Source organism: Pelobates fuscus, chromosome 4, assembly GCF_036172605.1.
Source record: "Pelobates fuscus isolate aPelFus1 chromosome 4, aPelFus1.pri, whole genome shotgun sequence".
In the NCBI taxonomy this organism is placed as follows: Eukaryota; Metazoa; Chordata; class Amphibia; order Anura; family Pelobatidae; genus Pelobates; species Pelobates fuscus.
In genome coordinates, this window is record NC_086320.1 from 38,597,521 (window position 1) to 39,702,910 (window position 1,105,390).

The 1,105,390-nt window shown below is 41.2% G+C and overlaps 6 protein-coding genes across 7 annotated transcripts; 3 read left to right on the forward strand and 3 right to left on the reverse strand.

Moving 5' to 3' along the window:
- Positions 1-2,026: 2,026 nt before the first annotated feature.
- Positions 2,027-21,973, forward strand: HAS2 (hyaluronan synthase 2). Its single transcript, XM_063450266.1, has 4 exons — positions 2,027-2,322; positions 13,378-14,004; positions 19,247-19,348; positions 20,412-21,973. Exons 2-4 carry the CDS (start codon positions 13,378-13,380, stop codon positions 21,339-21,341), a joined length of 1,659 nt encoding a protein of 552 aa, XP_063306336.1. The 5' UTR covers positions 2,027-2,322; the 3' UTR covers positions 21,342-21,973.
- Positions 21,974-461,229: 439,256 nt separating this feature from the next.
- SNTB1 (syntrophin beta 1) lies at positions 461,230-662,339 on the forward strand. The gene is made up of 7 exons (XM_063451102.1): positions 461,230-461,991; positions 532,013-532,229; positions 560,050-560,257; positions 630,574-630,713; positions 652,918-653,114; positions 656,297-656,487; positions 659,389-662,339. The coding sequence occupies exons 1-7, from the start codon at positions 461,466-461,468 to the stop codon at positions 659,479-659,481; spliced, it is 1,572 nt and encodes a 523-aa protein (XP_063307172.1). The 5' UTR covers positions 461,230-461,465; the 3' UTR covers positions 659,482-662,339.
- Positions 662,340-668,282: 5,943 nt separating this feature from the next.
- On the reverse strand, positions 668,283-697,489 carry MTBP (MDM2 binding protein). Its single transcript, XM_063450267.1, has 22 exons — positions 697,307-697,489; positions 695,928-695,999; positions 695,654-695,727; positions 695,409-695,563; positions 694,869-694,927; positions 692,902-693,040; positions 691,626-691,740; positions 690,948-691,079; positions 690,695-690,789; positions 689,532-689,604; positions 688,708-688,825; positions 688,215-688,382; positions 687,668-687,778; positions 687,412-687,570; positions 686,724-686,817; positions 684,992-685,144; positions 681,813-681,908; positions 679,621-679,887; positions 676,538-676,769; positions 673,135-673,248; positions 672,411-672,476; positions 668,283-668,348 (listed from the first exon to the last, which is right to left on the reverse strand). Exons 1-22 carry the CDS (start codon positions 697,380-697,382, stop codon positions 668,310-668,312), a joined length of 2,607 nt encoding a protein of 868 aa, XP_063306337.1. The 5' UTR covers positions 697,383-697,489; the 3' UTR covers positions 668,283-668,309.
- Positions 697,490-697,896: 407 nt separating this feature from the next.
- Positions 697,897-795,879, forward strand: MRPL13 (mitochondrial ribosomal protein L13). The gene is made up of 7 exons (XM_063451105.1): positions 697,897-697,994; positions 703,117-703,240; positions 720,101-720,194; positions 726,172-726,232; positions 737,947-738,033; positions 747,095-747,216; positions 795,708-795,879. Exons 1-7 carry the CDS (start codon positions 697,968-697,970, stop codon positions 795,730-795,732), a joined length of 540 nt encoding a protein of 179 aa, XP_063307175.1. The 5' UTR covers positions 697,897-697,967; the 3' UTR covers positions 795,733-795,879.
- Positions 795,880-807,864: 11,985 nt separating this feature from the next.
- COL14A1 (collagen type XIV alpha 1 chain) lies at positions 807,865-943,859 on the reverse strand. 2 transcript variants are annotated; one of them, XM_063451103.1, is made up of 48 exons: positions 943,695-943,859; positions 930,919-931,034; positions 922,818-922,934; positions 919,086-919,229; positions 916,205-916,291; positions 904,050-904,205; positions 899,055-899,174; positions 894,614-894,778; positions 893,814-893,975; positions 890,511-890,662; positions 889,833-889,962; positions 889,117-889,262; positions 888,182-888,311; positions 887,637-887,776; positions 884,918-885,044; positions 884,460-884,599; positions 880,982-881,114; positions 879,908-879,952; positions 879,045-879,187; positions 878,637-878,766; positions 877,882-878,004; positions 874,625-874,774; positions 872,837-872,953; positions 870,437-870,583; positions 870,024-870,098; positions 868,918-869,057; positions 867,716-867,839; positions 866,920-867,063; positions 866,284-866,448; positions 863,289-863,327; positions 855,869-856,007; positions 853,693-853,835; positions 852,828-852,937; positions 851,501-851,659; positions 847,470-847,547; positions 843,439-843,525; positions 842,770-842,823; positions 841,814-841,909; positions 839,474-839,527; positions 836,934-836,987; positions 823,878-823,931; positions 822,497-822,568; positions 817,381-817,416; positions 815,598-815,664; positions 814,097-814,285; positions 811,890-811,967; positions 811,267-811,422; positions 807,865-809,263 (listed from the first exon to the last, which is right to left on the reverse strand). In XM_063451103.1, the coding sequence occupies exons 2-48, from the start codon at positions 931,004-931,006 to the stop codon at positions 808,977-808,979; spliced, it is 5,592 nt and encodes a 1,863-aa protein (XP_063307173.1). In that variant the 5' UTR covers positions 931,007-931,034; positions 943,695-943,859; the 3' UTR covers positions 807,865-808,976. The 2 variants fall into 2 exon arrangements, with proteins under 2 accessions (XP_063307173.1, XP_063307174.1); XM_063451104.1 differs by lacking the exons at positions 916,205-916,291; positions 919,086-919,229; positions 922,818-922,934.
- A 37,566-nt stretch (positions 943,860-981,425) lies between these two features.
- DEPTOR (DEP domain containing MTOR interacting protein) lies at positions 981,426-1,057,773 on the reverse strand. Its single transcript, XM_063451107.1, has 10 exons — positions 1,057,387-1,057,773; positions 1,056,307-1,056,394; positions 1,028,765-1,028,943; positions 1,027,916-1,028,039; positions 1,022,629-1,022,807; positions 1,005,494-1,005,673; positions 1,004,817-1,004,954; positions 1,000,046-1,000,116; positions 998,566-998,670; positions 981,426-982,887 (listed from the first exon to the last, which is right to left on the reverse strand). Exons 2-10 carry the CDS (start codon positions 1,056,390-1,056,392, stop codon positions 982,759-982,761), a joined length of 1,191 nt encoding a protein of 396 aa, XP_063307177.1. The 5' UTR covers positions 1,056,393-1,056,394; positions 1,057,387-1,057,773; the 3' UTR covers positions 981,426-982,758.
- Between the last annotated feature and the right edge of the window lie 47,617 nt (positions 1,057,774-1,105,390).

A 1,105,390-nucleotide genomic window follows, 5' to 3' on the forward strand; every position in this document is an offset into this window, starting at 1 on the left:
TGTTTCTCACGGTTTTTAAACGCTGAGAGGTAAGGAAGGAAAAGACCATTTTAGGTGCATATTTATTTAGCCTCTAAGAGAGCTGCTTTCTTGCAAAAGAACAGAGAATGTCATCTTATCCCGTCCCAAGTCTCTGTAAGAGACTTTGTGTGACATGGTGTTTATTTGTCTTTGAGAGGGAGCCGGCTTGTAACAGTTCTGAGTGCTTTAACCGTTGAGTGAAAGAAAAGGTGAATAGTACACTGCTTTAAGGGTTAATACCCAGGGACTCCTAGGGGGTTCAATGCAGCTCTGCAGTCAGTAGTACTTACACATAGATACATTGTAACTAAGGATATTTGTTGTTAAGAAGAAAAGAGGATAACAAGAAATTGTGGGCTTTCAATTTACAGAGCCATGTCTTCAGATCAGTGCACATAGCGGTTTATTTACTGAGCTCCAAATTGTAGTAAATTTAAATCCAGAATGGCAAACTGTGATCATGACTAAACTGGAGCATGTTTCCAATTGATGCCTATTCATTTTGCCATTTGGTTTGCAATTCACTACATGTTGGCATTTGGTACATAACAACCCTTCAGTAAGCAACAAGCACAGCTCTGTACAGTAGTATGTTTATAAAGTCAAAGCATGTTATGTATGTATGTATGTTCTGCGAGCTACAACAGCGCCACCTACTGGCTACATTGCTAGTTGCTGCTGCTCTTGGAAGATCCACATACGTGTACATCATTGTGAATGACATTTACACTGTGAAACAAAAACTACCCTCAGGAGAGGAGTTAAGTCTGACATTATAAACTTTGCCACTGTCCGGGGGGCTTTACTTTCTTGGAAATCTGGGGATGAAAAAAAAAGAGGGCTGCTCTCAATGCATCCCCTACCAACATCCCATACGAAATGAATCCCTCAAGAGGTATATAATAACAACTACGTGCATGAATGCCTTAACCCTTCCATGCCCAGGACATTTTAGCAATGAATGAGCTGTGCTCTACCCAGTACACTTTAACTCACATATAGGGATTTGCAAGCCACTGCTTCATTTAATAGAAGGGTTAATTAGTAACATTCTAAATAAAGATACATTATTTCTGTATTTAAAGACAAAGTTCCTAATTCATTTTTGACACACACAAATATATATATTATATAAACACATTTTTATTTAAATTAAATAGTGTGTGTGTTTGTGTGTGTGTGTGTGTTCAATTTATACATCTATATTTTTTTTATAATTTTGTTTATAATTTATATATATATATATATATATATATATATATATATATATATATATATATATATATATATTGTAAATGTAAACTGTGTGTGTGTGTGTGTGTGTGATATATACATAATTACACACACACACACACACACACACATATATTCTTAATTGTCCCAGATTGTCCCAAATCTGCCACTATGCACGTACAGGAAACGTATTGGTGACAAAATCCATTGAGATCCCAAGTGGTTGTAATTAGGTTAATTAACTTGAGTAGATTTTTATTTTAACTATTGATCCTAGCCCACTCAAAAAAAGTTTGAATGGGTAAGAGAGACTTTTCCTCCTCAGTAAAAAGGCAGTCAGTCCCCTCCCTCCCTCCTTCCTCCCCGCCCCTATTAAATAGCAGCCCATCTAGATGCTGTACAATTCACTGGTTTAAAGACCCCCTTAACTTGAAGGAAGAAGTAGTGCAACTCTAAGGGGATACGTCTGAGGAGGAAGAAAAGGGCAGAGAATTACTTGCTTGATGCTTTAGAGAGAAGGTTGTGTTACCTCTTGTCTCATTCTCCAAGCTGCTCACACTGATGTTGCACCGTTGGGCTGCTTACCACCTCTCTCTAAATGCACTGCCACTGTGACCAGATCTCTGCAAGCACTGGGCAATTCAAAAGAATAAGCTGACCTTGAATTTCTTTTATTTTTTTAATTCTATATATATATTTTTATATAAATATTTCTAGTCTAGATAGATTTTTTTTAATTTGAAGACACGTGGAATACTTCGATTTACCTATATGTGCCAATGTACATGTAGAGAATGTTGTTGTTGAATACAACACTAAGAAAAGTGAAACTTTTTTTTTCTTAAAAAAAGTGATTATTTCTTTTTAATCCTTTTTTTAAAAATTTTTTTATTTCACTGCCTTCATTTTTGCCTTTGTGTCCAAAAAACACACACACACCAAAAGAAAAAAAAGCAACTGATCCATTGATCTGATATTACCTCAGTATTGGAAACGTCAAAAAGAAGCAAGCATCCACATTCAGAGCATTGTACTCACCGCAGGACTCAAGGATCACTTACCCCCAAGGTAAAGTAAGACTCATTTTTTTATGTATGGCTTAGCTCTTTCACTTTTTATTACAGATTGCTGAACGTTAACAAAGTGTGTTCTATTTGTAACATTTGTGTAACATTTGTGTAACATTTGTGTGTGTGTGTCTGTGTGTGTGTGTGTGTGTTTGTGTGTGTGTGTGTGTCTGTGTATATATATATTTATGTATGCATGAGCTGGTTATATTTTATAAGTGGTCTTTGAATAATATTCTGATCATTTAATTAGAATTAGCTAGTTGTCTCTATATATATTTGGTGATTTCTGTCTAGAATGTTAGAATGTTGCACTAAGTATTATGTTGCTGTGTTTAATACTGTATTGATAGATTTTTACAAACTGATAATACTGTCACTTTATTGCTCGTATTAAGTTTGCAAATCACTAAGCCATTTCTACAGGATGATAAAATGTATGCCTTCATTGTAACCCACGGCTGGGGAGGCAAGAATGGGTGTACAAAGAGAGAGAGTGAGAGGGGGGTGTGGGGTGGGAGTAGCAGTTAGTAAGGAAGGAGTACGTGCCAGGGGTTTGTCTAAGTATGGGGGTGACAAGTACAACCTGGGCTGCAGTGACAAAAGCCATGTAATGTGTTACACACACCTCTATTCCATTCATAGAGCAATGAGTGAGGAACCAAGCATAGCCAGGGGCAAGCTTTTACACCTCCCCAGCTTTCTATTAGCATATGACAGAGGTGGATTATCTGAGATGTCCTATTTAATGCTCACATTTACTTTGTAGCATCATCCCCCATTCTCTTTCAGCAGGATTGCTGCAGACAGGCATAGACTGACTTCCTACATTTAAACATAGCCCCAGGGCACCAAAAAAAAAAGGTACAGTGCCTGATGCAGATCATTAATGCTGAAACGTGGCACTTAGGATGAAGTAATTAGGAGTAGAGCTAACCCTGTCCTGAATAGGGTGAGGTTTGTTGGCAGACCCTCAGGATTTAGATAGCCTTACAGTTTTTCAATAAACCACATGTATGATCCCTCCCTGTTTGGGAACAGACCCAGAATGATCATTGAATCAGTGGAGGAGAGATAACTTTATATGCTACATTACAATAGTCTGGTAATACAAAGTATCAGGCAAGCAGGGAATCTGTGTGATATTGAATGATACAATGTGAACAGAGCATGTCTGTGTGCCCAGCTGTCCAAAAATAAAGAGCTGATTTTTAGGGACTAAAGTTTGGATTTAGTTTTTTTAAGCAAAATCTGCTGTGTGCTGCTAGCTGTTTGTTCAGACTATGTGCAGAGAAGTGAGGAGTGTGCTGAACATTTTTAATCATAAAATTCAGCTTTTACACAGAGCCCAGTGTGTTAGCTCTTGGCTCTGATCCTGTACAGCATGCTTGCTAGCTAATGAAGTTGCCTCTTGTACTCCTTGCCCACGTGACGCGTGTGAGGGAATACCTCTGACGTCACACAGTCTAGACCTCCCTGTGAGGCAATAAGCCCCCATGGCTGTGATTGGCTCCTTGATGTAGGCTGGAGTTCCCTGCACACAGTGAGGGCTGGTCCAGCAGCCTGTGTGAGGATAGGGTAGAGAGGGGCATGCACCAATTCAGTGATGACAGCTTCTGACAGTGATTTGGTCCTTCACCCTGGGTGCCTGCAGAAGGGAAAGTGCTATCTCCAGCAGCTCTAGGAGAAACACGTTTTCCATTGAATCTTTCCAGTCTTTTTTTTCATGGGCTTTGAATTCTTCACTAACACCTTCCCCATTATCTACTGCAAGCACTAAATATAGAGCATCTGTGTTTATATCTTCTTTAACAGTCCTTCTTTAGAAATAGCAACTGGTAGAAAATTATTGTCAAGCAGAACTCAAGGGCATTAGTACAACAGCCAATAAAATAAAATTATATTATATATATATATATTTATTATTATTTATTTATATAATATTTTATTACTACTTAATATATATATTTATTATTATTTATTTATATATATATATATTTTATTTATTTATTTATATAATATTTTATTACTACCTAATATATATATATATATATATATATATATATATATTATTTATTTATTTATTTATATAATATTTTATTACTACCTAATATATATATATATATATATATATATATATATATATATATATACATATATATATATATATTAATATATTATATATATATATATATATATATATACATATATATACATATATATATATATATATATATATATATATATATATATATATATATATATAGAAAAGTAAATATTTATTTGTTGTTACTTTAAGAAAACTATATATTTAAATTTAAATGTTCTGGGCATGCCAGGGGAGGCTAGAGGTACAGAGCTACAGCACCGGTGTTGTTTTGTAGGACTGGCAAAGCATCATTAGAGTTTTAGAGTTGTAGTTATGCTAGGGATCTATCTGGAGATACCCCTTGTATATGTCAATCGCACTTAAGTTAGGGTCCCATTACGATGGAAACCGGCAACACAGATAGAAATATATCCTTTACTGGATAATGGAGCAATAAAGTGCCCCTTTCATTGCAGGCCTCTTTGAAGCTACTAGTTGCTGTTCTACAATTCTGATCTTTTTCTGCCTGCCCAATGATGGCAAGTCATTATGGAAGTTATACTGCTGCCCAATTATTTGGCAGTTTGAGATTTGTTCACAGAGTTAATACATTTAGCAGTGATTTCCACATGATCACAAGACAGACTTTAATGTGCCATTCGTCTGTTTCACACAATGTGCAGTAGAGGGCAAGACCTCCTCAAATTACGAAGATGACTGGATATAAGGCTAACACAATGTTCCGTCATGTCTGTGGTTGACTATAGGTTAATGATACTGAGAAACCCGAAGCTGGCCCTTCAACTTCTCATCCTTTAGGTGAAGGTTTATTAAGTTCTAGTGTCAAACTATGCACACAGGTTCAGCGATTATTAATATCCAAAACATACCTAGCTAAAGGATGAGTCAACAGCATTTGGCCCATATTGTGTCATCAAGCGTTAACTACAAATCAAGCTGGGTGGCTAGACCTGTTGGCAAACTTTATGCAATTTTATCTCCCAAATAAAACCAGACATTTTCCTAATCTTAAGAAATGTGAATTAATCACCTTTCCTTACACTTACCATTGACATCCAACAATAATCAGTGCAATAATCAGTGCCTGGTCTTTTATTCCAGGTCTACAACTTCTTTCAGTTATTTTATAAATCACATTTCATGTCAGTGTCAACTAAATATGTTTCTTCTCTCTTGTCCCACCAGAATCCGTATCTCGTATGTCACCTTACCTAAGCTAAACTTCGGAAGCTAAACTTCTAATGAACTAAACTAATCATGTCCCTTCATTTAACTTCCTGCCTTGTATGACAACTATTTCTTGCCTGAAATAATGTTAGAATCTCCCCAACTAGCCATCCATGACACTATGGAATCACTTTTGACTTTATCTCTGCTACATAGCTCTTTTGAGCCGGGTCCTCATCAACCTATTGTTCCTGTAACATTTTCTATTGTTAAATGTCCCCCTTTAAAATATTGTAAAGCGTTGTCGCTATATATAAATGATGATAATAATAATAAGTATTCATAAGTATTCCTCGCTGCCTGATTCTGTCTCATTCACCTTAAAAAAGTATTTCTTACATCTATTCTTCTATGAACTTTCTGTAAAACCTCTAGTTCATGACCTCATCATGTCCCATTACTCCATCATTCCATTCTTACTTATTTTACTGACACACAAGTGACTCAATTCCGGTCTCCGCAAACTGCTACCACCTGGCTCAAACTCAACTTCCCCCATCTTTAAAATTATGTTTTTATTGTACACACTCAGACTTACAAAGGCCTCAGTGACTCTGCTACCTTATTCTACGACTTCAACCAAATCAAACACTTCTCGTTTAATCTTAGCTTTCTTCTTGTGGGGTAAAGCTCACTGACCCGTTATTATATCCTCTTTATCTCTCATACATGACCTTCACATTTCCTCATGTCCTTTCGAGCTCTGGGACTCAAACCATATGACCATATTTTCATCTATGGTATTAGTTAACTTGGATACACTCTTATCTTGTTCATCCTGCCCCTGCCCTCTTAGATTGCAAGCTTCCAGACCAAGCCCTCAAAACATACAGTGTCATGTCTGTCAATAATAGTTTTTACTGTACCTTTCCATAAATGTGTCCATACTGTGGATGTATTTGACATTCTAAAATCAATGTGTTATGCGAGTGAATGAAACTTGTAATGACACAATATATTGAGAATAAGAATGAATGAATAAAAATAGTAGAATTACATAAAAACATGTTTTAAATCATGAGGAAGGAGAAAGGTGATAATCACAAAATTGTTTATTATAAAATGACATAGTTAGTCTTTTTAGTGCCCAAAGGTTCTACGCTACAGGATTTGATACATTTTTCTATTGTTTTCTTATTATCAACAAAATAGTTAAAACAATTTTGGAGGGCAGGGGTTTTCCAAGGGCTCTAAACTGCACGATTTAATACATTTACTATTGTATTCTTATGGCCACCATATTACCATGCTGTTACAGAAAAGATTGTGATTGTAAATTAGTCAACATTCCAAACCTGAGTCAGTAATCAAAGTAATATTTTGAGAACTGTCATCCCTCCACTGCTCAAAGGAATGTAATAGTGTTAGGAGTACAAAATTGTATTCCTGAACTTATAGTGTCCCCTTGCTCCCTTGCTTCCCCAGCTATGTAAATGGCTAAAAACCCTTTATACACTCACCTAATGTATCTGAGCACTGAATCAGGCTCCTCCTCTGTTGACATCAGCATGATCCAGGAAGATAATGTGCATGTGCGGTGAGTGCCGTTCTACCATTAGGCCTTCGCTATACAGGGCTTTTCAACACACTGGATGTCTTCACGTAAAGCATGATGGTTTCCAGCATTTTTTCTCAGAGTTGAATTCAGTAAAACAATAGCAAGTGCCTCTAGTGTCTGAATGGGAGACAGCAACTAAAGACAGTCTTAACCCGGCAATGTAAATATTGCAATTTCTCTAAAACTTCAATATTTTATATTTTCAATTAGATGAAGTGGTCTGAGTGCCTTTAGTGTCCCTTTAACCTAACCATCAAATGCAATGTAATCTTTACGAGACCTCATTGCCATTCCACACATTTCTTAGCACAAGTGATAGGTATAGAGCCAACTGTGACCAAACAGTGCCAAATTTGACTTCTGGTCCCGGTATCTGCTGTCTCAACATTTGTCCAAGTCCTTGCATGCCCCCTGTGACATTATAAGGATAAATATACACATAGTCACGTCTCCGTACTCAATACTATAAGACAGAAATACACACAGGAACCACAAATGCTCTTGCTTTCTGTCATAGGAACATTTAAGAGTGATAAATTGCTAATGTGCGATCCATGTAGAGGTGAAGACTGCCCCAATTTATTAAGCAACCTTAAAAAGAGGTTTGAAAGGTTCCTTCTCTTTATAGTGAGGACAGATTATTAATTTTTAACAGTTTTTTGTTTTTATTTTACATTTAATTTGACTTTCCCACTATCACTCCAGCAGTATGTAGTACAATATATGTTACAGATTTATGCAAATATGGCATCCTATCCCATTTATTCTGTCTTTGGTTTCCAAGATCCCCTATGGCAGAATATTCCGTCAAAAAAATCAGACATGATACACATTCCTTCCAATAAAGCATGCTCCATTGCCTAATCTGGTTAAATCTACATTCTCTATATTAATCCATTACTTCCTTTATGCAGATTTGCACACACTCCGCTATATTGACTTAATAGTCCATTGACAATGGAATATTTAGGCTCTGATAGGCAATTTGTTTATCATCTCCAACGCATTCGTTGTTTTCTGCTATGTTAATTTGGAGTGATCTTTTAAATTCTTGCTGTTTCCTCATAATTCCTGGTTTGTTGGGTGGTCATCAACTTTTGTCCATCTTTTATATATTAACATAGACCAACCATTATAAAATATGTAAAGATCTACTATTAGTCTGATGATGGTGGGCAGATTTATCCCATACAATGCTTCCCTCACCCTCTCCTCTCCCCCCAAAAAAGGATTGCATGCACTCCACAAATAGCAGATCTTTCAACCTTTTATTATTTTTCCTTTATTAAGGGCCAGCAGATTCTGCAGAGCTATACACCAGGAAGGGGTTACTGACAAACTGATGATGTGGAACACACAGTGCATAACATTCAAAGGGTTACTCTAACCGTTTGTACAAATTAATTTAATATAGTGTACAATGCCCTACTTGGCATTACACACTAGTCCCTTATAAACCCGCAAATAAAGTATCTGGAATGCATCACCAGGCTTACACTCTAGCAGGAAAAGAGGTTGTGTGAGCAGTAGGAAATGATGGCATAGGTCAGTGATGCCTAATCTTGACACCATAAATTGTTTCTGGACTACATTTCCCATGGTGCTCAGCTAGCTTTTAGAGTCCAGAAACAATTTATGGTGTCATGGTTAGCCATCACTGGGATAGGTGGTCTTATAGGACCATGTACCTATGGTTTTCTTTTAGCACCATTCATTTTAAAGCAGATCTCACATCTGAAGAAAAGAAAAAAAAAACTTCCATGGTATTGGTCGTTATTATTATTTATTTATTATTATTTAACGTTCAAGCGTTTTTTAAGATCTATGTAATAAAACACTTGCACTTTCATTTCCTGTCTCGTGTTCTAATGAAGACATAGCATTTCCCAGGATGCACCTGGCCTCCACAACCAGATATATTACTCATTGAGGAACTGCTTAACCCTCTGTAACATAACACATTAAACATATATAGCATTAAAATGAGAGGTCTGATCCAGGTTGGAGTGCAGTCCTTTGTATTTTTTTCTTTTAGTCCAGTGTAACAGCGATGTGTTGACCTCACCCTGTATAACAAATGGCACTAATATTTCTTACAAAATAGACAATGGCACACAAGCTAATTTATTTCCTGCAAGCTAGCAAGCAAGCATCACTAACCGAAGAACAAGCCAAAACTTCAGAAAAGCTCAATTAAACTAATGGCTTTTAATTTTTTTTACACATATTTCAACTTGCCTCTACGTGGCATTTCTTTAAAAAATCTTTTAAGTCATTAAAACAAGGTGCACTTCAAGGCAAAAATGCAATATTGGGAAAGCAGCCCAGCTGTCCAACAAGTTAAATATGAGCTGTCTCATTGGGAATAATTGTATGTTCTAATGCAGTGGTTCCCAACACAGTCCACAAGAACCCCCTAACAGTCCAGGATCTAGGGATTACCCATTTATGTCTAAGGTGTTAGAAGAAGAAATAAAACACTTTAGACACAACATGGGACAGCAGTATGTTTAATCTAAATTAATGGTATAAATAACTGTAAAAAAATACGCAACTAAAGTTGCCTATTTAAACAAAATTAAACGGTAATGCTTTTACCTGGGTGTTTATTGAAGGGATGTAAAGCTAATGATATAATTCTAGTACTAACAGACACTTTCAACATTATAGGACAAACAGAGTTTTTCTTGCACTATAGGGTTATTAGGTCCCCCCCCCCACCCTCATGGCCCTCCTCCCGCTGGGCTGAAGGAGTTAAAACCCCAGCCATTTCCCTTTCTCCAGTGCTGGGCTCCCTTAGCGCTGGTGACCTCTCCTCCTCCTGCCGACGTCAGCGCCGAATGCGCAGGCGCGGCAAGAGCCGCACGCGCATTCAAACCGCCCATAGGAAAGCATTACTCAATGCTTTCCTATGGACGTCCAGCGTCTTCTCACTGTGATTTTTACAGTGAGAATCGCAGAAGCGCCTCCATGGGCTGTCAGGGAGACAGCCACTAGAGGCTGGATTAACCCTCAGTGAAACATAGCAGTTTCTCAGAAACTGCTATGTTTACAGCAGGCAGGGTTAACCCTAGAGGGACCTAGCACCCAGACTACTTAATTGAGCTGAAGTGGTCTGGGTGCCTATAGTGGCCCTTTAAGATCTCATGAACTTTAAATGTATGTAGACATTTAAAATATCAGAAATGAATGTACACTTAGCGTTTCAGCATTACATTGTGACGTGGGACTATCCACATTTAGTAATCATGTACTGTTATGTTGTTTTTATTGGCATGTACACCCAGATACTATAGTAACTACCAAAAAAATATTCTGAATGATGCTTCGGTATGTTCTTACAGAAAAAGGTCTGGTCATACATCGCTTGCAATGACAACATTTTACGCCATTAAAAATCTTGGCTCAAAGAGACTCACGAAAGTATCACCTTTAGCTTTCTATTAGCTCATTTGTATGACACAAATGGAATATCTTGGCTCAGAATACATTAAAACACATTATAGTTACCAGGATATATACATAAAGTATTCGGTTTTTTTCCGACTAATTTACTTGAGATTTAGGCTCCAATCGCTTCGACATTTATGTTAATTTCTTAAGTAAATAATAAAATTCTCAGACCTTTAAATAAGTTATGTAACAAACGTTCAGGAATTTTATTCCAAAATAGGAATACTGTGAACATTTTTTCAACTCAGCTATTTTTCCAGCTTGGGTATTTTAGTCTAAAATTTGCAATTCCCCAGTCGATTCCTGTGAATTCATGGTTCACTGAATAAGCATGTCTACTGTATGTGCATTCACGTGACTACATCTCCACCCATTGGGTTCTTTTCTGGCACCCATTTTGGTAAATGTAATGCTTATTTACTCAATCAGCTGTTCACTTTGATTTTCAAACTGGATTTTAAACAAATGTGGTATGACTAGGGACTGTGTTTCGCAGTCACTCTCAACCAAATTGACCCTAATTGCTTTATATTAGTATCTGACACTCCACAAGCCTTTGATAAATTGCTCCAGAACTGCAATAAGTCTTTTACTGTTCTCTAAACAACAGATCTGCAGTAAGGTGCACATTAAACAGTACTTTGATATAATGCTGAATTTTTTTTTCTAAACAGTGTCACTTCTTAGAACAAGTCTATGTTGTTAGGTCTTGCAACAAATTTACGCTTTTCCAAACTCTCGGTTTATCCTGAAAGATGATTTTGTCAGATTCTATGAACGTACAGTCCTTTTTGTTAGGGGAAAAAATGTGCTATTTAAGGTATAATACATGCATACCTTTTGCCACAGTGAGCCCTTTAAAATTATTGATGTTTTCTTTCTAACTGTATATTATATGAAAGGCCCATAGACTTCCCTTGGCTATAAACACTCATTAAATTACATTGTATATTTTTAAATATCGTAAATAAACAGATATTGTAGGGTTTGGAAATAAAAAAATAGTTTGTTACCTGAAATTAAGATTAAGTTCAATTCAAACCATTCCACACTTTACTGCACATCTTAAAAAAAAATCACCCTGTAGGAAAATCGTTTTAACATCTGGTCTGTGCAGAGAGGTGTTTTCTCAAGCTAATTCCACTATCAAGATTTTAACATTTAAATAGAGCAACATAAGGAGGGTTTGGGCTGATTAACATTGTGCAGGAAAGGAAAGGGGGACTTCACAGAATAATGATGTAAGAGGGTGGTGTTCCAAAGTTAGCAGGAGCCAGCAGATGATGTTATGTCCTTAATCAGAACATGTTCGTGTTGGCTGATAAAATACAAAGTAAAAAAACGCTTATCATATTGTTCCCATGACCAAAATCCTTGAGTTTTATCAAAATGTACAATGATTCATGATATATACTGGCTGGTACCTATGAATCTGAAGGCCAGTGGAAATATTTACTAAAAGGTGACCTTTAGGCTTTCTTTCTTGATATTTTGAGATGGTGACATGTAAACCCCCTTTATAAACCACTGACATTGTTTAGATTTGATATATATATTCCCAAAAGCCGTATTGCCCTGCTGCAGTCTGTAATGAATGCTGCCACCACTGATTTTCCTATCTAGTCGGTCCAATCACACCTCACCCCTCTGTCAGTCCTTACATTGGCTTCCTGTATCCTATAGGAGTCAATTCAAAGTGCTAACCCATACATATAAAGCACTGAACAACTTTAGCCCCTCTTATATCTCTTCACAGATACATACGTATGCCCCTTCTCGGTCCCTCTGCTCTGCCCGTGACCTTCTCCTGTCTGCTGCTCGCACCCGTACGGCCAACTCACGCTTACAGGACTTCTCATGGGCGGCTTCCTTCCTATGGAATACCCTGCCTATTGCCATCACACTCTCCCCTAGTCTTCAATCGTTTAATAAGTGCCTTAAAATCCATCTCTGTAGGAAAGCTTATGGCCTCCCAGAGTAACCTCTACCTCACATACATGTCTCTTGCTCTCTCCTAAAGGGCAGCACTCTTCTCTCTCCTCCAGCTCTGCTTCACTCCCACCTTATTTGATTGCTATTTCCTGTCCTATTGTGTTTTATACCTCACCTCATATAGAATGTAAGCTCGTTTGAGCAGAGCCCTCTTCAACCTATGGTTCCATCTTTCAAAGACAGAGAGGAGTAAATCACAATGAGTTTACCTGGAGCTAAATGAGTACAAGATAAAACAACCCTCATTTTCAATAAATATTGCACACACACATAATGGCAAACATAGTGACTATGCAATGTGCTTTTAACACCGGGCATGTTAAATTTCTGAATTGCGTATTGAAAATAATTTCTTGTTCATTGCTTATATAAACCTGGACCTAACTCATAAATACATAAACTAATGAGCTGAACTAGACAAACAGGCCAATCGTGACCCGAGAATGGAATGGATCTTCTACCATTAACCCAGGACAGTGATGGGTAATCTTAACTTCCTCGATATTTGTGAATTACATTTCCTAAAGACTAAGTACCATGGCAAATATGATTCACATTTACCTTGTTATTATGATCAATACAGAATGTATTGGGAAAAAGGTTTCAAACTCATGGTCAACTCTGAAAATGAAAACGGTTCTTCAGCATGTTCTAGAACTATGTATGAACTTTAAAATGACTGATCATTAACAATCCCCTTTGTTTTCTTGTTGCAGATGCATTGTGAAAGGTTTATATGTATCCTGAGAATAATTGGGACAACACTCTTTGGAGTTTCACTCTTACTTGGAATAACAGCTGCTTATATAGTGGGTTACCAATTTATCCAAACAGATAATTATTACTTCTCATTTGGACTATATGGTGCAATTTTAGCACTTCACCTCATCATCCAAAGCCTCTTTGCATTTTTAGAACATAGAAAGATGAAGCGATCTCTTGAAACTCCAATTAAACTGAATAAATCAGTTGCCCTTTGTATTGCTGCATATCAGGAAGATCCAGACTACTTAAAAAAATGTTTACTTTCCGTGAAACGGTTGACCTATCCTGGGATGAAAGTTATCATGGTCATCGATGGGAATTCAGACGATGACATCTACATGATGGACTGTTTTCGTGAGATCATGGGCAGTGATAATTGTGCCACCTATGTATGGAAAAATAACTTCCACGAAAAAGGTCCGGGCGAGACAGAGGAATCTCACAAAGAAAGTACACAACACGTAACCCAAATGGTTCTGTCCAACAAGTATACATGCATCATGCAGAAATGGGGAGGAAAAAGGGAAGTCATGTATACAGCATTCAAGGCACTAGGAAGGAGTGTGGATTATGTACAGGTAGGTAATAAACCACTTTATGTTTGCCAAGGAAAACACTCTCCAAATAAAGAGACCTTTGTACGATCCGTGAAGTGGGTTTTAGAATATGCAAGTACCTTTTGAACACAGGGAACCATTCAGTCTATTAAAATCAGAGCTCGTTGCTTGAAAGCAGATTTCTCTCTTGTATAAGGCAACTGTACAGATTGTAAACTGAAAGGAGGTACATTACATCATTTCACAAAATCTGACAGTGTGCCACCTCCCGAGTGAGTGTTTTAAAAATCCATGTGGGTTTTTAATGGGAGGTGATAGGTACACATACAGTTAACTGTTTGTGCCACAGGGAGAGGTGCTCCCTGGCACTCAGTCAACACAAAACCTTTTAGTTAGAGTTTTATTTTAATTTGTACAAAGGATAATTTATGTAAAAAAAAAACTTGCATTGAAGTTGCCGTTTTTTTTTTGTTTTTTTTTTTTAAGTATATAAAACATGCATTTATAGCTGAAAGAATTCTTTCTAAGATTCATCTGGCATCCACGAGTCCTTTTAAGCTTGTACTCTGTGTAACACCTGAAGACTCTCAGTCTGTGTTAGTGTGAATTGAGGTAGAACTCGCTCTATTCCCAGAGGATCTAAGAGTTTGGGAATGTTTGTAGTCATGTGTAAGAAACAGTAGATCTGTTGCTACAGGGATAGACTGCTGGCATTTTCAAACTAGAGAAATGCATTTAATGTTCTACTATCAACTATAATATATATCACCTTCCAAACCCACATGACTGTCTCTAGACTTAACAAGTCAGGCGGGTCCGGTTTTTCCCTCTGGACCCCCCAGTTGGGAGGGTCGATTCATCCCAGCACACTGAGTACATCTGGTGAAAGTTGTTTCAACATTTGACGTTAAATATGTGAATTTTCTAATCCCAGAACAGTCTAGTGGCACCATTCCAGGAAAATTGGTTTCACATTTTAGAGCAAGTTTTATTTTTTATTATACTTTTTTTCTTTATTTTATGTTGGGTTTTTTTTTCTTTTCTCTAAGCACAGATTTGTTTGGAAATCATGGATACAACGTGAACCTTTTTTGTAACTGAAAATTCATGTGTTTTGAATTTTGAGTACACTTTTAATTACTAATTGCTATGCTGATAGAAAAAATATTTTTTTATTTTTTTGGCAATTTTATTTGCATGAAAATCCTTCAAAGAATATCCGTAGAGTTTATCATTATACAAAGTACTTGCCTTTGTATTTGCTACAGACAGCTTTTAATTCTTAAGTCTCACACATGTCAGAGAGACACTCACATTTTTATTATTAATAGTATTAAGAGACATTCGTTATTCTCATCTATTTTATATCATATTTCAGCAAGTGTTAAAGGACCACTATAGTGCCAGGAAAACAAACTAGTTTTCCTGGCTCTATAGGGTCTTTGGGTCCCCCCCACACTCAGGGTTCCCCTCCCGCCGGGCTGAGGGGGAGGAAGGGGTTAAATTCTTACCTTTCTCCACCGCCGGGCTCCTTCGGCGCTGGGGACTCTCCTCCCTCTTCCGATGTCATCCGCCGAATGCGCATGCGCATTCAATCAGTCCATAGGAAAGCATTTCTCAATGCTTTCCTATGGACGTCAGCATCTTCTCACTGTGAAAATCACAGTGAGAGGTGCGGAAGCGCCTCTAGCGGCTGTCACTGAGACAGCCACTAGAGGCTGGATTAACCCTATTGTAAACATAGCAGTTTCTCTGAAACTGCTATGTTTACAGTTGCAGGGTTAACACTAGATGGACCTGGCACCCAGACCACTTCATTGAGCTGAAGTGGTCTGGGTACCTATAGTGGTCCTTTAAGTGTATTTTAAAGGCGCAGTTTAAATACCAAGATCTCTTCACCTTAATGAAATTATTGTAGATTATGCCTCTGCAATTTTAAAAATGGAAATAGGGCCATTTCTGGAAAACAGCATTGTTTACATTATACAGGTTTAATGCCTACTCATGACTGCCATTTTGACCACTAGGTGGCCTGGGCTGAACTCTATAGAGAGCCACTGGAATGGAGGATCATGGCTATTGCCATATGTGCTATGGTTAATCAAACTGACCGGCCAGTATTCATCACTCTTGATGACTTCACAAAAGGAGGACTGGGTTATGGTCTAGAGACCGTGCCAATAAAATCTGTGAAAGTTGTTTGACAGGAACTGGGGAGACAGCACGTAATGATTGAAAAACAAACAAAATACCCAATATAAAGTACACCAGTGAGAAAATGGAAAAAAAGGTTTTACCCTTGAGCTTGCAGATTACAGGAAGATTCCTCAAATACTTCTTTAATGACAATACAAACAAAAGTAATCTGTAAAGAGTATGCAAAAAGGACTACAAATAGTGTAATACATCCTGACACCAAAAATAAGGCTTTGGGATATATTACACTTGCAGACTTAAAGAAGTTAAGAGCAGAAAGGATTTAATGTAGATCTTTCATTTCTTCATTTCTTCCCTTTACATCCAGGTATACATATATAGGAAAAAAGGGAGAGACAAAAACATAGTGCAGCGCTATTTTCAGTAAAATGACACTTTATTATATTGCACTCACAAAATAAAAGTTATTAAGGATCCCATCATAAGTCACTGTACTTCATCCACAAGGAAATCCAGGACCATCCACGAACAGGAAAATTCAGTTACGTGGAAGAACAAATAAAAACCAAACAAATGAAACAATCTTCAAATAAACACAAATTAAAAGTTAAAAAAATGTTAAAAATTACTAAGCACTAAGTTTTGTCTTTCCACCCTACACGTTTTGTCCGCCCTCGAACTTCGTCAGGGGTTTCCAGCGTCAGTATACTATGTTGTGAAGCTCTTCATATTTGTAATGCTAAATGTACCTGCCCCTCGATAGCCATACGCCAATCGGAGGCGGAATTGCCGGGGTCCATCTGTTGTTGATCGGCATCAAATTACTTCCGCTTAGCTAAGACAAAACCTAGTGCATACTAGTTTTTTAACTTTTATTTTATTTTGTGTTTATTTGAAGATTTTTGTGTTTGTTTGTTTTTTATTTGCCCTTTCCACGTAACTGATGGTCCTGGATTTCCTTGTGGATGAAGTACAGTGACTGATGATGGGCTCCTTGATAACATTTATTCTGTGAGTGCAATATAATAAAGTGTCATTTTACTGAAAATAATGCTGCACTATGTTTTTGTTTCTCCCTTTTTTCCTATATATGTATACCTGGATGTAAAGGGAAGAAATGAAGAAATGAAAGATCTACATTAAATCCTTTCTGCTTTTAACTTCTTTAAGCCTGTGAGTGCAATATATCCCAAAGCCTCATTTTTGGTGTCAGGACGTATTACACTATTTGTGTTCCTTTTTATATATTCTTTACAGATTATGTTTGTTTGTATTGTCATTTAAGAAGCACGTGAAGATTATTTGCAGCATGACCACTACAGTGAGCTACGGTTGCTCTAATGTTCAGAATGCCCTTTAAAGTTCAGTTTCTATAAATACCATATTTAGCAAACTTGAACTTAGCAGGTGTAACCCAAAAGGGGCTCGCCCATTTGTACTTTATATTCCTCCAACAAATCTGACTTGCACAGCTGATAGTAAGCTGATAATCCTTTTTTTCTCAACAATTTATCTTTTATTCACTAACCATAATTTAATACAAAGTGACACTCTAATTGGCAAAACACAGAAAGTAGCCAATCAGAATATAGTTTTAGTTTAAATGGTGCTGATTAGTCTTGTTATTGTTTTTTAACAAGCAGGTCTCATAACTTTTACATATACATGCTAATCTATCGCTATGTACTATTTTGTAGAAAAATACTTGCTCTTTGATTAAGGCATTACTGATATTTTAGACATCGAATCTTGCTTTCACAATAAAAGTGATCTTTTTCCTTTTTTTTTTATTGTAAAGTACACTTTATTCGGGTATTAGGAAGAATAGCAGGACTTAATTTGTGTCTTTGTTCAACATGATAAGAGACTGTTTTATCAGCGTTTTCCTGCCAAGAATATAACAGCTGCAAATATTGTTTTTGTTTGGCTTTCAAAATGCTATGAAATCACATGAAAAGATCTTGTTACAGTGTAATACAGATGAAATACAATGGTTTAATTGATGCAATAGAATTATAATTAAGCAGTTCATTAAGCATAAAGGAGCTTATACACCATTTCATGGACAAATTAGCTGTCAACGTGCCCCTTAATACGGGACATTTTGTATGGATGAAGATTCTCTGTCTTTCATTCTACAACGGCCTTCTAGTGCATGTCTAAATAAGGACCACCTTTTATAGAAGCTGTGTTCTAACTTGGGCAGCCAATCATTGTATATGTTCTAACTCGGTCAGCCAGTCATTGTGTATGTTCTAACTTGGGCAGCCAATCATTGTATATGTTCTAACTCAGGCAGCCAATCATTGTATATGTTCTAACTCAGGCAGCCAATCATTGTATATGTTCTAACTCAGGCAGCCAATCATTGTGTATGTTCTAACTTGGGCAGCCAATCATTGTGTATGTTCTAACTCGGTCAGCCAGTCATTGTGTATGTTCTAACTCAGGCAGCCAATCATTGTATATGTTCTAACTCGGTCAGCCAGTCATTGTGTATGTTCTAACTCAGACAGCCAATCATTCTGCACAGTCTGCCTCTCCCAGCAAACAATTGCCTACATTACACCCTGCCTTTGCCAACCAATCAATATGCACACATACACCTGGATGTCTATATCCAACTGTGAACAACCAATCATATTCATGCCTACAAATCTACTGTATAAATATTATATCACATTTGTGCTTGATTATGCAGCAAAGTATAGGATGATACTGCTTCTAATTTTAACTTATCTGTAGTCTGCTAAAAAAAAAGCAGCTTCTAAAATTATGGCAACAGTATTTCCTTTGAACGCATTCATATATTTTAGAACCTTTTAGCCTAGCATCAAAATAGCCTTTGAAGAGAAAGCATCCATAGAACATGTATAATTCACCTGTTTTGCTTTGATAAAAGTGAATTTTAGGTCAATCGCTAACATCTGATTAATTTCTATCCAATCTAGTAAAGAAATTATCTCTGTTAAAATATATGATTAGATTTGCATGTATACGATACAATGTCATATACGTGTTAATTAAGCATTATTCTTTGGAAAATTAGCATTTTGGACTATACATTATTGCTTGAGTAAAATGTTTTCAACCTTGGACTTTTTAGGTATGTGATTCTGACACAGTGCTTGATCCAGCATCATCAGTCGAGATGGTTAAGGTCTTAGAGGAGGACATAATGGTCGGAGGAGTGGGAGGAGATGTGCAGGTAACATTTTTTTTGCCATTCCAGTGAAACAAAATATACAGAGATTTCAAAACTTGTTTATTCAGAAAAAGCAGTATTAATACTTGATTGTATCACATATTTTTTTTAATATTGATATTTTGAAAACATTTAAAAAGCCTATCCAAAAATATTAAATCATTTAAAAAGTTTACAAAAATATAATAAAACTTTTAAGATACCTCCTGCTGATTCTGATCACACTTTCAAAAGTACACAATGTGCAAATATCAATGGATTCATTAATTCGTTAGACAGAGAGCTGCTCAAATTACACGTATTTTAAAAAAACAGAATTTGACTTGCACGGCTGTTTTCTAAAACATGACGTCCTATAGATGAACTCAAGTCTACCTTTTTTTAAAGCCGTCTGTTTATTTTTATGTGTTTTTTTGGGTTGGGAGAAACTCTCCATTATGAATATATTAGAAAGCCAAGAGTTCTTATAAAATGATATGTACGCCAGGAAGACCTTATCCCAACCCCCCAACTCTACAAACTGAGTTCCCAGCCAGGTCTTAGAGATGTTTCACAACCACGAATCATACTGTGCTGCATATAACATCTGAAGATCTCTGTTTCCTGTTCATTTTAACAAACTTAACCCCTTTGAAAATAATATCTCCTTGCCATCACTTTAATGACATAGAGCCTGCTAAAATTCTAATTTATGATTGCGGTCTAACAGGAAGCTTGAAGGGCAGGACAAGTAGCCTTTACGTAGAAATTAATGTTCAATATAACCTTAGGGTAGGAACATTTTTAACGTTGCCTTTTGATGTTTAATTTGCTTTACTATTGTTCCTTCTATGTAAAATAATGTGGTTTGTTGTAGTTTGGAATATTTGAAATGTAATTACATCCATGCATTCAATTTTGTATATTTTCTTCCTCTGATTTTTTGGATGTGAAATAATTAGATGCAGAAATGAGAAAAGAGAAAAATCACACAGGACAGCATATGTTTTTATTTAAGTATGACTTGTTTAATTTTGATATTTTATATTTCTGAGTAATAAATCTACTTTTCTTTACCCTCCACCAGATATTAAACAAATATGACTCATGGATCTCATTCCTCAGTAGTGTCAGATACTGGATGGCATTTAACATTGAGCGAGCTTGTCAGTCCTACTTTGGCTGTGTGCAATGCATCAGTGGACCACTGGGGATGTACAGAAATTCTCTACTGCACGAATTTATTGAAGATTGGTATAATCAAGAATTCATGGGTTCACAATGCAGCTTTGGTGATGACAGGCATCTTACAAACCGGGTTTTAAGTCTGGGCTATGCAACCAAATACACAGCAAGATCAAAATGCCTTACTGAAACACCTACCGAGTACTTGCGTTGGCTCAACCAACAAACGAGGTGGAGCAAATCCTATTTCCGTGAATGGCTCTATAATGCAATGTGGTTCCACAAGCACCACTTGTGGATGACGTACGAAGCTGTGATCACAGGATTTTTTCCCTTTTTCCTGATAGCAACAGTCATCCAACTTTTTTACCGTGGGAGAATATGGAACATTTTGCTCTTCTTGTTGACTGTTCAGTTTGTAGGCCTCATAAAGTCTTCCTTTGCCAGTGCCCTCCGAGGAAATATAGTCATGGTTTTCATGTCTTTATATTCAGTATTGTACATGTCAAGTTTACTACCAGCAAAGATGTTTGCGATAGCCACAATAAATAAAGCAGGTTGGGGGACATCGGGAAGAAAAACAGTAGTAGTGAATTTTATTGGGTTAATTCCCATCACCGTTTGGTTTACAATCCTTTTCGGTGGTGTCATTTACACCATATGGAGGGAAACAAAAAAGCCATTTGAAGATTCTGAACAGACAGTCCTCATCATTGGTGCAATACTTTACGCGTGCTACTGGGTGATGTTATTGACTTTATACGCTGCCCTGATCACTAAGTGTGGTAGACGGAAGAAAGAGCAGCAATACGACATGGTTCTCGATGTATGATGATAACTCTTTACATATTAAGTGTTCACACTAAATAATATATCAAAGCCTTAAGAGACTTTTTTTTTGTGGTTAGGATCTATAGTATTATTGACATGGATTTGTGTCACTAAGGGAAATGCAACACTGCTGCTGGGACTTGAACATACACAACTTGTGGACTCTTTTTCATGAATCCAAAGCCAAAATAGTTTAAAACTATTGCAAAAATGAACACAAATATAACCAATGGAAGGCTGTCCCTTAACAGAAGGGTGGCCATTTTGTTTATGCACTTTTTTATTGTGCATATGCCTGACAGTGTTATGTTCTATATACCTCACTGGTCATGCTTATGTCTGGTCATGGTAGGGAGAGTGAAAGGATTTTGAAAGGTATGTAAGCCTTAATCACACTTTTCTACTTTATTTTTCCCTGCCAAAGGTCCTAGTGAATAGGCCTAAAGGCTCGCAATAACTTACAACATAATTTATAAACTTTTTTTATGGATGGCCATTTGGCTGTCAAAAATAATGCCAATTGTGCTCTGGAAAAAAAAGCACATTGGTTATGCTGTATTTTTATATTATTGTATTAATTATGTTTTTTATTTGTATGCCTTAAATTTTTTTTTACATATTTTATATTTTACTTATCTGCTAAATTGTTTGGTTCTTTATTCTTTTAAAAAAAAAAAAAATGTTTTGTTTATTTTATTTTATTTTTTGGTTTTTTGTTTTTCAATAAATTTACTTGTCATTTTTAAACTGGCCAAAATGTGAAGCTTTATAATGATTCATATTGTTCACAAAGAAAAGAATAAAATAATTCTTTGTACATTTACGCCTGATGAAAAGTGATTCATTTGCAGAATGCCTCAATGTTTTTCAAGACAGCTTGATTGGCCTCAAGACTAAGGAGCTGTTTTAAAAGATGGATTTTACCTCTGGTTTTAAATACATTTTATAAATATGTCACCGATGCAGTATAAAATAATTGAAAAAAGGAAAATAAAAACTCTGAATGTTCCTCATTTGCAGAAAATCCCTAGCTTTTGTTGCATCAGCAGTGACATCTCAGGAAACCGTGAAACATCTAAGATATTTTTAACTATTGACTTATGATATTTTAATTCATAAAAAAATCCATTATCTTGAACAGTTAAAAAAAAAAAAAAAACAGATCTAAAAATTGGTTCTGAAGGTGCTTGGTGTAACACATAATCCAATGGAAATAAATGCTGATTGATGGCATATTTGCAAAGTATTTCCGGTTTATCAAACTGAAAGGGCTACCACTAGGGGATCAAATCCAGGTTTGTTAAACCCTAGTTTCCAGTTTCTTTCCCAATGATTGCATCCCTTTTGGGAACCTTTATTTAGATTTTGTATACAGGGTTCCATTTTCCAAGGCAGCAAGTTGTCTCTGCAGGTTATTTTCAGACCATGGCTGGATTTACACCCCAGAGCCCTGTAAGTGCAGAAATCTAACTCACCCACTTGAAAAAGGTCCAAAATCAAATGCATTGTTGAGGACACATGGAAATATGCAGAAAACCATTGTTAGAGGGCCACAGGAACTCAGCATTGTTTTGTGAGTGCCATGTGGCCTTCTGGCACACACCTACTGACTACTAACAGCCAACACAATTTTTACAAAATGCTTTAGTGTCAGACAATAAATCTGTGGACTTTAGCCTACATTTAGGTTCAGAACCTGGAGCAGGGTCCTACAGCAGCTGGAGGTATCGTGCAGAGTGCTACACTTGGTAGGTGCCTCTTGCTTGCTTTTTTTTTTTTTTTAAGGTGAGGGGTGCCAAATGCCAACATGGACAACAGACAGTAGGAGTCCCATGCACACCCTGCAGAATGCACTTAAGAGACATGTTTCTGACCTGTTCTCCAGAACCACTTGCCTCTGCAGTGCATACAAGAGATGAGGCCAGCCTGCAGACTGATGATAGCAGCAGCATGTAGCTTCATAAGGTAACCTTCCCCCTTCCCCCAGGTGTGTACCACCACTGTGAACATAGCCTGGTATAGGCAACCTTCGGCACTCCAGATGTTTTGGACTACACCTTCCATGATGCTTTGCCAGCATTATGGGTGTAAGAGCATTATGGGGGATGTAGTCCACAACATCTGGAGTTCCGAAGGTGCCTATCCATGACATAGACAGTCACTCCTTTCTGCAGTGGGCTTGTAGGCACATGCCTAGTGCACCTCTTTTCAAATCTGGCTCCGGTACAGATATTGTCACAGAAACGTGTTGAATTTATTTTTTGGAGAATTGGAGCTATTGTTCGGTCACACTCGCCCTTTGTAAGTAGCCTAGACACAACCCATTTGAATTATTTACTTTGCATATTTAATAATTATAACTGTTAGATTTCTTTCCTGTACAATCCCTGACACACTTTAATCTCACAGGATAAATTCAGACTAATGACACACTGAATATATTTGCAGTTATTTGATTACTTATAAGGATGTTAAAATACTGCATACTGAGCACTCAGGAACAGGATTACAAAAGTTGGAAAATGAGGAAAACATTTTTCAACTATTTCCTTTGGTATCTCACAAATAAATAAAACTTTTTCCAGACCTTTAACTTTCATACGCTAGCTTACACTACACCTGTCACATTGCCAAATACGGCGTCTTACAAATCTTTGCCAATTCTGGACATGACATAGATTTCCATTAACTGGCTTATGGAAATATATACAGGGGCACATTAAACATTATGAAGCATTATTGGAAACAGCAACCTCTTAAACGTATTATATACATTTAGATATATTAACTAAGTTACATGATTGCATAGAAAGAGACCGATAATGTTCCGATTTTCCAGGTACCCATGCTTGTTTATTCTATTGCTGAAACAAAATGTAGTTTTTGTCTGTTTATGTCTGTCTTGCCAGGTACATTTCTAAAATTTCAAGCGATGCCAAGTGGCAAAGACTGCATTACTGTTTTTTTGTGACTAAATTCAGATTTTGTCCTCAAAAATAAAGAATACAAGAAAAAGTTAAACATTGACTAGAATAAAATACTGAAGGGGAATACAATCAAACAGATACAAGTGTTCAAGCACCACAATATACTATAATACAAGAAAATGCTGCAAAATTATACACAAAAAAATATATATTTTTATATAAAGTATATTTTGTTCCAGTGGGAACAAAACCACTGACAACAGCTTCTACAGATCATTATTATTATTATTTATAAAATGCCAAACAAATCCGATAGTGCTGTACAATATGTGGACCACTAACAGACGCACAAGGAACACAGGGTGTGATGACAAAATCCCTATCAGTATCCATTTTTTATTAACTTGTGTATTTACCTATGGACATCTATCTGCACTTCAATTGAATTAGTAAAGACCCAAGGACATACTATTTCCTAAACCCAGCGTTTGTTGGTGATTTCTGAAGTGGTGAGCAAAAAACGAATTAACTAGTGAGCCTGACAATGCAAAATGTTTGACTTGAATACAGAAAATGATTAGATTTTTGCATGAAGAAAAAATTTGGTACCTCCAATTTCATTCATCCTAAATTAAATAATGTTGTGGGATGGGGGGAAATTTAATCATTAAATCAATCATTTCATTTGTCAAAATTTACTTAAATAATGTTGTTCATTAATGAAATGTAAAAAGTGTGGGGTTAAAGCTGAAGCATTGGGAAGCTCTTCCTACTTTTTTCCCTTGGTCTGTGGGAGAGTAACATATTTAAAAGGGGAGGGAGCCCTGCCCAAATATTCCTTTCCAATATGAGTAGCAAGAGAGCATTCGGCAGCAGCATTTAAACTTAAATGCCCCCTCCCAAAGCACTGGGATGGGGGTAGTGAGCAGCAGGTAACATTGTGCAGTCCTTTGCCTAATAACAAAAACCTCAGAGCTACCTCCATGTAATTAAAACAGCAGAAATATGAATTGCATGGACAAATTAACAAATCAACCCCAAAAATACAAGTCTATAAATATATGTTGTATGTATGGTGTTATTGCAGAGCGCGCCTAGTGCCTCCAGTCCCCTCACCACATGCCACAGAAGCTACTTAGCTGGCTGGGATGACTTGCCCCTGCTAGGCATACATTTGTAGCACCACCTCGACCCAGTCTGACTTCACTTTCCACTCTCGGGGGGTCCCACATCATCTGTCTCTTCCTGCTGTCCACAATACTCCCTGGCTACGTCCGCAGGAATGAAGACCCCCCACTGCCAGCATGGCATCAATCTGCACTGAGATTCCCATGAAGACATTCCGTTTCAGAATCCCCTACATTCCTGGTTGGTGGCCATCCCTGTATTTTATATATTATATCTATGGATGGATGGACGGACAAACAGACAGACAGAATTATATACAGATTTAATTGGAAATGGCTACAATTGGATGGATAGATAGATAAATTTATATAAATAAATACAAATTTAACTGGAAATAGCTACAATTGGTTGTTATTGCATTCATTTGGATCAGCAGCATCAACGAATGGACTTCATGGTTTAACTTGATGGAATTTAGTCCTTTTCAATCTAAACAACTATATTATTAAAGGAACACACAGTAATAATCATGGCTAAAGTTAGAATATAACTGCAGGATTTCCCCATGTTTTTCTGATACATTTTTACTGTACATTGAAATAGTTTTTGTTTAAAGCATGATGGGTATCTATTAACTGATCGAGGCAGCATCTTTGGCATGCGTGTGTGGTTAATAATTGATTTCTTCTAGATCATATGTATGCTCCATGCTGTAGATCATCACCTTTCATGTACTGCCTAACAGCACATAAAGTGATATGGATTCAGGAAAACATGTTGTATTTTGTACCTCTACTCCAGGGTTAGAATAATAATAGGCATTGTTCATTTTATACTCCTTTTGTCTGGGGATTTTGTTCCTTATTGTCCAAGAGTGCAGTAGATTTATCTTTGACCAATAGTATGTATTTTGTGTTGTAGACATAATAAATGACAAGACCCAAGGACATACTATTTCCTAAACCAAGCGTTTGTTGGTGATTTCTGAAGTGGTGAGCAAAAAACGAATTAACTAGTGAGCCTGACAATGCAAAATGTTTGACTTGAATACAGAAAATTATTAGATTTTTGCACGAAGAAAAAATTTGGTACCTCCAATTTCATTCATTCTAAATTAAATAATTGTGTGGGGGTGGGGGGAAACTGAATTTAATCATTAAATCAATCATTTAATTTGTCAAAATGTACTTGAATCATGTTGTTCATTAATGAAATGTAAAAAGTGTGAGGTTAAAACTGAAGCATTGAGAAGCTCTTCCTACCTTTTCCCCTCGGTCTGTGGGAGAGTAACATATTTAAAAGGGGAGGGAGCCCTGCCCAAATATTCCTTTCCAATATGAGTAGCAAGAGAGCATTCGGCAGCAGCATTTAAACTTAAATGCCCCCTCCCAAAGCACTGGGATGGGAGTAGTGAGCAGCAGGTAACATTGCACAGTCCTTTGCCTAATAACAAAAACCTCAGAGCTACCTCCATGTAATTAAAACAGCAGAAATATGAATTGCATGGACAAATTAACAAATCAACCCCAAAAACACAAGTCTATAAATATATGTTGTATGTATGGTGTTATTGCAGAGCGCGCCTAGTGCCTCCAGTCCCCTCACCACATGCCACAGAAGCTACTTAGCTGGCTGGGATGACTTGCCTGTCACAATTCTGGGAACCAAACACGCTAACAGGTCACAGAGAGGAAGGGTGCTATACCGGTCCTTAGAGTGGCCGGGCTAAGCACACTAAGAATGGTCAGGAGATAAGCCAAGTAAAGGGAGCCAGAAAACGGGAGAACGAGAAACAAGCCAAGGTCAAAGGAGAGGAGAAGACAGGATAATCGGAATAACGAGCAAAACAATCGGTAACCAGAGAGCAACACGAGAAAACTGCACTACAGGTATCACAAGTGCACAACAGGGCACTGAGAGACAGGAAAGGTAAGTATAAATACCCTAGGTTTAATTCTGATTGGATAACTTCCAATCAGAATTAACAATCACACGTGGGAGATATCTACGCCGTTACACATGCTGCCGCTGGGAGGCATGGAGGATGCGAGCGGCGAGCGGTTGTTTAATAATCTAAACAACTATATTATTAAAGGAACACACATCATGGCTAAAGTTAGAATATAACTGCAGGATTTTTCCATGTTTTTCTGATACATTTTTACTGTACATTGAAATAGTTTTTGTTTAAAGCATGATGGGTATCTATTAACTGATCGAGGCAGCATCTTTGGCATGCGTGTGTGGTTAATAATTGATTTCTTCTAGATCATATGTATGCTCCATGCTGTAGATCATCACCTTTCATGTACTGCCTAACAGCACATAAAGTGATATGGATTCAGGAAAACATGTTGTATTTTGTACCTCTACTCCAGGGTTAGAATAATAATAGGCATTGTTCATTTTATACTCCGTTTGTCTGGGGATTTTGTTCCTTATTGTCCAAGAGTGCAGTAGATTTATCTTTGACCAACAGTATGTATTTTGTGTTGTCGACATAATAAACGACAAGTTAATGAGATGCCTAATCTGGATCAAAATCCAGATTAGCTCAGGTTGTAAACATTTGTAGGTTAAAAAGATCTTAAATGCAAATCATAGAGAAATGTGTAAACAAGTCTTTTTCTAAATGTGTAAACGACTCTCCCACTAGCATGATCATTCTCCAAACCATGAATTGTTGGAAGTTTAAAAAAGGATTTAAAACAATTGGAGAAAAGAGCTGATCTGAAAGAAAAGCTCAGTTGGATTAAGTAGGTGTGTGTCGGGGACACACTTCTTAACTTCTGTTTGTACATTAATTGGAAAAGGTTTCCAATACTGGAATTTTGGTCTTAAATGTGAATTCCTTTGTCATTTCATGAGAATTCTCAGTTTGGTGAATACGTCTGGAATCGGATGCAACTTGTGTATGGCTGCATGCAGGACTGGAGCTACCATAAGGCAGCACAGGCAGCCGCCATAGGGCGCAATGGCCTGGGGGTTGCAGGATCCCTTCCTGCAGGTCACAGCATGTATAGTAGCTGAGCCATGGACCAGAGTATGCTTACATTTCCTTTCAGACCGGGTAGAGGAAACAGATACTCCACTACTGTGGTCCTGAGCTCAGCCACGATACAAGGAGTGAGATGTGCCAGCACATGGGGAGAAGGAGGTAAGACATATGGGGGAGATGATACCAATGCAGAGGCTTGTGGAATGAGACACAAGGGGCGGGTGAGATGTATGGGGGGGGAGGGAATGAGACGTATGGGGGGTTGGGGAAATGAGATACATGGGGTGGGAGGATACACATGATAGGGCTGTGGGGAGGAAATTAGACACATGGAGGGGCTGGGGAATGAGGCACATTGAATAGGGAGGAAATAAGATACATGGAGCGGGTGGGAGGAGGAAATGAGACATATAGAGAGGGTGGGGTAGAAATGAGACACATAGAGGGGTTAAGGAAGAAATGAGACACATAGAGGGACTGAAGGGGAGGAAATGAGACACATAAAATGGAGGGGTTATGAGACACATGGTGGAGCTGGGGGGAAACAAAGAGACATAGAGGGGCTGTGGGAGAAAGGGACCAGGTGATGGGGGAAGATACACAAAGAGGGGCTGTGAAGGAAAAAATTACACATAAAAAAGGGGCTGTGAAATGGAAGAGATACACAGAGTGGGTGGGGGTAGAGACACACAAAGGGACAAGGGAAGGGACAAAAGAGACAGACAGGGAAAGGGGCAAAAAAGACAGAGAGGGGCTTGGAAGGAGAGTCACCTAGAGGGGGTGGGGGAACACAAATAGACAAAGAGGGTCTGGGACAGAGTGAAAGAGACCTATATTGCCTGAGGGGAGACACCAAAAGATGCTAGGGGACGACGACAAAGAGAAACAGAGTTGATGTGGGGAGAAAGAGACAAGATACTGGGGAGGAGAGGCACACAGAGGGGCTGGGAAATAAAGAGACATAGAGGGAATGGAGAAGAGATAAACAAAAGGGGCTGAGGGGAGAAAGAGACATAGAGGGGATAGGAAAGTGGAGAAAGAGACAGAAAGGGTCTGGGGGAGGGAAAGAGACACACAGAGAGGTTAGGGAAGGGGAAAAAGAGACACATGAGGTAGAAAGAGGCACACATAGGTAAAAAATTGAGAATAAGATATGCTAAATGGGAGTGTAAGACAAAACAGATTGTAAGAAACACAAAAGGGGGTAAGAAATTTAAGAGGGGGATTAAGGGACACACCGGTGAAGATGCATTTTTGGCGGGGGAGTATGAAGGGGTTGCTGCAAAATGCATCTTCGCCTGTGCAGCCAAAAATCTTTGCACGGGCCCTGGCTGCACGTATCAAACAATATTTCATTATACTTTATGATGACTGTTCCTGGACACACATTACATATTCATGTTGACGTTCCCACATGAAATCTACAGCTGCAGAATATGTAATATAACGTAGCTTAATGATTGATGGCATGGTTCTCATTGATCCATTCATCAATCCATCCATTCTTCCATCTATCCATCAATCCATCCATCCAATGTAATACTCTTAACAATTAAACTTTAATTAAACTTTACTTTAAAAAGGATTACAAGGGAAATGGAAGTTATGAATGGTGACTGGGGGTGGCAGGACTTGTAGTTTGCAGGAATCCCTACAGCCCAAGTCTGATATACAGAGTAGTGACATCAAATATAAACACATCTATGATGTGGCTGCTAGCAGAATCCTGATTGCAGATTTTATAACCCATTTGTATCTTTGTTTTCCTAAGGCAAAATTGGCTTTTTAGTGAGGTTTTTGTTTGCCTTACTCTGAATCAACACAGAGGAGGTCTGGCAAAGCTTGGATTTGACTTTTCTTTATTCAAATTTTTTTCCAAAATCACCAATTATGTAATTATGTAGCTCTCCTGTTAAGTATGCATTGTTTATTGTAACTGTCACTAAAACAGTTCAGTACATGGAGGTTTTGATGTGCCCATCTCTAACGTGATATGATCACTTGGCCAAAGTTGAAGACACCATTCTTTTTTTTTTTTTTTTTTTTATAACAAACTACAGCAGCCTCTGATTTAATAAAAACAAAAGTCTATGTCTTACATAGCAATATGTAAAATGTCAGAGAGTGGTGTGTTATAGAATGTACCAATCGGTTTGAGTTAGACACTGTTTTGTTTTGTATATAAAATGTCCAGATCCACCGTATTTGTCTTGCTATATAGCATGTGTTATTTTTTTTTTTTCTGGTGAGGCTTTGGCCTGCAGTATGTAGCATTCATGTGTTGTAAAGAGCATGTATGCTGTTTTGCAATTAGCACACTTAGTAATTCATTTATTTATAGCAAAACATGATAGATCTGGCAGTCTGTTGCTACACGTACAGGGTTATTTACTAAAGTGAGAATTCAGAGTGAATTCTAAGTATATTTCAAGTTTAAGGCACATATCTGCTTTGGAGAAACAAAATTTGGTTATAACTGTTTTTTTTTTTTTTTGTGCAAATGATGCCATGAATACAGTCCGGAAACTCACAGAGCTGTGGCACCGGGAGCTGCGATGCTGTAAGTATCTGAACGCTAAATACAGGGAGACTAGCAAACCTTGTCCAGTGATAGAGAAACACCAGTGCTGCTTCGTTATGCTCAGCTGCAATTTACAGAGAGCATGAGAGGATGTGACATAAAATCATATCGTCCAGTGCTCTCAGGGAATATAGCATAAGAGTCTGCCGGAACTGCCGGCAGAGGATCAGCTGCACTCCCTCCCAGTGAGAAAAGCAGTCGGAGGGTGGCTGATGGAGAGCAGGAGAGAGCAGTAGGTGTGCAGTGAGACAGGCAGCAGACATTAGACAGTCTCTCAGCACACTAATTTCTCTGCTCCATCACTATGTGAAGCTCACACTTCACATCACAATGAAGCAACAAGTGCAGAGAGACGGCTGCAACAGCACTCACAGAACACAAGCACCACTAGTGTATGTGTGTGTGTGACAGCCTGTGTCAGTGTGTGTATGTGTCTGACGGTGGATTTTGGTGTCTGTGTAAGTATATGTATGTCGCTGACACCATGTATCTGTGTGCCTCAGAATGTGGGTATGTGTGTGGCACTGAATATCTGTGTGTGTTTGTATTTCTGGCAGTTGTATCAGTGAGTTTGTCTGGAATGCATTAAAGTGTTTATATGTGTACGTGTATCAGTGTGTTTCCAAAGAGGCTTCAATAAGGGCAATGTGGCAATGTGACAGAATATATTATAATTACATTATACATATATGTTTATTTACAGCACTGTTTCCTTTTCTGTAATGCCATTATTTGACAAATGATATTTTAAAAGCTTTTACAAAAAGGCATGCATACTGAAACAGAAATAAATGTAATCAATAACCTGAAATTATTGGATTCTAAGGGATTTTTTTATTTTTTGCAAACAACTTGGAAGTAAAGGGGTTAACGCATCTCTGTCAACTAGAAAAATCTTTAAGCATTCCATGGAGGTATAATCTTTATAAAATTATCACCAAGACGGTGCTGGAATTTCATTTAGATTCAAGTGCACTAAAAAGATATAAGACAAAGCAGGGACTAAATTGTCTCATGGTAAAGTCCCAAGTTGACAAAACGTGACAAAAAGGAGAGACACTGCTGTCAAGTTTTGACCTTTTCCAAAGCCATTGCTAGCAGCAGCTGTGGGAATAAGGCATTGTCCCATATCTATGGATGCTCCATCTGTCTCATGGGATCATCCTTAGACATTAAGTACGTACTTTTTCCCCTACGTATTGTGGATATTGAGCTACTGGTAGGCAGAGAGTATTAGCTGACATAATATCAGCAGTGCCCATGTCCAAGCCTCAGACTCAAATAAAGGTTCGGGGGTTATAACTGACTGATGTTAGGGTAAAATCGTTCATTAATGGTTTAACCCCTGAAGATTAGTTGGCAACAGGGACCTCCTGGCACCCTAACAATTTCATTCCATTGAAGTTGTTAGGGTGTTCAGAGTGTTTCATTAACATTAAGTAAACTATGAAATGAATAAAACGTTAAGTAAAATAAAGTAAAAAAGCTTAACAGTTTTCTGGCCTGCAGTGAGGGGGAAACTGCTCTGGCACCCAAGAGGTTAAAACCAACAGCCATCATATATGAATGTAGCTGTGTAAACATGTATCTCTATAGCATTACTTATAAACATATAAATGTTTATTTTCCACTCCTATTTCTAAAATGGTTAGTATCTTTAACGTACACCTGTCATGTTGTGCGATAAGACTTTCATATTAAAAAGCATGACAAGTTATTCAGCTATCAGCTACACAGAGTTTCTGACCATTTTAGGTTCACTGCTATGCTGTCACTGCACGTATGGAGCTTTATAACTGAGGTTTAAAACAGAAAAGGCAAATAGAAAAATAAACACTCTGAGACCCTCTCTAGAGGTTGATAAACATCCCTTTGTTTGTGTAGCAGCAACGTTCTGTATTGTGAGACACAACTTCCTCTCCTGTGCTTTGGGTGGTCCAGGTCTAACCAAATGGTGCTTTATAACACTGAATAATGTGTTCCAGCCATTAAAAAAAATCAAACCAGAGTTAATTTGCCCATTTGTTTACCTAAAAAGGGGAAATAATAATACTTCTATTCCTTTGAGTTGAAAGGGATCAAACGAAGCTAAGATAAAATACCTTGGATATGCTGATAAATAAAACCAGTTTAACCCCTTAAGGACACATGACATGTGTGACATGTCATGATTCCCTTTTATTCCAGAAGTTTGGTCCTTAAGGGGTTAAACTCATTCCGATTTTGTATACAGGTGGTCCTCGTTTTGCGACCTACCTGTTTTACAACGGCTCGCACCTACGACCAGCTCTCTTGCAGGGTGGTAAGTGCGAGCCGTCGTGGAAATTAGAGGGATTCCCTGATTTCCTGCGTTCATCTATGTTTGGGGACATTTCCCCGAACATAGACGAACGCAACTGAGCAGGGAATTCCTCTAATCTATGTTTGGGGAAATTTCCCCAAGCATAGATTAGAGGGATTCCCTGCTCTTGTGCGTTCATCTATGTTCGGGGAAATGTCCCTGAACACAGACATGCGCACCAGAGCAGGGAATCCCTTAACTCCTCACTTACTGACCAATTAGTTCTACGACCGGGTAGCAGGAACGGAACCAGGTCGGTAAGTGAGGAGTACCTGTATAGGCATTGTCTTAGACGTGTTTAATGTTTTATTAAATATTGCATCTCAGTATCTACTTTCATTGTATTTTTCCATTTCTTGTATTTGTGATATTGTGTATATACATTTATATATGAAATCTATTCACTATGAACATTGCAGTTTAATTCAGTTTAATTGCAGTTTAATTCTTTAAACAAATGACTATAGAAATCGTAGAAAAGCCTTTTTTCCAACAATAAAATTTCTAAATGCAGACACATGACATTATTCTGCAAGATGTTAAAGGGAAAGCAAGAAATACTATTCCAGTTTTTTTTACCATCTACAAAACATCTAGTGGTACATAGCTAAGGTAAGGTACTGTTATACGGTGAATGTCCCAGTACTGGGATTGTTATGCCCCAGAGTAGGCTTCCCCAAACTCCGGCCCTCCAGATGTTGCTGAACTACAACTCCCATGATTCTCAGCCTCTTTCATTCATAGAATCATGGGAGTTGTAGTTCAGCAACATCTGGAGGGCCGGGGTTTGGGGAAGCCTGCCTCAGAGTGTTGTTTGACAGCCTCACACTAGATTTTCCAACTTATATTTGGGTGGTTCTTGAATGCTAAGTCCAAGGCTCTCTCCCAGAGGTAGCCAACATTCAGGACTCCGGATGTTGTGGACTTTATCTCCCATGATGCTTTGCCATCATTATGGCTCAAGAGCTATATAGGAGATGTAGTCCACTTTGTATAGAGTGCCAAAGGTTACCTACCCCACAACTAATAATTTAGATCAGCTCTCAAATGACAATCCAGATTGAAATCATGGCTATTTACGAGGGTCTTGTGATTTTATTAAGTCACCACTCCCCAGTCCTGTATGATGAGTGACAAGAGTTACTTAAGACGGAAATTTATCTTAGAATGTTTCCACTTCATTTTCAGCAATGTTGCTTCATTAATATAATTAATTAATTTATTAATTAATTAATTACATTCAAACAATTGCCGCACATACTTAAAATCCACTAGACAGGCAGGAAAGACAAATATCCCTGCAGCTTGACTATTATAGCCACAGTTTTGGCCAGATTTAGGTCTTAGTTTAATATATCTTGGTAAGTTTTTCAAATGATTTAATATTTATTTTTGAAAACATTTTTTAAAAAGAGTATCCGAAAATATTACATAATTTGACCATTGATTAAATCAAAATATTAAAGACACCCAGACCACTTCAGCTAATTGAAGTGGTCTGGGTGCTGTGTCCCTTTTGCACTTAGTGCTGCAATGTTAACCCCTTAAGACCGCAGGGCGTTCTATGCCGTCCCCATTTTGGTGGATCTAAATGCCGCAGGGCGGCATAGAACGCCCTGCGATCTTATGTACTTACCCGGTCGCCGGCGAGCCCAGGGAGTCCCCCTCCATCCTCTTTGGTCCCACTGGCCCATGTGACGGCATAGCCGTCCAAGGCAATGCCAGCAGGGGGAGTTCCTGTAATGACAGGTACTCCCCCTGCTGTCTAAAAAAAAATAAAAAAAATGTTAAAACAGTGTAAAAATAACATTATATATACTTAGATCATATATATATTTGTTATATATATATGATCTAAGTATATATATACACATATACACACATACACATAAATATACATACACTGTCTACGTGTATTTTAATATTAATATATACATAATTATATGTATATATATTAATATCAAAATACATGTACAATGATATTGATTAAATATATATATAATTTTCATTATATATATATATTTATATATAATAATAAATAAATAAATAAATATATAAATATGTTAAAAAATAAAATTAAAAAATAATAAAAAATAAATAGATAAAAATATATATACATGCGTAATTTCGTTCTAACTGTATTTTAAAATTAATATATATATATATATATATATATATATTGATATCAAAATACATGAAGAACAAAATAATATATATATATCTATATACATAAGTATATACGTATACATTACTATATATATACCTATATATAAATAAAAATAATAAAAAATTATATGCATATATATATATACACATATATATATATATATATATATATATATATAATAATTCTACGTATATATTTATGTAATAATTTTACATAATTAGGTCATTTTATTAATTACAATTTGCAGGACCTGCCTGACAACCCAGGCCGAAAGTTCAGGGAATTTAATTTTCTAGCACTATATTTGACCCTGTAACTTTTCAAGACACCATAAAACCTGTACATGGGGGGTACTGTTTTACTCGGAAGACTTCGATGAACACAAATATTAGAGTTTCAAAACAGTAAAATATATTACGACGATATCGTCAGTGACAGTGATATTTTTTGCATTTTTCACACACAAATGGCACTTACACTGACGATATAATTGTTGTGATACATTTTACTGTTTTGAAACACTAATATTTGTGTTCAGCAAAGTCTCCTGAGTATAACAGTACCCCTCATGTACAGGTTTTATGGTGTTTTCAAAAGTTACAGAGTCAAATATAAGGCTTGCGTTTCAGTTTTTTGACATAAAAATTCGCCAGGTTGCCTTTGAGACCGTATGGTAGCCCAGGAATGAAAATTACCCCCATGATTGCATACCATTTGCAATAGTAGACAACCCAGGGTATTGCAAATAGGGTTTGTTCAGTTTTTTTGTAGACACTTAGTCACAAACACTGGCCAAAATATGCGTTCAAATTAGTTTTTTGCATTTTCAAATATTAACACTAACTTTGGCCAGTGTTTGTGACCAAGTGGCTACTAAAAAAGACCGGACATACTCAATTTGCAATACCTTGGGTTATCTACTTTTGCAAATGGTATGCAATCATGGGGGTAATTCTTATTCCTGGGCTACCATATGATGTCAAAGGCAACGTAACCAAACTGGCGAATTTCAATGTGAAAAAACTGAAATATGTAACACGCTATATTTGACCCTGTAACTTCCCAAAACACCATAAAACCTGTACATGGGGGGTACTGTTTTACACGTGAGACATTGCTGAATACAAATATGTGTATTTTATTGCAGTAAAAGCAAATAGTGTTTTGACATTTACAGTTAAAATGTCACATAGAACTAAACATATTTTTAAAAATTCTTGTTTTCTCCCATATTTTTATATTTTTTTTATATTAAATTATGTTCCATACCTAAATATTTGATGTTAATCGAAAGCCCTGTTTCCCCTGTATAAAATGATATATAATAAGTGTGGATGCACATAATATGAAAGAGGTGAATTACGGTTGGACAGACATATAGCGCAAATGCCAGGTTTTGTTTACGTTTTGTTTTGATCACAAATTGTACATTTGGCTGCGGTCTTAAGGGGTTAAACATTGTAGTTCCACAGAACTGCAATGTTTACATTGCAGCTCTAAGTCTGCCCTCAGTGTCTCTGTACCAGTGGGGGCAGAATGGGGGCACTTCTGGAATCTTAACTGATTTTTGGTCCGTTATCTGATGCTGGACGTCCTCACGGACCTTCAACGTCAGATTTTCCCCATAAGAAAGCATTGAATAATTTGAAGTCTCAAGACCTTGATTTAAAAAGTTTTCAAAATGATTCAATAACGTTGAAAAATCTTTCCAAATTATTTATCCACAAAAAATTCCTATGACTTTTATGGTGAATTATGATAAATCATTTAGCAAGCTTATTAAATGAAGGTCTTAATAAGCCAGCATTCAGAGTTTAGAGAATAACTTTGTTTGAATGTCAAAAATGTCACATTTTAATGAATAAGTCTGTGAATATTTCCAAATGTTATATATATATATATATATATATATATATATAGTATAGATCTGTATTGCCAAAGGTTTTTATTGCATGTTGTGGATAATTCATGCATCTGCAACACGTATGATATTCCGGCTTACTGCACAATACTCTATTTAGAACATTCTTTCACCTGGAGTGACCTTTTAAAAAAACATATACAGTGGAGAGTTAATCATTGTTAAAAAATACCTTTTCCTAGTAGGTAAATAAATTGTGTTACTTACACCCATTACATGCAAGAGTATTTGGTGTGTAATTTGCAACAGTTCTCAAAGTAGCCCAAATTGACCACCAACAGATCTGTAATGAGCAGACACTTAATTCTGTTCCAAAAGGGATATTATTATCATTATTATTATTATTATTATTATTATTATTATTGGGATTTATATAACGCCAACTAATTCAGCAGAGCTTTACAATATTATAAAAGGGAAATTTAACAATAAATTCAACAATTATATATTGTTACAGGAACAATAGGTTGATGAGGACCTCACTCGAAAAAGTTTACAGTCTAGAGGTCGGAAAAACGTGGATCCTGGTGATCATTTAACATCAATGTAAGAAAAACAGCTTGAGAGCGGTCATTTGTTTACTATTAAGACTAATTTAAGGGTTTATTGGCATCTTACACCTTACCATTTGGTTATTATATTAAGAGCTAGTGGAGGACTCTGAAAAGTAAAATGTTTTATCCAATTCATTTCATCTGAATTATACAATCTGTTCAAACAAACCAAGTTTTATTAATATGTTGACTCAGTACATCGGAATTGCATTAACAATTATTTGTTTAAGTATTCCTGCAATTTAAACTGTGGTGCAATTTTGCATTGCAAACATATATATAAGCAAATGCAATGCATTAGCAAATAACACATTAGCAAATAACTGGTGCTACCATGCACCAACTCGAACCCCAATTTTGGGCAACATGTGCAAGGGAACTAAGTAGTTGTCATGAAAAATTCAAAATATTAATATTATTACATCCATCATACCACTAGCATAAGTTACATTGTTACATCCATCATACCAGTAGAATAAGTTATATTGTTACATCCATCATACCAGTAGAATAAGTTATATTGTTACATCCATCATACCAGTAGAATAAGTTATATTGTTACATCCATCATACCAGTAGAATAAGTTATATTGTTACATCCATCATACCAGCAGTGGTGTATCCTGGTTTTGTGCTGCCCTAGGCAGGACAAAACTCAGGCGCCCCCCCCCCCCCCCCCCGGGCGCCACCCCCACCCAACCTTTACCCCGCCCCGCATTCTAAATACACACACACATTCACTGACAGATACGCATACACTAGCTAACAGAAACACACACTCGCTAACAGAAACACACACACACTAACAGACACACTCAGTAACAGACAAACACACTCACTAACAGACACACACTCACTCACTAGCAGACACAAACTAGCAGACACACACACTCACTAACATACACACACACACTCACAGGCAAACACACACACTAACAGACACTCACAGTAAGACACACACACTAACAGACACACAGTCAGACACACACACTCACTAACAGACACACACACTCACAGGCAAACACACTAACAGAAACACACTAACATACACACACACTAACAGACACACACACTCACACTAAATATGCTAGGTCTGGTTACACTATTTATAAAGTGCCTGGCTAGCACCTACCTATGTACCTACATTTACCACAACTTACCACTTACCACAGTTAAAGTTTAACTTATATCATATATTTACATTTGAAGATCCATACTTAAATTATATAATTATATATACTTTATATGCCCCCTATGCAGTTCATTTATTTAACCAATCAATCAGACATAATTTACAATCTGATTTATTTTTTATTTTTTATTATGTTTGTAATACAGAAAAACTCTGCACTGATACTGGCAGTGAAAATTCCAAATTAATTTCAAATTTAAGGTCAAGATAGCCGAACGAGAAAAAATCTCTAAGTCAGCTTTGCTTCCAGTTTGATTGTTTTGACCTTAAATGTGAAATTTACTTTGAATTCTTACTTTATTTGGAGAATAACCCTGCTAGTCTTTTTCTGAAATCTGATTCAGAACAAAACTAATTACACATGTCTAAAAGGGGCACTCCAGACCCCTAAAGCACTTTAGCTTGCCGAAGTGCTTTACGTGTAAAGAGTGTGCCATTTTTTTTTTCATTTTACAAAAAGTGCAGATTTTATAGAGAAATTACCACTTTCATAAATTAACCTTGTTACACCCTCTGGCTGTCAATTAGACAACAGATCCTGTTACTTCCTGGAGCTAAACTCAGAAAGCATTGCCATGTTTAGAGCACCTGCCTTGCAAAGACTTCTCATTGAGCTGCATTGGGAAGTTTGTGATTGGACGGCCACATAAAGTCTGGGCGGGGTTAGAAGGGGAGGGCTTGCAAAGGCTGCAGACAAGAGATCTGCAGCTTTTGCAAACTGTTTTTAGATATAACCCTAATGAGGAATGCATACATGTTTTCATTGTGGGTGTATCTACTTCATAGTGGCTTATTTTATAATTTATTTACTTTTTTTATTTGGGCAGTGGAGTGTTCCTTTAATAAATGAATCGCTATAAATTTGGACAAATTAACATGTCTATTAAGAGATGAGAAATTAACTCAGTAACTACAGTAGCTTGAAGAATGTCAAACTTAATACTCGTGTTTCTAATCTGTCAAACATTTTAGAAATGTATCATTCATAATTTAGAAGCACACCATTTATTCAGTCGTCTGCTAAGTGTTATCTGACAATTAATTGTTTCCCCCAATGTATGCCAAAGATTTCAATGCATTACTCAGTTGTCTGGTATTTAAAGGGTTAGGACATTCCGGTTTTACATAGTTGGAAATATAACGGACTTTGAGAAGTTTTGCAGTTTGGCTATTATGGTCTCAAATGTGCGATTCCTTTGTCAATTCTTTACAATGTATGGTTAATCCAGCCTCTAGTGGCTAATTCACTGACAACCACTAGAGGCGCTTCCGTGTTTTTCACTGTGAGTAATGCTTTCCTATGGGTGGATTGAATGCGTGTGGCTCTTGCCATGCACGCGCATTCGGAGCTGACGTCGGCAGAGGGAGGAGAGTTCCCCAGTACCGAGGGAGCCCTGCGCTGGAGAAAGGTAAGCCACATGTGTGGTCAGTCAAAAACGGGACTTCCATGGAAAACCCGTACCCCTGAACAGATCTGTTTTTTGGGGGGGGGATATGTTGGTCACCCAGATTGGGCAGAGTAAGTGATGAGAACCGCACTCAGTCCCAACGGCCAAGGGTGCTCCAGAGCAGGACCAGCAATCCCAGTACAATAACCCAAGAAGAAAAAACTCACAGGCACTCCAACTTCAAGCCGCAGGCAGATTTATTATGACAGAATGCAACGCAACGTTTCGACCGGAAAGGTCTTTTGAAAAAAACCTTTCCGGTCGAAACGTTGCGTTGCATTCTGTCATAATAAATCTGCCTGCGGCTTGAAGTTGGAGTGCCTGTGAGTTTTTTCTTCTTGGGTCACCCAGATTGGGGCTATCAGGGGTTGGGACTTTTGTGGGGTTTTTCATGTATTTTATATGTATTTTGGGGTGTTTTATAAACTGTTATATTTTCTGTGCCTGAGAGATAATTAAATTATACGTGTTTGCTCAGGTAATTATCTCTCAGCACAGAAGATCCTGGGAGGGATTTCCCTGTATTGTTACATTGGAAACCCCTTGAAGGTTTTTTTTGCATAAAAGGCCATGTGTTGCCTTTAATGAAACAGACTACTCCCAGCATTAAGCCTCGGCTCATGTGTGGGGGGAACAGCTATACTGCTATAATCACTGCAATACAGATATACTTTCTTGGAGGAGAGGTCTTCCCACTGGGAGCTGGATCCAGGTGTTGAAGTGTTGGTCCAGGGTGGGAAAGGATGGTGATACCCTAGCCAAGCTGCTGCGACTAAAGGGGGCTACAGTGCTTATGGTGTCCGGTGCGGTGCTTATGGTACTCAGCGACTACTAGAAAGCACGATTGGCGGAGGTACCCAGTCTGGTTGCCAGGCGGTCCGCCACAATACCACACAAAGGTTTAAATGGTAAAAAAAAATTTAAAAAAATAAACATACCATGAGGTGGAAAGACAACATTTGGTTCAGTTTTGTAGATTCTTAGATGAAAAGCTAGGTAAAGCCAATAGATATATAAAAAAAAGCTATCAGAACAATTAAAAACCTTCTGTGGACATGCTGGGTAATATGTATCAGGAAGAAACTTGAAGAAGAAATCACCTTCCATGAGTAGTCGTTTAATCATAACAGTTCTGTCCAACATACAATGTATGTATCACTGTATCAAGGAGTTAGAACATTCAATCTGTTACCAGGTGTCTGGGCAATATGTCAGCTCTATAAGGTTCTATGTCAAGCATTAATGAGCTGCCCAGTCACTGAAGGCAACTGAATTAGAAACATAGAAACATAGAATGTGACGGCAGATAAGAACCATTCGGCCCATCTAGTCTGCCCAGTTTTCTAAATACTTTCATTAGTCACTGGCCTTATCTTATAGTTAGGATAGCCTTATGCCTATCCCTATCCCACGCATGCTTAAACTCCTTTACTGTGTTAACCTCTACCACTTCAGATGGAAGGCTATTCCATGCATCCACTACCCTCTCAGTAAAGTAATTGAGGTTCCTGTTGCATACATTTGTGCTAAAGAAAATTCACTTAATTGGCGGACAGTTGTTATCTATACCCTTCTTCAAAATATAGACTGCTCCGCCCTCCAAACGGAATTGCTTCTCAGTATTAATTTAGTATAAATTCATACTGAGTATTTTGGAACTAATATGTGAAAAGCATTATTGATAAGGGCAATACATAATAAGTGTAGAATGCATAAATAATGCCCTTTTATTGAATAGGACATAGTTAATGCCATAATTGATTGAGACCTTCTGAGGTTTGAAGGCATGCATGTAAGCAAGCATCAGCAGCCTAAACTGTTAAAAAATCCCACCACTCAGAAGTCATTCCAAGTACAATGGGATGAATAGTCTGAAACAGCTGGTGTTATAGGTATTGCTTATTCTCACAATGCAGTTTGTTTTCAAATATCTGAACTACTGCATGCTAAAATATTTTGAGGAATTGTAAGTTCTTAGCTGCTATAATATTCTCCAAGACCATTGGAGAAAAGCCAACATGGCAGCTTATATCAAAGCTGAATCAACTCCTTGAAGTTTTTGCCAGACCCCTGCAAAATAAGGCTTTAATTTAAAGGCTAGCTCAAAGCTAATCGATTATAGGCACAGCATTTAGACAACGTCAGAACATATCATAATGGTTTTCATAGATCTCAGACTAGCGATTAACTCTCGTTATTATAGGAATATAAATATATTCTCCATAAATTTGGAGGCAACTATGATCCAGCTTGGTTGAAAGGAATAATGAGTCCAAAGATTGTCCCTGATAATCTGAGGAGGGGTTGAAGCTCCCAACCTTAAAAAGTAAAACTGGTAAAAGCTAATCTCTGTGTTTTCTCATATACACTTCTAGTGGGCTCTCACACGTTGATCAAGGTCCAATTGTACTTACATGCTTAACTGAGACATTAACATTGCTCACCTAATAATTAGATTTTGAAGCTGGCAGTATTTTTCTTTTATGGCATTTTTGCATGAAAAATAGATAATTGTATTGAATTGTAATCCTGTGGAAGCAACAGTTGTAATCCCATGGCAGCAAAAGTTGAAAATTGAGTGAAAATAAGGGTGAAAATTGCAAGAAGACCACATTTTAGGTTTACGATAATGATGGTCAAAAGGTAGATCCACAGATGTTCCCCAAGTGTCAAATAGGAGATGTAGCACAACGACATGTAGTGATCTATCTGTTTGCCAGCCCCGGGAAATACATTAGGAACTGTGCAATCATTATTTAGTACTGCTCAGAGTATAATTTGGAGTTCTCTGAGGGAATTTACTTTTGTGTCTGTCCTTCTCGTCTATCTTTTAAGACAGAGATATGGGTCTGTCCTTCGAGGGTGGTCTTAGAAGAGAATATTATACGTTGATTGACAATAACTACAATATTGTGTAAAGTACACGGACCTTATCAGTGTTCTCACATGTGCTTGTTAATAAAACAACAAGCTATCTATCATTCTATCAAATTCTAACATTCTGTTTCACTAGGTTTAGCAAAGAGAGTGGTGGAGTACCTTGTAACAAAATCGTTCTCTATCGTTCTTTATGTCAAATTAACCTGATTCACATTCATTTAGCAGAGAGATGGTTTGAAACCATCATGCAAGGCCGTACATAAGTTATTCTGGACAAAGTAGCTTTTTGTGTGAAACTGAAGCATATGTGAAATTATTTAATTTAGAAGTGGTCAAAGACAGATGTTCAACTGTTAAGGAAATACAATTGCTATAATTCATTGTAAATATTAAGAATCAAGAGAGCAGTGTTCTGATACAACTGAGGATCTACCTGTAACCACTTCTGATCTAAGCACGCCCAAGATCATTTAGATTCTATTAATTTTATATTACTAAGATACTACTAATCTAAATAAATACCAAAGTAAATAAATTGATAGATAGTAGCAAATTTCAACGACCTATTATACCTACTATATACACAACATTGGAAGAGGGATTATCTTTAACTGGTGAAACATTAGTGGCTTATCTCTCTGTCACTGCCGGGGGTATTTCACTAAGCTCAGAATGTTTTTTCTTCAAAACATGATAAAACAAGAAAAGGAAAAAAAATGTAAATCAGGTTAGTTTGGGGAGTTGGTTCTCAAGGATTTTTCCCTTTGAAATTTGCTAAATTACCTCTGTAATGATCTAAATGAGATCTAAATCGGATGGTCATTGGCAAGAGTGTCAGAGGGGCCAAAATAGCCCTGAGATGGAGACAAAAAAAAAAACACAAAAAAACTAAGAAAGTACTGAGGAGTGTAACATTAAGAAATCTTCCGATTATTCATGTAGAACAATAACAACAACAAAAAAACTAAAAAATAAATATTACATATTTTGAAATTATGTTTTTTATGTAATTATTTGAAAGTATAGAAGTTATAAAAAAAGTAGTTATAATCAGAGGTTATTTTGAAAAACATAAAATATACGTGAATGTTAATTCTGAGTAATTACTGTATGCGTAAATTACTTCCCACATAAAATATAATTGCACATTCTTAAACAAATGAACAGGAGTCTTAAACTGAGGGGGGGGGGGATGATCAAATCGAGCTAGTCTGTTGCATGTAAAAGGTGTGGATTGGTTCCCACGGGCATTCATGTTCCATAATAGATCTTCACAGCTGTTTGTTGTGCTATTTGCATATTGTAGAAGATGAGGAATCCAAGTTCAAGGTAGTTAGGGGTTGTTAGCTTTTTTTAGCTATTTCCGTGCCATAACGGTGGTGACCTTGGCCATATAAAAGTGTCGTAACTAACTTGAAGAAAATGACTAGTAGTTTTATTTCCCACCTGTTTTGTGAGGAATCCTGCTTATTTTAACAACAAAATTGGGTTTAAATAGACAGACAGACATCTGCAACACATGATGAAATCCCAAGATATGCAGCTCATTATAGGTGTATAACCAATTAAAAATCCTGAACAGTTGAATCGTCAATAATTTATTCTACTTTCTTAGAGAGTGGACCTACTGGAGTTGGAGATTGTCCTGCTGGAGTTGGGTTGCAAGCATTAGACAGCTTCATGTCTGTTTGTAGTAGTGCACACATTGACTACAGACCATACAGTCGTTTCATTTCCCATTATTGAACTTTTATCAAGAAGTCAAGGTAACTGGGCTGAAATGTCAATTGTATGCTGTTCACTTTGTCTGCTTAGAAGAGAGTCTTTTGTTTATTTTTAAGTCTTTTGGGAGCTCTCCTCATTGATTACACTATAGAGTTGGAGATTGGAACTAAAGAAAACCAGAGTTAAATCTGCGTTGGAAATGCTTCTTAATCAGCTACTTTGACCTCAATTTTATTTTGATTTTCATTTGCTACACTTGAGAAGTATGCAATGTGCTCATTACATTTAATGTGTATGTGAATTCTGAGTAGTATTATGAATGTATACACATATATCTATCTAAATGCTAGACTATCTATCTATCTATCTATCTATCTATCTATATACATATAGACATATATATAGATAGATAGATATATATATAGATATGTATTTATATTATTATTATTATTATATATTAATATAATACACGTTTTAATTTACCAATATATATATATAATTCCACAAATAACTCGGCACTCCACCTTCCAAATGCAACAATGTTGATACTTGCCTGGGTGCAAATTGTCACATTAAAAATATAGAAAAATATAGAAAAAAATGTATTTGTATATATTGCACTCTTTGAAATCATGCCAATGAAATACAATATTCGAGGAAGGGACACAGTCTTTGATGCACACACATTCACTGACAAAAACATTCATTGACACACTTGCCCATACAAACATATTCACTCCATGAACTATGCACACATTTGGTGGCACACACACACAAATTCATTCACAAATGACATACTCACTGACACATACACTCACACTCCCTGACATATGGCTACACAATTGCTGCTCTACTAAAAAAACATAATCACTGACACATATATACACAGTGAGACACACTCACTGACACACATAAACATTACACATTCCTATTTATACCAGCCTTGTATTTTCACCATTCTAGGCCACATTATTTCTTTTTAAATCAAATCGAAGGTCTATGGCTGCTTCCAAACCCCAGTCTCTCACAATTCCCCAATGTGCAAGTCAAGACCTGAGATCTATTTAACCCCTTAAGGACCAAACTTCTGGAATAAAAGGGAATCATGACGTGTCAGACATGTCATGTGTCCTTAAGGGGTTAAAGAAAGACAGCTCAATTGAAATCCTTTTTTTTTTCTGTGCCCAACGATTTCCATGAAAAATGTGACAAAGTTTCATTTTCTTTATTTTTTGCATAAAAGACACATTTTACTCTCAAAATGTACAATTTCCACCATGAAATACCTGTCTAAAGAACTCACATACATATTTTTGGGTCCTGAATAAGAACAGAATGATTTCAATTTTCACCTCCAAACCTGTGTCACATATGATATTTAAAGAAAAACGTTACAATGTGTCATATCTATATACTGTTATTATCAGAGAAAGAAAAGGCAAGGAACAAAATAACTATAGTGGAATTTCTAACACAGAGATAGATACATAGATAAATGCAGATAACCAACGCAATGCTTAGATGTATTCCAATAACAGAAAGATATTTAATTAATATTCTTTGAATCTCCCTTTGGGATCCTTGAGGTTTTCCTGCTTCTAATAACTTCATCACAATGTTTCCCACTAAGTTTTTTTCAGAGGATTTTCTCCATTACTATCGAACATCCAGAGGGTATTGTCCTAACCAGTTAACCCATTGTCTTACATTCCATACATAAGGACAGGGATAGGCAACCTTCGGCACTCCAGATGTTGTGGACTACATCCACCATAATGCTCTTACACCCATAATGCTGGCAAAGCATCATGGGAGGTGTAGTCCAAAACATCTGGAGTGCCGAAGGTTGCCTATGCCTGCGTTAGGACAAAAGAAGGATGAGTTGTTATATGTGTCTTATAAAAATCTGGTTCTTCTGTTGAATTTCTTCATTTTTTTTTTTTTTTTTGCTGGCAAACTTTGCAAGTTATTTATTTCTGCTATGTTTGCATTTATAACATGGAATAATTTAAGGGCAGTAACCAGCAGAGCAAATCAATAAATGAAACAGAATACAAAGAACATTTTCACAAGGACGGACCTTTTAGGGTCATACCTTTGGTTCTGTTGGGTGAGGTGCAGAAGGTATGTAGATATAAGAAAAAGACTTCCAGGAATAAAAAATACCCAAATCAGCAACAAAAATCATAAATATCTTGATTTCTTAATTTAAATTAATGTCTGGAACACAGCAGGGGGAGAGCACTGGCTAAATTATTCTAAAGCGAAGGCCCTTGGTATAGAAAGAACACTATAAAAATTACTATGAACATTTAAATGGGTATGATAGATTTATCTATATTTTCTGGCTGGAATGAAATCTAAGATAAATGGGGAAAAAAAATTAAAATAAATAAAAATAAAAATAAAACTGAAATGTTTCTTTTTGGATTGGTACTAATTTCAAAACAAGGATAAAAATGATTATTCTAAACACATGTACTGCGATATATTGGTAAACCGTTACTCAAGAAAAAGAGTTTGTAGTAGCTACCAAAAATACATTATGTACTTTTAAAATCCCATTTGGTAAACTGGTAACCATGGAATGTGATTAAAATTATGTTTAACCCCTTAAGGACACATGACATGTGTGACACGTCATGATTCCCTTTTATTCTAGAAGTTTGGTCCTTAAGGGGTTAAATTATATCATCCAATCAGAGGAAGGTTTGATTAGTCTGTGAGAACACTTGCACATGCAGTTCCAAATGACAAAAAACGTTGTAGAATTTCAGTAAACAACACCAATAGAAAGGTCGAACCATGTCTATTTATCAAATTGGGAAAAGCTGAAGTATAATATGTAATAAAGTAACAGCATACACACGCAATAGTGTGCAGTTCAGAATCATGCAAAGCTGTTTCTAGCAAAATATGTGGGGTTTAGTTGCAACATATGACTATACCATGTTAAGCCCACCTCTGAGTGGAAGCACCCGGGTTTTGGCAGGGCCTAATTTAAAGTTAACCTGGAGAATAAACATGTAGTCTGTGCAACCTCCTACTTAAACATCTTCAATCAGTTTTCGTCCCAGATTTTCTTTATACCAAACAATGTATTAATTGCCTAAATAGTATTTTATCCTGCCCTAATATGTATTCTTGGTAAAGAATGGAGAATAAATGAGAACAAATTCTGGAAGATACATTTATTAACACTGTTAGTGTTCTCTGGAATTCTCGGGATACTGCACAGGACCAGCCTGCAGAGTCTTAAAGGGATTCAGTAGTGTAAGGAATATAAAGTTGTATTCCTTACACTATTGTTCCAGCTGCCCCCCCCCTCCCCCCCACCCCTCGTGACCCCCTCTTAAAATATAAAGGGTTAAAAAAAAACCTTAGTTTACTCACTCATTCCAGCACCAATCTCCCTTGGGCTGGGTCGGCACTCTGCCTCCTGTGGCATTACCTGACCGGAAGGGATAATGCGCATGTGCATCGACTGACGCAAGTGCATTAGGCCGTTTCCATAGGAAAGCATTCAACACTTTCTAATGAGTATGTTATTGATGCTGGATGTTCTCACGCAGATAGTGAAGACTTCCAGCATCAGTTGGGTGACCAAAAGTCTGATTGACAGCCTCTAGAGGCAGTATTAGTCATGCAAGGTAATTATTGCAGTTTCTCTAAAACTGCTGTGATTTACATTGCAGGACTAAGGGGGACTGGGACACTGTATCACTTCAATGAGATGAAGTGGTCTGGGTGCCTATACTGTCCCTTTAATGAGGGTCAAATGGCTTTCCCTTAATGCCATTCAATTAGTATCAGCATATAAGGAATGGAAAGAGGTCCTGGTTTGCCTTTTCTTGGTTGCAAGAGTATTGGTGGTTGCCTTTTGCCTGTGGCATTAAAGGAACACTCTAGTCGTCAAAAGCAGTTCAGTGTGTCCTCTTTTTCATTTCACAAACATTTCCAAAGAAATTGGTGCTCATATGAATAATTCCTGTTAACACCCCTGGCTGTCAATCAGACAGCTGGTCCTGTTACTTCCTGGTTTGTTTAGGTCAGTGGAGCTAAACTCACGAGGAAGCAATTCTCCCAGAGCACCTGCCTTGCAAAGTGTTCTCATTGAGCTGCATTGGGAAGTCTGTGATTGGACAGACACAGAAAGCCTAGGATGGATTAAAAGAGGAGTGCTTGCAAAGGCAGTATACAAGAGATCTGCAAGCTGTTTTTACATATATATATATATATATATATATATATATATATATATATATATATATATATATATATATATATATATATATATTTATTTAGGCAGTGGAATGTCCCTTTAAGGTCCATCAAGCCTCACTGCCTTCCACTGCAAAAAAAAACAAAACATTATTATTACGTTTTTATTACTAGCAGATGTCTGCACTCAGATCTAGCAAAATGACAGTGTTTACGTGTCTTTTCATCTTTACAATGCTACAGTGCTACTCTTTATTGACTGCCATGTCTACAGTAGATTGGTGCTCATCCGTTTTAGATTTTGGTTTTTAGAAAAAAACTTTTTGTAGCTGTTTAGGACATATACGAGAAATATTAAGGACACGTTTGAAACCCTTTAAAAACACCTTTGGATCAGTCAGTGGTTAATTCAGTTCAGGACGAATTTAAGTTTATCACATCATTCATATTTTCAGGAATTATGAACACGTAGTAAATTTAATCTCTATTGGAGATTTTAACTTTTCCTAAATAATTTGGGGCACATAGTCCCTTACTGATTATGTGCAAATCACTGACACTAATTACTGAACCTCTGTAGATATTCTCTAGTGCTGAATTCATGGAAGGTATTTAACTGCCTAAAGACCTCTTAGTCTTAAAGTTTTAATGACTTTGATAATTACTTGGCAATTATGCGCTTTAGCAAGATGAGGCAAGTAGGTGACACATCCTGCATAGTACAAATACCACATCAGATAAAGACAGAATAAGTGTTCATAATTGTCTTTGTTTCAGTCTACCATGTTTATAAACCACCATGGCTACTGTATCCCTGTTGCGTTTTAAGGTCTGAAAGAAGCAGATCTCAAGTCTCAAGTATCGAAAGTATTGAACTAGCAGCTGTCTTCCAATTATGTCATCTTCTGTTGCTATTGTCTATGTCATGCAGCATATAAACAGACAGCCAGTTGGAAAAGTGATTATTGTCAGAGTGCAAGACACTTACTTGCTAAAGTTAGAGGGATTTGCAACATCAAGTGTGCATCACTTCCAAAATATTATGAACAACCAGTGCATCAGTTGACCAACCGCCTATTATAATGCATTTGAATTGGTCTTTATGAGAGACAAAATTCTCACATACTTGTATTATGAAAGACAGAACTCTCACTTAATTACATAATGGAATACAGAACTCTCCCTTCATTGCAATTTTATTTTATATCTTTTAAATCAGGGGTCAAGTCCTGAGGAATAAAGTGTGGGAACTCACCCAAGATATATATATATACAAAAAAATGCAATATTTCCCTGCACTCACGCTCAAAAAGAAACGTCACCGGGCGCATCACCAAGGCTCCAATAAATAGAAATCCACCAAGTAAGGTTGCTCTCCGGATTTAAAACACAAATTTATTGATACAGTTTAAAAATGACGACCAACGTTTCGGTCCCCGCTCGGGACCTTCTTCAGGGTCAAAAATACAACAGGACACTAAAACACTGTACATACAATGACAATATATACCCCAATATATACCCCAATAATCAAAAAGAAAACTCACCCAGGTGCTGCACTGTCCCTTCCCGCCGGCGCCAAGAATACTTCCGGGTATGCGCGTGCATCACCATACGTGCTCCGCCCCCAATTGTGTGTATTAACATGCAGGGCAGACGGGAGACCGGTCACTTAGGCAACCTTATATACAAATTCACCTCGCGTGAAAAAAGAGTTATGGGCTAAAGGCAGAATAAAGTGACAGGCATGCAAGAAACATTAGGAGGTTATGCATTCTAAATATAACCTATACAAGTCAAACATAAAAAAATGGTACTGTGGACAACTATATAGACTTAAAACTAAATTTTAGTGGTTCTGATCACCCAGACCAGGTACTAAAATATAGTACATATATATATCTAATAAAGTGCTTATTAGAACATAGAGGGTGCCAACTATCTTAAAGTGATAAGGTGCAAAATAATAATAACAATAAAGTATAAGATACTATTCATATAAAGTGCATATTCATATATAGACAATACACTTAGTGCAAGATGCTATAAAGTGATGACGTGAAAACCTGTAAAGTGCATGCTCATTCATAGACTATAGACATATTACACTTGTAATATGTATACATAGCATATACCCCTATTTCTATTCCACAAAAAAAAATATATTTACATACAAATTAAAAACATATAGATTAGCTGATAACCTCTATATAAAAGAATAAAATGTGACGTTCTCATTTAATCCCCTGGGAGACACTGTATTCAATTGATGTATCCAAAAAGCCTCCCTTTGGAGCAACATTCCTCCTCTATCACCCCTCTACGGGGGGGAGGAATGTGGTCTATACCCATGAACTTTAAAGCTGACAACGGATGTTTTTTATTAAGAAAATGTTGGGCAACAGGCTTATCTGACAATCCATCCCAGTACACTAGTCTGATACTCGAACGGTGGCCCCTAAGTCTTTCACACAATTGCGTCTCCGTTTTACCCACATAATGGAGTCCACACGGGCATGTCAACTTATAAACTACGTAGGGGGTTTTGCAGGTGATGGTATGTTTTATATCATATATTTTATTAGTGTGTGGATGATTGAACTTCTTTGCCGCAATCATATGTCCACATGTCACATACCCCATACATCGTACGCTCCTTCGTATATTATGTTTAACCGTCCCAGAGTAGCTCTCCACAGGGTCTGTGTGCACCAACATGTCTTTCAAATGTTTATTCCTCTTATAACAAATTAGAGGACTCTCCTTGAAGAGTTTTGCCCTGATACCGGTCGCGTCAGAAAAAGGGAGGAGCTGGAAACCACGAGGAAAAAAAGACCGCGAAAAACCCCTTATTTAAAGCAAGTTAATTTTGAATGGACTCACACTTTGAGAAAGGCTTCGGCTGAAACGCGTTAGTGTGTGGAGAGTGGAACTGCTGTATTTTATTTATTTATTGCTGCTGTTGTACCTTGGAATTAAACCTTTTGAAAAGAAACCTGCATCCTGGTTATTTGAAAGAAAGAAAAAATCGACAGTTAGCTTTTTGGATACCAGCCATCACTACTCCTTATCCATTCAAAGCTTTTAGTCTGAGTCAGCTTTTGAGTAACTCAGCAATATGTGAGTGTGTCTATTTATACACCATTTTAAATTTTATTTTGACGTTATTACCCTATGTATTTTTCCTGATTTTGTATTCACAGGATTTTACTGAATTGTAAGGGTAATATTTTATATTTTGTATTTCAGTCGTGTTTGTGTCAGAGTTGTTGCGAATCACTCTCTGAAACCGTGCCTTCGGAATCGACTTTTTCAAAGAATGGGGATGTGCACTACTAGCATGTAACAAGGTTTTTCGGTCTGTTGGCTTTGTAAATAAAGTGTATTGGACTCTATCCATCCCATAGGAAAGTTCCAGATCCAAATATTGGACACTATCCTTGCTGATGTTTGCTGTGAGTTTAATAGGTGACGTGAGGAGATTAAGCTCATTAACCATGGTGTCTGCCTGCGTGCCAGAGCCACGCCAGATGATCAAAAGATTATCTATATAGCGATAATACCCAATGATATGCTCTTGGTACGGAGTCAAAATATGGGCTGTTTCATAAATGTACATGTATGCATTCGCATACATAGGGGCCATCGCGGACCTCATAGATGTTCCGGCCACTTGTAAGAACCACTGATTTTCAAATCTAAAGAGGTTATTATGTAAAATAAGAGACAAAAGTTCCAAAACATACTCAACAGGTGGTCCCTGATAAATAGGGGATCCACAGAGCACTTGTCGCATTGCCTCAACACCTCCTGAATGAGGAATGACTGTATATACATTTTTAACGTCCATAGTAATGAATATTGGAGTTATATCATCAAACTTCAAAGATTTGATTCTCTGTAGAAGCGTCTGCGTGTCTTTAATACATGTATGTAATCGCTCCACAGGTCCCTTTAAAAATAAAGTCCAGCCACTGTGCTATAGGCTCCAGAATACCATTGATGGCAGAAACAATGAGTTCGACCCGGCGGTTTAGTTACACTTTTATGGATCTTCGGTATACTATAAATAATAGGAGTGCGTGGGGTATTGCTTATTTAAAAAGTTATTTTTAATTGGGTATTGCTTATTTAAAAATCAAGGCTGATATAGCCAGCTCTGAGGCCCATCTCTAATACATCCACAATCTTCCTTTAAATATCCAGAGTGGGATCACTTGGTAAAGGACAATATGTATTTCTGTCCTGAAGTTGCTGCTTGAGGTCCTCAGAATAGTCTACATAATTCCTAAGAACAATTCCTCCTCCTTTATCCGCCGAGCGGATAACAATTGTATGATCCTCAGCTAGAGTCTTAAGCACTAGTCATTCATTTTTAGTGATATTATGTGGCTTATCTTGTGTCTTAGAGAAAATATCCTGTGACATCTTTGAGGTAGTTGTTAAAAAAAGTCTGAATTGAAGGTTTATTCGTCTGTGGATCCAACGTGGATTTCACTCTAAATTTCTCTAATCCTGTGTAAATATGCTGGGTTTTCTCTTTGTGCATTGCATGGAAAAATTATTTTAGCCTCATGTTTCTTCCTAATTGAAATAGTTCTGTACTTGTAGCGTTACTTCCCCTTTCCAGGGGCCGGCCGGGGTCCTCTGTTCAAGCCGCGCGCGGTCCTGCTGCTGCACGAGCCGCGCGCAGCTCATCCGACGGCTGCAACAGGAAGGCGGGCAGTAACCACGAGAAGCGGTCACGTGTCCCGCCTGACTCTAAGAGCGCGCCGCGTCGCTCTTAAAGGGACAGTGGGAGCCTAAATTGGCAAAGGCCTCCCATTGGTCCCTGTCATGCCACACTCCCCATACACTTACCTTTTGGGGGCGTGGATGTTAATGTATTTATACTCACCTTTTTCCCTTAGTTCCTTGCCCTATCGTGGTTTCTGTTTCAGTTCCCTTTAGCGCTTGTTGTGTTCAGTTGTGTTCCTTCGTACTTGACCTTGGCTTTGTTTCTGACTACGTTTTCTCTTTATCCTTATCTGTTCTGTTTGCCGGCTCACTGTTTACCGTGTACCAGACCCTGGCTAGTCCTAGTTTACGCTGTCTCTTTGTGCCCTTGACCTCGGATCGCTTCTGACTCTGTACTCCTCTCATATACGTCGAGTCCGGCCATTCTAATGTCTGGTAGACGTATCTTCCCTCTGTGTTGTCTTCTGTTGAGTTGAATCCTGCGTGTTGGGGTATATTTATGTTACATTACGATAGGGCCATGGACCCCGCAGATTTAGCTCAGCAGATGGCTTCTCATGAGGCTAGATTTGTAAAGCAGGATCACCGTATGGATCAGATAGCCCAGGCTCTCCAGACGCTCTTATCTAGAACTATTCCAGCAACCACAACTAACCCTCCTACACCTCTTCTTCCTGAAGTATCTACTTTGCCTAATACTTTGGCCCATTTAACACCTCCTCCTAGGTATGGAGGGGACTCTAAGACATGCAGAGGTTTCATTAATCAAATAGAATTCCACTTTGAGATGTATCCATGTTCCTTTCCCACAGATAGGTCTAAAGTGGGGTTCTTTATGCACTAACTTACCGATAAAGCACTCGAGTGGGCTAATCCTATTTGGGAGGCTAATGGACCTATAGTGCATAATTTCAATAGTTTCCTTACAGCTTTTCGTAGAACTTTTGACACAACTAAGAGGTCAAAGAATGCCGTCAGATCATTAATGAGAATTAAACAGGGTTCTAGGTCTGTTGCAGACTATGCCATTCAGTTTCATACCCTTGCTTCACAGGTAGATTGGACCAACAATGGGTTAACTACTACATTCATTGAAGGTTTATCTGACACTATATTGGATGAGGTAGCAGCTAAGGAGCTTCCTATTGCATTGGAGAACCTTATTGACTACCTCATTGATATAGATAATAGGATTCGTGACATGCTCTATACTAAAAACAGGAATAGACATTTGGTTACACCTATTAACCCCAGAGTTGATAAACCTGAGAGCGTTAAAGTATCTGAGGAGGAACCCATGCAATTAGGGGGTTTTCACCTCTTCAGTAACCGGGGATTGGTGGGTGGGAGGGAGAGGGTACCTCCAGTGCCAGGAAAACGGATTGTTTTCCTGGCACTGGAGTTTCCCTTTAACTTCCATCAAGTCTGTCTTGACGTCCTTAATAGTTATAACTCCAATATTCATTACTATGGACGTTAAAAATGTATATACAGTCATTCCTCATTAAGGAGGTGTTAAGGCAATGCGACAAGTGCTGTGTGGATCCCTATTTATCAGGGACCACCTGTTGAGTATGTTTTGGAACTTTTGTCTCTTATTTTACATAAAAACCACTTTAGATTTGAAAATTAGTGGTTCTTACAAGTGGCCGGAACATCTATGGGGTCCGCGATGGCCCCTATGTATGCAAATGCATACATGTACATTTATGAAACAGATCATATTTTGACTCCGTACCAAGAGCATATCATTGGGTATTATCGCTATATAGATGATCTTTTGATCATCTGGCGTGGCTCTGGCACGCAGGCAGACACCATGGTTAATGAGCTTAATCTCCTCACGTCACCTATTAAATTCACAGCAAACATCAGCAAGGATAGTGTCCAATATTTGGATCTGGAACTTTCCTATGGGATGGATAGAGTCCAATACACTTTATTTACAAAGCCAACAGACCGAAAAACCTTGTTACATGCTAGTAGTGCACATCCCCATTCTTTGAAAAAGTCGATTCCGAAGGCACGGTTTCAGAGAGTGATTCGCAACAACTCTGACACAAACACGACTGAAATACAATTGAAAATTATGACTCAGAAGTTTTTGGAGAGGGGCTACAAATTACAGGTTTTGGAAGATGCACTGTTGAAAGCCAGAATAGCTCCCGTGTACCCAAAGATGGACTCTGTACAGAAAATAGTGTTCCCGATGACATTCCACAACTCGTCTAACCAGGTGGCTGCTATTGTAAAGGACAATTGGAAGATGATTGCTGCAGACGACACGTTGCCAAAAATCTTCAAGGAGAGTCTTCTAATTTGTTATAAGAGGAATACACATTTGAAAGACATGTTGGTGCACACAGACCCTGTGGAGAGCTACTCTGGGATGGTTAAACATAATATACGAAGGAGCGTACGATGTTTGGGGTATGTGACATGTGGACATATGATTGCGGCAAAGAAGTTCAATCATCCACACACTAATAAAATATATGATATAAAACATATCATCACCTGCAAAACCCCCTACGTAGTTTATAAGTTGACCTGCCCGTGTGGACTCCATTATGTGGGTAAAACGGAGACGCAATTGTGTGAAAGACTTAGGGGCCACCGTTCGAGTATCAGACTAGTGTACTGGGATGGATTGTCAGATAAGCCTGTTGCCCAACATTTTCTTAATAAAAAACATCCGTTGTCAGATTTAAAGTTCATGGGTATAGACCACATTCCTCCCCCCCGTAGAGGGGTGATAGAGGAGGAATGTTGCTCCAAAGGGAGGTTTTTTGGATACATCAATTGAATACAGTGTCTCCCAGGGGATTAAATGAGAACGTCACATATCATTCTTTTATATAGAGGTTATCAGCTAATCTATATGTTTTTAATTTGTATGTAAATATAATTTTTTTTGTGGAATAGAAATAGGGGTATATGTTATGTATACATTTAACCCCTTAAGTCCGGCGGACGTATATTTACGTCCTTTTAAAAGCGTCTCTAAACGCCGCAGGACGTAAATATACGCCCGCCATTTTTTTTTAACTTACCCGGTCGCCGGTGGTCCCACGCCGGCGATCGCGGTTGGGGGGACTCCCAGGGAGTCCCCCCGCAGCAGATCTGCCTCCTCCGGTCCCTCCCGGTCATGTGAGAGTGAGGTCCTTGCGAGGACCTCACAATCACATGGCCGGTATAGCTGGCTCAGGCATTGCCAGCAGGGGGACCAACTGTAATGACTGGCTGAAAATAAAATAAAATAAAGTTAAAAGTGTAAAAAAAAATATATATATATACTTAGATCATATATATATATATTATATATATATGATCTAAGTATATATATACACATATACACACATACACATACACCGTCTAGGTGTATTTTAATATTAATATATATATAATTATATATATATATTAATATCAAATTACACGTAGACTGATACTGATTAAATATATATATAATTATTGTTATATATATATATATTTATAAATAATATAAAAAAATAAATATGTAAATACGTAAAAAAATGTAATAAAAAAAATAATGAAAAATAAAATATTAAAAAATATATAGATGTGTTTTATTTCGTTCTAACTGTATTGTGATATTAATATATATATATTTATATCAAAATACACGTAGAACGAAATAATATATATATCTATATACATAAATATATACGTATATATCACTATATATATACCTATATATAAATAAAAATATTTTAAAAAAATATATATATATATATACGTATATATACACATATGTATACATATATTAATTCTAAACATATATTTATGTAATAATTTTACATAATTAGGTATCCTAATTAATTACAATTAGCGGGACCTGCCTGACAACCCATGCCGAAAGTATAAGGAATTTAATTTGCTAGCACCATATTTAACCCTATAACTTTTCAAGACACCATAAAACCTGTACATGGGGGGTACTGTTTTACTCGGGAGACTTCGCTGAACACAAATATTAGTGTTTCAAAACAGTAAAATGTATTACAACGATGATATCGCCAGTAAAACTGACGTTTTTTGCATTTTTCACGCACAAAAAGCACTTACACGGACGATATTACTGCTGCAATACTTTTTACTGTTTTGAAACACAAATATTTGTGTTCAGCGAAGTCTCCCGAGTACAACAGTACCCCTCATGTACAGGTTTTATGGTGTTTTCAAAAATTACAGCGTCAAATATAAGGCTTGTGTTTCATTTTTTTCACATTAAAAATCGCCAGATTGCTTACGTTGCCTTTATGACCCTATGGTAGCCCAAGAATGAAGATTACCCCTATGATGACATACTATTTGCAATAGTAGACAACCCAAGGTATTGCAAATGGGGTATGTCCAGTCTTTTTTAGTAGCCACTTAGTCACAAACACTGGCCAAAATTGGCGTTTTTTGCATTTTTCACACACAAACAAATACTAACGCAAACTTTGGCCAGTGTTTGTGACCAAATGGCTACTAAAAAAGACTGGACATACCCCATTTGCAATACCTTGGGTCGTCTACTATTGCAAATGGTATGCCATTATGGGTGTAAATTTATTTCCTGGGCTACTATACAGTCTCAAAGGCAACGTAACCAATCTGACAAATTTCAATTTCAAATGTAACACGCTATATTTGACCCTGTAACTTCCCAAAACACCATAAAACCTGTACATAGGGGGTACTGTTTTACACGTGAGACTTTGCTGAATACAAATATGTGTATTTTATTGCAGTTAAAGCAAACAGTATTATGACATTGACAGTTAAAATGTCATGTAGAACTAAAAAAATAAAACAAAATCTTATTTTCTCCCATGTTTTTCATATTAAATTATGTTTCATAGCTAAATATTTGATATTAAATGAAAGCCCTGTTTCCCCTGAATAAAATGATCTATAATAAGGGGGGGTGCATTTAATATGAAAGAGGTGAATTACGGTTTGACAGACATATAGCGCAAATGCCAGGTTTTGTTTACATTTTGTTTCGTTCACAACATGTACATTTGGCTGCGGTGTTAAGGGGTTAAGTGTAATATGTCTATAGTCTATGAATGAGCATGCACTTTACAGGTTTTCACGTCATCACTTTATAGCATCTTGCACTAAGTGTATTGTCTATATATGAATATGCACTTCATATGAATAGTATCTTATACTTTATTGTTATTATTATTTTGCACCTTATCACTTTAAGATAGTTGGCACCCTCTATGTTCTAATAAGCACTTTATTAGATATATATATGTACTATATTTTAGTACCTGGTCTGGGTGATCAGAACCACTAAAATTTAGTTTTAAGTCTATATAGTTGTCCACAGTACCATTTTTTTATGTTTGACTTGTATAGGTTATATTTAGAATGCATAACCTCCTAATGTTTCTTGCATGCCTGTCACTTTATTCTGCCTTTAGCCCATAACTCTTTTTTCACGCAAGATGAATTTGTATATAAGGTTGCCTAGGTGAAAGGCTCCCGTCTGCCCTGCATGTTAATACGCACAATTGGGGGCGGAGCACAAATGGTGATGCGCGCGCATACCCGGAAGTATTCTTGGCGCCGGCGGGAAGGGACAGTGCAGCACCTGGGTGAGTTTTCTTTTTGATTATTGGGGTATATATTGTCATTGTATGTACAGTGTTTTAGTGTCCTGTTGTATTTTTGACCCTGAAGAAGGTCCCGAGCGGGGGACCGGAACGTTGGTTGTCATTTTTATACTGTATCAATAAATTTTTGATTTAATTCCGGAGAGCAACCTTACTTGGTGGATTTCTATATACATATATATATATATATATATGCATTCACACACACACTGACAGGTGCACACACACATACTCAGACACACATACACAGATACACTCACAGACACACACACACACATACATACATTCACAGGCACACACACACACACTCACTCACAAAAACTCACACACAGACACTCACACACTCACAGACACACATACACACACACAGAAACACACACATACACTCAGACACTCACATACAGACACTCACACACTCACACACACAGACACACACACATACACTCACATACACACACACATACACTCACAGACACATACTCACAGACAAACACATGCACTCTCACACACACACAGACACACACACACATGCACTCACAAATGATTTTGTTTTAAATAAAAAAAATGTCCACCCAGCCTCCCTACCTGGAGAGCTGGCATGGACCTGTCCCTGTCTCCATATCAGACGTGGCGAGGGAGCTGTGTTCTCTCTGATCCCTCTCGCCGCGCGGGCTGTCTACTGATGCTGGGAAAGATAAGTCCTGCTCTCACTCCCATCACTACTGGTCAGCAGCAATGACTACAGTACACATCAGCCCCAATATATAGTAAAAACCAAAGAAAAACAAGTTACCTGCGCTCTCTCCTTAATCCCTATGTATTTTTAAACAAATGGAGGTTTTTAGTTACCTTCAATGGTCATGAGAGAGTAAGCCCACCTGCCAACGTCAAGGCAGGCCCCCCTAGGTGGTTCCTAACTCTAACCATTCACCTTGCTTCCTTGAGCTTCTGGCAAAGACATCTCTAATGAGACAGAAGGGGGTATTTTTTTATATATACACCCCTATACATTTATTAACCCTTAATAGGGAACACATGGGATGGGCGGCAGCATTGCAACAAAGCTGTGTGATACAAAAAGTGGATACAAAAGCAAAAAGTCCTGCGCTCACTCCCATCACTACTGGGCGGCAGCAATGACCACAGTGGTGGTCTAACTTAAATAGTAAAGTGTACTTTCATTCCCCCACCCATAGTCAGCAAGTGGGAGCTCTAATATTAATAATGCACTGGGGATATAATGTTGGGGTCTCTAATTAAATATACAAGGATGTTGAACATGCCACTGTCCATCCCTCTAGTATTGTCACTTATCCCCCCACCCTGGGAGGCAAGAGGTTTCCAAGCCACCCCATATAAACATACCTTATCTACCCACATCATCCTTATATCAGTGAAGGGGACCCAATAGACAAAATTCCTGTAGAAAAACTTCCCATCACAACTGTTCGATTATATAAAAAAAAAAAAATCACAAAAAAATCCATGTCAGTCCATTTAGGGGACAATGCAGACATTGATCGCATAGCGGAAAAAGCCCTGATAAGGGCTTTCCCGCACCTTGTAAGTTAATTTGGACCAAACAGCTTTTCTTGAGACTTGTGTGGGGAATAGCAGGAATTTGGGTAGGCTGGACATTACATCCCCATATTTATTACATTAATTAATAACAGCTCATGGGTGAGGGCTTTAATAATAATATTGCTATGAATTATGTCCCTCCAGTTTATTATAATGTTAGCTCCAAACCATGAAAGTCTACTACAGTAGATATCAAAAAACAATATTGTTAATTGAAACAAACTATAATGTTATGCACATAAAATGTTCCCATTTCAAATATCCAACCACGAGTGCAATCTGTAGTGAGGCTACATGTTACTTCAAACATATATTGTAACTTAATTTCACACGTTGCATAGAGAGAACCCAGCAAAATAAAATTTTAAATATGAAAATAAATAAAGAGAAGAAAAGGTTCTCTATTCCTAGAACAAGAGAAAGATTGTCAGAATGGCGTGAAAATCCCCAAACTGGACCATAATAAAGCTTTCTTTCCTGAAAAATATAAAGGGAATGTCCATAAACCCAGAAATGAATCACTCCCTGAAAAATTCCCATAACATTTTCATGATTAATTTCTTTTTTTACAGTGGCCCGAACCAAGGGAGTAGGTAAATGAATGCAAGTCCATACCGGTGGGGTTAATGTGCGTAAACTCAACTTATTATGAAAGCCCTAGATATACCTCTTCCTCCTGTCCTCTTAAATTAACCTCTTTATTTCTTAAGACCTCTGAAAGGCACTATACCCAAAAGGAGAAAGACAACAAAGTGAAGTGAACAAAAAAGAGTCAATTCTGACGAAGAGGACTGAACATCTGCTTGGATTTAATCCCCACCTTGGGGAATGAGACAGCTGTTACAGCAGGCTGTGAGATTGCAAGGAGGATATAGCTAAGCAGGACCAGCAGTGCAAGGTAATTAGCATTATTACTGCAGCAACTGCGAACTGAGCATTCTGAGCACTTTGCGGATCCTCCTTGGACATATTTGTTAGTCCTTTCTTTGTGTTTTAAGGATAGAACACGTTGAAGTGGGAAGAACATTGTTGCACCTCAGTTGCCTCTGTTTAATCCTGTGTTAATTATAAAATGTTTTAATGTTTCAGTAGCACTAAAGCGTGGCTTCTTACAGTTATTAGATATTCCACTTTTTCTTTCAACTGTAGCAATGTCGCACACTATGCAATGATACGAAGAATCAAAAGGAAGGCAGCTGTGAATCGGTATTACTGCCCACAGGGGTAGCAGCACTGTAGCTCCTGCATGCTTTGATATTCTTGGATGGGCCAATGGCAAAGATGAGCTATAAGCAGATCATCTCAGTGCTTCTCTGAATAAGGACAATGAAAAGTAAACAGAATCCTATATTAAAGTCTATGGTTCCAACCAGACATTTTACAAGAGGCTACTAAAATGACTGCTTGGAATCATGGTTGGAACCATATCTCCCACATAGGAGATCTCAAGTTAGTTTTAAGTCGCTTGTGGACTACACCAAAAGCCTATTGGTCCAGGTAATTGATGTAGTTTACAAGTGACTTAATATTAACTTTAGATCTCCTAAGTGGGAGATACCCAACGGACAAGTTGTTTAGTTTCAATCTATGACAATCTCTTACACTTTTTCAGATTTGAGTCACTAGTAAAATGCCTAGTTGGAACCATGGACCTTTTTAAAGGAATCTGTTTACTTTTCATTGTCTGTATTAATCCTTTTCCTGCTACATCATTTTTGTACATCTGTCCCCACAGACATTTTGCCTTTTCTAGTTGGACTTGTGTAGATGTCAGTATGAAATGGACCTGACGGTTGGCCTACTGTGAATGAACTGAGCGATCTGAATCATGAGAGAACACCCATAAATTAGAGCAGGGTCAAATCCACACATAGAATCATGCACGGGAGATAACTTTAAGTTAATAAGCATTTGGGAAGGGTCAATGAATATGGAACCTCTTGACATTAATTGGTTAAGAATGTCAGCTGATGCACTTAGACAGGCCTATCCGGCATGACGGAGCCCTGATTTCTCTATACCAGGACCTGGCACCCTCAACGCTTCAGAGGAGGAGGGACTGGCGGCCCATCACTGGGGCCCTGTGAGGAGCAGGCCTGAAATATGCCTGGGGCTTCCCATTTAAACTAATGATCTTCCGCGACGGCAGAACCCACATCTTGACACCGGAAGGTGACCCGAAGCGCCTTTTCCAGGGACTGGGAATACCACCACCCTCAGACCTACCAGACCTGGCAATGGGACCGGAGGAGCTTCCACACCTTCAGGCGGATTGGCGTGGTGCGGGAACCAGGAGCCAGCGATGATTCCCTGTGGTATCGTATACCTTTATGTCTCTCCGTCCCCTTTTTTTTCTCCTCTCCATGGCTGAAAGAAGATCCTGCGGTATGTTGGGTGAGGGGCACGGGCCTGGGTTTTTTTAGAGGTTATGTTACACCGGGGATTTTCCTCTAATATGTCTTTAACTATTTTTTTTATCATCCACTTTGAAGGCCTTCTGCAATTAAGCATTTGAATTGGGACCCTTTTGTGTTTGGGGATACGGGAGCAGTGTTTTTGGTTGGGTGGGGGTCCGGGATTGTGGGTTTTTAACGCTGGGCCTTCCTTTTGTGGGCTACCCCATTGTGACTTGTGCCCCCACATTCGATTGTCTCCTTTGCCTCTATTTTCTGGCTTTCGCCATGAGATGGTGGCCCACAGGTGGGCCCCCTGGAGGCCCTCATCTCCCCCAGCCAGACTGCCCTGATGTTTGGCAGCTTCTACCTACGGGAGTCAGGGCTCCTACACCCGGAGCTGGGCCCATGGCATTTGGGGTTTGCTTCAGATGGGGTATGTCTTGGGGGCCGACCTGCGGAGGGTGGGAGGCCCGGGACATCCTCCGCTTTTCACGGACAATGACATTTCGTTATAATATTTACACATGTTTTTTGTTAATACTTGGGGATCACAGGGCTAGTCACCCGTTTGCCTCTTCCATAAGGGTCCATCTTTGTTAAAACACAAGTAAAACAAAACGAAAAAATATGAATAAGTTGAAATTAATACCCCTCCCCCCACCAAAAAAAAAAAAAGGAAAAAAAAAATGATATTCCTGTATATTGCCCTGTCTTTTAGGGCTGTTAATTGGTATATGGGAGTGGAGTCAGCCTTCCATAAAGTGTGTTGTCATTTTCCCTATATATTTATACTATTTATTTATATATATATATATATATATATATATATATATATACATATATATATATATATATATATATATATATATATATATATGGGATTGTGTATTAAACAAGGCATGCCATTGGTGGAATGTATGGGCTTTAGTGAACAGAATCAAATTCCAGTGGTAGAATCTAGCACCCCACTGTCTTCACCAGTGACCACTGGTTATGACAATCAATTATCACCAAGTTGTAACTGTTAAAGAGGCTGTTGGTATGGTAACTAGCTGCTGTCTCACATAGGTGTAAAGATAAGTCATATTAAACTGTTAATAGCTCCTGACTGATTCCTCTTCTGCAACTGTCACTAGTCTAATACTATCCTTACCTTTTGTGTCATTTTACCCCACTCCCTCTAGCATGTAAGCTCATTGCGTAGGGCCCTCAACCCCTCTGTTCCTGTGTGTCCAACTTGTCTGGTTACATCTACATATCTGTTCGTCCACCCATTGTAAAGCACTGCGGAATTTGATGGCGCTATATAAATAACGTAATAATAATAATAATAATAATGTTAACAACTGCAAATTATCAATGCATCTGTGGCTATGCTAAGTCTATGGTGTGTGTGTGTGTGTGTGTGTGTGTTTTCCAGTTCACCTATTTTAGTCTAAAATTTAAAATTCACTTTGAATTCACATTGTATCCAGATAATTCTCACTTTAGTATGTAAGCATGTATGATAGCAAGCAAATCCTTTTTAGTGTAAAGTTTTTCAGGATCGGACTGTGATGTTTGCCAAACATTAGATGTTTAATCCGCTAGAATGACTGTCACTTTGCAGGTTTTGCTGTTATGTTTTTTGTCCCATTATTTCTCCCTTTTTTTTTTTACATTCACCTAACCTAATTCACCTAGCTAATTTATCCACAATTTCTCAGTCAAACAGATCCCACATAGAAGAAGACCAGGGGTCAAGTCCTCAAGTACCCCCTACCAAACCAGGATTTAGGGATTACCCTGTTGTGTCTAAAGTGTGTTTTTGTTTTTTTCCCCAAAACACCTTAGACACAATTGAGTAATCCTTAAATCCTGGACTGTTAGGGGGTACTTGAGGACTGGGTCGGAAACCACTGGGGTACACTGTAGGTCTCATGGACACAGGAGAACAAGATGGGAAGTATAATCATTAAATGGGCACTTCAGCCTTATTTAAATGCTTCATGTAAGAAGAGTGTGACCTTTCTTATTTTTTAATTTTACAATAAGTGCAGATTTCAATAGAAATTGGCACTTTTATAAATTAATCTTGTTACATCCCCTGGCTTTCACTCAGACAATCCTGTTACTTCCTGCCAGTAGAGCTAAACTCAATAGGCAACAATTGCTCAGAGCACTTGCCTTGCAACGACTTCTCATTGAGTTTCATTGGGAAGTCTGTGATTGGACAGCCATAGAAAGTCTGGGCAGGGTTTGAAGGGCTGGGCTTGCAAAAGCTGCAGACAAGAGAACTGCAGGTTTTATGAGATTCTCTAGATATACTTCTAATGAAAAATGCATAAATAAAGGCATGCATGTTTTCATTTGGGGATATATATATATATATATACTAAACAGTGATCTTTGTTGTATTTTAATTTTTTTTTTTTTTTTTTTTTTTAGCAGTGCCCCTTTAAGGTACAAGAGGCATAAGAATAGGAAAACTGAAAGAATTTTTTTTTTTTTTTTTTTGCTTTAAATGTCAAATTTACAAGGCATTTCTGGTGCGCCAGTTATGTATTATATATGCAAAAACATGCAAAACATGTTAAAAGCGTCATTATCTATTCCACTTCTCACTCTATTGACACAGTGTCCACTTTCACTAAAAGTAAATCAGAAAGTTGGTATTTCAATACAATAATAAGCATGACTCATAACTTCAATTTCGTTTTCCCTCATGTGTAAATAGACACACACAAGCTGCGCACAAACTAGACACAATTCCAAAGGATCTCAAATAGCCAAGATTCTGATGAGAACAGATTTACTGAGCTTGGGATTCATAAATCACTTAGATGTTCATGTGGCTTTAATTAAGCAATTTGAAACGTATGAAAAAAAATGTTCCCTATTGTTGCCCACATCCCAGCAAGATCTGCACAAAGTCGTTTTTTGCACCTTGACGGCCTGCTGAGGTGTTTTTAGTTTGCGAAGGAGTGGGTGTTTGCTTATCTGTTGGAAGACAGAGACTGCCTTGAATTCAAGTGGTCTAGATTCAGACCTGTGGCCATATGTTAAAGTATCGAAGTTAGTAGCAGTTCTTAGCTACATGCTTTTCTGCAGGTCAGAAACCCCAGCTGTGCAAGGACACATGTTATATTAACTAAGCCGTCTGATTACATAAACAGACTGCTAGTTCGTAGGGAAGTAAGTGGAAGCAAGGCTTGCTCATTGAGAGGCATGATAACACTATTTAATATACATGGGTTTATGATTACAGATAGCACGTTTATGATTGTTTATGGTATTGGCACTAATAGTGTAATATGTTACAAGTTTTTAACAGGTCACTAATAACATGAAGAGGAAAAAAACATCTTGCATATAAGCAACATTTAAAAGAAGAAAAACTACCACAACAAGAGGACATAGTCTTAAATTAGAGGGACAAAGGTTTAAAAATAATATCAGGAAGTATTACTTTACTGAGAGGGTAGTGGATTCAAGGAATAGTCTTCCAACTGAAGTGGTAGAGGTTAACACAGTGAGGGAGTTTACACATGCGTGGGATAGGCATAAGGCTAGCCTAGCTATAAGATAAGGTCAGGGACTAATTAAAAGTATTTCAAAATATTGGGCAGACTAGATGGGCTGAATGGTTCTTAGCTGCCGTCACATTCTATGTTTCTATGTTTCTATTTTAGAATGAATTTTATAGGAACATATGCAATATGTCAATTTGTTGTGCTATGGATGAAATATTAAGATGAAATAAAACTGATAATATTTATAGAATGCAGACGTTTTACAGGGATGAGAGATGGGCACGTTGTTTACTGTTGAGTTTTCCCTTGTGCTAAGGAGGCACATTTGATACAAATATTTTTAATATTAAATACATTACATTTTAAAAAAATTCAAATGGAAAATTAGAAAATGAGTGGGTCACTGAGATAATTTTCCAGTTGAAAAATTGGTCACAAATTTATTCAATGTATTAAAGGAACAATGAAGTGGTCTGGATGTCCCTCTTGTTTTAACCCTATAAGTGAAACCATGTGATTTTTACATTGCAGAGTTTAAATGTCTCTAGCAACTGTCACTCAGACAGATACTAGAGGCGCTTCCTCCAAAATAGGTTAAAAACCACTGGATTAGGTGCACATACATTTTTTTTCTATGTATTGGAGCAAACACCATTATCTTTCTTTAGAATGTCAAATCATCACAGAGGCTGTTATTCACAAATATGTGAGGTTCTGGTTCTGGTGTTATATAAACACTGTATATAATTCCAAGAAGTCGCTTAACCATTATGTAAATATAAAACAAAAACTAAAAGTTCTATAATTTTAACTATATTTTCACATGACATTTTATAGCACAGGAAAATAATAAATATGAGTATATGATGTCATTAGATTAGTGACATCCCACTGTTCATCACACAATGTACCAAGTGTCATGCTGTACTGAAAGATACATGAGTTATTCTCACCATCTGAAATCACTTACAATCAATTGCAGTCAATAAAGTATGAATATAAGATCATGCGTAGGACCAATTTAAATAATTGTATCCAATGTTTCAAATGCAAGATGCTTTGTTTTTTCTCTTTTTACATCAGCTTCCTGAAATATATATTTTCCATTTGCTTTCTCTCCCCCTCTTAACACATATCCTGATGTTACTGGCCAGTTGGGAACATGTTTAGAATTCTCAACGAGTAATTTACTATCAAGCAATCTAACTCCATGGAATGATCATAGACAGCCTTGAAATCTACAGGTTCTACTAGAGCTAAGGAGTTTGAACACAGAGAGTGAATTGTAGCAAACTTACACCCAATCTGCAAACTACTGGGCCAAACCATGTAAGTTGAAGCATTTCCGTAACCATGTCTGTATGCCAGGGACATTGACAAAACTTAGAAAACAACTGTTTTACATACTGAAAAAAAACTTAATATGAATAAGGGAAACAAACTGGAAGAGACGGTTGGGAAGCACAACAAAAGTCTGACAACTCCAAATGTGTAACGTAGCATGAGTGCATTATATCCAGATGTGTAATATTAATAATATTATCATTTATATAGCACCAGCATATTTCACATGGTTTTACAATAATAGCAGAGGATATTTAACAAGTAATTGACAGTCCTGCTCAAAGGAGCTTACAATCTATAAGGAAGGAGTAAAGAAACACAAAAGGAAGGGGAGGAGGGACTGATGCGTAAGTTTAAGGCCGTAAGGCCTGTATTTGTGGGAGGAGTTAAGCGTTCCATATAAACGCTACTCCCCCCCCCCTTCCTACCTGCCGTACGCACGCTGTTCACCCCACCCACCTCTCCCTCTTATACAATTCATTCAGGGGGGGCCCTCTTTTTCAGGCCTACCCTCTACGTCGGTTCCGGCACACCACACCGACTTAATTCCAATCACAAGGTATTTCACTATACGATATTAACCGACCACAAATTGTCTTTGTCAAAATAAGCTGGTAAAAGTGGTGTCAGAACTGAACACTAGAAGAAGAGACAGTGAGCTAAGCCAGTGTTTCCCAACCCAGTCCTCAAGGCACGCCTACCAGTCCAGGATTTAAGGATTACCCAGTTTTGTCTAAGGTGTTTTTAGAAGAAAAAAAAAAAAAACACCTTAGACACAACTGGGTCACCCCTAAATCCTGGACTGGTAGGTGTGCCTTGAGGACTGGGTTGGGAAACACTGCTCTAAGTAAACAATGAATATGTCATTTTTCTCACATTAAATATGTTGAATAAACATTACACGTTAAATTCACTAATGTATGAAGTCTCAGCACTGCAGCTTGGACCTGCACTTGGCCATTCTCTATTGCCGCTCTAAAACATTGGAAATGATTAATGTGAGGTCTCATCAGATACTGCATGCTTGCTAAGGGGGCACAAAAGATTTTGATGGGTCAATGATACATGGTAATTGTGCACGTTTGTTTGTGTAATTTAACTCACGCTGAGCTGTAAAAGCACACTTTAATTGCCTATTTCATTTTTCTACCACATTGATTTCTATAAGTGGAAAATGCAAAGAAACATAGGATCTCTGCTTATTACTAGACATTATAGTGGCCAGGCTTAACACAATGAGCCAAAACAAGGATAGCCAAGATCAAAGGTTACAGAGATTTTAGATGGATATTCCGTATAACTTCTTTTGACGGCCTGTTAATTTTTGCTTCTATAGGGACAATATGTGGCTTCTCTGTTATGTTGTGATTGTAGAGACCCAAACATGTATTTCGATGTATATTGTGTTTTTGTATTTTGATTTTTGATATTCTTGGCTGCATCTCTAATAACATTTAGTTACGGCAAGAAAGTGATGTCTCGTTTGCATAATGGAGGTTTATGGCTCTGATGACTAGGGCCAAAATGGCATTGGCTAAATATTTCTATAATTCTTTATCATTTCATTTTGATTTGTGTTTAATCTAGAGATCCCTGTTTAACTTGCAATGGGAACAACAGCAACATTGACATAACCATTAAGATAACAGTGAGCACCGGACTTAAGGGTCCAGATAAAAAAAAAAAAAGAAAGAAATATCAGTGCCGAGCAACTCAAAACATGTTAACATGAGCAAATAGTTAAAAACCTACTTTCTGAAATATACTTGATGTTTTCTACTGAGTTTTATTTAACTTTTTTTCTTATCTCCTGTGGGAATTTCTCTATAGGCGTAACTACAAAATAAATGCAGCAAATATTTTTTCAATTATTAATTCACAAGCTACAGTGTCCTAAAATGTTTTGCTAAATTAATAACATACTCGGAAAAAAATGAAAATATTTCCACCAATACATGGCCTGCATCCATGCCTCTGTGCCTATACCAGGACCTAATATAGGGCAGGTCTGTCAGCAGTAATCAACTATCGCAAGTTTCTGTGACCTGACTGAAGAATACAGAGACTTAGAAAGTCATGCTTGGCAAAACTATTCCCCCAGAGTCGGAATAACGGGACTCTTATGATGACATTGTCTTTCAATTCCACAATGTGAAGCTCCAAAATAAATCTGCTTCTCTTTACGCTGGGTTCTTGTAGACCATCAACGATGTGGCAGCTGTTGAAAGGTGGAGGAAGGATTTTAGGTGGATACAGCTGTTGAAGAGGAAATGAATGAAGGTGTAACTGTTGGGGCTAATGTGAGAAAATTCAAGAAGGGCAATGCAAGAAGGAAAATCATCCTAGTATAAACGATTAGCCGAAAATGTTTATTGTGATGGCTAACACTTTATTTTATCATCCGTTGCAAGCACTGCTATATACTTATAGCCTGTGTTGGCTGTATGAAGGATATCGGACACACGGCTACAGAGCATTATTGCCTCGAAATAAAAACGAGTATGTGTAAATAATAAATTGGCATTACAATATTGATTAATTATGTTTAATTGTAAATATGAATAAAAGCAAAAATGATTAATCTACAGTAGTTCCTCCCAGTAAAATGTCTACAATTGTAAAAGGCAAGTGAGACATAAAAACCTTGTGTCAGCAGGTGCAAACCAGTTGGTCAATCTAGCTTGTCCATTATGATATACCAGCATTATATTAATATATAATTATTTTTTTAATTCTATATTTAAGAGTATAGGAAGACAGTTGGTATTTATCGTTAGAGTATCATTTGCTCAATACAGAAAATATAGACATTTACAATTAGATTAGGTGTGTTTGAACTCTGTCTGCCAAACTTTAAAATTTACAAAAAATAAATACTTCTGTTGCCGTTGATATAACTATATATAAGAGAAGTTAAGAAAGTTAAGAAAGGAGAGAAAGGAAAAGGTGGTGGTGGGGGAGGGATTGGGAAGATTTCCCCTCCATGGGATCTACTACTCTTTATACACCAATTGTTAAGCCTTTAGGCAACGCTGTCCACTTCTTCCCATTGCTGACACACTTTTTGAAATCTTTTTGGAATATTTCGGACCTGTGCGGTGAGTTTCTTCATAAGATAAACCAACATTATATGTATATGATATCATTTACATTAATTAGTGGGGTAATAGCTGCTTGATCCAAGGAGACATCTGACTGCTACTTTGGGGTCAAGAAGGGATTTTTTCCTAGTTTGTTGCAAAATTGGAAGCGCTTCAGACTGAGTTTTTTTTGCCTTCTTTTGGATCAACAGCAAAAACATATGTGAGGAAGGCTGAACTTGATGGACTCAAGTCTCCTTTCAGCTATGTAACTATGTAACTATAAGCATTAATATATTCATTTTCTTTTCGTTTTTACTTCTTCCACTGGAAGACATTTCCAAGTATTTACTACCCTTCCTGTAAAGCAGGATGTCATGTTACCCCAAGTTCGCCATCTCCCAACTTCAGTCACTTATCTGGAAATTACAACGTTGAGACCCGTTACCTATTATTATTAGGTGATCACCTATTGACCTCTTTACGTGATGTTTTCCTTTACATGTATACTAAAGATTTTGCAAGTTACATCACTCTCCAGTTCTGGCATATATTGCATTAAACAAGGAGAAACAAACTTTGTTGTTGTTATCATTAGTATTTATATAGTACCCACATGTTATGCAGCTCTTTGCAATGATAGTAAGGGGATATTTAGAGGTTTAAGAAAGCCCTGATCAAACAAGCCTACAATCTAGCTATACAAACAATATGGGGTACAGATAAGAACCTAAAAATAGTTTACATGTAACAGTACTGTAAGGTTAGGTAATAAAATATCACACTCAAAAAATGTAGATGGTATATCAAGCTCCCATGTTGCCACCGCTGATATTATAGGTGGCAAAGGGACCCCATTTGTTCCATGTACCCTTAAGAGAGAATCAAGTCTCCCTAATATTTAGGCACTCCAGCAGCATGTAGCATATGCTTTAAAAAGTTTATTGATTTTGGCACAACAGTAATGCACAGCCATCTGTGTATAAAAGAGGTCCAACACGTTTCTTACTATCAAAGGACTTCCACAAGGACCGCAATATATTAAAAACTATTTATAAACATAAATACTTTATTTTTAATATGCAATACTTTTTTTTTTGTCAATCTTTATTTTTGCAGTGCGTGAGTAACATAAACAAGCTTGTATCGCCACAACAGCATATACAAGCTAAAACAGTAATACAGTATTATGGCATGCAAGAATGGCACAATTTTTTTGTTAGTAAATGCAGGTTAGGTACTTATGTCTTAAGTTATAGCCTGTACTAGTTAGGTAAAAACGAGGTGAAAATAAGACATATCGATTAACAATAAGGGAGTAATACTATGAAAAGCGTGTCTAAGAGCTAGCATACTCTTAGATTAAATTATTTCAGGCTAAACATACATAAAGGCTAAAGGCCGCATATTCTGCAGGGTTCGGCAAGACATATATGTAGGAGGCTTAAAAGTTGTAAACCACTAGGCTTTTGGGGCGCGTCTACATCAAGCTAGGCATGTTAAGAAAGAGACCATTGGACTGAAAAAAGAGAAAAATCATACTTTTCTAGTAAAACAAAAGCAGAATACACATTTATGGCATTGCTGGTAACATTCAGGAGGCATGTTTCTGCCTGTTTAGAGCTGCCTGTGAGTAAGTCTCGGTGTGCACGCTGTGGTACTGTCCAGGAGTGTGTTTATGTGTTCATCCTATGCCCACGATCAGGAAGATGCCAGCAGGTTGGTCTAGGGGCGCACACAATTTTGGCCACTCCGCTGGCCCCAGGCCTTCTCAAGGGCCCTCGTGCACTTTTCACCGCTCTGGTCACTTTCAGCACCGCAAGCGAGGTCCCGGGCGGTTGTGTGATGGAAAAGTCCCGTCCGGGCATGTGGGGTACGCAGCAGGGTGTTTCCCTTTCGGGCCCTCAGCCGAGGAAGGCAGATGCGAGCCTTGGATTTTATGGGCCGCCTTCTCCGCTTAACTGGTCTCCGTTTCCTGGGCGTCGTGTGCGGTCTTTTCTTTCCGCCAGCCATTCCAGGCGGTTTTTCTGGCGGTGAGTAATGCGGTCGAGTAGGGTATAGCGGCTCCCTCTGGGTCTGTGCCCCTTTGTTCTGCATTCTCTGCCAGAAGTGCAGTAGCTGCCATTTTGAGGCAGATTGCACCCCTCTATGTATTTGCTTTTAGACGATGTGCTTGTCAGGGATGAAGCTTGGCTGTGGTGATGGTGTCGGGATAACCCCCACCGGTAGGGGGGAGCAGGGACCCGTATAACGTCAGCTTGTTCCGGTCGGTGAGGCAGTAGGGAGATTGGCCGCTTCTCCCAGGCTCTCACCTCGAGGTAGGCCTCAGTGGCGGTGTGGGCTCAATCTGCTTGTCGGATGCCTGGAAACCCTTGTGCTGTAGCACAGTAGCTTGCAGGTAGGTATCATCGCAAATTTAGCTGTTTGTTTGCTTTCAAAATACTGTTTTTAGGCGTTAATTGTCAACTTTTGTACAGAGCCCACACTGCATGCAGCCTTTCAGTTTGGCAGCCAGGCCCGCCCCCAATATGTAATACTTTTAAGTTATTTTTTTTTTTTTTATTAAATAATGGAAATCATTACAATGATTAAGTAGAATCCAACATGAAGATACTCGTTTCTAGGATAGACGTAAATTATGTTCTTAGAACTATAAAATTAAATTTCGTTTTATTTACAATCATGCATCTTGTTATAAATGTATTGTTTGGTTTGTTTATAAAAAAAACTTTAAATACTTTTAAATAAAAAAAATATTTGAAAATAATTCAGAAAGGCATTTGATAAATCTGGAGGATAAGTTAATTCAGTATTAAAAATTCTGTGAAGTGACAGTTCTCCTCTGAAACTAAACTTTCAAATTTTTCTCTTTTTTTGTAAAAGTGTTTTGTTTTTTTCTCAAACATTGTTCAATCCTTTAACACTATCCCCCTGGAACACTGCAGATGGGAAGCAATAGTGACAGCTTATATTTCTCAAGCACATGAAAGCACTTCCGTTAAACCACCATAGAACTCGATGATTTGGCAACAGGCAGGGAACTTCATTCATGCTAATGTTCTCATTGCTGTTTGCAGTAAACTGAAAGTAATCAACGACTGTCCTATACAAATTATGTAACATTTATTGATTTAGGGGAATGTTTCATCAAAAAAAAGTTTAGTATTTTCCTCCCAGATTTTTTGACTTTTAGGGTATTTCCTTCTCTTTGAATGGGATTATTATTAACACAGCCTTTTAAAAGAAATTAGTGGTTTCTGAATAATTCATGATGTTTCCATTGTCGAATTAACAACTATTTGTCGGAAGGGAGAAGATTACTTCTTGTTGCTGGTTTAACTAATCCACGTTTAATCTTCCTGGTTCCATATTCAGAGAGCATGATAAAAGCTTTCGTAAAGAGGTTTCAAAAAACATTTAAGGTTAAAAAGAGAAGAAGTAGGGATTTTGGGATTTCCTCGTTGTAAACATTTGTGTCTTTAAATGGAACGATTCCCTTTGTCACTGTGTCAAACCAATCTCTCCGACAGATGAAGCAGAACAATTGCCAAAGGATTTTTGGTTTTATACTTGCTAAGCTCTTATTTGACGATAGTTTTGATTCATAAGGAATTGAAAGTCAAGGTTTAAACTAATGCTTTTTGGTGATTCAGAGACAAATTTTGTTCAGATGGCATCATAATCTGTACAGTTTTATTTTCTTGTGAATCGTTCATTCACATTTGTATAATATAATAATATATCCACTCAAGTTAACTTGAGTATTCCTTTCTCTAGGTCGGTAAAAGATAAATAATATTAAAGTACATATTTTGTTTTAAAGGAACACTATAGGCACCCAGACTACTTCAGCTCATTGAAGTGGTCTGGCTGCAGTGTCTCTTTTGCACTTAATATATTAGGCACTAAGTCTGCCCACAGTAGCTGTCTACCAGACAGCCACTAGAGGGCTTCCTTTATTGAAACAGACTTTTGGTCTGGTATCTGACGCTGGACGTCCTGCATCAGATTTTTCCCCATAGGAAAGCAAGGATTCGCGAGCCGTCAGAGGGAGGAGCTTCGACCCGGCACAGAGGGACATGGGCACATGGTCATGTAAGTAAATAAAGGGTTTTTAACTCTTTATTTACTGGGGAGGGTGGCGCGTGAGGGAGTGGGGAAGTAGGGGGAGCAATATTGCTAGGAATACTGCTTTGTATTCTTGGCACTATCGTATCTCTTTATTGCAAAAATTGCAAACAATTAATTGCCAAAATATTCCCTTGTTTGGAAGTGTAGATACAGTATTGCCTCACCCCAATAAATGCCATTAAAACATGTATTGGGGTAACAAATGCATCCCCATGACAGGCGCACAGTCGGATTTGCCGGCATATGCGCTAACCTTACCCAAACCCCCATTAAAACACGGACACAGGATATACTGTTGGAAATAATTAGTCCACAGCTTTATTAAATTATTAATAAAATAATTAAGGAATAACAAATGGGGTCATTGCCAACAAATCTTATTAAAGTTAACATCCCCCCATATACATGCAGCAGCAGCTCACTCCAGCCTCTCCTGTACCTCCATACTGCCTCCTGCCTCAATGCTGCTCTGTTCTTCTATGCTGCCTCCATGCTGCTGCCTTCTCCCTCCAGGGCAGGCAGGTTTCACAACTGACAGGTAAGCTTAGGTTCAGTTAAAATGGCCACTTCATATAATGGCTGGTTATAAATACTCCCCTTATGGCTCCGCCCTACCCAGCATGCTAGCTGTCACTAACTTCCTGTGGCTGCTATGCCTACCTCCTGGCTCTGTCAAGGCCTATTCCTCTTAGCTTGATGCTACATTATCCTTCCATGATACTATGTGCCCATGTGATCTCATGGAAAGTAAGTGTATATTTATTCATGGGTGTTAAGGTGTTTTTAATTATATGCCAAGATGTGCCATAACAGCCCTGCTTATCATTTAAAAGTAAATGAGTGTAAAAAATATATAAATCGGAAATGGCAGTTCCACTTTAAACTACAAAGTAAATGTGATTAAAACACTGTAATGTTATAAATAAACATTTGTTTTTATAACAGAGTATTCCTCTGTTCATATCATGTCATATTATGTGACCCCGTATTAAAGGAAAATAAGGAAGTTAAACTCATTCAACAAAGTGAAGGTTTGCCATTCTTGAAAGTCTTCACAATGAAGTTCCCCTAGTGACTGTCTGAAGTGGGAATAGTAAGGAAGTTAAGGCATGTATCTCTCTTCCAATTGTGCATTACAAGTGCAAATAATTCCTACATATATCTGTTTATCTATAAGTATGTCTACATATATGACTGTAAGAGTGTATCTGTGTGTGAGTGTATGTGATTGTGAGTCTCTATATACTATGTACCTGCGTTTTCATACATGAGTACCTATGATAATGTTTCTGTATGTACAGCTCTGATAGTATTACTGTTGTGTCTGCATGTGTGTGTCTGTGTGTGCTTGAGCATGTCTCTAATGTTTCTGCGTGAGTGCTAGGCGCACTTATGTTTGTGTGATCCTAAGTCTTTTTATATATTTGTTTTCTGATCTAATTTGTGCGCTTAACTTTTGTGAAGCATCTAAATATTATACTTGAGTTTACACCCATATTTTTTATGACATTTAACTGAGGTTATTTTTGAGTTGCATGCAAAATTAAAAATAAATATGTAGCATTACATCGTCCATGATTTGAAAACAGGACTGTTGTGTTTTTTCCTCTGTATGATATCTACTGACTTTGTTATTGCCAAGTAGGTGAGAAGAGATAAAGAGTAATAATGACCTATTTTCTCTTACCAGTCAGGTTTTTGAACACTCTCCACATATAAAGCACTTCAACTTGCTGAATTCCTTTACGTGTCTGGAGTCTGTCATATTTGTGACAGTTTACAAAAGTACTGATTCCAATAGAAATGAATTTTATAAAACTTTGCCAAAACGACTCCCAAGCTGTTAATCAGACAGCCAGAGTGTTTTTTTTTAAAACTTCCATTAGCTTCACAGAGCTAATGAACGCAGCAGGTGCGCTGGGCTAGTGTGCGCTGCCCTTCCCCCTTTTTATTGGAGAAGTATCAATTGCGTATGTGGGAATGCTTGCGACTACAGCAATATAGAGCTAACGTTTTCAATCGAGTGTTCCTTTAACCCCTTAGCCCCTTAAGGACCGGCCTGTTTTTGCGATGTTTGTACGTTAAGGACCAGAGCAGTTTTAACACTTTTGTGGTGTTTGTGTTTAGCTGAAATTTTCCGCTCTCTCATTTACGGTTCCCATACAAGTTATATATTGTTTTTTTCAGGACAAAAGGGGCTTTCTTTACATACCATTATTTGTATTATGTCATATATTGTATTTAAAAAAAATAATAAAATATGGTGAAAATTTTAAAAAAAAAACATGTTTTTGGACTTTTACTTGAAAAATCTTTTACTTATCTACAAAAGCTAATGAAAAAAACTGCTAAATAGATTCAAAATTTTGTCCCAAGTTTAAAAACACCCAGTGTTTACATGCTTTATTGCTTTTTTTTGCAAGTTATAGGCCTATAAATACAAGTAGGAAATTGCTGTTTCAATATATATATATTTTAAATGTATCAATAGTGACCTTGTAACACCGTTATCTGTCATAAATCCCCGAAACACACCTAACATGTACATATTTTTTTAAAGTAGACAACCCAGGGTATTCAAAATTGGGTATGTCCAGTTTTTTTTAGTAGCCACCTAGTCACAAACACTGGCCAAAGTTAGCATTTATATTTGTTTGTGTGTTAAAAATGCAAGAAACGCTAACTTTGGCCGGTGTTTGTGACTAAGTGGCTACTAAAAAAGGCTGAACATACCCCATTTGCAATACCTTGGGTTGTCTTCTTTTGCAAATGGTATGCCATCATGGGGCTAATTCTCATTCCTTGGCTACCATACGCTCTCAAAGGCAACCTAACCAATCCGACAAATTTCAATAAAAAAAAAAAAGTAAAATCAAGCCTTATATTTGACCCTGTAACTTTCACAAACACTATAAAACCTCTACATGTGGGGTACTGTTATACTCAGGAGACTTCGCTGAACACAAATATTAGTGTATCAGAACAGTAAAATGTATCACAGCAATAATATCCTCAGTGAAAGTGCTGTTTGTGTGTGAAAAATGCAAAAAACTTCAGTTTCACTGACAATATCATCGCTGTGATATGTTTTACTGTTTTGAAACACTAATATTTGTGTTCAGCGAAGTCTCCCGAGTAAAACAGTACCCCCATGTACAGGTTTTAGGGTGTCATAGAAAGTTACAGGGTTAAACACAGTGCTAGCAAATTAAATTATCTGGACTTTCGGCCTGGGTTGGCAGGCAGGTCCCTCAAATTGCAATCATTAAAATTACTTAATTAGGTAAAAATATTACATAAATACACATGTAGAATTTTAATATATATACATATTTATATATTTGACGTCTACGTGTATATTTATGAAATTATTTATGGAATTATGTATATGGACATATGTATATTTCGTATTGTTTTTATTTATTTATTTATACATAGATATATATCATTACATTCTAAGTGTATTTTGAGATATATATATATATATATATATATATATATATCTCTCAAAATACTGTTAGAATAAAATTGCATATATAAATATGTTTTTTATAATTATTAAAAATTATTTTTATTTTTTGTTATTTATTTTTATTAACATATTATTTGTATTTTATAATAATATATATATATACCATATATATAGCAATTATATATATTGTATATATTTGTGTGTAATTTAAATATAAGTGTATTTTTATATTAATATACGTATATATAAATGTAAAAATACACTTAATATGACATTATATATATGATACATTTACATATATTATATATAGATATAATACATGTATATATATCATATATATATATATACACATATTATTTTATTTTTTTTACACTGATTTTACACTGTTTTTTTTTTTACTTTATTTTTATGATTTTTCACTTGCAGGGAGACTGCCTGTCAGCACAGACAGTCCCCCTGCAGGCAGATACACAGACACCTATTGCGGTCATGTGATCGAGTGATCACATGGCCGTGGGGTCCTGATCTGCCGAGGGGGGACTGCCCGGGCAGACAGGCAACCCCCCTGGACCGGGTGGAGCACTGATCGCCGCCGTGGGACCGACGGCGATCAGGTAAGTAGCCCCAGACCGTTATGACGGTTCAGGACCGTCAGCGGTCCAAACGCACGTTTTACCGCTGACGGTCCTGAACCGTCAGCGGTCCTGAAGGGGTTAAGGACACATGACATGTGTGACACGTCATGATTCCCTTTTAAGCCAGAGGTTTGGTCCTTAAGGGGTTAAGGATCCAATTCCAACACCGTTTACCATATTCATTCTGTAACATTTGTGCAAATAGTCCTTTAACCCCTTAAGGACCAAACTTCTAGAATAAAAGGAAATCATGACATGCCACACATGTCATGTGTCCTGAAGGGGTTAAAGGGACACTATAGTCACCAGACCAACTACAGCTTAATGTAGTTGTTCTGGTGAGTATAATAGTTTCCTTCAGGCATTTTCATGTAAACACATTGCCCCTAGGGACACCTCCAAGTGGCCACTCCTTAGATGGCCACTGGAGGGGCTTCCTGGCTGAGACCTGCACAGTAAGCAGCCCTGCCGTTGAGCATTCCCACGCTCTGCATGGAGACGCTGAATTTTCCTCATAGAGATGCATTAATTCAATTCATCTCTATGAAGAGGTCCTGATTGTCCAAAACTGCATTTGGCCTGTCCCATGCCGATTTAAGCAAATCCAATGCTTTCCCTATGGATAAAAATCGTCCATTTCCATTATGTCACAAAGGGGGCAAAGCCAGCTTTGGCAGACCCGCACGGCGGTGGAAATAAGGTGAGTTTTATTAACTTTTAAGGGGGCTAAGAGGGAGCAAGCCACCTACATGGTGAGTTTAGCACTACAGTATAGGGTCAGGAATACATGTTTGTGTTCCTGACCCTATAGTAATCCTTTAATTGAAATAATGGGTGTATAATAGTTTTATGCTTTTTTTTGTTGTTGTTGTTCCACTGTTGTTTTCAGGAAGATTATTCATAAATTAAACATAAACATTTTTTGTCATATTAGTGATAGACGGGTAATGCTCAGGGAAAACACTGAGCTCGATGAATTGAACTGTTTCATTTGAGCAGGTGCAGGGGTGTTACAGCTATTGACGCATAATATAACTGTCCAAAGTCCCATAAAGTAGCATTTGGCAGCATGTGTCTAAGCAATGCGGGTCTTGCCAAAAATTGTCTAAAGCTCAGTTTGCATCAAAATTTTCCCATATTTCTTTCTGGCCACTTGTCAATGTTATTCGTATGTTATGAAGTTATTTTTCCAAGAACATACAAAATCTATTTCTGTAATTTTAATTGATGTGGGAGTGAGTAGAGATTTTCATTATGTTTTAACAGAGGTGTCTGATCTTTGACCTCTAGTCTTTGTACAAGTACAATGTTTGGGTCAAGTAGTCATTCCACAACTGTACCAAGCCACTGCATCCCCCCAATCCACTGTATCCCTACAATCTCGTTTATATAATGTGGCGACTAGAAAGATACAAATATTTGTCGCAAAAGATAAATATTTTGCCTGTTAAATCGCTCAGCTGAAAAGTACTTGTGTGTAATGGAGCTATCCGTACCTCTGCCAAAGGACCGCTTTCTAGCTGGAAAAGGGAAAAACCTCATCGCTTCTGCCCCAAGCAGTCCGTGGTTTGATTGGAGTCCTGGAACCTCTCCATCCTGGAGACAAATAGGGGACTAGCTCTATTCACTCCCAGGGACTGGGCGACACTCAGTCTTGGGAGCTCTAGTCCTTACAAGGACTTTCCCAGCTGAATCCTCCATGCTGGAACAAGCTGGAACCGTGATTAGCCCTTTCCCTGCCCAATAAACAGATGACACATAGTTATGGGAGTACAAGCTGGAATGTTTTAATCTGGCCAGATGGCCTGCTTTTATACAATTTCAGACACAGTTAAGCACGCCCCTGACACTCCCACACAAACAGCATAATCCCTCTCCTGGACCTGAGATTGTACTAGTTACAAGTTACAAACTCCTCCTCTGTGCCTGAGAGATAATTGAGTCAGGAACTGAACTAACTCAATTATCTCCAGGCACAGAAAAAACATACAATATTACAAAAAAAACCAAATACCTTTAAAACACATGAAAGAACAACCCCACAAACGTTACTTACCCTGATAGCCCCAATGACCAACATATTCAAAAATCACCCAGATCGGTTTAGAGGTTCGGGATTTTTATGGAAGTCATAATTTTGACAGACTGTGCACATGGTCCTATGCCCAAAACAGTTCCATGAAATCAGTGCTAATGGTCGATCAAGTTCGGTAGTCTTTAACAGGTTTCCCTGCAGTGCCCATAGTCTGTGGGCAGGAGGGTGGCAAGCAGGCTCCTCCAGGAGCTTGTGGAAAACTAAAGTGGTAAGGGGAGTTTGTCACAATAAAATTGGTTTCCAGTACCATTCAGGATAAAATTAAAAAACCCTCACAAATCCCACCCCTTGCTTTTCAATAAACACACTTCTCATTCCCTTCACTCTGAAAGTGGCTTTTTCCAGTCCTCTGCTCATTCCTGCACTGCCTCTTTCCTATCAGTCCTTTAAGAAGTCACCGAAAACACACCTGTTTAGGAAACCTTACCATCTTCCTGGGTGACGCTTTGCTCATAACAGTTGGCCTCCTCAGCTCCCACGCTTCCATAGCTTAGCTCAGTGTTTCCCAACCCAGTCCTCAAGGCACAAATACCAGTCCAGGATTTAGGGGTGACCCAGTTGTGTCTAAGGTGTTTTTTTTGTTTTTTTTTCTAAAAACACCTTAGACAAAACTGGGTAATCCTTAAATCCTGGACTGGTAGGTGTGCCTTGAGGACTGGGTTGGGAAACACTGACTTAAAGAATGTGGAGTGACGACGGACATCTTGGGGGAGGCCTGAGACCGGAAGTATTCCTTATATGGGAAAAGGGGAGGGATTGTTTTGTACACACCTGTAATAATTTTTTAATTGTTTGTCTTATAAAAATAAGAGCATTTTCAGTTGTAATTTGTATACTGCACCTGAGGAAGACCCTCTATACTGGGTCGAAACACGTTGTGCTTTTTATTGAGTTTTATTGTGTATCAATAAGTTTATTACATCTACACCTGGATACCTGGTTCCTGATCTTCCTGACTGAGGACTGCATACACGTTCTGGGGGACCTAGCTCAGATATATGTACATCTGATTGATGTACTCTGCCGGTATAGTTTAGAGCAAACTTACAAATGATCAAAAAATTGAGAATTTTTCCAAGCTTCTCAATTTAATATTTTATGTTTAAGCATACTACCCTATGTGGGTGTTCTATATTTACAGAACCTAGGGACGTTCTACAAAACCTGTGGAGCTATACTCAACTTGCGCAATCACCTTTTCCTCATTTCGTATATTCATTGTTTTAGCAAATGTATATATTTTATTAATAAAATAAAATAACAGTACAACAGCTTATATGACCTGTCCATCAATTACAGCATAGATGGCTTTACTGATAGCATAGGCATTTATGCAGAGGATAGATGAGAGCAGGAGAACCATTTTCCAGGCAAACTCTGTCTCTCCATGTGCCTCTTGGTAGATGACTATAAGAATGGAATGACAGATGCCAATTCATTCTAACATCAATGGACTGATAGTAAATACTGGGTTTAGGCTCTGCCCATGCTCCTCCCTTGCCGACGTCATCCGGCGGGGAACACCTAATTCGCATGCGCGGCCTCATCATAGGAAAGCATTATTCAATGCTTTCCTATGGGAAAAATATGACTCTGGAGGTCCGTGAGGACGTCCAGCAGCAGATAATGGACCAAAAGTCAGTTACGAATCCGGAAGCACCCCCAGTGGCTGTCTGGTAGACAGCCACAGAGGGCATACTTAAAACTGCAATGTAAACATTGCAAAAGGGATTAGCTGAAGTGGTCTGGGTACCTACAGTGTCCCTTTAATAACCATTGAAAACACAAAAATGTATTCCAAAGGAGGGGCAAGACCTAAATCCCCTCTGCTAACAATGGGGTTAAGGAAACACAACTCTTTTTTTTTCTCTCATTTAGGTCTCCATTTAATATTGCTGGATGAGCTTTCTAAATTGTTTAATATTTTTGGATAAACTTTTAAAGTATTGTTTACAAAATATTAAAATATCTAGAAAATATATATTTAAAAAATCTAAATTTTACAAAATGTAAAAAATAATCACAACATTAAATTATTTTTAAAGTTTATCCAAAATTATTAAAGCATTTTTAAAAGAGTATCCAACAATATTATTATATTATTATATCTGCAAAATGTATGATGTTGATATTGACATCGCAGCATAGAATATCATTAATATTTGTCAGGAGAATAAATAAAGACTACAATTTTTAAAGAGTGCAGTTCTATATTTTTCATGGGAGGGTTGCATTTTTTGTTTGTTTGTTTTAGTAGTAGGTTTGTTTGTGTTTGTACAGGGCCTCACAAGATAACTTGTAATGCTTAGTGGTATTAAAGGTTCCTTTGAAGTAGGAAACTTGCAAATCAAGACCAGCTGTTAGTTGACAGCAGGGTACAAATAAGTGGATATCAGGGCAGGAAAGCTGTTTCCTAAATATGATTACTTTCCAGGCAACTTAATCAGTCACAGAATACACTGGGCCATTGTGTGAGGAGGTAAATGTAAAAGTTAAGAGACTCAGTTTGAGATCTTTTTCTTGTCTGGATAAGCCTTTTTATTACTCAATAAATAAGTTGACTGGATTTGTAGACACACAGAGATGCAATAACAAGTTGCCTTATCAGTAACTGCTTGGGGAGATTGTTGGACTTTTTATTGCAAAATGAGTGAACTTCAGCTGTAACTTGTATAGGAATAAATACACTTTCTTTGCGCCTCACGAGAGGTGTGCACAAGGGTAACTCTATCTGTGCCCAGGCACCCCTTAATGCATGGCGAAGTTGATCTCCCTGTCCCCTGTTCAGGGCTCTATGTGCAACAGATTGACAGATTGTAGTTTCTGAAAGGAAAACATGGCTATTTTTGCTTACACCTTGTTATCACTAGTGTTAAACACATGGTTTGCCTGTTTTTTAAAAAAAATGTATTCTTACATAAAATATAGATTAAAGGGACACCATAGGCACCAAAATAACTTTAGCTGAATGAAGCTGTTTTGGTATATAGATCATGTTCCTGCAGTCTTACTGCTTAATTCTCTGCATTTAGGAGTTAAATCACTTTGGGGCCTAGCCACACCTCCCTGCATGTGACCTACACAGCCTTCCTAAACACTTCCTGCAAAGAGAAATATAATGTTGAGGCTTCCATTATTGCACATTCAGTTTAATTTAGATTTTTGTAACTCCTGCTCTGTTAATAGCCGTCTAGACCCGGCAGGAGCCTACTGTGTGTGATTACATTCAATTTACAGAGCAGGAAATATAAACTTCCAAAGCAAGTAAACATCTGTTTGAAAATGAAACCATTTTTTCAAACAGGCTGTATAAGTCACAACCAGGGGACATGTGGCTAGGGCTGAATAAACAGAAACAAAAGTGATTAAACTCCTATATTGCAGAGAATTGATAAATGAGACTGCATGGGCATGATCTATACACCAAAACAGCATCATTAAAATAATGTTGTTTTGGTGACTATAGTGTCCCTTTAATTGTTCCTGGTACACATCCTAATGTTATTGAACACACCCGTGACTCTCTTGGCTCAATGACATTGGGGAAGGCTGTAGTTCTACAGTAATCCATTTGTAGTGAGCAGTTGCTATGGACCTGATGAATGTGATACAATTCTTTCAGCCTCTTGGGACTCACTGAAATAACCTGGGGACCCAATGGGGTTTGAGCTAAGTATTATTCTCCCCTGAATCCTCAATAAAATAATGACATAGGATTGATGGTATGGACACATGAGCCAAAGTCTTTGTCCATGTACCCCTTTTATAATGTAATTTGCTTTATAATCCAAGTCTGTCTGAGATTAGCCTCTTATATCATGGGGATTACATACAATAGAAAATGTATTGGTTTGGTAATTGATTCTCTTTTTCTACTTCGTCTACAATTACTCTTCATAACATAAACCTCATTGTGAGTTTTCTGTACCCAGTGTGTAGTGCACATAGGAAGCCAGAGTACACTTCACAGCAAAGGTGTGATGCTAATCTGCCTCCTTATTGTACACGTATTGTGTGTTTACCATTTTTACTTATTAACCATTATGATATTGATGGGGTTTTTTTTTCACCAACTTTCTGTAGATAGATAGATAGATAGATAAATAGATTAAGAATACATGGAAGTTACACTCTTGTATACGTACATCCCAGTCATCCTTAGATAAAAGGAACCCTTTCCCAAACATATGCCTTAACTCCAGCTATAGCCCAAACTCTAAAAAGACATGTGATATACATATTTCTCACCAGTAAAAGCTTCACTTTTTTGGTATATAATTGGTCAACTAAAAGTAGGATTGGAGCTAGGGTTAGATCTAACATAAGGCATCTTTTAAGTTTGGGTAACACCCAGATATGTATCCTTATCATAGACACTATAAGCAATTCACTTATAGGAGGTCCTTAATTCAGTCCCTCTTACAATAATGGTATGCGGAAAGAGGAGCTGGAGTGACATAGTCCTGTCTCTGTCTCCTAGGTCCCTGTCCTGGTACATCTTTATAGACTATAAAGAGACAGGCTTAATTACTAGAGGCAACATATTTAAATACATGGCAAAAACATGTATTATTTTCAATAATATATATTATTATTATTTATAAAGCGCCAACAAATTCACAGCGCTGTACAATGGGTGGACTAACAGACTCGTATTTGTAACCATATATATATATTCACTCACAACAAAAACATATAAATACATAATGTAACAATATATATAGTTTAAAAACACCTATACTTTTTTAATTTTTAATTTTAAGTGCTTAATAAAAAAAAGAATACATAACAAAGATATTAAACTGCAGTGCAGTGGCCCAAATTTTCAGAAAAGAAGTTGTAGAATTCTAAACTCCCTTAGCCAGTAACGTTAAATCACATTCTAAGTAACTCTGAAAAGTGTTTGCAGATTAACTGGTTAATCCGCTCAGAAACTTGCTCATGCAAAAGGAGAATTCAGTCTCCCTTAGTAAAAATATCAGTGTTCACATAACGTCCCAATAAGGGTGGATATAATTGCACAAAGAATAAAATGGCTAACACGTAGCAAGATATTTTACAGAGGAAAGGCCGATTCTAGGAAAACCAAACATCCAGTCAAAGACGCAGAGATTTAATTCATCCGTACAGTGATGTAGGTGTGAGTCATCTGTTCAGGAATGGATCCAAAAAAATACATTTAATTGGGGTAACTGATCCAATGCAGACACAAATAAACTATAGGTATGACTTTTTTTCTTTTTCACGATCTGGTATTGCTTCGTTCTATACAGAGTACTTGTAGACATTAGGAAAATATCTCTTGCTTTATGGGAAAATATGACAGAGAAAAATAAAATAACAAAACTGCACATAATAAAATGTCCCATATGTAAAACACAGACAGAAAATATTATAAACTTCATCCAACCTTTACAGGTATGGCGTGAATTCTAAACACACAAGTTCCAAAGATGAATTCACTTATGTGAGCAGAGAAACTATTTTTATTTTTTGCTTCCCACTCCATCTTAGCATGTGTACTTAAATTTTTACCCATTAAGCATGGCAATCTGTACTTTGCAGCTAATGAACCCAAAGTAAATTTATCTGCAGACTAACACAATGTGAGATTACATCTATGGCACAGGAATAGTCTTCAAACTCTCAATAATGTTTCAGAGTTAGAAGTATATTTGTGTATTTTAAAGTTACCCTTTGGGCACCTTAACAACTTCATCAAAATGAAATAGTTCTGGTGGTTAAACCATTCATGAACATTCTAACCTCAACCTTCAATCTTCCCCACCAACATTCGCTTTCTGAAAATCTTCCAAATGAAAGTCTCGAACTGCCGCGGGCAGGGGCACCGCTGATTTTCTTAAAGTGGTCAGCAGAAAAAATTTACATATCTCAAGCCATTTTTTATGAATGGAGATCATCAAGTTCCCCTGCTCATGGCAGTCCAAGGCTTCTGTTTTAAAGATTTTAAGAAAACAGATTTTGGAGGGGCAAAGGAAAATGGCACCGTGAAGGAAACTTTGGGGTTAAACTATTTGTGAATGGTTTATACCCTAAAGGTAAAGAAGTGCCAGGAACTTCCTGACACCATAATAGCTTAATTTTTCGATTCATAATGCATAGTGGACAATAGTCAGATGACACATTTCTAAGACTATTGTGCAGATATTACGAGTGGTCTGCACATTACAAGCCTTGTTGTTACTTCACTAGATGTTGGATAGAAACTTTCTATTATATTTACCGGTACATGGAATAATTAACCAAATGCTGAAGTTTCAAGAGAAGGTTTAGCTTTCCAAAAACCGGCTATGCCTTTTGTCTGGATAACTAAAGGGTTTGTTTATGGTTTCGTAAATAACAGTTTTCGGTTTGGAAAATATACAAAAGAGGTTTTCTTTTACATTGTGGTCGACTTCAAAAAGACGCTGCTTATGGTTGTTCAGACTTGTATTTTCTATGGGAATCTTTATGTGAAAATCCGATATGACGTAGATATGTCTGATTAAAAATGAAGCAGTTAGTACCTACACTGATGCAGCATTATAAACATATTTAATACAAATAAAACAGATACAGGAACCATTTCTAGAGTTTATTATTACACAAAATGTCAGGATCTAGGAAGGCTCAATAAGTAATATCTACCCAACAAAGTCTGCAAAAGCCAATCAAGGCAAACACAAGTTGCCAATTTATGAAAAAAAAAAGACACACAAAGAAATATACAGACAACTCTAAAATAGGAAAAAGAGAAAAACTAAGTTCATAAAAAAACAAACAAACATGATTACTCTTCTAGACAAATAAAGATATATATTCCCACTAGATGAATTAAGGGAAGCACATAAACATATGCCATGGGAATAATGAAAAACATATATTCTAAAATATGGCAAATCAGTTAGCAGTTAACTATACTAAACATCAATGTACACTGTTAAACAAGTGATGGCACTTCATGTCTGTGAAGTGAAGGCTCATGGGTCATTGTTAGGGCAAGCCTCTTAGTTGTGACCTGTGCTAGAAGCTCAATCTGTTTCTAGCTAAAGGGTTACTCTAAGCCTTTGTATAAAACTGACTTATTTTATTTACAATGCCCTACTGAGCATTATTAACCAGGTTAAAACCTCCACATGCCAGTTTCCACACCCACGTTGACATCACCGATGGGCACTCATGGTCCTATCCAATGCTTCTTATGGAGAACCATTTGGTTGCATCATTCTACAAACTCAGAGTGAATGTATCCGCTCTGAGCCAGGTACGCCAAGGAGAGATTTGAAAAAAAACAAAAAAAATCAATGAAGGGAGATGGGTAGGGAGCGAGCGAGTGAGGGAGATACATTACGTCTGTTGCTGGCATGCTGCACAAGCTGACAACAGACGTAATTTTTGCACAGAATTTATATTAGAAAGCGCTGGAACAGAGTTCCAGTCAAGTGTGTTGGGATGCCTCTAACCTCCCAACATAATAGTGAAGATATCCCTTACCACCATGACCACTTCTAAAAGCGGATGTGTTCATGGTGGTTGGAGTAACTGTTTAAATGCATAGGAACTCAACAGTTAACTAGGAAAAGCTTGTGTGCAATAACAGATGATCTATGCAGAGCAAAATGAATAACATTTATAAGTCAGGGCCAGTGCATGTATTTTTCGGCTACACAGGCGAAGATGCATTTTGCTGCTCCCTCAAATACATGTTAACCTGTCTGTCATTTAACCCCTCTTTTAAATTTGTTACCCCCTTTTGTGTATTTTCCATTTTACACCCACTCTTATTTATCTTATCCCCTATGTTTCCCCATTATGTGTCTCACACCCCCCTTGTGGATCTCTTACAACCCCCTTGTGTGCCTTTTACTTTTCCCCTGTCCCCTTTGTGTGTCTCTTACTTTACCTCAGCCCCTGTGGTTGGTTCTTACTCCCCTCGAGCCCCTTTGTGTTTCTCTTACATCCCTGAGCCCCTTTGTGTGTCTCTTTTCATTGTCCAGCCCCTTTGTGTGTGATTTTGTGTGTCCTCCCACACCTTGTCTCTTCCTCTCCTTCCCAAGCACCTACTTGTAATGTATTATGTTTGTGAGCTTAGTGAGTGAATGCCATGGTATAAAGTGGTATGCTTTACAGGAACACCCCAGACACTAAAACAACGTCATCTAAATTAAGTTGTTATGGTGCCAGGAGGTCCATGGACACACTCTTACCTTCAGCAGTTAAACTGTTCTCAAATGGTTTGACTTCAAAGTTGCCTTAAGTGGTGATCACAGATCCCCCCACCGAGGCTCCTGACTTATGAAATTAACAAAACTGGCTTGCAAAGAGACGTGCCTTTTGCAAGCCAGATTTTTGAATGAGAGTCACTGATTAGCTGAGAGCATCAGTTCACCGCTCTCAGCCAATCAGCAGCACCCCTGCCTGGTGGCATTCCGCGCTTCCTGAATCTGATATTTCAGAATGCCAAGGAAGAAGTTGAGATCGCCGATGGAGGCAACTTTGGGGTTAAGCTGTTCGAAAACAGTTTAACCCCTGAAAGTAAGAATGCACCTGGGGGCCTCCTGGCACAATAACAACTTCATTTAGATGAAGTTGTTATGATTCCACAAGGGGACCAAAACTGTCCCTTTAAGTCTCATATTGCATGAAATCATGGAGATAAATAGGAGATAGAAGTCATGTATGTAGTTTAGCTCAAAGTCAAAAAGGAGTCAAAAAGGATTTACTACTCACACATGTTCAAATCCTCTGTATAAATATTCTGCTCTGTATAAATATTCAGAAAAGGAAGAAAAAATATCTGAACACGTCATTGGTAAAAGGCAGATAATCTCCTTATTTAGTAACAATAGAAAATCAGGAACAATGCTTGTTAGAGTGAAGACACTTGAAGAAACTAAAGGTCCATACAAGTGTTTTGCGTTTTCAGGAATATATTTTTAATATTATAAAGATGAAGAATTACAAAAGGTCATTCATAATTTAAGTAGCAAAGTTTAACTTCAACTTCAGATCTGTCTTTTATTTAGACATGTGCATGGCCGATAATTTTGTTTTGTTTAATTTGAATGAGTTAGTTTTCAAATTTCAGGTCTTAAAAACTTAAAAATTATCAAAATCTGAAAAATAAATTGGAAATGAAATTGAGATTCATCCCAAAGGATACTCATAAGAAGTGTAATTCAGCAGCTAGCTCCCTAGTTTGGCATTTAAAAAAAAATAATCCCACATAAGGATACCAAATTGGGGAGCTCTTGACTACCTCAAAGATCAACACTAATAAAAGGGCGATTTTATTTATTTTGATCTTTGAGCTGTTTAGTAGATAGCTCCCTAATTTGGTATCCTTATGTGGAGTTGCCATAAATAAGGGTACCAAATGGGGAACTTATCTAATAAGCAACTGAAAGAGCAAATTGAATAAAAAAGGATTTTCCTAATTTGCAAAAAAAAATCAAGTGAATGACTAAAGAAAACATGCCGAAAAGTCAAAATTAAGAAAAACCGCTTTAAAAAAAAAAAAAAAAAAAATCTGTTTCAGTTGCTTAGAAGATAAATTCCTATTCTGGTGTACTTAAGTATTGCAATCCCATGTAAAGATACCAAATGAGGGATCTATCTACTAAACAGCTTAATAGTTAAGTCCCTAGTTTGTTATTGTTATGAAAATGAATGTATCTGAAAAAAATAGTTTTAATTAGTTCCAATCTCTTGTCTTTGTGTGTTATTTACCTTGGCTTTGCTCTGGCTCTGTTAACCTCTGGTATCCTGACCCGGCTTGTATATTGACCTGTGTATTTCTGTCATCCTGACCCGGCTTGTATATTGACTTGTGTATTTCTATTATTTTGACCTGGCTTGTTTTTCGTGTATCCGTATTTTTATTCCTGACTTCGACTATTCCTGACTTTGATTCACTCTTGTAATATGTTAAACCCAGCCACTCTAAAGCCTGGTAATACAGCTTTTTGACCTTTGCCTTGTGGGTATACTTTTTTATGTGAGGGTAGCAGCAACCGTGACAATATTATTTTGTAATCTTGAATGTAGTGTCCGGGTTGATGGACAGGAAATCTGGGACTTCTCAGCCTTCATGAAGTATGTATTGGTCATAGGCTTTTAACACATAGGAGAAGTCCAAGTGGGGAAGGAAAAACAACTTGCAGGTAGGTTCATGAGCATAGTGCAAAGCGCTAAAACAATACAAAGGCCCTGAGCTGTCTGATGATGGGGATGTATTTACAGTCAGATGTCCAAATTGGATCAGTTCTGATTACTTATGAAGAACAGCTGAAAGTTCAGGTGGTGTTATTCAAGATTCCATCGAGATTTTGATAATAATTAGTTCTCTGTGAGAACTGGAGAGGAGTTTACACAACAAAGGCAATTAAAACAGCTGACAGAGTTATAATCCTTCAAGCACTACACTGATTCCTGCAAATTTTGTTACCGAATGTTTATAAGTCACAAGGGAGTATTCAATGAAATGTATTGATACCTAGTGTGAATACTGATGAAAAAGCCATGTGAGTTTAACACAACCAGACACAAATTCAATGCACAAACGCCAAATATTTAGCCAATATATGTTCAAAATATAAAGCAGAATGTAAGAGACTCAGGGAGACAGGATACAATTGCGTTTCCCTAGTGGGAGATCCTAGATAATTAGCCCATCAGGCTTTTTAACACTAAACAGGAGATCTGTGCACAATAAAAAAATAAGGCAAGAAGAGAGGTCACAGTTTTTATCCAACGTCTGGATTACCCTTTAGACACAAGGAGACTGTGCAAATAAAGTGTAATATGCACTAAAAAAAAAAAGCTTAATTAATTATGCTATGTAAATACCTGAGAACATCTCTGCATTAATGGAACACACGATCTCCCCATTCATCATCCGATGGAGAATGGATAGAGTTAAATGAAAGAAAATTTATGTTAATACCATGAATCAGGTGTAGTAACCCAAACGTTACATTTCTGCCCTTTGAGCGATGAAACAGTTTTGCCTAAGTTCATTGTATTGACTGTATGTTCTTTACTTCCACATATTCTGCTTGCTTTATGGGATTACATCACAGCACTATGCATGTCTCAGACATACTGCACACTGCATTGCCATCAGTGTGTTTCTTAGGTCTCTGACCTATTCAATACTGTCTTCTCGGTTTCAAGACTCAGACTGGCACAGGATGCTCTTCAGTCTAACTTAGCATTATGGGGTTGGTTTTTAATATTCTTTGCCTGTCATTATAGGTCTGTTCTGCTCTTTCTGAAAAGGCTGTTCTTGATGCTCAATAATGAACTCTACAGATTTCTGTGACTTGTGTTAATTTTCTTGCATTAGGTATACCATTGCAATGTCGTAAAAGGAACACTTATCATACAGTCAGTAGTCCATCTGGGCATGTAAACAGTACTGTTGGGTTTGCATTTAGAATATGTTTCCTTCATGGGGCTTATAAAATATGCTGGACTCTCCAGACTGACAACCCTAAACATGTCAACCTAAACGAGAAAATCATCTCTAGAGTTAAGTCCCTTTGAAGTCAAGGTTAATTCAATTCAGACCAACTTATGAACTACCAAAGCAGTTAGTAATTGCAGAATTGGCTTATTGCTGTATTCTTGAAATCAAGTTGCACAAAAAAATACAGTCTACTCTATTTGGTTTTCGTACCTAACTTTAGAATTGACAGTTGTGGCATTTATAATGTCTCAATGTGATTGCTTTCAAATAGGTAATTCAGCAGTAAAATCTGAATTGTCTAGCACAGTAGAAAAGCACAATCAAGAACGCTGTTGTACAATCAGTCCTATTAAGAACAAAGCAGGATAGACTCAAGGCATAGGTCAGTTCATGGACTTGCCTTTTGTAAGAGAACAGTCTTTATAATGTTTTCCACTTTATTTAGTTGAAAACATAGCAAGTTCAATAAAATGTGTGATAACAGTTTACTATGCCAAGGGTGAGCAAACAATGAAGAACTTAACAAAATAAAAATGAAGCATTTGAGAGCCAAGTGTGTGTATGTAGATGTTTATTTATAGCAAATGAGAAGCTGTAGACAATTGATTGGTATTTGCTTACTAACTCCATGTTAAGATATTCAGAACATCAACTTGAGTGTTAGCATGAGTGTTTACACAGTTTAAACATGGCACATTGACAACACCTAGCACAGAAAATGTTGGAGATTGCTCAATGTTGCTCTTTCTATCAGAGGGGCCCAGGGAGATAAAGTGATACAAGATCTCTTGACCAAGTGTGTCCATGCGAAAATGGAAAAATGTAAACAATGACTTACTAAACTAAAAACCATTAATTTGTATGGGGCACATCAATTAAAGATCTGTAAGATATTATTGGTCATGTATCGGTCAAATTGTTGACATCTGGAGTTGTGTTGGACCTATCTGGTCTGTGTGTGTCTCAGATGTGGATCTTCGAATCATCGGCATATCTGAAGAAGCCGATGATTTGGCAAAAAGCGTCACCTGACTACGAGGAGACATCAGGACGCAAACTCCGCTCCCGGAAGTATCTCAATCGAGGGTACAGCCAGCCCCAGAGTGTGTACCACACGAAGCATAGAGAAGCCGGCGGTCGTACTTATTCTTAGTCTGTTACCATAAGTGATCGGATGATATTTTACTTACAGCAGATTGTTTTAGTTTTAATATTTGAAATAAAGACGGTCTTTATCTATCTACATTGGCTACAGTGGAAGTCTATGTTTTGGGCCATTACAGCTAGAGCAGACTTTTCTGCTCTATGTTTGTGAGTTTATTTCCAATTTCTTTTGCAGTTTGGCTACTTTTATTTTACAATATTATACTATATGCTATTTTGTTTCCTTTTTATGTTCCCCATGTGGAGCTGTAATTTCATCTCATCGATGGTTTAGTGTAAGTTACTACTATTTAAATGCACTAAATCACTTTGAGTGTTTGCTGGTTTTAGATTGCACTTTTTAATACAATGGTTTTATTTTTGCACATATATGCTGATTGTCACACACATTTTGTCACTTTATGTGAGTGGGGCTGGATATTGCACTTTTGTTGTATTTGGAGTGTTTGGGGCTAAAACACAGTATAGGTGCTGCTTTCTTTCTTTTTCAATTTTAAAAAAATGAATTTTTGTTTATTGATTTATGTATTGATTTATTTTTAAGAACCGCCATTTTTTCACGTTTATGTTATTTTTACTGAATAAAATGTGTTTGAATAGTTTTTACAAATTGCATTCCTTATTAATTTCTAATGAAGTCACTGGCACATGACAGTATGAGTGTTATTGGCGGTATGCTCATCCAATCATTCAATCAGCTATTCAATATTCTAGCTAAAAAAATAATCATATTAGGCAAAGGCATAACATTTTTTATTTATTTATTTTAAATAATAATGTGTTTTATATATTTTACATGTAATACATTACATGTGTCTCAATTCACTGTGAAGAGGATGGTTTGAGTCCTGAAATCCCAGAGACTCAAATGGAAACACAAATGTTAAATTACAAAAGTTTTTTGCATCTTTGGGTCAGAAAGTCTCAAAAACTACAATTCCATGTCACCTACATCACCACAAGTTGTTTGGAAGGGTTTCAAGAAAAGAAAGCCTCTACCCATACAAAAATAAACTCAAGCGTCTTCAGTTTGCCAGACACTATTGGAACTTCAAATGGGATCGAGCTCTATGGTCAGATAACACCAACATAGAGCTTTTTGCCAATAAACATCAGAGGTGGGTTTGGCGTACACAGAGAGCTAGCCATATGGAAAAGTATCTCATGCCCATAGTTAAAAATGGTGGGGGGATTTTAATATATTCGGGCTGTTTTGCTGCCACAGGATCTGGGAATTTAGTTAGGATACATTGCATCATGAAATCTATCAAATATCAACAGATATTAAACGAACACCTGACTGCCTCTGACAGAAAGATTAAAATAGGTTGTGGTTGGTTCTTCCAGCAGTGCAATGATCCAAAATCAACACAAAAATGGTTTACTGAGCACAAAACCAAGGTCCTGCAATGTACATTCCAGTCCCCTGACTTGAACATCATAGAAACCATGTGGAGTTAACTGAAGAGGTGAGTCCACCAGCATCAACCTCGAATTTTGAAGGATCTGTAGAGATTCTGCATGGAGAAATGGTCTTAGATGCCTTGTCCTATATTCTGCAACCTCATCGTGCATTATAGGTGAAAGCTCACAGTTCTTATCTTGGCAAAGGGAGGTAACACAAAGTATTGCGTCTTTCAATAATTGTGTCACACATACACTTCATTTGTTAGATATCCATGAGAGCAGAGTATTATTGTGTATTTCTGAACAAAAGATCAAAAGGTTAAATAATAAAGATATTTTTTGTCCCAGCTTTGTTTCTCATATTTACCAAGGGTGCAAATATTACATGGAATTACCATGTTAAATATTGCATGATGGAGTTATTTTGTGATGGGTCCTAAAGGGAAGGACTCCAAGATAGAATAATTCCATCATGAGTTGTTAAGTGGCTATTATTGTAAGGAGATAGACTCCCAGTACTGTATTTGGAATTGCGGGTTGATGGTGTCTGGGGGCCTCAATTTTTACCTGTAGAAGGTTTTATATCTTTACTGCTTATTGTCAGTCTCCTACAAATAATTCACACAAATCTATTCAAAACTAGGTTGTCCATATATATGTTACCATTTGAGAGACACTAATAATAATAGTCTCATATGAAATTATAATTTTTTAATGGATCAAATTAGATACTAACATGAACACCAATTAACAATGTATCTGTTGAGGTGGAACTAAGAATTAGCAACATGTTTCAGTGTCTTTGATTTGGGTTCAAAGTCATGTTTTGCACACCGTTGGCACACTTGATTGATAGGGCTACTCTCTCGTGAATATTTGCCTGGGGCAAATCAACAGGATATCCGATGACCTGTGCTTGCTAGGGCAAAAAAAAAAAAGACGGTCATTAGTAGAGCATGTAAAAACGCTATTGAGTAAACTTTTTTTATTTTTTATTTTATGTTGTTTATTGTGTTTTTTTTCATTGATAATAAACATCTACATATGAACAAAACAAGTTATATATAAAGTTATACACATATATATATAAAATTGTAGTAGTAGTACGTCATATAAGCACTCATAAGAAACTGACAGTTTAATTTCTTTATTGCATTAAAATAGTATGGGTTGTGGTATATTAGAATATAACCACATCTATATTGGGCTTTTGTAACATTTAGTGAAATTGCAATCTTATATCCAATATTTGACATGTTAACAGCTACCAAGGAGCCGTTAACGATGTTGACTTGATTACAATCCCGCCATAAGAATACTAATACCATTATCAAATCTGTGAAAAGTGGCCCTATAACCTATGTTAAACACTCAAGAAAATCTCAAATACCTTGATGACTTGATGACTTGTACAAGCAATGGTAATAACAACTTTTCAATAATCAATTACATAAATTAAAGGACAAGTTAGTACTGTAATTAAAATATAGCTAGCAAAATTCAAAACATATTGAACATGTGCACAAAATGTGAATGTCTGTCTAGTGGTACCTTAAGGAAACACACATACCATGTAATGCCTTTATGGAACGAAATAAGAATAGATGACACAGTTCATCTTTTCGTGTAAGACACTTGGCTGTCAGTAACTTTTAACTTGTGAAGTAATAAAAAAACACACAAAGGCAGCAATGTTTACTTATTTTTTATAGCTACACATGCAGAAACGCTAATTATACAGAGATATAAATCTCTGTATAACATGACAGGGACCGGCACACATGACGTGTCATTTCTGTGTAAATCTAGGTGTGTCATTAGAATGTTGTGCTGGCAATAGGTGTAATCAGCTTCTACCTTTACAGGCAATGCTGATAGTGCAAGGTGAAGTTTCAATGTCTCTTCCATCCCTTGGTGCACTGTCATCCTATTTTAATATTCAAAACCACACCTTGTGCACCCCGACTCCCTCCCTCCCCTCCCCAATTCAGAGCTCCCACATGTGCTCTGAGCCTGAATGAGTCAAATCAAATTGGACCTTAAAAGTAACATGACATGACAACCGACGGTTGGGAAACTAGCACAGAAAACTTGCGTTGGATTCGAGGCAAGTTTTAACTTGTAAGTTTTAACCTATAAACAGTTTTTATCAATAAAAAGGAGTTGTGGGAATAGCTAGTAGTGCCCCAGTAGGTCATTATAAAGTATTAAAACCTCATTGGTAATAGTTATCCGTTAAACTTGCAATATCAGCCTATCAAGCTTGGCATTGTGAGATTAATGATGAACTCACAGTTTAGGCCCAGTTTAACTTGTCATTTTCTTTGACTGAAATCAAAGGTTTGGGAAATTTGAATTCTGTTCACTTTGATAACTGCTGTGGTATACCAGAAAGTCAGAAAATATTATTGTTCCGTCACTGATGCCATATTGTGATTTAGGGAAAAAATATACAAGCAAAGAAGGCGTTAGTAATGCACTAACATGGTAATGTTTGCAAGTATAAAAAAAGGGGGGCTGCACTTTTACAGTGAAATAGCCCCAAAACACAAAACTATCAAAACAAGATAAAAAAAAGTGCACTTTACCTTTAAAATACTGTACACTATATATATAAAGTGCAACACAGTGCAAATAACAGTGCACGATAAGGTCCTGAGGATTAGCATAACAAATAAATTAAGATAAGGTGCAAAAATTGCACGTGCGTGCACTAAGTGATAAATATAATAAGAACTTACTAGTAGTCTTTTAAAATTGGAGTATCAAGATATTTTCCCTGAGATATATTGAAACATAATACATGAAAACAAAAAGAGAGAATATATAATGTAATACTTTGGGTGATAGAGTGAATGAATGAAATAAACTCAAGGAGAGAGCAGTAAAAGTCTGCTCTAACTATTAAGGCTTGTGTCCTAAACTCCGGACTGTAATGTGGCAGATGACCAAGACGGCAACTGGATACAAAGAAATTCTCTCTTTATTTCCACACAAATAACAAAAGATCACATATTGTGATGTAGCTCTTACTCCCAGATGAAGTCCATATCCCTCGGCTTTACAGTCTTAAAAACTTGCAGCTTTTTATTATTTATTATAATTTCTTTTATTATTTGTATGTATTATTATATATATATATATATATATATATATATATATATATAATTTTATTCTAAGTGTATTTTGATATGACTATATATATATTCATATCAAAATACAGTTAGAATGAAATTACATATATGTATATCATTTTTTAGAATAAATGTTTAATTATGTTTTTATTTATCTATTTTTATTTACTTATTATTTCGTTTTTTTAGTAATATATATATATATATATATATTTGTGCTCGGAATTTAAATACGTAATGAATAGTAACTGTGAGCAAAGTTGGTTGTGGTGTGCCGAAAAACCAACGTACGAGTGGGCCTGTAAATAAAAGAGGGCCCACCAAGGAGAATGTAATTATAACAGGGTGTAGGTGGGTGGGAACAATCAGCTGAATGGCAGAGGTGAGTAGGGGCTGGGAGTTTAAGTAGGGGACTTACTCCTCCCACAAATTCAGGCCTCCACAAGTTCAGGCCTTTTAACTTGTGCTCGGAATTTAAATACGTAATGAATAGTAACTGTGAGCAAAGTTGGTTGTGGTGTGCCGAAAAACCAACGTACGAGTGGGCCTGTAAATAAAAGAGGGCAAAAGATAAATTTGAGAAATACACACTTTATTGCATTTTTTTACAAACCAAGTTCCTAAAAGCTTGGCGAAGCTCTTTCTCTGGCTGTGGAATATATGCCGTATATATGGAGGATTTCCACCGTCCCAGTCTCTTGATGATATGGACCGGTGTGTTAGTGCTAGAGGCTGCAGAGGCGGCTCCTATACGGAAGGAGTGCCCAGAGAATGTCGTCGGGTTGTGTCCGAGCTTAGCTAACAAAATTCTGATATGAACCATCAATTTAGCGGTGGTTAACGGGTGCCCTTGTAGTGTTAAGAGCGGAGAGTCCTGTGGGTGATCGTGCAGAGATGACTGTAGGTGATCTAATACTTTTACCGGACACCAGGCATTATCAGTAGGGAAGAGAGGAATTATAGTAGGATGTAGTGATTGGTTGGTTTTAGTTGTAGGGATCGAAAGTTGGTAGTGATCCTCTATCTTAGTGAGGTGTGATATTTTAAGACTTAGCTTTATATCTCCTTGGCAAATTACGGTGAACTCTCTAGGTCTGAGAAAACCGTAGAAAGCGAGATATATAGCAGATTTAATCACCGTATTAGTGCCGATGTCGAATGGGGCTGTGTCAAGGAGATTGCTAAGTGACCTGAAGATAGGCCCATCTATAGGTAATCTAATGGTAGAGAGTGGAGGTGAAACCTTAGTTATACCTTTCAAAACCTTTTTGATGGGATATGAAGAAAGGAAAGGCGTGTTGTTAGGGAAAAGGGTGAGGCTGTGGTGCTGGACCCCCGTGAGATAGAGTTTAATGGTGTTGTGGGATAGTTTTAGGTGTAGGTGGCAAAAGGAGGCAAAAGCCACCATGGTTTGAATAGAGAAGTCACCTTGTAGACCGAACTCTGCAGTGAATTTATTAAATATATTAAGTGCCCTATTGTAAGTGATAGCCGTGTTTGGTGATAATGCTTGGTGAGTGAGTGCTCTAGCGTGGTTCAAGAGTGTGCTTAATCCAGGATTAGCTTGTGGAACCGTGGTGTCCTGGATGGTTGTAGGTGAGCCGTTGGGAGTGCCTGAGAAAATGCCTGAAATTGAGAACGAGAAAGAGCGTCAGCTCTTGTGAATCCCCGGGATGTGAAAACAAACTAAGTGAAACTGGCCGGATGCTGCCAACCAGGTCAGCTTGCGAATCAGCCGCATGATGGTTAGGGAAGATGATCGCCCTTTGTTCACGATTTCGCAAGCTGCCGAGTTATCAGAGTAGCATTTGACTGCCTTGCCAGACCAGAGATGACCCCAGGTGTGTGCGGCCGCCACGATGGGATAGATTTCAAATAAAGCTGAGGTCTCTCTGAATCCTGGCAAGGCATCCGTCTCAGTGGGCCAATGGCCCCTGAACCAGTGGTTCCCGAAAATGGCTGCAAAACCGGTATTGGCTGCTGCGTCTGTGTGGATGATGGGTGAAGAGGTGGAGAGAGGGGGAATAAACATGGAGATTCCATTCCAGTCTTTCAAAAACTTCCCCCACATAGCTAAGTCAGCCTTGGCGTGGGGGTCCAAAGAAACTGTGCCAGAGTCCGGAACTCCGTGCATCAGGCAAAGAAGTCTGGATATGAAAGATCTTCCCTGCGGAATGATGCGCATGGCAAAGTTCAGGGATCCGAGAAGGGACTGAAGTTCCTTCCTAGTGCAAACATCATTCCGCAGGAACAAGTCTATTTCCCCTCTCAAACGTGCCAGTTTGTCGTGAGGGAGGCTAGCTTTGAGGTTAATCGAGTCCAGTTCTATCCCCAGAAAGGTCAATTTGGTTGTGGGGCCTATAGTTTTGGCTGGGGACAAAGGGACTCCAAGTGTGGCAAATAGTGCAGTAGTGCTTTTGATTGATGTGGGTGATGGTGACCCTGGCTCTATAAGTAAAAAGTCGTCGAGGTAGTGGATAACGGAGTGACACCTGGTGATGTTCAGGAGCAGCCAGCACAACGACTCTGCGAAAATGTCGAACAGTTTGGGGCTGCTACGAGAACCGAAAGTGAGTCGTGTAGAGAAGTAGTATAGATCACGCCATTTAATACCGTGTAAGTGCCAGAGTGAGGGGTGCATGGGTAGTAATTTAAAAGCGTTAGTAATGTCCGTTTTGCTAAGCCAGGGTCGGTTACCAGATGAAATTATGGAAAGTATGGCGTCGTCGATGGTTACGTATTGAAGTGAAAATTCGTCTGCTGGAATGAGTGCGTTTATGCTAGGAACAAAAGAGGAGTGCGGTGCCGATAAATAATAATTAAACGTTTTTTATTAGAATATTTGTGAGTAGCGATGCCAATGGGGTTAGTGCGCCAGGAGGAAAATGGTGAAGAGGTGAAGGGGCCTATCATAAACCCGTTGGTGATTTCTGAGGCAATGAGGGAGTCTGTGGAGACTGGGTCTAAACGTGCAGACTGTAGATTAGGGCATTCTAATGTACCTGGGGGAATGGCAACTATACCCGTGAGAAACCCTTTAGTGAACCCTGTGGTGAGATAATCTACCAGATGCCTGCTAGGGTGAGACCTTAGATAAAAAAACAGGTTGTCGATGTTTATGTCGGTTAGTCATTTGTTTGGTGACAACCTGGCTGGACACATGGTCTTAGTATGTGCCCTGAAACATATGGAGCAGATGTGCAATAATCTACAGGCGCTGAAACTGCAGGAGCCTGCGTTAAAGTTATTGCACACCTGCGCCTTCCCTAGAAAGGAGATGGGCCTACCTAGCTTATCCCGAAGACCACCTGATGACTTGCTGTAGGGGGTGAAAGTAGAGTGAGGTGTGAAAGAGTGAGAGGTGGGTGTGGAGGTGGTGGGATCTGCTTCGACTGGACATAAGTCCGCCATGTGGGATGTCGAGTTGCATATGGCACAAGCCGGGGGCCTGAGTCCAGCGAAGTGGCGACAGAACAATTCAGTGTCCATCTGACCCCAGTTCATTTTGATATTGAACTGTTTTAGATGGGTCGCCGCCTTCGCTGACACTGACTTGTGGTAGTCATAGAACGAAGAGCCCCCGTACTTGATGCCTAGATCCACCACCTTGTGCAGATAAAGGTCTAACTCCTCTCTCCTGTGGGGGTACACTGTGCAAATAACATCTCTATATATCCCGAAGGCTATCACAAACTGTGGGATTGACAATTTTTTATTAAGCCTGGGATCCCTCGTCTTGAGTACCACAGAAATGTTGCCATAGTTTAAGGCCTTGTTCTCAAGAACATCCTGGGAGGCTATGAGCAGAGACACCAGACACACGTCCTTCCCGTCTAAGATATCTTTCTTGATAGAGTCAGGGACGGAGTGTGCTGGTGACTCAAATGGTGTAATGGCTGTGCCTGGTGCTAGGGGGGGGGGGGGGTATGGGAGGGCATGTAGGTATGATGGGTACAGCCGTGATAGGAGCTGGGATTATCGTGATAGGGGCTGGGACTATCGTGATAGGAGCTGGGACTACCGCAGTAGTACCTGGGGAGGAGATGGCGCTCTCCACCTTGGATAGTCTGTTATTGAGGGCCTGAAGATTGGCCAAGATCTCTGCCAGGGTATCCTGGTTGGACGTGCTGTAGCTTGGTGGTAGTCCTTGAGAGCTAGTGCCTGGCCTAGGCTCGGGGGCTTGGTGGGTCAGTAGCCTATAAAGTTCAGCCTTTCTGGCTGTGGCCGGGAAGGGGATTCCCCTGAGCCTAAGTTCGGCCGTAATTTTGGGAATAGTCCATGCTCTCAAGGACGTGGGGGTTGAAAGGGTGAGAGAATCGCTTGGAGACTTGGGTCTGGTTGGCGTGAATGGTATATCTTCAGTCAGTTCTTCGGTTGGCATGGGTTCTTGGGACATTCTAAAAAGGAAATGATTATGCGAAGATACATTAGTGAGGGAGTACGGAAATTTGGGGTGTGTGGGGGGTGAGGTAAATGGAAGAACTGGACTGTAATGCTAGATGCCGAAGCGAAGAGTTTAACTGTTGAATGTTTTGGTAGGTGAGGCCCTGCTAATGCCAAGTGGCGGTGAGAGGCTCTACCTATGATTTGGCTTATGACGTGATTGCCACAGACGTGGTGGCGGGGTGTTGGCCTCTCGGTGACAGTAAAGAAAGATCAAAACGTGTGGCCGTGACGGGTGAGGCCCTGACTAGAGCCCTATAGTAGGGCATGCGAGGCTTCTAACTATGATTTGGGCGTGGGGCCGTACCTCCGTGTTGAGGTGGGGCGGGGATGGATGGCCTCGCAGGATAGGATTAGGACTAATAGGGTGAGCTTAAGGCGTAAGGCCTAGACCCTGTAGCCAGTTCGATTGTATACTAAGGGTATAATGCGTGGCCTGGAGTGGTGTGTGGATACCAACCTTAACTGGACGCAAATGGTTTCTGGAACCTTTTAGGCAGATTAAGTGTAGTGAGTCTTGTCGTCTAGTTGTCCTCGTTGAAGAATCCTGGGAATTTAAGAAAGATGTTGATGTATTTATACGTATCGTGGTGGCGTATGATTTGTTTTCTTTTTGATAGGGGCGGCATGCGTGATCCTGCGTAGAGGGATCTGGAATGTTTATGGAGTTTGATTGGGATGATTTTTGCTATTTTTAGAGAAGGCTGAATGAGGCCTAGGGTTGGAAAATGGACGTATTTGGGAAGGGCGTAAGTACCTGAAGGTATGGCTGAGTACCGGGTCAGGATTTGGTGTATGTTCCAGAGCCTGGAGGCCGTATGACCGTATGTCTGGATAGAAAAAATAAAGTAACGAGATTAACGTATCGTGGGCGTAAGCTTCTGAAAAAGCAGAAAGGAGATGATGAGACTACGTGAGGTCTTGTATGAAGATTTGTAAGTAGAAATTAGAGGACTATACCTTGGTAGGACGTACAGAAATTTCGTATGGACGTAGTAGGTTACCAGTGTAGACCGGTGGAAGCCTAGGTTAAATTCAGGAGCTTAAGGATTGACTGAACAAAATATACATAGTTAACAACAGGTGCGATGGTATGTAATGAATTTTGTATTTTTATTTTTATATATTTAAATGAATTTTACTTAGACCGTGAAGACGAAGAGTGATAAAATACCGTACCTGTTCCTGTAAAGAAAAAGGCCTTGAAACTATCAACTTTAGCTCAGAAAGTGAGAAACCGAAGTATTCTGTAATGTAGCCCCATGTAGCTAGAGCGCAGCTAAGCGGAAAAAGGCCTTGACAGGGGTTAGGAGGCGGGCTTAGGAGGAAGTAAGCAAGGGTTGGATTATGGGTAAGTAGGATTGGCTATTTAAATGAGCAGCCATTTTAGGTGAGTCATTCTAACTTTCTACCCGGTTGAGTTTGTCCCACCCACCCTCCCTTTGTTTGTTATGTGTTTATTTAACCCGTTTCTTTCACAGCGGCGGGACGGGGAGCCGAAGGAGAGGAAATAGGCTCCCCTGGATGAACGTGAGGTGGAATAACAGATTGTGGTCATCGGTGGTTGAGAGGTTTCGAGTCCTGGAGGTGACTCAGAACCTGGTGTGGCAGGGGTATCCGGGTATACCCCTGCCGTGGTTAATGGATGGTTGGCACTTTGGAATGTTGGTGTATGTTATAAATATGTTATAAATATGTATATGTGTTATTATATGGGGGTCATTGCCTTTTGTATGGTAGCCGAAGGAACAGGATGCGAGGGGGCGGAGTATGGGGGGCAATGACCCATGTTTAATATGTTAATTTATTATTGTTATTATTATTATTATTATAATTATTATTATTATTATAATTATTGGTTAATAAAGCTGTGGACAAATTTCCCCATAATACTTAGTGTCCGTGTGTTATTGGGTTAGGTTATGGGGGTGGTTTGTCCTGGATTCCGACTGCCCAAATGGCGTGATTATATGAGAAATGCTTTAGTACATGTGTTTAATGTTCCGGGTGTATTTACTGTTTAGACAAAGCATTTATTAGTATATGTGTCGTTTTACAGAAAATTTAGGAGATGTGTAGCGAGCCGTATATTTTATAATAGTAGTGGGAGTATTAAGGTTAGTAAAATGAATATTGTTGTCTAACATTGCTAGAAAATCGAAAAGGCTGGTATTTAAAATGAGTAAAATATATAACACTAAACAGACGAGTAGGTATTAAATAGTAACCTGATGTAGATTTAGTTAAAATAGACCTAAATGCATACAGTAGCCTATTTAAATAAGATCTAATCGCATATGTGTAGGAGCGTCGTGTTTGTACTTAACATAAATGACATAAGGTGGTCCTGGGTGACCGCATGTAAAGAGTAATTTTATTGTGTACATGGAATCCTAAGCTAAGTCGTAAATAACGTATGAATATGTAAACGATATGTAAACGATATGTAAACGATATGTAAACGATGAGAAAAAGTACCGGTGCGAGCGTTGATTAGTTTAAACGAGCATGTAATAGTGTGATTAAGTTTAAAGGGAGCCTACCCCCACGTTTTTAGGCCCGAACGGCGGGAAAATAGCGGAACGCTATTTCCTTCGCCTAACTCACGAGTACGTGCCGGTGTTGAGACCGGAAGCCGGGTACCTCGACCGGAAAACGGCTTGGAGGCTACGAACGGACGGAGGGCTTGTTCTGAACGTCTGTCTGCTGGAAACACGAGAAAAATTCTGGCGGGAACCGGAAGTGCTGGTTGCTATGGGGACCAAACAATCAGCTGAACGGCAGAGGTGAGTAGGGGCTGGGAGTTTAACCCCTTAAGGACAGAGCTTCAGAAGCTTGTCTTTCACTTAATGACAACGGCATTTTTTGCATTTTTTGCTATTTGCGTTCAACTGCAATTTGCATTTTACTAATTTATTGCACCGACACATATTATATACCGTTTTTTAAAGGACAGAAAGGGCTTTAATTTGATGTAACACATGTATATATAAATGCTTATTTATTATAAAAAAAATACAGAAATATGCAAAAAAATGAATTTTTGTGTGTTTTTTTTACAGTTTTTGCAATAATAATGTGTACATAATTAGTGCAGGTTAAGGAAAGTAATTAAAAATAAATTCATTTAGTTGTTCTGAATTACAGAATATATAATGTGTCTGGGGTTTTCAGTTTTTTTTGGTAGTTACAGGTCACAAAGCACAAGGAGTAAAATAAACTTTTTATGTGGAGCGATTTTAGAATTTGGTATGTTTGTCTTGTAAGCCTAATAGCCATCAAAGAAAACAAAATTGCCACACAAAAGTATATATTTATATAAAGTAGACACCACAGGCTATTTACCTAAGGTTGTTTTGACACTTTCTACGTAGCCATTTTACCGCCAACCTCTGCTAAATATTGGAGTAAAATTGTGTTTTTTGGGGGTTTTCGCACACAAACTTATAACAAAGAACTTCTCATGTGTATTTTGTAAATTTGGTGTGTGCTATTCCTGTACAAAGTTTTATTATGTGTTCAGTTACTTCTGCTGAGTACAACGGTACCCCCATTGTATGTCTTTGGCACTATTTCGTGAAGCTACAGTGCCATATAGGAGACCTGTCCTTTTCAGTATTCACAGTAGAATTTTGAGAGACGGATTTAATGAGCCTATGCTTCCATTTGGGGTATTATAGTAGTTTGACTGTTCAAAAAAACCCCACAAAGGCCTACCATTTGTAAAAGTAGACACTCCAGGGTATCTCGTAAGGTGCATATTGTGCCTTAACATGCCCCCATTTTTTTACCATTACATGCCAAAGTATGTGGTAAAAAATAATTTTGTGCATATTTTACATACGGATTGCATTTTTGCTGGGCATTTTGTATATTTCATGTGTGCCACTAAGTTCAAACCCCCCAAATTATGCTCAGCTAAGTCTTCTGAGTAAAAGGACACCCCCATTGTATGTCTATGGCACTATTTCGTGAAGCTACAGTGCCATACAGGAGACCTGTCCTTTTCAGTATTCACAGTAGAATTTTGAGAGACGGATTTAATGAGCCTATGCTTCCATTTGGGGTATTATAACAGTTTTACTGTTCAAAACACCCCACAAAGGCCTACCATTTGTAAAAGAAGACACTCCAGGGTATCTCGTAAGGTGCATATTGTGCCTTAACATGCCCCCATTTTTTTACCATTACATGCCAAAGTATGTGGTAAAAAATAATTTTGTGCATTTTTTACATATGGATTGCATTTTTGCTGGGCATTTTGTATATTTCATGTGTGCCACTAAGTTCAAACCCCCCAAATTATGCTCAGCTAAGTCTTCTGAGTAAAAGGACACCCCCATTGTATGTCTATGGCACTATTTTGTGAAGCTACAGTGCCATATAGGAGACCAAGCCATATCAGTTTTGACCGAACTTTGAATTTTGACGCCGGGCCTATGTGCAATTTTCAAGCATCTTTGCAGGTTTTAAATTCAAACTACCCCACAAAGGCCTACCATTTCTTAAAGTAGACACCCCAGGGTATTTCAAAAGGCATATTTTGAACCTTAGCGTGGGATCATTTTTCCGCTAGCTTGTACCAGGTGTAGTGGTAATAAGCGTTTTTTCTGCCTTTTTGACACACAAAGTGAGTTTGCACAGTATATTTTGCAAACCTTATGTGTACTACCACTGTATAATACTTCATATGTTGCTCAGCTATGTCTGCTGAGTACAAAAATACCCCCGTATGTACCTTTGCCAGGTATATGTGGACATCGGAGGGGCACATTTGGGACACAGCCATTCCATTTTTTTTCAAACTTTAAATTTTTACGCTGTGCCCATGTCCCATTTTAGAGTATTTTACCAGGCTATATAAACCAAATACCCCATAAAGCCATACCATTTCTTAAAGAAGACATCCCAGGGTATTTCAAAAGGCATATTTTGAACCTTAGCGTGGGATCATTTTTCCGCTAGCTTGTACCAGGTGTAGTGGTAATGAGCGTTATTAAATGTATTTTTTTACTTTTTAAAACTTTTTTTACTTTTTAAAACTATTTTTTAAACTTTTGTTTTGATTATTCATTTTTTTAAAGTTTCCTAAACTTTCGTAAAACTTTTTTTTACAGATTTAACATTTTTCTAAGCTTTTTTTTTAACGTTAACCCCTAACTAGCAGTAAGCAGCACTAACAGTAAATTCCCCATTTTCCCATAACTCCCACCCACCCCAGCTAGCAAAATATTTAATTATACAATATTTAAATTAGTTAATTAAATAAATTTAACCCCTGAGGGTTAAAAAATAAATAAAAGTTAATCGTCAAGGGTTAAAAAAAAATTAGAACAGTATAATACTGTGATCTGTATTTTGATCACTGTAGGCAGTGATCGACTGGCAGGGAAGGGGTTAATTTTTATTTGGACTGGGTAAAGGGTTTATTTTTTTAAATTTTTTACTTAAATGTTATTAAAACTTTTTTTTTTACTTAATTTTTTAACTTTTTAAAGCGTATTTTTAAACTTTTTTTAACGTTAACCCCTAGTTAGCGTAATACTAAATCCCCCAATTCCCCACTAACTTCCACCCTCCCCAGCTAGCTAAATTTATAATTTTAAAATATTTAAATTAATTAATAAAATAAATTGAACCCCTGAGGGTTAAAAAAAAAAAAGAATTAACCTTCAGGGGTTAAAAAAAAAATCAGATCTTAGTAAAATGTAATCCCTGCCAATTGATCACTGTAGTCAGTGATCAATTGGCAGGGAAGGGGTTAATTTTTTATTAAAATGGGTAAAGGGGGGGTAAAGGGGGGTGGGATTTTAATTTTACTATATTTTCTTTCCACCAGGGGGCAGGATCACTGAAGATCCGTCTCCCTGCACTTCACACAGAACCAGGAAGTGCAGGGAGGCGGAGGTGAGTATACACAGCACATGTGCCCGCTCTGGCATGCTGTCAGAGCGGGCACATGTACTCTGACAGCCCGATCCGGTGCTCCCGGTCTGCCTCTAATGCAGAGGCAGACCGGAGCACCATTAACCCCGCGATCGCCGCGATTGCGGCGATCTGGGGTTAATTTTAACGGGTGACGGACGAGGTCCGTCACTCGTCATTAACGCATTCCCCTGAGTGACGGACCTCGTCCGTCACTCGTCGTTAAGGGGTTAAGTAGGGGACTTACTCCTCCCACAAATTCAGGCCTCCACAAGTTCAGGCCTTTTAACATATATATATATTTGTGTTAGGTGCTTATGATAGTACAGTGTGAAATACCATAGATAAATGTAGGATAATAAAAGAGCAAGTCGGTTGTGGTGTGCCGGAACCGACGATGAGGTAGGCCTGAGAAAGAAGAGGGCCTACCCAGGAAAAGAAATAGAAAGGAAATAAATGTTAAAATGTGGTGTGGTGGGAGGGTCATTCAACTCTGACCTCGAATGGTAATGAGCAAGGTAAGGGGAGTGCCTTAAGTAGGCTAGAGGTAGCAAACCAGCCCCTCCCACAAATCCAGGCAAATTGCCTTAATACTTGTGTTAGGTGCTTATAAGAGTACGGTGTGAAATACCATAGATAAATGTAGGATAATAAAAGAGCAAGTCGGTTGTGGTGTGCCGGAACTGACGATGAGGTAGACCTGAGAAAGAAGAGGGCAAAATTGAAGTAAACAAATTTATTTACAGACAACCAATACATATACATTTTATCAACCAGACATGTTTTTGAAAGCATCCCTTAATTCTTGTACTGGGTTAGGTATGTACCGTGAGTAAGCGGATGACTTCCAGCGCCCCAGTCTTTTGATAACATGAGTTGGGATGTTTACACTGGAGGCTGTGGACGCGGCTCCTATACGAAAGGAGGGCCCTGAGTAGTTGGCTGTGTTGAGGCCCAGTTGTGTGAGCAAAGACCTGACATAGGTCATGAAGGTTGTAGTGGTGAGTACTGAACCTTGCAGCTGTAGTAATGGTTGTGAGGGTAGTAAGTGATGATGCTGTATGTAGGCATCAAGAACCCTGACTGGACACCATCTGTTGTGCGTGGGATAGTACGGGATGTTTACGGGTATGTGCTGACTGGTTTTGGAGTGAGGTAAAGTGAGGATGTAATGATCCATATGTTTTGTCAAGTGGGAATAGAGGAGGAAATGAGTAGTTTGGGTCGTGGAGGTTGTAGTGAATTCTCTCGGTCTTAGAAATCCATAGAAAGCTATGCATATTGCTGTTTTGATGATGGAGTTTGTATTGGTGTCAAACGGTTTTAAGTCAAGCAGGTTAGATAATGCTTTAAAGATATGGTTATCTATGGGTAGCCTCTGGGCTTTATGTGTGGGTTCTGATTTCTGAATACCTCTGAGTATGGTCTTAAAGGGAATCTCCAGTGCCAGGAAAACAATCAGTTTTCCTGGCATTGGAGGTTCCCTCTCCCTCCCACCCCCCAATGCCCGGTTACTGAAGGGGTGAAAACCCCTTCAGTCACTTACCTGAGGCAGCGGCGATGTCCCTCGCCGCTGTCTCCGCCTCCGCGACGCTCCTCCTATCCATTGCGTCGGCCGGTGGGCGAGTCTGATCTCGCCCACCGGCCGAGGGGACCTAATGCGCATGCGCAGCAATGCCGCGTATGCGCATTACGTCTCCCCATAGGAAAGCATTGAAAAATCATTTCAATGCTTTCCTATGGGGTTTTGAGCGACGCTGGAGGTCCTCACACAGCGTGAGGACGTCCAGCGACGCTCTAGCACAGGTTTCCTGTGCTAGAAACCAGGAAGTTCCCTCTAGTGGCTGTCTAATAGACAGCCACTAGAGGTGGAGTTAACCCTGCAAGGTAATTATTGCAGTTTATAAAAAACTGCAATAATTACACTTGCAGAGTTAAGGGTAGTGGGAGTTGGCACCCAGACCACTCCAATGAGCAGAAGTGGTCTGGGTGCCTAGAGTGTCCCTTTAATTTGGTGAGAGGCCATGAAACTGTTGTTATTTGGGTGTAAGATTAGCACGTGGTGTTGAATGCCAGTGAGATAGAGTTTGATGGTGTTATATGACATTTTAAGTTTAAGGTGGCAAAAGGAAGTAAACCCCCAAAAAGATGTCATAACAAATGGTTGCATGATGTTATGTTCCAGAAGGAATCTTTTGAATAGTGTGAAAGCTCTGTTGTATGTTTTGTGTGTATTGTTTGAAAGTGCCAATTGGGACAATGTCCTGCTATGCTGCATGATGGTTTCTAGTCCAGTAAGAGTTGTTGAAATGTTGGAGTGATGGTGGCTGTGGGCGCCGCTGACGGGAGTGCTTGATGAAACGCCTGAAATTTAAAGCGAGACAAATTGTCAGCAGCTGTGTTACATACACCTGGAACATGGAAACAACATAGGAAAAAATTATGACAAGCTGCCAACCAAGTGAGTTTCCTCAGAAATCTCATGATCGTAAGGGATTTGGAACGACCTTTGTAGATGATGTGACAGGTTGCCTGGTTATCTGAGTAGCAACGAACTGGCATGTTTGCCCAAAAATGACCCCATGCTACGGCAGCCGCCACGATGGGATAGATCTCAAAAAGAGCTGAGGTAGTGGAAAAACCTTCCAAATCCTGAACTGCTGAAGGCCACCTGCCCCAAAGCCATTCGTTCCCAAAAATTGCTGCAAAACCAGTGGTAGATGCCGCATCTGACCAAATGGTGGGAGATGAGTCAGTCAATTGAGGGAGGAACATACTTTTACCATTCCAAGTGGATACAAATCTCTTCCACATGTTTAGATCTGCCGTAGCTTGGGTATCTAAGGACAACCTGTGCGTGTCATGTAGGAAAAGCGGAAAAAGATGCAATAGTCGTGATATAAAGGAGCGGCCTTGAAGTATGATGCGGATAGCAAAACTTAGTGATCCCAGCAGGGACTGTAGCTCTTTGCGGTTGCAAGTACTGAGCTGAAGTTAGCTGTTTATGTAAGTAAGAATATTCTCTATCTTATCGTGTGGTAGGCTCGCTTGCATTGTGGCGGAGTCTAATTGGATACCCAGAAAAGTGATAACCGTGTCTGGCCCCTCTGTTTTCTTAGGGGAGATAGGTACACCTAGTTGCTCAAATAGCTTAGTGGTAGCTTTGAGACTAGTAGGAGGGGAAGTGTTCTCCCCGACCAGTAGGAAATCGTCCAGGTAATGTAATACCGTAGGGCATCTGGCTATGTTCAATAGTAACCAGCATAATGCTTCAGCAAATGTGTAAAAAATAGCTGGGCTACTTTTGGACCTAAATGTTAACCGGGAGAAAAAATAGTAGTTCCCGGACCACTTGATGCCATGCAGGTGCCACAGTGTGGGGTGGATTGGTAGTAATTTAAGGCGTTGGTAATGTTGGTCTTACTGAGCCAGGCTCCAACCCCTGCTTGTATGATAGCGGTAATGGCGTGATCTATGGTGGTGTATTGCAGGGAGAATTCCTCAGAGGGGATGAGGGAATTAAGACTGGGGTTGGCCGATGAGTAGGGTGCCGATAAGTCAATGATGAGTCTCTGTTTTTGGGAAGATTTCCCTGTGACAATACCAATGGGGTTAGTGCGCCATTCTGTGAATGGGGGAGTTTTGAAAGGCCCCAATACGAAGCCTTCAGCCACTTCTTGAGCTATGAGGGTGTCAACCGCTGTGGGGTTGTGTTGGGCGGATTGTAGATTAGGGCATTCCAGAGTTCCTACTGGTAAGTGTAGGATACCTGTATGGAAGCCTTCTGTTAAACCAGAGATAAGAAAGTCTATTAGGTGTCTAGATGGGTGCTGAGACATTAATTTAGTGAATACTGGCATATTAATGGACGTTAGGTAAGGCTTGGAATACATTTTATTTGGACACATGGTCTTTGCATGTGCCCTAAAACATTTTGAACAGACATGCAATAGTCTACATCCACTGTAATTACAAGACCCAACATTAAAATTATTACATATCTGGGACTTGCCCAGAAACTTGATTGGGCGTCCCAGTTTGTCTTGTGACAACTTCTCTGGAACCCCAGAGGAACTAGTTCCTTGCGTGGAGGCATGTTCGTCTGCCGTGTTGGGACAAAAGTTTGTAGTATGGGCTGTGGAGGAGCAGTATGCACAAGCCGGTGTTCTTAGACCTGCAAAGTGTCTGCAAAAAATGACAGTATCAATCCTTCCCCAGTTGGATCGTGTTCCGTACTGGGAGAAGGATCCAGACACTTTTGCAGAAAAAGACCTATGGTAGTTATAGAAGGCTGAACCACCATATTTGTTGCCCAGGTCTACCAGCTTGTGCATAGAGAGATCAAACTCCTCTCTTCTGTTGGGATAGACCGCACAGATAACATCCCTGTAAATACCAAAAGCTAGTACAAATTCAGGGATAGTCAGTTTCCTGTTTAGGCGGGCATCCCTAGACCTGACAACAACAGATACATCATCATAAGCATACGTTTTATTCTCAACAATATCCTGGGAGGCAATCAACAGGGAAGCCAGGTTGACGTCTTTACCTTCCAGGATATCACTTTTTATATGCTCAGGTATCATATGAGCCGGGCTAACTTCCAGGGTGATGGCTGGAGCAACTAATGGCAAGTCAGCTGGTACTCTAGCGGGTGGCCCTGCTAGAGTAAGGGCCGTGGTGACCGAAGTTTCTCCAGCCTGGAGTTGACCTTGCTCATGGACGCCATGAGTGAGGATAACATGGCATGTATATCTCCTGGGTTGGACTGGCTAGGTCCTTCCCCGGCATCCATGTTATTTGTAGATGTGCGTAGCAGTTTGAAAAGTTCTGCTTTCCTTGCTGTAGCGGGGTAGGGGATTTGTCGTCTCCTCAATTCCGTGGTTATACGTGGGATCGTCCAGGATCTGATCGATGCTGGACTGGCTAGCTCTCCTCCTTGTGTGGGAGTGACAGCTCTAGCCGGGGTGCTAGGCAGGGAGAAGTCCTCTACCCCTTCCTGAGACATACTATAAACAAAACAATTAATTAGTATAGGAAACCACCAAATTGTACTGGCAGGCTAGCGAAAACATTATACTTGTTTGGTGACAGATGAGGCCCTGCTAATTGGCAAGCGGCTTGAGAGGCTCTATCTATGCGTTGGCGCGAGGGGTTATTGAGGCCACTCGTCGTAGTGGCAGGAGTTTTAGGCCTCTCGGTGACTGTAAGACAGAAAACAGGGGAAGGGAGTGACAGGTGAGGCCCTCTCTATGCAACATGCGAGGCGGCTAGCTAACGTGTGGCCTGATGGGTGTTTGCCTCTGAAACGTTTGAGGCGGGGTGTTGGCCTCGCGGGACCATTAACTGATGGCGATTGCCAAGAAGGGGTAAATACCTATTGGGATGCCTGTGACCCTATTGCCAGCACTCTAACCTAGGGGGATGAAATGAAATGTATGGTAGAAATACCATATGAGCAGGTGTACGTACCTGTTAGTATGACAAATTAGAGGAAAAACCCGTGTGGAGCAAATATATATAAGCTTGACAGCCTGAAATGGGTAAAAGAAAGTAGTATGATGAGTGTGGATTGTTGGAAAGAAAACAGACTTATAGCCTATAGCAGCAATGTTTTAAGGTTTGCTTGCGTATGATTGCAAATAAAATTTTGATACTATGCAATAGATATGTGTTCTTCAGAAATGTTGGCATGGCTTTAATAAGATATCTGAGGGCGGCCGTGGCCTATGTTCCAACAACATATGTGTTATATAATAATGGTGTGTAAGGGGAACATAAAATGTAAGTTATATATATATGTATATTACTGTGCAGGAAACGTATGATTGGTTGGATCAGTACGTGTGATTCAACCCGAGTATGCATAAAAAGGAATTAAATCCTTATGTGTCATGGTTAACAACAAAGAAATGAGGCCTGTAACATAGGCTGATTTAATTGTAATGAAAAGGATAATTAAAAAAAAAAAAAAAAAACTCCAGTAAGCGTGGGAGTCCAGTGGTCTATACAGAAATGTTAGCTGGTTTCATACCCTTGATGTAATAAGTGATACCTTAAAAATAGCATGAAAATGGTCTGTCTATTTAACCAAGCAACTTTTTAACCAAATGTAAATACATGAAATGATAAAATGTAACTCACGAAAAAGATCTATGTGAATACATAGCAGAATAACCGAATCTTAGTATGAAGGGAAACAGAAGTTAGCATGAAAAGCTTAACCGTATGCATTTTAATGCGAACAGCAATCGTGCATAGAATATACTATGAATAAGTGCCGACCAGAAAACACAAACCAAAATGACAATCGTTTAAATGAAGCAAGGGAAAAACAGTTTGTACGAACTGATCGCTTCTCTAATACGCATAATTTAGCCGAACAATTTGTAAGAAATGAAGCCGCGAAAAAGGCTTTGAAATGCGACTGTGCAGAGAAAACCGTAAAGCGAGGACCCGTGCTGTACCGTGCGCTGTGGGAACCGATCCTGGCGTGACAGGTAGGTCTGACTTACGGTATAGAAGTCCCTGGGACGCGATCTACGACGAAGACCCGGGTAAGATGCTGGACGGACGGAAAAGGCCTGCAAGAGGATTCCTGGACACAGCTTCCTGCAGAAAAACTTGTAGGTAAGAAAACCAAGATGGCGTCTGAGAGAACCCGGAAGTGGATCCTCATTCAACACTGACCTCGAACGGTAAGGAGCAAGGTAAGGGGAGTGCCTTAAGTAGGCTAGAGGTAGCAAACCAGCCCCTCCCACAAATCCAGGCAAATTGCCTTAATACATATATAGATACAAAATATACAGTTATTATATGCATTATATATATATGTGTGTAATTTTATTCTAAGTGTATTTTTATATTAATATTTGTACATATTAATAAAAAAATACACTTAGTATGACATTTTATATTTGAAGGCTTGGCCTGTAGTTGTGGGAGGGGCTTTAATTCCCTTTAAAAGGGCTGCCAATCCACTCCCACCTTACCGTTGCTGGTCTGGCGAGTCACCCCACCCACCACTCCCTCTATTCATAAACACCCACTTTTATTACAGGCCTACTGCTTTGTCGGTTCCGGCACACCACAACCGGCTGGTTCCAACTCATTGATATTATGGTTATTATATGCTAGATTTCTGTATACGGTTATATTGTCCCGACTACAAATATATATAGATATATAAAAAAACAAATGTACCTTGCACTTAGGCTTCAGTTATGTGACCGGGTGCATCACCGAGGCTCCAATATCCAAAAAGTAGTGATGGTAGGCTGCACTCACGGATTCTTTAAAACTTAACTTTTATTTTTAGTATTAAGAGCAGATCAACGTTTCAGTCCCTCTTGTGGACTTTCATCAGGATCACCACAAGAGGGACTGAAACGTTGATCTGCTCTTAATACTAAAAATAAAAGTTACGTTTTAAAGAATCCGTGAGTGCAGCCTACCATCACTACTTTTTATATATATATATATATATATATATATAAATATATATATATATATATGTATATATATATATATATATATATATGATATATAGATATATATATTATATAGATATTTTGATTTATTAACTTTTTTTTACAGCAGCAGGGAGACTGCCTGAAACCCACACAGTCCCCCTGCAGGCAGATGCGCAGACACCTATTGCGGCCATGTGATCAGAGCGATCACATGGCCCGCGGGGGCCTAATTTGCCAAGGGGGGACTGTCTGGGCTGTAAGGCAGTCCCCCCAGAGTGGGAGCAACGCCGATTGCTGGCGGGGGAATGGCCAGAATCGGGTAAGTGAATAGGACGGCGGGAACGTTCTATACCGCCCGCTGGTGTTTAGAGCCACCTCTTCAAGAACGGCAATAGTCTTTAAGGAGTTAATATGTTGAAAGTTTATCCAAAAATATTAAATCATTTGGAAAGCTTATCTAACAATATTAAATCGTGGCCATATCGTGGTTTATCAAGACCATTCTGTGATGCAGTTTAACACAGACATTTTCTGCAGCAATCTATTACTTGTAGTAAGAAACACCAAATCTACTTGATATAATCACCTTTATATATCCTTCGCTGGTGTCCCGGAACTATAATCCAACACACAGAGCTATAGAGAGAAATCGTAGCCAAATACGAGCCAAGGTCAGGAATACAGAGAGGCAGAATAATAGAATAACTAGCCAAGTCAGAAAATTAGAATATTGGAAAGACGAATAAACTAACCAGGTAAAGGTTACATATATATACTCAAAATTAAGAACTAGCCAAGGTCAATACTAGAAATACAGACAGGAACAAGGAACACACCAAATGGGTACTGAGAACAGAAACCACCATAGAGCACAGTAAGTGTGGCCAAAGACTTAGAAACAGTGTTAGGTGTGATCACACCTGCAACCTCAGAACATGCGTGAATGGGGATACCAGAACAATGTGGGCAACGCCGAATTGGAAGTGAAGTGGTGCCCCCTCTGCACCTTTAAGACCATGCATTGCTCAAATTTGGGCTGTTTGCATGGCTTTCTCAATGGCAAGTGGCGCTACAGCAAAGAGGAATTTAGAGGCATACATTTTAGAGTGTGTGCTCAACATGAACTTCAAAAATTGTGGCATTCAGAATAATCTCCTCTACCCAAGAGCATAAGATTTTAGCATATGCTGTGACTCATACTCAAATTCTGAAAAGTACAATATACTTGTTGGTTTATGTTAAAAGAAAACTTTTGAAGAACACATTAGACTCATTCTTGGACTATGCATTGAAAATTGAAACCCTATAGTTGCTTTTACATGCAGTCAAGCATTTTACTAATTACTTACAAATCTCATGACTGTAACTAATAACTTCCTTTCTCAGCTGACCCACATTAGATGTGAACTGACAAATGCAGTGCAAAGGGTACAAGTTGGGCTGTTCACGTACACACACCCTGAGGCTTAGTCTTCTCACTCTTGGCATTCCATGCTCTGTTATATACATTTTCGGTTTGAAGGCTTACAATTCTTCTCTATCTTGACATTGCCATAAACCAGATTTATCTGATATGTAGCAACACTTTTCTTTTGCTGCTATCAATTGAGTTGTATTACTATTATCATATCAATAATTAAAAAAAAAGATCAGATGAGTAATGGCGCTAGAATATATTTCTGTGAACCGTTAAGTGCACATAAAGAATTGATCTGATATGCATAACAGTTGCACTTCCTAAAGTTTCATATAATATTTTTGTTTGACCCCTTTAACTAAAGCTGAATGTCTGCACTTCAATTGCATCTTGGTTGTTTCATTTCAGATCCATTGTGGTGGCGTATAGAGCCAAAATTATGAAAATTGTGTCCAACTATTTGCCGACCTAACTGTATATACTATATATATAGAACCACATATGATAATACAGATCATGTGTAAAGTTTTACCTCGAAAAAGTATATGAATGGGCTAACGGCTGCTGATATTGGTTTTCTTATATTGGTTGAAACTTTGGGATAAAATTGATTAATAAAGATGATTCTATGAAGAAGATGTGCTTTGGTTAATATGTATAAACACAAGCGAAAAACCTAGTTACCCGATAAACCTAGTTACCATAATTTTTACGAGAGACAGGCTCACTTAGCTCTGCTTGCAAACAAGTTCATATTAAAAGGATTTGATTTTGCAATGCTTGTAAGTACTTCCTCTGGCAACAAATTAACTGTCCCCAGAGCAAAGCGTTCTGGAATGAATTACAAACATTGCTAGCTGAGCCTCAAACTTGAATGACTTTCCAAGTGACCTTGCTGTTACCAAATCTTGGGCATGACAAAGCCCCATTGGTATCAGTGACATTACTGTCATATCAAAGAGGTTTACATGTGTGCATTTGTTGCTTCATTATTGCATGTTAATTTGATGTGGAAATTTAAATATACCACATTTGTATCAATCAATATTTGGCAGCACAAGATAGAGTTCGGAAAACCGAGAGAACAACAGTTGATCAGTAGTGTAACGGAACCTTCCGTTAATGGACGCTTCCTAGCTTGCGCTGAGGACCACAAGCACTGCACCGGACACCACAACCACCGCAGACTCCGCAACCACCGCAGCTTGACTGGAGTCTCGCCGTCTTCCTTCCACCCTTGATCAGCTTCTGTCCCCCAGGACTGTGTGGGAAAGACCTCTTCCTTCCACCCTGTATGAACCTCCAGCATCCAGGACCTTGTGGGGAAGACCTCTCCTCCAAGGAGAGCATAACAGGAACAGCTCTTAAAAGAGCTAAGTGATTCAAGCTCAGGGGAATATGCAGAGCATAGCAATCCCCAATGTGATTATAACAGCTCCCTCCAATAACGAGACAAGGCTACGTTTTGAGGAAACAAGAAGAACTTTCTAAAACTTTATTTTACTTGGGACTAGCCCATATGGTCATTACATTAACATTGATGTGAAAACTCAATAAAATTACAAACAGTCAAATCATAGCAGGCAACATACAGTGACTTATTATAACATAATTACATATTTATAAATGGGTGGGGAAGACCATAATAAACACAAAATGTCTCTCCTGCATGCAGAATTAGTGATATGCAAATCTACCCGAATATGCAAATTACCAGTCTTGCTATTCAGGTAGTGCATATTACTGTTGCTACCAACAGAGGGCACTACACAAGCTCCATAGCCAAATCCACCTAGTTGGTAGCAATCCTCAGCAGTACAGGAGAGCAGGCAATACATTTCACAGTACACACACATACACTATAAACAATTACATTACACACACCCTGCACCTATAATGGGTACAGGGTGACTAAAACATAAGAGAAATAAAGCAACCTACATAAATAGTCTGTCTGAAGGTATAATAGGGGCTTTAAAGCCAAATACATCAAAGAGTCATAGTCACAGGGGAAGGGGCTGGCAAGCAGGCCTCTCCAGGACCAAGTGGCGAAGGGCACTTCGTCACAAGTAGATAATGGTCTGGGACAGGGTTTAGGCAACCTTCGACACTCCAGATGTTGAGGACTACAACTTCCATAATGCTCTTGGAACCATAATGTTGGCAAAGCATCAGGGAAAATGTAGTCCTCAAAAAGGTTGCCTACCCCTGGTCTGGGAGAAGCTCCTACAATGGGAAAAGCATTTCTCATACAGGTTTTGACTTGTCTTCACAAAAGAGAGAGCAATCACTCTCACATTTAGGAGAACATTTTGTGCATTCTTTACACTTACATCACTGTAACACAGGATGGGATTGTTGTAAAAAAACATGTTGCATAAATGACTACATTTTTCAATTTATTTTAACTCCAGTTATTTAGTTATTTATTAGTTGTGCCCTATTAAGTTGAGTAACGAGTTACTGAATCATGACTAATATATTCAATATTATTCATATTAATGTACATCTTATAGGATCCATTATCTATAGCCTCAGGTTTTGCATTATCATAACCGATTCATTGGATAATGTTTAGATTTTATTTTCATTGTGATAACATGTTTTCATAGCATTTATTAGGAAAATGAAATGTTTGAAAAATGTGTTTATCTCTTTCTGTGGCTAAGTTCATAGGCTTCCATATTGTTTATATTAATGGAAAGACAAATGTTATTGTCAATGGGCATCAGTCTTAGCTATAATATAAACAAACAATTATTTTAATGAACTATATCAAATTACTTTTAGCCACAAAATATTGAGTAACAATGAACAAAACATGCTTTGGAGATTAAGCCAGAATTTTCTAGCGAACACAGGAGATTGCTACAGTACCATCAGAGATTTATTTATTTTTTATTTGAAATGGTATTTTGGAAAGTTTGGATAGCTTTGAACTTTTATCACTGAAATCAGAACCACATTTGCATGCTTTCTTAAGATTATATGAGAAAATAAATTTCAGGACGACAGACGTTCTTCGGTAATAATTCTGTATTAACTATGTAAGCAAAAACTAACATTAGATAAGATTAAAAAAAAGGCAATTGGGGATTGGGGATACAAGGCTCCACCTACCTAGGGATTGTTGCAGACCATGTACATCTCTTTGTGGCAATGGTGCTCCTTGATGGCAGTGGCCTCTTTCAGTAGGATAATGCACTTTGTCACACTGTAAAAATTGTTCAAGAATAGTTTGAGGAACATGACAAAGAGTTCAAGGTGTTGCCTTGACCTCCAACTTCCCAAAATCTCAATACAATTGATCATCTGTGGGATGTGCTGGAACAATAAATGTCATCTATGAAGGCCCCACCTTGCAAGGTCTTGTAGAGTCCATGCCTCAACCCATCAGAGCTGTTTTGGCAGCACAAGGTGGAACCAAACAAATATTGGGATGGTGGTTTTAATGTTATAGCTCATCAGTGTAGACCTAGTTTAAGCTTTATAACTAGGGCTTGCCTTTTGTTTATAACAAGGACTTGCTTAGTGCTTTTAATTTTACCACATGACAGGAGGCTTCATATTTTGCATTAACTCTCTTTACTAACTCACATAGCAGTAAAGAAAAGGTGAAAACATTAACCAATCAAAAGAAAGTAGGAGGTATAGTATTCACAGTAATGAGGCTCCTCCCCCTCTTTCTTTACTGCTCCATCAGCAGACAGGTCAGAGTTTTTGGCTCTTCCCTTTTTTCACTATTGTATATGTAATTTTTATATTATACTGTATTTTATCTTATATATGTAGTTTTATATTTGCTACTATTGTTGTTTTCTACCTTTATTTCATCTGCCCCCTTGGGGTTTCGCTCTTGGGGGAGTCTTTTCCCCCTCCCTGTTTTTCTTCACAGGGTCTCTCTTCTTTTCTTCACCTCTCGGTCCGCCGGCTTCTCCGCCGTCGGACCGACTGTCTCTCACTTCCCTGAGGGTAACGCTCACCCTCCAACCCCCCCTTTTCCTTCACACGGCTTCACAGCCGTTTTCACTGTAGCCGCACGGCGGGAAACCGTTTTCCCGCTCCTCCGGCGGCCATCTTGGATCTCGCGCCTCGCGAGATCCACGGCCGCCATCTTGGGAGCATTGCGGTCTTCTCATTCCGGCGCCCGTACACACAGTAACCGGACACAACCAGGCAGGGGTCCCCAGGTCAGTCAAATTATTTACCTGTGCTTGGGGTGTGGCCCCATAATCGAAAATACTTACTGCCTACTGGTGCTTTTGCACACTTTCAGGGTGAAGCCCTATATTTAATACCGCTGCTATCAGGTGGATTTCGTGCCACCTATATATATTTGAACATTTATACCTGGGTGTGGCCCAGAAGAAAATCCCAATATTCCCTGCTGGGGAAACTGGTACTTTTTACTACCAGAATTGTCATACTCACCCTGCTGGGGTTTTGCCTCTTTTACCTTTCACGGTTTATATATATATATACCTATACCTACCCTGCTGGGGTTAACTGGGTACTGCAGGTACCCCCCTCCTTTTTATCACTATCTGGGACAGACCCCTAGCCCAACTTTTTCTGTACCTCAAGCTATTATAGCGGCCCAACTCCCATTACCATGGATACACCTCAAAACCCTGCAGACTTCCAAACCATGATTGCGGAAGCCATCTCCGCCTCTATGGAGAAAGCATTATCCAGGGTTATGACGGCGACTGCCGATCAGACTAAAAAAGTCACAACAGCCCAAGCCCATGACTATGATTCTGAGGCTTCAGAATCCCATGCCCAGGCCGACTCTCGGCCCAGCAAACGCCACTGGAAGGGCAAGGAAAGGAATGATAACCTGGGCAAAGGCAAGGCACCTGCCAAACGCCACAGGCCAGCACCACCCACCCCCGCCCATTACTCCTCGGACGAGGGGGAAGAACAAACACGCTCCATGGCTGTGTTAGATGAGTGGCAGGCCGCAGATTCCGATCCAGATAACGACTGGGGTTCGGACACGGGATCCCATACGGGTCTCCTAAAAGGCACCTTTTTGGACGACATCCAACTGCCGGACGACCCCACACCGGGCCAAGAAGAAGGGGAAGCCATTCTGGACCCCACGGGGCAACGCCTATTCGATCCCCGCAACATACGGCACCCGCGTTCGGGGGACTGGACCCCCCCCGACCATCTTTCCAAATTTATGCACCGTTGGCTCCGCAAACCCCTGGACAAAACGGTGCGCAACCGACTACGTTCGGAATGCCCTCGCCCTTCCCTCCCCGACAACGTGGCCCAAACCCCCGAATTCGACCAGGTCATGAACACATTCATGTCTAGGGGTGGTCGCGACCCCAGGAGAGGAGTGGAGAAGGGCTTTCACGGAGTTCAAGACAAACTCCTAGACTCTATTGGCCCACTTTCCCGCATCATGTTTTTGGCGGACGATGCTTTTACAAGGGCTGACGAATTTGATGCCAGTATGGTTAAAGAGTGGGCACATGATATAAGAGAATGGGCACAGAGGTGCTTTTGTTTTGTTGGCAACACCAACGTAGCCCTCTCCTCTGAGAGGCGAAAAGCAGCGCTGCTCCGTATTGACGGAAAGCTGGTGGAATTGGGCACCAAGGAGTTGGGACCGCTTGCACAGGGCAAATTGTTTGGGGAAGCCTTCCTCAAAGAGCTTAATAAGCACGTAAACATTTTCACCTCGCTCAATAAGGCTCAAACTTCAATGAAGCGAGTATTCAGGGGCTACCCCAATCGGGGTGTTTTTGGACGGGCTGGCCGCTACAGGGGCCGAGCAGCCAGCCGTTTTTGGCCCTCTGGCCCCCGCTCACACAGACCCCAACCCTTCTACCCGGAAGTGGGTTTCAGGCAGCCCTTCTCCTACACCCGTGGAGCAGACAGAGGCAGAGGACCTCGTAGCCGTGGCAGAGCACGCTTCCCCACAGGTAAGCATCATTATGCCTCAATGTCCACTAACCCCGTATACTGCAGGTCGTATCGCTCTGTCTTTTCAGAACTGGACAGCCATCTCCACGGACGCATGGATCCTCCAGACGGTCCAAGGCTACATTATAGATTTTGTGGAAACCCCGTCCCAGACCGCCCCTCCGTACCCCATTCAGTGCTCCAAAGAAGATCGCCTTCTAATCGATGGCGAACTACGGGAACTCAGGGCCAAAGGAGCGATAGAACCCGCTCACGACCAAAACGGCTTCTTCAGCAACATTTTCCTAGTGAAAAAGAAATCTGGAGACTTACGGCCGGTCATAAACCTAAGGAAGCTCAATGCTTTCGTAACATACAGACATTTCAAGATGGAAGGCATCCATCTCCTAAGAGATCTGCTCCAAGAAGGGGACTGGTTCACAAGACTGGACCTCAAGGACGCCTACCTATCGGTACCCGTCCACACATCCTGCCGACAGTTCCTCAGATTCCGATGGCAAGGCCGCCCCTGGCAGTTTACATGCCTCCCCTTCGGCCTCAGCTCAGCACCGTGGTGCTTCACCAAACTCCTGAAGCCAGTAGTGTCTCGACTACGCACTCAAGGAATTCGGTGCATTATTTACCTGGACGACCTGCTACTGTTTTCCTCAGACAGGTACAGTCTAACGCAACACACACAATATACCACCCGACTCCTCACGTCCCTAGGTTTCGTGGTGAACTTTCAAAAATCGGAAGTATCCCCAGCCCAGAAGATACAATTCCTGGGCTTCGAGATAGATTCCAAGACCAGCACTCTACGGCTCCCAACCTCAAAGATCACAGCCATCAAGAAGGAAATACGCAGAGCCATTCGCAGCCACTCCATTCCACTCCGCAACCTGGCTCGGATCGTGGGCTTGCTATCCGCATCCATCCAGGCGATATTCCCGGGTCCACTCCACTACAGAGCGATGCAGCGCTTGAAGGCTTCCTTTCTCCGCCAGAACCCCTCGTACGACCAAACGGTTCCGGTGACGGAGGAAGTCAAAGAAGAATTGGGATGGTGGCTGGACAGCATGGAAGCGTGGAATGGCCGAGCCATCTTCGGAAACACGCCCGACATGGTCCTGGAATCAGACGCCAGCCTCTGGGGATGGGGCGCCACCTGCGAAGGCAGCTCGACGGGAGGCACTTGGACCTCCCAAGAACTCAAACTTCACATCAACTGCCTAGAACTTCTAGCGGGGTCGTTTGCAATTCGCAGCCTAGCGAGAAACCGGACCAACTGCTGCATCCTCCTCCGGATGGACAATGTGTCAGCGGTCCGTTACATCAACAGACTAGGAGGGGCCCGATCCAGACTCCTTTCAGAGATTACGAAAGAAATATTCGAGTTTTGCCTTCCCCGGAAAATCTCCCTCATGGCAGAATATCTCCCGGGCGAAACGAACCTGACAGCGGACTGGTTCTCTCGCCATTGGCGGGACAGCAGCGACTGGAGACTGGATCCTACAATCTTCCATCGCCTCTTGGTCAGGAGAGGCCCCCTCCACCTGGACCTCTTCGCATCTCGGAACAACAGACAGACGGACGAGTACTTCAGCTGGCTACCAGACCCGGAGAGCAAAGCAGTAGACGCCTTTCTCCAACCATGGCCACCCAGGGGCGCTTACGCCTTTCCCCCATTTGCCATGGTGGCAAGGACGATACAATACTTAAAGACGCAACGCGGGTCTCTGCTCCTCATCACTCCCCTATGGCCGAGCCAACCATGGTTCCCGGACCTTCTAGCTTCATCCTACAGGGACCCTCTCCTCATACCGTCCTACCGGACACTCCTCACAGACCCGAGAGGGAACCCCCATCCTCTCATTCTGGAAGACCGCCTCTCTCTAGTAGCCTGGACTCTTTCAGGGGTGCCTGGCAGACCGAGGACTTATCGCAGACAGCTAGAGACCTCTTATGGGATTCGTGGGCACCAGGAACCAGACGATGCTATCTCGCAGCATGGAATTCCTGGTCCACTTGGTGCAGTGAACGGAACTTTGATCCCTTTACGGCACCTGTAACGGCCATCTTGAATTTTCTCTCCCACCTATACTCCGCGGGCAGGTCTTACCGATCCCTCAACGTCGTGCGCTCCGCGATCTCAGCGGCTCACGTTCCGGTCCTGGGTTCACCCGTCGGGAAACACCCTCTGGTATGCCGCCTCCTCAGGGGCATCAGACTTCAAAGGCCCCCCAGACCCAAGTACACTCGGTTATGGGACGTGGAAGTCGTCCTACAGTTTCTGCGAGACTGGCCAGATAACGACAGACTCTCACTCCGACAACTGTCGGCCAAACTAACACTCCTACTTTGTCTGGTATCGTTCCGCAGAGTTTCGGACGTGCGGGCTTTCGACGTCGACGCCTTTTCGGTCTCCCCAGAGGGAGTTACCTTCCAAGTGTCTCGTCGTACTAAATCGGACTCATCGTCGGTTTTCTACCCCTTTTTTCCTACCGAACCGCTGCTTTGCGTGGTCTCTGCTCTGCGTCGTTATGTCCAGGTCACTTCCCTCCTTCGGGTTTCATCGTCGGGACAACTTTTGGTGTCTTATGTTAGACCTCACGTTCCCGTCTCTACTACCACCCTCGCCAGATGGGTTCGATGGATCCTGTCTCTAGCAGGTGTAGAAGACACCTTCGGTGCCCACTCAGTTCGCGGAGCGGCGGCCTCGTCGGCTTTCTCCGCGGGAGCATCACTGACAGACATCCTACGAGCCGCGGACTGGTCACGCGAAGCGACCTTTCGGACCTTCTATTTCCGCCCAAACTCGGGGGCAGCCACGTCTCTCCTTCATCAGCGTTAAAAATGCAAAATATGAAGCCTCCTGTCATGTGGTAAAATTGAAGATTATGCTAGCGTTAGTGTACTTATAATCTTAATTTTAGTAATGACAGGAGGCGAGTATTTTCCCACCCTCCGCACCCTCGAGGGATGAAATCTCATGTAAGTATACCTATACTCTATATTTCCCTTCATATTTTTCTACCTGGTATATATAAGACGTGTACTACCTGGTATATATAATACGTGTACCTTATTTAACTACAGCTTCGTTACTGTTGGTTGTCATAATTAGACTAGGTACATTTTCGTTAGAGTTTGTGCTGGGTTTATTACATTACTGCAAACAGTTGCCAGACCGGTTCCTAACCTCTTCCACACTCTCTTTCAGCATAACCTCAAGACATTACTGCTTACACTCAGGATGGACATGTTTGGACCTTCCTTCAGAAACCAGAACTTCGCAATTGGACAAGTCATCTGTTGGTGCATGTTTGGATCACCCTAGGACTTCGTATTTGAAAAGTCACCCGTTGGTGCATGTTGCAAGACTTTATCCGTTCTCCTTTTAAAACTTTTATTGTATTTGATGTCGCTCTCGAAAGAGGGGGAGGAGCCTCATTACTGTGAATACTATACCTCCTACTTTCTTTTGATTGGTTAATGTTTTCACCTTTTCTTTACTGCTATGTGAGTTAGTAAAGAGAGTTAATGCAAAATACTCGCCTCCTGTCATTACTAAAATTAAGATTATAAGTACACTAACGCTAGCATAATCTTCAATTTGTGCTCACTTACCAAAACAGATTGTTAAAAAAAAATACATCACATGGGGCGTGGTCTGCATCTAAACCAAGCGGACGTCTCCTCGCAGAGCTCCGCTCAACCCAGAGATATATATGATAAAAAAAAACATGGAAAACACAGCGATTTTACCTGAGACAAAGATCACCCCCAAACAGAGACTATGGGGAAGTAGAATAAGAGAAATCAGGGCCAAGCTATGCCCAGACAGCCTGAAATCAGGCTCTCTTTCAATATCCCACAGAGACCTAAGATGGCGCCTGAGGCCTGCTGTACACCGAGGCTTCTGAAGCCTCCATAGAGGAAGAGGACTCGCTACCCTCACCTCGATCGGATGCCAGATCCTCCACACCGGAATCCGAGGAAGACAAGGCACCTGCCACAAAAGGTGATATAAAGAGGCTCCTGGTAGAGCTAAGGCAGGTCTGGAGGGAAGACCTTCAGAAAGTCCAGATGGAGGTGGAGGAGGTACGCCAGATGGTCCAAGGCCTAGAAACACGTGAGGCCACCAGAGACGGGAAAATACGAGCCACTGACCATAACCTACTCGAGCTCACCTCACAGGTACAACTATTGAGATGCACAGTGACCACCATGGAAGCAAGACACAGGCGTAAAAACCTGCACCTCAGGGGTGTCCCTGAAACGATCGACAACGCACAACTCCTGCCCTATGTCCACAAACTCATAACAGCCATGGGCAATACAGGAGGCTCTGACAGACCATAGATCACTTTGGCGTTCCAAGTGAGGAAATCTGCAGCGGCACCCAGAGATATCATTATTATGACCCGGGACATCTCTGTAAGAGCCGCCATCATGACCCGATCTAGAGAATTGGGGACAATACCTCATGAGGGTCACAAGGTGGCTGTGTACCCGGACATGCCATTCTCCGCCCTCATAGAAAAAAGAAAACTGGCACCTATAGCCAGGAAACTCAAACGCTAATATACGGTATTGCTGGGGAATGGAAGGATCCCTCTCGACAGGGGAGAGAGCCATACACTAACGTTGGAAGATGACCCGGGCAACTTTCTGCAACTCGCAGGACTGTCAACCCTGCAGCAGCAGAGAGCCACACCACCTACTAAAACACCTGAGGAATCAGAGATCATTAACAAGCGGAGGCATGGCGTATCACCCGGAAACAAAGTCAAGAGACTTACACCGGCGCCTAGAAACACGGTACCTGGATCCTACAAGTGAAAAAAGGGACGCATCAAGCCATCAAACCTCATGAGGGTCACAAGGTGGCTGTGTACCCGGACATGCCATTCTCCGCCCTCATAGAAAAAAGAAAACTGGTACCTAGAGCCAAGAAACTCAGACGCTAATATACGGTATCACTGGGGAATGGAAGGATCCCTCTCGACAGGGGAGAGAGCCATACACTAACATCGGAAGATGACCCGGGCAACTGACCTGTCGGGGTAAAGAGGAGGGCAAGGAAAACTATGTACCCCATGACTTTCCTATACTCCCTGTTATGTTCCAGTAAAGAGACGCTTATACATACTCTGTTCCTGATATACACATAGCAACGCAACCTAGTGGGGGGGGGGTATTATTTGACACCTAATTGTACTGTATGTTCTGCAGGGAAAGTTATATTATATTATTATTTGCTGCTCACGGGTACAGATCAGTTACATACTGCAAGGCTTGCACCTAAAATGTAATGTACAGCATTTATTACTTTATAAATGCTTTGGCAAAAGTAGAACTAGTGACTGTGCAGCCTATGTTGCCCAATACTTTCATTGCATTTAACTAAGGCTATAACGCCAATTTTGCCTAGCACAGACACTAATACATGATTTAACCCCATAATGGTTTCTGTGCACAATAATTCGCACGCGCTCATGATCCATAGCTGATTACTGTTTGGTTGAGGGCGAGAAGTGGTCTATTGACAACAGGCTTCTGACATACGTCCCACTGGAGGGAACTCTTAACTTTCTTTGCTTGTGATGCTCTCGGTTCCAATGGTTTTAGACCACATGACAGTAACAAACAACATGTATAGTACCAATTAGGTCTCCAAAGGCTGAAGCTTAGGCGCAGCAATTAGACCACAAACCAGTTCAAACGTTGCAATGGAACAAATGTACTGCTGTTACTAATAATGAATTTGATTGTTTTGTTTACCCTTTTCAACATTAGGGGTATGTATATCCCTATGCAAATTTTCTTAATGCATTTACCAAAATAAAAATGTAATGCATTTATTGATGTAAAACTCTAAAACTTTAAATAACTGTTTTTTTTTTAAAAAGACATCACATATAAAAAAATATAAAAATGTCTAAATATTGATTATTTTTTTAAATATTGAAATATTTTCAAAATATGCAATAACTTTTATTTATTAAAGATTATATAACATATTAAATAATTTGAACATCTTATGCAAAAATATTAAATTGGGACCTTAGTGTTTATAACAATGACTGTTTTAGCATCTATTCAATATATATTTGGTTCAGACTACAGTTTATAACATGGACTTCTTTGGAATTTGGAATTTGGTCCAGTCTGTAGTCTGGACCAGTTTAGTATATATAACCAGGTTCAATCTACACTTTATAACAAGGATTGGTTTAATATGTGTTACTTGTTCTAGTCTACCGTCCATAACAAGGACTGATTTAGTATTCATAATTGGGTCCAGTCAACAGTCTTTAGCAAGGACTAGTTTAATATTTGCAACTGGTTCCATTTTACAGACTGTAACAAGATCTGATTGAGTAACTTCTTATAACCGGGTCCGATGTACTGCTTATAACAAGGACTGGTTGAGTTCTTACAACTGTTGCCAGGTTAGTATTCATAAAAAATAAAGTGTAATAGATGAATCATGACTTGTAAAATCTCTAATTTATACTTTGCAATAGGATACTTTGAAGTGTGATCATTAACAAGACATTTTATGTAATTTAAAATATATATAGAATATAGAATGCACACCATAACAATCTCAAATAAATATTAAAATTTTATTATGTACAAAAAAAGTGCCAGAATGAAAACGTCAGATACAATAAAATAATAGTAATAAATTTCCACAAAAATCCTTACAAGCCTCAGACAGAAACACGAGTCACCAAACCCCCCAACGTTTCGGCACCAACTGGCACCAACTGGTACCAGGTACCCTTGATAAAGGCAGCCAGTTGGTGCCGAAACGTTGGGGGGTTTGGTGACTCGTGTTTCTGTCTGAGGCTTGTAAGGATTGTTTTGGTAATTTATTACTATTATTTTATTGTATCTGCCTTTGCTTCTGTTACTTTGTTTATATTCATTTTTCTTATATGTTTTCATTCTGGTACTTTTTTTTTGTACATAATAAAATGTAAATATTTTTTTGAGATTGGTATGGTGTGCATTCTATATTCTATATACATTTGAATATTTAAAGCACTTGAGGGAGGGCTTATATGGTTTTATATGGTTTGCACCTGGCTGTTCTTATATTGTTTTGTCTCTCCATGTGCTGTTGTTTTGAGAATGTAATTTAAAATATACACAATACCAGGTGTTGAAAGTGATTGGTACCCCAAACACCCAATATTAATAGTGCAGCGCTTATTTTTAAATTCAAACTTACCGTTCAAATCTCAGTGTAGGTTAGACCATACATGAAAAAAGAAACATAAAACTATATAGAGTGAATCCTTAACACAATAAGTGAAATGTAGTAATGAAGATGAGTGGTATTGAACTCACATGTCAAAGAGCCTTTTGCATATAGGATCCAAAATTAGAAGCAGGTGTGTCTTAAGTTGACACACAGACCCTCTTGTTCTTATAAAGATGGTCATTGGATATATATAGCAGGGAGATAAAAAGTGAAAGAAAGACTTCCAAGTGCAGTGAGTTAGTAGCTTGTGGTGAACTATAACACACACTTAGTAGTGCTCACCTGGTGCAGAGCCTTCCAAAACTGGCTCTGAGTTTAGAACGTTTGTGTGTCCTTTCTGGGTGACACAACCCATTGATACCTGACATAGAAAGTCTGGATCCAAATACTTAGAGTGCACACAGTGCTCTTTATTTAATAAATCAAGTTAAACATGAATACTATTACAAATAAAAATCAATAGAAAGTATAAAAACAAATATCTGTGGATACTCCGACCGCCGAGACGCGTTTCTTCTATTCAGTAGGCTCTCAATCAGCTGTTGTTCCTGTGCCAGGTTCCGGCGTTATGACAGAGTTTCAAACTCCGCCTCCTTTACATGTCGTCCAATCCTGATGCTCGTTGTGTCCACTCCAACTCCCTAATCAGCTGACTCCTATCGCTGATTTTCGTTCACACACTTGTTTGTAAAATCATTTTATGTCATTTAAATAATGAAGAAAAAGTTCAGACTAGTAATAAAGCAGAGACGTTTCTTTGAAAAACAGATTGATAAATCTGGACACAATGTGTATACTTTGAGCTGAAATTGTTCAGGTCTGGGCAACGAGCCTTAAATATGAATGTTTTTAATAAGCCGTTTTATGTTGTCTGGGTGTCATCCTTCTTTTCCCACTTATGTTGTTCTTGAATAATATCCGTGGGAGGAGTAAGTTGTATGATCTTTCCGTTAAAGTGTCTGAAAGAGTAAACAACACATGTTCTATCTGTATATGATCACACATTTTAAAGAAACAATCCTATTAATTTTATATTCTAGGCTTCATTCTAATGAAAAACATATTGTGGTGCATTTTTGTTTTATGTTGTTGCCTTGTGTCTTTCCTCTTTATGGTTTTAAATGTTCTTCCATACACAGCAACACAAACGGGAAAAAAATCTCGTGCATTGTCAGCTTGAAGCAAGCCCTGCTAACTGGGCTGATTTTATAATCATGAACATGTAGGCAGCCATTTTGAAATCCAATTTGGTCACATGCATCATGTTTGACCAATGAGCAGACAGGATTCTCAAATTCTGACATTATGTGTCATGAGCCATAGTAAGCCAAAATATGTATTAGAAAATGTACATGTATAAATTAAAAAATAATACGCAAAGTGCCTACATTACATGGAAATTCATTATTTTCGAAATAATGATAATAAAAAACGTTGGACCTTGCACGGAGCTGTTTTTCAAAATTAAACTACAAACTTAACACCCTTCTATGCTTATCTAACCCTGATTAACCTTTTCAGAGCATTAAAACATATAATGTAACTTGGATACAGTCTACAGCTCAGCAGTCATTTAACAAATACCTATTGATCGTGTGGGCTACAATATCTGCTATCCATCTTTTCCCCTTTTCAGTGGGCATTGTACAAACAGACAGTTCCTCAATATGTCATTATAGTCCATTGCAATCTCAATGCTATGGAGATCTTACGAGACAGCAGTAATGAAACCACCAGATGATCCACCAGGGACTCAGATTGCCAGATCCACCAGGTTTTCCTGTGCATGCATCATTTCAGACCATGGAATTCATGTATACAAAAAAGGAGATGGAGCAGCGGTAGATGACTAAATACAGAGGCAGCACCCCTCAATAAGGGACATTCTCTCCAAAAACCCGATTACAATAGAATTCATATGCTTTTGGGTTTCTCAATGTTTAGTGCATTGATTTGCTTTCTGCGGTATTGGAATTCTGCAAACTTACTTTTCTTGTGCGGTCCATCAGTATGCACAAATGATGTCCAAGAAAGCTTGAAGGATCTGCAAAACTTATCTGGGCCACAAGCACTCACAGGGAAAGTTTCACAAATGTAATTGCTATTGAGATGACCCAAAATTATTAATTTAAAAGTTTCCACACAATGTTGATTGTCGGCACAATAACATCAAAAAGAAGAGTAAATAAAAAAATAAGCCTTTATGGGACTCAGCCCTGCTGCCATTGTGTTTATTGGTCTTGATTTAGTTCGTTGTTAATAGTTTTTTTTCTCATTTATTTTGTTTTTTTTAAGTTTAGTGTCTGCCTGAAAATGTCCCTCTTGTTATATTGCTGTCACCATATATTGCAGCTCACCAGAGACTAGATCTGAATCTCTTTCTCTTTTTTTTCTTTTTCTCGTTATTAGTACTATAAATTTTCATTTTTTAATAAAGCTTTTTATGATCTGCATATTTAGGCACTCATAACATTGCACTTCATTTACAGTAATATTTGTGTTCTGAAAAGGAAAAAAAAAACTTTTTTAATTACTCTGTGATGCTCATTTTCCCACTCTGAAGTGCGTAATAAAATACATATTACAAAATCAAGCTTATATATATGGGCACGATTAGGGGTACCCAGAGTAATTTCCTGAAAATATCATCACATCAAACTTCTGTTGGCTTTTGCAAGAAAAGTATTGCCCAGCAATATGAAGAATCAACATTTCTGTCCTGTAGCATATGAATGATACATACTACAGGGTGGCACTTTAAATGTCCTGTGCATCAGCAAGTGGCGATAAAAGCTTCTTTAAACATAGTGCATCTGGAAGACCTAGGTACATGTCATACATAACCCTCTGATACTAAACAAGCTATTTCCCCACTCAGGTCAAAGTCCACCAAAGCTCCTTTATGGCACAAGACGTTTCGATCTGTATCTCAGTATAATACACAGCTGATTCAGGGTGTGTCTATAACAGTGCAGCTGGTTACTTAAATACAAAAAAAAACCTTCTCTGCTGTATTATATTCAGAAAACGTAAGCCAAACAGCCCTTCATTTTCTCTGTATTCCAAAGACCCCTTAATTGTTTAGCAATTTACAATACATGTGTTTATTTCCTTTGCATCAGACCTGAGCATGCTTCAGGTATACATCAAAACACCAGCCAAATACTCTGACATACATACGGACATAGTAAACTGTTTCAATTAAAAATCTAATTGAAAGATTGAACAAAAATAGCTAAATTGATAAAATTCTCCTATTTCCCAGCTTAGTTTGAAATGCATTTTTGAATTTGATTTTCAATACTACTCCATTCTGTTTAGTGGGGGAAAAAAATCTGTATGAAGAGCATCTAACATTCTGGGAAAGAATAATAGGTGTGATTGTAAAAGTTGCATTGTTCTATAGAATGTTAAGGGTCACACTAAGGATCAAATAGAACCACACTCGTTGCGTAGGTCTCTCTGTATCAATTCATACATTGGCTTATAAATGCAACAATTTGCAAACATGGCTACAGATTTAAAACTGCCCTGCCAGCAGCGTGTACTATGTTGATTGCTGCCCAATATTTGTCCAATTTGTGTATGCAGCGCATGCATGCTGGTGGGTAAACACCAAGCTCAATGATCTAGAAAATGTACAAGCTGTGGCCCTCAGCATGTGCAATTTGCAGCTCAAATAACTGCATACATCCCAAGTGTCCCTATTTAGGTGAGACACTCGCTGTTTTCTATCCTTTTGTCACTCTTTTACATGAGCTCCATATTGTTGATGTATCTAAGTGTATAACATCATTCCACAGCAATAATACTGACAGTGAAGGTTTCCCCACCCCCATTCTTGGCAATGGGGGGGAGGGGGCATGACTGTTGTCACAGTGGTAAGCATGGTAACCTAAAAGTTACTCTGTATGGAACCTTACCAGGACTGAGGGATTCTGGGAGTTAAATGACAGATTATATGCTTTGTTTGTTGTTATGTTGCTTGTTTTGTTGTGTGTTGTTTAAGTTGTTCTAATTTTGTCACAGCAGTTTTGCCTAACCAGCAGACAAATTGGGAATGTGCACTACACACAAGCTCATTAGCTCACTAACCACAGCTCACCCACAATCAGACAAGCTCACTACAGAAAATTCATGACATACAGTTCACTACAGAAAGGTCATTGACACACACTAGCTCACTACAAACAGCTAACTACATGCAAACTCAATAATATACATACACAAGATCGCACGTGTTCATTACAGATGGTTCACTGACATACACTCAATCTCACTGCACAAAACTCACTGGAACACACATAAGCTCACTAAACACAAGCTCACTGACACAAACTTTCCTCCCTCAAGTGTTGTTACTCCTGTGTCTGTCTCCCTCCAAGTCCACAGTGCTACCATCAGCTCCACCACGCAGGCTCACTGCCTAGGTGTTCTTTTTGACTCCGACCTCTCCTTTAAGCCTCATGTTCAGTCTATCGCCAAATCCAGTCGTTTCCATGTCAAAAACATTGCACGCATCCAATGCTACTTAACGCCAGATGCGACTAAGGTGCTGGTCCATTCCACTGTCCTTTCTCACCTTGACTATTGGAATCCGTTTCTCAGTGGTCTTACGTGCTCCCAACTTGCGCTCTGACAGTCCATAATGAATGCGGGGGCAAGGCTCATTTTCCTGTCCGCCCGCACCTCCCACGCCTCATCCTTCTGTCAGTCCCTACATTGGCTTCCTGTAAGTTATAGGGGTTAAAATTCTGGTTCTTGCTTTCAAAACTCTACATAATGATGCTCCCACCTATCTATCCTCCCTAATACACAAGTATGTCCCGTCTAGGCCCTTACGATCTTCTAAAGACTTACGTCTATCTTCTGTCCATACTCCTACCTCTGATGCTCACCTTCAAGACTTCTCAAGGGCTGCACTGTTCCTGTGGAACTCACTTCACTCCTCCGTTAGATGCTCACCCAGTCTCCACTCCTTCAAAAAATTGTTAAAAACCCACTTCTGCATAAAAGCAAATCAATTAAACTGTTTATAGCTGATATGACTGATTCCTCTTCTGCAACTGTCACTAGTCTAATACTATCCTTACCTTTTTGTGTCACTTTACCCCACTCCCTCTAGCAAGTAAGCTCATTGAGCAGGGCTCTCAACCCCTCTGTTCCTGTGTGTTCAACTTGTCTGGTTACAACTACATGTCTGTTTGTCCACCCATTGTAAAGCACTGCAGAATTTGATGGCGCTAGATAAATAACATAATAATAACATAATAAAAAATCAAGCTCACTAAACACAAGCTCACTATGCACAAGCTCATTAAACACAAAAGCTTACTAAACACAAGCAAGCTCACTGACACACCAAAGCTCACTACACACAAACATACTACACGCAAGCTCCCTACACACAAGCTCAATGACATAAACTTACTAAAAACAAGCTCACTAACACACTCAATATACACAAGACCACTAAAACACACACAAGCTAACTGACACACACATACAAGCTCACTACACACAAGCTCACTCACACACAAACTCCCTCTACATAAACTCACGGGGACACACACACACACACAAGCTCATTACATGCACACAGAAGGTCATCAGCACACACACGCTCACTACATGCACACTAGCACACAAACCTTGTGTCACATCTTGTTCCTAGCTGCGGATCATTCTGGCTATGGCTTCTGGTATCTAGTACTCTTTTTATAATTCTTGTTTAGTTTTTCTTGTTTTTTTGGTTTTCTATTCTATATCTGGTTTTCTTTATGCTGGGTTTCTGGGTTCATTCCTGTATTCCATCCTTGGATTTTCTAGTCTCTTGGATTCATTTAAATGTTTGTTTTATTTTGCCACACCCGTTTGTTTTCCATCATTCCTTTTGTTTCAGTGTTCCTGCAGGCAGCTGCTCAAAGCTTCTGCCCTTTCTTGCAGGTAAGTACTATGTGTGTTTTCTTTGGTTGGTTTAGCTTGTATTAGGCAGAGTAGGACCTGCCAGAAATGGGGTACATTGGCATTGTTGGCAGGTTTATGCAATGTATGATCATATAATGTGACTAAATCCCCATGATTTTCATATATAGTACTTAGTTATATCTCCTCTTGTTTTGCCTATCTTATCTTGTCTTGTTTTAGTTTGTATTCCCAGTCCATGTACAGTCCTGTCCAGTCCTGCCCATGTTATGTCTATGTTTCCCTAATGTATTGTTTATATGTTCTGGGTTTAGCTTCCTATCCTTCTCTGGTTCTGGGTTCTCCTAGTTTTGTCTTGTTTTTATGTTTGGTGACTATCCTAGCGCTGTCTTGCTTCTGTACTGGATACATATCTGCTGCAGAGCCTCCCTATTCAGCTCTGGGAGGTCTGCTTAATTCTTGCTCCTAGTTCCTGGGATCCGCATAAGCTGATTCAGGGTTCTGGCTGTGGCTGCACAAACGCTGCTGCTCAACACCAGGGGTCATGCGGTTACCCTGCACCAGACCCTGTTAATCCACCTCCACACTGTGACTCCACGCAACGCCGCCCGGACAGTGTCTGGGTCCCGGGCACCGGACCGCCACCCTGACACCTTGCTATGAATGAAGAGCTGACCATTACCTCATGTGTCCAAGGCTGTTCTTGTCAGCATGGCTGGTGGAGCTGAGGTGTAGCTTAGATGCTGCTGACTTTGGCCCCTGCTGCTCTTGGGAGAAGCTGACAGGTGGCCTCTATTTTTATGTGTTAAGGTTTTGTATTTTTATTCACTGTTCACTGTTTACAGAAATATAATTATTTTCACTATATTGATTGAATTGTAGTCAAAATATAAAGAAAGAAATTTAGAAGTTCACTGCTACATGCTTTTTTTTCCACACATTTTATTTTTATGATAGTTTTTTTTGTAATAACCGCTAGTTAGTATATGACCCTTATATGTTTAAAATTAAAACAAAATATGCTTGTTTTCCTGTTTTCTCGCCACTTCTGAAGAAAGCCAAGGATTCTTTTTGTTTTCTTCCTCCACAAGGATTTGCTGAAGACAAACATTGTAATTACCCTACAACAAACAGTGTTTTATATTCCCAGATGGCTTAATGCATCATACAACAAAATCCTCAATAGATCAATGCAAATAACACAGTTTCCTTATAATTGGAATTAAAAATGCATCCTTAAGAATTCACTAATTAAATACGCATTAACTCATGCAACAATATGGGATTGAAACAATTGTAGTAATTCATGTTTTCATAAACAAAATTATTGTAGCATGAAGTGTGCAAACAAAGTCTTTTGAATGTACACTTACATTGCAAAATATTTTACAATACAAAACTTTTAGTATAACAAATTGACTTTGTAAATATATACTCTGCAATCCTGTACTTAAATTAGCACATCTAATATTATTTTAGTGAAAATGTATCATTGTTACAATGTCCACAATCTGCCTTCACTTTAGCAACCCCTTAGAGTTATTGTTGTATTGCTGAACTTAGAAGTTTCACCAATGTTGCAATTAATCAATGGTTTGTAGGTCAAATTTAAAATTGTTTCTGGAAGATCCACATCTATATTTATAATATCCCTCATTGGTGTGCAACCTAATGTGGGTGCTCGGTCTTCAAACAGGCAATTTTTTTGTCACCATTTCTGTACTTAATATGTCTGCAGGCTTAGGCTATGTCCCCCCAACTTCCAAATCCCCCATAAATATATATATATCCAAGTTGCCAACATTGTGTCTAGAACCTGCTTCTGCATAAAGGATGGGCTGGACCTGCCATTCCAGATGTGAGGTGCTACAAAGGGCAGATGAGAATAATAGGGCTAAGATCTAAGATCTTGTGAGACATCCAAAAGCCGACGGGCAAACCAGAAATGGTCAATCAAACAGACATTGTCGTAGTTGAGAGTAATGGGAAACTGCAGTGAATATGACACTGTCCACTGTAACTCCAACTAATCTCAAGTAGCACTGAGACTTGTATTCCAGTGCTACCTTCACAGTAAAGCCGTCCTCTTAATACACCATTATACATGGTTACTTATCCTTTCCCTCTCTATCGAAGGTCAAGTGCCTTTTAAATGTCTCCCGAAACCCTGAGATGGTAATTTTGTCCCCTAATTCAGACTTTGCCATAACGTATCTTTTATATTACATGATATATTTAGGTTAGTATTAGTGTAAGTGGTAAGATACTTAAGGAGGAATGTCAATGGAACCACACAAAGTGGCATAACTGCTGAGAAAGGCGTCGGGCCCACCAAAAAGAAGGGATATTAGCCTGGCATAAATGCATGCCAAGTTGGCTGCTAATGATGCTGGCCAATCCCAATAAAGGCTGAGCATGTGCAGAGCATTGTTACAGTGTCACAGTGCACTTAGTAGAGCGTAAGCACGCTTAATGATTATGGTCATGCTTTACTTTCTCAAGACGCTTCCCTGATTTCCACAAACGTGGGACACCAGGGAACAAACCCAGAAAGGTAGTACATCAAGCAGTTTCTAATCTGATTCACTTTCCATGATCTTTTATTTCTAAGTATCATTTTACATAGAAACATTAATTGTGTCGTCAACAAGTTTGCTTCCTCTTTCTTCAGAATTTTACTAAATTAATCCACTGTCTTGAAAAAGTGAGTCAGTATTCATTCAGGTGCTATTACTGCAATGCAAAGAACACTGTCCTCCCAAATATAATATCTATACATACACACTACATCCCTTACACACACAATTACAATTATTAATATAGTGCTGGCATATTCCACAGCATCGTTCAACAAAACATGTATGACATGCAGATAAAGTAAGAGGAAGAGGGCCCTGCCCAAGCAAGATTACAATCTACATACTGCATCAACTATACACACACACTGTATCCATAACAAACAGACACACTTCCCTATACACACTGCTTCCAGTATACAAACTACATCCCCTGCACGCACTGCATTACCTAAACACATACACTACATTCCCTAAACACACATTGCATCCCTTAAAAACACAAACTACATCCCGAACCATAGGTCTAAGTACCTGTAAAATGGGGGTGGAATGGAGGCGAGCTCTGTAGGTGGACTCAGGGTCGGTCCTGTGGGTGGACTCGGGGTGGGCAACAGGCCTCGACCTGTGTAAGGGGTCACAAAATGTCTGATGAAAGCCCTAAATAACATCAGAATTATACAAAATGTAAGCAGGTTAAATGGCTGACATAAAGCATTACACGGTTACACTATTCCTTGAATTTAAAGCTTCTGGTGTTAATATTTCTGTGTTCTAGAAAATCATTCAATGTTCCGTGCCGAGCCGTACGAATAAACAAGAGTTACTCATGCATGCCACCCTAGCAAACTTTGAGCTTCACATTGGGATCAATGAGTATGTCTAAGCCTAGCACAGATACAGATGTTCCTTTTACGGTATTTCATTTTAGCTTCCCATTGTTTGCAGTACAGTAAGTTCACTTTCCTGTGGAAAATGAACTGTTCTGAATGTCTTTTCTCTACTGAGAATCCCATCTCTCTTTATCCAGAGCAGATCCTTAAATCACTTTATCAAGGAATACAGTTATAGTTCTCTGAGATTCTCTGGGACTTGCTAATGTTATTCCATTGACATAGTCCACAAAATCAAGCAATATATTACCCAGTCCTCCTCTCTTTCACATAGTCCAGAGATCTGTATATAAAAGTTACTGCTTATTATTGGCTGACATCTGGCTTATGAAGAAGAGCTTTTTCTTTCTTCTCCAATTGACCTAAAATTGACATTAAATCGTGTTGAAAAATTGGCCAAGTTTACTTCCGAGGTGGTATTTGTCTTCTTCGTGAGTCTCTTCATGGCAATAAGCCTAACACAGCTGTTCAACGTAAAGATGTATAAATTAAGTGTGTAGGATAAAATACGATTTGAAAAATGGTAACATAAAATAACCCTTTTGATAATAAAAAGAAACAAGAAAAACAGACTACACAAGATGGTCGTTAATACAAGTATAAGACTTACAGAATATAACACTGTATATTGAACAGCTGTCTTTTACAATAAAATTATGGTCCTGGGATTGATTTTATTTTGATGGAAAATATCTAAAATGAGGACAATGTATAGCCATCAAACATGATTAGATTGACAGATTACCGATGAAGAAACTCGGTAACCAAGGCTAAGCAAACTGTATTAAGAAAAGAACATTAAATGTGTTAATGCTGAACTTTTTGGACACGAGGGAAAGTATTCAGCTGTTTTAAAAATGTCCCTCCCATTACATCATGCTACAGACAGTTTAGACAAGCAGTGAATGAGAATTTATGAATGAGAGGATTTAAAGGTTGGGAAGGCACAAGAGGAATGTACAATAAAGGGAAGAGAAAGGGGAATTTATTTTACAGTAGGGTTAGAGGACTCATTGAGGAATTACAGAGAACGAACAATTGAAGGACCTGCTGTGAGGGGAGGAAAGTCGGATCTGTCAAAGATTAATATAAATAATGTGGAGATATAAGCAGCAATTCATTATGACTAGGTATGAACTATTGGCATTCTAATAAAAAAACAAATAGGAAAAGAAACAAATATTGCTTAGTCACCAAGCCTTCCGTAAGAAAAGGGGAAGTAAAAAAATATAATCAAATATATAGAATAATATGCTCCTCAAAAAAATAAAAAAAATAAACTGGTGATAGTAGACATTGTGTTTGATGGTTAATATCTCATTGACAGATGAATATTTATCTGCAAATAAAAAAAAAAATGAATTTTGGAATATGTTGGTTCTATTAAACCCATTAGTTAAAAATTAACCAATTATTAGTTCATGTCACCCTCTGCATCAAGTCAATAAAAACCTTATACCAGCATGGGATTTCCAAGTTCTATTTAGTAGCTCAATACAACCTTGCGATTGTTAAATGAGTGGGGCATTCCATTTAAAGGTAAGATCTTTAAAGGCTACATTATTCATGTAATGTTTAATCATGGGATATTAAAGGGTTAAATAAAGATTTTTGAACCTGGATTGCAAATGAATGATTCTGAATCAGAAGGCAATAATTCAGGAGCTGTCTAAGAAATAAGTCAGACATGATCAATAAAGCTGGTGACGCAGTTCACAGAGGGTCAAAGCAGGCAACAGCTATTAAAGTTAGGGTCAGAGTCCAGAAATCAGGAATCCAAGTAGGCAACAAGTGACGCCACATTGTCCGCACGGAGTCAGCAGAACAACTGAGCACACATGGCTCGGAGACGTAGGTTTAAATAATCTGGACTAAAATAGTCTGGTTTTAAAAAGACTATAATGAAAATGGAAATGTTTTATCAATAGGAAATGTTACGAGTGTCAGTTCCTTCAGTGAAAGTGTCTTTTCTGTTTGATTTTATTTCACTTTACAGAAACAACTATTTTTAATGGTCCAACATTTTTTTCCCAAAAAATTCTGAATGTTTTTTGGACATTTTATTATTATTATTAATATTATTATTATTATTATTTTATTATTTATATAGTGCCAGAAAAATTCTGTAGCGCTGTACAATGGGAACATTTCATGAAAAGCAACATAGAAGGTGACATCTGTTTGTGTCGTTGTGTATATAAAGTACTTGTCTGTTTATCCTCCTTTTACTAAATCTCTTAAAAGAAATGACATACTGTATAATTTACCATTTCGGATAAAAATTAAGCAAAAAATAAATTGCAAATGTATATAATTTTAGGAATCCCTAAAATGCAACCTTTATAAAAAGAAAATGCTGTTTTGTCTAAAATGTTAAAATATATATTATTTTGTGTGTGTTTCTGGTTTTATGTTTTGTTTTTTTGGAAAGAACTCAGTAAAGAAGGAATTCAGTGACAAAAATTGGCACTTCATTAAACAGTTGGCCTGGGAAAAATGTTTCCAACCATTTCTTCTCAGCCTTATTTTAGATGAAGATTCATCTAAAACCTCTCCCCATGGGGAACTTAGAAGATACAAGTTGGACCATGTTCTGGTATAGACAGCCAAGTATTTCCCTCGTCTTGCAAGTGACATTGTCACCAGCATTGAGAAGTAAAATAGAGATGTACATTATTCATGGAATCCTCTTGAGTTCCTTCATTAAAAGTAGAAAACCTGTACTCAAATGAATTACATTCATCTGAAGGAACTGGGAAGCTGTCTGTAGCGGATGGCATTGGGCTGTCCTAAAAAGTACAGTTATGCTTATGTGTTCGGTTAAATTGTAACCTATGTATGTGAATTGTATGCAGCATTCGTCTGATTGTTCGGTAGAATCACTCCAGTTATTATGAGAGTGAAACTACCGAACAGTCAGACCACCCCAGTAGTAAGTGGGCCTCCAATTATCGTTTGCAACAATGTTGTGAACGGGTAATTGGCCCTTCATGTAGTGGGTTCTTTGTTCTCTGGGTGGCCGCCATTCGTGAGACGAACACGTGGGCGGTGGCCATTTTAAGCTCCCGAACAGCGGTGTTTTGCTGTCGAATGTCTGGAACTCAAAACGGACAATCGGCTAGGCAAACACCGCTGAGACCTCCACACTGCCGTAAATTCATATAGAAACTACCGAACGGCCCCCCGTTCGGTAAAAAGAAACACCCGCACAAGGGGATTAATGCGAACTCTCCCTAGTCTCCATATCATAAGTCTTTCGTGTAGTTTATTCCCTTTTTATGTGACCGACCACAGGGCCAAAACGCATGGAACCAATTTCGGCTGTTCCTTCCAACGCGGTCGGTCTTTTTATTACTTCCACAAATTTCCCGAACCCCTGGTCTGATCTGGGTGATTTTTGGATATGTCACTCACCCAGATCAGGGCTACCAGGGGATGTAATATTTAAAGGGGTACCCCTATGTTTAGGGGTACATCCAGAAACCCAGGGAATTTGTGTACTGTATAAGGGGATTATGAGTCAGGCTAAGGGGAGGAGATGTGTGGGCGGCTACTCAAGTATGATTGGATACTGTACTACTGATTGTAAATTCATCCCTTGCATGGGAGAATGCTTTATAAGGAAGTTGTGTGAATTAAAAGTCATTTCTGCTCCTGATGCTGTGTGTCATCCAGTCATTGGGATTGATGTTGGGATATTGTTGGATTATTTTGCCTGCTGGAATTATTGCCGTATGGGTTTATAATACTTGTTCCTGAGCCTTACTGGGATCTAAAGTGGAGATAACCTGTGTAATAGCTGCTCTCCGCTACACTGTCATTGAGTGAGAATTTTTGCTGGTTCCTGAGTTGGTTTTATCTAGGTTAATAAAGTATTCGGCAGATGTGGAGGACAGTGGTGAACATCTACATCCAAATAAATTGTAGATACTCTAAATCCAAAGAAATTAGAGACCTGCTTTAGAAAAATATTGAATAAAACAGATAATGTAAAATTTTAACAAAAATGTTTCCATATCTAAGGGGTAACAGTATGTGAGTTTTCTCGTGCAATTTGCATCAATCAGGTAAGTGTTTTAGTATGGGAGCGGCTGCAAAATAAATATTAATTTAAATATTTCATAGTGATAAGTTGTAATGAATCTGTTCAATCGAACTGAGTTCGTCTTCGACGTCCTTTGTTATCCAGATTTCCCCCTCCTTAATTAATCTCTATCTATAAAGATCTGCTCTTTATACCTTCATATTGCTAAGCACACTGGTCCCGATACAGACACACATGCAAGGTACAATGAACAAAATAAGTAAAAAGTGTGAAATTGCACTTAATCACTGTCATTGGTGATGTTGACCGCTTGAGAGGTTATAGAAATTTTGAAAGCTACCCACACCCCACGTTTGCAAATTGACATTTGCAGCATTTTATTTATACAAGTGAAAGTTGGTTCTTAATTTCCGTATAAATTGACAAGAGCAGAAAAGGCATGAATCCTTTGGTCCTATAATTTCTGAGAAATAGAAACAAGTAATTTTATATCACATTTTAGATTTTATGTAACAAAGAGGAAACATCAGTTTAATATAATTTTTATTGTTTATAATATTTATGTTAAACTTCCCGTTGTGATATTTAGCAGTTGTCATTACAATTCAGCTCTGTTATGGCACAGTCAAGGCACCCATTGCTTGGAGCTGGGGAAATAGAAAATGGCAGAGCTTGTAAAATTTATTGTGAAGGAGCCAAAATGGAGATGCTGAGTCCCAGGAGAGAACTAAATACAACAATTTGCATTCCCACAGTTAATGTTCTTAACGATGTCACAAATTGGTATTTTCTAAATATAGGGGAGACATACACATGATATTATAATATCCTGGGGAGTGACAGTTCCCCTTGAGCCCAATAATCTTGGCAAAAATCAAATTTTGAAAGAAGCAAAGGAATAGAATGAAAACATTGTTCTCAAGTGCTCTGCATGCCCTTTGTCTTGAGTAAGTCTTGCATTTTATAAAAGTAGTTTTATGATGTAATATTTATTAAATATATCTTCTTACTAATTTTTTCCACAAATTTACTGAACAGCGTCTATGTGTTATGAGTTCAATATTGCTGCTTACTTGTCGCTATCTTGTTTTGAAATAATTATTTTATGCCTGCCTGAGTTTTTGCACTGTTCCAAGAGAAACCCAAGTGTTCTAGAGTCCTGAGATGTTCCATTGAGCGTTGGTTGAAAGTGAAGAGAGGGTATGGTCTGCAAGTTATCACTATTTCTTTTACGCCCCAAATCGTGCTTTTCTGGTCTTATTTCTCAAACAATATCCATATGTCCTGTTATTTTATTAACTGATTGGAGTTTGAAATGTCTAGTTTCTAAATACTTAACGACACATAAGAATAACTTGCTAATTAGCGACCTCTAACTTTAAGACGTAAGAGACATGCACACTCATATTTTTTGTTTATGTGCACTGTTGAAAACTGTACATATTGTTTGTGTAAGATTCTTTGTCAGAGATTAATAGGATCTCTCTAATATTGACAATATTTTTTGCAGGGTTCAATAACCCATCAAAATAGCTTGGTCATGTACAGGCTCAAATATGACAGTTCTTGCTGGCAACATGGCGTGATTCCAATAGTTTAGGAAACATTCTGTCGATTGCACATTAAAATAATGAATAGCCACTTTCTGAACGATGAGCGACCGTCTAAATGACTAATGCATTTGATGTTTCCTTAGGTCACTAAGTGGTGGAAAAAAGATAGGTGGGCTTATTAGTAATCAGTCATTTTGGACGTTTTTTTTCTACCTAGTGATAATTTATTTTACTGGTGCAGAGTTTTTTTGTTTTCTTATTTAATTAATTAATATTTAGACTGGAATACTGATTGAAATAGAAACGTTGGCCTTAATTTAATTTGTGTAAATCAAAATCGAAAAATGATTCCATTATGTTTTAAACTTTTAAACTTTGCAAACGGTTTTGCTACAGAAGTCATTATTGAAGATTATGGGGATTTTTGTAGATGTCATTTGAAAAGCCTTTTCTAACATAATAGAATCATCCATAATTCAGATCCAAACAAATTAAATTGAGGTATGTGCATTTCAGAGAAACTGTGTGTTTCGGAGGGACTAAGAAGACTGTGTGCCCCAATATGGACACTGCATTTGCATTACCCTGTGTGGGACCATACTTATGTTTCTACTATGTCTAAGGATAATTTTTAGAAGTAAAGCTTTAATCTTTCGTCAAAAAAAAAAAAAAGATTAAGTATGTGTATATACCATGCATTTACCTGCTATCTTACTTAGGGTTGTGTTTTTGATCAATATTTTTACTGAATCGTCCATAGGCGTGCGCACGGGATATGTCTGTTGTGCCTGGGCACACCCTAATCCCCGCGGCACGCCTATAGATTGAGACCAGCAGGGGAGATCTCAGGATCTCCCCTGTCGGCTCATGCAGAGCCCACGCTATCTGAGCGCTAGCTCTGCTCTAAGCCTCCATGTGCCGGTGGGAAGATCAAAGATCTCCCTCACTGACCCACAGGCAGGGAGGAAGGCAGGAGAGGACTCGGGGACCTCTAGCCAACCACTCCGCCGGGTTCCTCTTGCGAAATCTGAGTGTTGCCGCAGCTAGAGTTCCCGCAGGCTAGAGTTCACTCTCTACTGGACCACCAGGGATGGCAGCAGCATGGTGCCCCCTCCCTACATTAGGTAAGAAGGGAGGGGGGATATTAACTAATCTGCCCCCACCTCCACCCCCACAATCACCCAAACATACAGCAGCCTCACACACACAGCACACAAATAGCACCCACACACATACACAGCACCCACACACATACAGCACCCTCACACACAGTACACTAACAGCACCCTCACAAACACACACACACACAGCACCCTCACACACACACACACACACAGCACCCTCACACACAGTACACTAACATCACCTTCACAAACACACACACAGCACCCTTACAGACACACAGCACCCTCACACAGCACCCTCACACACACACAGTACACTAACAGCACCCTCATAAACACACACACACACAGCACCCTCTCACACACACACACAGCACCCTCTCACACACACACACAGCACCCTCACACACTGTACACTAACAGCACCTTCACAAACACACACACACACACACACACAGCACACTTACAGACACACAGCACCCTCACACACCACACTAACAGCACCCTCACAAACACACACACTCAGCACCCTCACACACAGCACACAAACAGCACACTCACAGACAAACAGCACCCTCACAAACACACGCCACACACAAACAGCACACAAACAGCACCCTCACACACACATCACACAAACAGCACACTCACACAGCACACTAACAGGACCCTAACAAACACACAAACACCCTCACCAGGGCCGGATTAACATAGGGGCTGATGGAGCTGCAGCTCCAGGCCAAGGCCCATGGAATAGGCCCATCGGTTTAAAAAAAAAAAAAAAAACTTTTTTTTTTTTTTTACACACTACTCTTAGGGTTGCCAGGTATTTCTCATGTATTTCTTAGGGTTGCCAGGTATATCTCAGAAGTATTTCTCAGGTATTTGAGGCTGCCTAGCCGGTGCCGGTATTGCAGTAATACCGGCAATACAAATGTCTGTCTCAGTATAAACATAGATTATTCTGCAATACCAGCGCCGGCCAGTAGGGGTCGCTGTTTGTGTGGAGAGAGACAGTGATAAGAAGTTACGACATCTCCCTCCCTGCCTCTCTCTACTCACAGATCCGCGGGGGAGCAGCTCTGCACATTGAGTCCAGGCAGCAGCTCCGAGACATGGGGACGCTGAGACATTGGGACACTGGGGAACATGGGGACCCTGAGCATGGACATCCGCAGGAATTTTTCCGGGGGGGGGGGGGGGCATAATTGTAATGACATTCATGCTTGGCCCCCTTTTGACAGTGTCATGAAAGGGAAGGAGCATAGTCATTTTCACATAAAGCAAGGATGAATAGCGTTTTCACAACTATGGTGTCAGGAATATATGTTTGTATTCCTGACACTATAGTATTCCTTTCATCAAATTACAGGAACATTCTGGTCACCATAACAACTTTATCTAAATGAAAATGCTGTGATGCAAGGAGGCCCCTGGGTGCTCTTTCTTTGAAGGGGTGAAACCGCTCTCAAATGGTTTACCCCCAAAGGCTTCCTTCAGCTCCAGATCTCCAGGTCGCTCAGTGGTATTCGACTTCTGAAACAGAGTGTCAGGAAGTGCAGATTGACGTTGGGCATGGGTACCGCTGGTTGGCTAGAGTGGTCAGCTGGCACTCTAAGCCAATCGCTAGTTCCCGATTCATAAAAATGTTTTACGTTTTTATGAATGGGGAGCTACTGATTGGCTTAGAGTGCTAGCTGACCCATCTAGCCAATCAGCGGCACCCCTACCCAGCGGCCGTCTGTGTTTCCTGACACTCAGTAAATAAAAGTGAACACATTAACACTGATATTGTTTGTTTTTACCTGGGGAGATGAGAAGGTCCAAAGTTTCCCTGCCAGGCCCAGGTACCAACGCCTTATGATGTGGTGTCCAGAATGAAGTGCACCAATCTCATTATCTTCTCCTTCATTTGACACAGTCTTCTTTGTCTTCTGAGGCTCCTTCTGCTCCTTTACCTTTCTGCTACTTTCTGCTTATTTTGCGCCCTTCTGCTCCTTTCTCTTTCTGATCCCTTTATGCTTCTTGATGGCTCTTTCTGCTCCTTGATGGCCCTTCCTGCTTCTTGCAGACCATTCCTGCTTCTTACTGCCCTTCCTGCTTCTTTCTGCCCCTTCCAGCTTCTTGCAGCCCCTTGCTGATCCTTTCTGTTCCTTCTGATTCTTCCTGCCCCTTCCTGCTCCTTGCTGCCCCTTCCTGCTCCTTGCAAACCCTTCCTGCTCCTTGCAGACTCTTCCTGCTTTTTGCAGACCCTTCCTACTCCTTTCTGCCCCTTCTTTCTCCTTGCAGACCCTTACTACTCCTTGCTGACCCCTCCTGCCCCTTGCAGACCCTTTCTACTCCTTGCTGACCCCGCCTGCTCCTTGCTGCCTCTTCCTACTCCTTGCTGCCTCTTCCTACTACTTGCTTCCCCTTCCTGCTCCTTGCTGCCTCTTCCTGCTCCTTGCTGCCTCTTCCTACTCCTTGCTGCCTCTTCCTACTCCTTGCTGACCCCTCTTGCTCCTTGCAAACCAATCCTACTCCTTGGTGACCCCTCCTTCTCCTTGCAGACCATCCCTACCCCTTCCTGCTGCCCCTTTCTATTCCTTGCTGACCCCTCCTGCCTCTTGCAGACCCTTTCTACTCCTTGCTGACCCCTCCTGCTCCTTGCTGACCCCTCCTGCTCCTTGCTGCTCCTTCTACTTTACCCTACTGCTCCTTGAAAACCTTTCGACCCCTTCCTGCTTCTTGCTGCCCCTTTCTATTCCTTGCTGACCCCTCCTGCCCCTTTCAGAACCTTTCTGCTCCTTCTACTTTACCTTCCTCTATGCGGTCTCCCCCACCCCCCATCCCTCACTTACCAGCTCTGTAGGCTGCCTCTGTGCTGCTCCCCTGCGGTTTCAGTCATGAGAGAGAGGCAGGGATAAGCTGTGGCTTCCTGCCTTTCTCCATTCACAGCGCCACCTACTGGCCAGCGCTGGTATTGCACTGTATTCTCACACTAAAACGAAAAATAGCAGCACAAGCTGAAAAATCGGGGGGGGGGGGGGGAGGGGGCAAGTACCCCCCTTTACCCCCCATTCGGACGCCCATGACCCTGAGACACTAGGGACACAGTGGCCCCTAGTCTGTGTCCCCATGTCTCCCAGCCACTGTCCCTAGTGGCTCAGTGGCCCCATGTCTCCCAGTGTCCCCATGTCTCTAAGTGTCCCCTAGTGTCCTAGTGACATCAGGACACTGGGAGACATGAGTACACAGACTCTAAGGGACACTGGGAGACATGGGGATACAAACACTAGGGGACACTGGGCGACATGGGGACACTGAGAGGCATGGAGACACAGGGAGACATGGGGACACTGGGCGACTTTGAGACATAGGAGACATGGCAGTGTCCCCATGTCTCCCAGGCAGTGTCCCTAGTATCTCAGTATCCCCATGTGTCCCTGGTGTCTCTCAGTGTCTGTAGTGTGCCAGTGTCCCTAGTGTCTCAGTGTTCCCTAGACTCCCAAAGTCCCCTAGTCTCCCAATGTCTCTCTGTCCCCATGTCTCCTAGTGTCTCAGTGTCCCCTAGTATAAAAGAAAAAATCTCAGGCACTCACTGTGATAGATTTAGGCAGGTTTATTGGACACCGCAACGTTTCGACCTGTACCCAGGTCTTTATCAAGTCTCCAATGTCCCCTATGTATCAGTGTCCCTATGTATCAGTGTCTCTCATTGCCCCATGTCTCTCTGTGCCCATAGTGTCTCTGTGCCCATAGTGTCTCTGTGCCCGTAGTGTCTCTGTGCCTGTAGTGTCTCTGTGCCTGTAGTGTCTCTGTGCCCGTAGTGTCTGTGTCCCCTAGTATAAAAGAAAAAAATCTCAGGCACTCACTGTGATAGCTTTAAGCAGGTTTATTGGACACCGCAACATTTTGACCTGTACACAGGTTTTTATCAAGTCTCCAGTGTCCACTATATATCACAGTGTCTCAGTGCCCCATGTCACCCCGTGTCCCCTCGTGTCTGTCACCCAGTGTCCCCAAGAGTCTCAGATTTCCCAGGTCTCCCAGTGTTCCCTAGTATCTGTGTCCCCATGTCTCCCAGTGTCCCAATGTCTCTCAATATCCCCTAGTGACATGGGGACACTGGGAGACAGAGGGACACAGACATACCCCCTTTTTGTGTATGTTCGCCCTTTCGGCCGTTCTGGTTATGTGATTTGTGTCAGTAGCCCACACTTTTACCGCATCCATAGACTTCCTGCTTTACTGGACACTGCTGTTAGGGGGTATGGGTTTACTTGAAAGATGAAAGCATGAGATTAGCAAAGGGTATGTGTTTTCTCATAGTTGCATCCTATGAGTTTCCCTACAGCATCATCTCCATCAGATACATGACGCTTAGGAGGTAGGACTGTTTTAGTGTTTTTGGTCAATAAGATTTTGTAATTAGGCCCATCATAATTATCAGCACCAGGCCCACTGGGCTCTTAATCCGGCCCTGACCCTCACACACACACAGCACACTAACAGAACCTTCACACACAGCACACTAACAGCACCCTCACACACAAACAGCACCCTCACAAACAGCACACAAACAGCACCCTCACATACAAATAGCACCCTCACACACATCACACTAACAGCACCCTCACAAACACATGACACCCACACACAGCACACAAAGAGAACCCCCCCACACACAGCACCCTGACACACACACACACACATCACACAAACAGCACACTCACACATCACACTAACAGGACCCTAACAAACACACACACAAAAACCCTCACACACAGCACACTACCAGCACCCTCACACACAGCACACAAGCAGCACCCTCACACACAAACAGCACCCTCACACACAGCACACTAACAGCACCCTCACAAACACAAACACACACACACAAACAGCCTCACCCACATAGCACACTGCCAGCACCCTCACACACACACATCACACTAACAGAACCCTCACACACAGCCAGCACCCTTACACACACAGCACCCTCACACCACCCTCACACAGCACATTAACAGCACACACACACACACACATACAACAGTGTATGTATGTGTGTGTGTATGTATGTATATATATATATATATATATATATATATATATATATGTATATATATATATATATATATATATATATATACACATACATACATATACACGCAGCATGTGTTTAGTGCAATAGGCTGCCCACGCCTATGGAATCTTCATGGTTTAATTTGAAATAAGATGTAGAGATTGTCCCCAGTATTGTTTGTGGACACATTGGGAAATTGATGTGATCCACAATGGATCTTATACTCTACGTGAAAGTATTGCAAGTGCTGAAGCCAGAATGGCCCAATAATTAAGCTTTCCAGTGCATTTTGCCTGTATGGCTGTAAGGACTTCGGATCAGGGGGAATTTTGAGGAAACTTATTGATAATACCCCAGGAATGCCTTGTATAACCATTTTCATAAATTTGGACTTAATGATGTGACTTTATCGAGAATCATTGCTATGTAGAGAATAGTGCACTAAGAACTTAATATCGACAGATAATTAACAGTGGTCAGAAAATTAAATATAAAATCTATTCATTGGCATACCTGAAAAAAATCTATGGTCTGATACATACTAGAATAAGTGCATGAAAGGATTAATTGTTTGAGTAAGACCTCTTCTTATCTTAGAAATACAAACATGTATTTGTACAGTAAGAGTGTTTTCCTGCCTGCTTAGACTATTGGGCTCCCTCTGAAATATTTGCAAAGATTGCAGGACCACAACAGGAAGCGCCTCTAGTGCTGTCTGAGTGGCAGACACTAGAGATGATCACAGGAAGAAATGTAAACACTGCCTTTTCTCAGAAAATGATGTGTTTTCTTTGCAGAGTCTGTAGGGACACAGAATGAGAATAAAATGTTGAGAATAAAGTGTTGCGTGTCAAGTGTCGTGAGTAGGTTAAATTAAAGCTCTACGATTAGAAACTAAAACGTAAAGGCGTTACTGTATTTTACTACAATGTTGGTTCCTAAAGAAAAATGATGTATGGATTGTGATCTATGTAGAATTGAGTAATATATTCCAATGAATAAATGCAGGCTAAATATTCTGTTTATGATTCAGTTTGTAAGTCAGTATATGTCCTAAAAAAGACAGCAACTATTAATATTCCTGCAGCTTTCTGTTAACATGTGTATGGGTTCCGGTCTTGTTGTATATTCAAAAATCCTAAATGTGCTTCAAAATGAGTGTACCTTCTGAGTAAACTGTAGAAATCTATATACTGTACATTACAGTTAGTAAATTAGTGAGTTACTGCTTTGGGAAATGCAAGTTAAATAAATCAGGTATTCGTTTATTTATACTGTAATAGATTGAATAGCAGTTAGTTGTCTGACAGCTTCTGTGTCAGGCTCACAGTGAATACTGTGCCCACTTGCCCAGTGCCACCACTCATATCTGGTGTCACAATAGCTTAAGCTTGCATTTAAAAACACATTTGTTTTTTTACTGTAATAGATTGAATAGCAGTTAGTTGTCTGCCAGCTTCTGTGTCAGGCTCACAGTGGATATTGTGCCCACGTGCCCAGGGCCACCACTCATATCTGGTGTCACAATAGCTTAAGCTTGCATTTAAAAACATTTTTTTTCACTGTAATAGATTGAATAGCAGTTAGTTGTCTGCTAGCTTCTGTGTCAGGCTCACAGTGAATACTGTGCCCACTTGCCCAGTGCCACCACTCATATCTGGTGTCACAATAGCTTAAGCTTGCATTTAAAAACAATTTTTTTTTTCACTGTAATAGATTGAATAGCAGTTAGTTGTCTGCCAGCTTCTGTGTCAGGCTCACAGTGGATACTGTGCCCACTTGGCAAGTGCAACCACTCATATCTGGTGTCACAATAGCTTAAGCTTCCATTTAAAAACAAAAAAAAATGTTTCACTGTAATAGATTGAATAGCAGTTAGTTTTCTGCCAGCTTCTGTGTCAGGCTCACAGTGGATACTGTGCCCACTTGCCCAGTGCCACCACTCATACCTGGTGTCACAATAGCTTAAACTTGCATTTAAAAACAAAACAATTGTTTTCACTGTAATAGATTGAATAGCAGTTAGTTGTCTGCCAGCTTCTGTGTCAGGCTCACAGTGGATACTGTGCCCACTTGCCCAGTGTCACCACTCATATCTGGTGTCACAATAGCTTAAGCTTGCATTTAAAAACAATTTTTTTTTTCACTGTAATAGATTGAATAGCAGTTAGTTGTCTGCCAGCTACTGTGTCAGGCTCACAGTGGATACTGTGCCCACTTGCCCAGTGCCACCACTCATATCTGGTGTCACAATAGCTTAAGCTTGCATTTAAAAACAAAAACTTTTTTCACTGTAATAGATTGAATAGCAGTTAGTTGTCTGCCAGTTTCTGTGTCAGGCTCACAGTGGATACTGTGCCCACTTGCCCAGTTCCACCACTCATATATGGTGTCACAATAGCTTAAGCTTGCATTTAAAAACAAAACATTTTTTTCACTGTAATAGATTGAATAGCAGTTAGTTGTCTGCCAGCTTCTGTGTCAGGCTCACAGTGGATACTGTGCCCACTTGCCCAGTGTCACCACTCATATCTGGTGTCACAATAGCTTAAGCTTGCATTTAAAAACAAAACAAATTTCACTGTAATAGATTGAATAGCAGTTAGTTGTCTGCCAGCTTCTGTGTCAGGCTCACAGTGGATACTGTGCCCACTTGCCCAGTGCCACCACTCATATCTGGTGTCACAATAGCTTAAGCTTGCATTTAAAAACAAAACATTTTTTTCACTGTAATAGATTGAATAGCAGTTAGTTGTCTGCCAGCTTCTGTGTCCGGCTCACAGTGGATACTGTGCCCACTTGGCAAGTGCAACCACTCATATCTGGTGTCACAATAGCTTAAGCTTGCATTTAAAAACAAAACATTTTTTTTTACTGTAATAGATTGAATAGCAGTTAGTTGTCTGCCAGCTTCTGTGTCAGGCTCACAGTGGATACTGTGCCCACTTGCCCAGTGCCACCACTCATATCTGGTGTCACAATAGCTTAAGCTTGCATTTAAAAACATTTTTTTTTACTATAATAGATTGAATAGCAGTTAGTTGTCTGCAAGCGTCTGGGTGTCAGGCCTTCAGCGTGTACTCTGCCAACCTCTGCAAGTGCACTTTGCCACTCATATCTGGTGTCACAATAGCGTGCCTTTAAAAAGCAAAAAAGTTTTTCACTGTAAGCTAATAGCAGTCAGTGTACTTCAAGTGGGTGTCAGGCCTTCAGCGTGTACTCTGCCAACCTCTGCAAGTGCACTTTGCCACTCATATCTGGTGTCACTACAGCGTGCCTTTAAAAAGCAAAAAAGTTTTTCACTGTAAGCTAATAGCAGTCAGTGTCCTTCAAGCGGGTGTCAGGCCTTCAGCGTGCACTTTGCCACTCATATCTGGAGTCACAATAGCGTGCCTTTAAAAAGCAAAAAAGTTTTTCACTGTAAGCTAATAGCAGTCAGTGTCCTTCAAGGGGGTGTCAGGCCTTCAGCGTGTACTCTGCCAACCTCTGCAAGTGCACTTTGCCACTCATATCTGGTGTCACTATAGCGTGCATTTAAAAATAATTTTTTTTTTTCACTGTTATAGATTGAATAACAGTTAGTTGTCTTCAAGCGGGTGTCAGGCCTACAGCGTGTACTCTGCCAATCTCTGCCAGTGCACATTGCCACTCATATCTGGTCTCACAGTAGCTTGCACGCATAGTACCACTAATCCAAAAAAAAATGACAGGCAGAGGCAGGCCACCCCGCAGGGGCCATCGTGGTCATGGTGCTGTGATTCCCTTTGGCCCTAGAATAATGGCCAGTTTTCAGAGGCCACGTACCCTGAACTTGAAAAGTTCTGAGGACATAGTTGACTGGCTAACACAGGACACCCACTCTTCTACAGCTTCCGCTCGGAACCTTGACGCACCATCCTCCTCCAGCTTAGCTTCGGGCACCTCTCAAGATACCACTCACCCGAATGCCGCCACCACCAACACTAGCACAACAGCCAGGGCCGGATTAACATAGGGGCTGATGGAGCTGCAGCTCCAGGCCAAGGCCCATGGAATAGGCCCATTGGTTTAAAAAAAAAAAAAAAAAACTTTTTTTTTTTTTTTACACACTACTCTTAGGGTTGCCAGGTATTTCTCATGTATTTCTTAGGGTTGCCAGGTATATCTCAGAAGTATTTCTCAGGTATTTGAGGCTGCCTAGCCGGTGCCGGTATTGCAGTAATACCGGCAATACAAATGTCTGTCTCAGTATAAACATAGATTATTCTGCAAAACCAGCGCCGGCCAGTAGGGGTCGCTGTTTGTGTGGAGAGAGGCAGTGATAAGAAGTTACGACATCTCCCTCCCTGCCTCTCTCTACTCACAGATCCGCGGGGGAGCAGCTCTGCACATTGAGTCCAGGCAGCAGCTCCGAGACATGGGGACGCTGAGACATTGGGACACTGGGGAACATGGGGACCCTGAGCATGGACATCCGCAGGAATTTTTCCGGGGGGGGGGGGGGTATAATTGTAATGACATCCATGCTTGGCCCCCTTTTGACAGTGTCATGAAAGGGAAGGAGCATAGTCATTTTCACATAAAGCAAGGATGAATAGCGTTTTCACAACTATGGTGTCAGGAATATATGTTTGTATTCCTGACACTATAGTATTCCTTTCATCAAATTACAGGAACATTCTGGTCACCACAACAACTTTATCTAAATGAAAATGCTGTGATGCAAGGAGGCCCCTGGGTGCTCTTTCTTTGAAGGGGTGAAACCGCTCTCAAATGGTTTACCCCCAAAGGCTTCCTTCAGCTCCAGATCTCCAGGTCGCTCAGTGGTATTCGACTTCTGAAACAGAGTGTCAGGAAGTGCAGATTGACGTTGGGCATGGGTACCGCTGGTTGGCTAGAGTGGTCAGCTGGCACTCTAAGCCAATCGCTAGTTCCCGATTCATAAAAATGTTTTACGTTTTTATGAATGGGGAGCTACTGATTGGCTTAGAGTGCTAGCTGACCCATCTAGCCAATCAGCGGCACCCCTACCCAGCGGCCGTCTGTGTTTCCTGACACTCAGTAAATAAAAGTGAACACATTAACACTGATATTGTTTGTTTTTACCTGGGGAGATGAGAAGGTCCAAAGTTTCCCTGCCAGGCCCAGGTACCAACGCCTTATGATGTGGTGTCCAGAATGAAGTGCACCAATCTCATTATCTTCTCCTTCATTTGACACAGTCTTCTTTGTCTTCTGAGGCTCCTTCTGCTCCTTTACCTTTCTGCTACTTTCTGCTTATTTTGCGCCCTTCTGCTCCTTTCTCTTTCTGATCCCTTTATGCTTCTTGATGGCTCTTTCTGCTCCTTGATGGCCCTTCCTGCTTCTTGCAGACCATTCCTGCTTCTTACTGCCCTTCCTGCTTCTTTCTGCCCCTTCCAGCTTCTTGCAGCCCCTTGCTGATCCTTTCTGTTCCTTCTGATTCTTCCTGCCCCTTCCTGCTCCTTGCTGCCCCTTCCTGCTCCTTGCAAACCCTTCCTGCTCCTTGCAGACTCTTCCTGCTTTTTGCAGACCCTTCCTACTCCTTTCTGCCCCTTCTTTCTCCTTGCAGACCCTTACTACTCCTTGCTGACCCCTCCTGCCCCTTGCAGACCCTTTCTACTCCTTGCTGACCCCGCCTGCTCCTTGCTGCCTCTTCCTACTCCTTGCTGCCTCTTCCTACTACTTGCTTCCCCTTCCTGCTCCTTGCTGCCTCTTCCTGCTCCTTGCTGCCTCTTCCTACTCCTTGCTGCCTCTTCCTACTCCTTGCTGACCCCTCTTGCTCCTTGCAAACCAATCCTACTCCTTGGTGACCCCTCCTTCTCCTTGCAGACCATCCCTACCCCTTCCTGCTGCCCCTTTCTATTCCTTGCTGACCCCTCCTGCCTCTTGCAGACCCTTTCTACTCCTTGCTGACCCCTCCTGCTCCTTGCTGACCCCTCCTGCTCCTTGCTGCTCCTTCTACTTTACCCTCCTGCTCCTTGAAAACCTTTCGACCCCTTCCTGCTTCTTGCTGCCCCTTTCTATTCCTTGCTGACCCCTCCTGCCCCTTTCAGAACCTTTCTGCTCCTTCTACTTTACTTTCCTCCATGCGGTCTCCCCCACCCCCCATCCCTCACTTACCAGCTCTGTAGGCTGCCTCTGTGCTGCTCCCCTGCGGTTTCAGTCATGAGAGAGAGGCAGGGATAAGCTGTGGCTTCCTGCCTTTCTCCATTCACAGCGCCACCTACTGGCCAGCGCTGGTATTGCACTGTATTCTCACACTAAAACGAAAAATAGCAGCACAAGCTGAAAAATCGGGGGGGGGGGGGGGGGGAGGGGGCAAGTACCCCCCTTTACCCCCCCATTCGGACGCCCATGACCCTGAGACACTAGGGACACAGTGGCCCCTAGTCTGTGTCCCCATGTCTCCCAGCCACTGTCCCTAGTGGCTCAGTGGCCCCATGTCTCCCAGTGTCCCCATGTCTCTAAGTGTCCCCTAGTGTCCTAGTGACATCAGGACACTGGGAGACATGAGTACACAGACTCTAAGGGACACTGGGAGACATGGGGATACAAACACTAGGGGACACTGAGCAACATGGGGACACTGAGAGGCATGGAGACACAGGGAGACATGGGGACACTGGGCGACTTTGAGACATAGGAGACATGGCAGTGTCCCCATGTCTCCCAGGCAGTGTCCCTAGTATCTCAGTATCCCCATGTGTCCCTGGTGTCTCTCAGTGTCTGTAGTGTGCCAGTGTCCCTAGTGTCTCAGTGTTCCCTAGACTCCCAAAGTCCCCTAGTCTCCCAATGTCTCTCTGTCCCCATGTCTCCTAGTGTCTCAGTGTCCCCTAGTATAAAAGAAAAAATCTCAGGCACTCACTGTGATAGATTTAGGCAGGTTTATTGGACACCGCAACGTTTCGACCTGTACCCAGGTCTTTATCAAGTCTCCAATGTCCCCTATGTATCAGTGTCCCTATGTATCAGTGTCTCTCAGTGCCCCATGTCTCTCTGTGCCCATAGTGTCTCTGTGCCCATAGTGTCTCTGTGCCCGTAGTGTCTCTGTGCCTGTAGTGTCTCTGTGCCTGTAGTGTCTCTGTGCCCGTAGTGTCTGTGTCCCCTAGTATAAAAGAAAAAAATCTCAGGCACTCACTGTGATAGCTTTAAGCAGGTTTATTGGACACCGCAACATTTTGACCTGTACACAGGTTTTTATCAAGTCTCCAGTGTCCACTATATATCACAGTGTCTCAGTGCCCCATGTCACCCCGTGTCCCCTCGTGTCTGTCACCCAGTGTCCCCAAGAGTCTCAGATTTCCCAGGTCTCCCAGTGTTCCCTAGTATCTGTGTCCCCATGTCTCCCAGTGTCCCAATGTCTCTCAATATCCCCTAGTGACATGGGGACACTGGGAGACAGAGGGACACAGACATACCCCCTTTTTGTGTATGTTCGCCCTTTCGGCCGTTCTGGTTATGTGATTTGTGTCAGTAGCCCACACTTTTACCGCATCCATAGACTTCCTGCTTTACTGGACACTGCTGTTAGGGGGTATGGGTTTACTTGAAAGATGAAAGCATGAGATTAGCAAAGGGTATGTGTTTTCTCATAGTTGCATCCTATGAGTTTCCCTACAGCATCATCTCCATCAGATACATGACGCTTAGGAGGTAGGACTGTTTTAGTGTTTTTGGTCAATAAGATTTTGTAATTAGGCCCATCATAATTATCAGCACCAGGCCCACTGGGCTCTTAATCCGGCCCTGACAACAGCCGCTTCACTTAGTATGTCAGAGGAGTTATTTACACATCTGTTTGAAGAAATGAGTGATGCGCAACCATTATTGCCAGAGGATGTAGATAACAGGGATATGTCTCAGGCAGGCAGCATTACACACATGGACGTACGGTGTGATGATGATGATGTTGTACCCGCTGCTGCTTCCTTTGCTGAGTTGTCAGATACAAGTGAAGCGGTTGATGATGACGATGCATCCATGGATGTCACATGGGTGCCCGCTCGTCAAGAAGAAGAACAGGGCGAAAGTTCAGATGGGGAGACAGAGAGGAGGAGGAGGAGACGAGTTGGAAGCATGGGGAGGTCGTCGCAAGGAGCTAGTGGCACAGTCAGACAGCATGCATCGGCACCCGGGTCAGCCCAACAGCACGCCAATCAACGCATGCTGTGTCCACCACCAGAATGCCGTCATTGCAGAGCTCAGCAGTGTGGCATTTTTTTTTGTGTGTCTGCCTCTGACAACAGTGATGCCATTTGCAACCTGTGCCAAAAGAAACGGAGTCGTGGGAAGTCCAACACCCACCTAGGTACAACTGCTTTGCGTAGGCACATGATCGCTCATCACAAACGCCTATGGGATAAACACATGAGTACAAGCAGCACACAAACTCAAAGCCGCCATCCTCCTCCTGGTCCAGCATCTTCAGCCACGTCAACCCCTGCTGTCCTCCTTGCCCCCTCTCAACCATCCGCCACTCCGTCTCAAGTCTTGAGCAGTTCCCGCTCATCTGCCCACAGTCAGGTGTCTGTCAAGGACATGTTTGAGCGTAAGAAGCCAATGTCAGAAAGTCACCCCCTTGCCCAGCGTCTGACAGCTGGCTTGTCTGAACTATTAGCCTGCCAGCTTTTACCATACAAGCTGGTGGAGTCTGAGGCGTTAAAAAAATCTGTGGCTATTGGGATACCGCAGTGGAAGGTACCCGGACGAAATTTCTTTGCACAAAAGGCAATCCCCAACCTGTACTCGATTGTGCAAAAGGAAGTAATGGCATGTCTGGCACACAGTGTTGGGGCAAGGGTCCATCTGACCACTGATACCTGGTCTGCAAAGCATGGTCAGGGCAGGTATATCACCTACACTGCGCATTGGGTAAACCTGCTGACGGCTGCCAAGCATGGAATGCGTGGCTCTGCAGAGGAGTTGGTGACACCGCCACGACTTGCAGGCAGGCCTACTGCCACCTCCTCTACTCCTCCTACTCCATCCTCTTCCATAACCTCCTCGGCTGAGTCCTCTTCTGCTGCTGCGTCTTGCTCCACATCAACGGCACCCCCCCAGCTCCCCAGGTACTATTCCACATCCCGGATACGGCAGTGTCACGCCGTCTTGGGTTTGACTTGCTTGAAAGCAGAGAGTCACACCAGACAAGCACTCCTGTCCACCCTGAACGCACAGGTGGAAAAGTGGCTGACTCCGCAGCAACTGGATATCGGCAAAGTGGTTTGTGACAACGGAACAAATTTGTTGGCGGCATTGAAGTTGGGCAAGTTGACACATGTGCCGTGCTTACAGGACGTCCTGAAGCAGGCCAGGAAGGTGTGTGGCCATTTCAGGCGTTCCTACACGGCCATGGTGCACTTTGCAGATATCCAGCGGCGAAACAACATGCCAGTGACACGTTGGAATTCAACACTGCTAATGTTCGACCGCCTGCTCCAACAAGAAAAAGCCATTAATGAATATTTGCCACGTTACTGGACGCTAATGCGCAATGCCTGTAGGCTCATGCGTCCTTTTGAGGAGGTGACAAACCTAGTCAGTCGCACCGAAGGCACCATCAGCGACATCATACCATTTGTTTTCTACCTGGAGCGTGCCCTGCGAAGAGTGCTGGATCAGGCCGTAGATGAGCGTGAAGAGGAAGAGGAAGAGTTGTGGTCACCATCACCACCAGAAACAGCCTTATCAGCATCGCTTGCTGGACCTGCGGCAACGCTGGAAGAGGATTGTGAGGAAGAGGAGTCAGAGGAGGAATGTGGCTTTGAGGAGGAGGAGGAAGACCAACCACAACAGGCATCCCAGGGTGCTCGTTGTCACCTATCTGGTACCCGTGGTGTTGTACGTGGCTGGGGGGAAGAACATACCTTCATTGAGATCACTGAGGAGGAGGAACGGGAAATGAGTAGCTCGGCATCCAACCTTGTGCAAATGGGGTCTTTCATGCTGTCGTGCCTGTTGAGGGACCCTCGTATAAAATGGCTGAAGGAGAACGACCTGTACTGGGTGTCCACGCTACTAGACCCCCGGTATAAGCAGAAAGTGACGGAAATGTTACCGAATTACAACAAGTCGGAAAGGATGCAGCATTTGCAAAATAAATTAAAAAGTATGCTTTACACAGCGTATAAGGGTGATGTCACAGCACAACGGGAATCTAACAGGGGAAGAGGTGAAAGTCATCCTCCTCCTCCCACGAATACGCCGGCAAAGGAAAGGACGCTTTAAAGACGTGTTGTTGATGGAGGACATGCGGAGCTTTTTAAGTCCTACGCATCGCCACAGCCCTTCGGGATCCACCCTCAGAGAACGACTCGACCGACAGGTAGCAGACTACCTCGCCTTAACTGCAGATATCGACACTCTGAGGAGCGATGAACCCCTTGACTACTGTGTGTGCAGGCTTGACCTGTGGCCTGAGCTATCCCAATTTGCAATAGAACTTCTGGCCTGCCCCGCTTCAAGTGTCCTGTCAGAAAGGACCTTCAGTGCAGCAGGAGGTATTGTCACTGAGAAGAGAAGTCGCCTAGGTCAGAAAAGTCTAGATTACCTCACCTTTATTAAGATGAATGAGGGATGGATCCCGAAGGGACTGACACTGGGCAATACATTCGACTAAAAAAGGCCTGATGAGATGAGCTGCCTTGGGCTAAAAATGGTCCACACGCTGCTGTATTTTAGCTCTGAATGCCGGTTGACTTGCGTGACTTACCTGCCACCAACTAGGGTTCAAGCCGCAATGTTTTAGGGCACTTTCTGCCTGGGAAACAAACATAAATGTTTATGGCCGCTGCTACAGCAGCGGCTGCAACAATACCTGTGTACATGCCTAATTTTTCGGCCCTTTGGTGCTGCACTGTTGCTTCAAAAACCAAACCAAAAAAAAGGCACATAACAGGGATTAAACTGATAGGAACAGTACTACTTAACACACCACTCCTATCTGGTGGCACATTAGATTGCACGCGCAGTGCCCCAAATTTGAAGTAGGAGGACCGACCAAGCATCTTTTTCCATCTCCCGGTTCCTAAAATCGATGCCATATACACGTCCCCTGATAGGGCGCCAGCTCGTTATTCTCTTGGGCGCCAGCTCGTTATTCTCTTTTTCACTTCACTAGGGACACTTTACTGCACTATGGGCACTTAGACCCACTCTTTGTCTTGCACACTGTTATTCCTAGCCAGCATCTGTGATGGGAAATCAGGCAGTCATCTAAACGTTTAGATTGAGCTTTAGCTTAGAATACCCTTGAAGGTGTTTAAGGAGATTAGGGCTAGTTTAGAGGATTCTTCTTAGACCTCTCTGAGTCTTTATAGCCCTTCTACCTATCCAGCATTTCTGGAAACTAGCTAAGAGAAAGGGTGGCTGTGTGTCTGTGATACATTTAACTTTATATCACCTTATTGACACTTTGTCACTCTGGTCTCCATACTCTCTGCCTATACCCATCTATTTAGAGGGAATTTCCTTGCCCCTGCCAATATTATATAATAGGTAATAGTATTACCATTATTACACAATTAGGTCTCTGAGGACAGGTGTCAATCCATATCTGCCATTGACCCTATGTAGGGGGAACAGTCCCTATTCTTCTCTGTGTCAGTGTGTATCAGGGGCTCTGAGGACAGGTGTCAATCCATATCTGCCAAGTGACCCTATGTAGTGGGAACAGTCCCTATTCTGCTCTGTGTCAGTGTGTATCAGGGATCCTTAGGACAGGTGTCAATCCATATCTGCCAAGTGACCCTATGTAGGGGGAACAGTCCCTATTCTTCTCTGTGTCAGTGTGTATCAGGGGCTCTGAGGACAGGTGTCAATCCATATCTGCCAAGTGACCCTATGTAGGGGGAATAGTCTCTATTCTGCTCTGTGCAGTGTGTATCATGGTCTCTGAGGACAGGTGTCAATCCATATCTGCCAAGTGACCCTATGTAGGGGGAACATTCTCTATTCTGCTCTGTGTCAGTGTGTATCGTGGTCTCTGAGGACAGGTGTCAATCCATACCTGCCAAGTGACCCTATGTAGGGGGAACAGTCTCTATTCTGCTCTGTGTCAGTGTGTATCATGATCTCTGAGGACCGGTGTCAATCCATATCTGCCAAGTGACCCTATGTAGGGGGAACAGTCCCTATTCTGCTCTGTGTCAGTGTGTATCAGGGATCCTTAGGACAGGTGTCAATCCATATCTGCCAAGTGACCCTATGTAGGGGGAACAGTCTCTATTCTGCTCTGTGTCAGTGTGTATCATGGTCTCTGAGGACAGGTGTCAATCAATATCTGCCAAGTGACCCTAGGTAGGGGGAACAGTCTCTATTCTGCTCTGTGTCAGTGTGTATCATGATCTCTGAGGACAGGTGTCAATCCATATCTGCCAAGTGACCCTATGTAGGGTGAACAGTCTCTATTCTGCTCTGTGTCAGTGTGTATCAGGGGCTCTGAGGACAGGTGTCAATCCATATCTGCCAAGTGACCCTATGTAGGGGGAACAGTCTCTATTCTGCTCTGTGTCAGTGTTTATCATGGTCTCTGAGGACAGGTGTCAATCCATACCTGCCAAGTTACCCTATGTAGGGTGAACAGTCCCTATTCTGCTCTGTGTCAGTGTGTATCAGGGTCTCTAAGGACAGGTGTCAATCCATATGTCAAGGTGTCAATATGTCATATGTCATGTGTCAATCCATATCCATTGTGATTTAGGAATGTTAGGTGATTTATGCCCTTTATGGATTAAAACCAGACTCTGCATCAACTGTGTAATTTTCCATGGGAGTTTTGCCATGGATCCCCCTCCGGCATGCCACAGTCCAGGTGTTAGTCCCCTTGAAACAACTTTTCCATCACTTTTGTGGCCAGAAAGAGTCCCTGTGGGTTTTAAAATTCGCCTGCCCATTGAAGTCAATGGTGGTTCGCCCGGTTCGCCGGTTCGCCGAAAATTTTGTGTTCGCGACATCAATACATCACTGTCAGGATCGGGACAGGGATCCAACACGCAGAGTACAAACAGTAGCCAGATACGTATACCGGACCTTAGAATGGCCGGACTAACGTAAGTAGTACCGTAGGGAATGGTCAAAGACAAGCCGAGGTCGAGGGTAACAGAAGACAGGTAAGCGAGAGACAAGCCGAATCAAGGGAGACAGAGATAAGCAGAGTAGAGCAAACAAGCCGGGTCAAAACCAAAAGGAATAACTAGAAAACACGAGCACTGAGTGACTAGCAAGCTAGAACCACGACAGGGCAATGAGCTACTGAAAGCAGCACTGTTAAATGCCCTGTTCAGATAAGTAAACACGCCTCCGAGGCGTCCTGATTGGTCCTGAAGCAATAGAGTGACAGGACGTTCCGGGTTGGCGTCCTGACGTCGACTTCCGGACGTCAAGCTATAAAAGGGGGTCACTCCCTCGCGGCCGGCTTTGCATGACCGGATAGACCGCGAGGAAGGGGGAAATCAGACCGTCCGGATGGATGAACGGCCAAGTCTCTACCTCTTTCGGAGGTAGAGACCTCAGGTACCCTGACAGTACCCCCCCTCTCAGATACGCCCACCGGGCGGAAGGCACCAGGACGAGAAGGGAAGCGAGAGTGAAATGCCCTGCGGAGACTGGGAGCATGAACCTCCTCCTGAGGTACCCAACTCCTCTCCTCAGGACCATATCCTTTCCAATCGACCAGATATTGTACTCTCCCCCGGGAGATCCGAGAATCGACGATGGAATTGACTTCATACTCCTCCTGACCCTCCACCTGAACAGAACGAGGAGGGGCGATCGTGGAGGAGAATCTGTTACATACTAGTGGTTTTAGCAAGGAAACATGAAATGAGTTAGGAATGCGTAAGGCACTAGGCAAAGCTAGACGATACGCAACTGGGTTAATTTGAGTCAGTACCCTGTAAGGTCCAATATACCGAGGAGCGAACTTCATGGAAGGCACTTTTAACCGAATGTTTCTAGTGCTTAACCATACTCTATCGCCTGGAACAAACACCGGTGCTGCCCTTCTACGTTTGTCAGCGTGTTTCTTAACCAGCATAGAATTGTGCAGAAGAATTTGTCGAGTCTGGTCCCACAACTTCCTTAAATTGGCAACATGGACATCCACCGACGGTACCCCTTGGGAAGAGGGCTCCGCAGGAAGAATGGAAGGATGAAAGCCATAGTTCATGAAGAAGGGGCTAGAATGCGTAGAATCACAGACGAGATTGTTGTGTGCAAACTCCGCCCAAGGAATCAAACCGACCCAATCGTCCTGGTGTTCAGAAACGAAACAACGTAAATATTGTTCAATCTTTTGGTTGGTGCGTTCAGCAGCTCCATTGGACTGAGGATGGTAGGCAGAAGAGAAATTCAATTTGATGCCTAGTTGAGAGCAGAAGGATTTCCAGAAACGGGAAATAAATTGGGAACCTCTTTCAGATACAATTTGGGAAGGTATCCCATGTAAACGGAAAATCTCCCTGGCGAATATCTCCGCTAATTCGGGCGAAGATGGGAGTTTAGGTAAGGGAACGAAGTGAGCCATCTTAGTAAATCTGTCCACCACAGTGAGGATAACAGTCTGCTTTTTAGAGATAGGCAAATCAACAATGAAGTCCATGGCCAAACAGGACCATGGCTTTTCAGGAACCTCTAAAGGGTGCAGAAATCCGCATGGAAGCGAATGGGGTTGCTTGGTCTTGGTACAAACCTCACATGCCCCGATGAAATCTTTAATATCTTTACGTAACTCAGGCCACCAGAAATCTTTAGAGATCAGAGCATACGTCTTGCGAATGCCAGGATGTCCAGCCACCTTGCTGTTGTGGAAACAACGTAACACTTCTAGTTGGAGAGTGGAAGGAACGAAGTGTCGATCCCCAGGAGTCTGTTTGGGCGCAAGATGCTGAAATTTCATGATCTCAGCAAGCAACGGAGAGTGAATCCTGATATTCGTGTTAGCGATGATATTACCCTTAGGAACTATGGAGGAAAGAACTGGCTCAGTTGTAGTGAACGGTTCATATTGACTAGACAAAGCATCGGCTTTAGAGTTCTTAGAACCAGGTCTATAAGTAAGTACATAATTAAAGTGAGTAAGGAACAAGGACCAACGAGCCTGCCTGGCGGATAAGCGCTTAGCCTCCCCAATATAAGACAAGTTCTTATGATCTGTTAAAATAGTAACAGGGTGTAATGTCCCTTCTAGTAAATGTCTCCATTCCTTTAAAGCCTTAATGACCGCTAACAGTTCCCTGTCGCCGATGTCATATCTGCTTTCTGGCCCAGATAATTTCTTAGAGAAGAACCCACAAGGGTGTAACGGTTTGTCCACCCCTAACCTTTGAGACAGAACAGCCCCAACTCCCGTCTCAGAAGCATCGACCTCGAGTAAGAACGGCAGAGTTGTATCAGGGTGGACTAGAATGGGGGCAGAAGCAAACAGTTCTTTGAGAGTCTTGAAAGCAACAAGAGCCTCCGTAGACCAGGTCCTAGTATCAACCCCTTGTTTGGTCATATTGGTAATAGGCGCAATGATAGAAGAGTATCCCTTAATGAAGCGCCTATAGTAGTTGGAAAAACCAATAAACCTCTGAATAGCCTTGAGTCCTTTGGGTAAAGGCCAATCTAAAATAGATTGGAGTTTGTCAGGATCCATTTTAAAACCTTCCCCAGAAATCACGTAACCAAGGAAGTCTATCTGAGACTGGTCAAAGCTGCATTTCTCCAATTTACAGTATAGGCCATGTTGCAGAAGTTTGTGTAATACCCTTCTGACTTGTCTATGGTGAGTCTCAATCTCCCTAGAGTGTATCAGTATGTCGTCCAGGTAGACAATAACACAATCATGTTGAAACTCCCTAAGTACCTCATTAATCAAATCTTGAAATACTGCAGGAGCATTGCAAAGTCCAAACGGCATGACTGTGTATTCATTGTGGCCATACCGGGTATTGAACGCCGTCATCCACTCGTGTCCATGCTGGATTCTCACCAAATTATATGCCCCTCTGAGATCTAACTTGGTGAAGATCTTGGAGCCCTTAAGACGATCAAACAACTCGGTAATCAATGGGATAGGATAGGCATTTCGGATAGTTATTTTATTCAAACCTCGGTAATCAATACAAGGTCTCAGCGTGCCATCCTTTTTCTTAACAAAAAAGAACCCAGCCCTGGCAGGAGAAGAAGACCTCCTAATGAATCCTTTCTCTAAATTCTCACGAATATATTCCTCTAGAACAGAGTTCTCCTGAACAGATAAAGGATATACATTACCCCTCGGGGGCATAGTCCCAGGTAGAAGCTTAATTTTACAATCAAATGACCTGTGTGGAGGTAAAGAATCGGCATTCTTCTTGTCGAATACTGCCTTTAAGTCTTGGTACAGGAACGGTATCTGTCTCTCTGTGGACTGAGTAGGACTACCAGATGTGTTAATATTAGCCAATGGAGAAACCTTGCGTAAACACCTCTCCTGGCAGCTCTGGCCCCACGAGAGTATTTCCCCTAATTCCCAGTCGATAATAGGGTTATGTCTCTTCAACCATGGATACCCCAGAACTATGGGAACAGAAGGGGATGAATTGAGCATAAGAGATAAACTCTCCACATGTAGGATACCAACATTTAAGTTAATGGGTATGGTCTCCCGAAAGATAACAGGGTCCAGTAGTGGTCTACCATCTATGGCCTCAACGGCCAAGGGTGTCTCCCTTAACTGGGATGGGAAATTGTGTTTAGTGGCAAAAGCTTGATCGATAAAATTCTCAGCAGCTCCGGAATCTATCAACGCCATAGCCTTTACTACTTCCTTCTCCCACATTAAGGAAACTGGTAGCAGAAGCCTGTGATCTTTATAATTAGGAGTAGAGGACAAAATAGAAACACCCAAGGCCTGTCCTCTAGAGAAACTTAGGTGCGAGCGTTTCCCGGGCGGTTAGGACAGTTCGAGAGTAAATGACCTCTGGCTCCACAATACATACATAACCCCTCCCTTCTCCTGTGCTGTCTCTCCTCCTCAGAGAGGTGGGTATAGCCTATCTGCATAGGTTCAGGAAGCAGAGAGACCGTGGAGTCAGGGCTTGGAAATGCGGGGGCTAACCTAAAGGAAGATCTCCGGTTCCTCTCTCGAGTGTTCTGTCTCTCTCTTAAACGTTCATCTATACGGGAGATGAATGAAAATAAATCCTCTAACTCTTCAGGAAGTTCGATAGTAGCAACCTCGTCAAGGATTACATCAGATAACCCATTCAAAAATACATCCATATACGCCTGCTCATTCCACTTGACTTCTGACGCCAGAGACCTGAACTCTAGTGCATAATCCACAAGTGTTCGGTTCTCCTGTCTCAGGCGCAACAGTGATCTGGCTGCATTAACCTTTCTACCTGGAGGGTCAAACGTTCTTCTAAAAGCAGCTATAAATGAGTTAAAGTTATATACTAACGGGTTATCGTTCTCCCATAGTGGGTTGGCCCATCTCAGAGCCTTCTCAATGAGTAAGGTGATAATAAATCCTACCTTTGCCCTATCAGTAGGATAGGAGCGAGGTTGCAATTCAAAGTGGATACTAATTTGGTTTAAAAAACCACGACATTTCTCAGGAGCCCCACCATAACGTACTGGTGGGGTAATGCGAGAAGAAGCACCTACTGTGGCTACCTCTAGACCTGAACTTACAGGAGAGATGGGAGTAGTACGTATCTCCTCTGGTGGGTTATTGGCACGAGATAATAACGCCTGTAGCGCTAGTGCCATCTGATCCATTCTGTGATCCATGGCTTCAAACCTAGGATCATGAGAAGCAAGCTGACTGTTTGTACTTGCAGGATCCATTGGCCCTGTCGTAATGTCAGGATCGGGACAGGGATCCAACACGCAGAGTACAAACAGTAGCCAGATACGTATACCGGACCTTAGAATGGCCGGACTAACGTAAGTAGTACCGTAGAGAATGGTCAAAGACAAGCCGAGGTCGAGGGTAACAGAAGACAGGTAAGCGAGAGACAAGCCGAATCAAGGGAGACAGAGATAAGCAGAGTAGAGCAAACAAGCCGGGTCAAAACCAAAAGGAATAACTAGAAAACACGAGCACTGAGTGACTAGCAAGCTAGAACCACGACAGGGCAATGAGCTACTGAAAGCAGCACTGTTAAATGCCCTGTTCAGATAAGTAAACACGCCTCCGAGGCGTCCTGATTGGTCCTGAAGCAATAAAGTGACAGGTCGTTCCGGGTTGGCGTCCTGACGTCGACTTCCGGACGTCAAGCTATAAAAGGGGGTCACTCCCTCGCGGCCGGCTTTGCATGACCGGATAGACCGCGAGGAAGGGGGAAATCAGACCGTCCGGATGGATGAACGGCCAAGTCTCTACCTCTTTCGGAGGTAGAGACCTCAGGTACCCTGACAATCACTACTCACTCACTGACACACTCACTTTTTTTTTAATTTACCCCCCTAGCCTCCTTACCTTTGGGAATGCTGGGGGGGGGGGGGGGTTCTCTATCTCCCTGGGGTCTATTAGGGCTGCCGGTCGGGCTGCTGGGCTGGTTTGCTGGGCTGCTGGGCGGCTGGCGAGGGAGCACTTCCACTGAGCACTCTGCTCAGATCCCTCATGCGCCGCAGAGTCTGCGGCGCGCGACGGAGCTGAGCAGAGTGCTCAGAGGAAGTGCTCCCTCACCAGCCGCCCAGCAGCCCGCACGCCAGCACCGCCCGCCAGCCCAGCATGTCAGTTAGCCGCAAGGCTAACAATGCATTTGCCTTGGGCATTTGGGGGCGGCTTTTTTTGCCGCCCCCTGGAAAATGCCGCCCAAGGCAAATGCCTTGTTTGCCTCGCGGCTAAAACGTCCCTGATTAGGGGGTATGCATTTACTTGAAAGATGAAAGCATAAATTAGAGAGAGATTAGTATAGAGTATGTGTTTTTGTATAGCTGCATCCTTTCCCTCCAACACCATCTCCATCAGATACACGATGCTTGGCATACTAACTTGATGGTAAGAGATGGAAACGTGCCCTTTGTATGGTAATGCAAAGTAAAATATTTATAATATGACATTTCTAATCAGACACAAAACATACACTATCTGTACGAAAAGCAAGTGTAATAAATAACCTTTACAATGAGATTAAATTGACGTAAAAAGGGTTTGCTATGTGATTCTCAGTCGGTACACTGCCAGCTGATTCCCACAGATAGAGTATACACAGATCAGTCATAACATTAAAACCACAGACAGGTGAAGTGAATAACATGAATTGTATCAATACAATGGCACCTGCCCAAGGGGTGGGGTATATTGGGCAGCAAGCGAACAGTGAGTTCTTGAATTTAATGGTTTGAAGCTGGAAAACTGGGCAAGCGAAAAGATCTGAGTGACTATGACAAGAGCCAAATAGTTATGGTTAGATAACTGGGTCAGAGCATCTCCAAAATAACAAGTCTTCTAGGGTTTTCCCAGAATGCAGTGGTTTGTACCTACCAAATGTGGTGCAAGGAAGGACAACCGGTGAACCGGCGTCAGGGTCATGGATGCCCATGGCTCATTGATGCACGTGGGGAGCGAAGGCTAGACCGTCTGTTCCAATCACAGAGAAGAGCTACTGAAGCACAAATTACTATAAAACATAATGCTCGCCATGACGGAAAGGTGTCAGATCACATATTGCTCTGCATTGCAGTTTGCTACATATGGGGCAGCTTTGCAACAGACAGGTTAGCGTGCCCATGATGGCCCCAGTCCACCGCGATGGAAAGGCCTTTAATAAAGATATGACAAACAGAACTGGACCAAGGAGCAATGAAAGAAAGTTGCCCCTACATTCTTAAAATTGTAAAACCACAAGCTGGCATTGCATGTTGTATTATGTGACTGTACGAGACGTATTTGTATACCAGCTCTTGTAATGCTGCTTGCATCAAAATAAAGAATGTAAAAATAGGGAGCTATTTGAGCTTTTGTGATGTTTAAAGCCTGCTACCAATTCATGTGGTGTCAAGGTACAGTGAAGCAAGAAGATGTCTGAATTTGCCAAACAATAGACCCGTTTATGAATGCCAACCTGTCCCAGAACACCTTCCTTACAGTGAAGCTTCGATATATTACCTCATCCAAGGAGTAATCCTCTATGGACACTTTACAGAGATCATTATGTCATTCGCAAAAAAAAAAAAAATTAAAAAATGAAATTGAAAAAAGCGGGGGGAAATTTAACTCCTTCAGTTCTCAAGCTTCATTGTATTCATCTGAAAAAATAAAACGGTATGCGTCTATTCAGTCACAGGAGATTAAATTATCTTTAGGAATTTCTGTGGGGGCAGTAGTTCACAAAATTTAAATCTCTTTTTCTTTGTATAAATACCTATATTTTTTTCTTGCTCAGACCTCGATGTGGAAGGTAACTGTATAAATACAGCCAATTAGAATGGACAGTTAATGTAGGAAACAGAGAATGACATTATTTCTGTATCCATTCCATACAGGGGCACATTCCCACGCTTTCCTTCCCTATTTCACAAATCCCAAAACAAGGAATTTTGTCATTATACAAAGACCTTTAATCCTCAAATCTAGTCAATTTTCAGAATGGTTAAAACATGCCTTTGAGTGCTAAAACGCACTAAAATGACAAGCCAGGATATACTTCCTTTAAGAAGACGTAGCTTTGACTGTCTGCCCACCCTATATGCAATTTCAGCTTGTAGTTCCAGCCTTGGTAGAGGCTTGGTGGGGGAGGGGTGGTCATGTCCAAATTAATGGCATTTTTTAATCACAAAACTCACAGATCCCAGTGTGGATGTTGATAAGTGGAGACATCCAAAAGGTCAGGTGTGGCACCCAGTTTTTACTGCATGATATGAAATGCTATCAAACAGCAGTCCAAACCCCCCTTGCCGGCCATTCCAAACTAGTGCCCACAAGGGCAATTACCCCCTGCCTTCTGCCAGCCCTCCCATGTACTGGGATATCACTGTAAATCCTTGTTCATAAATTTAGCATGTTAGTGCAAAAATATAATTTTTATATTTCACAATAAGCGATTAGTATTACTCCAAATGTAGTCAGTTAGAACATCAAGACGTATTATCATTACTGTAGATTTGATTCATATGATTCTAATACTGCTTTTTATCAACTCGCAGAGCTGGGTTAATATAATATTGTTACCATGAAAGTCATATGCTCCGAAGATATTATAAAGAACCATTTGTGCTAACTTTAGTTCTTTTTTTGTATCAGGGGCGGATTCAGAACCTAATCTTGGGATCACAATCTTGGGCACTGGCAGTTCATTTGAAGAAACAATCCAGGCGCAATAACCACTACAGCTCTGTGTAGTGGTTTTGGGGCCAGGAGTGCCGTAGCGCTCTCCCAGAGTAAGCAGTCAAACCATTTAAAAAACTGTTTGATAACTTACCTGGGGTCTGCCGGGATAGAGGCAGTAGTGTGTATGTGTGAGGGGTGCAGTATGTGTATGGGTGGCTGTGTGTGTGCAGTATGTGTATGGAGTGTATGTATGGGGGAGCAATGTGTATATTGGGAGCAGTGTGTTTGTGTGTGAGGGGTGCAGTGTGTGTATGGAGGAGCAGTGTGTGAATTGGGAGCAGTTTTTTGTGTTTGAGTGGCACAGTGTGTGTATAAGGAGGGCAGTGTGTTTTGTGTAAAGGGTGCAGTGTGTGTATGGAGGGGCAGTGTGTGTATTGGGAGCAGTTTGTTTGTGTTTGAGTGGCACAGTGTGTGGATAAGGAGGGCAGTGTGTTTTTGTGTGAGGGGTGCAGTGTGTGTATGCGGGTCAGTGTCTATGAGGGGTGCAGTGTGTGTGTGTAAGGGGGCAGTGTGTGTATGGGGGTACATTGTGTGTATTGGGGGCTGTTTGTATTGGGGATGTGTGTATATGGGGGAAGTGTGTGTATGAGGGGGCAGTGTGTGTATTAGAGGCTATGTCTGTAAGGGGGGCAGTGTGTGTATTGGTGGTTGTCAGTGTATTGGGGGCTGTGTGTGTATTGGGGGCTGTGTGTGTAAGGATGGGCAGTGTGTGCATTGGGTGTGAGTGGGTAGGGGGCAGATTAAAGATAATGTATGTTTTGTAAGTTTTTTTTTTAATTATTAAATAAATATAGTTATAGTTACCTGATGCCTGGGAGGAGGGACAGTGATTCCATTTCCTGGGAGTTCTAGTGGTGAGAGTGAACTCTAGCCTGCAGTTTAGGCTAGAGTTCACTCTTGCGAGAACGGAGGGTTGCCATGGTAACCGTGGCAACACTCCGTGCTCGAGAGAGGAGAACCTGGTGGAGTTGCAAGTAATAGCTCCACCGAGCTCCCTCTCCCTCCCCTGCTGGCTGCCAGCAATGTGCCTGTCGGCCAGGGAGGGAGACCACTGATCTCCCCTCCGCTCCATGAAGGCAAACAGCAGGGCCGCCGCTTGGATAGCGCCAGCCCTGCATGGGCCGGCAGAGGAGACCCTCGGCCAGCACTATTTTCTCGGGCGGGGGGTCAAATGTCATGTTGCTCATAAAAACTATATTAAATTGAATTAAATTAAACATAATAAAAGTTTTTTTTTAATTTTTCTTTATGTGTAGCAAACAATTTAAGACTAATAGTTGTTTTTTTTTTTTTTTTTTACTTGTTTTTTTTTTATTTATGTATTTAAGTTCAAAGTTTATTTGAAGCCTGGGAACTTGCTATTTTCCAGTCTACCACATTTTCAAATTATTTAAAAATCAAGCCAATTTGCGGGAAACAAAACCCAAGTCTATTTAAAAATGTGTCTAATGTTCTGTTTCCATTCCTAGTGTTGGACAACCAAGCAAGGAAAATGGGTGTTATTCCCATTGAAGATCCAGTATTCAGGCTTAAATTGGCTTGTAGTGCTTTGAAACTTCAATGGTGGTCATGTTCAGGGAAAATTATGCCTGACATTTCTCAATGAGTCTCTGCTGTCATATCATTGTCTGATAATCATCATCACATTCAAACATCCATGGGTACAGCAGATTATTTACATGAATGATTCCAAAGCTACGTACAGCATTTGATTGCAGGATCCAGTTTTACTCGGTTATAGAGACGGAAGTTCCTCGATTGGCTGTCAGGAAGCAATGCTTTACATTGCAGGGTTAAAACCACAGGAGCATGCACTGAGATCCCTTCATTGAGAAGAAGTGGTCTGGGTGACTTTAGTGGTCCTTTAAGATCAATGTGTATATCCTTATATTTGTTCATTGGCACCAATGCCAGAGCTCATTAACCTGAAATGTAGGTACTGAATGCAACAAAGCCAAAGTAAAAAAATGATAAAAGGAACATTAGAATACAGTATTGACAAGTACCAAGGACTGAAAATCTAGAAAGGATGTGAAAGTGAAGGCGGTAGTAGTTCCAGTTGTGATAGGAAGACTAGGGTTGTGACCTCCCAAGTTGGGGGAGTAGCTTCAACAGATTCCAGGTGGGATATCGGATATCACTGTCTCGAAGAATGCAGTTCTAGGAACAGCTAAGATACTGCACAGAACCCTCAAACTCCCAGGCCTCTGGTACAGGACCAGAGAATGAGGAATAAATATACCACCCAGAAGGGGTGAGAAAATAAGTTTAATTGATAATTATTATTATTATTATTATTAATATTTTGAGTTGCATAAAAGACAATACATTGTATTGAATATGTATTGCAGATTATTGTTTCTGTTCAAGTTTATAACATTGACTGAAAGGATCATGCTGCATTCGTTTGAGTAAAGAAAGGTGCAGATTAGGAATAAACAAAGAAAAAAAGAGTAGATTACAACCCACAAAAGTGGGTAGCTTTGGGTGGACAGAAAGGGCCACTAAAGGCCACTCTCATGCCTAAAGAATGCCCTCAGCAGGCAGAGATTGCTTCTTATCCTCTTGCTAACCCTTTGATTAAGCAGGAAGATTAAAATGTCAGATTTTACACTGGACATCGTCCTTGGGACGTGATAGCTTATCTGCATCTCAGCTCTATCTGAATCTTACATCCTGATTCTATGCTATCTCTCTAATTAATTTATTTTTTTAAATCTATTTTATGCATTTTTTTTATTCAATAAAATAAGTCTAACTATCACTTTTTGTGTTTATTAACTAAATTCAAGTCATTGAGAACTAACTTTTGAAATTAAGTAGCCTAGATTGGTCAAATGGCCAAATATGCCCACTTTGAATTTTTTCAAAATCTACTATTTTGCTCTTAATAGTGCAAGTCAATGCACAAGTCACCACAACTCACTATTTAGTGATTCGTTCCCGTATACACTATTATTTGCATGACATTCAGAAGGAGGAGCACAAGATCTGGACATTACCAAAAAGCATTTTGCATCCACATTGGAAGCTTGTCCCTAGAGAGTATATGAAAGCTACAAAAGGAGATATCTGGTTTGTTTACTGGAGCGTTCACCTTTAACCTTTTTCCCTATTTCCTGACCTCTGCGGTGGTTATAAAGCAAACTACTGTAATTTAAAAAAGATACAAACTGAACAGCCATTCTGGACAAGGAAGCTGGGACAATGGTGGGTCATATTACGTTCTAAGCAGAAAAAGAAGAACATATATAGTTCAACGTGTTATCCAAACAGATACAGGCTGTGTTAACACAACATTTACACAGTATTTTATGCAATGATAATCAGTGTCATATTTTAAGGTGATTAATATTTAAACGCTCATTAACAGGTACATTATTAGGATTCCCTATAATAATAGGTTATTGTATAATACCTCCACAAAGAACCCCTAATCTGCCTCTGTGTATCTAGGCCTCCCAACAATCTTGATTTCAGCAGTGCAGGCAGGATTTTACATCTTGTCCCACCATTCCGACTTAAGGGATCTGTCCCCAAAAGCATAGTGTGAGGGCGTCATGAGACAGGCACAAGCTACACTCAGTAATTCTGGTGGTCCCGCCCCTCTTCTGGTTAGTTCTGCCTCCTTTGGGCAAAGCCAATGAAGTAATCGCATCACTGGTTCACCCTCTTTATCCTCCTCCTCCGCTTTTCGTGATACTGATTTTGGAAGTGTGATGTATATGTAATCAAATTATAAGGGGAACAACAGGTATTACATAACTACTTGTTTTGTCTTTTAAAATAAATTACCCTATAACTTTATTGTATTGTCTGTTCCAGGGTGAAAATATTAATGCATTCCTTCAAGCAAAATGATTTCTGTATAAATAAATCTTTAGTGTTATTCACTAACATGAGCATTTTTGATAGTTGCAAGTGAATTCAAAATGAAATTCTAATTTAAAGCTAAATAGGCCAAACTGAAAAAAAATCACCAGTTCAGCTATCTGAGCCTTAAATTTCGAAATTCACTTTTAATTCCTGTCAATTGACAGCTTAGTGAATATCCTTCTATATTATTTACTAATGTTTTTTGGTGAAAACTTGGGGAATACATTCAGAAAATAATAAAACTAAGTTTAAATAACAAAATAATTTTTGATATATGTATGTTACTTCTAGAATAACAATAGTCGATTATGCTACAAGCAGGGCCGGACTGGCCCACCGGGATACCGGGAAATTTCCCAGTGGGCCGCAGCAAGCTGGGGCCGGGCAGACAGCCCTAATAATCAGCATTATAAAGACATTTAAATATTTCCCCTGTGCCAGCCTGTCAGTCCAAGGGGAGTAAGGAGGGAGGAGCTGGGGGCTGGTGCGGCTGCCAGCGGCCAGAGGGAGACCTGTCAGTCTCCCTGCACAGTGAAAATCATTTTCGTCCGCATACCCCACCCCCACATGCAAGCTCCGCCTCCTGAAGCTCCACCCCTGTACACAAGCTCCGCCCCCACACACTTTGCTGACCTTGCTGGAAAGCTGCCCACCGGACCATCAGGAAATAGTTACAGAAAACTAAAGGTATTTATATTTACCTTTTCACAGCTTCCCCCACCCTTCCCCTACCCACCTCACAGCACCCCTACCCACCTCACAGACCCCTACCCACTTTAGAGCACTCTACCCACCTCACAGCCCCCCTACATACCTCACAGTTTCCCTACCCACCTTACAGCCCCCTACCCTCAATACAGAACCACTACCCACCTCACAGCCCCCCTACCCACCTCACAGCCCCCCTACCCACCTTACCCACTCAAAGCCCCTCTAACCACCTCACAGTCCCCTTAACCACCTCACAGCCCCCCTACCCACCATATAGAACCCCTACCCACTCACAGCACCCCTAACCACCAGATGTGATGTATGGGCGGTTGGGCTGTGTATGAGTGTGTGAGTGTATGAGTGTATGTATTGTGATGTATGGGCAGTTGGGCAATTGGCTGTTGTTGGCTGTGAATGATGCACTTCCTTTCTTTTGGTTCTTTACTTCCTGTTCCTGTTGGCAGTTGGTGGAATGTTCGAGGGAATTGAAATGGCGGCTGCAGAAACCCTGTGTAACAAGGCAGCAATATGAAGATCCTGTTATATATGTATTAATAAAGTGAGTACTTAGTTATACAGGAATTATTGACTGATTTGTACAAAACATCACACCTTACAGAACCCCTACCCACCTCACAGTCCCCCTATCCACCTTACAACCTTCTACCCACTCACAGCCCCCGTACTCACCACTACAGAACCCCTACCCACCATACAGAGTCCCTACCTACCTTACAGAACCCCTACCTACTCACAGTCCCCCTACCCACCATACAGAACCTCCTACCTACCTCACAGTCCCCGTACAGCCCCCCTACCCACTCTCAGCCCCCTACCAACCTCACAGTCCCCCTACAGCCTCCCTACCCACTCTCAGCCCCCCTACCCACCAAACAGCCCCCTTACCCACCACACAGTCCCCCTACTCACTTTAGAGAACCCCTACCCACCTTACAGAACCCCTACCCACCTCACAGTCCCCATACCCACCTAACAGGTATCAGATGCATACGCACACACAGATACACACTGACACACAGAAACACACACATACAAACACAGATACACACACCTTCACACACAGATACACACACACATACACACCTTGACACACAGTGTGTGTGTGTGTGTGTGTGTATCTGTATGTCAGGTACATACACACACACACACACAGATACACCCACTGGCACATACAAACACAGATACACACTCTTTGACACACAGATACATATGCACCAGTTTGTGTATCTGTGTGTCAAGGTGTGTGTAAGTGTCACTGTGTGTGTATATATGTGTGTCAGTGTCTGTGTGTGTCAGTGTATCTGTCAGTGTGTGTATGTGTATGCCACTATGTGCCAGTGTGTGTGTATCTTGACACACAGGCACACAGGCACATACTAAAAAACAATTTTGCTTTTTTGTTTGTTTTTTACGGGGGGTGGGTGGGAAGGGTTCCACGATGTTGATAAACTATGTCAAAGTGTTCCACTAAAAAAAATTATTTTGAATCCCTGATCTAAAGATTGAGTAATATATAAACACATAATATAAATGATGTGTTTATATATTACTCAATCATCTAAGGTGGCAACACATAGCCGTACGTATTACATGTGACAATACGTGGCGCAGTGACTTATGGGGCTTGCATATATTTTTTTCCAGGGCTGCTTTGTATCCCCAGTGCGGCCCTGGCTACAAGAGATTCACAGTTCCATAGACAGTAAAAACAGCTATAGACACACGGATGGAATAAAAGTTGGCATGTCATGGGACAAATCAATTTGAGGAATGAATGTTGGCATAACTGTCAGCCAATGTGCGGCAATGCCAGCCTACAGCACGTTAAAATGATCCGTTAATGCGTTCCGAAGAGAGAAAGGAGCACATTTATACCCCACAAAAGGACAGTTCTGTTACAGGGTAATAAAGGAGTATTGTTATGTCTTCTATTAAAAGCTACTTGTTTTAGGAAATCGGGATTTGTTTTATCTTGTTGATTTTGCAACATCAATTGCAATAACATCTCTGCAAAAAGGAGAATCATCAGTTTGTTTTGAGGAACACAGCAAGCCATTGTGTTTTTGGAAATTAGAGTGAGAAAGCTAAAAAATTATGGAAAACATGATCTTTAAAAGTATTCAAGTCTTAAATAAGTACAAACATTTAAAACATTGCCTCCTACGCCCGATGAAATATCAGCATTCCATAGACATTCAGTGTATGCAATCTTGGACCATGTGACTGCTCTAAACATTAACAGTAATGTCAGCTTATGTTTTATAGTCAGCTTTTTGGTCTAAAATTTGATACAGCTGTGGCTTTGTCAATTGATTTGTGTCCAGCCCCAAGTCTCACTTTAGTCACCCACCCCACCAACACCCTCCCAATCATTTTAACCCCGGGACCTTTTCCAATGTAGTGCCCGACCGGCCAGTTATTCTCTCATGGTGTCAACTTCTTTGTGTTCCTAAAATGGCGGCACTGGGATTTCAATGGAGCAGTGATGAACATGTGACAGAGCCGCTCTAACTTTGAATTCCTGGTAATTCACATATGACAGGGTTATTAATTAAATTCAGAATCAGACTGGATTACAATCCGAATGGCAAAATTGTGGCTAAATTTGCTAACAGGCTGGCTTTTATAGCTTATAACATTTGAATACTCTCCTTTTATGTGTTTTTGTTTGTTTGTGTTTTTTTAGTGATGATAAACATACTTTTACCAAATGGAAGAAAGGATCCTTCTGCTTTATCGCCAGTAAGAAAAGTATAATATTCTTTTAGGCAAGGATTTGATACATTGTCAAATCAAAACACTACTGTCTATTTCAGAGACATTTTTCAATACACCAGTTTCATTTTAGTAGTTCATACAAAATTATATTGTTACCTAATTAATAGTTACCATGCTGAAATATAATTCTGTGTCAGTGGATGTATGGATGTAAATTGAGACTATGCTCTTTACTGAAAACCTTACTAGTCAATTTATTGCAATCCCTCATGTTTATTTTTAATAATAATATCTTCACATTTTATATCATGTCCAATTAAAGGAGATGCACCACCTAGAGTTAAACTCCAGGAGTTATCTTAAGAATTTGGATTAATTAGTGCCTCCTGCTGTGTTCTGTCTTCTTAAATCTGTGCTTCACTGGTGTTTTTTGTGCGAGGATCATGTGATCGTACATAAGAGAAAGCATTTTTAAGCAGGCTTAAAATGTAAGAATATGTGAGATATCCAGTGGCAATCATTATTTGAATGAACTGTCAACAATTTAGACATGTGCATTACCACACTGATTCTAGTGACTGACATGTTTGCTCATGTGATGAATGATCGTACAGTGGTCAAGAAAAGGTAAAATTATTTAAATTCCTCCTTGGTTTCATCAATGTCATAAATATATATTTTTTGAGGAACCAAAGGATTACCCTGTTTTTCTAAATTAACCCTTCCCTCGTCTGTTAGAATGTTGAGTTTTATCACAATGGGTGGCAACTTCAATAATCTTGCCCTATGGGTCAGACATTTCCTGGTAGTCATCAACAAACTTGAGAATGTAAGAGGCCCTTGGTGAATTGAAATGCTTTTGCCAGGCACATGATTAAATTAGTAGAAAAACATGACCCGGAGGTCGTATTGTCATTGTATTGTGTGTTTGTTTGTTTTTGAAAACCAACATTAAATATCTAGACTCTCTGGGGCAGGCATTCATGTTCCAATGAGTTCAATCTGTGCTACATGGATGGAATAGACTTTTAACGTATATTTATTTATTCTCTTTTCTTCTATACCACAAAAATAAAAGCTGAGTTTAAATAGTTTAAAGTGTGTGGATTGTCGCAAATTCCAGTTTATTTTCTTTGCTTATGTATATATATATATTTTTAAATCCAAAGATAGATATTGTCAGTATTTATATAATTGGGATGGCTGGGTGGATGGATTAAATAGATAGATTTCGTATTCAGTTTTATTAGTATTTTGATTAGCATGTTAGTAGTGACATTATTGGAGAAGGGGATGAGATGGGGCAAATTTATAAGTGGAAGTTTTTAAGGGAAAATGGTTCTGAAGGAAGTGTGCTGAACATTAATTCCTAGTGCAAGCAGTCAGGTCTACGTCTGAACATATGTGAGTTCTACCACCTGTCTTGAAACCCCATTAAAGTAGTTGGTTAATTGGGCGTGCCAGTTTGTAGCTCTGATCACCACAAATAACAAGCTATATGCAGCACTAATTTTTCCTGTGCAATTATGAAGGATTATTGAGGAGGTAGAGTTATTACAACAGGATAAATATAAGATTGGCAAGAGCAGGGGCTGAAGATCGTTGGATAGTTGTATAAAGAGGGGTGCAGGTGACATTGAGATTATACATTTAACCCCTTAAGGACACATGCCATGTGTGACATGTCATGATTCCCTTTTATTCCAGAAGTTTGGTCCTTAAGGGGTTAAAGGTGGTGATCAGAAGTGAAAAAGTGTAGTTAGACAAGTCAAATACTGACCAAATATTAGAAAATACAATGTTGTGTTACTAATATTGTGGATAGGGTAAATAATCCACTCTGTATAAACTAATGAAGGACAGAAAATAGTGTAAATCGGAGCCTTTAGAGCTGTAGGTTTGTCTGTAGGGAAGTTAGAATCACAATGTGTGACTGCTGAGCAGAGGTAGACCTAGCAGATGGTCTCCGGAGCCCAATATATGAGGAATGACTAAGGAAAGATGGGGGGAGGTAGGCGTTCAATTGTTTTCTGCAACAAGTTGAGCAAAGGGCTCTAGCTAGGTCTGTAAGTGGAATGTTCACAGGACCAAGCAGTAGCAGGAAACATCCTGATCAGCAATGAGACAAGAACATAGGAAAATTGTGTAACATGGCAAGCTGAAGCCCTGGAGCCTGGAACTCATAAACCATATTCTTTTGAAACTCTGTCAAGGCTGGTAGGCACCAAAAAGAAAAAAGGAAATATAGGGAAAAAACTATGGGACAAGAATGACTCTACGTTCCTCAAAGCCTGCAAAACCTAGAATGAGTAGAAGGATATTACTGAATCCATAGAATGGAGAAAAAAAAACTATTAAGGGAGGGAGATGGACGCTGAAACCACTAGGCTTACTAATGGCAGAAGCTGTGTATGGGTAAGCCATAGCCACCACAATTAAGATGTAGGGTACTATTAATAAATAGATCATGAATAGATTCACTTTGAAGTCACAGCAAAAAAAGGCAAAAAAATATAGATAACACAGGCCTGAAAACCACGAACCCTGGACACAAACAATGTCATTTACTAAACGGAATTGTCATTAATTGATTGATGTATTGAAACTTTGGCCAAAATTTCCAAACTTAAAAGAATCTTTTAGAATCTTTCCAATATACAACCTTGGAGGTGTGATAGTTGCAGACACCTTACAAACACCCACCAGCAGGATATTTTAGTGTAATTTATATATTTCTTCCGTTCCTCTATTTTTTGTTATTCTTTTTTTTTTCCTCTTCTGTTCACTATAAATAATGCATTTTAAATAAATCATATACTTTTTTATAGAATAGGCTTGGAATTGAAGGGGTTACCAGCATTTTAACCATGCAATAATACTGGGTGCTATTGTTTGCTCTGAGTTTGAGGATGCTCTGCTGAAGTGGAAATATTTTCAGTACATTAAGAATGAATAAACGTCAGCAGACAGATTGTCCAGGCTTGCCCAGTTTAATGCTCCCACCTTGTCCTATTGCATTCTGTGTAGCATAAGAACCTCTTTGTTCCTTGTAAAAGTATGGCTTTCAAGCTGAAGAAAACTTCTGAGTCTGACGAAAAGGTCATGACGTTAAAACAATAATGGAAGAGATTGCAAACCATTAGTTTAAGAAGACAAATTATTTGAGATAGATATGTTAGCTCTCCATATGTTAGCATTCATTCTGCTTACTGAATATGTTTCCTTCCTATAATAAAAGACTTAAAATAAGCCACAGATTGATACAAATGTACGAGTCAATATTGAAAAAAAAAAATCCTTATGTAGAACTACTTGAAAAGTGGAATTAAAAATTATTTATATTACATGATCTTAATATTTAACCCCCATAGTGCGGGGGTAGGCAACTCTTGGAACTGCAGATGTTGAGGACTACATGGACCATAAGGCATTTAAAGCCATAATTATGGCAAAGCATCAGGTTAGATGTAGTCCATATCATGCCGTAAGGAACCACTGCAATACATTATGGTGGGTGATGTCATCAGGTGTAACTCTCTGTAATACTTGGTTTGACTGACATCACACAGTGTAGAGGCCACTAATCGCAGTGCAGTACAGGAAACTAACATCCCAGACGTGCATTCAGCAGTTCTTATATGCCCAAACTATTCTTAACCCTAAGACTGATTCTCACCCCAAAATATCATATGATATAAAATATACATAAGGGCAATGATTGTATTAAAGTAATATAAAGCCCTCTTGGCTCTCTGGAGTAAATCAAAAGATAATTATTAGTCTATATGTGTGTGGACTAAGGGGTGCACATGTAGAGTATATGGTGGGATGGAAACTAATGGGCAGAGGGTCACATTATGGAAACATTATGGGGATACAGGGCATACAGTGGAGGAAGTAGAAGATGATTATAGAGATAGCAGAAATTGCACAAAAAATAATGCATTGCTTGCGGTAGTTTATAATAAAAAGAGCTGGAGAAGACTACCAGCACTTACTTGGGTTCCTGCTTCTTCACCAAGGCTCCATATTGCCAAAGAACATATTGCTACTAGATTTATGTATTCAAAAGACAAATGCACAGATCAATTGAATAACAAAAAAAATGGAAAAATCAATTGATTAATTGACAAAATTGTTTCAATAAAAACATATAACAAACTATAAAATGGTATTATCACTTCCACATAAAAATAATCACTATTGTTAAAACATTTTGATAGTTTGAATAATCTAATGTAACAAAATTGTGCAAACAAAGAAAACAAAAAAACAAACGCCAGCCCGATTGTTCTAATCATCTAGCCATGTTCCTCGGGGATAGAAATATGAAAACCAAAGCTTGTCAATAAAATGATTCATTGGGATGGCTCAATGGTCAATCTTCATGGGAGTTCACTCTGGAGGACAATCCAGTTGATACAAAATCACACAAAGAGTCCCATGGGTGAAGCATTGACACATAATTGTTCCACGGTTTTAAAGATTCTGTTTGAAAACTGATATGTTTCATATATGTTGAAAATAAACAATTTTAAGTGCTGTCTTCCCTTGGGCATTAAGCATTGGAGTAAACACCTGATATATACACAGAAAGAAAAAGCGGACTTGACCTTGAAGGAAAGTAAGTAGGGTTCTGCGAGGTCAAAAAGTAAGGTTCCAAGGTAAGCTGCTCAGCCGAGCCAAGTCAACTTAAGCAAAAATATTTAAAGCTGCTCTCACAAATCTTTTATACCTCTCACACTGGCTAAAAAAAATCAGCATTTGTCAAAAAAAGTACCAATAGGGATGAGACTAGTCAACCTCAAAGCTTGTTTTCTTAAATGATTACTCCGGACCCATAAAGCACTTTAGCTTGCTGAATGTCACGGCGCCCGTCTGACGTGAATACCAGAGGCATGTCTCTATGCGCTCGGTATACTTACCGCAAGTGCTCCATCCTTCCTCCAGGAGAGTGCTCCATCCTTCCTCCAGGAGAGCACTCCTCCTTCTGAGGGGGAGGGCTTGCAAATGCTGCAGACAAGAGATCTACGTCTTTTGCAGCTGGTTCAGCTATACCCCCAGCAAAAATGCATAAGTCAATAGTGTGTTTCTGTAACTTATGACTGTGCATTTCATAGGCTATTTTAAGTCTAAAAACAGTGAGGCTTTGCCTTTAGCTAGCCATAAAGAAATCACCATTTACGGGCTGTTTCAAGGTAAAATCACTATAATTATCTAGTAGTTTGTTGGAGTTAACCATTTAGTTTCAACTCGGGTGTAGGAAGCATTGTGACTCTCCTTGGCATGTGAAGAGAGACATTTTTCACGTATTATTATTATTGTTATTATTATCATTATAAATTATGATACATGCCAGATAGATCAGAAATATACTCCTGCATTTATTAAAAACAGTGAGGCTATTGTGTGCTTTTATTCTCAGGCTTTCTGAGCTTGCCTCTCCGAAACGCAAATTACAGGCCACGCTCCTGTGTCGTCGGTATTGAAACCTTCAATAAATGTACACAAACCGACCCAACATTTGAAACAATGAAGCATACCAATTAGAGATGCAATATTGGAATATGACACATGTTTGGTTAGACAGATGTTTGTTTGGAGATGACATTTCTATGCTTAAAGGAGAGATTGTTTTAAAACAGCCCAGTAATCTATTTGTTAAGAGTCAGGAGCACCCCAGCTTTTGTTTAACTTCTATCACCTTCCACTACTGATCTGTTAATCCATGTTGACTCAGACTGTATTATACTTCAAATATGGAGTGAGATATTAAAAGTCTTTGTGAAATTTACTTTAAGTCTACTAGGAATTTCCTCCTTCACTATTATTTGAAAAATATATATGCACTAAAATCATTGGTATATTCCTCTGACCTTTGATTGCAATATGTCAACAAACCAGCGGCAGGGGGCCAATAAGTACAGTAAAAATTAAAATCAGCGCACTCCCTTGTCTACTAAACAGCTACTTTGGTGCTGACCTATTTTGTTAGTTTTATTAAAAACACCTAATCTAGGCAAAACATAGTTACATTATATGATCATACATTGCATAAGCCTGCCACAACGTCAATATACCCCATCTTTGGCAGGTCCTAATCTAACAGCCAACAAGCCAGAGGCATAAATAACAGTAGAATATCCACCTGCTGATACTGCTAAATGAGCTCCTTAGAATAGATAAAACAAACACTTATTGCATTAACCACAGAGAAGAAAATTACATTTTGACCGGCGTTCCGATTGACAGAGTTTCCAGCATAATTCTCAACGTGAAGGACTTTTGTTTTAAGTGCGGTACATTATAAAAACAGTTACTGTCATCCTTAAAAGAGAACTTAAACCGCAACACTCGTCATGATCCACTCGTCAAGTTTGAATGGGAATAGAATCTTTGTTAAATTACGTATTTGTAAAAAAATATCTGAAAAACCTATCCCTACCTTTATTATATTACAGGATTATTCTTCCATATACATACACCTTGGGTCAGACTGTGTATGAATTTGACAGTTAGTTGATCTGAGAGAAGGGAGTGAAGCAGGGAAGATCATAGAGACTACATGGATTTTTTTTTAACATATAATATATATGACTGAAGGATCCCAAAAGGGATGAGTTGTCCTCTTTTTTTCATAAACTTAATTTAACAAAGAGTCTATTTCCTTTTGAAACTTATGAAAAGTTCATTACACGCTAATTCCTCTCCTGTTACTATCATTAAAAAAAAAAAACCAATAAGCCCTTAGTGAATACTATTTTAGCAACCTACTGTTCTACCATTACCCCTCTTCCTCTGGCATGTAAGCTCATTGAGCAGGGCTCTCGATCGCTCTGTTATTGTGCGTCCAACTTGTCTGGTTACAATTGCTTGTTTGTTAGTCCACACATTGTAAAGCGCTGCGGAATTTGTTGGCACTTTATAAATAAATAATAATTGTATTAATAAATAGTGTTGAGGTGACAATTCTCCTTTAAGAAATTGTCTCTATTAATAAATTATCAACTGATCAAGGCCTACATTTTCTTAAAAACAAGATGGCCAAAACGTATATTCCTGTATAGCACATGGACTTTTGAAAAATGAACCTGATTGGTCAACCATTCATTGAAAAAGTTGTGTAAAATATTTATTTAAAAACCATTGATATAAAAGTTGGTGGACTAACCTTGCTGCAGACGAGGTAGTGTCTTGGTGCTCCTGGTATAGTAATGGTTTGAGTTATCGACTGAGGTCTGATCGTTGCTGCTCCTCATATGTTCTCTACTCGAAGCTCACTTCATGGAGCTAAGCCCAGCAATAAGAGTGAGTGATGCTCTCGGCCAATGAGCTAAGCCCAGCAATAAGAGTGAGTGATGCTCTCGGCCAATGAGCTAAGCCCAGCCAATGAGCTAAGCCCAGCATTTCAGAAAGGTGTGGGGTAGTGGCAGAAACACATGTAAGGAGTTAAACTGTTACTATTTGTTAGACTTCTTACATTGGTGGGAACCCAGGGTGCTGCTGGCACCATAACCACTACAATGCACTGTAGTAGTTACGGTGGTTTGTGTGTTTCTTTAATCCATAAAATAAGTTAGATGGCTTGAAGGTTGTTTAGTGCTGTTGTTTCAATGTTTGATTATTTTGCCTTCCCGAAACACATTTTCACATTTTTTTTCCCCATAAGATAAAACATGTAGAAAACTACAAGACAAATAGAATAAACTTGAAACACAGCCATACAGGAAATATCTGGGAAAATAATGCATGATAATCTAAAATCCGAAATTAGGAAATGCAAAACAGGAACTTATTGTTTTTCATATTTTAAAATTATATGTTACTATAGTGGACTAAGAAAAAGACTTACTTTCTTAACGAAGCATAAGAAAAACACAAGTCAAACATCTTTTGAGGAAGGACTTTGGAGGTTCTTGCGGTAAAACGAAAATATTGAGCAGATGTGAATGCAAGGAAAAAAATCAATTTATATCAAAATCATATGTGAATTTAATTGTATATATGTTTTGGGAATCAATTTTACATTCTTTAAAAAAAAAAAAATACTCTAAATCAGAGCCATGCACTTCAAATAAGAAAAATGTCTTCACTGTAATTTTACTGCTAAAGTGTATTTGTTCAGTGACCCAGATAAAAAAGTAAAAATAATTGAGATAACAATTTGGATAGCAAAGAATTATATGTTTTTAAAGAATTATACCCAATCTTGTTGTCATTAGAAGAATTTGCGATCAATCTTAATTTTAATTGAAATATGCTGATATTGTTAACAATGGGAAGGATAAATAAACCGTCTCATGATTCAGTTACTGCAACATCAACAATCACTAAGTGCAAACAGAAACGTAAAATGAGATAAATATACTGAGAGTGAGATAAAAGCGATACATATCTTGCGTAAAATGTAGCAATAGCTGCAATAGCTGCAATGCTTCGCGATAGCGGCGCTAAATTAATATGCAAGTCCATGCTTTATTGTACGTTTTACAGTCTCTTGCATATTTATATTATTTTTTATTATCAGTTTTATTTTGTTTAATAATTTCAATAGAATATTATTTATTTATACATATTTATATTTTTTTTATCAAGAAGAATGCCTTGACATTTCTCTTATTTATCAGCCGTTTGCAAATCAGCGTTAAGTATTGTTTACATTTGTAAACATATACAAAACGAATTGACATAGATTATGCGACAGTTCCCGATGCTACTCAAAGTTCTCCTTGATGTACTGGCTAAAAGTAACAGAGTTATTTACCAAAGTGACAATTCAACGTTAAGTCAAAGTGAATTTTAAATTTAAGGTAAAAATACGTGAACTTGATACATTCTCTAAGTCGGCTATATTTCCAGTATGTCTGCTGTGATTCTAAGTTGGACATTTGCTCTGAATTCACTATGAATTGTACAGCGTTACGGAATGTGCTGGCGCTATATAAATAATAAAATAATAATAAATAAGAATTATTCTGACTTTAGTGAAGAGTCCTGTAAAATAATTATAAAGCAGAGATTTCCAGATAAATTTATGAAAGTGTCACCAATATTTTTATGTCTAAAATTTGGAAAATTATTGACACAATTTAATAACATTGTCATTGTTTTCATGTGTAGTTTCTTCTACACTCTATTCTTTAATTCAGGTGGGGGATAGGGGTATCAAACATACTTTTTTGTGATAAAATGATTTATCAGTTTTTCCACCACACTTTCAAACAGAAATGTCTTCTGCTTGACTCTTCATTTTTTTCACATCATTCTGAATTTCTAATGAATTTGATCCGAATAATAATGAAATGTAACAATCACTTTTTTAGAACACTTTGATAAATACCCCCCATTTTTAAAAAGCAATAAGGGGAACTGGATGATACCCTGACGGTGTTCCAGAGAAGTTATTATGCACTAGTCTAAAAAAGGTAAAATACTGCTAGAAAGATAAAGGTACATTTATATTCCAGACATACACAATTTACATGTTTAACCATATCATATTGATATGTATTGTAATTATATTGGGAGACGAAGCAACATAACAAATACTGCATAGATTTTAGGTTACAGAGATATATTTGTGGCACAGACACATAAACAATATTTTTATGGTCAAAGATGATTAGTATTTATTATAGGATCCATTTTCTGTTCAAATAACTTTCACATTTAAAAAAAAACATGGAAAAATCAACTAGGGAAAAAGGTACGGAAGAAAAAAAAGGAAAAAATTTAAATACCGTATATACTCGAGTATAAGCCGACCGAATATAAGCCGAGGCCCCTAATTTTACCCCACAAAACTGGGAAAACTTATTGACTCGAGTATAAGACTAGGGTGAGAAATGCAGCAGCTACTGGTAAATCTCTAAATAAAATTAGATCCTAAAAAAATTATATTAATTGAATATTTATTTACAGTGAGTGTGTATGAGAATACAGTGTGTGTATGAGTGCAGTGTGTGTATGAGAATGCAGTGTGTGTATAAGTGCAGTGTGTGTATGAGTGCAGTGTGTGTGTATGAGTGCAGAGTGTGTGTATGAATGCAGTGTGTGTATGAATGCAGTGTGTGTGTATGAGTGCAGTGTGTGTGTATGAGTGCAGTGTGTGTGTGCACAGTGTGTGTGTGCGCAGTGTGTGTGAGTGCAGTGTGTGTGTGTGTGTGTGATGCAGAGTGTGATGCAGAGCCTTGGTGGGGGTGGGCATTTTTATTATTATTTTTTAATTATTATAATTGTAATATTTTTTCTGTTATATTAATTTTTTTATTATTATTCTTTTTAATATTATTTTATTATTATTTTTAATATTTTATTTTATTATTATTTTTTTCGTCCCCCCTCCCTGCTTGATACATGGCAGGGAGGGGGGCTCTCGCTCCCTGGTGGTCCAGTGGCATTGGCAGTTCAGTGGGAGGGGAGGGGGGCTGGCAGGAAGCACTTACCTCTCCTGCAGCTCCTGTCAGCTCCCTTCTCCTCCGCGCCGGTCCGTGCAGCTCCTCTGTCAGCTCCCAGTGTAAATCTCGCAAGAGCCGCACTATGACCCCGCGGCTCTCGCGAGACTTACACTGGGAGCTGACTGAGGTGCTGAACGGACCGGCGCGGAGGAGAAGGGAGCTGACAGGAGCTGCAAGAGAGGTAAGCGCTCGCTGCCAGCCCCCTGTCTGTATTATGGCAATGTAAATTGCCATAATACAGACAGTGACTTGAGTATAAGCCGAGTTGGGGTTTTTCAGTACAAAAAATGTGCTGAAAAACTCGGCTTATACTCGAGTATATACGGTATGTCTCTATCCACAACAACGTACATATTTATAAGAAAATAGGACATTTTAAACATACACGAACCATTGTCATTACATTTTTGAAAATATAGTACAATAACAATCCATACACTGCTAACAATTTGTATTCTAGAGGTTTACAGTGAAAAGAGTCTTGATTAAACTATTCATTGTATTTGAACATTCTGATCTTCAAAAATGTCACCATCCCCTCTCTGTGAGGCAACCACACTGTTAATTTTGGCGGCAAATTTCAATTTAGTTTTAGTCATAGTCTTTTGACTAAAAAGCCATTTTAGTTTTAGTCGTACTTTAGTCATCTGAATTTTTTTAGTTTTAGTCTAGTTTTAGTCGACTAAATCTAAAAATGTTAGTCGACCAAAATTTGATAAAAATTGTTAGTTGACAAAATTAACACTGAGCAACTAGCCCTCCCCTAAAGAACAATTTTAGGATTTAGAATTTCAGATAGTATATCAATATAAAGTTGCGAATAAATTATCAGGCTCTAGCTACGTAAAGATAAATACTGTAAATTAGCTACTTGTGCTGAAAATGTATTTTGAGATTGTTTTGATGTTTAACTGGGGATTAATTCATTTATCTCCTGACAGACACAGAACTCCAGGCATGTCTTGTGTCAAACGGAACTGTCACTTTTCGGAAAATTATATCATGAATAAAACATTGAAACTCACCTATAACTCGTTTGAACGTTTTTAACGCAATGCTCCATTTTATTTTAAACATGTAATAAATGTACATAAACTGACTTCACAATCCAGTGTAGTCATGGCACAGCCTGGGCATACATTACATAGGAAGAGAAGAAACAAGACGTTGTTTTTTGACAGGTGAAAAGGATAAACTTAGAACAAGATTGACAATGAGCTGAGATTTAAAAAAAAAAAAAACATATATTGGTTAAATACAGGGGATAATTAAAACATAATATTTAAAATAATGGCAAGTGACCATTCTTCACTGGCCACAAAGACATGTTATGTATCTGTGTTTTGTTTTTTAAGTGCCAGCAGAGATTAAATGAAAAAAGTAAGGCTAACAGAGTAAAAAGATTCTGAAAGTTGTGGTATTTGCTTAAGACTACCCAGAACAATTCCGCGGAGTGAGGGAAGTGTTTAGAAGAGAATGAAGAATCGAAGATAGCGATAATAAGTGATGAGATGGCTGAGGGGATCTCTGGTCAATTAGTTTTTTCCAAATGTACAATGGGATCATGGTAGGATTACAACATAGTAAAAAAAAAAAAAATTTGTATTTGTTGCTCAGGACAGCCGTGTATCTTCCCAAAGTTCTCCTTCCCGTTTTGTTTTGTTAGTCTCTACGACAGGCAGTTATGGCTTGCTTTCCAAAAGAAAATCCTGACTCAAAGAATTGACCTCTCTCCAGATCTAGTAATGTCCTTTAGTTCCAGCTCTCATTTTCTGTCATAATCAGTAATTTATCGGCATCAGTAATGGTTAATTACTCTATTTAATTCAGATCACATCATCGCTTCTTTGCTCCGTTAGTTTGGAGTTTACTCACAGTAACTTTGGAACCATCTCCTGGGATCTCAAACTGGTTCAATATTTACACAACTCACTCTACAAATGTCTGATTTTAGGTATTTTCCAGTTGATTTCTCTTTATTGGAATAAAGTTCGACTGAGAAACTGCAATGTTTTTACCCAGGGATAAGGGTGGATCCTTTATAAACAAGAACAAATGTCCAGTAAAGCTGATTTGTAGTCATAGTAAACAATATGTTTCTGTTATAATAATGGCACATTAGAGGCTCAAATTAACCCCCATTTACTGCGTGTCATAAAAGATAGAATAATTACATAAACAGACATTTGGGGCAATTAGTGTTCTTGTTAGAAAATAACCGATTTCCCTTCTTAATCTGATGTTTATATTCCTTAATAATGTTTGGCTGGACCTTACGTTCATTGTAAGCCAAATATGTTGTCATTGACATAAAATTCTGATTGCAATCATCACTTTTCTCAAGTAGGAAGTATAATTGAATAATTTGTGTGTAAAAAAAAAAAACAATTAGGTGAATGAATATTTTTTCACAATATGTGCCTGATTAGTTTAGCTATATTAGCGGAGGAATCCTTTTTGCTGGCTACGTCCACTTTCCCTATAGACTTGGATTTAATAACATTAGTGGGCCTGTAAATTCCATTAATACAGTACATGGAGAATTAGTGAACTATTTCAATTTTACCCATCACAATCTGAAAACGGGCATACTCAACACCTGAATCTCCATCCAAGATATCAGGAGATGCTGTAAATAATATGTTTTTTTTCCAGCCCTGTACACTACTACATAAACATGGTCCCATTCTTGCATAAGAGGAGGTCCAAGGAAACCCTACATTGTTGAAATAATCTCTCAAAGTGTGGGTAGTAGTCATATTAAGGAATTTTATGCCGAGGCTGCAACATTATCTACCCTCAGTGGCTCTTGGTATTTTTGTTTTATAGTACCATAAAATATAGTGTGAAAATCTTTTATACTTCCATTATCACCAACTACACTCCCTATCATCCTACTATTTCCTCAAAATTGTTCATCTGCAAACCTATATGGTCCTTCTTTCTGATCTGCTACTTCACCGGCTTTTACTATGACTTCCCTACAATCCGGACTTACATCCAGCCACTGGAGACTTCAACTGTTTAATATCACCATCTCGCACATTTCCTATCATCATTCTCCTCTATACTCAGCCTTTTAAGATGTTAACCCCTTTTGAACACCACATTTACTTACTATCTGGATGAGCATTGATACCAACAATTACAGAAATTTTCAGAGGATATTTTAAAGAAACACTATAGCAATAGAAATATAGAACAGTATTCATAATGCTATAGTATGCCCCTGTCCCTAAGTTTAGGTCCCCCATCCCTGTAAGCACAAAAAGGGTTAATAATCTTGTGCTGAGGTCCCTCCTTCAGCGACGTGATGCTGATGGAGAATCTAATGTTAATGCCCAAGTGCTGCACACGTATTAGAGTTTCCCCATTTAAAAGGATTAAATGAATGCTTTCCTAAGGGAAGTAGGGAAAATGCTGGACATCTTCATGCAAAGAGTTAAAAGTCTAGTAGACCGCCACTAGAGGCAGTCTTAACCCTGCAATGTAAACATTGCAGCTTCTTTAAAACCATGTGATTTTAGATGTTATCCTATCCTTTAACATGGTTTCCATTACCTTCCCCACTACTGAAGTAAGGCATACTGGCCTATAGTTGCCCGACTCCTCCCTACTACCTTTTTTTGTGAATTGGCACAATATTCACTCATTTCAAATTGTTACTCCCATTAACAATGATTGCGTAAATAAATCAGCTAACGGTTTTAATAGTACATCACTAAATTATTTTATTAACTTTGGGTGTATTCCATCAGGCCCCATCAACTTACTTGTCTTTTCTTTAACCCCTTAAGGACCATACTTCTGGAATAAAAGGGAATCATGACATGTCACACATGTCATGTGTCCTTAAGGGGTTAAACAACTGAAAAAGAACCTCTTCCTCTGTAAACTCACATGTAACAAATTACTAATTTGTCCTTTCTCCTAACTGAGGTCCCTTTCCTTCATTTTCATTTGTAAATACTGAGCAAAAAATATTCATTGAGGCAGTCAGCTAGACCTTTATCCTCTTCTACATACCTTCCTTCTTTTGTTTTTAATCTAACTAATCCTTGTTTTACTTTTCTTTTCTCATTTATGTATCTAAAATGTTTTATCCCCCTTCTTTTACTGACTGTGCTATTTTCTCTTCTGTGTGTGCTTTGGAAGCTACAAACTCTGACAGTGCACACCAGATACGAGAAGGCATGAAGTCAGTCCAAGCACTTTACGGGAGATAGCTGCAACAGTGGTGAATTCTTTGATTTAATGTCATAATAGGTGAACTTTGCACTTACATTTGTAGTTGAGATTAATTTTTCTGTGTAAGTGTTTTGGTTTCTTTTTGTATTGCTTTATACATTTTCCTGTGATCTTACAAATTTAGACTATGAACATTTTCTTTTTCTTTATTGAGTCATTAGAACAGGGGTCCTCAAACTGTGGCCCTCCAGTTGTTGCTGAACTACAACTCCCATGATTCTTTGAATTACATAGATATCCAGAGAATCATGGGAGTTGTAGTTCAGCAACATCTGGCGGACTGGAGTTTGAGGACCCCTGCATTAGAAGCTAATCATTTGTAACAGAATTTCCATTGGAACCTGAGAGTCCTTTCTTCCCAAACCTGTGCCTCCTTGGTGTTTGCTGATAGTGATACAAGACGATGGAAAGATACACATTTTTCAGGAGTGATAATAGGTGGGCATTTTCTATCTTCACATGTATACTAGAGGTTGTTTTTTAAGTTTTGTGAATTTTCTATTTTAAGAGACTGATGGTATGGTTGGCTGAGGGAACAGGAAATGTATCTCTCTCATGCTTTAGAATTCCATTCTGTACTACCTGACAAGTAAACTCAATTGGCATCTGAGTCGATAAGGATATGGTATCCTAAAGTGGAGTCCTCAGCACTGAAGGCCGAGGGGAAAGGGAGGATGATATTTCATTGCTTCCCCACTCAACACAGTATGTTGTCAACTGCAAAGGAAGTTCCCAAAAATATTTATACACACTGACTCCCCTTTGGATTGCAAGCTCGTTTGGGCAGGCCGTCTTCACCTACTATACCAGCAGGTCAATGATGTTTTGTTAGAATTAAATGTTTGTCTTGTTTGCCTGTGGTACAGCGCTGCAGGATATATGTTGGCACTATAATAATAATTGTAATTGTAAATATCTTGCTTTAAGTCAGAAATATGACTGATTGAAAAGATTTTATTTAGAGGAGTTATATTAAAGTACAATTGGATTCAAAAAATGCTTCTTTGCTTTCTTACTTGAGGCATAAATCGGGCCTGATGTTTTACTTATTTTTGGGCGTACGTTTAGATCAATCAATTCAGAAGTCAACAAAGACTTGCTTTGAGTGGACCCTAGAAGTGTAACTATATAACTAATTAGCTGAGGTTAAATATCTATTTTTCCCAGAGACACATGTAACTTTCGCTGAGACACTCAGACAAAACAAAGCTTTCCTTGTTACTTCGCTAACACGGTAATATTATGAGACGCTTAACCCGATCCTTTATTAAAATGTGTGGTGGGTTATCTAGGTCATCTTCAAGTGGATTCTGTTTCCCAACACATTAAATCCACAAATACGTTACATATTACATAGCAGAAAGGCTAAAAAAAAAATTGATGTTGAATTTTTTTCTCTATACTGTATTAAACACAGCTAAAGATTACCGGGCAAATCCAGGGGCGCTTTCTGACACTTTAAAAAGAGCTTATGGCACATTTTTTGTTGTTTTTTAATATCATCAAACTATTTAAATGCATGTCTTGGATCTGCCATTACTTTTCTTACCTAGTGAAATTTTGTGTGGATATTTCAATAACGCGCTTTATACATCCACGTAGAGCCAAGACTCAGGGGACACTCTGTTTTATTCTGCTTTTTAGGCCATTAAACCTATAATTTTTGCTGTAAATTTTATGTAAGATCGTATTTGATGTAATGTATGTAGATAAAATAGGGGGAGAAATGAGACAAAATAACTAAGAACAGATGTGTAAGTGGACTTTTTTCGTTTAAGCCAAATTAAAGGAAATTGAATTGAATATTTTTAATGTGCTTGCACCCTGACACTGAGAAGAGGATTAGCCAAAGACATTGTGCTGCCTGGATAAAGTCCTCAAAAACTCTGCCAATATTTGACCATAAATGATGCACTTGACATGCTGTAGCCAGCAGGAAGCCGATTTATGTTCCTTGATGCCTTCCCTATGAATGACTACAACACAGTGAATCCGGGGTTAAATGAACACTCCAAACCCCTAAAGTACTCCGACTTGCTAAAGTTATTTAAGGGTTAGCAGAGAGTTCCTACAGCTTTATTTTGTAAAAGTGCAGATTTCAAAATAAATTAGCTATATTATAACTCCCCTTTGTAACACCTCCAGGCTATCAAGTAGACAGCTGGGTGGGTTCCCTTTCTCACTCACATTGAGTACTCACTTAAGTCTGAATAAGTGCTTCTCAAAAGGAAGCACTTGGCTCAGTGTGTTACTGAGAAGCAGTGCCAGCATAACTCCGTTTAATGATTGTTGGCACTGTGAAAATATTCAGATGCTATTTTTTACATTCTTGTGGCATTTTTAGGAATGTCCTATCTAAATATGCCATCGTGTTTCTTACAAATAAAAATAAGCGGGATAAAACTATTTTAATGTATCAGTTTTTATGAGACATGCTATATCAGATAAAAACCAAACAGTATTTCTGTTTATATATTAATATTTTAGTTGTTTCTTATTATTAGTTTGATTAGCTGATTCTTATTATAAGAGAAGAGATAACATGTAACAACGTAAAACCACCCAGAGAATATTGGATTAAATTTTAGGTCATCTTTAACAGACAAAATAGTGATCTAACCCACAGCTTATTATAAATTCACTGTTTAGTTGTGATTCAACCTGATTTATTGATTTCATTTTTTTTATATTTTTTATCTAATAATATGATATTAACATGATGAGGGCAAAACTAATTATATTATACTAATAATATTAGAAAAAAAACTGTTCCTGGATGTTCATGTTTACCAATGCCAAAATCTTGTCTGGTAAAAAATAGACTTTTTTTTTTTTTGTAAATTTAAAATAACATTTTCAATTTCATTATAGATATGTGGTGAGAAGTGGATGAAGGGGTCAGTAAAGATAGGAATAGTACAGTGGTAAACTGTCAGGGCACACACATTATGCCCATATACAGACAATAGTTTTACATTATGATGTAATTTTCAAAAGAACTTTGAAATTAAGTTGTTATGGTGCAAGGAGATCCCTGGGGCTTCCTTACTTTTAGAGGTTAAACCGTTCACAAATGCTTTAACCCCTTAAGGACCAAACCTCTGGAATAAAAGGGAATCATGACATGTCACACATGTCATGTGTCCTTAACCCCTTAAGGACACATGACATGTCTGACATGTCATGATTCCCTTTTATTCCAGAAGTTTGGTCCTTAAGGGGTTAAAGGGTAAACCCCAAGTTGGCTCTCCAGTGCTGTTCCTCACTGTCCCCATCCACATCCACTTTTAAAATATCAGCAGGATGAAGTCACAGACTGTAGTTGGAAGGGGAGCTGCTGATTGGCTTAGGGCCTATCAGTAGTTCCTCATTCATAAAAAAACAGCTTGAGAAAGGTACATTCTTTCACAAAGAATTTCTGAAAGCAGATGTGAATAGGGACAAAAAAAAAACTGCGTATAATTGCAGATTTTGGGTTCTGAGGTTGTTATAGTGCCCCGAGTGTTCGATTATGAAGCTACATTTTATAACACACCATCAAATTTTTTTTACAATTGTAGATGTCATTATTCAGGGATGCACAGTGAACCTGGTCCAGTGGTACCACAATTTAGCATAAATCCCAATAAAAAGATTCAGCACATGTCAGTAGTATTTTAGCACTCCAAATTTATCGGTAACTTAACATTTGCAAATAGTCTTAATGGAACTTGAATATAAAAGTGGATTCTAAAGTAGCAAGTGTGTAGCTACGATTAGTTAAAGGTACACACACAATAATTTAAGTTTTTACCTATGCCAGGTTCCCTGGTTTGGTGAATGGGGTTGAGTTGGGTTACAAAATAAGCATGGATAGCGACAGTGATTATAGTAATAGAGCTTTAGAAAAAAAAAACAGTTCTTTAGCAGACACTGCTAAATTTTCATAAATCCTGAATTATTTGCAGAATAAGAAATTTTTGGTTACTGCAAAAAAAAAAAAAAAAAAAAGAATTACCTATGGTCCAACCCACAGCTTTTTGCTTCCATAGGAAAGTGAAAGACCTTTGGAATTTTTAGTTTCACAATTCCAGTGAATACAAACACTCAATCGTTGGCCCCTTAACGTGCAACTTTCTGATAGAAATTAAGCATAGCCCACACATAGTCAACCTGATATCTTATTCACTTTAAGAGAAAAGTTGACCAATTTTCAGGTTGTGATTACGACTTTGATTCTGAAATAGTTAAGTCTCCAATGCACATTTATTAGTAAATACGTTACAGCGCAGATATTTTTATAGTTGTTTTTTTTAGCAAAGCTTTTTGTATTATAGTTTTTTATATACTGCTTTTCTTAATTTATTCTATTTTATGAAGCCCTTTTTAGTATTTTAGTAAATATTCCCCTAATCGTTTATCTCTCTTTATTTTGTATTCTTAGATTTAAAGGATTTTCTTTTACTGGGAAAAGTGTTCACATATTAAAAATGCATATCGATTGATAATGTCTGAATATTACAATAGGTTTAATATTTAAAGGAACACTATAGTCACCTAAATAACTTTAGCTAAATAAAGCAGTTTTAGTGTATAGATCATTCCCCTGCAATTTCACTGCTCAATTCACTGTAATTTAGGAGTTAAATCACTTTGTTTCTGTTTATACAGCCCTAGCCACACCTCCCCTGGCTATGATTGACAGAGCCTGCATGAAAAAAAAACTGGTTTCACTTTCAAACAGATGTAATTTACCTTAAATAATTGTATCTCAATCTCTAAATTGAACTTTAATCACATACAGGAGGCTCTTGCAGGGTCTAGCAAGCTATTAACATAGCAGGGGATAAGAAAATCTTAATTAAACAGAACTTGCAATAAAGAAAGCCTAAATAGGGCTCTCTTTACAGGAAGTGTTTATGGAAGGCTGTGCAAGTCACATGCAGGGAGGTGTGACTAGGGTTCATAAACAAAGGGATTTAACTCCTAAATGGCAGAGGATTGAGCAGTGAGGCTGCAGGGGCATGTTCTATACACCAAAACTGCGTCATTAAGCTAAAGTTGTTCAGGTGACTATAGTGTCCCTTTAATGTTTAATAATGAATTAAAAGAACTTAAATGAACATCAAAGGAAATCGGTAACCCCTATGATGGTATATAAGTATGGCAAGAAGGAGGTGACAGCGAGCGTTTTGAGGAAGCCTGATTGCACAGGTGAAACGCATCATCCTTTACGTTATCATGCCAGCACATAACCATCACTCCTGACGTCACCGCACTGGTGCACCGGAAGTAAGTGAACCAGCCAGGAATCCAACTTAACAAGGCGGCAAAACGAAAGGTGTCTTGAGCTGCAGAACTTTGTACTGAAGGTTATGTTTGTGGGTCCCACCTACATTTCTGTAAGAATGTTTTTATGTACTTTTAATGGTTATTAATGCAACGGTGCTACACTATTAGTATTTCTATATCTTTCCATGTAGAGATTTATTCCCAATCCAGATAGTATAATTTTGAAGACAAGCCATATTGATTCTACTGTAAAAACCTCTGAGATAAGTGCATTCGATTTGTGTGTGTGATGTTTCACTAATGAAAAGACATGGGATATTTGTTTCACTGACAAAAGAGTGTTTAGGTAAACACTTATTGCATGTCTTTTGTGCAATATCACAAACTCACTATTTTAAGTATGTTATATATTGTCACGTATAGTCACGTTATTCTATTAAGTGCATGCTAACCTCCTTACTTTTGGATTGTAATTCGGTTTACCTGTGGTGTACAGTAGTGTGCACATTGTGGGGGTGCATAAAGGTGAATTAGAGGTCTTATTACTGTGATCAGTTATTTAAAATTTTGTTTGTTTAAAGTACTAACACTTGCCTACAAAGCTTTAAAAATCCACAGCTCCCACTAAATTTCTTCACTAATTTGTAGCTGTGTGCCTTCCTGGTCTCTCGGCTGATGATCTTCTCCTATGTGCTGCTCGTACCCCTACTGCTAACTCGCAGTTGAATGACTTCTTGAAGGCCACTCCATTGCTTTGGAACAACCTGCTTCCCCCTAGCAGACTCTCCCCTAGTCTTCAACCATTTAAAAACCATAGCTTTAAAAAAGATGAGGCCTCCAAGAGTAACTTTTATTTCTCAAACCTGTCTCTTGCTGTATCCTAAAGGGCCGAACTCTACTCTCACCTTCCAGTTCTGCTACGTTCTCACGTTGTCCCATGGTTGCTATTGCCCTCGATGCCATTCCTTTTGTGTTTTTATAGCCAACTCATCGAGAATGTAAGCTCTTTTGAGCAGGGTCCTCTTCAACCTATAGTTCTTGTAACATATCGTAACAGTCTAATTTATTGTTAAGTTTCCAACTTTATAAAATTGTAAAGCACAAATAAGCACAAAAAAAGCACAAATAAGGTGTTGCTATATAAATGCCAATAATCAGTAATAATAATGATGATAAAGTTATTAATGGAACAACAATGGAACAACATGCATTTCTTTCTTTAACAGAATATTGAAAAGCATATAATATGTGTGTGTAAAATACTGATCATTGTTTCACCTATGGCACAATATGCCATTACTTAATTAAACATTTCTACTGCTAAATAAATAATGCTACTGCACTGCTACTTCACATAGTTTGTCAACTCTATGACATAATGTCTGAAAAATCATTCACACAGCTTAGGGGATAAGTAATTGGAAAAATATGAAAATGGGATGGATGTGCACCATTATAACAGTCATCGTAACTAACACACCCAGATATCCAAAATAAACCAAGTGCGTACTTAATTGCTTGTTTTTTTCTCTGCAAGTGGACTGTGGAGAATAAATCAGCGTTCGTGAATTTCACCTTCACGTTCTTACAAAGTAATGACTCACTGGATTTTCTCCACATGACTCTTAACATTCGTGTAGAAATGCTGTGTTTATTATAGTGCATTTTCTTTAAACAGTGAGCAGTGATGAACCGGAAAACCCGTTTTTCAAAACGTACACATTTATAGCAGAGTTGAAAAAAATCTCAATTTCATTTGTAAATGTGGTATATTAATGTTTCCCAAACTCTTATATGCGAAGAGGCCAGCTGGGGTCATAGCTGTCTAATTGTTCTGTTTTATAAGAACCTAAGCCCTTCACTACTAAATTCTTTCCTTAAAAACAGAAACAAAACAGTTGTCATTTTTTTTGGGAAGAGCTAACAAACGTAGGACAAAAGCAATATTCGAGTGTTGTCCAGGAATACTTTAACAATGAAATGATGCCGATTTACTAAATTCTTAACATGCATCCATTCACTCATTAGCAATATGGGGGTGGGGAGTATAAAATATTGCCAATTATACGTTGTTCCTTATATTCCTGTTGCAAAAAATTCACGCAGTATACTCAGGACACTCCTTGTTGGCTAATAGAATGCAGCCAATGTACTTTGCATAGGAAACATGTCTGTAGAATATGGGGAGAAAGAGGAATCCATCTGCACCATACGCAGAGACAGACAGGAATCCCAGAGGATAATTTTGTTTCGCTGCCAGGTGATGACTAGCTCAGGATTGGAGGAGAAAGTAAGTGTAACTGAATAAGCTAAGTTTAGCAATCGTCTACAAGATGTTGGGTGGAAAAAGGGAACTTCACTACTTTGATTAAATTGATAACCTTGTGGGCGGATTAGTATAACTTTTGCTGTAAGTTATGTCCTATTTTGGAAAATCCTTTACTAGAGTGTGTTATCAAGAGATTATAAAATTGCTTAGCAACCATTATACACCAGGTGCTATAAGCAAGAAGATCATTCTATTGAAGAAAATTATGCATATTTCAACATTTTGGACACATTGATAAGAAAGACATGATGTAGCTTGATAGAATCCAGGACAAAATTAATCGCAGGAGTACATGTGTTCTGAATGTGTAAAAACTTGGCAAATGGTCTGTGTTCATTAGAAAAATGATACCTATGAAGGGATTTAATCACTTAACCAGTACAATCTTTTACGGGAACAATTAAATCATGAGCTGTACAGATGTGTTGGTGTCTATACGAGAAGTGACCGCGTCTCACCCAGTCACACCCTTAGTTACTTTCATCGTCTATCTCAATATGAGTTAACATTAAGGCATCTTGCAAACCCCCAGAATCATTTGCATTTGATATTAACCACTTGTTTAAATCCAACCTTAACTCTCTCCAAATGTAACATTATGACAGAGCACACCCTAACACACCTGCTTTGTTAGATGGTTTGATAAATGTCTTATTCTCTACAAGTGTTTTTGGTTTACTTCAGTCCAACGTATCATTGTTCGTTACTATATTTATCTCCTTTGCTGCATTGTTTTCAGAATTTCTCTACATTTTGCATTTTTGATCTTGGTATCTGAATTCATCTTTTTTTTTTTTTTTTACTGACACTTCCCCAAATTTTTATTATACTATAATATTAAATAAGTATATATAGAAATGATGCACTTATTTTCTATATATTTAAAAGATCACTATAGGGTCAGGAACACAAACATTTACTCCTGACCCTATAAGGTTAAAACGACCATCTAGCCACCCTCACCCCCCCCCCCTCTTGCCTCCCTAAAAATAGTAAAATCTTACTTTTATTCAAGCCTGAAGATGCTGGTTTTGTCCCTCTTTCCTTTAGACCTGCCCACTGCCTGCTGATATCAGCAGAAGTGGTAGCCTGATTTAATCACAGTGCTTCCCCATAGGATTGGCTGAGACTGACAAAGAGGCAGATCAGGGGCAGAGCCAGCACAATTCAAACACAGCCCTGGCCAATCAGCATCTCCTCATAGAGATGAATTGAAGTAATGCATCTCTATGAGGAAAGTTCAGTGTCTGCATGCAGAGGGAGAAGATACTGGATGTGTGGATGCATTTTAGGCAGCCATGACCCAGGAAGGATCTCTAACAGCCATCTGAGGAATGGCCAGTGAAGTTATCACTAGGCTGTATTGTAAACTGCATTTTCTCTGAAAAGACCGTTTTTACAGCAAAAAGCCTGAAGGGATTGATTCTACTCACCAGAACAAATTCAATAAGCTGTAGTTGTTCTGGTGACTATAGTGTCCCTTTAACAAATATGTGTTTGTGATATATGGAGAATATGCTGGATTTTATGCTGTTGTATTCAGGGCTGGCGCTATGAACTTCCAATGCCTCTCATAGTTAAACATGGCATTGTATCAGCTAACATGGCAGTGTGACAGCTAATAGAAGCTTGTTTAACCCTTCAAGGTAAGGCAGTGTTTTATCTTGGGGGGTTAAACCTACAGGACCACTGTGGAGCGAATGGGGAGGCAACATTTTTTTTGCCTAGGCCGGAAAAAATCTTTGCACCGGCCCTGGCTGTATTTAACTTCTCTTCTACATTACTGTGTTTACATCTGTACAGCGAATAAGTACTTTCAATATTTTATTCATCTGTGTCACTTCTAGAGAAGTGATTACTCCTCTTTTTGTAATGGCAGTGGAAAGATCCCAAAAAGTGGGCTATCTAGAAACTGTTTATGAGAAAGATTAAAGATAGTTAAAGGTGAAGGACATTCTAGGATTTAAACACTTGGTGACTTATGCAAGTGGTAGAGGTTCCGAGAGTAAGGGAAAAAAAGGAAAAACTTGGTGTAAACCTTAACATCACACCTATATGAACTTGGGGACATTCCATTCCAAAACTATGGGCATGAATATGAAGTTGAGGCCCCTGTGTTGCTGCAACAGCCACCGATCTTCTGGGACATTTTTCTACAATATTTTACATTGTACCTGTAAGAAAGCATGCAAATACAACCAAAAAGGCATTTGTAAGCACAGGCACTGATGCTGGATGAACAAGGTCTAGCTTACAATCAGCTTCCCAATTCATCCCAAATATGTTCAGTGGAGTTGAGGTCAGAGCTCTGTGTAGGCCACTTGAGTTTCACCACCCGAAACTTGTCCTACAATGTCTTCATGGACCTTTTTTTGTGCAGTGGGGCACAGTCATAATGGAACAGGAAAATGCATTCCCCAAAATCAAGGCCAAATCAGAGGCCAAATAGTCTGAATGTCAACTTTTGACTGGGCCATGAGCATCCTCCGATCTGGTGCAGAATTCCATAGAGCTGGGTGGGAAGTCCCAGTCACCTTCAATGACGGTGCTATCCGTTGGTACATGGAGCTTCATCAAGTCCTTGGTACAGTTCAATGTCTCACCGGCTCCTTGTCATCCCTTCAAATAGAACCCTGTTTTGTGGTCCTGGGACAGAGAGAGACCTTGCAGAAGTTTTACCAGACCACAGCAGCTTCGTGATCTGATTAGGAGTTCCAGGGCGTTTGTGGGTTGTTTCCTGGTCAGGCACGTCGTGGCTCTGCGAGTTCCTTCCCAGTCTCTGATGTCTCCTGGGGTGCTGGAATGGGCGCTGAGCTGGGAAGCATTGTCTAGAGGCTAATACGTGGGTGATTACAATCCTTTTAGGGAGTGTTGGTGGTTGGAAGCCATGTACATGTCCTAGGTTACCAGGTGGTCTGTAATAAATCTGATTTCTCTTCTACAGGGATAAATGGAGTCTTGATGTATAATTTTGCTACAAAATATAGTATTTAACAAGGGGACATTTCACTATATCTAGCATTTCATTGACCAACCATTACTCTTATTGTGTATCTAATTAAACTATTCATGAATTACTTAGTTCATCACCAACATACAATGGTGCTTTTCAAGGCAACATTCCAAGGGCTTTCTTTGAAAGCCCTTTAACCTGAAAAACTATTCTTTTTGTGCCGAATTCTTGGAAATGGCACTAAACCACTCTGTATATTTTAATAAATTTGTCTGAATTTGTTCGGAGATTTATTTATTTAGTTTCAGCCCCCTCATGTATATCCTCTTTGTAACAATAACTCTTTAGAAGGCATGCAATGCATTGTGCGGTTAGTAATTACTTTGCAGTAGCCATACATTCCATGTTCTGACCTATCCAGCGGGATCCCATCCATATGGATCTGGGTATAGCATGTAATGTTACCACCTTGAAGCAGACTTGTACGGTAATGTTTGAATTAACCATCTAGATGACATTTACCCTGAAAGGAGTAATATGTTGTATAGTGTGTAACATAAGCACCTTGTAGTGAAACTGCAATTTGAAGTTAACCCCCCAGGGGAACATTTTATATGAGAATAAGGATATTGTATGCAACCTAACCACCCCAAATATGCAAAACACTCAAATTCATATTACCCATGGGGATTCATTCATATATCCCTCAACATTTTACCACTTTGGATATATGTGACCTTTAAAAAACGTTCTCTGCAGAAATCACTTATTAACACAAAACAATAACCTTATATTTTTACTGCATTAGAGCAGTATGGAGTATTAGTAATGCTTTGGGGGGTTTATCCAACAAGAATTCCTATCTTTATTTATTTAGCTTGTGTTCATTACATATTTATTATTTGAATTGTGATAGTAAAATAATTTAAAGGCACCAAGAACACTGCATCTCAATGACGTAGTCTGGGTGCATTGGTCCTGTAGTTTTGACCTTGCAATGTAAAATATTGCTGTTTAGTAGATAGGGCAAGGCTTATTTTGCATGGTCAAATACACCTCTATTGGTGCCAGGAAGACAAATTACGTCTTCAAACTGTGTTCTCAGAGCTGATCTCCATTTGGTTGGAGGAGCACAGAGGTGACCGCACATGCACTTTTTGTACTCAACGCTCTTATAAGAAGATCTTTGTATTGGATGATAAAATGAAGAGTCTTTATGACATCGCAGGAGGCTGATCAAGTGGCTGTATGGACTGGATCGCGATTCTGGAAAAAAATGTCATACTCTTTCTTGCATTTTTTTATTTTGAGTTAGGGGGCTGCCCTGAAACCAAATGCAGAGGAAAGCACAGATTTGTATTCCTTATTCTACAGTGTTCCTTTATTTAATCATCACCATCACTTTATCTCCCTATGAGGCCCATAACTAAGATTGTTCAATATATGCGGACACGCTTATAGGGTTATTCCTCAACGAACGAATTGTCAGGAATTCAAACTGAATTTCAAATTTTAGGTCAAAATAAACCAATTGGAAAAAAAATCCTAAATTAATCTAGGTTTTCAAATTGGCTTAAAATTTTAAATTTAGTTTGAATTAAAGTGCATGGAAGAGCAAGATGTATGTGTCTATAATGGAACAGACCTCACAGTCATTCCACAGAGCTCTGGGTTAGGAGCTAATTTCCTTCTTCGTTTTACTGTTCAGCTTCGTAAGATCACAAGGAACTAATAGGAAGCACAGCTACATCTGTGTTGAATAGTCCTGTGAAACATTTAATCCCTGTCGTGGTATATCCTTTTCGGACATTGATATGATTGCTCAAATGCCCATCTCTATCTAATTATTTGCATACTTTGATTTTTATTAAAGCAATGAAACAAATCTTGGATACATATTTTGAGAAATCCGGATGTAAAGTTGTAGGAGAGGGTATATAACAGGGGATATAAACGTATTTCCATGAGGCAAGTACACATAATTAGGGATGTACTTATGGATGTATTTATAAAGGCAGATATAAATAGGGAATAATCAGCATTGAAACCAATAGAATATCTCCATAGATTTAAAGGGATCTGGTAGGCACTGAAACTGCTTCACCTCATTGAAGTGGTTATAGTGTATGGAGTACCCTAGCACCAAAGCTTCCATTCAGTGTTAAACCGTTTTTAAAGCTTTAATGCCATACAAGAGTCCACAGCAGCCCATCCACTCTGTGTTGCACGTGCCAATGAGGAAGCATTAGCCTGAGCAGCAATGGATGGCTGTGATTGGCTGAGAGTGTTAGCTGACCGTTTTCATCCTATCACCGTGGATGACGAGAAGGATCTCTGCCTTAGCCACCCCTCCAGCAGGGGGCAAACTGTGGGCGGCCATGGACCCTCATTCAGTGTTAAATTGCTCGAAAATAGTTTAACATTGAATGGACCGACAACGCCAGATGACTCCAGGCACTATAACCAATTCAATTAGGTTAGGTGTTTATAGTGCCCACAGTGTCCCTTTAATTATTGCCCTAGTGTAGGGCCTTGATGCATAACCTTTCATTTTTAAGCTTATTAATGAAATGATTACTGTAAGTAAAGCGCCAGCTATGCCTAAACAGAAAAACACACCTATTACTGCATACGGATTGTTACAGGAAAAGGATATAGAAATAGTGTAAAAGTGTACCTTTTTAGAATACTTTACTGAACCGCAGTGTTCCCCACCCACTTTTTATTTAAGGTAAATGTGCCCCTTTTTGTTCTCTTGATAATATTTGTTCAGGCATCTTTATGTGGACCATCCACACAGAACGGAGGACATTATACCAAACAGACAATGATTCCACTCTCCCACACAAGTATTTTATATAAATACGCTATTACACACAATCACACTCTTCTAGATGTCAAACAGTTTATTCAAAGGCTTAATAAGAGTGCTGACTATAGTGCTTATATTATCCCAGACTGTAGAAATATGGGGCAATAAAGTTATCAAACACAAATAAAATGTAATTATAATAATTAACTGTGTGTGGAAAAAAGTTGCAATACTTTTTCAGTTTATTTTTTTTATTATGTTCACTTCAACTATAAATAATCATCACATGTAGTATTCAGCATATATTCAGAATATTCCGTCTATATACATACATATATATGTAGACAATACTTGAACTGTTGGTGAACTGCCTTTTGTGGGAAAAAGAAAGAGTTTTATAGACATTAAAATAAACTGGAAAACTGGTTTCTAAGAGGATTTTAGGTTATTATTTTGATGATCTGTAAGTGCAGTTTATAAACTAAATGTGTTTGAGAAAATTCAATGTAGAATCAGACACAGAGTAAATGTCAGTACCTTACATAACTGCATCTTGCCGTTTGAAATAAAACTGTTTCTTTGTGTCCAGTGTAAATTCTGTCCAGCACCCGCTCCATGAATTCTGGGAATCTGACTGCTTTATGAAATGCGATCAAGAGGTCATTTATTAAGAGCCAAAGAGGAAGACACTTTCTAAGCCGATCCTGTTCACTCTTGCAATAACTTTAGCTTATCATAGAACAAATGCTCTTTAACTGCAAACTAATTTAGTACATTGGGTGTTTTGGTTCGCACTGTATTTGCTGTAATTACGGTACATTTATTTTAAAGTTAAAAAAAATGCAGAAAATGATTTAAATATATTTTAAAGCATTGTAAATGATCAGACTGCTTATGCTTATCGACAGTTTTTAACAACATTTTGTTAAAGAGAGGGTGATAGCATTATGGAATGCTGTCACAACATATCATAGAAAATATTGATGCCAACAAAACTTAAAATATCTTATAACTAAACCAAAACAGGATGTCAGTAATGATAATTACAAATTCAAATTACAGTTCAAATTCCTTAATGGGACACTATAGTCACTGAAACAACTTTAGCTTAATGAAGCAGTTCTGGTGTATAGATCATGCCTTTGAAGTCCTACTGCTCAATTCTCTGCCATTTAGGAGCTAAACTGCTTTTTTTATGCAGCCATGACACACCTCACTGCAAGTAACATGCAAGGCCTTCCTAAAAACTTCCTCTAAAGTGAGATCTAATGTTTAAACTTCCTTTGCTGTACAGTCTGTTTAATTTAGAATTCCTTGTTTCCTGCAATGTTAATAGCTTGCTAGACCTTACAGGAGCCTCCTGTCTGTTATTAAAGTAAAATTTACAGAGTAGGAGATAAAAACGTATAAAGCAAGTTAAGATCTGATTGAAAATGAAACCATTTTGTTTTCATGCAGACTATGTCATATATAGCCAGGGGAGGTGTGGCTAGGGTTGCATAAACAGAAACCAAACTGATTTAACTCCTATATGGCAGAGAATTGAGCAGTGAGATTTCAGAGACATGATCTATTCACAAAAAACACAAAAGTTGTTTTGGTGACTATAGTGTCCCTTTGAAAAAAAAAAGAGGTGAATACAACAAGAAGGAAAGGAAAAGAAAAAAGGAAGAGTAAAAAAAAAAGGGGGAATAAAAATCAAAGATATTCAGAGCCAGCAGGAAAACTACAAAGAAGACAAAACAAAGCAAAGCCGACAACAAAGGAACACGAGGGGAAATTAAAAGGTACCAGGGCTGGGAAGGAAAGGGAAGAAAAAAATTCATAGGAAAAAGAAGGTGGTTCATCAATAGAAGGGAGTGCACTGTCACAATAGGTACAACTTTAGATTCTCTTACAGCACAGGACACACGTGTAAGGGCTAGAGTAATCCTACCACTTGCACATATAACAAGACTTTAACTACCCTCTGCATATGTACAAAAACCAAGCGTTCACGCCATGGATAACATGCTTTCTTTGAACGACATGACCAAAGTGGTTTAGTTCCAATATGTGAGACACTGGAAGGTATGACGTTTTATATTGAGATTAGTGAACCCCCTGTATTTTGTCATGGGACATATGCAAGATTGTAGATGAAAGATACAAAAGAATCAGATAAGAATCATATAAAATAAGCAACAACTCACTAATGCTTATGATTTACTAGGTTAGCGGCTGTAAAGTGAAACAGAGATTAAATATTCTGGGTGAAAGTGTCCATTGCTCAAAAATTGCTCATAAAACAATAGTCTCTCTAGAACTGTGATCATCCTGTGTGAATCACATTGAAACTTGCAGGATCTTGACAGTGGGTGAAGCAGCATGTAACGTAAAGAGTATGCAAATCCAAGTGAAGAGAGAAGCAGATGAAGAAAAAAAAATTAAGGATATTATTACCTTACCAGCAATAATACTTTTGGGTCACATGTAACGAGTTCCTCCCAATTAGGGCTGGTTGATTGACAGTAGACTTTCATGCATCCCATCTTTAGGCAGACTCTGAAACCAATGGCATGATTGGGAAGATCATCAGACCAATTCTCTATTGCTCTGATCTGGAAGAGGTACCGTATATACTCGAATATAAGCCGAGTTTTTCAGCACATTTTTTGTGCTGAAAAACCGGAACTCGGCTTATACTCGAGTCAATAGTCTGTATTATGGCAACTTACATTGCCATAATACAGACTGGGGGAGAGGGGGCTGGCAGAGATCTTACTTACCCGTCCTGCAGCTCCTGTCAGCTCTCTCCTCCTCCGCGCCGTCCGTTCAGCACCTCGGTCAGCTCCCAGTGTAAATCTCGCGAGAGCCGCGGCTCTCGCGAGATTTACACTGTGAGCTGACAGAAGAACTGACCGGACGCCGCAGAGGAGGAGAGAGCTGACAGGAGCTGCAGGACGGGTAAGTAAGATCTCTGCCAGCCCCCTCTCCCCCCCACTGAACTGCCAATGCTGGACCACCAGGGAAGGAGCCCCCCTCCCTGCCATGTATCAAGCAGGGAGGGGGGACGAAAATAAAAATAATAATTAAATAAAAAATAATAATAAGAAATAATAATGAAAAAAAATATATTAAAATAATAAAAAATTATAATAAATAAAATAATAAAATTGCCCACCCCCCACCACTGCAACACACACACACACACACACACACTACACACACACACTGCACACACACACTGCACTCATACACATACACACACACTGCACACATACACACACACTGCACACATACACACACACTGCACTCATACACACACACTACATTCATACACACACACACTGCACACATACACTGCACTCATACACACACTGCATTCATACACACACTGCACTTATACACACACACACACACACACTGCACACATACACACGCTGCACTCATACACACGCTGCACTCATACACACGCTGCATTCATACACACACACTGCATTCATTATACACACACTGTAAATAAATATTCAATTAATATATTTTTTTTAGGATCTAATTTTATTTAGAAATTTACCAGTAGCTGCTGCATTTCCCACCCTAGTCTTATACTCGAGTCAATAAGTTTTCCCAGTTTTTTGGGGTAAAATTAGGGGCCTCGGCTTATATTCGGGTCGGCTTATACTCGAGTATATACGGTAATTGTACCAAACACAAAAAATGTAACGTGATATAATGACAAATAATCTTGAAGGGCTTAACTTAAACAGCTTCTGAAGCAGCATGAAGGAGACATGAAGGACAAATACACATTCGTTCTCCTCTCCTCTGCTGAATGAGAGGGCAATCACAGTCTCATGATAAGTTTACAAACCCTTGTGTCAATACATAGTGACTGTGAAAATATTATTTACAAATATACAAAAATAAGGACTAAGGGGGAGATAAAATATGATGATACAATCTAGATTAATTTTGTTCGTATTTTAGCTATATAAATCAGTCATGTTGATTTAGTTCATTGATTTCCTCCCCTTAGAGTGTAAGCTCATTTGAACAGAACCCTTAGTACTTTCTGTTCCTGTACATCCAATTTGTCTTGTTGCAACTTTTTTATCCACCTATTGCACAGCACTGTAAAATACCAGTATGTTGGCTGTTGATTCAAGTTTGGTGGAAACCGATGTAAAGTGGGATGTTTGACCGCAGTATTTACTGTGAACATTATTACAGAGCGGTATATTCCGGAACACAAATCATGACATGTAGCCTACTTCTAAGGCCTATAAGTGCACTAATAAACATAAACTATTTTAAGATAGCATTAATGTGATGAAGGCTCCCGTGCCACAGATTCCTAGAGAGGAGTGAAGGCTAGCTTCCTGCCCATGGATTCTTGTTGAATAAAGATATTTCACTCACTTTGCTATTAGCACAACTGACACAGGACTACCAGCCTATATTAATGTGCAACACTTCTTGTAATTAATTGTGCAACACTTCTTGGTGTCTGGCAGGTAACTCAATTATGGTGACTTAAACTAATTATGTCCCAGACACCAAAGTTCTGGGGAGGGACTTGCATTGTTCTAACTGATGACCTCCTGTAGGGAATGTGCCTATAAATACCTGTGTTATGTTTAATAAAGGTTGTTGCTGTTTTAATCCTCCACAAGTGTCATCTGGTGTTTGATGAAAGGGATGGGATCATAGTACTTTTAGAGAAGGGGTCACCCGAGCTATAAATATAGTAGACCCTGCTCCAGGGTGTAAAAGGCCCTCAGCAATCCCAGTCAATCTCTGACGGCTGGGTAAGCAGTGGTCCAGGGTCGCTGAAGGCAGCGAGGTACTCAGCCGTCACAAACATTAAAGGGAAATATGATCTAATGATCCTACTCTCACCCCTGAGCCTAGTCTTAGACATGTAGGGACCTAGAAAGTCACCCCAATAGGCAGGACAAGAATGGGGTGTATGAGGGTGGACAACAATGAACTATCTTCATCCAGGCATGTACCTGTATTGATATATTCGGTGCTTTGGAGAGAAGACTGTCCTCTCGCATGCTGCCCTGGCACAGGACCCAAACATCAACACATGCTGCCCCCATTTGACTAATGATCGCGTAACATTTTGACAGATTTAAAATAATCTAAGAATGCTTGAAGGATGCCAGACACCAACCGCCTCCTTCAGGGATTTGGCTATTAAATAGGTAATTTGTCTGTAAACGAGGCTGGAAATGAAGTGTCTCTAGTATGGAGGTCCATAGATAAAAATATAACCATATGTTTGTGTTTGAGCACTTGCAAAAATTGTGCTCATTTCATCTGCATGACTGTTAATAAATGCATGTGCTGGATGTCCCTCAATTCCCTATTTTGCTCTGTGACCATACCCCTTGAAGTACACACCTTGTGTGCTTCATTGGCATATTCCTGAGCAGCATATAAGATAGATGAGGGCATCTTCGAGGTGTTTCAGAAATAAGTAAATTAGTTAGCATGTTTATCTCTCAGGTTAAAACTTGAGTAGGACCTACCAATATTGGGATACTTTAATTCAGCAGTGGGTGCAACACAGTAAATAGCCATATGGTCTGAACAGTGTTTGCTTGATGTCAGTAATTTTACATAGCTTTGAAAGATTTGAAAGATTTGAAAGATTTGTTTTTTTGTGTGTATTTTTTTTTTCTGACATAAAGACAATAAACATCAGTAACAATGTTATAATAACATGCAAATCCAAGTAAAATTACATTATTATTATTATTTTTATGTTATTATTTATATAGCGCCGTCAAATTCTGCAGCGCTTTACAATGGGTGGACGAACGGACATTTACACCCTGTTCCAAATTATTATGCAAATGTTATTTTTCTCATTTACCTAAATAATTGATGTAAATAACAGTCAGCATAATTCTCATGTTATCAACTATTAAGAGTACTATTCAAATTTTATTGAACAAACCTCCTAATGATAACAGTGTGAACTTTGACTCCCATCAGCCTGAACCACCACTGGACCCCAGGGAAAGGTATGTGTGTCTGTATGTGAGTGTATGTCTGACTGTGTGTATGTCTGTTTGTATGTCTTGCTGTGTGTATGTCTGAGTGTGTGTGTGTGTGTATGTCTGTCTGTATGTCTGTATGTGAGAGTGTGTGTCTGTCTGTGTGTGTGTGTCTGTATGTGTGTGTATGTATGTCTGTATGTCTGTATGTAAGTGTATGTCTGTGTGTGTGTGTGTATGTCTGTCTGTATGTCTTGCTGGGTGTATGTCTGAGTGTGTGTGTATCTGTATGTGTGTGTATGTATGTCTGTGTGTCTGTATGTGAGTGTGTGTATGTATGTCTGTGTGTCTGTATGTGTGTGTATCTCTGTATATATGTGTATGTCTGTCTGCGTGTCTGTATGTAAGTGTGTGTATGTCTGTCTGTGTGTCTGTATGTGTGTCTGTATGTGTGTGTATGTATGTCTGTGTGTCTGTATGTGAGTGTGTGTATGTATGTCTGTGTGTCTGTATGTGTGTGTATCTCTGTATATATGTGTATGTCTGTCTGCGTGTCTGTATGTAAGTGTGTGTATGTCTGTCTGTGTGTCTATATGTGTGTGTATGTCTGTATGTGTGTCTGTATGTGTGTGCATGTCTGTCTGTGTGTCTGTATGTGAGTGTGTGTGTGTCTGTGTGTCTGTGTGTCTGTATGTGTGTGTGTGTGTGTGCTTGTATGTGTGTCTGTGTGTGTGTCTGTATGTATGTGTGTTTGTGTGTGTGTGTATGTCTGTCTGTCTGTGTGTATGTATGTGTGTGTATGTCTATCTGTCTGTGTGTGGTCTGTCTGTTTGTGTGTGTGTGTCTATCTGTTTGTCTGTATGTATGTGTGTGTGTGTGTGTGTGTCTGTATGTAAGTGTGTGTATGTCTGTCTGTGTGTCTACATGTTTGTGTATGTCTGTATGTATGTGTGTTTGTATGTGTGTGTGTCTGTCTGTGTGTCTGTATGTGTGTGTATCTCTGTCTGTGTGCCTGTATGTCAGTGTGTATATGGCTGTGTGTATGTATGTATGTCTGTATGTATGTGTGTGTGTGTCTGTATGTGTGTGTGTGTCTATGTGTGTCTGTGTGGCTGTATGTATGTGTGTGTATGTATGTCTGTGTGTGTATGTATGTATGTGTGTGTGTCTGTCTGTCTGTCTGTCTGTGTGTATGTCTGTATGTCTGTCTATATGTATGTATGTGTGTATGTCTGTGTGTCTGTATGTCTGTCTGTGTATGTCTGTCTGTGTATGTATGTATGTGTCTCTGTGTATGTATGTGTGTTTGTTTGTGTTTGTGTGTGTGTGTGTGTTTGTATGTGTGTGTGTGTGTGTTTGTATGTATGTGTGTGTTTGTATATATGTGTGTATGTGTGTGTGCCTCTATGTGTGTGTGTGTCTATATGTGTGTCTACATGTGTATCTGTTTGCAGGTGTGGGGGGAAGGGGTAACGTATCGGAGGAGGGTGGCGGGGGTGGGGGTTAAAGTACAGGGAGGGCAGGGCAATTTTCACACCGGGGCTCTGTGGTTTCTAGTTACGCCTCTGGCCTCAAGGTTCATCTAGTGCAAAAGTTCGGGAATCGGATACCAGTGGGTCGAAAGATTGCATCCCATTTCTTGTACCTTTGAAGCTGATAATTCCTTGCTGTGTGATAATAAATATATCCTCCTTCTCATTCCTTCCCCTTCAAAGTTGTACCAATGTCTGAATCTCATCTCGCAATAGTACTTAGCATTAGGTTGGCCGTGCCATTAAGGAGGAAAGCGGATAGACATTTGTTTTTTTCTGCAAGCAATGATACCTATATTCTGAATACTTAGCTACAAACCACAACAACTTATTTAAGATGGAAAGATGGGTGTAGCTTTCTGAATATGCGATTCTGGCTGCTTACATGTGGTTTAATGCTTAAACCCTATATATAGCAAGCAGTACTACTCACAGCGGCAAACAATCTCTTCTGTGCCTTTCACTTATAATATGCAACAGATTTAGCAAATACGGATCAGTTTAAAACATGATGTTCTTCTAATAAAATCTGTAATGCATTTAAAGCTTTTTAAGATAGGCGTGGTGGATGATGTATTTTTTTAAAGTGAAATAATTGCCTTTCTCACATTCTGCATGTCATACATCTTGTCCTCCCATTTTGTGATGACCTGATATATTTTGTATTAGAATTGCAGTTATTTTCATTACAATGCACAGGTGGACGCTGTTATATATCTAAGCACTTTGCTGATACTTATAATAGCGTAAAAGAATGTGAATCAAATCAGTGATGATTCCAAATATTCCCAGTAAAACGAAGTAATACCTCATATACCTGTCTCAATAGGTTTTCAGTCTACCAGTGATTCTCCAAAGTGGTTCATGGGGCAACTCAAAATAAATTTAAGTTACTGCTGTTGGACAGTGCTTGCTTGTGCCAGATCTTTCCAAACTTCCATGCCTGAGACAAGTTCTCTTGGTCCATTTTCAGGTTCAGAAAGTTTCCAGGATTTTAGTTCATTGCTTCATTGCTTGAGTTCAAGTCTATTGAGAACAAGACCATCTTCTAAAGTTATAGGATGTAAAAAGGAAAAAGTACTATATTAGTGTGAATAAGTTTACATGATCATTGTTGAATCTTAAAGGGTAACAATCATCAAATTTTATTTTCTCTTTTTTAAAAGTTTATTACATTTAATTATTCTTAATGAGATTTATTTAAATTATGTGCATTATTTTCCATGAGGCCGAACAGTCAGCAACCTTAGTGCGCCAGAGCAGGCACGGCACCAAAATGTGAATCCCCTGCCTCTGGCTGAGGACTGTAATTTGTCCAATACCTGTAGGCTACCTCACTCTCCCTGCTTAGGGGAAGCAGCCAGTACACAGCAGAATGGCAGTGGAGTAGGCCGGCCTCTTCTGATGATGTCAGGTAGAAGGCACAACTTCAACTGCTCTTCATCCAGACTCCAGCATGGCGACGGAGTCCAGGGCCACTCTAGAGGAATTTAGAGTGGAGGGCCTGATTTATCACCCTTCTCATCCAGCTCCAGCACAGACGGGGTCAGCCAACCACTGTATGAAAAGGTAAGCCTAAGGGAGGGGGATACATTTTTTTTTAGGTTTTTTAAAGCAGCCCCTGTTCTCTTTCACAGCCCCTGTCTAACCTCCACAGGCCCTGCCCCCCCCCCTCCACAGCTTCTGTCCTCCCACTACAACCACTGTCCTCCAACCACAGCCAGTGTCACTCCCTCTACAGATACTGTTCACCCCTCTACAGACTCTGCCCCCCCTCTACAGACCCTGTCCCCCCCTCTGAATAAATGGCTAATATTGCTATAGACAAGGAGAAAAAAGGGGTATAGGCTGTAACATACAGAGTTGCAGCTGGAAGCTGGGGAGGGGGGGAATAAATAGATAAGAAAACTGAATAAGATCCAGTGAGGTGCCTAAAGAGCACCCTTGCATTGGTAAACTTAAGTGACTTAACTTACTGGATTTTGTTAAGTTTACCAATACAAATACAAGGGCGTACTTTAGGCATCTCACTGGATCTTCTTCAGTTTTCTTATCTATTTATTTATTTTCTTATCCCCCCCCCCCCAAGCTTCGAGCTACAACTCGGTATGTTACAGTCTATACCCCTTGTTTCTCCTTTTTTTTTAGCAACATTTAGCCATTTATTTATATTTATTATTATTATTTTTAGACTTGGTTCTTTTTAGATGTATATATTAAAGGTTATGTTTTATTTCTATTACCTGTCGATGGGTTGCTTCTATTCTTGGAAGGCTTAGGTTGAGAGGCATTAAATATTATTTGCCTCCAACCTCAAATTTCTTTTTTGCTATTTCATACAAGTACAAAATTGGTTTGATGATCTGGTTAATCAGAAGATATACCCTCCAGTCAGGTTGTACAGATAGAGAATGTCTGATGGTAGGTCGTATCATGTAAGTATTTCAGGCCAGATGGTCTGCCCACATCTCTACAGGAAGAGGTGTGCTATGAGTTTTGTCCTGTGGGACACGTATACTAAAACACCCCTTAGGGCTATAAAAAAAAACATTGAGTCCTCATCGTGTCTTTTATTATATTTCACAATTAAAGGCACATTGTAAGAAAAATACTTGAACATTATTCCACCTACACACCAGTGGAGGCTAGTCCATAGGGGCACGTGAAGCAGCATCCCACCAGTTTTAACATTTATTACCAATAGTTTTGAAACATTAAGATTCTTTTTCTGGAGGTGAGGGTGGTAAGTAAAAAAAATAAAATGGGAAAAGTTAGTGTCTCTTTAGTTCTTTAGTGCATTGCAGTTCTGCAGGGTTCCTCCTCCCTAATTGGTAGCTGTTTGGAGAAGCTTACTTAAAAGCACCTTTACATGTCAAAAATTTGGCTGGTTTGAAATCTACCCTGTTTCTGCAAGTTTTGCACATGCCTAGTGTCCTTTAATAAGGAATTTCAGGAATTTCCATTGAGTTGCCATTGGGGCAGCAGAGTCAGCTGCTCATGCTCACTTCTTTATTAGGAGGCCATCATTGGCTCATAGCCCACAGGAGAGAGAAGTAAGAAGTCATCTGTGAAGTAGCAGAGAGAGCACAGCGGTAGCACCTTCTGGACCCTGCACACATAAGTGTGTGATATTATCTTTTTTATTTTTGAGACTTTGATATACTTTGATTTCTTGATACTTTGATATTTTGATACAAGGTTTAATTAAGTAAAAAAAAAAAACACCTAATAATAGACTTTGAGCGGCATATAGTAAAACATTATTTAAAAAAATAAATAATAAAATAGAAAAGTGCATAATAGCTATATAAATATTAATACAAATCTCAAAGACTACAAATTAATTAGTAAACACATATACTTAAAAACTTCTATTTTTTTTACATATTTTTATATTTTTACATTTAAAGGGACACTATAGTCACCTGAACAACTTTAGCTTAATGAAGCAGTTTTCGTGTATAGAACATGCCCCTGCAGCCTCACTGCTCAATCCTCTGCCATTTAGGAGTTAAATCCCTTTGTTTATGAACCCTAGTCACACCTCCCTGCATGTGACTTGCACAGCCTTCCATAAACACTTCCTGTAAAGAGAGCCCTATTTAGGCTTTCTTTATTGCAACTTCTGTTTAATTAAGATTTTCTTATCCCCTGCTATGTTAATAGCTTGCTAGACCCTGCAAGAGCCTCCTGTATGTGATTAAAGTTCAATTTAGAGATTGAGATACAATTATTTAAGGTAAATTACATCTGTTTGAAAGTGAAACCAGTTTTTTTTTCATGCAGGCTCTGTCAATCATTGCCAGGGGAGGTATGGCTAGGGCTGCATAAACAGAAACAAAGTGATTTAACTCCTAAATGACAGTGAATTGAGCAGTGATATTGCAGGGGAATGATCTATACACTAAAACTGTGTTATTTAGCTAAAGTAATTTAGGTGACTATAGTGTTCCTTTAAATTTACAGACCTTGCAGTGCTATCCACTGACCATGGGTGGAACAGTTGGGCTGACAGTGATCTGTCCACCCCCTTATTTAAAAGCTTCCTACCCGATGCCGACCGCATGGCATAGGGAAGATTAAGATTATTATTTTCTTTATCTTCATTGCAGGGGTAGCTGCCCAAATGTACCTTTTATTTTAATAACTACAAAAAAAATGCAATTGCAATAATAAATGAAGAACTATAATACCCATTTTATAAACTGATAACAGCACAAAGAAAGCATAACAACTAGACATGAGTATAAATACAATATAAAGACAAGTACAACAGTCTTGGTTACAGAAATGGTTATTCAATAAAAAAAAGCACAATATTAATGTTCAAGAGCCAAAGAATAAGACTAGAATATTATACGAAAAAATGAAAAAATAGGATAGAAAAGTAGAAGAGGTGGGGGGCAAGGTGATAATAAAATGGGGGACTATTAATTATGAAGTGGAAGAGAGCCAGGGGGTCCACGCATTATAAAAAGAGGCAGATGTAAAATTAATAATAGCTGTTAACATGTCCATTAGCATGTTATCTTTAATTATAATGGAAACCTTGGCCAATGAGGGAAGGGAAACCCGTAACCAACATTCAACAAGTGTCCCACGGACAGCCAGAGAAATACGCTTGCTTTTGCATGTTGTTAAAGAGTCAAAAGGTTTAGATGGTGAAAAAAAAGTCTAAGGATCCAAAGGAATTGGTTTATATAGAACCCATTCTCATAGACATTAAACGTTGGACCAAAAAGGGAAGACTCGAAGACATGACCACCTCATATGCATATAGTCATTCCTCTGACAGCACATTTTCCAACACAAGTCCTTTGGATTGTGGCCCAAGCAACAGAGAGAAATCAGAAAATAAAACATTTTAAATAACGTTGCTCTTGCAGAGTTATAGGATTTAGCCATATACTCACAGATTTCAGTCCAAACAATTTCCTCCCAGTCTAGAGCTGAGGTAATATTTTAAATGATGAAATTATCTTGGTTTGCACTTTAAGTATATACACGTATATATACATATGGATATGTTTTTAAGTATTTAAAGGAATAGCGCGCATTTTTTCTACGTGAGCTGTTTTTTGAGCTGTTTTCACTTGCATTAGTGCTGCTTATCTTTTGAAAACTTTGAATGATTTTAGAATAGTTTTTCATTTGTATAATTGAGTTTACAGCACCTTTTTTACTTGATTTTCTTGTATTTATTATTTTAAATGATACAGACACATTTTCAGGCTTATTGAATTCACAGCATTTTGAAACCTAATTTTATTGTCTATAGTAATATCCCATTATTTGCGCTCAGCTAGATCATATCATTTTGTTCCTATGTATATGTTCTAATTTTAAGCAGGCCATTTGTAATTCGCATAGTAATTCACATAACTTGTCCTCAAACTCAAATTATTTATTTATTTATAAAATATGTCCTGGGTCTACAAAACATTGCATTGTTACAATAGGATACAGTATTACAAAAATGCAATATACAAACTATATATATATATATACATACACACATATATAAATTTAATACATAACAGGTAATACATATATTCAACCATGCCAGGTGCAGTCTTTGCTGAGGTATATTGCCATAGATCTCTTAAAAGCTTTTAGATTGAATGAAGATTTGACTGTGTCCCTGAGGTTATTCCATAATTGAGGTGTTCTGTAGGAAAAGGAGGATCGAGCCACTTTGTTTTTGTATTGCGGTATGCTAAATATCATGCTAGTACTGGATCGGAGGTTATTATGTAAAACAATAATACATAACTGGATGCCAGGTTACATACATTGAGGGTAGTATGTTACAGCCCCAATTAACTATACTGATATTATTAGACTATAAAAGGGAACTTTGTATGGTAAACTTGAGTGATGTACAATATTAGTTCCATAAATTCCCTAAATGGTATTTCCAGAAATTATAATCAATACAGCTTTTGTAGTGATTATGGTGCAAGTACTCTAAAGGAGATAGCCCTACATTTCTTCAATTTCTTGTGAAACTGCTTCTCAAAGCCTCACTGGAGCCATTTTCCTCTTGGCAAAACCAAACCGTTCTTACTAGTACAAATATTGAATGCCCTAGAAAAAAAATGTGGCATTTCTTCATATTACACTCCAAGTTTAAAAATAAGCAGGCAACATTTGGAGGGACTGGACCCCTAGTGACCAAATACCATTATCCCTACAGTAAGTGGAAGTGGTTATGGTTCTTGGATTGTGTGTCCATTTAACCTTTAAGGACTGGAGGAAATTATATCTATCTGTCCGATGGGCAATAGAGATACATGAGAGAAACAAGTAAATATGAAGAATCGAGCAGTTTCATTACATCAGAATTGGAAGTGGGCATTTTTTTACACACAAATACAAACAATATCAATATTTTTGCTAGTAAACATCGCACAGGAACTGCTAGGATGGAATGCAAAACCCAAGAAAATGGTTTATGAAAAAAATTTATGAAAGGCAAACACGTATTATACTAATATTGCAAAACAGAGTTTGAAACTATCCAGCCAAATGATGTAACTGTTTGCTGAATCCTGTAAAGTCAAACTTGCCAATATTGTAAAAAATATTTCCGTAGACATTTTGACGCTAGGCAGTAAAATCTCTGCACGTCATTGAGAATCGATGTGCCATGGCATTGGATATCACTGACAGCAGATGTAAAACTGCACTTGCAAAGAAAGGCAGCATATTTTACAATATGCTTTTTGGAGGGATTCTCAGAATAGGAAGATTTTATAAATCAGGCACAGTTTTCTGTCATTTATCATATACACTCAGTGTTGCAGTGCGGCAGGGTGCACTCTCCTGCTGCTGATAGAGGCCGTCGTAATCAGGGAACACCATTACCATGAAGTACATGGTTTGCAACAATCTCTGCGTAGGTGGGACATGTCAACATAGCATCCACATGAATGAACCATGGTTTCACTGCCTTCGCCGGCATGCCTTCTTCCCACAGTGCATCTTGCTGCCATCTCTTTCCCAGGTAAGTGAGGCATACACACGGCCACCACCTGATCTAAAAGAAAACGTGATTCATCTGACCAGCCAACCTTCTTCCATTGCTCCATGGTCCATTTCTGATACTCACATCTCCACTGAAGGCTCTTTCGGCTGTGGACAGGGGTCATCTTACTGGTCTGCAGCTACTCAGCCCCATACACAGCAAACTGTGATGCACTGTGTGTTCTGACACCTTTCTATCATGAACAACATTAGGTTTTTCATCAATTTGAACACAATTACTTTAACTTCAAATCTTATTATAAACAATTGATATATATTTATTTGCAAACTTGTCTACTGTTTACTATCATGATATTCCCCCTTGCCATTATAAAATGTTCTAAGCAGGGTGTATCTCCAAATGATGATGACATGCTCGATTTATTGCTGTCATTATATATCTAGCACGTGCAAGACATGCTTGCTCGAGGAATAATCACAGGAACTACATTACATGTCACAGTCCTCTCCTTAGATCCAACATGGGCAGATGCTGGTAAACAGTGAGCCTCATTTCCACGACTGGAGTCAAATGTTGCATAGCTGAGTGTACTTTTAAAATGCTGACTAGTTTCACAAGTTTACCAAGGGAGTTCACCGACGAGGACACAAGGAGGGAAACAGCAGACAATGCTTCAATCAACATTCTCATTAACATCCACACACTGTTGTGCTTGCTGCATTTATGTTTTGTGTTCTGTACCTAGCCATATTTGTAGTGTAAGTACTACTTCCTCACCATATATGCATTGCTTTTAACATACCGTATATACTCGAGTATAAGACGAGTTTTTCGGAACATTTTTTGTGCCGTCTTATACTCGAGTCAATATCTGTATTATAGCAACTTACATTGTTGGGTCCTGTTGGGGGCTGGCAGCGAGCTGTTACTTACCTTTCCTGCAGCTCCTGTCAGCTCCCTTCTCCTGCGTTCCAGTCAGCTCCCCTGTCAGCTTCACTGTAAGTCTTGCGAGAGCCGCAGCATCTGAGCGTTGCCACGGGTTACCGTGGCAACGCTCAGTGCGGCACTCAGACCGCGAGACTTACAGTGGGAGCTGACAGGGGAGCTGACTAGAACGCAGGAGAAGGGAGCTGACAGGAGCTGCAGGAAAGGTAAGTTACAAGCCCGGCGGTCCTGTTGGGGGCTGGCAGCAAGCTGTTACTTACCTTTCCTGCAGCTCCTGTCAGCTCCCTTCTCCTGCGTTCCAGTCAGCTCCCCTGTCAGCTTCACTGTAAGTCTTGCGAGAGCCGCGGCGTCTGAGTGTTGCCACGGGTTACCGTGGCAACGCTCAGTGCGGCACTCAGACCGCGAGACTTACAGTGGGAGCTGACAGGGGAGCTGACTGGAACGCAGGAGAAGGGAGCTGACAGGAGCTGCAGGAAAGGTAAGTTACAGCTCGCTGTCAACCCCCCTCCTGCACAGCCCATCCACTGGACCACCAGGGAATGAGAGCCCCCCTCCCTGGCCATGTATCAAGCAGGGAGGGGGGACGAAAATAAATAAATAAAAATGTAAATAATATTAAAATAAAATACAAATATAAATAATGTAAAAAATATATATATTAAAATAATAATAATTATTAAAAAAAATAATAAAAATGCCCACCCCCACCAAGGCTCTGCATCACATACACAAACACACTTTGCATCACATACACATTCATACACACACTGCATACTGCATTCATACACACACACTGCATTCATACACACACACACTGCATTCATACACACACACACACTGCATTCATACACACACACACTGCATTCATACACACACACTGCATTCATACACACACACTGCATTCATACACACACACACTGCATTCATACACACACTGCATTCATACACACACACTGAATGCATACACACACACACACTGTATTATATACACACACTGTAAATAAATATTCAATTAATATAATTTTTGGGGGATCTAATTTTATTTAGAAATTTACCTGTAGCTGCTGCATTTCCCACCCTAGTCTTATATATGAGTCAATAAGTTTTCCCAGTTTTGGGGGGTAAAATGACGGGTCTCGACATATTCGGGTCGACTTATACTCGAGTATATACGGTACTTAATTTTTGTTTTCCTCTCCTCCCCTCCTGTACATGGCTCCAAATGTGACCGTGTTAATATTCCTTGTAACCCTCTTCACACTCCTGTCATGTTCCCACCACCACCCTCTTAAGCACCCTCCGTCACAAACTGAGAACCAAATTCTTATACATCATGGCCTGCTTTGTTGCTGTAATGTATCTGCTGAGTGCTGGTGGAGAGTGTTAAAATCAAGCCCTCCAATCCCCACCCCCACAAAAGTATAAAACCTTACAATTTCAATGCTACCAAACTAAGATTATGTCCAAATTCCTTTTACTTGCTTTTGCAAATGATGTGGGGTTTAACCCTGTCCCCCAACAGATTCCATTCCTAGCCTTCCAGCTAAAAAAGGCCTCTCCTTGGTGCACTGTAATATCCGCAGCTTACTACCAAAAATCGATGCACTGCAAGCATGGTGTTCACATTAAATGCCCAAAATCATTGTGCTCTCTGAATCGTGGCTAACAGCAAAAATACCCGACTCTGCCATTGCAATACATGGGTATTCATGCCACAGAAATAACAGTGCAAAAAGAGGAAGAGGCGTGATTTATGTTGACAATTCAAAAAGTTCACCCCCTTCAACTTAACTCTCCTGCCACCTTTGATTTCCTTTCTGGCACAATTAGGGATTATTATTTTGTTTAATGACCAAATAATCTAAATTTTATTAAAGCCAGGAGGCGAATATTTACTTTACTTTCTTTACTCAAACCTTCCAGCAGCAAATAAATGGTTAACAATGTAAAGTAAAATCAACCAATCGCAGTACAGATATCATATAATAACTGATGGTGAAGCTCCTCCCGCTTCGTCTTTCGATGATACAGCCACACACGAAGTCAACATTGTAAACGTGAACAATGTCCTCAACCATGTAAACAAGGAAATAATAGCTCAGCTGAAGCAGAAAGACCTCCAGAGGTACAATGTAGAATCTTCACACAGAAAGAAGATAAAATATCGTGAAAGAATGGTATCTAATAATCATGGCAATGACGTTAGACAAGTAAAATGTAAGCAAAAATAAGCACTATAAATGTCAGACACAATCTGCAGAGTGATATTAGAACCGCAGGAGTTAACACATCATCAGAATAAAATACATGAGAAAATAAATAAAAGTCCAACAAAAGATAAAGTGGAGTTGTCAACCACAGATAATAGGGTGGGACAAGCAGGGTGGGAAAATATTCACCTCCTGGCTTTAATGCAATTTAGATTATTCGGTCATTAAACACTAGAATAATCCCAAACTTTATGGCAAGACAGGAGGCTTCATATTTGCTTTTTTAATGCCCAGGAAGTAAAAAGGGCATGAGAACCAGGACGAAAGTAGAAGGAATGGAAGGTAGATTCTCTAGACCAGTCTGCAGAGGCCAAAATATCCGAAAGGGGCCTCCTGCGAGAAATGCAGAGGAAGCCACCGCACCGCGTACAGAGTGTGCACCAAATGAACTGTCAATACCGGAAAGACCAAGTAGCCATCTAATCCAACGAGCAATAGTAGGACTCAAGACCGGTCGGTGTTGACTGACATAGGAGATCATGAGGGGTCCCGAAGGGGGCCGAAGTGGGCTAGTCAGAGTTACATAGTGGTGTAAACAATGTGCCACACAAAGAGAGGACCTATCAGGGAAATACGGATAGAACACGGAGGATGACAGGGTCTTGGCCAGTGGTGAGAGAACCAGTCTGCCACAAGGTTGTCCGGACCCGGGAGGTATTCTGCTTGCAGGGAGATGTTCCTGGCCAGGCAAAACTGGTAGAGTTCCTTTGTCAGATCCGAAAGGAGTTTGGAACAGGAACCTCCCAATCAGTTAACTTAACGGACTGCGGAGACATTGTCCATCCTGAGAGTCCGAGAGCAATTGAACGTGTCCTTTGCAAAGCTGCCAACTGCAAAGGAGCAGGCAATTAGTTTAAGGCAGTTTATGTGCATAGCCTGTTCTGAGGGTGTCCAAAGCCCCCCGGTAGAGAGATTGCACCCCAAGCAGAGAGACTGGCATCCGATTCCAATATGAAGTCCGGTAGGGAGCCGAAAATTGCCTTCCCGCTCCATGCCTCCATGTTGTGGAGCCACCAATACAGTTCTAGGCAAACTTCTTGTGTCAAAGATATTAGTTGATTGTAGGAAGGAGATCTTTGTAGGTAAAAGGTCTTGAGGCATTGCATTGCTCTGTAATGCAACAGACCGGGGAAGATGGCTTGAATGGAGGCCGACAGTAAACCGATGACCCTTGCCAAATCGCATAGATGGATGTGAGGAGAAATCATCAATTTCCGAATGTCCTTCATGATAGACTTTATTTTGGAGGACAGGAGTTGGAGAATAGCTTGTACAGAGCCTATCTGAAACCCTCAAAACTGGACGGTATGTGAGGGAAGTAGGGAAGATTTTTCCAAGTTTATCACAAAACCGAGGTTCTGAAGGAGTGAGGTTGTCATTTCTGTGTGTTGTTGGAGAGTGAGAGGGTATTGAGCTATAATTAGAATATCGTCCAGATACACTATGGATCTGATGCCCTGAGAGCGGAGTTTCACCGGTTTCATCTGCTTTGTGAAACACCACGGGGCAGAGGAGAGTCCGAATAGGAGGCAGGTGAATTGCCAGAGTTCGTGATGCCAAATAAATTGCAAGTAGCACCAATGGGGAGGTGCAATAGGAACCGTGAGATAAGCATCCTTGTGGTCGAAGCGGGAGAACCAATCTCCCTCGCAGAAGAGGTCGCGTAATAGATGTTTCCCCTCCATTTTTAAATGACGATAATTTATTGAAAGATTTAGTGCTTTTAAATTGATGACTGGCCGAAATTCTCCAGTTTTTTTCTTGGCCAGGAAAATATTGCTCAGGAATGTGGGATGGCTGGTCAAAGGTTCGATAGCTCCTTTGTCTCTGAGTTTGCAGAGTTTGATTTGCAGAGTCGCATCGTCTGTCTGGGACATTGTCAGTGTCATGGGGGGGCATTCTTGAAAGGGTTCGGACACGAAGTCTATGAGAAAACCTGTGATCATCCAAGGATCATCCAAGGATCCTGAGTTAGTTATGACCACTGAGGGAAAAATGGTATAGACCATCGGTAGTCAACCTGGTCCCTACCGCCCACCAGTGGGCGTTTTGGGATTCCAGGTGGGCGGTAGCAGAATCCTCCCTCCATCCAGAGAGATGAATGCTCTGTTCGTGCAAGTGTTAAGCAGTAAGTGCAAGGTTGCAGAATGCTCACGCAGGGGAAGCGCGAACGTGTGTGCCTGAATGCTCATGTGCGCCCATTTCGCACGCACGTACGAATGCGTGCGCTCGTAAACAAGTGTAACACGCGGGTAGAGGAAGGGGAGGAGTTGGAGTAGGTAGGGGGATACACAATAGCAGGGAGTGGAGTACTTGGAAAATCGGAGAAAGAAGGAGCAGAGTACTTGGAAAATCAGAGAAAGAAGGAGCAGAGTACTTGTAAAAAAGGAGAAAGAAGGAGCAGAGTACTTGTACTTGTAAAAAAGGAGAAAGAAGGAAAATAAAAAATGTAAAAATGAAAAGGAGAGAATTGTTGTTGGCTAATAATAATAATAATAATAATAATAATAATAAGTGGGCTACCTAGTAGCTCAGCCTTCCTGCTGGGCATTGCTATAAGGAAGGTAAAGACAGAGAAAAAAGGAAAAAAGGGGGGGAATTGAGGAGGGAGAGGAGGGGAGCTGATGCAAGGATAAGAAATCATATTATGAGCAAACAGAGAAATCATCTGAATATCACCGAAAGAGGAGACATTCGTTTGTTCATTACGAAAATCGAACCAGATATAAAACATTAAGTCTCGCAGCGCTTTGCCCTTACCGGCTGAAGCACTGTCACCCTTCCAGAGTCTTTTGTAAAATCAGTAACATAAAAGAGTTTTAAAAAACACTAACGCGTTTCTTCTGAAAAGAGGCTTTATCAAAGTGTTCAAAAGTGTTTGATAAAGCCTCTTTGCAGGAGAAACGTGTTAGTGTTTTTTAAAGCTGTTTTATGTTACTGATTTTTTTGTCTCCAATAAAGATAGCCCATTCATGCTATTGGAGCCTCCAAGCCTATCCTTTTATTCTATTTTTTAAATGTTTTAAATAATATAATTCCTTTTAACTCTCTCCAACACCCCCACTGGAGGACTCGAAGAGTGATATCCTTGGTGGGGATCATACCACCTATGCCTACATATTGAACAATATCCTATTTGCTTTTCACTTGTGAGTATACCTCCATCTTTTATCATTGTATTTTGTATTATCCAGAGTGCACTATTTTGTGTTTCTGTCCTCTTTTTTATATATCACCAACTATTTGAATACAGGCCTACTGCCATTGGAAAGGAGATACACCCTAATACCACCAGAGACCCCCTTTTGGGGACATCCAAGGACTATCTACATATCCATAGGCGGGGATTGTACAGTCCAGGCGCACATATCTGGAGCTAAGTATAGGCTCCAGAAAATTGTAAGTGCAATTCCTTTCCCTTCATTTACCATCACTTAAGATCTCAACATACTACACTATATCCGTGTCTTTTTCCTTCCCTCCTCCATATCGCTCTGAGCATGGGAATTCCATCACAGGCGCTGCTCCCTGATCCTACTATTTACATCCATCGTACCACCAGAAAAGAAGAGACTCTGGATTTTGCGAAGTTTCAGCAGCCACATAGTATAATTACAAGTACTGATATTCCACCCACCCCTCTATTTATTTGTATTTCTAATGCTATAGTGTTCCTTAAATGTAATTTCATTTTGATTTATGGCAAAGACGGTGCTTTTAGATTTGAAGACAATTGAGTCAAATTAAGGTAAATGAAAGTAAAGACATCAATTAAAAATACTCCTCATATCCTATAAACTACTTTAACTAGTTTAAAAAAAGTCACTCATATTTCTAAAGCTTTGAAAGATTTGTCTCTTGCAAGTTAACAGTGAATTGTTTTGTTCCACCTATTGAATTGTTGAACACAAAAAGAGATGATTTGTCACATCTGTCTTATTTCAATATAATTGAAACCTCGAACGATCACTGGCATGATTTGAAAACATTAATGCTTTAACTGAAATGTCACAGATTGGCTGAGATTTGATTGCAATAATTTATTTTTCTTCAAAAAAAATTGTGTGCAATAAATTACCATTGTCTACATCATGACCAAATGTGCAAAAGAATGCAAAAGCGAAACGGGCACACAATGCGAGATTTGTATGTGTGGGTAGTTAAATGGGTCTGTGAGATTTTTGGCAAACCTTTCCCACACGTAGCCAATTCAACAGAACTATTTAATTGGAGTGAAATCTACATTTTTTTTCTCACAGCAGAGCAGGAATTAAGAGGTTTTACTTAATTACAATATAAACACTTGTTCTGTGAAATAGATTAAAACTTGCTAAATCCGATTAATCACAGTTTTTCTGCACAGTACATGATCCTGTTATCTTTATTTTAGTAATTAAAGTCCAGTATACTCTATTTATCCCAAAGTTGTAAAATGAGGACCAACATTAAACTGTACTTTTTACTACTGTACTACCCCAAAAATTAGTTTTGTGATGCAAAATGTTTTTTTTTTACTTTTTTATTTTGGGATTGGTTCTGGATAAATAGTTTAGATATGTCTGAAGTAAACTAAGAACTGTCTATAGTCCGGTGCTGAGAAAAAGATATGGAGGGTCCATCAAAAGCATTATACATGTGCACCAGTGAAATTTTCGTTTCGATTAACGATTTCGTACTAAATAAAAATAAAATTTGTCAATCCCGAATTTCGTACAGAAACCATTTGTTTCCAAACTAAATTTGTTAAAAAATATATTGTTTTTCATCTATAAGGACAAAAATAGCACTGCACATGCGCCAATTTTTTTTTAAAACAAGGCGGGAGTTGGCAGCGCTACCAGCTCCCTCCTTGTAATAAACCATTCCTACCCCACCCTGCATTAAAAACTATGGGGGTCACTATGACCCCCATATAAATAAAAGGGAGATTAATTCCTCCCGCATGTCGCCTAAACAAATTTAAAAGTACTAGTGACTGGGCAGCTATTGCTGCCCAGTCGCTAGTGCAATAAGGGGACACAGGTCCCCCTTTTCCCCCATGGTGGGGAACACAAATAACTAAAATGGGGGGACATAGTGTCCCCCGCACCTCTACCCGTCACCCATGTGTGGGGGCTACTAATATAAACGGGGAGACCTAGTGTTTCCCCCAGGTGCCCACCCATGACCGTCGGGTGGGGACCTTAATTAAATAAATAATGGAGGAGACCTAATGTCCCTCCCAGGTCTCCACCCATGACCGGCGGGTGGGGACCTTAATTAAATAAATAATGGTAGGACCTAATGTCCCCCCCAGGACCCCACCCATGAGCGGTGGATGGGGACCCTAAATAAATAAATAATGGTGGGGACCTAATGTCGCCCCAGGTCCCCACTCATGAGCAGCAGGTGAGGACCCTAAATACTTAAATAATGGGGGGACCTAATGTCCTCCGCCCAGGCCCCCACCCATAACCGGCGGGTGGGGACCACAAATAATAAAGTGACTAGGGGTCCCCAAGCCCCTAGTTACTCCGCCCCCAATAAAAATACCCTACCTACCTCCCTCACCCTAACAATAGTGAGAAGGGGGCAATAAACTAACTTATAAGGCCTTCCCACACCTAGCAATTAGGCTCAGTGCGCTCTGATTGGTTGGTTTAAGCCAACCAATCAGAGTGCTCTGACAGGTAAACGAAGAGACTGACAGGTAAGTTTCTACATTTACCTGTCACATCACTCTGATTGGTTGGATTAGAATCCAACCAATCGGAATGATCTGAGTCATTGAGTCATTTTGCACAGGCTGTGTAATTTCCCCATGCTGTGTAATTGTACTCATAACATTCTGATTTGTTGCTTTGCTTTTTGAAAGAGCGGTGGGTGGGGACCTGGGGGGACATTAGGTCCCCCCCATTATTTATTTAATTAAGGTCCCCACCCAACGGTCATGGGTGGTGGCTTGGGGTGGGACACATGGTCCCCTTGTTTATATTAATAGCCCCACCTGTGGGTCATGGGTGGGGGTGCAGGAGGGGCACTATGTCCCTCCCATTTTCGTTATTTGTGATCCCCACCATGGGGGAAAAGTGGGACCTGTGCCAGGTCGCCCCTTATTGCACTAGTGACTGGACAGCAATAACTGCCCAGTCACTAGTACTTTTACATTTGTTTAGGCAGGATTTAACCTCTGTTTTATCAATATGGGGGTCATAGTGACCCCCATACTGATTTATATTTAGTTTTAAATGACAGCGAGCAGCCACTGGGCCCCATAGATTTGAATGCGGGAGGGGGTAGAAATTAATATTATTAAAAGGAGGGAGCTGGTAGTGCTGCCTGTTCCCTCCTTGTTTTTTTTTTTTTGAAGGGGCGGGGGGTTTCTGCATGTGCATGCGCAGTGTTTCTTTTCTCCGTGCTGTGAGGGTTAATTACTCTGCCGCACGGAGTCTATTAAAGGAACAAAACGAAAAGGTAACGCATTTAGCATTTGCCCTTTCATTTAATTTATATTTCGGATGTGGTGCTTTTGTTTTTGTTTTTAGTAAACAAATACGAAAAAAAATGAATTTTCGGACAAATTAGTATTCGTACAAAAACGAATGCACATGTCTAAAAACCATCAAAACCATCGAGCTAGCCAATTCCAGGGTCAAAGCAAACATTGGAGGTGTCTGATGGGATAAATTAATGGATCCATAAAGTTACAGACACGCTTTAATATTATCCATATATACACACCTCACTGACCTCACATTTACTTCAAGGGGCACTCAAGGCACGAAAACAACATAATCATCTAAATGAAGTTGTTATGGTGCCAGGAGGCCTCCGGCTGCACTCTCACTCTCAAAGTTGCCTCCAGCTCCGATCTCAGCACCCCCTCAGGTGGCATCCGGCCTCAGAAATTTCGGTTTCAGGAAGCACAGAGTGCCATCGGACAGGGGCGCTGCTGGTTGACGTGTGGAGATGAAGTTGTTATGGTGCCTAAGGCTGCCTAAACTGTCCTTTTAACCAGCAACTAGCATTCTAATCAGGTTTAAAATTGAGTAAAACGGCAGATTAAATACAATATCACCTCAAATAGCTATTTCCTTATAAATTACTTATATTTAGATATTTCTTGTATTTTTTGACCTTGCAAAATGGTAATGTTTTTGTTATCACTGTATACTGTGGATTACTGAGTCTAATGAAGAACATATCACATTGATATAAGTGAGAATGTGTCATAACCTAGTTGAATGACTAGTCATGAAGTGTGATAAATGTGTATTATTTAGCAGGAAGTAAATAACAGGTGATACAATATGTTAGCTTGTAAATAAAAAAGAGGTTTGCAGTTTATATAACATACTTATCTCAGACAACATTAGGCCAGTCACATCCCTTTAGAGCAGCATTTCCCAATTGGTGTACCGCGGCAATTTGCACGTCGGGTGACCCAAGCATTTAGGGTTTCCACGATGTTGATACACTATGTCAAAGGGTTCCACAGGAAAAAATAATTGGGAACCCCTGCTTTAGAGTCCTTCCTCAAAGTAAGCTGAAAGTGGATAAGTACACACAAAAAATATCACCAACTTACAGATGTTCTGGGTTTTCCAAGTTATTGATTGAGTTTTGGTGTAGCTTATCTGTATTCCTGCATTGGATATGCTGCCACCTAGACCCCATTTAACACATGTCCACATTGCTCTCAGCTTAAACACCTTCTGATCATAGAATACTGTCCTATCCACTACTGCTTTAGTTTAAATTAATTACCCTTCATCCTGTAGAGTATAGGGTGAAGTAAAGAGGCCGCTCATTTGGCCCTTACCTGGTATACCTCCCTTCCACTCCATCACATATTGGGTAGATCAATGAGAGAGACGACTCATCGGTTCTCTCCCTATATTAATGAATCCTTACAGGAAACCACCTTTTATCTATTTATTTATCAGTCTTTTGGCTCTTTTAATGAGAATGAACTTGACGATTCACTCTAATTATTTGCTGGGATCTCATAGACCCCAGCATGTATTATTTTTTAAATGACTGAACATTTCAGAGCAACACATTGAAAGTCATCATGCAACAATCCAATTTATTTTATATAAATAATTAATAATAATTGAACCAGGGAACATACATTGAACTTTGATTGATTTTTAAGTATCTTGAGGGGAGGGGTAGATTTTATTACTATCCAAGTAAATGGTGCACATTTTATTGATGTATGATGCATAAAAGGTTGAGTTGGCGTAGGTGGGAATCAAACCTGAAACCATGAAAGAATTAGATTTTTTAACCACTGACCTATCTCTCCACACTCTGGTGGTATCTTCAGAATCTATAATAACATTTATTATAAGGATTCACAAATTTCTGTGCAGCTGATAAAAAAAAATAGGAATAATATAATGAATACATTTAAATATAATAAATCAATAATATTCTGAAATAACTAACCTGCAAAAATATTACTTCCAAGGCAGCTAATGTTGGACACAAATGTGATATTTTAGTCCGTCAGCAACTCAACGCTACTCACGGTTTTTCATTTCTGTATATATTATAGAAAGGTTTATTAACTAAAGTTCTGTAAAGTAAACAGTCGGAAAATACTTTAAATTAAATCTTTGCTTTACTTTATCTCGCTTTTATGTCTCGGACGTGGAACTTTCCTGTACGTGTTATGTGTGGTGAAGCATATGTTTTCACATGAAGAGCCTATGTGTAACTGGCAGATCATTATGTACGACCTTCAAGTCAAGTTAAGACTGCATTCTCACCAGCCCTGATATGTGCTGTAAAACCAGAGCAGGAGGCTTCCTTCTTAGCTGTCATAACAGATTTAGAAATAGGCAAAGTGCCACAATTGTCTTCCAATAAGTACGTGACACAATGGCTGTGACAAGCTACTTTCATGCAGAACGAGTCCTGATGACTGGGCCAGTGTAAGGACTTTGACAGATAATACGTAAAAAAAATTAGAGCTTTTCACAAGTACTTTGAGTTTCAATGCCTCAAACTTTCTTATCATTATTCACCCTGCTAATATGTTTATGATAAAGAAACCGCAAGCCAGCACTACTAAAATTAATAAATGGTGATCTCTTTATATGGCATTATACAATTATACAAAATGGTAGAATGTACTTTAAGATGGCTTCCTTCCTGACATATCTTATCTTATTTGCTGGGTTTTGACATCCTGTCCTGACTCTCTGAGTCATTCAAAGCATAGATGGGACAACTGCTTCATGGTGACAATATTTTATAAAGTACAACTTACTTTCTATAGCAAAAGTTACAACAAGACTTGAGATAGGACTAATTTAATGGCTACCGCTGTACCAAGAAGTTCAACTACCCTCACCATGGTTACATATTTTGAAGTGGTCCTTTCTATAGCTTTTGCTTGTGCCGAAGCTTGTAAACTTTAAGCTAAAACTTACCTTATATCCTTACATTAAACCTTCTTATCAAGGGTTTTTACTAAACATAGCAGCAGCTTTTTTGTAGATATCACATTCTCTTCTTTATTGACTGTTTGCCCCAGGATGTATGCCTACTTGATGCCAACGTTATGCCCCTCCACTATTGGTGATCCTTTGAAGGTGATCAAAGGAAACCATACAATAGGGACAGTCCCCGGACGCAGTGTAAGTGGTAAGTATTGCAGTTAGCACATTGGAATTAGTGTTACTGATACTGGGGTACTCTGAAGTAGTGGTGGAACACAATATGGCCATATGGTGGAACTGTATCCCTACATTTGTTTGCGGAGGTGAGGTGATTTTAAGTAGCCTTTAACATTTTAAATTGTATTTTCATGAGCACACTTTTTCTTAATTGGAATTATGCCAACTTACTAGCTGTGACCTATAATGCTACAGATATAATAACTCTTGAGCCACCCCCTCTGTAGTGGCAGCTTTAACAGAACCTAACTCACTAATTTGGAAGAGGATCCTCCTGAACTGTATGCTGAGTGTGTTTTAGGCTGAATCTGTTCATGGCCACAGCTGTATGATGCTTTATGTCCCTCCATTTTGACAGCTCTCTGTAGAGTGCAGAACTTTCGTGACAATACCTGTCCTTAGTCTTTAACCAACCCTTAATCTATAGCTGAAGTCACCAGGCCTTCAAACAACATGTAGAAACAGACCATACAAAATGTGCTACTATAGTCTCCTATAGGTTGTGAAATGAGATGGATTAGTTACAAACATGTCCTCCTAAACCGCCTGCCACATTAAGGTTAGACTGATTCTACCACAAACACTAGCAGATACTTGAAAATTGCACATGAATTAAAGCAAGGTGATAGTTTTAGTGGGGTTACCTAAAGCTGAATAAAAAACATATGCAGAGCTACTCACTAAAGTTGGAATTGTCGGACGTTCAGAGTGAATTCAAAGTGAATTTCCTATTTAATTCCCAAATAGCCAAACTGGAAGAATTCTCCAATTAAGCTATGGTTCCAGCTACCATAACCTTAAATTTAAATACATTTTGAATTCACTTTGTATCTCACTTCTTCTATCACACAGCATGCAAAGTTCTAAGTAGTATTCCTGTTAACATCACTGTATAAATATGGGTATAGCTATAAATACTGCACATACTCGACCTTCCCTCTAACGTATTGTAACATGTAATGTGCTACGTACACCAGCGAGTGCTATAAAATAATAGTTATACATATGCTTTATAATGAATGCATTCAGTGTATCCTACGGGTACTGTCATACAAAGTGTACAACGCTACAAACAGCAGATCCAATATAAAGGCATGGTAAGCAGTATCGATTTTGGTGGCAAATTTTATTTTAGTTTTAGTCATATTCTTTTGGCTAAAAATCCATTTTAGTTTTATTTTAGTCATCTGAATTGTTTTAATTTTAGTCTCGTTTTAGTTGACTAAATCTGCATTAGATTTTAGTCGACACAACTAAAATCTAACGGGTTTAGTTAAAGCCTCTGTCTGTTTTTTGCTCCGTCCCCAGGACCTCTGTATCTCTTCGTGTCCTCCAGGCCTCTCTAGGTGTCTCTCTCCCAAGCCCTGGTCTGTCTCTTTTGCCCCTTCCACAGCCCCTCTGTGCAGTGTTAATTTGGCAGCAATTTTCTATTTACCGTATATACTCAAGTATAAGCCGACCCGAATATAAGCCGAGGCCCCTAATTTTACCCCAAAAAACTGGGAAAACTTATTGACTCGAGTATAAGACTAGGGTGGAAAATGCAGCAGCTACTGGTAAATTTCTAAATAAAATTAGATCCTAAAAAAATTATATTCATTGAATATTTATTTACAGTGTGTGTATATAATGAATGCAGTGTGTGTGTATGAATGCAGTGTGTGTGTATGAATGCAGTGTGTCTATGAGTGCAGTGTGTGTATGAGTACAGTGTGTGTGTATGAGTGCAGTATGTGTGTTTATGAGTGCAGTGTGTGTATATGAGTGCAGTGTGTGTGTATGAGTGCAGTGTGTGTGTATGAGTGCAGTGTGTGTGTGTATGAATGCAGTGTGAGTGTGTGTGATGCAGTGTGTGTTTGTGTATGTGTTGCAGAGCCTTGGTGGGGGGTGGGCATTTTTATTATTATTATTATTTTTTAATTATTATTTTAATAATTTTGTTTTGTTATATTATTATTTTTAAAATATTATTATTTTATTTTTATTTATATATTTTTTGTCCCCCCTCCCTGCTTGATACATGGCAGGGAGGGGGGCTCTCACTCCCTGGTGGTTCAGTGGCATTGGCAGTTCAGTGGAGGTGGACTGACAGGAAACTCTTACTTACCTCTCCTGCAGCTCCTGTCAGCTCCCTTCTCCTCTGCGCCGGTCCGGTCAGCTCCCCTGTCAGCTCACAGTGTAAGTCTCGCGGCCGCGCTATGACCCCGCGGCTCTCGCGAGACTTACAGAGGAGCTGACAGAGGAGCTGACCGGACCGGCGCTGAGGAGAAGGGAGCTGACAGGAGCTGCAGGAGAGGTAAGTAAACACTTCCTGCCAGCCCCCCTCCAACACAGCCCCTTGTCTGTATTATGGCAATGTAAATGGACTCGAGTATAAGTCGAGTTGGGGTTTTTCAGCACAAAAATGCGCCGAAAAACTCGACTTATACTCGAGTATATACGGTAGTTTTAGTCATAGTCGTTTGACTAAAAAGCCATTTTAGTTTCTTCGTATTTTAGTCATCTGAATTGTTTTAGTTTTAGTCTAGTTTTAGCCGACTAAGTCTAAAAAAGTTTAGTCAACAAAAATTTGAATAAAATTGTTAGTCAACAAAATGAACATTGATGGAAAGTACCTGTACGTGCTATGTCACTATACATACATTGTAAAATTGATGTACTTGTTCTCTTTTGTTACCTGTACTCCTCTACGTACAATAAAGAAATACACATACACACATACATTGCGTTTATAAAGCCTCACCCAATTGTCAGAAATATGGAATTAACAAACAATGGAAAAGGAATCTGGCTCCACATGTTAAACAGCATAATAAGGATCATTACCATAACTGCACTAGAAATTCTACAAATTCTACAAATTCCCATTGGGGTACTTTGTACTTCGTGTATATTTTCCTTGTGCAGAGCCCTGCAGAGTGGGTCTGCTTGGATCTTGCACCTATTAATTTTTCTGTGTCGAGCTGGTGCAGTTTAGTGTGTATATACTTTGATTGCAAAATAATAGAATATTTGAAGGTATGAAAAAAATAAATATCTGCACATTTCTTAGTTTACATCTTATGAAGTTTATTAACTTTGTTTCCACAATGAAAGTTAAGTCATTGTCGTAAATGTAGTTGCTGTGTGTATATAATTTCTCCATATTAAAAGGAATGTATAGCATGATCTGGAATAATGGTCTGGCACAGATTGAAAGATACAGGGTGATTGTCAATGTGATGACTAACACGTGCATGTAGACAGACCCTGGCATGTTTCTTCTCCAACAATGATAAATATTTCATGGTTTATCACGTATGAGCTCCCATAATAATCTGCATTAACCATTTCAAATCCATGCATGGTGTGTGGCTCTTTGCTATATGATATTTTTTATATCTCCCATTCAAGGGAATACATTGTAAGGGACCAATCCCAATGTAGCAGAATGGGCTTTGCTACAGTTCCCTTTTTATACTAGAGGCTGTCCATAACCCTTTTGTTGCTTTATTTTATTGGGATTGCAACTGTTCGTTACTTGTAGAAACAAATAACAAGTTATTATTTTGTATCGTTCATCTGGTTGTTCGGTAATACCCCTCTGTTCAGCTATTTCTACTATATAGTTAGGCAAAAAAACTAAATACCGAACAACCAGGTCACTCATGCGAGGAGTGTGGCACCAATTAACCTCCCCAACCTGGTTCACACTCTCGGATTGCAAACACGAACAAACTGGGTGATCTCCTGGGTGGCCGCCATTCGTCATAAAAAAAACCTGGCAGCTGTCATCTTAGCATACGAATTACACCAGCGGTGTTTGGTCGTCGAGTGTCTGGAACCCAAATCGAACACTCAATGGCACGAACACCTTGCAGAGACTTCCATCTTTGTGTACGTTCGTGTGAACTCAAGGGAACAGAGCGGCATTCGGTAAAAAGAATCATACGAACGAGAGGAATTGCACAAACTAAGACACGAACCATAATTTTATGCACTTTCATGCATTTCAACTTCCCGAACACAGACCGGCCACACAACCTAAATCCCTTGAACTATTCTCGGCTTACACCTCGTGTACGGTCGGTAAAACTAAGACATCCATACAACTGTTGAACCCCTGAACCGATCTGGGTGATCTTTCAGAATGTTGCTCCCCCAGATCTGGGCTATCAGAGGATGTTGGAATTATGAGTGTATGACATGTTTTTGGGGTATTTCCAGAAAAGTATGGAAATTGTGATTTTTCTGTTTGGAGATAATTGAGTTGATACAGTAATTAACTCAATTATCTCCTGAGCAGAGGGGATGTATTGTGTGTAATGTATGGGAGTGACTTATTACTTGCCTCGGTCTTTATTGGTTGTTTTATATTTTTACCGGTGCCCCACAAGGTCTACCTGGGTGGTAACCTTTGGGGCAAAACATGCATAAAAGGCCAGCCTGGCCAATAAAAGTTCAGTTCTGACCACACAGTTGAGATAATCTAACCATTCAAATAGCAGAGTTTACAGATTTCTGTATTTTAAGGATTTGGAAATCATCTGTTTTGGTCAGAATATGTTGAGACAAAATTTCAACTGTCACCTCCTAATGAGAAGATCACCAGTTTGAAAATTAGCATAGAATTTTATATCCGTAAATCTAGACTGTGAAACTTTGAGACTGTAAAAAGTAGGCAGGGTTTTAACAAAGAGGTCCTTGATAAGAATCAAAAAAAGCCAAATTCATTAAATAACTGGTTTGCGAAATGCACAGAGAAGCATAGGAATAATGACAAAAAAACACTGTCATATCCTAGACAATTCTAAAACCCTCACATGAGCGACAAATGGGAATAGTGGGTGTAATTTTGAAGGTGAAGAATGCTATTGAATAAATCTCCTTTTATTGGACATTTTACAAGTGTTGCTATTACAAAACAAAGATGGTTTAGATATAACACAAAGTTTATATTTTGAGATATGCTATATAGGCAAGATAACTGCAGCTTGACTTTGCATATTTTAACCATCCTTTGTTTTATCCAACCACAACCCTAACATCCATCCACCCAGGAATCCATCCATTTTTATTATTGCAACTATACATATCAACATGGCGCCTGTACCCATAAGCAAATAATGATAATAAGTTATTTGGATTAGTCGTCCCCATGCCTGATCCTCAATGTATTACTATATTCCATGTTTGTAATCCTGTCAATACCAATAAAGAAATATTCTCTAAGAATACTAAAAAATAATAAACAAACACCACTTTATGTCTATCTAATTATAGCTTAATGTTTGGGTATGAAACTCTTTCAAAACCTCTTTTCTAGAAAGATCAATTTGACAGCCTCAGTAGAGCGTAACACATTTTTTTTCCTGGTTGCCTTTCCTGAACTTAGCCTACATGACAAGATATAGCAATTAACTTCATTATCACCTTTTAAATTAGTGAGTGAGTCCAAGACGTATCTTTTGTGAGGACAAAAGGCTGGGAAACAGACAGAGGGGAGATGTAAGTAAATCATCACAGTCCACCAAACACCCACAACTGGAGACCTCCAGGCTACAAAACACAATGTAACACCCTCTTATCTTACAATCAACACACTGGCCAATGAATCCATGTATTGCACAAATAAGAAGCCTGAAGCATTTGCCACACTTGTGAAGGGTCAAGCCTCTCTTTGTTGCCTAGAGAATATTTACACAAATTGTTTTATTGTATACGTAGGTTTCAAAGACTAATAAAAGTATCCAGCTGCTTGCAGTCTTTGGTCAATAGAGAAGGGAAGGGAATGGCTCTAGTGTCCTGGAAATCATTGAAGACACATGTAACAATATCAAAGGCAGTCCATGTGTGTAGGCATTTAATTTAATTATAATTATTATCATTATTATTATTATTATTATTATTATTATCATTTATATTGCTTCAATGTATTCCACAACGCTTTACAATTTTACAACAAAAGACATAGGGAAAGGTTCCTCAAAGTAAATTTATGTGGGTGACCTATGGGTAGGTTTATTAGTGTAACATCTATTAATTAAGCTCCTAGTTTTTTTACCATGAATTTGTATTGTTGTTATAAAAATGATTGTATTATTTTCATCTTCAAGAATTTATCTTTATTACACTCTTCTCTCATATTACATTTTTCTGTGCTTATTGTATTATCCCTATTAAATTAATATATCATAACGTATTACTAACTTTATAGTTCTTGTATTTTATATGAAACAAATTGTTGTATTTATTTGAAAAGTCCTAATATATTATTTATTAAAGTAAAAGCTCAAGAAAAAAGCTGAGAAGATAAGATTTGCAGAATTTGTAAGACATAAACAGATTCATGTGTGTAATTTCGTATTCACAGCGTACTCCTATGGAAGAATATACATCAAAACCATAAAACCTGGTATTTTTTCTTCAAATTGTTTAATTGTTCAAATTGCTTACTTTTTCAAGTCACCCCAAGCACTGGTGAGTTCACCTTCCATAGAGACATCAATACATCAATGCTAAAGGTCTGAACTACAGGAGGTGAATACTTATTCAGTTAAGTGGCACTCAGAACTTCACAACTGGCTTTGCCTGAATGATTGGCACACGATCCCAGTTGCTGTGTGAACTAATTGGACAATGTGACTGTCCTTCTCCTGTTCACTGGTGTAAATTTGCTCAATACGAACAAGAGATTTTCCTAAAGTGGTAAAAGGTGGCAATATTACCAAGATGTGCAATCAAAATGTGAAGGAAGTTCCGCAAAACTGATTTTCAACTTCTTTTTACATAGTTTTGGAAATTTTCACTAGTTCTGTAAAAAATGAAAATCAGAAAATCATGAGAATGTTTTTCATGGCGTTTAATATAAACCTATCATTTTCATGTTTTGCCCTTACTCTAAATATGTTAGCTAGTCTAGCAGGGGCCCCACTAAGTATAGATGAACATGCCAGTTTGGGTCACTATATATTGTGTACTATTCTTTGGTTATCAATGAGAAAGATCAGAATCGTACTTGCACTACCACCTGCTACTCCACCATAAGTGGAAACACCCTTTCAGATTTGAAACTGTGATTATAATTTGTGACCACCGATGGCTTCACAATGTGTGATAGTGTCAGTATACCAGAGCTCCATGATTTTCATCATGACATGCATCCCCAATTGTGCAGCGCTGCAAAATATGTTGGCGCATTATAAGTGCCAGTAATAATAATAACAATAATAATAATAATAACATGTAGTAGCTTTAAGTATAATATACAAGTCTACTTTTTCTTGCAGATTTGTGAATAAAGGAAGTATTATCATTTTCCCAATAACGGTACGGAAACTCTCTACCCCTTTTACTGATGTAAGTGCGCTAGGCCATATAACCCAGTTCCTGATTTGTGAAACCCAGGTATCAGGGCGGCATGTCAGCAATGGAATCATTTGGACCTGTTTTGATATGTGTGTTGCCATATAGTTTGATGTGTGTATTCAAATGTTACATGTTTAATGTTTTCCTCTAGTATTACAGACCAGTGGATCATTGGAGGAATAATTTGAGATTAGTGAAACTCTGATCCCAAATTGGGACCATTGGAAAATGTACCCTAGTGTAGGGATTGTTAACCATGTTATTTGTAGACTTTTCTTTATCCAAAGCCAAAAGGCTAGTTGTCCATGGTGTTGTACAGTGAGTACAGAACTCACACCATATAAATGAGGACAAATTAGCTAAAGTGACAGAGACAAGAACTCCAATGAGTTTACAATAGTGCTTGATCATTTTTCAGCCTTAAAAACTAATGATGGGTTTATTTCATCATAAAAAAACCTATCCTTTAAAGACTCCTATCAAAATGGCATGTCCTACTTCTGTAAAGGTACCACATCTGTATTCAGCCGCTAATGTCTTTAGGGACCAGACAGTGATAAAATATTATTGATCCTTAATGTGTTACAAAAACACAAACAGATGTGTTACTGTCATTATCTCCTTTGTTTTTGAAAATATTGACGATAACATGGCAACCACTAGAATTTAAATATCCATGCATTTTTAAGTCCCATTGATGATTAATTTCCTTAAAATGCTTTACAATGCTCAGAGGAGGCTGTAGTATTTAGTTGGAAATTATATAATGATATTGATTTTTTTATTTTTTTATGCTTTATTCTGTTTGTTGAACATTTGGCTGCCCACGAGTAACTAAAGAGTAAAATAACACCAACGGGTCACTTCCCAGTTCACCACAGATGTGTGCATGGTACAAATGGTTGAGTTGGAGGCTGAAAGTGTAAACAAATACAAACAAAATGTCCCTGTCAGTAATATAATAGTAAATGTTTATTTTAGCTGGCTGGACGCCTTGGTGTTACAAAATGTAAAAATAGGATTTAAAGCAAAAGTGCTAGCAGAATATAAGCACGGATCTGGAACCAGGTCGAAGTGCTTCTCAAAAGATTATTAGAGTCCTAAATAAGTCCTGAATAAAGATGAAACATTATAGGTGCAATATACCATGAATATAGTGTTTTGTCATATTTTGAGATTAAAAGGATAAAACTATAAGGCTTCATTGAGGTTACTGAAATTATGCAGATATAATGTTAGCAAAATGGAAAACAATTTGCTCAATACAAACAAGAGAATTTCCTGAAGTGGTAAAAGGTGGCAATATTACCATGATGTGCAATCAAAATGTGAAGGAGGTTCCGCAAAACTGATTTTCAACTTCTTTTTACATAGTTTTGGAAATTTTCACTAGTTCTGTAAAAAAAGAAAATCAGAAAATCATGAGAATTGTTTTCACGGCGTTCAATATAAACCTATAATTTTCATGTTTTGCTCTTACCCTAAACATGTTAGCTAGTCTAGCAGGGGCCCCACTGCGAAGTACAATAAGAATAGCTCACCTTGTAACTACTGAGATCCAAAAGGCTGCTGTGTCCTCATTCGTTCTGGGTGGTCTCATGGGGGTATCATTATTTCCTCTGTTGCAAGTGGGAAGTAGCAGGAGGGCTTTGACGGAGAGGTGGTGTTAATGTCCACGAGAAGTGAATTATTCATGATTTATTCCACTAATTAAAGTGATAGTGAACTTAGACTTGGCTTACCCTATAAAGAATATCTAACTATGTCTTCTTTGCAGGCACCATATTTATACATTTTCACAAAATGTATTACCTATAGCCTTGTTTAACTATATGACAAATAAATGCGTAATTACTTTTTTGATTTAGCATTTTATTTTATACATTTAATTAAAGACATTTCAGCTATATTTCTAAGGAATAAAGCAAAAAGAATAATTAAAATCAAAAAGTAACGCGGTATGTGTCAGAAGTATTATCTTGGCACTTAATGCCCCTTTATCTGTAAAAGGGTTTTTAAAAAGTAAGAGTAATAAGCTTAATCCAGGTACATCATAGTTTTCCTTAAAAATGTTGATATGCTAGAAGTAGGTTCAGATTTCTCTCGAACAGCTGCAAAATAAATGTTCTAAGATCTTTAAAGTTGCAGCAGTGATTAATAGGAACCAAATTCAACAGAGGCACAAGCACAGCTACAAAACTGTAAAAAAAATAAAAAATAAAAAAGAGGCCCTTTTTGTACCTCTTCAGCCTACAGAGAAAATAAATGCTTCCATTCATGGTTTTTCACCTTGCCCTATCAATACTATACATTCAATATGGCATGATGCCAGGTTCTTTGATCACCCACACTAGTTCAATTTAGTTTATCAACTGTGGAAGGCCCACACATAAACAAGTGAAAACAAAATTGTCTGATGTCCTTATGTGAAAATGGCGTGTTCATTTTGATTTTTCTTTCTTCTTTTTTTCCCACTTATTAAAAAGCAAATCTGAATTATGAGAAGGATTTTCCTATTGAAGTTATTTTTCTTTTGTGCTTTTTTTTTTACTTTTGCTTTGTGTGTGCATCTGTTTCCTTCGTGGGAGATACACGGGAAATATTTTAGGCACATCAGAAGGGTTCTGATTTTTTTTCTGCATAATCTGTTGCAACCAGAATATCATTTTTTTTTTTATTTTTTTTTTTTACTGAAATCCTGATTCAGAGGCAGACACACATGGAGTAAGTGAGTATAGGGAGAGTACAGTGGGGTAAATTATAATTCATCGTAAGTGATAGATCGATAACATTTCCTTCCAAAATTCCAAGACGGATTCCAAAGTAATCATAATGCAAATTTTGCAAATTCATTAATTCATTGTTAATCTGGCAATCGAAAGGATTGGAGAGCAACATTAGAAATATACAAAGGTTTGGGATAACCACAGAATTACATCCTTGTTGATAAATATCAAACGTTACCAAGATTGTTATTTACTCCAATGTTAGCTGTCCCTCAGAGCTGATCTATGCACTCTTGTTTCTTAAAGTTAAAAGGACCCTCCAAGCACAATAGAAACCTAGAGCTTTTGAATAGGATGTGTTTTACCGTTTGTACAGCAGAGCAGAATATATTGCCGCTATAAAAATAATAGTAATTGTAATGCGATTGTGGGGGAAGGAGGAGACCCATCATCCTCTCCCTGCACATCATTTTTTTCCATAATTGTTACAAATGTGCTACCATGTCGGCAAATGGTTTGCATGATGTAAGTTTTAGCTTAAAGAAACACTCAAACACCATAACCTCTATAGCATGATGCAGTGATTATGGTGCCAGAAGTGCTGTGATTCCCCAAATATAATTAGTCAAACCATTTTAGAGCAGTTTGACTTCTAACCTGGGGCACGTGAATCAATCACCCAAACCTTCACAGCAGCCAGGTGTTTGCAGCTTTGAACTAAGACTTAACTCATTGGCTGAGATCAATCAGCTGGCACTCTCAGTGAATGAGCTGACCAATGCCTAGGTCAAAAGAGGCTTAGCTCCTGGCTTATCTCCTGAAGGCTGAGAGAAGGTGGGAATATGCACCTGATTTCTTGTAAGAAGTCAAACTGTTCTAAAATGGTTTGACTACTTACAATGAGAAAGTACCAGGACACTCCTGGCACCATAGCTACTACAGTGTACTTAGAGTAGAGTGTTCTTTAATCTTCCATCAAAAAATAATGATATCAATTCTAATTTTATTGTTGTTAATATTATTATTTATAAAGCACCAACAAATCCCGCAGTACTGTACAATAGGTGGACTAACTGGCAATATTTGTAACAAGGTGAGTTGAACTCACATGAATAGAGGTTGTTGAGGACCATGCTCAAACGAGCTTACATTTGCTCAAAATATTAAGAATTGGGGGGAATTGGACCACGAGGTGAGCAGATGCATGTGCCAACAGCTCTGCACCGAATGAGACCAAAAACAGCGATTTACGAGAACCCACTGTTTTCAATTTTGTCAGAAAGCTATGGCTCATCAAAAAAAAAAAATCTGCTTTTTTGGAGTCATAGTTAGTGAAAGAAAAGGCAGCCATCCGATTTCAGCCAAGACGGGGCCGATACAGAATTGGAGCAAACACCAAGGCCTTCAACACCTGATCCTCCAATCACACAAGGGACATAGAAAAATATGTTGGAATTAGTCTCTCTCAACACATGGTACAATCCCTAACAAGAGAACTTTGCAAGAATATACAAAAAAGTGGAGCAAGAACCTCCACACTAGTAGATACAATGGCTGAATGTGCTGGGGCATATAACAACCTCGCAACTAAGGTGGAAGACCTGGTGGTTTAAATTGACAAATGTGAAGCAAAGCTGACTGACACAGAGGACAGATTACGGAAAACAACATCCACATCAGAGGAATATCAGAGTCAGTGGGACAACAAGATCTGTGTTCATACTCAAACAACTAATTCAAGATGTTAGCTCCTGACCTCCCTCAAGACATACTATTAATGGACCACACCCATAAAGTCACTAATCCCAAATTCCTTCCACAAGAAGTCCTAAGAGGCATCATGGTGCAAATGCACTATTACCATGCAAAAGTTAAACTTTTGAAAGCCAGCATAAATAGAAAGGACGTAACTGAGATATTCATGGGGATCCTGTGGTTCGCAGATATCTCGGCTTCCACCCTAAAGAAGCGAAAATCCTTTCATGCAGTGACCCTACAGATGGGGATACCCAGTCAAACTGCTTGTACCACGAAACAGAGGAACAACAGCATTCAATTTACTTGAAGAAGGAACTCGAGCCCTCTAAACCTGCGGCCTGGAACCACCGAAAGAACAAGACAAAATGCCGAGATCCCGGAGACCTTCTCAGGAATAGAAGCGTATACATCACTGAGAGACATTCTGCAACTATGTAGCAGCAAATAGGTTGCAGATCAAGGGATGGAGTCATGAGTACATTTCTATTTCTTATCTTAAGCTTTGGGGGACTGCAACCCAGTTTTACTTTGTTAAAGTTATCTACACAGACTATTCTCTTCCATTCCCATTTAGCTTATATGTTAATCATCTCCAAAACAGTTACCCATACACAGTGGCGTACACACAACCCATGGGGCCCCGGTGCGAAAACTGATCCGTGGGCCCCCCCCCTCCCGCGCTTACTCTGCGCGGGAGGGGGCCGCAACACATGGCGGCGGGCACCTGGTCGCAGGGCTGCGAACCGTGCGACCGCGGTATGTACGCCAGTGCATGCATAAACACATACACTTAAAGGACCACTACAGACACCCAGATCAAATCAGCTCAATGAAGTGGTCTGGGTGCCAGGTCTCTCTAGTTTTAACCCTGCAGCTGAAAACATAGCAGTTTCAGAGAAACTGCTATGTTTCACTGAGGGTTAATACAGCCTCTAGTGGCTGTCTCATTGACAGCCGCTAGAGGATTTTCTGTGATTCTCATTGTGAAAATCACAGTGAGAAGATGCTGAACGTCCATAGGAAAGCATTGAGTAATGCTTTCCTATGGGCGGTTTGAATGCGCGCGTGGCTCTTGCCACGCATGTGCATTCGGAGCTGAGAGGCGGATCGGGACGGAGAGATCCCCAGCGCCAAGGGAGCCCGGCGATGGAGAAAGGTAAGTGCTTTAGACACACACACACACACACACACACTCTCATGAACAGACGCACACATTTACTGACAGACACACACTCAGTGACAGACGCACACAAACATACTCAGTAACAGACACACACACTCACACACACACTCACTAACACACACACACACACTCACACACACACTCACTAACACACACACACACACACACTCACTAACACACACACACTCACTAACACACACACACACACACACTAACACACTCACTAACACTAACACACACTAACACTAACACACACTAACACACTCACTAACGCACTCACTAACGCACTCACTAACACACACACTAACACACACACTAACACACACACTAACACTCACACTAACTAACACTCACACTAACTAACACACTCACTAACACTAACACACTCACTAACACTAACACACTCACTAACACTAACACTCACTAACACAATCGCTCACACTAACACACTCACTAACACACTCACTAACACACTCACACTAACACAATCACTCACACTAACACACTCACTAACACTAACACACTCACTAACACACTCACTAACACAATCACTCACACTAACACACTCACTAACACACTAACACTAACACACTCACTAACACACTAACACACTCACTAACACTAACACACTAACACACTCACAAACACAATCACTCACACTAACACACTCACTAACACACTCACTAACACACTAACACTAACACACTCACTAACACACTAACACTAACACACTCACTAACACACTAACACTAACACACTCACTAACACTAACACACTAACACACTCACTAACACTAACACTAACACACTCACTAACACTAACACACTCACTAACACTAACACACTCACTAACACTAACACTCACTAACACAATCACTCACACTAACACACTCACTAACACACTCACTAACGCACTCACTAACACACTCACTAACACAATCACTCACACACTCACTAACACACTAACTAACACGATCACTAACACTAACACACTAACACACTCACTAACGCACTCACTAACACACTCACTAACACACTAACACACTCACTAACGCACTCACTAACACACTCACTAACACAATCACTCACACACTCACTAACACACTAACTAACACGATCACTAACACACTAACACACTCACTAACACTAACACAATCACTCACACTAACACACTCACTAACACACTAACACACTCACTAACACACTCACTAACACACTCACACTTTTTTTTGGTTTGTTTTAAATTTAATCCCCCCAGCCTCCTTACCTGTGGGAGAGCTGAGGGGATTCCCTGGGGTCCAGTGGTGTTGCTGGCCCTGCTGTCACCCGGCTGGCGGGAGCGCGAGGGAGCACTCTCCCCTGGGTGCTCCCTCTTCAGCTCCCTCGCGCGCCGCGTACTGATGCCGGAGCCAGAAGATGACGTCATCTTCCGGCTCCGGTTTCAGTGCGGTGCGCGAGGGAGCTGAAGATGGAGCACTCAGGGGACAGTGCTCCCTCGCGCTCCCGCCAGCGACCCCGGTATGTACGCCACTGCCCATACAGAGAGCAATAGTAAAAGACCTATAGTGCCACACAATACCCATGGAGATGTGAGATGGGTCCAAGCCATTTCCGGCTTTGCACCTCACTTCTATAGAAAATATTTTAAGATTTGTTCAAAGCAACCAATCTATTTCAAATGGACAATATTTTTTTTATCTTCTGCTTCTTGCAGCAGTAAAATAGATGTCAGGAAATCATTACAGTATTTAGGCACATTGAACTAGTCTTTATTAAGACATAACCGATTCATGACAAAATTTGCAATTGAGATTAATTAGAAATAACTTCCATGATTTGTATTCAGTGCAAAAGGAAATTAGATAGTTTATGTCAATTCTTCCTAGAATTATAATAGAATCTGGTCAATAAATGCACAATTCACTAACCAGTGATTTCATTTTAGCCAAATTTGGGCAGATTCAGCCGGATTTTCATATTCAAAGCCAAAATCTACTTGTATTAAAGACTAACTGATATGTGCAATGATAAATATGTTCAGGAGGGGGGCAAATTCTCAATTACATCCAAGGCATCGAAAAAAAAAGAAGATTTATGGGGAAAACAGAAGCGACTGATGGCTTGGGAAAAGCCCCTAAATGTAGATTTTATTCACCGTTCCAGTGAGAAGAGAGCAATACAGGGAACACAGAAGGAGCAGTAAAAAAATGTGTATATATATATTTATATATATATTATACATTTGATAAATATATACAATATGTACATTTATAAATATAGTTGTTATTTACTTCTCCTCCTGTTTTTAACTCTATTGGTTACTTTTTGGCACTTAAACTGTGAACCAAATGGCGAGAAAATGCTCCTACCAGGGTACTGCAATATATATATATATAATATTATGTATAAATTTTGCAGATATTGATTGTACAATTCTTACACCTTTTTGGTTTTTATTTTCTGTGCATATTGACCAGATTCCTTGAGTTGAGCACCCAATCCCTCCACTCACTGGGGCTCCATTGGGACTAAACACAAGAAAACACAAGTCTGAAGGAAGCTTCTGTAAGTTGATGAAGATGTCCTTTTGTACTTACCACATTTATCTTCCCAAGTGTCAAGAATATACACCCCAGCTTGCAAACAATGCGGTAAGTAGATGTATTACCGGATCGCAAAGTGGCCAGGCTTAACGTGTAAGGAAAGTATAGGACATAGAGTTATCAAACATAGGCCTAGTTCAGACTTGGATAAAGATGGATAAATGAGTAAAACAGAGCCAGGTGTTAGGGATACCAGAATACAGAATACATGTTTAACAAAGCCAAGTCAGATACCTGAAATACAAGGAAATAAGGAACGCACTATAGGTCTACTAACAGCCAAGACAGGGCAATTAAGAGATATCACAAGGACTGTTTATAGGCCAGTCTGGCATCTGATTGGCATGCATCACATGTGACGCCAAAACACACTCAACCCACATTGTGTGTGCATACAGTACTGGCAAGGGGTCGCAATTAACATAAAGGGGACCTTGGGAGGAGCGTTCTGCTTCATTGCAAACATTGGTACAACATCTAACATTGTTGAGTCTGGCGTGGTTCACGCTGGAATGGGAGAGAGTCCCCAAGAGCTTCAGTGAATGCCTGTAATAAGGATGAGGTATGAGAGATAGTATAGGAACCACTGATAATGAGCTACTTTAAGTAATGAATGTCTTAAACATGTTATGGCGTTTGGTGTGAATAAATCAGGGAGCCCTGGTATGGGACAAACTCACTAAAAATAGATTATTCAGGAACCAGGAGGTTGAGCTCATAGCCCCATGTCACCATCACCACTACATAGATAAATAGTACTTACAGTATCACCTTTTTCTACAGTCCATTGTTTCCTGAATAGGTCTTTTGGAAAACAATTCTAATTATGATGACGATGTAACACCAGTGTCAATATTTGTTTATGTTTATAATTTCTTATGCTGAGTATTAACAGCTCAAATTATCAAATTACAAACATTATTAGATTAGAGTATTGGATAAAATGCATAGCTACTGTGTAAATTAACCTAAAAATCTAATCTTTTGCAAAAAAAAAAAAGTCTTTTTTAAATGCTATACCTAATTTATGCTATTACACTGTTGAAATAACTAATTTATGCATTTACTAAATATATCTTCCAATATAGATGTTCCCTAATGATTGACTTCATTAGTACTGTACTGCCACCTAATGTGCATGGAGGGTATAGAATAATTTACTAAACTTCATGCAGTTTCAGCATTGTTGAGATCTGTTTATTATTATTATTATCATTAATATTATTATTGGTATTTATATAGCGCCAACTATTTCCACAGCGCTTTACAATATTATGAAAGGGGGGGAATTTACAATACATGAGACAATTACACAGTGACACAGGAAAAATTGGTAAATGAGGACCCTGCTTAAACAAGCTGACAGTCTAGATGAGGTGGGGTACAAATACACAACAGGGCAGCAAGGTGGCAGCCACCAAACAAGGTGGAAAAGTAGCAGAGCTAGAGGTGAGAGTGGAGTATGGCTCTTTTAGGAGAGCAAGAGACAGACTTGGGTATGTATAGATAAGTTACTCTGGGAGTCCGTAAGCATTTCTGAACAGATGTGTTTTGAGTGACTTCTTAAACAAATGAAGACTAGGAGAGAGTCTGATGGGGGTAGGCAGGCTGTTCCAAAAGTAGGGAGCTGCCCGCAAGAAGTCTTGTAAGCGTGAGTTAGCAGTAAGGGTGTGAGCAGCGGACAGGAGAAGGTCACCGGCAGAGCGGAGAGACCAAGAAGGGGCATATCTATGAATCAGTGAAGAAATGTAAGAGGGGCTAGAGTTGGTTAGAGCTTTATAGGTAAGGGTTGAATTGAAACCTATATGATACAGGAAGCCAGGATTGACAGTGGGGCGAGGTATGGGAGGAGCGATGGGTGAGAAAGATCAGCCTGGCGGCAGCATTTATTGACAATTTTAGCTGGGCAGTTCGGCTTTTGGGGAGACCAACTAGGAGAGAATTACAGTAATCCATGCGAGAGATTAAGAAAGCATGCACAAGTTAATTGGCAGCATCTTGCGTGAGAAAGAGGAAGATGCGGGCAATATTTTTAAGGTGGAATCGACAGTTTTTAGCAACATACTGGATATGTAGGGCAAAGTTGAGTCCAGGATCAAAGATAACACCAAGACAATGAGCTTGCAAGGATGGACTGATGAAAGCACCATCAACTTGCAGGAGGAGCAAATGAGGACGGTCAGCATTATGAGATGGAAAAATAAGAAGCTCAGTTTTAGAGAGATTGAGTTTCAGAAAGTGGGAGGACATCCAATCAGAAATAGAAGAAACGCAAGCAGCAACACATTGCAGGACCGCGGGGGAGAGATCAGGCTAGGAGAGATATATCTGGGTGTCGTCGGCATACAGATGGTAGCAGAATCCAAAGGAGTTAATGGGTTTGCAAAGAGAGGCAGTATAAAGAGAGAAAGGAGACACTGAATGAACATTGTGAGAGATAGGAGGAGAATCACGAGAGGACAGTGTCACAGAGGCCAAGGGATTGAAGAGTTTGGAGGAGGAGGACATGATCAACAGTGTCAAAGGCAGCAGAGAGGTCAAGAAGAATTAGTATGGAGTAGGGGCCTTTGGATTTAGCTGTGATTAGGTCATTTGTAACTTTAGTAAGAGCAGTCTCAGTAGAGTGGGCGAAAGCCAGATTGAAGAGGATCGAGGAGGGAGTTGGAATTTAGGAAGTGAGTCATATGAGTAAAGACAAGTCTTTTTAGAAGTTTTGAGGAAAAAGGAAGCAGGGATATGGGACGATAGTTTGAACAGGAAGACGGGTCTACGGATGTCTTTTTGAGGATGGGTACGACAGTAGTATGCTAAGGGGAGCAGGTACAACACCAGATGAAATAGAGCAGTTTAGGATGTGTGTTAAACATGGTACAAGACAAGGGGAGAGAGATCTGATAAGGTGGGAAGGTACTGGATCAAGAGGATAGGTGGTGGGACGACAGGAGAGGAGAAGCGAAGCCACCTCCTGTTCTGTAGCTGGGGAGAAGGGTAGGGAAGGGAAGGTCAATGTGTGGTTGCGAGAGGGAGGAGCAAAGGGAGGAGAATTCTTTCTTTAATTGTTTAATCTTGTCTGTAAAGTTGTAGAATCTTTACATTAAGAAGTGCAAAAGTACACTTCTACAGCGATAACTTACATTTAAAGTAGAAAGTAACACTATTTGCTTTTTATTTAATGTCAACGTATTTATAATCGCCCTCTAACTTTACTTAATTTTCTTTTCCTGTTTACATTTTTTTATTAATTTTGTGAAACACCAACATTATTACTGTCCCTCTAACTCTTACCTATGTGTACATTTTCAGTAATATTTTTTAAAGCTAAGCTGTTTTCATGCCATTTCTCTATTGTTAAATTTGAGTTATTTTTAAAACAAATCTTTATAAGAAAATGAGGTGGCACACGATAGGTCCCTAGCTATTAAATAAATCCTTCCTCCATGACGGTTTGTGAGCCAGCCTTAAACATTATGGCAATAAAAGTTTTGCAAAACATTAAAATTACCTTGTGGCAATACTTAAATTAAGATGTTTAAAATAAACAAATAAACTATTACTAAAATATAAAACTCCTCAATTCTCAAGTATTAACCCGTTTTTTTTTAACTCACAACAATTACCTGTTAAAAGCAGATACAGTAACTAGGATTTTGCTTATTAAATTATGAAATAAGATGCAACATGCACTATAAAAGTATGTTGGGGTGTGAGTAAGAGTGTTATGGCATCTGTTGCACATACACACTTTTATACAGTATGTGAATAGCTTTGTGACTGTAACATTTCTAACTCTTGGAGTTCGAAAGGCAACTGTCTGCCCTTTCAGTTTTATGGGCTGACATGAGAGAGTTACGATGTCTATTAACTTTGCAAACACTATTAGCAATTGCAAAACAACAGAAATCAATATTCTACATTCCCTGGGCACTCCGAGTGTGAAGAAATTACAAAGGGTCATTTAATTGTCATGGAGACTGGAGATATAGCATTCAGTGTAGTCAGCAATTTGTGGCTCCTGTCACACATTAAAAAGTATTATTAAAACAATTATTCCAGTTGCAGGGTACATGCAATGTGAGCTAGTGATAAAAAAAAAAAAAGTGATGTTGCATAGAATTATGGATGTTGTAGCTATGTAGTTACCAAGTGGATGAAGCAGTCTAGCAGTGGAAGTAAGGGCTAACTGTAGGGTAATAGCTTCTTGATCCAATGATAAATCTGAATGGCATTCTGGGGTGAAAAAAATGAATATTTTTCCTAGTTTGTTGCAAAATTGGAAGTGCTTCAAACTGGGTTTTTTTGCCTTCTTTTGGATCAACAGCACGGAAGGTTCAACTTGATAGACACGTGCCTCTTTTCAGTTTATGTAAGTTTGTAACTTCAGGTAAGCAATGATAGTAGAGGCTGAAAATACAAAATCACACCAGCTATCAAGTAACAGGACCTTTTATTTGAGCATTTATAGGTGAAAGATTTATCACGTCAAAAACAGATGCCATTATAGGGAAAGTGCTAAATAAGGACCCATCACCATCAAAACCATGAAAATGTTTCCCAAAATTTTGAATTGTGCCTCAGATTAGCACTTATTGTTCATTCATAAATCGCCCCCTTAAGAGAATCACCTATGGGCAGATAAAGTCCCAAAACTAACAAACCATATCTATACACAATTGTATTTCTTATATAAATCTAAGGGAACTGCAATACTTATCCATTGGATCCCCCTTTTTGTAAAATAATGCCTGACCTCTAAAATGGTGAAAAGGGTGTCTTCCTCCATCACTTTGAGGGATCATGAGGGAATATATGTTATGGCAAAGGATCAACAATACACCCTGGCCAACATGTACCTCCATAACAAAGACCAGAGACACTTCCTGCGCAAAGTCCCGCAGGCCCTAGCTTACTTTTTTGAGGGATGCTTTCTATTGGTTGAGGACTTTAACATAACCCTTGACCCAAAAGTGGACACTGCAGCACACTGAGATTGGCACTACCACCTGGTTGGATCATGCCCCAATCACATTAACACTGTCCTCGACCACACACGGGCCCAGGTTGCTCTTAAGAAAGCCATGCTCAGCGCAATACATAAACCGAAAACAGCACATAGACATACATCAGATCTAGGACATCTCATGACGCTCACCGGTTTGTGTAAGACCTTTCCAAACAATTGAATGTAGCCTACAACATGGCCTGATTCCACACAAACACGTTTTACCGCACTACGAGCAACAAATGTGTCTCCCTTTTGATCTGCAAGATCAATAAGAAAAGATTATCCACATATATCTCTTGACTTAGAGACAAACATGACAAACGACAAATCTCCCAGACAAAACAGCCAGGGTTGTGAGACAATACTACTCTGATTTCTATTACCTCTCAGCCTCATCCCCCCACACCACACAACAGACACTTGATACCCGTATACAGAGCTATTTATCCACTCACATACACAACTGACTTTCCCTTGCTAATTTATTGGAGGAACCTATTTCAGAGGAGGAATTGACCCTAGCATTCAAACACACTAAGACAGGGACAGGGCCAACATTCCATAAAACCACATCAATATAATACTAAGAGCCTTCTAGGAGGTTAAAATCTGCCTTTAAATAACTTTTATACAAGATGCTTAGGTCAATGACTCATGAACTGACTATCTCAAGAATCTTTAAATATCCCAAGTGCAGTTTTGGTTGTAGTTTCTCAGTACTGCTAAAGCATGCCCTCTGATAAATTAGCATTGTTAGAAGACTATAGCTGCAGGTTTCTTGTTAAAGAGTTGCTGAAAGGAATCCTTTTTCTGATATTGTTGCAGTTCCAATTAGTTACAATGTATCGCAGTGTCTCAGCAGCTGGAAGAGCCTCGGACGTCCTTGGCAATAATAAAGGTCTTGTACTTAGCACAAATTTCATAGACCGACTCCACACGCTGGACATGGTATCGACTTACACAACAGCATGTTTTTTGTTTTTTTTTAAACGTGTGACATTTAGAACTGAATAAAAATCCAAAACGACTTTTTAAGCAGTTGCATATTTATCATTTATTTTCACGTGTCTCCATAGTAACTTGGAAAAAAAAACACAACTTAAAAAATAATAAAGGAGCTCTCTTATTAAAAAGAAATATATACATATTTTAAGTCGAGTGGGACCCTCTTTAACAAAAATCCTTAAAAAACTTAATTCAAGGAAGACTCCAGCTGTATAAATAAATAAATGTATTTCTATCACTGTTGTTACGTTTACTGGATCCCCCTTTTTGTAAAATAATGCCTGACCTCTAAAATGGTGAAAAGCGTGTCTTTAACGCCTTAAGGACACATGACATGTGTGACATGTCATGATTCCCTTTTATTCCAGAAGTTTGGTCCTTAAGGGGTTAATGTATCTCTGCTCTGCCTCCAGGAGTACTGATTAGGAAAAGCTCCCTCCTAGCAGTCTGATTGATAACCAGGAGGGGGCATCTTAGGAGCTTTACAAAAGTATAACGTTAGAAAGTGGGAATACTATGTTAAAATAGACAGAAACACAAAAACAATTAGGAAACCCTAAGGACCGCAAAAACACAAATGAATAATAGCACTGCGGAATTTGTTGGCGCTTATATAATATATTATAATCCACTCTCCACTTAATTATTATTATTATTAAAATTAAAAATATTCCTGCATTCCAATAGTTGCATGTTTTATAATGTGTACGGTTTATCCTACAGTGACTGTCTTTAAAGGTACACTATAGCGTTATGAATACAAACCTGCATTCCTAACGCTATGCTGTCCCCGTCTCTAATTTAATAGGTCCCTACCCACCTCAGAGCATGAAAGGGTTAAAAACCCCATTTTACACTTACCTCTTCCGAGCGCCGAGACTTTGTTGACGCTGGCTAGGTCTACTCCTGCTGTGATGTCACGGCGATTAGGGAGCGTAATGCATGCGTTAGGCTTCCAAATAAGAAGGCATTGGATCATGCAGAATTTGAAGATGTAAGACGTCCTCATGCAAAGCATCAGGACATACAATGTAATTTCACAGAGTAAAGCTCTGCTAGGCTCCAGGAAGAGTCTCCAGGGGCTGTGTGGATTCCCTGAAATTGCAATGTTTTACATTTCATAGTAAGGCAACAGGGGCACTGCGCCCAGACCACATCGATGAGATGAAGTTGTCTGGTGCCTATAGTGTCCCTTTAATGCTCAGTTATCCCTCAGGCTCTCTCATTATCATCTTCTTGAATCTGGCTAAACATCTAGAAAAATATATAAACAGGATTATTCCCTAAACACTGAATGTGGTCCAACTGGACAAAATCAGGAGAAATTGCCCAAGATCTGACAACAATTGCAATTACAGTCGTAATTCGTTCGGCCCGAGCAAATCTGCAAGAATCGCCTGGATAAAATCAGTTCTTTACATTGAAATCCTATAAAAAGCCTAGGATTGGTATGATTCACAAAATACCAATAATATTAAAATTCAGAACCAAATTTAGCCAGTAGGATGCACATTGGCAAATTATCGTTCACTTTGAATTACTATTTGTCCAGTGGCATCACTAACAGACAACAGGCAAACAGTTAGAAAACCTTGCAAGCCAGCCACCACATTAGAAAAATAAATAAATAAATGAAAAAGCATGTGGGTGTCCATAAGACCCCCATATTATCATAAAGGAGGTTAAAACCAGATCTACAAAATATTTAAAACTATCGACCGGGCAGCCACTGCAGACCTTCTTTAACTTAGCTGTTTTCAGTTCATATATTTTGTTCTAAGGTTTGAATTTCACTTTGACAATTCACACTTTAATGAATAATGCAGTCAGTGAGTGGTTCCTATTCACATTTCGCAGTTTTGCTTGTTAATTCTTTTATCCGGAAGAGTCTCTGAAACGTCATCGAGATAATAACTACATGGATTTATACCAGATATAAATCCACGTGCGTTAAAAATCTATCTGATTAAGCATAGGTATTATGATAATGCTGTACACTTCTCTTTTTAACTGGCTTTCTTCAATTATGCTGTAACATAAATGTGTTGCATATGTCTGCTGTTTCAAATGGTGATTTATTGCTGATATGTTCAAACGGTTTCATTATCTTCTCAGGAAAAAAAAAAGGGGGGAAGGATAATTTGAAAGTCTGATATCTGGAACAGTATGTTGGAGTCCTCAGATCTCTGTTCCGAAAGAATACTGCTGAAGCAAAATTATATCCAGAATATTAACCCTTTACGAAGTAATCATTGTCAGATCCCTAAATAACAACAAGCACAGTATGTTATCCGTCACTGATGAGATCATTGTATAGCACGTATGTTGGCAAACATGCTGTCACTAGCCTTTTGCCATGTGCAAATATAAAATGTATTGTTGTATATTGCATACACTGGTGTGCAACATCTACATGTATACGTGCACACAGTATTTCATGGATACATTTTTACTTGCACATTTCTTTGGACTCGTTTTAGTGCAAAAGTGAATCTCACACACACTTCTAACTTGCTCAGTGCTCCTTGAATTTAATGACTGTGTGTATTCGTGATTTGTTTCCAATTAATGTGCATGTTCTAGGCCAGGCATGGGCAACCTTTGGCACTCCAGATGGTTTGGACTACACCTCCCATGATGATTTTCCAGCATTATGGGTGTAAGAGCATTATGGGGTATGTAGTCCACAACATCTGAGGTGCCGAAGGTTGCCTACCCCATGTTCTAGGCTGAAGCAGTCACCCAGATCATGGTGAATGATATTGAGGATGAACTTTATGTAAATTCTAATATAAACACTAGTGAAGGATCTCTGTATCCTTCAACTCTACTCTGAGCAAAATTCATGCATTTCTCATGCAAAAGGAATGGGCATTGTAAGCAAAATCCCCTACAAGTGTTCACAACAAAAATTCACAGATTTCTTTTCAAATTAGTTTTATTGATACATTTTTATAAAACATAACAATATCATTTTAAAACAAACAAGTAATGAACTTATTGCAATAAAGAAAAAGAAAATAGAAGAAGAAAAGTGGGGGAAGGGATCCATCTAGAGCCGGATTGAAAGCACATTTGGCCTGCTGCTGACATTACAGAATTAATTAGCTTCTGGGCTGCATTGCAACACAACCATGGCTGCCCAGGACTCTTCCAAAGGTTCTGCATGCACCTACCTCTGGAGGAGGCTGCAGGTAAAGCCAAGCTTTGCTAAGTGATGCTGTGACAGGCTCCTTGACAGATGTTTTCCTTAAGCCTTTTTAAACTACAGCCAAGGCCAGCATCCATATTAGCTGTCTGTCTGTCTACCTAACTAGTTACCTACCTGTCTGCCTGTCTGTCCATCTATTATATATCCGTTGTCTATAATTCATGGACACGTTATACACCGTGAACTGTGTTAACCTTCTTTTTACCGCACTTACTTCCCAATGCAATATATCTGTTCCATATATTAACATTTACATTTATTGGAAACCAATATGCTCCCTAGAGTGATTAGTTCAGTGCACATAAATGAGCCTTAACTAAAACCGCTAAGTGCTTTTATGGTCTTGGTGTCTCATACTCAAAGTGCTCACCCGCTGTCCTCCCTTTGATCTTGTGTTCTTACCTCCTGGAGTATAGATGTCTTTATGTCTTTATGCTATTTAGTTATCTTTAGTCTTCTTCATGGCATCTTATTTGAAAATATGAAATGTTAAGGGAAAATAAAAGTCAATGCAGCATTTTTTGACAAAACATGGTACCGGTGATATGTAGTGTAACTAAAATAAGAATAAGATAGACTATAAAAATAAACACACAAAAAAAAAATATAATAAAATAAATAAATAAAGCATCCCAACAGTCCTGCATAGTCCGAAAGAACCAATAAAATACCCAGGGAAAAAATGATATTTCAGACTACAAGAAATAAGCTGAAATAAAATTGTAAGCTAGGGACCAAAGTGAAAACATCTTCTTGTCTATAAATTTGCATAATCGGACAATCCTCTTTATATACCGTGCAAAGACTGATTACAAAATCACTATAAATTATCACTGGAACTCATCATGGAGACGGTATGTAGTTTTACTGTATAAAGTTGACTTATCACTGATCAGTTCCATCAAGAAGTGACTATATCATCTTCTATTTTCAGTTAGTGTGTCAAGGCCAGATTAACATAGGGCCTATTGGAGGGATAGCTCCAGACCCATGCTTTGGAATGAAGCTACAAGGTAAATTTTCATTTATATTTTGCCTCTATTCCATTCTCAACTAATTATATGTTGGAAGTGTCTGGCTGTTTTTTTATGAATCTGCCTAATTGTCGATAAATAGTACGCCGTGTGGATTGTGCACGGAGACTGTTCCCTTGTATGTGCAGTCGCAAAGCCTCAGATGTATTATTTAAATTACTACCTATTAATATTGGAATTGATATAGTGCCAACCTATTCTGCAATATTACAATATTATATAGGGGTAAATTTAGCAATAAATGAGTCAATTACATTATTTTACAGGAACAATAGGTTGACGAGGACCCTACTCAAACGTTATCCATGACAGCTAATCTGACAATTGAAATGTAAATTCAACTTCTCTCATTATGCCCATCGTATTCTTAGCTCCAGACTCATTGAACAAAAAATGCCGCGCTGCAGTTAGTAATTTCGTAATTTGATTTTGAATGTCTGGTCCCTAGTATTTTATCATTCAATAATGTTCTCTAACCTACCCCATTTTATTTATAAAATCTAAGGTAATGTTACATTGAATTTGTTATGAATTATTATTTAGTAGGTTTTTAAGCCCCATTCTAGCTGCATAATTAATATTTTCTGTTATTGTTTTGTTTTAAATTAGGGAAACTTTGATTAAATTTTTTAAATGCATGGCTGTAGATCCTCGTTAATCTAATTTATAAATATAGTTCAAATGTTGGAGTTTTCCAGGTTAGATACTTATTGATATATGGCACGTCGGATCATAATATGATTAAATAACTACCAACAAGTATATTAGATTTTAACACAACCCTTGAACAATTCATCACATATGTCAGCCTTGATGTCAAACCATCTTGAGGACATTATCTATTGCTTGTAACTTTGAACATTTGTTAAAGAGAATATTGACTTGTTTTTCCTGTTATTTTTGGCTTTCGATGTATCCTGCTCCTGTGATGACCCCCCAGTTCATCATAATAATATATTTAGTAATAAAAGCAAGCTAGCCCCCCATAGTTTGCTACACAGCTTTGTGATTGTAGGACTATTATATTAATCAGCAGGAAATGCTAAATAAAGTACATATAGCACATATCCCATGCCGTGAAGAATTTTTTTTACTCCCCCTTATAGGATTGTCAAGTTCCCCTAATGAATCTCATCTTACCAATCTACTGAATATCCATATTTTGTTTAGCTAGTTACTATCACTGTATCACTTTAATCACGAGAGTGTGAAAGATATTTTTTATCTCCCTGTACAAAGCATATTCGTTTTTGCTCATTATCAAATTTTCCTACAGGAAGTGAGATGTGCAAAAAAAAAAAATGTTTAAAAAATTCTTGCTTTTTCTTATATCATCTTTGAAAAGGTGCTCACTTTGACATTTTGACTTTGAGAAGTTTTACCCAGTTAAAATCACAGTGTGACTATTTTAAAAGTTTGCAATTTGGTTTTCAGTTCATTGCAATTCAATGTTTAGACAATAAAAAAAAGAAGAGGTGTGCTCTAATATTTAACTAGGTATTAATTGTAAATTATTTGTCAAAACACTATATATATGATATTTATACTCAGGCATTTGCAAAGAGGGCTTAACATATGTTTGAAATTACATATATCGTTAAGGTCAGATCATTTTGGTTTAACATATCTTGACAATAGGCAAAGGAACCAGGAGAAATAGGGATTATGTAAGCGTAATCATGTAATTAGGTATATCAAATGTACTTCAAGTAAAAAGCTACATTTCACAATATTTTTGACTGACATAAATATATATCTAATGAAAAATGCTAGCAAAAATGGTTTAATGTCTGGGCCAGTATACTTAAAGGGATACTATATTGCCAGGAATACAAAACTGTTTTCCTGGCACTATAGCTCCCTCTGACTGCCCTCTCCCTTGCTCCCTTTGGAGGTCAAGGCTGTCACTTCCGCCCAGCCGGCCGATGTGAAAGGGGCATGGTCAGGCGCCGCAATTCTTTAAGGTCACAACTCCTGTTCCACAATAGTACCTATCAGGAGGCCAGTCGCACCGACTGCACTAGTGGTAGTTCCACCACAGCAGAGTGCATTATCCTGTTGAAAGAGGCCACTGCCCTCATGGAACATCATTGCCATAAAGGGGTGTACATTATCTGCAAGAATTGCTAGGTAGGTGGTACGTGTCAAAGTGCCATCCACATGAATACCAGGACCCAGGGATGCCCTGCAGAACATTGCCCAGAGCATAACACTTCCTATGCCAACCTGTCTTCTTCCCATGCATCCTGCTGCACACGCACCCAGCCATCCATCTGATTTAAAAGAGAGCATGATGCACAAGACCAGGAAACCTTTCACCTTTGCTCTATGGTCCACTTCTGACATTCTAGTCCCCATTGAAGAAGCTTTTGGCATCATGGGTACTCTGACTGGTCTGCGGCTACTCAGCCCCACACGGCAATTTGCAATGTGTGTTCAGATACCTTCCTGCAATTCTCCCAGCAATATGTTTTTCCACAATTTGAGCTACAGTAGCTCTTGTGTGTGGTCAGACCAGACAAGTGCACCATATACATCAATGAGCTTTGGGTGACCATTACCCTAACGCTGGTTCACTGGTTGTCTTTCCTTGCACCATTTATGTAAGATACTAACCACTGCGGACTTGCCTTTTTGGAGATGCTCTGACCCAGTCATGCAGACATAACTATTTGGCCCTCATCAAAGTCCCCTAGATTCTTTCTCTTACCCATTTTTCCTGCTTCCAACACACAAAATTCAAGAACTGACTGTTCACATTCTGCCTAATATATCCCATCCCTTGACAGGTGCCATTGTAACAAAATAATCAAGTAGTATATCCACTTCACCTGTCAGTGGTATTAATTTTGTGACTGATCAGTGTATAAGTAACTGTGTGCAGGGAATAAGGATCAGGGAAACATCTGGGAGTGTCACTTCGACAAAGAAATATGAAATTACAACAGAATGAGGTATTAGAATTATTGACATGTTAAATTATTAGTAGATTCTCCACTATGGATGGTGGCTGGGTGGGGTGTTTACTGGCAATGACTATCTGGGATGGTAACAATCAATGAGCTTAATGTTACAAATCTATCATCTTGAAACATAGGATTGATGTCATTATGACGATACTGGACCACTGTCCACAATATCATCAGTTGTTTATTTATTCAACTGAACTAGAAAGTGGAAACACAGTGAATATTTTTATACATTTTTATATTTTTTTTTTAATAAACACCACGTTGTGGAGTGTTAAAATCACGCACATTGCAAAGTTTAGGACAAATTAGTCAAGGTAAATGTATGTTGATCATTTGTGACTACTGCACAATAATAATCAAATAAATGAATAGATACTAAGTAAACAAATGAATACATATGTTTGTTAACTGGACACTATTTATTGTTTACTGAATACCATTGAAGAAGCGTACTGTCCTGAGGACTGCAGAATATTGTAGAAATAAATCAAGATTGTTAATAAGACATCGACTTTCTTTTAGGCTATGAATGCCTTTCAAGTAAATGGCAGTGATGGCTGTAATGGAGACATAAACACATTATAGACCTAGATGCACCCATTGACTTCACAAAAGATTGAACAGTAATGAGTTATATTGGATTTTAAGATGTCACATGATCTGTCTGTGTCCGTAAGATCAAACTAACAGAGTAAAAGTATTGTCACAATACAGAGAACCATAAACCTGTTTGGAATTATTTATGGCACTCCGTGTCCCACTAATTGGTTTACAAACTCCATGTGAGTAATGGAAAACACAGAGGGGTCTGTTCAACCGATTGAGTGGCTACGATTTTGCAACCAACTTGCACAAGGGCAAAACACATCTTAGCAAGTCACTAATGGCAGGTTAGTGAGAGTAGGACGGAGGCAGAAAAAAAACCCAGCTGATTTGCTATCGTTTTCCAGTTTGCGAACTGCAACACAGTTGCTCAGTTGGGGATTTCAGATATCCTGATTTAAAAAAAAAAAAAAAGAGTTGTACAAAAGACCTGCTGGAATCACAAAGCTTTCAGTGATCGAAGAGATTCAACATAAAAAAAAAAGCTTAATTTTAAAAAGAGGTTTGCTAAAACAGCAGAAATTAACAAAGGTACCAGAAACCATATTAAACAAGGAACCTAGCAAATAGGCTACTTTATTCCCTTGGGGTGATGGGGAGAGAGCTCTTTCTGGTTCCTCTTAGATGGTGGGATTACTAAAAAAGATGGGGCACATGATCTCTTATCATGGAATCAGTAAGATGTCAATAAATAAAAAAAATAATTACTTTCTTTGCCAGGCCAAGATCAGCACTGAATCAAATAGGCAGATAAATTCGTTTTTAACGGGATCACCAGGTCAAGTCACGTCCAACCCCCTTCGTTATTTTTGAAATTCCCCACTCATAGGTTGGGGCTGTCGATGGACATTAAGATTCTCCCATAAGCTGTAGGCCTTATTCTTTTATTAGCCACCACCCGCCACCCAAGGGTGGGTGGAGCTAGGAGAAATTAGCAAGTTGCCCCCCCCCCCCCATTTTTTTTTTTTTTTTTTAATAGAGCCCACACCCACTGGCTGTTTGTAGGAGCACTGGGTTATAATGGATCACCCACCCCCTATTATTTAAGTTCTATTTGGACCCAAGAAAACCAGTGACATGTTCGCCCCCAGTAGTTTGCTTGAGACTTGGTAACTGGTTGATCACTTTTTAGTAGATATTGCCCCATCCACGGCACAGTAGACAAGAGGATAAGAGAGGTATTAAATCTCCCTTATACTATGAAACTCCGAATCATGAAACAGCAAATCCATTGCCCGTTTTGTGATACATCCACACGGCGGGATCACAGATTGCCCCAAACCCAAAAGAATAATGATTAATTTGAAGCCAAATGCACAAGGCTTGCAATTTTTTTAAGTGTTTCCCCTGTTGACATTGTCTAAAAAACATAGATACCCAAGTATGAGTAAAATGTCCCTCTACATTTTTCTTTAAATTGTAAGATATTTCCTTATTTCATGATTATTGTCTGTTTATTTATTTAATTTCATGGATCAGGCGAGAAAGCACGTCAGCTCTTTATGAGAAATATTAATTTTAAGCTCACTGTTATGGAAATGATGAAGGTCATTTTTACCTTAAACCAAATAAGTTGTTTTAGATTTTAATTTTTATTTATTTATTTTATATAAAATTGTCCCCATTCTTTGAAACATGCTCTGGCTCATTTATTTTTTTTCTTGTTCACTATTGTTGCATTGGAAAAAAAATCAATAAAAACTTTATTAACAAACTGTCCCGGTCCTTTATTATTATTATTTTATTATTATTGTTTTATTATTTATATAGCGCCATCAGATTCCGTAGCGCTGTACAATGGGTGGACTAACAGACGTGTAATTGTAACCGGACACACAGGAACAGAGAGGTGGAGGGCCCTGCTTGTTATGGTACTTTTTAGCAGTAAACCAAAATGTTTAAATGTCTATCTGTTCCTGTCCAAATTAAGAAAATTAAATTGCGTATATACGCTGAAGTAATTGAGTCTGACACACAGAGTTCAGGTTAAAATAACTTCGAGGAAATTTATTGGCAAGTGAGTCAAGAGCGGGCTCGCAGGCCCTTTTAAGAGGCATTTTACATCATCATTGAATATCAGATAATAACAAATAAACATCATTAATTGGATTAATTGTTAAGTGTCTGGATTAGTGTCCACCTATAAATGTAATTAATTGGCTCAGAAACTAAGTGGTTAGCTAGGTGTCCACCCACCAATAGGTGGTATTGTTCTGGACACGGGTGGGGACAGGGGGCTCAAGCGCCATCCTCCTTAGCATAAGGCTTACTCGGTGGAAAGGGGGGCTTGAGCGTCATTTTACACGGTCAGTGATGTCATGTCAGGTGCAAGGTCTCTTATGAATAGAACATTTCATTACTACTGTGTTCTCATGGCCTTCAATTTATACTATGTTGCGAGTTAGGGGAGATTCAGCAGTTCCTGAGTTAGTCATGTCTTTATAGAGAATACAGTCTTTGTCCATTGTGTTAGATGTGCTGGGAAATTCTGTCATGTAATGTAGTTTTAAAATGAAGAAGTCAGGTTATGAGGACAAAATGGAGGATTTGTCTCACAGTATGCAGTTAAAATGGAGTTAGTGCAATGATTCAATACAAGTTCAATAAAGATTTTTAATAATCCTCCATAAACTTATATTTTTTCAGTATATATTGCATTTGTTTATTTTTGAATGTGTCCCATTTGCTTTATTACTATTTCATTACTGCTATGTAAATGTAGATACTACTTAACTTAATGCTTCTTCTTTCTGATGTTCCAATAAGGATCTGGTCACATACTAGTTTGTTTCCATGCTTTCACACTTTTATTTTCTCATATTATCAGTCAAACTGTACATGAGAAGGGCAAATCAAAATTAACTATTTGGAACTGAAGTCCAAGATTTCATACAGTTCCAACATTTACAAAACATAACTTAAAAATGGGTTAAATTAGGTGAAAAAAATTCACCGCCTTCTGATGACCATTCTTCGGTCATAGAAGCACAAAAACGACATCCATATATACGATAATGTATTTTTATCAGGATATTCGTGATTTAAGAAACTAAATGAAATGATAAACTCTGCATTGTTACAAAGACTGTAACTCTTATATAAGAAGAGTTAATGCTTCCAGCTGTCACAAATAGTTAAACAAACCCTTAAAGAGGTAATGAAGAGAAAGCTGCAGGCCACAAATTTGATTCACATGGAATTTGAGAGGGCTGGGATTACTGTAACTTTGCTCCAATTCAGTAAGAGCACATGGCAGTAGGGATTGTTTTCATTCACTATTTTTTTCCTCTGGAAGAAAATTTTGAAATAAGAAATGAATGATTGCACTGGAAAGGAAAAAGTAACCGTTGGAAAGAACCCAAACAGAGATTTTAAACAGGTTCACCTTTTTTTCTCTGAAGTGTATCTGGTTCCTCAAAGTGGTTTTTGAAGCTCACATCTTACGTACCGGCCAAGCCACATACAATTTCCATACATCCCTGTGACCTCACAAACACTGGCAACTTTGATCCCTATTCATAGGGTCTAGACAACTGAATAATATGCTAATTTTAGACAAAATATGTCTTCTCTAGGATCTAAAATGTGTAACTCTCTTAAAAACGACTTTCCAATACAAATATATATGTATTTTGCAAAAAAACAAACGCATGCATTACCAATTAATGAACTCATTTTGGGCACATGATGACGACATTATGATAGAACCCTTTTTAACCCCTGCATAGTTGTTCTAACAGCTGCCAACAGATCTGTGTGTAAGAGCAACATCTGTCCACTGCCAATGCATTCCAAAAAATCATGCACATGGTTTCAATGCAATATTTATTACAGCACCAATGTAGGGCCCATTTAATATCACAAGTATTTATTGCTGGCTGTGATGCCTGGATTACAATAAGTGCAGAAGTGAGATGTTATCTGGATTCTTGCTGTAGTAAAGTAGAAAAGGTGAAATACACAGGGAGTGGATATGTGTGGCAGCGTAACCGCTACAAACCACCTGAGTGGGAACCCCTTATACCACTCTAAAGAAATAACAAAAATGACATACAATAGGTGGATCACACGTCTGATGTCTCTAAAAAAGACAAAATAATATAGTGCAATATTGCCAGTATAAACAATGTACAGATGTTACGGGTATCAAGTACTCACAAGCCTGGGGCCAAATAGTAACATATGGCTCTCATGGGTAACACAGAAGGAATCTTAATAGGATGCCCCCATCCTTCTTCCAGGTGCACTATATTATTTTGTCTTATTTGGAGACATCAGACATCAGACGTGTGCTGTATGTATTTCTTGCTGTAGTAACTTGGACTCAATAGACGTGAAACGAATTATGTTCTTAGTGTTGCTGCTGTAGTCCAGAACCAATATCTAGGCTTTAAGCATAAATAAATAGAATTGTTTCCTCAATTGACATGGGGCTTCTATTAATATGTTGTTATACTTAGTGTTAATGTAACATTAACTAACCTTTTACTATATCATGTGACATATTGTGATGCATTGCTTGCACATAAACATATAATAAATAGGAAATGCCATGTATAGATTTATGTTTAGAGATTATTCTGCCCAAGTGCTCAAGTTGGAGTTTAATTGAAGCTCCAGAAAAGTGTAAGTGTACATCTTGCTGATTACATCTCTCCATAGAATATATAAATATACTACACTATCAGCTCTTTTCTTCTTTTTATCTGTCTTCTATTTTTTGCATATTCATCTGAGAAATTACAAAGGCACCACACCAACTCCTCCCCCCTCCCCCCCCCGCTATATGTTCAGAGATACCTACAACTTATATACAGTTACATAATTTTAGATTTTTTTTTATATCTGCATTCTGCACAACATACAGTATATGATAAAAGTGTATTATATATAGTTACTTATTTACTTACTTTTATATTTAACAGTATCAGTGGGTAACACTAGTAACAAACCTTAACCAGGAAACATATGAAAATGTAATGTGTTTCCAGGCATGCAAAGACTGTAATAAGATAAAGCTTTACTTTACTGATGTTCCTGTATAATATCTATATGTAATGTCTTCAAACAGACCAGAACATTCAAGTGCATATGATGCCCAGGCATGCACATCTGTGATGTAAAAAGTAGGGGAAGGAATGTGGCTAACATTAAGATTAATGCTGAAATGTTGTAAATGATGCTTTGCGTCATTTAGAAGCAGAAACCAGTATCTTGGAAATACGATCTAACTGGTAAGATTACAAAATCTAAAAATATAGCCATCACTTAATACCCTATTATAACCTATTATTAGATTTCTATCAGTTTTACATAATAGTTTCATTCATTATTTTTCATGAAGGAACACACTGTGTCTAGGTTAGTGGTCCATGCATGCAACTGATATTATAGCTGGCATACTACCCCATGTGTAGCAGTAGTGTATGGGATGTATTTTACCTTTAACGGAGCTAAGAGGCATATGATTATTGACTGTATTTGATATCCGGCAAAAATCAAACATTTTTAAAACAAGTTTCTAATAGTTGCACTTTTGGTATCTGAACCATCTGTTGAAGATCTATAGATATAATAACAATTTTAATTTTTACATTGATTGCCAAGGACTTCATAAAAATTAGATTATTTTACCAGGAAAGATACAAAGAGAGATTTTATTGTGTTCTCAAAAGTTCTGAGATAAAGTGTTATTCAATCCCTAAACAATATATTGGCATAGTCTGTCAAATGACCTCAGGATTGGGTGTTATTGCCAATTCGGTGGTGCTTGTGTTACAGTTCTGATAGTTGAAAGTTATCTAACACTGAAATTAAATTATGAAATAACACATTCGTAATCTTGTCTATTTAATATTTAAAAGTTTTCTAGAGTTTTATTTTATTTATTTATATTTAAATATATATTTTTTAAATTTATGTATTTAAACAACAGGTGTATTACATTTATCTTCCATACAGCAGTAAATAAATGACACTAATTATTACCTGACAAGTTGTGAATTTTGTGGGACATATTTCTTATGGTATGGGCTGTACAAGGATAATACTACAAAATATATGTTTTACACTAAGAAACTTATGAATATATTGTATGATAATTCACTTTAGGGTTTGCAACCCCTCCCCCCCCCCTTAAACCTTCTCATTTGGGGGGCAGGCCCGGCAGTCAAGATGGCCGGATGTGCTTATTTATAGCTCCTGCACACACTGACCTAATTTTGCAGTTTTATGCTATAATTGAGCTGCATGTTACACTTGGTGAGCTATAGATTGATGTTTTATGGTGCAGACCAACTAGAAACTACCCGCCGTACTGATATACCAATGTTTTTCACAGTCCGACCATGAGGCCTATCTTGCTCGGCAGCCTGGCGTCTAGGGGAAGCGTCCGAAACCCTGATGCAGGACTCGCTGTGCACAGAGACTCTCCTGCTGCCCCGCTGCCCCCCCCCATCTGGACCGGTGGGGGTCATCCCAGTCCCTGCTGGGGAAAAACACCTTTGTACAGCCACGGAATCTCCTGCCAAGTAGCAGAATACCCGCGGTGAACCTTATATGGCTGACGCATCACAACCTCAACAGTTACAGGAGGGCTCCGATGTCTCCACCTGGAGAGAGCACTTTGAGGCTCAGTTTAATCTGCTCTGCAAGGAATTCTGGAGCCTCATCTCTCACAGACCCTGCCCAGAGGGGCCTCCGAGTTCCGGTGCATTTTCAAGCTCATGACCCTATCGGGTTGATCAGGAGGACCCTTAAAAATACAGTAGCGGCTCCATACAAGGCCTGAGCACGGGAGGGCGAAGAAAACCGGTAGAGCAGTCTCATCCTGGATCAATAGCACATTACCCAGATAGCTTTACAGGACTGTTGTGCAGAAAGTGTGGAGACGGGTCCCATATTGTGGCCTACTTGTGGCATAGGATAAGCTATGCGGCAATAAAAGTAGAGACTGTGCCTCACTCTAGACACCAGCTCATTTGTATGGTGCACCTCCTTTCTTTTTACAAGGTGAAAAGTACCCAGTGGCACTAAAGCTTTACCAATTTGTTGAAATTATCGATTTGCTTGTTTTATACTTGTCTGTTTGCATTAGCATGCTACTACTCATGGGCATAGTGCCCTTAAACTAATTCAGTTTATGCAACCAGTGCTTTTACTACACATTATAGCCTGTTAACCTTCAATGATCCAGCACTAGCACTGCATCTTTCTAGCTTGATAAATTAACATAAAATGTGCAGACTAAGCTCTATTGTTCTGTTTTCTCACTACATGTTTATAATAATTTATGTTGTTTAACAGTATGAAAGGCTGTCATGCACGATAAAAATAAAGAATAATAATAAAAAAAAATTCTCTGCACTCTACTATAAAAGGTCCATTTATGGTAAGTAGTACCAGTGCTGGACTGAGAAACAAAATAGTCTCTGGCATTTTTGATTCACAGCAGTCCACTGAGAAGGTAGTGGGGCCATCACCAATGACAAGCATGCTCCCTCTCAAAGTGAGCATGTTGGTTTAATGCTCTTTCAGGGCAGCACATGCGCAGAGTCCTGCTGAAGAGCTCTTGAATGAGAAAATGGCCCTGTTTGTTCTGCGCAGTGCAAGCAAATGAATTACCATGCTTGCGCTGTGTTTACGTGTGACTTGTCTCTGGTGTCTCCATAAGTGGGATACGAGAGGACAAAAGGGCCAAGAAAGTGTATTGTGCATGTGTTTGGAGCCTGCTTGTGGGTCTCTGTGTGTGTAGAGTGAGCTTGTAGTGGTGTGATGTTTTGTGTAAAAAGGTCCGTTTCAGTTGTGTTCTATACAAAAAATAGGTGGGACTTAAAAATATATATACCTCTCCCTGTTTAAATCTACAAGTTATGCGAAAAACAGAGAAGGAACAAAAAAAGTGCAGATAAATCTTATAAATTAGTAAATGTACAGATTCTTTGTATAGTACACTCACAAAGGTAGCGCCATAATGATACTTGGCTCTGGTCCTTAGCTAGATCCACCTCCTTATTTTATGTTGATACCAGATATACACTCCTTGGTGCAGAAGTAGGATAGATCCACACAGGTTTCCAAAAGAAAATAAAAAAAATAAAAATATATATATATATCTAGATAGATAGATTTATTCCAATATTTAAAACAAATGAGCAAACATAAAACAGTGAATTGAGAAATAAAAGTCCTTATGGATAGTCCAGTATACCAAAACGCGTTTCGCCTGATCTAGGCTTCCTCAGTTGGTGTGTAAATATCTCTCTGTGTCTGCTGCGTCTTATATACGACCCAAAATTGATTATCCTGTCTTTTTCCTCTGTATCCACTTCCGAAGAAGAAGATAATTTGTCTGGCTCTAATACAGGAGCCGCATCTTCTGGTGGGGTTTCTTTCTGGCTTTTTTTGGAACATTGTTATCGGAAGTTGCTGCCATTCTTTCTTCAGGGTTTCTAGGAGATTTTTTAGATGGCTGGAGCAGTGTACCGAAGCCATTGTTAAATTTTAATGCCCGAATCATGTGAGGATCCCATGACTCAACCATCGTTTGCACATTCCTTGCTGTCCTCAAGATCTCAGACAAACATTCCAATGTCAGGCCCTGTTCTTCCTCTGCATCTGTCTCCAATTCTGCTTCCTCATCCTCTTCGCCAGCAGACTTCGTCAACTTCTCCAGAGCATTCGTCAGAGGTTTAAAGTGGGCGATGTCATCAAAATCTCAGTAATGTTGTCAAAATCTTCGGCACCAAGTAATTTAGCCAGTCTGGGGGTTTGGGGTGTAAAATAGTGAGATATTTAGCTTTTTCTTCTGTTAGAATTCATTCCTCTAGACCTTTTTCAAAATAGTTTTGAATTTTTTCATTTGTTTCCTCAATATGATTTGATGACAGTTTCCTATATGTGCTCTCGTCTAGAAGAATCCTTTCAGCTTCCTTGATTAAATTTTCTTTTTTAAGAACAACAATACCTCCACCCTTATCAGCAGGTTTTATAAGTAGGGCATCATTATTTCTCATACCCTGTAATGTTTTCTTTTCTTATTAAGATAAATATCTCTGAAAAAAAAAGTTTTTCTATTTTATCAGCCTCTTTCATGACCATTGTTTCGAATGTTCTTATTTAATTCGAAATCATATTTTTTTGAATTTTTTTTTATTTTTCTTTTAAATTTGTTTGAGTGAATTTTATTGGATATTTTACTTTGATATCCTCCTTTTTGTTATAGAAAAATTTCTTTAGACATAGTCAGGGGCGGACTGAGAACCCTCAGGGCCCCCAGGCAAAATAAATCAAGGGCCCCCTTACAGGCCCCACCCATACTCCGCAGCAAGCGCCACCCATGTCCCGCCTCCATGCACCGCCTCCAGCCACACCCTACACAATCTTTAGACACAAGGAACTAAAGTGCAATAATCCCTTCGAGGCCCCAGTAGAGACTACAATTGAGGGCTAATGGGCCATGGAGGGGGGTCTTTCTAGCAGAGGCTATCTCAGTGTCCTATAGAGAGTGTGTTAGAAAGAATCCCCTCCAGGCTCTATTAGAGACTACAATGGAGTCTAATAGGCTTGGAAGGGGGTCTTTCTAACAGAGGCCATCTCAGTGTCCCTGCTGGAAACAGTCGCCTCCAGGCCCCAGTAGAAACTACAATTGAGGGCTAATGGGCCATGGAGGGGGGGAGCATTGTAGCAGAGGCTATCTCAGTGTCCTTTAGAGAGTGTGTTAGAAAGAATTTCCTCCAGGTACCATTAGAGACTACAATGGAGTCCCCTAATGGGGCCTGGAGGGGGGTCTCTCCAACACTCTGGTTCCTATTCACAATATAGCAACACAACATAGCTCGCTGATACCTAGGCCAAGTTAGCTCCTCTTACCTTAATTACTGTTGCTGGCTGGCAGTCTGTGGGCTTGCTGGAAGGCTGTGGGCTTACTGGCTGCGGCTGGCAGGCTGTGGGCTTGCTGGCAGGCTGTGGGCTTGCTGGCTACTGCCGGCAGGCTGTTGGCTTGCTGGCTGCGGCTGGCAGGCTGTTGGCTTGCTGGCTGTGGCTTGCTGGCTGCGGTTGGCAGGCTGTGGGCTTGCTGGCTGTAAGCCTAACTGGTGGCCTGTGGGCTGGCTGGCCAGCCTGTGGGCTGGCTGGCCGGCCTGTGGGCTGGCTGGCTGGCCGGCCTGTGGGCTGGCTGGCTTGCTGGCTACTGGGGCACTTGTAGATTATTTAAAGAAATAATCCATGCACAATAACCACTACTGCTCTGTGTAGTCGTTATGGTGCCAGGAGGGCCGGACCCCCCTTTCAGAGTAAGTAGTCAAACCGTTTAAGAACAGTTTGACAACTTACCTGGGGTCTGCTGGGATATGAGGCTGTAGTAGGGTATAGGAGCAGTGGTGCAATGTGTAAGGGGTGCAGTGTGTGTGAAAGGTTCAGTGTGTGTGAGGGGGTGTAGTGTGTGAATGTGTAGGGTGTGTGGGGCAATGTGTGTATGAGGGGGCTGTGTATGTGTGTGGCAATGTTAGTATGGGGGCTGTGTGTGTATGGGTTGGCAGTGTATGTGTGTGTGTGTGTGTGAGGCAATGTGTGTAAATGTGTATGGTGTGTGTGGGTGTATGGTGGGCAGTGTGTGAATGTGTATGGTGTGTGGGGGCAGTGTGTTTATGGGGCTAGAGTTCACTCTCACCACTGCGACCACCAGGAGCCGTAACGTTGCCGTGGTAACCGCGGCAACGATCTGTGCTCGCGTAAGAAGGACCAAGAGGAGCTGCAGGCTGAGCTCCCGGGTCCTCTCTTCCTCCCTCCCCTGCCGGCTGCCCGCACGGTGCCTGCGGACAGGGGAGGGGGCAATTGCCCTCCTCTTACTCCCCCCGCCCCCTCTTCTTACTCCCCCCTCACTCTCTTCTTACCCCCTTCTTACTCTCCCCCTCCCCCTCTTCTTACTCCCACCTCTTCTTACTCCTCCCTCTTCTTACTCCCCTCCCCCCTCTTCTTAACCCCATCCCCCTCTTCTTACCCCCCTCCCCCCTCTTCTTACCCCCTCCCCCCCTTCTTACCCCTTCCCCCCTCTTCTTACCCCCCTCCCCCTCTTCTTACTCCCACCTCTTCTTACTCCTCCCTCTTCTTACCCCCCTCCCCCTCTTCTTACTCCCCCTTCCTCTTTTTACTCCCCCTTCCCCCTCTTCTTACTCCCCCCTCCCTCTCTTCTTACCCCTACTTCCTCTCTCTTCTTACCCCCTCCCTCTCTTCTCCTAACCCCCCCTCTCTCTTCTTACCCCCCTCCCTCTCTCTTCCTACCCCCCTCCCTCTCTCTTCTTACCCCCCCTTCCTCTCTCTTCTTACCCCCCTCCCTTTCTCTTCTTACCCCCCTCCCTTTCTCTTCTTATCCCCCCTCCCTCTCTCTTCTTACCCCCCTCCCTCTTCTTACCCCCTCCCTCTCTCTTCTTACCCCCTCCCTCTTTCTTCTTACCCCCTCCCTCTTTCTTCTTACCCCCTCCCTCTTTCTTCTTACCCACCCCCTCCCTCTTTCTTCTTACCCCCCTCCCCTCCCTCTCTGTTCATTTCCCCCCTCCCTCTCTGTTCATTCCCCCCTCCCTCTCTGTTCATTCCCCCCTCTCTGTTCATTCCCCCCTCTCTGTTCATTTCCCCCCACTCCCTCCCTCTCTGTTCCTCCCCCCCCTCCCTCTCTGTTCATTTCCCCCCCACTCCCTCCCTCTCTGTTCATTTCCCCCCACACCCTCCCTCTCTGTTCTTACCCACCCCCTCCCCTGTAGCGTGGCTGAGCTGCTGTCCGGTCCGTGGTGCCCGGCCGGAGTGATAGGAAAGTGCACACTGAGTGTGCACCTTCCTGTCAATCCGGCCGGGTACAGGAAACAGAAACTCCTGTTCCGCGCGGAACAGGAGTTTCTGTTTCCTGTACCTGGCTGGACTGACAGGAAGGTGCACATTGAGCACTTTCCTATCACTCCGGCCGGCACCGCGGACCGGACAGCAGCTCGGCCACGCTACAGGGGAGGGGAGGTGAGAAGCTGCAGCCGCCTGAGCGCTCTTAAGAGAGCGCTCAGGCGGCTGCAGCATTTAAAGGGGTGGCCGGGCCCCCTGATGGCGGGCCCCCCTCCCGGCCGGGCCCTCAGACCCTGTCCGAAGTGCCCGACCGGTCAGTCCGCCCCTGGACATATTTGTCTTATAAAGCGATTAACATCTATATAAAAATTAAACTTATTAAAATCGGTGGTGGGAGACGGTTGTAGCACGCAAACCGAAGACTATTACTGAACTGGAGGCCATTGCTCAGGATTCCCCAGAAACTGGTACAGTTGAATTTGGGGAAACCACTCAAAGCATGCATTGTGTTGAGCTATTTCAATTGCCTTTGTTCGATTTGTTCATTGCAAACAGCTGAAAGTTTGTACATTTTGACAATAAAGCTTATTTTCAGTGGTGGTTGAATAATTTTGGTTACAACTGATATATAAGGCAAGGTACCATACAAAAAGTATTTTCTTTTCAAGTGCTATATAATTAATGATTTGAGTGATGCCTTTAGGTGCATTAGGTGCCATCCTGTCTCTGAAAAGCTAATGTGTATGTCATTCTCTCATTTGAGCTTGTAGGGTGGGGGTTTTGATATGTGGGTAGAGAGATGTCCAGTTTATCTTCCCCTGTGATGTGGCTGACAAACTGCAAGATGTTTGCTCTATATGTTAACTGATTATAATCACATCTGTCTACAAAGGGTAAGTGCTATTCCATCTGGAAGGCATGAAAGGGCCTAAACTCAAAGTTATGTCATTGAGTAAATGGAACTGTAAGGAGATGGTTTTTGAGCAAGACACCCAAACCTTGGAAGGAGAAAATCCACAATTTAGAGATTATTTTAGATTGAACCACACTGTAGACTACCATTGTTTATCACTCATTACTATATTTTTCTTCCTTACAGCTTTGAGAGCTTGAGATGAAAATAAGATTTAATAAATCGTATAAGTGAAATAAGTCAGATATCCAATTGTCCCATTTTATATAGTACCTACATCAGGGCTTAAAATTTGAAGTCCCATTCTACTAGCCAGGCCCTAAAAGTTAGTTAGTTGCCACTACAAGCTCCGTGGGTGGAGTTTTACATGCAAGGGTTAATGTTTCACTTGACAATGGCTAGTGGCGAGTGGAAATTGTGAGCCCTGCCGATATTGTGATGATAGCTACCCGTGTCAGTTTGTACCTGTCTCACAAAGTTCGATTGTTTTCATAGTATTTTTTATATGATGTGTGTTTCGGTTTCTTCTGCTATGAATGTTATATTTTACCTTAACTGACCTGTTACACTTACCATCAAATCAATATTTCATTGACGTTGCTTAGTAAAATTAATAACTTTATTTTTTCTTCTTCAGACAAACACTCTAAATTGTTGGAATCCAAATGATCCCTATGGAAATTAGAACTGATTACATTTCACTTGAAGCCTTCAAAATTTACTTCCTAGAATTGAAGTTTGCCATTTTCCACTCTTAATAATTATTGTTATGACAACCGATCTTTTATAATAATATGATAAATGGTGTTTAGTTAAGGATGACCAAGTATGCAATTCTAATTTTCTATTTAACATTTTTTAATATTAGACAAATATGGGAATGAGATTGGTTTCATGGTTCTACACAGAAAAGAAAAGTAAACCTTATTTATTAGAATATATTGCTCTATTTATTTTGTAGTGCGAGACAGACACCTAATAAATTGTACCTGTTACAATATAACAAAGAATCAAGTAAAAACTAAAAATCAGAATTCAAATTCTATTTAAACACTGTGATCTAGTTGTCCCATGTGTCTTGAGGATTAATATTCAGATCTGGAGATTGGCTCAATGGTAACAGGTTTTCCTAAAGGATTAGTGGATCCTCAATATATGAGAAGGGGATAAGGTCACTCTTCTATGTTAAACTATACTCAGCCTGCCTGGAACTGTCCCAGTTTTGCCGGGATAGTATTGCACTAAGGTATACTGTTCCATTAAAGAAGGCTACCAGAAGTCTCCCACATTTTGAAGTCTGCCCTTGTGTTCCACTCTAAAACTGACATGTAGTGGAGATTTCAGAACGCACAACAAGGCTTCCTGGAATGAAGCAATAGACAGGGTAGAAGGACACATTAAAAGTACTCAATGCATCATCTACTCTGAGTGGGCTAGCCAGAGAGGCCAGCCCACCCACTTTATAGGCATATCCATCCCTTTTATGGGCATTCCCATGCCTAATTGCTGTTCACTTTCTGCCCGCCAACCTCGTCCTGGGTCAAGATGACCAATAGTTCGTATCTATTTTGATCATTGAGAGGCTTATGTATTTGTGGAAAAAATATATTCTTTAATGCTTATGGTGGTGTCTCAGGGTGGTGAGCTAATTGCAAAAGTTGAAGGATCAAATGTTTAATCTCTATCCTTGTCTTGAGGTCAATTACGAGTCTAACTGAAGCAGAACATAATCTCTTTCAAAGACTATGCTAGCAGCTAGCCAAGTGTTTTTACTTTTACTTCTCTAATGTACAAAGTCTAAATTGTAAAAGAAAATATTTAAAATAAACTGATGGATAATTGAGAGTTTTATTCCTTCGAGATGTATGATGCACTCAAATACATTGCAGATTACTGTGAGCTTCATTGTTGTGGAGCTTTTGATACACTCATACACACAGAGCAGTATTAAGGCTGTTATGTGGTAGCAGAATCTTGTGTGTGTAAGGTAGTCAGAGTGTGGTTGTGTGTTGTGTGTGTAAATTCCTATATCCTGAGCTGTTGATATCCTTTGAGTTCTGGCCTGGGAGATACAGAGTTACTGTCCACCAAGGCAATGGCTCAAACTTCATGCTGGTAATAGGTTCAATTTTAAAATCTTTTCTCAAGCTGAAACAAAAGTTAATTAGAATATCAGTTTCATTCAGTTGAGATTACTTATCACACAATATATCCCATAGCACTCCTTTAAGCAAAGAAATATAGACAAGATCTTCAATAATATCTATGCCTCTTAATCTCACAGTCTATTACGATAACTAGTTAAATACTTTAATGTATTTAGTTAAATGATCGAGACATTTCACTTCTTCTTGAAGTGACTTTAAATAGCTGATATCAGTCCATAAAGCTTTTGAATTTTTTTTTTTTAACATTAGTTATTCCTGAACAACCACATTGCCCTCATATAACATTTATCTTTTTCCTGTTAAATCATTTAAACATATTCATTACACTTTTGCTTTATATCAAAACTATATATCATAGCTTAAATATCATTTTAATGGATTTTAGAATTTTTTAAGAAAATTATATCAACATTTTGTAAACCCTTCAGGCCACATGTGTATTAAGCTAAATTCAGTTGCATATTTATATACCTATGAAGTTGTTTAAAGTGGCTTTGTCATCAAAATATGACAGATCTGCTTTGCATAAAAAAAAGAAACATTTGATCTCTTTATTGCGCTAGCCAAATGGCTTAATTCCATGTGGTATTGCAACCGAGGCATTGTGTGTGCAGTATCATCCAACCATTCATTAGTAAAAGAACAGACTGGTACAATGTTCCAAAAATGTACTGGCATTTTGATTTTTAAACCAATTTTCAAGTTCATAATTTGCTTATTCAGTAAATTGGGAATAGTGGATAAGTGACAGAGGAACTGGTAATTTCTAGCAAAATTACCAAGCTTGAAAAATAAAAGTTTTTTTATGTATTTATTTTTTTACATCTATAGTAATTACCCCAAATGTGCAATGCTCGTGTCAGTTCTATGCAATACCCAGTTTAGTAAATGACTTAACAAAGAACATTTTAAAAACATTAATTGAGAGAAAATTTGGACATTATTTGACGGTTTAATAAATTCTCCAAAAATGTTTAAATTTACAGCAAAAATGTATCTTCACTTTTGTTTCTGTAAATATATATTTCCTGAATAATATAAAAGCAGCACAAATCAATGCGGATACATTCCATTTTATAGAATACATTCAAACTGTCCCAGATGTAGCAGAACTTTTCTAAATTTGGGTCCATGTCCCCTCCATCTCAGGGAAACATCTCTTACTGCAGGGTGAGCATACCATACAGACAGGGCCGGCCCAAGACATTGTGCTGCCTGGGTCCAAGGATGCCCCCTCCCCCCCCCAAAAAAAAACACTTATATATGCTTCTGCAATCGTAGTATATCTATGTAGGTGTGCTGGGGATGAAGTGTGTGTCTGTGTGTGTGCTGGGAGTGATGTGTGTTCCTGTGTGTGTACTGGGGATGTAGTATATGTCTGTGTGTTCTGTAGATGTAGAGTGTGTCTGTGTGTGCACTGCCAATACACTTACCTATACACTTTGTCTGTGTATATGCATGTGTGTCAGTGTTTGTATATGTGTGTCTGTATCTGTATGTGTGGCAGTATTTGTGTCTGTGTGTCTGTATATCTCCATGTGCATCAGTATGTCTGTGCAATTGTATGTTTGTCTGTATATCTGCATGTGTGTCAGTATATGTATAAAAAACTGACACACATGCAGATACTGACACATACAGATGTACAGATACACTGATACGCCTGCAGATACACAGGCATACAGACATACACACAGACACATACAGACACTGACACATATAGATGCACACACTGCCACACATGCAGATATACAGACATACAGACTACACACACAGATACACATTACACACATACATTATATACAAGCTACACACACTACACACATACAGACACAGACACACACACTACACACAGATACACACACTACTCATAAAAAAGATACACACACAACACACACAAACAGATACACACATTACACACATACAGATACACACACTGCACATTCACAGACCCACACTCTACACACACATATACACACATACAAACACACAGATACACACACACAATGCACACATACAAACAGATACACATACACAGATACACACACAAACACACACTACACACATACAAACACACTACATACAGATATACACAATACACACACACAGATACACATACTGCACAAATACAGATACACACACACTACACACAGATACACACACTACACACAGACACACATTACACACATACAAACACACAAATACACACACATTACACACATACAAACAGATACACACACAGAGACACAGCTACACGCATATACAAACACACATTGAAAAAATTAAGCCATCCAGCAGGTTCTGACCTTCTGCTGGCTGTGACTGGTGGGAGTTGGGGGCATGCTCTCCCGATCCGGCCCCATCCTCGCGTCTCCCTTCTTCTCCTCCCGTGCAGCTGTGTGAGTGAGCTGGGAGGAAGTGATACGCTGTCACTTCCTCGCAGCTCTCAGCGCAGAATAGGGGCCCAGTCGCACTGTTAAAGCGCCACAGCGCACAACTGGGTCCCTCATTGCATATGTCCATCGATGGACCCTCACACAGGTTCCCAACCCATAGATTATGACAGAGGCGGCATTTTGCCGCCCCTCTCACAGTGCCGCCTGAAGCCGTGGCTCCAGCACGGTCTATGGATGGGCCAAGCCTGCATACAGATGAACTTGTGTTGCTCAAAGCAAACTAATGTAACTGCTTAAGAACACTTCAACAGCATGCTATGTATAAGCCCACCTGAATCGGGCTGCAGGTCAGCTTTGCAAATCCCCTTTCTGACCTATTCACATGAATTGTAAATATGAAACTACGTAAACTTCTGAAGTACACAATTATACGAAAAATCATAGAATGATATTCACACCAGAGCCAACATAAAGAGGAAAATAGTATGATGTGTTTTAAAACATTTATTTTAAAAAACATTTTCAAGAAGAGTAACAAGAAAATGTAGGGTGTCACATTATGCACATCATACTCATAGTTGAAGAAATAATATGCAACGTATTGGTGTACTCAGTTCAGGACATTCCATATATTGCTAAACACAAAAGTGATTGTGCAGAATCTCTACGGAGAACACAAAGAACTCAAAACTTCACAGAGGTGTCAGCCCACATTAAAATAATGAGCGATACGATTATGGTAAAATGGGAGAAAAGGAGCGGAGCCTAATAATGAGTTTAGTTTTATGTAATGCCTATAGAATGTACGCTGAATGTGTATGTATATTATTAAAACAGCAACCGCTCCCAAATTAGGCACTAGTCAGTAAAGATGGTCAAGTAGTCACTGTCAGTAATATGCTAGATTAGACATGGATATTTTTGCTACACGGTTTATATTTTATTGCCCTCTTTTTCTTCTTATTGGCATTTGTCCCAGAGCAGCTTGATGGAAAAGAGGTAAAGTTTGAAACATTATAGCTAAACACTTTCATACTGTATCGCAGCATGAGGCTCATTGCTGTAGGGGTAATGTAGAAAGCCAAGAGATTTGTAAAACTGTATAACAGATAAACACATAACTCTTTATATACTTGATATACCTATCGGGCTGAGTAGAATGCCAGTACTTTGGGCCACAACACGAAATCCCTAAAGCTCCTGACCCTACTTTGACAAAGTCCACCAAAAATACTCATTCCACATTCCCATGAACGTTAATATATGCCTGTCTAATCTAGCATATCACTGACAGTGGCTTCTTGACCATCTTTACCGATTAGTGCCTAATTTAGGGGCGTTTGTTGTTTTTAACAATATATTACATATTTAGCATACATTCTATGGGCATTACATAATAGGATACGCCTAAAACCCTTGTTAGGATCCCCTCCTTTTCATGTATCATTATCTTATCAGTCTTTAATTTAATGTTGGTTGACACCTCTCTGAAGGTTCACGTTTGCTGTGTTCTCACTTTTTTTTTTAGTAATATGTGGAATGTCATTATCTAAGTATACCAATATGTTCTCTATCATTTCGTCAAGGATTTGTGTACGATAAAGAGACAGCTCCCTTTTTTCAGTTACTCTTTTTGAAGCAGTTTTTTTGAAATACGCATTTTGGAACATACGTTATTTTCCTCTATTTTTAATGGTTCTGCGGTGAATACCATCCTACACTTTTTTGTATAATTGTGTATCTAAAAGCAAAACAGTTAAACCCTATTTTCACACCGGAACTCATCTAAAACGGTTTGTACCATGCTGCGAAAATCACAATGAGAAGAAAAAAAAATCTGAATTTTGTACTTGCTGTAACAAAATATCTGCTGTTTATTATTTTGGCAGGACACATGCAATGGCTCATATTTACAAACAGATTGCTTTATGATATGCTCAGTGCTGAAATAACTTAGACAGAGAAACTATGGGTGGGAGGTGCAGGTGCGAGCCTTGAGAATTTGGGAGCTCCTCTTACTTCTTTGGGTCTATTAGTTGACATTTAGGAGACAGAAGCAAACATGTTTTCTTTATTTTTGTTTGCTTTATTAATCTATAAACTGTTATTCTGCTGCAGTATTAATACATCTGGATGCTGACAGATGGTGGATTCTTCTCAACCACTTTGGCAATTTTACATAATGTTTAATTGTTTAAAAAACAATAATATTTGCAGACGTGCAGCTGGGGTGTAGCCATTCATGCAAAAGGATAAAAAAAAAAAACAAAGAAAATATATATCTATCTAATCTATTATTCTAAAATGAAGGTTTTTTTTGTGTTGTCAATGGTATAACATTAGATACGGAATACTGCACCCTCATTAATTCTATGCTATCGATTTACTAACTGACTGAAGGAAGTTCCCATTGAAATTAGAAAACAGTGGTCACTTCTCATATGATCTGTGAATAAAATCAGTATTTAGTGGCTGCCCTCTAACCGTCAATCATCCTTTTATCCTTCAAATAACTTTTTGGGTTTTTTTTGTTGTTGCCATGGACAGAACTTACATAACAGCTCATTCATTGGGCATTTTATTTGCTTCATGATTCGACAGTATGCAGTTTTGGAGTTCAGTTTTTTGGGCAAGTTGCTGATTACTTAAAATTCACTGAATCATTTTTGGAGGAAACCGAATGCGCAAGTCTAGCTCATAGTAGCACCTTTGACCTGGAGGGAGAATGACATGGATGTAGTAGTGTTAAAAGGTGGAAAAACAAGCAGTTTAGTTTTAGAGAGAGTGAGTTTAAGGACTTGAGCTGTCTTTCAATAACAAATGGAAGTAAGTCAGCTTGTGACATGATTCAAGAGGTGATAAGAGTGATCTGAGGTAGACAGGTACATCTTCATGTCATCAGCTTTAAATTGATACTGGAAACAAAATTAACTGATTAGTTTACCAATGAAGGCAGCTTACATTGAGAAGGGCGCTGAGAACCAAACGAATATGGGCAAAAACAGAACCTTGGGGCATGCTGACAGAGACGAGTTGTGGAATAGAGGATGTGCTGGAAAATGGGACTCGGAAAGAAAGGTTGAAGGAGAACAATGAAGGAACATAGAACTTCTGATTGGAGTTAAGAAGAGTGAGAAGTAGACGATGGATGACAGTCTGAAAGCTAAACCGAACTAGGTAAGCAAAGATTTAAATTCAAGAATGGAATACACAGCAATCTCAAGAATCTTGGAGTAGGTTGGAAATGGGGTTGCAAGTTGGATGAATAGATTGAGATGAGTTTGGACTTTTTTCAATAACTTGAATAGAGTAAAAAGAAAACAGTTTAACAAAGAACAAATAAGTTTCAGTTAATCAGGCTAGTGATAGGAGTAATACAATAGGTTTAAGCTTTGTCCTGAATTATAACATTGTATTAGCACTAATTTCCTCTACTTACAAGTGTTGTCTTAAATTATATCACAAGAAAAGCCACTTGACACATGACCAAGTCAGAATTTAGTGAATAGGTATCGTTCTGTATCTCAATAAAGAAGTTTATTCATTGCATGAGAGCCAGGATATTTTATTTTGAATGAAAACAGCACTTCTTATTTTTTTCCTGTTAAATTTTATATTGTTGTAAGAAATTGCATGGATTTGACAAATAGGTTGGATTATTCAGCCCAATACATAGTCGTGTTTATTTAATTTTACTATCTTGATTATTGTGTTTAAACAGATCTACCACTATATTTTTAAAAAGCAATCTTAGAATGTTTTTTGAACTATAAATGGAAAAATAAATGTACTCTTTGTGACAAAATCAAAGTCCTACATTGCATGCAAACCACAAAGGATATTACTAATTATTTATAAAACAAAGAACTTATACTATACAACACACCCCTTTTACCATCATTGCAACCTCAAAAGAAAAATAAGTGGTTACTAAGTACCAGCTCTTATTCCAAATGGAAATGAATAATCACATCATGAAATTCCCAAAGCCATGGTAGACATTTCTCAGTGGTTTCTCCAAAACCCATGAAAGTTGACTTGTCATCATCATTCCTCTATTTATTCACATTATACAGTTCAGTATAGTTCAAGCTGGTGGTGGAAAAAAAAAATCAATACATCTATTTCAGGAGAATCTTTTTTTCTGGTGAAATCCTGATGACGTCAAGTGACAAAGTAGTTAGTTTATACTATCATAAGCTTTGTTATCCTAATTTACCCTTATATAAGGGCAGATTTTATAGATAATGTTGCTGTTTGGCTAAACAATACAATATGTTTTAGTTTGGAACCTAGGAGATAAAATCATGAACTTTGTTATAGTATTCACTGTCTAGAAAGGTGATTTTGTAATTGTCTTTACTGAAATTGAAAAAAATATATCTGTACTCTCAGAAACTGCTCATTTATGTTACCATTTTAATGTGACTCTTGGCTCCATTTTGTCGTTTTTCATGCTCCATCCTATGTTGGCTAGTAAATTGATCAACTGTTGTTGGTGGAAACTAAAGAAAACACTTGTTTTAAAGGTTGAAGTTGATGGTCTTGGGTCTTTCTTTCAACCTAGACTATTATGTAACTACAAGTCTGTTGTGGTGAAGGTGTCCAAAAGAACATCTTGTAACATTATCGTTCGATTTGTTCAGTGTTTTTGCTATTTGGTCATATAAGTAATACATTTTAAAGACTTATTGTTTTCCACCACAGTTTTCAGGTTCTCTTGTATTTCATTGTATCACTATAGCTATCACGGTTCTCACCGTGTTACACAGACAGGCAGATGTGGTCATCCTACAAGTGCCAAACAGGGGATTTGACACTGGGTCCTTCATGTGCTGGGCCTGCTATACTGCCTGTAAGCCACAGCAGATTCTGTTATTTTGAGTAATTCTATCCTTGTTACACCTGTCTATGTCTGCAGCACTGGGGACTGGACTACTTCTGAGGCTATTACCTGTGCTTCACCTGAGACAAATCGCTCATCAACTGGGTATTTAAGCACTGCCTCGCCCTAGGAACTTTGTCAGTTCTTTGATCATGGTGTATGTGTTCAGTTCCTGTTTTCTAGTCTCCTGAACTTGTATTCTATATTGACCCTGGCTTCTGACTTTGGCTACACTTCGTTTATCCTGACCTCTGGGATCCCTTGACTTTGGCTACACTTCAGTTATCCTGACCTCTGCCATCCTTTGACTTCGGCTATCCTTTGACTATCCTGCTGTTTGTGACCTTGTCGGTACTGCTTTGGAATACCTTTCCTGCACTGCCCCTGTGCACAGATTCACAGTCCAGGTGGCGTCTTACCTGGTCACCTTGGACTGCAAGGGTGAGCAAACATATCTGAGCTACAGACTCCCACCTCAGGTAAGACCCTAACAATATAATTTTACGTGTTTAATCCAGAGCACAATTAAGGTTCTTCTCGTTCTCTGCATATACCACCTTACTGCAGGTTTTAGTCATATGGTCAGTCCTTTTCTATGGAGTTGTTTAGAGCTCCAAAATCTTAATGGACTAAAGAGCTACCAGCTTTGTCACTCCCTCATATTCCCATATGTTATCTTACAATGACAAGTATTTATTTGTCTGACAGTATCCTGGAGACTTGCCTACCTGATTCCTCAATAGGATTGGGTAATTTGGGATGAGTAATTTTCTGTAGGATTCCAACTAGTTACATCTTATAGGAATTCTCTTTCATCGACCCCTGGATGGCAAGAGGTTACCCTGGTGTAACCTATTTTCATTCCTGTTTCCAAACCTCACAACAAAAAAATAACCACCCTTCTTCATGCCTTGTTTTGACTGTCAAATTACTAAACATGCATATTTTTCTGTGAAATCCCTCAGAGATCAGATTTAACTATGCTTTTGGACGAAGCAATGTAGCATAGAACACTTAGATAAGTTTACCCCATTGTGTCATCAACTTGTTGAATGGATTCAACTATTTGTACATCAGAGTGGCAGCGATGGGAGAGATGGATGTATAGGAAGACTTTACGCTTATGATTGCTACAATATGATCAATATTATAAGTGATTTTGGGGTGTTCCTATCACAGATTAGATTAGGTTTGCTTGAAGAAATAAACTGAGGGAAGGATCCCCTATAAATCATACAAATAAAGGTTATCCCACACACGTGTCCGCTTCGCTCCCTCTCTACGTAATGCAGCAGGATGTGGGTTTAGAAAATAACCCAAAAGGTTCTGGCAAAGCATCATGGAAACTGTAGTCCTTCCACATCTGGAGAGCTACTTGCTGCCTAACCTTGATGTGTTCGTTTGTACTTTGAAACATATTATCGCAGTGCATAAAAGAATAACTGATGTTGGCATTGCACAAATAAAACTTATATAAGCTTTATTGTAACATGAACTAATTCAGCAACAATGTAGTAATGATAAAAATTAAACCAGATAATGATTTTTTTTTTTATGTAACATTATAGTCTTGTATTTGTCATAAATTGCCTTTAGCTAGTACTTTATTATTTCTCATATACATGGGAGTGTTATTTTACCCCTAATATTCGCATACTTAGGTCGAAAGTCATTTTCTAAAGTGCTCATTAGGGAGAGGGGTGATAATTTTTAATCCCTGAGTAACCATTAACACCGTTAACACTAAATATATAAAACCCAAATGAACATATCATTTAAGCATCCAATCTATTAGCTTAAGTATAATACGTAATTCTAGATGTTGTATGTTTTTATACGAATATAAATTGTTGAAACACGGACTCATTCATATCCTCACTTCTACAAAATACACCCAAGCTTTGTACTCCTGGGAAGGGAGTGAGCTGATATTTTAAAACTGGAATGGTATAAGTCTGAAATAAGATTTGTTTGGGTTTTAGTTTACATGAAGAATATTGAAAATCGCTGTTGCGCTTTTAATTTATTTTTTAAGACATTGTTTAGAAATAATGAATCATTTATCTCTTTGGTGTTTTTCGGTAATAAATAACACCCGTAGTCTCAATTTAAGTTGTGCAATAACACTTGATAATTATTCTGACCTTTAAAATATAACTAAATATTTTATTGCAGTGAGTCTGTTGTCCATTACAATAATGTTTAGCAAGCTTTAAACAAAACAAGAAACACAGAGTTCATATTATTTAACATGGTATAAAAAAAGGATAGCAAAGCCAATTTCTTGGGTGTCTGCTTAAAAACTATCAATTAATCATTAGCTGAAGTGCAAGATGTCACTTAATGTAATACATTGACGAATGTTTCATTTTGATAAATTAGACTTTTCCGATTGTTGAACGCACGGTTATATTTTTGTTAAAAATGTGGTTAGATCAGACATAGTTGGCAAATCTAATGTCGTCAAAGCATTTTACCAAGTGAATGTCTCCCACCTGATTTTTAAACATGTTTCGAACTAATATTAATGCAGAAATTACAAAGAAAAACTTGTTGGTCTACCTGTTAGTAGTGATGTCCCAAACGGTTCGCTGGCGAATAGTTCCTGGCGAACATAGCGTGTTCGCCACGGACGGCGAACATATGCGATGTTCGGTCCGCCCCCTATTCGTCATCATTGAGTAAACTTTGACCCTGTACCTCACACTCAGCAGACACATTCCAGCCAATCAGCAGCAGACCCTCCCTCCCAGACCCTCCCACCTCCTAGAGAGCATACAATTTAGATGAATTCTGAAGCTGCATTCATTTTTTGTTTTTTTTGTGTTTGTGTTTGTGTTTGTGTTTATTATACATTATCCTCCATAGCCAGTAACCTGTGTTTATTATACATTATCCTCCCATAGCCAGTAACCTGTGTTTATTATACATTATCCTCCCATAGCCAGTAACCTGTGTTTATTATACATTATCCCCCCATAACCAGTAACCTGTGTTTATTATACATTATCCTCCCATAGCCAGTAACCTGTGTTTATTATACATTATCCTCCCATAGCCAGTAACCTGTGTTTATTATACATTATCCCCCAATAGCCAGTAACCTGTGTTTATTATACATTATCCTCCCTGTAGCCAGTAACTTGTGTATATTATACATTACCCCCCCATAGCTAGTAACCTGTGTTTATTATACATTATCCTCTCATAGCCAGTAACCTGTGTTTATTATACATTATCCCCCATAGCCAGTAACCTGTGTTTATTATACATTATCCTCCCCATAGCCAGTAACTTGTGTATTTTATACATTACCCCCTCCTATAGCCAGTAACCTGTGTTTATTATACATTATCCTCTCATAGCCAGTAACCTGTGTTTATTATACATTACCCCCCATAGCCAGTAACCTGTGTTTATTATACATTATCCACCCATAGTCAGTAACCTGTGTTTATTATTCATTATCCTCCCATAGCCAGTAACCTGTGCTTATTATACATTATCTCCCCCATAGCCAGTAACCTGTGTTTATTATACATTATCCTCCCATAGCCAGTAACCTGTGTTTATTATACATTATCTCCTGCATAGCCAGTAACCTGTGTTTATTATACATTATCCCCCCACAACCAGTAACCTGTGTTTATTATACATTATCCCCCCACAACCAGTAACCTGTGTTTATTATACATTATCCTCCCATAGCCAGTAACCTGTGTTTATTATACATTATCCCCCCCATAGCCAGTAACCTGTGTTTATTATACATTATCCTCCCATAGCCAGTAACTTGTGTTTATTATACATTATCCCCCCATAGCCAGTAACCTGTGTTTATTATACATTATCCCCCCATAGCCAGTAACCTGTGTTTATTATACATTATCCTCTCATAGCCAGTAACCTGTGTTTATTATACATTACCCCCCATAGCCAGTAACCTGTGTTTATTATACATTATCCACCCATAGTCAGTAACCTGTGTTTATTATACATTATCCTCCCATAGCCAGTAACCTGTGCTTATTATACATTATCTCCCCCATAGCCAGTAACCTGTGTTTATTATACATTATCCTCCCATAGCCAGTAACCTGTGTTTATTATACATTATCTCCTGCATAGCCAGTAACCTGTGTTTATTATACATTATCCCCCCACAACCAGTAACCTGTGTTTATTATACATTATCCCCCCACAACCAGTAACCTGTGTTTATTATACATTATCCTCCCATAGCCAGTAACCTGTGTTTATTATACATTATCCCCCCACAACCAGTAACCTGTGTTTATTATACATTATCCCCCCCATAACCAGTAACCTGTGTTTATTATACATTATCCTCCCCATAGCCAGTAACCTGTGTTTATTATACATTATCCCCCCCATAGCCAGTAACCTGTGTTTATTATACATTATCTCCCCCATAGCCAGTAACCTGTGTTTATTATACATTATCCCCCATAGTCATTTATCGTTGGACCTAGGCAGCATGATGTCTTAGGCCGGCCCAGAGAGTGAGTGAGTGAGTGAGTGAATAATATAATATATATGTTCAGAAACATATTAGTAATGTATGTAAATCGGGTTCATGCAAAGAGGGTGAAAAGGTATTAAAGGAAAACACACGTTTGCATCAAATTTACAAAGCCAAACTTTTAAAAGCTTTCCTCATTTCTTTCTCAGGATGAGGAATATCCATCTGCCCAATCTTTTAATAATATGCACTGGAGTGTCAGTGTTGAAGGAGACCGAAGCTGCCCCTATTCTAAATGAAAGACCCGAGACATGGATACAACCCAATCTTAGGAGTAGAAGATGAATTTAGCCGTAGTCAGAGGGATTCAGTGAGAGTAGTGGTGAAATGTGTGTGGCCAGTGGCGTACACACATTCCATGGGGCCCCGGTGCGAAACTGATCCATGGGCCCCCCCACCCCCCCTCCCCGCCGCCGCCCCGCCCGCCGCCCCGCCCGCCGCCGACCATTCACCCAACAGTACCGCTTTGTGCGAGACAGGCCGATTTTGGATGCTGTCCTGCCAAGCTCTACCTCTGCGCGATTTGGCAGGGGCAAGAGTTGGGAGGTATGTACATATGCATTATATGTCACTATAAGCATGCAGAATGAATAAATGATGCATACATACTCCACCAAAAACAACTTTATTAGGGACATTAACAGTTTGACCAACAATAGTCCAAATAAAGAATAAAGAAAGAAAAGTACATCTTCCAAAAACTTTCCTCATACTTCTTGAACTGAAGACGGACCTACAAAATAAGAAAAGGCAGACACATTTATACAGGAAGTTTAATTTTGGGGTGATAAACTAGTCTCTATGAAGCTTATTTTTATTCAACGATCAATTTAAAAGAGATTTTTATTTACCATCCTTTTTTCCTTTGCCTCTACCGTGACAATTATTGTACAATTGGACCAAGAATAAAAAACCTGCAGAAACAAGAAACAACAATAACTTACCACTTTATTCTAAATATTGCATATCACCGTATATATATTAAACAATTCCTATGTAGTTCAGCCACATAACAGAGGTAACTTACTCAAATCTTCCATAACGAGGAATCTTATTCATGAAACAGGATTGCAAGACAAACAATGGTAACTTCCAACTTGGTTAATTCAAACGTGATGCCTTCCAGCTCTGTAACGTTAAATTCTTCTTTAATTAAACTTTTCAATAAACAAGCACGACACAACGAGAAGACATATATGCAGAAAGTAACTAAAGAACAACCATGCATTAGCACTTTTTAGTAACAATACAGCAAGATAGAAAGAATAAACTGTTAAATCACTTTGTTAGTACAACAATTTAAAACCATGCAAGAAAAGTTAGTATAAACTCAAAACTGAGGGCCGAACGCAAGGGCCGAACGCAAGGGCCGAACACAAGGGCCGAACGCAAGGGCCGAACTGAGGGCCGAACGCAAGGGCCGAACGCAAGGCACAACTGAAAAACTTACCAATCCCATTAAAATGGACGCTGCCGTGCTTTCATTTCAGCAAAGTTGTCCACAATGTTTTCAATGTTAAGTTTTCTAGCTCTCTCATTTTCAATACTTAACAGAGCTAGGCCAGAAAGTCTCTGTTGTGACATTGTGCTTCTCAAGTCGTTTTTTATTAACTTTAATTTTGAAAAGGACCTTTCTGCACTTGCAACTGTAACTGGAATGGTGAGGAATAGTAGCAACGCTATGCACACATCTTGAAGATTGGATGACAATGCACAGTTTTCAACTAATAGAAGGTGAGAAAGGTCCTTTACATTGGAGCATCTCCGAATCTCTTCCTGAAATGTTGAACGGAAGCTCAGAAGCTGTTCTGGGAAAGAAGGTGACATGTCATCTGGGTAGCATTCCTGTAGCTGTGAAGCAGCTTTGAACAAATCACCATCAGTTTCAGAGGCAAGTACTGTAGGCTGAAGTATATTAAATCTCTGCATGACATTGCTCATTCCAGCAAATCGGTTAGACAGCTGGTTGGTCACAATGTCTAAACACCTATAAAACACAGCGGTTTTAAAGCATTGTTCAGGATCCTGCAACCTTTCATCAATTGAAAGTTCATCAAAGTGACGCTTTACTTTTCTTACTCTCTTGTTTTCGAACTGCGTCTGAATACCCCACTTTTCTGCCAGTTCTACCGCTGTTTGTTTTGCTGCATCAAAATTCTCCCTATATTTCGAGATGACTTGAGCTGCCTTTTGTATTAGATGCGCTGCACTGGATAAATCTATATTTTTTGACTGCAGCAATTTAGAGACCACGTTTATGGTGTCCAAAATCTTGCTTTGCAGGACAACGAGAAAAACAAATTGAAAAGATCCTATTTTTGTTCTAATGCGAGCAGCATCATCTCTTTCTTTGGGCTTGGGTGACATCAAGATTATTTTTGTTAAAGCTTGCATAATGTCTACAAAACGAAAGCGAAGAGCAAGCAGTGAATCATGGCGAGATGACCATCGAGTGGGGCAAAGTTTTTTCAATGTAAGTGTGGACTCTGTAGAGAATGATGAAAGAATGTTCCATCTGCGTATGCTTTCACCAAAAAAAATATACAATTCCTGCACCACTTCAAAAAACCTAGAAATTTCTGGTATGTTCCCAACTGCATCCTGAAGTACCAGGTTCAGATTGTGAGCTGCACAATGTACATACAAGGCATTTTTCTCTCTCTGTGCAATTCGAGCCTGCACACCAGAATACACCCCACTCATTGTCGCTGCACCATCATACCCCTGGCCACGACATTTTGATATATTGGGACCGTTGCTCTCTATGCAAGAGACAATGTCATGTTCAAGGCCTGCAGCACTCTGGTCCTCAATGGCATGAAACCCTAGAAAAACCTCTTTGATTGCAACACTAGTTGCTCTCTGGCTTTCATCTCTTTCCACAGAAACATATCTGAATATTTGACTCATTTGCTCAACTTTTGATATGTCCTGTGTGGTATCCATAATAATTGAAAAAAACGGTGTCTCTTTTATTTCCGACAAAATGATGTTCCGCACCTTATTTGAAAGTATTTGTATAATTTCATTTTGTATTCTAGGACGTAAGTATTTTACAGATTTTTGGGGTAACTGGAGGAGTTGCTTCAGAACAGGGTCATACTCCGCGAGCAGCTCTATAATGGAGAGAAAATTCCCATTGTTTACCTCGCCTACTTTTTCTCTATGACCACGGAAGGCAAGATTAGCCATTGACATTGTTAATGTAACATTGACAATTCTATGTAATACTTGTCTCCAATAGTTTTTTTCCTGTCTAATTCGCTTCTCATTTTCCTCATCAATTGTTTTGTTCTTCCTCCACTGTTCATACACTACACAGGCTTCTATATGAGTTTGGGAAGACTCATGAACCTGAATTCTTGCAGAAAGCCTTTGCCATTTCTGGATTCCTTTTGCCCATGCAGGTTCAAATCCTGCCTTTTTACGGTCCCCAAATAGCCAGCATGGTTCACAGTATGCTACATTCAGTTTAGGTGAGTAGCATAGCCACATAACAGGGATCTTAAGGCCTGTTTTTGTAATTCGTTCATAATAGCTTTCAGAAAAGCACCTTCTCTCCTGATCGCGTGGAAAAGGTCCTGGAGGTCGGCACGGGCCATGAGCTATTATAAATCTCTTAATATTTGAATCCATTATTGTGATAGGGTAATGTCCCCTATCAGTAACATGTTTCTCTCCCACAACACTACTTTCTATAGAAGCCTCTGTAGATTTTAACAATTCAAAATCATCACCTGATTTGGTGCTGTCTGATGACTGAACTATTTCTTTTGTTGGTAGACTAGTGCTACTACCTTCATCAGGGTTATCATCGCCCGCTATATCTAAAGAACTGGAGTAAGTGCACTCGCTGATTTCCACCTCTGTGACAGCACTTTCCACAGACATTTCACTTTCAGTGTTACTCTGTACAGGAGGAACACTAGCAGTTGTTGGAGTGGAAAAGTAGCTGCTTATTTTTGGAAGTTTCCCAGTTGTCAAATTCTCTTCCCTTTTGTGTTTACGTTTCTGAGCACCACTCTTATGTTGATAGGATGACATACTTAGAAAAACTAGTTTTCTGTAAATAAAGTAAAAAAAAAACTTAACCTAACATTACATGCTTATTATTCTTATAATTCCACCATAAACTGCAGCCCTGAATACGCGTCCCCAGCTCCTACATGTGTCTCTCCACCTCTTTGTAGCATGGCCGAGCAGACTGATGTACGCGGTTCAAAAGGAAATGCTTGTTGCTCTCAGTGAGCACTTCCTGTCAGACCACGGTCTACTTTGCCAATCTACATGCAGTGACTAGCAAGAAGGGAGGATTGTGCCGTGTGGTCCCCTACTGTCGATCACCCACCGACTGCTCATCCCCACCGGCCCTGAAGTTATGCAGGCCTACCGGGATTTCCCGTGCCAGTCTGGCCCTGTGCATCAGCAGGGGTCGACGGGGCAGCGACTGTGGTAGTTCCACCACTGTGTACATATAAATACACTAATACTGACACACATGAAGAGATGCATACAATGGCACTGTCTACTACAACTCTCATTATAAGTACCAATTTTGTCAGCTGAGTTACATACATACATAGCTATGGGCAGAGTGCAGCCTCAAAGACTTATTCATTAAACTCTAAATTTTAGTGCATTAAATGTCAATTGCAAATTGAAGATGGAATAAGCATGTGACTAGATACAAGTTGGAGATTTTTTCCTGAGCTGCTACTTAAGCCTAAATGTTGCAATTCTGATTTAATACGTTAACAGAGTTAGTGAGAACTGTCAGGAATTCAAAGTGAATTTCAAATTTAATGCCACAAAAGCTGAACTGGAACATTTCGCCAAGTTAGGTATGGGCTTTAATTAGAAATACATTTTGAATTCAACAATTCTCATGTTAGTGAATAATCCTGTTAAATACAGAGTTTAGTAATTAACTGTAAAGTAGTTGTAAATAACATAAGTAGCAACATAAAACAAATCACCAACAAATGTGGGCAGAAACTCCTACTATGCCCAGCCATACAACTGATATTCTATCAGAGACACAAGCAGTAAAAGTTTAAGTACTAGTGGTGATATGTTTCCACTCCTTTTTGTGATATATCCCATGCTATGATTCTCATTTGAGTGTTTACTGTAATTGAAATAGCTATGAACTAAGGACAGCCGGTGAATTTAATGGGACTCCAGTGGTGGATCCAGGGGGTGGCAACAGGGCAATTGTCCTCCCCCCCCGAAAGCCGATGCTCTCCCCCGCAGGGCCGGCCCTGCTGTGTGCCTTCACAGACCGGAGATCAGGGATCTCCCTCACCAGTCCACTGGCACATTGCTTGCGGCCGGCATGGGAGGGAGACCCAGCAGAGCTGTAGCTTGCAGCTCTGCCGGGTCTCCTCTCGCGAGCCCGGAGCGTTGCCGTGGTTACCATGGGATTCACCACGAGGACCACCAGGGCTTCACAATGGGCAAAGGTAAGATATAAATATATAAATAAATAAAAAAAAATTTTAAACACTTATTTGTTTTAATCAGCCCCATACTACACACACTGCCCCCACTGCACCCCCATACACACAATGCTCCCATTGTACCCCCATACACACACACTGGCCCCACACACAGTGTTCCCACTGCACCCCATATTTACACACTGCACTCCCATGCATACATTACACCCCTCACACAAGCACACACTGCCCTTCCTACACACAGTGCTCCCACTGCACCCCCATATACACACCTACCTACCTAAAGGCCCTCTCCCTATAGTACAGCCCCTATACTGGCAGACCCCAGGTAAATTGTCAAACTGTTCTTAAACGGTTTGACGATTTACTCTGGGAGGGCACCACGGGACTCCTGGCACTGTAACCACTACAGAGAGCTTAAAGATTAAAACAAATATGTGAGCACTCCAAGGATAATCATCACCAATCTCAGACTGCACTCCAGCAGCAATGAAAAACAGATTGTATCAAGTTATGAGGATGCAATATATCATATATTTCAAAGTTGGGATATCGTGTAGTGATACGTCTCATCAAATATTTCTAAAGCATAAATCGAATACCACAACCTGATATATTTAAAACTAGGTCAGTGAGAAAACTATACGTGGATAAATAGAATAATCTTTTTATTTTCTAAATATAAAAAGACTTAAAATCTTTGACCCATCGAAAGTGCAAGTCTACACAGCATCATATATTAATACAATACATAAATATCACAAACAGGGAATCAATATAAAAAACGCAAATCAGACATTTAAACAATAAAAAGTGACAAGATTAAACTTAATCAAAGTAAAAGGAAAAAAATCTATCGGTCAGTGTGGGGCACCTACACTGATAATGGCCTGAATCCTAAGATAAAAAAGAAAAGATAATCTGTTATCATAAAAGAAATAATCAAAGAAGAAGGTAATTCCTGGAGGGCAGGGAGCTCTGAAACCCACCAAACGAATAAGTACAACCTAAGGGTGCTGCACTGGGACTAACCCTAAGTCTGAAAAAAAACTCTGGGGGTAAACTAGAGCAACTTACCCTGTCCGCTGTACCTCACGTAAGGCTGGGGGAGCACGCCAATATGAAAATATGAGCTTCACTTCGGCAAACCGCTTCTGTGACCGGGAATCGCTACCGGGTAGTAGAGTTCACGCTGGAGATTCAGTGCTGAGTGTAAAGGAAATAGACAAGCAGTCTACGCATTTCGTCTTAACCAAAGACTTTCTCAAGACTAAAGTTCATTACTAAATAATGCTCCACTAAAAATAAAATATGAAAATAAAAATACACTTGGTTTAACCCCTTAAGGACCAATATTCTGGAATAAAAGGGAATCATGACATGTCACACATTTCATGTGTCCTTAAGGGGTTAAAAACAAGCAACATTTAGAAAGAGTCAACCTCACACATTCTCCACACACACTGCCCCCACTAAACTCCCATACCTGCACCCCATATATACCCTGCACTCCCATGCACACATTACACCCCTCACACAAACACAAACTGCCCTTCCTACACACAGTGCTCCCACTGTACCCCCATACACACACACTGTCTCACATACACAAACACTTACCTACCTAGAGGCCCTATCCCCATACTACAGCCCCTATCCTGTCAGAACCCAGGTCAATTGTCAAACTTAAACGGTTTGACGATTTACTCTGGGAGGGCACTCCTGGCACCATAACCAATACAGAGAGCTGCAGTTGTTATTGTGCCTGGATTTTTTTTATAATCTATGAGTGCCCCTCCCGAGACAAGGCTCTGGATCCGCCAGTGAGGGACACTGTATTCACCCACTTCCACCCATTAAAGTGGTCTGGGTGCCAACTCCCATCGCCCTTAAAAGGACTCTCCAGTGCCAGGAAAACAAACCGTTTTTCTGGCACTGCAGGTCCCCTCTCCCTCCCACTCCCCATCCCAAGGGCAGAAGTGGTATGGGGTGTCCCTTTAACCCTGAAAGTGTAATTATTGCAGTTTTTATAAACTGCAATAATTACCTTGCAGGGTTAAATCCTCCTCTACAACTAGAAGGACTTCCGGCAACTTAAACGACTTTTGGTCGCTTAAATGACGCTGGATGTCCTCACTCTATGTGTGAGGACCTCCAGCATCGCCAGAATCCCCATAGGAAAGCATTGAATAATGCTTTCCAATGGGGATGTCTAATGCGTGAGTGCAGCCATTGCGCATTAGGTCCCCCCCAGCGGGGAGGAGCATGGGCGGAGCTGAGCCAAAACCAAGGGACATCGGCGCTGGACCCAGGTAAGTGACTGGAGGGGTTATTAATTATTAACCCCTTCAGCGCTGCAGGAGGGGGCTTTGAAAAAAGGGAAATCTACAGTGCCAGGAAAACAAGTTTGTTTTCCTGGCACTATAGTTTCTCTTTAAGTACTACTGTGCTCAGAGCACCCATCTCTCCTTAAAGGAGATACATACATAATAATCCTTAGCAACATTAAACTGGCTTTATTTGTGTATGTGGAGGCTACTTGTGGTCTTAATGTGGGGGGGGGGGGTGAAGGGGCTGCACACAGGGCAGGGAGGGGGTGAAGGGGCTGCACACAGGGCAGGGAGGGGGTGAAGGGGCTGCACACAGGGCGGGGAGGGGGTAAAGGGGCTGCACACAGGGCGGGGGGGTGGTAAAGGGGCTGCACACAGGGCGGGGGGGGGTGAAGGGGCTGTACACAGGGCAGGGAGGGGCTGAAGGGGCTTCACACAGGGCAGGGAGGGGGTGAAGGGGCTGCACACAGGGCAGGGAGGGGATGAAGGGGCTTCACACAGGGCAGGGAGGGGGTGAAGGGGCTGCACACAGGGCAGGGAGGGGGTGAAGGGGCTGCACACAGGGCAGGGGGGTGAAGAGGCTGCACACAGGGCAGGGGGGTGAAGGGGCTGCACACAGGGCAGGGGGGGGGTGAAGGGGCTGCACACAGGGCAGGGAGGGGGTGAAGGGGCTGCACACAGGGCAGGGAGGGGGTGAAGGGGCTGCACACAGGGCAGGGAGGGGGTGAAGGGGCTGCACACAGGGCAGGGAGGGGGTGAAGGGGCTGCACACAGGGCAGGGAGGGGGTGAAGGGGCTGAACACAGGGCAGGGAGGGGGTGAAGGGGCTGAACACAGGGCAGGGAGGGGGTGAAGGGGCTGAACACAGGGCAGGGAGGGGGTGAAGGGGCTGAACACAGGGCAGGGAGGGGGTGAAGGGGCTGAACACAGGGCAGGGGGGGTGAAGGGGCTGAACACAGGGCAGGGAGGGAGTGAAGGGGCTGCACACAGGGCAGGGAGGGGGTGAAGGGGCTGCACACAGGGCAGGGAGGGGGTGAAGGGGCTGGACACAGGGCAGGGAGGGGGTGAAGGGGCTGCACACAGGGCAGGGAGGGGGTGAAGGGGCTGCACACAGGGCAGGGAGGGGGTGAAGGGGCTGCACACAGGGCAGGGAGGGGGTGAAGGGGCTGCACACAGGGCAGGGAGGGAGTGAAGGGGCTGCACACAGGGCAGGGAGGGGGTGAAGGGGCTGCACACAGGGCAGGGGGGGTGAAGGGGCTGCACACAGGGCAGGGAGGGGGTGAAGGGGCTGCACACAGGGCAGGGAGGGGGTGAAGGGGCTGAACACAGGGCAGGGAGGGGGTGAAGGGGCTGAACACAGGGCAGGGAGGGGGTGAAGGGGCTGAACACAGGGCGGGGGGTGAAGGGGCTGCACACAGGGCAGGGAGGGAGTGAAGGGGCTGCACACAGGGCAGGGAGGGGGTGAAGGGGCTGCACACAGGGCAGGGAGGGGGTGAAGGGGCTGCACACAGGGCAGGGAGGGGGTGAAGGGGCTGCACACAGGGAGGGCAGGATAAGGATTAATGACATGAGGTGAAGTTGAACTTACTTTGTTGCTGCCTTGCTGGATTGCTGCACACTTTTTGGACTCTGGGGGGTTTCCTGCCATCGACCACCACGATCAACTTCCTGCTGGGGGCTGGGGGCTGGGGCCCTCCTCCCCCAGGCAACACAGGGGCCCTCCTCCCCCAGGCAACACAGGGGCCCTCCTCCCCCAGGCAACACATGCTCCGCCCCTTTCCCGGCCCCGCCCCCAGAAACAATCAGGTAGGCGTGCCTTCAAAGGGGCCCGGCGGCCAATGTAACTGGAGAGAGACTACTACACATCACCCATTAGTACTGCAGGGGCCAGGCCAGGGGTCCACAGGCGGCCGGGCCCCCTGGAGTGCCGGGCCCGGTCGCAACTGCGACCCCTGCGACCCCTGTATGTACGCCACTGTGTGTGGCATGACTGAGTGTGGGTAAGTAAGAGTCAAGTATTTTAACTAGGCACTAGTTCTAGGTGGGATAAAGTGGTATAGCGGATGGATGAGTAGTTTGGTTCGTTTTAGAGGTTTGTAGAGAAAGTATATAGTGATCATGATTTTTAGCGTGATCCAATATTTTTAAGGTGGTCCCAGTGCCACCACTCATATCTGGTGTCACAATAGCTTGCATTTAAAAAAAACAAAACTTTTTTGACTGTAATATAATAGCAGTCAGTTTCCTTCACACGTGTGCGTTTCAGGGCCTGCCAGGGCACAGTGTCACACCAGTGCAACTCATATCTGGTGTAACAGTAGTGTACATTTAAAAAAAAAATACAGGGGGCTTGTTGTCACCTTTCGGGGACCCTTGGTGTTGTACGTGGCTGGGTGGAGGAAGAGACCTTCAATGACATCAGTGAGGACAAGGAACGGGACATGGCTAGTTTGGTATCCAACCTTGTGCAAATGGACTGTTTACGGTTGTTTGCGGTGCGTTAAACGGGGAGTTTGGTCTTTCACTGTGAAGCGGGCGTAACCCTTACACTACCTGATCGATACAACATCATACCTGATATTTTAAAGCATGTTATTACAAACAATTTAGGAATGTTAGGTGATTTATGCCCTTTATGGATTAAAACCAGACTCTGCATCAACTATGTAATTTTCCATGGGAGTTTTGCCATGGATCCCCCTCCGGCATGCCACAGTCCAGGTGTTAGCCCCCTTGAAACAACTTTTCCATCACTATTGTGGCCAGAAAGAGTCCCTGTGGGTTTTAAAATTCGCCTGCCTATTGAAGTCTATGGCGGTTCGCCGGGTTCGCCCGTTCGTGAACATTTGCGGAAGTTCGCGTTCGCCATTCATGAACGGAAAATTTTATGTTCACAACATCACTACCTGTTAGTGTTAAAGGAGGGCAGGCCCGGACTGGCCATCGGGCACACCGGGCAAATGCCCGCTGGGCCGCGGTGGCCATGGGCCGAGGCCGGCAGGGGAGGTCCCAGGTTCTCCCCTGCCGGTCTATGCAGGGCCGGCACTATCCGAGCACCGGCCCCGCTGTTTTCCAGGACGGGCCAGTGGGGAGATCAAACTTGAATAGACATTGTGGCTGGGGAGGGAGGGAGAGAGAGGACCCGGCGGAGCTCTATCTTGCAGCTCCGCCGGGTTCCTCTCGCGAGATCCGGAACGTTGCCATGGCAACGACCGGATGTCACGAGAGTGAACTCTAGCCCGCAGGCTAGAGTTCACTCACCCACTGGACCACCAGGGATGGATGGCAGAGTGCCAGTGCCCCCCTCCCAGGTTTAAGGTAAGAAGGGAGGGGGGGATATTATCACTGCTTAGTGTTTTTATTTGTTTATTTATACCCCCCAACACACAATCAATTCTAACATTCACACACAGCACTCTCACACCCATCACACACAGCACCCTCACACACAGCACCCTTACACACAGCACTCTCACACCCATCACACACAGCACCCTTACACATAGCACTCTCACACCCATCACACAGCACTCTCACACACAGCACACACAGCACCCTCACACCCATCACGCACACACACATCACACACACCCATCACACACACCCATCACACACACACCCATCACACACACCCATCACACACACACACCCATCACACACACACACATCACACACACCCATCACACACACACCCATCACACACACACCCATCACACACACCCATCACACACCGCACCCTTACACACAGCACCCTCGCACCCATCACACACAGCACCCTCGCACCCATCACACACAGCACCCTCGCACCCATCACACACAGCACCCTCACACCCATCACACACAGCACTCTCACACAGCACACACAGCACCCTCACACCCATCACACACACACCCATCACACACACACCCATCACACACACACCCATCACACACACACCCATCACACACACACCCATCACACACACACCCATCACACACACCCATCACACACCACACCCTTACACACAGCACCCTCGCACCCATCACACACAGCACCCTCGCACCCATCACACACACACCCATCACACACACACCCATCACACACACACCCATCACACACACACCCATCACACACACACCCATCACACACACACCCATCACACACACCCATCACACACCGCACCCTTACACACAGCACCCTCGCACCCATCACACACAGCACCCTCGCACCCATCACACACAGCACCCTCGCACCCATCACACACAGCACTCTCACACACATCACCCACAGCACTCTCACACACATCACCCACAGCACTCTCACACAATCCACAATTATATCCACAATTGGACTACAGGGTACACTTTTTATGGTCCCCAGATCAGGTTATCATAGCTACCTCTGAGCCCACTTTTGCTGTATATATTGTACATATTCAATAGCCCTTTCCTATTGCACATATTTTGAGCATTCCCTTTAATATAATTGCTGTCAGTGAATGAGCAATTGCTTACCCAGGTTTCCCTAGAAGAAGCCACGGTTGATTTGGATAGGTTAGCCCCTATTATTATTTTTTCACAATCTAAATGCCCACAGCGTTTGACTTAGGCACCTATCCATTTGTAGCGTTAGTTCATCTACTAACAATTGCTAGATGTCATTGTTTCTATCACACACAATAGATGACACGTTATTGTCTCCCTATAAGTTTTTAGGATCGGAATTCTAATAAAAGTTAATTTTTAATCACACTACAGAATTGTAAATTATAACACATATCCCATAGGGACCTTTTCTGTGACCCCTGGCAGTTGTTCTTTCCCTCCAGGGATCATTCGCTCTATAGTTTATCACACATTTGTGAGGGTTACCCCCTGTTGTGTTCCCTACACACACCCACTGGTTTCCTTAGGGGCACCAGTATACTCTTCAACTTGAGAGGGGGCATGTTTGTCATTAATGATGACAAATTACACCCTCTCTGCCCCGCCCCCTTCTTAGTGGGCCACTGTAATAAAAAAAGGCCCGGGCCGAACTCTTTTCCCAGTCCGGCCCTGAACATCAAATATTGTGTATGGGGGCTTCTAAGGTCTCTAGCTCTTAAACCATGGATGTCCAACCTTTTGGCTTCCCTGGGCCGCATTGAGCGCAGAGAAATTGCCTTGGGCCCCACATAAAATCTATAATGTAAATAATGTATAAAATAAAACTTCAAAAGCCCTTCTTAAATTTGTTTAGATGATAACTCCCTTATTTGTTATCCTATTGTGGGATTGTCATATTTAAGGATACCAACTTAGGGAGCTATCTACTAAACACATCCACATGTATACATATGCACACATAACTACACATAATCAGACCTATACACATACATACAGTCATAGACCCATATACACATACACGATCACAGACCCACACACATATATGATCACAGACCTATGCACCCAGTCACATACACACACACACACACACAATCATAGACCCACACATACAATCAGAGACCTATACACGCAACGCTAGCAGCTGCTGCTGGGCTGGGACCTCCTCTGTGCTCCTTCTGCACAGGTCCCTCGCGTGCCCAGCAGTTATGCCGATGCTAGGATGACGTCATATCCCGGCTCACTGCAGGGTGCACAAGGGAGATGTCCAGGAGGAGCACAGTATGTAAAGTGCTCCTTGCCTCCCTCACCTCTCAGCAGTGCCATCTTAACAACATTATGCAAAGCAGTGCACTTGGCCCCTGCCTACACAACCACTCACAAAAGTGAGGAATTTACAGGAATAAAATTTTTAAATTATCGAAAATTAAGCTTATATTTATTGGTCCCTCCAACAAATGCAATATCTTCATACAATACACACGCACAGGCTGCTGAGTACACGCACACACTCACACAGACTGCTGAATACACACAGACATACATCAGTGAGGGGTGCAGTGTGCATGATGTGTGTAAGGGGTGCTCTGTGTGTATATGAGAGGTGTAGTGTGTCTATGTGAGGGGTGCTGTGTGAAAGGGGTGTTGTGTGTGTATTTGAGGAGAGTGCATAGGGATAAGGTATTTTTTTATTTTTAATTCATTTTTAAAAAGCTTCATGTTCTCCCCTCCACCACCCCTACACCCTCCCTTCTTACCTTTGAAGGAGGGAGGGACTCTGCCAGCTCTGATGGTCCGGTGGTGAGTAGTGATGAGTAGGCCCTTCGTCAGTGAGAGGTAGGACCTAGGAGGCAGTTCTTACTGCGAGCATGCTGGTGAGAGTGTTGCCACAGCAACGCTCCAACACAGCATTCTGCTAGCGGGAGGAGTGAAGACAGCCTGCAGCCAGAGGAACTGCATACGGTCTTCACCTCTCCCGTGTGCAGAATGCTGTGTCGGAGCATTGCCGTGGCAACACTCTCACCAGCATGCTCGCAGGAGGAACTGCTCTCACTGACAAAGTTCCTTTGGGCTGCAAGTGAGCAGGGATAGCTCTCCGTGGGCCGGCAGCTGATCTCCCCTGTCGGGCCTTTATGCACATGGGAAACAGTTTATGGAAACTTGCCTGTTCAGCTCAGCTTTACTCCAGAAATCCGAAAGACTACATAAGGAATACCTGGAAGAAGGATTGGGACATCCTACTAAGAGTCCCTCTGCACCACCCATGAGAGCCATATGTTATTATTTGGCTCCAGGCTTGTGAGTACTCGATTCCCACAATATTTGTGTATTATATATACTGGCAATATTGTACTATAATATTTTGTCTTTTAGCTACATCAGAACATGTGATCCACCTATTGTATGTATTGTTTTTTTACATGGAGAAACAGTGCCCATGCAGAAAAACGGCCCTGAGAGCGGACAGCAACCAGGCCGAACTGCAAACAGCCCAGGCCGCGGATTGGACACCTCTGTCTTAGAAAATAGGACAAAGAGATGCTCGGTCCCCTGATTTCAATTTCATTAGTGCTATAGAATCCCCAATTTCCCTGCCCCCAATATGCCTAAGTCCTCATCACCAGTACTCATATTTGTCCAGGATTCTTCAATACAAAGCCAACTGCCAAACTCACTACTCCCACAACCTGCCAAGTCAACCCCTCCCCCTCTAAAATAAATACCCCTAACATCCTCCTCACTAAATAATCACTGGGTACAACACCAGATACCAACACAATCTGTATGCATTTTATAGCTTTTGGTCTAAACCAGGCTTCCGCAAACTCCAGCCCTCCAGATCCCATGATTCTATGAATTAAATAGGCTGAAATCATGGGAGTTGTAGTTCAGCAACATCTGAAGGGCCGGAGTTTGGGGAAGCCTGGTCTAAACAATAAGCTATTTTTTTTTATAGGTTTTTTTTTTTCCCCTACATTCTAAAGTATTACTTCTTACTAGTTTCTCTATGTACATGCAGCTCCCTCTCGGTCTCTCCTAAACTGTAGGGTCCAATAACACAGTTGTGCATGTCATTAGGAAGCACGGCAAAGTTTTCTGGGAGTTGAAGATCAATTTAAAGTTTTCATACATTACGAGCTGATAGCAGAATTACAAGTATGAGAAACCAGTGTTCTGATAAAAACTGGTACTATGCAAAGAGAGCTTATAATTCTGCCAATCAGAATCTCTCTCTTACTCTCTCTAATATAGTATTTATAGTAATTAGCCAGAAGGCCAAGGTTCTTAGAAAAATGCAGGTTAGGTAGTAAAGGTAATGGGTAATGGGAAGTTACCATCACTGTAAAAGGGACATTATAGGCACCCAGGTCACTACAGCTAAGTGAAGTGGTCTGGGTGCACTGTCCCTACTGCACCTAGTGTTGCCATGTAAAACATTGCAGGTCCAGAGAAACTCTAATGATTACATTGCAGCTCTAAGCCTGCCTCCAGTGGCTGTCTACCAGAAAGCCACTAGAGGCATTTCCTGAAAGTTAACAGACTTTAACGTACGCCCGACGTAACTGACACCGGACGTCCTCACGCTCTGCATGAGGTCATCCAGCATCTACTATTTCCCCATAGGAAAGCATAGGTTCAATGCTTTCCTATGTGGAGGCTTAAAATGCGCGCAGCACTCGCTGTACATGCACATTAGATGCACATTAGTGCCAGTTCGTCGAGGGACATCGGCGCTGAGATCAGGTAAGTAAACAAAATATTTAAACTCTTTTATTCACTGTGGTGGGGGAGGGGAAGGCAGGTTGACGTATAGTGCCAGGAATACAGCTTTGTATTCCTGACACTATAGTATCCCTTTAACCCCTTAAGGACCAAACTTCTGGAATAAAATGGAATCATGACGTGTCACACACGTCATGTGTCCTTAAGGGGTTAAAGCCAATTAGGAAATTATTCACCAAATTATTGATTGTGTGTATATGATCTGACTGTGTGTCATACTGTGATGGGATTCCAGCATGGTCAAAATTTAGTAGGCCGAAATCTCCACATGGCATATGCTAATTAGTATCTGGTTACAAACAGTTGGATGAGTCATCGGTATACTGAGCATGTGTGGAAGTGGATAGAAAATTCCTTTGTCTTCAACAAGCCATGTGGTCTGCCATATAAGGAGATCCTGAATATCCTGTGTGCTGATTGGTCTGAGAAATATAGGAGGGGTTATACTGTATGGGAGGGGATATGCTGTTAACAAAAGTCCTGTGCACAATGGATTGCTCTCTCAGATATTTTTGAAACAGGAGTTCATCTGAGACCCAATCGGTATGTAAATAAAGGCCTTTTACTTCCTGAAGACCTGTGTCCATATCTCTATGTGTGGCTTCTGCGGTTTGTTCCTGTTATTTCCCCTGTAACAATACTGTGTATATTATCTGACTGTGTGTCACTGTATGTATATATGTGTATATTATGACTGTGTATACATGTACATGACATAGTACATGACACCATCACAAATTTCAACAAAATATGGGACCCCTGGTTATATGAACTTCCCACACCTAGATCAAACACGCTGACAACACAAGTATGCTCAGGGCAGCCAACCCCACAACCACCACGGGGCACACCCAAATAAAGTCAACCCCGACAAGACCCCCCCCCTCAACCCCTCCCTCCCCCTCCCCTTTTTTTTTTATTTCCCTCTCTCTTATCTCCCAAGACACACCACCACGGAAAAGACATGCCAGTAAAACCAAACCACACACACCCCATAAGATCGACAATGATCATAAGCCCACACACTCCAAACCATAAACTCATGACGACGCTTACCACTCTCTACAGCATACCCACCACCCTCCCCTACTAACGAGACTGGATCTCCTGTCTCTCACTTCCGCACTCCTCGGACCAAGAATGACAATTCTCAAAAAAGGAAAAATAAAAATAAAATGATCCTCAAAGGGATAAAGGAGTGGAGAGGAGGACAAGATGGAAATACATCCAATAGGGCAACCTAATCCCCTCCCTTTCAAGTTCTGTACCCTTCCCCAACCCTTAGACCTAGAGCAGCAATAAACACTATGCACAGAGCTCTAACAAACAAGCAACCGACAGCTACTGTAACCACAGAAACCTCGCTACAAAACGGAGCCAAATGCAAGACTGTTATAAATCGCATGCACAAGCTATACGTACTCTGTAACACAAATTTTACTCCCTTGTTTTATTCTGTACCCTAACCCCAAAGTGAATGACAAATTTTCAAAAATAAAGAATTTGAAAAAAAAAAAAAATAGTCCCTTGTAAGTTTCAACATTTTCCCATTAATTCAGAAAAACATGTCAAAACTAGATATAACTTGCGGTGGTTTTAGTGGAATCGTGCATAATGAATACATTTAGTATTTTTTGACAATTGATTCACTTTAAATCATTAAACCATTTTCAGGAACCCCGTCATTGGTCTTATCGCCACATTAATACAATGAACACATTTACATGTAAGATATATTTATAGAATATTCTATTTTTATTACATTTAAAAACAATGGCGGCTGCCTCTAGCAGGAAAATGCTTGCATACTGTAATGCTCACCATTCACACACATCTATTTCTCAAAATGTAAGGATTTAAATTCAGTCCACCTGGTTTGTGGTTTATTTTCCTGTTTAGATGATTCAAATATATTTGAATGTCTAATTACAGGACACACACTAGTGGTGACACCCGGGGGATTTTTGGTTAACAAAATCATATGATGTTTGATGTACTCACATCCCAATTTTAAATCGTAACAATGTATCAGGTTAATTAGCATCTTCTGAAATAACAATGGAACAAACATTTCTCAGCAGAGAATTAATCTGTTTTAAAAATGTCCCACAAATGCTTATGATGCAGACTTTGGTCTCTCTGCATCTGTTGTGGTTAGTGTGTTCTGTTTAACCCCTTAAGGACCAAACTTCTGGGATAAAAGGGAATCGTGACATGTCACACATGGCATGTGTCCGTAAGGGGTTAAAGACGTTTATCAAATTCCTTAATTTAAAGTCTATTTTAATTGGAAAAGAAAGGTGACATTTTTAAATGTTAAATTGATTAAGTAGTTGTTTCTGGTACTGTGTATATTTGTGTTTGTTTGTTCTGCCCCCAAACTGTTATAGTTTTCATGCAACTTTTTGTAAAAAGAAATGTTCTTGATTGTAGGAGTAAATTGTATCTCTGACTTTTAGAGACCCAATGATGAATGGCTATCAGGGTCCAAATACCACTGTCCTCCTGCAGTGATCGGGATGCTGCCCACTCCTGCGGCACCTGGCTTTCTATCCAAAAGGCACTCATGCAAAATGGCTTTACCATATGCCATTTGGCAACTCTGCTACAGCGCACAGCAGATGACTTAGCCAGATTCAAGCCATGCATTATTAAAGCGGCACTGTCATGCCGAACTTACCTTTCCCCAATCGATTTCTCTTCTCTCCCTCTGTCAGGATCTGTTCCTCATTTCTTCCTGTCTGCTCTAGTTTTCTTTAAAACATAAAACAAAGTAGGGACTATTTTGTCTTATGTAGGTTTCCTTCGCTTGCCCAGCCAGCTATGACCAGCGGACGAGCAACAATGCCCCCCCCACTTTAATTTAGGGCCCCCACCTGCCGTTAATGGGTGGGGGTTGGTGGGGGGACCATAGGTCCCCCCCATTGTCTCACCCGCCACTCATGGGTGGGGCCTGGGGGGAGGACAATAGGTCCCCCCATGTTCATTTAGGGCCCTCACCCGTCACTCACGGGTGGTGGCCAAGGGGGACCCTATTACCCCTGTTTAGTTGCACAGCCCCCACTCGTGGGGTACGGGTGGGGACTCGGGGGGACACTATGTCCCCTTCGCTAGTTAATAGATGCCCCACTATTGGGCCATTTGTTAGAAGGGGGTGGAGGGGTTGTTGTTGTTTTTTCACAACAGTTAGGAGCCGCAGGTTGCTCAATGTTTAGTAGACATGCCCCTACTCGCAGCATAGCGAGTCGGGGCCTTCGGGAGATTTTAATCTCCCTTGTGCTATTATGGGGTTTATATTGACCCCTATAGAGTGAGGGAGGACATGGGAGGGCTTAGGAAGTGGCAGGGAGCACTGCTCCCTACCGCTGCGCACCACTAGCTCCCTCCTTGTTATAAACCAAACGAACGAAGAGGTCTTCGTTCATTCGTTTGAAATTTCTATTAATTGATTCATCTTTCTGATGAATGAATAGATGAAATTCCCGTTTGAATGCCCAAGTGTTTAACTGGGCATGCACAGGAATTTCACAGCGCTATCCAGTGTGGACAGATGATGTGTCCCACAGGCACTTCATCTACCCACACAAAGATGGCGGCGCCAAGCACCTAGGTCCGGGAACAAAATAAAGATGCAGAAATAGGTAACATCGGGGGCTTAGGGGCATTTGGGGGTGACTAGGGGGACAATTAGATGTAGTGGAGTTGGGGGGGGCGTAAAAAAAAATGGATTTGGCCATGACAGTGCCGCTTTAAAGACCATTAATTTTGGCCTACGTACTCTGCCTGTAATGGATTTTTGCCCTGTAGCAAGTTCCTACAGTTGTGATCTAGTTTATAAAAGGGAAGTTCAGGGAAAACATTGCACATGAAAGGACAAATAGAAACCTTATTTCATTTCTCCTCCTCTTTGTATGCTCCCTTTACTCTGACTGTCAGGTGCAGAGGATGGAGTTTATAACATTGATTGACAGGGAGCCAAGATGGAAGCGTCCATTTCCATGATAAAAAGGGGTGAATTTTTACAGTTAATTTAATTTTTACTCCTCACAAACACATTTGTTTAATATAGATATAAGTAAACATAATATTCCAAAACCTGGGAAGTAACAGTTCCCCTTTAAACCTGACCAGAATCTGTAATATCTGTTTCTCCATTTCACTTTCAGACCTATTTTTGGTGTGTTCAATAATTTCCATCTGGCAGTGACACAACTGAATTGGGTAACACTTTTCAAGCAAAATATTCATTAAAGAGAATAGCTTATTGTTTACAAAGGCACCAATAGCAACCAAGGTTTACACTCCATAACTTGGATTTGAAATGGTTTGATGTGTAGCCATCTTTCAAGTGATCCAGTCATCAAGTTCATGTCATCAGATAATTTATGAAAATGAGTCAAGTCATGAGTTCAGTGTGGAATGTAAACACTTTATGTCCTTAAATGAACAAGCAAGATGTTTATAAAAAATAATACATTAGAAATAAGCACAATTAATAATTTAAGGGCCACCATTCTTACAGTGTTGGAATGGAGACCATATATCCAAACCGTGGACCATTCTCTCCAACTGCGCTTCAAATCCTCACTAGACATGACCCCATGCTTTATGCAACAATCATTAATGAGGTGTCCATCATTTCCTTGGATTGATAGTGTTCCGATCTTGCCCCTTTTCCTTATCTTTCTGATCACATCAGTTCCTGTATCTAGGTTTTATGTTTTGGCCTTCTGGCACTGCAAGCCTAATTTTTTTTTGCACAACCTTACTTATTTGTAAATTAGCTTTTCTTTGCATATCTCATCTTGGACCTCCGAGCTGCCATTATGGCTCTTATATTCATACTTTGTTATTTGGTTATTCTTTTTTATGTATCTAAAATCAAAATATATTCTACAATGCTATATTATTAATCTTTATGCAATATTTGATTCCACTAATAAGTGTATTTGGAAGAAATATATAACTACTTAGATTATCTAGAAAATATCTAGATTCCCAACTAATTATGGCAAATAATTCACAATTTCTATTCAGTAAAGAGGAAGGTGAGAACAGACCTGCAAAGTTAAGATCACATTAGTGGGTTTCAAAAATATTCTCCATCTCCCGTGCAACCTTGTAGCTTAAATACTATAAACAACAATTTGCAACAAAAAAAAAGCTGATTAATGAATAGATTATAGGTTACACTTAATTAGACAACAGGTGTGCCCAAAACGTAGACTGATCTCCAGATTTTGTGAAATTACAAATCCCATGATTGCTTGCCAAACGTTAGAATGGCAAGGGTGGATATCTTCACTGGTTCTTCAGCAACAAACCGGGTTCCATGCCCCAAACTCTGAGAGATCTTTATATCCAACTAGATACAATTTTACAATCATGGGGACCAATATTAAATTTAAACAGAACTAGGTAAAATATCATAACCGTGTACATTTAAGTGTATTGCTTTTATAACATTGTTACGTTCCTGCAGAGAAGAACCTGCTCATCAGTTGACAATAGTTCACTTGTAATTCTCTGGACTCGCACATCCATCATTAGCCTGCAATATATTGAACTGAGCAAAATAATGTTTTATTGATGTTTACAGCATTAGCTTTATTTTCTGTGGTTTTGAAAGCTTATTCTTATGCACAATAGATTGTTCTTGGAAACAATCCTGTTCTTGGACCTCAAGATGTTTGAACTATTTCAATTCAATTGTAATTAATTTGTTCTAAACCAAAGGTTTTCTCAGATACAGAGCCATGTAAAAAAAAAAGTCTCATTCTAAGATTTGTGTTTGATCCAAGAAACCACTGGTAACAAAATGTAATAATTCCAGTTCTTTACTGTTTTTATGGGACTATTGAGTGGACGCTTTCCAAACATAAATATTACAATCAATAGAGTATTATAGGGGGCTTAAAGACACTAAAAAGGTTTGAAAGAAAATGTTAAAAATGCGTTCTATTTTTTAGCAAAACGCAATATTACAAAAACTTGGCTCCAACACCCCTTGTCACCCCTTGCCAATTCCAGGATCGGACACTGAATATATATATTATTGTTTCACCTTTTTTCGATTGTACATGAAATGTGCAGCTAGTGTTGTGTTTTGTACTGCCCTAGGCCAAAAATACCCTCCTATGGGCCCCTCCCGTATACGAGCCACTCACCTGGCAACATGATCATTCATATATGTAGACATACACAGCCACATACACAACGTCACAGATATACACGCAATATACACAGACAATCACACACATACACAGACAATAACAGACACATACCTCCTAAAATTTCAAATGGACAAACAGGGACACTTTAATTTTATGGGGTGTGAATTCGGGACGTGGCCAGGGGTGGGGCTGTTTGAGAACTTTTAGGTGACTTACTAATATCAATTTATGCAACTAAAATATAATTTAGAACAAGAATGATGGATCTCATCCACACTGACTGATTTAGAAACACATTTATTGTGGTTTAAAGACACATTACTTTGAGTATTACTGCTGTGGAGCTCTGTTTTTTTTCAATTCTTTATTTTTGTTGTGCATTGAGAACATCATAGATACGCATAGACATGTGATAGTGTAACTGTTATCAAATGGAGTTTACGATACATGTCGATATTACAGCTCTGCATGAGGACATCCAGCATCAGTCAATTGCCCATAGGAAAGCATTGCAACAATGTGTGCCTAATGTGGTTGCGGCGTTCGGCACACAAGCGCATTAGTGCCGAATGTCGAGTGACGACGGACGGGCCAGAGTGCCGACCCAGCACCAAGGGACATCAGTGCTGGAATTGGGTAAGTACAGTAAGGGTTTATAAACCCTTATATTGGTTGTGAGGGTGGGTGCACGAGGTAGCTATAGTTCTATGAATACAACTTTGTATTCCTCACACTATAGTATCTATTTAAGACATGAAAAAATAAATAACAATTAGACTTACTAGTTCGTGGGCTATAAAACAACACAAAAAGCAAGCATTATATGGCTTAATTCTGTGTGCCCTTTTCCATGATTTCACCAATTGTATTTCTAAAGCCAGGAAGATAAAAAAAACTATAATAATTAAAAACCGAAGATTAGTTATTGTTAATTACATACTCAGATTTTCACTTTGATGTTTATTTGTTGTTTTTTTGTGCAATAATTATATTTGCTCACCAGTAAATTGTTTTAATCCCTTAAGGACCAAACTTCTGGAATAAAAGGGAATCATGACATGTCACACATGTCATGTGTCCTTAAGGGGTTAAATATTTAGATTTTATTTTTTGACGATTTTCTGTACTTGCCAATACTGTTTCAGAGATATGAATCCTTTGTTGCCATGTGTCCAAAAATGTCCTGAACAATTAATTTTAATTACGTATCTTTAAAGTCGTGTATACTCAATGGACAACACGTGAGGAAAGAGAATTCGATTCCTTTGGAGATCACTGTAAGCTGATCAGCAGCAATTGTGATGTCTAAAACAGCTGCGAGGGATACTTTGTATGGAAAAAAAATATAAAAATCTTATTTACAAGTGCAGTAACACAAGGTTTTATTTATTATAATAACTGAAATCAAACAATATTTAATCCAGCTCCCGGGTGCCAGCATTGAAAACATGGTGTGCTGCATGCATACATCTCTTTAACCCTTTAAAGAACCGTAACCCTTTAAAGACATGCCATCAAAGCAACCTGATCATATTCCATATACTATACTCATTCAATGACAGCAGGGTGTCATGGAGCTGCAAAACCTATTAATATGGATATCTCATGCTGGCGTATTTTATATAATCATTGATTCTGATAACAGCCATAATGGGACTTGTCAATCAGGGTCCAATCCAGTCAATAGATCTCAGAAAGAGTAGGATCATTGACTAATCCCAGTGTTGATTAGACTTGAGCATTCAGTTTTGTCCAAATTGAGATTCCGATTTTGGGCAGATCGGCTACTCTATTTTGGTATCTCCGCAGTGTCATGTGAACGTACGACCAAGCAAACGACAAGGCAATTTCCAAATATGTTAGGATGCTTCAGGATAACGGTTCTGGCCATTGTGCCAAAAAAATAGATGGTTGATGGAAAAAAATTGGATGAGAGAAATCAGATCATGTAGGAACAAATCTGTTTACCATAGGGTGATCTTACGATTGACAAGGAAAAAAGCTACATAGACACATATCTTAAATCTGAGCTGTCTCTCCACCCAGAGAGAACCAAGCCACAGACTGGGCACCTCTGTGCAAAAGCCAGGTCCTGTGATATGGCTGCCATTGCTTTAAAGAGCAGTTCCACTTATTCTACGTGGGATAAACTTATTGCATAGCTCTCTGCTGACAGACGTTGGGACCCCCTTTTACCAAAGTGAGAGGACAACAGATTGTAGAACCTCATCCTGTAGAGGTAGTGGTTTTACTAGCTGTTCAAGTCAAGTAGAGAAAAGTACATTAACTGGTATTTACTGGTAATATGTGTCTGTTTGTTTTTGCACATTTTTAATGTATTATCTAAATAACGTTTTTTTTGTTTTTTGTTTTTAAAATAGGGGGGCTATATGCTATAAAAGCGTAATATTATATTTTGTAGTGAGATGGCAACAGATATACAAAAGCTATGCCAAGTTAACATTTACAGGTTTATTCCCGTTGCTTATTAGAATGTAATTTCTTCAACTTTCTTGTTAACTCACTGCAAATCACTGTTTAGCGAGTAAAACCCCTAGTGATGAAGTTTGACACAGAGTCCCAGGGTTCGTTAAATCCCCACCAAAGATTGCGCAGTGTGAAATCGTCAGGAAGCAGTGCTGTTGGTATAAACACTGAAGCTGGGAGAAAAATACACCGGGGTCATTGTCTTCAAAAAACGTAATAATGGTCCTTCGGGAGTCTTCTTTTGGCTTGAACTGAAAAATGTGTTATACTATCTCTTTCATGCTTATTAAACTTTGATTTTCTTCAAAAAAAATTCTCTAACAAACAGGGATCTACAAACAATGACCTGTTGCTAGGGCATAATCTATAAGATATGTTATTTTGTTAAGAATTTGAAATTGCTGTGTTCTATGGTTGTTGCACTAAATTTAAATGACAGGTTAGTGGGCGTTTTAAATATTTCCAGATTTGGAGGTTTTGCTTAGAGAAATACATTTTGACCCTAAAGCGCAAAAGCAAAGTACCATCAAAACTAAAAAAAAAAAAACAGAAGTTAACTATATTGATTTTTTTTTTTTTTTTTTTTTTTAGCACTTGTAGTATAACTGTGTTCATCAAGTTTAGAGTTGTTAGTTAATTCATAATGAAGTAAATATATTCACAAATAAAAACTATTTTAACTCGTTGACTGACATGATGAATTCCCAGGGCAGGCCATGACATTGCTGTCTTGTCCTATTACCTCATCTTCCTTTTTTTAAATGTGATTGGGAATAAATTGTAAACTATGCCGACAATTTGAAAAATGACATATTTAGCATAATATATTAAAATTTGCATATAGTGTGTAACTAGAAGTTTCCTACAGATTTTGCTATATGTTTTCTTAACCTTTGAGTTTTAGAGGTGTGTCACACACATTGCTTTGTAAGGATGATGTTCACATTTCTGGAACTCAATTAATTAAATGAAAATTATTATTATGATTATTACAGCAATTTTGACAATTCGCCAGTTCATGATACTAGGAGACAGTCTTGCAGAGATATGGGCAAAATCATAAAAAGTCATAATTCCCAGCACTGTGAGGTATGGATTTGGGATGTGAGTGGCCAGGCCCTGGGGAGCATTGCCAATGACACGACTTACTTCACTAATGACAGGCACAATGGATGGAAACCTATAAAAAGGTGAGTCCACCCACTGACAGGACATCCTAGTTATCCTTGTGGCCCCCTGGACAGCCCCCAATGTAGAAGACCATACAGAGAGAGCTGCTGTCTGAGTGCCAACACTCTATGAATGGTGACTGAGCTGCATGTGGCTTGTGCAGAGATGTTTTTTTCATTGACTGAGAGCAATGAACCTCTATACACGCTGTTTGAGGTTGCTCCAGACTTTGCAAGGCCTTAGTGCCACCCATGCCCCTGAAAGATTGGTCTTTATATTATTGGTCTAGATAGGTCCACTGCCTAGGAATTTGTTATAATAATAATAACAAAGCTGTCTAGCAACCAATGCTGTGAATTCCCCTGGACTCGAGTTACTTACCATTTTTCAAGATATGCCAGTGCCATCAAGTCTTTCTTCATGGCATCTCCATCTTTGTGTGTCATATTATGTCCATTGCCAGAAGCCTTTCCAGGGCTCTTTGCTGCTGTGTTCATTCCCGCCTTCCAGCGGGAACCAGAACAGAGAAAAGGTTACGTGACCCTGCAGGAAATGACTCGATGCTGGATGGAGTTGAGTAAGATTTTGACCGCCAATTACAAAGTTGACAAATGCTGTAATATTTTACTAAAGCTCCACCTTTTTTACATTTGTCAACCTGTAGGTTCTACATAAGGAAAAGTAGTCCTGACTTTTTCTTATGTATAACTTTTCATATAGTCATGATTTTGTCCGCCCGTACCGCTCACGCCTCACCATTCTGTCAGTCCCTATATTGGCTTCCTGTAAGATAGGGCTCAATTTAAAATTCTGGTTCTTGCTTTCAAATCTCTACATAATGCTCCTCCCACCTATCTATCCTCCCTAATGCACAAGTATGTCCCGTCTAGGCCCTTACGATCTGCTGAAGACTTATGTCTATCTTCTGTCTGTACTCCCACCTCTGATGCTCGCCTTCAAGACTTCTCGAAGGCTGCACCGTTCCTGTGGAACTCACTTCCCTCCTCCGTTAGATGCTCACCCAGTCTCCACTCATCATTAAAAACTCACTTCTTCATAAAAGCGTATCAATTAAACTGTTAATCGCTCCCGACTGATTCCTCTCTTGCAACTGTCATTGGTCTAATACTATCCTTACCTTTTGTGTCACTTTACCTCACTCCCTCTAGCATGTAAGCTCATTGAGCAGGGCCCTCAACCCCTCTGTTCCTGTGTGTCCAACTTGACTGGTTACAACTACATGTCTGTTAGTCCACCCATTGTAAAGCGCTGCGGAATTTGTTGGCACTATATAAATAATAACATAATAATAATAATTTAACAAAATGGGGATTCCCAGTGGGACAAAATGCACAATTTAACTCACAAAAAAGTATCAGAGACACTTTAAATAATTGGCATGGGTCTGTAGCAGGTGTACATGTCTAAGGATTGTAGAGGGGCTGTTGGGCTTCCTCCTGTGGCAAAGACTTATTACAAAGCCAAAATTATCTTGCCAGGCTGACCAATGGAAGTTGCTTAAAGTTGATTTGCATGGAGCTGCTCATACAGGATCTTTGCATCATGGCAAGTTCAAAACAGTGAAGTGGTCATAGTGCATGGATTAACACTGTAACACTTCTAAGTACTTTCAATATTTTCTCTATTAGCGACTCTACAGGACCTTTTATAAACAACAGTATATTAATGATGCAGTCTTGCAAGTCCTATCATTAATATCCACCAGTTCCTTTAGTTCATTGTTCCGGTATAATTTTACCTGTATCACGAGTGTGGGTTGTTTTTCTTGATAGCATTTGATGTTTTTGGCTTGTATTTCACTTGTGAGTCTTTGCTGCCTGGACTGATCATTGCATTTTTTCTGACGGAACCTTTTGGATTAAATTCCTTTTATTGTATAACTTGAATCCAATACCTGTCCACTGTTAAGGAGTAGTGGTTGGTAGTGTTACTGTAATTGGTACAAGCAATGCTTATTGAGCTTCAATACTCAAATCCCTTACACATATACACTGCCTGGCCAAAATAAAAAGTCGCCACCAAAAAAAAGAAAAGGTCACACACTCTAATATTTAGTTGGACCGCCTTTAGCTTTGATTACGGCATGCATTCGCTCTGGCATTGTTTCAATACGTTTCTGCAATGTCACAAGATTTATTTCCGTCTAGTGTTGCATTCATTTTTCACCAAGATCTTGTATTGATGATGGGAGAGTCGGACCACTGCGCAAAGCCTTCTCCAGCACATCCCAAAGATTCTCAATGGGGTTAAGGTCTGGACTCTGTGGTGGCCAATCCATGTGTGTAAATGATGTCTCATGCTCCCTGAACCACTCTTTCACAATTTGAGCCCGATGAATCCTGGCATTGTCACCTTGGAATATGACCATTCCATCAGCGAAGAAAAAATCCATTAATGAAATAACCTGGTCATTCAGTATATTCAGGTTGTCAGCTGACCTCATTCTTTGTGCATATAATGTTGCTGAACCTAGACCTGACCAACTGCAGCAACCCCAGATCATAGCACTGCTCCCACAGGCTTGTACAATAGGCACTAGGCATGATGGGTGCATCACTTCATCTGCCTCTCTTCTTACCCTGACGCGTCCATCACTGGTGGTTCCCCATTATCCTTCCAGTTTTTAATAATGTGTTGGACAGTTCTTAACCCAATTTTAGTAGTTTCTGCAATCTCCTTAGATGTTTTCTCTGCTTAATGCATGCCAATGATTTGGCCCTTCTCAAACATCTTTTCCACAACCACGGGACGTGTCTTTCGACATGGTTGTTTAAGAAATGAGAAGCTACTCGTTGCATCAGTTGGGGCTAAATAACTTGTTGCCAGCTGAAAGATAATCGCCCATGCAGTAACTATCCAATAGGAGGCTCTTACCTATTTGCTTAGTTTAATCCAGGTGGCAACTTTTTTTTTTTGGACAGGCAGTGTAGAATATCTGTGTAAATAAAATACTAGCTGTTATAATGTCCCCGTACCACTCATTTTTACGTGTGATGATGGTTCTAGCACATAGAAGCAGGGCTTGCACTGTATATACGCTATAATAGAATGATTTTTTTTAGCTGAAGCATACATGTTTTTTGTGTGTATATAATTTTCTTTTTCCTAATGATAATTTCATAAACATGTAAATAATACCATTAAATTATGTTTATCATTTAGTATAGTGATATATAGCTTTTTAATCAATTTGAAATGTATGTATGTTTTTCTTTGCTATAGTTCAGGAACATTAGAATGATAAGTATGAGGTCTGCACGCATAGTGGGTTGTTTCCGATTTCAATTATGTTTTTTAACTTTTGCTCTTACAGTTTTTTTTGTGAGGCCGTTAATACCAGTTGTCTTTTATGGCCCACACTTTTGGCCCACAATTCATTTATTGTGTTGACATGTTTATTGAATTTTCATGTGAACTCTGTTTGCTAATAACTTAATAAGCTCCAGCAGGCGTCTTATTTTCATCAATATTAAGACTACAGGGACAGCCTGACCTAGAAGTCAAAAGAGACTAAGTGGGTAATATGGGCGTAACCCAAATAAATCAGTCAAGAGAATAACTAAAACAGTTTTTCAAGAGTAGAACCCAAATGTTAAAAACACCTCGGGTATCAACTGTGAAAAGCACATGAGGTTACCCGCATAAAGAGTTAACAACTCAGTATAAATGGTAAAATTACAAGTACTTAAATCTTTATTAGGTAAATCGCGTTAGATGAATAACCGCACATAGAACGTGAACAAACAAATAGTGATAAGAAAAAAAGTGTTTAAAAAGGAGAAATCTATGAAGCCTGCCAGATCTGTCCCATGTATAACTAACTTAGGTCCATCCAGGTATGAGGCAAATGCTCCAGTAGCTATTTGAGAACCATTTTATAAATTGAGAATATTTGAGATAGATATAAACGTGCAGCCAGTGGAGAAATTCTGCGACAAAAGGAAACAAGTCAGTGTGTTCACAGGATAATCAGATATCCGGTATAAGGGTATAGCTTCAATGGGTATAAGAAAGGGAGACAGGTGTCAGTATCAAGACAAAAATGGGGCTGTTTGAAATAAATTCCAACCATATCTAGTGAATTCTATCATCCGATTAAAAGGAAAAATGAGGGTAGAGAGCAATAGTAGATACCCCACACCTACCTTACCAATCAGAGAAAACACTATTCAGGGTGTGAGAGGTGAGAGTAAAAAATATCCTTTAAGTGTTACTTAAGTGTAAAGAGAGTATCTGGGATAAGTATAGACAGTATAGAACCTAAGTTGGTGTTGTATTAGAGTAATTCCCCAACTAGGACCAAGACATGCCATTTCCCTATTAAGTTACCACAACACAATATTTAGAACTATCCTCACCACACTGAAGGGATATCTAGGTTCCCAGTCTCTAAGTCTAACACTATAAAGTGAGACAAAACAGCACTGACTCCCTATGCTTACCCTACAACGAGCTAGCTGCTTCAAGGCAGCTCCAAGATACAAAACAGCTGGCTACATAGAAGACCCTATGAAAACAAATAGCCTGACGGCAGCATCTTGCTCATTATTTTCATCAATAGTAATAACGTCTTTTATATATTGCTTGTCTATACTATTATAAACAAAGTTATATTTAAAAACTTTTTGTGTTTGTATGTATTTGGATGGATGGACTGATGGATATATGGACGTGTAGACAGGGGATGTAGCAGTATATTAATTATTCCATAACTTGAAATGAACACTATAGCATTAGGAATACGAATGTTTATTCCAAAAGCTATAGTGCTGACTGGGTCCCCAACGCAAAGATTAAAAAGATGAGGTCACTTACCTTTTGTCCCTCTCATTGCTGGTCTTGGCCAATCCAATGCTTTCCCATAGAAAAGCATTAAGAGGCTAGTGCGCATCCGCTTCGGAACACCACACTGCACCAATCAGATGGTTTCTATGAGACCATCTGATTTAAAGAGTGGAATTTTATTTCACTATTTCAGCAGACGTGCCTCTTGTGGCTGTGTCCCTGCAAAATGGCAACTTTTTTAGCTGCAGGGCTAAAACAGGGGAGTGGGGGGTGGCACCCACTCCACTTCATGGAGAAGAAGTGGTCTGTCTATAGGGTTCTTTTAACCATTAAAACACTGCGAATTATCATTATTTATTGATTGTACTCTTATGAATGATGTGTTAGTGTCATACAGTATAAGATCAAGATCTGAACGCATCATTAGGTGCATACAGATAGAGTGTGTGTGTGTGTTTTGTTTTTTTTGTTCTAGAAATATTTCATGTTTGCTAGAGATTTCTTTTTTGCGAGCAGACCACACACTTATGACATCTGATCAGAAACAAGGCCAGTGATGACAGATAATAATCACTTAGCTGGTCCTTTTCTTCTATGATTTCAAATCTCAGACAATATTTAATTATTGCTCTCCTGCTACATTTAGGATTGAGTTAAATATGTCAAAAATAATGTCCAGCAATGATCTGAAGAAAAAAAAAATCTGGCTATGTACTATATACAGAATGAAGGATCGTTGGAAACAGTGTTATAAATATTGGCCTGAAACCCAGTCAGGGAGTTAACTCTTTAAATGCCAAGGAGACTAGGAGATGTCCTATATCCTGACCTCATATTTAGGCTACACAGGAGGCTAGCGATTCCCTAGTATCTATACAGTACCCTTAAACATGTTACTACCCATCCCTACACACTAACCTTTTTTGTGAAAATCTGTTTATTAAGACATTTCCATAACTAAGTTTTAAATGTACATTTTGACTAGCAGGTCCCGCAGATAGAAAATAACAATTAATTCTAATAATAATTTATAATTATCACGAATAACTGTCCTTTCTGGGAAGAAGTAATGTTGAAATATGAACCTTAAAATCATAAAAGCAGCATTATCTAGACCAGCAATGTCAAACTTGCGGCGCTCGGGCCGCATGCAGCCCACAACTAATATTTATGCGGCCCGCAGGCAGTGATGCCTAGAGTCGGAATATGACGTCACTCCGGCTCCCGGCATCACTGCGGTGCGCAAGGGAGCTGAGCAGGGAGAGCATACACTTAGAGCTCAGTCACTGCCTGTCCATCCCCCTGCCTGCCTGCCCAGCAACCTCACTAGACCTCAGGTAAGAAACCCAGTCTGTGTATGACTCTGTGTGTGTGTGTGTGTGTGTGTGTGTATGGCTGTATGTGTGTGTGTGTGTGTGTGTATAGGTGTATGGCTGTGTATGTGTATGGCTGTCTGTGTGTATAGGTGCATGGCTGTCTGTGTGTATAGGTGTATGGCTGTGTATGGCTGTCAATGTGTATAGGTGTATGACTGTGTGTGTATGTCTGTCAGTGAGTCTGTGTGTGTGTGTGTCTGTCAGTGAGTGTGTCTCAGTAAATGTGTGTGTGTGTGTGTGTGTGTGTGTGTGCGGGATTCAAGGAGTAATGGGAGGATCTGCATTTTTAAGGTGTGGATGGGGTCATTGGGGGTATGCCACAGGCCGGACACCAGACACTGCTTGTTGGCTGTTTGTTTTTTAGAGATTAGTATATGGGGGACTGGGATTTAGTAGATGGGGGGGGGCTAGGATTTAGTAGATGGGGGGGGCTAGGATTTAGTAGATGGGGGGGCTAGGATTTAGTAGACGAGGGGGGGACTGGGATTTAGTAGACGAGGGGGGGACTGGGATTTAGTAGACGAGGGGGGACTGGGATTTAGTAGACGAGGGGGAGCTAGGATTTAGTAGACGAGGGGGGGACTAGGATTTAGAAGACGAGGGGGGTTAGGATTTAGTAGACGGGGGCTAGGATTTATTAGTCGAGGGGGGACTGGGAATTAGTAGATGAGGGGGGGCTGGGATTTAGTAGACGAGGGGGGGGGCTGGGATTTAGTAGACGAGGTGGGGCTGGGGTTTAGTAGAGGGACCTGTCAGCTGATATTGATTCACAACTGCTATCCATCCCTTTCCTCTCCTGTCCCTCACTGGCCATTTCCACATATAACACTACTCTCACTTCTGCCTTGAACGCTGCAGCCCCGCTCCAAACATGCACCTCGAGGAGGGCGTGCCCCCAACCGTGGCATACTAAATCAACACGCTACCTGTAAAGACGCTCCCGTTGTGCTGAAAGCTCTTGGAGGAAGTCTCGCACCCATGCAGACTATCTCCATTATAGATTCATATTGTGTTCATACAGCGCAGCCCTTGCCTTCGCCAAACAGTCATACTTTTCCTCTCTCTAGTTCATTGACTCTCTTCTTCCCTGCTGTGGCCACCCCCCAAACTAACCTTACAGCCAATAGCTGTTTAATCTTGCAGGTAAAGTAGCATGCAAAGCTAAGGAAAGAATGATCACCTTGCCGTTCTTTCTCATAGTTCATCATGCCCTTCCTACCCTTCAGACATTCTCCTCGGCTACTGAACAAAAGGTGGCTGGGCTTCTCCTTTCCTCTCGCCCCACCACTTGCCTGCTCGATTCTGTCCCATCTCGCCTTATCAGATCTCTCTCCCCCTGTCTTGTGCCTTCCTTAACACACATCTTCAACTGCTCTCTCTCTTCTGGCATTGTCCCTGCTGACCTTAAACATGCCACTGTAGTACCTATCCTGAAAAAAAAATCTCTTGACCCGTCGTCCCCCTCTAACTATCGTCCCATATCTCTGCTACCTTTTTCCTCAAAGCTTCTGGAAAGACTTGTCTTTACCCATATGTCTCACTTCATCAATTCCAACTCTGTCCTTGACCCTCTTCAATCTGGCTTCCACTCTCTCCATTTTACTGAGACTGCCTTATCAAAGTTACTAACGACCTAATCACAGCTAAATCCAAAGGCCACTACTCCATACTAATTCTTCTTGACTTCTCTGCTGCCTTTGACACCGTTGATCATGCTCTCCTTCTTCAAACTTTTCAATCACTCGGTCTCTGTGGCTCTATCCTCGCATGGTTTTCCTCTTATCTCTCCCAACGCTCATTCAGTGTCTGTAATGATACCTCATCCCCTCGTCCTGTCTTGGTTGGTCTGTCCTTGGTCCCCTTCTATTTTCTCTTTATACTGCCTCTCTAGGACTTATGTGGATACCACTAACTTGAAGGAAGAGCGAAAGAGGAGGATCAGTATTAGGAGTAGGGAAGACAATGAGCTCAGTTTTACAGAGATTGAATTTCAGAAAGCGGGAGGACATCCAGTCAAAGATGGAAGAAAGGCAAGCAGTGATTACCTCATTTGGATTCCACTACAACCTGTATGCTGATGACACTCAGATATCTCTCCTCCCCGGACCTCTCCCCTGCTGTCATGGAACGTGTCACTGCTTGCCTTTCTTCCATCTTACCTCATTTGGATTCCACTACCACCTGTATGCTGATGACACTCAGATATCTCTCCTCCCCGGACCTCTCCCCTGCTGTCATGGAACGTGTCACTGCTTGCCTTTCTTCCATCTTTGACTGGATGTCCTCCCGCTTTCTGAAATTCAATCTCTGTAAAACTGAGCTCATTGTCTTCCCTACTCCTAATACTGATCCTCCTCTTTCGCTCTTCCTTCAAGTTAGTGGTATCCACATAAGTCCTAGCTTGCAAGCGCGCTGTCTTGGCATCATACTTGATTCTGGCCTCACCTTTGAGCCTCACATCCAGTATGTTGCCAAATCCTGTAGATTCCATCTTAAAAACATAGCCCGCATCCGGACCTTTCTTACGCAAGATGCTACCAAGGAGCTTGTTCATGCTCTAGTAATTTCCTGCATGGATTATTGTAACCCTCTCCTAATTGGTGTTCTCTGTATTGCCCCGCTACAGTCTGTAATAAATGCTGCCGCCAGACTGATTTTCCGCTCTAGTCGGTCTTCTCACACCTCACCTATAAAGCACTGAACTATTCTAGCCTCTCTTATCTCTTCACCGATCCATAGGTATACCCCTTCTCGGTCTCTCCGCTCTGCCCGTGACCTTCTCCTGTCCGCTGTTATCACCCAGACGGCCAACTCACGCTTGCAGGACTTCTCCCCCGCCCTCATAATATTGTAATAATTTCATGAAAGTCACATAATATTGTAATAATTTCATGAAAGTCACATTAATTTTGTTTTAATTTTTTTTGGGGGGAGGGAGAGTTGAGCTTTAGAATTCTGTGCCTGCCGGCACCTGACATGTAAATTCGGTTCTTGCTGATAGTCGTATTTTGTAGCTTTGAAATAGCCGTTACTCACTAACATTATAAACAGCCACCTTAGTGAGTAATGGCTTGTCAGTAAAATGCACCACCAGCATTAGAAATAAGCCCTTACTCATGTCCCATTCTGGGATCTTTTTTCTTGTACAAAGTTATTTTTTCTGGATCTCTACTCTACAGATACATGGAATAATCTGCATTTGTACAACTCACCTGGCCTTCCAAATATCTCCACATTCAATTATAGTTATATAACATAAGTTGATATCACTTCTTCTTTACTGCTCATATATCTGTTCTAATACAGTTACACGGACAACCATTAAAACCCCTGCTGATACAAAATGGCAGCATTGTGTCATAATGGCATGCAACAATCTTGAAAGAACAGTGTTACATTATGTGTTACATTATGACTAAAAGATTCAGCAGTTATTAATATTGACAATAAGTTATGGTTAATGAAGCACATATTGTAATTATCCCCAATTCTATCTACTTCTTCCTGTACCAATTATACCGGTAAAAAACATGTTAGCAGGAAATAAAATAACCAGTCAGTCAGAAAGACGCATGCTGGGAAATATAATGCAAAAAGCAATAAACCAGCTCCAAACATCACAGTAATATTCAGAAAACCTCAACACAACAAACAATGACTTACATGTTGCTTTTTGTACTAAATTTAAAAAAGATGTTTATATTTTTAGAAAACGACAGAAAAGTACATTGAATTATATTTTGATATTGATATGAATTACAGTAAAAATCTAAATAATAATAGCATGAGAATATTGTAATAATTGTTGTGTCTAATGTACATGAGAATTAGCCCAAATCAACTGTGAGAAAATATTCTGAGCTGACCATTTCCCATCTGATATTAAACATCGGCCAGTAACTAGCCTAAGGGAGGAAGTATCACAAACAAAAATGGAGTGTTTCAAATCATACCCAGGTCTCAGTCCCCTCATCTCGCTGTCGTTACTCATAATAGGTACAACAGATATAAAACATCTGCTTGTTTTGTTTGTGTTCTACAAAAAAAATATGTATTTTTTTTTCCTTCAGTTTGAAACCTCAAATTGTTTACGACCAGGAGCTTCTATCTTTTTTTTTTTTTTACAAATGTAACAATGTAAGCTCAGAATCCAGAATAACCACCAAAATGTACATCTTTATTGCTGCAAAATGTGAAACATATTTATTTGTATTTAAAGTATGATGTGAATAGCATATGATATATATATATATATAAATGAAACCAACTCCTTGGTTTTGAACCCCTCCCTGTCACAGGTGCCTCATTCCAGGACCCTATTTAGCCTTGACTTGCAGAGAGTCCCAGTAAGGATGTATTTCCCAAGTAAGTGGATTAATCTCATAAGAGCAGGCATTAGGCTGCTAGAGTAAGACCTGCCAATAATGGGGTACATTGACATTGTGGCAGGCTTATGTAATATATGATCATATAATGTAACTAAACCCCCATTATTTGTTTGCCTAGGTTAGGTGTTTTTAAATAAAACTATTACAGTATCTAAGATTTGAAATCATTGTGTAGTGAATAAGCGAGTGTCCTGGATTGTGTATTTTGTATGTTGTGTTTGTGTGTGTGTATGTGTATATATATTCTTATTAGACAGGGCCTCACTTGTCACGGCCACTCGTATTGAAGCTCTTACTTGTCATAAAGAGGCCAACATTCCTGCCACTCCATTCGGTGGCCTCAGTCCCTCGGCCAAATTTATGTCTAGAGCCTCACTAAGCCACTTGGCAATTAGTAGGGCCTCACCTATGCATAGTTTAGCTCATTTCTTTGCCATTTGGTACTAGGCAAGACGCCAGTTGATGCAGGGTTACAATCTCATAGCACGGCTGTTAAATAACACGTTATTATTGGCTCATACAATGTCTTATAACTAGGTACAATGAGGATTTTAACCCCTGAGTTCCCTCAACAAACCCCTCAAACCTAGAAACAGGATACCGCTAGGCCAGTCCCTAGTGATCCTGGACCAATCCAATTTCTGTTGTCCAGACATAAGGAATATCATTCCTTGCCACAACTCAGGTGCAGAATTCATGATTACCAACCCTGAGATTTGCAGACAGCATGGCAGATTGCAAACCGTGAAATCTGACATTTGTTTACCCATTAATACAATTCACGTTAGACTGAATAAGTAAAATTCTCCTAATTTAATAGTTCCTAACCCTCCCACTGAGTACTTACTTGGTGCCTCTTACTTCCATCATCTCATATAACTTTGCCAGTTATAATCCAACACATGTTCCCCTTCTTACATCATTACACCAGCACATTTTCTTCCCTGTACATTAACAAGGACCTACCTGAAGGCAGAGGCATCAGTTTTGTTCCTTGTTATCACCTACCGAAGACCAGTTGTAGATAGATGTCCTAAGGAGTCTAGCCAGTAGTTTGAACCAGGGACCATAGACCGTACTCCTGTACATGCCCAAATTTGTTTTGAACTTGGTCTATATAAATGCGCTATCCAATACGTCCTAACGTCTTAAGGGACTAATGGACCTCTGTTACAAGACCTATTATGTTCCAGGGTTAGGCATACATCTTATGATTCATGATGGTATTTGCAGTTTTACTTGTGGATTACGCCACATCTGCTCCCTGTTTCTCTGCTACACCAAACCATGTGCTCTATCCTCTTTTTCACAGGCCACGACTACCAGAAGTTAACTACGACAACTGGCCTTGACCATTTCCCAGCAGTCTATTAATTCCCCTATTATATAGCAGATACAGCTGCCACATTTTAGGAAGCTGGTTCTGTGACTTATGGCCCAAGTTACATGGAACCTACCGACTTTTAGTATACTTTGGGCTCTTTGTAGTATGCCCCATATAATCACTGTTCAGCAGGGGTCTCTATGAAGGGAGTATCCATCAAATGCTACCCAGACAACACATCAAGTTGTAAAGTTCATCAGGGTCGGCTCTACCTAAACGGTTACTTTTGAAGTTCATTGGCTTGCAACACAGCAACTCTATCTTGTCCGCAAACTTATACAGGCTACCTTTCATAGCAGCTGTTGATTTGACTCAATACCAATTGCTGACATGATACCAAGCACACCATACGCTACCAAACAACCTATAATACCCCAAAACAATTAGAATTACACTACATTAAGTCATATTACGGCCTTGTTTGGTTGCTGGCACAACTGACACTCTGCCAATATCTAACGTTCAAATAACAGAGCTCTGCCCACTACCGATATGGTGCACTTTGGCCCATCATTTTGTCAACACGTACTCTATCATACCTTGGTGGTGTTCATATCCTTTTGCCACCTCATCCTTAAGTTAGCTCACAAACATCACAACGTATGTCATACCACCTGCAGAGATAATCCTATGTCAATCAGCAATGGTTCCAGGTCTACATACTAGACCGATTATCCAACACTCACAGGACTATACGTGCATACGCCTGTCTTAAGATTACACAAGAATACACTTACAACTTAAATTGCCTTAGAGCAATATGTGTTCTACTTGGATTTTGCCAAGGCATTTGATACGGTTCCTTACAAAAGGTTAGTCTTCAAACTAAAATAAATTGGTCTAGATGAATATTCTTGTTCATGAGTAGAACATTTCCTTAAGGATAGAGTACAACGAGTTGTCATTAATGGTACATTTTCAGGCTGGACAAAAGTGGTAAGTGGTGTCTCTCAGGGTTCTGTTTTGGGACCGCTTCTATTTAACATATTTATTAAAGATCTTGCAATAGGCATTGAAAGCCATGTTTCAGTGTTTGCAGATGACACAAAACGTTGTAAAGTAATAAAATGTGAGCAGGATATTGCTTTGCTGCAGAGGGATTTGGATAGATTGGGGGACTGGGCACTAAAATGGCAGATGAAATTTAATGTAGAGAAATGCAAAGTTATGCACTTCGGGGTCAAGAATGCACAAGCAACTTACACCCTAAATGGTAGTGAAAAGGATTTCGGAATTGTTCTAGACAACAAATTAGGCATGAATATGCAATGTCAATCTGCAGTTGCTAAGGTCAGTAAGGTTTTGTCATGTATAAATAGGGGCATACATTTTCAATGTGAAAATATAATTTTGCCTCTTTATAAATCACTGGTAAGAGCACACCTTGAATATGCTGTGCAATTTTGATCACCAGTTCTAAAGAAGGATATCATGGCACTAGAAAAAGTGCAGAGAAGAGCTACAAAATTGATAAAAAAAGAATGGAACATTTTAGTTACGAAGACAGATTAAAACATTTTAAACTCTTTAGTTTGGAAAAACGGCACCTCAGAGGGGATATGATAATAGAAAGGAGATTTCATCTAAGGCAAAGAAAAGTTTTTTTTACAGTAAGAGCAATAAGGATATGGAATTATCTGCCTGACGAGATGGTTTTATCAGAGTCCATACAGATGTTTAAACATCAATTGGATAAATACTTGCAAAAATATAGCATACAGGGATATAATTTCTAATTAGTGGGGTAATAGCTGCTTGATCCAAGGAGATATCTGGCTGCTGTTTTGGGGTCAAGAAGGATTTTTTCCTTGTTGCAAAATTGGAAATTTTTTGCCTTCTTTTGGTTCAACAGCAAAAACATATGTGAGGAAGGCTGGACTTGATGGACACAAGTCTCTTTTCAGCTATGTAACTATTACGTACGTCAAGACTTTTCCGTAACTCAGATACGACTCTTCAGCATTTTTCAAGTCATTCTTGTAGTATAGAACTACTTCCCAGCCTCTAGTAATACCCGCTACATATAATCAAATACTGGGACATAAGAATCCTCTATAAAAATCTCTCAATAGAGAGGGATTTGAGAAAGGTGTTTAAATTGTTGGTTATGTATTGTATACATGTATTAATGTGTTTATCCATTAAACCTTTTGCCCTCTTTATTTACAGGCCTACTCGAATGTCGGTCCCGGCACACCACAACCGACTTATACCACATCCTACTTATATCATCAATAATATTACTTGGCTTATGGTCCCCGATTACAAATAGAAGGCATAGCCTGTAATTGTGGGAGGGGTTACCCGGCTATAAAAACACAAACCACCACTCTCACTGGCCGTTAACGCCAGGTTCAGCCCACCCACCACTCCCACTTTTACGAGCCATTTATTTGGTGGGCTCTCTTTATGTACAGGCCTAACCGAACATTGGTCCTGGCACACCACAACCGACTTGATTATTCACTTAATGGTTTGTTATTGTGAGTTGAACAATACTTGAACAATTTAGGCCAATGTAGCAAAAAACAAAATCATCAAATTTGGAGAATTTTACATCTTTAGTTTAGTCTATTAACAAAATAGTCACATCATGCTTTCTCTTGAACAGATCCCATACACATTAACTAAAATGTTGAATTGTTTTGATATAGTTCTCGGTGTCTCAAGTCTGTCCCTAAATTTGTATTAAATATGCCCTGAATTGTTTATGGACTTACACTGTAAAATTCATACAGTATTTTATCATAGAAATAATGTAGATTAACACATGCTACCTTGTTATAAGACATGAATTTATGAGTGCTATAGAAATTATACTCGTTGCAGACATCTTATTTTTGTTTGGGTAAAAATTCCATGCTTCTAAATTACTAGAGTGGGACCTCAATACCAGCCAAGGCGGAACATGCCAATTGATAGGAGGTTCAAGGGCCAGATTGCAGTCAGGCAGAAAGCTCTTCTGTTCAGACAAATGATATACTTTTCTAAAAATCTGCCTCAGTAACTAATATGTTTGAGGATTGCCTGAGAAGACCAGCCATCAGAGTTAAAATGATTTATGTCTAAAAGCTCTGGCTGAAGAAATGCTCTTGGTGAGAACAACATGACTGAGTACATCGGACAGAAGTGGTATGATATATATATATATTTTGCTCCTATAGTTACACAACATGTGAACAATGTCCTCAAAATGTTTTACTTTTCTCTATTGTAGACTCCTATCAGAGCCTGACAGTACATCAGTACCGCTTATTGATAGCATTATAATTACTTGAATTTTTTTTTAATTATAGAGATTTGATGGATAACATAGCCACTACGTTTCCCATGATCATAGTATAGAGTCAGTACCGCTTATTGATAGCATTATAATTACTTGATTTTTTTTTTAATTATAGAGATTTGATGGATAACATAGCCACTACGTTTCCCATGATCATAGTATAGAGTCTCTATGAAAATATATATATCTTATACATTGGATTATATTTGTAACAGTTAATTGTAAAGTTATTATATAAAATATATTGTCACGTAGAACTGTTCTTATAGTGCTCAACTGTAGGTTACATTTACACTTGTCCTACAATAACTGTTTTTATACTTCGAAAGTATAATAGTAATTTGGAAGGCTAAAAAAATCGAGCACAAAGTGTCAAGAATTAGAGCATTTTTAATATGAAACGTGCTATACAAAGATATTATGTTTTATTTTCTACTTTGCATTCTATTTGTTAACCAACAAATGGTTAAGGAAAACATGGAACACTGTAAACATGCATTTATATAACAGATACAGAGTATAAGTAATGGTAAAATGTGAATTTTGAGAAAATAAAGTCATCAAGTCCTCATCAGCCTATTGTCAAAACTTGTAATCATTTGTCTCATCTGTTTTCGAAGTCCCTTCCTTTTAACACCATGAAGGTCTATGGAATAAGTTGGTGCTGTATACATGATAATATTAATAATAATCAGAAGAATAATCATGCAGTTCTGGAGACGTAATGAAAAATCATAAGACCAAAGGTTGAGTAATTGATAAATGTTTCTGGATGCTTGAAATTGCCTTTCCCCCAAAATATACTTCACTGTTACCTCTTGTATTATACCATATTACTAGGCATGGGTTAGTGTATTTGGTTTAGTATTAGCATTAGTGTTAGGGTAAGTGTTGGGTTTAGTGTTAGGGTCAGTACCCGTGTTGGTGCTAGGGTTAATGGTGGGGCATGTGTTAGGTTTAGCATTAGTGTCGATATTAGGGTTAGTGTTAGGGTAAGTATTATGGTAGGTATTAGGTTTAGTGTTATGATCAGTGTTATGGTAAGTATTAAGCTTAGGGTAAGTGTTAAGATAAATGTAAGGCTAGTGGAGAGGTTAAGACAAGGTGTTAGGGCTGCACCAACACATACTCGATGCTGTCTAAGATTAGAGGGAGTTAAACTCTTTGACAGCAGCTATTTCAACTACTACTGTTGATTCTGGTTAGAAAGGAGCTGTGTTAAAAAGTCAGTAGCTGCCATTTGGGAGTGTCATACATCAGAGACATAAGACCCCCGTGTATGTATATATATATAGTTTTATTAATTAGTATTATTAGTATTAGTATTGGTATATAGCACCAACTTATTTTTCACGCTCTACAATATTAGAAACATATAACAATAAATGAGACAATTTAAAGTGTTTCAGGAACAATAGGTAGATGAGGACCGTGCTCAAATTAGTTTGCAGTCTAGAGGAGGTGGGGTATAAAAACACAACAGGAAGGCCATCAACAGGGACAGCAAACAAACAAGGTGGGAAAGTATCAGAATTGGAGGTCAGAGTGGAGTGTGGCCTTTTAGGAGAGAGCAAGAGACAGATTTGTAAAATAGAAGTTACCCTGGGGGATTATAAGCTTTCTGAAGAGATGGGTTTTGAGGGACTTCTTAAATGATTGAAGACTAGGGGAGAGTCTGACTGGGGTAGGCAGGCTTGTTCCAAAGGAAAGTAAAGGAGCCACTTGCAAGAATTAGCAGTAAGGGTGTGAGCAGTGGACAGGAGGTGGTCACCATCAGAGCAGGGAAACCAAGAAGGTGCATACATACGAATCATTGAAGAAATATAACAGCGACTAGATTTGCTTAGAGCTTTATAGGTAAGGGTTAGTATTTTGAATTGACACCTCTAGAATACAGGGAAACCAAAATAAGGATTAACAGAGGGGGAGGAGTGAGAGGAGCAACAGGAGAGAAAGATCAGCCTGACGGCAGTATTTATTACAAAATGTAGCGGGGCAGTACGGCTTCTGGGGAGACCAACTAGGAGAGAATTACAGTAATCAATGCGAGAAAATACTGGAACATGAACATGTTATTCTTCAATCTCTTGTTTTTCTCTTAATAAACTCTTATTTTAGGATTTGCAGCAAAGGATCTAATGTACTAACCTTGAGCCAAAATATCTCATAATTACAGAGTGGTCTTCACAGAGAACATTCTCTTACGTTAAGTACCTGAGTTTATTTTACCCCCATTAATAATGCAGAGATGTAGACAAGAAAATAACAGAAATAGCAATTGCATCGGAAACTGTTCTTGCTTTGTAACTTTCAAAAACATAAGGTAAACGAAGGGTTGAATTACGAAAGGGTAAATAACTATCAGATGTGTAGGCCAGAATGACAGATGGAAGGAATATATCAACTATTTGTGAGGATCAGAAGAGCCCTCAGTGGCAATGAATTGCAGCTGTGACTGTACTAATAAGTGAAGATGCATTTGGCTCACAATGCCGATTAATATGAGCTATGTGCAACTTTTGGTTACTTTGTAAGTTTGATTATGGCTGGGAAAATGCTAATTAATCTGGCACATGTGAAATCGTGTGTATTGGGGCTTCACATGTGCTAGAACCTTATGTATTTTGCTTACATCTTGAGGTGATATTTAAGAAACATGTAGGATCTCTGATGATCTGTTGGGTAGAGTTTGTGTCACTACCTTGATAGGGCAGTTGGCACCTCCAGATTGTGACTCAAAAGGTCCTTTCTATCCACTGTGACTATAGAGGTCCTTCCTGTTTGTGAATGTCATCTCCTTTCTTCTTTGTTTGATCCAGGTGGCTGGGAATGGGGAAACATCTTTGACTTAATACCTGGATCAGTGAAAGTTTTAAACAAGTTTGGCAAAAGTGACCTAATTGATGATTGTTTTATATACGATCAGATAAAAAAAAATAAGACAAGAAACTAGAAGCGTAAATATTTTAATGATTTAATAACACTATCATCACAATCTTGCCCCTGTATACACTATGCCAAAAGTGGAGTTTAATGAACTGGTTTAATGAGCACAAAGGCATTTCTTATTTACAGTTTATCCACAAGGTTACCACCCATGTGGAACTTGTGGAGCACAGGACACAAAGTCACAACAGCCAATCAACACAATATTGTACAGTTAGACACTCCCAGCTAATGTACACAAACCCTCCCCTCTGCCTGTGATACAATTACCAAACACAATGGACTAACTCAATTACCACAGGCAGAAAATATCTAGTTTTACCTAAAGTCCAGAAACAGCCCAAAACAACAGCAAATCCCCATAAATCCCTTGATAGCCCTGATCTGGGTGAACAACATATCCAAAAATCACCCAGATCAGAGCAGGGGTTCAAAAGTTTTATGGAAGTCCCATTTGACCCACCGCAAGCATGGTTTTCATGCCCAAATTAGTTCCACAGATTTAGGCTGTGCGGCTGGTCTATCTTCTCCTCTCTCCTGGAGATAACTGACTTAAGTGGCTGTGGTAACTTAATTATCTCCAGGTACAGGACATATATCTATGTCCAAAAACTGTTACAAAAACCACATAAAAATACATAACTCTTATAATACAATGTTTAACCTATATGTCCAACATATCCCCAGATAGCTTGGATCTGAGCGTTCAATATGTCCAAACAGCACTCAGATTTCAAATACAGTTGGATCGCCATGTGGTTAAAGTTGTCTTTTTTTTACCGGCCTCAATGATGGCTTTCATGCCCAAAATAATTCCACAGATTTAGGCTGTGCAGCCGGTCTATGTCCAATGTTAAAAGTGGCCTCTAGTACAAGGAAGGGTGGGGTCAGATAATAGCAAAGGCTGATGAGAGTTTGAGGAGGGACAAAGCAGCCAGTTTCAACTGGTCTGGCAGTGTCTCTGGGACAACTCCCTGCTGGAGAACAATAGGACAGGAAAAAGGGGGAGGGGAAGAGGCACATTTTTCCATGGAAGTCACTTTTTAGCATGTCTTTTTGCAGGGCCCATTGTCACAGGGCAGGAGGCTGACAAGCAGGCCCCTCCAAAAACTCATGGCAAACTCCCTAAAAAAGGGGAGTTTGTCACAGCCTTGTTTGGATAAAACCAATGCTTGATACATTATTTATCTAACACGCAATTAATTTATAATGCAAATAAACAGATTATGTTCTTGGAAACTGTAAGGAAAGTTTCCAAATTTTAGAATACTTACCCAGATTCCTTCTCTAAATATACCCCAGGCTGTCTTTTTTGAGATTTGGAATAGAAAATAAAAATCAGAGAAAGTGTTAGAAATTATTATAGAAAGTTACATTCAGGTAAATGAGTCGTCTCACACACATGTTCTGTAAATTATATAAAGCTTAAAATTGTTGGACATATGTGCAATAGACTCCTGTATTTTTTTCTCCTGCAGTATTTCATAAAAAAAAGCCTTCTTATACAATCCCCAAAATATCTACAACAAATACATTAATAAAAGTAAGAACCCTACGAAAGCACACCAAAAGTCTAAGTGCTGGACTTTTAAGCTGTAGGGATAAGAAAACATTATTTCAAAATGTTTTCATCTGTGCAGTAAACATACTCCTTAATCCCCACAAAACTTTAGAAAATTAAAATTGTACTCCGTTCAATGTTATGGATGCAATCAAATACTTTTTGCATGCAAAATAGCATTTCGTTTTCTTGAGTTATTGTATCACTTGCATTGCAGGAGGCAAATTATGTATTTTTGTTAAATAATTGAGAAAACAGGGGGCTGACTGCACTCACTTAAATATGCATAAATAGGGTGTAATACAATTTAAAAAAAGCCAATTTTGTTAAATAATGGAAGGCCCAGGCCAAACTAAACGCATATTATTTAGCTGAACTAAATTCACATTTAAGGGAATGTACAGTGATTGCACCCTGAATAGATATTTAAATTGATATTTAGAGAATAAACCCCTACATCTTATGACCTTGAAGTTTTATCTGACCTTGTTTGTATTCACATTCCACCAGTTCCAATGCCTACATTTTACACTTAATCTTATAACATGACCATGACCGAGATATAGATTTTATGTTCATATGTGTGCATTTTTGCTGGACTGTAAAAATTATATTTTCTACCCTATAACTGATTAACTTTCTTCTGCCGAGATTCTTCCAGGAAATTCTTATTATTCATGGAACGAACACAGTTATGTAGCTAGAACTAACCTAGAAATTTACAGCCTGGCTGACAAGCTGCTGCAGGGCATGATAATTTAATTTGTGTATCCCATACAGTGCTATTAGGAGGCGAACATTTATACTCAAAGAGGAGCAATATATCTTTCCAATGAATTTCTCTTCAGCTGTGAATCAATTTCTCCACTTGGATGCCTTAAAAAACATATATGTCAACGCTGAAGTTGCAGGAACACAACACACCACGATGTTCACTCATTTTGCATCTAAAGGGTTAAAGTAGTGGTAATACTTCAGAAAACTTCTTTGATTTCAAATGAGTCAGAATGTATTTTGCGATTTTAAATTGAATTGTTCTGGAAGTGAAAGCTGGCCTCCTGCCCACAGACTATGGTCCAGGTCTGAGACCCCGTTCGAGAATTACCCTGCCCAGCCGCTCTTAGCAGCTTCACCTCAGTGTACCTGGTCCGTCACTTTCCCTTCTAACGATTTCAACCGAACGCTCTTTCCCTGGCAGCCGTTCGCATGAACAAACCCATGAACGGCCCGCAGCAGTACTTAGACGCGACCGCTATGGAACTATTTTCAGCTATGTGACTCTGCGGTTCCCGGGTAACTTGGTCCGGTGTTTTGAAAAACTTGCCGACCTGCCAGGAGAGCGCTTTTTGAAGGGAAGGTACCTGAGACTAAGAGGAACAAATGCTCCCTGAGAGACAGGTGGAGCCAGTGGCGTAGCGTGGGTTGTCAGCACCCGGGGCAAGGCAAGTAATTTTCACCCCCTAACCCGTGGATTTTAGCACTTGAGTCTCTTCCACTAGATTAGTTAAAGAAACCCTTACCCCCCAAGCACATGACTGTTCGAATGTGATCGCCGAGCAGGCTAATAAACTCATTCTGGCTCTGTGGAGAGAGATAGGACACAATGTAACCATCTGTGCGTTGTACTCTGTGAAGATGTTGTTTGGCAACTGGGTCATATTTGGCAAGTAACTTGAAAGTTTCTAAGAAATTTCCACAGTTACCATCTGTATTTAAATCTTCAGAGTGACCACGTAAGGGTAAGGTTTGCCTGGCTAGATACAGAATACAATCAAGTATTCTGACTAAGATTGCCTTCCATTTTTCAAATGACCTCTGTTGTGCAAGCTGGGCAGCAGCATCAATAGTCTACTGTTTATGCAGCCGCATTTCTAATTCTTTCCATATTGTAAATGCACTCAAGTGATATGAACTGCGCTCATGCTCTAGTAATCTAGGGCTTAACTTTCTCCATGCATTAAATCCACTTGACTTTCCAAATGAACTTTTCCCTTTAGTCTTCTGAAAAAGCATGCAAGGAAAGCAATATGCAGCATTGTTTACAGGAGAAAACACCAACCATGTCCTTAACATAGTCTCACCATTGTCCAAATGTATGTAGAACCAATCCTTGGAAAATGACCTGCCATTAATGTCTCTTGGAAACCATGCATCCTTATTCTGCAGTTCCTCTGTCCCTCGCCTGACAAGTTCAGTTTTCAAGGTTTCATCCATGGTTTCAGGCCAATAGCCAATATCAGTATAAACGTTTTGGTCAATATTTTCTGGCAGATTTGGCTGAGTATAAACATCCTATGAAACTGTCTCTGCTTCTAATGCAGGAACAGGAATGTCTACCGACACAGGATCAGGATTATGAGTCTCCTGTGGTGCTGCTGATGGTCCTGCTGTAATTTCAGCAGTACTCACCAAAAACCGGTGAAGGCTTCCAGCTAACTTAGCTTGTTGCTCTGTCTCTATCTTTCTCCTTTCCCTGCCTTGTGCACCAGATTCTTTTTGTATGGCATGATATAGGTGTAGTATTCTGCTAAAATTCTAAAAAAAAAAAAAAAAAAATCTCTTTCTTGCCTTGCTGCACTTTTAGCATCCCTTCATTGTATAACCATTTCTTTACTCTTAACATAATGTTTATTCACCTTCATGCCTATTGCCTCACTCTTTCAGCAAAAAATAAATTAAAAAAATTAAAGGTTGCTAGGCCTAGACCCACTGGCTTACATCAACTTATGTTGAGCTGGAGCAGCTACATATGGATCGAAATCTGTCTCGTCACTGTTGAACCAACCAAACTTCAATCCATCTGGTCAGCTCAACATGCCAGTCTTGACCTGCAGACCGGGAACATCCCAAAGAAACTTCAGTTTGGGAGATGCTCTGCTAGCACTACACAGCCAGTCCACTGAGCCCAGTACTACTCCAGTCAGTCCTGACTCAGGTCCTGACTGAGGTTTTCCTCCTGCAGCGTCTGTCACCACTGGCTCCCTCTCTCCTCTCTGGCCTGTGTCACCTGCCGCCGCTGCCAGCTTCTTCTTGCTGCTGCCTGGGCTGGTCTGGTGTGCTTCTCTCCCGCGCTCAGCGCTGCGCTGGGCGGCCGCTGCACTGTCCCTCCCCCAGATAGTCCCTCGCTCTCTCTTCGCACCCACCGCACCGCACGCCTGGCACCCCCCCTCCACAGTGGGCGGCGACCCGGCGGCTCGGATCGGATTCGCACAGCCAGCACTGCAGAGAGAGTGAGTGAGCCAGGCAGGGGCAGAGAGCTGCGAGTGCGAGCGCGCCCCCCCAGATATTGTGCCCGGTGCGGCCGGCCCCCCCTGCACCCCCCACGCTACGCCTCTGGGTGGAGCACCCTGTATTTCGGCTGCAGGAGCTCCCGAAAGTTGACTGGCCAAAGCACACAATAATAAGATACGTAAAATTACAGTGTGAAACCTGACAATAACATCATAAGTAACATGACACGTGTATAAAAGAAGGGGGGATACGAGAACGCACCTCCTCATTCAGTGAATTTATGTAATATTTAAATTAGTTTATTTATTTAATAATTTATATCCTGTTAATTGGACCATGAGTGTTTTTTTTTTCTGTTCTGTGAAAGATATTTATTCTACCCTTCAAGTGGTTAAAAAAAACGAAAAATAATATGAGAATTTTTAAGTAAATTCTTTTTTTTTTTCATGGAACAACCAAGGGCAAATAAAAGAGTTAAACACGGGACAATTGTTGAAATGTATAGGCTGATGCAGGGTTGGATAATGAAATTGTGAGATATACCAAAAGAGTAATAGCATATTTTTTCAAGAAACTATCTTCCAGTCCCACCATTGGCTTGCAACTGTGAATCATATTCAACACTAGTAAATGTTACTGTATTAACATAAACGTATATACACATACGTATTAACCCTATAGTTAGAGTAAAAATATGCAAGGATCATATCTATGACATAAACAGCCTAGACGTCTTAGAAGCTCACACTTTAGAGGTATCTGGCCAACAAAACAAAATTATCACCTTTACTGCGTCAAAATCCATGTTTCAGCACAAAGAGGTATACTATTTCTTTATGTACACATTTTTATAAAAAAAAAAAAAAAAGAGACACTAATAATTACAGTTTATGTATGTTTTTGTTTGTTTGTTTTGTTAATTGTCTCTGATCTGTGTCTAGCCATTGGACATTATTTAAATATATTTTAACGTTAAAGTTTGTGTTCTGATCTTATTTTTCATAATGACTGATACACTAAATTTTCCTACAGAAATATCCAGTTTATCCCATCAAAAAACAGTATTCTTTAACCCAACATAAAATTTGTCATGTTACGTGTTTTCTAAACCTTCTTTGTTCTGAAGGGGTTGAAGCTAACCTTGGCACCCCAAATATTTTTTAAACTCCCGTTCAGATGATGATTAGCCTGGCAAGAGGTGACAAGGTAGCCATTACTTCCTTATAGGATGAGCTGTTATAGATAAATAAACCCAAGATGTGTTCTCTACCAGAAGAACATTTGAAATAATTGACAGAACTGACGATAAGTACTCCTATTAACTGTAGATCCAGGGGCGTACCTAGAGCATATGGCACCCGGGGCGGGTCCTAGTTTTGGCACCCCCCCCCCCCCTGCACTTTAAAATGTACAAAACACCCACATTTTTTTAAATGTATGTAGCATTGACATTGAGCAGTGCTTGCATGTTTCAATGTAAGCATGCTTTTGTATGGAGTAAGTGTGAGTGAATGAATGGGTGTGTTTGTATGTAGTGTTGGCATTTTAATGCAGGCATGCTTTTGTGTGTAGTGTTGGCGAGATGCAGTGGTGTGGTTATATATAATGGTGATGTTTTAATACAGAGGTGTGTTTGTATGTAGTGTTTGCACTGGAATGCAGGGATGTGTTTGTGTGTAGTGTTGGCAAGATGCTGAGATGTGGGATTGCCATATTTAAGGACACCAAATAAGGGAGCTATCTGCTAAACAGCACCCTAATTTGGTATCTTTACATATGGAATCTCACATAAGGACACCAATTTAGGGAATTCTCTACTAAATAGCTAAAAGATCAAAATTTAAAAAGCCTTTTTCTTAATTTTAATCTTTAGGTTGTTTAGTAGATAACTCACTTATTTGTTATCCTTATGTGGGATTGACATATTTAAGGACACCAAATTAGGGAGCTATCTACTAAACATATACACAACCACAGATATACAAACGCATTTAGTTATTAAGAGGTCCAACCAACCTCCCTACCTTACTCTGGGAGTGACAAGCGGTTGCTGCTGGGCTGGGATCTCTGTGCTCTTCCTTCACAGCTCACTTGCACGACCAGTAGTGATGCCGATGCCAGGATGTTGTCATACCCCGGCTGCTGGCTTACTGCAGGGCGTACACAAACTCCTATATGGTCCATAAAAATGTTTAATCTCACTGCCTTCCAGTATATATCTGTCCTATCTGTCTGGGGGAATGTGACAACGTGGATGTATATGTAAGTGGGTGAGTATTACTATCAGGAGAAAGGTATATGGCAGGGTGGGACAGTGTGGTGGATACTATGACAGTGTGTGCCACTGCACACAGTGGATTGAAGGAGGTGACTGCAGGTGAGGTGGTGAGTATATGGTGTTTTATGTCACGGGTGGGAACAATGGGATTGGGTGTTATATGGAAGAGAGGATATTATGTCAAGGCAGGGCCAGGGTGTATGGCAGGGTGTGTATTATGATACGGTGGATTATATGACATGTTAAAGGGGTATATGCCAGGGTGGGAATTATGACCAGGTAGTGGGTTTATAGCAGGGAGGATATTATGACAAGGCAGGGGTGTATATGGTGGGGGTGTATATGGCAGAGAGGGCAGGGGTGTTGAATTTTTTTAAAAAAAAAAACTACTTGTCCAGGGACTAAAGTGTTTGCCCAATCTACTTGTCTGCCGTGACAATCTACTTGTCCTGATACAAATCTTTATTGATAGTAATTTAGGAGACAGACCTGGTGTAGGGGTGATAGGGATGTAGTATGGGTAAGACACATAGTGTGGGGGTGGGATGTAGTGTATGTAGTGTGTGTAGGGCATTGTAAGGCACATAGTGTGCTGTGGGATAGGGTTGGCAGAGTGAGGAGGGGACAGGTGGCAGAGCGTAGGAGGGAGGGGCTGACAGAGCGTGGGAGGGAGTGACAGGTAGCAGAGTGAGGGAAAGAGGGGTTGACTGGTGACTGAGGGAGGGGGTGACAGGGTGACTGAGGGAGGGGTTGACTGGTGACAGAGTGACTGAGGGGGGGTGACTGAGGGAGGGGGTGACTGGTGACTGGGGGGGTGACAGGGTGACTGAGGGAGGGGGTGACTGGTGACAGGGTGACTGGGGAGGGGGTGACTGGTGACAGAGTGACAGAGTGACTGAGGGGGTGACAGGGTGACTGAGGGGGTGACTGAGGGGGTGACAGGGTGACTGGTGACAGAGTGACTGAGGGGGGTGACAGGGTGACTGAGGGGGGGTGACAGGGTGACTGGGGGGGTGACTGGTGACAGGGTAACTGAGGGAGGGTGACAGCGTGACTGAGGGGGGTGACAGGGTGACTGAGGGGGGTGACTGGTGACAGGGTGACTGAGGGGGGTGACAGGGTGACTGAGGGGGGGTGACTGGTGACTGAGGGGGGTGACAGGGTGAGGGGGTGACAGGGTGACTGAGGGGGGTGACAGAGTGACTGAGGGAGGGGGTGACAGGGTGACTGAGGGGGGTGACTGAGGGGGGGTGACAGGGTGACTGAGGGAGGGGGTGACAGGGTGATTGAGGGGGGTGACAGGGTGAGGGGGTGACAGGGTGGGGGGGTGACAGGGTGAGGGGGGGTGACTGGTGACAGGGTGACTGAGGGGGGTGACAGGGTGAGGGGGGGTGACAGGGTGACTGAGGGGGATGACAGAGTGACTGATGGAGGGGGTGACAGGGTGACTGAGGGGGGTGACTGGTGACAGGGTGACTGGGGGGGGTGACTGGTGACAGGGTGAGGGAGGGGTGACAGGGTGACTGAGGGGGTGACAGAGTGACTGAGGGAGGGGGTGACAGGGTGACTGAGGGGGGTGACTGGTGACAGGGTGACTGAGGGGGGGTGACAGGGTGACTGAGGGAGGGGGTGAGAGGGTGACTGAGGGAGGGGGTGAGAGGGTGACTGAGGGAGGGGGTGAGAGGGTGACTGAGGGAGGGGGTGACAGGGTGATTGAGGGGGGTGACAGGGTGAGGGGGAGGAGACAGGGTGACTGAGGGAGGGGGTGACAGGGTGAGAGGGTGAGGGGGGTGACAGGGTGACTGAGTGGGGGGGTGACAGGGTGACTGAGGGAGGGGGTGAGAGGGTGACTGAGGGAGGGGGTGACAGGATGATTGAGGGGGGTGACAGGGTTACTGAGGGAGGGGGTGACAGGGTGAGAGGGTGGTGACAGGGTGACTGAGGGGAGGGTGACAGGGTGACTGAGGGGGGGTGACAGGGTGACTGAGTGGGGGGGGTGACAGGGTGACTGAGTGGGGGGTGACAGGGTGATTGAGGGGGGTGACAGGGTGATTGAGGGAGGGGGGGGTGACAGGGTGACTGAGGGGGGGGGGGGGTGAGGGTGAATTTACAATAATAATATTAACTTACCATGATTCAGGGGCTGTCTCTCTCCATCCCAGCCCAGGCAGTGCAGGAGGTGCAGGCAGAGTGGCCGCAGGGGAGAAATCTTGCAGAATGCACGCTCTGCGCCCCCTGCTGGCACACTCCATAACAGCATCCCTGGTGCTCAGTGATGACTCAGAACACAGGCTGGGAATCCCCTCCCTGTGCTCTGACTCACTCACTGAGCGCCGGAGCCGCGAGGGAGAGGACGACCAGCAGGAGGGACAGAGTGTGGCACCCCCCTACTGGATGGCACCCGGGGCGGACCGCCCCCCCCGCCCCCCCCTTAGTACGCCACTGTGTAGATCGTCCTACTAAAATAATCATTCAGCGTTCTTTTTTTAGGAGCACCTTATCATTACATCAAATTAAAACAAACGGTGAATTATGTGGCTGCTGCTCAATATATAAACTATACAGATATGTTGTTAAAGAGGTTTACTTGTTACCAGACATCAGAATGGGAAACACTCATAGCTTTGAACAGACATGGTGGTTCTAGGATTTTGGAAACAGCTGTCCTAGGAGCTTCATGCACTACAGTCTCTGTGGGTTATGTGTATTAAAAAGACCAATACAGTGATCAAAGAAAGAAAGTTATAGAAATCTACCCTTGAAATGATACGTTTCGGAATGTAATACGGGTACTATAATGTTTTGCAGGTGTGAGGAGCATTCACAGAAGCCTAGTTTGCCGTAGAATTCAATATGTGAAGCTTTTCCCTGGGAGAGGTATAAAGAACCATATTGAAATGTTTGAAATACTAACAATGGGAAACTGGATGTGCTTTCTAGGTTTTTGGAATAGCCATCCAAACACATTTAAAAAGTTCACTAAAGAGGCACATGGAGTACCTCAGACCATAATATGACCTCACCAATACAGCAGACTGACTGCTTAGCTTTTTTTTTAGGATTGCTTTAAAATACATATAAGTAGATTGACTTTATGATGGAATGATTTAAATATAATATTTTAAATAAATGGAAAAAGTTAACTAAAGTGTAGCTTTTTATTATAGGAAAACATTTCGTGCCAATTGAACAAGCAACATATTAATCTCAAATAAATGAATATAGCTAAAATGAAGAGTAAACACATTTAGAAAGAGACAAAATTCCAATTTTTCACAGCTTTGTTTAAACTAGCACCTGTGTTGGTTTATTTGCTATAAAGCAAATTCTAGATAATAAAACAATCTTTCTTTCTTTTATTATATATATTTAAAAAAGTGATACCATGTTATCCTAAAAAAAATGACATGATCCAGTTAGACCAATGCCAGCATTAGAGGCTCCTTTTTCTTTTTTTAAATTGCCAGTGATAATTGAAATAATTGTAATTAATGGTACTACACATGGCTACAAGCTATTAAAATAATAAGGAACAATGCAACTTATCCAGAAGTAGCCAAAACTATGATTGCAAGAGCAATCATCTGTCACAAAGATCAACGCTAACAATGGAAAAATACATACCATACAACACCACCATGTCAGTCTAGATAGATACTTTAAAATAGTCTCTTCTGGGAGGAGATAGAGTACACAAATCTGATAGAAGGGTCTATACTTACATTTATTGCGGAGTGTCTTACCATGAGATTGGGATAGAAGGGTGGTTGGTCATCTCCATTCTTGGCAGTGGAACTCTGATCACGAGAAAAAAAAGGAAATATCTTGTGTTAATTCATGAAATATATAATTCTATGCAAATAAAATATTGAATGTAAGTTCTATCTAAACAGTAGAATTAATGGCCTCTTTGTTACACTTTGTATTTAACAGGTATGTGCACCATGTTTTTTTCCCCATAAATGTCAGCTCGGGTTGCAACTTAAAATAATTGAAGAACGTGTATATAGTTTATTTCATAGGATAAACAGCTTTGAACATTATAGGGTATGCAGAGGACTTCAAAGAAAGGATAACATTTACACAGCAATAAGGATGCTTCCCAGTGTTAAAGGAATCCATTTCACACATTGATCGTTGAAAAGCCGCACGCGCTCGCCATGGATGGATCTATATTGCTGACTCAGTAATTTTTACCATTTTTATTAGTGGATTGAAGATAACGAAAAATTGCAAATACATAGGGGGTTTATTCACACAAAAATATGAATTGCAGTGAATTGATAACCAAGCTGCAAATCTTAGACTAAGATAGCTAAGTTTTGAGTATAGAAGTTTTGACAACCAGTTATTTTTGCCAAAATGGTCAATTTTTAAATTTCTTACAATTCACGGTTTAGCAAGTAAATAAACTCCGCTGATCACTTTCAGCCAATGAATTGAAATATGCCCAATTGCCCATAATTAACATAAATAACATAAATAACATTAGACAGCCTAGAACTATTGTTTTAGGCTGGCTACTGATGCCTTAAAAACACTAAGATCATCAATGGAAGCCACCACAACAGTGTTTGGGGTCTGGTATTCTCCACTTGTTCCTCCTCACTCAACACAATACTGTAAAATAATGGCTTCTACAAAGTCTCAAAAACAAATATTAAAAAAAGCAAAAACTAAAACAATGTCATGGCACAGCTAAACAAGTAAAAAGGGTGGAAAAAACGCAGTCACAGGCCTTTGTCCACCCTGTGTTGACATTTTTCACATACATACTTTAAAACAGTGTTTTTGAATTTCAGTTAATTCAAATTCAATATACAGACGAGAGACTGTTTTTCTAAAAATTTGGCATTTATGAAAAAAAAGTGACAGATAAACTTGAAGTTTTACGTAGACTTTACAAAGTCTCTTTATGCTCTTCATCCTTTTTCATGTCCATAAGATCCCCCCCACAATTCAAAATCGCTTTCTATTCTTCATTTTTGCCATCTTTTGGATCAATGGCAGCAACAATGATATGCAAAAAGTTCTATTTGATGACTAAAAGGTTTTTGGAGATATTTAGGCTTCTTACAGAGTGTTACACACCTTGTAAAGAACAGCTGTGATACTTAAAGGGAAACTCCAGTGCCAGGAAAACGTTCCGTGTTCCTGGCACTGGAGGGTCCCTCTCCCTCCCACCCCCCAATCCCCAGTTACTGAAGGGGTGAAAACCCCTTCAATGACTTACCTGAGGCAGCGGCAATGTCCCTTGCCGCTGTCTCCTCCTCTGCGCCGCTCCTCCTACTGGCTCCGTTGGCCGGCGGGCGAGACTGATCCCACCCACCGGCCGAGGAGACCTAATGCGCATGCGCGGCAATTCCGCGCATGCGCATTAGGTCTCCCCATAGGAAAGCATTGGAAACTATTTTCAATGCTTTCCTATGGGGATTTGAGCCATGCTGGAGCGTGAGGACGTCCAGCGACGCTCTAGCACAGGTTTCCTGTGCTATGGACCAGGAAGAGACCTCTAGTAGCTGTCTAGTAGACAGCCACTAGAGGTGGAGTTAACCCTGCAAGGTAATTATTGCAGGTTTTTTTTTTTTTTAAAACTGCAATAATTACACTTACAGGGTTAGGAGTAGTGGGAGTTGGCACCCAGACCACTCCAATGAGCAGAAGTGGTCTGGGTGCCTGGAGTGTCCCTTTAATGACCAAGGCACAATGAGATCAGAAGTCACAGGGTTGTATGAATGCACATGTTTGACAGCTTCATGGACTACAGGAGTACATCATACACAATTTAACCTGAAATATTCTCCACTGCACAGAGATGCATTGTACCACTCGACGGCACACAAGCAAACCACTGACAAGATGAGAAGACAGGACAACTGGAAATACGCAACACCCTATATATACTAATCGTGCAGAAACCTGTCCTACTGGCTGGACTGCTGACATCTGAGAAGTGGATGATAGTACAATGGATTGTGCAGAATTCCTCTCGTAGTATCAAACAATTCATGGAAAATGAGTAAACATTTCTGTTTCACAATGTATTAATGTTAACTTTTTTATTAATATATTCTATTCTTTGTATGTCCTATGTTATGTCTATTTTTAAACCTGACCACTCTTTCTACGCACATTAATAAATTAAAACTGAATGATCAGTGGGGCCAGGTCTTTGCCATCTGATGATCTAGGCATTTCTAACTGAGAGATTGTTCTTGCCAAATTCCATTAGTTGTATCCATCAGGGTGGTCTCTAATCTGTGTTTTTTATTTGTTTACTCTTAACTTTATTGAGTCTTAACAGTAAAGCCAAACACTTTGTTAAACACCTTGATTTTATATGTTTTTTCTGTATTTAATGTAAGAGTACATTTGTTTATGTTAAACACAGATTGTTTGTCATATGTCTCTCTTGCATGGAAATCATCATATGACAAAACTATAACTAAAATAAATAAACAATTTATAGTTTTTTTTAACATATATTCTACGTGGGAAAACTTGACTTATTTTTCTGAATCTGATTAGTTAGCGGTAGAAATGTAGGATCACATCTAGGGCTGGATTTACCCTCCTTGATAGCCTAAAACCAGCATCCTCAGTGCAACCCTCACCTGGTCTGAGGGTGGCTGCTTGTTGTGTTGCATGTGGGGCTGTAGTAGGGAAATAGGGGCTTTATTGGTGGGTAGTGGTTATAGGGGCTGTAGTGGGATGAGTAGAGCAATAGTGGGGGTTAGGAGATGGAGAGGACAGTGGCTATAGTGGGGGATAGTAGTGGGGAGGAAAGTGGTTATAGTGGGAGTATAGGCTCTATAGCAAAGAATTGGAGTGTAGCGGGACGTTAGGGAGTATTGTGGGGTGGGTAGTGGTTATAGTGGGGGAAACAGGGCTGTAGTGAGGGTATATGGGCTGTAATGGCAGGAAATGGTTATATTGGGGTTATAGGAGATGTAGTGGGTAAGTAGGGTCTGTTGTGTGGGATAGGAGCTGTAGTGGAGGAAAAGGGCTATAGTGGGAGGATAGAGACTATTGCGGGGTGGATAGTGGATATGATGGGGTGACAGGGGTTGTTGTGAGATGACAGGGGCTGTAGTGTGGTGACGAAGGCTATAGTAGGGGAAAAGTGTCTGTAGTGGAATAAGAGAGACTATTGTGAGGTGGATAGTGGATATAGACATGTGACTTGGATGTAGTGGGCTGACAAGAGCTATAGTGGGGTGATGGGGCTATAGTTGAGTGACGGACTGTAGTGGGGTGACCGGGGCTGTAGTAGAGTGACATAACTATACTGGAGTTATAGATGGGTGCCATAGGCTGTAGTGTGGTGGCAGGGACTGTATATAAGGGTATTTCTTCCTCCCGTAGGCTTACATTGGGTCAGAAAGGGGTGAATATGGTTCCCTGGAGGCCAACTGAGAGATGCAGCATGTCTGAACGTCTGCATCAACAGTGGTTAGAGACATGCCCGGTGCAGCTCCTTTTGGCCTGCGCCAGGACATGTATACTGTAAACTGCAGCAACGCTTCGATATAATACAGTCGAGGGAGAGCCTCCCTCTATTCGAGCGCCAGTGGCTAGCTGGAAGAATTTCCCTGTCTGCCTCAGCCACACAGTAGGAGAATGGGCTGGCCAGTGAGTGGTATCTTTGATCTCCCTCACCAGCCATGCAGCCCCTCTCCTTTCTGCCATATCTGGCCCCGATGACAACGCTGTTAGAAAACTACGATATCTGTTCAAATCCTTGTTAGTCTAACCAAAGGAGGGTTCATAACTTCCTAATAAGCATTCTGTCAATAACAACTTCATAATAAGCATTCTGTCAAAAAAACATGTATCAAGCCTTGCAGCCTGCACACCTTGTTGATATTTCTCACAAACATTTTCTTTATATGCTAGACAATTAAAAGACATATTGGGTGTGTGGATTGATGACAGGGGAGAAATGAGAATTGTATCTGACTTTTGCAATACTGACTCATTTATTCACGTAAAACTCTCTGGAAATCCCACCTGAACCCATGATTACCACTTCTCTGAGACACCACACTCTGTTACCAGTCTAATTAACATCAGTCTAATTAACATCACAACTTAAAACTCCTTTTGAGACTCTACTGCCCATAAAAAAATTCCATAGCAGATAGAAGAAAGGGCCATGCCTGGACCTTTCTTCTATCTGCTATTAAGTACTTGGTCCCCGGTACTGGGACTGGCCTGGTTACACCCAGCTACATAAGACTTGGGATAGAGAGCAGTACCACATTTCTACTACAACTACATAAAAAACCTATGTGACTCTGCTCCTTTTAACAAAATTCCTTGAGGCTCTCTTCACCAACAAAAGAAAAACCTATGAGTCTCGCTCACACAAAACTCAGATGTTAGACATAAAATGACAATGTTGGTTTTTAGGGAGGCAGTGTACATCTCCATGAAGGACAATATAACACTGTATTATCAGATTTAAGCCAGTACTACGTAATCCCCAGGGTTACCAAGACAACTTTTTAACTGGGAGGTTTTCATTCCTGCAATCAGAGAACCTTTCTGTTCTTCCACATGTTTCATTTTTAGATGACGTAGAATATCCTAGGTGTAGCTGCTCATTTACATAAGATGGGAAAAACCATGAACTGACTAAATACAGACAAAATAAATACTACAGCATGCTAAATGGGAAATATAATTACCATCTAGCAGGCAATATCTGTATATATGCTCGAATGTCACATCTGCCAAGTTTGTAAATTTATTATTTTCACCAAAAAGTGACACTATATCTGTTTTCTTCTTAATTCTGGTTATAGCCTGGTAAGCTTTTACTTGAGTCAAATACAATTTTTCAAACATTACAATTAATTTTCACTTGCAACAACTAATATAACAGGGCCAGACTTACTGACATCATGCAAATATCTTTAGATAGCAAAATGGAAGTGGTGTGGAAGTGCCTTAAACACTGGTTTTGGTTGTAGTAAGCCCTTCTGTGCTGGTCCACAACCCCCCAAAAAATGCAACCCCCCCCCCAAAAAAATGACAAGTTCTACCTCAGATCAGGTCAGATCCTAATTGACTGATATAACACCTCCTCATTCAGTGGCGGATCCAGAGCCTGATCTCGGGAGAGGCACTTTTAGATTATTTAAAGAAATAATCCTTGCACAATAACCACTACAGCTCTGTGTCCTATCTCACTCCCTCCCCTGCCAGCTGCTAGCATTGTGCCTGCGGACCGGGGAGGGAGGTCTCTGATCTCCCCTCCTGTCGGTGAAGGCAGATTGGAGGGCTGGCACTTAGACAGTGCCAGCCCTGCATTAGCCGGCAGGGCTAATGGGCCTCGAGGGGTGCAATTGCCCCCCCACCCTTGATCCGCCAATGCCCTCATTAGAGAGGAAGATATGTCAGGGATGATCAAATCAGAGAAGGACAGGGCGGCACGGAGGTGGGGGGTTCCATGCCACCATTTACTGTCTGGCTTCAGATGCCAATTTTGCCCAGAGGTTACACAAGCCAGCCACTTTGTCCTGGGTTGGCTAATGATGCTTCCGGAGATGAAGTTACTCTGCCAGCAGCAACAAAGCTAATGTCTGCATATGCAGCATTTCAAAGATAAATGCTGCACTTACAGACCTCAGACACCATAAGTGGTAATGGTGCTTGGAGTAACCTTTTAAGAAACTGGTTAAATGTACATGTATTCCTTTCCCCCATGGTTGTCTTTGACACATTTTTTTCTACTCCCTGCAAATGTTTCATCCTTTGCACCTTTAACTATCTATATTTAAAAAAAACAGCATGTGGGGGGTGGGGCCGGGCCGCCGAGTGGAGCGGTCGCAGGGAGATCTCTGCTACCTCAAGCGGGACCTTCCTGGTGGTGAGTGGAGTGGACAGCCGCCGCTCCACTATCCTGCCCAACGGAGCCCAATAGCTGCAACTGTGCGGACCCTCTGGGCCAGGGGGGTGATCCCGGTCCTCACCCCATAGCCACAGTGGGAGGCCATATCATAACAGGCCGCTGCATAGGCCCGAAGCCTAAATCCAAGATGGCAGAAGCCACGTGTGGACGAGCTGACTCACAGAGCCCGAAGTGGACCACCAATCCTTGCTGGCCAGACACACAAGGGAACCGGCAACGAGTGAGCATTGCGGGGCCCCAACTAGAAAACTACCTTCAGAGGCCGAAGGGAGACGCAAAGCAAATGGTAGCACAGCAAACACCGATACCGGCGCCATGCACCGAGCTACTTATCTACTGAAAGAGCCGAAAGGCCGGAGCCCGAGGCACAACGCTGCGTCCCCCTACAACACACCGAGCAACACCACCCACCCAGCAGTACCTAAAAAAACGATACCCCAAGACTATGGACAGCACGGAACTTGCACTGGCCAACAACAGCCAAGCGGAACACTCACGACCCAACCTCACGGAACATACCCGCAATGAGGCAGCACACCGGCCCTCCATTCAGGACTCCACCGTGTCCAACCAACGCCGCAAGGCCATACACACTGCCACAGCTGTCATGGTGTGGCTCAGAGACACTCAGAGATGCTAGCTATACTCTAATCATTACAGTGATCGGATCTCACTCATTGTGATGGTGTCACTGAATATTCTTATTGTTATTATTTTTATTATTATTTTCTTTAGCGCTTCTCATACCACCGACAATCTCTACCATACCCTCACGCAACAGACATGTCCGTGCACACACATGAAGACTGGTAGGTACCGCTTACTTCAAACGCTTCCACAAAGCTCTTCACAGACATAACACAGCAGACTACCCGACCATTCAATATTATACACACGCAGGGGCTCCTGCTTCTAAGGGCTTGGGGTGACCAACTTAAGCCAATGACTCAATCTACCTGATACCGACAACACGATCATATAACCGAAGCCTAATCGACTATCATTCCTGTCATTATATCAAAATGTGGACAGTATCACGCTCAACCAAGCTTGATGTAAATGTGCATGCCTTTTTAACACTGCTAATCCTTCACCTAACTTGGAGACACACTAGAATTATTACACTCTACGTTTTACCTTCTTAGATAGACATGTAATGTTATAAAGGATTGGTATATGACTAATCAGTCTAGATGTCACTGTAAGGAATGCCTGTCCCTCTTTGAATAATTAAAAGTTTACGCTACTCAGAACCTAAACAACTGCTAATTTGTTACTTTAACTAAAAATGTGCCTGACTCTCATTTACCACAACCTGTAATGCAAATGCTCAATATTGTACCCTGATGTCGCTGTTGTGGCGCACCAAAGCTTGTGATTACTCTTGTGCACAACAAAAATAAAGAATTGAAAAAAAAAAAAAAACAGCATGTGGAAACTGGTAATTTGGATGACAAAATTAAGCTTTAAAAAATCCATTGATTATTTATTAGTTGCAACTAATCCCTTACATTTACAAGTAAACTGAATATGCTAAGACATTATCAGATTATATGCAACACACTATAGATGGTAATAATTGCAATTGGAGAAAGGAATTAAAAAGTTGAAGAACAGACCTACAGAACCCTGATAGCGACCAGGAGGTAGCTGGCAGAGCTTCTTGAACGCAGACATGCAAGAACAATACAGCGATCACGCACTTTCTTCTATATGCACGCCAACAAGGGAGGCAAACTACTAGCGCAGATGCTGAGAGGCACACAGGGCAGGGCACAGGTACACGCTCTAAGAACCACGCACAACAGGACCACACAATTTCCGGAGGAAATCGCAGAGACGAATTCAAAAGGTTCTACACAAAACTATACAATATAAATGACGACGAAGGAGGTTTGCCACAAGCCACAAAACAGAGGGACACGGTAGAATACCTGGGGAACTTCCAACCGAAAGCCCTCACGCCGGAAGAAGCAGAGGAACTTGAAGCACCAATCACGGAAGGGGAAATCTGACTAGCACTAAAAGAAGCAAAAACAGGGAAAGCACCAGGACCAGACGGTTTCCCGGTGGAATATCTGAAGAAATTCGGACACGCCCTCGTACCACACCTCACCAGGGCCCTAAACAGCCTGAGGGAAGGCAATGCCTTTCACAGGGAGACCCTGGCCGCAACAATAGCGGTGATCCCGAAGCCGGGCAACAACACATAACAGGTCGGAAATTACCGCCCAATCTCACTCCTCAATGCAGACGTCAAGCTGTTTTCGAAGGTCCTGACGAAGAGACTACAGACGTATATGGCGAGACTAGTACATCCAGACCAGACGGGCTTCATACCTGGGCGCGAGGCCAGAGATAACACCCTACGGTTATTTGCCATACAACATTTAGCAAAAAAAATGGAGACAAAGCTACTACTGCTGTCGACAGACGCTGAAAAAGCCTTCGACAGAGTAGACTGGAACTTCATGACAGAGACACTACGTGCGACAGGTATTGGAAATGGCATGCTCACATGGATCACAGCGCCCTACAACCAACCGACTGCCAGAGTTAGAGTGAATGGGGCCCTCACCGACAGCTTCAACATCAAAAACGGCATGAGACAGGGCTGCCCACTGTCACCCCTGGTGTTCGCCCTCACCCTGGAACCGCTACTAGACCGCATCAGGAAAAATGAGAGGATAACGGGCCTCAGATATAGAACGCACGACCACAAAGTGGGCGTATATGCGGATGACATGCTATTCTTCCTCGAGAACCCACTAACCTCCACCACACAGCTAATGTCGGAATTCGAAACATACGGACGCTTGTCCGGACTCAAATTGAACATCACTAAATGCTAGATCTTAAACGTCACGGTTCCTGAGGAGGAATGCGCACAGATAAAAAGGCAATTCCCTTTCCACTGGTGTCCAGACCGAATGAAATATCTCGGGCTGTGAGTCACACGCGCAGCAAAGGACATTTACGCCCATAACCACATACACCTACTGAAGACCATCCTCGGGGACCTCAAAAGATGTCATTACCCCCACATATCTTGGCTGGGGAGAATTGCAGGGGTAAAGATGAATGTTTTACCCAGGCTACACTACATATTTCACACGGCTCCACAGGTGATACCGCAAACATACTTCACGACACTCAAAACGGCAATCACACAATACATATGGAGAGGGGAGAAGGCCCGCATTGGCTATGACAAACTCTGCCTACCAAGAAGCTGGGGGGGACTAGCCCTACCTGACATCAGACGATATCACCAGGCAACGGTACTGCAGAGACTCAAGGAACTCCACACGGACACGGCTAACAAAAGATGGGTAACACTCTGGAGGGACACCACTGATAAAAGACTGCATACACTGATTTGGCATAGTGAATCAGACGCACAGATATTATTGGGGGAGGAATCCCCTCTCATGCACACCCTGAGACACTGGAATACGTTGAGGAAAGGACAGCAGATCTCACCCAAACCCAGCCGCTGATACCGATCACATACAACCCTAACCTAAGCGACGGCTTGGCTGATGGATAACCAAGACGGATACATACCCATATACGCAACTGTAAGCAACACGGGAGTGAAACCGCTGCGAGAAATATCGGAGGAGAGGTCACACACGCTGATGCACCAATTCCATTACGCCCAACTGACTCCCTACTACCACAATCTACCACATAAAGCCAAAATACATAGGGACCTCACGTGGTTCGAGAACCTATGCATACAGACACCAGAGACGGAAGGGAGGGTCTCCAAGATATATCAAAGCATACTGACAGGACACCGAACAGAAAACACCTTATATAAAAGGCAATGGGAGGAATACCCAGTGGGAAAAGATCTTAATACTGCAACACAAAAGCTCCACTAGCTCCCACTACCAGGAAGTAAACTACAAGCTTCTCACGCACTGGTATCGCACACCCTCCCTGATTAACCGCTACACACCAACAATCCCGAACATCTGCTGGAGATGCGGAAACGGCCCCAGAACCTTGAAGCACATCTGGTGGGACTGTGATAAAATAAAACCGTACTGGGTGAACATTGAACAGGAAATTGGACACATCCTAGGAGACCCTACAGAGCTGACAATGGGGGCTGTCCTCATACATCACACAGAACGACCCATACCCTCTTACAAAAAGTCAATCCTGAGACACCTGCTAAATGCGGCTAAATCCCTAATCTCATTGGACTGGAGGAAAGAACATATACCTACAATAGAACGATGGAAGAATAAAGTATAAGACATAAGAATGGCGGAAGCCAAAATAGCAGGAACAATAGGTAGGGAAGATAAACACACAGAATTGTGGACGCCCTGGATATTGTATATCACTTAAGACATGACACAGAAAGAGTGCACCCAACTGAGAGTGTCGGGAACGAGCATAAGAGGGGACCCGGACACGTCACGGGAGGAGACTGACACCCTACCTCCCTCCTCCTTCCCCCCCCATCATCCTCTCCCCCCCCTCCCTCCCCTCAAGGGGAGAAGATATCCACACACACATAACATAAAGGTAAAGAAGAAATGGGAGCTATCACACTAAAAGCGGATATGAAACAAGACTAGAGCAGAGAGACACAAACTCCAAAGTGGGGAACACATGACTAACACAAAAACCACGGAGCACACAAATTAGCAACACACACAAGAAACACACACTGGGCAACCAAAGATAATGTAGCAAAAAATATAAAAATAAATAAATAATAAATAAATAAATAATATGAACAACTACAGACACGCAAAAAAGCTCTTACTAAACCACACAACAAAACACGAAATTAGGTCCACTCACACTAATGCTACCATAAACAGACGGACACCAGCAAACGAACACATGGCTTGATGGAAGACTGGGCCAAGGAGATGGAGATTACAAAAAGCGAAACAGGGAGGAAACCACCAGGGGACATTCCACCCCTTACGTGGTGAAGGGCCAAAGCGACACGAGAGCACGTACACAAAACCCTAAACTTCGTGGGGCAGCATAGCCACACTATGAACTGAATGGGAAACAACAATAAGGCAGGAGAAGGGGTTACAGGGGGGGGGGGCAGGGAAAAAAAACACAGAGGGACAGATTGACCACACCCATAATAACGAGAACTGGCACTCCAGATGAAACGCAGCAACATACTGAGTAGATGACATAGGCCACACGAAACAATGACTCAAGCACACCCAGACATCGGCATAACATTCTCATACACAGTAGACCTCAAGTAGGCTAAGGCCCATAACCAACAGGGAAAAAGTGCTAACTCGCACGTGACCCGCGAGCCTAAACACCACACCAAACAAAGGGTAACCGACTGAAAAGTCTCCCGCTCCGACGCCCACGATTAGGTTAATGCCTATGTAAATAGTAAGAATTGGTGAAGCTAAAAATGATATGTACAAAACTAAAAATGATAAGGGACCTGCGTGTCCGTCAGCATTGTGGGCCTGCGAGCCCGAGAGCATACCCGCACGTTCTGCTACCAATGCTAATGCATGGTGCTCATACTGTTATCAACCGTAATATGTCTTCTGAGACCTGCGAGTCCCACTATCACTTAACTTTGACAACACAAATAAAAAAAATATTTACAAAAAAATAAAAAGTTAAAGAATTCAAAGACAATCTTATTCACATTATATAATAGTGTATTAAAGCTCAACGCTGTACTAATTTAATAGATGAACACGTTCCCATATAAATCTGCTACATTCCTTATAATTAACATGGACACTGAGATGATATTTGACTACTTTTAAATGAGGAGAAATATTCAGAGAGCTAAAAAAAAATGCCCTGGAGAGAAGTCGACTAATACTGCTTTTACAGATTTTTAAGGATTTTCCTGCCAATGACTGTCTTGAAAAAATCCTTTGTTTGCCAGATCTTGAAAAAATTTAGGCTTTCCCACAGGGACATCTGAGACTGGCAGGAGCTATCCAATCCCACGGCAGATTAATTTGTTGTCTGTATTTCATTATTTTGGTAAGAGATCCTCCCAAGCTGAAAATGAGCTATAAATATAATTAGTCGGTCGTTCTACTTGCCTTACTCAATTGCTAATGGCCCTGTAGCCATTAGCTTTTAAAATTTGCAATAAGTAGAATTGGAATGTTATTCTATACTCTCCAACAATTAACATCTAGAAGTTTGTTTCAACTCAGTAAGTGACTGCACATTCATTGAATGGATTCCTACTGCTATCTCGGTGAGATGCCAACTCCGTAATGAATGTCTCAATGTTTCTTTTTCTTAGAAATGTTTTATGTCTTTCTCTAGGTGACATTTTGCCAGTTATTCTGAAGCCAGGGATAATAGTTGCCCAACAACCGCTCCAGAATTGACCTCAGTAATGGAACTCAACACAATTTTCGGTGCACGCAATATCCCAATCCTTTTCCTCAGTAGCTTCATTGGCTGATATTATGTATTTGGCATCTTGGTCAAAGGAAACTAAGTTTTAGTTTCGTCCTTCTTGTCATGCTGCTTTCTCGCTGTTGTACTGGCATTAAAATAGCGACCTATTTTGTCATGTGGTAAAATTGTAGATTATCCTAACTTGTATTGTGTAGAACACTACTTTGCAGTGGCGTACTAAGGGGGGACGGGTGGGGCGGTCCGCCCCGGGTGCCATCAGGCAGGGGGGTGCCACCAGGGCTGGCCAGGCTTGTAGTTCAGTGAGCTGTGTGGCTGCACCGGTTGCCATAGCAGCAGGGGCGCCGGGCAGTCGACACAGCTCACACGCAGGGGCTGGCAGCAGGAGCAGGAGATTTGCACAGAGATTTGGAGGCGGAGCCAGAACGGCCGTGGGGGCGGAGCCAAGCCGGCCGTGGGGGCGGAGCTACATGCAGCCTCATACTGCTGCACACAGAGGGGAAGCAGGAAGGAGTCCCTGCTTCCCCAACTACAGCACAGGAGAGACTGAATCCACTCCTCCTCCAGCCCAAGCTTACTGTAAGTGAGAGAGTGTGTGCTGTGTGTAACTGTGATTGTGACTGTCTTTGACTGTGTGTGTGTGTAACTGTGATTGTGACTGTCTTTGACTGTGTGTGTGTGTAACTGTGATTGTGACTGTCTTTGACTGTGTGTGTGCTGTGTGTAACTGTGATTGTGACTATCTTTGACTGTGTGTGTGCTGTGTGTAACTGTGATTGTGACTGTCTTTGACTGTGTGTGTGCTGTGTGTAACTGTGATTGTGACTGTCTTTGACTGTGTGTTCTGTGTGTAACTGTGATTGTGACTGTCTTTGACTGTGTGTGTGCTGTGTGTAACTGTGATTGTGACTGTCTTTGACTGTGTGTGTGCTGTGTGTAACTGTGATTGTGACTGTCTTTGACTGTGTGTGTGCTGTGTGTAACTGTGATTGTGACTATCTTTGCCTGTGTGTGTGCTGTGTGTAACTGTGATTGTGACTGTCTTTGACTGTGTGTGTGCTGTGTGTAACTGTGATTGTGACTGTATTTGACTGTGTGTGTGTGTAACTGTGATTGTGACTGTCTTTGACTGTGTGTGTGTGTAACTGTGATTGTGACTGTCTTTGACTGTGTGTGTGCTGTGTGTAACTGTGATGTGACTGTCTTTGACTGTGTGTGTGTTGTGTGTAACTGTGATTGTGACTGTCTTTGACTGTGTGTGTGTGCTGTGTGTAACTGATTGTGACTGTCTTTGACTGTGTGTGTGCTGTGTGTAACTGTGATTGTGACTGTCTTTGACTGTGTGTGTGCTGTGTGTAACTGTGATTGTGACTGTCTTTAACTGTGTGTGTGATTGTCTGCCTGTGTGTGTGTGACTGCCTGTGATTGTCTGCCTGCGATTGTCTGTGTGACTGTGTGTGTGTGAATGTCTGCCTGTGATTGTCTGTGTGACTGTGTGTGTGATTGTCTGCCTGTGATTGTCTGTGTGATTGTCTGCCTGTGATTGAGGGTTTGAGTGACTGTCTGTGACTGTGTGTGTGACTGTCTGCCTGTGATTATGTGTGTGTGTGGCTGTCTGCCTCTGATTGTGTGTGTGTGTGTGTGTGTGTGACTGCCTGTGTGTCTGCCTGTGATTGTCTGCGTGACTGTGTGTGTGTGTGACTGTCTGCCTGTGTGTGTCTGTGTGTGTGTGACTGTCTGCCTCTGTGTGTGTGTGTGTGTGACTGTCTGTGATTGTGTTGTGTGTATGTGTGACTGTCTGCCTGTGTGACTGTTTGCCTGTGACTCTGTGTGTGACTGTGTGTGTGTGTGTGTGTGTGACTGTCTGCCTGTGATTGTGGGTGTGTGTGTGAGTGACTGTCTGTGACTGTGTTGTGTGTATGTGTGACTGTCTGCCTGTGATTGTGTGTGTGACTGTCTGTGAATCTGTGTGTGTATGTGTGACTGTCTGCCTGTGTGATTGCCTGCGTGTTTGACTGTCTGCCTGTAACTGTGTGTGTGACTGTCTGCCTCTGATTGTGTGTGTGTGACTGCCTGTGTGTCTGCCTGTGATTGTCTGCGTGACTGTGTGTGTGACTGTCTGCCTGTGTGTGTCTGTGTGTGTGTGACTGTCTGCCTCTCTGTGTGTGTGTGTGTGTGTGACTGTCTGTGATTGTGTTGTGTGTATGTGTGACTGTCTGCCTGTGTGACTGTCTGCCTGTGACTCTGTGTGTGACTGTGTGTGTGTGTGTGTGTGTGTGACTGTCTGCCTGTGATTGTGGGTGTGTGTGAGAGTGACTGTCTGTGACTGTGTTGTGTGTATGTGTGACTGTCTGCCTGTGATTGTGTGTGTGACTGTCTGTGAATCTGTGTGTGTATGTGTGACTGTCTGCCTGTGTGATTGCCTGCGTGTTTGACTGTCTGCCTGTAACTGTGTGTGAGTGACTGTGTGTGGGGCTGTGTGCATCTGACTGTGTCTGACAGTATTCGCCCTGCAGTGAGCCGGCAGCCAGGATATAATGTCATCGCTGCCTCTGCATCATTACAGGGCGTGCGATGGACCTGTGCAGAAAGAGCACAGAGATCCCAGCAGCAACCACTGACCACCAGGGACTGAGGATCCACTCCAGCCCTTCTAGAGCAATGTAGGAAGGCTGGGTGGACCTCGTAATTATTAAATGTGTGTATGTATGTGATGTTTGTGTGTGTATGTGATTGTGTGTCTGTGATTGTATGTGTGTGGATCAGTAATTGTGTTTGTGTATATCTGTGATTATGTGTGTGATTGTGTGTATCTCTGCATATGTGTTTAGTAGATAGCTCCCTTATTTCCTGTCCTTAAATATTGCAATCCCACATAAGGATAACAAATAAGGGATTTATCTACTAAGCAACCTAAAATAAGAAAAGGGCGTTTTTATTTAATCCTTTAGCTGTTTAATAGATCATTCCCTGAATTGGTGCCCGTATGTGAGATTTCCATAGTTAAAGATATCAAATGAGGGTGCTGTTTAGAAGATAGCACCTTATTTGGTGTCCTTAAATATGGCAATCCCACATAAGGATAGCAAATAGAGGAGTTATCTGCTAAACAAAGATTGAAATTGAGAGGTGTCAGCCAGCCCACAACAAGAAATCTGGGTGGCTAATGTGAATTATATGCAAATGTGTAGTAGATGCCAGCATGCAGAACACAGCATGCTGGCATCAGACAGCCAATGGCAGCATATTACCCCATCCCCTAGTGAGAAGTTTTACTGCTCCCCCTCCTGTTTTGACTGTGGTATCCTATGTGTCCCCCCATATATATTGTTCCTAGAGTCGCCACGATGTCTGCATGTGTATCTGTGTGTGACTGTGTTTGTGTGTATATGTATCTGCATGTGTGTATGTCCGTGTATGTGTATATGTGCAGACATCTAAAAATCTCGCCAACACTACACACAAATACACTCATGCATTTCAACGTTAACACTATATACAAACCCCACCATTATATATAACCATACCACTGCATTCAAATACCACACAACACACAAATGCATGCTTGCATTCAAACGCCAACACTACATACAAACACACCGCTACATTCACTCACATATACTCTATACAAAAACATGCATACATTTAAACACACAAACACTGCTTAGTGCTAAATACATAAAAAAATGTTTTGGTTGTTTTTATATTTAAAGTTGGGGGGGCTGCTAAAAATAGGCCCTGCCCCGGGTGCCAAATGCTCTAGGTACGCCCCTGCTACTTTGTTACGTTTGTCTTTTGGTATTCAATTATGTGGATTTTAGTCTGCAGCTTGTTGTTGTAACTTGATGGATGGAATATTTGGACCAAATTTATTCTGTAAAGAATATGTTGTCTGTTCTTTTGCGTTCATTGTTATTTATTCTATTAGCTGTTATATGTTCTCAAAGAAAGAGGTTGTACTTTGTGTAGGCTGGCTTTATATAGCATTTCATCTTTGTTCTGATTGGTTCTTTTCAGGGGTCAAGTCCTGGGGGAAAAGTGTGAGAACTCACTCAAGATCCAACCCTCCCCCGCTCCCCACATCTCCCCCCCCCCCCCCACCCCCCCCCCCCCCCCCCAAAAAAAAATATACGCTCGTATTCATGCCATTATCAATAAACCATTTATTACATTTATTACTACCATGCCATCTGATGCCCCATTATGACACTTGCCCTTACCATCTCCCATACCCATTACCTGGTACAGTAACAGCCTGTAATGATCACACACAGCTGGGTTCATTCTGGTGATTATAATCTCTAACATATATACCCTGTACTGGGGAAATTACTACCATGGATTTCTTAAAATTTCTATACCCATTGAGATCACTTTAGAAACATTTACACAGGCTGCCTGCCCATCTCTGTCGCTGATAAAACTATTCCACCTCACTTGCCCTGGTTACTGTTAGATGGCCAACAAAGAGACAGCTTCTTGTTTTTTACCGTTTGGACAACCTCATCCATTACTGCCCCTACCCTACTACATTGATACCCCAATTGCCAACATTTCCAAGGGGTGCCCTGTTAAAACAGAGCATGCAGGGCACTCAACATTACTATAGCTATAATACATATAATAAGTGATACCTCTCACAGGGACATTTAGAAGCTAGTCACTTATGAATATACATCTCCAATGCTGATAACTCAGGACGGACTACATAGTACAGCATTGCTCCAAACAAGGGGCACTTAACCAACTGCTCATTGATACACTTCACTAGGTCCTTAATAATGACTTATAGTGATGGACTTCTCCGGCTACTAATTATTACTCTACAGTGGGACATTTAATATATATTTATTAATATCCTACAGATGGGCATTCATACTATACTTGCCCAGGTCCTCAGTAATACCCTATAGTGTGGTATCAGTCCAAATTCAAATTCTTTATTTATTAATATGCTACAATGAGGTTACTTGTTTAGTAGAAGCAAAATATTTGCCCTCTCTTATTATTAAAATGAAGATGATCTCTTCACTAAAGCTAAGATAATCTACAATCTTAAGTAGTTGTTATTAAGTCCATCTTTTGCTTTTTTTTTTTTTTTTTTTTTTTTGTTTCTACATGGTTCTAAGTTGCAAACAGCCAAAAAGTCTAGGATAGGAATTGGCAAAATTTGGGAGTCCAGATCTTTTGGACTACACCTCCCATGACTCTTTGCCAGCATTATGGCTGTAAGAACAATGTAGTCTACACCATCTGAAGTGCGAAGGTTGCCTACCACTGCTAGAGGATATACATCTAATCAGAGCCAGATTAAGAGCCCAGTGGGCCTGGTGCTGACAATTATGATGGGCCTAATTACAAAATCTTATTTAACCAAAAACACTAAAACAGTTCTACCTCCTAAGCGTCATGTATCTGATGGAGATGATGCTGGAGGGAAACTCATAGGATGCAGCTATGAGAAAACGCATACCCTATGCTAATCTCACAAGTAAACCCATACCTCCTAACAGCAGTGTCCAGGAAATAAGGAAGTCTATGGATGGGGTAAAAGGGTGGGCCACTTACACAAATCACATAACCAGAACTGCTGAAAGGGATGAACATACACAAAAAATGGGGCATTTCTGTGACCCCATGTCTCCAAGTGTCCCCATGTCTCTCCCAGTGTCCCCATTGCAACATTCTAGGCTTCGGCAAACTGTGGCGATGTCTCTGGTGTCTTTCAACTTCAAAGGGTGTAGGTTAGTGGCGTCTAACTTTTAGAACTCCAAATATTATAAAAAAGCGCCATGAAAATGGAACTGGCATTCAGTTTGAACCTTTTTTTTTTGTCGTTTTTTTTTTTTTTTTACATTTCTTCCAATGTAATCAATTTATTTAATAAAATCACAACATGTGACAAAAATACTTGCTTGACTTGAAAAATTTGCGAATTGGCAAAATAAAGGCCCATAAACATCATAACGAATGCCTGGCAATAGCACTTACAGATTAATACAATTATTATAATCATTTATATAGAACCAATCTACATTCACTGTTACCTTAAAATGTTACAAAGGAGGTAAAACGCCAAATAGGAGACAAACTCTAACAAAACTAGTTTACAATTTAAAACAAACAAAAAAGGGAAATTTCGTAAATTTGTGTAAAAGTATTTTATTTATCCTTGGCCAAAGTCGGCATGTAGCCATGTCATTCATAACTGTGTCATTCAATGTAAATAAGTGGCATATTGTGGGCATTTGAATTTTATTTGTGTTATTTATCACGCTTTAGAGAGAATTCTATACATTATATTTTAGATGCCTGTTTTGAATGTTTAGGTGATACAATTGTAAATCATGCTATCCTTTGGGTTCGAATGTAAAAGTGCATCTGTCTTGATTCTATTTTTTCGTGTAATAAATTTCTCTTTGCTCAAAATGCGTCCTGATTTAATGTTAGCGCAAAGTTAGTAAAGACTTGTCTAATTTATGGGTCCTCTGTTAGAGAGATTAGAATCAGTTTAAACAGTTTTTAGGAGTTAAGCCCCCTCTCCCTTTTCTCACAAGTCCCTACTGTGTCTTGACTGTTGGCTGGCCTCTGAGTTCAGCCATCAATTAAGTTGTACAGTTGTTATAGACAATTAACACTTTGGTACCAAGACGTAAAGTCTACCATTTCAATAAAGCCATCTGTTTAACAATAACTTTAAGAACATATTTATTTTGGAAATAAAAATCGGAATATAACCAGACTTTTATAATTTGATTCTGCTACAAAACACGATAGATCGATTTTAAAAATGACATAATTTTATTTAAAATATATTGTGATGCTATTAACAACTGATGCCAGGTAGTGAAATTGTTGTAAATATACCTGGATATTCTAGATATAGTGAACTTATAATGGGGTACTAAGTAAAAAAAACACAACTAGGTGGTACGGACTTTTATTGTAGAGACACAATTTACGGATCGGGATAATATCTGGCCAATGCTGTGCTTATACTTCAAATATGACTATATATTGAACAAAACCAATGACACAATAGTTTTCATTTATATCCTAAAATCAAAGGGTTTGTGAGACTTACATGATATACAGTCAAAAATACAGGATCCGGCATTTAAAGGGAAAGCTACACTGTACACCCAATACATCTTTTTAAACTATATCGATTGCTTTGATTAAAAAATAGAATAACTGGGGGCGTGGCCTGGACACGGAGCGAGCTGGACGCATCTGCCTAGAGCTCCGCTCCGTACACACCGCAGATAGCTTACAAAAGCTGAATTTCTACGACTAAATCGCCCCGCACCTTAATCCACATAAAGCACAGAAGATGGAGAGAACAAAAAACAAAAAACCCCCTAAAAAAGGCTCGGAACCGGGAGCCTCAGTGGCGGAATTCTTCACCATGCCACGAGGTAGTCTTGCAGGATCGCAAGATGGCGGCGGAGCAGGCACGGAGGCCGCGGGCTCACCCAGACCCCCTGCGACACCAACTACAGAGGCCGAGGGAGCACTGAGCACGAACGAAGCAGAAAAAATCCTGGCCACCCTGGCAGAGGTAAAAACTTACCTAGCAGGGGAAATTGAACGCTGCACACACGGCCTGAGGTCGGAAATTCAAGCCATCGGCGAGCGTACCACGAGGCTGGAAAACCGCTCGGAGACCATTACTGCAGCACACAACACGGCAGTCAACCAAGTCAACGCCCTAACCACCAGAATGGCGACAGCAGAACTAGCTATAGAAGATATGGCGAATAGATCACGCCGTAACAATCTTCGCCTCAGAGGCCTCCCAGAAAACTCCGGGGAAGGCTCAATGATAGACGTAGTGACAGCTATCCTCAAACCCCTGCTCCCTGAGCTGCCTGACCACCTTTGGCACATAGAAAGAGCCCACAGGGCACTTCGCACTCGAAGGTTAGAAGCTAATAACCCAAGAGACATAATCATTCGCTTCTTGCATTTTCAAACGAAAGAGGCATTGATCAGAAAAAGCAGAGATGGCCCTATCCGCCATCAAGGTTCGGACCTCACCTTATTCCACGATTTGGCACCAGCTACGCTACAACGGAGGCGTGAATGGAGGCCCATCACAGAAGCTCTGAGGACGGCAACCGTGAAATATGCCTGGGGGTACCCGTTCAAACTTCTGGCATTTCACCAAGGAAAAACCTCAGTACTACAGCCGGGCGATGATGTTACGACGTTCTTTGCAGGCCTGGGGGTACAAGCACCACCACAACTCCCACCCACGCTGACAGGCACCGGAGACCTTCCGCCGCTCCCTGGGGAATGGCAGACCGCCGGAGTGTAAGGTACTGGGGACACTAAGATCTTTACAGGCCCTTTTGGGCTGAGTAAGCCCGCTTATCCTCATGAGGAGCCGGTCCACCCCCGGGGAAAGAGGGACATGGACCTCGGGATCTTTGGGAGGGGGACGGGTATTTTATTTTCACTTTTTTTTTCTTCTCCGCATTTTTTACAATTTCCGCATTTCATACAGTTGAGTGGCCGGGACGAATACCCTGCATCCACGCACCCACCTACGAGTGCATTACTCACGGAAGGTCCAAGGGCTCTTGGAGATATTGGGGCGGGATAAGGGCAAGGGGGTCTACATGTCACATCCCCTACACAAATACTTTCATATAGCCCCGGGGACAAGGCCGCCAAGAACTACCATCCCTAAACATAGGTGTGGAAGTGCGGACACTTTAGACACATGGGCCACAGAGACGCTTTGCCTACAGCAGGGCCCATGTCCTTAGAACGGTTGAACCAGCTAAATGTTGTTTCCAGTTAATTATGCTTTATTTATTTTTCTTTTTTCTCTCTCCTCCCGACACAGTTTTTTCAGGTGTCATACATAAGCGTACCCGGGACAAATGTTCACGGTCAGGGGAAGGGTAAGACCCGGGACTCAGTGTCGGGCATAGACACACACTAGAAATGCTCTAGGCCGTGAATTTACTAAGCATTATGGGTCATGTACGGCCACAGTGAGCCGGACATTAACGATTTACAATATAGAAATGTCACACTAATGCTAACCGCTAGACCTGGGGAGGCGGGGACAGGACAGGGATCCAGCAGCTAGGCTTTAATAACCGCACAAACTGCCTAATCGTTACGCCTATGTTGAAGACCTACGGGTACGTAAAGGAATATAGGTACCTCAGAACGGTACACAGACCCCCCCCCCCTCCCCCCCCCTCCCCCCCCGTCCCCCCCTCCCCCCCCCCAAACAGCTCACTGATTAAAAGGGGAATTCTATACCTTAGAATAATACAGTCACCTAGAAACAACTGAATTCTCCCCCCTCCCCTCTTCCACCACCCGCCCCGCAGCGGATAGCTACCGCACTGGAAGCCTCTCAAGGCAAGTTCGGCATGATGTTTAGCAAATCGGGAATTGATCCTATACCAATCCACTGGAGAGTGAGCTTCTCTGAAACCTTAACTGTGTGCAAATTATGATTATACTTGTTAAACTGAACGCCCATTCAAGTGCAATTGCACCCTGTAACTTTAACACTACAAAGTTAAAAAGTTTATGTATATATATACTATAGTTTATTTTAAGTAGGGAAACATACACAAAAAGGTGTTACAGATCAGATACGGCAACAGAGGCCATGGTGCACCTAGGTACGACCGGGGAGGGTCAGAGCGAGGCTACTCGCTATGCACCGGGGTGATGGGAGTGGAACTGGGAACTACACGTGTAAAGCACACTATGTACTCAATCTCTAAACGTCATAATGGTGTTAAAGGTTCACTGCTCTTGGGTAGGGCAGGGTCTTTCTGGAATGTCACAAAGGGGACACGACTGTGACTGCTCACTGAGGTTTACTCAATAACAGGACCCTACGATTATCGACACCTGAGCAGACTACCGGGGTCCTACGGCTGACCGACAGGAACACAATATTTAGGTCATTAAACACCCACAAGGTCCCAACAGACAATCCCCTGACTACCCACCCGAAATATAGAAGGTATAGAACTCACCACTCAGAGACGAGACGGAGGTCTATGGATAGATCCAGGCTTGGTGGCACAAGACCTTGGCAGAGGCAACACCGTACCAGGAACAGAGGGGACCAGGGGTGAAGACGTAGGCGCTGTCCGTATCCACAACACACCCTCTTCCCCATCCCCCCCCCCCCCCCCACCCCTCCATTTGAATACACCCCAGATATCAGAGCCCTAGGACGACAAGGACAGGCCCTCAAAAACTACCAGGCAAGCAATGTCTCCAAACCCATCTACAGAAGATTTAAAGAGACGACACACACAGCTTAGTCACATAACTCCACAGCGGTGTGGCAGTCACATGGTACAGGAACCCCTATCTCATACTCCACACACAGGTGAGGACATGGGCCAGGGAACTGCACCCCACACCGGTCTGGCGATTTGTAAGACCAGACCTCACTTCGCTCTAACCCTACTTTTGCTTTCCACCCTCTACACTACTCCTTTCTTCACCCCCTTCTCTCTCTTCCCCCTCCCTGCGCCAGACCCTAAGTGCGACTGGGCGGCTACCCCAGTGACCCACCACAGAGTCCCCACACGAGGACCACATACAACGGACATAGCACACGCAAAAAACAGCCTTCCCTCCAAATCAAGGAATGACTTTCCAACTACAATCACTTAACGTAAAAGGGCTGAACGCCCCCAAAAAGAGACGACTAATGTTCCGGGAGATCAAACGGAAGGGATCGGATATCACGTTCCTACAGGAAACACACATACCCAAGCACACGACCTTCCAGCTTAGAGACCGCACACACCCCATTTCATATGAAGCTAGATCCCAGCGTAAAAACAACGGGGTAGCAATTTTAATACACAGCAAATGCCCACTTCAGGTAACATCATTTGACCCAGACCCAGATGGGAGATATATCATACTATCAGGAACACTACACTCACACGCCGTTCACTTGGTGAACGTCTATGCCCCAAACACGCCAGATATAGCCTTCTGGGACACCATATCCACCAAACTCCAGAAACTCCCACATGGTATGCTCATTGTTGGTGGGGACCTTAATGCTGTGCCGTGTCCGGCTGCGGACAGAAGCTCTAAACCGGGCCAACTGAGATCACAGTGCAGAGGGAGTCAGGATAAACTACTACACAAGTTCTCGCAAGATAATGGACTGATTGACGCGTGGCGAGCGCAACACCCTAGCACACGAGACTACACGTTTTACTCGGCCCCCCACGGGACCTATTCCAGGATCGACCTCTTCCTCGTCAACAACATTTGCATGGCGAGGGTGGTGGACACTGGAATAGGATCCATAACGTGGTCAGACCACGCAGACATTGCTATAACACTGGGTTCTCTATGCACAACAACGTCGTGGAATTGGAGACTTAGCCCACATTTGCTGAGGGACCCAGAATCACAGGCAGTAATCCGAAAAGACATACAAGAATACTTCGAAATGAACGACACTGAAGACGTGTCCCCAAGCACTGTCTGGGCAGCTCACAAGGCAGTGATCAGGGGCACATGCATAAAACTAGCCACAAGAAAGAAGAAACAGAAAACGCAGAGATTGACACAATTACTCGCTCTGTTGAGAAAACAAGAACAACAACACAAGACTACCCCAACCCAACAGATCCTAGAGCGCCTGGAAGACACCAGAAGATCAATAACGGAATTGCTTCTGGACGACGCAGCCAAAGCCATCACCTGGTCCAGAAGGACGTTTTACGAAAAATCAAACAAGATGGACACCCTGCTAGCAAGGACCCTACGCCCACGACAAAGTAGAACCCATATCACCACAATCAAACACAGGGATGGAACCATAAAGAACACTCCGACGGAAATAGCACAGATATTCACAGACTATTACAAGAGACTCTACAATCATACCACGAGAGACCCCACGGCGCAAGCAGCGGCGAGGGAGAACATGACAACGTTCCTGCAAGGCCTAGACATCCCACAGCTACCGACGACGGCAGCAGAGACACTGAACGGAACAATTACTGAGGATGAAATAGATAAAGCAATAACACAACTGAAAGGCAACAAAGCTCCAGGACCAGACGGATTCGACGGGGCCTATTACAAAACGTTTAGGGAAGAACTTACACCTCGCCTCGAAAGACTCTTCAATACTTTTATGGATGGAGGCAACCCAGAAAGTGAGATGTCATTGGCCAACATCATACTCCTTCCGAAACCAGGTAGGGACCCCCTATTACCAGAGAACTACAGACCCATCTCACTGATTAACCATGACATAAAAATTTTAGCGAAAGTCCTGGCAGACCGCCTTAACCCGCACTTGAAAGCAATGATACACCCGGACCAGGTGGGCTTTATACCAGAGCGACAACTGTTTGAGAATACCAGACGGAATATAGACCTCATATGGCACCAGCGAACCGTGGGCACTCCCACGGCAATCATAGCAATAGACGCCGAAAAGGCTTTCGACAGGGTCGAATGGCCTTATCTATTTCACCTCCTCGAACACCTGGGATTCCCGGAGAAATATGTGGCCACAATTAAAGCTATGTATAACCAAGTAAATGCACAAGTTAAAATTACGGGAGCGAGGTCCACACCTTTTAAACTGAGCAACGGGACCCGACAGGGATGCCCCCTATCGCCACTATTGTTTGTACTGACCCTAGAACCGCTCTTGCAAGCCCTACGCCAACACCAACGGATACACGGCGTAACAATAGGAGGACAGGAGTTCTTAGTGTCCGCCTATGCAGATGACGTCCTGTTAACGATTACAGAACCGAAAGACTCCATGGAGGCTCTGCAAGAAGTGTTAACACGTTTCGGTGAATTCTCCGGTTACAGGGCTAACCTAGAAAAGTCAAGTGCCCTAACAATGGGCATGTCCGCAGCGGACACGGCAGAGCTGGGGGACACATATAACATCCCAATAGCTACAGATCACATAAAATACTTGGGGATTCAACTTCCAAAGGACCCGGCCAAACTATACCGCCTAAACTACACCCCGATGCTACGTACCCTCATTCACGATATGGATAAGTGGCTAGATAAACCTATCTCTTGGATAGGGCGTATTCACGCAGTAAAGATGAATGTGCTACCCCGTATCCTATTCCTCTTTCAGGCACTCCCAGTTAAACTGTTAAAATCGGATTTAGCACCGTTGCAAAAGGCAGCCGGGGACTTCATATGGCAGAATAGGCGGCACAGGATATCCCGAAACATATTATATAGACACAAACAGAGAGGAGGGTTGGGACTCCCCCACTTTTACTTTTATTATGTAGCGGCGCAATTAGCGCAGGTAGCCATGTGGCACACACCACCGACGGTAAGGAGATGGGTAGACCTAGAGTCCCTTCTCACCGGCCCAGATCTCCCACAATATCATATGTGGGTACCCAGAGGAGACAGGCCTACACTGAGAACCGCTTGTCCAGCCATACATAACTCCTTGAGATTATGGGACGCGTCTGCGTCCAAATATAAACTGGCGACATCCCCTTCCCCACTTACTCCACTTCTACGAAACAGAGCCTTTCCCCCGGGAATGACAGCCAGGGAGTTCGCGAACCTGGAAAAGGTGGGAGTGCAGAGAATATGCCACATGTTTGATGGCAAAAACATTGTTACGTTCGAACAATTAAAGCAAGAAACACATCTCACCCCCAGGGACTTTTTTCGATACATACAAATCAAAGATTTTGTGCGTAGCCCCCACATACAGAGAGCAGGAACCGCCACACTAACATTCTATGAGAAAATGTGCTTAAAAGAATCCACAACATCAGGCCTCATCACGACACTGTACACACACGTTTGTGCAGAAACAGAGGAATGGGGTACATTAACATACACGGAGACATGGGAGAGGGAACTGGGAGAGGTCCTGGAGGGCGTAGAGTGGAGGGAAATATGGGAAGCAAACACCGCAGTGTCCATATGTGTTTCCCTCCAGGAACAATCCTATAAAACTATGTTTCGGTGGTATACCACCCCGGTGAAACTTTTTCATATGCACCAAACACCGACCGACGAATGCTGGAGAGGATGCGGCCTCAGAGGCACGTATCTCCACATGTGGTGGGAATGCCCTAGGGTACAAGAGTACTGGTCGAAAATATTTGACCTTCTTCAACAGATACTACACAGGGCACCCGAGCTTAACCCCTGGACATATTTATTGAATAGAGCACTGGATAACTGGACCAACAGAGAACAAAAATTAATACACAAAGTAACATTAGCAGCACATAGAACCATGGCACAGGCTTGGTTAAAGGTAGACATGCCCCCTATTCGGAAGGTAATCTCCAACCTGAAAGACGTACACTTAATGGACAAATTGACGGCCATAGTAAGAGGCTCCATGTCCAGGTTTGAAAAAATCTGGGAACCTTGGACTAGTAGCGAACTCTCCCGAGACATAGACTAGCAGGGGACGACGCTGGGAATCTGGACACCCCCACGCAACTCGGGAATGGCGCACTCCCCCCCCCCCCCCCCCCTCCCCCCCCCCCCCCTCTCTACCCAGATCTCCACTCTTATCACTCATCTTAGTTCTCACCTCTTTTCTCTTCTTTCTTCTCTTCTTCTTCACACTTTTTACATCAGGGGGGGCATTCGGCCCCCAATCCTAGAATACCACAGACAAAAAGACCTCTGGCTGGACCAGGACAGCTACACTGGGATTGGTGACCCAACCTCCTACTGAACTTTGGAATTACTTACTTAACAACAGCCTCGTTGGCATAGATAGTTTCTTTAGAGATATATTCTGCTAGTTCGTTACTTTAGTTGTATAAAATATAAAACGTGTAATGTCTTTGTTGCAATGCGGGCATGATAACAGCGGCCCACAGACATACCTGTAATGCACCAGGAACGATTTCGATATCTGTATCAGCTATACCATGTATAAGGTCCGCGAATGTTGCAATGAGACTTTCACACAAAAATAAAGTTTAAAAAAAAAAAAAAAAAAATAGAACAACTGGGGGGCGGAGCCAGCAGCCGCACTGACAAGACGTGTCTCTCAGGAGCTCCGTCCAAGCCGGGAGAAAAACGGGCTGTAAAAGCGGTTTATGCCCAATTTCCCCTTCCACATCAGCCCTACCGACCTCCTCAAACGATGGGGCGCAAAAGTAAAAAGTACCGGCCGGAAAAAACACCAAACACCGCCGATATCGGCGAACTCTTGTGGAGGCCGCAAGCGTCCCTGAGACCTGTCATGGCGCCGCTCTCCGACGCACCGTCCAGATCGTCCAGTGAAGAATCACTATCCAACCTGGACATGATGGCGGAGACGCGGAATACAAGTAAGCCCAAGGCACTAAGCAATCCGCCTGTCACGGAGGACCGGCTAAAAGCCCTCCTGGAAGACCTTCGCCGACATATTGCGGCAGACATTAACTCCTTCAAAGAGGAAATACATGGGGTGTCGGTGAGACTACAAGACACAGAAATCAGCACAGCGGCACATGATACCCGCATTACAAGCCTAGAAGGTGAGCTGACTAAGATCAGGAACGAATTAGCCCAAACCCAGCATCAAGTAGCAGCGATGGAGGATCGCAGGCGCTGGAATAATGTTAAAGTAAGGGGCCTGGCCGACAGTGTTACAACTGCAGAAATCCCCCATCTATTCAGAAGGCTAATATCCAGCCTATTCGCGCCAAAACAAGCTAAAGCCATGTTACTGGAGGGATGCTACAGATTACCGCAACCGCAAGTGAACTCCCAACAACACAGCAGGGATGTAATTGTGCGTTTTCAACATGGCCCAGACAAACAGGCCTTTCTATCAGCGGTCCGCAACACCACTCCTTACCAATTTGAGGGACACTCTTCATTGTTCTACTCGGACATATCCAGGGCCACGATGACGTGGCGAAGATCTCTGAGACCACTTACCACAGTGCTGATACAGCACAAAAGACCCTACAGATGGGGAGCACAACGGAGCCTCATGATACCTCACGAGACTGGGACTCTTAAAGTTGCCGACATATCCGATATGGGCTCCGTCCTACAACAACTGGGACTACCCCCTGCGGAGACAGGGTCGCATCCACCACCACCTAAGCCACAGCCACCAACATGGGACCCGGCTACTATCCGCCCCTTCATACCGGCTACCAGACGGAACGAAGAAGCCGCCAAGGAGAAGACTTGACTGTCATACACAGCCACGCACTGCATGCTGCAAAGTTTTTTTTTTGTTTTTTTTTTTTACCCAAGTTAATGTTCTATATATTGTACTGTCTGATTGTGCTGCACTGTTTCCCTGTTAATCTAATAATTAAGCATGCAGCAAGCGCACGCAGATAGCTGGAGACACGTCTCACCAAACCCCTACCCGCTGGCTCCGGGGTATATGTACCCCTCTCTGTTTACCCCCCCCACCCCTAACTTCGTCCTCAGCTCTTAGTATTAATTTTACAGGGGTGCTCTGCCTCCTATGCCTTAACTGCACACTCTGCTGTCACGCACTAACCGAACGCAGGAGGCCCATAGCATTCACTGCTCCGAGATAACTTTAAACTCGCTGATAATCCTCCCAGACGAGCAGTCGTTATAGTTATAGTCACAAGTTAGATAATTTAGCTAAGTTGAATGGCTACTTTTCAAATAGCGGTCTCAGGGAAACCCTATATACCTTCCGTGCCCAACGCGCCTACACTCCAGATATTAGGCAGGTTGGCTATATACTGCTACTGAGTAAGCTCCTGTAACCGCTCCACATAATACCCTAGAGACGCACAACCTTTGGTATACAAGCTGGTCCATGCGCTACTCTCAGCCCAGATTGAGCTAACCGGTTTTACTCTAATGCTAACTAATATATAACTATGTTTTATTGTTTATTTTTTCAAAGTTTCTTCACATCAATACAAAAAAGGTGCATGTAACGTATTTGCCATGTTAATGTTATATTATGTATGCTGAAACACTTGCATTCGCTGTCGTGGCAACGCAAGATGCCTGTACACAAAAAGCACAACAAAAATAAAGAATTACAAAAAAAAAAAAAATAGAATAACTTGGGATTAGTGTTGTCGCGAACCCGAAATTTTCGGTTCGCGAACGGCGAACGCGAACTTCCGCAAATGTTCGCGAACCGGCGAACCGCGCGAACCGCGCGAACCGCCATTGACTTCAATTGGCAGGCGAATTTTAAAACCAACAGGGACTCTTTCTGGCCACAAAAGTGATGGAAAAGTTGTTTCAAGGGGACTAACACCTGGACTGTGGCATGCCGGAGGGGGATCCATGGCAAAACTCCCATGGAAAATTGCACAGTTGATGCAGAGTCTGCTTTTAATCCATAAAGGGCAGAAATCACCTAACATTGACACCTGTCCTCAAAGCCCTGCCCTGATACACACTGACACAGAGCAGAATAGGGACTGTTACCCCTACATAGGGTCACTTGGCAGGTATGGATTGACACCTGTCCTCAAAGCCCATGATACACACTGGGGGGAGCTACTGTCCTCCCCAACCCCTGCGCGGTGGGTGGGGGCCATAAATCACAATGGGGGGACCTACTGTCCTCCCCCCCTCGGCCCCCACCCCTGCGCGGTGGGTGGGGGCCATAAATCACAATGGGGGGGCCTACTTTCCTCCCCCCCTGCCCCCATCCCTGCGCGGTGGGTGGGGGGCATAAATCACAATGGGACGGACCTACTGATAGGCGTGGAGTATTGTTCATATCAGTTTAATACCTTCCGCGTCTCCTATCAGTGGACGTGTATATGGCAGCCATTTTAGGAACCGCACACCTGGGACCCGAGCAAGGTCACCTCGTTCAAGCTGCTCTGGTTCCTTGATGAGCCAGCTGCCCGTGAGTTAACATGTCCCGTGGAGAAGCACTCTGTCCTGTAAAGCCTCACCACAAAAAAATTAAATAAATAACAGCACTCGGAGTGGTGAGTTTAGTAAATGTTCATATCAGTTTAATACCTTCCGCGTCTCCTATCAGTGGACGTGTATATGGCAGCCATTTTAGGAACCGCACACCTGGGACCCGAGCAAGGTCACCTCTTTCAACAGGCGACATGATTTGGCCCTGTAAAACTATCCTGGATATTCTCTACAATTTCTATGGATATGGCATTGATTTATGTAACAGGGAGATGGAAGAAGATGCTTGGTTGGTCCTCTTACTTGAAATTTGGGGCACTGCGCGGGCAAGCTAATGTGCCACCAGATAGGAGTGGTGAGTTTAGTATTGTTCATATCAGTTTAATACCTTCCGCGTCTCCTATCAGAGGACATGTATATGGCAGCCATTTTAGGAACCGCACACCTGGGACCCGAGCAAGGTCACCTCTTTCAACAGGCGACATGATTTGGCCCTGTAAAACTATCCTGGATATTCTCTACAATTTCTATGGATATGGCATTGATTTATGTAACAGGGAGATGGAAGAAGATGCTTGGTCGGTCCTCTTACTTGAAATTTGGGGCACTGCGCGGGCAAGCTAATGTGCCACCAGATAGGAGTGGTGAGTTTAGTATTGTTCATATCAGTTTAATACCTTCCGCGTCTCCTATCAGTGGACGTGTAAATGGCAGAGATTTTTAATTGTTGAATCACCTCCCCTTTTTAGGCCAAGGTGGGAAGATGCTTAGACCACTGGTATATTGGTGCCATCTTGGAGGATTTTTTTTTGGTTTGGTTTTTGAAGCCACAGTGCTGCACCAGTGGGCCTAAAAATTAGGCATGTACACATGCCTGAAAAATTTGGTATTGTAGCAGCGGCCAGAAAAATTGATGTTTGTTTCACAGGCAGAAAGTGCCCTAAAACATGGCGGCTTGAACCCTAGTTGGTGGCGGATAAGTCACGCAAGTCAAACGTCATTCAGAGCTAAAATACAGCAGCGTGTGGACCATTTTAAGCCCAAGGCAGCTCATCTCATCAGGCCTTTTTTAATCGAATGTATCGCCCAGTGTCAGTCCCTTCGGGATCCATCCCTCATTCATCTTAATAAAGGTGAGGTAATCTAGACTTTTTTGACCTAGGCGACTTCTCTTCTCAGTGACAATACCTCCTGCTGCACTGAAGGTCCTTTCTGACAGGACACTTGAAGCGGGGCAGGCCAGAAGTTCTATCGCAAATTGGGATAGCTCAGGCCACAGGTCAAGCCTGCACACCCAGTAGTCAAGGGGTTCATCGCTCCTCAGAGTGTCGATATCTGCAGTTAAGGCGAGGTAGTCTGCTACCTGTCGGTCGAGTCGCTCTCTGAGGGTGGATCCCGAAGGGCTGTGGCGATGCATAGGACTTAAAAAGGTCCGCATGTCCTCCATCAACAACACGTCTTTAAAGCGTCCTGTCCTTGCCGGCGTGGTCGTGGGAGGAGGAGGAGGAGGATGACTTCCACCTCTCCCCCTGTTAGATTCCCGTTGTGCTGTGACATCACCCTTATACGCTGTGTAAAGCATACTTTTTAATTTATTTTGCAAATGCTGCATCCTTTCCAACTTGTTGTAATTCGGTAACATTTCCGCCACTTTCTGCTTATACCGGGGGTCTAGTAGCGTGGACACCCAGTACAGGTCGTTCTCCTTCAGCCTTTTTATACGAGGGTCCCTCAACAGGCAGGACAGCATGAAAGACCCCATTTGCACAAGGTTGGATGCCGAGCTACTCATTTCCCGTTCCTAGTCCTCACTGATGTCATTGAAGGTAAGTTCTTCCCCCCAGCCACGTACAACACCACGGGTACCAGATAGGTGACAACGAGCACCCTGGGATGCCTGTTGTGTTTGGTCTTGCTCCTCCTCCTCCTCCTCAAAGCTACAATCCTCCTCTGACTCCTCTTCCTCACAATCCTCTTCCAGCGTTGCCGCAGGTCCAGCAAGCGATGCTGATAAGGCTGTTTCTGGTGGTGATGGTGACCACAACTCTTCCTCTTCCTCTTCACGCTCATCTACAGCCTGATCCAGCACTCTTTGCAGGGCACGCTCCAGGAAGAAAACAAATGGTATGATGTCGCTGATGGTGCCTTCGTTGCGACTGACTAGGTTTGTCACCTCCTCAAAAGGACGCATGAGCCTACAGGCATTGCGCATGAGCGTCCAGTAACGTGGCAAAAAAATTCCCAGCTCCCCAGAGGCTGTCCTAGCACCCCGGTCATACAAATATTCATTAACAGCTTTTTCTTGTTGTAGCAGGTGGTCGAACATTAGGAGTGTTGAATTCCAACGTGTAGGGCTGTCGCAAATCAAGCGCCTCACTGGCATGTTGTTTCGCCGCTGGATATCGGCAAAGTGAGCCATGGCCGTGTAGGAACGCCTGAAATGGCCACACACCTTCCTGGCCTGCTTCAGGACGTCCTGTAAGCCTGTGTACTTATGCACAAAGCGTTGTACGATCAGATTACACACATGTGCCATGCACGGCACATGTGTCAACTTGCCCAACTTCAATGCCGCTATCAAATTTTTTCCGTTGTCACACACCACTTTGCCGATATCCAGTTGCTGCGGAGTCAGCCACTTTTCCACCTGTGCGTTCAGGGCGGACAGGAGTGCTTGTCCGGTGTGACTCTCTGCTTTAAAGCAAGTCAAACCCAAGACGGCGTGACACTGCCGTATCCGGGATGTGGAATAGTACCTGGGAGCTGGGGGGGGTGCCGTTGATGTGGAGCAATACGCAGCAGCACAAGAGGACTCAGCCGAGGAGGTTATGGAAGAGGATGGAGTAGGAGGAGTAGAGGAGGTGGCAGCAGGACTGCCTGCAATTCGTGGCTGTGTCACCAACTCCTCTGCAATGCCATGCATTCCTTGCTTGTCAGCCGTCAGCAGGTTTACCCAATGCGCAGTGTAGGTGATATACCTGCCCTGACCATGCTTTGCAGACCAGGTATCAGTGGTCAGATGGACCCTTGCCCCAACACTGTGTGCCAGACATGCCATGACTTCCTTTTGCACAATCGAGTACAAGTTGGGGATTGCCTTTTGTGAAAAGAAATTCCGGCCGGGTACCTTCCACTGCGGTGTCCCAATAGCTACAAATTTTTTGAACGCCTCAGACTCAACCAGATTGTATGGTAAAAGCTGGCGGGCTAATAGTTCGGACAAGCCAGCTGTCAGACGCTGGGCAAGGGGGTGACTTGGTGACATTGGCTTCTTACGCTCAAACATGTCCTTGACAGACACATGACTGTGGGCAGATGAGCGGGAACTGCTCAAGGCGGGAGACGGAGTGGCGGATGGTTGAGAGGGGGCAAGAAGGACAGCAGTGGTTGACGTGGCTGAAGATGCTAGACCAGGAGGAGGATGGCGACTTAGAGTAGGCGTGCTGCTTGTACTCATGTGTTGATCCCATAGGCGTTTGTGATGTGAGATCATGTGCCTACGCAAAGCAGTTGTACCTAGGTGGGTGTTGGACCTCCCACGACTCAGTTTCCTTTGGCACAGGTTGCAAATGGCATCGCTGTTGTCCGAGGCAGACACACAAAAAAAATGCCACACTGCTGAGCTCTGCAATGACGGCATTCTGGTGGTGGACACAGCATGCGTTGATTGGCGTGCTGTCGGGCTGACCCCGGGTGCCAATGCATGCTGTCTGACTGTGCCACTAGCTCCTTGCGACGACCCCCCCCTGCTTCCAACTCGTCTCCTCCTCCTCTCTGTCTCCCCATCTTTCGCCCTGTTCTTCTTCTTGCCGAGCGGGCACCCACGTGACATCCATGGACGCATCGTCATCATCAACCGCTTCGCTTGTATCTGACAACTCAGAAAAGGAAGCAGCAGCGGGTACAACATCATCATCATCACACCGTACCTCCATGTGTTTAATGCTGCCTGCCTGAGACATATCCCTGTTATCTACATCCTCTAGCAATAATGGTTACGCATCACTCATTTCTTCAAACGGGTGTGTGAATAACTCTTCTGACATACCAAGTAAAGCGGCTGTGGTGCTAGTTTTAGTGGTGGCGGCAGGCGGGTGAGTGGTATCTTGAGAGGTGCCTGAAGCTAAGCTGGAGGAGGATGGTGCGTCAAGGTTCCGAGCGGAGGCTGTACAAGATTGGGTGTCCTGTGTTAGCCAGTCAACTATGTCCTCAGAACTTTTCAAGTTCAGGGTACGTGGCTTCTGAAAACTGGGCATTATTCTAGGGCAAAAGGGAATCACAGCACCACGACCACGACGGCCCCTGCGGGGTGGCCTGCCTCTGCCTGTCATTTTTTTTGGGATTAGTGGTACTATGCGTGCAAGCTACTGTGAGACCAGATATGATTGGCAATGTGAACTGTATGTTGCGGTCACCGGCCCGCCGAGCCTCACGGTCGTGCCCGACCGGCACGACCGCTCCGACTACACGAGCTTACCTGCTCGTCGGCGAGCCGGGAACCGCGCATGTAGTTCTTCCGGGCATCACGCCCGAATCCAATATGGCGCCGACCACGTGGTCGCGTCTATGGATAGCCCCGCCCCCGAGAATTATACTAACGTGTGCGTGACGTCACGACGTCAACGCACACGCACGTTCTGGGGTCAGAGGTCGCCCTCTGACCAATCATAGCTTAGAGAGGGGTATTTAAACCCCTAATTCACCCTAGTACTTTGCCATGTCGTGGTTTCAGTTTCCTGGTTTCCTGAAAGTGCTATTTTCGTGTTTCTGATTTCCTGGTATCCTGATCCTTGGCGTTTCCCTGGTTATTCTGATCTCTGGTTTCCCTGACTTGGCTTGTTTTATCGGTATTGAGTATTTTCTGGGTTCCTTGACCTCGGCTTTCCCTTTGACCATTCTCTGTCTCTAGCGTATTAGTCCGGCCATTCTAAGGTCCGGTTTACGCTCTGTCCTGTTATTTTTCCTTTTCTGACTTATGTATATGTTTACATAGTTTCTGCGTGCTGGACCACATTACTAGTCGTGACATTACGACATGGCCATGGATCCTGCAGAACTATGCAAACATATGATCGCCTGTGAAAATAGGGTGGAGGATATGGACCACAGGTTAGACCAATTTGCCCAGGCATTTCAGACCTTGCTCCAGAGGACTGCCTATTTAGAGGTCCCTCCTGTACCACCTGTGGTTCCGCCACCTGTAGTGGTTCCCGTACCACATAAACCACCATCCATAACCTTGTCACCGCCCCCTCGTTATGGAGGTGATTCTAAGGAATTTAGAGGTTTTTTAAACCAAATAGAATACCACTTTGAGGCCTCCCCAGGTTCATTCCCAACAGATAGATCTAAAATAGGCTATCTGATGAACCAATTAACTGGAAAAGCCTTGACTTGGGCTAACCCCTTATGGGAAAGTGGTGACGCAATAACCCGTGATTACAGTACCTTTCTTACGGCCTTTAAGGCTACATTTGAACCTAAAGGCAGGGAGAAGAACGCTGCCAAAGCCCTTATGAGAATCAAGCAAGGCAGTCGTTCTGTAGCCGATTATGCAATAGAGTTCAGGACATTAGCGTCTGAACTTGATTGGACCAATAGCGGTCTGGTGGCTGCTTTCTCTGAAGGTTTAGCTGAGAATATACAAGATGAGACTGCAGCTAGAGACCTTCCGGTTAATCTTAATGAGTTTATTGCCTACATGATAGACATTGATAACCGGCTCAGAGAGAGAGAGAAAAACAAACAACGTAACAGACGTTCTAATTTGTCCATAGCTCCTCGTTTCTCTAACCCAGTGGTGAGTAGCCAAACGCCTCTTCCAGAACCTGAACCCATGCAATTGGGTAGTGCTAAACTCACTGAGGCAGAGAGACAACACAGAAGTAACGAGGGGTTATGTATGTATTGTGGCAAGAAGGGACATCTAAGATCGTCATGCCCGGTTCGGCCGGAAAACTTGCACACCTAAGGCACGTACGGGGACCGACCTTAGGTGTGATGTATATGTCCCCTAAATTGACTACGAACCGTTTCCTTGTCAAAGTAACCTTATCTTTCGAGAACACTACTGTTCAGTGTGAGGCTATGATTGACTCTGGGGCAGCGGAGAATTTCCTAGACAAAGAATTCTCTGCAAAACATCTCCTGCCCTTAAGACATAAAGAGAAACCTATAGCAGTCGAGGCCATTGATGGAAGGCCTCTTACTCGGCCTTTCATCACACACGAAACTCTGCCAATCACTGTTTCAGTGGGTATTCTCCACTCTGAAGAAATGACCTTTCAAATCATATCTTCACCTACAGTTCCGATAATACTCGGTTTCCCTTGGCTCCTGAAACACAATCCACGTTTGGATTGGATTGAAGGAGAGATTGTGAGTTGGGGTGAGAGATGCAAAGGTGTTTGCTTTAAGCAAATCCCACAACCTATTGGCACCATTAATGTTCCTGTTACACCTCCCTTGACCACACAAATTCCACAGCAGTATATGGATTTGAAAGAGGTATTTAACAAGGTCCAGTCAGAAGGGTTACCACCTCATAGACCTTATGACTGTACTATAAACTTATTACCAGGGACTATGCCTCCCAAGGGAGGAGTCTATGCCTTGTCCCCCCAGGAAAATCTTTGTTTGGAGGAATATATTAAGGATGCTCTCAGAAAGGGTCATATCCGTAGGTCCTCCTCACCAGCCGGGGCTGGATTCTTCTTTGTCTCTAAAAAAGAAGGAGACCTACGCCCTTGTATTGATTATAGGGGTTTGAATAGGATTACCATAAAAAATGCCTACCCTATTCCCCTTATATCAGAGCTATTTGACAGATTGAAGGGAGCTCGAGTCTTTACCAAGCTCGATCTCCGAAGTGCATACAATCTAGTCAGGATTAAGGACGGTCACGAATGGAAGACCGCATTTAACACCAGAATGGGACATTACGAATACCTGGTTATGCCGTTTGGATTATGTAACGCTCCAGCGGTATTCCAGGATTTTATTAACGATGTCCTAAGAGAGTACCTTCACATGTTCGTTCTAGTGTATTTGGACGACATTCTCATCTATTCCCCAGACCTAGAGACACATCACGAACATGTGAGAATTGTACTGAAAACCCTGTTACAGAACGGCCTTTACTGTAAACTGGAGAAATGCCAGTTTGACCAAACGGAGATACAATTCCTTGGATACGTTATATCTCTGTCTGGTTTCCAGATGGATCCTCGCAAACTGGAGGCAGTCTTACAGTGGCCATTACCCAAGGGCCTTAAAGCTACTCAACGCTTTATAGGTTTTGCGAATTACTACCGCAAATTCATAAGGGGATTTTCCTCCGTGATTTCCCCTATAACCAATTTAACAAAAAAAGGAGCAAATTGTATATCTTGGCCCAAAGAAGCAAGAGAGGCATTTGAACGATTAAAATCTTTATTTTCCTCAGCACCTGTCCTGACCCATCCTGATCCATCCAAACCATTTATCCTAGAGGTGGATGCATCAGAGACAGGAGTTGGAGCCATTCTGTCTCAAAGAGAAAGTCCTGATACGCCTTTACATCCCTGTGGATTTTACTCTCGCAAACTCACACCTGCAGAGAGGAATTACGACATAGGGAATAGGGAACTTTTGGCCATTGTACTTGCCCTTAAGGAATGGAGGCATCTCTTGGAAGGTTCCAAAGAGCCACTTTTGATCTTTACTGATCATAAGAATTTGGCTTATATTGGGGACGCTAAGAGACTGTCCTCTCGTCAGGCTAGGTGGTCATTGTTCCTCTCCCGATTCAATTTCGTAATTACATACAGACCTGGTACTAAAAACACCAAGGCAGATGCACTTTCTCGGCAGTTTGAGACAGATGAAGTTCCGGAACAGGTGATATATCCTATTGTACCTCCTGAATGCCTCATTGCCACTACAGTTTCCGAAGTGTCTTCTCCACTCTTCTGTGCCATAATAGCAGATCAAACTCAGGCACCTGTGGGAAAACCTCCGGATAAACTGTATGTGTCACCTCAGTTTCGAAAGAAGGTACTAGATTTGTTCCATGACAGCCTCACAGCGGGCCATCCTGGAGTCCATAAAACTCTCTCTGCCATCTCCAGGAGATTTTGGTGGCCTGCTCTTAGAAACGATATCAAAGATTATGTTGGGGCATGTCAAATATGTGCCGTTTCTAAAGTTCCTCCTAGGTCACCTCCTGGACTGTTACAACCACTGCCCATACCTAGTGCTCCATGGACCCACTTGGCCATGGATTTCATTGTGGATCTACCCAGTTCAAACGGGTTTAATACAGTCCTTATGGTTATTGATAGATTCACGAAGATGGCACATTTCGTCCCACTTAAAAAATTACCATCTGCTCAAGATCTAGTTCAAATATTCTTGAGAGAGATCTTTCGGTTGCACGGTGTACCCAAAAGCATAGTATCTGACAGAGGTACCCAGTTTGTTTCTAGGTTTTGGCGTTCCTTTTGCAAACAATTGGGCGTCGAACTCTCCTTTTCGTCAGCATATCACCCTCAAACAAATGGAGCAGCAGAGAGGGCGAATCAGTCTTTAGAAGCCTATTTACGTTGCTTTATAAATGCCAATCAATCTAACTGGTACGAGCTCTTACCCATGGCTGAGTTCGCCAGAAACAACGCCCCTCATGAATCTTCTAATCACAGTCCATTCTTTGTTAATCAGGGTTATCACCCCACTGTTTTTCCTTCTGCATTCTCAGACACAGAAATCCCCGCTTTGAACACCCGTTTAGAATCGATTCATGATACCTGGGATTCCGTCCATTCAGCTCTGCAAAAAGCCTCATTACGAGCAAAGGTCCAAGCTGACAAGAAACGGGGCGCTAATCCTGTCTATCTTCCAGGTGACAGGGTGTGGCTCTCCACAAGACATATCAAGCTTAAGGTCCCGTCCATGAAATTTGCCCCTCGGTACATTGGTCCCTTTCGAGTTACCCAACGTATTAATCCAGTGACCTATACTTTGGCACTACCGGCTCATATGAGAATAGCGAATACTTTCCATGTGTCTCTGCTCAAGCCCCTTACTTGCAATCGCTACACCAGGGTATCCACTCCTCCTCCGCCCTTGGTAGTGGGTGATCAAGAAGAATACGAAGTCCGTTCTATCATGGACTCCAAATTATCCAGAGGTGTCTTGTCCTATCTCATTGACTGGAAGGGTTATGGTCCCGAGGAACGTTGTTGGGTTCCTGCTGACCGGGTCCATGCGCCCCGTCTTATCCGGTCATTTCACAACCGCTTTCCTCTTAAGCCGGGTCCTTCCCGCCCGGTGCGCGGTCTTCGAGTGGGGGGTACTGTTGCGGTCACCGGCCCGCCGAGCCTCACGGTCGTGCCCGACCGGCACGACCGCTCCGACTACACGAGCTTACCTGCTCGTCGGCGAGCCGGGAACCGCGCATGTAGTTCTTCCGGGCATCACGCCCAAATCCAATATGGCGCCGACCACGTGGTCGCGTCTATGGATAGCCCCGCCCCCGAGAATTATACTAACGTGTGCGTGACGTCACGACGTCAACGCACACGCACGTTCTGGGGTCAGAGGTCGCCCTCTGACCAATCATAGCTTAGAGAGGGGTATTTAAACCCCTAATTCACCCTAGTACTTTGCCATGTCGTGGTTTCAGTTTCCTGGTTTCCTGAAAGTGCTATTTTCGTGTTTCTGATTTCCTGGTATCCTGATCCTTGGCGTTTCCCTGGTTATTCTGATCTCTGGTTTCCCTGACTTGGCTTGTTTTATCGGTATTGAGTATTTTCTGGCTTCCTTGACCTCGGCTTTCCCTTTGACCATTCTCTGTCTCTAGCGAATTAGTCCGGCCATTCTAAGGTCTGGTTTACGCTCTGTCCTGTTATTTTTCCTTTTCTGACTTATGTATATGTTTACATAGTTTCTGCGTGCTGGACCACATTACTAGTCGTGACACTGTAACAGTTCTGCAGAGCACACACTGTAGGCCTGACACACCCGCTTGAAGACAAGTAACTGCTATTCAATCTATAACAGTGAAAAACAAATTTTCTTTGTAAAAGCACGCTATAGAGACACCAGATATGATTGGCAATGTGCACTTGAACAGTTCTGCAGAGCACACACTGTAGGCCTGACACACCCGCTTGAAGACAAGTAACTGCTATTCAATCTATAACAGTGAAAAAAAAAATTTGGTTTTAAAAGCACGCTATAGAGACACCAGATATGATTGGCAATGTGCACTGGAACAGTTCTGGAGAGCACACGCTGAAGGAAGGACTGACAGAGTCGCTTGAAGGACACTGACTGGCTGCTATTAGCTTACACTAGAAACCTTTTTTCTTTGTAAAAGCACGCTAAAGAGACACCAAATATGATTGGCAACTGTCAAAGCACGCTGGCACAGATCTGCTGCAGAGCACACGCTGAAGTAGGCCTGACACCCAGACGCTTGCAGACAACTAACTGCTCTTCTATTACAGTGAAAAAAAATTATTTCTTTTAAATCTAAAGCTTAAGCTATTGTAAAAACAGATATGAGTGGTGGCACTGGGCAAGAGGGCACAGTATCCACTGTGAACCTCACACAGAAGCTGGCAGGCAGGCAACTGCTCTTCTATTACAGTGGAAACAAAATTTTGGTTGTAAAAGCACGCTATAGAGACACCAGATATGAGTGGCAACTGTCAAAGTACGCTGGCAGGGTTGTGCAGGGCACACGCTGAAGGAAGGCCTGACAGAGCCGCTTGAAGGACACTGACTGGCTGCTATTAGCTTACACTAGAAACCTTTTTTCTTTGTAAAAGCACGCTATAGAGACACCAGATATGATTGGCAATGTGCACTGGAACAGTTCTGGATAGCACACACTGAAGGAAGGACTGACAGAGCCGCTTGAAGGACACTGACTGGCTGCTATTAGCTTACACTAGAAACCTTTTTTCTTTGTAAAAGCACGCTATAGAGACACCAGATATGATTGGCAATGTGCACTTGAACAGTTCTGCAGAGCACACACTGTAGGCCTGACACACCCGCTTGAAGACAAGTAACTGCTATTCAATCTATAACAGTGAAAAAAAAAATTGGTTTTAAAAGCACGCTATAGAGACACCAGATATGATTGGCAATGTGCACTGGAACAGTTCTGGAGAGCACACGCTGAAGGAAGGACTGACAGAGCCGCTTGAAGGACACTGACTGGCTGCTATTAGCTTACACTAGAAACCTTTTTTCTTTGTAAATGCACGCTATAGAGACACCAGATATGACTGGCAACTGTCAAAGCACGCTGGCACAGGTCTGCAGAGCACACGCTGAAGGAAGGACTGACAGAGCCGCTTGAAGGACACTATTAGCTTACACTAGAAACCTTTTTTCTTTGTAAAAGCACGCTATAGAGACACCAGATATGATTGGCAATGTGCACTTGAACAGTTCTGCAGAGCACACACTGTAGGCCTGACACACCCGCTTGAAGACAAGTAACTGCTATTCAATCTATAACAGTGAAAAAAATAATTTGGTTTTAAAAGCACGCTATAGAGACACCAGATATGATTGGCAATGTGCACTGGAACAGTTCTGGAGAGCACACGCTGAAGGAAGGACTGACAGAGCCGCTTGAAGGACACTGACTGGCTGCTATTAGCTTACACTAGAAACCTTTTTTCTTTGTAAAAGCACGCTAAAGAGACACCAAATATGATTGGCAACTGTCAAAGCACGCTGGCACAGGTCTGCTGCAGAGCACACGCTGAAGTAGGCCTGACACCCAGACGCTTGCAGACAACTAACTGCTCTTCTATTACAGTGAAAAAAAATTATTTCTTTTAAATCTAAAGCTTAAGCTATTGTAAAAACAGATATGAGTGGTGGCACTGGGCAAGAGGGCACAGTATCCACTGTGAACCTCACACAGAAGCTGGCAGGCAGGCAACTGCTCTTCTATTACAGTGGAAACAAAATTTTGGTTGTAAAAGCACGCTATAGAGACACCAGATATGAGTGGCAACTGTCAAAGTACGCTGGCAGGGTTGTGCAGGGCACACGCTGAAGGAAGGCCTGACAGAGCCGCTTGAAGGACACTGACTGGCTGCTATTAGCTTACACTAGAAACCTTTTTTCTTTGTAAAAGCACGCTATAGAGACACCAGATATGATTGGCAATGTGCACTGGAACAGTTCTGGATAGCACACGCTGAAGGAAGGACTGACAGAGCCGCTTGAAGGACACTGACTGGCTGCTATTAGCTTACACTAGAAACCTTTTTTCTTTGTAAAAGCACGCTATAGAGACACCAGATATGATTGGCAATGTGCACTTGAACAGTTCTGCAGAGCACACACTGTAGGCCTGACACACCCGCATGAAGACAAGTAACTGCTATTCAATCTATAACAGTGAAAAAAAAAATTTGGTTTTAAAAGCACGCTATAGAGACACCAGATATGATTGGCAATGTGCACTGGAACAGTTCTGGAGAGCACACGCTGAAGGAAGGACTGACAGAGCCGCTTGAAGGACACTGACTGGCTGCTATTAGCTTACACTAGAAACCTTTTTTCTTTGTAAATGCACGCTATAGAGACACCAGATATGACTGGCAACTGTCAAAGCACGCTGGCACAGGTCTGCAGAGCACACGCTGAAGGAAGGACTGACAGAGCCGCTTGAAGGACACTATTAGCTTACACTAGAAACCTTTTTTCTTTGTAAAAGCACGCTATAGAGACACCAGATATGAGTGGCAACTGTCAAAGTACGCTGGCAGGGTTGTGCAGGGCACACGCTGAAGGAAGGCCTGACAGAGCCGCTTGAAGGACACTGACTGGCTGCTATTAGCTTACACTAGAAACCTTTTTTCTTTGTAAAAGCACGCTATAGAGACACCAGATATGATTGGCAATGTGCACTGGAACAGTTCTGGAGAGCACACGCTGAAGGAAGGACTGACAGAGCCGCTTGAAGGACACTGACTGGCTGCTATTAGCTTACACTAGAAACCTTTTTTCTTTGTAAAAGCACGCTATAGAGACACCAGATATGATTGGCAATGTGCACTTGAACAGTTCTGCAGAGCACACACTGTAGGCCTGACACACCCGCTTGAAGACAAGTAACTGCTATTCAATCTATAACAGTGAAAAAAAAATTTTGGTTTTAAAAGCACGCTATAGAGACACCAGATATGATTGGCAATGTGCACTGGAACAGTTCTGGAGAGCACACGCTGAAGGAAGGACTGACAGAGTCGCTTGAAGGACACTGACTGGCTGCTATTAGCTTACACTAGAAACCTTTTTTCTTTGTAAATGCACGCTATAGAGACACCAGATATGACTGGCAACTGTCAAAGCACGCTGGCGCAGGTCTGCAGAGCACACGCTGAAGGAAGGACTGACAGAGCCGCTTGAAGGACACTGACTGGCTGCTATTAGCTTACACTAGAAACCTTTTTTCTTTGTAAAAGCACGCTATAGAGACACCAGATATGAGTGGCAACTGTCAAAGTACGCTGGCAGGGTTGTGCAGGGCACACGCTGAAGGAAGGCCTGACAGATCCGCTTGAAGGACACTGACTGGCTGCTATTAGCTTACACTGGAAACCTTTTTTCTTTGTAAAAGCACGCTAAAGAGACACCAGATATGATTGGCAACTGTCAAAGCACGCTGGCACAGGTCTGCAGAGCACACGCTGAAGTAGGCCTGACACCCAGACGCTTGCAGACAACTAACTGCTCTTCTATTACAGTGAAAAAAAATTATTTCTTTTAAATCTAAAGCTTAACCTATTGTAAAAACAGATATGAGTGGTGGCACTGACTGTGCAAATGGGCAAGGCATCCAACCTGACACAGAAGCTGGCAGGCCGGCAACTGCTCTTCTATTACAGTGAAAAAAAAATTATTTATTTTAAATGTAAAGCTTAACCTATTGTTAAAACAGATATGAGTGGTGGCACTGACTGTGCAAATGGGCAAGGCATCCAACCTGACACAGAAGCTGGCAGGCAAGCAACTGCTCTTCTATTACAGTGAAAAAAATTTTTTTATTTTAAATGTAAAGCTTAACCTATTGTTAAAACAGATATGAGTGGTGGCACTGACTGTGCAAATGGGCAAGGCATCCAACCTGACACAGAAGCTGGCAGGCAGGCAACTGCTCTTCTATTACAGTGAAAAAAAATTATTTATTTTAAATGTAAAGCTTAACCTATTGTTAAAACAGATATGAGTGGTGGCACTGACTGTGCAAATGGGCAAGGCATCCAACCTGACACAGAAGCTGGCAGGCAGGCAACTGCTCTTCTATTACAGTGAAAAAAAATTATTTATTTTAAATGTAAAGCTTAACCTATTGTTAAAACAGATATGAGTGGTGGCACTGACTGTGCAAATGGGCAAGGCATCCAACCTGACACAGAAGCTGGCAGGCAGGCAACTGCTCTTCTATTACAGTGAAAAAAAATTATTTATTTTAAATGTAAAGCTTAACCTATTGTTAAAACAGATATGAGTGGTGGCACTGACTGTGCAAATGGGCAAGGCATCCAACCTGACACAGAAGCTGGCAGGCAGGCAACTGCTCTTCTATTACAGTGAAAAAAAATTATTTCTTTTAAATGTAAAGCTTAACCTATTGTTAAAACAGATATGAGTGGTGGCACTGACTGTGCAAATGGGCAAGGCATCCAACCTGACACAGAAGCTGGCAGGCAGGCAACTGCTCTTCTATTACAGTGAAAAAAAATTATTTATTTTAAATGTAAAGCTTAACCTATTGTTAAAACAGATATGAGTGGTGGCACTGACTGTGCAAATGGGCAAGGCATCCAACCTGACACAGAAGCTGGCAGGCAGGCAACTGCTCTTCTATTACAGTGAAAAAAAATTATTTATTTTAAATGTAAAGCTTAACCTATTGTTAAAACAGATATGAGTGGTGGCACTGACTGTGCAAATGGGCAAGGCATCCAACCTGACACAGAAGCTGGCAGGCAGGCAACTGCTCTTCTATTACAGTGAAAAAAAATTATTTATTTTAAATGTAAAGCTTAACCTATTGTTAAAACAGATATGAGTGGTGGCACTGACTGTGCAAATGGGCAAGGCATCCAACCTGACACAGAAGCTGGCAGGCAGGCAACTGCTCTTCTATTACAGTGAAAAAAAAATATTTCTTTTAAATGTAAAGCTTAACCTATTGTTAAAACAGATATGAGTGGTGGCACTGGGCAAGTAGGCACAGTATCCAATGTGAACCTCACACAGAAGCTGGCAGGCAGGCACCTACAATTACATTACACAGAAAAAAAAAAAAAAAAAAAAAAAGCAGCCTGATGTTATAGCCCTAAAAAGGGCTTTTTGGGGTGCTGTCCTTACAGCAGAGATCAGATGAGTCCTTCAGGATTGTAGTGGACACTGAATGCCCTAGCCTAGCTATCAATTTCCCTATCTAATCAGCAGCAGCTAAACTTTCCCTCCTCTCACTAAGCATGCAGCTTCAGAATGAATCGAAAATGGATGCTGGGAGGGAGGTTGGAGGGTGTGGAAGGGAGGGAGTGCTGCTGATTGGCTGGAATGTGTCTGCTGACCGAGAGGCACAGGGTCAAAGTTTGCCCAATGATGACGAATAGGGGGCGGATCGAACTGCGCATGTGTCCGCCCGCCGCGGCGAACGCGAACACGCTAAGTTCGCCGGGAACTGTTCGCCGGCGGACAGTTCGGTACATCACTACTTGGGATGTATAGTTGTATAGCTAGCACAACGTAGAGTGTATAGGTTGCTGTTGAAACTTAAAAAGTTAAATTATGCATGTGAAAAGTTTTAGAGTACATAAATAATACCTCTTGTTGCATTATTTCACTCAATTGGGTAAATGACAATTGAAGTCAGTAAATAATTGTTATCATCCAGTTATTGAGTAGCAGTTATCAAACTGATCATAATTCAAACTACATGATCCATTTTACTGTCGGTAATGATGTCCCAAAGGTCAGGACCTAACTCGTGATTTAAAGTAACACTCTGGGCACCAACATAACTTAAAGGACATAACTTTTTTACAAAAAGAGCAGATTTCAGATAGAAATTGTCACTTTTCTGTCAATTAGATTTCTGGTCCTTTTTGCGTCCTGCTATTTTTAGCTCAGTGGAGCTAAACTCAATAGGCAGCAATTGCCCAGAGCACCTGCCTTGCAAAGGCTTCTCACTGAGCTGCATCAGGAAGTCTGTGATTGGACAGCCACAGAAAGTTTGGGCGGGATTAGAAGGGGAGGGCTTGCAAAGGCTGCAGACAAGATATCTGTAGGTTTTGCAAGCTATTTTTAAATATGAGCTCAATGAAAAAAGACCTAATTAAATGCATAAATGTTTTGATAAAGGAAAGATCTACAAGATAATGATTTGTTTAGCTATTTACTTTTTTGCATTTAACAAGATATGCTAACAAGATATTACAGGTATTGTGAACATGTGTAATTGTTATGTAATTGATTTTACTATGTAGTTATTGCAGTCTATTGTAGTTTCATTGTTATATTGTATTTACGGTGCTTATTTGTCCTTTAATTGGCATCAGTGACTAACGAGGATTCATTCGTTATTGATAGTCAGTAGGCAACAAATGAGCATGTCATCCAGGGGTGGTAATTGTAGTGGTTTGTTTTTTTCCAATACACAAACATATTATTTGGAGTATTGATTAGAATGAAAATGTCAAGTTCCTTTCAAGTCTTTTGAGATGATGAATTAGCTAGGTGTCCCTCTAATATGTTGACCCTATTAAAGCGTTGATAATTGCTTTTTTTTTTCAAATAAATGGTGGTCAAAGTGCTGTCAGAAGTATCAGAATAATGATAATGTAACTACTTCAGCATCACTAACGATGCATTGGGAGCCGTTAACATATTAATGTGCTGATAAATGTCAGATATGAGATTCTAATTGATTTAAGTTTCTGAAATGTTATCAAAGAAGCAGAAATATAAGTTTGTGGTGCACAGCTGTGGTTACAAAATAGACAGATATAAAGGTTCTGCACTCAGCCTGCTAAATTAGAGCCATGACATTTTACCTATATAAGGGTTTCTGCAGAGTGTAGAAATATGGAGGGCATTCGACCTTTTTAAATCCCTCTGCAGGGAAGCAGTAGAACAGAATGGAGTCCTGACAGAGACATTAAATTTAATGCTGGGCGAAGACTGTTTATTTGAGCAAACAAAAGTCTCCTAGACTTGCTATTTCCAACAGACTACATAGGTAGGGAAGAAGAGATGATAGGGAAAGGAAAATGGAAAAGGAAAAGAAACACGCACAGGGTGCATGAAAGAAAAAAAAAAGTATACTATGATCATTTAGGTTTACGCAATGGAACCAACTGTATAGTCTATTAATTTTGTCCTATGTATTAAAGAAGAATGCTCCATGTTACACATTTTCTATATTTACCGCTGGTGGGTATGCCTTAATATTCTCCATCACTAACTTCCAATATAATTAATTATATAAAGTATTTTCGAAGCTATAGACTCATTGTAAGTGCTACATATGTTTTTGCAAATACGTTTGCTGCGATCATTCTCTGTTTTCACATACCAGCAATTTATACACATTTGGGAAGAGGTTAGAATGTCAGGACTCATACAAAAAATGCAAGATTCTTTTCTCATACAGTTTCTTGTTTCTTAAATTTCCGGCTCCCAAAGTTAAATGGATTTTTGCCAAACTTAAAGTAAACTCTACACTTCTGTCTGGGATTTCGCCTCTTTTGGTTGAAATTATTATTTATTGAAATATCAACGTTTGTGCGAAATATGTTTATAGTAAGAGTATAAGGGAGCCCTAACACTTCATTTAGAAAATTCCCTCTGAAAAGTTAAAAAACGTGCCTATTAATTGAATCCAGTGACAAATTGGCTTCCTCATCTGGTCACCTTATTTTAATAACCAGACCAACTTTCACAAAGTATGGTGGGACAGAGACATCTAGTGGTCTTGTATGTTAAAGTCATGCAAGCAATTTCCAAATAATGTTTCGTAGGTGGTGTGATTGCTACATTAAGTTTAATGTTGGTTTAACCATCAGAGTATATTTGCCTTGAGCCACATTTAGCTGAGCAATGGCCAACCACATCAGAGAATGTGACGTTTTGTATTTATTGTAAAAATGCATTTGCTTAGATTTCAATTTGCCTTCTAGCGTGCTTTTCTATTTTTTTTTTAAATTTGTATTTTATTGGTTTTGTACACATGGTATACATTTCTCATTGTATGTGGTATAGTAAGAACAAGTAGTAATGCAGTATGGTTACAAGCACAGTCATATGCGATATTACAATCATGAGCCTTACACTCTCAGTTAAAGTAACAGTGTCATGGAAGCATATAATGGGCAACATCATTTACATTTATGTGCTGAGATTATCGCTTAATGGGGCTGTCTGGCTTTGGAATCTCGCAGCCCTGAGCTATGTGTATACGGGCGGTTATGCGAGTACGGCGCTGGTTGCAGTGCCGCTTGCCCTGATGTCGTGAGTTGCTGACAGTATTGTACTCTCTAAGACATTGAGCCTAGATAAAACATTTAAAACAATTATAACAGTTAAACTTGTGAAACATCAGAGGGTGAGAGCCGTCTAGTGTTGACTGCTCGAGGGGTCAAAAGAGTGGGCAGTATCCAGCCTCTGTGGACAGTGAGTTCCCTTAGGTGCTGCGTTCCGCACTGCTCTTGCCGTGTTTGGAGGCAGTCATACCAAGGCCTTTGAGGAGAGTCTCTGGGTCATCATTGGGGGTCAGAGTGAATGTCTCGGTGCCCTGAAGTACTACTAGTGAACCCGCTGTGTCCCATCTGTAGCGGACCGAGTGTTCTCTTAGTTTCTTAGCGACCGGCGCTAATTGTCTCCTTGCAGCAAGTACAGAGAAGGGGAGGTCACTGTATAAGGCCACCTCACAGCCCTCTATTTTGACTGTCCCCAGCGTTCTGGAGCTGGCCATAATGGCGGCTCTCGCTGTAATGTCTCTGGTTGTGGCTATGGTGTCTCTGGGGGCTCCTGCTGGTGCCGCTGGTGATTTGCGCACTCGGAAGGCAGTCACGATTATTGGGGTGTCTGTGTTGCACCTTGGGCCCATTGAGGAAACAAGTCTCCGGGCGAAGGGTAGCAGGTCTTCGTCGCTCACCGTTTCAGGAATGCCCCTCATACGAATATTGCGGCGGCGGTGTCTGGACTCCAGAGAGACCACCGTGTTGTGCAGGCGATGAACCTGGTCGGCGAGTTTGTCCAGCCGTTCCGTGTTGTCTTGGAGGCGGTTGTCCCTGCGTTTCTCTCTGGTCTCCACCTCCTGTACCCTTTGCTGGAGGATCCCAATTTCAGCCTGGGTCTCCTTTAGGTCAGCCTTCCAGACTTGTCTGAGGTCTGTTAGCAGCCTTTTGATGTCCCCCTTTGTGGATGGGGAATCATCATCATCCGAGTCGGACATGTGAGGGGTGTCCTCGGGTTGGGGTGATGTCTGCGAGTCCCTCTCATCCTGGGACTCCTCGGAGGTCTCCTGCGCCATGTGCGGTTCCGGCGCCATCTTAGCAGGCCGCGCTTGAGGAGGCCTCTGGAAGGCGATCCGAATGTCGGGTGCCGCGGGTCGCTCCACATGGGTTATCTTTTTATGTTTGCGCCCCATATTGTCGGCTGTCGGGTGGCGGGTAAGGTAGTAGAATCTTTCGCTGAATTTGCTATGTTTTTAGTCTCTTTATCCGTGGGGCCGAGACGGAGCTCCACAGATTTGCGACCGTTCAGCTCCGTTGTCGGCCACGCCCCCCCGCGTGCTTTTCTATTTTGAATTCAAAACTTTGCATTTAAAGAGACACTCAGTACAAAAAAAATACATACGTAATTCGAACTTTGGAAATCTCACTGGGAAACGAAAAAATAAACATAGGAAAAGTATATTCATAATAATGATAGTTTATAGTATAGTATAGTTTTTATTTTATAGTTTAGATTATAATTATAATGAAGGGCCTGGCTGTTGTGGGTGCTGGAAGTGACATCACTGTCCAACTTTATTTCCCCAAACAGCTACCAGGAGAAATAAACTAAGAATGTGATAAAAAAACTATATTCACTTAGTTCGGCTGCCCGGGTCCAGCAAAGATAATAAGGGGCTCTGTTGAGTAGCTGAAAGAGGGTAAGAAAGAAAACAAATTATTAGGGTTCCATTATAATATTATAATTTATATATGTTAGAACATTAGAATTTAAGAATTTAAAATGTCGGATACAAAGTGAAAAGAAAGAGTAAAAATTAAACAAATAAACAAATAAGGCCAGGTTCACAACAACAGTACAAAGAGAAGTTAAATAGAATAAAAATACACACAGAAGAGAGGATGGATCCAAAGTGAAAAGTAAGCAATGATACAAGTTCAATTTCTAGAGATGTTGTGAATTCAGTATGTACTATATTATGCTATGGTAGAGTTTATACTGGTCTGTGATCTGCCTGCTGTCCTCTGAATCAGAGGGTAATTTCACACAGAATTTATCATTGTGAACACAGCATATACTTGGAATGGTGATCTGCAATCAATCTTGGCCAACTTCCTTAGCGCTCGAACCAACTGCCGGGGCATAAGCAACTGGATGCAAGTTAAATCAATCCCCCACACTGACTTCTTACTTCTAATATCTCCTGTTATGCTAACTGCTGGCAATTTCAATTTGTTTTATTTATTTATTTTTACTTCTAGATAATGCGGGGGTAGAAGATGTGCATGAATGTTCCAACAGCACAACCTGCAAAGCAATGCATGGTATGTATGAGTGAATTAAGAATTCATATAGTAATGCATGAGTTAGTCACAGAGCTCCACAACATTGCTCCTCACAATAACGTGTGAGTTAATCACAGAGCTCCACAACATTGCTCCTCACAATAACGTATGAGTGAATCACAAACCCCCATGGCAATAAATCTCACAGTTATATACTGCATGTAGCATCATGCCCATGATGTGAGCTGGCTGAGGAGGGGAGCTCAGCTGCATTGAGTGGTATCGAAGGACTCATCTTGTTGGATAACCATCTTCCACTAGCTTCCAGTAGCCACATTGTTAGGATCATACATGCTAAGAGAACCTCAGCTTGGAAGCCTTCCAATCCAGTCCAGTTCTGCAACTGTAGATCAATCCAAATATATTCCAAATACCGGTCCAGGGATAGACAATACATACACAGAGAAATAATAAGGATTTGAGATAAAATAACCATTAGTAGAACTATTAACAATAATTAACATGAATTATGGAAAAAACATAACTACATATATATTTTTTTTTATTCTGTAACAATATCTACCCATACATTTTCTTATATGCAAATGTTCTTCATAAAGTATAGAAACAAAACAAAATCACAATAAAACAAAAACCAAAGAATACTCAATAAAGATCAAAGTGCATAATTAGAAGAGTTTGCATTAATGTACCACTGTTGATGTTCTCATTTTAAATATTCAATTAGAGAGCTACTCTCTCCGTGGCTGAAAATAGTGCAGTTTTTTCCAGAAACCCTTCACTCTAGGCTCCCACAATTTTTCACACCTGTATATCTAAGACAGTGTTCCTTATAGGAGTCTTAAATCTGTTCCACCCTAGCAAGCCAGGGTCCAGTTTTTCCATTGAATCCGTCAATAAAAGGTCTTGAGTTTGACAGATTGTATCAGCTACAAGGAGGTCTGACAGAAAAAGGATTTTAAAAAAATTAGATTACAAAAAGACTGTCTTTCAAATTTGGCAGCTAAAGCAAAACACAACTCCCTTAATCAGTTAACATTAGAAAGTGTCTTAAAACCGGTTTTCGATGAATTACGTTTTCTACATTCATTAATCTATGATTTTGCAACCCTGAGGCTATTCTCTAAGAGATTAAAGGAGTTCTAGAAATGATAAACCATAACACCTGTTTCTCGTGTTTTAAAGGAAAAATTACAACTGCTACATGTTGACAAATGATTGCTACAGAAATAATCTGGCGATAATATCACCCGAATGCAAAGTATTTTCCCTCATTTCGTTTTATAGCTGGTAAAGGGTTAACCGTTGAGGGTTCAGTTTTGTGTTTTAATCTTCCCGTATTGTAGAGCATTCCCTCGTCCTTTGGCCCTTGATTTATTATCCCAGAACATGACTCGTTCCCTGTGGACCCTACTGAAAGATTCTACTGTGAAACCCTTTATCTATAAATCAATCATGGACTTCAATAGGGGAAATAACTGCAGATATGCTTTTCATTAATACAGAAGGATAGTTAGGATGAAAAATTGAAAGCTCTTTGCCAACAGTGTGTCCAAGCTAATTAAACGAGATTGTTTAAACATCTACAACTGCAAACATATGTTGAAAATAATAAAATATTCAGTCTTTCCTCCAACCTTTTGGCCACTCCAGCAAGAGTATCAGTTACCAGCCTAAAATACAGTAAATCATGTCCTCTCGCTCTCTAAACGTGTGTGTCCAAGTAACAGTTGTTTCTAGAAGTGCCACAGTTTTAGCCTCAATTACAAGGTAAAAGTTTAGGCAATCTTTATTTGAAATAAAAAGTTTTCTTCTGTAGAATACACACGTGTCATTTGTGTGCAACTACGTATTGGGGGGTCTACATTTTACTATTGCTCAACTTAATGATACTTGTGTTGTAGAACCTCTGTAGAAATAGCAGAATGATCAGGTACTAAAATAAACCAGAAAGGTTAAAATCAAAATTCCAGCAGCAATCCAATTTACGGACTACTAAATGTAGAATTAAGTTACCTGGGTGTTGTGGTCCTGTGTGCAAGGTCGGTGCGTCCATAAGGCGGCTCAGGCGGCCGCCTTAGGGCGCCAAAGCAAGGGGGCACAAAAATGCGAATCCCCTGACTCTGGGGACTCAGATTTTTCATATTACCTCTCTTTCCCTTCTGCCTGCAGCCAGTAGAGTCGGATGGCCTCTCCTGATGATGTCAGGAAGATGGGGCGTGACTTCCACTGCTTTTTTCCCAGGACCGCTGGGGAGTCTGCGAGAAGAGGAGAGGAAGACACGCCCCCTCCTCCTGACATCATCAGGAGAGGCCAACTAAACTGGCTGCAGACTCCAGACCCCGGGGAGGTGGGGTATACACTTATGTTTTTTTTTTATCCCCCTAGTCAGCCCCTGTCCCCTCATCAGCCCCTGTCCCTTTCCTCAGCCCCTGTCCCTTTCCTCAGCCCCTGTCCCTTTCCTCAGCCCCTATCCCTCTTCCTCAGCCCCTGTCCCTCTTCCGCAGCCCCTGTCCCCCTACTACATCCCCTAACTTATCAATTGCAACCACTACAACCCACTACCAGTGCCATTCCCGAGATTAGGCTCTGGATACGCCCCTGCTCTGTATGCCTGTATCTGTATAACTATAAGTCTGTGTATGTATGCCTGTGTCTCTATGACAGTAAACAAAATATACACAAGGTGTATAGTTGTGTAGACGCTTCCAACTTAAAATAGACAATAAAAGTAAGTGTGACAGAAAGGTGTAATCCCTTAACACCTAAAGGTAAAGTGAAACAATTAAAATAATTCACACCCACTTAGAAAAATATACAGAGTAAAAAGGATATACCACCTATTGCAGATATAGATATGGTGGTTACATCTGTAAAACAAATGAGACATACATAGTGTTTTCCATATAGGTAAAAACAAACAATTATATCATATGAGGATTGAACTCACAAGGATGGAGCCTCTTAGGCTCTATGTACTTCGCTCTCGGGTGCCTATTCAGGCTTTCGATAATTTTCAGTTGAAGACCCAGACTCCACGAATTCAAGAGTAAATAAGGGTTTATTAATTGATGAAATATTATATTAAAATATTAATAATATAGGACAAAAATAGGCAGATATATGTATAAAATACAGCGTGGTATGGTACTGCAATAATGGCCAAAATTAAAAGCAGCAAAGCACCACAGCATATACACAAAATAACAATACCGCCAAATGAAAGTCCCAGTAAAAAGTCCAGTACTGGGTCTTCAACTGAAAATTATTGAAAGCCTGAATAGGCACCCGAGAGCAAAGTACATAGAGCCTAAGAGGCTCCATCCTTGTGAGTTCAATCCTCATATGATATAATTGTTTGTTTTTACCTATATGGAAAACACTATGTATGTATGTCATTTGTTTTACAGATGTAACCACCATATCTATATCTGCAATAGGTGGTATATCCTTTTTACTCTGTATATTTTTCTGAGTGGGTGTGAATTATTTTAATTGTTTCTCTATGACAGTGTCTGAATGCCTGTGTTTGTATGACATTGTACCTGTATTTGTTTGATTGTGTGCCTGCATATCTCTGTGACTGAGTCCAGCCCCCAGTGCTGCAGGCATAGCAAGGAATAATAGGGCTAGAACAGCTCAAAATGAACAGAACTGCAGTGGCTCAAAGGCAGATAGCCGGCCCAGGACAGCAAAGTACCCAGGTCAAAATCCCTGTCAGGCACCCATGGGGGCAGCCACGCCTGGCTGTCTGTATGGCATAGTGAGAAGCCTGACAACTGTATGGAGTGTGACTATGAGTTGTATGGATAGTGTGTGAATGTAAGCTGTATGGAGTGTGACTATGTTTTTTGGATAGTGTGTGAATGTAAGCTGTAGGATTTGTGTCTAAACTACATTTTGTGTGTATTGAGTCACAAGTTTGTCCAGTTCAGTCCGGGCCAGGAGAGATTTGCCAGGTAGAGAGGGCAGAAATATGACAGGAACAAACACTTCAGGAGCCAGGAAAGGCCCTATTATAGTGTGTGGACACAGAAAATGAGAAGATTTATTTGGCAGAAGGAAGGGATTAATTGATTAACGTGAATGTGCCAATGTAAACTTGGAAGGGAGATGGTTAGTTTGCAAAGATATGGGCAAAAGGGATTTGACAATAGAGAAGGTTCATAGGCAGGAAAAGGTCAAATCTAAATAGGGCAGAGAGAGTTAATTGGCAGGGAAATGTGGCTGTCTAAATTAGGGAAGGAGAGGGTGAGCTGGCATGGGAAATAGTGTTTTATGACTATAGATTTGGTTGTTTCACAGTAGCAAGTGGGGACAGTTTTGAAGAATTAGTTTAATTGTCTGGAACGGTAGGGGGCTCTAAAAACATCTTGCACCAGGACCCTTTGTTCATTAGTTTGGCCACTGGAAGTCTCTGTGGATGACAGGGGAGGGCTGGCATCTTTTGACCTAAGGGTCACGTACAAGTAAATTATGTACAAATCTCATAGATCTCTGTGTGGAAGATCCTACTCAGGTTGACATGCAATATGCAAGTTTGACAAATATAGGCTGCTGGAATTGGGAGTTGTGACATCAGATATCACTGAAACCTCCATCAATATGATCAATATGATCTGCACAGCATGATGGAGTAAAGACGTCTGCAACATGCATACTTATCACAGTATGGCAGCATGGTCAGCCCCAGATAAAGAAGTCTTCTGGGATATATCCAAGTTGATCAGACCAGTCCTGGAGACCATTGGCATTAGGAAACTCCAACATACAACGAGTCCTTATAATTTTGTTTTTTACAATTTTTTTTTAACATTTGTATCCACCCCCACCCCCTAATTGCAGATGAAATTATTTTCCAACAAACAAGTTTCACTTGAAATTGTCAAAATTGGCAAAGGAGCATACTTTACAAATAATGTGTATATACACGATTTGGAGCAGAATAGCAGAATTAACAATAGAGCAATTGTAGGTGGCTCTCTAGAATAAAGGGGAGGTCCAAAACTGTAAATGGCCTAAGGCCCCATGATGTATTAATTCTTCACTGTGGAGCCATCAAGAGACACATTTAGTCGGTTTCCATGATGGTTACTATATATTTAGTAGTTTGTAGCAGACTTTGAACAGTTTTGTTTGACAGTTTTGTTTCTACATGTCTTCAAAAGACCTTGTATCAAGGCATATATAGGCCATATCACCCACACACCCTCCCGAGTGGTCATGTAAAAGGATGTTTTTTACAACCATTGTGCTAGAGGTCATACAAGTTGATACTTTGCATTCATTTGCTAGGAGACAACATATTGAGTCCATCTGAAAAGCATCAAATTAAGTGAAGGCGTCTCCTGTACTCGTATACAGTAGTAAAGAACATCCGTTTTAGCTCATAGAACCCTGATTGTTTATTTTGTCTCCATGATGTGTTCCGTTTGCGTAATACACTGTTCACCATTTAAATCAGCTTTAAATTACTGATTCTGCTTCAGTTACTAGGAACAACAAAGCATACACAACTTAATGTTCCATTCTTTAAAGTGTGCAGGAGAGGAAACATTAAAAATCGAATGCAGGAAATGCATTTAATCACTAATGTCCCTTGCATGCTGCAACCACATGGGCTGGAAAGAGTCCAACAGTATATCATTCAATCAACGTTACTGTTGGTTTTGAAGTATCTCATATTGTTTAAAAAATAAGGATTCCACCGGATACATAAAGTTGAATGGACTTAAACCATAATGATTTCTAATTTATATTTCCAGTTCAATAAGGCAAGTAATTAGTTATTTTGAAACAGGAAAAAAATTATCGAATTTTAAAGAATGTTAAAAGTATATGATGTATCTATTTAAATTCTTCTGGAGAGAATAGTGTAGTAATCATTTAAAAATCACAAATTAATATTTCAAATAACATCATGTAAATTGTTACAATGCCAGGTGACTTTTTAAAGCACAGTGTGAATTGTGCGTGCAGCTGAATTTTATTTTTTTCTCATTTCTCTAATTTTGCACATGATATATATTTTTTTAATGTCCCACCCAAAAGAATACACCGATATACTGGTAATGGTAGCTCAGTTGATACATTTCCTGGCTAGAGAACTTGTTCAAAAACACAAACTCACAGGTTCAAATCTTGGCAGGATCATCTCAGCTCTTCATCCTTCTGAGGTAGATAAAATGAGTACCATCAATTGAGTAAGAATCTATCATTACTCAGCCCTTCATCCTTCCGAGGTAGATAAAATGAGTACCATCAATTGGGTAATAATCTGTTATTACTCAGCCCTTCATTCTTCCGAGGTCGATAAAATGAGTACCATCAATTGGGTAAGAATCTATTATTACTCAGCCCTTCATCCTTCCGAGGTAGATAAAATGAGTACCATCAATTGGGTAAGAATCTATCATTACTCAGCCCTTCATCTTTCCGAGGTAGATAAAATGAGTACCATCAATTGGGTAAGAATCTATCATTACTCAGCCCTTCATCCTTCCGAGGTAGATAAAATGAGTACCATCAATTGGGTAATAATCTGTTATTACTCAGCCCTTCATTCTTCCGAGGCCAATAAAATGAGTACCATCAATTGGGTAAGAATCTATTATTACTCAGCCCTTCATCCTTCCGAGGTAGATAAAATGAGTACCATCAATTGGGTAATAATCTGTTATTACTCAGCCCTTCATTCTTCCGAGGCCAATAAAATGAGTACCATCAATTGGGTAAGAATCTATTATTACTCAGCCCTTCATCCTTCCGAGGTAGATAAAATGGGTACCATCAATTGGGTAATAATCTGTTATTACTCAGCCCTTCATTCTTCCGAGGCCAATAAAAGGAGTACCATCAATTGGGTAAGATTCTATTATTACTCAGCCCTTCATCCTTCCGAGGTAGATAAAATGAGTACCATCAATTGGGTAATAATCTGTTATTACTCAGCCCTTCATCCTTCCGAGGTAGATAAAATGAGTACCATCAATTGGGTAAGAATCTATCATTACTCAGCCCTTCATCCTTCCGAGGTCGATAAAATGAGTACCATCAATTGGGTAAGAATCTATCATTACTCAGCCCTTCATACTTCCGAGGTCGATAAAATGGGTACCATCAATTGGGTAAAAATCTATCATTACTCAGCCCTTCATCCTTCCGAGGTCGATAAAATGAGTACCATCAATTGGGTAAGAATCTGTTATTATTCAGCTGCCAATTTGGTTAATCCTGAGAGTGTGAGATGAAAGGTGCTTTGAGTCTCACTTGGAGAAAGGTGCTATATGAATACTAGTTAATATTATATTTCTTGTTTTCACCCATGGTTTAGAAAGGGCTTGGGAGAAAAAAAATTACTCCCCCAAAAAAATATTCCACCTTGCAATCATTCTCCTGAGAAATATTCTGTTACAGACAAAATCTTATATATATAAATAATATGACGCATTTAGGTTATATTCATTTAGTTCTGGGAACAGGAGGAAGAAAGTGTAGCGCATTAGAGGCAGTGCAATAGGATATCCCCGTCAGATTAGTCAGACAGTATCAGTTACTATTAATTTCAAGCTTATGTCTAAGGATCAAAATAAAAAAATAATTCCTAGATTTCAGTGTTGGTGTAAATATCTACACTTAAGAATTATAAACGTTTTGACGATGAGTTAAATAAGTCCAGTTTGTTTGTGCCCCCTAGTGTAAAGACGTTACAGTTGCTCAGGCTGACATTCCAGGCTGTAATTCACAAACGTTTTTATAATTTGTTTTGTTATCATTATATAATATAATTTCAGTATAAGATTAAATGCAGCATTTTTTTTAATGCCTATGATTGCAGAACTGGAGTTACACTGCCCCCTACAGTCTACTACACTGCTACTGCTACAGGTTCCTTCCCTACTTTATCAGTAATTCCCAAACACCCCAAGCAAAATCGTGGCTCTTCTTTATATTGCACGTCATTGTTACAGAACTCACAAATAGCATTCTAATTAAAGTCATATAATTTATTTCGGAAAATATTCATTTTGTGATACTCTGCAAGAGGATGTGATAAAGACGATTTTGTTCTGCAGTTAGTGGGTGCTATACGTTTAAGGTGAAAAAAAAATTCTGTAGTGCACCTGGTAAACAAAAACAGGATTATTAACTAAAGTGAGGATTTTAAATGGATTCAGAGTGAATTTCAATTTTAATATGAAAATTTAATTCTCACTTAGTAGATAACCATGAAAGTTAGGTTTACGCTACCATTGAGAACCACCGTGGAAATAGGTAGGTGACAGTTTACTTTAAGTATTCTTTTTCCAATAAAGACTATGATTAAAATGGGGTGGAAATACAGTTGACTACTGGAATGCTGGATAATGTCATTGGCAGTCACTAGCATATACATCCCGTGCCATAATGTTTTGACATCTGAGTGGAACATAACATCAGACTACATTGTGTCTTTCCACCAATCAAGACCAACCAAGACCTTCGGTACAATCATAACAATGTCAAGCTCTTCATGGAGTAGTATAGGTAAAATTGTATCTATAAATCAATGGCAACAAGAGCTAGCAGGGACGGTAAAATGACCTTAAAATAAGAAAAATGATTTATTTTATATATATAAAAATGTTACTTCCTTTTTAAGTTCAGGGACAGGTTCACTAATTTGGATAAATGAAATCACTACCATGTATCATCATTCTTGTGATTTATTAAAAATGTATATTGTTAAAATGTGTAACTGGGCTGTAACATTTACACAGTATCCTGAAATATGGGACTGTACCACAAATATCCAGAACGAATCATTTGTTCGTTCGTTCAGCTCATCTATACATTCTTTCTTTTCTTCCTTTTTTTTCATAACAGAATGATTATTCAGTTATCTACGAGAAACATAATTTCTCCTAAAAAGTACTTTCACATATTTGCTGTAATTTTTTATGAAAGCTTCTTATGTGGCTTTAAGTGAAAAAAGAAACCTCAGCTGAGTATTTTGGGTGCAAAGGAAAGAGCAGAAAGTCTGAAGGCTAACATTATGTAATGAAAAGTAAAAAAAAAAAACTGTTCAAAAAATTTAATCTATGCAAATTGTAACTATGCTACAAAAGGTGGGAAATTGTGATTCTCCTGTTGGGAATGAAATATCACATGATTACACAAAAAAAAAAAAAAACATGATTGCATTCAGTTTGTAACAGAGCAACATGATCACGCCAAGACTAACATGTGGGAGAATCCGAGACAGTGCTGTAGAAAAATTCTCATTATACACTGGATGCAAGATTATCTTCCCCTGTTATTTTTGGCCAAGAGCATTCAGTCAAAATAAATCCTCCCTACATAGTTGATATTTACATTAGTATTGGAAAATTCTGTTTTTTGTTATAGTAGTTGTAGTCACATCACTTAGCAACATGTAAAGCTATGACAAGCCCCCGGCTTTCAGATATTCACTCATTTTACTTTTCAGTAGATAGGTTAATCAAGGTAAATTTTAAAAAAAGCCAGTTTAGGGTATATCCTCTCCTAAACTATACATAGAAAATTCAAACACTACTGTTGGCATGTGCAGAATACATATGTGCAAGATGTACAGTGAGGGGAAAAAGTATTTGATCCCCTGCTATTTTTGAACGTCTGCCCACTGACAAAGAAATGCTCAGTCTATAATTTTAATGGTAGGTGTATTTTAACAGTGAGAGACAGAATAACAAAATTTTTTTCCAGAAAAATGCATGTCAAAAAAGTAATAGATTGATTTGCATGCTGTGTGCCGGTGAGGGAGATCAAGGATCTCCCTCACCGGCCCACAGGCAGTTACAAGCGGCCGCCAGCTGGAGAGGGAGGCAGAAGAGGACTGGGGAAGCTCTAGCCAGCAGCTCCGCCGGGCTCCTCTCGCGAGGTCTGAGCGTTGCCGCGATTACCACGGCAGCGCTCATATCTCGCGAGAGTGAACTCTAGCCCTGTAGGCTAGAGTTTACTCTCACAACTGAGACCACAAGGGAAGGCAGCACGGCACCCTACTCTATGGCAACACGAGGAGGGAGGGGGGATATAAAGTTTTTGTTTTGTTTTTAAATACAAATATAATACATATTTATATAAACATATTTACACTAAGAGCACTCTCACACACACACACACAGCACCCTCACATACACACACACACAACACCCTCACACACACACAGCACCCACACAACACCCTCGCACCCACACAGCACCCTCACACACACACAGCACCCTCACACACACACAGCACCCTCACACACACATAGCACCCTCACACACACATAGCACCCTCAGACACACACTCTCACACATATACAGCACACACACACGCACGTATGTATAATATTGTCACGTCCTGCTCTGTTCTGTGGAGATGTCTGGCCTTGGCTTCTAGTATCCAGTACTCTTGTTACAATTCTTGTTTAGGTTTTCTTGGTTTTTGGTTTTCTATTCTATGTCTGGTTTTCTTTATGCTGGGATTTCTGGGTTCATTCCTGTAATCCATCCCTGGGATTCCCAGTCTCCAGGTTTCATTTAAATGTTTGTTTTATGTTGCCACACCCGTTTGTTTTCCATCATTCACTCTGTCTCAGTGTTCCTGCAGGCAGCTCCTCAAGGCTTCTGCCCTTTCTTGCAGGTAAGTGCTATATATGTCTTTTGGTTGTTTTAGCATACATTAGGCAGTGTAGGACCTGCTAGATTGGGGTACATTGGCGTTGTTGGCAGGCTTATGCAATGTATGATCATACTATATGGGACTGAGAATCCCAGGGATGGATTACAGGAATGAACCCAGAAATCCCAGCATAAAGAAAACCAGACATAGAATAGAAAACCAAAAACCAATAAAAACTAATCAAGAATTGTAACACGAGTACTGGATACTAGAAGCCAAGGCCAGACATCTCCACAGAACAGAGCAGGACGTGACAAATATATAAAATAAATAACAGACAAAGAAAATTAGAAACATAGAAAGTGACAGTAGATAAGAACACCCTCACACACACAGCACCCCTCTTACACACACACACACACACACTGCACTCCTCACACACATGCTGCACCCTTCACACATACACACAGGACACCCGACATACTGCGCCCTTCACACATATAATACGTCCAAACATATATATATATATATATATATATATATATACACACACACACACACATACTACAGCATCCCTTACACTGCACCACTACACGCATTACGCTCCAGATACACGCTAGATCCCTTACCCTATAAACACTCTGAATCCTCTATATATACACACACACACACACACACAATATCCTAGACCACCAGGGAAGGCAGCACGGCTCCATCCTCCATGGCAACACGAGGAGGGAGGGGGGAGGGATATAAAGTTTTTTTGTTTTTTCTAAATACAAATAAAATACATATTTACACTCACACTAAGAGCACTCACACACACACACACAGCACAATCACACACAGCACCCTCAGACACACACACAGCACCCTCACTCACCAACACATCACCCTCACACACACACACAGCACCCTCCCACACACACACACACACAGCACCCTCCCACCCACACACACACAGCACCCTCCCACCCACACACACACAGCACCCTCCCACCCACACACAGCACCCTCACACACACACACAGCACCCTCACACACACACACAGCACCCTCACACAACACCCTCAGACACAGACAACACACTCTCACACACACACACACACACATGTATAATATATATGTAAAATAAACCTTAGTAAGCGGGCTCTGTGCATTGAACGAACATGCTCACTTTGAGAGGGGGTGTGCTTGTCATTAGTGATGACAAAACATACCCTGTCTGGCCCCGCCGCCCTTCTCAGGTGGGCTGATGTGATTGAAAAATGCCCGGACCGAATTTTTTTCCCAGTCCGGCCCTGCTGGCAAGTATTGGCCCCTCTTCCTGTCCTCCTTCTCCCAGGCAAGTATCGACCCACCTACCTGTCCTTCTTCTCCCAGGTAGGTATCGACCCACCTACCTGTCCTCCTTCTCCCAAGCAGGTATCGACCCACCTACCTGTCCTCCTTCTTCCAGGCAGGAATCTATTTCTCTAACTGTCCTCCTTCTCCCAGGCAGGTAAAGACCTCTCTGCCTCCTCCTCCTTCTCACCAGGCAGGTATCGATCGCTCTCCCTGTGCTCCTTCTCCCATTTAAACACAAATATACAGAACATTGGAAAACAAGTAAATATAATGAATACATTAAATATAATGTAACTGATATAAAAATTATACAAAATATATAATACAAGTAACTCTTTTAAACACAATGAAAATAAATCTACCGTATATACTCGAGTATAAGCCGAGTTTTTCAGCACATTTTTTGTGCTGAAAAACCCCAACTCGGCTTATACTCGAGTCAGTGTCTGGGGGCTGGCAGTGAGCGCTTACCTCTCCTGCAGCTCCTGTCAGCTCCCTTCTCCTCCGCGCCGGTCCGTTCAGCACCTCGGTCTGCTCCCAGTGTAAGTCTTGCGAGAGCCGCGGGGTCATAGTGCGGCTCTCGCGAGACTTACACTGTGAGCTGACAGAGGAGCTGCATGGACCGGCGCGGAGGAGAAGGGAGCTGACAGGAGCTGCAGGAGAGGTAAGTGCTCTCTGACAGTCCCCCTCCTCCCCACTGAACTGCCATGTATCAAGCAGGGAGGGGGGACAAAGAAAAAGTATTAATAATAATAATAATAATAAAAATATAAATAATAAAATAATAATAATTAAAAAAAAATAACAAAAAAACTATTAAAATAAAATAATAAAAACATAATAAAAATGCCCACCCCCACCAAGGCTCTGCATTACACACTCAAACACTGCATTCATACACACTGCACTCATACACACACACTGCACTCATACACACACACTGCATCACGCACACACACACACACTGCACTCTTACACACACACTGCACTCTTACACACACACTGCACTCTTACACACACACTGCACTCTTACACAGTGGTGTATCTTGGTTTTGTGCTGCCCTAGGCAGTACAAAATTCAGACACCATCCACCCCTGAGCACGCCACCCCCACCCAACCCTTCCCCCCCTTCCCCGCCTTCTAAATACACACACATCCACTGACAGATACGCATACACTAGCTAACAGAAACACACACTCGCTAACAGTCACACACACAGTCAGACACACACTAACAGACACACACACACACACACTAACAGACACACACAGTCTGACACACAGTCAGACAAACACAGTCGGACACACAGTCAGACACACAGTCAGACACACACACACTAACAGACACACATAGTCGGACACACAGTCAGACACACACAGTCGGACACACAGTCAGACACACACAGTCGGACACACAGTCAGACACACAGTCAGACACACACACTAACAGACACACACAGTCAGACACAGTCAGACACACACACTAACAGACACACACAGTCAGACACAGTCGGACACACAGTCAGACACACACTAACAGACACACACACTAACAGACACACACACTAACAGACACACACACTAACAGACACACACACTAACAGACACACACTAACAGACACACACTAACAGACACACCCACTAACAGACATACACAGTCAGACACACACAAACAGACACACACACAGTCAGACACACACTAACAGACACACACACAGTCAGACACACACACTAACAGACACACACTAACACACACACAAAGTCAGACACACACACACACACTAACAGGCAGACAGACAGACAGACAGACAGACACAGTCAGACACACACACTAACAGACATACACAGTCACACACACACAGTCAGACACACACACACTAAAAGACACACACAGTCAGACACACACACTAACAATCACACACACACTCACTCACATTAATACTCCTTTTTTTTTTATTTAACCCCCCCAGCCTCCTTACCTTTGGGAATGCTGGGGGGCGGTTCTCCCATTCCCTGGTGGTCCAGTGGCTGCAGGGCGGGCGGCTGGCGAGGGAGCACTTTCCCCTGAGCTCTCTGCTCAGCTCCCTCGCGCGCCGCCTGCAGAGTGAGGCTGGGAGGCGGAGCCGGAATATGACGTCATATTCCGGCTCCCAGCCTCACTCTGCGGGCGGCGCGCGAGGGAGCTGAGCAGAGAGCTATGGGGGAAGTGCTCCCTCGCAAGCTGCCCGCCAGTGCCGGCCGCCCGCCCAGCAGCCCGACCGGCATGTTGTTTAGCTGCAAGGCTAACAAGGCATTTGCCCTGGGTGTTTGGGGGCGGCTTTTTTTGCCGCCCCCTGGAAAATGCCGCCCAAGGCAAATATGCCTTGTTTGCCTCGCAGCTAAAACATCCCTGCTCTTACATACACACTGCACTCATACACACTGCACTCATACACACTGCACTCATACACACAGCACTCATACACACTGCATTCTCATACACACACACTGCATTCTCATACACACACACTGCATTCTCATACACACACACTGCATTCTCATACACACATACTGTAAATAAATATTCAATTAATGTAATTTTTTTAGGATCTAATTTTATTTAGAAATTTACCAATAGCTGCTGCATTTCTCACCCTAGTCTTATACTCGAGTCAATAAGTTTTCCCAGTTTTTGCGGGTAAAATTAGGGCCCTCGGCTTATATTCGGGTCGGCTTATACTCGAGTATATACGGTATTTACATTTAACTGCTGGTTTGGTTGCACTAATTTAACCCCTTCACGACGGGTGACGGACGAGGTCCGTCATCCTGGGGATGCCCTTAACGACGGGTGACGGACCTCGTCCGTCACGCGGTAAAATTAACCCCAGATCGCCGCAATCGCGGCGATCGTGGGGTTAATGGTGCTCCGGTCTGCCTCTGCATTAGAGGCAGACCGGGAGCACCGGATCGGGCTGTCAGAGTACATGTGCCCGCTCTGACAGCATGCCAGAGCGGGCACATGTGCTCTCTATACTCACCTCCGCCTCCCTGCACTTCCGGGTTCAGTGTGAAGTGCAGGGAGACGGATCTTCAGTGATCCTGCCCCCTGCTGTTAAAAAAAAAAGTTAAATTAAAATCCCACCCCCCCTTTACCCATATTAATAAAAAATTAACCCCTTCCCTGCCAATTGATCACTGACTACAGTGATCAATTGGCAGGGATTACATTTTAATATGATCTGATTTTTTTTTTTAACCCCTGAGGTTTAATTCTTTTTTTTTTAACCCTCAGGGGTTAAATTTATTTTATTAATTCATTTAAATATTTTAAAATTATAAATTTAGCTAGCTGGGGAGGGTGGAAGTTAGTGGGGAATTGGGGGATTTAGTGTTAGGCTAACTAGGGGTTAACGTTAAAAAAAGTTTTAAAATAAGCTTTAAAAAGTTAAAAAATTAAGTAAAAAAAAGTTTTAATAACGTTTAAGTAAAAAATAAAAAAAAAATAAACCCTTTACCCAGTCCAAATAAAAATTAACCCCTTGCCTGCCAGTCTATCACTGCCTACAGTGATCAAAATACAGATCACAGTATTATACTGTGATCTAATTTTTTTTTAACCCCTGACGATTAACTTTTATTTATTTTTTAACCCTCAGGGGTTAAATTAATTTAATTAACTAATTTAAATATTGTATAATTAAATATTTTGCTAGCTGGGGTGGGTGGGAGTTATGGGAAAATGGGGAATTTACTGTTAGTGCTGCTTACTGCTAGTTAGGGGTTAACGGTAAAAGAAAAAGCTTAGAAAAATGTTAAATCTGTAAAAAAAAGTTTTACGAAAGTTTAGGAAACTTTAAAAAAATGAATAAGCAAAACAAAAGTTTAAAAAATAGTTTTAAAAAGTAAAAAAAGTTTTAAAAAGTAAAAAAATACATTTAATAACGCTCATTACCACTACACCTGGTACAAGCTAGCGGAAAAATGATCCCACGCTAAGGTTCAAAATATGCCTTTTGAAATACCCTGGGATGTCTTCTTTAAGAAATGGTATGGCTTTATGGGGTATTTGGATTATATAGCCTGGTAAAATACTCTAAAATGGGACATGGGCACAGCGTAAAAATTTAAAGTTTGAAAAAAATGGAATGGCTGTGTCCCAAATGTGCCCCTCCGATGTCCACATATACCTGGCAAAGGTACATACGGGGGTATTTTTGTACTCAGCCGACATAGCTGAGCAACATATAAAGTATTATAGAGTGGTGGTACACAAAATGTTTGCAAAATATACTGTGCAAACTCACTTTGTGTGTCAAAAAGGCAGAAAAAACGCTTATTACCACTACACCTGGTACAAGCTAGCGGAAAAATTATCCCACACTAATTTTCAAAATATGCCTTTTGAAATACCCTGGGATGTCTTCTTTAAGAAATGGTATGGCTTTATGGAGTATTTGGATTATATAGCCTGGTAAAATACTCTAAAATGGGACATGGGCACAGCGTAAAAATGTAAAGTTTGAAAAAAAATGGAATGGCTGTGTCCCAAATGTGCCCCTCCGATGTCCACATATACCTGGCAAAGGTACATACGGGGGTATTTTTGTACTCAGCCGACATAGCTGAGCAACATATAAAGTATTATAGAGTGGTGGTACACATAAGGTTTGCAAAATATACTGTGCAAACTCACTTTGTGTGTCAAAAAGGCAGAAAAAACGCTTATTACCACTACACCTGGTACAAGCTAGCGGAAAAATTATCCCACGCTAAGGTTCAAAATATGCCTTTTGAAATACCCTGGGGTGTCTACTTTAAGAAATGGTAGGCCTTTGTGGGGTAGTTTGAATTTAAAACTTACGAAGATGCTTGGAAATTGCACATAGGTCCAGCGTCAAAATTCAAAGTTCTGTAAAAACTGATATGGCTTGGTCTCCAATATGCCACTGTAGCTTCACAAAATAGTGCCAAAGACATTCATTGGGGATGTCTTTTTACTCAGAAGACTTAGCTGAGCATAATTTGAAGGTTTTGAACTTAGTGGCACATATGAAATATACAAAATGCCCAGCAAAAATGCAATCCGTATGTCAAAAAATGCACAAAATTATTTTTTACCACATACTTTGGCATATATTGGTGAATAAATGGGGGCATGCTAAGGCACAATATGCACCTTATGATATACCCTGGAGTGTCTACTTTTACAAATGGTAGGCCTTTGTGGTTTTTTTTTTGAACAGTCAAACTGTTATAATACCCCAAATGGAAGCATAGGCTCATTAAATCCGTCTCTCAAAATTCTACTGTGAATACTGAAAAGGACAGGTCTCCTGTATGGCACTGTAGCTTCACGAAATAGTGCCATAGACATACAATGGGGGTGTCCTTTTACTCAGAAGACTTAGCTGAGCATAATTTGGGGGGTTTGAACTTAGTGGCACATATGAAATATATAAAATGCCCAGCAAAAATGCAATCCGTATGTAAAAAATGCACACAATTATTTTTTACCACATACTTTGGCATGTAATGGTAAAAAAATGGGGGCATGTTAAGGCACAATATGCACCTTATGAGATACCCTGGAGTGTCTACTTTTACAAATGGTAGGCCTTTGTGGGGGTTTTTGAACAGTCAAACTGTTATAATACCCCAAATGGAAGCATAGGCTCATTATATCCGTCTCTCAAAATTCTACTGTGAATACTGAAAAGGACAGGTCTCCTATATGGCACTGTAGCTTCACGAAATAGTGCCAAAGACATACAATGGGGGTACCGTTGTACTCAGCAGAAGTAACTGAACACATAATAAAACTTTGTACAGGAATAGCACACAACAACTTTACAAAATACACATGAGAAGTTCTTTGTTATACATTTGTGTGCGAAAACCCCCCAAAAACACAATTTTACTCCAATATTTAGCAGAGGTTGGCGGTAAAATGGCTACGTAGAAAGTGTCAAAACAACCTTAGGTAAATAGCCTGTGATGTCTACTTTATATAAATATATACTTTTGTGTGGCAATTTTGTTTTATTTTATGGCTATTAGGCTTACAAGACAAACATACCAAATTCTAAAATCGCTCCATATTAAAATTTTATTTTACTCCTTGTGCTTTGTGACCTGTAACTACCAAAAAAAACTTAAAATCCCAGACACATTACATATTCTGTAAATCAGAACAAATAAATGAATTTATTTTTAATTACTTTCCTTAACCTGCACTAATTATGCACACATTATGATTGCAAAAACTGTAAAAAAAAACAATATTTTTCATTTTTTTTGCATTTTTCTGTATTTTTTTTATAATAAGTAAGCATTTATATATTTATATGTTATATCAAATTAAAGCCCTTTCTGTCCTTTAAAAAACAGTATATAATATGTGTCGGTGCAATAAATGAGAGAGATGCAAATTGCAGTTGAACGCAAACAGCAAGAAAATGCAAAAATTGCTTGTGTCATTAAGCGTAAGTCAAGCTTCTGAAGCTCTGTCCTTAAGGGGTTAAATACAAACATTATATATATTGACACATTTTCATTCAATCAACAGAGGGCACTGCAGAGTTATCAAACTAAATCCATAATTTTATTTTTAAACTTCTCACAAATACATTTGTTAAATATAAGGATGATGAGCAAAATTTTATTTTACTGCCAATCTTTTTTTTTTTTTTTAATGTAATTTCTTTTTATTTGGTTTTACAAATAAAGTATACATTTCTCATTTCAATCTTGGTATGCATAGAAAGGTTTAGCAGTGTACAATCAAGATGCTTAGATGTAATAATAATACAAAAGTCTTTCAATATAAAATAATGGTGTTGTGAGACAATTCCCAACAGTTGTGGAGTAAACAAAGAAACAGAACTGTTACAGACAAAACAATGTAGTTCCTATCGACGTGTATATATATATGTATGGGCTCATGAGGGGGGGGGTGGAATTGAGCTTTTCTTGAACAATTGATACCCATCTATAAGTCTGTTGTCACTACTAGCTGCTGTCTTAGATTAAATTAAATTAAGTTAAATTAGCTAGGATTTCTTAGAAAGGAGTTCCATGGGTCCCATATTGTGTAATAGGTGAGGTATTTGTCTAGTGCTGACAATCTCAATTCCTCCATTTTATTAATGTGTTCAATTTTTTGAAACCACTCCCGTCTTGAGGGTCTAACATCAGTTTTCCATAGCCCTGCTACCACAAGTTTGGCCGCGGTTAAAAGATAGAGTATTATTGAGTTTTTGAATTGTTTCAAGGAGATTGGGATGTGGAAGAAAAGGAGTGCTTCTGGGGTTAGTAGTATTGGGACTTTGCTTATTAGCTCTGTGATTCTCTGTACTTCTTTCCAGAATCCCTTGATTCTGCTGCAATCCCACCATAGATGGCGGTAGTTGCCCAGCGCCTCCATGCATCTCCAGCAAATCGTTGGAGCATTTGAATCATATTTGTTGATGTCAATTGGAGTGGTGTACCATTGAGATAGAAATTTATAGTTTATTTCTTGGATTGTTACGCTAGAGTGGGCTTTTATCATTTTCATAAAAATCGCTCTCCAAGTTTTGTCCTCCACTGGGGAGGGGAACCAGGAATTGTTTTTGATTGTGTACCAGGGGAGTGAACCATTTGTGTTATCTTGTAGTATTTTGTAGCATATGGAAATAGTTTTAGTTTTTGGCGGGCATGTGCATAGCTCCTCAAATCTAGTGGCCTCTCTGGGTTGCCAGTGTAGCAGGCCTTCTTTGGATAGAAAGTGAGTAATTTGGTGATATTGAAACGATTGTGATAGCGTAGGCTGATTTAAACCTATAATGTCAGTCAGTGGAATGAGTCCTTCTGTTGTGACTAGATCTTGTAGCATAACTTCTCTGTTTGCAGGTCTAAGTTGAAGTTTAGATAATAGGGTATTATTCCTGCCTGGGGGGAATCTGGGATTGTGGGATATTGGGAAGTAGGGTGAAGGTGTCGGGACAAAGTCTTTGTACGTGCGTATGGTTTTCCATACTTGGAGGGTAGTTGCGATGGTCGGTAGGTCTTTAGTTAAGTTCTCATTGTCTATGGGCAGGGACCAGGGGAGTGATCTTAATGGAATTTGTATTTGTGCTTGTTCAATGTGCACCCACGCCTTCCTAGATTTCCCCTCCCGTGACCACTCTAGGATTCGTCCCAGGTGAATTGCTTTGTGGTATCTTTGTATATTGGGGCATCCCAGCCCCCCCCCCTCTTTAGGTTTGGTCAATAAATTGAAGGCAATCCTCGGACGTTTATGGGCCCATATGAATTTGGTGAGCAGCGATTGTATATTCCTGAAGAAAATCCCCGGGATATGTATAGGGATGGTGTTCAGGAGGTATAGAATGCGTGGTAGGACATTCATTGAAATGATGTTAATCCTACCCATCCATCTGAAATGTGGTTTGTCCCATCTATTTAAGTCCCTTTGGATTGCTGCTAATAGGTCCGGGAAGTTTTCTTTATATAGGGTTTTATGTGTATTGGTAACTTTGATCCCTAGGTATGTAATGGAGTGGTTGGCCCATTGGAAGGGGTATCTTTGTTTTAATTTCTTTACTTGATCTGGAGGTGTAGTGATATTGAGGATTTCGCACTTGTCTGCGTTAATTTTGAAATTTGAGTGTGTACTGTATTCGTCTATGGTTTGAATTAATTTGGGTAGGCTGAGAATGGGGTGTTCTATGGTGAAGAGTAAGTCATCTGCAAATGCATATACTTTATATTCCGTTTGTTGGACTGTGATACCTTTAATGTCGGGGTGGTTTCTTACTGCTTGTAAAAGGGGTTCTAATGTTAGGATGAATAGTAGTGGGGATAACGGGCACCCCTGACGTGTGCCATTGCTTATCGTGAATGGTTTGGAAAGTTGGCCGTTTACTTTAAGTCTGGCTGTCGGGACGGAATAAATCGCCTTGATCCATTTTATCCATCTTTGCCCAAATCCCAGCATTTCTAGAGTATTGAACATGAAGGACCAATCGACTCTATCGAATGCTTTTTCAGCATCGATTGCTAGGAGCAGGGTTGGATTTTTGGTGTACTTCGTGTTATGTATTAAGTTTATAATTTTTGATGTATTGTCTTTTGCTTCTCTGGCTGGGACGAATCCTGTTTGGTCCGGGTGGATGAGGTTTTGTAGGAATGGTCTGAGTCTAGTTGCTAGCATTTTGGTGAAAATTTTTATATCTACGTTGATTAGGGATATTGGTCTATAGCTGGTGCATTTCTCAATGTCTTTCCCTGGTTTGGGTATGAGGGTTATTGTTGCCTCTAATGTCTGTTTTGGGATGTATTCTTTTTGTGGGATAGAGTTGATTGCCTCTAGTAGGTGTTGGGTTAGTTCTGTTTGGAATAATTTATAATATGAGGCTGAGAACCCATCGGGGCCTGGACTTTTATTATGTGGGGTCTGTTTTACAGCTGTGTTAATTTCGTCTATAGTGAATGGTTCTTCCAAGGACCTTGTAGCAGCTGCTGGGAGGATAGTGTCGAATTTGGTTTCTAGGTATGATTGAATTCCCTCTGTGTTGTTTTCCTTGTCTTTTAGGTTATATAGAGATGTATAGTAGGTATGAAAGGTGTCTGCTATTTCTTCCGTGGTGTGTGCGTAGGTCTCATCTGAGCGTTTGATTTTAGGTATGTATGTGAGCAGTTGTTTTTGTTTTAAGGCTTTTGCTAGAAATTTACCACTTCTGTCCCCGTGAGCGTAATGGAGCTGTTTTGTCCAGAGAATCGCTTTTTTCGCTTTATCTTGGAGGAGTGATTTTAAATCGGTTCTAAGGGCTAGGAGTTTGCAATAGGCCTTGTCTGTCATGTATAGTTTGTGTTCTTCCTCTAGTTTTGATATTTCTTTATGTAGGTCGTTGATTTTTTTGTTTTTCTCTCTTTTGAGTTGAGCGCCCCACTTGAACAGTTCCCCTCTAATTACTGCTTTGTGTGCTTCCCATTGTGTAAAAGCGGAGGTATCTGGGGTTTTATTTTCGTGGAAGTAATGTTTTATCGACTTTTCTATGGAGTCCTTCACTTTTGGTGTCTGTAACAAAAAGGGGTTTAATTTCCACGTTCCTTTGGGGCGTGGGAGTGAAGGGATAGATATTGTGAGATATATTGGTGAGTGGTCGGACCAGGTCATTGGGCCTATCGACGTGTCTGATATCAGACTTAAGTCTCTATGTTCTATGAGGAAAAAGTCTATTCTGGAGTATGATTTGTTCGGGATGGAGTAGTGGGTATAGTCTTTTGTCGTCGGGTGGAATACCCTCCAGCAGTCTGATAGTTGGTGGGTTTTGATGATGTGTTGCATTTGAAGTCTGGTGGCGTTAAGATGGGTACTATGTGTTGATGTGCTGTCTCTATTGGCATCGAGTGATATATTAAAGTCTCCTCCTATTATGAGGATGCCCTTAGTATTTTGCTTTATTTTTGCCATTATCTTCCTCATTGCCCCGCATTGATGTTTATTGGGTAGGTATATTGCCACAAGGGTTATAGGTTCCACCCCCACTGTGCCCTGTAGGATAATGAATCTACCTGATTCGTCCGTGATATGTGTTGAGTACGTGAATGGGACTTGTTTCCCAATTAATATTGCTACGCCTCGTGACTTACTCTGGTTGTAGTTATTGTAATACACATGGGGGAATTGATGATGCTTGAGTTTTGGGGCTTCTGCGCCTTTTAGGTGTGTTTCTTCCAAGAACACTATGTCTGCTTTGGTTTTTGCTACGTCTGTTAGGACCATCTTCCTCTTCTCTGGCGTGTTTAGCCCCCTAACATTAATGGAACATATTTTCAGTGAGCCCATTGTTGAGTGTTGTATTGGCGTTTTGTCTCTTCGATAGTTGGGATGACTGTATGGGAGTCTATTACTGTGTAAATGCGTTGGGTTTGGTCGATTGGTGGAGTAAATGTTCGGGAATGTTCGTGTGTGTGTAACACTGCTAGTATACAGGCAAACAAAATAAGTACATTAACGAATAAACAATATAACATCAACTATTTACAGGTATTTTTCAATGAGGTCGCGGGTATGAAGTACTACGAAGGGGAGTTCTGGAGGAACTTTGGACCCTTCGTGTGGTTATAGAGATCTACCTTTAGATGGGTTGTGGTAAAGTGAGAAGTTAGAATATAGGTAAACCTCTAAATAGGAGACGGTACTCTCTTCTGGGTTAGTCTAGCACTAGGTGCTAGCCCAGATGAATTTTAGAATTGTGGCTAGGTAGTGAAGTAAGTGTTGGTACCGCTCTTGGCCTTCAGGGCCGTGGGTTGTGTCCTAAGTGAACTGGAGCACTATATCACTGTGTACAGTGCTATTAATTCTTTGCCTCCGGTACTGAGTTAACTCTCCGGATGGCGGCCATTTTGACGCTTGTCGTCCTTAACTGGCTTTGAACAGGTGTAGTTTAGGCGGATGTTTTAGATAGGTATCAATGTGACAGGTACTAAAAATAATATGGTGTTTTGACCCTTCCGGTTGAAATTATATATCAAGTCATTTACTTAATAACAACATGTCAAATGCATACATTATAATCCATATACATATGGGTCAGCAGCTAATTATTTTATCATAGTGCAGTAACAAATGTATTCTTAATTGGCTGGTTGGTATAGTTATGATTTACAGTTACGTATCACATTACTTATCGGCATTATCTGAGTATAGTTACCCTTCCCTTAGTCGATGATTAGGTGGGTGGGCAAGTCCAATAATACTTTAGGCAATTATATGTCTCTTTTAACTTTAGGAGTTGTGTCCTTTTTGCTTCTAGGCCTTGTTTCAGTTTATTTTCCTAGGAGTCATTGGATTTTTCCTTGATCTTAGGAATGGTGAGGCTGGCGGGGTCTTCCATGAAGTTCTTCTCCGCGTGTCCAATACTTGTCCCGTCTGTCTTATGTTTTGCGGTTTGGTCTTTTCAGGTTCCGATATATCGTACCAGTCCGGTATCTCTATGTTAGGTATGTTTAGGCGTTGGGTGAAAGCTTCTACTTCTGCTGCTGAAGTTAGGGTGGCTTGAATTCCTTGGTGGGAGGCCGTGAGTGCAAAGGGGAATCCCCATCTATATTTTATATTAGCTTGTTGCAGAGCTAACGTTAATGGTCTCAGCGCTCGTCTGCCCCTTAGGGTTAGCCATGCCAGGTCAGGGAGAATCAGTATTTTCGCATTGTTAAACATTATGTCTGAAGATTCTCTGGCGTTTCTCATAATGTCCTCTTTTTCAGTGTAATAGTGAACTCTGCATATTATGTCCCTGGGGGAGTCTTGTGGTAAGCCTTTGGGTCTTAAGGCCCTGTGCGCTCTATCTAATAGAATTGGGGTATCTTCTGGCCTCTGTAGAATCTTGTTAAACAGAGATTGTAGTATATTATGTAGGTTTTCAGGGTTTTCCTGTGATTCTGGTAACCCTCTTATCCTAATATTGTTTCTTCTGCCTCTATTGTCGAGGTCTTCAGTGTTCCTCATAATGTATAGGGTTCTGGTGTCTCTGTTTTTTTGTTGATGTTCTAGGGTGAGGAGTCTGTCTAAAATTTGATCTCTGTCCTCTTCCAGGTCTCCCACCCTCGTGTTTACTTGCCTGATGTCTGCAGAGATGGCGGATACTTGATCTTGTACGGAGGATTCGAGCTTCGCTATCATGCTAGCCAGTTCCTCCCTGGAAGGTAGATGTGCGAGAGTTTCTCTAATGTTTGCTAGTCCATCTGCGATGCTGGTTGATGGGGAGATCCCTTCTCCTGTCTCGCTGGGGTCAGGCGTTTTGCGCGGGCAAGATGGCGTCGCCATGTTGTCCGTTAGGCCTTCTCCTAGTACTTTTACTGTATCTCGGAAATACTTATCGAGACCGTTCGAGTTTCTTGGCGTGCCCGATTCTTGGGTGTATAAGGGCTGAGTCTGTTTCCTTTTGTTGCCCATTAAATAGATAATATCAGTTTTTTATGCCAGTATTGTTGCCGCCGGCCGGGAGCTCACAGCACTTGCGACCGTTCACATCGGATGTCAGGACACGCCCCCTACTGCCAATCTTTGTCTACGGAGAATTCAGTTGCAGAATTTTATGCACCTAACGTAGCTAAGGAACAAGTACTTTTTGCAATTTTTTGCATACAATATGCATTTAAAACTATGAAAAACCATTTGGATGTCTTGCATGACGCTCTCTGGGGAATTTTCTTAAACGTTACTTGTCTGGAGTGGCCCTTTAGACTTTACTGGCCAAGCTTGTTGAGTTTTAAATACACCACAAATGCACTCTCACATCTCAATTGTAAGGAGCACTTACATCATCACCAATCTCATTCAGGGCTTGTTTTGAGGTCTGGTTGTACAATTTGAAGGCAGTGTTATTGCCGTAGTGCAAGGTGGAAAATGGCTACAGTAGCTAGGTAACAACACAGGGAGCACGTCCAAAATTTAACACAAAGAAAGATGCATGACTAACGCTGGTGTGTGGGAGATGTAGATGGATTTGAAATATTACTTTCAAAAACATTGATACTAAATGTATCTGAAATATAGGAATTAAAAGAAAGTATCTTATTTCAAACAAGCTGGGAGGTTGTAAAAAAACAGAAAAAGCCATAATTGGAGAATTAACAAAATCGTTTGTAAGTGTAACTAATTCTCATGTCTGCAAAAATGCAAGGACAAGGGAAATGAAGGAAGAAGAGAAACTAAACAGGAAGAATGCCAAATCAGATAATTCAGCTGTAAATACCCAAAGCAGGTGGTTTGTAACAAATGAGGAACACAAGCTTTGCTGCCATTATGATTCACTGAGCCAGTTCAGCTGCCACTACTCTCATATTAAATCCCAGGGTCCTCAGCATTATTCCTGATCACCCGAGCTTTGGAGCATGTTGAAAATACATTGTCTCCAGTAGACGTAGAACACGATCCCCAAGTGGAGTATTACTGGATAAGTGAGTATAACAAATAACATCCGCTGATACATTTTATCAACGTTGGAGGTCTTGCAGAAATAACGATTTTAGAAGTGTACAAATTCCACGTTCTTATATTTCTTAAGCCTAATTATATGTATTCCTTGCTGTGTTGAAATTATTGTCCAAAGACGCTGAGCTTCACCGACAAGACACGCAATGTGAGGGAGAAAAGTAGTCAACCTCACCTTTTTAACCCTTGCAGAGGTGGTTTGGTCTCCTAAACAGTAACCAGGACACTATAGCGTTAGGGATGTATTTGGAGGGTTGGAGGGTAACCAGGTGCAGTATAAAAAATACTGACATTTCAAAATAATGGGGGGGGGGGGGGAGAGTGTAAAAAAAAAAAAAAGTAAAATAAGAATTTCTATAGCTAATATGTGAAGTCAGAGCCAGTGCATATTTTCATTCTTACAAAAGCCTGCACAAGAGACTACCAAATATGAAAAAGGGTTCCAAGTTCCCATTTACATCTCCAGCATTCATGGTCAAATCCCACAGAGAAACTGGCTAGTTTGTCTGGTGGTTAGTAACAGTGAGAGAGTATCTTATTACAAGAATATTGGTATCTAGCACAGATGGAGGGATTGTGAATGAGGAGGAAATGTTCTCCCATTGCGCCATAGAAAAGGAGCGTTCCAAGTCTTTCTCCCAAGAGAAGGAGCGTTCCAAGTCTTTCTCCCAGCATTTTGTAATGTAAGATAGATGTGAATCGTTTGGGGGCGAGTCGAAGACTATGTACAGTTGTAATATTGCATGAACTGAAGGTATTGTCTGAGTGCATAAAAACTCAAAGAAGGTCAGTTGTCGTTTAGCAGTCTCGAGTTCTAGTACATGTGAATGGAATTGTGTTAGCTGGTGATATCTCAACCTGGTTAGTAGTCTAGGAGGTTGTGGTATGTTGAGGTCTATTAATGTAAGGAGTTCTAGAGTTTAGATTTGGTGAGAGCCAAGGGAGAACATACAGCGCTGTTTCAGAGAAGCTAGCTTTAAGTTGAGTCCAACGCTTGTTTGAAGGAGAGATTACCCATTCCATTATTCATTGGAGGTGGATTGCTTTGTGATATTTGGAGAGGTCCGGTAGCCACAATCCCTGTGTTGCTTGGGCAGTACTAGCATTTCATACATTTGTATCTTTCAGCAATGCCATATGTATTCAGAGAAGACATGTTGAGAATTTAACCCCTTTACTATCAAGTGATTTTTTGTTTAAAAAATATATATATATTAGCATAAGCTTTATTTATTTTTATTTTTTTTTAAACAGGGAGTATAGTTAGTACAACAACATATAATTGCTGTTCAGACAGATATATATATATATTTAAATAAAAGTATGGACATTTATGAATGAGGACTAGTACAAATAAGCAGAATATGGACAGAAGAAGAAAGATCTAAGTTTGACAAAGTCTGTTGTACCTATTTTGGAACCAAAATGAGTTTCAGACTTTAGATGTACCAACCAACAATTAACTCAATAGATTTCACTACCATTAACATAGGTGCCAACAGTCATACATTTGTCAGGACAGTCCCAGATTTTGGACTACTGCCACTGCAAAAAAAAATGGGCCCCAGGGACCTGTCCTGCACTTTGAAATCTACCGGCAGACCTGCCCCCAAGACAAGTTGACCAGTTCTGAAACGGTTTCTGATTTCCCTGGCCCAAGATGTCTAGGTGCAGGTCTATTTGACCAGATCAAAACAATTCTCCAAAGGGGGTGGGGGGCGTTGCCGACTGAGCACCAGGATGGGCGCATATGCTGGGAGCTCCAGATCCTGAGGCACAAAGCTTAACTTAAAGAACACAATTTCTTAAGGTGATGCCATCTAAACGGCCTGCAAGACAATCAAAAAGTGCCCTTTCACAGAAAACCCTTTCATAATCCAATAACTCTGGATAGATAAAGATTGTTAACAGACAACAAGCAACCTGCACACAACACAAAATTACCTGGAGACCCACCATCTTGTCTTCAGATTTTTTAATATATGTTTTGCACCAATACTTTTAGCATATGGATTATCACATTCATTTATCTGACACCCTCAGAGAAGTTACACTCTTTTGGAATTGCAGACGCCTCCCGTCCCTTGGCTGACCCACCGATTACATCTGCCTACTGAGGACTTCTACATTGACCATAATTGACACAATCTCATCTACAATTAGATACACCAGAACAGGTTTGGGGGATCTTTTCTAATGGAGTCGCTGGAGCACAAGGCTGCCCGGTGATCCGTGGGACCTGTGGCTCATTTGGGCAAGTTTCCAAGGGTCATCTTGACTCTCCGAGCACTTGCTCCTCTCTTCACCATGTTTATGTACTGCGGGTTGGGTTTGGGGAGGTGGTGTCTTGACTCGGGACTCTTTGCAGGTCCGAGGTGCCACCCGGTGTTCTTGAGGACCGGCGTCTCCCCAGAGCTGGAACCCAAGGATTCTCCTGATTACATACATATTTTTTTGTAAACTGCCACTAAACCAGGGTCTTATACATAGTTAATTTAAATAGTTAAGGAGAATGTTTCTGCCATGATCATGTGCACGTCAGGGATGAGACTGAAACTGGGGTTAATTTCAGGGTCTTTATTTGCTATTTTAAACATTCTAGTAAGAACAGGATATCCTATAATTGTAGTTATAGGAATGAAAGATAGTGAACAGAACAGAATGTCTGAAATTACAGGTACGTAATTAAGTAGCCTATGAAATAAAGGATTTACACAAGCCCAAAGGGGAAATAAGGTAAACCTATAAAAGAAGTTATAGGAAGGATAATTGAAGATAAACCTATAAGAGAGATTATAGGTCCAATATAGAGGGATAATAGGAAACCGGATTTAGGCAATATGCCCCAGAACAGGATATAAAGAAATAACTAAAGAGAACTAGATAGAAATATAATGAATACTTAAATAGGGTTGTAGTTGTTCACTCTCTTTGGATAAGAGGTTTTATTGTAATAGCAGGTCATTTTTGATAGATGCAAATATAGTTTGGAATTTAAGTAAATCCGATGTAGGAGTAAATAGATAGCCACAAAGTAAATTAAAGTCCAGTGTTGTTTTAAGCAAGTTGGATGTTCAACAGGTTGGTTTGCTGCAGGTTTGTAGATAAGGCTGGAATGAAGAGTTGTACAGTTAAGTTTGGAGCAGGTTGGTGAGTATTGCAGGTTATGAAGCAAATAAGGAAAATCCACAAGATATGAAGTCTTTCAGGCAATCATCAACTTCAATGTCAAGGCCAAGTGGCGAGTTGGGTGTTACTTTTTGTAGAAACCCAAAGTAGTCCAGGCAGGTGAGCATGATAAGGTGAGTGGTCAAACTAGAGGCAAGGGAGGCCACTAGTGGTAAAACAAAAACAATGTAGGAACAGGATAAACAGAACAAAAGTATTGCTTGTAAAGAAAGGTTTCTGACAGTTTGTGTGTCCTGTGTGGATTTTTATGGATCCCAGTAACAGAGTTGTCGTACCTGTTGGCTGGCTGCACAATCCCTCTAGCCCTGCAGCAAATCAAAAAGAGCTAGGCGTGAGAGCCGCAATTGTCTTTATAAAGACAAGAGCTATCACATTGCAGGATGAGATGTATGCCTGCCTGGAAGAAAAGCTGCAGAGGAATAGGCAGAGGGGACGATACCTGCCTGGAAGAAGGACTGCAGAGGAATAGGCAGAGGGGAAAATACCTGCCTGGAAGGAGAGCTTCAGCCTGGTCCGGTGGAAAAGCTCCAGAATGACTCCAGTCAAGCCTCGGTGACTTGGCTTGAAGGGCTCCAGAGTCCCGGCAAGCGACTAGGAAGCAAACTGAGCAGAGGTACTCTGTTGGAGTACAGGAGCTCCGTCAAACCTGGTAGAAATCAAAATGGTTTGGTCCATCTAGCTCCCTCTTTTACCTATGACAATGTCTCAAGTAAAGGTGATATCTATTAAAGCCAAGGGTTTGAATGTACCGGAGAGGCAATCACATGCCCTATGTGAATTTTACAAAGCAAAGGCATCAGTTGTCACGATTCCCGGGAACCCAACACGCTAACAGACACACACACACACACAGAAAAGGTGCCGTACCGGACCTTAGAGTGGCCGGGCTAAGCACACACAGAATAGTCAGGAGACAAGCCGAGTCAGGGGAACTAGAAGACAGGATAACGATAAACAAGCCGAGGTCAAAGGGTAGGAGAAAGTCACAAAGTCAGTATAACAAGCCAGAGAGTACGTAACCAGAAATCACAAGTTCAGAATCAATACTATACAGCAAAGACCACAACAGGGCAGGGAGGAACAGGAAAGGTAAGTATAAATACCCTATGTTTAATTCTGATTGGATAACTTCCAATCAGAATTAACAATCACACGTGGGAGATATCTAAGCCTCCCACTGTGATTGTGGTACTGTTGCTTTAACGCCGGGTCACTCACGTGACCCCGCGTTTGCATAAATTAACGGCCTTCCAGCGTGCAGCGTTATACATGCTGCCGCTGGGAGGCGTAAAGGATGCGAGCGGCGGAGAGGAGACGCCGCTCGCCGACAGGTAGGAGGAGGGGAGACCGCGGGCGGCGATGGACTGAGGGTGAGTGCTGCAAGTTGCGAGCAGCCTCCCCTCCTAGCTGCCCGCGGACCCCTGACATCAGTAGCCTTTGTACAAGAGACTCACTTTAAGTGCTGAATGCACCTGTCCTAAAAGATAGATGATTTCCAACTGAATGTTTAGCAATTAAACTTAAGCCAAAGCAAGGAGTATGGCAATTCTCTTCTTCAGCTTTATATCCTTCACATTATCTGACTCATTAGATGTGCAGGAAAGATACACAAAAGTGTGCAAGCTACTTGCTCTGTCCACTGGGAGATACCATATGTGGGGAGAGACCTGGGATGGAGCTGGACACTTGGAAAAATACATATTCTGATGTGGTGAGGAAGGCTTGGGGTCAGGCTGGTTCCCTGCAAGCTTTGGCCACTAGAGGGTGCCTACGGCCAGATCCCCTGAGCCCCTGCATCCCTTTCCAACAAGGCTCTGAAAGTGAGGTTCCCGGGTGCTCTTTCTAAAGTTTGACCACCTGGAGGCAACACATGGGGAAATTTGGGGATCGAGTCCTGAGTCCCTGCCACTCATCCTCACAAGATTGAGGTAAAGCTGGTCCCCTGGGTCCTTTCTCCAAAGTTTATCCATCATGGAGCAACACCTGGAGTGTAGACACCTAGACTGGTTCCCTTGAGCCCATGCCACCCTTCCTCGAAAGGCCTCTAGGTACTGTTTCCAGAGTTTGGTGACAGGATTAAGTCCCCCCACCCCATGAAAAAAGCATTGCTGTACTATGAAGAACAAACAACAACAAAAGAAATGTTCTCACTCACCACCTGCTGCCGTGCCTTAATGACATTGTCAGTGTTCCATCAACTTCAGTCTGCCCTTGTGATGTTACCGAGCAAGCCTGTTCCACAACCAGCACAGCTGAGGTCCCTGCCAGTCCAGCTAAGGCTTTGACAGAGCATGGAAGCAAGAGAACAGGGCTCAGTACCAGGTAGGGATACAACAATCCAATTGAAGATTTGCCCAAACTGGAAGTAAGGGGAAGGTAGGAGGGGGGGGGGGGCAGGGGGTGGTGGGGGGGGGGGGGAGTTAAGGCTATGGCCAGCATTGGCAAGGTAGGAAATAAGAAAAGGAATTTTCTCTTTATTGTGAGGAACTTTTTTTTTGTGTCAAATCACTGCTTTGGCCTAAGATGCGCAAAATATATACTTTTTATATTTATTTATTTTTAAAGCCCCTGTTGATTGTTGTTAATTCTTTTACTGCCCACTACTGTGGTGATAAGCTATAGATTATTGTGTAGTCAGGTAGTACATGAGAAGTCCTCTATTTCCCAATGTACAACGCTACAGTATTTGTTTTATAAATAATAAAATAATAATAATTTCCTTAGTCAGAGTTGCTCAAGCTCAGGTCAATTTGACAACTTTAAAAATTATTCAAGTTCCCAATATTTCCAGACAAAGTTGTCCAGGAGCAGGCAAATTGTTCAGGTTAAGCCCCATCCTTTATACAAAGGTTAAGGAATCATAGCTCAGTAAATGTTTACGTTTATAGAAGAACAATGAGAACTGGTCTCAGACAAAAAAATTGGTACCAGGACTCACAATGTTACCACTATAGATCTTCAGGTCCTATGTGTAGCAAAATGGAAAAAAATAAAACTTTATTAGATGGCAATGACGTATAGTAGTGCCACAAGAGATAAAAATGAACCACAGATAAACACTTAATTGTTATAGTGTTACACACAGTGAAAAACAAAAGTGATTAAAAAAGGAACCACTTGTTTTCAAGGATTAGGTATACTAATTATTGGAGGTGACTTTAACTATAGACCCCCACCTCGATAACACCACTGGTTCCTTACAAACTGACTTGGGAAATCAGTTGACGGACTGCTGGCACATACAAAACCCAACAACTAAGTATTTTACTTACTTTTCCCAGGTCAACCAATCTTACTCTAGAATAGACCAACACCTCCTACACAGCACATCGATCTATCCAATATTATGGTCTGATCACATGATGGTCTCACTAACCCTATCTCCAGATGCTCATAGCACACCTATTCACTTATGGAAATGAAATGAGTCAGTATTGACTCTACCTGAAGTACGCAACAAAATTGTTACCACACTTATAAATTATTTTCCTAAAAACAATATAAACACTAAATCTCCAATTGTTCTCTGGAATGCCCACAAAGGTGTAGTGAGGGGGGGATTTATCAGAATAGGAGTTACCTTTAAAAAGGAGAAAAAGATAGCAATCCAAGAGTTTCTTACCAAATTACAAAAACTAGAACTACAACATAAACATTACTTAACACCTGTCACACTCGCGGAACTGACGCAAGGAGGCACCTTAACTCTCTACTATGTACTAAAGTCAAATGACCCATAACTCTAGTGAAACATATACATTACCAACACGGTAACACATGTGTAAATATCAGGCTAGGACACTCAAACATCGTTATCAACATACTATTAATCGCTAAAATTAGGATGACTACAGGAGACACAGCTTACAAATTGTCAGATATAGCCCAGGAATTCCAAACATTCTATTCTCATCCCTATTATATGCCATCATCAAATACACGTGAGTGGAAAGGATAAAGCCCTTTAAACCAATATTTAATGAAGCAGATTATATTTGAATATATATTAAAAATATTTTTCAAGCTACCCTTGCTTAAGGGCAAGCATTTTCCCTGATTTAGCCACGGATGGGTTTGACCTGTGGGTGTGGGAGACCAGGCCAGGTGGTACACCTGAGTGGATGTCACCCATCCCAAGATGAAAGCTGGGATGGAGCTGGGCCCTTTGGAGTGAGTTACCATGTTATCCACCACAGGGCCACCTACAATGGAGGGAGACCCAAGCTGGGTCCTCTGAGTCCCTGCCACTCTTCTTTGAAAGGCTGTTATGAAGCTGGATACCTGTGTGCTGTTTGTAGAGTTTGGTCACCGGAGGGAGATGGCACCACCTGTGGGAGGGAAGGGAATACTTGGGGAATGAGCTTGCCTGCACTCCTGCACGCCTAATCAAGTGGGAATCTGTACAAGCACCCCCCAGGACTTCCAGGAGTCCATTGTCACACTTGTCTACTAATTAGCCAGGTGGTGCTCCCCGATCAACTCCTCTTGAGTTTTTTTGTAAAATGTTGTACTGTCGATACGATACTGTATATTGTGCCATTGTATTTTTACTAGTACCATTCATACCTATGAGCAGCGCTGCGACATGTGTTATCACTTTACACACATGCTTACCGGGTGGCCCTTAGTTGGCGGGCCGGTGCGGCTCTGTGCAGCCGCACCGCTGGGTACATGGGGGCTGCTCAAATCGCGGGGCCCACGGGCCAGCTGCTCTGGGGCCCCCCAGGAGCAACTGGGACCTGGGCAGCTGCCCCATTTGCCCCGCGCTAAAGACGGCCCTGATTGTCATGCAGTGCTTCATTCCAACATCAGTAGTAGCTTGACCTATTTATTTTGTTACTGTCATGCACACAATGCAAAGCATAATCTGAATTTTCATGTATAATATTAGATAATTTTTCTTTAAACACAATTTTGGATCAGTTCCGCTCATCTCTCACTTATTTATTGCTTTGTAACTTAAGTTGGTGCTATTGTCTTTTCAAGTGTAATTTACACTTATAAAATGGTACTAACATTAATTGAAGAAGCAGCAACGAGCCAGAGCATTACAAATTAAACTTGCATTAAGATAAATATTCACCAGTCACATTCTCCTCCTCGTGCAATGAATTATGGTGATTTTATAGAAATAATTAATGGGAAAGGATTTGAATTTCAGCCGAATGGATTTTTAAAAAAATGCAGAAAAAGCATCTTTTAAAATTAGAACCTGCCCAAATAAAACCTGTACTCCATCCTAATCGTGTTCTTATTTATCCTGAAATTTGTTCATTATTGACATGAAATTTCTAAAACTGTAATTTAAAAAGTAGCAGATAGAACTATTCTAAAATAAAAGTTTATATGGTGCATTCATCCTTTTATAGGGACAATAAAAAATCGATATTCGTTTCATATATACCGGTATATATATTTGTGGGTTTTTTTTATCTGTTGTGAGTTTAAGTGTTTGGTTTTTTTTGGGGGGGTATTATTCAGTACGTTTTTACGGAGTCCTGGGACTAATTCAAGGCATCAAATCACACTTTGTTTGTCATAGTTTTCTATGTTTTTGGTTTGTATGGAGAGGGAGAGAGAGGGAGAGAGAGGGAGAGAGAGAGAGAGAGTTTTAAGGACCCAGAGCGTGAATAGGAGATCTACTGTGTGTTTGTGTGCATAGAGGATTTAGAATGTATATAAGGAATTAGTGTGTGTAGATGATCCAGAGTTGTGTAAGGGATCTAGTTTGTGTCTGGAATGTAATGTATGTATGAGGGGTACTGTGTGTATGCGAGGGTGTTGTGTGTGTGTGAGGGGTGCTGTGTGTGAGGGTGTGGTTTGTGTGTGGGTGTGTGGGTGAGGGGGTGCTGTGTGTGAGGGGTGCTGTCTGTGTGTGAGGGGTGCTGTTTGTTAGGGTGCTCTGTGTGATGGTGCTGTGTACTGTGGGTACTGTGTGTGTGAGGGTGCTGCGTGTGGGGGAGATTCTGTGTTATGGTGCTGTGAGAGTGTGTGTGGGGGGGGACGGGAAGAGATTAGTGTGCCTTCTTTTTTTTTATTTTAATTAAAAAAGCACTGTATCTGCCCTCCCTTCTGTCCTGTAGCCTGGGTGGGGGGACCGTGCAGCCATCCCTAGTGGTCTTAGTGGTGAGAGTGAACGCTAGCCTGCAGGGCTAGAATTCACTCTTGCGAGATCGGAGTGTTTAAATGGTAACCATGGCCATGCTCCAACCTCGCAACCTCTCCCTCCATCCCTTCCCAGCCGGCTGCCACATGTCAATGATTGTGGGCTGGTGAAGCAGGACCGGTGCTCGGATAGTGCGGGTTCTGCATGGACCGACAGTGGAGATCTTTTGAGGTATTTAAAAGGTAAAGGTTTTTATAAAAGTATTGTATTTACCTCACACTTGCAATATTGTATTATTTGTTGTTTTTCCCTAAAAATAGTTTCCCATGCAACTTGGGGGTTTGATATGAGCTCCAAATAAGATTATCTATATGTGACTGTAAACCCAGAATACATGCTCGAGTAAAACTGTAAATCATACAAATCACAAACAGAAAGAGTAACTAGTCATTAGAAAAACTAAATTTAAGGCTCAGACCCAAATTGAAGAGTCCTTTTGAGAAAACTGAAGAAACTAGTGATTGTGTCCTTGTTGATGCAGTCCAAGTCAGGTAAAAGGCCGTATGTCGTCAACATCCCAACTTTCCATTAGTAACTCCATTAATGTTTGCTGGCACCTAAAATGGTGTTAGGGATATCTCAAGAAAGAGATATCTGTCATTATGGCATGACTTTCATAAATATCTCTCATAGGGTCTGCCATCTCGCTTTGACTTCAATGTCTTCTATATTCCACTGGTGGTATGCTTATATTTGTTTTAAGTATCCCAAGTCACTTTTGGTGCAGCAACCCAATTTCCACCATATCTACATGAACAGAAGTATAATGTTCTCCGTTAATGTCTCAATGGAGTTTCACCTTGTTGGCAGGAGTTAAAGAATCCTTGACTGCCTAGTGAGTACATGAATCTCTTTCCCGAGTGATATAACTTTCAGACCAGGTTCCATTTTGGAATACTCTGTCAGGTATTTTATTTCTTGAAATATCACCTTGCCACTACTTGGAACTCTTGGATTCCAAACTTGGTAAGTACTGAATTCTCATGGATTAAAGATCTTTGAGATCCGTATTTGTCTCTTAAACTGCACACATACATGCAGAATGCCCACTCAAATTGTTTGTGACCTCTGCCCTTCTTATCTGACATTGTTTATGGTTTTTAAGTTTTAGTCCTTTTGAAAAAGTGATTGAGCGTTTACGAGGGTTTTTTTAAATATATATTTTCATGAGTTACACCTTCTGAGCACATTTTACTCTGTAATAAGATTACAATGTAATGTGTGTCTTAACGAGGAAAAAAAAGTTTGTTAATATATATTTCTTACAAAATATGTCTATGGCATTTTCCCTCTGCCATCCTAAAGGCTACTTCATCAAGTAAATCTCGGCTACACTTATTTGTTCCTTTGTATCTTTTTAACTTCTACTAGCTAAACTATAAGAATCAAAGCTCAACGTTTCCAGATTGTATTGGACTACATAACCCATAATTCTCTAGCATTAATTGGAAAATGCATTCTTTCAACAGTTGGAGGAACACGTTTTATTACCCCCAAACTAAAGCAGTATTCTCCTACTCTGTCCTGGCAATGTCTTTACTGGAAAAATAGCTGAGATGAGTTACTTTTAAAATTTGGCTTTTCTGGCTATTTTGGTGAAACTCCATTTAAGTTTCTAATTGCCTTACACACTCCTGCTGTCTCTCTTCTTTTGCATATAAATGATGAGCAAGTTGTTGAGATTCTAGAATGTTAATTAAGAAAATGTGAGCTGTAACAGAGTTGATTTATTGAAGAAATGTCCTGTCATAAGTTATTGCTATATAGTTTTTTCCCCTTGCAGAGATGTTCTGAAATAAAGAAAATTATATCAATTAAATTATTCTATTCTCTATTACATTATATTAATATAATCCTAGATTCTACTGAAATTAATTAAACACAATTTTCATTAAAATACTGCAGGTTTTTTTTTTTATCTGGGAAGAGATTTAAGAGGAGAGATGTTAAACAGATAATACACTTTTTCAAGAAACAAAAAAGTAGAAAAAAAACAGATCTTATTTTATTTTGTTGACCATTATCACTAGATCAAGCCAATCTGTGTTGAATAAATGCATACAGTTCTATCATAAAACCCAATGCAAGAGTGTCCAAATATGTCCCTCCAGCTCATGTTCCACTAATATTCAGCTATAAAAACAATTCTGTGGATTGTAGTGGCCCGATATCTGGAGGCCGAATAAATGGACACTCCTGGCCGAGTTTGTTACTGGAAGAAAGAAGATTTTGTCTAAGGCAAAGGAAAGTTTTTTTTACTGTGAGAACAATAAGGATGTGGAATTCTCTGCCTGAAGAGGTGGTTTTATCAGAGTCCATACATATGTTCAAACAGCTACTAGATGCATACTTGAAAAAAACAGAATATTCAAGGATATAATCTTTCAATGTAGGGTAATAACTGCTTGATCCAAGGATAAATCTGACTGCCATTCTGGGGTCAAGATGGAATTTTTTCCCTAGCTTGTTGCAAAATTGTGCTTCAAACTGGATTTTTTTGCCTTCTTTTGGATCAACAGCAAAAAACAACATATGTGAGGAAGGCTGAACTTGATGGACGCAAGTCTCCAGTGCTACACAGATATAAGTATGGAACAGTCAGGATGAAGCTTCTACCAAATAGGCACACATGGTTCTGTCATAGTTGCAGCCTGATAGTCTGGCCTAGGTCCTGCAAAGCAAAAGGAGTGCTGTATGGGCGTAAGAGCATTATGGGGGATGTACTCCACAACATCTGGAGTGCCATAGGTTGCCTATCCCTGATCTAGACGGTGGTCACTTGTGTGATATCACCAAGTGTTGCTTATTTGGTCATGGCAGTGGCGGATCCAGAGCCTGATCTCGGGAGGGGCACTTGTAGATTATTTAAATAAATAATCCAGACACAATAACCACTACAGCTCAGTGTAGTGGTTATTGTGCCAATAATGCCAAGACCCCCTCCCAGAGTAAGTAGTCAAACTGTTTAAGAACTGTTTGACAACTTACCTGAGGTCCTCTGGGAAATGGGGCTGTAGTAGGGCAGAGGAGCAGTGGTATGTGTGAGTGGTGCAATGTGTGAGGGGTGCAGTGTGTGTGTGTGTGTGTGAGGGGGACAGTGTATTAGCAGTGTGTGTGTGAAGGTTGCAGTGTGTACGTGAGGGCGGCAGTATATGTCAGGGGTGCAGTGTGTGTGTGGGTCAGTATGTGTGTGTGTGACAGTTACAGTGTGTGTGTGTATTGCAGTGTATGTGTGGGGGCAATGTGTTTATGGGGGGCAGTGTGTGTATGTGGGGGCAATGTGTGTGTATGGGGGGCAATGTGTGTGTATGGGGGGCAATGTGTGTGTATGGGGGGCAGTGTATGTGTATATGGGGGCAATGTGTTTATGGGGGGCAGGGGCAATGTGTGTGTGTGTATGGGGGCAGGGGCAATGTGTGTATATGGGGGGCAGGGGCAATGTGTGTGTGTATGGGGGCAGGGGCAATGTGTGTGTATATGGGGGGAAGGGGCAATGTGTGTGTGTATGGGGGGCAGGGGCAATGTGTGTGTATGGGGGGGTAGGGGCAATGTGTGTGTGTATGGAGGGCAGGGGCAATGTGTGTGTGTATGGGGGGCAGGGGCAATGTGTGTGTGTATGGGGGGCAGGGGCAGTGTGTGTGTGTATGGGGGGCAGGGGCAATGTGTGTGTGTTTGGGGGCAGGGGCAATGTGTGTGTGTGTATGGGGGCAGGGGCAATGTGTGTGTATGGGGGGCAGGGGCAATGTGTGTGTGTGTGTGTGTATGGGGGGCAGGGGCAATGTGTGTGTTTGTGTGTGTATGGGGGGCAGGGGCAATGTGTGTGTGTATGGGGGGCAGGGGCAATGTGTGTGTGTATGGAGGGCAGGGGCAATGTGTGTGTGTATGGGGGGCAGGGGCAATGTGTGTGTGTATGGGGGGCAGGGGCAGTGTGTGTGTGTATGGGGGGCAGGGGCAATGTGTGTGTGTTTGGGGGCAGGGGCAATGTGTGTGTGTGTATGGGGGCAGGGGCAATGTGTGTGTATGGGGGGCAGGGGCAATGTGTGTGTGTGTGTGTGTATGGGGGGCAGGGGCAATGTGTGTGTTTGTGTGTGTATGGGGGGCAGGGGCAATGTGTGTGTATGATAAGGATGGGGGGGCTTTTTTTTTTTTTTTTAAAATGTGTGTTTTTTTTAATTTAATTAAAATAAATATATAATTTATGTCCCCCCTCCCTTCTTACCAATGAACCCCACTGGACCACCAGGGAACGTAATTTGTCCCCCCCCCCTCCCTTCTTTCCTTTACTGGGAGGAGGGGGGACATATTTCATTCCCTGGTGGTCCAGTGGGGTTCATTGGTGGTTCCAGTGGTAGGAGTGAACGCTAGCCCGCGCTCCAGGGCTAGAGTTCACTCTCGCGAGATTTGGAGCGTTGCCGCGGTTACCACGGCAACGCTCCAAATCTCGCGAGAGGAGGACCCGGTGGAGCTGCTGGTAACAGCTCCCGGGTCCTCTCTCCCTCCCCTGCCGGTCGGCTGTCAGTAATGTGCCTGCGGACCGGGGAGGGAGATCACTGATCTCTGATCTCCCTCCCTGGTCTGCAGGCACAATGCAGGGCTGGCACTTGGACAATGTCAGCCTTGCATTAGCCGGCAGGGGAGAATCTCGGGGGGGGGGGGGGCAATTGCCCCGTTGCCCCCCCCTGGATCCGCCACTGGGTCATGGACATATCTCAACCTTTATGCTGTTTTTTCACTAGTGATTTGCATTTTCAGTTCACTCAATGGGGTTATATTTTTTACCTTATCTAGGTGTGTCTCATAGTACAATCAATTTGTTGATAAATGCCCATTCATGATTATCCGAGAATTCTTCAAATCTTCCGAGGATAACCCAGCTACTTTTGACAAAGCGCCTCTTTCCAAAACTACTGTGTCTGGTGAAGGAACAGCTCTACAGATACCTGGCAGAGAGCCACTGTTGAAAAAAGGTTCTTTAAATAATACGGAAAGGAATTAAGACACAAATAACAATCTGGTATTAAATCCATTAATGTTGCACAGGCTAGAGTTTTCGTATAACATACGTCTGCGTATTTCTTTTATTAAATATGTGTTAAACTTTTCAATATTAAAAAATAAATAACAGAAATGTGCTTCATTGGAAAAAAAAATGATACAATTATGTTTTCTTTTCATTTGTATTTATTTCCAATATGTTCAATTTAAAAGGAATGTTATTCAGATGCCAACAATCTTTTTTTGTTGTCTTTTCCAAATGATGTCCTTTGATGTAACTTCCCGTGGAGATTTTCTTTTATTACAAAAATGAAGGCATGTATAAAATGCAATTACTTTCATTCACTAGCAAAACAAAGCTCCCATTTATTCAATGGCTTCCGAATGGATGGACATGCTAGAATACCTGCCCTGAATCCCAAAACAGGACATGAACTCTTTATTCCCGATCAAGTTCTTTGTAACGAGCTGCACTATAATTACACTTGTTCTTTTCTCCTCTCATGTCTATGATTCCCTTTTGGAAGAACTTTGCAACATAAGGATATGATCTCTGAAAAGCAACACAAATTCAGAAAAATCACAGCTTTCTGTGAATTGAGGATCCAAACAATTTAAATTCTCTATTTTCATTAAATGAGATTGAAAGCCTTGCACACTTACTTTTTTTGTTTTATTTGCAAGTTCTCCAGTGCAATCAAGAACTCTTGCTTTATATGAACTATTGAAAATGATCACAAATAACACCGATTTGCACATACTTTTAGTAGGACATATCTGAAAACGAGAGAAGTCTCAATGTATCTTTCCTGGTAAAATTTTTTTTATAAATAAATAAATACAGATTTCTGCACTTTTTTAATGCTAGTTACATTTATTGAGGAAGTATCGCGTTTATTCTGTTGTCGTGTGTGCCTGCTGTAGTTTATGGGATTCCTTACAGACTAAACATTTAAAGTACAAACATACCTCCAGTTGAGCATCGTGTAAAAAAGTCAAGACTGTAATATGCAATTGTTTATGCATAGGCTAAAAAAACAAACAAATTAAAAAACCTTTTAAACAATAGCTCCGCACCCTGATCTCTTATACTCCTTTGAAACAGGAAACATTGAAGCTCTAGCAGGAAGCTATAACAAAGTATTGCTATTACACGCAAGTGCAGCAATTTCCTAAACAAAATTAATAGAAAAAACACAGTTTGCTAAATCTCAATAACATAAGAACAATAGGTAAGAATTGCATGTACAGGTGAACATAATACCGTTACTTTAGGCAGCTCATTCACTTGGAAACATTGTCTGGAATTTATCAAGGAACTAAAATAATCTGGGTAAATGCAGCCAATAGGGAACATTCTATCTTCAGAGTCATTTTGTAGCTCAGCCTGATATTGGCAGTTCCCCAGCTTTCCTGACACTTTATTTGAATGACCCAGTGAATGACCCAGAATGAATAGTAACTGCGTGACCAAGTGAATGGAACCTGCTGGTATTTTCATTCATATACAGTAGTGGTTCTTATTTGTTATACATCCAGTTAGTTTCTTAGGTAACTATGCAGTAGTTAGTAATGTTTTGTTTTTTTAATATGGTTCTGTCACTTCTCAGTGTCTCATGAACATTCACAGGGTTAAAGACCTTAAAGGGACACTAGAGGCTCACAGACGACTTCACCTCAATGAAGTGGGTTGGGTGTAGTGCTCAGCTTATTTTAACAATGTGAAACATTGCCATTAGAAACAATAATGTTTTAATCGCAGGATTAACACACCTCTCTTCATGAAAGCCACTGGGCACTTCTACTGCAATAACCAAGTCAGACTAAGTTACTCAATTAAATGCTTCCCATAGAGAGCATTTGATTAGTGCATGCCGTGCATGCTCACAAGCCTTCCAATGCTTGGATTGGCTGAGATCATCAAGACTGATGATCTGAGCCAAGGAGGTGGTATATTTGGTAAGCAAAATTTACTTTTTTAACCACCATGTGAGGATCGGACATCTAAATAGATAGGGTAACATTATGGAGTTAGGAATACATGTTTGCCTCCAAGATCCTTGAGAGAGTTGTGTATGCAAGATTGACAGACTTCCTCGAATCCATCTCTGCTTGACCTGCTTCAGTCTGGATTCCGTGCTCGTCACTCTGTTGAATCAGCTGTGACCAAAGTATCCAACTGTCAGGGTACCTGTGGTCTCTACCTCCGAAAGAGGTAGAGACTTAGCTGTTCCTCCATCCAGACGGTCTGATGGCTCCCTTCCCCGCGGTCTATCCGGTCATGCTAGGCCGGCCGCGAGGGAGTGACTGCCTTTTACAGCATCTAGGCAGGAAGTAGTCATCAGGACACTCCCCCGGAACAACCTGTCAGTCAATGGCTGCAGGACCAATCAGGACGCCTTGGAGGCGTGGTTACTGCTCTGAACAGGGTATTTAACAGAGCTTCTTTCATTAGCTCATTGCCCTGTCGTGGTTCTAGCTTGTTCTAGTCACTCAGTGCTTGTGTATTCTATTTTCCCTTTTGGTTTTGACCCGGCTTGTTTACCTTACTCTGCTTATCTCTGTTACCCTTGATTCGGCTTGTCTCTCGCTTACCTGTCTTCTGTTACCCTCGACCTCGGCTTGTCTTTGACCATTCTATACTGTACTACTTACGTTAGTCCGGCCATTCTAAGGTCCGGTATACGTATCTGGCTACTGTTTGTACTCTGCGTGTTGGATCCCTGTCCCGATCCTGAAATTACGACAGGGCCAATGGATCCTGCAAGTACAAACAGTCAGCTGGCTGCTCCTGATCCTAGGTTTGAAGCCATGGATCACAGAATGGATCAGATGGCGCTTGCGCTACAGGCTCTATTAGCTTGTGCCAATAACCCACCAGAGGAGATACGTAATACCCCTGTTTCTCCTGTCTGTTCAGGTCTAGAGGTAACCACAGTGGGTGCTTCTTCTCGCATTACCCCCCCAGTACGCTATGGTGGGGCTCCTGAGAAGTGTTGTGGTTTTTTAAACCAAATTAGTATCCACTTTGAATTGCAACCTTGCTCTTATCCTACAGATAGGGCAAAAGTAGGATTTATTATCACCCTACTCATTGAGAAAGCTCTGAGATGGGCCAACCCACTATGGGAGAACGATAACCCATTAGTTTATAACTATAACGCATTTGTAGCTGCTTTTAGAAGAACATTTGACCCTCCAGGTAGAAAGGTTAATGCAGCCAGATTACTGTTGCGCCTGAGACAGGAGAACCGAACACTGGTGGATTATGCACTAGAGTTCAGGTCTCTGGCGGCAGAAATCAAGTGGAATGAGCAGGCGTATATGGATGTATTATTGAATGGCCTATCTGATGTAATCCTTGATGAGGTTGCTACCAGAGAACTCCCTGTGAATTTAGAGGATTTAATTTCGTTCATCTCTCGTATAGATGAACGTCTAAGAGAGAGACAGAACACTCGAGAGAGGAACCAGAGACCTTCTTTTAGGTTAGCTCCTGCTTTTCCAAGTCCTGACTCCACAATATCTTTGCTTACTGAACCTATGCAGATAGGGTATACCCGCCTCTCTGAGGAGGAAAGACAGCACAGGAGAAGAGAGGGTTTGTGTATGTATTGTGGAGCCAAGGGTCATTTACTCTCGAACTGTTCTAACCGCCCGGGAAACGCTCGCACCTAAGTCCCTCTAGAGGACAGGCCTTGGGTGTTTCTATTTTGTCCTCTACTCCTAATTATAAGGATCACAGGCTTCTGCTACCAGTTTCCTTAACTTGGGGGAAGGAAGTAGTAAGGGCTATGGCATTGATAGATTCCGGTGCTGCTGAGAATTTTATCGACCAAGCCTTTGCTAGTAAGAACAATTTTCCATCCCAGCTAAGGGAGACACCTTTGGCCGTTGAGGCCATAGATGGTAGACCACTACTAGACCCTGTTATCTTTCGTGAGACCGTACCCATTGATTTAAATGTTGGTATCCTACACGTGGAGAATTTATCTCTTCTGCTTATTTCGTCTCCTTCCGTTCCCATAGTTCTGGGGTACCCATGGTTGAAAAAACATAACCCTATTATCGATTGGGAGTTACGAGAGATACTCCCGTGGGGCCAGGGCTGCCAGGATCGGTGTTTGTGCAAGGTTTCTCCATTAGCTAATATTAACATACCGGAGAATCCTACTCAGTCCACAGAAAGACAAATACCAGACCTTTACCTAGACTTAAGGGCAGTGTTTGACAAGAAGAATGCCGATTCTTTGCCTCCACACAGGTCATTTGACTGTAAGATTAAGCTGCTACCCGGCACTATGCCTCCGAGGGGCCATGTATATCCTTTGTCTGTTCAGGAAAACTCGGTTCTAGAGGAGTATATTCGGGAGAATTTAGAAAAGGGATTCATCAGGAGGTCTTCTTCTCCGGCCGGGGCTGGGTTCTTTTTCATTAAGAAGAAGGATGGCACGCTGAGACCTTGTATCGATTACCGAGGCTTGAATAAAATAACTGTCAGAAATGCCTATCCTATCCCACTGATTACCGAGTTATTTGATCGTCTTAAGGGCTCCAAAATCTTCACCAAGTTAGATCTCAGAGGGGCTTACAATTTGGTGAGAATCCAGCAAGGTCACGAGTGGATGACGGCATTCAATACCCGGTATGGCCATTACGAATACACTGTTATGCCATTTGGACTATGCAATGCTCCTGCAGTATTTCAAGATTTGATTAATGAGGTACTTAGGGAGTTTCAGCATGATTGTGTTATTGTTTACCTGGACGACATACTAATACACTCTAAGGAGATTGAGACTCACCATAGACAGGTCAGAAAGGTATTACACAAGCTGCTGCAACATGGTCTATATTGCAAATTGGAAAAGTGCAGTTTTGATCAGTCTCAGGTAGACTTTCTTGGATACGTGATTTCTGGGGAGGGTTTTAAAATGGATCCTGTAAAACTCCAATCTATTTTAGACTGGCCCTTGCCCAAAGGACTCAAGGCTATCCAAAGGTTTATTGGTTTTTCCAACTACTATAGGCGCTTCATTAAAGGATACTCCTCTATCATTGCGCCTATTACCAATATGACCAAACAAGGGGCTGATACTAAGTTCTGGTCTAAGGAAGCTCTTGGTGCTTTCAAGACTCTCAAGGAACTTTTTGCCTCGGCTCCCATTCTAGTCCATCCTGATACGACTCTGCCTTTCTTGCTCGAGGTCGATGCCTCTGAGACAGCAGTTGGGGCTGTTCTGTCTCAAAGGTTAGGGGTGGATAAACCGTTACACCCTTGTGGTTTTTTCTCTAAGAAATTTTCTGGGCCTGAGAGCAGATATGACATCGGGGAAAGGGAACTGTTAGCAGTCATTAAAGCCTTAAAGGAGTGGAGACATTTGTTGGAGGGGACCCTACACCCTATTACGATTTTGACGGACCACAAAAACTTGTCCTATATTGGGGAGGCTAAGCGCTTATCCTCTAGACAAGCTCGTTGGTCCTTATTCCTGACTCACTTCAATTATGTACTGACTTACAGACCTGGTTCTAAAAACTCTAAAGCCGATGCATTATCTCGCCAATATGAACCTTCTACTGTACCTGAACCAGTTCTTTCTTCTATAGTTCCGAAATGCAATATCATTGCTAATACGAATCTCAGGATTCATTCTCCATTACTGGCCGAGATCATTAAGTTGCAACATCTAGCACCTAAACAGACTCCTGCGGGCCGTCATTTCGTTCCTCCTGCTCTTCAACTGGAACTTTTACAGTGTTTACATAATAGCAAGATGGCGGGACATCCTGGTATTCGCAAAACTTACGCGTTGATCTCTAAGGACTTCTGGTGGCCTGCTTTACGGAGGGATATTGAGGAGTTCATCGCTGCATGTGAAGTTTGTACTAAAACCAAACAACCCCATACGCTTCCATGTGGATTCCTGCACCCCTTGGAGGTTCCAGAAAAACCATGGTCCTGTTTGGCCATGGACTTTATTGTCGATCTACCTATCTCTAAAAGACAGACTGTTATCCTCACCGTGGTTGACAGGTTTACTAAGATGGCACACTTCATTCCCCTGCCTAAACTCCCGTCTTCTCCCGAATTGGCAGAGATATTCGCTAAGGAGATTTTTCGCCTACATGGGATACCCTCTCAAATTGTATCGGACAGAGGCTCCCAATTTGTTTCCCGCTTTTGGAGGTCCTTCTGCTCTCAACTTGGTATTAAATTAAACTTTTCTTCTGCCTATCATCCTCAGTCTAACGGAGCTGCTGAACGTACCAACCAGAAAATCGAACAATATTTACGATGCTTTGTTTCTGAACACCAGGATGATTGGGTCGGTTTGATTCCTTGGGCGGAGTTTGCACACAACAATCTCGTTTGCGATTCTACTCATTCAAGCCCCTTCTTCATGAATTATGGTTTTCATCCGTCTATTCTTCCTTCGGATTCCCCTTCCCAGGGGGTGCCGTCGGTTGATGTTCATGTTGCCAATTTGAGGAAGTTGTGGGATCAAACTCGACAAATCCTTGTGCACAACTCTATGTTGGTCAAGAAACACGCTGATAAACGTAGAAGGGCGGCTCCGGTCTTTGTTCCAGGTGATAGGGTATGGCTGAGCACGAGGAACATCCGTTTAAAAGTGCCCTCCATGAAGTTCGCTCCTCGTTATATTGGACCCTACAGGGTGCTGACCCGTATCAATCCAGTTGCGTATCGTTTAGCTCTTCCTAATACCTTACGCATCCCGAACTCGTTTCACGTATCATTGCTGAAACCACTCATATGTAACAGATTTTCCTCCACAATAGCCCCTCCTCGCCCCGTTCAGGTGGAGGGTCAGGAGGAGTATGAGGTTAACTCTATTATTGATTCTCGAATCTCCCGGGGGAGAGTACATTATCTGGTTGATTGGAAGGGATATGGTCCTGAGGAGAGGAGTTGGGTACCTCAGGAGGATGTTCATGCTCCCCGTCTCCGCAGGGCGTATCACTCTCGCTTCCCATCTCGTCCCGGTTCATTCCGCCCGGTGGGCGTATCTGAGAGGGGGGTACTGTCAGGGTACCTGTGGTCTCTACCTCCGAAAGAGGTAGAGACTTAGCTGTTCCTCCATCCAGACGGTCTGATGGCTCCCTTCCCCGCGGTCTATCCGGTCATGCTAGGCCGGCCGCGAGGGAGTGACTGCCTTTTACAGCATCTAGGCAGGAAGTAGTCATCAGGACACTCCCCCGGAACAACCTGTCAGTCAATGGCTGCAGGACCAATCAGGACGCCTTGGAGGCGTGGTTACTGCTCTGAACAGGGTATTTAACAGAGCTTCTTTCATTAGCTCATTGCCCTGTCGTGGTTCTAGCTTGTTCTAGTCACTCAGTGCTTGTGTATTCTATTTTCCCTTTTGGTTTTGACCCGGCTTGTTTACCTTACTCTGCTTATCTCTGTTACCCTTGATTCGGCTTGTCTCTCGCTTACCTGTCTTCTGTTACCCTCGACCTCGGCTTGTCTTTGACCATTCTATACTGTACTACTTACGTTAGTCCGGCCATTCTAAGGTCCGGTATACGTATCTGGCTACTGTTTGTACTCTGCGTGTTGGATCCCTGTCCCGATCCTGACACCAACGATTTAATCGCTGCGAAATCTCGCGGCCATTACTCTATCCTAATTCTCCTTGATCTTTCTGCTGTCTTTGACAGTTTCTTCTCATTCTCCGTAATCTCAGTCTATGAGATACTGCTCTCTCCTGGTGCTCATCCTACCTCTCCCAGCACTTTTTCAGTGTTTCTTTCTCTGGCTCTTCTCCCCAACCCCTTTCTGTTGGCGTTCCCCAAGGTTCTGTCCTTGGTCCCCTATTGTTCTCAGCCTCCCTTGGTAAACTCATCAGCTCATTTGGCTTCCATTATCATTTAAATGCACATGACACACAAATCTACCTGTCCTCTCCTGATCTCTCTCCGCCCATCTTGACTTGTGTCTCTGACTGCCTCTCCGCAATTTCCAACTGTATGGCTGCTCACTTCCTTAAACTCAACCTGTCCAAAACAGAACTTCTGGTCTTTCCTCCCTCAAGTGTTGTTACTTCTGTGTCTGTCTACCTCCAAGTCAACGGCAGCACCATCACCTCTACCTCGCAGGCTCGCTGCCTATGTGTTCTCTTTGACTCTGACCTCTCCTTCACCCCTCATGTCCAGTGGATTGCCAAATCCTGCCGCTTCCATCTCAAAAACATAGCTTGCATCCGCCTCCAACTTAACACCAGATGCAGCTATGGTGCTGGTCCATGTCGTTGGTCTTTCTCACTTTGACTACTGCAATCCCCTTCTCAGTGGTCTTACGTGTTCTTAGACTGCACCACTGCAATCTATAATGAATGCGGTGGCATGGCTAATTTTCCTGTCCGCCTGCACCTTCCACGCCTCCCCCCTCTGTCAGTCCCTACATTGGCTTTCAGTGAGATATAGGGCTGGTGCTTGGTTACAAGTCCCTACATAATGCTGCTCCAACCTATCAATCCTCCCTAATACACAAGTATGTCCCATTGAGGCCTCTGCGCTCTGTCGAAGACCTACGTCTATCCTCTGTCCGTACTCCCACATCTGATGCTCACCTCAAAGAATTTTCCAGGGCTGCGCCTTTTTTGTGGAACTCCCTTCCCTTCTCCGTTAGACTTTCATCCAGTCTCCACTCCTTCAAAAAATCTTTGAAAACACATTTCTTCCGGAAAGCATATAATTTAAATTGTTATCAATTGTCAAAAAAAAAGTTCTCAGTGAATACTTTTATAGCAACCTATTTCATTACCCCTACTTATACCCCACTCCCTCTAGCATGTAAGCTCATTGAGCAGGGCCCTCAACCCCTCTGTTCCTGTGCGTCCATTTGTCTGGTTACAATTACGTGTCTGTTAGTAATAATAATAATAATAATAATAATAAACAATCATTGATATGGCTGCAGAAAATGCATTTCACAAACTTTTGCCTTGTTTATATATTTTGTAACTTTACAGAAGATTCATTATATATCTACTACAAGTTTTGAGTTTGTTTTTGTTTTTCTATGAACTCAGAGTTGAGTTAATAGAATTCAAACTTTTTTCAGATGACCTGCGGGTAAAAAAAAAATTATCATCTCTGTAACCAAATAAAATCAATGCCCAGAGAAGGAGGAAATTCCAGTGGGTAAACGGGTACGCTATATAAATGTTGACTTAAATACATATTTATTTTTTATAAATCCTACTGGATCCCTCGTAGGCCATAAGAAAATAAAGTGGTCATATTTTTTTTTTTTTAATTACTTAATTTAATATTAATTCAAAAAGCTGTAAGAAAGGTCAAAGTGACAGTAAACTTTCTCAAAGTTTGCTACAAACTAAGTACTTTTATTTTCTTTTGTAATCATTTATTTACTTATCTCCACCTATGCTCGAGGATATACCAGTAAGGGCTTGTTTTAAAGCTTCTCGTTAAAAAGTACACACAGATTTCCAACATATGATCACAGGAATCCATATTTGTGTCCTGGAGAGTACGGTGTACAATTTAGTATGCAATGCTAGCATATTATTTAATGGAAACAAAACAATATATTCATGTTGGACAGGATAAAAATATTAAAATCATTTGCCAAATGATACTGTGTCATTTTGTTTATTTTTTTTATAAGAAACAGTATTAAATAATGTTTTTGAGTATGTGCCATTTCCCCCCAATTCCATAGTTCTCTCTCATTGTTCCGATGTATTCCCTATACATATTATCCCTTATGTACTCATATTATCCATATACATATAGTATATGTCAATACTTTACCATGACATTGTTAATACTACCCTCATATTGCAGCCACATTTCCTCTTTGGACACACAGAGCACAATGATACATGCACACACACACACACACACACACTAAAACATGCACACTGATACACACACAGACATAACGAAAGACAGACCCATACACACAGTCACACATACCCTGGTACATGCACACACACACGCACACACTAAAACATACACACAAATACACACACAGACAAACGAAAGACAGACCCATACACACAGTCACACATACCCTGGTACATGCACAGACAGACCTGGTTATCTCTCTTTAGCTTCTCCCAGACACCTTCCTACCCTGTGTATGTATCAGTGTGTAAGTAGTTATTTACAAAGAGTAGTTTTGGGGCAAAGTTCTAAACATTGAACAATCTCCATGGAAACCAATGCAATTGTTCTGATGACTTTCCACTTTTAGAACTTTGTTTCAGAATTGCTCTTTATATTTAACTGCCATTATGCTATCTTAAAGTGGCTATACTTAAAGGAACACTATAGTCAACTAAATTACTTTAGCTAAATAAAGCAGTTTTAGTGTATAGATCATTCCCCTGCAATTTCACTGCTCAATTCACTGTAGGAGTTAAATCACTTTGTTTCTGTTTATGCAGCCCTAGACACACCTCCCCTGGCTATGATTGACAGAGCCTGCATGAAAAAAAAAACTGGTTTCACTTTCAAACAGATGTAATTTACCTTAAATAATTGCATCTCAATCTCTAAATTGGACTTTAATCACATACAGGAGGCTCTTGCAGGGTCTAGCAAGCTATTAACATAGCAGGGGATAAGAAAATCTTAATTAAACAGAACTTGCAATAAAGAAAGCCTTAATAGGGCTCTCTTTACAGGAAGTGTTTATGGAAGGCTGTGCAAGTCACATGCAGGGAGGTGTGACTAGGGATCATAAACAAAGGGATTTAACTCATAAATGGCAGAGGATTGAGCGGTGAGGCTGCAGGGACATGTTCTATACACCAAAACTGCTTCATTAAGCTAAAGTTGTTCAGGTGACTATAGTGTCCCTTTAAATGGTGACTCCTCTATACTAAGGCTGTCTAAGGGTGGATTAATGACCAAGGATCCATACATATAACCCCAGTTCAGGGTCACAGAGCCCTGCACACTTCATGTAAAAGTCAAGAAACGGTCGCAGATGGGTTTAATTAAAAACATGTTCATATAGATCCAAAATCAGATCTTCTATTCCCAGCAAATACACGCAGCCAACTGAATGGCGCAACTCGATTAATAAACTGAATGTTTTATTTAAACAAAATAAACTGCAGCCGATTAACTTATGTATAAACACAGAAACCCATTCATCAGTAAACTGCAGAAGACTGGGGAACATTTTACTGAATCTTTTTAAATTGCTATATGTTGTTTACATGCTTTCTTGGCAGTCTACAAACACTCACCCTTTAAATTGTTTACGGACAGTTCTGGTGTCTGTAGCTCTGTCCTAGCACTAGATACATGATTTCTTTCTCCAGAGGTATAAAACCATGTTTTTATTGGTTTTCACGCTGTTAAATGTTGGTAATTTTCTTGTTACGAAGCCAAAGATTAATCAAGTAGTTACTTTAGTATGCATCTTATAAAAATGTGTAATTAATGTCAGTAATGAAAAAAGATACAGTTGTTTAGGGACGCGTTGAACAAGTCTGTCTGCTGATAAGATTTCTACAGAATACTTAACATGTCGGTAAGAACATTCCAGACACAGGGCCAGATGTATGAATATAGATAGATAGACAGACAGACAGATAAAAACAGAGAACCATGTATAACAGGCTACAGACGTATATGTAGAAAGGGCCAGGTTCACCATCGATAGACTTAATTATGGAAAATATTACCAAGTATGAAAAAGGTGGCTTTTAAAATATCCAATCTGATATCCACCTCCCTCCGTTTCTTTCTTTCATTGAATATAAGTAGCGAAATCAAAGATAGCATGGCTGGGTTTGTTAGTGCATATTCTGTGCTTGTTGTATTTTTTGTTGTTAGTATATGTACTGGTTAAAAAAAATAATACAATTTTTGTTCTCTGCCACATGTATAGCCATATATACTCAGGCACAGAGAGTGTAGGCATCTCGCAAGACTCAAGTGACTAATATCCCTAACAGGGGGAATTCTGTCCTTGTTTAAATGGATTCAACGAAGCTGAATGTCAATGGACTAGAGTGGTGGTATGGGTAATGTGCTCTTTAGCTGAATAACGTGTACAACAGTTGTTGAAGTGAGATACCACATCCTGGTTGAAACTAGTCCACCGCTATATTCGCCTTCAGGAATGCTGCTCTAAGTGTTTCCCATGTTGCATAAGTGAAGTTCTTCTTTTGTGTTGAGTTCTTCTTCTGTGTTGAGTTCAGATTAACCAAAGTGCAAGCTATTGAGTTTCTCTACACTTTGTCTGTTCTCAAAACTCTCATATTCTCTGTTTTTGTTGCAATGCATTTACTTGGGCTCTCCCTCATTTAAAAGGGTGATTTAAATTGTTAGCAAGTTTTAATTCACTCCCCCCCCCCCCCCCCCCATGACTCCTCTCCTGCAACTGTCAAAAAAACCAGTGGATACTTTTCTAGCAACCTATTTCATTACCCCTACTTATACCCTTTGTGTCACTATACCCCACTCCCTCTAGCATGTAAGCTCATTGAGCAGGGCTCTCAACACCTCTGTTCCTGTGCGTCCATTCTTCTGGTTACAATTAACCAGACAAATGGACTGTGCCTGGAGGGGTATCAGCTACACCTAAATAAGGCTGAAATAATTATAGAAACATAGAAACATAGAAACATAGAATGTGACGGCAGATAAGAACCATTCGGCCCATCTAGTCTGCCCAGTTTTCTAAATACTTTCATTAGTCCCTGGCCTTATCTTATAGTTAGGATAGCCTTATGCCTATCCCACGCATGCTTAAACTCCTTTACTGTGTTAACCTCTACCACTTCAGCTGGAAGGCTATTCCATGCATCCACTACCCTCTCAGTAAAGTAATACTTCCTGGTATTATTTTTAAACCTTTGTCCCTCTAATTTAAGACTATGTCCTCTTGTTGTGGTAGTTTTTCTTCTTTTAAATATAGTCTCCTCCTTTACTGTGTTGATTCCCTTTATGTATTTAAATGTTTCTATCATATCCCCCCTGTCTCGTCTTTCCTCCAAGCTATACAATTATCTGGGGTTATTGTATCTCTCATGCAGAGGGAACTTGCCGGCATTGCGATTCTGGACTGCCCTTACGGGTGGCATCAGTCTGATATGTAAATAGTATAGATTCTCTCTGTAATGGCACACGTGAGTAAAAACTCCTTCGAGACCTGAGTGGTCTGAAAACTGAAGGGCAATTTATTGATGTTCCTCTGTGCTTTCCCTCGCTCTCATATTCTCTATTTTTGAGTTTACATTCAATTAATTAGGTGGCATAAGTAAACCTCACAGTTTGACAAAGAGAGACTAGCATCCCAATTTTGTGTTTTTATGATGATATATAAAAATGTACATATGTATATATAATACACGTGAAGCAGCAGTGGGCCTGTCTGAGCTTTCCTTGATATAAGGGTAACTGCTCATTGTGAGGAGCACAGTACACAACGTTAGGGTACAAGGAGTATGTCCTAATCTTCATGACCATAGAGTACGGTGTCAGCACTTCCTGTATGATATTCTATTCCAGAAAGAATTTCAATCAATGTCTACATTCTAGAAGCCTTGAAATAACATCCACGATGTGACTATGTGGGTCTGTTCAGCTAAAATGGTCCAAATAGACAGTAATTCAAACTAGCAAATAAGACCCAGATGTTTTATTAAAACTGAGAGTAAAACTATTTTGTTGCTATTTGATACATTAATCTGCAGTTGCACTTGTTAGGTACTGATATTGACATTTCAGGCTTCTAAGCTGGGCTAGAATGTTTGGTGGTGCCTGAGGTGCCAGATCTAATAGAGCTCTATTAGCAGCACCAGAGTTCCTTACAAGGATAATTTATACATTTTAAGTTAAGCCCCAGCATAAGAGAGATCACATTATAATTAGTATTGCCATTTATATAGCGCCAACATATTCCATAACGCTTTACAATATTATAAGAGGGGGGTGATTTAACTATAAATAGGACATTTACAAGAAAACTTACAGAAACGATAGGTTGAAGAGGACCCTGCTCAAACTAGCTTACAGTCTATAGGAAGTGGGGTATAAAACACAATAAGACAATAGATAGCAACAAATAAGGTGGGAGTGATGTAGAGCTGGAGGAGAGAGTAGATTGCTTCCCTCAGGGCCGGCCTTAGGGGTGTGCGAGCTGTGCGGCCGCACAGGGCGCCATGGTGCAGGGGGCGCCCTGCGGCCGCATAGCTCACACGGCATGTCTGTTAGCCACAATGCTAACAAGACATTTGCCTTGGGCGGCATTTTCCAGGGGGCGGCAAAAAAAGCCGCCCCCAAATGCCCAAGGCAAATGTCTTGTTAGCCTTGCGGCTAACAGACATGCCTGGCTGCTGGGCGGTCGGGCGGCGCTGGCGGGCGGCTGGCGAGGGAGCACTTCCTCTGAGCTGTAGGCTCAGCTCCCTCGCGCGCTGCAGAGTGAGGCTGGGAGCCGGAATATGACGTCATATTCCGGCTCCCAGCCTCACTCTGCAGCGCGCGAGGGAGCTGAGCATACAGCTCAGAGGAAGTGCTCCCTCGCCAGCGCCGCCCGCCAGCGCCGCCCGACCGCCCAGCAGCCACTGGACCACCAGGAAGAGACCCCCCCCCCAGCATTCCCAAAGGTAAGGAGGCTGGGGGGGTCTAAATAAATGTTAAAAAATGTGTTAATGTGGGTGTGTGTGTGTGTGTATGTTAGTGTGTGTGTATGTTAGTGTGTGTGTATGTTAGTGTGTGTGTATGTTAGTGTGTGTGTATGTTAGTGTGTGTCTGTGTCTGTTAGTGTGTATGTTAGTGTGTCTGTGTCTGTTAGTGTGTGTCTGTTAGTGTGTGTGTGTGTATGTTAGTGTGTGTGTGTGTATGCTAGTGTGTGTATGCTAGTGTGTGTATGCTAGTGTGTGTATGTTAGTGTGTGTCTGTTAGTGTGTGTCTGTGTCTGTTAGTGTGTGTCTGTGTCTGTTAGTGTGTGTCTGTGTATGTTAGTGTGTGTCTGTGTATGTTAGTGTGTCTGTGTCTGTTAGTGTGTGTCTGTGAGTGTGTTTGTCTGTTAGTGAGTGTGTGTGTCTGACTGTGTGTGTGTGTGTGTGTGTGTGTGTGTGTGTGTGTGTCTGACTGTGTGTGTGTGTGTGAGACTGTCTGCGTGTGTGTGTGTGTGTGTGTGACAGGGTGTGTGGGAAGGGGTAAGGAGTGGGGGAGGGGGGACGGGAAGGGGGGGCGCTGTGAAGATTTTTTGCACAGGGCGCCCAAATGCCTAAGGCCGGCCCTGGCTTCCCTTTAGGAGAGAGCAAGAGACAGGTATGTGAGGTAAAGGTTACTCTGGGAGGCCATAAGCTTTCCTAAAGAGATCAGTTTTAATGCACTTCTTAAATGATTGAAGACTAGGGTGAGAGTTTGAGGGCAGTAGGCAGGCTATTCCATAGGCCGCGAGAAGTCCTACAATACGGGTGCAAGCAGTGGACAGGAGAGCGGAGAGACAGAGAAGGGGCATACCTATGGATCTGTGAGGAGATATGAGGGACTAGAATTGTTCAATGCTTTATACGTATGGGTTAGTACTTTGAATTGACTCCTGTAGGATACAGGAAGCCAATGTAAGGACTGACAGATGGGTGAGGTGTGAGAGGAGACTGGAGAGGAAAATTAGTCTGGCGGCAGCATTCATTAGAGACTGTAGCGGGGCAATGTGGCTTCTGGGAAGACCAATTAGGAGAGGGTTACAATAATCCATGCAGGAAATAACTAGAGCCTGGACTAGCTCCTTAGTAGCATCTTGCGTAAGAAAGGGGCGGATGCGGGCTATGTTTTTAAGATGGAATCTACAGGAATTGGCAACATACTGGATGTGAGGCTCAAAGGTGAGGTCAGAACCAAGTATGACACCAAGATGGGCTGATGTAAATAACACTAACTTGAAGGGAGAGTGAAAGAGGAGGATCAGTCATAGGAGGAGAAAAGACAAGGAGCTCAGTTTTAGAGAGATTGAGTTTCAGAAAGCGGGAGGACATCTAGTCAGACATGGAAGAAAGGCAAGTAGTGACACGTTGCAGGATGGCAGGGGAGGAGAGATATATCTGGGTGTCATTAGCGTGCAGATGGTAGTGGAATCCAAATAAGGAAATAGGTTTGCCAAGAGAGGCAGTATAAAGAGAAAATAGAAGGGCACTAAGGACAGAGCCTTGGATGACTCCAACCGAGACAGGACGAAGGGAAGAAGTATTATTAGAAAAAGAGACACTGAATAAGCGTTGGGAGCGATAAGAGGAAAACCACGAGAGGACAGAGTCACAGAGACCGAGTGATTGAAGAGTTTGAAGAAGGAGAGCATGATCAACAGTGTGAAAGGCAGCAGAGAGGTCAAGAAAAATTAGTATGGAGTAGTGGCCTTTGGATTTAGCTGCGCTTAGATTGTTAGTAACTTTGATGAGCGCAGTCTCAGTGGAGTGGAGGGGCGGAAGTCAGATTGAAGAAGGTCAAGGAGAGAGAAGTGGAGTTGAGGAAGTAAAACATATGGGTAAATACAAGTCTTTCCAGAAGCTTTGAGGAAAAGGGGAGCAGGGATATGGGAGGATAGCTAGAGGGGGAGGACGGGTCAAGAGATGTTTTTTTCAGGATGGATACTTTAGTGGCATGTTTAAGGTCAGTAGGGACAATGCCAGAAGAGAGATAGCAGTTGAAGATGTGTGTTAAGGAAGGCACAAGTCAAGTGGAGAGAGATCTGATAAGGTGAGATGGGACAGGATCAAGTGGACAAGTGGTGGGGAAAGAGGAAAGGAGAAGCGCAGCCACCTCAGCAGCTGGGGAGAAAGTCTGAAGGGTAGGAAAGGCATGGTGGTTGAGAATGAGAGAGGCAAGGTGGGGAGAATTATTTCCTTAGCTGTTCAGTCTTGTCGGTAAAGTAGCATGCAAAGCTATCGGCTGTAAGGCTAGTTTGGGGGGTGGCCACAGCAGGGCAAAGAAGAGAGTTAAAGGTATCAAAGAGACGACTAGGATTGCTGGAGCATGAACTAATGAGAGAGGAAAACTATGACTGTTTGGCGAGGGCAAGGGCTGTGCTGTATGAACACAATATGAATCTATAATGGAGAAAGTCTGACTGGTTGTGAGACGTCCTCCAGCAGCATTCATCACAACAGAAGCATTTTTGCAGGTAGCGGCTTGATTTAGTGTGCCATGGTAGGGTTTGTGTCCTCCTTGACGTGCTTGTTTGAAGCGGGGCTGCAGTGTTCAAGGCAGAGGTGAGGGTAGTGTTAAATGCGGAGATGGCCAGTGAGGGACAAAAAAGGGATGTATTGCAGTTGCGAATCAATATAAGCTGACAGCTACTGGAGGTCAATAGAATTAAAGTTCCTCCTGAGTTGAGGAGGGTTAGGCTGAGGTTGTTGGGTGAGGGAGTTTTCGAGAGCAAATGATAAGAGGTGGTAGTCAGAGGGAGGAAATGGAGTGTTGCAGATATTGTACACTGTACATGCATAAGAGAAAATGAGGTCCAGGGAGGAAATAATTGAAACAAGTTTAGAGTCTGCTGAGTTCTAGGGTGGGTTAATGGGAATATTGAAGTCCCCAAGAATTAAGGATGAAATATTAGAGAGGAACTAGGGTAGTCAGGTAGCAAAGTGGTTAAGGAAGAGGATTGGGGAACCTGTGTTCGGTTTGCAGGTGTTTTATCACAAGATATTTGGACATTAGTTTAAAAGAACAGTATGGGAGAAGATATTCAGCAGCCAGACATAAACCTAAACTGGCCCCGAATAACCAAAGAATTTCAAATAAAAGGCTCCATTATGTTGTATCAAGATCTAAATAGTTTGTTCTAGTAATGGAAGCTGAAGAGGCTGAAAATAGATTGAAATAAATTATCTTGTTTTTCTTTTATAATTCCAGAGATGGCTTTTGTGTGATGACAGGTATCAGAAAACACAATAAAGCGAAAATGGAGACACGCACTTAACAAGCCGAGACACAGCTGTAAGATTCCTGGTGGGCAGTTTAGATTCAGGATTAAGGGGGAAATTACCCCAAAGCCACTCGTAATGTACACTGGTGGACAACAACTAAACATCACCATTCTTTGCTTTGTGCAGCTCTTGGCAGACATAGACTGTTAGTAACAATGCATTTTTATTGGCTTTGGGGGAAAATGTTAGGGATACAATAATCTGGCTCTTTATATTGTAGTTAGAAAACTGGGTTGGCTAAGTGACTCCTCACACTATATATTTATGTTGCACTATGGGCACTTTTAGCAGGGGTACCCAAAATATCTAAAATCCAGGGGAAATGACTGACAGTCTATTTTGATGGTTTTTCATCTCCTGGGTATAAGCCTGGGCACACAGTCTCTGTGACTCTGTCCCACTCCCTCTCTTTATGACAACTGGCAGGTGCTGAGGCGGTATTTCTATACCAATGAATGAAAGGGAGCCGGGATGGAGGCACTCGATCACAGGATAATGGTAAATGCAACTGTAAGAATTTCTATATTTAATTTAATTTTTCAGATCTTACAAGAACATACTTGATCAATATAGGGCAGGGGTTCACAATTAATGTTTCCCATGGAACACTTTGACATAGTGTATCAACATCATGGAACCCTGTTTTTTGTATGTGTCGGTGTGTGTCTGTGTGTCGAGGTGTGTGTATCTTTTTTTGTATGTGCCAGTGTGTGTATCTGGGTGTCAATATGTGTGTTTGTGTGTGTGTGTGTATCTGACACACAGACACACGCACTGGCACATAGTGGCTCACAGATACACATACTGACACACAGATACACACACCTTGACACACAGGGTGTATGTGTGTGTGTGTGTGTGTGTGTGTGTGTGCATGTATGTATCTATCTGTGTGTCAAGGTGTGTGTAACTGTGTTTGTATGTGTCTGTGTATCAAGGTGTGTGTATCTGTGTTTGTATGTGCGAGTGTGTGTGTGAATCTGACACACAGATACACACACACACTGGCCCATAGTGGCACACAGATACACACACTGGCACAGATACACACATCTTGACCTAGTGTGTATCTGTGTGTGTGTATGTATCTGTGTGTCAAGGTGTGTGTATCTATGTGTCAAGGTGTGTGTGTCTGTATTTGTATGTGCCGGTGTGTATCAAGGTGTGTGTATCTGTGTTTGTATGTGCCAGTGCGTGTATCTCTGTGTCAGTGTGTATCTGTGTGTGTGCGTATGTATGTATCTGACACACAGATACACACACACACACACACACACACACTGGCACATAGTGGCACACAGATACACACTGACACACTGACACACCGACACACAGACACACACACACTCAGATACACACAGTGACATATACAGACATTTGCACCCACAGATACACACACTGGCACATACAAACACACTGATATACACTGGCACATACACAGAGTGACACATACACAAATCTTGACACAGATACACATTCAGACACACATACTCTTTGACAGACACACACACACTCTCACTGACACACACACATACTCTTTGACAGACACACACTCTCACTGACAGACACACATACAAACACATATACACTCTCACTGACAAGCACACATACATTCTCACTGACAAACACATAGACACTCACACACTCACTGACAAAACACACATACACTCTTTGACAGACACACAAAAACATACAAACTCCCTAACAGACACACATACAATTTATTATTTAAAAAAAAAATTTACTCCACCCAGTCTCCCTACCTTTGGGAGTGCTGGCATGAAGTCTCTATGTCCCTGTGGTCCAGTGGGACCACTGGACTGAGCGTGCGGTCCCTGGGATCCAGTGGGGCTGCTGAGTGGCTGGCATTCGGTCCGTGGGGTCCAGTGGGGCTGCTGAGCGCCTGGCGTGCGGGCGGCGAGGTTGCAGTGATCTCCTTGCTCAGCTCCATCGCGCGCCTCTTAGTGTTACCGGAGCCGAAGTGACGTCATATTCCGGCTCCGGCATCACTGCTGTGTGCACAAGGGAGCTGAGCAGGGTGATCACTGCCCACTGCTCCCTCGCTGCCCGCAGCCATTTTGTTTTCAGAAATTTTGGCGGAACCCCATTTGTGTTCTCGCGGAAACCCCAGGATTCCGTGGAACACGAACTGGGAAGCGCTGATATAGGGGATAAGTAAACATAATATAAAAAAAACCTTGGATATGATAGTTCACATAGCTGAATGGACAGGAAGGGAGATTCATGTGAACCAGTTTAATGTTGTGTGGAGGAAGCATGTGGTCTGCACGTTGGAAAGGTGCACCCCTAGAGAAGTCTTTAAGGTGAGCATCAGAGGTAGGAGTATGAACAGAGAATATACGTAGGTCTCCGGCAGGGCGTAGGGGCCTAGACGGTACATAGTTGGGTATTAATGAGGATAAGTAGGTGGAAGCAGCATTGTGTAAATATTTGTAGGCAAGTACCAGGATCATAAATTAAGCCCTATATCTTTCGGGAAACCAGTGTAGGGACTGACAAAGGGGGGAGGCGTGGGAGGTGCAGGCAAATAGGAAGATGAGCCTTGCCGCCGCATTCATTATAGACTGTAGCAGGGCAAGTTAGGAACACGTAAGACCACTGAGAAGCGCATTACAGTAGTCAAGGTGAGCGAGGACAGCGGCATGAACAAGCACATTAGCCGTATCAGGCATTAAATATGGGCAGATGTTTTTCAGATGGAAGCAGAAGGGTTTTGCGATTGATTGGACATGAAGGGTGAAGGAGAGATCAGAGTCAAAGAGAACACCTAGGCAGAAAGCCATAGAGGTAGAGCTGATGGTAGCACCATTGAACCAAAAATAATACACGTTGGTCTTTACCACCATGAATGGAATCTTGAAACTAAATATTTTTACTCAAACAGGGTTATTTACTAAAAAGTGAACTGTCATAAAATTCAATTTGAATCTCACATATTAGGCTGCTCTCGGAATCTGAATAATTCTGCAAATCAGCTATATTTTCACATCAACTATTTAGGACTGAATCTGAATTCACTCTCTGTGGGTCTTATTTACTAAAGCAGGAATTGCAAAGAATCGACAAGGAATTGTAAATCAAAGAAAAAAAGGTAACTTGCACACTATTCAAAATCCCTATGGATATTTAAATAAATGGAGGTTTTTAGTTCCACTCCAAATGGCCATTAGATGGAAGCCCACCTGCCACGTCAAGGCAAACCTTTTAGGTGGGTCCTACACTAACAATTCATTGTGAGTTTGGTGGCAGGGGGGCAGATAGATGAGATTTACTTACCTGAATCTGTCGGCTGCGGGTGCCGCCATCTTCCTCTTCAGCTCCTGGTGCTTCATTGTGCAAGAGTACAGCATTGAGGTCTATGGAGGATCCCGCAAGAGAGCAGGATCGCCCATAGAGCTAATTACCTGCAGCCGTCACTGAAGGCTGTCGGGATTGACTCTGTAGCTCCGCCCTGAGTCTAAGAAAGTCAGGTGGAGGAAAAATACAGAGACAAAGTATATTTGTCTCAACTTTGTCTCAGTATATCTCTTGACTGGGTTGCAATTTCAGTGAGGGGGGGGGAGGACAGTGCCGCTTTAACGCTAGTTTTACGTGAACTGTGCTGTATTTTGTAAACTATGTTTATAAGTCAGAGTAGCACCTTATAAAGTATCCATGCTTAGGTGACTAAAGTCTTAACATTATTAATTATTATTATTATTATTATGTAATGTCGAGATTTTCCAGCAGGTGGCGCTGTCCGCTCATCATCTGTCTGCTATTAGTTTCTGTTCTATTAGAACCCTGAGAAAATGTTGCAAGTCTCAGAACGAGTTGAATGTTAACCCTTGATGAACCCGGATCTGCCCAACTCCTGGGCACACGTTGGCTGCCCTCCACCCTGTGCCCTTCCAGCTGCACGGCTATGTTCGGCATTATTTGTTCTGCTTTGTTTGCTCAGCTCTTCTCGGGTTTCCCAGCTTTTTTTTTTTTTTTTGCTCCACCCCATGGGGATCAGGAGACACTCCAACTATTTGACTGTGTAAAGTCCTGTCCTCACTCACATGCTCACCGAAGAATGCTCCCAGCATGGCCGTAGCGGCGGCAACAGCAGCCCCGGGCAGCCGGTGGCACAGAAGTGGCTTGTTGGAAGTTCTGGTGAAGGAGCACTGGCACAGAGTGGTGGCCAACTTGGGAGATACCTCACTGGTCCTGAGCTCCGAGGACAGGGCTGGAGGGGACATCAGCTCCAATGGGATGACCAATGGCTCCTACAGGAACCCACAAAACTCTGACTCTGGTAGCCCCAAGGGGGTGAGGACTGCCTTTACCGACCTGCCTGAGCAAGTGCCAGAAGCCATTGCCAACAAGAAGAGGGAGGTCAAGGTGGTGAAGCAGGAGTTGGGGGGGCTGGGCATTAGCATCAAAGGGGGCAAGGAGAACAAGATGCCTATTCTCATCAGTAAGATCTTCAAGGGGCTTGCTGCTGACCAGACCCACTCCCTGTATGTGGGGGATGCCATCCTGGCTGTCAATGGAGTGGACCTCAGGGATGCCACCCATGATGAGGCTGTGCAGGCGCTCAAGAAGGCTGGCCGGGAGGTGATGCTGGAAGGTGAGTGAGTGAGTGAGTGAGGCAGACACCTACCTGCAGGGGGTGGACACTCATTCAGAGGGGCTGCTTGAAATCCATTGGAACTTTTCATGTTCATTCTGAATATTTTTCTTTCTGCATGTCTGATAATGACCTGGTCAATACATTACTTATTTGTATATAGAATATAATAAATTATATATGTGTATTTATTTATTTTTTACTAATGTGTGACTGTCTTTTTAAGAAGTCAGGCAGTAGAAGTACCCCCACCTAGCAGCAATCTGACCTCTTCCTCATACGTCAGTTTCAACAGTAAAAGTGAGGGGGGCTCAGCTGCTGCAGAACCTCTTCTCACAGGTTTGCTTCTTGAAGTAATGTATAATAAAAGTGATTGCACAAAACTTTATTTTATTTAGAACCTGTAGTGAGTGACTAGATCTATCCCTTGGGTTATAGTATGTTTGTATTACATTGGGGGACTTTGTGGAGTAGATTTTAAAGCCCCTCTAAACGCCAGATTGAGGAACAGCATTGCCCTTACACCCAGGAGGCACTGCATTAATTAAGTCAGAACTTTAATTTAGTTTGTGACATTCAGTAAACGGATCTCTAAATTGTGTTCTTGGATTAAAGTCTGCCTTGTAGCTTAGAGTAATAGTTCTTATCTCCCCAACACTCCCAAATCTCTATTTACTATCACTTTATTGTGCAGTGAAAAAACATGAGAACCAATTAGCTACATTTACCTTAAACAACAACAACAAAAATAATCTGTTTAAGAATTCAGATGGCATCTAATTAAAGGGAGGCTGAAATATCTGTTTTGATACAGACACGTGGGGTTTGTTCACTAAACGCAGAGTTGTAGTGAAACACATCTATGCCAAAATAGATGCTTTTAAAATACTCTCTAACTGGCTACAGACTCCGTTTGGGGATTTTAGCCTGAATCATGAAGTTTGCTTTTCAGTTTTATACAATCCGTGTTTTAATAAATAAACCCGACACGTTTATTCATTAAACTATTGCTTGACAGTATGTGTGTGTATATATATATATATATATATATATATATATATATGACAGAATATACTAGATAATGTCAGCGTTTAGGCCAGTATAGCAAATATGGAACCAGAGCAGAATTGAAGAATTCTTTTTTTCAGTTTAATTATTTTGACAAAAAATGTCCAATCCCCTTGTCCGTTTTCCCCATGTCCCAGTTTCATGAATACGCCTCTTACAGGGTTATTCACTGAAGTGAGAATTCAAATTTAAGGTCAAATTAGCCAAACAGGAAACATTTCTCCAAGTCTCTTATGTCTGCACTTTGGCTACTTTTTGGGCCTTAACCCCTTGAGGACACATGACATGTGTGACACGTCATGATCCCCTTTTATTCCAGAAGTTTGGTCCTTAAGGGGTTAAACTTCAAATTCACTTTGAATTCTTACTTTGGTGAGTAACCCTACTAGGGTTATCTGATGAAACGAAATCTCACGCCCGCTTCACAGTTTAAGGAAATCTGTTATTTATTTATTTTTAAACTTTTTTTTTTTCTTTTTATAGTTTCTCAGTATCCCCGATCATCATGTTTTGGCCTACTAAGCATTCCTTCAGTTACATATTGACCATTAATGTCCGTAATCGCTGAACTCGGGAGGCATCATTCTGGTATCTCAGCTGGTGGTATAAACACTGCCAGCCATTGGAATAACACATTTTGCTCAGAATAATGAATCAGTTATAATAGTTAATCATTTCCAGTAATGAAAACGTATCTAGTTAATTATTGTGGTAAGGATGTTTTTTTTTTTTGGTTTGTTTTTTAAATCATACCTGCCATTACCCAACCTGTTATGCATGAGATGCACAGAGTTAGCTCATTATGCAGTGTATCAATCCACTATGCCTAAACTACCGTACTTGATCTAGGCAGCTAAAGTTAATAACAACTCGCATTCCTTTGGATTGTTGGATAGTTGACTCACTTAACACCCGGTCCGGTTCCTCGTGCGGCAGCTCAGACAGGAATTCTGGGCACCTGTCGTTAACCATGGGCAACCAATGTCGGCTAAATCCCACTGTGCCAGGTTAACTCTTCCATGTGCTGAGATGCACCATCAGTGTCAGTTGGACGAAGGTGCTGAGATGGTCTTATGTCTTATTGCGCTAAATAGAAACGTTGAGAGCTGTGAATGTGGTGTTTACTCCTTTCCTGTCTATACAATTATCATTAATTGATATAGCCCCAACATAAGCTGCAGCACTGTATAGACGTCTAATGTCACCAGCCATATTTTATTTCCTTCTTTGATAATCTGTCAATGCTGTTCTAGAATTTATCAAATTTTTTTGCTGACTTCTGTTTGTTGCAAATAAAAAACCAACGATAAGCTGCCATAAAAACAGTGAATTTGTCATTTGTGCCATTCCTAAATCTTCCATGTGTGACAGATCATTGGCGCGTCACTTGAAAACAGCAAAATGGCAATGTAAATTTGACTACAGGAAGTAGAAAGGAGCAAAACTCTCATAGTAGACTTTTGTTAATAGCTGAATATTTGATATGAAACCAGCTAATTGAGCATTTCACAGTCAGACGGCAAATTCAGTAAAACTATCTATCATTGGATTTGCATCTTCTGTCACTGGGATAGACAAATGTTAATCCAAGTGAAGAAGGGGAGGACTCACCGCACGGCGGCAAAGTCTAAATTAGATCTAAATTAAAGGGAGGCTCTGCGCACGAAAACCACTACATCTTGAAGTAGAGTTTTTTTGTTGCACAGATGCCCCTTTTCTTGAAGCATTGCTGTAGTTTTGCAATTGCACTGCTAATGTATGAGAAGGATCTGATATGACCAGCGTGTACCTTTTCCAATAGACTGGAGTACAATATGATTAATATATGATAGAGTACAATACAAGGTAACAGATATATTGATTAAAACAAAACTGTAAAAAAAAAAAATGATGGATACACTGTTGCCCCTCTTGCCGCTTTGTGCTTTTTTTAATACACTGTTGCCTCATTAACTGTTTCTAAGGACATATTGGACAATATTGTGTTCTTAATACCAGAATGTGTCTTTTTAAATACCAATATTACTGTCATAAATACAACAATCCCACCTGTTACACCAGTGAATTGTGTAAAATGAATACTAATAAAAAAAAAAACCCTACTTATTGGTACACAGCCTCCCAGATTATAACCAGCCAAAAACAGATCTATGAAACTTTAGGGATCCTGATGGTGTACCTAAAAACAAGGATATGACATATATGTGCAATATACTTGTTATATCCATGTCATCCTTGTTTTTAGGTACACCAGCAGGCATCCCTAAAAAAAAGTCTGTGTTGTATTACTGTCATAAAACAAGAATACATTTGATAACTCTTTAAGGAAAAAAAGTTAGATATTGTTCATTTCTTTTATGGATAGGGTACATTGATGTGTTATGCCTAATATTTATTCCAAGTATGAAAGCCTGTTTTGACCGTTTCAACCTGTGACCTTGAGATGTGGATATATAGACCTCGATTTAATAACCTTTCCAAATAATTCAATACAGATTTTCCAACTGATTTATCTACAGACACTCCATTAAAGGACCACTATAGTGCCAGGAAAACATACTCGTTTTCCTGGCACTATAGTGCCCTGAGGGTGCCCCCACCCTCAGGGACCCCCTCCCGCCGGGCTGAATGGAGAGGAAGGGGTTAAACTTACCTCTTTCTCCAGCGCCGGGCAGGTAGCTCTCCTCCTCCTCTCCACCTCCTCTCCTCCTCTTCGGCTGAATGCGCATGCGCGGCAAAAGCCGCGCGCGCATTCAGCCAGTCTCATAGCAAAGCATTATCAATGCTTTCCTATGGACGCTGGCGTCTTCTCACTGTGATTTTCACAGTGAGAAGCGCGGAAGCCCTCTAGCGGCTGTCAATGAGACAGCCACTAGAGGCTGGATTAAAGGAACACTAAATTACTTTAGCTAAATAAAGCAGTTTTGGTGTATATATCACTCCCCTGCAATTTCACTGCTCAATTCACTGTCATTTAGGAGTTAAATCACTTTGTTTTTGTTTATGCAGCCCTAGCCACACCTTCCCTGGCTATGATTGACAGAGCCTGCATGGAAAAAAAAACTGGTTTCACTTTCAAACAGATTTACCTTAAATAATTGTATCTCAATCTTTAAATTGAACTTTAATCACATACAGGAGGCTCTTGCAGGGTCTAGCAAGCTATTAACATAGCAGGGGATAAGAAAATCTTAATTAAACAGAACTTGCAATAAAGAAAGCCTAAATAGTGCTCTCTTTACAGGAAGTGTTTATGGAAGGCTGTGCAAGTCACATGCAGGGAGGTGTGACTAGGGTTCATAAACAAAGGGATTTAACTCCTAAATGGCAGAGGATTGAGCAGTGAGGCTGCAGGGGCATGTTCTATACACCAAAACTGCTTAATTACGCTAAAGTTGTTCAGGTGACTATAGTGTCCCTTTAGCCCATTTATAAACATAGCAGTTTCTCTGAAACTGCTATTTTTATTAAAAAAAAGGGTTAATCCTAGCTGGACCTGGCACCCAGACCACTTCATTAAGCTGAAGTGGTCTGGGTGCCTATAGTGGTCCTTTAAAGTCTATAGGATTTTAGGTGCAAAATAGAAGAGATGGTGAGAGCACTTAATGAATATAAATAGAAATGTTACCAGTACTGTCATGGACATATACCTAAAATTTAACCCCTTAAGGACCAAACTTCTGGAATAAAAGGGAATCATGACATGTCATACATGTCATGTGTCCTTAAGGGGTTAAACATAAGAGAGATCATAGGGTAATATAGTTGGTACATATATTAAAAACCACAAGTTAACTGGTCAGACCCACATGGTTCTGAGTAAGTTGAAAAGCTGACTCAGACTATAGGCTTGAAGCAGAGATAAATCTCAGTAAAACTGGACTTCAGCAATGGCCAGGATACGTCCTGTTCGTCTTAAATACCGTTTATTCCAATAACCCAGGATGCAGGATCAAGGTAAAGACTTATTTATTAATTAAAACCAAAATAATAAATTGATAACAAATTGTAACAGTCCAAACAGCTGTGCCACTTGTGGTTTTTAATATAGGTACCAACTATATTACCCTATGGTTTCTCTTATGTTTTAATTTTAGGTATATGTCCATGACAGTACTGGTAACATTTCTATTTATATTCTTTGAGTGCTCTCACCATCTCTTCTATTTTGCACCTAGTTATACTGTTTTTTTGTGGTAGAGTAATTCACACAAGGTGATAGTAGCACCAACTTTTCACTCGTTCCAACAAATTATATATTTCACAGTTCTATAGGATTTTGTAAAGTTTTTCCAACAGTATTGAATCATTTTGATAGCTTGTTAAACTAAAGCCAAAGACGGCACAGTTGGTGCGTTAACCAAATGACATATCTTCCCGGTTATGGGCATTGTTGATTATGCCAATTGTAATCCATTGACATGTTTCATAGCTTGTCACCGTGAACATATTACAAGCAATATAAAGCACCTGTTTGGAGGAGGTAACAATGTACGCCACTTTTTCTTATCTGGGGTTATATCGATGCCGTATGCCAGTATCCGGTCTCACTGACTGCATTTAAAACCAGTGGCAGCCGCAGAGGGAGAGAGCTTTGTATCATTGAAACCTGACAGTCATGTTTAAAAATGGAAAAAAAATAGAGCATTTATTCTCTAAACGGTGTGTTAGAGTGAATGTTAAGCTACGTAGAGGGACAATTAGGGTTGAAACTTGTTGCATCAGAAACAGTTGTTAAATAAGCAGTTTTTCATTTTGTGGATTTTGGCCATTTGGTAGTTTTGCATTTCTAGTTTTAATAAACCACAATTCATTATTTAGCGTATTTAACTCTTGAAATAAAAAAAAAAAAGTAACGTAAGTTTACCCTAGGTTAACCTTCGAATACTTAAAGGAACATTATAGTGTTAGGAATACAAACATGTATTCCTGACACTATAGGTCTTAATGGCAGTTTAGGTGACCAGCCCACACTTCTAGCCATGATAAAAAAGGTGATTCTACTCATCTTTTTCCAGTGCCGCAAGGGTCTCTTTGGGGCTGGCTCCCCCTATTGGCTGAGATGATCAAACTTGATGATCTCAACCAATCCAATGTTTTCCCATAGGAAAAACGCCATTCTGTGCCCATCAGCATCTCCTCATAGAGATGCATTAAATCATTGCATCACTATGTGGAACATTCATTGTCTCCATATAGGGCATGGAGACGCTAAACGTTAGTGCTGTACATTGTGCAGCACTGACCCAGGAAGCACCTCTAGTGGCCGTCTGAGTGAATGCCTCTACAGGTGTCCCTAGGCAGTAATGTCAACACTGCCTTGTATCTGAAAAGGCAGTATTTACATCAACAAGCCTGCAGGAACAGGCAGTAGACACCAGAACAACTACATTAAGCAGTAGTTGTTCTGGTGACTATAGCGTCCCTTTAACCTACGAATCCTTAATCCTAACTAAAGTTTAAATGCAAAGTGTATTTCACATTTGAATGTCAAAATAGCCAAACTTGGCAAATTCTGTAAGTTGTCAATACTTTCAATTTGACTACTCAGGCCTTACATTTGAATTGTCAATTTAGTAAATATTCCCTGATAGTAATTGGAAACAAAAAAACTTCATTCACTGCATACATATTATTAAAATATATAACGTTGGGTTTTAAGAGTTACTTGATGCACTGTACATATAAAGACCCAAAATATACAGAATTTTAGTGTAGGAAGCAGCATTTAAAAAGTTCCAATGTTGGGGAATCTTAAAGTTCTGAGAATATTTTCGACATTGAGCATGTTTCAAGCTAAGGATAAACGAAATCGGTTTCTGACAGTGGCACTTGAATATTAATCGCGCATTTGATAAAAATATCCCACATGTTTTTTGTAAATAATTTCAAAGATTAGTTTATCGATATACTTTTTCTCTCAAAGAAAGCTGCACTCCGATTTAGTAGGGGGTGTAATTTGCGTTACTGCTGATGAAATGAGTTGCACTTTGAACTGCGTTTAAACATCTGTGAAACTTACTGTCATGCCCATCAGGCTGGCTTCCAATCGTAACTAAGCTCAGCCAGTGAAAATACAGTATTTTCTTAGCTTGAGCATGACTCGATCGAAATAGCAGGTGTAGTCCAGTGAATTATAGTTCCAAGTAGAGTGTTACTGTATGTAGCTTTATATAGGAACAAAAAATGCTATATAATAAATAGCGTAGAGTCCCATTCGAACACAAAAACAAAATGGCTGGGAAGTGGCCCCTCCTGTTTCTCCAGCCCAATGTGTAATAGAGAGTTTTTTATGTAATAAAGGACCCAGGAGATAGCTAGTATCATCAGCCTTTTTTAAAATAATAGGTAGCCCAATAAGAGGCAGGAAATACAAAGGTTCCTGCTCTTTATGGGATGGCTCACTTTTGGGTCTTAAAGGAACAATTTTAAATTTCCTCAACTGTTTGCCATAAAAATATTGGTTGCACTAGTAAACATGGAATAAGTATTACATTGAAATGAAAACTTAAGGACACTGTAGTTTACTGCCCTTCCCGCTTTTTAAAGAAATTGCATTAAAAATTAATACTTTTTTTTTAAATTCAAGGTATAGCAACAGGATTATAAACACGCTTGTGTGAGTTATCTAGAGTTTGATTACAGCATCAGCATTCCTAGTAGGTGAGGTTATCTAGATACTTGGTGAAATGTATTAATACAAGAGGTTGATTTCAGACTATTTTTGCTTTGTTTTGGAGCTGCTAGGTGAGATATTTCCGGTATGGCTGCCTTGTCTGTGTGTGTGGGATGTGCTTTCAGCCCCAGAGAGGTGAGAGCGGTCTGGGTACAGTGAGTTGACTAACTGGCAGTAAAACTAGATAGAGGTGTGTTTTAACGTAAGGTAGGGTAAAGTGGGCACTGCTAATGTTGTGTTATGTTTTGTCAGGTTAAAACAAAATTGTGAAACACCGTGCTTCTAAGGCATGAAATCATAATTCATAGTGTCTTACAATTGGGTATGGTCGGGCTTCGGGTAGTCTGTACCCTGACTTATCCCCATCTCAGTTCTCTGCCCTTCAACCGATGCCGTCCGTGGTGGCTTGGTAGCTGCTTCCCTCTGCTGGGCAGACCCACAGTGGCTCGTGCTCGTTGGGCTGTCAGTATGTCTTCCACCCCAGTCTCGGTGTGTGATTAGACTGTGGTCTCGGGTCCAATCTCTCCGCTGTTTGGCTGTGTTCTCGGTTAGCCCCTGGGACCTGCTGGTTTCTGCTCCCCCTTGGCTTGCTCCGGTGTATATAGCGGCGCCGGCGTCTCTTGTAGCTTGTGTGAGTTAGCGGTCTGGGCATGGGTCGGGACTTAGTGGCTTTAGGCTTGCCTGATGGCTCCCTTGCTACTGGATGCGCCCGCGAGTTTCTGCTTGGTGGCGGGAGGAGGCGTTTCTGGCAGCGCCATTTCTGTGCTTGTTTCTCCTCGTGGTGTGAGCCTTGATTTCGTGAGCGTGTAGGCAGCCATGGTGGTGAGTGTACCTCCAGGCCTGGGGTCAATGCTTGTCGGTCCTCTATTCTTCGCCAGAATGCCTCGAATATGGTGTTCAGCCTTGCCAGAATGTCTGGACTTTCTTTTGTGCCAGGCGGCCTAGTTGCTATCGGCACCAGTCTGCGGTAGATGGGCCCTGTCTGGATGTGCTGCTCCGTTGCTTGGGTGAGCTCTCTTGGGACCGGGATGACCCCCGCCAGTCCATAGGAGGGGAAGTGGGCTTTTTGTCTTGCTTACCGCCGTGACTGACTGCGGGGAAGCGGCCGCCTCCCCCGCGCCCGCCATGCTTGTAGGCCGCAGGTAACTTTCCGCCGTGTCGTGCCCAAAGTGCTGATTGTTTTGTGTCTGCATGCATCCCACAGTGGCACCTCACTATTGGTGGCACTTTTGTGTCGATTTGATGCCCTACAGGGCTGGTTTTGGCTTAATTTTCGCCTGCAGTTAGAGGAGCTATACAGTTTCGTGTCTGCTCGGCTCAGCGGTCAGGCCCCGCCCCCAATAATAAAAAATGTTAAAGTGATACATGCAACTTTACTTTTCTAAAAATGCCTTGCAGGGCAGGATGGGGGGCTGTCTTACACCCGTAGCACTGTTTACTAAGCGTTGGGGCCCTTTAAGCAATACTCTATATTTTGTGTCTTTATGATAAATAACTAGCAAATGCAAGCCACAATATTTACCCACAGGCTTAGAACATTCTTCCAGATTTTTGCAATGTGCACTCTCAGAGGTATAGTCACTAAATTCAAAATGTAAATGTATTGGTATCAGCATCGCAAAGCAAAAACTTAAAAGGCTAAGCTGTAACTTGTTTTTAAATGGTTTACCGATACCTACAAATATGGCAACTAGATATTTATGCCAACTGTACCTGCTGCTACCTTCTCCAACATCTCACTTATCATCCATTTGGGGGATGCCGCGCTCATTATTTGGGGATGGAGCAGGTGTACACCAAGCCACTAACATCCATTTCTTTGGCAGCCTTGTGACTGGCATAACATTATGGGGGTTGCATATCTCTAACTGCTGTTTATCTACATTTTGACCTCTCCGGTCTCAAACTAAAAAAGTGCCGCTGATTTTATAGCCTATGCACTAATAGCAGTAATTTTGTAAATTTTTTTGTCAGTTTTAGTTATTTACTTATAATATGAATTGTCATTATAAACAGGTCTTGGTGGATATGTGACATTTTTAGATCTGTAAATGTAATATAGATTATAATAAGAGACGGGTATTTGTGAATGTATGACGTTTAGGTCTGTAGATGAAACATAGCTTTTGTTCTTTATATAAACACAGCTAGTTACCACCGAGTCCCTCCTAACACCTTAATTACCTCCCAGGTGTAACACTGACTCAGGTGACAGATAAAAGCTCCAAACATATTTTTACAGCCCACACTGAAATAGCCGGCTGTACTATATACCAGTGTGTGTATCTATATATTTACAGACAAAGTGACATCAAGGGAAAGTCAAAAAAAGAAAGATGTGTTTCAAGCTAAAAAGTGAAGGTAATTAAATACTGTAGAGCTTTGACATCAGATTACTTGAAGTTTATTATAGCCCAGATTTTACAAAAGTGTGTGTGTATTTTTTTTTATTTTTATTTTTTTGCAAGGAAACCATGACTTCCAGAAGGGCTACTAGCCAGTACAGGAACATTCACTAGCCATATGTATTCATTTTCCTGTAAAGAAGGGTTATCATCAAGAATATGAGAAGTGAGAGCCAATAATGTGACCACAGAGGTCATCTTATCACTTTTGGGTGCTACCGGAGTGACTGGATGTCTCAGGTGGCCCCAGTAAGGTTATTCTTGGCCAGCCTTGCTTGTGAGGACTAGTAGCCATTTCTTCCTGCTTTCAGCGACACAGGCTATTTAAAGGCACTATAGACCAACAACATACAGTGCACATCTTTTGGTCACTAAATACATAACGGGTTAAGGCTACCATGAAAACCAATCTGGTAATACATAGCATGAATAAATATATTGAGTAGTAATGCAGAGTAAATTATATGGTGACTGATTGCTGTCTCTCAGAATATATAAAGTTGTATTATTACGATCAGCGACAAGGATATGTTTGCTTTTGGTATTAGCTGCATGTCTACTCTTGCTCGACGTGGTTAATACATTGAAAAGAATGGCACCTAAAGTTTTGGGTTTCTCCCACATGGGAAAATTTGGATTTCTGTCGGATCCCATCTAAACACAGTGCATTTTTATATTGTGTAATCGCTGCTACATCCTTAGCACTCTGGGAAATGTGTTAACCTTGCAATGAGCTGAACATATTAACACGTGGTGGGATGCTGTACTTATGGCAAAGACACGAGGCCTTGTGTGACAAAACCATTAAAAAATACAGTTCATATACCTGTAACTAACCTGCCCATTTTGCTCATTCGGCCATTTTGCTGTGCATTACGTGAGATAGTTTCGTAGTGATTATTGGGTGGATTTGGACATTGTACAAAGCCGTGGGTTAAAACAATTATTCTCTCGAAAGTGAAGGCTTTCTTTTTTCTAGGTTCCATGAGAGCAACCCTGGGTGTTATCCTGTAGAGGGGTGTGACACTTATCAGTTCATTGCACCTTCCTTCTCTCATGCTGAATTATTTAAATTGAGATATATTGATTAGATAAGAGAGATAGTCAGAACATAGTGTCAATAACAGTAAATTATACGATGAATACATATATAGATATTGCAATGTATTTAGAATGACACACGTCAAAATACTGGTCGCTCTACTGGTCTTGAACCTCTTATAATTTTTTAGGAATAAAAAAATTTAAAAAAACAATCAAACACTTAGTAGATAATACCGACTCAAAAAAATCATGCATTTAACCCCTTAAGGACCAAACTTCTGGAATAAAAGTAAATCATGATGAACATGTATTCCTGAAACTAAAGTCCTGAAGTGGCTGTTTAGGATATCAGCCCCGCTCTGATTGTGCTTTAAAAGGTGATTTTTACTCACCTTTTCTTCCAGCTTGCGCTGATCTTGCCGCGGATGGTCCCAACTGGCTCCTCCTTTATGGCTGAGATCATCCGGTAATCCAAGGCTTTCCCACTGGCGCACTGCGAAAATCAGCATCTCCTCATAGAGATGCATTTATTCAACACTGTGCAGCACTGGACCAAGAAGCACCTCTAGTGGCCGTCTGAGTGACTACCACTAAAGGTGTTGCTAGGCATTAATGTAAACACTGTCTTTTCTCTGAAGGGCGATAGCCGTAGTGGTTCTGGTGACTATAGTGTCCCTTTAATATTTCTTGCATATTTTGGAGGGTATGAAAGAGCTAGCTTACATTAGCTGCAGAACTAATTTCTGCAGTTACTGTTTTTTGCCCGACTATCCCATCTGTGCTGAACATTGTCCAGTCAGACACTTCTCATTGAGGAGCCCGGCAGACATATTGCGCATGTGCCCAACTTGGCAATTATAGACTTCTCAGTGAGCAGTCTGGTAAGCACCGAGATCGCCACATCCCCTCGCTTTCGCTTTGAACAATAGTTCAAACTTACCAAGCCAGGAAACCCTCCTGGCTGTATGGTTAATAGCTGGGAAGGTGTTTTAGAAAACTGCTAATTTCTCACGAAAATGACAATTTTATAAAATATGCTGCATGAGAGACAGTTAAACCTTAAAGCACTTCACGTATAGGAATATTAAAGTTTACCTTTAATAATGCACAAATCATGTAATAACATGTAATTCAAATGTTTCCGACTGTAAATTTGTTAAGGACCAAACTTCTGGAATAAAAGGGAATCATGACATGTCACACATGTCATGTGTCCTTAAGGGGTTAATACAAATTCTTTTATGTAAACTAGTTTCAGAGAAGCCAAATTTATCTTATTTTCATTCGCGTTCTCATTAATGATAATTCATACGCTGCTACATTCACTCGCACATGACAACGATGACCGTGTCCACATACATGAAGCAATATTGCAAGGGCAGGTGAACTTTGGCACTCCAGACACGTTGATGTCGACAGCATCTCCCATAATGCTCTTACAGCTGTAATGCTGGGAAAGCATGATGGGAGATGTAGTCGCAGGTTGTCTAACCATGACATATAGTATCACCTTAAACTGTCTGAAAATGATCTTTGTCTTGACAATTAAACTGTTTTCTGCATGACAGAGAAAATGTTTTTCTTTCACGAATGCTAAGGACATGGTGACCTACGTAATTAATTTTCATATTTGGTAAACTTTTAGCAGATCTTCAACATTTTATTTTACATAATAAACGTATTTATTTGATTTCATCTGATACAATAAGCGATTCCATTCTCCCAGACTTGGCAAATGATCTCGACCAAATGCTTTTAAGAGAAGATAATTGCTTGTCCACCTTGTCTTCCGACACACATCACTTAATGCTGATGGGAAGCACATGAAAAGTGCTACCCCAGCAAGTTGTACAATTCAAATGCCGAAAGAGGGGGAAGTCGGTTAATTAACCATGGTAGTTTCATTGGGATGATGAAGTGGTCTTGGTGGAGTGGTTTAGTAGACAGTACAATATTTACATTGCTTGGTTCAATACACCTCTAGTGGCTGTCATACGCTTTGTCCTCTTGATACAAGTAATACTCGCTCCTTGAATCAAATGATGCTGAGAACGGTATTAGATTGGAGGAGCCCAGACTTTGACCGTCTATGAGAAGCAATTGATTGGAGGAGATTGAGGGTGATGCTTGGATGCTGAAATCACTAAAAGAGGAGCCACAGGCCACAGTGGAGGAGTCCCAGTGCTGGAGCCGAGGTTAGTAAGTATAACGCAAATTGCACTGAGAAAAGTGGGATGGACAGTGCTGACAAAGATGTCACGAAACCTATATTCCCAAAATAACAATTGTTATTTTTAGGACTGTTGGTTCCCTTTAAATCATTGATATCAATCCATAAACTGTATTCAATTAATTAATGGGAGTAGATATCATGTGCTGGCCATCTGCATAAATCTGGTTTTTTTTTTGGTTTTTTTTAAATTCTTTATTTTTGTTTGTGCAAGATTTGAACAATTTGGCTTGCTACGCCACAACGGCTGTAGGGAGCCTTTCAATAGCAAAACATTACATGGCATGAGAATAAACTGTGCACATTTTTAAAGGTTAAAGGTAAAGAGATTTTCTTAGATCACACGTTAAACAGATTAACATTTCCATATGAATAAACTTATTCGTGTGTTGATGCTAGCAGGATCATTTCTCCAAAATATGAATGCCTAATTTTTTAGTTTTACAAGTCGTTTAACAAAAACATATTTTAAACAGGATATGTTATTAGGCTAAGCCTACTGAACACATTGAAAGCTTCACATTGTTATATTGATTATACACGTTGGAACGCCTCAGTGCTAGTATTAAGTCGCCAGACTAATGTTTGAGGCGCAGGCACTGGTTACAGATACCAGATTAGTGTAAGGGCGTTATGCCCCTGAGTTGTAACTTGATTCTAGACTTGTAAGTTGCAGGTATGTGTAATCGTGAATGTGTGTCAGATCGTGGGCTTGTATTAATGCCTATTCAAGTGAGGAGACACCTATTGACAGGTGCTCAATGAGTGGTGCAAGATTAGTAAAGAACCCCAACAGATAAATTATAACAAATTACACAGGCTTATTAGAGTAGAGTAAATGGCATCTTGTGGGCGCTGGAGTGTGTCAAAGCTTAATGTGTACCATGGGTTGGGTTGTTGCCGGGGATGGTGCATCACGTCAGTCCCGGGAAATAGCTCGAGTGAGCCTAAGATCAGAGTGTCCGCCTGGGGGTGCTTAGCCGACGCCTGTCAATGGCAGGTCGGTATCTCTGAGAGGCCTGGATCCATGCTGGTGTGTGAGCCTGTTTGATGGGTCGGCCCCTGCTGCTCTTGGTGTCATGATGGTGCTGGAGCTGCCACTAGGAGGTATCTCTGGTCTACGGGCGTGGAACCTGCCTTTTTCCGTCGCTGGTTCTCCTGATGCAGTTAGGCGGTGAGTATTGGGGATTCCCGTGTGATCCCGAGTGTCTGTAAGGGAGCTGTTGCGACTGGGCCCTCCGGCGTGGTATCTCACAGATGGAGCTGTGTGCATGGGGGAGGAGTGGTGCGGGGGTAGCCCCTGGATGAGTCCCTGTTGAGGGTTTAGGCGACTCACCCGTGGTCGGGTATAGGATTGCTGTAGCTTGTGTCGGGCTTCCCGCCTCCTTCTCCCTGCTGCCCAGGTCCCTCTCCGGGTCCATATCTGTGCTGCGGGTTTCTGTGTGGAGTCCCTTGGGGCTGATGCTGATGAGGCTTCTCCCGGGGTGCCCCCACGGTTAGTTATCTTGGCCCAGAAGTCAGCAAATAGCCGATCTAACCTGTCTGACAATGGGAGCAGGCAGGGCTCGGGTGCTTGGGCCCACGTGGCTTCCGCCATGTTGGGTGTCGATGGTCCTGCGGTGTTAAGAAATCTCAGTTGGTATCTCCGTCTTGGGTTGCATGCTTCGGTTGCCGGGATAACCCCCACCGGCAGGGGGGGGGGAGGTGGTGTTCCGGGGAGACCTCCAGCAAAGTGGGCTGCAGTCGGCTGGGGGATCGGCCGTCTCCCCCATGCCTCTTGAGTAGGCCGCGAGTAGGCCTCAGGTCTATCCCCTGGTTGCGGTCGCCAGGTTTGTTCAGAGTCGCGATTTGGCTTCTTCTCCATGATGTACCCCTTCTGCTGGGACAGGAGAGCTGGCACTGTGCAGGTAATTTCAGTTTTTGAATTGATTTGGGGCTGTTTGGCCCGGAGCTAGTCTGAAGTGCGACCGCTCTGTTCAGCTGTCAGGCTCCGCCCCCCTTGTTTTTGTTTTTTGTATCCATGCTGGAAATGTTATGTGACAAATATATATGAGAAATGATTCTAAATAATGCACATTTAGATGATAACCACTGATGTCCGGTTGCAAATGCGCCCAAACGTACATCTTTAGCGGAATGTTGTGACAAAATGTAACATTATAAGCATGCCAGAACGGCAACATGCAACACTAGTATGAGAGCACATTGTGGCTCCATCCTTTTCCTGCCTGTACCCGAATCTAAATCAAAAATATTCTGACACCTCCCCTTCTGCCTCCTTTAATAAGAGAATAACCGTGATCAGAGTCACTGAACTGTTTCTAGATAGGTGTGTAATGGCAGGGAGTGCCAGGACCTGGAGAGGACAATAACCTGTCAGTCATTCACCAGGAACCACGATCACTGTTATACAAGCCATAAAGATAAATATCACTGTATCGCATTATTGTGTTTCAAATTAGTCATCTGTTCTGTTAACATGATCCTTGGTTCGCTCTGTGTTTATTGGTTCCTCTATTCTTCATTCTTTACTATACCAGCTAGATTGAACCATCTGCAGGGTTTATTATTTAGTTAAGCCGTTGACCTGAGAGAGTGCCATTAGTGCTGCTAATGGGCACAGACATAAGTTTGACATCACTGCTAGTGATAGACAGTGAGCTGAGACTATGACATCACTGCTAGTGATAGGCAGTGAGCTGAGACCATGACATCACTGCTAGTGATAGGCAGTGAGCTGAGACTATGACATCACAGGTAGTGATGGTCAGTGAGCTGAGACTATGACATCACTGCTAGTGATAGGTTGTGAGCTGAGACTATGACATCACTGCTAGTAATAGGCAGTGAGCTGAGACTATGACATCACTGCTAGTGATAGGCAGTCAGCTGAGACTATGACATCACTGCTAGTGATAGGCAGTGAGCTGAGACTATGACATCACTGCTAGTGATAGGCAGTGAGCTGAGACTATGACATCACTGCTAGTGATAGGCAGTGAGCTGAGACTATGACATCACTGCTAGTGATAGGCAGTGAGCTGAGACTATGACATCACTGCTAGTGATAGGCAGTGAGCTGAGACTATGACATCACTGGTAGTGATGGTCAGTGAGCTGAGACTATGACATCATTGGTAGTGATGGTCAGTGAGCTGAGACTATGACATCACTGCTAGTGATAGGCAGTGAGCTGAGACTATGACATCACTGCTAGTGATGGTCAGTGAGCTGAGACTATGACATCACTGGTACAAAAAGCTGATTTATTTATAATTTTTGCAGAGTCCCTTTATTGTGTATTTATCTTACTCAGATAAAAATGTCTATAAAGGTTAGGGTACGAGTGTTTTGGAAGGGGGTTTAGTATTTTTTACTGGATCAAATGACTCCAATGGTACGTGAAGTAAAAGTAAAAATCTACTAAATTCTACAAAGTATCCCTCCATACAGCAAGGCATTCCCTTTCCGGTTTATTCAATTCACCAGAACATCTGGTAAAAGGGAATTTTCTGATTTTAGGCGAATATAGCAGAAATTTGGCTGTTTTTCCACTCCGGCTACTTTTGACCTACAATTTGCAGAAATCTGTCATTTCTGACTTAGTGATTAAATTCCACATTTCTTACCGCAGACAGCTGTAAGGTCTTGTCACAAACGAAGCAAGTGAGGTTTCAGACTTGCTTGAACACGAAAAGTTTTAACCAATGCTATCTTCCCAGACGAATGACTCCCGAACTACTGAATCGTTTTAGCTTACCGGCAAAAAAACAGCTGCCAACAAAGCAATCACAATTCTGGTTGTGAATTAACAACCATTAATAGTTTGGCGATTAAAAGGATATTCTAGTTCAGGGATAGGCAACCTTCGGCACTCCAGATGTTGTGGACTACATCCCCCATAGTGCTCTTATACCCATAATGCTGGCAAAGCATCATGGGAGGTGTAGTCCAAAACATCTGCAGTGCCAAAGGTTGCCTATGCCTGTTCTAGTTCCATACCCACTACAGAATCCCCATGGTTTGAAACAGAATGTAGGGACACCACCAGCAGCACAGTGCAGAATGCGCACTGTATCACTCACCTGTATCATTTTAATTCATTTATTTTAAGTAACGTTTAGACAGTGACATTTTGCCTGAATTTGCTTGCGGTTTTCATTCTCCCTCTGGTAAATACGTGACAACGTGGTAACAAAGCTTGCTTCTTGAAAAGGGCGAAATCCTACGTGTTAATTGGTTTTACAGAAAAAGAAAGTTCCTTAAAGCGTTATTGTCTTATTTAAAACCAGAATATGATCTTGCATATTTTTGTAGTTTTAAAAAAAACATTAAAGGTGTTATGAACTATATAACGGACCGTTCCTTGACAGCCTGACTAATGATGTAAATTGAAAAAGAAAATGTTTGTTTTAATAAAAATAATTGCATAACCCATATTAAACTTTTACATGTTGACTCTTAAAACTGTGGATTGTCAGAAAACCAAAATTAATTTAAAGGATTTTCAAATTTTTAGCCACAATAAAAATAATTATTCTACCCAGCTGCATTTTCGGTTTTGCTATTTTAGGGGGATGGGGGAGAGGGGAATGGAAATGTCACTTTTGTCCTCATCACTAATCCTGCAAGTTAGATATTGTGTTGTGCAAAAACCAATAGGGATCACTCAAATTTAAATATAAAATCAGTCCTAAAAAGGACAGTGACAGTCAGTGGTAGCTGGTGACGTTTCACTCCTTCACTATCAAGTACTTTTTGTTTGATAAATAGTAACATAAGTTATCTAAAATGAGTTTCCTAACTGGCACATAATCATATAATAAAATGACAATTCTGTGTACGTGTTGTTTTTTCAGATAAACTTATAAATTAAAATGATCTAGATCAGGCTTAAATCTTTAATTTATTTATTCTTTATGGATTTTTTTGGTGGGGATTAGAAGCTTATTACTAAACAAGCTCTGCTTATGACGACAGTGGCCTGTGTCATTTTTTGGTGCCAGCTCCCATGGCGACATTGAACACACACATTTTAGTTGGACAAAAGTTATGCTAAACTGTTCCATGTCTGGTGCCGATACAAGCGTCAAAATCATTTTTGACCCCCTGTTGGGATCCTGCGCCATGTATCGTATTCGTATTAGTTTTGTTTACTTTTGGTTTTGACTTTGGCTTTCCCTGACTATTCTGTCTGTATTTATGACCTTGGCTCTGTCTCTTATAAAATTGGCTTTCAGGCATCCTGACAATGGATAGGCTAGACTCGTCTTTTTCTGTTTTACAGGCATTCCCGTCATGATTATACCACCATAACATGGAAAATCATGGCATTGGTGTTCCCTGATGGCAGTGGTCTCTTTAAGCAGGATAATGCACCCTGCCACACCGGAAACATTTTCAGGAATGTGTTGAGGAGCATGACAAATAATTCAAGGTGCTGCCTTGGCCTCCAAAGTCCCCAGATCTCAATTCCATTGAGCAGCCATGGGATGTGCTGGGGCAACACATCTGGTCCTTGAAGGCCCCAACTCTTAAATTGCAAGACTTAAAGAATCTGCTACTAATGTCTTTGTGTCAGATAGCACAGGACACATTCAGAGATCTTGTGGAGTCCCTGCCTTGATGCATCAGAGCTGTTTTGGCAGCACAAGGGAAACCTACATGGTATTAGGCAGGTGGTTTTAATGTTGTTGTTGATTAGTGTACTATTTATATGATTTGACTCTCACTGATTGGACCACATAATCCCTGTGACCCCAAAGGGGTCTCCACCATTTTTGGGAAGGAAACTTCAAAACTCATCATGAGAGACGTACCATGTTTATATATATATTAACATACACTTATCATTAGTCCTTACCACATTACAAGAATTAATTTTAATTATTTATTGCAACAGTTGGGCACTGCCCCCACCTTAACGCTGTAGACCAGTCTGCACTTGTAAGCAAACATCCTGTATTTGTACAATAGGAAATAAAGGCTGTTTTAACTGCCTGTAATGTCATTTACGTGACACAGTGACCTGTAGTTCACTTTTAGTCTTATTATAGTTTAGATGTGATTTGTAGCAAATGATTTACAGATCTTTTCAGACTATCGGAATACCATGTAACCTTTCATCACATAACAATGATTGTAATGTCTTTAAAAAACTTTCACTGGTAGATAGCAGGGACTGGCAAGACATATGGGAGGCAGCGATCCAAATCCTCAATATGTGTCATTCACCAAGAACAATGTTACAAAACAATTATGAGGTGGTACACCACTCCCGTCAAGCTCCACCGCATGGGTAAAACTCCATCAGACGTTTGCTAGAGAGGTTGTGGGGAAAAGGGCACCTATTTGCACAAGGGGTGGACATGCCCAAAGGTCGCCCGATACTGGAGCGACAGCTCACCTCCTGACTGATGTACTGAAAAAAACTATATAAATAATAATAATTACAAAAATTAAAAAAAAAACACAAACCCTGATCATCATAGCTCGAATATATGTGGGTTCATCCCCTACCATCCATCGTTGTGGATATCTTAGTGGAAGCAGCCACTGGATTCAGGATGGCAGCCTGTTTGTGTCCTAGATACATAATTTTCAATTTAAACCATTAGGTCTCGTATAAATTTCCATTGATCTAATTTTCTACATCCAGTTCTCATGTGATTTAAAGGAACACTATGCATGGAGACGCTGAACGTCACTGTGCAGCACTGCCCCAGAAAGCACCTACAGTGGCCAACTGAGGAGATCTGTCTATCTTTTACTGACAAGCCTAACACAATTTTCTGTGTCCTTCAGCAGTGCAACTTTAAAATAATCCCATTTCTCTTGGACTTTATTTAAACTACTCCAGTCTGATAATGACTCCTTTACACATATTCTAATTTTAGAAAAGTTGGTTTTTATAAAGTCTAAAACTTTAGTTTTTGTGTTGTGTGACTCAGTCACTGTTATTATATCAAACCACAATGACTGATGATCACTGGATCCTCCCAGTAGGGCGTTTAGAATATGTGTGCTCCTGGCACAAGCAGCTATTTTGGTTTTCCAATTCACATCAGGAAGATTAAAGTCAACCATGATGATAACTTCCCCCTTCATTGTCATTTTAGCCGATTCGTCAACTAGTAGATTATCTAACACTTCTGTTTGTCCTGGGGGCCTATAAAATCACACCTACACGAGTTACTGTGTAATTACCAAGTTCTAACGTAACCCAAACAGACTCTATGTTCGCCTCACTAACTTTTATTAGGCTAGATTTTATGCTATCCTGCACATACAGGGCCACCAATCCCCCTTTCTTACCTTCCCTGTCTTTTCTATATAAAGAGTACCCTGGTATTGCTATGTCCCAGTAATTGTTCTCATTATACCATGTCTTAGTAACAGCGACTGAATCTACATTATCAGTTGCCATTATTGCCACAAGTTCATGGATCTTATTCCCTAAACTGCGAGCATTTGTAAACATGACTCTAAGCTTTTCATTTTTTTATCACACTTGCTACAGGCACCTTCTGTCCTTGTTTTGGGGGGCAATTGGATTGATGTTTTATCACCCTTTTGCACCCCCCTTCTAGTTTAAATACATCCTAGCAAATCCTCTTTATGTTCAGTGTTTCCATGCTGAGTGTGGAGGTACTGAATATTAGTGCTGCACAGTGTCCAGAACTGCCCCAGAAGCAGCTCCAGCAGCCATCTGAGGAGTGGCCATTGGTGGTACCCCTAGGCTGTAATGTAAACACTGCATTTTCTCTGAAAATACAGTGTCTACTGCAAAAAGCCTGAAGGTAATGATTATACTCAACAGAACAAATGCAATAAGCTGTAGTTGTTCTGGTGACTATAGTGTCCCTTTAAGTTTCCTGGAGTGCCAATGCGGGTATCCGTTTTGTTTGGCCTGTAGAATAGCCTTATTTTAACCGAAATAAGACTATAAATATCATTGGTGAGGATATTAATTAGAACCGGCACTCAACAGGTAATAATGTATTGCCAACTGTTTATTTTTCAAATCACTATTAACCTTCTCATGTCTCATCTCCAGTAGTGAAGAGTTTAACATGTTTTCTATTAATCATTTTAGATTTTGTTTCTTAGTATCTTTTATATTATATTATGTTATACCTTATTTATAGCAACAACAAAAAAAATGTTGCTACTCAATCATGTTGCAATTAGATGTCAATAGCATATCCTGAATAATGAATGTATAAAAAACCCATAGCTCTTGGAGTGCTGTAGCAAGTGACTAAAAGTTATATATTTGTACATGTTGTTCTGCCATCATGCCAAGTGGACCTGCAAGTGCTCATGGTGTTAAATTTCCATGTATACATATTTGGAAAAAGTATTTTTAACATGTATGTGCCAATTCAGAAAGCAATCTTTTTTTATGTGCTTTATGTCTTTACAGAGGCGGATTAAGAGCCTCATGGGTTTGTTCTGACAATTATAACGAGTCTACTTTTAGAGTATTCTAAATAAAAACAACAAAAAAAAAACACACCTTCCAAGTGTCCTGGGTCCCGTGGGAAAGTCACAATTCGGGACCAATGTATATCTGTATGGGTTTACCTCTCACAGTCAAATAATCATAATCCCGTACGTCCCAACTTTCATCCCCTTGAAATCAAAATGGGAAGGAGTCTGTTCCTATGCTCTCCTCACATCACAAGAGTGTCATAGGTTAATGATGGGGAAAGGGCCTGGAGTTCCTGCTTTACTAGCCTGAATATTAATCTGCCTATGTGTCTGTAAATTAACTTTTTTTAACTTCATTGTAAACATTCCTAAAAAAAACAAAAAAAAACATTCCTAAAAAAGAATTCAAAAACTGTCGGGCCTATTCAATAAATGTCGATTTGCGTTTGCAATTGGCTAAAATCTGTAGCATTTTGTTTTTAGTAATGACTGAAAGGTAACTGAATTAAATGGAATGGATCCTTGCTATTTTCCAATTTATCTCATTGCCGCATTTTGATTCCTTTGAAACTAGTTCAACTGAATTCCGACATGATTGCAGCCAAATCCGAACTGATTTTTTTTCTCCAACAATAAAGAAATATGCCACTAATGTAACAGTCCAGTTATGGGGTATTTGGTTTGGGGTATCCTTAGAGTTTTACGGGTGGATTGAGGTAGTAATGGTGTGAGTCAGGGTACCTAGAGGTTTATGTTTGTTTCCCCTTGTCTATATCTGAGAAATTGAACTGAATGAAACCATTTCAGTTGCAGTTTGTCTGTTTAAAGGACCACTCTAGGCACCCAGACCACTTCAGCTTAATGAAGTGGTCTGGGTGCCAGGTCCTTCTAGGGTTAACCCATTTTTTCATAAACATAGCAGTTTCAGAGAAACTGCTATGTTCATAGGCGTGCGCAGCCTATTGCATTAGGGTGTGCACCCTAAAGCACAAACACACGGCGCATGTGTATATATGTAATATATATTTATATATATATATATATTTATATATATATATATATATATATATACATACACTGCTGTGTATGTGTGTGCTGCTCGTGTGCTGTGTGAGGGTGGTTTGAGGGTGCTGGTAGTGTGCTATGTGGGTGAGGGTGTTTGTTTGTGTGTTTGTTAGGGTCCTGTTACTGTGCTGTGTGAGGGTGCTGTGTGTGTGAGGGTGCTGTTTGTGTGATGTGTGCGTGTGATGGTGCCGTTTGTGTGATGTGTGTGGGTGTCGTGTATTTGTGAGGGTGCTGTTTGTGTGTGTTTGTGAGGGTGCTGTGTGTGAGGGTGTTGTGTGTTTGTGAGGGTGCGGTTAGTGTACTGTGTGTGTTAGCGTACAGGCTGTATGTTTGGAGGGATTGTGGAGGTGGGGGCAGATTAGTAAATATCCCCCCTCCCTACCTTATATAGGGAGGGGGGATCCTTGCTGCCATGTGCCATCCCTGGTGGTCCAGTGGAGAGTGAACTCTAGCCTGCGGGGCTAGAGTTAACTCTCACGAGATCTGAGTGTTGCCGTGGCAATGCTCAGATCTCGTGAGAGGAACCTGGCGGAGCTGCTGTCTAGAGCTCCCCGGGTCCTCTACTGCCTCCCTCCATGTTGCTGTGGGCTGGTGAGGTAGATCTTTGATCTCCCCGCCAGCCCATGGAGGCTTAGAGCAGAGCCGGCACTCAGATAGCGCCGACTCTGCGTGAGCCGACAGGGGAGATCCGGAGATCTCCGGTGAAGTCCTGGGGAATAAAGTGTGGGAACTCTTTTCCCACCTCCCCCAAAAAATAATATACACGTGTGTGTGTATATGTGTATATGTATGTGTATATATATATATATGTATATATATATATATATATGTGTGTGTGTGTATATATATATATATATATATATGCGTGCACACACAGACTGACACATACACAGACACACATATATACGCGTGCACACACACACATTCACAGACACCCACACACCCATACACACACACATTCAGACACACACACTCTCAGACACACACTTACAGACACACATACATACATTCACAGACACACAGACACATACACACATTCACTCACAGACACAGACACACATTCACAGACATATACACACAGACACACACACACACACATACATTCACAGACACAATCACTCACACACATACACACAGACACACACACACAGACACAGACACACATATACATTCACAGACACACTCACTCACAGACACATACACACAGACACACACACACATACATACATTCACAGACACAATCACTCACAGACACATACATACAAATTATTATGTTTTAATTAAAAAAGTCCACCCAGCCTCCCTACCTGGAGTGCTGGCGTGGACTTGTCCCTGGGGTCCAGTGGGTCGGTCAAGCGCCGGTCTCCACTCAGCCGCGGTGAGAGAGCTGTGTGCTCTCTGCTCCCTCTCGCCGCGCGGGCTGTCTGTTGTAGCTGGGAGACGGAATATGACGTCATATTCCGGCTCCCAGCATCAGCAAACAGCGCGCGGCGAGAGGAAGCAAAGAGCACACAGCTCCCTCGCCGCGGCTGAGTGGAGACCGGTGTTCTATCAAAAAACCCTACACCGGCGCTTAACCGACCCCAATGACAGGGGGAACATAGGGTGAGGAAGGGGGAGCTGAGTGCCTGCAGGAACAGCGTTCCTGCTCAAATAAAAGTGCAGGAACGCTGTTCCTGCAGGACTCAATACATAGGCGTGCCACGGGGATTAGGGTGTGCCCAGGCACACCCGGCACACCCCGTGCGCACGCCTATGGCTATGTTTATGAATGGGTTAAGCCTTCCCCCTATGTCCTCTAGTGGCTGTCTCACTGACAGCCGCTAGAGGCGCTTGCGTGCTTCTCACTGTGATTTTCACAGTGAGAGCACGCAAGCGTCCATAGGAAAGCATTATGAATGCTTTCCTATGTGACCGGCTGAATGCGCGCGCAGCTCTTGCCGCGCGTGCGCATTCAGCCGACGGGGAGGAGAAGAGGAGGATCGGAGGAGGAGAGCAGGAGGAGATCTCTCCGCCCAGCGCTGGAAAAAGGTAAGATTTAACCCCTTTCCCCTTTCCAGAGCCGGGCGGGAGGGGGTCCCTGAGGGTGGGGGCACCCTCAGGGCACTCTAGTGCCAGGAAAACGGGTATGCTTTCCTGGCACTAGAGTGGTCCTTTAAGCATAGGTAATTGATCCATATTATATGGAGATTTGGCTGAATTCTACAGACAATATGACTGTAGATGAATACAAGTGCAAATTCATGTAAAATAACCGAATGAATTGTGAATATCCAAATGAGTTAAAAGTCGAATTGTGACAACCAAAATCCATTCGGCTGCGGTCTCGTTGCCATTTGGAGTTTAGTGAATAGACCTCTTGATGACCTCTTGACCTCATAATGGTTTGATGTTTATCCAGAAAGTCTTTTCTTTTTTTTTAGAACAGTTCACCTCCTACTCTTTCTTTATCACTCACACATTACTTTTCTCTAAAAATAAAAATAAATGTTCAGTTTGTCACACACCAGTTGCTACTTCAAGGACCTCCATGAAGGTTCTGTTGGACCACAGGCCACAATTTTAGAAACATTCCCTTAAATCCAAGCTTGGAAAACCACAGGCATGTTGGATCCATGTCTCTACTAGTTTACATACACGTTTATGATGTATTCTTCTCTGGTTCCTGAAACATTTTTGTACCCAGGTTCTGTATCCAGCAAATATATATTTTTTATCTCTTATTTAGTGATGCTTGCTCTTTTGAACCTGAATGCTTGTGAAGAGTTAAAGTACCTACTAGCAAAGTAAACAGACATTCTGAGTGATAAAACTTGTATTTACTAATAGGCTAAATTGAGAGGCAGATGTGGGAGGAAAGGAATATATGTGTATGTACATTAGGCAAGTTAGAACATTGTACATCGGCTTAGAAAGTCATCAGTCAGTTGAAGGAATGAGAAAGGAATGTCCTCTTTTGTGAAACGTACAGGAAATATGTGGAAACAGAAAATATATTTAATCCAAATTTGAACGTGCATTCATAGTTTGAGGATATTAGGAACATGTTAGAACTTATGAAATTTCACTATCTTCATTTATCTGCAATACGTAGAATTCGTTGAGCATTTGGCAACAGTTCCCCAACGTGAACTTGACATCCGTCAAATTGGTGGGTGAACAAAATCAGATTCATGGAGGTTCTAAAACTTAATCTATACATGGTGGTAGGTAAATCTTCAACACATGTAAAATGTGAAATCTACACTAACCCGAAATTTTCTTAAGCCTCTTCCAAAATGGAATCTATTCTATTCTCTTTCATCCACGCCTGGTCAATTGTTTAGTAAGTCATTTTGTGACAATACAAGTAGCTGCCTCAAGCGAAACCTTATGATCTTTGCACTTCACATGTAAAGCATTGTGCGATAGAGACACAGAGTTGTGCGATGTGCACACATGCATTTTACAGCACTTGTGTTGGAAACACGAACAAAAAAACATTTCCCCATGTACCACACTGAGACACAAGACCGGTCTTCCTTATTCCCAAATCCTATGTACAGGTGAGGTCATAATAAAGACCAAGCAGATTGATGTCCCTTATCGCGATTCAGCGACCATTGCTATGTGGATTAATAAAAAACAATTCCCATGTGTCACCAATTAATAAGTTAAGGAACCTACCCGGTAGCCTCCCCAATCTCATTCCCCATATGCACTTGGTGTGGGTTCATATATGAGCAAGGATATCTGCACAGCTCTCTGACTTATTGATATTAGTAAAGCGGGGGTCTCAAAAATCAATTCACTTGTTGGCCACTGGCCACGTTGTCAGTACGTCCATACACAGCAGCACACACATAATATTACTTTCCCCCCAGCACCTGTAGCGTGGCCATGCTGTCAGTGGAGGTTGCCTCCCTGCTGGTGTGCACCAGCAAGTCTTTTTATTGAAGTTCCGATATGCCAATGCCAAACAGCACAGGTGGGCACTGCTCCCCAAACTCCAGATTCCTGATCCACAGCAATAAATGGCATGATCATGGTGTGGGAATGCATGTTACTTGGACATGCCTCTCTATTTGAGGATGGGTGGCACCAAACCTCGTAAATATCACCCAAAGCTGTACTTCAAAACCCCCAAATTAAAATGATTTTTATTTTTTTGTAATGCACATGAACAAAGCCTTAAAATAAAATAAAATATTACATGATGTTTTATAAGTTTGTCCACTAGAACGCTTCTCATAGAGAAGCTTTACAGAGGCAATGGGCAGATTTAGAAGATAAAAATATGACATATATGAAGACATTCGGGATTATTCACCAAGGTGAGAATTCTAAGTGAATTCAGAGTGATTTTCAAATTTAAAGGGATACTCCAGTGCCAGGAAAACAATCTGTTTTCCTGGCACTGCAGGTCCCCCCTCCCACCTCCGTCAAAACCCCTTCAGTCACTTACCAAAGGCAGCGACGATGTCCCTCGTCACTGCTTCTTCCTCCGCCGCCGCTCCTCCCCTTAATCACGTCAGCCGGCGGGGGAGACCTAATGTGCATGCGCAATGCCGCGCATTAGACCTCTCCATAGGAAAGCATTGAAAATGCTTTTCAATGCTTTCCTATGGGGATTTTAGCGGTGCTGGAGGTCCTCACACAGCGTGAGGATGTCCAGCAGCGCTATAGCACAGGTTTCCTGTGCTATGGACCAGGAAGTACCCTCTAGTGGCTGTCTAGTAGACAGCCACTATGGGAGGACTTAACCCTACAAAGTAATTATTGCAGTTTATGAAAACTGCAATAATTACAGTTGCAGGGTTAAGGGTAGTGGGAGTTGGCACCCAGACCACTCCAATGGGCAGAAGTGGTCTGGGTGCCTGGAGTGTCCCTTTAAGGTCAAAATAGTTGACTTGGAAGCATTCTCTAAGTCAGCTATGCTTCCAGTTCAGCTCTTAAATGGTTACTCCGGCCACCATGACCACTTCAGTGATTTGACCTGGTTGTGGTGCCTGGAGTTGGGATGTGCAACTTTCACTATGAAACACTGCACATATGAAGGTTAATCCCTTTTCTGCCAGAGGTGTAGCTCCAGCAGCATTAATGGGGCATCATGCACAGAATTGCATTCATTGGCTAAGAGCTGTCAGCTGATGCTCTTGGCAAATAAATAGAGATGGGATCGGAATCTGGTTTCTGCAGCTTTGCAGACGACAGGTGTAGGTCACCAGAGCTGCAGGAAACAGGGCAAGGGTGCTCCTGGCATTCATGGTTATGATGCTTGGAATAACCTTTACAATGTAAAATTCACTTTGAATTCTCACTTTAGTGAGAATTTGAAATTTTACGCACAAACCTTCTAATCCTTTCGAAAGCAATAAGTGCTCTAGGGGAATGGTGGCTATAATTCCGAAAATCTTTAACGTGCAGTGCATGTGTTTTTCTGTAACCGCTGAATTTACTTTGTAAACCTATATCTAACACTGAGAAAGGGATTGGTTTCCTTAACCTGCAGCCTGCCGGAAATACCTCTCTCCCCTTATCATGGCTCTTGTTGACTTTTGACTAGGGTCACATTGAACGGAAGAAAAGTAAGTCATTCTTTGTCAACTTTATATCTCTACACATACCGATACGGCTCTGACATCTAATCCATGCAAGAGTCAATGTTCGTTTGTTGGAAAAGAAATGACCAAATGAACGCTAGTAACATCATTTGAATTCAGAATGCGTGCTGTAACTTTTACTGTGTCAGTATGTTGACGTTGTTTGCCATATGGTGTTTAAAAAAACTATGTGGAATCTGGTTTACTATCTTGAAACCATTGAATTTGGAAAACGGAAATGTAATCCAAACTTTACATTAAAATAACCAAAGTAGAATATTTGCCGAGTTGGACAATTTTCCCTATTTCAATCTCTACAATTTGTGGCGGTTTAGTGAATATCCCCATCAGTAAACACCAATCTTAGAGTCAGTAGACTGTGGTCAAGGTTAATGCAGTAATTACTAGCTTGTAATAGTTGTTGACACAGAGAGGTCACTGTGTGCTGTAAAGTTCACTTTTGATTTAAACACAGGGATTTTATTACGTACATTACCCATTTTTCCAGATCTGTTTAGTATTTCCACTGGTCCCGAAGTCATATCATCCTTGGTGGTTTCCACTGTATACAGTACAATGTAGACAGCTGGAAATGACATTAGGGTGTCAAGTCTTGGCCCTCCAGCTATTGAAAGATTGTTTTTTTTTCAGCCAGTGGTGTAAATCCTAATTTCTCAACCTGTGGTTCGCATACCCCATTCTCCTGCTGTGGGGCCTGCAAGGCTGGTGGTCTAGTAGAGAGGCCGTAATTAGTCTCTCTCACCTCATACCGCGGCAACACTCTGATACATTCCCAGCGTAAACTGGAAGAAGCAGCCTGCACCCATCGGCCACCAGGGACCAAAATTCCCCCTTCCCTGGCCTAGTTTAAGCCTCAGGCAGGGGAAATAGACTTCAGTTTAGTGTTTTTTTGTTTTTGTTTTAAACCAAAAGGTTCCCCTACTATATCCATGATGCCCCCATAATACACCCTATCCCCCACTACAGTGACCATCCCCCCACTACAACCCCTATTACCCATTAATGGCCCTATCCCTCCACTATTTTCCATGTCTCCCATTGCAGCCACTATAACTCCTATACCCCATAAAGCAGTCACTATCCTTATCACTACCACCCCTAGTGCCCCACTACAGCCACTGTGTACCCTCACTACAACTCCTAGTATCCCATTAATGGCCCTATTCTCCTTTCCCTCCCCCCCCCCCCCACTATATCTCCGGTCTCCCACTGCAGCCACTATACCCCCATAGCTCCAAAGCAGTCACTATCCTTCCCTCTACCACCCCTATTCCCCCACTACAGCCCTTTGTTAACAAATGTTGGATAAAGTGTGCTCTGTTTTTGCATATAGAATGATGAAACAAACACCCACAGAGGGAAGTAGGGACTCATGTGTTCCAAAACAGAATTTGATGGTGTAAAACTGTTGTAACAAAGTCATGTCTTATTGTCATTCGTTAAATTGCTTAATAACTATAGAAATGCTTTTATTTTTATTTAATAATATGAAATAGATTGATCCAATTACAGATCACCTTTAAATTCATTAAAGTGGATCTGTCCCTTTTGGGGGTCTTTGCATATTTTACAATGACCCCTGAACGGGACAGATCCAGTGTGGGTCTGGTGGCCACGGGGCACGGTGGAAAGTAAGCTCCTGGAGCTTCAGTTGCTGGACGCTGCGTCAGTGCTGTTCTCTCTTCCTTATACGTGAGAGTACAACACTGGGGTCTATGGAGGATCCTGTAAGACTGCGGGAGCCTCCATAGACAGAGCCTAAATCACCCAGCCGTCATTTGTGATGGCTGCTGGGATTGCGCAAAACTTGACTGCGTAACTCTGCCTTTTATCATCTCTTGTTAACCTCGGGCCTGTCCGTAAAACAAAGTAGCACCTACATTGTCTTATGGTAGTTTTGGATTGTGCTGGAATTTCACGGAATTCCAAATTACTCTTGATCAGTATTTCATAGTATTTAAGAATAGATCTTAATGAAATTCTGAAAAGTGACAGATACCCTTTGATGAGTAAATTGATAATACAGTCACAACTTACCCATTATCAATCCACATTATTTAAAAGAGTAAGCTTAAAGGACCACTATAGGCACCCAGACCACTTCAGCTCAATGAAGTGGTCTGGGTGCCAGGTCCCCCTAGTTTTAACCATGCAGCTGGCTAAAAACATAGCAGTTTCACTGCAGGGTTAATCCAGCCTCTAGTGACTGTCTCCCTGACAGCCACTAGAGGCGCTTCCGCGATTTACACCGAGTAAATTGCACTTATTTGATGCTGGACATCCTCACGGAGTCCAGCGTCAAAAGAGATCCCCATAGGAAAGCATTGAGTAATGCTTTCCTATGGGTGGGCTTGAATGCGCGTGCGCGCCTCTGGCCACGCATGCACATTAGGCTCCACTCGGAACATGGATTAGAAAAGTATTACGAGTTCATAGCACAAATACTTTGTTTAGCGCAGTGGTAGTCAACCTTTTTTTACCTACCGCCCACTAATGCATCTTTTTGGTTGAAAAAATTTCCTTACCGCCCACCAGTTTTCGCGCAAATGCGGAATATTTTTTAGAAAGGAGGGTGTTTAACAAAAAATAAATGTACGTACATTTATCTTTTTATTTCTACTTAATGCAGGTTTATAAGGTGTTTAGCTTTATAAAGTTTAATGAGAAAACAATAAAGTAAATTGAAATTACCTTTACTAGTGATTAATGAGATCCTTGAGGTTGATGCTGCGAGACTAAATATTTGATATCTGGTTCGATTTTCGTAAGGAACAAACGAAGGTCTCTTTCAGTGATATTCAGACGACTTCTCTGTTTGCGCATAATATGATTTCTCATTTGTCGTCTCCTCTCCCTCCTCAATTCCCCTCCCCACCTTTTTTTCCCATTTTTTCTATTTTGTAACCTTCCTTGTATCAATGCCCAGTAGGAAGGCTGAGCTAGGTAGCCCACTTACTATATAGTCCACTATAACAGACAGACACACGTACAGACACACACATACAGACAGACACACACATACAGACAGACACACACATACAGACAGACACACACAGACAGACAGACACACACATACACAGACACACACACACACACACACACACACAGACACACACACACACACAGACACAGACACATACAGACACACACATACAGACACACACATACAGACACACACACAGACACACACACACAGACACACACACACAGACACACAGACACAAATACAGACACATAGACGACACACATACAGACACACATACACGACACAACACATACAGACACACATACAGACATACATACAGACATACATACACACACACACACGACACATACATACACGACACATACATACACACACACACGACACACATACACACATACAGACACACATACAGACACACATACAGACACACATACAGACACACATACACACACACATACACAAATACAGACACATAGACACACACACGACACACATACACAAGACACACACAACACATACAGGAACACAGACAGACACACATACACACAAGACACATACATACAGACACACACAAGACACACATACCAACAGACAGTCACACATACATACACACACACACACACACACACAAGACATATATACAGACACACACACACACAACATACATACAAAGACACACACAAGACATACATACAAAGACACACACACACACACACACACGACATACATACAAAGACACACACACACACATTATATTTAAGTCACCCTCCTGTTTCCTACCTTTTAGATTCAGGAGGGTGACTTTCCCTGGGGTCCAGTGGTGGCTCAGGTGGATGGGAGTCAGAGTTCCCACTCTGACTCCCTGGTCTTCCTCCCGCGCGGCTCTCAGTGTTAGCTGGGAGGAGTGACGTGCAGTCACTTCCTCCCAGCTCTGCGATGTCATCACAGGGGGCCCGGTCGCGCTGTTAAAGCGCCCAGCGCTGACCGGGCCCCCTCACAATCCACATCCATCGGGTGGCCCTGACAGCATGGGCCACCCGATGGACCTCTCCATATGCGGCCCCGGCGGTTTGCCGCGCGGGCCGGGGCCGCAAATTGTCACGGCGGTACCCAGTCGCAGGGGTACCGCCGGCTCGCACCCGCCCGCCCGGTCGTCAGGTCGTCAAAACCTGGAAATCCCTACCGCCCACCTGAAATCCTAAAACGCCCACTAGTGGGCGGTAGGGACCAGGTTGACGACCCATGGTTTAGCGTATCCAGACCAGTTATTTTTTGGTCTCCAAAGTTTAAAAATGTTCAATTCCTTGGCCCATTCTCCAGATGCCATTGTTCCAGAGGAATATTCAGGACATACATTAGAAAAAAAAATGTATAAACAGAAATAGTAAAATATTTCACAACCACTCCCCACCAATCAAAGGAATGATATAAACATGCGGTATCAGTGACAGGTTACCTGAAGTTACCTCCAGCTAATTGCTGTGTTGGTGGACAACCACCGCTGACTGGTTGAAAATTATGTAGAGCTTGTAACATGTAGAGCTTGTAATGATTGACAGGGAACTCTTTGGCTGGATAGAGGTAAATGCACAGGGTGGATATCTACATTTACTTTTTATTTATCTGGCCTCACAAACACACTCTTGAGTGAATAACGTAATGACAGGGAGCAAAAGAACTGCCTGCGTGAGGGTTCTCCTGCTCACCCTACCACTCATTCCTCGGCGTTTGACTCTGTGTGCCACTGAGACACAAGTCTAATGCTGAGCATTTGATTGACAGGTCGGGAGGAGACAAATCAGTATATAGAGCATTAAACAAAATTCTAAATATTTGCTAGCTTTTCTGCTTGCACACAATATATAGATAAAATGCAATGTTCTTTCATTTAAGACCAAGTTGTCTGTACCATGACAGGTAACTTGAAATAAACTGGCTGTCTGAGCAAATTTGCCTCTTCTGGTTTAATGCATAGTAACAAAAAATAGAATACATTTAAATGTATTTATTTTTTAACTATACTGCCCTATAAATCAGAGAAGCCAGTTTTCTTTAGCTTTACTGCCGTCTTTGTTTGACATTGCTGTAATTAAACTGTTCAATAGTTTACCTTAATTAAAGGTTTCCTGTGCAGTTGAGCAAGGCATTACGCCGTTTAGTGATATTATGGCAATAATAACAGGTTTGTGGTAAGGGAGAAATAGAAATTTAAACAGATTATTAAACTATGTAGTAAATGTTTTCAGTTCTTAGTCGTTTAATGTTTTTCTTTTATTTCCTTAGTTTTATTGCTTGGTCCAGTATGGATATCTGAAGATAAATAGAATACTATGCATTTTAAGGAATCAAAAGCACCAGTTGCATCAAAGCCGAAGAGACCCAGCTGCTTCTCTTTGATAAATCCTTTTGAAAAATCAAGTTTAGTACTTTGCTCATGAATTATGTCAATGCCACTGCACTCTGTGCAGCAGTATCATATAATAATGTGTGGAATTCCTAGACTCTGAACTCGTATTTGAGTAATTCCGTAAGCTACTTAAAGGGGAAGTAACTCCACATGCCGGTGTGTTTCTGAAAGTGATTATGAGTTTAAATATTCCTTCCTTAGCAATCACTATAATCTAGCAAGATAACAGGCAGCACAGGTGTTTGCGTCACTTGCTTTGAGTCATTATGAGATTAGTAATATTGAAAATATTACTGAAATCTAGCAACGGTTTCAGTGGAATATTTCCAAGCACCATAACACTCTCCGATCTTTTAGGTGGTTCATGATTAGGTACTGTCCATCTATTACATCTGCAGAATATAACTGCTTTGATTTTCAAGAATTGCTACAGCTATAATTTCATCCCACATTCACATACTGATCCTGCACAGGCTGCCTGAATGGCAGATTCCAGCAGTATTTAGATATAGATTACTTCTTTTAAAAAAAAAATTAAAAAAAATTGTTTCATCTAATTAATTGTGTCTCCGCTCACTCATGTTCCTATTTTTTTTTTTATCTCCCAGTTTTGGAAGGTATATAGGTAGTGATTCTTTAAAATAAGCCTCCTGGGTGACATTCTAATGCAGATTGCTTTGTAGCTTAGATAATTCAGGATGTTCAGTGGCTGAGCTGCGTACGTACATTTGATAAGGAACACTTTATCTAGAGTGAGGGGGCGTGGCTAAAGAGGTGGGCTTACGGTGCAGCATTCTGCAAAATCTTTATTTTATCCAAGAGCTATGAAGATTTGCTGTGCAAACAAAATGCAGCATACTAATGAGGTGAGGCCAGAACCTGTAAAATTCATTAGAGTAGTTATGGCCCCTTTAAGAAATTGGCCCAAAATAACAGAGTTAGAGAAAATCTTCAAGAAAGCAGATTTGGAGGTTTATGTTATCACATTTTAAAATTGGATTCTTTGCTGTGCGCAAACTATAAGAACTCTTTGCCTTCGCTAGTTTCTGGTAATTTGCTGAAATCTTTTCAGTTGAACCTCGGCAGTCACACTGTGCTCTCGTGTCTGACAGTTTATATATTTTGCAGTTGTCAGCAGGGATAGCTGTATAAAGATATGACAGATCTACATGTTTTAGCCAAGTCCTGCAGCTCTCCCTGTTGGAGATTAAAGATGATCTTGTTTCTTTTGTATCCATGAGACAGTCTCATTTGAAAGGCTGCCTGGTGACACATGGGATTTGCTAAATAGTTCTATAAAATTAGATTTTTTTTCTCTCTCTCTCTCTCTGCAGTAACTGTCAAAGTTAAGCATTTTTATATCTCTTAATGGATACGTTTGTATGTTTTTATTTTTTTTATTTTTTTTGGAACGCAGTGACTTTTTTTTTTTTTTGTAAGTCACTGCTGCTTCTTGATCTGTAATTTCCAGGCAAAACCAAAATATAGATATGATTTTACTAGCCCAAACTAGCAGTAGCAATGGGACAGCCTACAAATCCTTTTCACTAGCAGTACATCTGCTTAGCATAATCATATAGCCTGGGTAGAGCGAAAATGCCACTCAACCAGTAACAACCTTTTCCTTGTCAACAATGTATATACACAGATTGCCAACTTTCATGTTTCATTACTAAATCTATCTAATAAAAAACCCTTCTGTTTTTTACAGTACTGGTTTTCTCCCTGCAGAGAAACAAATTGATTTTAATCTGCATCCCTGCAGATTGACTTTAAATGGCACACCTCCTACACTCTGCAACTATTGTTTAAATATCCATAAGCACAGCATTTTTTATTTATATTTATTTCTGGCATAATCCCATTGAATTGTGTTTCTGCTTAAAATAAGTAATTAAAGTTGATATATGCGGCCAATGGTAACAGGGAAGACGAGCCACTAATATCAAAAATAGAATTGTGCAAATTTTTGTCACTTTCACTTTTAGATGTTCCCGACAGCAATCCATAGATGAAATTGATGATGCATTGATTCTGGCCTCACATTCAGTCTGTTACCAAATCTTGTCGATTCCACTTTAAAAACACAACAGAATGCTACTAAGAAGCTTGTCCATGCTCTAGTAATTTCCCTCATGGATTATTGTAACCCTCTCCTGATTGGTCTTCCCAAAAGCAGTATTGCCCTGCTACAGTCTGTAATGAATGCTGCCGCCAGTCTGATTTTCATCTCTAGTCGGTCCTCTCACACCTCTCCCCTCTGTCAGTCCTTACATTGGCTTCCTGTATCCTATAGGAGTCAATTCAAAGTGCTAACCCATACCTATAAAGCACTGAACAATTCTAGCCCTTTTTATATCTCTTCACTGATCTATAGGTATGCCCCTTCTGGATCTCTTTGCTCTGCCTATGACCTTCTCCTGTCTGCTGCAACGGCCAACTCGCACTTACAGGACTTCTTGCGGGCGGCTCCCTTCCTATGGAATAGCCTGCCTACCGCCATCAGACTCTGCCCTAGTCTTCAATCGTTTAAGAAGTGCCTTAAAACCCATCTCTTCAAGAAAGCTTATGGCCTCCCAGACTAACCTCTACCTCACATACCTGTCTCTTGCTCTCTCCTAAAGGGCAGAACTCTGTTATCTCCTCCAGCTCTGCTTCACTCCTTATTTGATTTCTATCTCCTGTGTTATTGTGTTTTAAACCACACCTCCTATAAACTGTAAACTCATTTGAGTAGGGGCATCTTTAACTTATTGTACCTGTAAGTTTTTATAATTGTCTCATTTATTGTTAAATCTCCCCTCATCCTCATCGTAAAGCTCTACAGAATTTGTTGGCGTTATATAAATCCCAATAATAATATTAATAAAGTGGAAAAGTGATTGTTACAAACTAATTAAAATGATGCAGTAAATATGTAATTGACATACGAATAATAACAAACAAACAAACTGTGTATCCAACATTGGGAGGGATGTCAGTGGGAGTCTGTTGGACAGGTCAGGGGATGACGATGCTTTTATAGTGTCACGGTGTGTGCCACTGGTCTACCAGCAATAATACTTTCCAATCTGTCAGCCTGCTGGCTATGTGCAGTTTTAGTGATGCACTCTCAAAAAGGCAAAAAAATACAATTTTTTTCACGCATCAGCAGTACATTTAAGGATGTACGTAACGTTTAGGAACTTTTTAAGATGCTCTTACATAATATTTTAGATAAAATGGCTAAATCATCCTTCTAAACACTGTAGAGAGTTATCAGTCACATGTAGAAGCCATCATTAGTTTTTGTTTTCCAAGAATTGGCTTATCCCATGGTAGTGTGCCTGACAGTAATTTTTTTTTTTTTAATTTTCCTGAGTGTAAATTATAAACACTGAAAGCTCGGGAACCATAACCTTTCGAAGGCAGATCAGACAAAGGGCAAGTGGTTTAGGTGATACATATGAACCTTTTAGTTTTGGGACGAGAGCTTCCTTTTAACCTGGGAAAACATATTCTAAACATAATTGATACTTTTAATAGACTCCAGCACTAGATCATTCACATCATCATTTACGGTTTCATAAATCTGATCATCACACCCCTTTAGCTACTAGTAACTATGATTCATAGACCGAGAGCATTTATTGCATGAGTTGGTAGATCTGTTGATGAATAAGAGAAATTGTGCACGTCTCAGAAAATGTTTCTGGGAAATCCAATACTTGCGTGTAGAATATCGAGGAGTTTAGAAGCCTCTGAATAATTAGCATTTGTGTGTAGATAGCATGACCGGTGTATAGTCGCCATATGGGCTGTCGGAACCTTGGACAAAACCCCCCCACATACCTAACCCAATAATACACTGACACTCTGGTATATGGGAAAATGTGTCCACAGCTTTATTAAATAATTATAATATATAACGATAATATTGCTTAATAATAAATTAACATATAAAACATGGGTCATTGCCCCCTACCTTCTGCCCCTCGCATCCGTATCCTTCCTTTAATTAAGGGCAATGACCCCCAACATAACAGATACAAATATATAACGACAGTTTCCAACCACGCCAACTTGAACCGAACAAGTGCCAACCATAAGTAACCATGGCAGGGGTATACCCGGATACCCCTGCCCCACCAGGTTCTGAGCCACCTCCAGGACTCGAAACCACCATTGACCATAATTCTCCATGTTCCTCACGTTCCTCATAGGGAGCCTATGTCCTCTCTCTCAGCTCCCTATCCCGCCACAAGCTCAGACCTTGACCCCTTAAGCTGTCTGAGCTCCGCCACCCCGGAGAAGGAACGCCCTCTGCATCCCCTCCTGCAGACCCAAGTTTAGCAGGTCGTAACCCACTGCCGAAAGGTGTACACCGTCCGAGCGGTAATACCCAGCCAACCCCTCCTCCAGCTCCTGGTGCCTAACCACCACTCCCCCCAGTTTCCTAACAAAACTCGCCATCCGGCTGTTCACCTTACCCCTGCATCTGTCAATGGCTACTGGGTCCCGTGCGTACCGCCACCGCCGCCTCAGAACAATCTCTGACCATACCAGCATCACCCCGGGAAGCAGATCCACCAACCTATTAAGATCCTGCTTCATCCATTTTACCATTCTCCGTTGCGGGGTGAGGCACAGGTCATTACCGCCTGCATGTAAAACTAGCATGTCCGGCCGCGCCCCTCCTGCGACCATCCGGAATATTGCCCCGCAGACGTCCCCCCAGCAGAAACCCCGATACCCCCACCAGCGCACCACCAGCTGGCCTTCCAGAAAGCCCAGCTGCTGGCCTTGAGCTCGAGCTGCAGCCCTCCTTCCAGCCCAGAAAACGAAGGAATGACGCACGATCCAAGCGACCCGGCCTGGGGAAGAAAGAAAAAACAGGATAAAACACACCCGTACCCCCAAGGCCGCCCCAGAGCCCCTTAGGGATCCAACAGACCCAAGCGTACATATGAGCGGAACCTCATCTCCCAATCCGCTTGACTACCTCATCCCCCAAACCCAGGCGCATAGCCTCTGTGGCCGCCCCAATACGAAAGGAATGGGTACCGTATGCGCCGGCATTCAGTCCCATCCGACCCAGACTGAAAACCTTCTGAAATTGGAAGTGAGAAAGCGACGAGCCATCCGCGTGAACCAACAGGGACCCGCCAACCGCGGGTCTCCGACCCAAATACTCTGACACCGCAGCTACGGGGCACAGCGCCGAGCCCGGCAAGGCACCCAGCGCAACATCCCTGCCCTTACCATCCACATCCGTCTTGGACCTCGCTAAGTGTACCACCAGCTTCCCTCCCAGTATACGCACCCCCGACACCTGCAGGCCCCCTGTGGCCGCCCGGGTGTTGCTCACCAACTCCCCGACGCGGAACGCCCCAAAGAAAGCCAAAAGAAATGCCGCACGGAATAGCGACACCTCGAAGTCAGTCAAACCAATGTCAGGCAGCACCTGGACAAGCCTTTCCAGCACATGCACCGACACTGGGCGCCTAGCATCGGGGACCCTCCAAGCCCTCCGATACCCTTTGAGCGCTTGCCTGACAATGAACGCCTTGGTAAGGTCCGCACCCCCATGGAGTTTGAACCAAAACGCCATTGCTGCCATGTTCCTGTCAATTACCGCCGGGGAGGCGCCCCCTGCCAATAATTGAAAGGTGAACCACAAGAAGGCATCCAGAGGCGGTTCCCCTCGTACCCCTTGGCCCAGCCCGCCCCAGGAACGTTCCCATGAACTCCAGACCTTACTGTAGGCGGCCCATGTGGCCGGCGCCAGCGAAGCCTTCACGAGTCCGCCAAGCAGGACGTTCCAAGTTGCCACATCTCGACCGGGCACGGTTGACCCACGTCCTGAGCCTCTGGAGCCATCGTCCGAAACCGGGACCACTGAAAACGAGACAGAGCGTCAGCTACCTCGTTCAAGTACCCTGGCACATGTCGCGCGCGAAAGACCACATTCAGGGACATGCACAACAAAACAAAGCGACGCAGCAGCGTCACCACCGGCTTAGATGCCCCTGATTGATTATTAACCGCGTGCACCACGGACATGTTGTCCGAGAAGAAAACTACCTTCCGGTCCCTCAACCGGTCCCCCCACAGAGCCAATGCCACCACCAGCGGGAACAACTCTAGAAAAGCCAGGTTACGCATGAGGGGGCTCTGCCCCCACGCCTCCGGCCACTTCTCAGCACACCAGCTCCCGCTGAAGTAGGCCCCAAAACCCACGCTACCAGACGCGTCTGTATACAGCTCCAGCTCGGCTGTCGACACGCCCCCTTGCCGAAAGAACACCGTCCCGTTAAAGTCCCGTAGGAAGGTATCCCACACCCCCAAGTCCGCCCGCATGGACGAAGATACCCGCATGAAATGGTGAGGGGAACGAATCCCCGCGGTGGCCGCCGACAAGCTGCGGCTAAACACCCTACCCATGGGTATCACCCTACAAGCGAAATTGAGCATGCCAACCAGCGACTGCAGGCGTCGCAGGGTCACTTTCCGCGCCCGCCGCACCTCGGCCACCACACCGCCAACCCTTCCAGTTTCGCCAGTGACAGCCGACATTCCCCCCGCACTGAATCGATCTCCAGACCCAAGAAACTAAGGCACTGTGTCGGGCCCTCCGTTTTATCCGCCGCCAGCGGCACCCCAAAACAGCCCGCCACCCATTGAATAGTCCCCAACAAGTACTGGCACGCGGGAGAGCCGGCCGGCCCCACACACAGGAAATCATCCAGATAGTGCACCACCGCTCTATCTCCCGCTTCCACCCGCACCACCCATTCGAGAAACGAACTAAACTTCTCAAAGTAAGAGCACGAAATGGAACACCCCATGGGGAGGCACAAATCCACGAAGTAGCCCCCTTCGAAGAAGCACCCTAACAGGTGGTGACACGCCGGGTGTACCGGGAGCAATCGAAAAGCGCCCTCGATATCCACCTTGGCCATCAACGCACCACGCCCGGCTCTCCTCACCAGCTCGACCGCCTGGTCAAACGATGCATAAGAGACCGAGCATAAGTCCCTATCAATGTCGTCGTTCACCGACTCCCCCTTAGGATAGGAAAGGTGGTGAATAAGCCGAAACTTCCCTGTTTCTTTCTTGGGGACCACCCCGAGAGGAGAAACCCTAAGGCGCTCCAGCGGCGGGGCCGAGAAAGGTCCCGCCATCCTACCTAACCGCACCTCCTTGTCTAGCTTCTCCCGAACCACCTCCGGAAACTCCGCCACAGACTTGAGATTACGAGGGCACGCCGTGCCGCCCCTCTCCCTAAAAGGAATAACAAACCCTTGCCCGAACCCCGCCCGAAGCAGCTCCGCGTCTGCTCTGTTACCGTAACGGCTTAGCCAGGGCTCCATCGCATCTAGCTTCACCGGGGTTAGCCCCCGGGGTAGCGGGAGACCCCCCGCCGCCACCCGCGGCAGAGGCTCCCGCCCCCCCAGACTTTCCTTTCTTGAAACATCGTTGGAGCCCATGCACCCCACCGCAGCCCGAGCACTCGTGCTTGAAGCGGCAGGCTGCGCCCCACTTGCACTGACCCTCATTAAAGAGCCAGCATAAGCCCTTCTGCGAGGCAGCCGACGAGGAGGACTGACCCTTAGCGCCAGCCGCGTGCTGAAAGGGCTGCGCCTTCTGCGCCATCATGATCTTCATCTAGAGAGGCAGGTCCATCTGGTCCCACCTCATGCCAGGATTCGCCGCCAGCCGCTGCCGGAACTGCTCATCATACCGCCACCATGCCAATCCGCCATAGGTGCGGTATGCCTCCCATATGCCGTCCAAATAGCAAAACAGGGACGAGCAGGAGCCCGGCGACTTCTCCCCGATTACGCTGGCCAGGATACAGAATGCCCTCAACCAGTTACCGAACGACTTCGGTATCTTGCGATACCTCCGCCGTTTTTCCTCTTCCTCCTTCTTCTCGTCCTTCTTGTCCTCCTCCTTGAGGTCAATAAAGTCCTCCAAGGGAAGAAGAGAGAAGATCTCGCAAAATTCCCCACCTGCACTTGCCTGCTGTACGCTGGGCCCGTCCTGGACTGTCCCGGTCCGCGTGCTGCCGTCCACCGCCACGACCGATGGGGGCGCCCTCCCGGGCCGTGACCCCGCCTCGCCTGGCCCCGCACCAGGCCGTCCCGCCGCCATCTTGGGTCTGGCTCCGCACACGGCCCCATCCATGTTAGGGGGTGCGTCCGCGATGACCAGGGCAGCCGCCCGTCTAGAGTCACTGCGCCGAAGCCCCGGCCGCACACTGGGAGGCAGAGCCTCGACCAGGCAGCTCCTGGGCCTGCTGCGACTTCCACTAGCTGCTTCCTGCACTCCCGTGCCACCGACCTCCGGTTCTCCACCTGGGCTCAAACGCCTCAGGGGCCTCCTGGCCCGCGCCGGGCGCGCACCTCCAGCATCTCGTCCGGCCGCCGCAGCCAGGACCGGGCCCAGCTGGGCCTGCACCCATTCCGCTCCTTGTTGCCGCGCCGCTGTCCTGATCCCCTCCAGAAGCTTCTCCACGACATCCATGGCCCTGCAGGGGAGACAAAAGAGAAAAGCCCTACCCAGCAAGTTTAGAGAGCACCGGGATGCACACAAACTAAACCGGGTAGGAAATTAAAAGTGAACCTCACAAAATGGCTCCTCCCTTAAATAGCCAAACCCACATATCCCATAACCCACCTGTCCTGTCTGTTCCTCCTAGGCCCGCCTCCTAACCCCTGTCAAGGCCCTGTTCCGCTTAAGCTGCGCTTTGGCTACATGGGGCTACAATAAAGAAGGTGTGTGGGTGTGTACTTTGAACTTAGCCGGTGAAGGAATTGCTGTCGGTACAGCTCACCGGGCTTCACACATGGTAGGTTGTCATTCCTGAAAAAAAATGGAGAAGACAGCAGCTGGAAAGACAGGACCAGGAACGCTGAAAGCCAGTAGTGCGTTCTGTCGTGAACACATCATTTAGTGTTTGCTTACAATACTAGTCGAGGCTATTAATTATTCATTTGTGATGACAGGATTTCTTTAACGTATTGTCTGCATTTCAAAAGCATAAACCCTGTACTAATTTACTTTGTTCATTAATTTAAAGGTTTGGACTTTCCTTGTGAAGGTCATCAAAACCCCAGCGATTTATATTTAACCCCTTAAAGGGGCACTCCACTGCCTAAACACAAAATAAATACAAAATCACTGTTTAGTAGATATACCGCAAATGAAAACTTGCATGCATTTAATTGTGCATGTTTTATTAATTGGGATATATCTAGAAATCAGCTTGCAAAAGCTGCAGATCTCTTATCTGCTGCATTTAACGCTGTCCAGAATTTCTGATGTGGGGTTAATAGACGTGTGGGGTTCATTTAGAAGTATTTACAATTAATATAGTAGGTGTGGGACTAGTGCAGCAGCAGATGTGTAATTTGTCAATATAGGTTTATATAGTGCTTTGAATTCCTTCAAATATTTGGTGCCATCATTTGATAAATGGAATATTTTTAAAGGAACATGACGTCGCTATAGTGCCTACAGTTGTTCCTATATATATATATAATCAGGTGTGCTCAGACTGACTGCATTAAAGAAACTACTTAGCATGCTATCCCTACCTTTAGGGATACATAAATAAAATATGTTACAGTGTGTAGTAGTTCATTTTAAAGTGTGGTGACAAGTCCTCTTTCATTGCTCTGGAATGTCATGTGAGCCGTGTAATTAAGATTTGTGTTGTTTAAAGAACGAAGGTTCGTTTGTGGTCATGGTGTGAAAGCATGCTGGATGGATGGTTAGGCTGCAGCTGTTGACACTGCCCACACATTTACATTTTCTGCGAAACACCCAAAATAACACGCGTGTCAGCCTGCTGGGTCCCTGCTGTTAACCTTAAATTAAAACTGTTTCTGAAACTTCATAAATTACAACTTCACAGAACCCATTCAATACGAACAGAATAAAAAAAAATTAAAAATCTCATTTTTCTTTTATTGTAAAGAATGTAAAATGTGTATTAAACATTCAGCCAGAACATGTGTGACTCAGTCAGTGATATGACCACATTATCAAAAAATGAAAAACTTCAAATATTCTAATGTATTGCTCTAAAAATAGTATTTATTTTCTAGTTATTTTGTATTCATATTTCAACACAGGCAGCATATTCTTGTAGTCTGTACATCTCTTAACATTCTCGTTTTCCATACTATGTTTCATAATTTAGTTTTTTTAGGTGCATTCTATTAAAAAAAAAAAGTACTCTTGCAATATCCTGTGATGTAACAATAACAAGATGAGAAGGCTCTCTCTGTCCCCTTACATTACACCACCAGGAATTGTGGTTTGGAGACCACCATAAAAACGAAAGAGGACAGGTACTTGTGTTTTCCAGTCATGTTGAACTGAATCAGAGTTCAAACTCAAGAAGATTATTTTTGTACAAAGTTGACATAATATAAGTGCTAAAGCCCTGACGTGCTCTGTAAGGACATGTCAAAATGAGAGAGAAGCCACGAAGGCCACAACCTACACAAAACCAGAGACCTAAGTCCTCTGTGTCCAGATCAGATAGGGGACTGTCCCCATCACAACATCTTCCTCCCACAAGAATTTATACCTACAGCTGCCATCTGGCAAATGCATGCAGGACGTTCATTGGGCTACATTCTTGTAGCACCACATTTCACTGGGTCAGAAGAATCCAAATTCCAATCTGATACCGATTCCTGGTGGCAATATCTGGGACCTAGTCCTTTCTCCCAAGAGTAGACATTGCTTGAATGTTTCCCATGATAGTTTGCTGCAGCTACCAAGCATTCACCTTCTGGGTTTATAGTGTTTATTCCGTTATTATTATTATTATTAGGATTATTATTATTATTATATTAAGCCTTTTCATTTTCTTTGACTGCTCAAAGCTTTCAAATAACTTGAGTTTGAGTTTGAAAGTACGTATTCTTCTTCTATATTCTTTCATTAGTCTAAAAAAGAGCTACCAATATCATTTTCGTAGAGCTGTGATGGTGTTTTGTAGTAGTTTGATGTATGCTCCCTACTTATATCGGGGACAGAATGCTGGAGCTTCTATTATACATTTGCCCCTCACTGTTGATAAATAGGTGAGCAGCACAGGGGAGAATAAACTCTGTTTTGTGTGTGTGTTTGTGTTTAACTGCTTATGTTTCTATATATGGGTGATGATGTATGTGTGTGTATATATTAGTGTCTCTTTATGCGTGTGTATGTATGTGAGGGTTTAGTTCTGTGTGTCATATCAGAGTTATTCACTAACAGGAGAGTTCCACAGAATTTAAAGAATTTCAAATTTGAGGTCAAGAATAGCTGAATTGGATAATTACTCCCAGTATCTAATGCTTTCAGTCCGTCTACTTTTTAGTTTAACTTGAAATCCACTTTGAATTCCCTGCAATTCTCCTTTTAGTGTGTAACCCTCTGTGTATTTGTAAATACAATATGCTTTGTTTGTGTAATAGTATGGCTAATTAAGAGTTTGCTTGTGTCACCTATTAATGAAAATTGTCCTTCGCTCTTCGCAATTGGCTCTAGCTCCAGGATTCCAGGGAAAGTTGTCCAAGTCTGGACTTACACTGTCAGATGTGGGATAGTGTTAATGGAGAGGTATGCTATCCTTGGCATGTGACATCGACCTGTCATTTTAATGGTATGTAGTGAACTAACCTGTTTTAGCATACTGCTTTGTGACTGTACAATCAAAGCCCTATGCAAACTTTCCCCCCCTCGTAATTACGCTTTAAGGATCCTCTGCGAGGCTTTGTAATGTAATGCTTTCCCGTGTGTAATTGTTTGGCTACGGGAACAATATGTCCTTTGTTCTAACGCAGTTTTACTGTAGGCCAAAACGGTGTAAAGCATTGTGTCTCTGTGACCTGGTATTGATGTGCAGATCATCAGATGAAGGTTGTTTTTCTTTTTTTTTCTTTTTTTCGTTTGAGGGTAGAAGAATCGTACCCATCTGTATCGCTTCTCAGTTACATGCATTCATTACGTTGCCTTACCCACTATAAAGAGATGGCAGGGACTCTGCCACACTGCAGCAAAGCACACAGAGATAGATCAGTTGAAACAGGGAATTTTCCTGGTAGAATTGTGCTTTAAAGGTCAGCGAACATGGAGAAGAATCCAATTTTAATGAGTTTTTGTTCTGAGGCTCAATGTGAGCAAGGATTAACATTCTGTGATGTATGTTCACTACTTGCATACATTGTTGTTCGGTGCCCCTGGTAGCAGGGCTCGTTGGTTGGTCCTCTGTACTTTCGATATGGTTCATTCTTGCTGGGAGTGCTTAAATCCTCACAGCTTGCCAAAATGCAGAGGAACAAAGTCGACTGGCCCTTTTTTGACTTCTTTGTGCGGAAGGATTTAAAAATAGCATGCAAGATATATTGTACAAAGGATCTTTGAAACTATGCTAAATATAAAGCAGTAAAGATCTAAAACCGAATATTTGGGTGTTCTTTGCTTTTTGAAGAAAAATGCCCAACACAGCAATGCTGAGCATCTATAGATTTTTAAAATTAAGTTTAATTTGTAACAAACTTTGACCAGCATGCTCATCCTTCCACAGAAAGCACAAGGTTTTGAACTTCAACAAATAGCGCATTGAAGCGCATTGAACACACGGAGGGGTGTTCAACAAATAACACCCCTCCGTGTGCTTTAAAATGTTTCTTTGGACAACTTACCAGTATTTAATGTAGTAAAGGCGAGCCTTGTCACTGATGTTTATACATCACACGTCCTGTGATGCTCGATTGGTGTGCAGACTGGTTGAGCGTAATGTCTGCAGATTGTTGGGGTCCTGTGGTGTAAATAACCGTTCTACAGAATACAGATGGTATAACAAAATAGCCCATCCCCACTGCTGCAGCCTTCATAATGTGCATGATACTCCCCCACTTCGTATTACTTCTTATATTTACCAATATCGCAACGTCATCCATAACCTACCATGTCTTCGACCTCGCTGGTAATGCAGTAAATAAACTCATGAGTCTGTTCAACCTTGGATGGTAAAAAAAAACTGGGTTAACACTTTCAGCCTATCATGAAAAAGTAAGTTATAGATTGTTTCAAATCGCAATTGATAAGGTGGAAGTGTCATTTTCGTGGTTTCTGTGCACTTGATGTTTAGTGACATCACCAAAAAATGTTAATTGGTATCACAACAATGTAATTTAATTAATGAATAAGGCGAGTCAACTTTTAACAATAGGCATTGCTGGGTGCGGGCTTTGGGGGCTGGAGTCCAACATGTGGAGCTCTTTAGCCTTGGATCTCTACAGTTGGAAGAGGAGGATGGAGAATATTAGTGGGTTTTTCTCTGTTTTTTTTACAGTTTACATTAGACTGGCACTGGTCAAGGTAGGCATGTATTTAAAAAACAAACAAAAGAAAAATGATCAGTAGTATAGTCCTCTATGCGGCAAACATGTATTCCTGACCCTAAATCGTTAAAACCACCCTCTAACCCTTCCTCTGCCCCCCCATAAATATAGCAAAATCTTACATTTACTCCAGTCTGTTGCTGCTAGCTCTGCCCCTGATCTCCCTGCTTGTATGATATCATCAGAAGTTCTGAGGCAATCACAATGCTTTCACATAGGAAAGAATTGGATTGGCTGAGCTTGTGGAGACATTGAATGGCAGTCACACTGTGCAGCACTGCCCCAGGAAGCACCTCTAGTAGCCATCTTAGGAGTGGCCAGTGGAGGTATTCCTAGGCTGTAATGCAAACATTGCATTTTCTCTTGAAAGACAGTGTTTGACACACAAAGAATGAAGGGAACGATTATACTCACCAGAACAAATACAATAAGCTGTAGATGTTCTGGTGACCATAGTATCCTTTTAAGTGTTCCTTGGGCTCAAGCCTTAGGTGTTTCTGAAACACACCATGAAAATATGCTTGTTGCATAGGTTATGGAACTAAGAGTTTTTATATTTCTCCTTACATTCTCTTGATTAAATTTGCAGCTGTTTGCAAAACATATTGATGATATCTCAGGCAGAAGCCAGGCCCAGACTGGCCATCGGGCACACCGGGCCAGCCCCTGCAGGGCCAGCGCTATCCGAGTGCCAACCCTGCTGTGTGCCTCCATGGACCAGTGGGGAGATCAAAGATCTCCCTCACCGGCCCACAGGCACTGTTACAGGCGGCCGCTGGCTGGGGAGTGAGGGAGGGAGGAGAGGACCGGCAGAGCTCTAGCCAGCAGCTCCGCCAGGTCCTCTCGCGAGGTCTACGCTCAGATCTCGCGAGAGTGAACTCTAGCCTGCAGGCTAGAGTTCACTCTCACCACAAGGACCACCAGGGATCAGGCAGCACCCTCCATGGCACCATGGCACCCCCCCCCATGGAAACCCGTCTTCCCACCCCCTCCCAGGCTAAAGGTAAGAAGGGAGGGGGGATATAACCTTTTTTTATTATTATTATTATTATTAATAAAAAAATATATTTAAATAAAAAATTCACTCACACACAGCACCCCCAGACACACACACAGCACCCAAACACACACAGCACCCCCAGACACACACAGCACCCCCAGACACACACAGCACCCCCAGACACACACAGCACCCCCAGACACACACAGCACCCCCAGACACACACAGCACCCCGGCACACAGCACACCCAGAGACACACACAGCACCCAAACACACATAGCACCCCCAGACACACACAGCACCCCCAGACACACACAGCACCCCCAGACACACACAGCACCCCGACACACAGCACCCCGACACACAGCACACCCAGAGACACACAGAGCACCCAAACACACATAGCACCCAAACACACACAGCACCCCCAGACACACACAGCACACCCAGAGACACACAGCACCCAGAAACACACAGCACCCCCAGACACACACACAGCACCCCCAGACACACACACAGCACCCTCAGACACACACACAGCACCCTCAGACACACACACAGCACCCTCAGACACAGACACACACACAGCACCCTCAGACACACACACAGCACCCTCAGACACACACACAGCACCCAGAAACACACAGCACCCAGAAACACACAGCACTCCCAGACACACACAGCGCACCCCCAGACACACACAGCGCACCCCCAGACACACAGCGCACACACAGCGCACACCCAGACACACAGCGCACACCCAGACACACACACAGCACCCTCAGACACACACAGCACCCTCAGACAGACAGCACCCTCGTTCACACACACAGCACACTCCCACACATATACAGCACACACATATATATATATATATATATACATATATATATAAAATAACCCTCAGTGAGTTAACAAAGAAAATTAGAAACCTAGAATGTGACAGCAGATAAAAACACCCTCACACACAGCACCCCTCTTACATACACACACACACACTGCGCCCCTCACACATACAATACGTCCAAATATATATATATATCCACACACACTACAGCACCCCTCACACTGCACCACTACACACATTACGCTCCAGATACACGCTAGATCCCTTACCCTATATGCATTCCTAATCCTCTATACACACACACACACAATCTCCTATACACACCTATAGAATGTAAGCTCGATTGAGCAGGGTCCTCTTCAACCTATTGATGTTGTAAGTTTATTTGTAATTGTCCTATTTATAGTTAAATCCCCTCTCATAATATTGTAAAGCGCTACGGAATCTGTTGGCGCTAAATAAATGGCAATGATAATACACACTCTGGGTCCTTTACACACTAGATCTCCTACATACACACACACTGCACCACCTACACACACACTACATTCCTTGTCAGCAAACACATACAACATTCTCTAAACACACCCTCTCTACAACCCCTACACACACTACGTCACCTATACACACACACTACAGCCCGTATGCACACACTCGCTATATCCCCTATAACACTATGCTCCCTATACACACACTCTCTACAGCCCCTAGCCACACATATTACACCACAAACACAAATGAAATTGACCTATTTACACAATACCACACCACACTCTACACACACGCAATCCCACAAGCAGGCTCCATACACATGCACCATACACTTTCCTGGCCCTTTTGTCCTCTGGTATCCCACTTGTGGAGACACCAGAGACAATCTAAAAGCAAACACAGCGCAAACATGTTATTAAATTTGCTTGCGCTGCGCAGAACAAATTCAGGGCCTTTTTCTAATGCCAGAGCTCTTCAGCGGTGCTCTGCGCATTGAACCAACTTGCTCACTTTGAGAGGGGGCGTGCTTGTCATTAGTGATGACAAAACACCCTCTCTCTGGCCCCGCCCCCTTCTTAGGGGGCCGCTCTGATTGAAAAATGCCCGGGCCTAATTTTTTTCCCAGTCCGGCCCTGGCGGAAGCTATGCAGAAGGTACAAGTACTTGTATTGTACATTTACCTAACAATAACCTGAAAATGAGACCTTTAGATAAAACCCAACATACAGACAAAATTGAGAGACATTTCAATGTATATTTAAAACACTTTTTCTAAAAAAAAAAAAATGTGAAAAAAAAATCTCATGATAGGTGTACTCTTATCTGAAATATCTCCAACACCCAAGTTACTAAGATACTGTTGTCTGGAGAGGAACTTTATTATATAAATCTACAAATGCATGATTACGGAGCAGAGATTCTGCAGTGTGGGCGATTTAAGTGGAGGATGATACAAGCAATTGCTCTTGTTTACCACTTTAGATGTGAAAGTTTGACTATGTTACTGTGTCCTGAAAGCACTTTTGTCCTGTAATATTTGCTTGGTGTCTTTGCAAATACTTTTGCTGCACGCTAAAGAGATGCCAGCAGCGAGCTCATTTCTTACAAAATAAAAATAAATCCTTACTGATGTTTTGGATGTTTTCACTATTTCTTTCTTTTCTCGTTTAAATTGCAAAGTTGTTCATTTGTTTCCTTGCATTTGGCTTATCTGTCCAAACCCGTTGATCTGAGAATATTTGTTTGTTTGTGTCTTGTACATACAAGCCCAATAAGATCATACAACTTACTGCAATTGATATTATTCACTGCAATCCAATTACACTTAGCTGCTAGTTAAAGGAACACTTCTTCGGGATACAATCATGTATTCCTAAAGCTATAGCCTTCTGCTCACTATTTAGATTATTTGGCCCCCCATGAGGGCTGAAAAAGCAGATTTACTTACTTTATGTCATCATCCACCAATCAGCATCTCCTCATAGAGATGCATTGAATCAATTGAGTGTTCAGCATCTCCATGCAGAGCGTGAAGGTGCTAAATGTTGGTCCAACAATGACGCTACTAAATGACGCTAAATGTTGGTCCAGCAGAACAGAACCCAGCCGAATGATAGCGACTAGAGGTGGTCATAGGCACTTCTTAAATTTTTCTTAAAGCCACGAGGCACCCGTCCTCCTACCTCTGTGGGAAAAGCGGCCTGGTGGGCGCCGGATGGGGGAAGTGGCCGATCCCCTGCTTCGGGGCAACCTGGCTGCCGATAAGAATGAACCTGTGCCCCGTAACCCCCCCACCCTCCGGATCGGTGGGGGTGATCCTGGTCCTCCTCCAGAAGGCAGCGCAACCCCAGCAATCAAGTCCCCGGCTTCGGGTGCGCCCTGCAGTGGTCAAACCGAGATGGCGGATGCCACATGGCTCCTAACACTAACCGCGATGATATTGTCAGGATTCGAACTTGGGACCTTGGCAGCTCTGGTGCTTTGGCTTACCTCTGAGCCATCTCTCCGCTTCTGTTTCCTGTATCTAGCCCTGTCTAGTATTTAGTACTGAAGCTGGACATTTGTTGGAACTTCTCCTGTCACTCAAGTTACACCTGAGCCTGATGTCTCGTTAGCCAGGTATATAACACTGCCTCTCCCAGAAGGCAGTGTCAGTTCCTTGACTCTGGTGATCATCCTGCTGTTTCCTGTTCTCCAGTTTGTTATTGACCTCTGGCTTGGTACACCGATTATCCTGACTTCTGGCTTCCTTTGACCCTTGGCTTCCCACGACTATTCTCCTGGTTTATTGTTCCTGTACCGCGTTTTGGATTTACCCTGCACAGCCCCCGTGCACCGACTCACAGGTCAGGTGAATTCTTGCCTGATCACCTTGGCCTGTGTTTTCTTGCAAGGGTGAGCATACTTCTCTGCCTGCCGGACTCCCACACCCAGGTAAGCCCTGACAGATATACTCTCCCGGATGGACAAACTGTTCCTGGAATTCTGGCGGAGACTAGAAAGTAGGGTGAATCTGCCTGCCGCTATACAGCCAAATGCTCCCTTACACCAGAGCCCACCAAAAAAGCTTGCAGCTCCGCATAGGAGGAAGGACCCCTCACGACGTCTGCTCAAATGGCATGCACAGCCCAAGCGACGGACAATCTGAAAACCTCCCACGAGGATGCCGAAGTCCACCAGGAAGCTCCCACAGAGAGCGGCACTACCTAAGGACCCGCTTACAGCAACTGAGCTCCCGCACTACCACCAGACACCTGCTGAACAAACCCTGCAGCAGTTTACAGGTAGTCTAGCCTGTACCCTCCCAAACATATTAAGCATATGACCGCTAACCAACATATGTTTCCTTAGTTCACCTCGCAACTGTTTACGCATGTATGTCACACAGGGCCGTCTTTAATTTTGATTGGACCCTGGGCAAGCATTTACTTGGGCCCCCCTGACTACATATAGATACACACAAATACACTACCTGACACACATGCAGATACACACTGACCGCATATAGATACACACAAGAACATACAGATACACACAGACACTGACACACACATAGACACACACACAGATACAAACACTGACATACATGCAGATACAAAAGGTACACACACACTGACACACATTCAGACACACATGCAGATATACAGATACAAACACTGACACATACAGATACACACACAAACACAAATGGACAACATACAGATACAGAGACACATTCTGACAGACGTACTGACACAGACAGCCATACTGAAACACACATACACAAAGACATACTGAACCACACAGACATACAGATACACTGACAGACATATTGGCACATATACACACGGACAGATGGACATACTGAAACACACATACACTGACAGACATATTGACAAACACAGACATACAGAACCACACGGACATTGACAGACTCACACATAGACATTCTGTCACACATACACACAGACACACATACACACAGAAACTGACAGACATACACATATACAGACATTTTGACACTCACAGACAGCCATACTGAAACACACATACATACTGAACCACACAGACACTGACAGACTCACACACACACACAGACATACTGACACACTGACAGACATTCTGGTACACATACACACAGACAGACAGACATACTAAAACACACATACACACAGACTCACACACACACAGACATACTGACAGACATTCTGGTACACATACAGACAGACAGACATACTGAAACACACACACACACAGACACTGACAGACATACACACATACAGACATTTTGACACTCACAGACAGCCATACTGAAACACACAGACATACAGAACCACAGGGACACTGACCGACTCATGCACACACAGACATACTGACACACAGACAGACATACTGAAACACACATACACACAGATAGACATCAATATATACTGACACACACACACTCAGACATTCATGCAAAATTTGATAACCACCCTCCAGTTTCTTACCTTTTCCTGGAGGGTGGATTCCCTGGGGTCCAGTGGGCTGGCTGGGGTGGCTGGGAGTTAAGCTCTCGCTCTCTCCCGGCCTGGCCCCCTTCTGAGCAGCTGGTCCTCCTTCCTCCCGCGCGGTTCCGGTTTCTGTGGGAGGAAGTGACGCGCGGCGGTCACTTCTCTCCCAGACGGCTGCCGAAAAGCAAGGGCCCCTGCTGACACAGGCCCACCGGGTGGCCCTAAGTGCATGGGCCACCCGATGGGCCCCCATAGTTTGCGGGCCGGGGCAAACGGAGCAGCTGTCTTGGGCCCCCCAGCAGGGACAGGGCCCGGGGCAGCTGCCCCGTTTGCCCTGCGTTAAAGACTGCCCTGATGTCACACCAGTATTGTTATTAATTTTTTTTAAAAATGTGCAGACTCCTTTAAATGCCTTCAAATGTTGAACCTTTACATATGCTTCACTTACATATGCTATTGGGGCATTGCAAGCATTTATCTTTTATCTATGCACAACCAAAATAAAGAATTTTTCAAAAAAAATACAGTGTTTACACTGCTCAACCTATAGGGACAGGATATATGCCACAGAACCACTACATTAATATATCACCCACGTGTGCCTATTCAGGATGGACAGTAGCTATTTCGAGCCCAAATCCCTCTGTCCCTCTTTTCTAGGAGCTCCATATTATTGTTGGTTTATCTGAGTGTATAACTGAACTCCACAGCAATAATACTCCCAATAATATGTCTTTAAACTGTAATAAATGTATTTTTGAAATCAGTCTGTGTAAATAAGCTACATCGACGTGAAATTTTATTTGGACAAATTATTAGTAAATCTTTTAAAATTTCTTCGAACAGCCCCCGCCCATGGCCACAACCGCTCTCACACTGCTAAAACTAAAGTGTCCCTCTTTGTCCCTTTGAACTGTTGGGAGATCTGTTATTAATGTGATTCTTGTGTAGCATTTATTGAGGAGTGTGGATTAGACATAGCAGCTGACATTATTTTGTGAAGTTTGGATATGTGGTTTGTGCATACTATTTGTGCGTTTCTGTATTTTGTGACATTATTCTTCAATCACTTATCATCATTAGTGAACTATTTACTGTACTGATTTCATCATGATGCCTAAAGGAAACATTTGGGGAATTCTGAACTATTACAAGTAGATAATTAAGTCATTGCTATATATTAATATTATATACCAAACCCCGGCTTTAAGACACAATAGAAATGTTGGTTTTATTTAGGTGGGCAAGCTTGGCATTGATCAAACTACGCATGACTCGTCTCAGCTCAGCATTTTATGTGATGTGCAAGTCAAAGCTGGTCTTTTTCGATATGTGTTTACTAATGTGGTATCTACCTTTTTACATTGAAGGAGCAAAAGACTGAAGAAATTAAGGGGAAGTAGAGCCGTAAAATCAAATCAACTCTAAACAAACTCTTCATGTAAAAAAGCAACCCATATATAAAGCTTAACTTTTATTAACGTCTATTTGAATATAAAATCTAATATGACAAAATAAAGTGTAAACCTAGACTTTCTAGGCTATAGCGTATGAAAGTGTAACAAATAAACAAAAAAAAGCTCATCGTAAAGATGTGAGTATTAATGAAATAATAAATGCAATGCCTTTTTACATATATCGCTCAACTTAACCTCTGGTTTGTAGATTAGAACCAAAACTGTGTCTTGGTTCTGACTTGAGCTTTTGAACCTCTTGTTTTCATGACATGTGCACAGACGTTATTCGGCATGTGCTCAATAAACTTAAATAAGACACTGACACCACTTCTTCTGTTGGAGTATAACGTCCACAGCTTTATTAATTATTAAAATATTTAAATTAACAATTTAGGGTCATTGTCAACAGTGATAACTTTGTTCTGCTCTATCCCCAAAATACCCCTGACAATGACCCTACCAAAACAATACGAACATTATAAATAATACATACGAATAACACCCGGCCTACCAAAGAGGCCCCCCAACATTTGTCTACCTGCAGGGGTGTACCCAGACACCCCTACACCCCTTGGTTCGTAGCCACCGACGGGCTCGAACCTACCAAACACTTTAACTCCGGCCTACTCCAGCCTAGACCTTGGCCTAACACTTTCCTAACCCACAAAATACCTGTTTAACCAAGCCCTTTTTCCGCCACAGCACATGACTTGACCCCTTAAGCTCATGTGCGACCCCCGCCACACATAAATAGGGCTTGAGCGATACCATCCTGTAAACCTAAATTGAACAAATCACAACCCACGTCAGACAGGTGCACTCCGTCCGGTCCGAAGTAACCCGGTAACCTCTCCTCCAATTCCCGGTGTCGAACTACTACACCCCCTATTCTACGAATGAAGCCAGCCATGATCTTATTGACCTTACCCCTACACCGTGTCCCTGGTGTGCCTCCACTTGTGGCGAGGCACCATCTCAGACCACACCACTGTCACGCCAGGGACCAGCCCCCACAGCCGATCCACATCCCTCTTCATTTGCCTTACCAAATCACGTAGCGGCACCAACCCCATGTCGTTACCCCCGCCGTGAACCACTACCACATCAGGCAACGCCCCTTCTGCCACCTTGCGAAAAAGTTCCATACTGATGCGCTGCCAGTCGAAGCCCCGATAACCAAACCAGTATATTTCCACCTGCTCCAAAGGAAAGCCCAGCTGTATTCCGTTTCTCCGAAATGCAGCCCTCTTCTGAGCCCAATAAATGGACGAATGTCCATTTATCCATGCCGTCCAACCTAGAAGAGACAAAACAGAGATAAGCAGCGCACACCCCCAGCACCGCTGTATCCCACTTCCTTGGGTTCAAACCAGCTTGTCTGGGCGCACGTATGTGCGAAACCGCATCGATTCCCATCAACCAATACGCTTGATACGCTCTTCCCCTAAACCCAGGCGCGCGGCCTCTGTGGCCGCCCCAATGCGGAATGAGTGTGTTCCAAATTGTAAGGGCTCTAGACCCATCTTCTGTAACCCCAACCGAAATACCCTTGTAAATTGGAAGCGCGACAGCGCTGAACCATCCGTGTGAAGAAAGAAACATCCTTTGACCTCTGGCTGTAGCTCCATAAACCTGGCCCCACAAGCCACTGGGCACAACCCAGACCCTGGCAAAGCGAACAGTGTAACCGCACAACCCTTCCCAAAAGACATTCGTCTTTGAACGGGCCAGCCATATCTATACCCTGTCCTTACTTACCGCTACATCTTCCAATCTCAGCCGACCCACGCCTGCTTTGTTGGCGCTGACCAATTTCCCTGTCCTAAACGCCCCAAAAAAGGCCCACACGAACGCCGTCATAAACAGCTCCACCTCGAGCATGGAAAAACATATACCCGGTAACTTCTCCACCAAACTCTGCAGTACCTGAAACAAAACCGGTCTCCTTGAGACACGAGCCTTCTTACCTTTCCTAAAGCCCCGCACCGCTTGCCTCACCATGAAGTGTTTTGTCACATCTACCCAGCCATTGAACTTGAACAGGAACGCCAGTGCTGTGAGGTGCCTATCTACTACCGATGGCGACGAGTGCTCAGCAAACAATCGGCACAGAATCCATAACAGCACATCCAGCTGATTGGATTCCGAGCCCTCCGCGCCCAGCTGCTGCACCGTCGCATCCCAAACCTTCCAAACCTTGACATATGATGACCATGTGCCCGGGGCCAGTGAATATTTTATGTACTCCCCAAGCAGGACGTCTCGAGCTGCCACATCTCCTCTGGGCAGGCTTGCCCCATTTCCCGCGCCTCCGGTGCCGCTTCCCAAAAACGGTCCCACTGAAAACACGAGAGCGCATCAGCCACCACATTCTCCAACCCTGGAATATGCCTAGCCCTGAACACAATATTAAATGTCATGCATAACAGAACCAACTGTCTCAGTAACCGGCAGCGATGATGCTGACAAGCCATTAATTGCCTGTACTACCGCCATATTATCAGAGTAAAACACCACCCTCTTATTAGACAGCTCCTTCCCCCACAATGCCACTGCCACAACTACTGGAAAGAATTCCGAGAATGCCAAGTTCTTAATCAGCAGACTCGCCCTCCAGGCCTCCGGCCACTCTTCCGCGCACCATTGACCCGCCAAAAAGGCCCCAAACCCTACGCTACCCGAAGCGTCTGTGAACAACCCTACGTCCTCAGATGACCCCACTGGTTCCCGAAAAAACACCCTTCCATTAAAATCTTGCAGAAAACGCGCCCATATCCTTAAATCCGCTTTCATTTCTGCCGACACTCTGATATAATGCGATGGTTGTTTCACCTCGCTCGTCGCGCGAGCTAGCAGCCGGCATAAAACTCTCCCCATGGGAATCACCCGACATGCAAAATTAAGGCTCCCTACTAACAACTGCAGTCCCCGCAAAGTTACTTTCTTCGCTTTCGGGACCATGTCCACCGATTGTCGTAGGGCGTGCAGCTTGTCTAACGGCAACCTGCATTCCCCCCGCACCGAGTCAATTTCTAATCCTAGAAAACTGAGGCACGTTACGGGTCCCACCGTTTTGTCCGCTGCCAGCGGTACCCCAAACTTATGCGCCACCCACTGAAATACTTTCAGTATCTAGCTGCATCGCCCTGTTCCTGGCGGGCCGACGCACAATAAGTCGTCAAGGTAGTGTACCACCGCACCCCCCGCCGACTCCTTCCGGACCACCCACTCTAGGAAGGTGCTGAACCTCTCAAAATTGGCGCAAGAGATAGCGCAACCCATAGGCAGACATAGATCCACGAAAAACTCCCCTTCGAAGTAAAAACCCAGGAGGTGATGGCATTCCGGGTGTATGGGAAGCAGCCTGAACGCTGCTTCCACATCTACCTTAGCCATCAGTGCCCGGTGCCCTGCTCTCCGAACCAACTCAACAGCATTGTCGAATGATGTATAGGATACAGAGCACAGGGCCGCGTCGATATCATCATTCACTGATGCCTCTGCAGGGTACGATAAATGATGTATCAGATGGAATTTGCAAATTTCCTTCTTGGGAACCACCCCCAGTGGGGACACCCTCAACTCTGGCATTGGCGAAGCCGCAAACGGGCCCGCCATCCTCCCCAATCGTGCTTCCTTTCGCAACTTCTCCTTAACCATGACAGGATACTCCAGCACCGACTTAAGATTCCCGCTAATTATACCCGGACCCCAATCCTGGAAAGGGATCACAAAACCGTCCGTGAACCCCTGCCACAAGAATCTAGCCACCTCACGGTTAGCGTATCGCCTTAGCCATGGCAACACCGCGTCTACCTTCACTGGCGGTGCCCCCCCGCTGCAGGAGCGGAGGCTGCTGTCCCAGTGGTCCCCCCCATGTTATTTTTCCCTTTCTTGAAGCATTTGGAGAGTCCATGGTTACCTCCGCAGCCGGAGCACTCGTGCTTGAATCTACATGATGCACCCAACTTACACTGCCCTTCGTTGAAGAGCCAGCAAAACCCCTTGTTCTGTCCCGCCGACGCGCTCCCACTTGGGCCCGCGCCGGCTGCCCCGAGAAAGGGGGCACTTTTTTGTGCCATCATTAGCCTCATCCATAATGGCAGGTCCATCTGGTCCCACCGCATGGCCGGATTTGCCGCTAGTCGCTGACGAAACTGCTCGTCGTATCTCCACCATGCAAGTCCCCCCTAGGTCCTGTATGCATCCCCTATACTGTCCAGATAGCAAAAAAGCTGCGAGCAGCGCTCTGGGCACTTCTCCCCTATCACGCTAGCTAATCTGCAAAAGGCTCGCAGCCAGTTCCCAAACGTCTTGGGTATCTTCCGATACTTACGCCTCTTCTCCTCCTCCTCTTTCTCCTCTTCCTTCAAATCCAAAAACTCCTCGAGGGGAAGAAGGGAAAATATTTCCACAAATTCCCCTTTTTCTATCCTCTCCTTAACTTCTGCTTTCAAATGACACCCCAGCGGTCCCGCGAAGGACACATGTATGTTCTGCCGCGCTGCTTCTGAGATATCCCCGCATTGGTCCTCTAGCGCGCTTGCGCTGTCTGTCTTCCTAGGGGCCGTATCCAAGGGGCCCTCGCTCGCACCCCCAACTGCTACCCCTGCGGGTCCCACCCCCATACCTAAACCGATGTCCGCTGTCCACACCCTCCCGAATTGCGTAGAGGACCCCGTATTCCCTGACCATGACTACAACAGCGACTTCAAACACCCTAACAAATTCCCTGAGTGTGGTGTAGGTGTTGACTCACCGCCCAAGCCCCCGGCTGCGGATGGCCGCGGGGGTGCCGTCCTTCCGACTGCCTCGACCGGCTCCGGAGTATTCAGGGGACGGTGACTCCTGCCCGCCTGGCTGTGTCCCACTCTCGTAGGCGTCACACTTTGCGACCTGTAAGGAGAAGGTGACCTGGGTAGTCTGTTCGATTGTAGCCTCACCCGCCCGTCACGTCTGCCTCCTGTCCCGTCATGCCAAGACCCCCTCCTGTGCGTGGCCTGGGACCCTCGGTCGCTCCTGGTCTTACTCCGCCTTGCGTCATCCCTGCCATCTGACCCTGACTCGCTGTGCCGATACCTCCTCCTCCTGTCCCTGGAGGCGTACCTCCTCCCACCGTCCCTGCTCTGTGTAGTGCTCCTATCTCTGGTCCTGCATCGCTCTGAGGATCCTCCTGAGCTGCCATGTCTATCCCTCTTGCTGCCCGGTGTATCCCTACCATCCCTCCTACTGTGGCTCCTCCTATTCCGCTGCTCCTGGGAACGACCTTTGAAGGCCTTCCGTGCGCATCCCACCTGTGAGCCCCCGTCCGCATGGCCTCTCCCCTGGCTCAGTCTTGCCTGCACCAAGCTATTATTCCCGCTCACCAGCTCACTTGTACCCCGTCTACCACTCCGCTCATGGACGCCGTCCCTCTGCGCACCTGTCCTTCCGCTGGGCCCGGGCACACTCCCACTCCTATGACTCCCATCCTTTCCTGTGTCCTCCTCCCTTGTCGTAGCCTTTGTAAGGGCTGCCTTGTCCTGTGAACCACCTGCCTGGACCCCTGTACAACCTTGTGGGTCCGCCAGTCTGGTGCTGTCTGTGCCCCTGTCTCCCTCCTGTCCCTCAGTGTTGCACCCAGGGGGCGACTCACCGGGATGCCTTGAAGCGTGCACTGCTCCTCCTCCGGTCCTCTGCACAGTCCTCCCTCCTGTGTGCTCCAGCATCCGACCTGGCTGTCCTGCCCCCCGCCCGGCGGCAGGGGGCGCTCTTAGCAGGAGGCCTCTTCCCGGCCCTAGGTCTAACCTGACCGGCGCCACATCGGACAGGCGGCGCCGGTCGCCATTCTGCACCTCCCTGGCTTCCAGACCCGCCGGCCTCTTCTCCTCTCATGACCCGATGGGCTCCTCCTCCTCCACGCCGCCGGCGCCGCACCCAGGCTGAGCCGCTGGGGCGGCCTCGCCCTTCTAACCGGCCTCCTCACCACTGCCACAAGGGGGGGAGCAGACGTGCTCGGAACCCCCAGCTGCTCCTGCAGCCACGCCAGGCCCTTCTCCTGGACCACCGACCGGACACCAGCCAAGATTTCATCAAGGGAAGCCATGACCTGCAAAAGAAAAGAGAAAAAGAGCCACGCTGACCTGCAACAACTCACAGGTAAGGGCAGCTCAAATTAAAGTGGCCTAAACTTATGATGGCTGCTATTTATCCAGCTATCTCTCCTCCCCACACATAACCTAAGCCCACCCCTTGACCTTCACTTCACCTGCCAACTTTCTGGCCCTGTCAAGGCCCACTCCCCCCCCTGCGTTGCTCCGTGGGCTTCAGGATCATTTAACAAAAATGTATTGAATCTCCATTAGTATGGCGGTGCTGAGAAAAATACAAAATCAAAGGTGAAACACAGATCGTATGTACTTTTTAGTAAGTATGTTAATGATATGTTGAGGCTACCTAGCTGTGCTTAAAACAATGGCGGAATGTTTATATCCTGTCCCTGATGCTAGTATAGTTCTGAATAGTTGCCATCTAATAAAATAATAAATAGTTACCAATAAACGATATGATATGCCGGAAAAAAAAGAGACTTTGTTACAAAACGTATTCATAGCGTACCTCTGTGAACGAATATTTTGTGAGTATTTTGTGGGTAAATTTATAGCTGGCTGACGCTCCCCCAAACCGGCCATGCACCCTACATCTTGGGATGACCATCATCCCATTTATAAGAATTATGGCTTTCTAAACTGTGTTAACTTGTATTGTTGCTCCTTGCTGTTACTTTAAGTATTAGGAGACCAATGGTTAACAACTGAATATTTTATTTTCGTTCTCATGAGCTACACACATTTTACACATATTTTGCACCAGAATTTTCTCTGCAGCTCTTTAAACAATTTTGTTTTTCTATAGTTTAGTTTTTATACTCTCTCTTTTTAAGGAAAAGGAGCCTCTGGGAAACATAGACGGAATAATGCTTAATTTCTTTATGTTTTGTAAGTGAGTGCACACAGACATATAAAATCCCAAATAATAGGTGATACTAATATTGCCATCATACACATAGCCATGCTATCTTTTGATTGTTAGCACTTAATTACTTCTATACCTATTTTATTCACTACTTGTCATTCCTTTCTCATATCTGAGTTGTGTTTTTTCTTTTTTAAAGTCTTTATTTTAGTTGTGCATGGGTGGTACAGACAGGCTTGCAGTGCCACAATAACTAGTCCAAGCTATTCGATCATGAGTTGTGTTTTATGTACAATTATTTAAATAGTGCTATCATGCAGCACTGTACAATAGGTACACAAGACAATCATTGAATTCTAACAAAATACGTGTTACATACGGCGGAAGCAGTAGGTGACGAGGGCCTTGCTCAAACGAGCTTACAATCTATAGAAGAAGATGTACCATTCTCTTCGCTCCAGAGCTGGTTGTGAGCCAGCCTAACTTGTTCCATGCCCTGTGAAATGTCAAACTCCTCTTGTAACCCATAGAATTTATCTTACCGGATGGTATTTCAGGAATGTGAGCAGAGCATTAAACATGTAAATGTTCTATGCTCCTGTCCTGGGATGCAAGTGGTGTGGCTTATGCTAAGCACATGTCAGCAAACTATGCTTTCACTGCTAAGCTGCTCACTGCAAAACTGCTATGGCCAACCAGCCAGGCGAGTGACGTTGAGTCAACATATATTGTTGCCCTTGGATCAGTTGCTTATACAGTTGGTTAATCTTCCTGCACATAACCGAGAGAGAATATCAATTATACATCGGCTTTGCACGCTATGTTATATGACCTTCGTGGGTCCGTGGGGAGGGACAAACTGGACGCGAATTGCAGAACTGTGATCCCAAATCAGACTGTCCCATGGGTAGTAGGACAAATGAGAAGAATTAAACATTCTGAGCTCTTAGAAAAGGGCGATATGCATGGGGAACGAATGTTTCACAAGGAGGGACTTTCTTTAAATAAAATGGACACTTGACTACTATTCGTTGTGTATCTTTATAATGTCATAGGGGGAAACTGCAAGGCGCAAGTTACAGAGGCTTTGTTTTTATATTTACCAATTATTCATTGTTTCACAGACAATATAGATTGATTTGCAAATTCTACTATTATTCCACGCAGCCAGCCTGTACACAAGTGCATATTATTGGCCTGTCCAGCAAACATCTATTCAGCTTTACTTCCCCACTCACTCAGTTATATCACTATGAGTTGCTATACTCATATTTGTAAGTAAAGTAATTGTTGCACGCACCCGGCTTATCTTATCTTTGTATTTCTAAAAACGGATCTGTGCTGTCATTTTGTCTGGATCTCCATTGATGAAATAAAGCAGGAATTGAGCAATTGTCAGGCTGACGGCAGCCAGCTCCTGCATCTCGCTGCAATAGTGGCAGTTCAATTTATGTTTTTCATGAAAGAAATTACTGTAATTGCACATTTTCCTTTAACCCATGTATGAGATATATTGAAGTCTACTATGGGAAACCATGGGAATTTCTGTTTCAGCTACTTAGAGCCATTCCTAGGGCATTATCTCGGTCTGAAGTTTTGTACTGATTGCAACATGTAGCAGCCATATTTGTTTCTGTTTTTTTTTTTGTTTTGTTTTTATGGCGTTTAACTCATCTGCACCAAAAGTATATTAGTAAAATAATTTCTGATCTATAATTTTGCTAGATATATATTGACAAAACTAGAATGTATTTAGTATGATCGAGTCCAATTCTAAAACACCTTTTCATATTTATGCCGAGCATACCTTCCACCATTTCAAATGGACTAAGAGGGACACTTTCATTTTAGGGGTGTGAGCGGGGGGGGGGGGGGGGGGGGGGTGGCTGTTCTGAGAAATTATAGATGATTTTTATAATATCAATTTTTGCAACAAAAATGTAATTTAGAACTTATTTAGATCGCATTAACACAAATGGATTTATATACACCACTATTTTAATTTAAAGACACATTACTGTGTGTATCAATGCTGGGGAGCTCTGTTATACACCCAGACACACCAACAATATGGAGCTCCTAGAAAAGAGGAACATTAGGACTGAATAGAGGGCCAGAGGAATTTTATCCCAAAATAGGAACTCTCCATCCTAAATTGGGACACTTGGGCACTATGGTGTAACAGGTGGATTTTCTTACCATGCCTCCTTGTACGTACTCACAATGATACGTTCACATGTATGTCCTCAATCTCGCGCTTCCTAAAATCGTGGTAGCTTAATCTGGTGTTTATTCACTAAAAAAAAAGTATATAGAAATAAAAACTAAATTGAAAACATGCTGGCAACAATAGTTGATTTGGATATAATGTTCGCCTGCACAGTAGTCACACCATAGATATTCTAGCCAAAATGTTGCAATTCAGTCTCCAATTCGGTAGAATTTGGTGTTTAGTGAATAAGCCCCTGTTTCTCAAAACAATTTTTCTGAAATGACCATCAGAACATATTTGTTTGAAGGCATAATCAGCTATGACTCCCTGGCAAGCTTGGCCAGTTATTCCATTTTTTTTTTTTACATCCATTAAATTCATTTTAACCAATTAAAATCATTATTTCTCTGCAATGTTAAAAAAAAGGATAAATTCCCATTTTTTCTTTTTTTTTTTCTGGCAGCGAGCTCTGCAGAATGCTGGCGCTGTTCTCGTTTCACAAAACTCCTTTGTTTTGCTTTTGGATGACATTTCTAAAAGCATTAAAACCACTAATGAGGAAATACTTGAAGCATATTTCAATGAATTGGCCATTAAAGAGGATCCTAAGTAACACACTCTACAATGCAAATTTCAGGGAGAAGACAGAAAATGTTAATATGAACAATATAACTAAATTGTTTTATTATCTGATTAGCTTTAAGCATCGCCTAATATAATTGAATGGTTTCACAGCTCCCATTGTTTTTATGGATACACAGATATGTTACGTAGTGAATACAGGCATGTTTCTAATTCCACTTTCACCAATCACACAAATGGCATTTATATTCTCCCTGTTAGGTACCAAGCAAGTATTGAAATGCTATGGAACTATGTTTCCCTGTCAACGTTGCCAGGCTTCATACTGCAACGGGCACCCAGTTTGCCAAAGAGGCTATTTACACCCGGAGTGCCATAAAGTTTCTTGGATTGCACCAGCACCTTCAGTGACGCACAATGAGTGACATGATCTTTCATATGGCATTGTACTCCTACTGAGTAACATGGCAGATCTATGCTTGTACACAGGCGACTGTCAGGATTTTAAAATATTCTTAATCCAGTTAATGTGGAAATTTTCTGTGAACCTAATTTTTTGTGAACTCTAATAAATACTTTTAGTTTTTTTTTTTGTTTTTTTTTAAAAAGAAGTCATTGATATCTGACTGGTAAAAACTAAACAAAAAAAACAAAAAACACAGAATTTGATTCTTTGATTCATCTGATTTACCAAAGTTTGTTTCCAATGAAATAACCAGGAACCATAAAGACTATAGAGAATGCACAGTAATTCTCACCTTCAAGAGGTATCATAGTTGATTACATAGTAATTTTAAAAAGCTCTCGCCGTTTATGCTGCCTTATTGCGGTATTATAGACATTACTGTCTGCAACAGGAAAGCAGTGGGCTGTTTACCCTATCGATCTCTAATGTGTGTGAAAAAAAATCAGTCACTTTAAGGGTTAAAATATCAGAGGCTATTTTAAACCTAGTGCAACCGTGAAATCTAATCTACTTTATAGAGACTTAAAGGGCAAGCCTATTCAAGTTCTTTTCATTAATATAAAAAGGTCAAGTGTCAATAAAGGAGTGCATTCATTGCTATATTTACCGTTATGTTCCCGTTAAGCATTTGCATTATTAAGATATTTAACCTTTACCAGCATTTCTAGAAATCTGGTTTGTTGCGGTGAGTTCACAACTCAGCACTGTGGACAGTCAACATTTTTGTGATGCATGAACCCAACAGAATGCGTTCTATGTTAGCGCTCAAAAGGCCACTTGTGCAACAGACGAGATCAGCAGAAGGGGCATTGCAGCACTGCTGATACAAACAAATTTAAGGTCATAAATATTTAAGCCAACAGTAAATGCCCTAGGCAGAAAGATTACAAAATAGCTTAGTTTTAACTGTGTTTTCATACATATTATGCAATATTTCACAGCTTCAACTGAGTTTATTCACCAAAATGCCTACTTGGTAATTGACAAGAGAATAGCAAGTACCAATATATATTAAAAAAAAAAAAAAAAACCTCTAAATCAGCTGTTTGTTGTTTTTGTTTTGCTTCAACTTTACTACTCTGTGCTAAAAAGTTGCCTGTCAGTACTTATGATTGCTAGACTGGCAAAAGCAGGAACCATTTCCGATAGAATTCCCATCAGTGCCAGCATTAGATCATGTGGTAATCAATTAACAAATCATGGGCTCATCCTTAGGTTGTGTAATAGACTTGGGCATTCATGTTTTTGTCAGAATTTTCGGCAATTTCGTCTAAAAGACCTCAGTTAATTAATTCAATACGCGCCTCACCATGGGGGCCACTGGCTGCTCGCTGTTAGTATTAGTATATAAGGGAGTACTTGTGGTACTGCGGTTAGGGTCAGTAGGTAGGATTTAACCTCCCTTATATACTAATACTAAGTATTTTTTACTTAGTATATATAACGTTTTCTGAAGTTCCCTTAAATATAGGAATCCCTCAAGGGTACCAATTGAGAGAATTATTGCAGCATGGGTTGGAATTTAATTTAAAACTCAAATGATGGCTGAATTTCATCCGAACACAAATGAGCAGACAGACTAAATTCGGTACAGATGAAACAAAAGTTTTTTTCATTCGAATGTGCACCCGTGTCTATTAGGCAATACATCATAGTGTGTATGATATGAACATTCCAGTTCTGGGGGCGGAGCTAGCGGAGCAACGCAGAGGTCGCCATCTACAACCGCTCCGATACACTAGCGCAAAAACAAGCGAAAATCATCGCGCAAACAGACCATCAGCAAAAAAGAGTTACAGGAACTAATTCCCGACACCCGGCGGCACCCGCAGATGCCTTTCTTTCAGACATCGGGCACGAAACGCCGCACCAAAGGATCTGGGGCCTACCGCACACGCGTCCAGTACCAGACCAGGGAGCTGTCATCGTGGCTCGGGGCAAGCTCCCAATACTCCGAGGAAGATTTCTACACTTCAGAAGAAATGGGACGGAGATCCCTCAAACAGACCTCGAGCGCCCCTAAACCACACCAGGACATAGGCAGCAGCAGCATGCTTCAATCCCCCCCTCCTGCACGAACCCGAGCCGCTGAGGCGGTCTCACCTGAGAGGTCAGAAACAGGGGACTCCACACAGCATGGCCACACACAAACCACTACTGAATCACAACCAGCAACTAAGCAGGACATGCAGAACATGCTGGACGGACTCCAACAGAACCTACAACTGATGTGGCAAGCTGACCTGAAGGGGCTAGCAGCAGAGGTACAAGCGGTGTCGGCCCGCACCCAAGCCGCAGAAAAGGAGGTGAGAGAACTACGCCAAGACCTCACCTCCCTTAAAAACACAGTCACTCAGATGCAAACGGCGCATGCTACCACCAGCAGACACATTTCCATACTAGACGACAGGGGCAGGAGAAAAAACATTAAGATCAGGGGAATAGCAGAAGCGGTGCCACTGGACAAATTGCCTCACTTTATAAGGCGCTTAGTGGCCTCACTCCTCCCCAACAAGCAGGCGAAATACTTCACATTTGACGGTGTATACCGCATCGCCAAACCACAGCAAGCACCAAAGGCAGCCCCACGCGACACCATCTTGAGATGCCAATCCTTGACGGATAAAATTGCCCTAATGACAGCTGTCAAAGGAAAATTACCATATGACTTTGAAACGCACCAACTTAGCTTTTTCCAGGACTTGAGCAGAGACACTCTCTTGTGGCGCAAGAGCTTGCAACCCCTCACTGCCACCTTGCAAACAGCGGGCATCACGTATAAATGGACAATTCGCCAGAACACTGTGGGTGACCAAGAAGGACCAACACTACAAGATCTCCACCCTGAAAGAAGGCCCAGCCTTACTGACCACGCTGGGAATACCCACCGACGCCACAGTGCCAACCGCTGCCCACCCGGGACCCACGCCCTGACACCCATACGAACTATACTACTAGCTTAACAGTAATGTCATTACCATTATTTATTTTGTTTGGCTTCATTTGTTTACGGCAACGCTAAGTTACTCACGACCTCAAGGAACCTTGTCCCAACCATTCCGGTGGGCATTAGTTACACAGTCACATAGCAATAGGAAAGTTACTTATAGACTAAAATACGGGCCTCCCTCCCCTACCCCCCCTTAATGCCTGAGGTTAAAATACATGGTATACCAAGGAGCCCCGAGTATACCAAGGCACAGACGCATAAGATCCGTATCATACTATACTTTCACATAGACAAAACACAGACACCTAGCCCTTCACTCGCTACTAAACCCAACATAACTCAAGCCATGTACAGGGCAAGGCATTTTATGAGTCCACACCCTGTACCAGGGTCCCAACACTGCTTAAGTGTCCCATTGGGCAGACCCACCTCACTCACTGCAGGTACAGCAAAACACCTCACTAGAACTACACAACCCTTGTTTTTAAAAATAAAAAAAATTTGTGCAAAGTTGAACATGGCCCAACAAATACAACAACTAAACTGTGATTGTACCAAATGCATACTCTGTTGTGGCGTCTTTGACCATGTATGTACTACTGCAAAAGCACCAAAAATAAAGATTTACAAAAAAAAAAAACCCACAAAAAAACATGCCAGTTCTGGATGTACTGCATTTACAAAAAAAATAAAAATAGTGATAATATAGATAATATTGGGACAATAGGGAGCCTGGACTCCACAGGCAGGCATCACAATGTGCAATTTCAAACAATATTTATGACCCAAATAATAGGTGACTTTGTGTTGCATGATCTACTGCCAAGGTTAATTTGACCTTAAAACACAAACTGAACGCAGCAGAATAACTTAGAAGAACTCCACTTGATGTAACAATTCACATATCATCGATTCTAAATTGTTTGCAACTCACCAGCAATTGCTGTCAGTCAAAGTTCCCACGAAACTCCAAAAAAAAAAAAAAACACAGTGTTCAAATTAAACTCATCAGAGTGTGAAATACAGAAATATCTCAAAAAATGAGTCCTGTAGAGTTGCAGATAAATTTAATGATTTGTTAGAACTGGATTTGACAATTATTAATTGTGCAATGAGTTTGTCCCAAACAGATACATGTGTGCAAACGTTATAAGGATATACAATAGTAGGTATTTAAATTATTCATTAGACAATGAATTGTGGAGAATTGAGAAAACAATAGACCAATCTAATCAAACAGGAATCATTTTCCAATCTATTTTCCCAGCTTTGCTATAATGAACTAGCATGCGTAGTTTCCTTTTAAATCACAGCCCCTTCTTGCATTTAATGACTAACATTAAGTGTATTGCTCCATTTTGTGTCAACCAAAAATATGATCCTCATTTAACTTTTAGGTATAAAAGAACCCAGCAAGAATCGTTCCATCAATACCTGCTTTTGTACCGAGGCATACAAAATCGTAAAAAAAAAAAAGAGTTATGTGTCACCGTCGCTCTCTATTTTCGTCTCGTCTATTACCATAATTCTCCTGTTTCTTTTGATCATATTGTAGCAGTTCTATTAAATAAAGAATTCATAACATGAATAAAAAGAACTCTTTGAAGTTGCTCGCCACACTAGGGTCTGACGGAAAATCCACCTATTTTCTAATTTTAGGTGTGTAGACCATGAAAAATTAATTTTATTTTCCCTTAAGTTTAAAATATTAAAAAACAAAACAAATAGGCCTACTACTCTTGCACATTTTATCTAAATATCAAATGTTGTTTGTCTTACAGTGAAATACATGAGAGAAGCTACTCCGTATGTCAAGAAAGGATCACCGGTATCGGAAATTGGTTGGGAAACCCCTCCACCGGAATCTCCGCGGTTAGGCAATTCGTCAGCGTGCCACTCCTCCGCTCTCTCTACACCACTTCATGGAGATCGGAAGACCATCCCTCTCAAGATGTGTTTTGTGACCAGAGCTATGACAGTCCCTGATCCAGAAAACAGGTATGACATTTTAATGTGTTGGCTAGGTAATTGTCTATAAATAGTTTTAACTGGCCCTTTCACCTTCTCCCTTCCCTGAAATCCCTCTTTCCTCCTGCTGTCAGTATGGGAATTATGACTGTGTGTAATTGACTTAAAAACAGGAAATCAATGTTTTGTAAAAGGTGGAGGAGTAAAACCACTCCCCATCCAGAGATCTGATATTGATGTGAGAAGATCCAGAAATGAACTTTCAGTACAATTCACACCTCGAAGCTGTCCGCATTGTTTCGATTCTCTTGTATATAGTCACTGTCCTCTCCATTTGACATTATTTTTACACTGTAGTGGTACTTACTGCTACTGTATACAATGATTACATTTTTCAGGCAGCGTAAACTTTGATCCTTTAGAATTAATTTAATCTTCTGATTTTACGTTTAAACGAAGTATATTCAAACAAAAATTGTTACCATGCAGAGGAATAGGTAAGATGAATCAAAAAGGTAGTGTATTATCTCTTATCTCTTACTCTGAGGATAAAATTAGAGTTTTCAAGCAGTAACAGATGTTTAAAAATGTCCTCTAAAATGACCTGTTATTAAAAAGACCTTCAAAAACTGGAAAAAAACAATATGTATTAAACAAAAGAGCATTACAAACCCATTTCCCCCATTTAACCTGTAGTCACTTGTTTTTATCCCATGACCTATGGAGTCATAGGTTACTCAACAGGTGCCCTACTAGGAATTATCTTCTACTTAAGTCTTAAATGTTACTGTATATATTTGAAAGTGTGATTTAGTTGCTAATTTTATCTGACCATCGTAACCCCAAATAGTCTTGAATTACGGGCTTCTGCCCTGCTGTCCCAGGTTTCACGTATGATATCCTGCTTCTAGGGACACTAGAGAGACAAGTCCTCAAGAAACGCTGCATGAACACATCATTAGACACATGCAGTCTAGGCTGGTTCTTAGGGACAGGTGTTCCCCTCCTCTTTCTCCCCCCCCCCCCCCTACCCAAAACCCAATTTTTGTTGCCCCCCAAAAAAATTTATTGGCATTGTAAGAACTACTGATTCATGCATCCTAACATCTAGTGGTATGGAATCAAGACAGGTGAACAGGCCTCCAAGGGGGCATCACAGTGGCGATAAGTAATTAGAACACCACAAGTCAGGGGGCAGCGACTCGCCATTTTTAAACTTCACCAGCCACCACTGGACACAACTCACACTGTGCAGACTGAAGTGAAGGGCATTCGGTGTGTAAGAGAGCAAGTTTGCGAAGGTCTTGGCATGTTTGCGGCCTTCAAAGATGAATTTGAATATGGCTGCTTTGCAACCTTTTCTTAAAGCAAGTATAGTAAAAATAATTGCAAAATTGACGATAATTAACTCGAAATCAAGCCTTTGTCGAGATTCACAAATGTATGTGTTTGACTCAAATTATAAGCTCATTTTAAACTACCCACGCCTTCTTTTTGTACATATCGGTATTCTCTAATTCTGTAAAATTTCCAAACATCCAGGATGTTTAGTTAACAGGAAATATCCTGTTCTGAATATGTGGCATCATTATGTGCAGACTCCAAAGAAAGATGTTGCTTTCAACACCCCCTGCAGGTCATTACCTATGATACATGTCTCGCTGAAAGGGAAAAAGTCTGTAAAACTCATATAGTTAATGCAAAGCGGGAGTGATCATTCACTAGACTTCTAGCTGCTGACAAACTTTGCCTAGCATTTTCTGTCTTTATTTTATTTTTATTTATTTTTTCCATTTCATTAAATTTCTACTGCTAGAAAATAAAAAAAAGACATTCTTATCCAAAAGCTAAAAAGTCTTGCAATGTGACTACAGGCACACAAATAAAGGATACCAGACTCTTACTTAGATCTGCATTCAAAAATCAGAAGGAAAGTGACTTCCAATTTTAATTTCTTGTTTGTAGCCATACAGAATACCGGCTAGAATAGTCTGGTAGAAGAAGAAAATTAGGAACGCTGGACATGTTTTGAAAGAGAAATTCTGGGGTTTATTCACTAAATCCAAGGATTTTTTAAAGTTAAAAAGAAACAGAAAATAAATGCTTTGTAGCTACAGTTTGGCTGTTTAGCCTAAATATTGCGATTTTTTTCTTTTTTTTTAATTCATTACAATTCATTGTTTAGTGAATGACCCCCATGTGTCTTGTGTGACATCCAAATGTTTACATGGGTGTGTTTTTATCGTAACCCTCTTAATAAAAAACATGTATACTAAAACCCCTGCAGAGGTAGTATATACCGGTATTTAATAAAATACTTAATACTGAAGCTAAAAAACTAAAAAACAGAAGAGCAAAGGAAAAAAATGTTTAAAAAAGCAAATTCATGAAGTATTTTGTTTGTTAGAAGACAGGTACACCACGTAATCTTTAAGTTTGTGTGGATTGTGTGCATTTTTTTTATAGTCAAAGAAAGTGATAAATGGGGGGGCGGAGTATGGCTGTGGAGCTGAATGGACGTTCTATGTATGAGCTCCCAGGCCTGATAATACAAATCGGGACCTAAGCACGGGCCACCTTATCGATTTGGACCCAAACCGACAGACTCCTGCTAAGTAAGCAACGGCGCACCGGGGGATACCCCACACGAGCGTTCCAGACACTGGACAGCCCGGACAGAGGCTTGGGGCCTACTCCACAGGGGGTCATCCCTGTCCACCGCGGTGAGAGACTCTTTGCTCAGCTCCAGACCCAAGGGAGCTCACGCTGACAGCACAGCGCCACACTTCATACCTAAGATGGCGGCTGCCTGCAAGGAAATGGCACAAGAGAACCATGCTGACCCACAACTGCTATGCGACAGCCTACCAGCCCGAATAGATCAACACTTTGGGGATCTGTGGAGGAAATAGCAGGAGAAGCTGGAAAACGGGGGCGAAACAGCGGCGCTACCAAAACGGTCTATCTCCCCCCATGACAACGCCACCCCCACAGCCCCGGGATCAGGCCTGACCAAGCTCCGTCGGACCCAGTGGAGACAGAGAAAACGGGATGCCACACACGCCTGACTCGGAGGAGCGGCACAAACCCACCCACCCGGCGAAACAGCCGCAACAGCGAGTCCAAACGGCGACAAAGTGCAGCCCTCAGCGGAGACATCCTCAAGTCCGGCACCAGCAACCACACAAGGGAAACAAACAGACAGACCAAGGCAACTCACACAGAGCTAAGCAGCACCCAGCACAAGCTATATAAGAAGAACGCACCGAAGGAGCCTAGCACTGGAACTATCAAAGGGCTGAAGGTACCGGGGGAAACCCCCACACGTTATATGGCTACCGCCACACTTGCTGGCCCGCCACTATACCTCCCATTGCGAGACTCAGCTGTGATGGTGACTGGCATAGGTTGATCTGGGCTCCCAAAATCGTAGCCATTACACCAGACTATCCCATGCTATAAATATGCGAGTAAATATGCGAGTAAATATGCGAGTAAATTGTGCCTCGGAACATTATTTTGCTTTTTTCACTATTATTTTTTAGTCTCACCACTTAGTCCTATATATTTTTTGGCAGCCTTTTAATGCGCACTCTCTCCTCCTGCTGTTTTGTTTGGTTGTTATTTAGATATGCATTTACTGGATAGGGCAACACAAGCCTCTCCCCTGTCGGAGCTAAGCAAGCGATTCATATGTAACCAAGCACAGGGTTCATAAAGTACAGCTCAGAGTAAAGGGGATTTTTATCTGTTTTACCAATGCCTAAAATACTACTATGTGTTTATGTGTAACCAAGCATAGTGCTTATAAAGAACAGCGTAGAGTAAATGCGCTCTCTATTTGTCCTACTGAGATATAACCTGCTGCGGTGTTAGCGAGAACAACTGTAACACTTATTATATTGCTTATTATAGCGAACCTAAAACAACGCAAGTTTAAGTCAGTTTAACTTTTAACTTACTATAGAAATGTCTAAGCATGTACAAACATTAACAAGTAGTTAAATCTGATGGTCAACCTTCTAACAAAGTTCTGTCATATCCTAACAATACTTAAGCACCGTAAAACCAGATTGTTTATAACTTTAAAAATGTGCTTGTTTTATTATGTACCTCTATGTTTGACTGTTTCAATGCACTGGAGGATTGCCTTTGGGGTACCTCTCGAGCAATTTTTATAAGCTTACGCACAACAAAAATAAAGAATTTTAAAAAAAAAAGAGTGAAAAATTACTTTCTATCAACCTATTTTATGAAGCTAATTGATTATATCATTATCTGTTGGTTTCATTCTATTGATTTTAATTTCCAGGCTTAAATGGTTGCTTTCTTTATTGCCTCACAATCATGCTGTGCTTTCACTTTGTCGCATAACGCTGTCCCTTTAGCCCCTCGTTCCCGTATGACAGAACGTTGTTCAGACTGGAAGGCACGCTTTGTAGCTGAGCCAAGGCAATATCAATGTGAGCTGAGCTGCAGACCTGAATGCACCCCTCAACCAATCACTACCATCTAGGACCGGGGTGCCCAAAAGGTAGATCCCCAAATGTTTTAAAACTACAGCTTCCGTGATGCTTTGTCATTCTAAAAGCATGCAAAGTATTATGGGAATTGTAGCTCTACAGCACCTGGAGATCTACCTTTTCGACACTCCTGATTTAGGAGCAAGATAGTGAGTGAGCAGAGTGATATCAGCAGCTCAGCTCACACTCGTCGGAGCTGAGTAAGAACACAGAGCTCGTCAAATTGTGAACAGAACTGAATTAAAGTTGCCAGGGCCCCAGGCAGAGTGCCAAACTGGGGACTCCTCTTAGAGCCCTGGGCTCTGTTTTTGTGAGTGGTGTGTTTGATAGTGTATGTAGAGGGTGAATGTAGGGTGAGAGCTCTATGGGAGAGGCTAAAAGTGTGTCTGTTTTGTGACTGTATTGTGTGTGGGTGAGTGTTGTGATTGTAGGGGAGTCTGAGTTTTGTGTGTGTGTGTAAGGGAGTCTGAGTGGTGTGTGTATATATGTATTTATGTCTCCTCCTTCCTTGTGCTTACCTCTCCTGGTGGTCCTATGGGGAGCTCCATTGTGTAGATCAATATTAGGTACAGGCCACTTTAAGAGCACCCTGGCATTTCCAATTCTCATTTAGAGTGCCGGCTGTGGGGGCTCCACAAGGGTGCTCTGCGCTCTCAAAGCTATGTGTACCTATTATTAGTACAGACCACGCTACCTCAGAGAAGTGGAGGAGGCCCTGCATCAAAAGATCTTACCTGAAACAGTTCCTTGCAGTGGACCACCATCTTCTTCCACGAGATCCTCTTCTCTGCCAAGAGCCCACGTTAGTGCTGTACTGTCACACTGGAGCACAACATTGATGTCTATGGAGGAGACCGCGGGAGCTTCGATAGACATTGCCTTATTCCTGTCACTAGTGACGGCTGAGGGCTTGGCAACAACAACTCCACCTTTTTTGTTAAGCTTAGGGAAATATGTAAGACAAAGAAGCCACTATACCTTATATCTAACAGTCAATGTTAGTTCTTTATAAAAATGTTAAAAATAATTTAAAAAAAAAATTGTGTGTGTGGGGAGGGGGGCAGGGGGGGGGGGGAGGAGAAGTGACAGTTATCTTAAGTTATGTTGCTGCCCGAAGTATACCTGAATTGCACCTTTAAGAAACTGTCAAATTTCACGAGATTATTTGTAGTCGGATCAATTTATTACATTTTTCTACTACATCATAATATTTCTAGTTATTAATATATGGTTCAATTGCCTTGTAACATAGTCTGGAATTGTGCCCTTCATATTTATTCATTGAATATTAATGTTTAATATAGGTTGTTGTTGTTTTTTTACTATTTTTTGTGCTCAATATAAAGTAGAACAATTTCTTATGTGGTTTATTTCTCTATATCTCAACCTGATAAATTGCTAAAATTCTCTTATCAACCAGATTAAAAACTACATTGATCTGAACATATCCCAACTATTTCCAAGTGAAAAAAAAAAAAAAGAAAAGAAAAAAATTAACATTTTTTTTTACCCAGGGCTGACTTAACTCATGGGCTTGCTGAGCAGTTGCCCCATAGGCTTGCCAACTCTTCAGTATATTATTTCAGAAGATTTATGCAAAACTTTGAAATCCTCTTTATTAAAAAGTTTTGGTGGACTAATCACGTCAGTATGTGCTGGTATCTGTACATGCTATCTTGCTGTTGCGAATACATATCTTGACCTTGATGAAAACAATGTACACGTACTCATTGCATATAAGCAATTAAAAACCAACACCTATTTTCTTGAAGCCGTAAGGCTATAATAAAATAATTCTAATATTTTTACAGTCCATGCCAGTTGCCTCCCCCTGCTATCCACAAAACATTTGTGTGGATTAATCTGTGCCGTACAGCATGTTTTTTAATGTTTAAGACTGATTTTGTTTGAGGTACCAAATAAGTATGGGTTTAATTTTGTAGGTACCGTATATACTAGAGTATAAGTCGACCCGAATATAAGTTGAGACCCCTAATTTTACCCCCAAAAACTGGGAAAACGTATTGACTCGAGTATAAGACTAGGGTGGGAAATGCAGCAGCTACTGGTACATTTCTAAATAAAATTATATCCCCCAAAAATTATATTAATTCAATATTTATTTACAGTGTGTGTATTTAATGAATGCAGTGTGTGTGTAGGAGTGCAGTGTGTGCAGAGTGTGTTTGTGTATGTGATGCAGAGCCTTGGTGGGGGGTGGGTATTTTTATAATTTTTTAAATTATTATTCTTATTTTAATTATTTTTGTTGTTGTTATATTATTATTTTATTTTTATTTTATTATTATTTTTTAATATTATTAATATTTTATTATTATTAAAAATCGTATTTATTTTTATTCGTCCCCCCGCCCTGCTTGTTAGCTGGCCAGGGAGGGGGGCTCTCATTCCCTGGTGGTCCAGTGGCATGGGCTGTTTAGGAGGGGGGCTGGCAGCGAGCTGTAACTTACCTTTCCTGCAGCTCCTGTCAGCTCCCTTCTCTCTCCTCCGGTCCGGTCAGCTCCCACTGTAAGTTTTGTGGTGTGAGTGCCGCGTGGAGCGTTGCTACGGTAACCCGTGGCAACGCTCTGACCCCGCGGCTCTCGCGAGATTTACAGTGAAGCTGACAGGGGAGCTGACCGGAACGGAGGAGAGAGAAGGGAGCTGACAGGAGCTGCAGGAAAGGTAAGTTACAGCTCGCTGCCAGCCCCCAACAGGACCGCCAGGCTTGTAATGAGCCTGGCGGTCCTTGTCTGTATTATGGCAATGTAAGTTGCCATAATACAGACATTGACTCGAGTATAAGTCGAGTTGGGGTTTTTTCAGCACAAGAAATGTGCTGAAAAACTCGACTTATACTCGATTATATACGGTAATTTACCTTTGTATTCCTGTGATTGGTTGTGTAGGCAGGGTTCCAAAGCACTGCTTTGCCAGGGGGTTTCACATAGCAAACTTTAGGACAACCAAACGCCATTTGGTGTTTAGTGAGAAGGTCTGAAAAGTGACCCATATAAATGATTGACAAAACACAACTAGCAAATAATAATATAAAATGAAATAAACGCCCAGGTCACCATCCCAAAGTAAGACTTTCTAATCAGTGTTGCAGTGGTCAATTTCCACACCGGCTGCCTCTTCGATGTATAAAAAGAATGAAATAATGATAAAAAATAGAAAACTGGAAATCATAGAATAACGGAAAATGTTTCTCAACTATCTTATAGCTAAAAGCTTTTTGTAGCCTGATTATTTGATTATTGTTTTATCAAAGTCAAATACTGTAACTTAACCCCTTAATGACACAACTTCTGGAATAAAAGGAAATCATAGCGGAATATTTCCGTCATGTGTCCTTAAGGTTAATTCTGTAACATTTATTTACTCATCGTCCTTCACTGCATGCTGCTGCACATGGGAAAGAAAATCTACTTTTTATTTTTATACATTTTCTAAGCGTTTCTCTGGCGCCACGGAAAGAGAAACTAATTATTTTCTATGCAAAGCAGACCGTGGGTGACAGAAACATCTCAGATAAAATCATTTCCATTGTATTTCCAATATACTATGTGGCAGGGATTTCTAAAATTTAGATTAACAGATGTTTTCAAACTAAAACGTCCCTGGTGCTTAATCAATCCAATGTCTGGTGATCTACCTTTTGGGCAACTCTGCCCCTCGTCTTCCTACGATAAAGCAAATTATTTACCCTAAAACTTCCATCTTGTAGGCATAGATGTTGTAGAAGATGGCACATGGATTTAATTCCAGCTTTCGTAAGTCACATGCCAGCGTAGAGAGGTGTTGGTGGGAATGAGGATGACATGGCGATGGGAGTTTGCTTCTTACAGTTGTGAAATGGATATTCTATCAGAGAGGCAGACAACCATCGGACTACGTTTCTCCTGATGCTTTGCCAGCATTATGGGAGTGCCGAAAGTTGCCTACCTCTGTGCTATCTCATTTGCCCATACACTGAGCATCCCTTAAACATTCCTGAATGGGGAGGGAAAAAAAACCCTACAGAATGAGCCTTTAATAGAGTGAGCATAAAGCACTTTCTTTGGGTGGGGGGGGGTAGTGAAATCACACAACAACCAGGATGGCTTCGACAATCCTAATTTTAGGACTGTCTTGTCAAACTTGGAAATGATGGCTAAACCCAGATGTTATGTATCACTCAATGAACAAAATCTTATGTTTCAGAAAGGGAACAACTCCAGATAGCTTGCGTTCCCAATATTCTGTTAAATGGACACTGCAGTCACTTAATCACATTGAAGTTGTCTGGATGCAGTGTCCCTGTCCCACTTAGTCCTGTAATGTAAATCATTGCACATCTTTAGAAACAGCAATAATTACATTGCAGGACTAAGACTGCCTCTAGTGGTTGTCAATCAGACAGCCACTAGAGGCACTTCCTGGTTGCTAACGGACATGCTCTGCATGACGACATCCAGCGTCCGTGAAATCACCATAGGAAAGCACTAAGACAATACTTTCCTATAGAGAGTGCCTAATGTGCTCAAAGTGATTGCCGCGTATGTGCATTAGCCTTCCCATCACAACCCCCCTGTCATGTACTGTAGTGTTTAGTAAATAAACTCAACTCGGAGTTGACGTTGAAGTAATTTAGAATATTTTCTCTTCCCTTTTAATGCAGCGGTCTTTTCCACAAATGTCTCAATTGCAAGTAAGATATGATTGCTACTGCTTGCAAATTTATATTTTCACCAATTTAGGCCTCAGGATTGCATGTGAGCAAAAATAAAATAAATTGAACGGGATGAATATATTCTTTCTTGCTACAACCCTTACATTTTCATGCAGACATAGCTAGGACAATATTTTGGTACTAAACTAAAAATGTTCTGTTTGTAAACTTTGCTTTATTACCACCATGAGTACATATGTTGTCTCTTTATTCTTGTAATGTTGAAAGTATTAATGTTAAGAATTTTTCCAAATCATGTCTTTTACCCTTCTTTGGTTTAATTGAGTAACAAGGAATCATTAGTTAAAGTTAATGTGCGTTATAATGTGAGGAATACTCTGAAATCCTTGGGACAGACAACAACTATAGTCCTCTTATGGTCAATGACGTGCCTCTAGCTTCAGGCGAACTTTTATTCTGGACTGGCTAATGATGCCCCAATGACACTACCAGAGGTGGAGTTACAGTTCCAGTAGCGAAGGGGTTATGTTTTATAGCAAAATGCAGAACACACAGACTCCAAGCCCCGTGATAACTTCGCCGTGGTATATGGAGCAAACCTGTACTGTTTCTTTTGCACGCCACTGATTCAGGGAAGGTGTTTGTGGAATTTATTGTGTTCGTGTATTTTTCTGTAAATATTTGGTTACATATGTAACCATGCCCCTGGATTATTGTATAGTTAGTTTTCCAGGACATACTTGAAAATAATGAGCAGCCTCAGTGTATTGTTCCTGGAAAAACACTTTAGAAAAAAATAAATCAATTTTAACAAATGACTTTACTGCACGGTTTTTACTGACATGTGCATGCCAACCTCGCTTGAATGCAAAGAGTTAAAATGTATGTGCCTGTGCTTGTATATATGTGTTTATATGAAATAAAAAATGTTTTTTACCAATTGTACTAAAATTGTTAATTTCACATTATACCCTAAGACACTATTATATCATCATACGATGAGTTTAAATAATTCAATACAAAATATAAAATGCTATTAAATAGGTTTGAGTGCTTGATGCTAATAGAATTGAATTTGTCTTTTTTTTTAGGCAATAAACTATATAATTAATTGCCTTACATTTAGGTAGTTCTAGATAAAGGACCATTTATATTACTGCGGACAGAGAGAACTTCATTAGATCTGTTGTACATTTCTAGGGCAAAGCACGTTGTGTGACCAGATCACTGTTCTCCTTGTGTGAGTTATTCTAACCTGATTTGTCTACTTATAAAAGCCAGTGGCAGGTTTTTGGCTAAGTAAATTAAATATCTGCCTAAGCACATTTACAATTTTCAATGTAGATTCCAAACAACACTGTAAAATATTAAGACTAAGAATAGTATTGTTATTGAAGAAAAAAAAAAGACTAAATATTCTATATTTTATTGTTTTAGATTTCACTTATTCCATCTATCGGGTTCGTAAAATCCCTATTTTAAAATCACCAGCTGTGTCACATGATTCCCTGAGTTTGTTCACAAAGCCATACTTTGCTTGCCATATTAAGTTGTGGCACTACATTCATGGTATAGTTAAAGGGATTCTATAATGCACTCGCATTAAGATTTCTCTATAGGAAAGCAAAATCTGACGCTGGAGGTCCTCATGCAGAGCGCGAGGACGTCCAGCGTCAGATAACGGACGAGAGGTCAGTTTCAATTCCAGAAGTCCCTCTTGTGGCTGTATGGTAGACAGCCACTAGAGGAGGAGTTAACTCTCAGAGGTAATTATTGCAGTTTCTCAGAATCTGCAATAATTACCACTGTATGTTTAAGGGACATGAGACATTGCACCCAGACCACTTCAATGAGCTGAAGTGGTCTGGGTGCCTATAGTGTCCCTTTTAAGGGTCGGATTGGTTCATTAATGAGCCAGTGGATTGACGATGCCAAGGTACCCCCCTGTTTATCATGGGTTCATGGAACACTCACTTTATTTTCTCCATATGTGATACGAGTTGTAGTTGTTTTCTTGTTTGTTTGTTTTTTAAACTCACAGGCACCATTTGCAGATCTTCCTGGGTTATTGCGCTCAATGCCCACATGCTCCTTCCTGATGAACTTATTGCTAATAAACTCTGTCGCTTCGGCAGAAATGTTCATTAATGGCTAGAAAGATTTCTTATTAATTCCAGGAGACACAGGGGACACAGTTATATCCTATGTCCCTCGGAAAATAACGCAGATTACTCGTGCATGGAAAGACAAATCTTTTCCTTGAACTTTCAGTGTATACGTTAACCACTTTCCCACAAATGATTTATGCAAATTTGGGCCACTTGGATTAAAATAATACTGTGAATAAGAATGAATGCTAACTTAATCAGAATGGCCTCTATGGAACCTGGGACTATTTTAATAATAAAAAAAAAGAATTGGCTGCATAGTGAGAGCAGAATATTTTAGCAATGTTAATCTAACGCATGCTGCTTTGCTCTCTGGAGCCTGCGTGGGCTTTGCTTTGCTGGTATTTATTAAGTAGGTCAAGGTAATTGCCAATGCATCAATGTTTACCTCTGTTTTATAATAAAAGTGTCATATGCCAGCACTTAAAGTTAATACCAGTCCCAAAAAGGTAACGAATTGAGCAGTCCATGGCAGGGGAGCTTTTCACTAATGCCAAACCAGCAATACATGTCCCCGCGTTTCCTTCCATATATGATATTCGCTCCGTGATTATTTACATCTCCTCATGTCCTGATTTTGACCTAATAATCAGGTTAACATAATTGGGAACATTAGTGGATTAGTGGCCGTACGCTTGCTTTTTGCACTGCTGTATCAGGTGGTGTGTCTCATACTGAGCTAATGAACAAAGCCTACAGGAGGTTTCTCAGAATATTGGGCATTGCCTTTGTGCGAAGGGGCTTTTACTGCCTTAGAAGATGCTTGGAGTGGGCATAATGCTACAGACCTCCCAACATTTCAAATGGACATAGGCGGGACACTTTAAGTTTAAGGATGTGAGTGGGGATGTGGCCAGGGGCACGGCTGTTCTGAGAAATTTTAGGTGATTTACTAACCACAATTTGTGCAACAAAAATGTATCTAATTTACGCAGACTGATTTCTAAACAATTATTGTAGTTTATTACTGTGAATATTATTGCTTTGAAGCTCTGTTGTACACTCAGAGACACTAACAATGTGGAGATCCTAGAACAGAGCCACATTAGGGTAGAAAAGGACAGAGGGATTTGGGAACAAAATAGAGATAGGGACACTTAGGAGGTTTGATGCTATCAGGGCATGCTGCTACTTGTATCGCTCAAATTTAAAGGGACACTATAGTCACCTAAACAACTTTATCTTAGTAAAGCAGTTTTGGTGTATAGATCATGCCGCTGCAGTCTCACTGCTCATTCCTCTTCATTTAGGAGTTAAAGCACTTTGTTTTAGTCTATTATTATTACTATTATTGGTATTTATATAGCGCCAGCTTATTCTGCAGCGCTTTACAATAAGAGGGGAATTTACCAAATGAGACAATAACACAATGTAACAGGAACAATAGGTAGTGGAAGACCGTGCTCAAACGAGCTTACAGTCTAGAGGAGGTGGTGTATAAAAACACAATAGGAAGGGTATTGAGGGAGACAGCAAATAGACATGGTGGGAAAGTAACAGAACTGGAGGTGAGAGTGGAGTGTGACTCTTTAGGAGAGAGCGAGAGGAAGGTTTGTGAGATAGAAGTTACTCTGGGCATAGGCGTGCGCAGCCTATTGCATTAGGGTGTGCACCCTAAAGCACAAACACACGGCGCATGTGTATATATGTAATATATATATATATATATATATATACACACACATACATACACACATATATATATATACACACACACACATACACTGCTGTGTATGTGTGTGCTGCTCGTGTGCTGTGTGAGGGTGGTGTGAGGGTGCTGGTAGTGTGCTATGTGGGTGAGGGTGTTTGTTTGTTAGGGTCCTGTTACTGTGCTGTGTGAGGGTGCTGTGTGTGTGAGGGTACTGTTTGTGTGATGTGTGCGTGTGCGTGTGATGGTGCCGTTTGTGTGATATGTGTGGGTGTCGTGTATTTGTGAGGGTGCTGTTTGTGTGTGTTTGTGAGGGTGCTGTTAGTGTGCTGTGTGTGAGGGTGTTGTGTGTTTGTAAAGGTGCTGTGTGTGTTTGTGAGGGTGCGGTTAGTGTACTGTGTGTGTGAGCGTGCGGGCTGTATGTTTGGAGGGATTGTGGAGGTGGGGGCAGATTAGTAAATATCCCCCCTCCCTACCTTATATAGGGAGGGGGGATCCTTGCTGCCATGTGCCATCCCTGGTGGTCCAGTGGAGAGTGAACTCTAGCCTGCGGGGCTAGAGTTAACTCTCGCGAGATCTGAGTGTTGCCGTGGCAATGCTCAGATCTCGTGAGAGGAACCTGGCGGAGCTGCTGTCTAGAGCTCCCCGGGTCCTCTACTGCCTCCCTCCATGTTGCTGTGGGCTGGTGAGGTAGATCTTTTATCTCCCCGCCAGCCCATGGAGGCTTAGAGCGGAGCCGGCACTCAGATAGTGCCGACTCTGCATGAGCCGACAGGGGAGATCCGGAGATCTCCAGTGAAGTCCTGGGGAATAAAGTGTGGGAACTCTTTTCCCACCTCCCAAAAAAAAAATATACACGTGTGTGTGTGTGTATATGTATATATATATATATATATATATATGCGTGCACACACACGCTGACACACACACACTGACACACATACACAGACACGCACATATATACGCGTGCACACACATACATTCACAGACACCCACACACCTACAGACACACACTCACAGACACACACACTCACAGACACACACACTCACAGACACACACACACTCTCAGACACACACACTCTCAGACACACACACTCTCAGACACACACACTCTCAGACACACACACCTACATTCACAGACACACTTACAGACACACATACACACATTCACAGACACACATACACACATTCACAGACACACTCACTCACACACATACATACATTCACAGACACACACACACACATTCACAGACACAATCACACAGACACACACACACATACATTCACAGACACAATCACTCACAGACACACACACACATACATTCACAGACACAATCACTCACAGACACACACACACATACATTCACAGACACAATCACTCACAGACACATACATACAAAGTATTATTTTTTAATTAAAAAATGTCCACCCAGCCTCCCTACCTGGAGTGCTGGCGTGGACTTGTCCCTGGGGTCCAGTGGGTCGGTCAAGCGCCGGTCTCCACTCAGCCGCGGCGAGGAAGCTGTGTGCTCTCTGCTTCCTCTCACCGCGCAGGCTGTCTGCTGTAGCTGGGAGCCGGAATATGACGTCATATTCCGGCTCCGGCATCAGCAAACAGCAAGCGGCGAGAGGAAGCAGAGAGCACACAGCTCCCTCGCCGCGGCTGAGTGGAGACCGGCGCTTGACCGGGGGGTGGGGGTCCTTCACCTCTTGCCCCCCCCATGACAGGGGGAACATAGGGGGAGGAAGGGGGAGCTGAGTTCCTGCAGGACTCAATACATAGGCGTGCCACGGGGATTAGGGTGTGCCCAGGCACACCCGGCACACCCCGTGCGCACGCCTATGACTCTGGGAAGCCATAAGCAATCCTGAAAAGATGAGTTTTGAGGGACTTCTTAAAGGATTGAAGACTAGGGCAGAGTCTGATGTGGGTTGGTAGGCTATTCCAAAGGAAAGGAGTCCTACAGGCAGAAATTTGCAGACAGGAGAAGGTCGCCAGTAGAGCAGAAAGACCGAGAGGGGGCATACCTATGAATCAGTGAAGAAATGTAAGAGAGACTAGAGTTGGTAAGAGTTAGTATTTTAAATTAATACCTGTAGGGTACAGGAGGCCAGTGTAAGCATCAACAGAGTGGTATGGGAGGAGCGACGGGTATGAAAGATCAGCCTGGCAGCAGCATTCAGTCTGAGTACAATAACCACTACATGTTGATGCAATGGTTCTCATCTTGTTAAATTGTGGGCGCCATACCAAGAATCTTGGTCAATGAAACAAGTTCCACTTCCATATTGGCAGTATCAATATCCGCCATATTTCGTAAAGCCACTCACTGACTGAGTGGGTAAGCTAAAGTAGAACTTCATGATGATAAGTGGGGGACAGGTTGTGGGAGCCTTGTGGACCTCTGATTTTGGTCAAACCAGTCACAATGGTTTGACCCAGAGCCAGGGGCAATACTTGCAGCCTAATGTCACTTTAACACATACCGAGACATGTGTGTGGTTACATTGAACGAATTTATAATGTATCCTACGTACGATAATGTACTTATGCTCCAAATGGAATTCTCAGTTATGTAAAAGACAGGATAAGCAGGGCATAACCTGCAGTATGTAAGCATCCCATTTTTCCCATTTTATATGTTGGGAGGTTTGTTAATTTAGAAGAGAAAATTTGTGGAATTAGATCAGAAATTGGACTGTCCCACCTTAAGATGGACACTTGTGGCATTTAGGTTAAACTTACATTTTACCATTACCCCTTAAAGGCTTACTCCAAACAAAAAACTGTGTTTTAAGAAAACACTGGTTTTAACCTGCAGTATGTAAGCATCCCATTTTTCCCATTTTATATGTTGGGAGGTTTGTTAATTTAGAAGAGAAAATTTGTGGAATTAGATCAGAAATTGGACTGTCCCACCTTAAGATGGACACTTGTGGCATTTAGGTTAAACTTACATTTTACCATTACCCCTTAAAGGCTTACTCCAAACAAAAAACTGTGTTTTAAGAAAACACTGGTTTTAATTAGAATAACCCCCTACTGTACTGCCCCCTCCAAACTAAAATAAATCAATTAATTAAATATAGCTAAAACTTGCCTGCGTTCCAGCACCGAGGACTGTTCGGTGTCGGTATAAGTCAATATACCGACTTATTGAACACTGATTGTAACAATTGAGCCGCCTCAATGACTGAAATAGTCTTGTTGGTTTTATTAATTGATTTCACTAAATGACACATGATAGCGATGTTTGTTCATCTGATAGTACTGCTTTATGTCTCTGTCTTCAGGACGTGGGAGGGGAGACAATGTTGTGAAAGCGGTGTGTATTATGTGTAACTGTGCCTTTCGGATCATGCAAAAATATATTTTAACAATACCATCCTTCCAAACTGATGAATAATTTAAATTCAGATGTGCTAATACACAATGTAAGCATTTTTTTAATACTCTTGTGATAGATGTCAAAGTATGTTTAGATGACAGGTTCAATGTAATTTCCTAGCGATAATAAGTTCTTCTATTATGTCATTTTTGTTCAATGTTTATCTATTTTATTACCTTTATTCTTCAATTTTACTTTACTTAATTTCCACTGAGGATTACTACACATCCGATTGTCATAACAACCTCGATAAGAATAATTTGAACCATCCATCAAATGCAAACTTGTTAGGCTCCCTTGGTAATGGTCAAATCTCTTCTTCTTTGATTCTGGCAAATATAAAATTATCTAATGACAAATACCTGGAGCAATAGGTCTTTTAGTGGGAAAATCGTAAAGCTTTATAGATTGTACTAATTTAAAAAACTTGAATATGCAGATACCCGTCTGTGTTTAATATTGCTCAGACAGGGGGAATGTTAGGATGTTATCAGTCTTTGGTTACTTCTTCAAGTGCTGGGGGACGCAATAGCATTAAATTACTTAAAGCGAATTGTCGCCCCAAGAGAAGTGATAGACCTCATTCCAATAACCCTGTTAAATGATATTGCAGATTTTAATGAAGAAAATTAACGAAGAAAAAGTAAATGAAAAACTTATCTACTTCTGCTAAACATCCTCGTTGTGGTTAACACATTTACGGTACCCCACCATGCCTCTGGCACGGTCATGCGTGCCCTGACATCTTTGGAGATATTCTGTATATGCTCAACATTTCTCCTAGTAGTGTTGTCTATACTGGCTTACACTTTATGGCCATTTAGATTACCTTCCCTTACCTAGTACTGTTCTCTGTGGCTGGCCTTGCCTCCTTGGCTGAGATCATTAAGATCAATTATCTCAGCCAATCCAATACTTAACCATAGGAAAGCATTGGTTGGCTAGTGCGCACGCTCAGCAAAATGCTGTGCTGTGCCAATCAGATGATTTCTGTGAGAATACCTTGATTGAAATAGCAGACTTGCTCTGCTATTTTGGCAGAAGCGCCCCTGGTTTCCCTTTAACCCCTTAAGGACCAAACTTCTGGAATAAAAGGGAATCATGACATGTCACACATGTCATGTGTCCTTAAGGGGTTAAGGCACCCAAGCAACCCAAGCAACCCAGGTAACTAACTTTTCGAACATGGTTTGACTACTTACCAACTTCCAGCCTTTCTACGGCTCTCCTGGCACTATAAACAGTACAATGGGCTTTAGTGGTTATGGTGTCTAGTCTGCTATAATGATTATAGTGCATATTTTTGTCCCTTTTTTGAAATATTTCTGCATGTAAAGTCTTGTGCTTTATTTACTAAACAGTCAGTTGAATTGTATTAACATTTTTATTGTCTCGCTTTATTCTAGAAATGATTAATTTCTTCCAACAGCCTCGTTATATAACCTATGATGTAACCCACTGTTAAAGATTTCCTTCCCGTCATCTAAGCCGAAAGTACTGAAATCTGATGTGACTGTAATGACTGAAAGAAAGTGACGATCTTAAGGGCGTAATAATGTGAACTTTAAAATGTGTTTATAAAGCTTCAAAACAATAGGACTCCCCTGTCTCATTGTGGTTTCCATGTTTAGTAATGTTTAGGTATGAGTCAAATTAGAGCTCGTAAAACATAAACGAACTGCTGAAGACTAATAGAAGCTTCATATAGCTCCAAATATTACAAAGAAATGATAATTTAATATTATGCTGAAAGTCATTATATTTAAGTCAATTTATAAATGAGTGCTAGGGTCATCGTTAATTACATATTAAGAATTCCAATGAAGAAAAGGGATGAATTTTTCAACTTGCGTGGGAGGACTGACTTCAAATATATTTTTTTTTGTGAAATAGATTAGTGATGATATTTCCTTCCACTCAGAGACAATTTCACTAGAGTTTCAAAGGAAATTGTGATCTGACACATCGACAGACCATAAATTGTGAATATTTCATGAAGATAGAATCTTTATGAAATACATTGACTGTTTTAAAATGTCATTGAAATTCCAACGCAGGCCAAATATTTCATGAGACAAAGTAGGGACAAAACTACCGCTGTCAAGTTTTGCCAGTTCCCACAAATGTCGCCATTGACGGCCGTGAGCATTAGACTTTGTCTTGCAGATCACGAGACTTGATCTAGGGAGGGCCTCGCATGATACTTACTACACATCATCAGTGTTGTAGTCTGATAAAATACATGAGAGTTCAGCACTGTCATAGCTCTCCCGAGGCCACAATACCCCATGTGGGCATGCCACCATTACTAAATATACAAAGGCCCCCGAAAAGGTGACAAAGCCACTTTAATAGGCTGTTAAACATGTCGAAGTGATTATGACATATAGAGCTTTGCACAGTTCTGCATACATTAAATTAGTGGGACTTTACATTTTGATATAAGGTCTTGGATGACTGGTTTGTTATGTCTTTGGCCCTTGAAGGGTTCTCCAACCACCATAACAACTTCTGCTTTTACAAGTGGTCATGGTAGTAGGTATCTGTATGTGCAGCCCATACAACACTGCACATACAAGAAAAATTTGCACTTATATACTGATGTCTACTTACACCCCTAGCCAGGGCTGGATTAGCATAGGGGCTGATGGAGCTGCAGCCCCAGGCCCATGCCTATGGAATAGGCCCATTGAAAAAAAAAAAATTCTACACTCATTTTTTCTCTGTCCCAGACTGTATAACAGGAGCTTCTGCCTGCTAGTAAGAAGGTTAGGAGAGGAGTGGACCAGCGAGGAAAAGGGGATCGTCTTATGAAAGTGTAGAGCTAGCTCATCATTAGACACATTTATGCCAAGTTCAGGGTGCTGTCTGCACAGTATGCCCTTTGGTTGGTTATCCTGCATGACTGGTAGGTAGCCTGACATGCATTGAAAATATGTCATCAGCGCGCACTGTGCGCTGTCAATGGATGTAATGAGTTTTCTCACTTGCAGGCTTTCGCCTTCCGCCCTCCCTCCATGCAACCCCCTCCCCCCCTTTCACTTTTTCCTACCATTCACTTAGTTTTAAATAATTCAACCCTCCTAGTGGGTCGCTTTCCTTGCCTTCCCTTACTTTTCTATCATTTTGCCCTCCTTCCCCACATGCAACCATCCCTGCATTTTATTGGATGTAGCACCAGCAAACAATTTTGTGGTATTTTGACTAAGTAGGGGAATAGCTTCACAGACAACTTGGGCCAGTGCTGGATTCAAGGAAATGTTATTTTTGTTTTTCTTTCAAACCGGGGGTAAATGCCTTGATAGCTACATATAGAGCAGCATTAGCAAAGGTTCGGAACAAGGTTGAAGTTACCCTTTAATGGGATAAAGTGATGCATTAGGCACTGTTAGAATTTCGACTATTGAAGAGGTTACGGCGCTAGGATACTGTCCCTGTTCAATTTTTCAATTATTTATCAAACGGATAATAATTAATAATTATTTATAACTGTTAAAAAATAAATAACAGTTACCATTGCTATGGTAACTTTCAGGAATGCTCTAATGCAGTGCAAGCATGGGAGACCTATTATGGTCTCTCTATTTGACAGTCAGCCCTGCAGGCCCAAATCAGGAAAATGGGCTGGCTGGTGAGGGAGATCTTTGACCTTCCCACCTTGCCCTGTATATCCACTATGTATATTAAAGTGTCCCAACACATAGACAACCCAACATTTCCAATAGACAAAGAGGGACACTTTAATTTCTAAGTTTGAGTGATGGTGTTGCCAGGGGTTGGACTGTTGTGAGGAATTCTATGGATTTTACTAATAACTATCTATGTGGAGCTCATAGAAAAGAGGGACAGATGGATTTTGGCCCAAAATATGGAGACTTGGGAGGTATTCTCAACAATATATATAATCAATGTCTAGTGTTTTTTGCTTCTCTTTCTGCTCTGTACCAGCCATGGACTAGTCCCCCCTCCCCCCTTGGCATCAATCCATGGATGTAGTTTTTGCCCTATACCCAGTGGGTAGCAGAAGGAATAGTTAGAATTTCTGCTTGAATAGTTGAGATTCTTAGAAAGTGTCTTGTTATTTGACCCATAAAATCACATTGACACTTCACAAAACACTTGAATTTGTGTGGTTTGACACATAAGTGAAGTTTGCATGCATTATTGATATATTTATAAATTATAAAATAAGCACACTGCGTACATTGGAGATCTCTGCTCTGCAGTATAGATCTTTTATTGTTTATTTTATTTTTGGGGAGACACTGATGAAATTTTGTTTGTAGAAGGAAATACAATATTCAGCTTTGATTATTCCCTATTAAAGTCTTCATATGACAGTTGAAAACAGATCCAGGACTGAGGCAGATGTGCTAAAATGAGTGTAAGAGCTGCTAATAGCAGCTGTAATTCCCTGTTTGATACAAGGTAGATATAGACATATGGAAAGGGCCTTTGTCTTCTGACGGAGATCACAAAAAAAGGCAATTAGATGAGTAAACCTATCCATACCCACAATCAAACTTAAAGGGAAACGGGCACTTTACAGGATTTTTAATATTATGGTTATGTATCCCTATATATAACAAATATGCATTTTTGAGTTGTTAAAAAGTATTTAAATTTAGAAATCTATAACCCCTTATCTTGCAAATGGGCGCCTCAATCTTAGTTCCCTGTCAATCATTGTTATAAGCTCTGCCCTCTGCACCTGGCGGTCAGGGGAGAGAAAGTATACAGTGAGGAGAAGATCTGATACAAAGTTTCTAAAGTTATTAGTGATTTTAAAATGTTTCATCCAATGGTTTAAATTCCCGAGAAGTGGCAGCTGCTTTAAAAAAAAAAAAAAGAAAGAAAAAAATACAGAAGAAAATGACCATATGCAGATTTACAAAGAGTCCAAAAATGTGCACCTCTTCATTGGATCAGGATGATTTATTGACTGGGTAATTGACACTAATGGTGAATGTGAACGTGTGTGTTGTATTTTTGGGCTGTGGATTATTCGATATTATTTTCGAACCAGGGATATACTATGGACAGTTTTAAAGGAACACTATAGTCACCTAAATTACTTTAGCTAAATAAAGCAGTTTTAGTGTATAGATCATTCCCCTGCAATTTCACTGCACAATTCACTGTCATTTAGGAGTTAAATCACTTTGTTTCTGTTTATGCAGCCCTAGCCACACCTCCCCTGGCTATGATTGACAGAGCCTGCATGAAAAAAAAACAAACTGGTTTCACTTTCAAACAGATGTAATTTACCTTAACCCCTTAAGGACCAAACTTCTGGAATAAAAGGGAATCATGACATGTCACACATGTCATGTGTCCTTAAGGGGTTAAATAATTGTATCTCAATCTCTAAATTGAACTTTAATCACATACAGGATGCTCTTGCAGGGTCTAGCAAGCTATTAACATAGCAGGGGATAAGAAAATCTTAATTAAACAGAACTTGCAATAAAGAAAGTCTAAATAGGGCTCTCTTTACAGGAAGTGTTTATGGAAGGCTGTGCAAGTCACATGCAGGGAGGTGTGACTAGGGTTCATAAACAAAGGGATTTAACTCCTAAATGGCAGAGGATTGAGCAGTGAGGCTGCAGGGGCATGTTCTATACACCAAAACTGCTTCATTAAGCTAAAGTTGTTCAGGTGACTATAGAGTCCCTTTAAAATAGCAGAATAAACGCGATGTATTAATGTTTAAATAGTTTAAGTGGTTTATTGAGGAAAAACCAATGACAGTTTATCAGGTACAGAGAAATGTAAGGTTAACCAATATAAAAGCAGGACATTTTTTTTTTTTTTTTAATGAAAAAAGGTTTCACAAAACCAAAAGGTCTATTGATCTAGTACAGTGATGGCGAACCTTTTTGAGCCCGAGTGCCCAAACCGCAATACATGCCAACTTTTTTTCCCTCAAAGTGCCAACATGGCAATTAAACCTGAATACTGGGGTTTACGTTTAAAAAAACTACTCGTACAGTTAACAACTTTTGTTTTAAAAGAAGAACACAACAGAGAGTTAAATTCTAAAAAATTTAAATAATGATATAAATTAAGCTTATATTAGTATCTCCAACAAATGCAATACATACACACAGACTGCTGAACACATTCACACACCAACTGCTTAATACATACACACACCGAGACACAGACAGACTGCTAAATACACACATAGTCCGCTAAATACACGCACACTCCTGAGTACGCAGTCTGCTGAATACACACACACACACACACACACACTGCTGAATACATAAAGACTGCTGAACACACACACATATACTGCATTGAGGGGTGCAGTGTATGTGTCTGTGTGTAATGTTGTGTGTGGGGGGGTGGGGTGCTGTGTGTGTGGGGGGGTGGGGTGCTGTGTGTGTGGGGGGTGGGGTGCTGAGTGTGGGGGGTGGGGTGCTGAGTGTGGGGGGTGGGGTGCTGTGTGTGGGGGGTTGGGGTGCTGTGTGTGGGGGGTAGGGGGCTGTGTGTGGGGGGGGTAGGGGGCTGTGTGTGGGGGGGGGGTAGGGTGCTGTGTGTGTTTGGGGGAAAGGGTGCTGTGTGTGGGGGGTAGGGTGCTGTGTGTGGGGGGGGTAGGGTGCTGTGTGTGTTTGGGGGAAAGGGTGCTGTGTGTGGGGGGAAGGGTGCTGTGAGTGTGGGGGGGAGGGGTGCTGTGTGTGGGGGGGGGTAGGGGTGCTGTGGGTAGGGGGGTAGGGGTGCTGTGGGTAGGGGGGGAAGGGGTGCTGTGGGTAGGGGTGTAGGGTGTAGGGCTGCTGTGGGTAGGGGTCCTGTGTGTAGGGGGGTAGGGGTGCTGTGGATAGGGGTCCTGTGTGTAGGGGGGTAGGGGTGCTGTGGGTGCAGGGGTAGGGGTGCTGTGGGTAGTGGTGCTGGGGGTAGTGGTGCTGGGGTAGGGGGAGTAGGGGTGCTGGGGGTAGTGGGAGTAGGGGTGCTGGGGGTAGTGGGAGTAGGGGTGCTGGGGGTACTGGGAGTAGGGGTGCTGGGAGTAGGGGTACTGGGGGTAGTGGGAGTAGGGGTGCTGAGGGTAGTGGGAGTAGGGGTGCTGGGGGTAGGGGGAGTAGGGGTGCTGGGGGTAGGGGGAGTAGAAGGAGTAGGGGTGCTGGGAGTAGGGGTTCTGGGGGTAAGGGTGCTGGGAGTAGGGGTGCTGTGGGTAAGGGGGGTAGGTTATTACATCAGTATCCCCCCCCCCTTCCCTTCTTGTTACCTTTGGTGAAGGGGAGGGGGGGGAACCTGGTGGTCCGGTGGTGGTATGCAGGACAGGAGGACAGGTCCTGCAGCTCTCCTGTCCTCCCGCGCGATGCTGTGTGGAGCGTTGCCATGGTAACGCGCGGCAACGCTCCACACAGCTCGCGGGAGGATGGGAGAGCTGCTTCCTCGATCCCTCCCCCCTGCTTCCGGTCCTCCCGACACGGAAGCAGAGTAGGCGCCTGCCGTTTCGGGCAGGCAGGCGCCTACTCTGCAGTGATGGCAAAGCTATGGCCGTGTGCCCACAGAGAGGGCCCGGCGTGCCACCTGTGGCACGCGTGCCATAGGTTCGCCATCACTGATCTAGTATATAACAGGGGTAGGCAACCTTCAACACTCCAGATAGTGTGTATCATGCTGGCAAAGCATCAGGGAAGATGTAATCCACAATATCTGTATTGCTGAAGGTTGCCTTCCCCTGCTTTATAATAATAATTAAGATAAATGATTATTTATGGTCTATCCGTAATTGTATCTACTGAAGAAGAGTTTGTGGGTGAGGGATGGTGTGTCCATCAGAAAGTATTTAACGTTACTGTGCTCTTGTTAAATAGGCTTTTGTCTGTACTGCGATTGTGTCAAAGGAGTTGGCTGAGAAAAGGCATTTTTGGCAAAAGTTTGAGAAAGCTTGAAATGAGAGTATGTTTGTGTCTGCTGAAGTACCCATGAAAACAAGTCTCGGATCTATCCTTCTTCACAATGTATTTGACAGTCTGTTAGGATAATTAAGGGAAAATGAACGCATTCATTATCATGTGTCTGCTGTAATCTTTGTGATTTGGGGACGTACTGTTGAAAAGGCTTGCATAACAGTAAATTCAATTTAAAAAAAATATGTTTTATGGAAAAAATAATGTTCTGCTCATCAAAATAGGGGATCCACATAAGCCTGTCTTTAGACTTTAGCTGTATAATTTTGCACTTCTTGCTTTAAAGGGACAATATAGTCACCAGAACAAAGCTTAGTGTAGTTGTTCTGGTGAGTGTAATAGCTCCCTTCAGGCATTTTCAAGTAAACACTGCCTTTTCTGAGAAAAGGCAGTGTTTACATTGTCCCTAGGGACACGTCTAAGTAGTCACTCCTTAGATGGCCACTGGAGGGGCTTCCTGGCTCATGATTGCACAGTAAGCAGCCCTGCCGTTCAGCGTCCCCACGCTCTGCATGGAGACGCTGAATTTTCCTCAGAGAGATACATTGATTCAATACATCTCTATGAGGAGGTCTTGATCGGCCAAAATGTAATTTTTTCATAACGTTTGATATTGTACCCTATTCTCATCAGCTTCCTGATATCACAGGATTAGTGAATGAATAGGTAAATGATCAGTTGATAATAGAATGAATTCACAGTACAATCCCTAGGATAGGTATATTCAATTTGAATGGCACACTACTCCGCCATGGCCAATCAGATCTTTACTGATCGACATGGTAAGATGTTTAGAGAATGGAATAGCAAAGACATTTTCCCAAGTTTCCCATGTAATACCATATAATATAACAGGAATAAAATGAAATTCCATTCACAGCAAAAAGTTTAACATTTTCTACAATTGCACATTGTTACATAGTAATGTAATGTAGGTTGGAAAATGATAGTCCATCATGGCTAGTGTGTCTTCGCCATATTTCCTTAAAGGAACACTATAGCGCTAGGAAGTTTAGCAGTCTTTGTTTTGTAGGTTCCCCCCCACCACTGTGCTCGATGATTAAAGCAGTGGTTTCCAGACAGTCCTCCAGCCACGCCTACCAGCCCTTGATTTAGGGATTACCCAGTTGTGTCAAGGTTTTTTTTTTTTTTTTTTTTTTTTTTTTTTTAAACACCTTAGACAAAATTGGGTAATCCTTAAATCCTGGACTGATAGGCGTGCCTTGAGGACTGGTTTGGAAACCACTGGATTAAAGGTTTAACAACCCTTTTATACCTTACCTCTTTTTAGTTTTCTATGCAATATATATGTATATATATATATATATATATATATATGTTTATCTTAACAAAAATTTTACTGAATAAAAATAATGCCAAATAAAACATAAAAATAAATCCTAAAATCTGTAAGAAAGTAAAAAAACAAAACGTGATGTGCTATCACGTGGAATTAATTTATGACAATATTGGTTTCACTAGAAGGAAAATATGTTTCTGCCTGGCCTCTTCCTTGGGAGCTGAGAGAGAAGATCCTTTTGTTTGTCGTTGCTAGGTGACTGTCCTTAGACGCCCTGCATTTAACTTTCCATACTTAGAAATAATCTGTAACTTTGCCACATGTCTTTTAAGATGAAAAACAGAATACTGCTACTCTTTTACATGTTGCCTTGCAATTAATCAATAGGGAATATAATATTTTTTTCTCATAGGCTGAACTAGAATCAGCCTCTCTTTGTTGGTCGATATCCAGACCTTGAACTATTTTTATCCCTGACATAGACCTAGGAATATTAACTTTGGCACTCCAACTGTTTTTGTAATATTCAACAAGAGGCTTGCCTCAGGTACTTATAATGCTAAGCCACTCAGTTGGCTGGCTGAGTACCATGAGAACCAGAGGTCAACAGAAACTCAACTGAAAAGGGTTAAAGATAACCAACACCGGCTGCGTATGGAAAAAATATTCCAGTGTGCACTATAAAACTGACTTCAGATTAATTATGTAATTGTCTGTTTTATGGGAAATGCAAATACATTATTTGGACCCGATTTAGAACTGATTGCAAAAATCTTGTAAATTCTGTTTTACATGCTTTTACCATGAGAACTCCATGGAGACGGTTTTGCTCGTCGGTCCATGACTTTTGCAAGAAAAATGCATGGATATTTCTTGTGGAAATGTAGCACATTTTAATATTACAAGGCCCTTCAATGTATAACATATTCATCCTCACCTTGCTGTTATCTGCGCTCAGCAGCCATGCGACAGTGTACCTGACTCCTGCAACAAGATGATGTCGACGTGCACGTGACGTCACGCAAGAGGCGCGCGCGCACGCTCTGGGGTCAAAAGCCGATTTCGGCCAATCAAATTTGTAAAAGGCTTATTTAAACAGATTTCTACTTCTCCTCATTGCCCTGTCGTGGTTTCCCTTAGTGGTTGTCCGAGGGTGTCTTCCTGAGCGTTTATTTCTGGTTATTGACTTTGGCTTCGTTTTGACTTCCCTGTATTCTGGTATCCTTGACTTTTGGCTTTCCCTCATCGTTGTGTCTCATTCTGTGTCCCCGACCTCGGCAAGTATTCTAACTATTCTCTGGTACGTTAAAGAACCACTATAGGCACCCAGACCACTTCAGCTTAATGAAGTGGTCTGGGTGCCAGGTCCATCTAGGGTTAACCTTGCCTGCTGTAAACATGTTTACATCAGGGTTAATCCAGGCCTCTAGTGGCTATTTCATTGACAGCCGCTAGAGGCGCTTCCACGCTTCTCACTGTGATTTTCACAGTGAGAAGACGTCAGCGTCCATAGGAAAGCATTGAGAAATGCTTTCCTTTGGACTGACTGACTGAATGAATGCGTGCGCGGCTCTTACCACGCATGCGCATTCAGCCTGTGACGTCAAAAGAAAGAGGAGATTCCCCAGCTCCGAGGGAGCCCGGCGCTGGAGAAAGGTAAGCGTTTAACCCATTCCTCCCCCTTCAGCCCGGCGCAAGTGGGACCCAGAGGGTGGGGGGGGGGACCTATTAACACTATAGTGCCAGTAGAACGAGTTTGTTTTCCTGGCACTATAGTGGTCCTTTAAGTTCAGCCATTCTAAGGCCCGGTAAAATTTTACCTTTTAGTCCTAGGTGTGATACAGTTCTACGTGCTGGATCAACTAGTAATCCTGACACAATGGTATTTGCTTTTGCATTCACTTGCAAAACAAAGTATTCAAGAACTGATTTCTCCATCTTCTTTTTATAATTAACTGCATCATTCCAAATGAAAATGTATCCAACAATGTTGCCCATTCCTCCATAAAACCTACATCAAGAAGCGAGCTTGTCTAATTTATAAAAGGCAGTATCAATGATTTTTAAAAAAAATTATAGCTACTGTTATTTGTATTATTATATTAGATTAATCTATTCAGTGAATAAAAGACCTACCGTATGTTAATGTTATTAGAATAGAGAAGAGAGTTTGAGTTTTGGTTCGTATCTCTCTTACTACTAGTTTTTTTTTTGTGTGTTTTTTTAGACATCTTGAGCTGCATTCACCTGATGCCAAGCATACAGTGATCCTGAGAAGTAAAGACCCAGCTACAACTCAGGCCTGGTTCAATGCAATACATTCGCTAGTCCATGATCTAGTTGCCAAGTCGATATCGGATGTCAAAGAACAGCTGGGGAAAACTGGGATATCTGGAAGCCAAGAAGTCCGGCACTTGGGATGGTTGGCAGAGAAGGCAAGTAAACCATAATCAAATAGCATGCAAAATTAAAAGGTGCTCAAATCATTCACATGGCAACCGACACAATTCGCCATTACGCCTTCTCTTTTCAGATTAAAATTTTTAGCCCCCATCTTGGTTTGCCAGGTTGATGTTCAATATGAAAGCTAAAAAAAAACTTAATTCCAAGGACTAATGATCTCATCCACTTCCCCTGTCCCTTAGTGGTCTCAACTCCACTTCTCCCACTGTCCCTTAAAGGTCTCTTATCCTGTACCTTAGAACTCTCCCCTCCTGTCCCTTAGTGTTCTCCCCTCCCCTCCTGTCCCTTAGTGTTGTCCCTTAGTGCTCTCCATTCCCCTCCGGCCCCTTAGTGCTCTCTCATCCTCTCCTATGCCTTAGTGCTCTCTAATCCCTTGGTGATCTCCCCTCCCCACCTGTCCCTTAGTGCTCTTCACTGCCCTCCTGTCCCTTAGTGATCTCCCCTGCCCCTTAGACCTCTTCCCTGCTCCCCTGTCCCTTAGTACTCTTCACTGCCCTCCTGTCCCGTAATGCTCTCCCCTGCCCCCCTGTCCTTTAGTTCTCATCCTGCCCCCCCTTCTCTTAGTGGTCTCCCTCCCCTCGTCCCTCAGAGTTCTTCCCCTCCCCCTTCTTTCCCTTAGTGGTCTCTTCTCCCCCCTTCGTGTCCCTTAGTGGTCTCTACTCCCACCCCACCCCCGTGTCCCTAGTGGTCTCACTTCCTCTCTCTCTCCACCAGTGTCCCTTAGTGGTCTCACATCCCCCCCAGTGTCCCTTAGTGGTCTCTCTTCCTCTCCCTCCCCACCAGTGTCCCTTAGTGGTCTCCCCCCCCCAGTATACCTTAGTGGTTTCTCCTCCTCTCCCTCCCCCCTAGTGTCCCTTAGTGGCCTCTCCTCCCCCCCTTATCTTTCCCGTAGTGGTCTCCCCCCATCTTTTCCTTAGTGGTCTCTCCCCCCGACCCCCTTTTTCCCTTAGCGGTGTCTCCTCCCCCCAATGTCCCTTAGTGGACTCTCCTCCCCCCATAATGTCCCTTAGTAGTCTCTTTCTCCCCCCCCCCCAGTGTCCCTTAGTGGTCTCTCCTCCTCTCCCCCCGCCCTCCAGTGTCCCTTAGTGGTATCTCCTCCCCCCCAGTGTCCCTTAGTGGTCTCTCCTCCACCCAGTGTAATTTAGTGGTCTGCCCCCCCCCTCCCAGTGTGCCTTAGTGGTCTCTCCTCCTCTCCTCCCCTCCCCCCAGTGTCCCTTTGTGGTCTCCCTTCCCCCCTCCAGTGTTCTTTAGTGGTCTCTCCTCCTTTCCCTCCCCCCCCAGTGTCCCTTAGTAGTCTCTACTTTTCTCCCTCCCCTCCAGTGTCAATTAGTGCCATCTCCCACCCCTTCCCTGTTGTGCCTCCTACATCTGTGTAGCGTGGCCGGGCAGCGCGGACCGCGGTACAGGAGCTTCGTGTACCCGGACGGATGGAAAGAAAGTGCTCTCTCAGTGAGCACTTCCTTTCAGCCCAGCCAGGTACAGGAAGCTCCTGTACTGCGGTCTGCGCCGCCCGGCCATGCTACACAGAGTGACTGGCAGGAGGAAGTGCTGTGCGCTTCCCTCCTGCCGAGTCACTCAGAACTTGCGCCCCCCAGGCCGGTGCGCTCTAGGCGACGCACCAGCCCTGTCTACACAGCTAGAATGATTGTGTGATATTCAGCTGTTGCAATCTCTATTGTTGGCCTGTGTAGCACGGTATGAAGACCAAATGTAAGTTTTAAAAACAAGTATTCCATCCAAAATGCAAATCTGTCTTTTTTTTTCCATTACATAGCAGTTTCACTGTTCCCAGCTGTCCTCAGGTGATTGGTGGTATAGATACATATGTTCAGAGATGATTTCAGCAGATTGCACATTTAATAAAATCTGAATCTAAAATCGTAGCTTCATTCTCTGTTCTTTTAATGGCAGAAAACAACACGCTACAACAGGGAGACTGCATATTCTTGCAGACATAATGGTGAGCTCATATAAACAGTAATTATCATATTTGGGGATAACCAGTCATACATTATCTTGAGCTCCATCTGAAGCACTTGTTTATGATAGTTCCTCTTGTAGATTAAGATCTACAGACTGTATTTACACAGATTTAGTGTGAATGATATGTTGGTTATGATTTAGTTATTATACTTTTTTAGTTTTAAAGTCCGTTCATGGGAGCCAACACCAGTTGTGTTAAGTGTGAGAAATATACGCACAACTATAAATGAATTCCATTAAAAGTAACTCACAAGTGAGCTCATTGTGAACAGTAAGCAGAGCTTCAAAATCAACATGTGAATAGCTGTTCTTAAACACCCGTGAGGGGATACCTTTCTTCCCTCACCATAAATACATCGAAAAAAATGATTAACAGGATAAACCCTATAATCTGGGGATGAGCGCTGAATAATAGACAGGCAGATATTAGCTTACCCCTCTGTTTGGTTATATAAATCTCGATGTGTAGTGAGATTCCGGTTTATCCAAGAAGGTGGGGTGCTACCTATAACAGCACAGCTGCGTCATTATAGAGCCTTATCCTCAGGCTCTGAAGATTGTGAGTGTGTCTACCTTTATTTATTTTGCATGTAGTATATTGCAAATACCATCTGCACTAGATTTGTTTTATGTTTTTTTCTCTTTTATGTATCACTTCACATCGAGATTTATATTGCCATACAGAGGGGTAAACAAATTAAAAGGGGTGGCGCAAACTAACAAATGTGCTGATAGTGCAGCATGCAGCAAAGACACCTAAGTGTACAGTCACTTAAATACACTTACATATACAAATAAACAACATGAGGAAAAGGTGATTGCGCAAGTTGAGTATAGCTCCACAGATTTTGTAGAACATCCCTAGGTTCTGTAAATATAGAACACCAACAAAGGGTAGTATGCTTAAACATAAAATATTAAATTGAGAAGCTTGGAAAAACTCACAGATAAAAGTCTAAAAGCTAATTGGGACTAAAAATAAGGGAATATTAGGTTCTACAAAATCTGTGGAGCTATACTCAACTTGCGCAATCACCTTTTCCTCATTTCGTTTATACAGAGGGGTAAGCTAATATCTGCTTGTCTATTATTCAGCGCTCCACCCACTGATTATAGGGTTTATCCGGTAATCATTTTTCTCTAATTCCATTAAAAGGTTATTGTAGGCTCTATACCCTTTTAATCTCATTGGATTGTTTGTAGTGTCTGAAGAACTCTGGCAATGTCCCTCCATTCAGGGTTTTCAAATGGGTGATGTCCCTCCATTCAAACCATTTTTGAGCTGTTAAATACTGAGTGAGGCCTACAGCCCAGGCTTTGCTGGAGGTATGACTAAGGCAGATATTGCACTCTTCCTTCAAGCCATACCAATTCATACCAGCTATGGTACTTGTGATGGTCTGATAGCCATTGCTGCTCAGGCTAATGCTTCCTCATTGGGCCAAACAGCCAGGGAGGATGAGATGCTAGGAACTGTTGTTTAGTATTAAAAAATGAAACACAGTTTACAACACAAAGCTGTGGTGACCGTGGTTTGGATACCTGGCGCGGGGTGATGCAGCATTTGCAGGGGAGTGTGGGAGGAGCGGGGCAAGTCCCACAGTGAAGGATGAGCCACACAGCCAATTTCTTCCCCAGCCAACCATAACTCTTCTACTTGATCTACACTCCATCCCTGCTAAAAACTCCATTTTACTTCCTACCCTTCATGCACTTGGCGAGCGTTAACCGGTTCTTCATTTGACACGGAGTACAACCTTGTGTTGTAGGGCTACACCTCTACCAGGTATTGGGAACAATGTACCGTACTTACCACCAACAGATCAACTATATAGACACATAGCACGCTACAGCAACTCTCACATACATAGCACACCTATACTGCCCATATACGGGCCTCCCATTAATAGCGTAACAGCAATTTTAGCACCCTTGGCGTGTCCTCGTTTTATGGGATGTCGTGGAAACACACCTTCCCTTTTTTATATATATTTATTTCTCTTTCCCTGTCTCTATCTTCCCTCTATCACTTTTCTCCTCTCACCCTTACCATCGTCTTTTGAGGTACCACATACCTCCGCTTCATATGAAGTTCCCCAAACGCGTCTGTATTGCACTACATTATATTTGTTGAGCCTTGCATGGCCACGTTACTGCTAACTAGCTCCAAGACCTGCGAATCTCATTCATATTGCAACAAATTTTGACTTGAATTATACCTGCATTTCCAGAGTTCGCACAGCCTGCCTTTCGCCATCAGCTCCCCAAAGCCTTGTCTCGTGAATTACTTGCGCTAGCCAGGAACTCCGCCTTAGCTGTGACAAAAAGAAACAGAAACAAACAACGCCACAGAAAAAAAAAACAGCTCTGGGAAATTGCTGCCTCTTGAATGCAACTCTTTCGGGGGTAAACAAACCAGGAAGTAACAGGACTGACCAAGGGAGTATAACAAGGTTAATTTATAAAACTGACAGTTTCTAATGCAATCTGCAATAGGACACACTCTTCACACATAAAGCAGTTCAGCAAGCTCAAGTACTTTAGAGGTCTGGGGTGTCCCTTTAAGTTAAAGCTCTGTATCCTAGGTGGATTCTCTTTCTATAGGATATAGTGCAGTTTTTAGGATCTTGCCTTCAGCCTATATATATCCTCATGTGAAATAATTTTGTGGGAAACTTTAACTCTCTCCCCCTCAGGTTCATGTTTGTCCCAGACCTTCCCATATGTAGAATTCTGGCCATGCAATATTCCACAGGAAAGTTAAAATAACAACCATATATTATTCGATCTGGTGCCAGGGAAATCTATATTTATAGTTACATTGTGTAGTATGGAAACGGCTGGTAAATGCCAACGTTAGCAACCGCCATTTTATCGATTATCAACGTGTCAGTAAATTAGTGTCAAAAGAGCTGGGACAAGAAGACTTGATTTGTGTAGATCGTTTATTTAGTTTTAGGGGCAATTATAATAAAGGAACACTATAGTCACCTAAATAAAGCAGTTTTGTGGTGGAATCTCTGTAAAAATAAATTTAGTAGGCCGAGATTACCACGTGGCATGTGTACGTGCATATGCTGACGTATCGATCAGTTGGTTGCACGAGGCAAGATACGATCAGTAGTGTACGGAGCATGTGCAAGAATACAGGATGTAGTATTCCCCCTCCTCCATTGTGCTGGACAAGCCATGCGGTCAAACAGGAAGTTAATTCTTATTTGTGTTGATTGGTCAAGAGAATGTGCGGGTGGAGCTTAATATGGGAGGAGTTATGTGCCTATATAAGGAGCCTGCACTATTGTCCGGGGCTCAGAACTTGTGGTATTTTGGTGACGCTAGTCCCTCTGGGTCCCGATCGGTGATCCAATAAAGAATCTCTTCCTTCCTGAAGAAACCTGTGTCCATCTCTCTGTGCTTCGCTTCCGTCAGTTTCTCCGGTATCATTTGGTGCATTGGCCGGGAAGCTCATCGTTCAACGGTAGCTGAGAGGCAGAGGCGTGAGACGGTCTATCTTTGCCCACGTTCTCTACGGCTGCACCCCTGAACTTCTGCGTGGACCTCCCTTCGTCTCGGCGCCACTGGTCTGTTGTCCAGGAGATCATCGGCCTCTACGTGAGAAGTGCTGGGGTGTCCCCGTCGATGAGTGTGAACTCAGGTTCAGGAACGAGGAGGTAAGACAACTGCTGTTTTAGACGGCAGAACCCACTAGGGGTATACCGATTGTGCGGTAGGCCCAAAGGGGTTTGAATCTGTGTATCTGCCCCCTCTGTCGGAGGGAAGGAGCGAAGGCGCACCGCTCGATCGAACGCTCTTTAGTCAGACCGTTTGATTTTGTTAGTCAGGCGGGGTCCTGGTGTAAATAGCCCTAGCCGGACACCGGTGTCTTGTCTAGACTAGCGTTCTAGGGTGTATATTACGTTCGCTAGGTCGGAGGGACCGGGAGACTAAGCGGCGCCTGTGTAAATTCGGTTCGCTAGCTCTCAACCTATCTGGGCTAAGTGGGAAGGCGTGTAAATTTGGAACCCACTAGACTTTTGATAGTGCGACTAAGAGGCGCCTGTGTAAATTCGGTTCTCTAGCTCGCTATATGTGGTGATTGGGCAGTGTGGCTAACCAAAACGGGTGTATATAGTTTTAGGTAGTCCATTCAAGGTACTGGCCAATAGTTTAGTTGGGAATTGTAAATGAGATAAAGATTGTTTAGTAAAGTGTATATCTTGTTAGATAGCGCGAGCTCAGCCGTCTAGCGAGAGTGTTAATAGTGTGTTGCTGTATTATAGTGCACGGTACCATAACCCTGTATATTTACTGACACTGTATATAAGTACTAATCATTGTCGTTCATTGCATGTTTAACACCATAACCACTAATAATTGTATTGTGACCTTAACTTGTGCTTTGACCTGTGCTAACCGTACTGTAACTGCTGTTTGTAAAAGACGATGTTACTGGGGTGTGTTATAGACGGGTAATTCATATATAGAGAATTATAGCGTGGGTGACTGTATAGTTTCGCCAAAGGGCATAATATTGATTATCTAGTGACTGGTGTAACAGCTGTGTGTGTACGGGAATTCCCTGAGTGTTTATTGTGTTATTGTATACGTTTCACTTGGTAACTGTACCACGTGGTGCTGTTGCCAGAGGAAACGGGTGTGACTGTTGAATAGTACGCGTGTATAGTATTCATTGTCGACGACGTTCCATTGTTAAGTATGGGTGCGTCGCAGTCAACGATTCCGGATCCCTTAGGTTGTATGGTGAAGAATTTTAAAAAGGGATTCAAGACATGTGATTTTGGGGTTAAAATGTCTCCTGTACGTTTGGTCACTTTGTGTACTAGGGAGTGGCCTACTCTGGTTGCGGCATGGCCGCCACGTGGCAGTTTGGATCCAACTCTGGTACAGCGCTTACACGTGGCTGTATCAGGTAGGCCTGAACTTTACGGCCAGTTTCCTTATATTGATTGTTGGAGACAGGCCGTAAATGACTCGCCAAAATGGCTCCAGACATGCCACGAGGAGCAGTGTCGCCTCATGGTAGCTAGGACTTGTTCGTCCACTAGGACTGGTGTTAGGCCCATTTTGGACACGCCCCCTGAGTCCGAGATCCCTTTGCCGCCCCCTTACTTTCCGTTAAGAGGAAGTGATGCAAATGCAGGAAGTCCTGCAACCCTCCCCTCATTACCCCCATCCACTTCCGCTTCCTCCTCCAGTACAGAATCCACCCCCTCTCGTACTAAATCTCCCCTTCCGGAATCAGAACCAACCCCCATTAAAAACGAATATCCTGATTTGGCGCCACTTCAGACTTCCGGTCAAGCTTCATCTAGCTCGGCTCGAAGTGTTTTATTTACAACCTTTTCCCAAAACCAAGCTCCCATATCCCCATACCCTATTTCTCCCCGACTGGAACCTATGACTGAAGCCCCTCCACGTAGCCCCATACAGACCCGACAGTTGACCGGTGCCCAACAATTAAAACACTATCAGATGCCTCTTCGTCTGAATCCTGGGCCAGCCTATATCGATGCCGCAGGCCAAATGGCACATGCTGACCCAGTCTTTGTATATGTCCCATTCAAGACAACCGATCTCTTAAATTGGAAGACCCACAATTCCTCGTATACTGAGAAACCACAAGCTATGACTGATCTGTTCACCTCAATAGTACAGACACATAACCCGACATGGGCTGATTGCCAGCAGTTATTAATGACTTTATTCAACAATGAGGAAAGGACAAGAATTAATCAAGCGGCCATTAAAGCACTAGAGGATAAAGCCCGTACTTTAAACCAAGCCAATCCATCAGCATGGGCCGCAACACATTATCCCAACACCGATCCCGATTGGAATGTAAATGGTGCTGATATGGTTCAACTCAGAGCCTATAGAGACGCTATAATTGCTGGCATGAAAGCCGGAGGAAAGAAAGCCATTAACATGTCGAAGACAGTTGAGGTGATTCAGAAAAGCGATGAAGCGCCCAGTGTCTTTTATGACCGATTATTGGAGGCATACCGCTTGTATACCCCCTTTAATCCGGAAGACGCAGACAATTCCCGAATGGTGAACTCCGCCTTTGTCAGCCAAGCTTACGGAGATATTAAGCGCAAGCTACAAAAGTTAGAAGGGTTTGCAGGTATGTCAATCACCCAACTAATGGAGGTAGCGAATAAGGTTTATATGAATAGGGAAACAGAAAGTAAGAAAGAGGAAGAGCGCAAGATGCGTAGAAAGGCTGATATGCTAGCGGTAGCGATCGCAGGCGTAGATAGACGGGGCCCAGATAGAGGCGATAGTAGATGGAATAGGGAGCCTTTGAGTAGGAATCAATGCGCGTATTGCAAGGAAGAAGGGCATTGGAGGAACGAATGTCCGCAAAGAGAGCAGTACGAGAGAGACCTACCCAGGGCAGGCTACGGAAACTTTAGAGGCAGAGCGAGAGGTAGAGGAGGCCCCGGAGGGAGTAATGGTAATAGAGGGAATAATGGGAACAGAGGAAGTGTTAGGGAAGACAGGTATATTCCAGCAGCGCAAAGGTCCCGCGATAGAGAAGGTAGGGACTTTGTAGGATTGGCTGACACGGTCATGGAGGACTATTGATACCGACCGGGCTCCATCCCCCTTGGTCGAGCGGAGCCTATGGTCGATGTATCAATAGGGGGAAAAAGGAGTGCGTTCATGATCGACACTGGTGCTGAACATTCAGTGGTGACTAATCTAGTTGCTCCTCCATCTGGAAGGACTATTACTGTAATAGGAGCAACTGGAAGAAGTGCTGAAAAACCGGTTCTTAAAAGTCGACTCTGTACATTGGGAGGCCACGTAGTAAAACATCAATTCCTTTATATGCCTGAATGTCCAGTTCAATTGTTGGGACGTGATATGCTATCAAAATTACAAGCGCAGATTACGTTCCTACCAAATGGAACAACATCCTTAAAGTTTAATGGACCTTCAGGTATTATGACATTATCCGTACCAAAGGAAGAAGAGTGGCGACTTTATACAGCGTTGACTAGCCAAAACCCTAGGAGTGATGAGTCATTATTCAACATACCAGGAGTTTGGGCAGAGAACAACCCACCAGGACTGGCCCGCAATATTCCACCTATTAAAATTGAACTAAAACTTGGGGTTTATCCAGTGAGCCTAAGACAATACCACATTCCGCAGAAGGCTAAGAAGAACATCCAATCTTATCTGGATAAGTTCATACGGTATGGTATCCTAAAATTCTGTACTTCCCCCTGGAACACCCCATTGCTGCCTGTTCAAAAGCCCGGTACAGATGAGTATCGACCTGTGCAGGACTTGAGAGCAGTCAATGATGCGGTTGTTAGTATACATCCAGTTGTACCCAATCCATATAACCTGCTTGCTTTAATTCCGGGCGGGGCTACTTACTTTACAGTCTTAGACCTCAAAGATGCCTTCTTTTGCCTCCGAATTGCCGCAGAAAGTCAATGTATTTTCGCTTTCCAATGGGAGAACGCTGTAACGGGCCAAATTACTTGGACAAGACTGCCCCAAGGGTTTAAAAATTCACCTACCCTATTTGGTTCAGCCCTAAGTCAAGATCTACTGGATTTCGAGTCCATCCCAGGAGAGTGTGTATTGTTACAATATGTAGATGACTTGTTGATAGCAGCAGTTACAAAAGAAATCTGTCAGCAAGCAACGCACGATCTACTACACATTCTATGGAAGGCAGGATACAAGGTGTCTAGAAAGAAGGCTCAGTTGTGTTTGCCAACTGTCAAATATCTGGGATTCCATATCTCTGAAGGTCAAAGAATTATGGGTCCAGAGAGAAAAGAAGCTGTGTGCCAAATACCGATACCCAAGAATAGAAGACAAGTGCGAGAATTCTTGGGGGCAGCAGGCTTCTGTAGGATATGGATTCCCAGCTACGCGATACTGGCAAAACCTCTGTACGCAGCTATCAAAGGTACAGAGCACGACCCCTTCTTATGGACCCAAGAACAGCAAACGGCATTTGAAGATGTGAAGAAGGCTTTGATGAGTGCCCCAGCATTAGGTCTACCTGATCACACACGACCATTCTACTTATATGTACACGAGCAAAGAAGAATGGCTGTGGGAGTATTGACACAGTACTTGGGATCATGGCAAAGACCTGTTGCCTACATGTCTAAGCAATTGGATGCAGTGGCCAGCGGACTTCCACCTTGTCTAAGAGCCGTAGCTGCAGCCGCCCTGCTAGTAGCTGAAGCCGATAAACTCACTCTGGGTCAAGAACTTTATGTACGAGTCCCACATGCAGTACAGACGTTGTTGGATTACAAAGGAAATCATTGGTTTAGTAACAGCCGTATGACCAAGTATCAAGCAATGTTGTGTGAAAACCCCAGAGTGCATTTAGAGACTGTAAACACCTTAAATCCAGCTACCCTTTTGCCACAACCTACTGAAAGTCAACATGATTGTTTGGAAGTAATGGATGAAGTATTCTCAAGTAGACCAGATCTTCGTGATTTTCCCATCCAGAACCCCGATGTTCAATATTATACCGACGGCAGTAGTTATGTGAAAGAAGGGATCCGCTATGCAGGATATGCAGTGACAACAATAGACAAGGTGATAGAAGCTCGGCCACTGGCGAAAGGAACATCAGCACAAAAGGCAGAATTGATAGCACTGACACGAGCGTTACAATTGGCTGAAGGTTTAAGAGTGAACATCTACACGGACTCCAAATATGCGTTTTTAACCACTCATGCCCACGGAGCTTTGTATAAAGAAAGAGGACTACTGAATTCAGAAGGCAAAGAAATCAAGTACGCAGCTGAAATCCTACAACTATTGGAAGCAGTGTGGGAACCGAAAGAAGTCGGTATCATACATTGTCGAGCGCATCTGAGAGGAGATGCTGATGTAACCAAAGGAAATCGGATGGCAGATAGTGCAGCCAAGCGTGCTGCTGAATCAGGAAGACAGGAGTATGTGGGGCATATAGCTGCTCTTATACCAACTCCACTGTCCCAATGGACTCCAGTTTATACAGCTCAAGAAGAGGAGTGGTTAAAGACTGAACCAGGAAAGTATTTGGAGAACAAGTGGTATCAGCTAGAAGATGGAAGAATAGTCATACCAGCATCACTAGCGGTAGAAATTGTCCAAAATTATCACAACGGGACACATTCTGGGAGAGACAGCACAGAAGAATCTCTCAGAAAACATTTCTACATACCAAGATTGTCCAACTTGACTCAGGCCATTGTACGAAGATGTGTAACGTGTGCTAAAAATAATGCAAGACAAGGACCAGTAAAGCCACCAGGAGTCCAGTTTATGGGGGGACTCCCCATGTCCGATTTACAAATTGACTTTACAGTGATGCCTAAATCGGGTGGACATCGTTACCTGCTGGTAATTGTGTGCACCTATTCAGGCTGGGTAGAAGCATGTCCTACTCGTACAGAGAAAGCAGGAGAAGTTGTGAGATTCCTGCTACGAGAAATAATACCCCGATATGGACTACCCTGTTCTATAGGATCGGACAATGGTCCAGCTTTTGTTCATCAGTGCCTACAACAACTGACTCATATGCTTGGTATAAAGTGGAGGCTTCATACAGCATATAGACCCCAGAGTTCTGGTAAGGTAGAGAGAATGAATAGAACTATTAAGAACCAGTTGGCTAAAATGTGTCAGGAAACCCAACTTAAGTGGAACGTTCTCTTACCCATAGCTTTATTGCGAATCCGCAGTACCCCTACCAGAAGGATGGGCCTCTCTCCTTTTGAAATCATGTATGGGCGACCACCTCCCGTACTTGGTAACTTAAGGGGGGATTTGAGTCAGTTGGGAGAAGGAATTACCCGGCAGCAGGTTGTAGAGTTGGGTAAGACTATGGAGGAGGTACAGAAATGGGTACAAGATAGATTACCTGTGAATATTTATCCCCCTGTTCATAGTTATCATCCAGGACACCAAGTGTGGATTAAAGAGTGGAATAATGTACCGTTAGGGCCCAAGTGGAGAGGTCCTTATGTTGTTCTTTTGTCTACCCCTACAGCGATAAAAGTAGCCGAAGTGACTCCGTGGATACATCACTCCAGGGTTAAACCAGCAGCAGTCGATTCTTGGCAAGTTACAGCAGATCCAGAGAATCCCTGCAAGATCCGGTTAAAACGCACTACTCAGTCGGAGTAACGAGGAACTATTGTGGATTACAAATTTTATTATTTTTGGGATTTGGTGCGTGAGTAAGAAGGCCATAATAAAGCCTGTCCGCCCACCGACGTATAGTTTATAAGCCAGGGAAAGTCTCGAAGGGACTCCTGTGAAGACGAGCAGAACTCCATTCCCTGCAGCCCTTACATCCTGGAAGCTGAGGTGCCTTCGCACGGACGAAGACTGAGGATGACGCGAAAGATGTGTTTTTGATAGTGTTTATTTATGTGTGTTTTTATATTCAGGAAGGTAGAGGTACCGACACTCCTAGCTGTGAGGTATGCATTAAGACTACGAGAACAGGTAACCATATTTCCCAAACCCTAATTTGGCATTCACAATACGAGTGTAAAGGAGATGTATCGAGATGTAGATACCTAAATATAGACTATAGTGTGTGCCATTTAGGAGTAGGAGAACCTAAGTGCTTCAGTCCGGAGTATCAACCCCGTACAATTTGGTTGACTCTCAGGAATGGAGATCCTCAGGGGACCCTAATTAATAAGACGGTGTTAGAATCCGTACATTCTTCGGGTGTTCTGCTATTTGATGCGTTTAAAGCGATATCGAGTGGTAGAAAGCCGTGGAATGTATGTGGGGATCTTAGATGGGAGAGGACGTATGGGTCTAATGATAAAAATATTTGTCCCAGTAGTAAAAATAAATATGTAAGTCCTAGATGCCCAAATAAAGACTATAACTTTTGCCCATATTGGTCTTGTGTGGGGTGGGCGACTTGGGGACAGACAGTAGACAAAGACATGATAGTGACTAAGTTGCCGACTAGCCCATATTGTAAGTCTATGGAATGTAATCCCATCCATATACTTATAAATAACCCCGATAAGTTCTTAGACAAATATGGCAATTTATTTGGGTTTCAGATATACGGGACAGGTTTAGATCCTGGGACAGTATTGTTTATAGGGATAGAGACTGATACGGTATCCTCCCAAACTCATCAAGTATACCATTCCTTTTATGAAGAGATGAGTATAGATAATAAGATCCCCCATAATGCTAAAAACCTGTTTATTGATTTAGCCGAAAGTATTGCCGGTAGTCTTAATGTTACCAACTGCTATGTGTGTGGAGGTACTAACATGGGAGACCAATGGCCTTGGGAAGCAAAGGAGGTAATGTCCGGTTCTGAGGCAGTTGACCAACTAATATCTACACAAGCCGATTATCATATGAGTGTTAGAGGTAAATCTGAGTGGAGATTAAAGACCTCCATCATAGGTTATGTTTGCATAGCAAGGAAAGGAATAATGTATAATACTTCTGTAGGAGAATTAACTTGTCTAGGGCAAAAAGCTTATGATGATGATACAAAGAATACAACTTGGTGGTCGGCTTCAAATGTCTCAGAACCATCTAACCCGTTTGCTAGATACGCCAATTTAAAGGATGTGTGGTTTGATTTATCCATCACATCTACCTGGAGAGCCCCAGCAAATTTGTACTGGATCTGTGGTAAGAAAGCCTATTCGGAGTTGCCACAGGACTGGGAAGGGGCATGTGTGTTGGGTATGCTCAAACCATCCTTCTTCTTGTTACCGATTGAAACAGGTGAGACTTTAGGTGTTAAAGTGTATGATGTGAATCATAGGAAGAAAAGGGGACCCATAGAGATAGGCGCCTGGGAAGATGATGAATGGCCTCCCCAGCGTATCATAGATTATTATGGGCCAGCCACGTGGGCAGAGGATGGTACCTTTGGTTATAGAACCCCTATTTATATGCTCAACCGTATTATAAGATTACAGGCGGTGGTTGAGATTATTACTAACGAAACATCACAAGCGCTCAATCTTCTAGCGAAGCATAACACCAGGATGAGGACAGCAGTCTACCAAAATAGATTAGCCTTGGATTACCTTTTGGCAGTAGAGGGAGGTGTATGTGGGAAGTTTAACCTGAGTAATTGCTGTCTTCAAATAGATGACGAAGGGCAAGCAATAGCTGAGCTTACTAGCCATATGGTTAAACTAGCGCATGTGCCTACTCAGGTATGGAAAGGGTATAATCCAAGTAGTTGGTTTGGTAGCTGGTATGAGTGGTTTGGAGGGCTTAAGGCAGTGGTAGGTGGAGTCCTACTGATTTTAATGTTGTGTCTACTCCTGCCGTGTCTTATACCCTTAGTAGTTAGGTCTGTGCAAAGCCTGATAGAAAATATAGCAGAGAGGAAGGCTGCTGCACAGATAATGGCGATTTATAAGTATAAGGCTCTAGATCAGGGAGAACCAATGCAGGAAGATGAGTGTTAAAAGATTCACATCATAAGATAAGTCTGGTCTGGTTCAAGGTAACTTGCGGTGTATGCAAACCAAGGTTAAGTGATGCCTCAAGTAATTGTGAAATATCAAGAGGCATCAAAGGGGGGAATGTGGTGGAATCTCGGTAAAAATAAATTTAGTAGGCCGAGATTACCACGTGGCATGTGTACGTGCATATGCTGACGTATCGATCAGTTGGTTGCACGAGGCAAGATACGATCAGTAGTGTACGGAGCATGTGCAAGAATACAGGATGTAGTATTCCCCCTCCTCCATTGTGCTGGACAAGCCATGCGGTCAAACAGGAAGTTAATTCTTATTTGTGTTGATTGGTCAAGAGAATGTGCGGGTGGAGCTTAATATGGGAGGAGTTATGTGCCTATATAAGGAGCCTGCACTATTGTCCGGGGCTCAGAACTTGTGGTATTTTGGTGACGCTAGTCCCTCTGAGTCCCGATCGGTGATCCAATAAAGAATCTCTTCCTTCCTGAAGAAACCTGTGTCCATCTCTCTGTGCTTCGCTTCCGTCAGTTTCTCCGGTATCAGTTTTAGTGTATAGATCATTCCCCTGCAATTTCACTGCTCAATTCACTGTCATTTAGGAGTTAAATCACTTTGTTTCTGTTTATGCAGCCCTAGCCACACCTCCCCTGGCTATGATTGACAGAGCCTCCATGAAAAAAAACTGGTTTCACTTTCAAACAGATGTAATTTACCTTAAATAATTGTATCTCAATCTCTAAATGGAACTTTGATCACATACAGGAGGCTCTTGCAGGGTCTATCAAGCTATTAACATAGCAGGGGATAAGAAAATCTTAATTAAACAGAACTTGCAATAAAGGAAGCCTAAATAGGGCTCTCTTTACAGGAAGTGTTTATGGAAGGCTGTGCAAGTCACATGCAGGGAGGTGTGACTAGGGTTCATAAACAAAGGGATTTAACTCCTAAATGGCAGGGGATTGAGAAAACTGCTTCATTAAGCTAAAGTTGTTCAGGTTCCTTTAAAATAAAATGATGAAATGTTAAAACGTCAAAGGCAGCAATTCTCCTGATTTTCTTTAATTTCTAAAAACTGTATCATAATATTAATATTTTTATTTTATTTTATGACAGGCTTAGCTTCCAAAAGCTTATTGGCTGAACCAATGTTCTATTTAGAATACCAGGAATAGGCTTATCTCCTTGGGTGAATTTTATGTGCATCGGATTAACACCCAGACAACAATAATATAACTAAATAGACATACCATATTTACATCTTTCTCTTTTAAAGTTAATGGTAATGGACTTTTATCATGTTTTTCTTAAAGGGATACTATAGTCACCAAAACAACTTTATCATAATGAAGCCGTTTTGGTGTATAGATCATGCCCCCGAAGTCCCACTGCTCAATTCTTTTAGGAGTTAAACCACTTTTCTTTCTGTACATTCATCCCTAGCCACACTTCCGCTGGCTGTGACTCACAGAGCCTGCATGAAAAACATGATTTAATTTTCAATCAGATGTTAACTTGCTTTAGAAGGATTTATCTCCAGCTCTGTAAATTAAACTTTAACAGGAGGCTCCTGGGGGTTTAGAAGGCTATTAACAGAGTAAGAGAGAAGAAATTCTAAATTAAATAGAATGTACAATAAAGGATGTTTAAACATTAGATCTCTCTTTACAGGAAGTGTTTATCACAGCTGTACAAGTCACTTGCAGGGAGGTATGACTGTATAAAAAAATAATATTTAACTCCTAAACGGCAGTGAATTGAGCAGTAAAGCTGCAGGGCCATGATCTATTCACCAAAACGGCTTCATTAAGTTAAAGTTGTTTTGGTGCTTGTAGCGTCTCTTTAAGCCAAAAAGACAAAGGGAAGAATAAGTTTGCCCAGAGTTTCCAACCATCATTGAGAGAGATTTAGTGATGTAAGTCCTGGAAAGGAATTTTACTGCATCATAACTCTGTTTTCCTGTGCACTAACTCCTCATTGTCATTATTACAATATTGCGGTTTAATATATGCCAGGAAATAAATTGCTGCAGTAGGAGAGCCCAGGCTTTCAAAGGGGTTTTACCTCTTTCCGCTTCTTTAATGAGGCCGCACATTAGCTGTCTTTATTATTTCCTTGATGAATGACCGTGGGTCTGCCAAGTTGCTGACCTCTGCTTTCAAACAAACATTGTTTGCCATAAAATTTTAACTCTCTGCCTGCCAGTGCACTCTGCAATGTCATTATCAGTGCTGTCACTAAAGTGTGCATCTCATCCCCATAAACAGGTAAAAGAAACGTGTGAAGAATGTTTGCCTTAATGTGCTACATGCCAATTCCTAAAATGCTTTATTCTCTGATTTACCTTTAATATTCTTAGTCCCAAACGGATCTTTGAACTTTGCAGATTATAATTCAGGTATTTTCAGTTTACTGAACGTTAAAATCCAAATAAGGTGTAATAAAAGCCCCGGAACCTTGATCTCTCTTTGTTCAAATGATCGGCTGAAGTTATTGATGGAATGAAAGCTCACCATAAATTCTAGCTTGTACCTGCAATGTTGTGTCAGGTGTAGAAAATTTAAATCAGGGCATTTAGAGTCTTTTGCAACACTTTACGTGATTAACGAAAAAACAAATTGGGTACAGCTCCCTCTGGTATACTGGAACGGAAGGGGGTAACCCTTAGTGGAATAAAGAAGAGAGAAGAATGGGTAGTATACCAATATTGGGGTATTGGGAACGTATAGAAGGTATCATGAATTATAATACCAATGGGGGCTAGAGGTACCAATCAGGAATAATAATCAAAAGATTAAAAAAGAGTTTATTGAAAATATATATATATGTTGTTAAAAATTGCCGAACAACTTGGCAATCACTCAGAGTGTCACACTCTAACTAAATATAGTGAAAAAAACCTAAAATAAATGGAATGATTAAATGAAAGAGGGCTTGATAACTAGAGATTCAAGAGTTCTAAAGTTGCACTCCAAATAATGATCTGTGGATAATTCCTTCAAGGGAATTATTATGCGACTTATCATACTTAGCTAACTATCAGTTTCTACAGTTACACTCCATTCTCTCGGTATTTCTCACTAGTGGGGTTGGATTTAGGTGCCCTCGAAGGCACGGGGAGGCTATCCACGGATAGCTTATTTAGCAATTTCGGCTTTTACTATTTCTCTTCTCATTTCCATTAATCTATCCCTATTCCTCCCCCTGCCATTCTGTGAACGTTCAGTACATTAGTGGGTCTTTCTCAATCCTGTGTTTTGCCAGCAACTTTCTTAGCTCTATATCTAGTTCATATCCAGATCTCTGGCTATCGACTTGAATTTACATAGCCAAGGCACACTATCCAGTATCATTATAATCGCATGGGGTTGTTATGGTACTTTTTGAAAGTAAACCAAAATGTTCAGAGTCTATCTGTTCCTGTCCAAATCAATAAAATTAAATTGCGTATATACGCTGAAGTAATTAAGTCTGACACACGAGGTTCAGGTTAAAATAACTTCGAGAAAGTTTATTGGCAAGTGAAGAAAAAGCGGGCGCGCAGGCCCTTTTAAGAGGCATTTTGCGTCATCATTGATTATTAGAATATCAGCAAATAAACATCATCAATTGGATTAATTGTTAAGTGACGGAGTTAGTGTCTTACCTATTGGTTAGTAAAATTAAGAGGTTAGTCCCGTGCCCACCCATCAGAGGTGGGATTATTCTGGACACGGGTGGGGGACAAGGGGGTCCTAAGCGTCATTTTACACGGTCAATGATATCAGGCTTTATGTCCAGGTGCAAGGTCTCTTATGAATAGAACATTTCATTACTACTGTGTTCTGTGGCCTTCAAACTGTACTATCTTATAAGCTCTTAAGGAGTAGCCAGCAAGTCTTAAGGAGTAGCCAGCACCTCCTGGTACTTGTCCTTGAAGGAAACACGGTCTTTGTCTACTGTATTAATTGGGTTGAGAAGTTCAGTCACGTAATGTAGGTTTAAAATGAACAAGTTAAGTCATGAGGACAAAATGGAGGATTGAAGAAGTCAGGTTAGGAGGACAAAATGGAGGATGAAGTCACAGTATAAAGTTAAAATGGAGTTAGTACAGTAATTCAATACAAGTACAATAAGGATTTTTAATAATTCCACATCAGTCCCCCCTATGAAATGTTAGATTCTAAGAGATAAAACTTTATTATGTTAGTATCAGAAGACGTGTTAACCCAAAGGCACAGAAACCCCGTGGCCGCTAGCTAGATGTTAATGCAAAGTGCAAGGCTGTCCCTAGATCTGACCCTAATAGGCTAACCATCCGTCAGTATGGCTCTCGAACGCTTCACACCCAAGGGTATCCCATGGCGGCTAACCCACCACTTCTCCACATGGGGCCTTTACCATTCACTGACAGATGCTGTCCCTAATCTAGTCCCTTCCTAGAATTCCTGCACTTTATCAACAAAAGGGAATGTTTGCAGCGGCAGACAGGGTGAGTTGATGTCTTGGAATTCTTGGTCATCGACTTCGAGATGGGTCAAAGTGGGTGCCGCTTGGTCAACAGTCTTCATGAGGGATTTTCTCAGACATGGGAGGACACAACAAAAGAGAAGAGCAAAAATAAAAAGAAAAATTAGTATAGCCATACCAATCTGCATTAAAGCCTTTTGCCATCCTGTCATCCAACCAAACCATCTTTCCCAGGGATCTTTTATCCCAGAATTCCTTTTTAACTCTTCAGACAGGTCATTTAATTTTTCTATAGCTAGTGTGACTTTACCATTAGGGCCTGTGTTTTCTGGGATGTAGGTACAACATGTCATAGTGTCGGGCAAAATCTTACAAACCCCTCCTTTTTCGGCTAAGATCATATCTAGGGCCATTCTATTCTGGAAAGTCATTTGGGATGTGGCCTGCAACTGTTCGGCCAACCCTTGGAGGGCGTCTCTGGTGTAATTGACAAAACGCTGTTGATTATAATAAATGTAATTTATCCAATTTAGATTCTTGTTTGCGGTAACTATGGTAAAAATTGATTCAAATCCTGCAGCAACTTCATCCCTAGCTTTAAACTCATTGGGCACCCCCCTGGGCACTCCGATGGCATCAATATATACATGAGGATCAAAACTTCCTTTCACTGGGGCGTCACGTTTAACCTTAGTGTGGCTGAACTCATGGGTGTTGAGGTGTGTGTCAGAAATAATATGTATAGGCATAATGGCCTTAGTCAAAGTACACTCTCCCCACCATTCTGTGTCCATTCTGGATCTTAGCTGTAAATCCCCACACAACCAATAAATGTCCCCTAGTGACCTAGTGTGATGTTGCAGCAGACGTACAGGGACAGTTCTGTATGTAGCACAATAGCCTTTGGAAAAGTTACCCACAAATTTACCAATACCATCGTACATGGCATAGCAAGTGTAATTACCTTTATATACGGTAATACCGTCAGGGGGTTTGACATCGTTGGCTAGGAGAGGATACTCCTTTGTCCATGCAATACATATGGACCTGTTAAAATTATAGTGATAGGCAAAAAGGCTTAAAATACATTCTTCTATATCTACGGGTAGGATTAAAGGTACGGTACCCAGGTGAGGCCGGGCGCCTCCACACACGTAACATGCAGTTCTATTATGCTTATTAGCGTTATATTTCATCCATTCTAACCATAAATTTACATCATTAAAACCTGTTTCAGCGGCCATGGTATCTTCAAAAGTGGGGTTAGCAATGGCCATCATGTCTTGAAAGGTCTGGATATGAGGTTTTAATGGGTTAGGGACCATATGGGTGGCCCCTTGCCACTCAGAAGAGTTGCACATATCTTTAAGGTAGAAATGCCCTAACTTTTGGTAGGAACCCTTTTTCCAATACATTCCCATCACATACTGGTCTGCATCTGTTGGACTTGGATGTTCAATGTTAAGGATTAATTTCATTGGTGTACTCCCCCCAGGCTTTCTCAAAGTCATTCTCTGGAGGAGCGATCTACCATGATCATCTACTTTAGCTACGGCACTTTTTGGTTTGTAACCCCAGGCAGGCCCGGCATTCCATCCCGCCGCCCCCCAGTGATCACAATTGTGCCCCCATTGTTTGTCAACTACACAAACATATGGGTCTTTCGAATGAGGGATATCTCTATAGATGCTCTGGATTTGTGGTGTGGGAAATGGGCATTCTACAATATCACAGTAGTCAAAGGTATAAGTAGCCACCTGGGTGCATGATGAATTATACCAGAAGGTGTACCCACTAATGTCTTTGGTAATAGCTACTTGCTGGGCCTTCACAAGGCTAATTAAGGAGAAGATGTACCAGAGATACATGTTTGTGCGATATTCGCTTCCTCCGGGGCAGGAGATTTCTTGCAGTGGGAAGCGTGGATCCAATTTGGCCTACCGGCCAATTTGACGGAGGTTGCGGTAATCAGGAGAACTTGGAATGGACCGTCAAATCTTGGTTCCAGGGTATTTTTCCGCACAAACTTCTTGACCAGGACCCAATCTCCGGGAAGTAGGTTATGGGAACCTGTATCCAATTCGGGATCTGGAATTGAAGAGAAAACTTGGGCATGTATTTTGTTTAGGACATTTGCAAGTTCAGTTACATAGTCTACTAAAACATCTGATTGGAGTTGTAACTGCTGCGGATAATAACAACCTAGTCTGGGTGCTGTCCCAAATAGAACCTCATATGGGGACAGTGAATGCTTCCCTCTAGGTGTGTGCCTAACACTAAATAGAGCTATTGGTAGGCTTTCTGGCCAGGGCATCTTTGTTTCTTGTGACATTTTTAGCATTCTAGTTTTTAGGGTGCCATTCATGCGCTCCACTTTACCACTACTTTGTGGGTGATAAGGGGTGTGGAAGGCTAGAGTCACCCCTAGAGCGGTCCAAATTTCTTTAGTCACAGTTGCTGTAAAGGCTGGGCCTTGATCACTCTCAATAACTTCTGGGAGTCCGAATCTACATACAATATCTGTAAGTAGGCGCTTTGCGGTTGTTTTTGCAGTGATATTGGCCACTGGGTAGGCTTCTGGCCAGCCTGAGAACATGTCCACTATTACTAGTGCATATTCATGGGGCCCACTCTTGGGCATTTGGATGTGGTCGATTTGAATTCGTTGGAAGGGGTACATGGGCTTTGCCAGGTGTTTCGCAGGCACCTTAATTGGTCTTCCTGGATTGCATTTTGCACAAATGACACAGGCCTTGCAAAAACTATTGATCAATGTTGTGATTCCAGGTGCTTCATAATACTTCTGTATGAGGGCGGCCATCAATTCTTTTGACAGGTGTGCAGGCCCATGTGCCCATTGGACCACTGCTGGGTATAAATTTCTGGGAAGACAAAATTTGAAGTTGTTGTAATATATTCTGTCCTTTTGGACAGCTCCTTTCTTTTTCCATTTCTGGATTTCTTCAGGAGTGACTGCAGCTTGTTGTTCTTGTAAAATTCGCAAATCAGTAGGAAGAGTTTGCAGAGCAAAAATAGGGACTTCTTCTTCTTGTCCGGACACTTCTTCATCCACTTCCTGCAAATCCCTGGCCGCTAACTTAGCAGCCTGATCAGCCAAATGGTTGCCCTTTGCTTCATCTGTATCCAATTTCCCATGGGCCTTTACTTTCAAAACGGCCACTTCTTTGGGGAGTAGGAGGGCATCCATTAGCTCCTTGATTGCAGTGCTGTGTTTGACTGGTGTACCGGCGGTGGTAAGAAATCCTCTAGTCTTCCAAATTAGGCCGAAGTCATGTGCCACGCCTAGAGCATATCTTGAATCTGTATAGATGTTGGCACGTTTTCCTTCGGAAATTTTGCATGCTGAAGTCAGAGCCTGTAATTCAGCTTCTTGTGCAGACATTGCTGGCGGTAAGGATGATGATTTAATAACTTCATCTGTTGTGGTTACGGCATATCCTGTATGATATGTTCCTCCTTCATCGGCATATCTCGATCCGTCCACAAACAGGGTAAAATCCGGATCTGGTAATGGGTTCTCATGCACAGTTGGTAAGTGCACTGTTTCCATTTTCATCTGTTCAAAACAGTCATGAGGTGTTTCTGGGTCATAATCATTCTTTATGACCAGATCTTGAAATTCCTTTTCCAGGAAATGGCGTGGCCATGCTTCTAGAAGGTCAGTTGTTGGGTATTTGACAATACCATTTTCCTGTAGCTGTTCTTCATTCATGGTGGCCCATAGTTTTGCCATGGGCCCAAGATCATTCCATGACCTTGTCTTCAATTTGGTAACAGGAATATGTGGGATAGCAGTATCCCAATGACGGTAAAGGTAGTTAAGTTGTTGAGGTAGCTGGATCAAGACCATACTATTGCCGTCAGAGTCACAATAGAAGTCTTGTGCAGTAAGCTTTACATCGGTCCGGTGGTAAAGCTCATCTTCATAGCAAGGTTCAGGGGTAATGTTTGGTTTGTACCACATGGTGCAGAAAGCGTGATCTGGGCCTTCACAGAGAGGTTTTTCACCTTCATAAAATGTCAAATGTGGATGCATGACTTTCTTGATACATCCACAGAGCAGGTGAATGTAGGTTTCATCCGTGATAAATCCATAGTAGATACCCCCCTCAGGGAGTGGAAGAAGAGTGGACGGATTAAGTACCTGACATCTTTGGATGGAAATGTTGTCAGGCAAAAGAAGATGACACTGTAAGCGCAGGTGTCTGGCTGGAGACACGTGCTTGAGCTGGACTTGGTTGATGATGGCAGAGATGTCATGAGGGGCCAAAACAACCAGAGGGTGGCCAAGGACCAGGTCTGAGGTCTTCTCTATGAGTTCTCTCGCAGCAAAAACAGCCCTGAGACAGGAAGGAGTCCCTCTGGCCACAATGTCCAGTTGACATGAGAAATATCCAATAGGCCTCTGGCGGCCTCTTAAGTCATTAGTTTGGGTGAGCACTCCTGTTGCGTGGCCTTGTCTTTCAGAGACAAATAATTTGAAAGGTTTGGAGTAGTCAGGTAGGCCCAAGGCAGGAGCAGAAGCAATGGCTCGTTTGAGAGCATTAAAATTGTCCATAGCTTCATCAGTTAAACAGAAAGGGTCAGACTTAAGTGCGTCATAGAGAGGTTGCATGAGCAGAGAGGCTTCAGGGATCCATGCTCTGCAGTAGGAAATGAGGCCTAGGAAGGCATGAAGAGACTTAGAAGTCCTTGGAGGCGGAATATCCAGCACAGCTCTTACCCGGTCCCGAGTAAGATGTCTGGTACCTTGAGATAGGCAGTGTCCAAGGAAAACTACTGAAGGTTGGCAGAACTGTAGCTTGATGAGCGAAGCTTTGCATCCTTGTTCTGCCAAATAACAAAGCAGACTAATTGAGCACTCTTCGGTGGTGGGTATGTCATCTCCACAGAGCAGCAAATCATCCACATACTGAAGCAGAACAACTTCTGGGTGCTCGGCTTGCCATGGGTCAAGGATGGTGGCCATGGCCTTTGCAAATTGACTTGGTGAATTTTGTGCCCCTTGGGGCATGACAGTCCAGGTATACTGCTGCATCTCATGGGTGAAAGCAAACAGGTATTGGCAGGATGGGTCCAGTGGGACACTGAAAAAGGCATTTGCTAGGTCAATGACTGTGAAGAATTTTGCAGATGGTGGGACTCCAGAAAGCAGAGTATGAGGATTTGGTACAAGAGGGGTGTCCAGGACTGTAGCTTCATTAACAGCACGGAGATCCTGAACCATCCTGTACTTCTCTGGCTCACCCTTCGGAGTTTTCTTCTTCACAGGAAATAACGGGGTGTTGCATTCAGATTTACATTTGACAAGGGCACCCTTCTCCAAGAGTGCCTTAATGTGGACAGAAATTGCAGCTGACTGTGCTGGTTTTAATGGATATTGTGGTTTTCTTGGTAACTTAGCTCCTGGAATAAGCTTTACCACCACAGGGGGAACATTTAGGTGACCTATGTCCTCTGGACCTGAGGACCATAACTTTGCGGGCACCTGTGTTTTTAATTCCTCTGGGAAATTGGACCTTAATTCTGCTGTCTCCTCACGGGGCTTTTCTAAATGCAGCATCAGAGGCAGAGAGCATAGGGCTGAAGTGTCTGATACAGACAGAGGTGTAAACATTTCTACCTGCCCATCCGGGGTAAAAGTGATGGATGCTTGCAGGCGTGAGAGGACATCAGCACCTAACAGGTTAATGGGGCATGTGGAGGATACTACAAAGCGAGCGAGCAGGCTAGAGCCAACTCGTAGCGGGGTTGTTAGAGGGCTATGTCTCGGCTGGCCATCCACTCCAACACAAGAGACATCAATATTGGACAGGAAAGATGGGTCTGGCAAGTCTCGTTCTCGTAGAACACTACGGGCTGCACCTGTGTCAACAAGAAATGTGGTAGGGTGGCCTTCAATGGGCAAAGTTACCGTAGCAAGTGGCCCCCCCTTATCCCCTGTAGACACTGCCATAACAGGGGTTAATGACACAGGCTTGCCAATCTCCTAATCGTCCGGTTCTTCAACAATTGGAACCTTTGTCTCGGTCCTGGGGCCTGGGGCAGGCTTAGAGAACTTCTTGGGTGCCCCTGGTTCCTTTTTAGGTTCCGGACAGTCGCCTCTGTAGTGTCCCTGAGCCCCACAATTGAAACAAGTTACATCTTCTAACCTGACTCTCTTGGTGCCAGAGGTGACGGGGGTAGCGCGAGCTACCATGAGGGGAGCTGGATTGGATCTTCTTGGGGTCTGAACAGATTCCAACCCTCTAGCAACTAAAAGCAGGGTATCCAGGGGAACAACCTTGTATTCAGGACGTGCAGCAATAATTCCCTTGCGTATAGAGTCTTTAACTCCTTGGACAAACGCACCTGACAGCATTTGTGAATGAATCTTGTCAGTAAGATCAAACCCCAAATCTGTGAACATTTGATACAGTCTTGCATGAAACCTTTCCACTGATTCTCCTTTATCTTGAATAACATCAGTAAGGCCAGCAGCCTGATCTGCAAGTTTGTCCTTAGCCCATTCTCTTAATTGGGTGCAAAAAGTTACCCCAGAGGGATAATCAACATCACTGCTGAGCAGATCTGTACTGAGGTGTCGGGCCATACTTGGCCAATACGCATCCCCTGCTTTGATAGCACAAATGCTCAGTAAATCACGCCATGCGGCGGAATAAGTCTTTTGAATTTGAACTATCCCTCGGTAGAAGGGCATAGGCTGCTTTTCTGGGTCAGGGAGTGATTTCATTAGAGCACTAGCTTGAGTGGGATTAAAAGCAACATATTTAGGAGGGGCCTGTTCTCCCCGACCCTTGTGGCCAAAGGGGTCATCGATAGAACGATGAGTTGGGGCTCCCGCGGCAAGTTCCGATGAGACATGGGACACCCTGTCCATCTCGTCATCATCGAATTCTATGATATTGGCTCTTTTACGCGGTGCAGGGCCAGCATGAGGTGAAAGGGTCGGTGGTTGGGAACGAGCCCCGGATGCAGGGGTGGCTAGCGAGTCATAACCTGGGGATAGGTAGTCACCGGGAATTACCGGCATCAGGGCCGAACTGGGGGCCGCCATATTGGTGGCCGGAAAAGGTGTTACATTAGGGTTAAGGGAAGGAGTGGCGGCCATGTTAGATGTGGGCACACCCGGAACAACCTGTGCCGGACTGGGCATAACCGGAACTTGGGGAGTGGCTTGTGGAAGGGGTAGTGGATATCCGGGATAGGGCAGGGCCATGGGATAAGGGAAGGGGTAGGGCCAGGCTGGGGAGGGAAAGGAGGTGGGGTATTGGGTTGGGGCGGAGATGGGAGGGGACGGAGAGGGATTGGTAGGGGTGGGTGTAGAGGGAGGAGCCGGGGTGAGGGTGGACGAGGTGGTTGGCTGGGCGGATGCAGAGGGGAGGGGATCATTAATGGAGAGGGATTGTAGGGAAGGGATGGCAGATGAAATGGTAGGGGAAGGTATAGCAGGTAGCGTAGGGATGGATGAGGATGATGGGAATGTTAAAGATGGGGCAGGGGAAAAGAAAGATCCATCAGAATTCAGGACCGGGCAGACAGGGGAGGTAGTGGGATGGGTATTGGGAGTGGGGAACATAGTCAGCTGGCTATCACTTATTGCTGACTGAACCTTGGGGATAGACATTCCCTGGGCGCCGGTTTTGGGCGCTGGCTGAGGGTAGACCCCAGCAACACAATTATTATGATACACAAACAATTTCACACCTTTGTGATTTATCTCTTCCTCAACCCAACCTTCTAGCTGAATAGCCTTCGCTACTCTATACCATGCTTCAGCAGTCTTTAATAAACCATTATCTGTAAGCTTGCCTTTCTTTTCTGTCAGTAACCTACGCCAACTTTCTGGTTGCAATCTTCCACATGTCGGTACAGCAATTCTACATACTTTCGCAATCTTTTCAACACCTTTAACCATTTCCTCACCCTCTCTGTCTTCGACTAAATCACATGCTAACCAGCCCTTACTGGGCTTGCTTAAATCCTGTCCCATAATCCCTTTACCCCTATACCAGCGTCCTAGATATAGGGAGAGAGAAGGAAAACTGAACAAGAACGTCTACAATGCTCGACTGCCACCCGAGAATCGTGGGACTTTCTCAGGTGCGTCTTCCCAAAACGTAGACTAGTCACTGAATCCGCCTACCCGGGGTGGTAGACACGGATTGGAGCGAGGTGAGAAGTGTGTGACCAATCACTTCTCTTTCAAGAGAAATGGGAGTGGACAGTATAATAATATAGGAAGTTTAGAAAAGATGAAAGGTAAGGAAAAATCCTTAGAGACAGACACAGGAGTTCATGAGACTCCTAATAAAACAGACAAGACAACAATACAATTGAAATACAGTGCATGCATTACAGTTCAAATAAAATCAGCAATAATCCCTTTCCTTCTACATGTGCTTACTCCAAAGTCACCTTTCTCAACCTCGTAGTGTCCCCGCTCGGAGAACGACTTTCATAAGTCTCACTACCAGCGGCCAAGGATAACAGCTAACACCGGTCCGAAATCCTTTCCAGCCTCCCTCTACTCTGCGGTCCACAAGAATGTGGCCACGTCTATCCTCACTCCCGTAGTGCCCCTATAAAACCCACTTATAAGTCTCACTACCACGTGATGCGAAAAACAAGCAATACCTGCCTGAATCCCCCCCGGAAACTGAGTCCCCTGCCACAAGGCTCAGACTCCTACCACAATTAAATAACCAGTGGATCTTCGGCTCAACTAGAGCCGAAAGGTCCGGGCCAGGACGTCCCCAACTCAACTAGAGCTGGATGGTCCGAACGTGCACAGTGAAGCTAGCTAGGCTATCAAAGTGACACACCATTGGATCACAGAAACCTATGATTCTACACAGATCCCACAGTTCCACCAACTTCTTTTTCCTTACAGCCACAGCCACGAGGCTCCTAAAAGAAGTAAACAGGCAACAGAAGACCCCCAGGAACACATCCACAGGTCAACCCCCCTTTTTCCTTACAACCACAGCACAGTGGTTCCTAAAAGAGGTAAAACAGGCAACAGAAGACCCCCAGGAACGAATCCACAGGTCCACCCCCCTTTATCCCAAAAGGGGTAAAATACAAACAGACAAACACGCTGAAGACCCAGGCAAATCCCCTCAGGTCCACCCCCCTTTATCCCAAAAAGGGGAAAACAAGCAAGACAGAACCCCAGGCAAATCCCCTGCAGGTCCACCCCCCCTTTGTCTCAAAATGGGGAAACAGGCAAACAATTCAAACACAATTCAAACACACCCAGGCAACAGATAGACTAAAATGCAGGTAAACAAGTGAGTAACGAGACACCGGGCAAGATATTACCTGTCTTTGATGTCCTCCCGGGAAGCAGTCACAGACACGTGGACGGGTCAATCAAAGGGGCCGGAACATACCGGTGGCTCTGCAGAAGTCTCTACCGTGTACTTGGAGGTGATCAGTCTCCCTTCCTACCCCCAGGATTCCTCCGTCCACCCTTGTCTTCCTTAGGACGGCTCACCGGCCAGACATAGCCCGATGCCCCACGTTGGGCGCCAAGTTGTTATGGTACTTTTTGAAAGTAAACCAAAATGTTCAGAGTCTATCTGTTCCTGTCCAAATCAATAAAATTAAATTGCGTATATACGCTGAAGTAATTAAGTCTGACACACGAGGTTCAGGTTAAAATAACTTCGAGAAAGTTTATTGGCAAGTGAAGAAAAAGCGGGCGCGCAGGCCCTTTTAAGAGGCATTTTGCGTCATCATTGATTATTAGAATATCAGCAAATAAACATCATCAATTGGATTAATTGTTAAGTGACGGAGTTAGTGTCTTACCTATTGGTTAGTAAAATTAAGAGGTTAGTCCCGTGCCCACCCATCAGAGGTGGGATTATTCTGGACACGGGTGGGGGACAAGGGGGTCCTAAGCGTCATTTTACACGGTCAATGATATCAGGCTTTATGTCCAGGTGCAAGGTCTCTTATGAATAGAACATTTCATTACTACTGTGTTCTGTGGCCTTCAAACTGTACTATCTTATAAGCTCTTAAGGAGTAGCCAGCAAGTCTTAAGGAGTAGCCAGCACCTCCTGGTACTTGTCCTTGAAGGAAACACGGTCTTTGTCTACTGTATTAATTGGGTTGAGAAGTTCAGTCACGTAATGTAGGTTTAAAATGAACAAGTTAAGTCATGAGGACAAAATGGAGGATTGAAGAAGTCAGGTTAGGAGGACAAAATGGAGGATGAAGTCACAGTATAAAGTTAAAATGGAGTTAGTACAGTAATTCAATACAAGTACAATAAGGATTTTTAATAATTCCACATCAGGGTAACTGTGACAGCCTTATATTGCTCTGTGTTTTACAGGAATTCATTGCCAGTCTATATATATAACGAACGAATAGCATAAATAATTGGCAACACGTATTGACGAATTGTCTCTATGTATATCTAACCCTATTGGCAAATGCGATAGCCTTATATTGCTTTGTGTTTTACTGAGACTCACTGCCATATAGCGAACAGACAGTGCTAAATATTGGCAACACGTACTTATGAATTGTTACATCTTATCACGTATGCCAAATCATTGAGCCTGCTGTTTGCAGACTTTGTATCAAGCCTCATATTGCTTGGCGTTCTACTGAGACTCACTGCCAGTCCATATATACAGCGAACAGACAGTGCTAAATATTGGCAATACGTATTGATAAATCGCTACATCTTATCACGTATGCTAATTTATTGAGCCTACTGCTTGCAGACTTTGTATCAAGGCTCTCTGTTCACTCAGGTATTATCCTTAACATCTATATACACAGGCTTTTTCTATATCTTCCACACTTTTCGAGGCATCTTATCCTCCCCCACTCCCCCCAATACTTTATGGTTATCATTCTCATTTGTGTGATATATTCAATAAACTCTTTTTTATTTTTTGATTATTATTCCTGATTGGTACCTCTAGCCCCCATTGGTATTATAATTCATGATACCTTCTATACGTTCCCAATACCCCAATATTGGTATACTACCCATTCTTCTCTCTACTTTACATGATTAAAAACATTTTACAGTGGTTGATTTCCTACTAAGTCTTTAGTAGGAAAGACTTGGTGTTTTACAGTTGATTTCCTACTAAGTCTTTTTGTGATGGGAAGTTATCAGACATCCCAAGTCGCATTTTGAATGAGGCTCCCTATGTGTTTGTGTGTATCTGAGTGTATTTTCCCATATGTGTACCTGTGTGTATGTGCCAGTGTGTATCTGTATGTCGGTGTGTATCTGGGTGCATATGCCAGTGTGTTTATCTGTGTGTGTCAGTGTGTGTATCTGTCTGTGTGTGTATCTGAGTTCATATGCCAGTGCATGTATCTGAGTGTTTATGTATGCGCCCGTGTGTGTATTATTATTATTATTGCCATTTATATAGCGCCAACAGGTTCCGTAGCACTTTACAATATTATTAGAGAGGGGGTTTAACTATAAATAGGACAATTACAAGAAAACTTACAGAAACGATAGGTTGAAGAGGGCCCTGCTCAAACGAGCTTACAGTCTATAGGAGGTGGGGTATAAAACACATTAGGACAGGAAATAGCAGTCAAATTAGGTGGGCGTGAAGCAGAGCTGGAGGAGAGAGTAGAGTGCTGCCCTTTAGGAGAGAGCAAGAGACAGGTATGTGAGGTAGAGGTTAGTCCGGGAGGCCATAGGCTTTCCTAAAGAAGTGGGTTTTAAGGCACTTCTTAAATGATTGAAGACTAGGGGAGAGTCTGATGGCGGTAGACAGGCTATTCCATAGGAAGGGAGCCGCCCGCGAGAAGTCCTGCAAACGTGAGTTGGCCCTACAGGTTCGAGCAGCGGACAGAAGAAGGTGACGGGCAGAACGAAGAGACAGAGAAGGGGCATACCTATGGATCTGTGAGGCTATATAAGAGGGGCTTAGATTATTCAGTGCTTTATAGGTGTGAATTAGTACCTTGAATTGACTCCTATAGCATACAGGAAGCCAATGTAAGGACTGACAGAGGGGTGAGGTGTGAGAGGACCGACTAGAGAGGAAAATCAGTCTGGTGGTGGTATTCATTACAGACTGTAGGGGGGCAATAGGGCTATTAGGAAGACCAAATCGGAGAGAGTTACAATAGTCCATGCGAGAGATTACTAGAGCATGGACAAGCTCTTTAGTAGCATCTTGTGTAAGAAATAGGCGAGTGCGGGCAATGTTTTTGAGGTGGAATTAGCATGATTTGACAACAGACCAGATGTGAGGCTCAAAGGTGAGGCCAGAATCAAAAGTAATACCAAGACAACGTGCTTGTAAGGATGGGCTGATATGGGTACCACCAATCTGAAGGGAAAGCGAGAGAGGAGGATTAATATTAGGAGGAGGAAAGACAAGAAGTTCTGTTTTGGAAAGATTCAGTTTCAGAAAGCGTGAGGACATCCAATCAGAGATAGAAGAAAGGCAAGAGGTGACACATTGCAGGACATCAGGGGAGAGGTCTGGGGAGGAGAGATATATCTGGGTGTCATCAGCATACAGGTGGTATTGGAATCCAAAAGAGGTAATACGTTTTCAAAGAGAGGCAGTGTAAAGAGAAAAAAGAAGGGGACCAAGGACATAGCCTTGGGGGACTCCAACTGAGACAGGACGAATGGTGGAGGTATTATTAGAAAAGGAGACGCTGAATGAGCGTTGGGAAAGATAAGAAGAAAACCACGAGAGGACAGAGTCACAGAGACTTATTGATTGAAGAGTTTGAAGAAGGAGAACATGATCAACGGTGTCAAAAGCAGCGGAGAGGTCAAGAAGAATTAGTATTGAGTAGTGACCTGTGTTTGTATGTGCCAAGGTGTTAATACATGTTTGGTGACTGTGTGTGTGTGAGGGAAGGGGCAGGGGTGGGCAGTAGCTGCTGAAGCCATTTCCCAGAAATGCATTTCAGCACGTTGGGATGTCTGAGTTATAGATGTCTAATTTCCAATGGCAATTTAGAAAGCTTCTAGATTTTTCTCCAGTAGCCAAAAATACACTGACTATGAACATGCTGAAAAATGAGACTGTGAGATGGCACCCCTCACCTTGATGATTAGCTGATGTAATTTAGAACAATTATTGTATTTCATTGACTAATTTATAAACACATTTATTGTGGTTTAAAGACACTTGATGAGTTTTATTGCTACAAAGTTCTATTATACGCTTCAGCCCGTCCTTGCACGCTCTCTATTTTCGTAATATCTTTGATTCTGGCCTCACCTTTACACCTCATGTCCATTCTGTTGCCACATCTTGCCGATTCCACCTTAAAAACAGTGCCCGCATCTGCCCCTTTCTTACGCAAAATGCTGCCAAGGAGCTGGCTTGTCTACTGGTCTCCCCGTACTGCCTCGCTTCAGTTTGTAATGAATGAAAAGGACATATATAAGATAAGGGGATATGATTTGGACACTGATTTCTAATCACAATTCAGTGCTTTCTTGGTAAAAGGGAGAAGATTGAGCAGGAGATAATTTATGACTGGGGCCCCCCACTTTAGAGTTATCTTTTCCACATTTTCATACTTCTAAGCTTTTTCAATGTAAAAAGAAGGTGATTTATTGCTCAATTCTTTTCTTCCCTGGGCCTCCAAAGTGTTAGCCTTTAGATTTTTATATTACTGCTTTTTAACCCCTGAGTTGAGACCCAAATTTAGGTCTGGTGCACTTTCAGTGGGCTACCACCGAATGAATGCCACCTTGGACACTGGATAATGGTATAAATAGGGTGTTTTAGTATATATATTTTAATGTTATTATATTATTATTATTATTATTATTATTATTATTATTTTACACTTGTAGAATGGGCTGAGATAATTTTGCTGTTGAAAGACAGGTCACCATGCTAATGTCATGCACATACTTTAGGTTGCTGTCAAACAAAGGTTAAGAACGCCTGTGTTATGCAGAGGCCTCGACTGAGAGGGACTCTCCAGGACCACGAAAAACCTCTCCTGCTTAAATACCACAATGCTTACCACCAGACCACGACTTTCAGTTTGTTTCTGTAATTCTTAACTTAAAATTTAAGTTGATTTTTCTCAGATCTTCTCTCAAAGTACTTGCCTTGTAGTTGTTGTTTTTTTTAACTTTACTGTGCTTCTATGAAATGTGTGCAGTTTTGTATTTTTTTTGTGTGAAGTAAACTTCTTTTAACTGACAGGTTGTCATGTAAAAAACATAAATAAATAAAATAACATTTGTAAAAAAAAAAAAAAAGATTTTATTTTAAAGAAAGTTACAATATGTGCTGAAAAACAGGTATTTTGTGATTCTTATCAAATGTTTGCTGTAACTCTGCCACAAATACTGTCTGAACGCTTGCAGACACCCACGGCATGTCGACTTTTTTTTCCGCACAATTTAAAACCACAAACAATCCCACATTTGGTGTGGCAACTCGATTAAAAGATAAAATCTCGTGCCATGTTTCAAAAACTTTTTTTTTTCTCCAAAAAATTAATAGAGTACAATTTAAATTGCTCTATTTAATGTTCTTGCTGTAAATTATTATTTTTTTCATGAATTTTGGATTGGCTCTGGCCAAGTGCATCCTAATTGTGTCGGATTATTTGACATCTTTTTCTAATGAGGAATAGTTCTCTGAGAATCACGAAGAGTCATAGGGTGGAAGTAATTGTCAGATGTGTAATTATCCTGGATTTAATGTATTGTTTCATTTTCTTCGAATAATATTAAAACACATTTCTAATCTTAGCAAGTAAGTTCTTACACAGGGGGTCATAGCTCTTAACCCCTTAAGGACCAAACTTCTGGAATAAAAGGGAATTATGACATGTCACACATGTCATGTGTCCTTAAGGGGTTAAAGGGACACAGAGGGCACCAATACAGCTATAGTGCATTTGATATGTTATGGCCTCATTAATATGCTGTATTCATTTGCATGCTCAAATCTTTATAGTTTTTGCATTAAATATATATATATATTTTGCAGAATGCTCTACCATAGGCCCACCTTTTTAGCCACGCCCCCTCACTTCAGAAAAATACTTCCTTATCAAATGTATGCACACAGCTCAGCCACTGACGGAAGTGAATGATCTGAACTACAAACAGGACACCCAGGAAGACGTATAGTAACAATATCCCTACCTATTTGCAGTTTCTATGACAGTCTGCAGCCGGGTTGTGAATTAAAGACGCTCATGGTGCTGTTTGAACTGAGACTGTGTACATACATTTAAAAAGGAAGTCTTACTGGCATGAGGGGGTGTGGCTAAGGAGGCGGGCTTATGATGCAGCATTATTATTATCCTTATTCATGTGCCACCAACATATTCCTCAGTGCTTTACAATTATAGAATGTGGATATCTGACAACAAGCAACTGGCAAACTAAATATCAACAGGCAAAAGAGGCAAAGAAGGCCCTGGTGTAATAATCTTACAGTCTGGTAGAAAGGGGTCAAGACACATCCAAGTTAAAGTTATATCACTTTATCTGTCCCTTTCCTGTAAGCAGACAGCATGGAATTTCCACTCTTCTAAATCACATAGTTAAAGTAAAACCAAAAATATATATATACTTGTGAAAAAAAGCACTCCACAGAATATCCAACAAAGGTGTTAATTTGACAGGACAAAAGACAGTCTAGCATTTTTGAAACGTAACAAGGTCTTTACTCATAGACGTGATTGATGTCTGCGTAGTTTATTTTTATTTTTTTTATAGATCTTTATTAGACAAAATTTTTTTCATTTTTTTTGACATACAACAAATATGCGGGAATTAATACTTAGCAGCATATATGCACATCAATCAAATAAATACATAGTTCTTTTATATTTAAAATGCATAACACGTATTCACAAATAGTAGTCACGTATTCACTTATAATCCAGCATATCAATACTAACATACATAGAAAAACAACAATAGGACACAACAAAAAGCAAAAAAAAAAAAAATCCACCAACTCAGAGCGCATAGTCAAAATATGTTCTCTTCCACCTGTACTGGGGTTATTAACTTCTATTTTCAGTTTAAGAGGTCTTTCTCTATTTATACAGATGTCTATATATCTCGTATAAATTAGATTGGGAGATAACCATCTATAGGATAGTTATCCAAATAGTAAGCTGTATTTATCTAACCATTCACAATACCAATTATTTTTCCTAGAAGTAAAAGTCGAATTATTGATCATCTCATGTTCCATTGATATTTGTTATCTTACTTGTTCTATCAGTAGTCGTTTATTAAACGACTTGGATATTTTCCAATTTCTCGCAATAATAATTTTAGCAGCGACTAAACAATGAATGGCAAAACAGATCTCTTTTTGAGAATCAAAAGGCAAATTCAGATGTAAAAGAGCCGAAGCAGCATTCTCCGGAATTCTATCTACAGTCATAGATGCAAAAATATTAAAGGCCCAGGACCAAAGAGCTTTAACAACTGGACATGACCACCAAATATGTATGTAGGTGCCTAGATGACTTCCACATCTCCAACAAGTTGGATCGGCAGAGTGAAACATTTTAGCTAATCTAACAGGAGTATAATACCATCTATAGAGGACTTTGAAGTGGCATTCTGACAGATTCAGGCAATGGATATGTTTATTCACCCAGGTTAAAGAGGAGTTCCAGTCATCTAACGAAATTTGCAATTTCAAATCTAATTCCCACGTCTTAATCAAACTATAAGGCGACTCCTTAAGGGGTTCCAACATTGATGAGGCAACAGACATGCTCTTTTTAATAGATTGAGACTTAAACATTACTTCCAGGTTTTTAGCAAAAATAGAAGTCGATTTGAGCACGTTTTTGTGTATAAAGTTTTTTTATCCGCAAATAAGTGAAAATTTCTCTAGATGGAATATGAAAAATATCAATTAAGGTCTGAAATTACAAAATATTGTCGCCTTGCATAATTTGTAATAACTTAATTTTATCTGCATTAGCCCAGTTCTTTAGAGAAAAATCTTTTATAAGGATTTGCAGTATATCTAGTGTACATGTCTTGGGTATCTTATTAATTAGGCCTAATTTTTTCTTAATTATTATCCACTCTTCCAAAATTTGAAATAATATCGTGGAATTCTTAAACGTGTTGATTAAAGAATTGTTTGTGACTGTCCACATCGAAAGTTGCAATGTGTCTGTTTGAGCCATTTCAGACTCTAAAATATACCATGGTTCAGGGACCTGCACAGGGTCCTGAAGGAGATAGATATGTCTAATAATATTTGCATAATAACTGTAAGTAATACTAGGGTAATTTAATCCACCATTGGACAGTTTTTTAGTTAAGATCTTTTGAGCAATTCTGGGTTTTTTATTATTCCAGATAAAATTATTGAAGCTGGATTGGATCATAGCCAACCAAGGCCCCGGGACTTTGAGTGGAATCATAGAGAACATATATAGCCATTTAGGCAAAATATACAAATTAATAATATTTATTTTACCTTGCCAGGAGGTTTCTAAATTTTTTCCATCTTTTAAGTTTGAGATTCATATTTCTCATGAAAAACATTGTATTCCTCTCCATTATGCCTGTCACATTGGCGGTTATAAATAGTCCTAGATAGTTTAATTCTGAGTCTGTCCATATAAATTTATAGGAGTGGGTTAAGGTATTTACCAGATCTTTGTTCAAGTTCAAAAACATTACTGTGGTTTTAGTTATATTTAATTTAAAGTTCGAAATATTGGAGTACCTTTTAATTTCAATCATTAGAGCTTTTAAAGAGGACTCTGGAGATGTAAGAGTAAGTAACGCGTCGTCCGCGTATAGTGATATCTTGATATCCATCAAGTTCGTTTGGACACCTTGGATTAGGGGATTATTCCTAATATTGATTGCCAAAGGCTCAATAGACAATATATACAGCAGGGGGGAAAGAGGACAACCTTGTCGTGTACCATTTTTGAGTGCAAACCACCCTGCTGTAATATTTGGACCCACCGTTCTAGCAGTGGGGGAGGAATATAGGGCCATAATGGCGTCATGTATCCAGCCAGTGAACCCAAAAGCAATAAGAAGTTCGCTGAGGTAGCCCCACCCGACCCTGTCGAAAGCTTTTTCAGCATCTAATGACAGGGCCAGGAAGGGCTTCCTATTTCTATTAGCCCAGTCCAAAGTATCAATTATTCTCCTAATGTTATTGAACGCTTGCCTACCCGGCACAAACCCTATCTGATCTGGATGGATCAGCGTCGCGACAATAGTCTTAATTCTATCAGCGATAATGGCCGCATAGATCTTCATGTCCACGTTAATCAAGGCTATAGGTCTATAGTTACTAGGGTTATGGCTGGTTTTATCGGGTTTCAATATCGGAATAATATTGGCCTGTAGTAATTCAGTTGGGAAAGATTTATTTAAAGCTATTTGATTAAACATATCTGTTAAAGGATTAATTAATAGGGACTGCATTTGTTTATAATATATATTCGTGAAGCCGTCAGGGCCCGGAGTTTTATTAGTAGGAAGTCTATTAATTTGAGATTTAACTTCATCAACCGAGATGGTCCTATTTAAGGTTAGTAGATCCTGAGGTGTGACTTTTGGGATCTGGATATCGGCTAGATAGTTTTGAATATCTTTTAAATTAGGCGACAGTTTAAGATTATACAGATCTTCATAAAATTGATTGAATCTGTCCCCTATTGCAGCAGGTGTCGAATAGATCTTTTGACCATCAATCAATTGTTCCACCCTGTTTTTTGCATAATGATTTAGAAGTCTTTTAGATAAGTTCTTATTGGCTCTATTACCAGTATAGTAATTTTTTAGTCTTAGTTTATGAATATTTAATTGAATTTTTTGTTCCACTTTGGAATTAATTTGTTTTTGTAACACATTTAACTTAGTTTTTATTTCTGCAGATGGATTTTGTTTATTTAATTTAGATAAATTATAGAACTCAATATACAAATCGGTTAGGGTCTTCCCATTTATAGACCTCATTATATGGGCTAATTTAATTAGGTAGCCACGCATAACTGATTTGTGTGTACACCAATTGTTTGCCGGCGAAGTATCAGCGGGACTATTTTCTAACCAAAAAATTTTTAATAATTGGGTTAATTCTTCCTTATTCTTCGGGTCATTTATGAGAGCGTCATTCAGTCTCCAAGTATTGTACGCCCTTGGAGATTTATTACCAAAGTCTACTAAAATAAGGCTATGGTCGGACCATAGACTCTCTTTGATTTCAATTGAGTTGCATAAGGGTATCGCTTTAGCCTCTAATAAACAAAAATCAATACGAGCGTATGAACCATGCACGCACGATTGATGGGAATAGTCTTTATCGGTTGGATGTAATAATCTCCATATGTCGTGAAGGTTATATTGTTTACAGATATTGTTTAGTTTCTTAGATTGTTTGACAGTTCTTTTATCATTTGTAGTAGCAGAGATATAGGTCTTATCCATTTTGGGGTCTCCCACACAATTAAAATCGCCCGCTATAATTAAATACCCCTTAGATACTTTGTCCACTCTGTCCATTATTGATAAGAATTTTGTCATAGGGTCGACATTCGGTAAATAAACATTTACTAAGGTATAGGTCTTTTTATCCATTACGCATACAATAATTATATATCTAGCTTTTGGGTCTAATTCAATATATTCGATTACCAATTCAATATTACTATTGAAGACGACTGCAACTCCTCTTTTTTTCTTGTCTTTTAAAGAAGCATGGACAATATTGGTAAATTTGTCCCCCCCCCCATCTTTGTTTAAGATCTTGCAACCAATGAGTTTCCTGTAAGAATGCCACTTGAATGTTATGTTCACTAAGAGTATCATATAATCTACTCCTTTTTTTATTAGTGTTTAAACCTTGAACATTTAAAGATAATAATTTTAACATCTGTGACTATCAGAAAATTAGTCGGGTATATTTATATTTAAACCCCCAGTAACCCCAGATAGGAGTACTATTATCCTTTCTTGCCATACATTTGTCAATGAATTCATATGCTCTGAGCGCGGAAAAACACACAAAAACATAAAAAGAAGAAAAACCAACCAAAAGACAGACTACAGAAAACACTATCACATTAAAATTGGATCGGAAAAGATCCAACATGGTCATCCAGCATACAGCTAGATTAGAGAGAAGGTGGTTCTTTCTACTCTATTTTAACCGTAGATTTCAGGTAGTATTAGAAATCAACGGCAACAATGTAGTATCACTACACCAAGAGGGGCGAGCCCACCAAAGGGCCCAGAAAAAAACGCCTTAGAGGAAACCACTATACCTGATAGAAGAAAAAAAAAAAAAAAAAAATTATATAATTATACATTTTTTATACATTCTTTGATGCCTACATTTATCACTTGCTTAGGATAATCCTTTATGAACCATTTATGTAAATTATATATTAAACATTGCTAGGAACACATGTCTATTGGCATTATAAATCCAAACCATAATTTCCCCCCAAAGAGAGAAAAAAAAAAAAAAATTATATAATTATAAATTTTTTATACATTCTTTGATGCCTACATTTATCACTTGCTTAGGATAATCCTTTATGAACCATTTATGTAAATTATATATTAAACATTGCTAGGAACACATGTCTATTGGCATTATAAATCCAAACCATAATTTCCCCCCAAAGAGAGAAAAAAAAAAAAAAAAAAAAACATAAATCCTTGCCCTTTTTTTTCTCTTTCTCCTCTTGAGGACATATATCATCATATGTACAAAATTTAAACCAGATCCACTTTCTCAAGTTATTCTATTAATGAGACTATTGTATAGCATCTATTTTGTTGATAATAGACAAAAAATGTCAGTTAGCCTCACGAGTCTGACAAATCATATCATCTATCGAAATATATATGTACTGTGTTTTATTGTGTTATATCGTTATTTCAGTGTGTGTCTAAGTATACCCCTCCCTATTGGTCTACAGAATATTGACCTACATAGTGTATGTATATGTAGTAACCACTTATGTAATATAAAACTGTACAAGCAACTATTTCAAAAATTATCAATTAGTGTATGTATCCTATCCCAATTACAGAATATTATATCCCCGTGTAGAGTTATATTTTATCAATGTACCTCAATGAGGTCTATCTTATTTCTCAATACTATATCTCTGTGTTATATTATATTGTATCATTGTATCCGTGTATATCAGTGTGTTTGTGTTACTCCCGAATTTAAATCAAACCTTACTGTGAAATAGTATCGTTCTAAATTAAATTAAAATGTGATACAACAATTATTTACTTACACACAAGTTTTTGTCAAATTATTGTCAAATTATTTACCATCGCCTTAGTGTTCAAAACCCATAGTGCAGGCTATTATTTACAGTCGCCCTTTCAATAGGAGTCCTTTCAATAAACTCCTCACAAGGTGAAAAAATCTTTGCTACTTAACACTTGTAAGGTCAAAATTGGTTGCTCACCTACCAATTGTAGGGAGGGATGTCTGCGTAGTTTAATTGTATTTTTATCCTAGTGTCTCGTATCTTTGGGATACTGTAGGAAGGTAGGTGCAGCACAAGTACCTGGATCTCACCAGATGCTGGATTTCAAAGGCCGCATGCTGATGTTGCCGGTCAGTCATTGGCTGAGAGCATCCCTTGGTTGCCAATGAATGGACCTCTGCACACTCAGAATTCTCAGATTTAGCATTAGCACCATGTCCACTTTATAATGCTGAAGTGGTCATGCTGCTTGGAGTAAATCTTTTAACAAGAACCAAAAACAAAAGCTCTCTGCAAGTGTGTGCTCTCTGACCAGTCAGGTTGTTCCTCAAAGATATCAACAAAGTTAACAATCCCCTTTTGTATGGACGCATGGAAATTAAAGATAAAATGGGTATTCACAAACTAGAATAGAAAGCTTTCATTAAGCCTAGAATTATTATCCCCTAGTATATGTTTCAGTGTTATATATCTCTTAAATGACATGGTCTTTATTTTATTTTTTGGCTGGTTGTCCACGGCCTTGCCAGCTGCTTTGGAATGCACAAATATACAGACACACATGCAGATACGCTCACGTACACAGAAACGTACACACACACACACATTTGCTTCTCTGTTAATAAAGCACTGGGGCAATTCTCAGTTGGCATCTTTAATTCTGTCCTTCACTTATTGATATGCCTGATAGGTGCATCTTTCTCTTTTTTTGTGTTTGCCTGTAAGTGCATTAAGGGCTGCAGAATAAATGACAGCAGTGGCGAATGGCAGCTGCAATCTGTGACTGTAACTCCCATTAATCTTGGGCACCTTGGGACATATATACCAATTACTACCTAAGGTTGGCTACTCTGCAGTGCTGGATAGTGTATCACATCACACTGTTTGGTCTTTATCACATGGTGTGACGTCACGCCATGCAGTACACCAGTCACCTGCTGACCATGTAAGCTAAAAATGAATATTGTATGATTATCAAATGAATATCAGCATAACTTCCAATATACCAAGTGAAGGGCTCGGTAACGGATGTCCAGGGGACCCTTGGTATGTGTCAGACTGCTTAGAATTGTTTTTTTTTTAAATCACTAGGCGGTAGTGGTTATGCTACTAAGAGTATCCTTTTTAAATAAATAGAAGCAGGCAGCTTAAATACATAATTGTTCTAGCTGTCAACCTTTGAAAATAAGCCTAGCTATGGATATCTCTCATACATATCACATTGCCATTAACACATGGAATGTCTGGATATCATTACTCAGTTTATCTGACAGGTCCACAAATTGTTCAAGTAATTATTTATACATTGAGTCAAATGTGTATTCGCTAATTTGCAAGGCAGTAAAAGTTTTGTATATTGTAGCATTTTTTTAATGTAACATGTATTTTTAATTTGAGGATCAGCTGAAACTGCATTTCCAAGAAGGCTGCACAATCAGAAATCTTACATTTAAAAAAATATATATATTCTAAACATAAAAAGTACATAGTAATTGATTTTCTGTTACATTTTAAATTATATTTATATTTCCATGTTTCTTACACCTACATTGGGTGTGGATCTTAATACACCCTTTACTGTTATCTTATCTTTAAAAATATAGAAAACACATACATATGCAGCTCATGTAAATCTGTCTACCCCAAGAGAATTATGAAAACGTTTTTTTTTTAATTTTTAGCTGTTTTTTTGTTTGTTTTTTTTATAATAGAATCTAAATTTGTCCCTCACTATTTGAACTTTTTTTTTTTTTTAACTTTTTTTTTATTATTAAAGATTTGTAAAATAAGAACAATACGTGCAGTGTTAGTTAATAGCAATTGTAATTATAGACCTAGACAGTTAAACAATGCATTGGTATAAACAATCCAACATCAAGGATTTTATCATTTGATAACAATATAGTATTGAATCGTTCAACTTCAGTAGGGGCTTGTCCACAAGGGCACTTAGGATAGTTACCCACCAGAAAATAATAAAAACAAATCAGTTGTCATTGGTAAACATACTGCTATTATTTGAACAGGATAAAGGGTTAACTTTCAGATTTCCATTACATATGGTAAACACACATCATCAATACTGGAGTGCTGTAATGTCCCTCCATTCTCCCACCGTAGCACAAACTCCTGCCTCCAACTGTCCAGGTTTTGGCAGGACAGTCCTGATCTCCTGTCCCTCCTTAGACCCCTTGTAATGCCGATTTGGAGACACCAGTAAACTGTCCCCAACAATAATAGCATGAGAACATCATTAGAAGCATTTGTGCTATGTTTAGGGCAGTAGGGCACTGAAACAGTGCTCCCTGCTGGGTCAGCCCCCAGTGGGCCAGCTAAACTGATTGTCCTGCCTCATTTGGGGTCTGCCCAATTTCTGCAAAATCCACCTCCTCTTAGTGGCGCCAGTGTCACGGATCACATCACTGGCCCTGTTTTTGGAATGTTTCATTTAATCTCCAATAGTGCAAAAGTCTTACAATCAGATTAATTTAATTCATATACAGTGACTGGGAGGTAGAAAACTGAGAGTTTTGACCCTACATAATAACTTATTGTTTTTTTTTTCTTTATTCAATACACTTTGATCCAGAAGGTTCTGATTCCAGTTACTTCATTGTAATGTTTTTTTCTAGTCTAGTCTAGTCATCAATTACAAGCCTATTGTAATTATCGAATTTATATTCCATATATGTAAAATATCTTAATATATATTGTGAATACCCTTACTGAAACTTGGATTAACTACATTAATTTCAACTTCTGAGTTTCTTTGGCGTGAACATGCAAGAGTGAATAGGACTTAAAGGGACTCTCCAGGAACAGTATTTTACTCACCTGGTTCCAGCGCCAGGAGCCTCGTGAGGCCGCGCCCCCTATTTCGTCAAAATGACTAAATAGGCGGGCGCGAGCAGGGAGCAATCAGTTGCTTCCATTTTGAAGCGTCATTGCTTCCTTGTGCGCATGCGCGGCTTCGTCGCACATGCGCACATACTTCATATCTTAATACGTCTGACGTGTACAGGGCCTTTTTAGGGCCCTGCATGATAGGAAGTCCCTCTGGTGGACGTCTGAGTGACGGCCGCTGGAGGTATTCCTATCAATGTAAACACTGTATTTTCTCTGAAAATACAGTGTTTACATTAGATTGCCTGCAGGGAGCTATAGATCTCACATGAACAAATACATTAAGCTGTAGTTGTTCAGGTAACTATAGTGTCCCTTTAATAAAATAATATATTCACTGTGCGTGACGCCGCAAACAACATCCTTGATTTAGTTAAAGCAGATCAGTTTTATCTGCACTTTGACCAGCAAGATAATCTTAATTACCGCCATTAACCCCTTAAGGACCAAACTTCTGGAATAAAATGGAATCATGACGTGTCACGCACGTCATGTGTCCTTAAGGGGTTAAAGGCTAATTGGATGCTGATAATTATTGGTTCAAATATCAAAACCAATACCTATACTTTACATTGAACATATTGGATGATGATGAGATTCCATTTTTGTTTGTATGTTTTTACTTGATTTAACAAAAATATAATAAAAACATTTCATGCCCAAACACAAATTTAAACTTATCTGCCAGTGTAGAAACCAAAGAACTTAATTAACCCCTAGATCCCAAGGGAATGCATGTACTATCAAAGCTTAGTTTTAATACAACATTTTCCACACTTAATTGCTAGGGATTAACACATAGGTTGTGGGCATCTTGACCTGACCTGAAAATATTTTTTTCCAAGATTTTCTTGACAAGTCCAAGCCTAGTGGACAGACCCCACTGTTTAGTTTCCTGACCCTATAGTGTTAAAACCACCATCTAGTACCCCTGACCCCTCTTACCTGCCTAAATATAGTACAATTTTACGTGTATTCAAGCCTGAAGCTGCTGGTTTTGTCCCTGTCTGCCTCAGAGCAGCAAGCTGTCTGCTGACATCATCAGAAGTTTTAGTCTGAGCCAATCACTATGCTTCCCCATAGAAATGGCTGAGACTGTGAAGGAGGCAGATCAGGAGCAGAGCCAACACAATTCAAACATAGCCCTGGCCAATCGGCATCTCCTCATAGAGATTAATTGAATCAATGTATCTCTATGAGAAAAAATTCAGTGTCAGGGAGGAGACACTGAATGTTTGGTTGCATTTTAGGCAGCCTCTTGCAGCCATCTAAGGAGTGGCCAGTGCAGTTATCACTAGGCTGTAATGTAAACACTGCATTTTCTCAGAAAAGACCGTGTTTACAGCAAAAAGCCTGAAGGTAATGATTCTACTCACCAGAACAAATTAGATAAGCTGTAGTTGTTCTGGTGACTATAGTGTCACTTTAAGAGAAGTACCTTATAAAAATATGATCTCAGGTGAAAAAACAAATCATTCAACATTTTTTTTCCCGCTAGGTGATAGAGGCTTTTGAAAATAATAAGCCTGACACTACCTTATATAGCATACCCACGAGACTAGAGTGTTTAACACGGTTTAGATTTTTTTCTAAATATTTATATTTTTTCATTTAGATTCCCTGTAATGTGGTCACTGAAAGGAAGCACCTGCCATTTATGCATCTGGAAAAAATTATCAGATCTAAATTGGTCAGTGGAATATTTTAAGTTATGTTAAATCATTAGTTCACATTCTTTTACAGTGCGGCCCGTGAGTAAAAAAAAACAAAACAAAAAAAACTTTATGTTTTCTGACGTAAAGGTCTCCGCATAAGGAGAGTTGCCTAGGAAACTTTAAATATTTACAGAACTTGAATAGTAGCCAGCCCTGTTTTAAAAGTCAGAACGAGCTGCAGTATAAATAAAGGGTAATGCACAATGCTTATAGGACCGGCTAGTAAAGGTTGCATGCCATGTGTTTCTGTTTGATAGGAAAATATTTGCTGCTCATGTCTGGATTAGAGCTGTATCTGTGTTTCACAATATTTTCCCAGAACCCTCTCTGTATAAATGACTCATTCAGAGATGTGACTGAACTCTGTAATCTGCTAGTATAGACTGACAGAGAATTAAAGTGCAGCACTGCAGGGTGCGTAGGAAAAAAAAATTGATTTCTTCGATGGGGGTCTGTCACTTCCCAGGGTTTTTAATATTGTTTACTTATCCCCAGTGTTGTGGTAGAGATTGTAGCCGTATTAGTCCAGTGATGCAGATGTACAATAACAGTCCAATTAAAAAATATATATATATTAAAATATGCTAACCTCTTTAATTTAACAACATTTTGAAATGACAAACCGGGTTATTCACATTCAGGTGAGACTTTAAATCAAATTTAAAATTTAAGGTAAAAACACTTAAAATGGAAAACTTCCCCAAGTCAATTAGGCTTACAGTTCGGTTACTCTGTAGTGTAAAACATTGCTGTTCTGCCGAATGTTTGCATTGCAGGGTTTAAATGGCTTTAGAGGCTGTCATTCAAGACAGCCTCTAGAGGTGCTTCCGACGAAAAAGTCCTGTAGAGACCATCTGATTGGTGCAGTGCTCTCTTATGAGAAAGCATTGGATTGGCTGACATTGTCGATCTTGATGATCTCAGCCAAGAAGGTGGGACAGCAGCATGGAGTTCGGTGCTGTGAGGTAGAAAAGGTAAGGAAGTCTGCATTTTAACTGCTTACAAGTGGGAGCCAACGACTTATACATTTATCAGGGCACTATAGCGTTAGTAAAACACATTTGTATTCCTTACGCTATAGTATTCCGTTAACGAGACACGATGCAGATAATATACAGGTCTGATTTAGGGTAAGAAAAAAGAAATTAAACACCATTCTTCATATTTATGGCCCTCTTATCCTAAATCAGACCTGGGTATTATCTGCATGTGTGTCGCTTTAACCCCTGTATCACTGCTAAATGTTGAATTATGTGTCCTATTGCTCTGAATTGTTTTAGCTCAGAAAGGGAGCAAGGCTTGTTATTCTAAAATTCTCTTTGTCCAATAAAAAATGTATTACAAGATAATTCGATCTGTTATTTTACTGTTACTTATCCCCTATAGTTAACATGTATAGGTTTGTAAAGTCTCAATAAAACTGAATTCAGAAACCCACACTACTGTCTTAGCTCTCTCCTGGAAGAGAGCCCCTCCATCTTCACTAACTGTGAATCAGTGTTACAAGCTTTGCCATTCACACCTGTCAGTCTCCCGAGAGAGAGGGAGAGGAGGTAAAACAGAAACAATGTATCTGTTTTTCCAATGCAATGTGTGCTTTGGTTGTAGCAGGACTGAAATGGATTGTGATGTCATTTGATACATCTTTAAATGGACACTATAAACAATTATAATAAGCTGTAGTTCTGGTGAGTAGAATCATTCCCTTCATGCTTCAGTGCCGTAAACACGTTTTTTTTCCAGAAAAAATGCAGTGTTTACATTACAGCCAGTGGTGTATACTGGTTTTGTGCTAACTCAGGCGCTTCCCCCCCTTCCCCCCGCGCCACCCTCACCCAACCCTTCCCCCCACCCCACCTTCTAAATACACACACACACACATTCACTGACAGATACGCATACACTAGCTAACAAAAACACATACTCACTAACAGACACACACTCACAGGCAAACACACTCACACAGACACACACTCACTCACTAGCAGACACACACTAACAGACACACACACTCACACTAACAGGCAAACACACACACAGTCGCAGACACACACACACACACATTAACAGACACACATTAACAGACACACACTAACAGAGACACACACTAACAGACACACACTTACTAACAGACACACACACACTAACAGACACACACACACACACACTAACAGACACACTAACAGACACACTCACTCACTAGCAGACACACACACTCACACTAACAGGCAAACACACACACAGTCAGACACACACACACACACACACACTAACAGACACACACACATTAACAGGCACACACACTAACAGACACACACACACTAACAGACACACACTCACTCACTAGCAGACAGACACACACACACACACACACACTAACAGACACACTCACTAGCAGACACACTAACAGGCAAACACACACACAGTCAGAGACACACACAGTCATACACACACACACACACACTAACACATTTTTTATTTTACCTCCCCCCCAGCCTCCTTACCTTCGGGAATGCTGGGGGGGTCTCTTTCTTCCTGGTGGTCCAGCGGCTGCTGTGCACGGGCGGGCGGCTGGCGAGGGAGCACTTCCTCTGAGCTCTCTGCTCAGCTCCCTCGCGCACCGCCCGCAGAGTGAGGCTGGGAGCCGGAAGATGACGTCATATTCCGGCTCCGTCTCCCAGCCTCACTCTGTGGGCAGCGCGCGAGGGAGCTGAGCAGAGAGCTCAGAGGAAGTGCTCCCTCGCCAGCCGCCCGCCACCAACCGCCCAGCAGCCAGCGCACAGCAGCCCAGCATGCCGGTTAGCCGCAAGGCTAACAAGGCATTTACCCTGGGCGTTTGGGGGTGGCGTTTTATGCCGCCCCCTGGAAAATGCCACCCAAGGCAAATGCCTTGTTTGCCTCGCGGCTAAAACGTCCTTGATTACAGCCTAGTGATACCTCCACTGGCCACACCTCAAATGGTGTTTAATCGCAAATGCTTTCTGGGGCAGTCCTGCACAGTGTAACTGACATTCAGTGTCTCCACCCTCTGCATGGAGACACTGAACTTTCTAAATTGAGATGCATTGATTCAATGCATCTCTATGAGGAAATGCTGATTAGCCAGGGCGGTGTTTGGCTGCACCCCTAGCCCGCCTCCTTGGCTAAGATCATCAGAATTGGCAATATTAGCCAATCCAATCCTTTCCTATGGCAAAGCATTCTGATTGGCTGAGATAATCACTTTTGTTGATGTCAGGAAAGGAAGCAGGTCAAGGGAAGATCCAGCACCAGCAGACTTCAATAAAGATACGATTTCACGATGTTAAGGAGGGCCCAGGGGGGGATACATAGTGTTTTTTTTTTTTTTTTAATTCTTTATTTTTGTTGTGCTCAAGATAACATACGCATGTCAGCAATGCCACAACAGCATTTGTAGACATATTAACAAAACAAAACAGGTATTCAATAACAGTTGTATGACATTCAGATTATAAAGCACATTTTTGTTTTTGTATAAGTTGATAAGACTTGTGGGATACTTGCTGGGTGTTGACGTCTGTCATCAATCAAACGATACTTTAAACATTGTAAACATTTTAAAATGCATCGCTTTGTTATCTTGTAGTCTCTATATTTTTAACAATAGACCGCTATGCTTAGTGGAAGACCTATATATATATATAGGACCAGTATGACTAGTTATATGAGAACGTTAATTGACAGTGGTATACATGTTTATAAACTGGGCTCAGGCAAAATCAAAGCTGTTGATTGTATGTCGGTAACTAACTCTTAGAGAATATATGGGAAATTACATGCAAGGCTGTATTCGCTTTGGGCTGGTTATTTAATGTTAGGTTACATGCTGGGTAGATTGGTATTATAATAAAGACCAGGCTTGGGTATGATAGACTGGGCGAAAAACAGGACTGGCTGAGCAGTCTCTGGGTACAACAGGCCCAGCTAACAATATAATAAACTTAGATAACAGAGGAATGCAGAGGCCCTATCAGGAATAAGCATGCAGTTGGGTATTTCATCCTGGTCGGGGTGGCTGTCGTAGTGAGCATTACTGGTGTTTAATCGCCAATGTAGTGCCACCCTTGGTTTACTAGGCGGGCGAGATATGTCTATATCTGGTGACAACTATTACACCCGGCTAAGGTAGGGTTAGGCTCAAAAGGTATGCGAGACTAGTGTCGGGCGGGGGGGGGGGGGAGCAACGCGGTCGATAGACCTTTCAGCCAAAGGAGTGTGACCTACTAGTAATCAATTTTAGTGGCTTAATAGCCGTATCTTGGCTGCATAACAAGTGAGTATATTGAACGGTTAGGTTATTGAATCCGGCACATCCCGATTCAGTGTCTAACATATACCCGTCAGTCACAGTTCCACTCAGTGCGGCCCTGGGTCCGCACGGGGCCAAGTGTGTCTCTGTTAAAATATGCATGTAACGAAAACGAAAACAGAACAGTACATATCAGGGTGTAGGAGGCAGGATAGCGTCCCTTATACACTGAGGCGGCGCCTTTTCAGCTGGTCATCAGTGGGGTGAGGCCAGCGCGTTCTCAAGTCGTAGCTTTGGTCCCAGAAGTGGAGGCTGGTACCTTGGGTATAAAGACACGGGTGGTTGCGGGGTCCCAGCCATGCGGGTTCTGGCCTCCCGCTGTCTGTGTCGCCTGGCTTAGTGAGTCTGGAGGAAGGCCCAGAGCCTGAAGGCACTTTGCCGCGTCTTGCTGGTCACGGACGGTGATGGTGGTGTCCTCCCTTGGGATTAGCAGCGTGTGGGCATGGCCCCAGCGGTAGCTGGTGTTCTTCATGCGCAGGAGGGAGGTGAGTGGACGGAGTGTTCGTCTCCAGGCGAGTGTACCCCCAGAGAGGTCTGCAAAGAATCCGAGTGCCATTTCTTCGAAGTTGTAGGGTGTGTGTCCCCTGACGGCGGTCAGCAACGCTGTTCTGTCTTTATGACATTGGAATTGTACCACCAGGTCTCCTGGGGCTAAGGGAGGTGCTTTGGCCGATTTCGGGATTCTAAATATCCCCTCCAGAGGCACTGTCTTCGCCTGTTTTGGGGTCAGGATGGCTGTGAGGAGGCGCCTGACAAAGTGGGGGAGTTCTTCTGTCGGTATGTTCTCCGACACCCCTCGAATTTTCAGGTTCTTCTGCCTCCGTTTATCTTCCAGGGCATCAAATTTGCTTTCTTGTGCTCTGGTCAGTTGTCTGAGTTCGTCCACCTCCTGTCTCAACTCTGTCAGCTGCCTGCCTTGCTCTCTCGAGGTGTTCTCCACAGCACCAATTCGTCCCGTCAGGCCCCGCAGGTTCTCTCTTAACAAGGCCATATCCGCCGATAGTTTCAGTTGGAGGTTTGTGATCAGTTCTCTGATAGCGGGTAGCGTTGCCGGGGTCGTGTCGGGCACAGGGCAAGCGGGTGTTGTGCGGATCGTCGGCGGTGCTTTCTGCGGTGTGCAGCCGGTTTCCTCCTCCTCCGATGCTCCGTCTGAGAAGTCAGAGCAACCGCCATGGAGGGACGCCATTTTAGCCTCGTGTGTGCTGTAGGCCTGGCGCCAGAGGTCTCCAATGTCCATACCCTGCCTGGGTCTGTCAGGTTTTGTTTTTTTCGTTTTCCTGCCCATCGGGTGGCAATTGGGGTCTCCTTGGTCGTTTGTGGGGTGCGGGTCCACCTTGTTATTAGAGTTTTGTTGTCGGGAAAGCCGGAGCTCGGAGGCCATGCGACTGTCTCCTTCGCTTGTCAGGCCACGCCCCCCGATACATAGTGTTTTTAACACTATAGGGTCATAAATACATGTTTTTGTCCCTTACCCTATAGTGTTCCTTTAATATTCATTCATACGAATGAGAAATGAGAATTAAATACATGCATGTTTTCATTGGGGGTATATCTATTGTACCATGATACATGTATTTATTTTTTGATATATACATACATATATTTGGTCAGTGCAGGGTTCCTTTTGATATAGAGGATAGGTAAGAATAAAGAATTTTGGAGTCAACGTGTTCTGAAGTGTCCTTTGGTAACTATTTGCAGATGCAGTGAGCGCCATATAAAGGCTGCCAGATCTACTGTGTTTTTAAGTACATTAAATATTTCGAACTACTGGATACATCCTCCATCACTAAACTATCGATGTTTAAATGCCTGCTGGCTGCAATATCCATGTAGAAGAGTGCAGTAATTGTATGCTTTATGAATGCGTCTTTCTAAGACTTTCCGTCCGATTGGCACATTTACTATAAACACGGCCTAAGGGAAAGACACACAAGGACAGAAATACGAAAACCATAAAGTGCAACAGTTGGAATGAGCTGCGGAAACAGAGCCACCGTATCTCCATATTTCTCATGATCACCTGCTTCTCTTTCTAAAAACGACCTGATCTCTTCCAGCGTTGTGGCCAGATTGGATGAATGATGTATAATTAAAGTACAAACCATCATCAAAGTGAATGCAGTGAGTTGCTTACCGTTCTATAAAACTTAATTGGAATGGGAATTAGAAAATATGGGAATCGCTTTAATGCATTTTTCTCGATTGTTTTTAAACTCAATGTGCCTCTAACATAAAAAGTGCTTTGTTTTATATATTCTTCTTAAACCGTGCAATTACTTTTGCTTGTACGTGTAATAAAACAAATATAATTAGTACCTGCCTCTTGATTAGAGCTGTTTTAAATTGGTGCACTTGAAATAACAGGACTAACGTCATTGTTATTTAAGATATATATAGATAGAGGGAGAGAGAGAGAGAGAGAGAGAGAGAGAGAGAGAATATTTTATGGTGAATTGTGGAACATTAAAACAAAGGATTGAATGATTCTAAAGACATCATAGTACTTAGAAATGTCTCCAGAACCCCAAGATGGCATTCATTCCCCCTAATACAGGGTTTAATATTATCCATCTAGTATGTTATATGATTTTTAGGGTTAAAGGTCCTTTAATCTAAAGACAGCACTGGGACAGAAATGTCCCAGTAAGCCTGAGATTAGTGGGAGCTGTACTCCCAAGAGGCGGGAGCAATTTGCAGAGGCCTCAATTATTCATGCTGGAGTAGGAGGTGAAAAGACAAAATTTAGCTTTTTCTGTCTTTTCCTTGTCATTATTGGAAAATGTTCTACGTTGAGGTGCGTGACGTCACTACGCTATACATGAGATGTCTGGCGTGTCGGCATCATGGGTAATTTTACGAAGGAACAACTAGTAAAGTAAGAGTGGACTTTTTTTTCCCAAAACTGAGACAACTGTTCGGAGAAAGGATAATTTCAAGAAATTTCCAGATTAATTGGCCGCCATGTTTGATACAACCTTTCAGCTGCCGATTACTTAGTGTGGGGATATCTGAAGGAGCGGGTACACATGAACACACTGTGTGCACTTAATCAGCTCAAGGAGAATATCCATGCAGAGATGCAAGCACGAATGTTATGAACAACGCAATTTAAAGAGGCCGACGGCGGCAAATTAAGCTCATTTAAAAGATGTCTTCTCCATACGTAGTCATACAAATCTCCATACATTATATGGAATATCATTGAAATTAGATCATTAATAAAACCGTTATTGACGGTTTAAACCCTTCTCTGAATTTTAGAGGAGGATTGGCCCATAACGTTGTCAAATGTGACCGGACAGGGAGGGGGTAACCCTCAAGGTATAAAGTACAAAGAAAGATAAAAACTGTCCTTAGCGGGGAACCTGATATAGGGATGTGTGTATCAAAAGAAATATAAATGTAAAACAGGTCTAGTGTCTTGTCCCAAAAGGTATAACAAGATCATACTTTAATAGGGTAACATAAATAAACGCTGGTTCTGAGTCGTAGTAGGTACCGGTTAGCTCGTGGTTGGCAGCCAGACCTGCTAGCAAAAAACAGAGCGAAGCGTGTGGGTAAGGGGGTGGGTACTATGTTAGTATGAATACCAAAGTAACATAGTGCCAGACATATAGAGATAGTCTGTAGAGAGTAGACAATTAGTAATAAAAATCATCCTATCCTAGCCCATGTATTAATCCACAATTGGGTCAGTGGCAGTAGAAAGGGGAGGGCGGGTAAGGAGTAGGGAAAAAGGGAGAGGGGGTAAGCGGAGCTAGGTAAAGCAGAAATTGCAATGCCTAGAAGAGCAAACTTAAATCTCGTGTACACACAGTGGTTGGCCACTAGGGGTCGCTCCAGAGCCAGTAGCTGGCAATCCCACCAGAGTGACCCAAAAGTGAATATATTAGTGGAAATCTATGTATCAATATCGGTTCAAACCAGTGTCTGACAGATACACGTGAGGTGTAACGAGTCTGTCACTCTGGTATGAGTCCATATACTGACTCAAAATCCAGTGCGTGGTTAATTACCAGTAGGGGTCGCACCAGAGTAGGTGTCAGATCTGGTCAGCCTGCCTAGTTGATACAATAGTATTCAATGTAGAGGGGTATACAAGTAATGGTTAAGCCCAAGTCAGACCCCAGTGGGATGTAACACATCTGTTATGTACCCTGTTAATCCTATGTGGCATCTGATAATGCTAGTAATTTGACAGGATATTAGCAGTGGTACTGATGTGAATATAAAAGTTGTTTGAGTTCACTGTAGGTTCAGTGTGTCAGCCCACTATGCTTGCAATTTGTAGAAATCCTAGCAGTAGTTAGAATAACAGGTCTGATTCCCGTGCTGGACAATCAGTACTAGGAAAAACCCGAAAAAAGAAAAGTGCCTTCTTGGGCACTGGTAATAGTAAAGAGAGTGCCAGGGAAACGGCACAAAGGTTGATAGACAAAGATAGAGTTATGTACACTGTGAGATAGTTTGCATGACTATATACCCAAATCAGCATATAGATTGCTTTCCGATTGAATAATGTCAAGGTGTCGGATCCCCAGAATAAGTGTATAAATCGTGTCCTCTTATTAACAGGATCGGTCCGGTCAGCTGTGTTTGCTGCTGTGCGGTAATAGAGCCCGATTCTGATGTGCCGGGTTCAGGAGACCGATCATGAGGTCTCTGGAGGAGTGAAAACTTTTTCCAGGGTGACGGAAAGCAGTTGACGGTCTGAAAGTTATGTCGGTGTAAAACCCGACGCGCGTTTCGCCGTGTTTAGCGGCTCGTCAGGGGGAACTGTCTCCCTCCAGTGGTAGAGTTTAAAAATACCGCTCTGGCAGCTGATTGGTCGGATTTTCGGCTGCCATGTAATTAGGTGCTACGGTGGCTCGCTAAGGTCAACAATGTGAAGAAGTCACTATGTTTTAGTGACACACATGTGCACCAAATTCTTCTGGTATTAGTTTACTTGCTAGTCTTTGAGGTTGAAGCCTTACCGGAAAATATTATTGCAATTTGTGCAATAAAATCCTTTTAGGGTGATAAGTGGTGACTAATGAATTCAGCATCACCACTTGGGGATGTCATATTTAGGCATATTGTATCACCATGGTGGGTGATACAATAAAGTTGCAAAGCGTGAGCTTTTGATACAACGGTCTAATAGCGATCCAAGGTGTTTAAATTACTGAAATTTATAGGGGTAATACCGGTCCTTGGTGTTATCCTAATGTGACAAATTTGTTTATTTTAACCTCATGCTAGGTAGTACGGTGAGGTTGTCAAAGGCTGAATTTTCAGTTTTTTGAATTTTCAAAGAGTGTATTTAATTATCGAAAAAGTGGGTGTTCTTCTTTTGAATTTTTAGAGATGTTGGGGAAAAAATGTCGGGCCATATGGTTCATGGCGCGAGTTTACCTGTGTAGGGTGTATAAGGATACCGTTACAAGAGACCCCAACATTTTCGAGAAGAACCAAGAAGTAGGGGGAAATGATTATTGGTGCTGCGTCACCCCAAGTTACTGATGAATAAAGGGGGTGTAGTTGAAATCTTCGTTTAGGCCATGGGGAGCTAAGGTTTTGAAGGTGAAAATCCACTGTGATTCTTTTTGTAGTAAGATTTTATTAAAATCACCTTTTCTTGGGTTGGGCATTAGTTTTTCAATGGCCTGGAACCTTAGATTGTCACAGATGCCATTGTGAAAATTGATGATGTGTCGTGCTACTGTGGTTGGAGTAACAGTGTTTTTTATGGAATTGATGTGCTGCAGGACCCTCCGTCTAAACTGTTGGAAGGTTTTTCCAATGTACTGGATCCCACAGCTACATGTAATCAGGTATATCAGTCGGGTGGTGCCACAGTTTACCAGGGCGTTTGTGACAACACTGATATGTGTTTGGGTGGAGGTCACTGATTTAGTTGGTAAAATGTACTGGCAGGCCTTGCAGTGGCCGCATTTGTACGTCCCTTTTAGGTCTGAAAGCCAATTCGATGGTGCTGAAGGTGAGGAGAGATGACTGTGGACCAGTTGATCCTGTAAGTTCGCTGGTCTCCTTGCTGTTAGGGAGGGGTGACTGGGTAATATTTTTTGAAGCGCAGGGTCGTGTTGGAGAATAGGCCAATTCCTTTTAAAGATGTTGGTCATGCAGTCCCACCCTTGGTCAAAGGTCGCTATGCATCGAGGGGTCCTGGAGTCTTGTGTAGGTCTGGTGAAATGTAGGCTAGTGTGCCGATCTGTGCCGCTAGCTCTTTGAAATGCCCGTTTGAGAACCCGATTAGGGTACTGTAGTTCTTTAAACCGGGATTTCAAGAGTTGGCATTCTTTGTAGAAGGTCTCATCTTTGGAACAGTTGCGTCTTGCCCTAAGGTATTGCCCGTAGGGGATAGATGCTTTCAGACGATAAGGATGGTGACTAGTCCAGTGTAATAAACTGTTAGTAGATGTTTCTTTCCTGAATAGTTCAGTCTGGATGGTCCCATCTTGTTCCAGGATGATCTTGAGATCCAGGAACACTAGTTGATGCTCATCGATTACGTGTGTCAGGCTGAGATTAATGTCATTCTCATTTAATGACTTGACAAAGTCCTCAAACAGGGTTACAGAACCTGTCCATAGGAGCAGCATGTCATCTATGTACCGGTGCCAAGTTAAGATAAATTCGTGAAACTGGCTGAATTTGGTGGTTGTGACAATATGCTGCTCCCACCATCCCAGGAATAAATTGGCGTATGTAGGTGCACACGCTGTCCCCATAGCCGTGCCGGAGATCTGGAGGTAGTAGACACTGTTAAACACGAAGTAGTTGTGTGTCAACACAAACTCGAGTGAGGCCAAGATGAAGTCCTTTTGTGCATCATTGTAAGAGGTGTTGTCCAAAAAGAACCTGCAGGCCCTCAATCCCATATGGTGGGGTATGTTTGTGTAGAGAGAGACCACATCTAAACTGGCCAGTTGTGTATATGGAGGGACAGTCATGTCCTGCAGCATGAGTAGAGTGGACTTGGTGTCCTGAAGATATGAGGGTAGTTTTAGCACCAGAGGGTGTAGAATTCTTTCAATAAATTTGCTCAGACATTCGGTTAGGCATTTGTTGCCTGAGACAATCGGTCTCCCAGGTGGTGGTCGGGTGCCCTTATGTACTTTTGGTAGACAGTAGAATGTCGCAATAGTTGGATTTTTATTTGGATGCAAAAATTTGAATTCATCTTGGTTAATGGTTTGTTGGCTAAGAGCATCATTCAAGAGAGTTTCGAGTTCTTTAACGTAGACATTGGTAGGATCCGAGGGAAGTGTTCTGTAGCATGTAGTGTCGTTAAGATGGGAGAGGCACATGAGGACGTATTCCGTCCGATTTAAAAGCACAATGTTACCGCCTTTATCGGCTGGTTTGATTATGAGGTCGGGTTGTTTTTGTAGGTCTTTGAGGGCTTTGCGTTCTGCAAAGGTCAAATTACTTTTGCTGTGATTCACACTGTTGACAGTTTCAAATTCATTAAGTGACATCTGGAGAAATAGGTCGACGTGAGGGGTATCCAAAAAACTGGGGGTGAAGTAACTTGGTGGCTTGAAGTCTGTGAGTGGTTTCATGGGGTTGTTCTCCTGTAGGAGACTATCCAATGTTTTGGACATTTCATAGTCCTGAAGGGATAGACCTAGTTCATTCGCGGTGGCTTGGTCCTTTTTAGTGTGCATAATGTTGAGGGCCAATTTTCTTCCAAAGAGGTTTAGGTCTTTGGCCCAGTTAAATTTATTACACATAGGTGTTGGTACAAAAGATAGTCCTTTGTTCAGCAAGCTCATGTGATGTGCTGAGAGTTGGAAATTGGAGAGATTGATAATCTTCAGGGTTGTTGCTGTCTTTGGGTCCGATTTTGGGTTTTGTATGACCAACGGTCCCTGTCCCTCAGGCGTCCCCGCAGTTGATGAGGTTGTACCTGATCTAAAAAAGGATTTGAGGTAGGGGCACTCGGTTCAGAGTTGTTGGTGTCGCCTGTTATGGGGATGTCAAGAAATGAGACAGTTTTGTCCTGATTTCTAAGGATGCTCTTGTTGGAGTTTGGTTGGAAGCTGGTATCTCTTGGACGTGACCTGTTCCTTGTGTTTGGAAATTTACGTCTATTTGGTGGGTTTTGGTCCTGGTCTGACCAGTCCGTCTCACCAGAGGATGATCCCCTGTAGTTGTTTTTACGTCTGGTGTTCGTTTGTCTAAAGATATTACCGTTTTTAAAGTCTTTGTAGTCTCTTTGAAACTTGTTGTGTTTTTTAGATTTAAGATGTTGTTTGTAGTTAATGATGTTTTGCTGTAATTTGATTTCCATAGAAGGGTACAGTTCGTCAGTCTTATGATTTTTAATTTCAGTAATCTCACTCTTCAGTTTTAGGTTACAGGCTTCAAAGGTGCCAGTTTCTAGTTTGACCAGAAATTCCATCAGTTTGAAGGAACAACTTAATAGGATTGAGTTCCATTCGCCAAGTTGTTCCTCAGTCTGGACTTTATCCGGCAATAAAATCTCAGGGCGTAAGCCTCTCGGTACTAGTTTCTGTTCTAGGTACTGTTTTAGGCTTGTTAGTTCCCAGAAACTTTTTATTTGTTCCTGATATGTTTTTTGAATTTCGAAGAATGCAGCATTAATGTTGTCCTTGCTGATGCCATGCAAGGATAAGGGGTTGGTGGAAAATACGTTTGTAATTTCCTCTTGGCCTAAATTAGGGTCACCCAATTTGTCAAGAAGGTCAGTCATTTAGCAGAGATAAGGTTTGGGGATAATTACACTCAAAAGTAGAAAATAGGAAGGTGAGTAACCACCATGGATCACTATGTAAAAAGGCTTGTTAGCGTGGCCAGATTGGTATTGAAACCTGAGATTAACGAGATATAGAGGAGGATTGGCCCATAACGTTGTCAAATGTGACCGGACAGGGAGGGGGTAACCCTCAAGGTATAAAGTACAAAGAAAGAGAAAAACTGTCCTTAGCGGGGAACCTGATATAGGGATGTGTGTATCAAAAGAAATATAAATGTAAAACAGGTCTAGTGTCTTGTCCCAAAAGGTATAACAAGATCATACTTTAATAGGGTAACATAAATAAACGCTGGTTCTGAGTCGTAGTAGGTACCGGTTAGCTCGTGGTTGGCAGCCAGACCTACTAGCAAAAAACAGAGCGAAGCGTGTGGGTAAGGGGGTGGGTACTATGTTAGTATGAATACCAAAGTAACATAGTGCCAGACATATAGAGATAGTCTGTAGAGAGTAGACAATTAGTAATAAAAATCATCCTATCCTAGCCCATGTATTAATCCACAATTGGGTCAGTGGCAGTAGAAAGGGGAGGGCGGGTAAGGAGTAGGGAAAAAGGGAGAGGGGGTAAGCGGAGCTAGGTAAAGCAGAAATTGCAATGCCTAGAAGAGCAAACTTAAATCTCGTGTACACACAGTGGTTGGCCACTAGGGGTCGCTCCAGAGCCAGTAGCTGGCAATCCCACCAGAGTGACCCAAAAGTGAATATATTAGTGGAAATCTATGTATCAATATCGGTTCAAACCAGTGTCTGACAGATACACGTGAGGTGTAACGAGTCTGTCACTCTGGTATGAGTCCATATACTGACTCAAAATCCAGTGCGTGGTTAATTACCAGTAGGGGTCGCACCAGAGTAGGTGTCAGATCTGGTCAGCCTGCCTAGTTGATACAATAGTATTCAATGTAGAGGGGTATACAAGTAATGGTTAAGCCCAAGTCAGACCCCAGTGGGATGTAACACATCTGTTATGTACCCTGTTAATCCTATGTGGCATCTGATAATGCTAGTAATTTGACAGGATATTAGCAGTGGTACTGATGTGAATATAAAAGTTGTTTGAGTTCACTGTAGGTTCAGTGTGTCAGCCCACTATGCTTGCAATTTGTAGAAATCCTAGCAGTAGTTAGAATAACAGGTCTGATTCCCGTGCTGGACAATCAGTACTAGGAAAAACCCGAAAAAAGAAAAGTGCCTTCTTGGGCACTGGTAATAGTAAAGAGAGTGCCAGGGAAACGGCACAAAGGTTGATAGACAAAGATAGAGTTATGTACACTGTGAGATAGTTTCCATGACTATATACCCAAATCAGCATATAGATTGCTTTCCGATTGAATAATGTCAAGGTGTCGGATCCCCAGAATAAGTGTATAAATCGTGTCCTCTTATTAACAGGATCGGTCCGGTCAGCTGTGTTTGCTGCTGTGCGGTAATAGAGCCCGATTCTGATGTGCCGGGTTCAGGAGACCGATCATGAGGTCTCTGGAGGAGTGAAAACTTTTTCCAGGGTGACGGAAAGCAGTTGACGGTCTGAAAGTTATGTCGGTGTAAAACCCGACGCGCGTTTCGCCGTGTTTAGCGGCTCGTCAGGGGGAACTGTCTCCCTCCAGTGGTAGAGTTTAAAAATACCGCTCTGGCAGCTGATTGGTCGGATTTTCGGCTGCCATGTAATTAGGTGCTACGGTGGCTCGCTAAGGTCAACAATGTGAAGAAGTCACTATGTTTTAGTGACACACATGTGCACCAAATTCTTCTGGTATTAGTTTACTTGCTAGTCTTTGAGGTTGAAGCCTTACCGGAAAATATTATTGCAATTTGTGCAATAAAATCCTTTTAGGGTGATAAGTGGTGACTAATGAATTCAGCATCACCACTTGGGGATGTCATATTTAGGCATATTGTATCACCATGGTGGGTGATACAATAAAGTTGCAAAGCGTGAGCTTTTGATACAACGGTCTAATAGCGATCCAAGGTGTTTAAATTACTGAAATTTATAGGGGTAATACCGGTCCTTGGTGTTATCCTAATGTGACAAATTTGTTTATTTTAACCTCATGCTAGGTAGTACGGTGAGGTTGTCAAAGGCTGAATTTTCAGTTTTTTGAATTTTCAAAGAGTGTATTTAATTATCGAAAAAGTGGGTGTTCTTCTTTTGAATTTTTAGAGATGTTGGGGAAAAAATGTCGGGCCATATGGTTCATGGCGCGAGTTTACCTGTGTAGGGTGTATAAGGATACCGTTACAAGAGACCCCAACATTTTCGAGAAGAACCAAGAAGTAGGGGGAAATGATTATTAGTGCTGCGTCACCCCAAGTTACTGATGAATAAAGGGGGTGTAGTTGAAATCTTCGTTTAGGCCATGGGGAGCTAAGGTTTTGAAGGTGAAAATCCACTTCACCTTCAAAACCTTAGCTCCCCATGGCCTAAACGAAGATTTCAACTACACCCCCTTTATTCATCAGTAACTTGGGGTGACGCAGCACCAATAATCATTTCCCCCTACTTCTTGGTTCTTCTCGAAAATGTTGGGGTCTCTTGTAACGGTATCCTTATACACCCTACACAGGTAAACTCGCGCCATGAACCATATGGCCCGACATTTTTTCCCCAACATCTCTAAAAATTCAAAAGAAGAACACCCACTTTTTCGATAATTAAATACACTCTTTGAAAATTCAAAAAACTGAAAATTCAGCCTTTGACAACCTCACCGTACTACCTAGCATGAGGTTAAAATAAACAAATTTGTCACATTAGGATAACACCAAGGACCGGTATTACCCCTATAAATTTCAGTAATTTAAACACTTTGGATCGCTATTAGACCGTTGTATCAAAAGCTCACGCTTTGCAACTTTATTGTATCACCCACCATGGTGATACAATATGCCTAAATATGACATCCCCAAGTGGTGATGCTGAATTCATTAGTCACCACTTATCACCCTAAAAGGATTTTATTGCACAAATTGCAATAATATTTTCCGGTAAGGCTTCAACCTCAAAGACTAGCAAGTAAACTAATACCAGAAGAATTTGGTGCACATGTGTGTCACTAAAACATAGTGACTTCTTCACATTGTTGACCTTAGCGAGCCACCGTAGCACCTAATTACATGGCAGCCGAAAATCCGACCAATCAGCTGCCAGAGCGGTATTTTTAAACTCTACCACTGGAGGGAGACAGTTCCCCCTGACGAGCCGCTAAACACGGCGAAACGCGCGTCGGGTTTTACACCGACATAACTTTCAGACCGTCAACTGCTTTCCGTCACCCTGGAAAAAGTTTTCACTCCTCCAGAGACCTCATGATCGGTCTCCTGAACCCGGCACATCAGAATCGGGCTCTATTACCGCACAGCAGCAAACACAGCTGACCGGACCGATCCTGTTAATAAGAGGACACGATTTATACACTTATTCTGGGGATCCGACACCTTGACATTATTCAATCGGAAAGCAATCTATATGCTGATTTGGGTATATAGTCATGCAAACTATCTCACAGTGTACATAACTCTATCTTTGTCTATCAACCTTTGTGCCGTTTCCCTGGCACTCTCTTTACTATTACCAGTGCCCAAGAAGGCACTTTTCTTTTTTCGGGTTTTTCCTAGTACTGATTGTCCAGCACGGGAATCAGACCTGTTATTCTAACTACTGCTAGGATTTCTACAAATTGCAAGCATAGTGGGCTGACACACTGAACCTACAGTGAACTCAAACAACTTTTATATTCACATCAGTACCACTGCTAATATCCTGTCAAATTACTAGCATTATCAGATGCCACATAGGATTAACAGGGTACATAACAGATGTGTTACATCCCACTGGGGTCTGACTTGGGCTTAACCATTACTTGTATACCCCTCTACATTGAATACTATTGTATCAACTAGGCAGGCTGACCAGATCTGACACCTACTCTGGTGCGACCCCTACTGGTAATTAACCACGCACTGGATTTTGAGTCAGTATATGGACTCATACCAGAGTGACAGACTCGTTACACCTCACGTGTATCTGTCAGACACTGGTTTGAACCGATATTGATACATAGATTTCCACTAATATATTCACTTTTGGGTCACTCTGGTGGGATTGCCAGCTACTGGCTCTGGAGCGACCCCTAGTGGCCAACCACTGTGTGTACACGAGATTTAAGTTTGCTCTTCTAGGCATTGCAATTTCTGCTTTACCTAGCTCCGCTTACCCCCTCTCCCTTTTTCCCTACTCCTTACCCGCCCTCCCCTTTCTACTGCCACTGACCCAATTGTGGATTAATACATGGGCTAGGATAGGATGATTTTTATTACTAATTGTCTACTCTCTACAGACTATCTCTATATGTCTGGCACTATGTTACTTTGGTATTCATACTAACATAGTACCCACCCCCTTACCCACACGCTTCGCTCTGTTTTTTGCTAGTAGGTCTGGCTGCCAACCACGAGCTAACCGGTACCTACTACGACTCAGAACCAGCGTTTATTTATGTTACCCTATTAAAGTATGATCTTGTTATACCTTTTGGGACAAGACACTAGACCTGTTTTACATTTATATTTCTTTTGATACACACATCCCTATATCAGGTTCCCCGCTAAGGACAGTTTTTCTCTTTCTTTGTACTTTATACCTTGAGGGTTACCCCCTCCCTGTCCGGTCACATTTGACAACGTTATGGGCCAATCCTCCTCTATATCTCGTTAATCTCAGGTTTCAATACCAATCTGGCCACGCTAACAAGCCTTTTTACATAGTGATCCATGGTGGTTACTCACCTTCCTATTTTCTACTTTTGAGTGTAATTATCCCCAAACCTTATCTCTGCTAAATGACTGACCTTCTTGACAAATTGGGTGACCCTAATTTAGGCCAAGAGGAAATTACAAACGTATTTTCCACCAACCCCTTATCCTTGCATGGCATCAGCAAGGACAACATTAATGCTGCATTCTTCGAAATTCAAAAAACATATCAGGAACAAATAAAAAGTTTCTGGGAACTAACAAGCCTAAAACAGTACCTAGAACAGAAACTAGTACCGAGAGGCTTACGCCCTGAGATTTTATTGCCGGATAAAGTCCAGACTGAGGAACAACTTGGCGAATGGAACTCAATCCTATTAAGTTGTTCCTTCAAACTGATGGAATTTCTGGTCAAACTAGAAACTGGCACCTTTGAAGCCTGTAACCTAAAACTGAAGAGTGAGATTACTGAAATTAAAAATCATAAGACTGACGAACTGTACCCTTCTATGGAAATCAAATTACAGCAAAACATCATTAACTACAAACAACATCTTAAATCTAAAAAACACAACAAGTTTCAAAGAGACTACAAAGACTTTAAAAACGGTAATATCTTTAGACAAACGAACACCAGACGTAAAAACAACTACAGGGGATCATCCTCTGGTGAGACGGACTGGTCAGACCAGGACCAAAACCCACCAAATAGACGTAAATTTCCAAACACAAGGAACAGGTCACGTCCAAGAGATACCAGCTTCCAACCAAACTCCAACAAGAGCATCCTTAGAAATCAGGACAAAACTGTCTCATTTCTTGACATCCCCATAACAGGCGACACCAACAACTCTGAACCGAGTGCCCCTACCTCAAATCCTTTTTTAGATCAGGTACAACCTCATCAACTGCGGGGACGCCTGAGGGACAGGGACCGTTGGTCATACAAAACCCAAAATCGGACCCAAAGACAGCAACAACCCTGAAGATTATCAATCTCTCCAATTTCCAACTCTCAGCACATCACATGAGCTTGCTGAACAAAGGACTATCTTTTGTACCAACACCTATGTGTAATAAATTTAACTGGGCCAAAGACCTAAACCTCTTTGGAAGAAAATTGGCCCTCAACATTATGCACACTAAAAAGGACCAAGCCACCGCGAATGAACTAGGTCTATCCCTTCAGGACTATGAAATGTCCAAAACATTGGATAGTCTCCTACAGGAGAACAACCCCATGAAACCACTCACAGACTTCAAGCCACCAAGTTACTTCACCCCCAGTTTTTTGGATACCCCTCACGTCGACCTATTTCTCCAGATGTCACTTAATGAATTTGAAACTGTCAACAGTGTGAATCACAGCAAAAGTAATTTGACCTTTGCAGAACGCAAAGCCCTCAAAGACCTACAAAAACAACCCGACCTCATAATCAAACCAGCCGATAAAGGCGGTAACATTGTGCTTTTAAATCGGACGGAATACGTCCTCATGTGCCTCTCCCATCTTAACGACACTACATGCTACAGAACACTTCCCTCGGATCCTACCAATGTCTACGTTAAAGAACTCGAAACTCTCTTGAATGATGCTCTTAGCCAACAAACCATTAACCAAGATGAATTCAAATTTTTGCATCCAAATAAAAATCCAACTATTGCGACATTCTACTGTCTACCAAAAGTACATAAGGGCACCCGACCACCACCTGGGAGACCGATTGTCTCAGGCAACAAATGCCTAACCGAATGTCTGAGCAAATTTATTGAAAGAATTCTACACCCTCTGGTGCTAAAACTACCCTCATATCTTCAGGACACCAAGTCCACTCTACTCATGCTGCAGGACATGACTGTCCCTCCATATACACAACTGGCCAGTTTAGATGTGGTCTCTCTCTACACAAACATACCCCACCATATGGGATTGAGGGCCTGCAGGTTCTTTTTGGACAACACCTCTTACAATGATGCACAAAAGGACTTCATCTTGGCCTCACTCGAGTTTGTGTTGACACACAACTACTTCGTGTTTAACAGTGTCTACTACCTCCAGATCTCCGGCACGGCTATGGGGACAGCGTGTGCACCTACATACGCCAATTTATTCCTGGGATGGTGGGAGCAGCATATTGTCACAACCACCAAATTCAGCCAGTTTCACGAATTTATCTTAACTTGGCACCGGTACATAGATGACATGCTGCTCCTATGGACAGGTTCTGTAACCCTGTTTGAGGACTTTGTCAAGTCATTAAATGAGAATGACATTAATCTCAGCCTGACACACGTAATCGATGAGCATCAACTAGTGTTCCTGGATCTCAAGATCATCCTGGAACAAGATGGGACCATCCAGACTGAACTATTCAGGAAAGAAACATCTACTAACAGTTTATTACACTGGACTAGTCACCATCCTTATCGTCTGAAAGCATCTATCCCCTACGGGCAATACCTTAGGGCAAGACGCAACTGTTCCAAAGATGAGACCTTCTACAAAGAATGCCAACTCTTGAAATCCCGGTTTAAAGAACTACAGTACCCTAATCGGGTTCTCAAACGGGCATTTCAAAGAGCTAGCGGCACAGATCGGCACACTAGCCTACATTTCACCAGACCTACACAAGACTCCAGGACCCCTCGATGCATAGCGACCTTTGACCAAGGGTGGGACTGCATGACCAACATCTTTAAAAGGAATTGGCCTATTCTCCAACACGACCCTGCGCTTCAAAAAATATTACCCAGTCACCCCTCCCTAACAGCAAGGAGACCAGCGAACTTACAGGATCAACTGGTCCACAGTCATCTCTCCTCACCTTCAGCACCATCGAATTGGCTTTCAGACCTAAAAGGGACGTACAAATGCGGCCACTGCAAGGCCTGCCAGTACATTTTACCAACTAAATCAGTGACCTCCACCCAAACACATATCAGTGTTGTCACAAACGCCCTGGTAAACTGTGGCACCACCCGACTGATATACCTGATTACATGTAGCTGTGGGATCCAGTACATTGGAAAAACCTTCCAACAGTTTAGACGGAGGGTCCTGCAGCACATCAATTCCATAAAAAACACTGTTACTCCAACCACAGTAGCACGACACATCATCAATTTTCACAATGGCATCTGTGACAATCTAAGGTTCCAGGCCATTGAAAAACTAATGCCCAACCCAAGAAAAGGTGATTTTAATAAAATCTTACTACAAAAAGAATCACAGTGGATTTTCACCTTCAAAACCTTAGCTCCCCATGGCCTAAACGAAGATTTCAACTACACCCCCTTTATTCATCAGTAACTTGGGGTGACGCAGCACCAATAATCATTTCCCCCTACTTCTTGGTTCTTCTCGAAAATGTTGGGGTCTCTTGTAACGGTATCCTTATACACCCTACACAGGTAAACTCGCGCCATGAACCATATGGCCCGACATTTTTTCCCCAACATCTCTAAAAATTCAAAAGAAGAACACCCACTTTTTCGATAATTAAATACACTCTTTGAAAATTCAAAAAACTGAAAATTCAGCCTTTGACAACCTCACCGTACTACCTAGCATGAGGTTAAAATAAACAAATTTGTCACATTAGGATAACACCAAGGACCGGTATTACCCCTATAAATTTCAGTAATTTAAACACCTTGGATCGCTATTAGACCGTTGTATCAAAAGCTCACGCTTTGCAACTTTATTGTATCACCCACCATGGTGATACAATATGCCTAAATATGACATCCCCAAGTGGTGATGCTGAATTCATTAGTCACCACTTATCACCCTAAAAGGATTTTATTGCACAAATTGCAATAATATTTTCCGGTAAGGCTTCAACCTCAAAGACTAGCAAGTAAACTAATACCAGAAGAATTTGGTGCACATGTGTGTCACTAAAACATAGTGACTTCTTCACATTGTTGACCTTAGCGAGCCACCGTAGCACCTAATTACATGGCAGCCGAAAATCCGACCAATCAGCTGCCAGAGCGGTATTTTTAAACTCTACCACTGGAGGGAGACAGTTCCCCCTGACGAGCCGCTAAACACGGCGAAACGCGCGTCGGGTTTTACACCGACATAACTTTCAGACCGTCAACTGCTTTCCGTCACCCTGGAAAAAGTTTTCACTCCTCCAGAGACCTCATGATCGGTCTCCTGAACCCGGCACATCAGAATCGGGCTCTATTACCGCACAGCAGCAAACACAGCTGACCGGACCGATCCTGTTAATAAGAGGACACGATTTATACACTTATTCTGGGGATCCGACACCTTGACATTATTCAATCGGAAAGCAATCTATATGCTGATTTGGGTATATAGTCATGCAAACTATCTCACAGTGTACATAACTCTATATTTGTCTATCAACCTTTGTGCCGTTTCCCTGGCACTCTCTTTACTATTACCAGTGCCCAAGAAGGCACTTTTCTTTTTTCGGGTTTTTCCTAGTACTGATTGTCCAGCACGGGAATCAGACCTGTTATTCTAACTACTGCTAGGATTTCTACAAATTGCAAGCATAGTGGGCTGACACACTGAACCTACAGTGAACTCAAACAACTTTTATATTCACATCAGTACCACTGCTAATATCCTGTCAAATTACTAGCATTATCAGATGCCACATAGGATTAACAGGGTACATAACAGATGTGTTACATCCCACTGGGGTCTGACTTGGGCTTAACCATTACTTGTATACCCCTCTACATTGAATACTATTGTATCAACTAGGCAGGCTGACCAGATCTGACACCTACTCTGGTGCGACCCCTACTGGTAATTAACCACGCACTGGATTTTGAGTCAGTATATGGACTCATACCAGAGTGACAGACTCGTTACACCTCACGTGTATCTGTCAGACACTGGTTTGAACCGATATTGATACATAGATTTCCACTAATATATTCACTTTTGGGTCACTCTGGTGGGATTGCCAGCTACTGGCTCTGGAGCGACCCCTAGTGGCCAACCACTGTGTGTACACGAGATTTAAGTTTGCTCTTCTAGGCATTGCAATTTCTGCTTTACCTAGCTCCGCTTACCCCCTCTCCCTTTTTCCCTACTCCTTACCCGCCCTCCCCTTTCTACTGCCACTGACCCAATTGTGGATTAATACATGGGCTAGGATAGGATGATTTTTATTACTAATTGTCTACTCTCTACAGACTATCTCTATATGTCTGGCACTATGTTACTTTGGTATTCATACTAACATAGTACCCACCCCCTTACCCACACGCTTCGCTCTGTTTTTTGCTAGTAGGTCTGGCTGCCAACCACGAGCTAACCGGTACCTACTACGACTCAGAACCAGCGTTTATTTATGTTACCCTATTAAAGTATGATCTTGTTATACCTTTTGGGACAAGACACTAGACCTGTTTTACATTTATATTTCTTTTGATACACACATCCCTATATCAGGTTCCCCGCTAAGGACAGTTTTTCTCTTTCTTTGTACTTCTCTGAATTTTGGCCCACCCTGAATATGTCCTGACTTTTTCCTGCGATTTGGGCCCTGAACTGCATGGTGTCTGTCAAACCAATCAATACAGAGTATGACGTAAGGATAATATTACCCCCCCATGCTGTGCTGATAAAACAATGAGGTTTGTTCATTATATTCCAGATTGTAGAATCTCTACTACAACTTGCAATATTACACAGACACACAACACACAATGATATCACAAAGGCAGATATTCACAGGCATTCTAAATGTATGTACACACAGAAACCATCAAACATGAAATATATACTTTAATTTCTTTAATCAATACAAAAAGTAATTTGCAATAAGTCCTAGGCAAAATAAAAACAAGTCCTGGGGCACACTTACTGCCATCCAGACTTCAATACAGGTCAATCAAACATTTTAAAGGGACACTGTAGGCACCCATACCACTTCAGCTCTTTGAAGTGGTCTGGGTGCTGTGTCCCTTTTACAGTTAGTGCTGCACTGTTAAACATTGCAGTTCCAGAGAAACTGCAATGTTTACATTGCAGCACTAGGTCTGCCTCCAGTGGCTGTCTACCAGACCACCACTAGAGGGCTTCCTGGTTTGAAACGTACGTCCTCACGCTCTGCATGAAGACATCCAGCGTTAGATTTGTCCCCGTAGGAAAGCCTTGAATCAATGTTTTCCTACGGGGAGGTCTAATGTGCATGCGCATTAAAACCCACTCGCCGGGACTGAAGAGAAGCTTTGACCCAGCTACGAGGGACATCAGCGCTTCAATCAGGTAAGCAAATAAAGGGTTTTTAACTCTTCATTCACTGGGGAGGGAGGTGTCGCGAGGGAGGTGGGAAGCAGGGGGAGCGATAGTGCCAGGTATACAGCTTTGTATTCCTGGCACTATAGTATCCCTTTAAATTGTAAACTTGGAATCACTTTGAGTCTTTATAAGAGATTAGGCTTCCATCATATTTAAGGAATGTGTTATGCTCTAATGTGCACAGGACATGAGATGTATCAGTCGTATGTCCGACACAGCAGGGTTGAAATCTGTGTTTGTGGTGTTTTATCGCGTTCAAGTAGTTTCCTTGTTGTGTGTCGATGTTGGCAGTTTCTTGTGGTCATTCACAGCATGAAAGACTGCTAAAAATGAACAATGCATGGCTGCTATTATCTTATACGCTGCATATACAGTTTAATTCACTAAAGGAAGTATTTAAGGTGAATTCAAAGTGAATTTTAAATTTAAGGTCAAAGTAGCCAAACTGGAAACTTTCAGTTCTGCTATTCTGACCTTTAATTTGAAATTCACTTTGAATTAATTTTAAATTCTCAATGTAAAAGACCCTGATAGTCCTGTGGTTGATGTAACTGCTAAGTGCAAAGATAACTTAGAACCCGGCCTCCGTAGCGTGTACAAGTATCATGTTTCAGGCTCTATGGAACAAGTTGCAGGGGTTTTGGACTGAATTAGACCTTTGCAGAAGCTCAGATTTAATGTTTTGCCTGTCTTTTTTTTTAATTATTATTCAAAAAATTATTTTTCAGATATGCATTGTTTGGACTCACAGAGCTTCAAACGATTGGCATCACAGTGCGACACGCAGGCCCCCTTGCATTGTATTGTAGTGAGCATCTTGCATCTTGGTCCCCACCGATTTCTAAGACTAAGGAGGTTTTGCCAGAATTTAATTGTTATTTTTTTTACCCAAGTGTACAAATACCCATTAACCCTTAACTCTGGGATTATAAAACCGTAATCCCAAATTAATCGGGAGCATCTTTGTATATAGCTCTTGGAAACTCAAACACCAGGTAACTTTGTGTCGTCACCATGAGTGTTACAGTTACTGATTGAATTATGTTTTACTAGAACCCGTGCCGTTTCTTACCTCTGCATTCCCACTCTCTTCTTTCCCAGGTTCCAGGAGAGAACGACCAGCACTGGAAGCCTGTCCTGATTGTTCTGACTGAAAAGGACCTCGTAATGTACGAGAGTATGCCCCGCATGAAGGAATTATGGTTTAGTCCTGTGCATACCTACCCACTCATTGCCACCAGGTATTTTATGATCATCCATATTCTAATTAGCTTATTCAAAAAAAATAATAGTAATCACTACAGTTCTCAGGGCACTCGGCAGATTCTCAGGATAAGCAATTCTGGATTTGACTCCTTTGTGTTCTAGGCTGGTTCAAGTAACAATTGAGCCTCCATACTGGTACCCATGGATGACTGCCACTGGTGAATCGCTCCAAAATCAAGATTACTTCTTCCATTGTGTCTTTGTACAAGTTGTTTTCATCTAGAGGAGAGACACATTTGATTATCCACACATAGGTTATTAGGGATGAACAGTCCGACCCCCTCAGATCCCAGAAAGTGTTTGTTTAGTTTAATTTGCATTTATTTAATTTATTGTTGATTTAAATATACACTGTGTGGGGAATGCATGTTTCAATTGTTAGTCCCCATTGCTAGTTGGGCTGTTAAAATTTCAAAGCCCCAGCGTTTTTTGTTTTAAAAAAAAAAATATGCAATGCTGGAAGAGCACAAATAATAGAGCTCTCTTACCGCCTCCATTTTCCTCCATTGGCCACTTCCTGGGGGTGCTAAATGATAATGAGCTGTGCCGTATGTTTGAGTATGGGGGACAGAGGAAGGAAAAGGCTGATTTGTTATTTTGCAGAGAAAGAGACAGCAAGGAGTAAGCCTGATAGAAAAGTGGGAGAATGATCTGAATACTTGTGGGGAATATGAGAAAAATATACAATAGGAATAGAACATTTGAAAATATACATTGTAGAACCTAACATGGACAACATTGTATCTCCTGATTGCACACCTTTGTGGTAAACTCCTAAAATGCCTTAAAATCAGCTTATTTAAAAAAAAGGTATGCTGAAACTTTGCTAAAACACTACAGGCACCACAACTACCACTGAGATAAGTTATACAGGTGATAATACCCAGTTATTCACTAAAGTGAATTTTAAATTTAAGGTCAAAATAGCCGAACGTCAAACATTTTCTAAGTCTGCTATGCTTTCAGTTTGGCTACTTTGGCCTTAAATTTTAAATTCTCTTTGAATTCTCAATCTAGTGAATAACCCTGTGAGTGTTAAAAATACTTACCCTGGGGGCGTGGCTAACCGCGGAGCAAGATGGCCGCATGAAAATTTGCTCCGGCATCAGGACACCTAATCTAATGCAATCCTAACCAAACAAATAGCATCCACCACTAATATCTAGCGATGTCTCAGCACAAGAACAAGAGGAGCTCGGCGAAACCAGACAAGCTCAACTTTTTCAACCAGAAATCATCTCCGGCGTCTCCGGCGGAGCAGGCCTCAATAGAACCTATGAACTCTGAAATGGATGATAATGCACAAACTACTACCCGGACGAAGGCGCAAGACGCATCACAAATCACAAAAGCCGACCTGAATGCGGCCTTGGAGCTTCTCTCCAACAAGCTTATCACCACATGGCAGCATACGGCGGATTCACTACGCAAGGACCTACAAGAATTGGGTAAGCGGACGTCGCACATGGAGGATAAATGCGACGAATTCGCCACGGCCCACAATGACTTGACCACAAACGTGGAACGGATGGCCACAGTAATTAGCAAACTGGAGGACAAGCTAGCAGACATGGAGGATCGCTCACGGCGAAACAATCTCCGTCTGCGGGGAGTACCGGAAGATATCACGAATGAAGACCTGCAGGCCTATGTGAGAAACCTGCTACACGCTCACGCCCCAGAGATACCGGCAGACATGCTGCTGGTGGACAGGGTGCACCGGATACCCAAACCCCGGCACCTTCCACAAGCTGTACCAAGAGATATATTACTCCGGGCTCATTATTTCCATATCAAGGAACACATATTAAAGAATAGCAGAACACGAGCAAAACCTCCAACGGATTACCCCACAGTCAGAATTTATGCAGACCTGTCGGCTGCTACTTTAAAGAAAAGGAGGGAATTCTCCCAAGTAGCCAACACACTGCGGTTGCATGGTATTCGATACCGTTTCCCCACTAAATTGATAGTTACAAAAGATGGCACCACGACGGTGTTAAACACCCCCGCGGAGGGAGTGACGAAACTGCTGGCCTGGGCCCTGCCGGTGGAGCCGATGACCACTTCCACAAGCCAAGCAGGCACGCTGAAACGGGACTGGGAAAAACCTCATGACAAATATTAAACCGGACGAATACTGGTCTAAGACCGTTCATCCCCTTCTGAGCATGACATTGCGAAGAAACGTAATAAACGAACATTATGAACATTCACCAGCTTCGAACACGAGTATAAGGGAAGCCCATACACATGGCGACTCGATGTGGAGTCAAGTTCCCTCTCCTTCCTTGGTCTTCCTTGTGTGGTTGGGAGATTCCGGTTCGGGTCTTTCCGCCATCACTGTGACGAAGCGTGCGCAGAGCAGTGACATATTGCGGGAGGGCCCGGTCTGGACTGTTTGCCGAAGAGATATACCCCTGAGCTCATCCACTCGAGATTACCTCCACGACCCTCAGTCTGGGAAACCAAACACCTGGAATATTACTCCCATTCGGAGATGTAAACACAATTTACCTGGCAGTTTACCCGCACCAAGAACTGGACTTTGAACTTTGATCCACGAAAAAGATGGTGCCTACTGCTCCTGCCCCTACGGGTTCTATAAGTCCACAAGGTAAAGGGGACCTGTGACCCAGGCCCCTAGTTGTATGGACTATGTTATACGACAGGAATGTTATGTAGAGGGCTTAATGGAGGGAGGAGGATGCTAGTGATAGGAGTAGTAATTGGACTTCGAATGAGTAAAGTCAATTGCATATGTGTTAATGTCAGGATGGGGAAACTGCATAACAATATGTTTTATAATAAGGTAGGCCCAAACCGAGCCGGACACGTATCGGCACCCAGTCACGGCGGTACAGGGTTGATCGGAGTTTGTTAAAAAGACATACTAATCTCTAAGGACTATATGAGTCCTCTCCATACCGGTGACAAATGTCAAATAAGACATCATATAACAAGGGAATATTCCATGGTGGATGCACCCCAATATGGTACGAATAGGTGCCCAATAGCCACGCTATGGCAGAGAGTTTTCTCTTCTATCCCCCAGATACCCACATACTGTCTCTACACGAGACACTCTGTATATAGTTATAAATTCATTCCCCAGTTCACACCCCCCACCCCTAATCTCCAGGGATCAGTCACACAATCTAACAGGGTCAAATCTGAAACGAGCCCAAAACCACTATTTCCTTATGTTTATAGGGCTAACATTCACTGGGCTAAGGCCATATCTAGCATATCTGCTGAGAAATTATTGCAAAGGTTCCCCCACCAGTATGAAGGGGAAAAACAGTCATACACTATATTGTTACTACTGCATTGCTCTGTACCTAACTACAAATGTTGAAAATAATGCCTATTAATGCCCGAGGGATGAACACACCACACAAAAGGAGGCTCCTTCTTGAAGACGCAAAACGCACTAAATCAGACATACTATGTGTGCAGGAAACACATTTTGTACATAACAGGGTACCTACATTTGCGAGCAAAGAGTATCCTATACAATATCACTCCACTAATTCATCCAAGTCAAGAGGAGTATCGTTATTAATTCATACCACTATCACATTTGAACTCTTACATCTTAAAAAAGACACGCAAGGCCGCTATTTAATTGTACATTGTAAAATTAATAATGCTTTCTACACGTTAGTGGGGATGTACAGTCCTAACTCGGACCAGAGAAATTTTCTCCAGAAAGTCTTACATAAAATTCCCCAGACGTACCCCTCCTCCACAATTCTGTGCGGAGACTTAAATCACACCTTACAACCTAGGCTGGATACCACGCAAACAGCTGACTCCTCAAGATGCAAAACACTGAGCAAACAGGCCGCGACATTAGTAAAAATTCTTATGGAGCATAACTTATATGATGTGTGGAGAGCGCAACACCCGAACGACCGGGAGTTCACCTTTTATTCCTCGGTACACAGAACCTATTCTAGAATCGATTTTATATTTGTCTCAGGAGATTTATTGCCGACTGCATTAAGCAGCGAAATAGGTAACATAGTTTGGTCGGATCACGCACCGGTAATGGTGTCCCTACCAGACCAATTCCAGTCCCGCATAACTTCGCCGTGGCGCTTAAATGAAGCTCTCCTACACAACCCTGAATTGGTCACTAAACTAACTGATGAACTTGAAATGTTCTTTGATATAAACCACACTCCAGAGGTTTCTATAGCCACGACGTGGCTGACGCATAAAGCCTTTATCCGCGGGCTTCTGATCAGCCAAGCATCTTATTTACATAAACAGGCGAAAGCACATTACTTAACACTCATGAGACGCCTCAGGGAAGAAACACACACACAAATAACAAACCCATCAACGCTTACTCAGCAGAGTATAGACCAAATTAAAAAACAGTTAAATGATATTCAAATCCACACGTCAGCAACTATATCCCACAGACTAAGACTCCGAACATACACACAGGGGAATAGAGCGGGAAAGGTTCTCGCAAACCTCATGCAGCAGAAAAGACTGAACTCAAAAATACCGTTTCTCCTCAATCCAATGGGAAATAAAGTATATAACCCCCAAGACATCAACGACATGTTAGCAGACTACTATGATACGTTATACAACCTCAAAAAAGACGATCATACACATCAGCCACTTCCCTCGGACATTGACGAATTTTTGGCAGACGCAAACACACAACAACTCTCACAGATAGACCGGTCCTTCTTAGAGAAACCCATCACTCAGACTGAAATAGCGGAAGTCATCAAGACTCTCCCGAAAGGGAAATCCCCGGGCCCAGATGGCTTTACCAACGCCTATTATAAAACCTTCTCTCATGTCATAACCCCCTTCTTAGAAAAACTCTACAATGGAATAACCCAAACAGGCAAAATACCACAAGAGATGTTGTTAGCTCATATAACCACTCTCCCCAAACCTGGGAAACCACCTCACAAATGCCAAAATTTAAGACCCATCTCGCTCCTAAATACAGATTTAAAAATACTAGCCAAGATCTATGCCAATAGATTGGGTACACTTCTACCCAAACTAGTTCGAGATGATCAAGTGGGGTTTGTACGGGGCCGATTGGGTTCAGACGGGGCTAGGAAATTGATTAACATCCTCCATAACATTCAAATATCGGGAGAACCCAGTGTGGCTTTGTCACTAGACGCGGAGAAAGCGTTTGACAGGCTACACTGGGGATACCTGACAGCCGTATTGAAGAAGTTTGCTTTCCCGGAGACTCTAATAACACTGATATCTGCTTTATATGATAACCCCACAGCGAAAATAGCCAATGGTGGTTTTATTTCCAAATCCTTCCAGGTCTCCAATGGGTCACGACAAGGTTGCCCACTTTCCCCACTCTTGTACATATTAGCACTAGAACCATTAGCTCAGCGTATAAGGGACTCACCGGACATAGAGGGGATAACAATAGGGGGGAAAACGCATGAAATCACATTGTTTGCCGACGATGTGATGCTTACCATATCAAACCCCGATTCCTCCCTGCCTTCTCTGCAACATATACTGACAAAGTTCGGCCAATGCTCCTATTATAAGCTCAATGTTAGTAAGACGCAAGCCATGGGCCTTAACCTCACGACGGTCCAACTCACTAACCTACAAAATAGCTACTCCTATGACTGGAGACGGGACCACTTAACGTTCTTAGGACTTCACCTCACGCCAACGACTAAGAAACTGTATAAAGCAAATTATCTTCCGCTACTCCGTAATATCAAACAACAGCTACAGGGGTGGAAAGGTAAATATGTTTCCTGGACAGGCAGAATAGCGGCAATAAAAATGATGATACTGCCCAAATTACAATACCTGTTCAGGACACTCCAAATTTGCCTACCAAAAGACTTTTTCACTGAAACCCAACGCCTGCTTAATAGTTATATATGGGGAGGTAAACGGTCCAGGGTGGCAGCGACCACCATGTATAAGCCTTTTAAAGAAGGGGGGATGGGAGCACCAGAAATTGTAAGTTACTACACAGCAGCCCTCATGAGCACCCTCATAGGGACATTCCACCACGTTACAATACCACCATGGCACCAGATTGAAAGGGTAAACACAGGTGGATTGACATTGCCAGCCCTGGCCTGGATCCCCAAACATCAAAGGCCAAAATCCATACATGTCTGCCCCACGACCACTGCTACTCTCATGGCATGGGATAAATATGTAATAAAGCACTACCCGGTATCCTATATATCCCCAGCATTGCAAATGCAAGCACTCCATGTGCTTATCCCTGGATTCGACAGTGGCCTGTGGAATGACCACAGAATCAATTGCCTCTCCCAGATCATGCCAGAGGGCCGTCTACTACCCTATGAATCACTTTCTGGAACATTTGGTCTACCTAAAAGAGCGTATTTTACATATTTACAACTGCACTCGTGGGTGCGGAAACAGACCATGGAGGGAACAACACACAAACAGGGAACCCCCTTGTCACCACTAGAGAAAATATGTGTAGCTAACCAGCAACCGCAAAAGCTATTATCTACTTTATATAAGCTATCTAGAATCAAAACACTACCTAAAACTTTGCCCTTTGTGCGAGCTTGGGAACGAGACCTACACTTGAATATGTCCAATGATGCCTGGTCAAAAATTGTGTGGGCTCACAAACATCTCACACTAAACACATCACATGTAGAGATGAGTAGGAAGGTACTCTATCGTTGGTATATCGTACCACAAACACTACACAAATATGATAAAAGAAAGTCGGGAAATTGCTGGAGGTGCCTTAAAGAGCCCGGTACGATGCTCCACATATGGTGGACATGTCCAAAATTACAACCCTTCTGGGAAGGCATCTCACACATCATTAGGAAATTCATAAGTAATGACATACAATTTTCCCCGGAAACCTTCCTGCTATTAGCGCTACCTCAAGACCTACAAAAAACAGACCTATATCTCCTCTACCATATCATTATTACAGCTCTCACATCCATAAGTAAAATGTGGCTAAATGCAAACACTCCAGATATTGACAAGTGCTTAGATATGGTGGAAATCACCAAATCCTATGAAATAGCCGCAAGGCAGATGAAGAAAGGGAAACAGTTCTGGCAGGCAGCATGGGAGAAATGGGATGCCTGGAGACTAGCATACAAAGGAGTAACTCACTAGAGGAATCTACTGAAATACATGTCCCTGATGGAGAACTGGGCAACAATTCCTGATACCCTGGTCCACTCATACCCCTCCCCTCCCCCCCCCCCCACACTACTGTTATTTACTAGTTCAATTTTATAGTAGATCAAAGAACACTAACAGAGATTACCATAGAGTTCGTATAAAAGTATAGGAGAAGGATATAACCGCAGGAACATGCATCTCCACAAAGTTGACCTTCTGTTTAAACACTGACATAAAACTCTGTAACTGTTGACTATCACAGGGAATGCGATATACCCTCTTGTGTTAATAATTTTTTGCATACAATGTGTGAATGTACGTTGAACCGAACTCATGTAATATTGAGAAAACTGTTTCTAATTGTTCAAATGTGTTCTAAAAATGTGTAAATTATATATGGATTGAAAAACCTAATAAAAAATATTACACAAAAAAAAAAAAATACTTACCCTTCATAGAGACATTCTAAGAGTTGTTTTTTTTCATTTGTTTCCGGGAGCAGTGACCCAGGCAAATGTAACCGTAACCGTGTTCATCTGTTCCTGCAGCCCACTCGCTAGCAGTCATACACAAGTCATCCCTCACACTTCCTTCCTCACCACGGCTGTGTGTGTTTATCCTTTCAATGTTCTGTGCATCGTGTAAATAATGATGCAATTTAAGTATCCTTCCTAGACAAAACAAGAGATTTACTTGGAAGCAGGCCCAACATCACCCTTTTTTATATTGCAAGCTAATATTCTTTATATTTAAAGGGATGCAGGTGACCTACAGAAACAGCACAGGTTTACACTGTCACTCAGTGGCTGATGATTAAACAAGGTTATTCACTAACGTTGAATTGATGGAAATTCTGAGGGAATTAAAATAAACTTTTAAATTGTATTCTTATATAGCAGAGCTAAAAACACAGCTAAATTAGAGAATTTTCCTAATAGAATTATATTTAGTTCAAGTTCTTTACAAATATTGTAACTCTTTAAACAATGAATTGACAATATCTCTTGTCTGCAGCCTTTGCAAGCCCTCCCCTTCTAACCCCGCCCAGACATTCTTGGCTGTCCAATCACAGACTTCACAATGCAGCTCAATGAGAAGTCTTTGCAAAGCAGGTGCTCTGGGCAATTTCTGCCCCTTTAGTTTAGCTCCACTGACCTAAACAAACCAGGAAGTAACAGAACCAGCTGTCTGATTGACATCCGATGGGGTGTATTAAGGTTAATTTATAAAAGTTTAAATTTCTTTTGAAATCTGCCCTTTTTGTAAAATGAAAGAAAAAAAAAAAGACACAACCTTCACACACAAAGCATTTCAGGAATCTGAAGTGCTTTAGGGGTCCGGAGTGTCTCTTTAAGCCAAAATGGGGGGGACAAAATACATATAATTTACTGAATTCTTATTATTTTTATTATTTATGTACTAACATTCATTGGTGCTTTGCAATCATACAGTGGCAATATACAACAAAAAGTAACTGATAGACAGATAGAAGTTAAGATGAAGTTACAATTTAGATTTTGATTTTAACAAACTATTTTGGTTTAATGTGAAGTTCCCTGTGGAATTCCAGGCAATTTTCAATCTAGTGAATTAACCTGTGAGTGTTTATCCTTACAACACAATACAACTTCTGTCACCATTACATGATGTTGCAGGCCAAGGAAACACTTGGCAAATCACCCAGACTGTCTTAATTTAATGTAACTGCAGTATTTACTTAATGTAAAAGTAGACAATACTACTGTTTGGCTTGCAAAAGAGCCATGATATCCCTAAGCCCCCACTGCTCCACAAATAAACAGCCTGTATTGCAGGATTGTGTCCCGTAATCCACACTCTTTATTTTGATAGCACAATATCCTCTATTGTACAAACAAGTGATGTCTGGAATGTTATGGTACCTGTGGGCAGATTTCTCAACACTATGTAGCTGACAGCTTTCCAAGCTGCTAAATGAAATGTTTCTTTACATAGCAGTTCCTTAGTTCCTTTCACAAATAGAACAGGCTGACTGCCATACAGAATATATACTGACAAGCATGTTTGGACCTCTCTGGCATCCTATAAATCTGTAAAAAAAAAAAAAAGTTGTAGTTGATATACAAGAGGTGAAGCTCAAACAAGCTTACAATCTATCAGGAAGGTGTCATCTGACACCCCGACTGGGTACCTCCGTTAACGGATGCTTCCTAGCTGACGCCGAGGACTATAAGCACTGCACCAGACACCGCAACCACCGCAGACTCCACAACCGCCGTAGCTTAACTGGAATTTCGCTGTCTTCCTTCCACTCTGGATCAACCTCTGACATCCAGGACCGTGTGGGAGAGACCTCTCCTCCAGGAGAGCGTTAACAGGAACAACTCTTAAAAGAGCTAAGTGATTAGAGCTCAGGGGAGTATACAAAGTATAGCAATCCCCAGTGTGATTATAGCAGTTCCCCTCCAATCACGAGACAAGACTACGTGTTGAGGGTCAAAAAGGAACAGAGCGTTTAATGGCACAGATTAGATTTTTATACAGTTTTTCAGGCCAGAGGCACACCCACTGGACCTCATGGAGGACAGGGACACAAGGAATGTAAACCAATCAAAACAGTAATTAACAGTACACCACTCCCACATACAGTAAACATTCCCTCCCCTCTGCCTGTGATATAATTAAGGTAATTCATGCATGAACTTAATTATCCACAGGCAGAAAAAACACACATTTATATAAAGTCTAGAAAACACCCCAAAACATAACATATCCCCACAATGTTCGTGCTGTCGTGTGTCTAATTTGAGTTCCATGAACGCGACGACAAAACACAGCTGAACTCGTTTGACTAAATAAATTGGCCGCCGCCACGTGTTCGAATGTTGCATGGTGGCCACTTCGACTACTTCGACACTTCGAAAGTAAGGATCTGTTCCAATAGAAGTAAAAGAGGCAGAAACAGTGCCTTAGAACCAAATAAGTCACAGAGGCCATAATCCCAAGGTAAAAGGCTGGCCATTAGTCTTCTCAAAAAAACAGTGGTGAAGTTGCTTTTGTCACAAAGCCCCACAAAGTGATTCCCGGCAGTGCCGTGGGGGTGATAGTACCCCTAACACTATGGGAAGGAAATACAAAATGCCGTGGCTGGATCGTCCACGCTTCACGGCGGATATAGGGGAGCTGCTGCAAAGGCCTCATTGCGAGGTCAGGCCTGAAATAGCAGCCGAACTTGATAATTTCTCTGACCTCTCAGATTACTCCCCCCTCCACAACCCAGACACTCTGAGATACACAGGGACACCCAAACCCTCACAACCAACTGCAAACCTATCTCCCCCTGTCACTACTGAGATACTTACCAGCCTCCTGTCTGATCTTCGCCAGACACTCCCAGGTAAGGGAGGATGTAGGGGGTTCACAGCACACCTCACAACTGTAGAACAGACCTCCAGTTCTCACACCGCTCAAGTCCTAGAACTCTAGAAGTTCCTTACTTCAGTTCAAACCAATTTTTACGCACCAAATGGCTGCGGCCCTGGAAACACATGAAGATTAGAGGCCTCTCAGATAAGGTGACCTCAGTGGAGTTACCACATTTTCTCAGCAGGCTGTGTGCGGCCTTGCTAGCACCGAAGCAGACTAAAGACATTCTGCGGGATGAGATGTTCTGCCTACCTAAACCACAGCGGTCTACGAATACAACCACGAGTGATCTGCTCATCAAATTCCAAAACGGGCAAGACAAGGCTGCCTTCATGAACGCCAACAGGAGGAATGCACTGTACTGTTTTGAAGGCATGGAACTCCGCTTCTTCTCAGATCTCACACATACAGCTCTACAGTGGAGAAAGTCCCTCCAACCCTTGACATCAATCCTATCTAATAAATGGTGGGGATTGCCCCGTGTACTTCTAGTCCAGCATAGAATACAGAGCACACGGTATCGGAGGCATCTGAAATAGACGCTATCCTGGCTACCATAGGCCTCAGCCCTTCCTCTCCTCTCACAACCACAACCTGGGGCCCAGCGAATGTTGTCCCATTTGTTCCAGCATGCAGGAGCACTACCTAACATACTCATGGCATAAACCATGCCTTAGAGGCCTAACCTAGCTGAAACCAGGATTATCATGGATATACTAGCTCCAATACCATAATCTCCCTCCCCCCCCCCCCGTCCCCTTCAGCTCCTGTCATGTTATCTCACACTCACCTCTATTTAGAGGAGCTGTTTCTTATATCACCATAGTCTCACTCCTTCAGTTTAATCATTTTCTCACCATAATCATCTTTGTTGTTGCTGTGAAAATGCCCTTAACCTGATAAGATGTTCCCTTCCCCTACGTGCTCACAAAGCCGTTCTCTAACAAAAACTAAAAAAACCATGGTAAGAACGAGAGTTATCTGTTTACAATGCCATCACAGAAAGTCAGAAAGTCCATGGTTGTAGATGGTTTATAAAAGAAGACTGTATCAAAGACTGCATAGAGTTGGAGGACAATTAAGACTTTTAGATGTAGCAGAGATTGTTGAGGGTTGTTAGTCACTTTGCCAAGGACATTTTTTAGTAGAATGGAGTGAGCAGGAGCCATATTTAAGAGGGTCAAGTAGGGAGTTCGTATTGAGAAATTTCTACTAAGACATGCTTATGGTAGGGTTTGAATATGCCATAATCAGCATAAATCTATGGACCCATTCTACCTTGTATCAACGGTTTGGACCATGTCACAAAGTACATCATCTCAAGCTGGACCCACAAACGTGACAATGAGTTCAGTGTACTCTATTGGCTTGAAAGTCACCAAAAAACAGATCTCACTATAGTGCATCACCTTTGGGATCTTGCAGAAACAGACACACATATCCAACAACCGATTATAATATAACATCTATAATATTATATAGAACATACACCCGGGACAATTTGTATGCTTTATTTTTCTTTCATTTTATTAAAAAACTGATTTGGTTTTTTTAATACTTTACTGAAGAACCAGTGACATCCACTTTTTTTCTTACTTAACTTTTGAAAGCCAATTTGTTTTCAGTCATTTAACCACTGTTCCTGTGACATTCAAATTTCTTATTTTGTTTCTGAAAGCCGACATGAATTGTTTCATCTTTAATCAAGCTTTTCGTGTAAAGTGTATATTAAAACAAAGCTTTTCAAGTTTTGCATTTTTGAAACATTAAAGCAAGTGGATATCACCTGGGGGTTTTCTTCCAAACAAGAAATGATTCGTTGTCAGTGAAACCATTTTTCCACCAAAGCTCCGATGCTGACAATTACCAATGTCCAAGAAAACTAATTTCCCAGAGAATACCATTACAAATCGAGAAACAACAAACCACTCACTGCCGTCTGTGAAGCCATTTACTGAATTATGCAGATGTAGAGACTCTGCGTATATCAATGTCCCAAAATGCTTCGACTCAGGGACTATGTAGACATTCACATTCTCCTCTATGAAGCACGTAATTTAACAAAATTATAATTGAAGTATGTATAAAAAAAAATTAAAGATCATCCCAAATTTTAGCTTCCTTATATATTTTAGGCAGACATTTACCTCCGCAGCACTAATTATATACCGTAGATGCCCTTCATGATTTGGGGCAATATTTTTGTGCTACATCCGATATGTGGTAGATGTTTAATCTGTGCGGATTGTACTTGTGAGGCTGCCTGCGTATAAATATGAGTTTTATATGTCTGTTTGTATGTGATGTGAGTTTTGTGAATGGGACCACAGGGCTGTGATGATGGGAGCTGTATGCATGTTTTGGGAGCTGATTTCCAGGGCTGTATGTCTCTGATTGAAATGCGTGTGATGGGATGTTTTAGGTTGCAAGTCTTTTATGTCAGTGTTTTCATTAAGCTGCAACTGTCTGGGAATTAGTTGCATATGTAAAGGAGCTGTCTGTTTGTGGCTGTATGTGCCTGATAGAAGTTAACAGATATTTTATGTTTACCATAGTTAGATGCCTATCAGTTAAAACTAGCATTATTGAGGGACCAAAGGATTTCCTACTGTTGGTGTCTGACTCAAACAAAAACCCCATTGATCCCTTTGCTACAGTGATAAGTAACTCATCACTGATCTCTAATATTCAATCCAATACATTTAATGGACATGTCTCCCAAACCAACCTGCCTGACCAGGCCCTATATCCCCATACTGGACCTGAGCCTGCACCACCTTCAACCCATCTGGAATCATTCTTCTACCGTGGACACTGTTTGCCCTATGCTCTTTCTCCTCTCGGTTACTATAGTGGTTTAAAGGGCCACTTAGGCCATGCCATCTCAATGCAGAGGCCTGGGGGCAGTCATCCTGTCAATGTAACCATTCAAGTTAAAACACTGCTGATTTCCAGAAACAGCAATGTTTACCGTGAAGGGCGAAGCACGCCTCAATGATTGGATGAGCGCTGCACGCATCAGGTCTTCAATGCTTCTCCATGAAAAGCATAGGGTTGGATCATGCCGGAGGACGTTGCTGGAGGAGAGGTGAGCTGCGCCGAGGAGGACTCTGCACTGGAAAAAGGTAAGTAAAAACCTTTATTTTATTATTTGTATGGGACACACTAGGGACAGGAGCACTAAAGTGTTGTAGTGTTCATTTAATATACTGCCTTTCCTTCCTAGCAGTACTGTGCCCTATGATTTTTCCTTACGTCATTTTTGTAATGAAGACCATTTATGAGTGTGCCTTGTAGGGCCATAGCTAGCCCTTTTTCAGCTCTATAACCAAGATGTTTTAGTTTTTTTTTCCTATATCTAGTAAATATGGCTGCTACTTGTATGGTCTCTAATCCTCCGAAGTTAAGTGGGCAGTGACATTAGGGTTATTTGGATGGCATTTTATCCCTCTGATATGGAAATATCATTTATCAAACTATACTAGATAGTTGATGAAATAATGCCATTTTAACATTTCTACTTTGATTATTTAGAAGTGCCTTCTTGTTATGCAAAATATAAAATCCAATTTGAAAATACAGCCTTCACCAGACACTCCTCAATATAGGTCGGAATTTGGGCCCAGTGTCTACACAACTTAATTTCAACTTGTTTCTTTTCATTGCTAAATGTAGTCATAACATGAAAGAAAAGAGGGTGATAAGCGGAGGGTGTCAACTACCTACTGCCAACTGTATAGTACTACTAACCACCTTGGTAGCAGGGACATGTATCGCTTTTATCTGAGACCACCTTTGTAGTCCATTTTCTAGGAAGTCCACCAATTTCATTCTAGGACAAGTCCACCACGGCATAGTTACCAACTGTCCGTGAACAGTGTTATGTGCAGCCTGCTCTCTAACCTGCTCTCCTCCATCCCAGAAGGTATGCCGAGGTCACCTTGTGGTTTAGATGGCTCTGCCCGGATTATACCCATATGAGCACAGCTCTCATCCATTTGTTTAAAGATAGAAAACAAGGACTACTAGTGGACGTATTCAAGGATCGACAGTTACAAATCCTGTCACTTTATGGTTCTAAGGTGTTTGGAGAACTAGACACAACAGTTAAAATAAGATTTATCTTTTTAGTTTATTTCAAGGTTGAACAACACATGTAGTCAGAGCTGGCATGTCTTGTGATTGTAGGGTTATCGACTCACAAGCAAATAGTAGCAGCAGTCAGAAAATGCAGAATACCAAATACGACAAGTTCACTAGGGTCGCTTGTACTTGTCTTTGCTGTGAAAGTCGAGCAAAATACAGATCCATATTTAGCAGACTTTCCTAGGTGACTGCAAAAGCAAAATGCCACTTTCGATCAAAACAAGAAAGTAACTGGTCTGTTAAAAAAGAATTCTAGGCTCGTAATTATTTGGATTGTTTTTCTCTTACATTGGGTGGGTTGTTTTTGTTTTCTTCTAACTTTTGTAATGTTTCAAATAAAAGAGACACTCTTCGGCTTCATAAGTGAAGCAATTATGCATTTACCGTAATTAAATTTAGTATAATCATAGGCAAGTCTCGACCCGTGTTTAAAACATTGTGGTGAATACTTACTTACTGTGAACACATGAACATTCCTATTTCATAGTGATATTTAAGAGTAAATAAGAGGTGCACAAGAACATTTTTTATCCTTACTAGAAGTGGTGGACATAAGACCAAAAGTTAATCTTATGATATCACAGTGCTCGTATTGATATGAGAGGCATTGTTCTACAAATATGGCTTATGCATTAAAGGGACACTTCCCAGGATTTGTAACAATATGTTTATTTATCACTATAATCTAAAAATTATATATTTGTGATATGTTCAAAATAAAATATAGAAATTCACAGCTCTTTATCCTTCATCTGGGCTCCTCCATCTTAGCTCCTTGTCAGTCCATTTTATAAGCTCTGTGATTTGCACCTGCCAGTCCGCATAGACTGAGGTTACAGAGAAGAGATAAAATTAAACCGTTTCTATGTATCCTCCTCATTTGCAATGTAGTTCATTTCTGTGGCAACTGTTGAACTGGATTGTAATATAATTTGCTAAATTTTAATATTAATTTAAAAATAAAACTAGATTAAAAAGATATGTTTTTCAATGTTTTATCCAATGGTGTAAATTCCAACAAAGTGACAGTTCCCCTTTAAGCTTGGTATCATAGTTTGTGTTCCAAATGTTTTTCGGGTTTTCAAATGTTTCTTGGTCATTGCCAGCTTGCCATGTTTCAGGGTTTATTCCTAAGTTATGAAATGGTCTGTACAGGGTACCGTATTCCAAATAATTGTACTAAATTGTTGGTATTATAATTGTTGGTATTGTTGACCGTACAATTGGTAGACAAGACACGGAAGCATATTCAGCAGGACAAATTTGACTTACAGTCACAAGAGGTTGTGAAGAGGTTGTGAAGGTCTTGCCCAAGTGATCTTACAATCTCGTACCCCCAATATTGGCAGAAGCAGGAAGCAGGTGAAAGAGCATAATGGTTGGCAGAAAAGTGATGCGGGCTTGCCAAGAAAGGGGGGTAGGGGGGAGAGTCTGCCAAACTACAAGCAGGTCAGCCTGGTGTAAATGCAACCCAGTCCGTCTGCCATTCAAACAGGCCAGCCCACTAGGGCAAGGACTTGCAGGGAGCACTATTTCAGTTCGAGTGATCCTAGTCTTAGTGCCCTGAGTCTAACAGGACTCTGGTGTCCTGCTTTTGGACACAGTGGGACAGGACACAAAAATTGGGACTCTCCTGCCGAAATCGGGATGGTTGGGAGGCATGCAATCTAAAGACTTATCTTGTTTCTTGTACTAATTGGGACATGGTCCTTATTCCCCAGCTATACAGTATCTTCTTTGACTAGTGCTGATTGAGCTGACCGTGCCGCTGCACAGACAGATGTTGTGGTAGTGGAGAGGGATACAGGCAATTGTTTAAATAGAATGTGGCACTAGCTAGAGGTAGATATAGAAGGAATATTCGGATTTTAAAGTCCGGAAGTTCACCTTACCAACACCTAGATTTATATCGGCTTGTGGTATATTGTAAGCAGGGCCGGACTGGGAAAAAATTTGGCCCGGGCATTTTTTATTCACAGCGGCCCACTGAAAAGCGGGCGGGGCCAGATAGGGTGTGTTTTGTCATCCCCAATGACAAGCACGCCCTATCTCATGTTGGTTCAATGCTCTTCCAGGGCATGAGAAAAGGGCCCTGTATTTGTTCTGCACAGCGCAAGCAAATTTAATAACATGCTTGCGTTGTGTTTGCTTGAAACTTGTCTCAGGGGTTTCCATAATTGGGATACTCACGGTATCCCATTTATGGAGACACTATGTGTTTGCTTAAATGGAATCTAGTGTGTGCATAGGGTATCCAGAGTGTGTATGTCAGAAATGTAGTGTGTGTGTAGGTGGTGCAGCGTCTGTGTTTAGGGGATCTAGTGTGTGTGAAGGAGTGCGTATAGGAGATCTAGTGAGTGTGTGTGTGAGTGGTGCAGCGTGTGCGGGGGCTGCTGTGTGTGTGAGGGGTGTAGTGTGCATTTATGAGGAGTATAGTGTGTGTGGGAAGGTGCTGTGTGTGTGGGAGGGTGCAGTGTGTGTGTGAGGGCGCTGTGTGTGGGCGCTATGTGTTAGGGTGCTGTGCGAAGGTGATGTGTGTGTGTTAGGGTGCTATGTGAGTGAGGGTGCTGTTTGAGCTAGGGTTCTGTTTGAGCTAGGGTTCTGTTTGAGTACGTTAGGGTGCTGGGTGAGTACGTTAGGGTGCTGGGTGAGTACGTTAGGGTGCTGGGTGAGTACGTTAGGGTGCTGGGTGAGTATGTTAGGGTGCTGTGTGAGCATGTTAGGGTACTGGGTGAGTATGTTAGGGTACTGGGTGAGTATGTTAGGGTGCTGGGTGAGTATGTTAGGGTGCTGGGTGAGTATGTTAGGGTACTGGGTGAGTATGTTAGGGTACTGGGTGAGTATGTTAGGGTGCTGGGTGAGTGATAGGGTGCTGCGTGAGTATGTTAGGGTGCTGGGTGAGTGATAGGGTGCTGGGTGAGCATGTTAGGGTGCTGTGTGAGTGATAGGGTGCTGTGTGAGCATGTTAGGGTGCTGTGTGAGTGATAGGGTGCTGTGTGAGCATGTTAGGGTGCTGGGTGAGTGTTAGGGTGCTGTGTGAGTGTTAGGGTGCTGTGTGAGTGTTAGGGTGCTGGGTGAGTGATAGGGTGCTGGGTGAGCATGTTAGGGTGCTGTGTGAGCATGTTAGGGTGCTGTATGAGTGATAGGGTGCTGTGTGAGCATGTTAGGGTGCTGTATGAGTGATAGGGTGCTGGGTGAGTATGTTAGGGTGCTGGGTGAGTATGTTAGGGTGCTGGGTGAGTATGTTAGGGTGCTGGGTGAGTGATAGGGTGCTGGGTGAGCATGTTAGGGTGCTGTGTGAGCATGTTAGGGTGCTGTATGAGTGATAGGGTGCTGTGTGAGCATGATAGGGTGCTGTGTGAGTGATAGGGTGCTGGGTGAGTGTTAGGGTGCTGTGTGAGTGTGATGTGTGTGTTTGCAAGGATTGTGTATTGGGGGAAGGCAGTATTGAGTTTTTCGTTTTTTTTAATTATAAAAATAAATATCCCCCCCCCTTCCCTTCTTACCTGTAGCCTGGAAGGGGGGGGGGGGGGGGCACTGACATCCATCCCTGGTGGTCCTCGTGGTAAGTGAACTCTAGCCTTCGGGCTAGAGTTCACTCTCGCGAGACCGGGCCGGTTGCCATGATAACGGCCCGGATCTCGCGAGAGAAACCCGGCGGAGCTGCAAGTTAGAGCTCCGCCGGGTCCTCCTCTCCAGGCTGGCTCCCTCCCTCTCTCTCCCAGCCGGCGGTCGCATTTGAGAGCATGTGGGCCGGTGAGGGAGATCTTCTATCTCCCCACCGGCCCTTCATGCAACACAGCGGGGCCGGCGCTCGGCTGGATCTCCCCGGCCTCGGCCCGTGGCCATCGCGGCCCACCGGGCATTTGCCCGGTTTGCCCGATGGCCAGTCCGGGCCTGATTGTAAGAAACCATATTTTATGCAATGAATTGTATAATAGATTGTTGTGTGTGTGTGTATATATATATATTAAATATTGAGAATATAACCTGTGTTCTTGATTACCCATTGTACAGCACCATAGAATATGTCAGAGCTTTATAAATTATTGGAAAAAACTAAACAATCACAAATCTATTGTACATGAAATTGGCTAGAAATTGAACATATTTGTTCTAGTTTCAGCGTGTGTTGTGACAGTTTAATAGGGGAATTGTATTATTCCTAACTTTCTCTAAATTCTTCACTAATCTCCTAATACGCAGGCTGGCTAATCCAGAAACGTTAAGGGGCACTGTAAATACATTAGAAGTTCTTTATTTATGTGTTTTCTGCAAATCACAAGCATAAGTATCAGCTGGTGCTGCCATAGATTTTTTTTTTTTCTTTTTTCAATAATTTAGCTCTTTTGGGTTTTATGGGAGTTGGAGCACAACTGTCCGCATTCTACTGAAAGCTTGTACAGACTGCAATTATCATTTTTTTAAAATTACATGAATGAAACTATTTGCACAACAGCCATCATAGAAACTGGCAGCTTGATTTACAGCAGGCATGTCCAACCCGCGGCCCGGAAACCGCAGGCATTGCGGCCCACTAGCCGCAGTACTATTCGCAAGTTGATTCAGGCACCCGGTCAGACACCCCGCTTTTAAATAGCATGACCGGGCTCCTGCTTTCTATGATGTCGCAGTGCCGGGAGGAAGTGATTACAAGTCACCTCCTCCTAGCGTACGAAGAAGCCGCGCGGGAGAGACAAGCAAGGAGCAAACACGGAGACTCCTATCAGACTAAGCCAGATGCCACTGGACCCCCAGAGAATCCATCCTCCTGCACCAAAAAGGTAGGACAGCAGGGGGGTGGATAAAATATGTATTGTAAATTAGGATCTCTTTGTGTAGATCTGAGTATGTGTTACCAGTGTGTGTCTTACTAGTGTGTGTAAGTGTGTTATTAGTGTGTGTGTGTGTTATTAGTGTGTGTGTGTGTGTTACATCAGTGTGTCTGTTATCAGTATGTGTTACATCAGTGTGTGTTACCAGTGCATGTTACATCAGTGTGTGTGCTACATCAGGGTGTGTGACATCCATGTGTGTGTTACCAGTGTGTGTGTTACATCTGTGTATGTGACATTGTGTGTGTGTTATAATCAGTGTGTGTTACATCAGTATGTGTTACATCAGTGTGTGTGTCTTATTAGTGTGTGTGTGTGCGTGTTACATCAGTGTGTCTGTTATCAATATGTGTTACATCAGTGTGTGTTACCAGTGCGTGTTACATCAGTGTGTGTGCTACATCAGTGTGTGTGCTACATCAGTGTGTGTGCTACATCAGGGTGTGTGACATCCATGTGTGTATTACCAGTGTGTGTTACATCAGTGTGTGTGTTATCAGTATGTGTGTTACCAGTGTGTGTGTCTTATTAGTGTGTGTGTGTGTGTGTGTGCGTGTTACATCAGTGTGTCTGTTATCAGTATGTGTTACATCAGTGTGTGTTACCAGTGCGTGTTACATCAGTGTGTGTGCTACATCAGGGTGTGTGACATCCTTGTGTGTGTTACATCTGTGTATGTGACATTGTGTGTGTGTTATAATCAGTGTGTGTTACATCAGTATGTGTTACATCAGTGTGTGTGTTACCAGTGTGTGTCTTATTAGTGTGTGTGTGTGCGTGTTACATCAGTGTGTCTGTTATCAATATGTGTTGCATCAGTGTGTGTTACCAGTGCGTGTTACATCAGTGTGTGTGCTACATCAGGGTGTGTGACATCCATGTGTGTATTACCAGTGTGTGTTACATCAGTGTGTGTGTTATCAGTATGTGTTACATCAGTGTGTGTGTTATCAGTAGGTGTGTCTTATTAGTGTGTGTGTGCTACATCAGGGTGTGTGACATCAATGTGTGTGTTACCAGTGTGTGTGTTACATCTGTGTATGTGACATAGTGTGTGTGTTATAATCAGTGTGTTACATCAGTGTGTGTGTTATCAGTGTGTGTTACCAGTGTGTGTGTCTTAGTGTGTGTGTGTGTGTGTGTTTGTTACATCAGTGTGTGAACCAGTGTGTGTTACATCAGTGTGTGTGCTACATCAGGGTGTGTGACATCCATGTGTGTGTTACCAGTGTGTGTGTTACATCTGTGTGTGTGTTACATCAGTGTGTGTGTCTTATTAGTGTGTGTGTGCTACATCAGGGTGTGTGACATCAATGTGTGTGTGTTACCAGTGTGTGTGTTACCAGTGTGTGTGTTACATTGTGTGCGTGTTACATCCGTGTGTGACATTGTGTGTGTGTGTTACAATCAGTGTGTGTTACATCAGTGTGTGTTACCAGTGTGTGTGTCTTATTAGTGTGTGTGTGTTACATCAGTGTGTGTGTTACATCTGTGTATGTGACATTGTGTGTGTGTGTTACATCAGTGTGTGTGTGCTATCAGTGTGCCGGGAGGAACTTTATTTTATATGCGGGCCAAGAAAATTTTTCTACACTCTGTGCCCAGGGAAGCCAAAAGGTTGGACACCCATGATTTACAGCATGGTTAGAATTAATTGTAGCCAATTTGCCTATTGAATGTTTTACATTGCAAGGGGAGACTCAACTTTGTTTAAAAAACAAAAAGTGAATGAGTGGGTCATTTTTTTCTTCTTCTTGAATTAAGTTGTTAGCGCTGTGTCTCCATGGAAACTCTGTCATTATTAATATATCTATGTGTGGGTGGACTGATTTTATAGCAGCCATCGGCAACCCAAAATGCTTAAGATGCTACACAATACATTTTATATGCAATGTATTTAATGCATTTGTTTTCGTTATTTTTTTTATTTTTTTCGGGGGGGGGGGGGGGGGGGCATAATTTCTCTTTAAGCTGTCAGGATACTCATTATTTGCAACATGAAAACCAACTGTTTACATTTACAGCAATTAGTTATCTTTCACACCGATTCTAACCAGTTGTTATTCCAAATACTTAGTGATCCAAACTTGTAATTGCCAGCAGATATTGTTCCATATCTAGATTATTATGAGCAGCTGAAACCGTGACACGGGCGATTCATGTGACATGATACTTCACAGCTAAAGAGATTAAAGTAGAACTGTCACATCTGTGATATTGTCACAGCCTGATAGCTAACTACATGTTCTAAATGTTATTTTATCTATGCATTACTTACCCCAGTAATCGTTTCAGTAGCATTTACTAGGGAGAGAGAGAAGGATCATAGTATTGGCAGATTAGCAATTTTTTTGAGCTATTGTCTTTTTGTTTTTAATGCCAGAGATTCACACAGGGCTATTTACTAAAGTGAGAATTCAAGGTGAACTTCACATTTAAGGCCAAAGTAGAAGAACCGAGAGCATGGCTGGCTTAGAGAATTGTTTTCAGTTCAGCTATTTTTTACCTTAAATTAGAAATTTACTTTGAATTCTTACTTTAGCGTATAAACCGTGACGGTGCACCCATGTGAATCTTCCGTGGTTACAACTCTGTCTTCTTATTCTTTTGATGTCGTTGTTTTTAGGTTGGTCCACTCGGGCCCAGGGAAAGGATCCGCGCTTCCAGGCACAGAATTCTCGTTCGCAACACGTACCGGTACCAGGCAGGGCATTGAGACCCATTTGTTCCGTGCAGAAACCAGCAGAGACCTTTCACTGTGGACGCGGTTCATAGTACAAGGCTGCCATAACGCGGCCGAGCTCATTAAAGAGATCACTACACGTAAGTACCAACCCTTCATCGAGCCTAGCTAACTTAGATGGAAATCCAACATCTTTAGCATCGGTATATGATACATTTCAAACAGCAGTACGCCTCCCTTGTCATCTAACTACTGTAAGGAAAATCATTTTCAAGACTATTGAACTCTTTAATTTGGTTTCTGCCCAAAAGGTGCAAGTGGCCATAATATATAGGCTTAAGGAGCTCTTATCATGTATGTAATTGATGAGTAAGTCATATCTAAAGTCCATGCAAGACAATATATCTATGAGTAATGGTGTGCAAGCAATACTATTTATTTTTTACTCAGGGCCCCCCTCCTGCTGGGCTAAAGGGGTTAAAACCCCTTTAGCTACTTACTTTAATCCAGCGCCGGGCTTCCTTCGGCGCTGGTGACCTCACCTCTCACTCCGACGTCAGCTCCTGAGTGGAGCGGAATGCGAATGCGCAGCCAGAGTCGCGCGCGTGCATTAAAAAAGCACATAGGAAAGCATTTCTCAATGCTTTCCTATGGACGTTCTGCACGTACTGAGATTTTCACAGCTGAATTAGATTTTCGCATGCCGCGTCGCAGAAACGCCTCTAGCGGCTGTCAGGAAGACAGACACTAGAGCAGTGATGGCGAACCTTTTTGAGCCCGAGTGCCCAAACCGCAATACATGCCAATTTTTTTTCCTTAAAGTGCCAACACGGCAATTAAACCTGAATATTGAGGTTTAAGTTTAGAAAAAACAACTCGGACTGTTGTCCGAACTAATTAACAACTTTGTTTTAAAAGAACACAACAACAGAGAGTTCAATGATACAAATTTTAAATAATGATATAAATAGATAAAATTAAGCTTATATTTATTAGTATCTCCAACAAATGCAATACATACACACACAGACTGCTGAATACATACACACAGACTGCTGAATACATACACACAGACTGCTGAATACATACACACAGACTGCTGAATACATACACACAGACTGCTGAATACATACACAGACTGCTGAATACATACACAGTCTGCTGAATACACACACACACACACACAAGACTGCTGAATATAGAGACTGATGAATACACAGACAGACAGTCTGCTGAGTACACAGACAGACAGTCTGCTGAGTGCACAGACAGACAGTCTGCTGAGTGCACAGACAGACAGTCTGCTGAGTGCACAGACAGACAGTCTGCTGAGTGCACAGACAGACAGTCTGCTGAGTACACAGACAGACAGTCTGCTGAGTACACAGACAGACAGTCTGCTGAGTACACAGACAGACAGTCTGCTGAGTACACAGACAGACAGTCTGCTGAGTACACAGACAGACAGTCTGCTGAGTACACAGACAGACAGTCTGCTGAGTACACAGACAGACAGTCTGCTGAGTACACAGACAGACAGTCTGCTGAGTACACAGACAGACAGTCTGCTGAGTACACAGACAGACAGTCTGCTGAGTACACAGACAGACAGTCTGCTGAGTACACGCACACACACTGCATTGAGGGGTGTGTGTGTGTGAGGGGTGTGTGTGTGTGAGGGGTGTGTGTGTGTGAGGGTTGCTGTGTGTGAGAGGGTTGCTGTGTGTGAGAGGGGTGCTGTGTGTGAGGGGGGTGCTGTGTGTGAGGGGGGTGCTGTGCTGTGTGGGGAGTAGGGGTGCTGGGCGGGGGTAAGGGTGCTGTGTGTGGGGGGGTAGGGGTGCTGTGTGTGGGGGTAGAGGTGCTGTGTGTGGGGGGGAGGGTTGGGGTGCTGGGTGTGGGGGAGGGAAGGGGTGCTGGGTATGGGGGAGGGGAGCTGTGCGTGGGGGGGTAGGGGTACTGTGGGGGGTAGGAGTACTGTGTGTGTGGGGGGGTAGGGGTACTGTGTGTGGGGGGGTAGGGGTACTGCTGGGGGGTAGGGGTGCTGTGTGTGTGGGGGGGGTAGGGGTACTGCTGGGGGGTAGGGGTGCTGTGTGTGTGGGGTAGGGGTTGTGCTGGGGGGTAGGGGTGCTGTGTGTGGGGGGTAGGGGTACTGCTGGGGGGAAGGGGTGCTGTGTGTGGGGGGATGGGGTGTGGGGTAAACTATTGAAAAAAAAAAATACATTAAATTATCTTCTCCTCCCCCCCCCCTTCTTACCTTTAATGAAGGGGGGGGGGGGCACAGTCATCCCTGGTGGTCCGGTGGTGGCAAGTAGTGCTTCCGGTTCGGGAGGCAGGGGAGGGATCTTTGAAGCAGCTCCCCTGTCCTCCCGCGCGATGCTGTGTGGAGCGTTGCCATGGTAACGCGCGGCAACGCTCCACACAGCTTGCTCGCGGGAGGACAGGGGAGCTGCTTCAAAGATCCCTCCCCTGCCTCCCCCTGCCTCCCGAACCGGAAGCAGAGTAGGCGCCTGCCATTTCGGGCAGGCAGGTGCCTACTCTGCAGTGATGGCAAACCTATGGCCGCGTGCCCACAGAAAGGGCCCGGCGTGCCACCTGTGGCACGCGTGCCATAGGTTCGCCATCACTGCACTAGAGGCTGGATTAACCCTGCAGTGTAAACATAGCAGTTTCTCTGCAGTTAATTAGTATTCTCTGAAACTGCTATGTTTACATCTGAATGGGACCTGGCACCCAGACCACTTCATTGAGCTGAAGTGGTCTGGGTGACTATAGTGGTCCTTTGATTAGTAACAATTGACAGCATTACAAATATATAAAACACATTTCAATTGCCATTATAACAATATTCTTTCTGTTGGGTTAAACTCCTCCTTACATAGATCACTGGCCGGGAAAACGCAATAGATGTTATATCAAACAAAATCATTTTCAGTGCAACAATTTGCCAAGTTCTGTGAATTTATTCATTCACGAAGGTGTGATAGAATTTATAAAATCAAAATAGCAAAAGAAAATCGGTGTTACTGAATCTTTAACCTACAATACAACTCACCGAATGGTTTAGTAGGTCACCATCTGCTGCCGAACTCAACTCATGTGATGTTTGACTGGTAAGGCTGGTAATGCGTAATTGGGGGGTGTACTTCTAGAACATTTGAGGACCTACCATTTGGTAACAATCTATCTGGGCAGGCAGTTTAGGTTTATCACTTTGTGTAGAGGAATAATAAAATAGTGGGAAAGAATAATCCTGAAATTGAATCGTAATAACAAAGAATCGGTGAAACCGACTGATTTTTTTTCTCTTTGTTTTTGTCTAAAGCCTGTACCTACAAGAATCAAGATTGTCGCTTGGTCATAAATTACGAACATGGATTCAGCATAACAACAGAATCACCAGATGGTACTTTTTCTAAGCCAATGGCACAATTTTCATACGAAAAACTAAAAATGTCTTCAGACGATGGAGTTAAAATGCTGTATTTAGACTTTGGAGGTAAAGATGGGGAAATTGTAAGTATTATTTTTTTGTTTGTTTGTTTGTGGTTTTCTATTTTTGTTGTGTTTTTCATACATGATCACTACATTATTATTAATAATAAAGGGCCAACAAATCCCACAGCATTGTGCAATAGGTGGACTAACAAACAAGTAGTAGCAACAAGACTAGTTGGACATTCAAAGGAGCTTACATTCTCAGGGTAGTGGGGTAAAATGAAACACGAGGTAAGGGTAAGATGTATTTTGTGTAATGGACAGGTAGGTTGCTAGACGAGTTTACAATGAAGTCTTAATTTTTAGATGAGAAGGTTGCAGTAGAGAAGGTGGGTTAGTGTCAGAATTCCTCCATATTGTCTTGGAACTTGGATGTTGAATTCATCCCGATCGGCATGACATCCGTGTTTTGCTGTTCAGTTTCCGCCCATGCGTCTGATGTCACACGCGTCCTTTCAAAAGGAAGTCTTGAGTGCAGCTAAAGTGTTCAATCAATCTTTGTGGTTTGACGTGCTCTCGCTACTGCTTCGTTGTTGCCGCTTCACTACAGAACTCTGCTAGCCTGATTTCCTGTGTACCGGACCTCTGGCTTCGATCCTGGCTTCACTCTACTCCACTCTCCCTCTCAAAGAACAGACTTAACTTCGGATAGCTGATTTCAAAGCCTGATCTTGGACTTCTCTCGGCAACTTAATCTTTTGTATTATGACTTTGGGATCACGAGTTGCCTCTATCATATCTTCCATGAAGATTCTTTTATTTGCGAAAGGAAAAAACTTATTGTAGAGTTTATTGTAGAGTTAGAGTCTCTTCACTTACTTCATGGAACCATATTTCATTCTACTCTGGAAAGGACTTCAACTCCCATCATTAGTGAAAGGAGAGATAAGTTCTCCAGTGATTGCAATTATTAATTGGTTCTTACCAAAAGTTATATGAGAAGGAGAAGGAATACTAAAGTCTGCCTTCTGGGATTCTCCTTGCTATCTCTTTTAAATGTCATTTGCCAAATTACTCAGATGTTAATTAGTATTCCTTGAGTCAAATGACTACAACCACTTTGCATACCAGGACATATTTCGTTATCAAGTTTATGTCTTCAAGTTAAAAGACTGTTACTTCGTACAACAGGAATCACCTGCTCTGTCAACTATATGTTGAAGTTTAATTGACTTTACTGATTGTTGCTAATTAAGCATTCCTTATTTTCATTTGCAACCAATAACTATTTTTCTTGTGAAGTTATACTTAAACCAATATTCCCATTCTTCATGTATTATTATTTAAAAACATTATTGCTGCAGAAGACTGCCAAGGTTAAAGTTCTTTATTTAAATAAAATATATATATTTTTAAAGTGACAGTATCCAATTAGTTTTTTCACCTGTGGTTGAGTCCAAAATAATTTTCTCACGAGAGTATTACAGTTAGGAGATGTGGGGAGGGAAAGCTGTTAACAGTTTAATTGTGTTCCTTCTTGAAGAAGTGAGTTCTGGGTTTTATTTTTGGGTTGATCAGTACTTAGAGTGCCACTTTATTTGTAAGGCCTACAAGGTGCTCATGTGTTGGTGCTCGAGTGGAGAGTGGGAAGGTAGATATCTAAAGTAAAACTCTCTTCTGCTTTGCTGCCGTCATCATTTTCTGTTCAGCGATTGGCAGATGAAGTTGCCAGGAGTCGTTTTGTACTCTTGTGCTTGAGTCATGGAATCCTCCATAATCTTCTTGAAAATATTCAGTGATATGCTATGTAGGCATCTGTTCCATCTCAGTAAAAGATGACTGTTCCATCGGCCATCACGAGTTACAACTGATGAAAAATGCCAAAATGCTATTGGAAGTTGATTGAAGATGTATCTTTTGTCACATTTTTCCAAAATTGGCACACATATTAGATTCTATCTTTATGAAAAACCCAGAAATGACAGTGCTGCCTTGAGAACCAGTTCTGCCGTCCTGATTTTATTTCCCTGGTGTCCCACATTAGACAGGCTTGCACTGTGCGGCATTAGAACCATGTTTCAACATTGCTCTGTAGCTTGGTGGCTGGCCAGGGAGGCTGTCTGTTAGACTGGCATGCCTGATACCAGACTGACACACCACTTTCCATGAGTGGGCATGCTTACTTCGTAGGTTGAGTAGTGCCAGTGACTCAAGTTGGGTTACTGGTGATGCCCCCTAGAAGTCCTGCTCACCCATCACAACTTTATATCTCCTAATTTTGGGAGGTATGGCATATTGTTATTTAAATTCCTTTGTGACCTTCCATCTGTAGTTTTCAAGTGTAAAATGTTGACAGATTGGTTTGCTTAGCGTATGTTTTATTTAGGGCAGGATAACACCCCACTCAAGCTTGATATGTTCATACCAGCTGGAAAGCATTAATCCGCAAGTCTAGCAACTGAGATAAAGCAATTACTTCAGTAAGCGACTAGGTAAATTGGCATTAAAGATATCAGCTCTGTTACATTAAGCTAGGGGCTCTTAACATTTTGTTTGGGATACAGACGTTGGTCCTCTGTTCCTGAAACAGGCACATTGTAGTTACTCAGTCCAACCTAATAGCCCACAATATATTGGAATCAGTAGCAGTGTTGTCTTTTCTGAAGTGGAGACCTCTATAAATCACTGAGGACAGAGTAGGGAATGTGTTTTTTTGGCATTCATTTTTTTTTTATATATTACACAATAGTTAAAGAATGTGTCACAGAGTTAATTTTAAGATTGAAGAATGGGTGATCAGTGTACATTAACCAACGGGACCTATAGGTCAGGACATTGATCTTCCACTTTCTTCTAGTGATTAAATAAGCCTTATGTGTAAGTTTCAATTGCAGCTTGTGGGTTGTTGTTTTTTTTATTACTATTATTTTACACATTGAGTTAGTACTCTACTAATTTGTTTCTTCCTTTTCTTCCCAGCAATTGGATCTTCATAGTTGTCCGAAGCCCATCGTCTTCATCATCCATTCTTTCCTATCAGCCAAGATTACCAGGCTGGGCTTGGTGGCATGAGAATGCCAAAGATGACTTATGGAAAGATCAAAGGAGGTGCTGGAAGACATTCTAAAGCTACAACAGGCCATAGGTAGCATCTACAAGCTGCATCATGTGGCATTGGACATTGGTGTGGAGAGCTTAGTTGAGAACATTCTCTTCGACTTGACCATATGTTCTCCAGTCACAGAATCCAGAAAGACACTTCCAGAGAGAAATCAAGCATTGGATCAATGTGTCTGGTGTTGCTCTCAAGCACTTTATATATGAAAGAAACCTATTTTGGAATAATCTACGTCTACCTAGGTGGTAGCTCTGTTCTGTTGCTTGAAATATCAACTCCTTCACTCCAGCATGGTGATGCAGGCCCCTAAATCACAGCTTTGTGCATACAGAGTTTGTTCATAGTCTGACAGATTCTCAGTATCAATTAAATTGCCATCCCTTCCTTTTTTTTTCTCTTTAATTATGATGATTATCATCAGCTATCTAAAAATGCTCAGAAAGGGCAGGAGATTTGCAAGGTGCTTACCCCTGAGCTTGGCAAAAAATTAAAGGGCTGGGTCTTTAATCTGTCTTCCGGTTGCTGCAGGCTACAAAAACGGACTATTGACATTATCAATAGGAATATTTGGTAACAAAAAATATAGAATTAATAGATGAGACAACTTTTTTTTTTTTTTTTTATGAAAATTTTATATTGCTACATCACTAGCCAATTTATCTTTACCAGCAAGGGCTAAATAGTTTTCTTCGCAGTTATGGTTATTACAAAAAAAAAAAAAAAAAATGAAATAAATGCAAAATATTCTGAATTCTGTAGTCGAAAAATGCAAATATAGAAAATCTGGACATTGCCTTTGTAGTCACACTGCTAGGAAGGAACTGCATGGGCAAGATAAACATTTTAAACATTGGTGAGGCAAGTCCAGACAAATAGTTCTACAATTGGGTACAAAAAAAGCATTTTTGAACAGTGATTATGGCAAACTTTGACATTTTAGATATCTGTGGGCTACATTTCCCTCCGTCTGTAGGTGCCGTGCCAAAATAAGCCAGCACTGCTTTATAAAAAAAAAAAAAAAAAACCCAGGTTGTGAGTACATTATCTCTCTCGCTCTCTTTTTATTCACTGTGAAAATTTATTTTGAGTGGATTTGACACATTTGTAGGGAGGCCAGGCTAATAAGTTCAAACCTAAGTGCAAAAACCCAGTTTGCCTACACACAGACTATACTGACGCCAATTTTGGAATTGTATAAAATAGATGCGGCACATAGTACCGTAATTCAGCCAGAAGTAAAACAATGCCGACATCATCATACATTTATATTGATTGTTTTATTAAATTCTTCTTTCCCCAAACATATCTCTGCACATTTTTTGTTGTGAAAATGTGAAGACAATAAAATGATCTCTGCCTGATAGCATTAACATAATGCTATTTCATGTAACTAAATTGATGGATGAAGTCAGCCAAGTTATACGTGTAAAAATCTGATAAAATAATGCAGGACTTCTACAAGGGAAGCTAGTGAATAATAAAAAACAATGATGCAGTGTTCTTCACTTGGACAACTTTTGATTTTGAAGCAACATTTAACCAGAAATATATAAATCATTACAAAAAGCCCCAAAAAGTTATAAAAATGTAATTAAACTATATGACAGTAAAACCGATAATAAACACTACACCTAGAAAAGACTGATTAAAAGGGATAGATGTAATAACAATATATTTATATTTGTGGAGTTTGTAAGATAAAGGAAAACATATAAGAATTAGCATCGTTGGTAGTCTTTAAGATTAAGCATCAAAACTGTGGACACTGGAAGTATAAGCCAGCTAAATCTTGAAAATGTATTTAAAGAAATTTTGATTTTCGCCGTATCTCCGCTGAAATCAGAAAGGAGTATCCCTAATAGAGATTTACATTAATTTCAATTGCCTAATGGCTGTAAAAGCATTATGGGAGATGAAGTCCAAGTCTGGAGTGCCCTGGCCTAAACCTTTACTCACAATGTAGCTTCAACTGAAGTGTCCAGAGAACACTTGTAAGAGTGCATTACAATTCTCTCGGAAATCCGGAGTAGGAACGGACTTTCACCAAAATATACTGACCTTTTACCATGAGCACTATTAGAGGCAGAAATGACTGGGACACTTAACACCTCCAGATCAACCTTGGTAAATGTCCAGCTTGCCCATACCTTACATCCCCATACGAAAGACAAAGTTTAGCTCCCCCTGTAGAACGCTGTCCGGTGATTAGTGTAGGCTCAGGCTTGTTAAAGCTTGTACAAGCAGATGTGGCAACAATTTAGTTAGATCATACATATTGTACAGTAGACGAGCAGATCACCTACATCAGTTATAATTAATATTACGTACCAGTCCAATAAATAATAAGGTAATAACTACCAAAATAACTGTAAAACACAGGGATATTTACTAAAGTGAGAATTGTCAGGAATTTAAAGAGGATTTTAAAGTTTAGCCCCAACTTTTGCTTAAAGGTCTAATACTAAACATTTTATCATGTCATAAATACAAATACCACATTTTGAAGACATACGAAACAAAGCAATCAAGTATTTTTGCTTTTATTTTCCATGTTGATCTTGCAGTCTTAACACTACTTGTTTTACGTGTAAAAAAAAAAAAAATGCTACTGTAGTTTAATGTTTTAACCCTTTAAATGTTGAATACAATTAATGACTACTTGACGTCTTCCTGAAAATCGATGCACAATTTTATTTTTTTTCCCTGTCTTTTTTTCACCAGCACTGAATTGTTCTCTCATCGGCAAGGTCTTCTAATGTTTCTACTGCGGTGGATAACATTGGTACTTTAATTTTTAAAGATTAAAATAAAATTTAAAAAAAAAACGACTAATGACTATTTTAGAAGTTTTCGATGCTTTAAAGAAAAGCTTTGTACTGGATTAGAATTGTAATTTTATGGATAAATATAAACAGTTTTCCTTTCACCTGGCAATATACAATTATTGTAAATAAAATGAACTTAAACATTTAAATAGTGAATTATAGTATTTCAGCTGATTATATGAATGTTTGTGATTTACAGTTGCGACGCACAATCGTCTTTTTTGGGGGGAAGGGGTGGGGGGCTGGGTGATCACTCTTCAAAATAGCAAGTCATCGGGTAAGAACACTGTTGCATATTGTATTCCTAATGTCCCCAAGGTATGTTGTCCCCCATAACTGCACGGTTAAAAAAAACTGAAGTGTATATTTCCGGTAGCCCTGGAAGCACAATAATCACAATGAATTGATGTTCTGGTTATAGTGATTTAAAAAAAAAAAAATTATGTTTTTCCTTCACTAGATTAGACCATGGCAAAAAGATTGCACCAGTCCAAAATGGAGCTGAATCCTCCTTGACATCAGCACCCACACCCAGTCATTGAATGGCGTGAACCCAAGGTGCATGCTCAAAACACTGAAGAACTTGGACAGGCAAGGAGGAAACGTCCTATTTATGACATAAAAAAAAAAAAAAGGTTAGGTGGGCTTTGAACCCAAGAACAGACAAGAAGTAACATGTTCTATTTTTGCCATTACAAGATAAAGTAGTGGGCTTTGATCGCTGAATACAGTGCATATTTAGTGCTTAAACATTGCTGGCATCATAGCCACTTTAACGGATTGAAAAGTTTATGGTGCCTGGATGGTTACTTACAGTTTAGCAGAGATGCTATGTGCCTGGCAACCAATTATCTTTATTATTACTAGTATCTGTTTGAACATCTGTATGGACTCTGATAAAACCACTTCTTCAGGCAGATCATTCCACATCCTGATTGTTCTTACAGTAAAAAAAAAACCTTTCCTTTGCCTTAGACGAAATCTTCTTTCTTCCAGTCTAAACGCATGGCCTCGTGTCCTATGTCTCGTGTCCTCGTGTGAATAGATTTCCACACAATGGTTTGTATTGGCCCTGAATATATTTGTATAATGTTATCATATCCCCTCTCAGGCGACATTTTTCTAAACTAAATAGGTTTAAATTTGTTAACCTTTCTTCATAGCGGATATGTTCCATTCCTTTTATTAATTTTGTAGCCCGCCTGTGCACTTTTTCTAGTGCCATAATATCCTTCTTTAGAACAGGTCCCCAACAGGGTTTGGCTAGATTCTCAACTTGGAAGCACCACTGGAAGGTATGTTAACTCTGCAATAGAATCATCGCGGTTTTGTAGAAACTGCAATGTTATACATTACAGGGCTAAAGTGTCAGGACCATTGCACCCAGACCACGTCGTAATTGTCATATAGTTGTCTGGGTGACATTAGTAATCCTTTGATATAAAATCGCTATGCTTTAAGTGAGCTATTTACTGCTGTAGAAAATTGTACAGCTTTGTAACACAATTTTATTGAATAGACTACACATTCAGCTTGTCATTAACATATGAATAAAAAAATCTGATTCATGTTGATCTGTTAATACCATCTGCAACAAGAACACAATGGAAGCAAATATTGTATAATACCTCAAATGGGGAACACAAAGTTTATATCAGATTCCACACAATACAAAATATGTATCCAAAGCATCAGTCTCCTGGGACGTCACATCATTAAAACTTGGTTTTAATGTAAAATAGTGAGATTAGTGGTTAGAGTCCGACAGCGACTATTGATTAGTATAAAGACATTACATTCTAAGAATGCATAGAACTGAAAAGATATCCAATTGTGATACACAAGATTAAACATGAACAAATCACCAGTAAGTCACATATTGGGTACAGTTCAGGGTGCTTTATAAAGCTCTGCTAGGCAAAAGTAGGATTAGTAGAAAGGTTTTCATTGTGAAAATTAAAAGGACACTCGAAGCATCATAGAGCTAGTTTGAAATGATTTGACAAAATCTACAGCTTTAAACCTATGAAGCAAAGCATTGTTTGAGGACTAGAATCTGCAAGGATTCTTCCATTCCATTTAACTTGTACATCTGTTAAAGTAGCAGAATGTACATTTAAAAAAAAAAAATAATGTCTCTTTAATAGCCTCACTGGCAAAATCTTGTGCTTACTCTAAGAATCATCGCCCGGAGAAGAAATTTTAAATTAGTAAAGTGGCGTATAAACAATTTACATTTATTGGTTATGATTTAGTGGTTGTAAAACATTGTGCTTGTTGGACTTTGCTGCCAGCATAGCTTGTGCAGTAACATGCTAAAAACAAGGGAACAAAAATGAAAGGCAAACTTAAAAAAAAAAAGTTGGGAACAAAATATAATTAAAGATTCTTTAATACTAACGGCCTCTCTATAGCAGTAACTGGACTGCCTCCTCTAAAAATCCCTTATTTTCTAGTGAAACCAATGCTAAAAATCAATTCACCCACACTGTGCACGCACAATTTGTGGCCATTTATTACTACTGACATACTGTGCCTGTATAACAGCATGCGCACTTAAGTCCACTTGCTACAGGGAACAGGTTACATGTTCTAGCATGTAGTAAAGTCCGCTTCAGCAGAGAGCTGCATTTAATTACACAGCTGAAAAGATTACATGCGTCCATCAAGTTCAGCCTCTCTCACATTTGGTTTTGCTGTTAATACGAAAGGCAGCACAAAACCCGTTCAGAAGCGCTTCTAATTCACAAACAAACTGGGGGTGGGGGGGGAAATGTCCTTTGTGAACCCAGATTGGCAGTCAGACATCTCCATGCATCAAGAAGCTATTACCCCACAAATTGAAAATTATATCCCTGAATATTATGTTTTTGAAAGTATTTATCCAATTGCGGTTTAACCCCTTAAGGACCAAGGATGTACTAGGTACGTCTGACAAAAAAAGGTCCTTAACGACCACGGACGTACCTAGTACATCCTCAAAGTCCTTAGTACTTACCCGACTGTCATTGCTCCCGATCTGGGGGGGGGGGGGAGGAGGAGGAGGGGGCAGGGGGCCGCCTGACAGCCCAGACAGTCCCCCCTCAGCAGATTTTGAAAGAGCGGTCACATGGCTGCAATAGGCGTCCATAGTGCTGCCTGCAGGGGGAGTGCCCGAATGGACAGGCAGTCTCCCTGCATCTGTAAAAATACAAAAAATAAAAAGTTTCTTAAATTTAAAAATAAATATATATAAAAATATATATATATATATATATATAGATATATCTATATATATTTCTCATATATAACGTCATACTAAGTATTTTTTATGTATACATATATTAATATAAAAATACACTTCGAGTAAAATTACACACACATATATCTATGTATATGTAAAGAAATTATTAAAAATAAATAAATTTAAAAATATATATTTTTAAAATATACCGTATATACTCGAGTATAAGCCGAGTTTTTCAGCACATTTTTTGTGCTTAAAAACCCCAACTCGGCTTATACTCGAGTCAATAGTCTGTATTATGGCAATTTGCATTGCCATAATACAGACAGGGGCTGTGGGGGCTGGCAGAGCTGTTACTTACCTTTCCTGCAGCTCCTGTCAGCTCTCTCCTCCTCCGCGGCAGTCTGTTCAGCACCTTGGTCAGCTCCCAGTGTAAGTCTCGCGAGAGCCGCGGGGTCATAGTGCGGCCGCGAGACTTACACTGTGAGCTGACAGAAATGCTGACCGGACCGCCGCGGAGGAGAAGGGAGCTGACAGGAGCTGCAGGAAAGGTAAGTAACAGCTCTGCCAGCCCCCCTCTCCCCCCCACTGAACTACCAATGCCACTGGACCACCAGCGAAGGAGAGCCCCCCTCCCTGCCATGTATCAAGCAGGGAGGGGGGACGAAAAAAAATAAAATAAAATACAAAATAATTAAATTAAAAATAATAATAATAAAAAATAATAATAACAAATTATTAAAAGAATTTAAAAAAAAATAATAAAATTGCCCACCAAGGCTCAGCTACACACACACTGCACTCATACACACACACGCTGCATTCATACACACCCACTGCATTCATACACACACACACTGAACTCATCCACACACGCTGCACTCATCCACACACACCCGCTGCACTCATACACACCCGCTGCACTCATACACACCCGCTGCACTCATACACACCCGCTGCACTCATACACACCCGCTGCACTCATACACACCCGCTGCATTCATACACACACACCCACTGCATTCATACACACACACCCACTGCATTCATACACACACACCCACTGCATTCATATACACACACTGCATTCATTATATACACACACTGTAAATAAATATTAAATTAATATACATTTTTTAGGATCTAATTTTATTTAGAAATTTACCAGTAGCTACTGCATTTCCCACCCTAGTCTTATACTCGAGTCAATACGTTTTCCCAGTTTTTTGGGGTAAAATTAGGGGCCTCGGCTTATATTCGGGTCGGCTTATACTCGAGTATATACGGTATGTCATTTTATTCTGATTGTATTTTGATAATATATATATATATATATATATATATATATATATATAGATAGAGAGAGATAGAGATATAGATAAACTTAGAATGAAATTATATATACGAAATATATAGTGTAGTCCTTTATTTTTTTTTTATCAATTTTGATTATGTATAGGATTTTAACCTATTGGAGAACTGCTGCCCCTAGTGGTCCATTGTGAACTTGCGTTTAATTAGCCACAGTATTGAAAGTACACCTAGACCCACTTTTCTTATTGTAGTGTGAATACACGTTTTTCTGTTTTTGTTTTCTTAACGCTCTTTCTTTACTTTTGCACTCCACTTACCTGCTAGATTGAAGACATAATAGGGCTAAATTTCCACAAAGTGTACAGCATGGTTGTCATACTACAGTCCCCGAGGTTGATAGACCACATAATTTCCAAAATGCTTTAATGCAATAAATAAATAGGCAGATGATGAATCCGGGAGGCTGGCAAACCTAGTGTACAGTTTAAGGCAACACACACCATGAGACAAGTAGGAAGCCATGTGACCACACCAAAGTAGTGACTCCACCACTGAAGGGTTACAACATCAGAACATTGAGTTTTGTCCTTCTTGTGCAGCGATCATTTTTGAATTGTTGGCTGGTTCTATTACAATAACCTACATAGCACTAAACTTACAAACACATATTTACCTAGAGGAAGCACTCAGAAACTTTGTTCCATATGCTGATCTGTCTGTCGTTGAGCTGAAATAAAAGGTGTATCATGAAATCGATGCCAATGAGTTCCCCTCTGTTCCTCTGCTAAGAACATAACACTTGCCATCATTCCACGTTTAGCTTTTTAAAGAGCTTCTGCAATTAGCTGGCAACAGATGTGAGAGCAGATGCTTATTCTTCAACATGAACAACTCCTAGCGAGAATGGCGTGGCTGTAAAACTCTGCCCTGTGTTAATGTGAGGGACTTAACGTTCGCACTTACAACTTATAAAGAAGCAACACTCTGGGAAAGAGTTAACACATTGCTAGCAGCCATCCACAGCTAACTGATGGTATCTATTGGAGAACACTAGGTTCTGGGGAGAAATAGGAAGAGTCCTGAGCTGTGGAACACAATGAATAAGATTGTTTGCACTACAAAACCTAGAGGATGATATATTACCATCTGTGAGCAGAGAACTTTTCAATGAAAGACTGAAAACGGTTTGTTAAAGGAAGAAAATAGAACACCATTTATTTAAGAACACACACAAAAAAAAGTAAAAGCCATTTAAATCTATATTTAGCTTTATCTCAGAAACAAGTACAGTCAGTTTTTGTAAAAAAAAACAAATAAAAAAAAACAAGTATTCCCTCCTTTCCCCCACCCAAAAAAATAATAAAAAAAATAATATATATATATATATATAAATACAATTTAGATATTTCTCTTGGTGTCATTTCTTCTTTGACTTATCCAATTCCCATTGAATGACCTGAGGGAGAAAAAAAAAAGAAAAAAGAAAGATGATTAGTAGAAAACCAGAATCCTAAATACTGGTTTTATAGCACTGCTGTTTTGGTCAGGCTTTACACACAAAAAAAAAAGGAAGAAAGGAAGAAAAAGCTAGGAAGGTTGAGGTCAAGACAGCAAAATAACGGAACACTCGTCAAACGCTTGGGTGAGCAGACGAGTATAACTAAAGTAGACAGTGGAAGAAAATTGGGCACAAACAGTGCAGGCCCCAAACCTAGACAGATGGACTATGTCAAAGCTGGAGCTGAAATTACTCATGCAGATCAGACAGGTTAGAAGGTAACAAACTAGGAGTTTCTACAAGATCGATGATAATGTTTTGCCTTGTGAAAAACTGGCACACTATTAAGTGTTCATATTGCAGTTAGCTGGGGTTAACACGGATAACTGGCTGTGAATGTTTGAGCAGCTGAGAACTAGTTTAGGATCAAACAGTTACAGGTATTTGGCACGAACAGACTGGTTTAATTTTGTGTATCCTCCTTTTCCATTCTCAGTGATAATACTAAAACTTAAAGAGAGCGTATTGTCTATATCATATCTTCAAATCATGTGAATGCAAAGTTCGCATTTAGCCAAGAATAATCTAATCTATACACTGTTCTCGCAAAAAAAAAAAAATACATTCTCTTTCATCTCTTCATCTTCTCTTTCTCTCCATTCACAGAAATGACATCCTGGATCAAATTGAGAGGCTGAGCACAGACATGCCACTTCGCCACACCCTGATCTAACAATTACGAGCATCAAGGTGCACATTGGGTTGTGGAATGTAACTTACGGGAGGTGTAGGAATATTAACTGCTGAACAGGTGTTGAACTGTGGACTTACTGGAATGAACCTGGTAATCTATATGTAGCTTTCACAATGAATCTGTCCTGTTACTTGCATAATAACCAAAGTTCCAGGCTGCTGATGTCAATTCTCTGCATAAAAGGCATCGGTCATCAGCATGCATACCATTCTAGCAACTGCTGAACAATGGCAGCATGGCCCTCTCCTCATGTCATCCTATGCCTCCTGGACAACCTTCCCTCTGCAACGAGTGAGGTCATGGAAGGAGGGCAAGGCTACAAGCAGTACTTTGCATTGGTACAGGTTTGGAAGTAGGTGTTTCTTCTTTTTTTTTTTTCTCCCTTTTAAAAGGGCGGTGGGTTAAAACATTGTTTTCTTTGGAATAACCTTTTAAGTTTTTTTTTTCTTTTTGTAATGCAGTTCAAAGGAATAGTATCTTAGCAAAATTAACATGTATAGGGTTAGTAGGGCCCTCATATTACTAATGAAGCAAGAGAACCAAGCACACGCATTAGCACCACAAAACATAGGAACACACTGGCTTTGCACAGACATTTCATTGACCCGCAGGTCAATTCCTATTAAAAGGATATTAAGGATCAGAGCATGATCTGGCTGTAGATAATCTCCAGTGTGTAACATTAAGAAGGCACAAAAACAAGAATGACAAAAGATCACTCGTCAGGAGTTCCACTCAATAGACAAGTGGTTGACCTTTAGATAAACAAAACGTGAACATTGTAGTCCCTTTCCTAGCAACACTGATACATAAAGAATGTAATAAAATCGACCTATATGGGCCAAACTCCAGAAAATAGGGTCTTATAACAACAAGCTTGTATACTATGGTGATAACCAACACAGCATACCAGAGTCACACTGTGAAGAAAATGGACTTTTGAATTCGGGACTTTTGTAAGGCCATTCGTTATTTTCATGTTTTATCTGTTCGGCAGATTAAACTATCGAACACTAACCCTCCTGGCTCATTATCTACAAAGGGAACTGTCGATTGAGCGCTCTCTCTGGGTGGCCGCTGTTTGTATAGCCGAGCGCCACGTGGCAGAGAAAACAGCGGCCATCTTGTTTTCATGAAAGGAGGCAGCGGGACTTGGTCGTCGAGTGTCTGTAACTAAAATAGGACACTCTACTTCCCAAACACTGCTAAAAACATACAAATGTCTGCTTCCTTTCCACAACAGCTAGGAGAGCGCCGTTCAGTAGTTTAGTTCCCACGAACAAGGGGAACAATCTCTCCTATGAGCCATGGGGCTCCGTTCGTGCTTTCATTCGCTTATTTGACTTTTTCAAAATAGACCGACCGCACATACTGAATTCATGGAACAGTTTTGGGCAGGAGCCTCGTATGCGGTCGGTAAAATATGACTTTCATACTTTTCGAAAACCCCTGAACCGATATGGGTAATATTTTAATATGTTGGTCACCATGTGTTTTAGGGTACGTTCCAAGTTTTGGGGAAAATATGTTTTTTCTGCCTGGAGATAATTGGGTTATCCTTTAGCTTACTTAAATTATCTCACAGGCAGAAAGGAGGGGATCGTATGTTTGCAGTGGGAGTGTTTCACTTTGTCCATATAATTTTATTGGTTTTGTAACTTTTGTGTCCAGGTGGAATGTCCCCTTGCATGGGGACTTGCATAAAAGCCAGCGTGGCATCATCCTGTTGAACCCTTCATGAAGTCTAGGCTCATGTTTGGGTAACTATCTACTGGCTGGGGAGAACCGTCCTGGAAGCTGCATTCGTCTGGAACTATACACAACTACACCTGAACTGCAGCTATAATCACCAAGGCTCAGCAGTTCGGGAGGAATAGGCGAACAAGGTACCATAACTAGCAGCGTTCGTAACACATATCAAATAGTTCTGCAAGGAAACAGATAATCTAAAGAGTGAAATGTCATGATGCAGTGCCACTATCAGTTCTCGAAATTATGTGTTCTTGGGTTTAAGAGTTAAAATTCAAAAATGCAACTGAATTCGTTCTGGAGTACGTATGTGTGTACATCTAACAATATAGTACCATTCATTTCAGCCATTACAACAGTCTACTTTATTGGCAGCAATTGAAGCTATTAAGCTTACATCAAATTATTTTTGTGTTTACCAACAGGAAGATACCCCCAAAAAGTAAACAATTTTTTTTATTTATTTTTTTAAATCATTGTTCTCTTTGTAATGAAACAGTTCTTATAGATTAAAATGCTATTTACTCTATGACATACTATTTGCATGTGTACATAGATCTTCTGCAAACCCTATATTGCACATCATTAAAGGACCACTCTAGTGCCAGGAAAACATACTCATTTTCCTGGCACTAGAGTGCCCTGAGGGTGCCCCCACCCTCAGGGACCCACTCCCGCCGGGCTCTGGGGGGATGAAGGGGTTAAACTTACCTCTTTCTCCAGCGCCGGGCGGGGAGCTCTACTCCTCCTCTCCTTCTTCCGTGCGACGTCATCGGCTGAATGCGCATGCGCGGCAGGAGCCGCGCTCGCATTCAGCCGGTCGCATAGGAAAGCATTTACAATGCTTTCCTATGGACGCTTGCGTGCTCTCACTGATTTTCACAGTGAGAATCACGCAAGCGCCTCTAGCGGCTGTCAATGAGACAGGCACTAGAGGTTTTGGAGGCTGGATTAACCCTCAGTATAAACATAGCAGTTTCTCTGAAACTGCTATGTTTATAACAAAAAGGGTTAATCCTAGAGGGACCTGGCACCCAGACCACCTCATTAAGCTGAAGTGGTCTGGGTGCCTAGAGTGGTCCTTTAAAGATCTGTGGGGTGGATAGCAGCAACACGAAAGGAGAATGAGACAGTACGGACTGCTGAAGAGACATGCTCAATACTCCACAGGTATGGCCAACAGCACACTACCATGGAGAAGGAAATGCTAACAGCCAATCAGCATGGAGGTATGGGGCAAATGGATAATCACACATCTCATTCCACAGGATGACTTGGGCAAAAATATCCGCAATATGGTAATAATGACAACTTAGGATACAAAATAACCATTAGCTTATATAAAGAAAACTTTTATAAAATTGCAATCCTGTGAGTTTTCTAGGAGACTGAATTTTATTTTAAGAGACCAAGATTTGTTCCAAATTATCAGTATAAGATTACGGGGTTTAGAAATCACATGGAGTGGTTATTCTATCAATTCCTCTTTTCCACCACAGGAGCAAATTTTAACTCACCTGCTTGGCATTATTATGTGCGGCCCTTTTCATTTCATCCAGGAGACCTCTTGAAGTTTTCAGATCCTAAATCACATTAAGAGGCAAATAATAGTAAATTCAAAATCCACAAGGTGTCCTGCATCAATTAAGCAAGCAAAATATAGATTTAGTCTAGAAAAGGAGCCATTCCAATCTCTTTCTGAAGAACACACCATACTGTTTTAAAGAACAATTCCGAACAGGTAACAGAAAAATGTAATCTCTACCGACCCTATGCGTTTACAGCAACCTTTTCTTCACAAATAAAAATGTACTCTCTTTTCTTATTCTTTAGTTCATGCACTGTGTGTACTGTTTAGATGACCGACCAGTCTTTATCTCCTATGAATGTTTTGCTGCATTTTTAAATGCATTATGATTGAGCATTAAGCTTATTCATTAAAAGGCTTCTTTTATTTTGCAAAAAAAAAAAAAAATTACAAAAGAATGCCTATTGGGACATACAATTTCAAGGACAACTTTGTTTGCTTTTAATTTACGTTTAAATGTATGTAAATGTGTCATCCACACAAAAGGTGCACATGAGTAGAATTCTACATTCCAGCAATTTGTCTAGTACAACATATAGATAATTATATGTAGAATTAATGGGATGCCAAGTAATGTTTCAGTTGCATTTTACTCAGCGAGTGTAAAGAGGCAATGGCTTTTTGCTACTGACATATAGAAACTCATACAGAACCTTTAAGAAGAATTTGGAGATTTCAAAGAGTCGCTGACTGCATGATTGGAAGCACGGGTGGTTTTCGGCAATACCGTGTTTTACAAGTGTTTTCGATACCACTTCCTTCAGCATCTGAAGAAGAAGAAAAAAAAGATGCTGAATTGAAAGTGATGTTTATTTAACTTTATATGAAAAGGGCCCAGGATGAGACTGAAACATCAATTCTTATGGAATGCTATAATCATCAATATATCCATACATACACACATATGTTCTGTTGGAACAGACAGGTACTTAGTCAATAGGCCATACATAGCCCTAGATTGTAAGCTTGCATGGCATACCTCTCACATGTTATACAATCCCACTACACTAAAGTCCTGTGTTGTTTTGCTTTTGGTATGAACTTCTCTACTTTTCCAGGGTATTTGAGATTGGGTGTCCGGACTGTGCATTTCCTAAACGTTCCCGGACTGCAGATTTACGCGTCAGTTTAATTGTTTATAACATTTTCTGAACCTGCTGCATGCTGAATGGCATTATCCGTCACCAAGAGGATCTTCACACCTTCAGAATTTTGATCAAACAATATAAAGAAAGATTCTGTGTAAATCCTGGAACTGCCTTCTAAAAACCACGTACGGCAGTTCAGATATCATTACGCTGGGAATCAAAGAGTCCAAGAGTAGGAAACGTCCAACACGATTCTTTGTTAAGATTATATGGGGTTTGAATTACAATAGCACGTCTGCCACCTTTGAACTACTGAAAGCAGATTTATCCATGGGAGACAGAATGTGCTGGAAACATAAATGCAATATCTGTTTCACAAATTAGACATAACCTATTAACGAATGGGTTAAACTGCAGTAAATTACTGGGTCTGTTTGGATGTGGAGTCTACAAATACCTGTAGAGAGAACTGTAGCAATTCATCATTTAATTTAAATAAAGGTTGGAAGTGAATCCACTGGGACAGGAGTAAAGAAGAACATTTTATCTTCCTGTAAAGATCTAATTGGCAGTGGCTGGAGGAGTGATTTTTTTTGGATTAACAGAAAGCTAATCTGGCAAAGGCAGATCTTGATTGATGGGAGTGTCCTCCTTAGCTCACTTACTATACAATGTAAGAAAACCTTTAAAAGAAACGAGAAGTCCTGTTTCAATAGCTAATTTGCACATGTCACCTCTGTTTATACTCAAGCTTTGCCCAGGAGAGTGAATGAAAGAAAATCCTGCTTTGCAAAATCCTGCTTTGCTAAACAAGAGCTGTACAAGTATATCGCAGAGTCTCTTCTTTGGTTAACAGGCAGCGAGCTGATAAAATGAAGCAATTTAGTTTTGAGAGGGGGGGGGGGGGGCGGGGGGAGGGGTATTTATTCACTAAGCCGAGAATCATAGTGACCTGAAAACCGAATTGCAAAAGCGAGGCTAACACAGCCAAGCTGTAACTACATACAAATTGGAGAATTGAGACCTAATCTGGTATTTTTTGCCTAAATGGTGCAGTTTGATTTTTAAATCACTACTATTCATCATTTAGTGAATACTCCAAGAAAGATCTTAATGATAAATAGTAGTGATTTAAAAACCAAGATTTAGTATTTTTAGAGGTCTTCAAAAAAAACAAAGACCAAACACCCCCTTCCCCCCACAAAAAAACAAAAACCAACTCAAACATACATAATGTTCTAGTTGCCTGAAATGACCAGATATAGAAGGATGACTATATCGGAGGACTGGTCCATTATTTATGTTTTTTCTTTACTTTAAGAACACCTCTAACATGCTGCTGATTCAGGATGATTTTACACATAATTATCTGTAAAGTGATATAGTTTTAGAAATTACAAGCAAACAGCAGCTCGTTGGCCAGGGTTGCACACTTATGGTACATATGCTGAGGTCAAACAAACTGGTCATACCCAGATCATGTGTGTGCACGCAAGGAGAGTGCCCAGGCACACACACACTATACAGGCAAGGTGCCAAGAACTCATTATCTTGTGAATATGGTGATAAATGAAGTGTATCACAAAAACAAAACATGTGTTGTATGGGTTAAGGTGCCAGAAAGCCAGAAATGCCACAGTGCCCTCCAATGTTAGCAGTGGTCATGGTGTAAAAACACAGTACTATATACACACAATTACATTCTGTATTCTTGTTCTGTCTGTCTGCAGCTTCCAATGACTTTCTCTCAATTTGTTTTCTGTGTAGATGTTTTGTTAACATTTACAAAAAAAGCTGTTGAACCTGCACTGCCCCATAAATTATCATTAAACTAATACTGCAGGAAACTGTCAGAATGTAAACAAACTACAGCAAAAGCGGCCATCCAAGGAAGAGAAAGTGTGCAACACCTTTAAAGAGAGTGAGCACGTGCTCCAAAGTGGATGCCTACAGAGACTAACCCTAGACTAGTGCATTTTACTTTACTTAGTTTTCTTTTGAGCTGTTTTAGCACACGGTGAATCTGGAGTTTCACGTTCATTTAAAGATTAAATAAAAGGAGGGAAAAAAAACCAAAAAAAATAAACATAGCAACAACAGAAAAATGTACACAGTGACAAATCGTAATAAGTCAAATTCCCAAATCCTGTTTGCCCATCCTAACGAGTGAGAGTAAATTAACGAGTTTTATTGATGAGGCATGTGAGACTCTGGCAATTGCGTTGTTACCCTGGGGAATATCTTAGCTTCCAACGTTTCCAAATCAAGAAATAATCTAAACCTGGATGGCTCTTAAAACCTGCTTGTTATCAATGTGACAGCAGATGTTGTGAACACAATTTAGTTTCCAAGGAAAATACTTCTTCAGACACAGTGAAATGTATCATGTCACGGATTACAGCAGTTGTGCTTCCGTCATCTTGGGCGTGAAACTTGCAGAGCTCATTTAGGTTAAACGGAGTGCCCTTGTAAATGTCATATTAGAGAATAGCTTTACTTTGTAGAAATTATGAAATTCACATTACTCTTTGGAAATATTTTCATACTCCCCCGTGGGAAGCCATTTGGTTTTCAAACCATTGATTTAGTTAATTTACCAATTTGTGTTGGTGATCATGTACCCATATCGTGATGGATAATTAAATGGAGGCCTAATTTCCTAAACATTTTTGCTTCGATTTGTTATTTTCTTTCACTCCAATAGCTGAATATACTACTGGCACGTAGTCCCCTTCACAACTAGAATCTGCATTTAATGGACTCTTATGGTTTCAGAATCACTGTGCAATAAACTTGTATGCCACAATACATTACTGAAATATTGGGAGAGAAGGGGCTTTCTGTTGATCCATTGTATACCATTCACTAGCTTGGTATACTGGAAACGGGTGAGTACTCACTTTTTTATTTTTTTTATTTGATGCAAATACATCTCAATGTTTGCAATCATCTGATAAGAAAACCTTACCCTGTTGTGTTTTTGAGATCTTGACTCCTTGTTCTCTTGCTCGGGTTGTGAAATTTGCTTGGCCGGAGCTGGTTTACTCGATAGCGATTGTGATCGAGAGCTGGGAAGTGGAGTTGAAGACATAAAGACAGCTTTTTCCGGTCGCGTCCTGGTGACCCTGCACGGCTGCTGGTATCCACTGCTTTCACTTGTGTGAGACATCAGAGAATCTGAGCTTTCAGATTTTGCAAATCTATATGAAAATATTGAATTAAAGGTTTATGCAGTTTAGAACCTTAACACAGTATGTGTTAAAGCTGTATATATTAAAAAAAAAAAAAAGTACATATCTGAGACATCGATTATAAAAATGGCTAATAAATGAGAGCGGAAAGAACACCAATTCTCCATTAAAATTACACCAAAGCTATGAAGGCTCTGCCTTCTTGTCACACTCTCTTACAGTCTCTCTCTTCCCATTCACACATGTACAGGATTCCATACATTTATAAAGAGAATCAAGAAACACGCTGCAGGACTCCCAAACAGCTCCACAACATCGGGGACTCTGCGGTCTGTATAAAGTGTATTTTGTGGAACACGTAGATAGGATTTTACTGCTGTTTGGTGCTCCACTGCTTGGTATATAGGCTTGTGGTTTGCTTTTCCTAGATGATTGTATGCAGATATTTAGATTTTGTTTAAATCCCTATGTGCACAAAGAAAAAAGCTGATTATTTTATTATTCGAGTAAATCTATAGCAAAGTACTAGAAGTGTGGGAATCGCCATAGATACCAACAGAACGTTCATTCAAACAAGTAAAACCATAGTATTATATTTCTGGGATTCATCTTAATAAATAAAACACGTTATCTTTTTTGCTGTAGTTCCAGACAAGCTAGATAGAGAGCGGGATTATCTGCTGGACAATGAGCTAACCAAGAATAGCCTATTTACAAGTTTGACTGCCAACGAACGGGAAATAGTAAACTCTATACAACTAAACGGGTCACAGACATGCTGGAAAAGTGATGGATTGCATTCAGAGTTTAGACATACACTACTGTACAAAAACCATACATTACAGTGTAAAACAAGTCTGGGTATCGAGGACTTACAAAACCCATAGATCAACGGTGGTTAGTTCACCAAGTTATTTTGAACAACCTACCAAGATCCTTTTAAAAAAACTGCACACACACTGCATTTCAGTAGTTGATACAAATGCATGAACATTTATAGTTATGAAAGCATTCTTACTGTATAGAATGTTTTAATACCTGCCGAAACATTTGTTTGCAGTAGTGTATGTACTAAAAAGGTGTTAGACATGCACGTCTGGACGTACAGTACGACGACTGATGACCTATGACATAGTGCAACAGTGCCCAAAGAGCAGCATTAAATACATTTATACCAACAGGAGGAGGAAGCTCACAAAAAGAAAATATACACATCTACTCTATAGCTAGACTTTGCTGATACTATGTCCAGTGATATAGTAGGCATGACAGCAAGCAGTCCCAAAAGTTTACATATGTCTGAAACAAAGTTACTACTTTCTGAAATACTGGAAGCACAGATTGGGTGAACCCCATAACACTGCATAAGCAATGCAGGGAAACACGATTTTATTTTGAGCACATAAGGATTATTAAAGATCAAAAATGTAACAATATTATAAAGTGCCAGAAATATTATATTTTAAGGTTTTTATTTACAGAAAGAAGCAAAGCTAATAGGGGATAATACTGGAAGTACCCTTTGAATTGTTATTTTTTTCCTCCTTTAATTTGTCTTCAGAAATCAACATGCAAGCTGATACTGTCGCTGAAGTCACTTAATGCATTCCATAAGAATGGCAATTATATTTAGATCCAATCAATAAAGGAGAAAATAACTAGGCCTCCTGTATAGATTAGATCTGGAAATGAGGGTCTCTTGCTGCTTCAGTAGTAACAGAAAGTGGTCCCCTGATGAAGCCTTCATAGAGCGTGGGGTATAGGGGGTGGAAGGGCGGTTGATAACATCATCATGTGCATGTAGCTTGATCAGCGGCGCTATGTATAAACCACATTTATACGAACCGTTTTACACTGAGTAAATCACAAATATTACATATAAATTATTATTAATTAGGATTAGAAAATGGCATATAAAATATGCACTTACCATATATGTTTAATAGTCCACTCCAAGAGGTTCTAAAAGAACTACATAGATCCCAAAAAAATACCCTCCCAAGAGAAGACCTCTGAAGGGGTCTCAGGTTTTTACTAATTTAACAGACAATAGATAATCAAACAGTCTCATATGGAAAATGGAACTTGTACACTGTCTTGGTAGAAAAGTAAATCCCTTTAGCAAAACATTGCAGCACCACCAAACAAAACTTCAACTCAAAGAATCTAGGTAAGAATTTTTGGAGCAAAGTTTACAAACATGACCTGTGCAGCAAGTTCCAAATGATCCAGTTGTACCATCTACTGAAAGAGAAACCTTTAGTGTAGAAATCAAGTCTCTTTCCACCATCTCAAGTTTCTGTTTGCAAAAACAGAGTCCATATCTCTCAGGGAAAGGTCCCCCAATGTTCCAGAAAACGTGCTTAAACAGATCTGAATTGCTTTTGCCCATGGGACGGACAGCAGCAAAAATTGGCCTAAAATTTCAATACGTTTCCTCAATGAGCAAACTGGGGATAGAGCAAGCTGATGGAATAACCTTTAGTTTTTCCCCCATTTCACCAGAGATACAAATATTCTGAAACAATATCTAGAATCATTTCCAGAAATCTGATTTCCCAAGAAATGCTTGGGTATGTGGAGTTTGGTTTCTGCTTTTATGAGCTTGTGGGGTGAAGCTATAGGCAAAAGCAAACGTTTTACAATATCTATCTTTAGGGTTTAGTAGGCTACTTGACCAGTTTCATCAAAGGAGGTAACTAACCAGATGTGAGAAAAGTCACATCATGTAAATAAAAGTTGTTCACAGAGCTAGGTGTTGCATCTACGCTACCTCTGCTGACAGCTATTCAAAGTCATTGTGAATTACAATGAACTCTCAGGCACGCAGCTTATGTATATTAAAGTTACTATATATTACCTCTTGCTGGCGTACAGTCCATCAAGTTCCTTTGAACGTCTTTTCAGCCTTAATGGATCTGCCCTGAGGTCACCTTGTAACGATTCCCCATCAGGCACACTGCCAGGCTCGGAAAGAACAGCTGGTGAGGCCAGGGGGCTTAAGGCAAATGGAATAGGGCAGCACTCTCGCGTACAGGTCGTCTGTGTTTCATAGCGAATAAGGCGAGACTGAAGCTCTGTAAACCCCACATCTCGATCCAGAGCTTTTCGGTTATCGAGACAATATCTTTCGAAAATAAAACAAAGTATAAGAAGTGAAAAATATATATCATAAAACTTTAGGCGCAAAACAATTTTAATCGACTTTTATTTACTTGTTTTAAGGGGTTTTAAATGAAATGCTTATCCTCCGCCAAGACACTTTTAAAACACCATACAGACCATTTGTTAACTCCTGTTCTGTTTCAAGTTACAGATGACACAATGCAACAATACAGCCAGAGAGGCAGTACATTAGTGCTAATCTGCTGGCACAATACTGTACATTAGCAGCTGCAAGACGCAAGTTTGGCAAACATTATCCTCCAGCTGAGAGGCTACAACTCACTTTACCGTTAGCACTCTGCAACAGAATTTCCTAAAGAGCTGCCATATTTTAACCAAATGCCGTAATTCCCCCCAAAAATAGAAATTTGACACAAACATTTTGAATTCATTTAAAAATTATATATTTGCAAATAATATGCAAAAAATTGAAAGGGAAACCATCAACTAAAGTCCGCTTTACAATATCCATCCATATGTATAAATAAAAGCGAATACTTAAAGTTTTATAATCTATTAGTCAATATAATTATTATTATTATTGGCATTTGTATAGTGGCAACAGATTCTGTAGCGCTTTACAATATTATAAAAGGTTTAGCAATAAATAGGACAATTACAAAAAACTTACAGGAACGATAGGTTGAAGAGGACCCTGCTCAAACGAGCTTACAGTCTATAGGAGGCGGGGTATAAAACACAACAGGACAGGAGATTGCAATCAAATAAGGTGAGAGAAGCAGAGCTGGGGGTTAGAGTAGAGTGCTGCCCTTTAGGAGAGGGCAATAGACAAGTGTGTGAGGTAGAGGTTATTCTGGGAGGCCATAGGCTTTCCTAAAGAGATGGGTTTTGAGGCACTTCTTAAAATATTGAAGACTAGGGGAGAGTCTGATGGTGGTAGGCAGGCTATTCCATAGGAAGGGAGCTTTTGCAAATTTGCCAGATTATCTTAGGTTTGTTATTTTTCACAGCTTTAGATTCTGTACAGGCCTTCTCATGTAAAGCATTGGTTTTCTTTATACTAAGATTGAGAGTAAGAGGTTTGGTACAACAATTAACAGGGAGTAAGGAGACAAGAATAGGTTGTCCCTCACAATAGGAAGTAGTATGTCTATAGTAGGGGTAGACCAATTATCGGTTTCCCCGATTATTTGAGCCAATATTCTGCATTTTTCCCCCAATAATCGGTATCGGTCTTGTAATTCCCCGCTATTCTCATCTCTCCCAGTCAACGCATGCCATCTTCTAAAATCAGAGAACTCCAGGCGCCAGCAATGAGGAGTCACGTTGCGACTTAAATGTCTCCCTATCCCTGTGAGTCCCTGCATTCAGCTAAAGGCATGGAGAGGAGATAGTGAATAATTTACTGTAATGTACTGGGCTAGCTGCCTGAAAGTGATAGGAGTGTGATTGCAGACAGCATGTTCCTTTAATGAGTAGAAATTGTGTTGCTTTTTCAAATGTTAAATGTAATCTTGGCACAGGTTATTGGAATTAGCCCAAAAGGTGTCTGATAATCTGTATCGGCATCAGCTCTGGAAAATTTCTATTGGTCGATCCCTAGTCTGGAGCATAGAGTGTTTCATTAACAGCAAATCTAGCACCGTTCCTTTTTCGCATAACTTCATTTATAAAAAAAAAAAAAAAAAAAAAAAGGAACCTTTGTGATATAGACAATACATTATAATGAAATTCATAATCAGGAGAATAGTCAGCTTCCAAAGAGATAGCCTTCATCTCAATAAAACCGTGTAAGTGGTAAATAGCTCTAACACGTCTCTAAAAGACAAACCAAAGCATTAACAGCAACATTGGGAAATATTTAAATCTCATTATTCTGAGCAACAGAAAACATATCAGTACAGAAAACATATCGAGGATACTTACTCCAGGCCATGGTAATGGTAGGTAGCAGATTTTTCAAAAGGTAACCCTTTCAGTTTGCTTGGCGTCAGTTCCGGAGTTAAAAGGAATGGGTTATCTCTGGAAGAAAATAAATAAAAGTTTACAAGAAAAGCAGAAGGCTTGAATGTTTTTTACGTTTATTGTGGTTCTGTTATGTTCCGTATAATGTTATTACAAGATGCAATACAGGCCTTGGGGATTTAAGCGTTCTGGCTTCTGATAAAGCATGTCAGGAGGCAAATTATTAGTGACAGATTGATCACTCGTTTGCTGCAAGATTTCTTAACAATAAAAATGCCGGACTTACAATATTATAAAAGCATTTACCCACACTCATGAGCTTTGCTACAATTTCTTAGATGGCTAGAACTAGAGTAAAACTACAGAATAAAATGTTTGGTGGTGAGGGCAAGCATGTAGAGATTGTCAGACTCTCTTGCTATATCTGCTAGCTTATTATCTAATGACATGATATGACAGCCTGTTGGCATTGTCTATCACAACAGGGTCAAAACATGTACCTGAATGTTTGTGTGTGCAGCTGGAATTACAGGAATGCACTGCAACATACATCGTAACATAGCAACAAACACACAATTTCTGTGTATTTACACGTATTTAAAGGGACACTGTAGTCTCCAGAACCACTACAGCTGGTATCTTTAGCCTCTCCCTGCAGTTTTTTTTTTTTTAAAGAAAAAGCAGTGTTTACACTGGGAAAGAACTGGATTGGCTGAGATCATCAAGATCTCAGATTGAAGATCTCAGCTATGGAAGTGGGACCAGCCGCAGTGAGATCTGCACAGTGTAGGAGAAGAGTTGGGTAAGTTTAAACACCTCTTATGAGATATAAGGGGGCAGATGACCTAAATAGTTAAACACGCTAGTGTCAAGAATATATGTTTGTGTTCCTGACACTATAATGTTCCCTTCAAATCTAACTGTGGAGATCAGAACAATGACATTTTAATGACACCGTGTTCGAAGAACAATTTGAAAAGAAACCCCAAAACAGCAATCAGGTAAGATTTTGGTAGTTTTAAGATCCATGTATAATCACTATGGACTTGGCTCAGGATTGCTGCTCCATGCTAAGTTTTTGTTTAATTATTCATGGAATCCTGGACTACTTATAATGCTCAGTCCTGTAAATACTCAAATGAATTTGATAAAAAAAATTTTTTAAAAAAAAAAGATCTCCCCCCATTTTTGATAAAACAGAGTTGCAGAAAAAAAACGAAACAAAACATAACAGTTTAAATGAGCAGATAATGGACTTCATCCTCATGCAGAATACTGTACAAGGAATTGTTGTAGATCTACAGACCGCTAAATCACCCATTTGATATTAAGCACATGTCAAGTGCACATGCTGTCAGCCAGGGCAGACCAACAGTGTATTCAGTTTATAGGTGACCGCAATTAACAGACGAGTCCAGGCAGAGATCCAATGGGACCAACTTCATTAACTTGTTCTCTTAATTACAGATTATGACAGACATTCAGTGTGTTAACTTTACTTGAGAGTTCAAAGAATGACTTTGGAAGCAAGTGAAATCAAATGCAGTTAAGGGCTAAAGTATTATAAACACGGTGAAAACAAAATAAATCAAAATCGTAAACCTCTACAAAAATTAGAATTTAGATTTGGAATCCAGAAAGATAGACGCTAGGTGCCTTGAACTGACAAAGCCTTACAGAAGATGAAAAGTTAGCAACCCCAGATATATAGGAATGATCGCTAAATCCTTTATGATCCCACCAAAGGACTTGCCCCCACTACATGACACTGAAACTATTCCGATTTAGTTGCACAGGAAGGAACGTCTTCAGCCAATTCCCTTTCGCACTGTGGTAACCTACAACAGTGACACAGCACCTGTGCCCCATCATAGCAATCAGAAAAAAAGGTTAATTTTCATGTTTCAGCATACTGCAGGCATTTATAGCAAAATACTTCTTAATGTGTGGAGTTCCCCATTTAATGAATAATTTCACCAGATTTTAAATTGATCAAATCCGAAATGTCTTTTTCTAAGACACTCTTTATAATCATTTTCTCCACTGAGGCCTTTTGTCTCACTGTATATTTACCTTCTAGATTGTCAGCTCACATGTGGTTCTTGCTTAGAACCGGATGTAAAAGTTCTACAAATGGCAAACTAGAGTCCACTGGCAGGAAACTCTACACCTTCTTTGCCAGTATGTCATAATTAAAATTTATTGGTGTGGAAGAATGTCCACGATTATTTTGTACGTGTTCTTGGGTGATGATAAAACCTGCGGACTGGGCTAGCAAATTATGGTCAGGAAATGACAACATTGTGAGAAACAGCGGCCAGGAAGTGCTCAGTTCAGATACTGAGTCGCTTATATCTGTCAGCTTGGGATACGGTAATGAGTTTGTTCAGCTAGAGATTGTGGAAACATGGCTGTCAATGGGGTAATATTAAAAAAAAAAACAAAAAACTTTTTCAATTCTATTACCTTATTAGTTTAAAAGTACTGCACACAGTGGAAGTTTCTGTACTACTAAATGTATTTTTTTTTTTCTAAAGAGAAGACCACATGAAGTAAAAAAAAAAAAAAAACACAAAGAATGAGGTTCAGCAGCGACATCTAGTGGATGCTGCTTCGACCACAAGTCTTCTGTGCATGTCTATCTGCCAACAGATGGCAAATATTTGCTTTTCTTGCATAAAACAAAATCCATTGTTAATCCATTACTTGTTAAACGTGAATTGATTGCATGTTTTCACACAAGAGCGATAAGGGATGGTGGAATTGTATTTAATGGCACTGACCTTTGGGGTCTGTTAAAATGAGCTGGTTACGGTGCTTAGGGTCCCCTTTAAATGTCTCAAACACACACTACCAAATATAGCATGATTTGTCACTTCTTTGTAAACTTACTATATACAATGTAAGGTTCATGAGCTATGCACACATTATGTACACTATTAGCTGCGTGGTAACATTGTACATGTAAAAAAAAAAAAAAAAAACAGAACATTTGTACCCTTTTTTTATTGGACTAACAGAATTTTTTAATGACAAGCTTTCGGGATAACCTCCCTTTCTCAAGTCTGAAGCATTTCGGAGCATGGACTAATACGGCTACAATCTCTACTTCTACTTGGTAACATTGTAAATATACTTACCCTCGCTGAACCTGTAATGGCTGCAGCTCACCAATTGCTAAACCTTGCGGGGTGAAATATTTCAGTAACTCCTTAGCATCCAAGGTCACTGCTTCCTTCTGTCCGTCTTTTCTCCCAAGAAAATGGTCTGCGGAGGTAAGAAGGATCGAGGCTCTGCAGCCAGAGACAGAAAAATATTACGAGACACAGGGTATGCTGCATCACAAAACACAAAATACAAAGCACTTAATATAAAGCAGCCAATACACAAAGAAAATGTTACAGGAAACTGAGGGAGGAAGAAAGTAAGTTTACTTAACCCCTTAAGGCCACATGACCTGTGTGACATGTCATGATTCCCTTTTATTCCAGAAGTTTGGTCCTTAAGGGGTTAAAACTAGTTGGAGATAAAAAATAAGTTTTTGATCTGCACCACAGTACGATAAGAAAAGATAGTTTTTTGAGTCATTTCTTTCATACCCTTGCTCTAGGTCTAGGTACTGGGCAAAGCTGTGATAAACAGATCAGCAGGAAAAAAGAAAAAGCGATGTCGACAAAACATATTCCTTATGGGGCTTGTAATTCTGTTATTTTGGAAGTGCTTTTTGACATTTGAGCAAACACGCTTTACCATCTGATTGCACTCTTCCTTTGTTTTGTTTAACTGTAGCTTACATTTCTATGGAAAGAGCATCGAGGCAGACTATTCACATGCAATGTCTACATTTTTAAAAACAAATACATAAAAAAATAAAAAAATTAAAAAACACGCAGAGATTACAGCCTAAAAATATAATTTTAAAGGAACACTATAGTCACCTAAATTACTTTAGCTAAATAAAGCAGTTTTAGTGTATAGATCATTCCCCTGCAATATCACTGCTCAATTCACTGCCATTTAGGAGTTAAATCACTTTGTTTCTGTTTATGCAGCCCTAGCCACACCTCCCCTGGCTATGATTGACAGAGCCTGCATGAAAAAAAAAACTGGTTTCACTTTCAAACAGATGTAATTTACCTTAAATAATTGTATCTCAATCTCTAAATTGAACTTTAATCACATACAGGAGGCTCTTGCAAGCTATTAACATAGCAGGGGATAAGAAAATCTTAATTAAACAGAACTTGCAATAAAGAAAGCCTAAATAGGGCTCTCTTTACAGGAAGTGTTTATGGAAGGCTGTGCAAGTGACATGCAGGGAGGTGTGACTAGGGTTCATAAACAAGGGGATTTAACTCCTAAATGGCAGAGGATTGAGCAGTGAGGCTGCAGGGGCATGTTCTATACACCAAAACTGCTTCATTAAGCTAAAGTTGTTCAGGTGACTATAGTGTCCCTTTAATGTAGATTATGCTTGCCACAAAGTCAAAACACATGCACGGTCCTCAACCACTGGCAGTCATGCTGAACCATGTAATATTATTGGCATTTATACAGCGCCAAATTATTCCGCAGCGCTTTAGAATATTATAAAGGGGTAATAACAAAACGTTACAGGAACAATTGGTTGATGAGGACCCTGCCGAAAACAAGCTTACAATGTAACCACTGTAACCTATGTTGGATATTTCATAAATATTCCTACATAATACCAATACCTTTCCATAACTTGCGAAGACCCCAACGAGCATTACAAACTGACATGTTACAAAGCCGCCTGTGTCTGAAATATGCGGAATTATAAACTTCTACCTAGACTATGCTTGCAATTTGCAGCAGTCCTTGCATTCAAATGAGTAACAGTACTTTTACCTTATCCTTTGCTTCATTTTCTCAAAATTCTCCAGATTCTGCAGAACATTTCTTTCTGGCCATTCAGCTGGATTGGATGCTGCCTGATCCGAGTCTGGAGAAAAAAACAACAACAAAGAAATGAAAACCGAAGGCATTGCTCAAACATGTTTACAATCTATGAGGATTTTAGGTTGGCGGATAATTAGGGCAATTTACTAATAAGGTGGTCTGACTGCTAAACCAACCTGGGTTTCCCAGGTCCGAGGCAGTGAAATTATCTCTGCTCTAATCAGCTGATCTAACTATGCAGAAGATCTAACTGTTCACATTCTGCCTAATATATCCCACCCCTTGACAGGTGCCATTGTAAAATATAAATCAATGCTATTCACTTCACGTGTCAGTGGGTTTAATGCTCTGGCAGATAAAAGTAAAAAAAAACAAAAAAAAAAAAAACAACTCATTACAGGATCCTTCAGCCATATTCATGCCCCTTGGGTCATACCGTGCATGAAAACCGACAGTCTCTTCTGTGCAGGGAGTGAAGAAGAGACTCAAACCTGGGACTTGGAGGTTTGAGCAGAAACTAAAGTTTATCTAAAGATACAGAAACTGGAACATTAATCTCAAAGATGCAATAGCTTTTTTGCAGAATACAGAGCCGCAGATAGAGATCAATTTGTAAATATAATTAAATATAATGTACCTGCAGGATCCATTTCAGTCCTGGTAACATCCATATTATCACGGCTTGTGGTCTGGTTTAAAGTCTCAAAAATGTCAAACACACCTTCTCGTGTCAATACCAACAGTTTCTTGAGATCAGCGATACTAGGAGATGAATGTTGGCAGGATTCTCTCCTCTCTTGAAAGAAAAAACAAAACATTGATATACTGAAAAAGATCTTAAAACATTTTAAAGACAGAAGGTTTGCATAAATGCAGTGGATACATGGACTTACGTAAATAGTCTTTAACAGCTAAGGCCTGACACCGATCCACTGCTTGTTCTCTCCTGATAATGGTGTCACCGTCATAATGCTGCAGACAACTCAGTGTATTTATTTTGTTTTCTAAGAAAAAAAAAAAAGAAAAAAATAAGTAAAAATAAATATAGCACATGCACTAACATCTTGCCTTAACGGGAGAAAAATAAACATTTGCCTGAACACATTAGCAGCAGTATTCACTGAAGTGATAATTCAACTTTGAGGTCAGAGTGACCAAATTGAAAGCATAGCGGTTTTAAGCTTAAATTTGAAATTCCCTTGAATGCTCACTTTAGTGAATAACCCTATTAGCATTAAGAGAAAGAAAGAAAAGAAAGATAAAAGGTTAAATTAGACAAAGTGGCAAAAAAATACAACTCGACAACAAAAATGAAACAAAAAAAAAATAATATGTGAATAGTACGTCACAAAACCCATAATGGATTAGGGTCTACATAACACGACGATTACAGTACAGATTTTATACAGGAATAAGGCAATAATAGGGGAATTTACTTACGGTTCTCATCGTGTGTAGAATTCAGCATCTGATATAATAATGAGAACGACGCTGCACCATTAATCTGACTGGAAGAGTGAAGCATTGTTGCTGTACATATTCCATCAACTTTGCTTTGGACAAGGAAATAATAGCCACAGTTCTCCCCCTTTAGCTCGACATCTGGAACTTTATATAAAAAAAAAAAAAAAAAAAAAAAAAAAAAAAATTATAAATGCATTTTTTTTAAAAAGATTGTGATAATATTTAAAAATGAGTCTTTCCTCAGGAATTCACACATTTAATTTATCAAAATAGTTTATTGATTCACTAAAAATTTTTTATTTTTTTTTAATTAACAAAAACGTAAGTTACAGTTACTAGCGAGCTGATAAAATTCTACAAATCAACATTGTCTGAATCTTTGTTCACTCGGCTATTTTGACTCCGCTTTGCAATTTGTCAGTTTACGGTTTGGAATAAACCTTTAATCTTACATAGCAGACAATCTTACTCTTGATTTCTTTAGGTTTTCTGGACATATATTCTCTCCACTTTCTTGAGCTACATTGAGGCGCAGGTGGATTAGGCAAAGTGCAGACATTACATGGTAACATAAATACAGCCGCAACCTAAAAAACAAACCAATACGTAATTGTGGGTCAGCGTGACGGAAAACTAAAATTACAATATGGCAACCAAGAGATTTTATATGATGTGCCCAGAGACGTTCAGAGTTAATGGAGCGTGACCGCGTCAGGTAATTGTTTTGTGTTGCTCACCCCCCTGTATACTGCAATAAATACAGCTCTGTCCTACTCCTCCCCAATAAATCACATTTGGACAATATTAGAAACATTTCATATTCATTTCAGCTCATCAAAGTTTAGTAAGTTCAACAGATATTATACTTTCTTCTCAGACTGGAGGTGGCAATCTTGGATATATATCCCAATTTCAAAATACTTCAATACAGCAAGAATGATTAGATCGTGAGAATTGTATATTTGAGATTAGTTAAATCCCGGCATATAGTGTGTAGGGGAAAGTGGAAGAGAACGCAATACTTTATCACACAGAATTCCCCTTGCAAATACCAGATTAGCCAATAGCTAAAAAAATAAAAAATAAAAATTCTAAAATTAAAAATGAATCTGATTTACAACTTTAAAAGTACAAATACGATTTGTGATCACAAAGACACTTTCAATATATTCATGTACTTTTCTCTCTTTCCAGTAGAATGCTCCCTGTAGTGTGGAAACCCAAATCACCCCCACCTCAAAAAACATTCTACCCACTGTTTCACAACAAAATACATGTACAGAGAGAATGTACCTTTCCCGTCAGGGAGTATAGTTGATTCAACATCAGTTTGGACTTTGTATGATGAGAGTTTTGTGTCAAACATCTAATGATTGTTAAGGATAGCATAAAACATTTTTTTAACACACTCCATATTTACCCTATATATGATTAAATGGGGGTGCTAGATTTTACTATTGCATCCAGAAGGCTGTTTCTGGATTTGTCACTTTCGATCTGAATGTCCTTTACAGTTTCATCTAGACTTATTTTGTTATTTTATTTAATAATAATAATAATAAAAAATAGATAATGTTTAAACCATTGCTTCTGGTAAAAGTGCATTTTATATTTTCCAGTAATGGCTCCCCTCCTTCATTCAAGGTTCACATATTAAGTCAACGACACGTGCAATTACCACCCTATTATGAAAACACATTTAATGGGACACTATAGTCACCTGAACAACTACAGCTTATTGGATTTGTGGTGAGGGTAATTATTACCTTCAGGCTTTTTGCAGTAAACACGGTCTTTTCAGAAAAAATGCAGTGTTTACATTACAGCCTAGGCATACCTCCACTGGCCACTCCTCAGATGGCTACTGTGGGTGCTTCCTGTGTCAGTGCTGCATAGTGTGCAGTACTGCCATCCAATGTCTCCACCCTCTGCATGGAGACACTGAACTTTCTTCTTAGAGATTAATTGATTCAATGCATTTCTATGAGGAGATGCTGATTGGCCAGGGGTGTGTTTGGCTTGTGCTGGCCTCCTTGACAGTCTCAGCCAATACTATGGGAAAGCATTGTGTTTGGCTCAGAACTCCACTTCTGATTATTTCAGCCAAGCAGGCAGATCAGGGGAAGAGCCAGCAGTAGTCTGAAATAAAGGTACAGTTTTACTATATTTAGGGTGACAAGGGGGTGACTAGATGGTGATTTTAACACTATACGGTCAGGAATACATCCTTTAAATTCCATTATTGGAGTACCAACATCTCAGCACACAATCTGTTTCTATCATAATGGCTTAAAGCATAAGCCTTGATTAATAAACCTTGGTTGTGTGTGGATAAAGCCAGTCATGAAAAACAATTTCTGTTTTACAGAACCAAAAGGGGATGCTCTCCTTGACATGTGTATCTCAGAGAGAGCACTGGAAGTTGGAGAAGGTGGGGTGCCAGATTACAAGGATACAGTTCAAACACACAATTTGAAATAAAGTAAGAAGGAATTTGTGAAACTTCCACCATCTGGACAAACTTCAGCGATGGACCATAGTAGTGGAAGACCTGCAAAGACAACAATATAACATTTAATAAAAAAAATAGCAAGATTAGGATTCATTAAAACAACATTAAAAAAATTAAAAAGAATTCAATGAGTTTCTTCCCCACCCAAAACCAGACTTCCGCATTACTTAACTAAAACTACTTGAATAAAATCATACCTCTGGTGATAAAACGCTTCTCTTTTTATCCGTGTTGTCTTCAATGACATGGCCGAGTCCTGAGATACAGAGCCGATCCGTGTTATCAGAGGAACGTATGCAAAATTCTGGAAATTCCACTTCAGATGTAAACTAGGGAAGCAATTTGAAGAAGCAGAGAATGAAACACAGCAATGTTAAAAACTGGTATATTATTAAGACACAATTCATACAAAACATTCTTGGAGAGGGTTTTGTGCGCTTAAAGGGACTCTGCAGGCCCCCAGTGAAGTGGTCTGGGTGCCATGTCCCTCAAGTTGTAATCCTGCAAATAATAATTTTGTTGTTGCAAGAATGGCAATGTTTGCCTTGAAGGATTGAAATGCCTCTAGTGGCTGTCACTGTGACACCCTGGCGCTTATGATAGAGACCATGTAATTAGCACAGCATGGCCTTTTGCTGCACATGGACACTAGCCACCAAAAGCACTATATTGGCTGAGATCACCGATCTCAAGCAGCAAAGCAATGCAGGAGAGACAAGTGCAGAAAACCAATTGTCCCGCTGTTCATCTATTTCTGCCTGCAAGCATTGGATTCACTGAACATCAAATGTAAACATTTAACCCAAAATATTATCATTTTACATAAATGTATGTACAGACACACATGCCAAACAAAATAAAAATGTATACTTTACCTTTTTCTCATGGATCTCAATTGCCCCTCTCCATAATTCCTGGGGGTCGATTAAGGACTTAAGAGTCTCAGTGGGTATGACACTTGCAGACAAAAAGTTAGACATTTTTTGCCACCTTAAGAGAGAATGGTAAACGCGTTAAGCGATATTAATCTTGAATTTTATGATCTGATACAAAATGTACAAGTCACATGAAGATCATACATCAGTTATGCTGGAATCTCCTGTCATAGCATCCAATAGAATGTAAGGGAGCAGCGCAGTGCCTTAACTTTGATAGGACTGGGTTTAAGGTCTCTTATTTATATAGCGCCATCAAATTCCGTAGCGCTGCACAATGGGTGAACTAACAGACACGAAATTGTAACCAGACAAGTTGGACACACAGGAACAGAGGGGTTGAGGGCCCTGCTCAATGAGCTTACATGTCCTATTATTTTGGTTTATTATTGATCTCATATTGTTGCAGGAAGTACCCAGGGAATTATTCACTTTCCTTTAAAATAAATAAACTACAAGTGATCACTACTCCACCATGGGTCGAGTAACACAGAGGCCCCTGATGAAGATACTGATGGCATAATAAGAAACCTTTCCCATCGAAATACTGCTGTGAATTGTCTAACTGCAGCTAAAGCCCAAGCCGTGTCCTTTCCTTTCTCTCGGTTTGGAATAAAAGGAGCTCCAGTAGCGGGTAAGATACAGATTGCTCTATGCCTTGTATTGCGGGCTATACAGTAGTTGTGAGTATGCTCGGCTGACCAAATACTTGACAAATTAACTTCCTGGTTAGTTCTGTAAACAATATGGCCCATGGGTGATGGTTAATTGCTTCTGTTAACATGTTTCATTCAGGTGGTTTCATTCAGTTTGTGTCCCCACGAGTAAAACCCACTGATGCAGTAAACAGTTATTAGCATCAAAATTAATTTGTGAAGTATTGATCATATCGGCTTGACTCGAATTCAGTGCAGCTCTTTCAGTGATCTAAATGGACTTACTAGTGTAAACCGTATTAGTATTAATTACACAAACAAGCATATATACGAGTACACAAACATGCATACATATAGCCTGTGCAGTCCATTAAATCACATGGCAGCAGCCAATACACATACAGTCTGGAAGAGAGAAGATATAGACAGGTTTTTAAATAATCCCTGAATTTGCTAAATGACATAAGAAGGGGACATGTGGGAAATGAAAAGATTAGAAGGATTTTCTTACAAAAGCACTTTATATATTTCAGTTTTGCATGACTGCAATGAATCCTTACCCTTTGCCGTCTTTTGTAGCAATGGTTATTTTGGCAGTGTGCCATTCCTTGAGATGTTTGAAAGCACCGACTGCAGAAATGCAATCCTTCAATTTGGGAGCGTGAGAAGATAGCAACAGCACATCTACAAGAGCTCTCCCTATATAAGAACAGTTAGAATAAAATCAAATTATTAGTAAAATTAGGTTCTTCTTATACTTAATTCACATCCCTGCTGTCATTATCCCAATCTAAATTACATTTATGCAACAGCCCCCACCAGCACTTGATGCCCAACTCTTGTTTTAAAAATAACAGAAGGAAAGAAACTGCATTGTATGTATTGCAAGCCCTGATTTCGGCCCACACTTGTTATCATCTCCTGTACTATTATGCCAATACTTAAAGGAACACTATAGGGCCAGGAACACAAACATGTATTCCTGACCCTATAGTGCTAAACCCACCATTTAGGTGGCTTACCTGAGATGCTGAACTTTCCTCATAGAGATGAATTGATTCCATGGGAAAGCATTGAATTGGCTTAAATCATAAATTCTGATGTCAGCAAGGAGGCGGATCTAAGGAGGGGCCGGCACCAATGGACCCGCACAATGCTGAAAATAAGGTAAATTTTATTACCTTTTAAGGGGGCAAGTCGCCAAAATGGTAGTTTTAACACTATAGGGTCAGGAATACATGTTTGTGTTTCTGACCCTAAAGTGTTCCTTTAACAATACAGATAAAGTTTTGAGGACATTGCCATTTTCTGAAATTAAGTTTATCTTATGGGGGATTCATTAAGAGGACGGTCAGTGCCCAAGTTCATTTTGGCAATAAGCATAAGGAGGGTTTTATGGTAAAAGGTAACCATGACGTACACATTAGAGGTACACATAATAAAGTCCTTCTCTGACATTGTTTTTTTGAATATATATAGCAAAAACTATAGCGTGCCAGAGGTGTAGAAAGGATAATCTTTATTGGTACAAAATATCAGCAAATTAATATCCTTTTTCTTTTCAAAGCAATGTAAGACACACAGGTGCATAGAGAGTGGAGACCACAGCCCCAATGTTTAGACTATGCTTTTTTTCAACGGGTTAGAAGTTATAATAACTGGTATCTTGAAGGCAGTTTCAACCCCTATAGAAGGCACTAACTGCCACCAATGTTTTCATTGTGAAAAAATTAGGTTTAATACAATGACTCAGAAATATTAAATCAATCACACAAAGCATCTATATATGTTAAAGGGACACTATAGTCACCTGAACAACTTCAGCTTAATGAGGTTGTTCAGGTGAGAACTATAGCTGCCTGCAGCCTCTCATGTAAACACTGTATTTTCTGAGATAATACAGTGTTTACATTGAAAGCTAGGAACACCTCCAGATGCAGTCACTCAGAGTGAACCAGAGGGACTTCGGAGTTGATGGAGGCGTAATATGCCTCTATCCACTCAGATCTGCTGTCAGCAGAGCACAGGGCAGCACTGTGCACAGCATCCTGTGATTCAGTATCTCCTCCCTCTGCATGCAGACACTGAACTTTCCTCATAGAGATTCATTGATTCAATTAATCTCTATGAGGAGATGCTGATTGGCCAGGGCTGTGTTTGAATCATGCTGGCTCTGCCCCTGATCTGCCTCTTTGTCAGTCTCAGCCAATCCTATGGGTAAGCACTGTGATTGGATCAGGCTACCACATGTCAGCAGACTGCTTGTTTTTCCCGAGTCTAACAGCATGCAGAGTTACAGCTTCTGGCTTCAACACAGTACGTTTTTTACTATATTTATGGAGGCATGAGGGCCCAGGGGGGCTTGATGGTCGTGTTAACACTATAGGGTCAGGAATACATGAAGTTGCACTGGTGACTATAGTGTCCCTTTAAGTAAGGTTGTATTGACAATAAGGGGGATCTGTTTACCATAAGCAGATTTAGATACTAACAAACACTATGATCATGAACAAGAAAAAGCAATAACCTGGTGCGGGAAGTTTGTCAGACAGTTGGTGAAGCAATTCTGCAGACTCTTCAAATAAACTGAGTGAAAAGAAAGAGAGGAAAAATTTAATTACATCGTTTTCTCCCCCAAGAAGTCATAGATTCTCATGATACTGCAAAATATCTTGGCAGCATTCTGGGATTGAATGACAGAAACAGCATTGGAAATATAAAATACAAACTGATCAAACGTGTCTAAGCTGGGACTTCTACGCAAAATTCAAAGTTTACAAACACACACAGGTGGCGTCTTGCCTCTGTCCTCTGCTGTAGTAAGCAATAAACCTTGTCCTTGTAAGGCCCGAGATCATTCAAATGTAGAATTGATAAACTGATGGCATTTTACTCATCAGATGCTCTCTTGCTCTGTATATACTTTTATAGCATCAACATAAAGAAATGTTATTTTAGGTTGCTCTGATCTGGAATATTGATCTATATTTCACAACCATGTTCCTCTTGGGATAACTATTCCACAGCAAGAAAAATAATCCCACCACAGTATAATCTGCTCCCATACCTAGTTTGGCTAATAGAGTCTCTGCTGTTCTCCTCATCTTCCTCCTCCGAGTTGTGAATAGCATTTAAGCATTCTTCAATTGTAGTTGGAGCAGGATCAATGTCATCGTCTGATGCAGGAGGCGGAGACAAGTCTTCCCAGTCAGAGCTACAGAACTGAGAGAAAAAAACACATCACAGTAAACACTAGTACAACGTGAAAACCTTTACTCACACAATGGACTTGGCATATCACATGTATGTTACCTGGAAAGACCCACAAACAGCATGCAAAGCAAAGAACCACTTCCTTACCACCGGAATACCGGTCACTGAACAGGCTGGAAAACAAGAATTTGTGTAAAAGAACACCAGTTATTCTGAGAAATGGATTCGTTTTCTGTTTTTACAGCAACACAAATCTTGTGGATTAATGAACTGTTTGAGATATATGGGCTGTGCACATACAACCACACTTCAGTGTGTTCCATATAGAGGATTTTAACGCTGGTTATTTTATAGTTGTTTAAAAGTAACTTACCTGTGAATGTGTTTGTGTATTTGGCACAGTACTCCTTCAGTTGGTTATGAAGCTCCTGGACATTTGCAAAACCTAAAAATGAAGGGAAAAAAAAAAGTCAGCATTACAAACTTTTTAATGAATAGATGACTCATTCGTAACAAGCAATAATGATTTCAGATATAAACTGTTTATAAAAAAAAAAAAAAAAAAAAAGACAACTCCAGCAGCAGTCACTCAGAGGCGCTTCCTGGTGCACTGACGTTTCGGCATCTCCACTCTCTGCATGGAGGTGCTGAACGTTCCCCATAGAGATGCATTGATTCAATTGAGATGCTGGTTGGCACAGCACAATGTTTTGCTGCGCATGTACAATAGCCTCCCAATGCTTTCCAATTGGAAAGCATTGGATTGACAGATTTCATAAATAATTTTCAGCCATGGTGTGTGGGCATTGCTAGCCGCATGAAAAATACAAGATACTGTAGTTTTCTACTTAACCCTTTAAGGACAGTGGCAATTGTACAAGTTTTGACAGAACCAAGAACGTGAGCTATATGTTTGTTCAACCATAATTTAGCTCTTTCATATTAAGTGCACCCACACTTATTACATATAATTTTGTTCAGGAGAAATAAGGCTTTCATTTCACATGAAATATTTATATATGAAACGTAAATTTATAAAGCATTTTTCCCCCCCATACACATTAACTAGATTTTCACAGGACATTTCATAATCCTGATAGGAATTTGTACAATAAAGCTTCGGTATTTTGATTTAAAGGACCACTATAGTGCCAGGAAAACAAACAAACAATCTCGTTTTCCTGGCACTATAGTGCCCTGAGGGTGCCCCCATCCTCAGGGTCGCCCTCCTGTGGGGCTGAAGGGGGAGGGGAGGTGGCGCTGGGGACTCTCCTCCTCCTTCGGTCGTCATCGGCTGAATGCGCATGTGCGGCAAGAGCCGCGCGCGCAGTCAGTCCATAGGAAAGCATGCACAAAGCTTTCCTATGGACGCTGGAGTCTTCTCACTGTGAAAATCACAGTGAGAAGCGCAGAAGCTCCTCTAGCGGCTGTCAATGAGACAGCCACTAGAGGCTGGATTAACCCCAATTTAGTCCTAGATGTACGTGGCACCCAGACCACTTCATTAAGCTGATGTGCTCTGGGTGCCTATAGTGGTCTTTAACATGGTCCCTGGAATATAACCGTACCACCCTGTACCAGTTTTTCAAGTCACAGAGACACATTTATTAGTTCTCCCTTTCAAAGTTGGACATCCTTAGCAGCTCCAGCTATAATGGAGTACAGCAGGCCTGCTGACAGCTGAGCATTGTGGGAAATGTAGTCCAGAGAGAGCATACACAGTGGGTGATGATACATGGAGCCTGTCTGTACCTGCAGGTATGAGCTTCTTGTCCTTGGCCTCCTCAGTCCCCCTATCCCAGGTCACCACCAGCACAAAGCGCTCCATACACTGTCAGGGAAGTCCTGCGGTTCCAGGGGGCTTTGGGGGGAAGCTGCACTCAGCCAAACTCAAATCCCCGCGGTAACACTGCTTTCCGCTGCCCACTGCTGTCATGTGACGCACAGAGCGCTAAACACTCACAGCTGCTCTGTGCAATCCGCAGCCCATCCACGGGCGTCGCTTGGAACGCGGCCGCCATGTTACTGTAGACCACGTATGAGCTGACTGTCACGCGCCTGGCTCCGATAAAATGGCTCCTGGAATGGAGACGTACTGCGGAGGCGCTTGTGTTTGGATCTCTAAAGACAACTAGTTATGTTTTCCCCTCGGAAACAAAGAGTATGAAATATTGGTTCCCAATAGGCTGTGCCATGGGGGTATTAACGTAATGTGGGGATTGTTATTGTAGATAAGGTCACTGTCTGTGTAGGAAAGGCTCGCCGTTGGTGCTGGCACTGCCTGGGAGTTGTAGGAGTTATTTCCGATGTTTATAAGGGGGAACGTCCCTACTGGCTGGTTTCCACCCGGACTGTATTAGTGAGTGCACCAGTGTAAGCTGTCTCGGTCTGGGCTCATGGTGACCTCCTGGTGATGGCGAGTTACAGCAGAACAGCCCAGGTACATAAACACCCCGAGAAGGAATCCAATGGGAGCGTGATACATGGAATATCTCTCAGAATATAGAATATAGAGCCCTGCCTGTCACACATCACATGGGGTGCAGAGCCCTGTCACATATCACATGGGGTGCAGAGCCCTGTCACATATCACATGGGGTGCAGAGCCCTGTCACATATCACATGGGGTGCAGAGCCCTGCCTGTCACATATCACATGGGGTGCATAGCCCTGTCACATATCACATGGGGTGCAGAGCCCTGCCTGTCACATATCACATGGGGTGCAGAGCTCTGTCACATATCACATGGGGTGCAGAGCCCTGCCTGCCACATATCACATAGGGTGCAGAGCCCTGCCTGTCACATATCACATGGGGTGCAGAGCTCTGTCTGTCACATATCACATGGGGTGCAGAGCTCTGTCTGTCACATATCACATGGGGTGCAGAGCTCTGTCTGTCACATATCGCATGGGGTGCAGAGCTCTGCCTGTCACATATCACATGGGGTGCAGAGCTCTGCCTGTCACATATCACATGGGGTGCAGAGCTCTGCCTGTCACATATCACATGGGGTGCAGAGCTCTGCCTGTCACATATCACACGGAGTGCAGAGCTCTGTCACATATCACACGGAGTGCAGAGCTCTGTCACATATCACATGGGGTGCAGAGCTGTCTGTCACATATCACATGGGGTGCAGAGCTCTGTCCCATGTCACATGTGGTGTAGAGCTCTATCACATATCACATGGGGTGCAGAGCTCTGTCTGTCACATATCACATGGGGTGGAGAGCTCTTTCTGTCACATATCACATGGGGTGGAGAGCTCTTTCTGTCACATATCACATGGGGTGGAGAGCTCTTTCTGTCACATATCAATGGGGTGGAGAGCTCTTTCTGTCACATATCATATGGAGTGTAGAGCTCTGTCTGTCACATATCATATGGAGTGTAGAACTTGGTCACATATCACTTAGTCTAGACCAGTGTTAATTTTGGCGCAAAAAATTTAATTATGTTTTAATCACAGTCTTTTGATTACTAAAATACAACTAAAACATTTTTTTTTTTATCTGAATTGTTTTAGTTTTAGTTGACTAAATCTGCATTAGATTTTAGTCGACTCAACTAAAATCTAATGGGTTTAGTTAAAGCCTCTATCTGCCTTTTGCTCCGTCCCCAGGACCTCTGTATCTGTTTGTATCCCCCCCCATCCCCTCTAGGTGTCTCTCTCCCAAGCCCTGGTCCTTCTTGTTTGCCCCTCCCACAGGCCCTCTGTGCAGTGTTCATTTTGGCCTCAAATTTTAATTTAGTTTTAGTCGTATTCTGAATTCTTTTAGTCGACTAAATCGCAAACATTTTAGACAACTAAAATTGCTAGTTGATAAAATGAATACTGGTGTGCACAGGATATCACATGTAATAAAGAGCTCCGTGATATATAACATGGAACTCTTATGTAATATGGAGCTTGGTAACATATCACATACAGTGTAGAGCCTGGTCACTTATCATATATGGAATATAGAGCTCAGTGATAGTTAATATATATTTAAAATTAACTCTCCAGCATTATAAATAACGATGCCCTAAAAAAACAAACAAAAAAACTATCCAAGCATTATAACCACTTGCTTTCCTGAGTTAAGTCTTACACTGCAGCAATGGAATTTCCTGCTACGGAACTTCCGACTCTCTGGTATTGGTGGTGGAGGCAGGGAATGAAGCCTTGTAGATCTTCAGGTAGAAAGTCAAACTGTTAAAAACGATTTGATTGCTTACAGTGGGAGGGCGCCAGGGCTCTCCTTGCACCATATCCACTACAGCAAGGTGCAGTGGTTATCGTGTTTGCGGTGTCCCTTTAAAGGCACACTGTTGGCACTATAACTTTAATTTTATTGAATTGGTTATGGGGCCTGAAGTCCTCTAGCACTGACTCTCCATTCAGTCTTAAACCATTTTGAGCAGTTTAATATATAAAGGACCCAGGGCCTACCATTGCCAGAGGTATTGCTAAGGCAGAAATTACACACTTCCTTAAATCCATACCAATTCATACCACCGATAGGTATTGTGATAAGCACAGAGAGGTTGGATGACACTCTCAGCCAATCACAACTGCCCAGGCTAATGCTTCTTCAATAACCCAAGCAGTGCATAGGGCATAATCTTCCACAAAATGAAACCTGAAAATAATAACACAAATACAAAATAGTGCAGACCAACTGATATCAACATAAAACAATAGTGCAATGAAAAAGGAAGAAAACTCCGAAGTGAGCAAAACGTGTCATCAGGAGGCGGAGCAAAGAGCAACAGATGGCTGGAAACTGTAAGGACGATTTAGGCCAGTGAGTGTAGACCTTCTGATATCCCCATCATTAATAGTGTAATGAAAAATCATATATCTGGGGGTCCAACATTTGCCAGAGCCCTGTCAACCGTGACTCTGGCTACAAGTGATTTCACTATAGAGGGGGAAATCTCCAATTCTGGAAAGGATCCACTGAAACAAACTATCTTGAGCTTGGATCTTGACTAGGGAGAAACCAGATCCAGAAGAGCCTAATGATGAGTATCAAATCAATATATTACCATATTAAAACATAAAAGCTGCTTACTGAAAGTCCTGGTCAGTTTCTATTATCTTGCTTCACCAAAGTATAAAAACTGTGGCCTGAGTCGTCCTTCCAGTTTCCGGGGCCATCTGTTGCTCTTTGCTCCCCCTCCTGATGAAGCCCCCATGCTGTGACGCGTTTCGCTTGCTTTTTCATATCACTATTGTTTTATGTTGATATCAAATGGTCTGCACTATTTTTTGTATTTTTTTTTCCATAATTTTCTGGTTACATTTTTTTGTTTGTGGAAGATTATTGCATCAAGTATTCCAAGTGCACCACTGTTTCTTTATTGCAGTTTGTGTGTCACTCTGGTGTATGCTGCTAGTAAAACAAACTTGCATATATCGATTCTAAATAGCACGTTCAATGAGTAACATTATTCATTGTATACAGAAACATATACACTGGTGTAACGGATCACCTGGCACCCCGAGTGGGTACCTCTGCTAAAAGACCACTTCCTAGCTGGAACAGGGGACAAACCGCAGCACTTCTTGCCCTCAGTTGCCGTAGCTTAACTGGGGCCCTGGAACCGCCCCCTCCTTCCTGGATCCGAAGGGAAAATTAGCTCTGGCACTGGACGACACTCAGTCCTGGGAACTCTGGAACCGAATGGGGAATTAGCTCTAGTCCTTACAAGGACTTTCCCTGTTGAATCTCTTGCAAACTGGAACAGCAGACACAGGAGCAAATCTTCTTTCCCTCCAAAAACTGGACGACACACAGTTTTGGAGTGTAAGCAGGAATCTCCAGTTTAATGGGACACAGTGGCCTTTTATACAATTTTCCAGGCCAGAGGAACACCCCCTAGACCTGATGGGGCACAGGAACACAAAGGACATAAACCAATCAGAACATACATACAGTCTGTAACACGCCCATGTACAGCACACAATCCCTCCAGTCTGCTTAGGAGATAATTGAGTAAAGTCCTGTAAGTAACTCAATTATCTCCAGCCAGAAAAAACACATTTTCACAAAGTTCAGAAAGTACTCCAAAATCCAACATATCCCCATAAAAGTCACATCACCTGATAGCCCAGATCTGGGTGAACAACATATCAAAAAATCACCCATATCGGTTCAGGAATTTCCTGGAAATCATAGTTTTGACCGACTGCAAGCATGGCCCCATGCCCAAAACAGTTCCAGGGAAATCAGAGCTAAAAGTCGGTCAAGTTCGGTAGTTTTTTACAGGTTTCCCTGCAGGGCCCATAGTCTGTGGGCAGGAGACTGGCAAGCAGGCTCCTCCAGGAGCTCGTGGCAAACTCACTTGAAAAGGGGAGTTTGTCACAACCGGTTTATTGATATTTGTGTTTATTTCTCAATTTGATGATTTATGTGATCAGGTGCTGATTGCATACTGAAACACATGCACAAATCATTTTTAGAGATGTAAGCGCTTTCGATACTTTTGGTTATTTATATTGAGTACTTTAACTTAGCATTAAAACCAGTTTAATGCTGAATGGATGGATGGTGCCTGGAGACTCCAGACACCATAACCACTTTAATGAGATGAAGACCGTTCCAGTCCCTACAGCATCCTTTTAACTTGCCACTAATCCAGTGGTGAGAGGGTTCATCGCCACAGCATCATTCTGCCTCCAGGAAATCATCACAACTATTGCTTCTCCTAGAAAAACATTGGAACGCATGTCACTGTGCAGCAATTTGCCGTCATTAATAGAAAAACCTTGAAACCAATAGATCGAAAGCCTGGAGAGTGAAACAGCAAAAGCCAAAAACAAAGCCAGTTTCTCTTGAGAAAGTCTGAAAAATCTGCTAAACTGTAATGCAAGGAAGCTCAAGTATTTTAGTGGTTTGGGGTATATCTTAAATTCTTTTAACTTAAACATATTTTAATATTTTGAGTTATTTTTGACCACTCTATGGAGTTAACAATAACTCCCCAGTACTTAGCTTTCAAACTGATGCTCTTTATTGCCTTTTTAATGATGGCTTGTACGGAAATTGACAATTGTCTGAATGCAGATTCATTCCAATTTCAGTACCCAATTTGTAGTCAAATAGTGACCGATTCTGGAAAAAAACGAGTATTTGGTTGTGTATTTTTATCATTCGGTTTGTATTTCAGCTGATTGGTTGCATCTTCATTTCTACGTATTGCAAAATCCTGACATTGAAAAATCTTGATAACAGTGTCCGGATTTTGCATTCCACGTGTCCCCAGGTGGACACAGATTATTTTTACTAATCCAGACCGGGGCATTTGTCGTTCTCACTTTTTTGTGCTCAAATGTTTTCTTTCTTTTATTATCAATACAGGCAGAACCTGAAAAATGGAGACAGTAGATTTAATAAAAATAATTCTAAAATTGTGATTAGGCATACTCCCTGTGTATTAGGTGTTGTGTGTGTGTGTGTTTAAATTATAATGCATAATAAGATGGTTTATTTATAATATTTTACAAACTTTTCAACATTTTGTATTTTATGAGAATAATGACCTAAGTATTTTTTTCTTTTTGGTAAAGCAATGGGCAACCTTTGCCAGGTCATGGTACCTTATTGATGGAAAAATGCAACCTCCAGGAAAAATCGCATCTCTCTGCGCTGTCCATCTTAAAGGGAAACACAAGCCAATTTACCACGCACTGAGTGAGTATTCACATCTCTCCACCATATTTCTGGTGTTGTAGTGATCAGTTCCATTCTGAGTGACACAGAAAGGGCTCTAGGTGCATAAGTGGGATTGGAACTCTACAGTGCTCTGTAATGGTTTTTGGTGCAGTTTAAATACACCTAGGATTACAGCATTTTATCTTGATTAGTTTGCACTTTGATTATTTTGTTATATACTGATACCTTTTTGTTTAAATGGATACTCCAACCAAAAAGCAATTTAATAAACTGTTTTTCATTGTTGCAACGCTTGCTTGCATGATCCCCCAACCATTTTTATTTTTAAATAAAAGAAAACTCACACGTACTTTAGTGCTGAGGCAAATTTCTCTAAGAAGCTTGATCTTCCCTTCATGGCATCCTACTTATTTGTGGGGAAGCTTCCATTTTTGGAGAGTTTTAACATTCGCCGTCCCCAAACTCTTATTCCAGGCTGACTGATAACGAAGGTGGACTTACTAATCAGACAGCGGAACTAAATATTAGTCTGTGCTTCCTTTTATAATAAAAAAAAATCCAATCACCCTGACCACTTCAAAGTATTGAAAAGGTCACGGTGCTTGGGGTAACCCTTTAATTTTACTCCTCTTCATATAACTTGTTGAATTATTTTCTCCACGTCTTCTACAGTGACGCTGAATGTGTTGATGCATTATAAACAATAATAATAATAATAAAATATTGCAGGATCCTGCTGTTATCACTGTTATGCTCTTGGTGGCAGTATCGTAGCACAAGATAATTTTACCAGTATATTTGGAGAGAAAGAAGTGTTCCATTTCTGCATATACAGGTGAAAGAAAGTATTCAAAGATTGTACCATGAGCAGTACCATGCTGCCACCAAGAGCGCCAAGTCAAAAGGACAGGAGCCTGTTTTGAATGAATATCTAAAACATAAAAATACTCCATTATTTAACTCAATTTGCTATATTATTCTATATTAACTATTTGCTGCTTCTTTTGGTTTGTTGCATTTTTTTGGAAGGGTAGTGGAAGTATTTGTGAATAGAGGATGGACCACAGGCCATGGGGACCTCTATTTCGACTCTTAACAGTGGAATGGTGACAGATTACTCCTGGCACCAAAGCCACAAAAGCAGGCTGTTGTGGTTATGGTACTTAGAGTTCCCCTTAAATACCATCATTGGTCTGCATGCAGGAGTCAGTTTGAAAAAAAAGTAAACATAAGAGCAGACGTTTAGCATCATCTTATGAATTGATCATTGTGAATGAGGATCACTAATGAGTACTGAGAAAAATTGTGGAGGAAAAATCTGCAGAGACTTCCTCATGACTGGCAATTCACAGGTAATCATTCCAGTGTTTCTGCGTAGAAATGATGGTGATTTAGTGCACAGTGTTTATTCACCACTGTTTATTCACTGATGGTCCGTTGTGTAGTGCTGTTTGAGTTACTGATGGCAGTTTAGGTTTGAAGCAATGTGCAATCAAGTATGCGACACTATCCATTAAAACACTTTACACACATTTTTCGGTGTGTTCTTTAATTTTTATCTTAAATCAGTGATTCTTTACCCATGTGGTGGACATAATGACAAATCATATTGATCAGGTCTCGGTTTACTGCCCTCCCAGATGAAATGGAGAACCATCAGACACTGGGAGGGGTCCAATAGATGTATTTATCATAATAAATGAAATTATATATTCTGTTACAGTTGATGGTTGGGTTGCTGGTGTAGTTTTACTATAAAAATAGGGGTAGCAAAGTTAATCTCATGTACGTAACTTCACTTGGATAACTATCAAAAATCGGACAAACAATGACACCTCTAAATTAATGAGAAGCTAAACATAACGTTATTCCACTTATAATCAGCAGGGGGTGCAATTGCAACAGTTTTAAAAAAAAATAATTAACTTTTCCTATGTGACACCATTCACATTGACTTCTGAATGAAGTTCTTCAATTACAGGTATTACAATTTGCATATGCACTAGGAGCACTTTCATTGAGTTTAATTATTTATGGGTGCCTTAGATCCGCCACACATACCTGCAGTAATGATTACTATTTGCACATACATAACATCACGTGCCATAAACGTATTGTCACTTGCTTGTATGTACAGTGCTGTTCCCATATGGTTGTATGGGAATGCAATGAATGGCTGAGGGGGGTGGATTCGTGTCCCTTTAATTCAATGACAAGACATTTCTGTCTTTCTGCTCTGAAAAAATAAAAATAAAAAATAATGTTCTATTACAAATACACTTTATTGATGATTGTCTGTGATTGATTCTATGTTAACCTGTGTCTTTTGACATATGGTTTAAGTAGTCATTATACGTAAGCTGTGTCTTTGATGACATTCTTTATATGGTTAAAATCCATCCCATTACAAGACAATCATTCACTATAATCCTTTCATTCCAAATTATGTATAATTGCTAATTATTATAGGTATTATCCCCAAACACTCTGCTCTCATTGATCTTGCAAACCACTGACTAAACCGTAATAATATATATCCGATTCTACTAATAGGTAACATTTCGATTTCTGTGCTTATTGTACAAAGTTCCAAATACTTTCGAGCTTTTGGAATGCATGTAAATTTGACGTTTTTAAAGGCAAAGACAGTTATCTGAAAAACATGTAAGAACATACAAGAGAAGTTATTAATGTTACCAGGAGCAAAGGATTCCACCTGGCCCTCTGCATTCAAGTAGATTCCTGGCCCTTCTTTCTGACAGTTTTATCATAACTTCTGGACAGGCGCCACACGCCCTACGGCTGCATGCAAAATTATTTTAAAGAAACAGTAGTTTTTGTTTCTCTCCCATGAGACCAGATACTCCTTTAATAATTCCAGCCTTGCTTAGATCTCATTGTCCTTTTAATTTCAATATGTCATCTCCTAGTAGACGTAAACACACTTAATTCATGAAGGATTACATATAAAGAGACCCTTTTCTTGCATAACCAAGCTAAAATGCATTTTTTTTTTTCTTCATATTTTGAAATTCAGTTTTTATATGGGAATATCGGCTACCTGTAGGGACAGAGGGCTCTTGTCATTATCAAGCATGTTTTCCAAAAAATTACTATTCCTACCCCAGAGAAATGCGCTTTGTAATCTGCTCAACTAGGAAAGTCAAAGGTTCTGATTGGCTGTTACTTACCGTGAACATGTCTTTTGACATAAAAATATATGGCTAGTCGATATTCGTCTTCAAATAACCAGACACTGATTTTCAAACACACACTCATAAGTAGACAGTGCTGAGGCTTCATGAGCCTGAGGCTGAACATGTCCATGTTTTTAGGAATTTAATTTGTTATTCTGGCATCTTGTGCTTCGAAGAACCTGAATGTGACCTTGGTTTGCAATTAGACTTTGCAGCTAAGGTCATGGAGGAAAGATAGACCTTTCTATGTCTGATACAGATTTGTATTTACTGTGCCATGTCTTTCAGACATTTTTTTTCCATGATGCTTAGCCAGGCCACAAGCTAGAAAACCTTATCACCCTGCTCTCCTCTGACTCCTAACCTTTTCAAAGTGAAAATGGGTAAATGGTGATGTAACTGCCATAGCAGGATCATTGTGTGCATCTCCTACTGTATGTACCTGCCTCCTCACACCCAGTTACATACTGTATAATACAGAGCACATCATATAATACACAGATAGGATAAGCGCTAGAGTGTCAACTGAGTATAGATATGTTTTGTATTTTGTTTTAAATATGTTTATTAGAGTCGCCATAGAGCGTGGGCAGGCATGTTTTGAATCAGTAAATGTAACATAAGGGTGCCTGCGCAGAGGCATATAAGTCAAAGCAGACAAGTAATATAGAAAACTGAACATACATAGATTAGCGAGATTTGGTACATCAAGGGCATTCAGTCGGCATATTAGCGCATTTTGCAGGCTGTTTAGTAGTCCGAGCCATACCTAAATTAGATGAAGTGTACATGTACTTTGCGTATTCTAAATTTAAATGAATTAGATCAAGGGCACGTTTAACATGTATGTTAACGCATTATGCAGGCTGTTTAGGCATCCGAGCCGTACTCGTGTCTAACCCTAAATAAGCGTTGTGTAGTAACTGGTGCGTGCAAGTGTTGCGTGTTTGTTGGTTACGTGGGTGCTTTGTGTTAGCCGTTCGAGCCATTATCCCATGTCAGTAGGTGTATGCCTGTGGTCTGTGTCAGCAGGCTGTATGCAAGAGTGACGTGACCGCTGGCTTGTGTCAGTGCTTTGGGTTAGGTACGATGCGAGAATTCTGGGACGTTGGAACGTGCAGTGCAGTTATTGTGCTGTATTCATTCAGTACATCTACCGTGCTGATATATGACCAGATAGGACATTGTATGCAGTGTATTATTACCAGTATGGGCATTTCAGAAAAAAGACTCAACCGTTATTTAACTTCAAATAGTGCCTGGAAATGCAGGTGGTAACTAGCATTATAAAAAAGAATGCTTCGCATGCAGGATTTTTAGAGGGTTAAGCATAGGTAAACAAACAAACAAACTATATATATATATTGCATAAGGGCACCCACATTTAAGAGAAGTGGCAAGTTTGGCCCAATGTAGAACGCATTGTAGTAACCCGGCTTATTATACAGTAAAGGTCTCTAGACCTACGGAACATTGCATTAATGTAAAGAAAACCAATAGCGCCAAAAAACTGTAATTAATCTCTAGTCCTATACGTGGTTACTTGAACATGCAGGCGAGTAAAGTAAGTATAAAGTAACCCTACAAAAATAGTTTTTACTTCAGGAAAACCTAAGAATAGACTATATCTTTAAAACTAACAGAACAACGTAAGTCACTTCACTGGATGGGGCGATATGGCGCCCGGTGCGAGGAGACCGTCCAGCATGGCTTTCTCAGCCTCCTAAACGGGATGTCCGCTTGCTCCCCTCTGGTACGGTTGTGCTTTAAGTTCGAACGGGGTCAACGTGTACTTGGTGTGCCAGCTGTTCCCATCCGAGTCCCCCAGGTATCCCCAGTTTCGGCAGGCCCCCCTCCTCCGCCCCCCAAGGCTTGCGTCCGTGCCCGCGGTAAGCTCCACCATGCTGTGGGCACTCAGAGACCGCTGCCGTCTGGCGTCCGCCCCCCCTCCTGTAGAGTCCGCCATGGCCGCGGCCTCCTGCACCTCCCCAGCTCTGGCAGGGCCTCCCTGGAGCTCCAGCCTCGACTTGCCTCACCCGATTCCGGTCACGTGCATGGCGCCGGCCCGCGGCCCCCCGGCCACCGGTCCGCCGAGGGGCCTGCGCGCCCCAGCGCCACAGGGCTCACAGACTTGGGGGCATATGCTCCGGACCACCACCAAATCCGGAGGTCTTGGCCGGCTCCATGCCGACCGGTTCGCCGCCCAGATGGACCCAGTCGCGGGGTCCGCCATTTCGGGGGCCAGGGTGTCCCAGCGGGCTGCTGTCACATTTGCGCGGGGCACCTCTCATGGCTGTGTGGACATGTGGGGCTCTGTCGGCCATTTTAGCTCCATGCGGTAAGGCGTCCCGCACCGGGTGAGCCCCCCCATCCAGCCTCTGAAGCTCAGACTCTTGGGCCGGGATCACCCCCCCGGCCAGGATGGGGGAAGCGGGGCCGGACCCGGATTCCCACATGCCCCTTGCGTGTTGTGGTCCCCTGCTGCGTGTCTCAGGCCTCCGGGGCTCACCGCGCTCCGTTGTTGCTGCCCGCTCGTTGAGTGCCGCGGTACTGTGTGCCTGGGTGTATCTCTCCCCGACTGCCTGTCTTTTCGTCGGTGTTTAGCAGGTTTGTAGGTCGGTTTGCGGGCATTTTATAGCGCTTATAGCCGGAGCCGGTGAGAACGGCTGCCGCTCGGCGGCCCGGCCCCGCCCCCTATGTTTTGTATTTTGCATATATATGATAGCAGGCTGCAAACACTAGTAAGGGTTTCCCTCAACCGTTTGCTGAAAGAAATAGAAAAAATAATATACACAAAATATAGGTTGCGCCAATATAAAGTCCAATTAGTCTACAAATGCTGGAGTCTATTCCCAACTGGTAACTGTCCTGACTTCAAATGGTGGGAGTATATGAAATAAAAGCAAAAAATAACCAGTGATGGTGCAGGACACACAACAATAATGTATATGGTATATCACTCTTATTTGAGAGAGCTATAAGACCAGCTCTGAGTTTAACAGCATACAGCTGTACAATCGCGATTGATGTATATGTAGATCTTGGGGCTAGTCCCTCAATGTATGGCTTGATATATAAAAGATAAAAAGTCAAACAATAGTGCTCACTGTAATCAATGTAATAATGGGTGTAAAAGTAAGAATATTCTACTCACATGTAGTGGAGCAGTAGATCGTGCTCAGATGGCAGCACTTAGGTGGTATATATATGTAGATTTAGTGGCTGTTACTGAGACATGGTATTATGAGAAAAATGACTGGGATATAGCAATACCAGATACCAGGGTACTCTTTATATAGAAACGACAGAGAAGGCAAGAAAGGGGGAGGGGTGGTCCTGTATGTGAAGGATAGCATAAAATCTAGCCTAATAAAAGTTTGTGAGGCGAACATAGAGTTACGTTAGAATTTGGTAATCACACAGTAACTCGTGTAGGTGTGATTCACAGGCCTCCTGGACAAATAGATCCGTTAGATAGTCTACTAGTTAAGGAAATTGCTAAAATGACAATGAAGGGGGAAGTTATCATCATGGGTGACTTTAATCTTCCAGATGTGAACTGGAAATCCAAAATAGCTGCTTCTGTCAGGAGCACACATATTCTAAACTCCCTACTGGGATTGTCTCTAAAACAACTCGTTGAGGAACCAACTCGTAAGGAGGCCATACTAGATTTAGTGTTTACAAATGGAGATTTGGTATCCGATATTACTGTAGGTGAAAGTTTAGGATCCACTGATCATCAGTCAGTGTGGTTTAATATAAGAACAGTGACTGAGTCACACCATACAAAAACAAAAGTTTTAGACTTTAGAAAAACAAGAGAAAGTCCAAGAGAAATTGGATTATTTAAAGGTTGCACTGCTGAAGGCAACAGAAAATTGCATTAGGCTTGTCAGTAAAAGCAAAAAATTCAAGAAACCACTGCAGATGTGGATTAAATAGTAAAAAAACAAAAAGTTAGCATTTAGTAATTTAAAAAATACCCAGAGCGAGGAAGACAGACAGATCTATAGGATTAGGCAGGAATGTATCTAGAAGAGGATAAAGGTCTAGCTGATTGCCTCAATGAATATTTTTTTTTTAGTATTTACAGATCAAAATGAAGAAAATTTGTTGCATGTGAGTTTACAGAGGAAGAGGTTCTATTTCAACTGTCAAAAGTAAAGACAAATAAGTCAATGGGGCCTGATGAGATACACCCAAAGTTATTAAAATAATTTAGTGGTGTACTAGCAAAACCATTAACTGGTTTATTTAACCAATCATTGTTAAGAGGTGTAGTCCCAGAAGATTGGAAATTAGCAAATGTTGTGCCTATTTACAAGAAAGATAGTAGGGAGGAGTCAGGCAACTATAGGCCAGTGAGCCTTACTTCGGTAGTGGGAAAAGTGATGGAAACCATGTTAAAAGATAGGATTGTTGAAAATCACATGGATTTCAAGATCAGAGACAACATGGGTTTACTTCCGGGAGATCATGCCAAACTAATCTAATAGATTTTTTTGATTGGGTAACTAAAATAATAGATCAGGGTGGTGCAGTAGACATTGCTTACCTAGATTTAAGTAAGGCTTTTGACACTGTTGCATATAGAAGGCTGATCAATATAAATTGCAATTTTTAAGTTTGTATTCCAGTATTGTTGAATGGGTAAGGCAGTGGCTAAATGACAGGCAACAGAGAGTTGTAGTCAACGGTGTATATTCGAGGCAAGGTCGAGTTACCAGTGGGGTACCTCAGGGATTTGTACTTGGACCCATTCTCTTTAATGTTTTCATTAGTGTTATTGCAGAAGGTCTTGATGCTAAGGTATGTCTTTTTTGCTGATGATACTAAAATTTGCAACAGGGTTGATGTTCCAGGAGGGATACGCCAAATGGCAAATGATTTAGAAAAATGGTCAGAGCTGTGTCAACTGCCATTTAATGTGGATAAGTGCAAGATAATGCACATTAGACGTAAAAACCCAAGGGCAGAGTATAGGATATTTGATACCCTACTAACCTCAACATCTGAGGAAAGGGATTTATGAGTAATTATTTCAGATGACTTAAAGGTAGGAAGACAATGTAATAGAGCAGATGGAAATGTTAGCAGAATGCTTGGTTGTATAGGGAGAGGTATTAGCAGTAGAAAGAGGGAAGTGCTCATGCCATTGTACAGAACACTGGTGAGACCTCTCTTGGGGTATTGTACGCAGTACTGGAGACCGTATCTCCAGAAGGATATTGATACCTTAGAGAGAGTTCAGAGAAGGGCTACTAAACTGGTTCATGGATTGCAGGATAAAACTTACCAGGAAAGGTTGAAGGAACTTAACATGTATAGCTTGGAGGAAAGACGAGATGGGGGGGATATGATAGAAACATTTAAATACATAAAGGGAATCAACACAGTAAAGGAGTAGACTATATTTAAAAGAAGGAAAACTACCACTACAAGAGTACATAGTCTTAAATTATAGTGGAAAAGGTTTAAAAATATCAGGAAGTATTACTTTACTGAGAGGGTAGTGGATGCATGGAATATCCTTCCAGCTGAAGTGGTAGATTTTAACACTGTGAGGGGGTTTAAGCATGCGTGGGATAGGCATAAGGCTATCCTAGACTTAAGATAAGGCTAGGGACTAATTAAAAGTATTTTGAAATATTGGGCAGACTAGATGGGCCGAATGGTTCTTATCTGTTGTCACATTCTATGTTTCTATTATTCCCACTAGGGATATAATGTTGGGTAGATTCTTCAAGGAGTTGTATCCAAAGTTTTCTTACTAGGTAAGTTTTTTGGTGCCAGGAACTGAAGAAGATAAAAATAATTTAAGCAAGCAGAAATGGACAAACACAATTAGTACTGAATGACAAATATACTTTATTGCTTTAAAAACAAATGTGAAAACAATATAGCATTTCGCCAACTGAAGTTTATTTATTTATTTTACTGCCATCTTTACTGTCCGCAACTCACAAAGCCAGAGTCTGCTCATATATAGCTGTGGATGATAGCTGTTTATTGCCATGTGCAGTGCTAGACTGAAATCCCCTTATTTAATATTGTAGGGTAAGCTTTTCAAATAATTTTATATTTTTAGATACATTTTTTTCAAATGATTTATCTACAAACATTCCTATTAAAGGGACACTATAGTCACCAGAACAACTACAGCTTATTGAATTTGTTCTGGTGAGTAGAATCATTACCTTCAGGCTTTTTGCTGTAAACACTCTCTTTTCAGAGAAAATGCAGTGTTTACATTACAGCCTAGTGATAACTTCACTGGCCACTCCTCAGATAGCTGTTAGAGAACCTTCCTGGGTCATGGCTGCCTAGAATGCATCCAAACATTCAGTGTCTCCTCCCTCTGCATGCAGACACTGAACTTTCCTCATATGGATTGATTGATTCAATTCATCTCTATGAGGAGATGCTGATTGGCCAGGGCTGTGTTTGAATCATGCTGTCTCTGCCCCTGATCTGCCTCCTTGTCTTTCTCAACCAATCCTATGGGGAAGCATTGTGATTGGATCAGGCCACCACGTCTGATGATGTCAGCAGACTGCTTGTTGTTTTTGAGGCAAACATCATGCAGATCTATACCTTCTGCCTTGAATACAGTAAGATTTTGCTATATTTTTGGAGGCATGAGGGGCACAGGGGGGCTAGATGGTGGTGTTAACACTAAAGGGTCAGGAATATATGTTTGTGTTCCTGACCCTGTAGTGATCCTTTAAATCATTTTAAAAAAAGTTCTCAGAAAATATTTAAATTGTATACTCAAATTGCTGATATATAAATAAATTGCTACTTTTTTCACATTTTGCACCAATAACCAAATTTGCATACAATTACCTTTAACAAATTCCCAAGTTGTTGTGCATTCATTTTATGTTATCCTTATTTAATTTTTTTTGCTACTTGAGTGAAGGCTTTGAGCTTATTAAAGTATCCCCAAAGGCAACCAGGCAGTATATTTGGAGTACTCAAACATCGTATTGGACGTTTATCAAAGCAAATCTCTTAAAGGACCACTCTAGTGCCAGGAAAGCATACTCGTTTTCCTGGCACTAGAGTGCCCTGAGGGTGCCCCCACCCTCAGGGACCCCCTCCCGCCCGGCTCTGGAAAGGTGAAAAGGGTTAAAACTTACCTTTTTCCAGCGCTGGGCGGGGAGCTCTCCTCTCCGCCTCCGTTCCTCCCCGTTGGCTGAATGCGCACGCGCGGCAAGAGCTGCGCGCGCATTCAGCCGGTCGCATAGGAAAGCATTCATAATGCTTTCCAATGGACGCTTGCGTGCTCTCACTGTGATTTTCACAGTGAGAATCACGCAAGCGCCTCTAGCGGCTGTCAGTGAGACAGCCACTAGAGGAAATAGGGGAAGGCTTAACTAATTGATAAACATAGCAGTTTCTCTGAAACTGTTATGTTTATAAAACAATTAGTTAACCCTAGCTGGACCTGGCACCCAGACCACTTCATTAAGAGTGGTCCTTTAACTGTTTCAGGTATTGCCCAAAGGTGGATATTCTCTAATTTGTGTCGCCAGGACTCCACACAAGTTATATCAAGGATGATACAGGATCCCATGTGATCAAGCCTCTTTGCTACTAGTGAGCTCAATTAAGAAACCAAGAGAAACAAACTAAATATGTGTACTGATGACGGTATTTCAAATATTACACAAGAAAGGCTAGGAGGAATATTCAAATTTTCACTTTTTTTTTTGTCTGAATTTGAAATCCATAATTAGTACACCATAATTCACTGTACGGAGTATAAATCTAAAATAACTATATTAAAGAAACACTATAACATTAGTGTATTCTTAATGCTATAGTGTCCCTCTGCTCTAAAGTGATTGTTTCTCCCTCCTGTGTTGGAAGGGTTAACCTCTATTGACGAGGTCCCTTAGGGCTGGCTTCTCTCAGTCTCCTCAGACTGTGCACCCAGACCACTTTAATGAGATGAAGTGGTATGGGTGCCATATGATATCCCTTTAATACATTGTTTGATCTCACTCCGTTAAAGGACAGATTTAGTTTATTTTTTTGGAAATATTCATATTGTGCCTCTGGAAGATGGCGCATGTTTTGTGTTTGAATTAACCTCCACTAAAGTGAGAAGGACTATTTATTGCATTATTACTTTTATTGTATAATTAATATGTATTTGCTTGTAGTCTCCAGCAGCCTTACCCCCTCTCCGCTGTTCAGACTAGCGAGGAAGTGTTTTGGGCAACAGCGACTTGCTGAGAGTGTCAGATGAGCGCAGTGAGCCTATATCAGCCGCTCATTGCTGGTATGAATCCGTATAGCTAAGGAAGAGGGTGCACTCTCATACTGGAGGGACAGCACCAGGGGACTCCAGATACAATAGCCAATCTAATGAGATAAAATGGTGACAGTACCTTAACCCCTTAAGGACACGTGACATGTGTGACATGTCATGATTCCCTTTTATTACAGAAGTTTGGTCCTTAAGGGGTTAAGTGTGGCAATCACTAACCAATTCCACATTTTGTCTCAAATTTCCATATTTTCCTTTAGATTGTAAGTCCACAAGCACTTTCAATGCCTAGACCTCCACTAATGGGTAAAGCACTCTTACATTTTGTATTTGTCTGCGTATATGGTACGATCTACCCTAATTGTACTGCACTGCGGAATATGTTGGTGCTTTATAAATGTATATTACATATTCCCAGTTCAATCCTGGCACAGTCAGGGCAATCATTGCAAATAGAAAGAAGAAATAAGACATTTGGGGTTATTTACCAAAATGAGCATTCAAAGTGAGAATTCAAATCAGAGCACAGTCAGAGTAGGTGAACTGAAAGCAAAGTTTACTTAGAGAATGTTTTCATTTTGGCTCTTTTGAACTTAAGTTTAAAATTCACTTTGAATTCTCACTGTAGTGAATAACTCTAATTGTTTAATGTTTTCTGTTCTCTGTATGCTTCCACTATGCTGACTCCCGGGTGTAAAGCACAGAAGTAATAGTGCTGCTTATAACAACGATTTAAATAAGTATTTCATAAAAATTGAATAGTTGAAAGATAGAAATTCCAACGTAGTCAAGAGATATACTGAGAAAAAGTAGGGAATACTGGCGAAGCCACCGGTGTGTCTAGAAGTGTCAATACCTACAGCCTGCAAAGACCTCAATGCTGTACTCTCGTGCATGCGCAAAGGTACAGCAGTGACGTCGGTTCCTGGCACTGGAGCGTCAGTAGATGAAGAGGACCAGCAAGAGGAAGGTGCAGTGCCCGCAAGGGACAGATTCAGGTAAGTAGCGCTCACCTTTACCTGCCTCAAACCCCTCCAGCCACGGGATCCCAGGGCTATGTCACCAGTTTTGCAAAGTCCCCAGACGGTGGCAGTGACGCTACTAGAGGGAGCTAAGATTGATGCACCTAATAGCAGGTTAAAGAGGGTTGATTTCTACATTTAATTGTTTTTTTTCTTCAGACATCACAAATACATATTTATTTAATATAGGAGATTAAATAAAAAAACTTACAATTAAAATTTAACTCATGGTAAATGATAATTCCACTTTAAACTTGACCTCTGTTTTGATTACGTGATCAGTTAGAACCACCGCTTTGCATTTTCTGAGTTCCTACAATGTTCCCTGTTTCTGGGCAAGAATCCCAGGCTCTGGGTATCAGCAGGGTTTCTGAAATGCTGTAAATTGTTCGTTTTATATGAACTTTATCTGCTAGTATTGCAGTAAAAGTTGTACAGTAATGTAATTAACGACGGCTGCATATTTTGAAGTGTTGAAATTCCCATTAAATCATCTCTCTGATCTGTCTGTTAAAAACGTAAGTGCCTGTGCGAAAATGGAAAGCAGAACAATTTTGAACATGCATTCCATAATTGCAAATCTTTCTGATTTGATCTGTCAAGCGATCGTGGGACCTGATTGTCATCTTGTAAGTAATTCCGTGATAAACGACAAGATTTTGATTTGTGGTCGTCGCCGCACTTGTAAACAGATGACATATTTCAAGTTGATGCGATGTCGACTGGAATCCTTCTCCAACAAGTCTGAAAAATTACATTCAATTTATTACTCTATCTGAGACACAGCACTTCCACGGGTATTTTCTTCACATGGTACGTGGAGTCTGACAGCTCAGCAGAAAGAGTTTGGGCTTGTAATCAGAGAACAGATGACCTTTGTTGTAACATGGCATTCGTGACAGCTGTTGTGTCAAGTTTTATTATTTTAACGAAATGCTTGAAACTTTACAAATTTAAGTGCAGGTTGACTGTTGGTTAGCATCTTTTCCTCTGTACAAGTGATAGAAAACTGTATTTATACAATTTTTGAACATGTTTTTCTTAAATAATGTTTTGCTTTGATTCAATAATTACTATAAGCTGGTTTGATATCTTCACATACCTCTTGATCTAGGGCCTTAAACACCCTGTACCGTGCTGAGATTTGCATTTATTTATTTATTTTCCCCTGGCGTCTTGCTTCTAGGGATGCTAGTGAATAATCCACAGGAAACAAAGCACAAGAATATAATTTATATGGAATATTTATTTATACTTAAAGGTTTAATCCAAGCTCCATGACCACTTCAGTAATTTGAAGTGGTCATGGAACCTTAAGTCTATATTTGCAGCCAATGAATGGCCACAGCATCGACATCTGGGGTCTTGAGGTTATGTTGCTTTTAGTAAACATTCAATGTAACTTACCTTTCCTGGGTACTTCTCTTGGCAACATATGTCGTTGGGTTAGCTTCTCCAGGTAACCACAGATCGTAAAGGAAATGTACCACAATGGCACATTTAACGTGCGGTCTGTGTAACAAAGCACTAGTTAGCCCTCACTCTAGTCTCTTTCCATTCCATAAATGCTTTGTATCACTGTTGGGAGGTATTGCTCCACCACGAGTCTCAACGTCAACTCAGCCTTTCATTTTTCCAAGGTCCGTAAAATTAGTATCATTAAGTTGGGTTGCTCATATGGATTCCAGGCCATACTGGAAGCCTATATAAAGCTGCATGTACCCTTTCTTTTCTTAATGTTATTTCCCAATTTGCTAAATCGTTTGAGTGGGAAATGTTTTTATAGTTATTATCCTTATGTTGATGCTTTTTTAAAAGAGCATTCCAGGATTGAAAACTCTTTAACGCAGATGTGTCACTTTCAGGGGCCTGAAATGGTGCAGTGAAAGGTAGGTTTACTTACCTGAAGCTCTCCCTCACCGGCCTCTTATTCCAGCAATCATTCTTTGGCTCCTGGCACTTCTGTTGCCAGGGGCCGCGTCAGTGCTGCAATCTTGCACTTGTTCAAGAACCCAACACTGCGTGAGATCTATGGAGGATCCCACGAGACTGCAAGAGCATTCATAGATCACGTCTTGTAATGAGTGAGACGATCGCACAGCCATCATTTGTGACAGCTGATGGTATTGGACAAAAGTTGACGCAGAGCTCTGCCTTTTGTCAACCTCAGGCTGTCCATAAGACAAAGTAGTTTTCATTAAAATCCCAATGCAACCAAAGCTATTACAAAGTATTATATTACAAAGTAGGAACTACTTTAGATTTTATCTTTATGAAATACTCAGAAGTGACAAAACCTCTTTAATAATCTAGACCACCTGCTATATGTGTACCAGATGCAGGAAGATGTCATGTCTGCCTATATCTGTAAGGTCCTCTATTAATCAATGTAAAGAACCATTTTGTAAAGTGAAACTACATTCTTTCACACTGACAGCATGAACACCTTTAAGTGTATAAAGACATTCTGTAATTTGTCATATAGCTGTTCATCGAAAGAGGTTGATTTATCTTTGTTCTTTCTGGTCTTAGCCCCAGTATTTTAACTATGAAGATTATTATCAACTTGACTCTAGGTAATAGAAGACAAGTTCTCTTTACTGTCTCATCACGTCATAGCGTTCTTCCTAATGCTTATCTTTCATCGTCTTAAATTTAAATGATATGCCAACAAATAACCCTCATCACTGAGGAGCCTTGCAAAACAATGCCCCAAGGGTCCTTAATGTATTAACGGAATTAATCTATATTTACAGTAATGATTAAATGGTTTAGATCCATTCTTTTAAAGATGTTAAATAATATATTGCATTTGATTCAGGTGTCCATGGATGGCCTTAGGCATTATGTTTTCAGTGCCTGATACATTAAGATTATAAGTTTAGTTGATAAATATTGTAAAGACTCATTTCCAGGGCACTGGCAGGAAGTGATCTGACATCAGATCCTCCCAGAGGTTCTATGTTGGAAATGAACAGAGGCTAACAGTTCAACCAAGTAAGGGGTTTGCACTGTTGTTGCATATCCAAAAATGTGATCCGAGTAGGGGAGATCTTTACAGTTTCCCAACCAGATCACACAGATTTACAGAACCCCATTAGAGCCTAGTGCTCCACCGGGCGTTTTAAAGGGCTGGCATTCTCAATTCTGTGCATAAAATAAGTCTGACAACAGATGTTAAAATCTTATCTTTGTAAGAAAAGAGCATGCAAGGGGAAGCTAGCACTCCCCTCCCACCCACTCTGCACTGCCTCCCTCTGCTTGATATCGTGTTATTTTTAACAATTTTTATAAAACCCCTTCCCCACTTCTTCCCCTCGCATAGCGCACTCTCAGCTGGCGAAGTGGTCCAGTCACAGGCTTCTCTGTGATTTTCACAGTGACGTCAGAAGGGGGCATGGGAAATCATTACATGGAGCTTTACTTAGCTTTACTACAAATTAAGAGGGAGAAGCTTCTCCACAGTGGCAATTTCCCTGACATTCCAAACCAGGCAAGCGAGAATTGGCTGTGTTTATGGAGGATCCCGTCTCACGGAATCCTCCGTAGACATCAATGCTGTACTCTTGCGAGTTCGGCAAAGTCCCCAAATGGTGACAGTTCTTCTTCAAATTAAATCCTCTTCTGCTTTAAATTTAGCAAATGTGTAGATCTTTTTAAAAAAGCTAAATAAGCAATGTTACCTTCCATCACTTGGCAATCATGCTTTAACCATCAGCTTAGAAGTGAAGAGTGTGAGCATAGCAAGACTAGATGCTGAATTGGAAGACTTTGGAATTTAAAATGAAGTTGTTTTAGTGCTTAGAATGTCCTTAAGTATTTAATTTACCCTTTTTGAGTAATATTTGAGAAACTACAGGTTCAGCAGGGAAGGCATATCAGTGAAGGTTTATTGGAAACAGGAACACAATAGTAAATATTACAGTGATTTGGCCTGAGTCCTTAACAGGTATGGCAGTCCCACATCCATGGAGTACCAGGCTAGGCATTAAATCGCTGCTTTTTTTTCATTGTGAGCCCAAATCACATCACATTGCCCTGTTTGAGTCATAAACCTCCTGATTAAAGCACATGTCAGTTTTTCCCAGTAATATTGTTGTAAAGACTCAATGAGTATCATGGGAAATGACGTCCAATTAACCTCTGCAGTGCCAAGTATTGGCATCATCGCTCTACTAGTAGATGGGACATTTATTTAGTCTACATTTGGAATAAATGCTACATTGTTTTTTTTAAACACGTATGTAGCCATTTTATTTTGTTGCTATAAGATAGCCAAACAGCATATTTCTCTTACTGCTACCATAACTGTAAGTTTGCTTTGCTTGCTACTTGATGTTATTATTACACATTGTAATTTATCTTGTGTTGTCGGTAGGTGACTGTGGGGACCATGTGGTGGTGGTAAACACCAGACATATTGCATTCTCAGGAAATAAATGGGAGCAGAAGGTGTATTCCTCTCACAGTGGGTAAGTACACCTGAAACCTCCATTTTGTTCTAGTGTCACATTTCTATAGACACTGGGGGAAAACTCCAATCAAAAATAATTTCCAATGGGGTTAGTTCACTGATCTTGTGCTGTAACTATATATGCCAGATGTTTGTATTTAATTATTTAGTTTAAATACACACAAAAACGGTGTATATTTCTTAAGACCGATTAAATTACTTAAAGCTCTATAATAAAAAAAAGTCCTTTTAATATGATAGCCAAATGTACAATATTTGCAGGTAACAATCTTTAGTAAATAAAGGTGGACAGCCAAATGTACAATATGTATTAGTAATATTCTTTATATGGGTGTTATTTTTACCAGGGGGACCTGTAGTGATTTTGAAATGCTCTGTTGTGCACTTAGTTGGAACATTCACAGAGCCGGCACTTGTTAATTTGTAAATCACACCCTCCTCTTTCAATCCGTGAGCGGTACATTCCATAACTGCACATTTTCAACGGAAGGTCGTAAATTTTATCAATGGCATGTGATTTAAAATGCTATTCGCTTCCATATTATTAATGTGTTCTGTCCACTATTGCTATATATGTCTTATTCAATGCAGAGATTGTCACAAAAGACACTAAATTTGTGTCTAGTTACAATGTGTATGGTGTAAAGAATGCAAACCTACATGAAGTATGTTTATTTTGTGTTTTAATTTTAAATATTACAAATTAGCCTAATGGACACTAAATATATAAATAAGAAAAAAAGTATCCCAGCAACTCCACAAAAAACAATCTGGGCATCATAACAAATTGTGGCTGGAGCTAACTTACCTTTGGGGGTAATCTATTCACGAACAATTTAACACCAAATCCTAATTTCCAGCTGTTTAGCCCTGCCTCTGTCTTTCCGCTTCGCTCCTGATTCACAAAACAACTTGAGAAATGTGCAGATTTTTCGCGACCTATTTTTATGAAGGGGGAGCTGCTGATTGGCTTTGGAAGTTCTCAGCCAGTCCTATGCGCCCCTGTCCCAGGCTTCCTCTTTCAAGAATCGAAGACAAGCGGAAATATAGAGGCAGAGCTAACTGGCCATTCTCAGGACCTGACTCCACTCACTAAAAGAGACCTACAAAGCCTCTTGAAGGAGTTAAAAACGAACATGGCCACAGAATTTACTAAACATCTGGCTAACCATAAGAAAAGGCATGATGGATCTGACCAGGAGAGCAACAGAAATGGAGGACAAAATGGAACAGGTTACTTCAGCCTCCTCCACCAAAGCACAAGCCATACAAGACCTCTGTGAGCAGGTCAGGGCACTGTAAGACGCACAGGAGGACCTCATCAAGAAGGAACAATATTCGGATCAGGGGACTCCCTGAATCTGTGACCATCAAAACCCTAATGGCCACACTATGGGAAACACTCTGCGGCATACTTAATGAGACCTCTCCGGCGGAGTTGCTCATCGACAGAGCTCACAGGGCACTACGGGCTCCCTCCCTCAACACCTCCTCTCCCTAGAGACATCATAGTGCGATGCACTATTTCCATGTAAAAGAAGCGATCATGAAAAAGGCAAGGGACACACAGCTACAAATTGACTGGCACCAGATTCAGTTCTACCAAGATCTGGCCCCGAGCACCCTCCGCAAGTGGAGAGAACTGCGACCCCTCACACAAGCACAAAACCAAAGGAGGATCCAATATGCCTGGGGTCACCCATTCAAATTTCTTGTCCACAAGGCCAATCAGACCTTCACACTCCACCATCCATTGGAAATGCACAGGCTTGCAGAACAGCTCGGGATCTCTGGCCTGGAACCAGGAGGCCCTAGACTACCGGACGGATCATCTCCGGCTGGACCAGGCAGCTCTGGACAACCTCCCAGGATCAGGGACCCTCAGCCATCCTCCTAAGACCGGACCCAGCTTTTCCATCTCCAGAAGATCAGCTAATGCTTTCCTCTCTCTTAAAACCCAAAGGACGCTATGCAGTGTAAATCCCCAAACACGGAATAAAGTCATAACGCACAGGGTGTGGTACATTTATTCCTTAAAGCACCCCCCGGACTGAGCTCTCCTTCCTCACTGAGGAGCACCTGACACCATGGCATGCAGATAAGCAACTGAGAATATTTGCAAGTTTAATTACCGGCTCACATAAGCTGAATACTGTCCTGCTTCCCTCCTCCCTGTCAAATCCCCTAATCCTGCCCCTCCTTTTTTATTATTTATTATTTTATTTTATTTTATTTAAAGCATTATAATGAGCATGTGTTACTGCCACTAACAAATGGTTATACCACTGCCACTGGAGACACAACAATACCACACCCATCAAGGCATCCCACATCTTTGCTGAGCAAATATCACTGGCAACCCCCCAGAACAGGCCAAGAACGACTTTAACGAAAGGGGGCCGGCGGAGTCTTCCCCAATAGGGCAAATAAAGCCCTGCATTAACCACCTTCCCGACCGGAAGACAATATGACCTAAACAGGCCCGAAAGGCGGCACAGCCACCCCTACCACACATGCCGCTACAATACCAGGGGCTCGAGCCTGACACCCCACTCCCCTCCCCGCTATACCTTAACTACTCCGACTTCTGAACTCCCTGCACCACTATTACATGTGGTCCCTACTCGCTAAGATTATTGCAGGCGGAGATCGGGGGGGATGTGGGACTCACCTCAGTGAACATGGGCCACACCACCCACTGTGCTGCATACCGAGGCCCTACTTGAGGTCCCAAGTTGCACAGTATCAGTGGAAACCTTTCCTCACCAAGGCCATCTTACAGCATGATTACCCTAATCAAGGGCTACAATCCCCAATGAGAACACAATATTCCTTCAGGGGCACAAGGGGTATATACACTCATCTAATATTGTGATAAAGGACATGATTTGCTTAGCGATATGATGTATTTAGCTCTTACTATTTTAATCATCTATATAACGTGCAAATGGTCCACAAACAGAGCTACTTTCCCGTCTAGCAGGTTTTACTCATGTCTCCACAACACCATGACATCACTTCGGCTGCTCTCCAAGGCATACGCCGCCCCCTCCCTCCCCCTCCCCCCCCCGCCACTAGACATGCGCCAGGGATATGTAGGCTTCGACACACATGGAGGGACACACATTACCGCTAAGGTAGCACTGACACATCATGTCCAAGAATAGAGACGGATATAGTACTTGGTTTCTCAGTCCAGAGGCTACCCAGATGTCCACAGACTTAATTGCACTCACACATCGCAGGTCCAAACGCCATAAGCCTAGAAAAGGGCGGGTCTGAGGAATCCCACCAAGATCGCCAGAGCCTGGCGCATGGACGCCAGCCTATAAGAAGGGGTGCACATCTCCTCGTCAAACAACCAAGGTTGAGAATCTCCGATAACCATGGCAGCACAACACGCAGGTGAACACCTCCCCATATCCTTCAGAGAGCCCAGACATCACTCTTCCAAGCAAAAATATATACTCCTTTGGGTGTAACCTCTAATACCTGCACTACCCTGTAGTATAGTGCCAACACATTTGAGTAAATATGCAAAAAAAAAAAAAAAAAAATATATATATATATATATATATATATATATATATATATATATATATATATGGGGGTTCTTCCTTAAGCACTGCATGGCCCCTATCTACAATCATCTCACTAGCACACCTGGAAAGTCAGTCAAGCATACAAATTAATTGTTATTGGTTTATCTCTGTTTTCTTTGATATATTGTTACAATTATGCAAATGTTCAAGACATGTTACTAAGGTCTCTGTGGAGCTGGATCCATAATTTCCCGCACTCCTAACAAACGAACTGATTGGGTCTGCCCGCCGGAGACGCGGGGTGTGGGAATTCACACCAGTCCCTACACTTACTATTCCTTCTTCAGGGTTTGACCACACCACTAGGTTAGCCTGCATGCGACTCTGACTAACTATCAATTACCTCTACTTACTCCTTTTACCCCACCAGAGTTCAAACAGCAGAGCTGCCCGGTGGTCAACCCCAAACCCTACTGGCCCATTGGATAAACCCAGTAGACTAAATCCTCTTATCCCATATATATCGCCCGGCTCCCCAAGGGTTCCCCGCTCTCTTTCCCACTCCGCGGCCCTAGGCCTCTCTCTCCCTCCTATAACAAATTAGCAACATCCCAGACCAATAGGGGAATTTTCCAGAAATGCTTCACAGCTCTGTATAACCATTCCCCGTCACCAGCCCTGGATGACTCTGCGTCCTTCCTGTCCCCTATGACCCCAATCTGGAGAAACAAGCTCTTTACTGTGGCCTCACACCGATCCATTTTGCCAACTTCGAAAATAGAGACATCTCACGGTTGGGCCACTTATATCACGATAACAGAATCATAGAATATTGTGACATACCCTACAAAAACGCCTTTACAATGTATGATTATTCCAGATACATCCAGCTAAGAAGCTTTGCATCACGCTCATTATCAAACAAGCAGGCAGGCACTGCCCCCTTAACACAATACGAACTCGATTGCAAAAAGCACTCCTTTAGGAAGGTACAAATCTCTGACCCATATAACACAATAGCGACTCATACAACACAAATAACGCTCCCCTATATAACAACATGGGAAACGTACTTAGCCAAACCCCCACCCCACCCCCCCACCCCCCGACGAACCCTCTAACTGGTCAGAGATATGGGAAGCCGAAGCCTCCATATCCATCTGGTGACTCACAAGGAACATGCATACAAAATGTTATTTTGGTGGTTTTTAACGCCTCAGCGCCTAGCTACCATGCACCTAGCAGCCTCAAATTAATGCTGGAAGTGTTGCGGGGAAGTGGGGACTTTCCTCCACTGCTGGTGGACATGCCCTAAACTAAAACCCTTATGGCAAAGCATCACAGCACTGATCCCCAGACTGCTAGACAAACTGTGCCCCTTATACCCTTGGATGTTGTTTCTCTCCAGGCCCATGGACTCTTTTACCAGAGCAGAAAACAAGTTAATAACCCGCATAGCACTGACAACAAGATGAGCAATAGCCGAACTATGGTCAACACTGCACATACCTTCACACACTACTATTGCCAAAAAGATACAGGACAGTGCAAACATGGATAGCCTAACATCTCAGATTCACGAGAGGAGACACCCAAACAGTTCCACGAGACCTGGTACCCATGGCTAGCTGGGGATACAACATTACCCTGGAAGAAGTTACACACTTTCATAACAGCCAGACTTGGATGACCCTGAAACCCCCACCACTACGGCATGAACTGGCACAGATTTACCCAGGCTGAGCGCACCCTTTCCTCCCACCCTCAACCCCACTCCCCCTCACATCTTCCTTTTATCCCTTCATTCTCATACAACTCCTGCCCACCTTAGCCACTCTCCTCTCTTCACTCTCTCTCACCCTACACAGGCCACACATACACTTACCCACACAACCACTTATTAACCCAGGGCCCGAAGCGGAGCATGAGCATACAGGAATGCATACAGAAAACCCACCCTATATTAACAACTATCCGCAACGAAAAACCTCCTGAGCAACAGCACTTAAGACCCAACACAGTCCTAGCACACCAAAGGACGAACACAGCAGACTGACCCTCACATGAGCCCGCTACCATCCCAACATCCGGCTCTACAGACACAACAGAAAACAACGGATTCTAAGCGAAAAGTTAGCCGGACTTAAAAACTTTGAAAACTTGACTAAATGTACCTGTATTGCATAACCTGGGATAATCGCTTATGTTGGAATGCAGCTCTAAAAGTTTGTTCCTGTACTGCCCCTTGTACTATTTCTGTTTTCTGCTACCTTTGTACTATTTCTGACATCTGTAATTTTACATCCAACGAACAAAATAAAAATATTTTTTTTAAAAAAAGTGAAATTAATAGGTAAAAACATTTAATCAAACATAGCTTTTCTCCAGACATTTTAACTAATTGCATGTTATTGTTTTTTTTTCCTTCCAAAGTTACCCAGGAGGTTTCAGACAAGTGACTGCTGCAGAACTTCATCGAAGAGACCCAACAGCAGTAAGTGGTTAGCAGCTTGCTTTGTATTGTCAAGAGGTTTAACATGTTTAAAGCTCAGTCCAAAATGTTGTAAATAATATTCAGATTAAACTTTATTGTCACTCTGCAGCGTACATACAAAGACATGGAAACACAGTTGGCCTCTGGACAGAACTACAGTATATTCTAATAAAATATACTATTAATAAAAATGTACTCTATGTAAACTTTAGCAGTCCTTACTTAATTCCATAATACATCTAATACCTAAGAAATATAATCCCTCCATCATTACAATTTTTTTTTAACAGTCTTATAATACATATAGACATTACACAATACTGCCACTAATATTGTATAATTCAACTCTATAGCCTTTAACCCCTGATCCAAATTAAAAATATCTATCTAATATAAACTAATCGCACCTCCTGCAAATAAAGTGTTTCAAACCACAAACACGATTAGCGCAATCTAGTGCAAACAAATTCAGTAATCTCAGCAGTACACCTTTATCATTTGAGAATAAGTGCATGTCACAATCAACTAATCACATCCATCAAACACATAGAATACAAACCGCAAACACATTGACCAACAACATAAAATGCTAATTGTGAGAACATAGGACATATGCACAAAGTGCAAGATGTGTGCACACAAATCATCTTGCCTTTTCAATGAAGGATATTAGTATAACCCCTTGACCTTACAAGTGTCACAGTGCTTCTCACCCTGGACCTTCTTAGAAGTAAGGTGAGCAAGTTCATAAAAAAAACTTTGAATTGTGGTCTTTCCCAACAGTTGAAAAGTCGGGGTGAAAATGTACTAAATTGTTAAGAAAAAAAAAAGGCAATACTGTAATGGATATACAAGGTTTACACCATTAATATATTGTTAAATTCCGAGTCCAATTAATGATTTTTCAACCATGATCAAATATTTAAATTTGACTCAACTCCTGGGATCAAAAGCTCCACATTACTGGCCAGTTTCATCCACCCTCTTTGATTTTAAGATTTAAATTTTTTCCTGCTGCGAAGGACAGCATTTTATGTATGTATTTACAAAGTCTTCCTCCCACCCCCTACCACCACTTAGAGCTAAATTTACTACTTCAGTAAATCATTTTATGATGTTAATACATTTTTTTCAAAGCCTGGGGGAAGAATGCGTGTTTAGATCTCAGCAGTTAAGATTTCACCTGCCGCTTTGCAGTGTAATTGCCAAAACTGGACATATTTGCTGCATATTTTAACTTGAAATGAAATCTAGGTGTTGAAGTATTTCAGTGCTAGATAAGGGTTTCCTAATGTTCTAGAGAGAAATTCTGCAGTCTGTAAGACAGTGGTGGCACAAGACAATTTCTTGGGGGGGGGGGGGAGAGGGCGGGAGGTTGGATCTGAAGTCCAGCACATAAAATTTATGTGAGTTAGTCAGAATCGGCAAATATGAGTCATAAACAATACCTATTACGTTGTAAATAGAAAATGATACCTTATCAGAGTACACAACATTTTTTGTTTAGAAGAATATTATAACAAAAGTAAAATAAAACAAAATAAAACATGCTCACTACAGAAATCTCAATGACACACACAAACACGTTTGGCAAACATAGGGAATGGGTAACGAGATTTTAAAAAATAATGGGAAGTTATGGGCCTATTTTTAATTTGCACTGTGTTTGGTGCTTTAACCCCTTAAGGACCAAACTTCTGGAATAAAAGGGAATCATGACATGTCACACATGTAATGTGTCCTCAAGGGGTTAAGAAAATGATGCTGTCTGTCCAGGTTCCTAACTAACCACACATACTTTATCCAGTGATATCTAGCTGCTGTGGTTGCCAATAACAGTATTCTATAAACAGTAGTTTATTTTTTAATTTTTTTTTTTACCATTCTAAAACTTCTCCATTAACCAGCGTTTCTCTTTTTTGCTCCAAAAATGCTGCTTAATATAATGTTGTGACTTTGTTTTTTTGGGCACCAAAAAAGAGGAAAGGGTTGCACTCAATCATAAAAATCACAGGGTGCTAACTGAGTATGGGTCAGCATACCCCATAGAACATAAATCAAAGAAAAATATCTCAATATGCCCGCGGAAGAACGAGCCCCACACGTGCACGCGCCGTTCTTCCGCGGGCATATTGGGCCGCTGTTATGGATGATTTACAAGGTATTTAACAAAGTATGGGTTCATTTATATTTTATTTTTAGTTACTTGGTATACAGGAGTTTATTTATAGATTTGCCCATAGTATGTGATCACTTTAGTGGACCTTCTATCATAATAGAGGGGTGTGCACACTTTTGTTTATTCTAATATGTGGATTCCATCTATCTCTTGTTTTTTGTTTATTTTATATGCCATGTACTGGTTCTTCTGTTATTGAGGCTTTCAAACTGTTTGCCTTATCGTATCTAAGCTTAACATGTGTAATCCTCCCAATATGGTATATTGACACCTCCTTTGGAATCCTGAATTGGGTTCTAAATGTGTTTATCTGTTTGACTGCATTAAACATGTATGTGTTTGTTTCGGCAAGTGTTCCTTGGTCATATATTGTAGTGGTCCTCCATGCTGTAACAGGTTATTTGGAATTTCTGAGCCCACCTTTCTTCTTATCAATGTTCTTATCACGGTTCATTTTGGCATGCCTACATTTTTGACAGTGCTGCTTGTCATATGTTTAGACTTGTAATAGTCTGTGTTAAGCACATTGATAGTTCTTTGCTATTCCTAGTGGGAAGGAACGGACCGTAAATAAACTGCTTTTAGAAGTTCCCAAGATACCATTATTTTTATGTATTTATTTTATTACTGGCGTTTATAAAGCGCCCACATATTCCGCATACATTTAAACACACTTTGATTTTTTCCGAGTGCATATATTTTTGGGGGTTCGTTTTTATTTTATTCTAAAAAATTTTGATGATTTGAAAAGCTTATCCAAAACAAAATTAAATGAAGGCCATAGTTTGTAGTCCAACAAGTAGATCGACATCAATGGCAATGTTGGCTACATTGCCTCACCTTTTTCATGCTACAACTTATGTTTCCAGTAGGCTCTGCACAAATCCTATGAGATAATTAATCCAAACAATATATTGGTGCTCCAGACTCGGGGGGGTGACATTATCCCTATAATATTTCCAAAATGACTTGATAAAGGCCGTCTTTATCGGCCAAACGTTGTCATGTTGTGCTTATTCCAATAAAAAGAATGGAGCATGATGCTCTCTCTGCATCTCATGCTACAGCAGGCATTACTCCTGAGCTTACTTAAAGAGAATATATTGGGAAATTCAAAAGCAGAAGGTAACTGCTAACTATTTAATAATTCATTTAGTTAACCTGTTGCTAATCATTAAACATGGGAAGTGAGACTAGATAACTTTAGAAAATGGCCGAGTAACACTAAAGCTTTAATTAAAAAACAAAAAGGGAAAACATAGTTAAATAATACATCTAAAAGATCTAAAAGACCAAGAAGCAATTCAACATGTTACCTTAAGAACTAACCACAAGATGGCAGTGTAAGATAGCTATATATCTTTGCAACAGCATGTTTATAGTAGCACTAAAACAGCATTGTCAAGTTGATGCATTCAGCAATCTGGATATTGGAGTTTAAGAAAGTTGGTATCGTCTTGTTTTGTTATCAATTATTTCACTTGTAGTGTTTTTATACAGTTGTGGCTTGAAGAATAGGGGATCAATGTCAGATTGAAAGGTTGCGTGAGAATTTCTAGAATATAGTCTGTGGCTTCTGTATGTACTGAACAAAAAAAAATATTTGTATTATCTTAATCTAGACTTTGATCATCGTAAAGGCCAGTCCCTGACGTTTTCAATATTTTGACACAGAGTGTCCCCAAGGTGCCCACACATCTAGCCCCCCACTCAGCCAATTGCTAATGTGGAAGTGTAAAATGCTCAGGCAATGAATGTTGCCCATGTTTGAAGAAAAAAAAAAATGATATTGCTAATGTGCAAGCAGTAGGCTGAATGAGGGGGCAGAACGTGGCCACTCTTTTGTTGTGTGTTGAACTACTCAAATTGTTTGGCACAGAATTGTGTGGAGCTGCAAGGGCATGCTGGCACTATAACTAGGGGTGCACCGAAATGAAAATTCTGGTCCGAAACCGAAAATTGAGGATGCTCTTGGCCGAAAACCAAAACCGAAAATGATTTCTCCCCCAAATGATTAAAAAAAAATTTTTTTTCCTATAATTTTTTTAATATTAGACTTTTTAATGAATCTAATTTGAAAAACTTCCCTTCTCTTTTAGTGTCCCCCCCCCCGCTTAATGTTCCTCTCTCCCCCCTCTAGTGTTCCTCTCCCCTCCCTCTTTTTTAGTGTTCTTTCCCCCCTCCTCTCCAGTTCCATAGTGTTCTTTTCTTCCCTCCCCTGTCCCATATTGTATTCTCCTCCCCTATAGTATTTTCCCCCTTCTCCTGTCCAATAGTGTTCTCCCCCCCCCCCTCCTGTCCCATAGTGTTCTCCCCCCCCTCCCCTGTTCCATAGTGTTCTCCCCACTCCCCTGTCCCATAATGTTCTCCACCCTCGCCTGTCTCATAATGTTCTCCCCCCATCCCCTGTCCTATAGTATTCTCCCCCCCATCCCCTGTCCTATAGTATTCTCCCACCCTCCCCTGTCCTATAGTATACTCCCACCCTCCCCTGTCCTATAGTATTCTTTCCCCTCCCTTGTCCTATAGTATTCCCCTCCCCTGCCCCAAATTGGTCTTTCCCCCCTCCCCTGTCCCATATTGTATTCTCCTCCCCTCCCCTATAGTATTCTCCCCCCTCCCCTGTCCCATATTGTATTCTCCTCCCCTCCCCTATAGTATTCTCCCCCCTCCCCTGTCCCATGGTGTTCTCCCCCCTCCCCAGTCCCATTTTGTTCTCCCCCCCCTGTCTCATATTGTTCTTCCCCCCCTCCCCTGTCTCATATTGTTCTTTCCCCCCTCCCCTGTCCCATATTGTTCTCCCCCCCCCTCCCCTGTCCCATATTGTTCTTTCCCCCCTCCCCTGTCTCATATTGTTCTTTCCCCCCTCCCCTGTCCCATATTGTTCTTTCCCCCCTCCCCTGTCCCATATTGTTCTTTCCCCCCTCCCCTGTCACATATTGTTCTTTCCCCCCTCCCCTGTCTCATATTGTTCTTTCCCCCCTCCCCTGTCCCATATTGTTCTTTCCCCCCTCCCCTGTCCCATATTGTTCTTTCCCCCCTCCCCTGTCCCATATTGTTCTTTCCCCTGTCCCATATTGTTCTTTCCCCCCTCCCCTGTCCCATAGTGTTCTTTCCCCCCTCCCCTGTCCCATATTGTTCTTTCCCCCCTCCCCTGTCCCATATTGTTCTTTTCCCCCCTCCCCTGTCCCATAGTGTTCTTCCCCACCCCCCCACCCCCTCCGTCCCAAAAAATTAAAAAAACAAAAAACCTTTTTAAATATTATACGATAGGCCCATTTTTGGCCGAAAGTTTCGGTGCATCCCTAACTATAACCACTACAGCTTTAGTTTTTATAGTATTTAACTGTGTGGGGACTGGCACTGATTTATAGTTACAATTGGTCACTCACAGATTTGCAGAATTAAAAAAGCCTTGAGTGGTATCTTTCAGTGTCCAATATGTTGTCCCTCCTCACATGTTCCTCACAGAGCAGAATGTATGTATCTCAAAAGAAAAAGATATATACACGAATGTAGTACACTTCCAGAGTTAGGTAAAAAAGTATTTAATGACTTACATATAAGTATAAAACAAACGGTTTGTCACCATGCACGGACGTGCATGGTGACAAGCCGTTTGTTTTATACTTATATGTAAGTCATTAACCCCTTAAGACCGCAGCCAAATGTACAAGTTGTGATCCAAAAAAACGTAAACAAAACCTGGCATTTGCGCTATATGTCTGTCCAACCATAATTCACCTCTTTCATATTAAATGCACCCCCCATTATTATATATCATTTTATTCAGGGGAAACTGGGCTTTCGTTTAACATCAAATATTTAGGTATGGAACATAATTTAATATGAAAAAAATATTTAAAAATGGGAGAAAATAAGAATTTTTTAAATTTTTTTAGTTCTACGTGACATTCTAACTGTGAATGTCATAATACTGTTTGCTTTTACTGCAATACAATACACACATTTGTATTCAGCGATGTCTCGCGTGTAAAACAGTACCCCCTATGTTCAGGTTTTATGGTGTTTTGGGTAGTTACAGGGTCAAATATAGCGTGTTACATATTTCAGTTTTTTTACATTGAAATTCGCCAGATTGGTTACGTTGCCTTTGAGACCATATGGTAGCCCAGAAATAAGAATTACCCCCATGATGGCATACCATTTGCAAAAGTAGACAACCTAAGGTATTGCAAATTGAGTATGTCCAGTCTTTTTTAGTAGCCACTTGGTCACAAACACTGGCCAAAGTTAGTGTTAATATTTGAAAATGCAAAAAACTAATTTGAACGCAAATTTTGGCCAGTGTTTGTGACTAAGTGGCTACTAAAAAAACTGAACATACCCTATTTGCAATACCCTGGGTTGTCTACTATTGCAAATGGTATGCCATCATGGGGATAATTTTCATTCCTGGGCTACCATACGGTCTCAAAGGCAACCTGGCGAATTTTAATGTGAAAAAACTGAAACGCAAACCTTATATTTGACTCTGTAACTTTTGAAAACACCATAAAACCTGTACATGAGGGGTACTGTTATACTCAGGAGACTTCGCTGAACACAAATATTAGTGTTTCAAAACAGTAAAACGTATCACAACAATTATATCGTCAGTGTAAGTGCCATTTGTGTGTGAAAAATGCAAAAAATGTCACTGTCACTGACGATATCGTCGTTGTAATATATTTTACTGTTTTGAAACACTAATATTTGTGTTCAGCGAAGTCTTCCGAGTAAAACAGTACCCCCCATGTACAGGTTTCATGGTGTCTTGGAAAGTTACAGAGTTAAATATAGTGCTAGACAATGTAATTCCCTGAACTTTTGGCCTGGGTTGGCAGGCAGGTCCTGCAAATTGTAATTAATAAAATGACCTAATTATGTAAAATTATTACATAAATATATGCGTAGAATTATTATATATATATGTGTGTATATATATATATGTGTGTATATATATGTATATAATTTTTTTTAATTATTTTTATTTATATATAGGTATATACATAGTGATATATACGTATATACTTATGTATATAGATATATATATTATTTCGTTCTACATGTATTTTGATATCAATATATATATATTAATTTTAAAATACAGTTAGAACGAAATTACGCATGTTTATATATTTTTTATCTATTTTTTTTTTATTATTTTTTTATTTATTTTTTTAACGTATTTATATATTTATTTATTTTTTATTATATATAAATATATATATAATGAAAATTATATATATATTTAATCAATATCATTGTACGTGTATTTTGATATTAATATATATATATATAATTATGTATATATTAATATTAAAATACACGTAGACAGTGTATGCATATTTATGTGTATGTGTGTATATGTGTGTATATATATACTTAGATCATATATATAATAAATATATATATGATCTAAGTATATATAATTTATTTTTACACTGTTTTAACATTTTTAATTTTTTTTTCAGACAGCAGGGGGAGTACCTGTCATTACAGGCACTCCCCCTGCTGGCAATGCCTTGGACGGCTATGCCGTCCATGTGATCGCAGGGTCCTCGCAAGGACCTCGCGATCACATGGCCCTGGGCGGCTGAAGAGGACGCAGGGGGACTCCCTGGGCTCCCAGGTAAGTCCCCCATACCGCGATCGCCGGCGTGGGATCGCCGGCGACCGGGTAAGTACATAAGATCGCAGGACGTACTATGACGTCCTGCGGCTTTTAGAGCCACCAAAATAAGGACGTCATAGTACGTCCTGCGGTCTTAAGGGGTTAAATACTGTTTTACCTAACTCTGGAAGTGTACTACATTCGTGTATATATCTTTTTCTTTTGAGATACATACATTCTGCTCTGTGAGGAACATGTGAGGAGGGACAACATATTGGACACTGAAAGATACCACTCAAGGCTTTTTTAATTCTGCAAATCTGTGAGTGACCAATTGTAACTATAAATCAGTGCCAGTCCCCACACAGTTAAACGCTATGTTTCTTTATTGTATTTACATTTAGCAGATCTTCCCCTAATCTATGTGCATATATCTATTGAAGACAAGAGGAAGTCTTCGGGGAGTTATCGGGATACTTCACCTGAAACATTAAGGGAAGTCCTGGTTTGCTTTGAACCACATATATATATTTTTTTCACTGGGTTGTGTTCACATATATTGTTGTTTTAGTTTTTATAGTGATTGATTGCCCACTCAAGTTGACGTGTCCATTCTGCACATAAAACCAATTTAAAGTGAACCTCATATAAAAAAACTTGAAATTGCTCTTTTATACATTGAATACACCATATATCCTAAAAATACATAGTATACTCAATATAAATATTTGCTCACTTTTCTAATGTTCCAGCGCCCCTTCATATGTAACACACACCCTCTGGCCACCCTGCGCTCCATCTTGGCTCCTCCCAAAGTCCTCTTTGATTTGCCCTGCTTGGTTTGCATCCCCAACCAGGACAAATCTAGTCAGTGGCATCAGAATGCAGGATTTTCTATAGTACGTTTCCATAGCAACCACAGAACACGCGCTGTGGTTGCAATGGGAGGTTTCTTCTGCTCTCCTTTGTCAGTCAATGCTGCGGCATGCCAAGGCATTGAATACAAGCTAGGAGAAAAAACTGTTTTGAAATGTGTTTCTTTCCTAATCTATACATTTCTTAGCAAAACTGCTAGAGCAATGCATATATAAAATTGTATTCTCAATCTAATGGTATAAGTTGTATGGGGCATGACAGGTGCCCTTTAAGAGTCTTCCAAAGTCAGTCAATCTTTATTAATCTTTTCAACTAGCACAACATGTGTTCCACAGGGTTTACTCCACGTGGGACACATGTTGTGTCCCCGTGAACAACATCAAGTCTGTCTGTACAATACAGCCATAAAGGAACCTGGTGACTTCAATGAACGTCAAACGGTTACCATTCTGTACATGCATAAGAACTCCCATTCATTTTAAGTGAGCATGCAGACCAATCATGGGTAAGTATTACAAAATGTTGTATATTTTGCACGTGAACCAAAAGTATGCCAACAGCTTCTCTCTTTAAACCATCTTTCTAATCAATGGAGCGCATTTAAGCATTTGTTATCCATTGTTCAGTAATAAACATCCGCCAAGTAACTTTAGGTTCCTGGTCTGCGAAAATCTTCCTGTTTAGAAAATCCCCCGCCCGTGCATTCTTCTAAACGCTGTAAAGGGGAATCTGTTGCCCGTGGCATAAATTCCATTTACAGTCACCTAATTCTGGTATTACACTGCAAGTAGGGGAGTTAAACTGTCAGTAGACACATTCACATTCCTCCCTTCTAGGTAGGCTTTAATCACTCTCCTGACAGACAGTCCTCAGCTGTTTTTGTAATCTCTGTAAATAACACACATCTCACAAGATCTCACTTGTCTTCCTTATGTTATTCTCACACTCCATTGGAAATCAAGTAAACATATCATTGTAGCAATGATCTACATCCAAATATCTAAACTCAGGCCAGTGTTTACATTCCATTATTATTATAATTGTTATTAGCCTTTAAAATACTAAACAAACTATATACAGTGTATTAATAGACCCTATAAAGTATGATATGCATACATCCGGCTATCGCTATAACTGACCAATAAGTCTACATAGCGTCTTAAAAGTAGGTAGCCCTTAAACCTAGGGTCCCCTTCCCTCTAACCCTAATTACCTGTATTGCTACAGATTCACAACTCTAACCTCCTCTCTAAGCAGTGGCCTTTAAAACAAAAGGCTAATGCCTCAGCAATCACAAAGGCAGCATGTCAAACTTTCTGTTTTGATGACGAGATTGTAATGAAAAAGTGAGGTCGGAATATACTCCCTAGCTGGCTAGAAGCTCCGACAATGGAGTTCCCATAGCAACCACAGCGCATGCTATGTGGTTGCTATGGGTGGAGAACAGCGGCATCTCCTATAGGAGATCTCTTCTGCGCTCTCTTGTCAGTCAATGTCTCAGCATGCCGAGGCGTTGACTGACAACTGGGAAAAAAATCTATTATCTAATTCTGTTTATAGATTGCAAGTATATGCAATGTAGTTGCTTATTATATTTGAGATGCATTATGCCATAAGGGTTTTGAGAAAGTTGTGTGTGACAGTAGGGTGCTATGTGACATTTTTTATAGCCCTTCTGTGCATCCTAGATGCTATATTGTTCCTATTTCCTAAAACAAACTCAGACGGGCCTGTGACACCATCTGAACTTATATTTTTAATTTCTGCACCCTGAGCATCAGAACATTAACACATGGAACCCCCTGCTGAAATTCCACATTTAGGGTCTCCAAATGATGTTTTTGGCATTAAAAAAACCAACACACAGCTCCGGAGAGCAAACACCTGCTTTACTAAAGTTGATTTTCAAATAAAAATTGTGAATGTATGCATTGTGTGGAATGTCTGTAAATCCCATCCATGCGACCCTATTTAGTTTTCTAGACGTTATGGTCCCTTTTAAGACTGTTAGCATAGAAACAGGTCTTTGGCTAGGAAGTATTTGGATTTCCTCTAATGATTCTCTGAGCCTTGCGTCTGTCACCGTTTTTTATTACGTTGTGTGGCTAAATCTATTCATAAACTTCTACAGTCTGTATATTTGACCGCTTTGCAAGTAACTATTGCATGAAATCTCCCTCTCTAAACACAAGAACAATAAATCGACTGCTTAGACAGTCATACTCCCCTGACAGACACCTGAGTAAAGCCCCATTTTATAAGAAGCTCAGGAGAAAATAAACTAAGGTTATACCATGGATTGGACATGATGGAAACCTGGCATGTAAGCACGAGCATTTAAACATGTCTGGGCAAGAGCATGTTATCAGCAAAACAGTTTAATTAGTTAGGGATATGTTATAATGCGAAGGACTCACTTGAGAATAAAAGGATGCACCAATTTGATCTGAGTTTTGCTAGCATATAAAAATTATGTTCTATTCTTTGAAAGCAAGTTATTCATTGTTTCTTAAATAAGAGCAAATGTCTGTTAAAGGGACACTCCAGTCCTATAAAGGTCCCCAGCTTGCTGGAATGCTTTATGCGTGAAGCCTCCTTTTTTTTTTTTCTTTTTTTTTTTCATGTTAATTTTAAAATCTATCTGAATTTTTTTATTTGTTTTAGTTTTTAATAGAAATTGGCACTTTTATGAATTAACCTTGTTACACCCCCTGGCTGTCAATCAGACAACTGGTCCTGTTACTTCCTGGTTTGGTTAGCTGAGTGGAGCTAAACTCAAAAGGCAGCAATTGCTCAGATCACCTGCCTTGCAAAACATTTTAATTGAGCTGCACTGGGAAGTCTATGATTGGACGGCTGCAAAAAGTCTGGGCACAGTTAAAAGGGGAGGGATTACACATGCTTCGGACAAGAGAACTGGAGCTTTTGCAATCTGTTTTTAGATATACAAGCAATGAAAATGTGCATAAATAAATTATTAATATATGTCTAGTTATTTAAAACTTGAAATAAAAATAAGTAAATTTTTTTTATGTTCCATAGATTGTGAAATTGGCTATATATGGAATGCTACCAAAAAACCTGCACAGACGAACAATGATGGAACGATTGCACCTCTTTTCTGAGAACGTAAGTATTGGACTTGTGAGAGTGGGTTAATGTAGACCACCCTCATTTTTGGTCTTATCAGTGTGCAGATTGTTTAAAACATTTACTTGTACTTGTATGTAGATAGCTAAGCATTTTACTTATATAACGGTAGATGGTCAGATTGAAACACAATGTTTAGGCTATTTATTGGCATTGTTTTAAAGGGGCATATTGGGCACCATAACAACTTCATCTTATTGTATTCTGCCATCAGTATTTTTCATATTGTCTTAAAGAAACATTCTAGTCTCAAAAAAGTGCAAGTTTTTCCAGATGATGCTAGTTTGTTTAGTTTTTGTTTTTTAAAGTGTTTCTGAATGGTTTAACCCCAGCTCAGCCCCCGTTTGAATGAGGAAGCCTTAGACTTAGCACCGTTTAATGACTGAGAGCGTTAGCTGATACTCTCCATCTGCCACTAGCTTCCCATTGATAAAACTGCATGTGAAAGATATGCAAGTATTTCTTTTAAACTAAACAGTTGTTGGAAGTTTCAGCAGGACAATTTCAGTCCTATTTATATTTATTTTAAGGCTGACCGCAATCAATGTTAAGGGCCAGCTGGGAGTTAGGCAGGTCTGTACACACATACAGCATTAAATATGAACGTTCTTGATGTAGGACGTTCATAATGCGGATGTGTATAAGATCAATAAAGTTATTTTGCGTTCCAGCGTGGTCGCGCACGCGCGGGTCGGTCATGCGTGCGTCATGATGTATGTCGACGCGCGTATGCGCGGTTACGGAAATGGCTCAGCTGACCGACGGACCGGCAGATTTAAAAAGGAGAGAAGATGGGAAGCAAGAAGAAGCTCCTGAGGAAGTCGCACAGACGAAACGCGTTGAGCAGCATTTGGGACCCTTCAATTTGGTATCAGCAGTTTCTGTCCTTTCTATGTTCTTTGGTTAGTTGTTTTACTTGTGCCAATTTTATCTTTGGCTGAGTGTTATTTATTTATACCAGTGATGGGCTGTATGACTTTTCACTTTGGTTGTTTTGCACTCTAGCATTTGCACTTTTTTGTCCTTCTTACCTATCAGAGTACTGTGTTGTATTGAGCTGCTATACTTATGGGTCTTTAGCCTATTGTGGCTTTTTTATATATATTATTATTATTACTATTTTTATTGCACATATTGTGTTTTCAATAAACTTTGTTGGTTGGATTTCTACTACTTTTCTCTTTTGTCTTAACCCTCATTTATGATATTACCCACATAGTGACTGTGGCGCCGTATACTTTCTATAGTTTGTATAATGTTTAGATTGCATCTGTACCAATGTGAACCCGAAATTCTCTTGATTTTGTGGGTTGTAGCCTTCATCAGGATTTAAATGATGTACATAGGAGTAGCTCAGGGACACACACATGTAAAATGAACACATAGTGGTAACACATAGTAAAACAAAACATTTTCCATTTACTTCATTGTTAATCAAGTCTCCATTTCACTGGAAAACATGCCACTACAGGAAACAATTAATTTTGTTGGTTTATTATAAAATTGGGAGCACGAAGACCAGTTTAATATTAAACTGGGGGACGGAATCACAGGACTCAAAGCAACATACACACTACAGCGAACCACAATGGTTGGTTGCTTTAAGTGTTTCTTTATAAAGGGACACTATAAGCACCAACACCGCTGCATTCACTCTAGTGGATTGGTGCAAATGTGTGGTCCTTTATTTCTTACACTTTCACACATTGTTGTTTGTCAAAAACATGGCTCTAGTTTTGGCACCAGGGCCCCGTGGTTTCTCGTTATGCCTCTGCCTGCGAGGATTGTATTTTCACATATATTAATAGCAGCTACCAAATATTCAAAAAAAAATTAAATTATAAATATAAAATACGTTGATAATAAGGCAATCGTCTGCAAAATATGCCTGACGTTTTGAAAAAGACTGTTAAAGAAAGGCATCTTATTTAATACATAAATATATATATATACTTTTTACTTAAAAATCCATACAAGATTTATGGTCAAGTACTGTGAATTTTGATAAGGAATTAGATAATTCTATGTCTGTTGTGATTTTCCTTGATATGTCATTATTAAATATAGAGCTCATGTATGTTTAATTCCCTCCTTTTTCTTTTCCCCCCTTTTTTCTCTTTATTATTGTTTATTTTATTGTTATAAATTTTTGTTATTATATTAATATCAATGCAATGTTTTGATTATTATAATTGTGTTAACATTTTTAAATGTAAATAAAACTATTTGGGGAAAAAAAAACCTGATTCTTCTCCTAGAGAAGTAATGAATTCAGCACGTCTCTTTGAGAAGACTCCAGTATTTCTGCAGTATATTTAACCCCTTAAGGACCAAACTTCTGGAATAAAAGGGAATCATGACATGTCACACATGTCATGTGTCCTTAAGGGGTTAAAGGGACACCATAGGCACCCAGCCCATTCAGCTCATTATTGTTATTATTATCATCATCGCCATTTATATAGCGCCAACAGATTCCGTAGCGCTTTATAATATTATGAGAGGAGATTTAACTATAAATAGGACAATTACAAGAAAACGTGCAGGAACGATAGGTTGAAGGAGGACCCTGCTCAAACAAGCTTACAGTCTATAGGAATTGGGGTATAAAACACACTAGGGCAGGAAATAGCAATCAAATAAGCAATCATTAAAGTGGTCTTGGAGCAGTGTCCATGTCTTCCTTAATCCTGCAATGTAAAACATTGCATTTTTGAGAAACTGCAATGCTTACATTGCAGCAATAAGACCGCCTCTAGTGGCTGTCTACCAGACAACCACCAGAGGCACTCCTGGGATTTTACCAGACTCTAGGTCGCCTTACTGACACTGGACGTTCTCACTATCTGCATGAGGACATCCATCATCAGTGTAAAAAAAATAAAAAGCTCTAGGGGACCATGTGCATTAGGCCGTCCCTATCCCCTCACCCCTTTTGATGAAGTCAGAGGAGGCGGCGCAAGAATCCGCTGAGTAAATAAAGTTGTTGTTTTTATTAACTTTATGTACTAGAGGGAGGGGACGATGACACCAGAAGGCTCTATAGTGTTACGAATACAGATTTGTTTTCCTAACACTATAGATGTGTGTGACAAGGGCAGGAGCACAATAACATTTTAAATGCTTGAACGCAGATTCACATTACCTTTTAAATATTTTAGAAAATATCACTTTTTTTCTTTCTCCAACTTTTTTTTTACTTTTAAAATCTTTTTCAAGCCATTTTCTTCAAGCATCCCAAATTTTAGAAACTGCCTTCTGTAACGTTTTTGTTTCATAAATATCTTATGAATTCTATAAATTGTCACCCCCTTTAATAATATTGTTTAATTATATGAAAAAGTTAGAAGCTAGGCATGTGGAATCTTGCCTTACATTTATCTTCCTCTCCACTAGGAATATTTGATTGTTCTCCCTCCATAAATTCACTTTCTAATTAGACCCCTTTAGCATTAGAGTTAGTAATTTGATTAGAAACTATTATGTCAATATAAATCATACTTTAAATGTTATCCCCTTTTTGTTAATTTTGGCTGCTAACCAATCCGAGATAGTTTCATACTGATGGCTTATTGCAGTGATGGTGAACCTTTTTGAGCCCGAGTGCCCAAACCGTAATACATGCCAATTTTTTTCCCCTCAAAGTGCCAAAACGGCAATTAAACCTGAATACTGAGGTTTAAGTTTAGAAAAAAACAACTCATACAGTTGTCCGAACTAATTAACATCTCTATGTGTGTATTAAGCAGTTTGTGTGTGTGCTCGGCAGTCTGTCTGTATACATTAAGCAGTCTGTCTGTGTACTTAGCAGTCTGTCTGTATTTAGCAGACTGCTGAATACACAGTCTGCTGAATACACACACAGACTGCAAAATACACACACACACAGACTGCTAAATACACACACACATATAGACTGCTAAATACACACACACACACACATATAGACTGCTAAATACACACACACACATATAGACTGCTAAACACACACACACACACACATATAGACTGCTAAACACACACACACATATAGACTGCTAAACACACACACACACACACACACACACACATATAGACTGCTAAATACACACACACACACACACACACACATATAGACTGCTAAATACACACACACACATACTGCTGAGTACACACACACACAGACTCCTAAATACACACACACACAGACTGCTGAGTACACACACACACAGACTGCTGAGTACACACACACACAGACTGCTGAGTACACACACACACACAGACAGACTGCTGAGTGTACACACACTGCATTGAGGGGTACAGTGTATGTGTGTGGGGTGATGTGTTTGTGTGTGGGGTGATGTGTTTGTGTGTGGGGTGATGTGTTTGTGTGTGGGGTGGTGGTGGTGTGTGTGGGTGGGGTGATGTGTGTGTGGGTGGGGTGGTGTGTGTGGGGGGTGGGGTGTGTGTGTGTGTGTGGTGTGATGTGTGTGGTGTGATATGTGTGGTGTGATATGTGTAGGGCAGGGGTGCTGTGTGTATGTCATCCCCCTGTGTAGGGCAGGGGTGCTGTGTGTATGTCATCTCCCCCCCCCCACTGTTTTCTTTCCCCCCATACCTCCCTCCGTTTTCTTTCCCCCATCCCACACTCAGTTTTCTTTCCCCCATCCCACACTCAGTTTTCTTTCCCCCATCCCACACTCAGTTTTCTTTCCCCCATCCCACACTCAGTTTTCTCCCCCTATACCTCCCTCAGTTTCCCCCCATCTCTCCCTCAGTTTTCTTCCCCCCTCCCATCTCTCCCTCAGTTTTCTTCCCCCTTCAATTTTCTTTCTACCCCCCATCCCTCCCTTAGTTTTCATCCCCCCCCCTCCCCACTTGTCCTTGATCTCCTACCTTGTAGCGTGGCCGAGCGCACCGCGGAGCTCAGTTTCCTGTACCCGGCCGGACACACATGTCTACAAATGCTCGCAATGTCTACAAATGCTCGCAGTTTAGGGAATAAGATCCATGAACTTGTGGCAATAATGGCAACTGATAGTGTAGATTTAGTCGCTGTTACTGAGACATGGTATAATGGAAAAAAATGACTGGGACATAGCAATACCAGGGTACTCTTTATATAGAAAAGACAGGGAAGGCAAGAAAGGGGGAGGGGTGGCCCTGTATGTGAAGGATAGCATAAAATCTAGCCTAATAAAGGTTAGTGAGACGAACATAGAGTCCATTTGGGTTACGTTAGAATTTGGTAATCACACAGTAGTTCGTGTAGGTGTGATTTATAGGCCCCCAGGACAAATTGAAGAGTTAGATAATCTATTAGTTGAAGAAATAGCTAAAATGACAATGAAGGGGGAAGTTATCACCATGGGTGACTTTAATCTTCCTGATGTGAATTGGAAAACAAAAATAGCTAATTGTGCCAGAAGCACACATATTCTAAACTCCCTACTGGGATTGTCTCTAAAACAAGTCGTTGAGGAGCCAACTCGTAAAGAGGCCATACTAGATTTAGTGGCGATTTGGTATCAGATATTACTGTAGGTGAAAGTTTAGGATCCAGTGATCATCAGTCAGTGTGGTTTAATATAAGAACAGTGACTGAGTCACACCACACAAAAACAAAAGTTTTAGACTTTAGAAAAACAGACTTTTCTAAAATTAGAATATGTGTAAAGGAGTCATTATCAGACTGGAGCAACTTAAATGGAGTCCAAAATAAATGGGATTATTTAAAAGCTGCACTACTGAAGGCAACAGAAAATTGCATTAGGCTTGTCAGTAAAAGCAAAAAATTCAAGAAACCACTGTGGTACTCCGCAGATGTGGCCAAAATAGTAAAAAACAAAAAGTTAGCATTTAGTAATTATAAAAAAAACCAGAGTGAGGAAGACAGAATGACCTATAAGATTAGGCAGAAAGAGGCTAAGCAAGTTATAAGAGCTTCCAAATCACACACAGAAGAGAAAATAGCACAGTCAGTAAAAAAGGGGGACAAAACTTTTTTTAGATACATAAATGAGAAAAGAAAAGTAAAACAAGGATTAGTTAGATTAAAAACAAAAGAAGGAAGGTATGTAGATGAGGATAAAGGTCTAGCTGACTGCCTCAATGAATATTTTTGTTCGGTATTTACAGCTGAAAATGAAGGAAAGGGACCTCTGTTAAAAAAAAGGATAAATGAGTCATTTATTACATGTGAGTTTACAGAGGAAGAGGTTCTATTTCAACTGTCAAAAGTAAAGACAAATAAGTCAATGGGACCTGATGGAATACACCCAAAGCTATTAAAAGAGCTTAGTGGTGTACTAGCAAAACCATTAACAGATTTATTTAACCAATCATTGTTAACAGGAGTAGTCCCAGAAGATTGAAAGTTAGCGAATGTTGTGCCCATTCACAAGAAAGGTAATAAGGAGGAGTCGGGCAACTATAGGCCAGTAAGCCTTACTTCAGTAGTGGGGAAAGTGATGGAAACCATGTTAAAGGATAGGATTGTTGAACATCTAAAAACACATGGATTTCAAGATCAGAGACAACATGGGTTTACTTCAGGGAGATCATGCCAAACTAATCTGATTGATTTTTTTGATTGGGTAACTAAAATTATAGATCAGGGTGGTGCAGTAGACATTGCTTACCTAGATTTCAGTAAGGCTTTTGACACTGTTGCACATAGAAGGCTTATCAATAAACTGCAATCTTTGAGTTTGGATTCCAATATTGTTGAATGGGTAAGGCAGTGGCTGAGTGACAGGCAACAGAGGGTTGTAGTCAATGGAGTATATTCGAAGCTTGGGCTTGTCACCAGTGGGGTACCTCAGGGATCTGTACTTGGACCCATTCTCTTTAATATTTAAATTAGTGATATTGCAGAAGGTCTTGATGGTAAGGTGTGTCTTTTTGCAGATGATACTAAGATATGTAACAGGGTTGATGTTCCAGGAGGGATAAGCCAAATGGCAAATGATTTAGGTAAACTAGAAAAATGGTCAGAGTTGTGGCAACTGACATTTAATGTGGATAAGTGCAAGATAATGCATCTTGGACGTAAAAACCCAAGGGCAGAGTACAGAATATTTGATAGAGTCCTAACCTCGACATCTGAGGAAAGGGATTTAGGGGTGATTATTTCTGAGGACTTAAAGGTAGGCAGACAATGTAATAGAGCAGCAGGAAATGCTAGCAGAATGCTTGGTTGTATAGGGAGAGGTATTAGCAGTAGAAAGAGGGAAGTGCTCATGCCATTGTACAGAACACTGGTGAGACCTCACTTGGAGTACTGTACACAGTACTGGAGACCATATCTTCAGAAGGATATTGATACCTTAGAGAGAGTTCAAAGAAGGGCTACTAAACTGGTTCATGGATTGCAGGATAAAACTTACCAGGAAAGGTTAAAGGATCTAAACATGTATAGCTTGGAGGAAAGACGAGACAGGGGGGATATGATAGAAACATTTAAATACATAAAGGGAATCAACACAGTAAAGGAGGAGACTATATTTAAAAGAAGAAAAACTACCACAACCAGAGGACATAGTCTTAAATTAGAGGGACAAAGGTTTAAAAATAATATCAGGAAGTATTACTTTACTGAGAGGGTAGTGGATGCATGGAATAGCCTTCCAGCTGAAGTGGTGGAGGTTAACACAGTAAAGGAGTTTAAGCATGCGTGGGATAGGCATAAGGCTATCCTAACTATAAGATAATGCCAGGGACTAATGAAAGTATTTAGAAAACTGGGCAGACTAGATGGGCCGAATGGTTCTTATCTGCCATCACATTCTATGTTTCTATGCTCTCTCTGTGAGCACTTCATTTCCGTCCACCCGGGTACAGGAAACATAAGTTCCTGTACCGCGGCGTGCTCGGCCACGCTAGACAGAGTACCTGGCAGGCGTTCACCTCCTGCCGGTCACTCCGGTTTTGCGCCCGCCGGGCCGGTGCACCATAAGGAGGCCACTTGTGCGGCCTTATGGATGCGCCGGCGGAGCGCACCCTCCGGCGACGCGTGCCATAGGTTCGCCATCACTGGCTTATTGTATTCTGCCATCAGTATTGTTCATACTGTCTTAAAGAAACACTCTAGTCTCAAAAAAAGAGCACGTTTTTCCAGATGATGCATGTTTTTTTTTGGTTTTTTTTTTAAACCGTTCCAAAAATGTGTACCTAAGAACCATAACAACTTTGTATAATTGCAAAAGATACAGTTCAGTAAGGAGCAGGTATTTTCTCTCTGCTCAGGCTGACCTGTATTTGCTAAAATCTCTGCAGCTACAAGCCTGACCCTGGAGCATAGAACTTAAATAAAGGACGCAGTCTCAAATCTGTCAGATTTGTCCATGCAACTAGGATGAACCTCTCTCATTCCTTAGAAAATAGGGTGCGCATGCAAGATCAGCGGCTCTGATTATTGCTAAACAAAACCTTGACCTGGGCTGTCTATAAACAGCTAGCAGCTGCGGTACATTGAGTGGAACTGTAGCTAGAGGACAAATTACCTATCCCTTAAACCTCTGCTGGATCTTATGGTCTTAGATCAGACCACAACAACCAGAACCACAGCTTCCGGATTCGCTGAGCCCTTCCATGGTTGTCTTTGCAGAAGTTCTAGGTAAGTATTTTATTTCTTGCATTATAGTTATTATTATTATTATTATTTTCAACTTAAAAGAAAAATTGAAAGAAAGTTGTTTGCCTAGAGTTTTCTTTCTTTCTTTTTTTGTTTATTGATTATTCACGCACTGATCACCTTTGTGCTTACCTTGTTTAAAAAGTAAATGGGTGCACTAGTGCAAGTAAATGTAAGCACCTGTCTATTTGCTCTCTTTATTTTGACGCGCCACTTTGACATTAGCAGTGCAGTATGAGAGTGGCTAGGGTGTATACACTGGGAGAGACCTAAACTGTAGTGGTTTTGGTGCATAGCGCACTCCATTAAGGAATTGCTCATGCTGATCCACAGACAACCTTATTCTTTGCCTCATGCAGTTCTTTTTTCTATAGCAATTGTATTGTTGGTTTATTTATTTATTTCCTTATTTATTTATTTTTCTAGGATATTCCTGAAGAAATTCTGAAGAATCTTGTTACAGAAATCCAGCAACCGAGGAAAATCCCCAAGAGACTGGATGAATACTCTAGGGAGGAAGTCGATGCGTTTCCCAGACTTTGGACTCCGTAAGTGTTAATCATTTATGCATATATTACATATAAAAACATTTGAATGGTCTTTACTCAGGAGAATAAAAACAGACATATTAGTGACCTTTATTCCGTCACACCTTTGACTTTATATCCTCACATTTTGGCTGTTTATGTGCAAATAAAACCAGATACAGAAAAAGGGGGGATTCAGTTGCAGTAAAGTGATTTAAAAATTGCATTTAAATGCCAGCTTTTCTACATAATTTATAGATAATGTTTCTGTTTTAGAATTTATGTGGTATATGTGTAACAAGTTTTTAGTTTTTTTTTAATAGGGGTATGTTTATCTGCTTGTGCTTTATCTAATAAACTAATGTGTAACATCTACAGATCACAAGAAAGAAAAGTTAAAACTCTTCCAAGCATACACAATTATACTGAAAGACTGCTTTGATCAACAATCCTTAAATATTATACAGCAGTTTGCAAGTGTGTGCACACAGCATTGTCCCTCTTAACAGATCCAGACCCCTTTTCTCTAGGCATCCTTTGGAGCTAGCCTAGCCTGCTGTTTTAAAGTACCGTATATACTCGAGTATAAGCCGAGTTTTTCAGCACATTTTTTGTGCTGAAAAAACCCAACTCGGCTTATACTCGAGTCAGAGTCTGTATTATGTCAATTTGCATTGCCATAATACAGACCGGGGGAGAGGGGGGCTGGCAGAGCTGTACTTACCTGTCCTGCAGCTCCTGTCAGCTCTCTCCTCCTCCGCGCCGTCCGTTCAGCACCTCGGTCAGCTCCCAGTGTAAGTCTCGCGAGAGCCGCGGCTCTCGCGAGACTTACAGTGGGAGCTGACAGAGGGAGCTGCACAGACCGCGCGGAGGAGGAGAGAGCTGACAGGAGCTGCAGAACAGGTAAGTACAGCTCTGCCAGCCCCCCTCTCCCCCCCACTGAACTACCAATCCCACTGGACCACCAGGGAAGGAGCCCCCCTCCCTGCTATGTATCAAGCAGGGAGGGGGGACGAAAAAAATATATAATTAATTAAAAAAAAAAATTAATAATAATTCAATTAAATAATAAATAATAATAATAAAAAAATATAATATGAAAAAATTAAAAATAATAATTAATACAATAATTAATAATATATCAAAATGCCCACCCCCACCAACACATACACAAACACACACTGCATCACACACACACTGCATCACACACACACTGCATCACACACACACTGCATCACACACACACTGCATCACACACACTCACACTTCATTCATATACACACACTGCACTCATACGCACACACTGCATTCATTATATACACACACTGTAAATAAATATTCAATTAATATAATTTTTTTAGGATCTAATTTTATTTAGAAATTTACCAGTAGCTGCTGCATTTCCCATCCTAGTCTTATACTCGAGTCAATACATTTTCCCAGTTTTTTGGGGTAAAATTAGGGGCCTCGGCTTATATTCGGGTCGGCTTATACTCGAGTATATACGGTAATCATTTGAGTTGAAGTGTAGGTTAGGATCTAAGTAAAGCAACTGTTTAGCAGCATAAAGTGTTTCAACTTCTTGGGTCTCATCTATGCTACATTGGCAACACGCCACACACTCATTTAAAACACTGTTTAGTAGACAACAGTCTACTACAACAAAATATAATCCGTATTGTCACTGTAGATTTCTGACCTACATTTATGATGATGTACATACACTATAACAACTTGCACTCTTCTGGGAAGACTTTCCTCAAGATTTTGGAGTGTTTCCGTGGGATTTTTTTGCCCATTCGTCCAGTAGAGCATTTGTGAGGTCAGGCACTCATGTTGGAGGAGAAGGTCTGGCTCGCAATCTCCGTCCCAGTTCATTTCAAAAGTGGTTGAGGTCATGGCAAAACTCATTAAACCATGACTTTATGGATCTTGCTTTGTGCACTAGGGCACAGTCATACTAGAACAGAAAAGGGCCTTCCCCAAACTGTTCCCACAAACTTGCAAGCATGGCATTGTTTAAAATTTCCCTTCACTGCATGTGAGGGGCCTAGCCCAACTCCTGAAAAAACAGCGCCGTACTATTCTCCTTCCTCCATCAGACTTTACAGTTGGCACAATACAGTAAGTCAGGTAACGTTCTCCTGGCATCCGCCAAACTCAGTCTCGCCCATCAGACTGCTAAACAGAAGAGCGTAATTCATCATTCCACAGTACAAGTTTCCACACTTCCAGAGTTCTTTACACCACTCAATCCAACGCTTGGCATTGTACTTGGTGATCTGAGACTTGCATGTAGCTGCTCGGCCATGGAAACCCATTCCACAGAGCTCCCTCGCATTGTTTTTGTGTTGATATTCACGCCAGTGGAAGTTTGGAACTTTTCAGCTTTGGAATTGGAAGCAGGGCCGGTGCAAGGATTTTTGGCTACACAGGCGAAGATGAATTTTGCCGCCCCCACACACAAATAAGATGTATCTTTAGCGGTGTCTCATATCCAGCCTTTTGAAATCCCCATGTAGTGTATTGTACCCCCCTTTAGTGTGTCTTACACCCCCTTGTATGTCTCTTACAACCCCCATGTGTATCTCCTTCCCCCCCCCCCCAGCCCCTTTGTGTGTGTCTTTCTTTCCCACAGCCCTTTTCTGTGGGTCTCTCCCCTCAGCCTGATTTTTGTGTGTCCCTCTTCCCCTCAGGCTCCTTTGTGTAACTTTTCCCTCCCAAGCCATATAGATATAGACATAGATATATAGCTACAGGCACATAGTCACAGAAATATGCAGGCACACAATCAAACAAACACAGCCATACAGGCACACAGTCATACAATCAACACATACAGGTACACAGACATACAGTCATACAGACACACACACACACACACAGACATGCAGACACTGGCATATAGATAAATAAAAACACAGTTATACAAACACAGACATACAGAGACATGAAGATGCAGGCATACAGAGACATAACGAACAATGCATACAGAGACATATATACACAGACAGTCACACAAAGATATACAGAACAAGGCATACAGAGACATATGGATACAGTCATACAGCGACATACAGGCATACAGGGACATTCAGAAACACACGGACACAGTCATATAGAGACATACAGACACAGACAGACAGTCATACAGAGACATGCAGACAGGTATACAGAGCAGGGGCAGATCCAGAACCTAATCTTGGGTGGGGGGGGAGGTGGTAGTGAGTTTTAGTGGGGTAATAGGGGCTCTAATTAAGGAGTTAAGGGCTGTAGTAGGGGGACAGGGGCTGTAGTTGAGAGTTAGGGGCTGTAATTGGGGGCTTAGGAAATGTAGTGGGGAATTGGGGCTGTAGTAGGGGGTTAGGGACTGAAGTAGGTTGATGGCTGCAAGTGGGAACAGGGGCTGTAGTGTGGGGGATATGGGCAGCAATTTGGGGGAGAGGGGCTGTAGTGGGGGTAAGGACTGTAGTAAGGGAATAGGGGCTGTGCTGGAGCTATGGGGTAAAAGGGAGTGGAAGGGATGTGAAGTAAGGGAGTTAGAGGCTGTAGAAGGGAGTATAGGGGCTGTGGTGGGAGCAAAGGGGCAATGTGGTTGGAAATGGGCAGTAGAGGGGGGACACAGGGGCAGTAGAGGGGGGACACAGGGGCAGTATGGTGTGGGCACAGGCTGTAACGAGGGACACTGAGGCAATAAAGTGGTGTCACAGGGACAGTATGGTAGGGGGTAAATGGGAAGTAGAGAGGGGGACAGGGGCTGTTGAGGCGGGTAGAGGAAGTAGAGGGGGGAGACAGGGGCAGTAGAGGCGTGTGAAAGGGGGGCAGAGGCAGGGGGCAGGGGCTGTAGAGGGAAATAGAAGTGCTGTAGAGGGGCACATGGGGCAGTAGAGGGGGCAGGGACTATTGAGGGGCTGTAAAGGGGGCAGGGGTAGTATGATGGGGCAGGGGCTATAGAGGTGGCAGGGGTAGTATGGTGGGGGCAGGGGTAGTATGGTGGGGGCAGGGGGAGTATGGTGGGGGCAGGGGGGAGTATGGTGGGGGCAGGGGGGAGTATGGTGGGGGCAGGGGGGAGTATGGTGGGGCAGGGGGGAGTATGGTGGGGCAGCGGGAGTATGGTGGGGGCAGGGGGAGTATAGTGGGGGCAGGGGGAGTATAGTGGGGGCAGGGGGAGTATAGTGGGGGCAGGGGCTGTAAAGGGGGCAGTATGGTGGGGGCAGGGTCTATAGAGGGAAATAGAAGTGCTGTAGAGGGGCACATGGGGCAGTAGAGGGGGCAGAGGAACTATGGTGGGGCAGGGGCTATAGAGGGGCTGTAAAGGGGGCAGGGGTAGTATGGTGGGGCAGTTTGGAGGGGTAGGGGCTGTAGAGGGGGCAGGGGCTATAGAGGTGTCAGGGGTAGTATGGTGGGGCAGGGGGCTATAGAGGTGGCAGGGGAGTATAGTGGGGGCAGGGGCTATAGAGGTGGCAGGGGAGTATAGTGGGGGCAGGGGGAGTATAGTGGGGCAGGGGGAGTATAGTGGGGGCAGGGGGAGTATAGTGGGGGCAGGGGGAGTATAGTGGGGGCAGGGGCCGTATAGTGGGGGCAGGGGGTGTATGGTGGGGGCAGGGATAGTATGGTGGGGGCAGGGATAGTATGGTGGGGGCAGGGGGAGTATAGTGGGGGAAGGGGGAGTATAGTGGGGGCAGTGGGGGCAGGGGCCGTATGGTGGGGGCAGGGGCCGTATGGTGGGGGCAGGGGCCGTATGGTGGGGGCAGGGGGAGTATAGTGGGGGCAGGGGGAGTATAGTGGGGGCAGGGGGAGTATAGTGGGGGCAGGGGCCGTATGGTGGGGGCAGGGGGAGTATAGTGGGGGCAGGGGGAGTATAGTGGGGGCAGGGGGAGTATAGTGGGGGCAGGGGGAGTATAGTGGGGGCAGGGGGAGTATAGTGGGGGCAGGGGGAGTATGGTGGGGGCAGGGGGAGTATGGTGGGGGCAGGGATAGTATGGTGGGGGCAGGGATAGTATGGTGGGGGCAGGGGGAGTATAGTGGGGGAAGGGGGAGTATAGTGGGGGCAGGGGGAGCAGGGGGAGTATAGTGGGGGCAGGGGCAGTATAGTGGGGGCAGGGGCAGTATAGTGGGGGCAGGGATAGTATAGTGGGGGCAGGGGGAGTAGGGGGAGTATGGTGGGGGGCAGGGGGGGAGTATGGTGGGGGCAGGGGGGGAGTATGGTGGGGGCAGGGGGAGTATGGTGGGGGCAGGGGGGAGTATGGTGGGGGCAGGGGGGAGTATGGTGGGGGCAGGGGCTGAAAAAAAAAACGTTTTGATTTAAAAAAAAAAAAAAATGCTACAAGTTCTTCCCCCACCCCCTCCCAGAGACTTACCTTGGTCCAGGAGGGAGAATCTTACCCCTGGTGGTCGGATGGGATGGGATGGGATGGGCTGCACTGGAGGCTGGAGGCTGGAGCTGCAATCAGGACCGCTGGGGAGTCTGGGAGCAGTAGAAGTCCCGCCCCCTTCTGACATCATCAGAGGAGGACGGCTGACTTCACTGCCAGGCTCCTGTGTGCTGGCTGCAGGGAGAGAGGTGAGATTAAAAATCCGAGTCTCCAGCCAGAGGCAGGGGATTCGGATTTTTGCGCCCCCCTCCTCTGGCGCCCTAAGGCGTCCGCCTGTGCCGCCTTATGGACGCGCCGGCCCTGATTGGAAGTAGCAATCACCTCAGCATTCTGTGAACCTGCTCTGTGACTTTAAGTGATCTTGCTCTTTGTGGCTGAGATGCTGCTTTTCCTAAACGCTTCCACTTTCTAATAATACCACTTACAGTTGATTCTGGAATATCTAGCAGGGATGAAATTTCACAAACTGCATCCTATCACAGTACGATGCTTGAATTCACCGAGCTCTTCAGAATTACACATTTTTTTCACAAATGTTTGTAAATGCAGACTGCATGAGTAGGTCCTTTTTTTACACACCTGTGGCAACAGGTCTGATTGAAACACCTGAATTCAATAATTAAGAGGTATGTCCCAATACTTTGTCCATATAGTGTATGTGACTGCTTGTGTGTGCAGTTATTTGAGTTCATACAGTTGTGCTGAAAAGTTTGCATACCCTGGCTGAAATTGTGACATTGTGGCATTGATTTTGAAAATATGACTGATGTGCTGTCTACTCATATGCCACGTTATGTCTCAATAGTTCCTTACCTTATTGTTTGTGACACTGCTATCGTGGCTGAGCAAGCCTATTGTTATACCATGCACAACAGAAAATAAAGAATTAAAAAATAAAATACGTCTTTTATTGAAGGATAGTGATCATATGAAGCCATTTATTATCACATCGTTGTTTGGCTCCTTTGTAAATCGTAATGATAACATAAATACCTAAATGACCCTGATCAAAAGTCTAAATACATTTGAATACATGGGGGATATTGTGAATGTTGATGGCAAGATGAATGCAGCATGTTATCAGAAAATACTGGCAGACAAAGTGCATTCTTCTGCACGAAGGTTGTGCATGGTATGCCCTTGGACTTTCCAGCATGACAATGACCCCAAGCACAAGGCCAAGTTGGTTACAGCAGAAAAAGTTTAAGGTTCGGGAGTGGCCATAACCGTCTCCTGACCTTAATATCATCGAACCACTCTGGGGGAGATCTCAAACGTGCGGCTCATGCAAGACGACCAAAGACTTTGCATAACGTGGAGGCATTTTGCCAAGTAGAATGGGCAGCTAGATCACCTGCAAGAGTTAGGGGCCTCACAGATAACTATTACAAAAGACTGCACGCTGAAGGGGGCAATACACAGTATTAGGAACTAATGGTATGCAGGCTTTTGAACAGGGGTCATTTAATTTTTTTCTTGGTTGCCATGTTGTGTTTTATGATTGTGCCATTCTGTTATAACCTACAATTGAATATGAATCCCATAAGAAATACAAGAAATGTGTTTTGCCTGCTCTTTCATATTTTATTTAAAAATGGTACACATATTACTTATTCTCCAAAGCTATACAAACTTTTGTGTGTGTTTGGCCTTGATCTGTTATTTCACCCTACTTATAACTGAATATTGTTTCAGAAACTTTTAGTGTGGGGGGAGGGGATATTGTAAATAAAAAATACACACAAAACATTTTAATGAGTAACCTATTACCGTGTGTCAGTTGTGCTTACCAGGGCCGCCATCAGGGGGTGACAACCATAACGGTTGTCACGGGCCCGGCGGTCCTGGGGGGCCCGGCCACCCGGGCCCCACGTGTAGCGTCAGAACTGCCGCGGTGCAGTTGCGGGAGGAGCGCGCGCCTGGCAATGAAGAGGGAGAGCCAGCCGACTGCCAGTCCCATCAGCCCCAGCCACCCTCCTGCAAAGAAAAGGTAAGAGACAGGAGGGTGGCTGGAAAATGAGCTGTGTGTGTGTGTGTATGTCTGTCTGTGTGTATGTCTGTCTGTGTATGTATGTGTGTCTCTGTCTGTGTGTATGTCTGTATGTGTCTCTCTGTATGCCTGTGTGTGTGTATGTATGTCTTTATGTATCTCTCTGTGTGTATGTATGTCTTTATGTATCTCTCTGTGTGTATGAATGTCAGTGTATGTATGTCTGTATGTCATTATGAATGTGTGTATGTATGAAACTTTTAGTGTAGGGGGAGGAGTTATAAATAAAAAATACACACAAAACATTTTAATGAGTAACCTATTACCGTGTGTCAGTTATGCTTACCAGGGCCGCCATCAGGGGGTGACAACCATAACGGTTGTCACGGGCCTGGGGGACCCGGCCGCCCAGGCCCCACGTGTAGCGGCAGAACTGTCGCCTGTGCAGTTGCACCGAGGCCTGCACATTGATGGGGCCAATCGGGTGGCCCATGCACTTAGGTCCACCCGATGGGCCCCATATCTTCACGGGCCCGGTCAGCGCTGTGGCCGTGGTATAGCGCGACCGGGCCCCTTTAAAAAAAAAAAAAAAAAAAAGTGCTGCTGGGAGGAAGTGGTCACTTCCTCCAAGCTCACTCCGCGCGGGAGGAGCGCGCACCCGGCAATGAAGACGGAGAGCCAGCCGACTGCCAGTCCCATCAGTCCCAGCCACCCTCCTGCAAAGAAAAGGTAAGAGACAGGAGGGTGGCTGGAAAATGAGCTGTGTATGTGTGTCTGTGTGTGTATGTCTGTCTGTGTGTATGTATGTATGTATGTCTGTCTGTGTGTATGTATCTCTCTGTATGTATGTTTGTCTGTGTGTATGAATGTCAGTGTATGTATGTCTGTATGTCATTATGAATGGGTGTATGTATGAATGTCAGTGTCTGTATGAATGTATGTATGCCAGTATGAATGTATGTCTATATGCATGTATGTCTATCTGTATGCATGTCATTATGTGTGTATGAATGTCCGTGTATGTATGTTTGCATGTCATTATGAATGTTTGTCTGTATGAATGTATGTATGCCAGTATGAATGTCTGTCTGTATGTCATTATGAATGTGTCTGTGTCTGTATGTCCTTATGCATGTGTGTCTGTATGTATGTTAGTATGTGTCTGTCACTATGTACGCCTGTGTGTCTGTATATGTGTGTATGTCTCTGTATGTGTGTGTCAGTATGTATGCCTATATGCGTATCAGTATGTGTGTCTGTTAGTATGTATCAGTGTGTGTATGTGTATCTGTGTCCTTTTGTATCAGTGAATGTGTTTGTGTCTGTGGGCGGGATTTGGAGGCGGTCTCTGTGGGTGGTTTTGGAGGCGGGCCCCCAGGGGCCCAGACCCTGAGCTCACTTAGGGGCCCCAAAATTTCTGGTGGCAGCCCTGGTGCTTACATAGAAACCTGTTTATTGTTTTAGAAATTAATCACAGACAATGTCGGAAATAACCGCAACATGGAGCATTATTTACAATAAAACCTCAACTGTGGTATATACACCCACCCCAGTCAAGCTGCAGAGCACTATAAATGTAATCCCTTACTCCTTGCTATATGGGAAAGGTAGAAATTATCTAAAATAAAAAAACACTTTTATGGTGCAATATAACCAATATCATACAGTGAATATAGTTCTATATTGGTACACTCACATTTTTCTGAGCCCTATAGGACAGGCTCAGATCACTTTAACAGGTGTGCACTGTGGTGACACTGTCTCTCTTCCTCTGTATCTTGGTGTGCTTTTCCAGAGCCAATATACCCGGCTCTCAGTGTATGGACCCTTGTGTCTATGTAGGGGACACAAAACCCTTCTTTAAAATGAAGCCAAAAGTAGTTGGACTGAGTCTACAGGCTGGATAATAATAACTATTTATTACAACTGTTAAAAGCAAAAATTGATTATAAAAATCCTTAAGTAGTGCTCCCAAGATGCATTTTGCCGATATAACTGTGAGAGGAACTTTGGGGCGGAAAAATGTGAGAGGAACTTTGGGGCGGATGTGACGCGAAGCGACGGACTGTATGCCGCATCACCTTCGATTTGCTTATGCCCATAATGGAAGTGGGCATACACTATTAGTCTCATATGTCCCAATTGTCCATGGAAAGTCAATAAGATCACCATTATACATAGTAAAACAAATGGAACAAAGAGGAAAAGAGGGTTAGACCTAACATATGTTAAAGGGAATCTCCAGTGCCAGGAAAACGATCCGTTTTCCTGGCACTGGAGGGTCCCTCTCCATCCCACCGACCAATCCCCAGGTACTGAAGGGGTGAAAACCCCTTCAGTCACTTACCTGAGGCAGCGGCGATGTCCCTCGCCGCTGTCTCCTCCTCCACGACACTCCTCCTCTCCATTGCGTCGGCCGGTGGGCGAGACTGATCCCGCCCACCGGCCGAGGAGACCTAATGCGCATGCGCGGCAATGCCGCGCATGCGCATTAGCGCTCCCCATAGGAAAGCATTGAAAAATAATTTCAATGCTTTCCTATGGGGATTTGAGCGACGCTGGAGGTCCCCACACAGCGTGAGGACGTCCAGCGACGCTCTAGCACAGGTTTCCTGTGCTATAGAGCAGGAAGTGACCTCTAGTGGCTGACCACTAGAGGTGGAGTTAACCCTGCAAGGTAAATTTTGCAGTTTAGAAAAAACTGCAATAATTACACTTGCAGGGTTAAGAGTAGTGGGAGTTGGCACCCAGACCACTCCAAAGGGCAGAAGTGGTCTGGGTGCCTGAAGTGTCCCTTTAAGTGATACATGATGATTAGGGGTGCACCGAAAATGGGCCTATCCTACGTGTCAATTTTGCTGAAATCTCCTGGAACACTGTCTCTCTTCACACCAAGATACAGAGGAAGAGTGACAGTGTCAGTACACACCTGTTAAAGTGATCTGAGCCTGTCCTATGGGGCTCAGAAAAATGTGAGTGTACCAATATAGAACTATATTGACTGTATGATATTGGTTATATTGCACCATAAAAGTGTTTGTTATTTGAGGTTATTTCTACCTTACCCATATAGTAAGGGGTAAGTGATTACATTTATAGTGCTCTGCAGTTTGACTGGGGTGGGTGTATATGCCAGACAGTTGAAGTTTTATTGTACATAGTGTTGTGAATGTGATAGAAATTCACACAAAGGTGGCCGCAGCTTATTATTCAATAATTTTTACATTTACATTTTACAGTTTACATTTTTTTTCTTTACTGTATGAAAAGTAAAACAAAAAAAACTTGAAAATAAAACATTTATACAGTCCCAGTGCTAATGCTAAATATAAATCAAATCAATCATCTTTATCCATCTCTCCCACTGTATTGCCTTAAACGCAACAAGTGTGTGAGGGTGGGTGGGGATTCTGTAAACTTGATCCATCACAATTCTTAGTTTGCTCCATACACCAGTAACAATGGGGCAGGTGGCACGGAGCATTAACTTTGTACTGTATAATTCTAGAGGTCCTGGTGTTCTCCTTGCATCTACAAGTTGTATGTGCAGTAGGACCATTGCTTTCAAGTGTGTGTGGTGTGTTTTTGTATGTGCTTATTGCTTACAGATCTCCACGGCATTAACCTGTCTTAAACACTGGAGTGAAACCTCAAAGCATGGATATAAAAATCTCTGACATCTGAAACTCAGGCCGTCTGCAGGCAGGCCACGTATCACAATGTGTGGTTAATCCAATGTAATAAGTACATTCTGTGCATTTATTTCCCTATTACTTGCTTAGTTCCCTTTGTCCTCGCTTGCCAAAGCTTTCCGGTCTGCAATGGGGTCCTTCTATAAAGATCTCTTTATATTGTATCCCCATGTTCTCTTACAATCATTGTTTATCCACAATCTCTTGGTTCTCTGTGTCCATGTTTGGAGTATGAATGTGCTATGAATTTAAGTTCCCTTCTTAACATCAACAATAGAAATGAATCGCAACCCTCAATTTCCAGAACTTTCAATGTGTTTAGGAGTGTTAAGTAATCATAAAAGAATGCTTTGAAGTCAAATGGAAATGTAGAACTCCATCTCCGGTGGGAAGCTTTGTCACGCCTACTGTAGCATTGACGTCCTGTGAAATAAGGACATAGGGATATTTCTGGGGTAATCATTATGCAGCTTTTTGAAAATAGCCAGCCAAGCTTGAAATTATACAGTCTAAACAATGAAAACCATTTCTCTGGACGGCTCATCTTCATCCCTAGTAATTGTCAAGTGATTTAGCAAAGGAGATCTGGTGCTATGCGAGTCAGTTTAATTTCAGAGATTTTTATTTTTTTTTCTGCTTATTCTATTCTGCTTCTCCCTTAAATGGGTTTTATCATTTCAAACACATCTGTAGTCTGCAGGCCTTTTATATATTTTTATTTGGGATTTTGTTGTTGGTGTTTGATTGTAGAACACATCTTCTGATGTCAGATGTATGGGCAAAGTGCTGCCTTTGAGAGTCTCTGTTTGGACCGTTAAAATGTCTTTGCTTTGTACAATTTAACTGTTGATGTCATCACATACAGTGTTTGATGACTCTGTTCTACATTCTATTTATTTATTTATTTTAATTTAAAAAAAAAAAAGTGTGCTTTGTTTGATAATTCATAGAAACATATTCATTCTGACTGTAAGTGCTGCGTTCCTTTGGACAGCAAACTTTACATAATTTTCACACAGAAATCATGGATAAACCTTTTTGCGGATTTCTGTTAGTAAAGGCATTAATATTGTATTCAGAATGCACTGAAATAGAAAATAAACCTAAATGAGATATATTTTACGCAATTAAATTGCTGCCATGCGTAAATAGCACGTAAGATCCATGTTACAGCCATGTAGTATAAAAATAGCCCATAAAACAACACAAGAACAGTGATTTTGCATTCTGCTCTAAATCTAGGTTTTCTGGTGCATGTTACAAAACCAGGGTATATCACCAACATTCAATTCCATATGGGGTCCACGGCTAGCTAGCAATCAATGTAAATAGTAGTGCTGTTTTTGATTTATTTTGCTGTTTGTTTTTTAAATGCTCAGTGGAATGAGTTCTGTTCAGCCACTTGTGAGTTTTATGGGGTATATTTGACTCTCATGAATTTTGGAAATATTTCAATTGCATTGATAACACTTTAATAAGTTACATGCTGGATATGTTAAAGGGACACTATAGTCACCCAGACCACTTCAGCTCAATTAAGTGATCTGGGTGCCAGGTCCCTCAGGTTTTAACCCTTCACTGCTATGTTTATATAGCAGGGTTAATCCAACCTCTAGTGGCCGTCTTCCTGACAGCCGCTAGAGGCGCTTCTGCGACGCTGGATGCGAAATTCGCATCCAGCATGCAGAGCATCCATAGGAAAGCATTGAGAAATGCTTTCCTATGGACTATTAGAATGTGCGCGCGGCTCTTATCGCGCATGCACATTACGCTCCACTCTAGAGCTGGCATCAGCGGGGGAGGAGACTTCACCAGCGCCGAGGGATCCCGGCGCGGGATTAAGGTAAGTGGGGTTTTAACCCCTTCAGCCCATCGGGAAGGGGACCCTAAGGTTGAGGGTCCCTCAAGGATGACATAGTGTCAAGAAAACGGGCGTGGCTTGGAAGCCGAAGAAGATGGCGGCGTAAGCTCTGAGCTCCCGACAAGGCCCTGCAATTTACCTCGCTTACAGCACCACAATACCCCGAAAAATGGGTAAAACACTCAGGGCATCGACTACCCTCAAACCCACCGACAACCCCAGAGGGAATACTCACCCCTCCATGAAGCAGTACCTGGCCCCCGCGCCGGACCCGTCCACACAGGCCTCCACAGACTCCGAGGCCTCGGGCGGCCTACCGCGGCCCTCCACACGAGACGCCGACACACAGCCGGAGGCGCCGGTTACCGGCCCAGTGACGCTGCAGCCGGAATGTCTGGCACTCCTGCGCAACCTGCCCTCCAGATCGGACCTAAAAGCAGCCAACGAGGAACTGCGAGCATCCATCACCACTGAGCTCCAGGCCATGCGGGAAGAGTTCAGTGGCCTTCGCCAGAGGGTGTCACATCTCGAAGCGGAATGCGACCACATGGCGTCGGCGCAATCTTCCAACACAGACATCCTGAGGGCCAGAACACACCAACTACAGCAAATGGCAACACACCTGGAGGACTTAGATAATAGAGGCAGAAGGCACAATATAAGGATCCGCGGGGTACCAGAGGAGACGGATGAAGCAGCCCCGGTACAGCGCACCATAACAGGCATTTTTAATACCCTCCTGGGCCGCCCTCCACAACACCCGATCGACATGGCCAGAGCACTTAGGCCAAAAGGCCGGACCGGGAGCACACCCAGAGATATAATCTGCTGTATCACCAGCTACCAGCTTAAAGAAGATATCCTCCAGAAAGCAAGGGAAGCTGGCAAGGTACTAATGGAGGGGACTGAGGTGCAATTATACCCTGACCTATCGCCCACCACACTGGCATACAGAAGGGCCCTGCGCCCCTTCACCAGACAGCTTCAGGCGAACAAAATCCGCTACCGCTGGCGCTTCCCGAATGGACTCCAGGTCCAAACACCTAGAGGCCCAATTGACATTAGGGAGAAAGCCGACCTGGACGAAGTTGCAAGGGTACTGCAGATTGTGCCGGCTCAGCTACAATGGCCGGACCCCCTGGCACTCTACATGTTCAACCGGGACCAGGGGAGACAGGCTGCAGTACCGAACGCCGAGAGGAACTCCCGCCAAAGAGCACGAGGCCAGTAAGCTAACAACACCACGGCAGCGATCCCTTACCAACACACACACAATGCACGAGACAGCAGGACCAGGCACCGTCCTAGAGGAGCAACCGCTTACACACCAGACCCAACAAAACACACAAAACGGGTCCCTGAAGAAGACCAAGAAGAACCACACACTCCATCCAGGACTCACCCCGAAATCACCCATTCCCAATGAACTCCACGCACTAACCATCACACTACCGGCACAGCCGGGACCCAGGGGTTCACCGACATCACGACACCTGAGAACCTCGCCCCCGGCCTCCAGGCCGCCGCAGACTACCCAAGAAGGTGCAGAAAGAAAAAGACTAGAAACATACTGAGAGGCTGCCACAGGAACAGGACAACGACCTGACCAAGCTAAAATGATAGACTGTCATGATCATTTACAAACGCAAGTACACAGCTATGCAAGCTGTGCCAATGTATGTGGGGGAGGGATGACGGGAGAGAAGGGATACCGGCTAAGTCAGTATCACACTTAAAGTCTCAAAAGTTAGGCCGGGGACCGCAGGGGGCGGCAGACCGACCCGGGCATCCGCAGCCCCCACGAATGCATGTGACGACCTACCAAGGAGCAGGCGGGGAGGCAGGGGCCCGGCTCGCTCAGAAACCCCACAGGGAACAATCACACAAGACCGCACTTCATGATATTGACTGAGACGGGTCATGAGTAGAGGTAGTTGGGACACAGGCACGGGAGCAGTCTAGACAAGCGAGGAGACACAGCTCCACCGCATCACACCACCATGAGAGTACGGGGGCCGTAGGGGTTGGGCCTGGTAAACACAAAACAGGGATAAGGGAATGTGGTCAGACAAGGGTGCTCACCCACACCACCACCTAACACGACACGTCAGAGGGAGGGAATCAATACTGCCAAACAATATTACCAGATGGGGATTGCAGGTTCATTTACACAAGTTGAAAACTGTTGAATGTTAATTGATATGTACTGTTACGTATTATAGATGTTACGCAGATGCTTGCACGTCCAAGGCGAGGACGCTCAAACATTGACCCAACACCTGATCAGGCCTTGAAGGGGAGACCCAGGGGACCGCCGAACTGGACTTCCCAGACCAGATAGTAATGAGAAGACAGGTAACCCAGGGCAGACAACCACAGGGATACCACGACTCACTGAGAGACTTCAGCCTTCCTTCCACTGTCCCAAGGGATAGGCGACAAAACCTAGGTGGACGAGACATTAGGCCTGTGACGGGGCCCAAACCTCGGATCCCACCCAGACGCCCCAACCCTACCGCCGCTGAGCGACGTACTTTCCCCCCTGACCCCCACTCCTACCGCCCCACACAAGACTGACAGAGACAGACCGAAACCCACCCGGAATAACTAGACAGACGACAAGACATGACGCTTACACCAGCCAACCTTAGAATAGTATCAATTAACGTAAGAGGGCTAAACAAGCCCGAAAGGAGATCGACAGCACTCAGAGAATTTCACACCTCCAGAGCCTCCATAGTTTACATACAAGAGACACACTTCAGGGAGGGGGCTCGACCCAAACTACAAGACCACCGATACCCCATGGGCTATTTCAGTGACTATCAGGGTGGCAAGGCAAGGGGGACCGCGATCCTGCTACATAGAGGGCTCCCCTTCAAAGAAAAAGGGGTTGTGACTGACCCAGAGGGCAGGTTCGTCTTCCTGAAAGGGACAATAGCGGAACAGACCTACACTTTTGCAAACATATATGCCCCGAATCGAAGACACTACCGGTTCCTAACACAGATCTTACGCACACTTGCAGAGTTCGCCGAGGGCATAATGATTTTAGGGGGGGACTTCAACTTAGCGCTAGACCCGAAATGGGACACATCTACAGGATCATCACACATCCCAGCACAACAACTGACTGCACTTAAAACACAACTCACCAAACACAAACTAGTGGACAGCTGGAGGGCACACCACCCAGACGAAAGAAACTACACCTTCTACTCACACCCGCATAACTCATACACAAGGATAGACTACTTTTTCATGCAACACTACCACCTCTCACTTACCATGCAAGTAGAGATAGACACGGCTACGTGGTCAGACCACGCTCCCATAACGCTCACACTAGCCTCCCCCCTATACAGACCCAAAGAAGCCAAATGGCGCCTGAACGAACACCTCCTAACTGTACCAGACGTCAAGACTGACATCGGCACAATCCTGAGAGAATACTTCACTCTCAATGTGCCATCCCAAACAACTCCCACGATCACCTGGGAGGCCCATAAAAGCGTGGTGAGGGGCCACTTCATACAAAAAAGTGCCCAACTCAAAAAACAGAGGGAGACCGCCATGACGAACATACTGCCGGACATACACAAATTAGACACTATAAACAAAAACAACCAGACAGGCGAACACCAAGGAGCACTAGTCACACTACGCAGGGACTTGACTGCACTACTTCAGACGAGATACCATAGGGACGCACGCCGCCACAAAGCCTTCTTTTCCCTCCATGGAAACAAAAGTGGCAGACTTCTGGCACGCATGCTGGCCAAACGTAGGCAACTGACCTACATAGACCGTATCAGAGACGACAAAGGCACACTACAGCGTCACCCAGCTAAGATACAAGAAGTGATAAGAGCATACTACGCGAAACTATACGAACTGCCAAGACCACAGACGCAACCAGCACACAAGCACTTACTGGACAACATAAATGACTACCTAGATTCACACACGCTACCAATACTTGACGACACTATAACAGAACATCTAGACGAAGAGATCACACTTGAGGAACTATCAATGGCAATAAAACACACAAAACCAGGCAGGAGCCCGGGCCCTGACGGCCTACCCCTATGCTACTACAAGACATATGCAGACGTACTATACGCCCCACTCCTAGACACCTTTAATGCAATCAGAGAGGGACACCAGTTTACCAAGCAGTCCCTGGAGGCACACATCACCATCATCCCCAAAGAAGGGAAAGACAGCGAGCACTGTGGCAATTACCGACCCATCTCGCTCATAAACTGCGATCTAAAACTGTTGGCGAAAATACTGGCCACTAGACTACAAACTCATGTACCCACATTAATACACCCAGACCAAGTGGGTTTTGTCATGGGAAGGGAAGCTCATGACAATACCATCCGCACCCTCACCCTCATACATAGGCCTCCTCCTGCTATCCACGGATGCGGAGAAGGCCTTCGACAGAGTGAATTGGGCCTACCTCTTTCAGACCCTCACACGCGCAGGACTGGGCCCGGGAATCATGGGGTGGATAAGAGCCCTGTGCACTAAACCGTCAGCACGGGTGGTGGTAAACGGAGCACTAACTGCACCACTCGACATACACAATGGCACTCGCCAGGGCTGCCCCCTATCGCCAATGCTCTTTGTCCTAGCCCTCGAACCATTCATGGTGGCCATCAGAAACAATCCAGACATCTGTGGTATAACCCTAGGGGCAACACAGCACAAAATAGCTGCATATGCAGATGACCTACTGTTTTATGTCACAAATCCCGAAGTAACGCTCCCGAACATTCTAAAAGCCTTCCAAACATTTGGCAAAATCTCTAACTTAAAAATTAACCTAACGAAATCATACATACTGAACATTTCGGTACCCGCACAGAGGGAACAGCCCCTTCGCCAGCACTACTCGATCCAGTGGGCCACCCAAAAGATTAAGTATCTGGGAATTTGGCTGACAAGGGCAGAGGGAGGGATGTTTAAGGAAAACTTCACCCCTATCCTCATAAAATTCCGCGAGGAAATGCAAGAGTGGGCATACCCACACATCTCTTGGCTAGGGATTATACAAGTAGTCAAGATGAACTTCCTCCCTCGCCTATTATATCTATTCCAGACCATCCCGATGACAATCCCACGCGCGTTCTTTACTTCGCTACGCACCGCACTGGGACAGTACGTATGGAACGGTAAACAACCCAGACTAAAACATGCGCTCCTAACACAACCGAAAGACAAAGGGGGACTAGCCCTCCCAGACTTCTCCCTATACTACAAGGCTTGCCACCTCCTGCGGATTGCAGAGTGGACAAACTCGGGGACACAAAAATTGTGGAAACAAGCGGAGACACACATGCAGGGAACCCCCGTCGCGATCCTACCCTGGCTGCCCCCGAGAGCCCAGACAAGGGGCAACGAGGACCCCCCTACACGAGAGCCACCCTGCAGGAATGGCACCGTGCGAAGGGACGACATTGTCAGGATCGGGACAGGGATCCAACACGCAGAGTACAAAGAGTGGAAAGGTACGTATACCGGGCCTTAGAATGGCCGGACTAACGTACCGAGAGTAATAAAGAATAGTGAGAGACAAGCCGAGGTCGAGGGAACGAGAAGACAGATAAGCGAGAGACAAGCCGGGTCAAGGGATAACAGAGAAGCAGGGAAGTACAACGAGCCGAGTCAAAACCAATAGAGCAAACTAGAATACCAGAGCACTGAGTGACTAGACAAGCTAGAACCACGACAGGGCAATGAGCTGAAGTGAGAAGTAAGCTTAAATACCCTGGCTCTGGATGGTAATCACGCCTCTGACAAGTACCGATTGGATATCGGACACTTGAGTGACAGGTCGCTCGTGATAGCGTCATGACGTCACGTATTGAGCGTCCTGCTAGAAAAGGACGTGGATTCCTCGCGGCCGGTGTTTAAGTGACTGGATGAACCGCGAGGAACGGAGGAAACAGCTCGCCTGGACGGATAAACCACCAAGTCTCTACCTCCCTTAGAGGTAGAGGCCTCAGGTACCCTGACAGTACCCCCCCTCTCAGATACGCCCACCGGGCGGAATGAACCGGGGCGAGATGGGAAGCGGAGGTGAAATGCTCTGCGAAGGCGAGAAGCATGAACGTCCTCCTGAGGTACCCAACTCCTCTCCTCAGGACCATATCCCCTCCAGTTGACCAGATATTGCAATTTTCCCCTTGAAATTCTGGAGTCAATGATGGAGCTGACCTCGTACTCCTCCCGACCCTCCACCTGAACAGGACGAGGTGAGGAGACCTTAGAGGAGAATTTGTTGCAAATAAGAGGTTTCAACAAGGAGACATGAAAGGAGTTAGGAATGCGTAAGGCAGGTGGCAGAGCAAGGCGATACGCAACCGGATTGATACGAGTGAGAACCCTGTAAGGGCCTATGTAGCGAGGAGCAAATTTCATAGATGGAACTTTTAGGCGAATATTCTTAGTACTCAACCATACCCTATCCCCAGGAACAAAAACAGGAGCCGCTCTTCTATGCTTGTCAGCGTGTTTCTTGAACAGCGAGGAACTATGTAATAGAATTTGCCGAGTCTGATCCCATAATTTCTTCAGGTTGGCGACATGATCATCAACCGACGGTATCCCCTGAGAAGAGGAAACCGAAGGAAAAATCGAAGGATGAAAGCCATAGTTCATGAAGAAAGGGCTAGAGCGAGTTGAATCGCAAACAAGGTTATTGTGTGCGAACTCTGCCCAAGGAATCAGACCGACCCAATCGTCCTGGTGTTCGGAAACAAAGCAACGCAGATACTGTTCGATCTTTTGATTAGTACGTTCAGCAGCTCCGTTAGACTGAGGGTGATAGGCAGAGGAGAAGTTCAATTTGATACCCATTTGAGAACAAAAGGATCTCCAGAAACGTGAGACAAATTGAGAACCTCTATCAGAAACAATCTCCGAAGGAATCCCATGTAGGCGAAAAACCTCTCTCGCAAAAATCTCCGCCAATTCAGGAGAAGTCGGAAGTTTAGGTAATGGCACGAAATGGGCCGTCTTAGTAAATCTATCCACCACCGTGAGAATAACAGTCTGTCTCTTGGAAGCAGGCAAATCAACGATAAAGTCTATGGACAAACAGGACCAAGGTTTCTCAGGAATGTCCAAGGGGTGTAACAGGCCACATGGAGATGCATGAGGTAGTTTAGTCTTGGCACAAGTCTCACAAGCTGCGACGAACTCCTCAATATCTTTTCGAAGTGAAGGCCACCAGAAATCCTTGGATATCAGAGAGTATGTCTTGCGAATACCAGGATGACCAGCTATTTTACTTTCGTGAAAGCATTGTAAGAGCTCCAGTTGAAGTTCAGGAGGAACAAAGTTTCTTCCCTCAGGAGTGTTTCCGGGAGCTAGATGTTGTGACTTCAAGATCTGGTCAAGTAGCGGAGAATGAATTTTGAGACTGGTATTAGCAATAATATTGCATTTGGGTACAATGGAGGACAACAGTGGTTCAACTGAGGCAGAGGGCTCATATTGGCGAGATAGCGCATCGGCTTTAGAATTCTTTGACCCAGGTCTGTAAGTCAGAACGTAATTGAAATGGGTAAGAAACAACGACCAACGAGCCTGCCTGGAGGACAGACGCTTGGCCTCTCCGATATAAGACAAGTTTTTGTGGTCTGTCAGAATGGTAACAGGATGTAAAGTACCTTCCAATAAATGTCTCCACTCTTTCAAAGCCTTGATAACCGCTAGTAATTCTCTGTCACCAATGTCATACCTGCTCTCAGTACCGGTCAATTTTTTAGAGAAAAATCCACATGGATGTAATGGTTTATCAATACCCAACCTTTGAGATAGGACAGCACCTAAACCAGTCTCTGATGCGTCTACCTCAAGTAAAAAAGGCAGAGAAGTGTCGGGGTGAACTAAAATTGGAGCGGAAGCGAAAAGCTCCTTGAGAGTTTTGAACGCCAGGAGAGCTTCAGTAGTCCAATTCTTAGTATCAGCCCCCTGTTTGGTCATGTTAGTGATAGGTGCGATAATGGAAGAATAGCCCTTAATAAAGCGCCTATAATAATTAGAAAAACCAATAAATCTCTGTACGGCTTTAAGACCTTTGGGTAAAGGCCACTCTAGGATGGATTGGAGCTTATCCGGATCCATCTTAAATCCCTCCCCAGAGATCACATAGCCGAGAAAGGTTACCTGGGTTTGATCAAAGCTACATTTCTCCAACTTGCAGTACAAGCCATGCTGGAGGAGCTTGTGCAAAACCCTCCTGACTTGCTTGTGATGAATCTCAATGTCACTAGAATGAATGAGTATATCATCTAGGTATACAATGACGCAATCTTGCTGAAATTCCCTAAGAACCTCATTTATCAGATCCTGGAATACAGCTGGTGCATTGCATAACCCAAAAGGCATAACAGTATATTCATAGTGACCATATCGAGTATTGAATGCCGTCATCCACTCATGTCCCTGCTGGATTCTCACCAAGTTATATGCCCCTCTGAGGTCTAACTTGGTGAAAATTGTAGAGCCCTTCAAACGATCGAAGAGTTCGGTAATCAAGGGGATCGGGTAGGCATTTTTAACGGTTATCTTATTTAGGCCTCGATAATCAATACAAGGTCTCAAAGAACCATCCTTCTTTTTAACAAAAAAAAATCCAGCCCCGGCAGGGGAGGAGGACCTTCTAATGAATCCCTTGTCTAAATTTTCGTGAATATACTCCTCTAGAACTGAGTTCTCTTTCGTAGATAACGGGTATACATGACCTCTGGGCGGCATGGTACCAGGGAGTAGGTTAATTTTGCAATCAAAGGACCTGTGTGGGGGTAAGGTATCGGCTTTCTTTTTGTCAAATACAGCCTTTAAATCTAGATACTGAGACGGAATTTGTGTCTCTGTAGGATTGTCAGAGTTAGCCGATGTATTGGTTAAGCCGAGAGGTGAGACTTTCCGCAAGCATTTCTCTTGACAATTCTGTCCCCACGAAACTATCTCCCCTGACTCCCAATTAATAATAGGGTTATGTCTCCTCAACCAGGAGTACCCCAGAACTATGGGAATAGACGGAGAAGAAATGAGCAGTAAGGATATGTCTTCTCTATGTAGGATGCCAACAGTTAAGTTAATCGGTATGGTCTCATGGAAAATAACAGGCTCAAGTAACGGTCTACCATCGATGGCCTCAACGGCCAGTGGTGTCTCTTTTAACTGGGATGGAATAGCATGTTTGGCAGCAAAACCCTGATCTATAAAGCTCTCAGCAGCTCCAGAATCGATTAGTGCCATAGTCTTAACTACTCCCTTCTCCCACTTTAAAGAAACGGGTAACAGAAGCCTGAGCTCTTTGTAGTTGTGAATAGAGGACAAAGTAGAAACACCCAAGGCCTGTCCTCTAGAGGAACTTAGGTGCGAGCGTTTCCCGAACGATTGGGACAATTTAGGCGTAAATGACCCCTGACTCCACAATACATACATAAACCCTCCCTTCTCCTGTACTGTCTCTCCCTCTCTGTGAGATGAGTACTGCCTATCTGCATAGGTTCAGGAATACGTGAGTCCTCGAACTCAGAAATTTGAAAGGTAGGCGCTAGTTTAAAGGAGGGTCTACGGGTCCTATCTCGAGTGTTCTGCCTCTCTCTTAAGCGTTCATCAATACGAGATATAAAAGAAATTAAATCCTCCAAATTTTCAGGGAGTTCTCTAGTAGCAACCTCGTCAAGAATTACATCTGATAACCCATTCAGAAACACATCTATATAAGCCTGTTCGTTCCACTTAATTTCTGCCGCCAAGGACCTGAACTCTAGTGAATAATCCACAAGTGTTCGATTGTCCTGTCTAAGGCGCAACAGTAATCTAGCTGCATTGACCTTTCTACCAGGAGGGTCAAAAGTTCTTCTAAACGCAGCTACAAAGGCATTATAATTATAGACTAGTGGATTATCATTCTCCCATAAAGGATTGGCCCATCTCAAAGCTTTTTCAATGAGTAGAGTAATAATAAATCCAACCTTCGCTCTATCTGTAGGATAAGAGCGGGGTTGTAATTCGAAATGGATGCTAATCTGGTTTAGAAAGCCACGACACTTCTCCGGTGACCCGCCATAACGTACTGGTGGGGTAATACGGGAAGAAGCACCTACAGTGGCTACCTCTAGACCTGAGACTGCAGGAGAAATAGAAGGAGTACGTGTCTCCTCAGGTGGATTACTAGCACGAGACAAAAGTGCCTGTAGTGCCAAAGCCATCTGATCCATCCTATGCTCCATGGCGTCAAACCTGGGATCCGAAGAACCAAGCTGACTGTTTGTACCTGCAGGATCCATTGGCCCTGTCGTAATGTCAGGATCGGGACAGGGATCCAACACGCAGAGTACAAAGAGTGGAAAGGTACGTATACCGGGCCTTAGAATGGCCGGACTAACGTACCGAGAGTAATAAAGAATAGTGAGAGACAAGCCGAGGTCGAGGGAACGAGAAGACAGATAAGCGAGAGACAAGCCGGGTCAAGGGATAACAGAGAAGCAGGGAAGTACAACGAGCCGAGTCAAAACCAATAGAGCAAACTAGAATACCAGAGCACTGAGTGACTAGACAAGCTAGAACCACGACAGGGCAATGAGCTGAAGTGAGAAGTAAGCTTAAATACCCTGGCTCTGGATGGTAATCACGCCTCTGACAAGTACCGATTGGATATCGGACACTTGAGTGACAGGTCGCTCGTGATAGCGTCATGACGTCACGTATTGAGCGTCCTGCTAGAAAAGGACGTGGATTCCTCGCGGCCGGTGTTTAAGTGACTGGATGAACCGCGAGGAACGGAGGAAACAGCTCGCCTGGACGGATAAACCACCAAGTCTCTACCTCCCTTAGAGGTAGAGGCCTCAGGTACCCTGACAGACATAACCTGTCGGTGTACCCGTCACCACTACTCCCACTGACGCACAACAAGGACATCCCCCCTGGACTAGACCCAAAAGCCTTCCAGGCACTAACCCAAGAACCCATACCCAGACTTCGACATGTATACACGGCCAAGGTCCTTAGGTCCTTAGACGCCCTAAGAGCGACAACGGAACACTCGCTCCTGACACGACTAAAACCCAAACAAATACAGAGCTATATAGCCACCCTCTCGCAAGGAGAGATACTGACGCGACCCCCTACTGCCTTCGAAGAACTCTGCCTAAACCCTGACCCCATAGCCCATGGGGTATCCACCATATACACGTTGCTCCTAACACAAACACCAGTAGCACAGCCAAACTTCAAGGGGAAATGGGAACAGGCCCTAAATCGCACTTTCACTGAGACGGAATGGGATAAAATTTGCTATCTGATACATCACTGCTCTAGCTACAGCAGAACACAAGAGACGGCATATAAGCTGCTGACACAATGGTACCGCACCCCAACGATGCTTAACGCAATCGCGCCGGACCACTCTCCACTATGCTGGAGATGCGGAAAGGCACGAGGTACACTGCTACATATTTGGTGGGAATGCGACAAAATTGTTACATTCTGGCAGGGAATACACGCAATGCTAACACAATTTTCAGATGTTCCTCCCCCCCTGAGTCCAGCTGAAATGCTTCTACACCACACTGAGGTCCCGCGTTCCCTATACAAGAAAGCAATGACTATACGTATCCTCAACACAGCTAAATCAATTATTCCTCAATACTGGAAACAACCGGTAACGCCACCGCTAGAGGTGTGGTTCGCACAAATGGAGGAGTTGAGGTCACTGGAAGACCTCTACCACTCAGCCAAAGATACACACCAAACCTATCTTAATATTTGGACCCATTGGCTGCTGACAACGGCGAAACCAGACTTCAAAGACCGACTTCAACTTTCAATGACATAGACAGAATATGACTGATGCCCGCAGGAGTCCCCGACCACAGAACGACCATTGACGACCCGACATGATCAATAACAATTTATGCAACTAAAATGCAACTAAGAACAATGCAAGTGCTCCACTGTTTTGCTTTAAAAAAATAAATAAATAATAATTTCTAAATCAGATTACTGTTGTTTAATGACACAATATTCTAGATTTTATACAATCTTACAAATTAAGCTTTTTAAGCTCCCAGAACAGGAAAGCCTTGGAGCATGAAGGACTTTGTCTACCAAAGAGGGACAACACGTGAGACAGATCTATCAAGGAAAGAGGATTCTAAATTCTATCTAAATTCTATTCTAAAGACAGTATAATACTTTAGTGTACATATTTTGTAAACTAAACTCGTTTCAAAAGTGGATGGATTAGATAACGGATTAGAAACCCAATCTTGCGGCAATCAATTTGGATGTGTTATTTGGATTAATTCCTCTACCCGACATAATGGGATTCAGCGCTTAGTCTTGACATATAGATGATCAGAGGTGTTTAATAACACCTTTTTTTTTTTAGCAAGAAAGGTAATTATAAGTAAATCAAGTCCTTGAAGTTGTATAATATTGTTGAGATAATTTTGTGTGTTTAACGCAAGAATTACAGGAGCATTACATGCATTATTTCTAACTTAAGATTTGAGACAATTTAAATCATTTTGATTCAATCTAAATGATTACACCTAATTTGACTTTGTCAATAAGCCTCCTGCTCTGGGCAGACCTATGTTTGCTATTTGCTGTTTTGCATATCATTTTGTTTTGTAAAAAGTCACATAAGTCACAGAAAAACCATAGACTGATTATTTAGCTCATTGCAAAATGGACCTGTTGCTAGGGGCTAAACTATATATATATATATATATATATATATATATATATATATATATATATATATATATATATATATATATAGTACTATAACGGTGTAGGGAATAGGTTCACATCCCAAAGACCAGAATGAGAGTCTCAAGATTATCTGTTTTAAACATATTTTTATCTTCCATATAATATATTACAAAATGGAAGTTACTTCTCAACCTCATAATATGTTCAGCTCATTGACCATGGCTCACCTTCAAATGGATACTCTTGTGCCTGGAATATAAAGCTGTATTCCAGGCACTATCACCCCACCTGCTCCCCCCTGTTCCCCCCCATTGAATCAATGCTTTCCTATGGGAAAAAATCTGACACTGGAGGTTCTTATGCAGAGTGTGAGGACATTCAGCGACAGATACCAGACCAAACAAGGAAGCCCTCTAGTGGTTGGAGGCAGACTTAGTGCTGCAATGTAAACATTGCATTTTCTCTGAAACTGCGATTTTTAACATTGCAGCACTAAGGGCAATAGGGACACTGTACCCAGACCACTTCAATGAGCTGAAGTGATCTGGGTGCCTACAGTATCCCTTTAAGGATTAAACAATTTTGCCAAGGTTTAACCCCAATGTTGGGGCTTCGTTGCCTGACACTGCTGCCCCAAGCTTCCTTTCTCTCTGCCTCTGCAGTATGAGGAACATTAAGCCGGGACAACTACTGGTAGGAGCAGAGAATCAGGTGGTGCTCTGAGCTTATCTCTGACCTACCCATTGAGACAAATAGCACATACCATTGGACAACCAGTGATTGGTTGACTGCGTTAGCCTGGAGAGGCCCAGTACAGTGAGCTGCACTTTTATATAAAAACTGGTAAAAGTGTTCAGACTTGATAGGTCTCTATTTGAACCAAACAGGAGCAGCTAGAATGAATTGTGCTACATTCCCATACTATATACTGCCATTGTGACATCCATGGAGTTTTTGGGCAGAGGCCATCAAACTCTTGCTGCATGTTAGTATGAGAACCCCTTCAACAAAATAATGTTCAGATTAAGATATAGAATCATAGGCTACCCATGAACTGGTCCAATTTGTTTCATTTCCTGTGTAGTAAGGTCCTGATAATGCCTAATGTCTTCGTCCTATGTTTGCCATTCACGCTAACCACATAGTGGAAAAGTTGTACGTAATCTTTAGCATACCGTTGCTTCTCGACCTTTTATTTATTTGGTGGTCTGTTCACTAAATTCCAAATGGTGAACACACAGCATCTGAATGCTGTTTGGCAGTTTTAACCCATTCAGATTTGTAGAATAGGCAAATTAACCTGAATTAACACTTTAAGCTACAGTTCAGTTGTCTGTTTAAATTATATGCATTCCCCATATAACATGGGTGATTCAGCTCTTTGCAAACCAGACTGGCCTCATTTGTTTATTCAAATTGCCCCATAAATGCTAATTCCCTAATCCTATATCATCCTAATGCCACCACAAAACCCCATGAACATGTTAACGATACCCCAAGCCTAAATGATTCCCCTCCCAACCTTACATTACTGTGTATCTTTGTGTATTTTCTTAGTAGCAGTGACATTCATTTCCAGTCCAGCTGATCTATTACGAAATGAATCTCACTGCAGCAAGGCGATCCATTCTGCTCTAAATAATGTAACTATTCCGTTGTCAGTGAACTCTGTGAAACACAAAGGACTTTTAACAACTCAATGTAAGCGAATTAAGCCAAATGCAATAAGCCAAAAAAAGCTGTTTCCTAAAGACCGCTTTTAAGTTGTATTCTGTACTATTTCTAACAGCTGATTTAACATCTGTAAAACGGTTCCTGGCAGTTTACCAGTTCCCTATATTTAAAGGTTAATCGTGTCAGCAATTTAAATAATGGGGATTTACACAGAGATGTAACACAAATTTTGGGAATACTTAAAATGAACCAAAGGCACTTTTTAGATATTGCTGACACCAGTAATTTGTATTAAAAAAAAAAAAACCTAAAAACCATAATTACCCTATTTACATATCAATTATATACAAAGAAAAAGGTTTCAAGCACCAAATTATAGGGAACACTATTCTAGCTGTCTGGTTGAGAACCTCAAGACAGGCGCTAAGACAGATGGTTATAACGGCTAAAGGTGTAAAGATTCCCAGAAGTCTGTACCAAAAACACAGAACATATATAAATTATAGCATGTTAATCATCAAGCTGACAACTTAATTAACTTAACCGGTCCATAATACCTAAATAAAGATGGGGATTAAATGAAATAGCACAGATACGTTCATGTAAGTTAAAATAAATGAATGTTATTTTTATTTGCATTTAATGTGCACTCTAAACACTCTAGTGATTACATCTCAGTGTAGTGCTTATGGTAGTTGATAGCATTGGAAGACCAGCACTAGCAAACTATAGCTGCTGTCTAATTTGGACTGAGTTTAAATTGGCAACTTGGAAATATATTTTATTATCCAAGTGGCTGTAGAGGGAGAAGGCTATATGTGCCGGGCAGAGCCCCTGATTTTTCTCACATTGTGCCCTGTAACGGAGCTCCTGTACTCTGACAGAGCACCTCCTCCCAATCCGCTAACTAGGTGTTGGGGAGAGAGCCTGGAATGCTTCAGCCCCAGTTGTCAAAGCTTGACTGGGGTCTCTGAAACTCTTCCACCCAACCAGACTCTTTTTCCAGGCAGGTATCATCCCCTCTGCCTATTCCTCTGCAGCTTTCCTTCCAGGCAGGTATCGTCCCCTATCTCTGCCTATTCCTCTGCAGCTTTCCTTCCAGGCAGGTATCGTCCCCTCTGCCTATTCGTCTGCAGGTTTCCTTCCAGGCAGGTATCGTCCCCTATCTCTGCGTATTCCTCTGTAGCTTTCCTTCCAGGCAGCTTTCGTCCCCTTTGCCTATTCCTCTGAAGCTTTCCTTCCAGGCAGGTATCGTTCCCTCTGCCTATTCCTCTGCAGCTTCCCTTCCAGGCAGGTATCGTCCCCTCTGCCTATTCCTCTGCAACTTTCCTTCCAGGCAGGTATCGTCCCCTCTTCCTATTCCTCTGCAGCTTTCCTTCCAGGCAGGTATGGTCCCCTCTGCCTATTCCTCTGTAGCTTTCCTTCCAGGCAGGTATCGTCCCCTCTGCCTATTCCTCTGCAGCTTTCCTTCCAGGCAGGTATCGTCCCCTCTTCCTATTCCTCTGCAGCTTTCCTTCCAGGCAGGTATGGTCCCCTCTGCCTATTCCTCTGCAGCTTTCCTTCCAGGCAGGTATCGTCCCCTCTTCCTATTCCTCTGCAGCTTTCCTTCCAGGCAGGTATGGTCCCCTCTGCCTATTCCTCTGCAGCTTCCCTTCCAGGCAGGTATCGTCCCCTCTGCCTATTCCTCTGCAGCTTCCCTTCCAGGCAGGTATTGTCCCCTCTGCCTATTCCTCTGCAGCTTTCCTTCCAGGCAGGTATCATCCCCTCTGCCTATTTCTCTGCAGCTTTCCTTCCAGGCAGGTATCGTCCCCTCTGCCTATTCCTCTGCAGCTTTCCTTCCAGGCAGGTATCATCCCCTCTGCCTATTTCTCTGCAGCTCTGCTCATAGTGATTGCTTCTGTCTTTCATATTTGTGGCTATCAGGCCTAGCTCTCTTGATTTGCCCCTGGGCTAGAGGGATCGTGCAGCCAGCCAACAGGTCCGAAGACTCTGTTTCTGGGATCCCTAAAAATCCACACAGGATACACTGTTCCAAAAGGAACTAGCATACCATTCTTAATTTTGACTCGAGACTAGCCCATATGCTCATAACATTTGCTGTGACACTTGACACCTTGAAATACAAATATAAAGAGTATTAATAAACAAGCAATTAAAATGAATACATGCACTATATAATACGTTTTCAAACAGAGTAAAAACAATTAATAATAATTTTCTACTTATTTGGTTGCCCTCGTTTGCATACAATTCTTATGTAAATGAACACACATCTAGACAGTCAGCAGAGTTATCCCGCAACAATGAATAGTTTGTACATTGATTGCTGCTGTCATACACCGACCAGGTCCATAGTCTGTGGTTACGGGGCTGGCCTTCAAGCCTCTCCAAAAGACCACGGCATGGGAATTTCTGTCCCACTCCCAAACCGAGTGCTGATAAGACGTGAAATGCTGCCCACATTCAGTTTGCACCATAACTGAGCTGTTGTGGTTATGGTACTTTAACTTCCGCAAGAAGTGAGAGCTGCAGCTAGTGAAGAAACAAACTGCCATGTTCGAAAACGGCACTGTATTCTGACTTGAATCCTTTCCTGTTTTCAAAATGAGTTTGTGTCTGTGTAATGCTTTGTTGTGACTGTTCCTTTAAATCTGTAAATACTATTATATTGATTTATTAAATAACACATAACTAGTTGTTAATCGATATATGATTAGTCTGCATGATTTTTTTATTTCAGTAGTTCCGTTTTTTTTATTGTTTTTTTACATAGCTCAATATGTTTAAAACTGTTATTCAATTTTTTCCTTCTCATCTAAATCTTTTTTTTTTTTCTTGTATTTTTTTGGGGGCGGGTGGGGGTTTCGGGTGTGGAGGGGAGTGAAATACTCCTAGTACCAGATGGTGAGTTCTGAACTTCTTAATTATTGTATTTATGAAACACATTATCAGTTCTTGATTCTGTAGAGCCATTCTTATAGTCCTTGTTCTGACAAAACACCTCAATGGTTCTTTGATGTTTCAACAGCCGTTAAAAGCAATAAAACTCCATGCTCTGTAATTTCCCATATCCACTAATTAGCGTAATAAAAAAAAAAAATAATAATAATATTTACTGAACTTGACATAATTCAATTAGACTGACAACCGTGATGGACTGCTGTAACTCGGGTCTGTGAAGTTAACACGATTAACCACACTTCTTTTAACTTGAAGACTAGATGCATTAACAAAATGCCCAATTTATCTGTCCTTATGGAATTTATTACATTGTTGATATCATTACGTTCTCACTTTTTAAGAAACACGGTAAAATAATGTATTTTGTATCTTTTCTCACGTACATAAGATTAATGTTTCAGAATGTATTCCATTTGATATTCAGAGAATTTGTAAAAAAAAAGTTTATGAACTTTACATAATTATTTGTGTGACATTTATTTAACGTAAATGGGGAAAATCAATGACACACAAATCTAAAATCCATCAGTCCTGATAACAAGGAGTATCTAAATTGTTACTAGACATTATTTATAAAATGCCATCACATTCCACAGCGCTGTCCATGGGTACATTGGCACAAGTAAAAAGACACAAGAGACAACACAAAATTTGACAAACAAATACATGAGGAGATGAGGGCCCCAGTCCCTTGAGAAGCAAATTACACAATAAAATAGTGTGTGTGTGTGTGATATATAGAAAAATGAAGTTAGTGAGATTGACCTAGCACGTGTAAACGGTAATATGGTGTGAACTTGATTTCCTTTGTGAAAAATGCAAACATTGATAACAAGTCTGCTGTTTGTGACAGGGGTGTCACGGCTCCCGGGTCTCTCGCACCAGCGTGACCGCACATGTTCAGTGTGGCCACGGCGAAATAGACAAATTATGCGTACCTGGGTCGCAATAAAAGCTGCCTGTTCCTCTTCCTCTTGTGTTCCGGTCCCAAGCCGGTGTGGTGTTCTAGGAGAAGTCGTCCACTGCGGTTTCAGTTTAAATACCATATATATCTCCTACAACAAAGATGGCGCAAAAGTGTCACATCATCAACGCGCACGCACTATTTGGGATCTGAGGTCACAATCTGGCCAATCGGTGACTAGAGAGGCATATTTAAACCCTGAATAGCTTGTTATCAGTGCCCTGTCGTGGTTTCCACTTGTTGGTTGTCGGAGAATGCGTTCTTGTTCTTAATCTTTTTTTGGTATTTGACTTTGGTTTGCATTTTGACTTTTCTTATTTCTGGTATCCTTGACCTTTGGCTAGGTTCCTCGATCTGTATCTTTCTCTGTCCCTGACCTCGGCTTGTTTTTTGACCATTCTCTTTTACGTTAAGTCCGGCTATTCTAAGGCCATTGTCCTTGTTCATTTTCTGTATATTTATATGTTACATAGCTCTGCATGGTGGCTCATATAGTAATTGTGACAATGAGTTTGTGAGGAAAAGTACTTCATTCATATGCATATACAATAGTTGATTGATCATTGCTAAAAACTTTGTACTATATCATTTCATATCTATATAGACAGTGTGCAAATACAAGTATTTCAATATTGATTTCCTGCTCAGGAGTAACTAATCAACTAAAATCACTCTTAATCAGGACATAAAGTACAAGGTCACAAAGGACGCAATGGTATTGGCTAGGAATCTCGGCAAGTGTATTTTTAGCTAATGTCTGTATTCTTGAGCTCTCCATAAGTATTCGACTGAAAATGAAAGGAGTGTATAGAAGAACAAAAAAAAAACACAACACTATTCTCTATATAGAACGTTGCCTTCCATTTTGCTAACGTCTCTCTGGGTGGTCCCTATGACTTGTGGGAAAAATATAAAAATACAAGTGTATTTATTTTGGCATTAATGGAAATTGCTTATTTGACATGTACTAAATACAGCATTTGAAATACATCCCAAACATGAAAAAACAGTGATGGAAATATTGCACCGAGAAGCCTGATTACTTCCTTATGGTTACGGTTAGGAAGCCTACCAGTTATTGAGGGCCCAATTAATTCATATTTGAACATTCTACAGAAGAGCATTAGGGCGTTAGAGTGTTCATCCATGAGCTAACGCTTAACAGGTTGGGAATTATACAGACAATGTCATCTTGCATTACCAGCAACATAGGAAGACATTGAAATTATTATAGAACTGTAGCGGAGCTCCAATACCTCGGCTGGGTATCTCCACTGATTCCACCTTGTAGCTAGAAGATGCGCTGGCTAGTGATTATAACTCTTCCCCCCAGTAACTAGACGACACGTAGTTATGGGAGTACAACTGTTTTTATTAAGCCTGATGCAGCCTTTCATGCTCTGACGAAATCCATATCGCCACTGTTTTTTGGAGGGGCCTGTTTGCCAGCCTCCTACCCAGGGACTATGGGCCCTGTGATAACCCATGTTCAAAAGTACTGTTTCTGCCCCTTGGACTTTTAACTGGAACAGATTCAAACATGTGGCGGCGGCCATCTTAAATTGTCTAGCGGTGTTTTGTCGTTGAGTGTATGGAACTGTTTTGGGCATGGGACCATGTGCACGGTGGGGCAAAAATAAGACTTCCAGGAAATTCCTGAACCCCTGAACCGATCTGGGTGATTTTTGGATATGTTGTTCAACCAGATCGGGGCTATCTGGGGATATGTTGTATTTTGGGGTGCTTTTTAGGGTTTGTAAAATGTATGGTTTTTTTCTGTTTAGAGTTAATTGAGTTAGCCCATTGTCTTTGTTAATTGTATCACAGGCAGAGGGTAGGGATTGTGTGCTGTAAGTGGGAGTGTCGGACATTGTTGTATTGTTCTGATTGGTTTGTGTCCTTTGTGTGCCTGTGTTCCATCAGGTCCAGGGGGTGTGCCTCTGGCCTGAGGAATTATACTGTACCAATAAAGCCTCAGACTTATTCTACCCTTCATGAAGTTTCGGCTCCTGTTTGGGGGATTGGAGAACTACCTACACTCTGGGGATTGCTATAATCACTACTCCCCAGAGTATAATCACTAAGCTCTTGTAAGAGCTTGTTCCTGTTCCTGCTCTCTGGATTAAGAGAGGCCTACCTACTGGAAGCTGGATCCTAGTCTTGGGTCCAGAGTGGGTGGAAGACGGCGAGACCCCAACCAAACTACGGCGGTTTTCCTGGGGTCTTCGGTGGTTATGCTGTCTAGTGGAGTGCTTGGAGCCCTCGGAAAGTACTAGGAGCATCCGTCAATGGAGGTACCCAGTCGGGCTGCCAGGCGATCCGTTACACATGCAAAGACCCCCAGCATAGGGATCTCCATTCAGTACACTCAGAGCCCGCCCAGGCGCCTCTGTGTCTCGGAGATAATGAGTTGCTGGTCGCTAAACTGATTATCTCCCAGGCACAGAGGGCTCTTTACAAAAAACACCTCAAAAACACAAGAAAATTGCACAGGAACCCCGGATAGCTCTGGTCCGAGCTCTCATGTTGGCAAAATCGCATCTGGGTCCATGAAGATATGCCAAATCGCCACCGGGGTAAAGTTTTGACCGGCCATGCATGAGGTCTAAGCCCCAAATTGTCCCAGCGCGAATGGGGCTTTTGCCGGTCAAATGTCGAGAGCTCCTGCAGTCAAACAAAAGGTGGCTCCCCCTGGCTCTCTGGGAGCAATTGTTCCATTTAGTCCGTAGTGCCTTCACGCCAAATACCGCTCTCCTGGCTGGTCAGGAAGTGGAGCAAAACAGTGAGCCAAGGTGACAGGCCACAACGAGATAAAGTGGCCGAGTTGTACATACATGCGGTTTGCGGCAAAATTCTGCTGGAGACCTTTTGTTGCGAATGCCTGCCTGTAAGATGTCCACTGAAAAAGATTTGTATTTCTATTTTTGCTGTTGTCCAATATATTTTGCATACATTAAGTTTTTCAAAGCTATGCGGTAGGTATCTTTAAACAGATTGGCTCAGTAAAAATATAAATTTTTATGTAGGAGTCACTCCTGCCAGTGTTGGCAGCCCCTAATGCTTACCAGGTTGTGCCTTTAGGCTGCCCGCCTGACTACAAGTCCTGACTTGTTTAAAAAGTAAGTCTGATTGATTGGAATTGCACACGTGGGGCAATAGCAGATTGAAGAAATATCTTCATATTTTATTAAATAAGGACTGAAAATTGAAGCGTACTTTGTTCTAAATCTTTGTATGGAAGATTATTTATTTTTCTCTTCTACTTGATTTTTTCCCCCTTTTAACTGGGAGTTGAATAATTAATATTAATACAATATATTTTAATGATTAATAAATGGTACTTAATATATTAATATATTATATATTTTTGTAATATTGTTAGGGTTCATTTTTCAGAGGCATAGATAATATTGTATTGCATTTTGTTTTGTAATGGATTTTACAGGTTTAGTTTGTTAGATTAAATCGGTTAGTTCTGTTTTAAAAGCAAACCCACTTTCTAATCTACACATGCCGTAGGCATTTAGATACGCTTAATAAGGATAGTGTCCAAAATATCATCTTTCTCCAACAATTCATTGTTTTTTTTGTAAAACAGTAGAACGTCAAAACCCTAAAACACGTGTTTCTGATTAACGAGGCGAGTCTGAGTGACATTCTTACAGTTCAAGAGATTAAAAGGAAATGCTTGGGTAGACTTCAAATGGAACCCAGTGACAACAAGTAGCTTGGTTTAACTGTGATCTTTATTTCAAAGGCAACAGAAGACATGCTTGACTTTCTCAAAGCTTGGTTAAGCACAGATAACCGGAATGTATTTGAGGCTATGTTCAGACATGAATGAAAAGGAAGACATTAATGAATGGTGGAGAGTCTTACAACTGGTAGTAAAATTTGTCATATCCCATCTGCTATATTTACAATTAAAAGTTACCTTTGACTTGTTTATTCAATCATAGGGCTTTCTCCCCATTTGCACAGTGCATTGCTATACCAGAAATGTTCTTGTTCCTCTCCCCGGGTGCTATATAAAAGGACAAAAAGGGGTCATGACTATTGATGACTAGCAAAAATTGCCGATTAACTTATTGTGCTGGGCTAACAGTAAGGTGACCAATTAGGATTTTTGCAGGGGATATCTGTCAATTTCCAGTTTTTCAGGAATTCTGATCATGTGAAAAGTAATAATATATGTGTGTCTGTCATGGTACACACAACTATATATATAAAAAAATATATATTTTGTGCTAGCTGAATTTCAAACAAAGGTTTCATTGCCTTAAGCATTTGCCCACTCCCACCAGGTGTCAATCGGTTGTAGATGTCAAAGCAAGGACTGAGTGATAGTGAAAAGGAGGCAAACCTGATCTTCTTCAGAGATAGTCCATTAGTGAAATGCCCACCGACCTCCGACTGTGGCCTCTCTGGGCAAGGAGTAGAAGACAAGTGGTAATAGAAGAGTTCCTAAACCAAATACATAATTTACTTATCACTATGATAAAGAATATATTTACTGCTTTAGGAACTGTTATATATTTAGGTGTTTTGACAGGATGACTTTAAATTTGAGTTCTGGCCCTTTACGTGTTTTTGCCAAGGATCTCATTAAAGTAATATTAAACGTTAACATTTTATTTTATGTTAAGGGTAAAGTTATTTTAGTTTAGCTGTTTAGTAATACTGCATGCAAATAAAGTACCGTATAACCTCAAGTATAGGTCGACCCGAATATCGAGACCCCTAATTTTACCCCAAAAAACTGGGAAAATTTATTGACTCGAGTATAAGACTAGGGTGGGAAATGCAGCAGCTACTGGTAAATTTCTAAATAAAATTAGATCCCCCCAAAATTATATTAATTGAATATTTATTTACAGTGTGTGAATGAATACAGTGTGTGTGTGTATGAGTGCAGTGTGTGTGTGTGTGTTTCAATGCAGTGTGTGTGTGTATGAGTGCAGTGTGTGTGTGTGTGTGTATGAATGCAGTGTGCGTGTATGAGTGCAGTGTCGTTTACATTTTTATTTATGTTTTTTCTTTGTCCCCCCTCCCTGCTTGTTAGCTGGCCAGGGAGGGGGGCTCTCATTCCCTGGTGGTCCAGTGGATGGGCTGTGTAGGAGGGGGGCTGGCAGAGAGCTGTAACTTACCTTTCCTGCAGCTCCTGTCAGCTCCCTTCTCTCTCCTCCGGTCCGGTCAGCTCCACTGTGTAGCGTTACTTACCTTATCCAGGGGCCGGCCGCGGTCCTCTCTTCAAGCCGCGTGCGGTCCTGCTGCTGCACGAGCCGCGCGCGGCTCATCCGACGGCTTCAATAGGAAGGCGGGCAGGGACCGCGAGAAGCTGTATGATGCTAAAAAAGTATAAAAATAATAAAACAAAAATCCCAACCCCATTCAAACCTGAGCTTATTTACGTTTTGTAGAGGCAAGAGTATATATTTTTCTATCAATAGGCAGCCAATGATCTGCTTAGAGCTCACAACCGCTTAGCTAAACCTACCTCTTACTGCAACTCAGAACGTAAGGGGGCAGTAATAATTGGCTAAACCAGGGTTAAACTATATTGTAAAATATTTTAACCCCTGAAGGTAAGACACTTGTACACTCCTGCAGCCATAACAAGTTAAATGAGCTTAAGTTGTGGTGGGGTTGGAAAGTTGATTTAAGTGCATGTTGAAAACACACAAAAACATCAAAATCAGCACTGGCAGTGGTACTAACTGAGGAAGCTGCTACTGTTGAAACGCATTTCGGATTAAGATATGCCCATACTTTTGTCACTGCACTCGGTGTGTTTTAAATATCATTTGTTTACAATAGATGTAATTTCCTGGATAATTCAAATGCTCCAGTCTATCTTTGGAAGGGGAACACCACCCTGGAATTTAGTGTCTGCCTTACAAATAGAGCCTAAAGAAAAAGGCTTTTTAAAAAGTGAGTGTATGACCTTTCTTTATTACTGTGGTAATCTCTAAAGGGTGGGAGTCCCCAGATCTTAAATACTTCACAGGCCTTCAATATTGAGCCATTACAAGGCTCTCCACTTGTGAGTTGGCATTTCAAAGTTTTTCTCCTTTTCCCATAGTACATCCCATTTTTATTATAGATTATCTGCACTATGATATTTTTATTTTTTAGGTTTTCTACAAGGATATAGAAACATAGAATGTGACGGCAGATAAGAACCATTCGGCCCATCTAGTCTGCCCAATTTTCTAGTTACTTTCATTAGTCCCTGGCCTTATCTTATAGTTAGGATAGCCTTATGCCTATCCCACGCATGCTTAAACTCCTTTACTGTGTTAACCTCTACCACTTCAGCTGGAAGGCTATTCCATGCATCCACTACCTTCTCAGTAAAGTAATACTTCCTGATATTATTTTTAAACCTTTGTCCCTCTAATTTAAGACTATGTCCTCTTGTTGTGGTAGTTTTTCTTCTTTTAAATATAGTCTCCTCCTTCACTGTGTTGATTCCCTTGTAAATTTTATCCTGCAATCCATGAACCAGTTTAGTATCCCTTCTCTGAACTCTCTAAAGTATCAATATCCTTCTAGAGATCTGGAAAATACTGTTGGTTTGGTATAATTTTATATATCACATTTTATTATTGTATTTATTATTGTGTTTTGGGGGTATATACCACTTATATAGATTGAGCACATAACACTTTTTTTTTTTTTTTATATATATAATTCTTTATTTTTGTGGTGCAGGGTAAAACATACAGGCATGTATTGGCCTCTGACAGAATGATTGACATATAGGGAAACATGACATAACAAGAGTACTGCACTTTTTTTTTCTTTAAACATAGTAGATATGTGCATGTCAGGCAAAACGCTAATTAAAGTAACAACAACAGGTAACCGGTAATCTGGACTGACTGAGTGCACAATGAATATAAGCGAAGCTTAGGTGTAGAAAACAATAAAGATGAACATTACACAGTGCATGTAAGTGGTTATTAATGATGCCATAAGGCATGTCCTATGCACAGGTGGTGATTACAGCAGGAATTAAACTAAGAAAAGTATGGAGCATTAGAGAATTATCATGCTATAGATGCCACTGGATGTAAGTAATTAGGCTACAGCACACATTGTATGTGAGGAGATTAGTAGAGTAGAACAAAAAGAATAATAAAGCAATAATAAAGCTGGTGTCGCTGTAGAGATTGCCTGTAGCCCACTCAATCGATGCCCTTAGAGGGGGAGGAACAGCCACTTGTCAACTGGAGTCCAGCAATCTTGAGAGGGTCGCCACACCAGACCCCAGCCGCAGCATGCTCTGACAGGAGGTACCCTGGAGACCGAGCAACTGTGATTTGTGATTTCTCTGGTTCAGGCTTCCGGCAGTTCTTATTCGGCGACCTCCTTCCATGTGAGAATTGCCGATGGGGACCACCCCAGGCAGGCCGTGATCCAGGTATGTAGCAGCTGGCTTGAAGTTCAGACCATCTGGTCCGGTTTGCTGGCCACGGCTTCTGTCTGCGTCTACACCTCCTCGATACCACGTGAGGGACACATGGGAGAGGCTGCGTCGGCAGTTGGGACCCATAAGTTCTCGCCTTGGCACTGAGGGGCAGGAGGTGTTTTGGGGTTTTGTTGTTGTGTCCAAAATAATGCGCACAAGTTGTTGAATGCTTGTAGGAGCGGGTCCACTAGGGAAGTAGGCTGTGGGGAGGCTTACAGGGTAGTAGGCACCGGCATTGTAGCCATCTTGAGTAGTAGGCCTCAGTCCTCCTGGTCGCTTAGAAGTACAATGCCTCGTTGAGCAAGCCACAAGAGTTCTCCAGTGGGGACCGGGGTGTCCCCCCACCAGTCCAAAGGTGGGGGGAACGGGACCCAGGAGCATACTGTCGTCAAACTAGTGTAGAGGAGCGGCCACCTCTGTCAAATACTATAGGGTAATAAAAAATAAAAAAAACTACACCTTGTATAAACATTATTTGAAGGGGGCTTAAACTTCTGACCATGAGAGCTTTCGGCCTTCATCTATCAAATGCTTTAACCACTTTTCCACAGAGATTAGTTATCATTAGGATATTATGTTACATGAGGTTATACGATCTTCATTTCTTGATACATCCATATTCACCTATGCAAAACAACATATACAGGAAGAATAAAGGAATGCAATTTTGCAAAAAATCAAATAATAAAATACATGATTATTAAAATTGAAAATCACTTTGTTGATTGATATTCTTAGAAACCGGAAAATAAAGTTTGCATAAATAGTTCAGTACTGTATAAATCTGGTTCAGTTCTGACAATACCGAGTTACACACAATCCGACCCTGCTTTTATCAGCTAAGGTAAAACGTTTGCTCTTGGGAGAAATGTATAGTTAGTTAACATATGTTAAGTTAAAACACTCGCATCACAGCTGCCTTTAAATTTATTTGTAAAAGTGTTACGGTCTCCTTAAACTAGCAAAATATGGTGTTGAACGAAAATTAGCTTAAGGGATACCCCATGATTTGATTTGAAGTGAGCCTTAATGCATTACACTTTTTTTGTAATGTGTTTAATGGATTAACAAGGAAAGAAGAAGAAAAAATACACCTTTAACCCCTTAAGGACACATGACATGTGTGACATGTCATGATTCCCTTTTATTCCAGAAGTTTGGTCCTTAAGGGGTTAAAGTGCTTTCTGCTTTTGCTAATATCCTGCAAGCAGAATCACCAGACAAAACCCCTTCCAGATCAGGAAGAGGCTCCACCAATCAGGAGCCTTCATTCCTGTTCTGGTTTTGTTTTTTTAATATCATAAAGCCCGATGCTTCTCCAGCAAGTGTTTATAATAAAGTTCGGCCTTATAACAGTTCCACTTAGTCTGAACTGTACTGCAGATATCTTGTTTACAGTCCCCATCACAGTGTTGTGCAGCAATCTCACAAGCCGCAGTATACTGGTGTGTGTGATTGTTGCTTGGGTCGTTTCTTACACATTCCACATTCTATTCACAAAATATACCAAATTCCTCCTTTGTTGTGTCTTGGAGGCAGGCTTGCAGCTACAGTCGCTTTTACTAATTGCTGTAAATTCACTTGTTATAGTGTCTTCAATGACTGTTTAACCTCCTTGTATTTTAGCCCTGTAAATAGAAAGGTCAAAGTAACATTGGGTTCTTGCAAGACCCTACAGTGAATGCACAGGCCTTTGTATACCTCCTGTCTACAAGGGATGATGACAGCTGAGAGTTTGATGAATGAAGAAAAAGCTTTTTAACAATATACTTGAGATAATTCTGTTATTAGTGAAATTTCAATCTTCCTTCAAAAAGGCAAAACAAAAGGTGCAAATTGACATCTTTCTTCTCCCTTGGAGAGAGACAATATCAGCCTGACATCAAATTTCCCACGCTGCGTCAGCTTACCGCTCTCAGCACATGAGCTAACCCTGCGTAGCACTGCTTCACTCAGGCAAGCTGACGGGAGTTCCTGTTTAGAAATTCCCAGCTCTCTAGCATTAGTGGACTAGTAACATAGAAACATAGAATGTGACGGCAGATAAGAACCATTCGGACCATCAAGTCTGTCCAATTTTCTAAATACTTTCATTAGTCCCTGGCTTTATCTTACAGTTAGGATAGCCTTATGCCTATCCCACACATGTTTAAACTCCCTCACTGTGTTAACCTCTACCACTTCAGCTGGAAGGCTATTCCATGCATCCACTACCCTCTCGGTAAAGTAATACTTCCTGATATTAGTTTTAAACCTTTGCCCCTCTAATTTAAGACTAAATCCTCTTGTTGTGGTAGTTTTTCTTCTTTTAGATATAGTCTCCTCCTTTACTGTGTTGATTCCCTTTATGTATTTAAATGTTTCTATCATATCCCCCCTGTCTCGTCTTTCCTCCAAGCTATACATGTTAAGGCAGGGAGTGGACCCCAGGGAATTCACCAAAACTGAAAGATTTTACTTAAAGGGAAACTGGAGTAAATATACCCCCTCCCCATCCCCCCATTTTTGTAATGCATTAAAAATAATACAGAAAAAGAACAATTTGAAGTGATTATAGTGCTTTAAAACAGAGCATTTATTTGAACCACAAAATGTAATACTTACACACATCTGCAGTTTGTATTTGTTATCAACCGTTAATAAACTGATTTATATGAGCTGCACATCTACAGACATGTGGTGGATGTTGAATACGGCACCAGCAGTACTGTATGGGTTAGGGAACTTAATAAGTAGCTGTCTTACATTAAATAAAAAAATTAAAAATAAAAAGTAGCTGTCCTTTTCCATAATGACTACATGACTCCTGTTTTTATTTTACAATTTAATCCGCACTGTTAGACATTCAAGGTTGGTGACAACATTTTCTCATAACCAAGCTCACATCCCCTTGCTTTGTTGATAAATGTTATTTTATAAAATAAGCTATATTAGCATGCAATTTATGCATGTGAAATCAATTTAAAGCTAGTGTTAGCATTTGTCAAACTAAATTTTTTTAAAAAATACATATCTATATGTATGTATGTATAACTATGCACGTGTGTATATATAAAATCAAATCTGTGTATTGTTTTTTTAGTGCTTAGTTCATAAAATTCATTTAACTATGCTATATGAAGAGTGACAGTCCAGGTATTCAAAAGCCTTTCATCTTCTGAAAGCGAATACAATGTTTACCAGGGGTGTCTGTCAACCTGAATTCACCTTTGGGATATGAATTGCAATGCTCTTTCATTGATTAGCAAAGTGTCAGATGTAAGTGTGTTTGGTCTGCTGTATAGAGCTCCAGAATGCACTTACAATTCGTCTATAAAATAATAGTAATTGTAATACTATTAAGTATTTATTCTATTTAGCATTAAATACTGCATAGCTATTGAAATACAATATATCAAAAAATATATATATATAAAAAAAGAATTAAGTCCACTGGTTGACAGGATTATAAAATCAATTATGTTTCTTGGCTGTATCTCTTAAAAGGAAATGTATAATTTGAAAAGTCCACTCTTTTTTTTAAATAATACATTAAAATGTTATTTAATACCCTACTAAAACTTGCACAGGAAGTATAGGTAGTTGACAAACCCCTCTCTCATCAGTGAGATTCCGCCAACCGTAAGTCTTTAATTCTGTAGGATCTGCTCTTATTCCATAAACCTCCAGTCCCCCAGTTTATCCCCAGGAGCAGTTCCACTCGTAAAACAGATTGAGTGGAACTGCTTTGTAGACAGTTAGCAGCCGTAACAACTGCTTTTTCAGTTGACACTCGGCCCAGTTTCTTGTGAGGAGGGCTATGTACAGTCCACTGCTGGGCTCTCAGAAATAGACAGAATAGTTCAGGCCAAGTTATGTATTCAGTGTATGCACACAAGGTAAAAGAAAATTGTATAGGCGAACCAAAAATGAGAGTCCTTTCTGCCATATTAACAGCTTTGATGAGTTCTCTCTACAAATGGCTGCAGTCATTATTTTATCATTATTATTATTTTATTATTTATATAGCGCCAGCAAATTCCATACAGCTGTACAATGGGGTAGTTATGAGCCAGTTTCAGAGCTGAGATTTAATGCAGGGAATGCTTTGCACCATTTCATTGTTAATCATGCCAACTTGTTATCTTGCTTTGACTGACTTTGTAATAATGTGTCAACGGGCAAATAAAATGTATGCATATATTTAATAACGAATATATATGTCGGCAATCACCAAGAATATCTTTTTTTCTTTCGTTCTATGATAGTTACCAAGAGTACATGAAGGGTTACGGAATATTATGAGAATATAGTGTAAGAGACAATCATTGTTAAAATTTACATTTTCTGATTGGCCCTGGCTTTGTAACGAGTTAATAGACTCTTCAGACATGTTTTACTTTATCTTATTCCACCAGGAGACCATAATATAGTGTGTGAAACTTTTCACAATTTAACTTGAAGTCCGTCCGTTCGCTTGCTAGTTTATATTGGCAGGAGGCAGGCTTGGCTTTCATAAATGTGCTGATTTTTCCGTATTATTGTTGTTGTTAGAGTGTTGAAATTAAATGTAAAATTGAAACATTTTGCTCGGAATGGTTTCCAGCTAACTGAAAGCTTGGTTCGCTTTTGAGAGTAAGAGAGGAAGTCAGTCTGTGCAGTTCTTTGGAATTCTCATATATTTTTTTTTTTTTTTTTTATGTTATTTTATCCTGCCATCGCCCTGGTAATCGGAGTTTCTCATATTTTGGATTTTCGCCAATCTCTCGTCAGGGTACTGTAACAATATTAAATAAATAGTGAAGAAAATGTCTGCCACTTCGAAATGTCTCTTGTGGTCATATGATTGTACAAGATATGAAAGAGTAAGTTTTCAGTGTTGGTTAGTGGATGTTTTTCACTTTTGGTTAGTGGATTTTAGAGTGATATTTATCCACTGGAGAGACTAGCTACGAAATGGTACAGACTAATGTTATCTCAAGGGGGAGTCGGCCTCTTATTTATTTAGTGCATTAATAGAAATATATAAATTGCCTGCTGATGTACTGTTTAGTAGGCCTGCGGAGGGCTCTCCCTAACTAGGAAGAGACGTCCAGTCAGGATTGTCTCATTCTTGTATGTAGTGCCAGTTTTTATCCCACCAATTCCTTGCCAGCAGGTTTTTTTTGAGGTTGAGTGGTCTACCTGGCGCGGTTTCCCTCATAACATAGGATTGGTGGAGCTGCTCTGTAAACTGATACGAGCCATACTGTGACAGCATTCTGCTTAAACGATTAACGGCCCTGAGGTCTTGTCTTAGAGTTGCAGTGATTTTTACAAATTGCTGCAGTTCTTAGCCGCTTTGAAAGCTGAGAGCAAGTGCAAGATAATCTGTGCACCAGCTGTTACAGTATGCCCAAATTGTGATGTTACCTTGTGTGACCCTTTAACCCCTTAAGGACACGTGACATGTCATGATTCCCTTTTATTCCAGAAGTTTGGTCCTTAAGGGGTTAAACATAAGCAAGCAGTATCCTTTTAACCCCTTAAGGACACATGACATGTGTGACATGTCATGATTCCCTTTTATTCCAGATGTTTGGTCATTAAGGGGTTAAAGGAGCTCTCAAGCACAGATTACTCTCTTCATATTGTCTGTGTATTAAACATATGTGCAATTTCATACCCACCAGCATCGGCGTCCAGTGAAGCAGGACGTTGGTGGTTGGGGTAAAAGGAGGCATGCAAATGAAGCAAATAGTAACTATGTATAGGGTGAGGTAGAGGCCAAAAATGCCTACAAAATTCAAAATATAAACAAAGAACAAGATAGACCTGTGCTGCAGATACTCCACACTGAAGTCCCAACAGTGTATATACAACCAAAAAACAAACACGAGTCCTGCGCATCCAGTATAGGTGTGCACACCCAGGTGCTACCACAATTTATTTGAGGACAAAGTTAAAACAGCAAACATTTGAGCAGCAGCCCTTTCTCATTGCAAATGTGTCAACAGGCAAATAAAGGACATTAGCATTGAAACATTTGCTGTTTTAACTTTGTCCTCAAATAAATTGTGGTAGCACCTGGGTGTGCACACCTATATTGGATGCCCAGAACTCGTGTTTGTTTTTTGGTTGAAGTAAATAGTCCCTGGAAACTCCCAAATGAGGTAGACCCACTCAGAAAGGGTGCAAAAAGGAATCGGGTAATGCATGCCAGACTGCCTGCCAATCATGCAGGATAGCCCACAAAGGACAGACCATGCATAAAGCACTGTTGTAGCGCTCCCTGAATGGTCCTAGTGCACTGAGTGTATCACGAGTGCATATAATGACGCACTTTCATTCACACTATGGTTTTTGATGACAGATCGATAGTGCACCAAGGAACAACCAGGATGACAACACAGAACCCTGAAATTGGGACTGTTGAGATTCCTGCAATTTTAGTGTGTGTAGTGGACATACATGTGCTAATGTAGTACTGACTGTAATGTGTCTTTATTGGTTGTTCCTATTCCCTGCAAGGATGGTCTCCCCCTTCCAACAAATGGATTGTATAGATCATGGGTCGTCAACCTGGCCCCTACCGCCCACTAGTGGGCGTTTCAGGATTCCAGGTGGGCGGTAGGGATTTTCAAATTTTTTTACAGATTGGGCGGGCGAGTGCGAGCCGGCGATACCCCTGTGACCGGGTACCGCCATCACCACTTGCGGCCGCATATGGAGGGGTCCATCGGGTGGCCCATGCTGTCAGGGCCACCCGATGGATGTGGATTGTGAGGGGGCCCGGTCAGCGCTGGGCGCTTTAACAGCGCGACTGGGCCCCCTGTGATGACATCATCTCTGCTGGGAGGAAGTGATTCCCTGGTCACTCCTCCCAGCATACAGAGAGCCCACGCGGGAGGAAGGAGGAGGAGGGAGTCAGAGTGGGAACTCTGACTACCATCCACCTGAGCCACCACTGGACCCCAGGGAAAGTCACCCTCCTGCACCTTAAAGGTAGGAAACAGGAGGGTGACTTAAATATAATGTGTGTTTGTTTGTGTATGTGTCTTTGCATGTATGTCTTGTGTGTGTCTGTATGTGTGTCTTATGTATGTGTCTTGTGTTTGTGTGTGTGTGTGTGTGTTTGTATATATGTGTGTCTTGTCTTTGTATGTATGTCTTGTGTGTGTATGTGTCTTTGTATGTATGTCTTGTGTGTGTGTATGTATGTCTTGTGTGTGTCTGTATGTGTGTCTTTGTATGTGTCGTGTGTGTGTCTGTATGTGTGTCTTTGTATGTATGTTTCTTGTGTCTGTCTGTATGTGTGTATGTGTCTTTGTATGTATGTCTTGTGTGTGTGTTTGTGTCTGTATGTATGTGTGCCTGTATGTATGTGTCGTGTGTGTGTGTGCCTGTATGTGTGTCTGTCTGTATGTATGTATGTATGTATGTGTGCCAGTCTATTATAGTGGGATACCTAGCTCAGCCTTCCTACTGGGCATTGCTATAAGGAAGGTTAAAAAAAGGTGGGGAGGGGAATTGAGGAGGGAGAAGAGGGGAGCTGACGCACAGATGAGAAATCATATTATGCGCAAACAGAGAAGTCATCTGAATATCACCGAAAGAGGAGACCTTTGTTTGTTCCTTACGAAAATCGAACCAGATATCAAATATTGAGTCTTGCAGCATCAACCTCAAGGATCTCATTAATCACTAGTAAAGGTAATTTCTATTTACTTTATTGTTTTCTCATTAAACTTTATAAAGTTAAAAACATTATAAACATGCATTAATTGGAAATAAAAAGATAAATGTACGTACATTTATTTTTTTAAAACACCCTCCTTTCAAAAAAATATTCTGCACTTGCGCGAAAACTGGTGGGCGGTAAGGAAATTTTTTCAACCAAAAAGATGCATTAGTGGGCGGTAGTTAGAAAAAGGTTGACTACCACTGGTATAGATCATATATTGTACATGCCAGATATTAGCATTTGATCTCAATGATCAGACACTTGTGGACTCTAGGCATTGAGTTGGAAGCAGCCCTGCTCTGCATTCTCAGAGGGCATGAATGTATATACCCTGTATATTCTCTGCTTGACCCACTTCAGTCTGGTTTCCACGCTCAGCACTCTGTGGTAACGGCTCTGACCAAAGTATCAAACTATCTACTTGCTGCAAAATCTCATGGTCACTACTCTATCCTAATTCTCCTTGACTTTTCTGCTGCTTTTGATACAGCTTCTTCTTATCCTCAGTAATCTCTGTCTACAAGATATTGCTCTCTCCTGGTGCTCCTCCTACCACACCCAGCGCTCTGTTAGTGTCTCTTGATCTGCCTCTTCCTACCAACCTCTCTCTGTTGGTGTCCCCCAAGGTTCAGTCCTTGGTCCCCTACTGTTCTCGATCTAGATTGCCTCCCTTGGTAAACTTAGCTCCTTTGGCTTCCAATATCAATTCTATGCGGATGACACGCAAATCTATCTATCCTCCCCTGATCTCTCCCAGCCCCTCTTGACTAGTGTCTCTGACTGTCTCTCTGCTATTTCTAACTGGATGACTACCCATTTCCTTAAGCTCAACTTGTCCAAAACAGATCTTCTGGTCTTTCTTCCCTCAAGTGTTGCTACCCTCGTTTCTGTCTCCCTCCACCTTAATAGTGCTACCATCAGCTCCACCACAGAGGTTTGTTGCCTAGGTGTTTTCTTTGATTCCGACCTCTCCTCCACACCTCATGTCCAGTTGATCGCCAAATCCTGCTGCTTTCATCTTAAAAACATTGCGCGCATCATCCCCTACATAAAGCCAGATGCGGCTACGGTGCTGGTCCATGCCACTATCACCTCTCGCCTTGACTACTGCAATCCACTTCTCAGTGGTCGTACATGTTTCCAACTTGCCCCACTGCAGTCTATAATGAATGCGTCAGCGAGACTCATCTTCCTGTCTGCCTGCACCTCCCACGCCTCACCCCTCTGTCAGTCCCTGCATTGGCTTACCGTAAGATATAGGATTCAATATAAAATTCTGGTACTTGCTTTCAAATCTCTACATAATGCTACTCCCTTCTATCTATCCTCCGTAATACACAAATATGTCTCGTCTAGTCCCCTACGCTCTGCCAAAGACCTGTGTCTATCCTCTGTTCGTACTCCCACCTCTGATGCTCGCCTTCAAGACTTCTCTAGGGCTGCACCGTTCCTGTGGAACTCCCTCCCCTTTTCCGTTAGATGCTCATCTAGTCTCCACTCCTTCAAAAAAAAAAAAAAAAAAAAGCATATCAATTAAACTGTTAATGGCTCCAAAACCCCAGACTAAGTCTTTTAATTGAATACTATTCTACCAATCTACTTCCCTAATAATTCCCTTACCTTTTGTGTCATTTTACCCCACTCCCTCTAGCATGTAAGCTCATTGAGCAGGGCCCTCAACTCCTCTGTTCCTGTGCGTCAAACTTGTCTGGTTACAACTACATGTCTGTTAGTCCACCTACTGTAAAATGCTGCAGAATTTGTTGGCGCTATATAATAATAATTATAATAACAGTAGGAACTGTCATAATTGGTATTAAGACTATCGTTTCAGTATATTTTTTAGCATTTGGTTATTACAATGTGTATGTAAAATGTCAAGTGGCACCTTGTGTATTTTAGGTGTTAAAAATAAGAAAAAATACTACATCAATATTTATGATGATTTAAATAATTTGTTTTAGCCCCAGTGTATGCCAAATACATATATTGTGTCCAAAGTTCTGCTTCTTATCTTATTTGTGAGCTGTTGCTAATGCAATCATTATTTTTTATTTCTGCAGGCCTCCAGACTTTTTAATGAAATAACGAATGCAGAAGATGCCCAGTTGTCAACAAAAACTACCAAGGATAAACAACGTCAAAAAACCAAGAGCTACACAATTCCTGTTCTAGACCTCCGTTAATGTTTATTAAAATACGAGCATTTTGTGTTAATAAAATTTTGAATATGTCTATTTGCTGTCAAGAACATTTACTTTCCGTTCGTGATTGCTGTTTTGGCTCCTTGACTAACACTTTGCACAAAGGAAATCAACTCATAATTACCGACCTTCTCAATGAGGACTTAAAACTTGCATTACTACTTGTTCTGCAATGACAAAAAAGGTTTTGATCTGTTTATTAACACAAAGGGATTCTTCTTTGAATCACTGCAGTTCGGAACCACACCAACGAAAGTAGACCTGATAGGATCAAAACAAGTAAGTGTTCTGATCCTCCATTAAAGCTTAGACTGCAGGTTTGAGATGATGCTACCATTCTTAAATAGATATCCTTTGGAGTTCCTGCCTTTGCTGCAAATCCCCCCTCGTTTGCAGCTTCCTCCAGTAAGCATTGCCTGAGTTAGGATGAAGCTGTCAGCACATCCTAACTGTCTGATTGTTTTCATTTAAAGCTGAGCATATCCCATCTCTGACCTTTAGTGGTGTATGGGTCATGTAGTTCAACATTAATTAGATAAGATGAATGAAACAGCGTCCTTCGCAGACAGCAATGAAATTAGATTGTGCCATTCATAGTTTTGTGAATAGTGTGCTGTAAAGGAATCTGCTAGAGAGGGTCAGTTATTTGTATACAATACAAGTAATTGATTGCACAGAGGAGAAGTCGGAGGTAGGCTTTAAACTACAGTAGTTTTGTTTTACGGTAAATGGCCACAGTTGTCAGACAGTCTTTGCAATGAGATAACAACGGGATCTTATTGCAAGAGGTGTAGTTTACCATGGTGCTGGGAGCCTTATAATATTTTCCTTACAGCAATGCTCCAACAAATTCTTCAGAAGTGATTCATTAGTACCACATATGGTACATAAAAATAAAATCCTATGCATGTATGTCTCTAGGATGTCCTTACTAGCTATAATTACTGTTTTATTTCACAGAGTATCCGATCAGTCTAGTATACTGACAGCCTCCAAACGGGTAGTTAAAAGAGCCAATATGTTTTTTGAAATGTTTAGCTCTTATTAAGTTTTTGCCTATATTCAGGAGGAAAAGCTTTAGACAATATTCCCAAAAATTGAGACTAAAATTCATTTTTTTCACATACTGTAGATCAAGCATGTCAAAGTCAAAGTCTAGCACGGCCAAATAAACAAGGTTTAAGTCTATGTGGACCACAAAAAAAAAACAAAAAAAATTACATTTCCATAGAAACATTTTGAAAAGTTCTACTAAACCACCGCACCCCCGCCCTACTAAATCCAAGCACCCTTCTCTAGCCAACAGACAGACTCCACTCACATTGCCGCTGCCAGTCTCCAACTCTGGAGTCCGGCCTCTGGTATACCCCAAATGGGCAGACCCTGTGCCAAAGCGGATCCTCCCGCTACTTCTTGAAACCCCATGAAGGTGGAGTATGTTGACATCACGTTGGAATGTGAAGTGGCGCTGCGGGCCTCCAGGTACTCCGCTGACGAGACGCGGCCATCGCAACACTGACCGAGACACTCACTCACTGACACACACATACTCACTGACATACACACACACAGAGACACAGACTCACAGACCGACACACACACATTCTTGCACACAGTCACATCATTCCCTTGGGTCCACTGGGGATCTTTTATCTGGAGATCTCCTTCCTGCTCCCTCGCACACAGTTTAGTGATGCTGGGTGCTGGAATGACGTCATATTCCGTAACCCAGCATTACTACAGAGGGCACACATGACGGAACAGAGGAGCAAAACGACTGAGCTCCCTCGCTGCCGCCAGCGTCCTGCTTCCTCTCCTGCCTGGTAATTTATGCAGAGTAGGCGCCTGCAGTGGGGAGAAAGCAGGTGCCTACTCTGCTTTAACACCAAGCATGTACTCGCGGCTTGCCAGGCTGCAAAGATGTTCAGTGTGGGCCACTTGCAGCCCGCGGACTGCCAATTTGACATGATTGCTGTAGATTAAGGTTTTGTTTGCCTTAAATTTCCAAAGCAGTATTACAAATTTCGATTGAAAGGGCTACGTATGCATGGTAGTTAACATTTGTAATATAATGCATTGACTAGCAGAAGACACAATAAACACAGACACGTGAATTTACTTAATTGTAGGACCTTTGTTTTATTTTTTCACAAGAGCATACCAAATAGCTTTCTTACCGTAATCTAAAACCACACTTAGTATTATAATTTAATTCAACCATTTTTACTCTTTACTTTCACAACTTAAAAATATGCAGTCCTCTAATAACTTAACAAACCTGAACATATAAAATACCTTATTCAAGGAACATTTCATGATCAAATATTACAAAGTAATCATTGCTTAGTAGATATATCCACAATAAAAACATGCATGCATTTAAATATGCATTTTGTAATTGGGTGTAGATCTAAAAACAACTTGCAAAACCTATAGATATTGTCTGCAGCCTTTGCAAGTCCTCCTCTTCTAGGCCCGCCCAGTCATTCTTGACTGTCCAATCAAAGACTTCCCTATGCAGCTCAATGAGAAGTCTTTGCAACTCAGGTGCAGTGGGTAATCATGGCCTCTTGAGTATATCTTCACTGAGCTAAATAACCAGGAAGTAATAGGACCACATGTCTGATTGACAGCCATGAGTGTAAGAAGGTTAATTTATAAAAAAAAAATATTGAAATCTACTTTTTTTGTCAAATGAAAAAAGGACTGGATTCCTGAGATGAGCCCTGCACTATACTAACCCCACTCTTCTAGCTTGTACTATCTGCTACCCTTGTGTTCAATAGGATTATCTGAAATTGTGTTCTGAGTACATCAGTTCCGCCTAATCTTCTCCCCTCTTCACTCCTGGCCATTTCCCCAACCTGACCCAATGCTTCTTACTTTTTTACCCTGTACCACAAGCAATCCAGTGAGAAGCTGGACAACAATTGTTAAGAAAAATGCCACATCCAGTGATGTATTCATTGAGGTTCCTATAGCCACGTTCAGTGACTATTATTATTATTATTATTAAAATATTATTAATACTTGTCTGGTTACAGAGGGGTTGAAGGCCCTGCTCAGTGAGCTTACATGCCAGAGGGAGTGGGGTATAGTGACACAAAAGGTAAGGGAATTATTAGGAAACTTCTCTATGACTTTTGCGATTTGCTTAATTGATTCATTTATGTTATACTAAGTAATAATGAAACATTACATTTGACATATTGTGATGTATTGGCTTTTGACACAACCCGATTGCTATATAAAAGTTAGCTATGGTGAGTTGTTTTTTTTTTCTGAATGTTTGAAAATAGAGCACTGGCTAATTGGAAGCCAATCAATATTATCAAGAAGGGTCATGGTGTGAGCAGACTGGGGCATGATATAGGCAGCTGTATTGTATTAAAATAAAATAAGGCAGTTGCAGTAGTCAACCTTTGTTCTACTCAGTAAGGTGGTGTATTTAACGGCTACATTAAAGGGACAGGATAGGCACCCAGACCACTCTCTTTGACAGTGTTGTGGGTGAACAATCTGCAGATTTAGAGAAACAATGTTTAGATTGCAGTGCTAAGACAGTCTCTAGTGGCAGTGTACCAGACAGCCACTAGAGGCACTTCCTGCAGTTTCACTGAATTTGACTCGGTGAATAGACTCTGGAGTTCCTCACGCTTTGCATGAGGACATTCAGCTTCAAGCAAAACCCCATAGGAAACCATTGATTCAATGTTTTCCTATGGTGAAAGCCTAAAGTGCGCACAGCACTCGCCACACATGCGCATTAGGTCCCCCCAATTGGCTGACGTTAAAGTGATTCTCCAGTGCCAGGAAAACATATTAGTTTTCCTGGCAATGCAGGACCCTGTAGTGCCCCTCTCCCTCCCACCCACCATCCCAAGTTGCCGAAGGGGTTAAAACCCCTTCAGTGACTTACCGCCTACGTCATCCGGCGGGGGAGACCTAATGCGCATGAGCGGGAATGGCTTTCCTATGGGATTTTGGCGATGCTGGAGGTCCTCACATAGCATGAGGACGTCCAGCGTTGCTTAAAACACTTTTCGTGTTCTAAGAACACAGAAATCCCTCTAGTGGCTGCCTGATAGACAGCCATAGAGGAGGAGTTAACACTGCAAGGTAAATATTGCAGTTTATAAAAACTGCAATAATTACACTTGCAGGGTTAAGGGTAGTGGGAGTTGGCACCGAGACCACTCCAATGGGCAGAAGTGGTCTGGGTACCTGGGGTATCCCTTTAACTAAGGAGGAAAGAAACCGCAGGGCCTTGGCCCTGGAATCAGGTAAGTAAATAAAAAGGTTTTCTACCCCTCTCATATACAGGGGTGGGAGCCGCAGGCGCAGAGGGTCATTATAGTATTAAGAATACATCTTTTTATTCCTAAAACTAAAGTGTTCCTTTACTCTTGCTGGCCAAACCTAAGCTGTTGAAAGGGAGAATATCAAATTCTAAATGATATAATTAAAGGCGGATTTCATGCATTTAAACACACATTTCAACCTTACCTTAGCAAGAGCTGAATCTTTTATGAAGGAATAATAAAATGTGAAATGAAGTGTACTTTGCTATACATTTTCATCCTAGACATCTGTTTTATTACTTATCTTGGCAAGTCTGTGCATTCCAAATACTTTCTTTTAATAAAACCCTCTAGCCCTCATACAGCCCTTGAGCTAGTCACTTAGCTCCACGACCAAGTGTATTTGCATCAGAAAATTTCTTTACTGAAAATAATCCACATTTCAGACATGCAAAAACCTCTCTAACCCTCTTTTTGCTCATCCCCCCTCCTGGTATTTAGCTATTATTCCTGGGTATTTTTTGAGACTGTTACTCTTTGAAGTTTTTCATCCGTTATCGCCAAAATGTGGAACTGTCTTTGGTGCAATAGTTTTCAGACCATTTCCTTCCTGTTGCTGCCAGCATGGCTACAGTCACGTTCTAATAGTTTTATAAGAAAATTAATAGATTTTTAATGAAAGCTGTCTATTATTAGTACCATTAAATCTGGAAACATTGCATTGGAACGGCTAAATCATGGCTGAAGGCAATCACTATAGCCACATGTGAAAATTATTGCCCTGCAATGCCAAAGTCCCAAAGATCCAGCTATGTCTCGCAGAACGTATCTGAAATTCCCAAGGTTTTTTCCCGACCTTTCCCACCAAACACTGAATCATAGCATTGCAAATTTTAGGCAATGATAGGTGATTAGGAAAAAATTCCCCAAGTCCATGCAAAATTGTATTTACACTAATGTGGGTAACACTATAAGCACCATAACCACTACTGCTTTCTGTAGTGGTTATGGTGCCAGGATAGCCATGACACCCACTGCTTTTGAAACCAGGATACGCAAGGAGCTGCTCCCCACCTCCACTACTGAAGCTGGCGAGCCAGAAGTTCCCCAGCAGGAATTAACATCATTGATCACTGATACTTCAGCAAATAAGCTAAGATCTGCATTGAAAGGCTTAGCTCAGGAAAGTTTTTAGGAACTTTCGTCTCTCCGGCGGTAGCAGTAGAAATGGGGAGGAGTGCCTGGTGGACCCCAGGTAAGAAACAGTTTGACTACTTAAGAGGTGGCACCAGGCCACTACAGTGAGATGTAGTGTTTTTTAAAAAGAAACTATAGTCACCAACACAACTTTAGCTTAATGAAGCAGTTTTGCTGTATAGATCTTGCCCCTGCAGTCTCACTGTCTAATTCTCTGCCATTTAGGAGATAAATCACGTTGTTTATGCAACCTTAGTCACACCTCCTTGCATGTGGCTTACACAGCCTTCCTAAATACCTCCTGTGAAGAGTCATCTAATGTTTAAACTTCCTTTATTGCTGTTTCATTTAAAATTGATTATCTCCTGCTCTGTTAATAGTTTGCTAGATCCTGCAGGAGCCTTCTGCATGTAATTAAAGTTCAACTTACAGAGCTTGAGATAAAAAAAACTTTTAAAAGTAAGTTACATCTGATTGAAAATTATACCATTTTGTTTGCGTTCTGGCTCTGTTAGCCACAGTCTGGGGAGGTGTGTCTAGGGCTGCATAAACAGAAACAAATGCGTAAATGGCAGAGAATTGAACAGTGAGAATTCAGAGGCATGATCTCTACACAAAAATTGCATCATTCAGCTCCAAGTTGTTTTGGTAACTAGAATGTCTCTTTAATGCAAAGTATATTCAGTCATTTGTATATTTACCAAACGCTAAATGACGTCTGAATTGACCATAGATACACAGATTCAGGATTTTTACTCTGCTTGCCTTTGGGCAGAAAACTGAAATATAGACTGCATGTGCAACCAGAGGTTACTTGTCAGCCACCAGTCCTAATCCTAAACCAAGTCACATACCTTGCAAAGAGTTAGAAAATCGCACCAAACACGTTGCCCAACCCTATGACAGGCTGACAGATTCATAGTGGGGAGAGATCACTAATAAGGTTCTCTCTTCTCATACATGTGATGTGCGGAGACACTTGGTGAAAGACAAGTGGTCATCACAGAAAGGTTAATATTATATTGGTCTCCACACTTCACTGTAATTAACCGTTAAACCAGAGTTATTACATGAAGGCTGTTGTATGTGCTTCCCCATTCCCAGAGATCATATAGTCCCTTTGCTATAGCAAGCAACTTTTAGCCTTGGCTATTGGCATAGGAATACAGAGCCACTTAAGCCATTGACACGTTGCATATCACGCTGAGGACAGCTCTTATTGTTAAGCTTATTTTATGCAATTTTTTTTCCTTTCCTAATCTCAAGCTTCTTCTCATCTCAAGGCGATGAAGAAGACGATACACTCTCAAAAAAATCGATTTAACAAGTATGTTTAATATGCTCACGATTAATGGAAAGATTAAAGATGAGACAATCTATCACGAACATAGAAATCATTATTTTGGGACTCTAGGTTTCCTTCTGTCCACCCCCTTTGCTGTGTGAAATTCATCTTGTTTGCAGTGCCGGGAGACCTCGGCAGATGCCTCCAGGTCTCTTTTGGTGGTATCAGCATCCAAGCTGATATAACACGTGATCTCCTCTAATCCGTTGCTTACCACAAAGACGTTATGGATTAAAATAGGCATTCGTGGCAATACACCACACTCCTCCAGATTCCTTGACCAAATTTTACACAGTAATGAGGAGGAAGTGCCTTCATTGGCTGTCATTGCCATTTATAAAATACTGCAATGTTTTACAGTGTGGGGTTAAAATGACAGGGACACTTGAGGAATGGTCTAGGTCACTTTACTGTTCCTTTAATGAAGTCTTGTTGGAGTAGATGATGACCCTGCAACCTTGTAAATAAAAATTGGTTTTGAAAACCGATACTGTTCACATATTTCGATGCCAATGACAGACAGACAGATTGTGTTATTGAGTCTATTTGCCATCCTGCACTGACTTTTTTTTTAAATTTATTTTTTTAGAAAACCAAAAAAAGAGGGGGCTCAGTAATCTAAAATAAAGAAATCTTCTTAAAATGTCTTTTTTTGTGTGTATGTTATCACTTTAATGTATTAATTAACTGAAAAAGCATATATGAAATGTAATGTAGGCAGAATGTGTGTTAGACAAACGTTGGTGGCTTTGTACTGCATTCAGTAAACATACTTTGTCAGGAAACCTGATTGACTCAGACTGTCACGGGATGGTTGAAAGTCCTTCCCCCGCAGTATTTGCAGTTTTACGAACTCACAATGTGAAATCAATGAATTAATCACAGGAAAGGCAGCACCATAATCACTGGGAGCACATGAATGATGCTTAATGGAGCCAAGCAAATTCATGGTTCTGGGAGCCCTACCTAACTCCTGGGCAGGCGTAACTCCTCTAATGGCCATTGGAGGTAACTAAAAACCTCCATTTGTTTAAATATACATAGGGATTTGGGAAAGAGCGCAGGTAACTTTTTTCTTTGGTTTTTACTAAATGTATTTGGGCTGATGTGTACGATGGTCATTGCTGCCACCCAGGAGTACTGGAAGTTTAACCCCTTAACGCCGTTACGGCGTGCTATGCCGTCACGGGTTAAGTGGGCTTTAACGCCGTTATGACGGCATAGCACGCCGTAACGGCTTGCAGCCCCAGGAGGTAAGTTATACTTACCTCCGCCGCGATCCGCTTCGGGAGGACTGCCTCACAGTCCAGGCAGCCCTCCCACGGCAAATGAGGCCCCCGGGGGCCATGTGATCGCTCTCAAAGAGCGATCACATGGCCCCCTATAGCTGGCTGTGGATCTGCCAGCAGGGGGACTGTTTGAAATATCAGACAGTCCCCCTGCTGGTGGGAAGTATAAAAAATAAATAATTAGACATGTGTAAAAATAAAATAAATGCATTTTTATATATATATAATATGTATATATATTATATATATAATATATATATACATATTATATATATGTAACGTCATACAAAGTGTATTTTAATATTAATATAAGTATATATATTAATATTAAAATACACTTAGAATGACGTTACATATATAATATGTATATATATTATATATATAATAGATGTACATATATATATTATATATAAATACGTATAATTAAAATAATAAATAAATTAAATAATAAAATAAATAAATAAAATATTGAAACAAAATTTAATATAAATTATATATGCATATGTAATTTCATTCTAACTGTATTTTGTTATTAATATATATATATCGGTAACAAAATACACTTAGAATGACATTCTATATATATCTATCTATATATAAAATGCAAATAACCGCAAATATATATATATAGATAAATACATATAATTACATAAAAGATTACATCAGTATACACGTAGAATTTAAATACCTATAAATGCATATATATTAAAATTCTACATGTATATTTAAATAATCTTTTAACGTAATTATGTGATTTGATTAATTAAAATTTGATTGACATACCTGACAACACAGGGAGAAAGTGCAGAGAATTTAATTTGCAAGCACTATATTTGACCCTGTAACTCTCCAAGACACCATAAAACCTGTACATAGGGGGTACTGTTTTACCCGGGAGACTTCGCTGAACTCAAATATTCGTGTTTCAAACTGGTAAATTGTATTACAACGATGATATTTTAAGTAAAAGTGACGTTTTTTGCATTTTTTACAAGCGAACTGCACTTTTATGGTCTATATTATTGTTGTAATATGTTTTACTGTTTTAAAACACTAATATTTGTGTTTAGTGAAGTCTCCCGAGAATAACAGTACCCCCCATGTACAGGTTTTATGGTGTTTTGGAACGTTAGAGAGTCACATATAAGGCTTGCATTTCATTTTTTTCACATTGAAATTTGCCAGATTGGTTATGTTGCCTTTGAGAGCGTATGGTAGCCCAGGAATGAGAATTACCCCCATGATGGCATACCATTTGCAAAAGTAGACAACCCGAGGTATTGCAAGTGGGGTATGTCCAGTCTTTCTTAGTAGCCACTTAGTCACAAACACTGGCCAAATATTCGTTTTTTGCTTTTTTCACACAAAAACAAATATGAACGCTAACTTTGGCCAGTGTTTGTGACTAAGTGGCTACTAAAAAAGACTAAACATACCCCACTTTCAATACCTTGGCTTGTCTACTTTTTCAAATGGTATGCCATTATGGGGGTAATTCTCATTCCTGGGCTACCACACCGTCTCAAAGGTAACATTACCAATCTGGCAAATTTCAATTTGAAAATGTAATGTTCTATATTTGACCCTGTAACTTTCCAAAACAACATAAAACCTGTTAATGGGGGGTACTGTTGTACTCGTGAGACATCGCTGATTACAAATATGTGCATAACAGTATTATGACATTCACAGTTAAAATGTCAGACGGAAATGCAAATTTAAAAAAAAATCTTATTTTCTCACATTTTTTTTACTTTTATTCATAATAAATGATGTTCCATATATGAATAGTTAATGATAGATTAAAGCCCTGTTTCTCCTGAACAAAATGATATATAATAAGTGTGGGTGCATATAATTTGAAAGAGGGGAACTACGGGTGAACAGACACATAGCGCAAATTCCAGTTTTTGTTTACGTTTTGTTTTGATCAGAACGTGCACTATTGACTCCGTCCTGAAGGGGTTAAACGCAGGACTTGTTTTTTTGTAGTTGTCAATATTTGATTGGTAATTAACGATACTCCCCCTTGACTCCTCTTTATTACGTGTTTTTATAAATACCTTTTTTTTAAAGTGCAGACATTTTCTGAACTGACTCCCTTGTATGTCTCCCAAGAGTGTCCCCAAGGGACCATGGCACGGTCTGGATAGAACTATGCTATAATAAGTCCATGTCTGGTGATCACCAAGGAGTATGTTCCAACAGTCAGTGAATACAAAAATATGAATACATCATCTAAAATACTGAACAAATTTTATTGATTTGTAAAAAAGACAAAAATGGAAATCTGTTTACAATAAATTACCGTCATTTTTATGTCTGCAAATTAGGCATCTTTTGCACATGTTTTGTTCCTAGATAGCTATAAAATAAGCCTTTTGTAAAATAGGAACACACATCGGGTTCATAAAGTATACACTGGTACAGAAGCAAAATATTGTTTTGTTTATTTCCCCCCAGAATTTATTTGGAGTCCGTTGTGGTGTAAACGATATTACTTTACGGTTACATTGTGCAATTTGAATTACTGCAATAACAGTGTATTAATGATGACATTAAAAATACATTTAAATTATATTTTTGGAGTGTTAGTACATTAAACATTTTAACAAGTATTTCCAGTTATGGGGTCTATTTGACTGATAATGGCTATTAACGTGCTATTATATGTTGAATTCTTAGGGGTGGTCTAAACCAATTGTCCGAAATAAAATCTAAACATGGATGAGTTTTTAACATTGTAAATGTTATAACGCAAATAAGTAAACATCTTGCAAGTTTGAGAAATTGTAGCTTGATATTTGCCAACTCCAAAAAAATAAAAAAATAATATGAAATAAAAGATATTTAAGGATTTAAAGGCATAATAAAAGCAAGGTATGCACTACAATAGTCATGCCCCTTATTCCATCCCCAGTTCTAGATCAAGCTGTAGAAAGGTGTCTGTGGTTAGGGCCCTTGTCATTTTACTAATTCGTTTAGATTTCCACATAAGCACTGTCAGTTCCCTACAAATTTGGATGCCATTGAGGCTGAGCATGTCAGCTGATTCAGAATTGGGGACAGCGTCTGTAGCCTGCTAATCCCATAACCACTATAATGGGCTGTTGTGATTATAGTATATAAAGTGCCCCTATAATTCCACAGTTGTGCAAAAAAAAAAAAAAAACACTAAATATACTGGCAGTGAGAAACTATGTTCAACCACAGAGACAATATATCTGTAGAAAGTTATCGTTAAAAAAAATGGAATGATGTAGGCCAGCACCTGATAAAACTGCTATAACGTTGAATAAGTCTAACTACCTTGTCTAGCTTAAACTACTACTAAGGTTTGCAAAGTCCAATTTCATAACCTTAAACCGTGTTTCCTCTGGCAGTAGATAAGAATTTTTAATGAACAAGAGGTTTTATAGAAATTGACTCAAGCACAGAACCAATTTTGGCAGAAAATCTGACTGTGCTTTCGCAAGTAGGGGCATTAGATACCACACACAATTGGTCCCAATAAAACAGGATTTGCGTAAACACAATCATTTCTAATTACACTTTAAATCACATGGAATTTGTATAAACAATGGTCTAAACATGAAAGGAAATGAAAAAATAAATAAAAACGCACAAGTTGGCTGAACATATTAAAGGTATATCATCAGGCTAAGCTTCATATAAACATGAATCTATGGGACTCCTCTCTTGTTTAGATTCCATTTAAAACTATGTTAAAGAAAAACTCCAAGCATCATAATCACTACAGCGCACTGTAGTAGTTATGGTGCCAAGAGTGCCCTTGTGCCCCCATTGTAAGTAGTCAAAGTGGTTTAGAACAGTTTGACTTCTCATCTGGAGTCTATCACCTCACCTCCCTGCCTCCACTAGAGCACCAGGCTTAGCTCAGACAGAGAGCTTTATGTCTGAAGTCGCAGAGCCTGAGAGTGTAGACCCCAGGTAATAATTCAAACCATTCTAAAATGATTTGACTACTTACGATGGGAACGCAGAAGCTACCTACTTGGAGTGTTCTATTTAAAGGTGTGGCTATTTTATTCTAAAATATCGGGACAGGTCATTGATAAAGGATTTTTGCATTAACTCTCCATGTGAGACCTAACTCTTGAAAACAGACTATGAAAAAAATGTAGCTTATCTTTTCAGTAACAGTTTTTTTTTTTTTTTTTTTTATCAATATAGCTTTTTCTCTTCATGTTATCTAAAAAAAATTGAAAAAAATAATATGCATCTTTTTATCTTTCAGAGGGGTCTGAAGGAGGGTATGATTGTGCTCTGTGTTGTATGAATTTCATATTTGTTAAACTGTGGGACCCATTTTTACATCACAGTACAATCTTCTAATTTGTCTTACATCTGATTTAACCCAATGATTATTAGTGATATTTACAAAATATATTTATTTTGTCTGAGCTGCACCATGACTTCTACACCGTGAGACCTACGAAAGGACATTCTGAACATAATTCCATAGATATATATATCTCTATATAGCTTAGCCCAATAAAAAAAAAAAAAACGGAAATACTCTATTATATGTCATATAAAGCATATGATAGAGTATTGCAGTATTTTTTTTTCTTATTTTTTTTATATGGTGCAGTACTCTTATTTATTTATCTGAATTTTTGGATTACTACAGTAACTCCTAAAACGTCAATGTATCTATATATTTTTATACGTATGAAACCAATGTTCTGTCTTACTGAATTGGCCCCTCAAATCTAAACATTAACATGTTCATATTAACAAGAGCATCAAATCATTACAATATTTCATATGTAAAACTGACATAGTTAGTTAAGTCGTGTCAAATGAATGCACAGTGTTCATTTTCAGAGCACTTTTTCTTTATAGTTCTAATTTATGTAAACAATTTCCAAGCAGTTAACCAGCGCAAACAGCTATTTTTGTAGAATGTATTGGCAATGATGATGCATGATGCTGGTCTCCATTGGATATGGATCCAAAGCTAAGAGTTCTATCAACCATCCTGAAGCTCTTGATTAGATTTATATGCTCTTTTTAGTATGCTCCTTGCGATACGGCTGATCCCGGGAGACCTCACCTCCAAAGATTCTGTTTCTTCCTGTACTGGACTGAACTCTGGCTGGCTATAACGAGGATCTTGGTAGGCCTGAGGATACGGGACTGGATATGGATCATATGATTCTCGTTCATCATCATAACCATCCTCTGGGTCATATACCTGGTAAGGGTCATGAGGTTGTATACGGTTGTCTTCAGGGTCCGTAGGATCACCGTATCCACCTTGAGCCACCACCACCAAGAGCATTCAAATGATTAGAATACAGGCAATTATTTTAAAATTGAATCAACATATGCTGGTTCTTTGTCTCTCTGTCTGCTATTGCATGATAATGCCCAACATCCTCAACCACAGTGTGGTTGGGAGTCTCGTGCTGACCAGTTCTGAATATGTAATATACATATGTTCAAATACTGTACTTGTATTTACAACACTGAACAAAATAATACACTTAACACTTATGACAAAAAAAAGATGTGGAAAATCAACTAGAATACCATCACCAGAAACACACATGATGAAAATAGACTCTAGAGCAAAGTTGTGAAATTTGGGTCCTACAAGTATTTGTTGGTCTACAACTGCTGCCACCCTCAGTCGTCCAGGTTTCTGTTTGTGTGCTTTTGAGGGTTATAGACCAACAACAGTTGGAGGTTTGCAGTTGGTAGCTCGGCTTTAGCATCAGTCTGTTCAATTCCATATCACAGTATAATTATTAGTTTTGATGCTAGATAAACCTCTCTTCAATGCATCAGGCTGTTCCATTAAGTATGTATAGAGGCAATATTGTGCCATCACATCCTCTATTAAAAGTACAGTTAAAGGAAGCAGGATGCTGCAAAGTGAAAATACTGTCCATTCTCGAGGGGACTCTGCTTATTGCTAATAGATGTCTATGTATTGTATACCAATGTTGGGTGGTCACGTTGACTAGTTTCCATTGGTGATATTTAGCCAATAAAGTGGTGTGTTGTACCAGAATCAATGTCTTGTTCTTCAAGGCTGGTAGTCATTGTAAGGGATTAAGCCTTCATATTGGAAATGGACAAAAAAAAAAACAAAACGTGAGACAAAGGATAGAGAGAAATGGACAAAAAGAAAAACACAAAATATCAGTAAACATAAAAACAATACAGACTTATGCAACAGACGTATGCAAATGACACAGACAGACGTAAAAAAACATTGTTGAGGCAGGACAGGATTTATCTAAATTTATCACCCAATGTGACTTTTTATCACCCTTCTGTGACTTTTTAATATTAATATTTATATTTCTCTAAAATAAATATTTATAAGCGGTTTATTATTATGAATTAAATTACTTTACTTGTTACAACATAGATTATAATAGGATTTATGCAGCATTAATTAAACTAATTCAATGGGCATGATGTGTTCTTCAATTCACTGAGCATTAGGGGTAGGGATCTTGGTTGGGGGTAGCAAACAACCATGAGAACATAAATACAGTATTCTTATGGACATTGAGCGATTTCTCCATTTCATCTATTGATAACAGTCCACTTATAAATATGTTCCCTCCTTGTAGTTATTTTTAATTGAATTGTGTCTGTCTATCTATCTATCTATCTATGTATTTGGCAACGTGGAAATGATTATCTTTATTGCAATTTTTGCTTATCCTGTTAATTTCCTATGATCAATTATTGTGTACATTTTTGATCCGTCCACTTCTTATTATTTTGCATTTTTTTCTCCTGGGTAAATCTAAATGCAATACACCGAGTCCCTCTGCACTCTATCAAAGTGTTAAAGCACTAATTGCAGCATTACTGGTGTGTTCCTATAAATATAGCAAAACAAACACAGTCACAGACATTGCAAACACTTTGTAAATATAAACAAAGCTATGGATGTCACACAACTTCACAAAGACAACGAGACACACAAAACAATACCGTACTGTGCACTTTGGCTTCTGACATTTAACTGACCTTTCATTCTAATTGGATGTTCTTTGTCTGGATGGAAGTTTAATGCTATATATGTATATATTTTTTGTATATTTATTTATTGTTTACTCATGGAAATGTAATTAATTATATCATACTAATTGATACTAACAACAATGTCATTGGACAGTAGGGATAGAGCCGTGTATCTTCTGGCTATGGTTTACCCATTCCTAAATCCATGTAGCCTAGTTTTGGCAAATCTATTTTTTAGGTCATTAATGCTTTGTTCTAGTAACAAGACTCACCTCCAACACCATATCCAGCACACGAAGAAGCATCACAATAACCTGGCTGACCAGCAGGGCCCAAGGAACCTGGATTTCCTGGTGGACCTGGGATTCCACGTTGACCTGGTGGCCCAAGTGGACCTTGACTTCCAGTGCGGCCTTCTCCAGGAGGTCCTATATTATACGACATTAATGTATTTGTTCAACATAATCTTCAGAAGATAAATATTATTTTTCTATGCAAAGCAGAAAACTCAAAGAGATAATTACACTAATCTGGAACTGAAAATTTTAACTTTTATTTCTTGTTTCTACAAGCTACACTACTTTAACCAATTCGATCCACCTGCTGGTTCATTCCCGTGTCTATTACAATGAAATCCTAGAAGAAAGGTTTGCATATCATAGAGCTCTGAGAAATATGTTATTTCCCTTACTATCTTTTCAAAACATTCCACACTGAGCTACAGAACCTGTGTTATACCGAGCGGATGTTTTTCAAAATTCCTATAATATACCCTTATTGTTTGTGATCTTATAGACTTCGCAGATTTCCCCTGTGGCTACCAGACATTTTGGCATAAAATTAATAAAACATTTATTGCAGCATAATAAAATGTTGTAATATTCCGTCTTTTTACCTGGAGGTCCTTGTGGACCCGTTGGCCCTTGCGATCCAACACCTGGGTTACCTCTTTCTCCTTTTTCACCTGATAAACCTGTTAACATGAGACAGAGTAATTTTTAATAATTTCTTTTTTAATAGTAAAGTAATATCTGTCAGGCTTCCAAGTATTCTGAAAAACGGTTGCACTAAAATAAATAGTTTATAGAACTTGTCAATTCATATTTAACCCAGGTGCATTTTTCAGTCATGCAACAAAATATATAAAACAAAATAATATAAAAGGACTAGCGGAAAGTTTAAGGACTGGTATTGATATTTATGTGCTTTCTTTTATGTTAGAGACATGGGGCAATGGTCAATGACAACTGGATATGGTCTACACCTGATATGAAGTCTACTGATCGTCAACTTACTGGAAAGCTGCCAAGGATGGCAAGCTTCGACTTCAAATTTAGAACTGTGCTGCTTATCCCAGGACATCTAGTATATATGCCACAAAACACACCTCTCAGGAGGAAACGTGGATTTCAAATCTCACAATTAGCTCTACTAGTCTTATTGCCAAGAGACCTTCTTCAAAGATTGTAAACTTTGTGCATACCTGGACTTCAGCTTATCTCAGTTTGTTCACTGTAATCTTGTAATATCCTATGTTCACTGCCTATGTTTGTGAACTACGTTTCCAATTGCCAATGTGTATGAGTTAAATGTTTCACAATATCCAATGATGCTCAGAAGCTGGCTGAATATTGTGATAAAGGTTGCTGACAAACATCCCAAAACTCAATATTTAACATCACTGTCTTTGTGTTCAAGACCGTATGTTGATGTCTGCATTAGTTGCACAGCAGTTAGCAGTGCTTAGAATAATGTCATGTACAGGGTATATTGTATAGGTATAAGTGCAGTTTCCCCCTGCATTGTGGTGGCTTAGTAGTGAAAGTAAATGATACTTGTTTGACAATAGCTGGTTAATAACTAAAACTGGAAGAAAGGCATTTTACCGTAAAGGACAATATAGATGTGGAATTATTTTCCTAAACAGGTTGTCTTATCAGATTCAATAGATTTTTTTTTTTTTTTTAAGAGGGCTCGGATGTTTTTTTGGGGGAAAACAGAATATTTAAGAATATAATTGATATGTATGTGAACAGTTTGTTAAATCAAGGAAACATCTGATTGCCATTATGGAGTCATGAAATATTGTTTTTTTCCTTTGTCAAAATGGCTACATATGGGTTTTTTTTTTGGGGGGGGTGGGGGAGGGGGGTTTGCCTTCTTTTGGACCAACAGCATAAAAGAATGGTTTTCAAGGTTGAACTTAAAAGTCTTTAGTCTTTTTTCAACCTAGACAGATATGTAACTTTGTAAACCCTGTTGTTCGACAGTCATTCGTGGACTGCTTTTAGCACACATTACCAATGCTTATTTGTGGCCTTCACTATATTCATTTAATTAATTCCCTGAGACTGCTCTCAGTTTTTCTAGTCTACCACTTTCTTTTCCTACGAGTTCCTTACAACCTATCGCTTTTAAAATCACGAAAAAAAAAAACCTACTTTTCAGCTTCTGTACCCATCTTATAAATGCTTGGATATGAAGATTCTGTTTCATACAGACAACCTCCACTTTATTGTCCCTCTCTACGGTTTGTCTTGTGCATTACTGCTGCGCGGTAAAAAAAAAAACTCCCACATCTAACCCACATTATCATCTGGGTTCACAACTCTTCCAACTCTAGCTCAGAGATCAGTAGTCACCAGTCTTAAAGTCTTCTTCTTTTTACCTTGGTGGTGGTTTTCCCTCATTTTCCTTAGGGACAACGTTGTAATATATGTATTTGGATTTGCAGTTATGTTCTTTTTCTTCCTTTTCACATATCTATATATCAGGGCTAGGTAACATTTAGCACTCCAGATGTAGTGGACTACATCTCCCCTAGTGCTTTGCAACAGGTGTGCCAAAGGTTGCCTACCCCTACTATATACTATTAAATGATTACTTGATTAAGCTCTTTTAATGCCTATATCTTTTGTTAGTTCCAGATGGAGGCAGCATGTGCCAACCAATAAAAACATTTTCTATGCCTGGCCTATAACACACATATTTATTCAAATTTCTTTATGGGAGTGAGGAGTGAAGGTTCTCATTCTGGGAGTTTGGTTAATCAATAAATCTCTACATTTCTGAGTACCTAAAAATCTGCATCCCCACACTCACCTCTTTCTCCAGGAGGTCCTTGTTGTCCAGGGCTGCCTGGAAATCCTGATACTCCAGGAGATCCTTGTTCTCCAGGTGGACCGGGAGGTCCAGTGCGACCAGCTGGTCCAGGTGGTCCCGCAATTGTTCTCACTGATACAGACTGGCTTGGGACTTGATTGAGAAGGTTATTGAACCTGGACATATGATCTACACAAAAAAACAAAAATAAAATAATTTTAAACATTAAGTTTAAATGTGGTTGAATACCAGCCCGTTTGACGCCATTTATTAGTTTGTTTGAACTAGTGCCGTTCAGTTCTATTGCAGTGTTTTATAGGTAAATGAAAAGTAGAAGTAATTTTATTTTCTTAATTTAGAATCCTCATTTTTTTTGTAAAGCCTTTTATCTCCAACTTTGCTGTCTCATCATTTTATTGCTTAAGATACTACTGGAGTAGCAAGTCAGTTTATCACAAATAAATAAAAAAAATTTATGGGCTAATGATTTAAACATTTTGGATACATTTTGAATTTATTTTCTTAAATATTAAAATATCAAAAAGATATATCGATATATAACAAAAAATATGCAAATATTTAAATATTTTTCAAAATATTGTCATTTTCCAAGTTTGCAGAAAAAAATTAAATAATATGAAAAGCGTAACCAAAACTTCTAAATCGACATCTATGTTAGCAAAGAAATCACGCACCATGGCTATAAGTCCTTAATTTTGTTTTTAAATACATCAGTAGTTTATTTAGTAAAAAAAAAAAAATGTAGTGAATTGGAGTCTGATTTCCAAAGTTCTGCCTAAAATAGCCAACGCTAACAAATTTAAAATGCTTACAATACTCTACAATTCAGTGTTTAGTGAATAAATCCCATTGTAAACTAAAGGTCTGATTGAAGGTATGTATACTAAAGGGAATAAGGAACCACAGGCACAAGGTTCCCGGTACTAAAACAGAAATGTAAAATTCTGTAGAAATGTTGCTAATGCATAAAAATGCAATAACAAAAGCAGTTAAAATGATATTCCACTCTAATGGTTATATATTAAAATGTAAAAAAAAAATGTAAAAAAAATCTAAAAGTCTGAAATGTAAATTCAAAGTAAAATTCCAATTTAAATTTAACATAACGTTTAGACTAAATGTGAAATTCACATGGAAATTCCATTGAATATCTGACATTTCACACATAATGAAAATGATATAATTTGAATGTTCTGCTAAATCCTTTTTATGAAGAGTGAGCGAGAGGAGTTCATTTTGCCTGTGCATACGATTCACGGCATTTTGTACAGAACACTGACACTTTTTCAAATAATAACTTATAATATTCTAATATGTTCTTCCACGTGCCAAAGGAGCACACACTTTAACACATTTTTTTAATTCTTTAATGTTGTAAATTATTAAACGAAAATAAATATAGTAAGAACCTGATTTGACAATCACTTTGCTTTTTCTTTACGTTGAATGAAGTCTAGAACCTCTACATTTATGTACTTACTCTGGATGATCTGTTCACACACTTGGCGAGCAATTGCCCGTACCATATTTTGTGACTGTGTATCTCCCTGTTGTAAAGGAAATAAATAGGTAAAAGGGGTCATAAGAAACAGCAGCCAAGGGGATTATGTATTAAACAATGAATTGTCGGGATCTGAAAACCAGTCAGGGTGTTTTCATTCGGCTCAATTCTATTCCAAATTCCTTTAAAAGCTTAATGTATTCACTATCAACAAAAAGTAAAACCACATCGAGCCAAACTAGTCCCTGCTATTTTGAAATGGATTATCAAGGAAATGCTAGTACAAGTTTATGTCCTTGCATAAAGTCATAAACTCAAGGTGTTTGCATGTTTGTGGTGTTAGTTCTGCTTATGTGCAAACAAAGATAGATAGACAGACATAGAGAGAGAAAGACAGACAGACAGAGAGACAGACAGACCGCTAAGATAGATAGATAGATAGATAAGATAGATAGACAGATAAGATAGATAGACAGATAAGATAGATAGATAGATAAGATAGATAGATAGATAGATGATAGATAGATAGATAGATATACAGATAGATAGATATACAGATAGATAGATAGACTGGTAGACATATAATGGTTCCACTAATGTGTTGATAACTTCAGTAGAAAACGTTATCCTGTCAATAATTATCAAATCATAGTTTGTGATGTATTGCTTTGTTTATTCATAGTTGAATAGGTTGTAACAATAAAGGACCTTTGTAAGTGCAATTTGTGATAAATTCTTTGTATTTTCCATATTATCTGCACTATCTTTTGGTTTTCTTTATTTTACAAGCACAAAAGAAGATCTTCCACATATTATTCTGAAGACTACTTCTGACTAAGGATGATGGGCCTGAGATTCACTTACATTTTGTGAGTTCTATATATACACATCCTGCGTGTCCATTCATTTATACTCTTATTATTCTATGTACGATTTATATACCTTTTTACAGATATTGTTCATTTAGCTGTCATTATATAAGGTTGTATATTTCCATTCATATCTTAGGAGTGATTATTTCACTCTTTTGGCATTCCTACTTTTCCGTTTTTGTATTATGAATAGGTTGCATTCTAGTAAACCAATTTGTGAAAGCCATTGCCATTCGGCTTTTAGTTGTAAGAACCCAAACAATTTGAAAGCAGCAACATAAGCCAATAGGCCAGAAAAGAGAAAACTGATTGGAAAACTTTAATTCAATATTTTCTTCCATTGAATTCAGTTATTTTAGCCGAAATCCACCCAAGGTATTAACTAACTTTTGATCCTTTATAAACAAAAGACAGTGGATGATATAATGCAATCCTTTCTTAACTGTTTCAATGCTGAACCACTGAGACAAAAGTGCTAAAGTGGCACCACAACCAGTAATATATAAAGGGATCCATCCAGTAGCTGTTCACCCCATTAATGGTGTCTAGGTAGCGGTAGTTAAAGGTCTGTGCTTCAGCTAACATAGATCTCCCTTATGGTTCATAGTATGTACAAAGTGGAGATCTGGATGGAATCAAGAAAGTGTCATCAGCCAACTCTCCCCCTCCCCCCCCCCCTCCCCACCCCCTGATAGATTGGACCCTGATATCAATCTCTCACATGGATTAAGTAGATAAATATTCCAACATCCGTTTGACATTGATGAAGCGTAGAGCACTGGGATTCCTGTCTCAATATTTTGCCATTAGTCCTGAATTTATAATTTAGAACGTTTTATTAAACTCGATGGCATTGGCACCAATGGTATTCCGATTGAAGCCATACTTACTCTTTCTCCCCTTTCTCCTTTTACACCAGTAGGCCCCTAAATCAATATAAAAAAATGAGAATAGTCATTCCATGTTATATGCACACTGTATGTAGCATGCTGCAATAATTTTCATGTTTTTGTTCATTTCCCGTGATATACAATATTCTGCTCTCTCTTATTCACATCCATATAAGGTCACACTTCAATCTTCCCATTATTATTATTAACAAGGATTTCAAATGTTTCCTAAATGGCTGCTTCTCAGTAATTTTTGATGTCCCGTGTAGAGAAATGAAGTATTTCGATACCGGCAACTATGTTAAAAGTATTAATATGTAAATAATTGGGTTGGGTCAACTTGAGCACGGAGATTTTACTCAAGCCCCCTGCCAGTTACTATCATATTTTTCATTCCAGACATGACCACATATTAACTATTTAAAATTGTGCATTATCAAAAAATATATATATTTTAAAAAGTGGGTTATTGTGAAATGGAAATGGAAATCTGATCAATGATAATGCTGTTTTTACCATGTGTATATTTTACATAGCATTGTGAGTGGGGAGACACCTTTCAATGTTGCTTTTCTTGGATCAAGATGAATTGTTTGTTAATCTCACCATTAAAGGAACACTCAAGCGTTAGGAATACAAATCTGTATGTCTAACACTATTGTGTTAGATTTTCAGGTCTCCCCTCCGGATGCATTCAAATGTAACAACACCAAGTTCTACTTACCTTTTTCCAGCGTCCTGGCTCCCCTGGCACTGCCCACCTCTCTACCGCCCTTGACATCACTCCTCTGGTGTAGATCAATCCATAGCTCCTCATAGAGGAGAATTGGGGACCTAATGTGCATGCTCGGCTAGTGGCGAGCGCATTCACAGGAAAGCATTTGATCTATGCTTTCCTATGGAGACTTCTCTGTTATGTGACCATTACTGCAGCGGATAAACCTTTAGGGGCTATGATACTGACGGCCAATAGAGGGGGACTTAACCCTACAATGTAAACATTGTAGGTTTTTAAAAATGGCAATATTTGACATTGCAGGGTTGAAAGGACTGCGACAATACACCACGACCACTTCATTAAAAAAGTAACAATATTTAATGTATTTATTTGCATGTTTCTCAAAACATTCTTTAATAGTCATGGAAACACATTTAAAAAAAAAAAAAACAGACTTGGTTCTTTATTTAGGTTTGTGTTGAAGTACTAATAACATTGAGGGGACAGCTGCTTTTTGTCAATGGAAATGTGTTTTGATAGACGTGTCAAGAAACTGCAATTTTAAGGAGGAAACTTGTGTTCTGTTTATACAATAAACAGTTATGAGATTGTCCAAGTTTTTAATGGAGAGTAAAGTAAATCACCCAGAAACATTAGAAGTATGTCCAGCCTTGATAAATCAGTGATCATTCTGGTACAACCTACAGGTTATTAAAAAAAAAATGTATTGGAGGTGGGCCAGTCTGTGAAAACAGAACTAAGTAAAGAGTATACTGAATTGAACCTCATTATGGTGGTGACTAGATTGTATCCTTACCAGTTATTCACTAAAGAGAGAATATAAGGTGATTTCAAAGTGAATTTCAGGCCAAAATGAAAAAATTCTCTAAACTCTCTGTGCTTTCAGATTGGCTACTCCGGCCTAGAATTTGGAATTTACTTTAAATCCTCACTTTAGTAAATAATCCTGTTAGTTTCGCTAACATAATTGAAACTCTTAAAGGTAAACTATCCTAAAAAATAACATTCTATATAATTTATGTATATATATTTGATATATGTTACTTTGATTAGTTGTAATATATATATATATATATATATATATATATATATATATATATATATATATATATATATATATATAGCTTTTTAGTATAAAACATATCGGCTTTTTAAAAATTGCTTACAGGAGGGCATTGACTTTCACTTCAAAAATAGAAAGTCTGGAAGATGAATAAAAAAAAAATATATATATATATATATATATTTTTTTTTTATCTAAACCATAACAACTTTGCAAAGTAGCATATATTAATATATACAACTGCCTATCAAACATGGGCAGTAAAATATCTACATGTTGTAAAACAATTACGTTAATGCTTAAATAGAGCCATATTTTACGCTTATTGTATATAATAATTGTTTGCCCGATAACGTACTAAAATAATTGATGATTTATCCTTCTGCTAAGGTTCTGCAATACAAGGGGTTTCTGTAAGGCTAGCTTTGACAGCTGAAGTAGAGGATAGTACACAGAAACTCCTTGCATTATTTCCAAGGGAAACGGAACAGCAGCGTTTTAGTGACGGCAATTTCCTGGCATGGAATATTTCACCCTATAGCACCAGCTATCGGATATTTGTTCAGGTTTTCCACACAGTCTCACAAAAAGCTGGGAAAACACAGCCATATTTATGTTCCGTTTTTAAATAACTTAACTTAAAGGACATTCTGTGCCCACAGCAAAATGGTTTTATTGAAAAACATGTATGGATTATACCGAATGTCTGAAAGGGAAATATAAACAACTTTCTGGAGTTTAATTTGGGCCTGTGGACGACAAATCTGTAAAAGTTACTGAAAGGAATAACTTTATTGCTACTTCAGGCTGTGTACTTTGTGAGTCTGTATAGAGAGGGCTTATTTGTGATGACAGTTTTACTGCTTGCCAAAATATATTGCATGAAACTGATGTTTAGTTACTTATTGTTGGTCAAAAAGTAACTTACAACAATAAAAGGAATTTAAATCCCAGTCAAGAAACGGGGGGGGGGGGGAAAGAGACATTAGAAAAGGACAAAAGTTTAACCCCTTAAGGACACATGACGGACATATTCCACTATGATTCCCTTTTATTCCAGAAGTTGTGTACCTAAGGGGTTAATAGATTCTTCTGTTGGTTGTACATATTCAGAAGGTCACAAACTGTTTTGTGTTAAGCTAAATAAAAGAAAAAAAAAGTATGCCGCTTTCATGAAATAGCAGAATATCTCCGCCAATCCAATGCTAAAGTGTACCTTCAATCAAGAATTTGGAATTTTAAAGAATATTTCCTTTCTATATCTTTATGTATTGTGGACTGAGTATAAAGCGAAACAGTCATGTGTGGATGATGATGTTGGGGACAAACCCAAATTATAGACTATAAAAATATCCAAATGATAATCACATTTTATATTCATCTTCAAAATGTCCTTTAAGGGACACTATATGCACACAGACCACTTAATCTCATTGAAGTGGTCTGTGTGCCGTTTCCCTGTCCCCTTAGGCCTGCTAGTGAAAAGATTGCATTTTCAGACCAACTGCAATGTTTACATGGCCAATGGCCATTAGGTCCCGCCCCCCCCGCCCCCACCATTGCCAACTTCAGGAAAAGGCTGAGAGCGATCCAGTGCCGTCGGACCTATGCGCTGAAATCAGTAAGTAAATAGAAGGTTTTGTAACCATTTATTCCATAGTGAGGGGGAGAGAGGCATAGGAACACTATAGTATTGGGAATAGTTTCAATATTGCAGTGTACGCAATTTTCTCTAATACCCTCCTGGGAACCAATGGAAGAATTGTCTTCCAATATGCCATCCATGTCTGATGAACAGGAAGAGGACGTTCCCAGCATCCCAGCCTATCACATGACATATCACCGGAAAGCCCAGGATGTCCTCTTTACAATACAGCAGGGATTGATAGAGTAGCTCAAAAGAATAAAAGAAGATGGATGTGAACGAAATGTCCAGTGCAGAGGACACAAGTTAACGGGCTGGGTCTCAGGAGGATACGTTTTGTATTTTAACAATTTTCAGAAATATTGTCCCTTTTCTTTTTTTAACACCCTGAATTACAATGTCATTAAAAAGATATTACAAAAACCAATAGAATGTCATTATGTTTTGATATTCATAATGTGGTAACTGGAGAAAATATATATAAAAAAAAAAAGCTAAGAATAGTGCAGACCCTGTGAACAGTATAAAAATGCACATTTTTTTTCATCTAAAAAAATATATACCGGTAGTTTACGAAAATTAATTCTAGGTATCGGAATATGAACTAAAGCTTCCTGTGATTGTTTTGTCATCATGTGATTCACACTTACACGACAAGAGTCTACGTCTTATACTGAATGGCTAACAGACTAAAGAAATATAGAGATATACTCAATATATAACAACAGAGATATATACTTCCACAGCATGTCTTATGTTTAAAGCATGCTTTGTGTACTGTTGCATTTTATGGAATGAATTGCATCTCATTCTACTGTCCATATGGTGAATATTATGTTTTTTTAAATTACACATATTTTTTTCTGTATTTCTTTATTTTTTTTTCCCCCTGATATTTGGAACAGTTCTTCTTTTTCCCGCATAGCGTAGTGTTAGGATATCTCAACGTTTTGTAAATTGGTTAAGGTAAATATGGATATAAACTAAAGTGTACATTGTCTGGATTCCAAAGAATGAAATGAAAAATTAATTCAAAATGTTAGGCCGAATAGCGAAACTGACAACACAGCAAATTTGGGAAAAATACAATGTTATTATTAGGTTACTATTGAGGCCTAAAACTTTAGCAAATAACCCAGGAAATGTTAAATTCTAGAAATAAAAAAATAGTTGAAATGTTTATACAGGGGAGGTAATATGAAAAAAAAAAATCTATTTTGCAGAAAAGTTTCAAGATACTTGGAATAGCCTTCTAGTGAGGATATTAAAAGATAATTTCATAAAGGAATTCATGACTTTGAATATTGTTTATCCCAAAACAGTTATCCCAAAACAGTAATGATTAAAATAAGTCTGAGCTTTCATATAGGGAAATTGGGAATAATTGATAACACCATTGGTTTGAATTTACTGTCACAGTTTCTACCTAAAAATCAGTTAGTGTGTTAACCAACAGAGTTTACAGATGCCCGATTAAGGGATAGATACATTGCGAAATTCCTCGTTATATATGAAGTGTGCAGTTACTAATGTTTTATGAAAACATTCCAAACTTATTTTCCAACACAGTTGTAGAATGTGATATTAAGGATGATTCCTTTTTATGATAGATAACAGTGAGTATGATTTACAGACAAACCAGGAGTATGAGAACATTTATCATACTTACAGGAGGTCCACTTTCACCCTGTCTCCCTGCACCTCCTGGGACACCCGGAGAACCTGGATTTCCTGGTATGCCCTGCAAATGGTAAGAGTATTAAGAGTAAGCCTTTAATATACCATGTTCATCAATATGACACCTTTATGCTCTAATGACAACTAAAGAGATGTTGGTGGCACTCTGCTTCACGTGACTACCAAATGGGCTGCATGTAAAAAAAAAAAAAGTGGACACTCTCAGCCAATCCCAGCTGCCCATTGCTGCTCAGTCTAATGCTTCTTCATTAGTCTGAATATCACAGTTGGGATTGGCACCTATAACAGGATAAGCAGTTGTTTGGAATCTGATTTCCATGTTCTGTCACATTATTTGAAAACAGATTTGTGGCAGAATTGAATGCATTAAGCAGGTGCCACGTCCTGTTATACTCCGCTGATGTTAGCGTGTGTCTACTGACTTTTGGAAAATAAAGCAACTCATTTTCTGAGATTTTATGAGATTCCCATTTCCTTGCCCTTGAAATGGCTCTGTTACTTTGCAGTTTATCCTTATAATTTGATCATTTTTTTTGCCGCTCTTTTTTTTTCTTGTTTCTATTTTTTAAAATTCACCTTAGCTTTTTTGGTTTTACATAAGAAAAAAATATGGACTTTTTTTTTTCTCACAGGAAGTGTAATCTATAGGGAAATTTTGGCAATGAATTCAATAATACTATTGTAGTCACCCAGACACTTTATTTCAGTGAAGAGGTCTGGGTACAGTGATCTGGTCATGTTAACACTGGAATGTAAAATATTGCTTTATAGAAATGGCAATATTTATATTGTACAGGTAAATCCTTCTCTTGTGGCTATTACACTGTGTGGGAATCAAATGCTGCTCGTAGCAGCATTTGATTGGAGGAGCGAATCATTTTGCCGCGCATGGCCTCTCTAATCCAATGTTTCTCATAAAGAAGCATTGGATTTGACGAGATAGCGGGTGATATCAGCATGCTTGCTGACATCATCGGAGGCGGAGCTGGAGGCTGCAGGGGAGGAGTCCCAGCACAGGAAATGAAGTAAGTCAAATCTATTTAAGTACATTTTTAGAGGCCAAAGGGTAGTGGACAGAAGAGAATCTTAGAACGATTGCTATTTTCAGGACTGTAGGTTTCCTTCAAGCAAAGTTCCATTTCAGTTGCAAAGCTAATTTACCCACAATCCATCTGTAGGGCAAAGTGCAGACTTAATTAAAGGCACATGGCATAATCATTAAGGCATAAGGAATGGAATGAAAACAACATTTCCAGAACACTATTTCCAGGTTTTGTAAAGCTGCTTTGAATATATCCATTTAATTCATAACAACCACATGTAACATAATATATATAAAACAAAAAACCTACCATTGGACCTGGTGGTCCTGAAGGGCCAGTAGAACCATCTTTTCCTGGCATTCCCTGTATGAAGAAAAAAAAAAAGTAATTACTCATTGCGTAAGAACTTTCTAATTAACGGGACACTCCACTGCCCAAATACAAAATAAATCTGATTAGCAGAAATATCACCAACGAAAACAAGCATGCCTTCGATTACACATATTTTCATTGGAGTTTTATCTAAAAACAGCGTGCAAAAGCTGCAGATTCCTTGTCTTCAGTCTTTACAAGCCCTCCCCTTCTAACCCCACTCAGACTTTCTGTGGCTGTCCAATCACAGACTTCCCAGTGCAGCTCAATGAGAAGTCTTTGCAAGGCTGGTGCTATGAGCAATTGCTGCCGTTTGAGTTTAGCTTCACTGAGCTAACCAAACCAGTAAGTAACAGAACAGGTTGTCTGATTGACAGCCAGGTGGTGTAACAAGTTTAATTTGTAAAAGTGCCAGTTCCTTTTAAAAAATATTTGTAAAATGAAAATAATCTTCACATATCAAGCAATTCAGTGTCCCTTTAAATAAGTAACTTATATAAATGTAACTAGTAGAATTACTTGTCATATAAAATTGCATGTTCACCAGTAGATGGCAGCACAGCCATCCATGTCTTAGACTGGATAGAATTGAGAGATGATACATTTGGAGAACGTTTGTAAAGACAATGGCGGAGGAAAGTTGTTTTAGATATAAAAAAGGTTTAAACACAGAGAAGATACATTGTAAATGTAATCCAGTTTTTTATGTATTATCGCCTATATGTCATAGCTTCAGTCTTACCGTCCTTAAATGTGGCATTTCCTATTTTGCTGTTGTACAGTTGTTAAATTCACGAATAGATGTGTCAGCTTTCTATGACAACTTCATTCATTAAAAACATGTATGAAGCCAAATGAGAAATAATAGAAGCCAGTCCACGGTTTTTACCACCTTATGCAAATATATATTTTTCATGAATGAAGCTAGCATTCAGTTCTACCAAACCATGCACAGCTTTCAGTAGAGGAATTCCTGGCCATTATTAGCCTGATTCATAATGCATGATAAATAGTTCACTACAGACAAGCTCATTGTCACACATACACATGATCACTACTTAAAAGCTCACACACACATGCTCACTACAGAAAAGCTCACGAGCACACTTATAGACAAGCTCACTGACACATATACACATGCTCACTACAGACACGCTCACTGACAAACACATGCTTACTACAGAAAAGCTCACTGACACACACAAGCTCACTGACACATATACACATGCTCACTACAGACAAGCTCATTGACACACACATGCTCACTACAAACTCACTGATTGACACACACATGCTCACCATAGCCAAGTTCACTGACACACATAACATGCTTACTACAGACAACCTCACTGACACACATGCTCACTACAGACAAGCCCACTACAGAAAAGCTTGCTGACACACATGCTCACTACAGACAAACTCACTGACACATACAAGCTGACTGACATGCTCACTGACACACACATGCTTACTACAGAAAAGCTAGCTGACACACACATGCTCGCACACACATAATCTCACTGACACACACATGCTCCCTACAGAAAAGCTCACTGACACACACATGGATGATTATTACGGACAAACTCACTGACATATACACAAGCTCACTACAGACAAGCTCACTGACACACACACATGCTCACTGACACACACACACACGCTCACTACAGACAAGCTCACTGACACACACATGCTCACTAAAAACTCACTGACACACACACATGCTCACTGCAGAAAAGCTCACCAACACACACAAGCACATTTACAGACAAGTTCACTGACACACACACATGGTCACTACAGAAAAGCTCACTGACACACACACACACACACACACACAAGTTCACCTACAGACAAGCTTATTGTCACACACACACACAATCGCTACAGACAAGCTTACACACACATTCTCAGTGTAGAAAAGCTCACCAACACACACACGCACACTTACAGACAAGCTCACTGACACATATACACATGCTCACTGCAGACATGCTCACTGACACACACATGCTCACTACAGAGAAGCTAGCTGACACTCACAAGCTCACTTACACATAAGCTCACTGATACACACACACAAACTCACTGACACACATACACATGCTCACTATAGACAAGCTCACTGACACACACATGCTAACTTAGAGACAAGCTCACTGTCACACACATATGCTCACTTACAGGAAGGCTCACTGACACACTTGCGGGCTGGTGCGGCCTAAATGTGGCCGCACCAGCCCGCAGCACCTCCCTCCTGCCCCCAGCACCTCCCTATTTCTTTCCCTTGAACTGACACACAAGCTGTCACAGTCCAAGGGAAAATTATTTAAAAGGCCTCCCTTGTCCTTCCCTGTGGATGCCCATGTGGGTGGCTACACTGTCCTTTAATGGACTTGAGGCTAAAGAACAGTCTGTTGACATGCAGTAGGTAGTTCCATCGAAAGGGGGCAGCCTTTAAAAAATCCTGCAAATGAGAGTTGGCATTGCGGGAACAAGCAGTCATACGGAAAGTCGCTCAAAGAGCAAATGGAAAGAAAAGTACTATATTTGTTGAGGAAAGAGCAAATGTAGTGAGGAATGGAGTTAGTGAGGGCTTTGTAGGTTTGAATTTAAATTGGATGCCAAAGGGTACAGGAAATCAATGTAATGATTGGCAAAGGGGTGAGGTGTCGGAGTAGAAGTTAGTCGGGAAAATGAGCCTGGTGGCAGCATTCAACACAGACTGACAAGGGGCAATGTGGGTGTTTGGAAGGTCGATGAGTAGTTGGTTGCAACAGTCAAGTTTGGGAATCGATGAGTGCATGAACAAGTGCCTTAGTTGTATCTTGAGGTAGAAAAGAGCGAATATAGGCAATATTTGTAAGGTGGAGGTTACAGGATTTGGTGACAGACTAGATGTGAGGAGAAAGCGAAAGGTAAGACCTGAGTCAAAAGTAACTGTAAGTCAATGAGCTGGAGGGGTTAGTGTAATAGGTGTCCTATTGAGGTGTAGGTATATGAAGGTGGACTAATTGATCCGAGAAAAGATGAGGCACTCAGTTTTAAAAAGATTTTGTTTAATGACCATTATGTGTGTCAGAGATTGAGTCATTAGTCACTTTGGTAAGGCCAGTTTCAGTAGCAAGGAGGGAGCGAAAGACAAATGGAAGCAAGCTATGGAAAGTCCAGGATTGGTTGTATTGAGGGCTCACTCACAGCAGAATGCAGACATGATATCCTTTTTGTTATTTATTTATTTTTTTAAATCCTTTTAATTTTTTAATACATTTTATTGAGTGGTTAATACAACATACAATACAAGGCAAAAGATGAGTCAGGGGGAAGGTTCAGGATTGTGGTAGTTCTCTGTGTGTGCTTCCATTCTACTTCTAAACTAAACTTGCAAGAAACCAGAAAACACTATTTGAAACTATAAACTAGATTTTAAACGTTAGCTACAGCCCATTCCGTGGGATACCACTTTTGTGTGGTTCAGTGGTGTAACGCTCAATTGTTGATAAGATGGAAACAACTGCAGATTTCTGAGTTTGATAATGTTTATTACTTTAAATAAAAAAAGATAATCAAATTGAACTGTCTCTTTAATTCCTGGCAGGTTATAACCAGCAGCGGTGTTTGAAGTTGTTTTAGGATAAGGTAAATTTAGCACAACCAGCGATAAGTTCCAAATTAGGATGCAGATAATTAATAAGTAGGTGTTGGAAACAAGATTATGAGTTGATGTGGAGCAGATAGCGAACCACTTAGATTTAGGATGGATATATATTAAGTTAGAGCCAATCTGGTTTACTTAACTTATGAAGGAGTGATAATCCAAATTGGTGATAGAGATTCCACAGAGAATCGAGGTTGCAGCAGGCAAGAGAATATCCAAAAACAGTCCGAGGTCGTAGGAGAGGAGAAGGAGGGTAAATGATTAAACAGTCCGGGTCCGATACACAGTAGAAGTAAATATTCAGTTTGAAGTTCGCGGGAGCTTTCGAGTTGATCCAGCACTGTGGTGTTGACGCGGACTCTCTATGAACCCTGGGAACGACCACGTCATAGGAGGGGGAGTGGCCGCGCTCCGAGAACCCGGAAGTCCACGGTTAGCGAATGCCGAAAGGTCTGACAGAACCCCCCTCATAAGAAGCAGCCACCGGATGCTGTCAGCGAGGTCTGGATGGGTAGCGAGCATGGTACGCGTTGATAAGTCGACGAGCATGCACCGCGGAGGACGACACCCATGAGTCTTCGTCAACTCCGTAGCCCTTCCACCGGACAAGATATTGTAAGGAACCACGATGGATTCGTGAGTCGAGAATCCTCTGAACCTCGTATTCCTCTTCACCTTGTACCAGAATGGGATCAGGAGTGGTAAGAACATCCCTCATGAAAGGGTCGGAGTGGTGTGGTTTAAGCAATGACACATGGAAGACTGGATGTAGTTTCATGGTAGGTGGAAGTTTCAATCTAACCACGTTTTCGTTGATGAGTGACAATATACGAAAAGGGCCAAGGAAGAGTGAACTTAGTTTCTTTGAGGGACGGTTGGTAACAATGTTTTTTGAAGAGAGCCATACTAGATCACCAACCTTGTAAGTAGGGGAAGGTCGTCTACCAGTATCGAAAAACTTTTTCTGAGCAGATGATGCATTTTTGAGGTTATCACGTAACCTGAGGAAGAGGGCAGACATGAACGAGTTATGGTTGGAGACGTATGGATTAGAAGAAGGAAGTCCTTGATCGGGGAATGAAGAAGGATGGAATCCAAAATTTGAGAAGAATGGAGTCATTTTGCTACTAGTGTGTACCGAGTTGTTGTATGAGAACTCTGCCATTGGTAACCACGTGATCCAATCATCTTGTAAATGAGAGCAATAACACCGCAAGTATTGTTCAAGACATTGGTTAACTCTCTCTGTTTGTCCGTTGGTTTGAGGATGATAGGCTGAAGATAATTTACGTTGAATGTTGAGGGAGGAACACATCTCATTCCAGAATTTGGAGGTGAACTGTGTTCCTCTGTCTGATATGATTTCTTCAGGAAGACCATGGAGTTTCACGATGTTGTTGATGAATACTTTTGCAAGTTCAGATGAAGAGGGTAATTTCTTTAAAGGAATAAAATGGGACATCTTGGTGAAACGGTCTACCACTACCAGAATGGTGGTATGATGTTGCGAAGGAGGGAGTTCTACCAAGAAATCCATTGAGATGGACTGCCAAGGTCTTTCTGGAACAGGTAGGCTCAGTAATTGACCGAATGGTGGATGATGGTCAGATTTTGATCTCAGACAGGTTGGGCAGTTTTTTACATAAGATTCTATGGTTCTGTCCTGGCGAGGCCACCAGTAATATCTTTTAGACAGCTCCAGTGTTTTTCTTGTACCAGGATGACCAGCCAGAGGGGAATCATGAATCAAGGAGAGTATTTTATTCCTAAGTAAGGGAGGAATGTATAACCTGTCTTTGAAGTAGTACAAACCGTCCTTTTTTGATAGATTGCCTTGTTTGGGAAGTTCAAGATCTTCTTCTTTGAGATGTTTAATATCATCAGTTAATGACGAAATAATACCTATGATTTTAGGAGGTTGAGTTTCGTTTACAGGAAGATCTTGGTGAATTCTGGACAGGGCATCTGCCTTTTTATTTCTGGATCCAGGTCTGTAGATGATTTGAAAATTGAAACGGGAAAAGAAAAGATTCCAGCGTACTTGTCTGGCAGAGAGTGTTTTGTTGGAATGAAGATATTCAAGGTTCCTATGGTCGGTATAAACAATTACAGGAGTGCGTGTGTCTTCAAGTATGTGACGCCAGTTTTCGAATGCAGCTTTAATACTTAATAATTCTTTTTCTCCTACAGGATAATTTCGTTCAGCAGGAGACAAGGATCGTGAAAAAAAAGCTACTGGATGGAGAGGATCTTGAGGCGTTTGGTGTTGAGAGAGGACAGCCCCGATAGCTGTATCAGAAGCATCCGTTTCCATGACGTAGAGAAAAGCAGGATTAGGTAGTTGAAGAATGGGTGCACTTGTGAATCTCCGTTTTAATTCATCAAAGGCTGCTTGAGCCTCTTCGTTCCAAGCAAAGGACCGTTTACTGCTATTGAGCAGGTTGAGGGGATGAGCAACCTTGGAGTAATTTTTAATGAACTTCCTATAGAAGTTGGCAAATCCCAGAAAACGTTGTAAGTCTTTAGTATTAGTAGGAGTAGACCAGTTGACAATGCAATCTATTTTGGAGGTATCCATACTTATTGAATGAGGGGAGATAACATATCCCAAAAAAGTGATTTCATTGACTTCAAATATACATTTTTCTGGTTTTGCGTATAATTTGTGTGTTCTTAATCTGGATAATACCCATCTCACGTGTTTTCTGTGTTCTTCAAGGTTGTTGGAGTAGATGAGAATATCATCTAAGTAAATGATGACACAAACGTCTAGGAGATCTCGGAAGATATCGTTAATGAAATGCTGAAAGGTTGCAGGGGCGTTACATAGCCCGAAGGGCATGACAAGATATTCGTAAAGACCATATCGGGTTCTGAACGCCGTTTTCCATTCATCATTGGCCTTGATTCTAACAAGGTTATATGCCCCACGAAGGTCAAGTTTAGTGTAGATGGTAGCTGTTCTTAATCTTTCAATCAACTCATTGATCAGGGGAAGAGGGTAACGATTCTTGATAGTTATTTTATTTAAAGACCTGTAATCGATGATTGGCCGAATAGTCTGGTCCTTGTTTCTTACAAAAAACATGCTGGAAGCGGCTGGTGAACAGGAAGGTCTAATGAACCCCTTCCGGAGGTTTTCATCTAGGTATTCCTTGAGGGTTTTTAGCTCTGATTCAGAGAGGGGATAAATATGTCCAAAAGGGATAGGAGCACCAGGAACAAGGTCAATCGGACAATCATAGGGTCGATGAGGAGGAAGTGTCTCTGCTTCCTTTTTACTGAACACATCAGCGAACTCTGAATAGCTGGAAGGTATAGTGGATTCCCTAGTAACATGCAAAATGGGGATGTGTTGTAGACATGTTCTCTGGCAATATGCAGAGTTAAACGTGAGAGAGAAAGGAGCCCAGGTAATAAGTGGGTTGTGAGTCCGTAACCAGTCTATCCCTAATATTATAGGATAAAGAGGAGAATTTATGACATCAAAAACAAGAAATTCAGAATGGAGATAATTAGTAGTAGTCCTTAAAGGGACAGTTTCAAGGCGAATGGGCCCCGAGGAGATTAAGGAGCCATCAATAACTCTGACAGAGACGGAATTACGTTTTTGAACACAAGGAATTTTATTTTTTGTAACAAAGGATGAGTCCAGGAACACCCCATTAGCACCGGAATCAATAATGGCCTTAGTCGTAATTCTTTCTTTGTCCCACTGTAATATGAGAGAGACAGAGGAAAAATGAGAGGTTGGTTTAGAAGGAAGTACACTCATTACAGTCGTGGTAGAACCATGCTTACCGCCTCTTGGACGTTTCAATAGGGGACAGTCTGGGACAACATGTTCTTGCGAAGCACAGTACATGCAGAGGTTCAGTTGTCTTCTTCTGGTTCTCTCTTCTGGAGTAAGAGGACTTCTCACAACCCCTATTTCCATAGGTTCAGCGGGAGTTATAGGTTTCTCCGGTGCCTTTGAAGAGGTGAAGGGTTTTTTCCATAGAGAGCTAGTGAGTGATTTCTCAGCTTTTCTTTCCCTAAGTCTTCTGTCGATACTGATTGACAGTTGAATAAGTGTATTTAGTGTAGTAGGTAGTTCAGTTCTGGAGAGCTCATCTTTGACAGCTTCAGATAACCCAATACGGAACTGGTTACGTAGAGTTATGTCATTCCACTGAGTTTCAGGTGCCCATCGTTTGAATTCAGCAATGTAATCTTCAACAGGCCGGTTTCTTTGCTGCAGTGTTCTAATGGTTAAATCTGCAGTCGCTTGTTTGTTTGGGTCTTCGTAAAGGAGAGACATGGCTTCAAAGAATTCATCCAGAGAATCCAATATGGGATCATCATTCTCAAGAAAGGAATGAGCCCAGGCCATGGGTTCACCTCTCAGAAATGAAATAACAGAACAAACTTTAGATCTTTCAGTGGGATATGATCGGGGTTTTAATGCAATCAACAACTTGCAAGAATTGATGAACTCTCGGTATTGGGACCTGTCTCCAGAAAATTTTTCAGGGTTGGAGACAGCAGGGTCACTAGCCGAGTGTGTAACTGTGTGAGGAGTATGGGTTTGCAAGTCCCTTACATAAGTAAGGATTCTTTCATTGGTGATCTGTAGATCTTGCATGCCTTGAGTGAGAGTATCCACTCTTTGGTTTAATCTGGTGATTTCAGAAGTGAGATCTGCTGTATCCATTAATTAGGCTGGATCAATCTGTAACGCTCAATTGTTGATAAGATGGAAACAACTGCAGATTTCTGAGTTTGATAATGTTTATTACTTTAAATAAAAAAAGATAATCAAATTGAACTGTCTCTTTAATTCCTGGCAGGTTATAACCAGCAGCGGTGTTTGAAGTTGTTTTAGGATAAGGTAAATTTAGCACAACCAGCGATAAGTTCCAAATTAGGATGAAGATAATTAATAAGTAGGTGTTGGAAACAAGATTATGAGTTGATGTGGAGCAGATAGCGAACCACTTAGATTTAGGATGGATATATATTAAGTTAGAGCCAATCTGGTTTACTTAACTTATGAAGGAGTGATAATCCAAATTGGTGATAGAGATTCCACAGAGAATCGAGGTTGCAGCAGGCAAGAGAATATCCAAAAACAGTCCGAGGTCGTAGGAGAGGAGAAGGAGGGTAAATGATTAAACAGTCCGGGTCCGATACACAGTAGAAGTAAATATTCAGTTTGAAGTTCGCGGGAGCTTTCGACTTGATCCAGCACTGTGGTGTTGACGCGGACTCTCTATGAACCCTGGGAACGACCACGTCATAGGAGGGGGAGTGGCCGCGCTCCGAGAACCCGGAAGTCCACGGTTAGCGAATGCCGAAAGGTCTGACAAGTGGTATTTATAACCGTGACGCCAATTATGTTTAAGTGCACTCTAGTTCAAATTCTAAGTCACTGAGTCCTGGACCCTGGATGGTACAAAGGGTGTTACATTAGAGACATCCCACTGATGAGTGGTCGGTGTTCTCACTGGAGCTTCTGCGCCCCCCGAAAGGCCAAGTGCTGCGAGGAAAGTGGGGGTGTCTGGTGGAGATGCTGCTGTGTATGTTGTCTCCTCACTGAGGACCATCAGTGTGAGGGATGCAGACCAGCGATATGCCACTCCAGCTTCTTGCAGCTCCTTTGTTATTGACTGCATAGCGTTTCTCCATAACAGTGTAGACCGGTTGACATCTTGAAAGATGGTGAGTTTCAAAGTCCAGAGGAGCCTTGTCCTGGAGAGCTTTTATGTGCTTTTGCTTGTCTGCAAAGGATTGACATTTAAGTATAATGTCTCTTGGCGAGCTTGCAGGGGAACGAGGAGATCTGTTGACCCTATAGATCCCATCTAGTAGGAGTAGTTTAGCCTGTTTGGCAGGTAGTACTGTGGATATCAGCCTTCTAAGAAAGTGTGACAATTTCTCTGTGGACACTGCATCAGATACCCCACGGATTTTGATGTTTAGTCGCTAGCTCCTGTCATCCAGAGTGTCCACTCTCTGGGTCATGAAGGAGTGTGAGGTTTGCATTTGTTTAACAGTGTCTCCCAGTGCTGCCAGGTCTTACTTGAGATTATTCACATCTTTCTCAGTGGCCTGGATGCGGTCTGTGACTGCTTGGACCACAGTTTTCACCAGGGCAATGTCAGCATCAAATAACAGTCTGATTCTGTCATATAGGTCTGAGATGTCCTGTTTAGTCGCTGGTGTCAGTCTGTGGGTCTCACTTGTTGCGGCCAAAGTAGAGGGTTGACTGCTTTCAGGTCTGAATTCCATCACGCTCCCTTCATCCTCATCAGAGGCCTCCCTCTTGGCAGAATGAGCTGCATGTTCCGCTGGTCTGGACCTTGTTAATTTGAGAAGTGCCCCAATATCTCTCGCCTCTTGAGGTGGCGCCGTGTGTAGTTTCTGAGTCTTCTGACCCATAGTTACAGTGTTGGAGGCGCTCAGGTAGGGAGGTATGTATTCGCGCCAGTCCGCGAGCAGCTTGGCGTGGTTAGTTGTGGCCTTCAGGCTTCCAGGCCTAAGTCTCCTTCACATCTTATAGGATTGCGCGGTAGGTGATCTGAATTGGAAGGGCATGAGTGAGATCTGCAGGAGTTCCCCCCCACTTGAGATAAACACTCTTAGGGGGTTTTCAGCCGGTAAGACTGCAGTTTTTGTAGAATTAGTGAGTTTGGTCACGGAGCTGTGAAATATGGTATCTGAGCTGTGGCTGTGCTTAGCCCCTCCCTTTTATTTTTTTTTACTTTTATCTATTTTATGTTTAAATGATGTATTTGTATATATGTAATGTATTCTTTTCATACTGTATTAGTAAAGACGTAATCTCCACCTTGGAATGTACAGTATATATGTTAGCCAGAGGGGATGGCAAATATATTTAGGTAAATTTGTTCCTCACTGTCTGCCACTTATGTGGTTTAACTGTATTCTGGTACATAATTGTGGTTCAATAATTGAATGCCAGTTAGGAGTTTACTTAGAATATTGGATGCTATTTAATGAATGACCTTATACAGCAGAAATGCTACAATCATCCTGGTGGAGTCACATCCAGACCCCAGGTTTTTGGTTGGACAATGATGGTTCAATGGAGATATGGACAGTGATATGATGGGATTGAAAGCTCTGAAAGTATTGTGCCCAGAACAAAGAGGGTTAAAACAAGTATATTGGTATGTTTACAAGACAGTAAAGACTTAACATATGTGTCTACTATTTACACATTCCTACAAGCACTAATTTTAGATTGAAACAGAATTCTAAGTGTTTAGAAAACTCCATAAACAGCACAGCTGAGCTATCTAGAGGGATTGATTGTCAAATAAATAAGAGGCAGCCCTCGGATGGCGTGGGCTGAATAGGAGCAGATAAGAGGATTTGCTACGTAACTGGAATACTTATGTATGTTAATATCATAAAGTCAAAAGCTCAACTTAATGTCAGTTGTATGCTGTTCAATTATTTTATTTCACAAATTAATTAATAATAACGAAGTTTTTAACCAGGAAAGGTACATTCAGATTGCTCTGGTTTTCAACTACGTCCTGGGGATGTTACCTTAGCCCAACATCCAGGGGATGTTACAATTACCCAATTTAGTGGGACTTATTTTATCAACCTCGGAAGGATGAAGGGCTGAGTTGACCCTGCGGGGATTTGACCAGATTCATGTGTTACTGTATTAGCCCACTGAGCTCTCTTACCGGGCGTTAATTGATGGCTTGCAAAATATTAAAGCAGCAGATTCTGACCAAAAAACAACAACTCTTCTTCCTAGGGCTTTTTGTAAACTTTTCTGAAATCCTTATTTGCAATTTCTTCACTGAAACCAATGTTTACCTGCCTTTTATACCTCAATCCCATTTCTTAATAGTCCTGGATCACCAAGTACACCCGGTATATATATCTATATATTTAGCCCAAATCAACAAATATGTCACCTCTGATTGAGTTGCTCTCCCTTTAAATACAACTTTGTGTTCATTCTGGGTTAACAGAGACAGTGTATGATGTCATATCTTGGCACGCTATCAGCCGTACACAGTACTATCACAAGGGGGCATAATATTAGAGAACTGGCCTATAAGACGAATCGATGTCCACTGAACCAGAATCGGACCTCATTGACTGGAATTACAATGACCTAATATCTTTAGTGTAGGTAGATTTAATGCATACTCAGCCTCAGCACATTCTCTAAAATTTGAGTTTCTTTGGTTATGAAAGGAGCGTTTGAAAAAGTACACAAAATGCGTTAGGGGATTTGCTTTGTATTTTTTATTTTTTGTTTTTTGTCTGTGAGCTGTTTTTGCAATACTTTTTAATTAGATTAATACATATTTTATAGTTTTTTTTACACTATTAGGTGAGCAGAGTTTGTTTTTTTCCCCACTAAATGGTGCTCCTGGGAGCTCGTTAGCAGATGCCTGTTTCTCTTTTTTACATTTACAGTGGTACCTCGGTTTACGAATTTAATGCATTCTCCGGGACGTTTTGTATTGCAAAAAATTTGTAAACCGAAACGTGCTTTACCCCATGAATGCATTGAAAACCAATTAATCCGTTCCGGAGGTCAGAAAAAAGTCAAAATGAGCTGGCATGGAAACCAACCCACAATGCAGAACACACAGTAAAAGGCATGCAAACGACCAAGCTCAGCTCCCTACCTTTCCACTGCTTGAGAAATGCACCAAAAAAGTTCAAAACAATTCCAAAACCACTGCAACAAAAAAATGCCAAAATGGCTCCAAAACTCGATGCAAAAACTGCTCCAACACCTTTCAACACCTCCACACTCGACGCGACATGCTACCTACAGACACCAGCATGCATGGGGGCGGCGCTGTAACCCTCCCAGTCAATCAGCCATGCCCCTACCCTGATGCTGCCTGGGGGGTACTACCCTGATGCTGCCTGGGGGAAAGCGGAGAAACGAAGAAAGGTTTAACCCCTTGAGGCTAGAGTGAGCCTGGGGGCCTCATGGCACCATAACAACTTAATTTAGATGAAGTTGTTATGATGCCTTATGCTGCATAAATTGACCCTTTAACACGGTCAATTTGGGATTTTCAATGTTTTACTCATTGGTGGAAGTTTAAGTTACCCTTTAACTTGATTTACTAATCTTTCAGATCAGTTTATGAACTCTCATGGTTTGCAAAAACAATTATTGTGATTTAAAGAGCCAGTATATTCTGCAGCATTGTAAATCTCCTCTGGATCCATAGAAACCCAGGCATTGCAGATCAACTGATATTCTTAAGACACGGCAGATTAGACAGACCATATGTGTAACAATTTTGTGCTTTGATTATGTTGCTACATCTTACCCTCTGTCCCGTTTCTCCATCACGCCCTGGAGATCCTGATGCTCCCGTAATACCCTGCGAAGAACGCAAACAGTCTCAGGTAAGAGAAAGAAATCTGTGCTCTACACATTGAATTTAACCTGCAGAGATGAGAGGATACTTAATACACAAGCCCTGACAGGCCTCCCACGCTGCTGGCTATAGATTGTTCAGGCAGCCTCATGCATGCTTCCAGGAGCAGTGATATAACACAGGTTTCTATTCTGTAAACTGCAGTATTACACCGAGGCTTCACAATGAGCCCACCATAATGTGCATTTCACAAACGTCTAATTTTAGAGTTTGGTAAACCTATTTTGAAGAAAGAGTACAATTGCTCAAGCAATATAATACAAGGTGGGATTTTTTTTTTTACCCCTTTGGGCACGGTGTAGATAAGTAGAAATCCATTATCCCAGATGTGGGCAGGATGTCAGACAGATGTGTGAACGTATTGTTTTATTGTTCCCTAGAATTCCAGGTGTACAGCAATCACTGTATTCTGTGAGGTTTGTGGAGAGTTCAGATTTTATTATTATTTTATTATTTATATAGCGCCAGCAAAATTCTGTAGCGCTGTACAATTAGGAATGTTTCCTCTCTTTACACTTCACATTAAGTAATGGGATCTACCACAAAAAGGTACAAGGCTTTTCTGTGAATTTTGGTAAATGTCTGCTTCACTTGTCACTTTGTACTCAGAAATGAGAAGAGCCTGAACCTGCCTTCAGGCACCTGACCACTAGGGGGCACTTGTTTTAAAAAATTATAATGTGCCTTTTTGAGCTTAAACAGGATGGAGCAGAGTAAAGTACCAGGAGCCTTGGCCAGTGTCCTTTGTAGTCCAGTCAGCCTTAATAGCAGAGCTACAGGAACATTTATAGTGGGTGTAAAACTCCAGTGTCTGATTGTGAGACGGGACAGGAAGTGAAAGGGATCACTTCCCATCAGCCCACTAACAGCCTCTTACATAGGGAATGCCTTGCAGGATGAGCAGGGGAAGCTTTGTCTGATACACACTGTATAACCACTCCAGGAAGCTATAACAGCGGTTGAACTACCACCAATGTGGCGGCTCCAGGGCCCAAATACTGAGGGGGCCCATCAAGTGGCCCATGCACTTAGGCCTATGTTTTTAAAAGTTTTTAGCAATGCCCAGTTAATATAGTAATTATATTTCATCTGCTTTCTTTTGGAGTTGAGGAGCAGGGGGTGTCTAAGAACTTTGCCTATAGGTGCCTGTTATGTAAATCCAGTCCTGGATATGAGTCAATTTGAAATAATTTTGTATCCTAACGGCTCAAGTCTGGTTAAAAATGTGTACTGGAGTAATACTGTGGTGTTACAATTTATTCTGCTAAATATAACACTTTAACAGGACTGGACAAGTGTCAAAATGCCATTCATTGAGACTCGAAGAAAAGAGATTTCAGCCACAGCAGAGGAAAATTAATCTTGACATTAAGAAAAATAAAATATGTAACTCTCATCTTAGAGTGGTTGTTTTGTCAAATTCAGCACATATCTTAAATGAAAAAAATATAAAAAAGGTTATTTTGGCAAAAGAGAGGAAATATGGATCTTATAGTGATGATGTAGTAATCCTAGAGCCCTAGTCACACCTCCCTTGGCTATGATTCACACAGCCTCTATAAAAAAAAAAGTTTCATTGTCAAATCGACCTCCCTGCATAGTGTGTTTACTTTAGAAGTTATTATCATCTGCTTTGATAGGTACTACACTCAAGAGGCAATTAACAGAGCATAAGGCAAGAATTTCTAAATTAAACATAATGTGCAGTAACAAAAGTTGAACCTACTTTTCAGGAAATATGTAGCTAAACTGTATAAATCATTGGCAAGAAAGGTATAGCGATATAAACAAAGTTATTCAACTCCTAAATGGCAGAGAATTGAACAGCGAGACTGCAAGGGCATGATCTATAGACCAAAACTGCTTCATTAAGCTAAAGTTGTTTTTTTATGCTTAGAAGGACCCTTTAAAGGAGTTGTCAGGCATTTTTTATCCTAACATTAATTAAGAAAACAACTCTTTTAGATGTCATGGGCCGGTGCATTACTCTCTCAGTGCTATCTCTATAGCACCTTCATCATTGAATATCTGTGCTGCACTACATCAAAGATTATTAGACAGAGTTGACTATACAGTGTTCCTATGAAAAACTTCATATAAGATCCTGGAAAAATGGAGATGATTTGTGTTTTGGTTAATACATTCAAATACAAAGCAAAACAAAAATTGATGTTAATGTGGCATTAAAATTGTTTGATAGGGAATATAAATAATACAGTATCTATTATTTCCTTAACATTCAATAACATTCTAGAACATTATGGGCTTTATTCACTTAAGTCCAAATTCTGGGGCACGGAAGACTGAATTGCAAAAGGTTGGCTCGAATAACCATGCCGACTTTAGTTGAGTAAATTTTTTCCAAATCACTACAATTAGTTATTAATTAAATAAACCATCCAGTTTACACCTTGCATAAATCTTAATACCTGTTGTCCTGGAAACCCAGGTTCACCTTTTTCTCCTTTTCCACCCGGTGGACCCTACAAGTATTTAAACCAAAACAAATATTATTTGTCAGGTGCCATAAATAGTCAGTACTACCAATTATATTGTCATCTGTACGTAAAAACATTACACAAAAAAAACATTTTTACAGATTTGTCATGCATTTGGGAGGCGGAGGAATGGTTCAAAGAGATCAGCAAAAAAAACAGGAAAACACCCAGTCCATTCAGATAATTGTGGATGAAAAAAGTATGTTTTGATTGGAACACAGATATACGGTACTAAAAGTAACATTTCATAGCAATGTAGCAATAAACACTGCATTTAAGAGAAGGTAATGTTATCTAAAGAAGAAGCTAAACTTTTTAATTTTCCTATTTTATTTAAGAAAAATTCTCATTAAATTAAGATGCAGCTCAATCGGGGTAACACTTCACACCAGCACTTCCCACCGACTAACATACGATCTGCCCGTAGGTGAAAGTCTGTCGCTTTTACTGCAGAGATAATCCCTCTGTTTTTCCATGTAACCAATAGAGTTCAACTTCATCAATGCAAAGATGCGTGCTAGTACAGTCAGTGGGTGAAAAGGGGAGAAGATTTGGGTAAGGGGAGAAATTACGTAAAAGTATATTGTAAAATCTTTCCAATGTTTTTTCTTAGATTTTGTTTTGTGGTTTGTTTGTTTTAATTCTTTTAAAATAAATAAGCCAATAATAACTATTATCTGCCAGTGGATTTTGATTACATCACTAGGGATATAAACTACAGATTTGTGCAAAAAGCGCTAAAAAAAATCCTAAAATCCTTTAAATGTTAAAACTTCTCCTTTAAGAACATTTATGTGGTAAAGAAATATTGCTTTGCTTCTACAACATCTTAGTGCACTTCACCCCTTTGTGTTTGACACTATAAAGAGAAGATATATCTTGCGGTCTAGAATTCTTTCCCACATAACTGTAACTAAATATAATCACTCTCGGCTCTCTCTCACTCTATTTCTGTTTCTCTTTTCAAATATAGTAGAAATGGGCATTACATCGAGATATAAAATAAGAGGGAGAGAAAGTGTGCAATATTTCAGACAGTATCATTTTGGAAAATGCAGTAGGTGTGACATAAATGAGATAAATAAACTTGCCATAAACCTGCTCCTGACAAATTGTAAAGAACAAAGGGAATGCTAAGTATTATGTGAGAATGTAGGCGTAATGCCCACACACAGTAAGTACAGTTACTTGGATAGCAACAAGCATCGGTACTATCCACTGGAGTCTGCATAGAGCCTCTTTCTCACTCTCTGGAAGCTAAAATAAAACTATGCTGTTTTGTTATGGACAAAATACTTGAATGGATAAAATGTCTATGTTACTCTGTACATGTGTGCCCATTCAGTAAATGCTTCCCTTCCCCCTATCTGTGTGCTTAGTAACCATTTCCTCTGTAAACCCCTCTCATCCTGCTTCCCCCCCTTCCCATTGAGCAAAACTCTCATGTAACAAAATGGAGATTCGCCGTGTTAAAGGAGCTGCTTCCCTTTCTAACCCCTCCCCCGCTTCCTTTGTTCAAGTAACGTCTCTCTCAAGGACTTGCCACGTGTAATAAAATGGTGCTGAAATACAAAGGAATGTCATGTGACGATGCTGGGATCATGCCCAGTGGGGTGGTTTCAGGAAAGCTCCCTTAGACTGTTAACCAATTGTTGAAAGTATATTTTGTGTTATCTGTGACTATGCATATGACGTATTTTTGCTTTATAATGGGGTCCCACCCCTTGGAATAAAGATTCCAGAAGTCTTTCATGAACCAGAACCTTGTCTCTGGTGTGAATTACTTTCTAGGAAAGCGTGCACGCAATTAATTGATCAATTTGGAAAGGAGTAGATAGACAAATGATCCAACACTTGATTGGATCTAAAACAGTCTGACCTAGAAATGTTTTCAGGGATTCATCATTTATAGTCTCTCTAGAGAGAGGCACAATGGATGCGTAGGGCCCGAACAGAATTTGTAGTTTCCCTGCTGGATGAAGAAATTAAAGTGTAGCATAGGAAAATGAAAGTGGGGCATTATAAACTAAATGTACTTTTACTTTGGAAAGATAAATTAAAGTTAGCTTCTCTGCACCTAGTGTTACGGAAAAATCAATAGCATTATTCAGTTGAGATAGTCAATACTATGCACATAGCAAAAGTAGCAGCTTGGTGTGAACTTAGCAAATAACATGGATATTACTGTCCTTTATATGTATATATATATAAATCAAAGGTTTTTTATGAAAATTATTTTAATATACAATATAAAAGTTTTGTTGAACATACGGGTGGTCCCTGAATGGAATGTCCACTTGGTCCTTGCGGCCCAGGTGGCCCCTGAGGTCCCAGTGGTCCCAGTAGCCCTTGAGGTCCTTCTGGTCCCTGTTTTAAATAAAACGCAGATGACAAAACAGAATTATAAACATGTAGATCAATCACAGAATGGCACACACCAGAGCAGTAGCAATGTACACATGTTTAATTTATACACAGAATGAGACTACATGCAGCTTTTCACTATGTATACACAAACATTCCACATTTTTTCATCTATCGTTGAAGAGCCGGTCAAATACCAACACTCCTGGTATTTTAAATTCGCCAAGGAAAGACTTCTCCTCCAATCAGCTCTTAAAGTGGCTCTATATTACTATATTTAGAGGGGCAAGAGGAGTCAGGAGGGCTAGATAGTGATTTTAACACTATAGGTTCAGAAATACATGTTTGTGTTCCTGACTCTACAGTGTTCCTTTAAGTTCCTTTAAGTTTTGTCAAGATTTGTCAAGCGGAGGAACAATATATAACACAAAATAGTCCCTGCTTTGCCATATGTATTTTGTGAGAAAAATATTGGAGATTAAAAAAAGAAGAACAGATTCAGAAAGAGAAGAGAAGAGGTATAAATAGAAGAAAGTTTTGGTTGATAGAGCCACTTTACCCTTCCTCGCTTATTCCTACCTTGTAGACGTCCACTCAGTAATTGCTCTAATTTCCTCTACTTACTCTGCTTCCATTTAATAACTCCCTCGTCCCTTAGACTCTTATTACCATAAATAAAACTTCAACTTTATATATATAACGTTACAAATAATTCTTCATTAGACCAGGCTGATTAGAGCACTAGATACGCATGACATACAGCTGTTGAAAAAGATGGCGACTAGTATAGGTTGAAAAACAAAGCAACACCATGAAAGCTTCCACCACGGTTGTAAATAGAAAACACAGAATTAAAGACTTACGGGAGGTCCAGATTCCCCTTGTGATCCCTTAGAGCCTCGCATTCCTGCACCACCCTAGAAATGAACAAAAAGAAAACCATTAACAATACAAAAAAATATACATATCATTGTACTTGGTTAAATTCCTTGAGATATTTTTAGATACATGTAGTTCCAGCCATGATTCAAAATTCCATAATTATTCCATCTTGATGTGAATGATTGTACAAGCTTTGTATCCTTCTATTGTTTGTGTTATGAGTCTTCTATGTTTTATTATCTATTTCACTCTGCAAAGGGAATGATCCTTTTGGAAAAGTAAAAGTTGGGATTTAGGTTTCAGTAACTGTGTTTAGGGCTAAAACACATGGGCTGATGGTTTTCAGAGTTTATTCAATGCAACTCAAGTCAGATACAGTTCCCCCGAGCCCTGTAGAGGAGAGAAATTGTGGGCACAAGCGAGATCAGATATCTTCTCTTATATTTCTCTTAGTAAGTGTTTGTGATGAAAAGGCACTGATCCTTACTCTTTAGTTGCTGGATCACTTGTGATAAAACTATAACTTCTCGAGATAAAAAATAAACACTCTACTATGCAGAATTTGTGTAACAGCACAATACATTTTACACTATGCACACAATCAAACCCTCCTGATTCTACCAGTTACAGAGGAACAAGACACTTCATACCGGAGGTCCTGGTGGTCCCTGGATCCCTTTACTATCTTGTGAGCATGAGCAGGTACTGGGAAGTGGTGGACAGGTTTCCTCGTTTCTCTAAAAAATAAATAAAAGAAACAAGATACTTAGTTTTTTCTACATACATACAAAATAATGTTAAGACTTAAAAGTACAGGGTAAAACTCATATTCCTTGGTTTTAATTAATATATAGCAGAATGTAGGAGGATATACCATTCTGTAACATAACTAGTTTATTAATAGTATCCCATGAGTGCTTAGTCTTGTTTTGGATACATAATGTTGATAAAGTAAAGCCCTTGTTTTTACCATACATGACCATTAAGTACAATGTATACTGGATTCCTGTGAGCTATGCTTCCAGACAAAACAGCTCACCAGTGGGATTCTGTCATCTTGAAGTTAAAGACAGATGAAGTTCCAGGGTAGGAAGGGTTCCTGCCAGGGAGCAACACCCAGATTTCCAATTACTGTGCCCCTCCCCTTCCCAAAAGAGTGGGATTGAGTGAAAGTGGGGCTGCAGTACTTCACCACTATAACAAGCCAATCCGTACATTTTGAAAAACAAAAAAGTTGGTCACGTTACTTGTACTCACTCAAGTGTTTATGCATCTTCACTCTTAAAGTGAACAACTTTAGCTTAATGAAGCAGTTTTGGTGTATAGAACATGCCCCTGCAGCCTCACTGCTCAATCCTCTGCCATTTAGGAGTTAAATCCCTTTGTTTATGAACCCTAGTCACACCTCCCTGCATGTGACTTGCACAGCCTTCCATAAACACTTCCTGTAAAAAGAGACCTATTTAGGCTTTCTTTATTGCAAGTTCTGTTTAATTAAGATGTTCTTATCCCCTGCTATGTTAATAGCTTGCTAGACCCTGCAAGAGCCTCCTGTATGTGATTAAAGTTCAATTTAGAGATTGAGATACAATTGTTTAAGGTAAATTACATCTGTTTGAAAGTGAAACCAGTTTTTTTTTTCATGCAGGCTCTGTCAATCATAGCCAGGGGAGGTGTGGCTAGGGCTGCATAAACAGAAACAAAGTGATTTAACTCCTAAATGACAGTGAATTGAGCAGTGAAATTGCAGGGGAATGATCTATACACTAAAACTGCTTTATTTAGCTAAAGTAATTTAGGGGACTATAGTGTTCCTTTAAGCAATAATTTAACACAAATACATGTTACTCCTATCCTCCATAAAGCATTGGACTGGACCGTCGCAGAGGGGACCATGCTTCCTCAATGACATTGTAGGAGATGGAGAGGTGAGCAGCCCCAAGGGAGGATCTGCACTGAAAACAGGTAAGTAAATAATTTATTTAATTAATTTCAATGGCAAATCGAGTGGGGGAGTAACCTTAATATAACTAGGGATAGGTGTGTGGAGTATGGATTGTTATTATTTAATGCATACAGTTGTAATCAAAATTATTCAACCCCCATTGAAAATCAGGTTTATTGTCAAAATTTACAGACTCTCAGCTGTTTGCAATGAACAAATCAAACAAAAACAGTGAAATAGCTCAACACAATGAATGCTTCAAGTGGTTTCCCCAAATTCAACTGAAAATGCAACTTGTAATGACTTTGCCAGTCTCAAAATTATTCGACAGCAGAGATAGCACCATAGATTGTAGTGCATAGAATCCAGAATAAGCAGCAGATATGTCCAGATAGAGTTTGTTTGGTGCAGATATCCTTATCCCTGGTAGAACACCAACCCAGGGTAAATGATCACCAAACACTATACTTTTCTTAGGATAAAGAGATATGAAAAAATCACTGTTTGTGAAGCACACCAGTATGTGGAACCAGTTCCACACTTACCTGTTTGTAGTGCAGATCCTCCCTTTTGACTGCTCACCTCTCCATCTCCTACAATATCATTGAGGAAGCATGGCCTCCTCCGCGACGGTCCATATCTCTTTACCAGGGATAAGGATATCTGCACCACACAAACTCTATCTGGACATATCTGCTGCATATTAACTCTATCCTGTTTTATCCTATTACACTCATTATTTTAAAGATACAGTATTTATTTGAGCTATTATCACCAGCTAGCTCCTGGATTCTATGCACCACAGTCTATGGTGCTATCTCTGCTATTGTCTGTATAGGTTTTTGGTGAATTCCTATATTTTCCAGTTTGAGCTGCTTTGGATTAGTCCAACTCCCTCTTCTTTCTGTATATTCCATTCAGGAATATCAGTACTTTTATTTTTTATCAAAATTATTTAACGCCGTCATAGCAAGTATCTCTAGTACTTAGTAGAGCACCCTTTTGCAAACAAGATGCATAGTTAGACACCAGCTACTGGCAGCATTCCTGAGTAATCTTAGCTAATTGCTCATGAGCAATAGCCTCCAGTTCAATACTATTCTTGGGTTTGTTATGGAGTTCAAGTCATGGCCACTGTAGAATTTTCCAACACTTCTTTTGCTGGTGGAATTTGAGGTATGTTTGGGATTGTTGTAGTGCTGGAAGGTCCAATGACGCCCAAGATTCAGCTTCCTCACAGACGGCATGACATTTTCTCCTAGGATATCCTGATACTGTAATTAATCAATCTTGCCTTCCACATGCTGCAGGTTCCCAGTGCTACAGGATGCAAAGCAGCCATTGATAGCTTATTTTTTCTGCCCCATCCAGGTAGTGTAGTAACATTCAGTGCCTTCACTATTTTTTTGTATTCTTTTTGTATCCTGTTTCTTGTTTGTGAAGGGCAATGATCTTTTCTCTTAACTTTGTGGACCATTCTTTTGACTTATTTCTAACATGCATTCAAACGCGACACTCAACAAACCCCTAGCCAGTTACGGTATTTTAAGTGTTCCAGCTAATGAAGCCCTTGATTAGTTTAATCAGGTGTGCTTGAGACAACACCTGTTTTGCATATTTGTGCTGTTGTGAGGGATTCTATTCAGGAGGTTGAATAACTTTGAGGCTGGAGAAGTATTTATAAGGTGTATTTTCATTTGAAGGCACTCATCCAATAAGGTTCATCGGATTCTGGAAGGGATACTGCTTAAGAAAGTTTTTTCTTATCCACATGGGTTTTTACCATGCAAACATTGACATACTTCCATGGTGGGCACAAAAGGCATCTCAGAATCACCAAAACCTGTGACTATGAGCCTATGTTGTGGCTGGATAGTTACACAACTCAAGTGAAAACCCTACCGCTTCAAACAGCCTCAGTGAAGCAGAAGGTTTTAATGTTGTTCCCCAGAAATGGTTTACATGCAATCCAGGAATGCAGATTGGTTTGATTTAATTTGACAAGTAAACTATATTTCACTACCCAAGGCTGTCATACAAATGTGATTAAATCCCTTTAGTTATTTGTAATCTGCCATAGGCCTCAATTTAATATTGTTGGATACGCTTTTCAAATTATTTAATATTTCTTGATAAGCTTTCAAAATAATTGTTTTCAAAACCTTAAAATAGCAAAATACATATATAATATAAAAACATGTATCAATATATTTTTTAAAAATCACAAAAACTAAATATTTTTCACAACATTAAATTGTTTTTAAAAGGTTATGTAGAAATATTAAATAATTTGTAAAACAAATATTAAATCAATATTAAATCAAGGCCCTAGTTATCAAAGGGTTACTAATACTTAACATATTTATTTTAGTATTAAAGTTCTGTCTTTCTACTTTCCCAGGACTCCATCTACTGAACTTTATATAACCAAATAATTCTTTCCACTTTCTGAAATACTGTTAGCAATGTTCCAGACATTTTTTTGTCTGTGCAATATTCCAAGATTTGATGCTTTTGCATGGCACTCCGCAGTGTGACAGTCATAAAAAATATATTTTGTAGTATGACAACCTCACCCGCTTTGCCCTTGAAATCCAGATTCTACAGATAGCTCATTTGCAATTTATTTGCAATAATGCTGAGGCCGATGCAAAGAAGCTCTGAGTGTTATTTAGCTATATTAGCCAATTTGACTCCTTTTGTCATTAAAATGTAAGAAATAATTTAAGTTCTCACCAATGCAGGAAGCTCGCAGCATTTATCTCGACTCGCCCAAGATGTCGTGCAAACAATATCAAACATTTGTAGTTGGAACTAAAGTTAAAACAGAAAGACACGATTTAAGACATACAATGTAAAAGCCATGAATACAATACAATGAAGACATATAGATATTTAATCAGTAAATGTGTATTCTGATTTAGTAGATCCTGTCAATGCCAAATATTTTTATTATTTTCTCTGTGAGGGACATTGGATTGGACCATGAACAGAATAAGCCATGCCTCCTCTATGACATCACGGGAGTCGGAGAGAGGTGAGCACCACCAAGAGAGCCTTGGCACTGGGAAAAGGTAAGTGAATTATTTATTTTATTAACTTTTATGGCAAGTGGGAAGTGGTCCTTGATATAACTAGAGATAGGGGCACTACAGGTTTGTATTAATAACGTTATAGGGTTTCTGTAAGATAGTATTTATATTTAGTATTCGTTTGACACTACCATTGGTGCCATCCATTCTTAGCAGACAAAAACATTTTTCAATGAGTGGGCAGTGCCAATATTACGCAGCAGTCTAGAAAAAAATGGGGGTGAGGGGGAGAACAGACTTCCTCTAGTCATATAATAAAGTCTTTAGAAGCTGTAATTTTGTTGTGCTTGTTGATGGGATGTGGCCATTTCTTGGTTTCTTTTTGACAATCTCTCTTTATTTGTAATAACTTTCATGATAATTGTTACCAAAAAGCAAAACACATACAATGCTCCTTCTGTCCATTCTGCCTCGAATCATCAATTATTTATTTTCTATCCAGTGGGTTGCAGCCACACTTGTTTTAACATATTGTGAATCTTACACGGTTAGAAAGATAGCAGAAAATAATACATGTAAATGTATTGCCCAACAAACAACATGAATTGTAGGAATTTTTTTGAGTGGGTTTTCCAGTGAAAGACATTATTGTACTCAGAATGTCAACTAGCTTCAAGCAATCTCCAGAAAGCTGTCCTAATGAAACCCATGAAAAAGAACTTGTGTTTTATTTCATATTAATACATGCTGCATGGTTAGCTCCTGTAGCCATATCCCTCTAATATAAAATTTATTGTGTTTTTTGTTGCTGGTTAATTGTGCTTCCGCCAGTGTGAATTGATGGGTTCCCTGAGTAGCCTACAGTCTAACTGTCTGGATCTCTGGCAACAGCCTGATGCACTGCTTAGAGGAGGATCAGTGGCAGCAGACTGGTATGCACTGCTTAGAGGAGGATCAGTGGCAGCAGACTGGTATGCACTGCTTAGAGAAGGATCGGCGGCAGCAGACTGGTATGCACTGCTTAGAGGAGGATCAGTGGCAGCAGACTGGTATGCACTGCTTAGAGGAGGATCAGTGGCAGCAGACTGGTATGCACTGCTTAGAGAAGGATCAGTGGCAGCAGACTGGTATGCACTGCTTAGAGGAGGATCAGTGGCAGCAGACTGGTATGCACTGCTTAGAGAAGGATCAGTAGCAGCAGACTGGTATGCACTGCTTAGAGGAGAATCAGTGGCAGCAGACTGGTATGCACTGCTTAGAGAAGGATCAGTGGCAGCAGACTGGTATGCACTGCTTAGAGAAGGATCAGTGGCAGCAGACTGGTATGCACTGCTTAGAGAAGGATCTGTGGCAGCAGACTGGTATGCACTGCTTAGAGAAGGATCAGTAGCAGCAGACTGGTATGCACTGCTTAGAGGAGGATCAGTGGCAGCAGACTGGTATGCACTGCTTAGAGGAGGATCAGTGGCAGCAGACTGGTATGCACTGCTTAGAGAAGGATCAGTAGCAGCAGACTGGTATGCACTGCTTAGAGGAGGATCAGTGGCAGCAGACTGGTTTGCACTGCTTAGAGGAGGATCAGTGGCAGCAGACTGGTATGCACTGCTTAGAGAAGGATCAGTAGCAGCAGACTGGTATGCACTGCTTAGAGGAGGATCAGTGGCAGCAGACTGGTATGCACTGCTTAGAGGAGGATCAGTGGCAGCAGACTGGTATGCACTGCTTAGAGAAGGATCAGTGGCAGCAGACTGGTATGCACTGCTTAGAGAAGGATCAGTAGCAGCAGACTGGTATGCACTGCTTAGAGGAGGATCAGTGGCAGCAGACTGGTATGCACTGCTTAGAGGAGGATCAGTGGCAGCAGACTGGTGTGCACTAGTTAGAGAAGGATCAGTAGCAGCAGACTGGTATGCACTGCTTAGAGGAGGATCAGTTGCAGCAGACTGGTATGCACTGCTTAGAGGAGGATCAGTAGCAGCAGACTGGTATGCTCTGCTTAGAGGAGGATCAGTGGCAGCAGACTGGTATGCACTGCTTAGAGGAGGATCAGTGGCAGCAGACTGGTATGCACTGCTTAGAGAAGGATCAGTGGCAGCAGACTGGTATGCACTGCTTAGAGAAGGATCAGTGGCAGCAGACTGGTATGCACTGCTTAGAGGAGGATCAGTGGCAGCAGACTGGTATGCACTGCTTAGAGGAGGATCAGTGGCAGCAGACTGGTATGCACTGCTTAGAGGAGGATCAGCGGCAGCAGACTGGTATGCACTGCTTAGAGGAGGATCGGTGGCAGCAGACTGGTATGCACTGCTTAGAGGAGGATCAGTGGCAGCAGACTGGTATGCACTGCTTAGAGGAGGATCAGTGGCAGCAGACTGGTATGCACTAGTTAGAGAAGGATCAGTGGCAGCAGACTGGTATGCACTGCTTAGAGGAGGATCAGTAGCAGCAGACTGGTATGCACTGCTTAGAGGAGGATCAGTGGCAGCAGACTGGTATGCACTAGTTAGAGAAGGATCAGTGGCAGCAGTCTGGTATGCACTGCTTAGAGGAGGATCAGTGGCAGCAGACTGGTATGCACTGCTTAGAGGAGGATCAGTGGCAGTAGACTGGTATGCACTGCTTAGAGGAGGATCAGTGGCAGCAGACTGGTATGCACTAGTTAGAGAAGGATCAGTGGCAGCAGATCGGTATGCACTGCTTAGAGGAGGATCAGTGGCAGCAGACTGGTATGTTCTGCTTAGAGGAGGATCAGTGGCAGCAGACTGGTATGCATTAGTTAGAGAAGGATCAGTGGCAGAAGCCTGGTATGCACTGCTTAGAGGAGGATTAGTGGCAGCAGACTGGTATGCACTGCTTAGAGGAGGATCAGTGGCAGCAGACTGGTATTCACTGCTTAGAGGAGGATCAGTGGCAGCAGACTGGTATGCTCTGCTTAGAGGAGGATCAGTGGCAGCAGACTGGTATGCACTGCTTAGAGGAGGATCAGTGGCAGCAGACTGGTATGCACTGCTTAGAGAAGGATCAGTGGCAGCAGACTGGTATGCACTGCTTAGAGAAGGATCAGTGGCAGCAGACTGGTATGCACTGCTTAGAGGAGGATCAGTGGCAGCAGACTGGTATGCACTGCTTAGAGGAGGATCAGTGGCAGCAGACTGGTATGCACTGCTTAGAGGAGGATCAGCGGCAGCAGACTGGTATGCACTGCTTAGAGGAGGATCAGTGGCAGCAGACTGGTATGCACTGCTTAGAGGAGGATCAGTGGCAGCAGACTGGTATGCACTGCTTAGAGGAGGATCAGTGGCAGCAGACTGGTATGCACTAGTTAGAGAAGGATCAGCGGCAGCAGACTGGTATGCACTGCTTAGAGGAGGATCAGTGGCAGCAGACTGGTATGCACTGCTTAGAGGAGGATCAGTGGCAGCAGACTGGTATGCACTGCTTAGAGGAGGATCAGTGGCAGCAGACTGGTATGCACTAGTTAGAGAAGGATCAGTGGCAGCAGACTGGTATGCACTGCTTAGAGGAGGATCAGTAGCAGCAGACTGGTATGCACTACTTAGAGAAGGATCAGTGGCAGCAGCCTGGTATGCACTGCTTAGAAGAGGATCAGTGGTAGCCGTATTTGTTTACTAGTGACTAAATTCACAACGTTGTAATGTGTTTTGCAACATTTTATGCTGCAACATATGAACATGTTATTGTAATCCTGGTCACCGTCACATTAATGTCACTTACTGGGGCTGAGTTATCCTTTGGTCCTCTCGACCTGACCATTCTACCCAGAACTTCCAAGCCGTCAGTTGTAATGTTTCCCGCTGTATTTATTGGCTTCTCTGCAATCTGTTTGCAGTCAATCACTAGTTTTGTGCTGGTTGCTGTTACAACGATGTGAATCTGCAATAAAAAAAATAATGAAGACTAATTGTTTTGGAATAGTTACACAGCTAATTAAAATACATCTAGTGCAGACACGTGTCACCTCTGACTTCGATATGATGGCAGGTTAAGAATTTACAGACAAATAACCCAAAACATCTAACGCACTGAAGTTAGAAGCCCCTAGTAATAAATAATACACATACTATGAATAAAAAGAAAGCCAAGTGTTTGTGGGGATTTGTAGTACAATTGTCTAAAAAGAAAATATCGTGGAGGGATTATATATTGTATATAAACATATACAATAATACAGGAGGGCCTAAAGGTAGACCCCCAGCTGTATTAAACCTACAGCTTCCATGATACTTTGTCATTCTAAAGGCATTCTAAAGACATACAAAGCATCATGGGAGTTTTCGTTTCACAATATCTGGGGTTCTACCTTTTGGGCACACCTTCAATAATACATAAAAAAATCAGATGCTATATACACACACGCATAACATTATCAATAATTGCCACGGGGTTATTCACAAATCGCTGACTTTTCAAATTGCAAAATGTAGTCAAATAGATACATGTTGGAAAAAAACCTGTTCATCATTCCTTCATTTGGTCCAGTTATTTTCTGTATACTTTTACATTGATTATCTGTTTTGTGAATACACCCCTTAAGAGTTTAGATGAGATAAAAAAAACCTCAAAGCCATCATTTTTAACCTTCTATACATCTCAGTTGTTGCCATTTTAAAATAATACCCTATGCTGCCAAGAACAGGGAATTCGATTCTTTAATGACTTCAAGATTGCAGAGATTTGGCCAATATTAAAGGCATTTCTTCATTGTCACATTTCAACCTCTCTCAGAAATTAACGCTTTATTTAGTTTATTTTTACTAAAGGTGTTATCTCCTTTTCTCAAGTCTCAATGGTTGTCGTACAGTCCTGCCAATGAACAGTTTATCAAAGAGCTATATTTGTTGACTTTGCATTTATGTGACATAATTTATGTAGCGCCTGCATTGGTTAATTGAATCTGAGGTGGTTTAACAATCAATATAATTTTGGAATCCATGAAGAGACAGTTTATTTTTGGCTGAAATGTCACATTTTTTAAGAAAGACCAAAAGAAGAATTCTTGGCTGCTGTGAAATTTAGAAAAACGTATTGGATGAAAACTAACCTTGTGAAAGCTTCCATAAAATATTTTCCTAATTTCGGGCCCATCAAAAGTGATTGTTTGAAATTGTGCGTTAAGGTCGTAGTTAAAGTAAGTTAGAGTTTTTCCACTATCTGTACAAAGATATTGTTAAAGGTAAATACAAATAATAAGAATAAGCAATCGCATATGATTCATTTAAAACCTTATCAAAACACATACAACAAAATATGAGTGAGAAAGTCAATAAAAAATAAATGATTAATTTAACAATCACATTTCTTAAAATAAATAGATATTCATGAAATAAATTGATTAAAAAATAGCTACAGATATATTATTGCATAATTTCTTAATGAAGTTATGTTTAATTTTTACAGAATAAACGAGACAGAGCAGATGTTATGGGTAAGGAATTTTTCCGTGACAACAGGTATTTTTTCCAGTAAAATTAATTAGAATGTGACACAAAATCTAATTTTTTTTGTCTGCAAAATGAGTTCAGGCCGTGTGGTTTCTGGAATTTAAGATATTTTACAACAAACCGTTTTCGTAGGTATTTACAAAAAATTTCCAACTCGGCAATTGTTCAAAGTTCATTATTTTGACTTTGAATTTGGGATTCTTGTGTTGATTCTCCACGTTGTCCAGTTAGTGAACTCCGCAGTGGGTAATAATAGCAAGGGATTGATTAGCTGAGCATTGGCAGACTAGAAGTTGCAATGTTTATCTATATAAGCAGATTGCAGGAAAACAGTAGAGTTAAGATTTGATCAGAAGAGTCAGTTAGGAATCTAAGTAAATGTGGTGAGATGTTAATAATTATCTACAGTATAGCGTGGTAGCACAACCAAACGTTTGTTTCTAATATCAAATACAAAATACGTACTATCAAGTATAACGCCAACCAATGGTTCGTAATCCTTGTTTAGGATTTCCCACAGAGCAAACGGTTCTTTTGGTGTGTCAGGAAGTATTCGAAATAGGAAGGAAATTGTGTAGTCCGAAGGTAGTCCCTCTGGATGAACGAATCTGTGACAGCGGAAGATCCAGTTTTATAAGAGAGTTTTAACAAACGCGGGGTGAGGGGAGGACTGTCAAATGGAAATGGCATCAATTTATCCTTAGTCTGATCTAATTTGGAAAGTTTTGACTGCCTGTTTTTTTTGTTTTTTTGTTTTTTTTCCCCATTGGATTTTTCAGTCCCAAATTTGGTCAGTAGGAATCTGCTATATCACTGGGCCATCTGGCTAGGAAAACCACCAGAGATTATTGATTCAGTTACACGTTTTATAAGTTGACTTTGTATAGTACATACTAATACATTGTTAAACATAAAATAGGATATACATACACAGAATAATGGTTTCACATACGATAGATGAAAAATTAGACATTAACAAACAGTAACAAACTGCTGCTACATTGTGTTTGTTGTACAATTATATATATGTTAACACTGAGAACCAACAGTAGTTAGTGCTGTAACTGTGGTACCAGTGTAAACCTCTGTAAATGATCACATTGAAATAATAATAGTATCTCATCTAAAATCATACTTCAAATACAGCAACATATATAATTTCTAGTTAAACAATTATTGTTGTTACATTTGCATCTATCTTGGCTTCATCAAGTTATTTTCAACAAATCTGATATGTTTTTTTTTTTGTTTGGTGAACTTGTCGTAAGAGAAATCTGTAATGTTAATGGGGATCAGACAACGTCTATGGTCCCCATTAAATCTCCATTTAGAAATGTCACTCCATCTGAATTCCAATTACAAAATATTGTATCCATGCTACTTACCCTTATGCTTTCTTATTCTCCCTCCATGCTAAGCTCCTAAATATTCCATTCTCCCATATACAGCCTTCTCAAATTACCCTCCATCATTGCCATTTTACCATTCCCGTGTACCTGGCCATATACAAGTAATAGTGATGTTTTCCTTTCTCAGACACAATATTGTCATCCTACCCTCCCTCCCTGAAGGCTGATGCTCTTATCCAATACTCCTGTTAAAGGACCACTCTAGTGCCAGGAAAACATACTCGTTTTCCTGGCACTAGAGTGCCCTGAGGGTGCCCCCACCCTCAGGGACCCCCTCCCGCCGGGCTCTGGAAAGGGGAAAGTGTTTAAAACTTACCTTTTTCCAGCGGTGGGCGGAGAGCTCTCCTCCTCCGATCCTCCTCTTCTCCTCCCCGTCGGCTGAATGCGCACGCGCGGCACGAGCTGCGCGCGCATTCAGCCGGTCACATAGGAAAGCATTCATAATGCTTTCCTATGGACGCTTGCGTGCTCTCACTGTGAAAATCACAGTGAGAATCACGCAAGCGCCTCTAGCGGCTGTCAGTGAGACAGCCACTAGAGGAAATAGGGGAAGGCTTAACCCATTCACAAACATAGCAGTTTCTCTGAAACTGCTATGTTTATGAAAAAATGGGTTAACCCTAGAAGGACCTGGCACCCAGACCACTTCATTAAGCTGAAGTGGTCTGGGTGCCTAGAGTGGTCCTTTAAGCCAGCTTCCTGCATGGTCAGAGCCCTTATATTTCTCTTCCTCCATGTCAGATTCCTTTTATCTTGACCCTTTATGCGTGGTCATTCCATTATCCTCCATTCTTTTTACACTATGGCCCTTATCTCTGTCTCAATGTCAGTACATTATCCTCCCTATCTAGATAAGATCTCATTGGAGGCTTAGTATTGGTGCAATGTGTTTTTTACTATATGATATCAGGACATCGCCACAACATTAGGTGATATGAGACACCAGCCTCTTGCTTGCACTGACGTCATGTAGACTTCACTTTTAAACTTGTACCCAGGTTGTTGGATGCTCAACTGTGTGGGAGAAAAGCAAACCTTAAGATAGCAGAAAAATGGCGAGCATTTTTGGGCCCCATGAAAGCTTGGACACTGGGCAATGAATTATTTTCCTCTGTATTATAGGTTGCTCTTCTCATGATTCAATTTATTTTATATAAATCCATCATTTTCATATAAATAATTAACTTTGCCATAAATTAATTCCATTATAACTTGCTTATTTCGGTACATACTTGGTAGGCTGTGAGACCAGTGCGTCTTTGTGTAGTCTATAGCAGGGGAAGTTATTGAACGTTCCGGGTTCCATGGAGACTCCTTCCATAGCTGCATATTCCTTCTCCACCAGACCAAACACATTCATCATTTTAAATCCTGCAATATAGCGTACAATGTTATTTCACAATTCAATGTTTGTTGTCGAATTATTTACAACACACCTTCACCTGCATATCATGTGCAGGCCTTTAACCCCTTAAGGACACATGCCATGTATGACATGTCATGGTTCCCTTTTATTCCAGAAGTTTGGTCCTTAAGGGGTTAAATACAAATTATAACTGATACCTATTCAATATAGTAAAATGCTCTAATAATTAGTTTTGTTTTATTTTTTATGTTATCTTGTTCAGGAGCAAAACCCCATCACAAAAACTTACATGGTTAAAATGTGTTTATTATATTAGGTGAATTATTTTAGCTTAGGTACTTTATTTTCCTTTTCAGATTAATCAGATTTAGATGTTTGTGATGGTTTGCACATCATTAAAAAGTCACTCTAAGCACAATAACCCCTGAATTATTGCAGTGGTTGTGGTGTCTGGACTCCTGTCACAGAGAGCCTTTGTGGATTCAGCTTTTGATAGGGTTAATGGTGATTCACTAGGGCAGACTCTCATCTATCCAAACAAATATTTTAGATCCGTAAAAAGGAAGGTGAACTTTCTTCGTATGACACCCCAAACTGTGTTGGAGGATCATCGTTGTTGGTAGATCAACCAGTTTTTGTAAAACCACTTAAAACCGTTTGATCAAAACTGAAGGAACTGCATCCAATACATATTAAGTGGCTATGGTGCATACTGTCACTGCTGTCTTAGAACATGTCTTAGAACATGTCTTAGAACATGTATTGTAAATTTTATGGTGAGCAGGGGTCACATGGCCATATTAGGCAAGTTGTTAATTGATTAATAGTGTCAGGATTCTATCCTGACAACCCAACATATTTCTTTTCATCTGTTTTATTTACTCCAATACCTGTTTTCCACCACTAGTGGCCTCCCTAACCACTAGTCTAAGCTCAGTCTCTCACACCTGCCTAAGATGATCATCTGAATTGTGCTATAAGAGGCCACACCAAAGGGCTTTTACATTGATAGTTGTTTATGAATTTTCTATGCGAACGCCTGACTGCATTCACCTGTTTGATGTGAACCGGTCTGCCTGCTTATTCTCCTATTGCTGCATTCGAATTTTTCATTCGAATGCTGGATTCACCTGTTTGATGTGAACCAGTCTGCCTGCCTATTCTCCTATTGCTGCATTCGAATTTTTCATTCGAATGCTGGATTCACCTGTTTTATGTGTTCCCCCCGGCGGCCATTTTCTATCAGTCACTTTGGCGCTCTTTTTCCCTCCGTTCTCCTTATCTGCCGGTCTGGACCCTGGTGAGCTCCCTCCTTTTTCCTCTGTTTACACTGCCTAGCCTGGGGTGATTAACTCCTGCTAGTTGCATCCTCCACATATTTAGCAGCTCTATTTTCTATTCACTACTCAGTATATATTTTGGTTGTCTCCCTATATATTATACTGCATATTATACTGCATATTCCCTGCATATATATATATATATATATATATATATTTTTTTTTTTTTTTTTATTTGGACCTGACCTTAGCCTCAGTTAATATTATTATGCCTAAACCTAAAGGGCCTGTCTCCCCTCTTTCCCCTGAGGATAGGGATATACCCCAAGCGCTGGCTGACCCTATCTCTGCCAGCTCTGGCCCCCCTTCTTCTGCGGGCGACCCTATGTCGGTGCCGGATGATGCCCAGGCCTTAGCACTGCAACGTTCAGTCACAGACGCCATTATGGCCGCCATGGGCTCAATGTCCGCAACCCTGTCTCAGACTATTTCTCAGGCTTTATTGGCACAACCTGTACCCGCAGAAGCGTCTGCCATACCTACATGCTTAGCGCATCCCTCTGTAAACCTCCCAGGGGGCGACTCTAGAAAGGCTAAGGCCAAATCTAAACACCTGATCCCTCCCGCCTCCAGAACCACCAAGACTGGTGTGAAAATAGCCACCCAAGATAGCGTGCCTGTGTCACGCAAAAGAGCCTTTCCGCGCCAGGCAGAACGGGCGCGGCACTGGAAATGTGCCAGAGCACTTACAGAGTGCGACTCCGACTCAGAAATCGGGTCTTGTGAGGAGGCTATTGATGAGTCCGGGGATGACTCTAAGAACGAGTCGGACGGGCAGGACACTGACCCATTTGCCCCTACCCTACCAGGATTGGTAATTAGTGACTCTCGCAGTGACTCTCCCGCTACCGCGGGTTCGACTCTCATGGACCCGGCTGGAGAACCTATGTTTGACCCGGATGCTCTCCATCACCCGAGGTCGGCAGAATGGCTCCCAGCCGACCATGTAGCAAAATATCTTGAGAACTGGGTTAGGCGCCCTCTTAGCAAGACGGCGCGCAACAAGCTCAGGGCAGAATGCCCTAGACCCCTTATCCCTAATAAAGTCTGCGACAAACCTATTGTAGACCCTAAAATGACGCAGTTTCTTGCAAAGATGGGGTTGGAATCCCCGTAAGGGTCTGGAATCTGCATTAAAGTCATGCCAGGACAAACACCTGGACATTTTTGGTCCCTTAGCAAAATTATTTGACCTGGCCGAGATGGCCAGAACTGAGAACAGACAGGTTGACCCGGAAGAACTCCGTGGTTGGGTGCAGAGGGCAATCTGCATAGCCGGTAGTGTGAACACTTCCCTGTCTATAGAACGGCGTAAAGCCATCCTCTTTAAAATCGAGCCCAAACTGGCCAACCTCGCCCTCAGTGAGGCGGGCAAAGACGCTCAGGGCCAGCTGTTCGGAGACTCCTTTATCAAGGATCTGGGGCGCTTTGTAGGTGCTTTCACAGCCTTAGACAAGGCCCAGTCCTCCATGAGGAGAGTATTTCAGGGACGAGTCTCTTCCAGGGCCGGCAGATTCAGGAGCCGTCTGTCCGGCCGATCTAATTTTAACTCCCGAGGATCGGGACGAGGCTCTTATAACCAGAGGCCACATTATCAGGACACGAGACACCAGTCTCCTTTCTTCCCATCTCGTGGAAGACCATGGCACTCCAGAAGCTTCAGAGGGAACCCCGGTTCCAGACGCCCTTACGGTAAGACCACACCTAATTCATGCTTTTTCCAATATCTGTGTAGGGGGCAGACTCTGTCATTTTTTACATGCCTGGTTAGAGATCACCTCAGATGCCTGGGTTGTGAACATGGTAAAGGGGTTCCACATAGAATTGGTAGACTCCCCGGGTCGCATTCCTCCCCCTCACCCTATGGTAATGTCAAAGGCAAACCGCGCCTTAATAGACAAGGAACTATTGTCACTCCACATGAAAGGAGCGATAGAACGGGCACCACTGAACCATGCTGGGGTTATCAGCAACATTTTCCTGGTGGAAAAGAAAGGCGCCCAGATGCGCCCAGTTATAAACCTTCGGGCCCTAAACTCCATAGTGCGCTACCGACACTTCAAAATAGAGGGAATCCACCTCCTTCGGGACTTACTCCTACGTGGAGACTGGATGGCAAAGTTAGACCTCAAAGATGCCTACCTAACGGTCCCGGTGACCGAGTCATCCAGGGACCTACTGAGGTTCCTCTGGAAAGGCGGAACATGGCGATTCACATGCCTCCCGTTCGGACTCTCGTCTGCTCCGTGGTGCTTCACCAAATTGATGCGACCGGCCATGGCTTGGCTGCGCAGTCGCGGGGTAAGGCCGATAGTCGTCTAGGTTTCTTGCTCAACAGGGAGAAGTCCTGCCTATCCCTGACCCGACACATGGAGTTCCTGGGGTTCACAGTCGACTCGGAGGCGGAGTCTCTCAGTCTCCCTCCAACCAAAATACGCTTAATCCACAAGGAACTACGACGTGCCCTCACGAGACACCAGCTGTCGTTGCGACACCTGGCATGACTCATTGGACTACTGACCTCGTCCATCCAGGCGGTGTTCCCGGCTCCGCTCCACTACCGAGCTCTTCAACGCCTGAAGATAGCACACCTTCGCAAAGGGGCCTCGTATGCAGATTTGGTCCCCCTGGACTCGGAATCCCGAGACGAGATGACCTGGTGGATCCACAACCTATCCGCCTGGAATGGCAAGGCGGATCATTACGGTTACTGGCATGGAGAATTTCAGGGGACCCTGGGAAGTCCCAGGAGTTTCGGACACAACTCGACGCCTCTTGGCTGACGCATGGGCTCCCGGCACTAGACGCTCATATGGGACCGCTTGGAGAGCTTGGGTTGGTTGGTGCCTGGCTACCGTGGCGGCTCCTGTGATGGCGATACTACTCGGACCTCACCTTGCAACAACTCTCTGCCAAATTGGTATGCCTGTTCTGCCTCATTTCATGTAAACAAGTCTCGGAGGTACGTGCCCTGGACCATGCTGCGAGATCCTTCACCCCGGATGGGGTGACATTCAATATCTCCAGAAGGATGAAGACGGCCATACGCTCAGTCTCGTACCCGTGTTTTCCGTCTAACCCACTTTTGTGCCCAGTGACCTGTTTGAAGGAATACGAACTTCGAACGAAGGCCCATAGGTCGGACCCAACGCCTCAACTTTTCCTTGCTACCCGTCGACCATTCACCCCTGTATCCAGCACGACTCTGGCTCGTTGGGTGAAGTGGATTATGTCGCAAGCGGGGGCGGATACATCCATCTTTAGCGCCCACTCCACACGTGGGGCGTCAGCCACGTCCATGGCCTCTTCGGGGGCACGCCTGAAAGACCTTATGAGGATGGCGGACTGGTCCAGAGAATCCACCTTCAGGGAATTCTACTTCCGACCTCAGCCACACGTTTTCTCGTCGGTTATTGCTCAGCTTTAAACTAGCAATATGAGCCTCCGTGTCTTGACATAAAATTACATGATTTTGCTATTTCATGACGAAAAGTCATGATTTTATAAAAGACACGGAGGCGAGTATTGCCCCTCCCTATTACTTATTTATATAATTTCCCCCCCTGTCATTTCTCGCTTCGGGCGGTAAGTATAACATTGCCTTGCATGAATGTATGACTTATATGTACATCTGACTCATGACACTTCACATACATGGGGACTCTTGACTCAGGTACGAATGGGGGTACACTAACGGGTGGCTTGGTTTCCAATGTATCGTATCTTGACATGGGCAAATAGTGTTAGTACCGATTTAACCTTTGGGCTCCTGTCATTATGTCTTCACAGGTTGATCCACTTCTAAGCGCATCGCATGAAGGACGTCTCTATGCTCAGGACTTCCACAAGTTAGCTGAAGTTCAAGAGTTGACAAAGAGATGGACTCCCTATGGTTAAAGTTTCACCATTCGTTCCCGGTTTTGCCTATGTTCGAGGGCATCCGCTGTTCCTGTATCAACAAGGACTCTGGGCCGTGGCCCTTCTAGTGCTGGACTGTTTCCTGACTTCCGGTTACTGTTGGCGGGTAGCATCTCCAAAGAAAGAGGAATTGGAGGAGGAGGTGCTGCCTATTATACTGGGACCGGATATGGGAGTGTCCTATCTCTATGGTTACTGTTTTTTCTTACTGTTAATATACTTTGCTGCTATTGGTGGACAGTAAAGAAAGGGTTAAGCAATACTCGCCTCCGTGTCTTTTATAAAATCATGACTTTTCGTCATGAAATAGCAAAATCATGTAATTCTTTAAGCCTTTATTATATTCTGATTATTTCTGTACTGTTATATTATGATTGCCTGTTACCTATAATTTATCTTCTAGGTTTCCTGTAAACCTGCTTTGGGGCATATTACCTAAACTTCTATTTCTATAACTATTCTTTCTTACTTACCTGTAATTGTATTTATTGGTTCCCCTCCTTCCTCCTAGCCTATAATTTCTCTTATAGGTTTTCCTCTAACTTTAATACCTATAATCTAGTTTATAGGTTCTGCTTTCTCCCATTGTCCTTATTGTTTATTTTCCCTTTTTATCCTGTTACCCTTATTGTTACTGTAATGGATCAACGGGCACCCCGACTGGGTATCTCCATTGATGGTTGCTCCTAGCACTTCCTGAGGACTCCAAGCACTGCAGCAGACACCATAACCACCATAGACTCCTTCAGAGGGCAAGACAGGAACAAGCTCTTACAAGAGCTTAGGAGTGATTATAGCAAGGGAATATGCAGAGCATAGCAATCCCTTGTAGCAGATTCCACCAATAAGAGACAGGACTCCAGATTGAGGGTGAAGTAGAACTGATTTACTGGGGCTACCTGCCCGGCTTTTATGTAGGTCTTCCACCTGGTGGACACCCTAGGGGACCAGATGGAAAACTGGGATACAAAGTGGACATTGACCAATCACAAGCTTACACATTTAAATACTCCCACAATGCATTATAATCCCTCCTCTCTGTCCTGGATATAATTGGGAAGTTATCCAATTATCTCCAAGGACAGAGGCAAAACTCCATTAGCCACATGTTAGTAAAAAATACATAAAATTACACAGTGTTACAATTACTACATAAAACCTATACATTCAACCTATCCCCAGATAGCTGAGATCTAAGCGCACATTATTACCGATTGGCGCTCAGATGACATACATACAGTTCAATCGCCATGGAGCCAAAGTCTTTCACATAGGCTTTTGTTACACGAATGAGCTCCATGGCATATCTATCTGGGGTAACACTGCTCACATAGGGAAAGTACCAAACGGACGGCGTTCGTATGAATTGCAGGAGAAGGGAGGTCGGCAGCTCAGTGGCATTCGTGCAAATAAGTGTCCATTTTGAGTTCCATAGATTTGGAGCTGAACACCGCTGGCCGTTCGGGAGTTTAATATGGCCGCTGCCACGTGTTCGGTTATACAAACAGCGGCCACCCAGCGTTCACCAATTAGCTGCGGTTAACTGCAGCTTCTAGGAGATAAATCACTGGCACACTCCTTGCCCAGGTGGTCCCCCATTCGTGCGTTGGTTTGGTAGATTCAATCTACCGAACGCCCAGGCAGAAAGGCACGAACAAGCCTTTCTGCAGGGGAAAATATCAGCGTTTAACATGGGGCCATAGTCCAGAGGGAGTAGGCAAGCAACCAGGCTTCTCCAGTGCTTCGTGGCGAGGTTGGTTTTGCCACAGTTACCTTGTCTAAACATGCCAAAGATTCAAAATAAAGAACCTCAAGTCAGCCCCGGCATAAGTCTTTTATCTGACCTACACAAGAACATGACAAATAGATTTCAGTAACAGACTACAACCTACATGCCTTACCTATAATAGAGTATAAAGAATCTATAACACAAGAATAAGATATGCACGAAACTCATCACAAACAACAAATCAAATGTCATTCTCATTCTTTCAAATAAAATCATCAGAGAACTGTAGACAACCATACCTGATGCACTCTGGCCTTGAATGAACATCAACGGACAAGCTAAGGGAAGAATAAGGAATACAATTTTAGAAAATCTACACATGCATTTTCAGTTAACATTTTCATATTTTTTTTTTACATGTTTGAAAAGTTTGTATCTTGTGTATACCTGTAAGATCAATTTAGCAGCAAGCCATATCTTCTAGAAAGACATTTTAAAGTAAGTAAATAACCGGGAGCCAGAATATGAAGTCACTCCAGCACTGGCAACACTAAGCAGTGCGGGAGGGAGCAGAGCAAGAAGATTACAGCTTCCTCACCTCCTCCTGTCTCCACTGGACCCCAGTGAAAGAATCCATTCTGCCAAAGTTAGGGAGGCTGAGTGGATTTAAATTAAACTTTAAAAAAAAGAATAATTTGTGAGTATATGAGCAAATATGTGTGAGTGTAAATGTGTCCGTTTCAGTGTGTGTCTGTCAGTAAGTGTGTGTGTCTATCCTTCAGTGTGTATTTTATACTTTCAATATTGCATTAAAAAGTCCTGCACATGTGTACTGGGGATACCAGCCTGCAGTGCTCCTTTACCTGATAATTAATGTCCACCAGCCTTAGTTTAGCACAGAATTAGGCAGGCTTTGCCACTCCAGATGTAGTGGACTACATTCCCCATAATGCTTTTACTGCTCTTATAACATCTGGAGTGCAAAAGGTTGCAAAAGGTTGCAAAAGCCTGGTTTAGTACATAATAGAGAAAAGTTCTCTGTGCAATTGAAAGCGCTTTGTGTTTTTAACAAAGTAGATATATGTGGATAGCAGCTCAACACTACATTCCCATCTTCCCTAGTTTGGCCTAAATATAGCTAACTGCTACAGGTTCCCTCTGAGATGGCACGAGAGGGCAAAAACATTTTTGAGATCTGAGCAAGGATTTACAGAAAGGCAAACTATGGAGGTTTCTCAGAGCCTTTGCACAGTCTCATATTTTCTGTTTATGTTGCAATGCTTTTACTTAGGCTCTACCTGAGTAAAAAGGCTAATGCAGATTTGTAGAAACATAGAAACATAGAGCGTAGTTACCATTAAAGTATATGGGAATTTTTGTAGATACATCATTTGAAACATAGAAACATAGAATGTGACGGCAGATAAGAACCATTCGGCCAATCTAGTCTGCGCAATTTTCTTAATACTTTCATTAGTCCCTGACCTCATCTTATAGTTAGAATAGCCTTATGCCTATCCCACGCATGCTTAAACTCCTTCACTGTGTTAACCTCTACCACAGCTGGAAGGCTATTCCATGCATCCACTACCCTCTCAGTAAAGTAATACTTCCTGATGTTATTTTTAAACCTTTGCCCCTCTAATTTAAGACAATGTCTTCTTGTTGTGGTAGTTCACCCTGAAGGGTATCAAATACACTGCCCTTATGAGGTTTCTGTGAGAGTTTGCCTATTGTGAGAGCTCTCATATTCTCTGTTTGTGTTGCTAAATATAGCAAATACAATTTTCAGGTAATAGCAACTCACTGTTCGGTGAATAGACCCCAAAGTATTTACCAACAGGGTTATTTAATGAAGTCCATACAGAATGCAAGACATTGTTCCTGGAATCCGACAATGTCTGGATTTTGTAATTCAGGCCCCGAACAGAATGGATTTTAATTTGGTCAGGATTTCAGCCGGATCTGAACTATTTGCTCACAGGCAGCTCAAGCAGCCAGGGGGAAATTAGTTAGAAAACCTTCGGCGGAGTGGGGCTTAATTATGTGGCAGGCGGCCAGCACTTGCTAGCCAGCCGACACATTAAAAAAGTAAAGAGAATAAAACTCAATAAACTTTCTATGGGGGTCCTATTAAGACCCCCCTCATCACCTGTGGGTGGGAGCCGGGGGGAGAACACTTGGTCCTTCTCCATTAATATTAGAGTAACCACACACAATTCCTGTGTGTGGGGACATGAGGGGGACTATGCCCTCACCCCCAGTTAATTTAGGATGATACCTTTTCTAACGACAGGGGGCAAGGGATGGAGAATATAGTAATATGGGGGTCTTATTGACCCCTATAGAATTTTTTTTTTTTTTTTCACCTCTTGTAATGTGGCGGCTGACCAGTTGCCAGCGCTGTCAGCATGCAAATTGTTCATCAAATTATTAATTCCCTTGCTAAAAGCATGTGCCCATGGAAGAAGACCTTTTTTAGATCGAAGAGAGTATAAGAGACTATTTGTCGTAAGGTTTGATATTGCCAGCGGTGATCCTTTTTTATGCACTTTAGGATATATCCCTTATTTTAATTTATTGCTACACTGTGTACTTTTGGCATATGTCCATGTCCATATATATAGATAATTTTTTATGTCAATATAGTTTTTTGTATATTCTCAATAAATTCAATTTTTACACACTGGATCAACTCTGGATCAGCTATTATTTCGTTGAGCCTGTATAGGCACCCTTGAGCTTGACATACAGAGCCTGGTACGGCTCTGCATTATGTGAGTTAGATTCCAGCAGTTATTTGACTGTTTCTGCTTATACTCTATTATGGTATGTATTTTTTATATGTTTTTTCTTAGGTACCTAATTGAGTCATATGGAATCTTGCTGTTGAGACTTTTTAAGTATATCTTTGTAGTGTGAAACACTGTTATGTGTTATTGGTGCTTTGTTATGTATTAGTATATTAGTGGGGGACACTTTGTACCTATATCTCACACTATATATCTCTAAAAGTGCCAAGACACTTTACATGTGTTTTTGTTTAGTTGAAATTGTTCAAGGCAAGGGCACGATTGATCCTGGAAGTTTATCAATGTACAGAGATTTGTATCTATACATTTGTCCGTCAGTCAGTTTGTGGTTGGTACAATTTATAACTAGGATTCACAGCGCTAATATTTGTTATGACAAAGTCCCTTTAACCATCAGTGCCTGTGGGATCTACCCTTACGTCATTCAAAAGTTAGTTTTTAACAGCACAAAAAAAATACGAGCAGAAAAACTGCTACTAACTTGCTGTGGCCGTCTCACAAACAAAGGTGATCAGTTCATCTTCAATTTTCTTGAAACCATCAAAGTCATCGACGAAGAAAACATGCCTCTCGCTGGGCTTGCTGCCAATGTTAACTAACTCTGCGTAGTCCGCATCTGCTACACCAATAGCAAAAATACTGGAGCCTAGAATGAAGATAAAATACATAACATTAACACTGTCATTGCAGAATGGAGTTACAGAAATAATTATTCTTCTCCCTGTGAAAATCAGCATCAAAACATAGAATGTGACGGCAGATAAGAACCATTCGACCCATCTAGTCTGCCCAATTTTCTAAATACTTTCATTAGTCCCTGGCCTTATCTTATAGTTAGGATATCCTTATGCCTATCCCACGCATGCTTAAACTCCCTCACTGTGTTAACCTCTACCACTTCAGCTGGAAGGCTATTCCAAAAGAAAATGTGATTGACTTGTAAAGAGTGTGATGTGGGAGTGTAAGAGGCCCCAGTGAGATTGGAACTTACGACCCCTGGTTTACAAGACCAGTGCTCTAACCCCTGAGCTATGGAGCCCTGAGCAGTTTTTTTTTAATCGGATTAATGGTGTCTATGGCTTAAAACATGTCCCTTTGTGTGATATTGATTCTTTACCTTCCATTTGTAAATCTTTGGCAAGCTTGTTCACTTCGTCTTGAGACCGTCCATCTGTGATCACCACCAGTACTTTCGGAACACCTTTTCTCATACCAGATTCATGAGTAAGCAAGTCATCTCGAACGTGCTTAATGGCTCTCCCTGTAAAATAAGATTTCAAAAAGAATTCTGTTTATTTTTTGAAAATGGTCATGAGTAAAAGTAAAGATTTTTTTTCAGTGTCTTTGTGTGAGGGGCAGAAGGGAGACCAGTCTTACTATAGAAAAGCAGTCCTGAGTTAAATATAAGTTCTCCATCCACATTAGAATGTACGAAACAAAGTACGAAAAATGAAGAAATCAAGGAAGAACAGCTAGATGCTAAATGTGCACAGGGAGTGCTACATACAATTTATTTGAAAGACCAAAAAGAAACAAACATTTAGGGTTTCCTCTTTGTCAATTCCGAAAGAACAATTTTGCATTGACAAAGGGGAAATCCGAAATGTTTGAAATATACAGATGTAGCACATGTAACAATATTTTAAAAGTTTGTAGTTGCTAACTACATAATAAAAAAAAGATTTCATAAGATACTATAAACAATAGTGACAGTGTTAATCTAATGAAGATTGCAAATGTAATTAAATAAAAGCTGGGAAATAAAACAGAACATGTTGTCATTTACAGAAAAGCAGGGATTTTATCTTATCTCATGCCAAGTTTATACATCTCTTCTTTCTATGTTTCCTTTATCTGATCTAGAAATAGATGAATGAAGCAGGAGGAGAACGTGTGGGATGTTTATTACTCACCTGTTTTCGTGTTTCCACCCTTGTACGCAATCTGCCGAATCGCGCCCAGAAGGGATTCTTTGGAAGTGTACGAATTTAGTTTAAACTCTGTCCTTGCATCATCACTAAATTGAGCAATTGCAACCTGGAAATAGAAAATAACAAAACATATATTTATCAGAGTTATTCTATAACTAGGAATTCAAAGTGAATTTCAAATTTTGCCAGGAATTCAAAGTGAATTTCAAATTTTAAAGCAAACAGGAACTGAAAACATAGCTAACGTGGATGGTATTCCAGTTCGACTATTGTAACCTTAAATTTGAAATTAAAGTAACACTCCAAACAAATAAGACACATTAGCTTGCTGCAGTTCTTTATGTGTCAAAAAAAGTGCAGTTTTCAACAGAGATTGGCCTTATTATAAAATAACTTTGTTACACCCCCCCTGACTTTTAATCAAGAAGGCAATCGATCCTGTTACTTCCTGGTTGCTTAGCTCAGTGGAGCTAAACTCGAGAGGCAGCAAATGCTCAGAGCACCTGCCTTGCAAAGACGTTTCATTGAGCTGCATTGGGAAGTCTGTGATTGGACAGCCACAGAAAGTCTGGGTGGAGTTATAAGGGGAGGGCTTCCAAAGGCTACAGACAAGAGATCTGCAGTTTTTGCAAGCTGAATGTATATACACTCCCAATGAATAAAATGCATAATTAAATGCATGCGTGTTTTCATTGGGGGTATATCAACCAAATAGTGATTTATGTTTTATTTGGGCAGTAGATTGTCCATTTAATTATAATTCATACTTCAGTAAGCAATCCTGTATGTATGTATATATTAGGGAGATTCCTACAAGGTAAGATGTTGTAGGACACGACTTGCCGTCTAAGTTGTCCCTGGTCCTTTCCTCCGGGATGTTCCTCCCCGTTCAGTGAGGAGTAGTGACTTCACTGTTGGAGGATTGGGCTGCAGGGAGAACTTTGCCTTGTTGAGGGATCTAAGGTAAGTTTTTGCTTTCTTCCTTTCTTAAATCTTTTTTTATGGGAGTGCCATGTCAACAAGGCTTACTCCATCTAAAACCAGTGCTTTATTACCCATTTAAATATAGCACACTTCTGCAACAGGTATAAACATAAAATAGGTTTGTTATAAAAAAAACAAAAACATATTAGCAGTACAATCATTTTCTGTATATCCTATAGTGTAAACTTAGCAGCACTAACCTGTGTTCCTTCAGGACCAATTTCATGGAAAGCTCCTGCAGTGCTATACAGGAAACGAAGAACTTTGTTGAAGTTGTCATCACCGATACTCCATGATCCATCCACCAGGAATACTAGATCTGCTTTGGCATTCTTGCACACTGGCAAAATGTGACAAACACTTCATTAATTTCCATATTCATATATTTTATATGAATAGATACAAATTGTTCATTTTGTCAAATGTCTCAATGTTTTTAAATGCCTAAATATAAAATGTGAGTATGTTTTAACCCCTTAAGGACCAAACTTCTGGAATAAAAGGGAATCATGACATGTCACACACGTCATGTGTCCTTAAGGGGTTAAAGAAATAGAAATGGGATCTGCAAATAATGCTACTGCAAATAATGTTCTACTGGATGTCACCATCAATTGGTACCTGGCAAGCAGACTTAATGAGAGGGTAGAAAATATATGTATTGCAAGGCTCATCCAAGCCTACTCACTCAATACTCTCATATTGTATCAAATAGAAGAGAAATTAAGGAGCCCGTCTGTGCTGGTCCGTCTTGTTAATGGGGTTTTGAAACCTTAGCTAAAGGTCCCTTGGAATTGTTGTCCATAGCAATATGTTTGAGCTTTCAATGCCCCCTATACTATGCTCTCATATCTGACTTAATCTAGTGCTTTTAATAGAATGCACAGAACCAATTACACCCGTTTGTGTTTCCCACAGCTCATCGCAAACTAATGATTGTGTTTGTAAAAAAACATAATTTTTAAGAAATTATAACTTTTTAATAAAAACACTTAAAGTGTCCCTTTTACAATTTTTTGGACTGAACCCAAAAATTAACACATTAACTGAGTTAATTTGAAAGTTCTAGTCTGAAGCAAATAAATTAAAAAGATTAAAAAAAAACCTTAGATGCAATGATGTTCTGGTGCATGGATAGCGTACAATGTAACTGAATATAGCATCACGCATGTGGGTGCGCAAGCCACTTTATTAGTTCTGGTGGTGTGAATGATTGTGGAACTGTCACAATTCCTTGTTAAGGTCGTAAGGCACTTGTGTGTTTTAGTTATCATTAAAAATTTAGGCCACACGAGTTGCATCATACCTTCTTTGGCCGCAGGAATGGTAGTAGGAGCGGCTGTGGTTGGAGGAGGCGTGGGTGCAGCTGTTGGAAGCGGCACTAAAACATTTAAAGAAAAATGGTTAGCCTTACATAAAATAAACATAAAACAAACACATCTCTATGTATGGTTTATTGGAATTTAGATTCAACATTACGATAAAGTCAATAAAGTCAATACAAAACTGATAACCCGTGAGTCTGTTTAATATTCTCATTAAATAAAGGCTTTTCATTGACTTTGGCAGAGCTAGCAGATGCCCTACTAGACTAAGACTCCAACTTGGTCATGTTTGATCTGATGAGCATTTAGTAAATAATCAAACTCATAATTTTCCCAAGAACCAATACATCTCAAGTCCATGTGGCTCAATTCTATGTGGCTGAAACCTACTTACATGTTGTTTCCATAATGCTGACGCCGGGTCCTTCTGTTTCTTGGAGTTGAGCGTATAGAGTGAGTCGATATCTGGTATTGGGTGATAGCTCATAAAAGCAATTACGTGATGTTCCTCCAGGAAGCATGACTTCCTGCTTTGTCTCATCTGCAACAAGGTAATATTGTAGATTACAATTTCCCAAGAAACAGGTTCTTTAAAACATTGAAATAAATAGATTGTATTTCAAACATATCATATCCTAAAACGGTAAGAAGCTTATAATTATAATACTATATAGATGAGAGTGTGCTAAGTCACAATACTAGCTTACTGTGTGATTACCAAATTCTAACGTTACCCAAACAGACTCTACGTTCGCCTCACTAACTTTTATTAGGCTAGATTTTATGCTATCCTTCACATACAGGGCCACCCCTCCCCCTTTCTTGCCTTCCCTGTATTTTCTATACAAAGAGTACCCTGGTATTGCTATGTCCCAGTGATTTTTATCATTATACCATGTCTTAGTAACAGCGACTACATCTACATTATCACTTGCCATTATTGTCACAAGTTCATGGATCTTATTCCCTAAACTGCGAGCTTTTGTAGACATGACTCTAAGCTTATCATTTTTTAACACACTTGCTACAGGCACCTTCTGTCCATGTTTTGGGGGGGGGGCAGTTGGATTGATGTTATATCACCATTTTGCCCCCCTCCTAGTTTAAATATATCCTAGCAAAACCTCTGAACTGCTCACTGAGAACATTTGTTCCCATTTGAGAAAGATGCAAACCATCTTTTTTGAACAGTTCATTTCCATTCCAAACAGAGTTACCATGAGAAATAAAGCCAAATCCTTGCTCCTGACACCATTCACCAAGCCACAACTTAAAGTCCCTAATATGCATCCGCCTGTCGTTCTGAGTGTTATGCACTGGCACTGGAAGCAGCTTGCCGTATATCATTGGCAAAAACACTAAAAACTTCATTTACCTCTGTAACCTCATTGCAAGCCAAGTCATTTTCTCCTTGCCTGTGGATACCGTAGGATCCTTGCACATTTATTCTCATCAGCCAGAGGACATTTGTACCAAATGGAGGTATTTTAAAAGGTGCTTCTGAGTATATAAACTTCTGGAAATGTTTATAATTGGCCATTTTTCTTGTCTACACCACAGCTGGTAAGGAGGAACCATGCAATATTCCAAAACGAGCAGACTGGGTTTACAATATCTGTCCTGTATTTCATTCCAAGTATGGATCCAGGCTAAAGCAATAATAAAGGTCATGATACCCAACCCACTTTAATTTTTGTATTTATTATACATGGAAACTGTGTTATCATTTTTTGCCTGAATTATTGGTGTTTTTCAATCAATGTAACGAATTTGCCAAAAAGCATACACCAACTTAACTGTACGATACATGTAGGATATGTGAAAAATCTATAATATATATATTTCAGAAATTGTTATTTTACACATGGATTTTCAACTTTGCTAACCTTATGTATAGCCCATGCAAGATTTGTTTTGAATTTTACATTATTTAATTTTCTTCTTCACTAAAGAGGAGTATGACACATTTCCGACCTCCTGTTTTGTCATCCCGAACGTATAACTATAATATTAAAAACCTTAATTTAATTTGTTCCACATGTGTATGTGTATTGCTGTTGGATGTTAAAATGTTATCCTTGAGCCTATTTGAAATTTGGATAAAGTACAATCTTAAAAAATATGGCAATATATGGTGGTTGAAAATACACTGAATTTATCATCTCTCTTTCACATAGAAAGTCCAACATAGTGGCATGAATCCAAACTTCAGTTCTATTACTTTAACACATGACTCAAAGTGTAACTTATGCCCAAATTAAATGTGCCTTAGAAAATCACAGGATACCCCATGCACAATGAACCTGGCCTGGCACGTTTTGTCCAAACTGAGGATTTAATCATAGATCATAGGCTAATGAAGACTGGAAAAACACAATTGACTATTGATAACTGCCATGGGAAATAATCACTTTATTTTAATTGCTTTTCTAGTTTAGGTTAGGTTTCCATACAGTCTGTGGATTTCATTGATGTGTTAGAGACAAAGGGACTGTGGCTTGAAGTACCCAGGGGTCCGAAAGTGAGAAAACTGTGTTTGTATTGAGCGTAACATATATTGAAAAACAAGGTGTAATAGAAATGGATTTTGGGACAAAGGGGACCAAGGTTTCAATAAAATTATGAATATCAGCATGTAGTGGTCTGAAAATGTCTTGAGGCTATTATAAGGGTCTGATACTCCAAATGGTTGAAAACTGCTGTGTTAGAATGAAAGGGCCAATGAGACCAATCTGACACAACACTGTATATTCTAAAGCAGCATAGAGGCCCTTTAAATAAGAACATACTGTACCTTGAATGGACTCTATGATCGCGCGGTAAGCAGTAGCGTGTCTCTGCAGTTGCCACTGGGCACACATGCTTGTCATTTTAACTTGATATGAATTCAGGTTTGTCACTCCGAGATACACTGAAATCAAACAGAACCATGTTCACATAAGCTTAACTAGTATATACATTGACTCTAAAAAAATATCTATTTAAGAAAAGAAAGAAAGAGAAGAAACATTTACAAAATCATAGATAGTTTTTAGAACAGAAAACAACAAGAAGCTATAGATAGATTAAAGTATTTGTTTTACCAACATGGGCCTCGATTTCATATTTTTAGATAGACTTTTCAATCGCTCACAATCTCTCAGAAAAACTTTTCACAATCATTACCCACGGACTAATGAAAGTATTTTAGAAAATTGGGCAGACTAGATGGGCCGAATGGTTCTCATCTGCCGTCACATTCTATGTTTCTATGTTTCAAATGATGTATCTACAAAAATATCCATAGACTTTAATAGTGACTAGATAATGGTGCTGATAAATTATTGAAAAGTTGTGGTCATTTGAAAATGTTAGCCAAAAATTTTAAATCGAGGTCATTGATTGATGTGGCTATTCAAAACGGTTTATGGGCTTCTGCAATAGATTGGTCCATGAACATTGGATCCTACCCAGGAAACATTATGATTCTCTTTTGATATTAATGGAATTTATTTATCATTAATATCTTCCAGTTATAAAATCAGTGTATTTGTAAATTCATCATAAAATAGCAAAGGAAAGACATGCAATATGTTTAATTGAAACATTAAAAAAGGATATTCTGGATTCTAATATTATTTGAGTTCAGTCTACCTCACCTCTTGTTCCTATTTAACTCTATGTTGGTATAGTTTAGTAAAGGCACGGATGCCGAGAGTTGATGCAGAGATGAGGTTGCCTCATTATTGTATACGAGTAGAACATTACCTTCTGTAAGTTTATAAAGGTTAACAAGAAGTTGTAGGAGAACCTTAAATCTTTGTGGATGAAGGGGCAGAGAAACATGGTAAACCACAAAAAAAAAAAGGCAAAGTACAGAAATGTACTGGCCTTCTATACTGCAGTAAATTATAAAACATAAATAAAAAGGCAAATCGTGATTTGGGCACAAAGGACATACATAATATCTTTTCTTAAAGAGTGAGGGAAAATATCAAAGTGGGTAGGTCTGGTAAAGTGAAACCCCCTGGTATTGGCTAATGATAAAGAACAAAAGGATAGCAAAATTATGGTAGTAAAATCGGCAATCTGCTTGCTGTTGGATATTCTTTATTTTCGATGTGTAATCTATTTACATGCTGTTGTCTATTTTACATACAATACAGATAGCACATTTTGTATATATTGCATCTTACTTGTTTTAATTCTTCATATCTCATAGCCAGAAAACATTTTCGAAATAAAAAATATGGTAATTTTACTCTACCAGTGACATCGCAGTCCTTTCATTTTTAAAGATAGAGTATCCATCCATCCACCTATCTCTGTCCGTCCATCTTTCATGCAGGCCTTAAAACTTTAAGTCCTAACCTACTAACCAGACCTGAAATATTACTGCCCACTGCATGCCTTGAGGGTCAATGGCACACTCACCAGGGGTGAGTTTCTATTCATCAAGGCTACATTGTCACTCACCATCGGCTAATAGTTAGTGGAAATTGAGCCCTACGTCAATCCATCTATCCACCCATTCCTCTAATGACATACAATTAAAACAATTTAAAAAAAACCCCAAAAAAAACAGTATGACCAATTCCCTTACAGGTTTTTCCTAAGCCAGACAAGGGGTCGCTGAATCCAGTAGAATAGGAAGCTAGAACCTTTAAGCTGTATTCTGTTCCACTGAGTAGATTGAGAATTAGTATGGTATTAACATCATCTCCGACAAACGTCTCTAACGCAGGTCCTCCGACTGGAAAAAAAAAAAAAAAGAGACCAACTTAGCACATATTACTTTTGGACACTTCGAATGAAGTTTCTAATTGTAAAAATAGTGCATAGCTCTGACACATGTACAATGCTGCCTTTTTATACACTCCATACATTTACTGGGAACTAATATTGTTATTCTTGGATCATTTGGCATTTCCAAATATAGGACATCATAAAATATACACATACATGTTAGCAGTCACATAAAACTTTCCTACAGAGCACATGTCCAAGACACACACCAATTAGCCATCTGAAGGTTGAGAAACCTACCACATCGCTCTTCCCTTCCAACTACCAGAGAGTTATTTTAACAAGTTGACCAAAACCAGAAATAAACAGAAATAAAGAGCAATTGTATATTGTAACTTTGTATTGCTGTTGACAAGCATCATAGAGATTTTGTAGAAGAAATATCATCAGCAAACAGCTATGATTGTCCTTGAACGTCACATCTTGTCCAGTAGATCCAAGTCTATCTTGACCTGGCATTAATTAGGAAAAAGGAAACTACTTTTTTACAGGTACATCCATTTATTTTATTTGTATTATTTTTTTTTTTGTGTTTGTGTTTATTATACATTATCCTCCATAGCCAGTAACCTATGTTTATTATACATTATCCCCCATAGCCAGTAACCTGTGTTTATTATACATTATCCCCCCATAGCCAGTAACTTGTGTTTAATATACATTATCCTCCAATAGCCAGTAACCTGTGTTTATTATACATTATCCTCTCATAGCCAGTAACCTGTGTTTATTATACATTATCCCCCCATAGCCAGTAACCTGTGTTTATTATACATTATCCTCTCATAGCCAGTAACCTGTGTTTATTATACATTATCCCTTCATAGCCAGTAACCTGTGTTTATTATACATTATCCTCCCATAGCCAGTAACCTGTGTTTATTATACATTATCCCCCCATAGCCAGTAACCTGTGTTTATTATACATTATCCCCCATAGCCAGTAACCTGTGTTTGTTATACATTATCCTCCCATAGCCAGTAACCTGTGTTTATTATACATTATCATCCCATAGCCAGTAACCTGTGTTTATTATACATTATCCTCCCATAGCCAGTAACATGTGTTTATTATACATTATCCTCCCATAGTCATTTATCGTTGGACCTAGGCAGCATGATGTCTTAGGCCGGCCCAGAGAGTGAGTGAGTGAGTGAATAATATAATATATATGTTCAGAAACATATTAGTAATATATGTAAATCGGGTTCATGCAAAGAGGGTGAAAAGGTATTAAAGAAAAACACACTTATTGCATCAAATTTACAAAGCCAAACTTTTAAAAGCTTTGCTCATTTCTTTCTCGGGATGAGGAATATATCGGTTGTAGACTGAGGATTTCCATCTGACCAATCGTTTAATAATATGCACTGGAGTGTCAGTGTTGAAGGAGACCGAAGCTGCCCCTATTCTACATGAAAGACCCGAAACATGGATACAACCCAATCTTGGGAGTATTGTTCTGATGCAGAAGATGAATTTAGCCGTAGTCAGAGGGATTCAGTGAGAGTAGTGGTGAAATGTGTGTGGCATGACTGAGTGTGGGTAAGTAAGAGTCAAGTATTTTAACTGGGCACTAGTTCTAGGTGGGATAAAGTGGTATAGCGGATGGATGAGTAGTTTGGTTCGTTTTAGAGGTTTGTAGAGAAAGTATATAGTGCTCATGATTTTTAGCGATATCCAATATTTTTAAGGTGGTCCCAGTGCCACCACTCATATCTGGTGTCACAATAGCTTGCATTTAAAAAAAAACAAAAATAACAACTTTTTTGACTGTAATATAATAGCAGTCAGTTTCCTTCACACGTGTGCGTTTCAGGGCCTGCCAGGGCACAGTGTCACAACAGTGCAACTCATATCTGGTGTAACAGTAGTGTACATTTAAAAAAAACAAATACAGGGGGCTTGTTGTCACCTTTCGGGGACCTTTGGTGTTGTACGTGGCTGGGTGGAGGAAGAGACCTTCAATGACATCAGTGAGGACAAGGAACGGGACATGGCTAGCTTGGTATCCAACCTTGTGCAAATGGGGAGTTTGCGGTTGTGCAAATGGACTGTATGCGGTTGTTTGCGGTGCGTTAAACGGGGAGTTTGGTCTGTCACTGTGAAGCGGGCGTAACCCTTACACTACCTGATCGATACAACATCATACCTGATGTTTTAAAGCACATTATTCCAAACAATTTAGGAATGTTAGGTGATTTATGCCCTTTATGGATTAAAAACAGACTCTGCATCAACTATGTCATTTTCCATGGGAGTTTTGCCATGGATCCCCCTCCGGCATGCCACAGTCCAGGTGTTAGTCCCCTTGAAAGAACTTTTCCATCACTATTGTGGCCAGAAAGAGTCGCTGTGGGTTTTAAAATTCGCCTGCCTATTGAAGTCTATGGCGGTTCGCCGGGTTCACCCGTTCGCGAACATTTGCGGAAGTTCGCGTTCGCCATTTGCGAACGGAACATTTTATGTTCGCGACATCACTATTTATAAAGATAGATCCACATTCCTACTATTTATTGCCTCATCCAATATATTTTTTTAATTTTCTCTTCCATTAAACATTTTCAATCTGGCAAAAAGCATCAACACCTACCAGTAATTAATACAGAGTAAAATTGGTTCTACCTTAAAATACTCATATATTTTAGTGAAAGGGGTATAAAATAAAGAAACTGTTGTAAAAACGCATCTGGTCGAGAAGGAATGTGATTCAGATGCAAACTTCAGGAATGGATTATACATTAAACTTTCCCTTCTTGTTAATTCCAGTTATATTCCACTTTCCTCTAATTTTAGCCCCTTCCTAAGTGCTTATTCTTGGGTCAAGGGTGTCAAAAAAACAACTTCTGACATGACTAATAAATCATTTGTAGCTTTTCTGTCCAACAAGACATTGCAAGGAACTTAAATAGTAGTAGAACAGTAATGCTCTGTGGTCTCACATTGGTCAGTTCCAAAAAGGAATACATTCAATTCTTTCCCATGGATTTGGCTTAACCCCGTGAGAGACATGTTTTTGTATTTTGACATTTATAGGATAACAATCAGCTTACCATTTGTAGGCTTATACATGATTCGGTAGCCCATAGTGGGTGAAGGAGGTGGATCCCAAGTAATGCGAAGCTTGTTGTACCATTCATCAGAAACACGCAAATCTCGTGGCGCAGATAAAGGCACTAAGTGAAACATAACTGGTGTAAGTATACTTAAAAAAATAAATCAGGTTATATATTAATACTATTTTCACTTTGACATACACGTTTCTTTTTTCGTTTTGCTTTCCTGACTGAATAAACTACTTAACTGGATTCAACCTGACCTCATCTCAGTCAAACTAACGGAATTATCTGGCTAACAAGCTCTTGATATTTGTTCACATTAAAGCCAATGTGTACTCATTTGTGGCAAACCAACCAGACAAACTCCAGAGAAGAATCCATGTTAAAGTCAATGTGGCCCCCATCTGTAGCAGACTAACTTAACAAAACAAGAAGACTATTCCTTGTCAAAATCAATGTGGCATTGTCTAGCCAAGTTAATTCCAGATATGAATCCACATTGACATCAATGTGGCCTCGGTTTTAGTAAACGTAACTGCGCAAATCTGAATTTACATCCAACTCAATTTTGTCTTATTTCTGGGAAAGTATCTAGCAAACAATATTAATATTTGTGTATGAGGAAAAAAAACAAACAACTGACAATTGTTCCATCAAAAAGTTTCAAAATAAAATTTTGAAGAATTATTATAACAACCTTAGATTAAATCAATCAAATTGTTTGATATGTTAATATATAAAGGACATACATGTTTTTCCAACTCCTGAAATGCCTTTTCCTTCTCCATCACCAAAAACAGGCGTGACTGTGATTTTATATTCCGTATCTGAAAGCAAAGGCTGAAGAACAATCTCCTGCTGTTGTCCTGGTACTATTGCCTGTGAGAAACATAAGGTCTGTTACCATTTCTTTCTCTAGGCATTTTTGTCACATTTTTGCATAGCTCTATTAGTTGGCCACAGTCCAAGCACAGATGACCATGGTGATTGGACCTTGTCAGAGACTGGGTAGCAATAGCAAATATTTATATTCTTTGCTGTAAAAAGCAAATGATTTGTGAATATGAATTCTAATGTGAAGAACTCCGAGGTAGTGAAACTCGAAGGCAAGATGCTATCTGGTGGGATACCAGCACTCGTTTTACTTAGCAACTCACCGTTTCTTCACCACGATCACCATCAGTCATGACATAAGACACTTTAAAGTGCTTTATATTTGGATCACTCATGGGCCATGAAACATGAAGACTAGATGTAGTTTCATCATCTATCTTAAGTTTTCTAAATTCAAATCGGAGACCTAGAACAAAAAATAATTATAGTGAACAATACGACTTTCAGGGTTACTGACTAAATTACAAATTGCTAGCTATTGTCACGTCAGTTATTTTAGTTTAGAATATACAATTCCCCTGTTACTTCTCCTCAATTCACTGTTAAGTGCACAAACCACAACAGGTTCTGACCATGTTTGTTAGTAATTTCCTAGTCACCTAGTCAATTATTCCTAAACCTCTTTATTCCAAACAAAAATTAAAAGTCAGTTTGACACAAAAATGGCTGTGATTAGAAAGAAAAGTACAATAACAGTATAAGAGACAGGCCTCACATTAATATCATCAAACGACACAGATGGGAATTGGGTATTACCATCGTACTGACAAAGGCATCAAATGAATCCAGGACTATTTTTGTTTAAAGAAGCGTATGTTTTTTGCAAAATTATCCAAACAGAATTGGCCTTGGTGCACCTGTTCCACTATACAGTGTTAAGAATTGCAGTGATCTTATGACAGAAGAATTATAAAATTGTTTCACATGGAGACCAAGAAGGTAATTTTCGTATCACGGTTTTGGTTTGATTTGCCCCGATTTTTTCAATGCATTGGTCTTTTTTAGATTTTAGTTTATTATTATTTTTAATTGAATCACTTGCACAGGAAATCAGACTCTTGTATTGGTATCACGAATACCTTATTCTTCCCCTAAGTTTTCTATTCAAATTGCATGATGTACTTACGTAGAGACATTGTAGTGGTGGTGGGTGTAGTGGTAGTCCTGGTTACTGTAACAACAAAAAGAATATCTTTTAGGGCATTGTTAATTGGAAATGTGACAAATCATCGTCCAAGAGTAACTGTGATTATTCAAGAACGAGATTTTTTTATGCTTGAACCGAAAATGTCTTCATTTTGTTGATCCTAACCAGATTAGTGTTACTCGCTAAAGTGTAAATTGTTACGAATATAAAATGGATTTCACGTTTTAGGCCACAATACAGGAACTGAAAACATACTTGATTTGGAAATGTTTCCACAATTTTAAATTTACTTGAATTGGTTTTGAATTTTTGACAGTTCATACTTTAAAGATTAACCCTGCATGTCCACAATAGTTACTAAAAAAACAATTCCCTTTGTTAGTCTTAAACATTTTTGTTCCAAAGTACAATGTCTCCAATCCATCCCAATAAACTTTCTGAACTCTGCTTACTGGCAAACATCTAGCACTAGGGATCTCTAAAGGCTGATCTTGGTCTACTGGTCGATTGACTAGGGCAATCAGCTAGGCTGTGATGGTTTTGGTCTCAGGTTTGAAGGAAGCTGGCAGAGGCTCCAGGAAGAGTGCCTCTGCTGGCAATATGCACTGTGTTTGGGCTATGTATACTACATATAGCACAGTGCATCTCCACATAGCTCACAATGTAGTTTGTGATTCATGTTGTTACTTCATACAAAGCAAGCCACTCAGAGTGACCTTTGTCAGTGTTATAGGCAGCAGGATAGTGACTATGGAAGAAGGATGGTTGGGCAAGTAACTACTAGGAGAGGAATGGTCTACACAGTGTGGTCTATGGCAATGAGAGTGGCAAGTACATGCCTTCTCCGACACACACTGAGGAGCATCTCAGGTAAGAAGTTAAAATGATCTCAAATGGTTTGACTACTTACAATAGGGAAGCATAACGACTACAGTGAGTAGCTCTTGAATACTGCATTATGTGGCATTGATGGAAAATATTTATTATAATATTTTGCCATCTAAATTTCTATACGAAATGAACACATTAAAGCTGCTATGAAATATTCCTTACATGTTGTCGCTAAGGTAGCTATAGCATCGCTTTCAGTTTCGTCGTTAAATATTGCGGAGAGTGAAACTTCATATTCTGTGCTGTGAGTTAATCCATCAATCAGATAGGAGGTGATGTCACCATTCAGGACAATCTAGATAAAGCACGCACATATTACAGTATGATACAAATCCCCAGCATTGGAAATATTTAATATACCGTATTTTTCGCTCCATAAGACGCACTTTTTTCCCCCTCAAAAGTGAGGGGAAATGTCTGTGCGTCTTATGGAGCGAATGTGAAGCTTTACTTACCTGTCTTGCAGCGTTGGCCGGCAGCACAGGGCGCACCGCGGTAGTGGAACTTGAATTTCATGTTCCGGTTTCCGGCGGGACTGAAAGGAAGTGTGCACAAGCTGAGTGCGCACTTCCTTTCAGTCCCGCCGGAAACCGGAACATGAAATTCAAGTTCCACTACCGCGGTGCGCCCTGTGCTGCCGGCCAACGCTGCAAGACAGGTAAGTAATTATAGGACAAGGGGAGGGGGACAGTATGGGAGGGGGATGAAGTCTATGGGGAGGGGTGGGGATGGAAGTCTATGGGGAGGGGAGGGGGGGGATGGAGGTCTATGGGGAGGGGAGGGGAGGGCGGGGATGGAAGTCTATGGGGAGGGGAGGGGGGGATGGAAGTCTATGGGGAGGGGAGGGGGGGGATGGAAGTCTATGGGGAGGGGAGGGGGGGGATGGAAGTCTATGGGGAGGGGAGGGGGGGGATGGAAGTCTATGGGGAGGGGAGGGGGGGATGGAAGTCTATGGGGAGGGGAGGGGGGGGATGGAAGTCTATGGGGAGGGGAGGGGGGGATGGAAGTCTATGGGGAGGGGAGGGGGGGGATGGAAGTCTATGGGGGGGGATGGAAGTCTATGGGGGGGGATGAAGTCTATGGGGAGGGGGGGGATGAAGTCTATGGGGAGGGGGGGGTGAAGTCTATGGGAAGGGGGGGGGATGAAGTCTATGGGGAGGGGGGGATGAAGTCTATGGGGAGATGGGGGGATGAAGTCTATGGGGAGGGGGGATGAAGTCTATGGGGAGGGGGGATGAAGTCTATGGGGAGGGGGGGGATGAAGTCTATGGGGAGGGGGGGGGATGAAGTCTATGGGGAGGGGAGGGGTGGGGATGGAAGTCTATGGGGAGGGGAGGGGGGGATGGAAGTCTATGGGGAGGGGAGGGGGGGATGGAAGTCTATGGGGGGGATGGAAGTCTATGGGGGGGGATGAAGTCTATGGGGAGGGGGGGATGAAGTCTATGGGGAGGGGGGGGATTAAGTCTATGGGGAGGGGGGGATGAAGTCTATGGGGAGGGGGGGATGAAGTCTATGGGGAGGGGAGGGGGGGATGGAAGTCTATGGGGAGGGGAGGGGGGGGGATGGAAGTCTATGGGGAGGGGAGGGGGGGATGGAAGTCTATGGGGAGGGGAGGGGGGGATGGAAGTCTATGGGGGGGGATGGAAGTCTATGGGGGGGGATGAAGTCTATGGGGAGGGGGGGATGAAGTCTATGGGGAGGGGGGGGATGAAGTCTATGGGGAGGGGGGGATGAAGTCTATGGGGAGGGGGGGGATGAAGTCTATGGGAAGGGGGGGGCATGAAGTCTATGGGAAGGGGGGGGGATGAAGTCTATGGGGAGGGGGGGGATGAAGTCTATGGGGAGATGGGGGGATGAAGTCTATGGGGAGGGGGGATGAAGTCTATGGGGAGGGGGGGGATGAAGTCTATGGGAAGGGGGGGGATGAAGTCTATGGGGAGGGGGGGATGAAGTCTATGGGGAGATGGGGGGATGAAGTCTATGGGGAGGGGGGATGAAGTCTATGGGGAGGGGGGATGAAGTCTATGGGGAGGGGGGGATGAAGTCTATGGGGAGGGGGGGATGAAGTCTATGGGGAGGGGGGGGATGAAGACTATGGGGAGGGGGTGAGTGAAGACTATGGGAGAGAGGAGAAGACTATGGAAGGGGGGGACACTATGGGACAGGGGAGAAAAAAAATATTCTGTACAAACTGTCCCATAGTAAGAAACACTATGGGACAGTTTGTTCAGAATATTTTTTTTCTGGGTTTCTTCCTCTAAAAACTAGGTGCGTCTTATGGTGAGGTGCGTCTTATGGAGCGAAAAATACGGTAGATCTGTCACCAAGAAGCAAAGAAAGACAAAAGAAAATGTTTATAAATCGCAAATGCTTTGAAGACCTTGGGTCAAGATTTTGTACTCATTGTCCTTTTGAGAAGACTTAAAAGGTTCATTGGACACTGCTTAAACCAATGATTGACAGTTAGCTAATATGTAGGCTCCCTGTTGTAGGATTAAGAGGTGTGAATTTATATATGTATTTTTATTTTCCACACCTCGCAAATACATATTCATTAAACATTGGGGTTAGGCAAACAAAATATTGAAAATCCTAAAACATGACAATATCCCGTCAAGTCCAAAATCAAGATTTCATCTAAATTCTGTGCAAAGTAGTTCTACGTCTTCTCTAATTTTTGCAAGTTCCCAGTTTGCAGTGCCCTGAAGTGCTGCAGTGATACACGTTCACTATTGGATGATTTCTGTCATTAATCGTGCAAGTTAAAAATGGCTAATCTGCCTTTAGGGAGTCAATCATTTGGTAAAGGGCGTTGAATGCTACATTTTTATTAATGAGTACAGGCACACCTGCTTTTTTTAGAGGCCATTGAATGTATAGCTTTAGGGAAGTTTGTTAGGAATAAGTACAAGATCATGGAATGTTGCAATGTGTGTCTCTTGAAAACAAGCCAATTTCATGTGTACGATGTATACATCTTTCAGGGACATTTTCCATTTTGTTTAACCCCTTAAGGACCAAACTTCTGGAATAAAAGGGAATCATGGCATGTCACACATGTCATGTGTCCTTAAGGGGTTAAACCTCTCATATTCCTGGATAGACATGTTTGACCCATAGTAATATATTAAAATAGTCTAGAGTTTCCTTTATGTGTTAAGATGTTTGGTCTACCCTCCCTCTAGTCTAGACCATTGATAGGCAACCTTCGTAACTTTGGGTGTGGACTACATGAACCCTGATGCTTTGCCAGTATTATGGGAGAAATAGTCCAAAACACCTGGAGTGCCACACGTTGCCCAACCCTGCTGTAGTTTAGAAGCTCGCCTTTAGCCGTCCATCTTTGCAGATTGTTCTTAAATCCCTGATACGGATCAAAATTTTATTTGTTTGTGCTATGTAAACAATTCTAGTTATATATTCTACAGATTACTGAATAAACAAACATCTTACCAGTGTTTTATTGTTTCATTGCTACATTTTATACATTTTCAACTTCAACTTAAAAATGTTTAGATTAATAAACTAGTAACAATCAAGTTTAATAGTGTGTTCGATCTTGCACAGTACATGTATGATACTTGCTTTTTAGTTGCACAGTAGTTATATAGTACTTGCGTATTAGCTATATAGTAATTACCTCTTGAGATTGTCCACTGCTAAGTGAGGTCCAGGTCAGTCTGTACATAGCAATATCTGGAGAGAAAGCCTTCCACAGGGCTCTGAAACTTTCCGTGGTTATCTCTCTGACCAGCAGGTCCTGGGGAGCTGGCACTTTCTCTGTACAGACGGCAATCAGTTTTTTATTTCGATTTTATGCATTTTATTTTGCACATAATATCCAAATACATTTATGGGGTCATTCACTAAAGTGAAATTCAAATTTAAGGCCAGAGTATCCAAACTAAAAGCATAATTGACTTTAGATAATTTTTACACCCGGTTATTTTCACCTTAAATTTAGAATTCACTTTGAGTTGACATTGAACTCTCACTTATGTTAGTAACCCGGTAAAAGTGTCATCCATCACGTAGACAAGCCTTGGGAAAACAACATTTTTTTTTTTCTAGTAAATATGGGTGTTTTAAAAGACTTACTTGTCGTAAAGGTTCCTGTGAGTGGCTCAGACTGTCCCTCATCAAAAATAGAGAAAATAGCTACAGTGTATTCTGTGAGGGAGGCCAGCTTTTCCAGGTTATAGGTCGAGATTCGGTCGACTTCAACCTATAAGAATACAAAATGGAATGTGGCCTTCAACCTGTGTTCTGGATTTTTACATTTCCTGCTCACAAACCCATCAATAACAACAACATTGAGAACAAAAAGACAATCAAAGTGGCTAAACTAGAAAATTAGAAATTGATAGCCAAAGAATGCAAAACCAACCCCAAATTTTTTTCCAATACATCAATTCTAAAAAAATAAAAAATGAAAGTGTAGGTAAATTGGAAACAGAGATGGGCCTGTTAGTTAATGAAGACCAGGAAAAGTCAGAAATGTTAAATTATTTTTCTTCTGTATATATTAATAAAGATCCTATGGCAAGAGATTTGCAAATGATTGCTGCAAAAAACGTGTAGTAAACTTGTGATTGCATGACTCGGGACAAGGTAATGTAATGTAAATAAAGCTCCGGGGCCTGACGGTATTCACCCACGAGTACTTAAGTGGGGACATTTAATCTTTCAAGATTCTTTAGTTTCAGATATCGTTCCTATATTTAAAAATGGTTTAAAATCCTTCCCTGGAAATTATAGACCTGTGAGCTTAACTTCTGTGACTGGAAAAATATATTCATAATAATATTCAGGAATTAATTGGGAAGAACTTAATAGCAATAATCAGCATGGTTTTATGAAACATAGGTCATGTCAAAGTAACCTAATTGCATTCTACGAAGAAGTAAGTAGAAGTATAGATCAGGGTGTTGCAGTGGATGTGATCTACTTGGATTTTGCCAAGGCATTTGATAAGGTTCCTCACAAAAGGTTAGTCTTCAAACTAAAATAAATTGGTTTAGATGATTATTCTTGTTCTTGATTAGAACATTGGCTTCAGGATAGAGTACAACGAGTTATCATTAATGGTAAATTTTCAAGTTGGACAAAAGTGGTAAGTGGTGTTCCTCAGGGTTCTGTTCTGGGACCGCTTCTATTTCACATATTTCTAAATGATCTTGCAATAGGCATTGAAAGCCATGTTTTAGTGTTTGCAGATGACACAAAACTTTGTAAAGCAATAAAATGTGAGCAGGATATTGCTTTGCTGCAGAGGGATTTAGATAGATTGGGGGATTGGGCACTAAAATGGCAGATGAAATTTAATGTAGAGAAATGCAAAGTTATGCACTTCGGGGTCAAGAATGCACAAGCAACTTACACCCTAAATAGTAGTGAATTAGAAATAACCACACACAAGAAGGATTTGGGTATTGTTATATACAACAAATTAGGCAGCAATATGCAATGTCAATCTGCAGTTGCTAAGGCCAGTAAGGTTTTGTCATGTATAAAGAGGGGCATAAATTCTTGGGATGAAAATATAATTTTGCATCTTTATAAATTGATGGTAAGACCACACCTTGAATATGCTGTGCAATTTTGGGTGCTTGTTCTAGAGAAGGATATCATGGCACTAGAAAAAGTGCAGAGACGAGCTACAAAATTGATAAAAGGAATGGAGCATTTTAGTTACAAAGAAAGGTTAAAAAATGTAAATCTCTTTAGTTTGGAAAAACGGCGCCTCAGAGGGGATATGATAACATTATACAAATATATTCAAGGCCAGTACAAACCATTGTCTGGAAATCTATCCGTAAACAGGGCTATACATAGGACACAAGGTCATGCATGCATTTAGGCTGGAAGAAAGGAGATTTAATCTAAGGTAAAGAAAAGTTTTTTCTACAGTAAGAACTATAAGGATGTGGAATTCTCTGCCTGAAGAGGTGATTTTATCAGAGTCCATACAGATGTTTAAAAAGCAATTGGATAAATACTTCCAAAAACATAACATACAGGGATATAATTTCTAATTAGTAGGGTAATACTCAGCTATGTAACTATGTAACTATGTAACTCAGCCTGGAAACAGGTTGATATTACCGAATGGTATAAAATGATAAAATGTTAGGTTTTTGTTATCTTAGCATATATTTTGCAAGCCATTCGGCAGTTCATCCCAGATTAATGAACAGATCTCCTTGATACTGGGAAATAAATCAAAACTTAATCCTTTTTTTTTTTTAGAATTTGATATATAAAAGTAAATATAGTTTCAGTAGTTTAGATTGATTACGAAAAAAGATTTAGCTATATGGTTTAAAGCTTTCAGAAAGATTATTCGTATTTACTTTGTTGATATGCTACTAGATGGTACCCTTCCAAAAACCTCTGATCTGTCCCATCTGCTTAAATAATGTGAAATTATATGTATATAAATATTTAAGGGATTTACTGTGATATATGCACCTGGTATTTTCTTTAAGAACGAAGCATTTTGGAAAAGAAAAAAAATGATTGTAGAGACTCTGCATCGCCAGAAGGTAACGATAAAATAAAGAACTTCCGATGTATTTATTTCCACATAATAAAGGAGTTCAAGTACCTTTATTTATCCCACAATAATGTCTCTAAGAACTGAAAGGATATTGTTATAAAAAAAAGCTGTAGGAAGAGCTGGAGCATGGCAGTCTAATTGAAATTGACTATTTTAACTGAATTTGAATTGGTTCGATGTACAATGAAGGTCACATAATAATGTCTTCTATACCACTTTTGAAACAGGTTATCAAGGCAATCGACTATATTTACTTACATCATTCATGTCTGATCCACCAGTCTTCACATACATAATCCGGTAGCCATTGGCTCTTTTGTTGGAATGATCCCATGAAACTGTTGCAGAGCTGTGCCTTATATTGGAAAATTGGAGGTTCCTTGGGGGGCTTAAAGGTACTGCAGAAAGAAATACGTAAAAATATTGAAAAATTAAAACGTTTGCCAAATGTATGTCCAGGTGACCAAGAATCATTAGAGAACATAAAAGAGGTAGTTTAGGACTGGAATCTAAACAATCTGGTCACCCACAACGAGAATGAGGAATACTTTGCAGAATTTTAGTAACAGGATTTGAACCCTCATTGCTCTATTACTACACATGTGGACCTTAACGATGACAGACACTAATAACAATTTACCCTGTTTGCCCTAAATTTGACCTGTCCTAGTTTATCATTCTCCCCTGATTCTCCCACCATTGGCCATCTAGAAATTTTATTTTGGGGCCAATAGGTCTGTGCTTGTAAAATAGTGTATTGCATCTGTACAGCAGCTTCACATTTAAGCACACTAGGAACATACATGTGGTTTCCTGCCCAGTCAGCGGGTCGCTGGCTTCATCTCCAAACATTGCATAGACCGTTACGGTGTACTCGGTACTGGGAGTCAACCCATCCAGTTCTACATCAGTTGTGGACCCACCAACCTTCATCTGAAATACAGGATATGTTCTGTTTCACATTTTCATTCATTACATTTTTTATAAAAATTCAAACTTTTTTGAATTCTGACATTTTGACATACATCCCTCATATCCACTAGCTCATCTGCACTTAATGTATCCTTTCCTCTGCCTCTAATCCTTTCTCCTCACTCTGTATCAGTTACATTTACTTGCACCAACAACACCTTGAATTCCAATCTCTCTTTCCCCCAACATGTAAGTTTTAGACCTCACCCTTTAATATAATTCCCCAACTTGCTTCCTCATAGGGTATGTCCTACCTATCTGCAGACCCATCCAGATAAATTAAACTTACTGTTACGGCATTCTGTAATCTGAGTGGTAATGTTGCCAGATACTAGCTTACACCTACATCAAGGTCCTCTGGATCTTCACTTTAAAGAAGGCTACGCACATTATCCTTTGCCCAGTTTGCAAACTATTGAATGGAGGAAAAACTGGGGCAAATTGAACTGGTATTCTATTCATTGTGTAATCACGAGAAAGCCCTGTGCAAAATGTGGGGCCTATTTACGTACATTTTATTGCTGTATATTCAAAAGGTAGCTTTATTTTTATGACTTGTAGGAGAATAGCAGAACATTGGGGCTCAGGCGAATAAGACACATGTTGTCAAAGAGAAGTAAATTAAATATGCATGTTTTGGTCTGATTGATTAATTTGCTTTAATCATTTACAGCATACCTGAGACATCTGCTAAGCAGAAAAGATTGAATGAACAAATTAAAAAAAATAATAATAAGGGGGGGGGAAACCGTTAAAATATTGTTACCTCTTTTTCATCTGCTGTTGCATCACCTGTAAGGGGCGCATAGAGAATCATATACCCACTAGCCCCAGCAACTCCAACCCATTTGGCTCTCATGCTCCTGTGGGTCACGTCATAAAGCTCAAGGTCAGACGCCATAGGTAGTGCCACTGAAAGGGAATATTGATATTCAGAACTGTAAATCCACAACGCGTTTCACGGCAAATGCTCGAACTTCAGTAAAAGTTCAAAGACAGAAATGCATTGGAAATGAAGATCCTGGAACACATATCTGTCCTAGATATTTAAATACAGTTTTGTGAAAACAAAATAGCCAGGTAGATAGATAATTTTCATAAATGTATGTTAAAAATCGAATTACATTGAAATATATATCGCTACAACACTATTTTTTTTTAAAATAACTTTTTCAATTAAGTTTATTTTTTTCTGTAAAAGGAATCATACTCAATTAATATATACACTAAGAATTAATAGATAATTCCATAAACACGCTCCTGTTGAAATTGATCTCAAAATTCCCCAAAATTCCTTGAACCAACCCTGTGACGTACTTTCTTTGAATGCACATCTGTTTTGTAGATGAATCATAAATTGGATGTATTTTCAATTTGCCCTTCATGGCACAGTCTAATATTTCAAAGTTTGAGCCTTTCAGACCAAACAATTTGAAAGTCATTTTCCTGCAGACTAGTTAGAGTCATAACTGTACTACTCACATGTGGTTTCAGTGCCACGTAACCCCTCGCTGGCAGCATTAACGTAGATAGCAAACACAGCTATTTGATATTCTGTTAAAGACATCAGGTTCTTTAGTACAGTGGTTGACACACTGCCATCGACTACAACCTGCAACAATGATTAAATAAAATAGGGGAGTTAAGAAATGGCATTATTTTTTAACAGTGTGTGAACAGGTGAGTGAATAATTATGCAGAATTCGTAACACTTGGAGGAGTTTTGCATCAGTAAAAATGTATCTAATTCATATATTTTTGAATATGAAATGTATTATATCTCTCCTAAAATATAATCCTGACAATGTACTTGTTTCTCTACGATAATTTACGTTTTAAGTTACTTAGTGGAAAATTGATGCCCCAGAAAATATCTGGAGTTTAAGACAATAGGGAGCAAAGAGCTTTGATGCAAGCAAAAAAAAAGTTTCATTATTCTTATTAGATGTCCAACTTTTATATTCTTTAAATATATTATTTATATATATATTACTATAGCACATACACAACACTCAAAACGATTGTTTTATATTTTATATAACAAGAAGCCAAGAATTGCAAAATGTGAAAAATCATATAAATGTAATATGTGCAGAAACAGTAGAATGGAGAAGATATAAGAAAAAGTGTGAGGCTAGCAACCGTCTTACTTAAAATTACCTCTTCGGGTTGGCCACCTTTTGTTGGATAATAAACCACTCTATATTTTTCAACTTGTCCAGGTGCGTGGGTCCAACTAACACGGAATCCCCTAGCTGTTACCTCGGAGGTGACTAATTCAGAAGGAGCGCCAATGGTGACAACTGTTGTTCCTGTAATGAAAAATAATTCATCAAAAAAAACAAACCCTGCACATCTTTTAACAGACAGGTCATTGGGAGATTAACTACGCTCTGAAATCAATCGTTCTTGAATATAAGAATCACGAGAGATTTGTAGCCAGATTTATAACAGCCCATGGATTCATGGCAACAAATACAAGAGCTTGCATCCAACCCTTTCATAAATATCTCTTGTGGGTATGAATTTTAATTGGGATAATGAAGTTGAACATATGTTAAACTGTCTAGCATCTGTTAATAATTGGCTGTAGTTATCTGTAGTGATCTGTTAGGATTGAGTGCACTATGTTTTATTATAATATATAAACAATCAGCTCATGTATAATGAGAGTGCTGAGCCATCATGATCCTCCTGAGGTAGGAGGGAACAAAATAACTTTTTAATTCAAAACCGCATGCCCTGACCAATAGGAGAACAGGAGGGGAGCCGCTAGATGGTTAAAAGGAGGAGAAGGAGACCATGACGGCATCGGAAGAAGGTTGAGAAGGCGGGCAAAACACGTCATGACGAACATCATTGGGTGTCTGCCCACAAAGCTCACGTGATTGGTAATGGGAGAAACCTGGAAGTGTCTGTGTGCTGGTGGCATTTTATATTTGATATACTTGCCTGGTTGTGGGTTGTTTGCTGGCGTATCCACCACAAGTGTTTTTAACATTTTATGTGAATAAAGAGTTGTGATACTATTCAACTGGGGTTTCTGTATCTCTATATCCATAGATGATCCATATACAGCTAACCGAACATAGTTTCTGGTGATATTCATCTAATCAAAAGTTTCTGTTGTGGGTAGTGGCATACTAAGGGGAGGGAGTTTAACGGGGGCGTCTACTTGTCATTGTGCCTGTCTGTCTGTGTGCCTGTCTGTCTGTGTGCCTGCCTGCCTGTCTGTGTGCCTGCCTGTCTGTCTGTGTGCCTGCCTGCCTGTCTGCCTGCCTGTCTATGTGCCTGCCTGTCTATGAGCCTGCATGTCTGTCTGTGTGCCTGCCTGACTGACTGTATGTCTGCCTGCTTGCCTGCCTGTCTGCGTAACTTTTCCTGACTGTCTGTCTGTGTGTGTGTGGCTGTCTGCCTGTGTGTGACTGTAACTGTGTGTGTGTTTGTGTGTGTGACTGTCTGCCTGTACGTGTGTGTGACTGTCTGCCTGTTACTGTGTGTGTGTGTGTGTGTTTGTGCCTGTCTGCCTGTACGTGTGTGTGACTGTCTGCCTGTTACTGTGTGTGTGTGTGTGTGTGCGTGTGTGTGTTTGTGCCTGTCTGCCTTGTTTCTGTGTGTGTAACTGTCTGCCTGTAACTGTGTGTGTGTGATTGTCTGCCTGTAACTGTGTGTGAGGGGTGCAGGGATTTTGTGGTGGTGGTGGGGTTTGTATTGGGACAGGGGACTAAGGGGGGCTAAGCAGAGGATTTTCTGGAAAGGGAAATGCAGGGGTTTTGTAGAAGGGGCACTACAGGGGTTTGTAGAAGGGGGACAGGACAGCGGTTTTGTAGGAAAGACGCAGGATAGGGGTTTTATAGAAGGGGGCTGACAGGGGTTTTACAAAGTTTACAAATGTGTGCAATAATTTTTTTTTTTTAAAAGAGAGAAAACATTTTAAAAGTGTATTTTTTGGTTTTGTTGAGGTAGGGGAGGGAAGGGGTGCCAAACACAGGATCCGCCCCGGGTGCCAAATGCTCTAGGTACACCCTGGTTGTGGGTATTATCCCTCTCATGTGGGACACTTCAAACCCAGAGCCAGGAGTGATAGGGCTCTGGCAAATGTGAGTTATTTTCCACATTTTTCCTTTGATTTATGTTGTTAAATCAGATAACCTGCACTATTTATATTTATGTTATTATTTTCAGAATACTACTTGAAGAATGTATGTCAACCACAGTTGAAGTGCGTTACGTATTTGGTATTTCTTTTAAGGCTGTAGTTAAATATCTACCTATTGTCCTGAATTTGAAATCAGATTTTTTGTTTTGGAATATGTCACTTAATTTCACTGGAAGATATATCAATATCACGTTCAACCCCTGGTACAAGAAGACATATACATTAATAAATAAGTGTGACTATCTTACAACTGCTCAGGTCTACCGACTCCAGTGTATTGATAAAATAACAGTGGCCTCAACTTAATAATTTTGGATAAAAGTTTGAAATGATCAAAATCTGTTGGAAAACCTTTTTCAAATGATCTGACGATGGGTGATTTCTGTAGATAAATCATTTAGAAATGTTTTTCTAACAGATTGTGTAAAATTGAGTAAGCGCTGCGGAAAAAGTTGGTGCTATATGAATGCCAATCATAATACGAATTTTAAAATATTATCCAAAAGAATTAAAGCAAATTGAATGTAAAAATGTAAACAAAAAAAAACAATCAGAGTTTTGTATTCCGCTAGTGCCAACACAACACAACAGTTTTTAAGAAAACAATGACTTCAACTCAACACTGTATATGAATCTCATGCTCACTTAGGCAACAGAGTTTAGTGTATCTTATGTTCCTTTATAAATAATAACAGTAAACTAAATACACAGAACAAATAGAGTGGGAGAAAATCTGTAAAGTATTCAATATGCTAATGACTTCATCAATCGCGTTTTACCATTTTTAATTCCAAGTACAAAATCCATCTTTACGGATATGTGTGTAGCTTGCTCACATCCACACTGAACTTCACCTCCAACAATTTAACGTTTGCCGTACCATACGATCATTTAGCACATTTCATTTAAAACCACCGCTTTTTAAAAGATCATCCTTACTGTTAGGCCTGCTCAGATAAAATACTTTGTTGTAAGACTATAAAGTCATCACGCATGAGCCAATAAATCATTCTGTGCTTTAGATAATGATGATTTATTAAATGCACCTCTTGCCAATAATGTTTAATAAAATTGCTACCCTTTTGCCGTGGAATGTCATTTTATCCCAATCACATAAGCAATGTTATTACACGAATCCTTCATGGCCTGGAGGATCGAAACATGCACACGCAGACACACATGCCTCTCGTAACCTTACAAAAACTCCAGGTCATAAATCTTGAAGATTTGCATAATATTTGTAATGTGTAACACAATACCCTCTGCAGTGTCTGCTAGCTGTCGCAAATGCGTCAGTCACTCACCTTTAATTTCAATTTCTTGCTCTTCCACTCGAGTACACACTGTCTTAGTGAGACCTTCAACAATCGAGCTCATGACGTTGAAATCAGCAACATTGTACACGTGGGTGTTGTCAGGTTCCGAGGCAATCTCCTTGAGTTCATTAAGGTCAGCATTTTTCACACCTAGCCACGTGTACAGAATAGGAAACATATAAGGAAACATTAATGTATACCATTAAAGGATACCGAATAGAATTTTCATTGTACATTCAAAAATAAAATATCATAAATTGTAATAATTAGCAATGCTATTTGGGCTTTTACACAAGCTTGGTTTCATTGTGCTTTAACATTTTAAATGGTGTTCTTTGGGTCAGATTACAACTTCCATCAAAAATGCACAATTCCCTCTATCACATTACACAAACTAAATGCATTAAAAATATATATATATAATTAGAGAAATTGATTAAACAAATAGTATCAAGTGCTCAGATATACATATTTTTGCAATGCCAATGGTGCTTGGCTACCTAAGCCAGGTGTAGGCAACCTTGGACACTCCAGATTTTGTGGACTACATCTCTCATAATGCTTTTACAGCCATAAAGCAGGTAAGAATATGTTAAGATGTAGTCTGGAGTGTCGAAAGCTGGCCCTAAGCGAGCAGAGTTTGCTTAACTTCCTTTTTCTAAACTACTTCACTTTAAATCACTCTTCTGTGAAGGAGCAGATTACAAACAGAAGACCCTGCCATAATCCCCTGGTTGCTAAATATCCATTAAGCCAGATTGTCTCTAATGAAAGTATCCAGAGCTTACCAATTGCAAACAGCTCAATCCCAGCATCTTTCAGACTTCTGGCTGGTGGAAGGACATCATCTTGAGATTTCCCATCAGTGATCAAAATGCCAACCTTTGGAAGTCCTGTCCTGGCTCCCGATTCTTCTTTGAAACTGTTCTCCAGGATGTATGTCAAAGCAAGTCCTACAGAACCGATACATGTTAAACTGACGATACATGTCATAAGATGGTATTACGCCTTTCAGATGATCAAAACAGTTAACATGCATGCAAAGTGTTTAACGCCCGGGGATGGTCAACATTTAGTGAGAGATTACTCAAAACCTTCTGGCACTAAAATCGTGATGGAAATATTAAAGTATATGATTTAACGAATGCCATAGAATAAAATGTTTTTGCAAAAAAGTGATGGAACCAGAGAGCAGACAATCCCCATTGATGTGCTATTATAGGGAATATATTTACTGTATATATAAACAATTAAAAACCTCTGTGGATCCAATATTATTGCTGGTGCCGCTACTTTTAAGCAAGAGAACCCAGCAGGTACTGTAGCTCTCCAGCTGTTGGGGAACTAACCATCTTCTATCATATCTTCCTCGTCTGGTTAGCCTGCTCTAAACTAATAAATAGTTATATTCTGCCAGAAACTAAGGCTTTCAGGATTAATATAGATTAGGCAGTTTTTCCTCTCCAAATTATTACAATTTATGAAATCTTTTTCTGTATGCTGAGTCTTGAAACACACCAACATTATGACCTAAATCAGGGGTAGGCAACCTTCGGCTCTACAGATGTTGTGGACTACATCTCCCTTGATGCTTTGCCAGCAATATGGCTGTAAAAGCATTATGGGAGATGTAGTCCAAAACATCTGAGGAGCCGAAGGTTGCCTACCCCTGACCTAAATGAATAGTTTGAGATGTAGATTGCATTCTCTAACTGGAGTTAATATTAGAATTAAAACACTTTGATCAGAGTTTCTGATTACTGATACATTCCATTCTATTCCAATAACTACTTCAGAGGCGGCTCTCTAATTAGGCGGTTTAGGCGGCCGCCTAAGGCCTCGCGCTGGCGGGGGCCTCGCGGCCGCCTAAACCGCCTGTTAGCAGAGTGTGTCAGGTCCTGACACCAGGAGGGGGCCCGGCAGCTTGCCCGGTATGCCGCCGGGTGCGAGGCCCCTCCTGACTGCCCGGCCGGCCACCGCAGACACTGGTCTGCAGCTCCGCAGTGTGCAGAGCTGCAGACCATGTGACTCGCGAGAATTGGCCAATCAGAGCGTTGCCGCAGGTTACCATGGCAACGCTCTGAATCTCGCGAGATTACACGGTCTGCAGCTCTGTGGAGCTGCAGACCGGGAGCAGGGGCCACCGGACCACCAGGGAGCCCACTGGACCACCAGGGAAAGGTAGGCTCACCCACCACCATCACCCCCACCACCCTTAGCTTCACCCCCTACCACCATCACCCCCACCACCCTTAGCTTCACCCCCCACCACCATCAGCCTCACCCCCACCACCATCACCCCCCACCACCCTCAGCTTCACCCCCCCACCACCACCATCACCCCCCACCACCCTCAGCTTCACCCCCCACCACCATCACCCCCACCACCCTTAGCTTCACCCCCCACCACCATCACCCCCACCACCCTCAGCCTCACCCCCACCACCATCACCCCCACCACCCTCAGCTTCACCCCCCCACCACCACCATCACCCCCCACCACCCTCAGCTTCACCCCCCACCACCACCATCACCCCCAACACCCTCACCCCCACCACCATCACCCCCACTACCCTCAGCTTCACCCCCCCACCACCACCATCACCCGCCACCACCCTCAGCTTCACCCCCCACCATCACCATCACCCCCCCACCAACCTCAGCTTCAACCCCCACCACCCTCAGCCTCACCCCCACCACCCCACCCTCAGCCTCACCACCACCATCACCCTCACCACCCTCAGCCTCACCCCCACCACCATCACCCCCACCACCCTCAGCTTCACCCCCCCACCACCACCATCACCCCCCACCACCCTCAGCCTCACCCCCACCACCCCACCCTCAGCCTCACCACCACCATCACCCTCACCACCCTCAGCCTCACCCCCACCCCCACCACCCTCAGCTTCACCCCCCACCACCATCAGCCTCACCCCCACCCTCACCCTCACCCCCCACCACCATCACCCCCACCACCCTCAGCTTCACCCCCCACCACCATCAGCCTCACCCCCACCCTCACCATCACCCCCCACCACCCTCAGCCTCACCCCCCACCACCATCACCCCCCACCACCCTCAGCTTCACCCCCCCACCACCATCAACCCCACCACCCTCAGCCTCACCCCCACCACCCCACCCTCAGCCTCACCACCACCATCACCCCCACCACCATCACCCCCACCACCCTCAGCTTCACCCCCCACCACCATCAGCCTCACCCCCACCATCACCCCCACCACCCTCAGCTTCACCCCCCACCACCATCAGCCTCACCCCCACCCTCACCATCACCCCCCACCACCCTCAGCCTCACCCCCCACCACCATCACCCCCCACCACCCTCAGCTTCACCCCCCCACCACCATCAACCCCACCACCCTCAGCCTCACCCCCATCACCCCCACCACCATCACCCCCACCACCCTCAGCTTCACCCCCCACCACCATCAGCCTCACCCCCACCCTCACCATCACCCCCCACCACCCTCAGCCTCACCCCCCACCACCATCACCCCCGCCACCCTCAGCTTCACCCCTCCCTACCATCACCCCCACCACCCTCAGCCTCACCCCCACCACCCTCAGCTACACCCACCACCACCATCAGCTTCACCCCCCCACCACCGTCACCATCACCCCCCACCAACCTCAGCCTCATTCCCCACCACCATCATCCACCATCACCACCCTCAGCCTCACCCCCCACCACCCTCAGCTTAACCCCCACCACCATCACCCCCCCACCACCATCACCCCTCACCACCCTCACCATCACCCCTCCCCACCATCACCCCCACCACCCTCAGCCTCACCCCCACCACCCTCAGCTACACCCACCACCACCGTCACCATCACCCCACCACCATCACCCCCCACCACCCTCAGCTTCACCCCTGCCCACCCTCAGCTTCACCCCTGCCCACCCTCAGCTTCACCCCTGCCCACCCTCAGCTTCACCCCTGCCCACCCTCAGCCTCACCCCCACCACCCTCACCATTACCCCTTCACCCTCAGCCTCACCCCCCACCACCCTCAGCCTCACCCCACCCTCAGCTTCACCACCCCTCAGCATCACTCCCCCCACCACCTTCAGCATCACCACCCTCAGCATCACCACCCTCAGCATCACCCCTCACCACCCTCAGCATTACCCCCCACCACCCTCAGCATCACCACCCTCAGCATAACCCTCCGTCACCACCCTCAGCTTCCCCCCACTCACCATCACCCCCTCCTTCTCACATCACCCCCTTCTCACTCTCACATTACCCCCTCTCACTCTCACATTACCCCCCCCACTCTCACATTACCCCCCCACTCTCACATTACGCGCCCCACTCTCACATTACCCCCCTCTCACTCTCACATTACCCCCCTCTCACTCTCACATTACCCCCTCTCACTCTCACATTACCCCCTCTCACATTAACCCCCTCACTCTCACATTAACCCCCTCACTCTCACATTACCCCCTCTCACTCTCACATTACCCCCTCTCACTCTCACATTACCCCCTCTCACTCTCACATTACCCCCTCTCACTCTCACATTACTATCACCCCCTGCTCCCTCTCACATTACCATCAACCCCCCGCTCCCTTTCACCATCACCGTCCACTCCCTCTCACCATCACACCCCCCGCTCCCTCTCACCATCAGCTACCCCATACACATAGGGTCTCAGACAAAAACACAAACATGCTCACAGAGACATACATTCGCACACACAAGGATACTCTCTGTCAGACACACTCTCAGGCACATACACAGGTAGACAGTGCGTCAATGTGTATATGTGACACTTTTTTGTTAGTGGGGCCTCATGTTTGCGTTTCGCCTAAGGCCTCATAAAGTCTAGAGCCGCCTCTGAACTACTTGATTGTAAAACTGGGAAGGTATGCGGTAAATTTATAAAGATTCCCTGACTTAATTGAACTTTAGCAAGTTACAATTAGATAAAATGACATAAGCTAAATGTTATCGTTAGAGGGCATCGTACCTGCATCTATCTACTCATTCGTGTCTTTTATTTGCTCTCACACTTCCGTCTTTTGCTCACTCGTTCGTCTTTCTTATTTAACAAATAACTAGTTTCTTTCAGGTGTTAATCGCTATGTTGTATCTCAGACTAGAATTGATTGGTCACTTTGTCACTTCTAAGCCTTGTACATTATAAAAAAGATAGAGAAAAAAAAACTAACGGCACAATTCTAAGAAGTTACCTGTTAATGTGTTTCCTCCTTTGTAAGGCAGGTTTCGGACCGCATCTACCACAGCGTCTTTTGTATTGTATGCATTCAGATGCCATTCTATCCTGGGATCCCCACTGTACTGTGCCAGGCCTGACATAAGGAAGAGGAGAAATTATTTCAATACAATGGCTGCACACATGCATAAGGAACAGATTCCAAACAGAAATTGTCACTGGTATAAATGAATCTGGTTATATTTCCCTGGCGCTCAATCAGAACTAAACTTCCTGGTTTAGTTAGCTCAGCGGAACTAAACTCCAGAGGCAGCAATTGGTCAGGGAAACTACCTTGCAAAGACTTGAGCTGCATTGGGAAGTCTGTGATTGGACAGCCACAGAAAGTCTGGGTGGGGTTAGGAGGGGAGGGCTAGCAAATGCTTTTGGCAAGAGATCTGCACCTTTTGCAAACTGTATATGCAGATATACCCCCAATGAAAAAAAATGCATAATGCATGGGGGTTTATCTACTAAATAGTGATTTTTATTTATTTATTTATTTATTTATTCATAGAGGGGTATACTACAACAGTAGTAGCAAATATCCAGGAGCTTCCTAATTAAGTATTTTAGAGGAATATAGTATAAGATACAATACGCAACAATATGTATGGCAAAGGTGACTAAAATCCTGGAGGAGGGTATAGTCCCAGGATAAATGAAACCTCTTGCCAAATATTATACTTCCATAAGGATAGAAGGTATAATAGTCAAAAAGCAATAAGGTGTTATATTATTGACTATTACCAAACAAATATTTACAAGCAAAAAAACCAGTATAGCGAACTGGTTGCTAAAAGCAATACAAATATCGCTATGAAAACAACTGAGAAGGTGAAAAAACAATTTATTTCAAAATGTTGCTAAAAATATAAAATATAATAAAAAGATAGTCCACAATGTTCATACCAGTCAAGTAAGGGTAAAAAATGAAGGACAACTTTCTTCCCAGGCACGGATGGATGAGGATGCTGTTCGTTAACCTGACATCCAAACAGTGACCGCCGGTGAGGACGGCGTGCGTTCCGCAGTGCGAGCCTCACCTCGAGCCTCACTTCGGGGGAACAGCACTGCTTGCTAGATAGTGTCGGTATGCTGACTGGGATCCGGGGTGATGTCAAAGTCCTTCCAACAGTACCCTGGCTGGCTGTCTGCTGTGTGGTCGTTTCTTTAGATCGGCTGACGCGTTTCGTAGGGGGTAGCCCTACTTCTCAGTTGTTTTCATAGCGATATTTTTATTGCTTTTAGCAACCAGTTCGCTATACTGTTTTTTTGCTTGTATATATTTGTTTGGTAATAGTCAATAATATAACATCTTATTGCTAATATACCTTCTATCCTTATGGAAGTATAATATTTGGCAAGAGGTTTCATTCATCCTGGGACTATACCCTCCTCCAGGATTTTAGTCACCTTTGCCATACATATTGTTGCGTATTGTATCTTATACTATATTCCTCTAAAATACTTAATTAGGAAGCTCCTGGATATTTGCTACTACTGTTGTAGTATACCCCTCTATGTTTATCGTCATATAGGTTTTTGGTGAATCCCTATTATCTTCCAGTTTCAGAGCCTCCGATATATGGTCCTTTTCCCTCTTGCTTCTGTTTATCAGAGTTTATATTTCACATTTATTTATTCATGTTTCTTGGGTAATGGAGTGTCTTTTAATTTGGAACTGTTACATTAACACTTATTTACATTGCAATGATTGATATAAAATAATATTGTATGTTTTTTTTATTAACATTTAGTTGCTACATAGAAAGTGACTTTAAAAACAGGGGGAATATTTCAGGAAAGACCGATTTCTATAGACTATTACTTTAAGATACCGGTAATGTTTACACAGCTTAATTAGATAAATTAGTTTTATCAGAAGCGTTAAGTAAGAAATAAAGTAATATAAATAAATTATAAATGTCAGAGAAACATTGTGAATATAATAAAATAGAATCTAGCAGCTACTCAAAAGAAGAGGGGGTGGGGCGGGACAAGAAATAATTACAGGCGATTGGCAACAAACGTTGAGTAAGAGGAGAAATAGGGTGATCCAAAATATTCAGGGTTATTCACTAAAATGTGGATTTGAGGGAATATCACATTTTCTGCCAAAATAGTAGAACTAAACAAGTTCTCTATGTCACGCATGTTTTAATTTGGCAATTCTAGCCAAAATTTCACATTTAATTCCTGATAATAAAAACTTTATTGAATAACCCAGAATAGCTTTCAGACAGATTAAAAGCACCAGTTAGGCGGGGCAGGGCCTGACTGCAGAAGGGAGCAGACGTGTGCTGCTGAAGCTCCAGCAGCCACGCACAAAGCAACCTAAAAATCGCTAAACGGAACCTGTGACCCGACCCACTTTGGCCACTACTCGACTCAGGACACCGAGACCGGCAGAATGACACCTCTCCCGAGGCTGTATGCCAAAGTCCCGAATATCCAGCCGTTGCGGCCTACTCACGAGGCGGACACGGGGGAGGCGGCCGCTCTCCCGTCGTCGCAAAGCGTGGACAAGATCAGTTCCGGCTCCCGTTCCCCCCCCTATGGACCGGAGGGGGTTATCCCGGTCTCCACCAACACAGCAAGTACAGAGACATTGACTGCAGCTGACTACCCAGACTGGGGCCCTGGACGGGCTGGACCCAGCAAGATAGCGGAGGCTGTATCCCAGCCTACATTCACGCTGCCCCAGCCGACCAACCTGGACCGGATATTCCAGAACTTCTGGGCCCGACTGGAACGACTCCTAACCGGGTCCCCCCCTGCACATGGAGAGGAGATGAAGGAGGTGAGGAGAAGGGGAAGGAGTGGGCTGATCCCGGGTAAAGCTTGCCCCTCAACACCCGCTACACCCACTAAATACCCACCTGGGCCGGAGGTCCCACGGAGACATCCTCCACAGCTTCAGCCACCACGCCGGAAGCCCGCCCGCCGGCGGCGGCGGCGAAACACCAGGGCCACCCTCGGCGCCCACCAGGGGAAAGACCCTGGTCAGAGAAACTGCTATATTTATTAATGGGTTAAGCCTTCCCCCAAAGCCTCTAGTGGCTGTCTCACTGACAGCCGCTAGAGGCGCTTGCGTGATTCTCACTGGGAAAATCACAGTGAGAGCACGCAAGCGTCCATAGGAAAGCATTGTAAATGCTTTCCTATGCGACCGGCTGAATGCGCGCGCAGCTCTTGCCGCGCGTGCGCATTCAGCCGACGGGGCGGAACGGAGGAGTATCGGAGGCAGAGATCTCCCTGCCCAGCGCTGGAAAAAGGTACGTTTTACCCCTTTTCCCATTTCCAGAGCCGGGCGGGAGGGGGATCCTGAGGGTGGGGGCACCCACAGGGCACTCTAGTGCCAGGAAAACAAGTATGTTTTCCTGGCACTAGAGTGGTCCTTTAAATATAATATAGAAATATTGATTTCTTTTTTTTTAATACTCCTCATTGTTTCCTTCTATTGCTCATTTCTAACTTGATGTGTGACTAAAATTTAGTGACATTTTGTGATTGTTCCCTAGCCATTAATTATCTTTTTTCCCCATCCGTCATTTATCTTTTTGGGGCTACAAGCGGAATTCAAATCACAAATCAAAGCAGACATGCTCGGCCATTGCACATTTCGTGATTCAGCAACATTTCTGCTCAGAATTCAGGATTTCGACTGATCACCCTATCTGCCCAAATTCGGATTAATTGCAATTCAAACTGAAACAAACCTCCAAGTCTAAGTGGAGTCAGAAACCATAATTGTGAGACAATAAAACCAGTTCTGGTTATATAACTGCACAATGTTAGTAGGTGAATGAAGAACGATTACACTCCTAAATCAGGGTCTCTAAAATTGTCCCAGGAATGGATCAACCTGCCTTAGTGCAAATCCCCACATTGATTTTCTGGTCACATGAATGGTTTGGCAATATTGTAACCAGTGCAACTTTATTCTACAGGACTTTCTTATGATGGTTGTGCTAGCCTTTGGTCAATATTTATTTTATTAATTATCATGGCCACCAACTTTATTCACATAGATTGTCTTAATGTATTGTCCTGTAGTATTTTATGTTCTGCAGATAATTTGCATATTTAAACACACATTTTGCAACATTTTACAGAAACCTATATTTTACTTATGTGAAATTCTGAAAGAAAAACCTAAAATGACTACTTTATGCCAAGCATTCATTGTATAAAACTTCATATCACATTACACTGTAGGTGTATATATGTCTTTGATTTGATGTGCAGATATAAGCATCTTAACAGAAAATATGACACAGACATTATTGCACAATATCTGTCAGACATGTTATGTGAATTGCCAACATTCCTTCAGTTAAAAGGGTGTAGACCCTAACATACAGATGTAGAATCAATCAGTAGAGTTCTCCTGAATTTCTTTAATACTTTCGAAAGTTAAATTGTTATTTTTTTACATGGTGATCTGTGGGATACGCTGGATTGTTAATAAAGTTTAAATACTGAACAAAAGAGGGCATGACATAGTCATCTTTAGACAGATAAAAAAAATATTAGATAATTAGATAATCAGATATGGTGCTCGAGATATGTTAGCCAATGTATGGAGTAAAACAGGACTAGGCAAAAGTTAGTTCCCTGCATGTTGCAAAACTACAAATGCTGTGATGCTTTGCCAGCCTTTAGATTGGTAATACATCAAGGAAGCTACAGTTCTACGAAATCTGGGGATCTACATTTTGTCCACCCATGGAGATAAAGGTATAGTAATATTACATGTTAAGAGGTTGACTCCAGTTGATGCAAATAGATGAACATGCATTCATGCATCCATTTTAGAGACCACATGTATAGATTGTTCTCAATGTATAAATAAACTGTTATTGCCTATATAGTAATATCATTCCCTTTTTAAAAAAAAATATAAACTGCTAATAAATTCATAGAAACTCCATCTATGGAAGCACAGAAACCCTGAAAGTTACTCTACCTATTCTTGTTTTATCAGTGCCAACATCAAAAGCAGCCACTAGATTCTCTATGAAAAGCCGAACGAGTCTGAAGTTGATTCTCCCAATACTCCATGATCCATCGACCAAGATCACAATGTCAGCAATCGCTGGTGTTTTACAGGAAAATTGACCATCTGAAATAATAATGACATATATGAACATAGATCTTTTTTTTTTTTTTTTGCAGATCTTCACCCATAAAGTCCCAGAAAGGTATACAATGCGTTGGAAGCCCACGGATGAAGGAAGGGTTAAACATGTTGTACATCGTTCGCAAACAGAAAACTTGTCACATTACCAGCATTATTATTCCCTGCAAAGATAATTGGTTTAATGAGATCTGGTGCGCAGATGGAATTTCTTTCAACCCAATCAAGCATTGATGTTAAAAGGGATTTGGTAAATTTAAACCTCTTTAGATGACAGTCCTCGATGATTCGTATAGGAGAATGTTACCGTCATGTGAATCTACAAACAATGAGGGATGCATAGAGTTCTTTTTTATTTATTTCACTTGAGTTCCGATTGGAAAGATATATTTTTATGACATCTTGTATACCTGGAACAAAATTCATTTCATGTTCGGTTACTTTAAAATTAGTTATTACCAAGTTGGGGGGAGACGTTAGGATTTTTTTTGCAAACAAAAAAGTCTATTGATTTTGGAGGTACTTTGTATGATTAAAGAAAAAACACAGTTGGACCAAATTCCCATTGCTGCTAATTTAAAGATTTTTTACTTTAGCCATATGGTCCTACGTTTTGCAAGTTGAGTTCTCATGTTAACAGAATTGGTAGCCACAAGGATGCTTTTTGACTCACGATTTAAGCATTAAACAGCTTGATTTTGTATAGATACAGACGCAGATTAATCATACTGGCTAATATTCGGCCATTAGTTATGTCAGTATTGGTCTTCAGTGGAAGAAAGAAACCAACAGATTATGTAAATACTAATGTTGACATTATCAATATAGTGAAACATGCAATGAAAGACAGTAAGAATATAATCTAGATCAGGCCTGTCCAACCTGCTGCCCCCCAGATGTTGCTGAACTACAACTCCCATGAGTCTTTCAATTAAATAGATAGCCAGGGAATCATGGGAGTCGTAGTTCAGCAACATCTGGGGGGCCGCAGGTTGGACAGCCCTGATCTAGATGTTCATTTCACAAAATTATTTTTTAAAATAAAATAATATGTCTGTCAAAATTCTACGGACTTTGACATTTAACACGTTTCAATACTTTAAATTTTTTTAACACATAGTTAACTTGAGAGTAATCACCGAATGAGTACCTTACAGGATAGTAAAAATTCTTGGTTGTTTTTGCCAAATATTATCCTGAATGAAAGATCTTTGTGTGAGATTCACAAATATAGCAAGATTTGTAATTAACATTCTGATGGAGTTATTGCCACCGCATGTTAAATAAACGTGATTCTAGCAGTAACCTTGTTTTATGAAATGTGTTTCTGCCTCAGAAGAAACATTTAACACAATTGTTGTTATTCTTTTATTAACATGTACATAAGCAAACATTTTATTAGAAAATACATTCTAAAAAAAAAATACTATAATAGATAGAAAAAAAATAAAATGGATAAGAGGAATAATTTGATATAATATGAAGCGTTAAATGTTTAGAGGTATTAATTATTGACCGCATTCATAGTAATGTCTGTTTTTCCTGCTTCTTGTAGACGAATTTTACCGAAATGTCATCCCTAAAATGGAATAAAAAATATGAGATAAGGCATAAAACAGATATTAAACACTTAAACATCACACATCATTATGTAGATTTAACAACAGTGACATCTTCCTGTCCTGTAAATTAAGAGATTATAATATACTTTTATATACATGATGGCGTCATTGTTTGTCACTGCATGGATGTATTGACCTGTTTTGAAGGCTTACCTATGCGTTTTGAATCATAAGATAACAAGCTTTTCATTGTATATCAAGGTAGGCTTGTCTACTATATACAAATGTAATCATAGAGACGATTGGAATTTTAAACAAGTGGACACTTTCAACTTAATTTTCTCCATTCCTCCAGACAGAAAAGGGCATTGAGTGTAAATAATTATATAAGAATCAACCATATTGCATACAATAGAAAGAAAGGATTAGCTAAAATATACATGTTCATTAACATTATAAGAACATTGGATTTGACAGCATTAATACTGGTACTCTGTCAAGAGCTGTTAGGTAACCTGCAGATCCTCAATTCTTCATGAACTACAATCAAATATTCAGATTGATGGGGAATGTTCTTCATTGACATCAAATGAGGTGCAGTTTTTAAAATAATGAATATCCTTCAAACAGACCAAATTATCCAACTCATGTAAGAAACAGTGCAACTATTCTAAAGTGGGGTGTTCTAGGAATTTAATTATTTTGAATACGGCATAAAACATCAGTTTGAAAATAGGCAATAACTGAATGGATGTTGTTCCATGACTTCTACAAGATAAAGCCAAGTGGTAGAAATTATAGAAAATAAAATTTGGAAAGGCTGATACAGTTTATCCATCAGTAGATATCATTAGTGAGCTGGTTGGTTGGATGTCTGTATTATTGTACGCACTTGTTCTTTGGCTCACCTGGTTCCTTTTCTATAGAATGTTTCTGTTATCATACTTTCAAATAAGGAAACATATTTCCTTGAAGGGTTTTCAGTCTCTCGTCACCCATCCAAGATTTCAAAGTAGTAAATAACATTACTGAGCATCCCCTAAACTACGGTTTAGACTTACACTAACAAACGAAATTATTTCAGAAAACTGTTTTTTATCTTGTCACATTTATTGACAGAACTCTAATGAACTATACATTGTCCACCTGAACAGCTATATATCCCTTTGCCACTCATATTTTAAGCTCCACCTAAAGCGCAGGGACTTTGTGTATTAATGTTTCTACTTATAGTGTCTGGACTATAATCTGTACAAATACTGCACTTTATACACCACCTATCTATGACAATGTAACCTTTAAACTGATAAGTACACCTGCAAGTGGAATATAAATCTATATAGAGACATAGAGACACCTATAGCAACTCCCCTGTTCTATAATGTAAAGTGTCAAGTACAACTGTTAGCACTATATAAATATAATATATAAGCATACTTATAATATATGATATGATATTAAAGCTGCTCTGATCCTCTACCTACATCACTTCTGTGGTCCATATATACACACCATCAATTTGGCGGTTTTGATGAGTGGTAATGTGCACTATTTGAGCAATGTTATATTTTTTAAGTACATGTACATTAGTAAAATGAGACAGGCAAACAAACAGGAGACAGGCAAAAAAAAATATCCCTCTAGAGCAGTGGTTGTCAAACCAGTCCTCATGGCCCACCAACAGTCCAGGATTTATGTATTTCCCTGTTTTATTCCAGTGGAGATACTAACAAAACCTGGACTGTTGGTGGGTCTTGAGGACCGGTTTGAGAAATACTGCTCTAGAATCTCTAGAGTATTTAGGCATAAGTGTGAAAAGGTTAAACACATTCAGCATGGTGTACAACATTTATTTAAAGAATTATATAAACCAGGTAGTGTATTCAGACCAAATTGATTGGCTGCATCCTCAAAATATCAAAATTATGAATAAATAAATTAATTAATTATAATAATAATAATAATAATAATAATAATCAGCACCAATCTGAAGTAGGTGGCATAATAAAAAAACAATACAAATTAGAATAAGTTGTTAAAAATCTGAGGATAAGGAAAGATGTAGAATATAGGAAGAGGGGACAATGAGAGACTAATGGAATATAAGGGCAACAACAGCAAAGAGAGAATACGAGAGGGGAAATAAAAACATAATAATCGTAAAACAAGAATAAATAAATTCAATAAAAAAGAAAAAAATTATAACATAAGAAATTTTTTACAAAGTATGTATGTGGGATTGGGAGGGGTAGAGAGGGGTGATATGCTGATCTTCTGCCTCTGACTGAAAGTTGGCTTCTTGAATGTGCCACACACTCTCTGAGGCGTCCACATACACTATCCCTCTCCCGAGTGAGAGTGGACCACCAAAGACCAGTACACCTAAACTCGCACCTGGGACTGCCTACAAGCACAATGTATAACCAACTAACCCAAGGTTCTCCTATAGCAAAATAATTGACCAGCCGGATACTTGCTGTACCTCTCAATGACTAAATCACAGACTTTGTGACACGGTAATCAGCTAGGTCTTATTCCGCAACCTTACACAGTCCCGTTTGTGCAACGCACTACTGGCATAAATGCCGGCCTTAAGCTGTGCAATACCACATCCACCCTGTATGCCCCTGGGGTATCCAGGCCTCACCATATCATACTAACCCGGCTATTTTACCACTGTCTTGTGTGTTTGGCAACAGCAAGCCTAGTGTTATTCTGTTAGACGATGGCGTTATATAAAAGTGTAGTAGACTCCATATGGATGTCTCTCTTCGATGATTATGTAATTTCTCTTTTTATGTATCACCCTTTGGTTATATTGCTTTCTGATAAGTATGCATTCTCAGTTAGAGTGCATTCTTTTCATTGTATGTACTTATCAACTTAATAAACTTTGAATTTAAAAAAAAAAAAAAAAAAAAAATAGTTGGTCTCTTGTCAAAACATGAGCAAAACGTGGACTTTCTATATTAGGCAGCCAAAACTGAGCTCACCACTGCCTGGTTGACAGCACTTGGAGCTGCAGCGATTTTCACAAATCATTGCAATTCTAAGTCACTCTCAGAGATGAGAGTTGGCTCAGGTTGCTCTATACACAGTTAAAGGGACACTGTACACACTATAAACATTTTATTTCTGTTTAGTGCCTGGAGTCCCCTGGCACTGTCTCTCCATTCTGTGGGTAACCATTCTTAAGCAGTATAACACTAAATAAGGGTCCCTGGCCACCAAAAAGCCTTGCCCCTCATGGAGGAGTTGGCCAAGACATAGATTACACACTTCCTCGGTAGCCCGAGCAGCACAGAGGGGATGGACTGCTAAGGACTCTTGTTTAGCATTAAAACAAAAAATAAAAACAGTAAAAACTGTTTAGCACTGAGTGAAAGAATAGCAAACTCCAGACGCTATAACCAGTTCAACAAGATGAAACAGATACAGTGGCTGCAGTGTCCCTTTAACTTCAGAATCATGCAGTTGTGATAGTGCTTAGAGCAGCCATTTAGACTAAAGTTGTAGTAATTAAATGTAACAAATGTAACAAAATGAAAATACCGTATTAATGTTTTAATGTTTGTATCAAAGAGTCTGAGAAATAAAGTACCTAATTTTAATTTTCTCCCTCACAATTTTATCATGCACTGTCTGTGTTTTATTTGGAGCTTTTCCACTATCCCCGTTATCTTAAATATAACCACACTACCCTTTACACAAACCCACGAGCCTAACCCTATTATAAACCTAAAGCACGTAGGACGCAGCGGGCTGCTAAACTCCATTCCCATTTAGACAAACACCCTCAGCAATGTACAAAACAATAAACAAGAAAAAAAAAAAAAAGAAAAAATCTTCTGTGTGTCGAATCACTACTGGCCATTGTTTCTCCCATCACAATCAAAATACTGTACAATAAATAAAAGAATAATAAAATAGAATGACTCTGCAACATAAAATTATTAGAGAACAATAAAAAGATATGCAATTGTTAGTGAATAATAATAAAAATAAACTAAACGAAATCAGGAGAAAAAAAAATCGAAATACAGTCACATGCACAAAACAAGTACAGACACAAAATTGCATTTTAAACTAATAAATAATGTAAAGTAACTGGGATAGACAGCCAGGAGTACATTGAATAATCCCCTGCCCACCTTCCAGATGTTCCTGGAACAGCTCCTCGGATTCTTTGTGAAGGGAGATAGCATCTTCTTAAATGTATGACAAAAGCCAAAATCTGTAGCAACAAATGCTTCCAATAATATCTTGGCCAATAATGTTAAGTCCTTATTTATTGCAGGAGGTAGAAAAAATAAGGTAGATACACAGACAGGGGTACCCATGGCAAATGCATCTCATATTAACCCCTTAAGGACCAAACTTCTGTAATAAAAGGGAATCATGACATGTCACACATGTCATGTGTCCTCAAGGGGTTAAAGGAGCCCTTCTCAATCTTTCAGTCAAAATATAAGAGATCTAGTACCACAGCAGTTGTATGTCTAATTGCTGGATGGCCCTATTCTAACAGAATACACTGGGAGTTATTAAAGGGACTCTATAGTCACCATATAAAAGCAAGAAAGACAGGTCCCCCAGCCTTCCTTCTTGCTTTTATATGAACTTTCATTCATTAAAAAAAAAAAATCGGTGTTTTTATATTAAAAACTTACCTCCGTTCCAGCGCCGAGCTCCCCGCTAGGCCGCGCCCCCTTTTTCGTCAAAATGACGAAATCGCGGGGCCCAATGGGACGGCTTCGCGCTGGACCAATCGCGTTCTTCATAGAGCGGCATTGAATGCCGCCCTATGAAGAACCTGAGCGCTTTACCGCGCATGTGCGCGGAATGCGCGTTCGCGAGCTGAGCTGTCTGACTGACAGCTCAGCTCGCTTTCTAAAATTATCAATAATAATTTAGGGCCCCCACCCGCCCTGTGCGGCGGGTGGGGGCCCTAAAATTATCAATGAGGGGGGGGACCTACTGTCCCCCCCCCGGCCCCCACCCCTGTGCGGCGGGTGGGGCCCCTAAAATTATCAATGAGGGGGGGACCTACTGTCCCCCCCCGGCCCCCACCCCTGTGCGGCGGGTGGGGGCCCTAAAATTATCAATGAGGGGGGGGGACCTACTGTCCCCCCCCCGGCCCCCACCCCTGTGCGGCGGGTGGGGGCCCTAAAATTATCAATGAGGGGGGGACCTACTGTCCCCCCCCGGCCCCCACCCCTGAGCGGCGGGTGGGGGCCCTACAATTATCAATGAGGGGGGGGACCTACTGCCCCCCCCGGCCCCCACCCCTGAGCGGCGGGTGGGGGCCCTAAAATGATCAGTAAGGGGGGGGACCTACTGTCCCCCCCCGGCCCCCACCCCTGTGCGGCGGGTGGGGGCCCTAAAATGATCAATAAGGGGGGGGACCTACTGTCCCCCCCCCCCGGCCCCCACCCCTGTGCGGCGGGTGGGGGCCCTAAAATTATCAATAAGGGGGGGGGACCTACTGTCCCCCCCCCCCCGGCCCCCACCCCTGAGCGGCGGGTGGGGGCCCTAAAATTATCAATAAGGGGGGGGGACCTACTGTCCCCCCCCCCGGCCCCCACCCCTGAGCGGCGGGTGGGGGCCCTAAAATTATCAATAAGGGGGGGGGACCTACTGTCCCCCCCCCCGGCCCCCACCCCTGAGCGGCGGGTGGGGGCCCTAAAATTATCAATAAGGGGGGGGACCTACTGTCCCCCCCCCCGGCCCCCACCCCTGAGCGGCGGGTGGGGGCCCTAAAATTATCAATAAGGGGGGGGGACCTACTGTCCCCCCCCCCGGCCCCCACCCCTGAGCGGCGGGTGGGGGCCCTAAAATTATCAATAAGGGGGGGGGACCTATTGTCCCCCCCCCGGCCCCCACCCCTGAGCGGTGGGTGGGGGCCCTAAATACAAAGGGGGGGGGGGGACCCTAGTTAACCCTCCCCCCCCCAAAAAAAATATCTCCCTACCTACCCCCCTCACCCTAAAAATAATGAGGGGGGACCATTAACTAAAAACCTGTAAAAAAATGAGATAAAATCAACTTACCATTCGATGTTTTCTTTCTTCTAAAATCTTCTTTCTTCAGCCCCAAAAAAGGCCAAATAAAAATCCATAATAACCGACGCAATTAAAAAAAAAAAAAAAAAAACCGAGCGCAAAAAAAAATAATCCATCTTCACCCATGGAGGGCTCCGCGCAGACTGAGCTCCGCAGGGCGGGGGAAGGCTTATAAAGCCTTGCCCCGCCCTGCAATTAGGCTAAGAACACTCTGATTGGTGGGTTTAAGCCAATCAGAGTGCTCTTTGTCATTTTACAAGCGTGGGAAAGTTCTTTGGAATTTTCCCACGCTTGTAAAATGACACAGAGCACTGTGATTGGATGGATTTCAAGCCATCCAATCACATTGCTCTGTGTCATTTTACAAGCGTGGGAAAATTCCAAAGAACTTTCCCACGCTTGTAAAATGACAAAGAGCACTCTGATTGGCTTAAACCCACCAATCAGAGTGTTCTTAGCCTAATTGCAGGGCGGGGCAAGGCTTTATAAGCCTTCCCCCGCCCTGCGGAGCTCAGTCTGCGCGGAGCCCTCCATGGGTGAAGATGGATTATTTTTTTTGCGCTCGGGTTTTTTTTTTTTTTATTGCGTCGGTTATTATGGATTTTTATTTGGCCTTTTTTGGGGCTGAAGAAAGAAGATTTTAGAAGAAAGAAAACATCGAATGGTAAGTTGTTTTTATCTTATTTTTTTTTTCTTTACAGGTTTTTAGTTAAAGGGTCCCCCCTCATTATTTTTAGGGTGAGGGGGTAGGTAGGGAGATAAGTTTTTTTTTTTTTGGGGGGGGGGGGGGGGGGAGGGTTAACTAGGGTCCCCACCCCCTTTGTATTTAGGGCCCCCACCCACCGCTCAGGGGTGGGGGCCGGGGGGGGACAATAGGTCCCCCCCTATTGATAATTTTAGGGCCCCCACCCACCGCTCAGGGGTGGGGGCCGGGGGGGGGGCAGTAGGTCCCCCCCCCTTATTGTGAATTTTAGGGCCCCCACCCGCCGCACAGGGGTGGGGGCCGGGGGGGGACAGTAGGTCCCCCCCCTATTGTGAATTTTAGGGCCCCCACCCACCGCTCAGGGGTGGGGGCCGGGGGGGGGGCAGTAGGTCCCCCCCCTTATTGTGAATTTTAGGGCCCCCACCCACCGCTCAGGGGTGGGGGCAGTAGGCCCCCCCCCCTTATTGTGAATTTTAGGGCCCCCACCCGCCGCACAGGGGTGGGGGCCGGGGGGGGGCAGTATGTCCCCCCCTTATTTTTTATTTTAAGGCCCCCACCCACCGCACAGGGGTGGGGGCCGGGGGGGGACAATAGGTCCCCCCTTATTGATAATTTTAGTGCCCCCACCCGCCGCACAGGGGTGGGGGCCGGGGGGGCAGTATGTGCCACCCTTATTTTTAGGGCCCCCACTCACCGCTCAGGGGTGGGGGCCGGGGGGGGGGGGAGGAGAGTAGGTCCGTCCCCCCCCTCCCTTCAACCACTATTGTGGCCAGACAGCATCCCTGTGGGTTCGGGCTTCAGCTGTCAGCTGAAGCCACGCCCACAGCAGTGCTGACAGGCTGTCAGCACACAAAGCGCGTTCACAGTGCTTTGTGTGCTGATAGCCCGTCTGATGCATTCACCCAGAATGCATCGGACGAGAGGCCTTTTTAGGGCCTCTGAACTCGGAAGTCCCTCTGGTGGCCGTCTGATTGACTGCAACAAGAGGTGTTCCAAGCTTCCAATGTAAACACTGCATTTTCTCAGAAAATACAGTGCTTACAAGAAAAAGGCTCCGGGTAGCTGTAGCACTCACCTAAACAACCTCATTAAGCTGAAGTTGTTCAGGTGACTATAGTGTCCCTTTAACAAAAAGGTTGTGTTTCTTTTTTATGAAAGATTGCTGGTACTTTTTATAGTTGTGCCTGTTTTTCTCATATTTCCACCAAACTGTTAGTAACTGCTCCTTCATTCTTTTGTTTTTACTTGCAATGAATATAAAATAGAGATAGAAAACTGCACCCTTTCTTTCTGACAAGTTTTTAGCCCGCTGTCAGATTGGCAGGTTTTAAGCAACTGACATTCTTTTTGTTTAATGTATTAAAAAAATCCTTCAGATTACAAATGAGTCTTTTTTCACCCCCCTAGTAAGATTGCTAATTTGTCCTATTTAGCGAATGTAATCTATGATAAAAATCAGTAGGTAAAAAGGAGCCGAAAATTCACGAGAAAAATTCAAAGTAGTAAAATAAGGAATATTTTGACACACTACAAAAAAAGTGTCACTAATATAATAAAGAGTGTAATTACACTTTTATACATAAGAAAATGGACCACGTTTAAAAAACTGGAGGAAACATTAACCCCTTAAGGACCAAACTTCTGGAATAAAAGGTAATCATGACATGTCACACATGTCATGTGTCCTTAAGGGGTTAAAGGGAACTCAACACATTTCATACATAATCCCCAATGCTTACTTCGGTTTCTAATATTGGTCCTAATGTCTTAGCTATTCCATTACGTTTCAGTTATTTGCTCCCCATAGCTACAATTCTTCCCATCAGTAATTCAGTAGAATAATATCACATTGTTCAGAGGTTTTCTTTGACGAACAAGTATATATCTGTATATCCAAGAGATTACGTGCCTTGCACACTATGGAATTCGGTTAAAATAACCAAAGATAATGCACACCTTATTTAAAATATGGAATGTTACAATTAAAGCAATGTTTTACATTAAACCATACTAAGAAGAATTATTTGGATTTAGACTGTGTTTATTGTCAGGATAAAGAGTGCAACACAAATTATTTTTAGGGAGAGTCAAGAGTCAGAAACGCTCCAAAAATGGCGAGATGCTTAGTGTTAAATAATGAGGTTACCTATGACGAAGATTAGTTCCCAGACCCAGCCACCCCCTCCTATACCCAACCTTTGACTCACCTGACAGCTATAGACGCGCCTGTAATACATTTTACACAGGCGCCCCACATCGCCAACCACAACCCGCTTAGGCGGACACGCTGTACATTGATTGTGACAATGTCATTGGTGAAACATTATACTCGACTATGTATCAATGCTGGGCTCGATATACTGAGCCGATGTATGTCATTCTTTGCAATTTGATGTTTGTTTCCCCCGCCCCTCCCCTCCCTTTCCTTTTTTCTGTACCCCTTCCTTACTTGAAAAATCTCTCATAAATAAAGAATGTCTAAAAAAAAATAAAAAAAAAACAATGAAGTTACATTAACAATTATTGATCTACAATGTTTTTGGTGGTTTCTACCTTTTGACTCACCCTGTGTATAAATGTCATTTTAGACAATAATATATCAAAGAATGGCTATTTACCCCCCAAAATTTAGCATTTAAAATGATCAAATGAACCCAATATACCTGACTTGTTTCCATATACTGACTTGCAACAATTCACAGGTATTTAATGAAGTCTATTTAAGTCCACGCATATAGATTGCCTTTAGTGGTCAAATGTTCTTAAATTCGTGATACCTCAAACATCACCACCTTCTGGGTACCTGATTGCGACAACCATAGAACCAAGACCAGTATCTTTATCTTTAAATTGATTGACATCAAAACAAATTGTTAGTCATTTTAATGAGAATGAGCACTTCTCTCTAGCTAGATCTTATTTCCCATTTTGTGTATGTAAAGGGACAGTATAGTCACCAAAACAACTTTAGGTTAATGAAGCAGTGCTGGTGTATAGATCATGCCCCTGCAGTCTCACTGCTCAATTCACTGCCATTAAGGAGTTAAATCACTTTTATTTCTGTCCATGCAACCCTAGCCACACCTCCCCTGGGTGTGACTGACACAGCCTGCATGAAAACAAAATGGTTTAATTTTCAATCAGATGTTATTTACTTTAAAAAATATATCTCCTGCTTTGTAAATTGAACTTTCATTACACAAAGGAGGCTTCTTCAAGGTCTAGCAAGCTATTAACAGAGCAGGAGATAAGAAATTCTAAACTAAACATACTGTGCAATAAAGTAAGTGTAAGCATTAGATGACTCTTTACAGGAAGTGTTTAGAAAAGCTGTGTAAGTCACACTCAGGGAGGTGTGCCTAGAGCTGCATAAATAAAGTGATTTAACTCCTAAATGACAGAGAATTGGGCCGTGAAACTGTAGAGGCATTATCTTTACACCAAAACCACTTAATTAAGCTAAAGTTGTTTTGGTGACTATAGTGTCCCTTTACGTTGATAGACTGTTAAACACTAATGCAAATTGTCTATTTGCCGATTAATTAAATTCTTACTGAAGTCTCAAAGCTGTCAAAAAGTCCACAAAGCACCTGTATATTAATTATTACTGTAAATGATCGGCTGGCAGTGATTACCGTATGCTTAAAGGATCCATACCTCCTTCAGGCACTCTGTTGTCTTTTTTTTTTCCTTTGCGATTTTTGCTGGAGTCTGTTGTTTTTCTTTTTTTCATCAAATCCACTACTATAACCAGCAAAATACAAAATGTAAGAATAAATAATGAGGAGCAGAGTCTTAAAAGAATATTAGAACAATGAGGTCACCCTTACCGATTTAGCATTGCTACTCGTATTACCTCAACCTAATTAAGTCGTACCCTTTTATTTTTTTAATCCAGCCATCTAACAAAATTAGATCCAGTTTCTAAAGCCATATCTTATAGGAGATATAAAGCCAATCACACAAGCAAAACCATTTAAAATATGTAAAATGAGTACTATATTAACAAAACCAGCAGCATGCAATGCATATATAAAAAATATAACAAATATGAGAGAGCAATAAACAATATAACCTTCTAAAATAAAAACAAGATACAAGATATAAGAAAATCATGATACTAATCAATGAGAATATACTATATATAAAAACTGCTATACACCTAAGAAACTTCAAAATCGCATCACTTAAAGTCCACAAACAAGTGTAAGTTCTTAGTAGATCAGCCCAAAAGTATCCCAAAAGAAAATCTAATTTAAAATACTCAAGCATAACACTCTTTATTTAAATTTAATTAAATTAGATTTGTATTAATGTTTGGATACCCCTGACTTTTTTTTAACTAGGGGCTGATCTACTAAGTGCTTACACTTGTTTGTGGAACATATCCTTCTGGGAACAGAGGAAAAAATGGTCTTAAAATATGCCATCTATTTTTGATGAGAATGAAGTGGAAGTTCCCAGCATCCCAGCGTATCACATGACATATCACCGGAAAGCCCAGGATGTCCTCTTTACAATACAGCAGGGATTGATAGAGTAGCTCAAAAGAATAAAAGGCGATTAATGCGATCGAAATGTTCAGTGCAGAGGACACAAGTTAATGGGAGGATATACATATGTTTACCTTAAATCCTCATAGATTGCAAGTATACTAAGCAGAGTTGAGTTAGGCCTTCTTTATATCCCCTATCCCCTCTAACTGTAAAGCACTACAATATATGTTGGGTGCTACAGGAATGTTAATAAGCATAGCTGTTTCCTTATTATCCAGCATTATTCTTGGCTGCTGAAGTAGTCTAACCAAAGGGGAGAAAACACTATTTCCCACTCTGTGTTTGAGGAGTTAGGGGTATAATCAATATATGAAGGTGTGCTATGCGGATAGGGTGCCAGTGACCAGACAATGTGATGGAGATGGCCCACATGCTCTCCCCTCTTCCATGTGCTCATTCCCCAACCCTACATTTGTTTGATGGGTAATTACAATTCTGTCAGAAGGTCCTTAGTCTCCTAGTCCATCTACCTGTTCTATCTCACGCCCATTGCCCGGTTCCCCTAGATACCCATACCATAAAACCCAGTGCCTAAAAATTGTCTTTATCTATACCACGTTGAATTCTGTAGAAAATGGGCAATGTGAACAGCTGCGAGTTACTGGTGGCTCAGACTTATCAAAGCTGTATAGTTAGTGTGCATTCATATAGACATGCACATTGGCTGTGCCCAGGACACACCCTACAGCAAAGCCCAATTATCCTACCTGTAGAGTGTTTGGGTTTTGTTGCCTTTGATAAGATAGCATTGTAATAAAGTTTTTCAAAACAGGCCTGCAGTCACGCAATGTCTTAGTAATGCTATTTCATAGAAAAAGACTGTGGTGGGATATCCAGTGATCAAAAATAAGATACAATGTAAACTGTACATAAGGAGAAAGGGTGACATTAGATTGAGCACCACATGGCACTTCATGTTTAATGTCGTATTTTGTAAATAATATTTAGACTGTCATTTGATCTGTGTACGTACTATAATGCAGTCGCAGACACCATTCTCAGCCAACCTATTTTTTTCTGGTTTGGTAGTTTTTATTTCAAATTTGCATTTTTGCCACCAGTTATCGTTTTTGGGGTGCACTGTATTTGAAGCACCTGTCTATTACCGTAAGCAATAAAGAACAAAGATGGGGAGTCCTGAGTGACAGCCTAGTGCGGCTGCTGAGAAAGAGGGTCATGATGCACCTCCTCTTTCAGGGGGCCACAGCGATAAATGTGAGATTGAATGTGAAATGATATGCCAAAAGGAAGGCAATATGGAATGACTTTGCATGTGTGATCACTGGATAAAAGAGACAAATTAATTATGAAATATATGGATCAATGAATGAAATATGGCAAGTGAGGTAATGAATGGGGGTGAAATTTGAAACTAGCTGGTTTTAATATTTTTAACAGGAACCCAAATACACAATGCACAGGAATGGCAATTCATTCTTCATTCAGTGGACTTAGTGGACCATTCTTTAAATTTAGAATAAGAAACATAAAAAATGATTATATTCTTCCCACCATCAGACTACACTGCAATAGGGAAGACAATACCATAACAGTAAACAATGTATAGAATGATTACGACATGCATGTTCCAAATACACGGAACCCACGGAAATATCATGAGAACCCAAAATGAATGAAAAAGATTGGAAAGTGTGCAAATGAGACAAAGGGAAGAGAGGCTGTGTTAATTGTGTATATATCAATGCAGTAAATTTTTAGTTTTTATTATTTATTACTGCATAGGTCGACATATGTGATTAGAGGTGAGGATATATTTACTAAACAGTGAATGGTGGTGAGGTGACGAGAAAAAAATGACAATATCAAGTCCAGCTAGATCAGTTTCCAATTCATCACATTTCAACATTTAGTGATAAGAACCCTTTGCGTTTTAAAATTTTTTAATTGTTAAAGGGAATGCCAAGGGAAGAATACCCAGGTGCCAAATACTCTAGGTACGACCTCTGATGGTGGCTACTTACTTCTAAACTCTCCTTGAACCGGTTTGCTTTCATCATCTTCATTAAATGCACTGATCTGTACAGTATAACTTAGGATGGGATCAAGTTTTTGAATGACTGCATTAACGGCAGTGTTTTGAAGATTTAGTTCGTTGATTTTCCCACCTGAAAATAAGGAGACATTCACTCAGAGATCTGTCATCATCGTTATATAATTATACCAAAATTATTAATATCGAGCTTTCCACAAAGATAATCATATTAAGGTCAATATTATAGGTCACAATGAGACGTCTATCACCAAAATTAAGTATCCTCAGTTCTATTAACTTGCAGATTAACTCTGCAAGCCCCAGAACGAGATGAAAGTAAAGTATTGCATACTCAGTTCTTCATGTCAACAATATCTTTTTCCAGTATAGATAGATAATACTAGTCTATCATTTCAATTCTAATTAATATGATATCAGTTACAGAGTGTCAGGATCTGCCAGGAATTAACCAGGGTCTGAATATGTGCTGGCTTCCAGCCACAGCAGCAATTAAATATTATATTGTGCCCAGTGGCAAACAGACCAAATGAAGACGAGGTTTTTGAAATTCTTCCAGCCTGTCTGAAAATTATGTAGGTTCTGTTCCATCAAAACTGGATTACCCATTAAACGACCAAGGTGGCAACCTAGGACCCAGGCTTCCTCATGCCTGCTTGGCCCTGTGTCCCCTTTGCTGAGGAGCATTGTGGCCTGTAGCAATATCAAGTACAGATCACTTTAAGCAATTCACCAGCATGTCTCAAAAAAACAGTACACACAGATAAACTCAGCCTCCTCCAAACCAGCTCTCACCCTGCCTCGTCCACACACACATCACTACACACAGTCAGTCAACACACACCTCACAGAAACAGAAGCCAGAGTTGTAGAGTGACCCCAACCTGGCAACCTGTCTAGAGCCCTGGACAATCTTAAAGGGAAACTACAACCATCAGGGCCACATCTGCTTTTAGATGTGGTCATAGTGGTAGGAGCCTGTATGTGCATATCGGTCATAGTGGTAGGAGTCTGTAAGTGAAGCATTTCTGCGTGAAACCTTGCACATTTAGAGATATTTGCACTTGAGAGCTGAGGTCTAGTTACACCCCTGGCACATATGACCTAGGCAGCTTGGGACTGGTTTTTACTGTCTATACTGTGCAAAAATGACTTCTGTCTTTAGCGCGAATTGCACACTGATGACAGAGGTTATAAGCCTGCAAGGGATAGCTAAAAATAAATTCTTATCATCAGTGCAATGCATCAGTGGCTGCCTACCATGTTTTGTGTCAACCCAATCCTTAGACTCATCCAACACCAAAGTCATTCCCCTCTTCTTCTCAAATAATTGAAGTTTTACTTTACCCTCCTAAAGTATCCAATGATAGGGTGTGAACGCAGCGGGAGGTTACGACTAGTACTCAACAGCCACTCACTGTCTAAGCATGGATGGATTTGGACTGATAATAGGGAATCCCCTAGACGTACAATGCTAACCCTGCATTTCACAGGCATTAAAAAAAACATTTTCAGTTTAAAGCTGTCCATGGTTTCTCTTGCAACCATATTGCTAAAGTCTTCTACTATGAATCATTCTACGTGGTATAAAACACCCTATTGCAAATAGAACAGTCATCAAAGCAGACAGAATGGACACACCACGCAGTGTATATGAGATTTTTTGTTATGATTTATGTAAAGAAAAGTACTTTAAGGATGAATATCTCCCTTACCATCTCATTGACATGATACATTTTCATTTGATCAGAATGGCATTTTCCTCACTCACTTCTGTCTGTGTTTGCACTTGAAATTATGCATACAGTCAATTTACGCCCTACGGCACCAAAATTATTTTAAGAAGCTATGAAGAATTTTATTGCAGGCAAAATCTGAACTGAATCTGAATTTGAAATACGCAATGCCTGAATCTTCTATCTTAGTTAAAAAGTAACTATCACTACATAAGTTTGGATCAAGCATTGTTTCTGAACTACAACTCCCAAGATTCTTTGGCCAGTTATTACATTCAAAGAGTTCTGGATGTTCTAGGCCATCAACTTCTGGGTGGGCAAAGTTTGAGATCACTGGTTTAATTGTTTCTTTGGTTTTAGATTTATTAACATTGTTTAAGAAATAATGTATGGTTTTCCGATTTATTACCAGCGCTAGCTATTCATCACGGCCCTAAGATAATCATGGAAAGGGCCAGAACCAGTATAGCTCATAGTTCTCCATACGCGTATGAGATGAGTGACGGTGATAAAATAGTGTTGAAAGAATACACATTGATTATGAAATTTTCAATTCAAGTTTGAAATGTTTAATAGACAATACAAGGAACTTAGAAGCAATTAAGGACACAACTTCAGAAATAAATAGTATTAATAATAATACAAAATTAAAAGAAACAACAATATATTGTCACCAGCTCCACATTTTCAGTTTCCCTTTTTATTCTTCATATGAGCATCTCACACGTCAAATGATCTCAATCTGTTAGAAATACTTTTCAATGTATTTATCGATAGAAGTTCCTGTTAACGTATATGGGAATTTATGTAGATTAATCATTGGAAAAAGTTTTTCGGAAAGATTGTGACCATTTGAAAATCTTATCTAAAATATTAAATTGAGTCCGATGTAAGATTTCCTTTCTTCATATTTCCTTCACCTCAGCTTCTCCTACTTTTCCCCTCTTCTAACTTTACTATTGTCCCATCCTCCACCCATCTTAGTTCCTTTTTCCAATCTGTTTAGAAGGCATTGCTCAGAATGAACAGGTAACCCCATGAACCCAATCTAGTCTAGAAATAACATTCTGAGTGGGTTCTTTGAGCACGTTTTCATTTGGCAAGCAGGTGGTTATTTGAATCAATGACATCTGTGAAAGGGGTATGGATGATCTAAAGGTAACGCAACTCTGAATTTAACATTCCTAGACAGTTACAGTACCCATGACTTAACTAAAAAAAAACTACCCTAAATTGCCCATTCAAAGTTAAAGGGATACTATAGGCACCTAGACCATTTCATATCATTGAAATGGTCTGGGTGCACTATCCCTGCCCCCCCTTAGTCTTGCAATGTAAATCATTGCAGTTACAGAGAAACTGAAATGATTACAGAGCAGAACTAAGATTGCCTCTAGTGGCAGGAAGAGGTGGAGCGTAGACCCAATGCAGAGTAAGATAGATGCTGGAATTGGGTAAGTATTAAAAGGGGTTTTTAACACTTGTAGTGCCGGAGGGGCACAAGAAAGAGGGGTCCAACAGGACACAATAGCGTTATGAATACACTTTTGTATTACTAACATTATAGTGCTTCTTTAAGATCATCCTGTTCAAGGGAAGTTTAAGTGATGAGTGACCAAGGCTAATAATGGGAAAAATGTCCTACTAAAATGCAAAAAAATGCAAAAATTACCATTTTTCACCAAAACCTAAAATCTCACTTGTTGGTGAAATTATGACACGACCATGAAAATTCCATAATACTATAGACGGCAAATGTTCACACTTTGAATGTGAAATATTCCCTTTTTGAAAACCATTCGTATATGGACCTAGATGTTCTCTGAAACATGTGAGCTTAAAGAGGGATCAAAAAAATACATCATGTTTCAATAGCTTGCTACTTAAAATCAAGTGAGGTCTACAGAACCCTCTTGTTCTAGAATTAGCAACACAATGACATTTTAAATGTCCAGCTCTTCACTTGCCTGATTTTGGTGTGACACGAAGTCTATATCCTTTAATTGTATCTTTTGAGGCTTTCCATGAGATCTGTATGCTGTTTTGAGTTACTGCATGATATCTTAGTCTTGTTGGTGGTGTCACTACAAAAGACAAAAAATATCAGTTGGTTCACAGAAATAATGGACTATAGGACGAGATAAGAAGTAAGTTGACATAACACTAGGAGCATGTCAAAACCATGACAGCCCACAATTTCGAATTGGTTATTTTTAAAACCACCCACCGTGTTTATTCAAAACCAGACTTAGTAAAATTCCCGCATGTCACACCATTTACAAGCCTCTTAAAGTTACAATAAGACAAGACAGATCATGTTAGATATTAGACCATTAGCAGGCAACATAGACAACACATGCTACAGGGATTTTGGAAGGGTTTTAGCCTAAAAGTACCCCTCCTACTCAATATAGGTGTATATAAACAATGGGAGAAATGTAAATTACACAATGTTAAACTAAAAATAAATGGGATTTTAGTACAAAATAATTTTTTTAATTAAAATTATGTTATTTTTGAATTATTGCAAAATATTTAGTTTGATTGAATTAATTTGATTATGAATTAATTGTGTAATCTATGACATATTTACGTGAGTAAGTGTGGAGATTTATTATAAACAAGTCATAACAGGAATTAAATACATGTTTTGTATTTTTTTTTATTTATTTTTTTAGCTATTCTTTAGATAACGTGTCGGCAGTTGATGAGTAGCCGTAGTTAATTGTGTGTATTTTATGTATCAGGAGATAGCCATCTATAGCACAAATAATCAATCAGATCTCAATAAGCCTGTGGCGGAGTATTTTTGCAGCTTGCTAATGAACCTGCATAGTTTCCATTCTCTGTTTGCAAGACAGCACACACCTGAGTGTCAGGAGTTCAGTGGAAATACACGTAAGAACATTTATGTGAAATTATAAAAAAAAAAAAATATGATTAAATTGACAAGCAATGTCTATAAAACACTGGGTTTTAAAACTACGCCCTAAGCTTGTTATTTTTATTGTTTTTTTTTTTTCTCCAGCAAAAAACATGTACATGTTTATAAGCTACACTTTCTAAAAATATTATTTTCAGGATTAATTTCATACAAAACAAAAAAACAAAAAAATAGGTAACCTCACATCATGATTATATTAAAAAACATAAGACCGTCACCAACAGATAAACAAATAACCCATCACACATGATAAACATCAACCTGTCTAGTCAAAGAAAAGAGACATTTATGTAACAGATTCATTAATAGAGATATCTTTACAAACTGGAAAAGACGTGCCAAATGTTTAACATAACTAGTATATGTACTACATTACTTTTAACTTTTAAATCGTACATAAAATTATTGCTTCTTTCCTAGCGCATCAAAATAGAAAAGTCATAAATCTTGAAATCTTGTAAGCTGTTTGCATTTTTTTCAATTTTTACATTTTTTTTGTCAAAGTTGAATTTCTTACATTCTATCAATAAAAGTGTCATTAATTTTATATCGCTGTAAAATATGTTTTTAAGTTGTCTTTATTTAATTTATTTATTTAGTTATTCATTTAATTATTTATTTACTTAGTCATGTGAAAAACATTTTGGCACGAAACTAAACCACACACAACTAAGACATAAATCTAAAGACAAAGTAAACAAATATAAGTATGTATGACTCTGTTGCATCACCAACCTGTGTTTACTGTCCTTATGTCTTTGAGCACTTAATGTCTGTGAAATAAAAGCTAGTTTCTTGTGACAAAAGAAAAAAAAGTAATAAAACAAAAACAAATGTTAAGGTAGACATATATAAAAAATAAATAAAATCAGGTTTCTAAAATGAAAGAAATAAAATAAAAATTGTAAGAGTTTGCTAGTGAAAGAGTATGTACACAACACAAATCCGTTGAGCCATTTTAGACGGTAACGTTAATGTGCATTGCTGAAATAAACTGATCAGTCCACACTGTCATTCTTTAAACATTCTATACATTTTCATTAATACACTTTGAAGTTAAGTGAATGGTATTTTTCTACATGTTCCAGCTTGAATGTCCAGATGGCCTTCGGGATACCTTTTGGAAAATATTTAATGTAGAAAATCGCAAAAGCATTAAAGCCACGAAAACATGAGAAAATAATTTTATTGACATCAAAATTAAAACGAAAATAATTCATTGTCTACAAGTCAATGTTAAAGGGAATGATCGAGGTTAAAAGTCTTCTTTGTGCTGAAAATTATTTCCATAGTTCAGTCTTAAACCCATGTTATCAATTTTATACATATAAAACACATAAACTACTGGATGGATGTAAAGAGTATACAGGCAAATTATTGGCATTTTCTTTTCTTGAAGTAGAACATACAATAAAAAAATAAATTAAGATATGTTACAATTACCTGTATCTGTATCCACTTCCCTCGAATTTATTGGTAAAGGTCTAAACATATCTCAACATAAAGTTCTCTATTCTCCTGAAAATGCAAAGTGTCCCCTCCTTCAGACAGGACATAATGTGTAACATAATTTATGAGAAGACAAATAGGGACATACTAACTTGCACTTAGGTTGGTCCCCAATCAGGTGTCTTACGAGGGTTAATATCTCTTACATAGAGAACCTACATAATATCAAGCTGGTCCCTCCCCCCCCCCAAAGGGGCAATCCATAGACACAATGTTTTGTAGATATAGGACCACAGATAAATCATCTCAACCTTCTTTAGGTTTCATCAGTGAGTCATGCACCTCTAGGCCAAGTGAGCAAGTAGTCCACACCTAGCATTATGTTCTTATTATCTATAAGAACTAATATATTGACAATTGATGTAATTATATGGAAGGTTCCTCTGTCCACAGTAAATCAACAAGTTCTAATCCATGTTTTAATTCCCCTGCAATTCTAAGAGATTATTTCAGATCAGTAGTTTTATTCTAGACTATACACTATTTGTTTTTGAGACAAATGTATCTGTTCTGACTTGCTGACTCTTTATTTAAAAGTTTCTTGAATTTCTGTTATGTATGTGTTTCCAGACACGCTTCTATAAATAAATCCCTTGACATTTATCATTTTTTAATTTTATTCTTCCAGTTTGTTTTTATTCTGTGAACTCAGTACAAGAGTTAACGATGCTTGCTCTGGACACTTCCTATGAATCAAACACTAATCAGAGAAGTATAGAACACGTAACAAGTATTAAACAACACTAGTGGTCACATTATCTTTCACTGGAACCTAGCTAGTGATTATTATTGCCATATTCATTGTCAATATTAATGTTAGTATTGCTGGATTTACTATTACAAGTTTGGAGATCACATATCCCAGTGGAACCCAAACTGTCTCAAATATAAGTTACTTCCCAAATGCATACCCTTACATTATCTATGTTTCTTTTTTTTTTCTTCACCTTGCCCATTTTGATAAAATACCAAATAGGGATTTAAAAATATGTGCTTTTTATCTTTAAAAGAATATATATAACATGGATTATTTTCAAGCATAATTAGAATTTTTCCTACTTCTACTTTAAAGTCTCATGTAAACATGGATCTACAAAATAACTGTGCTAAACCTGTTGATTTAGTTTATGAAAGATTCCAGTTACATCATTTCTCTATTCTAGGGCAATATTTAGCATTCAATGAATTCTATTCGAACGCACATGATTCTCAGCCAACAGCAAGCTCAATCAGCATCATAAGGTCATAAGGGTTCTGCTCTAAATTTATAAAACCAACTCTTTACTACAGACAGATGTTTTCCCTTTAGACATGTATCCTTTAAGTACACTGTAACCTGGTGTGTGGCAAGATCACAAGCTTTTCAAAATTAAATAGACCACATCTACTCTATTTTGGCAGTATGCCAATTAGAATGTTTGCAAAGCATTTTATCGGGTTTGGTGGCATATTTTACTTTTCTGTGAAAACAACATTTTTCTTTTCTTTTTTTGTATAGATGGTATACATCAACCAATATTAGTCACCATCGATTTATTAAGGTATGTCAGAGCCTTCATTTACACATTATCTGTAACATTTACATTCTTATTGCACCAAACACTATCTTTAGTATAACAGTATTGGAAATGTATACATTTTCCCTCATTTGGGCGATTGAGGATCATTTTGGAGGCCACTTTTCTATTCTTTATCTTGTTTGCCTATAAGTGATATATTTTTTTTATTTAATTGGTCTTTTCATTTCATGTGTGCATTTCCAAATGATCATTTTTAATTTACTACTTATATCTATATAGTGCCAACCTCATCTGCTGTAATGTCTTTATATTTTATGTTACTTTTAGTTTAGCTAATAAGTTAGACTGGCTTAGTACCGTAAAGTTGTTTATTGACATGTTAAACAATGAATGGGCAAGTGTCATTTCCCCATTATCCATGTGGCTGCAGAGAAAATAGGAAATAGTTATAACCCATTCTCTCTGGAGTGGCAATGAGATAGATAGATAGATAGATAGAAAGATAGTCAGACAGTTAGATAGATAGACAGACATATAGATAGAAGGATGGTAGATAGATGGTGGATGGATGGATGGATAGATGTTAGATGGATGGATGAGTTGTTGGATGGTGAATGGATGGTTGGATGGTGGATAGTGGATGGATGGATGGTTGGATCGATGGATAGATGGTAGATGGATGGATAGATGGATAGATGGATGCTAAATTAATGGAAGAATGGTAGATAGATGGTGGATGGATGGATGGTGGATGGATGGTGGATGGATGGTGGATAGTGGATGGATGGTTGGATGGATGTATAGATGGTAGATGGATGGATGGATAGATGGATGGTAAATGAATGGAAGAATGGTAGATAGATGGTGGATGGATGGATTGTTGGAGGGATGGATGGATGGTAAATTAATGGAAGGATGGTAGATAGATGGTGGATGGATGGATGGTGGATAGATGGTTGGATGGTGGATAGTGGATGGATGGTTGGATGGATGGATAGATGGTAGATGGATGGATGGATAGATGGATAGATGGATGGTAAATGAATGGAAGAATGGTAGATATATGGTGGATGGATGGATTGTTGGATGAATGGATGGTGGATAGATGGATGGTAAATGAATGGAAGGATGGTGGATAGATGGATAGACGGTGGATAGATGGATGGTAGATAGATGGTGGATGGATGGATGGTGGATAGTGGATAGATGGATGGTAAATGAATGGAAGGATGGTGGATAGATGGTGAATGGATGGACTTTAATTTATAATTGCTGTGTATGAGCCAAAACTCATTAAGTAAAACTAGTGCTTTATTTCTCACTGCCCACCAAAACTAACGATTAGATGTCAGCAAACCTGCACAAACTATTTAAAGACCTTATGCTGGAAGCAGCTTAGTTTTGGCAAATGAACATGCACGCCTCACCCAACCATTTTAATTTTACCTCGTTTGTAACAAGCCATCAGGTTTTAACAAAGCAATAAACTGAGTTTTACATTTGACTAACTTATTTTAAATCAGAGTCTGCAACATGTGGAGACCTGTCCAATTTCACTGACTCGATGCACTGATAAGCTTTCTGCTGTGTGTAACTGGATCTCTCAGTCTGATTTCTGCAAAATAAATATGGCTCACAATTGAAATAGTAAAAATCCCATTCAGACTACATTTTGGTGCACTGTAAATATTTGAGAAGTCAAGGGCTATGCGTTAATGCTAATATTACAAAGTCAGATTTTTTTCTTTCAGTTATCCATGCGCAACTCTACATAGACCTGATTGAAATGTACATGATCTCCGTATTTCTGATTAACCCTTCAGCACCCTCTGCTTGCATGGAGAATTTCGATTACAATTCCCTCTTCATTAAACTGTGGTGGGATTATTCACTAAACGGTGACGTGTTGGGCAATCTTCAGGATATGCACATTTATGGCTAAAACAGCTGAGCTGTCCATTAAGAACAACATGTTTTATTTTTTATTTTTTTTGAAAATTATAACTGATTTAATTATACTTTCACTATAGAATGTTTGTTAAACTCTAATAGATTCACTGTTACTTATTTAATGTATGTATCAAGCTATGTAGATATTTAGTTATGCTTGTTATATTAAAGCCATTTCTTCTTTACCAATAAAATGTTTAAATTAAAACAGATAAACTGGAAACACAGTTGGCTGGTTTTTTTTTTTCTCAATGTATTTATTATATACATTTATAATTTTAGTTGGTCTAAAAAATTTACAATTCTGTGGTGAGTTTCGAGTTTAGAGAATAACCCTGAATGTTGACAACTGACCTGCAGCTTGCCCTATTCAAGGCAACACATATACACAGCATTTTTGGACAGAATGTAGCTCATAATAGCTGAGCCATTGCCATCTCTTGTTGCGTGTTATTATCTCTTACTGGTATATTATATTTATTCATTGCCGAGAACTACAGTATATGTTAGTGTTTGATAAAATAAAATTATAATAGACATATTTAGAAAAGTGATTCAGGTGATTCATTATTATAATTCATGTGGAACAGAATTTAGAAGATACAAATATTACATGCAAACCTTGAGCTTTTATTTCAAAGCAGTTTAAAAATTAGGCAATATTAGCTCATCAAATATAATAAATATATACTTTTGTAAGGCTAACTAATGAAAAAAAAATATATATACATTTCTGGATTACAAAATATTTTGTTATTGAGAAAAAAAAACCTTTGTTGTTACATCTCTGACAACCGAGGTATGCATTTCTTGGAACATACCGAAATCTACAATCTACATCTTTTTTAAAATTTCAACTTTTACTATAAATACTTTAATAAAACATTGCAGGATATCCAAAATTCTGAAAAGGAAGATATTTTAAAATGAAACTGTAAAACAGAAAAGACGCCGTTTGCTAAAAGAAATATTAACTAATTGTTTGTCAGAGCTTTAACATGCAATGGGATATGTTTTGTATTTTTATAATACAAGATGTGTACAGTTACAATGCATCAGGCATGATTTATAGAAGCTATAGAATATAAAATGATCAAAATAAAATCCCAAGTTTAGAAATCATCAGCAAACCTGATTAATTTTTTTGTTGTCATGGCGATTGCTCCAAATCTAGAACTCACCCACTATGGTGCTACCATATTCCAAGCAATGGTTTAATATCACTTGAGAATATCTTTCAAAACATTAAGCTATGCATTGTTATGTTACTTTCATGATGAGGCTCATAATTACTTAATGATGAAGATTTCACCCTTAAAAAGAACCTGGAAAAAAAGTTTAATTTTGCACAAAATTTAGTGCATCGATGAGTAATTCAGGGCAAGAGAAACACATTTCAAAAAGTACACATGACAACAATATAGGGTGCTGGGTAATGATAAGTTGTGGTCAATTAACCTCTAGAACCTTGGCACCCCAGATGTGTCTGGTGTACATTTAATTTGGTTCTTAGCCAGCCATGGCACAGGTTGAGCATCATAGAAAAGCTTGTTCTCAAATATTTTGGATGCAAGGATTAGCCATCAGTTTGCTAAATTCTTTTGTTTTAATTGTCAGGTTGCTGAGACCAGACACAGTATTCCAGTTTGCAAACCATATTATCAACTAGTATTGCCAAATTCCAGTGATGGCTGATGCTGGCACTCCAGTGGCTGTGGACTACGATTCACAGTCAGCCGGCTGTGTGGTCCAAAGGCCTAATGTCTATTCAGTTGGCTGATCACCATGACAAACATAGACCACATTGGCTAGGGTGATAAATGTCCCCCGTTGATTAATTCAATTGCAATTTAAGAATGATAATGAAAAAATGTTAGTTCACAAGTAATGCTTGACGTCACCATGATGAACACATTTTGCAAATTAAGTCAATGCAATCAGCATGAATAGTTTGAATATATTTTCCATCTGCGCACAAGATCGGGACAGGCAACCTCTGGGACTCCAGTTCCTGAGGACTACGGACACTTTGGGTGAAAAAGACATAATTGGAGTTCTGTCGCTCAGCAGCTGGAGTGCTAGAGGGTGCTTGTCACTGACATCAGATATGTAACAGGATCAAGACAGGAATTTGAGGGGGATTACCTTGGCCTTCCACGTGGCTAGAGAGAAAAAGTGTTGCCGCTGAAAATGACAGAAAGACCCCAGCCCATAAGCTGCGTCCAGTCCTCATTCTGTTTATTTCAATTCAGTCACCAGATCTGCAAGAACAAAGACATTTGAATGTTAAATTTGTGGGCTACAAACGAAACAAAATCCAGATAATCATCTGTTTACTGTATCACATTTTTGGAACATAGCAGAATCATAAATCCTTTATTGCTCCTTTATCAACTGAATAGCCTCGAGCTCAATGGTCAATACTTTCCTAAAGACTGCGAGGGTCACGATGCTCGGGTCAGGGATCACATTGCTAAGTATAGATACATATTGTTTACCTTACCTACTGACACAGGGCAATAATATTCCAAATCAGTCATTTGCGATCATGTACAGGCATTGAATGTCCTGCTTATAGAGCAAAAGTCTTGTAATAAACTCTCATTGCAGAATATGTTGGCGCTTTATAAATGTCAATAATAAATAAAATAAATAAATCATAACAGCATAGAACCTCATTAGTCTTCAAGGTTTTAAAGGCAATATGCTTTGCAATATGTTCTTTCATCAAATTGGTAAAAAAAACATATCTTTATAGGGACACTATGGTCACCAGAACAACTACAGCTTAGTGTAGTTGTTCTGGTGAGTATAATAGCTCCCTTCAGGCATTTTCATGTAAGCACTGCCTTTTCAGAGAAAATGCAGTGTTTACATTGCCCCTAGGGACACCTCCAAGTGGCCACTCCTCTGCATGGCCACTCCTCTGTGGCCACTCCTCTGACGCTTAATTTTCCTCATAGAGATACATTGATTCAATGCATCTCTATGAGGAGGTGCTCATTGGCCAAAATGACAGTTGGCCCCCACCCCGTGCCGATTTTAGCCAATCTAATGCTTTCCCCATGGACCGTCAGACCCATAGAGAGCTCAAATAAGTTGAGTTTTAACCCATTCTGAGGGGGCTAAGGGGGGGGGGGGGGGGGGGGCGGGCAGCCACCTAAAAGGTGGGTTTTCACTGTAGGGTCAGGAATACATGTTTGTTTTCCTGACCCTATCAGGGCCGGCGCCACCTGTAAGGTGACCTAGGCAGCTGCCTAGGGCGCAACTTAGCAGGGGGCGCCGGATCCCTGCACCCGGAATCACCGGTGCGTCTCCTCATGCTGCGCCGCCTGAGCGCTTTAGCAAGCCCCAGGCGGCGCAGCACTGCTGTGTGGGGGTGGACGGTTTTGAGTGACCGTCAGGAGGGAAGCGCAGAGCGCTCCCTCCTGCCAGTCTCTCAATGTAGCGTGGCCGGGCGGCGCAGAACGCGGGACAGGTACCTCGGTTTCCTGTACCTGGCCGCCGGCGGACTGACAGGAAGTGCTCACTTCCTTTCAGTCCGACTGGCGGCCGGGTACAGGAAACAAAGGTTCCTGTCCCGCGTTCCGCGCCGCCCGGCCATGCTACATTGGCAGGAGGGAAGAGGAAGAGGAGGGTAAGGACCACTGGGGGAGGAGGGAGGGGGGACACTAAGGACCACTGGGGGAGGAGCAGGGGGGAGTAAGGACCACTGGGGGAGGAGGAGGGGGGACTAAGGACCACTGGGGAGGAGGGGGGACACTAAGGACCACTGGGGGAGGAGGAGGGGGACAAAGGACCACTGGGGGATGAGTGGGGGAACTAAGGACCACTGGAGAGGAGGGGGGACTAAGGACCACTGGGGGAGGAGGGGGGACTAAGGACCACTGGGGGGAAAAGGGGGGACTAAGGACCACTGGGGGAGGAGGTGGGGAACTAAGGACCACAAGGGGGTGGAGGGGACTAAGGACCACTGGGGGAGGAGGGGGAGGGGACACTAAGGATCACTGGGGGATGAGGGGGGGGACTAAGGACCACTGGGGGAAGAGAGTTGGGACTAAGGACCACTAAGAGGGGAGGGGACTAAGGACCACTGGGGGAGGAGGGGGAGGGGACACTAAGGATCACTGGGCGAGGAGGGGGACACACTAAGGACCACTGGGGGAGGAGGTGGTAGTGAGGACCACTGGGGAAGAGGGGGGGAGTAAGGACCACTGAGGGAGGAGGGGGAAAGATCCACTAGGGGTTTGCCAGAGGGAGGACCACTAAGGGGGGAAGAGGGGAAGGACCACCAAAGGGGGGGAGGGAGGACCACTGAGGGAGGGAGGACCACTAAGAGGGGGAGGGGGGAGTGAGAAGACCACCAAGGGGGATGCTGCAGAGGGACAGGGGGCCAAGGGAGAACACTGAGGGACAGGAGGGAAGGGGAAATCACTAATTGACCGGAGGGGAGAGCACTATGATTTTTTTTTTTTTTAAATAAAGAGCTGCTCCCCTCTCAGTCCCTATCCTACCCCACAAACACTCTCTTTTACACTACACACATACACAATTCATCCCCACACACACACACACACACACAAACATACAATGCATCCTTACACATGGACACACCCGAAACACAGAATGCATCCCTTACGCTCACACAAACACTCATTCTCTTACACACAGAAATAAAATGCATCTCTTACACACTCAATGCACCCCTTACAGACACACACTGCATTCAATTACATACACAGAAACACACCTTGCATCCCTTACACACACACACAGAAACATACAATGCATTCCTTACACGCAAACACACACTGCATCCACTATACAAACACTACATCCCTTACATAAATTAGTATCCCTATACACTACATTCTATAAGAACACACACATTACATGCTCTACAATAACACATAAAACATCCCCTACACACATACACTCCACTACCTGTGAGAGAACTCATGGGTGGGCCATGTAGGTGGATTTATGTGTGGGCATTGTAGGCATACTCACGGTCAAGCCCTGGGGCCCAGACCTTGAGCTGTGTAAGGGACCCCAAAAAATGGCGCTGCTTCCTGTTCTACACCAGACCTGTGGAGCCAGACTGAGCCCATCATCAGCCTATTGTCCTCATCTGGTGGTAAGTAGGCAATCCAATATATTATTAGTGGCACTAATCTCTAATTTACCTCACATTAAATGGATACTATAGTCACCAGAAGCACTACAGCTTAATGTAGTGGTTCTGGTGTCTATGGCCTGTGCCTGTAGGCTTTTTAATGTAAACACACTGTCTTTTCAGATAAAAGACACTTTGTGCAGACTGACGTTGGCCCATATGGCAGAGCATATGAGCGGGGCATTGTGATGTCACATGGTGGGCAGGACATATGGGGGGGGCGGCAAATTTAATTTTGCCTAATGCAGCAAAAATCCTTGCACCGGTCCTGGACCCTATAGTGATCCTTTAAATTGTCATATCTTTGATAGCTATAGATTTTCCATCTCATCTAACTCTTCTGCAAACTCTGGGACAGGGGTTCATATTTAAATATTTTATGATGTCTTTGAAATCAACTATTCAGGTTAGTTGTCATCCATTTTATAGATCTATGTTTGCTATGGTTTTAAATGCCCTCTATCGACATACAATACACAATCCCAGCTCAATGTATCTGCCAAAAATAAAATATTTCACCGTATGAAAGATCTACCACAGAGCAGATGAAATAACCAGAGCACAATACTGGGTTGGAGACAGAAGTGGGACATTGCTTGCGGTGGCCAAATTCTTGCACGTCAGTAATGATTAAACGTCTTCACATGTTATAGATTTTCTAGAAAGCTAAAAGAAATGTAACTTAATAGCATATGTTAAATTTTTTGCATTACTGAATGGCAGGTTTTATAAATGAGAAAAAAAATCAGAATGTGGGGAATTCACCATAAGTGTTTAGGGTGGAAACATTAAAGTTACAGCAGGTGATTCTGTACCTAACGCTTAGGGGAATAAGGGAAGATCAGGTTGGACAGAAGGAGCACAATAAGAACTCTCAGGGGTATAGGGTAAAATTGTGAGAGAACTAGGATAAGCACAGGTATAATAGTAACTGTTAGGGTATAGCTTATAAATTATTAAGGAAATACTACAAGAACAGTTTGTGGTCATGTTAGACATATCTCAGCTAAAGAGCTGTTAAATGGCTATGGACTATTAGGGGATAGCCTATTAACTGTTAGAGGGACAAATGAACAAGTATTAAATGGTACCTGTCATGACAAATACAACTGAATCTTAAATGATAGAGAATCAAGTTTCATCCATACATTGTGCTAGCAGAATTGCTAGCCTATGTCTCTATTTCTCTAAAATCAGAGTATAAAATACAACCCTTTCCCCTCTTGTCAGTCAATTCACTCTGTGCCAAACCTGTGGCGATCAGCAGGGAGATAAGAAAACTGTGATCTGCATGTCTGTTATCGGGGAAACCCTCTTCAGGGGGTCTCATCTGTTGAGTTCAGCCTAAGGGAAAGCAATGCCTGTGAGGGGAAGTAGGGAGGAGGGGCAGGCACTGTGTGATGTGAGAGCAGCAGCATGGAGAGAAGAGTAAAACAGCCAGAATGATTTATTGCAGCATCTTTTGACAAGCAATTTGAGAATGGAGAGATAGAATAGATAGGTTTTATTTACACAAAGCCAACATAATCCCCTCTACCTAAGCCTACTTCACCTTTGACCGCGAATATTTAGCCTTTTCCTATGATAGGTATGACCAGCATCTAGGTTTAGGCTATCATACTTACCCCACTTATCGCTGGCGATTCTACAGCAGACCAGTAGCTTATGTTCCACATCAACCTTAGCATCACCTGAATCCCAACCCATAATACGTTAGACGTAAATAAATAAGGAGTACACATGAACCCGAAGCTTATTGCACTACAGCCTGTTATTTGTTATCTAACTACAATAATATAAAATGTACTTGCCCTTTTGACATGTATTCTACACTTCCAACTGACTTGTGTTACTGAATGTTATTGCAGACATATCTATGTCAAGCATGTCTGTCTTGTTGGAAGCACACTCAAAATAAAGATTGTTAAAAAAAAAAAGGTTTTCTATGTACAGGCTGTATTGAGTTTTATGAGTTAAAGAGACAATCTGGGCTCCAATAAAACTTGAATGCAATTGGTAGATTTTGACCTGATTAATAAGTTGTATTACCTTGCACGCTCATATCGTTATAGTTTTTGCACCAAAAATTAAATGTTTTGCAGAATGCTACACCTTAAGTCCGTCTGCTTAGCCACAGTCCCGCATTCCAAAAATACATTTTTTATCAAATATCTGCACGCTTTTAATTCACAACCTGGCTGCAGACAGTCAGAGAAACTTCAAACAGGTGGTGATATCCTTACTTTATGCCTCCCTGGGTGTCCTATCCTAATGCAGATTGTTTTGTAGTTTAGATAATTCAGTACTGTCTGTAGCTGAGCTGTGTACATACATTTTTGACAAGGAAGTCTTTTTTTTTTTTGGAGTGAGGGGGTGTGGCTAATTAGGCAGGTTTATAATGCATTATTCTGCAAATCTTTTCCTTTTTTATTCAAAAACTCTAAAGATTGAAGAATACAAACAATTGCATGTTAATGAAGGCAAAGTGTATCCAATTCATAGATATACAAGTTGTATTGTACTCTAAGTGCCGCTTTAAAGTTCTTAAAACTGAATTCAGATTGGTGGTTTGAGAAGAGCAATTAAATGTTTATCTTATTCACAGATCCACTGCAATCCATGGACAGAGTTGTGTAGTTTATTGGGTGTATATCTAAAAATAACGTTTAGACTATTGCTGACTAGTAACAAGGTTTTCTGATTTATTGGCTAGTCATGGACAATGCTTTTGAGGTTATTAGATTCCCACAGACAACATTTTGTGGGCTTTTTATATGTCCACTAACTTTTTTATGTCATATTAGGCACCCACAGAAACCATATGTGGTCTGCAGAAACGAAAAGACTAAGTGTCTCATACCTTAACAAGAAAAATATTGCATGAATACACAATGTAATTGATGTGCTTCACATTGAAAAAATAATATTACTTTTCCAGTCTGCATATTGTTTTTCCTGGAAAATAAATGCAAACTTTAAATGGCCCTGACATTTATGAGTAGTGGTTTTCAAAATGTGCCTCTCCAGCTGCTGTTAAGCCAAAATAGACTCTGAGATCTTGGCTAAGGCTGGCTGTAGTTTTGGCCAAACCATATGTGGCTCAAAACATGTTTGACCACCATGATACAGAAAGTTACCATTTAATGGAAGCATGATACGAGAGCACTTCCTGATTCATTGACACCTGTAAACAGCTAAAAGCTTAATGTAGTGAAATTAAAACATTTGCAAATTTAGATAAATATATCTCATGCGGTAAGTCTAAAATACAGCAATCGTGACACAGTTAGTATTTTAACCTCAGTTTTGCAATTCACTACAACGTGATATTTAGTGAAATATCCCGAATACCATTTGGCTTCTTTGTATTTCGAGAAAACTTTTTTTAAACACTCTTTTAAATCTGTTCTTTTTCTATATATCGTGTTAAAAAAACAAGCAAAAGGAGTTACCATGTATGAAAGTACATTTTTGGTTAGCAATTTTACAATGTATTCATGACACCATAGAAAATATCTATTTTAATATTTAATTTAAATGATATGTTCCACAGGACTGTAAAGTGGGCATATTGAAAATAGAAATAAATGATAACAAATGTAGGCAAGAAGCCACAAGGCCGAAGCTAAGATGAGGTAAAAGTTTTTTTTTTTACCTTCATCAGGTAAAAAGATGCATGGAATTCATTCATATGATGATGATTTGAACAGAAAATAGTTAAGGCCAAAATTAGAGGGTTTGGAAAAATTCTTCAACACAGGATTCCAATATTGTTGAATGGGTAAGGCAGTGGCGGAGTGACAGGCAATACAAAGCAAGGTATAGTTGCCAGTGGGGTATCTCAGGGATCTGTACTTGGATCCATTCTCTTTAATATTTTATTGATATTATTTTAATTCATATTTTAATATTTTAGTGATATTGCAGAATGTCTTGATGGTAAGATATGTATTTTTGCTGATGATATTAAGATTTGTAGGCAGGTGGAGAGTATTAAATAAAAGGAAAATGGGGACATGGTATACCCACAGCCCACACAAATTGTTTACTGTATTTATTATGCAATAAATTAAGAGGGCTCCCGTTAAAGATAATAGTAACACGACACAGTAAGTACAAAACTAAGATGTTACATTGCAGACAAAGCTCATTATTCTTATTTATAAAGCCCCAACACGTTCCACAGAGCTGTACAATGGGTGGACTAACAGTCAAATGTTTGTAAGAAGATGAGTTGGACGCGCAGGGACAGAGGGTTTTGAGGGCCCTGCTCAAATGAGCTTACATTCTAGAGGGAGTGGGGTAAAGTGGCACAAGAGGTAAGGAATAAGATCAAACAGTCCTCATTCTTCAATGAGAAGGGTTACAAAATGGGTTTTTAAACTAAGCTGCCCCATCTTACTGGTAGTCCAAGCACTTCAGAACAGTCACCATTTCATAAATTAGCCAGATCGCTAATAAAGTCAGTTGGTGCAACCACTACTTTAACTAAAGTTCATATCAGGTAAAGCCTGTAAAGGGTAGCTCGTAAAGCAATAATTCTAAAAGACCAGTGCCATCTGCAGGTCACATTGAGTGTTAGTTTACTTTCAGTTTCCCACAATACAGCCTCTCCTTTCCTATCCCACCTCTCCCTTGTTCTTGCACACAATGGCTCATTAGATCACCTTGCTTCTTTACCTGTCTTGGCTCCTAATTCATGCTGGTAAAACTACATTAGACAAGATAAATCATTACAAGTGTCCTGTTTGTAAGATACACTAATCTGATCAGGATTTTTAAACAACCCACTATACTCATGCATCACACATGCTACATGTCTTCATCAAATCTAATACATTTCTGTGTGTATAATTGTAGAGCAACCAATAGTCCATTTTAGGAAGCCCATTAGAATTCCATGCATTAATTATCTAAACAAATAATGTTAAAAAAAGAAAAAAAAAATAGAACAAACTACACATATGATAATAGTGCATATAGTTTTTACTGTAATATTGTTTTTTTTTTTATCCTTCTTCATTAGATTGCCACAGTATTATATGTGTACGTACTAGACTAGAACAAAAATGTGTTTGAACTTGTCTGGATCTTGTCAGGGATGTTTGGGATCTAGCTGCAAGCTAATCATACAGATCTCGCCTGACATTGGATCTTTTTGGATTCTGTTCTGAGAGTTAGAATTTCAGGACAATTAGAAAATGTTCTTCGACTAGCTTAGGGCCGGCACCAGAACACTGAGCAGCTATTAATTTGTCTAACACTATGTATTGCTAACATTATTTACCAATTAAAATGTTATATGTGATAACGCTCCTTTACCCTCTTGAGTCTGCATAACATATATAAACAGTAACTTAAAAGAACATTCTAAGTATCAAAACCACTTAATTACAGTCCAAAGACCTTGTAAGACCTAGTCCATTGTCGCAATGTAAAACAAAATAACAGCCACTAGAGGCTATTCTATATTGAAGGCCTTCATGTTAACTTAGAGAAGCATTGTATTCAATAGCGATTTCTGGTCACGTGCCATTTGTCTCCAAAGCTTCTCTATAAAAAGCATTGGATTGGGCTTGAAAACTGATTATTTAATCCAAAGGCTGGCAAAGCATCATGGCATCTGTAGTTCTACAGCATATATGTAACTATCTTTTTGGTACCTATTCTCTAGCGCAACCTTTGTGAGTCAAACATTATAGTTCTCTTCTAGCACCCATTGAGCACATTACATTGATTCTGTACAAACTCCAAAAACACTCTGTCATACCGTATATAGAACAGATGCTTGGCATAACTATACTAACTGTTTGCTAAGTAAATAATGCTAATATACAACATGTTCATTTTACAGAAACTGTACTACTAGAAATGCCATCAGGAACACTGGTTTCTTAAACAATTTTTCTTAAACCTGCTGCATGTAAATTATATAAAAAAATATCATATTATTATAATTTTATGCTAGCACATTTAGAAATGAACAACATATTAAACTGAACCACCAGACCTTTCACAACATATATATTACAGTTTCCTCTGAAATGCATGCTGTGCACACACACAAATTACATTTAACCCCTTAAGGACACATGACATGTGTGACATGTCATGATTCCCTTTTATTCCAGAAGTTTGTTCCTTAAGGGGTTAAGGAGGGGTCAGCCGTACATAATAATTTGGGCGCTTGGTTTCAATGCAAGGAATGTACCATGCTGTTTATTAGGCTTGTAATCTTGGCTATATTAATTAAAAAAAATAACTCAATAATGAATGTTGTGAAATTCAAGTCAAATTTCATTGTGGTCAAACCAAAAGAACACAAAAAAAAGATATTCTATATTATTGTCTATCTTTATACCTCATTTCTAAGAGCTCGCTATTTATCACTGCAGGGCACATGACAATGGGATACTTAATGACAACGCATACTTAAAAAGACTCTATATTTATAAAACAGGGTTTGCTTTATATATTGAAGCAAGACGACACAGGGTTATTCACTAAAGGGAGAATTCAAAGTGAATTTCAAATTTAAGGGCAGAAAAATTCTTCAACTCAGGTTAAGTCACAGCTTGACTTTTTAATCCTAGCTTTTACAATTCAGGTTTAAATCCGAGTTTAGAAAACATTCCTGGTTCTGCTGCAGTTCTGCCAGAGTTGCCAATGATCTATAGTCCCTCATACATAACTATTCGTTATACTGTTAAATATTTTTGAAATGAAAATATGTTGGATCTTTTTATAAAGAATGCCCTAGAAAGACCTCCAGTCCCACAGAACCGTGCTGTAAAAAGGAGCCTTTCAGTGTTTCTTGTAACCACTTCTCATTCATTCTCAAACTGAATACATATTTCAAGTGTTTTTCAAGTACACTAAACAAAAGAAACATGTGAACACATATTTTCAGACTCATTGAATTCTTGTAATACATCCATTTCCATGAAGACAAATGCCACTGAATGGAATTTTAATAAAATCCGCTTATTCGGCTGAACTGCGAATCTTGTCACAGAGCTGTATTTCCTAAAACAGCATAACATTTGTTGGGACGTATCAACTAAACCAGGAATTGCAGAGAATTGCAAAAAAAAGTATGGATTCCAATATTGTTAAATGGGTTAGGCAGTGGCAGGTTGTAGTCAATGGAGTATATTTAAAGCATGTTCTTGTCACCATTGGGTACCTCAGGGATCTGTACTTGGACCCATTCTCTTTAATATTTGTATTAGTGATATTGCAGAAGGTCTTGTTGTGGCAACTGACATTTAATGTGGATAAGTGCAGAATATTCGATAGAGTCCTAACCTCAACATCTGAGGAAAGGGATTTAGGGGTAATTATTTAATATGACTTGAAGGTAGGCAGACAACGTAAAAGAGCAGCAGGAAATGCTAGCAGAATGCTTGGTTGTATGGGAGAGGTATTAGCAGTAGAAGGAAGTGCTCATGCCATTGTACAGAACACTGGTGAGACCTCATTTGGAACTGGAGACCGTATCTTCAGAAGGATATTGATACCTTAGAGAGAGTTCAGAGAAGGGCTACTAAGCTGGTTCATGGATTGCAGGATAAAACTTACCAGGAAAGGTTAAAGGATCTTAACATGTATAGCTTGGAGGAAAGACGAGACAGGGGGATATGATAGAAACATTTAAATACATAAAGGGAATCAACACAGTAAAGGAGGAGACTATATTTAAAAGAAGAAAAACCACAACAAGAGGACAGAGTCTTAAATTAGAGGGACAAAGGTTTAAAAAGATCAGAAAGTATTACTTTACTGAGAGGGTAGTGGATGCATGGAATAGCCTTCCAGCTGAAGTGGTAGAGGTTACACATTCTATGTTTCTAGATGTCGAAGGAATTACAAGTTAGAATCGCAAATAGAAAACTGGGGGGGGGGGGGGGGGGATTGCTAATTTTGATAATGTTTTCAATTTGCTATTTTGGCCTATAATGTGAAATTCCTTTGTGAATTTTTCAAGTTCTAAACCACACAAAAGGTTGATGACGAAAAGATGTGAGAGAATTCAATTAAAATGAGTCAACTGCAAATTTGCAAGCTGCCTGAGGATAATGTGAATTGTAGTCCAACAATAGACGGAAACGCACAGAAATACTGAACCCGATTTCAACCACAAAGAAAACCACAAAGGTCTCACATTTTTAACAAAAAGAACAAGAGCTGACTTTGGATGATGTGAGGTGCAGTCCTACAGCAATATGGAGGGGCCTTTAGGTAAACCTTACAAAGGAATCAAAGAAAAATAAACAAACACTGACAAGCTTTCAATCAAAAAATCTGATGAGTGAATTTGTCCTAATTATGTAGCCTGAGGCAGGAACACCTTTGGTGAGAAATTCCTTCTAGAGAGCCCGTCCCTGCATTCAGGTAGCACACTCCACACAGGTCTGCCCCAAAACAAACTAGGCAGAGAGGCGGAGAGGGGGGCAGTGAGCTGAATTCTAACCTTTGCTAACTTTGCTTTCAGACAAAAGGCCATAAAACAACTAAACACAAGGAATGTAATAAATACAGGACACAATGCACATCCACTGACAAACTCATTTCTAGATAACATTGTATAAATCGACAGAATCAGTGTAAGTAAATCAAACTGTTATTATTTTATGTATCTTTTTGTCCCCTTGTTGATGTGACAATAATCCCAAAAATATACAACGTAGGGAGTGTAGAATAACTGCATCAAATGCATCAGGGGCTTATTCGCTAAATAGTATTCCCCTAACACTGACTCGAGCTGTTTACGTTTTGTTAGTTTTTTTAAGCCATTCTACAAAAAACTTTGACGTGGCAGTCGACCAAAAATGTGATTGGCAACAAAAGTAGTTTAAAGGCTTTATTATTTGATTCACTAAATTGAATTGTCCAGATCAGCTTTTTTGATCAAATTTCCTACAAATTAATTTTCATTTCATCACAACCCGCTGTTTAATAAATCGACCCCTTGATCATTTCTCTGCACTTGAAAGAGAACTGTACCAGGAGAATATTCCACACATGCAAAAGTACCAAGCAGAAATATCAGATATCTGCAAATTTTGGGTTATTTAATTTATTAAGTAAAACTTTACAAGGCGCTGCTGGGCAAAACAACTGCCCCAAGTTTATTTTAGCACAGAAATATCTGACAAGTAGAGTTCTGTAGAATAAATGATCTATGATTTAAATGTATGCATCACCCTGTAATTTGTTTTATATGCAGAACCAGTGGGTTAGCGACTAGACTTGCGTTGTCATGATGCGTTCACAAAACCTATACCTTGACGTACCGTTAAATTCTTACTTTTGTAAGTATATTTACATTTCACGGTGACAAAAATGCTCACAGTTTGCATACAACTTTAAAAAAAAAATAAAAAATAATGCAGACTTACATCTTGGGTACAGTTACTTAAATGCTAAAGTGCTACAAAAATCATCAATACACTTTTCTCACTGATAGGACTTATTGATTCGCCATAAGGAGTAGATTTCGTAAATAAGCACCCCATTTGCTTGCATCCAAATTTCTGATACACAAATACAGGCGCAAACTGTATCACAGCCACACTTTGTACCATATCCCAAGGATATAGAATAATATACATGTTTTTTGGGTTTAAAAAAAAAAAAAAAAAAAAAACTAAATGAATGCTTTATACATATTTCACTTTGTGTAACAGAGGCTGGGTTAACAATTCATTTATTTTACTAATAAAACATTTGATACATCTCCTACCTGTGCAATCATTAGTATTGTTGAATGCGGTCTGTCCTGTTGAAGTTTTATAAGTTGATATAAAAGTATCCAGAGGAGAGAATGTGACTGTCCTTAAGTCCACTCCGGTATGGGACTGTTCCACGCTGGACAGGCTCCCTGGCTGCCCCTTCACTAGCAGCACTGGGTCTGAAAGAGAGAAGAAAAGGCAAAATAAATTCAGGACGGCAGCCAATTATAGAAAAGAAGGTGGATAGAGAAAACCCCACGTCTACTCACTGACATTCAAATCTCCTTCAAAACCACACCTCTCTTCCAATTATCTTCCCCGGCTCTAAGTGATGTGGAAGGAGCTGTGTGAAGCCCTGAGCAGTAATTCTGCAGCGAGCCACTTGTTCCTATTGATAGCCAAGCATTCTGTGCCTAGAGGTTAGATTCCAGGAAAGGGTGTACGTCTACTTTGTGTATTTATTAACTATTGTTCATATGTGCTCGAAGTAATCACACAGCACAATTAGCTCTGAACGTCTGACTGCGTCTACCAGCTATGGTAGGTGTGCTGTGCTTTAGATGTGATTTAATTCCTTGGAATTTTAATTATTGTATTGAACATCTAGAGTTTTGTTGGCACCTTTTTTTTATTGCCGTCTGAGATGGATGATTTTTGAAGGGGAACTGTCACTATCCAGGGATTTTAATAGACGGTTTGCTTATTCCTTATTTATTTAGCAAGTATTTATTTGATGTTTGCAAAGATACGGTTAGATATATAAATTCACACCCTTTCATCCTTCAAATGAGCTCCTACAAATTAGTTCTCTTTCAGTCATCATTATAACTGTGGCCCTTACCAAAACAATGTTCTCCTCCTCATTTGCATTGTGTGCCCTGGTCGTGCCTTGAATAAATTGGATTGTGACTTGCTAAATGTTTAATCCACATTTTAAGAGAAAATGGATCACCTCTGATTTAAGAATATTTGAAATAAAGCAGATGTGAAGATACTATCGACCCATTCAGCAGCAGAGAATCCAGTCATATAAGCACCTCAAACGGGATTCTGGGACGTGAGAAGATGTGTTATCAATACTCATGTGGGAGGCTGTAAGTAGGGTAGTAACCCACCCTCTGGCTGCACGGCATTGCATTCACAGTAATGTTCCTGGCCATAGACCCTGTAATACAAGCATGTCAAACTTGCAGGCCGTGGGCCGCATGCGGTTCACAATGCATATCTTTGTGGCCCAGCGAGGCGCGAGTTTGACATGCCTACTAAGGCAGAGTAGACACTTGCTCTTCCCACATTGCCGGTGTCTTCTCTGCTAAAATTTACCCGGCCGGGGAGGAGAGGTCGCTGGCGGCAGCGAGAGAGCTCAGTCTTCCTGCTCCTCACTGCTCCCTCGCACACACCCTCTGTAGTGATGCTGGGTGCCGGAATATGACATCATTGCAGCCCGCATCACTAAACTGCGCGTGTGAGGAAGCAGTGAGGAGCAGGAAGGGAGACCTCCCAGGAGAAGAGGCCCTACACCAGCTCCCAAAGGTAGGGATCAATAAATAAAATGATGTGAGTGTGTGCAAGAATGTGTAAATGTGTGTGAGTGTGTGTGTCTGTCAGTGAGTGTGTGTGTGTCTGTCAGAGAGAGTGTGTGTGTGTGTGTGTGTGTCTGCCGGTGAGTGAGTGTGTTTGTGTTTGTCAGAGAGAGTGTGTGTGTGTATGTGTGTGTGTGTGCCTGTCAGTGTGTGTATGTCAGTGTGTGTGTCTGTCAGTGAGTGTGTGTCTGTCAGTGTGTGTGTGTCTGTCAGTCAGTCAGTGTGTGTCTGTCAGAGAGTGAGTGTGTGTGTCTGTCTGTCTGTCAGTAAGTGTGTCTGTTAGAGAGTGTGTGCGTCTGTCAGTGTGTGTGTGTGTGTCTGTCAGTGAGTGTGTGTTGGTCAGTGTTGCGATGGCTGCGGCTGGACAGTGGATGACCTGAAGTTGCACGGAGGCACGCAATACCACGTCACATTCCGACGTGACCTTAACGTGCTCCACCTTCACAGGGTTTCAAGGTGTAGCGGGTGGATCCGCTTTGGACGATGCCATTGGGGGTATACCCCCCAATACCCACATAAACTTAAACCTTGTTTATTTAGCCTGTGCTAGACTTTGAGTTTGACATGCTTGCTGTAATAGGATGATACGATCCCAGAAGCCTAGGTGGGTATATAACAGAGGAGGATAGCAAGGCTGTGAGTCTATTTTTGATTAAGTAGACTTTTCCACAAGGTCTAAGTGGGCAAGACTGGTAATGTCTGGTACTGGTAATTTTTAAATCACATTCCTTAAACAGATAATTGTAATGTCATATCAAAATATAAACATTGTAACTGTACACCTTCATTCTGCAGGACTTTGTATTCTGGATTGGGCCAAATGCCCCCTTTCTCCTCATGTGCGGTAGTGTTGGGAAGAAGTGAGAACATGTCACTACCTAACAGCGGGTTAAGAAGTTGAGTGGAAGGCAAATAATATTGCATTACCATTTTCAACCAGATTCCATCTGCACCCAAGGGAAGTCACCCCAGAAGATGCAGGCAGTGTGTGTGTGTGCATGTGTGTGTGTCTGCTAGTATTGGTGTGTGTGTCTGTCAGTGTGTGTATCAGTGTAGTGTGGCTCTCTGTATGGGAATGTGTGTATGGTGTGGTGTTGAATATCTGTGTGTGTTAGGCCGTTAGCCTCTAAGTGTGCGTGTCTGGTAGCAGCTTTGTATGTGTCTGTCTGTCAGTGTATGCTTGTGTGTATACATAGTGTGCTTGTTAGTGTGGTCTTTGTGTTTAGAAGTAGATATGTAGGGGGGAGGTCATTGGGGGGTGTAAGGGGTCCCAAGAGGTTTAATAGCAGCCTGTTATACAGTAGTCTTTACTTTGCAATATGTCACACAGAGTCTGAGATATTATTATTAAAGGAAAACGTACATTTCCTTTTTCTTTTCAATTTGACATTCTTTTTCTTTTGCAATTGCATTTTGGGGTACAGAAAGGAAGGAGGGAAGGGGAAAAACATTCAAAACGTTACAGTTAACATCAACATGTACAATGCAGTTTTCCTTTCAATCATGGTGCATTTGTAATCTTGTCTGGGGGGGGGGGAATAAGGGTACAGAGGAGAAGAGAGAGGAGAGGGAGGGGGAGGTGGGGGCTATGGGTCATTGCTGCTTAGTATCGTTTTTCTCTGTATCTGCTTCCCACCCTTGTGGGGTTTTCCGTGGGTTCGATATTGATGTTTTGGTGGGGTGTCCTCCTCCATAAGGTGTCTCAATGGTAAAAATTCTATATCTCCCATGTATATACCCTTTTTGGTTATCTCTGTGCCCTATGATAGGACGGGGGTAAGGGGAAGAAGTATAGATGGGTGGGGGTGGAGGGGTATAACATATATACACAAGTGGGTACTGTTGCGTATCTTCGTATTGTCATCTACTTAGTATGGGTTATTGGTTTGGGTAATTTTCTTGCTCGTTAATTGGGCACACAGTGTTGCGGGGATTACCTTATCCTCTGCTCCCCTAGTCCTCTGTACTCTTTGGCAACCCCTTTGTGGTGTCTCTATATACAGTATGATCCTATCCGTCTCTGGCTATCTGAGATTTCACCATGCTCCAGTGCGCTTCCCATATTTGTCCCACCTCTACTGTTGCCCCTCTTATCCCAATCTGTTGGTTTGCCATGAGTTCGTATTCCCAATTTGTTTGGATTTGGTTGATTAGCATGGTTTTTGTGGGGGCTACTCGTGTTTTCCAGTTTCTTGCTATGAGGGTGCATGCGGCTATTATTGTGTGGAATACTAGTTTGGTGTGGACTTTGGTTAAGCCTTCTGGCCATATATATAGGAGGCACACCTCGGGTGTCAATTCCAGAGGCATAGGTAATAAGTGGGTAAGGATTTTGCTCACCATGGTCCAGTAAGGTTGGATACATTTGCACGTCCACCACATGTGTAAAAACAAACCCCTGTCTAACTTGCAACGCCAACATTGGGTGGGAGTGCCAGGGAATATGTGTGCAAGCTTTGTTGGGACTAGGTACCATCTATATTGTAATTTCCTTATTTGCTCGAACTGTGTAATGCAAGTGGTGTTACCTTTGTGGATTGTGAAGGCTCTGGACCACTGGTCCTCCATAAAGGTGCAACCAAAGTCGGCATGCCATGTTTGTATGAAGTTGTCTGTGGAGGTTTGCGTGCCCTCTATCAATGCCTCGTACACCATTGAGAATACTTTTTTTTGTGTGGATTCCTCTGAGGCACCACATGTCCAATCTTGAGAGTGTGGGTGCCCTGAGACTGGCCGTGGTTGTTTGTACGAGGGATTTAAACTGTAGATATGAGAAAAGTGCTCTGTTTGGTAAGTCGAACTGCGTTTGTAGGTCCGGGAATGGTCTCAGGGAAATCCTGTCGTAGAGGTGGTATATGTGTGTGCATCTTGCTTTCGTCCAGATATGATGATCAAATGTCTGGTTTCTCAAGTGTATACTGAACATTGTCGTGGCTAGTGATGTTACTAGTGGGCCGCTAAGGTGGGCCCGGTGTGTGTCCCATGTAGGCATCAACAGCTTTGTTGTTTCTAACATGTGGGGTGTTTCAGGCCTCTGTTTTTTTGGTACCCAGAATAGGTGGTGTAGCCCAGCCCTGCATGACCATTGGGATTCGATAGCCACCCATTGTGGTGGTCTGGTTGTCCTGTGTGCGGTCGCTACCGTGGATAGGAGTGCTGCTTTGTAATACAATTTTATGTCTGGGAAGTTCATCCCCCCCTTTGCTATTGGTTTCTTGAGTGTATGGAGTGCTATTCTAGGCTTTTTATTTGCCCATACAAAGCATGTGATAGTTTTTTGTAGGGTTAACATATATTGTTTGGGGATGGGGATCTGTAACGAGTGGAATAGGTATTGCAGTTTTGGGAGCAGTGACATTTTAAATGCCGCTATGTGCCCGTGCCACGAGTGGGAGTTGCTGCCCCATTGGTGGAGTGTCTGTGTCACTTCTTGTGCTAGTTTGTCATAATTGTGTTTGAACATTTGGTGTGTCGTCTTAGCCAATTTAACCCCTAAAAAAGTTATGTAGTCCTCTCTCCAGTCAAAGTTAAAGGATTCTGTCAGGGTCTGAAGTGTTCGTCCCAGGAGGTTAAGTCCCAACGCCTGTGTTTTTGTGAGGTTGAGTTTGTAGTAGGATACCTTATTATAGTCTTGTATGCATTGTAGTAGATTATGTAGAGAAATTTGTGGTTGTGTCAAGGTCAGGAGTATGTCATCCGCAAAGAGGTTGCATGTGTAAACCCTCTCGCCCACCTGTGTTCCATGCATGGATGGGTGTGTTCTGATCGCCTAAGCCAAAGACAGGGATGCCCCCAGTAAGGGCAACAGGGGGCATCCCTGTCTAGTCCCGTTGGTTATTTTGAGTTTTTCAGATATGAATCCTGAGTTCAGAACCCGAGCCGTCGGCACTGAGTAGAGGGCCCTGACCGCTGAGATGAAGCCCCCCGGGAGCCCATAACGTTAAAGGGTCGCTTCCAGGATCCTCCACCCCAGCCGGTCAAAGGCTTTTTCCGCGTCCAGTGACAGTAGCACCCCCCAGATTGTGTTACTTTGAGACTGTGCATGATGTTGAGGACTTTCCGAGTATTATCTGCCCCCTGTCATCCCGTCACAAACCCCACCTGGTCATCATGTATAATGTGTGGGAGTATAGGTCCCAGTCTTAGTGCGTAAAGTTTTGCCAGGAGTTTGGTGTCCATATTGAGGAGGGATATTGGTCTGTAGTTTTGTGAGCAAGTCGGTGGCTTGCCTGGCTTGGAAAGGGTAATAATATGGGCCATTTGCATCTCCTCAGGAAGCGTTTCCGTGCGTACGGCTTCATTAAATACTTCAGCCAGGTGGGAAAAAGTACAACATTTCTATCAAACAGTAGTGAAAAAAATAAATTAATATAAATTGTCAAATACCCTCCTTGTAGGTATTATAAGGACCTTGATGATATGGCTAGCAGTACAGCTTACTGAAATTGACAACAGAACGTACAAAGAATGTCTTAATTAGACCTTAAAGAAACACTATAGGATCAGGAACACAAACATTTATTCCTGACCCTATAGTGTTAAAACCACATTTTAGGTGGCTTGCCCCCTCCCTTTAGCCCCTTTAGAAAGGGTTAAAACTTACCTTACTTCCAGCGTTATTACGCTGGCCCCGCCCCAATCCGTCTAATTTGTGACATCATAAGAATGTCCAATTTTTAGCCAAAATTTCTCATAGAAAAAGTATTAGATTGACTGAAATTGGCAAGGAGGCAGAATGGCTGGCAGGCCAAATGCTGTTTTGGCCAATCAGCACCTCCTCATAGAGATGCATTGATTCAATGAGGAAAATTCAGTGTCTCCATGCAGAGGATGGAGACGTTGAACGGCAGTGCTGCCTACTGTGCAGCACTGCCCCAGGAAGCACCTCCAGTGGGGAGAGGCCACTGGAGGTGCCCCTAGGGGGCAACGTAAACACTGCCTTTTCTCTGAAAAGACAATGTGTGCAGAAAAATGCCTGAAGGGAATGATTATAACAGCAGAACAATTACATTAAGCTGGAGTCCCTTTAATACCCATTCTCACCAAACACTTTTAAAACATATAATTCTAAAATAAAGGAATTTAAAAACTGCGAGCAATTGTTTTCAATCTTTGGAATGCTACATTAATGCTAACAGTGAAATGGGAGAACTCATTAATTTCTCCCACTTCCCTGGCTGCAGGAATGATATGATCCATTGAAACTTCCTTTACGGTTTAGAAGGAGAAAGTAAACTGACATGTTCACCACAGGTGCAGACATTGAATGAGTAGAAATAGATCCTGGTAGAGAAATGCATTTATCAAAAGGCTGTTAATCATTCCTGGAGTATAAATAATGATGAATGAAACTATATGGACTAAACTCTGTTTTGCAAGTAAATACATATAAACATGAATTTAAGAATGGTTTAATGGTAGCTTCTTTAATAGCTAACAGCACTGAACTTAAATGCTTAGGTAGTGCCGATGATTGACATCCTATAAAATCATACTGGACCTCTGCGCATGCACCGGCTTATTAATTTATTATTTTTCAGCACAATGAACCTCTGCGCAGGCAACACTGTAATTAATCTTATAATGAGCCTCTGCGCAGGCAATATCACTCTTAATCAATGGAGTGGATGAAAAGTACCAGACAAAGTTGAAAATGGAAAATGCACTTACCTAGATCCATTTATGTCATTGAAGAAGTAATTTAGAGTGAAGGCAATAGAGTTAATGTACATTTCATGTATTTTAAAGGCACATTAGTGCTGTCATTTTTATTTTTGAGGATCTATGTGATACAATCCTATGTATTAAAAATTCTACATTCCTTGGAAAAAGGTGGAAAGAGGGCAACGAAATTTGGGTCACAAAGATAGAAAAGGCTCAGGAATTCTGTGAAACAGAATATTTCTTCTCTGTATATGCCAGTGATTAGGGTACACCCGTAGGGAAGGGGTGTTACTAAGAAATACTGACACATATACGCTGCTGTTATGATCAGTCATTACTTGTTTCAGTAAAGGAAGGACTGACAATTTGTAAACCCATTAAGAGCTATGATTAGCCTTTTCCCTTGGGAAAAGATTTAGTCATTCTGTCATCAAAGACAACACAGCAAATAGCACAAAAGTGGTCGCCTGGGTGAAAGGTTCAAAGGTTTTACATACAATAAAACACACCCTGTCCAGTATTTCTATACTTGAGAACAGTCTATGTACAAATCCCAACAAGTATAGCACTTTACATCTATGTAGGACAGAGCTATTCATGTCACTGGGGGGTGTATGGACTAAACACTGTATTTTGGTGAATTTAAATTCAAATTGTAAAACTTGAGCAAAAAGTACAGTTTTTTTTTTTTAAATAATCCCCCAACAAAGCCGTGACTATTGTTTGCCCAAGCTTTGGAACTTAGGCTTCAATTCAGTGTTAAGTGAATAACTCTTTGTGAGTTTGCAGACAAGCATCCAGTGTACGCGGGTAAAATAGTTTTCTTTAAAAAATACACAAGCACCATAACCACTACTGCACACTGCAGGAGTTATGGTGCCATGAGCACCCTGGTGGCCCTCTGGTGTGGGAAGTCAAACCATTTATTAACAGCTTTCCTTCCCCGCACCTTGGTAATCCACCAATCCACCCTGCTTCCTCTCTTCCAATGTTACCATCCAATAAACTAATCCTTCACAGTAACCTACTTTTTCATGTACGTGAAATACATCCTATCCTTAGCTCTTGTACCACTTTACTCCACTCCCTCTAGAACAGGGGTTCCCAACCTAGTCCTCAAGTACCCCCTACCAGTCCACGATTTAGGGATTATGCTGTTGTGTCTAAAGTGTTTTTTTTCTTTCTTTCTAAAAACACATTAGACACATCTGGGTAATCCCTAAATCCTGGACTGGTAGGGGGTACTTGAGGATTGGGTTGGGAACCACTGCTCTAGAATGTTAGATTGTTTCAGCAGGGAACTCAACACCCTCTGTTTCTGTGCGACCAACTTGTCTTGTTGCAAATACTTGTCAGCGCTACGGACTTTGTTGGGTCTTTAGAAATACTAATAATGCAGCTCTGCAGGTCCATGCAGGCGGACCCAGCAGATCCCAGGTAAGAAGTCTAATCATTACTAAATGGTTTGACTGCTTACACTAGGTAGGCGACAGGGCACTGCTTGCAACATAATCACTATAGCGTGCTGCAGTTGTTATGGTGCTTGAAGTTTTCCTTTAAGGTATGGAGAATAAAAAATATAGACGGGATTAAATTCCTCTCCTGCAACTGTCATAAAAAAAACACACTCAGTGAATACTATTCTAGCATATAAGCTCATCGAGCAGGGTCCTCAGCCTCACTGTTGCTGTACGTCCATCGTGTCTAGTTTCAACTATGTGTCTGTCAGTCCAGCCATTGTACAGCGCTGCAGAATCTGTTGGCGCTTTATACATAATGAATAAATAATAAATATAGCAAATTAATTAGTTAATTAAATAAAGCATTACATCACTGGTGATTGATGATGTATTTTAGTTGGTTTACAGTTGTAATTCCAATTTAGTGATTTGCCAACAGAATTTGCAGTCCAGGATTCCGTCTAAACCAAATGCTGTGATTAAGTTGAGAATTCACATACTTTTATGTTGGCAAAAAGACTAGAAAGAAGTTAAGACTTTTCTATTGTAGTACAAAAGTGCCATCTAGTGGTGTTAACCTCTAATTACTAGATATAGAAGAGATATAGTGGATTTTGTTAGATGCTGCTAAAATGGATAAGACCTAGCAAGCAACGCGTCCAGCATTCTAACTGATGCCACCCACTGCGCACCAGAGCCCTTAATTGGCTCTGCCTATCCCAGCCCTAATTTAAACACAGACGTGCGTGCATCATCGAACATACATTGTCGTTCCGATGTCACATGATGGCTACTGGCGAATTACAGTTGTACTGTGTGTATCAGAGACTGTGTGTCTGTGTGTGTGTGTCATGGATGTGCTGTGTGTGTGTCATGGATGTGCTGTGTGTGTGTAAGGGATGTGTTCTGTCAGGGATGTTCTGTGTGTGTCAGGGATGTACTGTGTTTCATGGATGTGTTGTGTGTGTCAGGGATGTGTTGTGTGTAAGTCTGGGATGTTCTGGGTGTGTCAGAGATGTGATGTGTGTGTGTGTCATGGATGTGCTGTGTGTTTTATAGGGATGTGTTGTGTGTCCTAGGGATGTGCTGTGTGTGTCAGGGTTGTACTGTGCTTTAGGGGTGTACTGTGCTTATAGGGATGTGTGTGTGTGTGTGTGAAGGATGTGCTGTGTGTGTGTGTCAGGGATGTGCTGTGTGTCAGGGATGTGCTGTGTGTGTTAGGAATGTGCTGTGTATGTCAGGGATGTGCTGTGTGTGTCAGGGGTGTGCTGGGTGTTTCAAGGATGTGCTGTGTGTGTCAGGGATGTACTATTTGTGACAGGGATGTGCTGTTCTTTGTTGGTGTGTTGCAACAGGTTATCATGGCAGAACCGCAGAGCTCACAGGAGGGATAGTTTGCAGCCTCCTTCGTCCCTGTTCTCCCCGGATATGTGAAGCGTGGCTGGCGCCTGCTCTGCACAAGCCAGCAGAAGAGATCCCTTGATCTCCCTTGCTGGCCTTAGCTCATTGCCATTGCGGCCCACCAGGCATTTGCCTAGATTGCAAGATGGGCAGTCAAGGCCTTTTCAAGCACTACAGTGTCTGTGTTTTACATGATCCGAGCAAGGGATAAGTCAAATCAGTGGACTTGTTGCAGGTGCCTATATTAACCCCTATTTCGTGTACTACCCCTACAGCAGAGGGCAATCAATAGTCTATTTTTCTACCACTCCATTGACGTTGACCTTCCAATGGAAGGGTTGGACAATAATACAGTAGTTAGTGGAAGTTCTTATTTAATTTAGTGATTTGACAGAAACTTTGAGCCACAGTAATGCCAATTTTAGACAGGTTATCCCATTGCTCACCAACTCATAAACACGATGGATGCCTTCCTGGTAAACAAGGAGTAAGTTCCTGGCGGCACACTTCCCACCAGTTCAGCAGCCGTGATCAGGAAGCAGATCTATGCAAGACTTAATATCTACTTAATGTTCACCTGAACAAACAAATTGCTAATTGCTCTGAACTTTTGTTAGCTTCCCTATGTGATCATAGGATTAAGGTGAAAGTGCCAGATTCCATAGTCTGGCATGCTGGAGGGACCGACTTATTAAGCAGTGAAAGAGAGGCATGCTGGTTGAGAGAGACACAATGATGAAGGAAAGCCAGAAGTCAGGGATGCCAGAAAACAGGGAAGTCAAAATCAATGCCAAAGTCAAATAACCAGAATAACCAGAATGAATAACGCGCTCTTGGACAACCACTAGGGAAACCAAAACAGGGCAATGAGTGTCAGGTATAATGAGGTTTAAATACCTGTACAAATCTTCTGATTGGCAAAAATCGGTCTTTGACCCCAAAACGTGCACGCCGACGTCGTCAATCGACGTAGTTTTGCCGTGAACAGAGGGTGAGGAAGAATATGTTACATTACCTGCCTGAACCTCCTTTGCCTCCTGATGAAAACTCTTTGAGATACTGGGATGAGAAGAAGAGTGGGATGAGAAGAAAAGTGTGTGGTGTGCTTTGTGCGTCGTTTCCGAGGAGCTATTGTCATGTGCACCAACCACTGTCCAAAGTGAGCGAGTGTTTACTCTTACAGGGAATATTCTGAATCCCCAATGCTCACAAATGTTCCTGCAACTGATGGAGGAAAAAGCTCAGTCTTCCCATGTTGGGTTACCCTTCTCGTCACTTTGATACTTGAGGTGTCATTATTTTCTTGCTGAGATCCAATTGGTCATTCACCACTCCCTTCAGTTGTTTCTAAATTTGTAAAAGTATTCTAAAAGCTGGCAGTAAATAAAAAAAAAATTAATGGGATTTCTCCTGATGCTGCTACTGCTTTTTCAATTTTGGTTCAATCTGGCAGTGTGACTACACCACACAGACATAGTTGAAAGATGCTTCTAGGGCATTGTTTTTTCCAACACTGAAGTATGGCCACTGACACTACAGACTGTAAGGGGTGCATTGAGTGTGTGTAAAAGATGCATTTTGTTTCTGTGTGTGTGTAACAGAAGCAGTGTGTATGCGTAAGGGATGCATTGTGTGTTTCGGTGTGTCTGTGTGTGAGTAGGGATGCATTGTATGTTTCTGTGTGTGTGTGTGTGTGTGTGTGTGCGTGTATGTGCATGTGTAGGGATGCATTGCGTGTTTCTGTGTATGTGTAGATGGATTTGTGGGGTAGGATAGGGGCTCAGAGGGGAGCAGCTCATCATTTTATTTTTTTATAGTGCTCTCCCCTACTGTCAACTAGTGATCTCTCCTCCTGTCCCTCAGTGCTCTCCCCTCCTGTCTCTTAGTGAACAATCTTTTAGGACACAGCTATACCACATTAAACTTTCAGGTAACTAACAGATTTCTTTATAAAAGTGAACACAAGTCGTAAGTACATATTAACGATTCTGCAACGCTCCTTATAAATGCAGTCATTGGAAGGACAATCTTGAGTCAGGAAGGATTTTTTTAGTCCTTGTGTGCTTGACTCCTGCCACTGTCATAGTAATCCCGTGACCCCCCCACTGCCTCCATAACCTCCACTTCTGTTGTCAAATCGTCCACTTCCACCATAACCACAGTCACCTCCTCATTCTCCTCTGCCACCAGAACCCCTTCTGCCACCTCTACTGTCACCAGTGGATTTGCCTGCCTGGTCAACGCAAATCTGACAACCATCAACAGACTTTCCGTTCAGTGCCAACATGGCATCTTCTGGATTTTCAAATGTGACAAAGCCTCTGGACCTCTGTGTCTCACCATCTTTAACCACAACAACCTCTGCGATCTGTCCATACTTGGAAAACACATTTTGTAAGTTCTCCTCATTGGTATCAAAGCTCAGTCCGCCAATAACTTTCCTTCATCACCCATGGTTAAATCTTGTGGTGGATCACGAGCAGAGAGAGAAGCATGAATACAAAGTCTTTTGTAATCATTTTGAAGTCGGAGCAGGCTAGGAAGCTCTGGCCAGCCACCACATTGTTAACCATTGCTTTGCCAAGGGTTTTAAACTAATGCTACCAACACTACTTGAAATTATTATTCATTTGCAAAAAAGCAAGTGAAGAAGAATTTGCAAATGTGCATCCTGCTGGATGTTTTGTATAAATTGTTACTTTGTGAATCTTCAGAATCCTTAACTTTGTGGAGGGTTGCAGTTGCGATTAAATTTTATCTGGACACATAACGTGCAGATTCTTTTGGCCCGACCGAATTCCAACCATATTTGGATTTAATAAAAATGAGAATTACCATTGCCGTCAGAATTTGGTCATTTACAGTGTTTAGTGAATAACAGTGTGTGTGTGTGTGTGTGTGTGTGTGTTGTATGTGGGGTGGTTGACATGGTGTGTTTTGTGTGTGAAGGGTGGCTGTCACTCTCTGTATTGTGTGTGAGGGATTGACTGTCATTGTGTTGTGTGTGCATGTGGGCAGGTTCTCTGCATTGTATGTCTATACTATTCGCCCAGTGCACCTGGGTTAGCTTACCTCTGGTACAGGCGTACACTGAGAAACAGAGACCATAAGTTCCCAAACTCTTCCATCTGACTAAGCACAATATCTTATCTTATACATCTGTGAGTTCTGACAATGTCTTCTGATTGAGGGAAGGACAATTCATTAAGCTGACAACTAGCACTACAATGATCTGCAACAGTAGAAAATAGAAAATGTTTCCTTTGGTCATATTGACAATCTCTGGCTAATTTCATACATGTTGTTCTTCTTCAACTTAGCCTTATGGGTATTCCAAGCATTCTTGAATTTTATTTATTTATATATCATATCCGCAGAGTAGTGATGTCCCGAACAGTTCGCAGGCGAATAGTTCCTGGCGAACATAGCGTGTTTGCGTTCGCCACGGAAGGCGAACATATGCGATGTTCCGGTCCGCCCCCTATTTTTTTTTTGTGGTCTTTCAGCCAAATTTACTAATATTAAGTAAAAATTACTTAGTATTAGTAAATTGTGCCCCTACTCGCAATACCGCGAGTATAAGCATGTCTATTAAACAGTGAGCTGCTCACTGTTAAAAAAAAAAAAGGGTCCCCCCTCCCTGAGCGGGTGGGGACCCTAAAGTAAAAAAAGGGGGAGGACCTATTGTTCTCCCCCCTGGCCCCCACCCCTGAGCAGTGGGTGGGGGCCCTAAATACCAATAGGGGGGGACCTATTGTCCTCCCCCCTAACTCCCACCCCTGAGCGGCGGGTGGGGGCCCTAAATACCAATAGGGGGGACCTATTGTCCTCCCCCCTGGCCCCCACCCCTGAGCAGCGTGTGGGTGCCGTAAATACCAATAGGGGGGGACCTACTGTCCTCCCCCCGGCCCCCACCCCTGAGCGGCTGGGGGCCCTAAATACCAATAGGGGGACCTATTGTCCTCCCCCTGGCCCCCACCCCTGAGCGGCGGGTGGGGGCCCTAAATACCAATGGGGGGGAACCTATTGTCCTCCCCCCTACAACCACCCCTGAGCGGCGGGTGGGGGCCCTAAAAATAACAATAAGGGGGACCTACTGTCCCCCCCCCCGGCCTCCACCCCTGAGCAGCGGGTGGGGGCCCTAAAAATAAAAATAGGGGGGGACCTACTGTCCCCCCCCGGCCCCCAACCCTGAGCAGCGGGTGGGGGCCCTAGAAAAAACAATAAGAGGGGGACCTACTGTCCCCCTCGGCCCCCACCCCTGAGTGGCAGGTGGGGGCCCTAAAAATAACAATATGGGGGGGACCTACTGTCCCCCCCCCCAGCCCCCACCCCTGAGCAGTGGGTGGGGGCCCTAAATACTAATAAGGGGGAGGACCTAATGTCTAATGTCCTCCACCCTGGCCCTCACCCCTGAGCAGCGGGTGGGGGCCCTAAATACAAATGGGGGGGACCCTAGTCCCCCCCTTCCCCCCAAAAAAAAATTATCCCCCTCACCCTAAAAATAATGAGGGGGAGCCTTTAACTAAAAACCTGTAAAACAAATTAGATAAAAACAACTTACCATTCGATGTTTTCTTTCTTCTAAAATCTTCTTTTTTCAGCCCCAACAAAGGCCAAATAAAAAACCATAATAACGGGGGGGGCGTGGCTTGCCGTGCATGGAGTGAGTCGCACACCACAGGAGCTCCGCCGCCTCGGACCACAAAGCCCCATATCAATGCCACACTACACCACAACGATGGGCAGAACGAAGCGCCAGGGCACCCCGGGACCCTCTGGGTCCAGCCCGCAAAGGAAAACCGCAGGTCTGCTGGATGAATTCCTCTCTTTTTCTGATAGCACTAGACCCGCGAGGCACGCGGACAAGATGGCGGCCGCTTCCCCAGGGGCAGAGAGTAATGCAAGCTCGGAGCCGGGAGCGACGGGCGGAGACCCTCTATCTAGGATCACTGCCGAACTGGCAACCATTTCAGCTAACATGCTCTCAAAGTCCGATAAAACTGCCCTAGTAGCGGAGCTGCGGTCGGCGATACGAGAGGAGATACAGGAGGTACGGAGGGACCTTTCAGCACTAGAGGAGAGAGTCACAGAACTAGAGGGAGAGGACCTCAGGGCCATACAGCACTCCCAATCGGCAGATCATGCCACAGCGAGACAAGGCTCTGTACTGCTTGACCTCCGAAGGCAAGTGGAGGACCTGGATAACAGGGGAAGACGCAATAATATTAGAATTCGAGGCCTGCCAGAAACTGACCAAGAAAACCTGACCTCAGCCCTCACACAGTTATTCACCCACATCCTGGGCGATAACGCCCCGGAGGACTTTCAAATAGAACGTGCTCACAGGGCCCTGCGCCCCCCCAGGAGAGACGGCCTACCACGAGATGTGATCTGCTGCCTCCTGTCCTTTCAACTCAAAGACGCCATTATGAGAGCGGCGCGCCCTCAGACTATCACCTTCCAAGAGGCCAATATCTCGCTCTATCAGGACCTGTCCACCCTCACACTAGACGCACGAAGGGCTCTGAGGCCTCTCACGCATGTACTCCAAGAAAAACGTATCCCCTATAAATGGGGCTTTCCCTTCAGCCTCCAGGCCAAGCGGGGGAACACGTGGTGCACACTGAGGTGGCCCAACGACGTACCCAGTTTCCTGAGGGCGATGGAACTGCCCCCGGTTTCCATTCGCAACTGGATCTTGGACCAGCCTCCGGCCCGCCCGGACCATCCTGAAGTACCAGCTCCGCTACGTAGCCAGGCAAGGAGTGACACACAGCCTGCACGTTGGGGAGGCCCTGATGGACCCGAAGAATAGACTGATCCACGCAGACCCCGGCCCCGGTGCCTCCCTGCCCTCCTGCACAGGCTTCACCTGCTGAGGTTACCCCATGGCTTCACGATACCAGATAAGTACTCACACTTTCATCCTCTGAGGTACTGCTGCATTTCCCATCCTGCCAAGGGTAAAGGGGCCTGGGGCCTATAGCTCTGAACACCACGGGTTCATGGGGTGGGCCTACACTCTATACGATCTGACTGTCTCTTGGGTGGGGTACGGGCATGGGACTCATCAATACCTCCCGGGTCGGCCGCATAGCGGAACTCACCTAACCGGGGTTCCTGTGATGAGGCACCCTGGCTTTGTTTTCCCCACATGAAACGCCGTTGCCCTGGATCCTTCTCTTGGACCAACTTAATGATGGACTGCCTCCCCTCCTGCCCCGCTGACCCACTCACCAGTAACTGTTGTCCCACACGATAACCCATAAACTGGGGCTGAGTGGACACACACTAAACCAGGGTTGGGTGGCGGGGCCTGGGTATATTGGGGGTTATTTGCTTAGGCTGGAATGTCACATGTTCTGTGAAATGTAACCTGCCTTGTTTATTCCGCACCCGCATGCTGTCTGTTGACCTTACTGTTTGGGGTTCTTAGCATTTTTAGCAGACTTGCTGGCCACATCGCTGCGACACCTTAACCCACAGATACCGACTACTCCCCACCCTTACGATAAGATGCTCATATGATTCCTTAACGGGGGAGGAGGGGGGGCTCACTGAGGCGCTCTGGTCTAACCACGGTGTTGTGTAGAACATGCTTGTCTCCCAATTCTGTTATATATCAGTTCACATGCCCCCACGCACCCATAGAGTCTGCTTTCCGTTAAATGCTCTTATGTTATGCTTGCCATATTGCTGTTGTGATAATGCTCCCGGAGCTGAGCGGGCCGCCCATGCAGGTCTTGGGAAGGCCCGCGCCGCCCCGGGATGGGGGGCCATGGGGCGGGGGGATCTGGGCATGGTTAAATCTAATGGGAATGTCGAGAGGAATGTATGACTCTGTATGATATGTACTGTTTGTGAAACCCCGAATAATTCTTCCTAGACGGGCTCGACTGACATACCCTCCGGGTTTACCTAGCTGAGATGGTACTGGGCCGACCCCCCCCCCCCCGCCCTCCCCCCCCGCCCTCCCCCCCCTCTCCACTAACACCCCGGACGGCCCGGGGACAGCTTATGAACCGGGAAACGAACTCACTCACTACACCCGACCCACCACGACATGGCAGGACAGCCCCTGCCGTTGCCACCCCCCTAGAGACATAGCACAGGACATTGTGCCCCCTCTCCGGTGCCCGTTGCACTGATGCTCTGACAAAACTGACGGCCTACGATCAGACGCCCCTGAGGATACACATTAATCCCGACCAGCATAAATATCCAGCCCGCCCACACTAGACTACTAACGAGACCCCCAGTAGACCTGCTGAACGATAACGTGGTCCGAGAGACCGCGGTCCCTGATATATCCTGACAGACCACACTCGCCTGACTTCCGTGACCCCCTGCGACCGGCCCTCTTGTAAATTAGGTCACCCTAGCTCGACCTAGGGCTACGGTTGCCTATACTCCAGAGCCCCTTCACGGGCTAGCACCCTAACCTCACTAACCCCCCTCTCCCGACTGCCCCTTTCTGCCCTTTACATCCCATTTACCCCTCCTCCCTACCCCCGGCGCTCCGCTCCCTCCGAGAGTACGGTGCCACCACTCAGACATGGCGTCGGGCTTCAGACCCTCGCCTTTGCTCCTGCAGACACATAATGTCCGCGGTCTCAACTCCCCTAATAAAAGGCGCCATCTGCTACACACATTATGGTCACAAAAGGTTTCAGTAGCATTTCTACAAGAAACACACCTAAAAGGAGGTGATGCTCCACAAATCAAAGACAGGAGATTCCCATTAGGATTCTACGCTAACCACCCGGACGCTAAACGCGCGGGGGTTGCCGTCATCTTCTCCCACAACACCCCGTTTCTCAGCTCAGCAACACAGGCAGACCCCATGGGCAGATTTTTATTTGTTAAAGGCACGATGGCTGATCACAAATACACGTTCGCCACTATATACTGCCCCAATAAAGGGCAACACCGATTCTTAGCAAAAACCCTCGTGAAATTGGAGAGGTTCCGGGAGGGAACTTTGATCCTAACCGGTGACCTCAACATCCCCCTGGACCCCCGGATGGACTCTTCCGCGGGCTCTAGCACCATCCCCCCACACTGTATCCGACAAGCTAAGCAAGCTCTGTCCAGATCGGGCCTGGTAGACTGCTGGAGGGTGGCGCATCCTGATGATAAAGATTACACATGCTACTAAGCAGCACACAATAGGTATAGCAGAATAGATTATATCTTCCTAGCACAAGAATACCTCCCCTTCCTCATATCCTCCTCGATAGGGTTACAGCACGACTCTGATCACGCACCGGTCCGAGCCACTATTAAGTCACCGCTTTTCAAACCCAGTGACCGCCATTGGAGGCTAAATGAAACTATACTGACGGACAACACTATCGCCACACAAATCACCCAAACTCTGACCCAATACTTCCAAGACAATGTCAGGCCAGACACTGCACCCCTCACGGTCTGGGAGGCACATAAATGCGTAATACGGGGACACATGATTAAATGGTGCTCCCAGCGGAAAAAAGAGCGATCAGCCAGGACGCAGAAGCTGCTACACGAAATAGCCAACCTAGAGACAACACATAAAAGTGACCAGACGGACGATACCTACCGACGCCTCACAGACACACGTAGGCAGCTTAGAGACCTGTTATCCCAGAACTTGCTCCAAACCATACGCAAATCCCACAGACACTTTTATGAGTTTTCTGACAAATGCGGTAGGACACTAGCCCGCACTCTGCAGCAGAGACGGAGACAACATCACATCCACCAGATTAAGGGGAAGGATGGGACACTGAGAAGGACACCGACGGATATCTTGCAAACATTTAGGCTTTTCTATGAGGAGCTATACAATCTAGATACCACAACGCGACGCTCAGATAGACCCCAACACTTACACAACATAAATGCCTTCCTCACAGAACACGTAGGCCGGTCGCTCTCGGAGGAGCTAGCTGAGGAACTAGAACAGCCTCTGACCGGGGAGGAACTCGCCGCCGCACTGAAAAGTTGTAAGTCGAATAAAGCACCGGGCCCCGACGGTTTGACGGTCTCATACCTGCGAAAGTTCAAAGACATACTGTTACCACATCTGTTACAGGGTCTCAACTCCCTACTGGAAGATGGGCGGTTTCCGACAGACTCCCTCCGCGCCATGGTCACGGTCATACCTAAAGAGGGGAAAGACCCCACTGAATGTGGGAGCTATAGACCGATCTCGCTCCTCAACGCCGATCTCAAGCTCTTCGCAAAAACCATAGCCATGAGACTCGCCCGCGTTCTCCCCACTCTGGTCCACCCCGACCAGGTGGGGTTCATTCAGGGACGGGAAGCTCGAGACAACACCATCCGAGCCCTACACATGGTCCACTCTGCTCGATCGACAAATAGAAGCCTGATCCTGGTCTCCACAGACGCGGAGAAGGCCTTTGACCGGGTAGACTGGCTGTACCTTGAAGCCACCCTCAGTCACATGCGGTTTGGCCCCCACATACGCTCGTGGGTCCTCGCCCTGTACACAAACCTGACGGCCCGCATTCGGATTAACGGCGGTCTCTCAGCCCCCTTCGCCATTCGGAACGGAACCAGACAGGGCTGCCCCCTGTCCCCCCTCCTGTTTGCCCTCACTCTAGAACCTTTCCTAGAGGCGGTCAGAAGAGACGGGGGAATCACCGGGTATAGACACCGCCACTCAGAACATAAAGTTGCCGCCTATGCCGACGACATGTTGTTCTTTCTGGACAACCCCATGGTCTCCTTCCCTAATCTCCTCCGAGCCTTCAGAATCTTCGGTGAGATCTCCAATCTCAAGCTAAACCTCAGCAAATCAGAAGCCCTACCGATCTCTCTCGCTGCCGAGAGAGTCGCGCATTTAAAGACGCAGTTTCGCTTTACCTGGTGTGATACGAAACTCAAGTATCTCGGCGTCTGGCTGCCCAGTGACCTAACGCTCCTGTTCCGGTTAAACTACCTTCCCATCCTCTCAGTCCTTCAGGCGGATCTACATCGCTGGAAGGGCCTCTATGTCTCTTGGTTCGGCCGAATCAACGCCGTGAAGATGAACATACTCCCGCGCCTTCTGTATCTGTTTCAAGCAATCCCCATTACGATACCCAGGTCATTCTTCCAAACACTAGACACAGCAATACGGCAGTTTGTCTGGAACGGTAAGGCAAGTAGAATAAGCAGGAAGCTCCTAGAGCGCCCTAAAAGTAAGGGAGGCGCGGGTCTCCCATCCCTACGGGGATACTATCATGCGGCTCACTTACTCAGGGTTGTTGACTGGCATGCACGTCCCACGGCCAAACTGTGGGTCCCCATGGAGCTGACGCAGGCGGGGGGTACTCTCCCCTCCCGCCTGTGGCACAGCTCACTCACTCTAACAGCGCTACGAACGGGTAATCCCCTGACTGACGCCACGCTACGAGTCTGGTGTAAGTTACGGTTCACACACCAGCTCACCACCACCGACGGCCCCCTTACACCCATCACACATAACCCACAAGTGGGAGGGGGACTCACGCCTTCGGACTTACGCGCCTTCACAGACACTGGCTGGCTCAGCTTCCGGCAGTTACTGCGGGGTACCCAACTCAGACCTCTCATAGACATACTGGGGGACAAGACTCCAACAGGAGTAGATCACTTTCACTACGCCCAAATTCGAGCCTACTACACGACATTCCCTAATAAACAATGCCTGAACAGACCACCCACACAGTTCGAATCCCTTTGCATTGCACAAACCCATTCGGAACGGGGAGTCTCGCAGCTATATGCGACCCTGCTCAACGGCGAGCACCAACCCCACCCGAGGTACATCGCGAGGTGGGAATCAGAGACAGGGACCACGCTCACAGAGCAGGAATGGGACAAGATCCTAATACTGACTCACAAATGCTCCATCAGCTCCAAGCTTCAGGAGACTAGCTTCAAAATCCTCACACACTGGTATAGAACCCCGGACGTCATACACCGTATAGACCCAGGAATACCAAACGAATGCTGGAGGTGCGGGGCCCCTGATGGCTCTTTTATCCATATCTGGTGGAGCTGCCCTGATATTACTCCCTTCTGGACGGAGATCAGGGAGACCATCCGTCTTATAACGGATATTACCGTACCTCTCCAACCCCTCACTATGCTCCTTCACCACACAGACATGTCCATCTCCACATACAAAAAATCTCTACTCAAACACCTGTTATCCGCGGCAGCGGCAGTAATCCCAACTAGGTGGAAACAGAAGGATGCGCCTACCTTCTGGCAGTGGCTAGACAAGGTGGGAGAGATACACCATATGGAATCACTCACGGCAGCACTCTATGGGAGGCTAGAGAAATGCGATCGCACCTGGGCGCCATGGCTGTGGTACCTTATGATGGATGGAGCGGGAAGCCGGAGGCCTCTACTCCCCCCCCCTCTCCTCTCCCCCCCCCTCCCCTGTCATGACCCCTTGACCGAATAATGGACAGTACTCCAGTCGACTGAGTAAGGACTTACCCTAACTCATAGACGCCCACCCCCACTAGACGCCCCCTGTGATGTCCCTCTCATATGTTCCTATCCACGCCGGACTCCATACCTACGGCTACATACCTGTATGGACTTAGGACAACCGGACGCTGATAATGATAATGCTTACTACACACAGGCCCAATGCCCGAGAACCGCACGTACAGTCCCAGACGTAGGACTTGCACCCAGACAAGACCTGGTACCCGAAACACGGACCCAGGGGACCGGAATTACTGAAATAGTACTCCCAAACGTGCTACCCTCAGACAGGAGGATGGTAACAACCTGACATTCAAGACGGTCCCCGCTTACCATCTGACCGAAAAATTAATCACACTGGTTATATGCAACTGGATAACCGAGCAATCCTCCTGAGGCACTGACCTCCTCATCCCGCTCACGGTACGCCCTACCCTCTAGCGGTGGAAAACCCCTAAGCGCCCCATTAGGTAGAGACGTCCCGAACTTCCGTTTCCCTGTACAATTGCTGTCACCCATAATTGATAGGAGGTAATCCCTGTTACAAGTTTCACCTTATTTTGATGTTACTGTGCATTTATAACAAGTGACTAGTGAATCTGTTGTCCTTAAATCAATGTTAAACGTTTCACCCAATCGACCTGTTTTCTGTGTCCATTGATATATGTATACCTGTATCACCCTCTTGACTCATGCTAAATATAAACTGAAAATAAAGATTGTCTAAAAAAAAAAAAACATAATAACCAACGCAATTAAAAAAAAATAAAAAAACGAGCGCAAAAAAAAAATCCATCTTCACCCATGGAGGGCTCCGCGCAGATTTAGCTCTGCAGGGCGGGTGAAGGCTTATAAAGCTTTGCCACACCCTGCAATTAGGCTAAGAACACTCTGATTGGCTGGTTTAAGCCAATCAGAGTGCTCTTTGTCATTTTACACAGCGTGGGAAAATTCCAAAGAACTTTCCAACGCTGTGTAAAATGACACAGAGCACTGTGATTGGATGGATTTCAAGCCCACCAATCACAGTGCTCTTTGTCATTTTACACAGCGTGGGAAAATTCCAAAGAACTTTCCCACGCTGTGTAAAATGACACAGAGCACTGTGATTGGATGGCTTGAAATCCATCCAATCACAGTGCTCTGTGTCATTTTACACAGCGTGGGAAAGTTCTTTGGAATTTTCCCACGCTGTGTAAAATGACAAAGAGCACTGTGATTGGATGGATTTCAAGCCATTCAATCACAGTGCTCTGTGTCATTTTACACAGTGTGGGAAAGTTCTTTGGAATTTTCCCACGCTGTGTAAAATGACAAAGAGCACTCTGATTGGCTTAAACCAGCCAATCAGAGTGTTCTTAGCCTAATTGCAGGGCGTGGCAAGGCTTTATAAGCCTTCCCCCGCCCTGCAGAGCTCAGTCTGCGCGGAGCCCTCCATGGGTGAAGATGGATTATTTATTTTTGCGCTTGTTTTTTTTTCTTGTTGTTTTTTGTTTTTTGTTTTTTTTTAATATCGTCGGTTATTATGGTTTTTTATTTGGCCTTTTTTGGGGCTGAAAAAAGAAGATTCAAAAAAGAAGAAAACATCGAATGATAAGTTGTTTTTATCTAATTTTTTTAGTTAAAGGTCCCCCCCTCATTATTTTTACGGTGAGGGGAGTAGGTAGGATAATCATTTTTTTGGGGGGGGGAGGGGGTGAATAGGGTCCCCCCATTTGTATTTAGGGCCCCCACCCGCCGCTCAGGGGTGGGGGCCGGGGGGGGACAGTAGGTCCCCCCCTTATTGTTATTTTTAGGGTCCCCACCCACTTCTCAGGGGTGGGGGCCAGGGGGGGGACAGTAGGTCCCCCCCTTATTGTTATTTTTAGGCCCCCCACCCACCGCTCAGGGGTGGGGGCCGGAGAGAGGAGGACAGTAGGTCCCCCCCTCATTATCTTTATGGCCCACACCCGCCGCCCAGGGGTGGGGGCCGGGGAGGGGAGGACAGTAGGTCCCCCTCATTATCTTTATGGCCCCCACCCGCCGCCCAGGGAGAGCAGGTTTCCCCCCCCCCCAATCACTGTTGTGGCCAGAAAGAGTCCCTGTGGGTTTTAAAATTCGCCTGCCTATTGAAGTCTATGGCGGTTCGCCCGGTTTGCCCGGTTCGCGAACATTTGTGGAAGTTCGTGTTCGCAGTTCGCGAACCGAAAATTTTATGTTCGCGACATCACTACCGCCGAGATATTGGCTTCCCATTCTAGAATTTACTCTTAAATGTAGCATTTACTCACATTATAACTAATTGTTTCACCATCCAGCATCATTTGAAACGGTCCTGACCAGGGCCCTCTCTTTTTTTACCATTTGTATTCTTTTTTTTTTTTTTTTACCTACTGCCTTAGAGCAGTGTTGATGTCAATTTAGAAACCCAGGTTCAAATCTCGGTCAGACCACCTTACCAATAAGTGTCCCTTGACAAGACCCCTAATGATATATATCAATACAAATCAAAATTTTTAAATAAGAAATATTTTTAATGGTTTATCCAAGAATATTAAATCATTTGAAAAGCTTATCCAAAAATATAAAATTGAGGCTTAAATATGAAGGTTCTTAATGGCTATTTATTTGTGAGTGGCCCATTACAATTTTGGCAATTTATTTTTACATAGTTACATTCTATGTTTGTTTTATTTTCTATCATTGTTTTGCTATTTTTCTCCTATAGAATATGGTGTGTGTGTCTGCGTGCGTGCGTGCGAGCGTGTGTGTGTTTGTTTTAAAAACATACCTTTTTGTGAAAGCTAACATTCAAACATATACATTACTTTATTAATATAAGTTCACAGTATATTGTTCTCCTTTGGCAGAGTTAAGTGATTATAATATTGTTCGTCTGTATTTTGCGTTGACGTTTTTATTACACAGTAGATTTCAAAACATTTAAACCCTTGGGGAAAACAGACAGGTACAAATCAAATGTTTCATGATTTTCACCATTACACTATGGCCAGTTATACTAAGTATTTGTGTGCTTTACAAAGGATTACTACATGCTTTAAACACACTGAGTTGGCTGAACGTAACTGTATGTCCAACGTTGTCCAGTCTGTGTTCTGCTCTGCTATGCTCCGATCCAGAGACTGAACGCTGATATTCACACGGTAAGGCATATTCACAGTTTCCTTTGCCAGAGTCTGTTACTTTTTTATGGTTCAAATCCTGACTCAAACAAGATAAATTCCTTAAAACCTTACCTAGCCATGTCATACAAAATGAAGGCGACATTAGTCATGGACCTGAACTATTGGAGAGATGTATTGAAGTGTCAAGTTCTGAAAATTAGTCTTTTTTTGTTCGTAACAAAATGCCAAGTATCTCAAAGAAGAGAAGGAGAACAATAATGGTTTTAAATGAATTAGTACAATATTGTGACAATTGCACACTCACAGTTTTCTGAGCTACAAAGAGCTCTGCTGTATAAGGAGTAGACGGTATACTCCCCGTCTCGGGATATATATTCAGCTTTATTGATGGTGTATTTTCCAAGATATCAAAATATGTGAAGATAAAATCTCGGAAAATATGTATATATGCTTAGTGTAATCGACATTGTGAATAGGCAAGCCAGAGACATGTCTGCTAATCACCCCCTTCATAATAGGGTAAGGATGGTCCATCTTTTTATTTTTTTGTTTGTTTGTTTATTTATTTTACTTCTTTTATTTTTTAATTCACATTTTGCTTAATCATTTATTTCACAGTTTACTTGGTTGTTCTGTGCAATATACAATCAATTCAGAGGTGGGTCTGCAGAATAAAGAGATAGTATAATTGTTGAATATGATTTATTGTTTCTTCATAAATGTTCTCAGAGCTTTGTGACGTCTACTATATAATCAGTCACACAAGGGTTTACTCACTAAGCAGTGAATGTTGGGAATGAAGAAAAAAATATATACATATATATATGTGTAAAATGTGGGCTAAAAAGTCCAAGCTGTGACTAAAGTCAATTTAAAGAATTTTTCCAAATTATTTATTTTCATCTAAATTTTTCGATTTGGTTTTCAATTCATTACAGTTCGGGGCTTAGTGATAAAACCCCTACTTTTTTGAGTCACTGATTAAAACAAATGTGTGTTTGGTTAACATTCTCATACTTCCTGTTTTTGTTTGCAAGGCTGCATCGGTGGTTTTGAAACATTGTGGAATTTCCTTTGTCTGTGATGATAAACAGAAGTAGTAATGCATCTCTAAGTTGTCTTGTAGGCATTTACAAAGTGGAATTATCACCAAATGTGTTAGACCTCCATACCATCGACCTTGTTTGTCCTCTCGTGTGCCCCAGGGTCCCTCTCTAATTTCATACTTCAGTATCCTCCAGGCGTGCCTGGCTGTAGAGGGGTGAAGATCTTAAACTGTCAGTAATCTGGGATAACTGACAGCGTGCATATCATTCCATTGTCATGATTAGACATGATCATAAATTCCTTCAGTCCTAATTGTGAGCCTAACCAAAGCTAGATGTAATGATGTAATGAAAGCTAAAGACTTACAAAAAGTACACATTTAAAAAGAAAATTAAAATAAAACTATAATAATCTACAAAATGTTCACGCCAGTCCCATAGCATAAGGTATGACCGTGAAATGCAAGTTATACACGAAGGTTGCTCAAGAAAGATGGCTTTATTTTGATAAAAGTCCTTCACTACTTACGCCCGTAAAGTGAGTTATGTATAAAGACAAATTCTGGAACAAAATTCTAAAGTGAATTAATTGCCGTGGGTAATCACTTCACTTTAAGAACTTTGCCCCAGAAATACTCTTTCTTTGCAACCTTCCAGTGATGTTCCACCTGAAATAACCAAATAATTTTTCAGGAACTGGGAATATATATATATTTTTAAATCTAAAAAAAGAAAATCTTTTTTTTTTAAGTTTTACAATTAAATAATGAACAAGCATGCAAGGAAAATTCAATTCCAAACAAAGTAAGACATTTTTTTAAAAAAATGTTCACCAGAAGGCATAAAAATATATGTTAAGAGAGTGCCAACAACCGAATCCTTGAAGATATAACATATTTCATGCACTAGCACAAGAGGTTTGAGCAAAATAAAATTGTAAGAGAAAAATAATAATATACACTAGTTAACTGAACTGTGTCATGATTGTCTATAAATCCAGGAAATGACAATGAGGGGACGACAAACTAAAAGTCACAGAGACATTGAAATGTTCTTGCATCCATATTTGCCTTTCATTTTGCATGATTTTCCTTCCGTCGGTTTGCAGTTCGTTTTTTAGGTCTGGAAGACTTTAGCTTATGTCCCTGTGATGTGATCACTGCTTGTTATCATAATGTATAGGCATTGCTAGGGGAAAGCTTTAGGGGGAATTGTCCCAGACCTCTTCATATAGCGGAATACTATAACGTTTTATACTTCGGATGGCTTTTGGCCTTAGCAACTGTCTGATATAAACATAAAAGCACTTGTATAGCACGTTGCCATGCTTCTAAGAGATGAGACCTCTGATGGGACCTGGGTACTGGGAGCTCAATTATCTGTCACCCATTCTCCACTACTCTGGTTGTGTTACTGGCAGGGTTGCACAGAAGTATTTCTGTGTATTTCCTAAAGTAGCCCTGGCATGTATCGCTGCACTCTGTATGTGTTTTGAAGTGTCATAGCATTTCCCCAACTTTCTCTGTGGTGCTCCTGACTTTCTGGTCACCAATAGAGTGCCACCGATGAATGCTGGGCTTTCAGTATAGCTTTAGTAAATGTGCACAGCAGGACATCAGCACTACCGCACTGGTAACATTAGCAAGTAATGAACACTACGGGGAGTAGGAAAGAGAGAGACACAGAGTGTAGTTAAAAAGTTGCTCCAACCCATTTAAGTGTGCACTGATCAGCCAAAACATTAAAACCACTTGCCTTATAGTGTGTAGGTCCCCAGTGTGCTGCTAAAACAGCTATGATTTGTACTCAATAATGCAAAAATGTAATTTCTATCAATCAAGATGGGGTCAAGATATAGGTGCTGGGAAGAGATGAGTACATAGTCAGAGTACATCTAATAAGGAAGTGGCTTAGCGAAAATAGGTGGGACGGCTAAGGGGGGCGGGTTATTCTAAAACATTTTTTAGTTTTTAAATAAAACTAGTGACAACATGAATAAGAAGCCAAAAATGCATTTAAGTTGTGTTGTTGGCCGGATTTCGACTACAGTGTCCTTTTAACTGCTTGATTCAATAACTGCAACCTATACAGTCAGAAAGTGGATCTGTAAATGGCTACAATGCACCAATTTCACTATAGTTAACAACTTATAGCAATATGATAGAATTGTAATTCTTTGTCGGATATTATTATTATTATTATTATTTTATTATTTATAAAGCACCAACAAATTCCGTAGCACTGTACAATGGGTGGACTAACAGACACGTAATTGCAACCAGACAAGTTGGACGCACAGGAACTGAGAGGTTGAGGGCCCTGCTCAATGAGCTTACATGCTAGAGGGAGTGGGGTATAGTGACACAAAGGGTAAGGGTTGGGGTAGAAAAGTAGGTTGCTAGAAAAGCCTTCGCTGAGGGCTTATTGGGTTATTGTTTAAAGTTGCAGGAGAGAAGTCAGGGTGCGGTGAGGGAAAGCTGTTAACAGTTTAATTGATACACTTTCCTGAAGAAGTGAGTTTTCAATGATTTTTTTTTAAGTAATGGAGACTGGTTGAAATGGAGAAGGAAAGGGAGATCCACAGGAATGGGCCAGAACTAGAGAAGTCTTGAAGGTAAGCATCAGAGGTGGGAGCAGAGCGCAGGGGCCTAGACGGGCTATACTTGTGTATTAGGGATGATTATTATGTATTTTGGTGCAGCATCATGTAGAGACTTGTAAGCAAACACCAGAATCTTAAATTGAGCCCTATATCTTAAAGAAAGCCAATGTGGTGACTGACGGAAGGGGAAGGCCTGGTAGGTGTGGCGGACAGGAAGATAAGCCTTGCTGCTGTATTAATTATAGACTGCAACGGGGCAAGCTGGGAACACGTAAGACCACTGAGAAGGGGATTGCAGTAATCAAGGCAAGAGAGAACAACGGCATGGACCAGCACCAGAGCCGCATCCGTAGTTAAATAGGGGCAGATGCGAGCTAGGTTTTTGAGCTGGAAGTGGCAGGATTTGGCAATCGACTGGACATGAGAGGTGAAGGAGAGGTCGGAGTCAAAGAGAACACCTAGGCAGCGAGCCTGCGAGGTAGAGGTGATGGTAGCCCCATTGACTTGGAGGGAGACAGACACAGGGGTAGCAATACTTAAAGGAGGAAAGACCACAAGTTCTGTTTTGGACAGGTTGAGTTTAAGGAAGCGAGCAGCTTCCAGTAGGAAATTGCAGTGAGGCAGTCAGAGACACGAGTCAAAAGGGGCGGAGAGAGGTCAGGAGAGGACATATAGATTTGCAAGTCATCCACATAGAAATGATCATGGAAACCAAAGGAGCTGATGAGTTTACCAAAGGAGGCAGTATAGAGAACAGTAGGGGACCAAGGACAGAAACTTGGGGAATATCAACAGAAAGGGGTTGGGGAGAGGGAGAGCCAGAGAGAGAAATACTGAAAGAGCTCTGAGAGAGGTAGGAGGTAAGAAGAAGCTATTGATGATAAACAGTGTCGAAAGCAGCAGAAAGGTCAATGAGAATTAGGAAAAAAATTGTGACCACAAGATTTAGCAGCAATTAAATTGTTTCAATAGAGTGACGAGTGCAGAAACCCAGGATTAATGTCAGGTGTTTAAAACATCTCCGCCGCTCTCAGCTATGACATTTGTATAAATACAGACGTGTATACATCACTATACTTTCATTGTCTTTTGTTTGGTATGGATTAAAGGACCACTCTAGGCACCCAGACCACTTCAGCTTAATGAGGTGGTCTGGGTGCCAGGTCCCTCTAGGATTAACCCTTTTTTTTTATAAACATAGCAGTTTCAGAGAAACTGCTATGTTTATACTGAGGGTTAATCCAGCCTCCAAAACCTCTAGTCAGGGCCGGCGCCACCTGTAAGGCGACCTAGGCAGCCGCCTAGGGCGCAACTTACTAGGGGGCGCCGGATCCCTGTCCCCGGTGCGCCTCCTCATGCTGCGCTGCCTGAGCGCTTTAGCAAGCCCCAGGTGGCGCAGCACTGCTGTGTGAGGGCGGCCGGGTTTGAGTGACCGGCAGGAGGGAAGCGCAGAGCGCTCCCTCCTGCCGGTCTCCATGTAGCGTGGCCGGGCAGCGCGGAACGGGGACAGGAACCTTTGTTTCCTGTACCCGGCCGCCAGCGGAATGACAGGAAGTGCTCACTCAGTGAGCATTTCCTGTCATTCCGCCGGCGGCCGGGTACAGGAAACAATGGTTCCTGTCCCGCGTTCCGCGCCGCCCGGCCACGCTACATGGGCAGGAGGGGAGGGTAAGGACCACTAAGGGGGGGGGGGGGGTGTTAAGGACTACTAAGGGGGGGGGGGTGTTAAGGACCACTAAGGGAGGGAGGGAGGGTTTAAGGACCACTAAGGGAGGGGGGGAGGGTATAAGGACCACTAAGGGAGGGGGGAGGGTATAAGGACCACTAAGGGAGGGGGGGGGTGTATAAGGACCACTAAGGGAGGGGGGGGTGTATAAGGACCACTAAGGGAGGGAGGGGGTATAAGGACCACTAAGGGAGGGGGGAGGGTATAAGGACCACTAAGGGAGGGGGGGAGGGTATAAGGACCACTAAGGGAGGGGGGGTATAAGGACCACTAAGGGGGGGGGTATAAGGACCACTAAGGGAGGGGGGTATAAGGACCACTAAGGGAGGGGGGGTATAAGGACCACTAAGGGAGGGGGGGTATAAGGACCACTAGGGGAGGGGGGTATAAGGACCACTAGGGGAGGGGGGGTATAAGGACCACTAGGGGGGGGTATAAGGACCACTAGGGGAGGGGGGGTATAAGGACCACTAGGGGAGGGATGGGGGGGTATAAGGACCACTAGGGGAGGGATGGTTGGGATAAGGACCACTATGGGAGGGGGGGGGATAAGGAGCACTATGGGAGGAGGGGGATAAGGAGCACTATGGGAGGGGGGGGATAAGGAGCACTATGGGAGGGGGGATAAGGAGCACTATAGGAGGGAGGGGGGGGATAAGGACCCTATCCTACCCCACAAACCCTCTCTTTTACACTACACACATACACAATGCATCCCCCCCACACACACAGAAACAAACAATGCATTCCTACTCACACACAGACACACCCGAAACACACAATTCATCCCTTACGTTCTCTTACATAATTAATGCACCCCTTACAGACACACACTGCATTCAATTACATACACAGAAACAAACCTTGCACCCCTTACACACACACACACACACACACACACCCAGAAACATACAATGCATTCCTTACAAGCAAAAACACACTACATCCCCTATAAACACACTACATTCCTTACACAAATTGCACACATAAAACATCCCCAACTCACGGATGGGCCATGTAGGTGGATTTATGGGTGGGCATTGTAGGCGTATGCCCCCTGGGGGCCCAGACCTTGAGCTGTGTAAGGGGCCCTAAAAAATGGAGCTGCTTCCTGTTCGTTAATTGTTGTGAGCACTGTTAAAAACAGTCTCTAGAGAGCCTCTTCTACACCAGACCTGTGGAGCCAGACTGAGCCCATCATCAGCCTCTTGTCCTCATCTGGTGGTAAGAAGGCAATCCAATATATTATTAGTGGCACTAATCTCTAATTTACCTCACATTAAATGGATACTATAGTCACCAGAAGCACTACAGCATAATGTAGTGGTTCTGGTGTCTATAGCCTGTGCCTGTAGGCTTTCTAATGTAAACACACTGTCTTTTCAGAGCATATGGGCGGGGCATTGTGATGTCACATGGTGGGCTGGACATATGGGGGGGCGGCAAAATTTTTTTGCCTAGGGCGGCAAAAATCCTTGCACCGGCCCTGCCTCTAGTGGCTGTCTCATTGACAGCCGCTAGAGGCGCTTGCGTGATTCTCACTGTGAAAATCACAGTGAGAGCACGCAAGCGTCCATAGGAAAGCATTGTAAATGCTTTCCTATGCGACCGGCTGAATGTGAGCGTGGCTCCTGCCGCACATGCGCATTCAGCCGATGACGTCGCAAGGAAGAAGGAGAGGAGGAGGAAAGCTCCCCGCCCGGCGCTGGAGAAAGAGGTAAGTTTAACCCCTTCCTCCACCCAGAGCCCGGCGGGAGTGGGTCCCTGAGGGTGGGGGCACCCTCAGGGCACTCTAGTGCCAGGAAAACGAGTATGTTTTCCTGGCACTAGAATGGTCCATTAATTAATTTATGTTTTATATATCTCCAAAATCTGCTATTTTTCCCTGTAGAGTATGAATTCTACATACATACATATGTTGCTCTGTTAAATATCCACATACATAGAAAGAAAATAGTTTTTATGTTTATTTTATTATGGGTTTTTCATGCATAACAATAAGATAGTACTTATAATGCTGTATAGTTTTATTTATTCATGTCAAATATTTTATGTTTATTTAGGCAATATAATTGTATACTTGTGCACTTAAGTATAATCGAGTACAGAGAAATGTATGCGATCAACTCCACCTTTTCACAGAGGTTGGACTTTTAGTATTGAACCAATAGGAACGACTGAGGGCAGAACGATAATTGCCCTTAAATGTTCCCTTACTGCAAATGGATATTACACTTCTTACGTTCTGAGGAAGCCGGAAGGCGAAAAGCATAAACGTTAGCACGCACTGACGTCACCGAGGTGGGCGGCACCCGCTAACCCTGCGAACTCTAAAGCAACTGCGTGCTGGGAGACTATCATTACGAGCGGACACTTGGAGGGCAGCTATCGGCAAAAGACCACTGCAAAGCCTGCTTGGACACCAAAGGAAGCAATTGGAAGTAACAACATTGCTGAATCCGTCTTGATCCCAGACCCTAAGCGCTTGTGAGTAGCGGAGCCTCTCTGCCCGCATAAAACTCACCTACTGCCATCTTGTAAGCAGTAATTATTCCTTTTAATTTGATATTGTTATTAAATGTTTTGTTTTTATGTACTCTTGATATACTGCATGATTATTTTGTATCTGTGCTTCTTTACATGTCATTGAGACTCATCTTCAGACTTTAAGTATACATTATCTTTTTTTCTTTGTCTCAAAAGGGTTATATTAGCAGGTTTTCCTGCACTTTGCGCTCCACTTATTATTATTTTTTTATTTTTTAAGATCAGATACATGTCTAAATTTTATTGATCCTTGATATTCCATCAGATGCAGCAATTATTCATTTTAGAGAGTATATAATTGCAGAAACACACACAAATAAAATCTGATTGATTCAAAAATTGATGTCAGAATCAAATATATGTAAAATGCAAACCTTCTAGATTGTAAACTCCTTTGTAAAGAGCCCTTTTCATCTCTTGTGTCGGTCAATATTATTTTTGTCTACCTATTACTTGTTGCTAATTAATAAAGACCTGCAGAATATGATGATGATAATAATAAAATAAAAAAATCTAAACCTGCTTTATGGTATGCCTTGCATCGGAGCAGATTCCTGTTAATCTCTAAATGATTTGCATTCTCAGGGCTGGCCACTGGAGGGCATCATGTGTGTGGGTTATATTAGGCAGCAAGTGAACAATCAGTTCTTGAATTTCATGTGTTGGAAGAAGGGGAAATGGGCAAGCCAAAAAAATCTGAGCAATTTTGACAAGGGCCAAATATTGATGGCTTAGAGAACTGGGTCAGTGCATCTCCCAAACGGCAAGTTTTGTGCGGTGTGCAGTGGTTAGTACCTACCATGAGAAGAGTGACGAAGAACAACCAGTGAACCAACATCAGGGTCATTGATGCATGTCAGGAGTGAAAGCTAGCTCGTCTGGTCCAATCACACATAAGAGCTAGTGTAGCTCAAATTGCTGAAGAATTTTATGTTGGCCATGAACAAAAGGTGTTAGAACACACAGTGCATTGCAGTTTGCTGCATATGGGGCTGCGTAGCCGCAGACTGGTCAGAATGCCCTTGATGACCCCTTTGCACTGCCAAAAGCACCTAAAATGGGAACCTGAGTGTCAGAACTGGACCATGGAGTATTGGTAGAAAGTTGACTGGTCTGATGAGTTACATTTTCTTTTAGATCAGGTGGATCGTTAACCTGGTGAAGCGATGGCAGCAGAATGCACTATGTGAAGAAGGCAAGCTGGCAGAGGCAGTGTCATGCTTTGGGCAATGCTATAGATTGTTGCAGACCATGTAACGTACACCCCTTCATGACAATGATGTTCCCTGATGGCAGTGGTCTCTTTCAGCAAGATAATGCACACTGCAAAAATTGTTCAGGAATGGTTCGAGGAACATGACAAAGAGTTCAAGGTGTAGCCTTGGCCTCCAAATTCTCTAGATCTAAATCAGATTGTGGGATGTACTAAAAAAAATAATAATTTGATTCATGGATGCCCAACCTCACAACATCAAAAAAATCCTATTCATGGATGCCCCACCTCACAACTTACACAAAAGGGTCTGCTGCTAATGTCTTGGTGCCAGATACCAAGGGACACGTTCAGAGGTCTTGTAAAGTCCGTGTCTCGATGCATCAGAGCTGTTGTGGCAGCAGGAGGAGGATCTACATGATATTAGGCAGGTGGCTGATCAGTGTAAACCTAGATTTAAAGTGCCGAAAATGTCCCTTTAATATAAATCATGAAGAATACTGCCCATTGTCATTGTTTATAAACTAAAGAAAATCTGTTGCATACTAAACACAACATTATTAAAAATCTAAAAATATAACCTGTTGAGTTAAATAAGAAAATGTGTATCCTTCTCTGTAGAACGTTAGAACATGCTATTCATTTTCTACCCACAGATAAATTATTTATTTGTCAGTGGGTGTTTTAAAAACACGCAACTCTACGACAACCCACAATAAATTTATCTCCAGCAACCAGTATACTTTCCCTTCTCTCTAATACTCTGCATGTTTGAATCTACAGTCTCTGAATATTTTGATTCCCAATCCCATATTTATTAAACAGCTGCTTGTGGTGAACTCAAAAGCATCTGGACATTTGTCCAACACTACGTATAGTTACTCTCTTAATTTGTGTTTCTACTGTCCTGTGTTCATCTCTATTTCTTCTCTCCCATTCTCTATATGTTTTGCATAAAAAAATCCTTCACATTGCAAATGCACATTTTGTCTCAGTAAAATTACTCATTAGTCATTTTGTGAAGGTAATCAATGGTAAAATCACCAGAAAAGAAAACAGAGGGGGGAAAAAGTCAGAGACAAATAAAAACGGTCTGAAATATGGAATATTTTGGAGTACTACAAAAAAGCTCTATCAGGAACAAGGGACAAGAAAAAAATCATAATGAAATAAACAGGTGGGTGTCCTGAAACATGACTGCACACTCATAACTGTGCCCCTATGTCAGGCATAGACGACCTTCACAAAATGTTATGGACTACATCTCCCCTGATGCTTTGGTCACGTTAGGACTGTAAGAGCATCATGGGACATGTAGTTCACAACATCTGGAGTGCTGAATGTTTCCTAACCCTGCTCTGTGCAGTGATGAGGTCTTGTGTCATGCATTCCTGGAATCAGATTCACTATTACATATAAAATAACTGCTACTGCAGAACCAAATACAAATGATGCAATATGTGACTTATAAATACCGTAGAATGTTACAAAGTGACACACAGTTGATAGAAATTTTGTACAGCTGAGATTTAAATATACCGTATTCATTCGAATCTAGTGCATCATCTAATCTAATGCGTACCTCAATGTTTGAAACCTAGAAGCTGAAAAACTAGCATTTATACAAGAAGATACTGCTATACAACATTGTGCTACAATGAAAATGTTTATTGCCATATACCATAGTGACTTTGATGGTATTTCAATTTTAGGGTTACATGCCAAGTCTATTGCCCTCATTCAGGAATGAAATTTGCCTGTGTGAATTTGCCAGAATGAATTTCACCTGTTTAAATTCACCATGTTTACATTGCCCCTTATAGACACCTCCAAAGGCCACTCCTCAGATGGCCACTGGAGGTTCCTCCTGTAGCAGTGCTGCAGTTTGGCCCCCACCCCGTCCCTCCTCCTTGCCTATTTTAGCCAATCCAATGGTTTCCCTATGGAAGAACATTGAATTGGCTAAAAATCATAAATTCTGATTATGTCAGCAAGGAGGCAGATCGGGGTAGTTTTTCCTACCTTTTAAGGAGGCTAAGGGGTGGTCAAACCACCTAAATGGTGTTCTTTCCCCCATTCAGAGTGATGCTAGCATAATCCAAAGCATGATAATCTAAACACTATATAGCTGGTATAGCTGTTCCCTACAAACATGAGATGTTGAGTGTAAGCAGTAACTGATTTATTGGTAGCCACAACTGGCCTTATACGCAAGTTCCCATGCAAGGGGTTTCTTCTTACACATTCCCCACTGGACGTGAGAGGGAACTACAGTAAAAGCACATAAATAATTACATTAATGCTCAGGTTCAGGACATGTATAATAAAAACACCCCAAAATACATATTTAACAAGTAGGTACCCCCTCAAGTCCTATATCCCCGCATAGCTTGGATCTCAGCACCCAACATATCCGAAAAGCGCTCAGATCCCAAGAACGCAGCCGAAATGCCACTGGGGTATAGTTTAGACCGACCACACACGAGGCACCTGCCCAAAAGAGTTCCATAGATTCAGGCTGTGTGGTCGGTCTCTTTCGGGAGTACCAAGTACAATAAAATCCCGAGTTTTAACAGTTCATGCATACACTGGTCGTGTGCCCTTCGTTCGGGAGTGTGTTTCCGCCGAACGCCGCTCTTCGCAGACGAATAGAACCAAACGTGTGTGGAGAAGGAAGTTCCAGCGGTTATCGCGCCATTGAGTGTCCGATTATAGTTCCATGCACTCTATGACCAAACACCGCTGTATGCGTTCGCGGTTAAAGATGGCCGTCGCAACGTGTTCAACCACCCAGCCAACTTCTTGGAACGTTGTGATAATTGCGGTTATTGAGGTGAGAACAAGGGTCAAAAGGGTCAATGAGCAACACACGACTCCTCTGAGTGGTTTGGCCTTTCGGTCGTTTATTCGGTATTCGAACTTTATAGATCCCATGTGTTCGGTGACTCCTATATACCAAAACCAACCAGTGTAACAAATAAGTAAAAATAAAGAGGATAACAATCCAGGTATAGGGGAATCTGTCACAAACCCCAATGAAAAAAATTCAACGCATGCATGTTTTCATTTGGGGTATTTCTAGTAAACAGTGATTTTTTTGTTGTTGTTGTTATATTGTATTTGGGCCAGAGTGTCCCTTTAAACAGGATTGGCTGGGACACAAAAATCATTTAGTGTCCAAAATGCTCATGCAAATCTGCACCCACCATTAAACGATAATGCTTGATTTTACATTCATTACTCATTAAAAAAAAAATTGTAATCCTATTGATTTTAATAATGTGTGCGAAACCATGGAAATTATTTAGTTTATTATTGTTCCAGGAAGTGTGCATTTATTTAGTCTCATCTGGTTATTTATGGTAGCGGACATTATTTGAACTGCTATATCCCGACTGGCTGAAAGCACCATGCAGCCAATTACAATCCAGCTTTAATGTTAAAATGGTCAAATTATCGTTAGTGTACCCACATTGCTATAAAATGTTGGTATTCAGCACCAGTAAAATGAAAATATAATCACATAACCTTTATATGCCAATTTGAGCATGTATCAGTATGCGGTTTCATTAAAAAAAAATGATTTATATTAACCAATTACCAATCTTTGAATTACCTCTTCTTACATACTAGTAGTTGATGATAAGCATAAATTAACACAAGCTGTTAACAGCCAAACTGCACATTCTTATATTGCATGTGTTACAGGGTAAAAACCTAAAACACCAAGTTAAAAATATATAAACATGTACATTGTTATAATGCACATTCTTATATTGCATGTGTTACAAGAGAAAAACCTAAAAACACCAACTTATAAATATATACACATGTAAAAAGTGTCATTATTTTGAAATATAAACTACATCGTTAATATAAAAAAATAATTCAGACAACATATAAGGTGATAAATGTTTATTTTTTTTTTTAATAAAGGCATATCTCTGCTTATCCTTAAACACATTTAAAAATTCCTGATTTGAGTAAAACATTTTGCATCTGTTCCTTCCTTGATACACATTAGCGTTAAAACCCCCCAGTCCCCAATATATCTCACTGGCACGTTTTATCAGAAATGTTATATGTCGTTTTGGCAACATGTAGACTATACATTCTTCTGGCTTCTGTATCACAACTGGATCCATAATAGGAGAAATATATTTAAAGTCTGACAGCTGCAAATGTGGACTTGAGAACTACATCAAATCTTGACAAAAACAACAGGCGATATACGAGCTTCACTTTTTTTTTTTTTTTTTTTTTTTTTAAATCTAGAAAACAATTATTCCTGCACTGGTTCTGCAGCCAAAATATTTTTTGATATATAACACAGTGCAGAATAAAAAGGTACACAATCTATATTGGCAGTAAAATAAAAAAAGAATTAAAAACCACTACCAAGAATCATTCACTTACTTTAACATGGCTGTCTGTCACCCTCAATGCCAACCAACTTTGAGCTTGTAGAAGAGACTCTATCACCCATAATTCTACTGCTAAGACAGCTGGAAGACCAAGCTTAGACAACCATGGTTTAAAACAAGTTAAAGTTTAATCCCTACACATTTTACTATCTAAACCGGTTAACGAAATGTACCGATAAACAGTTCTATGCAACTTGTACTAAGATTAGAATGCTTCCCTTTATGTATAAAACTGTGCGTTCCAGATATTGCAAATCAATGCTACAATACAATCATTTGTGTAGGATTTTGATTCAAGTATTTTCTTTGCCTTTTCTAATTCGCTCAGTCTTCACTCTTGACCCAGTTTCTGTTTGTAGTGAATTTAACAGAAGATTCACTTTTTGCATTGAAAATGTCCTCATACATACAATCATTAACAAGCAACATTGTTTCACAAACTAATATCATCGTGACTCTGTAATGGCACTTTTTAAACACTTCCAAACAGTCTTCATTAAGTGAACACTACATATTTGTTACACGTACACACACACACACATATATATTTATATATTTAAATGTTTAGAAATACAGTACATAAAGAATTTGAGCACAGCTTATTCATTGTAAAAGACAATTATGGCAAATAGGGTTGTTTTCAAGTTTCGTCACTGTAGCTGCTAAAAGTTTGCTACAAGGCTCGGAGCCAAAGTACAAAAAAAAAAAAAGAAGATAACAGCTAGTTTGGACGGAGCTGGTTATGTAGAACGACAAGTTCCTCTGTTTAACTTTGGTTCCATTTGGTTCACCTTGTGCTCCGTCACATTTTAGGATTTGGTTTCTTCCATCACTTCCATAACAATAGTTCGTGGACCGTTTAGGATGCTGCTGCTCACTTTTCTGAAGTGTTCATGGAGAACATTAACCCCATTCACAGATACCACGAACTGGCGTAACTGAAATATAAAAAAAAAGGCTTTTAATCAGGGGTGCTGAATATAGCAAAATAGCATCAAGCATTATATTGTAACTTGCTTTCTGAAAATAAGAGAACTTTTTAAGGGTGCTTTACTAAAGTGAGGATTCAAATTGAATTCAAAGTGAATTTCAAAATTTCACGTTAAAATAACTGAATCAGATAAATTATCTGAGACGGTTATCTGAGCTATGTTTCCAGGTAAGCTACTTTAGCATTAAATTTGAAATTAATTTTTATTTACTTTGAATTCTCACTTCAGTGAATATCTCTGTTTGTAAAAGCAGAAATCTATCTTTTCATTTTCCTGTATTGGTTTACAAGATTGAAGCATTTTATTGGCAAAGGGTGGCAGCAGCAGGAGACCTGTTGGTAGCCTATCTATGCTCAAGATTCGTTTTACACCACTCCACCACTACACAGAATGCCTTTTCTGCTGCTTTTGTAAGAGTTCAGTAAACACCATTAATTCTTAGGCAAAGCTGTGAAAATGAAGTAATCAGCTTGACCATTCAATTGGTTTCCATGGTGATTGCCTCAGCGCCCCACAACGTCTCTTTATAAATAACCTCAACTCATTCTATATTAGAAAAGACTAGGAATTCAGATCAAATGTATAATGAAACTGCAGGTAAAATCCCAAATTATTTTTCACCAACGTCCCATCTGGTTGCAACCTGCAGTGTTCTTGGAGGGGGAAATTTTAAAAGACAAAAACACCTTTTTGTGAAGGTATTCAGTTAAATATAATAAAGAGACTCTGTGTGTCAAGGTGTGTGTATCTTTGTTTATATGTGGCGGTGTGTGTATCTGTGTTTGTATGTGCCGGTGTGTGTATATCTTTGTTTGTATGTGCCAGTCTGTGTATCTCTGTGTCAGTGTGTATCTGTGTGTGTGTGTGTGTGTGTGTATGTATATGTATCTGACACACAGATACACACACACATACTGGCACATAGTGGCACAAAGATACACACTGACACACACACCTTAACTAACTAATACACACACACACACACACACACTTGCACCCATACATACACACAGGCACATACACACAGTGTCAAATACACACTGGCACACTCAGATACATACACACTGACATACACACACACACAGGCACATAAAAACACACTGATATACACTGACACATAGACACATACTGACATACACACACACTCAGATACACACAGTGACACATACACAAACCTTGACACACAGATACACTCAGACACACATACTCTTTGACAGACACACATACACTCTCACTGACAAGCACACATACATTCTCACTGACAAACACATACACACTCACACACCACTGACAAGCACACATACACTCTTTGACAGACACACAAACACATACAAACTCCCTAGCAGACACATATACAATTTATTATTATTTTTGAATTTTACTCCACCCAGCCCCCTAACCTTTGGGGGTGCTGGCATGGAGTCTATGTCCCTATGGTCCAGTGGGGCTGCTGGGCTGAGCGTGCAGTCCCTGGAGTCCAGTGGGGCTGCTGAGCGGCTGGCGTGCGGGCGGCGAGGAAGCAGTGATCTCCGTGCTCAGCTTCCTCGCGCGCCTCTTAGTGATGCTGGAGTGACATCATATTACGGCTCCGGCATCACTGCTATGCGTGCGAGGGAGCTAAGCAGGGATATTACTGCCCACTGCTCACTCGCCGCCTGCGCCCATTTTGTTTTTAGAAATTTTGGCGGAACCCCATTTGTTTTCTCGCGGAACCCTAGGGTTCCGCAGAACACCAATTGGGAAACGCTGGTATGGAGAGTAGGGTGTTTCTTTATTTTATATTTTTTCTCAGTATTTAAATAGGTTAATAGGTTACCTATTTGTTCACCCTCCTCTCTCTCTCTCTTAGTTTATTCAGTTAAATAGTGGTGTGTAAATGGTCTTAAGGCAGCAGAATGTATTTTATCCAAATTCTCATGTATTCTCTATGGGACTCAACATTTTACAACATAATTTTTTAGAGAGACTATAACAGAGACTATAAAAAGGTGGATATATATCTCTTTATGCGAGCACTGCTAAATAAATAGTTTGTTCTTTGTGTAATAAAAACCAAGCGCATATTTATCTCTATTCTACAAGGGTTTCTCTCTCGTGTTGCATTCTCCATGTTATGGTGCACGGGAGCCTTTGTTTTGGCTAGAAGTTGACTGATGGGCTTTATCAGACTCCTAGCATGCTATAAACATGCTCCAGACATTCCAATGCCACTGACAAGGCTATCCCTGTACGCTTCTAGTTTGTGACTTGGCGTGAGCACATAATGTTGCTGTGTTGCAAGTCAATTGAAGCTCTGTATCGGAGAATAAATAAAACCATTCACAAGGACCTCAGGCGGTTAGTTACTCTGGATGTATACAGAGTGGTTTCACAAGTGAAGTGGCAAGGCAGTGCTGAATATAAGCCATCCTACATTAAACACGTTGTACAAAGTTTGGCAAAAGCAAGCAGAATGTGCAAGTTGCTGCCAGAGCTGGCTGGTTAGGGAAATGTGTATGATCCCCGTGTCATATTACTGAGTAAAAAATAAGAAACACTAAAGATCTGCAGACGAATTAACAGCTTGCAAAATTATGTATTTTCTACTCTTGTGGGTTTTTATCATTTTTTTTTTAAATAAAATATTACAAAAAAATAAGTACTTACAGATGGCTGTTTTTACAGAACAAAGGGAAGCCAGGAAATGGACTAAAAATTATATTTATTTATATGTATGCATTACAAAACAATAAATCAAGGCTAGTATTCATTTCATATTTTATTTTGAATAACAAAAAATGATGACAAGATGAATGTGTGCCTCGATGACCTACTCATAAGTTCAGTTGTATATGAAGAGTTAGCAACTGGTTACTGGACTGTTCAGACATGAAATGAAACATGAAATGATGGGACAAAAAAAAAAAATGATCACAAAATAAAAATGCTCTATTACACAGAAAGTGTATTCTGTTAATCAAGTCTATTATTTTGGCATACCCTTTATTTAAATATATTGGATGGATGTTCACAATTTACACCAAGATATTTATTCAAATTCTCTGTTTATCAATGTAACCACGTGCTGCATGTGGGTTCCAGAAAACCCAGCCACACATGGAATCAAAAACATTTGCTCAAAAATATCTGAACGTATATTTGTCCCAGATCTTAAATGTGTACGTACATCTTTATAAGTATAATTTTTTTTTTTTAAACAGACCTAAATTAACAATGTACAAAATAAAAGGACAAAACTATACTTGCGAAACTTGATATTTACCTCTGTATTCTGATGAAAAATAAAGACATTGATAAATATTCTGAAGGGGTGATCCAAATATATAGTTATCTAACCTTCTGCCAATGTTGACAGGGCCCTCCAAGCAGTATAAACTCCCCTGATACTATGCCAGAACATTATCAGGGGATAATGCAAGAACATTATGGTAGACGTAGTCCACAACAGTTGGAGAGCTGAAAAGTTGCCTAAAGTTTTGGTGTATAGATCATGACCCTGCAGTTTCACTGGTCCATTATCTGCCATGTAGGAGTTAAATCCCTTTGTTTGTGGAGTCCAAGGCACACCCCTATGCATGTGACTTACACAGCCTTCCTAAATACTTCCTGTAAAGAGTCATCTAATATTTACACATCCTTTATTGTGAATTCTGTTTAATTTAGAATTTATTATATCTTGCTATGTGATGTAATTCCAGTAAAATACAAGTTTAGCAGGCTAAGATTGCCACAAGGCATATGTATGTATATGTGTTTGTAGTATCAGTTAAGTTAATTACACGTAGCTAAGATACTGTTATCACTGTACTGACCAGGTGCAGGAATGTAAGAACTGGAATTACGCGTCCCTCTCCTTTGTATCAGATGAGCCACGTGGTTAGACCGGATGGATGAGTTTAGACTCTATTTATTAAATAGGTTAAGGGTATGTGTGGGTGTAGTTAATTGTGGGAGGAGCTACAGTGCTATATAAGGAATGTACTCTATGTATTCAGTACTCAGACTTTGCTGTATTTTGGTGACGCTAGTCCCTCTGAGTCCCGATCGGTGATCCAATAAAGAATCTCTTCCTTCCTGAAGAAACCTGTGTCCATCTCTCTGTGCTTGGCTTCCGTCAGTTTCTCCGGTATCATTTGGTGCATTGGCCGGGAAGCTCATCGTTCAACGGTAGCTGAGAGGCAGAGGCGTGAGACGGTCTATCTTTGCCCACGTTCTCTACGGCTGCACCCCTGAACTTCTGCGTGGACCTCCCTTCGTCTCGGCGCCACTGGTCTGTTGTCCAGGAGATCATCGGCCTCTACGTGAGAAGTGCTGGGGTGTCCCCGTCGATGAGTGTGAACTCAGGTTCAGGAACGAGGAGGTAAGACAACTGCTGTTTTAGACGGCAGGACCCACTAGGGGTATACCGATTGTGCGGTAGGCCCAAAGGGGTTTTGAATCAGTGTATCTGCCCCCTCTGTCGGAGGGAAGGAGCGAAGGCGCACCGCTCGATCGAACGCTCTTTAGTCAGACCGTTTGATTTGGTTAGTCAGGCGGGGTCCTGGTGTAAATAGCCCTAGCCGGACACCGGTGTCTTGTCTAGACTAGCGTTCTAGGGTGTATATTACGTTCGCTAGGTCGGAGGGACCGGGAGACTAAGCGGCGCCTGTGTAAATTCGGTTCGCTAGTTCTCATCCTATCTGGGCTAAGTGGGAAGGCGTGTAAATTTGGAACCCACTAGACTTTTGATAGTGCGACTAAGAGGCGCCTGTGTAAATTCGGTTCTCTAGCTCGCTATATATGTGGTGATTGGGCAGTGTGGCTAACCAAAACGGGTGTATATAGTTTTAGGTAGTCCATTCAAGGTACTGGCCAATAGTTTAGTTGGGAATTGTAAATGTGTTAACGATTGTTTTAGTAAAGTGTATATCTTGTTAGATAGCGCGAGCTCAGCCGTCTAGCGAGAGTGTTAATAGTGTGTTGCTGTATTATAGTGCACGGTACCATAACCCTGTATATTTACTGACATTATATAATAAGTACTAATCATTGTCGTCCATTGCATGTTTAACACCATAACCACTAATAATTGTATTGTGACCTTAACTTGTGCTTTGACCTATGCTAACCGTACTGTAACCGCTATTTGTAAAAGACGATGTTACTGGGGTGTGTTATAGACGGGTAATTCGTATATAGAGAATTATAGCGTGGGTGACTGTATAGTTACGCCAAAGGGCATAATATTGATTATATAGTGACTGGTGTAACAGCTGTGTGTGTACGGGAATTCCCTGAGTGTTTATTGTTATTGTGTACGTTTCACTTGGTAACCGTACCACGTGGTGCTGTTGCCAGAGGAAACGGGTGTGACTGTTGAATAGTACGCGTGTATAGTATTCGTTGTCGACGACGTTCCATTGTTAAGTATGGGTGCGTCGCAGTCAACGATTCCGGATCCCTTAGGATGTATGGTTAAGAATTTTAAAAAGGGATTCAAAGTTTGTGATTTTGGGGTAAAGATGTCTCCTGTACGTTTGGTCACTTTGTGTACTAGGGAGTGGCCTACTTTGGTTGCGGCATGGCCGCCACGTGGCAGTTTGGATCCAACTCTGGTACAGCGCTTACACGTGGCTGTATCGGGTAGGCCTGAACTTTACGGCCAGTTTCCTTATATTGACTGTTGGAGACAGGCCGTAAATGACTCGCCAAAATGGCTCCAGACATGCCACGAGGAGCAGTGTCGCCTCATGGTAGCTAGGACTTGCTCGTCCACTAGGACTGGTGTTAGGCCCATTTTGGACACGCCCCCTGAGTCCGAGATCCCTTTGCCGCCCCCTTACTTTCCGTTAAGAAGAAGTGACGCAAACGCAGGAAGTCCTGCACCCCTCCCCTCATTACCCTCATCCACTTCCGCTTCCTCCTCCAGTACAGGATCCACCCCCCCTCGTACTAAATCTCCCCTTCCGGAACCAGAATCCACCCCCATTAGAAACGAATATCCTGATTTGGCGCCACTTCAGACTTCCGGTCAAGCTTCATCTAGCTCGGCTCGAAGTGTTTTATTTACGACCTTTTCCCAAAACCGACCTCCCACATCCCCATACCCTATCTCTCCCCGACCGGAACCCATGACTGACGCCTCTCTACGTAGCCCCATCCAAACCCGACAGTTGACTGGTGCCCAACAATTAAAGCACTATCAGATGCCTCTTCGTCTGAATCCCGGGTCAGCTTATATCGATGCCGCAGGTCAAATGGCACACGCTGACCCAGTCTTCGTATATGTCCCATTTACCACAACCGATCTTTTAAACTGGAAGACCCATAATTCCTCGTATACTGAGAAACCACAAGCTATGACTGATCTGTTCACCTCAATAGTACAGACGCATAATCCGACATGGGCTGATTGCCAGCAGTTACTAATGACTTTATTTAACAATGAGGAAAGGACAAGAATAAATCAAGCAGCCATTAAAGCATTAGAGGATAGAGCCCGTGCTTTGAACCAAGCCAATCCAGCAGCATGGGCCGCGACACACTATCCCAACACCGATCCCGATTGGAACGTAAATGGTGCTGATATGGTTCAACTCAGAGCCTATAGAGACGCTATAATTGCTGGCATGAAAGCCGGAGGAAAGAAAGCCATTAACATGTCGAAGACAGTTGAGGTGATCCAGAAAAGCGATGAAGCGCCCAGTGTCTTTTATGACCGATTATTGGAGGCATACCGCTTGTATACCCCCTTTAATCCGGAAGACGCAGACAATTCCCGAATGGTTAACTCCGCCTTTGTCAGCCAAGCATACGGAGATATTAAGCGCAAGCTACAAAAGTTAGAAGGGTTTGCAGGTATGTCCATCACCCAACTAATGGAGGTAGCAAATAAGGTCTATATGAACAGGGATACAGAAAGTAAGAAAGAGGAAGAGCGCAAGATGCGTAAAAAGGCTGATATGCTAGCGGTAGCGATCGCAGGCGTAGATAAACGGGGCCCAGATAGAGGCAATAATAGATGGAGTAGGGAGCCTTTGAGTAGGGATCAATGCGCGTATTGCAAGGAAGAAGGGCATTGGAGGAACGAATGTCCGCAAAGAGAGCAGTACGAGAGAGACCAACCCAGGGCAGGCTACGGAAACTTTAGAGGTAGAGCGAGAGGTAGAGGAGGCCCCGGAGGGAGTAATGGTTATAGAGGGAGTAATGGGAACAGAGGAAGTGTTAGGGAAGACAGGTATATTCCAGCAGCGCAAAGGTCCCGCGATAGAGAAGGTAGGGACTTTGTAGGATTGGCTGACACTGTCATGGAGGACTATTGATACCGACCGGGCTCCATCCCCCTTGGTCGAGCGGAGCCTATGGTCGATGTATCAATAGGGGGGAAAAGGAGTGCGTTCATGATCGACACTGGTGCTGAACATTCAGTGGTGACTAATCTAGTTGCTCCTCCATCTGGAAGGACTATTACTGTGATAGGAGCAACTGGAAGAAGTGCTGAAAAACCGGTTCTTAAAAGTCGACTCTGTACATTGGGAGGCCACGTAGTAAAACACCAATTCCTTTATATGCCTGAATGTCCAGTCCAATTGCTGGGACGTGATATGCTATCAAAACTACAAGCGCAGATTACGTTCCTACCAAATGGAACAACATCCTTAAAGTTTAATGGACCTTCAGGTATTATGACTTTATCCGTACCAAAGGAAGAAGAGTGGCGACTTTATACAGTGTTGACTAGCCAAAACCCTAGGAGTGATGAGACATTGTTTAACATACCAGGAGTTTGGGCAGAGAACAACCCACCAGGACTGGCCCGCAATATTCCACCAATAAAAATTGAACTGAAACATGGGGTTTATCCAGTGAGCCTAAGACAATATCACATTCCGCAGAAGGCTAAGAAGAACATCCAATCCTATCTGGATAAGTTCATACGGTATGGTATCCTAAAATTCTGTACTTCCCCCTGGAACACCCCATTGCTGCCTGTTCAAAAGCCCGGTACAGATGAGTATCGACCTGTACAGGACTTAAGAGCAGTCAATGATGCGGTTGTTAGCATACATCCAGTTGTACCCAATCCATATAACCTGCTTGCTTTAATTCCGGGCGGGGCTACTTACTTCACAGTCTTAGATCTCAAAGATGCCTTCTTTTGCCTCCGAATTGCCGCAGAAAGCCAATGTATTTTCGCTTTCCAATGGGAGAACGCTGTAGCGGGCTCAAAACGCCAAATGACTTGGACAAGACTGCCCCAAGGGTTTAAAAATTCACCTACCCTATTTGGTTCAGCTCTAAGTCAAGATCTACTGGATTTCGAGTCTATCCCAGGAGAATGTGTATTGTTACAATATGTAGATGACTTGTTGATAGCAGCAGTTACAAAAGAAAAATGTCAGCAAGCAACGCACGATCTACTACATATTCTCTGGAAGGCAGGATACAAGGTGTCCAGGAAGAAGGCTCAGTTGTGTTTGCCAACTGTCAAGTATCTGGGATTCCATATCTCTGAAGGTCAAAGGATTATGGGGCCAGAGAGAAAAGAAGCTGTCTGCCAAATACCAATACCCAAGAATAGAAGACAAGTGCGAGAATTCTTGGGGGCAGCAGGCTTCTGTAGGATATGGATTCCCAGCTATGCGATACTGGCAAAACCTCTGTACGCAGCCATCAAAGGTACAGAGCACGACCCCTTCTTATGGACCCAAGAACAGCAAACGGCATTTGAAGATGTGAAGAAGGCTTTGATGAGTGCCCCAGCATTAGGTCTACCTGATCACACACGACCATTCTACTTATATGTACACGAGCAAAGAAGAATGGCTGTGGGAGTATTGACACAGTACTTGGGATCATGGCAAAGACCTGTTGCCTACATGTCTAAGCAACTGGATGCAGTGGCCAGCGGACTTCCACCTTGTCTAAGAGCCGTAGCTGCAGCCGCCCTGCTAGTAGCTGAAGCCGATAAACTCACTCTGGGTCAAGAACTTTATGTACGAGTCCCACATGCAGTACAGACGTTGTTGGATTACAAAGGAAATCATTGGTTTAGTAACAGCCGTATGACCAAGTATCAAGCAATGTTGTGTGAAAACCCAAGAGTGCATTTAGAGACTGTAAACACCTTAAATCCAGCTACCCTTTTGCCGCAACCTACTGAAAGTCAACATGATTGTTTGGAAGTAATGGATGAAGTATTTTCAAGTAGACCAGATCTTCGTGATTTTCCCATCCAGAACCCCGATGTTCAATATTACACCGACGGCAGTAGTTATGTGAAAGAAGGGATCCGCTATGCAGGATATGCAGTGACAACAATAGACAAGGTGATAGAAGCTTGGCCACTGGCGAAAGGAACATCAGCACAAAAGGCAGAATTAATAGCACTAACACGAGCGTTACAATTGGCTGAAGGTTTAAGAGTAAATATCTATACGGACTCTAAGTATGCGTTTTTAACCACTCATGCCCACGGAGCTTTGTATAAAGAAAGAGGACTACTGAATTCAGAAGGCAAAGAAATCAAGTACGCAGCTGAAATCCTACAACTATTGGAAGCAGTGTGGGAGCCGAAAGAAGTCGGTATCATACATTGTCGAGCGCATCTGAGAGGAGATGGTGATGTAACCAAGGGAAATCGAATGGCAGATAGTGCAGCTAAGCGTGCTGCTGAATCAGGAAGACAGGAGTATGTGGGGCATATAGCTGCTCTAATACCAACCCCACTGTCTCAATGGACTCCAGTTTATACAGCTCAAGAAGAGGAGTGGTTAAAGACTGAACCGGGAAAGTATCTGGAGAACAAGTGGTATCAGCTAGAAGATGGAAGAATAGTTATACCAGCATCGCTAGCGGTAGAAATTGTCCAAAATTATCACAACGGGACACATTCTGGGAGAGACAGTACTGAAGAATCTCTCAGGAAACATTTCTACATACCAAGATTGTCCAACTTGACTCAGGCCATTGTACGCAGATGTGTAACGTGTGCTAAGAATAATGCAAGACAAGGACCAGTAAAGCCACCAGGAGTCCAGTTTATGGGGGGACTCCCCATGTCCGATCTACAAATAGACTTTACAGTAATGCCTAAATCGGGTGGACATCGTTACCTGTTGGTAATTGTGTGCACCTATTCAGGCTGGGTAGAAGCATGTCCTACTCGTACAGAGAAAGCAGGAGAAGTTGTGAGATTCCTGCTACGAGAAATAATACCCCGATATGGACTACCCTGTTCTATAGGATCGGACAATGGTCCAGCTTTTGTTCATCAGTGCCTACAACAACTGACTCATATGCTTGGTATAAAGTGGAGGCTTCATACTGCATATAGACCCCAGAGTTCTGGTAAGGTAGAGAGAATGAATAGAACTATTAAGAACCAGTTGGCTAAAATGTGTCAGGAAACCCAACTTAAGTGGAACGTTCTCTTACCCATAGCTTTATTGCGAATCCGCAGTACCCCTACCAGAAGGATGGGCCTCTCTCCTTTTGAAATCATGTATGGGCGACCACCTCCCGTACTTGGTAACTTAAGGGGGGACTTGAGTCAGTTGGGAGAAGGAATTACCCGGCAGCAGGTTGTAGAGTTGGGTAAGACTATGGAGGAGGTACAGAAATGGGTACAAGATAGATTACCTGTGAATATTTATCCCCCTGTTCATAGTTATCATCCAGGAGACCAAGTGTGGATTAAAGAGTGGAATAATGTACCGTTAGGGCCCAAGTGGAGAGGTCCTTATGTTGTTCTTTTGTCTACCCCTACAGCGATAAAAGTAGCCGAAGTAACTCCGTGGATACATCACTCCAGGGTTAAACCAGCAGCAGTCGATTCTTGGCAAATTACAGCAGATCCAGAGAATCCCTGCAAGATCCGGTTGAAACGCACTACTCAGTCGGAGTAACGAGGAATTATTGTGGATTACAAATTTTATTGTTACAGGTGTGAGTGAGAAGGCCATAATAAAGCCTGTCCGCTTACCATCACATAGTGTATAAGCCAGGAAAGTCTCGAAGGGACACCTGTGAAGACGAGCAGAACTCCATTCCCTGCAGCCCTCACATCCTGGAAGCTGAGGTTCCATCGCACGGACGAAGACTGAGGATGACGGCGAAAGATGTGCTTTTGATTGTGTTTATTTATATGTGTTTTTATATTCAGGAAGGTAGAGGTACCGACACTCCTAGCTGTGAGGTATGCATTAAGACTACGAGAACAGGTAACCATATTTCCCAAACCCTAATTTGGCATTCACAATACGAATGTAAAGGAGAGGTATCAAGATGTAGATACCTAAATATAGACTATAGTGTGTGCCATTTAGGAGTAGGAGAACCTAAGTGCTTCAGTCCAGAGTATCAACCTCGTACAATTTGGTTGACTCTCAGGAATGGAGATCCTCAGGGGACCCTAATTAATAAGACGGTGTTAGAATCCGTACATTCTTCGGGTGTTCTGCTATTTGATGCGTGTAAAGCGATATCGAGTGGTAGAAAGCCGTGGAATGTATGTGGGGATCTTAGATGGGAGAGGACGTATGGGTCTAACGATAAATACATTTGTCCCAGTAGCAAAAATAAATATGTGAGTCCTAGATGCCCAAATAAAGACTATAACTTCTGTCCATATTGGTCTTGTGTGGGGTGGGCGACTTGGGGACAGACAGTAGATAAAGACATGATAGTGACTAAGTTGCCGACTAGCCCTTATTGTAAGTCTATGGAATGCAACCCAGTCCATATACTTATTAATAACCCCGACAAGTTCCTAGATAAGTATGGAAATTTATTTGGGTTTCAGATATACGGGACGGGTTTAGATCCTGGGACATTATTGTTTATAGGAATAGAGACTGATACGGTATCCTCCCAGACTCATCAAGTATACCATTCCTTTTATGAAGAGATGAGTATAGATAATAAGATCCCCCATAACGCTAAAAACCTGTTCATTGACCTAGCTGAAAGTATTGCCGGTAGTCTTAATGTTACCAACTGCTATGTGTGTGGAGGTACTAACATGGGAGACCAATGGCCTTGGGAAGCAAAGGAGGTAATGTCCGGTTCTGAGGCAGTTGACCAACTAATATCTACACAAGCCGATTATCATTTGAGTGTTAGAGGTAAATCTGAGTGGAGATTAAAGACCTCCATCATAGGTTATGTTTGCATAGCAAGGAAAGGAATAATGTATAATACTTCTGTAGGAGAATTAACTTGTCTAGGGCAAAAAGCTTATGATGATGATACTAAAAATACAACTTGGTGGTCGGCTTCAAATGTCTCAGAACCATCTAACCCGTTTGCTAGATATGCCAGTTTAAAGGATGTGTGGTTTGATTTATCCATCACATCTACCTGGAGAGCCCCAGCAAATTTGTACTGGATCTGTGGTAAGAAAGCCTATTCGGAGTTGCCACAGGACTGGGAAGGGGCATGTGTGTTGGGTATGCTCAAACCATCCTTCTTCTTGTTACCGATTGAAACAGGTGAGACTTTAGGTGTTAAAGTGTATGATGTGAATCATAGGAAGAAAAGGGGACCCATAGAGATAGGCACCTGGGAAGATAATGAATGGCCTCCCCAGCGTATCATAGACTATTATGGGCCAGCCACGTGGGCTGAGGATGGTACTTTTGGTTATAGAACCCCTATTTATATGCTCAACCGTATTATAAGATTACAGGCGGTGGTTGAGATTATTACTAATGAGACCTCACAAGCACTCAATCTTCTAGCGAAGCATAATACCAGGATGAGGACAGCAGTGTACCAAAATAGATTAGCCTTGGATTACCTTTTGGCAGTAGAGGGAGGTGTATGTGGGAAGTTTAACCTGAGCAATTGCTGTCTTCAAATAGATGACGAAGGGCAAGCAATAGCTGAGCTTACTAGCCATATGGTTAAACTAGTGCATGTGCCTACTCAGGTATGGAAAGGGTACAATCCAAGTAGTTGGTTTGGTAGCTGGTATGAGTGGTTTGGAGGGCTTAAGGCAGTGGTAGGTGGAGTCCTACTGATTTTACTGTTGTGTCTACTCCTACCGTGTCTTATACCCTTAGTAGTTAGGTCTGTGCAAAGCCTGATAGGAAGTATAGCAGAGAGGAAGGCTGCTGCACAGATAATGGCGATATATAAGTATAAGGCTCTAGATCAAGGAGAACCAATGCAGGAAGATGAGTGTTAAAAGATTCACATCATAAGATAAGTCTGGTCTGGTTCATGGTAACCTGAGGTATATGCAAACCAAGGTTAAGTGATGCCTCAAGTAATTGTGAAATATCAGAGGCATCAAAGGGGGGAATGTGATGTAATTCCAGTAAAATACAAGTTTAGCAGGCTAAGATTGCCACAAGGCATATGTATGTATATGTGTTTGTAGTATCAGTTAAGTTAATTACACGTAGCTAAGATACTGTTATCACTGTACTGACCAGGTGCAGGAATGTAAGAACTGGAATTACGCGTCCCTCTCCTTTGTATCAGATGAGCCACGTGGTTAGACCGGATGGATGAGTTTAGACTCTATTTATTAAATAGGTTAAGGGTATGTGTGGGTGTAGTTAATTGTGGGAGGAGCTACAGTGCTATATAAGGAATGTACTCTATGTATTCAGTACTCAGACTTTGCTGTATTTTGGTGACGCTAGTCCCTCTGAGTCCCGATCGGTGATCCAATAAAGAATCTCTTCCTTCCTGAAGAAACCTGTGTCCATCTCTCTGTGCTTGGCTTCCGTCAGTTTCTCCGGTATCAGCTATGTTAATAGCTTGCAGGAGCATTGTGTATGTAAGTTACATTTAATTTACAGAGCAAGAGATAAAAACTTTTAAATTAAGTTACACCTGATTAAAAATTAAACCATTTTGTTTTCATGCAGACTGTGTCAGTCACAGCCAGGGAAGGTGTGGCTAGGGCTGCATGTACAGAAACAAAAGTGAATTGTCTGCTAAATGGCAGAGAATTGAGCAGTGAGACTTCAGAGGCATGATTTATACACAAAAAGTGCTTCATTAAGTTAAAGTTGTTTTGGTGACTATGGTGTCCCTTTACATTCAGACGGTGCTTCCAAGAAGTGTAGCTCAGCTAGTTAAACAGGCACTGGATTTATACATGAATTATAAACAGGAATTAAAAAGTGAATACAGTAGCAAGCAGCTAAGGTCTACTAAGTCTAGTCTAGTGTATTAACTGTAACCTTTTTTCAAATCAAAATTAGAAATAAAAAAGATGAAAGATGCAGCCGGATTCCAATTCATGCAGTGTCAATTAAATACAGTGTTACAAGAGCAAGGGCAACTATTTGTATCTGGATGTCAGATTCATTTTCAAAAGCCTGTGTTTCTATGGAAAACTAATTCTAGTGCTGAGCACTTTGCTTTTTATAGCATTGTGCAGTTACTAGGTTACATCACGGGCCTGGGATGTTTTCAGATTTCATTTCCAGTAAAATCTCTTGGTTTTTAAAGGTAATGTATCAGAGAGATGAGATATTGATGTTGTCAGTTCCATGATGCCATTGTTAACACACATACAAAAAGCACAAGAATATCGCAGTGTGCAGAGATACCCTTTTTACTGGACTGACAATGCATTTTTCTCTTCTTCAGACCAGAATCACTAATTAATGAAAAGGTATTGCTGCACTGCAATACTCCAGGCATTTTGGCATATGAATTACTGGACTATTCTGGCTACTCCAATTTACAAGCCTTCACATGTTTCCCCTACCTCATCCCACCCTTGGTACATAGGATCAGGTGGTATTTAAAACAAACAAATAGAAAAACATGGTGAGTGGGGGGTAGCCCCCTCTTGCTCTATGCTGTGGATGCCATATGCTGGCAAGCATTACTAGTATATTGGGAGTTTTGTATAATCGTTATTTAAAGCAGTTCAATATAAAATTAACTGAAAAGAACATAAATACAGTTAATTTGTAATCTGTAGAAAATAAAGTAAATTGGAATTTTAAAAAATTATATATTTTTTTAAAAAGTGTGTGTTTCATTGTGTTTATGTGTGTGTGTGTGTGTGTGTGTGTGTGCTTGAATGCACTTGTGTATTACATTTTAAATGTTTTATTGATCTATATACATCGCTGGCAATCCCTCAGATCCTCTACAACATCGCTGCATTGCTTTCTAAAGCATTACCTAAATGTAGACCTGTGTTCACTTGCCAAACACCTTATAATAAAAAGGCAGTCTCCAAAGAGTATTAGGCAGTTTGTTGGACTATTCTACCAAGGATAACAGACAATGATGTCCCCCCATTAAATCTATGCGATCCCAGTGGTGTAACTAAATATTGTCTGGTTACCAAACACCAATAACATGTTATTGTATCATAGAGACTACCTGAAAAATGGTGGCCATTAAATCTATAACAACACAGTATCTTCTTCCCTTAACATGATGTATCTTTCTTTCTATGTCTCGTCCTCATTCAGTTCCCCTCTCCCCCCTCCTTTTCTCATATACCAAAAGAAAATAATATTTACCTATTTGTTATTGTTATATCACACTATTTTTGTTGTTTATTCAAGTGTCCATTAACTTTCTTTGAACCTTATATAATAACAAAAAAAAAAAAAAAAAAAGTAAAAAATAAATAAGTAAAAATAAAATAAATAAAAATAATACCTTCACTCCAGCTGCAGCCGCCGGGCCACTTGGATCTACTGCTTGTATGTGACAAGGTTTTTCTCCACGAACCACAAACCCCCATCCCACCGCATCGCTGACAATCTGCAAACACAGGGAGGGAGATCATTTGTTTCATTCCAAGAAAGGTTAAAGTTAGGCTACTGTTAAAGAAAAGCAGATTATAGACATATATTACATAATGTATATATTACATAAAGGTTTCACAGAAGTTAAGTTGTGTGTTCCACATGGACAAGAGTAATGCATTGTATTTGAGTTCCCGCAGCAAACCACTTGTTTTAAACTATTTTTGTTTTCTCCCAATCCCATCGTAATCCATATAAATGTATAGACTGAGCCCAGCAGTGGAAATCAAGAAGACATGTGCCATGTATGGGATTGTGAGCATGTGAGTGCGTTCTATTTAACTGTGTGGAGCACCATAAGAACAAACACACAAACATTATCAAACATTATCCAGAGCTTCCTTACAGACACTTTCCCCTGGTGCTGTCCAAGATAGTAAGCACTCACAGGTCTTTTTATTGCAATCCCCCAGGGATTGAACCTGACAGCCACCAATATTAGACCCAGGAAAGCTTGTTTGTTTTGTGTTTGTCTGTCTGTCTTTCTACACATATACATAATACAGACGATGATATTCAAGAATCTGATTGTAAACTCTGTGCTTTATTCATTATGTCCTAGTAGTGAGAGAAAATGATACTTATTTTACTGAATGCCATTTATTTCATATTTACCAATATAAATATTTACCATCTGATCCATGCTTATGAATGACATGAAACACGCTTACTAGAGCAGCAGCTCTAAAGTCTTTTTAAACAACGATACAAGCTATCGACTTAGAATTAGCTTTGCTCCTGTTCTTCCTTTGGAAAGCAAGCTCACTGACCTATATTTCAGACGTAGCATAATTAATATTACAATGCATTTTGCAAAACTCCATTTAGACTCTATCCAGTATGAAAAGGGTCTAAATTACACTGGGAAAGCAATGCTGTATCTGTAAATATCTCCGACCAGTTTGAGCCCCCCATTAGGAGATGTGGACCCGTTTATAGGTCACAGCTTAAAGACTAAAAAGCATCTTACTACATAAAGGACATATGTAAGGCACAAGTATTTTAGTATTTTATCAGCATTTTTTTGTTTTTACCAATTAGTCTTCTTTTGTATTCAAAAGAAAGAAACAACAAAATTGCACAATTGACCCAAAAGGGCCCATAATGCAACAATAAGCTGTGGTAAGGCTTTTACACATATATACAAAGCGGAAAAAAACAAAAAAACATGCCAGTATAAAGCGTTAAACAACTGATAGTACTGGAAAGAAATGAGGATGTAAAAAAAAAAAAAAAAAAATACAGATTTGGGTAGAGCTGAAAAGATTCCAGTATTTTAGCCAATAATAAGTGCATGATATATTTTAAAAGATAAAGTGGGAAATATTTACAGTCAGAGTCTTCCTGATGTAAGGTGCTCCTGGGGCCAGAAGCTCATCCAAAGTAACAGGTCTCTTCAAGACTGCGAAGAAATAAAATGATGCAGTGAATATTGTGTATCAAAATTTACAAAAATAGTGCTTTATTTATGAATGACATAATCCAGCTCTTGAATTACCCGCTTACCGTAAAGCAGGCATAACGTGCAGTGCACACTGTCTCAGCTTACTACCAATGTGTGAGCTAATGTGATGATTGATAATCCCTCCTCTCTATTTAGATTATTATATTGAATATCTCAATACCTTCACTCACAGCCACAGATACAGAGAATCTCAGTATTTCATGCAGGAAGGAATAATGACAAAATTAAGTGCAGCAATTTCAACCTGTTGTCTTGGCAGATGAATTTACAATTTTATTTGCATCCAGGGCTGCACAATTTGTGAATAATAAGTATTACTGTGAAGTGTTTCTGATAAGCCTATTAATGCAAATCATATGCAAATAATGTGTGATTGCCAATGATAATCTGCACAGCTAACTACAAACTGCAATTTTAAATAAATTTAAATGAAGTACAAGAAATATATATATATATTTATTTTTTTCTAAACTTGGCATTGTAGACAAATGGCGAGGAGTTGCACATTGCAGGTCAAATATGTTGAAATGCACAAATTCTCCAATTCATCTTTTGTTTCCAGTTCACGAGTTTTGGCAGTTCTCTTCTCAACTCTATAAATCTTGTTTTGGTTACATGTTGACATATGATAACTCTACAGCGCTATCTAAAAGGACAGCTTTACGAAGGTGAAAAATCCACTTTAGTGGCACAAGCTCGAACGCATTAGTCATCGTTATCACGACTAACAATGCATGCAAATATCTTTCTTTCATATCTCTGAAATCAAAAGGATATATAACATTTCTCTATAAGTTGGACCATTGTTGCTCAATTGTTTACATTGTGGTTCTTCGAGTGCTCTTGTTGTGGTTTCTCAACCAAGTTCTATATTCCGTTTCTGGAGTGTTTGTGCTTATCTGTAAGAGCAGATTGTAAAACACACAGAGCAAAAATAGCCTTAATGGCTTCTTGCACAATGAGCTTCTGTTTTTTGGTAACCTTGCAGCATATGATAATTGACAGCTACTCAGGGAGGAATGTTGTGAGATTGGCAAACTTCCTGTATATAGCAAGCTTTGCAATCAAGACACATATTTTGTTAATGAGATATTAACTGCTTGATTACCAAAGCATCCCTCCAGTACAGCTAACAGAGGCTGCACATAGTTTATGAAAAGTTATTTCCTAGAGATTAGGAAAATCACGTGCTATATTTAGGACCTCAACCCCTTTACTTCCCATATGTATACATTTGGTTTTGTTTAGCATTGAAATGTGAAATAATATATTACAGTTAACTAGATTCTAGTGCTGGCCCTAGACTTGAAAAAAAAAATAAAAAAAAATAAAAAATGTAAAATCATACTTCATACTAAGACATTCTCTCTGTAGATAATCTTGCACTCTACTTCAATACTCAAGACCCAGGAGCAAATTATGCTAGGCTTCTAGGGAATCAGAAGGTTCAGAGAGCTCTAGGCACAGACCCGTTCATAGGATAAAGGCTGAAGCAACAGTTAGAATACAGAGTCCTGATGTTAGCCAATGAGCTCTTGCTGTGTGTGGGCGATATGACCATATACAAATGAACTGAGGCTTACTGATAAAAATACATTGTGCTAGAAGACATTTAAAGCACCAAGTAAATTATTTAATTATAAAATCAGAGTTATATCTGATGGTGACCTTCTCCAGTTAGCTGCTCATACCCAGGCCTTCAGGACATCTCACGGATGACTCCATTCTCATGAAACAACCTGCCTCACCCCCCATCAGGCTCTCTCCTAGGCTCACATCCTTTAAGAAGTCCCTAAAACTAATTATTTCAGAATAGGATATGTTCCCTCATGGTAACGGTCATTACTGTCTCAGCTTAATTAGTGGGTCCTTTCACCACTTCACTCTCACCTTCCAATCCTACCACTGTCAGTTCTATTTTATTTCATTGTATAGTCTGACATAACTAATTCATTAAGCGCCATAACAAGTTTGTATAATTGCAAAGTTAGTGGTGCAGAGATTAGATAGAGTGGCTTATAACAAAACTGGCCTCTGTGTTTAACCTGATATCAGCTACTGTATAGCATAGGCATTTCACGTATTCTACTTAATCCATAAATACCGGCTGGGTAGGGGTATATAGTGGCCTCTTCCTGATAAGAGAAGGGTCTGTCTGTCGGAGACTACATTGCTGACACATGATTTCAATGCTGCATAATGTATTTAGAAATAAGGGATTGTTTTTGATGGTTGTTCCCCTTTTACAATACTGTACTTATATATCACATGTTGTTATAAGGTCATCAAAGTGTTCTACTGTAGCAGGTTACTGTTACCGAAGACATTTTCTTAATCATTTCTGTGACCTCAAAAGGATGAAATGCCTAATGAACCTTGTAGCGGAATGGATTTGCTATAAAATACTTATTTCACTTTTGTTCGGCTGTCCGTACCCCCCTCTGTTTGTTTCCTGAATAGAATATGTGTAATTCCCCTTTTACACCCCGATGAGCACCGATCACCCCTGGTTGTTAACCGCAAATGAGCAATTATCTCAAGTGCTTTCCCTGGATGGCTGCCCTTCGTATATCTAAACACACGTGCTCCAAAGTGTGGCAGACATTTTGTCTCTCAAACGCAGGTAGCGGTACTTAGTTGCTGAGTGTATGGAACTCTATGCTGGCTATGCACCCTGCGAACGCCGGGGAAACATCTACTGCTGCCTGTTCAACTTCCCAAACAGTTAGTAAAATGGCGTTCAGGAGTAAGGAACTCCCGAACAGGGTAAGCATTCTTTGATGTTCGTACAGGAGCCCCTGAAAGAAGATCGGACATCGTCTCATTTTCTGCGGAACTGCTTAGGGACATTACCTCGTGGCCGGCCGGTCAAAACTTTACCTGAATGGGGGCGGGGCCTTATCACTGACCGAGGCAGACGTGCATTGCTGGAGCTCCTTGGTGAAAATCCAATATTAAGCTACTTACCCTTCAATTTTGGACATTCTAAGCCTGTAACCCGACTCCACATGACGGGGAAGCTGCAGCACATCAAGAGATCCCCTTGGGGCCAACATTATAGCTCAGTACTGAGCAGATTTTCCTCGGAGGCCTACTGACGAGCCCTGAGCGGAGGAGGTGGAGGAGGCGGCCGTTCCTCTGTCTGAGCTGGCACTCACCTGATCCAGTGCCCTGTCTCCCCCCCCTTTCGACTAGCGGTGGTTATCCCGGTCACCACCAGCACACATTACCACTGGGCCTGCTTCCTGCGTTGGCAAACAAAGCTGCATTGGTGTGTTTGGAGGCACCCAAAATGGCGACGGCCTATGGCCTTATGCAAAGATCTGTGCTGGAAAAATCTCAGTTGGATGGAGGCCTTTGAGAGGGCTTACGAGGAGCTATGTGCGTGCTTCTGGAAGAGGCTGGAGGAGCAGGCACTACAGATCAAATTACCTGCTCTGGACCCGACACCTCGTGAGCCTGATTGGTTCCCACGGTCCTGCTCCTCGATCCCGCAAAACCTTCCACGACTTGGAGAGACTTTGAATAGGAGAAAGTCTCCAGTTATCGGCCCACGCACATGGCGTGGAGGGCAACTTGGACAAGGTGTGCTACCCCCAGATCATGCTTAGGGCTGTGAGTGCGGGTGCATTGGGGGCCAGAGTGCTGACTTCTTCAGCTATTACAGCCTGGGCTCAAATGTGCTCCTGTCTGGACTCTGCGTGACCGCTACGGGCATAGGTTGAGTGGCTCACACTCAGGGGGACACTGGTTAAGAAGGAACATTTAGTCAATAGCCTCTGATTTTCTTGCTGATGCCAGTACTATTATCTTGCTGCTGATTGCCATTACACTCTATTCTCTTTGTCTGAGCTCCTTTATCCATTCTTGCTTAACTTTACCTGGTAAGCTCATTGAGCACAGCTAATAAGCTACATGGTGGTATTATTATATTGTATTACTTATAGAAGAGTCAGTTGCCTTGTCTTCCACCTCCCTTATTCTATTCTTAGGTTTTCAACCTGACTCGCACTTGCTGGCATATTTTACTTTATAAAACTGTGCAGTTTATCAAAATGTCATGTACCGTTCCTAATGTGTTATCTGCTGTGTTGGCTATTGCAACCTTGACATTGTAGCGTATCTGTTTTTGTCTTCATTTCCACTGCAAAAATAAAGATTTAAAAAAAAAAATACTTTACCCGAACGGCGATTCCGTTTTACCAAAGAGATCTAAGCGCTTTTTTGACAACTTGGGACTCAAGCTATTTGGGGATATGACTTTTGTGGGGTTCCTGGATAATTTTGATATGTTTTTGGGGTGTTTTGTATGATTCTGTATTATTTCTTGTAACTGAGAGATAATTGAGTTATCCTGCTTTGGACTCAATTATCTCTCAGACACAGAGGCGCCTGGGAGGGACTTGAACATTTCTCTATGGAGACCCCATAGAAGCAGAGTGTGGCACAAGAAAGTTCAGTTGACTCCCAGAACTATGTGTCGTCTAGTTGCTGGGGGGAGGGCTATAATCACTACATCGCTTCTCACAGCTTCGAGGAAGGAACAGCGATGATACCTAGTGGTGGCATCTCAGTTCCGCTACAAACCTATGATAGTAAACTACAGAGTTATTTCACATTTTGGCAATCAGTCTTACCTGACCGAGGATTGCTTAATGGCATGTATGGGTTAATGCTGCTAATCGGGACATTATGGAAATAACCAAGGCTGCTGTTGCTGCTCAGACTACTCCTCCTGACTGATGACACAGTCTTCACCTCATTGGTGGGGCTCACTGCAAAGAAAACAAAAATCCGCTAATATAGAATTCGTAGAACATTGACTGCTTAAAGTAAATACGCAGTAAGCATTGACCCTGTTTAATATGTGAAAGTTATTACAAAAACAAACTCCTTCATACAGAACTATACATATATACATACACATTTTTGAGAATAGAGCTTTAATTCAGATTACTCTGGAATCAATTACAACAGGTGGAGCTTTGCAATTGGACCCACTATCAAACCAAGTTATTTACTAATGTGAGAATTCAAAGTCATTTCAAATTTCAGGTCAAAATAGCCAAAACAAAAACATTATCTAAGTCAATTAAGCTGTCCATTCGGCTGCTCTGGCCTTAAATTTGGAATTCACGTTGAATTCTCATTTTAGAAATGAACCCTGATAGTGGGCCCAATAGTAAATGAAACAGGAAAAAGGGTCAAATATATAGTGTAGTGCAGCTAAACTCCAAACTTAGCTTTAATCCATATATTTTTCAAGCTGAAATGAATTAATATTATGAACTGGCTTCCACATAAGGCGACCTACCTGACTGGAAACTGGTGGCCTTGTCATGGCTTTGCTTGCGTAGACAGAAGGGGCTGTCATGACTCTCTAGCACAGCCTGGGGTTTTTCACTGAGAAGTTCCATGAGTCTTCGCCTTCTCCTAAAGTTCAGCCGGAACTGGAACAGAAGGCAACTGTCTACAAAGTGGTACTTTCCGGCCACTGTATAAGAAATGGATACACATGTAGGATTAAATATTTGTGTTTTTGTGTGTGTTTGTGTACATATATATATATATATATATATATATAAATATATATATATATAAATATAATAATAATATAAATGAACAGGTCCTGATGAAAGTAGTAGTTGAAACATTGATGTGATTTTCTGTATTAGTTGCTGTCTCTTTCGACAGTTTATGCTACATTTGAATACTCAGGCATGATGGAATTTAATCTTGTGATTTCGCTAGCACAACCTTTGTCAAGAAGAAATCAGTAGAGGCTGGTACATGGGAAGAGTGTCAAGAAGGATGTCAAACCGTCCGTCCAGGACACACAAACAGCACGGTTTGAGCTCTGCCTCCATCCTGGAGAGAGCTTTGGGTCACATTAAAATGTAACTAACTTTTTAGTAAAAATTTTTTAACTATATAATAAAATAGGGGGGCAATGCTTAAGAAAACATTGCATTGTACCACTTAATGATTCAAAAGCCCAGCAGTAAAACCCAATAACAGTGGGAACCCAGGAAAAGAAGGATTGACCTCTGAAACACTGAAAATAAAAGGCGAAAACTTCGGACAAAACTGTACATGTTGTCCAGATGTTTCTTGTTTTCCACTCCCTCTAAGGTCTGAGTCCACACAATAGGTCTCAAGGGGTTTGGACCCTCCAGTTTGAACTACAGTATAATGTTTCTCCTTCAATTTTGTATCTGGAGAAGGTTTTAGTTTGAACTCTTTTATTATCGTGAGTCGATGGAAAATGACAAGTATACAAGTCACAAAGATGATGTAATAAGTCAACAAGACATGAGACAGTGACTTTAATATCTTACACAGCATTTTCTGTTTTGGATAGCGTAACATAACATAAATCAACACAAAATAAAACATGCTCTCTTTCACGTATCAGACACAAAAAAGGAAGAATAGACAGAACTTTTGGCTCTAACACATTTAGAGGTTGAAGCAACGTGTGGGGTATTGCCAAGCTTTGAGAAGTGTAATTTATTATGTAATTGGCTTATATAAGCCAACAACTATATAAGCCTGCCCTAAATAGGACGATAGTGATCACTACTGTCCAGACTTGTATTTAGGGGCTGGGGGAACCACTTGAAAATGCTTTGACACAAACCAGGTACCCACTCTACTCAGAATTTTGCTGCTGTGATATTTTAAATCTAAGAAAAGATTAGTACCATTCTTTTATTTAACATGTGTATAATTTGCTTGCGTGGAATTTTGCAAGATATTTCGAGTAAACTGGATTATAAACATAGGAAACAGAACTGCTAACTATAATAGAAAACAGAAAAGAGGGAGTCAGACTGTTAGACAAAAGCTCTGAAACTGGAAAGGTATAGGGATTCACCAAAAAACCTATAAGAGAATATAGACAGATTATAGCTACTATACAAGATAGTAACCGTTTATCCAGGAGCTTACTTAGTAGAATAAATGAGATAAAATAAATGAAAATGAATAAAAAATTAATTAAATTGAACTGGAGAGTGAAAAGAGTAATCTAAAATATAGGTTACGTGACGTCCTTAAGTATGCTTAGTATGGATTAACCCTTAACTGTCCAATATAACTGTATAATTAGACACAATTATGTGGGACCCAAGTAAGTAGAAAAAAATATATAAAGAAAATAAGATACATTGTAACCTTACTCCTCAATTGCAGAAAAAATAGGAATAAGTATCAATTTAGAGGATACAATAACCAGATGGTTTTATGTGTTCACAAAGTATCCCCTATCTTCTATTCAAACAAATAGTTTATAGAGTGAGCAGGCTCAGTACAACAAAACTGGTTTGTATTAGGCAATATAAATATATATCGCTGGAAACAACTGTAGGTATCGGAGTATTATTTATTAAAAATTATTATTAAAAATCGAAAGTTCAAAAAAATTAAGTTAATCACATATCCACAATGTTATGCCAGTCAATTATGGGTAAAGAATGCAAGACCACCTTATTATTAAGTATGGATGGATCCGTATGCTGTTAGTGATCCTCTTGCCCAGATCCTAATCGCCGGTGAGCACGGCTTGCGTTCCACAGTGCGTTCCACCTCGAGCCTCACTTCGGGGGAACAGCACTGCTTTTGCGGCGGTGTCAGTGATGCACCTGGGATCCGGGAAAGGTGAGTTCTTCTGCAGAGGTACCCTGGCTGGATAAAGATCGTGTGGATATTCCTGGCTGTTCTAGCTGTGTGACGCGTTTCGTAGAGAATAGCTCTACTTCATCAGAGACTGATCTCTACGAAACGCGTCAGACAGCTAGAACAGCCAGGAATATCCACACGATCTTTATCCAGCCAGGGTACCTCTGCAGAAGAACTCACCTATCCCGGATCCCAGGCGCATCACTGACACCGCCGCAAAAGCAGTGCTGTTCCCCCGAAGTGAGGCTCGAGGTGGAACGCACTGTGGAACGCACGCCGTGCTCACCGGCGATTAGGATCTGGGCAAGAGGATCACTAACAGCATACGGATCCATCCATACTTAATAATAAGGTGGTCTTGCATTCTTTACCCATAATTGACTGGCATTAACATTGTGGATATGTGATTAACTTAATTTTTTTGAACTTTCGATTTTTAATAATAATTTTTAATAAATAATACTCCGATACCTACAGTTGTTTCCAGCGATATATATTTATATTGCCTAATACAAACCAGTTTTGTTGTACTGAGCCTGCTCACTCTATAAACTATTTGTTTGAATAGAAGATAGGGGATACTTTGTGAACACATAAAACCATCTGGTTATTGTATCCTCTAAATTGATACTTATTCCTATTTTTTTCTGCAATTGAGGAATAAGGTTACAATTTATCTTATTTTCTTTATATATTTTTTTCTACTTACTTGGGTCCCACATAATTGTATCTAATTATACAGTTATATTAGACAGTTAAGGGTTAATCCATACTAAGCATACTTAAGGACGTCACGTAACCTATATTTACTCTTTTCACTCTCCAGTTCAATTTAATTAATTTTTTATTCATTTTCATTTATTTTATCTCATTTATTCTACTAAGTAAGCTCCTGGATAAACGGTTACTATCTTGTATAGTAGCTATAATCTGTCTGGATTATAAACACGTGTATATAAAAACATACAATGTGACGGCAGATAAGAACCATTCGGCCCATCTAGTCTGCCCAATATGTGTTTTATGAAATTGTATTTTTTTTCATAATAACAACAGTAAGATAAAGAAGTAAACAAGAGTTTTACACAGATATTTTTAGAAAGGAAACTATGAAACAATAGTTTCTGTTCAACCACAAACCATCATGTGAGATGTGCAACAAAATCCCCCAGCTCTCTTATCACAGAGACAGACCGAACAGAAAATTGGGCATGCTTATAAAAGTTGGAGTGTCTTATTAACGCAATACAATAAATGGAATATTAACAATCAATAAGAGAAGGGTTATTCTCTAAACTGGGAATGTCCAGGGGTGTCAGGCAAATCCCAGGTAACTTCTGCTTTAGTTAAAAACTCTGAATAATTAAAAATATATAGATGGCCTGTGACTATTTCACATGCACAAACATTTTTTTTGGGGAGGGGGGAGGGGGGAGAGGAAAAAATAAATTGTACTAAAGTTAAAAGGCAACTCATCGAGAGAACGAGGAGTAGGAATGTTATGTGTGCCTGAATGCAGTTTGTTTGGTTTTTCTTTCTCAATATTTTATACAGCAAGATGAGTGAGTAACCGGTTTTTCAAGCAAAATGTACTAAATACATACCTTAAATCCAAAGAAAGCCTAAAACAGCAGGTGTGTCCTACCAACAAGACAAATATTGCTTGAATCACTCACTATTTATATTTCTTCTGTACCTAAAATTTATCAAAAAACGAAATACTAAAATTTTAAGTACACGATAATGGAGGTTGTTCTTAAAGGGAAACTCCAGTGCCAGGAAAATGATCCGTTTTCCTGGCACTGGAGGGTCCCTCTCCCTCCCATCCCCCAATCCCCGGTTACTGAAGGGGTGAAAACCCCTTCAGGTCACTTACCCGAGGCAGCGGCGATGTCCCTCGCCGCTGTCTCCTCCTCCGCGTCGCTCCTCCTCTGTATTGCGTCGGCCGGTGGGCGAGACTGATCCCGCCCACCGGCCGAGGAGACCTAATGCGCATGCGCGGCAAGGGCAGGTCGTGGCACCCACGTGGAATCAGGGGATCCTCCTATGGCCGTCGGCCTTATGGTGAGTAATTTTCCTTTACACACCCGTTCCTTATTACATGTGGGGGCAGACTGTTTCATTTCCACGATGCCTGGCACAAACTTACCTCAGATGTCTGGGTCCTAGAGACCATTCTTGGTTACCGCATCAAATTCAGACAACAACCGATTCAATTCTCATTACCACATCGGATTGTTTTTTCCCCACGAGACAAACGTCTGGTAACAGACGAGATTCGCGCACTAGAAATGAAAGGTGCGATTTACAAAGTCTCAGCTACCGCCCCAGGTTTCCTAAGCAATATCTTCTTAGTGCCCAAGAAAGGCGGAGGCATGCGACCAGTAATAAACCTGCGACCGCTCAACGCCTTTGTCACATACCATCATTTCAAGATGGAAGGGATACACTGCCTTCAGGACCTCCTCAGACTGGGATACTGGATGGTGGAACTGGACCTCCAGGATGCATACCTCACGATACCGATCGCAGAGGAGTGCCACCACTTACTTCAATTCCAATGGGAAAAGATGATGTGGCGTTTCCGATGTCTCCCTTTCGGCCTGTCCTCAGCCCCGTGGTGTTTCACCAAACTGCTGAAACCGGTAGTCGCCCTTCTCCGCAGCAGAGGTGTACGTATGATCATATACCTCGACGACATGCTGATCATGGCTCACGACACCCATCTACTCAACCAATATCTATCCTGGGCGTTGACCCTGCTGCAAAACCTGGATTTCCTAATCAACTGGGACAAGTCAATCTTGCAACCTTCCCAATCAATAGCGTTTTTGGGCTTCAATATAGATGCAATTCACGGAACGCTCAGTCTTCCTACCACAAAGGTAAAACTCATCAAGAAGGAAATCCGACGGACTTTGTCACGACCAGTCCTGACCTTACGACAACTGGCCAGGATAATTGGCCTGTTCTCCGCTTCCATACAAGCGATCTTCCAAGCACCTCTCCACTACAGAGCCCTACAACAACTCAAAGCCACCCACCTACGTTTGGGTCAATCTTACTCAGACTCTGTGCCGCTAGACTGCACAGAAAAAGAGGAGCTAGCATGGTGGCTTCAACACATGGAAGCATGGAATGGCAGGGCGATCTTCGGAACCACCCCGGATCTCATCATAGAATCCGACGTGAGCAGACTCGGATGGGGCGCTCGTTGTGGTCCCACCTCTACAGGTGGAAAATGGTCCTCAAAAGAAAAGGAACTCCACATCAACAGTCTGGAACTCCTAGCTGGGTCATTTGCCCTCTGGAGCCTCCTCGGACACACGATCAACTGTTCCATACTTCTTCGTATGGACAATATTTCGGCCGTCCGCTACATCAACCACTTGGGTGGCACGAGATCGGCAATACTCACAGACCTAGCGAAATAATTTTGGCACTTCTGTCTGGGCCGCAACATATCAGTACAGGCAGAATACCTTCCGGGACTCGCCAACATTGTAGCAGATTGGAACTCCAGACATTTACAGGACAACAGCGCCTGGCGACTACATCAAACGATATTCCAGAAACTCCAACAACTCTGGGGCCCGATGCACATCGACCTCTTTGCCTCCCGGCTGAATGCTCAACTTCCCTCATTCTTCAGCTGGAGACCGGACACGGACGCCATGGCAGTGGACGCCTTCCTACAACACTGGGCGAGCAACCGATTATATGCTTTCCCCCCGTTCTCACTCATAGCACGAACACTCCTGCACCTGCAATGCTCCCGAACATCGTTGGTGTTGATAACACCGTTCTGGACGGCACAGCCTTGTTTCCCTTCAGTCATGGAAATGTCTATCGACCTCCCCAGATTGATTCTAAGTTTCACGGAACTATTATCAGACCCCGATGGGAACCCTCACCCACTGCTGGTGCAAGGCCACCTCAGACTCCTGGCGTGGCTCCTCTCTGGGGACCCGGGACGATTTCAAACATTTCACAAACAACTCTGGACTTATTGGCAGGAGCTTGGGCCCCAGGAACAAGACGGTCCTATACTCATGCCTGGAACGCATGGTATAGTTGGTGCCTGTAACGACACGTGGATCCCATATGTGCTCCTTTAAACCAGGTACTCAGTTTCCTTACTACCCTGTATGATCAAGGCTTGGCCTATTGCACCATAAATGTGTATAGATCAGCGATTTCAGCTGCCCATGACGGATGGGACGGTTTCCCGGCTGGGAAACACTTATTGGTATGCCGGCTTCTACGAGGCATACAATTTGCACGCCCACCTCAACCACGCTACACAGCCTTATGGGATGTTAATATGGTCCTTTGTTTACTGGAAGACAGGCCTCCAAACGCAGATCTCACACTCAAACAAGTGTCCGCAAAATTAGCTATGCTCCTGTGCTTAATCTCCTGCAAAAGGGTCAGACGTTCGAGCCCTAGATATCGATGCACCCCCCAAGGTGTCCTGTTTACTATTACCAGACGTACGAAATCGAAAATCACGTCAGTCTTCTATCCCTCCTTTCCTCACAATGCTAATCTCTGCCCGGTGGCATGCCTCCAGGAATACGAACGCCGGACACAGGCATTTCGGAACCCAACAACACACAACCTTTTCTTGGAGGTGAGAAAATCTCATCACCCAATATCCACAGTAACTCTGGCACGCTGGGTAAAATGGATAATGTCCGCTGGTAACATCGACACATCAGTTTATGGAGCGCACTCCGCGAGAGGTGCTATGGCCTCGAAGGCATTCTCTATGGGCTGTAAATTGGAAGACCTTCTCCGCACAGCTGATTGGTCCCGGGAATCAACGTTCAAAGAATACTACTTCAGGCCAACAGAACATATCTCATCTATGGTTATATCACAGCTTTAAACTAGCCTAATATGAGCCTCGTGTCCTTTAATAAAATTACCAGATTTTACTAATTACATGACGTAAAGCCATGATTTTATAAAGGACATGGAGGCAAGTATTAGCCCGCCCAATGACAGGTAAGTCGTACATGTTATTTTCCCACCCAATTACCGATAAACAGGTAGGAGTGAGTTAGATGTTCAAGTGATGTACTATATACTATAATGATTTGGTTTTTAAAACAATTTTGGCTGGGCCCAATTAAAATTATGAGTTAAGATATAACGCTTCTTTAAAACCTTATTCAGTTCATATATATGACAACGATATTGGAATATATTTTACCACATATCTCTCTGTTTCCTACAGCTTAACCCTGTAATGGAATGTTCAGGATCACCTTCTCCTGCCTTTCTATACTGGAACAGACTCACTGGAACCCAATACCTGAGACAGTTCAAGTTCATCGTTTTACCCGTTGATATGCTCAGCTTCGGCGTCAGCTAGTAAGAGGAAGTGGATTAGGTCACACGAGGAGACATAGAACAAGGATTAATCCCATTGGTTAATATGTTTGGAATGTTATATATGTTAACCCTTAAGGGTATCCTGTGTTTTTTTCTTGTTATTGCTATATTAAAATATCAATATCCTTTCTTTGCTGCTGAGGAATAAAGAAAGAGATAAAGCCTAATACTCACCTCCGTGTCCTTTATAAAATCATGACTTTACATCATGTAATTAGTAAAATCTGGTAATTAACATCCTCTAGAATGTAAGCTCATTTAGCAGGGCCCTCCACCTCTCTGTTCCTGTACGTCCAGTTATCTGGTTACAATTACATGCCTGTTAGTCCACCCATTGTACAGCACTACGGAACCTGTTCGCGCTATATAAATAATAAAATAATAATAATTTATAGAAAACATAGTAGAATCCTCCCTAGTCACAGAATAATTTCATCCCAGGCTGTTCTGAGCATAATTCCATGTTAGGCTATCCTGAGCATAATCTGATCCCTTTTCAAGATGTCATGAAGACTGTGAAATCATGTCACTGTCGCCTCCTCAACCAAGTAAGTTGCAAAACTTCTATTTGAAAGCTTTAAATGACTGATGATCACAGTAATAATAACTATAATAATAATAACTAGTATTTATATAGCGCCTTTCTCCCAGTGGAACTCAAAGCGCTTTTTAGCGCACGTTGTCGGAATTAACCAAATCGGCAGCTGAATAGTAATAGATGTTATTATTACCCAATTGATGGTACTCGTTTTATCGACCTCGGAAGGATGAAGGGCTGAGTTGACTCTGCCAGGATTTGAACCTGAGACCTTGCATTTTTGAAAAGGCTTTGTAGTCAGGGAAATTACCAACTGAGTACCCAACAATGTCCGCGCAAGCTTTTTTTTTCCATTTTCTCCTATGTTCCAGGGACAGTCTTTTTGAACTTGTTACATTTGGGATATCTATGGTCACTCATGTGTTTTAACATTAAATGCTATAGAAAAAAAAAAGTTTAACCACTAACACAATACTTTTCTTGGACGCATTGACCAGTTTCCTGTTCTCTATCTAGGACATCCATAGCACGTTCACCACACAGCATTTAGAAACAGAAGTCAGTGCAAGTGAGGCCAAACACACTGTAATGTGTACAATGCATGTTGCACATTAAAGGGACACTAACATAACAACTATAGCTCACAGTAGTGGTTATAGTGACTCTGGGTGCTGTCACACCCTTGTTTTTTGTCAAACCATTCTGAGTTGTTTGAAAAAAAAGAAACATGTCTCCCCTCCCCCTTCCCCAGCACCTACATCCCAGCCCCTCTGCTTCCGCTCAGTTAATGGAGAAGTGAACTATGCTGGGTAGAGATGCATGACTTCAAGTGCCAAAAGGACCCAGGTGTATGTCAAGCAAAATTACCCTGCACATTACCCTGCACACCCTATTCTGGCAGGGTTACTCACTAAATCGAACTTTTTTTAAAATGGCGCCTTAGAGGGGCTATGACAGCATTATACAAATATATCCGGCCACTAGAAACCACCAATAAACAAACTGCAAGAAAAAAATGTTTTTTGTACTAATTAATAAAGGCTCTAATAAAGTAATTGTTCTGTTTACCAACATGAATTATAATATATTGGTGGCAATCTTTTGAAGTCTGGCCTCCTCGTTGGGGCATGTATTCATTTTGTTTCATGCAACAGAAACCATTGTCTGGAAATCTATTCATAAACAAGACTATACATAGGACTATACATAGACTGTAAGAAAGGAGATTTCGTCTAAGGCAAAGGAAAGGTTTTCTTTTATATAGTAAGAACAATAAGGATGTGGAATTATCTGCCTGAAGAGGTGGTTTTATCAGAGTCTGTAGAGATGTTTAAAACAACTGGATGAATACTTGCAAAAAAATATTAACGGATATCATTTTTAATAGATAGAGTCACAGTTTCTTCATAGATCTGACTGTCTTTCTGGGGTGTAGAATGAAATTTATCCTAGTTTGTTGCAAAATTGGAAGCACTTTAAATTGTTGGGGGGGTTGCCTTCTTTTGGATAAATAGCAAAAACAGATGTGAGAAAGTTTGAACTTGATGGACGCATGTCTCTTTTCAGTCCATTTAACTATGAATCCAAAATTGAAATGTAAAATTTATGCTAAAAAAGCCAGTTTAGAAGAAAATAACAATCAACCCAACTCTCTGCTACTTTACTTCAATTTTACCATTCAGATTGAATTTGGTATCATTCAATGTTTAGTGTATAACAATGTGAACTATTAATGGTGCATAGGGTGTTCCTTTAACTTCGTAGCGTGTTTGGTGATGAGTCCTACATTCACTAATACAAGCAAAATTTGTTTTCCCCAAAATCGATTCAGTGATATGTTACAAACCGTATCACAATGACAAATTACATTTTAATGTAGACTCCAGGTTATAGCATCTAATTCTGTATTTTTTTTTAAATGATCTATAAATATAGTTTAGATTTTTAAAATGTGACTGTAAAAATGTTTTTTTTACATTATTTGTAAGTGTTTATACTGGCTTATACTTGTTTTCTTTGGGAGAAAGATTAGCTCTTTTCATGATTAACCTTTGTACGCACTGCCTTTCACTTGTTACATGTTTCTCTGCCAATGTTTATACAGAGAATTAAAAGTCAGTACACTATTCCAGGAAAGCAATTTAGACACATCACAAAGACTTGATTGATTTTGTTATGTGGTGATCTGGAAGCTGAAAAACCACTTTATTCAGAGAACACTATAGTGATTATTAGCAGACAGCTACTCGGTGGATGGACTCACAGAGAGACGAAATCCATGATCTATGATCTGTCCTTCCACTGGTCAACAGGACCCAGAACATCGGAAATTGGGCAATCAATACGCATTTACCAATGTCAGCATGCGTCATCATCCATTAGTGAAAATAGTAAATTCACAAAACTGAAAGCTATTTCAGTAAAGGTAGATTCAGAAGTTATCTGCCTGCTGATGGGGGAATCACATTTTATTATGGATATGTAAAATTATACTAAATCTTTTCCTGAAGAGATTGTGTTTTAATTCAAACATTAACATTGGAATGGAATAAATCAACCAAGGTATTTGGACAGTTCCAGAATACGGACTTTACCGAGATAGACAATCTCATGGGAGAGCAATAATAGCTAGTCGTAATGCATAGACTAGTTCTAGTTTGGTGTATTCCTTAAACAATGGTTGTCACCTTCCCTCTCGTTATTGAACCCTATTCTGTTAAGTCTGCTATCACCTTATAGGAGATGTAGGTTTACCTACACATATTGCCAAATAATGATATATGTGTATCAGACTGAGTAGAGGAGCGCCACTTAGCTAGTCTTCCTTACATCAATTCCATTTGGCTTCTATTACTTTTCTCTGGTTTCGTTGCAATATAGAGATTTCTTTTCTTCTCTGATTGATAACATTTAAGCATGCATTATTTGCAGCAAGGATAGTAAATAATTAAATAAGAAACTTATAGTTTAACATGTGTTATCCCTTGGCAGCTCATAGGTAATTACTGTTATGCATAGTTTGTTATAGGCATTTCCCTATAAAGGCAATCAATAATAAAGCCTAGGAAAGGGAACACTCTATAGACCAGGGGTGGGGAACCTTCGGCCCTCCAGATGTTGTAGACTACATCTCCCTTGATGCTTTGCCAGCGTTATGGCTTTAAGAGTATTATGGGAGAGGTAGTCCAAAACATCTGGAGGGCAAAAGGTTCCCCACTCTGCTATAGACTGTCAGAAAGTATACATACAGTTGATAGAGACACAATTGTAACACACTAAGATACTCAATTGTTCTTGAACTGTAAATATGGTGTTTCCTTTTTAATTGTTGTCAAGGCAGCTATAGTAGAATTAGTCCAATTACTATTTCATCACACTAGTAGGAAATGATTTCCAAGTGAGGAACTCTTTTTCTATTTGCAACACTCTAGTATAACTATTTTGGGTTAAGCCGGCGGTTTACAAACTGTGTGGGCACCGCAAAATGTTTCCAGATCCCCCACTCCCCGTTCCCGATAAAATAACCCATGCCCACCCTGCAGGACCAGAGGGGTGATCAGAGATCTCCCTCACCAGCCTGCTGGCTCTGAAATGCTGCAGCCAGCAGGGAAGGGAGAGAGGACCCAGGGGAGCTCAAACCTGCGAGCTTGGAGAGTTTCAGTGGTTACCATGGTAATGTTCCAAATCTCGTCAGAGTGATCGCTAGCCTCAGGAGCTTCTAGAGTTCACTCTCACCACTTTGACCACCAGGGATTCTCCACCGGACCACCAGGGATAAGTACTGTCCTCCTCCCAGTCAAAGGTTAGAAGGGTGTGGGGGGGGGATATGAAATTATTTTTTTTTATTAAAAAAAGTATATAAATTTATTAATCTAAACTCCTATCCCCACATTCATCCAATAACTCCCCCCTTTCACACACCCTGCCCCTCCATACACACACTGTACCTCTCAAACACACTGTGCCCATCCCCACACACACACACTGTAGTCCTCACATAGTCACTGCCCCACACACACACTGCCCCCCAACACACACACACATACACTTCACCCCACACATTGCACCCCTCACACACAAACACACTACTGCCCCTATCCCCTTATACAGCCCCTATGATGGCAGACCCCAGGCAAGTTGTCATACTGTTCTTAATACTTACGCTGGGAGGACACCACGGCACTCCTGGCACCATAACCACTACAGCATGGTAAAGCGCTACGGAATCTGTTGGAGCTATATAAATGGCGATAATAATAATAATAATAGTGGGTATTGTGTCTGGATTGTTTATTTAAATAATCTACCAGTGCCCCTCCCGAGATTAGGTTCTGAATCCACCCCAACCGGGAAACATTTCAGCAGAACAGGGGCCCAATATATGCCGCAGCGCTGTGCACATATACAACCTAGACATTTTTTGAAATTGGGGCGCGTGGAAAAATATTGAAATATTAAGGGCGCCTTGAACTTAAAAAGTTTGGGAACCACTGGGTTAAGCCCTTTTCTAGTACTAGTGCTGGTTGTATTATTCTGACACACAGGTCTTTATAACTAATTATCTGTATTTTTATTTTCTATAAACAGTTTGGTGATTTAAGCTTAGATTTTGCCAATTTTTTTACACTGTTTAGTGAATAATCCCTTAGGTAATGCACAACAGTAGATATCACATCTGCTGGTATTCCAATGATCCTCCATATTATGCTCAGTTAAGAAAGAGGGGTAAAATTAACAGTGGTAGCCACACAACGTGGGTACAGCCAGGGAACCTATATCCCATCAAACCAAAACATTTCAGAACATGAACGTTCATGTGCAAATTGAAGGGGAACACACCAGACTAAGTGCTCCAAGCAAGACACCAGCCTGGTATCGACGTTGGGTACACATGTTTGAATTTATTTTCGCCTTGCTCAAAGTAAATAGTAGGCAGCGGGGGTAGACATGCAAAGCTGGTGGCTTTCAGTTTCAGCTCCATTTCAAGGAGCTCAGCTGCAGGTAGCGGTGTTTGTTTTGTAAAACAGAACAGCTTGTGCATGTTGTGACATTACAGTGTGCGTGAGCTGTGCTTAGAACTCACAAAAGAACGGCTGCTATTGGATGCACTCCATAATGCTGGACTGAAGGGACGGGGCCCTTCCCTTGGTAAGGTAGCTGGAATGGACCTTATATAAATTATAATAAAACTAAGATAGAACGAAAACTTGTTTGTTGCCTAACTGAGTGTTGCTAATAACACGCACGCACACACACACACACACACACACACACACACACACACACACACACACACGGTCAGATTAGCAAAACTGGACAAATTCTTCAAATCATCTATAATTCTAGTTCAGATACTTTGGCCTTATTTTAAAAAAATTCAATTTTGAATTCCCCCCATAATTCTCACTTTCCTGACTAGCCCTGTAAGTGAGTTATCCCTCCCTCACTCGCTACTAAAGCATGATGTTACTCTACTCTTAACAACACCGCAGAGGAATGGGAAGGTGTTACAATCCTTTCCAAGCAGTGCCATAGAAAGCCTGGCTGTTTTTTAACCAAACGCTTGTTGTATAATATTGTGAATGACAGCTATACTATATAACATGATCTGCTAGTTTGAATAAAACATACACAAACAAATCAGAGACAATACAAAACGTTTATAGGTACAACGTGAAACCGTACAAAAAGCATTTGTCACTCAACATTGTGCGTTGTGAGATTACACACTACAATTTGCAACTCAACTACAACTACATGTTCCTTCTCTCACAGAATGTTGGTTTAGAATGAATGTCAACTCACTCTTAAATATATACTGGATGTTTGACAGCGTGGCACGGTCTGAAAATAGCAGATATAGGATAATTTCCCCAGTAGATCAAAAAGCTTATTATTTGTGTTCTAGGTTTTACTAAATATTAACTATTAATACGGTTGCTGTTCAAGAACTTATTCAAACTAGTCTCTAATGTTTTTAACATTACTTATTTAAATCATCCTCTAAAATATTTAACATTAATGTCAGAAACATTTCCTCAACATTTTCAGAAACATTCCCTCATTTTCTTTTAAGTGCTAAATGAACAGGCTCTGAAGGGGAGTACTCTGGACAGTTAAAAGGATGACCGACCTTTCAAGTTTGAGTTGCTGTGTACAATTTAACACAAATCGGTGTTCTACTATACAGGTCAGGTATCTAATATCCGAATATGGTCTGTGGTCTAGGATTTAATGAAAAAAAAAAAAAAAGATAATAAAACATAGACCTTGCTGCATCCTCTGCATCACTTATTTACAAAATTAACCAATTAAAACAGGGAAGCAAGCTCAAAGTGCATCAATGCAGCTCAATCGTCCCAATTCTATATTAAATGTAACTATAATTATGATGTGTCCTGCAAAAAGTCCAAGGTAACACATTATCAAATAAATATTTCAATGCACAGGTCATGTTTTCAAACCCCTTACTGAACTGTGGGTGACATTGTCACTGCACTATTGCCCATAGTTCACATTTTTAGGGGGCAACCAGGTGTCAAAAAGACCATGGGCTTTAAAGGGACACTATTGTCACCAGAACAACTACAGCTTATTGAATTTGTTCTGGTGAATAGAATCATTATCTTCAGGCTTTTTGCTGTAAACACTGTCTTTTCAGATAAAATGCAGTGTTTACATTACAGCCTAGTGATAACCTCACTGGCCACTCCTCAGATGGCTGTTAGAGATCCTTCCTGGGTCATGGCTGCCTAAAATGCATCCAAACATTCAGTGTCTCCTCCCTCTGCATGCAGATACTGAACTTACCTCATAGAGATTAATTAATTCAATGTATCTCTATGAGGAGATGCTGATTGGCCAGGGCTGTGTTTGAATCATGCTGATCTGCCTCCTTGTCAGTCTCAGCCAATCCAATGGGGAAGCACTGTGATTGGATCAGGCTACCACTTCTGATGATGTCAGCAGACTGCTTATTTTTTTTGAGGCAAACAGCATGCAGATCTACAGCTTCAGGTTTCAATACAGTAAGATTTTTACTATATTTATGGAGGCATGAGGGGCCCAGGGGGGCTAGATGGTGGTTTTAACACTATAGGGTTTGTGTTCCTGACCCTATAATGATCCTTTAACCCTAGGGTGTTATGGCCTCTCCCACATATATTGGCTTATGCCCCTGCCAAAACTCCACAGTAAATCCAGCCCTAAACCCAAACATGTGCTATGGATTACACCATGACACCAGAAATTTGATAGCACCTGGATTTATAAACTGCGCACCTGCTTGTGTAACCTCACACTTGCAGCATTAACCCCAAACTGCAAACATTAAACCTGTACAAACTGCATTACAATGCTGCACTCAGAGTAGTGTCCCCACCCTGTGCTGTATGGTGATCTCCATATATGGCATATTAAAATGGCATTCTCTCAAATTATTTAATTGGATGTATTACTTTAGTCTCACATTATAAAATAAAAAAATAAAAAAAATAGATTAAACTAGAATCCAGTGCTGGGCAAGGGTCTTTCACGCCCCGTCTATCGCCTGACTCTATCACCCCTTTCCTCTCCATAATCTAATCAGATGGAAGCATTTGATTGGACTGTTGACATAAAGGCTAATGGTAGGTGGGGGGGGGGCTTAAATTAAAGCAGGGACTGAGAAAGGGGACAAATACACACTCTACCAGGCAGCCATTAGAGCTGCAGTTGCAGAGTTTGACTCCGGGAAAAGACACTTGATGTCCTCATGCTTTGTATGAGTATGTCCAGCATGTTGAAAACCCATTTAGGAAAGAATTGATACAATGCTTTCTTATAGGGAATAGGTAATTAGGTTCCTGGATCCTGCTGACATCAGCAGAGGAGTATCCGATCCAACTAGGAATACCGCTTTGTATTCCTGGCGTTACACCATATGATCATATAGTGTTAAGCCCAGCACTACGCCACAGTACCCCAATACCGGCGGGTCCTACACGAACTCTAACACTGGAGACAAATCCAGACTCCTACCACCATATGCAGAAGTGGTTATGGTGGTTGGACTAACCCTTTAACTTTAACAAATCATGTAATATAAAAGATATAGTGAAGGGAACAAGATGGGCATTGTCAAAAAAATACTTTAATAAAAATGGCCCAGCAATAGAAGTTGCGCGGCTCGGTGCAAACTAAACTCCTGACTGCCCGGTTGACCATTCAGTCTTTTTCCGGCAGCTAATTATCTCCACACTATGTGAATCCATGTGTACTCCTGGAGCTAGCATAGTCTGTGGCATAACAAGCATTCTCTTGTTCGTGTTGGTTTCTCTACTATTCTTGTCCCACGTCATGTGCAATCACATCAGCTGACATGTGCAACCCCAGCTCTAATGTCAGCATGCATGCTTCCTGCTGTGGGGCCAGGGAGGTAACAGAGGGAACATGAAACATGTGAATAGGATGTGTTCAGAGTCCCATGGCTGCCAGTCCTAATCTTAAATACCCTCAATGGTGGTCCTGTTTATAGAAAGTATTTCTGCTCTGTTTTTCTAGATTAGTCCAGGAAAAAAATCATTGCTCAGTCTCTGGGAAAGTGCATTTTTCCCCGGCAAGAGAAAGTGATATTTAGCTCTGCCCACTCTTTGAAAACATATCCCTCATTTCAAACGTTCCCTCTTTCTATGCCCGTGTGAAGTGGAAGAACCATGAAAAAGACTCCCATCCCAGTTCTTAGATATGACGGCCAATTTACTATACAGTGTTGGGAATGGTATTAGTGTTTATCCCACATAGAGAGTCTAGAACAGATTCCACATCTCAAGGAAGGAAAGGATTAGACTCACCATGCTGGATTACTGCGTGCTCCAACAGCCGGCGACACAGCTGCACTGCTTCAGTTCTTGACTTGGCCTCTTGTTCCAGCATCAACCAGTCAACAAACTGAGAAGCAACAAAAGTGCGCTCGTACTTAGTACCATCCTCTTCTCTCGCTTGCAGCAGTGCGTTTTCAGTGTTCATTATCCTAAAAGCAGATTTAAAAAAATCATAGCATTAAAAAGATCACTAGATCACTTTTTACACATATTTGCATTGCAGGCTTAAGACTACCTCTAGTTTTTCCTGCAGTTTCACAGAGTTTGACTCCATAAAACGACGCTGGACGTCCTCACCCTGTGCACGAGGACATCCAGCCTTCTCAGAATCCCCATAGGAAAGCATTGAATCAATGCACGGCTTAATCACGCTTTATGCACGGGCAGCAGTCAACGCGCTTACGAATTAGGTCCTGCATACAAATTTGGAGGGGGGGAGAGGCTAAGCCGTGACCCAGCACTGAGGAAACAGTGAACTGTTTAAAGGGTTAATGAACCCTTTATACCGCTGGGGTGGGGAGGTGGAGGGCAGATTTGCATGATGTGTGCATGCTACACAGGTACTCGATGTTAGAATTATCAGTTTTCATTATCAGTACTTCCAAGGTTGCAAGGTTTTGTATAAATAGTAACTGCTGCATTGTAAGAGGCACTGCACAGAGGCCAGGTTGGAGGAGTTGGAACTGTAGGAAATGTGCACAGACCTGTATTTATAAATACCAAATAACTGCCAAAGAGTAAAAGAATTCTCAAACAAAGGGAAAACAATACGTTTACTGATATGCTCCTTTTCAGAAGTAGAATCTCTCAATTTAAATCCTAACCGGCATTAACTATAAGAAGCCAAATTAACCTTCAAGCAAAACAATTCTGCAAATATTGAAAATGCAGGATTGTATAATGAAAAAATTCCCCTTTAAGGAAGGAATCTTCACAGCAGTGAGTTGATAGGTTTCCAGTGTATATATTTTCTCTGGCCTTTAGAAACAGCTGTGATAGATCACTGTTCATCATCTCCCCTTCTTGGCCAAGCTCCATGGCTGTCAACCAAGAGGATTTGCACAAGACCTGTGAGACCAACTGTAGGGATTATCCCTGCATTATAAGTATCAAACTTACTTTATTGACTGTAAAGAACTAAGGTAGAGGTATATGTTTCAAAAACTGCATATCACTGACTTTTTCAAAGAACACAATATATGCAGTGGGAGTTAGGATGTTGAGCTACTCTTTAATAATGGCCTGTGGTCTCCAACTAATTTTGGGTCAGGTATTCGTCTTATAGCTGGATCATTGCAGTGGATCCCCCCCCCTATTCAGTGTCCCCTTGTTTCCCCCACTTTATCTTTTCCCATTTTCTCTGTTGTTACACTTAAAAATAAATTTAAAAAATAGAAATTGTGTGAGTATAATATTTACACATTGATTTGTGATTTGTTCTGACTGCCCAGTTGACCATTCAGTGGTCACTTATTTAACCCCTTAAGGACACATGACATGTGTGACAGGTCATGATTCCCTTTTATTCCAAAAGTTTGGTCCCTAAAGGGTTAAATTAAGAAGAATAATTAAAAAAAATAATAATAATAGCTCATGGTTTTAGTTTCCTTTTTCTCTACAATGTACTGGTAATTGAGTCCTGTTCATTGCTGATCGTAACAGGATATGGTGCTAGAAGTCAGTTGCTGTCTCTTTTTTTTTTTGTCAAACTATTTTTGATCAGTTTGTTAAAAACTGGAGAAAAAAACCCAGTGCCCAAACTCCAGATGTACATAGAAACATAGAATGTGATGGCAAGTAAGAACCATTCGGCCCATCGAGTCTGACCAATTTTCTAAATACTTTCATTAGTCCCTGGCCTTATCTTATAATTAGAATAACCTTATGCCTATCCCGTGCATGCTTAAACTCCTTTACTGTGTTAACCTCTACCACTTCAGCTGAAAGGTTATTCCATGCATCCACTACCCTCTCAGTAAAGTAATACTTCCTGATATTCTACAAGTCTAGGATTGTATCATTTGTCGGAGTTAATTTGTCATTATAGAGAAACACTTTGGCAGAAAGCACAGAGGAGAACATCAAATTGTACAGCACTACGGAATCTGATGGCGCTATATAAATAATAAAATAATAATAATAATAATCAAATGATGAGGGGCAGGCCTCGTATACACGGTAAGAGAGATCTAGTGGTTAATATGAAGGCAGTAAATAGGTCAGCAAATAGACTCAAATAAGCTTTTTTCAGGAGGAAAAAAAAACAATGACAAAAAAACACACAAAAAAACATCACACGGAACAGAGCTAAAAAGAAATGTAAAAAAAGCAGATAGGACAAGGCAGAGTGAAACAGACCAGAAGAAAACAAAACAAATTCATTTAGGAGCAAACCAGATGACTTCAAACAAAGAAAGCATTGTGGAACAGTTTGTTTTATTTGTTGAGAATGAGAGAAAATAAAGTCAATATACTCAAAGAGTACATGTTTTCTTTGCAATTAAACTGTGTGGTTTTCTGTAGCTTCACTTTCCTATGTCATATAAGGCTGACGTCAAAGAAAATTAGATAAAATTAGGCTCATTCTTTGTCCATCCACGCGTCACGCGTTGCTAGCCAGAGTAATGCACCCTTGTTACTGCCTGTGGAAAGGTTCCCATGGGACTTGATTATTCGCTATATGCCTGGCCAAACTGATTGATTTTTGTTTCTTAACAGCTTGACCTGTCATGTTCTGAATTTAAAAACCCTGGTAACAATTGACTTTCAATGTCCGAAAAAATAAATGGAGGACTCCTTTCCAGAACCAAGAACAGCTCGTAAAAAGTGCTTTCTGTGCTTTTTTCATTCGTACGTCTAGTCCTGTACCAACACATGACCACGTACTTCATTATTTTTGTCTTTTTAAAAACAAAACCATATTTCCTATGGGGTCTCCTCTTCCGATGCATCATACAAACTGCCAAACATTAACCTGTTAGCTAAGAAAGTCTTATTCTTAGATTATAAATCAGTTTATTAAGGCATTAAAACTCAGAATAGCTAACCCAGTAGTTGTAACACATAAAAATAAGCATTATGTGATCCTAGCTTGAAGAAATAAGACATATCTCCCAGAACCAAAGCATATTGTGACTAGCTGCTTCTCAACATCTTTCTTCCACCAATAGAATGTGACAAACTTATTTAGATTAGGGGGAGATCGGATCCTTCTCCTAAAAAAAATACATCCTGAAGATATTTTCAGTGTCAATGTCTGGCAATCTGGGTTTAGTTATTAAAAATAACACAATAAGGTTTGGAGCTGTAGAACATTTTTTTTTTGTTTTGTTATTATTACTGTAAGGCAAGAAACACCCAACAAAAAACAACAAGTCCATGAAGATAAATGTCCCGTAAGACACTGTGATCCTTGTTTGTAGATAGCACGGTCCTCTAGGGTAAACAACAGGCACAGTCCTTTGGCTTTCTTATAATCCAGGCAACTTTATTGTAAATCCACACAGGAGACAGCAGTAAATGAAAACATAAATATAACAGGTTTCCCCTTTAAACAAAAACCTAGCTCGTCTGAGCACTGACTCACTTCAGGTTCCCTATCTCTAAGGGGTTAAACTAGAACAAAACACTATTGGTTTCACCAACCTAGTTCTTTGTCTGCTCTCAGCACTCCCAGTGCTCCAAGCCAGCCTTGACTGCTTCCCTTTCTGCACTCCCAGTGCTCCAAACCAGCCTTGACTGCTTCCTTCCGCACTCCTAGTGCTCCAAGCCAGCTTTGACTGCTTCACTTTCTGCACTCCCAGTGCTCCAAGCCAGCCTTGACTGCTTTCCTTTTGCACTCCCAGTGCACACAGTCTCCTTGACTCTCTCTCACACTGGAGAGAACAGCCTCTCTCCTACCTGCTTCCTGGGAGGAAGCCAGTAATTCCCCCTTTACCTGCCTAGCAGGGAGTGGTCTATTCCCACTGCTACAGCTGATTATCTGCAGCTGAGCAGTGGGTTGGAGACAGTCCAAAAAACCCTGGCCTGGATCTATGTCTCCCAAGAAAACCACTAAACTGTGGAGTGGAGCATTGGCCCACCCTTCTCTCCAAATGCTCCACCCCAGGGGCCCATAACTAAACAAAGCTTTGTGTTGTGCAACACACAAACTACATATACTCCCCCTGGGGTTAAATGGCTTCTCTGCCTTCACTTTATCACAACACATATTAAAGAAACAATCCAAGTTCCATAACCACTTCAGTCATCGGTTTTAGTTTTGGCAACCTGGCTGATTTCCACCTGTTATGCAGCAAAGCCATGCAGGACTGCACTGACTGTGTGAGTGCTCTCAGCCAGTGTGCATGGTCCAGGATCAGCTGTGCTTTTTTTATATAGACGTCTGGCTTTTCCGTCAGGAGATGATTAGATGCAGCACAGGTGCCCAAGGAACCCATGTAAATGACATACTGTACTAAGGTGGTATGACTACTTCCCATGGAACAGTGCCGGGCACTCCTGATAATATAATAACTACAGTTGGCTAAAGTAGTTATGGTGCTTGGAGTATTCCTTTAATGCTTGGAGTATTCCTTTAATGCCAAGTTACCCCTAGCATGGTATTTCTGGTGCTATAGGTGTTTGACTAAGATTATAAATTAGGTGAAAAGTGCATGAAAGCGAGAAATCCTCAGATGTGGGTTTTACCCAAGTTCACTAATCTTATAATTAGCAGGGCCTAGCTAATAGCTGCCTTGTAGTTACATACTAATCATACAAGAAACCTTATTTTGTCACTACTGAGTGCAAAAGTTTGACAAAGTTCACCAGAGTAATAAAACACTACCAGCCCTCCTTGACATATAGTAAAGGAATAGTCATTATTAAAAAATAAATAAAAAATATATAAGTGTATTATAACGTACTACCATCCAGGTATCAATTCTAATTAGTCTAATGGTATTCCTTTACACATAACTTGTTGGATTGTATCATTTTATATTTTTGGATGCAGTATAACACATGATGTAGGGTACAGAAGCTGCAAAACTGATAGGGCTGATACATAATTGTTTTTTAAATAGTTCATATTTATTGTTAATTTAACAATAAGGTTTTGAGGATACATTAATTCCAACTATGGTCTTAGACGATTAGGAACTATGCATTCCCTGTACTTACATAACTTCAGAACGAGATCATTATTTAGCATTTTCACAGGGTTTCTTAAATTATTATTAATTTATTTTTAAAAAGGACGCAGGACATAACATACTTTTCATATATGCGCTGTCCTCGCATGAAAACCTTTACTTCCTGATCCAGAGGAAACGTCCCATCATCCTTTCTGAAGCGGTAAAAACCCTTGCCATCTTTAAATTCCTCCGTCTCATTAACCACTAGAACAGGAAGAAACACAGAGTTGATTTTGAAATTCTCTCATCTTTGGGTTAGGACTACCTAGTGTGGGCAGAAACATGTGACATACCAGTCTATCAGGATTAGGAGGTTTGTAGCATAATAATATCAGGTCAATAAGCAGAGACCCAATCCTGCTCAAATATTGGGGAGACACGGATGGTCAAGTTTGAGACTATCATTATCCATTGCCAATTAAAAGCATTTTACAACTCTGATTTAAGACCATGTTACTTCAAACTTAGGCCTCGATCTAATATTTTTGGGAGAGCTTTTAAATGGATTAAATATTTTTGGATAAACTTTCAAAATGATGATATATTATGAAAATAGTTTAATTTTATAATTAGTTGATTATTTACGATATATTGATATATATATATATATATATATTATTTTTTTATTTGTTAATATTTTGAAAAATCATTTAATAATCTGTTAAATATTTTTTTCTAAAAACCTGTCAAACAATATTAAATTGAGGCCTTAATGTGCTGCAGTACAGAGTCAAAACAATAGATTTTGGGGTCACTATCTGAATACCCATCAACTCAACCCAAAGTGTAAATTACTGAAGGAAGGTGTTACAAATGATCTCACGTATGATATTGAACACAGATTCTACAGTTTTAGTAGCCATGGGCCTGTAACCTGTAAGCCACTCCTTTTCCAAACGGACGCTTCTTCAACCAAGATGTTGACTCACCATGATGAATGATGCTCGTATCAATCAGTTTTTGCATAAGTTTGATTGCAATCTCCCTGTCGGAGGCCTCTTTGCGGTCGATGAGCCAATGAAGTACTTCCCTGGCCACAAAACAATTTGGATAAGTCTTCAGATGGTATCGTCTATCTTTAATAACTCTTTCCTCGTGCAGCCTGAACCTTTAATTAAAATAAATAAATAAGTACAGATTAACTTTAGTTACTCCGTGAACATATCAGAAACATGCAAACATGGCTGACTGCTCCACTAATTATATCAGCATCTGCTTTGTTCACATTGAATGACACACTGCCAGCACAATGTTCACCTTCAAAATCAGAGTGCACATTACATAATTCAGTTAAGAAGAAATGGCTGTATTATGAAACCAGCGTCACGTGCTCTGTTTATTTATTTCCACTGCTTGAACTGTGAGGTTCAAAAAGAAAAAAAGGGAACATTTTTATGGCTCTATAAAAACAACTAGTTAACAATTTGGCATGCGTGGTTTAATTCCCTCTTGGTCTTTTTTTTGTTTGTATGTTTGTTTCTTTCTTTTTTTTAAAGATTAGCCAAAACAAGCACAACAGAGAAACAAAAAGGAAAGGTTTATTTTGTTTGGAAATATAATTGATAGGTTTCACATTACTGCTGGCTACATTATACACACTGTCACTTCCTGCTTTTATGTAGAACACACAGTTATTAAGCTTGGAATGTTCACATTCAAAAGTGCATGTTTGCTGTTAGCAGATCTGAGCAAACTGTGAGCACGTGGAGATAAACTACAGGGATAAGACTGCTACTTGGCTCACAGTTAAGATTGTAGAGTACAAAGGTGGAGACTTCTGTATGTAAGCATTAACACATAAATCTCTCCTATTTTACCAGTCCACGGCAGCTTTTCAATAAATTCAAAGCTCAGGTCTAATCAAATTTTAGCTAAGTATTTATTCCAAGTCGGACTGCTGTATTAGCTCTTACATTGTGCACCTATTGCTAATGTTAAAATGAACTAAATTCAATATTTTCTACATTATGTTTACACTTTACGGTTTATCCATTCTTCTATCATGCCAGGTTTGTTTTCGAAGATGGCATTTCATTATTCAATGAATACGAATATATGATTTATCACTGCTAAAGCCACCGTGATTCTCGATTGTCACTATTTCACTCACTGTTTAACAGGTGCGGGGGAGGAAGTATTCTTTTTTTATATTAAAAAGAAAAAGAAAAGACAATTGGGAAATCTGTGATCAAATATCAAACCACATACCAAAAATATGTGTTCCTGCTCCTCACTGCTCCCTCGCACGCGCCGTCTGTAGTGAAGCCGGGCGCCAGAATATGACGTTGTATTCCGGCACCCGGCATCACTAAACCGCACGAAGGAGCATTGTGGAGCAGATAGAAGATCCCCAATGGACCCCAGGGAGAGGTCCCACATCAGCTCCAAAAGCTAGAGAGCAATAAAGAAAGTGATGTGTGTGCAAGAATATGTAAATGTGTCTGTGTGTGTGTCTGTCAGTGAGTGTGTGTCTGTGTGTCTGTCAGTGAGTGTGTGTCACGACTAGTAATGTGGTCCAGCACGCAGAAACTATGTAAACATATACATAAGTAAGAAAAGGAAAATAACAGGATAGAGCGTAAACCGGACCTTAGAATGGCCGGACTAATACGCTAGAGACAGAGAATGGTCAAAGGGAAAGCCGAGGTCAAGGAAGCCAGAAAATACTCAATACCGATTAAACAAGCCAAGTCAGGGAAACCAGAGATCAGAATAACCAGGGAAACGCCAAGGATCAGGATACCAGGAAATCAGAAACACGGAATTAGCACTTTCAGGAAACCAGGAAACTGAAACCACGACATGGCAAAGTACTGGGGTGAATTAGGGGTTTAAATACCCCTCTCTAAGCTATGATTGGTCAGAGGGCGACCTCTGACCCCAGAACGTGCGTGTGCGTTGACGTCGTGACGTCACGCACACGTTAGTATAATTCTCGGGGGCGGGGCTATCCATAGACGCGACCACGTGGTTGGCGCCATATTGGATTCGGGCGTGATGCCCGGAAGAACTACGTGCGCGGTTCCCGGCTCGCCGACGAGCAGGTAAGCTCGTGTAGTCGGTGCGGTCGTGCCGGTCGGGCACGACCGTGAGGCTCGGCGGGCCGGTGACCGCAACAGTACCCCCCACTCGAAGACCGCGCACCGGGCGGGAAGGACCCGGCTTAAGAGGAAAGCGGTTGTGAAATGACCGGATAAGACGGGGCGCATGGACCCGGTCAGCAGGAACCCAACAACGTTCCTCGGGACCATAACCCTTCCAGTCAACGAGATAGGACAAGACACCTCTGGATAATTTGGAGTCCATGATAGAACGGACTTCGTATTCTTCTTGATCACCCACTACCAAGGGCGGAGGAGGAGTGGATACCCTGGTGTAGCGATTGCAAGTAAGGGGCTTGAGCAGAGACACATGGAAAGTATTTGCTATTCTCATATGAGCCAGTAGTGCCAAAGAATAGGTCACTGGATTAATACGTTGGGTAACTCGAAAGGGACCTATGTACCGAGGGGCAAATTTCATGGACGGGACCTTAAGCTTGATATGTCTTGTGGAGAGCCACACCCTGTCACCTGGAAGATAGACAGGATTAGCGCCCCGTTTTTTGTCAGCTTGGACCTTTGCTCGTAATGAGGCTTTTTGCAGAGCTGAATGGACGGAATCCCAGGTATCATGAATCGATTCTAAACGGGTGTTCAAAGCAGGGATTTCTGTGTCTGAGAATGCAGAAGGAAAAACAGCGGGGTGATAACCCTGATTTACAAAGAATGGACTGTGATTAGAAGATTCATGAGTGGCGTTGTTTCTGGCGAACTCAGCCATGGGTAAGAGCTCATACCAGTTAGATTGATTGGCATTTATAAAGCAACGTAAATAGGCTTCTAAAGACTGATTCGCCCTCTCTGCTGCTCCATTTGTTTGAGGGTGATATGCTGACGAAAAGGAGAGTTCGACGCCCAATTGTTTGCAAAAGGAACGCCAAAACCTAAAAACAAACTGGGTACCTCTGTCAGATACTATGCTTTTGGGTACACCGTGCAACCGAAAGATCTCTCTCAAGAATATTTGAACTAGATCTTGAGCAGATGGTAATTTTTTAAGTGGGACGAAATGTGCCATCTTCGTGAATCTATCAATAACCATAAGGACTGTATTAAACCCGTTTGAACTGGGTAGATCCACAATGAAATCCATGGCCAAGTGGGTCCATGGAGCACTAGGTATGGGCAGTGGTTGTAACAGTCCAGGAGGTGACCTAGGAGGAACTTTAGAAACGGCACATATTTGACATGCCCCAACATAATCTTTGATATCGTTTCTAAGAGCAGGCCACCAAAACCTCCTGGAGATGGCAGATAGAGTTTTATGGACTCCAGGATGGCCCGCTGTGAGGTTGTCATGGAACAAATCTAGTACCTTCTTTCGAAACTGAGGTGACACATACAGTTTGTCCGGAGGTTTTCCCACAGGTGCCTGTGTTTGATCTGCTATTATGGCACAGAAGAGTGGAGAAGACACTTCGGAAACTGTAGTGGCAATGAGGCATTCAGGAGGTATAATAGGATATATCACCTGTTCCGGAACTTCATCTGTCTCAAACTGCCTAGAAAGTGCACCTGCCTTGGTGTTTTTAGTACCAGGCCTGTACGTAATTACAAAATTGAATCGGGAGAGGAACAATGACCACCTAGCCTGACGAGAGGACAGTCTCTTAGCGTCCCCAATATAAGCCAAATTCTTATGATCAGTAAAGATCAAAAGTGGCTCTTTGGAACCTTCCAAGAGATGCCTCCATTCCTTAAGGGCAAGTACAATGGCCAAAAGTTCCCTATTCCCTATGTCATAATTCTTCTCTGCAGGTGTGAGTTTGCGAGAGTAAAATCCACAGGGATGTAAAGGCGTATCAGGACTTTCTCTTTGAGACAGAATGGCTCCAACTCCTGTTTCTGACGCATCCACCTCTAGGATAAATGGTTTGGTTGGATCAGGATGGGTCAGGACAGGTGCTGAGGAAAATAAAGATTTTAACCGTTCAAATGCCTCTCTTGCTTCTTTGGGCCAAGATATACAATTTGCTCCTTTTTTGGTTAAATTTGTTATAGGGGCAATCACGGAGGAAAATCCCTTTATGAATTTGCGGTAGTAATTCGCAAAACCTATAAAGCGTTGAGTAGCTTTAAGGCCCTTGGGTAATGGCCACTGTAAGACTGCCTCCAGTTTGCGGGGATCCATCTGGAAACCAGACGGAGATATAACGTATCCAAGGAATTGTATCTCCGTTTGGTCAAACTGGCATTTCTCCAGTTTACAGTAAAGGCCGTTCTGTAACAGGGTTTTCAGTACAATTCTCACATGTTCGTGATGTGTTTCTAGGTCTGGGGAATAGATGAGAATGTCGTCCAAGTACACTAGAACGAACATGTGAAGGTACTCTCTTAGGAAACCGTTAATAAAATCCTGGAATACCGCTGGAGCGTTACATAATCCAAACGGCATAACCAGGTATTCGTAATGTCCCATTCTGGTGTTAAATGCGGTCATCCATTCGTGACCGTCCTTAATCCTGACTAGATTGTATGCACTTCGGAGATCGAGCTTGGTAAAGACTCGAGCTCCCTTCAATCTGTCAAATAGCTCTGATATAAGGGGAATAGGGTAGGCATTTTTTATGGTAATCCTATTCAAACCCCTATAATCAATACAAGGGCGTAGGTCTCCTTCTTTTTTAGAGACAAAGAAGAATCCAGCCCCGGCTGGTGAGGAGGACCTACGGATATGACCCTTTCTGAGAGCATCCTTAATATATTCCTCCAAACAAAGATTTTCCTGGGGGGACAAGGCATAGACTCCTCCCTTGGGAGGCATAGTCCCTGGTAATAAGTTTATAGTACAGTCATAAGGTCTATGAGGAGGTAACCCTTCTGACTGGACCTTGTTAAATACCTCTTTCAAATCCATATACTGCGGTGGAATTTGTGTGGTCAAGGGAGGTGTAACAGGAACATTAATGGTACCAATAGGTTGTGGGATTTGCTTAAAGCAAACACCTTTGCATCTCTCACCCCAACTCACAATCTCTCCTTCAATCCAATCCAAACGTGGATTGTGTTTCAGGAGCCAAGGGAAACCGAGTATTATTGGAACTGTAGGTGAAGATATGATTTGAAAGGTCATTTCTTCAGAGTGGAGAATACCCACTGAAACAGTGATTGGCAGAGTTTCGTGTGTGATGAAAGGCTGGGTAAGAGGCCTTCCATCAATGGCCTCGACTGCTATAGGTTTCTCTTTATGTCTTAAGGGCAGGAGATGTTTTGCAGAGAATTCTTTGTCTAGGAAATTCTCCGCTGCCCCAGAGTCAATCATAGCCTCACACTGAACAGTAGTGTTCTTGAAAGATAAGGTTACTTTGACAAGGAAACGGTTCTTAGTCAATTTAGGGGACATATACATCACACCTAAGGTCGGTCCCCGTACGTGCCTTAGGTGTGCAAGTTTTCCGGCCGAACCGGGCATGACGATCTTAGATGTCCCTTCTTGCCACAATACATACATAATCCCTTGTTACGTCTGTGTTGTCTCTCTGCCTCAGTGAGTTTAGCACTACCCAATTGCATGGGTTCAGGTTCTGGAAGAGGCGTTTGGGTACTCACCACTGGGTTAGAGAAACGAGGAGCTATGGACAAATTAGAACGTCTGTTACGTTGTTTGTTTTTCTCTCTCTCTCTGAGCCGGTTATCAATGTCTATCATGTAGGCAAAAAAATCATTAAGATTAACCGGAAGGTCTCTAGCTGCAGTCTCATCTTGTATATTCTCAGCTAGACCTTCAGAGAAAGCAGCCACCAGACCGCTATTGGTCCAATCAACCTCAGACGCTAATGTCCTGAACTCTATTGCATAATCGGCTACAGAACGACTGCCTTGCTTGATTCTCATAAGGGCTTTGGCAGCGTTCTTCTCCCTGCCTTTAGGTTCAAATGTAGCCTTAAAGGCCGTAAGAAAGGTACTGTAATCACGGGCTACTGCGTCACCACTCTCCCATAAGGGGTTAGCCCAAGTCAAGGCTTTTCCAGTTAATTGGTTCATCAGATAGCCTATTTTAGATCTATCTGTTGGGAACCTGGGGAGGCCTCAAAGTGGTATTCAATTTGGTTTAAAAAACCTCTGAATTCCTTAGAATCACCTCCATAACGAGGGGGCGGTGACAAGGTTATGGACGGTGGTTTATGTGGTACGGGAACCACTACAGGTGGCGGAACCACAGGTGGTACAGGAGGGACCTCTAAATAGGCAGTCCTCTGGAGCAAGGTCTGAAATGCCTGGGCAAATTGGTCTAACCTGTGGTCCATATCCTCCACCCTATTTTCACAGGCGATCATATGTTTGCATAGTTCTGCAGGATCCATGGCCATGTCGTAATGTCACGACTAGTAATGTGGTCCAGCACGCAGAAACTATGTAAACATATACATAAGTAAGAAAAGAAAAATAACAGGATAGAGCGTAAACCGGACCTTAGAATGGCCGGACTAATACGCTAGAGACAGAGAATGGTCAAAGGGAAAGCCGAGGTCAAGGAAGCCAGAAAATACTCAATACCGATTAAACAAGCCAAGTCAGGGAAACCAGAGATCAGAATAACCAGGGAAACGCCAAGGATCAGGATACCAGGAAATCAGAAACACGGAATTAGCACTTTCAGGAAACCAGGAAACTGAAACCACGACATGGCAAAGTACTGGGGTGAATTAGGGGTTTAAATACCCCTCTCTAAGCTATGATTGGTCAGAGGGCGACCTCTGACCCCAGAACGTGCGTGTGCGTTGACGTCGTGACGTCACGCACACGTTAGTATAATTATCGGGGGCGGGGCTATCCATAGACGCGACCACGTGGTCGGCGCCATATTGGATTCGGGCGTGATGCCCGGAAGAACTACGTGCGCGGTTCCCGGCTCGCCGACGAGCAGGTAAGCTCGTGTAGTCGGTGCGGTCGTGCCGGTCGGGCACGACCGTGAGGCTCGGCGGGCCGGTGACCGCAACAGTGTGTGTCTGTCAGTAAGTGTGTCTCTGTCTGTGTGTCTGTGTGTCAGTGTCTGTCAGTGAGTGTGTCTGTGTCTGTCAGTGTATGTGTGTGTCTGTCAGTGAGTGTCTGAGTGTCTGTCAGTTTATGTCTGTCTGTGAGTGTGTGTGTTTGTCAGTGAGTGTGTGTCTGTCTGTTTGTGTCTGTCTGTTAGTGTGTGTGTGTGTGTGTGTTGGTGAGTGTTGCATTGGCTGCAACTGGACAGGGGAGTACCTGGAGGTGCATGGAGGCACATTCCGACGTGACATTGAGTCTGCTTGTTGGCTAGAGGGGGTTGCTGGGATTTAGTAGAGGGGAGGACTGGGATTTAGTATATGGAGGGGGCTAGGACTTCGTAGAGGGGGTAGCTGTGGTTTAGTAGAGGGGGATGCTGTTTTTTTTTTTTTTTATACTGTAATTTTCAAAATAAACCTACGTTTCTATGAAAATGTAAGGGTTTGTTTTTTTTGCGGCCCACCTAAAATTAAACCTTCTTTATGTGGCCTGTGCTAGACTTTGAGTTTGACATGCTTGCCATAAATAGTTACTCTAACCAAAAACAGTGTTTTATGAAAAAAACACTGTTACTTTAAATTTTTCTGGATTTTTATTTTAATTGCATGGCATAGACTACACCCTCCTACCCACTTCCATCATTAGCAGCACAGCCATTCATACGCACCAACTACTCATGCATTCAAATCAGCCTCATTCATTTGCAGGAGGTGTGCTGTGTTAATAAGTGGTTAATAAGTCATTGAACTAGTTATTTGCCAAACTCTTATTGACGAAATTACTCTAGAAAGCTGCAGACTATATATTCTGGTAACATTGTATTATATTATTACAATTATTTTAGATGCACTTTACAAAAGAGGGCTATTTAAATCTTTCTCGAGTTTTATTGAGAATTAGAAAAAAAAAATGCACTAAATGTTTTGCCTCAACTTGTACTTCTAATTGAATTCGTTTTTATATTCTCACTCAGCGTTCATGGAAAAAAAAAACAAGTAGACATGATGTTTTTTGATCTACCTATAATAAAAATGAAATATCCATTAAATATGTCTAGATAAAACGTATTCATAGCTAAAAATAAATGTGCTAAAGTACACACAGCACCTGTAGGTGGTCTCAATGGTCGCTTATTCTGTAAATTCGGACAGTTAAGGGGATTCTAGCCATTAGATATTACAGAAAGAACAATTAAGATAATTTTAAATGAAGAGATCGTGGATCTAAGCAAGCTTCGAAAATAGGTCTAAAAATTTCAATTCAAAGAAAACAGCATCAAATAGTGCAAATTTCCCTTAAACAAAGTACTATTTACGCCCAACAAAAACTAGAAAAGCAGGTTTTTGGCTCCCACTGAAGTTAGTCTTAATCCTAACGCATTAAAGCTGACTGTCTCAAAATCTTCACTCCCATAACATTTCATTTTAACAGAAACATTTGTATACATCAGTGAAGTAGCTGATAGTATTGATAGTTATCACACTGAACGGGCTATTTCTAGGCTCTAGAATAATTATAGGTATTGACAGATATATCTAAGTATATATATATATATATATTATTTTTTTTCACATGTATAAATGGTTGTCTTGTGATATTGGCAAAATGGACATTGGACATAAAATTGGGGCTTTAATAGCAGAACTGATTTCCTGTATGGGTTCACTCTGTGTCCAAGTCAGTATGGTAAATGTGAATTTTGTAACGGGGGGGTTGAATTAATACATGCATAAAATGTTTTGCTGGATTTGCAGTGAGAGTACCAATATAGGTAAAAAAAATCTCCCCCTATACTCGAATGCATATACTTTTGTGTTTTGTTATAAGTTTGGAAGACAGTCTAGTCTGCTTGTTTATAGCCCAAACTTTTGTCAAAGACATGGCACGGATTTACAAAGGTGGGTCTATGTAAAAACCAAACAGCCAGTGCAATAGCCTTGATTCTTTAAATCCTTTTTCCCCCAAAGGTACGTGACGATGGACGTGGCTCCATTAATAGGAATTTTATCCTGAAACTCTTGTGAAATAAGAGGCAAAATTTTACAAATTAAGTGTGGCTGCCACACCCTGTAACCAACTGTATTCTGAAGGAGAAGAAAAAACTATTCTAATCTAAAATATTTGACTTTCTTTAAACAAGCCATTTAAACATTTACAGATGTAGCACAACCCAAAGGTTTTACAGAGGTCTATAGAATTTAGAGAATTAAGAGACCCCCCATCAGGAGTCATGAGAACTTCATGAGTGAAAAATCAAACATAATGCATTTTTGCATATATGAATTAATCTTTAACACTATATCATTTTCAGCCAAACTTCGATAGCAATTTGGTTTGACGCACTTATTTGCACTGTTCATGAAGCCCAGACAATTCTCATACAACTTAAATCATTTTATAATTTCCCCTCTAAAACACTTCTCTACTGTAAGCTAATTCAACATTTCTAAAAAGTCTCCTCATATTATTATTATTATTATTATTTTATTATTTATATAGCGCCAGCAAATTCCATAGCGCTGTACAATGTCATATCTTCATAAATACTATTTATTAACTTGGCAAAAGAACAGAACTTCTTACTCACGGTGGACAAAACAAAATGGGCAAACTTATACTTTTGCAAGGTAAATCAATAGTCATTTTGTAGATGTCATAGCACAGGGGTGTCCAAACTTTTTTCAAAAAGGGCCAGATTTGATTAAGTGAACATGTGTGGGCCGATCATTTTGCCTGACATTCTTTGAACCATTAAAATTAAATGCAAATTAACAATTTTATGCAAAGTTTATTGCAAACTGCATACTTTTCATTTCATCTCTTTGTTCTATCCCTTCATTTGGTCTCTCTTTATTCTGTCTCTCTTTATTCTGTCTCTCTTTATTCTGTCCCTTCTCTCTTTATTCTGTCCCTTCTCTCTTTATTCTGTCCCTTCTCTCTTTATTCTGTCCCTTCTCTCTTTATTCTGTCCCTTCTCTCTTTATTCTGTCCCTTCTCTCTTTATTCTGTCCCTTCTCTCTTTATTCTGTCCCTTCTCTCTTTATTCTGTCCCTTCTCTCTTTATTCTGTCCCTTCTCTCTTTATTCTGTCCCTTCTCTCTTTATTCTGTCCCTCTTCATTCTGTCCCTCTTCATTCTGTCCCTCTTCATTCTGTCCCTCTTCATTCTGTCCCTCTTCATTCTGTCCCTCTTCATTCTGTCCCTCTTCATTCTGTCCCTCTTCATTCTGTCCCTCTTCATTCTGTCGCTCCAGGGAGAAGGAACCAAATCCCGTGACGTCAACGTCCAAGAGATCCTGCAACGTCCAAGAAATCACGTGAACACAGACTGAGGACGAGCAGTGACTGCATGTCTGTCTGCATTCTCGCGATCTCTTGGCCCCCAGAGAATCCCTGCGCGCCGCTCAGGACCGCGGCGTTCAGGGGTCCTGAGGGGCGCTAGATTAGCCAAATTACCTGTGGAGCCTTATAAAACCGCAACGCGGGCCGCAATTGGTTTGCGGGCCGGATTTTGGATATGACTGTCATAACAACTTGCTGACCTTACTGTATAACATTGCACATTGTTGCCACTTACTGTGACTACAATTAATGCTAAATGCTTCTTGTTATATTATATCCCTACCTTAACTCCATCTAGATTATAAAGATGTGGACAACGCTCTCCTCAGTATGGGAAAAGGAAAAGAACATCCCCTAATGGAAAAAAAGGGGGCATTCCATTTTGGGTGCAGGGAAAAGAGTATCACCATGTAGGAAAAGGGAAGAGAGTATCCACATATGGGAAAAGGAAAGAAGGCATTCACTTATGGGTGCAGGGAAGAGTGTATCCCTATATAGGAAAGGGAAGAAGATATCCCCATATGTGAAAAGGAAAAAGGGTTTCCTAATATGGGAAAAGGGAAGAGAGCCTCCCAACATGGGAAAAGGAAAAAAGTATACACAAAAGGGAAAAGGAAGAAGAGTATACCTATATGCGAAAAGGAAAAAGAGACTATACCTATATGGGAAAAGGAAAAAGAATAAAGAATAAACCCATATGGCAAAAGGGAAAAAAAAGAGTATACCCATATGTGAAAAGGAAAAAGGGTTTCCTAATATGGGAAAAGGAAAAAGAGTATACCTATATGTGAAATGGATTGAGAGTATGCCCATATGGGAAAAGGAAAAAGAGTATACCTATTTGTGAAATGGATTGAGAGTATGCCCATATGGGAAAAGGTAAAAGAGACTATACCTATATGTGAAAATGATTGAGAGTATACCTATATGGGAAAAGGAAAAAGAATAAAGAATATACCCATATGGGAAAAGGGAAAAGAATATACCCATATGGGAAAAGGATAAAAAGAGTATACCCATATGGAAAAAGGAAAAAGAATATACCCATATAGGAAAAGGAAAAAAAGAGTATACCCATATGGGAAAAGGGAAAAGAATATACCCATATGGGAAAAGGAAAAAGAGTATACCTATATGTGAAAATGAATGAGTATCCTCATATGGGAAAAGGGAAGTCAGCTTCCTGATGTAGAAAAGGGGAGTAAGTTTGCGACAGAAAAGGAACGAATACTTCAGAGAGAGAGAAGAGGGGATTGCTTCCCAGTGAGTGATATAAAGATAAACTATTTTTTGGATTTATGTTAGCTTTTGAGCTTTAAAGGTGGAGTAGTGGGTAACCCATCCAGCAAGTGTTATCAGCTTTTAGTTTTGAGGACACATAGGGGGCGTATTTACACATCTATTTTTAGTCCAATATAATGCAGCTTCTGGAAAAGAGGGACCTTAGGATAGAAAAGTGGGGCAGGGAGATTTGGGCAAAAAATAGGAACTGTCCCTCCTTAACAGGGTCATTTTGGAAGCCCTTTTTCTGAAAATGTATTTAGTTTTTCACAAACTCAACATGGCAATGAACAAATTAAACAAAAACAAAGGATAAAGGGACATTTCCAAATTACTTGGTGGGAATGCAGCTCCAGGAATAAATCACTGCATTTACACAGTAGCTGCAGTACAAGAACAAGGGAGAGCAAATTGGGGAATTAAAAAAAAAAAAAAAATTGGCACAGTTTCATAGAATTATTTGTCATTTGAAAGGAACAATCTCCATTTTTCATCTTCATTGGGGAGATGAAGTGGCACAATGCCAAGAGACTGAAGTAACAATCCTTACAAGTCGAGGAGATTTGGGAAGGGAGGTGGGACAGAAAGACATGAGAGAGGGAGGAATGTAATATCGAAATAAGAAAACATCAATATATTTTATGTCAGAAAAGAAGCATTTTCTTATGTAACTTATTTTTTACATTCTCCTAGTTTAGCAACTTTAACACTTCGTGTCAATCAAATGGATTAACTCCCAGGACAATAATGGTGACCATATTCTTCTCCTAATTTTATTACCCATCACTTATGTTATATCTGATATATTGCATTGCTTTTGGTCAAAGATTCTTAACCTTTTCTTCACAGAGGGCCAAACTACGTACATGGATTTTGCTTGGAGGCCAATTTCACAAATGGAAAATAACCTTCATGACCCATTCTTGAATCGTAATAGAATAATAATAGAGCAATAATAATCACTTGCCTTTTCCAAACATTGGGAACCCTATAAAATAGCATGGGACTCAAATTTGTGCCCTGACCCAGCGGTTAAGAAACTGCTTTACTTTATAATTTATTTAGCTTTTTTTGTTTGTTTTGTATTCGTGTGAAGCAATATTGGATACATATTTGCAGCTCAGGTAACTGAATATCGCATTATCAGATACCCAACACCATATTTAAATACATACCAAGGTAAAAAAAATAATAATATGATTTTAACAAGCGATATTAACAAGCAATAATTTACAGTAAACAAGTAAAAAAAGATAAACATTAACACATGTAAAAAAGGTTAGCCATTGAAGGCTTAGTTAATTACAAAAATATTTGTGGCTGGTAAAATCAGGAATCTGATAACAATATTAACTAATATTAAATGTGTGTAGTGTGTGTTATGATGCTCAGTGTTTTGTGTAAATACACATTGTACAGAAATCATACAATAAAAATAACTACTCAAAGCACAGGGAGGTTGGGGGAAGGGGTAAAGGTTACAAATAGCTCAGTGTTTACATATCGCAGTAATTCAGTTTTCACTGAATACAATTCTTGGCAGATTTCACTGGAGAGATTCTAGTTTGTAATTAATCTGTTAAATAATCTGTGATTTATAAACAACATTAAGTGGATGGCACCCAGCTACTTACAGTGCTGGTGCACACTAGATACGTAGAGTCATTAAGTGTTAATGTTACTACAGATCTAATGAAAAAAGTTAAATGACAACACATTTGACGAGGGAAACAAACTCCAAGCCTTAAGCTACGTGACAAAGATTTGTTACACATTACGTGCAGCTCAATCTGACCGATATTATTATGTAATATGATGGGAATAAAATTAATTCTTCCCCAACACAAAAGCAAGACAACAGGCAAGTCATCTCTAGTTGCAATCTCCCATAACTTGAGGCTCCAGGTTTCAATGGGCCAATACCGATAGAGAGTGTTTGTATGTGTGTGTAAAATATATGAGGATATCCTACTTCCTTAACATCCTTGTTCAGTTCCTTCTTTAGTGACATCCATTCAAATCCCTTCTACAACCCCCCACTAGAAAGGCTCGAAACTCAAATCCCTTTCAAACCCAAAGCTACAGGAAATATTTTTTATTTTCTGTTTTTAGTTCATTATTGAAAAACACATATTTTAATATTTGTGAAATTGGTCATTCTGAAATGACTACAAGCAGTGAGAAAAAAATATATATATTTTTTAAAGCACTAATTGTGTAATCTTAGGACTTGTAGCAAAACACCTTTTTACTAATTTTAAAATTGTTGTCACTTGGAAGGTAAATTAGTAAGGGTAGAATCTGACAAAACATGCAATTTATAGGATAATTTCAACCAGGAGCATTCACTAAAAATTATCTAATTGCCGGGGGCAGAGCCTGATCACCTAGCTGAACGGACGTGGGTGAGCCGAGCTCCGGTCCGATGGGTCGAAAAACTGTTAAATCGGCGAATAAACAGCCCAAAAACACACCGGGGTACACCACCCATGCCGGGGGTGCCCAGGTGAATCGAGGGACACATTTCTGGAGCCAGTCGGGGCCGGGGGCACGAAACCCCCCACGAGACCCCTTACGCGACCTCATTGATCTCCTTCCCCCCCCCTTTGGACCGGTGGGGGTAATCCCCGGTCCCCACTGGCTACACGGACCAGGACTGTTGGTGAGACGCACAATTACACAGCCCGCAGGAGCACAAGACCGTCAAGGCATAACCAAAATGGCCCCCAAGCAAGGGCCAAAATCGAAAACTACGAGCACCCAGTCACCTTCACATCCCCTGATGGCTCTGGACTGGCTTTGTAAGAGCTTCTGGGTGACGCTATGCGAGCGAGGAATGGCCTACCACCAGGCAGTGAAAGCGGTAGCCTCCTGGATCAGACCCGTTACCCGACACCGCCATTATGAGCACCCACCTCGGGCACCCAGGACGGCCGTCTGGCGATGCAGACGCCAACGATCGACAAGGCGGGAAACGGCGCCATGCCAGTTGAACGCATGCACCCGCTCCCACCTACAAAGGAGCATGTGCACCAAGCTAAACCTACCTGCTAGCAACTCATCAGACCCAAGAACCTCTGACCAGAGCGGCACGAAGCAACCTCTCCAGGATCGCGCTGCACAACCCCAAGAGGCCGCACAGGAAAAAGCCTCGCTGAATACCACTAGAGCGGGAATCAAGCCCAAGGACCCCATAGACGGGGCCAGCGGTGCCAGCAATCGAGACATTCCCACACTGGGCATAGGCTGAAGTGCCTTTCATCCTGCCCCACAGCTCACAGACCTCGAACTGATCCATGTGGGCGCATCCCCTCAGATGCTACCAGATAAAGCCAGAACACCCTGATATCTATTCGGGTTTGTAGCCCAAGTATCACTGAACTTTATCTATGGCTGGGGGGGACTTTTTGCCAATGTTATGGTTTACTATGCCGTTGACTTTAAACACATGCAGACACTGAGCTTACCTAAGCAACTAGCTTACAATATCACAGCAGTTCCTACCCATTGATTATAATATTATCTTTTTGTTCATAATCGTTGCCAGTGGTTTCACAATCTGTTGTATTTTGCGCTCTTTCACAATATAAAACGTGCACTGTGTTTCATGTCACACTATGGACACACATTTAGCATACAATGCACTGCACAGCCTTGTTTATATTAGGAATGTACATTTCAGGGTTTCCTTCTTTGTCACTCCTCTGAATACTCCTACCTGACGTGTGCATCTTGTTAAATCATTTAAACTAAACGAGAACCTAAGCTGTCGAAATATTGATCTCATTAATCTAAAAATGTGCTTTGACAAACGAATGCCACGACTTGTACTGCAAATGTCTACCAATTTTTCTTGATGTCGCTGTTGTGGCGCACCAAGGCTTTTTGTTACTTTTGTGCACAACAAAAATAAAGAATACAAAAAAAAAATAAAAAAAATAAAAAAATATCTAATTGCCAACAGAGCATGCATGTTGACATTTACGCTTATTAATTACCGTATATACTCGAGTATAAGCCGAGTTTTTCAGCCCATTTTTTGGGCTGAAAAACCCCAACTCGGCTTATACTCGAGTCACTGTCTGTATTATGGCAATTTGCATTGCCATAATACAGACCGGGGGAGAGGGGGGCTGGCAGAGCTGTACTTACCTGTTCTGCAGCTCCTGTCAGCTCTCTCCTCCTCCGCGCCGTCCGTTCAGCACCTCGGTCAGCTCCCAGTGTAAGTCTTGCGAGAGCCGCGGCTCTCGCGAGACTTACAGTGTGAGCTGATAGAAGGAGCTGCACGGACGGCGCAGAGGAGGAGAGAGCTGACAGGAGCTGCAGAACAGGTAAGTACAGCTCTGCCAGCCCCCCTCTCCCCCCCACTGAACTGCCACTGGACCACCAGGGAAGGAGAGCCCCCTCACTGCCATATATCAAGCAGGGAGGGGGGACGAAAAAAAAAAATATATAAATAAAATAAAAAAATAATAATAAAAAAAATAAAAAAAATTAATAACAAAAAAAGGGGTATAAGGACCACTATGGGAGGGAGGGGGGGGGGTAAGGACCACTATTGGAGGGAGGGGGGTATAAGGACCACTATGGGAGGGAGGGGGGGTATAAGGACCACTATGGGAGGGGGTGGGATAAGGACCACTATGGATGGGAGGGGGGTATAAGGACCACTATGGGAGGGAGGGGGGGGGGTATATGGACCACTATGGGAGGGATGGGGGGGGGATAAGGAACACTATGGGAGGGAGAAGGGGGATACGGACCACTATGGGAGGGGGAAGGATAAGGACCACTATGGGAGGGGAGGGGAGGGTAAGGACCACTAGGGGAGGGGAGGGTAAGGACCACTAGGGGAGGGGAGGGTAAGGACCACTAGGGGAGGGGTGAGTCAGGACCACTGGGGGGGGGGTGAAGGAACACGGGGGTGGGGAGGTAAGGACCACTGAGGGAGGAGGAGGGGAAGTCAGGACATATGGGGGGGGGGGGGAGGGGGCGGCAAAAATTTTTTTGCCTACGGCGGCAAATATCCTTGCACCGGCCCTGCACACACTGCATTCACACACTGCATTCATACACACACACACTGCACTCATACACACACGCTGCACTCATACACACACGCTGCACTCATACACACACACATACGCACACACTGCATTCATTATACACACACTGTAAATAAATATTCAATTAATATATTTTTTTTAGGATCTAATTTTATTTAGAAATTTACCAGTAGCTGCTGCATTTCCCACCCTAGTCTTATACTCGAGTCAATAAGTTTTCCCAGTTTTTTTGGATAAAATTAGGGGCCTCGGCTTATATTCGGGTCGGCTTATACTCGAGTATATACGGTAAATGATTAACAATTGTGTGGATCAGAAAGCACGGTGAAATTCAAATTTATAGACACATTTAGATAGACAAACACATAACTAGGAGTAACTAACAAAATTACAAAAATAGAGATTTTTACTTAAATTGGAACATTAAAGTCATTTCAGTTGTGCTTAATGTATACTCATTATTAATCAATTTATTTACAGTAACACTATTAATAGCTGGTTCCGAAGAAATACTGTAGGTGTAATACAGCTGAATAAGTGCAAATGAGCAAACATACAAACCGCACTGTCTAGGTTAATGGATACAATCAAACATCCAATAATTAGATCAAATTTGGGAAGAATTCCAGGAACCTGCACAAAATTAATGTGTGTTAAAGTGGCTCTGTCACCGCAATATTGTTTCTGGCTATTCTGACGTGAAAATAAAATCTTTATGAAGATTAACGGTGCTGAAATAGACAAAGTAGGATCTACTCTGTCTTATGATCCAGCCAGAACTATACAATGCTCATCAATAGCGAACAGCTGTGGGATACAGGTATCTCCCCATGCACTGCGAGTTATGGAGGATCCCACCGTATAATAAAACTACAGCCGTGTTATAGGCTCCGGGCTCATGAAATACCAGGAGCAGAAGAAGGAAGATGGCGGTATATTTCCCTACAGAGTAGATCCTACTTTGTCTATTTCAACACCGTTAATCTTCATAAAGATTTTATTTTCATGAAATAGCCAGAAACAATATTGCGGTGACAGAGCCACTTTAACACACATTAATTTTGTGCAGGTTCCTGGAATTCTTCCCAAATTTGATCTAATTATTGGATGTTTGATTGTATCCATTAACCTAGACAGTGCGGTTTGTATGTTTGCTCATTTGCAAGAATTAATTCTATGTGCATTTGCACTTATTCAGCTGTATTACACCTACAGTATTTCTTTCGGAACCAGCTATTAATATGTCACCTTTGTGGGTCTATTTAAAGGTGATATGGCCTCTTTAAATGTAGCTAACCTGATAACCTCATCTGATATGCATGTTACAGCTGGGACAGTGGAGACAGTAGGGGGGGGGAGGGGGAATGTGAATAATATAATATCGTTGTTACATTTGATACTAGCTTTCTGAGAAAAACAAAAAAATAGATGGATATTCGATGTCCCTTGAAGGATTTGATTCAGTGCGCATGGGGAGTATTTCGGCAGAGTGGACAACTCCATATTAATGGTTCCTGTCTCCACAGTAAAAAATATTCAGCAGTTTGGTATTCAAATGACCAGCAGTACAGAAATTGATTATGTTTAACTGATGGGCTAATCAATCAAATCTGGCATGTTGAGAGCCAATGGTCCCGGTTAATCTCCAATATTTCTCAATATAAATGTGTGGTTTTCATCCTAGCATTTTAGATCTAAAGCACTTTTCAGAGTATGGATGACGTGAACTACAGGCCTACAAATCAGATTAAATGCTTTAAATATATACTTTAAAAAATAGCCAAGTCATTAACACAGGACGTATCAATATCTGTCTACGTATGATCTAGTGAGATTTAGTTTTACGGAACAAGGAGAACCTTTTAATCAATTCCTTGGTGAGTCCTAAGGAACAATTCACAGCTTTCCACAAGTAATTCCAGAAACTAAGCAACAGTCATCTGAATTCTGTGTCAGCAACCTTTGAAAGAGGCCGTTCCAGTCTTAGTACATGAGTTAAGCGTGATTAACAGGTTTGTCAAATGCAGTATTGTCAAGGCAGTATTATTAAGTTCTGTAGATCCTGGGTATGGTGTATAAATATGTATGTCTGCATCTAATTTGTTTAGCATGATAAGTGTGTCTCATTACTGACAGAACTAACTGATCACAGGAATCATGGTCATATGAATCCAAGGTACACTGACAGAAAGGGTAGCGTAGATGGAGGAAGAAAGGAAACAGGAAGCAGAAATTAAAGGGAATAAAGGAAAGGAAATGAGGCTTAATGCAGGCGAGATAAGAGCAAGGACTAACATATTGAGAAAGAAAGTTAGGCAACGGTGATTAACAGACAGAATGAAAAGTAGAATGTACCAAACAACAACACTCACAAAAAGCTATGCAACACGTAGATACATTGTACAGCGCTACGGAATGTGATGGCGCTATATAAATAATAAAATAATAATACACCTAGAAATATAATGAAGATACATTACTGAAAAGAAAAACAACCAGAATTTCAGAATATAAATTTTTACTACAAGCAAAAATACATAAATAACTAGACTTTAACAGTTGTTTTTCAGTGTTTTCCAGCTCAAGTGTAATTTTTTACAAAATCATCTCAAATTCTCTAAAGCATACAGGAAATGCAGAGCTGAGATAAACATCTGTTTATATTAGAAAACAAGTACTACAGATCCCCCATGCACAATGCTTGCTGAATCCATCCTCTGAATGAGGCCATAAGGACTATGCTCTATGTTAGAGGGATCATAAAACAATCAACACCGGTCACGTCTACACTGAAGATGATCAAAACTTGCATTAGTTCAGACAGATTTCCAATATGTAAAAATATTGTACCCCAACATTTCTAATGGCTTTTGCTATATGTAATATATAAAATGGAAAACAAAATACTTTCAATGGCAACTTGTACACAAAATGTCCAACCACCAACTCTACGGGATCACAAATAATATTGTGCCGCTTATCAAAGTTCTTAGGCTAACTTCAGCAACAGGTCAATTAATCTGCTTTGGGAAGAGAAAAAAAAAACATGAGTATTGTTTACATTGAATAGTGGTGAATGGACAACCATTAAATTACCTACTAAGCCCGCAATGAATACTTTTCTAACAACCTACTTCGTACCCCTACTTTTACCCTTTGTGTCACTATACCCCCACTCCATCTAGAATGTAAGCTCATTGAGCAGGGCCCTCCACCTCTCTGTTCCTGTACGTCCAATTGTCTGGTTAAAATTACATGTCTGTTAGTCCACCCATTGTACAGAGCTACGGAATGTGATGGCGCTATATAAATAATAAAATAATAATAATAATAATTAAAGACAAAACGGAGGTACTGAAAAAATATAGCAAAAGATATGCAGGTTGTAGTAGCACAACTTGGTATGAGTGAATTTACTAAACAATAAAAATGTCGAGGAGTAAAAAAATTCAAGGACATTGATGAAACCTAAAACTGATATTATTTGGAGTTTTCAACTCATTGTGAATCAACCCATAATGTTTAACCCCTTAAGGACCAAACTTCTGGAATAAAAGGGAATCATGACGTGTCACACACGTCATGTGTCCTTAAGGGGTTAACTGAAATAGGTGACCAAATACACTATTTACTAATGAGTAAGCAGTTGGGTGGTACTTAGGAGGACTGAGGTAAAGGTATCATGAACATGAACTGCCTACAGAATGTACTGTAATAGTAACTATTTTTAACTACTAACATCAACATGTTTCGCAATAGCCAGAAAAAAAATGGCTGATAGACAGGTATTACAAAATTCTAAAAAGTTAAAAAAAAACTGTGAAACTGAAATTGACTGTGTGTAGTAGCAAACACAAAAACCACAAAATCAATTACAATAATGCCTTGTGACTTAATAAATATATAAAAATGTTTTACTATAAAGCAAGCTGCCATTTAACTTTATATATAGTTCATCATTTTAAGAAAATAATAAATCTTTAAAGACAGATAATCCAATTTTTGAAACGGAGTTCAGCGAAACAGGACATGATCGCATTTCAGAAACAAAATTACATAGAATTACGCCAGTTAATGAATCCAAATGTGCATAATCCTGAACACAACACAAAAAAATAGCATTTTCGCTTTTATACTAAACGCAAATAGTTTCATTCCCTAAACACAAAGAATAATGGAAATCAAACTGCAAAAGTTAGATGAAAAACTGATTATTATGAAAAATACTTCAAACCAGCTATATTGACAGCTTGGATATTCTGGGTTTAGTAAATTACTTTGACATAAAGAGACTACTTAAAATGAACACACCCTAGCGAAGCCAATTTGAGTCAGACAATAATATATATATATATTTTTTATCTCCCCATAGTATGGGGGCCATACTATAGACAAAAAGGCAACATTTGCTAGTGTGTTTATAGCTATTCAAGTACCTCTGCTTGGCAAACCGTAATGGACTTTTTCACTATGGCAATTAAAGAAGAATTGTTACTTCCCATGAGTTAAGATTATACAAATCTTATAGGCATTTGTTGCAGGAATGTGAAATGCGTTGGTGGGGAACTAGCAGAGAGCTGGAATGGTTGGTGTCATGCTGACGTTAACATGTTTGGGTTCTGGTTAGCTCAATATTTTCTCTGGTATGATATGTGAGCCATGGCTTGAGAAAGATACATAAGGTATCGAAATGTTACCCTTTTCAGGTTTGGTGATACATACACCACCATAAAACAACACTTCCGTGTGCTGAGAATTACGTAGATTGATGTTTTAGTAGTGGGGTTTTTGCAGAACAGGGACCTGGTCATGCAGCAACTAGCCCTAACATTTGTTATACCTTTGAGTGCCATATACCATTACTCTGTTACAGTAGATTGTCATATTGGCTTTGGCAACCACTCAATATTGCTAGACTGACTTGGTGTTACACAAGGTATATGGCTTTTCTCTGACTGCAGACTATATAATTGAAAACTCCCAATAAACATTAATTTAAAAAAAAAATTGTATTTGTGAGTTGTCATAAAATAAAATAGATATCTACACCTCTATATTAGCTCCCCGTCAGTCAATATTATGAGGCCTGGCCTTTGTACCTGACAGCACAGAGAGAACATACAGAGAAGAGGAGAAATGAAACAATGTTCCTATCACTCCTCCTCCTTTGCAATATGTGTCTGAACTGAGTTGGATTGTGATGTAATTTGCTAAATCTTTCATATACAAGAACATGAAGAAAGACATGAAGAAAGTTTAACACAAATTATAGGTGACTTTCAATGGTTTATTCAATTGTGAAATTTCCAGGGAAGCAATAACCAAATTATTAAATATGAAATGTAATTTTGTAATAAAGAGTAGCACACCATGTCCAGTCCAGCCATATGTGTTATGAGGAAAGCCAGTGATTTACATGGTCAAAATGTGTGCGGTATGCTGGCCTAATTGCTACCAAATGCAGTTAATAGATTTGGTTTTAATTGGAATAATTGTGAAACAATTTCTAAAAATGTATCCAGTTTTTCTGCACAGACAATATTGAACTAATTTCATTTTAAGGTTTTCCAGTTTCAAATATCCAGAGGTGAAAGTATAATTATATTAAACAACTAATAATAATAATAATTATATTAATGGAAGCCTTGGGTATAGTGATACTTTGTGCCTTTGTGTGATTGGCGTGTGTAGGTAAAATATTAAAGTCATAAATAAGGCAATATAATCTAAACACTGCCTAAAAGCAGCCTCGTTACTTGCGCTTATAACAAACACCAGGACCCTTAAAGACAAACCTAAGGGTTTCTTAGCTGTTCATGTACAAAGGCCAAATGCCTGGAGTGGAATGCTCACATGGAAACTTCGGCTATTTACCCTCACACATTCTTAAACCTTGCCACACAGCTGACAGCTATTTTCCCAATCAGACTTCAATGGGTCAGTCCTACTGAGGGTCATTTGAAGAATGTCGGAGGGCCCAGTTATATAGTTTTGAAGGAGGCTCAATGTTCGTCGGCTACAATAGGTAGAACATCAATTATGCATCTTAACGAGAAATATCATTTTGTAATTTATTAACCTATTAGTTAAGACGGCTTATTTTATTTAAAAAATAAATACAAAAATATATATATATTTTTTTAAAGTGACAGCAATATAAATTTAAAGTCATAGATTGTAGATTATAGAAACTGATAACAGGAACACTCCAAATACCATAACCACTACAACAGGCCTACAAGAGCATGACCATGGACTTGGCACATGCTTCTAGGGAAGGGCAGAAGAGAAATAGAATGCCCAAAATCTTATGTTGTAAGAACAATCCCTTCTATTTCTCCAATAGGCAAAGACACAGTAGGTCACTATAGGACACTTGTTTAAAGGATTCTAAATTCTGTAATTCAAGATAACAATTTTGAGAGGACAAATGTCCTTTCAGTGAATTCACCTGCTTGTTGAATATTTCATTCCAAAATCAGGGACATTAAACCGGCACTAGATTCCTATTGAGAAACTTCTGAGTATGTTGACATATCACTGAATTGCAATTAAATTCATGAGACAAAATGAAAATTATTTAATCCATTTAGCACAGGACTGTTTGCAACTTGCAGAAATGGGTGGAGTTTTCATACACATAATGCTATTTTCAGTCATGCACTTCCCATCTTATTGCGCAACCAATAGATTATCTATGGAATATTCATTGGAACAGCCGTAGACCCAATGGACTACGTAGGCTTTTTGTTGTTCTAGTCTGGTCAAAGGTATGCGTCCCCTCTGCCCTCACACAAATATCAACCAGCCATTCCCCAAACACCACCATTATTTTTACATATATAAATCCAAATACATACACAGCGCGCAGCAGAACTATATTTTATTAAGTAAACAGCTGCCTAAAAGAGACAACTGTAAAGGAAAAAAGATCCTTATTTGCTTTGCAACAAAGCCACCCTGAATGCGGTTTTGTACTATCAAACATGTTGAGATTACGTTAGTGACGGCATATCCAGACAGATTAGGTTTTCTGTTGCTGAAGATCTGAATAATGAAGAACATAATGGCACCAAGAAGTGACAAGTTCATATAAGACTATCTACTTTTTCCACAACAATGCAAAAAATACAAATTCATCAAAAGTGACAATGACACTTTAACAAGGAGCTGATAGTTGCTTTTAAAAACTACATCCACTCTCCTGAAAAGGCTTTCCACTAGATGTTGGAAGACTCCAGCAGGGATTTGATTCCAAAAGCATTAATGAGGTGTTGAGCTTAGGATATTTTGCACTGCAGTCAAGAATCCCACACAGGACCCCAAATAAAACAATTATGGAAATTGTTTTGTGAATAGGTGGCATGGTAATGATGTTCTTTCACACACAACACTGGGAACACAGATACATGTACATTGCAATTGTATGATTTACCACAATAATGCCCTCCATTGGAAGTAGTGTAGCTCAACCACGACCAAAAAAAACAAACAAAAATATGTCAGATCAGAACTTGGCATTATGACGCCAGGTAAATTGCGTTAACTTAGCAACCATCAAACGAGCTGCCAGATGGTGCACAGTGATTCATCACTCTAGAGAAAGCTTTTTCCACTCTTCCACGGTCCAGTGGAGATTACCTTTATGTCACTCCACATAACGATTGCCTTGTGCATGTTGATCTTAGGTTTGTGTGCAAATGCTCAGTAATTAAAACTGATTTCATAAAGCTTCCGGTGAACAGCAATTCTGCTGACAATGCTTCCAGAGACAGCTTGGAACTCAACAGTGAGAATTTCTAAAGACAACCAATGTGCATTCACTGGCCCAGTTTGATAGATTAGGTAGTCACTTGCTGGCTCCTAGATAATTTTACTCCACAAGAACACTTGCATTTGACCAGAGCTGAACTAGCAGGGATGAAATCTGACTAATTGACTTGTTGGGAAAATGGTGTTTTATTAAAGAGCTATGATTAAATGGTATCTTTCACTGTAGCTATAACTTATGCTCTTTTGAAATACCATAAAATGTATAGATTTGGAGAAAAAATCTATTTAAAAATTGTTTTTTCACCCAAGTGCCAGTCAATTCTTCAGCCTACAATCTATGCCCAAGAGCGGTCCTTCTACACCACACACACAGAAACCACAGCACGTGCACGGTGGTTGCTTTGGTAACACACTAGCTGATGCTGATAGCGCTGGCTAAGGAGTACAGGAATGGAATGACTCAAGTCACTCGGCTCAGGCACCGCCACGCTGGCAATGAAGCCAGTGTGTCAGCGTCACAGAGGAGGCTTGCTCTGCTTAGGAAGACGACACCAAGCATGGAAAATGAAAGATAACTGCATGCGGAGCGAAGGGTGGACTAGAGGTGGGTGTGACAAAAGAGTGATGCCCACAAAGCTTACAACATGGCGGCGCTGAAACGGAGGTAACGTGAGTATATCTCAAAACTTTGCATTGAAAGCATCATGTACCTCTGTGATATATGATGTATTCAATGTGTTTTCAGCATATTAAGGTTAAGTTGAAAATCACATGACAGCTTCACTTTAACGTCCCGAGGATATGCAGCATGATCCGCCCTACTTCCAATGTTGTCTATAGAAACTACATTGTATTAATATACTGGACAGCAACTACAGTGCCTAATATAGCCAAAAACCATTAACCATGTGCTATATAAAAAAATAAAATGTATGCTATGTGTAAGACCTTCAGTAATTGTTTTGTAACTTACAAGTTCCCCTTTTTTTATTAATACCAGGTGAAACACCTATACATGATCTGGCAAGTAACAGAGCAGCTACCAGGTGTAACGTTTAAACAGGCAATGTTGCGGAAAGCGTTTAGCCAGTAACGGATTGGTTAGTCTCCTAAAGTGCAGACTGTAAATGTTGATGACTGTATCTGTCCATTAACGGAGTAGTTTGTGTTCCTAAAGTGCAGACTGCTAACAGTGCTGGATGTGTGAATAATAGAGAAGCAAGTGTTCCTAAAATGTATACAGTACAGCTGAAAGTGTCTGGCCTATAGAACGGAATAGCAATGTTGCTGGATGTGTCTGACTAGTAAGAAGAGGCTAGTGATCTCTAAAGAATAGATTGGTCACATTGCGGACTGTGTCTGACTAGTAAGAAAAGATAACGGTTTTCCAGATAAGGAGAATAGACTGGTAATGTTGATGGATGTGTCTGACCATTAACAAAGAGGTTAGTGATCTCTAGCGAATAGATTGGTTATATTGTGGACTGTGTCTGACTAGTAAATAGAGGTTAGAGATCTCTAGAGAATAGACTGGTAATGTTGTGTACTGTGTCTGACTAGTAAGTAGAGGTTAGTAATTATCTAGAGAATGTCTGGATATAGTGTGGACTGTGTCTGACAAGTAAGAAACGGTTAGTGATCTCCAGAGGATAGACTGGTTACATTGTGTACTGTGTCTGACTAGTAAGTAGAGGTTAGTGATCTCTAGAGAATAGTCTGGTTATATTGTGGACTGTGTCTGACTAGTAACAAAGAGGTTAGTGATCTCTAGAGAATAGTCTGGTAATGTTCTGGATGTGTCTGACCAGGAACAAAGAGTTTAGTAATTACTAAAGAATAGACTGGTTATATTGTGTACTGTGTCTGACTAGTAATGAAGAGGTTAGTGACCTCTAAAGAATAGACTGGTTATATTGTGTACTGTGTCTGACTAGTAACAAAGAGGTTAGTGATCTTTAGCGAATAGACTGGTTATATTGTGGACTGTGTCTGACTAGTAAGTAGAGGTTAGTAATCTCTAAAGAATAGACTGGTTATATTGTGGACTGTGTCTGACTAGTAAGTAGAGGTTAGTGATCTCTAAAGAATAGACTGGTTATATTGTGGACTGTGTCTGACTAGTAACAAAGAGGTTAGTGATCTCTAAAGAATAGACTGGTTATATTCTGGACTGCATCTGACTAGTAAGTAGAGGTTAGTGATCTCTACATAATAGACTGGTTATATTGTGGACTGTGGTTGTTTTCAAGCCCATCAAATGTGTAGATTCTCATGAATTCCTCGTAGTTGGAGTAGTGGACATTACATGCAAGAAATGAAAGATAGCATAGTATAGCACTGTTGAAAAAGTATAAATCAGCTTTAATGGTTGCACTTACAGCATAAAAGATGTAAAAAGGCCCATCAGTACAATTCTGTTATCCAGTCAATACAGAGAACGAAGTCCTTGTAGAGATCTCAGGCAAGCAAACAGTATAAAATCAAATAAAAATGTATAAAATCAAATAAAAAGTTCCAGCAAATAACTCGCTATGACTAGTAACTGTGTCTGACTAGTAACAAAGAGGTTAGTGATCTCTAAAGAATAGACTGGTTATATTGTGGACTGCGTCTGACTAGTAAGTAGAGGTTAGTGATCTCTAAAGAATAGACTGGTTATGTTGCTGGATGTGGCTGACCAGTAATGAAGAGGTTTCTTGCTCCTACAGTGTAGACTTGTAAAGTTGCTTAATATGTCTGGCCAGTAACAAGGTTTACCGCACCCACCCAGCTTCAAATGAACACACAGAATTAACACAAGAAGGCAGCATTCAGCAGTCTTTTACACAGAAACTCACATGGTGGTTTTTTATTTCCAGAAAATGTATGTTTATTTATTTGCATTATCCATAGCTAGGTCAGTATGAAATAATTCATCAGAGAGATTCCTTTGTTACCTTAACTGTTCGCCAATGATCAGAATCTCTGTCATCTGCTCCAGTTCATTCGCTTTCTTCAGCACTGACATGCTAATTGTCTCCATTCCTAAAATCAGATCAAACAAATCGCGGATTAAAAAACACTCCTCACAACCCTCATTCGCACCACTTTAAATAATCACCGAAACCAACTCATCTTTAATGCAACACCGAGAATATTTTAGAGAAAAAAAAAATGACTAATTACAATAATCCATGTTTTATTCAATCTATTTTCAAGGGGCACCATATTCCACATAGTTCTCACCACAAAATGAGTACAATACCAACCCAAAAATAATCAATACACTAATTTCAATGACCATTATTTATAGTCCAGCAATAAAAGTGTCACACAAATCATTCGATATAACCAACATCTATAAATCCAGGAGCTGTGTGCTGTTGGGTCCTGTGGTTGGCTGGTAATAGGTGTTGCAGTCCAGGCTATACCATATCCTTACATATTAAAAAGTATACATTTAGATGTCCATCCTATCACACACAGCCATACTCTCCTGCAGGGCTTTGTTAGAAGCCAATTCGTAGCAGCTTCGCAACTAATTCGCTGAAATAAAGATAAATCCTACAGAATAAAATTGTGATCTTATAATTCCAAGCAATTACAAAACATACACAAAGAAAGACAGTTGTGCTGCTTTCCATGTAAAAATAAAACTATACCAAATACTTAACTGGAGATAGTTATTGGTCCTTGATGTTAGGCTGTAAAATGTGTCCAATGCTCAAATGATTACTAAAGATTTCTTGCAATCAGGTTTTTTAGGAGAAATCTTCCAGGGAGAGAGGGGCAGAGTAAATGCACATTGAGCAGAGACAGGAGAACTGTGATTAAATGCCCTGTGTGCACAAAGAGCCTTGCAGTGCTCTTGCTCAGGGCTATATGATGTCAGCTGCCAAGGACTGAACTTTGAGATTTGCCAAACACTAGTGTGTGATGGAACAAGACAGATGTGAGCGTTCTTGAAAATGTAAACAAGAGCAAGGCTAATGAGGAGAGAGAGAAGGAAAGAAAGAGAAATAATAAAGGAAGCTCACTTCCTCCAGGAGATGGCTCTTGTCACTTTCCCACTAGTGATGATACTGTTGTAGCTTTGTTGTGGTTTTAATAAATCTCACAGCCAGTGAGGGAGCCTTGCAGGTGCTGACAGAAAGGGTTACTAAGTTGCAATAGTGAGAATTGCTCACCAGCTGGTGCAGGTCTCCTTGGGTGCTGCAGAGAGGGACGGTCTGTGCTGTCTGTCTGCTGGCTGGCTGGCTGTCTCTCATTGAGCAGGATACAATGTCACAAGGTGGGGGATGGATACAACGTATAGCAGCTCCCAGTAAAACGTGTCTCTCTCAATACACAGTCAATGAAATTCCGTTTTTTGTTGTGGGCTAGGCTGGGACACTACCCCTCCTCCCTCTGCCAGAGCTGGGGACCAGCAGGGAGGGGGGAAGGAGAGCCTGAGAACCTACGGTGGCTGGGAAGGCACAAAGTTCGACACATCTAAACACAGACACGTTTTCTGTTACCCTGAGGTGACATTGGTGACACTTTGAAACATGAATGCATAGGTATTATGATAATGTTAGGTTACAGAAAGCACCTCAAATAATCCCTCCAAATTATTTATAATAGGACAGTATAGAATACTGCACAATCAGGGAAAATCAATGCAAACTGGAGGAAAAGGCGATTTATTTTTAAATTATAATTTTAATATAATAAAAAAAAAAAAAAACACAGGCATTTGTCCTTTATGCCAATGGATTCTGTTAAATTATTGGTGCTTACTATCCCCATTGTACAGCTCTACGGAATCTGATGGCGCTATATAAATAATAAAATAATAATAAAAATAATATATATATCCGCCTACCATAGATTGTAAGTTCACTTGTACAGAACCTTCCTCACCTCTTTCTCTAGTTGCAGAAGGCGGTGGTATATGTTGGCGCTATATAAATACTAATAATATTGTTGATTGAAGTTAATTAACTCGGTCTGTATTAATACCAATTGCTGGAACCAATAGTTTGATAAGTAAAACCCATTTGGCCTGGGTCAGCCTTTGCATCAACACAAGGTGCAAACTGGGTGAGGACACCATTGCACCTCCTCGAGCTGGTTAACACTAGGGAGTTTTGATATGTTTGGATCACAGAAATGACCATGATTGATATTTTCCGTTTTGCAACTAATATGCCCCACCGACCATATTGATGAGTCATTGGACGACTGAGCGAGAAATGTTTGTGTCGTGAGCTGCTGCTCACACCTCATTTCCCCAACGTATACTCGATATGGAGTTCAGAGTTTAACCCCTTCAGGACGGAGTCAATAGTGCACGTTCTGATCAAAACAAAACGTAAACAAAAACTAGAATTTGCGCTATATGTCTGTTCACCCGTAGTTCCCCTCTTTCATATTATATGCACCCACACTTATTATATATCATTTTGTTCAGGAGAAACAGGGCTTTAATTTATCATTAACTATTCATATATGGAACATAATTCATTATGAATAAAATGTAAAAAAAATGTGAGAAAATAAGATTTTTTTTTAAATTTGTATTTCCGTCTGACATTTTAGCTGTGAATGTCATAATACTGTTAGGTTTTACTGCACAAAAATGCACATATTTGTAATCAGCGATGTCTCACGAGTACAACAGTATCCCCCATTAACAGGTTTTATGGTGTTTTGGAAAGTTACAGGGTCAAATATAGAACGTTCCATTTTCAAATAGAAATTTGCCAGATTGGTAATGTTACCTTTGAGACGGTGTGGTAGGCCAGCAATGAGAATTACCCCCATAATGGCATACCATTTGAAAATGTAGACAACCAAAGGTATTGAAAGTGGGGTATGTTTAGTCTTTTTTAGTAGCCACTTAGTCACATACACTGGCCAAAGTTAGCGTTCATATTTGTTTTTGTGTTAAAAAAGCAAAAAACGAATATTTGACCAGTGTTTGTGACTAAGTGGCTACTAAGAAAGACTGGACATACCCCACTTGCAATACCTTGGGTTGTCTACTTTTGCAAATGGTATGCCATCATGGGGGTAATTCTCATTCCTGGGCTACCATACGCTCTCAAAGGCAACATAACCAATCTGGCAAATTTCAATGTCAAAAAAATGAAATGCAAGCCTTATATGTGACTCTCTAACTTTCCAAAACACCATGAAACCTGTACATGGGGGGTACTGTTATTCTCGGGAGACTTCACTAAACACAAATATTAGTGTTTTAAAACAGTAAAACATATTACAACAATAATATAGTCCATAAAAGTGCAGTTCGTTTGTAAGAAATGCAAAAAACGTCACTTTTACTTAAAATATCATCGTTGTAATACAATTTACCAATTTGAAACACTAATATTTGAGTTCAGCGAAGTCTCCCGAGTAAAACAGTACCCCCTATATACAGGTTTTATGGTGTCTTGGAAAGTTACAGGGTCAAATATAGTGCTTGCGAATTAAATTCTCAGCACTTTCTCCCTGTGTTGTCAGGTATGTCAATCAAATTTTAATTAATCAAATCACCTAATTATGTTAAAAGATTTCTTAAATATACACGTAGAATTTTAATATATATGCATTTATAGGTATTGAAATTCTACGTGTATACTAATGTAATCTTATATGTAATTATATGTATTTATCTATATATATATATATATATATATATATATATTTGCGGTTATTTGCATTTTATATATAGATAGATATATTTGGAATGTCATTCTAAGGGTATTTTGTTACCAATATATATATATTAATAACAAAATACAGTTAGAATGAAATTACATATGTATATATAATTTATATTAAATTTTGTTTCAATATTTTATTTATTAATTTTATTATTTTATTTATTTATTATTGTAATTATACGTATTTATATATATATAATATATGTGTATATATCTATTATATATATAATATATGTATATTATATATGTAAGGTAATTTTAAGTGTATTTTAATACTAATATATATATACTAATATTAGTATTAAAATACACAATGTATGACGTTAAATATATATAATATACATATATATTATATATATATAATATATATATATATATATATATATATAATATATATATAAATATATTTATTTTAATTTTACACATGTGTAATATTTTTTTTTTTACACCTCCCACCAGCAGGGGGACTGTCTGACATTTCAGACAACCCCCCTGCTGGCAGATCCACAGCCAGCTATAGGCAGGGCCGGATTAAGAGCCCAGTGGGCCTGGTGCTGATAATTATGATGGGCCTAATTACAAAATCTTATTGACCAAAAACACTAAAACAGTCCTACCTCCTAAGCGACATGTATCTGATGGAGATGATGCTGTAGGGAAACTCATAGGATGCAACTATGAGAAAACACATACCCTTTGCTAATCTCATGCTTTCATCTTTCAAGTAAACCCATACCCCCTAACAGCAGTGTCCAGTAAAGCAGGAAGTCTATGGATGCGGTAAAAGGGTGGGCTACTGACACAATTCACATAACCAGAACAGCCGAAAGGGCGAACATACACAAAAAGGGGGAATGTCTGTGTCCCTATGTCTCCCAGTCCCTTAGTGTTTGTGTCCTCATGTCTCCCAGTGTCCCCATGTCCCCAACACTGGGAGACCTGGGAAATCTGAGACTCTTGGGGACACTGGGTGACAGACACGAGGGGACACAGGGAGACATGGGGCACTGAGACACTGTGATATATAGGGGACACTGGAGACTTGATAAAAACCTGGGTACAGGTCAAAATGTTGCGGTGTCCAATAAACCTGCTTAAAGCTATCACAGTGAGTGCCTGAGATTTTTTTCTTTTATACTAGGGGACACTGAGACACTACGGGCACAGAGACACTACGGGCACAGAGACACTACGGGCACAGAGACACTACGGGCACAGAGACACTACGGGCACTGAGAGACATGAGGCACCGACACACTGATACATAGGGGACACTGATACATAGGGGACACTGATACATAGGGGACATTGGAGACTTGATAAAGACCTGGGTACAGGTCGAAACGTTGCGGTGTCCAATAAACCTGCCTAAATCTATCACAGTGAGTGCCTGGGATTTGTTATCTTTTATACCAGGGGACACTGAGACACTAGGAGACATGGGGACACAGAGACATTGGGAGACTAGGGGACTTTGGGAGTCTAGGGAACACTGAGACACTAGGGACTCTGGCACACTACAGACACTGAGACACACCAGGGACACATGGGGATACTGAGATACTAGGGACACTGGCTGGGAGACATGGGGACACTGCCATGTCTCCTATGTCTCAATGTCGCCCAGTGTCCCCATGTCTCCCTGTGTCTCCATGCCTCTCAGTGTCCCCATGTCGCCCAGTGTCCCCTAGTGTTTGTATACCCATGTCTCCCAGTGTCCCTTAGAGTCTGTGTCCTCATGTCTCCCAGTGTCCTGATGTCACTAGGACACACTTAGAGACATGGGGACAATGGGAGACATGGGGCCACTGAGACACTAGGGACAGTGGCTGGGAGACATGGGGACACAGACTAGGGGCCACTGGGAGACATGGGGCCACTGTGTCCCTAGTGTCTCAGGGTCATGGGCGTCCGAATGGGGAGGTAAAGGGGGGTACTTGCCTCCCCCCCCGCCCACGGACTATTCAGCTTGTGCTGCTAATACAGTGCAATACCAGCGCTGGCCAGTAGGTGGCGCTGTGAATGGAGAAAGGCAGGAAGCTACAGCTTATCCCTGCCTCTCTCTCATGACTGAAACCGCAGGGGAGCAGCACAGAGGCAGCCTACAGAGCAGGTAAGTGAGGGATGGGGGGTGGGGGAGACCGCATAGAGGAAGGTAAAGTAGAAGGAGCAGAAAGGTTCTGCAAGGGGCAGGAGGGGTCAGCAAGGAATAGAAAGGGGCAGCAAGAAGCAGGAAGGGGTCGAGAGGTTTTCAAGGAGCAGGAGGGTAAAGTAGAAGGAGCAGCAAGGAGCAGGAGGGGTCAGCAAGGAGTAGAAAGGGTCTGCAAGAGGCAGGAGGGGTCAGCAAGGAATAGGAAAGGGCAGCAGGAAGGGGTAGGGACGGTTTGCAAGGAGCAGGAGGGGTAACCAAGGAGTAGGAAGGGTCTGCAAGGAGCAAGAGGGGTCAGCAAGGAGTAGGAAGAGGCAGCAAGGAACAGGAAGGGGCAACAAGGAGTAGGAAGTGGCAGCAAGGAGTAGGAAGAGGCAGCAAGGAGTAGGAAGAGGGAGCAGGAAGGGTCTGCAAGGAGCAGGAAGGGTCTGCAAGGAGCAGGAAGGGGCAGTATGGAGTAGGAAGGGGCAGCATGGAGTAGGAAGGGGCAGCATGGAGTAGGAAGGGGCAGCATGGAGTAGGAAGAGGCAGCAAGGAGCAGGAGGGGTCAGCAAGGAGTAGAAAGGGAGTGCAAGGGGCAGGAGGAGTCAGCAAGGAGTAGTAAGGGTCTGCTAGGAGTAGGAAGGGGCAGCAAGGAGAAAGAAGGGGCAGAAAGGAGTAGGAAGGGTCTGCAAGAAGCAGGAAGGGGCAGCAAGGAGCAGGAAGGGGCAGGAAGAATCAGAAGGAACAGAAAGGATCAGCAAGGGGCTGCAAGAAGCTGGAAGGGGCAGAAAGAAGCAGGAAGGGTAGTAAGAAGCAGGAAGGGTCTGCAAGAAGCAGGAAGGGCCATCAAGGAGCAGGAAGAGCCATCAAGGAGCAGGAAGAGCCATCAAGGAGCAGAAAGGGATCAGAAAGAGAAAGGAGCAGAAGGGCGCAAAATAAGCAGAAAGTAGCAGAAAGGTAAAGGAGCAGAATGAGCCTCAGAAGACAAAGAAGACTGTGTCAAATGAAGGAGAAGAAAATGAGATTGGAGCACTTCATTCTGGACACCACATCATAAGGCGTTGGTACCTGGGCCTGGCAGGGAAACTTTGGACCTTCTCATCTCCCCAGGTAAAAACAAACAATATCAGTGTTAATGTGTTCACTTTTATTTACTGAGTGTCAGGAAACACAGAGGGCCGCTGGGTAGGGGTGCCGCTGATTGGCTAGATGGGTCAGCTAGCACTCTAAGCCAATCAGAAGCTCCCCATTCAAAAAAACGTAAAACATTTTTATGAATCGGGAACTAGCGATTGGCTTAGAGTGTCAGCTAACCACTCTAGCCAATCAGCGGCACCCATGCCCAACGTCAATCTGCACTTCCTGACACTCTGTTTCAGAAGTCGAATACCACTGAGCGACCTGGAGATCTGGAGCTGAAGGAAGCCTTTGGGGGTAAACCATTTGAGAGCGGTTTCACCCCTTCAAAGAAAGAGCACCCAGGGGCCTCCTTGCATGACAGCATTTTCATTTAGATAAAGTTATTATGGTGACCAGAATGTTCCTGTAATTTGATGAAAGGAACACTATAGTGTCAGGAATACAAACATATATTCCTGACACCATAGTTGTGAAAACGCTATTCATCCTTGCTTTATGTGAAAATGACTATGCTCCTTCCCTTTCATGACACTGTCAAAAAGGGGCCAAGCATGAATGTCATTACAATTATGCCCCCCCCCCACCCCGGAAAAATTCTTGCGGACGTCCATGCTCAGGGTCCCCATGTTCCCCAGTGTCCCAATGTCTCAGCGTCCCCATGTCTCGGAGCTGCTGTCTGGACTCTCTGTGCAGAGGTGCTCCCCCGCGGATCAGTGAGTAGAGAGAGGCAGGGAGGGAGATGCCCTAACTTCTTATCACTGCCTCTCTCCACACAAACAGCGACCCCTACTGGCCGGTGCTGGTATTGCAGAATAATCTATGTTTATACTGAGACAGACATTTGTATTGCCGGTATTACTGCAATACCGGCACTGGCTAGGCAGCCTCAAATACCTGAGAAATACTTCTGAGAAATACCTGGCAACCCTAAGAAATACATGAGAAATACCTGGCAACCCTAAGAGTAGTGTGTAAAAAAAAAAAAAAAAGTGTAATTTTTTTTATACCAATGGGCCTATTCCATGGGCCTGGAGCTGCAGCTCCATCAGCCCCTATGTTAATCCGCCCTGGCTATAGGGGGCCATGTGATCGCTCTTTGAGAGCGATCACATGGCCCCTGGGGGCCTGATTTGCCGTGGGAGGGCTGCCTGGGCTGTGAGGCAGTCCTCCCGAAGCGGAGCGCCGGGAAGGTGAGTATACCGGGCGCTCCAGGGGCTTCAGCCGTTACGGCGTGCTATGCCGTCACAACGGCTTTAAAGGCCACTTAAACCGTGACGGCATAGCACGTCGTAACGGCGTTAAGGGGTTAAACAACCTATAATAATAACGCTGGAAAGCCAGACTCTCGTAAGCAGGAGCTTCCATGAGCTCTCCTTAGTCCTAAACTTCCTGCCCACTGGCATTAGTAGTGGAGGCGGGGAGTGTTGCCAGGCACACCAACAAAACCATTCAAAAACAGTTTGCCTTTTAACAGTGGGTAAGCAGTGGGGCACTCCGGGCACTGTTACAATTACAGCAATCTGCAGTGGTTATGGTACTTGGAATGTTACTTTAATAAGTTGTGTTTCATTTGATATTTTTAGTAGCAGAAATTATATGTTCAATTGTTTGGCCATATCAGTTTTAGAATGAATTCCTTTCGGTCCTTTTGATTTGGTCTTAATTGTAGGTCATAACAAATAATAGAAAGACAAAGCAATATATCACTGTGTACGGGTGTATTTTAATGGAAGGGCTACTGAAATGACCTATCATTGTACACAAAACATAATGAAATCACACACCATTTCCTACAAGTGATGAATAATTAAAAGATTGCATAAAACAAATATCTCAATTAAAAACATGGGGATTCAGTTTTAGCCCTCACCCCTATGTCTTTATGTTTGAAATATTAAATGTACAATTAGGTTTTGCCTCAAACTGCATCACATAATGCATCAAAAAAGGTTAATAGAGCAGATGCCTTTTAATAGACAAGAACACATTTTAAAATGCTTTTTCTTTGAGCAATCTTCTGATTCTCCCAACTCTGGAAGACATCACATTAGAAATCTAGTACCTCTAAAAGTGTGCTTGGTATTAGTCCTAATTTTTGTCTTTGACACTGAAACTGAATATTGCCAACTGCTCATATTATTATTTGAAAGCGCCAACAAATGCAGCAGCGCAGTACAATGGATGGACTAACAGAAAAGTATTTGTAACCAGATGAGTTGGACACACAGGACTAGATGGGGTTGAGGGCCCTCCTCAAACGAGTTTACATTCTAGATTGAGCGCATGTAAAAATCCAATCTACATACTACAAAACATGTATATTTAGAATGTGATCTCTACCAAGAGAAATAAAGAAGAATAAACACGTTTATAACTTTTAAAGCCTGCAATATTTGTTGATGGAGAAAGAGGAGACATGTGTTGTATCTGTTTTCACAACACTAAAAGATGATCAGAGTAATGCAGACACACAAAACATGACTCCCTATGTTCAGAGCATTCCATGAGTACCGTCCCATGTAACAAGCAAATTCTGGACATATCTGTATGCGATAACAGTCAAGTTAAATATAGCCAAGTCATCGAAAGTGATTGAAGATACGAATCATGCTTACTGTAGTACACTAACCACAAACACCACCCATCGCCACCCAAGCTTGGGTAAACAATGCACTTTTTCTGTATCACCATAAGCAGGTTAATTTGCTGGTGCTGCATTCATTTAGCGTGGATCTGTGAACTGTCAGCACGTTTCACTAAAGCGGGAATTGTGACATTTTAGGCCACATTAGTTGAACTTGAAACTTCAGCACTCAAGACGTGGTGGACTGCCTCTCCCTAAATCCTCTTAAAGCTATAATGCCGACAAACGCATTAAGGGAGTTGTAGTCCATAATATTTGCAATGCCACAGTTTTCCTAACCCTGCTCTAGAACTTAACATAGGACACGAGGTCATGTGTTTAAACTGGAAGAAAGAAGATTTTGTCTAAGGGAAAGGAAATGTTTTTTTACTGTAGGAACAATAAGGATGTGGAATTTTCTGCCTGAAGAAGTGGTTTTATCAGAGCCGGTACAGATGTTCAAACAGCTACTAGATGTATACTTGCAAAAACAGAATATTCAAGGATATAATTTTTCAATGTAGGGTAATAATAACTGCTTGATCCAAGGATAAATCTGACTGCCATTCTGGGGTCAAGAAGGAATTTTTTTCCTAGCTTGTTGCAAAATTGGACGTGCTTCAAACTGTTTTTTTTTTTGCCTTCTTTTGGATCAACAGCAAAAAAACAAATGTGAGGAAGGCTGAACTTGATGGACACAAGTCTCTTTTCAGCTATGTAACTATGTAACTCAGTTGAGAAAACGTTTACAACTGGGCTGTTTATCTCTAGAATTAGCAATTCTCTGGTCATTTTCCAAAACCAGTTTAATTAATAACCATGCCTGTATGTGTGTGTTTTTCAAAATATTTATTTAATTGAAATTTCACCAAAACTGTAAGCCTGTCACAGCAGCAGCTGTGCATCTTACCATGCTATGTAGAAACTTGAATAATGGAGATATGTTACAGAATTTAAATATATATTATGTTATATTATAAAAGAAGAATAGGTCAGTGAGCTACTTCTCGAATTGAGTAATACTTTTCATGGAATGTACATAAAGGGTTCCTGTTAAAAAAAAAAAAAAGTTGCCTTTTATGTAATATGCTATACAAGCCAAATGGTTTTTTTTTTTACCTCTTTATTTGAAAAGAACTGGTTGGCAGTCTCTGAAAGCAAGATCCTAGGTGTAGCCAAGTCTTAACATGCACCGGTTCTTGTCAGGGATTGCTTACTATGTATGATTTCAAGATAATTTTTACAAAATGGCCATTGGCGTAAGCATCCAGACACCCAACAATGAATAAAATGGTCTGGGAAAATCAAACAGTAAGGAGTGGAATGCCTGATGCCACACATATCGTAAAGAAATAAGGACAGTAGCTTGAGGAGCCTACCTTAACCCCTTAAGGACACATGACATGTGTGACATGTCAGGATTCCCTTTGATTCCAGAAGTTTGGTCCTTAAGGGGTTAAAAAGGATCCTACCTGCTTCTTTATTAATACATGGCACACTGCAAAATGCTTTTATTTATATTTTCTTATTTTATGGAACATCTTTTTCCTGCTGGCTGCATGTTTAATGCTATTTCCTGAATAATTTGATTCCAATTTACTCTGTTTTATGTTGTATTAGGAAACATCAGAGTATATGTAAAGGGTAAAAAAAGAAAAAAAGATTATATTAAAGTAGATTATTTGTGTTATTGTACCAAGACGTCTGCATTGTATAGCAGACAACACAGGGTTCTATCTCCTATTTTTGTTTGTGGATTTTCTGGTTGCTGACCACAATTGTAAAGCCAGCTGAATTCTCATTGCTTGGTAGAAAGGTGTTTTCACTTACAGATGAGATGTTGTTGCCTAAAGGGTCTGTCTTATCAGATTTTGTGGATATTTTTAAGAAAAGGTTTGGATGCTTTTTTGCAAAAACATTATATTCAAGGATATAACTGTTATGTATGTGAATAGGTTGTTGATCCAATGAGAACTCTGATTGCCAGTATGCCAAGATGGAATTTTTCCTCTTTCTGTGGCATTATTAAAATTGGCTACAATTGGGTTGTTTTTTTGTTTTCGTTTGGATCAACAGCATAAAAGAATAGGTTTTAAGATTGAACTTGATCGACTTTGATCTTTTTTTAACCTAGACAACTATGTAAGTATGTAACTATGAACGCACTATGCAGTTAACAAAGATACGTAGTTGGAAGTATCAAACAATCAAAATACAGATTTGACGTGAAGTGGTTCTGTTTTTATGGTTCCTGTCTCTCCACAAAGTCTCTATCTAAAATGATGGGTGTCTTGCAGCAAAACAAGAGTAAAAGAAAAATCATGCAAGTCCCACAACTTTTACATGTAAAAACTCTGCTCAATCTGCCATTGATATAAAATGTATTTGTATTAAGGTTTAATTGCTCTCTTTAATGTGTGACTTCTTGTGGGAGATTAACACGGGCGTGTACCTGCTCCTGTAGGTTTCATCAAATATAAATTCCATAGCAAATTGTAACAAGGACTAGTGGTAAAACAGCTACATGAAAAGTATTGAGTTCTTCTGTGTTATTTACTTTAAAAAATAAATATTCTTGTCCAACTTTTTAAAAATGTCTCTTTCATGACACTAGTAAAGAAAGTCTGTATGCTAAGGCTGTGTGTAGGACATTTGCAAGCTACTTTTTATACCCTGTATTGGGTTGTCCGTATCTTCCCCCTGTTATTTAGTGTATTTTGCCCCGGTTATTTCGTGTGGTTCTTCTTTGGCCAGTCGGGAGACTTCATATGAACAAAATCCATTCCTCTCCCGAACAAGGACCACCCTGGTACCCATTAGAACGTTAACACCAACCACTTAAGTGTGAAACTGCAAGGGAAACAATTAATGAGTGCTTCTCCTGGGTGGCCACATTTCATATAACCAAACACGTGGCTGGGAGAATGGCGGCCATCTTGTCTCCCGAATGAGGGCAGCGGTACTTGGTCGTTGAGTGCCAGGAACTATTTTCGGCTTGGCACTCGCACGAACACCAGTAAACTGTCAACCACTGACCGTTCCTGTTCCCGACCACCTACACAAACGGCGTTAGGGAGGTATAAAGTACTGAACAGGGTGAGCATTTGTATCATGAAAGCTAGAGATTACCTTGTATGGTTTTCGCACAGGAACTTCGCGAATAGAGACCGGCCAGGGCACCTATTCTTCTGGAACTATTTTGGGCTACCACCTAGTGTCTGGCCGGTCAAATCTTCCACACAATGCCGTTCCCGTTCTACTGAACTGATCGGTGTGATTCTTGGATATGTTGGTCACTCAGATCAGGGCGATCCGGGCAATCGGGGAATTTACTTTTAGTGGTGTTGCTATGTATGATTGGGGGACTTTTGGGGTACGGGATATTTTTGAGAATTTTTGTATCTAAGAAATAATTAAATTGGAGGAGTTTACTCAGGAAATTATCTCTCAGGCACTAGGGATCCTGGGATTAAAACCCTTGCATTTTCTGCCTGTGAGACCCCTTGCATGGGAGATGGCATAAAAGCTGTGTGTGTGTGAATAAAATTCAGTTATGGGGGGCGGGGCCTGACCGTGGAGCCGAGAGGACGCAACTCTCAACAGCTCCGGCCAGGACCCACAGAAAAAACGAATAAAAGCAACAAAAACGGCAATCGAATGGCGGACAAAGGCCACCAGGCGAAGGAGGACACCGGGACTATCTCCACGATACCCTCCAAGCGACTACCGCCCCGGTGTGCGACCGACACCCTGGCGCGGCCTCCCAGCATGGCGGGCGCAGGTGAGAGAGACACTCTCCTGCCGCCGAAAGCGGCGGGAAATCTGCCACCGAACCCCCGTTCCCCCCCCCAGTGGGACCGGAGGGGGTTATCCCGGTCCCCTCCTGCTATCAGCCCCCAGTCGGACTGGGGCAAGGAGATAGGCAGCACCGAGCGACTAACAACCCCAACGGCTAAGATGGCGGCCACGACGACACAAGGGGTACTGGCCCCCCACGAGGACCAAACTGCAAGAGCCTTTGAGCGCTTCTGGGCACAGTTCTGGGCCAAGCTTGCAGCACAGACGCAGAAACGTATAGGGAAAGAGGCATCACGGCAGACCACAGCAACACCTGCACAAAGCCACAGGCCGGCTCCACAACCCACACAGAGATCTACTCCAAAGCCTGCAAGACGAGACACACAGAGGCCTGTGCAGCAGCCGGCACCCAAACCTACACAGCAGCTTGCACCCAAACCTGCACAGCAGCATGCACCCAAACCTGCACAGCAGCATGCACCCAAACCTGCACAGCAGCACGCACCCAAACCTGCACAGCAGCACGCACCCAAACCTGCACAGCAGCACGCACCCAAACCTGCACAGCAGCACGCACCCAAACCTGCACAGCAGCCTGCACCCAAACCTGCACAGCAGCCTGCACCCAAACCGGCACAGCAGCCTGCACCCAAGCCTGCAAAGCGGCCTGCACTCAAGCTCGCACCCATGCCTACACAGCGGCCTGCACCCAAGCCTATTCAGCGGCCTGCACTTAAGCCTACACCCAAGCCTGCACAGCGAACTGCAAAGCGGCCTGCACCCAAGCCTGCACAGCGGCCTGCGCCCAAGCCTGCACAGCGGCCTGCATCCAAGCATACACAGCGGCCTGCATCCAAGCATACACAGCGGCCTGCACCCAAGCCTGCACAGCGACCTGCACCCAAGCCTGCACAGCGACCTGCACCCAAGCCTGCACAGCGACCTGCTCCCAAGCCTGCACAGCGACCTGCTCCCAAGCCTGCACAGCGACCTGCTCCCAAGCCTGTACAGCGACCTGCGCCCAAGCCTGCACTCAAGCCTACACTCAAGCCAGCACCCAAACATACGCAGCGGCCAGCACTCAAGCCGACACCTAGGCCTGCACAAGGGACTGTACTCAAGCTTGCTCATTTTACTCACCCTAGTCCACACAAATTGAAGGACACCCTAAATCACCCTGGAGCGGCGGCCGCTCAGAGACATTGCACGCATGCTACACGAGTGCCCATCCGGGGAATCGGCTAGCTTCAGGACACTGGAAGATTGCTATAGGCCGAGACCAGTCTCTGCCTGCGTGCCCTTGAGGTCTGCCTACCCCGAACGGGCATGGGCTGAATGAGACTGATTTGCGGACACATAACTCTCTCTAAATCTACCCTTGCTTTTTATATTCTCAATACTTAAATGTTTGACTGTTTAGCCTCTCAGTATAGCCTGCACCATATAGAGTCAAAAAAGCTGCAGCATTTATGATACCAGAGACCGACCTTCCCTGTTTTTCTCTTTTCTTTCTTTTCTTTTCTTTTAAGCATGCCTTTCACTATGAACGGCCTCAACGTAAACGGAGAATTAACTGTAACTACACTCTAACAAATATAACCCAAGCTCTGTATTATACCAGGTTTAACGCCTAGAATAGGGCAGGAGTTATACTAGAATGTATTCTGACACGCTAGCTTACTTTACGCCCATACTACAACAAGCGATATAACGAGGTTAAAATGTTTTAAAAAGTATAGCATGTCTGTTTATTATTTTTATCTAAGCCTCTCTTGAAAAATAACGGTTTAAGTACACGATAAGTTAGTCTACACTGGGGACACCCTAAGTTACCCAAATATAGTTATCCAGATATATCAGCGAAGATACCTTTCGACCAAGTAACGGAATTACCTGTCGGTACCTCTAAGGTACGCTGTAGCAGACGAGTTATTTAGCAATATATTTATCGTAGTTCATTCATTAATGCCTAACGTATCACTATGTTCGTCAAAAAAAAAAAATTCTGTGCAATTTCTCTATGCCACTATTTTATCCATATACGTTTCAATATAAATGCACGCTGTTGTGGCGTATGTAATTCAGATGTAATCACCTGCACACCAAAAATAAAGAATTCAAAAAAAAATAAAATTCAGTTATACCCCCAGAGCTGAGTGTCGTCCAGTTGCTGGGGATGAGGTGGGAGATTCTTGGATTACTTTGCTGTGCCTGATTGTTCCATTGGATTGTTTTACTTGTTTCTGAGTATATTTTGGAGTAACCAGCAGAGGAGAGTCCCTTCTAGGACTAGGGCTCCGCTACGCTGTGTAAAAAGTCTTCATGCAAACCTATCCAACTCTTTTAATATGAATAGGGAATTGTCACATCCTGCTCTGTTCTGCAGAGATGTCTGGCTTCTGGTATCCACAGGGGTCAAGTCCTGGGGGAAAAAGTGTGGGAACTCACCCAAGATCCCTCCCCCTTCCCCCCCCCCCCCCATCTCCTATGCATATAGTGCAGTGTGTGTATAATGAATGTAGTGTTTTTGTAGTGAATGCAGAGTTTGTATAATGAATGTAGTGTGTTTGTAGTGAGTGCAGTGTGTATAATAAATGTAATGTGTAGTGAGTGCAGAGTGTGTATAATGAATGTAGTGTGTTTGTAGTGAGTATAATAAATGTAGTGTGTTTGTAGTGAGTGCAGAGTGTGTATAGTGAATGTAGTGAGTGCAGAGTGTGTACAATGAACGCAGTGTGTGTAGTGAATGTAGTGTGTTTGTAGTGAGTGCAGAGTGTGTATAGTGAATTTAGTGAGTGCAGTGTGTATAGTGAAAGTAGTGTGTTTGTAGTGAGTGCAGAGTGTGTATATTGAATTTACTGTGTTTGTAATGAGTGCAGTGTGTGTAGTGAATGTAGTGTGTTTGTAGTGAATGCAGAGTTTGCATTGTGAATGTAGTGAGTGCATAGTGTGTATAGTGAATGTAGTGTGTGCAGAGTGTGTAGTGAGTGCAGAGTGTGTATATTGAATGTACTGTGTTTGTAATGAGTGCAGAGTGTGTATAATGAATGTAGTGTGTTTGTAGTAAGTAGAGATTGTGTGTAATGAATGCAGTGTGTGTGTGCGCTGAATGATGTGTGTGTGTGCTGGATGAAGTGTGTGTGTGTGTGCTGGATGATAGGGGGGGAAGCATTTTTTTTTTTAATTTGTGTTTATATTCTTACCTTGCCAGGGAGGGGGAAGATTGCCTGGTGGTCCGGTGGTATGGTGGCCCCCGCTGCACACGGGGGCCCAGCAAACTCTGTGTTGCCTCTCCAGGCCCTTTATATATCTCTTTCTTCCTACCTTTGTGTTTCTCTTACTTCCTCATCAGCCCCTTTTGTGTGTCTCTTTTCTCCTCACAGCCCTTTTGTGTCTCTTTCTTCCCTCCAGCCCCTTTGTGTGTCTCTTTCTTTCCCCCCGGCCACTTTCTGTGTCTCTTTCTCCCCTTAGCCCCTTTCTGTGTCTGTTTCTCTCACCACGAGCCTCTTTGCCTGTTTTTTTCCTCCCAAACCATACAGACATAGATATACAGGTACAAATACATACATGCACACAGGCACAACCATACTGGCACGTAGTCATAAAAGGAACACAAACAAACACAGTCATACAAGCAACCAGTCATGCACAGACACACAGACAGTCATACACAGACATACAGGCAACCGGTCATACAGAGACACACAGACGGTCATACAGAGACACGCAGACAGTCATACAGAGACACGCAGACAGTCATACAGAGACAAAGATACAGTCATACAGTGACATACAGAACAAGGCATACAGACACAGTTATACAGAGACATACAGACGCAGTCATACAGAGATTTACACACAGTCATAAAGAGACAAAAAGACGAAAGGCATACAGAGACATACATAAACAGACATATACTGCTAGTGATGAGAGGAGGAGAGGGATGGCTGCTAGTGATGGGAGGGAGAGAGGGGGATGGCTGCAAGTGATGGGAGGGAGAGAGGATGATAGCTACTAGTAACAGAGAGAGGAGGATTGCTGTTAGTGATAGGGGTGAGAGTAATGGCGGCTAGAGATGGGGAGAATGTGTGGCTGCTAGTGATGGGGGAGAAGGGGATGGCTGCTAGTAATAGGGGTGAGTGAGGTATTGCTGCTAGTGATGGGGGAGAAGGGGATGGCTGCTAGTGATAGGGGTGAGTGAGGTATTGCTGCTAGTGATGAGGGAGAGGCGGATGGCTGCTAATGATAGGAGAGAGGAGGGTGGCTGCTAGTGATGGGGAAAGGGGATGGCTGCTAGTGATGGGGAGAGGGGATGGCTGCTAGTGATGGGGGAGAGGGGATGGCTGCTAGTGATGGGGGAGAGGGGATGGCTGCTAGTGATGGGGGAAAGGGGATGGCTGCTAGTGATTGGGAATAAGGGGATAGCTGCTAGTGATGGGGGAAGGTGATGGCTGCTAGTGATGGGGGTGAGTGAGGGATGGCTGCTAGTGATGGGGAGAAGGGGTGGCTGCTAATGATAGGGGAGAGGAGGATGGCTGTTAGTGATGGGGGAAAGGGGGTGGCTGCTAGTGATGAGGGAAAGGGGATGGCCGCTAGTCATGTAGAGAAGGAGATGGCTGCTAGTGATAGGGGTGAGTGAGGGATGGCTGCTAGTGATGGGAAGAGGAGGATGGCTGCTGGTGGGGAGAAGGGGTGGCTGCTAATGATAGGGGAGAGGAGGATGGCTGTTAGTGATGGGGGAAAGGGGGTGGCTGCTAGTGATGAGGGAAAGGGGATGGCAGCTAGTCATGTAGAGAAGGAGATGGCTGCTAGTGATAGGGGTGAGTGAGGGATGGCTGCTAGTGATGGGAAGAGGAGGATGGCTGCTGGTGGGGAGAAGGGGTGGCTGCTAATGATAGGGGAGAGGAGGATGGCTGTTAGTGATGGGGGAAAGGGGATGGCTGCTAGTGATAGGGGTGAGTGAGGGATGGCTGCTAGTGATAGGGGTGAGTGAGGGATGGCTGCTAGTGATAGGGGTGAGTGAGGGATGGCTGCTAGTGATGTGGGAGAGGAGGATGGCTGCTAGTGATAGGGGTGAGTGAGGGATGGCTGCTAGTGATAGGGGTGAGTGAGGGATGGCTGCTAGTGATGGGGAGAAAGGGATGGCTGCTAGTGATAGGGGTGAGTGAGGGATGGCTGCTAGTGATGTGGGAGAGGAGGATGGCTGCTAGTGATAAGGGATGGGTGGCTGCTAGTGATGGTGAGATTGGATGGCTGCTAGTGATTAGGGTGAGAGAAAGCATAAGAGGAATAGAAGTGAGGTGGCACTGTTGGACCAATAAAACACAGAGCTCCACATGAACTACAAGATTTAGCTCTGTGGAGCTCTGTGCTAGGTACATTATTATTGCATGAAAAAAATAAATAAAACATTGCTGCTGTAAGTAGCTGAAAAGAGATGTTCTTCCTCCTCCCTGCTCGGTAATCCTCTAGCAGGGCCTGACAGGAAGTGAAGTAAAACGCCCCGCCCACTGCAGTCTTCACTCCTCAGTAAACTACCGCGGGGGAGAGTAGTGTGAGCAGGCACATCTCCTGCATCTTGACAGCCATCATACCACCAACAGCAGACAGTGCATTGTGCTGGGTACAGGGAGAAATGAGCACAGCGACTGCGCCCCCTGGGCAGGTCCTGCAGGATCACTAGCGGGAACGGCGTTCCTGCTTTGGAAAAAGTGCAGGAACGCCGTTCCCATGCGTTCCTGCAGGACTCGAGCCCTGGGTATCCAGCACTCTTTGTACAATTCTTGTTTAATTTTTCTTGGTTTTTCTGGTTTTCTATTCCATGTCTGGTTTTCTTTATGCTGGGTTTTCTGGGTTAATTTCTTTATTCCGTTCCTGGAATTCCCAGTCTCCTGGATTCCTTTATATGTTTGTTTTATGTTGCCACACCCGTTCCTTTTCCATGAATCCTTTTGTTTCAGTAGGTTCCTGCAGGCAGTTGTTCCAAGTCCTCTGCCCCTTTCTTGCAGGTAAGTGCTGTGTGTGTTTTATTATTGTTTATTTAGTCATGCATATCTAAGCAGTGTAGGACCCACCGTAATTGGAGTACTTTGACGCAGTTGTGGGCTGTATACATTTTGGCCATTTATGTATGTCTAAATCTCCAATGTTTTACATATTTAGTACTTAGTTATGTCTCCTCTTGTTTTTCCTTGTCTATCTTGTCTTGTTTTATTTTGTCTTGTATTCCCAGTTCATGTACAGTCCTGTCCTGCCCTGTTCATGTTTCCCTCATGTCTTGCATACATTCTCTGGGTTCTGCTTTCTCTCCTGCTCCGGTTCTGGGTTCTCCTAGTTTTGTATTGTTTTCTTGTTTGGTGTCTATTCTAGCCTTACCTTGTTTCTAGTACGGGATACATATCTGCTGCACAGCCTCCCTATCCAGTTCCTGGGAGGTCTGCTTATTGTCATCTGGCACCTGGGATCCGCAGAAGCTGCATCAGGGCCCTGGTATGTGGCCGCACAAATGCTGGTGCTCAACACCAGGGGGCGTGCGGTTACCCTGCAACAGGTCCTGATAATCCATTTCCACACAGTGACTCCTAATTTCAAGATCAGGCATACTGGGTCCCGGTCACCGGACCGCTACCCCTGACAGGAATACAGGAAGATAACTAGAAGGGGAACTGTTATATTCCATGACTTTCAACATTATGTTTGCTGATCCCTTATATTTAACAGATATATGTTTATGAGGCCTCAAACAAAATGAATGAATGCAGAAAGCCACATTGCTGTAATTAGCATGTGGGACTAAATGCCTCTATCTTGGCTTCCTGTCAGTCACTGTCAGTTCTGTCCAATCCATTTCTCTTCTTCCAATGCAGTGTGTGCCTTCATTGTGCCTGGACTAAACTGTATTGTGGTATCACTTGGCAAAGGAACACTAAACTGTTCAGAATACAAACTTGCATTTGTAACGCTATAGTTTTAACCACTCTATTTATGTTATGGACAAATTCAATACTACGATTGACATAAAAAGATTCATTAGGAAAGTCAGCATTAAGAAACACTTTGCGCAAATTCAAGACATACCTAGAAAAGAAGAATCCTTGGATGTCTTTCAACACAGTAAAGTGAAACCCACCTCAACTTTCTATCCCTGCAATCAAGTTTCAGCTGGGATGGAAATGTTTGAGGAACTTGTCACAGAGGACATAAGAAAAATTAAGAAAAATAACTACCAAAGAAATAACCTCACGAAAAAAGAAATGGAAGCGTTGGAGAACTTATCAAATAATACAGAAATAACCGGCGGATAAAGGTGGAGGAATCGTGATCATGACTAAAGAAAATTATTTGAATGAAGCATACAGATTATTGGGAGATGGGGGAAACTTATGAAAAGCTACCCAAGGATCCATTGGAGAAGATACAAAGAATATTGAAAGACATGCTTATGAAAGCTGAAGAGATGGGAATTTTAAAAGAGTCAGAGTACAAATTTCTGGACATAAATTTCCCGAGAACTCCAACATTCTATTTTCTACCAAAGATTCATAAAAACCTGAGAACACCACCAGGTAGACCTATTATTTCTGGTATTAATTCCATCACTTCAAACCTGTCTCAATACATTGATCATTTCTTACAGCCATATGTGTTTGGAGTTAAATCACATCTGAAAGATACAACACAGATGATTCGTGAATTGGCTTCCATAGCGTGGAGGGAAAATTTAATTTTGGCATCTATGGATGTAACATCATTGTACACCATAATTGACATGAATTAGGGTGCAATTCAGTAAGGAACACTCTGAGAAGGATTGGAGATCTAGAAGAGTTACAAATTGCGTTCATCATTGAAGGCATTGAATTCATACTCAAGAACAATTATTTTCTTTTTGAAGGCCAATTTTATCTACAGAAAAGAGGGATTACAATGGGGACCAAATTTGCTCCCAGTTTCGCCAATATATTCATGGGGGAATGGGAAAACAACTATATCTGGAATACCCATTCATGGAATAAGAACATTTACAGTTATAAGAGATACATTGATGACATCTTCTTTATATGGGAAGAGAATATAGAAGAACTACACAAAGTCCTTGCGTACATCAACAAAAACACCTGGGGAGTAACACTCAACACAGTCCCACAGCACTACATCTGTGGATTTTCTGGACCTTACCATCTACATTGAGTCAGGTATTTTTAAAACAAAGACACATTTCAAAGATGTTGATGTTAATAGCTTCATTTTAAAAGAAAGCTGCCATCTTCCAGCATGGCTGAAAAATTTACCATATAATGAATTTAGAAGATTGAGGCGTAACTGTACAGACCAACGTGTATATATAAAACAGGCAGAGAAAATAAAAGATTTTTTTTTTGCAAGAACTATGACCCCAAGGAAGTAGAATATGCCTTACTGAAAGTGAAGGACCTAGAGCGTAATAACCTTCTAAGAGAAAAAGAAAAGAGTGATATAAGAACATCACAACAAACTAGGGGTGCACCGAAATGAAAATTCAGGGCCGAAAACGGAACCGAAAATTCAGGATGCCCTTGACCGAAAACCGAAACCGCCTTTTTGCCCAAATACTTTTAAAATACTTTTTTTTTTCTATGATTTTATTAATATAATTCTTTTTCATGATATGAAAAACTACAAGCAAAGTTGGTGTCTTTATCAGAAACTTTGAAATATTTCAAAACCGCTGACATTGTAAAGTCACTGAAAGAGGACTATGCCTCAGCTATAGATTAAAAAAAAAAAAGGAAAGTGACTTAAAATATATAAACAGATACATAGATATTATACACACAATGCCACCCAAAGCTGTTAGTTTAAAAAAAAATACTAAATTGATGGGGTAAAAGACCTTTAAAATATGATAAGTGCATTAGGTATTAGCCAGGTATTAGTGCATTATTGCCTTGGTATGTTATTTAAAGAAAAAAAAAATTAAATTATAATATAATATTTTATTAATTATATTTATTTACATTTGAGTCTGAGTGCAAGGACTAGTCAGACTCATGGCACTATTTTCAGAAACGGCAAAATGTCGGATGGGCGCGAAAATTGTTAGAGCAATACACTTTATCTTCCTGGAGGCTATCTAAGACACAATTAGCCTCCTGTACAGCAGGGCAATCATCACTTAATAGCAAATAGCAATATAAAAAAAAAAGAGAAAATACTTTCTGTGTAAGTGGATGGCTTCCCACAGGATTGGGGATTCTTAGTGAATCTCTGTAATTAATTGTATTAAATATAATTACTTACCGCAGGCGATGTGGGTAGTTTTACAGCAGGCTGCCCCACTGCTCTCACGGCACGTCTGGCACTTCCGGTTAGAAGGTTGCGCGGCGGCAGTGTGCGGTCTTCTCACAGCGGTACCAGGGCGGATGGTGAGCTACTGGGCAGTGGTGTATACTGGTTTTGTGCTGCCCTAGGCAGGACAAAACTCAGGCGCCCCCCCCCCTCCCCTCCCGCGCCACCCCCACCCAACCTTTCCCCCCGCCCCGCATTCTAAATACACACACACACACACGCATACACTAGCTAACAGAAACACACACGCACTAACAGACACACTCACACTCAGTAACAGACAAACACACTCACTCACTCACTTGCAGACACACAATCACAGGCAGACACACACACTAACAGACACACACTCACTAACAGACACACACACTCACTCACAGGCAAACACACTCACTAACAGACACACACACTCACTAACAGACACACACACTCACTAACAGACACACACAGTCACTAACAGACACACACTAACTGACACACACAGTCACTAACAGACACACTAACACACACACACTAACACACACTAACACACACTAACACGTTTTTTTAAAATTTACTTAAACCCCCCCCCCCCCAGCCTCCTTACCTTTGGGAATGCTGGGGGGGGGGGGGGGGGATGTCTCTTCCCCTGGCTGCTGGGCGGTCGGGGTGTCTCTTCCCCTGGCTGCTGGGCGGTCGGGGTGTCTCTTCCCCTGGCTGCTGGGCGGAACTGACTGGCGGGCGGCTGGCGAGGGAGCACTTCCTCTGAGCTGTCTGCTCAGCTCCCTCGCGCGCCTCAGACACAGCATCGTTTAAAATCCAATGCTACTAGCCAGGCCTTAAAATTTTACTTACAATAAAAAATTTTTTTTAAACGTGTCGACCAATTAACACACCATTAAAATGTTAGGTCCAGTAAAGTAAAATAAAAATCAAACTTAACTTCCCAGGGTAGCTTTCCTAGCATGCTTAAACAGAGATATTATATGTAGAAAAATGGGATACAGCTGCACAATCTAAAAAAAAATACATGAACAATACATTGTATAATACTGTTATAACAATATATGAAGTATATAATTGCCTTGGGGGTGCCTCCCTCGATGATGATGGAGGGGCAAGAGAACCTTCTTACTCCTACCGGCAATTAACTTTTAGGACCCGAACAGATCAGGATTCAAGGTAAGTATAAAACTTTTTATTTCAGATAATCAACGATAAAAAATATTCAAATATAAAGTAATGGTAGTGAACCCAGTCCTGCATATTTTGTTCTTAACCCCTTAAGGACACATGACGTGTGACGTCATGATTCCCTTTCAGGGCCGGCCTTAGGCATTTTGACGCCCTGTGCGAAAAATCTTCACAGCGCCCCCCCCTCCCCCCCCGTCATCCATGTATGCTGTAATGTTTGTGTTGTCTGTGTATGTGATAGTAGGTGTGATGACTGTGTGTGATATGTATGCTATGTGTGATATTTGTAATGGGTGTATTAACAGTGTGTGATATGCGTGTATTGGTTGTATGTGACACACACACACACACACACACACACACAGAGTCAGACGGCCATACACACACACAGGAAGACATCCACACACACACACAGGCAGACAGTCATACACACACACACAAAGGCAGACAGTCAGTCATACACACAGACACAGACAGTAATACACACAGACACACACAGAGGCAGACAGTAATACACACAGACACACACAGTCATACACACAGTCATACACACACACACACACGCAGACAGTCATACACACAGACAAACACGCAGACAGTCATACACACAGACACACACAGGCAGACAGCCATACACACAGAGGCAGACAGCCATACACACAGAGGCAGTCATACACACAATCACACACACAGAGGCAGACAGTCATACACACACACAGACACACACACAGTGGCAGACAGTCATATACACACACAGACACACACAGGCAGACAGTCACACACACACACAGGCAGACAGTCACACACACACACAGGCAGACAGTCACACACACACACAGGCAGACAGACACACACACACAGGCAGACAGTCACACACACACACAGGCAGACAGTCACACACACACACAGGCAGACAGTCTCACACACACAGACACACACAGGCAGACAGTCAGTCATACACACAGACAGACAGTAATACACACAGACACACACAGAGGCAGACAGTAATACAGACAGACACACACAGAGGCAGACAGTCATACACAGAGGCAGACAGTCACACACACACACACACACACACACACACACACACAAGCAGACAGTCATGCACAGACACACACACACAGGCAGACAGTCATACACACAGACACACACAGGCAGACAGTCATACACACACAGACAGTAATAAACACAGGCAGAGAGTCACACTCACCTGACAATCACACAGTTACCTGTGGAGTTCATTGTGGAGGCAGTGCAGCTCCTGGTGACTGTTTGGTGGGGAAGCAGGGACTCCTTCCTGCTTCCCCTGCAGCAGTTTTCCGGCGCTTTTAGCTCCGCCCCCGCCGCACGGTAAGCTCCGCCCCCGCTGCAAATGTAAAAAAAAAAAAAAAAAAAATTTTTTTTTTTTTTTTTACACATCCACGGCGCCCCCTGCTCCACGGCGCCCTGTGCGGCCGCACAGCCCGCACACCCCTAAGGCCGGCCCTGTTCCCTTTTATTCCAGAAGTTTGGTCCTTAAGGGGTTAAATAAGAACCTCCTCAGGGACCTCCATCAATTAAAACAATTAATATAAACAAAACCAAATTATGCAGTGGAAAAAAGCATGTAAAATGTACTTGCCACTACCAACCTGGAGGATGGATGGCATACAAACCAGGGATACATTTCTATTCCCCAGGGAAATGTTGATCCCTCTATGCACTGAGGGATTGCATTTTGCAGACTTATAAAAAGTTTGTTAAATGAAAGTTTTGACTAACACAGTCAGACAATGCGTGGATCGAGGGCAGCTAATAGGCTTCGGTACCATGACAATTTAACCCCTTAAGGACCAAACTTCTGGAATAAAAGGGAATCATGACGTGTCACACATGTCATGTGTCCTTAAGGGGTTAAAGGAAAATATTGCATCACAAGAAAAAAAAGGTTACAAGAAGTTATTGGTGAGTTTCAACAATGTATGCAATATTTTATACAGTGGTATGTATAATTTCCAGAGAAGTGACAATCCCTCTGTAACACAAATATAGACTTTAACAGAGTTGGGAAGGAGGACACTTGTGATAACATAGATAACACATTAGGAGGTTAAAAGACCTAAATCAATTATTGATATTTTGCTTTCTAGCTAGTTTATTTATTTAACAGTTCTTAACCAAAGTGCGATACACATTCTACAAGAACACGGTATTCATACAGACAGGGGATTAGACATGTGTAATTCATTACGTTCCGAATTGAAATTCAGCCGGTTCGGCAATTTGGAAGTGCCCGAATTTCCAAATCAATGGAAGCTGAAAATTAACGGATCCATAATGAATTTAAACTAATCATCTCTAATCTATCCATTTTAATAAGAATCGGAAATTAGGGATTTATCTAGTAAACAACTGGCAGCAAAAAAAACAACCAAAAATAGCTTTTCTTAATTTTGATCTTTCAGCTGTTTAGTTTATAACTCCGTAATTTGGTCACCATATGTTTTTTTCATATTTTGGATGAAACAAAATAAAAAAAAAATTAGCAAATTGAAACTAATCAAAGAATATTTTTCCCTCAAGCACATCGCTTTGGAGGATATATAATTAGACACACTGGCACAATAGGAGAAGAAGAGATGCAAGCTTCAAGGGTACATTCAGTATACTGCCTATTTAATAATTGTCCTCTGGCTTATGAAATATACAATATAATCAGGTATTACAAGTTACCAAGTAAAAACATCCACAGGCTGATATCTTTGGGGATATGTAGGATTTAGATCAGAGCTCCTTGACTACAGTGCTAACTGCTAAATGCATGTGCCACATACTGTTCTACAAAGTGATATTGATCACTTCTGATACTTAAATTGTCAATAATCATTGTATTAAAAATATGGAATTCAAGTAGTTGCATATACTCTCTATAATGATATCACTGCAGAAGCTAGCGTTGCACAGAAATAGATAGTACTATACTGCCGCCTACTGGTCACTTACACTATTTTACTAACAAACTCTCTTTTTTATGCTACAAGTGAGAACATTGTCTGTTCTATATATATATATATATATATATATATATATTTATTACATTTAAAATTCCTTTAATTTGTTGTGCAAAAGATGACCGACAAACTTGCAATCCCACAATAGCGAGAGCAAGAACTTCAAAATAAATCATAATATGGCATAAGATAAACTGCACATTTTTATGTATAATGGAAAAAAAAAGTAAAGTCAGCTTGTCGGCCAGTGTTAACTGATGGTAGACAGCTACAGGAATGAGAAGAAAAGTGTAAGAAAGCCGGCTAGACTTTTGTATAAGACAAATTAGCGTTGGTGCTACTGGGCACTTATCATAACATAAACATAGTCCCATAGAAGACCCTGCATTGTGAAAACCAATGGTAGCAATAACAGAGACAGGATCTCCGCTAACAGGGATTAAGCCAATGTCACGAGTAGGCCTCAGTAGTCAGTCTGTCCCCAAACCGTTCAGGATGGCACATCTCGCCCATTCACTGTCCCTCAATAACAGCAAGGCGTCATGCAGAGGAGTCATGGAAGGACTGCAGGCCTCGTAGTCCTCACTCCCCTGAGTCCATCCCGCAAGAGGCGCCTTTCTCGCATGTCAAAGGGTTCTCCCTCTCCACTTGGCTCAAACTCAGGCCCTGAGCCACACTGGCCTTTGCGGTGCCTTTTTGGTTTTATGGGCGGTAAGGTATACGCACCTCCGGATGGGCCCCCAGCACGGAACAGAATTGGCAAACCGCTGCTTCAACCTTTTTTTCAGTTCAACAGGTGAGGTATGGGAGGGAGACTTGTGGTGTATGCGCCTCCAGAACGCTTGGCAGATTTGGTCAAAGTAAGCCTCCAAGCACTTTCTCCAGTACAGGAGCTCTGAGCCCTCTGGAGACTGTGATGTGGCAGCCATAATGTTATGTCCCAGTCTGAGACTGGATCCATCTATTTACACCTCACAGTTCCATTGTTTTAATTAACTGAAGAACACATTAAGACTACTTGAGCTACACCTTAATGGGATATAGAAGCTAAGCCAATGGAACTGAACACACAATGTAGTCAGGCCAGGGGCTTTTCTAGGTGGCAAAAAGACCAAGGGCTTTAGGTAGAGGGGACATTTTATGGTCCATTTACCCTACATTTGTTTACAATTTAATACTCTGTCTATTGTATGTTAAAGGACGCATCTAAGAGCAAGGGAGACGCTGACTATTGCGTGGTTGAGCCTTTTCTGAGTCTATAGATTCAACCTATAGTTCCGCTTGTGAACGTGCGTTGTCCCATTGACATTCTGAATGTAAGTTCTAACATTACATGACCTCCATTGCCCAATCAGAGCCATTCTTAGGGTATTTAAATTCTGACTATTTCTCAGTGCCCTGTCGTGGTTCCCTGTTTGGTTATCCAGGAGCACGTTATTTGTATTGATTCTTGTGTATTTTAACCTTGGCTTGTACTTTGACTATTCTGACTTCTGTATCCCTTGATCTTTGGCTTGTCTAATGTTAAGTTACCTTCTAGTTCCCTGACCACGGCTTGTCCTGTACTGTTCTATTATTCATGTTAAGTCCAGCCATTCTAAGATTCGATAATACATTTTAGGATTTCTGGTTTACATTGTTTTTAGGAAACTTAAGTTCTGCATGTTGGTTATTTGACTATCCTGACCATCTTTTTTCTGTTCTTTATTTTAATTTAAATCTAAATGAAGACGAGAGCACAATAGCATAAGGAATACATGTTTATCTTCCTAACGCTAGTGTTCTTTTAAATGATTCCATAATTTGTAATTACATAATGGAGATCGTCAGTATAAGGGGTTATTGGAAAATCTGCAACTGGGCTTTTTATTTCCCTGTCAATATTACAAATACCAGTACCAATACCAAATAGTACATATAATTGGTGGTCTTCAGGAGACTTGGGGATAACAATGAAATTGTTCTAAAATCAAACCTGAGACGTTTCAGACCGCGGTCAGGTCGCTTAGCAGTGCCCCTCGGCTATATTAGTATCAGTGGCAGAAATAAATCTCATTGAGAGCTCCGTTATTAAAGGGACTCTCCAGTGCCAGGAAAACAATCCGTTTTCCTGGCACTGCAGGTCCCCTCTCCCTCCCACCCCCGATTGCGTGACTTACCAGAGGCAGCGACAATGTCCCTCGTCGCTGCTTCTTCCTCCGCCCATGCTCCTCCTCTTCATCACGTCAGCCGGCAGGAGAGACCTAATGAGTCCTATTAGACCTCCCCATAGGAAAGCTTTTCAATGCTTTCCTATAGGGATTTTAGCAACGCTGGAGGTCCTCACATAGCGTGAAAATCTGTGCTATAATCCCAGAAGTGCCCTCTAGTGGCTGTCTAGTTTATAAAAACTGCAATAATTACACCTGCAGGGTTAAGGGTAGTGGGAGTTGGCACCCAGACCACTCCAATGGGCAGAAGTGGTCTGGGTGCCTGGAGTGTCCCTTTAATGTTCTATCCTCAATTACAATTTACAAACAGTTAGCATCTGTTTGTTGTGAAAGCACAAAGCATGCAGGGCTCCCATCATGCAACCACACGGCTTTCAATCTTTTTCAAGCTATTCAAGTGTCCTGAACTGAAAAAATACCAACAAATTCTTATATTACTGAGCAACGTAAAAAAAAAATTTAATAAATTAAAAAAAGCAAAACATCCTCAAGGTGTGCAATAAGCTTACCTGCCTTCCACGTTTCTCACATGTTACCCGTTTCTGACTTATTGTGCTTTACAAAATGTTTTGGTTTATCTGTTGACCCGACAGACTACCATTTTCTTATATAGAAAAATGTAACATTGCTCAGGAATATACTTCTACGCAGTGGAACTATCCTCCCTTTCCATCAGAGTCGGCATAAGCAGCTGAAACGAGGAAATAAATCAAATTGCAGTACAGATCCCAGCATGGTATGAAGCTTCTAGCAGCTACCAGCAATCAGATTCAGGAGACAGAATACACATGACAGGCCTATACATCAAGTTGTGTTTTTTTTAGTATTCTAGCATGTATCCATATAGGGATGTATGAAATCTATAAAAATATATTAAAAGATGGTATCAAAGATCAGGGTTAGGATCATGCATTTAATTATTCATTTGGGATATAACTGAAAACCACTTTTAAAAGCTGCAGTTCTCTTGCCTGAAGATCATTGCAAACGCTCCCCTACTTCCCCAGTCCAGACTTGGTGTCTGTCCAATCACAGACTTCCCAATGTAGCTCAATGAGACTTCTTTGCAAGGCAGGTGCCCTGGGCAATTGATGTTGCATGTATTTGGCTCCACTGAGCTAATCAAACCAGGAAGTAACAGGAGTGGTTGTATGATTGACAGCCAGGGGGTGTAACAAGTTTAATCACAAAATTCTAAATTTTCTATTGATATCTATACTTTTTGTAAAATTACAACAACAAAAGATACAGTCTTCATACATAAAGCACTTTGGCATGCTAAACTGCTTTAGGTGTGTGTAGCAGTCTTCAACGTAAAGAGACTCTCTGCCTTTCACAAAACACACAGATGACAAAGTTAGCTTGAAAAGTATATCATTGAAGGAAAAATTCCAAGCATTTGCCTCTGCAAAGATGACCACTGCAATGTATGTGAACACTGCATTTGCCCTCTAATAAGTTATGTTTGAGATACAAAAATGCTTAGTGTGCAGACATACAGTATGAATTGTAGAATGTGCTGCTCAGTATTTGTTGACAGATGTACAACCACCTCTTGTTACTATATATACAGTAAAGTATTGGGTTTAGAACCTTATTGTGCACAAGTTAAAAATACATATCAGTTTCTAAATGACTCCACACCAATAATTTTGCTATATTCATTGTGGACTAGCACAATGAATATAAATTATAGGCATTTTTCAGAGCAAGTTTTAGGTGGAGCTTAAAACTTCACGATAGATACTTGTGCTTGAGATTAATTTAATTTTTTTATGCAATGAAGTAACAGTTTTTTATCTAGCATGAAGAATCAGTAGGGTTTATTTGCTAAACCCCAAATAATAGTGAATCGTAAACTACACTGCAACATTTAGACTATATTAGCCAAGCAAGGACTATAGCAGAGTTGAGGGATTTTTCAAAATCTGTTTTTTTCCCCCTAAATCCTGCAATTCAGTTTTCAATTCACTACAATTCGGTGTTTAGTGGATAAGCCCCAGTGTGTTATTATGGATTTCTGGTGTGAAAATCTCTCTTTTGATGTTTTCCCACCGAGAATACAGCTTCCCCAGGCAACACACATCAGCTGTTAATAAAGATGAACAGTGTGTAAAAAAAATGTAGGTTTGTCCTCAGTTTTCTACTTCTAATAAACTCTAGAGCTTCAAAGAAAAAGTCTGTGAAAGACACTAATTAGGAAAGAGAAGAGGGATTCTTGTACCTCGGACATTTTAAAAACGAAAAAAAAAAAAAAAAGGGTAAGATTGCAATTCTCTGGTTTTATATTTTTAGTTACCTGACTTTCTCCCTAATTACAGATATATGGAATATCAAATCTATTTTCGAAGCTTGGTGTTAGAGTGATTCACAAATAAATTAAGACTGCATAAAGACAGTAAGGATTTTTTTTTTATTTTGAACCACTTAAAGATGGAGGCGATTGTTCAACTTCGGAAGCTAACCAAAACCTAGAATTAGGTCAATGTGTTATTTTTCCAATACTATAAAGGGATACTATAGTGCCAGGAATACAAAGTTGTATTCCTGGCACTATCGCTCCCCCTGCCTCCCCTCTCCCTCGTGAATAAATGGTTGAAAACCCTTTAATCATCTTTTTCCAGCGCCGATGTCCCTCAGCGCTGGGTCGACACTCCATGACGATCGGCGCTAATGCGCGGGAAATGCCTTGCACACATTAGACCTCCCCATAGGAAAGCATTGAATCAAAGCTTTCCTATGGAGAAAAATTTGACGCTGATTGCCCTCATGCAGAGCGTAAGGACGTCCAGTGTCAGATACCGGACAAAAGGTCAGTTTCAATCCAGGAAGCCCTCTAGTGGCTGTCTGGTAGACAGACACTGTGGGCAGATTTAGAGCTGCAATGTAAGCATTGCAGTTTCTCTGGAACTGCAATGTTTAACCCCTTAAGGACACGTGACATGTCACGATTCCCTTTTATTCCAGAAGTTTGGTCCTTAAGGGGTTAAAGGACCACTATAGGCACCCAGACCACTTCAGCTCAATGAAGTGGTCTGGGTGCTAGGTCCCTCTAGTTTTAACTCTGTAGCTGAAAACATAGCAGTTTCAGAGAAACTGCTATGTTTCACTGAGGGTAATCCAGCCTCTAGTGGCTGTCTCACTGACAGCCGCTAGAGGCGCTCCCGAGATTCTCACTGTAAAAATCACAGTGAGAAGACGCTGGACGTCCATAGGAAAGCATTGAGTAATGCTTTCATATGGACTGTTTGAATGAGTGCGCGGCTCTTGCCGCGCATGCGCATTTGGATCTGACATCGGCAGGGGGTGGAGAGTTTCCCAGCACAAAGGGAGCCCGGCACTGGAGAAAGGTAAATGGCTGAAGGTGTTTTAACGCCTTCAGCCCAGCGGGAGGGGGGCCCTGAGGGTGGGGGGGGACTTAAAGACCCTATAGTGCCAGATAGTGCTACTTTAACATTGCAGCACTAGGTGCAACAAAGACACTGCACCCAGAACACTTAAATTAAAGGGTTCCTTTTTAAGTGCACCCATACATATTATATATATATATATATATAAAATACTTTGTTGGAAGTGCACTCACAGGACTCGATACTGTTGCCAAAAATGTGCCATTTATTCAAGCTTCAAAAGTTGATTACATATTGTCGACATTTCAGTCCACTAGGGACTTTTTTCAAGACAATCTAACAATGTGACTTATTGCATTTAAATATACACTGTGAACTGTTGATTGGAGGGTAAAGGAACACTAACGAGGTTCAATTACATCACGTGCATCGTGAGTATAACATATGGTACCAATTACTAAAGTGTTTAATTAATTATATATACAGTATTCAATAAAATCATTGAACATACCTAAAGTGAAAAAACTCAACTATTTACATATATACAAAACATAAAATGTTTTCCCCAAGCAGAGAATACATACTGGACCGGAGGGATCGGTATACAATCAAAGTGGTATCACATACTGACCGAGATACAGAGTTTCACTCTTAGAGACAGCTGTTAACTCCTACTACCCCATGTCCAAGCATGTATCAGCATGGGGGAAATCTTCACAGAAAAGCAGTATAAACTCTGATATTTAACCACAAAATGCATTAAGTACATTCTTACTGTAAGATAACAACAAGGTTCGGTCTCGAACAGAATAAAGTATTTGCAGGAACTCCTATCAGACATAACTAGTCAATTATAGAAATAAGTTTGAATCTTAACTCGATTATACAACTCATTCGTAAAAAGCCAAACGATAAGAGCAGTATAAACTATACTATATGGCCACAAGGTGCACTAAATTATCAACAAAATCTTACTGCTAAATAGCAACAAAATAAAGTAAAATATTTACAAACGCTCATATCAGACATTACTAGTCGATTATGGAACTGGATTTGGATCTTAACTTAATCATATAGCTCATTCATAACAAGCCAAATAATATTAACAAATCCACTATCCATAATCTAGTCAGCATAATGCCAATACTCAATATAACGGATCCTAGAAAACGGGTAGATCAACTAAATATCACTAAACATATAGAATACATGTTATGCCGTGGAACACAGACTATCTTCTTGGTAGAAAGCATTGAAGTGAATTCATTTCATTTAGTCCATTGGGAGACATAGTGTCCAATGTAAAAATCCAAAATGCCTCCTTTTGTAGCAATCGCATCTCACGGTTGCCACCCCTAGACAGTTCTGGGACATGATCTATCCCCATAAATCTCAATGAGGGCAAAGAGTGTCCCATTTCTAAAAAATGATGTGCCACTGGAGTACTTGCACATTTGTTTGCCAACGCTGTCCGTATAGTTGAACGGTGTCCCCTCATACTCTCACGGAGATCATTAGACGTTTTGCCCACATTCACTAGTCCACATGCGCATACAATCTGGTACACAACATAGGTAGTGGTGCAAGTGATCCTATGTCATTTTTTAAACTTCTTGCCAGATCTCGGATGTACGAACTCTTTCCCAGGCGACATGGAATTACAAGCAATACATCTAAGACATCTAAAGCAACCAGTCTTGACGGTTGCAGATAAATCTTTGATTTTGGTAAATGGATCCACATGAACAAAATGATTCTTAAGATTCTTACCCCTTCTATAGCTCATGATTGGAGTCTGTCTGAAGGGAGCCGGTAATATGTCCTTTGTAAGTGTTTTCCAGTTGTCAAGAATGATGACAGCAATATTATGTGATTCAGCATGAAATGCTTGAGGGAATATTAGCCGATCACCTATTACCTTGCGATCTACTGGTTCCTCAATCGACTTATATGCCTTCTGTAAAGCTTTTGTCAAATAGCACAATTATAGCCTCTTTTCAGGAATTTCTGGTGCATCTGTTGTAACTGTTCTGATGCTTTATTTGGGTCAGAATTATTACGAAGGAGCTTGCAAAATTGAGAAATAGGCAGGGATTCTTTCAATCTCCTAGGGTGAAAACTTGATGCATGGAGAATTGAATTCCGGTCAATGTCTTTGGAATACAGAGTGTATCCCAACCGGTTTTCTTTGGATGTAGATCCTTAGATCCAAAAAATCTATTTGGGTTGTACTCCATTGAGAGGTCAATTTCACCGGGGAATTTAATGCATTCAATGAGGTAATCATATTCGTGAATGTTTGCTCATCTCCTCTCCAAATTATTAACACATCATCGATGAAACAAAGGTATTTGATGATATGATTGCCATACCTCTGGAGAATGTTTGTTTCATCAAACGAGTGCATAAAAGTGTTGGCCTACATGGGAGCCATCGGAGCTCCCATGGATGTACCAGTAAGTTGAATGTAATATTTGGATTCAAACCGAAAATAGTTCAATGTCAGACATAAGTTCAACAGTTCCATGATGTATTCAACAGGTGGATGATTATCCGAGCCATGTCTCTGTAACACTTCCCTCATAGCTTGTATGCCTTCAGAGTGTGGTATTATAGTGTAGAGACTTGAAACATCAATTGTAGTCAATAACACTTCACTTCCCGGTAATACAATCTTTTGTAATTCACTGATCACCGCTGCTGAATCTTTAACACATGATGGAAGTTACATAACTGGGACTTTAAATTTCATATCAAGCCACTGACCAATCGGCCCCAATAGCCCCCCTATGGCCGATACTATGGGCCTCCCGGGGGGTGTGAGGGGTCCTTGTGTACTTTTGGGAGAGTGTACATCACTGGGCACCTTGGATACAATTCAAATAAAAATTCAAATTCTTCTTGAGAAAGATATCCTGCTTCCAAGCCCCTCTTGAGGGTAGCATTTATAATCTTATTAAATTGATGTGATGGATCCGAAATGGTACATCTATAAACACTACCATCCGGCAGCTGTCTCAAGATCTCTGCTCTGTAATCTTCATATTGTTGTAGGACAAAGCAATCCACCCTTATCCGCAGGGCGGATCACTACTGTCATGTCCTGTGAAAGAGCCTTCAATGCTGTTTGATTTCCTGCAAAGAGTACTGGATTTAAGGCCAAAAAAATTTTGAAGTCGTTTTTAACATTCTGTTCAAACACCTTCACTGATGCATTACTTGTAGGTGGGTCAAAGGTACTCCGTAGTTTACATACTTGCTGTGTTCTATATGGAGTCGATTGTCCTTTTAAGAACTCAATTAATTTTAATCTACAAAAAAACTTGTATTGATCTATCTCCCAATCAAAACTGTTAACTCCTGTAGTTGGAATGAAAGTTAGTCATTTTGATAAAAGTTTAGTCTCTGTATCAGTCAGGATTCTGGAAGAGAGATTCAAAATAGGGTTCTCTAATATCTCCTGGGTGGTCGACCGCTGACCCCTATATTTCTTCCCCTTCTGACCTCTCCAAATGACACTGTGTTTCCTGGTTGCTCTCCCCCAATACTTTATTTTATTCGAGAACTGACAGGCTCCCTGGTTAACCCCAAGCCTGGTTCTAAAAAAGTCACATTATCATTATTACCATTAGTAGCTTTCGTGGTGGTCTCAGTCTGAGGCTGAACATTCTCAGTATCGGAAGGTGACTCCTCTGATGTAACATCCACTGTAAAGCCTATTGGTTTTCTAATACGCTGACGGTATATATATATATATATATATATATATATATATATATATATATATATTTGTGTGAAGGGCTCATGATGGCAAAGAGAAATAAGACCTAATAAGTGTAGGATGGTATAAAAGTAGCAAGTCGGTTGTGGTGTGCCGAAACCGACGATGAGGTAGGCCTGAAAATAAAGAGGGCCCACCAAGAAGAAATGTAAGAAAAAGGAGTTGATAAAGAGGTGTGGGTGGGAGGGTGATGCAACGCTGACCTCGAAGGTATGGAGCCAGGTAAGGGGTGTCCCTTAAGTAGGGAAGGGGTGTGTCATACGCCCCTCCCACAAACACAGGCCAAAAGGCCTTACTACTTGTGTGAAGGGCTCATGATGGCAAAGAGAAATAAGACCTAATAAGTGTAGGATGGTATAAAAGTAGCAAGTCGGTTGTGGTGTGCCGAAACCGACGATGAGGTAGGCCTGAAAATAAAGAGGGCAAAAATAGAAATTTCAACATTTTAATACAAACTACCAATATACAAACTTAACAAGACATGTTCTGAAAAGCATTCCTTACTTCTTGTACAGGGTTAGGAATGTACCGTGTGTAAGCGAATGATTTCCAGCGCCCCAGTGTCTTGATAACATGAACCGGTATGTTAACACTGGAGGCTGTGGAGGCCGCTCCTATGCGGAAGGAGTGGCCTGAATAGTTAGCTGGCTTGAGTCCCAGCTGTGTTAGTAATGACCTAACGTGGGTCATGAAGTTGGTAGTAGTGAGAACTGAACCTCGTAGAACAAAAAGTGGTTGTGATGGTGGTGCCTTGAGACTCTCTGTATAAGAGTCCAGTATTTGGACGGGGCACCAACTGTTGTGAGTCGGATAGTATTTAACCTCTACGGGTGGAGCGTGTTGACTGTTTTTTGAATGAGGTAGTGTCAGGATATAATAGTCCATGTGCTTGGTTAAGTGCGAATGAAGCAGTAGGTGAGTGGATTGTGTTGTATTGATGGCGGTAAACTCTCTAGGTCTCAGAAACCCATAAAAAGCCACATAAATAGCTGTTTTGATGACTAGTGTTGTGTTGAAGGAGAAGGGTTTTAGATCTAGTAGTTGTGATAATTTCTTAAGGATATGAAAATCTATAGGAAGCCTCTGTGCTGTATGCGGGGGTTCGGATCTTTGTATACCCCTAAGGATGTTCTTGATTTGGTATGATGACATGAAACTTGAGTTGTTGGGTTGTAAGGTCAGCATGTGATGTTGGATGCCTGTAAGATATAGTTTGATTGTGTTGTAAGAAAGTTTGAGTTTGAGGTGGCAAAAAGAGGCAAAACCTAAAAAAGATGTCATAATGAATGGTTGTAATATGTTGTGTTCCAAAAGGAATCTTTTGAATAAACTGAAAGCTCTGTTGTAGGTTTTCCTGGTATTTGTAGATAGAGCTAGTTGGGACAAAGTTCTGCAATGTTGCATGATAACGTCTAGTCCATTGTTAGCTGATGGAACAGTGGAGTGGCCGTGGCTGTGAGCGCGGCTGATGGGAGAAGTTGATGAAAGGCCTGGAATTTAAAACGAGACAAATTATCAGCTGCCTCGTTACAAATACCTGGAATATGAACACAGTGCAAGAAAAAATTATGACATGCTGCCAACCAAGTGAGTTTCCTCAAAAATCTCATGATAGTAAGGGAGTTGGAGCGACCTTTGTTGATAATGGAACAGGTTGCTTGGTTGTCTGAGTAACACCTGACTGATGAACCTGTCCATAGATGTCCCCATGCCACGGCAGCCGCCACGATGGGATATATCTCGAAAAGAGCTGAGGTAGAGAAAAAACACTCCAGGTCCTGCACCTCTGAAGGCCGGCTACCCCAAAGCCATTCGTTCCCAAAAATTGCTGCAAAACCTGTGGTAGACGCCGCGTCTGTCCAAACAGTAGGAGAAGTGTCAGACAATTGAGGGAGGAACATGCTTTTCCCGTTCCAGGAGTTTAAAAAGTTTCTCCACATGAGTAGGTCTGCCGTGGCTTGGGTATCTAGGGTTAATCTGTGTGCATCATGTAGAAACCGTGGGAACATGCTAAGGAGACGTGATATGAAAGCACGGCCTTGAGGTATAATACGCATGGCAAAATTGAGTGACCCCAGTAAAGATTGTAATTCTTTGCGATTGCAAGTGCGTAGTTGTATATAGAGGTTGATGTTTGTCAGAATGTTTTCTACCTTGGTGCGTGGTAGGCTAGCTTGCATGTTGGCTGAGTCTAGCATGATGCCCAGGAAAGTGATGATGGTATCTGGGCCTTCGGTCTTGGTAGGGGAGACTGGGACCCCCAACTGGTTGAATAGGCTGACAGTTTCTTTGAGGCTAGTGGGAGGGGAAGAATTCTCCTCGACCATTAGGAAATCGTCCAGATAATGTATGACTGTAGGGCATCTGGATATATTGAGTAGTAACCAGCATAGGATTTCGGCAAATGTGTCAAATATGGCTGGACTACTTTTAGAACCAAAAGTTAGTCGTGAGAAAAAGTAGTAGTTCCCTTCCCACTTGATGCCATGTAGGTGCCACAGTGTGGGGTGGATTGGTAGTAGTTTGAATGCATTTGTTATGTCGGTCTTACTGAGCCATGCACCGACTCCTGCCTGTAAGATAGCCGTAATGGCGTGGTCTATAGTGGAATATTGCAGGGAGAATTCCTCCGATGGTATTAGGGAGTTGAGGCTAGGAGTGGTAGAGGTGTGTGGTGCCGACAAATCGATAATAAGTCTCTGCTTGTTGGAAGATTTTCCTGTGACAACCCCGATAGGGTTTGTCCTCCATGTAGTGAAAGGAGGGGATTGAAAAGGTCCCAATAAAAAACCTTCTGACACTTCTTTAGCTATGAGTGTGTCAACAGCTGTAGGGTTGTGTTGGGCGGATTGTAGATTTGGACATTCCAGGATTCCTGAAGGCATATGTATGATACCTGTGTGGAATCCTTCTGATAGACCAGAGATTATGAAATCTACTAAATGTGTAGATGGATGCTGTGACAGAAATGTCGCAAGTAGGGATATGTTGATAGACGTTAGGTACTGTTTGGGATACATTTTATTGGGACACATGATTTTTGCATGTGCCCTGAAACATTTTGAGCATATATGCAATAAACGACAACCGCTGTAATTACATGTACCAACATTAAAGTTATTACATATCTGGGATTTGCCCAGAAACTTGATAGGTCTACCCAGTTTGTCTTTAGCTATTTTCTCCGTAGGACCAGCGGAGCTAGGTCCTTGCACGTGGGTATGCTCGTTAGCAGTGGTGGGACAAAAATTTGCAGAATGAGACATGGAGGAGCAGTATGCACAAGCCGGCGTCCTTAGCCCTGCAAAGTGTCTGCAGAAAATCACTGTGTCTATCTTACTCCAGTTGGACCTTGTCCCGTACTGTGAGAAGGCGCCTGACACTTTTGCAGAAAAAGATCTATGGTAATCGTAGAATGCCGATCCACCATATTTATTGCCCAGGTCCACCAGCTTGTGCATATACATGTCAAATTCCTCACGCCTGTGAGGGTAAACGGCACATATGACATCCCGGTAGATGCCAAAAGCCAACACAAATTCCGGGATGGTGAGTTTCCTGTTTAGGCGTGCATCCCTGGACTTGACCACCACAGAAATATCCTCATACGCATAAGTTTTATGCTCCACCACATCCTGGGAGGCAATTAGTAGTGCAGCTAAGTTGACATCTTTACCTTCCAGGATGTCTTTCTTAAGGTGCTCAGGTATCATATGGGCAGGGTTAACCTCCTGCTCGTCAGAGGTGGTGGCTGGAGAAACTAGTGGCAACTCGACCAGTGGCGGAGGGGTCACAGTGACTGACCCAGCCAAGGTAAGGGCTGTGGTGACCGATTCCAGTTTCTCCAGCCTGGAGTTTACCTTGCCCATGGATGACATGAGGGATGTAAGCATGCCATGTATATCTGTCGGGTTAGACTGGCTAGTCCCTTCCCCTGCATCAGAGTTATCAGTTGAGGTGTGCAACAGTTTGTATAGTTCCGCTTTCCTGGCAGTAGCGGGGAAAGGAATGTGTCGCCTCCTGAGTTCGCTAGTTATGCGAGGGATTGTCCAGGACCTGAATGATGCAGGACTAGCCATGTCTTCTTCCGGTGGTGGGGAGTTTGGTCTAGCCGGAGTGCTCGGGATGGAGAAATCCTCTACCCCTTCTTGAGACATACTAGATGAGAAAATATACCGTTAGTGTTGAAACCCAGGGGATGTACTGGCGGGCTAATTATGCCGTGTGAGGCGAAAAAATTAATCTTGTCCTTTGGTGACAGGTGAGGCCCTGCTATTTGCCAAGTGGCTATGAGAGGCTCTATCTATGCGTTGGCGCGAGGGAATATTGAGGCCACCCATGTAGTGGCAGGAATTCGTAGGCCTCTCGGTGACAATAAAAGAAAAACAGGGGAAGGGAGTGACAGGTGACGCCCTCTCTAAACTTTGCGAGGCGGCTAACTAACGTGTGGCCCGAGGGGTGTATGCCTCCGAAACGTTTGAGGCGGGGTGTTGGCCTCGCGGACCTCTAAACTATAGGCGGTATGCCAAGAGGGGAGATACCTATTTGGGCCTATACCCCTAACTTGCCAGTACTCTATGTCCTATTTAGGGAGAACGTATGTGACACGTGAGCAGGCTTACGTACCGGATAGTATGTATACGTATATGGTGCGTAAGGTATAGAAAACCTGGATAAACCTAAAAGGGTAGAAATAGATATGATAGTATGAGAAATGGATCCTGTGATACTAACGTAGACTAGATATGCTGTGGTTGATTTTATTAACCGTATGTGTTGAAGGGGAACAATTAGAGTAAGGAAGTACCCCGCCTGATTGTTATGGAGAAAAACCGTAACGCAGGATTAGCTTGTAGTGTCTACATATAATGTGTATACCTGGTGACCAAAATTTAAAATATATATATGGCCGTGCTACTGTAGTAATACTTAGTGCAGGGAGTATGAGTTTAAACTATGAAAATTGACCATATGCAGAAAAGTTGACGTATGAGAGGTTAAACCAAAAGTGTGATTCAAACCTGAAAGTGTGAGATGTTGGGACTGTGTTCTGTATACACGATATATCGTTTGAGTATATGCAGAAAGGTCAGGAAATGTACGTGCCATGTAAACGGGTGTACATGGTAGTGACAACGTAATATACACAATTAAATTAGAGAAAACCTTATCACATATATATACATTATACCTATTCCTGATTAATTATCTGAGTTTCTAGTGTATGTAATTTGAGTACATAAAGAAAAGTCAGCATATGACACGTGCCATGTAATGAAAAGTGTACATGGTGTGTTTAAACAGGGAAAAAAAAAAAAAAAAACTTTTGTTTAAAACAAATTTCCTAAGTGTAAATGGAAGGTACACAAAAAGTAAAGTTGTTCAAGCAAAACTATGTATATGTATACCAGGATAATATCCTGAACTAATAATACATGAGCCCTAACCTAGGTATAATTAATGTGACAGCATAAATTATGAAATACCTGCTATAATCGTTATATGTATATAAAACAGACTGGTATTTAATAAACTATAATCTGCATTAAAAATGAATAATCCTACTATCAGGTACTAAAAACTTATATAGAAACAAACTGAAATAAAGGAGGGAAAAAGTAAAGCATAAGAATTCTACATACTTAGTACTTGGTTTCCGGAAACCGGAGGGTTAATTTGCCTGAGACTTTGGCCGTAAAGCGTGTGGCCGTAAAGTGAGGCTGAAAATTATTGCGACGCCGTGGGAAGTGATCCGGGCGACGGACTTACGTTTGAGAAGTCCTGAGGACTCGATCAGCGAAGAAGACCAGGTTTTTTGTGCGTGGCTGGCCGTGGAAAGACCTGTAAGGAGTTCCTGGACACAGCTGACACCGAAGAAAAACGCGGGTTTCCGAAAGCAAGATGGCGCCGTCCGTGAACCGGAAGTGGATTCAGGATGCAACGCTGACCTCGAAGGTATGGAGCCAGGTAAGGGGTGTCCCTTAAGTAGGGAAGGGGTGTGTCATACGCCCCTCCCACAAACACAGGCCAAAAGGCCTTACTACATATATAAACAATACACAAGATCCAGCGCACTCTCCTATCTACTAAACAGCAACCTTCAATGTTGACAGATTTTAGTTTTTAAAAGTTTTTTTAAAAACACCTAATCTAGGCAAAATAAATTATGGGGATTTAGTTACATTATATGATCATACATTGCATAAGCCTGCCACAACGTCAATGTACCCCATCTTTGGCAGGTCCTACTCTCACAGTCTAATGTCTGCTCTTATGAGATTAACCCACTTACTTGGGGAAAAAATTCCATCTGAGGCTCTCTGCAGTACAAGGCTAAATAGGGACCTGAGATGAGGCACCTGTAACAGGGAGGGGTGCAAAACCAAGGAGTTGGCTAGACTCCCAAATATATATATTATATATATATATATATATATGGAACATGGGGGGGGTGGTTGCACTCACCTGAACATGCTTAAATGGGGTGCTGCTGGGGGCCATATTATACAATACACAAGATCCAGCGCACTCTCCTATCTACTAAACAGCAACTTCAATGTTGACAGATTTTATTAGTTTTTAAATTTTTTTATTTAAAAACACCTTATCTAGGCAAAAAATAATGGGGATTTAGTTACATTATATGATCATACACTGCATAAGCCTGCCACAACGTCAGGGGGGATGGTTGCACTCACCTGAACATGCTTAAATGGGGTGCTGCTGGGGGCCATATTATACAATAAACAATACACAAGATCCAGGGCACTCTGGATCTGAATTTTTTCCCCAAGTAAGTGGGTTAATCTCATAAGAGCAGACATTAGACTGTGAGAGTAGGACCTGCCAAAGATGGGGTACATTGACGTTGTGGCAGGCTTATGCAATGTATGATCATATAATGTAACTAAATCCCCATTATTTTTTTTTGCCTAGATTAGGTGTTTTTAAAAAAACTTTTAAAAACTAATAAAATCTGTCAACATTGAAGTTGCTGTTTAGTAGATAGGAGAGTGCGCTGGATCTTGTGTATTGTTTATTGTATAATATGGCCCCCAGCAGCACCCCATTTAAGCATGTTCAGGTGAGTGCAACCATCCCCCAGGTTTTATTTATATATATATATATATATTTTAGTTTTTTTTTTTTAAATACAGAAATGGATTTCTTATAATATCCTATATGCATACTTAAGACATTAAATATGAAGAAAAGGTTATAAATGAAAGAAAACACTTTTGTTTAGAATGATTACAAATCAAGTGCAACTAACCTCTCAGTCCTGATTGTTAAATGCCTTATATGTGTATTATCTAAATTCAACCCTATAACAACCCTAATCCTATGCTTACACTAATTCTAACCTTACACCTACCATAACCTTGATCCCACATTATCCCTAACCATTACTTATAACATGTGCATACACACAGGAAAAAATACTAAATCTAAATATTAATAAAGGCTGAGTGCCAGGAAACTAAACTGTGTTAAAGCCGTGATAATTGGAAAATATTCTCAGAACTACTTTTAAGTAGCACAAGTGTATGAGTGAATGCAGGTGTGTGCCGTGTTAAGTGCTGTAGATTGTGTGGCAGGGGTGTATTTGTGAACAGTGTGAATGTGCAACTTACCCCATAAACCAGTCTAGCCCATATAACATTTAACATTATGGTTATTATTCATCTTTTTAAACATTAATCATCCCATATTCTATCTACTCTAAGAGATGTTGTATATTTAACACGTCATTATTCATTATGTAATTTAATTTCATTATTCACCCCACATGCAAAAAACAGAAATTTTTACTTACCGTAAATTCTTTTTTTCTTAATATGGTGGCAGTCACATATGGGTTTTGCTCCTCCCTGTGGACAAGACTTTTAACAAGTTATTAAAAAGGATCCTCCCCCTTTGGGTATAAAGGCTCAGACCGCAAAACTTACCCCAGTACGTGACAAGTAAAGAAACCAGACAAATCAAATATCCAATGCAAAATTACTTTAATAAAGAGGGAGGGTTATAATACTGCCACCATATTAAGAAAAAAAGAATTTACGGTAAGTAAAAATTTCTGTTTTTTCTGTCATATGGTGGCAGTCACATATGGGATATAGCAAGAATCCCTCTGGGCGGGACCTATGCCACGACGGCTTGTAACACCTTACGCCCAAAGGCAGCTTCAGAGGCAGAGAAAATGTCTAGCCGGTAGTGCTTGATAAAGGTGTTGAAAGATGACCAGCATGCTGCCTTGCAAATGATTTCTGGAGATGCAAGTGCTCTTTCAGCCCATGAGGTAGCCATAGCTCGAGTAGAATGGGCCTTGATAGCAGCAGGAGACTGAAGACCTGAGGAAGAATATGCCAAATCGATAGCCTGAATAAGCCAACGAGATAAAGTACCACGGGAAGCTACCCTTTAAGTGACCCTGAAAATTAACAAACAGGTGATCCGAAACTCTGAATTACTTTGTTCTGTTTAAATATATACGTAACGCTCTTCTGACGTCCAACTTTTGCCATCTGTGTTCTTGAAGGGATGAGGGCGCACTAAAAAAAAGAAGGTAAACTAATAGGTTGATTCACATTCTTTGAAGATAAAACCTTAGGAAGAAATGATGGTCTCGGGTAAAGAACCACCTTGTCCTCATGGAAAATAGTGAATTCGTCTGAGGAGGATAGGGCGTGAAGTTCTCCCACTCTTTTGGCTGAGGTGATGGCCACCAAAAACAAAACCTTAAGAGATAAAATCTTTAAAGGAACTTCCTCCAAAGGTTCAAACGGGGTAGCACTAAGGGCTTGAAGGACTAGGGCTAAGTCCCATGATGGAAACACTGAACGTTTAGGAGGCCTCTTGAGGCTGATAGACCTAAAAAACCTTCTGACAAAAACATTTGCTGCCAAATCCTTTAGAAGAAAAAAATTCAAAGCTGATATTTGGACCTTGAGAGTTGAGACTCCCAGGCCAGCGTCAAAGCCCTCTTGCAAAAACTGAAGAATGTTATCAAATCGGGAACCGGTGATCCCTACACCAGTGCAGAAACTTAGACCAAATTCTAAAGTATATCCTAGAAGTCGATACTCTAGTGGCGCGGAGTAAGACAGTTATTCTCTCATCCTGCAATCCCCTGTTTCGAAGGATCAGCCTTGCAGTAGCCAAGCCGTCAATCTGAACATCTCTAGTACCTTCAAGGGTAGGTTCCTGTTCACAATGAGATGAGCTGCCCTGGGAAGTTCCCAATAGCTGATGGTCATCTCTTTTAGGGCGGCAAACCAGACTCTGTTTGGCCAATAAGGGATTATTGCCAATATCCTTGCCCTGTCCGTTCGTATCTTGAGGAGAACCTTTGGGATCAGGGGCAGAGGTGGGAAGATGTAAGCCAGCTGAAAATACCACCTTATTGATAGAGCGTCTATCCAACTGGGTTGATCTGTTTTGAATAGGGAGGCGAAGTGGTAAACCTTCTTGTTTGATCTTCTTGCCATCAAATCTACTTCTGGTACGCCGAATTTCCCAGTTAGGATTCTGAATACGTCCGGGTTTAGAGACCATTCCTTTTGGTCCCACTTTCCCCTGCTCAAATCGTCGGCTATAACATTGTCGCTGCCTCTTATGTAGACCGCCGTAATGTCTTCCAGATTTCTCTGCGCCCATTCCATAACGACTGTACAAAGACTGTAAAGCCTTCTTGCTCTGGTTCCCCCCTGTCGATTGATATAAGAGACTACAGTGCGAATGTCTGACTGTATCTTGACCGCTCTTTGAATTAACCAAGGTCTGAGGTGATGAAGAGCATACAGAACCGCCAACAATTCTTTGAAATTTGTAGATTCCTCTGCTTCTTTGGAAGACCATTTTCCTTGGAACATGGTGGAGCCTAAGTGGGCTCCCCAACCTGAGTTTGAAGCGTCTGTGGTGACTATCAGCCAGACCTTTGGTAGAAAGGACAAGCCTTTTAACAGGCACTCTGAGGTTATCCACCAATCTAGCTGTGTTTTCACCTGAGGGGACAGTAGGAATCTTTCGTCTAGATCTTCCTCCTTCTTTGACCAAGACGTCAGGATGTTCCACTCTAAAGGTCTGACCTTTGATCTTGCCCATTTGACTGCCGGAAAAGTGGCCGTAAGAAGCCCTAACACACTCATGGCTTCTCTGAATGAACAACCTTTCATTCTCTGGAGGTTGGAAATCGATCTTCGGATCTTTATTCTCTTCCGTCTGGGCAGAAATATTGACATGGTGGTTGAATCGATCTTGAAACCGAGAAACTCTATTACTCTTGTTGGAATGCAAACTGATTTTTTTAGATTCAAAATCCAACCATGGTCCTGAAGAAACTTTATAGTGACCGCAGATCCTCGTGTAGTTGACCTTCGGTATGTGCCACCAGAAGCCAGTCGTCTAAATATGGGACAATTGAAACACCCTTTTCCCTTAAATGAGCAGTTAGAGGAGACAGGATTTTGGTAAAGATCCTTGGAGCGGAGGACAGACCAAAAGGTAGAGCCCTGAACTGGAAATGAACGGTGTGACTTCTTCTTCTTATTGCAAATCTTAGATATTTCCTTGAAGTGGTGGCTATCGGAACATGTAGATAGGCATCCTTTAAGTCGATTTTTACCATAACGTCTCCTTTTTGCAATAGGGGAAAAATTGATGCGATTGATTCCATACGGAATCTGTGATAAGGGATAAACTGATTTATCCTTTTCAGATCCAGAATGGGCCGAAATGAGTGGTCCGGTTTTGGAACGAGAAACAGTCTTGAATAGACTCCTCGAAATTCCTGTTTCTGTGGCACTCTTTCTATTACCCCTTTGTGAAGAAGCAGCCTGGTCTGACAATCTAGAGCTCGAGATTTCTTTGTGGACTGGTAGGATGATAGTAGAAACCTTGATCTTGGCTTTTCCAGAAAAACAATCTTGTGTCCCTTTCGGATAATCTTTAGAACCCAAGGATCCTTTGTGGTCTGTTCCCACACCGGTAAAAAATATTGGAGTCGTCCTCCTACACCTCTGGCGTCAAAAACGCTTCCCTTTGTCTCTGAAGCTTCTCTTGACTTCATTACTCTGTTCAAATTTCCGGTTCTTTTCCTTTCTTTGAAAATAGTGTGGTCTTTCCTGAAAGGGTCGCCTACCCCTGGATTGATAATTCCTGTAGCCTGCTCTCCAGGAAAATTTTCGATCTTGAGGAAGTGCCTTCTTGGTTTCAGACATCTGACGTATGATTTCCTCTAAGGGAGCGCCGAACAATTTAGCCTTTTCCAGAGGAAGTTCACAAAGGACTGCCTTGGACGCTGTATCTGCCGACCAAGACCTCAACCATAGGGCACGTCTTGCCACCGAAGTCAAACCCATGATCCTGGAGGCCAATTTCATCACTTCTACTGACATATCCAAAAGGAATTCATTCGCTAAATGCATGTTCTGAAACATGTGACTAAGATCAACAACCTGGCCAGATGAAAAATTTTCTTGTACTAGATTTAGCCAAACTTCATTCGCTCTGGCTGCTGCTGCCCCTGCCAGTAGGGCTTTACATTGGAAACCGGCTGTCTGATAAGCTCGCCTACACGAGGTTTCGGCTCTCTTATCCATGGGATTTTTTAATGCTGCAGTTTCTCCAATAGGGATCGTGGTTCTCTTGGCAATCTGTGCCAACTGAACATCAACTTTTGGGAGATCTTCCCACATAACGTCGCTAGCCAGCCTAAAGATGTCCTTGAAGTGTCTGGAAATAAAGGCACGTTTTTCCGGGTTTTTCCATTCCCTAAAAATAGAATCAACTAGGCTCTGTTGTACAAAAAAACCTCTCTTAGGATTTTCTGATCCCTGAGGTAGGATGGTCAGATTCACTTCTTTAACAAATTTACGGATTGCCTCTGAGGGAAACCCCACTGGTTCACTGGAAGAGGAACCTGAATCCTCTGATTCGACAGAAGAAGAACATTCCCCTGAAGATGATCCAGATGAGGAATCTCTTTTTCTTTTATTGATCTTTTGTTGACTGGGGGCTTCTACCCTCTTAGATTCCTTAATCGTGTCCAAGGTCTGGGACAAACTCTCCTGGAACCAGGATAGGAAAGATTGCATATCCTTTTGCTTCTCTCTTTCCAACGAGTTTGCAGTACACAGACTGCATATTTTCTTCCTAGACCCGTCTGGGAGGGGAGTTGCACATTTTTCCATTCCCTAAAATTTCTCTTTATCCATCTCAGGTGGACTAGACATATCTGTAAAAATTAAACGGATACTCCTTAGAATGTATATTCTCCTTCAGAAAGGATTTTAAAGTAAAGATCTATTTTCTGTAAATCTTACCTCAAAATACCTCTGAGCCGTGTGGGGGGACAGGTGACACGGCGTACCTCTTCTGATCTGCATCATGCTGTCAGTGGGTACTAGCACAGCTTTTAAATTAAATTTTCGCGTTTTTTTTTTTTTTTTAATATCTCTTTAAGCTTCCGTTTGCGCATGCGTTTTGCACACCCGGAAGCTTAGGTGGAACGCAAACACCACCCGGGCGTGCGTTCCACCGCTGTGCGCTTGCTCAGAGCGAGCTCCGCCTCTCGGAAGTATTTGCCGGAAACCTTCTCGGCATAAATTACAGACCTGAGTATGCTCCGTAACGATTAAGAAAACGGAGCATGGGCCACTCAGCTTACCACCCGGGCAGCTCTCGGACCGGATCCCCCAGACAGCATCCTGTGTGTCTCACCAAACGACGAAGTCCTGTCCATCCCTATCGGGACAAGAAAGAAGACTGGGGTAGGTTTTGCGGTCTGAGCCTTTATACCCAAAG

Excerpts from the sequence above, each read along its gene's own strand:
- MTBP (XM_063450267.1), bottom strand. The coding sequence starts at position 697,382 with ATGGAGCGCTTTGTGCTGGTGGTGACCTGGGATAGGGGGACTGAGGAG. Across the intron at positions 690,790-690,947 it reads GAAGCGTTTTATCACCAGAG|GTCTTCCACTACTATGGTCC; the intron begins GTATGATTTTAT and ends TTGTCTTTGCAG. Across the intron at positions 687,571-687,667 it reads AGCTGTTAAAGACTATTTAC|AGAGGAGAGAATCCTGCCAA; the intron begins GTAAGTCCATGT and ends TTTTCTTTCAAG.
- HAS2 (XM_063450266.1), top strand. The coding sequence starts at position 13,378 with ATGCATTGTGAAAGGTTTATATGTATCCTGAGAATAATTGGGACAACA. Across the intron at positions 14,005-19,246 it reads GGAGTGTGGATTATGTACAG|GTATGTGATTCTGACACAGT; the intron begins GTAGGTAATAAA and ends TGGACTTTTTAG. Across the intron at positions 19,349-20,411 it reads GAGTGGGAGGAGATGTGCAG|ATATTAAACAAATATGACTC; the intron begins GTAACATTTTTT and ends ACCCTCCACCAG.
- DEPTOR (XM_063451107.1), bottom strand. The coding sequence starts at position 1,056,392 with ATGGAGACAATTAGCATGTCAGTGCTGAAGAAAGCGAATGAACTGGAG. Across the intron at positions 1,022,808-1,027,915 it reads GGACAGCGCATATATGAAAA|GATAATGAACACTGAAAACG; the intron begins GTATGTTATGTC and ends ATCTGCTTTTAG. Across the intron at positions 1,004,955-1,005,493 it reads GGCCACCAGTTTCCAGTCAG|TGAGCCCCACCAATGAGGTG; the intron begins GTAGGTCGCCTT and ends TTTTCTTTGCAG.
- COL14A1 (XM_063451103.1), bottom strand. The coding sequence starts at position 931,006 with ATGAGGACTGGACGCAGCTTATGGGCTGGGGTCTTTCTGTCATTTTCA. Across the intron at positions 922,935-930,918 it reads TAGCCACGTGGAAGGCCAAG|TGACACCACCAACAAGACTA; the intron begins GTAATCCCCCTC and ends TGTCTTTTGTAG. Across the intron at positions 885,045-887,636 it reads GTGGATCAGACATGAATGAT|GTTGAAGTCGACCGAATCTC; the intron begins GTAAGTAAATAT and ends GTATTCTTATAG.
- MRPL13 (XM_063451105.1), top strand. The coding sequence starts at position 697,968 with ATGGCGAGTTACAGCAGAACAGCCCAG. Across the intron at positions 697,995-703,116 it reads GTTACAGCAGAACAGCCCAG|CAATGGGCAACCTTTGCCAG; the intron begins GTACATAAACAC and ends TTTTTGGTAAAG. Across the intron at positions 703,241-720,100 it reads GCCAATTTACCACGCACTGA|GTGACTGTGGGGACCATGTG; the intron begins GTGAGTATTCAC and ends TGTTGTCGGTAG.
- SNTB1 (XM_063451102.1), top strand. The coding sequence starts at position 461,466 with ATGGCCGTAGCGGCGGCAACAGCAGCCCCGGGCAGCCGGTGGCACAGA. Across the intron at positions 630,714-652,917 it reads TACCCACTCATTGCCACCAG|GTTGGTCCACTCGGGCCCAG; the intron begins GTATTTTATGAT and ends CGTTGTTTTTAG. Across the intron at positions 656,488-659,388 it reads GAGGTAAAGATGGGGAAATT|CAATTGGATCTTCATAGTTG; the intron begins GTAAGTATTATT and ends TTTTCTTCCCAG.